At 44.0% G+C, this 1,153,433-nt stretch overlaps 5 protein-coding genes and 1 long non-coding RNA gene across 14 annotated transcripts; 1 reads left to right on the top strand and 5 right to left on the bottom strand.

Annotated features, from left to right (window-relative positions):
• The first annotated feature begins 50,613 nt into the window (after positions 1 to 50,613).
• Positions 50,614 to 516,647, top strand: AGAP2 (ArfGAP with GTPase domain, ankyrin repeat and PH domain 2). 3 transcript variants are annotated; one of them, XM_073613742.1, is made up of 18 exons: positions 201,653 to 205,149; positions 324,980 to 325,038; positions 352,608 to 352,695; positions 401,383 to 401,468; positions 411,019 to 411,160; positions 415,861 to 415,995; positions 420,437 to 420,543; positions 427,223 to 427,375; positions 431,730 to 431,816; positions 449,508 to 449,612; positions 451,982 to 452,165; positions 460,673 to 460,816; positions 463,462 to 463,521; positions 466,865 to 467,013; positions 477,956 to 478,046; positions 485,628 to 485,850; positions 489,826 to 490,081; positions 509,038 to 516,647. In XM_073613742.1, exons 1-18 carry the CDS (start codon positions 202,344 to 202,346, stop codon positions 509,242 to 509,244), a joined length of 5,082 nt encoding a protein of 1,693 aa, XP_073469843.1. In that variant the 5' UTR covers positions 201,653 to 202,343; the 3' UTR covers positions 509,245 to 516,647. The 3 variants fall into 3 exon arrangements, with proteins under 3 accessions (XP_073469845.1, XP_073469843.1, XP_073469844.1); XM_073613744.1 differs by lacking the exons at positions 201,653 to 205,149; positions 463,462 to 463,521 and adding an exon at positions 50,614 to 51,141; XM_073613743.1 differs by lacking the exon at positions 463,462 to 463,521.
• Positions 516,648 to 520,465: 3,818 nt separating this feature from the next.
• On the bottom strand, positions 520,466 to 665,626 carry LOC141127385 (glycoprotein-N-acetylgalactosamine 3-beta-galactosyltransferase 1-like). 4 transcript variants are annotated; one of them, XM_073613747.1, is made up of 5 exons: positions 665,501 to 665,626; positions 536,473 to 536,635; positions 528,380 to 529,041; positions 524,844 to 525,069; positions 520,466 to 521,015 (listed from the first exon to the last, which is right to left on the bottom strand). In XM_073613747.1, the coding sequence occupies exons 2-5, from the start codon at positions 536,618 to 536,620 to the stop codon at positions 521,008 to 521,010; spliced, it is 1,044 nt and encodes a 347-aa protein (XP_073469848.1). In that variant the 5' UTR covers positions 536,621 to 536,635; positions 665,501 to 665,626; the 3' UTR covers positions 520,466 to 521,007. The 4 variants fall into 4 exon arrangements, with proteins under 4 accessions (XP_073469848.1, XP_073469846.1, XP_073469849.1 ...); XM_073613745.1 differs by lacking the exon at positions 665,501 to 665,626 and adding an exon at positions 551,533 to 551,702; XM_073613748.1 differs by lacking the exons at positions 536,473 to 536,635; positions 665,501 to 665,626 and adding an exon at positions 551,533 to 551,702.
• On the bottom strand, positions 654,250 to 773,840 carry LOC141127386 (glycoprotein-N-acetylgalactosamine 3-beta-galactosyltransferase 1-like). The gene is made up of 4 exons (XM_073613749.1): positions 773,711 to 773,840; positions 665,501 to 665,678; positions 657,237 to 657,895; positions 654,250 to 654,844 (listed from the first exon to the last, which is right to left on the bottom strand). The coding sequence occupies exons 2-4, from the start codon at positions 665,667 to 665,669 to the stop codon at positions 654,689 to 654,691; spliced, it is 984 nt and encodes a 327-aa protein (XP_073469850.1). The 5' UTR covers positions 665,670 to 665,678; positions 773,711 to 773,840; the 3' UTR covers positions 654,250 to 654,688.
• An 81,183-nt stretch (positions 773,841 to 855,023) lies between these two features.
• On the bottom strand, positions 855,024 to 890,512 carry LOC141126567 (uncharacterized). Its single transcript, XM_073612491.1, has 4 exons — positions 889,850 to 890,512; positions 889,345 to 889,811; positions 889,126 to 889,300; positions 855,024 to 855,365 (listed from the first exon to the last, which is right to left on the bottom strand). Exons 1-4 carry the CDS (start codon positions 890,321 to 890,323, stop codon positions 855,024 to 855,026), a joined length of 1,458 nt encoding a protein of 485 aa, XP_073468592.1. The 5' UTR covers positions 890,324 to 890,512.
• Positions 890,513 to 892,375: 1,863 nt separating this feature from the next.
• LOC141127387 (glycoprotein-N-acetylgalactosamine 3-beta-galactosyltransferase 1-like) lies at positions 892,376 to 970,813 on the bottom strand. 4 transcript variants are annotated; one of them, XM_073613750.1, is made up of 5 exons: positions 929,143 to 929,271; positions 928,860 to 928,982; positions 906,112 to 906,306; positions 901,395 to 902,056; positions 892,376 to 893,365 (listed from the first exon to the last, which is right to left on the bottom strand). In XM_073613750.1, exons 3-5 carry the CDS (start codon positions 906,302 to 906,304, stop codon positions 893,144 to 893,146), a joined length of 1,077 nt encoding a protein of 358 aa, XP_073469851.1. In that variant the 5' UTR covers positions 906,305 to 906,306; positions 928,860 to 928,982; positions 929,143 to 929,271; the 3' UTR covers positions 892,376 to 893,143. The 4 variants fall into 4 exon arrangements, with proteins under 4 accessions (XP_073469851.1, XP_073469853.1, XP_073469852.1 ...); XM_073613752.1 differs by lacking the exons at positions 928,860 to 928,982; positions 929,143 to 929,271 and adding an exon at positions 970,718 to 970,813; XM_073613751.1 differs by lacking the exon at positions 928,860 to 928,982 and having other exon boundaries at positions 929,143 to 929,297.
• Positions 970,814 to 1,003,497: 32,684 nt separating this feature from the next.
• Positions 1,003,498 to 1,011,519, bottom strand: LOC141127388 (uncharacterized). The gene is made up of 2 exons (XR_012241547.1): positions 1,011,394 to 1,011,519; positions 1,003,498 to 1,007,318 (listed from the first exon to the last, which is right to left on the bottom strand). It is a non-coding gene; the product is annotated as an uncharacterized lncRNA (long non-coding RNA).
• Positions 1,011,520 to 1,153,433: the final 141,914 nt, after the last annotated feature.

Below are 1,153,433 nucleotides of genomic sequence, written 5' to 3' on the forward strand. Positions count from 1 at the left end.
ACTGACCCACAAAGAATCACCAAATATCACAGAATAAATCACGAAAAATAACTCTTGAGTAATGTAATTCCATCACTTGTATGTCCAAAGAAATGCAGTATTTATGTGTATTTATGTGTCGGAGGTTTTCACATGTGGCAGCTCCGTGGCTTAGAGGTTAGAACTTCTACTTAGCGTCCCTGAACGTCTGGGTTTGAATCCCAAACATGTCACTTCATGTAGAGATGTTGTCTCATCTCCCAGGTCCTAAGACTATGTCTAAATGTAGTATTTATGTGTAGGAGGGTTCCACCACCATTGTAAATCTTGCCAGATACACTATCTAGTCAAAAGTATTGTGGCACCTGCCTTTACACACACATGAACTTTAATGGCAGCCCAGTCTTAGTCTGTAGGGTTAAAATTTGATTTGGCCCACCCTTTGCAGCTAGAACAGCTTCTGGGGAGGCTAGGAAGGCTGTCCATAAGGTTTAGTGTGTCTATGGGAATGTTTGACCATTCTTCCAGAAGTGCATTTGTGAGGCCAGGCACTGATGTTGAGAATGCACTGAGAAGGCCTGGCTCGCAGTCTCTGCTCTAATTCAGCCAAAAGGTTTTCTATTGGGTTGAGGTCAGAACTCTGTGCAGCCAGTCAAGTTCCACCCCAAACTCACTCATCCATGTCTTTATGGAACTCGACTGGCCTGCACAGAGTCCTGACCTCAACACAACAGAACACCTTGGGGATGAATTAGTGCAGAGACTGTAAGCCAGGCCTTCTCATCCAACATCAGTGCCTGACCTCACAAATGCACTTGAAAGAATGGTCAAACATTCCCATAGGCACACTTCTAACCTTGTGGACAATGAAGAAAAAGGGGGAGGGGAGGACACCTTAAAGTCATCCAGCAATAGGTTCTGGGGTGACAGGTGGGGGGAAGGGATTTACCCCCCCACTGAGGTAATTAATCACACTAATATATCTTTGGTGTCACCCATATCATTGGTTAATTACATCAATGGTGTGTAGCTGGCTAGCTATCAGATAGTTGTTCAATGGACCATAAGAACATATGTAAGGAAAGAAGGGAAGGGGTCAAGGAGAGGCCCCCTAAAAAAGATGGTCCGCTCAAGAACAACCAATTGAACCTAAAAAACTTTAATGTGTCATAATACTAAGTAGAAACATAATCCACAACCATGTGTATTTAAAAAATAGGGCAAAAAGTCCTATTATGTGCTGGTGGCCACCGCAGACATTACACATACATCATACGTTCATGCACTCACACTCATCAATTAAAGTCCCTGGAGACCCGGGTCTATACAATTTCCATGGGATTCCAGAGCTGGATTGGCTATATCAGTGGTAGACTTTGGTCCCTCTTAGATAAAGTGCGAGTGCTAATGAACAACAAAGATCCCTTCGGATGTGCGCCAATAGCTGGTTAAACATATATATGTGTCATACGACAGGAACCAAGGAGGTAAAAATGTCCCGGTTGTGTGGTGAACAATTTCAACTCAAGCAAACTCACATAGAGGGCATTGAAGATAGACGGAAATTGGCCATAAATAAGGTGCCTCATATATGTAAGAGTACATTTTAGCTCACCGTCTAACGTCTTCAATGAAGGAAAAGCAGAGCCCAACAGAGTTGCTGATAGCCTCGTTCGTGTAGGCTGAGGATACGTTCATGCGGCACATAGACTTGCTATGGACATAAGCGGCTACTTCCGGGTATCCTCCGACAGGAGGTATGGTGAGTCACAGGGTTCAAACTATTGATGTTTCATACCCAGTGATATATACAGTCCGAGGAGACGCTCAGCGTCCGTGTTCACCACGGGGGCTTCACCTGATGTCCAAGATCCGATCAAGGTCGTCTAAAGTGTTCACATCCAGTTTGAGGATATCATTGTTGAGGTGTAAGAGTCTGTGTGCCACCTGCACATGGGTCAAAAGCTGAGCGCTTTCGCTTGTTTCCAAGCTTCTTCAGAGCTTCTGAAGAAGCTTGGAAACAAGCGAAAGCGCTCAGCTTTTGACCCATGTGCAGGTGGCACACAGACTCTTACACCTCAACAATGATATCCTCAAACTGGATGTGAACACTTTAGACGACCTTGATCGGATCTTGGACATCAGGTGAAGCCCCCGTGGTGAACACGGACGCTGAGCGTCTCCTCGGACTGTATATATCACTGGGTATGAAACATCAATAGTTTGAACCCTGTGACTCACCATACCTCCTGTCGGAGGATACCCGGAAGTAGCCGCTTATGTCCATAGCAAGTCTATGTGCCGCATGAACGTATCCTCAGCCTACACGAACGAGGCTATCAGCAACTCTGTTGGGCTCTGCTTTTCCTTCATTGAAGACGTCAGACGGTGAGCTAAAATGTACTCTTACATATATGAGGCACCTTATTTATGGCCAATTTCCGTCTATCTTCAATGCCCTCTATGTGAGTTTGCTTGAGTTGAAATTGTTCACCACACAACCGGGACATTTTTACCTCCTTGGTTCCTGTCGTATGACACATATATATGTTTAACCAGCTATTGGCGCACATCCGAAGGGATCTTTGTTGTTCATTAGCACTCGCACTTTATCTAAGAGGGACCAAAGTCTACCACTGATATAGCCAATCCGGCTCTGGAATCCCATGGAAATTGTATAGACCCGGGTCTCCAGGGACTTTAATTGATGAGTGTGAGTGCATGAACGTATGATGTATGTGTAATGTCTGCGGTGGCCACCAGCACATAATAGGACTTTTTGCCCTATTTTTTAAATACACATGGTTGTGGATTATGTTTCTACTTAGTATTATGACACATTAAAGTTTTTTAGGTTCAATTGGTTGTTCTTGAGCGGACCATCTTTTTTAGGGGGCCTCTCCTTGACCCCTTCCCTTCTTTCCATAACCTTGTGGACAGCCTTCCCAGAAGAGTTGAAGCTGTTATAGCTGCAAAGGGTGGGCCAACTCAATAATGAACCCTACGGACTAAGACTGGGATGCCATTACAGTTCATGTAAGTTTAAAGGCAGGCATCCCAATGCTGAGACCCCTTTCACACTGAGGCATTTTACAGGTGCTACAGCACTAAAAATAGCACCTGCATAACACCTGTAAAGGGCCTCTCCTGTCTCTCCAGTGTGAAAGCCCGAGGGCTTTCACACTGGAGTGGTGCGATTCCAGGACGGTAAAAAAAGTCCTGCAAGCCGCATCTTTGCAGCGCTGTAGGATCAGTGTATGCACTGCTCCTAAAGCGCCCCTGTCCATTGAAAGCAAACCGCCGCTGCAGTGGCACTTTGTGGGCGGTTCTAACCCTTTTTCGGCAAATAGCGCCGCTAAAACGACGGTAAAGCGTTGCTAAAAATAGCGCCGCTTTACCGCTAATGCCCGCCCTCCCCTGTGCAAAAGAGCTCTGTATTGTATATTGCTTGTGACACTGAGCATGGCTATGGACTTAGGGCTGGTTCACATCACAGAGATGCAGAGAACATGTGTGAGGCTGCCTGCTGGCTAAGAGGGTAGTAATTCTATCTAGCAGCACTGGGGTTGCTGGTTCAATTCCCCAACATGCTAATGCTTGTGTCAAAGTTTATATGTTCTCCCTGTGTGGGTTTCTCATCACAATCCAAAGACGTGCTGGCAACTTATTTGTCATCTGTCGAAATAGTCTCTAATATAAGAAAACGGAAAATTTATTATCAATACTTACCGTAATTTTCCTTTCCTGATGGACTCCATGGCAGACTATGTGTGGATTACCCTGGCCTCCTCTCCAATGCTATAAGACCCCACTCCCATAAATTTGAGCTCACCACTAGAGACTGAGTTCTGTTACTAGCCAACTCTTTGATCAATGGGTGGGAACTCCGTCTGCCATGGAGTCCATCAGGAAAGGAAAATTACGGTAAGTATTGATAATACATTTTCAGTTTTCCTGACAGACTCCATGGCAGACTACATGTGGGAAATAACTAGCAAACCACACGGGTGGGTATGCTGATCAAAAGAAATTTTATTTAGCCCATCAACTGACAGGACTCTTAAACCAAAGTTCACAGAAGATAGAGACGCAGGCTCTATGCAATAATGCGACATAAAGGTATTAATGGAGGCCCATGTTGCCGCTTTACAGATGACATCTGGAGCCACATGCCGGGCTGCTGCCCACAACGCCACCATACCCCTGGTGGAATATGCCGTCACCGCCTCTGGAGGAGCCAAGCTCTTGGCCCTATAGGCTTGCTGGATGTACTGCATGATCCTTGACGCAATCGTTCTGGACAAAGCTCACTTCCCTCTGTTACTGCCTGAGTGCAAGATAAACAGGTAGAGGGACCGTCTAAAGGAGGAAGTAACTTGCAAGTACTCCTTCAGTATTTCGCCTACATCCAGAGGATGAACTTCAGAGGACCCCGGGGTCCTGAATGTAGGTAGGACAATTTCTTGGTTCTCATGGAACACTGAAGTAACTTTCGGGTTTGAGCCGAGCATAGGGATGAGGACCACTCGGTCTGGAAAGAAAGTCAGGAAAGGTTCTTCATGACCCAAGGACCCGATCTCCGAAACCCTTTTGGCCAAAGTGATGACGACTAGGTAAGCAACTTTTGCAAAAAAAATCTTTGATAGAAAGCGGAGCAGATCCTGAGAACAGTCAGCGAGTCAAAAACAAGAGGAAGATCCCATTTGGGGAATCTTGGTCTTCCTTGGGGCCTGAGTCTTGTCATCCCATGGAAGAACTGTCGGATTAAAGGGTTAACCGCCCATGATGTTCCGGAGAAGGCTGACAGAGCTGAGACTTGAACTCTGAGAGAGCTGATTAGTAGAGACAGATCTAGGCCAGATTGGAGGAAGTCGAGGATATCCTGGACTCCTGGATCCCTGAACGATCTGCCCGTAGTGGATAAGGATTCAACGAACTTGGCCCATATCCTCTCATAGACTTTATCCATGCTCGATTTTCCCAAGCTCATGAGGATAGAAATCACACTTGAAGCGCACCCAAAAAATTGCAGCCTTTCCCTCTCTAGAACCAGACCATCAGTCTTAGTGACGCCAGACACGAGTGCAGGACTGCCCCCTGAAAAAGAAGATCCAGCGTGGTAGGAAGAGGCACCAGGTCCCAGAAGCTGAGCTGGGTCAGGAGGGGAAACCATGGCATGTTCGGTCAGTAAGGTGCAATCACTACCACCTCGACTGCTTCTGCTTGGAGTCTCTGTAAGAACTGGAGAATGATCGGAAGCGGGGGGAAAGGTGTATGCCCTGTTGAAGCTCCACTGATCTGTCAGTGCGTCCACTCCAAAGGCCTGGCTGCAACAGCCCCAAGTGTAATACTTCTTGATTTTGAAGTTACAGGGGTATGCAAATAGGTCTACTTTGGGATTGACTCCCGAGGACAGGATCTATTCAAACGTCTGCATATGAAGAGACCACTTGTTGTCTAACTGTGTGCGAAACAGGAAGTCCGCTTGGATGTTCTGGACTCCGGGGAAAAAGACCGCTGAAATATTGGTCAGGTTTTTCTGAGCCCAGGACACAATGGGCTCAACTTCTTGGAGCAGTGTGGAGCTCCGAGTGCCCCCTTACCTCTTCACATAAGAGATCGCTGTGGTGTTGTCCATTTTCAGTAAAACTGACTCCCCTTTCAGGAAATGAGTGAAAAATTGAATTGCACAACAGGCTGCCCATAGTTCCCGGATGTTTGAGCCTGGGTTGTGAAGACGTGCATCCCCTTTGCCTTGAGCAAGTTCTGACCCGCAAAGGGCTATCCAACCAGCACCGCTGGCATCGGTTGTGACTGTGACCCATGAGCAGGGGGCAGCGGAGTGGCAGGTGAGCAGATTTCTGCGCTGAAGCCACCAGAAGAGGCTGTTCCTCATCATTGAGGTTATGTGAATGAACTGATTGCCGTCCCCTAAGCTCCACTGACGGTGAAACCCTGTCTGGAAAGTAACCTCGTGCCGATAATTTTTAGGCACTGTGAGGCATTTAGGCATGAGGAGCTCGGAGCCTGTGAGATTCTCCCTCAGATGACTGGGATCTTCTCCACTGGGAGAGAGATGGTGCTTTCCACGGTGTCGAAATGGGCCCCTAGGTATACCAGGCGCTGAACTGGTTCCAGATGGCTTTTCTCTAAGTTTAGGAGCCAACCAAACTCGAGCAGTGTGATGATAACCAGCTCTCTGTGGATCAATAGCTGCTTCTTGTCTTGGGACAGTAGCAGGAGGTCTTCGAGATAGTGGTACAAACGTATCCCTTTTGTTCTGATGAGGGCCACTATGGCCAGAAGAACTTTTTGAAAAGACTTGAGGTGAGGTTGTCAACCCAAAAGGGAGGCAAGTGAGCTGTAGATATTCTTGACCGACTCTGAACTGGAGGTATTTGTGGAATTCTTCTGCCACAGGCACATGAAAATAGGCATCTTTTAAGTCGATTTAGATTAGCCAATCGCCTGGCTGCACAGGTTGTTGGATGGTAGATAAATCTTTCATATTTTATAAACAACAGGTGGATCAGATCGATAGAAGCTTCCCCAGGAAGGCCACTGCTGGTTTCAATCCCTGGACTACCGAGTCCCTGGCCAGATCTTCTGAAACGCCCTTGAGCACAGAGACTACATTTTCTGTCCAGGCTTCCATAGCCTTGGACGTAGCCGCGAGGGCCAAGGTGGGTTTACAAGCCATACCGTAATTTTTGTTTTTTCTAATAAAAAATTCTATTTAATATTTCTGCATTATTTGGGTGTTCCTCTTTAAAGAATCCTTTCTCCAGCCCCTCGGGGTTCCTTTCCCACTCTCTCACCGTTCCCTGTTTTTTTTTCATATTTTCCGTAAATTCTCTTGAGGTCTTGGTCTATTCTCCTCTCAAGTCATCCTTGAAGGATACAGTGTCCTCTAAAGGAAGAGTGACGTGTTTGGCCAGTCGCATCAATGCTGCATCTACAAGAGGTGCATTTTCCAGATATTTCACTTCCTCTGCCTTGAAGGGGTATAATCTGGAGGTTTTGCTTGACATAGAAGTCTTCTTGTCTATCTTACTCCACTCCTTGTCAATGATATCCTTCAATTCGGAAAGGATTGGGAAGATGGAACGTTCCTTCCCCAGGTGCTTAAAGAACTTTCTTTGCTTAGCCGGAGGAGTGGAAGGATCTTCCCACTTAAGGGCCTCTTTGACCGTCTTAATTAGTGGGGAAACAAGGGTGAAGCCGAAGCCACCAACAAAACCATCTCCCTCCAATTTGCTATCTGAAGAGCCAGGGGAGGCATTATAAGGCTGGAATGGGCCTGGATACTCCTGGGCATTGTCAGCCAGGGAGCCAGATAGAGTGGTGGACTGGTTCTGCGTGCAGGTTGTATCCCACTCCTTTAGGGATTGCTGCACCATACGCTTAACAAGAGACTCCATTTGTTGGTTTTCCATCTCTTTTTCCCCAACCGCCTGGGCATAACATTAATCACACAGTGACTTGCCCTCCGGGACTCATGTCTCACATCCCCAGCAGGCTCTGCGATCAGAGCAGCTGTCACGGTGGTGGGTGCGTTTACTGGCGGAGGAATGTGAACATCTCCTCTGTCTGGAGGAGGAATGGGAACATCTCCTCTGCTGGTGGGTCCTAGACGGAGAGTCAAGTCTGGACCTGAATGAGGAAGGTTGATGTTGCGGCCTGGCAAGGTCCCTGTCATTTTGGACAGTAAACTGATGGTCCGACCTGGAAGGGCTAAAAGGAGAAGGGCAAACAAAACATGACATTAGGGGATATGTCCATACCAGTGTGGACCTGGCCCCCCATTCTCACACCCCTTACACCTAGAGCGTGAGGGCTGGCCACATGGAGGCGGTGACCTGTCCATGGCAACCTGGTGGACGAATAGGTGACTACTACAGCTTTGTAGCAACACTCACTCGTCCTAGGAGAAAGGAATGCACAATGCAGTGACTGGACGTAAGGGGGAGACAGATGGTCACATACAAAATCTTTCTGTCATGGAGGAAAGATAAATCTTCAGACCTGCCAACCGATCCACCGCTTCCTTGCCTGGGCATAAGAAAGGCTGTCCCCACCACTGGACATAGGGGCCTGGAGCTGAACACCCACCCATGGCTGGGCCCTGGGCTATCTTCACATCGCTAGGATGTATGCCCAGCAACAACCTCAATCGATTTGGACACCCGAAAAACGTAAGTACATTGTTTGTAGGTCCACAGAGGAGGACAAAAAAGGAACACAGTCTCTAGTGGTGAGCTCAAATTCATGGGAGTGGGGTCCTATAACATTGGAGAGGAGGTGGGGTTAACCCACACGTAGTCTGCCATGGAGTCTGTCAAGAAAGTTAGTTTTGGACTTTATATCGGAAGCTCATTACAGCCAGGGATGTTAATGTTTGTTAGCACTAATCATGCCCAGGGACTTGGACATTTAAAATTGTAGGGTTTACACTGCACAGGTACATATGTTTAGAAAACTGTTGCTTTGTTTATGTGCATGCAAATGGACTTGGATCTTTAGTTGGAGATTTGATGCACATAGCCAAGGGCTAACACAGTTGCAAATAGTATTATACTATTATGTGTTCCTGCCCATCAGGTACAATCACTTTAGACATACACGAAGAGACAGATTGAAAGATACTCGTGGGCGTGTACTTCTATTGGACGTGTGTCAGTGTGCTAACAATACAACCTACCTTATATAAAGGGCTGCAGTGGGGGGGGGGGGGGGTTGTTTGGTCTGAGAAGGCCAGGTTTCTTGCTGTGATTTGTGGGGGAGAAGGACTGATATTGTGCATATTGACAAATGCCCAACTAGGGCTGTTTGCTGAAATTCTTGTGCATTTTTTCAATCAGAAGTGGATTATGTGGCCATGTTGTCAATGTTGTGTGTGTATTGTTCCTGTATGACCATGCAAACATGGTTTGGGAGCATGTGCTGACCTTCTACTCTTTGATCTCATTGCTTAATCATGTACACAGAAATGCAGCTTCCAGCAGAACATACTCACCTATGTATGTATGTGTGTGGATTGTGGCCTGGTGGTGGGTGTTATATGGTGAACTTTTTTTATATTATGTTGAAATGCTTTGTAAGAATAATGACTGTTATATATTTCTATAATCTTGCAGATAAAAATGTGATGTTTTGCCTGTTGTACACTAAAAGTAAAGCTGTGTCCACTGTAAGGTTTAGACAAATTTTAGATTGTAAGTTCCTATGAGCAGGGCCCTTAAAACCCAATTGCTAACTGTTTTGCTAAATGTAGCACCATATATCCTGTAGACATTTTTTTGAAGCTAGTAAATGAATGTACATAATTGTGTTTCTGCTGGCAAAATAAAAGTACATTATTGAGCTTGTTTGTTTTTTTTTTGTTGTTTTTTTTTCTCTTTTTCTTTTTAATTAGTTTTGGGGGTGGTGGTTTTGGGGAAGTGCAATATCTTCTATATCTTATAATTTCTATATGTATTTGTGCACCACAAAAAAATCTCTTCAGCACACCTGCAAGTAAATGATAAAGGTGGAATCTTTATATAAAGCCATAGGTGTGCGCAGCCTATTGCATTAGGGTGTGCACCCCAAAGCTCCAACACATATATGCGTTTGACATATTTACCGGCCTCTTCCCCGCTCTCCATCCTGAAACAATGGGAGAAAGGGGGAGCCAGGGACCCGGGCAACAGAAGGAAGAGGAACAGGGACAGGAGGGATGGCGGGGGTGGCATATATTGGTACAGATCCCCTGTATTTTCCTCCTGTGGCAGCTGAATGTTGAGAGGGAGAGGAGGAGAAGCCTACTTTCAGCTGCTGCAGGAGGAAAATACAGATCGATTCCACTAAACTCCACCCCCGCCGCCTCTCCTGTCCAGGTTCTGAGGGTCAGCAAGGAAGGATTGCAGTTTACCTGTCACCTGCCAGTCACTGGCGGGTTGCCAACCACAGGATTAGGGTGTGCCCAGGCACACCTGGCACACCCCTTGCGCACGCCTATGTATATAGCAGCCCTGGTTCACATTGGTGCGATTTGACATGTCATATCGGTGGCAACTGCACCATTCTAATTTCCAAAAGTAGTTTCTGTACTACTTTTTGGCGACTTCGGGGTGTGATTTTTATTGACATCAGTACAGAAACCTGCACAAATGTCTCTGAAATTCCCCCCCGCAGTTGGGACTGACATGCAGGAATGAAATTGTGTGAGCTCAGCTGAACTTGAACGATTTCCTCCCGCTGTCAGTGTGAACCAGGGCTCAAACTGGGCCTTTGTCTTTGTAATTCACCTATTGCTATCCCAGGGACACCATTTCTTATCAAACTCCCTTAAGTTTACCTTCAAATATCATATGTAGAAATACAGATTTGCATATCTGCAAATAAACAAAGATAAAAAAGTCTAATCACGGTTGCGATCAAATATTCGCAGCTGCGATCAAAAGAGTGTGGTTTCACCTTCTGGCCTGGAAATGAGTCATTGTAATCACTCGGAAGTTCCTGTGCTGGTCACGATCTCCATCTAGGTGGACATGGCGAGGTCCCTCTTTAGCAAAGAGGAGGTGCTGCTGATTTGCAGTGTAGGATATGTACATTGTACCCCTACCCATTCACCAAAAAAAGCAGTGAAATGTGACAAAAGACAATAGCTGGTTTTTGACAATTCCTTTATTGTAAAATAGCTCTGAGTGGTCTTCTCCCCCAAGCTGTTTCTCCCGCTGTCATCTTCTAATGGTGCTGTCTCTCTTGCCGCCATCTTCTGTTGCCATCTTCTGTCGCCGTCTCTCCCGCCACAGCCTACTTCTCCCACTGCCGTGTTCTTCCTCTCTGCCGTGTTCTTCCTCCCACGCCATCTTCCTCCGTTGTGTTGTCGCTGTCTGACATCTCTTACACAGCCATGGGGCATGACCATCCGTTGATGTCACACAGAAAGCCCGCCCCCTTTTTCCAGAAAATAAAGGGACGGGCTCTGCGCGTGACGTCAACAGATATGGTCACGCCCGATAGTTGTGTAAGAGATGCCAGACAGCGGGGGACAACACAACGGAGGAAGAACACAGCAGCGGGAGAAGTAGGCGGTGGCGGGAGAGATGGCGACAGAAGACAGCGACAGAAGATGACGGCAAGAGAGACAGCACCAGGAGAAGATGGCGGGAGACACGGCTCGGGGAAGAAGACCCCTCAGAGCTATTTTACAATAAAGGAATTGTCAAAAAACGGCTATTGTTTTTTGTCACATTTCACTGCTTTTTTTTTGTAATGTGTAGGGGTACTATGTACCAGATACCCATTCACATAGGGGGGGATCTGGGGGCCCCCTTATTAAAGGGGGCTTCCAGATTCCGATAAGCCCCCCACCCGCAGACCCCCACAACCACCGGGCAAGGGTTGTGGGGATGAGGCCCTTGTGGGGACCCCAAAGCACCCTCCACATGTTGGGGGCATGTGGCCTGGTATGGTTCAGGAGGAGGGGGGCCACTCTCTCGTCCCCCCTCTTTTCCTGCTGCCTGCCAGGTTGCGAGCTCGGATAAGGGTCTGCTATGGATTTTGGGAGGGGGGACCCTCACGCCAATTTTTAAAAAAATTTTGACACAGGGTTCCCCTTAATACCTGAAGGGCCTGGTATGGATTTTGGGGGGACCTCCTCGCAATTTTTGATTTGAATTTAATTTTGATGTGGGGTCCCCCTTAATATTCATACTAGGGCCTGGTAATGGACTCGGGGGGGGGCACGAGGGACGACTGACGCCATTTTTTTCAATGATTTTTATCTATATTGCCAGGATCTGACAATACATTACAGCCACAAGCAGTTTTAAATGACATTTTTTCCTTTAGAAATGTAATTTTGCTGTGGTACTGTTCTAAACATGGGAAAGATGCGCTACTTTACAGGCATACTAAGTACACCCCCCCACGCATGAAATTTAAGGGAATATTTAATTTTTATTGTTGTACTTTAAGCATTATTAAAATCACTGCTCCTGAAAAAACTGCAGTTTTTAAAACTTTTTTTGCATTGATACATGTCCCCTGGGGCAAGACCCAGGTCCTCATACACTTTTTATGGCAATAACTTGCATACAGTTGCAATAAAAAGCATGTGAACCGTTTTGGAATGATATAAATTTCTGCACAAATTGGTCATAAAATGTGATCTGATCTTCATCTAAGTCACAACAATAGACAATCACAGTCTGCTTAAACTAATAACACACAAAGAATTAAATGTTACCATGTTTTTATTGAACACACCATGTAAACATTCACAGTGCAGGTGGAAAAAGTATGTGAACCCCTAGACTAATGCGATCTTCAAGAGCTAATTGGAGTGAGGTGCCAGCCAACTGGAGTCCAATCAATGAGATGAGATTGGAGGTGTTGGTTACAGCTGCCCTGCCCTATAAAAAACACACACCAGTTCTGGGTTTGCTTTTCACAAGAAGCATTGCCTGATGTGAATGATGCCTCGCACAAAAGAGCTTTCAGAAGACCTACGATTAACAATTGTTGACTTGCATAAAGCTGGAAAGGGTTATAAAAGTATCTCCAAAAGCCTTGCTGTTCATCAGTCCATGGTAAGACAAATTGTCTATAAATGGAGAAAGTTCAGCACTGCTGCTACTCTCCCTAGGAGTGGGCGTCCTGTAAAGATGACTGCAAAAGCACAGCACAGACTGCTCAATGAGGTGAAGAAGAATCCTAGAGTGTCAGCCTAAAGACTTACAGAAGTCTCTGGCATATGCTAACATCTCTGTTAGCGAATCTACGATACGTAAAACACTAAACAAGAATGGATTTCATGGGAGGATACCACAGATGAAGCCACTGCTGTCCACAAAAAAACATTGCTGCACGTTTACAGTTTGCACAAGAGCACCTGGATGTTCCACAGCAGTACTGGCAAAATATTCTGTGGACAGATGAAACCAAAGTTGAGTTGTTTGGAAGAAACACACAACACTATGTGTGGAGAAAAAGAGGCACAGCACACCAACATCTAAAACTTATCCCAACCGTGAAGTATGGTGGTGGGGGCATCATGGTTTGTGGCTGCTTTGCTGCGTCAGGGCCTGGACGGATTGCTATCATTGAAGGAAAAATGAATTCCCAAGTTTATCAAGACATTTTGCAGGAGAACTTAGGCCATCTGTCCACCAGCTAAAGTTAAAAAGAAGATGGGTGTTGCAACAGGACAATGACGCAAAGCATAGAAGTAACTCAACAACAGAATGGCTTAAACAGAAGAAAATACGCCTTCTGGAGCGGCCCAGTCAGAGTCCTGACCTCAACCCGACTGAGATGCTGTGGCATGACCTCAAGAAAGCGATTCACACCAGACATCCCAAGAATATTGCTGAACTGAAACAGTTCTGTAAAGAGGAATGATCAAGAATTAATCCTGACCCTTGTGCACGTCTGATCTGCAACTACAGGAAACATTTGGTTGAAGTTATTGCTGCCAAAGGAGGTTCAACCAGTTATTTAATCCAAGGGTTCACATACTTTTTCCACCTGCACCGTGAATGTTTACATGGTGTGTTCAATAAAAACATGGTAACATTTAATTCTTGGTGTGTTATTAGTTTAAGCAGAGTTTAAGCTGTGATTGTCTATTGCTGTGACTTAGATGAAGATCAGATCACATTTTATGACCAATTTGTGCAGAAATCCATATCATTCCAAAAGGGTTCACATACTTTTTAGGTTCAATAAGTTCAAAAGGGTTCACATACTTTTTATTGCAACTGTATAAGCCTTTAAAATGAGCACTTTTGATTTTTCATGTTTGTGTCCCATAGACTTTAACGATGTTCACACAAATTATAAGTTCTGGTGTGAACCAAACCGGGGGCGTTCGGCTCATCCCTACCCAATAGCACATGAGCATGGTTGGTATCATAATATTAATGCCTCAAATGGAAAGCATTATTGTATACAATGAAAAGAATCAAACATTAGTAATGGTATTTTCTATGTATGATTGTGCTCAGCTCCATAGCGTAGTGGTATGCCCTGCTACCTTCAAAGATTCAAGCCCTGAGTTTCAATCCCACCAATGGTATCACCTCCTATACATGTACATCATACTCAGCAGCATAATTAGCGAATGCACATCAGTTTGGTTTATTCGATCATTTTAACTCTTCAAATGCATACAATGATATGTAATTATTCAATAATATTATGGTGTGGAAGTCAAGAAATCAGCTATTCAAAAATCAAGAGAAAAAAACGGCGTGGGGACCCCCCCCCTCCAGTGCGTACCAGGCCCTTCGGATCTGGTATGGACTTTAAGAAGAATTCCACTCCAAAAAGTAAAAAAAAAGCGTAGGTTCCCCCCCCCCCCAAAGTCCATACCAGACCCTTATCCGAGCATGCAACCTGGCAGGCCGCAGGAAAAGAGGGGTGGATGAGAGAGTGCCCCCCCCTCCAGAACCGTACCAGGCCATGTGCCCTCAACATGGGGAGGGTGCTTTGGAGTAGCCCCCCAAAGCACTCTGTCCCCATGTTGATGGGGACAAGTACCTCATCCTCACAAGCCTTGCCCGGTGGTTGTAGGGGTCTGCGGGTGGGGGGCTTATCGGAATCTGGAAGCCCCCTTTAACAAGAGGGCCCCCAGATCCCAGCCCCCCATGTGAATGGGTATCAGGTACAATGTACCCCTACACATTCACCAAAAAAAGCAGTGAAATGTGCCAAAAGACAATAGCCGTTTTTTGACAATTCCTTTATTTAAAATGTCTTCTTCTTTTCTTGCTCCTTCCTCCGGTCTTCCTCCAGCTTCTTCTTCCCCCCGCTCCTTACTCCAGTCTTCCTTCGGTTTTCACCTTCCTCCAGCTTCTTCTTCCCCCGCTTTGTCTTCCATCTTCCTCCACTTCTTCCTCCGGTCTTCTCCATATTCCTCTGGCTCCGGTCTTTCTCCTCCGCCGCTCCCGCCATCGACCTGCTGAATATGAAAACAACGACCCTCCTCCAACGCTGCAGCCAGCCGATCTCTTCGCTTCCATAGCGCACATTTCATATATAACTATGGGACGTGGCCGCCGAATGACGTCATCAGGAGACCCCGCCCCCTTGTGACATCACTAACCCATCATGCCCCATGCGGTAAAGTCACAAGGGGCGGGGTCTCGGAGTCACGTCACCCGCTCCATTGCAGCATTGGAGGAGGTTCGTTTTTTGAATGTTCAGCGAGAGCTGTGGAGGAAAAAGGCCGGAGGGCTGACCAGAGGGAGAAGAAGCCAGAGGAAGATGGAGAAGACCGGAGAAAGAAGCGGAGGGAGATAGAGGAAGAAGCGGGGGGGAAGAAGAAGCTGGAGGAAGATGGAGAAGACCGGAGGAAGAAGCAGAGAAAGAAGAAGACATTTTAAATAAAGGAATTGTCAAAAACAGGCTATTGTGTTTTGTCACATTTCACTGCTTTTTTTGGCAAATGTGTAGGGGTACAATGTCCCCAATACCCATTCACATGGGGGGGGCCGGGATCTGGGGCCGCCTAATTAAAGGGGGCTTCCAAATTCCGATAAGCCCCCCACCTGCAGACCCCCATGACCACCAGGCAAGGGTTGTGGAGATGAGGCCCTTGTCCCCATCAACATGGGGACAAGGTGCTTTGGGGGGGAACCCAAAGCAACCTCCCCATGTTGAGGGCATGTGGCCTGGAATGGTCCAGGGGGGGCGCTCTCTCATCCCCCCTCTTTTCCTGAGGCATGCCAGGTTGCATGCTCGGATAAGGGTCTGGTATGGATTTTGGGGGGGGAACCCCTACACCATTTTTTGAAAAAAATTGGCGTGGAGTTCCCCTTAATATCCATACCAGACTCGAAGGACCTGGTATGGACCAGTGGGGGGAACCTACACCGTTTTTACTTTGATTTTAACTCTATATTGCCGGGAACCAGCAAATCATTACAGCCGCAAGCAATTTTGAATGAAATGTTTTCCTTTAGAAATGTCATTTTGCTGCGGTAAAGTAATAAACATGGGAAAGGTGCGCTACTTTACAGGCATACTAAGGACACCCCCCCAGGCACGATAATTGTTTCACTTTAGGCATTATTAAAATCACTGCTACTGAAAAAACAGCCATTTTAAAAAAACATTTCTAATTGATACATGTCCCCTGGGGCAGGACCTGGGTCCCCATACACTTTTTATGACAAAGAACTTGCATATAAGCCTTCAGTGAGAACTTTGGATTTTGCAGGTTTGAGCCCCATTGACCACTATTCCCGCATATGTGATCTGATAGGCATTTTTGCGGGATATAGCGCTGCTTTCCATTTGCATTAGCGCTCAGTTTCTGGGAGTTGAAGTCTTAATTGGCCTTAATTGGGCGCTATTTCCTGGGACTGCAGGATCATTTTTCGGCGCTATAGTAAATGACCCACTATATGGACAGATCCTTCCCTCCTGCACTGTCTATCTTGGCAAGGCCATATAATACAGGTAGCCATCCTGCACATGCTCAGTTTAGTCTCTATTGCTGGAGAGAACATTTCCTGTTTCAGCTGAACTGTTCAGGTCGCATGATATTGACATCACACATGTGGGCGTGTATACAGGCTGTAGTGGAAATCTCCTCCTACCTGAAAACTCAGCACTGGAGAGACTGTGCAGTTTATCACTGACTGTGGTATAGAGATCAGTCAAAAAGGTATACAATGGCAGTATTTTAATGTAAAAAGAAGATTTATAAGCTGTGGGCACTGTGGGGGTGCAGAGGAACTTTTTTCATATTACTGGGTTTAGTAACACTTTAATACTTAGGGAGAAACAGTGACACGTGCCACTCTCTAAGCTCTGCTGGCTCCTCCTCCTGCAGAATGGCTGCTTAAAGCTGAACTTCACCCTAAAGATGAAGTTTCACTTTTCACTTTGGCACTTAGTTTGTTTATGTATATGGACATAATACCCCCTTGGGACTTTAAAGGTAGCCACAACATATTATTCCAGTAAAAAATTAATTTTGTATTTTATTGGTAACAATTATATGCCTTGTATAATGCACATATAGCCCTAGTAGTACTACTACTACAGATATTTACTAACCGGCCACTTTATTAGGTACACCTTGCTAGTACCATGTTAGACCCCCTTTTGCCTTCAGAACTGCCTTAATTCTTGTTGGCATAGATTCAACAAGGTATTGGAAATATTTCTCAGAGACTTTGGTCTATATTGACATGATAGCATCACGCAGTTGCTGCAGATTTTGTCGGCTGCACATCCATGATGCAAATCTCCCATTCCACCACATCCCAAAGGTGCTCCATTAGATTGAGATCTAGTGACTGTGGAGGCCATTGGAGTACAACAAGCTCATTGTCACATTCGAGAAACCAGTTTGAGATGATTTGAGCTTTGTGACATGGTGCATTATCCTGCTGGAAGTAGCCAGAAGATGGTACACTGTAGTCATAAAGGGATGGATATGGTCAGCAACAATACATAGGTATGCTCAATTGGTACTTAGGGGCCCAAAGTGTGCCAAGAAAATATCCACCATAACGCCACCACCAGCCTGAACCGTGGATACAAGACAGGATGGATCCATGCTTTAATCTTGTTTATGCCAAATTCTGACCCTACCATCTTAATGTCGCAACTGAAATCCAAAATCATCAGACCAGGCAACGTTTTTCCAGTCTTCTATTGTCCAATTATGGTGAGCCTGTGGGAATTGTAGCCTCAGTTTTCTGTTCTTAGCTAACAGGAGTGGCATCTGGTGTGGTCTTCTGCTGCTGTAGCCCATCTGCTTTAAGGTTCAATATGTTCTGCATTCATAGATGGTATTCTGCATACCTTTGTTGTAACGAGTGGTTATTTGAGTTACTGTTGCCTTTCCAACATCTTGAACCAGTCTGCTCATTCTCCTCTGACCTCTGACATCAACAAGGCATTTTCATCCTCACAACTCCCACTCACTGGATATTTTCTCTTTTTCCGACCATTCTCTGTATAAACCCTAGAGATGGTTGAGGGTGAAAACCCCAGTAGATCAGAAGATTTTGAATTACTCAGACCAGTCTGGCACCAACAACCATGCCATGTTCAAAGTCACTTAGATCCCCTTTCTTCCCCATTCTAATGTTCGGTTTGAACTTCAGCAAGTTGTCTTCACCAGGTCTAGATGCCTAAATACATGGAGTTGCTGCCATGTGATTGGCTGATTAGCAATTTGTGTTACCAAGCAATTGAACAGGTGTACCTAATAAAGTGGCCAGTGAGTGTATGTGCTTCGTACAAGGCATTTGTTCAAACCACGAGTGACAGAAAAATATATATGTATACAGTATGTTACCATGCCTTGCTACTTACTGATATATACTGATGGATTGTATTTTGTTGCAGACATAGTATGTATCTTTTTTGTTACACCCCTGAAAAAAGGAAAAACTAAAATGCATTGGGTATTTCTTTATCTACAAGGTAATCAAGAGGCCGTGTTATGTGGAAATAGAATTTAAGCAATGCCTGGGTATTATTAATACATGAATACTATGCAGGAATGTCACCTTCTACCCTTACTATAAGCCAATAATCCATAATTTACTTTCTTATACTTTTATAATTGTTACCAATACAATACAAAATTATTTTTACTGGAATACTATGTTATGGTTACCTTTAAAGCCCCAAGGTAGTATTATGTCAATTTACAAATTATATTGAGGATGTTGGTTAACCTTTGACCCCAGTGAACACCTCCTCTTTTTACATCACTAAATGTATTTATTTGTGTGTGTGTGTGTGGGGGGGTACCTGGTTTCGACAGGTACCTGCTCCCACTTCCACCCGGATCACCTGCAATGTGAGTGCTTTTTAAGTTGCTATTTAATAAATATAGAGTTTTTATGCATGTTGCACGATGATGGTTCCTTCTGTGTTCTTTTGAGTACCGTACATCCCAAATGAGAGGAGCGGAATAATGAAAAGTTGTGGCCATTTGAGTTGTCATCTTTGAGAGTCTTTCTACATTGGAACCTGCAGCCATTTTTTATGTTACGGAGAATTCCCCCTGAGGAAGATACGTTATTTCCCGGTATCGACACATGTTGGGGAGGGGACAGGACGGTTTGTGAGACAGTGGAGTGTTCTCAGAGCGGGAGAGGACACACCAATACAGCGTCCTTAGATTTGTTTGGCTTGATACAGAGTGGTGTGCTCATAGCACCTATTAAATGTGAGTACCCGAATATAGGGAATATTGTCATTTTGAATAAAACTTTTAGAACGGTAATACACTATCCAGCTTCCTCTGTTTTCCATATGAATATTGTTGCAAGCAACCATCCAAGGATCTGAATGGTGACCATAAACCCAGAGGTTGTTTAAAAGCGTGGTTTGACCAAGCTTAGGTGCAAGGTTACACGCTCTAAGGTGAGCGCATACACCAAAGGGGAGCGCAAGAGTTCACATGAGCACTTTATTGTTTTACCATCTGTTTTATCATCTGCAATGAGTACCAGAAGAATGGAGTAGTTATGGATGGACTTAATGTTGCGATTCTGTGGACACAGATTAATGCATGAATTAGTTTGGCACAAGAGCACTTTAAACACGGGTCACTTTATTTCTATATCGATTATTATATATTGATGCACTTTTATATAGATTTATGTAAATTACAGGTTGTCACTGCAATTATCGAATTTATCGCAATTATCGCACAGGCTTGCAAATTTCTCTATTGCATATGAATGCAACATGTGTATATAGAGGAGTGTATGTTACACAGGTTGTCATTGGGAGTGTCGAATAGGATTGCAATTTTTAATTGTTTACGATCACAACTTTTAATCGCATAAGATTGTATTATTATGTTCACTAGATTTTTTACATAGGAATGGAATATCTCACCACCACTGCAGTCAGTAATAATTAGGATTTAGTACGATTACCATATGATTACATTTGGATAGCGCAGCATTATATAGGTATACATTTTTTATGTTGATCCCAAATTAAAAGGCAAATGCGCTTATGACATATGAATGTAGCCATGGTGTTAGCACTACTGACAAACAATCCGCCAAATCACCGCACTGCCAGACTTCATGCATCCTTTCAAGAGACAATGAACAGTCTTTTGCAAACTTTGTTTTTGTTGGTTTAATGAGGGGTACAACTTGAATAGAGATTGGGATATGGAATGCCCATAGAATTAATCATTGCCATCATATTTACAGATTTCAATATACTTTGATCAAAGTTAGAGCCTGAAGATTGAATGTGCATACTTGACTAAGTAGAAATCTTCTCCTGTAGCTCCCTGCAGACTGTTACTCCCTCTGCATTTCCATGCAGACTATTGCTCCCTCTGCATCTCCATGCAGACTACTGTTCCTAAGAGTTCTCCAGCCTTCACTGTGTGAGGGACAGAAACATCACTTTCGACCGTGTAAAAGTAATGGTCTTAGATCCCTTCACCTCCTGCCCAAAACTTGCTTCCTCTTGCACAACTGGTTTCCTCCTGCACAACTTGTAATTGCATTTGACATATAACACATCCTCTTCTAATGGGTAAGAAGAACTCACTCTGAATTAACCCTTCTACTGGCTCTGGTGACTCGCTGCTACTAGGCCTGAGGCCTGCAGAACCTCTTCCCGGAGGCCTAGTAGGTTAAAGTCTATGTTCTAGGAAATGGACTACTGCTCCCAGCCAGTCCAACTTGCAAACCATGTGCCAGCCGGCCACACTGATTTAACACAGCTCCCCACAGTCTCTTCTCTGATCCAGGACTCTTCACCATCCACCGTGTGCATGATAAAGACTCTGCTAGTGACCGTGTAGAAGCAGAGTTCCCTTCCAGATTCCCTGGCACCTCCAGCCCTCCACTGTGGTAACACTCACCAACCTTCCAGCCCTGAGTCCTTGATGAGGAACTTGTCTAGACCATGTGTTCCGACAGCTTCTCCTGCCCCTCTGCTCCAGGAGTTCTCTGCCACCGACCGTGTGGTGACATTGCCAATGACCGTGGCCTCCTCCTGCAATTGCTACACTCCCCCCCCCAGATGGGGGGGTGCTCCTGCGGCTGTCTAGCACTCCATTCCTCACGTCACCCAGTCGACTACCCCTCTCTGACAGCCTGTCACCTCAGCATATATAAGAGGCCTACCCCCTGCCAACAGCAGTTAGGGATTGGTCAGGGCTCCCACACGTGCTGCCTGCCACTCCAGCTCTAGGCCCAGCCTCCTCTTCCAGAACATTCTCCCTGGAAGCAGGGGAGGTGCCTCAGAACTGGAGCACAGGTGGTCACACCCATTGCTACTCTAACCAGCCCCCAGATCAAAACAGACAGGCCTAGCTTGCAGCATAGGCCTGCCTAAATTTGCCTGTGCTGAACAACCTAGTAAAATAACCCTTACTAGCAGCTACCTTTTGGTAGAGGGTGCTACATGAATATATAGGTCTATGGACAGAGGTGCGCTGTTAGGAATGCCCCATGGTTAAGCTCCGGGGGATGGAGTAAAACGTGTTGGGGGCATGGCCTGGTTGGAATCCAGGCTGAGGGTGTCACTCCATTCATCCTAGCAGGACACCATAGATGTGTGACTTCCGGGAGTTACCCCTTCTTTCCTTGAACCTTTGCAGGAGCCAGGACGGGCTCCATCCCCTGTCAGCACTCTAGCAGTAGCTGCGGATGCATTGTCTACATAACCCCTCCCTATCGAGCCTGAGCGGCACACACACATTTCCCAGGTCACAGTGAGCTGCTAGGAATATTGGTGGAGGAGTCACAGGGTATCTGCCTGCACTAAAAGGGAAGATTGAACAGTTTTGGACTGCTATCTATATTTATGCATGAAGTCAAAAAGTGAAGATATGCACAATTAAAGCCTTTATTTGGACTGTTTTGCTAAACTGTTTTAACGTATATATTTTATAGAGTGCACAGGGTCGCATCATCCCCGTTTGATATATATTTTTTTTTTTTTTATTACATTATTTATTTATGAATATCACTGCATATTTGGGTAAATTATAGTAATACACCTCAATAGAGGGTGCCAATACACAAAGGGTTATGACTGTGTAAAGTTTGTTTCACCATAAAAAATATAGTTCTATCTTTATTTTCACATTTATGTTCATTTTGGTAGCGCTACAATTTTTCTTTGAATTTATTTGGTTTTAGGTGTGAGGACACATATCATTGTTGGCAGATACCCACAGGGCAATTATTTGATTGGATTGAGGTATTGCACGTTTAACTTATTTAATTATTGACAAAATAAACGTGCAGCAACCCAGAAAGACCACCTAACTATGTACAAAATGGAGGGACCGTTCATGAGCAGGGCAGGGGCATGACTTAGACAGAAACAAAGAGAGCAGAGCAGTATACGGAGTACTGAATGCAAGGAGCAGGGTACTGGGAACAGGTCACAGGAAGAAGACACAGGAACAATGCACAGGATCAGGCAGGAACACGGCTCACATGAAAAACACTGAAGCACTAAACTTCAATCAAAGGCAGGATTTAACCACTTCAGCCCCGGACCATTATGCTGCCTAAGGACCAGAGGACTTTTTCCAATTTGGCACTGCATCGCTTTAACTGCTAATTGCGCGGTCATGCAATGCTGTACCCAAACAAAATTTGCGTCCTTTTCTTCCCACAAATAGAGCTTTCTTTTGATGGTATTTGATCACCTCTGCCGTTTTTATTATTTGCGCTATAAACGGAAAAAGACCGAAAATTTTGAAAAAAAATCATATTTTCTACTTTTTGTTATAAAAAAAATCCAATAAACTCAATTTTAGTCATACATTTAGGCCAAAATGTATTGCGCCACATGCCTTTGGTAAAAAAAATGTCAATAAGTGTATATTTATTGGTTTGCACAAAAGTTATAGCGTCTACAAGCTAGGGTACATTTTCTGGAATTTACACAGCTTTTAGTGTATGACTGCCTATGTCATTTCTTGAGGTGCTAAAATGGCAGGGCAGTACAAACCCCCCCCAAATGACCCCATTTTGGAAAGTAGACACCCCAAGGAAATTGCTAAGAGGCATGTTGAGCTCATTGAATATCATTTAGTGACAACTTTGTGCAAAAAAAAAAAAAAAAAATTGTCTCTTTCCCGCAACTTGTGTCACAATATAAAATATTCCATGGACTTGACATGCCTCTCAGCAAATAGCTTGGGGTGTCTACTTTCCAAAATGGGGTCATTTGGGGGGGTTTTGAACTGTCCTGGCATTTTATGCACAACATTTAGAAGCTTATGTCACACATCACCTACTCTTCTAACCACTTGAAGACAAAGCCCTTTCTGACACTTTTTGTTTACATGAAAAAATTATTTTTTTTTGCAAGAAAATTACTTTGAACCCCCAAACATTATATATTTTTTTAAAGCAAATGCCCTACAGATTAAAATGGTGGGTGTTTCATTTTTTTTTTTCACACAAAAAAACAAACATGACATGCTTTAAAATTGCGCACAAACGTGCAGTGGAAACAAAATACATACATTTTTAAAAGCCTTTAAAAGCCTTTACAGGTTACCACTTTAGATTTACAGAGGACGTCTACTGCTAAAATTACTGCTAAAATTACTGCCCTCGATCTGACCTTCGTGGTGATACCTCACATGCATGGTGCAATTGCTGTTTACATTTGACGCCAAACCAACGCTTGCGTTTGCCTTAGCGCGAGAGCAGGGGGGGACAGGGGTGCTTTTTTTTTTTTTTTTTTTTCTTTATTATTTTTTTGCTTTTTTAGCTTATTTTTAAACTGTTCCTTTCATTTTTTTTTTTTTTTTAATCATTTTTATTGTTATCTCAGGGAATGTAAATATCCCCTATGATAGCAATAGGTAGTGACAGGTACTCTTTTTTGAAAAAATTGGTGTCTATTAGACCTTAGATCTCTCCTCTGCCCTCAAAGCATCTGACCACACCAAGATCGGTGTGATAAAATGCTTTCCCAATTTCCCAATGGCGCTGTTTACATCCGGCGAAGTCATGAAATGCTCGTAGCTTCCAGTTTCTTAGGCCATAGAGATGTTTGGAGCCACTCTGGTCTCTGATCAGCTCTATGGTCAGCTGGCTGAATCAACGGCTGCATTCTCAGGTTCCCTGTTGAGACAGGAGAGCCAGAGAAAAACACGGAAGATGGTGGGGGGGGGGGGCATTCCCTCCCACTGCTTGTAAAAGCAGTCTAGAGGCTAATTAGCCGCTAGGATTGCTTTTACATGAAAGCCGACCGCTGGCTGAAAAGATGATACCAAGATGATACCTAAACCTGCAGGCATCATGAATGGCGTACCTGAAGACATAAAAATGGTTAACAATAAAACAGTAAACGGTAAAGTATAAAAAATTGCATACCTGAAAAGCCAACATGATAAAACATAATAACAATAAAACATTGCAGAATAGAATACAGTAAAAAAGAGCAGAACAATAGAGAGAGAATAGAGAGAGAGAGAACAATAAAACGACAACTATTTTTTATTTTTATTTTATATATATATTTTTTTTACACTTTTTTTTTGTAACTGCCTCTCATACAGCCGACTGCATTTGGTTGGGGATGTGAATGGGGGAAGTACGGGCGCTGCAGAAGTGGTGGGTTCCAAATTAGGATTGGCGAATGCAGCAGGAAGGGCATTATGGGCACGATGGGCCTGTATGTCTTCTTCTCGGTGGCAGCGGGACACTACTTGTGCTTGCCACCTCACCAGCTTGAACTGCACTTATGGGACTCGCCAAGTCACCAAGTGTTACTGCAGTGCTGGTTTGACTACGGCCGGGGTGTACTAGGCCGCTGGAGCTTGCCAGTTCACCAAAACGTTACCAAAAAAACTGTTAGCAATCGCAGGGATCAGGCCTGACTCTGCGAACGCTGCAGTTATGCATTTAGTGTTTTGTAAGTGACAGTGATCGATCGATACTGCACTTGGGTGGGCTGGGCTGGGCCAGGCGGAGGGGCAAAACGCAGGTGCTAGCAGGTATCTGGGCTGATCCCGCTAACACTGCGTTTTTGGGAACCCTAAACTGCTGGGGACGCTAATACAGATCTGATCGGATCAGATATTGATCTGTTCAGATACTATACCACTAAGGGAGGCGTATGCTGCGTGCGTGGGTGTTAGCGGTACTGGCGCTAATCTGAGGCTGCCTGGGGCGACGCATATCACCGCCGGGCAATCAGGGGGCTAAACCTTTATTCGGTAATAAACGGCGGGTGCCCTGACACTATAAAAAATAAACGAACTAACCAGCGTCACCCGTAACAGTTATACTGTGATCAGTGGTGAAAAGGTTAACTAGGGGGCAATCAAGGGGTTAAAACCTTTATTAGGGAGTATATGTGGGTCCCTGTTGCTATAAAACGCTGACGGCGAACCTAAATTTTTACCTCCCTAACTAGAGTCATCAGCGACACTAATACAGCAATCAGAAAAATGATCGCTTAGCGACACTGGCGATGGGGGTGATCAAGGGGTTAAAACTTTATTGGGGGGGTTAGGGGGGTATCCTAGACCTAAAGGGGGCTAACAGTAACTGTCCCACCACACTAACTGTCACAAACTGACACCATGCAGTAATCAGAAAAAAAAAAAAAAAAACTGCTTGGTGTCAGTGTGACGGGGGGGGGGGGGGGGTGATCGGGGGGTAATCGGGGGGGATCAGGGGTGTAATGTATGCCTGGCGTGTTCTACTGTATGTGTGTGTTTGTGTAACTCACATTCCAGTCTTCTCTCCTCGGCGCCGGAACGGAAAATGCCGAGCCGAGGAGAGATGACATCATTTCCTCTGCCTCTGTGTACAATACAGAGGCAGGGAAATGATCCCATTGACCAGGAGCGATCGTGGGGGGGGGGCCACGAATGGATGGCCTCCCCCTCACCACCGATCGCCGGGGAGGATTTGCCGACCGCCACAGACACCGGGGGGGTCCGATCAGACCCTCCACCCGTGGGCAGGCAAGGACGTACCTGTAAGTCCTTTTGCCTTCCCATGCCGCTCTGCTGACGTACATCGTCGTGCGGCGGTCGTCAAGTGGTTAATACCTTCTAGAAACCAGCATCAGGTGCAGCCTAATTTCTGGGCTAAACTGGCTGCTGGGAGACACCAGCTGGTGGCCATCAGAACTGCGCCCTTTGGCTCCAGGAACAACAGTGCCACCAGCAGGTGACCCAGGTCCTGACACAAGTTACCTCTTCATTTAAGTAAAAGGGGCAAAAGGTCAGTTGCAACTGTTAAGAACAGTCTTTAGTCCTGATTCTTGAGCCAGCTAATCATTGGGGCCCAATAATCGTTTGCATACTTAAAAACAGTCAACAAGGCCTGCAGGCAGTAATAGAGCTATGGGGTAGCTGTTTAGGTAGCTCCTAAGAGCTCAGTCTTTAGCAGTAGCAACAGTAATGGCTGCAAGGCCCTCTTAGGAGGTCTAGTAAAACTGCAGTAGTGGTCCCTTTAATTAGGTGTCTGGTTGCCTGGGGTGACTCCGGTCTGTAGCACAGCAAAATCTGTATCCCGACAGTGGCTCCATCTCTCCATGCTTGGGTTACAGCTCTGACACTCTGGTTCCCCACGCAGTACACACTTAATGGCTTTCCCGTGGCTCAGTCTCTCTCTCTCTGGGATCATACTGCACCACACGTTCCTCTCACTAGCTCTCCCATAGCTGCACTGAGGATCTGCAGTGGAATTTGTCCTCCTATTCAAGCAGAGCTCTGTGGGAGTTGTAATTCAGAGCCCATAGTCGCCATTGAGTAATTCTCTTGAGGGGACTACATGTCCCAGTGTCCTTTGCTTGTTCGCATCATCGGGATAGGAGGAGGGAAAAGTAGCAGACAATCTCCATTCCTTTTCCCCTTTCACAGTCTCAGTGCTACTGACAGGATGACGTGGGGCTGAGTGGGGGATTAAACAGAGCCTGCAGATGCACTTCTCCATAATGTACAGCACAACCGCTAAGACCTCCAATGTGACAATTACAAGGGGGGGAAAGACAGTCCAGCCGGCATCTCACAGTGGTGAAGGGCAGATGGGAGCAGATGGGAGCAGATGGGAAGATAAAGAATCCGCATAGCAGGCGGGCACCCGTCAACACTAAATAAGAGAGCCAGAACCTTCAATAAGTGGAAGAGTGGGTTTAATAAAAAAAGTTGTCTGTGCCTTCCCTACCCAGGGGGAGGCGGGGGGTGGGGGTGGGGGGCTTCTCTTCTTGGGAAATTAATCAGTAATCCAAACAAAGTAATTGGGAGCAGACGAAGTACTGCAACCGGCATATAACATTAACCATAGGAATATAGATGAATACCAGTATAGAAATAACACAAGCGTTATATAAGAAGAGATTAATAACAGCACATACATTCACTGTACAAACAAGTATTATCAGTAAACGATAGAAGTCCTGGTGAAATTATTCATACGTACCTGGGTATATGTAATTATTAATACCTCCAGATGAATGTTGCTGCAAAGTCCAGTTGTGGGGGCCCCTAAGGAAGATGCAGCACCTGCAGTGGTACCTGTGCGGCTCCCGGACTCTCCTGTTCCACCAGGAAGCCCAGGACTACAGGAAACAGCTTCCCCAGACTAACATCCATACCCTGATCCCTCCTCTGACTAATGGAAGGGATGTGTATTACATCACTTCTGTGGTCACAGCTGTTATTTCTTGGCTAGTGTAGATGAGGATTTAGCTATTCCAGCATAACCTGTGCTGGAATAGTGTCATTGGAAGGCAGAACAAAACACTGGGGATCTAATAGACCCCCAATGTCTTCCTAAAGAAGGACTTGTCACCTGCCCATGCTATCACATTGGGGGGCTTGGTAGCCCCGTTGTGATGGCAATAAAGTAAAAAAAAATTCAAAGGGTAAAAAAAAGTGGTATAAAAGAAACAAAAATGATTACACTCCCATCACCCCTATACACGCCACTTATAAAAAGCGCAGCATAGGGTAAGCACATATATGTATACATCGATAGTGATATAAATGTGAGGTATCCTAGTAACAGTCAATGTGAGAGCAATAATTTTAGGGCCATAGTTCACGGTTAACTCTAAACTGATGACCGGGAAAGGCTTTTAGAGCATCACCAATGGAGAATTTCGGGTACCATTGTTTTTTTTGTGATGCCAAAGACGTGCACATTTTTAAGATTTGACATATTTGGTATCTTTTTATTTAAAGCAGCCCCATCTTTTATATAATTTACCAAAAAATTTAGTATAATATTGTGTTTGCGCTAAACTCATTTTAGTGTATTTTTTCCCTAAAAATAAGTGTTTAATAAACAACTGCTCAGAAATCGGATGACATAAAAATTTTTAACATGTGCAAAAAATAAAAAAAATGTCCCAGTAGAAAAGTGGTTAAACAAGGCTATCCTATTTGACTTATTCTGCTAATTTTAAAAATTCAGTGTTGTATGATACCTACAGGTGGTTGAGGACCCAGTTCTCTCCTCCTGGAGGTTGAACACCTGTCCATCTGATACCTCCCCTATGGCATTATGCCAATGCCGGAAGTCTGCCAAGCAAAATGGGTGAGTTGGAAGCTCTGGTGCACGAGGAGAGCTATGATGTAATTGGTATTGCTGAAACTTGGCGTCATTCCTCACATGACTGGGTATTAATATTCCTGGCTATGCACTCTTTCGGAGAGACAGGGTAAAAAGGAAAGGTGGCGGTGTCTGTCTCTATGTGAGAAGTGATCTCAAAGCGAGTGTGAAAGAGGACCTGGTTAATGGAGAGTGTGATGAGTCTGAAGCATTATGGGTGGAACTGCATATAGATGTGCGTAGTTCAAAGTTAATCATTGAGTCATTGAGTTAATCATTGGAGTTTGTTAAACCGGATACGAGGCCCGGGTACCATTCAATTCAGCCAAGGAGACACTTTGATCCGGCTGCATGGCTAGCCCCAGCAAGCATTGCTCCAGAGGAGCTCAGCACAGCACATCTTTACTCGTGACCAACACCTTAGACACTGGCGAAAAAACTGAGGTACTTCCAGTATTGGGAGGGGTTATATAGGAAGTGCACTTTTTGTCTTAGGGTGTCCATCACCTGAAGGTGGCCTATAACCCACATAGTAACTACTATGGCTCTGTGTCCCGTGATGTACTTCAAAGAAAAGGATTTTACAGGTAAGCTGTTATAAAAATCCTATTTACATAAGACACTACACATAATGTCACCTACTGTGCCACTCTGTGACTATGCATGGTGGCACTGTTATGCCCCGTACACATGGTCGGACATTGACCGGACATTCCGACAACAAAATCCTAGGACGGATGTTGGCTCAAACTTGTTTTGCATACACACGGTCGCACAAAGTTGTCGGAATTTCCGATCGCCAAGAACGCGGTGACGTATACCACATACGACGAGACTAGAAAAGGCCAGTTCAGAACCAAGCGCGGCACCCTTTGGGCTCCTTTTGCTAATCTCGTGTTAGTAAAAGTTTGGTGAGGGATGACTCGTGGTTTTCAGATCGTTTTCTGCTGTTCAGTTTGTGCTTGTGGGTTTGTATCTGCTCTTCAGTGCGTGCAGCGACTACCATTGACTTGTCATTGTGTTCTTGTTCGTTCGTTACTGTTTTTCAGGTCGCTCTTCACAGGCCTTGCTGTTCTTCAGTGCGTTCTGTTACTTCGTTCTGAGCAGCCGACCATTTTCTAACCATGTTGCGTATACGTACTCCTCGTAGAGTTCGTGCTGTGCGGGGGCTTGGTGTTGGGGTTCTGACCTTGACACAAGTCCAGTCCATGAACAGGGTGGGGAGAAGTTCATGGACCAAGAATTGGTTGCTTCAGCGTGACCAGTTCTGTCACATGTCTCTTCTCCGTGAGATCCGTGAGAATAATCCTGATGATTTCAGGAACTTTCTCCGGATGACGGACCCCGTATTTCACCGTTTGTTGGCTTTGCTGACCCCCTATATCAGCAGGCAGGATACCTGCATGAGGCAAGCCATCACTCCGGAGCAGAGGTTAGTCGCCACCCTGCGGTACTTGGCGACGGGGAGAAGCCTGCAGGACTTGAAGTTCTCGACAGGCATCTCCCCCCAGGCTCTGGGTATCATTATCCCAGAGACCTGTTCTGCCATCATACAGGTCCTGCAGAAGGAGTATATTAAGGTAAGATTGTTATCCTTTAATATCACATTTTATTGTATTTAATGTTTGATAATATATTGTATTTCTTTCCTCATTCCCTAATTACCATGATTGGAATATGCTGTGAATGTCCCCTTTGTCCTCATGCATGCTGGATTTTTATGTAATTATTTTTGTTGTCCTTCATACATATTTGCCTTCACTTACCTCCCCAGCATGCTCTCCTGGCCCTATATTCACCTCATGTAGTCACTTAACAATGTATGTTATCAGCTCCATAGTAGTGCTTTACCCCAAACACCCCCTAAAATGTTTTGAAATGTGATTAGTGCTTAAAATTCAGGCAGAGTGCCAGAGGCTTTTTTGGGGGGTCCCCAAATCATTTGGAACCCTCCCTCCCCCCAACTGCTAAGTCAGCTGATACCAATCCGCTATCTATCCTCAATCATCTATCTGCTGACTTTGCCAAAACCATACACACTATACCCATCTCTTTTGTGGTCATATTTATGGATGAATTCCCCAAAGCATGTAGTGCATGGGCCTGCCTGAATACTTTCAAATGGTACTGTTTAAAGTTTTTGTATACTATTATTATCTTGATAGGTAATAGCAGAATGTCCAAATGTGCTCAAATGTGTACAGTGTGTATTTATCAGAGGTGGGGGACTCGAGTCACATGACTTGACTCGAGTCAGACTCGAGTCACCTGTTTGAGGACTTGCGACTTGCTTGACAAAATTAAATAAATGACTCGACTTGACTTTGACTTGTCACTAATGATTTGCGACTTGACTTTGACTTGGGCTATTTGACTTGCAATGACTTGGCACCACCAGTGCTGTGTCTTGGCCTAGGCAAAAGCCGCCCCCCCACAAAAGAAAGCTCCCCCCAAGTCCCGGCTTCGGGGTAGATCAGTATTTTGACTTAATTTGTGACTTGACTAAATAAATTACTTGACTTGACTTGCTTGACTTCTAGCAGGGACTCGACTTGACTTGCTTGCTTTTCGCCACAGTAACTTGGGACTTGCTTGTGACTTGAAGGTTAAGACTTGAGACTTGCTTGTGACTTGCACATGTGTGACTTACTACCATCACTGGTATTTATATCTTTGTATTATGACACTTCTTACCTGTCCAGTGGGCTGCCAATAGTGTAACTAAGCAGGGGTTGTTCAAAGTAATACCCATTATTTAGGCATTCATCTCTCAATGAAGTGGAGAGGGTTACCTGTCCAAGAGTTCCCCCCCCCCCCTATAATGTTAGAAATGGCCCATGAGGGGGGGGGGTATATGATCGGTGTACCTTATACTTTGGTCTTTAAAAATTCCCATAAATAAATGTTATCTTGATGTTGGCCAAGAATGTTTGTGTCTAATCTGCTTTCCATGTTTATGTGCAAAAAGACTATTTTTTTTTTGTTTTACTCCACAGTGATGGGAAACATGTCCACATCGTCCCACCACCCAACTTAGGGTCGTACTATTATAATTATAAGGGGTTCAATAGTATTGTGATGTTGGCGGTGGTGTCGGCTACTTATGAATTTCTGTATGTGGACGTGGGGAAAAATGGCCGGGTGTCCGATGGTGGAGTCATCGCCCAGACCGAGTTCTACAGGCGTCTCCAGAATGGCAGCTTGGACTTGCCACCTCCAGAAGACAATGTGGAAGGACTCCCATTCGTCTTCGTTGCGGATGAAGCTTCTGCGCTGGGGGACCATCTTATGCGGCCATTCCCTATGAGGACCCCCACCCTGGACCAGAGGGTTTTTAATTACCGGCTGGCCAGAGCCAGAAGAGTGGTGGAGAACACGTTTGGAATCATGGCCAGCTGGTTCCGCCTATTTCTTACACCCATACATATGGCGGAGTACAAACTGAATCACATCATCCTGACGTGCTGTGTTCTACACAACATTCTGCCAACTATGCTGGCTCAGTTGGGCCTGAGGCCAGAATTCAACATGAATCAACCCTGACGGCGCTTGAAAGTGGTCGTCCTGGCTTGCCCTCCCTGAGTGCCCGTGATGTCCGGCTAAGATACCTTGAATTCTTTGCGGGTAGGGGGGCTATCAATATGCCAGACAATATGTAAAACCTTTTGAAAATAATAAAAAAAATAACTCAAATCTTTGGTGACATTTTTACTGCTTGTGTTTTTTTGAGCGTGGTGAGTCCTAAAAATGACGGGATTGTGTAAAATTACAAAGCACTGTTGGGTGTTATTTACTAAAGGCAAAGGCACTTTACACTACAAGTGCACTTGAAACTGCACTGAAACTGCACTTGTAGTGCAAAGTGTATTTTCCCTTAGGAAATAACCCCCATTGTCACAGAAAACACCAATTAGAGCACCACAAAAGTGTTGGAGCGTTGAGACAATAATCCACACAATCTTGATCAAGAATCTTTTTAATAACAGCACAATCACATGTGCATTTCCAAAAGGTTTTTAAAACAAACCAACATGTTTGTTGTTTAACAATTTTTGGATTCACATTAAAAAAAATAGAAACGTCCATTTAAGATAAAACAGGCATGTGTAAAACCAACAAGAAATACACAATTTTAGAACTTACAAAGTTCACATTTGGTAGAACTTGAAGGCAATATCAGACATGAGTATTTACAAACTGTGTTTGATATTGCATTCAGATGGGGTGAAGTCACCCCAGGAATAGCCAAATTTGGAAGATGCACACAAATTTCCGAATGTCAACATGTGCTAGCTGCCATCACGGGGGATCAAGAGACGTGTTTTGTGGGTGCAACCCCTTCCTCACAGCTACTTTATTATTGAGGAAGGGGTTGCACCCCCAAAACGCATCCATTGATCTCCCGTGATGGCAGATAGCACATGTTGACACACTGTGTGCCTCTTCCAAATTTGGCTTTGCTACAAATTGACATAAAAAATACAAAAAATTTGGCACAACAAAAACCCAAGGCATTTTGAGGGGTTTTAAACTCTCCCTAAAACATCAATGATGTTCTTCATTTTTTGCTGAACATCATTGATGCTTTTCACAATGTTTTCCAAGTCCCTATTACACCCCATGATCTCCCTGATCAGGATCTGGGCACTTTCACTGGTGAAAGGATCTGGATCCACAACATCACGATCCCCTAAAAAGATAGAAACAAAAAAACACCATGTATTATAAATATGGCGGCACCCATCTCTTACCTGAGCCTGTGGTCACAGACACTCACCTGTTGTGGTGACTAGTTCCACCACGCCTTCCTCCTCCTGCTTTGCTGGCTTTCGGTGTATTTCCCCTTCTTCCAGAGGTGGGGGGTCTCTGGTCTCCTCGGATGAGGGGTGTCCTCCGAGTCTTTTCTCCCCTACATAAAAAAAAATAGGTATACTTAGCACACAGATATTTGATGGCAGAAATAGGAATATGAAAAATTGTTTGGAAGTGGGGTACAATTGTCTGTTTTGGCAGAGTTCCAAGATGTGGCATTTTTCTTGTCCTTTGTCAAGCTTGAATACTTACCTGTCTTGTACAAGCTTCACAGATGGAGACACCCCTATAGTATACACTGGAGCACCTGTGTGGCCCCCCTAATAAAAAGGGTGTTCTTGTGTCCCACACTAGTGCTCCAGCGTCCAAATGTGAAAACTGCTGCTGAGTGTCCTCTCCTTACACAGAATGTAGTTGGCATTTCATTCTAGTAACAAACCCATCTACACAACCCAATTCTTTTCACACAAGTAGGCCCTAAAAAATGCTGGCAAATGCATATGGCCAAACGAACTATGTTTGATACAAACTAATAATGTGCCCATGAACATGAAAGTTGCGTTTTGAAACTGGATAACAGTTAATAAAAGCACATGGAGCAGCACGAACGTATTAAACATAAAGAATAGGAACAATGCACAACTACTTACTTTTTTGCAGCACTCTCCGGATCTTTCTGTACTGCTCGTGCTCTCTTAATTTGAGGTCCGACCACCGCTTCCTGATCTTTCGATCGTCATACCCCGAAATTCAGGTGCAGACTCTTGACCACTTTCGCCATGATCTTGGCCTTTCTGACATTGGGGTTGGAGGTAAGGCCCATACTTCCCGTCATAGTCGGCCTTCTTCAGGATGTCGACCATCTCCAGCATCTCCCCAAAGGACATATTTGATGCCTTAAATTGTCTCTTTCGGGATTGGGACGTTTCAGGCTCCGGGCTTTCCTCCTCCTCGTTGCTGTAATTAGCACGCACCTGCTCTGACTCCGCCATGTGCTCTTCCCCACTGCACAGAACGAGAAGGGGCGGGGAATAGACTAGAAAGAACGTCAGGGGCGGGCGGAGTACACGCATGCGCAGTGTGTATAAAGCATAACACGCGTGCGTAGTACGTACGATCTGTGAGCGGAGGAAGGAGTGTCGGAGGCGCCGATCATGAAAACGAAGGTAAGATCTAAACTTGGGCCTATACTGCTTCTTAATTAAGGCCTATATTGTAACTATATTAGGAGAGTTTCGCCTGACATTAGTGTTTGTCTTGTGTTGTGTCTTGCAGAGAAAATGGATGGCTTCAATGACCACAATTTCCTCCCCCTGTTCATAGACAAATACAGGGAGCTGCCCTGTCTGTGGCAGGTGAGACATCCACATTACAATAATAAACAAAAGAGGCAGACAGCGCTGGAGAAACTGCTGGAGTTGGTGACGCCGGTGGTCCCCACAGTAACCATCCCCTATTTAAAAACCAAAATTGGTGGCCTGAGGAGCACTTACCTTAGGGAGCGCAAGAAGGTCACGGATTCCCAGAGATCCGGAGCTGCAGCAGATAACATTTATGTCCCCAGGCTGTGGTACTATGAGAGACTGCGATTTCTGTCAGACCACACTGGAGTAAGGGAATCCCTCTCCACTCTTCCTTCCACCCTATCTTCCACCCCAGCTGAGGCTTCCGATGTCCAACCTGGGACTTCCAGCCAGGAAGAAGTGGAGGAGCCCAGATGGAGTCAGGTATAGCATTGTTCTACTGATTTCTGGTCAATAAATAAATGATGTTTACTAGATGTTATTATTGATCACTAATTGCTGATTTAATAAAGTGTTTTACATATCAATAGACAGTAGTGGGCACCAAAAATTCGGACAAGAATGAAAAATGCTGGGCTCGGAATGATAGTCTGTTATATTTGTTAACATTCAATTTGCAACAGTCATGAGGTGAAAATTGTGTGTGATTGATGAAGTAAAAACTAAAACTATGTCCCTTTTTCATACACAGGAAGACCTCAGCCAGGAGGAGGCTGTGGAATGTGGCACACAGGAGGAGGCTGTGGAATGTGGCAGCCAGGAGGAGGCAGGGCTAAGTTGCAGCCAGGAGGAGACGGGGCTAAGTGCCAGCCAGGAGAAGCCTGGGACCAGTCGCAGCCTGACAGAATCTCAGGTTCCGCCCCTCCGCCTTCCATACAAAAGACCCAGGAAGGGGACTCACATGCAGGATTCAGCGCTCAGGCTCATTCAAGAGGCTTATTCGTTCCTCAGAGCCTTACCCACTCCTGAAGAGGCCTTTGCCTGCATGGCTGCCACCAAACTGAAGGGCATGCAGGCAGAGGTGGGGGACTCGAGTCACATGACTTGACTCGAGTCAGACTCGAGTCACCTGTTTGAGGACTTGCGACTTGCTTTACAAAATTAAATAAATGACTCGACTTGACTTTGACTTGTCACTAATGACTTGCGACTTGACTTTGACTTGGGCTATTTGACTTGCAATGACTTGGCACCACCAGTGCTGTGTCTTGGCCTAGGCAAAAGCCGCCCCCCCCCCAAAAGAAAGCTCCCCCCGAGTCCCGGCTTCGGGGTAGATCAGTATTTTGACTTAATTTGTGACTTGACCAAAGTAAATGACTTGACTTGACTTGCTTGACTTCTAGCAGGGACTCGACTTGACTTGCTTGCTTTTCGCCACAGTAACTTGGGACTTGCTTGTGACTTGAAGGTTAAGACTTGAGACTTGCTTGTGACTTGCACATGTGTGACTTACTCCCATCACTGCATGCAGGAGGGTCAACGCCTCATGTATGAGAAACTTCTTTATAAAGTCCTAACTAAGGGGGTGAGTGGCGAAATCACACCCAATACCGACGTGATTGAGTTGGAACATCCTCCTCCTCCTGCCACAACTCCACCACCAGAGCCACAGCGTGGAAGGAAGACCAGAGAGTGATGACCCTGTGTTCAGTCTGGTCTGGCCAAAGATGCAGTCTCTTGTATGACCACAGCCTGGGGACACAGATGTCATCTGCTGCTTTCTGGATCTCTGGGACTTCCGGACCAGACTGCACTCCCTTAGATAAGGACTCCTCAGGCCACCAATTTTGCTTGAAAATAGTTGATGTGTGCCCTGGGGCTCAAAGGCTTCACCAATTTCAGCTGTTTCTTCAGCATTGCCTCCCTCTTTGTTTGGTTGTGAGCCCTTAATAAAGGAATTTTTGTTTCAATTATACTCGCCTATGTGTGTTTCCCTTCAAAAAGGACAGTTTGTTTGTGAGGAGGCAGGTACATTTCAAAAATACAATGTGAAATTAACAAGAGACACCAACACCAAACAATCACCTTGAGATTAAATAATACAAGATATCAATGGTGTTGTGGTAACTTGACACACAAAACACACACAAAAATATTATGGAGTAAAACACAAAAAAAACAAAAAAAAACATCAGCCTTGGAAAAAATAAAAAACACAAAAAAAAAAATGCCTTGACCAAAAAAAAAAAAAAATATTTAAAAACCAACAAAAAAAAATTTGGTCAGATGTGACAAATCATAATATATTGAGGGAATCACAATAAATAATAAAGAAAGAAGTTTGTGAGAAGTCTGTGTGAATATGAGCAGCAAAACTACTTCATTCTTCTCACATTATAAAGATGAAGAGAGTGCGCTGTATTAAACCATTTTTTACATTGCAGCGTGACGAAAGTGCTGTATCCATTGCGAACGCTAATTTTACCAGACCGAGCTGTTCCGTCTCAGAATTTCTTCTGAGCATGCGTGGCACTTTGTGCGTCGGAACTGGCCACACACAGCTGGAATCGACTCGATCGGATTTTGTTGTCGGAAAATTTTATAGCCTGCTCTCAAACTTTGTGTGTCGGAAAATCCAATGGAAAATGTCCGATGTGGCCCCCACACGATCGGAATGTCCGACAACACACTCCGATCAGACATTTTCCATCGGAAATCCCTCCGTGTGTACGGGGCATTAGAGTGTATACAAAACATTTTTTTTATTTTTTGATAATTAGAACCTCTTTCAGCATTTTATTGATGTTTGTCTCACTGGTGGGGAGATTAACCCTTTATTTGTCCTGTTGACCATTGTCACTGAGACAGTAGGTCAACGGAAGTCCAATATTGTGGAGCTATCACCAGAACAAGATGTGAGGAGAAATCATTTAAAGGGGACACCTGTTCTAGTTACAACTGTCTGACACTAATTCTACTCGCTTTGGTAACATTTCCTCTCATTTCCTGTTGCATATTTTGGACAAGGAGGGAAGGGAAATCTCGCCAGCGGGATACATACAGCAAACAATAAGCCTAAAAAAGGTTGTGGCTATACATACACTTTAATTTCAGCAGACCTCAAAAATTGGGGCTTATATACAGATCCATCTATTTATTTCTTACATATACCTATTAGATGCAAGTGCAGACAGCATGATCCTTGTACAGTTGCTTGAAATTTGGGTGTTTCTCCCTTAAGGGGTTGGAGGGACCAAAAATGTATAGACTCTAGTGCCTGGAACTGCCACTTCTATCCCTACCTACACACAAAGCTATTATTAAATGAAATATGCGTAGTCATACTTCTAGTGTACAATTTTTTCGCCCATGAATTAAAGTATATCTAAACCCAAGAACATGCTTAACGTGATTGTAGCCTTATTAGTGCACTTGCAACAACACAGATGAATACTGTCCCTGATACTTTTTTTTTATTTGCACTCACAGTCAAATTATCAGGACAGGCTTTCGGGTATACCGCCTGCAAACCCAAGAACAAAATTTTAATAAATTGTAGTTTACCTGACCTTAGATTTGGTGGCTGCATCAGTTTTCTTTTTTTAAGTTAAGCACAAAATCTGCATTTACAGATAATACCTAATATTGCATTTGCCAAAATTGCAGTGTCCTTCTCAGTCAAACTACCAATATTCGTCCCCCATGGAATTTAATCAAGATGAAAAAGAAGGATGTATTTGTAGTCCTAGTAAGAATACCCTAGGATGACAACAATGCTCCTCCATAGATACAGTGGAGTGAGTTACAATAGCTACATTAGGACAGGAATTATGTAACTAGGTTAAAATAAATGGAAAAAAAAAATACAAATAAAAGTGCAGCCACCACATCTAGGGACTAATATCCTGCAAAATATACAACTTTTGTTCTTAGATTTACATACTTCCCTCAGCAATCCTCTCCTGCATACTGTCTATTGTTAGAACCTCAACACTCCTATCCTGCACATAGTGCTGGCTGTCATACCCCCCTGCACTCACCTCCTGCATGTTGGTGGGGCCACTACGCCTGTTTACATGGAGGTACCTCTCCTCTCATGTATCTGCTCATCAATGCCCAGGACTAGGCGGGCCGCGTTAATGTGAAAGTCAACATTTAGACAGAACCCCAGCTTAGAGGTTAGCCGTACACTGTGTGCAGTTGTGTAACAGACAGAGTTCCTTTGCAAAGCATTACCTGCCATGTCACTACACATCTTTGCCCGATGTGTGTTGCATTTAGGAGGGACACCGCTGAGCCTATGCCCTTTTCACTAGTCCAGTGCAACTCTGCCACCTCGCTCCCATTGACAGAATAGGGTCCTGCCGTGCACTAATGCGGACTTCACTCCTTCGGCTATCCCGTACCATGCGGCTAAGTGCATGGGGTCCCAGTACTGCAGGTTCAGTCCCAGTTGCTTTTAGGGAACCGACCACTAGGGAGGGAGGCAAAACACTGAACCCATTGCTACCACTGGAGGACCTGTCACCTAAATCAGATACCTTCCTTTGTTGACCGGCTGCTATACATTTTCACCAGTTTATGGTTACCCATGGCAATTACTCTCTTCCTCCGACTCTTCTAAGCCTTTGTGATAGCTTTCCTTCTGTAGTCCGTGTATGTGCTTTACAGTCCCTGCTCTTCTGATATGCCATGTACCACCTTGCACCCCTTTGAATAACTTCAGACCAGGCTTAGGACAGTTTTAAACGCTTTACTGAAGCTCTCATAGTGCAAACATTACAGTCACATAAACAATGTTCACAGAAATTGAACTATCTTATGCTGCCCAGGCATATATTTATTTGCAGGTAGAGATCCATACTTGATAAAGTCCTTGCGGGTGAATTCCCTTAGTTGGACATTGCTCCGGGCTACATCTTCTTTTTGATCTGGATCTATTTGCTTCTCATGTGGGCCCATTGTCTCCTCGAGCCCCTTTTTTATAAACAGACCAGGGTGGAGGGCAGAACACAAAAAGCCTGGGAAACCGGCAGATCCCAACTTAACCCATTCCCCAACTGGGCAGTCTAAAACTAACTAAACAATAACCCCAAACTCGTACAGACCTGCCTACATGTTTACCTACATACTATATATTGTCCCCCAGCCGTAATACCCTCTGATCTTCTCTCTTGCACATATTGCTCACCATCATACCCTCAGCACTCCTCTCCTGCATATACTGCCCATTAAAATATTTCTTCAGCATTGTTTGTAATATCTTAAACTTTGTCCATGGGGCCACATATTATACAGTGCCTTAAAAAAGTATTCATACCCATTGACATTTTCCACATTTTGTCTTGTTACAACCAAAAATGTAGAAGTTTTCAAAATTTTTCCCCCAAAAAATATCCCAAGCTTTGAACACGGAGCACTGTCCAATCCACCATCCAAAAATGGAAAGAGTATGGTACAACTGAAAACCTACCAAGACATGGTATGAATACTTTTTCAAGGCACTGTATATACTTTTTTATGCCCCATATGGCTGTGGTTGTGTGCGATGACAGTTTTTGTTTTACCGGTCATTGAGACTAATTTATTTTTATGGGTGTGGAATCCGCTTATAGGAAAGCAGATTGTACTTTGAAGTTGAGTGACTATACTTTACTGTATATCTTCTTACAGACATTGCTCTCCATCAATTGCTTTTGGCTGCTATAGATAGTATACAGTACATGTGATATTATAAACAATATACGGGGTAATTTGTGTTAGAACAAGGAAAGAATTATATTTTATATTTGTTTAAAACTGATGTTGATTTTAATAGAAATGCAGAGCTGGAAACTGTGGTTTTTTTAGACCACATCCTCTGCTTACTTTGCTTTTTATTAGAATGTCAGCAGTATTAAAGAGTGTATCAATTATCTAATCAAATCAAATGGTCAGTAAGTGAATTGTTTATATTTGCCTAAATATATACATGCAGATTTTTGAGGATAATCATGCAATTCATGAAACACACAATTTTGAGTCACTGATCACCATGCAAATATTAAACAAAATCAAGCAGGATCCAGCCGAGATTCGAACCATTAATGGGCAGGCTCAATGTACCAAGTTGATCGATCAATCAACTTGGGTATAACCAGTCTGCCGGAATTTCTTGCGAGTATCACAAGAGGCTGCTATAGCAGCTAGCGATAATCACTGTCTTCCCCCACTCGCTCTCGCGCCCCCCCCCCGCCGGGAGAAGACAGTGGCCCAGCAAGGGGGATTCCCACATCAACACTGTCTGTGTTGATGGGGGAATCGCTCCATGTATGGCCGGACTTACATAGTTGGCAAATTTCATTGGTTAGCAGCTTCAGGTTGAACTGGAAAAAATCAGATTTGTGGTCCTAGGCTACTGGTGGCATGATTTGCAAAAAGATTTGTTCAGCTATGATGATGGCAAAACTTGGGATTCCTCAATTCCATTCATCTTCTATGCTAGGTATTTGATATTACTTGGAAGTCATAGGTGACCCAATCTGATTATCAACAGAAAGGATCTTGCGTATCTTGTTTGGTATATGGCCAGTGTATGCAACCTTAAAAGACTTGATTACTCCTGAATGTGATTAGGTCACATGTATCATCTCAGGTCTATGACATGCTGAAGGCATTGTTTTTCATTCATTCAATCCTAGAATAGCTCAGCAAATCATTTACATGACAAAAATAATGGGGTGGGGCTGTTTAGAGAGCCGGAGATGCGTAAACCTGCTCATCTACTAGGATTTTGTATGTGCAAGGCAGAGAAGTGGGCGCACCTGTTACACAGCATTGTGAAAGTTTGCTGGAACAAACACTACATTTATTTGCCTCCAGATTCTGCTTAACCTTTTCTTTTCCCAGGAGACCACAACTGTCATGGCTATACCCAAGTAATAATTTATGCCCAATTGTATTAAATGTGAAAAATATTCTCAAAATTATGAGCAGGCAAAAAAATAAACATGTAAGGTCCTGATTTGCAGCTCGAAATTTATTACAACTTTTTGTAGAAGACCATAGCTTTAGATAGTCTATAGGCCAGTGGTCCATTTTAAAGGGGCTCTCCGCTTGGAAAAACGAAACTGAAGTTAAATCACAAAAAAAGACCCACTTTCCATTGCCTTCAGATCAAAATTACACATTGAATTGCAGACCTGAGATGCAAACAACAGTATCTTCTTAATTCTGGTTTCGCTAAGGCTGGGCAGTGTTTATATCTTGCAGTGCCTGTGCAATTTTTCTCCCAAGTATTTGTGTCAGACTATAGTAAATAGGAACCTGGGAGAAGGGCTACAGGAGAACAGGGATGTTACATGATGTAAACCCTGCCTGACCCTGGACAGTCTAGACCAGGGGTAGGCAACCCCCATCACTGGTGCCGCAAGCGGCACACAAAGCCTCTTTTGCCGGGGTTCTGCCGAGAAAGTTCCACTCGGCGTATAAGTTCCCCCCTCTACTGCGCCTGCGCAGTAGGTATCGGCGGAAATAGCCGAAGCAGAACAGCTGAAAATCAGCTGTACACGGCGCCTGTAAGAGGGCCCCTCGCGGGCTCGCTTCGCTCGCCACGCTTCGGGCACGGCCTCGCTGCACTCGGCATTTTTAGATTCCCCCTCTAGGTCCACTTGGATGGTGGGGAAGGAACCTGGACCCAGAGCGCAGGCGCCATGTACAGCTGATTGAAGCATTTGAGCTTCGGCTATTTCCGGCGGCTGAGAGTAGTATGTACTGCGCAGGCGCTGCGCCTGCGCAGTACAGGGGGGGAACTTATCCGCCGAGGGAACATTCTCGGCAAGACACCGGCACTCGACTCCCTCCCCATTAGCAGAGCAGCGCAGGGAAGTGTCAGTGAGACACTAAATGCATTCCAATTTCAGAATTCCCCACGCCGCACCTGCACTGAGGGGGAGGCAATGTGCCCCCAACACATTGTAAAAGATGGGAAACATTGTTTGGTTCTATAACTTTGCTGTTGCTGCGATCATCAACTTCTGTGATGAGGAAGAGATTGGGTGCAGTTCTGCTAGGGGGGGCGATCCCTGTTTCCAGGAGGAGGAATGTCTTGGCCACTGCTAAAGCCAATCACAGTCCTGCTATCCCTGTCCATTATCTAGAATAAGATGACTCATTTGGTTGCCACTACCAATCTCAGAAAGAAGAGATTTCACTATGATTGAGAAAACCACAATCAGGTGACAGTTTGTGGAATTACTGTTGAGCTTCTGGGAACTTTGTTGAAATTATTCCTGAACCTTTGCGTCACTTACTACTGAACCCCTGCACTCTGTGTCCCTTTGAGCCACAGCCAGTATTCAGCGCAATGAAAATCACACCCAACTTTTCTTGTGGTGCAGAGTGCCACACTTTTTCTCAGCTGCGGGGGCCCAAATTATGATCCTGCACACAGGCCCACTGCTTTCAGAAAATGCTCCTAACCTGAGCTCATCATTGCACATCCATTCCAGATGCTTGTATGTGACATCACATACATCACATACATCCCATACATCACATACATCACCTACAAGCACATACCCAAACATCACATACAGAACATACAGTGGGGCAAAAAAGTATTTAGTCAGCCACCAATTGTGAAAGTTCTCCCACTTAAAAAGATAACAGAGACCTGTAATTGTCATCATAGGTATACCTCAACTATGAGAGACAAAATGTGGAAATATATCCAGACAATCACATTGTCTGATTTTTTGAAAGAATTTATTTGCAAATTATGATGGAAAGTAAGTATTTGGTCACCTACAAACAAGCAAGATTTCTGGCTCTCACAGACCTGTATCTTCTTTTTTAAGAGGTTCCTCTGTCCTCCACTCATTACCTGTATTAATGGCACCTGTTTGAACTTGTTATCAGTATAAAAGACACCTTTCCACAACCTCAAACATTCACACTCCAAACACCACTATGGTGAAGACCAAAGAGCTGTCGAAGGACACCAGAAACAAAATTGTAGACCTGCACCAGGCTAGGAATACTGAATCTACAATAGGCAAGCAGCTTGGTGTGAAGAAATCAATTGTGGGAGCAATAATTAGAAAATGGAAGACATAGAAGACCACTGATAATCTCCCTCGATCTGGGGCTCCACGCAAGATCTCACCCCATGGGGTCAAAATGATCACAAGAACGGTGAGCAAAAATCCCAGAACCACACGGGGGGACCTAGTGAATGACCTGCAGAGAGCTGGGACCAATGTAACAAAGGCTGCCATCAGTAACACACTATGCCGCCAGGGACTCAGATCCTGCAGTGCCAGACGTGCCCCCCTGCTTAAGCCAGTACATGTCGGGGCCCGTCTGAGGTTTGCTAGAGAGCATTTGGATGATCCAGAAGAGGATTGGGAGAATTTCATATGGTCAGATGAAACCAAAGTAGAACTGTTAGGTAGATGACAATGATCCCAAACACACCACCCAGGCAACGAAGGAGTTGCTTCGTAAGAAGCATTTCAAGGTCCTGGAGTGGCCTAGCCAGTCTCCAGATCTCAACCCCATAGAAAACCTTTGGAGGGAGTTGAAAGTCCGTGTTGCCCAGCGACAGCCCCAAAACATCACTGCTCTAGAGGAGATCTGCATGGAGGAATGGGTCAACATACCAGCAACAGTGTGTGACAACCTTGTGAAGACTTACAGAAAACGTTTGACCTCTGTCATATCCAACAAAGTATATATAACAAAGTATTGAGATGAACTTTTGATATTGACCAAATACTTATTTTTCACCATAATTTGCAAATACATTTTTTCAAAAATCAGACAATGTGAATGTCTGGATTTGTTTCCACATTTTGTCTCTCATAGTTGAGGTATACCTATGATGACAATTACAGGCCTCTCTCATCTTTTTAAGTGGGAGAACTTGCACAATTGGTGGTTGACTAAATACTTTTTTGCCCCACTGTACATCACATACAAGCACGTGGGCTGGATGTAAGAGGTGAATCAGCAGGATGAGTGTGCCAGGACAGGTAGATGTGTCCCATCTCTGCTTCCTTTCACCACTCTGCATATCATGCATATCATAGATGAGAAGAGGGTACAGCTGTGGAGCAGATGAGCAGGAAGGTACAGCGATGGGGAAAATGAGCAGGAGGGGTTCGGAACAGAAGAGCAGGATGGTACAGCGGTGGGGCAGGTGTGGAGGGATGTACAGTGGTGGAAGAGATGAGAAGGGGGTTTAGCAGTGGGACAGAAGAGCAAGGGGGGTTTATTGTTGGGGCAGAAAAGCAGGGGGTAGAGCAGTGAGGCAGATGTGAAAGGAGATGTATTGGTGGGGCAAATGAGAAGGGGTTTACAGTGGGGAGAAAGGAGAGCAGGGTGGGGCAGGAGCGCAGGGGGAACAGAGGTAGGGCAGAGGAGCAAGGGGGTACAGAGGTGTGACAGATGTGCAGGAGGTACATTGGTGGGGCAGATGAGAAAGTGGGTTACAGTGGTGTGGCAGATGAGCAGATGGGTTCAGTGTTAAAACAGATGAGAAGGTGATTCAGTAGTGAGACAGAAGAGCATGGGGGATACGGCGGTGGAGCAGATGTGCAGGGAGGTACAGTGGTGGGGCAGATGAGAAAAGGAGTACATTGATGGGGCAGATGAGTAGGAGGTTGCAGTGGTGGGAAAAGTGAGCGGGGGGGGGTTCAGTGTTGGGACAGAGGAGAAAGGAGGTACATTGGTGGGACAGATGAGCAGGGGGTTAAAGCGGTGGGGCAGAGGAGCAGAGGGGTGCAGAGGAGAAAGGAGGTACATCGGTGGAACACATGAGCAGGGGGTTACAGTGGTGGTGCAGATGAGCAGATAAGTTTAGTGTTAGGACAGATGAGAAGATGGTTCAGTGGTGGAGCAGATGTGCATGAAGGTTCAGTGATGGGCAGATTAGAAAGGGGAACACTGGTGGGATTTACAGGGGGTTACAGTGGTGGGGCAGATGTGCAGGGTAGTACAGTGGTGGGGCAAATGTGCAGAAGATTACTGTAGATAATTAATTAATTACTAAAATAGTAAATAATTACTGTAGAATAATCTGTAGATTATTAACTATTTATGCACCGTATCCACAGTACCACTCTGTGGTGATACGAATTCTCCTAGAAACAGTGGTGGGGCAGACGTGCAGGGAGGACAGTGATCTGAGGTGCAGGAATTGGGCTGATCTGAGACATGAGAGTGCAGGATGTTAATTTCTCACTACAAAAGTAGTTTACAGCATTTACTTTATGAAAATCCTTTTCGTGATTGAGAGTGTGAAGTTTTTTGTTGTACAATCAGTATACTCAATTTCTTTGAAAACTTTTTTCGGCACACTGTGCTCAAAAGGTTGCCTACCCCTGGCCTAGACAGTGAGAAAATATATTTATTTACTGTATTTATTGGCGTATAACACTCACTTTTTCACCATGAAAATTGGGTGCAAATAGTGCGTGCGTGTTATACGCCAATACTTCAGTTTTAGCTGCCTCGGAGGGGACGGGGGGGGGGGGCAGGACGAGCACCGTCAGATTACATGCAGTGAGAATCTCCTGTTTACTTGGCGGCCTCTGTAATAGGAACTCCCGTCTCCTGGGCCTCCATTGGACCACTGTTCTGTCTATCATAGGAGATTCTCACCGTATGTAATTTGTATGTAATCTGTCGGCGCTCGTCCCGCCCCCCTCCCTGTCCCCTCTGGGCTGCAGATGGGCATCGTTCAGGCTGCACTGATGGCAATGGTGAGGCTGCTGCATTGATGGCAATGGTGAGGCTGCTGCATTGATGGCAATGGTGAGGCTGCATTGATGTGGACTGATGAGGCTGCATTGATGGCAATGGTGAGGCTGCAGATGGGCACTGATCCTTATTTTGCTTCAAAGTTCCTTATTTAAAATTTAAGTTTTTTCCTGAAACTTCCCTCTTAAAATGAATGTGCGTGTTATACGACTGTGCGTGTTATATGCCGATAAATACGGTACTTTAAAGTCTGTAACTTCATTTGGGGCTCATTCACACTAGAACTTCATGATAACTCCAATTTGCATTATTGCATGTGTGTACAGGTTCTGCATTGCCGTTCAATACACATATACAGTAACAGGGCCGTAGATATTTTTTCTTCTGGGGGGGGGTTCAGCTCATGGCTGAGCTGCATTTTTAAAAGTCATACAGGCTGTTGCACTCAGTAGCGCCTATTAAATGTAACCCAGACATCCTAAATCTCCTGCGAGGTGCGGGAGCGGGTGTGGATCCCACACACCCACAAGTGCCTCCCGTTCTCCCGGGAATGATCGGTGTGGCGGGGAACAGCTGTGAACACTGATCTCCTTTGTAGATTTTTAGCTGACAGACACTTCTCCTTCTCTCCCTCCCATGGCTGTCAGCTAAAAAGCAATACAGGGAGATCGGTGTTCACAGCTGTCCCTCCCGCCGCACCGATCATCCCCCTCTGTTCTGTGTGCTCCTCCCCTGGCCCCCTTCGTGTCCTTCTCCGTCCCCCCCTGTTCTCCTGCGGTCCCCGTGTTCTCCTCTGCCACTCCTGTCCTCCCCCTCTGCTCCCCCTCGTTCCCCAAAGCCGGCTCCCCTCCTCGCCTCTCCCGCCGGTTTCGGGGGGGGGGGACTGTCAGGAATTGGACACAGTGAGCGAGATATGCATAGCTCCCAACTGTCCCTGATTTTGAGGGACTGTCCCTGATTTGGAGCAATGTCCCTCTTTCCTCCTCATTTGTCCCTCATTTTGGTCTGATCTATAGAGATGTATATAAAATGCACTTTTTATCTATCAAAAAGTGTTTTCCAGCACTAAACCTTTCATCTGATTTCTAAATTGCTGCATTTGTAAATTCCAAAAACCAATATAAAGGAATAATAGTGGTAAAAAAAAAGCACTTCTGGGTTTAACCAATCTTGATTTTTTGTACAATTCTCCTTTAAGGGGGCGTGACAAGAGGTGTGTCCTATGCCTGCATGCTTTTGCTGATAGGTGTCCCTCATTCCCATCTCAAAAAGTTGGGAGGTATGGATATGGCCTGTGATAACTGAGCAGAGTCAGCTAAAAATCTATACAAAGGAGATCAGTGTTCACAGCTGTTCCCCGCCATACCGATCATTCCCAGGAGATTGGGAGGTGGGTGTGCGGGATCCGCTACAGAAATGCGGGAGACTCTCCCACCTCGCAGGAGACTTGGGATGTCTGGGTTACATTTGATAGGCGCTACTGAGTGCAACAGCAAGAGGTTCAAGTACCTCTTGCAAAAGCAATTCTAGCGGCTAACTAGAGGATGCCCCCCCTCCTGCTGCCTTCTGTGGCTTTACCAGGATCTCTCCTCCTACCAGAAGTCCCGCTTCCGCCAGCTGATCACAGAGCCAAAGACCAGATCTGCTTTGTTTGGCTCTGTGATATAGTAACTGGAAGTGACGACCTTACATCACTTCTGGTTTACCCTGGTGTAAACGGAGCCGTTTTTAAAAATCTTGGTGTGATCAAATGCTTTTAAGGGCAGAGGAGAGATCTGGGGTCTTAAAGACCCCAGATGTATTTCTAAAGAGTACCTGTCACATGCCTATTGCTGTCACAAGGGATGTTTACATTCCTTCTGACAGCAAAAAAAGTGATAATAAAAAAAAAAATGAAAGCAGCAGTGTAAAAATAAATAAATGATTAACCACTATGCAAAATGACAGCTGCAGGGTGGTTGTGTTATCCTGAGTGGGCGTCATATGACATCCAGCAGGATAAGCCGCTGGCGTGCGCCCGCGAGAGTGCGCAGCGTGGCGATCTGTGGTGCGGTGTGACGCTCTGACACACCGCATGTCCGATCTTGGTAAGGAGCCTATGACATAGGCTCTTTACCATGTGATCAGCTGTGTCCAATCACAGCTGGTAACATTGTAACCAGGAAGTGCCGTTTATCGGCTTTTCCTCCTTTCACGCTGACAAGGCGTGAGTAGAGGAGAGCCGGCTCTCCTGACGGGGGGGGTCTGTGCTGATAATCAGCACATTGATTATCAGTGCAGACCCATCAAGACTCCCCCTTAGAGCCCACCAGGGATGCCAATCAATGCCCACCAGGGATGCCAATCGGTGCCCATAAGGGAAGCCTGTCAGTGCCTCTCATCAGAACTGCCTATCAGTGCCATCTCTCAGTGCCCATCAGTGCTGCCTATCAGTGCCCATCAGTGCCGCTTATCAGTGCCACCTATCATTGCCCATCAGTGCTGCATAACAGTGCCGCCTATCAGTGCCCATCAATGCTGCATATTAGTGCCTCATCATCAGTGCCACCTCATCAGTACCCATCAGTGCCACCTCATTAGTGCCCGTCAGTGCACACTTATCAGTGCCCGTCAGTGAAGGAGAAAACTTACTTATTTACAACATTTTATAACAGAAACGAAGAAAAACTTTTAAAAATAATAAAAATTTTGTTCGGGTACAGTGTTGCACGATCGCGCAATTGTCATTCAAAGTGTGACAGCACTGGAGCTAATAATTAAAAAGCCTCATTTGTGCATATGTTTGCATAGGAAACACATGTTAGAGGGTTTAGGGGTGCATAATACTGCACAGGGGTCAAAAGTACAAAAGTGTAATGCACCAAGAGCAGGGGTCAGGAGTGTGTAAGGCACAGAGCATAGGAATCAGGAGTGTGTAATGCACAGAGTATGGGGGTCAGGAGTGTGTAACTCACAGAGCACAGAGGTCAGGAGTATGTAACGCACAGAGCACATGGGTCAGGAGCGTGTAATGCACAGAGTGTGCGGGTTAGGAGTGTGTAAATCACAGAGCACAGAGATCAGGAGTGCATAACGCACAGAGCACAGAGATCAGGTTGCATAATGCACAGACCACAGGGGTCAGGAGTGCATAATGCACAGAAAACAGGTCAGGAGTGTGTAACACACAGAGCACAGGGGTCAAGAGTGCAGCCTAGGTTGAATTGTGTTCTAATTACACATTCTAGGAGCAACAAAAAGTCCATAGAGCTGGGAAAAGCAGTCGTTTTGCTGGCTCCTATTACATTCAGCAGGAACACTTGGAACTGTGCTGGGGTGAAAGCATAATGACTTGCCATTGTTGTCATCAAAATTCCACTGCCAGTCATAGACAGAAACTTTGAAGCAGTTTGGCCATTCAGGAAATTATGGGGAGGTGCTTGCCTGGATGCCAAACAAGCTTCCACGCATTCCCTCCACAGGGTGGAGCAGTAGCGCCAGAGGCAGTGAGTAGCAGAGCCATGCGGGATGTAGTGCCAGAGCCAGTGGGTGGCAGTTTCAGGCGGGAGTTGGTGCCAGAGCCAGTATGTGGCAGAGCGGCATCAGGTCCCAGGGCACCCAGCAGGAGGTGCGGGTCTCCAGGTGCCTGATGTTAGTAATGCCACGGAAGAGTTAGAACTTTTCTCATGTTTTTTTATCTTACTTTGCTGTCTGTGTCCCCACTGGGGAGATACACCCCCTCTATTATTGACAATGGGTCTGTGATAGGTAGAGGTGATAAGAGACAGTGAGAAAGGCACAGCAAGAAAAACCTGTCAGGGGGTTGTTTTGTCTACTTCTTATTCTATGAAAAAGAGTTTTCATTACACTTAAACTGTGTAACAAAAATGGCTTTTTTTATATAGAAGAGTATTATGGTGTTCAGAACCACCAATTGCTGATTAAAATTTATTAAAAGTTTGGACAAGATTCTTACTAAAATATATTTGAAACACAGAACATAATGTGCCTAGGCCTAGTTCATTGAGTGAGTAGTAATTTTTTTTGGTATGTCAATGTTTTTGTAGACCTATTACAATATGATTGGTCGGTTTGTTCCGTGGTTGACACTTCCTGCGTGTTATCTTTCAGAACAGTTTCAGATAGCATATGGTAATGCTTCCTCTACCGTAATACCTTATATTATTACCTAGCTGGAACTTTTGTAAAAACAAACAGATAAAACATTACAATTTATGACTTAAGTTTCTCGCCTTGAGGGCGGTAAATGGAGTTAAAGCCATTATTTGTGTTTAGACTGTGTGACTCTTCTGTCTGGGAGGGACACTATAAGCAACTCTGAGACACATCTGAAACTTTCCTGTCAATCCAGGAAGTGCACACGTGAGCAGTAGAGATGCAGCGACAGGCACTGTGAAGGAAGCCAACTGCAGCAGTACTGAACGTTGAATATTATTTTTCAGTGCCGAGGAACAGTCAGTCTGGAGCAAGTAAGCAAAGCTAAGAAAGTTTACAAAGGAGGATGTTTAAGATCAACATTCAAGAAACAATCATGTATTACTGCCATTGAGGAAATTCTACAAGTGTCTTGTTGGTGGAGTTATTATTGATGTAAAGCACATAACAGGGGATGAGTGGTGAGCTGACAAGAAGCAGAGATGGGATACATGGGAGTTTCAGGACAAGTACACCAAAGCATCAAAATTCTGTGGCTATCCGGACAGAGGTTAAGAGACATAATGCGGAAAAAACACACCTTGGCCGATTAATGAAGCTGGTGGAAAATGTGAGTGACCAGCATCTGAGATCCAGCCTGATGGTGTCTCTGCACAGCCTGAAAGGTAAGATAGCTTTTCTGTATATCATGCTGGAGGTGAAGCATGTAACATGGAAATAGATTAGCCTGGCTTTTCTAGGCTAGTGGCTTTCTCAGGGACAACAGTGTGGGACACAATCCTCGTGCCCAATATGTTGGCTTCAAGTGAGTTGGGTTTTTGGACCCCTGTTTGAAAACATGTGGAGCTCCAGCAGGTTTTGTCGGGAGGACACTTGGTGGTCCTGGGGCTTGAGCTTCTCTTTGTGACCAGAAGTAGAAGTAGAGTCCTGTGTTCAGGATGAAAGTCTCAGACACTCCTGAACTGAAGAGTACAGGTGTGCGGTGTGCCAACTGTTCTGCAGAAGGCAACCCTTGTAATATCACACTTTACAAGCGAGTCCTAAATTTGGGGTGATTATCAATAACATAAAGAGCAAAAGAGGATATCTTAATTCTTGTGACTACTCAAGTTTGGACTTACATTTCCTTTCCTGCATCAATATAATGAAACAAAGGATTTCACTGGTGATATGAGCAACATATCCTCTTATGTAAGTTAGCCCCAGTGTCAGACTGAAGTTGGCTGAACGAAATTTTTTTTTCGTATGGATGGATGAAACCCTGTGCTGGGTTATTGTATTCTGACAACCACTGGCAATGGCTGTCAGAATACTCAAACAGTGGCCATATCTGGTTGGGTTCAGCTGCAGTTTAATTTACAATTTTCCACCCAGTTCACCCAATTTTTCGATGAAAGGCTGTTGAATGGGATGAGGGGTGGGCAACAGGGCCACTTACAAAGCAAATTTTAGCCAGTTCATCAGGAACTAGCCAAAATTCACACAGTGTATGGTCAACTTAAGGTACATATTGCTTTATAATTAGGCCATATTCACACGGCCATTTACATGCACCCACCAGATTACAAAGGCATCTGTCCCTAAAGGCAGGTAACTACTTTGTGTGCAGCTACATGTGAAAAGCGACGACTGATGTCAGTCTTTCATTAGTTTATATAGGCTGAACAGCCGCTGATTCTTGCTGCTGGAATCCACTGGCTGTATGTAAACTGCCATGTGAAGGAGGCCCTAAAGTGAAATTCCAGGCACCACATAACTAACCTTAAAACTGTCACCACCACCCTCCTAACACCTATTCTGACTAACCTCTGTAGGAAAGGTCTGTATACTTACCTAGTTTTAGGATGTTTCAGTCTGGTCTTATCCGTCTCCCCTGTGTCAGCCAGCGCGGCTGCAGGGGAGAGGAGGGAGTGCCGACAATGGATGGGCCATTGAAGTCTATGAAGGCCACTGAAGCATGTCACGCTCCCAGGAATTACTAGCCTTTCTTACACATGTTAGTCAGAATAGGTGTTAGGAGAGGGGATAGTTTTAACATCAGATAGGTGGTGCCTGGGACTCCACTTTTGGTCAGTTACAATAGAAAGATCATTGCAAAATCTATATATTTTTTTATACCTTAGATATAAAACTGTGCACAAGTAGATCTATTTAGTATTTTATGGCAATAGATATCGATAAAGCCACAAACCCTATTTGTCTAAGTTTTACTGGTGTGCAGCATGTTGCAGGGTTTGGCTTGTGGCCTACCACTTCGTTGTCTGGTATAAATACTGGGAAGTCTGACTCTAGGTATTCAAAAAAGGCAAGAGCTTGTTACTGGTAAATCCAGGAAATTGGTTGTGTTGCTTATAGCAATTAAACTAATAACACCTTTTCTTCTGATGTAGCATTACAAATGGATATGTTTACACAATTTATTCTTACCCCTGTTGATGTAAACCTGATGTCTTGACAAAATATGAAGGCTGCCATTGCTGACCTTATTTATTGAAAATGCAAGTTGCCTGCCTAGCTTAGTGATCCAAATGTTTTAATACTTTCTGAATCACTGAATCGGAAGATGTTTGCAGATCAAACTACTATAATTTCACTTGCTTACTTGTTCCATTTCAGTAACTTAGTAAATACCAAAGCCAGAGACAGCCAGGCACCTAGCATTTTTAGAAGGAGGTCAAAAATGGTAGTAGTCTTATGTTTATCACTATAGGGCTCCTGTAATATATGAACTTCTTCGATAAGCATGAGACAAGCATATCATTTCTTTAACATATCACTATATGATGTAGAGGTGAATAACCACACCATTATTTAGTAAGGAAAACAAGAAAGCAAGGTTAGCTATAGGCTGGGTTAACACTGAAATCGGATGCGGCTCACAGCAGGGGACCGGTGTATCCCTGTGCTCCGTTTCAGGGACAAATCAGGCCTGAATTTTTGCCTGAATTCGGATCTGAAACGTAGCCAAAGATGCACAGGACCCTTGTGCAATCCGCTCCGCAGCCGCCCCGGAGATGTGTGAAACGGCTCCATAGAGAGATGGTCACACTCTCCTGTCATGCGACTTGGATGCCGGGAAATCCGCAACCAATTCGCAAAGAAGTGAACCCAGTTTTAAGATTATATGGGATTAATATTATAACATAATCTATATAGATCATTGATGTGCAGAGACTTCGTTCTTTTTTGACACCTTGTACAAAAACTGCTATATAATTTGCACCTTTAGTAAAAAAGATTGCTGCATTGATAATATTATAGCGTTTCATGCCTGGGGCTGTGTTCTTGACTCTGGCCTAGAACATTGTGAATTCAAAGGGTGAGTTCCCTGAGCATTGTGGCTTTTTCCCCATGGTCCAAAGAGATATTTGTAAGCACTTTATGAGCAATTGTGGTGTGTGCCTGTTGAGAAAAAGTACCCTTGAAAAAATGCTAAATTTGCAGTGATGCAGAACAAATTAGTGCTATGCCATTAGAACAATATGAGGCTGTCAATCTTCTTAGCAGTTTGGCCAATTACTGAATTACAATATAATCATAATGCACCATGGCCTGCTAGTATCACCTGATAATGGTATCTGACAGGCGATCTTGTGTCTAATCTTGGTGTCCCCTTCCTTTTATATTGTAACATGTTAATATCCAAAATGTACAGAAAGGGGTTGATTTACTAAAACTAGAGAGTGCAAAATCTGGTGCAGCTGGGCATGGTAGCAATTTAGCTTCTAACTTCAACTTTTTCACTTATAATGTAACTCCACTTTCATGGGGGAAAAAAATAACAAATAAAGAAAAAATAATATAGCACATATACCGTAATTGCGACATTAATCATATTGAAATTGAATGTTATTAAAAATTAGCTTTCCTTTTCAATCTGCAGCCAATGTAATTTTCTGAGAATGAATTGCAATATGGCTACCTGGAGTTGTTCTGTACACAGAGTGTGTACTGACCACTCCCCAGAAACATGATTTCCTGCTTGTGTGATTGGCTCACTCATTTTTCCAGAAGTCTGCTTAAGATACAAGTCAGATTTCAGGCATCCCCTGCAACAAAAATGTCATTTTTGGGGAGATACTTTCAATAGGAACATGTCTAAAGGGATGCAGGCCCAGCAGATTTCCTCATTAGTGCTTTCCAGCTGCACACCTGACAGTTAATTATGAAGCCACTCCCATTAGACCCAGTCAGTACAGAGGCACAGAGAAACACACAGTGATTTCTTCAGAATAACAAAAAGTGGGAATCTGCAACAAAGGTTGTTAAAATCCTTGCAATGTACTTAGATCACCCAGAGGGGAACTTTTTTTCTCAACAAAAGTGGAGTTACGCTTTAACCTTTCACAATAAAAAAGAAACTGGAAGCTGATTGGTTAATATGCAGAGCTACACCAGATTTTGCACTTTCCAGTTTTAGTAGATCAACCCCAATATGTTAATCCACAGAAAGCTTTGTTTAATGGCTTTATATTTATTACCAGCTTCATTCATACTGTAAGCTCTTATTGGTTACAAAACAGTACTACCAGGGAGTAGTTCATGCATTGCTGTTGTGGATCACATTGCAAAGTCTTTTTTCATGTAAAGTGATGTAAACCTGTTAAAATTGTAATTGTATGTGAACAGTATTGATGCAGAAGAGGTAAAAACCAGAAGGGGATATGCGTGAAGTAAACACAACTTTCTGAGAGGCTGAATTTAAACAGGAACTGGTGCTGATGAGCAAGCCACTTGTAGAAAAGATGTTAGAATAACAGAATATTGTGACAGCGCTGAACAGGCCTACTCTTCTGTCGATATGGTTACAGTATTCCAAATCTTTACTATATTTATAAAAATGTAACTGATGATGGCAATATATACCAGGTACACTTAGGTGTCTGTGCAAACTTTATGGCGACACTGTTGGGGTGTGTTAAAATTCCATGCTATTCCATTCAATTCTGTTGCTGATTCTTGGCCTTCGCAGGTATCCAACTCTTTTGAGACTAGATCGCTTTAACAGCCCAACCCAAAATCTATATTTAAAGGCAAACAGTTATACATACAACTAAAGAACAGGCAAAAGATTTGTAATTCTTTCCAGTAACTTTTATGATGCTTTTACCTTTGCCAGCTAGGTGACACCACTTATTTTGTTAGAGTTAGAGCCCCACTTCAGGCAAGAAATAAAAATGACCTTGCAGTGAGCGACTCCACCACACTGCAAGGGCTAAGTGCCCTTTATGTCTAGGGCTAGGGTAAATAAAGTGTAATACTTACCTTAGTCTTCCTCACTAAGGTAGACTTGTCCCACCTACACACGAGCGGACATTACGGCAGACTTTGTCTTGCGGCCTTTCCGACGGACTTTCCGAATGAACGGATTTGCTTACACGCGATCAACCAAAGTCAGACGGATTCGTACGTGATGACGTACGCCCGGACTAAAACAAGGAAGTTCATAGCCAGTAGCCAATAGCTGCCCTAGCGTCGTTTTTTTGGGGAAAAAAAAGTCCGCTGGAGCCCACACACGATCGAATTGTCCAAAGGACTCCAGTCCACCAAACCAAGTATGCCGCAAAGTCCGGTCGTGTGTACGCGGCATTGGTCTTTACAGTGGGATGTTTCCCCAAAAGCCGCTTCACTAAGGCACTCCAGTGGTCACACGCTAATGGCATCACATACATTGCAGGACCAATAGCCCTGCACTGTACACGAGGACCATGAGGTCCTGGCCTTTACGTAAATAAACTGAAGTATCTGATTTAGGATTCATGCACAAGGTAGATGGACCTATGTAGTTTGGGAGATTTGTCATTTTATTTGCAAAGAAATTTGATTAGATCGAACCTTTGATCCTTTACAAATTTATAAATGGAAAAGGGATTGGAATAAATGTAAAAAAACAAGAAGAAAAAGATACTTACATGAAGCAGTCAATTTTTAGTCTGTATACAAGTATAATCTAATTGTAATGCACAACAAAACCTTTTTCTGTGCATCAGTCATTCATAAATGTCATCCACTGTATACTGGCAGACCTTTCTGCTACAGGTAAAGGGCACTTGTATCATTTCAGTAAATCGGTCTGTTTTTGGCTTACATGATTTTATTCGTCCACAGAAATAAATTATGCCACTTCCTCTGTCTTGTAGGACATTTTTTAGAAGACCCAAATTGATCAACTTAGATTAACAATTAGATCACATCATTGAATTACTTATGCTGAATTCACTTTTTTTTCCTGCTCATCAGTGTACTACATCCAGGGGAGTTGCTAGGTGGCAAAAAGACCAGGGGCTTCAGCCCGCAGTTCAAGGCCGGCACAGGGGGGGGGTTGTGGTGCCGTTTTTATTGGCTGGGCGGTGGGGTTGTGTGGCGGGGGGTAAGCTCACTTGCTGCCTGGCTTACCGGTGCCCACCAATGCTAAACTCCCTTGCCTGACACACTGACCTACCTGACTTACATACACTGACCTACCTGCCTGACACACTGACCTACCTACCTGACATACACTGACCTACCTGACATACATACACTGACCTACCTACCTGACACGCACTGACCTACCTGACATACACTGAACTACCTGACATACACTGACATACCTGACCAGGAGACTTCATGTGTCCTGCAGCAGCAGCTCAGCCGTGGTGTGTGGTGCGCGCCCATCATCACAGCAGGCAGCTGGGGGAGAGCCGAGCGGGGATCTCACACGGTGGCCACATTGTAATTCCTGCCTTCTGGAGCCTGCAGCGCTTATGACGGACGTCACATGTCCCGCCGTCCCACCATTGGACCAGTGGGACATCCATCAGCGCTGCAGGCTCCAGAAGGCGGAACCTGCTATGTTACTCGGCAGCATTTGACGGCGTTTGAGATAAGATTGGTCCCCGCTCAGCGGTGCTCGGGGCTATTAATAGAATGGTGCCCACTCGAGACACGGGCTTTTTGGGGACCCACTCAGGGCTTCAGCCACGGTGAGACCCCCCCTGCCAACGCCACTGGCTACATCTGTGATGTAACTGTACCTATAGACACTGTATTATAGTTTTTTCTCACCTGTGTGTTATTCCATCATGATTCATAGTAAAAATCACCTCACACAGATTTGTATTGCCGCTTACTAAGGGGGCACTTGTGTGCTTGATCCTGGGCCGGCTGTGTGTGTGCCCATAAGACACACAGAGCATGGCTCAGCCCCCCCCCCCCCGCACTGACTGTGAATGGCTCCCACTGCTGTGTCTGAGCCAATGAGGAGAGAGATGAGAGCCTCTGCTCTCATGCACATCGCTGGATTGTGATCAAGTTCAGATAAGTATTAGAGGGGCTGGCAGGGGGGCTGCATATTGAAGGTTTTTGCCTTAATGCAGAGAATGCCTCAAGGTAAAAAAAACCTTCAGACTTTAGAACCACTTTAAATTTAGTCTGTTGTTGCTCGGCTGTACCCAGCCTGAGCATCTAGTTATCTTTTCTTTGGTCTCTGTAAGTTTCTCATAAGCACATAGGGTTAATTGCTTCCTCCTATGAGGTTCAAGAGTGGCAAGAACAACCACTGAGCTATGAATATTTATCTGTCCTGAAGGTCTTGTTTAGAGATATGGTTTGGGTGACCTTTCCAGATTATTCTTTCTCTCCTGGACCTTGCCCTAGCTGGGGATTGTGTCAGGCTCAAGGATTTTCGGCTGACCCTGCTGAAGGGTGTATTCTAGAGGGAGATGTTCAGAAAGATGGCTGCCTAGATGGAGAATCTTCTGAATGAAGCATGCTTTGAGGATATCTGTTGCTGCTCTTAAAGAGTCAAGGACCAAAAGGATTGAATACAATTCCATTGCAACCTAAAGACTGTCTACTCTTGTTTGGTTGCTATCAAAGTGCCACCAATTACCAGGAGGCTGCTCTTAAAGATCTACTACTAGTAATATTATTATAATACAATACTGCTGCTACAAAATACCTTGTAATATTTTTGGGGATTCTACACAACAAAACTGTCTCTCCAAGAGTTCAGTTATAAAAAGGCTAAAGTGACTGATGCCCTAACTTATTTTTCACCAAACCATATATTAAGAACCGGATCCTGAGATGGAAATGTTAGCCTGCCACATTATTTTGGTGGTCATTCCGCACCACCCCAAGATGTGGAATGATACACAGAGACATGGAAGACTGTTCCTGACTGGGTCTGTTTCTAAGTTCTGATTACTGTAGTGGTGCTAACTCTAGTGGCTATTTAACTGTACAGTCATATTTAGACTTCCTGCACAAACTAAGTAACAGGAAACTGGAGGTAGACAAAAAATTGGAGGTTATGAGTACAATATCTATCTATGTCTATTTAATTCTGTTACTTCAATTGAGCTTCATGTTAGCAAAACAAAATTGTACTGGAAATATTAATCGCTAGGAAGATATTCAAGTAAAAGGTATTACAGTAGTCGTAATTGCTAATATAAAACAAGGAAACATCATAAATCTCACAATGACTGAGAACTAGTGGGCTGCTTACTCATGTGAATGTGGCTTCACTTCCCAGATCACCTCCACATACATTCTAATGCATGCATGTACATTTCCTAACACTTGTGCTGGCTCACATGCGTCTACAGGAGGACTCGGGAGGTAACATAGACCAATCCTGGACATTTTCATATAGGATGTGAATGTTCTGTCTTCTTTAGAAAGATACAAAGGCATTGGAAGTAACACAGGTAGGGTTCAGCTGTCCCAATTTACTAACCTAGATATGTGTTTACTCCTCTTTTTAATGCTCAAAATGTAGTGCGGTTGATGGATTATACAAGAATATTTAAAATATTTTGCAAAACTCAGACTTTTCAGAGATGGTCTAATACTTCTGAATGCTAAGAGCTTAATGTGTCTCTGCTGATACAACTGACCTCTATTTAAAAGCTGAGAACTTGATGAAATGCTGACTCTGCTTTTTTCAGGATAGGCAGATTATTTATAATAGCGTCCCTTTCCTGAAACCTGTTATAATAAGTGCTGATGTAGAGTGTGCATGTTATTTAGGGTCAAATTACCTTCTACACTTGTAACCTATGTAGAGTGTTGAGCTGTGTGCCTCCGGGAGGATTTTGCTGCTCTGGGGGTCTAGGAGACCTATGGTCAGGAACATGTATGGAAATGCTGGGGTGTCTGTCCTGAAGTAAATATTTGACCTTTGCCGCCTTTTCATATCATGTCAGCATGTCATTTTTTTAAACATGTAGGTAGCCCAGTCTGCAGTCCTGGCAGGAAAAGGACTCTGTCTGTGCTGCAGAGGTAACTTTTATACAGGATGGCTGCAGGAGAGGCTGTTATTACAAAACATAGAGCAGCCAGAGTTAAGCCTGCCCTCCATCCACTAGGGCAGGGATATGCAAATAGCGGACCTCCAGCTGTTGCAAAACTACAGGTCCCATCATGCCTCTGCCTCTGGGTGTCATGCTTGTGGCTGTCAGAGTCTTGCTATGCCTCATGGGACTTGTAGTTCTGCAACAGCTGGAGATCCGCTAATTGCATATCCCTGCACTAGGGGGTGCACTGAGGATGGGGACTGAAGGGATATGCAATTAGTGGACCTCCAGCTGTTGCAGAGTATAATAGGAAAATACTTCAGTTCCCAGCAGCACTGTGGTGGAGATGAGAGGGAGTGTTGTAGCTTTCACAGGCTAAGAGGAAGATGGGACAATTTGCAGAGGAACTGAGACTGCGAGTGGACCACTGTACCTGAGTGAAAGAGAGACATAGTGGTAGCCATTTCAGAACATCAGACGATGTCCTGGATGCTGGTTGAGCCTGCTGTCTAATTGGGGAGCTGGATACTGAGGACACTGTCCAGGGTACATTTTGCCAGTGAGCAGAAATGTATCTGCTGCTGACACAGAGTGGTAAGAGGCCGCTGGCCACCCCTGCATTACACCTTGATAAAAGAGGGACAGAGTTGCTTGCATCTGTCCTTAAACATTACCATCAGAGCTCCACCATCACAGTTGGGCCCCAAGCAGAAGAAAAAGGGTAGAATATTAGTAATATACCATTAAAAGTGTTTTGTTATACTGTATCTTTTTGATAAGATACCTGTTTACCCTCCCAGTAAATAATGAAAATACTATTCTTAGGTTGCAAGGGTTTATTGGACAATGGTTATGGAAACTTCGGATAGACTTGATCAGGTGCTTGTGAAACTGAGCGCAAAAATGACTTTTGGTGTGTATTGCTAAAGAGCTTTTTTTTTTTTGGGAGGGTGCATGTGATCAGGACAGGGCCAATCAGCACTGTCCAGACAGAGGGTTAGGGGTCCTGCAGCCTCATAGGACAGTCAGAGTAGAATGAAAACTCCTTCTACAAGCTTTAACCAGACACTGTACAGTACATAGTATTTTGTAACTTATGAGCAGAATTTAACCTTAAAGCAGAGTTCCACCCAAACTTCCGCTTTAGGGAAGGTGACCCTCTGACATGCCACATTTGGCATGTCATTTTTTGGGGGGGGAGTGGAAACCTTTTTAGAGGCTTCCAGCTCCCACTTTCTCCCAGGGCACCGCGGCGCCGGAAGGAAGTTCACCTCTACCCCCTCCCTCTCGGCAATCATCTGGGACACATCACAGGTCCCAGATGATTACCGGCTAGTCACAGCACGGCTTGCGTATGCACAGTGCGTGCTCGGCTGTGAAGCCACAGCCGGGCGCCCACAGTGACAATGCCGGCGCCGCAGAGAGAAGGAGGAGATGAGCGGGGCTTCGTTCCCCCGCATCTCTGGACCGTGGGACAGGTAAGTGTCCGATTATTAAAAGTCAGCAGCTGCAGTATTTATAGCTACTGACTTTTAATTTTTTTTTTTTTGGCAGAACTCCGCTTTAAGCATTTACTGTTCTGGAATAATTTCAAGCACCTAAAGCTATTGCACAATGTAACAACACAACTATGTGAAGAATTACCAATGACCAAAACAATATTTCCTTCCTTCATGGCATTTAAAGTGTATATCCAGCCAAAAGACTGCCTGCATAGGGATGCATGGAACCCCATGTGGGTAAGCATAGCGTTCACATGGGTGTATGCTGTAGAATGCCAGTGTGAATGAGACCTTAGTCACAAGGGTTTTAGCATGCAGGAAATAAGGAAAAATCTCCATAACAACACAGGCAGGAATAAAAAATATTAGTAGTTTTTTTAGTAAAGTAGGGGAAGGCAAGAACTCCCTGATTGCCTCTTGGTTGGAATCATGACCAGGGAGAGAAGTGAGGGTAAAGGGTACACCTTTAGATTTTCTCATGTCAGTGCCCATTGGCAGGATTACAAATCCTTTGTCAGACAGGGCAGTTCACAGCTTTGAATTTAACTGTTTGCCCGAAGTTTAGAGTAAAATACTATAAATGGCATTGTCCATTCAAAGCTGAGAAATACCACACAAGGAAGCTTCTTTCTGTGAACATGGTGTACTGAAAAATAATCCTCTCCCTGAGGAGATAACATACTATGCTTGGGCTATGCAGTGTGTCCTTTCTGTGCACCAGCTTCTAATTAGCAAATCATAGTCCTCAAAAGCATGTGATTGATAATGACTTAAAGGCCAGAGTCTACGACAAAGACATGAATGAAACAAGCTTTTCAGCTTTAAAAGGAATTTTGTCAATAAGTGAAATAACCATTTAGGTTGGAGGCCATACCCTGAATGCTAAGGGCCGTGTTTGCATTTGTGTGCAGGCCGTCCCATTCATGTCAACTGGGACTGCTCCCAATTTGATATCCGCATGGGTGCAGGTGCGTGTCCCTGAACTCACACTGTCTGCATTCGACAAAACTCAGCTGCACCCACATGGATGTCAAATTGGGAGCAGTCCGTGCAGCCGCTGCACCCGGAATAGGACTGCCTGCACGTCTGTGCATCCTTTGTGGGCAAACACAGCCCTCATATGGTTGTTTGCTTAAATACAATTGTTTAACCACTCGCCGAGCACGCTATAGCCAAAAGATGGCTACATAGAGGTCGTCCAGTTCTGGGAGGGTGTACATGGATGTCCTCCCAGAACCCTGCCCTCCGTGCGCCTCCTGGAGTGTGCATTGGACACGCTCTGTGACTGCTGTGTCCTTTGGACGCAGGTGATTACAGATCGGGGTAAAGGGCCAATCACAGCAGCCCTTTACCATGTGATCAGCTGTGTCCAATCACAGCAGATCACATGTAAACAGACTTGTCGGTTATCAACAGTCGTTTCCTCACGCGCGGTGTCTGTGTGAGGAAAGGAAATCCAATAACCAGCAAGGATGTCAGTACATGGCTTACACTAATAATCAGGGCATTGATCATCATTGAATGCATTAAGATAAAAAAACCTTCTGCCTTTACAATCACTTTAATACATGAATAAATTGTTCTGTATGGACTGTAGTAACACTATTGCTAATCCCTGGCTTTTACTTTGTATCACCCCCTAGTGTGAAAACTAGTGTGGCTAAACTTGTTTTTGACTCACAGTAGCCTGAGTCTGGTTAATTGGCTAGGGATACTGTAGGCCAGACTGGAGGGCTCTACAGGACAGGCCTCTGATAACCCCCCCCCCCCCGGTTATAGAAGCTTGGAGAAGTTTCTAGAAGCTAGTGGGTGGAGGTCAGGAGGTCCTGATCTGCATATTTATAGGAATCTGGCCAATCCCCGGGCAGGAGGCCTGGCAGGGTGGCTGGGTTAGCCCTTAAATATTGTGGATCCTGGCCAGCATGGGATTTGGGTAAAAGATGGAGTGCTGAGGCCTTGTCGTATGACCTAGGAGGAGACCCCAGGCTGAGAGGGGCTCTGCCTCCAGGCTGGGAGCTGAGAAGGGAAGGAAGTACAGAGGGATCTCCACTGCCCCACAGTCTCTTCTAGAAGAAACACTGGCTAGCATGGGGGGACCTGGACAACAGGAGGCCTGAATAGAAGTTTCTTCCAGAGCAGCAGGATTTTCCAGGAACAGTGTGAGTATCTCTACACCACCAGGGCCTGGAAGGGAGAAAGCTGCCTGATGCAATATCCAGCAAGCTTTCTGGGACTGTGCCATCAAGCTAAACCCTAGCCCTTGTTCTGGGACTTTTCACCAAGCAGCCAGGAGGGCTGGTATTTTCAAGGAATGGGACATAGAGCTCCTGCAAGTTGTGACTTTGCTAAAATTCCACCCAGGGAACACAGAGCTCCTACAAGGGGAATCCCCAGTGCCAAATCCAGAAAGGCTGGTGCTGTCTGAGAGGGAATACAGTTCAGGATTTGTCATTTTTTGCAGTGTACATAGAGAAGGAAGTTGTCCTCATTGTTGTTTTTCAAGTCAAGTTGGGCATCCCATAAATCCCTATATCCTATCCAAGCTGGTAGTGGAAGAGAAGAATCTTGTCGGCTGCACATCCAATAAAATCACCTTTATTTAGACATATTGAAGAAAGACTCTCCACACTACATTCAAGGGAACATAGCACGCCAGCTAACGCGTTTCACGCCAACATCAGTGCTTAGTCATTGGCTATGAGTAAGCGCTTATGTTGGCGTGAAACGTATCCAAGTTGTTTACCCAATAAAACAACAAAAACAAACCCATGGTCTGATTCTTTGTCTCTGAATGAAGGTTGAAAAATGCATGTTGCCTTGGCTGTGCAGGAATACAGGGACCCAAAATCCAGCGGCCCTCTAGGGGGCAGCGCTACAACTATATACTGATTCTTTATGGTAGCCTTCTTCTATGGCCCAGTTGTTGCAGTAACATGACTGCTAATCACTGGCTCCTACTCTTTACTGTTGCTCTATGGTTGTCTTCTTCCTTAACACAGCTGCAGATCACTTTCTATTCACACTTATGCTGTGTTTTTACCTTCTTCCACAGCACAATTGTTCTGTAAGGGCTGTAGGTGTTGGTAGAACAGAAAGCAGACAGGCATTGACAAGCAGAAACATTAAATCTGTTGTCTGAATCCAGCAAGAACTCAATGATAATTACATAGTTCATCATTCTGTAGATCAAACAAATGCAGGCTTTGTCAGACATTTTATTACTTCTTAAAAGCAATGTTTTTTTTTTTTTAAAGCACTCTGCAGACAGAAAAAGACACTTGCTTTAAGTTTTTTTTTGCATCTATTAATAGTATTACTGTGACAACTTTTTCACTGAATAACTGTACGTGAGCATATTAGGATGAATTATTACATTTTAAAGGCATGTAAGGGAATATGGAGTCTGACTGCTTAAGGCCCCATGCACACGAGACGCCGGTGCAAACTCTGCTGCACGCATGTTTTTAAAAGCTGAAACCGGCGCTTAGAAACACCCATTTTGCCGCGTTTGGATGCCGCATTTAGCCGCGTTTTACCACATTTTACCGTGTTTGTGTCTAGAAGCTTTTAGTTAAGATAACATCATAAGACCCTCCCCAAGCTCAAAAAACAGTATTATTTAACTCTTTTAGCCATTTTGTGAGACCAGAGTGAGTAGCAGCAGCTGAGAGAGCAGCAGTGTACTTGTATTTATCATGCTACTTGCCTCATCACCTGCCACAAGTTGCGGATTGTCATTTGCCACGTCATCTGCCACAAGTTGTGGAATGTCCACTTGCCACGTCACTTGCCACGTCGCCTGCCACGTCACTTGCCACAAGTTGTGGATTGTCCACTTGCCACGTCACTTGCCACAAGTTGCGGATTGTCCACTTGCCACGTCACCTGCCACAAGTTGGATTGTCATTTGCCATGTCACCTGCCACAAGTTGTGTATTGTACACTTGCCACGTCACCTGCCACAAGTTGTGGGTTGTCCACTTGCCACGTCACCTGCCACAACATATGGGTCAAATTCCAATTATACTTCGGATAACAGCAATGCTAGTGGTGTATTGTATTGGATCAAGGGCTCATTAGGGTATATAAATGGTCTAAGAATCATTGCAAGCAATTACAATTGTTTAAAATATTTTTTTAATGCTTTTTCATTATTTGCCATAATTTTTGAGATTTTTAATGTAAAAAAAATAGGGTACCTTTAAAAACGCTTATAAACGCAAACACGGCTAAACGCTGTACCGGCGTTTAGCTGCGTTTGGCGTCTGAAACGTGGAAAACTTTTGCGTCTGAACCCATTTTTTTGCTTCTGGAAAAACGAGGTTAAACGCAACTGCCTGAAACCGCCAAAAAACAAGACTGTGTACATGGACACATAGGATAACATTGAATGAGTTCAGGGGCAGTTGAAAAAAGTGTCCAACTGCCTCTGAATGTGCGTTTAACAGCGTCTCGTGTGCATGAGGCCTTACTCTCCTTCTCAAAATGCTAGTTGCCTGCCTGTATGGTGTTCCAGTGGTTTCCTTACTTTGTGAGTCACTGATCTGGAACAGGTATGAGTAGAATCCAGACGCTTGACCTTCATATTTGACCCAGGTTTGATTCTCAGGAACTAATAAATTCAGCAAGACAGACAGGCAACTAGCAGTTTCAGTTAGGGAGGTCAGTAATAGCCATATTATCTCCATATTTCCTCAATACAGGATCCATCACAACTTAGCTCTGTGCAATATGTCTGAGCCCCTACCCACCTCCGAGCACCATCCCTTGGTTCCAACCCCTACCCACCTCCCAGTACTGCCCTTTTAGAGAATACAGAACCAAGTATCAGTTTGGGGTGCTAAGTAATTTGTATAGAATTTTGTAATGATAACAAGAAAAGCAGTAAAATAGATCATTTGCAGGCAGTAACAATAGATCCCCCTAACATAGTGTGACCAGATGTCCCCAGTTTCCGGGGACAGTCCCTGCACTGAGGAAACTGTCCCTGGTCAAGTCTGTCCCTGGTTTTATCCCTGGCAGGGCTGGTGCCAGGTGGGTGCTTGGGTGTGCTTAAGCACCCCCACAAACACACAAAGATTCACGTCCTGTCAGGGGAGAGGAGACAGATTGTGTGTTCCTAGTATATAGGAATACCGATTGGTCTCCTCCCCTAGTCAGTCCCCTACCCCTACAGTTAGAATCACTCCCTAGGCAACAAATTTAACCCCTTGATCGCCCCCTAGTGTTAACCCCTCCCTGCCAGTGACATTTATACAGTAATCAGTGCATATTTATAGCACTGATCGCTGTATAACTGTCAGTGGCCCCAAAATATTTTCACGTTTTTGATATGTCCGCCACAATGTCACAGTCACGATAAAAATCGCAGATCGCCACCATTACTAGTAAAAAAAATAATAAAAATGCCATAAATCTATCCCCTATTTTGTAGGCGCTATAACTTTTGCGCAGACCAATCAATATACGCTTATTGCAATTTTTTTACCAAAAATATGTAGAAGAATACATATCGGCCTAAACTGAGGAAGAAATGTATTTATTTTTTTTTAAATCTGGATATTTATTATAGCAAAATGTAAAAAATATTGTGTTTTTTTCAAACTTGTCGCTCTTCTTTTGTTTATAGCGCAAAAAATAAAAACCGCAGAGGTGATCAAATACCACCAAAAGAAATCTCTATTTGTGGGAAAAAATGATAAAAATGTCATTTGGGTACAGTGTTGCATGACCGCGAAATTGTCATTAAAAATGTTACAGCACTGAAAAATGAAAATTGGCCTGGGCAGGAAGGGGGTGAAAATGCCCGGTATTGAAGTTGTTAAGAGTTCGCTTGGCTTCACTTTTGCAGAATTTACCTCTAATATACTTAAAGGACTTCTATGGTCACATCATACACTTTCATATTATAACATCAGCATTGTAATAACAATGCAAACAACAGTTATTTCTGAAAATACAATATAAGCTTACTTGAAAAATCTCCTTTCATGTTGTGAGTTCTGCCTGTCTGCCGGCCATCTCTTTCCACAACTTCCTACATTCCCTGCATGCTTTTCAGCTTCTCCTCTGCAGTTTACTTTCCATTTTTAAGGACTACATATCCCATGGTACCTTCCTGCCTGAAAGCTGTAATCCCTGTACTGATTCCGCCTCCAGAAACTCCTCCTCTCAGCACCTCTATAGTTCAGAAGGCACGCTCTGTGAAATGCGTAAACTACAATAAAGCACACAGGAAGGCGCAAACATCTAGTGCATTACTTAGATATATAGATTTATTGTGGGAAACAAGAACATAAGGTCTTTACGAGTAAAGGTGCTTTTAAGCTGACAGAACTACCCAAAGGGCACAGTTCTGATCCACCTAGGATGGTTAACCTTTGACCCAGTCTGTGACCCAGGCTCCGCCATCACACGGGCCACACAGATGTGCATTTGTGAGTGTAGAGAGTAGAGCTGCACGATTAATCGTTAAGAATCGTTATCTCGATTTTTTTCCCCTTGCGATCTTGACAAAGTATTTTGCCTATTCTTTCTATGCAGAGAATTCTCTGCTTTGCTGAATCAGACAGCCATCAAAAGAAAAGAAAAGAAAAAAAAAACAGGCAGTCTGCCAAGTATCACAGCATTCTTTAGCAGTGGAACTAAGTATAAAGATTGTAACGATTTGTTCTTTAGATCAAAGGAATACACTTTGGTGTGTAAATGAGGGAAGTTTAACCACTTAAACACTAAACCTTTTTCTGACATTTGTTGGTTTCAAGTTAAAATCATGTTTTTTTTTTTGCTAGAAAATTATTTAGAACCCCCAAACATTATATATATATATATATATATATATATATATATATATATATATATATTTTTTTTTTTTTGCAGAGACCAAAGAGAATTAAATGGTGGTTGTTGCAATATTTTATGTCACTCTGTATTTGTGCAGCAGTCTTCCAAATGCAATTTTTTAAATGAATTAAAAAAATAACTAACCAGTAAAGTTAGCCCAATTTTTTTTGTATACTGTGAAATATTTTACGCCCCGAGAATCGTGAGAGAATCGTGGTGTTTATTCTAAGCAAAAAAATTGTGATTCTCATTTTGGCCAGAATCGTGCAGCTCTAGTAGACAGTATATATACAAGTATATATATATATATCCGAGTATGGTTGTTTGCTGGTTGGCTTAGCTCTCAGGAAGGGGGTGCGCCTCCGAAACGCGTCAGCTAACCAGCACCACGGCATTACTTGTTCTATCATATGATTGCTGCACTGGATTGTGCTTCATGTTTTTAATGCCTTCTTTACTTCTACTTTTGTGAGTACCCATCTGCTATGTTCTTCTTTCACACAAAAAAAGCAGGTGATCCACTGGGTGTTTGCGCTCTCTTGTGTGCTTTTTTGTAGTTTACACTGGATTTCCCCGTCTGAGGAGGGCTGCATCCATAGAGTATTCCTGACAGATGTTATCCACACTGTACTTTGTGTCTTTGGCAGATTTCTGAGCACTGGAAGTGACTGTGTGTTCTGTGAAATGTGTGACACGGCAGTGCTTACTCATTGAACATAATGAATACATACAGTTGTGCTCATAAGTTTACATACCCTGGCAGAATTTATGATTTCTTGCCATTTTTCAGAGAATATGAATGATAACACAAAAACTTTTCTTTTACTCATGGTTAGTGTTTGTCTGAAGCCATTTATTATCAATCAACTGTGTTTACTCTTTTTAAATCATAATGACAACAGAAATTACCCAATTGACACTGATCAAAAGCTTACATACCCCAGTTCTTAACACCGTGTATTGCCCCCTTTAACATCAATAACAGCTTGAAGTCTTCTGTGGTATTTGTGGATGAGGCTCTTTATCTTCTCAGATGGTAAAGCTGCCCATTCCTCTTGGCAAAAAGCCTCCAGTTCCTGTAAATTCTTGGGCTGTCTTGCATGAACTGCATGTTTGAGATCTCCCCAGAGTGGCTCAATGATATTGAGGTCAGGAGACTGAGATGGCCACTCCAGAACCTTCACTTTATTCTGCTGTAGCCAATGACAGGTCGACTTGGCCTTGTGTTTTGGTTTATTGTCATTTTGGAATGTCCAAGTACGTCCCATGAGCAGCTTCCTGGCTGATGAATGCAAATGTTCCTCCAGTATTTTTTGATAACATACTGCATTCATCTTGCCATCAATTTTGACCAAATTTCCTGTGCCTTTGTAGCTCACACATCCTGAAAACATCAGCGATCCACCTCTGTGTTTCACAGTAGGAATGGTGTACCTTTTATCATAGGCCTGGTTGACTCCTCTGCAAATGTAGCGTTTATGGTTGTGGCCAAAAAGCTACATTTTGGTCTCATCACTCCAAATGACTTTGTACCAGAAGGTTTGAGGCTTATCTCTGTGCTGTTTGGCGTATTGTAAGCGGGATACTTTGTGGCATTTGCATAGTAATGGCTTTCTTCTGATGACTCGACCATGCAGCCCATCTTTCTTCAAGTGCCTCCATATTGTGCATCTTGAAACAGCCACATCACATGTTTTCAGGGAGTCCTGTATTTCACCTGAAGTTATTTGTGAGTTTTTCTTTGCATCCTGAACAATTTTCCTGGCAGTTGTGGCTGAAATTTTAGTTGGTCTACCTGACCATGGTTTGGTTTCAACAGAACCCCTAATTTTCCACTTCTTGATTAGAGTTTGAACACTGCTGATTGGCTTTCTCATTTCCTTGGATATCTTTTTATATCCCTTTCCTGTTTTTTACAGTTCAACTACCTTTTCCAGCAGATCTTTTAACAATTTTTTTGCTTTCTCCATGACTTAGAATCCAGAAACGTCAGTGAAGCACTGGATGAAAGATGCAAGGGTCTGTCAGGAGTCCAGAATCTCATTGACCTTTTATACACACACACTAATTACAAGCAAACATATCACAGATGAGGATGGTTACCTTTAATAGCAATTCAAACCTCTTTATGTCAACTTGTGTGCATGTAAAATCACCAGGGTATGTCAACTTTTGATCAGGGTCATTTGGGTAGTTTCTGTTGTCATTATGTTTAAAAAGAGTAAACACAGTTGATTGATAATAAATGGCTTCAGCCAAACACTAACCATGAGTGAAAGAAAAGTTTTTGTTATATCATTCATATTCTCTGAAAAATGGCCAAGAAATCATAAATTCTGCCAGGGTATGTAAACTTATGAACACAACTGTAACACAAGACTCAAGGAAGTAAACGTGTGGGGAGCCTCATAAAGTAATTTTACCAACTTACCAACTTCAAGATAATTTAGATTATTAAGAGTAGGCTAGAAATAATGGAAACACAATTTGGAAATAAAACAAACTATTTGTAACAATAAAGTAATGACGCAAATAATTTACACCTTTGAAAGTACGCTTCCATATTTAGTTAATGTGAACATAGAATAAATATTTAATGATAAATAATGTGTTTCTCCTAAAAAAAAAAAGAACATGAGCCAAGATTAAATGGATTTCCATGACACGGCTGCTATTGTTCACTAAGAGGCATATTAGATCTATGCAGTGTTATTTTATGCCGGTACATTGTGTAATGCTTGCTTCTAATGAAAAAATGTTTTTGTACATGCTTAATTAGGGGCGGAACAGATGGTGTTTCCTAGCTAAGTGCAATGTGCCCATAAGATCTACTTGTTAGGCGATGTTCTGTCATCAAGTCCTTATTTTCTATCTTTGAACAATGTAGGACAGAACACTGAGCCTGAACAAAGCATTATGGTACCACATATAAGTAATGATTTCCTGTACATGTGTGATAAGATCAGCAGAGGCATGCAGTGTCAGTGAGATGATGGTTAATGCAGGTGATAATCTGCCCTGCTGCCTATATGGGGGTCTAATTGTATGGCTTACATTGATATTTCTGAGCTGCTCCAGTTTTGTAACAGAGCACTGTTCTAGTGTCAGCTGCACAGCATTGCTTTGGAATGGCCTCCTGATGCATCACAACCCTTGAACCATGTCTTTACAAGGTGTGTCAACATGGCCAACTGTACTGTCCACCTGGGGAGCATGTGAAAGGGTGACAACACAGCACAATTGCTAAACAGTTGTCACCCTACAACAGGCAGCCTCATAATGGATTTGTGTAATGAATGCTAAAGATTCTATAAGATTGTAAGCAAAATGTAAAATTAAATGAATGTAATAAAATATATAAGAGATTTTAACAATTTGATTAGGATTTTCTCTAAAGCGGAGTTCCACCCTAAAGTTGAACTTCTGCTTTAAGGCCTCCTCCTGTTTGTGAAACGGTTTTGACAGGTACCTGCTCCTACTTCCGTTCCGGTCGCCTTAGACAATCAGAAATGGAAGTTCTCCTTCCTGAAGTCTTCTGGGACACATGGCAGGTTCTAGAAGACTTCGGGACCAGTCACAGGGCGCAGCGCCGCTCGCACATGCGCAGTGGGCACCCGGCTGTGAAGCCACAAGCTGTCACAGCTGGGTGCCCATAGTAGAGATGTCGGCGCCGTCGAGGGAGGACACGGGGAGAACACGGTACGGGTGAGTGCATCCCTGGATCGTGGGACACAGGTGAGTGGCTGTTTATTAAAAGTCAACAGCTACACTTTTTGTAGCTGCTGACTTTTTATGAACAAAAAAATGACTGGAACTCCACCTTAAAGAGGAAGTAAACCCTGGTGGGTTTTACTTCCTCTTTATTTCCCTGCAAAGGTAGATCATAATGGGCTACTATGCATCGCATAGTAGTCTATAATGTGTCACTTACCTGATGTCACCGTTGTCCCCACTAGCAGGGAGTGTCCATCTTCGCCCCTCTTCCTTCTGGGGCCGTGAACTCCGGCTCTGTGGCTGGCCGGAGTCATGCGACGTCATTCCCATGCATGCACACAGGAGCCGCCAGTCACGGCATGACCCCTATTAGAAACGCACGATGTTCCCTTTCTAAAGCGTGCATGCGCCGATGACATCGTAAATATCTCCTAAACTGTGGAGGTTTAAGAGATATTTCAAGCACCTACAGGTAAGCCTTAATGTAGGCTTACCTGTAGGTAAAAGTGGTTGTACAGGGCCGGTTCACCCTATAAAGGGCGCATTTGCACATGCGCGTTGTTGCGCTTTCCCATGCATTTCCATGCTTTTCACAGCCTATTAATTTCAGTGGGCTGCCAAATGCCCAGGAATGCACAAAAAGTACAGCAGGCATGACTGTTAAAATCATGCCATGGCAAACCGCATGGTACTGCGGTACCATGTGTTTTAGTGGCCACAAATGCACCCACGTTTGAGGGATGCATGAGGGTTTCGTTAAGAATCAGCAGACTGTGTGTTCCGGAATTGGTGAAAAGGAACCCTAAATGGAATACCAGTACTATAACAAAAATAAATAAAAATGTTACAAATGAAAGGACCTATTCCGTAAATTTGAGGAATCAGATTGTAAATATATCTGTTAATAACTGCTTTCACCACTAGGTGTCACTTTCTGTTAAAAGGAAATGTCAAGCATATGTACTGTGTATAAAGAGCTGGTTTCTCTATCCTAGCCCGAGAACACCAAATTTTATCAGATTCTCAGTCAGATTAATATGAGACAACCTACAGTAAGGCTCCTTTCACACTTGTGCGACTTGGGATCTGACTTGTAAAACTCCAAGTCGCAAGACATGTGAGATTCAGATTTTTTCTATGAGAGCCATTACTACTGACACTTCCTTGGTCCGACTTTTTATGAGACTTTGGTCCGGAAGAATTTAAAGTCAGATCAAAGTCACACCAAAAGTCGCATCAAAGTCGCACTTTGGAGACCCCCTAATGTAAAAGGAGTCTAAGCAATTCTTGTAAACATTCTCATGAAATAGTATAAATGCGCTTTTCTCTTATAAGAATGTATAAGGAAATAGGGTTTTGATGGACAGTCAGATACTGTCTACCATAAGCATTATGTAGGAGAGGTGAGAGCCACAGGACAGAAGTCAGTCATTAACATAATGCTCCATAGCACTGTCAAATGAAACATAAAATGTTTACCTCATAAACTGAAAAAGTGGAACTTTTTTGTTACAGATACTGTAGGGTCCAGAAAGGACGGAACATATGTCAGATTTTTTTTTTGCTGTCTCTGTCCCCATAGCAGAAACGATCCGCCCTCTTCCTGTCCTAGTGACCACATGGGAAGTGAGCAGAATCCCCCAATGGTAAAACGGTAATAAATAAATAAATTCCCTGTACTACCTGTAACAAAAAAAGGTTTTGGCTAACTTTGGGTTTACAAACGTAAGTCCTAAAACAAAAAAGCAGCTTTCATTTAGTACTCACCTCCATTACAGAACGATCTCCTGAAGACTCACTCTTCCTTTCTGCTGCTACCGCTGGACTCCTGTGTTTGAATGATGGCCAGCACCAGTGGCGGTCCATAGGGGGTGCACGGGCGCCACCCCCCCCAAAGCTAGTCACTAAAAAAAGGCCCTTTAACAAAAAAAAGGCCCTTTAAATGCACTGTGTTTGGGCACCAGACACAGTGCACTATGGGAAACGTGACGCCAATGCAATCACTTGACGCTTCATTTGCCGGGTTTTGTGATGCTTTGTGGCACAATGCAAAGCACCTCCACACTCCTTTATGTGTCATTCTTCTTGATGTCTTTCTGTTGATTGGCACCGCCGTAGGACATAGGCTTTGCTTTCCCCGGGTAGCGGCATCACTTCCGGTTTCTGTGCCAGTGTGAAATTGGCTCCATGAACGAAGAAGCAAGGTAATGTGATCTGACACTCTGTCAGTACCTGTCCACCCATATACCTTGTACTGTAGTCTTCTCATCCTGTGATCTGTGATCGGACTGAAGGGGGAGGGCGCCCTGCTTCACCTCTGCCCCAGGAACCAACCTCCAGCCATTCACCCGGCAATCTGCTGGAACATTTCATTACACATCTCCTGTATACTGTGTATACCATGAGGGGTCCCAGCACTGTGTCCTGCTACAGCCATGGTTTACAGTATATCCTCACTTTCACCAGGTCTATCTATCTATCTATCTATCTATCTATCTATCTATCTATCTATCTATCTATCTATCTATCTATCTATCTATCTATCTATCTATCTATCTATCTATCTATCTATCTATCTATCTATCTATCTATCTATCTATCTGTCTATCTATCTGTCTATCTATCTATCTATCTATCTATCTATCTATCTATCTATCTATCTATCTATCTATCTATCTATCTATCTATCTATCGCTCTGTTTGTCCGTCTGCCTATTAATTTATCTGTCTGCCTATCTATCTCTCTGTCTATCGATCTGCCTGTCTGTAGGCCCTATCGCGGGCGAGTGACAAGGCAGGGGGGTATGGGGTTGGTTTGGGCTTTGTTGGCGCCCCCCCAAAAAAAAATGGAGCACCAGCCACCACTGCTGACCATCTGGCCTCAGAACTTTCAGAATCACCAGAGTAACCAGTTTATTGATTTACTGTTCTAAAAAGATTTGATCAGTCAGAATGTAAAACGGTCATGTGACATTACTACATTGCCCTCTAATAAAAAAACAAAAAACAAAGTCACAGACTGTTCTCTGTCTCTGGGTGCTTGCGAAAATTCGGTATGCCTGACTGCGCAGAGTGGATGAACCCTTAGGTAGCAATAGACATTAGGTGATCATTACCAGGTCCACCTAACTGTGGCCAGGTAAAGAGCCTCATGTCTATGTAAAACGGAAGCACACTCCAGACCCCACCAGCTGACCAATCTCAGAATCTATAGCTATTAGCTGTTTCAGATAAATAATTTCAGATAAATAATGAGAATAAATAATGCTTGATTCCCACTGTAGCGGGTCTGTTGGGCACATTTCCATGGGCGCAGAATCCCATTCATTTGAATTGGCTGCTGTTGCTGCGGGAAACATTGGGAAAAATCCCCAACCCTTTTTTAAAAATGCTGCGGCACAGATCCGCATGGTTTCGCACACAAAAAACACGCTGCATTTTCCGATGCATGGAGTGCCATAACGAACTAATGGCATCCGCATGCATCTGCAAAAGAGCAGCATGTTTCGTCTATGGGTCAGGGAACACGTGCGATTTATACACGTTCCTGGACTCGTGACATTGTGAACCTAGCTCTAATGAGTAGTAACTTATTAACTTTAAGGGCCTTTTCACACAGGCAGACTGATCGGGTCCGCCTGTCAGATTTTTAGGCAGACCCCATCTGACCCTCCGTTCTCCTCTATGGAGCTGTGGGTGTCAACGGACATGTGTCTATTGACACCCACCAACATCCAATCTGATCCTGTCCACTAAAAACAGATGGATTCCACATTTGTCTGGTGGATCGTATCGAATGGCAGTCGGGTGTAAACAGACAAGCAGTATCACATATTTTTAATTGCAACTAATGTATGTATCTGAATTTAGTTTGATATGAGCCTCTGTATGAGTAATTCCCTGTATGACAGCAATCACCCTGCAATAGAGAAGTTCAGCGCTTGGGGCAAATCTGGAATAACATTGGGTGACAAGGAACCTTCTGACAGGAGGAGAAAAAAATAATAATTTTATCGATTTGGTGAGGATGTCACCTGACTGTATTTCTGTAACTGCAGTAGAGAGAAGTCAGGTCACCATCCAAGTTTTTGTAAATCTTAGGATTTTCTGGGCAGAGCTATGAACCTTTGGGGAGGTGAAATAGCCCCTGCATATATACATTTGAATTGTGTAAATAGCCATTAAAGTTTAGCTTTAATGTTTTTTTTACATTGCACTTAATAATAAACTTCTTGTATATAGTAGTAAATCGACAGTTTAAAATTGCACTACCATTGAATGTGACACTAAACACACATTGTTTAATTTACATTATCCCTTCTCTTTCTGTATGTGAATGATGGCACTGTAATTATTTATATATTTTTTAAAAAGTACCTTTTTCCTAATCGATATACAGCGCTCACATGACCCAGATCTTTCCCAGCCTGTCTGTAAGGAAACATAAGCAGGAGGAGATTCTAGTCCTCTGCTACTGGTCACATATTAAAAAATTGTCTTTGGAATGCAGAGTAAAAATAAATAATTTATATCAATAAACTGTTATAAATTGTCATACAAATATATATTTGAAATCTTTATTATTTTGTGGAAATAACATGATGTGGATTTCTGCCAGTCACAGGCTGTGTCATGCCCCTCTAGCCTGTGTCTTAGAATAAGAGGGAGGGTAAGCCTCCATGAATCTACATGTACTATCCCGCCCCATTGTGTTTAGCTGGTTAGTGGGCATGGAAGAGGACTAGGGATGAGCCGAACACCCCCCGGTTCGGTTCGCACCAGAACCCGCGAACGGACCGAAAGTTCGCACGAACGTTAGAACCCCATTGACGTCTATGGGACTCGAACGTTCGAAATCAAAAGTGCTCATTTTAAAGGCTAATTTGCATGGTATTGTCCTAAAAAGGGTTTGGGGACCCGGGTCCTACCCCAGGGGACATGTATCAATGCAAAAAAAACTTTTAAAAACGGCCGTTTTTTCGGGAGCAGTGATTTTAATGATGCTTAAAGTAAAAAAAAAAAAAGTGAAATATTCCTTTAAATATCGTACCTGGGGGGTGTCTATAGTATGCCTGTAAAGTGACGCGTGTTTCCCATGTTTAGAACAGTCCCTGCACCAAATGTCATTTTTAAAGGAAAAAATCTCATTTAAAACTGCTTGCGGGTTTAATGTCATGTCGGGTCATGGCAATATGGATGAAAATCAGTGAGACAAACGGCATGGGTACCCCCCAGTCCATTACCAGGCCCTTTGGGTCTTGTATGGATATTAAGGGGAACCCCGCACCCAAATTAAAATAAGGAAAGGTGTGGGGCCACCAGGCCCTATATACTCTGAACAGCAGTATACAGGCGGTGCAAACAAGACAGGGACTGTAGGTTTGTTGTTAAGTAGAATCTGTTTGTAATTTTGAACATTTTTAACGTGTTTAGCTCCAGCCAAAAAATCTTTTCTAAGCTTTTTGGAAAACATAGGGAAGGGTTATCACCCCTGTGACATTTGTTTTGCTGTCTTTCCTCCTCTTCAGAAGATTTCACCTCACTTTTTTGTCCCAATGAAAAATGTTTTTTGAAAATTTGGGTTTTTTTGTGGAACAAGGATTGGAAAGCATCAGTGGAAAGGAGAAATTGTTTTCCCATATTAACTCTTACAGGAGAGAATTTCCCTTCCTAGGGGTAGATTTCATCTCACTTCCTGTTGTCTCCTTCCGTTTGCAAGTAGGAGTCGTTTGTAAGTTAGATGTTTGAAAGTAGGGTCCTGCCCTATATACTCAGCAGAAATTTGGGCCTTAGGTGTTGCTGTGGCCACAACACTGTAAGCCCTCACAGGGCCCTGCTGTGAAATATTAGATCAAGAATTGTAATTACATGCCCCTGTTGAACAGGAGCTGAAAAATTAGGCCTTAGGCACTGGTGCTGGTGCCACAACACTGCAACCCCTCACAGACACTCTAGTTGGAACGCAGGAACGAGCCCTGCTGCAAATTATTGCTTCAAAAATTGTAATTACACGCCCCTGTTAGACAGGGGCAGAAAAATTGGGCCTTAGGCACTGGTGCTGGTGCCACAACACTGCAACCCCTCACAGACACTCTAGTTGGAACGCAGGAACGAGCCCTGCTGCAAAGTATTGCATCAAAAATTGTAATTACACGCCCCTGTTAGACAGGGGCAGAAAAATTGGGCCTTAGGCACTGGTGCTGGTGCCACAACACTGCAACCCCTCACAGACACTCTAGTTGGAACGCAGGAACGAGCCCTGCTGCAAAGTATTGCATCAAAAATTGTAATTACACGCCCCTGTTAGACAGGGGCAGAAAAATTGGGCCCTAGGCACTGGTGCTGGTGCCACAACACTGCAACCCCTCACAGACACTCTAGTTGGAATGCAGGAACGAGCCCTGCTGCAAAGTATTACATCAAAAATTGTAATTACACGCCCCTGTTAAACAGGGGCTGAAAAATTGTGCCTTAGGCACTGGTGGTGGCGCCCAGAACCAAAAATGTTCTTACAAGCTATCAGCGTGATGATTGAGGAGGAAGAGGATAATTACTCAGGGATAGTCACTCAGCATCAGCATAGGCAGTCTTTGAAGGGATCTGAGATTTCAAAAAAAATTATTCGGTTACATCAGCATCAGGTGCTTGGTAGCTGGTGGTGATCCAAGACTCATTCATTTTTATGAAGGTCAGCCGATCGACCGAGTCGGTGGACAGACGCACCCTGTGATCGGTTACCACGCCTCCAGCAGCACTGAATGTGCGTTCCGAAAGAACGCTGGATGCAGGACAGGCCAGTAGCTCAATTGCATACTGTGCAAGCTCTGGCCAGTGATCCATCCTCAAGACCCAGTAACCCAGAGGATTTTCGGTGGGAAAGGTGTCCAAGTCTGATCTTGCCCCTAGGTATTCCTGCACCATGTAAAACAGACGCTGGCGATGGTTGCTGGAACCGATCATACCTTGGGGCTGCGGACCAAAAAATTGTCTGAACGCATCGGTCAGACGGCCACCTTCTCCACCGCTCCTTCTTTGACTGACCGAAGCCTCAGCAACACGTTGTCCAGAAACAGGAGTTTGTAACCTCCCAGTCTCTGGGAACGCGTTGCACAGACCTTTCTGCAAGGCCTCCCGAAGATGTTTCATCCTCTGCTCCCTCTGCGATGGCAAGATAAGGTCCGCAACCTTACCCTTGTAACGTGGATCAAGGAGGGTTGCCAGCCAGTATTGGTCCTTCTCCTTGATACCACGAATACGAGGATCCTTACGCAGGCTTTGCAGGATCAGGGAGGCCATGCAGCGTAGGTTTGCTGAGGCATTCGGTCCGGAGTCCTCTGGGTCACTAAGAACGACATGGTCCGCAGCCACCTCCTCCCAGCCACGTACAAGTCCATGTGTTTCTTGGGACTGATCCCTTAAAGACTGCTGCTGATGCTGAGTGCCAGGCTCCACCTCCATACTGACACAATCTTCCTCCTCCTCCTCTTCCTCCTCGTCCTCTTCCTGTGTGATCGGCGGGCACGCAGGAACACTGTCTGGATAAAGGGGGCCTTGAGAGCTAAGGAAGTCCTCCTCTTCCTGCCTCTGTTCTGCCTCAAGTGCCCTGTCCATTATTCCACGCAGCGTGTGCTCCAACAGGTGGACAAGGGGGACAGTGTCACTGATGCATGCACTGTCACTGCTCACCATCCTCGTGGCCTCCTCGAATGGTGACAGGACAGTGCATGCATCCCTGATCATGGCCCACTGGCGTGGGGAAAAAAAACCAAGCTCCCCTGACCCTGTCCTGGTGCCATAGTCGCACAGGTACTCATTGATGGCCCTCTGCTGCGTGTGCAGCCGCTGCAGCATGGCCAACGTTGAGTTCCACCTGGTGGGCATGTCACAGATTAGGCGGTTCTTGGGCAGGTTAAACTCCTTTTGGAGGTCCGTCAGCCGAGCACTGGCATTATATGACCGGCGGAAATGCACACAGATTTCCTGGCCTGCCTCAGGACATCCTGTAAGCCCAGGTACCTGCCCAAGAACCGCTGCACCACCAAGTTAAGGACGTGAGCCAAACAGGGCACATGGGTCATTTGTCCCTGTCGGAGGGCAGAGAGGAGGTTGGTGCCATTGTCGCAAACCACCATTCCTGCCTTAAGTTGGCGTGGCGTCAACCACCTCTGAACCTGCCCCTGCAGAGCTGACAGAACCTCTGCCCCAGTGTGGCTCCTGTCCCCCAAGCACACCAGCTCAAGCACCGCATGGCATCTTTTGGCCTGCGTACTTGCGTAGCCCCTTGAACGCCTACGGAGCACCGCTGGTTCCGAGGAAGAGGCCATGGAGGAAGAAGAAGAGGAGGGGGTGGAGGAGAGAGGTGTGTCACAATCAGCATTTTGGAGGCGTGGTGGCGGAACAACCTCCAACACTACTGCACCTTGTCCTGCATCCTTCCCAGCTGCCAGCAGAGTCACCCAATGCGCCGTGAAACTTAGGTAACGTCCCTGTCCATGCCTGCTGGACCATGAGTCAGCGGTAATATGCACCTTACCGCTGACCGCCCTGTCCAGCGAGGCATGGACATTGCCTTCCACATGCCGGTAGAGAGCCGGAATCGCCTTCCGTGAGAAAAAGTGGCGTTTGGGTACCTGCCACTGAGGAACCGCACATTCCACAAACTCACGGAAGGGGGCAGAGTCTACCAACTGAAAAGGCAGCAGTTGAAGTGCTAGCAATTTTGCCAAGCTAGCATTCAACCGCTGGGCATGTGGATGGCTGGGAGCAAACTTCTTTCGGCGGTGCAGAAGCTGGGGCAGGGAAATTTGCCTGGTACAATCTGACGTCGGTGTACCAAAAGCAGATTGCCCACAAGTACTTGGCTGTGACACACCTAATTCTACACCTTCATTCCTCTCACTGCAGGTCTCAGAGAGGACTGAAGGTCTAGTGGGGTTGGAAATCTCAGCTGATGAGGAGCAAGGAGAGATCCTCTTTGTTCTTTGGTGTGGGTCTTTTAGATACGCTTGCCAACGAACTGCATGGCAGGTCAACATATGTCTGGTCAAGCATGTGGTACCCAAGCGGGAGATATTTTGGCCACGCGAGATACGCTTGAGACATATGTTGCAAATAGCAGCGGTGCGATCTGATGCACTCGTCTCAAAAAAGGCCCACACCAAAGAACTTTTTGAATAACGCGCAGAGACTGCAGCGCCCTGCACATGTGGAGCTTTGGGGTGTGATGCAGTCAATGTGCTGCCCTTAGGCTGGCCCCTGGAGGGCATCCTGCCTCGTTGGTGATGTGCTGCCGCCTCCTCCTCCTCCTCCTCCTCCTCCTCCTCCTCCTCTCTCCTATCAGGCACCCACGTTGAGTCAGTGACCTCATCATCCCCTCCCTCCTCATCACTGGAGCAAACCTGGCAGTATGCTGCAGCAGGGGGAGCATGACTGCCAGATTGCTGTCCTTCTTGGGCACCCCCTCTGTCCGCGCTCATGTTACTGCCTTCATCGAGCTCAGTATCGTCATCAGAGCCTTCCAAACGCTGGGCATCCTCCTGGAGCATGTACCCAACACTGTGGTCAAACAGTTCGAGGGAATCCTCATGAGGACATGGTGGAGCTAGGGAAGGAGTCACTGATGACATTGAGCTGAGGGAAGAGGCCGCTGCTTTGCCAGACAAAGCACCCTGGGCATGGGTGAGAGAGGATGAGGAGGATGAGGACGGCTTGGTCATCCACTCGACCAAGTCTTCCGCATGTTGCGGCTCAACATGGCCAGCTGCCGAAAAAAAGGCCAAGCGTGTCCCATGGCCACGTGCTGATGAGGATGCACCGTCTCCACGACCAGCACTAGACACAGAGCCTGCTTGCCCTCTCTTATTGGCTTGTGACTGTCTGCCTCTCCTTCTTGGCCTTCCAGACATACTAATGGCCTGTAGCTGCACTAAGCTGGGATAGAACACCTGTAATTTTCTTCAAGTAGCTTTATATACTGTAACCAGACAAGCCTGCCTGTCAGTAGGAAGATAACAGGAACGGATCTAGCTGAACACTGTGAGCAGGACGCACTGTACTAAATGTAAATAGTCTAGCTGCCTGACCGTGGTACTAATAGGATCAAATAGAACACCTGTAATTTTCTTCAGGTAGCTTTATATACTGTAACCAGACAAGCCTGCCTGTCAGTAGGAAGATAACAGGAACGGATCTAGCTGTACACTGTGAGCAGGACGCACTGTACTAAATGTAAATAGTCTAGCTGCCTGACCGTGGTACTAATAGGATCAAATAGAACACCTGTAATTTTCTTCAGGTAGCTTTATATACTGTAACCAGACAAGCCTGCCTGTCAGTAGGAAGATAACAGGAACGGATCTAGCTGAACACTGTGAGCAGGACGCACTGTACTAAATGTAAATAGTCTAGCTGCCTGACCGTGGTACTAATAGGATCAAATAGAACACCTGTAATTTTCTTCAGGTAGCTTTATATACTGTAACCAGACAAGCCTGCCGGTCAGTAGGAATTTAACAGGAACGGATCTAGCTGAACACTGTGAGCAGGACGCACTGCACTAAATGTAAATAGCAGGAACGGATCTAGCTGAACACTGTGAGCAGGACGCACTGCACTAAATGTAAATAGTCTAGAAGATAACAGGAACGGATCTAGCTGAACACTGTGAGCAGGACGCACTGCACTAAATGTAAATAGTCTAGAAGATAACAGGAACGGATCTAGCTGAACACTGTGAGCAGGACGCACTGCACTAAATGTAAATAGCAGGAACGGATCTAGCTGAACACTGTGAGCAGGACGCACTGCACTAAATGTAAATAGTCTAGAAGATAACAGGAACGGATCTAGCTGAACACTGTGAGCAGGACGCACTGCACTAAATGTAAATAGCAGGAACGGCTCTAGCTGAACACTGTGCGCAGGACGCACTGCACTAAATGTAAATAGCAGGAACGGATCTAGCTGAACACTGTGAGCAGGACGCACTGCACTAAATGTAAATAGCAGGAACGGATCTAGCTGAACACTGTGAGCAGGACGCACTGCACTAAATGTAAATAGCAGGAACGGATCTAGCTGAACACTGTGAGCAGGACGCACTGCACTAAATGTAAATAGCAGGAACGGATCTAGCTGAACACTGTGAGCAGGACGCACTGCACTAAATGTAAATTGCAGGAACGGATCTAGCTGAACACTGTGAGCAGGACGCACTGCACTAAATGTAAATAGTCTAGAAGATAACAGGAACGGATCTAGCTGAACACTGTGAGCAGGACGCACTGCACTAAATGTAAATAGCAGGAACGGATCTAGCTGAACACTGTGAGCAGGACGCACTGCACTAAATGTAAATAGCAGGAACGGATCTAGCTGAACACTGTGAGCAGGACGCACTGCACTAAATGTAAATAGCAGGAACGGATCTAGCTGAACACTGTGAGCAGGACGCACTGCACTAAATGTAAATTGCAGGAACGGATCTAGCTGAACACTGTGAGCAGGACGCACTGCACTAAATGTAAATAGTCTAGAAGATAACAGGAACGGATCTAGCTGAACACTGTGAGCAGGACGCACTGCACTAAATGTAAATAGCAGGAACGGATCTAGCTGAACACTGTGAGCAGGACGCACTGCATTAAATGTAAATAGTCTAGATAGAAGATAACAGGAACGGATCTAGCTAAACTGAATACAGTGTATATATATATATATGCAACACCTGGGATGCATATATATACACAATACACTGTAAGTGCAGCTAACTGACTGACTGTTCTGCCTAATCTATCTAACTCAAATCAAATGACACTGTCTCTCTCTCTCTCTATCTCTCAGCACACCGGAACACACACTACACAGGGCCGCCGTGCAGGCGGCCTTATATAGTGTGGGGTGTGTACTAAATCCCCTGAGCCATAATTGGCCAAAGCCACCCTGGCTTTGGCCAATTACAGCTCTCTCTACTGACGGCGCTGTGATTGGCCAAGCATGCGGGTCATAGTGCATGCTTGGCCAATCATCAGCCAGCAATGCACTGCGATGCCGCAGTGAATTATGGGCCGTGACGCGCCACACGAATTTAGCGCGAACGGCCCATAACGTTCGCAATTCGGCGAACGATCGAACAGCCGATGAGTGTGCTGTCATTTACCACTGTGTATACATCCACATGTGTGACTCTGAAGTCACATGGGCTGCTCAGGTGTGATAGGGAGGAAATGCTCAACATAGAAACTCACTAAAAACTGAGTATGAGCAGAGCTGCCAACACTGCTCTGCAAAATCCCTAGCTGAATTGGGGACTTGTACAGAAGGGAGAAATAGAGAACAGCAGGATCAACCAGGTTTTTTGCAGAATACTGAAAACAAATCTCATAGGGACTGAGTGAGTATAAACAGCATGTAATACACCATTTACTGATAGTTTATTATGTGGGTTTAGTGACACTTTAAATAGAGTAGCCTCCTTCTTGGTTTATTTTCTACACCCCAAAATTCAGTCACATCCTTTGAAAGAGAGAAAAGAATATGCTATGATTTGATAGTCTACTAGAGTTTTCTAAAGAGTAGTAATAGTAGTAGTAAATGCAGTAAAGAAGAGAAGGGGTTTTTAGGGACTTTAAGGAAATCATGACCTGGTAAGTAGTAGTAGTAAATGCAGATAAATAGCTGCTGGAAAGGAAAGCAACTGATTTTTAGAAACCTTCTGTGCCCACAATGGGTAAAAGTAGCAGCAGCATAAACTAGTGGTGTGTTATATGGAACATTTGTTATAGGAAGTGTGCTGTGTCTGGCCATCAAAACTGTGACTTGATTCATTTCTAGAGTCTAGAAGCTACAGCTAGTGAGTGGGGGCACGTCAGCAGAAAAGCCACTATGTTCTTGCTTGTGTTTAGTGCACAGCGCGGCCGGAAGGAAACAAGTGACAGCTCTGTACAAGTCGTTAGAAAGGGAGATGTTAAAGTGCTTCTTTATGTTGCATGATATTGTGCTACCTAAATATACAAACTACTTTTATTCAAAGTGTTAGTAATAGGTGTACATATTTACAAAGATAGTACCAACATAAGGTTGTTTTTCTACAATATTGTACAATATTGACCAGCATCCTCTCATGTCACTCTGAAACACTATGGGCAACCAGGCCCTAGAATGGCATCTGAATGAACTTTTACCAATGAATGACTTTTACCAATCAGTTTGAGACCACCAGTAGGGAAATCAACAATGTACAGTAGTTTGTCAGATAACTAAGAAATATTTCATTGTAAAGGCCAAAAAACAGAATACGACTCAACCCTTTCTGTTCAAGGCTTAAGTCATACAAACTACAGTGGGTAAAAAAAAGAATCAACCCCATTTAAAATAATCACATTTTGATGCTTTGCAATTGTAAATGAAGACAGACACAGTTTTTTTTATCAAGCTGTATTTACTCAATGCAACATAAACGAAACTATGTGGAATGACTTGAAGACTGCAGTCCACAAATGGTCACTATCACATGTAACTGAACTTGAGCAGTTCTGCAATGAAGAGTGAGCAAATATTGCAACAGACTAATGCCCCTTTCACACGGGTGCTCCGATCAGGTCTCCTGTCAGTTTTTCAGGCGGACCTGATCGGAAGCTCCATGCACCTTTATGTAGTTGCGGATGTCAGTGGGGACATGTCCATTGACATCCGCTGATATCCAATCCTGTCCATGAAATCCAGACAGATAGAAAACTCCTTTTATCCATCCGTCTGGCAGATCAGATAGGATCGGATGAAAACGGACAGGCGGTCCATTTTCATCCTATCTCTCGTAGAGGAGAGTGGGGCTCTGACAGGTCTGTCTCCACACAGTGAAAGGAGACGGACCTATCATCCACCGGATCGATCCACCGCTGAGCAAAACAGAGTCCGTTGGGTGGAAAGCCTGTGGGAAAGGCTGTAATTAAAGCAAAAGGTGGTTCAACAAAATACTGACACAAGGGGGTGATCATTTTTCCAACTCAGTGATTCTGTTTTTTTATTTTTTTTTTCCAGATATGTTGGTGTTATATCTTTCACTTAGATGTTATAAGTTGCAGTTGGATAAAAACAGCTGGATAAAACAAAAACTGTGTCTGTCTTCATTTCAGGCTGCAAAGCAACAAAATGGGATTATTTTAAAGGGGGGGGGTGATTCTTTTCTATACCCACTGTATCCAAGGGGTCAATAAAATGGCCAGGGGGTTCAGCAAAATGCCTAGGTGTCAATAGGTGGTCAATAAATGATGGAAGGTTGATTGGGGTCAATTATTCTTTTGAGGTCTCTGTAGAGCTCAATGCATGTCTCTAGTCCTGAAGGTGAGGTTGGTAGTGGTGAGACAGTGTTGCTCAGAGTTGAATGGTCAGCCACCAGCAAAAGTGGCCTTGAGGTGTCTCTATCAGATCAACGTTGTTATTGGCCTTAGTTGTGAGACAAAGATTGTGTACATATGGTAGCGTAAACCGTCTAATATAAAACATAGTTTAAACAGTATAAAAAATTATAGTTTCTCTTTAAATAAACCTGTACTGAGAAAAATGTAGGCCGCCAATGCTGCTTTCACTTTTGAAACTGCTATGTGCCTGGTTGGTAAAATGATTTCAGTACTTGTGTGACAGATTCTGATTTCATAAGCTTCAAGCTTTTTCCAAGTAAGGGCTCCTCTGTGCAGAGCTGCTGGCAGGTGTGTGTGCATCCACCTCAGAGCTGCGTGCAAGCAACCCAAAGAAGTGGATACACACACAGCAGCTGCATGGACACAATGCATGTCAAAGTTTGACATGCGTGCAGGAGCGGGTGCATGGATTCGAAAGCAGAGGCTCTTCAGCGCTAAGGTGGGTGCACACACATCTACCAGTGGCTCTGCACGAAGGACGAGTTTAATCACCCGTCTGAGCCCTAAATGACCCAAAGTATTAAGGCCAAAAACAGCAAGACAACATCAGATTCCAATGCACAGATCAGAACACAGTCCGCCTGCATCCTGATCCATGCATCAAATACACAGATACACTGCGGGATAAGCGTAGAGATCTGTACAGGTCCATGCAGCCAGCTGCCTGTCATTGATTTAAGCAGGTGTCCTGCACCGGACAGCATGAAACATCTGTGCATCCCATGCAGGTGAAGACAACCTCTCCAATAGGTGTACGAATCAATTTGCCTGTGTGAATGTGGCCTTAAAGTTTCAGTATACTTTCACAGAAAGTATATTTATCCTGTTTGCCTACTCTCTCCTTTACATACCTTAACCTATGCATTCTTCCTCCTCCGAACTGCATGCTAACCGGGTGCTTGCACCCGCCGCCGTCTAATACATTGTTTACATCCAGCTATATGATAATTTTCCTGCTGTCAGTGCTTGTACAGTCTATTCCTGAATACAGGAGATGCTCAAAAAGGAAGATTTAGGCCAGTTCTTCTAAACATTAAAGTGGGTTATGGCTGCAAGAACCCAGTCGGTATGTAGCTTGGACAGCTGAGGGTAGGTTTATTTGAGGACAAGGGGGGAAGAGGTGTTAGACAAATAGGGCAAGTATAATTTTGCAGAAAGTATATGTCCCCATCAAACCATACTTTACATCTGAGATTTTTGTGTCATGAAGTAGGTGGAGCTGGGAAAAAATACATCATGGCCTCGTCTTAACAGATAGGGTGGAGCTCTGTTTTGTAAAGTCTCCATCTCCGACTGTGTTTGTGAATCCAGAAGTCCACATGTTGCGTGCTTTGTTAGAAATAAGTTATTTTTATATTACATTGTTCATGACAAGAAGCTTTTGTAATTAGATGAATTCCAATGAAAACTCACCTTTTCTTCATGAAAAAGCCATTTGTATGTTTGTATTTGTCCTGCTTAAAGCCTATCCCTATGGTGAAAACAAAGATCGCAGAGGACAGACAAAAGCGCCTTTGCGTTGTTGAACTGTGACACTTGTTTGAATGGCCCCTTTTGTGTCTGGTTGTTCTAGGCACCAAAATAAGCATGGAAGTTAGGGCGGTAGAGGAACAAGTCCGCATAAAATTATATGTACTCTGTCCAAATCTCTTGCTGCTTCATTGTTGTTGTCCAGACAATAAAGATCAGATGTTTCTACACTGTAACATGCAACTCTTTTACTTCATCCCCCCCCCCCCTAAAAAAAATGCTGCCTCACTTATGCTACAGTTACAACTTAGCTATGAATTTGTTGTGAATTTAATGTATTGTGGTTATTTGGAGTAACTATCTGCTATATCAAGGCCCAGAGCAGTGTCAAGAGTAGGTAAGAGCTGAGTGTTCAGTACGAACATAAGTTTGGACAGAACACTTGCTGTTTGGGTGTTCAATCAAATGCTGAACATTTAAAGCATTCTCCATGGACTAACATGACAGCTTCCTGCTGTCAATGGTACTTAAAGAATCACCCATCCAATTCACTTACTTGGCCAGGAATCCCAGACCATGATAGCAAAGGAACAGGGATAATGGGGTGACATCATTGCCAAAATATAGTCACATGAACATATTTGAGTAATAACATTGCCCAAATATGACCATGGCCATATTTGGGTAATGATGTGACAACTATCCCTGCCCCTCCCCTTATTTTACGAATGACAGTTTATTGAAAAGGGGATATCATTTAGCGATTGTCTGTCATTGCGTTAGGGTAGTCAGTTTCTTTCAGCAGGCATTGGGCATAGTGATCTACATTTTGGGACATTTTTTTCGAAAACTGTGTTTGTGTTTTTATTTACACTTTACTTTTTTTTGTGAATGAATACTCATGAATAACCCCTTATTCATTCACATGCGGGGGGATGGCATCAAGGAGCATGCAGATTCTAATAAGCCCCCTACCTGCAAACACCCACTATTACTGAGCCTTTGTAGTGGGTAAGAGGCCCCTGTCCTCATCAACTTGGGAAGAAAGTATTTTGCCATGTTTTAATGGCATGTGGCCTGGTATGGTTCAGGTGGGGGGTCCACACTCACCATTTTTTGTCTGGGGACCCCATTGGCATCTATAGCAGACACTCATCTAGGATAAGGGCCTAGTATAGATAAATGGAATTCCCAGCCGTTTACAAACAGAGCAAAGCGACCAGGACCTGTCATTCTGCAGGCAATTTAAGTGGTCACATTCCGATGAAATCACAGGCTGCTAAACCTTATTTTAGAAACCACAAACAAAAAGTCCCTGCCTCAGGATTGTGCACTCATCCCCAGGCATGTTATTTATTGGAGTATTGCATTTTTAATGGCTTACTGTGAGCGTTACTAAAATCGCTGCTCCTTGCAAAAAAGGAGTTTTGTTAAATATTTTTTTGCTTTGGTACATGTCCCCCAGTGCAGTGCCCCCCACCCCATTCTATGTGTTTGGCAATCCCTTGCCTATTTTCCCAGAAAATGTCCAGAACTGTGTTTTTTAACATTTGATTCCCTAAATCTGAACCCAATGGGGTTCAGATTTAGCACCTAAACCTTAGTCATGTTCACTAAACCTGGCTCGAACTGAATCCAGGTATGTTCGGCTCATCACTAGTCAAGAGTTCTGTTCAGCTTTCTGCTATAGTGTAGGAGATTTACACAAAGGATGAACCTATCTATTACAGTTTATGCAACCTTACTGCATTACAGTAGTAAAATAAAGGTATGGTTGGGGTTTAACACAACACACAGGACCCACGTTTCTGCTAATTACACTTTTGTATGTATTTATAGCTAACTTCACAGTAGTCACGCAAGTATAAGGCCCAATAGGTTGTCCCACACTAAGCAGTGTGACATAGTGTGGCTTTCCTGAAAGACTCATGTGACACCCGTGGTTTGGGTTTCCTCTCTTTTTTGTGCTTAATCTAGTAGATTTCCATTTGTCTTTACACCCACATACACCACCTGCTTTTTCATGTTACAACGGCCATACAATACATGCAGACATTAGTGCATTCTGGGGCTGCCATGTTTACTCTCTTATTAGTGTATGAGTAATAGGGTTTGTAATATAGGGAGTCTGGAATCACCATCCAGCCACTTGTAAACCACTTCGTCCCCCGCCGCCTTTCACAGCTTGCCCAGGCTCTTCTGTCCCCCTCGGAGGCCCAAGTGACCAGCCGACACATCCACCGGCTAGTCGGAGATGTGAACAAGGCCGGATTCAGCTTTGATCAGGTCTTGGATCCAGTAACCCAGAACCACTTCTGGTTTACTGTGGCCTTAAAAGCAACAGATTTTTTAAAAATGTCAGTATTCAAAACAGCCAAACTTGGCGTTTTGAAAGCTTTTAAGTGCAAAGGAGGGACTTGGGGGCTTATCCCAGATCCCTTCAAAAAATTACCTGACACATGACTATTGCTGTCACAAAGGGTGTTTACATTCCTTGTGACAGCAATAAAAGTAATAAAATTATTCTTTTAAAGGGATGGCTTAAAAATAAAAAAAAGTAATAAATTAAAGAAGATTTTTTTTTTTTTTAAGAGCCTCATCCCTCTGTGCTAGCGTGCAGCAGCGAACATATATGTAAGTCACGCCTGAAAATGTAAATAGTGTTCAAACCACACATATGAGGTATCGCCACGATTGTTAGAGCTAGAGCAATAGTTCTAGCACTAGACCTCCTCTGTAACTCTAAACTGGTAACCATTAAAAATGTTTAAAACGTCGCCTATGAAGATTTTTATGTACTGAAGTTTGTCACCATTCCACGAGTGTGTGCAATTTTAAAGCATAACATGTTAGGTAGGCTTAGTCTTCAAGGGGTCAAGGCTGGATTCACACTACTGCGTTGTGGTATCTTTATGTATGTTTGTGTGCTGGGGTGCCATTCACTCTTAATGGCACTATGTACCTATGTTGCAGCATGGTTATTCAATACTTGTGTTGTTATACACTGCATTGCTAAAAATGTGGGCACATGTAGGTAGGTAGAGTTTACTGCTGCCCCAGCTGGGAAGGCTAGTGTTAATTGAGTTTTACGGCTCTTTTCTTGATGGGTTTTCCTGGATCTAACCCACTGGTCTATACCCAAGGCACTCTGCTAAGAATGAACTCTTTCCAGTGCTGGTATACTGGGGCAGCACAAGCCTGAGTTAGGTAATAGAGATGTTAGGAAAAGACTGCAGTTTATATTGCACTGTCGTGTTAACCTATTCTACAGTAAAGCTTTTGAAACTTTACCTATGCCTGCTCTGAAGTTATTAAAGGGGTGTAATGTAAGTAACCGGCACATATAGTTTATAGCTGGGATATGAAGATAACAGTACAAGCGTTGAATGAATGAAGGATTTGTATAGCGCTGCAAATGTGAACTGAATCGCCTCAAGTGTTAATACAGTGAGAAGATACAGTGGTTAGCAAAGGGTAACAAAGGTTTCTCTAGCGGCCTGTCGTAAGAGTGTACATGTGACAGGTGGGATAGTTTCTTGCAGGAGTTGTTGTCGGCATTCTCTCCATGAGCAGGTCTATCTCCCATAGCAATGGGAGCAGTTCAGCACTGCAGAGGTCCCCAACCTGTACACAGGTGCAGAAGAGTTACGTGAAGTGTATGCATGGAGTCAGTGCTAGGTGCATGGCAGGGCTCCATATTGTTGGACAGGTGAAAAGGGCAAGGGCTCTGCGTGTCCCTCCTAAATGCATCAGAGACCATGGTGATGTATAATAAATCTAGAGATTTCACTAAAGTTCTGAAGTCTGTTATAGTAAAGGTACCTCGTTTGTAGGACAATGACCCTATCCAAAGTGCCTAGCGTAGCCCAGGAGAATCTACTTTGGGGTAGGTCTCTCTTTAGTTCCTTGCTTGGCACCCAATGAGGAGGGGAACATGGAGGACGTGATTTCCAGCACATAAACCCTACCCTTACAACACATACATTACCACGGGTTTCAGCAGTGTTCAGTAGGAAACCGACGCTCTACTGCTTTACACCTGGTCCTGCACCACCATCTCCTTCTCTGATGTCATCAGGAGCCAACTGTTTCTTCCAAGTTCTTGCAGCTTTTTTTTCTTAAGAAAAAGTCTGATGCTAAGAGCGGAAGAAGGTAGGGGTGAGTTGACAGCAAGTGAGTGGGGAGGTTGAAGGTCTGCTTTAACAACATCACCTGCACTAATGAAATCTGCTTTTGATTGTTTAGTCATATGTAGCTTACCCATGTACTGTTGCTCTATTTTCCCTACTATTTTTTTTTTTTTTTTGAACAACTAAAAAGTTAGCAAGATGTTTTAAACGAAAAATATCTATTTATTGTAACCAGTTTACCATTATATAAGAAGCCTTACAATTCATTGGTGTGTTTCCTGCTGGAGATGTGCAGTAACTTTCAGTTCTTCTATTAAGAACTTGGTTGAAGCTGTCAAATTATTTTTCTAGGCGTTTTTCCATCTGTTTAATGTCCTCCTGTTAAGATTCTGCAAATCTGTTAGGCCAGTAATATAGGAATAAGGGTAAGATACCATTTTCCAGTCCTGTCAGTCTATTAGCATGCTTCACTTGATAGCAACCCAACTCCTGCAGTGCCAGTGTGCTCAGTGAGTCAGATTTGCGTGGGCTAGCTTAGAGCAACACAATGCTCACAGAAGCCACAATCAGCAGTGTCTGCACTGTGTAATTATGAGACTGACTGTGACAAGAAAGAAAGTGTGGAGGAGGCAGTGCAGGGAATTGGAGAAAAATACATTCAGTATAATATTCTAGAGTTAGGAAAAGAACAAGGCTGACAAGATGAATGTAATGATTGGCACACAGCACATCTTTAGATGCTGGATCTGCAGTTGCTTTAAAGAAAACCTGTCATAAGCCTAACATGAAGGCTACCATTGCTGACATAGATACATAGTACGCCAGGTTGAAAAAAGACTCATCCATTGAGTTCAACCAAAGTATATCTCCAGGCAATTTTTTTATTTTTTTTGGATGGAGTGGGGAAAGGTTATTCTGTTTTTTTTTTATTTTTTTATTGCTGTCTGTTGTCCTGGTGGCCATTGTCACTGTCAGTGACTAGAAATGCAAACCTTTAGCGTTGTCAGTAGATAAGAGAAGAGGTGAGGGGAAAATCTTCCAATGGGGACACCTTTTCCTGTGCCGCCAATTGTCTAAGAGGGGAATGCCCCTACCTTTGGGAGATTCAGGGACATGAAGTAAAGGGAAATTTCCCTAATGGGACATGTTTTCCCTTTACATACACTTGCAACCTGTTTTGACATCTCTTTCCTATATATTAAAATGTACTTCTCAGTAACTTTACAGGTTTGGATGAATTTAATTTTGTGATGTATTAAAATAATACTGGTACACAGCAAAAATGACCTGGACATGGTTTTGACCATTTCCTACCCTATCTGAAATTAAAAGAAAAGGTTTTGGCTGTACATACACTTTAATATTTAATATGCATGTCTATAGATATGCATGTATTATCCTAAAGTGCATGTTTGTATATTCTGAAAACAGCACTGTACATTGGGGAAAAAGTAGAGCTCAAAGGTCAAATTTGTACACAGAGTGCAACACATTATTATTATTTAAGGTACTTATATAGCACCATCAATTTACGCAGCGCTTTACATATACATTGTATATTCACATCAGTCCCTACCCTCAAGGAGCTTACAATCTAAGGTCCCTAACTCACATTCATATACGAGGGCCAATTTAGACAGACGCCAATTAACAGCATGTCTTTGAAGTGTGGGAGGAAACCGGAGGACCCAGACGAAACCAACGCAGGCCCAGGGAGAACATGCAAACTCGAGGCAGGTAGTGTCGTTGTTGGGATTCGTATCAGTGAACTGCTAGGCGAGAGTGCTACCCACTACATCACTGTGCTGTCCACACCAGGCCCTGGTGATAAATGGGCGAATGTGCCAATTTACAAACAACACACAGGCTATTGTGGTAACATGTAGGTAACCCACTGGCAATCTTGACAATATGTGGGCAATCGATGTGGGCAACACACTAGCAATTTTGCAGGGTGTGGTCCACGCACTGGAAAATAGAACATTAGGTGAGCAACAAACTGGCAATTGTGAAAACATGTTGTCAACATACTGCTAATCCTGACAATACAAAAGCAAACACCAGCAACTGTTACAATATGTGGGTATCAAATGGATTGTTGTGACAATAGGTGTACAAGCAACAGGCAATCATGATAATGCATTGGTAAAAAAATAGACAATGGTGAGAAAAAAGTTGATGAAATGGCTATAATGAAAGTACATTCAACAAGCAACAAGCAAAAAATTGACAATTGTGACAATGCATTGGGAACAGACAGTTTTGACAATATGCACAAAAGATAGGCAATTGTGACAATCTATTACCATCAAATAGAGTTGTGACAATACATAAGCACCAAATGGGCAATTGTGACAATGCATGGGGAACAAAGAGTCATTACAATATGCAAAACAAATGGGAAATTGTGACAATCTTTTAGCATCGAAAACAGTTCTGACAATACATAGGCACCAAATAGGCAATTGTGGTAATATATGGGCAACAAACCAAAAATCAAGAAATGACATTGAAAGCAAATGGACAATCTTGACAATACATGGACAACAAATGTACAATTGTAACAATAATAAAGAAAATAGACAATGATAAGTATACACAGGAAACTAATGGGCAATACATACTGTACACATTACAATTTGGGGGCAATCATTGCCCCCAATTGCCTTAACTCCTCTCCGAGACTCCAGCTGCAGGCAGTAATCTTCTGGTGCCAGGCCAAAAAAAAAAAAAAAAAGCACATCCCTCACCACATCTTGGCACTCTCTTGCATCGCAGTGACAACCTCTTCTCCGGCTCACATTGTGACTAGAATAGTGATGCAGTTGCTGAACTTTACTAAACTGGCCTTGAGACTCCATCTAATCTATATGATTAGCTGTACTCTGGGCCAGTTTTGGAAAATTTTCAGCGATGTCTATGTCTTCCTGCCACAAGTCTGGTGACTTGACAAGGTCAAAGCATCATTGTACCACTGAGTTCTTCCCTGGGCACTCCTGTAAGCTATTTAAACACTAAGAATGTGTTAGTATTTTGTGTGCAGTAGAGCATTGGCTGAAAATACATAAGCTTTCACTTTTAGTCTGTACTGTTGTGTAGAGGATTGTGGTAATATGATATTTAAATAGATTTGACACAGCTATATTAGCAGTATTTAAAGAACAGCTCAGCTAAATATGCTAATACAGGAAGGTCTGGGAGGCTGCTGAAGTTATATGCAGGCACCTCTAGATACCAACACAACATACTTGATAGCAGTCAGGGAAATAGACTGGTTCACTTTGTGATAGAAGTTGCACTTTACAAGGGAATATTTCCTAGAGCTTAGTGAATGGGGCAAAGCTCTGCTGACATCTGCTATCCAATCATGTGCGAGCAAAATGCTGTTTTGTTCTTTTCCTTGCACATGATCAGGTATTCTTTGCAAAGTCAGATTTCACTGCATTCACTAAGCTCTTGGGAAAGTTATCATGCAAGCCTATGGGACTTTAGTAAATCAACCCCAGGGTCTCTGTTTACTAAAACAATTTATTGAATGCATAACTGAACTAAAGGATGTCTTTTAGTATTTGTCTGGAGTACCACTTTAATAATTGTCTTGCATTCGCATATTGCTGCAATGAACAGAACTATGGAAGATTTTTATTTAGCAGCTATTATATATAATCCTGCAAATACTGCAGATATCCGTTTGCTCACTGTGTTCCACTATAACTGAGCTGCCAGCTGGCATGTAAGATCTGTACCATCAGTGCCAGCCTCTTCATTAGCCATTCTTTATTTAACACTTTGCAAACTTAACTGTAGAGTTTTCTGGAAATACTTAAACTACTTTTACTTTGATTTTTACAAGAGAACACATTAGGTAAATTATCTTTTACTCAAATAAGGCTTGCCATTCAAAATGCCATTACAGAGAACAACCAGTCAGAAACGATTCTTTGTTTTCCTGCCTATTCCGATCTAATGAAAGCTGATTGGCTACATATAGTAACCATAGTCAATCTTGTTAGTATATATTCTGTACAATTTGCTTATAAAATATAATGTTTTTTACTATTATTATACAGGATTTATATAGCGCAGACAGTTTATGCAGCGCTTTACAACATAAAGGCAGTCAGTACATTACAATACAGTTTAATACATTGGGAATCAGAGGGCCCTGCTCATTAGAGCTTACAATCTAAGAGATACTATACTATAAAATACTTGTTCTTTGACCGAAAAAGCTTTTGCCAATGTTTACAGAGGGAACTAATACAGAAACTAAATATATGCCTCATAATATATTTTTTCATGCCCTGCTAGTTCAGATTAATCTGCCATTTGTAAGTTATTAGTGATCTATTTAATTTAAATAAAGTAAACCTGTAATGATATAAATATAGAGGCTGCCATCACAGTCCTCCTTCTGAAAATTCAATTTGCCTGGCTGATATGCTACACTGGGGACTGTACGCTGATAAATGTGATCAATGGTACTAAGTGTGATCAGTGCTGGAGGCACCTTCACAGTCTGAGTGACCCAGATCTACTCATGGCAAGCAGGGAGGCTTGCTTTCATAGTCTTGGTCGTCAGCATGCAGTAAGGTCCTTGACAACCAACCTGATTTTGCGTTGTGCCGTGGAAGAAAATGGGTAAATTACTTCTCCTAAAACTGCCGTAGAGGAAATTCTGTTGAGAATGATCAGTATTTATGTAGAACAAAAATGGAAATTGAAGCACCACACCGCTGCTAAGAAGTACAGATACAACTTCATTCCAATAAAAGGAAGGGGACACTCTAAAAAGTATCCAACAAGTTTCCGGGGTCCAAGAGCATCATTTCTTCAGGGCTTGAAAAAACATAAGGACATCTCCATATCCTTATGTTTTTTTTTCTGGTCCTGATAAAGGGGGTGCTCTTGGATCCCCAAAACAAAGTTGTTACTTTTTGGATTGTCCCTCAGACTTTTAGTGGAATAAAGTTGTATCTTGCCTCTTAGCAGTGGTGTAGCGCCTCAGTTTCTAGTTTTGTTACATTACATTTTTCCACCCAAGGCACCCTTTAAACCTATGGAAGATCTTGAGACACTCATTCTAAAATGTAATAAAACAAACTAATAGTTTGACATAGAAGCATCCACACATGTAGGACATCAAACAGAGTTGATTTATTCCTTCAAAGCAAATACATTTTTAAACACTGGCACTGATTAGTATTCCAGCATTTCTTCTTTCTCTTTTTCTACCCCCCCATAAGGCTAACCTGACCCCAGTGCTGACAGAGCAGCATGGGGGTCAAAAAAGGATGCTATGCAGGTGCCCAATGCCCTCCTCATCAACCAATGATGTCAATGGTTGATAGGATGATAGTTTGCTGGCCTGAACAGTACCCAGGGTTGTTATTGTGCACAATGAAAACCTGTGGCATTGTGTAACAGAAAAGCAAGCTTGATATACCCCTGACTTGTACACAATGTTTGGCCAATTTGGGGAAATGTTTAGGCATTTTGCCAAGGCACCCTTGAAGAACCCAGAAGGCACCCTGGTTGTAAAAGGCTGCATTACACTACAAGTCAAGGAGGCCGTGGAGATCCTCTGGGGTGTAGAGGCCATCTGCCTGGGAACCAGATCATCAAAAATAATGCTTTAAGCTAGCAGTAGTACCAGTGAGATAACCATACAGATCCAGTGCTATTTTTCTACTTTCCTTAACAGTATTTATTCACAGGCGTTTGGTGCCTTGCTTCAAAAGAAAACCTTAAAGCAGAATGGAAAAATGGATCTTAACAGTAAAGAAACACTGCTGTATTCTATATAGAATGCCATGTAAGTGCACAGCTGCTAAATAAATAGCAAATACTTACATCCTTGATATCATGGACTTAAGACAATTCCACTCTTCATCCTACTTAGGTAGACCCAAGCTTCCAACTCTTAATATTGATGAATTTGGGGCAGGGTTTCCCAACTAGAGTTCCATGGAACCCAGAGGTTGCTAGGGATTCCTTGAGCAATGAAATGTTTTTAACTCACATTTTCATTGTTAGTGTTTCTTTTCTGACCATTAATATTATTTGTTCCATTTGAAAATTGGAAAATTGGTACTGAAATTTTTTTCTTATAGAGCAGGGAAGTGTAAAAGAAAAATCTGCTCTGGCTGTCAAAAATGCTAAATACAATGCATACAATACATTCATTACATTTATGTATTATTATACTTACAACTTACTGACCACATAAATTTGCTATGTGTTACAGATGGAATAATTTAGCAGCGTTTCCCTGAGACATGAAAATTATTTCACAGGTTCCTCTGTATTAAAGTAGTTGTATACCCAAATTTGACATTTTTACCTACAGGTAAGCCTATAATAAGGCTTACCTGTAGGTAAAATGAATATCTCCTAAACCTGTACAGTTTAGGAGATATTCCCTTTGCATGCAGCTGCTGACATCAGCAGCGCATGCGCTCTGAATGCCCAGCAGACGCTACTCACAGTGCCAAAGCGGCGAACCCGGAAGACACGCCAAGGGCAAGATGTCAGCTCCCTTGGCGTGGACCGGGCTCCGATACTGGGGCTTCGTTCTGAGGTAAGTATTTCATAATGAGCTAGTATGCGCTGCATACTAGCTCATTATGCCTTTGCCTTGCAGGGTTTTTTTTTCTTTTTTTTTTTTTTTAATGTGCGGGTATACAACCGCTTCAAATAGGTTGAGAAAGGCTGCTTTAAAATGTATGTGTATGTGTACACTAGTATCTCCGATACACTGTGTTAGCAATGCAATAAAGAAATATGTACTATGAGCATGCCTTTGAGTAAACAATGTAGTTATGCTTATGCTAAACGTGATGCTAATTTCTCATTAAAGTGTTGTAAAGTCTATCAAATAAGCGCCAGCTTGTCTTGTTCTACACTGGTAATGTACAGAGACAGTTCTAATCATTGCAGAGAAATCAGATGAAGGACATACTGCTACCAATGCAGAACCTTGGGGATCTCTAGCAGGACTGCTGTCATTTAATATCCTAATTACTGGCCAAATGACTTTGGATTGATTTGAAGCAATGAAAAAAATATAATGGTGTTCATTAATTCATGCACAGAATGTACAATGGAGAACGTAAAACACCTGAGTTTACTAAGTTACAATTAATCTTCATTAAGAGGCCACATTTTCCACTTTGTGTCAATAATGTCTAAATAAATAAACTAAAAAGACTCTTTTCTTTGTGCACTGGCCATAGGCTATGGGGCCAGCAATTGTGTGTTAATATGGCTATAGTTATACCTTGGTAGTAAATTTAAGGAACACAGTATAACAAAATAAATAAAGAAAATAAATAGGAACACAACATTTAAATTATTTTATTATCTACTTATTTTAGTTATCTTATTTTGCTTCAATATTGTTTATCTGGAGGAATACAAAATATAACTCCAGAGAAGACATTGCCAATTTCTCTTCACAGTCCTCATTGATCCTGTCATACTGTATCAATTTCACGGATCAATCATGCCAGCGATGAAATGCTCTAGTTATGACTGGAGATGTGCTGAGATTTTGCTTCAAATGGAGAGCTTGTAATGGGCCAAGCTATGTGCCAGAGTGCATTTCAGGGCTTCCTGCCCATGTTTATTCAGCAAACCATGTAACAAAATACACAACATTTTCCCTCTGAGGGGTTAGTTCCAGCTTCATACAGCAACAAAATCACATTCAGCATCCTGGCTCTGATGATAGTTTATTACCCTGCTAAGATTCCACATGTCCTTAACTCCTGCTTCGTTGGTGTTCCCAGAATTGTGACTGAGCTGTCACGGACAGCTCAAGATCCACTACTAATGATCAAGAGCTCATAGAATGGGCTCCTGATGACTTCAATACCATGTGCACAATCACAGTGATACATAATTTGGAGCCCCTCTTACTGGCTTTGGACTTTGCGGCCCATAGACATGTACACTGCCGAAAAATTTGTTCGTTTTCGTTTCATTCGTTTTTTGTTTTTTTTCAGAAATTCGAAAAATTCTAAAAAAATTCGGAAACTCGTAAATTCGAAAATTCATAAATTTGAAAATTCGTAAATTTGAAAATTCAAAATTTCGGAATTCGGAAATTCGAAAATTTGGAAATTCAAAAATTTGTAATTCGTAAATTTGATAATTCGTAAATTCGAAAATTTGAAATTCGGAAATTTGTAAACTCGAAATTTCGGAATTCGTAGATTCGTAAATTCAAAAATTCCAAAATTTGGAATTCGTAAATTCAAAAGAACGAAAATCCAAAAATCCAAAACTTCAAAATAATAACAAACTAACTAATAATAACTAACTATTAAATTATAGGTATTGGAATTTCCATTCAAATTTGTCTGTTAGTAAACGTAACGAATACAAATTTACCTGAAGTTACGAATTATCCAAAATCTAAACAAATGGAACAAAACTAAATAATAATAAATAATAATAATAATAATATGTTATTATTATTATTGTTATTTATTATTATTAATTTGTTACATTCCATTCATTTAGGTATGGCATTCGTTATTATGGATAATTCGTAACTTTGGATACATTTTTATTCATTACGTTCAATAACAGCCAGATTTTGAGTTTATTTACTAAAAGAACAAATTTATTTTTTAACATACTCCCCCGCTACATTTATACACTTATCCCAGTGTTTAACTAATGCCTGGAAAGCTTCAGCATAGAAAGATTTGTAAGTACGCCTAAACCTTCCTAGGACAGCCTGCTTCACTTCGTCATCAGTACACCACATAAAGATTAGTCTCTTGTGCAATTTCAGGACAGGTGCAATGAAAAATCTGGACTGCCGCACTCCGGATTGGAATAATAAAGGTAAAATCTTCTTTGTTGAAAAAATGACATGGTATAAAATGCGTACATTGCTCTGTTGAAGTGATACAGCATAACCGCTGATGCGTTTCACGCTCCCATAGAGCACTTACTCATAGCTATGAGTATGCGCTCTATGGGAGCGTGAAACGCGTCAGCGGTTATGCTGTATCACTTCAACAGAGCAATGTATGCATTTTATACCATGTCATTTTTTCAATAAAGAAGATTTAACCTTTATTATTCCAATCCGGAGTGCGGCAGTCCAGATTTTTCATTGCACCTATACCATTGGAATAGCAATCGCCAGCACCTGGAGCTCTCACAATTCACCCAGCGGAGGACGGGAAATTCAAACCCAGTTACCTGGAGCGGTGGTCACCAACCTGCAATTTCAGGACAGGTTATGCATTGATTATCCAGGCTCAGACATTCCACTCGCTGAATGTTCACAGGAATGACTTTTGTGGTCTGGGAACCACTACGGCTGGGATCGTCACTGGTGGACGTACGGCCATCTTTGAAACGTTTACATCATTCAAATGTCTTACTGCAGCTGAGCGTCTCATCACTGTACTGTGCTTGAAGTCTTCTGTAGATACACGCAGGTTTTTACGCCTTCGTTCACAAGAAACGTCATCACCACACGCTCACTATTAGTAATTTCAAGAACAACTATTGCAAATTTATTGTAAACTATTGTACACATTTTGTGTTTCTGTAATACAGTTATTATTGTCTAACACATGATTTCCAGCTTGACATCTATAGCATAATGTATGGTAGGATGCATTACATGGCATTTGTAGTTCAAGTTACTATAAAGTGGAACCTCGGATTATGAGCATAATCCGTTCCAGGAGTATGCTCGTAATCCAAAGTACTCGCATATCAAAGCGAGTTTTCCCAATGAAGTCAATGGAAATGAAAATAATTTGTTCCGCATTGACTTCAATGGGATGCAATACCGCATGCGGCCAGAGGCGGGGGGCGCTAGAGAGCCTCGGAAACGGGCGAAAAGGCCCGAGGACACTTCGTCTGACCTCGGCAAACCTCGAAAAGACTTCCTACCCGAGATTTGCCGAGGTCAGCCGTGCTGTACTCGGGCCTTTCCGTGCATTTCCGAATGTGACGTTCTGCTCTGCTCGGCTCCAGCGCCCCCCCCACCTCAGGCCAAAAGCGGTACTGCACACCGCTTTGGCCTGAATCATGCTCGTTTTGCGAGACAACACTCGCAAACCGAGTTATGATTTTTAAAAATACAGTGCTCGTATTGCAAAATGCTCGTTAACTGCGTTACTCGCAATCCGAGGTTCCACTGTATTATAATGCATGCTAAGCAAGGTTTTTTTTTCTCAGAGAATAGGTGCAGGAACTCTCCCTTTTCAAGTCACCCCTTTTCTCTCACCCTACCCACCACTGAGCACCATTCCTTGGTTCCACCCCCTACCCACCTCTGAGCACCATCCCTTGGTTCCACCCCTACCCACCTCTGAGCACCATTCCTTGGTTCCACCCCCTACCCACCTCTAAACACCATTTCTTGGATCCACCCCCTACCCACCTCTGAGCACCATTCCTTGGATCCACCCCCTAACCACCTCTGAGCACCATTCCTTGGTTCCACCCCCTACACACCTCCCAGTACTGCCATTTTAGAGAATACAGAACCACATATCATTTTGTGGTGCTAAGTAATTTGTATGGAATTTGGTAATGATAACAAGAAAAGCAGCAAATAGCCGCAAATAGATCCCCTGCAGTCAGTAACAATAGGGCCCCCACCAGCAACAATAGATCCCCCTAATAACAATGGACCATCCACTACAAAATTTTCCCCCCTAGCAACAATAGACTCCTGGCAACAACAACAGATCTTCTTGCAGCCAGCAGAGGCGGCTCTTTAATTAGGCAAATTAGGCAATTGCCTTAGGCCTCGCCCCCTTAAGGGCCTCGCGGGCCGCGGCTGCCTAATTTGCCTGACATTCTGACAAGATGGATGGGACATTCTGACAAGCCGGCAGTGTGGGGTGAGCGAGCCGAGCACTGCACATATGACGCCGCCGCTGGCGCCGCCTGTGAGTGAGCTGATGACTCTGAGCCTGGCTCCGCAGACGGCTCTCGGCTCAGTCGGCTCAGACTGCAGCATCCTCCAATAGCATGCTCCACCGCCGCAGCGCCGTCCTTTTAGCCTGTCCCCCCTAGTGCATGGCGGCAGGAGTTGTAGTTTTTCACAGCATAGAACAGACTTGGCCCTCTGGTGCCTGTGCTGTGCAGAGACTACAACTCCCAGATTGCACTGCAGCCTGCAGGGAGCTTGAAGAAACATCACTCACCTGTCCAGTGTGCAGCTTCTCATGCTGCCTTTAGAAGGATAGGGGACCGAGGAGCAGGTATAGTGTATTGTACACTCACATGTCACATCTCTACTAAATGCTGTCTGTACATTACCCTGTCTTCTATGGTCTCATGGTCATGGTCTTTACCTTGTCTATCCCCACTCCCCAGTACCCTGTCTGTCCCCAGTACCCTGTCTGTCCCCAGTACCCTGTCTGTCCCCAGCACCCTGTCTGTCCCCAGCACCCTGTCTGTCTCCTGGTCTGTCCCCAGCACCCTGTCTGTCTCACGGTCTGTCCCCAGCACCCTGTCTGTCTCCCGGTCTGTCCCCAGTACCCTGTCTGTCTCCCGGTCTGTCCCCAGCACCCTGTCTGTCTCACGGTCTGTCCCCAGCACCCTGTCTGTCTCACGGTCTGTCCCCAGTACCCTGTCTGTCTCCCGGTCTGTCCCCAGTACCCTGTCTGTCTCCCGGTCTGTCCCCAGTACCCTGTCTGTCTCCCGGTCTGTCGCCAGCACCCTGTCTGTCTCACGGTCTGTCCCCAGCACCCTGTTTGTCTCACGGTCTGTCCCCAGCACCCCGTCTGTCTCACGGTCTGTCCCCAGCACCACGTCTGTCTCACGGTCTGTCCCCAGCCCCCAGTCTGTCTCACGGTCTGTCCCCAGCCCCCAGTCTGTCTCACGGTCTGTCCCCAGCCCCCAGTCTGTCTCACGGTCTGTCCCCAGTACCCTGTCTGTCTCACGGTCTGTCCCCAGTACCCTGTCTGTCTCACGGTCTGTCCCCAGTACCCTGTCTGTCTCACGGTCTGTCCCCAGTGCCCTGTCTGTCTCATGGTCTGTACCCTGTCTCAGTGCTGTGTCTTGGCCTAGGCCAACAAGGCCCAGGCCTAGGGCGGCACTTTGCAGGGGCGGCAAAAAAGCCGCCCCGCACAAAAAAAGTCCCCCCCTGACCCATCATCCCGAGTCCCAGCTTCCGCGGCCGCCTCCTGCACAAATACAGCCCAGGCAGGCGGGCGGGCAGCCGGCTTGCTGTATGTAGCGCCGCACTTGTAAATATTATGGGCATGCTTGGCCGGGGGGACTGGTGCCACCATAAGCGGCCAGTGAATCTCCAGACCGGCTGCACGTAATTTGTCCCTTGGCAACATTTGATGGGCACAGTGGTGGCATTTGAGGGGCACAGTGTGGCTGCATTTGATTGGGCACAGTGAGGCTGCATTTGATTGGGCACAGTGAGGCTGCATTTGATTGGGCGCAGTAAAATCACTTTTTGCATACTTGTTGTTACATTAAACAGGTTATGTGCAAGAATATGTTGTAAAATTATTTTCTTTTTGTTTTATACTTTGTTGACAAATTTATTTCACATTTAAGAGACAGCACCAAGGATAATGAGCAAGTGTGTGTGTGTGTGTGTGTGTGTGTGTATATATATATATGAGAGATATCCTATGTTTAATGATAGTTGAATAAAGAATAATTGGTCAGAGAAAATTATAGAAACTGTGAGTTTGTAGGATTTAAGGCTGTTAATATATGCATTCATATAGTTAATTTTTATCACCTATATTATTTTTCCCATTATGGGAGTTAGTGGAGCCTCATGTCTAAGTTTTGCCTAAGGCCTCACAAAGTCTAGAGCCGCCTCTGGCAGCCAGCATTAATAGACTCTGTCAGACAGCAACAATAGACCCCTCCCTTAAGAGTAGATCTCTCCCAGCAACAACAGACCCTCCAGCATTATTAGACCCACCCCCAGCAACAGTAGGATCCCCACCAGCAACAACAGACTTCCTCATCAACAATAGACCCCCCTGCAAAAATAGATCCCATCCAGCTAGAAGAGATCCCCCAGCAGTAAGCATCAATAGACCCTGCAGCACACCCCAGTACCCCTTGCCATTACATACAGTCAGTGCTGGAGGTGACAGAACTGCGTTCCCCCACTTTCCCATTGAAAAAAAACCCTGATACTGAGTGCAACAGTGAAAAGACAATCTTCTGTTGTCATACCGGCTAAGAGATGGTTTCTGATTGATATGAATTTAGCACATCTAGGTTGCCCATCAGTAGCGGCAAAGCCCCCCCCCCCCCAACCCAGCAGTCACAAAAAAGAAATTTTTTTTTTTTTAAAAAGGCCCCTTAAAGAACTTTACATTTTTTTTTTTTAAAGTGCACTTGTGTTCGGGCGCGGGACACAGTGCACTATGGGAAGCGTCACGTCAATGCAATCACGAGATTGCAGACAAGGCGCTTCATTTCCAGGCTTTTGACCTGCTTTTCGGCGCAATCCAATGCGCCAAGCAGCTTCCACCCGTAGTATCACTACGGGCGGGAGCTTTGTTGTTCAAGATAAGAGGTTAAGAGGTGAGGCTGCATATGATGGGACACAGTGAGGCTGCATTTGATGGGGCACAGTGAGGCTGCATATGATGGGACACAGTGTGGCTGCATTTGATGGGACACAGTGAGGCTGCATTTGATGGGACACAGTGAGGCTGCATATGATGGGACAAAGTGGGGCTGCATATCATGGGGCAAAGTGAGGCTGCATATGATGAGGTACAGTGAGGTTGCATTTGATGGGACACAGTGAGGCTGCATATGATGGGACACAGTGAGGCTGCATATGATGGGACACAGTGAGGCTGCATATGATGGGACACAGTGAGGATGCATATGATGGGGCACAGTGAGGCTGCATTTGATGGGACACAGTGAGGCTGCATATGATGGGCACAGTGGCTGCATAAGACGAGCACAGTAGCTGTATTTGATGGGGCACAGTGGCAGCATTTAATGGCACAGTGGCTGTTTTTGATGGGCACAGTGTCTGCATTTGATGGCACAGTGGCGGCAATTGATGGGCACAGTGGCTGCTTTTGATGGCACAGTGGCTGCGTTTTATGGGCACAGTGGCTGCAGTTGATGGGCACAGTGGCAGTGTTTGATGGCACAGTGGCGGCAATTGATGAGCACAGTGGCTGCGTTTGATGGCACAGTGGCTGCGTTTGATGGCACAGTGGCTGCGTTTAATGGCAAAGTGGCTGCAATTCATGGCACAGTGCCTGTGATTCATGGTACAGTGAGGCTGCAGTTGATGGGGTTTATTTTCAGAATTTTTCAGTTTGTTTGCGCCCCCCCAAAAATTTTGAGCACCAGCCACCACCGTTCCCCATTGTATAGCCTTATTGAATATGTACTGAACAGGGGTATTTGAAGTCTTTTTCAGCTTCTGTTTTAAGAAAATGAATAGAATTGTGAAAAGGCAAACAATTTTCAATTGAAAAAATACCATTACAATATTTATATGCAGGACATATTTTCATTTAAAATTTCAGCAAATGTTCAGGTGTACATATTATGTACACATATTTAAAAATTCCTAACATATTTGCATGAATTAATATAATGAACTGCAGCTGACACAGGACCTGTGTAACTAAGGTAAAGGTAAACCTCAGTACAAAACAAGGCACTTTTTTTTTTTTAAATGTACTTGCTGTTAACCGCTTGCTGACCGCCGCATGTACTTATATGTTGGCAGAATGGCACGGCTGGGCAAATGGGTCCCTTTGAATTTAGCACCATGCCATCACTTGCGAGCCAACGGCGGTGCGCGCGAGCTCCCATGCTGGAAGTGGGGGAGGATCTACCTGATTATGTTACATTGAGTTATGAATGGTTTAGTACCTTACTCAACACAAACAGAAATAATTACTAGGGGGAGTTCCACTTTAACGTGGAAGTAAATTCTTTAAAAAAAAAAAAAGGCTGACAAGTAGGCATGTTATGCCAGAAAGGCTTCTCTATCAGTGTTTTTTTCTTCTGCGTGTACAATACGTCGTGCCTGTGTACAGACCCAGAGTTACATCATCTCAGTTTGGGCAATCGAGCTGAAAACTTGGAACCCGGAGGACAGTGGAGCTTCAGCCATAACCCTTGTTATGTTTCTGTTGCTATCTGTGCCCCAATTTGGAAAATTTTCCCCTCACCTCCTATCAGGGCCATCTTAAGAGCATTATAGTCCCCCGGGCAATACAGTGCACTGAGGCCCTGTCTACACTACACTATATCCACTGACCACTACACTACACACCACACCACACTGACCACTACACTACACACCACACTAACCTACCTGATTCCTATACTGACCACTACACTGCACACTGACCACTACACTGCACACTGACCACTACACACCACACCACCCTACCTGATTTCTATACTAACCACTACTACACAATCTACACTATCCACTGACCACTACACCATTACACAATACACTATACATTACCCATAGACCACTACACAATACACTATACACTACCCACAGACCACTATACAATACACTACATACTGACCGCTACACAATACTCTACCCACAGACCACTACACCACACACACATACAATACACTATACACAATATACTACACACAATACACTACATACTGACCGCTACACAATACTCTACCCACAGACCGATACACCACACATACACACACAATACACTACACACAATATACTACACACAATACACTACATACTGACCGCTACACAATACTCTACCCACAGACCAATACACCACACACACACACACACACAATACAATACACACAATACACTATACACAACACATTACACTATACACTGACTTTATGGCTGCTCCCTCTCCCCAGACCGCTACACAATACACTATACACTACCCACAGACCACTACACAATACACTATACTACACACAATACACTACATACTGACCGCTACACAATACTCTACCCACAGACCGATACACCACACACACACACACACACACAGAATACACTACATACTGACCGGTACACAATACTCTACCCACAGACCGATACACCACACACACATACACACACACACACAATACACAATACAATACACACAATACACTATACACAACACATTACTCTATACATTGACTTTATGGCTGCTCCCTCTCCCCAGACCATATCTACCCCCCCCCCCCCCCCCGGGCCAGCAACAAAACTCACAAGTGAGTCTCTTACCTTTTTTCTTTAATGATCTGCCCTGCCTCTGCGCCGCCGCTTGTCACACTGCCAGACTGCCTGCCCCAGAGACATGATCGTGACCCGGAGAGGAGGAGGAGAATACAGCGGCCAGAGCTCACAGTGAAGGCCAGCCCCGTTCTCCCATGATTGAGGACAGGCCAGCCCCACCTGCCGCACATGACCCCTTTCGCCCAATCACAGGGCGCCGGGGGTTGGAGCACGGGGTCACAAGAAATTGGAGCGAGGGTGACACATAGATGCTTGGCTGGGGTCGCTGGGCAGGTGGGCCCCCCTCAGGCAAGTGGGGCCCCCGGGCAATTGCCCAGCATGCTCAATGGAAAAGATGGCCCTGCCTCCTATCCCAAAGAAACAGCAGAAAGTAAAGTAAAGTCGCCCATAAGTGTAGTGAAATCCTACCTTTGACAGCTGTTAACAGAACAGTGCATATCCATCGAGAGATTTATCCGAATCTCCAGCGCAAGTGACACAACAGAAAGCGTGTCCCTAGAGGTGTTATGTAGTCCTAACGCAATCCTGTCCTAGTATGACAACACTGCTCAGTACGGTTGCCTAAAAAAGTCAGTGCGTATGAGGCCTAATTGATGAAAATTTTGTCTAAAAGAGCCCCAGATAGCAACCAAAAACCTTTCAGGGGTTCTAATACTTCTTCATTCCATCCAAAGCTAAAAAAAAGAAATAAATACATTTGGCTCGACATACAGTTTAAGAGCAAGACAACAATCACCTTAGTTCCCAAACCAGCAAGGCTTTAAAAAAAACATGCTTTTGCGTATTGCTGATGCTGATAACATAGAGAGAATTAATCTAAACCTTAGACCTAATATACCACGTCTACCTGGGGTCCCACATTTTGAGCCATGCACTGATGTTACTGCAAGGCAAATGTGGGGAGCCATTGAATGTCTATAATATACAGCTTAATGTTTACTTTTGTTCTGTATTATACTAGCTACCCAGGGCATGCTACTAAAATGGCTGGTTATAAGAAGGCTTATAAGAAAATAAATTATACGAAATGGAATGTCACTCTTTTGCCCCGTATACATGGTCAGATTTTCCGATGAAAAATGTTCGATGGGAGCTTGTTGTTGGAAATTCCGACCGTGTGTAGGCTCCATCAGACATTTTCCATCGGAATTTCCATCACACAAATTTGAGATCTGGATCTCAAATTTTCCGACATCAAATTCCGTTGTCGTAAATTCTGATCGTGTGTACACAATTCCGACGCACAGAGTTCCACGCATGCTCGGAATCAAGCAGAAGAGCCACACAGAACTTCCTTTTTCTCGGCTCATCATATGTGTTGTACGTCACCACGTTCTTGATGTTCGGAATTTCCGACAAGATTTGTGTGACCATGTGTATGCAAGACAAGTTTGAGCCAACATCCGTCAGAAAAAATTCATGGATTTTGTTGTCGGAATGTCTGATCGTGTGTACGGGGCATTAGTATGACAAAGCAAGAAGGATCCCACCTAGGATATGAAAATGTATCCGTTAGCTAAAGCTGTACTTAATGAGAAATGTTTAAATGCTGTATACCTGGTGAGATGACACTGTGTTTGTTAGCAAACTTCCTGTATCACTAGCATACAATAACCCAAATAGCAACAAGTTGTCCATATGTTTTCTGTACTGTGGTTTTTAAAAAAGCCTCAGGTCTTTTACTTCATGTTCGTGACAGTAGTATTCTAGTCACCACAGTGCCATGTTCTAGCAAAGCACGCTTTGTAACAAATATGTGCAAACCATAAGACAGAGTAACTTTGATTAATTATAGAAGCCAGGCCCAGTGGGAATATAACATATTCTAAAACTCAGTTTAACTAAGGCAAGCATAGTGTGAAAAAAATGTATGTGAATCCTTTATATCTGTCAAGTTATTAGGGAAAAATGCTATTTCCTAAAATATAGTCATGATCATTGCTTGATCTGACATAATCTGGAAGGCAGAGGGAAGCAGAGACAGTTTTCAGAGGAGGAAACCATACTTCAGCTAATGGCATTTGACCATCCTGGACCACTATCTACTGTCTTATGTTTATGCTTAACTCTTGGGTTTTACTCTGTTAGCATGTTCCAGTTGTTTCTAAAAATCAAGAAGGGCTTAGCCCTGTGCCCAGCATCTTAAATGGTAAAAACATATCTACAGCAGCTTTCCAACATATTCTACAGGCAATCCCATAACCTTGTAATTTATTATTGCCAATCTTGATTTTTGGTTGGGTTTGCTTAAAGGTGCTAGAAGACATGAAAGTGCATCACTTTGTAGGCATAGTCTTGTCAACCTTCAGAAGCTCTGTTCCACATTTATGTTTATTGCTATAGAGAAGGAATGCAGACACTGCCAGCTCCACTTATTTGTGAGGAAAACATAGACAGTACCCATAGGCACAGGTTTTCTAAATTGTCCAGTTGATATTTTCCACAAAAGTAGCTGACTATAAGCCATCTGGGCCATACGAGACTGTTAACAAAAATATCTAGATCAGGCAATTGACATAGTGGGGGAGATTTACTAAAAATGGAGAGTGCAAAATCTGGTGCAGCTGTTCGTGGTAGCCAATCAGCTTCTAACTTCATCTTGTGCAATTAAGACAAAAAACAATGGAAGATGATTGGTTTCTATGCAGAGCTGCACCAGATTTTGCACTCTCCAGTTTTAATAAATCAACCACATTGTGTCTTAAAGAAAATCAGTCAGTAAAAGGTATTTGCATACTTCCCAACTTTCTAAGATAGAAAACAAGGGCACCTTTCGGCTAAAGTATGTAAGCAAAAGACTCCCTTTCCCCCAAACCATTACATGAAGAAGTACTCTCCAAAAAATCATTTGTTAAAGGCTTAGGCCGGGTTCACACTGGCTACGAAAAAAGCTCCGACATTGGGAGCTCATGTCGCATGACGTGTGATAATCAATGTTTCCCTATGGGATACCGTCTTAACTGGTCCGACACAAGTCGGTCTGACTTTGAAAATGTTCCCTGCACTACTTGGTCTGACTTTGATCCTACTTCAGCCCATTGAATATCACTGAAGTCAGATCAAAGTCGGATCGCCGTCTTAACTGACCTGACTTTGGCATGCGACTTGTGCTCTGTGGATCTTGAAGGGGAACTCCACAGCAAATTAAAAAAAAAAAAGGCATGAGTTCCCCCTCCAAGGGCATACCAGGCCCCCGCCCCATGCCAAAATAAGTAATGGTACACCGCGCACCCAGCATTAGAGCGGGAGAGAGCGTCGAGTCAACATCGGAAGAACATTGGGAGAACACAGTGGAGAAGACCCAGAAAAAGAGCGAGAAAATAGAGGAGAAGACTCAGCAGAGGCAGAAGACAGCGGTCAGAGGGAGAAGAACCAGAGACATCAGCGGAGAAGACCCGGAGAGGGGAGAAGAACCGGCAGAAGACGTCAGTGGAGGAGACAGAGGAGCCGGAGAGGGGAGAAGAGATCTGAAGAGATGCTGGAGCTGCCTTAATAAATTACTTTAAAAATATATGTAATGTGTTTTATTTTTGACACTTTTTTTCAGGTGGATGGGTAGGGGTACAATGTACCCCATACTCATTCATATAAGATGGGGGGCCAGGATCTGGGGGCCCCCTTGTTAAAGGGGGCTTCCAGATTCTGATAAGCCCCCCACCCGCAGACCATGACAACCGACGGCCAGGGTTGTCAGGAAGAGGCCCTTGTCCTCATCAACATGGGGACGAGGTGCTTTGGGTGGGGGGGCGCAAGGCATCAGTGATGAGTAAGCACGTCTGTGTGAAATGCGTCCACTGAACACCTTTTTTGGATTGATGTTTGTCATGTTCGCTTGATTTTATGAACTGCTAATAGATTATTTTGATTTTACTTCTGGATGTGCCGCCATTCTTCTTTGTTTCCATTGGATTTCTCTGGCTGCGGATCAGGCAGGCACCTGGATCTCTTCAGCAGCTCATCAGATCCTCACAGGTGGCTTTGAGCGTTGTGTTCCTAACACTTTCTCTCAGCGGTTTAACAGGACAGGTTCCACTCAGAACAGGCCTCGCCACGGTCGACCAAAGAGGTCGAGTACACGTGCTCAGCCTCATATCCAGAGGTTGTCTTTGGGAAATAGACATATAAGAGCTGCCAACATTGCTTGCTGCAGAGGTTGAAGGGGTGGGGGGGTCAGCCTGTCAATGTTCAGACCATACACCATACATCAAATTGGTCTGAATGGCTGTAGTCCTAGAAGGAAGCCCCTTCTAAAGATGATGCACAAGAAAGCCTGCAAACAGTTTTCTGAAGACAAGCAGACTAAGGACATGGATTACTGGAACCATGTCCCGTGGTCTGATGAGACCAATATAAACTTTTTTGGTTCAGATAGTGTCAAGCGTGTGTGGGGGCAACCAGGTGAGGAGTACAAATACAAGTGTGTCTTGCCTACAGTCAAGAATTATGGTGGGAGTGTCATGGCCTGGGGCTGCATGAGTGCTGCCGGCACTGGGGAGCTACAGTTCATTGAGGGAACCATGAATGCTAACATTTGTGGGGTATCCTCAAACGGAAGGTGGAGGAGCACAAGGTCTCTAACATCCACCAGCTCTGTGATGTCGTCATGGAGGAGTGGAAGAGGACTCCAGTGACAACCTGTGAAGCTCTGGTGAACTCCATGCCCAAGGGGGTTAAGGCAGTGCTGGAAAATAATGATGGCCACACAAAATATTGACACTTTGGCCCCAATTTGGACATTTTCACTTAAAGATAAAAATATATAATGAAATATTTACAAAAATGTGAGGGGTGTGCTCACTATTGTGAGATACTGTTTATCTATCTATCTATCTATCTATCTATCTATCTATCTATCTATCTATCTATCTATCTATCTATCTATCTATCTATCTATGTATTGTAATGCAAATTCTAGTTTTTATGTTTATTAATTAGAAGTAGAAATTGATATTAGAAATGTAATCTTATAATATATATATATATATATATATATATATATATATATATATATATATATATATATATATATATATATATATATACACATATATATTAATCTTAGAGCATTGTTTACTGTATATATTATGTATTTTAGGATGTTTTACTTTCTGACCACCAGGGGGCAAAAACCAAAAGCATTTTCTAGTGGAGAAGCAAAAAAGTATAAGTGAAGGAATGTCACCACTATTATAAATAGCACAATAAAACAATTATACATTCAAATTAGGACAAAATAACTTTAATTAGTGAAATCATACAAAGTGCTGATCATTTTCCTATACAACATGTTTTTTGCGTCACAGGGAAACAAAGGGCTGATTGTTCATCTGCATGGCTATGGTTCAAGGCTTTGTACACAATAAATAAGTGTTCCGTTGAAATCAGAGTACCCTGCCTTATAACTTCAACTCTAAATAGTGCGTGTGAGTCATTCCAAGTGCACAGTACAGTACCAGGATACCATGGAAACTGGGCTATTTTTGATAGGAGCATATGTATAAGTGAGCAGAGAGCGCTACAATAGCTAAGATGCATTTTTGTATGGGGTAAGAAGAGATTTAATACTTTGTAAATGTTTGTTTTTCAATATTTCATTTCAATAAGACATGATAAAGGATTTACTTTACTAAAAAAGACAACTTTGACACCCACCTAAAAAAATCAAGCCCACTGACAAAAGGTACAATTTTTAGTAGCAGGTTAAAAAGAACCTGTATTAACTTCAGTCTCTTCTCTTGAATTGTTATAACAATGCATAGCTCCCAACTGTCCCTGATTTGGAGCAATGTCCCTCTTTCCCCATCATTTGTCCCTCATTTTGGTCTGATCTATATAATGCACTTTTTATCTTTCAAAAAGTGTTTCCCGGTGCTAAACCCTTCATCCAATTTCTAAATTGCTGCATTTGTACATTTTAAAAGCCAATATAAAGGAATAGTATTGGGTAAAAAAGTCCTTGTGGATTTAATGAACCTTTTTTTTTTTTTTTGGTTAATTCTCCTTTAAGGGGCTTTGACAGGGGGCGTGTCCTATGTCTACATACGTTTGCTGGTAGGTGTTCCTTATTCCCATCTCAAAATGTTGGGAGGTATGACAATGTAACCTTACCTCTCGCAGGGATAACTGTTTACTTTACTTGTTTTCTCTTTATTTTAGAGCAGAAGTAGTGCCAGGCTCTAAGGGCTTGTTCAAATGGGTGGCTGTAAAAACAGGAGATTGAGTCTTGGTTTTACTGCCCTCCAGATGCCCACCTGTGGCTGTGATGCATGCCACTGCCGAATGCAACCAATTGAAATGAATGGGGGTTGCGATGCAGGTTGTAATTTTCATGGCTGAAGCAGGCAGTAAGGATGTAGCCTATCACCTCATCATCTCCTGTCAAACTCCTTCTGATGGCGATCTATGCTGGTATATAGCTGAACATCTGATCTTGTCCTTATGCGACCTATATATGGATCAAAATTTGCCCTGTTCAGCAAATTTGGATCCTGCGCAACAGAAAATGATCTAACAATCAGCTGCTGTAGGACAGGACTGTTGGAAAAGGGGAGAAAAGCTCTCATAGTGTGATTCCGTTTAAAATGAGAGCTTTTCTACCCTTTTGATACTAGCGCTGATGAGCTGGGGATCTATTAGCAATCACTATTATCACCATTAGCAGTCTGGCATCGTAAGATCCAACAGCGGTGAATCGGAGCTTGGAGCTCCAGAGAGAGTTTGAGGTGGGAGTCCACAAAGATCCGGCATTGGTGAAGCTAAAGAGGTAGTCTGTACCATGATCCGACGATCAGAGGAGGAGTGCTGCTAATTTATAGAGCTTTAAGCCTCGTACACACGATCTGATTTTTCGCAGACAAAGCATCAGACTTTTGTCCGAAGGGCGTGTGCCGTGAACTTGTCTTGCATACAAACGGTACACAACTGTCGGCCAACAAACACGAACATAGTGACGTACTATGAGGAATTTCAGCTCTTGAGCGCCACCCTTTGGGCACCTTCTGCTAATGTCAATGTTTGGTGAGCATTGATTCTGAGCATGCGTGTTTGTACTTTCAACTTTTAAAGGTAATGTCAGGATTACATAAAAAAGGCTTTGTTAGCCTAGTTTCACACTGACAGCAGGAATGAAATTGCACAAATTCAGCTGAACTCACACCATTTCATTCCCGCATGTCAGTCCCGACTTCAGGGGCGATTTTAGAGACATCTGCGCGGGTTTCTGCACAGATGTCTTTTGAAATCGCACCCTGAAGTCGCCAGAAGTAGTACAGTGACTACTTTTGAGAATTTTTGCGGCGCCGCAAATGCGGTGTTGCACTGATTCGGACAGTACCATTGCCGGCAATAGCCGCTGATTTGGAATGTGATTTGACATGTCAAATCGCATGCCAAATTGCTGCAATGTGAACCAGGACTTAAAGCCCAATTGAAACTTCAATTTAAATCAGCTTATTACATTCCAGGTGCATTAAAACAAAAAATGTTAAAAATCCCACAGTTCATTTTCTTTCAGCTTCAGTAGAAAAGCCGTTCCCTGCCAGTAAGTGCAGAGTGGGACCCTTGTTCTTTATGGAGAACCAGTGGTCTCTCTGCAAACCAGTGGCCTCTCTGCAGAGTCAGACATACCCCCTAACATACAGTACACTGTATCTCTGCAGTGAACAAAGCTTTTCCTTAATGTTGATTGGGCAGCTTTGGTTTTGGCTCAGCAGAGGACGTGTAGAACCTCTTCAGCCTAGGTTCACATATGTGCGATCTCAGACATCGCATGTGATTTTCACCCGCACCGCAGGTGCCGATCACTTGTGATTTCTATGCAGTGCGAGTTCAGCCATACAGTTGTATGGCTAAACTCACATTGGATTCGCACTAAAATAGTGCAGGGACTTTTTTTCCCCGCACTAGAATCGGATCGCATAGGTGTTCTCACCCATGCAATCTGATTCCTGTGCGAGTTCACAGTTCCTACTGTGATCTGTTAACCGTTCTGGGGGTGTCATTAACAATGTATTGACACCCGCAGCGGTTCGCAGAGGGCAGTGTGAACTGCCTGCGGGAGAGATGCGATGTGGGAACAGCTGTAATCGCGCTGGTTCCTGCATCACATATGTGAACCTAGGCTCAAAGAGATAACTGCGTCCACACATAGAGCAAGGGTCCTTCTAGGATTACCACCTCATCCCTTTAGCCCTCGTTCACACTGAACACGGCTTTGATATCGTGCACGCTCATCTGAACTCGCACGATTTCAAAGCCGCATTTCAGTCCGACTTTGGGGGCGGTTTGGAAAGACATCTGTGCGGGTTCATGCACAGATGCCAATTGAAATCGCCCCCCAAGTTGCCAAAAGTGGTGCAGGAACTACTTTTGGAAATCGGTGCGGTGCTGCAAAGTCGGCGTCACACCAATTGGGAGGCTCCTGTGTGTATGTAGGCGTATGTGTATGTGAATGTGAGTTAAGGATCTTAGATTGTAAGCTCCTTGAGGGCAGAGACTGATATAAATGTATAATATTATTATTATTATTATACAGGATTTATATAGCGTCAACAGTTTACGCAGCTCTTTACAATATCAAAAGGAGACAATACAGTTATAATACAATAAAATACAAGAGGATTAAGAGGGCCCTGCTCAGAAGAGCTTACAATCTAATAGGGTGGAGCAGGTGGTACAAAAGGTGGGGAATGAGCTGATGGAAGTGATAAAAGATTAGTTGGAGACGTGATAGGCTTTCCTGAAGAGATGAGTTTTCAGGGATTGCCTGAAGGTAGCAAGAGTAGGGGAAAGCCGTACAGGTGGAGGTAGTGAGTTCCAGAGGATGGGAGAGGCTCTGGAGAAATCCTGGAGATGAGCATGGGAGGAGGAGACAAGAGAGCTTGAGAGTAATAGACAGTAAGTAGGTAAAGAGCTGCATAACTTGTCGGGGCTATATAAGTACCTATAAGAAATAAAAGGTGTTCATATAAGGCTTGCTTTACCTATTGGTGCCAACACAGAATGGAAATATCTGTTTTGGGTGGAGCTGCCTTTTACATTTTTAATTAAAGAGAATTATTTCTGCTCAGATACTTATAAATAACACAATGTAATAATGGAATTGAATATGAGCTACCATTGTTGTTATGTTTGCTATATGCTTTAAATGATAATGCTGTAATATTCTCAATAAGAAGAATATAATGCTATTAAACAATTCCCGAAGACACTACACAAGAACATATTTAAACTTGACTTACTGGCTTTGCAGCTTTGTTATTACTATGATTCACAGATCTGAGTCACAGACCTTCCATGAAGTTAAGTAGTTTTCAATGTATCAATATGTAGAAGACAGCGTCCTGCCATTGTGTGTGCAATGCCATTATCGAAAACTGAATTGAGCCAGATATAAAGACACAAATTAATGGAGTTTTGTAATCATGAGCACAATATTAAATGCATTTTTAAGTGCAAACAGTGTAAGTACCTGAATTTTACCTGGTACCAGTCTTTTGTAGTCTGTACAGCAGAGCTGGAACATGAGAAGAAGAAGCAGTGCAAGGAGCCAACCAGTTTATGTGCTGACAAGGAGCATGTTAATGGGAGGGAATAGCAGATTGAAAGAAAGAATATTTCATTACTCTCCTGCTTCTCATTTCAATGTCCAGTAACAGGCTGGGAGGCAGGTCCGGAAGGACTGGGCTCAGAGGAAGTGGGTTGAATGATGCTGGCCATCAGACAGGATATCTAGCTGCAGAACAATGTACTCAGGGTTGAAGGTGAATATTACTGGTTTTGTTATGTTTGGTTGGAGTCCTGCTTTAAATCCAGTATTTTCAGTCCGCTTACTGCTTTAAATCCAGTATTTTCAGTTTGTTTCCAAACTTTAGTGCCATAATCATGACTATATACATGTATATACAGTGCCTTGCAAAAGTATTCACCCCCTTGGCTTTTTACCTATTTTGTTACATTACAGCCTTTAGTTCAATGTTTTTTTAATCTGAATTATATGTGATAGATCAGAACACAATAGTCTAAGTTGGAGAAGTAACATTTGAAAAATATATACATAAAACTATTTTTCAGAAATAAAAAACTGATAATTGGCATTTGCGTATGCATTCACCACCTTTGTTATGAAGCCAATAAAAAGTTCTGGTGCAACCAATTACCTTAAGAAGTCACATAATTAGTGAAATGATGTCCACCTGCGTGCAATCTAAGTGTCACATGATCTGTCATTACATATACACACCTTTTTGAAAGGCCCCAGAGGCTGCAACACCTAAGCAAGAGGCATCATTAATCAAACACTGCCATGAAGACCAAGGAACTCTCCAAACAAGTAAGGGACAATGTTGTTGAGAAGTACAAGTCAGGGTTAGCTTATAAAAAAAATCCAAATCTTTGATGATCCCTAGGAGCACTATTAAATCTATCATAACTAAATGAAAAGAACATGGCACAACAGCAAACCTGCCAAGAGACGGCCGCACACCAAAACTCATGGACCGGGCAAGGAGGGCATTAATCAGAGAGGCAGCACAGAGACCTAAGGTAAACCTGGAGGAGCTGCAAGGTTCCAAAGCAAAGACTGGAGTATCTGTACATAGGACGACAATAAGCCATGCCCTCCATAGAGTTCGGCTTTATGGCAGAGTGGCCAGAAGAAAGCCATTACTTTCAGCAAAAAACAAAATGGAGTTTGCGAAAAGGCATGTGGGAGACTCCCAAAATGTATGGAGGAAGGTGCTCTCGTCTGATGAGACTAAAATTTAACTTTTTGGTCATCAAAGTAAACGCTATGTCTGGCGCAAACCCAACACATCACATCACCCAAAGAACACCATCCCCACAGTGAAACATGGTGGTGGCAGCATCATGCAGTGAAGATGTTTTTCAGCAGTCGGGACTGGGAAACTGGTCAGGGTTGAGGGAAAGTTGGATGGTGCTAAATACAGGGATATTCTTGAGCAAAACCTGTACCACTCTGTGTGTGATTTGAGGCTAGGACAGAGGTTCACCTTCCAGCAGGACAATGACCCCAAACACACTGCTAAAGCAACACTTAAGTGGTTTAAGGGAAAACATGTAAATGTGTTGGAATGGCCTAGTCAAAGCCCAGACCTCAATTCAATAGAAAATCTGTGGTCAGACTTAAAGATTGCTGTTCACAAGCGCAAACCATCCAACTTGAAGGAGCTGGAGCAGTTTTGCAAGGAGGAATTGGTAAAAATCCCAGTGGTAAGATGTGGCAAGCTCATAGAGACTTAGCCAAAGTGACTTGGAGCTGTGTTAGCCGCAAAAGGTGGCTCTACAAAGTATTGACTTTAGGGGGGTGCATAGTTATGCACATTGACTTTTTTTGTTATTTTGTCCTATTTGTTGTTTGCTTCACAATAAAAAAAAAACATCTTCAAAGTTGTGGGCATGTTCTGTAAATTAAATGATACAAATCCTCAAACAATCCATGTTAATTCCAGGTTGTGAGGCAACAAAACATGAAAAATGCCAAGGGGGTGAATACGTTTGCAAGGCACTGTATATGTACAGTAATGCCCTGTACACACGGTCGGACATTGATCGGACATTCCGACAACAAAATCCTAGGATTTTTTCCGACGGATGTTGGCTCAAACTTGTCTTGCATACACACGGTCACACAAAGTTGTCGGAAAATCCGATCGTTCTGAACGCGGTGACATAAAACACGTATGTCGGGACTATAAACGGTGCAGTAGCCAATAGCTTTCATCTCTTCATTTATTCTGAGCATGCGTGGCACTTTGTGCGTCGGATTTGTGTACACACAATTGCAATTTCCGACAACGGATTTTGTTGTCGGAAAATTTTATAGCCTTCTCTCAAACTTTGTATGTCGGAAAATCCGATGGAAAATGTGTGATGGAGCCCACACACGGTCGGAATTTCCGACAACAAGGTCCTATCACACATTTTCCCTCTGAAAATCCGACCGTGTGTACAGGGCATAAGTCTATGTCAGACAGGAGCTATAGTTAAGGGCTCAGCAGTCCACTTTTATTAAATGAAAGGTAGCATAAAAGTCCAACACATATGGATTGCCCATGCAGGGGTTCTGCACCACAAACACAAATAACAGAAAATACTAAGTCACCCGACTCGATTGTAGTACCTCGCTGCACAGGCCCACTCCTGGACCCCATATAGGGTTCTTCAGCCACCCCTGGTTTTGCTCCTTCTTCCAGAGACTTCTAGACTTCCTCCAGCCCCCGTTGCACTTGCTAGCCTCCTCACCTTTCTCAACTTTCCAGACCCTCTCTTGATCTCCCAGGCCCAGGTAGCTGTCCTGACCCTCCCTGTCCTTTGGGCAGAAGTCTCCCATACAAGGGATGCAGTCTTTAATAGGAACAACCCGATCTCCTGACAGAGTTCTGTCTCTAAATGGCAGCAAACCACAATGAGCTAAGCTCAAATGTGGCTTATATTGATCCTTCACACCTGTGCCCTTACATAAGCTGTAGGAGTCAAGCAAAACCTGGACACAGGATTAAAAGTGAAGTATGGGGTTTTTGTTTTTTCGGTCTGATGCTGCATCTGTCCCCTGGCACCTCTACACTGAGAACCGAGCGATCGAACACTGCCGATCGCTCAGTTCTCATAGCTCCGTGAGCAGAGAGCCGCTGACTTTCATTCAGACCCTACATGTTTGTGAGAGTAGGTAAATTTCCAGGCTTGGCTGGCAGCCAAGCCCGGGTGTGTTTTGACCTGGGTTGGGAGTGTCTCAGGTTAGTGCTGGGTGACTCACAGGTAGCATCACCAGGACCTCCCACTTCTTTCCAGAATGTTCTGGTGTTTTCTGGAAAGAGAAGTGGAGAGGGGAGGTGGGGCTTCCTGGGGTGTTCTGAGGAGCCCTGACCAATCCCCAATCTGCATTGGCAGGGGGTAGGCCACCATAAATACCCAGAGTCATCCCAGCTGGGGAGGAGTTGATCGGATGGAAGATGGAGATGGAGTGTTAGGCTGTTGGGGCCTTTGAGGAAGCTCCCCAGTCTGGGTAGGGGGTGACCTTGGGACTGGGCCTGGATGTGGACGGGACCCTCTTACATCCCACAATGGTGTCCCGACCCAGAGGCACAGGAGGAACAATTGAGGACAGCAGGAGAACACTGCTGGGCAAGTCTCCAGGAGTTCCACAGAGGCAGCCAAGAGGGCTGGTGAGTGTTCACAGTCGGAAGGACTGGGAGGCATGCCTGAGAGGACTGAGATGCAGCAGTCTGGGATGGGTTCAGAGCCAGTCTGGAGGATTGTGGTGGCATGGGCAGTGGAGAGGGGCATCTGCAGCCAGGGAGGCCGCAAGTGCCCAAAGAGGAGGTACTAGGAGCAGTAGCCACAGGGACAGTTTGCACTGGGACTTTTTATTTTTTGCTACACCATAGGGGCCCGTGGTCCCTGCCTGCAAAGGACATCTGCTTTAGGCTTGGCTGAGCCAGTGTCAGGCCTACAGTGCTAGCTGGTCCAGGAAGTGCAAGCAAGTGATGTGCTGGAGGAGTAAGGAGTTATAGTCTGCGAGCAAGGAAGTGCAGGAGGAGAAGAGGAGGTTGTATATACCGTGGTGTATATAGTTGGTCCCAATTTTGACTTCAATTATCTGGGCATCTCATAAGTTTCCTATCCCTATCCAAGTTAAATTCCCCTCAATAAAATACAGAAAACAAGTGCAAGGACTGCTTTCATTTCTCTGTACACTTGAAACGTGTGTGCCTGGCTGGGCAGGGTGACAGATGGACTACTACACTCAGCAGTCCCTATGGGGGTACCGCTATATAACGATTATGAAAACTGCCTAGGAACACAATTTCTGCAAGCAATGTTACGATGCCAATGAGCTGCACCACGTATTGCAGTTTCTGAATAACTTTGCCGGTCCAGTTTTTGCAATATATGTCTAATTACGCCCCGGGGTCACAGAAATACATGTAACAATACATGCAGCTGTTTCATGAAAAGCTTTGTCAGTCATGCTGTAAAAGTAGAGTAATCAAGAATTTATTCCATTGGCAATCTACAAGTTAATTCAGTGCTTCTTCCTGTGGAAGTCAATCTTAAATCTGGTTTATGACATGGATTGTTTTCATCTGTGTTTGTCATACATAAGAGTAGGTTTGCATGAATAAACATTACTTGACTGAGTCACTGTACTGTGAGCAAAGCTCTACTAACTCTCCCGACCAGTGAAACTGTCATCTTCGATCAAGGTCAACTTCCATCACATGTGTAGCATTGACTGACATTTCTCAGGCTCTTTGCAAATAAAAGCTGTACAAGCAAAACATGAGTGCAAATAGCCCTTATTATCTACATGGAAAAATGTGATAAGAGTACCTCTAATTATCAAACCACAATCATTTCTTACAGGCTTTATATTGAAGGATAAGTTGACCTTTACAGAAAAATTAATAAATACACATATTTTTGCAGAAAAAATAATGTGAACTTATTATTTTTCCTGTGGGAGCCTGGAAAGCATTGCACCGGCGATCAGCAGATTACAGATGCAATGTGGGCTCCTGCAGACACATCCTCCAGCTTTCAGCCCATACCTCTGTATGGGCTTTCTGTTTGAAAACTGGAGGACATCTCAGTGGAATACAAAATTGCTCATCAGCACCCCCGAAGCCCATTGAAATTACAAGTCCCTCTGCCACGGTGGCAGACAGTACTTGTAATTTATTCATTCACAAACTCTACCTCTTCACTGTTTTCTTCTCTCAAAGCTGCCAATATATGCCCGAAGACAGTCCGATTTTCAGACAGCCCTGAACCACCTTTTTTGTCTAAGGTAGTGATCGTTCTGGGCCCTCTAAAGCGAGTTCTTCAAACTTTTTAAACAAAAGGCTAGCTTACTGTCCTTCAAGTTTTGGGTGGTTTGGTGTTGCAGACTGTGGCCAGTGTGAGTAGAAAAAACCCCAGCATCAGTGGGAGTTAACAAGACCACATTAGTCATTTTGGTGGGAGGAATAGTGCCCCATTGTTGGTATCAGTGGGATTAATAGTGCCCCATTTTTGGCATCAGTGGGAGTAATAGTGCCCCATTGTTGGAAACAGTGGGAGGGATAGTGCCCTATCGTTGGTGTCTGTAGGAGGAATGGTGGCCAATCGTATCAGTGGAAGGAATGGTGCCCTCCTCATAGGTGACGGTGGGAGGAATAGTGCCCCTAGGGTCAAAGTACTGCATCCAGTCCCTGGGATGCAGTTTGGTAACCACTGCTCTAGAGAACAGGTACAAAGAATTCTATTCAAACCCGTTCATGGTACCAAAACCCTATGATGGTAATCATTCTAGTCTGGACCTAAAATTTCTAAACGAACACTTTCGTGTTCCAATAGCATTAGCTTTATTACTTTCTGAACTCGGGAACAACACATTTAAAGAGGTACTTTCAAACTTGTAGTTGCAGTTAAATAAAGTTAAATAAAGAAAACTTCTAAAGAAGCTTAATAGCTCACGTGATAACAAAACTATTTTCACATTAAATTCTGTTGAACTGAGCTGCATGGACACTTGTCAAATGATAGGCAGAGACTGGGAAGGTACAACAAGCACAATTGAGGTTAAATAAATATAAATAATGTGCCTTTTTCTTGACTGCTTTGTATTTGATGTCCTGTGGCAGTCTTGTAGTAATCATCAGAAAATTACTGAAATATTAAATCTGCCGGGAGTATCTGTTTCACATGACTGCAGTTTTAATTTAAGATGGCAAGTTAATTATGGCTATTTAGGTAGATTCACATAATGTAGTGTAGTATATATCTGTACAACTATCCTTATTCTCTGTTTTTAATGTTCTTAATATTGTTTAAAATAAATTGTTGACTGTAGACCTTGCCAGCACAAGATTACAGTTTAGAAGTCATTTTTACTTGTTTTGTATAGGATTTCAGGTTAGCAAGATTAGACTTTGTTAGCCTTTATCAAAAGCAGGTATGAGCAAACTTTAAGTCTGCCTTGCCAGTGATTTGTCAGATTCTCCCCCACAATCCGCTGTATGGGTCCAATAACTGCTGTAATTTCCATAGGTTGCCACAAAATGTGTATAGAGGGTTAAAATGATCCTTATTGTCCTATCACATGTTCTATTCTTCATCTCAGTGCATCTACAAAGGCGTTTGAATTAAAAGAAAAATTATTGCCAATGGCAATTTTCATGGTTTCTGCATATATAGATGGTTAAAGTATACCAGTCCCCTGTTATGCTGATATCAGCTGATGAGCATAAAGCTGATGTTTCAGGAGTAGGAGGTCCACCTTCTTAAAACAACCGGCCCCATGCTGGGTTTTCTGTACCATGTTTATTTTCACTTTAAAAAGTTAATTTGAGCCACGCAGGCCCAAACAAAGTATAGAACAATGTGGCTGCTGGGTGTGTTTAATATACTATAGTAGCATTAGCTACACACAGTAAGCAGCAATGTATTCTGACAGAAGTGCGTGCAACTTTAAGGCTGAAGGCGGAGATTGTGACGTTATCTCCCCACCTTGGTCAATTAAATGAAGCTTTGTATTCATTGATTAAAATAAAATGCTTCTGCTAATGAAGCACTAAGCCTGAATCTCTTTATATCTGGCAGTAGACATGAAGTCGCCCATACTGTTGCCGCAACATAGCGCACTGCTATGTACTACAGTATATTACAGCGCACCCAGCAACCGCATCGTTCTGTAATGGAAATAGTTTGTTTGGGCAATAAAATGAACAAAATTATAATGATTAAAAAATTATACTAAACATGGAATTTTACTTAAAGATGGAGAAAACCTATTGCCTTCAGCATGGTGCTGGTTAATTTAAGAAGGTGGACCTCTTCCTGTTTAAACACCAGCTTGATGTTAATCAGCTGACATCAGCATATTGGAGGCATACTTTAACCATCTACAGAATATATGTGAAAACCAGTCCTATTGCCCTGGGTAGTAATTTTATTTAACTCAAACAACTTTCTAGACTGAGCACTGAACATGGAATTCTATTTTATATACCTCAAAAAAGAGGTTTGAGAATGATAGTTTATCTGCTACAACTCACTTAAGTGACCTAGAAAAGAGGTCCTTAGGAGCAATTACTCAATTACATGTTTTCTAGTAGATGTAAAACCTTATGACTAAATATTTCATATGTTTAACATGACAGTCTAACCGTAAAAGTTATGCTGAAAAGGGACTAAAGCAATCAAAAAGCCGTTACTCTAATCAGTCCATAGCCCATTAAAGCCTTCAAAGAACAGAAGATATTTGAATGTCTCATTCTATCACATTTCTCAAAAATAAAGCCTGGTACACAGTTTTTTTTTAATTGAACCTAGCGGGCTGAAGGGAAAAAAAACTGATAGATCGTCACACTAACACAAGCAATGTTAGTGCGGTGATCTCCCCCCGAACACGCTGATCAGTGCTGGCTTAGGATGCCAGTGCTAATCGGATGCAGGTTGGATGCCTGTTTTCCAGCATGCCCATTCCACAGAAGCCAGTAGTGTCTTCTGTAGAACAGACAGCTGTGCACGTGGGCCAAATGCCAGTTCTGCAGGAACTGGACGATTTTGACCAATATTGTAGAAGGCTTAAGAGGATTATTCTTCATTTTAAGACAATTGGCAGAGCCATGTACAGCATTGCTTTATACTCCCTTGGCTATATGCATATCTAGAACCACTAGTGTATAGTGCAAATATATTATAGAGCCATTTAAGCCAAACTGCATACGGCTGTTTGGCCGTCATCAGTGCAGTTTTTGGAAACCAGGTCTTCTACTGAGTAGGGTTTGGGGGGGGGGGAAATACAGGCATACCCCACTTTTAAGTACACAATGGGGTTTATTTACTAAAGCCAGAAAGTGCAAAATCAGGCTCACTTCTGCATAGAAACCAATGAGCTTCTAACCCTAGATTGTTCAATTAAGCTTTGGTAATAAAACCTGGAAGCTCATTGGTTTCTATGCAGAAGTGAGCCTGATTTTGCACTTTATAGCTTTAGTAAATAAACCCCATTGTGTACTTAAAAGTGGGGTATGCCTGTACTAGACCTGTAAATGAAACATTCTTTTTGTATAGACAGTACCATTAAGACAGTATGCTAGAACATTTCTGAAACAGAAACACTGGTTTGCAGAGGAGGCCATACTCAGTCTTTACCTTGAAATCTCCTTAATCTCAGCATGCCCCTCTTGCCAAAGAAGTAGACTGCTCCAACCTGTTATAATAATAATAATGATGATGCTGGCTCCTACATCCTGCTGTCATTTTGTCTCCTTTTTTTTGTCCTTGGCAACTTCTGAAACAGTAATTCATTCTCCTGTTCCTCACTGCTAAAAAAGAGAACAATTTACACAGGCTATCAAAATAACTACCCACTTAAAATTACATAACTAAAGATATTATAAATCAGCACTGGCTGTCAGTATTATATTATAAAACAGATCATATACTATATTTTTATGATCCATGTATTAGGTTTAATTGAAACAGGCACCTAGGCTTTTTTTTTTTTTTTTTTTTTTTTTTATTGCAGATCTGTATTTGTACACAAATGATAAATAAAGCTTTGTGAAAATTGAAAAAAAAGAAAAGCATTTGCAAATTGTTATGCATCGATAAAAATAGTATGCATTTGCACATATTTATAACAGGTTCATTAGTACCAATTACATGTTTTGATTGACCATATTTCTACATGATATGCTAAACATTCCTGTAAAGTGTGTATCGCAAAATCTTTTTTTCAAGCACTTAAGCAAACAGCCTGTTAAAAGACAAAGGTGTATTTTAATGTTTCCCTCTGCAACCGGGAGAGATATTCACATTATATAAGCAGAAGATATGGTTGAGCACTCATGAGTTCAGTTCCTAAGATTTAACCTTTGTTTTCTCTGTATTAATATTGCTGGTAAATGTCAAACAAATCACAAAACTACAAGAATGCCAGGTTACTTGTGACCATTCCCCACACCCAAATTGCCTTTTTTTTTACGTTATTTTTTTAACCACTTGTCTACCAGAGCCTTTTTTCATTTTTGCCCACGTTAAAATGCACATTTTAGGCCTGAAGATTAGCTAAAACCCCCAAACATTATACAATAAATGAAAGCAGAGGCCCTGCAAAACATAATGGTTCTAATTTCAGTTTTTTATGTCACATGATATTAGCACACATGTTAATCAAACTGATATTTTCAATTTAAAAAAAAAGTTAATTTTAGTGCATACAAACACAATATATTACCATATTTTTAGTAAATTATAAATAATGAGACTGCATTGAGTAATACAGTAGATACTAAAGCTTTAAAATTGCATGCATGAAATTGTGACAAACTTCAGTACCCAAAATTGTCCATAGGCAATGCTGTAAAAGCCTTTACAGGTTATCATTTTAGACTTAGCTATGAATGATGTCATTAGAATTATTGCTGCCACACAGTCATACCTAATATGTGTTAAACAATGCACTAACATGAAACTTTTTATGCATACATATGTATGTGTGTTTTTTTTTTCACTTTAACTTTGAGCTAATACAGATCACACTTGATCAGCTTCCTCCCTGGCCACAGCAGCCATGGAATGACAGTTGTGAATCTGGAAGTGACAAAATGCTTGTTGCTTCTGAGTTCATTATTGATCTGCCTCTTCTCCACCTGCTAACACCCCCTATGCCTGTCCTGGGCCTGCAAGAGGGGCAGAGCAGCCTGCAATACATGATGGGGTAGTTGGGTGGGAAAGGGTTACCTCTTGGGTGTGTGGAAGTAAATATGGTCTGTGCCTAATTCATTAAAGCCTTGCTTTGGTTTTTGTACAGGTACCGACACATGACCAGATTCAGTTAGTTTATACCACTGCCACATTCAGAGTCTGTCACTATTGCTGCAACAGATTCCAAAAGAATTGGCACCATTTTACAGATAAGCAAACTGGCGATAATTAAGATCAATTCAAAGTTGGTGTAGAGGAATAAGGGGGTGTTGTGTGCTCATTACTTTATTAATAAGTTTGTTTTTTACATTTATAGCATCGGTTGCTAGGACAAAGGCTGCCTGTGTCCTAGCAACCAATGCGACAAATCACACTGGACTTACAATGGGTGTGTCCTGATGGGGAACTGGGAGAGACTAGTTTCCCATCAGGCCCAAGTTGCCTGTGATTGAAAGTAGATGGAAGTAGGCAGATACATAGCCACTATTCAGTCCGATAGTGGCTTTGGAATCTGCCAATTGCCATCCACTGTCAGTCACAAGCAAGGTGGACCTGATAAGGAACTAGTCTCTGAGTTCCCAATCAGGCTCTGTCCACCTGACATTTCAAATCCGATTTTGTAGGCGGAGCCTGATGGGGAACTGTAAATCCCAGTTTCCCATCAGGTTTGCATTGCCTGTGATTGACAGTACACGGCAGTGGGTGGATTCCAAAGTCGCCAATGGACTGAATAGTGGCTTTGGATGCCATCCACTGTCAATAAAATGTAAAGCAGACCTGATGGAGAACTAGTCTCTATAATTCCCCATCAGGCTCTGACCAACTCTAGTTTAACTGCTTCCCATCCTTGGGACATACCCATCACGTCCTCAGATCAAAATAGTGATATTTGGGTCATGGTCACAGCTGCAGCCACGATCCAGATATAGTTTTGTTCAGCTGGCAGCTCCCTACGATATTAAAGTGATCTGCGCAGCTATACAGCTGCCCGACCACTTTTACAGGCACTGGAACGGGGTCAACCCTCCCACCTCTGCCTGCCACCTGTACTGGGCTTTCTTGTCCCACCAGGGAGGCCGGTACTGATGTAACTGGTTGCATCCGGTGCACTAGACAGAGTGAGAAGAACTACCATTGTTTCTCCCCTCTGTGATGTCAGAAAGTAGAAGCAACGTGATTTTGTCACTTCCTTTGTTTGTTTACAAGCCTTTACCGGCTTGAAAAACATCTGATCAAATTGATCTCAATTTGAGCAGATGCTTTGGAGGCGGAGTAGATATCTGGAGCCTAATCTACCCCAGATCTCTCCATAAAAAGGACCTGTCACACCCCATCTTATCAAATTAAAGTGCCCCTGTGCTCACACGCAAATGCAAATATATACAGAGGTCCCACACGCATATGTTAATGGTGATCGCTCCAAACATGTGAGGTATATTCCGATAGTCGTGAATGTCAGAGCAATAATTCTGTTGGCAGACCTCCTGTGTAACTCAAAACTGGTAACCTGTAAAGGCTTTTAAAGCATTGCCTATGGTGATTTCTAGGTACTAAAGTTTGTCACTGTTCCATGTGCGTACACAATTTTAAAGCATGACATGTTAGGTATCTATTTACTTGGCATATCATCATCGTTGGTATTTTACCCAAAAAATGGTTATTAAATTGTGCATGTGCACTAAAATGTATTAAAATGTATTTTATCCTGAAAATTTGCGTTTGATAAATTGCTGTGCAAATACCGTGCAGGATAAAAATTGCAACAGGTGTGAAAAAAGAATGAAAATACTGCGCTAAACCCAATAAACAAAGTTGTACAGCTGCTAACACACAAACAAACCAAGTCAAATTGAAGTGCAAACAAAAAGTGTAGTGCTAGGGTGAAAATAAATGCATAAGTGATAAATAAAAACACATAAGCATCAAGGCCGTCTTAATCACAAAAACAGGATGAGTGTGATAATGTGAATATGAAGGATGTATAAATCCCAATAAAATATAAAACATAAAAAAGGAAAGTAATGTCCACAAATTAAAGTGTCCAATAATGAGGGGACTTCTCCTTGATCTTCAACCAAGATGGAAAATGCACCAATGAACAGGAAAAGACATCAGGTGAAAGAATGAATACTCTTACCGGATCTGTTGGACGCACTTACCGTACGGCAGTGCGTCTTTCAGGCTTTGGGATACTAGATCCCCGGTAATGATGGCAAACTGGATGGTCTCCTGTAGGCCACAAACTCCAATCTGTACAAGGTTGGAAGATTTTTGGAACAGGGGTTCCCAAGGCTGTAATGAAGGTGGTCCAAGGATGGTTATCAACACTCCATCATGGGGAAGCAAGAAAAAAAGGAGCTCCACATGGCGCAGATCAAACAGGATAGGTTTATTGAAAGGTAAAATACCGTATAAAAAGTGATCTCAAAAATGCATAAAATAGCAATGTGGGAAGCAGGGGGTGCTGGCCCAGATTATTCTTCATAGGGTCTGCTTAAAAAGTATATAATATTGGGGGGGGGGGGGGTTAAGTAATTTTCTAGAAAAAAAAAATTAGACTTTTACATATATGAGAGAAATGTCAGAATTGGCCCAGACTGTAGGTGGTTAAAACTGCTCAGCCATGTGCTTGTCAACGTGACAGAACAGAGGCCATGGAGGAAAGGTGGGAGTGCACTGAGGAAGGTGTGTCCAGTACGGTCAAGCCTCCCCCACTGCCAGCATTGACAGGTTCACGTACCTATCTCTGACAGGTACATGAATAAGGAGCAATCACTGTCACTTTAGGTGATGCACCCCAAAAAAGTTGTAAAAGGTGTCTATGACACCCCTAATGATTTCCCCATAGTGTGTTTAAAAACCCATGCTACAAGCTGCCGTTTATAAACTGTCAGTAGACAAGTGGTTAAAGCAATAATTTTATTTGTTGAATTCCCAAACTAGTGAATTCTGAGTAAAAAAATGCACATTTTATGGAATTCCTAGAGTAGATGCTTCATTTCCTAATAGAAGCGCCGGTATTTGAAAGTTATTCATCCTATTCGTAGGTCTCTTTTCTAGGAGTTAAATACACCATTAGTAACTTTACTTTGAATGAATTCCACGTACATTTTGGACCTGTTACAATATACAGTAAAGCCTAGTACACACGGGCCGGACGTCAGGCGAGATTCGGCCCGTGTGTATGGCAGCTGGTCTGACAGAAGCCGGCCGTTTTGATGGCCTCTGTTGGACTAGCATGCTGGAAAACCAGCACCCAACCGGCTCCAATGGCTGAGAGCACTGTCCGGAGTGTTCTGGTGGGGGGGCCATCTTCCTGTCAGAACACAATAGCTCAGCGGGGAAGATTGCTGTACTAAGGTTGGATTGTTAGTACATTGGCTCTGACTGGAGCAAACCTGATAATGTGTACTAGGCTTAAGAGTATATTTAAACTTTGAACTCCAGGCAGATGACTTTGCCTAGGCTGAAGTGATGTCATCAATCTGCTTCACGGAGGATGAAGCATTTCCTCAGTCTTCTCTTCCAGTGATCTAAGTGCAGCATCAAAAGATATGGTGAAAGGCTACAGACATGTAAACACAGTCAAGACCTGTAAAAGTAGATGCTGACACTGTATGATGCCTAAACAAAGTGGGCCTGAGAAAAGCAAACCAAGCACTGTAGGGGGATTACTGTTAACTGGAGGAAATACCAACTTGCAAGTTATCTAGCTTGTGACACCACAACTCCTGTCCTGCACAGCAAAACATTAAATAAAACCATGCTATGCTAGTTGTGCCCTCACCTTCAGTTATGGACCCATAAACATTATAGGTCAGATGCGTATAACCCCTTTCATTCGGGGTAACACATGGGTCCAAGGTCACTTCCATCAATCCATCCTTTAATTTGATGCAGTGTGCAGTGTATGGTCTGAGCACTGACAGACTGACCCCCCATCCCCTCAACCTCTGCAGCAATGCTGGCAGCACTCATACATCTCTATCCTAAAGACAACCTTTGGATATAACGCTGAGCATGTGCACTCAACTTCTTTGGTCGGACCATGGTGAGGCCTGTTCTGAGTGGAACCTGTTCTGTTAAACCGCTGCATGGTCTTGGTTACGGTGCTGCAGCTAAGTTTCAAGGTCTTGGCAATCTTCTTATAGCCTAGGCCATCTTTATGTAGAGCAACAGTTCTTATTTTCAGATCCTCAGAGAGTTTTTGTCATGAGGTGCCATGTTGAACTTCCAGTGACCAGTATGAGAAAGTGAGAGCAATAACACCAAATTTAACACACCTGCTCCCCATTCACACCTGAGACCTTGTAACAATAACAAGTCACATGACACCGGAGAGGGAAAATGGCTAATTGGGCCCAATTTGGACATTTTCACTTAGGGGTGTACTCACTTTTGTTGCCAGCGGTTTAGACGTTAATGGCTGTGTGTTGAGTTATTTTGAGGGCACAGCAAATTTACACTGTTATACAAGCTGTACACTCACTACTTTACATTGTAGCAAAGTGTCATTTCTTCAGTGTTGTCACATGAAAAGATATAATAAAATGTTTACAAAAATGTGAGGGGTGTACTCACTTTTGTGAGATACTGTATATATACACTGAACAAAATTATAAACGCAACACTTCTGTGTTTGCCCCTATTTATCATGAGCTGAACGCAAAGATCTACGACTTTTTCTATGTACACAAAAGGCCTATTTCTCTCAAATATTTTCACAAATCTGTCTAAATCTTTGTTAGTGAGCACTTCTCCTTTGCCGGGATAATCCATCCACCTCACAGGTGTGGCATATCAAGATCCTGATTAGACAGCATGATTATTGCACAGGTGTGCCTTATGCCGCGTACACACGGTCGGACTTTTCGTCAATTTGTCACTGCTTAGCCACTTCCCGCCTGGCCTATAGCAGAATGACGCCCGGGCGGTGGTTCTGTTATCTTGACTAGGCGTCATATGACGTCCAGCAGGATAACTGCCACTGTGCACCCGTGGGGGCACGCATCGTGGCGAACGTTGTTGCTGTGTGTCAGTCACACACACCACTTCACCTATCTCGGTAAAGAGCCTCTGCTGGAGGCTCTTTACCACGTGATCAGCCGTGTCCAATCACGGCTGATCATGATGTAAACAGGAAGAGCCATTGATTGGCTTTTGCTCACTCACGTCTGATGATTGGCGGCTCTCCTGACAGGGGGGTCTGTGCTGATTGTTTATCATCCCCCCCACGGATGCCCACCCAGGACCACCAGGGATGCCGCCAGACCACCAAGGATGCCCACAAAGGTACCCAAAAAGGTATGCCACCCCGGACCACCAGGGAGATGGCAATCAGTGCCCAGGCAGATGGCAATCATAGCCCATCAGCAGAGCCTGCCAGTGTCAGTGCCATCAGTGATGCCTATCAGTGCCATATATCAGTGCTGCGTATGAGTGCCCATCAGTGCCACGTATCAGTGCTCAGCAATGCCGCCTATCATTGCCCAGCAGTGCCGCCTACCAGTGCCACCCATAGGTACCCATCAGTGCAGCCTTTCAGTGCCCATCAGTGTTGCCTATCAGTGCCCACCTGTGCCACCCATGAGTGCCCATCAGTGCCGCCTAGCAATGCCCATTAGTGCTGCATATCAGTGCCATCCTTCAGTGCCACCTATCAGTGTCCATCAGTGCCCATCATCAGTGGCCATCAGTGCCCATCAGTGCCACCTCATTGGTGCCACCTCATCGGTGCCGCCTTATCAGTGCCCGTTAGTGCCGCCTTATCAGTGCCCATCAGTGAAGGAGCAAACTTACTTCTTTACAAAGTTTTATAACAGAAACAAAAGAAAAACGTTTTTTTTTTCAAAATTATCGGTCTTTTTTTATTTGCTTAGCAAAAAATAAAAACTGCAGAGGTGATCAAACACCACCAAAAGAAAGCTCTATCTTTGGGTACAAAATTTTACAAATTTTGTTTGGGTACAGTGTACCATGACCACACAATTGTCATTTAAGCTCCCTGGCGGTATTCCCGGGTCTGGCTCGGGGTGGAATTTCAGAACCAAAAGCGGTAACCCCGAGCCAGACTCGGGATCGCATCGCAGGATCCAGGAAGAGCTTACTTACCTTGTCCCCGGATCCTGTGATGTCTCCCCACAGTGTGAGCGGCTCGTCCTCCGCTCGATTCATCACGGAGCCGGGCTCCGTTCCCTTCGAGCATTGCGACGCATGGGGACGGAGAACAGCGCCAAATTCAAAAAGTGAAACACAATACATACAGTACACTGTAATCTAACAGATTACATTACTGTATGAAATTATTTCACCTCCCTTTTGTCACTAGTGATTTGTCCAGTGCCCTGCATGCAGTTTTATATTATAAAAACTGTTCTTTCTGCCTGGAAACTGGAGATTGTCCATAGCAACCAAAACCGTCCCTTTACATCAAAAGGAGTTTTAGACCAGCTAGAAAACAGCGATAATAAATTATAATCACTCGCAGAATTGAGTGATAGTGAATCGTGGGGAAATTCATCATGATCACATCACATCAAACACTGAAAAGTAATGACAGCGACAATTCTGCAACTGAGCAAATTTCAGTGTTTTTGATTTGATTACATTATTGAATAATTTTTATTATTATTATATTATAATTTGGTATAATTATTTATAGTTATTTATAGTTATTTATTATATTATAATTTATGATTTCGTGTTTTAAACTTTCTCATACCCGAGATGTCTACTATCTTGTTTGGACAGATTTAAGTGTGTTATTTCTAAGAATTACAGGCCTACAATATAAAACGCCAAATTTCCATGCAAAATAATGGAACCACTTTCAGCATCAAAAATATGAAATAATCATACCGCCAGGGAGGTTAAACAGCGACAGCGCTGAAAGCTGAAAATTGGCCTGGGCAGGAAGGGGGGTAAGTGCCCTGTATTGAAGTGGTTAATAAACAAACACCGTGTTTCTGTGAATTTCTGGTACTGTAATCTCGTTAAGTCTCACGAGATTCCAGTATCAGGGGGCATTCTCCACTGTTTGAATCGTTTGTAGATCGCTTCACTTCATAAAGGGAGAAGCGATCTACACCGCTTCATAAACAGGCACTCAGGGAGAGAGATCTGGTGAATGCCGGGGAATGGAACAGTGGATATTTTTCACTGCTTCATAAACGGACACCTTAGCCTGGAATGCAGAGCTTTGGGTGGTGGGGGTTCTGCTGTGGCCCGGGCTGCACTTAGTCAGGGTGCATGCAATGGGGTCAGGAGCAAAAAAACAGAAGAAATGAGGTGCTACAAGTATCTGAGCAGCTTGACTCCCTCTGTTCCCCCCTGTTAGAGCACCTGCTCTGTGTTTAGATTAGAGTTTAGAAGGATGGAGGGCTATGAAGTCACTGCTGGGGACAGGGGGGTGAAGGGCCAGCTGACCTGCTGAGAGAAGGACTTCAGTGGATCTGCAGTGAGGAAAATTGCTCCTCATTGCCTGCAGCTGCAGAGGTCAGTAAGGGCTTGTTTGAAATCTCTTGATATGGGTATATGGATAGGTAAATGCTTGATTGCACATATTCCGCCCAGAGGCTCATTTAATATCACTAATTAAAAAAAAAAATCAGACATCAAAATATTTATCAATTCTTGCACTAGCATTAAGTAAGCCTGCAGCATTAAATATTCTGAAAAAAAAGACATTCATGATTAATGCTTCAGGCATTTAAATGAACCCAGCCTTTGAACTTTGGGCTTTGTATTCAAATGTTCCACTTGCCCTTCTATTTAAATGCTAATATTGGGTAATGAAAGGTGTGTTCAAAAATCAATGAAGTCACTGGGTTAAAACCTCAAATTACTATAATTTCTTCTTTTATCATTAGGTTGAAACATGTGAGGTTTATCTGTAGTCATTCGTAGTTTTGCGTGTCTTAATGCAATGTGTCTCAACACACATAAAAACATGTGTTAACACTTATTACATTAAAGGGCTACTTCACTTTTAATGAAGTTGTCCTTAATAAAATACCCCACCCCCTGTGTGCAGCGAACCTGGGGCAATGCTTACCTGTCTCCCCAATGCAGTGATCTTTCCTATAACAAGGTGCCAACCTGCTCCTCTTCAAACTGCAAAGAGGTGCTATGCCCCATTCATTGCTATGGGTAAGTCAAACTCATGGAGGCCTCCAGTGGACACTTATAGTATGGCTGAACAGGACTGTGGTGCACATGCGCAACATCAAATGGAAAATGGCAAAGGGCAAATCCTTATACTTCTATGACACTACAGGTCACAGCAGTGATGTAGGGGTTAAATATAGAGGAGCCGCAGTGCAATGTGCCAAATTTAGAAGAGTCTGATGAGGGCTACAGCACTGGAAAAGAGGGAAGGTAGGAGACACTGTCCGCCAGACAGGTTAGCTTAATACTTCTTCTATTGCAGGAAAGCTCCATTTGGATTCCTTTATGCTGCTGATAGAGTCACTTCCAAATATATACTGTAACAAAAACATCTCTGTAGTGTTTCAGTACAGAGAGAGATACAGTATTTATTGGTAACATACACACAATGGAGTTGATTTACTAAAGGCAAATAAACTGTACTTTGCAAAGTACAGTTGCAAGTGCAGTTGTTCCAAATTTAGTAAATGAGCTCTGCTGACCTTCATCATCCAATCATTTGCAAGCAAATATTACGTTTTTTAATTTCCTTGCACGTGATTGGGTGTTCTTTGCAAAGCAAGCTTTACATCATTTACTAAGCTTTGGAGCAATGGCACTTGCAGAGTGCACAGTCTATTTGCCTTTAGTAAATCAACCCCAATGTTTCATGCATCCCTGTCCTTTATCAAGCTAATCTCACAATACAAAAAATACAAATACTTAAAGTTGAAATGACAGAAATATGATACAAAGTGTTCACTGGATAACAAAAATAATACAAGCTAACAATGTTATTCAACAAGTGTTACACTGATGCAAGATTCGAGTCAGCAGAGTTTCCCTTAAAGCAAAATTAAACCCAAAGCAAACATTTATTATATTGAAGCTTATGAATTCTTGATGATTTCTATTATTTTCTTTTTAGGCTTTCTTTTATTTTCATATGGTGATCCAGCCAGTAAGTCTGTTGCTTCTCAAAAGAACAAGGTCTCTTGCAGTTACAGGGATGAAACAAACTATTTACCACTGACAGGGGTGCTTACAATGATCTGATTTAATTTACTCGTGTAAAATCTTTATCTCAAAAGGAAAAAAAAAACAGTTTGCTGTAACTGCTTAGTGCCTTTGTAAACAAGGCATTTCCCCGTTCTGCCTAGTGATATGACAGAGATCACTGCTCCCTGTCATCGGGAGCAGTGATCGCTGTCATCATGTGTATAGTAGCCCATCCCCCCCCCCCACAGTTAGAATCACTCCCTAGGACACACTTAACCCCTTGATCACCCCCTAGTGGTTAATCCCTTCCCTGCCAGTGTAATTTACACAGTAATCAGTGCATTTTTATAGCACTGATCGCTGTATAAATGATAATGGTCCCAAAATAGCGTCAAAAGTGTCCGACTTGTCCGCCATAATGTCGCAGTCTGGACAAAAATCGCAGATCGCCGCCACTACTAAAAAAAAAAGTAATAATAAAAATGCCATAAAACTATCCCCTATTTTGTAGATGCTATAACTTTTGCGTAAACCAATCAATATACACTTATTGCAATTTTTTTTTACCAAAAATATGTAGAAGAATACATATCGTCCTAAACTGAGGAAAAAATTGTGCTCTTTTCACACTGGGGCAGGGGCGGCGGCGGTGGTAAAGCGGCGCTATATTTAGCGCCTCTTTACCATCATTTTAGCGTCAGTATTCGGCCACTAGCAGGGCGGTTTTAACCCCCGGTAGCGGCCGAAAAAGGGTTAAAAATGCCCCCAAAGCACCGCTGCAGCAGCGCTATGCCGGCGGTATAGCCGCGCTGCCCCATTGATTTCAGTGGGCAGGAGCGGTGTATACATCGCTCCTTCACCGCTCCAAAGATGCTGCTAGCAGGACTTTTTAGCGTCCTGCCAGCGCACCGCTCCAGTGTGAAAGCCCTCAGGGCTTTCACATTGGAGAGACTGCAGTGGCTCTTTCAGGGTGCTTTGCAGGTGCTATTTTTAGTGCTGTAGCACCTGCAAAGCGCCCCAGTCTGAAAGGGGTCTAATAGCAAAAAGTAAAAATATTGCATTTTTTTTCAAAATTGTTGCTCTTTTTTGTTTATAGCGCAAAAATTAAAAACCGTACAGGTGATCAAATACCACCAAAAGAAAGCTCTATTTGTGGGGAAAAAAGGACATAAATTTTGTTTGGGTGCAACGTCGCACGACCGCGCAATTGTCAGTTAAAGTGACGCAGTGCCGAATCACAAAAAGTGCTCCGGTCAGAAAGGGGGTAAAATCTTCCGGGGCTGAAGCGGATAAGGTGTTAGCTGGAGTATGCCTTTGATTGTTTAGTGTATTTAAATCTTCTAGTACAGCTAACACTTCCCTCCAGACAGACAGACAATGCTGCTGTCCAAATCTGCCCCCTGTACTCCTTCATCCAGAGTGGGGGGCACTCTAATGCAGGAGGTGCCTTACTTGCCAAACCACCCGGTAAAACAGAGAGAAAAATGAGAAAAAAAGGAAAATTAAGGCAGCCACCACATATTTGGTTTTGGGATTAATATCAAGTAATCCAGAGGAGATCTGTGACAAAAAAAAAAATCTTAAAGAAAAAGAGATAAATCAAAATCATAGTTAAGACCTTGAGGTGACAAAGTATACTGTCATGAACAGGTGTGACCAGAACCGTGTGATCCAGAGGACACCAAAACGTATATAAGTGAAAATATAATAATTTATTAAAGTAAGTGAATAATATAGTATAACCAACTCCAATATGACACAGTGCAATAACCAACTACAGACAGAGACCCACAAATAACAACAGACAGATAAGTATAATAAATGGGAAATACCAAGATCATAAACAATAGCCAGGCCAGGGTCATACACAGCAGATCAGCAGATGGACAGGGGATGTTCCAGAGACATAAACGTAAGCCAGGCCAAGGTCATACACAGGGAGATCAGTAGATGGGGTATGGAACACAGGACAGGGAGAGGATGGATGGATCAGACTGCAGGCAGGGATGCAAGGTAACTGGTGGGACAGGATAGGGATCGGGACAGGGGGACAGGATAGGGATCAGGACAGGGAGACAGGATCAGAAACACGGGTCACAGGTTCAGGGCACAGGAACAGGTTCAGAATCAGGATCAGATCACAAGCTAGCACGTCAGGGCGCAATGAAGAAACCAAGGCAAACATGTGAGTGCTTGCCGGGTATTTATAGGCCTGTGATTGGCCTCAAGTGACACCTGATTGTAGGAGGTACTGTCTGCTCCACACTGCCAGGATGCATCCACTGGTGGACGCCAGTACTGCGGCCCAAAGATGACATAACATCAGCAGGGTAAAGCTCTCCTGATAGTTCCAAACTGCCAGGAGACACCTGCTGGTGGACCTCAGTACTGCATGCCAAATGACAGATATTAGCAGCGGATGGAACATTTCCTAACAGTACCCCCCTCAAAGGAGCGGCCTCTGGATGCTCCATCTGGTTGTAATTGTCCATAGTCTATGGCATCTAACAGAACAACAGATGTGGGTACGTCAGGCTGGGCAACAGGCACTTCAGGCTGGGCATCAGGCACCTCAGGGCAGACAGCGGCACATCAGGGCAGACAGCGGGCTCCGGGTCCTCAAGCTGGGCAGCAGGCTCCGGGTCCTCGAGCTGGGCAGCAGGCTCCGGGTCCTCGGGCTGGGCAGCAAGCTCCGGGTCCTCGGGCTGGGCAGCAGGCACCGGGTCCTCGGGCTGGGCAGCAGGCACCGTAAGGGCAGGCTGGATCACAGGCACCGGCTCAGCAAGCTGGGTAATGGGCCCCGACCCAGTGGGCTGGACACTGGGCACTGGTCCGGCAAGCCGAGTAACAGGTACTGGCTTAATAGGCCAAGTGATGGACTCCGGTTTAGCAGACTGGATAACGGGCACTGGTTCAGCAGACTGGGTAACGGGCAACAGTTCAGCAGACTGGGTAACGGGCACCGGTTCAGCAGACTGGGTAACAGGCACCGGTTCAGCAGACTGGGTAACGGGCACTGGTTCAGCAGACTGGGTAACGCGCACCGGTTCAGCAGACTGTGTAACGGGCACCGAAACTTCAGGCTGAGACACGGGCACCGAAACTTCAGGCTGAGACACGGGCACCGAAACTTCAGGCTGAGACATGGGCACCGAAACTTCAGGCTGAGACACGGGCACCGAAACTTCAGGCTGAGACACAGGCATCGAAACTTCAGGCTGAGATATGGGCATCGAAACTTCAGGCTGAGACACGGGCACCAAAACTTCAGGCTGAGATACTAATTTCAAGACATCAGGCTGGAAGGCAGGCAACAAGACACCAGGCTGGAAAGCAAGCACCGAGACATCAGGCTGGAAGGTGGGCACAATAGACTGGGAAGCGGGCACATCAGACTGGGAAGCGGGCACATCAGACTGGAAGGCAGGCTCATCGGACTGGACAGTGGGTACTGAGACATCAGACCAGGCAGCAGGTACTGGACCTTCAGACTGGACAGCGGGCACAAGCATTGGTACAACAGGCTGAGTAGCAGACACTGGCACGTCAGGCTGGGCAGCAGACAGGAGCACCTCAGGATGGGCAGCGGACAGGAGCACCTCAGGCTGGGCAGCGGACAGGAGCACCTCAGGCTGGGCAGCGGACAGGAGCACCTCAGGCCGGGCAGCGGACAGGAGCACATCAGGCTGGGCAGCGGACAGGAGCACCTCAGGCCGGGCAGCGGACAGGAGCACCTCAGGCTGGGCAGCGGACAGGAGCACATCAGGCTGGGCAGCGGACAGAAGCACATCAGGCTGTGCAGAAGACGGTGGCACATCAGGCTGGGCAGCAGACGGTGGCACATCAGGCTGGGCAGCAGACGGTGGCGCATCAGGCTGGGCAGCAGACGGTGGCGCATCAGGCTGGGCAGCAGACTGGAACACATCAGGCTAGGCAGCAGACGGGAACACATCAGGCTGGGCAGCAGACAGGAACACATCAGGCTGGGCAGCAGACAGTGGCACATCAGGCTGGGCAGCAGATGGTGGCACATCAGGCTGGGCAGCAGATGGGAACACATCAGCCTGGGCAGCAGATGGGAACACATCAGGCTGGGCAGCAGACGGGAATACATCAGGCTGGGCAGCAAACAGGAACACATCAGGCTGGGCAGCAGACAGGAACACATCAGGCTGGGCAGCAGACAGGAACACATCAGGCTGGGCAGCAGACAGGAACACATCAGGCTGAGACACTGGCTGGATAGCAGGCAGAGATTTGGCAGAATCAGATGGGTTATCAGGTTCAGCTGGCATGCAAGCAGACTGGAGCAGGTCGGTTGGTGTGGAGGCAGGTTGGGTTACTGGCAGGATCAATTGGGTTGGAAAGAACTTCCGTTTCTTCTTTGGCTTAACTGCTGGAGATCTGTAGGTGACTGCAGAACTGTAGGTAGGAGGTGAGGCGTACTGAAGAGAAGAACTGGGATATGACTAGGAAGAGGGAACAGCGGCCAGAGGAAGTTCTTGTGGGGAAGTTGTAGGTAGCAGAGAAGAGGCAGGCGGGTTAAAGGCAGGATAAGTGCAGCGGGTAGTGACAGGGTACTGATATTTGATGGGAAGCAGGGTATATGGGGCTGAAATGGAGGTTGCCATGGGTGAAGGGGAAAAAGACTCTTGGGCAGGCAGGTGTCTAATAGCAGGTCCGGGTTGTGAAGAGCTGACTGAGGCTGGAAATAATAAGTCTGACCACGCCTGTAGTACAGGTTGAACAAACGAGGGTTCACATACTGCCTGTCTAACCAGGGACTGCACTGAATCTATACAATCCACTAGCACCTGTTTAGGACAAGCTGAATAATGCTCCAGAAAGTATACAGCATCATCCTCCATCAGCCATACCAGAGACTCCACCTGATCACTACTGAAGGGGGGAGAAAAATCGTCACTTCCTTTAGGACTGCTAGACAAGGCTAGCTCAGCACACACCTGTATCAGGGGCTGAACGTTTTAAACAGTAATCTACCCTGATCAACCAGAGAATGGGCCAGACGGATACACTCCAGGAGCTGATCCCTGGCCCACTCTTTCAATACCAGACGACAGTAATTGTTATCCTCCAACACCAGTGAGGTAAGGAGAACAACTGTTTCTGATTGCATTTTAGTAGCAGTAACAGCACTACAATGGTTCCTCTGCGCAGTCACTTCTGGTCAGAGATGGCCTTGGTTTACAGTCATGAACAGGTGTGACCAGAACCGTGTGATCTGCGACAGAGGACACCAAAACATATATAGGTGAAAATATAATAATTTATTAAAGTAAGGGAGATATTAGCAGCGGATGGAACATTTCCTGACATATACATTTCAAAATAGTGATATGATTACTACCTTGTCCCTGATGTATATCAGCTGCCTTTTTCCAAAAGTTGGATAGGAACAGTAAGCTCAGTTTGCCTAAATCTGATGGAATATCTTTCTTATGACATTCTTTCTCTAACTTTTTGTGTAATTTCTTATATATAGCAAGTTAAAGTGACATTTCAGTTTCATAGACAGTGTATGTACTTTGACAGGTAAGATGATGCTTAATCACGTAACTTGGAACCATCATGTGTTACCAAAATATCCAAAAAAAGACACTTTCTTTGCGATTAGCATTAAAAAGGTAAATCTGTGGGTGAACTTTGTTAATATGATAATCAAATTCCAGAAGAGATCCAGTGTTGCCCAGCCATACAGCAAATACATCATCAATGTAGCGTCACCATGCCACACAGTGCGTGGTAAACGCTACACTGGATTCCATAGCCATGCTTCTGCATTGTGCATAAAAAAATGCTCTTACAAGGAGAAATAATTATTTTCCATGTTGAAACCTAACAACTGTAAAAGAAGATCAACTCCTGTTTCAGAGTTGTGGCCAAATTCCTGTAATTCTGCAAGCACTAATACCACCAGTATGAGTGATAGAAGCACATAAACTTGTAACATTCAAACTCACCAGGTACATTTCAGGGTTCATTATTACCAGCATATCCAATTAGAATAACAAAATAAGCAGTGTTCTAAATATATGTTCCAGGCAAACTGAACTCATATTCCGGAAGCAGGTCATAGGACTCAGATCTTATAGGTCAGTTACCTAAACCTAGAGGAGGCCGTGATCAAATTACTGCTTTGAAACAATACTACTTAAAGTGGAACTTTAGTCAGAAAATTATGTCCTGCTAGATGACTTCAGGCTGGCCTCTTTAGGAGGTATAGCTATGTAAAACATTAAAAATAAGTGTCTATACCGTTTATAATCCAGTAATACACTGTCTCATCCTGCTCTGCACCTGCTCAGGTGCTTTCCAATTTTAGGCATTTTTAGGCACTGCCAAGTTTGTAGAGGCCGATCTGCTGACAGCCTTAAAGTGGATCTTAAACCCTACTATCCTTTACAGGAAAGGAAGCTGCTTCAGTTTGATCTGCAACTGCCATGGTGCTGCACATGTGATCGGTTATGACACCAGCTATTTGATGGTTTGACAGGTTGGTTGTGGACAAAAACAATTGTGGCATTCCATGAATGTAACTGTTTTTAAAAATTGTTAAATCGATGGGTTTGGTTTAGGATTTACTGCTGTTCAGAGGCTCTGGGCTTCAGCAAAATGGCAGCCTCCAGCAAGAAGAAACAGGAGCAATGCTGGAGGCAATTTACAGCACCCACTAATTTTGTTAGCATGATTATTAATGTGGAATGTATGTACCTTGTTAAGAACATTAGTTTTTATCAACTATTATTATGGGTAAAGTCTTGTTTTAATTAGCAATACACTGAGGCTTTACTAATTGAAAATATACTGTGCAGTGTAAGTGCAGTTGCACTACAACTGAGAGGAAGCTCTACTGATTCCTATCATCCAATCAAGTGCAAGCAAAAATGCTGTTTTTTTCTTGTCAAATTTGTTTATTGAATTTAACAATTGGTATACATAAGTACATATGGTGGCAGCAAAAGAAAATATCAAATATATGGTAATAATATTGAGTTGTAGTTCCAACATAAACCAAATGTAGTTTAACTAAAACAATTTTAGCATAATTCTAACTACTCAAAAGATTGCGTCATACATTGTATAAGAGAGGATAAAACCAACTTAAACCAGGTTAATATAAGATGACCTCTGATAAAAAAAAAAAAAAAAAAGGTCCTAATTATATGCTATTTTTTTATTGTCTGAGCAAGTGGTTGAGAATTCTTTGCAAAGTAAACCTTACCTCGCTTACTAAGCTCTTGCTTAGTGCTATATTTGCCTTAAGTTGCTCTCTGTGCTACAAATCCATATATATATATATATATATATATATATATATATATATATATATATATATATATATATGGATTGTGTACTGTCTGCCCCATGTTGTAAAGCGCTGCGCAAACTGTTGGCGCTATATAAATCCTGTATAATAATAATAATAATATATATATATAAAGTATCTCACAAAAGTGAGTACACCCCTCACATTTTTGTAAATATTTTATTATATCATTTCATGTGACAACACTGAAGAAATGACACTTCGCTACAATGTAAAGCAGTGAGTGTACAGCTTGTATATTTGCAGTCCCCTCAAGATAACTCAACACAGCCATTCATTTCTAAACCACTGGCAGCAAAAGTGAGCACAACCCTAAGTGAAAATGTCCAAATTGGGCCCAATTAGCCATTTTCCCTCACCGATGTCATGTGACTCGTTAGTGTTAAAAGGTCTCAGGTGTGAATGGGGAGCAGGTGCGTTAAATTTGGTTATCGCTCTCACTCTCTCATACTGGTCACTGGAAGTTCAACATGGCACCTCATGGCTGCAGCAAGGTGGCCAAGACCATACAGCGGTTTAACAGGACTGTTCCACTCAGAACAGGCCTCGCCATGGTTGACCAAAGATGTTGAGTGCACGTGCTCAGCGTCATCTCCAGAGGTTGACTTTGGGAAATAGACGTATGAGTGCTGCCAGCATTGCTGCAGAGGTTGAAGGGGTGGGGGGGTCAGCCTATCAGTGCTGAGACCATACGCCACACACTGCATCAAATTGGTCTGCATGGCTGTCATCCCAGAAGGAAGCCTCTTCTAAAGATGATGCATAAGAAAGACCGCAGTTTGCTGAAGACAAGCAGACTAAGCATGGATTACTGGAACCATGTCCTGTGGTCTGATGAGACCAAGATAAACGTATTTGGTTCAGATGGTGTCAAGGGTGTGTTGGGGCAACCAGGTGAGGAGTACAAAGACAAGTTTGTTTTGCCTACAGTCAAGCATGATGGTGGGAGTGTCATGGTCTGGGGCTGCATGAGTGCTGCCGGCACTGGGGAGCTACAGTTCATTGAGGGAACCATGAATGCCAACATGTACTGTGACATACTGAAGCAGAGCATGATCCCCTCCCTTTGGAGACTGGGCCACAGGGCAGTATTCCAACATGATAACGACCCCAAACACACCTTCAAGACGACCACTGCCTTGCTAAAGAAGCTGAGGGTAAAGGTGATGAACTGGCCAAGCATATCTCCAGGCCTAAACCCTAATGAGCCTCTATGGGGCATCCTCAAACGGAAGGTGGAGGAGCGTAAGGTCCCTAACATCCACCAGCTCTGTGATGTCATCATGGAGGAGTGGAGGAGGACACCAGTGGCAACCTGTGAAGCTCTGATGAACTCCATACCCAAGAGGGTTAAGGCAGTGCTGGAAAATAATGGTGGCCACACAAAATATTGACACTTTGGGCCCAATTTAGACATTTTTAGTTAGTGGTGTACTCACTTTTGTAGCCAGTGGTTTAGACATTAATGGCTGTGTGTTGAGTTATTTTGAGGGGACAGCAAATTTACACTGGTATACAAGCTGTACACTCACTACTTTACATTGTAGTGTAATTTCTTCAGTGTTGTTACATAAAAAGATAAAATAAAATATTTACAAAAATGTAACGGTTGTACTCACTTTTGTGAAATGCTGAATATATATATATATATATATATATACACACATATATATATACTGTAGATATTTGTTCTGATTTTTGTATCTAACACAAGCCATATGCATTTAGAAAACCTACACAAATAACTGAATAGTACTCCTGCTTATGCCCTTTGTGAATAATCCCTGTTATTGAGTTTTAAAATGACAAAAAGAATGTAAGTTAAAGATTACATTTTCAGTCGGAATATGTGTGGGCGAATTGCTATGGAAATGATTCTCTGATCTGGCTTACTGGCTTTCAGGAAACAAGAAGACAGGGTGCCTGTACCATGCCTGCCAACTAATGTCCATATTTGTTCAGTACCCAGCACTGCATCTGCTCTCTGTATTGGGACACACACAGTGACATCTACCTAATTATCATAGCCAAACTACTTACGGTAATTGTCCGAGATGTTCTGCGATGGAATTCATTATTAGGCTCTGAGCTAATAACGATAGCATGTATATCCATGGAAATCCACAGCTTTAAAATATAATATTTAGGGCTAACATGGGCACCAGATTTCGCAACTAAAAAAATTGTAGGCAGCACAGCTTTGGCAGGATTTATTGGATATATAAAGCAGAGAGGATATTCTTTCATTTGTTTGCTGACAATCTGGAACAAACCACCTTGGCAATGTTTAAAATAACAATAATGAAATTAAAAGGAATGCATACCATTTAGTACATATTTTCTACACTTTTATGTAAAGGTCATAACGAAAATAAGTTATTTTTGGTTAAATATCGATATTTAATATTTATCATATGCAGAAAGGAGGTGGTGCAGGCAGTTATTTATACTTCTACTGAATCATTTCACTAATGGCCTCTGCATACCTTAAACTGAAAGCAGCTTTACAGACATTGCATGAATCATTGAATCGGTGTGTAGGATTGTATGTCTCCTGAATATTGCACCATCTAGGTATTGCCTTCAGTTATGTACAGTTACAAATGTTCCTGTCCTGTATTGAAATGTATTACTCTGATTTCACTGCACACAGTTAGTTTCTAACAGTGTGCATTAGAAGCTGCAAATAGAGCCCACCTTATATCTGGGCTTGGAGTATGTCCATCATCCTGGACAGAACGGTATTCACACATCATTATACCAGTGCTGTTATGTTCGGGAGTACTGTGAACTCAATCTGGCTTAATGCTGCACCCCCAGGAACACATGGCTTTGGGATTGAAGGCCTATGCGATTTAACTTCCTCTCCATGCTCCCTGCATCATCAATCATTTTCAGATATCCAAAACAAATTCGAGTCTGGTTGGTACTCTTGAAAAACATCTCAGTACTAATATTTTTTTGTAGTCATTTTAACAACAAAAGTGAGTGGGGTGGACCATAGCACTGCATCTTTACCCGGATAAAAAACAGAGACCCCAAGCAGGCAGGCTGTGCATTTTATATGTATTTCAAGGTTAATTACACTGTCTGCGTATATAGTAAAACATGTATAAGGAATTACTGTTTTTTTTACAGATATGCTTTTTTACAGCTATACATGTTTGCAGTGCATGATCCCCGTAGTTGACTTTTCTTTACATTTTGGTATATATATGAAATGTGTAGGTATGTATAGGGTGCTTGTGAAGGATACATAATATTCATTTTTTAATGTATTCTTATCTAATGTGGATCAGAAATGTAGATAGATAGATAGATAGATAGATAGATAGATAGATAGATAGATAGATAGATAGATAGATAGATAGATAGATAGATAGATAGATAGATAGATAGATAGATAGATAGAAGAAATCATTACTATGTAGTAAATATCTGTTTTATTTCAGATCACATGAATACATTCTGGCAAGCAGAATCTAAGCTGCTATCACAGTGAGTCCAGGAAAAGATGATATATATGTTAGATTTTATCTACAATAATTATAGGTTTACAGCAACAAACTCCTACAGAGAGGTTTGCATTTGCTTGGTAACAGGCCTTTGACAGTCACTACCTATGCCGGTTCACATGGGGTTCCCAGAGAGCTCACTAAAGGACATGTGCATAGCAAGGAGAATCTTGATAAAGGACAAAACACTACCATAGGGGTCCTTCAACTTTAATTTAGCTTAAAACCCCAGGCATACCACTGCACAAAAATATTTGCCTCTAAGGCCTCGTCCTTATTATATGCAGACAGATTATTGTCAGTGATGGCATTTGGTAAAATAAATAAGCTGATATGATCATACAGTGCAGTAATCTGCATGTAATAAATTTACCCTGGATGAAAATATAAAAAGGAGGACATAAATCCACATTTTCACCTTGTTGCTCTTTTCTTCTTTTGGCTGCGCGATCCTGACCATATGCATACTTTCAAACAAGGAATTTAGATGACTGGTAAATGCTATGGACTTTCAATGCAAATCACACATCTGCAAAACTGACTGTTAATTTGCCAAAACTGGAGAGTGCAAAATCTTGTGGAGCTGTGCATGGTAGCCAATCAGCTTCTAACTCCAGCTTGTTCAATTAAAAGAGATGTAAGGGTTTTTTTTTTAGAAATCATACTTACCTGGGTGGATGCAGCATCAGTCTGATGCTGCATCTGTCCCTCGCTGGCTCTAAGACTGAGAACTGCTCAGTCAAACACTACTGATCGCTTAGTTCTCAGAGCTCCGTGAGCATAGAGCTGGTGACTGCCAGTCACCGCTGTCTGCTCTGCCCCCCCTGCACTCACTGGAGCGCATGGCTGTGGAGGGGATGAGAGCGGCTGGTTCAGGTCCTCGGGCTCGCTAAGAGGCTGAGCCAGTTGGTGGTCCAGACTCCTGGGTGGATCCAGACCATTTTGTCGCAATCTTTCCCCAGCCTGGACTGGCTCTGTGATGTCAGCCAACAGCGGGCTTCAGCCGCTGTCTGCGAAAAATGGGTCAGAGGAGTGCAGAAGGAACTGCACCAATGGCATATCTAAGGTATGGCAGCCATGGCAAGTGCCATGGGGGGGGGGGGAAAAAGCCGCCCCCCGCATGTAAAATAAAACCCACCTGTCCTCCTGGGCCAATATAGCCCCCAGCACCGTGGCCGGCCTGCTGGAGCAGGGCGCCGGTGTTCTGTCGGATAGCCGCTACCCAGCCCGGGCTGTTGGGCTCAGCTTACGGCAGGCTGAGGGAGGCTCTGTCAGCAGGGAGGGGCAGGGCTGGGAGCTCCACTGACACTCTGACCCTGCTCTGCTCTGCCCCGCCCCATGTAGTCTATGTGCTCGGAGCAGAGTGGGAGCGCTGAGATCACCTCTCCTGGACTTCTGAGAGCCCCGACCTGGACCGCGAAAATCCCTGCTCCTACCGCCGAAAAGCCCTGCCCCCGGACCTCTAAGAGCGGGAGGTGAGCCCGGCTGGCCAGGTAGGTCTTTCTGCCAATATACACTGCCTGTAGACTCACTGTTACGCTAAACCCTCCCTGACAATGTTGTTTACCTCCCTGTATAACTGTGCATTGCTGAAAGTTAGAATTTAAAAAATGGCTACGTAATCAGCTCATTTAGTCCCATCTGCAGTCTGGTCATCTCCTGTAGTCATATTCGCAGTCTAGTCATCTTCTGTAGTCAGATTCGCAGTCTGGTCATCACCTGTAGTTGCATTCACAGTCTGGTCATCTCCTGTAGTTGCATTCACAGTCCGGTCATCTCCTGTAGTTGCATTTGCAGTCTCTGGCCATCTCCTGTAGTCGCATCTGTAGTCTGGTCATCTCCTGTAGTCACATTCGCAGTCTCTGGTCATCTCCTGTATTTACATCCGCAGTCTCTGATCATCTCCTGTAGTCACATCTGCAGTCTGGTCATCTCCTGTAGTTGCATTCGCAGTCTCTGGTCATCTCCTGTAGTCGCATTCGCAGTCTGGTCATCTCCTATAGTCACATTCGCAGTCTGGTCATCTCCTGTAGTTGTATCCGTAGTCTCTGGTCATCTCCTGTAGCCACATTCGCAGTCTGGTCATCTCCTGTAGTCGCATCCGCAGTCTCTGATCATCTCCTTTAGTCACATCTGCAATCTGGTCATCTCCTGTAGTTGCATCCACAGTCTCTGGTCATCTCCTGTAGTCGCATTCGCAGTCTGGCCATCTCCTGTAGTTGCATCCGCAGTCTGGTCATCTCCTGTAGCCGAATTCGCAGTCTGGTTATCTCCTGTTATCGGATTCGCAGTCTGGTCATCTCCTGTAGTCGCATCCGCAGTCTACTTAAAAGTAGTACCTGCTGTTGCACTACACAAATCACTTTATTACACTTTATTTATGATATCTGTGGTTATGCATATTTATTGAATCCATATTGAGCACTATATTTGATTGGCTGCTTCTGCTTGGCACACACACACAATCGCACATGATGATGACTTAAAGGGGTTGTAAAGGTAAAAATTTTTTCACCTTAATGCATTCTATGCATTAAGGTGAAGAAACTTTTGACAATACCGCCGCCCCCAGCCCCCCCGTTTTACTTACCTGACGCCTCGAATCTTCGCTGCTCGTTTACGTCATCTTCATTGCAGCTCAGCCTGGTCGTTGATTGGCTGCAGTGGATGGATTGAAAGCAGCCATTGGCTCGTGCTGCTGTCAATCACATCCGATGACGCGGCGCGCCGGGGGGCGGGGCCGAGTGATACAGCGAGCGGCTATAGCCGCCGGCTGTATCACGGGAGCGCGCCCGCAAGCACTCACCACCATGCGAGGGAGCTCGCATTAAGGTGGTGAATGCTTGCGGGGAGGAGCTGAAACAGCCGCCGAGGGACCCCAGAAGACCAGGTTCGGGGCCACTCTGTGCAGAACGAGCTGCACAGTGAAGGTAAGTATAACATGTTTGTTATTAAAAAAAAAAAAAATCTTACCTTTACAACCCCTTTAAACGTTTTGTGCTCAATATTTATTATATGAATAGATATAATAAATAAGGTGCAATAAAGTGATTTGTGCAACAAGCTCATTAAACAGCCCACATTCAGTGAAAGTTCATGTACTGCAAACTTTGCAGTACATGAACTTTCACTGAATGTAGACTGTTTAAGAGCAAGGGCGGACTGACCCATCGGGCACTTTATGTAGTGCCAAGCAATAATTTGTTAATTGAAAGATTAAAGAGCTTGACTAGTAGTTTTGTTAGCTGTTTTTTTTTTTGACAGGGGTGCAGCTTCAGTGCTTGCCATAGGCGCCATTTACACTAGATACACCTCTGAACTGCAGTCCTGTGATCAACAGGAGAAGTACAGCAAAATGAGCTTTGGCTGTACTTTTCCTTTAAGCTTTGCAAAAAATACTGGAAGCTGATTGGTTTCTATGCAGAGCTGCACCAAAGTTTTCACTCTCCAGTTCTAGTAAATCAATCCCTTGATGTTTTATCCTAATAGACATGACAACAGTATTAAAGTGTGTATCTTTAGGCTAAACCTTTGTTTAGTTTTATATAGAGTGAGGAAGGGTTAGACCACCTTTCTCATTTCAAATTCTGGCTCTGATAAAGTTAATGGTGATGGCAAAAAAAATATTACAGAGCATAGGAAACAAAAGAACATCAATGATACTTTACGTAAGGTCGTCCTCTGTGGTAAGTATCTTCAGCTGGACTCAATGGCAAGAGAGGAAGTAGCCCAATCTGGCCACTATTTTTAAGGCCCACTCAGACACCACCCACACAAACACCCATATAGCCCTCTATCCAATGAAAAATCGATAAGAGGCAGTCCTTCTTAATATACCATTCTCCAGGAAGCATGCTGTAGTGTCCACTAGGGGCAGCAAATAGTCCATGAATCACTGATTCTGACCTGGGTCATCTTTCAGTGACAGCTGGCTTTTGATGTTCTGAAACCGGACATTTTAATTTGCACCCCTCCAGGAGGTCTTCTTCTCTAGCCCCATACCTCACATCAGGAGGCCTGAGAGAACATCCTGTCGGAGATGAATTCCAATTTTTGACTCTTTGTTATCAACACCCTACTGGGTGAACTTGCTCTGCTGGCATTCCAGGCCAGATGTAATCGGGTTTCAACCAGAAACATTTGCTGTTAAAACAAAACAAAAAAAAAACATGTTGCCTTCCAACACTCTACATGCGTAAAGGCTTCTTTACAGTAAGAGCTGTGATGAGGTGAAGCACTAGATATTCATAGGAGCTAATTCTAGCCGACTCAGGCTAGATAAGTATGGTACTAAATGTACATAATATACTTGGCTATTCATATTTATAACAAATAACACTGTATTCTGTTAATCCAGGAGATATCATTTCATATCAATTACTTTTAGGAATTGGGAGGAAGTTATAAGAAATTGGACCATGTTTTATAACGTTTCTTGTCTTCCTTCTAGATCAAATGCAGGTTTGCAGTTCTGGGAATGCAGGATTTTATTTTACTTTTTGTCTTTTGGTTATACTAGATCAGTGATGGCGAACTTTGGCACCCCAGATGTTTTGGAACTACTTTCCCATGATGCTTAACTACAGTGCAAAGTGCATGAGCATCATGGGAAATATAGTTCTAAAACATCTGGGGTGCCATGGTTCGCCATCATTGTACTAGATAGACAATGGGGTTGATTTACTAAAACTGGAGAGTGCAACCCCCTTCCAAACACAGACATACACACACTACCTTTTCTCCCACTTACTGAGCTCCCAATGTTGGCATACCTGCTTTCATGTACCACCTATAAGAGTAATGCTTTGGCTAAAAATACAGAAAAAGTAAGACATGTATGGGACTTTTTTGATTGCCACACTCTCTTCTTCTAACAATCTTATACTAATTTTATTTCTGGAACCATTAATGATAGCCAGCCGAGGTAGGGAATGACTGAGGCTAATTGCCTCATCAGCCTCTACTACCTTGAGTTCTGGCTGGAAGCCGTTTGGGGTCTTTTCTTTGGGAGTGAGAGGCATGGCAGCAATTGAGATGAGGACTTTTGTATTAATCCACAATTTGTCACACCTAATATCCTGGACATACTGTAGTCCCTATTACTAGTTATGCAGATGCTGATCCCGTGAAACAAGTTGAAATGCAAACAGTGACCTGCAATGGATAGCAAAAGCTATTAATTGATTGTAAAAGATTTTGATACATTGCAAACGTATTTGTCCATATGTCCATATTGTAAAGGACTTGTCACCAATAGTGTTTTTTCAACTTTTAATCGTTCAATAAAAAAAAATTGGTATGATATTTTTTATAAGAAAGGATGAAGATACCAACATATGGCAATTTGAGTCTGGTTGGTCTGCTCCAATTCAATATAATCTTTAGTACTGTTATAAATATACAATATTCATTGTCTTTGACAATCAACAGAAAGCTAATAACAGAACAGAACTATATAGAGTCTACTGAGAAGGATTGCCTACTTAGTGTGCAAGGTTAAAAAAAGGTTTATAGTATATATCTGCCATTTTCATTTAAAGACTACGACAGTATGACTTATTTTTTATTTTTTTCCAAATAACAGTTTTATTGGTTGTCTCAGATGAGAAACAGTACATGAATACATGAATATGAACATGAGTACATGAATACAAAAAGATAAAGCAATGTGTGAAAGGTCGCAATAGCAATGAAAAAGGAGGGGCCTTCTTCAAAGTTCGCATTAAACATTTCAACGTCAGTAATGATATTGCATTAGAACAATAGTAGACGATACATGAGGTCTGACATCACACAAAATATGGCATGGAGAATAAAGAGAAGGAGAGAAAAAAAGTAAGGGAAAAGAGAAGAAGGAAAAGTAGGGGGTTATCACATTAACTCCGTCACTGGCTCAAGGCGGATCAGTATGATTTTTTTAATGAAGAAATAAATGTGAACTCTATAACAAAAGACAAATGAAAGCTCCCTGTTATTTTGCAGGCTGCAGCAAATTGTGAAATAGGAGTCAGCAAAGGTGTAATCTTAAATACCATGGAAGCTCAAGCATTAACATCTAATTCTGGTAAAGCCATATTTTAAGGACTTTTTGTTCTAGAACCTACAGTTCAGGATATGCTTCTGCATAGTTGGTCCACAGTTGAAGAAGGTTTCTTCTGCGATGACAGATCTGTATACATCGTCTATTAACTTCATTGAACAAATAGCAATGGTATATAATTATCAGATTTAACCAATTAGAAATCAGCTTTTCCAGTCTGGCATGTTTTCATCTAATTTCTCCCAATATCATTCTATAAATGTAATTCTACTTCCCAGAGGAGGTAAAGCATTAATGTGGTCTGCCAAAAATAGTGCACGCCAGTCTCTGACAGCGAATTCCTCTGTATCTTGGCAAATTTTGTTTTGTGGTCAACTGGCAACCATGTTTGCAGCTAGCAAATAGAACAGCAAATGAAACTTAAGAGTTTGACAACAATTCAGTAGGAACTTTCATAAGGATGATTAACAGTGGTGCTCATTCTGCATTCCAGAAATGTATGGTGAGACTGTATGGGAGGCAACTTGAGCTGTCATTGGTCCTGAAGATAATGCAGACATGAACAAGGAGAACAAAATACATACTGGCCGGGTGTTTTTAACAAGCTGTGTGTACAGAATTATGGGTCAGTGGTGAATGTCTGAGGCAGCTTGTTGGCTGGAAGAGTGGAGGTTCAATGTGAGTGACACCCACAGAACACTGATGTTTAAGGGAACAGGTGCTGTGATATTTCTGGGATTTAATGACTGAGGAGCTCCTGTGTCTAGCCCCCCGGACATTGGAAAGGCAGGAAAGTCAACACCCCCTGTGTGCCTTGCTCATCACAGGGATGAGAAACCTTGAGTTCAACCTCTGTTATCAACTGGATGAAACCATTTGAAATGTTCTGTTCTTTCTCTGAAATTGGTTCATCTGGCCAAACTAATTGAAAGATTCTGTAAGTTTCTGTTTACTGTTTCCTTTTATGTGTTATGCTGCATTGCTATGCCTGAATTTTGCTATGCCTGGATTTTGTCCTGAACCATACATAAGCTTTGGTATCTGAATTGTATCCTGACTGGTAACTTAAAGCAGAACTAAACCCGTAGATTAAATTGTTTCCAAAAACAATTATATTCAAGGCATTCCATGAATGATAACTGTCACCAACCACTACTTGTGCCCTGAACCACACTGTCGCCCCATTAAATAGCTGGTGTCTTAAAGCAGAACTAAACCCTCACTTAACAGTTTCAAAAAAACATTTACATTCCAGCATGTGCTCTCAACCGAACTGTCAAACCATCAAATGGCTGGTGTCATAACTGATTACACGTGCAGCATCATGGCAGTTGAAGATCAAACGGAGGCCAAGATGGCAGCTTCATTGGCTGAAATTGATAGGAGAGTTTAGTTCCACTCTAACTGATCACAAGACTTGCTAAATGATTAACTGATGTCCAGCACCAGGACAACTACAGATCAAACAGAGCCTAAGATGGCAGCATCTTTGGCTGTAAAGGATAGGAGGGTTAAGTGCTCATCCTTCACCATTCACCTTAAAAAAAAAAGATTTATTTCTGAATGTGCCCTTTTGACGAGATTCAACTTTTTTTCTTTGGTGACCAAACAGGAAGTGAGGGAAAATTTCCCCTACATAATAGTAGGTTGACAGAGGATCTAAACCTACTTCACTATGTAAAAAAATACACAAACTGGAGCTTTAGCTTTAGAAATCTCCATGCAACAATAAGGTACACACTGTACACACTATATGCATATAGTGGCCCAAGTGGAATTCTAACCAAGTGCCCGAACTATATAGTCAGAGTACTATTATGCAGCCTCAATCAAGGATTTTTTTTATATATAATAATAATAATTTAATAATTAATATTGTGATTATATACTGTATCAGAGCTACCCGAAAAAAGGAAATAGCCGGTTCTAGACACAAAATGACGACCACAAAAACACCATAATGTGTATTGAAGTACAATTAAAAAAAGATATTTTATTTATTCATTTGTTTGGTGTTTTGTGTTAATAATAGGGTTAAGAAGAAAACCAAATAAAAGCACTTCACTGGAAAAAATGATCCATCATTACAGTAATTATTCCCCATTTATCCCAGGCCTCATTCATCTGCTTTTGAGACATGAAAGGCTGATCAGACCTTTGTAGGGATTTGAGGCTAGCTAGCATTAGGTCAGAGATTTACTGCGGCACTGCCACCTCTCTGACACAGACAGACTTTATTCCTTCTGCCATAGGAAGAATTAAAATATAATTATGCAAAATACATTTATAGAGATTCCTATGAAACGAGGCTATAGTGCTGAGCTGTAATGAGCTCATGCTAATCATGGTTTGTTGTATGGAACATCTCGGTCTAAAATTTGCAAGGTGACTTTCTTCAGAAACATTGTAAATTAATCAATGCATTCAATTATTATCTGAGTATCACCGGCAAGCTTTTAATTACCTGCCCGATTACGCGCAACTTAGTCATCGCTTCAAACTCTTGATTGCCAGATGGTTATATAAATATTGTTTCCGAGCGTTTTCCGGCATTTTTCAAACAAGGCAAGACGATATTTTAAATGACAAAGATACAAAGTGATTATTTATACAGCACTGACATATTATACAAGGCTTCCTAGAAAAACATTTACTGTACATCTATTCCTGTCTCATGGGTACTTACAATATCCATCCTTACTGCAGCCATATAATACATGTATGTATACTTTGGCTGTTTTACTTGCCAACCAAATGATTTTTGAATTTTGGACCCTTATAGCCTAACTCCAGGCAAACAGTTAAATACACTGTTGATGTATAAATATGAAATGTCTTATTTGCCAAAGGATTTGTAATTCTGTCTGGCCACTTAAAGTTTGTATGTCATTAACTAAACATGTTCAAGGAGCAGAGGTTGATTGACTCTTAGTGCTGCCCTTGATTATTTGATGACAGTTTTATTATTTGTATGTAAAATACTTTTAATTTTTCTAAAGGAATACATAACTGCATTAAATAGCATTAAGTTCAGATTTATCTCTGGGGAGAGGCTAAAATCCTCCCTTGGAGTGGGGCTGCCCCCATACTGCAAGGGTTAAATATTCATATAAGTTTAGGGTACTGGAAAAAACACTTTTACCTACCCGATTCTGTTCCCACTCTCATCTTCACGACTGTCCCTCGGGGCCCACATGTCATAGACCCTCGATTGGACTTGATGATATCAAAGTACAGTTGACTACTTGAGCGCAGGGGAGACAAGGCTGCAGAGGAAGCCTGTAGCAGTGGAGGATTGGGTAAGTAAAAGTGTTTTTTTCTGTTATCCTAGACATAAATTAACATCTAACCCTGGCAGTTTGGGAAAAGCCTCTCTGGAAGGAAGATTTTTTGTTTTCCCTAGAGTTCAGCTCTAATGAACTCATGACAATATAGGAGGCCCTACCTACTGATAGAGCCAGTGACTTCCTGACACAAGAGGCTACTGGTTAGGTCCAGTGATGCCAATGGTTCCATGCTTTTAACTTTTACAGGGACTGCTTTTCATATCATACATAACATAAGATCAGCGTCAGTGGCTTTGATGGGCAAATGCATCAACACTTTTGGGATTATGTAGGATTCATTGCAGCTGCAGATGACCATTATAGGACTTGCTTCAAACTGCTTTTGAACTCCTTCTAACTTGTATAAGGAAAAGAAGCATTTCTGAACTTAACAAAAGTCTGTAGACACAGCCCTATAGTAAACCTTATGCCCCCTACACACGAGCGGAAATTCCGCCAGCAAAAGTCCGATGAGAGCTTTTGGTCTGAAAATGCGACCGTGTGTATGCTCCATCGAACTTTTGCTGGTGGAATTCCAGCCAGCAAAAGATTGAGAGCATGTTCTCAATTTTTCGGTCAGAAAAAGTTCCGATCTGAAATTCCGATCGTCTGTACCAATTCTGGCGCGCAAAATTCCTACGCATGCTCGGAAACAATTCGAGGCATGCTCAGAAGCATTGAACTTCATTTTCGTTGTAGTGTTGTATGTTACCGCGTTCTTGACGGTCGTATGTTCAGCAAACTTTTGTGTGACCGTGTGTATGCAAGCCAAGCTTGAGCGGAATTTCCGTCGGAAAAACCATCCAAGATTTTTCTGACGGAAATTCCGCTTGTGTGTACGTGGCATAACTCCCTCCTGTTTGCTTTATATAATGGCATCTAAGCAACCACTCTTCTCATGCACTTTTAATGCATGCATACATTTAGTTGGATGACTCATACATAAAGAACTACACAATGAATAATAATTGTGATGTGACAGATCTTTTCTAAATAATACAACTATTGAGAGCAATGGCATTATATTATACAATTTTTTACTGACTTCCCCAGATTGTAGGGCTTTTATATGAACATAAATAGATCATGAGTGAACAGTAGTAACATGTTTTCTTGTAATGTTGGAGTATGAACAGCAGTGGAACTATCTGCATTGAGTCAATATGTTCTTTCTTTTACCCAAGCTGACTTTACACTGTTTATTAATGTGTTTGACATTTTTGGACATTTTTACATCAGCTGTTTTTGGCTTTAGGCATTTTTTTCTACAATCAATAAACTCCGTGGCTCACCAGCGTTTTTGAAGTTTTTTCCATTGAAAAAAAAAATGCTAAAAAACGCTAAGAAAGCGCTAATAAACGCAAAAAATGCTATTGCAAAAACGTTGAAAAGCTCACTGCAAAGCTCCTGGCGTTTTTATAACATTATTTTACCGTCGAGAGTGCAGGCCTCATGCACACTGGACGTTTTTGGACGTTTTTACAGCAGCTGTTTTTGGCTTCAGACTTTTTTTTCTACAGTCAATAAACTCCCCAGCATGTTATCCTATGTGTCCATGCACACATAGGCATTTTTTGGCTTTAAAAAAACCCCAAAACTAGTAGGTTCGGAGAGGAGTTTTTCAGCTGAAAAAATGCTCTAATGTCAAAAAACATTGATATCACCGATAAACGCTCCAAAAACTGGCTTTTTGACGTTTTTGATTCATTGAAAAAAATAAATAAATAAAAAATGCCAACGCGGAACAATGCTAATAAACACTGAAAACGCTATTGCAAAAACGTTGAAAAACTCACTGCAAAGCTACTGCCATTTTTATAACATTGTTTTAACGTCCAGTGTGCATGAGGAAGAGGGATTTTAGGCTGATAGACTTAGGGCTGATGGGAATAGTCTGTGTTTTCTTTAAAGTTTTGTGCCAAAATACTATAAATAAATTATAGGCAAAGCCTATGGATATTTGGACCACTAGGCTCACTGAATTTTCTTATTTTCCTAATAGAAATGTTTTGATTGAAACTTTTCTGAGTTGAACTAAGACCCTTCTTAATTTGTTTCAAAAGTAAAGAGGTCCTCATTTTATTACACTTTATAATTCATTACATTAAAAGCTCAGCTAAAAGTATTGTTAAATGAGAGCTTTTTGTTTTGTTACAGTAAGGCTGGGTTATAATCTTTGTCAAATGTTTATGATTATAATTCCAAAGAAGGGTGTTCATCTGTCTGTGACTTATAGAGGGATTTGCTGTCTATGAAATCTTAGACCTATTGGTACTATGATATCTATGACCTATTGGGAAATATGCTGCCTATGATTTTTATGACCTCTTAGGAGATTTGTTGTCTATGATGTATATGACATATTAGGAGATATGCTGTCTATAATGTTGATAACCTATTGGAAGATATGCTATCTATAATGTCAATAACCTTTTGGGGTATATGTTGTTTATGACGTCTATGACCTATTGGAAGATATAATGTCTATGACCTATTGGGAGATATGCTGTCTATGATATCCATGACATATTGGGATATATGTTGTCTATGAGAGGGGTATCCAAACTTTTTTCAAAGAGGGCCAGATTTGATGAAGTGGACATGCGTGAGGGCTGACCATTTTGCCTGACATTCTTTGAACCATTAAAATTTGGTCTAAGTGTGCTCGTCTGAGCACTAATACACTGCCCAACAAAAATTCTCTTGCCTTTGTGGCTGTGTGTGGTGAAGAGATGAGCTTCGGCGTGTTATTTGGATATATATATATATATATATATATATATATATATATATATATATATATAAATATAAATATCTTTTGTGGCCCCCCAACGAATCCCTGAGCGCTGCTCAGGACTAAGGATGAGCTTGGGCGTGTTATTTGGATATACTATATTTATCGGCGTATAACACGTACCTTCACTTTAAGAGGGACGTTTCAGGAAAAAAACGTAAATTTGAATAAAAGAACTGTGAAGCAAAATAAGGGTCAGTGTCCATCAATGCAGCCTAATCAGTGCCCATCTGCAGCCTCACTATTACCAAGAATGCAGCCTAAATAAATAACAGTGCAACAGTAATTTTACGAGAAGCAGGCTAACATATTGCTCATAGCATAAAATTATTGAAAGTCCCCTTTTGATGTAGAAGAAAATGGAAAAGAAGAGTTGACAGAAACAATCTCCTCTGCGGTGGTAAAGGTGCTCGCAGACATTCATATAGTGCAACTTAATCTGTGATTCCACCACCAGCTAGCCAAACCGCTCACCTCAGTCACTGGACCCCTGAACTAACAGATGGGTCAAACAGGCATTCACCACTGAAAGTGGTCATAGATGGAGACTTGGGTAGACAGATGAAAGGGATAAGATGTCCCGCCACTTTAAACAACCGCACGTTGTTACTCTTAATTTCCAACCGAAGTACCATGAAATGCAATAAAAAATATATAGTGCACACTGTATGGCTAAAATCACTTTCTTTATTCTAAAAGACAGGTACTCGCATAAATAGCACTATAACCCCAGTGCTGGAATAAATGGTATGTAGTCTTTACAGACATAGGTGGATAAGGTGGCTGCAGTGACGTCCCAGGGTCCTTCCGCACCCGTATCATCCTAATGCGGGACATCCTCAGCGGTAGTGGAGGCCGTGCGTCTATTCTATATATAATATGCCACCTATATGCTTCACCCGTGTGATTACCCTCCTCTGGCAAACGCTGCCCAATCGGCTTAGACCGCCTGGAGGTTACTCCTGATCACTTCCTGTTTACATCTGTCCATCGCTATAGTGGCCGTGACGTCGATGACGGCATGATGCCTGGTCATGTGACCACAAGCACACGATTCGAGCTTCTAGCTGGAATGCACAGGAAGGAAAACTCCGCCCTTTCGAGCCAACCCTCCCTGTGAAGCCATTACCTGGGTAACGAACTAACACAGCCATAAGCACAGCCAGCATACAACCCGCTCCAGCTAGAAGCTCGAATCATGTGCTTGTGGTCACATGACCGGGCCTCACCATTCATGGCAACCTCACCATTGCCATGAATGCAACCTCACCATTGAAATCAGTGCAGCCTGATCGATGCCCATCTGCAGCCTTGGAGGGGACAGGGAGGGGGGCAGGACGAGTGCCAACAGATTACATACAGGAGAATCTCATGTTTACTCGGCTGCCTCTTAAATACAAAGTCCCGCCCCCTATGATGGACAGAACAGTTGTCCAAATGTCAGCCCAGGAGACGGGACTTCCTATTACGTTGCCGAGTAAACAGGAGATTCTCCTGTATTTAATCTGATGGCACTCATCCCGCCCACTCCCTGTCGTCCCCTCCGAGGGGACATATACCGTATACTGTATGTCCGAGGGGACATATACCGTACATATCTTTTGTGGCCCTGGCTCCTTCCTATGTGCCTGCTTTCCCCACTCTGACCTCTGGTGTATTTCTTCTACCCTTCTTTTATTTTTTGTTTTCTTTGTGGATTAGCTACCATGTTCTCTTTACGGTTATACCCATATGCTGTATAAGTTTTTTGTTTTTTCTGTAAGTGACCCATGTTTCAGTTTCTACAGATACGTGATTCACCATGCAGACTGAGTTCCACTTACTGTTTTGTTTTATAATGTGGTGTTATATATAACATATACTGTAAATTTGCAAAAAAATTGCTAAAAAAAAAGATATGTTGTTTATGTTGTCTATGACCTATGTTATAAACACATTCCCCTGAGGAAAACACGTGACTGATCCCTGTGTCGAACTGGCATAGGGGAGGGGACAGGAGAGTGCAGTAGGCAGCAGGTTTGAACGCTGTGAACGGACAAGCTATCTCATCGTTTTTTTCTTTTATCTGCTATAGAGTGGTGCGCTTCAGCACCTGGAAGATGTGAGTACCCAGATTGATGTCTTGTAAATAAAATACGTTTTTAAACGATAAAACACTATTTAAACTTTATTTTTATATATGGGCGGAGGAACTTACTGCTGGACATCTCAGGATCCCTAAGAGCTTCACATAGAACCCAGGGGTGGTTCACAGGCGTTTTTTAGTCCAAACTCAGGTATACCGTCAAATGCCCTGAGGTGAGCAGATTTACAGAGGGGGGGGGGGGGCACAAGTTTGTTGTCACCTTCTCAACTTTGGAGCACCATCACAGGATTTTGCTTTGCCAGCACAATGGACATTTTTTATTTTATTATTTTTTTATATGTTTGATATTATCGTTTTACAATACGTCATTCATACACTTTATTTATATGTGTCATATGACTTTGGTTGCTTCAATATAGTGTGTCCCTTTTTATCTGTTATTGTTTTAATTTGCCAGCGCAATGGACATTTTTTATTGTTATTATTTAATATGTTTGATATTATGCACGTTTTGCACTAAGTAATTCATGCACTTTATTTATGTGTCATATCAATGTGTCATATCACATTGGTTACTTCAATATAGTGCGGCACTTTTTATTTGTTATTGTTTTAATTTGCCAGCACAATGGACATTTTATGTAATATATGTTATTATGTTTAATATCATGCACGGTTTGCACTAAGATATTCATGTATTTTATATGTGTCATATCACATTGGTAATCTTTAATATAGCGCAGCATTTTATTTGTTTTTATATATTGTCTATACTAGGGGGAGTACAACTGGGGGGATCCGCAGTGGAGAAGGATCTGGGGGTTTTGGTAGATCATAAGCTCAATAATAGCATGCAATGTCAGGTTTCCAAAGCGAGCAAAGTCCTTTCTTGTATTAAGAGAGGTATGGGCTCCAGAGAGAGAGATATTATTTTGCCCCTGTACAAATCATTAGTAAGACCTTATCTGGAATATGCAGTTCAATTTTGGGCACCAGTTCTCAAAAAGGATATCGGGGAACTGGAGAAAGTGCAGAGAAGGGCAACCAAACTGATAAGAGGCATGGAGGAACTCAGCTATGAGGAAAGATTAGAAGAACTGAATTTATTCTCTCTTGAGAAGAGGAGATTAAGGGGCGATATAATCAACATGTATAAATGTATAAGGGGTCCATATAGTGAACTTGGTGTTGAGTTTTTCACTTTACGGTCAACACACAGGACAAGGGGGCACTCCTAGAGGAAAAGTGATTTCAGCTCCAAATACGGAGAGGTTTCATCACAGTAAGAGCTGTCAAAATGTATAATAAACTCCCTTCAGAGGTGATTCTAGCCAGCTCAGTAGATTGCTCAAAGAAAGGCCTGGATTCTTTCATAAATGCACACAATATAACTGGGTACTAACATTTATAGGTAAAGTTGATCCAGGGAAAATCCACCTGCCTCTCAGGGATCAGGAAGGATTTTTTTCCCTGCTGTAGCAAATTGGAGCATGCTTTGCTGGGGTTTTTTGCCTTCCTCTGGATCAACTGTGAGTATAGGCTTGGGTACATGGGATTGTAGGATATTATTTATTTGTTTATTTTTATGGTTGAACTAGATGGACTTGTGTCTTTTTTCAACCTGACTATGTAACTATGTAACATATTAGGGGATATGCTATCAGTTATGTAATTCTAAATTATGTTGTCTATGACCTATTGGAAGATATGTAGTCTATGATGCCCATGAACTATTGGGAGATACAGTATGTTGTCTATGATGTCCATGACCTGTTAGGAGATACAGTATGTTGTTTATGATGTCTATGACCTATTGGGAGATATGCTGTCTATGATCTCTGTGATCTATTGGGAGAATTGTTGTCTATGATGTCTTTGACATCTTGGGAGATATGTTGTTTATAATGTCTATGACCTATTGGAAGATATGCTGTCTATGATGTCAATGACCTCTTGGGAGATATGCTGTCTCTAATGTCTATGACCTATTGGGAGGTATGCTGCCTATGATGTCTTTGACCTATTGGGAAATATGCTGTCTAGGATGTCTATAACCTATTAGGAGTTATGTTGTATATAAACTGTTGGGAGATATGTTGTCTAGGATGTCTATGACCTATTGAGAGATATATTGTCTAGGATGTCTATGATCTATTAGGATATTTGTCCACAGTGAAAAAAAAACTTACAAAACGTAAGTAAAGGAGATCACCATGGACACTGTCTGCAATAACAGAATTGTATACTATAAATGGGAGGGATTAGAACTTCTGTCAGGTTATTTGTTGCTTTGTGCGATTTTACTTTAGTGTCTGTCCTGGTGACAGGTGATCTTTGGGACAGAGAGTGGGCCAAAAAACTCCCTATTAGGTGCATAGGCTGCAATTCTTACCCACCCTTATCTAAAACAGAAAAAAGTTTTGAGATGAAGTTTTAATTTAAAGTGGTTGTAAACCTCAGACATGCAATATAAACAAAGCATCTATAGTGTGTACTTGTCTTAATTAAGAGGACTAAATGTCATTTTTGTCTGCTGGAAGCAAGACACAAAGGAGAGCCGCGCCAATCTAAGTGCAGCAATCTAAAAACATTTATTTCAATGTAGACAATTGGGAACTCACAAGATCATAGCTTTGTCAGCGCATTAGAATATTATAGAGGTTCATCCACTCTTATGGGAAGGCGGTCGGCTCGCAGGTGGCGAGGCAGCTGGTACTCCGGCTGACACTGGTGGCTCCCAATGCTTCCAGACTCTCAGAATGGCTCTGGGGTGGTGATACACGTCACTTCCAGTTGGAGAAGGAGTGGGGAGGAGCGCACGCTCAGAGCATGCGTGCTCCTTCGTCAGGCCTTGTCTTCTGCCCCGTTCCTCTGCTATCAGCATGAGTCACTTCTGACAAATTTTCCTGACACCAAGAGAAAAAAGGTGACAGGAATAGGATCTCCAGCAGATTAACAGCTTCGTGTGTGAAGGGGGTGTGTCCCTTCCCTCCAATCAGCTCTCAGAGTAAGGGTTTACAACCACTTTAACTAGTGAGTAGCAGGAAACCAACTCTTTTAGAAAAATAAACTCACCTAAAACATCGCACTGTAAATGAGATGAGTGAAGTTGATTTAGTGGCAGTTAAATGACCCAGGGTCAGGTCTATGTAACTAAGCAACTGAAGTAGCCTCTGTAGCAAAACCTAAAATATATTTGTGCAGCAAGCTAGTGCTGTCTAGTAAAATGTATCTTCAGCCAAACTGTTGTAGTCTCTAGTTGCATAGACAGGGGAAGGATTAGTACCTGGAGATTTTTGGCACTGGGAGAGAAAGTATAATAAAAATATTTCTGCTGAAATCTCTTTGGCACCTTTCGGGGGGGGGGGCAGATACCTGTCAAAAACAGGTATCCACTCCCACTTCTGTGTAAGGCATCTACGTCAATTGCAGACCCTCCTCCTTCCCCCGCCGCCTTCTGGGAAACACAAACAGGTCCCAGAAGACAGCGGGACCATTCAGAAAGCGCAGTGCAAATCGCGCATGCGCAGTAGGAAACAAGGCTTCACTTCCTGTTTCCCTTAGTCAGGATGCCGGCGCCTGCATGTCCACTTCAGCCCCGGAAGGATTTACCCCCTTAATGACCAGAGCACTTTTTACAATTTGGCACTACTGTGTCGCTTTAACTGCTAATTGCACGGTAATGCAATGCTGTACCCAAACGAAATTTGCGTCCTTTTCTTCCCACAAATAGAGCTTTCTTTTGATGGTATTTGATCACCTCTGCCATTTTTATTTTTTGCGCTATAAACGGAAAAAGTTGTCACTAAATGATATATTGCTCACACAGGCCATGGGCATATGTGGAATTGCACCCCAAAATATATTCAGCTGCTTCTCCTGAGTATGGGGATACCACATGTGTGGGAATTTTTGGGAACCTAGCCGCGTACGGGGCCCCGAAAACCAATCACTGCCTTTAGGATTTCTAAGGGCGTAAATTTTTGATTTTACTCCTCACTACCTATCACAGTTTTGAAGGCCATAAAATGCCCAGATGGCATAAAACCCCCCCAAATTACCCCATTTTGGAAAGTAGACATCCCAAGCTATTTGCTTTGAGGCATGTTGAGTCCATGGAATATTTTATATTTTGACACAAAATGCGGGAAAGTGACAAACTTTTTTTTTTTTTTTGCACAAAGTTGTCACTAAATGATATATTGCTCACACAGGCCATGGGCATATGTGGAATTGCTCCCCAAAATACATTTAGCTGCTTCTCCTGAGTATGGGGATACCACATGTGTGGGACTTTTTAGGAGCCTATCCACGTACGGGGACCCGAAAACCAATCACCACCTTCAGGATTTCTAAGGGTGTAAATTTTTTATTTCACTCTTCACTGCCTATCACAGTTTCGGAGGCCATGGAATGCCCAGGTGGCACAAACCCTCCCCAAATTACCCCATTTTGGAAAGTAGACACCCCAAGCTATTTGCTGAGAGGCATGGTGAGTATTTTTCAGCTCTCATTTGTTTTTGAAAATGAAGAAAGACAAGAAAAAAAAGAGTGTCTACTTTCCAAAATGGGGTCATTTGGGGGGGGTTTGTGCCACCTGGGCATTTCATGGTCTCCGAAATTGTGATAGGCAGTGAAGAGTGAAATAAAACATTTACGCCCTTAGAAAGCCTGAAGGCGGTGCTTGGTTTTCGGGGTCCTGTACGAGGCTAGGCTCCAAAAAAGTCTCACACGTGGTATCCCCATACTCAGGAGAAGCAACAAAATGTATTTTGGGGTGTAATTTCACATATTCCCATAGCATGTTTGAGCAATATATCATTTAGTGACAACTTTGTGCAAAAAAAAAAAAAAAAAAAATTTGTCTTTTCCGGCAACTTGTGTCACAATATAAAATATTCCATGGACTCGACATGCCTCCCAGCAAATAGCTTGGGGTGTCTACTTTCCAAAATGGGGTCATTTGGGGGGGGGGTTGAACTGTCCTGGCATTTTATGCACAACATTTAGAAGCTTATGTCACACATCACCCACTCTTCTAACCACTTGAAGACAAAGCCCTTTCTGACACTTTTTGTTTACATGAAAAAATTATTTTTTTTGCAAGAAAATTACTTTGAACCCCAAACATTATATATTTTTTTAAAGCAAATGCCCTACAGATTAAAATGGTGGGTGTTTCATTTTTATTTTTTCACACAGTATTTGCGCAGTGATTTTTCAAACGCATTTTTTTGGGAAAAAACACACTTTTTTAAATTTTAATGCACTAAAACACACTATATTGCCCAAATGTTTGAAGAAATAAAAAAGATGATCTTAGGCCGAGTACATGGATATCAAACATGACATGCTTTAAAATTGCGCACAAACGCGCAGTGGCAAAAAAAAAATACATTTTTAAAAGCCTTTAAAAGCCTTTACAGGTTACCACTTTAGATTTACAGAGGAGGTCTACTGCTAAAATTACTGCCCTCGATCTGACCTTCGCGGTGATACCTCACATGCATGGTGCAATTGCTGTTTACATATGACGCCAGACCAACGCTTGCGTTCGCCTTAGCGCGAGAGCAGGGGGGGACAGGGGTTTTTTGTTTTTTTTTTCTTTATTATTTTTTTGCTTTTTTATCTTATTTTTAAACTGTTCCTTTCATTTTTTTTTTAAATCATTTTTATTGTTATCTCAGGGAATTTAGGTAGTGACAGGTACTCTTTTTTGAAAAAATTGGGGTCTATTAGATTTCTCCTCTGCCCTCAAAGCATCTGACCACACCAAGATCGGTGTGATAAAATGCTTCCCCAATTTCCCAATGGCGCTGTTTACATCTGGCGAAATCTAAGTCATAAAATGCTCGTAGCTTCTGGTTTCTTAGGCCATAGAGATGTTTGGAGCCACTATGGTCTCTGATCAGCTCTATGGTCAGCTGGCTGAATCACCGGCTGCATTCTCAGGTTCCCTGTTGAGACAGGAGAGCCAGAGAAAAACACGGAAGATGGTGGGGGAGGGGGGGCATTCCCTCCCACTGCTTGTAAAAGCAGTCTAGAGGCTAATTAGCCGCTAGGATTGCTTTTACATGAAAGCCGACCGCTGGCTGAAAAGAATGATACCAAGATGATACCTAAACCTGCAGGCATCATTCTGGTATAACCACTCAAAGTCGTGAATGGCGTACCTGAAGACAAAAAAATGGTTAACAATAAAGCACAGTAAACGGTAAAGTATAAAAAATTGCATACCTGAAAAGCAAACATGATAAAACATAATAACAATAAAACATTGCAGAATAGAATACAGTAAAAAAGAGCAGAACAATAGAGAGAGAATAGAGAGAGAGAGAACAATAAAACGACAACTATTTTTTTTTATTTTATATTTTTGTTTATGTTTTTTTTTTTTTACACTTTTTTTTGTAACTAACTCTTATAACTGTAACCGGTTCCAGGTTCGGGTCTCTCAAAATGCGATGTCATCTTGGGATACCCTGTGAAAGTGTGCCTAGTCTGTGCAATGCTGTACCCTACGCTAATACTCAACAAGTGTATGGTAGCGTTCAAAACATTCACCAATGCAAAGACCAGGATTGTCAGGACAGGAGGGACAATAATAGCGGGTGTCACGCCTATATCCGCGCTTGCTGCAGACACAACATCTTTTTGGGGGGGTTCGTTGGGTAGGGGTACTCGGGAGGACATAAAAATGCCTCTCATGCAGCCGACTGCATTTGGTTGGGGATGTGAATGGGGGAAGTACGGGCGCTGCAGAAGTGGTGGGTTCCCAATTAGGATTGGCGAATGCAGCAGGAAGGGCACTATGGGCACGACGGGCCTGTGTTTGTCTTCTTCTTGGTGGCAGCGGGACACTACTTGTGCTTGCCACCTCACCAGCTTGAACTGCACTTATGGGACTTGCCACGTCACCAAGTGTTACCGCAGTGCTGGTTTGACTACGACCGGGGTGTACTAGGCCGCTGATGCTTGCCAGTTCACCAAAACGCTACCAAAAAAACTGTTAGTGATCGCAGGGATCAGGCCTGACTCTGCGAACGCTGCAGTTATGCGTTTAGTGTTTTATAAGTGACAGTGATCGATCGATACTGCACTTGGCTGGGCTGGGCCGGGCGGAGGGGCAAAACGCAGGTGCTAGCGGGTATCTGGGCTGATCCCGCTAACACTGCGTTTTTGGGAACCCTAAACTGCTGGGAACGCTAGCATAAATCTGATCTGATCAGATATTGATCCGTTCAGATACTATACCACTAAGGGAGGTGTACGGTGCGTGTGTGGGTGTTAGCTGTACTGGTGCTAACCTGACGCTGCTTGGGGCTAGTGTTTGCCAGTTCACCAAAACGCTACCAAAAAAACTGTTAGCGATCGCAGCAATCAGGCCTGACTCTGTGAACACTGCAGTTATGCGTTTAGTGTTTTATAAGTGACAGTGATCGATCGATACTGCACTTGGCTGGGCTGGGCCGGGCGGAGGGGCAAAACGCAGGTGCTAGCAGGTATCTGGGCTGATCCCGCTAACAGTGCGTTTTTGGGAACCCTAAACTGCTGGGGACGCTAGTATAGATCTGATCGGATCAGATATTAATCTGTTCAGATACTATACCACTAAGGGAGGCGTATGCTGCGTGCGTGGGTGTTAGCGGTACTGGCGCTAATCTGACGCTGCCTGGGGCGACGCATATCACCGCCAGGCGATCAGGGGGCTAAACCTTTATTCGGTAACGGTGGGTGCCCTGACACTATAAAAAGTAAACTAACCAGCGTCACCCGTAACAGTTATACGGTGATCAGTGGTGAAAGGGTTAACTAGGGGACAATCAAGGGGTTAAAACATTTATTAGGTAGTATATGGGGGTCCCTGTCGCTATAAAATGCTGACGGCGAACCTAAATATTTACCTCCCTAACTAGCGTCACCAGTGACACTAATACAGCAATCAGAAAAATGATCGCTTAGTGACATGGCGACAGGGGGTGATCAAGGGGTTAAAACTTTATTAGGGGGGGTTAGGGGGGTACCCTAGACCTAAAGGGGGCTAACACTAACTGCCCTACCACACTAACTGTCACAAACTGACATCATGCAGTAATCAGGAAAAAAAAACTGCTTGGTGTCAGTGTGACGGGGGGGAGGGGAGGGGTGATTGGGGGGTGATCGGGGGGTAAAGGGGGGTGTTTTGTGTGCCTGGCATGTTCTACTGGGATGTGTAGTGTTGTGCACTCACATTTCAGTCTTCTCTCCTCGGCGCCGGAACAGAAAATACAGAGCCGAGGAGAGATGACGTCACATCCCCTGCCTCTGTGTACTATACAGAGGCAGGGGAAGATTCTGATTGGCTGGGAGCGATCGCGAGGGGGGGGCCACGAATGGATGGCCTCCCCCTCATCACTGAACGCTCCCAGACCAAAGCCGACCACCTCCGATCGGACCCCCCGCCCGCGGGAAGGCAATCACGTACCAGGTACGTGATTTTTCCTGCCCGTGCCATTCTGCTGACGTATATCGTCGTTAGGTGGTCGGCAAGTGGTTAAAAGTCAGCAGCTACAGTATTTGTAGCTGTGGCCTTTGTTTTTTTCTCCCCCAGGCTGGAACTCCGCTTTAAAGAATATGTTACTCCAACATTTCATATTCATGATATGTGTCTGTTGTACCATGTACTAGTGTTAAAAAATATTCTGTTCTCTGTGCATTGCTTCCTTTGTGTGAGATACCTGGTGATCCTCCCAGTCCCCTGATTTCCTTTTTTAAACTGACCACACTATTCACAAAAGCACATCAATCCCAGTGAGGTCAGTTTTTCTGAAAGCCCACCTGTCCTCCAATGATCAGGCTTGTGCTGACACATCACCCCACCGTCCCAGCCATTCACTGGGAAGATCAGTGTACTGCTGCTTCTCCACCCCCACCTCTCTGAGCCCTTTATGCAGCTGAAAAAAATGAAAAAAGGTATTTATAATCACGTGCCGACCACCCTAAAGCAGTTTTACTGCTACAGGGTGGCCTCGCTGTGCATGATCATGTATATATACGTGATCCTGCACTTCCGGGTATCGGGTGCGAGTGCGCTCCGATGGCAGCTCGCTCCAGGCTGTAATGCTACACAGTGGGAGCTGATCAGTGTTACCACATACCCGTTGTCCGCCGGAACCTGCTTATCATTCTGTACACAGGTAGAACAGCGATCTGCCTATGTAAACAGGGCAGATCACCGTTCTGTCAGTAAGGAAGGCATTAATCCTGTGTTCCTGCAAAGCAAGGACATGGATCTATGCTTTCCTTTACTAAAAGCACCTCCCTCACAGTAGTAAAGTACCAGCTAGGCACACAGTTAACCCTTTAATTGCCCCTGATGTTAACCCTTTCCCAGCCAGCGTCATTAGTAAAGTGACAGTGCATATTTTTAGCACTGATCACTGTAATAATCTCACTGGTTCCCAAAAAAGTGTCAAAAGTGTCAGTTAGCAGTTTGGCAAGCGTGGATCTCACATCCTAGAGCTTCACATTTTCAGAAATGTTTTGCATCATTAGCATTAATTCTTCCAAAGTTCTGTAATTGGTAAGGTAACTTCCAACCACTCTCCTTCTTTTTCTTTTTATTATGTTAACCACTTCCAGACCTCTCGCTATCATTAAACGGAGGCTCTTTGAAGTGGAATATGGTTGTTATGGCAGCAGCTAGCTGCCATAACCCCGGTATCCACTTGTTCAGTGGGCAGTGTGCTTTCAGATAAAAGTGTATAGAATTTGTAATGTTTGAAAAGATGGACTTTAAAGGCACGCATATAAATTTTATAACAAAATATATTTATTATTACACATATATATCACAATATTACAGTACATATATAGCGTCAAACATAAAAGTTGGACTACTAGTGTTTCCCCTAATGTACAGACTAGATATCGTTTTACTGTGTGACAATACTGAAGATGCATCCACATGAGGATATCCTCTTAGTTGGGGTTCCACTTCTCCATTAATAGATTAAAAACAATTCTGTGCTACATGTTTCGCAACTATATCCGTCGCTTCTTCAGGAGCTTGAATATTTCTATATGGAAAAATATTTTTAGTAACAGTTTAGTGTACGAAACAACTTACAATTATAAAAATAAATAAAAGTAAAAACGAATTGCTGCAAAAAATACATTTGATGTATGTGAGAAAAAAACAAACTGACTTGCGCCGTAGGTACCAGACAGCAAGACTCCCCCCAAAGAAGAGAGGGGAACAAACAACCACCAGGGCCTCCAGAACCAGGAAGTAGCCGCAATTAGCACATGAGTCGGGGTTTGGGGACATACAAAGTAACTAAAAAAATAATAGGAAAAAAAGGTGTAGTATATCATTAGGGTAAGTAGCCCCGGGTATGATGGTATATAACTAGGGTAACTAGGGTATACTAGGGTAGTCCCTCCCAATACTCACATGTAAAACACACTTGGCTTGTTTGATTAAAGCAGGTTTTCTTGGCAGTTTTATATAGGGCTTTGCATGTCTAGACACAGGCAGGAACAGGGCCAGAGAAAAAAAAGAGACAGTTCTCTAATGAGGCTCAATATCGGAACAAAAGGTACAGGCGTGCTAGTAATGTAAATAGTGCAGCAAGGAGCATGGATTTACCTGGAAGCCGTTGCTGGTATTATAAAGCAAAGTCCTCTACTAGTAAAGAGTAAAGAGAGTTCTGCTGCTGACAGACAATGCAATGCCAAATTGATAATGTTGGTATTTCCTAAGGAGGAAAAAGAGAAGCTGTAGTGAGAGGGGGGGAGGAAGAGTGGATACCTCAGGCCACCTGTACTAAGTACTATTTGGCACATGCATGACCCACCTGAATGATGAATTCTTCCCAAATACATCCAGGGTGAAGTTAGAGGAGTGAGGGACGTCCGTCTACCTCGAGGCGGCTGGGGAAAGGTGACCTCGCCTCTGTTTTGTATGTCCCGGCCTGGATCATACGTCAGAACTAGGGATGAGCTTCGAGTTCGAGTCGAACTCATGTTCGTCTCGAACATCGGCTGTTCGCCAGTTCGCTGAACAGCGAGCAATTTGAGGTGTTCGCGGCAAATTCGAAAGCCGCGGAACACCCTTTAAAAGTCTATGGGAGAATTAAAAGTGCTCATTTTAAAGGCTTATATGCAAGTTATTGTCATAAAAAGTGTTTGGGGACCCGGGTCCTGCCCCAGGGGACATGGATCAATGCAAAAAAAAGTTTTAAAAACGGCCGTTTTTTCAGGAGCAGTGATTTTAATAATGCTTAAAGTGAAACAATAAAAGTGTAATATTCCTTTAAATTTCGTACTTGGGGGTGTCTATAGTATGCCTGTAAAGGGGCGCATGTTTCCCGTGTTTAGAACAATCTGACAGCAAAATGACATTTCAATGGAAAAAAAGTCATTTAAAACTACTCGCGGCTAATAATGAATTGCCAGTCCGACAATACACATAAAAGTTCATTGATAAAAATGGCATGGGAATCCCCCACAGGGGAACCCCGAACCAAAATTAGAAAAAAAAAATGATGTGAGGGGTCCCCCTAAATTCCATACCAGGCCCTTCAGGTCTGGTATGGATTTTAAGGGGAACCCCACGCCAAAATTAAAAAAAAAAATGGGGGTCTCCCCAAAAAACCATACCAGACCCTTATCCGAGCACGCAACCTGGCAGGCCGCAGGAAAAGAGGGGGGACGAGGGAGCGCCCCCTCCTGAACCGTACCAGGCCACATGCCCTCAACATTGGGAGGGTGCTTTGGGGTAGCCCCCCAAAACACCTTGTCCCCATGTTGATGGGGACAAGGGCCTCATCCCCACAACCCTTGCCCGGTGGTTGTGGGGGTCTGCGGGAGGGGGGCTTATCAGAATCTGGAAGTTCCCTTTAACAAGGGGACCCCCAGATCCCGGCCCTCCCCTCTGTGTGAAATGGTAAGGGGGTACCCCTACCATTTCCCAAAAAAAGTGTCAAAAATGTTAAAAATGACAAGAGACAGTTTTTGACAATTCCTTTATTTAAATGATTCTTCTTTCTTCTATCTTCTTTCTTCTCTCTTCTATCTTCTTTCTTTTATCTTCTATCTTCCTTCGGTTTCTTCCTCCATCTTCTTCTTCTGGTTCTTCTGGTTTTTCTGGTTCCTCCTCCGGTGTTCTCGTCCGGCATCTTCCTCCACGGCGCCGGCGTCTTCTTCCCTTCATCTTCTCGGGCTGTTCTGCATCCACCAAGATGGGAGGCTCCCGCTGTGTGACACTTCTCCTCTTCTGATGGTTCTTAAATAATGGAGGGCGGGGCCACCCGGTGACCCCACCCCCTCTGAAGTACAGGGTCTTGACGGGGACTTCCCTGTGGCATTCCCCGTGACGTCGGAGGGGGGGCGGACAGGGAAGTCACCGTGCGTCAGAGGGGGGAACAAGAAGAAGAAGAAGGGAAGAAGATGCCGGCGCCGCGGAGGGAGATGCCGGATGAGAAGATGGAGGAAGAAACCCCCTCTTTTCCTGCAGCCTGCCAGGTTGCATGCTCATATAAGGGTCTGGTATGGATTTTTGGGGGGACTCCTCGCCATTTTTAAAAAAAAAATTGGGGTGGGTTTCCCCTTAAAATCCATACCAGACCTGAAGGGTATGGTATAGATTTTGAGGGGGACCCCACGCCATTTTTTTTTTTATTTTGGCCGGGGTTCCCCTTAATATCCATACCAGACCTGAAGGGCCTGGTATGGAATTTAGGGGGACCCCCCATGTCATTTTTTTTTTTAATTTTGGTTCGGGGTTCCCCTGTGGGAAATTCCCATGCCCTTTTTATCAATGAACTTTTATGTGTATCGTCAGACCGGCAATTCATTATTAGCCGCGAGTAGTTTTAAATGACTTTTTTTCCTTTGAAATGTCATTTTGCTGTCAGACTGTTCTAAACACGGGAAACATGCGCCCCTTTACAGGCATACTATAGACACCCCCCAGGTACGAAATTTAAAGGAATATTACACTTTTATTGTTTCACTTTAAGCATCATTAAAATCACTGCTCCCGAAAAAACGTCCGCTTTTAATACTTTTTTTTGCATTGATCCATGTCCCCTGGGGCAGGACCCAGGTCCCCAAACACTTTTTATGACAATAACTTGCATATAAGCCTTTAAAATTAGCACTTTTGATTATTCATGTTCATGTCCCATAGACTTTAACAGTGTTCGCGTGTTCGAACAAATTTTTTGCCTGTTCGCATGTTCTGGTGCGAACTGTACAGGGGGGTGTTCGGCTCATCCCTAGTCAGAAGGGTGTCTGACGTCACCCAATCCGGCCGAATGCATTGCGCATGCACGAAATCAGCGCAGGCACACTGGGAATATCCGGCAACAGCCGGTCCCAGTGTCCGCCGACAACAGCGCATTGCAGTGCAACTAGGGGACAATGGGCGCCGCAGGGGGACACAGCCACTCTGCAGAACCCTGGCCGTGCCCCCGGCAACTCGGGCGGCCGCACACACTGGCCATGCCATGCAGGAACCTCTCAGAGGTGGCCCCCTAGTGGTGGGTGGAAATATTGTGGTCTGGTTTCCACAGTTAGCAAGTGTGTATAGAAACTGCAATCAGAGCCCTGATTGCATGTATTCATGCCAGATGACATCCGGATTCCTCCGTAGGGGCACCGTAGGTGACATCCCTAGAGGAATATACAGTGCCATCATCCATATACAGAGATAGAAGGGACAATGTAAATTAAACAGTGTGTGTTTAGTATCACTTTACGGTGGGCTTTCTGATGGTGACAACAGTGGAATATTTCTGCACAAGTGCTATCGGGGCCACTAGACTATAAGGACCACTGTAAGAAATCACGGGGCCCCGTACAGCCTACCTGACGACCTCACCCCATGCAAAAATTTCAAAATTAAAATCCCCTCTTCTAGCACAAATGTCCCTCACCCCCAAAAAATCACCCACCTAGCACATATCCTCTTTCTTTTCAAACTTTCTACCCTAGCACACATCTTCTTCCCCAAATCCCCCCTGCCAGCACAAATCCCTCCTATTAGCCCAAATTTCCCAACCCCCTCCTGGCACAAAATCCCCCCATCTCTCCTCCCAACACAAATCTTCTTTCTTCAACCCCCCCTCCTAGGACAAATTTCCACAAATCCCTCCTCCTAGCACAACCCCCTCTAAATTACCCTTGCCAGCACAAATTCTTCCTCCCTACCCAAATCCCCCCAGCACTAATCACCCTCCCCCCCTCCTAGCACATATCCCCCACCCCCATTCTTCCTCCTAGCACATATCACACCTCCCCAAATCCCCATTACTTTTGCCAACACAGATAGCTGCCCATCACCCTCCCCCAATTTCCAGGGGAAAGCCACTGACAGCCAGGAGGAGGTGTGCTGTGTTGTGCTCTCCCCTCTTGTCAGAAGAGCGTTTATCTATACAGTACATGAAAGAGGATTGTTCTTACTGTAGATAGCATTGCACTGTACACACACACACCGTCCCCTATCTCCTCCAGGGGCTGCTCAACTCCCAGCAGCAGGAAATGTGGATAGGGGGCGGTGTGTGTGTACAGTGCAATGCGATCTACAGTAAGAGCGATCCTCTCTCATGTACTGTGCAGACCAGCGCTTTTCTGACAGGAGGGGAAAGCACAACACAGTGCACTTCCTCCTGGCTCTTTCCTCTCTGCCTCCTCTCCTCTCACCGCTCCATCATCCAGGCTGCTGTCTCCTTGTCCCGGTGTCTTGTCGAATACTGTCCCCCATCCGATAGTGTCCGCCCTGTACTGCGCAGGCGCAGTACAGAGGACAAACAAGAGCCGAAAGCCTCCGAAGTTCAACAGCTGATCGTCAGCTGTACACGGCGCCTGCGCTTTTATTCTTACCCTGTGTCAGGGTTCATTCCCTACTATCCAAGTGGACATAGAGTAAGAATAAATAGATGCTGAGCCCAGCGAGGCCGTGCCCGAAGCGTGGCGAGCAAAGCGAGCCCACGAGGGGCCCTCTTACACAGCCATCACTAATAAGTGCCCAAGCACCGTGTACAGCTGATGGTCAGCTGATCAACTTCGGACACTTTCGGCATCTCCTTCTCCTCCGTACTGCGCAGGCGCTGCGCCTGCGCAGTACGGGGCGGACACTATCTGATAGGAGGACAGTTCTCGTCAGAACACTCGCTGTGAGTGCGGGTGGGAGTGGGGGCGGGGGAAGGAGCTCTGCGGCGGCCGGCCAGGGGGGCAGAACTGAAATCTGGTTGAGCACAACCCACGCCAGCACCCCCTAAATCCAGCCCTCTGTGTCTATCACCCAGCAGCTAAAAGCCAGCGGGAGGGAGAGGAGGAGAAACGGGCTTTCAGTTACTGGGTGAGAAATGCAGAGGGCATTGTTCTGTCATCCTTCAGTCTCTGCTGCACTAATCCTCCTGCTGTCTGGCCCCCCCTGTGTGACCGGGCCCCCTACAGGAGGACCGGTGGTCCACCCTCATTAGCAGCCCTAGTCTTTACCTGAAGCGTACATAACAGGGTGACAACACAGAAGACAGGGACAAAAAGTTGTTACCCTATAACAGGAAGTGCCTGAACAAGAACCTTCATGACAGGATCAAAAGGTGTCATTTGTTGCTGATTAAAAAAGATTGAAAACAACTTTTGTGCAACCACATATTAAGGATGATATGAGATTTACATATACTTTAAAGATGAACCAAAACCACTTTGGATATGGGTTTCCTGCCATTATCTGGATTCTTTTTAGAAAAACTAGCAATTTTTAGTAACAGTGCTGCATACAAACACCTGCTGTCACACGCAATAGAAAAGACTTCATTATGTTTGCCAAGATGCATTTTCCTATTTAAAACATATTTGAAGCCTATAATTGAAGTGGATTTAAACATGTAAAATTGTGATTCATATTTTAAAAATAGTACAATACAAGTGAACAATCACATAATGGAAAAAAACACATAATATAACAAAAGGTAGTTCTGTAAGGTATTTAAAATTTGGACAAATGAACCCTCTAATCTGGAAGAGGATCAGTGATGAAAAGAAAAGGATATCGTTAATAATTTATGTAAAAATAAGAAAATAACTCAAGTGTTTTGTGTGCTGTGGGTTTACAAGTATTGAAAACTAATGAAAACTGGCTATAGTTTTATCCTGGTTCTCCTCCTACCTATCTCAGCACACTTTCAGTGTCATGTACAACTCCATCTCCTCTACTCCTCTTCCTCTCTCTGTTGGGGTACCCCAAGGTTCTGTCCTTGGGCCCCTCCTATTCTCTCTCTATACCTCTTCCCTGGGCCAGTTGATAACTCCCCCATGGCTTCCAATACCACCTCTATGCTGACGACACCCAGATCTATCTCTCCACTCCTCAACCCACCCCCTCGATCTCCTCACGGATCACAAACTTACTGAATGACATATCAGTATGCATGTCACGCCACTTTCTCAAACTCAATCTTTCTAAAACTTAGCTTGTTTATTTTCTCCATCTCGGTCCCCTCCCCGTAACTTTACCATTAAGATCAACAACACAACCATTGGTCCCTCCACACATGCCAGGATACTGGGTGTAATCCTTGACTCTGACCTCTCCTTCAGTCCCACATCCAATCACTGGCTAAATCCTGCTGCCTTAACCTCCATAACATCTCCAGAATTCGCCCCTTCCTGACTAACGACACCACAAAGCAACTTATTCACTCCTTGGTTATTTCCCGCACCTCTCTGCTAATGGCCTACCCTTAATCCCCTCTTAAAGTGTTGCTAAATCCAGGACCATGCATTCACTGTATCTGGTCTCCCACAGTACACAGAACATGGAAGTGCAATTATTTTAGCAAATATAAACTGCTAAATACCTTTTCTCATCAGCAGTATATAGCAGTCTTATGACTTCTATCAGTGTCTGATTAAAGCTTGTAAGAGAAGTTTTCATTCTACTCTGATTGTCCTATGAGGCTGTAGGACACCTGACCCTTTGTCTGGACAGTGCTGATTGGCCCTGTGCTGATCACATGCACCCTCCCAAGAAAAAAAAACTCTCTAGCAATGGACACCAAACTGAGCATGTGCAGAGTGCCCCTAAGCCTCTTTACTGTCAGGCAATGAATTGGGGACTGTGGAAGAAGGGCAGGATCGGAGAATACAGGGTCAAAAAGCCACGATGCGTAGGATTAACCTCTTCCACAGTGAGTATAACAAGTATGCTCTACTGCATATACAGACTGATTTTACTATTGTGGGTTTAGTAACACTTTAAGCACCTCTTCTCCAGTGAGAATAAGTTTAATGCTTGTAGCTGTGCCTCACAGCCCCCTTAGTAGCTTTGTTGCCCATTTCTGGACTCTCTCTAGTTCAAGGACATCCTTCCTAAGGATTGGTGACCAGATCTGAACAGCATACTCAAGATGTGGCTGAACCAGAGTTTTGTAAAGAGGTAGAATTGTAGTTTTATCTCTTGAGTAGATGCCCTTTTTAATGCATGCTAAGAGTATGCTGGCCTTGCTTTTCTGACAGGGGTTCTAACCCTTCTATACTCTACTAGACTGCTGGAGACTGCACTGGACTGACTGGATTGGTCAGTATTCGTTTACTGCCTATGCAGCTAAAGCCGACATCCTGCCATCCTGGTTTCTGAAACCTCGATCCAATATAACCATTTATGATAATTGTTCCCATCAAATAGTATGCAGCATCCTGAAGAAGGATAAGTCTATTCCCCCCGAAACGCGTTGGTTTGATGTACATGTTGCTACTTTTTTAATAATTGTCTATGAACCATATTTTAGAAGTTGCATTTCCTGGACACTGGGCATTACTTTCTTTTTATTCAATCATACTCTGCTAAAGGAAATCATTTTTTTTATTTCCCTCTGTTTCTGTTGAATGGTTATTCTCACTCCCTCTGTGATAAAATGCTGTCAAGCAGGGAGGAAAAATAAGGTAAAGTACTCTAAGGACTCATATACACTTGCTTTGACTTTAACACACATTAAAGCGCCTACTGCTTCAACATACTTTTTTTAATGTGTTTTTGATGCTTCTGCAATGCTTCTGTGATGCATTGCTGGTGCTTTAACGATGCTTCCGTGATATATTTTTGAGGCTTTAATAAAGCTTGGCAAATGCCCTGTGTGGGTTGATTTTAGATTTGTGTTAAAGGAGCCTGGTAGAACCCAAGCTCAGTAGTACCCCCACTCAGCAGATCCCCAGCTCATTGATACCCTCATTCAGCAGATACCCAGCATATTAGTACCCTAGTTTAGCAGATCCCCTACTCAGTAGTAACCTCCAGCTCTGCTGATCCCTCACTCAGTAGTAATCCCTAGCTCTGCTGATACTCTGGTTTGCTGATCCTCCTCCCTCTCTGATCCCCACTCACCTCCCATTATATTGCTCCCACGCTGCACACCACATGTGACATTGCTAGTTTCCTCTCTCCAGTTCAAGTTCAGTTCTGCTAATCCTCTGCTGCTCGGTCCTTTCTCTTCAGTCCACGCTTACCTTCCGATATAGCGTACTCATGTTGCACATCAGATGTGCCGCCTGCTAGTTGCTCCACTCCAATCTGGACCCCTGTTTACTTTCCCGCTGCTCCACGCTGCACACCAGATTTGACATGAACCAGAAATGACTGCTGATGATGTCTTTCCAGTTTGCTTGTTGGTTGTTTATCAGTGCATCTTAGGATATCTCATACCATCAATACCTCCAATACAAACCAAAGCTAAAGGTGAATAAAAGCCTTTCTACAGCTGCAGGTGCTTTAACCACCTGCTTACTGGGCACTTAAACCCCCTTCCTGCCCAGGCCAATTTGAAGCTTTCAGCACTGTCACACTTTGAATGACAATCACGTGGTCATGTTACACTGTACCCAAATGACATTTTTATATTTTTTTTACCACAAATAGAGCTTTCTTTTGATGGTATTTAATCACTGCTGTTTTTTATTTTTTTGCTAAAAAAACGAAAAGAGACCGAAAATTTTGAAAAACAAAAAAGAGTTTCACAGTTTATTATAAAATTTTGAAAACGGTAATTTTTCTCCTTCATTGATGTGCGCTGATGAGGCAGCACTGATGGGCACTGATGGACTCTGATAGGCTGTGCTGATGGGCACTGATAGGTGGCACTGGTGGGCACATTTGAGGTGGCACTGGTGGGCACTGAGAGGTGGCACTGATGGGCACTGTTGGGTGGCACTGAAGGGCACTGATGGGTGGCACTGAAGGACACTGATAGGTGGCACTGATAGGCACTGGTAGGCACTGTTCGGTGGCACTGATGATGAGGCACTCATGGGCACTGGTTGGCAGCACTGATGGGCACTTATAGGTGGCACTGGTGGGCATTGATAGGTGGCACTGGTAGGTGGCACTAGTGGGCACTGGTAGGCGGCACTGATATGCACCTGTAGGTGGCACTAGTGGGCACTGGCAGGTGGCACTGGAGGGCACTTCATTGCAGCAGTGCCTCTCTCTGTTTGGGACTGATGTCCATCTGTCAGAAGCCGGTGATCATTTTTTTTTCCTCATGTTGTCAGTGTGAGGGGGGAAAAAAAGCAGATTACCGATTGTAACGAGCCCCTGCTCGCTCGATTCCACTCTCCCGACACTCCTCTGCGGCTATTGAATCAGATTGCACATTGCAATGTCTGATGGTTCGGTCATCTGATGCTCCGTGATTCGAACTACAGCTATGTGCCATTCAAATCCAGTTGTGATAGCTCAGAACAAACACCAGGCAGGCTGTATGTAAGTTCAAACAGGAATCTCACTTTTATTGGATGCACACAACACACTTTTATACACAGCAGTTTGAACACCCCGCCCCCAACAACCACTTTCCTATTGGTCAATTGTAAAGTACACTTTAGTCCTCAATTAGGTCCTCTTGGCCATGCAAATGAGGACTTGAAACAGGGTCAGCAGGGTATGGTCCGATAGCTTGAATAGGAGGACTGATATGTGTAATGACACAGAGAAGCCCCAGGGGGTAATTAAAGTACATAAACAAACAGTCAAACACAGAACAATGCATTCCTTCCAGACCATGGAGCCGTCTGGAGGGGGTTAGCCTTAAAACAGGGCAAAAGACCCCCCCACTGTATAGTAGAATCAAAGGAGAAATACTTAAGTATTCCAAGCTTCATGACACCGATCTTCTGTTTACATCACATGATCAGCTGTCATTGGCTGACAGCTGATCACATGGCAAGGGGCTGGGATTGGCCCCTTACTCCGATCTGTAATCAGTCGAGTCTCATTGATTTGCTGATCACAGAGAGCGCCGCGTGCACCCCACAGGGGGCACACAGGCAGCTCATGCTGCCCTCCTGGCAATTAAGGCCCGCGCTGTAGCCATCATTCAGCTATAGCGCGGGTGGGAGGAGGTTAAAGTGGTTGTAAAGCCTCAAGGTTTTTTCACCCTAATGCATTCTATGCATTAATATGAAAAACCTTCTATGCTGCAGCTCCCCTCAGAACCCCCCATTTTTCTTACCTGAGCCAGATCCGATCCAGCGATGTGCATGAGTGCAGCGGCTCCAACCACTGTCTTTCTCCTCATTGGACAGATTGATAGCAGCAGAAGCCATTGGCTCCAGCTGCTGTCAATCAAATCCAGTGACACAGGAGCAGAGGGCGGGGCCGAGCCCCGCTGTCAAAGGATGCAGAATTGGTACTCAGGAACGAGCCCGCATGTGTGCCCCCATGGAAAGCAGATTTCCATTGGGGCACCCGATGAAGAAGAGGGGCCTGGAGCGCCGATGGAAAATCCAAGAAGAGGATCAGGGCTGCTCTGTGCAAAACGATTGTACAGAGTGGGTAAGTATAGGAATGTTTGTTATTTTTACTAAAAATAACCAACGAGGGTTTACAAACCCTATAAGCAAGCTTTGTCATAGACTTCTATGGAGGCTTTGAAGATGCTTTGAAGCACCAGTGGGATGCAACATGGGGTATAATTTGTGAAGCAAAGCAAACACAACATGAAAACGGGACTGTAAGCTTACCGTTTTATTTAGTGACAGGTGCTTTGATTGGCATTCAAAGTGCTTCAAAAAAGCGTGTCCAATGCCACATTTTGAAGCAAGTGTAAATGAGCCTTAATGGAGCCCCAGGTGGCTGTTATAACCTGACAGAGTATTTATCCCTTCTCCACTCTATTAAACTAGAGAAAAATGTTTTACTGGACATGGTTTGGCCTAAATCTCATACACACATTTTACCATTAGAGGGATAATCAGTAATAGATTCTCATTCAGTATTTGCCAGGGTAACCTAATTTGCAGTAAAACTATCAGTGATGATGGATGAATATCCATCCTTATTTATCCTAAACAAAATCCTGGCATTCTAATTGTTTTTTGGTTAAGCTTTTCTTTTGCATTGTACCATTTTAATTAAGCATTCATATGTTCATCTGCAATAAAACAGAAACATGAAGGCAGAAGGAAATACTTTTCATAACTATGGATCAAAGGCTGACTTTTTGGCTTCTTAGCTTCTCATAATTCTCTTTGAACTTCAGCATTGTAAATAGCACTGTATTTTTGAGTGATGTATGCAAAAAAAAAAAAAAAAAAAACAGATTGCTGCCAGATTACTGTATTAGTATTAACTTTTATATAGAACATATTCTCAATATGGATAAGGTTCAGCTTCACCTCTACTGAGTGTTGGGTGAATTCTGCTGGTTCATGATTTGTAGTCCCAACACATTTAGCCCTCATGCACATGGACGTTTTAAAAAACGAGCTGTAAAGCTAGGTTCGACGCCTGGAAAAACCGGCGTTAAAAACGCGATTTTTACCGCGTTTTGCATTAGCGTTTTTGCGCGTTTTTCCGCGTTTCGCGTTTTTACAGCTCTAGCGCCGCGGCTTGGAACGCACTGGTCCTGGGTTTTTTTTACAGCTTAAAAACGCCTAGGCCATTTGCAGCTCAAAAACGTCTAGGTGGGCATGAATCCAAAGACTAACATAGACAGGCGTTTTTAAGCTGTAAAAAACGCTAAAAAACGCGGCTGTAAAAACGTCCATGTGCATGAGGACTTATGTGCAGTTTTGCCTGGGAGAATTTTCCTAAAATCATAATGCACTCTACAGCCTACAAACCATAGCCAGCAGGCTTAATATGGGTAAAAAGGTCTTTTGGATAAGTCAGCTGGCAGATTCTAAAAGGGGAGGGGGCATGGAGAAGCCGTAGTGTCAGGGATCTTTTACACTGGTGGCCAGGGGGGCAGGAACCCCGTTTTACCAACCCCCACCAGAATTCTGACAGGGCTCTACACATGTCTTGGCAGTGATGCTTTGCTTAGCAACCATGGCAGTTTTAACTCGGACTGCAGAGTCTTGCAGGCGGCACTGCCTCTCAAACTCGCCTATTGAGATCAAATGTTTGGCTCACAGTTATGGTGCAAATTCACAGTGTAAAATGTAATTTTAAAAATTTAAAAACAGGCTTTAGGAGGCTGCAGTAATGCCTCCTGAACGCATGCAACAGCTGCTATATAATCCTGTGAAAATCAATCCACTGCAGATCACTTTTCAGAGGGCGGTAAGCTTTACTCCTTGTCTAAAAGAGCCCAAAGTGTATTGAAAGCTGCTGTCGGGAAGGGATACGAAGATGTGAGAAATTGCATAGAAGCTTCCATGTTGCCATGGCAAATATAAAAAGTGAGTGTGACAGGTATACCAGTTATACAGCATTTAAGAACATTACTAAAATGATACTGTGACAAACCCAACTGGGACAGAGGCTTTTGGAGGGGACTGCAGGGTAGCCTCTTGCCTACTGACTATGGGCCCTGGCATTTGAGGGAGCTACAAGCAATTAGGAAGATTTCCTGTTATATAATGCAAGAGGACATTATTACATTTAACAGTCAAGGAAGCCATCAGGGTCTCTGCCAACCTGAAGCATACAGAGAAGATGTACAGTGGGGAGAACAAGTATTTGATACACTGCCGATTTTGCAGGTTTTCCTACTTACAAAACATGTAGAGGTCTGTAATTTTTATATGTACTCTTCAACTGTGAGAGACGGAATCTAAAACAAAAATCCAGAAAATCACATTGTATGATTTTTAAGTAATTAATTAGCATTTTATTGCATGACATAAGTATTTGGTACATCAGAAAAGCAGAACTTAATATTTGGTACAGAAACCTTTGTTTGCAATTACAGAGATCATACTTTTCCTGTAGTTCTTGACCAGGTTTGCACACACTGCAACAGGGATTTTGGCCTACTCCTCCATACAGACCTTCTCCAGATCCTTCAGGTTTCGGGGCTGTCGCTGGGCAATATGGACTTTCAGCTCCCTCCAAAGATTTTCTATTGGGTTCAGGTCTGGAAACTGGCTAAGCCACTCCAGGACCCTGAGATGCTTATTACAGAGCCACTCCTTAGTTGCCCTGGCTGTGTGTTTGGGGCCGTTGTCATGCTGGAAGACCAAGCCACGACCCGTCTTCAATGCTCTTACTGAGGAAAGGAGGTTGTTGGCCAAGATCTTGTGATACATGGCCGCATCCATCCTCCCCTCAATACGGTGCAGTCGTCCTGTCCCCTTTGCAGAAAAGCAGCCCCAAAGAATGATGTTTCCACCTCCATGCTTCACGGTTGGGATGGTGTTCTTGGGGTTGTACTCATCCTTCTTCCTCCAAACACGGCAAGTGGAGTTTAGACCAAAAAGCTCTATTTTTGTCTCATCAGACCACATGACCTTCTCCCAATCCTCCTCTGGATCATCCAGATGGTCATTGCCAAACTTCAGACGGGCCTGGACATGCGCTGGCTTGAGCAGGGGGAACTTGCGTGAGCTGCAGGATTTTAATCCATGACGGGGTAGTGTGTTACTAATGGTTTTCTTTGAGACTGTGGTCCCAGCTCTCTTCAGGTCATTGACCAGGTCCTACTGGGTAGTTCTGGGCTGATTCCTCACCTTCCTCATAATCACTGAGGCCCCACGAGGTGAGATCTTGCATGGAGCCCCAGACCGAGAGAGACTGACCGCCATCTTGAACGTCTTCTATTTTCTAATAATTGCGCCAACAGTTGTTGCCTTCTCACCAAGCTGCTTGCCTATTGTCCTGTAGCCCATCCCAGCCTTGTGCAGGTCTACAATTTTATCCCTGATGTCCTTACACAGCTCTCTGGTCTTTGCCATTGTGGAGAGGTTGGAGTCTGTTTGTTTGAGTGTGTGGACAGGTGTCTTTTATACAGGTAACAAGTTCAAACAGATGCATTTAATACAGGTAATGAGTGGAGAACAGGAGGACTTCTTAAAGAAAAAATAACAGGTCTGTGAGAGTCGGAATTCTTACTGGTTGGTAGGTGATTGTGCAATAAAATAGGTGTCATGCAATAAAATGCAAATTAATTTTTTTTTAAATCATACAATGTGATTTTCTGGATTTTTGTTTTAGATTCTGTCTCTCACAATTGAAGATTGCCTTTGATAAAAATTACAGACCTCTACATGCTTTGTAGTAGGAAAGCATGTAGGAAAGTAGGAAAACCTGCAAAATCGTCAGTGTATCAAATACTTGTGCTCCCCACTGTATGTGAAAAGAAAGCTGGTTAATAAGATTTGGACAGCCCAGGGTCTTCCTGAATACTGGTGCCGAAGGTCTCGGTGGACAATGACAATGACCTGAGTCAACTAGGCTTGTCTAGGTCAGTGTTTCTCAACTCCAGTCCTCAAGGCGCCCCAACAGGTCATGTTTTCAGGATTTCCCTCAGATGAAATGGCTGTGGTAATTAAAGTGGGGTTCCCATTTAAAAAAATAAATAAATAAAAGTCAGCAGCTACAAATACTGCAGCTACTGACTTTTAATCGGACACTTACCTGTCCCAGGGTCCAGCGATGCGGGGGATCGAAGCCCTGCTCACCCCCCCTCTGCTTGGCGGCGCCGGCATTTTAACTGTGGGCACCCACTGCGCATGCGCGAGCCGCGTGCTGTCACTGGCCTCGTAATCATCTGGGACCGGTCACGTGTCCCAGATGATTGACAAGAGGGAGGGGGGAGAGGCGATCTCCCTTCCTGCGCCGAGGGAAGTGATGTCAACAGCCCAGGCACCGAAGGAGGCAGACTACGAGGGACCCCCTAGCAACAGCCATTTAAAGGTGAGTAAAAAAAAAATTTTCTCCAAATGTTTTTTTAAATTTTTTTTTAAGCACATTACTCATATTTTTTTTTTTTTTTTGGGGGGGGGAGGGGGGCGACTCCACTTTAATAAGGCAGTGAAACTGATCAAATCACCTGTGCAAAATAATGGAAATCCTGAAAAAATCACCTGTGCAAAATAATGGAAATCCTGAAAACATTACCTGTTAGGGCGCTTTGTGGAGTGGAGTTGAGAAACACTAGTCTAGGTTGTTAATTAGATCACTGTCAGCTATTAGTTGCTAGATGTGGATTAGCAAACTGTTTATGTTGGCTATTACATAGTTACATAGTAGGTGAGGTTGAAAAAAGACACAAGTCCATCAAGTCCAACCTATGTGTGTGATTATAAGTGTATATCCCTGTATGTTGTGGTCTTTCAGGTGCTTATCTAACAGTTTTTGAAACTATCGACGAGACCACTGCCTGTGGAAGGGAATTCCACATCCTGGCCGCTCTTACAGTAAAGAACCCTCTACGTAGTTTAAGATTAAACCTCTTTTCTTTTAATTTTAATGAGTGGATACGTGTCTTGTTAAACTCTCTTCCACAAAAAAGTTGTATCCCTATTGTGGGGTCACAGGTACGGTATTTGTAAATTAAAATCATATCCCCTCTCAAGCATCTCTTCTCCAGAGAGAATAAGTTCAGTGTTGGCAACCTTTCCTCATAACTAATATCCTCCAGACCTTTTTTAGCTTTGCCGTTCTTTGTACTCGCTCCATTTCCAGTACATCCTTCCTGAGGACTGGTGCCCAGAACTGGACAGCATACTCTAGGTATGGCCGGACCAAAATCTTGTAGAGCGGGAGAATTATCGCTTTATCCCTAGAGATAATCCCTTTTTAAATGCATGCCAATATTCTATTTGCTTTGTTAGCAGGAGCTTGGCATTGCATGCCATTGCTGAGCCTATCATCTACTAGGACCCCCAGGTCCTTTTCCATCCTAGACTCTCCCAGAGGTTCTCCCCCTGGTGTATAGATTGTATTCATATTTTTGCCACCCAAATGCATTATTTTACATTTTTCTACATTAAACCTCATTTGCCATGTAGTTGCCCACCCCATTAATTTGTTCAGATCCTCTTGCAAGGTTTCCACATCCTGCGGAGAAGTTATTGCTCTGCTTACCTTAGTACCATCCACAAATACAGAGATTGAACTGTTTACCCCATCCTCCATGTCTTTTATGAATAAATTAAATAGGATTGGTCCCAGCACAGAACCCTGGGGGACCCCACTACCCACCCCTGACCATTCCGAGTATTCCCCATTTATCACCACCCTCTGAACTCGCCCTTGTAGCCAGTTTTCAATCCATGTACTCACCCTATGGTCCATGCCAACAGACCTTATTTTGTACAGTAAACATTTATGGGGAACCTTGTCACATGCTTTTGTAAAATCCAGATACACAACGTCTACGGGCCTTCCTTTATCTAGATAGCAACTCACTTCTTCGTAGAAGGTTAATGGATTGGTTTAGCAAGAACGATTCTTCATGAATCCATGCTGATTACTGCTAATGATACCGTTTTCATTAATAAAATCTTGTATATAGGGCCTTATCAACCCCTCTAAGATCTTGCATACTATTGATGTTAGGCTAACTGGTCTGTAATTCCAAGGGATGTATTTTGGGTCCTTTTTAAATATTGGTGCTACATTGGCTTTTCTCCAATCGCTGGTACCATTCCAGTCAGTAGACTGTCAGTAAAAATTAGGAACAATGGCCTGCAATTACTTGACTGAGTTCCCTAAGTACCCTCAGGTGCAAGCCATCCGATCCCGGTGATTTATTAACGTTAAGTTTCCCAAGTCTAATTTGAATTCTGTCCTCTGTTAGCCATGCCCGTGCTTTCTGTGACGTGTCATGAGGATAAGCACTGCAGTTTTGGTTACTAAAGCCCCTCGATTCCCTTCGCCATCTCCCCATCCTTTGTAACCAGATGTCCTTCCTCCTTCTTTATGGGGCCAATATGGTCTGTCCTTCCTTTTTTACTGTTTACATACTTAAAGAATTTCTTGGGGTTTTTTTGCTCTCCTCCGCTGTGTCCTTCGTGTTCCATCTTAGCTGCCCTAATTGCACCCTTACATTTCTTGTTGCATTCTTTATAAAGTCTGAATGCTGATGATGATCCCTCAACCCTGTATTTTTTGAAGGCCTTCTCCTTTGCTTTTATATGCTTTTTTACATTGGAGTTAAGCCATCCAGGACTTTTGTTCACTCTTTTAAATTTATTACCCAATGGAATGCACTGGCTAATGCCCTTATTTAATATGCTCTTAAAGCGAACCCATCTCTCCTCCGTGTTCTTTGTTCCTAAGATTTTATCCCAATTTATGCCTTCTAGCAAGGTTCGTAGCGTAGGGAAGTTGGCTTTTTTAAAATTTAGTGTCTTTGTATTCCCCTTATTCCCCTATCAGCATGGTTTCTAGTGCAAAACTGTTGAGCACATCTGGAAGGCATATAATTAAAACCCTGTGATTGTGATTTTTACCTGGAATTCTTCAAAAGTTGAAGCCAACAGCCTATTTTGCTTTAATCTGAACTGACATAAAATGTCTGGAGGGAAGACATTGTGAAACTATTGCCATAGTAACTAATGGGATTCATTTCTGTAGAGAAGGTTAGAAAATGCAAACCAAAACCTGATTGGATGTTATGAGTATTATATTGATTTCCATTTTGCTTTTAAACCTAATGGAAATTTCCAGAATAAATCTTCCAGCTGCTTCCAGCTCTTCAGGGTATTGACATAGACAGAGTTTCCTCTCTCATAACTCCATCCTAGGCAAGAATGAAACCATTGTCCATTTACATTGCTCAGTGATTTGTACCATACCATGGTGTGAGAGTTAACCAATTAGTGTCACTGTTGGTAAAATCTTGGATCTTCTTAAAGGTATTTTACACTTTCAAATGTTTTCATTGTTTTAACTAGGTATTAGTGTAGTTATATTCCCTGTGTTGTTTGTTTGTCTTACCTTAGGGTTAGTCTTACCCAGTTTGTAGTGTCATTGCTGATCGATTCCTCTAGGCAGGGCTTGGACTAGGGGTGGATGGGAGGGGCAGCTGTTTTTTTTGCAATGGTATATTGTAGGGATCTGGGCACCTTCCTTCTGTTCCAAGACTGACAGGAGTAGTGACAGTGATTTTAACAAGTGAGTGACTGCTGGGTGTAGGATCCCCTAAGCTTGCACTGTGCGTACAAGGCAACAAATGACACCATTGAACTACATGATCAATGCACATCTTATGCAGGTAAATAACACAAGGTGCAGGTAGGAAGGTTTATAATCCCTGTAGATCCAAGTAGATGTGGGAGAGTGGGCCTAGCAATATCACTATTGTAGCGCCCACCTACTTAGGTGTGTGCTAACTAGGTGAAGGTTAGTGTTAGGTGAAATTTACAGTGCATTACCCTGTTGGTTTAAGCCTGGTTGGATTTGATTTGGTTGGGAGAAGTGACAGAGTAGAACTGGGGGTGTGACCACCTGTATTCTGTTAGGAGTGATGCCCTGTTCTTCCAGTGAGAGGTGCTGGAGGGAAGGTGGTTTGGAAACAGGATGCAGTTAGTTTGTATGGGCTACCCTGAACCAATCATTAATTTGAGTGGGCAGGGGCTATCAGGCCCATATAAACTGTGGGTCACATGCTCCAAGTGGTGGATGGGAAAAGATTTGCAGAAGAAGACAGCATGAAAGAGTTAGTGCAGCTCAGGAGCTCTTCCACTCTGGTTGAAGAAAGTAACGTGCCATGTGGGAAAGGAGGTGGCTGGAGATGGGAATGTAATCCAGAGAAGCAGCCAGAATGTGACCCTTAGGGGTCCAGGCTTGAAGTCCTGGGGGTGTAATGCTCTCAGCGCTGGATGGCCCCAGATCATGAACCTGAAGGCCTGAGGGTTCAGAGACCTCAGCGCTGGATGGTTCATTTGCTAAAGACACTTAAAAATCTCCAGGAGTCATGGATCAGACATTACCGTGTGGGATGGTTCTGAACATGCGGAGCAGGAAGTGACTGTCAAGAGGATGCGGTAGATCGGAGCTATCTCTGAATTTTCCTGAACCGACCAGGGAGGATTGCGGAAGTCAAGATGGGCAGGTGAGGCCTAGCACTTCTTAAAAATCTGAGCCCCAAGATGTCTTTCAGAGAGGCGTTGTTGGTTCGTCCAGGGAAAAGGTTATAACTACCATTACAGGAACCAAAGATTATAGAGGCAGCTCATACTTCCTGAGGTTGCAGACTGTACATATTGCACATTCTTTTCTGCTAGGCACCAAGGGAAAAGAATAAAGTTTCATGTTTAACTGTTTTGAACTGTCTGCTGTGTCATTAGTTCAAGGAAGGGGGGTAACAGAACCACACTGGCGAAAAGGAATGAACTACCCAGCAGCTCCTACGGGGGTAGTGCGCTACACTATTATTGCAATACAATTGATTAATGCATCATTTCATGTAGTTTTTTTTTTAAATTTGAGCAGTGTAAGGACCTGAATTTGGTCTAGCATTGCCCTCCTATAAAGATAGTCAGAGGAATCCGCGCTTAGGATGTGTATAACTGCTGCCTCCCTATAAAAAAGTTCCACCTAGGTGAAACCCAATCAAAGTGTAGAGAACAAAATAGGGAACTATGTGAAAAAAAAATATATATATATATATATATATATATATATATATATATATATATATATATATATATATATATATATATATATATAGCTATTTATAATGTGTGTACCACCTAATATACATATATCATATGTATGTACATATATATAAGGTGTACAAAACATATATATCCAAAAAGGACAAATCCTTCCTATCACGTGGCGATATAAAGTGACATGTGCTTAAAGATTAATATGTGCAAAAAAATAAAAGATAAAACTATATATAATAGGAAGAAGATATATATATGTATGTATGTATAGAGATGCAATCAATAAATAACATCAGCTGATGTTAATAATACCCATCAATCAACATTGACAAGCTGTGTGATAAATATCAAAATATAAACATATAAACTTAATATAACTGCTGTGGGTGATATCCAATAATAAACCAAAAAATTCATTATTAAAAATAAGTGTCCATATAAAGTGACATAGTGCTTCCTTCACTTAGTGAAAGTTTTTTCCGAAGGATAACCAGAAAACGTGCTGGCAAAAAATGACTGTGCTCCCCTCTTATGCTTTCACTCACCAGAGCGCTTCACCCCTGCAGGGGTACAAGCGTGAAGTATAAATGATGTGATCCCGATCACAGAGTTGCGATATCCCCCGGGTTCCCAGCTTCAGGGCAAAAGATCATCAACGGGCGGAAGGGAAGGAGACTCCAGTGTCTCCCCACTGCAACCTAAATCCCGCCTAGGTATCCGCATATATGTGTTAATAAAAAGAGGAAAACACAATCCACGTAGCGTGATTCCGTATAGCTACTTTTATTAAAGATTAGGTATAAACAAATCCAAGAAAGTTAAAAAAGTTTAAAAAAGCAGGGGAGAGGGAGCTCACTTGCTCACATACTCTCCGAGCGTAAGGGGAAAGCAACGCTCTCCTCACTCGGAGCTTGCGTTCCACCGATCGTGTATCAGAAACCAAAAATCCAGATGTTGTGTTCCATCGATCGTGTATCAGAAACCAAAAATCCCTGCCATTGCCGCTTTATACATGCACATCCTCCAGGAGGCGCTTAAGGAGGATTTAAGTCTGTAATGTGTGAGTAGTTTTTTCTTTTCACCGACAGGTGGCACCAGATGAGTATTACCATTAAGATTAGAATCTCTGGTAGTGAATATATGAAAATTCTAATTCGATCTGATTAGTGCTCGTTAGCGGCACACACCAAGATGATCGGCCGCAGTGACAGGTACACCCTTAATATAAGACGTGTGATGTATCAAGATGGCAACGCCTCAGATAATGTCCGTATGATGAAACGCGTAAGGCGGGACTAACTTGATACGCTCTTACGTCATATCCGGGATTTTTGGTTTCTGATACACGATCGGTGGAACGCAAGCTCCAAGTGAAGAGACCGTTGCTTCCCCATTACGCTCGGAGAGTATGTGAGCAAGTGAGCTCCCTCTCCCCTGCTTTTTTAAACTTTTTTAACTTTCTTGGATTTGTTTATATCTAATCTTTAATAAAAGTAGCTATACGGAATCACGCTATGTGGATCGTGTTTTCCTCTTTTTTATAACACATATATGCGGATACCTGGGCGGGATTTACGTTGCAGAGGGGAGACACTGGAGTCTCCTTCCCTTCCGCCCGTTGATGATCTTTTGCCCTGAAGCTGGGAACCCGGGGGATATCGCAACTCTGTGATCGGGATCACATCATTTATACTTCATGCTTGTACCCCTGCAGGGGTGAAGCGCTCTGGTGAGTGAAAGCACAAGAGGGGAGCACAGTCACTTTTTGCCAGCACGTTTTCTGCTTATCCTTCGGAAAAAACTTTCACTAAGTGAAGGAAGCACTATGTCACTTTATATGGACACTTATTTTTAATAATGAATTTTTTGGTTTATTATTGGATATCACACACAGCAGTTATATTAAGTTTATATGTTTATATTTTGATATTTATCACACAGCTTGTCAATGTTGGTTGATGGGCATTATTAACATCAGCTGATGTTATTTATTGATTGCATCTCTATACATACATATATATCTTCTTCCTATTATATATAATTTTATCTTTTATTTTTTTGCACATATTAATCTTTAAGCACATGTCACTTTATATCGCCACGTGATAGGAAGGATTTGTCCTTTCTGGATATACTGTATTTATTGGCGTATAACACTCACTTTTTCACCATGAAAATCGGGTGCAAATAGTGCGTGCGTGTTATACGCCAATACTTCAGTTTTAGCTGCCTCGGAGTGGACAGGGAGGGGGGCTGGACGAGCACCGTCAGATTACATAACGTGAGAATCTCCTGTTTACTTGGCGGCCCCTGTAATAGGAACTCCCGTCTCCTGGGCCGCCATTGGACCACTGTTCTGTCTATCATAGGAGATTCTCACTGTATGTAATCTGTCAGCGCTCGTCCCGCCCCCCCTCCATGTCACCTCTAGGCTGCAGATGGGCATCGATCAGGCTGCACTGATGGCAATGGTGGGGCTGCTGCATTGATGGCAATGGCGAGGCTGCATTGATGTGGACTAATGAGGCTGCATTGATGGCACTTGTGAGGCTGCAGATGGGCATTAATCAGGCTGCACTAATGGCAATGGTGAGGCTGCAGATGGGCACTGACCCTTATTTTGCTTCAAAGTTCCTTAATTAAAATGTAAGTTTTTTCCTGAAACTTCCCTTTTAAAATGAATGTTCGTGTTATACGCCGGTGCGTGTTATACGCCGATAAATATGGTATATGTTTTGTACACCTTATATATATGTACATACATATGATATATGTATATTAGGTGGTACACACATTATAAATTGCCCTCCTATAGTCTACTGTACAGCACAACTTAAATTGGCAGAAGGAGAGGTAGCATACCTATGTGCTTACAATGTGTATGCTCATAAAAGGAGAGAGCTGAGTGACAGAGAGATGATCAACTTATCAATCTACAATTCCACTTTTTACTGTTGAGTCACAGGCTGGAGGGAAGGACAAGACCTGCAAGGACTGTGCTGTGTTTAACAGCTGTGTATATGTCAGGACTAAATGGACAAAAATGCAAATCCAATGGCTGATAAAAGAGCTACCAGATATGTATGCCATCTGTATATTTAGCTGTTTTCCTGGAATTCAGCTTTAACAGATATTATTTTCAGCATGAAAAGCCAATGAGAGTGAAAAAACATGGCACCTGGCTGTAAATATTGTTTTTACAAATAACATGAAGCACCCTCCTCTGGTTAAATTGCTAGGCTAAGTTTAGTATTTTTAGGCTTCACTGCGGTGAGTGGAGCAGTGGTCTATTATTTTTAGTCTTATGAAGGTTTCCAAGCTGGGTGTTTGATTTCTCTCACCTGCTTCTGTAAGAAGTTTCCAGAATATAGGCCAGGGTGAGTCAAATGGCTAGTGTGAAGGTTTATCATGTCTCAGCCCATCCCTGGAAGAAGATGTCCAGAATGTGTCTAAGGAAGTGATAAATGTTTGGGAGGCGTTTTCAGAGTGTTCTTTCCCCTCCAGAGAGGGTTCCAGTTCCCCTGTAAGTGCAGCCCCTGGAAGACAAGAAATTGCAGTCTGGGCCTCAGCAAGTGCTGAGCTGAGGACCTGGAGAAGACTACTAAAGGATTTTTTGCTGGAGGGCATCACCCTGGAGTCCAGGTTTGGCGAAGGATCTTTTCTTTCCCTCACTGGAGATCTACCTGTGGATGCTGGGTGACAGACAGCTCCTGGGATATTGTGAGTAAAGACCTTACTGTGGACTCCTGGGTGTGCATATGCTAGAAGGGAACTAAGTGCCAGAGGCATTGGGAGTGCTCTTACATAGTACTAGATATACTGGTCACCCCCTGTTACCCCCAAGAAAGGCTGCTTAGAGAAGATTAATGAGAGGCTGTCCTCCTAATATTTTTTGCTATTGTTTGAAGTATCCCGATCCCTGAACCCCTGAACCCCTCTTCTGTTTCAAGTTAGTCAGCAAAAAATTCTAAAAAGACATCCCCTACTAATGTTTCATGGAACCCTAGGGTTCCTCCAGAGGTTAATAAGGGCAATTCTTGCCTGACAGATAAGTTCCTACTGACATCATTGATCTTTGACATCATTGATCTTTTTAGCTATCTGTTAGGGGGTAATTATTCCACATGTGTCAGAAGCACTGGTCATTACATTAATGTATCATGAGTTGTAGATATGGTAATTTTCTAGCAGGGTTCCCTGAGACCAGAAAGTTATTTCAAGGGTTCCTCTATGTTGAAAAGGTTTAGAATGGCTGCCCTAAATGACACTGTGTTGTCGGTGTGCATAGAACTATGCTTGAGACTGGCAGCCTCTGTATTGGCAAGGGAGACCTGACTATATATATTATTAGCGTTAAAGTATAACTAAAGACAATTTTTTAAAACATTTTTGATAGAGTGCCTGTGTCCCCATTAGGGAGATTCACTGCCTGTCCTGCAGAGGTTTACTCCCACCTCCTGTTTTGGCTATGGGACAGGAAGTGAAGAGAGAATTCCCCAATGGGGCCCATATGTCAAAACAAAGCTGACAGGGCTTCAACTCTCCCTTACTCTATCCAAAAAAAAGGTTATGCCTCTAGTCTTAATTTAATGCCCAACCCCTTCCAAAGACAAGACAGAGGTGGGCCTTAATCTGTTTTGCCACATATAAGCATACCCTATTTTGTATTGGCAGTGCACTCAATTGCTAGCCCCCAGCACGGGGACTGCGCTGTCACCAACAGCTCCCAATCACATACCAAAAATTATGCCGGTAAGATCATGTGATTACTGTCACAGCCAATCAAGGTGATCACATGATCGGGAAGCCCAGGAAATGCCTCCAGCAACAAGTTCCTCTTAAAGGGCTGAAAAAAGGCAGGTGGAAAGAGGTTAAAAATACTAATGTTAGTAATAATATGTGACTCCCAGATTCCTGGGAAGTCAGGCTGTTTAACCAATAGAGTACTGTAGATTATTTTGGACTGGTGAACAGAAAAGACAGGTGACACAGCCCATTAATAGTCTAACAAATGGCAGATCAGGATTCTTTATGTTTGCATGAGACATCCTCTCCATTCTGAATCCCAACTACTACGCATTTCCTCCATTAGTGTGTAACACCCCTATGGTTAATTATTCCTGCTGTTTGCAACACTTTCAGCACTCTGGTTGTCATGACAACTGAATAAAGAGGTAAAATTAAGAAAACAGAAAAGTCTGTCAGGTTTCAGCATCACTTCCTCAATTTCCATTAATTTTTGAGAGGTGCATGTTTTAACCCATTCCTAGGCTATAAAGCCCAGCCTTGATCTATTTGGAATGGAAGCTCCTACTGCAGTAAGTATTGAAGCCATGGGTTGGTATTAGGTATAGGCAGAACCGAACTGGCTATACACAGCATTTAGCATTGTACAGAAGAAATGGAATCTGACAAGCAGCACAACACCTGTGTGAATGGGCTTGCAATGTATACGTACTAGATCTGGGTGGTGAAAATGGACCACTGCTCTATAACTAGTATGACCGACATAATCTGTTGAATGGCTACTTCCATCAGAGTCCAATCACACATGTTTTGCTTTTTGACATAGCCCTGCAATTGTGCAATACTAATTTTCTATAGCATTATGCTGTATTGTACATGACCAATTTCAAAGTGCTTTAGCATCCGAGGGCAGTGCCGGCTGGCTGTGGTTCCTATAGAAACATTTTATATCTGCAACTAAGTAATGCAGCAAAAGCTTAATTTATGGCAAAAGTGAATGAAGACCGAGCACACCAACTGAAAACATCCCTTGTTGCAAAGCTCAGTTAGCCGCCTGGGATGAAGTCCCACTCAGTGTTCTTTATCCTAGAAATTTGGGATATTAATGCAATATGTAAAGGTACACGTTACTAAAAAAACTAAAAATTAAAGTAATAATAAACCGTCATCGTTTTATAGCTTAAGATTTTGAGCACATTATAATATGTAACATTCCCCAGTAAGTTATTTGTTAAAATTCTTACCCCAGCACTTGCAGTTTACAGTTTTTAATGTTTCTGGCTACTGCTCTTTCATTGCTGTTTCCCTGAACTTCCAGTCTTCACAAAAATGAGTTAACAGTAGATAGTGCAGTTTTCAACCAATCTGTTAGCTTGGAGAAGAGAGGGGAGAAGGAGGAGGTTGGAGCAGGTGAATGATATACCATCCTAGGCTGTGGGCTGTGTGTTTCTATTGATTCACACAGTGTAGGGGTACCAAACTTTTAAACAGGATTCACCCATCAGCAACCACATACAGCATAACAGAATTGATTCTAATAGCAAAAAAGACTCATGACCATCTTGTGAAGACTTTCAGCCTAGCTTTGGTCATAAACTATATAAGTACCTGTAATAAATAAATAATAAACTGGAATGCCTGGATGGCACAAGCATTCCTGTGTATGACTATCGAAGAGGATCCTAGGGCGGTCTTATCACAAAGAAGACAGTAATGATCAAATGAGGCTTTATAGCCCGCCTATAGCCTTTTCCCCCCAGATCTGTTGGCCCCCATTGTCTGACCTTTCCGTTGGCCTCCATTGCTCAACCAGATAATGGTCAGTTCCAGAGATTACTACTGAGCTGGCTCTGGCCAGCTCAGTAGTATTGTTTAAAAAAGTCTAAATTATTTCCTAAATGCATAAATTATAACTGGATACATACATTTATAGATAGATTTAAGCTGTGCAACATGTGTGCATTTTAACGCAACGCAGGTAGTGGTCTTTTTTGCAGAGGTATATATATATATATATATATATATATATATATATGATATATGTTTCAGCAAGGAACAAGCCAGACCTGTCTACCTGGGAAAGACCTGTCTACTCAGGCTGTATATACTTTAGAAAGAAAACAAACTGTATGGCATTGAACAACTTGTTTTCATGGAAGTAATAAAGTAGTTCTAAATCCTTAAAGTAATTGTTAAGCCACTAACTGATCATTAGATCATCCCTTCTGTCACATAAAAACCTGTATCCTAGTGCCTGTGCTTTATAAATAAAGTTAGTTTTAAAGCAGTGGGGAGAGGAGCAGGGCAGCGCTAGTGAGAGCTGACAGGCAGGTAGGGGAGGGAAGAGGAGGACAGAGGGAGACACAGGGAGACCTGCAGATAGCAGCGTATGATGAAGGCACATACTCTGACGACGGTGTCAGGCCTGATATATCGTGGTCAGCTTACAGGGGTGAGGGTAGAAACTGGCAGGATCTGCCAGGTGTTTCAGGTAATACAGGGGGTCAATTGACAAAGCAGAAGCACTGTGCTTTTGGGGGGGGGGTTAACAAACACTAGTTTTTTTTTACAGTGGTCTAAAGCCTTGTTTTTTTTTTCTTTAAAATAATAAACACATCATACTTACCTGCTCTGTGCAGTAGTTTTGCACAGAGCAGCCATGGTCCTCTCCTCAAGGGTCCCCTGCCAGTGCTTATGCCTTCTCCCTTTTGCAGAGTGCCCCCAGAGCAAGCTGTTTGCTCTGGGGACACTCATGCATGCTCAGTCACGCCCCCTCCTCACTGGCTGTGATTGACAGCAGCGGGAGCCAATGCCTCCCACTGCTATATCTAAGCCAATCAGGAAAGAGAGTCCTGGAAGAGCCTCTGCTCTCGTGGACATTGCTGGATGGGGATCGGGCTCAGGTAAGTATTAGCGGGGGGAGCTGCACACTGAAGGGTTTTCACCTTCATGCATAGAATGCATGATGATAAAAAACATTCAGCCAACCATTTTAATTCATTCTCTGCATTAAGGTAAGAAAATCCTTCTGTATCCAGGATTCCTGTCCAGACCCCTCTTATATTTACCTGAGCCCGATCTCGATTCAGTTCTGTGCAGACAGCAGCGACTCTCCCAGGACTCCTGAATGGCTGAGATAAAGCAGCTGGAGCCATTGTTGTCAATCAAATCCTATGATGAGGGAGCGAGCGTTTGGCTCTCGCTGCTGTCAATCACAGCCAGTGAGGAGGGAGTTGGCGGGACTGAGCCACACTCTCTGTGCTCTCCCTCCTCACCAGGCAGATTGATAGCAGGGGGAGCCATTGACTCCTGCTGCTGTCAATCAAATCCTATGACGATGGAGCGAGGGGTGGGGCAAAGCCCCACTGTGTGTGTCTGTGAGCACACACAGCGGGGCTCAGTAGTGAGCCTGCATGAGTATCCCCCTTTAGCAAGCGGCTTGCTGAGTGGGGGACACAAAAGCCAGGAGCAGTGTCAGGACAAGGTCACCTAGAGCCCAAGGAGAACATGACAAACTGCCACCACCCCCCTCTCTCCCCCAGGTGTATGAGCATTATGTGTCAGAACCCCCCCCCCAGAAAATTGGGCACTAATCTGCATGCTTACCCCCTAAGCATAAATCCCCCCCTGCTGAAATGTCCCCTCCATCCCCCAAATCCCCCCAGCACACATTTCCCCCCCATTCCTGAAAAAAAAATCAACCCTCCTAGCACAAGTCCACCTCAAATTTCCCCTCCAAGTACACATCCTCTCCTCCCCCTACTCCACATCCCCCTCCTAGCACGAATATCCCCCAATTGCCCCTACTTGCACAACCCCCTGAAAAAAAATGCTCTCCTTCAAGCACAAATCCCCTTCCCCCCTCTACCATATCACCTCTTCTAGCACAAACCCCCAAATATTCCCACCCAGCACAAATCCTATTCCAACACCCCCCCCCAACACAAACCCCCTGAATCATTACTCCTAGCACCCTCACCCTCCCCATTTCCCCTCCTAGAACAACTCTTACCCCCTGCAGCCCCCCCCCCCAAATTCCCCCTCACAACACAAATACCCTCCCCCTCAATCTCCTTATGGTGCCCCCCCATCCCACATGATACTATAGTGCCCAGGTCAGCCTCCCTCCTTGTCGCGGCCCTGGCCAGGAGCGCCTGTGGCGCAAACCAGAAGAGGAAGATAAGGACTGCTTGCGCAAAACCGTTGTACAGAGCATGTAAGTATGACACGTTTGTTTTTTTGTTTTTTACTTTAAGGTTTAGAATCACTTTAGGCTGATTACAACTGTTAATTTAGTTAATTAAGCCTCTTAGGCTAGGTTCACATTTGTGCGATGCAGGCAAAATGCAGGCAGGCATTCCCACAATACCCAAAAAAACCCATACCTTTTCATTCTTAATAGCACCCTATCGCACCTTGCTAATGTGCATGTGGTTTCGCACTCCAAAACACATCAAAATATCATGCATTTTGGTGCAACGCAAGTTTAAAAAGGTGCTTGCACTTCTTTCATGCAATTTTCACGCATAGGGCAGCTTACTAAAATTAATGGACTGCCCTAAACGCAAGGCGCAAAAATGCACGTGCAATGTCACACCTGCATAGGTGCTGATGGAGCCTAAAAAAATTCTGAAAGTTCTATTTAGCTTTAAATCTTTTGTTTTAAAATAATCTAATGGTTTTCATGATCTTTGAGGTGCTAACTGTCTGAGCTTGCAGGGACATGTAGTGCTGCAGCCACTAGCAGATGGGGAAGTGTTGGCTTCTGTAGTCCTACAAAAGATTTGCTTTGAGTAATAGCAATATGACTGAACGGAGGGTGGGATTAGGCTGATATATTTTCAAATTCGTTTTCAAACCAATTAATGAATTAAAATTTTAATTGAATTAAAATGACAGAATGTATTAAAAATGGTCTGAAAATGTACTTCCTCCATTTTTTATAATAAGCTGAAATGCTGATCTATAAATCAGACAATCCTGAGGACCCAGGTTTTGGTGTGGGTGTAACAAGCAGCAATCACAGCTCCTCCTATTCCTATACCATGAATAGTGAGTCCTGCTAGTCTTTATAACACGCTTGGGTGGCATATTATTCTGCGATTACACCACTTCCTAGCCCCCTCCTTTACAAACTCTTCCTATGAGATGCAAAATTGAAGTGCTCGTTTTAAACGGCAGCTCGAACGCTGGAGGAGGCAGAAGAATAGCTGGCTGTGTCTCTGTGAATGGATATCTGTGACAAGCCTGTCTCCAATCACTGTAACCTGCATGTAATTCAGGGACTGCTGCTGCATTGAAGAAACTGCAAGCATCTTGTTCTTGTGGAGGACACAGAAGATTATGGTGTCACCTGGCCACCTAACATTTCACCTGGAAAACAATGGGACTGAATTACAAAGGAGCTCTCGGAAGCAGCAGCATCAGTGCCTTATGCAGTACTGAGCCAGTGCAGTGATGCTTTTTAACAATGAGGTCTCACCTCTGAACGGTTGCTGTCTCCCTCTGTTGCTGTGCATTATTTGCAGATAGCCGGTTGCTGTCATTTCTGGGTGTGTGCTTTCTGTCAGTACATCGGATATATGTTGTGGGGACACCTGTGTGGAGAGGAGGTGGTTCATCAGATGATGGATATGTTGAGCTGATTTTAGACCAGCACCGTCTTTCATCAGGCAGACTATTCTGCAGACCGTGCTATCCTTGCAAGCTGCTCACTCAGGGGACCCATGAGCAGAGGAGCCACCCTTCAGCGCAGGACCACCTACCACATCTCATTGACCCTAGTCAAATTAGAGGCTGTAGGAGAGGACAAAAAATCAGAGAGCACTGAAGTATACCGAAGACATGACACCCCCTCTCTTGGAAGCACCCCTGGATTGGCCCATTGCCTATCTCTGGATAGGGAATTTTCTGATGTCTGGGCATGGGGAGGGCCCTCTTCTGGTTCCGGGGTGAGTGGAGGAAAAGAAAGGTCCACCACAGAAGCCAGTTTACCTGTGATTAACAGCAGCGTGGAGACAGGTGTTACAGCAAAGGTGACTTCAGGTACTAACAATGCACCACCACCAGTTCCTTCAAAATCTGTCCCATCTGAAGCTGAAACATTGGTTCCAAAGCAAGCAGAATGTGCAAATAGCACTGCTACGGTGCTTAAAGAGAAGGCCACAGGAATTGCCAGTTCCGCAGGTTTGGAAATGGGAGCCAAACACAAAAGCGATACATCTTCTACACTACCGGGAGAAGGAAATGCTTCAGCTAATATTAATGGCACTACAATAGAAACAGCAACGACCCCTGAGACATCAAGTATTATGAGTCACTCGCCTCAAGAAGTTTGCTCTAGTACAGTTGCCAGTGCAGAATGTACAACAAAGAAACCAATGCCATTAGCAACTGAAACATCGGGAGCCACTGGGAAATCTCAACCTTCAATCCCCAAAGAGGTAAAGAGTAATACTATGGCATCTAGTATTCCAGTACCAGCACCAACTGATAAGGACACAGGGTCATCAAGTGCTACAACTCAGAAACAGGATCAAAAGAGTTCTAACACAGCAAGTAATGCAGCTTCAGTACAGGGATACAATCGCACAGGTGCACCAAGCAGTGGAGACCCTTCTGTGCAAAACACCAAATCTTCAGGAGCTCCAGCACCAGCAATGAAAGACAACAGAACAGCTAGTGCTCCAGTGCCATTTAGTCAAAGGGAATTTCGCTTTGGAGAAGTGCGGGTAATTCGAGGATCTCTCATCAGAAGACCAGCACTGGATACTGATGTGTCCAGGGATTTAATATGCAGTCCTTTAACACCAGTGTCTGGTGCCAGAATCACTGAGGGTGTCAGCCCCGAGAAACCAGTTACTGAATCTAGAATTACCCGTCGCAGTTTAAAGGCAATAAAGGTGCCAGCTGTATCATCTGACTCGCCACCACACTCAAGTGCTTTACCAGTTTCTACGGAGAAGCCTAACAAAGTTTCTGAAAATATTGACAAACCATGTGTAGTGTCATCCAGCATACCCCGTGTTACAGCTCCTCCAATAAGTGCTGCCCGCACTGCATCAGCATTGTTTTCTGCATCCCGATCTGGAGGAGCCCCTGTAATTGCTGCAAAGCCTAGTGAGGCCAAAATAATTGCTGCGAGAACTGCTGCAAGAGGAGCTAAGACAGCAACTGCAGGGGCAGGTAGCGAAGAGTCTACAGGAAGCAAAGCAACAAAAAGTGGAGATACTGGCACATATCCTGGAGCAAAACCACCTGTTACAGCATCCAAAACTGTACCTACTGGAGCAACAACTGTCACACCAGTTAAAGCCCCAAGTATTATTACTAAACCAGTGACTTTATCTTGTGACATGGTACCAACACCAGCCCCTAGAAATAAACCTTCATCTACTACAAAAGCTCCAGTGACTGGCACAGGGACATATCCAGGAGCCAGAGCACAGAATATTGGGACTAAATCTCCAGGTGGCAAAGCAACTAGTGATAGGCCCGTTACCTTGATAGAAAACAAAACTTCAAGCCCCAGTAAGCTAACATCAACCACACAAAAGACTAGAGAATCTACGCTTGTCGTGTCCGTTTCACCCTGTGGTGATGTATCCACCTCTTTGCATGGTGAGGAGGAAGATCTCACCCCAGACAGTGACGATCCTGGAAAGAGTAAGCGTCATGAAAGATTGTTTCACAGGCAGAATGCTATGTGGATCAGTACTAGTGTCACCTCTGACTACTTTCTTCAGAATTCTCCTAATCGGCTTAGCGGAAGCCCTCGGCAGCATTCAAGTCCTACTTTTTTTTCAGGGCCCAGATATTCCTTCAGCTCTCCATCCAGCCCACTTCTGCCTGTACCCTGTCAACCTGGGACACCATATCGTGAAGCACCAGTGACTGTGTCCCTCTTAATCAGCCCAGACAGGTCTGGAGAATCTCAGAAGAACAACTCCCAAGTGGATAGCAAGACCAAAGCTCCAGGTACTCCAATAATAGGATTAACAGGATTGTCTGGGCCTCCTGAGCAAGTAAAGATAACTCCTGTTCTATTAACACCATCTAAAGAAAAAGGGAGTAGAATTCTCAAACTCACCAAGGCCTCTAAAAGTCAAGTGGAAAAATCTGAGCCCCGTGAAAAAAGTCTAAGCCAAAAAAGTGGCTCCAACCGATTGTCCTGGCCTGAAAATGAAGGAAGTAAAAGTCGTTCAAAGTCCTCCACAAAAAGCAGCCCAAGAGCAGAGACTCCAAAACTTTCTGGGGGTGGAAAAAACCTGTTGTCTCCATCCTCATGTGACCCAAAAGCATTTAGAAAGGGAAAAAGTAGGACAGTGGACAACAGTGACCTAGACCTACTACCTGAAGATTTGAAGAAACTAGGGAAGGAGGGAGCATCTCCTACTGGGGACAAGGCCAAGTCATCTGCAGCTAGGGACAGGAAGATGCTGAAGTTCATTAGTGGTATCTTCACCAAGTCTACTGCGGCCTCTTCCGTCTCCCCTAGTGGATTAAGTCCTGGAGATGAGAGAGATTTTGAAAGTAAGTATCTTTTTTTCCTATAATCCTTTGCTTTAAAATTTTTATGTTTGGTTAAAAGTCATGTACACTGCCAACAATCTATATATTCATTATATATATATTTTACAAAAGGTTTGTAAAAAATTACTTTTTATGCAAATCAATTTCTCTTGGAGCTGCATCCTCTATAAGTGATATAAGCTGTTTATTGTTTTGATATTTATTATATTGTATTTAGTGTTTATTGTATTGATTTAATCTTCTTAAAGTTTTACAAAATTTACCCAGGGGCACACTTTATAAAAGCGGTTTATCGCTGTGACCTTCTAAATCTTCTTATACATTAACAATTTTTTCCAGGCATACAATAAGCATAACCTCACCATACATAGGAAATTAAAAAAACTAAATAAATCCACAATTATTTTCTCCTGTTGTCATGTACAAGTGTTCCATCATGTATGTTAAAGCTGAACTCCTGGCAGATATAAAAGGCATAAATTAATGCAGCTCTGATATCATTAATACGTCATTAAATGTATTTTTATATGCAAGCAGCGCCTGTATTTGACTTAGTATCGGTCTCTTGCAGTCTGTACAGTTAAGCTCAGGGGGCGGGGAGTGGTGGGATCAGCACAAGGAGCCAATCACATATGCTGCAGGGCATACTGATAGGAGGAGATAGCACAGATGAACTCCTCAGTGCGCTGCTTCTCCTTTCACTGTCCAATCGAAGGATGGTGGGGAGGCCTGTGAGTGAAAGTGAAACCACCGCAGATAAAGATCAGGTCTACAACTAGTTAGGGATAAGGGTAGAACTATGTAAATTTTAGCACTGGATAGACAGAAATTGAAATCTTTTGGCAGGTAAAACAGCGCTCACATGTGTATCTCATGTGTGTATTTATCTGTTTGTCTGGAGTTTGTCTGGAGTTCAGCTTTAAATGCTAAAACAGGTATATCTTTTTTTTTCAGAAATAGGGCTGTACCATACATTGGGTTTTCAATTGCATGAGCATGAGATTATACTCTTATTGCAAAAAAAAATGTAGAAATATCTACTCTCAAGAAATGAGCTGTCAGTACATCAGGACTAACCAGTTTTCAAATATATATACTATAGTTTGTAGACTCAATAACTTTCACACAAACAAAATAATATACACTGATTTGGATTATTTTTTTTATCAAAGAAAGGTAGCAGACTACATTTTGGCTTAAATTTATGAAGAAAGAAATCTGTTTGCAAAATTTTAGAACAGAAACTTGTTTATATAACAAAAAATAAAAAACCCAGTAGTGATTAAATACCACCAAAAGAAATTGAATTTGCACACAGTGTTGCATGACTGAGCAATTGCCAGTTAACCACTTTGAAAGTTATAGAGTTCACAAACTATGATATATCTATATATAGATCTCTATCTATCTATCTATCTATCTATCTATCTATCTATCTATCTATCTATCTATCTATCTATCTATCTATCTATCTATCTATCTATACACATATATGTATAGCGATCTCTCTCTCTCTCTCTCTCTCTCTCTCTCTCTTTATATATATATATATATATATATATATATATATATATATATATATATATATATATATTTATATATATATATATATATATATACAGTGGGGACGGAAAGTATTCAGACCCCCTTAAATTTTTCACTCTTTGTTATATTGCAGCCATTTGCTAAAATCATTTAAGTTTATTTTTTTCCTCATTAATGTACACACAGCACCCCATATTGACAGAAAAATACAGAATTGTTGACATTTCTGCAGTTTTATTAAAAAGGAAAAACTGAAATATCACATGGTCCTAAGTATTCAGATCCTTTGCTGTGACACTCATATATTTAACTCAGGTGCTGTCCATTTCTTCTGATCATCCTTGAGATGGTTCTACACCTTCATTTGAGTCCAGCTGTGTTTGATTATACTGATTGGACTTGATTAGGAAAGCCACACACCTGTCTATATAAGACCTTATAGCTCACAGTGCATGTCAGAGCAAATGAGAATCATGAGGTCAAAGGAACTGCCTGAAGAGCTCAGAGACAGAATTGTGGCAAGGCACAGATCTGGCCAAGGATACAAAACAATTTCTGCTGCACTTAAGGTTCCTAAGAGCAGAGTGGCCTCCACAATCCTTAAATGGAAGACGTTTGGGACGACCAGGAACCTTCCTAGAGCTGTCAATCTGACCAAACTCAGATATCGGGGGAGAAGAGCCTTGGTGAGAGAGGTAAAGAAGAACCCAAAGATCACTGTGGCTGAGCTCCAGAGATGCAGTCGGGAGATGGGAGAAAGTTGTAGAAAATCAACCACCACTGCAGCCCTTCACCAGTCAGGGCTTTATGGCAGAGTGGCCCGACGGAAGCCTCTCCTTAGTGCAAGACACATGAAAGCCCACATGAAGTTTGCTAAAAAACACCTGAAGGACTCCAAGATGGTGAGAAATAAGATTCTCTAGTCTGATGAGACCAAGATAGAACTTTTTGGCCTTAATTCTAAGCGGTATGTGTGGAGAAAGCCAGGCACTACTCATCACCTGTCCAATACAGTCCCAACAGTGAAGCATGGTGGTGGCAGCATCATGCTGTGAGGGTGTTTTTCAGTTGCAGGGACAGGATGACTGGTTGCAATCGAGGGAAAGATGAATGCGGCCATGTACAGGGATATCCTGGACGAAAACCTTCTCCAGAGTGCTCAGGACCTCAGACTGGGCCGAAGGTTTACCTTCCAACAAGACAATGACCCTAAGCACACAGTTAAAATAATGAAGGAGTGGCTTCACAACAACTCCGTGACTGTTCTTGAATGACCCAGCCAGAGCCCTGACTCAAACCCAATTGAGCATCTCTGGAGAGACCTAAAAATGGCTGTCCACCAACGTTTACCATCCAACCTGACAGAACTGGAGAGGATCTGCAAGGAGGAATGGCAGAGGATCCCCAAATCCAGGTGTGAAAAACTTGTTGCATCTTTCCCAAAAAGCCTCATGGCTGTATTAATTCAAAAGGGTGCTTCTACTAAATACTGAGCAAAGGGTCTGAATATTTAGGACCATGTGATATTTCAGTTTTTCTTTTTTAATAAATCTGCAAAAATGTCAACAATTCTGTATTTTTCTGTCAATATGGGGTGCTGTGTGTACATTAATGAGGAAAAAAATGAACTTAAATGATTTTAGCAAATGGCTGCAATATAACAAAGAGTGAAAAATTTAAGGGGGTCTGAATACTCTCCGTCCCCACTGTATAGAGAGAGAGAGAGAGAGAGAGAGAGAGAATGAAAAAGAGAGAGAGAGAGAAAAATCAATCAATCCTGATGGCATATCTCATTTCTTGAGACAGTACAAATATTCCCTTTTTGGAAAGTAGGCAGTCCAAGGTATTTAGTAAGAGGCATGGCAAGTTTTTTGAAAAGATATTTTTTTTTAAAGAGAGCTTTTGAGAGATTTCCTGTTGTGTCTATGGGACAGGAAGTGAAGGGAAATCTCTCCAGTGGAACATAGACCGCAGAAAAATAAATTCAAATTTCAGGCTCTGTTCACACTAGTGCAATTTCAAATGTGACTTAAGTCACACAGAATCGCATGACACTTGAAATCACATTGTTTTCAATGGTGCCTGTTCACATCAATGCAACTCAGCATAGCGCAAATTTGTAAACGTTTCCTGTACTACTTTGGTGTGATTGGAGCGCGATTTTGGCTCCATAGAATATGCAAATGACTTCAAAGCAGCATCAAAGTGAAATTGAAGTTTCACTACATAATCACGCTAAAAGTCGGATCAAAATTGAATCGCAGCAGTGTGACCCCAGCCCTAATTATTCCCTTTTCTAATCAACACTAAAAAAAGAAGTTTTGGATTTAGAAAATTTATGTAAATTCTTAATTATCGTTACCATCTCTTTCTGCACTACTAATGTCCTATTCTGTATCTTTTTGGAAGGGGTGTTTCCTGTTCAAGCCAGGTAATCTTGTAATATTAAGCTAGCATATCTAAAAGTTTTATTTTTTAATTATGGAAATATATATTCTTGGGAACTTATGTTTGTAAGGGTCATTATTGAGTATGAATAGCACTGAAAGTCATCATTTATTATTACTTGGGAATTTGTCAGCTATGTGCAGGCGTATTTAAATCTAACATCATAGCAAGGTTGTTATATTTTGGGACACTCTAACTGCAACAATTGCGTAATGTTTTAGATACTCCTAGAAGGTTAGCAGTCACTTAAAGCATATCTAAACTCAAAAACAGTTTACCAGTTAACTGGTTCTTAGAAGTGGTGGCTGCATTATTTTTCATTTTTCAGGCCAAGAACATTTTCAGAAGTACAGACATTACCCATAGATCTTGCCAGAAATGCAGTGTCCTTGTCATTTACTGTGAGATAGAAATAAAAAAAACAAAGCACCTTATCATTTTTGTGTAAACTACAAGTCCCATCAATCTACCATATGGAGGTGATGAACAAAGGCAGACAAAGTCAGAACTGAGTCCAGCCTGTGTGAAAACCGTGACTGCTCCTTAGATTTAGTAGAGAAAAAAAACCATAGACCTGAAAGTAAAGGAATTGTAGTATTCACAGAATCAGCAGGTGAAAGTTAAAGTAGAACTATAGGAAAACATTTTATTTTTCATTTTAGATAGAAAGTGAGGGTTATAACCCCTGTCAGATTTTTTTTTCGCCATTTGTATCCCGTTGTGGAGATTCCCCTTCACTTCCTGTCCTATAGACAAACAGGAAGTGAAAGCAAATCCCTGCAAATTAAGATAATTCCTTGGGGACCCCCATTGGAAGATTTCCCCTCTATTACTGTTCTGGGGGCAAACTAACATTTGGGATTTTCTTTTACTTTCACTTTCAATGACAATGGTAAACGGGAAAAATAGAGAGGGCCACAGACAGCAATAAAAACCGACAAGTGTTCTAATTCCTCCACTCTATCCAAAACAAAAAAAAAATTTTGCCTTTAGGTATTTGTCACGGAACGCCCCACACTCCGCTTGAGTGCTTCCGTCATATACCGCTTCCTAAGTTCTGGAACACGAGTCCAATGGATCTGGCTATAGGAACCCCAAGAACTAGACAACACCAGTCTTGGAGTACATCAGAACACTCTTTATTTTGAGATCTCACAGACCTTTATACAGCAGGGATGACTCAAAGCTAACCTAATTAACATGACCTAATTTACTACAAAATGTACCCAGACCAGATGACAGTCTTGTGGGCACCGAGCTTCACACATTAATACAATTAACAATACAAACAACAATCTCCCCCCTCCTCAGCCTAGACCATTCGTCTATTAGCCAGGGCTGGTGGCTAATGTGATCAGCTCTCTCAATTAACATAAACACATGTTGATAACACCAGCATCTCCTCACAGGATGTGTCCCAGCAGAATGAATCAGTCTTATCAGCAGGGGGCTGCTTGAGGAATCCCCCCTCCCTCTTCAGGGACACAAATATACAGTAAGGAGTCCCCATACAATATATACATGACTGAGTCCGATTAATACAGTTCAGACTGGATTTCTCATTCACCTCAAATGCTAGGGCCCATAATCGGTGGGCAACAGGCTTGCACACAGTCCTCTCCAACAGCCTCTGCTCTGGCCATGCCCGTGACATTTCTCCCCTTTCGGCAGGAGACTAACATAGGAGGAGAACCCAGACGGGTTGACTCCGAAGTTAGTCCACAGCTCCAGTCCTCTACTGCCTGTACCCACACAGTACCCCAAACAAATCATTCCAAACAGTGTATTACTCACCCAGCCATCCTCTGCCTCTCTCAGAGAACATATCTGCCGCTGGGGAGAGGCCCGGACTGACCCTTCTCCCTGGAATCCTTTCTGCCGCTGGAGAGAAGACAGGGGGACTGGGCTCACTCCATCCTGCTGTTGGGGATCTGGGCCGACTGCCCAGCATCCCTGGGGTATACAGGTGGGGACTGAAGCCCCATCAACTGACACCAGATCAAGCTGCAGTTGTGAGGTGATGACTGCATTCTCTCCTTGGATCCTGATCTGCAGCTCGCGATAGACTGCCACCTCCTCACCTTGGGCCTCCACAATTGCTGCAGGTGTGGGGCAGAGGTCTTGGACCCTCTGTCCGGTTGCCAGCACTTCTGCTGGGGGTTTGCCAGGTGGTTCCTCCTCTACAGAAACGTCTATTAAATCCCCAGTCTCTGGAATTGGTAAAAGTGTGGGACAGAGGTCTTGGACCCTCTGTTCAGTTACCAGATCTTCAGCTGGAGAAGTTTGTTTTAACTCCATAGATGCTGCTGGCAGAAAATCACATGTCCCTGTCAGTGTTGTGGGAGAAAGGCCGACTACCTCTTCTCTCAGGAAGGCCGAAGCCACTGTTGGTGCTGGGCAGAACTTTGGCAATGATAGCAGCTCTTCTGCTGGAGGCTCATCAGGTTGTTCTTCCTCAGCAGAAAAGTCTATTAAATCCTCTACCTCTATAACTGGTGTCTGTGGATAGAGGTTCACCATCTCCTGTCCGTGGAACTCAGAAGATGCCATCAGTGCTGAGCAGAGCGCAATGAAGTTTGGCCCTAATCCCAACTCTTCTGCTGGGGGCTCACCCGATGGTTCTTCCTCAGCAGAAAAGTCTATCAAATCCCCTGTCTCTGCAACTGGTGTCTGGGGATGGAGGTTCACCATCTCCTGTCCATGGAACCCAGAAGATGTTATCAGTGCTGGGCAGAGGTTAGCAGAGCTCTGCTCTGTTGTCAGCACTTCAGTTTTGGGGATGGCAATCTCCAGATTTTCCACTGCAGATTCTCTGGCATGCTGCTGGACAGGCACATTCCTCCATCCAAGATCATCCCATGCAGAAACAGGATCATCAAGGTCAGTCAGCACTTGCTGCATCCGCCATAAGACCTCCGCCTCCATAGCTGTGGGGGCAGGTTGGCAAAGCACACTATCGCTCTGCCACATTGCCGACTCTTCAGCCAGGATTTCAGGGTTGTCAGCTGGTATTTCCTGATAGTCCCAGGCAAAGGGAGCCCAGCCCTGGCACTGAGCAATGTCTAGCAGCCGTCTGTAGGCGATCTCTAGCTCCCATTCCTGAACGGCCAGAAACTCCAAATCTTCCTGTGCCCAGTGCACTTCCGAAATGTTCAGTAGCCCTTCTCTGAAATCCATGATTTCGTCCACCCGCCGCTCCAAATCACTCCCAAAGTTAGAGTCCCCTGTCAGCTTCACAAACAACAGTCCCAAGCCGCCGTAGCTTAAGCCTTCCGTTGGGCTGTCATCCGCTATCCAGGGACATGCTTGGGATACATGCCGCCGGAGGGCTCTGTAGCTCTCATCCAGCTTTATCTCTGCCCAGACCAGCCTGCTTAATTCAGCTGTCTGCTTCTTGTGTGGTTTTTCTCCCAAAAACCGCACCCGCAGTCCGTACTGCGACCAGTACCTTTCCTCGATGGAGAGGAGAACTTTTCCCTGGTGTCGCTGCTCCCGGGCCCGTGACAGTATTATTTAAGGAAAAAAAATGCAGCCACTACATTTAAGGACTGGTAAGCTGCAATATATTCAGGCTGAACACAAATGTAATGACATTTACGCCAACCAATAAGAGGGTGAAAAAATGAATACAGATCACCACTGTAACAGGGGAATTTACACTGACCATCAATGTAATAGGGGAATTTACACTGAGCACCAGGCCCCCAATCAAAAGTGTGTGCAGCCTATTGCATTAACACATGCATGCAAAAACACATGCATGTGTGTTTACATATATATGGCCCCGGAAAACAACATATTGATGCCCCCCCCCCCCCCACTGAGACCACCGCCTATGGAAGGGAATTCCACATCCTTGCTGCTCTTACAGTAAAGAACCCTCTACGTAGTTTAAGGTTAAACCTCTTTTCTTCTAATTTTAACGACTGGCCACGTGTCTTGTTAAACTCCCTTCTACGAAAAAGTTTTATCCCTATTGTGGGGTCACCAGTACAGTATTTGTAAATTGAAATCATATCCCCTCTCAAGCGTCTCTTCTCCAGAGAGAATAAGTTCAGTGCTCGCAACCTTTCCTCATAACTAATGTCCTCCAGACCCTTTATTAGCTTTGCTGCCCTTCTTTGTACTCGCTCCATTTCCAGTACATCCTTCCTGAGGACTGGTGCCTAGAACTGGACAGGATACTCCAGGTGTAGTGGGACCAGAGGTTAATTTGTGCCCAGGCACATCCCGCACACCCTGTGCACACGCCTATGCCCCCAATATAATGGTGGTGAAAGTAAATGCCCCTGTTAAATTGGTGGGCAGTATAAATGCCCCTATTACATACATAGCTAGTGTAAATGCCACCTTTACATTGGGAGCCAGTGTAAATGTTCCCATTACATTGGTGGTCATTAAAATTATACCCCCCCACTGAACACAAGTGTATCAAGGGGCCTTTATTAGGGAGGAGTATAAATTTGATGAATGAATTTGAGAGAAACTTAGGGGGGAGGGGTCTGATGGTGGCAGAATTTGGGGGCACCATTTTAGAAGGGGTGGTGGGAGCTGAATACTGATCATTTTATTATAAACAGCTTTTGCAACATAATATGTTTCTGCTGGATAATATAATGTGTTATCACAGTCTCTGTCCTCACAGAAGATATGATGTTCTCTTCTAGTTTGTAGATTCTTGCTTGTAGTAGTAGTTGCTCTAATTTGGTATTACAGTGCAATTTACGCAATTTGCTGTAATGGCATTATGCAATATAATGTGCTGTTACAGTACAGTGATTTGTGACAGTGACATATTAGGGTCAAGTCACTAAGATGGCTGAGTTATTTTTACTCCAATTGCTATTTTATCTCATCATAATTTTCTCCCAAAAATGTACAATTTGCAAACATACGTATAATTTTTTGTTCAGAGTTTTTGCTTAAAATTACTTATTTTAAGATCATTACAGCTCACAATTCAGTGAACCATAATGTACTGTTTAAGTTACTTGTCATTACAATATTATTAATAGACCCAAATATCATTTGTGTATAGGGGCCCCTTGCTGACTTTGTCTGCTGCTGGCTATGTCTATGCCTTCTTCTATTAGTTCATGATTTAGATTTGTACAGAAGTCATGCTAACATGCTGAGAAGGAGCAATGGTCATATTGATCTTAATTATCCTAATTAAGGATTTGCTGCTCACTATTGTCCCATTGCTGCTCTGAATTGCTGCGGATCAGTTGCTTGGATGATGTATACATCCTTAAAGCGGGGTTCCACCCAAATTTTGAACATTATCTCTATGCATTCTCTTCCTTGCCTAGATGCTGACTTGCTGTGTAAAAAAATTTAAATCGCCGTAATTACCTTTTTTTTCTAATCTTCTTAGCACTTCCTGGTTTTCCTCCCATGGGAGTAGGCGTGTTTCTAGCCTCTCCCAGACCTCCCACAGTCCCCTGGGAGCTAGTCTCAGGCTTCCCAGCATGCATTGTGCAACAGCGTCATCACAACATCTCGGTGAATGCTGGGAGCACAGCATTCACCGCATCCAGGAAATACATGCTTGTGGGCTTCAAATGCCCACAATGAAGATGGAAACCGCCTTCAGTGAATTTTATAAGTTATTCTTTACAACGAAATCAGACACAGGCGGACTTATTACACAGAACATGTGAGTAGATAATCATGAGAATGATCATGAGAATAATCATTTGTGAATGAACTCCATAAAAAAAAAAAACGATAGATAGGTGGACCCCCGCTTTAATGGTAAACAAGTCCAGAGATCTCTCCTTTCCTGTCAAAAGTGGAAAAAAACTTTAGCACTTTGAGAATCACTAACCTAGACCTATGTAAATCAGGAGTATTACCTTCACTGTCTACACAATTGTTGAGTGTGACAATAGACAATTACCATTTTCTAAAAGAGGGCAGCAATTGCAGCACCTGTATCTCTTTCCTGATAGGTTTGCTTAAAAGGTTTCTTTCCATTAAGCCTGGTACACATGGGCCGGCTTCTGTTGAACAGGCATGCTGGAAAACAGACCACTGATCAGAGCTGGCAGCCAATGGCTGAGAACGCAGACCTAGTGTCCTAGTGGGGGTGGGAGGTCAGTCCCCCTATCAGAACGCAATAGCACAGCAGGGAGATCGCTGTACTAACATTGGATAGTTAGTACAACAAGCTCCTCAGTTTTTTTATTATTAATTCAGCTGGATCGAACGAAAAAAACCCCCAAAAAACGGATAGTGTGTACCAGGCTTTAGTCTTCTCATTGTCATGTATGTATTATGTGTACGTTTGTTGAAACAATGGATCTTAAAGCTTAACCTGCAAACCTAAAGTTTGCATTCACTGGTTCTTTTCTCCCCTCTCATTAGCATGCTAGTGAAATAATAAAAATAAAATAAAAATAAAACGTTTAACTTCCATTAATTACCTTACTTCAGAACCAGGTCCCTGTGCTACTTTATGTAATGCATCCGATTTTTTAAAACAAATCACTATATCCTCTAGCTAGAATCTAGAACCAAACTTTTCGTAAGCAGATTGTTGTCTAAATCACAACAGTACTTTAAAAAAAAAATCCAAATGCATTGTGCATTTATCTCTAGCTACCAGTCAACATTTCTCTTTCTGTAATCTAATAGAACGGGCATCAGTTTTTCATACGCATATGCTAAATTGACAACATGAATGATCTCTGAGAGCCCAGAAAGCTCCCGGATGGACATTCTGCTTCTGTTGTGAACTTACCTACACCCTCCCACACTTTCCTTTTGGCCAATAAGGCCAACAAATGCCTTGAAGATGCTTTTAAGTAACAGGATTTTCCTAATTAAATTCAGCCTCAGACCTAGCCTCTAATTGGCTAGGTCTGAGGGTTTCAAGGGGATGCCTGAACATGATACAGGTGACCGCTTATTATGCAGTTCTGCAATTTGTCCAACTTTATATATTTTAGTTTTATTAAAGTCCTGTCTTTTAAAATCTGTGCCTGATTGAAATGCCAATGTTGTGTTGACCAGAGATTACAGTTTTTCACATATGATGTACTGGTGTCTAACAGGTCAGGAAGTTCATCCTAATATTCCTTGACTTTCTGTCCCAGAGATGCAACATGAAGGTCGAGGAAATTTACCAAAGTGAGAGGAATTCTCCTCTTTCTAAAACAGGCGTCCCCCAGTGGAAGATATCCCCTCAGCTCTTGTTCTGAGCACAACTCCAAAATGTTGGATTACCCCTTACTTTTGTTCTCAATAACAATGGTCACCAGTACATAGAGAGGTGAACAAGGCCATAGACCTAAATAAAGACATAACAGAGGGTCTAACCCCCTCCTACTCTATTGGAACACAGTGGGGTTGATTTACTAAAAATGGAGAGATCAAAATCTGGTGCAGCTCTGCATAAAAACCAATCAGCTTCCAGTTTTTTTTAAAGCAAGCTGAAGTTAGAAACTGATTGGCTACCCTGCAGAGCTGCACCCGATTTTGCACTCTCCAGCTTTAGTAAATCAACCCCATTGTGTTTACATTGCTTCTGTGTTATGGAGTGATTTGCAAAAGTATCTGAAGGCCAGGAGCTGAAACAATCAGCTCCTGGGCTTCAGATACTTCTTGGGGCCAGACCGTTGGTTCTAGCACTAGTCGGGAGGGTAAGGGGGAGAACCACAGGAGTCACTGAGACTTGGCACTGCTTTTAAACAGCGATAAGAAATACAGACACTGTCCCTAGGTTCAAGTGTTTTATTTATTTAGAGGGTGCAGTTGTAAACCTATTGTTTAGCAACTGTCAAGGATATTCTTGCCCATTGGCTGGCAGGTATGCTGAAATATGTAGTTACTGTAGATGATGAAGAGCCTTACAGTACCATGCATACATTAAAGGCTGTTTCTGGTATTGTATTCAGAAAGCATTATTTGGTAGGAAGAACCTGGATATGGCTCATGGATATTATGCTCATCCACAAACAGTGCTTCTAGGCCTCTAGGGCATAAGAGTAGCTTTACCCAAGCTATTATTTAATCCTCTTGTCCTGTCTCACCGTTCACAGCAGTCAGTTAAGCATTATGCAGCTTTGGGTTTATGTCTTGTTTGGCTGCATGCTGTGAAGAGAGGCATTTAAGGATAAAATAGTTTGTCTTTTATCATTTTAGGCTTTATTCTAATGATCATCACCTGAATATTGTAAAGAGGGAATTTGTGCGTATCCTTGCACTGACTCTGATTATTCAATAAATTCAATGCTGTCTATCTGTTTTGGTTAAATCATCTAGATCTGCTTTACTCAACTGGGGTTCCTCTGGAGGTTGCTATGAGCAACAAATGGCACTGATGACCTTTAACCGTTTCAGTACCGAACACTTTTACCCCCCTTCCTGCCCAGTCCAATTTTCAGCTTTCAGCGCTGTCACACTTTGAATGACAATTGCACAGTCATTCAACACTGTACCCATATGAAATTGTTATGATTTTTTTTCACACAAACAGAGCCTTCGTTTGGTGGTATTTAATCACTACTTTTAATATTTGCTTAATAAATGAAAAAAAAAGACTCACATTTTTGAAAAAAACAAAACAAAACATTTTTTTCTTCGTTTCTGTTATGATATTTTGCAAATAAAAAATCTTTCTTCATGCATTTGGGCCAAAATGTATTCTGCTACATTTATTTGGTAAAATAACCCAAATCAGTGTATATTATTTAGCCTGTAGGAAAGTTATAGAGTCCAGAAACAATGGTATATAAAAGTGAGTACACCCCTCACATTTTTGTAAATATTTTATTCTATCTTTTCACATGACAACGGTGAAGAAATGACACTTTGCTACAATGTAAAGTAGTGAGTGTACAGTTTGTAAAACTAAAACTAAGTAACTCAACACACAGCCATTAATGTCTAAGCTGCTGGAAACAAAAGTGAGTACACCCCTAAGTGAAAATGTCCAAATTGGGCCCAAAGTGTCAATATTTTGTGTGACCACCATCATTTTCCAGCACTGCCTTAACCCTCTTGGGCATGGTGTTCACCAGAGCTTCACATGTTGCCACTGGAGTCCTCTTCCACTCCTCCATGATGACATCATGGAGCTGGTGGATGTTAGAGACCTTGCGCTACTCCACCTTCTGTTTAAAGATGCCCCACAGATGCTCAATAGGGTTGAAGTCTGGAGACATGCTTGGTCAGTCCATCACTTTACCCTCAGCTTCTTTAGCAAGGCAGTAGTCATCTTGGAGGTCTGTTTGGGGTAGTTATCATGTTGGAATACTGTCCTGGGGCCCAATCTCCAAAGGGAGGGGATCATGCTCTGCTTGAATGTAGGCAAGACACACTTGTTTTTGTACTCCTCACCTGGTTGCCGCCACACATGCTTGACACCATCTGAACCAAATAAGTTTATCTTGGTCTCATCAGACCACAGGACATGGTTCCAGTAATCCATGTCCTGTGGATGGGCTATGACTGGCCCTATGTGTACCATGTGATCACTGTGACCAATCACAGAGCTCATCACAATAGTACCCATGGCATGTAACAAAGCCATTCATTGTGTACAATTGTCATATGATCCGCTGTGATTGGCCACAGCGATCACATGGTGCCGGCAGCGGGCCAGTACAGTGTCCTGTCATTAACCATGTCCAGTGATCACATGACGTCCTCCCACGATAATGGTGCTCCCACCCAGCCTACTGTAATATGTAATAGGGGTTTAAAACTGTAAGGAGGGGAATTCTTCTAACTGACCACAAATGGAGGGAGCTATCTTCCCACTGACGATCATGCTAATAATCAGTGAGCTGTAAATATAGTAATTATTAACAAGGGTTCCTTGAGACCAGAAAGTTATTTCAAGAGTTCCTCAGTGTCTGAAAGGTTGAGAAAGGCCCATCTAGACCTTACTGCATTTCTATCTAACATTTTAGAGTGCCTAGATCTAATCCTCTATAGTTATCCTGCAGCCTGGCAGAAAGGCTAATGCTCTCCAAGCTCCTGAGAAAAAATAAATAAATGCACTTTTTTTTATCTGCAAAAACATGTGCAATTTATGTTTTTGTAAAAGGTGAACTTCGTCTTTAACAAGTTAGTATTTTTATCTTTCTAATTTACACATCCCTTTACATATATATTGTACATTCACATCAGACCCTGCCCTCATGGAGCATACAATCTAAGGTCGCTAACTCACATGCATACACACAAATACTAGGGCTCATTTAGATAGGTACCGGTTAAAGCATAACTAAAGGCAAAAGGTTTGTTTTTTTTGTTTTTTTTGTTTTTTTGTTTTTGTTTTGGATAGAGGGGCAATGGATTAGAATAACTATTTTATTTTTATTGCTGTCTGTGTCTCCATTAGGGAGAATCACCCTCTCTATTTGTCCTGTTTACCATTATCATTGAAAGTGAAAGTAAAAGAAAATCACAAATTTTGGGTTGTTCCAAGAAAAGTAATAGAGGGGAAACCTTCCAATGGGGACGCTAGTTCTGGTGACCTGGGTGGCTCCAAGGAATTCCCATAATTTGTAGGTATTTCCTCTCATTCCTTCTGTTTTGGCTATGGGACAGGAAGTGAAGGTAAATCTCCCCAATGGCAAAAAATATCTGAAAGGGGTTATAACCCTCCCTTACTTTATCCAAAATGAAAAAAAAAAAAGTAAGTCTTTAATTCTGCTTTAACCACTTCAGCCCCGGAAGGATTTGCCCCCTTCCTGACCAGAGCACTTTTTGCGATTCAGCACTGCGTCGCTTTAACTGACAATTGCGCGGTCATGCGATGTGGCTCCCAAACAAAATTGACGTCCTTTTTTCCCCACAAATAGAGCTTTCTTTTGGTGGTAATTGATCACCTCTGCGTTTTTTATTTTTTGCTCTATAAACAAAAAAAGCACAATTTTGAAAAAAAAGCAATATTTTTTACTTTTTGCTATAATAAATATCCTCCAAAAATATATAAAAAAAACATTTTTTTTCCTCAGTTTAGGCCGATATGTAGTCTTCTACATGTTTTTGGTAAAAAAATCGCAATAAGCGTTTATTGATTGGTTTGTGCAAAAGTTATAGCGTCTACAAAATAGGGGATAGTTTTATGGCATTTTTATTAATAATTTTTTTTTTTTACTTGTAATAGCAGCGATCAGCAATTTTTATCATGACTGCGACATTATGGCAGACAGATCGGATACTTTTGGCGCTATTTTGGGACCATTCACATTTATACAGCGATCAGTGCGATTAAAAATGCACTGATTACTGTGTAAATGTGACTGGCAGTGAAGGGGTTAACACTAGGTGGCGCTGCAGGGGTTAAGTGTGTCCTAGGGAGTGATTCTAACTGTGGGGGGGATGGGCTATGTGTGACACGACACTGATCACCGCTCCTAATTACAGGGAGCTGTGATCAGTGTCCTGTCACTAGGCAGACCGGAGAAATGCTTGTTTATATTAGCGTTTCCCCGTTGTTCCTCTCCGTGAGAAGATCGTTGGACACGCGGTCGGACTCACAGAGCTCACGGCTCATGTGCTATAATGTGCTCCTTCTCCCATATCAGAAAGTTGGACGTTAAGGGGTTGTATTGCAGCCAGAACTCTCTCTGACATTAGCAGAGGGTATTCGTTCCACACTACACATCCACCAATTCTCATTAGGCTGGACCAATTCAAACATCAGTGTGAAGTTTGTATGGCCACTCTAAAAACCCGTAGACACGATCGGATTGTTGGCCAACAAAACCGTGGAATTTTGTTTGAAGAGCATTGGCCCAAACTTGTCTTGCATACACACGGCCACACAATTGTTGGCCAACAATTACGAACGTAGTGATGTACTAGACGTACTACGTGGTTTTTCAGCTCTTTAGCGCCACCCTTTGGGCTCGTTCTGCTAATTACATGTTAGTAGAAGTTTGGTGAGTGTTGATTCGCGCTTTTCATTTCACGCTATTCAGTTTGTTTCTGAACAGCCGTTCGTCAACCAGCCACGTTGCGGAATCGGAGGAGATAACTTGTTATTTATTATTATTTATTATTATTATTATTATTATTATTATTATTATTGGAGTTATTGCTTTGACATTATTTTTTTAGTTGAATAATGATTTGATTTGGTATATTTTCTATATTTTTGGATGCATAGAATGCACTTTTTGGTTAAGTTCTATTGGCAGATAGCATGTATAATTGTATTTGTTTTCTTTTTTTAATGCACAATAAAAAAAATGTGTAGAATAATACTTGGCTATGTGTTTTACTTCAAATGACAGTTTGGGAGTAGGGAGTTACATTTAAAAAAATACAATGTAAAATTGACAAGGGACACCAACATAGTTGTATCTTTGATCTTAAAAACTACGGGATAATGATGTTGTGGTAACTTGCCCCCAAAAAAAAAGCATAATAATATTATTCTTGATATCACTAGGAAAAAAAAACCTTTGAAAATTTGTTTGCAATAACTCCATCAGTATCACCAGAAAAGCAGCTTCATTATTATCCCATTAAAGAAGAAGAGAATGTGCGCTGCATTTCGAGATTTCATAATTTGCCACGTCACAAATGTTAATTCTCCATTACAAACGCTTTTGGCTCGTCCTTGCTTCCGAGCATGCGTGTTTGCACTTTAGACTTTTGTCCGATGGACTTGTGTACACACGATCGGAAAACCCAGCCTGACATCGAACATTTCCCATCGGAAAATCCGATCGTGTGTACGGGCCTTAAGTCTAGCATTTTCCCTTTTTAAGCAACAGCTTTCTACTACCTCAAAAGCCTTTAGTTAAAATGCCATGCATCCATGTATGTAGATTTCCTAGCACATTTAATTAGGGCTTGTGGAGTGCATTGCAGGCTCCACACATTCTGCTTACAGTGATAAACTAAATAGCAGTTTTTGACACATTTCGGCATAGTATCTGGATTTTAATTAAAAAGGTAAGAAATATTACATAAAATTTACACAGTGGATAATTATGTTTCTGCCATGGCTACATATTTGAATTAAAGCATACTTTTTAAAGTCTACCTTGCATTATTAGCATATCTGTAAATAAATAACCCATTTAAAAAAAACATAACTATAATAATATCCCACTTAATTCATATAAATACACATTTGTTGGCTTCCCATTGTGAATAGTATTAGGGAGCTGCCAAACATATTTGTAGTGCTCTGCCTCTGTTAGCCTTCCTCTGTTAGCCTAAAGGCTTTTGCTTCACTGTTGTGGAGCAGGGATCTGTTCTTTTGGTCTGGTCAGGCTTTCCTAGGCTGGATGATTGATTGCTCCTGTCTGTTTCTGGAGGAAGTTTCCAGAAAATAGAGTAGAGAGGGTCAATCACCCAGTTATGAATATTTATCAGACCTCAACCAATCCCTGGGAGGGGTGATACATATTTGGGAGGCCTCCAGAGCAGGCCCAGACTGGCTATAGGGCAGACCGGGCATTTGCCCGGTGGGCTGGGGCCGTCCGCTCTGTAGCATGTTGCTGTTCAGGCCGCACAGCGGGAGGTAAGCGGCGAATGCAGCCTGAACATGGTTAACACAGGCCATGGCCGTCGCTCGCTGCTACCGCTATGCGGCCGTGCCTTCTCCGGCTGAACTTTCGGCTGCATGGGCTGAGCTGTGTGTCTCTCTCACACACAGTGCAGCCTCAGAGCCAAGCTGATAGTTCCGCTCTCTGCTCCCAGGGACTGCTCCTCCTCCTCCAGCCAAGGTGTTTCCACATGGTGGGTAAGGGGGAGGGCTGCTGTCAGGATGTTTTCCCCCCTCCCCTTCTCTTGTAGGCAACACATGTAAGGGGAAAGCTTCCTGCCTATTGTTCCTCCCTCACCATTGGCCACAACAGAGGGCCAATCAGAGAACTAGAGGAGCATCATGGGAAATGTAGTCCCAGAGATAGGTAGCCCAATTGTTTTCAGCATGGAGCTGACTACACTCTCCAGCATGCACTCTGCTGGGGGGGAGAAAACCTGGAAAAAAGCTGAGAAGTGCCTGTAGCAGCTACTACAGGAGACATAAAAAAATGAAAGAGAGGACTGTGCTGGGGGAACTAATAGCCCCAGCACCACCAGAGAGAGCCACGCTGTACCCGCACCACCAGAGAGAGAGCCACGCTGTACCCGCACCACCAGAGAGAGAGCCACGCTGTACCCGCACCACCAGAGAGAGAGCCATGCTGTACCCGCACCACCAGAGAGAGAGCCACGCTGTACCTACATCACCAGAAAGAGCTAAGCTGTACCCGCACCACCAGAGAGAGAGCCATACTCTACCGCACCACCAGAGAGCAACACTGTACCCGCACCACCAGAGAGAGCCACGCTGTACCGCACCACCAGAGAGAGAGCCACGCTGTACTGCACCACCAAAAAGAGAGCAGGACAGTGTCACTGGGCAGTGTGGGCACAATAGGAGACAGACAGTACTAGCATTGTATGGCCACAATAGGACTAGGACACTGTAATATAAAGGGGGCTGCACTGTAAAGGGGCACTGTAATCATTGCAGTGCCCCTTTACAGCACAGTTCCCTTTATATCACCGTGTCCCTGCACATTACAGTGTGGAGGACCCGCACCAGCCACCCCCGCGAATGTCTACCAACCGTCCCCCCCCCCGATCCCTGGAGAAGTTGGCTGCTCAGTCTAAAATGCCCGGGCCTATTTTTTGTCCCAGTCCGGGCCTGCTCCAGAGTGTTCTTTTCTCTTCATGGAGGGTTCCAGTTCTTATGGGGCTGCTGGGAGTTAGCTAGTATGAGGTAAGATTTGCAGTTTGGGCCTCAGTATTTGCTGCACTGAGGACCTATAGAAGATTTGCTGAAGGATTTTAGTTGGATAGCACTATGCACTAACCTGGAGTTCTGGTCTGGAGAAGGATCTTTTGTCTCCCTCACAAAAGAGTGTCATGTGGAAGCTGGGTGGCAGACAGCTCCTGGGAACTAGTTTGGGACTTTCATGTGTGCCTGCTGCTATAGGATTTGCACTCCTGTTTGTCCTCCTGTTGATACCTGATATTGTTTTTGAGTACCCTGAATCCCTTCGGGGCAGAGAACTATATGTTATTCACCCTTCTTTCGTTTTTGTTCATTATTGCAAGGCTTATAGAGGACTTTCATCTGTGCTCCAGTTCTGGGCAGGAAGTGCTGAGATTGATTATGTCAATGTGATTACGTCTTCATGTGACCAAAAGACCATGGAAATGGGTTAAAGTTTGGCATTCTCTAAATTCTGAGCTAGATCATCTGCACGGCAAAACAATTGAAGCCAAAGCATATTGTACAAATTTCAATTACTTTGCTCACTGAGTGGATTATGAAGGGTATGTTGATACAATGCCATTTATTTAATACAAGGTCCTTTTAAATATCATGCTGCTACCTCTTAGGGCTCTTCTTTGTGATACTAGATCCGTTTTTTAGAATGATTCATTGCACGATTTGCCTGTTGTCCTAGTATGACATTGCCCACTCACAATATTGTATCTATGGAGGAGTGGTATTGTCATTCTAGGACAAGAAATGTGTTAGGACAACATGACTCCGTCACATCACCTCATCTTCATAACAAAGGAGAGGTGTTCTATAGTTCACAGGGAGAACTGTGAATAAAGCTGATAACAATTAACAGTGGCAAAGATAACATAAAGTTATCAGCTAAATGATTTATTTTTTATTTTTGTCGGGATCAACAGGTTTTTATCAAGCAGATATCAGAAAATGCTAATTTGACAGACAAAAATGAGCAAGTAAGACAAGTTCATATTTAGGGTTTACATACACATACATGTTATGTTGGTCAACACACACAACTTTAATACATGTGCCTTGGAATGGGATGAAGGAGACATCTGCTCAGGCAATCCACTAATGGTTAATCCTTGATGAGCTGCTATATGTTATTGCCATCATAATATAATTTTGTTCAATGAAAATGTCTTGTTTAAATACAGAGAAATTAGTGCTAAATATCACTTTTATCTAATGATTTTAGAATCTAAGAACAGCAGTCCAGCACCTGATACCTTCATATATTTTGTGTCCTTACTACATTATCCCAAAGCATTGTAAGCTTCTACTGCATGTCCGGTTGACATGCTAGAAGTTAGGTATAGCTTCACACAGCAACACAGAAGTGATCAAACATCTAAATGAGTTTAAAATGAAAGGTCCAGTCCACTCAAATTCCAAATTTTGCCACCACTAAGAACTCCTTCTGTTTTAATGTGTACGTATAGCCAAAATATTTATCTTAAGTTTTGGACCCCTATCAGTTTATCATTGCGGCCTATCTCTCACTGGGAGGTTTCCCTTCAGTTCCTGTTCCAGAGGAGATGCAACAGGAAGTAGTAAGGAATCTTTACCAAGTGATGGGAAATCCTTTCTTGAGCTGGTCATACTGTAATGGATCCCCGTCACACTCCGCTTGAGTGCTTTCATCAGTACATTGCTTCCTCCAATCTGGACCTTCAGATATCAGATTTTATAGCCGAATATGGTAACTAAAAAAACAGACGAGACTAGCTCAGTTACAAAGCTGGCCATGAACTGTTTATTGAAACACATGTAACAACAGATATCCACTCAGGGACAATGCCCCCTCCCTTGGATTCATGGCGGGGTAAACTGTCCAATCAGCAATAAGGAACACAAATATAAATATCCATCCCATAATTACCTCTTCCCTGGGCCAGTTGATAACCTCCCATGGCTTCCAATACCACCTCTACGCCAACAACACCCAGATCTATCTCTCCACTGCTCGATCTCCTCATGGATCTCAAACTTACTGAATGACATATCGGTATGGATGTCACACCACTTTCTCAAACTCAATCTTTCTAAAACTGAGCATGTTATATTTCCTCCTTCCCGCCCCCCCCCCCCATGACTTTACCATTAAGAACAACAGCACAACCATTGGTCCCTCCACACATGCCAGGGTGCTGGGTGTAATCCTTGGCTCTGACCTCTCCTTTAGCCCCCACATCCAATCACTGGCTAAATCCTGCTGCCTTAACCCCTGCAACATCTCCAATATTCAACCCTTCCTGACTAATGACACCACAAAGCAACTTATTCACTCCTTGATTATTTCCTGCCTTGACTACTGCAACTCTCTCCTTAATGGCCTACCCTTACGTAGGCTATCCCCTCTTCAGTCTATTATGAATGCTGCTGCTAAACTAATACACCTCACTAACTGATTCATGACTGCTGCTCCTCTCTGCCAATCCCTTCACTGGCTTTCCCTACCCCACCGTATAAAATTCAAAATGCTAACCACAACATACAAGGCCATTCACAACATCACCCCCAGCTACATCACCAACCTCATCTGCAGATATCACCCAAATTGCCCCCCGCCCCCCGCTCCTCCCAGGACCTCCTGCTCTCTAGCTCCCTTGTTACCTCCTCCCATGCTTGCCTCCAGGACTTCTCCAGAGCCTCTCCCATCATCTGGAACTCCCTGCCCCGATATATTCGATCAGCCCCTAACCTGTCTACCTTTAGGAGATCCCTGAAAACTCACTTTTTCAGGGAAGCCTATCCCACACCCACCTAACAAACACCCATCAAATCATTCCCCGCATCTATTACCTTTTGTAACGCCACCCCCTCCCTTTAGAATGTAAGCTCTACGAGCAGGGCCCTCCTGTCCCTTCTGTATTAAACTGCACTGTAATTGTGCTGTCCCCCCTCTGGTTCCAGTGCTCTACAAGGTAAGCTGGGTTCCACAAGCCCCCCACCCAAAGTGACTCACGTTACACATACATTATACAATTTTTTTTATTTAATTTCCTTTAGATTTGCCTTCAACTATGTAGTGCAAGGGCCTGCCTGATTGCATACAAATGGAAAGTTTTTAGGTTTGGCCTCATATTACATGATTTTGGTAAATCTAAAGGAAAATTCTAAAATCTAAACTCTAAAGGAAAATTGTACAAGAACATTGTATAATGTATGGCCAGCCTTAGACAGTTGCCGCTGGAACAGGTGTCCCTGTTGTAAGATTTAGTCTCACATTATCTTTCAGTGAAAATTGTAACGTTTGGATTTTCTATCACTTTTTGCCTTGGTGACAATGGTCACCAGGATAAATAGTGAAGGCGAATCTCCCCAGTGGAGACACAGACAGCAAATGAAAACCTCACAGGAGCCCTTCACCTTACCTACTCAACACAAAAAAGTGACAGTATATATAATTTAACTCTCCAGCATCAACCAAAAAATGATATACCAGTTTCCTGTAGACTGACCTTTTAATAAATTTTGGCAAGGTCATATGATTTTTTAATTGATTGGTTTAAAGACTTCCTTAAAAACATTTACAATATTTATTTAAGGCTATGCTTTCACTGAAGCAATTGAGTTGAGTGCTTGGAAAATGTACCAGTAAAAAAATGCATAAGAATGACATGCTCTAACTTCTGGCAGCACCCAAGGCAATGTAACATTTCCAAGGTCACCATTAACTTTCTATGCTTATTTGCAGCTCACAGTTTTCATGCCAGAATCAAATTAGCAAGGAAATGAAATAAAGAAAGGATAACATAACAGATTGGTTTAAACTAGATAAATAATTGATTCACATAGGACACCCTTGTGCTCTTAGGCATTCTGCTTTCCTTTGACCTGGTTTTGTAACATAAAGTAATGCATAACAAACTGAACTCAAATGGATGAAAAAATGTGGTTTTACTTTATTGGCATGAATGTTAGAAACCTAGAAACATGGAAGATTGGTGGCTGAAAAAGACCAAAAAATCCATCAAGACTTTCCCTTTTTTTTTCTTATGAAGTCTAGGTATAATGTCTGGGTAGAAATCTATATTTATCCCAAGCATGCTTAAAATCACTTCCTGTTGATGAAACTTTAGTTTAATCTCACTAACAATCCAGTAGAAGTTGTTTGACCATATTGCTCTGAATGTGGTCTAAATGGGATAGTTGTAGGGAACCAAGGACAAGATCATAGGTTTGAAAAGGCCTTAAAAGGCCTTAAACGTTATAAGAATCTGATAACCAGAACATTGGTGACGTAAGGAGTCCATTTTCAGTGGGTCTAAAGGAGGCCTTTAATAAGGCTGTATGAAGATTGCATTTACTCATCACTCTTTCTGAGAATTCAAGTTGACTGGCTAACATGCTTAGTGGCTTCGGTACTTTCTGGGCCACTACCATGTAACAAGTATGCAAACCAGGAGGTATTGCTTTCCTAATGATTATGTTTATTGCATCAGTGACTCTGAATATATTGTGGTCAGAGACAACCAAGCAAAATGCAATTTTCAGAAGGTCAGCAATGTCTGCCTTTTTTCCTAAAAAGGTCCCACCTGGGTAGTGGTAAATAAAAACTCAATACACAACATCAGTCTGCAACTGACCCCTGCTGTACCCCATTTCCACTACAAGATGTCCTCAATCTTCTAAGTTGAATGATGTCCAGTGTTGCTTAACCCAAAAGAATGAGAGCATACTGTGAGTGCAGGGCATCATTACCACACCCCATAAGATGGTTTTACAGAGGTGCCTTTCATTTACATTGGAATGGAGCAGAGATGGCATTAACGTCTTTACTTCAGTGTTACTTTCTGCATCAGTAAGGATCACCCAGTCTGGAGAAGAGGATCCTGTGGTGTTATGTGACCAGCCTGAGGACTTATGAAAAAGGTAAGTATTTAAAACAAACAGCAAAACATACAGACAATGGAGTCTGAGCACGCAGCCTGGAGCTGGGCTTTATCGTGAACCTAGGATTAAATATATATTTTTAATTTTAGGTGCATGCATACTAAGAGTAGGCATGATAAGTAACACAGAATTCACCGTACTACACCTGACAATATCAAGGATGGCACCATCTTTTTTTAGGAATTAGGAAAGATCAGCATTCAGCTCCTGGACTGAGATGCTGGATTAGTCATTCCGTATTCTATCCAAAACGTAGACATTTTACCGTATAATCCTTGGGATATCTAGTGTTGTTTTTTTTGTTTTTTTCTAACACAGTATTCATGTTTCATGATTGTTATCCTGCAATGTGAATCCCACAGTGTGGTACTTTTACTTTAGACCACCCATTATCAGTCACGTGTCTGTGAAACCCTAGGTTTCCTCCAGAGGTTGCTAGGGGTTCCTTGAACAGGTGGAAATGGACCTCCCATTTGATGGTGCCTACATAGTTCCAGGGCCAACTTCACTTGGCAGAGCCAGAGGTGTGGCATCAGTGGAGCATCTGTAATCTTTTGGATAAGTAACCACTGAGACCAGTGATCTCTTTAGCTGTCCGTAAGGCTGCCATTCTTCCCAATGACAACAAAAGTAAAGCCTGCCATACATGGAACCAAATTTGGTCAGTTCAGTGGGCACAGCTTCCAGAGTTCAGTTTCTTTTTAAGGTCATGCATGAATTTGATTTCATGATCTGCTTCCTACATATTTCCGATGTTATTGACAGTGACCTTCAATTCTAACCCAGTCATCCCACATTAATTTGTTTTCACAACTCTTGTCTATTACTATCCTAGCTAATGACACCATTGTATAAATATAATGCATCCTTTGTTCAAATGTAGAAAAGGAATTTCCCTAGATAACTAATTTATTGTTCTTTATCATTCATTTCCCAGTTACATAAATAAATGGGTTATTTGTTACCTGAGGAATAGCCAGTCGGCCGTATAATATATGAGATAATGTAGCTCCTGCTATAATTAGAAGAATATTAGGATTCGCCACATTCAATGAATGTATAAATGCACGATGCCTGTGTTTAACACAAGGTCAATCCTAATAAACTTAATGAGACACAAAACTGGTATTTACAGTCACTGAAGGACACAGACTGACAGACATTGATGGATGGTAACAAATGATTACTAATGGTGGCAAACACTAAAGGGTAAATGTACAAGGGTTGAAGCTAGGTATATTATTCCTTGTTGTTCTTATAAAACCATACCCACCTTGGAACATTAAATCTACTTTTAGGCAAGTGACCCCTCAAAACGAATTTCATGTGTTTCTATCCAGATGGTTTTTATAGGATACACACTTGATAAGAAAAGTGTTAAATAGGGATAAGCAAAGTTATCTGATTTTATTTCAATGACTTCTTTAGTATCTCAGAAGCTGCTCTTGCAAATTGTGTACTTGATATTAGATACTAGATTGATACATGACACTAGCAGAAAAGTGTCAGCAGTGTTGAGGGAAATAACAATGTAGCAATGTTATTTTGCTACATGTTAAATACTGTGGTTCATTAATAACAGATTAATGGTGTGGCCTTTGATCTGCATATGATGTAAGTTTAAGCAACCTTGCAAATACATAAATATAAAACCATACCCACCTTGGAAACCATACCCACCATGTGTGTTCTTATTTAAAGAGAAATTGATCCCCCCCAACCCCCCCCCCCCCCCCCCAATTCATTGTTTTTTTAATTCCCTTGTACATTGTTATCCTCAATAAACATACATGCCCAACAAACCCTGTGTTGTTCTGCTGCAATCTGCCACCCTGCTGCTGCTGCACACCTACTCCTGCACCACCATCTTCCTTCCATACATTGTCAGGAGCTGACTGTCTCTTTCTGTTCTCTTCTTCTTCATTTGTTTCTTTAATTACATTAAAAAAATAAAAATAAAACAAGTCTTTTTATTGAAAAGAATGTAAGGCGTGAGAGCTGCAGTGGCTAATGTTGTTTTTGTGACTTTAAAGGGTTTTCAATTGTTCCTGAACGTCTTTAGCTTATATTATAGGTGTGTTTTTTGTTAGGAAGTTGTTTTTTTGTTAGTTAAGGTTTTTCAGACAACAGGTATGAAAAGAGAAAGCAAGAAGCACCTTGAGAAATGTAAATAAGCATTTTATTTTACTGTTATTTGAAGTCTCTCAATATATAACAATAATATACACTAAAACAATATGGAAAAAAAATTGTGTTCCATCTAAGTTTTTCAAGTTGCTATTGAATTGTCCTATTGCCAAAATATATAAACAAAATACAGCAAAAATTTTGAAAAACATTAGAAAAAGGCCCAAACATGGTTTTGATACAATTTTTTATTCATTTTTTTAAAATTTATCCCGGCACATATGATAATGATCACTGATTATGAAAATTTGTATTTATTTATTTACTATTGTCTAAAAAAAAAACTCAAACAATCAAATAAACCCAAAAATATGCATAAAAAAAAAAAAGGAAAAAGAAATGAACCCATTTATTCTTCTCTATGGGAAATAACAACATGTCCCCATTTCACCTTCTCAATGATAAATCAGTGGTCCATATGTTACAGGCCATTATTAAGGAATATCTATTACTAAATCCCAGTGTTTTATCAATGGAACTTCTGTATCATTGGCCTGTAATGTAAACACGGAACCCAATGATTTTTGGAAAGTTGAAATGGGGACATGATGGCATTTTGTGCAGAGAAGTATGAACAGGTCTGATTAGAAAACGCCTTAATTGTGGCAAAGCCAGCAGTGAATGAGGACCCTTTGTCCACTTGACACAGGCTTCCTGCAAAGCAGCAGAGAGTGACAACTGGGGTGTGAACATTGCACAGTCAGTGTCCAAAAGGAAGTGCCTGATATATCTAAATGATAAATCTATAAGTTGATAAGTTGTTGCTGTTTGTTTGGGGTTTTTTATGTTTTTTTAACCACTTGACAACTGGACACTTAAACCCCCCTCCTGCCCAGACCAATTTTCAGCTTTCAGCGCTGTCACACTTTGAATGACAATTACTCAGTCATGTAATACTGTACCCAAATTAATTTTTTGTCCTTTTTTTCATACAAATAGAGCTTTTTCTCTTTTGGTGGTATTTGATCACCTCTGGGTTTTTTATTTTTTGCGCTATAAATGAAAAAAGACCGAAGATTTTGAAAAAATGCATTTTTCTTAGTTTATGTGATAAAATTTTGCAAATTATTAATTTTCTTCAGAAATTTTGGCCACAATTTATACTGCTACTTATCTTTGGTAAAAATAACCAAAATTAGTGGATATTATTTGTGTCTGTGTGAAAGTTAGAGAGTCTACAAGCTGTGGTGCAAATCATAAAAAAATAATCACACCTGATGTACTGGTGGCCTATCTCATTTCTTGCGACCCGAACAAGCCAGGAAAGTACAAATACCCCCAAATGACCCAAAATGAAGATTTTTTTTTTTTTTTCCACAAAATTGTCATTGTAATAGGTTATTTCTCTCACATGGCATGTGTATACCACAAATGACTCCCCAAAATACATTCTGCTACTCCTCCTGAGTATGGCGATACCACATGTGTGAGACTTTTACACAGCCTGGCCACATACAGAGGCCCAACATTGAAATAGCACCATCAGGCGTTCTAGGAGCATAAATTACATATCTCATTTCTCAACCAACTATTACACTTTTGAAGGCCCTGAAGCACCAGGACAATGGAAACGCCCACAAAGTGACCCCATTTTGGAAAGCTAACACCCCAACGTATAATCTATGAGGCATAATGAGTCTTTTGAATGGTTCATTTTTTTCCAGAAGTTTTTGGAAAATGTGGAAAAAAAATGAAAACTCATTTTTTTAACGCAAAGTTGTGCATTTATAAGATATTTCCAACACATAGCATGTACATAGCAAAAATGACACCCCAAAATACATTCTGCTACGCCTCCTGAGTACGGCGATACCACATGTGTGAGACTTTTACACAGTCTGGCCACATACACAGGCCCAACATGCAAGGAACACCATCAGGTGTTCTAGGGATACATAGCATTCACATACCAAGAATTACACCCCAAAATACATTATACTGAGTAAAGAGTAAACAAAAGATTACCTGTGGTTGTAGTAGCGCAGTTGTACACAGGAGGATAGCACTGGTCCAGGCAGCAGGCAGGGACTTGGTCAGCAAAAGCAAACGCAATTTTCCAGGCAACAGACAGGAATACTGTCCATAGTCAGTACAGGCAGCAGGCAGGGATACTGTCCATATACAGTCCAGGGTCAGTGCAGGCAGAGATTGTCAGCAGTGCCAATATATTGGTCCTGGTAGTAGTCAGGTCCATGTGGTGTGGTCAGTTCATGCGACAGGCAGAGGCATGATGGCATAGGTCCTACAGGCAGCAGGCAGAAGTAGGGCCTCGTTCAGGACAGAATGGGGACAGGGGTAGAGGCTTCTCCCACCCAAATCTCTTTGAAGTCTCCGAGTCTCCAGACCCTAATCTAGGAATGAGAAAACAATTGAAATTGTTTTCTTCATCCAGAAAAACAATTCTGGAGCCCCTTACATATGTGAGACCCCTGTGTTCTGAATCCCACTAGTCCACTGGCAGGGTACAAGATCAGTCCAAGAGGCAGGCAAGAGGCATGGTCAAACAGTCTAGGGTCAGTTCCAGATCAGGCAGATGTATGTACAGAATCGGTAGGCAGAAGCGTGGTCGAATAACAGTCCAGGGTCAGTTCCAGATCAGGCAGAGGTATAAACAGAATCGGTAGGCAGAAGTGTGGTCGAATAACAGTCCAGGATCAGTTCCAGATCAGGCAGAGATATAAACAGAATCGGTAGGCAGAAGCACGGTCGAATAACAAGCCAGGGTCAGTTACAGAGCAAGCAGAGGCATAAGGGGTGTGAAGGTAAATGGCAGGAAGTGAGGGTTATGTTTACCATACTTCACTAATAATTTAGTGAAGTATGGTAACGGCGGAAACAGTCAACTATGCAGAGGCCTGGTTGGGAAGGACATTGGGGACAATGATAAGTGGTGTCTCTTCTCACCCCTCGTTTGGAGCACACCCGGCATTTTTTCTGACGTTTTTGGCCTGTTGGTCTGGGAGGGATTTTATCGGGAAAGTGGCGTTCAGAGAGTCTGCTAATTACATCAGATCTAATTTTTTCTGGTGGGCCATTCGGGTATATAAGGGCAGTGGTGATTTCCTCCTGGTAGCCAAGGAAGGGTTTGGGTCTGTCAGTGGAGTTGTGATAAATTACATAGGTGTTGTATATGGCCAAATTAAATAAATAAATCAAAACTTTTTTATACCACTGGTATGTTCTTCTAGTGGAAAGGTAGGGTTCGAGCATCTGGTCTTTGAAGCCGACACCCCCCATATACATGTTGTATTCATGGATACATTGTTGGCTTTTAAATTGGGCCATTCCTCCTGGTGATCTCAACAAATGTATTGTTGTGGATCGACGAAAGCATGTAGACGTCCCTTCCGTCCCTCCACTTCACAGCCAGAATTTCCTCATTCCATAAGCTCGCCGCCTCTCCTCTTCTTAACTCCTTGTTGACGAGGCTTTGAGGAAAGCCCTTCCGATTCGTCCTTACGGTGCTGCATGCTGGAGTCTTCTTTCTGTGAAGGTTTCGGAACAGGGGCAAACTAGAATAAAAATTGTCCACATACAGATGGTAGCCTTTCTCCAGGAGTGGGTTTATGAGTTCTTAAACGACTTTTCCACTCGATCCAATGTATTCTGGGCAATTAGGGGGATGTAGCTGGGTGTTCTTCCCTTCATATACCATGAAGGCATAGGTATACCCTGTAGCACGATCACACAATTTGTACATCTTCACCCCATAGCGGGCCCTTTTGGTGGGAATAAATTGTTTTAAGCCCAGCCTGCCAGAAAATTTGATAAGGGACTCATCCACACATATGTGTTGGTCTGGGGTAAACAACTGGGGGAAGATTTCAGAAAAATAATTTATTAGGGGCCGAATTTTAAAAAGCTTGTCAAAATTTGGGTGATTTCGGGGAGGGCACTGGGTATTGTCGTTATAGTGTAGGAATCTCATAATTATGAGATATCTGGTCCTGGGCATTATTGAGGAAAAGATGGGCATGTGGTAGATGGGGAGGGTAGACCAATACGAACGTAATTCATTTTTTCTGTTTAGTCCCATACAGAATGTGAGGCCCCAAAAAATTTTAAACTCCTCCACTGTTAGGGCTCTCCACTCGTAGGGACGGGCATAATAGGGTTAATAATGGGTTACTTGCTATAAATTTTTGGGCATATAAGTTGCACTGGGCCACAATTGATGCAAGCATGTCCTCAGTAAAAATAAGGTGGAAAAAGTCTATCGGGAAAAATTTTCTGTGTCCTCCTGGACTCCTGGCTGGGCAGTGAAAGGGGGAACGTTAGCTTCTCCTGAATTAGGAGGCAGCCACAAGGGGTTTTGAAGGGAATAGGGAAGGCTGGCATGGGACCTAACCCTTTGGTACTGAGGTGACACCCCACTGGTACGTGGCCTTTGCCGAGGTACTGCGGTGCTGGTGGATGGCACTGCGGTGCTGGTGGATGGCACTGCCTCCTCACCAGTACGCCTTCCTCTGGCGGGCGGACTCTCATCCTCCTCCTCTGAGGCTGTCAGTGTACCACTGGTTAGGACAGGCTCGTAGTCCACGTCAGACTCAGAATCTGAAAATGAGGAGAAATCCGAAGCGGAGAGCTCCCTGTTGCTCTCGTCTCCCACAAGAAAATTGTACACCTCCTCAGCCGAATATAATCTTCTAGCCATTGTTGGTGATGACAGAAGGCACTGATGACAAGTGACACTGATGATAGCTGGCACTCTTACATGGCACCGATGACACGTGACACTTACGTGACACTGATGACACTGATACGTGGCACTGGTGACACTGATAACAGATGGAACGTGGCACTGACAGGTGGTACTGACAGATGGTACTGACAGGTTGCACTAACAGGTTGCACTGACAGATAGCACTGATGGCAGGTGGCACTAATGGCAGGTGGAACTGATGGCAGGTGGAACTGATGGCAGGTGGCACTGATGGCAGATGGGACTGGCAGATGGCACTGGCAGAGGCACTGGCAGATGGCACTGGCAGATGGGACTGGCACTGGAAGATGGCACTGGCAGATGGGACTGACAGATGGGACTGACAGATTGAACTGACAGAGACACTGGCAGATGGCACTGGCAGATGGCACTGGCACTGGCAGATGGCACTGAGAGCTGGCAATGAGAGATGATCTCATATGTTTACATTTGAGATCATCTCTCACTGGCACCGCCGATCGCGCTGAAAACGGCCGCTATGATTGCCTGTTTTCAGCGATCTGTGACTGGCTGTGTCCAAGGGACACGGCCAGCACAAAACTTCCCCGATGCGCGCCCGCGGGAGCGCGCATCACAGAAGTAAACAGCAGAACGTCCAGGGACGGCCACCCAGCAGATAGCGTCCGCGTTTCAGCCGTCTTTCGGCTATAGCACGGGCGCGAAGTGGTTAAAGTGTTACTAAACCCACAACAGTAAAATCAGTCTATATATGCAGTAAAGCATGCTTGTTATACTCACTGTGGAACCTAAGGAGTTAATCCTCTGACTTGTGTAAAAAAGGCTGATTGATGCTGTCTTCTCTGATCCTCCCCTTCTTCTACAGTCCCCAATCTATCTGCTGATTGAACAGAGCTTTGGGGCAAGCTGCACATGCTCAGTTTGGTGTGTATTGCTAGAGAGCTTTTTTTCTTGGGGGAGTGCATGTTATTAGCACAGGGCCAATCAGCACTGTCCAGGCAGATTGTCAGGGGTTCTGCAGCTTAATAGGACAATCAGGGGAGAATGAAAACTCCTCCTGCAAGCTTTAACCAGACACTGATAGAAGTCAGAAGTCTGCTCTAACTGCTGATGAGAAAAGCAGTTTATATTTAAAAAAACTATTAAACTATTAGCATTTCTATGTTCTGTGTACTGTGGGAGACCAGATATAGAGAATGCAGGGTCCTAGGTTTAGTAACACTTTAATGCTATCTTCTTTTCACAATTTACCACACTTTGAGTAAGAACACACCATGCCTTTAAATTTCAGGTATGTATGCAAAAATCTTAAAGTATATCTAAAGTAATTTTTTCATTTTGAATAGAGTAGGGGAAAGTTAAAACCTCTCTCTTTTTTTTGCCATTCTTGTCTCAAAAGGTAGACTTCTCTTCCATTCCTATGCTGTAGACTCAACAGGAAGTGAGCAGAAGGAGCAGCTGGAGAGCAGTTTGTGGGTGTCCGTGGGTTGGGGGGCTTGTTTGACACAGTGAATGGGCAAAGTGAGAGTATTTCTTTATTAAATACTGAACATGCTAAAACTGGAAGGAGGACAGGAGGAGAGAGTAGAAATGGTGACTCATCTGTATTTTTCTGCTCTTTTATTGTCCAATCAGTAGTCTGGGTGGGGATTTGACACCATTGCATTCTTTAATTAAAAAAAGAAGTGTCACAGTTTTGAATGACTGGAAGATGTAATGAATCTCAAAAGTGTTTGGACATAATTACAAATGCTTTGGCAGGTAAAACCAATGATGTGAGTATTTAGCCTGGAGCTCAGATTTAAGTGCAGTAAGCTTTGTGTGTTTGGTTGATGCAGCAACTCCTCATCTTCAGACAGTATTAAAAGAGAAGTGCAGGAATGAAAAACAACAAACATATATACCCCCGCCAGCTCTACACCAAGAGCTGAGCGATCAAAGACCACTGATCGTTCAGTTCTCGGGTCTGCTTTGAGCACACAGCGGTGACTGTCAGTCACCACTCTGTGCTCTTGTACCTCCAATGTTTACTGGAGTGCCGGGCTGTGGAGGGGGCGGGAGCAGCTAAGTCAAGCTTTCAACTGCATGCTATGAGGCTGAGCCAGCTGCCAGTCAGTAATCTGGGTTGATCCCAACATTATTGTCAGTAAGCTGGGCTGATCCTGTGTGCTGGGATGACTAGCTCCTGTGCATACGCAGGAGTGCTGTCATCCTGCACCAGCCAATGAAGATGGCCAAAACCCAGCACACAGGAGAAGATGCCAGCGCTAGAGAGAGCATTGTGAAAGTGAATATTCCTCCCTTTAATTTCGCTTTAAAACATAGAAACAAGGTATATCTGCATTTCATTACAACACAATTAGGCCGATAGATCTTGAGTCAATGTATGTGAACATACATTTGCTGTCATCTGCAAAAGAAACTGTGATATAAAGGAAAAGTGCATTTTAACACGTCTAGAAGGGGTGAAATTAACACAAATCTAGGTGAATGCTGCAAAACCCTCACAGCAGAGGGACCGTTGGCTGCTCCGCTACCCCTCTTCCTCCTGGGATTTCCTTTATTTAACCATTTTTCTGCAACACTTCTTTTCCAATGAAGTTCTATACTCTAGAAATGAAGATTTTAGGATTGTACGCTATTGAGTATGATAAAAATAGAATTGGGCTTTAAAGCCCAGCTAAGCCTTCAGTTCAGATTCGCTATATACATTCCAAGTGCAAAACAGAATCTGTACAAAGTCTGATAGTTTGTTTTCAATAGAAGGTGATCTGGATAGAAAAGCCTGTTCTCTATCAGCATGCTGCAGAGTGGGACCCTTGCTCTCTGTGCAGAACCAGTGGTTTCTCTGCAGAAGTCCAATGCACATCCTACCCACCATAGTCAGACCTATAGCTCTACAGTCAGTAGATGACACTCCCTGAGCAAATTGTAGAGTTCTAGCTCTGAATTAACAGGCACTATGTCAGTCCTTTATAGAGAGACCACTCCTTTCTGGCAGAAGACAGAAAAAAGAAAACAAACTCTAATGCCCCGTATACACACAATTGGACTTTCCGAGAACAAAACTGTGGATTTTTGTTTGAAGGTTGTTGGCTCCAACTTGTCTTGCATACACACGGTCACACAAATGTTGGCCAACAATTATGAACGTGGTAACGTGAGACGTATGAAGAGCCAATAAAAAGGAAGTTCAATAGTCATGTGATATCTCCATTACGAACACTAATTTTACAAAACCGAGTACTTCCGGCTTGTACTTGATTCTGAGCATGTGTGAACGTTTGTGCGACAGACTTGTTGGTGGAAAATTCGAGAACCTGCTCGCCAACATTTGTTGGCAGAAAGTCCGACAGCAAATGTTCAATGGAGCATTGGAGCATACACATTTCAGCCAACAAGCTGACATCCAACATTTCCCATCGGAAAGTCTGACCGTGTGTACACGGCATAAGACTTTTATAGCTTTGATGCACCATAATAGGTATTTAGCTGATTTAAACTGAAAGTTTAATTAGACTGTAAGTTTTTTATTTTTATTTGAGGTTTATTTATATGTGGGGTATGCTTCTAAAAAGCTGTACACTTTGGAAGCTCTGATGATTTCTGAAAACCCAGTCATTACAGATAATTATACAGAATGGCTGCCTAGAGTAAATTTTGGCTTTATATTTTAATATTACTTTAGACACTAGTAGACTTGGCAGAAACATGTTAAATAGGGAGCAATAACAATAAACAAAGAGACATGCGCTCAATTTAAGTCATGGTCAATATCTTTTGGCCACAACATTTAACAAACCACAAATAACCAAGTTAAATCCCAGTCTTATAGGTATTAAACCACCAAATAACCAATTCCACAAAGTGTGATGTCCATCTAGACTAGACTGGATAACTACTCCCCTAACAATATCATGAAATAACATGCAATATAGGACTTAGCCATGGTACAGTCCTCTGCAGGTGCGGGTGGGCTAAATGAGTGAGAAAAGAGGGGATCTTTAGGCAGTGGCATGCAGAGTTCTTAGCTGACCAAAAGACTTTGGTGGTAAGATAATACTAGGGCAGATTTTGCCTGTAAAACCACTAGCAGTCTGCAAAAAAAAAGTGTCCTTTGCGATGCGCCATGTGTTCCTCACTTAGGGCCAAGGGCTGAATCATTATTGAATTCATGAACTGCTTCAAATCATGACTGAGAACTTTTATCAGAAACAGAAATAAAGAGCGAAGTTCCACTTTTACGATAGGTTCACACCTTAGTGTTTTTACGGCTCATGTTTGCAATGGGTTGCTGTGCCTTCGTTTCCACAAAAAAAAAAGTGCATGCTGCTTTTCAAAAATGCAGCAGCAAATGCGATGCATGCCGAGATGCGCAGGCGGTGCCATTCAGCATGAATGAAAGCCCCGCACTTCTCCTAAGAGCAGCACAATCTGGCTGCGGGAACAGATGTGATTCCCGCAGCCGCACGCATACATGTGAACTTAGCGTAAAAGGGAATAGAAAGCAAATGAGCTCCAAAGTGGACTTATGGCCTATAGTGACCAGTAAGAATTCTTGTCTCCGTAAAATGAATGTTGTGTTATTTATTTCCTCTGGTTTTACTAAGTCAGCCCCTGATATGCCTCTAGATGCAATAATAAAAGCAGATTTTAATAGGAACCTTGAGTGACTTAATTTACCAGCTTGGGACTGCTCTTTTCCGTTCTGTAACAGAAAGCTGCATCTTGATTGAATCACAGGCGAGGTCACTGATTACTGTTGTCACATGCTGACAGGTTGGGCCTGAATGCTGCAGCTGTCCTTGGTTCTTCCTTATATCATCATCCAAATGCAAAGCCTTGGATGAGAAAACACCACACATTGTATATGAATGAAGAGGGTGTTGATGGCTGGTCACAGCTTGCACATCAGCAGTAATTTCTTCAGCCCAGAGAAAACACAGTGGCCACAATAACACATATCAGCATCTCATCACAACAGAAAATAAGACAGTCAATTATGTAGGAAAAGCCATTATTTGAGGACATATTTACGGAATGTACTTCAAGACAGCAAGCATTTTTTTTTTTAAATAGAAGTATCCTAAAGATATATTGCATAGATCTTGATGAACTTCTAGTATTTGTGTGGATTCAGTTTAATAAACTGATTTATGTTAATTGTTTTATATTATATTTGCAATTTGTGCATTTTCTTATGCCCTGGTCTGATGTATATACATACTGAGAGAGGAAGAGTGAGCAGCGCCACTCTGGGTGTAGTATTGGGGTTAAAAGTACCAAGTTTAATGAATAACATTCAACTCACATTGAATAGAAATATACAGGCATGTGTGTATGGTAATCAGTCCTTAGGGCTCACTTCCATTCAGCTGGACCGGGGTGATCGTTAGTTCAGGCCGCTCCAGTGGACTCCGAGTCTCCGAGGCTGGATCTGATCAGCACAGCAAGCACATTAGCCGTGATGTGCAGAGGACGTGGTAGAGCTCGCGTTCGGAGCATGCATGCTCCTTCATCAGGCATCAGATGTACAGGGGGCATGGTAGAGCTTGCGTTCGGAACATGCATGCACCTTCATCAGGCATTAGTTGCCTGATGAAGGAGCATGCATGCTCTGAACGTGAGCTCTACCATGCCTCCTGTCCATCACGGCTGACATGCTTGCTGCACTGATCACATCCAGCCTCAGAGCCTCAGAGTCCACCGGAATGGCCGGGACTGATGATCACCCCTGACCAGCTGAATGTAAGGGAGCCCTAAAGATTGATTACCATACACACATGCCTGTATACTTCTACTCAATGTTAGTTGAATTTTATTCATTAAACTTGATACTTTAAACTACAATACTACACCCAGAGTGGCGCTGCTCTCTCTTTCTCTCTCAATTGTTTACAGATTCGTCTTCTACTCTATACAGCTGGCTCAAGTAGAAGAGAACAAGAAGGCCTTACGTAAGCACTTGGTGTAAGTGCGAAACGCGTCAGTATTTTTGTACCACCCCACAGTCGTGTTTTGTGTACCCCATGATCCTGTATTTTGAATAAATAAGACGTATTTATCCATTCCAGTGTGCGGCTGTCCAGGCCTTCTTGTTCTCTTTTACTTGCATCAGCATTTAGCCAGCACCTGGGGCTCTTCTCTTCCTGGAGGTAATGAGACACAAGCACTCTGGTTTAAGCCCCTCTTTGAGCGGAGGATCCCACATCATACAGCTAGCTACCGACACTGACATTGGCCAGAATCCTTTACAGTTCTGGCTTCCGTAGTATATGGACTTTTGCTCCTTAATAGACATTTCACACTGTTGGAACTCTCTTATTAATTATCTACCTACTAGTCACCTACCTAGCTCTCCATTTTTACCTTATTCTTTGTATATACATACTGCTTTGTATTCCTAAGCTGGCCACACTATAAATGATTTTGTTGAGCCTGTAGGCTGAACGATAAAAAACGAACAGGTTCCTCGATCCAGGATAGAACAGTACAGATGGGTAAAGCTGTAAATCCATCTCTTTTATACTTGAACAGCCTCTGCATCTAATTGGATGTAGCCAGATTTCGTCCTGCAAATTTCCACACTGCTTCAATGTTTATTTTTTAATAGAAAATGGGGCAGGAGGATGCTGACAGGGCCACCCACCAAGGGAATGTTGGTCAGTTCATTGGGAAGCTTTGATCACTAGCAGTTTACCACAACAATCCGCAAAGCAAAATGTGGACACAGTTTTAACTGGATTTACACTGTTCCATGTGCACCATTATTACCATCGGGACTTTTTTCAGCTGGAACTCGGCAGAACGGTGTTCTACCACCTATGGCAGCCCTATCCTTTCCAGGCTGTCAGTCAACACTGAAGCCAGTGGAGGAAGTTCTCTATTATACTTCCTCCACCGGCTGTGTGCTAGCACCGGCACCCAGGGCACCTTCCCCACACCAGATGATAGGTGCTCTGGATCCAGACGCTGCAACTGTAAGGAGTTTTTTAATCGGAGGCTCCCAGAGGTATCTTCTGTCAACTCCTGCTGCCTATCAGATCTGTGTAGCAGTCCTCCCCGGCTCTGTGTACACTGATGATCTGAAACATGACGCTGCACAGAGGAGACTGCACAGTAGGCTGAGGGGGGAAAAAAAGCCTTTTCCTCCTTAAAGAACGGAGCCAACTACACCATTCCAAACCTGTGAAGATAAACAGAGCTGTAAACTTTGAAGAGGTGAGAGCTGCAAAGGGAAAAGCTGGGGGGGGGGGGGGGGGGCTGTGCAGAGAGACAGCTTTGGAAATGATGAGGTGTTCTACCACCTATGGCAGCCCTATCCTTTCCAGGCTGTCAGTCAACACTGAAGCCAGTGGAGGAAGTTCTCTATTATACTTCCTCCACCGGCTGTGTGCTAGCACCGGCACCCAGGGCACCTTCCCCACACCAGATGATAGGTGCTCTGGATCCAGACGCTGCAACTGTAAGGAGTTTTTTAATCGGAGGCTCCCAGAGGTATCTTCTGTCAACTCCTGCTGCCTATCAGATCTGTGTAGCAGTCCTCCCCGGCTCTGTGTACACTGATGATCTGAAACATGACGCTGCACAGAGGAGACTGCACAGTAGGCTGAGGGGGGAAAAAAAGCCTTTTCCTCCTTAAAGAACGGAGCCAACTACACCATTCCAAACCTGTGAAGATAAACAGAGCTGTAAACTTTGAAGAGGTGAGAGCTGCAAAGGGAAAAGCTGGGGGGGGGGGGGGCTGTGCAGAGAGACAGCTTTGGAAATGATGAGGTTGTTCTGCAGAGGTCAGAGCTGGGGGGGGTATTGTGCACAGTGAGAGCTGTGTGGGGAGCTGGGGGTGCAAAGGTGCAATATTGGAGGTTGAGAGCTATGGATTAAAGAGAAGCTGTAGTCAGAGGTGCAGAAGTAAAATGTGGAGGGGCAGATAGATAATCTGTGGATTTGTGTGCAGAGGTGACATGTCGACAGAGGGTACAAAAGTGAGTTGTGGATGGGGGAGGGTGCACGCTAAGGTAAACTGTGGAATGTGGGGGAGAGAAGGGGGATTGAGAGGGGGCGAGATGAGCTGTGGATGGGTAGGGAGAGGGTGAGCTGTAAGGGCGGGAGCTGTGGACTGGGGGGGTTGAGAGGGTGACCTGTGGACACGTCGGGGGGGAGAAGGTGATCTGTGGATAGGAAGGCAGAGGGTGAGCTCTGGATAGGGAGGGAGAGGGTAAGCTGTGGATGGGCGAGAGAGTGACCTGTGGACAGGGGGGAAGAGAAGGTGACCTGAACACAAGGAGTAGAGGTTAAGCTGTGGATAGGGAGGGAGAGGGTGAACTGTGGACAGGGAGGGAGAGGGTGAGCTGTGGATAGGGAGGGAGAGGGTGAGCTGTGGATGGGGTAGAGGGTGACCTGTGGACAAGGGGGAAGAGAAGGTGACCTGTACACAAGGGGGAGAGGGTGACCTGTGGACAGGGGGGAAGAGAAGGTGACCTGTACACAAGGGGGAGAAAGTAAGCTGTGGATAGGGAGGGAGAGGGTGAACTGTAGATAGGGAGGTAGAGGGTAAGCTGTGGATAGAGAGGAAGAGGATGAACTGTGGATAGTGAGGGAGAGGCTTAGCTGTGGATAGGGAGGGAGAGGGTGAGCTTGAGCTGTGTATGGGGGAGAGGGTGACCTGTGGACAGGGGGGAAGAGAAGGTGACCTGTACACAAGGGGGAGAGGGTGAGCTGTGGATGGGGAGGGGAGGTGAGTTGTGGATGGGGGGGGGTGGTGAGCTTCAGATGGGGAGGGAAGGTGGGCTGTGGATGGGAGAGAGGGTGACCTATAGACAGGTGGGAGACGGTGAGCTTCAGATGGGGGGGGGAGGTGAGAGAAGGCAAGCTGTGGATGGGGGGGTGGGGAATTGAGCTGTGAATGGGGATGCTAATTTTTTTTCTGCACACTTTGTGATACACTCTCATCAACACTGCACAACTCTGTGTGTTACACTTTCCTGAACCTTTAATTGTGTGCGAAACACAGTTCTGAGCCTTGACCACATCTATTATTTGGCATCATTTTACTTCTCTTCCCCAAGGAATGGCGAGATTGGGGGCAGTAGGGGTGGAATTGGTGGCGGGATGGGATGGGGCAGGGGGGCAGGGAGTTGACTGGGGAGAGTGGGTTCCTGCATCTATTCTCTGAGAAAAAAAAGCCCTGATTACCATCAATAATTAATCCACACCCAGGTTGTCGTGTACCTCCTCAGCAGCAAGGCCATACAATGCCCAGGGCAAAGATGGCAAACTAGGTTAATAGCAATACATGCAGCACGCCGTACTGAGATATACTGTATGTAACATAACAGTTTGTAGGCTAGGTTCACTTTGTTTTTTTAATTTTTTTTTAATTTCATCTCCTCTATGTAACAATATACCATTAATGTACCTCTGTTGCAGAAAAATAAAAGCTTTCTTTGATTTTTAGAACAAGGCTTTACCTTAGCCCGTGTGTGCTATAGAAAAGATCAAGACTTCCTGGTACGTAGATTTGGGACATGAAAACCAGTAAGACACAGGAAGTGGCTCACCAGCTAACCTCATGCAGACACATCCTGAACCCATCAACTATATTTGCACGGCATCCCTGACATCTCTCCAGGCGTGCATTTGCCTGGCTTGTCAATGTAGACTGCCACAGCTGCTATGTTTGTACAGCATCCCCACGTTCCTCTAGACAGGCCTGGGCGACATGCTAAACTCACTAGGGCCACAGGTTGGACACCTCTGTAGTGCAAGGGCCTGCCTGATTGGATACAAAGTGAATGGATAGATAGGTGGGTCCTCCTAGTCCATAATTTTCGTAAATCTAAAGGAAATTGAACAGCGATTGTACAATCATATTGTAGAGGGTATAGTTGATAGACACTTTAGTCTGATTGGTTTCTAAAGGTTATTACATATTGCATATCATTATTGTTGTTTGTTCTATCTTTTTGAATTATGGTCTGTAAACTTGGATTAATAATTAAGACATAACATCAGTCAATATGGCTGCTTTTTGGAGCCTCTCTGATGATGGAATGTGACATAACGCACAAGAAAATGAATAGCTAGGTTATTGTGACAATATATATACCTCAAACAAAAGTAGAATGGCTTGGTTATGTGACAAATAATTGATTATTAGAAAGTGAAGAAAATTAAGAGTAACCTTCAAGGGTGTTAGATGTGTCCTGTCAATCAGCACTGCTGGTTATGCTGCTTTGACCTTTTCCACGGTAACAGTGCGGAATTGTTTGTATTGTAGTAGTTTGTCTGGGCATCATGTTTTAAGACAATAATCTAATCATTACTGAAAAATATGGTCTACTTAACAGTTATATTTATGTCTTTGTTTAAATACACAATTTTTAGTCCCTTCGCACCTAAGGGTAAAACACATTGCTAGTGTACGCTCATTCACAGGTGCAGATTTAAGGCAGCATGTTTTTTTTTTTTTTCAAAGGATTTGGGCATGTTCAGTGTTGCTCTTAAAGTCACATAAAAATACCCTTTTCCCAGCTCTCTGTGGCCTTTTTTGGCAATAGCTCGCATATCAGCCTTGAAAATGAAAAGCCTTCAAAATGTTGTATCAAAATTTCACTCTCCTATGGACTTCAATGGGGTTCAACAGACTTTACACACGATTTAACAAACCCTCCACAAATTAAACCCAGGCAGCTTCATGGTGTCATAAGCAAATTAATCTTGAATATACATTGTGATAGTATGGTTCCCTGTCATGGTGTATGCCACCCAGGATTCTGAACTAAGCAGGTTGAGGATGCATGTTTATGGAGTAAAACTGTCTTTTCTGTTATCTCAGTGGTTGTTAAAACTCTTTTTGGGATCTAGAGCCCAGAGATTTAGCAGTGATCTAGGTGGGGAGAAATCTCCAATCCTGGGACCAAGTATTAAGAATAGCCAGGACACTGAGCAGGTGGGTTCTGGGCTTTTTGTAGAGTTAGGACCAGAGTTCTGGGCTCCACCCTCCCGAGAAATCCATGTGGGTGTAAGAGAGCAGCCACAAGCATGCATGTCTGCATGGTGCAGTCTGACAGAGCAGATAGAGGACCCAAGCCTGTGGGCTGGAGCAGCAGGAAGGCTACGAAAGAGAGAGTACTAACCGAGGTACGGCATTTGTACATGAAACCATGGACACTGTTACAAGGTCAGGAGGACCAAGGCACAAAGCCTGAGCAGCGGTGCTGCTAAAGAGAGCCAGGAGGCTGAACCGTACTTTATTTTTGCATTGACGGTGGAAACCCCTGTGTGAGCAACTGAGCATTTTGTTGGACATTTTCTTTTCTCTCACTGCAATAAAAGTGGGCCAACAAGCTCCATTATATATATATATATATATATATATATATATATATATATATCGTATACATATCCAGCTTGTAGCACACCACAGTGACAACTGTCCAGCAAACTTTAAAACCTTCAAACCCAAAGCCTTACGGCTGCTAAATATTGTTGTGCAGATAAAGTATTTTACCTTTCTTCTGATAAGGAAAGACATCTGTTATCTCTCATTGAAAACTTTGCAATGTCCTGCTAAAAAGCAGAAGAGGTTTTATACAGGCTCTATTTTGTAAACATTGTCTAGATATGTTTAACTGTACCCTACAAAGCCTTTTTTTTTAAAATAAAATAGGTTGTTTTTGAAATTGCATTTAGGATTTTAGTATGTGCTCAGTATAGGTGCAAAAGATGCAGTTCTCCTATCATGACTGCTGATATTTCCTGGGCAGCTTGTCACCTGCACAGGGGTCTTAAATATCAGGACAAACACATGTAAACCATCAGGTGAGGATGGAGGAAAGCCTTTTTTTTATCTTGAATATTTAGGTCTCTGTAGATTTGCTTTATTTTAAGCAAAGTGGCATTCCATTGGTTCCATTCTTGCTAGAGATGTAAGTGGTTCTTATAATGCTGGTTCAGGTTTAGGTTCTGGAATGATGTTCATTTGGGGCCTGGTGCAGGTTAAGATGAAGTGAATAGTGAATATGGTAGGGAATAGTATGACGTGGCAAAGAACAATGCAAGACTGACACGTGAGCTAGCTGCCACCATATACAGTAGAGTCCCTAAGAGGGTAAGCATATATTAGTAGAGAAGCTGGATGAAGATGATACCCCATAAAGTGGGGCCGATGCTAGTTCTCTGCAGAGGATCCTTATACAATCTGTGCCCACCAGTGCTAAAGGCAGCCTGATTTCCTACAAAGTATTTCACAGCCAAGCTAAAATGATTAGCACTTGCTAGTGTTGTTTTCCTGTATATATATCGTTTTGTTTTGGATGCGCTGTTAGGTTTGAGAACATTTCACATTGAGTAATAACACAGCAGAGAAACTTGCAGTGTCGGGAATGACAGGAACCTATTACATCTCTTTGTGAACTTGCCTATGTTCCCCTGGCCCATGTAGAAACAGATTGTGTGAGTCAGATGCAGCACAACCCACGAGTGCCTTGCCCGTCATATAGCTGACAAAAAGAGTTCATCAAGGAGGCTCCTCTAGCAGCATAAAAGGAAACTGGAGCAATTCTGTGGAGCAGCACTGAATTAAATCACAGACTTTGGCCAAGTGGGTGGTATTGAAGGTAACAATTAACTACTGACACCATGTGCAAAATTATGCCCTTTCTTTTACCGCTATCACATTCTCCCAGAACGTGTTATTTTAACGCACACTGGGGCAGTTTCTTAAGCTTACATTTACTTTTGTTGTTCTTGCAGACCAATGAATCATAAGCTAAAATGTATTGTTATATAGTTCTTCTTAAACAAAATCTATGGCACTTGAGTGGGTGGAATCTTTAAAGTGTATTCTCTTTAGTTGTTTAACGTCTGTTAAATGTCGTTCATGTTTTTATATTGGCTTATTTAAGTGGCATGAAAGTTTTGGGGAAAAAAACAGTGCTGTTTGATGGAGCAGAATACTTTATGTTATGACTCAGTAGTTGGCATCGCTATGGTAGATGCTTAAACCTGCTACTGAAAGGCAGACACTGGGTCTCAGGTGAGCTCTTTCTTTTGTTAGTTGAGAATTTAAGGACATGCATAACTGCTGGGTCTCTGTACATCATTTCACCCTCCATCTCTCTCATCACAGTTCATGGGTCAAGGCTTACATTTTGTTCCAGAAGATTGAGTTTGGAGGAAAGGTTTTGGTTAATAATGTTCTTGGTGATATGTGGGGCTGGCATTCACTTGTAATTTTATTCCGTTATGATTTGTAACTATTCATCTTCTTTTTAATTGACAATTAACTGGCTACTTTTTTTAAAGCAAGAAAGTTATAGGTCACCAATGCAAAATGAACACATTTGATTGCGGGCCATTGGTGTTAATGGTACACCAGGTATATGTCAGGGCTGGGCTCAGCCCTTCCTTCTCTGAGCTGGCCGCTCAGCTGTCGGCTAATTGCCAGCTCCCATCTCTCTCCACAGTTACCCAGCTGTTGTTGATTCTGCTTGTCAGTCCTGCCTACTTAAAGCCATCCAGCTCACTTGATCTCTGCCTTCGCCTTTGTCAACATCACAGAGGCTTTCTCCTGCGCTCCTGTTGAAGACTTGCTCTGCTGACGTTCCTTCTGGCACCTGATCCTGCTTGCTGTACTACTACGTTTATCTCTGGCTCTCTGACATTTGCTTGGCTGACTAGCCGATCCGGTTACTGAACTCTGGCTTGTTTTGACTACATTTACTCTGTTTACCTTATTATTATTATTATTATTAAACAAGTGTGATTTAACTATACTTCTGTCTCGGTCTGATTCATGGTTCCTGATAGTATACAAAAGGCTACTGGTAATCAGTGTTAAAAAGGCAGTATTTACAGCATTGTGATCTCTTTTTATACCCCTAAACACACCTAAGTTCTGTGCCGCAGCAATGGGTGAAGAACAACATTAGCCACAACCTCACAGGCCTCTCTAGGTCTGCAGCAGATAGTATTTTTGCTTATTGAAATGCAAGGCATTTAGGAAGGGCAATGTCACATGCCTCAGTGATGCCAGACATTTCTAGTAAATGTAAAGGAATGATCTAAAACAGCCTTTCTCAACCTTTTCAACACAGAGGAACCCTTGAAATAATTTCCAGTCTCAGGGAACCCCTGCTAAAAAAATGTCTACAAGCCATGATACATTACTGTGATGGTCAGTGGGAAGAATACTCCTAACACTTGTGGTCATTGGGAAGAATTACCCCCTTGCAGAAAGCTAAAAAGATAGATGATGTCAGTGGGAACTTATCTGAGAGGTAGGAATTGTTCATTGCTCAAGAAACTCCTAGCAACCTCTGAAGGAATGCTTAGGTTCCATGTTGGTTGAGAAACCCTAATCTAAAAAATACTAATTGGTTCTATTCTATTAAAACCCTTATCAAAGGGTTACTGCAGGTGGCTGCTGGATTTGAACCGCAGTTAACATGCTGCGCGTGAGGTATAATAAGATGCATTTACATGTAAAGTGTACTGCACTCCATCTGAGAAAAGTAATGACAGTATACAAATCAACATAAAAACACGTAGCATGCAAAATGTAAAACAAGAAGCTAACTGTGGTAATCCTTTGTTGTTTGAACACAGAACTTTATCTTTGAGAAGGTTAAAAGTTTTATAACAAATGAAGTAGCCTGTGCATCACTGAAGTGTGTTTGGAATAGCAAAATGTTCCCTTATAAATTAATAGAATAAAAGTAGAATAGGTAAACTACAAGCTCAGCTACAAAGTTTGAATATGAACAGAATGAGGCTGATTTACTATATGAGTTGAGGATTACTCAAAACGTGATTCACTTGATTATCCAATGATGTAAGAATCAAATTCCTGTTCTCTTTGAATACCCAATCATGTCCAAAATGAAATACATAAACAACAAATAAACTATATTTAAGTCCAATCACTTTTGTGTATCAGATGCCTTTAGGAATGTAGTTGGCGTCTCTAATGGGGTTATACATTGGTGCAAGATACGCTACTTTCTAGTTGATCTGATCTTGGTCTTGTTGTATATGTTTTCTTGTGTTATGTCGGGCACTTGAAAGATGGACTTCAAAAAGTTCTAAATGCTGCATTTCTGGTGCATTGACATGTATTTTTCCAAAATGCTGCTCATATGTCTAAAAACAAATGGCTATCTACAATACAGGTAATTCCTGGGTTACAAACAAGATTCTGTAGGTTTGTTGTTAAGTTGAATTTGTATGTAGGTTGGAACAGGTATAATTTTTAAGTGTATCTCCAGCCAAAAAAGATAATTTTTACGTTTTTTTGGATAACATAGGAAGGGTTAACACCCCTGTTAACACACCCCTGTAACATTTGTTTTGCTGTCTGTGCCCCTATTCAGAAGATTTCACCTCATTCTGTCCCTGTGACAATTGGACTTTGAAAAATTTGGGTTGTCATGGAAACAAGGATTGGTGATAAAGATTCAGTGGGGACACCATTTTCCAATGATAACGCTTACAGGAGTGAATTTCCCTTCCTAGGGGTAGATTTCCTCTCACTTCCTGTTGTCTCCCTCTGTTTGTAAGTAGGAGTCGTATGTAAGTCGGATGTATGTAACTTGGGGACTGCCTGTAATGTAAAGTTCATGCAAATACAATGTTCAGTAATTAGCAACATGAATAAAGATTTAACAGTATCTGCCTTATATTTGTGTGTGGGAGAAAATATGATTATTTCAATGTTGGGGTTGCAGAAGAAAATAAATAATGAAAAAAGAAATAGCCAACCAATCAGATTCCTTGTTTCTCTGCATATAAAAGATGAAAAATATTCACTATTTGGCAAGGTCTCGCTAGCAAGTTCTCACTAGGCACAGGTTATTCACTGATACAGCATCATGCCTTGCAGGAAATGCACCAGAAGAACTTGCTCCTGTTGGTTATTTTAATGAAGAAAGGGTATTATTTAGCATCTCGGTGTGTGTGTCCCTGTTGCTAGTACAATTGATTGCTTTGGTGAAGAAGAACCGAGCCAGTGTCTGCGATTTAACTAGGGAGTGTGAAGCCTATTCTCACCTGGAGCAGCATGTGGCATGCTTTCACATTTGTATGGCTCTAATCATTGACCATTCTAAAAGTTGGTCTGATTTATTCCATCTTCCTTCCTGTATGTATATACATTATGTTCTTAATGAGCCCCATAAACCAGCCTGTATGCCTTAACCTCCCTGGCGGTTTTCCCGAGTGTGGCTCGGGGTTAAAATTCAGGACCATTAGCGGTAACCCCGAGCCACACTCGGGATTACATCGCAGGATCCTGGTGCGGTATACTTACCTTGTCCCCGGGATCCTGCGATGTCCCTTGTGTATCTGCGGGCTCCGTCCTCCTCTGAAGCCTCTCTGTGCCAGGCTCCGTTCCCTGCGAGCGGCGCAACGCACAGGGGCGGAGCCTGGCGGCAAATTCAAAAAATTGTAAAAACATAACACATACAGTACTGTAATCTTACAGATTACAGTACTGTATGAAATTATTTCACATCCCTTTTGTCCCCAGTGCTTTGTCCAATGCCCTGTATGCAGTTTTATGTTATATATACTGTTCTTTCTGCCTGGAAACTGGAGATTGTCCATAGCAACCAAAAAGTGTCCCTTTATGTCAAAAGTGGCTTTAGATCAGCTAGAAAACAGCGATAGTAAATTAGAACACTTGCAGAATTGAGCGATAGTGAATCGTGGGGAAATTTATTTTATTTTATTTTTTTTAATTATTTATTTTTATTTATTATATTATAATTTATGTTTTTGTGTTTCAAACTTTATCATACCCGGGATATCTACTAGACTCTTGTTTGGACAGATTTAAGTGTGTTATTGTTAAGAATTACAGACCTACAATATAAAACGCCAAATTTCCATGCAAAATAATTGTACCGCTTTCAGCACCTAAAATCCGAAATAATCATACCGCCAGGGAGGTTAAACAGCAGTAAAAAAGAAAGGAATGGGACTTTGAGTGAGGCAGGTCACTGAATGGATACCTCATTCAAATAATTTATAAAATTATTTATTAATAACAAATCACGTTATAGAGAGTGTCAATCAGTAAATATAGGACACAATAGAGCTGCACAATTAATCGTCAAGAATCGTTATCATGATTAATCATCAAGAATCGTTATTGCGATCTTGACTAAAGTGTTTCACAATTCTTTCTATGCAAAGAATTCTCTCTGCTCTTCTGAAGCCACAGCCCTCAAAAGAAAGGAAGAGTCTGCCAAGAAACAAAACATTCTATATCACTTGAACTTACATATAAACATTGTAACAATTTGTCAATGGAATAGACTTCCTGTGTAAGTGAAAAAAGTTTAACCACTTAAACACTAAACCTTTTTCTGACATTTGTTGGTTTCAAGTTAAAATCATTTTTTTTGCTAGAAAATTACTTAGAACCCCCAAACATATATATTTTTTTAGTAGACACCCTAGAGCAGTGATGGCGAACCTTGGCACCCCAGATGTTTTGGAACTACATTTCCCATGATGCTCTTGCACTCTGAAGTGTAGTTGAGCATCATGGGAAATGTAGTTTCAAAACATCTGGAGTGCCAAGGTTCACCATCACCGCCCTAGAGAATAAAATGGTGGTTGTTGCAATATTTTATGTCACACTGTATTTGTCTTTCAAATGCAATTTTTTGGAAAAAATTACTTTAATGAATTAAAAAAAAAAAATCTAACCATTAAAGTTAGCCCATTTTTTTTTTTTTGTATAATGTGAAAGATTTTACATCACGAGAATCGTGAGAGAATCGTGATCTTTTTATTCTAAGCAAAAAAATTGTGATTCTCATTTTGGCCAGAATCGTGCAGCTCTAGGACACAATGTACTATGATACACTTGTAAGAATATATAATTGTTATACAGTGTAAGGTAAAACATAATCAGCATTACAGTTACATAAAAACACTCATCCATTCATAAAAATTCAATGAATATAATCGATTGCTCATGGTGAGCCAAACTTGTCTAGGCATCAGTTCGATGTAACTCAACGCATGTTTCATGGTTCATGCCAATCATTAGGAGTAAAATGCTCTGAAATTAAATCAATAATATCTATAAATATAGGATATCCTTTAAACAGAGAACTATCTCTCAAAATAAAGGTTTGTAACTTACAATATGGCCCAATGGTGGTACCCAACCTTAAATCAAAGGAAAGACAGGGAACAAGGATGATCATCTCTCCCGGGGCTGAGGTGGGGAGTCCCATCCAAGCCAGAGACAGCAAACAGGTGAAGACCAGGCGACCATGTCATGACCATGTGAATCTAGTGTATGTTTAACAGTCACACTGCTCTGCAGAAGTATAAAAATAAAACCATGTGAAATAAAAGTATTGATTAATGAGATAAGCCTATACCTGTGAGTGAGTAAAATGATGAATGGTGGTGATTGCTATAATGATATGAAGTGTATTAGCTGAAAAACTACAGCCAGAGAAAGTGTGTGTCTACATGTACCAGAGAGATACTTGCACTGCATTGTGGGATACATGCTGGCGTGTTGACTTGGAGTCAGAATTGCCAGTGCAAGGCAGTGTACAGTAATGCCCCGTACTCATGGTCGGACATTGATCGGACATTCCAACAACAAAATCCATGAATTTTTTCCGACGGATGTTGGCTCAAACTTGTCTTGCATACACACAGTCACACAAAGTTGTCGGAAAATCCGATCGTTCTAAACGCGGTGACGTAAAACACGTACGTCGGGACTATAAACGGGGCAATAGCCAATAGCTTTCGTCTCTTAAATTATTCTGAGCATGCGTGGCACTTTGTGCGTCGGATTTGTGTATACACGATCGGAATTTCCGACAACGGATTTTGTTGTCGGAAAATTTCATAGCAAGCTCTCAAACTTTGTGTGTCGGAAATTCCTATGGAAAATGTGTGATGGAGCCCACACACGGTCGGAATTTCCGACAACAAGGTCCTATCACACATTTTCCATCGGAAAATCCGACTGTGTGTACAGGGCATTAGAGTGTTCACAACTTTGCTGATGGCTACAAGAAGGCATGTACTTTTAATGTAGGGTGTTTGAGGTAGGTTTTGCAGTGTGACGAATTTGCTTTAGGCTGTAGCACAATAAGTGTGTTTACTTTAATTTCTTATCGGGATAGAAAAATAACCCACAAACCCACATAAGGTACAGTAATTCAGGCTACATGATGTTCCTGAAATGGATGGCACCCTGGTTGCGGGCTGTAAATGTTGCCTTAGCGCTGTGTTGCTTTCAGCAGGGACTATTTAGCCACTTAAAGGATTACGAGTTTGAATAAAATTAATAAAACTCCTAACCACTTAACCCCTCCTCAATTTGTTCCTCTGTGGGTAAGAATGTTCTTTTTCAAACCACTTCTATTAATTTATTCTGTTTTTAAAACCTTTATCAAAGAGGAAACTGGCAGAGAGCTGTTGGTTACACTATCAAACATTTTACTGCATACATTTCTGTACAAACATTTTCTAGGGACTTTTCAGCAATTGTCTCAATGGTGTACAAGTATGGAGTAGAACACACTTCCTGTAGACAGCTGTTGCAGACATTTTGTAGGCTATACCATTTTTAGACCCATGACCATTCATTGTAAGAGACATGAGACAATAAAAGGGCAGTTTACAAATGTGCAATAAAGTGAAACTGTGTTTGCTTTAAACATCTAACCCTGTCAAGAGGTTTCTGCTTTAAATCTCCAATACAAATCTGGACATTTGAATTGAACTAATCACCTTAATGCAGTGGTTCTCAACTCCTGTCCTCGGGAACCACTAACAGGCCAGGTTTGTAAGCTAACTGAAATACATCACAGGTGATATCGTTTGCTGCTCAGTGATTGCCGTATTCTAGTCTGCATCTCCCCAAAGTAATACTTAAAATCTGGCCTGTTAGTGGGTCCTGAGGACAGGAGTTGAGAACCACTGCCTTAGTGAATCGCCTGTTTCCAGTCAAATGCAAGAGTTCCTATTTTTTTACAATTGGCCAGCTCATTGTTAGATATTTGTGATCTTAGTAAATCCCTCCAACATTGGTGGCAAACAAGTAATGTCCAATCAAATTCTAAGCTATCATTAGTTTTTCTAGTCTTCTAGCGGCCTAGCATCACCCTCCTAGATTTGTGCTTATTAAATACCAATGTTCATCTCAGCTATTGCTGCCAGTACATAAATATCCTTGCTCTATTGAGCTTTGGAAGTTTAGCCATTTTCATAAATCTGATCAGCATGCTTTATATGCCAGGGCTTTTTTTGTATTCCAAGTTTGGCACTAGAGTACTGAATGTGCTGGCTCATTGGGTTTCAAATGTTGCATGCACTGCATTCTGTAGTAACAGAATTGACTTGAATTTATTGGTTTTATGTTCTGTCTCAGCTCAGAAACAGTTGCATATTATAGCCAAGTTTGCAATCAGTATAATTATTTCTGTGAAATATGTAAATAGATAAAAGGGAAAGGCAGTTATTTTAAGAAACTTAGTTATACAGAATGTATAGAAATCCAGGGCTTTTTAGACAGGGCTGTCAGGTGCATAACAAGAGGAGCAAAATGAGTGCAGAACTATAATTCCACTTACATTGGATTTTTTTATTACAGCTGTACTAATGAAAATCTTGTTTTAACAAATTCTAAAACAAATCTGCCCAATTTGCAAATAAAGAATTCCAATTTTAATAAAAAAACTTTACTAAATTATAGAATGAATTATGCTGATATAAAAGTTGAAGCCGTTACACTCCGCTTTGACTTACAAGCTGTCACCTCTGTTCTACACTACACTACAGAGCCCAACTTAGAACTTGTGCTGGAACCCCCTTCCCACAATGCATGCTACCACTGTAATCATCATGTGGAATTTTCCCATTGGTAATCCTTCTCAAGATCCCTAAGAACACACTGGGGTGGATTTACCAAAGGCAAATAGACTGTGCACTTTGCAAAGTTGCGAGAGCAGTTGCTTCAGAGCTTAGTAAATGAATAGAAGCTGACAGTAAATGAGTAGAAGCTGGCCATCATCCAATCATGTGCAAGCAAAAATGCTGTTTTTTTTTATTTCCTTGCTGGTCATTGGGTATTCTTTGCAAAACTAAGCCTTACTAAGCTCTGGAGCAGCTGCACTTGAAGAGTGCAATTGCACTTTGCAAAGTGCACTGTCTTTTTGCCTTTAGTAAATCAACCGACTGAATCCACTTATGGAGTTGGCTCACGTAAATCTATTGCTCTCTTACGTTTCAGCTCAGCATTGACGTGTTCTGATCTAAGGTTATGGCCCATGGAGGCTGGTGGGTTCTTCTTTTGAGAAGGCAGAAAACAAAGAACACCCCCCGGCAGCATGGCATGGCACTGAAACCTCACCCCGGGCAGTCTGGCACTTATGCGCAGGGCTGTGGTGTCCTCTCCTGGAGTGCAGGCACTGACAGGTCCGCTCTTCCAGCTTCCTCCGCTGTGTCTCCTCTTCTGCCAAAGCGCTAGGCATCCAATAGGATCGCCTGACGCTTTAGGCAGTCAGGAAACAGGTCTCACAGACCTGCCTCCTGATTGGCGTGGAGGAACTTTAGTGTGAAAATAGCAAAAATTTATTTGCTATGATCACGCAACAGGGTGGGATGGCCACCCTTTTTTGAAGCACCTGGTTCTAATCAGGTGCTTCAAAAAAACACCCACTCTGCATTGAAATCCATGGTCTGGCACCACTGGTATGTAGATCAGGGGGCCGGATGCATGGATTGGGGAAGCGGCGCCCATGCGCCCTCTATGGACAGGGTACGCCACTGGTTATAGCATTGGTAAATAAGAAGTAAATGGCAAAGACATTGTTAAAGAAAAATGACAAACTTTAAGAGCCAATGAAGTTGCCCTTGTTTAGGTATGTCACTCTATTTTACCTTGTGTGGAGCTTTGGTATGATTCACTTTGAGTCTACGGCCAGACTGCCCCCCTCCACCTCCTTGTCCTTGATGTTGACAAGTGATAGGCTAATATTAAAGCTTAACTTCTGGCTCTTGGTTAGACTTCAGATATTCCTAGTTCTTGTGTGACTCCACTAACCGCTGTTTCTATGCCTGCATTATTCTCCACCATTTTTGCCATGAGTTATCTCTGACATAAACTTAGGCCCCACTTTCACCTACAACCTAAAGTCAACACTGTTCCCTATAACTTCAAGCCCATACTTTCACTGCCTTTCTGCACATAGCAGTTGTCATCCAATCCCAGATTTTTTCCCTGAAAACACTGGTTTCGTTTTTGGTCTGCTCCCCATATAAGTCCAATCTGCAGCTCTTTAGGCCCCACCAGCAACTTTTCATTTCCCACATTTACTCTACCAAAAGAAAAAAATGATTGCCTCTATTCTGTTAATCCACAACAACACTTCTCCCAAACATCTATGCACACTATCTCTGTCCCATAGTATTCAGTGATAACATACACTCTGCAATCCTAACAAATTAAGCTTAGAAACAAACTTTGTTTTTTAGAGATTAACTTGTTTCTGGTTGCTTCCAAAGCACCCGCAAGCACATATGCACATACTCTGCTTGGCAGTATGCATCAATGCTATATGTGTGCTCTATAACTGCAATTGGCAATGTTGTCTTCAAAAGGCCTCTCACTTACAAGGTACATATTACAATATGTCTCTGTTTTCCTATTTAATCACTGATGACAATCATTTTTTTTCTGCCCATCCTTGAGTTTTGCCCGAGTGCCACCTGCCTTGACCTTTTGTGCCATTCTTTGTGTAGCGCTACCCCCGTAAGCACCACTGGATTTTTGCCAAGGTCTTCGCCACTTTTGCCACACAGCCAGGCATAAGGTAGATTCACACAGCCAGTTGCACACACTTACACTTGTTGTCTTCAATGATCAGTCTAGGGGGTGTTGGTTTTGTTGTTTTATTTTTGGAGAACTTGGATAGGGAAGAAGATTTAGAGGGATACTCCAAGAAATAGAACTATTTACAACTGAGGACATCTAACTGATCTCTTGGTTAAGCTCTGGTGAAGTCATTGCTGATAGCAGATAGAAGACTTCTACTTGGCAGTAGCAACAAAGTAGTTTCAAGACTGAGTAAGGTCTCTTAGTAGCAGTAGTAGCTGGGTAAAGCTCTTTAGAACACAAGCCAGTTATGGCAGATTGCTCCACTATTAGGCAGTCCAAAAGCAGCAGAAACTGAGAAAAGTCCTATGCAGTAACAGTAGCTGGACAAAGCTCTTCAGAACATCAGCCGGTGTTCCCTTATCTGGACACTTAGCTGACTATATAGCACACCAAAAGGGGTTAAGAGCACAAGTTTATGGATCCTTTATGTTGTCTGTACTAACAAAATGTCCAGGGACAGCTGGTAGCCTCCTTCCAACTTCCAAGCGACATTCTGCACCAGTGATACCAGACTAGATGTTCAAAAGACAGCCCCCTCAGCCAACTCTCTGTAGCACCAGGGTCACTCTCTGCCTTCGGGCACTCAGGTCGCCCACCTGAGGTCGCATGGCAGCAGGTGCCTGGGAGAGGCAGAGTGCCCTATCCCAGACTGGAACTCTCCTTTCCAGGAAAGATCTCATGCTCAGTGAATCCAAAGAATACATACCCTCTCCCAGCATCCCTCAGGGCCACCCTTCCTGGGATTAGCTGGAGTGGCATTAATATTCATGCTGTGTTCTGCATATCGTCCACCTATTCATCCAGAACAGGGGTCCTCAAACTTTTTAGACAGGGGGCCAGTTCACGGTCCCTCAGACTGTTGGGGGGCCGCACTATAGTTTAAAAAAAATATGAACTAATTCCTAAATTCCTATGCACACATCTTTTTTGTAGTGCAAAAGAATAAAAGAATGAATAATAAATAATAATATATATATAGGGGATGGACAGGGGGACAGAGGGATGGACAGAGGGGTGGACAGGGGGACAGAGGGACAGTGGGGTGGACAGGGGGATAGAGGTGGACAGGGGGGCAGTGGGGTGGACAGGGGGACAGTGGGGTGGACAGGGGGACAGTGGGGTGGACAGGGGGACAGAGGGGTGGACAGGGGGACAGTGGGGTGGACAGGGGGACAGAGGGGTGGACAGGGGGACAGTGGGGTGGACAGTGGGGTGGACAGGGGGACAGAGGGATGGACAGAGGGGTGGACAGAGGGGTGGACAGGGGGACAGTAGGGGGGACAGGGGGACAGTGGGGTGGACAGGGGGACAGTGGGGTGGACAGGGGGACAGTGGGGTGGACAGGGGGACAGAGGGGTGGACAGTGGGGTGGACAGGGGGACAGAGGGGGGACAGGGGGAGGACAGGGGGACAGAGGGGGGACAGTGGGGTGGACAGGGGGACAGTGGGGTGGACAGAGGGGTGGACGGGGGGGTGGACAGGGGGACAGGGGGACAGGGGGACAGTGGGGTGGACAGGGGGACAGTGGGGTGGACAGGGGGACAGAGGGGTGGACAGAGGGGGGACAGTGGGGTGGACAGAGGGGGGACAGTGGGGTGGACAGAGGGGGGACAGTGGGGTGGACAGAGGGGGGACAGTGGGGTGGACAGTGGGGTGGACAGGGGGACAGAGGGGTGGACAGAGGGGGGGGACAGGGGGACAGAGGGGTGGACAGGGGGACAGAGGGGTGGACAGAGGGGTGGACAGGGGGACAGTGGGGTGGACAGAGGGGGGACAGAGGGGTGGACAGAGGGGGGACAGGGGGACAGTGGGGTGGACAGGGGGACAGTGGGGTAGACAGGGGGACAGTGGGGTGGACAGGGGGACAGAGGGGGGACAGGGGGACAGTGGGGTGGACAGAGGGGGGACAGGGGGACAGAGGGGTGGACAGGGGGACAGAGGGGTGGACAGTGGGGTGGACAGGGGGACAGAGGGGTGGACAGGGGGACAGTGGGGTGGACAGAGGGGGGACAGGGGGACAGTGGGGTGGACAGGGGGACAGTGAGGTGGACAGGGGGACAGAGGGATGGACAGAGGGGTGGACAGTAGGGGGGACAGGGGGACAGTGGGGTGGACAGGGGGACAGTGGGGTGGACAGGGGGACAGTGGGGTGGACAGAGGGGTGGACAGGGGGACAGTGGGGTGGACAGGGGGACAGAGGGGTGGACAGTGGGGTGGACAGGGGGACAGAGGGGGGACAGGGGGAGGACAGGGGGACAGAGGGGGGACAGTGGGGTGGACAGGGGGACAGTGGGGTGGACAGAGGGGTGGACAGGGGGACAGAGGGGTGGACGGGGGGGTGGACAGGGGGACAGTGGGGTGGACAGGGGGACAGAGGGGGGACAGGGGGAGGACAGGGGGACAGAGGGGGGACAGTGGGGTGGACAGGGGGGGGACAGTGGGGTGGACAGAGGGGGGACAGTGGGGTGGACAGAGGGGGGACAGTGGGGTGGACAGAGGGGTGGACAGGGGGACAGAGGGGTGGACAGGGGGACAGAGGGGTGGACAGAGGGGGGGACAGGGGGACAGAGGGGTGGACAGAGGGACAGTGGGGTGGACAGTGGGGGGACAGAGGGGGGACAGGGGGACAGTGGGGTGGACAGGGGGACAGTGGGGTGGACAGGGGGACAGTGGGGTGGACAGGGGGACAGTGGGGTGGACAGAGGGGTGGACAGTGGGGTGGACAGGGGGACAGTGGGGTGGACAGGGGGACAGTGGGGTGGACAGGGGGACAGTGGGGTGGACAGTGGGGTGGACAGGGGGACAGTGGGGTGGACAGGGGGACAGAGGGGTGCTCACCTGTTCGTAGGCTGTTGCTTGAAGCCTCCGCTCAATGTCACTCTTCGCGCCTCCTGTCTCCGTGCGGTGTGCGGGACTGTGCTGGGAACTACACTTCCCAGCATGCAGCGCAGCACACGGAGCCCTCCATTACTGGTGTGGGGGAGGCGGCTTGGGCGGAGCGGAGCGGATATGCTCCCTGCCGAAGCTGAGCCGACCTGGCCCCGGCCCGAGCCTGGATTGTCAGGAATCCGGCCCTGGGTCTGTTGGGCCGGATAAATGTCCTCGGCGGGCCGCATGTGGCCCGCGGGCCGTAGTTTGAGGACCCCTGATCCAGAACCTTCCTAGGTTACTTGGATACAGAGGAGGCCAGACCCATCCAGCAGCTGAGCACACTGGGCAGGCTACACTAATCAATCCCAGCTCTCTGTTAAGCAGAGAGCTAATAAATTTCCCTAGCAAGTCTCCTGTTAAGCAGGGAAACAAAACTATATTACACTAATCCTGGCACCTACTTAGGGGGTGCTACATTTGTATCATTCCAAATTTCATATCCTGCTGAAGAGAGCACCTTACTTTTCCTTTATTTTCGTAGTCATAATACCTCACTCCAGGCATTTTCCTTCTTGGTAACTATGTTTGGCCTAACCATGCCTACCATTCTGCTTTGCACTTTTTACTCAGCATTCCCTGGGTTCCAACTTTGGGGGTGCCCAGCACCATGCTACACCCTCCTTGCATTTTTTAATACAGATTGTGTGACCATGTAAGGAACAGTAAGAACACTGACATGCAGCCTGTTGATAAACTCAATATACAGTGGGGCAAAAAAGTATTTAGTCAGCCACCAATTGTGCAAGTTGAACTTTTGATATTGACAAAATACTTATTTTCCATCATAATTTGCAAATAAATTCTTTCAAAAATCAGACAATGTGATTGTCTGGATTTGTTTCCACATTTTGTCTCTCATAGTTGAGGTATACCTATGACGACAATTACAGGCCTCTCTCATCTTTTTAAGTGGGAGAACTTGCACAATTGGTGGCTGACTAAATACTTTTTTGCCCCACTGTATAGTAAGAGTGAGTGAATTATGGAATATGGAAGAGATTGTATAAAGTGTGGGGGTGGTGTTGGTTGGTTAGCAGGCATCCCACTCACATTGTTTTTCATTCATATTTAATTGTTGTGTTATTTGCCATTTTGAAATATTGTACCTTGAGTGCTGATTCACATTGGACTGATGTAACTGATAAAACCACCTGTCTGGATCCAGGTGTGAGTAGCATTGTGTTATCATTTTTTAAGCTCAATTCACAAAGTTAATGCAAAAATAAGAATCTTGTATTTCAGTCAAGTGACTGCAAGTTTCAAATCCTATTGGCCCTCACCTAAAAATAACTGTAATTTTCGGATGTAAGGGTCCTTATCCTGGTGCGTTTGCTTTATGAACTGAGCCATGCGTGGTAATCATCATAACAGAAATGTGTTTTTAAGCATGCTCACTAAGTAGGTGGGGCTTAAAGTGATTGTAAACGATTGCCTTGCAAAACAACCCATTCAGTTTACAATCGAAATGAAATGCAAAATATTTTTGTATAGATATAAAAAACATCCCTTTGTTCTCAGCTGCATAAGAGCTGGGGGAGGAGAAGCAGCAGCACACTAAGCTTCCAGTGAATGACTGTGCTAAGACAAGTCTGATCATTGGAGGAGAACATACTGAGTTCTCAGCATAGCTAGAGAACTGACCACGGTGTGCTTTTTCCTGCTTAGTGTGGTCAGTTTCTAATACGAAAGCAGAGGGACTGGCAGGAATACCAGAGATTTCACATAAAGGAAGCAATACAAAGAGAACAGGATACTTTCTCATAGACTTACATGGAACAGCAGGCACATATCAGGAATATGAAGTGTTAGGGTAACAAACGCTTTAAGACAACCCAGATTTTTTATGTGTTTTTGGGCATTTGAACTATAACATCCTTGGTGAACTAAGGCACAAAATAACAATATAAAAGAAAAAAATATTCTAAGACCGCCGCATTTACCCCACATACCTATATTTGTATTTATCCTGCTTTGACTCTGGGTGAGAAGGTATCCCTTTCCATAAATGAATTCAGTGTCGGAAATAGACAGATGCAGGATATCAGTGTCTCAGAGCTTAAATTGTATTTCATCACTCTCGCACCCATAAGAGAGAGGAAATCTGCTGCACCAACAGATTTACAATGTAAATTCCCATGATCAGCCATCCACATCGCCTTGCTGGAGGATAGTAGCTGTGAGTGCCAGCACAGATAATAACACAAGATTGCTCAACATTTCATCCCGCAATCATTTCCATTTATCCTAACATGAAAGAAAAATAACACTAAGACTCACACAAGAAGACAAGAAGGTGGTAATTACCTATTTACTTGTAGTAACCCACATTAACATATCATTGGCAGGCAAGCTGCTGGGGATGTCAGTGTCTGGAAAAATAAATCAGAGAGTCTTTCAGAATATTATCATAACCAAGCATGCTGGTATGGAAAATAAAGCAGTAGGTTTTATCATTGCTTATTAGCAGCTCAGTGCTGGGCAAGAACCTAGGGATATTACTGGTGTAGAACATGCCTATTTCAGACTGTTAATAAACACATCTCCATTGCTTTACTACAAGGAAGCAGCCATTTTATGAGCTAAACCGGTTCTCAGCCTTGTTATTCACTCATACATAGTAGGGTTACTTATGGGTAAAAGCAGGCTTGTTGCAATATAGTGCAATATGTTTAGGAGTGCAACTGGAAGATGGACCTTTAAATTCTAGGCACATATAGAGGACACACATTCATCTAGCTCTGTAAACATTAATACATCATTAAATGTATTTTTCAGCCCCACATACAATCACTGTCCAAATCTTGCCACTTCAACCTTCGTAACATCTTTCAAATACGCCCCTTCTTAACCAATAACACCGACTTCTAATTCACTCCCTTTTTATCTCTCATCTCGTCTATTGCAACTCCCTCATCATTGGATTACCTTTACATAGGCTATCCTCCCTTCAGTCCATCATGAGTGCTGCTGCCAGAGCTGACTACCTTACCAACTCTTCAGTGTCTGCCACTTCTCTCTGCCAGTCTCTCAATTGCAGCCTTTTTTAACATTTTTACCCTTGAAATAACTTTCTGGTCTCAGGGAACCCCTGCTAATAATTACTATATCTACAGTCCACAGTACATAAGCATGATGGTCACTAGGAAGAATGTATTCATTGGGAAGAATCCCCCTTACAGACAACTAAAACGATCAATAGTGTGAGTGGTTACTTATCTGAGAGGCAGACATTGCTCATTGCTCAACAAACCCCAGGAAACCTCTAAAGGATACAAGTATAGGCGCAGTTAACTGGAAAAAATGAATGAAAAAAACACAGCCCATAAACAAATGTGTATATGGAAAATTCATATGTATATCTGAATAAAGATATTAAAAACATATAAAAAACACATGATTAAAAGTCCATGGTAATAGATATATGTTTATATATGCTGAAAAATATAAAAATCCAGAGATCCAAAACAGGGAGGAAAGTCCACATGCAGGCCTGCCTTCAAAGGGAACTGAAACCAGGTTCCAAAATTCTCCTTCTCAGTAGAAGCACAAAAAGAGAGAGGCACCTCTGGGTGTAGACGAAAGAACAGTTTATTCATAAATCACATGTCAAATTAACTCACATTTTGGAAGTCATCAAAACAGCATGTAAATGTGGGACATCCATCAAAAGGGTAGACATCAGATCGGTCATGGAACTCTTTCCTGCCTGCTGGATGCTCAGCCTACATGTGAAGGACACTGCTAGATAAGTGAGCAGGCCGCGGTGAAGACGAAAACCAGAACGAGGCCTGGAGCGCAGATGGATAGCGGGTGGGGAGAGATGACGTCACTGTCAAGCGACGCGCTTCATGAGCATACGGGCTGCAATGACGTGACAGCCGCGCTCCTTCGTCAAGCACTATTCTAGCGGTGTCCTCCACACGTAGGCTGAGCATCCAACAGGCAGGAAAGAGTTCCATGACCGATCTGATGTTTACCCTTTTGATGGATGTCCCACATTTACATGATGTTTTGATGACTTCCAAAATGTGAGTTAATTTGACATGTGATTTATGAATAAACTGTTCTTACGCCTACACCCAGAGGCACCTCTCTCTTTTTGTGCTAAACCTCTAGAGGAATTGACTGCACCCAACAAATGTTCACCCAAGTAATACAATTCAAAATACTAACAACGACCTACAAAGATATTCACAAATCTGCCCCCAATTCACTAACCTTGTCTCAAAATACCAACCAAACCTATCTCGCCACTCCTCCCAAGATCCCCTGCTCTCTAGCTCCCTTGTCACCTCCTCCCATGCTCACCTGAGTTCTCCAGAGGCTCTCCCATCCTATGGAACTCCCTACCCCAATCTGTCTGACTATTTCCTACTCTATCCACCTTTAGGTAATCTCTGAAGACTCATCTCTTCAGAACTGAACTTTTATTTTCTCCATCAGCTCATCCCTTTTAGATTGTAAGCTCTAATGAGCAGGGCCCTCTGATTCCTCTTGTATTAAATCGTATTGTAACTGTAGAGTCTGCTTTTATTTTGTAAAGCAAAAAATGCTGACATTAACATGTATGAGAGAAATGTCAGAATTGGCTTGCACGGCAAGCGGTTAAAGTCTTTTCTGACATAAAATGATCAGTTGAACCCATTCCATGTTTGAAAAGGATGAACTGTTAGTAAACAATAACCTAGGGATTTAAAGTGAATGTAAAGGCCTTTTTTTAAAAAAAATAACAAACATGTCATACTTACCATCACTGTGCAGCTCGTTTTACACAGAGTGGCCCCGAACCTGCTCTTCTGGGGTCCCCCAGCGGCTCTTGCTGCTCCTCCCCACATCTGATAATCCCCTCGGAGAAGCGCTACCTTGCGGGCGCGCTCCCGAGTCCAGCATTTGCGTCTATAGACACAGAATGCCGGACTCGGCCCGCCCCTCCTGGCCTGCGTCATTGGATTTGATTGACAGCAGCAGAAGCCAATGGCTGTGCTGCTATCAATCTATCCAATCAAGAACCGTGAGCCAGTGGAGAGAAAGACAGCGCGTCCCCACCGATTGAATGAAGAGGTTCAGGTAAGTAAAACGGGGGGGGGGGGGGGGGGCTGGGGGCCGGTGACTGCAAAGTGTTTTTTCACCTTAATGCATAAGATGCATTAAGGTGAAAAAACATGAACCTTTACAACCCCTTTAAGACAAAGGAGCTCATATTTGTGAAATACCACACTCTGCTAAGTATGGTGGGCGATAAGGGAAAAATATTGTTGGCATTGCTGACAATTTCAAAGCCAATGTTGTGGAATATGTATAACCATGTTTTATGAAAGTGGAATTAAACCCACCATTTTAATTGTTTCCCAAAACAGTTTCTGTAGATTCAAGGCATACCTTGAATGATAATAGTCACATTTACTTGTGCTCTTAACCAAATTGCTTAGCCATCAAATGGCTGGTGTCATAGCTGATCGCATGTGTAGGACCGTGGCAATAGCAGATCAAATAGAGACCAAGGTGGCAGCTTCCTTGACTGTAAAGGGGAGCAGGGTTTCATTCCCCTTTAAACTAAACTGAGGTTAATCAGCCTATTTATACTGCTATACATGTAGGAACTTCTGGCTAATGCCAAAATAGGTAGTTCATCAGTCCAATGCTGGTTCTGCCCTACAAAATACTGAAGGAGTTCCCAAAAAAAACCCACCTTTACATAGACAAGTTATTCAATGTGTACTGCAATATATTCCACCTTAGTGTTGCCTATGATTTGGGTATTTATTTAATGGTTGTGTTGCGATTTTATATTTTAAATTGAATTTAATCTTACATTAAATATATATTGCTTAAAAAAACCCACAATATTCAGTTGCTCCTCTGCCTTTTCTGTTGATATTTACTTTTCTTATACATCTTTTGTTGGCATAGATATATTGGCATCAGTTGTTTACAACAAAGTGGAACCCCGGTGTTGCACTGTACAATTATCAGACATTGCTTAACAAGGTGCAGTGAGGGACCCGGTGACAAATGCTACAGTCAAATGTTGGTTTATGAAGGTGAGCATAATTAAGGTGAGCAGCCCACCAGAGCCAACCAATTTTTCATAGACACCCGAGTCCTTTTTTTCTAATACCATTATTACCAGACAACCAATCCTAGTGTCTCTGGAGCCGACACAACATCATGCATACAATTGTTGATGACCTGTAGACTTGAGGCCGTGCCATGAAGTGTCCATTCAATCACTCCATTCAGTTCTTAAGCACAACCTCACTTTAAAAAAACTGCTAGTCTGCTGTAAGTACTGTGTTTTACTATTTACTCCCATTACTTTGAAGACGAGATGACAGAGGTGCAGTGATATACCTCAGATCTCTACAATTAATAAAATAATAGAAGTATGAAAGGGCAAACATTTAAAAAAATTGCCCCAATGAAAACTACTTGAAGATAAACACTAAAAAAAACAAAAAAATATATACGTTCCCTGAAAATACACTTTATTTTCCCTTTTACATAAAAAATTTAAAGCAGTATTTCATCCAAAAGCAAACATTTATTTTATTGCAGGTAGCCAATTCTTAGATGTGGTGACAGTTTTATTTTTTATGTTTTTTTCCTCTTTTTTTTCATCTAGTTATCCAGCCAGTAAATGTATTGTTTTTCAAAAGAACAAGCTGCCCTGCAAATGCATTAGTTAGAGTGTTGAGACAAAACATTTACCACTGAGAGGGGTGCTTAAAATGATCAGCATTTATTTATTTATGTTAAACCTTTATCCCAAAAGGAAAAACTGTTGCTGTAACTGCTTGTGTAACTGCAGTGTGAGATGGAGTTTGGCTTGAATTTGTTAGTGTATCTAAATCTGCTCGTACATCTAACATTACCCTCCCCCCAGAGTGACAACGCTGCTGTGCCCCTGTGCTCCTTCGTCCAGTGTGGAGGCGCTCTAATACAGAAGGTGTGTTACTGGCCAGATCACCAGGGGAAAACAGAGGGCAAAAAGGCAACAAAAAAAAAAAAAAAACGAATGCAGCCATCATATCTAAGGATTGGTAAGCTGCAATATAATACATTTTTGGCTTTGGGTTTAATGTGGCTTTAAACCCAGTTACTAAAATCTCATACAAACTTTACATGTTAATGTAATTTTAAAAGGCATTTTCAATATTTTTAAATGTGCATTTAAAAAAATACCTGGTGATCCTTCTATGAAATTCTTTGTTCAGGCACATTCTGTACTCTCTCCCTGTCCCCCAGTTGTGCTCCAGTGGCAATCATTTAGGATGCACAGGGATTGATTTACTAAAACTAGAGATCACAACATTTGGTGCAGCTCTGCGTAGAAACCAATCAGCTTCCAGGTTTTGTCAAAGCTCAATTGAACAAGCTGAAGTTAGAAGCTGGTTGGCTACCATGCACAGCCCCACCAGATTTTGCATTCTCCAGTTTTAGTAAATAAACCCCACAGTGCTTTTATTTTGGGTCACTTACTACGTGTCCATTACTGTTGCATTGGATTTCATTATGTATGTATTGTCTCCGATGCTGACATCTAGTGCCAATTTGGTGTAACTACAACTTGTTATTTTTATACTTGTTCATGGTATACCCCGCACCCCTGTTTGTTGGAACTAGTCAGTTTAGTCCTTTAGATAGACTACTCCCCACTTCTCCATGTTCCCTCAATGAGCTTCTAGCTTTCATAGAAGGCATAGGCTGAGGAGAATAGTATCTCCTTACACGTCAAATGACCAGTGAACCAAGTTAAAGGTCCATTATAACAAAAACAGTGTAGCTCGACACTTTTTCATAACTTCATATGCCAAAAATCCAAACCAAAATATCTAACTCTAAATATATCTGTTGCAAAAATCCCCAAAATTGGAAAAAAAAATTCAAATAGTGAAATAAGAAATATAAAATATAGTCCAGTGTTCATAAATGAAAAGAAAAAACACCAAGTGTCTTCACTCCTTCGTCATGCATTTGTGCACCTCCACCACCTGATGATAAAGCGCTATTCAAATACTATACAAGTACTGTCATCAGCCTGCTCACCACCGTATATCGGCAAGACAGCGGCGTGACGTCATGGGCTTAGCTCCTCCCTGCCAGACGCGATGCACCCCATGATTGAGCTTCCCCAATAGGCGGGGATGATGTTAATGGATGAGGAATCGCTAGTCATTGGGAATATGGACACAACTTGGCTGCCAGCAGTCTTCCTGGTACACCTTGCCAGAACATTCAGAAGTGATGTCACAGCGACACATGGCTACTGAGGTCACGGGACACCAATACCAACCAACCTGAGAGGAAGTGGAGATCCCAGGTCCCGTGACATCATTTCTGGATGTTTTGGTGAGGTGTACCAGGAAGACTGCTGGCAGTCAAGTTGTTTCCATATTCACCATGACTAACGATTCCTCATAAATTAACATCATCCCCGCCTACTGAGGGAGCAAAATCACGGAGCGCAATGCGTCTAGGAGGGAGGAGCTGAGCCTGTGATGTCACGCCACTGTCTTGCCGATATACACTGACAGATCTGAAATCTGAAGGAGCCCTGCATGGCACCAGTGATCTGCTGATCACTAGTACAATGTTTTACAGGCTCAAAAAAAAAAAAATACATGCACATTTTTTTACCTACTTCAAAAAATGTGCATTTATAATTTTTTTTTATAAAAGGTGAACTTATCCTTTAAAATGAATGGTGTTATGGAATCACTATACAGTGCTTTAGCTGGCAACATACAAGAATATTTTGTAAAATATCACATATAGATTGCGCTGATTGTGATTAGGATTATTGGATTAAACTTCCATGTCTTACTGGAAAGTTAAAGTGTAACTAAAGGCTAACCTTGTTTTTCTAGTTTTGCATAGAGTGGAGATGTATTAGAACACCTATTAGGTTTTTATTGCTGTCTGTGCCTCCATTTGAGAGATTCACCCTCTCTATTTGTCCTGTTTACCGTTATCATTCAAAGTGCAAGTAAGAGAAAATCACAAATTTTGGGTTATCCCCAGAAAGGTAATAGAGGGTAAATCTTCTGATCAGGACACTAGTTCTGGTGACCTAGGGGGCTAAAAGAAATTCCCTTAATTTTCAGGGCTTTCCTCTGATTCCTCCTGTTTTGGAAGGGAAATCTCCCCAAATCGGGCAAAGAAGGCAAAAAAAAAAAAAAATAAAATCTGTGAGGGGTTATAACCCTCCCTTACTCTATCCAAAAAAAAAAAGCTTTGCCTATAGTTCTACTGTAGCCTCCCTGGCGGTATGAGTATGTCTGATTTTTGAATCGCAAAGCAGTACATTGTTTTGCATGGATATTTGGCGTTTTATATTGTAAGCCGGTAATTCTTAGGAATAACTCACTTAAATCTGTCCAAACAAGAGTCCAGTAGACATCCCGGGTATGATAAAGTTTGAAACACAAAATCATAAATTATAATATAATAAATAACTATAAATAATTATAAAAAAAATAATATAATAATAATAAAAATTAATTTTCCCACGAATCACTATCGCTCAATTCTGCAAGTGTTCTAATTCACTATCACTGTTTTCGAGCTGGTCTAAAACCAATTTTGATGTAAAGGGACACTTTTCGGATGCCATGGACATTCACAAGTTCCAGGCAGAAAGAACAATATATATAATATAAAACTACATACAGGGCACTGGAAAAAGCACTAGGGACAAAAGGGAGGTGAAATGATTTGATACAGTAATGTAATCTTACAGATTACAGTGTACTTTATGTGTTATGTTTTTTGTACTTTTTGAATTTGCCGCCGGGCTCCGCCCCATCTGTTGTGACGCTAGCAGGGATCAGAGCCCAGGACAGTAAGACTTTGGGCGGATGATCCGGTGGGGCACACAGCGGGGGGACATTGCAGGATCCTGGTGACAAGGTAAGTGACTGTTCCGGGATTCTGCAATGCAACCCCAAGTGTGGCTCGGGGGTTACTACTAATGGTAATGAAAATTAACCCCCTGGCCACACTCGGGATTACCGCCATGGAGGTTAAGCTGTCTGTAAAGGATGCTTATTCAGCATGTGAGCATACTGGCCGGACAGACCGAAATCTAAAGGAGGTATGTCAATGCATAAAGTGGTGCTTGAAACAGAACAGCTTTATAATAGACATGTGAGATTAGTTTCGTACGAATTGAAAATTCGTATGAATTTCCGGAAATTCGTACATTCGTACGAATCCGAAATAAGAATTTTTATGCATACGAATTCTGTACGAAATATGAAATTTTGTTTACGAATTTCGTATCCAAATTCATAACGAACATTCGTAATTATTACGAAAAGTTAACGAACCTAAAAGTTAAAAACCCAGGAAGTCAGCATAGCACAGGGATGGTGGGAGCCCCTCATAATGATAAATTCATCATAACGAAAATTCGTTATTTTTATGAAACCTAAAGGTTAAAAACCCAGGAAGTCAGCATAGCACAGGGATGGTGGGAGCCCCTCATAATGATAAATTCATCATAACGAAAATTCGTTATTTTTATGAAACCTAAAGGTTAAAAACCCAGGAAGTCAGCACAGCACAGGGATGGTGGGAGCCCCTCATAATGATAAGTTCATCATAACGAACTTTCATTATTTTGCGAAAAGTTTACGAATCTAACGAAAATTCATATTTCGTATGAATCCGAATTGAACTTTGAACACGAATTATGAAATACGAATTAATTTTCGTACGAAACGGAACGAAACGAAACAAATTTATTGACGGCGCACATGTCTACTTTATAAAACTAAATGTAGATCAGTTAGTGTTTATATCTACATTAAGGGTCTGATTTTGAAAAACTAAAGCAAAGTTTGAGCAGCTACATTAACAACCAGCCAGAATTTCAATCAGACAACTGATGCAACATGGCAGCTTATGACTGGTTGTCCACTACTTTTAAATCAACCTCTTTTTTAGATTATGTAAAAAGAGAACATGCTGTACATTTCTGCATTGTGTATTGCAGGGATTTAATAGTAGAGAGCAATTATGTGTGTCGCCAGTAAACTTTCTGTTAGACTTACTTATAAGAGAGGCTTGTTCTAGGTCAGTGAATCAGCACTGCCAGCAGGAATTCTAATCAAATAAAATGAGCACTGGTAGGTGTGCTTCCCCATGAAGTGGCTTGACTAAGAACTGTTTCAAATGCTGCTAATTTCCTTTTTCAGTCTGTATGGTTTTTATCTGTACAAATCGACAAACATTTCACACAGCTGAGATGTATGTGCTGTGTGAAACTTTTAGGCAGAAATGGTGTAAAGTAAGAATGCTTTCCAAAACATATATTTTATTGTCTATTTTTATCAATTCATAAAATGGAAAATGAGCGAACAGAAGAGAACTCTAAATCAAATCAAGATTTGGTGTGACTACCCTTTGGCTTTAAAACAGCATCAATTTTTACACTTGCACACTTTCTACACTTGCACAAAGTGTGATGAACCAAATATACCAGGCGGGTGATAATGATCATCAATTTAATATGTATGTTAAAACTCAGTCATTAACTGAAACAGAGACAGCTGTGTAGGAGGCTTAAAATTGGACAATGAACAGCCAAACTGCTACTAAGGTGAAGATGTGGAAGACAGTCTGATGTCACAGGTAATACACCATGGCAAGACTGGGCACAGCAATAAGACACAAGGTAGTTATACTGCATCAGCAAAGATTTCAAAGCAGACTGGGGTTTCAAGATGTGCTATTCAAGTTCCTTTGAAGAAGCACAAAGAAACGGCATTGTTGAGGACTGTAGATGGAGTGGCCAGCCAAGGAAACTTAATGCAGCAGATGAAAGAGACAGTTCATGCTTACTTCCCTTCAACATCGGAAGATGTCCAGCAGTGCCATAGACACAGAGCTGATGGAAACCAGTGGGACCCAGGTACACCCCCATTTACTGTCCGGAGAAGTGTGGCCAGAAGTGGTCTTCATGGAAGAATTGCAGCCAAAAAGCCATACCGCCAATGTGGAAAAGCGACTCAACGATTTATGAAAACATAGGAACTAAGTTCCAGAAAATGGCAGCAGGTGCTCTGGACTGATGAGTCATAATTTGAAATATTTGGCTGTATCAGGAGGCAGCTTGTTCGCCAAAGCCCTAGAAAGTGGTAAAATAGTGTCTGCAAGCAACAGTGAAGAATAGTGGAGGTTCCTTGCAAGTTTGGGGCTGCATTTCTTCAAATGGAGTTGGAGATTTGGTCAGGATTAATGGTGTCCTCAATGCTGAGAAATACAGGCAGATACTTATACAGCATGTAATACCATCAGCGAGCCATGTAATTGGCCCCAAATGTATTCTGTAGCAGGACAATGACCCCAACATACAGCCAAAGCCATTAAGAACTATCTTCAGCAATAAAGAAAAACAAGTCCTGGAAGTGATGATTTGGCCCCTCAGAGCCCTGATCTCAATATCATCAAGTTTGTCTGGGATTGCATTAAGAGACAGAAGGATTTGAGGCAGCCTACATCCACATAAGATCTGTGGTTAGCTCTCCAAGATGTTTGGAACACCCTACCTGCTGAGTTCCTTCAAAAACTATGTGCAAGTGTACCTAGAAGATTTAATGCCGTTTTGAAGGCAAAGGGTGGTCACACCATGGAAATGTTTGACCATTCTTCCAGAAGCGCATTTGTAAGGTCAGGCACCGATGTTGGACGAGAAGACCTGGCTTGCAGTCTCCGCTCTACACAAAGCAAAGTCCATAAAGACATAGATGAATGAGTTTGGGGTGGAGGAACGTGACTGGCCCGCACAGAGTCCTGACCTCAACTGGATAAAACATCTTTGGGATGAATTAGGGTGGAGACTGTGAGCCTCCTCCTCCACATAAGTACCTGACCTCACAAATGCGCTTCTGGAAGAATGGTCAAACATTCCCATAGACACACTCCTAAACCTTGTGGACTGCCTTCCCAGAAGAGTTGAAACTGTTATAGCTGCAAAGGGTAGGCCAACTCAATACTGAATGGAGAAGGGTGGATGGAGGGCGCATGATCAATTGCTCACATCAAAGTGTGTATAATTTATTCATATATAATGAAATAAAAACAAATAAATAATAACAATACTACATTTCATGCAAACAGGTAACAAAATATGCAAAAAAAGGAAAAAATAGGTTAAAAGTAACACAAGCCCATGTTAAGGTGAGTGTTTAGAATCGGCTGACGCGTTTCGAGGATAACCTCTTCATTAGAGCCTTGAGTACCAGGGCACAGTCTGTATAGGCCGGTGTGTACATAGAAAGGAATGGCTAGTTGGGAGGTGTAGCCTGTGATGAATAGTTAGTTATTCTGAGCTCCATACCAGTCCACGTTCAAACGTTCTATGTGGTCTGTTAACGGTATGTGTGTTCTCCTTTGAATTGTTGATGTGAGACTGTGGGGTGGACCTGTCTCACGGGCTGGATGGAGGAGAGGCTGCAGCCTGTGTACGTCCTAGGGGGAGAAGGCAGTCCTGTGCTCTAGGAGGATGGAAGAGGGAAGATATCTCTTCATACAATGCTGCAGCATTATAAGAAGAGATATTTAGTAAATAAACCCCATTGTGTACTTAAAAGTGGGGTATGTATATATATATATATATATATATATATATATATATATATATATATATATATATAAGAAGGCCAGTATGATGGCCTGAATTTATGGGAGGAGCCCGAGGGGGGGGATATATTCAGCCCACTCACTTATGTTTCTTGTTGGTTCCAGTGAGCGATACCCTCCCACCCATTCCCCTTTTTGGGGCACTTTTTTTGCACATCCCTCTTTTACAATCACCCATTACTTGTCATTGGGTATACCCCCTTTTTTGGCATAAAGACCAGCTGACCAGAGCACACCTCAGGTCTGTGTTATGTTATTAGTCTTGTGGCATCTTTGTGTGGTTCCATGTCCATCTTGGTTGAGGGACTCCGAATATATATATATATATATATATATATATATATATATATATATATATATATATACACAGTATCTCACAAAAGTGAGTACACCCCTCACATTTTTGTAAATATTTTATTCTATCTTTTCATGTGACAACACTGAAGAACTGACACTTTGCTACAATGTAAAGTAGTGAGTGTACAGCTTGTATAACAGTGTAAATGTGCTGTCCCCTCAAAATAACTCAACACACAGCCATTAATGTCTAAACCGCTGGCAACAAAAGTGAGTACACCCCTAAGTGAAAATGTCCAAATTGGGTCCAATTAGCCATTTTCCCTCCCCGGTGTCATGTGACTTATTAGTGTTACAAGGTCTCAGGTGTGAATGGGGAGCAGGTGTGTTAAATTTTGTGTTATCGCTCTCACGCTGTCATACTGGAAGTTCAACATGGCACTTCATGGCAAAGAACTCTCTGAGGATCTGAAAAAAAGAATTGTTGCTCTACGTAAAGATGGCCTAGGCTATAAGAAGATTGCCAAGATCCTTTAACTGACCTGCAGCATGGTGGCCAAAACCATACAGTGGTTTAACAGGACAGGTTCCACTCAGAACAGGCCTCGCCATGGTCGACCAAATAAGTTGAGTGCACATGCTCAGCATCATATCCAGGGGTTGTCTTTGGGAAATAGATGTATGAATTCTGCCAGCATTGCTGCAGAGGTTGAAGGGGTGGGGGGGTCAGCCTGTCAGTGTTCAGACCATGCGCCACGCACTGCATCAAATTGGTCTGCATAGGTGTCATACCAGAAGGAAGCCTCTTCTAAAGATGACGCACAAGAAAGCCCACAGTTTGCTGAAGACAAGCAGACTAAGGACATGGATTACTGGAATCATGTCCTGTGGTCTGATGAGACCAAGATAAACCTATTTGGTTCAGATGGTGTCAAGTGTGTGTGGCGGCAACCAGGTGAGGAGTACAAAGACAAGTGTCTTGCCTACAGTCAAGTATGGTGGTGGGAGTGTCATGGTCTGGGGCTGAATTAATGTTGCCGGTGTCTTGCCGAGAAAGTTCCCTCGGCGCATAAGGACTCCCCTCTACTGCGTAGGCTCAGCACTTGCACAGTAGGAACAACAAGGGGGCCGCCGAAAAGAGTCGAAGCTGAACACCTGAGTCAGCTGTACACGACGCCTGCGCACTACATTCTACCCTATGTCCACGTTAAAGCCCCACTATCCAAGTGGACATAGAGTTAGAATAATAATATGCAGAGCGCAGCGAGGCTGTGCCCGAAGCGTGGCGAGCGTAGCAAGCCTGCGAGGAGCCTGTTACAAACTCTTTTTTATTAAAATTGTCTTCACACTCAGGCGCCGTGTACAGCTGACTCAAGTGTTCAGCTTTGGCTGTTTTCGGCGGCCCCTTCTTGTTCCTACTGTGCAAGAGCTGCAGAGGGGGGTCCTTATCCGCTGAGGGGAACTTTCTCGGCAGAACAACGGCACTGGGGAGCTACAGTTCATTGGGGGGACCATGAATGCCAACATGTACTGTGACATACTGAAGCAGAACATGATACCTTCCCTTCGGAGACTAGGCCGCAGGGCAGTATTTCAACATGATAACGACCCCAAACACACCTCCAAGACAACCACTGCCTTGATAAAGAAGCTGAGGGTAAAGGTGATGGACTGGCCAAGCATGTCTTCAGACCTAAACCCTATTGAGTATCTGTGGGGCATCCTGAAATGGAAGGTGGAGGAGCGCAAGGTCTCTAACATCCACCAGCTCCGTGATGTCATCATGGAGGAGTGGAAGAGGACTCCAGTAGCAACCTGTGAAGCTCTGGTGAACTCCATGCCCAAGAGGGTTAAGGCAGTGCTGGAAAATAATGGTGGCCACACAAAATATTTACACTTTGGGCCCAATTTGGGCATTTTTACTTAGGGGTGTGCTCACTTTTGTTGCCAGTGGTTAAGACATTAATGGCTGTGTGTTGTGTTATTTTGAGGGGACAGCAAATTTACACTGTTATACAAGCTGTACACTCACTACTCTACATTGTAGCAAAGTGTCATTTCTTCAGTGTTGTCACATGAAAAGATTATAACAAAATATTTACAAAAATGTGAGGGGTGTACTAACTTTTGTGAGATACTGTATATATAACAGAGACACGTTGTTACACATCAGTCTGGTCCACACATCATGTGATATTAGATTTAAGACTACTATACCAACTGTATGAGTGCTATTAAATTTGGATAGGCCTAAATTTAGACATACACATAAAGATTCCTAAGCAGCGTGGATGAAAGAATCTTTCCTGCCGGCTATTGTATTCTGACAGCCAGCACCCTCAGCTGTCAGAATACCGAAATGGATGCAGTCACTGTTTGGTCAACAGTTTTTCTTCTGGCTTTTTCGTTAAAAGTAGATTGAAAAATCAACTTTTGTCAAACTTGCTGGTTCTGACAGGGCCATCCACAACTAAAATATTAACTTATTAAAATCTTATGTATTTTGCATTATAGTTTATGTGTACTTGATGTGGAATTGGAATGTAACAGTTAAGTACAGGCATACCCCACTTTTAAGTACACAATGGGGTTTATTTACTAAAGCTGGAAAGTGAAAAATCAGGCTCCCTTCTGCATAGAAACCAAAGAGCTTCTAACCCCAGCTTGTTCAATTAAGCTTTTGTAACAAAACCTGTAAACTCATTGGTTTCTATGCAGAAGTGAGCCTGATTTTGCACCTTCCAGCTTTAGTAAATAAACCCCATTGCGTACTTAAAAGTGCGGTATGCCTGGATATTTACACTGGTTGGCATCTATGGTGCTGATTTGGCTGGAGAAGCAATATCTATTGGCAGTGTTTCTTTATTTCTAGCCGTTTGTGAAAGTTGGCTGAGTGGAAACACTGCCGATTTCAGCACATCTGTTCCCCGAGCATTTTCTTTGATCCTTTTTATAAGTAGTTCTAAGCGTATCGCAGTCATTACACTTATATGACTGGCTTATGGCAATCCTCTCTACCATATCCATGGCAGCTTCTTCACACGCAGATTTACTCGGAACCTTCGATCTTATTTTTATTTCAGGCTGTGTCTGAGATGTGAGATCATTCTCGCTGGGTTTTCTGATTACAGAATCTTTGTACCTTTGTACTTCAGGTGTTACGCTAAGTTATTCTGCTGTCATATGACTCTTTGCTTTGTAAAGATTTGGAATTACTTGTTATCAGTTAAGCGTTATACTCCCAAGTGATTTGTCTGCATAGATGTTGAAGGCTTGTAAGCATTGTGCGTGAATCCCAGAAATCAACTATTCATATGCACTAAGGGATATGTTCTTCCACTCTCAGTAATTGGGGACTTTCCCCTTCGCTGCACACTAGTGATCCCATTAACGTCAATGAATTCTAAGCTATCTCATTGCCTTGTTCCCACTTGGAACCTACTTTCACTGCCTTCAGTGCACACTATTTAAACAGTACTTTATCTTCAGATATGTTATCTCTGTTTAAGGAAACCAAGAAAAGTTGCTAATATAACCTCTTACATGTGTCCTTTATTTCCAGGACCTTTGAAGTTGTGATCACAGAACCATATCAGTGCAAATATTGCTTTCTGTACATGTAATCTGTTTGCACAATATTTTATCTTTGTACTGCTATTCTATAATCACTTGACCAACAGATCACAAACTGCACCAATCAAGCAGCCCCTGCATTAGTTTAAAGTGGTTCTAAAGGCTCAACGTTTTTTTTTTTTTTTTTTACCATGCATTCTACTGTGTGCAGCTCCCCCCCCCCCTCAGCCCCCCCCCCTTATACTTACCTGAGCTCCATCGCGATCCAGCAATGTGCATGAGAGCAGCGGCTCTGCCATAGTCTCTCCCTTCTCAATGGCTCACACAGCAGCAGGAGCCATTGGCTCTGGCTGCTGTGAATCACAGCCAGTGAGCCAATGAGGAGAGATCAATGGCAGGGCCAAGCCACACTCTGTGTGTGAATGGACACAAAGAGCGCTGCTCCGGAGCAGGCCTGCTAGAGTGCCCTCATAGCAGCTTGCTATTGGGGACATTCAGCAGGGGGGAGGAGCCAGGACTGCAGGTGGGAGGACCCAAAAAAGAAGCCATTGCACAGAGCAGGTAAGTATAACATTCCTGTTATGTTTTTTTTTTTTTTTTAAACTTTTGTTTAGAATCACTCCACACATTCCTCTTTTGATGGGGTTCCAGCCAGTCAAATGTAAAAAGCAGAATGCACGTGTAATTAGGTTCATGATGAAGGGGAGATGTTATTTTCTTTTCTTGTCTTGAGGTGTGTGTCTATACAAAATATTGTTGACCTACCCACTTATAGCAGTTTGTGCTCTTTTCCTCCATTGGATACATGAGTGCAGCAAATAGTTTTTTGCTACTGATACTGAAGACATTGGATCAAAAGGGCATGTAAAACAGATGCTTTCCTTGTTATTCTCAGCCCTCTTCTGAACACGTGTTTCTCTATTACAGATAGGTTGAATGCAATTTTCTATGACCCCATGTTATGGAGAAAAGGAGAGGAGATAAGTCCTCTGTTGTCCTAAAACTTTCTGACAACGCTGCCCTTCCATAGATACAGTACAGTGAGTGTTGTCACCCTAGTACAGGAAGTGTGCTACTGGTTTATAAAGCAAAAAACCTGAAAAAAAAAACGAATGTAGCCATTGCATCTAAGGACTAGTAAGCTGTATATTACATTTTTTTTTTTGGATTTAAAAACATTTTAATATAGGGTACACCATGACAGGTAATTCCTGGTGCACTGTGAATTTTCTGAAGAGATTGCACAGCAGAAACTATCTTTCTCCGGACATGCTGTCTCTGAAACGGAAGAAATAGGCCTATAAATGAAGTAAATCACAACCAGTGGTGGCTGGTGCTCCATTTTTTAAGGTCGGTACATCAGGCAAAAAACCCAACGAGACCCCTCCCGTTTGGTGTTGGTCGGGTGGTCCATCAGTCAAGATCCCCCCCCCCGCCACTTGCCTGTCCGTTCACCAGCCCTGCACTTTCCCCATCCAGGTCACGGGGAGCTTCAGCGGCTTTCCCCTGCGTTTCCTCCTCGGCGGCTTCCCACTGCATCTCCTCCTCGGCGGCCAATACGGTCACTTCTCTTCTCGGCCAATTGCTTCCTGATTGGCTGGGAGAACAATCAGGAAGACAATAGGGAATATTAATTCACTATTTTCACACAACTGGGTGGGCTCAGGGCGCAGTGCTGTGTGCCCCGAGCCCACTCCTCTCAGGCTCTAATTATGTGCTTCCAAAAAAAAAAAAAGAAAAAACCATTGAAATCCATGTGTCTGGTGCCCTGCATGTAGATTAGGGGCCGGCACACCTGCACCCCTAATGGAGTGCCCGCCACTGGTCACAACTCTAATTGACTTGTGTATGTATCAGCTTGAGCTATTGAGCTCTGCATACTACATCAGGTAAGGAGATAAAAAAATGTGAAAAGAAGCCTTGAGCTTCACTTGTGGGCTGGATATAATATTATAAAATAAAATAATATAAAAATGTCATATTTACTTAACTTTTTTAGTCCTGACTAGAAGAAAGAAAGATCATATATACAAATCCCTTACACATTCCCTTGAACATCCTCGCTAGGTTGGAATAAATTGCACCCCGCTCTTATTAATAAACTGTGGAAAAGAACAAGTATATGGTGAAGGCATGTTGGCTGATTTACTGCAGAAAACGCTTTGCTGTGTACTGACACATACTAGCCTCCTAGAGATAGGCTTTAGCAGCTTTTAGCGGGCAGGCTAATGAGATGTGATGATTGGTTGATATCGGTTACTGTACATCACTAACCTTTGCTGTAAATAAATCTTCACAGAGTGTAAAAATGTGTCATGTTAAAGTGCTAGATGGCTTGTGGTGAAAATAGTCTATGCGCAATGCTGGTGCTTCCCTTGGTGTTGATCTATTTAGAAAGCTTAATCCCAGAGGCAGCTGTCCTTTTGTGGTGGGAGAACGAGAGCTCTTCTGTACTTCATGCCTCACAAAAGCATATGAAAAATGTCTTATGACAGCCTATAGCATGTCAGATCTACAGGAAACAACAATGGCTAGTTCTTTATGGGGACTGCATACTGCTCCTTCACTTGGATTTCACTCTTTAAAAAGAACCCTGCCAAAATTGTTTCATACAAACGCCTTGCAGTTCTCAACAGTTTACTTCAGAAGTTCAGGTCCACTGTGTTATTACACTGCAGGATGTCATCCCTGGTTGGGCTGCTCAGTGTTCCTACAGGCTTATTTATTTGGAGTCTCCTATAGTGTCTGGAGAAGGTGTTTTTTTTTTTTTTGTTTATTCTCAAAGACGTAAAGCTGAATTTCTTGTATGCATATTTTTGATTTTTTTCAATGACTACAAAGTGTTCTTCGATTGGAGGTGGAAAGGCGTGGTTGTTCACCCTGTCCAATCTACTTTGCATTCACTGAGAAAATGCAAAGTATTCTCTGAATGGCGCTCATGCTGAGGAAGCGGCCTCCTGTGTTCACTAAGAAGCAGGGCAGCAGCTCAGCATAGGACCTGGAAGCTAGCGGTGATCACTGTAGTAGTGCCTAGAACAGTGATTTCCAGCTTCCACGAGGATCTTCCAGCTATGGCTCATATCACTTACATTGGTCCAATCTGGACCATGTTAAATAGGTAAAAATATGCACACCTGGAATTCAGTTTTAAAGAGGCCATGAGCCATTTATTTTTACCTTGCTCTTTTTAGCTGAAGTTCTTGTTTCAAGGCTCCGGTGGGGCATATGCAGTCCTGGTTAAAGGGAAAGTGTTAAGCTGGCCATAGATGGGTCAAATTTTGCCCAGTTCAGCTGGAACCGGCCAAGAGTCAAACCATGTATGGGAGGGCTGAATGTACCCAAGTTAATTAATCCATCAACTTGGGTACAACCAGCCTGTCAGATTTTACGTGCGATTATTGCCAGCAGCTATTATAGCAGCTAGCAATAATCAATGTGTGCTCCCCCCCCCCACCAGGAGAACACAATGGCTCCGTGAGAGGGATTCCCCATCAATCCTGATGGTGTTGATGGGGGAATCTAGTGATTTTTTTTTCTGCAGCCTTTGGTTGCAGGAAAAAAATAGTTCCCGTCTATGGCCTGCTTTAGAACGTTGTCAAGTTTTTGCTGCTCTCTATGCTCCTCTTGGAATGATTACCCTTTACTCCCAGTTCCCCCAAATGAGGTCACTGAGATAGGAAATAAACATACATTTCCCATTAGGGACACAATGGGATCGATTTACTAAAACTGGAGAGTGCAAAATCTGGTGCAGCTGTGCATGATAGCCAAGTAGATTCTAACTACAGCTTGTTCAATTAAGCTTTGACAAAAAAAAAAAAAATCTGGAAGCCGATTGGTTTCTCTGCAGAGCTGCACCAGATTCTACACTCTCCAGTTTTAGTAAATCAATCCCAGATTGTCCAAAGCTCTATACATTTTCAAACTAAAAAAAAAATAAACATTTTTGGTTGGATTTAACTTTAAAACATGTCAGCAATGACAGCTACTATAGACCTGTCCTAAAAGGTATCTTTATAAAAGATTATAAAGGACATGCCCATCCAAAACAAATAATATAACCAGGACAATAAGGTAAAAACTATAACCTGCCAGATGAAATGGCCTTTAGCTACTTATTTTTAAAATGATACCCTAAATAAAGATGTCAGAAATGGAGCCATTTGGCTGACAGGTTATGCTTTCGCAGAAAACGATTTCTAATATAAAAGGATAACCCTAGTTCAAGTTTATCAGCGCTCCTTTCCACTAATGCATGTTTTTTTCTGGAAGAGAAGAGCGCTTTAAGCTTTTCACAGCTGGAGTGACCTACAATCCAGTGGCAGTATCCAGCAGTGAGGCTGCTGAAATGACTGTGAAATTGCTTTGCAATCTTTGCTTTGTAGAACATCAGTAAAGCTGATTTTCAGTTGGAGACAACAGCTTTTAAAATTGAATGTCTCCTGGAAGAGAATTAACACAGTGCTGCTTACCAAAGTTAGCAAGGGACAGCTCAGTAGGTACAGGCAATTGCTTGAATTAACCTGATTAGAGCTATGGCTCTAATCAGGTGCTTAAAAAAAAATTCTATAATTCAGGTGCCCGGCATCCTGAAAGGGGCCAGATGCATGAATAGGGGGTGCCAGCGGTGGCCGTGGATAGATGAATGCTATGCATGAATCTATCTATTATACATATCGGGTGTGACGTGGATAGAGGGGGTGGTGCCCGGGCACCCCAATGGATGGGTCACCACTGGTTACTAGTCTTTCAAAGGCATTTAGCCAATGCTGTCTTTTTGTACTCCACAAAACTTCATCCTGCACTCTAATGTCACAAGTACAGTACCACTGGAATCTTCCTATTGGATGTCATGAAGTGGGGTGCTCTCAGGATCCAGAAGACAGTAGCAGTGTGATGATGTCACAATGAAGGACCAGTCAGTGGGCACAGATTGCAGTGCTGGCCTTTTAGAAGAATTGGTGGCAAGGGACAGATGAGCAATTAACAGTTTATTTTTGTTTAATACTTCAATGCACAGGGGAGGGGAGGCAGGGTGCAAGGAAGAGAGTTGGTATTAGGATATATGTAAACTTTAAACAGTGCTAACAATGTGCCTAGTGCAAAATTAGTGAACAATATTAAACTTTGTGTTCAAATGAAACCCATAGAATGGAAAAACTGTTGATTGTGCTCCCAACAGATTAATAAGAGGTGCCACATGCAGCAACTCGTGAAACTGCATTTCCCAAAGAATGCTTGGAACACCAAGAAAGCAGTGTTGTTTCATGGAAAGGTGCAGACTCAAGCAGACAGCAGGCAGGAATCCTGTACCTGGCCATAGATTTCTATGGGCCCAACTTCATTTATGGAGGTTGGATGGTAGTAGGCCCGGACACTACAGCCCCAGTGTTTATTCCCTGTTGAGGACATTTTAAGAAAAAAAAAAAAAAAAAGTAACTTTGATGTCTTGATAAATGTATTCAATGCCACACAATTTCTAGCCATATGTTTTACAGAGCTAATGGAAAACTATTACCACATGAATGGTTTAAATGCAGAAACCTAACCATTTATCATGCTACATGTTTAAATTATTTACTTGCCAGCAACGGGAGATGATGAAAGATAATGAAAAGGAGCATGTTTTGCTTTTAAATATTAATGTGACTTTTGTGTTACACATTTAGAACTGTTATTCTGTAACATGTTGTAATAGTATGCCCTCCAGATTAACCAGAGAGTTCACTGCTATGCAGAACCTGTGACCAAGCTGTTTTTTCATCATACATCTGGTAATATTATCTTCTGGTTCCAGTGCTCTTGCTCCCACTGTACCAATGGTTCTTAGGGGTTAATCTACTAAAGGCAAATAGACTGTGCACTTTGTAGTTGCCCTCTGCAAGTGCAGTTGCTCCAGAGCTTAGAAGATGAGGTTAGGCTTCACTTTTCAAAGAGTACCCAATTGCATGCAAGGAACATTTTAAAAAAAACAGCATTTTTCCTTGCACATAATTGGATAATGGAAATCAGCAGAGCTTCTGCTAATTTACCAAGCTTTGGAGCAACCGCTCCTGCAGAGGCCAACTGCAAAGTGCACAGTCTTTTTGCCTTTAGTAAATCAACCCCTTAACCTTTTTTTTTCACGGTTTGGACCATTTTTAACCACTTGCTGCCCGCCCACCGTCATATGACGGCGGGACGGTGCAGCTGTTATCCTGGGCCTCCGTCATATGACAGCGCTGCCTTCCAGAATCCATAGGGGGCAACTCGGGTCCCAGTGTGCATGCCCGGCGCCCGCGAGGTCCGCCGGGCACCCGCGATTGCCTGGTAACCGAGCAGGACCGTGGATCTGTGTGTGTAAACACACAGATCCACGTCCTGTCAGATGGGAGGAGACCGATGGTGTGTTCCTTGTACAGAGGAACACCGATCGGTCTCCTCCCCTTGTGAATCCCCTCCCCCCACAGTTAGAATCACTCCTTAGGAACACATTTAACCCTACAGCGCCCCCTCCTGGTTAACCCCTTCATTGCCAGTCACATTTATACAGTAATCAATGCATTTTTATAGCACGGATCACTGTATAAATGTGAATGGTCCCAAAAATGTGTCAAAATTGTTCGATGTGTCCTCCGCAATATCGCAGTCACGATAAAAATCGCAGATCGCCGCCATTACTAGTAAAAAAAAAATAGTAATAAAAATGCTATAAATCTATCCCCTTATTTTGTAGACGCTATAACTTTTGCGCAAACCAATAAATATACGCTTATTGCGATATTTTTTACCAAAAATATGTAGAAGAATACATATCGGCCTAAACTGAGGAAAAAATTTGTTTAAAAAAAAAAAAAATTTGCATATTTATTATAGCAAAAAGTAAAAAATAAATAAAATAAATAATGTGTTTTTTTCAAACTTGTCACTCTTGTTTTGTTTATAGCGCAAGAAATAAAAACCACAGAGGTGATCAAATACCACCAAAAGAAATCTCTATTAGTGGGGAAAAAATGATAAAAATTTCATTTGGGTACAGTGTTGTATGACCGCGCAATTGTTATTCAAAGTGCGACAGCGCTGAAAGCTGAAAATTGGCTTGGGCAGGAAGGGGGTGAAAATGTCCTGTATGGAAGTGGTTAAAGCAACAGGCAGCAGGAATGGGTTCAATGAGGGGGATTGGATTCTGTTTAAAGTTCAGAGACCAAAACTTAGAGCTAAACTATGCAAAAAACAAATATCCGCCCTTGCAGTGGGGTTGCCACTGCAATGCAGAGGTTGAATTCTTGTTTTATGTCTAAGGTAATGAAAAAAAGCACTGTCCCTTCTCACCCACTCCTGTAGGCTCCCTCCTGGCAGTGAGATTGGCGCATGTAGCCTCTTCTCCCCATGTGCACTGGCAGTCATATGCCCTCTGATGTAATGATGTACAATGCAGGGCTCAAAGCCCACTAGATGTGGAGACTAGGGATGAGCTTGATGTTCAGGTCGAAGATCGAGTGTTCGCCCGTTCACTGAAGAGTGAACATTATGGGGCGTTTGCAGCAAATTTGAGTGCCACGGAACGCCCCAATTGCTGTAGGATGATTGGCCAAAGCATGCACCTGACCTGTATGCTTTGGCCAATCTCAGCGCCAGATCATGTCAGATCGACGGCAGTGATTCTAGCACCAAATCTCCTCTGTAAATCTAAAGTGGTAACCTGTAAAGGCTTTTAAAGCGTTGCCTATGGATAGTAAAATGTATGTAGTTTGTAACTATTGCATGGGTGTGTGCAAATTTAAAGCGTGACATGTTTGGTATCTGTTTAATTGGCGTAACATCATCTTTTATATTTTATCAAAAACATGGGTATTATATTGTGTTTTTTTTTTTTCCATTAATTTACATAGTTACCTTGAAAAAAGACACTAGTCCTGGCTTCAAAGAGAACTAAAAAGAATAATAAACTGACGAGCGGGACAACCTTGTGGACCATACCTCTACCTTTCAACCCTTTTTCTTCTTTCTCTTTCCTTTTCTCCACCTTACGATTAAAGCTCATTATCAGAATTTATTTGACCTATATACACTCTACTTGTAAACAATATGTATAGTAGGTATAAATCATTTAAATACCTACAAAAGTAACTAAGGAAATGATATATATCTTTAATTTAGGTTTACGTGAACCCAATGTTTAATATTTGAAATTTCATGATATTTACCTATATAAACCCTACTGTAAAACAATGAGCTTACTTTATAGATCCTTGTAAACTTACTTTATGTATCTTTATAACATTGTATACTCAATAAACTTCTTTTGACAAGAAAAAAGACACTAGTCCACCCTAAGTGAGTGTGGGTGCGTGTCTACAATTGTCCCTATCCCTATACATTGTGTCTCATTAAGATGATCATCTATTATTATTATTCATTTAAGGGACCCATATAGCGCTGTCAATTTTACGCAGTGCTCCACACATACATCGCACACTCACATTGGTCCCTGCCCTTAATGAGCCCACAATCCAAGGTCCCCAATCACATTCATATACTAGGGTCAATTTTTTTTGGACAGAAGCCAATTAACCTACCAGCATGTCTTTGGAGGGTGGGAGGAAACAGGAGTACCCGGAGGAAACCCACACAGGCACAGGGAGAACATGCAAACTCCAGGTAGGTAGTGTTGTGGTTGGGATACGAACTGACAACACTTTTTACTGTTAGGCGAGAGTGCTATCCACTACACAACTGTGCCGCCCTACTTAAATTTAAAAAAGTGCATTTTTTCCAAAAGAATTTGGTTTGAAAATCGCTGCGCAAACACTGTGTGACATAAAAAATTGCAACCCCCCCTTCTATTCTCTAGGGCCTCTGCTTTAAAACAAATATATATATAATGTTTTGGGGTTCTAACTAATTTTCTAGCAAAAAATATTGATTTTTACATGTCAACAAAAATGTCAGAAAAAGGCCTGGTCTTCAAACAAGTTGAGATACTGTATACATATATGTGTGTGTGTATATATATATATATATATATATATATATATTTAAATGAGGCTGGTGGTGAGAATGACTCCATTGATGCGGTAGGGAGGGGTGTATCAATCATTCTGAAATCAAGGTCACAGAAACATGAATTTAGTAGCAATGTTTCACATCACACTTTATTTTCTGCATTTTCCAGGCATTGTTGTATTTTAGATGTGCAAGTTATACCAAGAAGAAGTGCAAAGTTATTTAGAAAAAATGATCTTTCAACATTTATAGATGCCATTGTGGTTTCTCGACAATGTTATTCTGGTAATTATAACAACGCTTTAGAATAGATGCTGTGCCTACAAAAGGATATCTAATTTGTTATGATACACCTCGGGCGCACTGCCAAGCATCAGAGAATTACAAGGCAAAACTACAGAAAGAGTGAGGACATGAGTTCATACAGTAGATAGTCTGCTGGTGCTGACTTAGGGCTCATTCATCTGTGAAATGGTCCCCCCTAAGCCTTTTGAGTTCTTCCAGTCTGAGTATAAGCTGGAGTAGCTATAATCACCATTAACCTGCATGGTTAACTCAAGAGAGAAGCTGGGAGTTCCAAAAATATTCAGAAAAAGTTCTATGAAATTTTAATAAAATTCATAAACTTGATTAATTCAAAAATGAATAATTTATTTTAAAGGAAAACTATAGTTTAAAGAAAAATTAGCCTAATGCTGTACGTAATAGTGTGAGTCTATGTTTTTTAAAACCTTTATGTTTATAGTTTGTGGCTATATGCATAGAGTCGTAGGACTGCTGATGCATATAGACCTATAATTGCTTCAATATTGGGCATTTTCACCCCTTCCTGCCCAGGCCAATTTTCAGCTTTCAGTCGCACTGATGAGGAGGCATTGATTAGGCGGCACTGATAGGCACTGATAGGTAGTGCTGATGAGCACTGATGGTCACTTATAAGATGCACTGATGGGCACTGATTGACACTGATGCAGCTGCACTGATAACCAGGTACTGATGATCAGTGCCTTGATTATCAGCGTAAATGTTCTGGGAGGATGTCCATGGATGTCCTCCCAGAACAAGAGAGCCGCACTGTAACCATCTTTTGGCTATGGTGTAGTATTGAGGTGGTTAAAGTTGGAAATTCATAAACACTTGGGAAATCTATCAAAACTGAAGTAGTCAGAATCTGGAGCAGTAGGGTATAGTATCCAATCAGTTTCTATCTTCAGCTTGTTCAATAGAGCTGTGAAAATGATAGAAGCTGATTGGTTGCCATGCACAGCTGCTTCAGATTCTGGCTGCTCCAACTTAAAATTCTCCTAGGAAACCTGTGCAATCTCCATACCCAACTGTGTGGACTTGTGCCAGGTTATCGTGGTAGAATAATATTAGTTAAACGCTGTCTTTTGAACTATCTGATTGCTTTTTGTTCTGCAGTTGCCTCACAAACATAAGACCATAGGAAAGAGATGGGTTGGATAAACAGGCGCCACATGTCCTTGAGTACGAATCTGAATTTTTCTTACATTCATTAGTGGAACAAACATTTTTGACTTTTAATTCCAGTTACTGTTTATCCACGACTTGGTTGAGTGAGACACTGCTGATGTAACCCAGGCCTCACAGATGCATCCTGGGAAGGCTACAACACCAGTGCCTTCCCATTCAGATGATATGCACTGTCACATGTTCCAGGAGGCAGACCCAGAGTTCTATGCAGAGTTCCAGGAAATAAAGGGGGATGGATTCATCTGCCCTTAGTGAAAATGGCCACCGGGAGAAGAATGGAGAGGAAAAAGCCTGCAATTATGTTTAAGTGTAGATTGCCATTACTAAACATTTCCAAAGTGCCTTTGTTATAAATTTAAGATATACTTTTAAGATAAGGATGAAATACCTCTTTAAGGTCTGACCTGATGAAAAACATCAACCACCCTATATGATAAATTTGATGCTAATTATTTAGTAAGAGAGATACTGCAACTTGCCAGGTAAATAGAAAGTGATAACCTGTATATACAGTAATGGAAGTGTAGTGCACAATTTAAATATAAAACATTTTTAAAGGTAAACATTGCAAATTGCAAAATTATTTCACCTTGTAATATACACTCCAGGGCCTAAAGGAACCCTAACATTGCTACTCGTTAGATAAATTATGAGCAATGGTTACACAGAAATTTTGCACAGATGTCCACAAGCCTAAATATATACCATTCATTGCCAGTGGTGGCCAGTGGTATATTTTTTTTGGGGGGGGGCAAACAGTGCACAGCCACCCCCCCGATCAGGTCACTCACACTACCCTACCCCCCCTGCAACACTTACCCCGGACAGTGCTTCCTTCCTCGGAATCATGTCCTCACTGTGCGTCTCCTCCTCAGCATCACAGTGGTGTCCTCGCCATGCGTCTCCTCCCTCTTCCTCCCTCGGCCAATAGGGCAACTTCTCCTTTCGACCAATCGGAAAATGGGTCTCAGGACCCACTTCCTGATTGGCCGGGAGGCAGAATCAGTGTGACAATAGCGAATATTCATTCGCTATTGTCACACAACTGGGTAGGCTTTGGGTGCAGTGCTGTGTGCCCCGAGTCCACTCTTTTTTGAAGCCTATTAGAGCCTATCAGAGCTTCTGGCTCTAATCACGTGCTTAAAAGAAAATCTCCCCATTGAAATCCATGCACCCAGCGCCCTGCATGTGCTTTAGGGGGCTGGACGCATGGATGGGGGGGGCGCGCCCATGCGCCCCCTATGGACGGGCCGCCACTGTTCATTGCACTATATGTGGTGAGGAGAAAAAAACAACAGTTAGAGCTCATTCACACCAGAATGAGGTGCAGGAAACCTGTGCTTTGTGTGCTTTTCCTGCACTGCGTTCAAAACGCCCTGGGTGTGTGATCTGCTTTGGGTGTCAATATTTTCTTAACGTTACCCTAAATGCAGATCGCAAACTCAGTGTGTTGGTGCGGTGTCTTTTTGCAAAGTATTGTATGCACTACTTTTTGTGTGATCCAGTGTTATTTCAACCTATTCAAATGATTGGTCTGAAAATCGCACCACACTAAGTCATACAGGAATCGCACAGGAACGCGGATAGCGTTCCTTTATAATTCACTTGTGAATCAGCCCTTAAAGTGGAATTAAAGCCTAAGTATTCTTAAACATTCCCTCCCCCCTCTTCCTACCTATCTTGCTTACCCCGTGTAAAAAAATCTGTATACTTACCTTTTTTTTAGTCCGGTCCGGTCTTGTGATCCTGCAGCTCCGGCTCCCCTTTGTCATGGAGCACTTGATAATGGCTTGGAATTCTGGTAGCCATGATGTCACCTTCAGGCTCCCATTGTCCAGCTGTTGTCGGCACTCCTTCTTCTCCCCTGCAGCAGGATCCTGTTACTGGACCAGAGCAAACTAAAAAAGGTAAGTAGTCAAGAGTGGGCAGGATAGGTAGGAGGAGGGGATAGGGTACATTTTTAAGAATAGTTAGTGTTAGATTTTAATTTCACTTTAAAGAGGCAAAGTATTATATAAGGTAGATTTCAGCAGGTAAAACAGACTAGGACTCTCCAGTCCTGAAGTTTGGATGTAGTTGTGTCTATTCGCTGAAGAAGGTAGAATTACTAAAGTATGCTAGTTCTGTCTATAACATGGAACCTGTAGTGGCTTTTGGTAATATTTATCATGTTTGTTCTTTTTAACGTTTTTATCGTTTTTTGTAGCCTCCCTGGCGGTATTCCCGAGTGTGGCTCGGGGTTAAAATTCAGGACCATTAGCGGTAACCCCGAGCCACACTCAGGATCGCATTGCAGGATCCTGGGGCGGCTTTACTTACCTTGTCCCCGGGATCCTGCGATGTCACCCGCAGTGTCCGAGGACTCCGTCCTCCTCTGAAGCCTCTCCGTGCCAGGCTCCGTTCCCTGCGAGCGGCGCGACGCACGGGGGCGGAGCCTGGCGGCAAATTAAAAAAAAAAGTAAAAATCATAACACATACAGTACTGTAATCTTACAGATTACAGTACTGTATGAAATGATTTCACATCCCTTTTGTCCCCAGTGCTTTGGCCCATGCCCTGCATGCAGTTTTACATGATATATACTGTTCTTTCTGCCTGGAAACTGGAGATTGTCCATAGCAACCAAAAAGTGTCCCTTTACGTCAAAAGTGGCTTTAGACCAGCTAGAAAACAGCGATAGTAAATTAGAACACTTGCAGAATTGAGCGATAGTGAATTGTGGGGAAATTTATTTTATTACTATTTTTTTTTTTTTTTTAATTATTTATTTTTATTTATTATATTATAATTTATGTTTTTGTGTTTCAAACTTTATCATACCCGGGATGTCTACTAGACTCTGGTTTGGACAGATTTAAGTGTGTTATTGTTAAGATTTACAGACCTACAATATAAAATGCCAAATTTCCATGCAAAATAATTGTACCGCTTTCAGCACCTAAAATCCGAAATAATCATACCGCCAGGGAGGTTTTAAACTGTTGCAAGATTGAAACTTTTCAGCTACACTTGTAGCAAACAGAGGAGAAAAAAGACCAGTAGAATTGTCCATACATTATAGTAACATTCTATACTAGTTCATTTTTCCCATCAGATACTCTTTATTAAGTAAATGTTCTGCTCTGTCTTTAATATTTTTCCCACTACCACACCCCCAGCCCCCACGCCTTCCCCATTTTATGCCCTGGTCCATATCTAGGCCAACATAGTGCGAGTGATCACAATTTTCATTTTATATATTCTGTAGCAGTGGTTCTCAACCCAGTCCTCAAGTATCCACAACAGGCCATGTTTGCAGGTTTTCCTTTATCTTACACAGGTGCTTTAAATCAGAGTTAATGACTTGGTATTTTGGACAGCTATTTCATCTAAGGCCCCTTTCACACTGGTGCGGTGGGGGCGTCAGCGGTACAACAGCGCTATTTTTAGCGCTGCTGTACTGTCGTTCTTGCAGCGGTATTCAGCCGCTAGCGGTGCGGTTTTAACCCCCGCTGGTGGCCGAAAAAGGGTTAAAATCCCTCGTACAGCGCGGCTATAGCCGCGGTATTGCCGCGGTATAGCCGCACTGTCCCATTGATTTCAATGTGAAGGAGCGGTGAATACACCGCTCCTTCACCGCTCCAAAAAAGCGGTTCGCAGGACTTTTTTCACTGTCCTGCCTGCGCACCGCTTCAGTGTGAAAGCCCTCGGGCTTTCACACTGAACAAACAGCGGAGGCTGTTTAGGGGCGGTTTGCAGGCGGTATTTTTAGCGCAATACCGCCTGCAAACCGCCCCAGTGTGAAAAGGGTCTAAGAGAAATTCCCAAAACATGGCCTGTTGGGGGTACTTGAGGACAGGGTTGAGAACCACTGCTCTGTAGGATAAAGAAGTATTACCAATTATGCTTTAAATTACCAAGTACAAAGTTAAAGTACAAAGAAGAATGACAAGTTGGACACATTGTCATATCAAGCTGAGTTCTTTGTAGTTATTTTTTTTTTTTTTTATAATAGATGTTACAGTGACATTTGTGTTTCCATTCTTGTACTAGGAACAGAACACTTAATATGTCAATAACAAAACTGGCAAATGAAATAAAAAATCATTTTCAGCACATTAGTGAGTTGCAGATGAGGTGCTTTAGGCATTAAAGTGGAACTTCAGTCATTTTTTCATCTTTCCATCTATTACATTTTCTGCTCTTGTTGTTTTAACTTTGGATAGTAAAACATTTTTTTCTGCCAGAAAATTCCTTATACAGCCCACTTCCTGTTTCTTGACTGGTCATTAGCCTAGGCTGGCATCATGCACAGTTCTCTCTCTCACTCTTGTGAGAGTTTGCCATTAAGGGAGGGGGGGATGAGTCATAAAAGGGCCAATGAGAGCAGCGGAGCTGGAGGTGTGCCTCTGTGTGTTTGTGTTAATCCAAGAAGTGAACAGGCAGTAGCTTCAGCTGCCCACAGTTAAAATGGTTGCAGCCAGACTTAGTGGAGGGAGATTTCTGCAGCATATTTGGCAAGTACAGAATCACAGTATATATAAAATAATATTCAAAGTGGTTGGAGGGAAGCTTCAGAATGGCAAAGATGTTTTTATTACAAATTATGTGAGTAGGCTGCAGTTCCTCTTTCAATTGCTCAGTGGCAAAAGATTCTTTCAGGATGAAAATATGGCAGCTGTGATGCTGACTTTTTTCAGGTTGTAGGGCTGTCTTCCTTATTCTGCTTTCTATCTACATGGCCAGTTACTGATCTGGAACAAACTTTTGTATATCTGGAGTTCCAATACCTGCTACTGTATATACGTTTGTACCAGGTCCCATTAATTATGGAGTAAGGATAAGGGCCTTGCAGCTTTATACCTTTAAAAACAAGTCAACAATGGTAGCTCTCTAAAGTTGGCCATAAATGGTTCGAATCTCTCTCAATGGTTTGAGTCCCTACTGAACCGACTGAGATCTGAACCATCTATGGGCAGGCTGATTGTACCCAAGTCAATTAATTGATCGAGTTGGGTGCAGCGAGCATGTCAGATTTTTACATTTGTTTATTGCCAGAGGCTATAGCAGCTAGTAATAAACACTGACTGTGTTGATTGGGTAATCAAGCTGCTTTCTTTCCTGCAGACTGTGCTTGCAGGAAACAAATTCACATCGTCTATGGCCTGCCTTAAATTTGATTTAAAATGTAAACAGATTTGATATAAAATGCCTTAAGCAGGGTGACAATTCAGCAATTAATTGTATTCTTTTTTAAGCCTAGTACACACTAACAAGTTTTCTTTCCTTCAATCCAGCAGTCTGAGTGAAAAAAAGTTGAAGCGCTTGGGAGGAGATCCTGTACTAACAATCCGTTGTTAGTACAGCAATCTCCCCCCGCTGAGCAATTGTGTTCTGACAAGGCGATGACCCCCCTACCAGAACACACCAGTCAGCACTCTCAGCCATTGGTTGAGAGCGCTGATCGGGTGCCAAAGGAAGACCTTTTTCGGTCATGCCCCCATGACCTGCTACTGTACACACAGGCCGAATGTCGGACAATTTCTATTGAACTTAGCCCAATATTCGGCCCCTGTGTATGGCCCTTTAGGGATGACAAGTGCACTTTAGAGCCACTATAAGTAAGAAATGTAATTTTATAAAACAAATACTATTTTGTGAAATATGGATGTTATCATTGTCCACCTCCTTCTAAGAATACTAGTTGCCTGGAGGTCTCTGACTTCATTCCTTTGTAAGTAAATCTATATAAGCATGTAGATAAGAAATTCACTGGGAAAGTATGACAGCCAGACAGGTAACATTTTCAAAATGAGGGTCTTCAGTGTCAGCCTCCATATCTCTATGTCTGTTTTGGATGATAGACAGATTTGAAGTTAAATCATCAGAATGGCAACCAGGGAATTAGCATTCCCTGGAGAGTTCAGTAATGGCAACCTCCATAAATCTCACTTTAAGTAGTTTGTTTCAGGATTTATGAACATCTGCTGATAAGCCATTTTAATTTTCTTAAGTAGAACTAAAAGCAAGACTTTGTTTTCATATTGTATGGAGTAAGAGAGGGTTATAACCCCTGTGAGGTATTTTTTTTTGCTGTCTGTGTAACACTGGGAAGATTTGCCTTCACTTTCTATAGCAGTAGGTCCATACACTTGTGACCCTCTTGCTATGGTGATATCAGCTTGTATGCCTGGCACATCAGTTCTCTCATCCCTTTGGTGACTTTCTCAAGGAACTGGACTACATATTACCCATACACAGCTTGGTGAAGCTAAAAATTTACACCGTCATTACCTGAATTTCTGTGATTCTGTCTTTTGTCCAATTGCAGAGTTCCTAAGGTAGGCTTTAAAAAAACAAATACTTTACTGTTTAAAAGCTATTTCTGCAGAAATGTCTTTTCTTCAAGGCTTCTGTAGGTATGAAATAGGTCTGCAATGCTGTAACGTCATTCTCTGGATTGGAATATGACTTGCCATGCTAAGTGAGATGTGTAGTTGTCATAGGTTGCCAACCTCTGGTTCTGCTGGAATTTAGGCCTGGTACAAGCTTGGTGATAAGATCTTCTGAATCACATGCTGCTAACTGGCAAAATGCCACAGGCTTCCAATACCCGCTTCACCTGCTATACCAAGCATGTTAGAAAGTTATTTTGATGCTATTTCTTGAAGATGCTAGGAAGACTTGTCAGACTCTAGCTGTGAAGGCATAATCTAACCGGACAGCTGCCACAGCAACCTAATCAAAGTTTGCCTTCACTACAAATTCTTATTATGTAAATTTTCACTGTGCAGCAGCTCGGTGCTTCAGAATTCTGCATCCAGTACCAGTGGCTTATAACTGTTACCATGCTGGATTTTTATCAATAGAGCCCATAGGCACACATCTGTTGGCTCCTCTTTAGAGGATAACATTTCCTAGGTCCTAACCTGGAGAATATTGTGATTATGTTTAAATAAACTTATATGAGATGATTATTTCTACTCATTATGCAAAAAAATTTCAACAATTTTAGAGAGGAAAGCCACCTGATTGGCCACACTAAAGGCACAAGCCTACTGTGCCATATGTTAGATATGTATATAATGTTTCAGAGGGTGGACCACAGCAACAGATAAAGATAGCAATCTATGCACTTAACCAGGTGTTTATTCAAAATCACCAAGATAATTACACAAAATATAGAAAGGGGTTACGGAACATAAAGCATTATTATTTAAGGAATAATCAAGTAACTGAAGGCATCCCTGCCCTTTTAATAGCTTCTGACATGCCTGCCCTTTTATTCACTGACTTGCTCTATGCAGTAGAAATGGGGATATGTCTTAGATCAGGGGTAGGCCACCTTTCAGAGGTGGAGATCTACCTGAACAACATAAAACATCAAAGATCACCAGGTTTCGGTGCCCTTATTTTTAAAAAAAGGAATTAACTAGCAAGGCCTAACTAAATAGTAGGGAAAACTTAGAAACAATAATAATAATAATAATAATAATAATAAAACTAATTTCACTATCTAAATATAAACTTAGCCTATCTTAACAGTGGACAGTGTCAATAGAGCAGTGGATGGTGTCAGTCAGTAGGGAAGTGGTTGGTGTCAGTAGGGCAATGGTTGGTGTCAGTCAGTAGGGAAGTGGTTGGTGTCAGTAGGGCAGAGGTGGGTGTCAGTTGGGCAATGGATGGTGTCAGTAGGGCAGTGGATGGTGTCAGTGAGTAGGGAAGTGGTTGGTGTCACATACATACATACAGTAGTAAAAAAAACAGCTTGCTTCTCCTACCTACATAGGTGTACAGAGGAGCCTGCACATCTCTGGACATGGGGCAGGACCATGAGCTGCCGGTGTTAACTTTCTATAATACCAAGCTGGTGATTAGTTGCTAGCGCTGTCCCATGTTATGGCAACCAATCATTTGCCAGTTAACTTCAAAGTTAACTTGGCCAGCTCCCGTTGAGATGTAAAAGCATGTTAACCCTTACATATTCATAGCAAAGGTTTGCTTAAAAACAGGGATTTTTACTTTGCCTATATTGCAAAACACGTTCCCTTTAGATTTACCATCAATCATTTAGTGCAAGGGCCTATCTTTCTGCATAAAAATGAAAAGTGTTTATGTTTGATCTCATATTATATGATTTTGATCAATCTAAAGGAAATTTGTACAAGTAAATTGTATAATGTATGGCCAGACTTAGTCTCTATTCCTACTTACAGATTGCAAACACTTACTTGCTAAATAGCATATTCTTAGGCATGTGGACATATAGGGGTTCATTTACTAAAAGTAAATAGAATGTGCACTCTGCAAGTGCAGTTGCTCCAGAGCTTAGAGAATGTGGTAAAGCTTCACTTTGCAATGAGTACCCAATCACATGCAAAAAAAATTAAAAAAAACTGCATGTTTGCTTGCACATGATTGAGCGATGAAAGTAAGTAGAACTTCTGTTCATTTACTAAGCTCTGGAGCAACTGCACATGCAGAGTACATCTGCACTTTGCAAAGTGCACAGTCTATTTGTCTTTAGTAAATTAACCCCAAAGTGCCAATATGAAGCAAGCAGGCAGAGCTGGAGCTAAGCTACAAGTAATGTATTGTCTCAAGTTAAAGTTTCACATGTGAAAAGTATATAGTGCTGCAGATCTTGGCACTTACCATATTTGCTGTGTGCTTCTCTTTCCCAGCCTGCTGTTGTTTTGTTCTTACTGTCAAAAGTTCCTGTTTTTTAGGGGATGCATATTACCTTGCATTACCTTGCAGGGACCTGTGGAGCCACCCTGCTTCCAGCTGGGACAATGGGGTTGATTTACTAAAGACAAATAGACTGTGCACTCTGCAAGAACAGTTGCTCCAGAGCTTAATAAATGAGCAGAAGCTCTGCTGACTTCCATCATCCAATCATGTGCAAGCAAAAATGTTGTTTTTAAAAAAAAAAAGTTCCTTGCATGTGATTAGGTGTTCTTTGCAAAGTGAAGCTTTACCTCATTTACTAAGCTCTGGAACAACTGCACTTTGCAAAGTGCATAGTCTATTTGCCTTTAGTAAATCAACCCCTATGTGTCCCTATGTTGCACGCGTCCACACAAAACAATAACCCCAAAGCCTAGGGCAAGAGCCACTCTACTACTCTTTTCTTCTTCCTCCAAGCAAGTACTGTAGATTGACAGAAGCTGGAGCCAGTGCTGTCCCTTGTGACCTTTTCCATGTGATGTACTCAGAGGCACAGGGAGAACATGCAAAATCCAGGCAGGTAGTGTCGTGTTTGGGATTTGTACTGTTGACCCTAGTGCTGCTAGACTATAGTTTTATTACACAAAGTTTTACAAACTAGAATTTATTTTCCCCCATCTACATGTATATTCTATTATTGTATACTGTACAGTATATATATATATATATATTTTTTTTTTTTTTTTTTTTCTTGGATCTTTATGAGGACTCCAAATTATCCTATGACGTTACTGGCATGGTACCTTCTCCATCATACCAACACCTAATTGATATAATGCTGGAGGCACAGGAATGACAGCGCAAGTTATACATTTATAGATATGTGACAGTAATGAGACCCAGGATTTGCATTTTTACTCAGACTGCAATATTAACAGAATATTTTCCAGGACCTCTGCGATCCTTTTGACCTTTTACTCTTTGCCAATGGTTAACATGTTCTGCCGTCCTGATGCAGACTTCTGGTGTACTAATTTAATGTAGATTTATTTGTGTCTATGGGTCCTTCTTGATAATAATGATGATTGTATAGTGTTTCTACCTGTCAGTTCCTTGGTACTGTACATCATAACTGTTCTCCTGATATCCTCTGGATGCCACAATGAAGTCCTATTATTCCATAGAGCCCACAGATTCTCCCATGCCTTCTACCCGTAGCAATGAATTTATCGCTTTTATTATATAAGGGCCCTTTCACACTGATGTGTTTTTGCTGCACTTTTACCCTGCTCAAAATCGCAAGAAAAATGTAATAAAAAATATTTCTCTTTAAAGTGGTTGTAAACCCTCACATATACCCAGTGAAGTGACTGGTCTCAGGTGATACACAAAGATGAAACATATCCTCCTACACTTGTTAATCTGCTGTCTTCTCTTCTCTACACCCCTTCCGAAGGGCAGAATCGTGTTAAAATCCTTCTCCATCTGTCAGTATCACAGAGGAGGGGGCGGAGAGCTGCAGTTACACTGTGTGAGATCTGATTGGAGGAAAGGCACACACCCGCTCAATACAGCTAACAGGAGCGAAAGAAGGATACAGAGCTGTTTTCTGAATAGACAAGCTGTGTGCTGAGCTCCCTTCCCCATCACAAATTTATCTCATGCTGATACAAAAGGAACGAAGCACCAGAGAGAAACGACACTTAAGGCCTGTACAAACGATCGAAAAAAAAATGTATGAAAAATACTGATTTCGAAGCAATGGTACAATAATCTGATCGTTAGTACACAGCTTCATCAATTATCCAATACGATAGGCTCCAAAAATGTCCCCATAATATAACAGATCATACGATTTTCGTTCAATCAGTACAGTTTCATTCAAAAATACAATACAAAAACACCACAACACATTACATCCCTTCCGAATTTTTATTCTGTCATACAAGAATTTTCACAACTTCGTAAACTTTAACTTGAAACTTTAACATGAAGATGTTACTTTTGTAACATCTTTATTTTCAATGTAGAGACTAGCATGGAAAATAATCGGATGATCATTCGTCCGATAACCTCATTGTACGTACCAGACATTTGAGCTTTGGAGAGAGATAAGTAAACACTACAGATATATGTGCTTTGTTCAGATTTCATGACTGAGGTTTACAACCACTTTAAATCCTATGGAACTCTTGTGCACTGCGGGCGCGGTGTATTTTAAAAAGTCCTGCATGCTGCATACTGATGCTCTGTTTAAAAAACTCAACCAAAAACTCACTTCCCATTGAAATCAATAGAAAACGCATTAAAAACACACCTAAAATGCATTAAAAAAATGCACCATGTTTTACAGGTGCATTCTGGGAGTGAGGCAACCAGAAAACTCACAAAAATTCATAATAAATGCATAAAAAAAATGCATGTGCATTTTTACTAGATTTCTTCAGTGGAGCGGTATGAAAGGGCCCTAACTATACTGAACAGTATACTGATTCTGGTCATCTATGTATTTTATTTTGCTAATGCATTTAACTGCTTGCCGACCAGCCACCGTCATTATACTGCGGAAGGTTGGCACGGCTGCGCGAATCGTCATAGGTGTACGTCAGTCACTTTAAGAGTTATAAGAGGTGTGCTCACACGTGGCATGACGCTGGAGCCAATGTGTGTGGCTGGCGGTTGTGATGTCGACCGGCAGCCCGCAATCGCTCCTCGGAGAGCCAGAATGGGGATCTGTCAATGTAAATAGACAGATCCCCGTTCTGTCAGGAAAGTAGAGAGAGGTCTGCTGTTCCTAGTGATCAGGAACACTGATCTCTCTCTACTCCCAGTCAGTTCACTCCCACCACAGTTAGAAACACCTCCCTAGGGAACACTTAACCCCTTGATCGCCCCCTAGTGTTAACCCCTTCCCTGCCAGTGACGTTTATACAGTAATCAGTGGCTATTTTTAGCTCTGCGAAATTCAATTGATTGTATTGCCCTCAGGTGGCAATCAAACACCTTTGGTATAAATGTGCCACAGCCTACATAATCTATAAATGCTGAAATTGGGAATAATGGACTTTGTAGGCACGGTATAAAAATAATAACACATTTTAATAGTTCACATAAAATGAATACATATACAACACATTGATTATAAAAAGATATGGGACACAGTGGTTTTTCCAGGATATACTTGAGTCATATAATTCCTGTGGGGCAATGCTAAGAAAATGCCCACACTGAGGTGTATGTATTCCTCTTGGTTGTTCCCACAATCCTCATAGATTAAAAAGAATTGCTCTACATGTTTCACGACCTGAACTGTCGCTTCTTCAGGAGCTTCAATGTTTCTAGTTAGAAAGACATACTTTAGAATACAATACAAATTATAAGTATTAAGGTACAAGTGTGCATGTGTATACAAAAATATATATGAACTGATCAATAATATAGTGCTTGAGCAAAGAGTTTTAACGCTCACCTACGCCAAAGAGATTGTGACCGCAAAAAGGCCCCCTCCAAAGGGAGGTAATAACCGAGGACACTAATGCTGGGCAACAGCCAAAAAAGTAGGCACATGTGTCGGGATGTGTGGATGCACAAGGTAACTAGATGTAAAAAATATATTTAAATAAGTACTAGAAAATACTTCACCTAGAATTTAGATAAGCTACAATACTAGGTCCCATACTCACATTTCGGTTGATATATAGCCACTACTGTTCACATCACCTTAAGCCAGGTACTTGCCTATCTTCCAGGGTCTTTAACCATGTGATGACCCACATTAACAAATAACTTTGACTGATAAAGTAAGAGAGTAAATAACAAAGCCCAAAGTACCTTGGTTTACTGATCCGGGATAGAGGGATTCAGTCACAGTAGTGTGTGCACATACACATAAAGTGTGCATACATACTACACCGGCAAGCTTTTACATCCACTTTCCTAGAAGGCAGAGGAGACAGGGATGCCATGAGAACAAGGAAAATGTATATACATAGGAGCTAAAGTGGCTGCTTAGCTAGTACCAAAGCGTGGTGCATAGTAAAGTACCTGGAATTGCGGTGGTTCCGGGCCCCGAGTGTGGGGCTGCCTATTTGCTGTTCCACGGGGTGGATGTGTGCCCTGACTAACCCCAGTCAGTATGACCTGGGAGAGTAGGCCGCAACGCCAGCGGCTTGGGCGGCCACACATCCCAGCTATGCCAACCATGGCATCACACAGCTATTGCCCCCCGGTGGCCAAGAAAGGAACTGCAGTAAGAAATCCAGGTCACACGTGAGAGGAAACTAATATATATACCACATAATGTAACATAGTGCCAGACGACGAGATTCTTGGTAGATAAATTGGTTCAAATCTAGCAGTCCAATACAAATTGGATCAATGCTATACTAACACATACTTATTTATTGATAATTAACTTTGAAAGGCATTTCTTGTTTGGATCTATTTGGACGATTACCAGGCAAGAAAAAACTCATGTATGTTTGAGAGTTACCAGAGCCAGCAGTATATATACATCTATGGTCTCTGTAATTTAACGCAATGCCAGCTTAGGCGGCATATATCATATAATATTAATGCTCAGCCAGGGGTCAATGAAGCCACCACACAGGCCCCTCAAAGGAGGGGTCGGTATGATAGCACCTCATTGATACCCAGTGGCTTGGTCGCTTCAAGACGCTCAATCCAGAATGTCTCCTTATGGAGAATGCGTTTATCCCAGTTGCCGCCACGTGGGTCCTCAGGTATCACTTCCAGAACAATAAAGTGAACAAGGTTGGTATCAAATTTATGGTACAGGCCCAAGTGGCGGCTAACCGGCGTAAACATTTTAGCATATTGATAATAGTAAATATGATCATATATGCGTTGTTTAAGCTGGCGAATTGTCTTGCCTACATAGAATGCTCCGCATCTACACACCATACAATAAATAACTCCCTGCGTGTTGCAAGTTGCATGGAAACGTGGGTAAAACATTTCCCCATTGGGCAGACAGAATCTTGTACCCAGGGGAAAAAAGTACATTGTCCGCAAGTGGAGATTCCTCGTCTTGTCGGTGTAGTATTGTTATTTGTATATATTGACTGGTTGTTATTTTGTTGCCCATTGAAGGGCTTTTGCGGAATACTCTTTCTGGGGTGTCTCTGACATATTTATGGAGAATGGCATCTTCACTTAGAAGATGCCAATGTTTTTGCATGCATATTCAAAGTTGTTGGTGCTGGGCAGAATATCTGGTTATGAATTTAGTAGTCTGATCTTTGGAATTAGACTTCAAATTGGAATAAAGCAATGAATTTCTATCTCTATTTAGAGCTTTTTTGTATGCCTTCCTAAGCAGGCTTTTATTGTATCCCCGCTGTCGCAAGCGTAAACGAAGCTCTGCTGCTTGAGTCCTAAAATATGATTCGCGTGTACAGTCCCGTCAAAGGCGGATGTACTGAGCTAATGGTATGCTGTGAATGAGAGAGGTAGGGTGTCCACTCTGTGCATGCAGCAGCATGTTGCGGTGCTTTTCCGATATAGTTTTGTGGCTAGATTATTGGATACATCTTTGTATATCAATAAATCCAAGAGTGATATAGTCTCCTTATGCCAATTCACTGTAAATTTCAGGTTGAACCGATTGGTATTGAGCTGATACATGAATTCCTATAATGATTTGACAGTTCCTGTCCAAATCAAAAGGATATCATCGATATAATTATACCTGAACCAGCAGATATTCTGCCCAGCACCAACAACTTCGAACTACAACGTACTCACATTTACTTCTTTGTGGAATATTTTGTTTTTTGCTCATTGTAATACTTTACTGGATGCTTTGTATATGTGAAAAGTGACCCTTATTTCCCAGGAAAATACATTTGTATAATGACATCCCATGGAAATGTGTAAATAGGCTGATTATATAATTACCATTGCATTAACTTGGCTAGAAGAATACACGTAATCTGTGGAGATTGTGAAAAATATCTAATTTTAACCGGTTAAATAGGGATAGTGTTTGTGCAAAGGTCGGGTACAAGAGGTATACGACTAATTGCTTTTTGCTGAGTGTCAGGAGTGACGTTCCTTGTCCCCTGTCTGTATTACCTGAGGTGCAAGGCGAGGTTTGTTCTATGTGTCTGAGTCAACGGCATGATCTTCTAGTTGCCAGGCAACCGCTCTCCAAGTCTCCTCAAAACACAGTAAAGGAGTGGAGGTGCCAAAAATAAATTGTATTTGTACCTGTTATCAAGTCAGACAAAGACCGGGCAGCTATTGTATTTAATTGTAGCTCTGGACACAAAGCATGTGCATTTAAATTGAGGACATAATGTAGGCAAGCAACAATGGCTGCAAAAATTCCGGCTTTTGCTTTTCTTTTTAGCTAGTTTTGCAGGAAGAACAAATACTCATTATACCAACCAGCTCACTAGTTAAAATAACTGGCCAGTTCAGCAGGAACTGACTGAATTTCGATCCATCTATGGGCAGACTGGTTGATCTCTCAATCGACTGCTGTACAACCAGCTTGTTGGACAATTTTCGCTTAAAGTGGTTGTTAAGCCAACAATAAAAACCTCCCATCCCCTCTGTAACATAATGTATGTGCCTGTGTTATATAAAAAAGATGCTGATCTGTACCTATATCAGAGCGTCTCCTGGCACTCACATGACTCCTCGGCTCTCTCCTCTGCCTGGCTGACAGCTCCAGTGGGCGGGGCCGAACACTGCCGCTGATGTCAGCCGGGGAGGAGAGAGAAGAGAGACCCTTGGAGTCACGTGAGTGCCGGGAGATGCTCTGATATAGGCACAGATCGGCATATTTTTTATATAACACAGGCACAGGTGCACGTAATTTTATGTTACAGAGGGGATTTATCTTAGTTATAATGGCAGCAGGAGTGGGGGGACACAGAGCAGAAAGGCAGGGAGGGGAGAGGAGGACAGAGCATTGCTGCTGTCAGAATACAATAACTCCACAGGAGGGATTCCCCTAATCACATCAAATGTGTGGATGGGGAAATTGATTTATTTTGTTGTGTTCAACCAGCAGGTTGAACACAAGAAAATGAATCCTGTATGGCCTGCTTTAGTATAAGAAATACTACGCAATACATAGCCTGTGCAATGAGCAGAATTGTGGGAGGGGTCCAGAAGCTTCAGCCTACTACAGGCTGCCTACAGAAAACTACAGAGGCGGAGACAAGACCAGTCACCCTACATAATGAGAGAGAGCAACAGTGACTGGTCTTTATTATAGGAAGCTCCTTGCACAGAGGTGAAATTCACACTGGATTACTGCACAGAGCACACCAAGATTCAAGTAAAAATGCATGTGTCTCTTGTATATAGACAATATTTGCTTATCCCAGGGTTCAGCTTTAACCCACAAATAGCTTTATCATTTGTAGTGACAGGTTATCTTTAAAGTGGTTTATCCATTGCCCCTTAATTGAAAAAATGGCACTTTATTTGCAGGGACTAGACCCTATCTAGGTCATTGCGTTTGGTGATCATCTTCTGTGAGCTTATTCTTATTTACAGCACAGTTTTTCTACATTTCTACATTGTTTTTACCACTTTTTAACCTCCCTGGCAGTATTTCTGAGTGCGGCTTAATAAATTGTATATTACGGATTCATACTATGTGTGGGTATTCAGTGTGTTTTTACATGGATCCATGGAATTGGAAAATGAACTGTATAAACCGAGCCTCTCCATACCGAGTTTCTAGGGGACCCTGTGACCTGCCAATGCCTTGGTGGATGCAAGATTTCCCAAGTGATTTATCATCACACTGGCTTCTTTAACTCTCTGCCTAATAGGTTGTTCTCTTATCTCTGGTAAGCACATTCACAATTTCCTTGGTGGTGAATCCTTGCACTTTTTGACACATTAGAAGTGCGATGCATGGACATTTATGGTGACCACTCATCCGAAGTCCCATGTATGATACAGTGAAGTTTGATGGACTCTTTGGGCACTTCCTTTGGATGCACTTTGGCCGCACTCTGCACTTTATATTTGTATTTTTTTGTGACTGGTTCATGTTATAATGATTTAATGATTGGTTTGCACTGTAGATGCCAATTGTATAGCCAGTGGCCTCTCTAATTTATTAGTGGAGTCAATTGACACTACCCTTTGATACACTGGGCTTATATGTTGCACTTCATGTGTGTTATTAAATTGCATTTTCAGTTTTTTTCAGCTTTGACAATGAAACCTGGAAATTGACTGGTTTCTATGCAGAGCTGCACCAGATTTTGCACTCTCTAGTTTTAATAAATTAGCCTCACTGCTTAACTACTTGCCAACTGCTGCGCGCCGATATATGTCGGCACAATGGCAGTGATGGGCAAATGGACGTACCTGTATGTCCCCTTTAATTGGCCTGCCGCGTACAGCGCGACCGTGCCGCGGGTCCTGCGGACTCGATGTACTGCGATCATGTCACAGAGCCACAGAACGGGGAGATGTAAACAAGGCAGTTCCCCGTTCTGCCTTGTGACATGACAGGGATCTACTGCTCCCTGTCATCGGGAGCAGTGATCGCTGTCATGTCAGTGGTAGCCCCCCCCCCCCCCCAAAGTTGGAATCACTCCCTAGGACACACTTAACCCCTTGATCGCCCTCTAGTGTTTAACCCCTTCCCTGCCAGTGTCATTTACACAGTAATCAGTGCATTTTTATAGCACTGATCGCTGTATAAATAACAATGGTCCCAAAATAGTGTCAAAAGTGTCCGATGTGTTCGCCATAATGTTGCAGTTATGATAAAAATCGCTGATCACCGCCATTACTAATAAAAAAAATGTATAATAAAAATGTCATAAAACAATCCCCTATTTTGTAGACGCTATAACCTTTGCGCAAACCAATCAATATACGTATATTGTGATTTTTTTTTACCAAAAATATGTAGAAGAATACATATCGGCCTAAACTAAGGAAAAAATTTGTTTTTTTATATATTTTTTTGGGGTATTTATTATCGCAAAAAGTAAAAAATAAAAACCACAGAGGTGATCAAATACCACCAAAAGAGAGCTCTATTTGTGGGAAAAAAAAGGACGTCAATTTTGTTTTGGTGTAACGTCAAACGGCCGCGCAATTGTCAGTTAAAGCGATGCAGTGCCGAATCGCAAAAAGTGCTCTGGTCAGGAAGGGGGTAAAATCTTCCAGGGCTGAAAAGGTTAATTTACATTATCTCTTCTTTTTATGTATATGGATGATGGCTCTTGATTTATGTTAGTAAAAAGATATCTAATGCCTCGTTTCCACTGAGCGGATCGGTTCGGGTCGGTACAGTTTGAATGGCCTAGAATGGTCCGGTCTATTCTGGTGAGCGTTTCCACTGCAAGTGGGACCACAAGGGGCCATACAGGGTTTAGAAAAAATGCCTCAGCATAGCACAGCAGAGGGTTTTCTGTCAGCCAATCAGTGGAATGTATCGTAGCGCCGCCCTAACCGAACCGTTCCATTTTCTATGGCCCCACATCTGAAGCAGGACCCTGAATGGAGCGGTTCGGTTCGGTTGTATGGGCCGCTTTCATAATGGAAACACCCAAAATATCGCACCGTACCGAACCGAACTGAACCGATCCGCTCAGTGGAAACGAGGCATAAGTGCCTTTTACCATAATCAACATACAGCTGTTATGTGACCCATCTCTTTCTCAGCCCATCTGCAAGGAAAAATATCTGCAGGAGGAGCTTCTAGTCCTCTGCTGCCGGTCACATGTTTAAAAAAAAGTCTTTGAAAAACAAAGGAAAAATACATAATTAATGTCAAATAAATGTTTTAAATTGTCACACCAATATGTATTTGAACTAAGATATTTATTATTTTTGGGCAAAAACATGGTGTGGGCTATCTAGGGAAGAGATTCTGCCAATCACAACCTGTTTAATGCCCCTCCAGCCTGGGTCTGTTGTTTGTATGTGCTTAGAATTATAGAGAGGTGCTGTCTCCATCAATCAACCCCATCGTGTAGAGCTGTTTAGTGAACATGGAGGAGGAGGGAGGGAATGGGCTGTCATTTATTTGGAGTATATACACCCACGTGTGTGACCTGGGCTGCACAGATAAGAAAAATTAGAAAATAAACAGCTTAGAATGGAAGTGAAACTGGAGCATGCTCAGTAGATGTGGCAACGGCTAGTTTACACAATCTCAGGCTGCAGCAGGGACATAGTCAAGGAGGAAGGGACATCAGGATCAACCAGGTTTCTTGCAGAATGAAGAAAACAAATCCTATAGTCACTGACAGTTTTTAATGATGTGGGTTTAATGACACTCTATGCCTAGGTTCACACTAGCGCTACTGCACAACCATGCCCGTATGCATCTCTCTAATGGAGTTTTGGATAGCAGTAAAACCTAACAAGGGCTCTCCAAAAGAATAATACATTTTGGCTGGACAAACAAATAAAAAAATATGTGCTGGAAATTGGTGCCATTTCTGTGCTGTTCCTCCCACTGATGCAAGGCACTATTCCTCCCACCGAAGCTAACAATGGGACACTATTCCTCTCATATGGGGCATGGGTCACTCCACTCACCCACACCAATGATAGGGCACTATTCTTCCCACTGACACCAACGATGGGGCACTAGTCTTTCCACAGATAACAACAATTGGCACTATTCCTCACAACAATACTAATGATGGGGCGCTATTCCTTTTCCTATTGATCCAGGCATGTAATCTTCTTACTCCTACTGACAACCAAGCCTGAGGCAAGCACACACTACAGAAGGGTATACTTTATACATTTTTCATGCCAGAGGGTTACAGACCACTTTAACTTCAAGTTCATATTTAGCTTACACTCCAATGTCCTTGTTTCTTTAACAGACCACTGTCAAAGGGTCTTCCTTTAATAGGATGACAACTTTATGGGGTGGCCGGCATTGTTTGTTTTTGGTGAATTACAAGCTGTACTTGTTTTAATACCTGTACCTGATTTGTACCAAAATCTATGCAAAATGTCCTTCTTCTATTTGTGCATTTTGCCGTGCCTTGTAAAAATTGGATGCTTAGTTTCAATAAAAATGTATTGTTCAAAAAAAAAAAAAAAATAGGGTGACAACTTTTAATACCCTGTAGTGAATTCACTGCAACATTGTCAACATTGTCAGCTTAGTCCATACATGTTGAGAAAGAGGGTTATTTCAATGTTGTCTGTGTCCCCACTGGAGACGTTTCCCATTCATTTCTGTCCTAAAAGGAAGTAAGAGAAAATAACCTCGGAAAGACACATATGGCAATAACAATCCAAGAAAGGCTCTAACACTGGGCCCCTTCCTACTAAAAATGAAATTGTCTGTAGCTGTTTGTAGAGTTAAACTTTAATATTTCAATTTTTTGGTTTCTTTGTACATACCGGTAGTTTTGTTTGGCAGGATTCTACCTAATGTATATGTAGAATAAAATAGCTTTACACTATTAAAATATTGTCAATTTATCAGTTGTTAATTTAGTAACATAAAATGTAGGCCTTTTAACAAATTACCTATTTTAATTACCCCATGCAACATTATTCCATTAGACAGAAGCTGCGTTTTCCAGTGATATATAATGTGCATCATTAGTCTACCCAGAGGTCTGTCCTTGTACAGTAACATAATGAGTCTGCTTCCATAGGGACAGCCATTTTTCATGGTGTTCTACCCTTTACAATGGTTCTTGAAAGAGTGTTGCACACCAGCAGAGATAATACTTATTCATCTTAAAATTAATTTCCAGCTTTTACAAGCAGCGTGAATTGTTCAAATAAATGTATTCAATTTTAGTCAGTTGTCACAAAGTGTCCTTTATATAAAGGACACTGTGGGAAAAAAGAGAACTTTTATATATTGAGGTAAATTTACTAAAGGAGTAGCGCATGTTCACTTTGCAAATCGAATTATGCCTTAGCTTAGCGAATGAGACACATTTAAAGTGGTTCTAAAGTATAAATGTTTTTTCCTTAATCCATAGCCTGCATTAAGGTAAACGACATCTAGCTACCTCCCTCCGTACCCATAAACATGTACTTGTCTCTTCTGATCAGTCTAGTGCCGTGTCTGATTGCAGTTGTTCTCCCTTGACATCCCTTCTGCTGCTGTCAGTCAAATGCTGTGGGGGGGGGGGGCATGGTTGCTGAGCCAGGCTTTGTATATCTATGGAAGCACACAGCCTGGCTTGGGTATGTGCCCACACAGGTGCCCCCATAGCACACGGCTTGCTATGGGGGCACTCGTAATTAGAAGGGGTAGAGAGCACCAGTGTGGGATCAGAAGAGGTAAGGGACCACTCTGTGCAATAAAACGCCTTTTTTATTTCCATCTTTAGTATCGCTTTAAGGAGGATATGGGTATTCTTTATTGTCACTTTAAGGAGGATATCAATATTTTTACATAGTTAAATCATACATCATAGATGAATGTACTATGTGCTGTATGTACCATACCTGGTCGATCCCCCTGGAAGCTGGAAATCACTGACGTTGACACCGCTACTCCAGTGATCTCCACTTCCTTCCAGCCTTCCAGAGAGGCTGCCCTGCTGCATTCTGAATACAGGAGGTCAGCTGCTCAGCATGGGTGCCATTTAAAGAATACTTTGTTCTGAATAAATGCAAAGTGTTCTCTGATTAGATGAGGTGGAGAGAGTGACATCATTGCCTTGCCTCTCCACCTCATCCAATCAGAGAACACTTTGCATTCATTCAAAAAAATTAGGGCTGTTACTGATTAAAATTTTCGTGTTCAATTAATCGATTTTTTTTAATCGATTAATTTTGATTAATTATAACGCACATACAGATCCAACTACTTTTAGCTGACGTCATGCGTAGCTCCTCCCCCGTACGCGTTACGTTCAATCAGAACTTCCTCAGAACTTCCTCAGCGGAGCGGGGCTATGGCGTCACCCTACAGTCTATTTAAATAGCACCATTGTGCATCAGGGGGACCGATGGAAAGCCAGAGACATCCATCACCTGCTGAGACAAAGTGTCAGCTCTTTGGAAAAAAAGAGCCCTCATCATAAATATTTCTTGATTGCTGGATAACCAATCAATGTCAGTTCATCGTCAAACTAACTTACAGCCAGGAAAGCCCTCAGATATATTGATTTTGATAGCCAAGTCCAGGATTTACATAGATGTTTATCTGAATACTTTGACCAGTGAGATCAGTCAAATCATTAGGATCTGTCTTCCTCAATTTATGATTTTATGCAAATCGACGTCACTGGACTCCTCCCCCTTCCCTTCGTTAGCAGACGGAGGCACTTGGGGAAGGGGGGAGGTGTCCGGTGACATCGATGTCTGTGACATCACCGGATCTCCGACGGAACTCCCTGAAGACCCGGAAGCCGGCGGAGAGATGAGTACCGATCAAAATAATTTTGATCAATCAAAAAAATTAACGATTAATCGAGGAATTAATTGTTAATTTCCCCAGCCCTAAAAAAAAAAATCCATGAATTCTCTGAATGCTGCCCCTGCCCAGTGGACAATCTAGAATTATACTTTAAGTTAAAATTGTTTTGAAAATAATACCCAATCATGTACAAAAAAAAACCAAAAAAAACATACTTTTTGCTTTTACTTGACTGTGAATAGAACTAAAGGCAAAGACTTTTAATTTTTTTTATTTTGGATAGAGTAAGGGAGGGTTATAACCCTTGTCAGTTTTTTGTGCCATCTGTTCCCCCTCGTGGAGATTTCCCTTCACTTCCTGTCCAATAGCCAAACAAGAAGTGAGAGGAAATCCCTGCAAAGTGAGAGCATAGCAAGCAGACAGGTAGCGTTTTCTATTCCAGAAGAGACACTGAGGGTCTTCTTTCCCACAAATAGCCTGCTTGTTTGTAAGCTGTTTAATTTTTACTTTAGGCCCTGTTCACATCTCTTTCTGCTTGTGTTTTTTAAGTGTTTATCTTTGTGCGTTTAATTAATTTTCACTCATTGTGCATTTTTATTTTTTACCAATGAGGTTGCTTTTTCTGTAATGACATCATGAGGGAATGTGTTTCCTGGTTTTCTGTGTATGAAGATACTTGTAACCATGGGATGACAAGCTGCTATGTGCTCACCCACAACATTTTGAATGTGCATGAATATTGTGCATTTTTATGCGCTTCCATAGACTTCAGTGGGACAGAAAACGCATATAAATGCATCTGAAATTTTTTACATGCCACAATTTTAACCACTCGATACCCACACTATAGCTGAAAGATGGCTACAGCGTGGGCTTTAATTGCCAGGGGGGCGAACGTGGACGTCCTCCCATGCTCGCGCTACCCGCACGTCCTTCCTTGGGACTCGGCTGATCACAGATCAGAGTAAAGGTCTGATCACGGCTCTTTACCACGTGATCAGCTGTCAGCCTGTCAGCCAATGACAGCTGATCACATGATCTAAACAGAAGCTGGTAATCTGCTTTTTTTCCCTGTCATGCTGACAGCGTGAGGAGAAAAAAATAAAGCCGATTGCCAGCTTCTGTAAAAGGGACATCGGTCCCACACAGTACTGCTAACCAGTGCCCACCACTGCTCCTAACCAGTGCCTACCAGTGCCCATCAGTACTGCTAACCAGTGCCATCTATCATTGCTCATCAATGCTGCCAATTAGTGCATACCAGTGCTTCGTCATCAGTGCCACCTATTACTGCTGCCTATTAGTGCCATCTACAAGTGCCTATAAGTGCCCATCAGTGCCACCTATCAGTGCCAGATATCGGTGCCACCTCTCAGTACCCTTCAGTGCCACCTATCAGTGTCCTTCAGTGCCACCTATCAGTGCCCCTCAGTGCCATCTATCAGTACAGCCTCATCAGTACCTCCTGATCATTGCCCACCAGTGCTGCCTCATCAGTTCCCATCAGTGTCCATCAGTGCCACCTATCAGTGCCCATCAGTGCCACCTTATCAGTGGCTATCAGTGCAGCCTATCAGTGCCCATTGGTGCAGCCTCATGAGCGCACATCAATGAAGGAGAAAAATTACCTGTTTGCAAAATTTTATAACAAACTATGAAAACTGTTTTTTTTTTGTTTGTTTTTTACATTTTTGGTCTCTTTTTGTTTAGCAAAGAATAAAAAACACAGTGGTGATTAAATACCACCAAAATAAATCTCTATTTGTGTGAAAAAAATCTCTATTTGTGTGAAAAAAATTATAAAAATTTCATATGGGTACAGTGTAGCATGACCGCACAATTGTCATTCGAAGTTTGAGAGCGCTAAAAGCTAAAAATCGGCCTGGGCAGGAAGGGAATATATGTGCCCAGTAAGCAAGTGGTTAATAGCCCAGTGCAGTGTGCAGAGGTGAATGGCCTCATTGGAATCAATCTATTTTTGTGACACATGTATTTTTGTACATGTAGTGAATGCACATAAAAATGTAAAGGTGTGAACCAGGCCTTAGTTCTGCTTTAATGCTGAGATGTTATAATGTGGCCCAGTTAAGTAAGCAACAGGGACCCCCTCCAGTGAACTATCAGTGAAACAGATCTATTATGTTTTTGGATCCTAACTAATCACTACACAGCACCACGCTGCCCTTTTTCAGCAAACTCATAAAAATTGAGATTAACAAAATATCACAATGAAATAACGATTATAGAATGTTGCATATATCACATATACATACCTCCCAACATTTTGAGATAGGAATGAGGGACACCTACTAGCAAATGTATGACACCCCCCCTGCCACACCCCCTTAAAGGAGAATTAACCACAAACAAAAGGTTAATTAAATCCACAAGGGCTTTTTTTTACCACTACTATTCCTTTATATTGGCTTCTAAAATGTACAAATGCAGCAATTTAGAATTTAGATGAAAGGTTTAGCACTGAGAAACACTTTTTGAGAGATAAAAAGTGCATTTTATATACAACTATATAGATCAGACCAAAATGAGGGACAAATGAGGAGGAAAGAGGGACAGAGGGACATTGCTCCAAATCAGGGACAGTCCCTCGAAATCAGGGACAGTTGGGAGCTATGCATATGGAGAGGGAGCACTATCAGCTGCACCTTTGAAGCAGGTGGAGGATGAACAGAAGCATGGACATTTTTATCCACTTAAAATGTGTCAGTGGGGAAGAGTTACTAAAATTGGAGCGTGCAAAATCTGGTGCAGCTCTGCACAGAATCCAATCAGCTACCAGGTTTCATTTTCAAAGCTTAATTGAACAAGCTGAAATTAGAAGCTGATTGGCTCGCATGCACAGCTGCACCAGATTCTGAGTGCTCCAGTTTTAATAAACCAACCCCATTGGGTGCCCTTTGGCACAGGTTACGTGATCTCTAATCAGTGACAATTAGTTCTAATTGGGACCTTTATACCTGATAGATGCAGGCTCATAATACTAACAAAGAAAGACACGGTAGGCTTAAAATATAAACTGACACCGAAACATGTGATCCGCCCTCTTTAGGAAACAGAGTTCATTCATCCAGTTTTTCCACTCCAGCTATTCCGTTATTAAGTGTACATATTAGCTTAGCGGTGTCTCTTGGGATGCGTTAGTAGTAGGGCACACAAAATATACCTTCAGCTATCAGCATTTCTAAAACGAGCAGCTTGCTATTTTTCTGTGCTGTACAATGCTGTCAGCAGTTATCTTTGTCCCATCGTTCAGGTCTTTGTCCCTCGCCAATGTTGAGGACAGGCAGCGTTCAGTCAGGCTCTTCCCAGCAACCTGTCTGAAGTTATATGAAAGAGTTTTTTAGTGAGATAAATGCACTCTAGAAGAGCCTTGCTGCAAACCATTCAAGCCCCCTTATGCACAGGCATAGACATTAATAAACCTCATGCCAAAAACAGTTATCATAATTGCTAGTGGCCTCAGTGCTGTCTTCAGTGAGTTTTGCAAAGGAAATGAATGAAACCTTCCAGTCCCAAGTTACTAGCATTACTGTTGGCGGTGAACACAAGGATACCCACTTATCAAACCCTGCATGGGTCAATGCCATCCATGTTTACCAATTAAAGGCTTTCTGATTCAAATGCCACTTAATGCATTGACATATCTCATGGACAGTATCATAGCTCCAAACTGTCCCAGATTTCAAGGAACTGTCCCTGATCTGTAACTGTAACAAAGTCCCTCTGTTCCTCTTTCTTCCTCATTTGTCCCTCATTTTGGTCTGATCTATATAGATGTATATAAAATGCACTTTTTAGCTTTCAAAAAGTGTTTTCCAGTGCTAAACCTTTCATCCAATTTCTAAATTGTTGCATTTGTAAATTCCAAAAGCCAATATAAAGGAATAGTAGTGGTAAAAAAGCACTTGTGGGTTTAACTAATCCTTTTCTTTTTGTATAATTCTCCTTTAAGAAGGCGTGGCAGGGGGTGTGTCCTAGCCTACATATTATGTGTCACTCATTCCGAACCTTAAAAAGTTGTGAAGTATGCAGTTCGATTACCTGATGAATTGCCACCATCCACAGGCAGCTTAACTCTTCAATAGGACACACAAATTGAATCCAATGCAACATTTACTTCAGCTAATTGCAGTACAGAGGATGTTTTTTCAGTCTTTAGAAGTGTAAGAAACAGTGAGTTTTCAAAGCCCTGTCTGCAAACTACTAACACTGAATGAGGGAACATGGAAGAAAAAGGGAGGGTCTAGCTAGGAATGTATTAACTAGCACTAAACTGGAGGGGTGGATAAAGGAAGATACCAATTCACATAAGTAAACACGTCGTAGAAGCCCAAATTTAATACTAGATGTCAGGATACACAGAACAACAATAACCCAATGCTAATAAAGACATTTAAGTGGAATAGAACAAGACACTCTCTTTTAAAGAAAGAAGGAGCAAGAAGAGGCATCATTTCAGCTCTTTAGAGTTAGCAAACACATGTTTTATCCTCATGTATTGTCTTTGATTCTCCGAATGATCCATTCTGTGAGGTTAGGTGTGTACATTTTTAAACAGTATGTAATTGCTTTCCCTAACAATTGTAACAATTTGTAAGGTATACCTCCCAACTGTCCCTGATTTTGAGGGACTGTCCCTCATTTGGAGCAAAGTCCCTCTGTCCCTCTTTCCCCCTCATTTGTCCCTCATTTTGGTCTGATCCATATAGTTGTATATATAATACACTACTTATCTATCAAAAAGTGTTTCCCAGTGCTAAACCTTTCATCCAATATCTAAACTGCCGCATTTGTAAATTCCAACAGCCAATATAAAGAAATAGTAGTGGTAAAAAAAGCACTTGTGGGTTTACCCAATCATTTTTTTTTTTACAATTCTCCTTTAAGGGGGGCGTGGCGGGGGGGGGTGTCCTATGCCTACATACATGTACTAGCAGGTGTCCCTCATTCCCATTTCAGAAAGTTGGGAGGTATGTGTAACAGATAATCCATTAATGTGAAAAAAATTGGTGCAAACAACGCAATAAAAGTGCCTCCTGTGTGAATATGCCATATACTTTATAAAGTACTATGGGCTAATGCATGAATTTCAGTAAACATTAAACAAACAATGCACACGAAAATTAACATAAGTATTGATATTCGTAATATACCTATAATCTCAGTGCTATACTATAATATACAAAGAGTGAAAGATATTGCCTCAATGGGTTAATAGGGTTGGTAGGGGTGGGTACCATCATCCTATAATTATATAGTAAAGGAAAGGAAGATTAGTCAAGGGGTACTCCCTCGATTGCCAATGGTGGTTAGGACTATCTCGGTACCCAAATATACAATGGAAAATTTATAAAAATAGCATTTATTACAAAATATACAAAAAATATATATACACGAGTTACAACAAAGACAGATAGGTAGTTGTTGCAAAGATTCCATATGACAATAACATTTAAAAAATATTATTTTGAGGGCCCCCACAGATATGAAGAGGTACAATGATGTAGGTTTAGACGTGGTCCTCATTAAGTTTCACGGCCAATGCCACTTCTTCAGGAGGCGTCAAAACAAAACATCTATAGAAAGTATAATTGCATGGTTACAGTATCATAGAAACCTGCAGTATGGCTATACTGCCATTAAAGCATTTGTATTGGAGTATTAAAAGGAATCCAGCATGACTCACCAATGGAGGCCCAATTGGGAAACAGCCGGCACAAATTGAGACACCCGCTGATGGGTGATCTCCCCGGGGGCGGACGCTGGGGGCTAGTGGGACGGACTGGAAATGTATGGAAAAGATATCACTAGTTGATAGGTGAGGGAATCAGGAAGTGAAGCGTTGCGGCTTCACTTCCCGGTTCCCTACTGCGCATGCGCGAGTCGCGCTGCGCATCGTAAGTGGTCCCCCCTATCTCCTGAGAGCTGTGTGTTTCCCAGGAGACAGCGCGAAGGGACAGGAAGAGGCATAGACTCCCATGGAAGTCTATGCCGGAAGTGGGTGCAAATACCTGTTTTAGACAGTTATCTGCACCCCCCTCCCCCCTGAAAGGTGCCAAATGTGACACCGGAGGGGGGGAGGGTTCCGAAAAGCGGAAGTTCCATTTTTGTGTGGAACTCCGCTTTAAAAGCTACCAACCCGGAAATACGTGCAGGTGCTATGGCTACGTTGAGCACTGACGTCACTGAGTCCGTCTCAACCAGTGCACACGGGCAAGTATCGATATGCATGTGCACAGAGTATTCAAAAGAATGACGCAAACAGCGTCATAAGAGGGAAGAAGGGGGAGGACCAGACTATACAAGAGAGTCCACCCCAATCTGGAGAGGCGCAGGTCCGCCACCGGGGGGAGAGAATAAACTCCTCAAGCTGCTGACGCCATTGGAGAGTCATGCTGTTGGAAATAAACAATTGAACATAGTGTAAGGACAGGGTTGTCACACAGACAATGTGCCAAATGGACGGAAGACGGCGATGGTAGCGCCATACCTCTGCAATGGGACATGACCGCGTGATTGTTAAGAAAAAATTGTACATAGTTACAAAAATGTTCTTACAAACCAAAGAATAATATACATACAATCTTACGAAATTCTTTTTAAACACACACACATATATTAAAAGTGAAAGGGACAGTGTATTTTTTAATTTTTTAAATACAATAATTAAATAATTTTAAAAAGTTTGAAATCACCCCATTCCCCCATGCTCATGTGCAAATGCGAACACGCACATCAGTCCCACACGTATAGGCAAACAGTGAGGTATCGCTGCGAGCACCAGAGTGAGAGAAATCATTTTCTTGCCAGACCTCCTGTGTAACTTTAAACTGGTAACCTGCAAAGGCTTTTAAAGTGTTACCTATGGAAAATTTTAGACAATGTAGTTTGGCCCCGTTCCATGAGCGTACTCAATATTAAAGCATGACATGTTTGGTATTTATTTACTCTGTGTAACATCATCTTTTATATTTTACCAAAAATTGGGTATTATAATGTGTTTTTGTGCATTCAAATTATTTAAAACGTATTTCGTCCAAAAAGTTTGCATTTGAAAAAACGCTTAGCCAAAATTGTGTAACATAAAAATATGCAACACCCCCCATTTTGTTCTTTAGGGCCTCTACATAAAAACATATAATGTTTGGGGTTCCAAATAGTTTTCTGGCAAAAAAAAGCTGATTTTTACATGCCAAGGAGGAATGTCAGAATTGGGAATTGAATGTCAGAATTGGCAAAGTTTATGGGTAAAGTTTCATTTAAGGTTTAAGGGGTTGCTTTACTGTAAGGGACATTTTTTTTTATCAAATATATTTTATTAAGTTTACATTTTTACACATATGCAGACAAAACATATACAAAATGTACATACAAAACAAGACAATTAAAAAAGAAAAAAATATATAAATGAATAAATATAACAATAATTTGTTCTGGTATATAGCAATTATCCCTAAGGAATGGCAAATTGCTCTATGACCCATCATAGAACAGCATCACTATCGGCAGAGTCAGGGCAAATTTAGAGTCAGAAGTCAATTGGATTGAACAAAGTTTTGATACAATACAAAATATATCTACTTTAGAATTTTCATTTATACAGCGATCAGTGCTAAAAAAAAGGCCCTGGTTACTTTATAAATGTCACTGGCAGGGAAGGGGTTAACACTAGGGGGCGATCAAGGGGTTAAATGTATTCCCTCGTGTGTTTTTCTAACTGTGGGGGGGTGGGATCACTGGGGGAGGAGACCGATCGCCGTTCCTGATTAGTAGGAACAGACGATCCATCTCTCCTCTCCTGCCAGAACGGGGATGTGTGTGTTTACACACACATCCCCGTTCTGGCTCTCGTGCCCATGAGCGCGGGTGGCCAGCGGCAGCTGGTCAGCAAGTGGTTAAAGGGAGTGTGCACTTTGAAAAGTGCAGTTGCTCCAGAGCTTAGTAAATAAGCAGAAACTCTGCTGACTTCCATCATCCAATCATGTGCGAGCAAAAATGCTGTTTTTTTTATTTTCCTTGTACGTGTTTTGGTACTCTTTGCAAAGTGAAGCCTTACCTCATTTACTAAGCCCTGGAGCAACTGCAACTTGCACTGCAAGTGCACAGTCTATTTGCCTTTAGTAAATCAACCCCCCTGTCTCCCAAGTGTGCTCCTGCAGTGTCACCAAATAAGGCTGGATTCACACCTATGCATGTTGCTTTTGAGCGTTTTTGGAGTTTTTTTTGTCATGCTTGCCACGTTTTTGAGCAGCGTTTTTGTAGCATTTTTACAGCGTTTTTGTGGCGTTTTTGCCGCGTTTTGCGTTTTTTTTTTTTTTTACAGTTTTTAAATAAATAAATAAAACGGCAAAAAGGCATCAAAAACGCATCAAAACCGCTGTAAAAACGCTGCAAAAACGGTGCACTTGCGTTTTTGATGCTTGTCCATTGAATTCTATTACATGCAAAACGCTGCATTTTGCATGAAAAAAAGTCCCTGACCCTTTCCAAAAATGCAGAGATACAAAAAGGCATTGATGTGAACATGTTCCATAGGAACCCATGTTAAAAAATTCCCATGCAATTCTGCAAAAATGCAAAATGCATCAAAAAACGCGCTAGTGTGAATGGAGCCTTACACTGACATCCAATAAATACTTCAAATGGTTCTTTCAACACACATTACACATCCATGGTCCACTGTAATCACCGTTTAGGTCTAGTTCACAGCTATGCATTTTTTAGTGCATTTTCAATTTTGCAGAAACACACTACAGTCCATTTAACATGGTTTCCTATGGATGTAGTTCACACCTGTGGGTTTTATGGAAAGGGCCAAAGACTTTTTTTTGGTTTTTGATTCCATTGACTTCAATGGATCAAAAAACATGTAATTTAAAATGCAAAATGCACCCAGAATATGCAAACTGCAACCTGCATAGGTATGAATCAGGCCTAAGGCTTGATTCACACTAATGCGTTTTTAGATGCATTTTGCAGAAATGCATGGAAATTTTTTAACATGGGTTCCTATGGAACATGTTCACATCAAGGCATTTTTATGCCTCTGCGTTTTTGGAAAGGGTCGGGGACTTTTTTTCATGCAAAATGCAGGGTTTTGCATGTAATAGAATTCAACGGACCCGCATCCAAAACGTAAGTACCGCTTTTTAGCTGGTTTTTGCTGTAATTTGCGTTTTTTTTATTTCTTTTTTTTTACACTGTATATAGCTGGTTGCTAAGCAACCACAGTGTAAAAAAAAAAAAAAAAAAAAACAGTGTAAAAAAAAAAACCGCAAAACGTGGCAAAAACGCGGCAGCAAAAGCACTGCAGAAACGTTCAAAAGCAACATACATAGATGTGAATCGAGCCTAAGAAAGCCATCCTGAGAAATGGTATGCAGCCATCGCTGTATGCATGTAGACAGGAAGTGGCTACAAGGATACTGTTGGAGATCAGCCACACTGAGATGCAACAAGGGTTGAAAAGGTGATAACAAGTATTTTATACAAAAAAAAAACATGGCAATTGTTTAGCAAAATGTTATTCAGTTGAGTTTTACATTTCAATTAAACAACAAACAAACTATTGTACATTATTGTACCATAGGGGTGACCAAATTTAAAGTTCTGTTGTATGGTACGAGTGACATGTCAAACTTTTGGTTTGCTTGAATTGAATTAGATGCATTTAGAATACATAAATGTTTATGTACATCGTTTTGTCTGAAAATGCTTAGGTAATGGGAGAATGCTGTTGCTGCTAAAGCAGGTCTCTCGTAGAATTCCTTATTCTGTGTGATTTAATAAAGGTTACAAGTCACCCTAAAGGCTTTAGGCTTAATGAGGGCCTTCCTGCAGACAGATCTCTTATCACTCGTGTTTTCTGTATTATGAGGCTGCTGACCTCCATGCTAGTTGCCAAAAGGAAAATAAAGGTCCTTTATTCTTTCCCTTTTAGTAAACCCTGTGATGGCAGAACACAAAGAGATGTAGGGAAGGCATTTTCCATAAAAAGTGAAAATAAAATTTGTCTTCTGGCAAAATATCATTTCACGTTCAGCTGGAAAGCTAGACTTTTATTGAAAAGCGAAACACCCTACTGCTGTTTCTCTCTACTATTATTGCATCAAATGAAAAGGACGATAATAAGAGCTAGGGTCACATATAACACGTTCTCCATCAAATCTCATGGCTAGGCTTAGATGTGCCTATGTGTTGTTTAAATCTAAAAGTGTGTTTGAAATTAAACCTATTCAGTGTTTTTAGCCTAGAGTAATATGGTTAGTTATGGTATTGAATGAATGAGCAAATAAGTACATGAATGATTAGTTTGGATTCAAAATGGTTACTGGTTTTAATGACATATATAAGGTTGGTTTTGGCTTAAAAGAAGCCCTGTACCAAAAAAAAAAAAAAAAACCTGTGGTCCCCATGTGCAGGAGTATTGTACTAATAGCTTTGCACTTTTAATATTGGTAGAATGCATCTTGTTGCAAGGGCTAAACAATACAATTCTGTAAAACTAAAACCTTGGTTCCATGGAGGCCTAGGATTCTTCGAGTGGTTGATAGGGGTTCCTTGAGCAATAAGAAATGTCTGTCTCTTGCATAAATAACCAGTGAGACCAATGATCTTTTTAGCTATCTGTAAGGAGGGATTCTTCTCAATGACCCACGAATGTAAGGAGCGTTCTTCTCAATGACCATCACACTAATGTACCGTGAGCTATAGATACAGTAATGGTTAGCAAGGGTTCAATAAAATTGCAATGGTATTTAAAGGGTTCCTCTGCGTTGAGAAAGGCGTTGACATCCTGTGTGACCATTCATCAGTGGTATCACAGGCAGGGATCCCATGTGGTTGAACTCAGAATGGTGCCATGATTCTAGACCATTGCCATATAGACCTGCTCCAATACAAGCCAAGTAGTTCATAATTACTGATTTCCAGTTCTTCTCTCCTGGAAAATGGGACTTAGCTGGAAGTACCATTTCTTGACTAAGGCAACACATTATAATTCTGTTACCATTTAATCACTCTGGTAATGTTGCACTATTTCCATGTAATGTGGAGCTGCTACTGCTCTGATATAATCGGGAGTGGGAGATCAGATATTTTGTGCGTACAGCTTATCATTTTTCCCCAGCATTCTCTTACTCCATGACCACCACAAGCACAGAAATTTTGTAATAAAATATTTTTATGCTCTGTTCCTGTAGTTACCCATGGCCTGCATATACAGTACATATACTGCACTGTGATGAATTCATCCGAAGTTTCTATGCTACCTGTTTTCTTGGCCCAGTACCTTTTTTGGATGTTATCAGTGCCAGTGATTGCAGGTGGTAGGGGAGCATGATAAATTATGCACAGAATACTATATGACCTATGCTCACCCTTTAGTAAATTAGGTCTTACCTTTTTTTTATGAATGATCTCCTATCTTTTATTATGTAGCAAAAGCACATATCCTCAGACCAACTTAATTTTAAGGTGCCAAATTGCATGGGAATGGCATTTACCAGAAGAGCTGGTAAGTCTGAGAGCATGTGTGGCTAAGTGCAAAATGAAGTGCAGCCAGACCACATTCTTTTTGAAAGCCAATACAGTAAAACCTTGGTTTGAGAGTACTGTAACTTGGTTTGAGAGCGTTTTGCAAAACAAGCAAACTTTTTTCATAAATTTTGACTTGATATACCAGTGATGTCTTGATGTACAAGTAGCGTCAAGTCACAACTGAGTATAAAAGAGGAGAGATGCCTCTAAGTGTAGCAATATGGTTACATTTAATGAAGGTACAACATTTAGCATCTCACATGGTTGATGATTAAAAGAGGCACATCTAAGTATGCAGGCATCCGGGGTAAAGCTGTCCACATAGACCATCCTCCGCACCGCCATCAACGTCATCCCTTCAACGCTGAGCTCCACAAGTGCTTCAAGCCGCACTTTCAGATCGCTCTCCTTCTGGGTATTACTCCCGGTCATCATTGTAGATTGACAGCAATGAGAGCCGGTAGTCCGGAGGATGGTCTATGTGGACATCTTTACCTCAGGTGCTTGCATACTTAGATGTGCCTCTTTTAATCAACCATCTGAGCTGCTAAATGTTGGACCTTCATTAAAAGTAACCATATTGCTACACTTAGAGATGCTTCTCTTCTCTTTTATACTCTGTAGCTTCTGCTGGATTTTGTTTCTAATCAATCCCCTTGTGGAGGCTTCCATTTGTGAATGGACATTTTATGGTTACACAACCTGGTCACATTGCTATAATCTTTTTTATATGGACTATAAACTGAAGGACTTATGAATAAATGGTTGTGGAACGAATCATCTGAGTTTCCATTATTTCTTATGGGAAAATTCACTTTGATATACAAGTGCTTTGGATTACAAGCATGTTTCCTAAACGAATTATGCTCGCAATCCAAGGTTTTACTGTACTAACATGGATGGATAGAGGTGCCAGAATACATCAGTATTATTCTTCAGCTGATTTTTAGCAAAATTAGGTTTTTGTCCTATTCTGGCATTGATAGTGATTATTCAATAAACCAGCTTGTTTGCAGTTTCAGCCTTATGTGATAAAAATTGACAAGCAGTATATTAATTATAAATACTATAATTTAGTAAATATTCTGCTATGCTTGATTTTTGCAAGGGGAGTTGATCACAAATTTTCAGATGATGTTAAAAATTCAAACAAAATTGTACGAATTAGGAAGGATGTGGCTCGGGCTGTTCCTTAGCCCCATCATCTTTTCCCTAAAGGTGCAGTTACACTTAAAGGAAACCTGTACTGATGAAGCTTGACATTTGCCTTTACAGACCTCTCCTTCTGAAATTGCTATTTACCTGGCTATCATGATTTTCTTCTAGATTAAATGGTTTTGAGTTACTGACTCAAAACAAACACATGACTTCCTCTGATTTTTGCTTCTCTCATGTTTGCAGTGGGCCAGTGACCTAAGGAGGTTTAAAGCCAGAGACAGCCATATAACTAGCATTTTCATAAAGAGATCAGTAATGGCATTTGGCAGTACAGGTTGTTTTTTTTTGTATGGCAGTTAAGCTGCTTTTAATGCTTGTTATGTGATGCTTGTAATTTCACACACATCAAAGACTGATTATTATACGAATTCTCTTAACACTGTATGTTTAATGTGTGATCTAGGTATATATTTTTGAGCCTCTGGCTTGGTATTATATGCACATGCCTCATTTTTACAAGTTGCGATGCTGTTAGGGCATTTCTTTAATATTTGTATCTATCACAGTATATTTTCCACGCATCTGCTAGAACCCGTTCTTCATTGTGGTTCAAGGAACTGGAACCACACTGAGCATTTACAACTATGCTTTGTGAACGACATAGATGCAGTTTTACTAATTTCATTTTTTCATTTTTTTTTTTCATTTTTTTTCAGAATGTGTAATCAATAGCCAAGAATGGACCCTCAGTCGCACAATACCAGAAATACGTGTGGTGAGTTTCAGGTTATGTTTGTCTATAAATGTACTTACAAGACAAGTCCGATGGCAAATATGGCAGTCCTTTTCAGGATTTGTGATACTTCTGTTGCAATGTCTTTTTAATTCTAGATCAAAATTCTAATCATAGTCAGCATTATATCCAACAATTAAACGGGTTTGAATACAATGCTAACAGTACATACTTCCTTTGCCTAGTTGCCTTCTCACAAAGAAATGCATTTCCCACACACACTTTTCTTTTTTAGTTTTTATGTGCACCAGGATGTTGTGGAAAATGTATATTGGACTTTATAGGCACTGAGATACATATGGCTTAAAATTAAATTATCTTTATTACAAAAAATAATTAAAAACAAAAGAAACAGACATTGTTAGAGCCCATTCACACAGGGGCAACTTTGGATCCGACTTCAAGTCGCCCCAAGTCGCCCCTAGTCGCCTCAAGTCGCGCTACACGAAAAAATCAATGTAAGTGAATGGATCTGTCTTAATACACACTACTGCAGTCGCTCCGACTTCAGAAAAGGTTCCTGTACTACTTCAATCCGACTTGAAGGCAACTTGTACCCATTGATTTCAATGGAAGTTGCCTCCAAGTCTGATCACTGTTCATACTGAGGCAACTTTACAGGAAGCAGAAAAGAAACAGAAAGTAATTTCCTCCACTAAACAGCCAGCCCCCTCCTTCTCACACACAGCTGATAAGCTCTGATTGGCCACTTGTAAAGTTCCCTGTCCTGGAGGCGACTTCAAGTTGTGTTGTAAGTTGCCCCAAGTCGTGCTGTGATTCATACTCAAGTCGTGTCCAAGTTGCCTCCCAAAGTCGTGCTGGAAGTCGTGTTGCCCCTGTGTGAATGGGCTCTTAAAAATAGCAATGTAAATATTGCCTATAAATTATGTCACACCACCAGTTGCACCAAAAGGGTTGTATCCTGAATCAGTTGTATCCTGAAATTGTATTTTTTGCCTGATTTTCTGATCGTTTGAACTAGGCTTAAGGCTTCAGTTTGTTTTTCCTGTATATAACCAGTTGCCGACCACCATATAGCAGCTTTACTGGTACAGGGCGGCCGCTCTGTGTAGAATCACATATAGATACATGATTCTGCACTTCCAGGTAGGGGCGTGATTAGTCATAGCAGCCAATCAGCGGGTGTCGGTCAATAGATGACTGCCGGCGCCCGCTGATCGGTGAGCAGACACACTGGACAGAGCTCTGCATATGTAAACAATGCAGAGCTCCATCCTGTAAGCGGGGATGTGCACCGCATTAGTGTGAACCTAGGCTTAAAGTGGTTGTAAAAGCTGTATGTATGAAGGTAAAAAAACCTTCTGTGTGCAGCAGCCCCCCCAATACTTACCTGAGCCCTATCCTGATCCAGCAATATGCACAAGAGCAGCAGCTCTCCCTGCTTATTGGCTGAGACAGCAGCAGTAGCCATTGGCTCCCTCTGCTGTCAATCACAGCCAGTGAGCCAATGAGGAGAGACCAGGGGTGGGGCTGAGCCATGGTCTCTGTGTGTATGGACACAGAGCAGCAGCTCGGAAGCGAGCCTGCTCGGGTGCCCCCATAGCAAGCTGCATGCTTAGGGGGTGTGCACAGGAAGAAGGAGCCAGGAGCGCTGGTGGGGGACCCAAGAAGAGGAGGATCTGTGCTGCTCTATGCAAAACCACTGCACGGAGCAGGTAGGTATGACACGTTTGTTATTTTTAAACAAAAAAGAAATCTGCCTTTAATATCCTTTTAAAATGTGCATGATCTTGAAACAGGTTAACTTCAACTACTTTTGCCGCCCACCCACCTTCAAATGACGGCAGGGCGGTGTGGCTCTCATTCTGGGTGGACGTTGCAGAACGCCCCCTTTCACGTGCCTGCGGGGGAGCGCAGTTCGGCGATCAAGGCCGCGCCGTGTTGCTAGGACATGGCGCGACCCCGATCTTTGTAAAGAGCCGATGTCCAATCACAGGCGGTCACATGTAAACACGGAAGTTCCGGTAATCGTCTCTCATCGCCTCACACTGACAGAGTGTGTGGCGAGGAGATACGATCAGCGGCATCTCCTCACAGGGGACAGCAAGACAGGTAATCAGGGCACTGATCACCAGTGCCCTGATTATAATAAAGCCCCACCAGAGCCAGCAAACAGTGCCCACCAGTGCCAGCAATCAGTGCCCACCAGAGCCAGCAATGAGTGCCCATTAGTGATGCCAGTCAGTGCTGGCTTTCAGTGCCCATCAATGCTACGCATCAGTGTCACCCATCAGTGCCACCCATCAATGCCCATTAGTGCCGCCCATTAGTGCCGCCCATCAGTGCCACCTATCAGTGCCCACCAGTGCCACCATGCCACCTCATCAGTACCCATCAGTGCAGCCTCATCAGCGCACATCAGTGAAGGATAAAAATTACTTATTTACAAAATTTACTGACACCGGCCTTTTTTTTTTTTTTTTTTTAGCAAAAAAGTAAAAACCCCAGCAGTGATTAAATACCACCAAAGGAAAGTTCTATTTGTGTGAAAAAAAATGTTAAAAATTTTACATGGGTACAGTGTGGCATGACTGCGCAATTGTCATTAAAAGTGTGACAGCCCTGAAAGCTGAAAAATGGCCTGGGCAGGAAGGGGGTGTAAGTGGCCAGTATTGAGGTGGTTAAAGAAGATGCATTGTTTGTGGGCACTTTTACTTTGTTGTTACTTTCTGCAGCTGCATATGATATTTCAGAGAGAAGGCACAGTATGATACCTGTGAAGAGACTGGATAATAAAATATTACTGGAGGAATCACAAAAACTGTGGCAAGGATGTGACATCACAACACTTCCTGGCAGTATGGAGGCTTGGATAGAGCTGTTGCATCTCTGTCCAGACTCTCCCTGCAGCAATTGATCACTGCAAAGTCTCCAAAATTTAATAAAAATATTCCCTCACATAAGTAAATGCAACAATGTTCACATTTTAAGCAATCCCAAACCTGTGAGGAATTTGTGTTAATTTGAAAATTATCTGTCAGCCTTCTCTGTCAAAAAACAAAACAAAAAAACAATGTATAATATGTTGGGGTAGACTAAAAATATAATGTGTGCAAATGGGACATCAACAAAATTAAAAAAAAAAAAAAAAACACTCTGGGATGCCAGGTGATATAGGGATCCAAACAGTTATTTGAAAGAAGTATAAATATCTTAATTTTTCCTCATATTACCCCCCTGTAATGTTCTGCACAGCTAGAAAGGTGAGGGGCAGAACAATTCAGGGCTCTACTTCTTTGTAAAGTGCTGTCACTTTATAATTATAACATGCTTTAAGAAAAATCAGATTAATAATCTCACCAATGAGATTCTGCCCTTTAAAGTGTCACTAAAGGCAAACCTTTTTTTTTTTCATTTTTGGATAGAGTAACGGAGAGTTATAGTCCATGTCAGTTTTTTGTTCCATTGGGAAGATTTTCCTTCACGTCCTATCTCATAGCCAAAACAGGAAGTGAAAGGAAATTGCTCCAAAGTGAGTGAATCCTGGGGTGTCAGCAGGGTCATCAGAACTAATGTCCAAATTGGAAGATTTCCCCACTATTACTATTCTGATGTCAACCCAAAATGTGAGATTTTCTTTTACTCTCACTTTTAATGATAACAGTAAACAGGACAAATAGAGAGGGTAAATCCCCCTAATGGGGGCATAGACAGCAATAACATCAGACAGAGGTTTTAATCCATCTCTACTTATATATATATATATATATATATATATATATATATATATATATATATATACTAGAAATATGGAGGCTACTAGTACAGTTTTTACTCGATTAACCACAGACCGGAAGATTTTCCTCCTTAATGACCAGGCCATTTTTTTGCGATACGGCACTGCGTCCCCTTAACTGACAATTGCGTGGTCGTGCAACGCTGTACCCAAACAAAATTGAAAATTGACTCCTTTTTTCCCCACAAATAGAGCTTTTTTTTGGTGGCATTAGATCACCTCTGCGATTTTTATTTTTTGCGCTATAAAAAAAAAAAAAGTGACAATTTTGAAAAAAAAAACAATATTTTTTTACTTTTTGCTATAATAAATATATATATATAAAAAAAAAACACATTTCTTCATCAGTTTAGGCCAATATGTATTCTTCTACATATTTTTGGTAAAAAAAAATCGAAATAAGCGTATATTAATTGGTTTGCACAAAAGTTATAGCGTCTACAAAATAGGGGAAAGATTTATGGCATTTTTATTTACATTATTTTTACTAGTAATGGCGGCGATCTGCGATTTTTAGCAGGACTGCGACATTGCAGCGGACAGATCAGGTACTTTTGACACTTATTTGGGACCATTGACATTTATACAGTGATCAGTGCTATCAAAATGTACTGATTACTGTGTAATGTCACTGGCAGGGAAGGGGTTAACACTAGGGGACAATCAAGGGGTTAATCGTGTTCCCTGGGAGGTGTTTCTAACTGTGGGGGGATGAGACTGACTGGAGGAGGAGAGAGATCGCTGTTCCTAATCACTAGTAACAGCAGATCTCTCTCTCCTCCCCTGTCAGAATGGGGATCTGTCTGTTTACATTGACAGATCCCCGTTCTGGCTCTCTTTCCTGCGATCGAGGGTGGCCGGCGGACATCATGGCCGCCAGCCACGCTCATCGGGTCCCCCTCCGACGGCGCACATGCCTGCTATGGCTCTTAAAGGAGCCGACGTACACCTACGGCGATTTGCGGGAACGAGCCGACCTGCCGCTGTATATTGACGGCAGCTGGTCGGCAAGTGGTTAAATGTAATTTTTTAAAAAGAGGAACTGAACCCTGGAAACTGAGCCCAAAAAAGACAGGCAGAGGGCAAAGAACCAGTCACCTGCATTGCCTGTGATCTTCCTACAGCTGATTTTCCCTAATACAGGCAGTCCCCAAGTTATGAACATTTGAGTTACAAATGACTCGTGCTTACAAACGGAGGGAGAAACAGGAAGTGAAAGGAAATCTACCCCTAGGAAGGGAAATTCACTCCTGTAAGCATTATCATGGGAAAACGGTGTCTCCATTGAAGGTTTATCACCAATCCTTGTTTCTACAACAACCCAAAATTTTCAAAATCCAATTGTCACAGGGTAAGTGAAATCTTCTGAACAGGGGCACAGACAGCAAAACAAATGTTACATGGGTGTTAACCCTTCCCGATTCTATCAAAAAAACATAAACGTCATTTTTTTGGCTGGAGTTACACCAACTTACAAATATATACAAATTCAACTCAAAAACTGTTGTGGATATTCCACTATACTCTTGCGCTAACACGCGCCCTTTCACCATAATGGTATAATGCATCTTTAAATAACCCATGTCTCCCCCTTTCCACAGTAAACAGACATTACCACATTTTTACGTCCTCATCTCAGCACGACTGCCCATCCTGGGCAGCGGCTCTTGCTTTTATTCACACACAAACAGGAAGCCACAAACAGGAAAACCCTGCCTCCAACAGCCAATCGCCTCCTACACAGGATGTGACCTCAAAGGATATGACCAAATAAGGATATGACAACACAGGATGTGACTTTCAACACAGAAAAAATTTATTTATACAACTACCAATACAACAATGACTAGGGGAGTTTTATGGGTGTGTCTGGGCGGGGGCAGTGTGTACAATCTCCAGCCCCCTGTCTCTGTAAGCTATCCTCAGCATGATCACAGGAAGCCTGAGATCATAAACACTTCACCCGACTACAACGATTCAAAGAATCCCATTCTTATCGTTTGTTCGTGAATCCTTATTCTGCGTTGTTCAGAGAACAAAGCATACCCGGACTAGACTACTGTCTCTGTGGACAAGAGAATATCTGCAGGTGTATGCTCATGGCACCACAAAAATGTTGATCAGGCATACAGGGGTGACATGAGCGCACATCCGCTAAACCGATAATGTCTTTGCAGAGCGAACACATCCCCCCCAGATGATCGTTCTGTGCATCACACAGGGGACCTTCGCTGGTGGACATGTCCCCAGTCCGCAAACGCTTCTCTACATCCCCAAGGGGCTTTCCACTACCAAACAGATCTCAACCAGCATCAGTCTGCCCCAGTCAGCTCTTTAGAGCGGGTTGTGGGTGTACTAACACTTGGAGACACTTATGACAATACATATTAAAATACATCTTCATAAAATTTCCACAACAGTCCCTCTTCTTGTCATATGCTCCCATGTGTCCCTCGATGAGTCTTGATCTTCTTCTTACACCTGGAAATGAATCAGTCCTTACAGTCCATATGAGTCCATAAAAAGGAAAACATGACTTGACATGTAGACTCTTGTTCTTCAGGAGGGATGACTTGGAGTAGGACATGAAGGCTGGTCGGTCTGGGATCCTCTGTGTCTTGTACTTGGGTTGGGCTTCAGGGCGTTGTCATCTGCTCAGGCTCTGTTCACTCGTCCAATCAGGCAACAGTAGCACCTCATTATCAAAGATTCCCAGACCCTTAAAAGGACTTCAACCTTCACTAGCTATAGCTCTGGCTTTGCCTTGCAGGGATCTAAACCTTATCCATATGGGCCTGAACTTTGTCACTAGTATCCCCGATCCAGGTATAACAATCTTTTCCTATGAATTCACAGAAACCCCCCTTGGACTGTGGGATCTTCCTTGTAGCTTCAACAGTTACATGAAACAACCCATCCTCAATGGATGAGAAATTGTTCAATCGTTTCATAAGCTCAAGCCCCCACCGTGTACAAGCAATTACCTTCCAGCTGTCCCTGCCATTCTTACCTTCTCTCACGCCATCAGATCCTCACAATCAGCCGCGACATAAGATGCTTGTTCGAGTTTCACCAGCACACATGACCCTCTTGCATTAGGGGGAATTACCTTATAAGCTGTAGATCCACATTAATACCAAACTAAAGGTGAAGCACACTTGTGGGCTACCTAGTTGTCCTGATACCAAAGCTGGCAAGAACCAGAGCTATTGTTAAATGTATAATCAATTTTACCCTCTAGAAATGTATCGTGAAATTCTATTGACAAGTGTCGGTTTGGATTTTACTAGTTTGTCAAAACTCCTCATACCAATATGAACATCCTATATATCATGTACCGCTGTCATCGCTGGGGCACTAGAGCTCGGGGGAGACTGAGTAGACCCAACCATGTGTCCTGTACGCTTTCTTGGCTAGCTGGAAAATACACTTTAAAAATATAAATAAACAAAGATACTCCTCATCCTTTGGTGTAGTTGAGCAACGTCTTGCAGTGGCTGGCCTGGTCTCGTCCCTCAAGCTTCTTTACAATGACCCAGTCACCTGGTTAGAAAGAATGTAAACTGGTTATTGTGTCAGGGTCCAGGAGGGACTCATGAACCATGTGGTGGACCTTTTGAAGTTCATGTTACAGTGACTGCACCCACCCCATCAGCTGAGAACGTAGGTGACAGCTGCTGAGGAAAGTACAACTCTGGTTTTGGTTGACCTCCAAACAAACCTCATATGGCAATAACCCAGACATGTGGGAACTTAATGACTGTGGTCACTGCATCTTACCATCTGGGGTGTAATACCTGGAACCATTGACAAAAAGGTTCCTATGGGAGCATCCTTCATCAGACTGCTGATTCAAATTCCATCAAAGGAAGAAAGTTGTGGAACCTGTCATTCTTACTAGGTCACAAACTTGGCTAGAATTAGAGCGGTTAGTATTATTGGTTTGAAAATTTGTCATTCTCACCACTATCATCTCCCCCTTTTCCTCCTCATTACAAACTGGAGGAAGACACGCAGGGTTTAGAATGGTGCAGAAAAAAACAATGAAGACAGTGAAATAGCCTATGATACTTTTACCTTCTTATACACCTGCTTTCTATGTACATACACTTTCAGAAACTCCTTGGACCTGAAAAGATACTTATAAACAAAAGTTATTACTCTATCCTTCATATTTAACCTGCAAAGAATGGTAAACAATACAACATGCGTGTACATTGGTAAATTGTCACTGACATTCCTCAAAACTGACAATAACTAAACCCTCTGTAACCCTTAATTTCATGTTCTTACTAAAATACAACACCCGCGACACGTAAGAGGTCTGTCGCGGTAGGTTCAAACATATTCTTGTTACCACATACAAACATGAGACAAACATTTAAATACAAATGTGGGGGGCATATTTCATAGTTCCCAAAACAAAAATGAAAAAAACAAAACGACCATATGGAATGCTGCCTTCACTCTTTTAGCGATAGAAAAAAAATACAATGGGAAAAACACGAGAGCAGCTCGAAATCTTTGCATGGACCAGCCACACAAAGTTCAAAAACAGGCCTGAGAATTTTTAATCACACAAACGTGTACTACACATCCATCAACTCATTCATCATTACAGATTTCTAAAGCCACAGCTGAACTACTAAAGGTATTTTTATTCTGGGGTCTTGTACCTCCAGACATCAAAAGTACCTTCCAAAGGAATACACCTTACTTTACCCTCTGACCATATCTGACAATCTTTAAGGGGTCTCATGTCTGGAGCCCAAACCCAGACCTCATGTACTATGCAGCTGTCTGACTGGTGTGGAGCCTTATTTTTTTTTTCTCCAACGCATGGACGGTCAACATTACCCATGACGATTCGAATCGCTTATGCCGGTCCCTGTGTCCAGTGCACCCTTGCACTAACTTTTGGAGCAATACTACCTAGTTACTATCTTTACAGTACTGGCACCCGGCGTATTCCGATTATTATACACGGCCTCCCAGTATGCTAGCATACTACTCCTCACATTTATATGCTCTACAACTGGTTATAGGCAGCCCTATAAATGTGTTGCCAGACAAACTACAAAGCACCATGAAGATCCTCCACTATTCAAACATTAAAAATGTGGCTCCTAGCTGTACCTAGATGTTACAACAATAACTTGGATGCCTCCTGTTTGCTCTCTACCCAAAACTGTACTACAGTATAAAACTTGATTGAATTTAAAAATCAAAATTATTTCGTCCTTCCAAACACAAGTCAAAAGACTCCAAGCTCCTCCCACCAACTTCCTGTTGTACTCCTGAACAGGAAGAGGGAGGGGGAGGGGAAGCCTTGAATAGCTTCATATTATGTCTATCAAGACATTAAAAATTGCAGGCTATACAATACAAACCTCAGCTCTAAAAACCCAAAACAATAGGTGGGCGGGAGCATGAATTGCCCTCTGAAAAACTCCCAAACATTTAAAAATAAAAATAACACACACCGCTAAAAGTACAAAAACTCAGTTAAAGCTAGTAAATTCAGTGCAAAGTAGAGATTTCATAAAAAGTATATAAAAAGTACAAAAACAGAACAGATTGAATTCACTTAAAAGGAAACAGTGCCTTAAACTGCGCCTTTACAAACCAAAATAGCAATTCCACCCAAAACACAGCGAACACAAAATGGCAGCCGGAACAAACGAAAATCAAGACATGGCCACATGGTGACTACAAGAATGGAAAATGGCCGCCGAAAGCCAGGCCACAACAAAATGGCACCATTAACACATGAAATGCAGTTGTTGATTCCGCCAAAACAAGATTTCTTCACTAGTTACACAAACTTCTCCCCACAAAATTACACATTTGAGACACCAAATGAACGCTTACAAACATTTTATTCTACATACCACTAGGGACCTTTCCACACAACAACGTTACATAAAACACACAATAACACGGCTTCAAACTTACACTCTTGTTCCCAAAAAAGTTCATATACTTACTCTGGCATCAGCTTGCACAAGACATTGAGACCACAAACAGTGATCCTAGAAACCTGAGACCATCAAACCCACAGCGATGCTTGCATCATGATCTTTTCATCTCAAAACAAAAAGTGCTCCCCCCATGCTATTGTCTAGCTTCCAGCAATGCATAGCCACTTGAATATGTGGCAGGCATTTTCAACTTAAAACCAAACCCTTTACTTTAAAACAGGGGCGTTGCTAGGTCTGCAAAAGATCTGGGGCTAGAGCCCATAGCAGCGGTCACTAACCTTTTTGCATGCCGCGTGGGGGGGGGGACCTGTGCTAAGCAATTTTTTGCGGGCGATGGCTGGTGTTGGCACTTCAATCATTGTGGCACCATGGTTGATATGGTGTCAGGGTACTTGAAGTGCATTATTTCTATTATTACATTCCAATATATAATGAAGTGGTTCAACTCACCATAATGCAGAATCAGTGGGAGCTCTGGGCGTGTCACTTGCCACATCTCCTGCCACCAGATGCAGTGTGTTACTTGCCACAGTCACCTGCCACCAGATGTTGATTGTCATTTGCCATGTCGCCTGTGGAACCAGATGTGGATTGTCACTTGCCACTTTCACATGGCAGCAGATGTGGATTGTCACTTGCCACGTCACCTGCCACCATTTGCAGATTGTCACTTTCCACATCTCCTTCCACCATTTGCAGATTGTCACTTGCTACGTCACCTGCCACCATTTGCAGATTGTCACTTTCCACATCTCCTGGCACCATTTGCAGATTGCCACATCTCCTGCCACCATTTGCAGATTGACACTTGCCACGTCACCGGCCACCAGATGTGGGTTGTCACTTGCCAACTGAAGTGGATCGTCACTTCCCATGCCAGCCAATGCCACCAAATGTGCATTGACGCTGCATTGGTGGCAGGCTGGCTGCACTGGTCCATTTAGTGAGAGCAGGAGAGCAGTGATGCGGGGCGGGCAGTGAGAGATGATGTCATCTTGCTGCTCCCCGCCGCACCTCCGACATTGAAGCAAGGGGGTCCGGCTGCAAAGTGGAACTCCACCGATGACTGGAAGCACGTGACCTGCACTCCACCGTGCTGTGAGGGCAGAAGAGCGCTGATGTGTGGCGGGCAGTGAGAGATGATGTCATCTCTCTGCTGCTCGCAGCACCTCACTCCCAAATTGAAGAGGCCCGGCTGTGAAGAGCGCTGCTGTGGAGCGGGCGGAGAGAGATGTCATCTCTGCTCGTCCCCCCACTCGCTTCTCTCCTCTCTCATGCAGCCAGCTCGCCTGCTGCAGCAGCCACAAACCACTGGTTAGGCAGGGACCCAGTGGCAAGAGACTCAGGGCTATGGGCGCCAGATTCGGGGCTATAGCCCCAATAGCCACCCCCTAGCAACGCCCCTGCTTTAAAATATTTTTACACTTATGGAGACATGTGTCTTGGTCCCATACAAAGGTAAAAATCACAATTCATACATTTCTATTTCTCATATACATACAAATGTATTACACATAACTTTGTTCTGAAAGTTGGAAAGTCAACAGATACACAGGACCATCAATAATACTGGTTGCCCCTCCCCCATTCAGCCACATGGCCACTTGAATATGCAGCAGCCATTTTCAAACCAAGCTTTCAAAACTACTTCAATACAAACCATCTGTGTCTTGAGTCAGTTAAACAATTTACACGACCCATACATAGATAATAATCCCAATTCATACTGACAAATCATACACATCAGTGGCATAGCGTGGGTTGTCAGCACCCGGGGCAAGGCAAGTAATTTGCGCCCCCTAACCTGTAGAATTTTAGCACCCCCTAAGTCCCTTCCCTTCCTACAATAGTACTGACCAGTAGGGGTGTGGAATTTAATCGCTGCATCGATGCATCGCGTTTCGGGGTTCCCCGACGCGGCATCGATGCAGACGACTTACTAAATCCATGTTGGGTGTGACGTCATCCCAACTTGCCCCGCCCCTCCCGGAAGAGTGTTCCGAGCGTTTTTGTCAAAATGGCTTTTGTTAATAAATGCAATTGTAATCCATTAAGTGGTGACCGCTGTATGTGTTTTTTTTTTAACATATGCAGCTTCATACCTCGTTTTGTAGTCTGTGTATATAACTGTATATCCTGCTCATGTGACTGCTCAGTCCGGCCCGCCTCTCTCCTCTCACGTATCTCCTGACGTCAGCCCCGCCCGCCTCTCTTCTGATCTGATAGCTACAGTTGGTGGGCGGGGCTGAGAACTCCCACTGACGTCAGGAGAGACAGAGAGACACGAGACTGAGAGGAGAGAGGCGGGCCGGACTGAGCAGTCACATGAGCGGCTTATACAGTTATATACACAGACTACAAAACGAGGTATGAAGCTGCATATATTAAAAAAAAACACATACAGCGGTCACCACTTAATGGATTACAATTGCATTTATTACCAAAAGCCATTTTGACAAAAACACAGTTATATACACTAAGAAACTAAGAAATGAGATATGAAGCTGCATATATTTTAAAATGCACATACAGCGGTGGGCACTTAATGAATTATAACTGCATTTTTTACCACACAGGTATTTTAACAGCAGTTTGTAGAGTAAAAATGTGTTTGTACTCTACTTACACTGGCTCCTACACATGCCCTGTGCTGACATTATTTCTCCCCAGTTTGCACATACTATTGTGTTAACTCCTAGTGTGCTGGAAGGTGCAAACAGAGGAGCCCAGAGAAATGTCAACACAGAGACAGTACAGGAACTTCACAGGGCTGTTTGTCATTTGTGGATTATAATCCCTCCTGACCTCCCAGGAGCCGTGTGTGTGAATTCCTGTACCCTGTAGTGCACCGCATTAGTGCACTACGTAAAGTGGAGTTCCACACGTTTTTTAGTTTATTAAAAGTCAGCAGCTACAAAAAGTGTAGCTGCTGACTTTTAATAATCAGACATTCACCTGTCCCACGGTCCATCGATGCGGTCGCACGGAGCCTCGCTCCTCTCCCCCTCCTCTCCTCGGCGCCGTCACATCTACTGTGGGCAGTGACAACCGGCCGTGACAGCTTATGGCTTCACAGCCGGGCACAGACTGCACGAGCCGCACTGCGCTCTGCCATTGGCCAGCCAATCTTCTGGGACCCAGAAGATCTCTGGCAGGGAAGAGCCGCCTAGTAAATTTTTTGTTTATTAAAAGTCAGCAGCTACAAGAAAAGTGTATCTTCTGACTTTTAATAAAAAGACACTCACCTTTCCCACAATCCAGCGGTGTGGCCACCCAAACCCTCCATTCTCTCCCCTGCCTGTCCATGGCGCTGGCAATACTACTGTGGGCATCCAGCTGTGACAGCTTGCAGCTTCACAGCCGGGTGCGCATGTCTCACTGCGCTGTCCTGCACAGCCGGGCAATCTTCTGGGAACTGTGATGTGTCCCAGAAGACTGCAGGGAGGAAGGGCCGCCTAGGCGGCCCAAGCGGAAGTGGGAGCGCGTCAGTAATCGTGATGTATCGTGATGCATCACGGAGTCAAATCGAATCGTTGACCAGATAGTCATAATCAAATTGAATCATGAGACCAGTGAAGATGCGCACCCCTCCTGACCAGCCTGATTCCTACACTGACCACTGCACTAACCTACCCGATTCCAACACTGACTTACCTGACCACTACACTAATCTACCTGCTTCCTATACTGGCCACTACACTGCCCTACCTGTCCACTACCCTGACCACTACACTACCTAATTCCTACACTGTCCACTACATTGTCCATTACACTACACTGACCTACCTGACCACTACACTACTCTGTCCACTACAATGTCCATTACATTACACTGTCAGCTAAACTACACTGACCACTGCTCTGTTCACTACACTACACTGAGCACTGCTCTGTCCACTACACTCCACTGTCCACTACATTACACTGACCACTACACTATCCACTCCACTGATCACTACACTGTCCACTACACTGACCACTGCTCTTTCCACTACACTGACCACTACACTACACTGACCACTGCTCTGTCCACTACACTGACCACTACACTACACTGACCACTGCTCTGTCCACTACACTGACCACTGCTCTGTCCAATACTCTCCACTGTCCACTACACTACACTGACCACTACACTATCCACTACACTGTACACTACACTGCACTGACCACTGCTCTGTCCACTACACTGACCACTACACTACACTAACCACTGCTCTGTCCACTACCCTCCACTGATCACTACACTGTCCACTACACTGACCACTGCTCTGTACACTACACTGAACACTGCTCTGTCCACTGCTCTATCCACTACACTGCACTGACCACTGCTCTGTCCACTACACTACACTGAACACTACACTACACTGACCACTGCTCTGTCCACTACACTCCACTGATCACTACACTGACCACTGCTCTGTCCACTACACTGACCACTCTACTACACTGAACACTGCTCTGTCCACTGCTCTGTCTACTACACTGACCACTACACTACACTGACCACTACACTGTCCACTACACTACACTGACCACTACACTACACTGACCACTGCTCTGTCCACTCCACTCCACTGATAACTACACTATCCACTACACTACACTAACCACTACACTGTCCACTACAATGACCACTGCTCTGTATACTACACTGACCACTGCTCTTTCCACTACACTGACCACTACACTAAACTGACCACTGCTCTGTCCACTACACTGACCACTACACTACACTGACCACTATATTACACTGGCCACTGCTCTGTCCACTACACTACACTGACCACTGCTCTGTCCACTACACTGTCCACTACACTACACTGACCACTACACTACACTGACCATTGCTCTGTCCACTACAATGACCACTACGCTACACTGACCACTACACTACACTGACCACTGCTCTTTCCACTACACTCCATTGATCACTACACTGTCCACTACACTGACCACTGCTCTGTCCACTACACTGACCACTACACTACACTGACCACTACACTATTCACTACACTGTCCACTACACTGCACTGACCACTGCTCTGTCCACTACACTACACTGACCACTACACTTCACTGACCACTGCTCTGTCCACGACACTCCACTGATCATTACACTGTCCACTACACTGACCACTGCTCTGTCCACTACACTGACCATTAAACTACACTGACCACTACACTGTCCACTGCACTGACCACTACACTACACTGACCACTACACTACACTGACCACTGCTCTTTCCACTACACTCCACTGATCACTACACTAACACTACACTGACCACTGCTCTGTCCACTACACTGACCACTGCTCTGTCCACTACACTGACCACTACAGTACAATGATCACTACCCTACACTGACCACTACACTGACCACTACACTGACCACTGCTCTGTCCACTACACTGTCCACTGCACTGACCACTACACTACACTGACCACTACACTACACTGACCACTGCTCTGGCCTCTACACTACACTGATCACTACACTGACCACTGCTCTGTCCACAACACTCCACTGCTCCACTGATCATTACACTATCCACTACACTACACTAACACTACACTGACCACTGCTCTGTCCACTACACTGACCACTGCTCTGTCCACTACACTGACCACTACAGTACAATGATCACTACCCTACACTGACCACTACACTGACCACTACACTGACCACTGCTCTGTCCACTACACTGTCCACTACACTGTCCACTGCACTGACCACTACACTACACTGACCACTGCTCTTTCCACTACACTCCACTGATCACTACACTATCCACTACACTACACTAACACTACACTGACCACTGCTCTGTCCACTACACTGACCACTGCTCTGTCCACTACACTGACCACTACAGTACAATGATCACTACCCTACACTGACCACTACACTGACCACTACACTGACCACTGCTCTGTTCACTACACTGTCCACTGCACTGACCACTACACTACACTGACCACTACACTACACTGACCACTGCTCTGTCCATGACACTCCACTGATCATTACACTGTCCACTACACTGACCATTAAACTACACTGACCACTGCTCTGTCCACTGCTTTGTCCACTACACTACACTGACCACTACACTGACCACTGCTCTTTCCACTACACTCCACTGATCACTACACTATCCACTACACTACACTAACACTACACTGACCACTGCTCTGTCCACTACACTGACCACTGCTCTGTCCACTACACTGACCACTACAGTACAATGATCACTACCCTACACTGACCACTACACTGACCACTACACTGACCACTGCTCTGTTCACTACACTGTCCACTGCACTGACCACTACACTACACTGACCACTACACTACACTGACCACTGCTCTGTCCATGACACTCCACTGATCATTACACTGTCCACTACACTGACCATTAAACTACACTGACCACTGCTCTGTCCACTGCTTTGTCCACTACACTACACTGACCACTACACTACACTGACCACTGCTCTTTCCACTACACTCCACTGATCACTACACTATCCACTACACTACACTAACACTACACTGACCACTGCTCTGTCCACTGCACTGACCACTGCACTGTCCACTACACTGACCCCTACAGTACAATGATCACTACCCTACACTGACCACTACACTGACCACTACACTGACCACTGCTCTGTCCACTACACTGTCCACTGCACTGACCACTACACTACACTACACTGACCACTACACTACACTACACTGACCACTGCTCTGGCCTCTACACTACACTGATCACTACACTGACCACTGCTCTGTCCACTACACTGACCACTACAGTATTCCTATACTGACCAATACTAACTTAAACTGCTTGTCTAATCTCTCTCTGGCTGGCTGCTCCCTCTCCCCAGAACGTATCAACAACCCCCGGGGCCAGCAACACTATCCGACTCTTATGACCTCACCTGCAGCTTGTGTCTTCCATCAGTCTGGGGGAGGTAAAGACAGCAAAACTGTCCGGATGAGAGGAGGAGCCTGGAGGAGGAGAAGACTTTACAGCAGCCTGGAGGCTAGGCGGAGGTGGGACTCCAGGAAAAACCGTGATCGCGGATAGGCCAGCGCCGCCATGATCGCGGATAGGCCAGCGCTGCTGTGATCTCTGATAGGCCAGCCCCGCCGTGACCGCCGCACATGACCCTATTCGCTGAATCACAGGGCGACAGCCGCAGGGACACAGGAAGTAAACATTAGGGGGACGGAGCCAGCAGTGACACACACTGCCTGGCACAGATTTCGCCTCCCTAAATGTTGCGCCCGGTGCCACTGCCCCACCGGCATGCTACGCCACTGTACAACATACAGTTACTTACACATAACAAACATACAATAAAAATTCCAGCATTATACCAAAAGTTGAAAAATGTGTTCTTTTGAAAAGCAGAACCTACCTAACACATCACACAGCCTAATGATCTGATTGTGAAGGAGGTTTTGTTCACTCCTACCTGGCTCGCCAAAAAAACTGTCATGGATATTCCATTAACACGCGCTCTTTCACCATAATGGTATAATGCATCCTTAAATACCGTATTTATCGGCGTATAACACGCACCGGCGTATAACACGCACCTCAATTTAGGAGGGAATTTTAAGGAAAAAAAACTTTTAGGAGGGAAGTTGAAGGGAAAAAAACTTACATTTAAATGCCCATCATTGCAGCCTTCTCAGTGCAGCCTTGCCCCAGTCCAGCCTTGTCAGTGCAGCCATGTCAGTGCAGCCTTGCCAGTGCAGCCATGTCAGTGCAGCCTTGCCAGTGCAGCCTTGCCAGTGCAGCCATGTCAGTGCAGCCTTGCTAGTGCAGCCATGTCAGTGCAGCCATGTCAGTGCAGCCTTGCTAGTGCAGCCATGTCAGTGCAGCCATGTCAGTGCAGCCTTGCTAGTGCAGCCATGTCAGTGCAGCCATGTCAGTGCAGCCTTCCCCAGTGTCCAGTCCAGCCTTGCCCCAGTCCAGCCTTGCCCCAGTGCAGTCTTGCTGAAGCCTGTGAGCTTCAAAATCGCCGACCGCGATTTGAAAATGGCGCCGCCGGCGCCGAAATACACAGAGCCGGTCCTCGGCTCTTCTCGGCGGCTCTCGTTTACTTTCGGTTCCACTCGGACGGTGAGCGGAGCTATCCGAAACTAGCCGAGTATACTCGGCTAGGTTCGGGCGGCGCTCGAGTGAAACCGAAAGCCGCCGAGAAGAGCCGAGGACCGGCACTGTGTATTTCGGCGCCGGCGGCGCCATTTTCAAATCGCGGTCAGCGATTTTTTAATTCTGACAGGTCAGGATCGCAGGGGATCGGCGTATAACACGCACCCGCGATTTTCCCCTGATTTTAAGGGGAAAAAAGTGCGTGTTATACGCCGATAAATACGGTAACTCATGTCTCCCCCTTTCTCCAGTAAACAGACATTTCCACATTCTTACGTCCTCATCTCAGCACGACTGCCCATCCTGGGCAGCGACTCTTGCTTTTCACACACAAACAGGAAAACCCTGCCTCCAACAGCCAATCGCTTCCTACACAGGATGTGACATCACAGGATATGACCAAATAAGGATATGACAACACAGGATGTGACAACACAGGATGTGACTTTCAACACAGGAAAAATGAATTTATACAACAACCAATACAACAATGACTAGGGGAGTTTTATGGGTGTGTCTGCGCGGGGGCAGCGTGTACAATCTCCAGCCTCCTGTCTCTGTAAGCTATCCTCAGCATGATCACAGGAAGCCTGAGATCATGAACACTTCTCCCGACCACAACAATTCAAAGAATCCCATTCTTATCATTTGTTTGTGAATCCTTATTCTGCGTTGTTCAGAGAACAAAGCATACCCGGACTATACTACTGTCTCTGTGGACGAGAGATTATCTGCAGGTGTATGCTCATGGCACCACAAATATGTTGATCAGGCATACAGGGGTGACATGAGGGCACATCCGCTAAACCGATAATGTCGTTGCAGAGCGAACACATCCTCCCCAGACGATCGTACTGTGCTTCGCACAGGGGCCCTTCGCTGGTGGACATGTCCCCACTCTGCAAAATTTCCACAACAGAACAAACCTGCAGAAATCTTGTTTGTAACCCCCGTACTGCCTGTACTAACTTACTATGCCTTGCCCTGCATGTCTCTGTGCTGTGGTGGCCATCTTAGCACTAGTTTATATACTCTTATGCCGCGTACACACGGTCGGACTTTTCGTCTACAAAAGTCCAACGGACGCTGACGGACTAAAGCTGGCTGGTAATCCGATCGTGTGTGGGCTTCTCCGGACTTTCAACGGACTTTTTTAGCCTCAAATCCGACGGACTTTAGATTTGAAACATGCTTCAAATCTTTACGTCGTAAGTACGACGGACCCCGAAATCCGCTCGTCTGTGTGCTAGTCCGACGGACAAAAACCCATGCTAGGGCAGCTATTGGCTACTGGCTATGAACTTCCTTATTTTAGTCCGGTGTACGTCATCACGTACGAATCCGTCGGACTTTTGTGTGGTCGTGTGTAGGCAAGTCCGTTCGTAAGAAAGTCTGCCGCAAGTCCGCCGAAGGTACGTCGGAAGTCTGTCGGACAGGCTGTCGGACTTTTGTAGACGAAAAGTCCGACCGTGTGTACGCGGCATTAGAGTTCTTCCTCAGCTGTAAACGGTATTTTACTTCCTCACGCCAGAGCCCTGTGAGCAAAAAACAATGAGCAGAAAGTAGTGATAACCCCCCACATTTTACTGCAAATCTTCTGAATTTAGTAGTCTTAGATCGCAGCTATACAGCTACGAGGCTACAGAACCTCACATACCAGGAAGTACACCAGGAATTCCAGACAAAGATCATTTTTTTCAAGGTGCTGCTATAACATAGTATATCTTCATGTCAGGTTCACAAATATATAAAGGAGCAATCCAAATTTTTAAAAGAACTGTAAAAGTTCTGATCAGTTATTTAAAAGTGTAGAACATTATTTCCAGAGTTTCCTTCAAAAGCACCACATAATTCTCTGCCAAACAAAATGTGCCTCATTTTCAATGAAGTTTCAAACAGAATAGTTGAACTGGCCATGCCACTAGCTAATTAATTACTTTGCAAATTAAACTTCTTTAATTTGTCACAATTGATTAAATCATGCCAATTGTAAAGAGAATAATGAGATAATTAGTTTGTATTGACACAAATTCTAATTACACTCTCCATCATATTTTTAACTAGTGGAAGACTACACCATTTTGTACATTTTACTGACCATTGTCAGGCAGGGATGAAGAGAGCCATCATAACTAGAGAGAGAGAGGGAGTGCAGTGCGGAGTCCTTCATTCTCCATTACAACTACATTTTCTGTTGGCAGAAATGTACATGAATGTCACATTGAGAGTGTAAAACAAAATATAATGGCTCTATTGAAACAATGTAGTAAATTTCCCACCACTCTGGGGAGATTTTCTCTCACTTCCTCTCATGTTCAGGGCAGAAAATGAAGGGAAATCTCCCCAGTATGGACAGAGACACTAATAAGAACCACTTATAAATTGTAACCTTCTCCAAATCCATTTGAGTCTAAAAACAAGGACAAAAAAATAACAAATAGTGAAAGTAAGAAGTGCACTGTCTTGTATAATAAATAGGCTACTGTAAGTTTTGATTTTTATAGAAGACATTATAAGCACTAACCACACAGGACAGGGTCAAGATTAATCTTAAAATGTATCCAAAATGGATGCCTAAAGAAAACTTTTACTATGTGGAGCAGGGATATGCAATTAGCGAACCTCCAGCTGTTGCAGAACTACAAGTCCCATGAGGCATAGCAAGACTCTGACAGCCACAAGCATGACACCCAGAGGCAGAGCATGATGGGACTTGTAGTTTTGCAAAAGCTGGAGGTTCGCTAATCGCATATCCCTTATGTAGAGTGACTTCCTTTTTTTCTTGAATAGTCTAGTTGCCTGGCTCGTAGACTGTCTCTCTTTTGCGTCAGTGACCTGGAACACATATAGTTACATAGTTACATAGTAGGTGAGGTTCAAAAAAGACACAAGTCCATCAAGTCCAACCTATGTGTGTGATTATGTGTCAGTATTACATTACATATCCCTGTATATTGCGGTCATTCAGGTGATTATCTAATAGTTTCTTGAAGCTATCAATGCTCCCCGCTGAGACCACCGCCTGTGGAAGGGAATTCCACATCCTTGCCGCTCTTACAGTAAAGAACCCTCTACGTAGTTTAAGGTTAAACCTCTTTTCTTCTAATTGTAATGAGTGGCCACGAGTCTTATTAAACTCTCTTCTGCGAAAAAGTTTTATCCCTATTGTGGGGTCACCAGTACAGTATTTGTAAATTGAAATCAAATCCCCTCTCAAGCGTCTCTTCTCCAGAGAGAATAAGTTCAGTGCTCGCAACCTTTCCTCATAACTAAGATCCTCCAGACCCTTTATTAGCTTTGTTGCCCTTCTTTGTACTCGCTCCATTTCCAGTACATCCTTCCTGAGGACTGGTGCCCAGAACTGGACAGCATACTCCAGGTGCGGCCGGACCAGAGTCTTGTAGAGCGGGAGAATTATCGTTTTATCTCTGCATTTGATCCCCCTTTTAATGCATGCCAATATTCTGTTTGCTTTATTAGCAGCAGCTTGGCATTGCATGCCATTGCTGAGCCTATCATCTACTAGGACCCCCAGGTCCTTTTCCATCCTAGATTCCCCCAGAGGTTCTCCCCCCCAGTGTATAGATTGCATTCATATTTTTGCCACCCAAATGCATTATTTTACATTTTTCTACATTGAACCTCATTTGCCATGTAGTCGCCCACCCCATTAATTTGTTCAGGTCTTTTTGCAAGATTTCCACATCCTGCGGAGAAGTTATTGCCCTGCTTAGCTTAGTATCATCTGCAAATACAGAGATTGAACTGTTTATCCCATCCTCCAGGTCGTTTATGAACAAATTAAATAGAATTGGTCCCAGCACAGAACCCTGGGGAACCCCACTACCCACCCCTGACCATTCTGAGTACTCCCCATTTATCACCACCCTCTGAACACGCCCTTGTAGCCAGTTTTCAATCCATGTACTCACCCTATGGTCCATGCCAACGCACCTTATTTTGTACAGTAAACGTTTATGGGGAACTGTGTCAAATGCTTTTGCAAAATCCAGATACACCACGTCTACGGGCCTTCCTTTATCTAGATGGCAACTCACCTCCTCATAGAAGGTTAATAGATTGGTTTGGCAAGAACGATTCTACATGAATCCATGCTGATTACTGCTAATGATATAATTCTTATTACTAAAATCTTGTATATAGTCCCTTATCATCCCCTCCAAGAGTTTACATACTATTGATGTTAGGCTAACTGGTCTGTAATTCCCAGGGATGTTTTTTGGGCCCTTTTTAAATATTGGTGCTACATTGGCTTTTCTCCAATCAGCTGGTACCATTCCAGTCAATAGACTGTCTGTAAAAATTAGGAACAACGGCCTGGCAATCACCTGACTGAGTTCCCTAAGTACCCTCGGATGCAAGCCATCTGGTCCCGGTGATTTATTAATGTTAAGTTTCTCAAGTCTAATTTTAATTCCATCCTCTGTTAACCATGTAGGTGCTTCCTGTGTTGTGTCATGAGGATAAACACTGCAGTTTTGGTTACTGAAGCCCCCCGATTCACTCGTGAAGACTGAGGAGAAGAATAAATTCAATACCTTTGCCATCTCCCCATCCTTTGTAACCAGATGTCCTTCCTCATTCTTTATGGGGCCAATATGGTCTGTCCTCCCTTTTTTACTGTTTACATACTTAAAGAATTTCTTGGGATTTTTTTTGCTCTCCTCCGCTATGTGTCTTTCATGTTCTATCTTAGCCATCCTAATTGCACCCTTACATTTCTTATTGCATTCTTTATAAATTCTGAATGCTGAGGATGATCCCTCAACCTTGTATTTTTTGAAGGCCTTCTCCTTTGCTTTTATATGCATTTTTACATTGGAGTTAAGCCATCCAGGATGTTTGTTCGCTCTTTTAAATTTATTACCCAATGGGATACATTGGCTAATGCCCTTATTTAATATGCTCTTAAAGCGAACCCATCTCTCCTCCGTATTCTTTGTTCGTAATATTTTATCCCAATTTATGCCTTTTAGCAAGGTTTGTAGTTTAGGGAAGTTGGCTCTTTTGAAATTCAGTGTCTTTGTGTTCCCTTCATGTTTCCTATTTGTGTGATTTATACTGAAACTAATTGACCTGTGATCGCTGTTACCTAAATTGCCCCATATTTCCACATCTGTTATCAGGTCTGTATTGTTGGTAATCAGTAGATCTAGTAATGTTTTATTTCTAGTTGGTGCGTCTACCATCTGACCCATAAAATTGTCCTGCAAGACACTAAGGAACTAGCGAGCCTTAAATGAATGCGTGGTTCCCTCCGCCCAGTCTATGTCTGGATAATTAAAATCCCCCATTATGATAACACTTCCCATCCTTGCTGCTAATCCAATTTGTGATAGGAGATCCGTCTCCACTTCCTCCCTCAGGTTAGGGGGCCTATAGCATACTCCCAGTATTGTTTTCCCCTTAGCTTCATCCCTTTGGAGCTCTACCCATAAAGATTCCATCTCCTCCCTAGCCCCCTCAGTGATGTCATCTCTCACATTCACTTGTACATTATTCTTGATATATAGGCATACCCCTCCCCCTTTTTTACCCTCTCTATCCTTGCGGTATAGGGTATACCCTTGAATGTTTGCCAGCCAATCATGAGAGCTGTTGAACCAGGTCTCTGAAATTCCCACAAAATCCAAATCCTCCTTGTACAACAGTATCTCTAGTTCACCCATCTTGTCCGCCATGCTCCTGACATTGGTGAACATGCCACATAGTTTAGACCAGTCGCATATTGTCCTCGTATTGGGCGTTTCAAGATTGCAACTAGGACTTGCTACTATACAAAGCCTTGGAATTTCAAATGTAGAAAATACATTTCAGAACATAACCAGACACCAGGAATATAAATATAACTTTATTGGAGTAGCCGTGGATCAGTCGCATATTGTCCTCGTATTGGGTGTTTCAAGATTGCAACTAGGACTTGCTACTATACTCACCTTGTGTTTTTGTGCTTTGGTTAACCTACCACTAATGCCCCCAATACTACCCTCTGGAATATCTTCCGCGCTGGCTATCACTGTCTCTGGACCCTCCCCCCCATCGCCTAGTTTAAAAACCCCTCTAACTTTTTGGCCATCTTCATTCCCAGCAGATCTGCACCCTCCTCATTTAGGTGCAGTCCGTCCCTTCTATAGTACCGGTTAGAAGTCGGCCCAGTCCTCCAGGAACCCAAACCCCTCCTTACTACTCCAGCTCTTCAGCCACTTGTTTACTTCCCTAATCTCCCTCTGCCTTTCTGGTGTGGCTCGATGTACCGGTAGTATTCCTGAGAACACTACCTTGGAGGTCCTTTTCCTCAATTTAGCTCCCAAGTCCCTAAAATCATTCTTTAGGACACTCCATCTGCCTCTGTTTTTGTCATTGGTGCCAACGTGCACAATGACAGCCGGGTCTTCCCCAGCCCCTCCCAGTAATCTGTCCACAAGATCTGTGATGTGCCGAACCCGAGCGCCCGGTAGACAACATACTGTTCGGCGCTTCAGGTCTTGGATACAGATTGCCCTCTCTGTCCTTCTAAGAATTGAGTCCCCTACCACCAGAATCTGTCTTTCCTTTCCCTTTGCTGCCCCCCCACTCTCACTGGAGGAGTTCTTCCCCTGGCAGCTAGGAGAGTCCCTCATCTCCAGCAGTGCTGGTCCCTGACTGGTTTCACCAATGTCACTCAATGGAGCGTACTTATTGGGATGCTCCAGTCCTGGATCGGCCTCTCTGGCACTTCCTCCTCTACCCCTCCTGACTGTCACCCATCTACTCTTTGCTAGTGCCTGCACCTCTTTGTCTCCACCCGCCTCTGTGCTGGCCCCTGCCGGCACCTGCCGTGTACGTTCCTGGCTCACCTTTAGTATGGAGGGACTTCTCAGTACTGACAGTTTCTTCCCCAGATTCAGAACCTGGGCTTCCAGGGAAACAATGTGCTTACATTTTGCACAGCAGTATTCGCCCTCGATCGGATGATCAAGGAACGCATACATGCAGCAAGATGTACAAACAACACAATACACAGGTACTCACAGACCTACGTGCACTCGCAATACACAAGTACACAATACACAAGTACTAACGATCCACACACACTACTCAGACAACACTCAGATACTCACACTATACAGGTACTATGACCCCTGTTATAACCTCCTGTTTTAAACTCTGCTTTTAACTCCCACTTATTCCAGCTCCACTTACACCAAGCTCCACAGCTTCAGACTGAGCACGCTAGTCCTATAACCAGTTAAATAGGCACCTGTGAGCAATTAACCACACCCCTTAATTGATAGACTGATGAAACCAGGAAAAAAAAAAAAAAGCTATTTAAAAAGTGACAGCAAAAGGCAAATTAAAAACTAAAAGGAAAAGCCCCAAAAATGCAAACCAGCAAACAGACAGCAAACAGTTCTTCTCCTCACTCACTTTCCTGATTTAAATTCATTTTCCAGGGCATTTATTCTGCATTATTAGAGCTGCAAACAGTCAAGCAGCTAGTATTTTAAAAGGAGGTCAGCAATGGCCTTTAAATCTCTCTCATGACAGTTTTGCTTTGAAAAAAGAGGCATGGGAATATTTTTTGTTTGTATTGACATACAAATATTGGAAGTATTTTCTAGAATTGTTAGGCTTCATTTAGATATGTGGTTGAGAGGCTGCAAAAATGCGCTGTTGAGCTTAAAGTGGATGTAAACCCGATTCATGAAATTTGACCTGAGCACATCTTTCCCGTTTCTCTCAAAAGCTCTGAGTCCCGTGTCTTTCTACTGCTTCGTTCGTCTGTTATCAGCATTATAACTTCTGACAAGTTCTCCAACAAGGGAGTTAAAAGCAGCTGAAAATTTATGTCGGGAGGGTGCTATAAATAGATTAGCAGAGAGCTGATCGATTCACAGCACAGCTCTGCAAGTTTCTTTCTTCCTCTGCCTATGTGGAGTGGGGGGGGGGTGCCTTTCCTCCAATCAGCTGTCACACAGTGTATGCCAAGACTCTCCTCCCACTGCTGACAGAGGCAGTAAAAATTCCAATACAATGTTCACTTTCTAAAGAATATAGAAAGCTGAAGACAGCATATATACATGTAAAACTTATGTAGGAAGATTTGTTTCATCTCTGTGTATCATCTTAGGCTGCTCACTTCAATGGGTATAGGAGAGGGTTTACATCCACTTAGGGCTGCAATAGGCAGCAGGCGGGGTTGTTTACATGCTGCGATGCTTCATACCAGTGGAAAAGTTTACCCAACATGTAGCAGTCAGTGGGCTGCAAGCCCGCCAAACGCTACACGTTCCAGTTAATGGGGAGGTGCCACAAATGCCTCGCACATTTGTTGGCACAAATAAGGTTAAAACAGGTGTTGAGGAGGTGTTGCATCGCTTCCTTACCACCTGTCATTAGCATCTGAAGTGCAATCTGAACGCGGATCATCTTCAGAGGAGAGGGAGATAAACTACCAACAGAGGTAGTAAGACAGTCAACAGTAAATGGCTTCAAACATGCTTGGGATAAACATAGATCTATAGTCACACAGCAAGGTTAAGGAAAAAAATAAATAAATAGGCAGACTCGATGGACTACTCAGTCTTTTACTGCCGTCATTTTTCTATGTTTCTTTGTTTCTAATTACATGACAAGAAATCAGTCATTCCATGTCTAATGTCTAAGACACTCTTTAGAATACCAATATGCCTCCACTCAACAGATGACGGTGTGGGCAACAGATTTGTGTACCTGTTATACACAAGCATATAAATCTTGGGCAAGCACCGAGTGTGGATGCGCACTGATAGCAAACTGTCACAAGGGCTTTGCAGCAGTGGTAGAGTTCTGTACTCGGGGGCGGAGCCTGATGGTGATTTACAGACACTAATTCCCCATCAGGTCTGTTCCCCTTGTGACTGACAGCAGGAAATGGGTAGTTTCTTAGCCATTAGACTGCCTGCTATTGGCTAAAGAGTCTGCCCACAGCCTGTTGTCAATTACAAGGCAAATGCAGAACTGATGAGGAACTATTGTCTCAGCTTCCCCATCATGCTCCGCCCACATCAGGCGGCTCTGAAGCCCACAGCTTCCTTAACAACCAGTGATGGAGAGGGAGTAGCGGCGGTAAATATGCCACTCTGCTACACTGCGGACAGGGACTGCCTTTCTCTGTAGGCCAATTAAGAGTAGGTCCTAATTACCTCCAGTTTCGTTATCAACTAACTGAAGGTAATTATTATTGAATTTGGAGCACTTTTACAGAGTGGTGTCTATATAAAAATATCTGTGAGATGATAGGGGGTGGGCAAGTTCCTACAGTATTAGGTGCGCCAAAGCTATTCTCATTTAGAACAGCCTAGTATTTGGCCGCAGCAGAGTAGCAGAGAACAATGAGAGTTGCAGCAGATATGACAGTCACCTACACGTGCTTGCACTTTATAAATGCTATCAGCTTTTTTTTTTTTTGTGACAGAGCCTCTTTAAGTCGAAAAGATGCTGACATGCTTGAATAAATAGTTTAACCCTCTTCTGTGTCCTTCTATCTCAATCCACAGCAATACTTTTTAATAGAATAAATTATTGTAGATGATCTCTTGTTAATATAACTGATAAAAAAAATCTCATTATTATCTCCCTTGTTCTCTCTTAGGGAGTTCTGGGTAATGTCAAAAGTGCAAAATCTTCTCTGGTTCACCGATTTGTTACTGGATCCTATCTGTCATTAGAGGCACCAGAAAGTAAGTCTACAAAAACCACCTCTGTACATTTTCAGTGATAATTTACTCTTTGTTCTCCAGATCAGAAAACAAGTCAAGAGGGCAAAAAGAGAATTTCATCAAGTAAAAACTTTATATAAAAATTGAGTTGGCTGTTTAGACAAGTATATGCTTGCTGGTCTTTTGAACTTTTGTAAACATGAATTGTATTCCAATGAAAATAAATAAGTGTATTTGTTCTCCTAAAGTACACGTATATGGTTACCTTATAATATAATTGGACATGCTTTGCTAAAAAATGTACTTTTCTGCCAAGTGTGTTGTGGGTTCTAATGCTAATTTTCAAATTGCTTTATCTTTCTCTAAGATTTACTTTTTTCTTAAAGGAGTGTCAGTTTTTCTTAGCAATGCCTTTGCTGTGCATATTGTTCCACTGTATTTGTTATTTTTATAGGCATATTGAAGCCATGGGTATGTTGATTGCATAGCCTGTATTACTGTATAAGGGCTTTGTCACGGAACGCCCCACACTCCGCTTGAGTGCTTCCGTCATATACCGCTTCCTAAGTTCTGGAACACGAGTCCAATGGATCTGGCTATAGGAACCCCAAGAACTAGACAACACCAGTCTTGGAGTACATCAGAACTGCCTCTATTTTGAGATCTCACAGACCTTTTTATATCAGGGATGACTCAAAGCTAACCTAATTAACATGACCTAATTTACTACAAAATGTACCCAGACCAGATGACAGTCTTGTGGGCACCGGGCTTCACACATTAATACAATTAACAATACAAACAACAATCTCCCCCCTCCTCAGCCTAGACCATTCGTCTATTAGCCAGGGCTGGTGGCTAATGTGATCAGCTCTCTCAATTAACATAAACACATGTTGATAACACCAGCATCTCCTCACAGGATGTGTCCCAGCAGAATGAATCGGTCTTATCAGCAGGGGGCTGCTGGAGGAATCCCCCCTCCCTCTTCAGGGACACAAATATACAGTAAGGAGTCCCCATACAATATATACATGACTGAGTCCGATTAATACAGTTCAGACTGGATTTCTCATTCACCTCAAATGCTAGGGCCCATAATCGGTGGGCAACAGGCTTGCACACAGTCCTCTCCAACAGCCTCCGCTCTGGCCATGCCCGTGACATTTCTCCCCTTTCGGCAGGAGACTAACACAGGAGGAGACCCCAGACGGGTTGACTCCGAAGTTAGTAAACAGCTCCAGTCCTCTACTGCCTGTACCCACACAGTACCCCAAACAAATTATCCCAAACAGTGCATTACTCACCCAGCCATCCTCTGCCTCTCTCAGAGAACATATCTGCCGCTGGAGAGAAGACAGGGTGACTGGGCTCACTCTGTCATGCTGTTGGGGATCTGGGCCCACTGCCCAGCATCCCTGGGGTATACAGGTGGAGACTGAAGTTCCATCCACCTTCACAGGAAATCCATCCTCTGTTAGTTGAGGGCAGAGTCCAGCAGTCCTCGGCCCTGTTGCCAGCCCTTCTGCTGGAAACCCCACACCATCTGTTCCGGCTAACTGTTGGAGAGGGAGGCCGACTGCCCCGCCTCCCTGGAACTCTGTAGTTGTTGCCGGTGCTGGGCAGAGGTTGGTAGCACTCTGCCCTGTTGCCAGCACTTCTGCTGGGGACTCCGCATCCTCTGCTCCGGCTAACTGTTGGGGCAGGCAGCTGGCTTCCTCCACTCCCAAACTGTGTAGCTGCCATTGGGGAGGTGAGCCGGCTGCTTCCTTTTCCATTCCCTCATCTGGCTGCTGGGACGACATGTCGATGGTACTGTCTCCCAGGTACACGGATCTTTGCTGGGGAGGAAAGCCCACTTCCTCCACCCTGGCCAACTGTTGGGGAGGGACAACACACACCTCCTCTCCCTTCTCCCCCTGTATCTGCTGCTGGGAAGGGATTGCCATCTTCTCACCCTGAGCCTCCACAATTGCTGCAGGTGTGGGGCAGAGGTCTTGGACCCTCTGTCCGGTTGGCAGCACTTCTGCTGGGGGTTTGCTAGGTGGTTCCTCCTCTACAGAAATGTCTATTAAATCCCCAGTCTCTGGAAGTGGTAAAAGTGTGGGACAGAGGTCTTGGACCCTCTGTTCAGTTACCAGATCTTCAGCTGGAGAAGTTTGTTTTAACTCCATAGATGCTGCTGGCAGAAAATCACATGTCCCTGTCAGTGTTGTGGGAGAAAGGCCGACTACCTCTTCTCTCAGGAAGGCCGAAGCCACTGTTGGTGCTGGGCAGAACACAGTGAACTTTGGCCCTGATAGCAGCTCTTCTGCTGGAGGCTCATCAGGTTGTTCTTCCTCAGCAGAAAAGTCTATCAAATCCCATGTCTCTGCAACTGATGTCGGGGAATAGGGGTTCACCATCTCCTGTCCATGGAACCCAGAAGATGTTATCATTTCTGGACAGAGGTTAGCAGAGCTCTGCCCTGTTGTCAGCACTTCAGGTTTGGGGACGGCAATCTCCGGATTTTCCACTGCCGATTCTCTGGCATGCTGCTGAACTTGTTCTAGCAGTTTCCTGTATGCCCTTTCCAGATGCTGCTCCTTCCTTAGCAAATGGTCCAGATCAGGTTTGAGCTCTGAGACCCCTGCAAGACCGAGCATAGACTCTCTATAGTCTCTCATGTCCTCAAGGTCAGGTTCCCCTTCATCGCCAAACATAAAAAGATCTGTAAGGTTCTCCCACAGCAATCCAGGGCCGCCAAAGTCATATCCCTCCGGAGAGCATTCTGTTGTCTCCCCTAAATATCCCTCCTCTGCGTGCCATTGCAGAGCCCGATATCGATTGTCCAGCTCTATCTCCTGCTGGACCAACCTGTCCAACTCAGTCACCCATTGCTCCTGGGGCTGCTCTCCCAGGAATGCCATCCGCAATGCCCGTTGGTCACTGGCCCGTTGCTCTTGGGTTGGAAAGCACTTGCCCTGTTTTATACCAGCGAGACGGAGGGCTGCAATCCAGAGCTCCACCCGAATCAGCTGCCTGAGCTCCAGGTATTCATCCTCAGACACAGTCCTGGTGTACGTTGAAAGGATGATCCGCAGCAGCCCCGGGAATTCTGATGCCAGGTCCATATCTCCGCTGGGGTGACTGAAGTCTGCTATGCTGATCTTGGATCCAGTTGGAGGTTTGGATGTCCCAGACTTCAGACTTCAGGAAGCTATCCCACCGCTGCCACCAATGTCACGGAACGCCCCACACTCCGCTTGAGTGCTTCCGTCATATACCGCTTCCTAAGTTCTGGAACACGAGTCCAATGGATCTGGCTATAGGAACCCCAAGAACTAGACAACACCAGTCTTGGAGTACATCAGAACTGCCTCTATTTTGAGATCTCACAGACCTTTTTATATCAGGGATGACTCAAAGCTAACCTAATTAACATGACCTAATTTACTACAAAATGTACCCAGACCAGATGACAGTCTTGTGGGCACCGGGCTTCACACATTAATACAATTAACAATACAAACAACAATCTCCCCCCTCCTCAGCCTAGACCATTCGTCTATTAGCCAGGGCTGGTGGCTAATGTGATCAGCTCTCTCAATTAACATAAACACATGTTGATAACACCAGCATCTCCTCACAGGATGTGTCCCAGCAGAATGAATCAGTCTTATCAGCAGGGGGCTGCTGGAGGAATCCCCCCTCCCTCTTCAGGGACACAAATATACAGTAAGGAGTCCCCATACAATATATACATGACTGAGTCCGATTAATACAGTTCAGACTGGATTTCTCATTCACCTCAAATGCTAGGGCCCATAATCGGTGGGCAACAGGCTTGCACACAGTCCTCTCCAACAGCCTCCGCTCTGGCCATGCCCGTGACAGGCTTAAAAGAACAAGCCAGCCCACTAGGGGGTTCAGGGGGAGCCATGTGATTATTAGGTGATCAGAAAGTCTTTTCTTCCCCTTCTTTCCCTTCTGAGTACAGTAATTCTCCATAGACTGACGTAATCTCAATAAAGATGTGTAACTATGATATGGTTGATTCATTGTGGTAACATCAAAAGACATAAGGCCAACAGCCAGAGATAAACATAGCAAGAGAGCATGCACATGAATGGAGTGTAAAAGGGGGCTGACATATTTTTCTGCACATGAGTAACTGGCAAGTTATGTTTTCCATTGCCATATAGTCAAATAGATACTATTTTCTTCTTGCATTTTCAATGAATTTCCATTTGCTTGGCCACTGTGAGGGATTATATTACACCAGACGTTTTGTTATATGTATTGTCTGTTTGGTTTTTTGCACAAGCCGGCTTGCTCACCCAGCAACAACTTATGTCTCTCACTGTCATGGCTGTGGATACAGTATCATGATTTTAGATTACCAGGGCTTTTTTTCAGCAGGAACGCGGGGGAACGCAGTTCCGGCACCTCCAGCACTGAATGTATGTAATAGCATGGGGCGTGCGTGTGCTGGAGGGTCTATTGATGTTGGCTGCTGGGGGATCTATTGTCACTGGTGGGGATCTGATTTTGTGTGAGGGTCTATTGTTGCTGATGGGGAATCTATTGCTGCTGGGGGGGTCTTATGTTCTTGGAAGGGATCTACTGTTGAGGGAGAGGTCTATTTTTACTGGCTGCTGGAGGATCAATTGATGCTGGCTGCTGGGAGATCTGTTGTTGCTGCTGGGGGGGGTCTAATGTTGCTTGGGTGGATATTTTGTTACTGGGTGTTATATTTTGTTGTGGGTGGTTCACTGTTGCTGCAGGAAATCTATTGTTGTTTGGGTGGAGTCCATTGTTGCTGGGGGAGTCTATTGTTGTGTGGGGATCTATTGCTGGGATTCTATTCCTGACTGCAGGGGATCTATTTTACTGCTTTTCTTTTTATCATGAACATGTTCCATAGAAATGATTTAGCACCACAAAATGATACTTGGTTCTGTATTCTCTAAAAGGGGCAGTACTGGTAGGTGGGTAGGGGGGTGGAATCAAGGGACGGTGGTCAGAGGTGAGTAAGGGGCAGAGACAAGGGGTGACTCAGACGGGGGGATTTCCTGCACCTATTCTCCGAGAAAAAAAGCCCTGTAGATTACTGTTTTAATAAACCATTTTTTACTATATTACTATAGCAGCCTGCACCTTCTGTCACTCCTGTAGCCTCCTTCCTTCCCCTTCCATTGGGGAATATCTTTTTCTATATGCTTTGGGGCTGAGCGACAGGCCCATATTGGTTTAGGGTGGCAGTATATATTACTTTAACGCTAGCTTTGTTCTTTAATACTTTTAATACATCATAGCATTTGTAATACGGTATACAGAAACTGTCAAATACAAAAAGTAATTATGTACTTTCTAGAGTAGACTTTGGTTAATTTTGCAATATGTCTTCTGGTATAATGAATGACTCAGTATCTATCGACTCTTGTGATTTCACCTGACATACACATGAGAGAAGTAGAAGGCAGAAAGCATTTATAACTATCTTGTAAACTACAGTAACTGTATTTTTTTTTCTGTTTGGTTATTGTGTCATATAGTCTATATTTCACTTTTAGCTTTGGATATAGTTATATCACCTGTCAAGAATTTTTGATGTTTAATCTGTATTTATTAAAAGTTATTGCACATACAAACAGTACAAAATAGAACATATCCATTTAAAACATGGATTACATGTGGTATGTAACAACATTTCTAGACAACATTATGTATCCAAATCAAGGAAAGTGAACACAAAGTATAAATGACTTTTGAAATAGATAACAAATACAATGCCACAAAATTAGAAACATAGTAATACAAACAGTAAAGGTGAGTAGTGGCATATCCTGAACATCAGGGGTTATTAAACCCTAACTCATAAGGGAGAATAATGAAGAACCAAACTTAAGATAATTGAAAGGCCTCCAAAGGAATTATGATATATAGTTTTTTGTGACAGATCAGCTGCAACTGCAATATAAGGCCAATCACATCCTCAATGACCAGACAATGGTAAGCAAGCAAACAATGGATACAAATAAAAGAAGAGAAAGGAAGAAAACAGAGAAGAAAAAGAAGAGAGAGAAAGGAAAAAAAAGGGGGGGGTGTAAAGGCGGCCCCCAAACCCAGAGCCCAACGCCACCCCTGGAGCATCCATGTACCAGTTAGGATATAAACAGTTGGGTGATAGTAAAATCAAGAAGTATGTGGGGAGTTCTGAGGAATAATATTTTTCTGTCTGTGTTGCAAGGGTGATAATCCTGCCCTATTCTATCTAAAGCTAAAAGAAAAGTTTTGACTTTAAAATACACATTAGTAGTAGGAGATGATGCACATTTCTAAGATGTCTATCAGTAAAAATGTTACGAATGTAAAGAGAAATAGTGCCAAATGTGTAGAAAAATGTTACAGACAGGTTACGGACAACTTGCCTTAAACAATGGGGCAAGTGATGCTAAATCAGATTAAAATGTTGCCAATTTATTAATGAATAAGCCAGTTCAAGTAAGAGATAGGCTACTAAATTACTCAGAATATAAATAAAGGTGTAGTGCTGATGAAAAATTGATGAAAAACATGTGGATATAATCAGTGCGGAAAAAACTTGCAGTCCATCCTAAAATTCCAATGGAAGGGAAGAAGGCAGAAGCACCACCACCGACACCCAACACAACTGACTCTTACCATCAGTGTATAGAACATACACATTGAGCAATTGCAGGTAATTTCAGCGCTCGTTTTAAACGAATAGTCCACCAAGATAATCCCCTCACATAGATCCACCGGAGACAGATGGCTGCTGTGTAGTAACCTCAGCTGGGAGATGGACTCCGCAAAAGCAGCTCAATCAGACATATGTAAAGGATGAAAGAACAAACTCATTGCGCAGACATCCGAAATTTCAACTATTTATTCAAAGAGATAAAAATGTGGTGTTTATAGAGGAGTGGCCGCCGCCTTGATGGTAGGAAACGCTGGACGCTTTCCTTTTGTTTTATGCTCGCTTTTTAGTGTTCAAATGTGAGTTTATATTTTTATCTCTTTGAATAAATGGTTGAAATTTCAGATGTCTGCGCAATGAGTTTGTTCTTTCATCCTTTACATATGTCTGATTTTGCGGAGTCCATCTCCCAGCTGAGGTTACCATGCAGCAGCCATCTGTCTCTGGTGGATCTATGTGAGGGGATTCTCTTGGTGGACTATTCATTTAAAACGAGCGGTGAAATTACCTGCAATTGCTCAATGTGTATGTTCTATACACTGACGGTAAGAGTCAGTTGTGTTGGGTGTCGGTGGTGGTGCTTCTGCCTTCTTCCCTTCCTTTGGAATTTTAGGATGGACTGCAAGTTTTTTCCGCTCTGATTATATCCACATGTTTTTCATAAATTTTTCATCAGAGCTACACCTTTATTTATATTCATGTTATTGTACCCAGCAATATTGTGTTAGCTGCTCCCAATTTATTTCCTTATATAAGCGCAGCAGATTTCTTTCTTTTTACTAAATTACTCAGCATTGATTAGTTAAATTCTCAGTGTTGTTTTCCAGATCATTTCATTGTTCACAGTTATAGGTTGCCATACAGTGATGTCGGATCTCACCTACACATTTTTACTATTGTAGGGACTGCATTTAGTGTTTTAGTATATTGTAATCTACAGGGAACATTTACGCTACAAGCAGCCTGAGGGCTCCCTCACTTCTGAACGTGCCTAAGTTTAAGTGGTTTATTGCTTCTGTTAGCTGTGGTTAAGTATGCTCGAGCTGTCCGTGTTAGAAAGTTTAGGTGTACTGAATATTGTGGAATAGACTTGATGCATTGACAATTGGCTTATAGAAGGGGTCTCCCCAAATTTTAGAGATATTCGCATTCCCTTCCCCTTCAGAAAGTGAAAGGGAAAGTCAGTCCAATTTTAACCATTCCCTACTGCCTCAAAAATGTTTGCTTAGCTTTAGATACACCTAACCAGAAGTAGAAGGAAAATAACAGAAAAAGAGAAGCCCAGTATGTATCACACAAGCACACAATGTGGAGCTTAATCTATAAGACCCACCAGGCACCAAACCTTCTTCCACTCAGATCTGGTGAGTGTGGTCCTCCTTTAGATATGCTGTACATACAGATTTATGCAGAAAAATCTAGCTTACTGTACTTAAGAAACAGAATTCTTTGCTGTCTAGTTCAGTCATTTTTCCATTTCTACTTAAGCCACCCACTCATTCACTCCACTGTGTTCTTTATATGCTGATGCTTAAAGTGGCAGAAAGCATTGTATATTGTCAGCAGGGAAAAGGTACTTTGTTTTAGAAACCACAAAAGAACATCTCTTTCTCCAAACATTTAGAAGCAAGGAATTCTAAAAGTGAATTAATTACAACTGTGTAGGCTCTCAGCATGAAAAATGTTACACTTTCTGCACAGACCTTCATAAAGAATAGGGCTTGTGCCTTTTGATGATAAATATCTGTACTTTATTTCAGGAAATGCACAGAGTCTTAATCATTTTGTTCTGAAGTACATTGGATGTTGCTCATAATAAGTATTAATTAAAGGGAAAATCTCCCCAAAACAGAGTGAAGCAGACTTTGATTCCTTAAAAGGCTTCTTTCCGCCCTTGAGGGGGTGCATGGCCAGCAGTGATACTGTATTATAGATCATGTGTGGGCTATTCATACGACTTTTTTTTTGCGGCCTGTGATCCTGGCAAAGATATCTTCAGAAATATGTGAAAAGCATGCTCCTTATGTTCCCGTGAATATATATCTACTTTAATACTCATGAATTAAAAAACCTTAAACATTAATTAAAAAAACCTTGTAGAACCTACATTTCATTATATGGCCTTCTCATGCTCTGCACACCAAAAAGTGTATTTGGAAAGCTTCTAAACCCAGTGGAGAGAAAGCAGTGACTTAAAGTGGATCTATCAGGAAACTTCACCATTAACCTACATCAGTAGGAGACATGTAGCATTACCAAATCAGTTTTCATTTTAGTTAAAGAAAAATACCTCTTTCTTGCCACAAGTTTTGTTGAGTCGTTTTCAATCAGCAGTGATATGAAAGGTCATAAAGGCTGTATTGAATAATTGCAAACTAAACAATGAAAGAAGGTTTTCAAAATGTTGAAAAAATTATTTTCATTAAGCTGTTCTAATTGACATGTGTATTAAAAAAAGACTATAGTACCCCTTTACATTACATAACATAAAATATATATTTACATAGTATAAAATTGTATATTGTAGAGAGATTATGAGAATTAGTTTTAACATACATTTTAGTCTACCTTTGTTTTTTCTATTTTGTAAGAATTTAGGGGACAATTATGACAAAGTTCATTCAGGAAATCAGGTTATAGCTCAGCCTCTGCCTACTAAGTATTGACAATCAGTGCCTCCTTTACCTGGGCACTCCACATAGAATGACAGCAAATATGGCTTTCTCAAGTAGGAGCAAACAGGACACAAGCAGCTCTTAACACTTGCTGTTAACCTATTTCAAGATCTAACTGCTCTAGTACTGCTTACTAATCTAAGCCAGACCTTTGTGGGGCACTTATAACACATCATTGTCGGAAATTGTCTTTATTATTCTCCTCCAGTTGTGCACATTACTCACTGATATTGCTTGCTACGATTCATTTTGGAAGGAGGGGGATGCACACACTTCTTTCTTCAGCTTAATCAGCTGCTACACTGCATAGAGATGTGCTGGCATGGCTGTGTAGTGGGTGCCCCTTCCTCAGGGCATGCCTGCAGTCTGCATGAACCCTCCAATTACATGTACACTATGTTTCTTTTCTTAACTGATTGTCCCCCATGTTGCAGTAACTTTCTATTGTAAACTGAACAATTTCCTCTATGGGACTTTAGAAGGCATCCTCTGTCCTAGTTCCACACACTGGACAGAGTCAAGTGGTTATTTTGTTTCATTTTGTTTCATGTGGTTTTTTTATATCTCACTTGTATATATGCATCCAATTTTGACTTTTAAAGTTATAATCTCCATTTTAACTTTTTCTAATAAAACATGAATACACTTTCAAATATATTTTGATTGTCAAGGAGTTTCTGCCTTCTAAAGTCCCATAGAGGAAATTGTTCAATTGTATATTGAATTTTGGGATGTGGGCAGCAACTCTTTTCCCATAAATCTGTGGCACAACCATATTTTGTATCTTCTGTAAACTGTGAAATATAATTTGACAGAGGTGAGACAGTAATAATTTTCCCTCCTGAGTCACTTCCATCTACTGACTGTCGTGTTAATTTCGGCTTGTAAGCAAGCAGCTTAGGACAGTAAAATAAGTGTATGTGCCCTCAGATTTTGTGGCTCCCACTGTCTGCATAATATATATCCTCCTAGGACTAAATTTTCGCACTGCTTCCCATCTCTCCACATTTTCCCTCTATGCCCTAGCCACCCCCCAGACAGCCTCTTTAAAGCAGATCTTTCTCCTCCCCACTCCATTTTTTATTTTTTTTTATCCTGCCTACCTCGTTCGGATCCTGCATAGTTAAGATGATCACCCACCCAACAGATCCAGCATTGTCCTCCTAAGATCCTCTTTCCTCTTCTCTTCTGCCCCCCCGCTTGGCCCTGCACTGCCATTGGCATTGGAAGCCGACAGAACTCCCAAATATGTGCCACTAGGCCCACCTTCCTCTTCCTTTTTTCAGTGAATGACTATGCCTTCTGGGATATATGATGTGCATATCCCAGGAGGAACAGCAGGCAAAGTGCACAGCATTCACCTAGGCAATTGACGTGCATGGGGGCAGGCCAGAAGTTTTTCAATTAAAAAGAAAAGGTAAAAAAAAGTGCTATTTGAACAGCGGAGGGGAGTAGGGGTGCAAAAAGGGGAAGAAAAAATTAAGGGTTTACTTTAAGTGAACTCTGTGTCATGTCTGCTGCAAGCCATCATTCAGCCAGAGGGACAGGATCTTATGAAAGTCCACCCTCTTAGGCATATGCTTTAACGAGGACCCTAACATCCTCTTACATCACCACCAATACACAGGCAACCATGGCCAATACACAGGCAATATCAATGGAAAATTGAAGGCAGCACTGTCTTCTTTCCACTTCTATTCTGACCAGGGCATAGCAGCAGTACTGTTAGACCCCTTCTCCATCTGCCATGTGTGTTTTCAATAGCCAAAGAGTTATAGTTGAGGTGGAGAAAGCCTAGCACAGGGGTGTCAAACTGGTGGCCCTCCAGCTGTTGCAGAACTACAAGTCTCATCATGCCTTTGCCTGTGGGAGTCATGCTTGTAACTGTCAGCCTTGCAATGCCTCATGGAATTTGTAGTTTCGCAACAGCTGGAGGGCCGCCAGTTTGACACCTGTGGTAGCATGTCCTTCACCAGAGTTGCCAACACTCTTCTACTTAGTCTGCTCCAACTGAGAGTAGTGATGCCCATATCGCTATTCCATTTAGCCAGTCAGCAGGCTGTAATTATGTATATCGTGTAGTGAAGTAGCGCTAATATAGCACATCAAAAAAAAACATTTTTTTTAATGTATATGTATATATATATATATATATATATATATATATATATATATATATATATATATGAATTTCTCAAATGCTCATGGCAAATATAAACTCATATAAAAGTATTCAAAGTCCTAAAAGGTGCATCCCATAATATATATCTGAGCAATAATGCAGGAGTAATCAGCATCCAAAAAAAATTCAGGTGATTCAGAGAGATGATCAGTTCCAAAGTTAAAAATATAAATCAGAGTAGATAAGGGGGATAAGGACAGGTGAAAGAGTCCAAATAAAAAATGTAAGATGGTAAACATGTCTTTCTGCAATCCTCCCCCAGTAGTGCTAGCCTCTCACCTTATAGATAGACCCCAACGGGTCTAATGGGGCAACAGTGAAAGACCAGCCTGTTGTTGAAGCTTTCCTCACAGCTTTCAAGGGATCACTGCAGCTTTTGTCCGGTCTCCACAGTCTTTTCCTAGAAGAAAGTTTTCTCCCAATCCTATAGGTGGGGCAACAGTAAACGACCAGCCTGTTGTTGAAGCTTTCCTCACAAGGCCCAAGGGATCGCTGTGACCATGGAGACGGGTCAAAGGTCTGACAGACATACTTAAAACCTTTTGTTTCTGGATCAAAGTTAGAGCATACCCATCTATAGACCAGTTTTGGGAAAGCTAATGGAAATTGGTGATGCAAAAGAACTTACAGCAACCTCTCTACAATATCCTGAAGCCCACTGCCAACCTGATGCAATGAATTAAAATGGTAGCACACAAACTATTCCTCCAACTTAAGTTTGTTTTTTTGTTTTTTTGTTTTTGTTTTCTTCTTTACAGTGTAGGTGCCTATGTTTAGTCAAAGAAAAATACAAGCACGAGGGGCAGTACATAAGATCTTTGGAAAGTTTCTCCTGTGCTGCTGGATGCACTTTTAGTTGTAAACCTCTGTTCTCTGATCCCCTCCACCCATATGGAGCCATAATCTTCCATTGCTGTAGGGGTTAATATGAGTCCAGGAACCTGTCATATGCACTCATCCAGAATACCGACTATGCCCACCATTTTCTCCCAGACCCTCAATTAATAGAAGTTGTACTTTAGCTTTCATAAATGCAAACCAGTCTATGAATAAAGGAGGTGTACCTTTTTATTCATCCACTTGTCCTTCATTCATTGGGCGCTTTTTATTCATGGGAGTTGCAGTACAGCTTCTGTCAATGGAGGACGTGGTGGTGGTGGAACGGAAAGGATGGGCATAGTTAGCACTCTTCACAAGTGCATATGACAGATCCCTCAGCTCGCATTAACTCCTGCGGCACCAGATGATTAGCTTGCGGGGAGATCAAAGGACAGAGGATTTCAACTAAAACTGCAGCCATTAACACAAGGGAAATTGCCCATTGATTGTAAGTGCCGGTACTGTCCCTTATGCTGATTTTGTAAAAAAATGTTTTGACTAAACTTAGGCTTTAAATTTCAGCTTGGTGTCACTTGACAAATAAGCATATTTTTATATTACATGATTTGTAGTAAATTATGTAAATGTGAATGTTATAACAGTATTGTGTCAAGCTGTAAAGTAATGTATCTGCTTAAGGCATAGAGTGAAAGGGCTGAGAAAGCACTTCCAAATAAGCTTCAGTTCATGTCATTATGTCAATAACATCTCTTGTAACAGTCTTTTCTTTTGCTTAGTGAACCAAATTTTAGTCTCATAGAGGAAAGACTATACCTAGGCAATGTACTCTGTATTAGAATACAAAAATGGTATTTATATCATATTTAGAAGAGACCAAGTAAAAATGATTAACGCTACAAAAGTCTTCCATTTTCTCATTTAGGTTGTCCATATCATTACAGGAACAATAAGGGGGCACAGGAGGTAGAGAGGCAAGTCAAAGCTTAAAGCTGAACTTAACTGAGCACCACAAATTGAAAATGCTATTTAATTCATTTTTAATATTTAAAGCAAACTTACCCATCCAGCCATATCTCCATGCTTTATATTGTTGTTATATCACTAGCATTTCTAGCTGTGGCTATCTTGAGTAAGGGCAGACGATTCATGTAGCATTTACTTCCTGAAATTCATCTGACCTTAGCTCAGGTATGCAGGGAAGGTGTGCCAAGCCACTTGCCGACCGTCCCATAGCAGATTTACTGCAAAAGGGCTGCCGCGCTGCGCAGGATCGCGTATATATGTGATCCTGCACTTCCGGATATTCGGAATGAGTGATTTTATACAGCAGGAGCTGATCAGCGTATCCCACGGACCAGATGTCCGTCGGCACCCGCTGATCGTTCGGTACACTGACAGAATGCCAATCTGCTCATGTAAACAAGGCAGATTGCCGTTCTGTCAGTAAAGAAGGCATGAATCCTGTGTTCTTATAAAGCAGAAACACCAATCTATGCCTTCCACTAGTAAAAGCACCTCCCCACTACACTGAGACATTAGCCAGGCACACAGTTAATTCTTTGATCGCCCCTGATGTTAACCGCCTTCCCTGTTAATGTCATTAGTACACTGACAGTGAATATTTTTAGCACTGATCACTGTAATAATGTCACTGGTCCCCAAAAAAGTGTCAAAAGTGTCAGTTAGTGTCCGATTTGTCCGCGACAATATTGCAGTAAAAATATCCCATAGTTTGTAGACGCTATAACTTTTGCGCAAACCAATCCATATGCGCTTATTGGGATTGTTTTACCAAAAATATGTAGCAGAATTCATATTGGCCTAAATTGTTAAAGAAATTTGATTTTTTACATTTTTTTTATTGGATGTGTTTTAGAGCAGAACATATATATATATATATATATATATATATATATATATATATATATATATATATAAATTTATATATACAGAATAAATATATATATATTTTTTCAAAATTGTCAGTCATTCTTTGTTTATAGCGCAAAAAAACCCCAAAAAAAAACAAACAAAAAAACAGCAGAGGTAATCAAATACCACCAAAAGAAAGCTCTATTTGTGGGAAAAAACAACATCAATTTTATTTGGGTACAGTGTCGCACAACCACACAATTGTCAGTTAAAGTAATGCAGTGCTGTATCGCAAAAAAAAATGGCCTGGTCGTGAAGGGTGGTAAATCTCCTGGAGGTCAAGTGGTTAACTGAGAAAACCCTTCCTCATATAGTCCAGATGAAAGAAACAAAAATGCACATGAAGACTTCCTTGATGCATGACATCATTTTGACCTAGGCCAGAAACCAGGAAGCAACTGAAGAAATGTAAAAAAAAGTTTAAACTAAGTAAATATAATATACCTTTCTATCTATTTACTAATGCTAGCAGCGTAATGATTAAAAATATTTAATGTTATTTAAGAGAGTTTAGTTCCACTTTAACTTTTGACTTGGAAAAGTCAGGGTTGGTTTGCTTATCATTTCAACTGCCTTCATCTCTGGATCTAATGATTGTTTTGTCACACAGTATTTACTGAGGTTGACCTCTGCCTATCCACGTTTTCATCATATTACTAGTTGGAATTATTCAGGTTTGTGAGAGTTTTTTGCTGTAAGAGTAGGAGCGAGCAGAATATTACAAAATATCTGCTTTTGACTAGGAGCGTATACATTTTACAGAATAATTAGCTTCTCGTGAAAATGTGTTTCAAAGTTCCTGTATTTCCCATAGAAATTAATTAGAATCCAGCTATGCTTTTTGTGTGGCAGGTCAAACAATGAAAGAAAAAGACATTTTAATGTGGATAATTAATGAATACAGACACTATAATCACTGACATACTTACATGTATGTAAAACAATGCATTGCAGAAAATGATCTATATTTTCTATTTATTCATTTACTCACACTAGGGTGTATGTGATGCGGCTGAGCATGTTTGACTCCTAAAGTTCAGTTTGTGTAACTGCTCCATACCTTGCTCGGGCATTGTTTGACATATCACTCCCCGGATCACTTGAAAGAGGTAGTCAGTCCTCATTTACCCCCAATAGGCCATGTTTTGGGAATTTCTGTTAGATAAAATAGCTGTCCAAAATACCAAGCCATTGACTCTGATTTAAAGCACCTGTGCAAGATAAAGGAAAACCTGCAAACATGGCCTGTTGGGGGTACTTGAGGACTGGGTTGAGAACCACTGGTCTAGGGAATAGTTCAGTTGGACTCTGCCATGGGATGCATACGTGTGATTGCTGACTGTACCCAAGCACAGAACATTTACAGATCATTGGGCACTCACGGAACATGGAAGCATGTAGTCTGGCTGAGAAGATGACGTAAGGGTGCATGGGCCCTTCAAAATGTGAGCACAGTGCAATTGGGAGTTGGGGACAGGGACAAGCATACTGGGACATAATACAACCACGCCTAGTTTGAGTACACTCTAAGAGAAATTGACAAAAAAATGCTGACATATTAAAGTGGTATTAAACTCAAAACCAAAAATGTAATATATTACAGCTTACCAATCATTAGTTGTGGTAGCTGCTTTCTTTTCCTTTTTTAGGCTTTTCTTCAGTGATATGGCCGGTAACACACTTCCTTTATTAAAGTGCCTACACTCTGGATGAGGAAGCAAGAAAGTCACCTCTGAACAGCAGCATGTCAGTCTGGGGGCGGGGGTGTGTTCAATGAACTAGCAGATTTAGATACACTAACTAATCGAAGCCAAACATCAGCTAACACTTTGTAAGCAGTTTTACAGCAACAGTTTTTTCCTTTTGGGATAAAGATTTTACATAAATGGATAAAAGCTGATCATTGCAAGCACCCCTGTCAGTGGTAAGTGGCTTGTCTCAACCCTTCAACTGCTACATCTTCAGGACAGTGCGGTCTGTTGAAAAAGACCAGACTTACTGGCCAGATCATAAAGTGAAAATAAAAGTAAGAAAGCCTAAACAAAAAAATAAATGTAGCCATCATATCTAAGAATTGGTACTGCAATATAATAAATGTTTGCTTTTGTGTTTATTAGTACTTTAAACCATTTACTATCAAGCTAGTATTTAAAGTAAAGTTCTACTTTACCCATGCTGGGGAAAGTACCAGTTCAATTGAAAGTATAATTATACTTTTCACCAAATCTGGCCAGAGTGGCTGTTCAGGACCCCAGGCACTGCCATGTATGTGGAAAGAGAGTCTTTAGACCTATGTTAGTTTCAATATTCGACTTGCAGCTGACACAGGACTTCCTCACTTAATTTCCCAAGGCCAAATAGAGCAATGGTGGCGTGAAGGGAAGAGTGGCATTTAAGTAAAAACGTTTGGTTTGCCCTGCCTGGGCAAAGCAAAGGTTCATTTTAATAAACAGCCTAGAACAAGAGTCTGTGGAAGTATAAAACAATTTCAATGTCAAGATGTTAGGCTGTCAGACTTGTCAACTGTTGCTACAATACCCTCACATATTGGTCTAATTAAAGAATAATTATTAAAAGAAGACATTTGACAGCATTAATTGTATAGACTGCAATGCTCTTGAAGAGACATAGAAGAGATGTAGTCTCTGTTGTCTCTCCGACAGATGACTCATCTGAGTTTCAGAAAAGGAAAGTTTTAACTTAGGTTTCCGAATATATTCAATGTGTATCTAGCACCCGAAGTCTCTGCAAGTCTTTCAAAATCAGAACACATTGTGCTATTAATGTTCCCATCTACTCTGTCAATAAAACATTAGAGGAAAATGCTTGCAATTTTAATTTTTTTTTTCATAAACTGCCAGCTATATGAAAAATGTACATTTCACAGCTTGGCCATAGTAGCAGTAGACAAAAAACAAATTCATCCAATAAAGTCATCTGAAGACATTTTACTTGTTTTAAAATGGTAATAGTTCACCTTAAAGTGCTTCAGTGGAATAAAGGTTCTCTTTAGCCCAATTCAGCATATGCTATTTTAAAGCACCGTCAAAGGAACAGGTAAAGTCTTGCACTGGTTGTCCAATGAAATTATACTTTATTCCATATCCTTGATCCATAAAAAGAGAAAAGGTAGAATCATTGGCTCCAATAATCATCTCATTAACTATGCTAATTCATTGTTAAGAAAGTTGACTTATGCCCTGTACACACGATAGGATTTTCCGACAACAAATGTTGGATGTGAGCTTGTTGTCGGAAAGTCCAACTGTGTGTATGCTCCAAAGAACATTTGTTGTCGGAATTTCCGCCAACAAACTTTTGAGAGCAGGTTCTCAAATTTTGTACAAGTTTTACAATTCCGACGCACAAAAGTCCACGCATGCTCGGAATCAAGCAGAAGGCCCACACCGGCTATTGAACTTAATTTTTCTCGTCTTGTCATACGTGTTGTACGTCACCGCGTTCTTGATGTTCGGAATTTCCGACAACATTTGTGTGACCGTGTGTATGTAAGACAAGTTTGAGCCAACATCCGTCGGAAAAAAATCCACGGTTTTGTTGTCGGAAAATCCTATCGTGTGTACAGGGCATCAGAAAGTTCTTCAGGCATCAGCGTATATCATGTTCTCGCTTAAAGATGCATGCTCACTTACGTGAAAATACCACTTACGCAAAATCACCCTATTCTTGCAAAACATAACTAAAGTTCAATTGAACTTTAAAATTAAACCGCCTAAATACATTCCAAGTGCATCAAAACAGAGCAGCTACATCCTGAGAGGCGTTTTGATACAGCATGAGCCTAATGATTGCTGTACCACCTTAAGGCTACCTTAGGCTTAACCATCAACTATATAGTATTGGTCCGCAGGTTTCATGGTTTGTATTTGAATCCTATACTCTACCTATGGACCACTGATGTTCGGCCTGCCCTCTGAGTTCCTCCAATTATTATCATCTGTTTTGCTACGCTGACATCTCGAGTCCTGACTACTCCATACAAGTCCATACTACTATCTGGATCTTATACTTTTAGTACTGATTGTTGTTGCCTGGCATACCTTATTGGCTACTGACCCATTAATATCCACGCTGTTAGCTTAGCAGCCCTAGGTCTGTTGCCTAGATAGAGCATTTGTATCTTGGTTTTACATTGGTGGACATGTTCCTAATGCTCCTATGCCCGCTCCCGGGAGTGTTCCTTGGGCCCTATGTGCCTGCCATGCCTGTTGATGCTTTCTCAATATATCGGGTCCTTAAGAAGCCAAAAGTTGAGAAACGTGTTGACCTCGAACCTAGATGACTAGTAAAGCAAAAATATAAGCATTACTTCATATCTGCCGATTAATGTATCAGTATTACATATACTTCCAGTCATGTGTAGGTGCATACTTGGGACTTGTTTATCCCTTACATTATTGATGGGCATTTCTGTTATTTTTAATCATCTGATCCATATTGTGATGTGCTTTTTAACAATTTTGTAATAAAGATATAATCTTTTTATACATATTTATGCTGTTGTGTCTCCTATGCTGAGCTGATAGTCTGACCTTTTTTGTAGGGTAGAGAGGGTCTTTTCCACCATACACTGCGTTTTTCTTCTATCTATAACAATATAGATGTGGCTATTGGTAGTATTTTTTTACATATACAGTAAGAGTTATCATGGGAAAAAGATGTCTCCACTGAGGCTTTATCACCAATCCTTGTTTCCACAACAACCCAAAATTTTTCAAAATCCAATTGTCACAGGGACATAAAGTGAGGTGAAATCTTCTGAACAGGGCCACAGACCCTTCCCTATGCTATCCAAAAAAGTAAAAAAAAAAATATATATATTTTTGGGCTGGAGTTACACTTAAAAATGTACCTGATGTACCTGTTCCAACTTACATACAAATTAAACTTAAGAACAAACCTACAGAACCTTGTATGTATCTTGTATGTAACCCAGGGACTGCCTGTACTTGACTTTTTATGCACCTGGAATGCATTTAGCTAATTTACAGTACATAGTTGGTTGGAATTCAAAGTGGAATTTAATGCTAGACCTAACTTAGCTTAAGTTTAAAACTGCTCCCACCCCCCCTTCCCTCTTCTAACGCTTGTTCTAACTACCATGTAGAAGGAATATGATTATACTTGCCTACCTTACCTTATACTTTTCTCAGGGTGCTCTGGTCCAGTCACGTGATCTCTCCAGTGGCCTGGTCCAGGGGAGAGGCTGAGAATTTATGTAAAGCCTGGCTGTAGACATCACCCATAGGTTTACTGTTGGGCATCAGTTGTTGGCTGTTCTCCTTATCCCTGAACCCGGCTGCTGGGAGCCGAACATGTGACCAGACTGGAGCTTCCAGAGAAAAGGGTAAGCATAAGCATCTTCCTCCTACAGGGTTGTTAGAATTGGAGTTAGAAGAAGGTTGGAGCAGTTTTAAGCTTAGTTAGAGTTAGCCTGGACTTTTACTTTAAACTAAAAGTTTAGTTGAGTTTTATACTATCTTGCACAAATTATAGGCACATAGCCAGAAACCTCTGTACACGAGCTGAAATATATTGCTCTGTTTTGTTTAGCGTATTTGTGCTTTTAAACCATGAGATCTGCATTCACATTTGACAATAATAACATAAGAGAATGATTTATATGGCTATGTCTGCTATCCGAAAATGAGCATTACACTTTTAGTTCCCAGATTTGTTATGGAGGTTTGCAGATGTTAATACCTTGGGGTTGATTTACTAAAGACAAATAGACTGTGCACATTTGAATGTGCAGTTGCACTCTGCAAGTCTAATTGCTCCAGAGCTTAGAAAATGAGGTAGTTCTTCACTTTACAAAGAACAACCAATCACGTGCAAGGACATTTAAAAAAACTGCATTTTTGCTTGCGCATGATTGGATAATGGAGTCAGCAGAGCTCCTCCTCATTTACTAAGCTCTGGAGTAACTGTACTTGCAAAATGCAATTGCAAAGTACACAGTCTTTTTCCCTTTAGTAAATCAACCCCCTTGTATTGTAAAGGAAATCTAGTTTTATTTTATTTTATCTACATAAGACACACCTTAAATTCTTCTTTATGTAGAATATGTAGAACATTCTGTGCATTGTCCAGTTGCCATTTGTATTTTTAACCTTATTTTCAATAAAAAAAATATGTCACATGTATTTTATCGCACCAGATAAAAGTTGGGAGCACTGGAACTTTTTTGAAACAAAATCTATCATCGCGCTTGTATAACCAATGTCTTTTCTGCATTTTACCATTACCATGAATGCTATTGTGACAGAAATCAGAGCAGATTAATCAAATGGTTGCTCACATAGAAGCAGAGCATCAGCAGTGGGCTTTAAGCATATCCCAGTTGAGCTTCACATAGTTTCCTCTGCGGTGCTAAATTGTCTTTGTGATTACAGTTGTGAAAAATACTTAATTAGAAGATTTGAAGGTGATTACTAAACATTCTTTTTGACAAAGAATTTCTTCAGGAAGGAAGGCAGTGACACTTTGTATTTACAGTGCAGCTAGGTTCTCTGTGGTCTTGCAGATACACTTTTAACCAAAGTGTCTTTTAATATATTGGATTAACAATTACCAAATGGGCTAGTAATTAAAAAGGTTTGATAGATATCACAGTTTCTCTTTAGTGTGGCATTTATATAAGCAGAGGTTTTCTAAGCATATATTCTGATTGCTAGCTTACATTTATTTGGTAGACCTGTGGGTTGACTTGCTTGCATTGTACTGCACTTGCGATCTGCAGCAGGTGTCGGTGTTAATGACACCCCAGACGCAGGTCGCAGACGCAGTGTATTTGCCTGCACCGGATCGCTTGCTGTGTGCTGTGCATTTTGTTAAGCAGTGCATGCACTACTGTTGGTGCAACAGTAAGTCGAACTGCACCTGGATCGCATGTGAATTGTGCAGGAACTAACAGCACGTTCCTGTGCGATTATTGGCGTGAACCAGCTCTTAGGCCAGTGTCACTCCAGCAACTTTGAAGCAGAAATTTGTAGCAGCAACACATTTTTCTCTGGCTGGTTGATATTAGTGTAAGGGCTCTTTCACACAGGTGGACTCCGCCAGCTGATCCACCTGCTCGGGGGGATCTGTTCACTGATTCCCGCTGAGCAGGCAGATCCACTGGTGGAGTCCACCTGTGTGAAAGAGTCCTTACACTAATATCAAACAGCCATTGATAACACGTCCGTGTCTGCTCCGCTTATGCAGATCGGACATAGACACAGCCCGCTCTCCTTTTAGGGCGGTAGAATGGAATTTGCCCTGCCTGTCCATTTACATCCGACTGTCATCCAATCCGCTGGAATGGAACTCCCATCCATCTGTTTTTGGGGGATAGGATCGGATGTCGGTGGGTGTAAATGGACACATGTCCCTCTACATCCGCCACTCCGTAGGGGGCAATGGATGGTCCGATTGGGTCTACTAAAAAACCAACAGGCAAACTGTCAAAAAACTGACCAGATCGGTCCTCCCGTGTGAAAGGGGCCTAAGTTTACTAATAAACTGATAGCCCTACACATAGGTAGGCCAGGCCACATTTGTCTGTTTCAGGGCTGTTTAGTGTCCTTTTATTGGTCCACAAAGCATTACAAAGGTTTTCCCTCAAAAGAAGATAAATAAGTACAGAAAAAATAAATCACCTGATAGGCTTTTAGCTAGCTCTGTCAAACTCGGAGGAAAACCCAGCAAGGAGTGGTGGCCAGAAGCCCATCTTCATATTTCCTGACTTGGCTCCAGAGACTAAACCATTCAAAATGTGTTTCCTGCCAATTCAACTGTTCCTAGCTACCAAATACTAAGGCCCCTTTGACATGGGGTGGATCCGCTAAGTGTACTCCGCTAGCTCAGTGGGGGATCGCTCCGTTGGTCCCCGCTGAGCAAGCAGATGACCAGTCCGTCCCTGCTCACTGTGCGGGGACGGACCTGTCAGAGCCCTGCTGTTTTCTATGGGAAGATCGGATGAAAACAGACAGCATGTCTGTTTTCATCCGATCTGCTGGACAGATGGCAAACGTATCGCCATCCGCCTGTTTTCAGCGGATCTTGTCGGCCTCCGCTGACATCTGCCTGTCCATACAAGTCAATGAGTGGCCTGCTCAGATCCTCCTGAAAAATGGACAGGCGGATCTTTTCAGGCCGATCGTGTGAAAGGGGCCTAAGAAGAACAATTCAGAATCACTGATAAAAATGTGGTTGTGTAAAATGGCCCTTAGGGCCTGTTTACACTTGTGGTTGAGGCGTGGTAGAAACACATGGTTTAGTCCTGCTTTTTACTGACACCCCCACCTTTTAAGCTGCAAAGGCAGTGTTGTACACATGCTTTACCTGTGATGCTATGCTTTGCAGAAGTGGCAAAAATTAGCCCCCTGCTGCCCGTCGAATGCAAGCAAATGGGACAACGCTGCATATGTGTGCGTTGGTGGTGCAGCATTTATGACCGTCTGACAAATGCCTCCAGAAAATCAGCCACGGTTCAAATTTCAGAGGCGCAGCAGTGACACCCACTAACGTAGTCATAGCCTAACTCTCAACTTGATATAATGTAGTTACAAAGTCAAGTAAGAGCAGTTTATCGAAGCTTCCAGTGCTCTATAGAGAGCTCAGAAAATCTCTGACAGTGCATGTAGATGAGGAGACTAAACCAACAGGATGGTATCTATACATGGTCTTGCCTGGACCTTACTTTTTCACTCAGTAGACTGGGTTATCTAACAAAGCTCTGGAAGAAGAATATTATTAATAAGGCAGTTGGACACTAGTAGGGGGTTATTTACTAAAACTGGAGCGTGCAAAATCTGGTGCAGCTCTGCAAAAAAAACAATCAGCTTCCAGGTTTTATTGCCAAAGCTTTATTGAACAAGCTGAAGTTAGAAGCTGATTGGCTACCATACACAGCTGCACCAGATTCCAAGTGCTCCAGTTTTAGTAAATCTCTAGGAAATTGTCCGACTGGTGAAAGATTCATTCCTTCTGCTGATGCTTGCACTAGGGTCCCTGTGTCCTATCTGTCTATATAGTAATATTAGTGAAATGTAGCAGATGAGTATTAAATGGTATGTATAGCAAAAACATTTATTAATTTTTGAAAAATCGGGAGGGCTTAGAATTGCTGTCTAGTTTTTAGGTCTGATCTAGGTGTGATAACTAATAAAATTGAAGGGTTACCTCAGGACTGCTGCTTTGTTAATTAAAATTAAGCCCTTTTGGTCTTTGGTCTAAGTTTTGTGAAATGTAAATCTGCAGGTTTAATATACCTGGAGACATGGTAAACTTTGATGTATTGAACATTTTGCTGGCTTTGACTGTTGCTTTAGCAATCATGTACTGTATTTGCCGTTTATACTTCAATGTATGCTCTGATGTGAATGGAACAGCTACTGAGAAACAGATTTAACTTGAATCCTTTTCCCCCATGACTCTGTATTCCACAAACAGCCACAGGTTTGAAATAACTTGTTCAAGGTCAATCAGGTCACGAAGAACATAGTACTTTTAATATGCGACACATTAATTAAACTGCAATAGTTTGCCTTTCGCAGTATGCAACATTTAGTTAAAATTCCCCTATACCAGATACAATATCATCTGCTTGCCGACCGTATAACCTAATAATACAGTGGCAGAGCAGGTCTCCTGTGCCAGATTACGTACCTTGTACGTGAGCCGGCACTTCCAGGTAGGGGGGCTCACCCACCCCTGGAGCCGATTTGACACAGCACAAGCCAATCAGCGGGTGCCAGCCAATAGATGTCCGCCGACACCCACTGATCGACAAGGAGATCTGCCTATGTAACGGAGCTCTGCCTATGTAAACAAGGCAGAGCTCCATTCTGACATGGGGAAAGTGATGGATTTCGTGTCACTGCAAAACACTGGTTATGCACACATTTAACCCTTTGATTTCCCTAGATGTTTAACCCCTTCCCAGCTAGTGTCATTACTACGGTGACAGTGCATATTTTTAACACTGATCACTGCTCACTGTGCGGGGACGGACCTGTCAGAGCCCCGCTGTTTTCTATGGGAAGATCGGATGACGGTCAGTCACCAGCCCTGCATTTACCTCATCTAGGTTGCAGGCAGCACTTCCTCCGGGTGGCAAGCGGCGTCTCCTTCTCCTGGGGCTTTACGGTGGCTTCCCCTGCATCTCTTCTCTCCTCCGCGGCCAATAGGATCACTTCTCCTCTCGGCCAATCGAGTGACTTTTTTTCTGGCTTCATTTCCCATTTAAGAACAGCCTCCTTTCAGAGCTGTGGGATTTCAAATAGTTACATAGTTACATAGTTACATAGTAGGTGAGGTTGAAAAAAGACACAAGTCCATCAAGTCCAATCTATGTGTGTGATTATGTGTCAGTATTACATTATATATCCCTGTATGTTGCGGTCATTCAGGTGATTATCTAATAGTTTCTTGAAGCTATCAATGCTCCCCGCTGAGACCACCGCCTGTGGAAGGGAATTCCACATCCTTGCCACTCTTACAGTAAAGAACCCTCTACGTAGTTTAAGGTTAAACCTCTTTTCTTCTAATTGTAATGTGTGGCCATGAGTCTTATTAAACTCTCTTCTGCGAAAAAGTTTTATCCCTATTGTGGAGTCACCAGTACAGTATTTGTAAATTGAAATCATATCCCCTCTCAAGCGTCTCTTCTCCAGAGAGAATAAGTTCAGTGCTTGCAACCTTTCCTCATAACTAAGATCCTCCAGACCCTTTATTAGCTTTGTTGGCCTTCTTTGTACTCGCTCCATTTCCAGTACATCCTTCATGAGGACTGGTGCCCAGAACTGGACAGCATACTCCAGATGCGGCCGGACCAGAGTCTTGTAGAGTGGGAGAATTATCGTTTTATCTCTTGCGTTGATCCCCCTTTTAATGCATGCCAATATTCTGTTTGCTTTATTAGCAGCAGCTTGGCATTGCATGCCATTGCTGAGCCTATCATCTACTAGGACCCCCAGGTCCTTTTCCATCCTAGATTCCCCCAGAGGTTCTCCCCCCAGTGTATAGATTGCATTCATATTTTTGCCACCCAAATGCATTATTTTAAATTTTTCTACATTGAATCTCATTTGCCATGTAGTCGCCCACCCCATTAATTTGTTCAGGTCTTTTTGCAAGGTTTCCACATCCTGCGGAGAAGTTATTGCCCTGCTTACCTTAGTATTGTCTGCAAATACAGAGATTGAACTGTTTATCCCATCCTCCAGGTCGTTTATAAACAAATTAAATAGGATTGGTCCCAGCACAGAACCCTGGGGAACCCCACTACCCACCCCTGACCATTCCGAGTACTCCCCATTTATCACCACCCTCTGAACTCGCCCTTGTAGCCAGTTTTCAATCCATGTACTCACCATATGGTCCATGCCAACGGACCTTATTTTGTACAGTAAACGTTTATGGGGAACTGTGTCAAATGCTTTTGCAAAATCCAGATACACCATGTCTACGGGCCTTCCTTTATCTAGATGGCAACTCACCTCCTCATAGAAGGTTAATAGATTGGTTTGGCAAGAACGATTCTTCATGAATCCATGCTGATTGCTGCTAATGATATCTTTCTTATTACTAAAATCTTGTATATAGTCCCGTATCATTCCCTCCAAGAGTTTACATACTATTGATGTTAGGCTAACTGGTCTGTAATTCCCAGGGATGTATTTTGGGCCCTTTTTAAATATTGGTGCTACATTGGCTTTTCTCCAATCAGCTGGTACCATTCCAGTCAATAGACTGTCTGTAAAAATTAGGAACAACAGTCTGGCAATCACTTGACTAAGTTCCCTAAGTACCCTCGGATGCAAGCCATCTGGTCCCGGTGATTTATTAATGTTAAGTTTCTCAAGTCTAATTTTAATTCTGTCCTCTGTTAACCATGGAAGTGCTTCCTGTGTTGTGTCATGAGGATAAACACTGCAGTTTTGGTTACTGAAGCCCCCCGATTCACTCGTGAAGACTGAGGAGAAGAATAAATTCAATACCTTCGCCATCTCCCCATCCTTTGTAACCAGATGTCCTTCCTCATTCTTTATGGGGCCAATATGGTCTGTCCTCCCTTTTTTACTGTTTACATACTTAAAGAATTTCTTGGGATTTTTTTTGCTCTCCTCCGCTATGTGTCTTTCATGTTCTATCTTAGCCGTCTTAATTGCACCCTTACATTTCTTATTGCATTCTTTATAAAGTCTGAATGCTGAGGATGATCCCTCAACCTTGTATTTTTTGAAGGCCTTCTCCTTTGCTTTTATATGCATTTTTACATTGGAGTTAAGCCATCCAGGATTTTTGTTTGCTCTTTAAAATTTATTACCCAATGGGATACATTGGCTAATGCCCTTATTTAATATGCTCTTAAAGCAAACCCATCTCTCCTCCGTATTCTTTGTTCGTAATATTTTATCCCAATTTATGCCTTTTAGCAAGGTTTGTAGTTTAGGGAAGTTGGCTCTTTTGAAATTCAGTGTCTTTGTGTTCCCTTCATGTTTCCTATTTGTGTGATTTATACTGAAACTAATTGACCTGTGATCGCTGTTACCTAAATTGCCCCGTATTTCCACATCCGTGATCAGGTCTGTATTGTTGGTAATCAGTAGATCTAGTAATGTTTTATTTCTAGTTGGTGCGTTTACCATCTGACCCATAAAATTGTCCTGCAAGACATTAAGGAACTGGCAAGCCTTAAATGAATGCGCGGTTCCCTCCGCCCAGTCTATGTCTGGATAATTAAAATCCCCCATTATGATAACACTTCCCATCCTTGCTGCTAATCCAATTTGTGATAGGAGATCCGTCTCCACTTCCTCCCTCAGGTTAGGGGGCCTATAGCATACTCGCAGTAATATTTTCCCCTTAGCTTCATCCCTTTGGAGCTCTACTCATAAGGATTCCACCTCCTCTCTAGCTCCCTCAGTGATGTCATCTCTCACATTCGCTTGTACATTATTCTTGATATATAGGCATACCCCTCCCCCTTTTTTACCCTCTCTATCCTTGCGGTATAGGGTATACCCTTGAATGTTTGCCAGCCAATCATGAGAGCTGTTGAACCAGGTCTCTGAAATTCTCACAAAATCCAAATCCTCCTTGTACAACAGTATCTCTAGTTCACCCATTTTGTCCGCCATGCTCCTGGCATTGGTGAACATGCCACATAGTTTAGACCAGTCGCATATTGTCCTCGTATTGGGCGTTTCAAGATTGCAACTAAGACTTGCTACTATACAAAGCCTTGGAATTTCAAATGTAAAAAATACATTTCAGAACATAACCAGACACCAGGAATATAAATATAACTTTATTGGAGTAGCCGTGGATCAGTTTTAAAGCAGAATTCCACACATATGATAGGATTTGATTCCAAGAACTTCCTCCCACATTTTTGGCATGGCCATACCAAGCTGCAATTTGCTCTTTAGCGGAGCATGTGGTGTCGCTGTACAGGTGCATGTGTGTAGGTTTTTTTTTTTTTTTTTTAGTTCATTTAAAAATGTATTTAGTCCACTCTAAATGCTTGCCAAATGTGCCAAAAACGATATCACTGAATTGTAAAACCATCATAATGGAATGCATATGTTTTTGCCTAAATTAAGCTTTAAATAAGATAGGAGATATATTTCACCAGGTAACCATCTCAAATTTTATCCTTAGCATTGAAACTGTACGCTCACTGCTACTCTCCAGATTTGCCCATTGGGGTAACCATACACATTAAAATCTGTTAGAAAAATATCTGTAGAATCTCTTTTAAATATACAGAAGCCGGGCCTGGTTCACACCTATGCACACACATGCATTTTTTTTGTGCTTTTTGCTTTCTGCAGAATTGCATTTAACATGGTTTTCTATAGGACACGTTCACATCTATACTTTTTTCAGCCAAATCAATTTTGGAAAGGGTCAGGAACCTTTTTAGGCTCCATGCACACTACCATTTTTTATAAGCTCAAAAAATGCTAGAAAAAAACTGCCAGATAAAAAATGCTGATAATAGCATTTTTGCGCTGGCTTGTAGTAGCGTTTTAGTACATAGTTACATAGTAGGTGAGGTTGAAAAAAGACACAAGTCCATCAAGTCCAACCTATGTGTGATTATGTGTCAGTATTACATTGTATATCCCTGTATGTTGCAGTTATTCAGGTGCTTATCTAATAGTTTCTTGAAGCTATCGATGCTCCCCGCTGAGACCACTGCCTGTGGAAGGGAATTCCACATCCTTGGCTATCTTACAGTAAAGAACCCTCTACGTAGTTTAAGGTTAAACCTCTTTTCTTCTAATTTTAATGAGTGGCCACGTGTCTTGTTAAACTCTCTTCTGCGAAAAAGTTCCCTTTATTAGCTTTGTTGCCCTTCTTTGTACTCGTTCCATTTCCAGTACATCCTTCCTGAGGACTGGTGCCCAGAACTGGACAGCATACTCTAGGTGCGGCCGGACCAGAGTCTTGTAGAGTGGGAGAATTATCGTTTTATCTGTGGAGTTGATCCCCTTTTTAATGCATGCCAATATTCTGTTTGCTTTGTTAGCAGCAGATAGGCATTGCATGCCATTGCTGAGCCTATCATCTACTAGGACCCCCAGGTAGTAGCTTTTAGGAGTTAAAAAGGAAAAGAAGGGCGCACCAGCCTTGTGCATTTGGGTATGTTTTTATTAAAAGTGATAACAAAGAAAACTACACACAAACAGCTGTAGAATTCTTGCAATATGAATAATCGCCAAATAGCAGCAATCAGTCTGAAACGAACAATGCACTCCAGAGGTCACGGAGGAAATCACAGAGGCCACTGCCATCTGACGCGTCGTAGTTTTCTTTTTTGTCACTTTTAATAAAAACATATCCAAAGGATAATGCACAAGGCTGGTGCGCCCTTCTTTTCCTTTTTTACCTTTGATTGTTAGGATACCCCTATCTTTGAGGGCAGCAAGGCCTTGTGACACTATATAGGCTGTCTGGTAATCCACTTGTGTGCAGGAGAGTTTCTTTTTCTGCTATCTAGCTTTTAGGAGTTTTTAATAGCTTTTAGGAGCTCTTAGCAGCATTAGCATTTTATTGGTACGTGATCCGCCGCAGGAGAGCCACTCAGCCGCTGTATAACTAAATTATGGGGTTGGCAAGCAATTAATGTGCTTCTGCTTTGTCACCCTTTCTTTTTTTTTTTTTTGCTTACACATATTTATATAGCATCAACAATTTAGACAGAGCTTTATACACTGTACATTCACATAAGTCCCTGCCCTCAAGGGGTTTACAATCTAAGGCCCCTTTCACATTTGTGTGACTTGTCCTGTGACTTGGGACTGCAAAGTCGCATGACAAGTCGTACCCCATGATTTCCAATGAGTACCATTCATATCTGTGCGACTTCTACTTTGGTCCGACTTTAATGCGAGTTACACAGGCATTACCTGAAATTGCATCTTAATCACGTCAAAATCGTTGCCACAAAAGCGCCGTAAAATCCTGGCTAAATCACGTGACTTTGAAGTTGCAGTACTGTGAAAGAGGCCTAAGGTGCCTACAAGTACATACAAAGGCAATTGGGACAAGAGCTAATTAACCTACCAGCATGTGTTTTTGAAGTTGAGAGTAAAAGAGGCCTTGCTGGCACATATTGCTTAGGCATGGTCCACTGGTGTCAATTATAATAAAGCCATTCCTGAGCAATGATGCACAGCTGACACTGGAGTAATTGCATATAGACAATAAATGGCTGAAAGATGTTAGAGGAGATTACCACTGACGAGATGCACAAAAGGATAAAAGAAAAAAATTAAATAAAAACAGTATTTGGTTAAAAAAAAGTAATTATCTAAAATACTGTGGGGTTGATTTACTAAAACTGGAGAGTGCAAAATCTGGTGCAGCTCTGCATAGAAACCAATCAGCTTCCAGGTTTTATTGTCAAAGCCTAATTGAACAAAAATTTACAAAAGTTAGAAGCTGATTGGCTACCATGCACAGCTGCACCAGAATTTGCACTCTCCGTTTTTGGTAAATCAACCCCACAATATTTTAGGAAACTAAATGTTTTAGATCTTGTTTAACTACCGTATCTTACTATTGTATGTCAGACACCACACACAACTGCAATAAAAAAACTTCCTGTTCTCAATTCCTGTTCTGCAATAAAATAAAAAATAAAAAATCATGTTCGTGTAATTTTAAAAAGTTCTTGAGAATCAAGTCTCTGAATGGTCATAACCCATGACATACTGGCCCCCAAGTTATCCATGGATGTCTGACAAGGAAATCACAAAAAAAGGAGAGGGCTGATGTAGGGTGAACAATAGAATGAAATCCCATGTCTGCAGGAATTAAAACCCTTATCTTTTAACTATCAAGAGTTTCCAGAGAATATTGGATAAATGTATTGGTGAAGTAGAAAGTCCCTTTAATACATCATTAATGATGTTTGATGAATCTCCAAACAGCACATTTGCCCTAACAGACATTATATACACATTTTTTCTCTAATAGAGCTCGTGACAGCCATTCCTAATTTGAAGCACCCAGTGGCACCAAAACGCGCTGGGAGCTATAAAACCTCATAGCACAATCACAGCTAAACACAGCAGCTTCCAGAAGCCTGGTATAAGAATCTGTCTTAAATCCTCAGTTGCTTTTCCCCACACTGTAATGCAGAACAGAGAATGTCATTTTTTCTAACGCCTCCAATGAGAGCTGTCCCCTCAGCTTAGTGCTGAAATCTCTGAGCGCTCACATGGATTCAGTGCTGTTTCACGTGAAGCTATTGCAAATTCTCTGTATACAGTATATGCAAGAAATGCTATAGGATTATGTTCATTTTATAGGTTCAGCATTTATATTTGATTTTTAAATACGTGGTCTGTGTTACAAAAGAACAAATAGTTTGGGCTTTGCTCCAAAGAAAATAAACAGATGGTAAACAAATTATAGTTTTATCTATAAAAAGCAAGGCAACTCACTTACATTGGTTTTTGTCTATATTTATATATTTATTGAACAAAATGTGATGGCCATCTGTGTTTAAGTGGAGTCAGATGACTTTTTATAGTCCAACACATTAAAAGGCATATCAGGGCAAAAAAGTATGCAGTACATCTCTGCAATACATGCAAATTTCCCATGTTTTATCCATCTAATCACTTCAGTATTATGCCCCGTACACACGATAGGATTTTCCGATGGAAAATGTGTGATAGGACCTTGTTGTCGAAAATTCCGACCGTGTGTGGGCTCCATAACACATTTTCCATAGGAATGTCCGTCACACAAAATTTGAGAGCTGGTTCGAAAACTTTACGACAACAAAATCCGTTGTCAGAAATTCTGATCGTGTGTACACAATTCCGATGCACAAAGTGCCACGCATGCTCGGAATCAAGCAGAAGAGCCGCACTGGCTATTGAATTTCATTTTTCTTGGCTCATCGTACGCGTTGTACGTCACCGCGTTCTTGACATTCGGAATTTCCAACCAACTTTGTGTGACCATGTGTATGCAAGACAAATTTGAGCCAACATCCGTCGGAAAAAATCTCATGGATTTTGTTGTCGGAAAATCCTATCATGTGTACAAGGCATTAGTCTGTAGCTATGACTAATGCTGCGTACACAGGGTCGGACTTTCCGACCAGACTTGTCCGACGGATGCCAACGGACCAAATCCGGCGGACAATCTGATCGTGTGTGGGCTTCACCAGACCTTCACCGGACAATCTGACGGACTTTAGATTTGGAACATGCTTCAAATCTTTACGTCGTAACTCCTCCGGACCCAGAAATCCGCTCGTCTGTATGCTAGTCCGACGGACAAAAACCGATGCTAGGGCAGCTATTGGCTACTGGCTATCAACTTCCTTATTTTAGTCCGGTCGTACGTCATCACGTACAAATCCGTCGGACTTTGGTGTGATCGTGTGTAGGCAAGTCCGGTCGTTAGAAAGTCTGTTGAAAGTCCGCCAAAAGTCCGTCGAAAGTCTGTCGGACGAGCTGTCGGACTTTTGTAGCTGAAAAGTCCGACCGTGTGTACGCTTTGGCTAAAACACTTTCTGCTGGGTTTGTTTGGCTGTCCCAGATTCATATGTTTTACAAAATAAAGTATTGTGAGGGATTGTTAATGGACTGCGCTCACTTTTTAAACACTTTACCCAAATTAAATTCCTATAATTTTTTTTTAGACAGATGCACCTCCTGCATGCTCTGGCAGCCACGCTACAGCTCAATGTGTAACCCACTCTATCCACCACAGTGTATACCGGGCTGGCTATCATGTGATCGCTCTGACCAATCATAACGATCACATGACAGTACAATGAATGGCTTTAACCGCTTCAGCCCCGGAAGATTTTACCCCCTTCCTGACCAGAGCGTTTTTTGCGATTCGGCACTGCGCCACTTTAACTGACAATTGCGCGATCGTGCGACGTGTCTCCCAAACAAAATTGACGTCCTTTTTTCCCCACAAATAGAGCTTTCTTTTGGTGGTATTTGATCGCCTCTGCTATAAACAAAATAAGAGTGACAGTTTTGAAAAAAACGCATTATTTTTTACATTTTGCTATAATAAATATCCCCCAAAAATATATAAAAAAACATTTTTTTTTCTCAGTTTAGGCCGATAGTATTCTTCTACATATTTTTGGTTAAAAAAATCACAATAAGCGTTTATTGATTGGTTTGCGCAAAAGTTATAGCATTTACAAAATAGGGGATAGTTTTATGGCATTTTTATTAATAATTTTTTTTTTTACTAGTAATGGCGGCGATCAGCGATTTTTATTGTGACTGCGACGTTATGGCAGACATGTCAGACATTTTTGACACATTTTTGGGACCACTGTCATTTATACAGCGATCAGTGCGATTAAAAATGCACTGATTACTGTGTAAATGACACTGGCAGTGAAGGGGTTAACCACTAGGGGGCGGGGAGGGGTTAAGTATGTCCTAGGGTAGTGATTAATAACTGTAGGGGGGTGGGCTGTGTGTGTCATTACTCTGATCACAGCTCCCGATGACAGGGAGCTGTGATCAGTGATACTTGTCACTAGGCAGAACGGGGAGATGCTGTTTACATCAGCATCTCCCCGTTTGTCCTCTACGTGAGGCGATCTTGGGTATCCCCGCGGAGATCGAGTCCACGGGACCCGCGACCCGACTCACGGAGCTCCCCGCCGGCGGCGCGCACACAATGGCATGACGGGGAATTCAAATGGACGTACCTGTAAGCCCATTTGCCCAGCCGTGCCATTCTGCCGACGTACATCGGCATGCGCCGGTCGGGAAGGGGTTAATTCATAGCCATTCATTGTGTAGTATCGTGATCTCTGTGATTGGTCACAGTGATTACTTGGTATAGACAGAGCCAATCACAGCGCACTGTACCATGTGATAGCTGTGGCCAATCATAGCTATCCCAATAGTACATAATGGCTATGACAGGATGCCATTCATAAAAATGATTGCTTATAATGTGAGCATAACTGTTACAATCAAAGGTAAATATATGGCGGTATTTGCGCTGCAGAGTAATGTGGTCACAAATGCTAAAAATAGAACAGCCAGTATAAATTTGCTTGATTTACAAATAAAAATAAAGAGTTCATATGCAGCACTAGAAAAAAATAATTGGCAATCCATAAAGTATGAAGAAAGGAAGAGATGCACCAGCTTCAGTGTAAGATTACAGCACACCTCACCACAGTGTCAAATCCAATCTCCTTACCAGAAGAAGAATAAAACAGGCATGTGACCAGAATCTATAAGGTAACACCAGCATTAATCACCAAGTGGACGACTCCACGCCGTGACAACACCAATAGAAGGCTTGCATCAATCACTTTTCACCAGACAGGACTCTAATTAGATACATCCAATTCTCAGGTTTACTATGTTCAATCACCCCTTCATAGGGGCGAAACCACCATAAAAATAAAGCAGCACATAGTGAAGCCCGCAAAGGAACATAAAACAATTTATTAAGATTGTACTTACAAAAGTAGATAAAAACGAGCATCAATAATTCCAAAACATGAAATGCCGCGACTCATAACGCGCCTGTGTCTCCAGGGACCCGCCGAATGCGTTTCGTCCAATAGGGCATCAACAGAGGCCCTATGATGAACTGGCGTTCGGAGAGCTTTAGGGCTTGTTTACACTTGCTTTGAAACTTGGCTTAGGACACACTTTTTTAAATCTCTCTGAACACCAGTCAAAGCTTCTGTCACTAAATAAAATGGTTAGCGTACAGTCCTGTTTACACTTTGATTTTGCTTTGCTTTGGCTTTGCTTCAAAAATTATACCCATGTCGCTTTAGTGGTGCTTCCAAGCATCTTCACAGCCTCCATAGAAGTCTGTGTCAAAGCTTGCTTGAAGCACCTTCAGCTTTTGAGAGGCTTTAATTCAGCTTTAGCTTCACTTTGTTTTGGTGATATTGCAGGTATGAGATATCAACACAGACACAGGGCATATGCCAAGCTTCATTAAAGTTTTAAACCGCGCCACCAAAGCATCATCGGAGCACCGCCCAAGCATCAAAAATACATAAAAAAAAGCATGTTGAAGCAGTAGGCGCTTTAATGTGTGTTGAATTCGAAGCAAGTGTAAATGAGTCTTTAACAAAGCGTGTCCAAAGCCATGTTTGGAAGCAAATGTAAATGAGCCCTTAAAGATTATATTTAACTAAAAGTAATTGTGCTCAGAGTTTAGCTTAAAACAACACACAAAAGATTATTTAGCGTTTGTGTGAACCCTGCTTTAAAGGAAACAAATGTATTGCAAACCTGTAATGATACTTTTCAGAACATGATTTCCATTTTATTTTTTTTGGTAGACATACCTGTATTTATTCTCTATGTCCAATAATAATATACAGTAACTAGAATACAATATTTTTTGCACTAGTAGTCCTTTAAAGGACAGGTGTACCTGTTGCTCAAAGGACCTTTCCTTTTGCTCTTCAACATCCTTGTATCTTACAATACTTACCCCCAAACAGGCAATCACCAGGTCCCAAGGCTGTAGCCTACCACTGTAACGGGGGCGCTCACCTGTTCCTGTAGCTACCACACAGGAAGTCCCCGAGTTACAAACACAATAGGGACTGTAGGTTTGTTTGTAAGTCGAAGTTGTTTCTAAGTTGCAACACTGCATTTGTAAGTGTAACTTCCGGTCGGAACACTGCATTTGTAAGTGTAACTTCGGGCCAAGACACTGCATTTGTAAGTGTAACTTCCGGTCGGAAAACTACATTTGTAAGTGTAACTTTGGGCCAAGACACTGCATTTGTAAGTGTAATGTCCGCCTGTGCATGGATGTGGGATGTTCTGGGCATTTGTTATGTTATCTGGGGGTCTTCTGGCCATGCAGTACATATAGTCCTGCAGTATGGGATGTGTCCGGAGGTATCCAGGACCAGCGTGGAGCACAAGTGGTCGACATTTGAGACCGTTCGTAAGCAGAAGTTGTTCGTAACGCGGGTGTTTGTAACTCGGGGATTGCCTGTATTGTGTCTGATGCTATACCACGGTCTACTGTAGCAATGACCACAACATTAGGATGAGGGTGGGGGGATGACTGACTGTGGGTAAGTTATCTAATACAGTTTTGATGATTACATTGCATTACGATATTTTTATATAAAAATTGCCAGTGCTGGATTATCCACAAGGCAGCCTAGGCTGGAGCCCAGGGTTTGATGGAAATCCTGGGGGCGATGCTACCATGCTACAATGTTTATACTCCTGCAATAAGCCAGGGGCATAGCACAATAGGTTAAAACTGTACACTTACCTGCCACTTCTACCTGACTGACAGGATAGTTATTGCCACTGCAGTCATTCTTTGTGTCTATTGGATTCCTTATCAGTGTCAACAGAAGGGTTGGGAGAGGACAGAGCTGCTACTTTGCCTAGGGACCAATTTTGCTTTAGTCTTCTCTGGACCCTGTCTTGTCATACATCTTTGTAAATTGCATTCTGAATTTGAAGTGTTCAAAGAGACGATTGTGAGCTTTCTTCCTCTGTACCTTTTAAATATTGTGAGATTTCTGACAGAGAATTTTGTAAAGCCCAGAATGACTGAGATTGCTGACATTTCACGTCCCATAACCAATCCAGGAATTCTTCGAGGGCTGGGCTGCCCTATCACTTTTGCATTTCCTTCATTTTTGTGATAAATTCATTAGTATTAAGTTTTTAAGAATAGTCTTTTCTAACCTGTGAAAAATATATGGAAGTTGGACTCAGGCAGCTTCCTGTGGGCAATACAGTTTTCTGACCCTTTATTATGAAAGTGTACTATTCTCAGAAAAAAACCATGTCACTATTCATGTTTTTGACATAACCATTAAACTTCTGTTTCAGTCAATAAATTATCTTTGCTCCAAAAATTCAACAATGACTTATGTCACATTGAGAATTTATCTTCACAATTGAAATGCAACAGATTGTTTGGTTGCATTATTGACCAGTGTAACACCAGGCCCAGAGATTTTGTTCAGATTTAATAAATGGAAAAGAAAGCTAAAGAGAAAAGAAGCATTTAACGATGATTTGTAAATGTTTGCAAATGCTGTAGGCGGAACATAAGTACAGGAATATGGAACATTCCCTGCTTTATGAGTTCAAACTGGGTGGTTGAGGTGCTTCTTATGCTTGGGATTAAAACAAATACAATACAATTTTACTACTACAAGTCAATAAAGATAGTTTGCTCCAAAAATTCTTTGCAGACATTTGCTCTGAAAATGTATCTTCCCACTCAAATAGAAGCAAGCCTAAAAAGTTTTGTTTGTTTTTCATTTTCATTTTGCACCTCAGGCATTATCAGATCCTGAGGCTTTTTCCTAGATTTACTAAATGCAAATGAAAGGTAATGTACTGCTGCCAAAAACAAACTATTCCGCTTCTAAACAAGTCATCGGGGAATAAAAACTCTTCTCCAGTGATAAAGAAGGTGAAGCCAGGCTGTCAATCACAGCCTGCATGTCAAAGACACCTCAAAATAATACTGCATGTCCAAATAGCTCTGGTCTTCTAATGGCAGTTATGTGTCACTGCTCTCTACATAAGAATCAGCAGCCAGAGGGAGTGGTTAGAGATGAAGGCTTAGCTGTTGGCTTTTGACAATCAGATTTGCATATCAGTAGTAGCAGGGCTTTTTTTCAGCGTGAACGCGGGGGAACGCATTTCCGGCACCTCCAGCACTGAATGTATTCTATGGCAAAGTGTGCTGGAGAGTCAATTGATGCTGACTGCTGGAGATCTATTTTTTTGTGGGGGTCTATTGTTGCTGGGGTGGTATTTTGTTGCGGGGGATCCATTGTTGCTGGGGGGAGGTCTGTCATTGTGTGTGGGGGGATCTATTGTTGCTGTGGTGAGGTCTGTTGTTACCTGGGTGGAGTCTATCAAATTCCATACAATTTAGTAGCACAAAATGATACTTGGTTCTGTATTCTCTAAAAAGGGGTGGTACTGGGAGGTGGGTAGGGGGTGGAGCCAAGAGACAGTGCTCGGAGGTGGGTAGGAGGGCAGAGACGAAGGGTGATTCATAAGGGGTGAGTTCCTGCACCTATTCTCTGAGAAAAAAAGCCCTGAGTAATAGTATTGTCTAGTCTGCACATTTGGGTGGAAGAGTGCATTTAAAGCAGCTGATAGAGTGAATCATAGGGTACCACTATGTTTACATGCTTGGAAAATAGAAAAGTTCCCTTTAACCACTTGACCTCTGGAAGATTTAACCCCCTTCATGACCAGGCCATTTTTTGCGATACGGCTGGTGCTCAATTTTGCCAGGGGGGGGGGGATTTTTCAAGTGATTATTCAGCAAAATAATCCATGGAGACATGGAGGGACGCGTTTGCCAGGGTTTTACTTCCTCTTTCCCTGCAAAGATAAATCATAATGGGCAACTATGCATCATAGTAGCCCATTATGTGTCACTTACTTGAAACGGAAGCCAGCGATGTCACTGCTGTCCCCACTAGCAGCGAGCGTCCATCTTCAACCCCTCTTCTTTCCAGGGCCGCGAACTCCGGCTCTGTGACTGGCCAGAGTCGCGTGACGTTACTCCCGCGCATGCGCGTGAGAGCCGCCAGTCACGGCATGACCCCTGTTAGAAACGGCACGATGTGCCCTTTCTAAAGTGCGCGTGCACCATAAACATTGGTGCATGCGCTGTAGTCATCGCTTTTTTCTAAATATCTTGAGGTTTAGGAGATATTTCAAGCACCTACAGGCAGTGGCATTGTTAGGTGGGTGCGGGGGGTGCGGGCCGCACCCGGTTGACACCCGCCAGAGGGGTGACACCCGTGGGTAGCGGCACGCACTGCTAACACTGCCCGCTGCCCTAATCTGCGCCTGATCTGCGCCTCAGATCAGGCGCAGATGTGTCCCTGTGTCAGCGCAGAGGACTGAATCTGCCTCCCCCTCCTCTCTGTTTACATCCACACAAGAGGAGCCCAAGGGACACACACGGCTGTGTGTATCTGTCTGCGCTGTTCTGAGGTGTGTAAACTTTATGTATATGTGGGTGGACATGTGCAGGGGGTGTCTATACTAATGGGGGGTCTGCACTGAGGGGGGATTCTATACTACTGGGGGGTCTGCACTAAGGGGGCATTCTATACTAATCAGGGGTCTGCACTGAGGGGGGATTCTATACTAATGGGGGGTCTGCAATGAGGGGCAATTCTATACTAATGGGGGTTGGCACTGAGGGGGGGGGATTTTATACTGATGGGAGTCTGCACTGAGGGGGGATTCTATACTAATGGGGGGGTCTGCACTGAGGGGGGGATTCTATACTAATGGGGGTTGGCACTGAAGGGGGGGGTTTATACTGATGGGGATCTGCACTGAGGGGGGATTCTATACTAATGGGGGGTCTGCACTGAGAGGGGTTCTATACTAATGGGGGTTGGCACTGAGGGGGGGATTTTATACTGATGGGGGAGTCTGCACTGAGGGGGGATTCTATACTAATGGGGGGGGTCTGCACTGAGAGGGGTATTCCATACTGATGGGGGTCAGCACTGAGGGGGGGTTTATGTACTGATGGGGGGGTCTGCACTGAGGTGGGAGGTTGATACTGATGTAGGGGGGTCTGCAGACTCTGCACTGAGGGAGGGTGTCTGTACTGATGGAGGGTCTGCAATAAGGGAGGAGTCTGTACTGAGGGAGGGGGTCAGTACTTAGTGGGGGGTCCATACTGAGGAAGGGGGTCTGCACTGAGCGGGGGTCTGTACTGATGGAGGGGGTCTGTACTGAGGGAGGGGAGTCTGTACTTAGTGGGGGGGTCTATATTGATGGAAGGGGGTCTGTACTGAGGGAGGGGGGCTATATTATATAATATAATATAATATTATTATAATATAGGCTTACCTGTAGGTAAAAGTGGTTGTACAGGGTGTGCAACCACTTTAAAAATGAATTAAATAGCGTTTTTGGTTTGTGGTGCTCAGATGCAGTGTAGCTCCACTTTAACAATTATGTTCAGCACTTCCTAGTTTGATTGGTAAAAGGAATGGGAGGTTTACAATTTACACCAAGACCTGAAGATTTTATACTTTGACCTAAATCCGTTGATGCTTAAAAATGATAGTGAGCTTCATAGTAACAAGTTAATCCCCTGCACTGCTACTCTTCTGTGGGAGGCTTTATGGGAAGCTTCTTTCCACAGTACTGGTCCCTAGTACTGAGTATTTTTAGAAGCCTGTCCATATGGCCATACTTTATGTTAGGATCCAATCCAATCCAATATTGTCCCATCTGACATTGCCAGATGCCATAAAGGGAAGCTGCAGTGGGCCCAGTGCAGTATAGACAGGGTTAACTGTGGTAAACATAACTCCCCTCCCTGCTCCACATTAAAGTGGATGTAAACCCAATGTCATCCTTTCTAAACTACTGCCATAGTGGTTATCTATAAGGATATACACGCCTCCTGCATGTATCTTTACCTGTCAAATGTCTCCCCTCTGCCTGTTATTAGACCCGAAAAACTGCAGATTATGTGGGTGGGTCTGTTGTCTGGAGCTCAGTGGGTGGAGTCATGATGTCAGTAGACTCCCCGCCCACCTCTACACTCCTTGTCAATATGCATTTTCTCCTGTGTATTTCTAACACTGAACTTCTGCTATGATCTCTAACATCCAGTGAAAAGACAGGAAAGTAACCACATGACTTCAGCATGCCAAATCATGCTGAGGTGTGGAACAGCCAATCCTTGCAGAGCTGCTGAAGAAAGGAGTGGGAGGGAATTCAATACTGCATGTCTCTTAGGCTAGTGCATGAGATATTTAAATCACCTGTCACTCACAGCAAGAGGGAGGATTTGACAAAGTTTTTCTCAGTTTGTCAAGATTTATCTCACTGAACAATAAAGGAGGATTGCTCAGAGATGGATTAACTCTATGTGGCAAGACTGGGCTCAAATGATAGGAAATATTATACTCTACAGTATATATAAAAAAAAAAAATTCGGGTTTACATCCACTTTAAATAGAAGTGAGAAGCTAAGTAGGATTTAAAAAAGCAAAATAAAAAGGTAAGTAGCATTTTTTTATTTAACCACTTCAGCCCCGGAAGACTTTACCACCTTCCTGACGGGGCATTTTTTGCAATAGGGCACTGCGTTGCTTTAACTGACAATTGTGCAGTCGTGCAATGCTGTACCCAAAGAAAATTGACGTCCCTTTTTTTCCACAAATAGAGCTGTCTTTTGGTGGTATTTGATCACCTCTGCTGTTTTTATTTTTTGCACTATAAACAAAAAAAGAGCAACAATTTTGAAAAACAAAAATTTTTTTTTACTTTTTGCTATAACAAATATCCCCAAAAATGTTTTTAAAAATCACATTTCTTCATCAGTTTTGGTCAATATATATTCTTCTACATATTTTTGGTAATAAAAATTGCAATAAGTGTATATTGATTGGTTTACGCAAAAGTTATAGCGTCTACAAACTATGGGAAAGATTTATGGCATTTTTATGGCATTTTTGTTATTATTTTTTTTTTACTAGTAATGGCGGTTACTGCGATTTTTATCAGGACTGTGACATTGTGGTGGACAGATCGGACACTTTTGACACATTTTTGGGACCATTGACATTTATACAGCGATCAGTGCTAAAAAAATGCACGGATCATTGTGTAAATGTCACTGGCAGGGAAGGGGTTAACAATCAAGGGTTTAACTGTGTTACCTAGTGTGTGTTCTAACTGTAGGGGGAATCAACTGACTAGAGGAGTAGACAGATCATTGTCCCTAGCTAGTAGGAACACACGATCTGTCTCTCCTCTTCTCACAGAACAGGGATTTGTGTTTTTACACACACATGTTCCTGTTCTGGCTCTCGTGCCCGCAATCGCGAGTGACCGGGGGTAATCGCGACCGCCTACCACACGCATCGGCTTCCCGCAGTGCAGCGCCTGCTATCCCTGCTTAAAGGTCTGACGTACAGCTACGACGGCTCGTGGGAACGGGCCAACCTTTTGCAATATAAAAATGGCGGCTGGTCAGCAAGCGGTTAAGTTTGTTATTAGGGACATACGTACAGGGGTCGCCATCGCCACCCGGTCCCATGCTCCTGGGGGCCCGTGCGGTCTCCCTGTACACCTGGATAGGAGGGTGGCAGGTGCGGTGGCATGTAGAGAAACTGATCCCTCCATGCAGCCGCTGAATGCCTGCTTCTCCTCCTCTCCCTCCCATAGACATTCAGCGGATGTAGGGGGGAAAAGGAGGTGGAAATGGACATCAGTTCCTCCACATGCCGCTCCCACTGTCTCCCTATCACTGTCCTGCTGCTGTGTGCTCTCTCCTGGCCCCTCCACTCGCCCCCCGCAGCGCTGATGGGATTTTCCCTCCCGCTGGCTGCTGCAGGGGATCTGTCAGTTTGTCATAGCTCAAGCATAGTAAACTGTGTTTACTATTCCTCAGTTTATGAATGAACGGGAAGCTCTGTACAGAGCTATTCCGGTTTATTCATTTTTGTGGAGCTGAGGCTGCACAGAAAGGGACTGACTAATCTGTCCTCAGTCCCTTTCTCTGTCTCAAAAGTGAGACATCAGGGGTCTGTTTGTTGTCTCTTATTCCTGTAACATCACTTTCATGCACGTCAGGTATAGACACTGCCAGATAAGACACTGCCATTGCAAGGCTGATTTCGTCTTTCAGCTAGCATGTGGCAACTTTGATTGTTCAGAGTTTTGTGGATCAGTAAAAGTGGATTACAACTACAGTATGCTGTAACTGATAAATAACCACTAAATAATACTTTGGCCTGCAGCTTCAACAGAGTGAAAATATTAGGGTTTTTTTTTATGGATCTAAATGCGGAAGTAAAGCTTAAAAGCATTTTAAAAGAATAATTGTTGTACAACACCAGTCCTCACTCAAAATAGCTACATATGATGGCCTGTACTCATCCACGTCTTGCTTTATTCCTCTGTAGCTTCTTTTCTTGTTAGTTTCCATGGTTACTGAACAGTGGACGCGCTATGACAACATCCTTTCTTAGTCTCTAGTTTCAGTTGCCATGGAGATTAGGAAGTCCTCTGAAGTTGGGAGGTAACCAGCCATGGATGGAGAGTGACACAAAGGAATGAAGTCACCCTGTACATATAGGCTTACATGAAGGAAGGAAAGGAACAGATTAGGAATTCCGTTAATTTCATTCTGAATTCTGAGCAACTTCCCGTCATCATTTAAACTATGCCTGAAAGAAGTGGGTTGGACTCCTTAAATCTAATGTTGCCGTATCCATCCAAAATCTTTTGACATCTGATGATTTTTTTTTTACATAGAAGAGCAGATGTGACTCTAGATTTGATATGCACCTATGTCCTATTATGCTAGTTTTAAGCCCTGTTCACATTGCTGCAGTGCAAATTGCATCCGTTTTGAGTGTGATTTAGGTGGCAATTTTATAGCACGATTTCTGTTTGCCGGGTGTGGTTCCAATGCAAAACTGTAGAGATCGCAGCTGTGCACAAGCTGGTTGTTAAGCAGAGGGGCCACCACGTTTTTAACGACTTATAACCCATCAGCTGTCAGTGGGTTTACCCGCTGAAAGCTGAAATGTAAACTAAAGAATGGCAGCAATGAAAAATTCTGACAAAAAACAGCTTGGGGGTCCCCCCCCAAATCCATACTAGCCATTTGGGTCTGGTACAGATTTTAAGGTGAGCCCAATGCCAAATTTAAAAGAAAACATTGTGGGGTCCCCCCCCTAAATTCATACCAGACCCTTAGGTCTGGTATGGATTTTTAGAGGAACCACACACCAGAATGTAGGTGGGGTCCTCCCAAATCCATACCAGACCCTTATCTGAGCATGCAGCCTGGCAGGCTAGGAAAAAGGGGGGGCAAACGAGTGCCCCGCTCCTCCTGAACCATACCAGGCCACATGCCCTCAACATACATGGGGGGGTGCTTTGGGGTAGAGGGGTTTCCCCCCAAAGCACCTTATCCCCATGTTAATGGGGACAAGGGCCTCTTCCCCACAACCCTGGACCGGTGGTTGTGGGGGTACAGGTGGTAAATTATCAAAATCTAGAAGCCCCCTTTCACAAGGGGCCTCCTAGATCCCCCTATGTGAATGAGTACAGGGTACATTGTACCCCTACTCATTCACCAAAAAAGTGTCAAAAATAAATAAAAACATGTGCACACACACGCACAGTTTTTGACATGTCCTTTTAAAAAAATAATAAAAAATCTGCTGGTGCAGATCCATAGTTAATCACGAACGCTTCAAGGCTCAATTGAGCATTTTAACCCCCCCCCAACTGCACATCTAAACTTAACCTTAGTTATATACTGTACACCAGCTCCACTGCACTGCATCACATAGGGGAGTTGAAAGCTCTAAAATGCTTTTATCTGAAATAAGACATCAGCTACAATTTAAGTTCTTAATTCATAACATAGTTTTACCTTTTCTACTCTAAGCATGCTTCGGTATTGGTGACTTTAGCTGAATGTTTGTAAATGGGTGTGACATTCGGCTGAAGAGCTCATAGAGATTGTTTAGACAAAACATACTTCTCAACAATACCATGGTTGCCAGCCTGGCTCTGGTCTTTGTCATTATCCCTTAGTTCATAGGAAATATCTTCACACTAACTTGTACCATGCAGTCATTTTCATTTTAACTTGGGAACACTTGGACAGTTATACATTGATTGTTGTACTTTGGATGTGCTATAATACGGGATTGGTCAACCAGAATTTCAGAACAAATTGGCCTCATTTATTTAAAGTGTTGGCAGATATAGAAGACTGCCATTTAATCTGGTTATGTGTTAATTTGAAGGCCTTTGTACTAGCCCCCTGTAGCCTCTCATACATCAGAAATCAAAGAGGTAGAACTGTAACCCCGTCAGTCTTTTTACAGTATTAGATAGGATGGACAGTGAATCTAAAAAAGAGTGTTTGATGATTGCAAGAGAGAGCATTGAGGTGATCTGCTTAGTGTGCTGTAGCTGCTGGTTCTTCATTGTCCAATCATCGCCTTAAAAAAGAAGTCTCACTGAACATATTTTTATTTATCCTGCCCCCCAGGGGAAAACGTGTATGTAGCACTTTGTCCTCTTAAAGTGATTGCAAAGTATCATTTTTTTTCCCCATAAAAATAATAAACATGTTATACTTACCTGCTCTGTTGCTGTGGTTTTGCACAAAGCAGCCTGGATCCTCCTCTTCTCAGGTCCCTCTTCTGTGATCCTGGCCCCTCCCTCATGTTCAGTGCCCCCACAGCAAGCAGCTTACTATGGGGCACCTGAGCCGAGTCATAGCTCCCTGTGTCCATTCAGTCACGGAGCCCCAACCCGGCCCCGCCCTCGGCCCTCTCTCTCCTGATGGCTAGCTGACTTTGATTGATAGCAACGGCAGCCAATGACACCACTGCTGTGTCTCAGTCAATTTGGGCGGCTGTAGACATCGCTGGACAGAGAGGGACCTCAAAGAGGGACCTCAGATAAGTATTAGGGGGGCTAAGGTCAGCTGCTGCACACAAAAGGCTTTTTATTTTAATGCATAGAATGCATTAAGATTAAAAAAAACAACTCCTTTAAGATTGGTGTGGTAAATGAGGAGCATGCTGCTCTGTAGGAGATGAACATTTATTGAATGCTGATTGGCAGCACTGCTCTCGGACACCAGACGCTTGCCTGGGACCAGCACCATCACAACTCAAGCAGAGAGAAAGGGGCATGCCAGCAAGCTTAGGTGTGCTTAAAGCAGAGGGGGTGATAGCAGCTGAGCTCCACAATAGGGGCACCTGCAAATTGGGCTTTTGCAGGGGAGGAGCTGACAGGCAGGAATGGCAAAGATAAAGATCTGCACAATCATTCAGCGTTTCTTTTGACAAGAAGAGATAAATATTTCTACATTAATGAATATATCAGCTTTTAAGTTTTCATTGCTCATAAGGTTTCCTCGTGAACCAATCTGTATCTCTTTGACTGCAGGGGAGAAAAGTATATTGTCGGGACCAGACTGTGCCTGATATAGGTGTCTGAATTAGCGATCATGAACAGAATTAAAAATGTTTTGGCAGGAAAAAAGTCTAAAGCATAACTAAACCTTCACACAAAAAAGGCCACCAGAAGCTGTTAGCGAAAATGTGCTACAATTTTTTTAGCCACAATGTGCTAGAAGAATTTCGTGTGTTGAGATTCTTTGGCTGCTTGATTGGCCTGGTTGGATGATGTAACTCCTGGGCATGCGCATGAGAATTAATTTGTCTCTACATAGAGGAGTGACATGAATGTACACTAATCTGCACATGAGGAAGCTCCATGTTCACAAATACTGACAGGCAGGTAGAAGCAATTATGACCAATAGGGTATCTTCTGTCATAAAAATCCTACCTGTCAGACATCTTTTTTATAATTTGTAACTTTACTTCCACTTTAACTGTGTATTTAGTTTGCCTACACATACAGTATAGTTTGGGTGCCAGAATAACTGGTTAGAGTTAAAGTTACCTGTGACTATGCACATTGAAGTATTAACAAATTCTGAACAAACATTAAAAGCTCCCATTCACCTCTGTGGCTATAGACATTGTGGACACGTTTGTCTTAAAAATTTACAACAGAATAATTTTTATTGTAGCTCCTCTCCATCTTACTGTTTGAGAGCAATATCTGTCAAGCTTCTAAAGTAAACAAAAAGCAGGTGCTTGTAAATAGTTAGAGACCAACTGAAACACAACTTTATAGTCTCTGTTGTGATCTTTGTGGATAGATTATATTATAATCTAAGCAGCCAGAGAGGTCAGTGATGGAGTGTTTAACCACTTCCCGCCCAACAAAGTCATATGACGTCGTTGACTTTGAGTGGGGATATCTGAATGATGCCTGTAGCTACAGGCATCATTTAGATATCTTCTTTTAGAGACGGCGATTACCTGCACTGTAGGAACAATAATAGCGGCTGTTTAGCTGCTTGATTGTTCTTACAGGCAGCGGGGGAGGAGGCCCCCACCCCGGTGCTTCTCCCGGCTCGCCTGTACGATTGGTGAGAGAGAGAAGGAATCAGTCCATGCCGGAAGTTGACCATAGAGAATCCGACAGGCCAGATAGCCCCCAGATGTCTCTATGATCTTTCGGAGGCTTGGTACAATGTTATGACGTCACGCACGGCCTCTGCATTTGAAAAAGTGACGCCGCCTTGGCTGGGAATCCAGTATCGTTTTTTTTGTTTTTTTTCAGGCTTCCCAGCCTAGAGGCGAGATGTGGGGACTTACTGACCCCAGATCTCGCTGTAAAGAGGACCTGCGACACACTATTCCTGTTACAAGGGATGTTTACATTTCTTGTAATAGAATAAAAGTGATCAAAAAAAATAAAAAGAAAGTGTCAAAATAGAAAAATAAAAGTAAAATAAACAATAAAAATAAATAAATAATTGAAAGTGCCCCCGTCCCCGCGTGCTCGCATACATAGGTCTTGTCCACATATGTAAACGATGTTCAAATCACACATGTGAGGTATCACCGTGAAAGTTAGAGTGAGAGCAATAATTCTAGTGCTAGACCTCCTCTGTAACTCTAAACAGGTAACCTGTAATATTTTTTAAAGCATCGCCTACGGGGCTGTTTAAGTACCGAAGTTTGACGCCATTCCACGAGTGTACGCAATTTTAAAGTGTGACATATTGGGTATCTATTTACTCGGGCGTAACATCATCTTTCATATTATGCAAAAAAACTTTACTCTTTTTTTTAAATTCATGAAACTTTTTTTTTTTTTTTAAAAGCGTTTAAAAAATGACTGCGCAAATACAGTGCAAGATAAAAAGTTGCAATGACCATCATTTTATTCCCTAGGGTCTCTGCTAGAAAAACATATATAATGTTTGGGGGTTCTGAGTAATTTTCTAGCAAAAAAAATGATGATTTTTCATGTAGAAGCGAAGTGTCAGAATTGGCCTGGGTAGCAAGTAGTTAAAACAGAACTTAAGCCATCGATTTAATTGTTTCCAGAAACAGTTACTTTTAGGGCATGCAGTGAACTATAACTCTTGCAGCTGCTCAATCGACCTGTCAAGCCATCAAATAGCTGCCGTCATAACTGATCACATGTGCAGCATCATGACAACTACAGATTAAACTGAGGCTAAGATGGCAGCTTCCTTGGCTGCAACAGATTGGAGAGTTTTAAAGCTCTTTTATTGCTTGCTAAGAATATACAAAAGCTTCAACATCCACAGTTTGGACACCGGTGCAATTTAAAGTTGCACTGGAAAGTGGCAGTTGGAGAACAAAAGGCTGAGTCTGACTAGTGGCTAGTAATGAGCAGTTTTGCTCTCCATGTGCAGTGAAGTGAGTTCTGTTTATTAGCTCTTTAGAGGTGTGCAACATCCTTTCACTTCTTTCTGCCTGAGCTCTGTGAAAAGCTGAGCTATAAAATAAAATGTAAATGAGGTGGTTTTCCCAATAGTTTTCAGGAAAATGCATAAAGTGGGGTACACACTATAGGAAAATTGGGCGAACGTTCATCCGATTTTTCTCGATGTTTCACAGCAATGATGTTTATTGTTTCTGATAATGCAGTCTTTCTTTTCTGATTTTTCTTGTATGAAAATCATCCGAAAACAGTACATGTTAAACGAAAATTGTTCGTTCTGTTCCCGTACGAGAAAAATTTTGTAGTTGGTCCCTTCGGGAATTTTCATGCGAAAATTCGAAATCGGCTGTCGAAAGTTGTGTACACACTATACGAGAATCGTATAAAAATGTTCGCCCGATTCTCTTATAGTGTGTACGACCCTTAAGTGTAATCAGTCTGCTTACATGAAGTTTAGAATCTGTTGTGTCTTTAACATCTCATTTATATTTTCTTTTATCTTTATTCAGGTGATCAGTTCAAGAAAGAGATCAGTGTGGAGGGCCAAAGCTACCTACTACTGATCAGAGAAGAAGCGGGGGCACCAGATGCAAAGGTAACTATGATTGTTACAGGGGAGGACTGGGAACGCATGCCATGCAGTGATTGGTGGGAGGAGTGACAGGTGGGTGTTGTCTTTAAGGGTGTGGGTTATTGTGACACCGCTTTTCAGATATACATGTTGCGTATGTCAAAAAATGGATTGCAAAAGATGAAGTGCTTTAGGAATTAAACTTTATGACTGCTGGTCTCTGAAAATTACATGGATGAACCTGATTAAATACAGCCATACCAAAAAATCCTAATGATTTAGCTATCTTTAAAGTGTATGCAATTTGTTTCTCAGTATGTTTGCATCATTCCTCACTGTATGTAGTGCAGAACTGGAGGCAAAAACAACACAATAAAAATGAATACCTTGCTGCCAGAGACGTTTTTGAGTGTTTTTGCACAAATGCTTAAAAAATAATTTTAGCCCTGAAGATTATATGAACCCCAAAACATTATACATTTTCTGAAAGCAGACACCCTAGAGAATAAAATAGTGGAAATACCAATTTTTTATGTCACACAATATTACCGCAAATGTCTAGAAAAATCTAAGTTTCAGTAAAAAAAAAAATAAATAAATAAAGCTAATTTTAGGGCACACAAACATAATAAGTTGCCCAATTTCTTGGTAATATCTAAAAGATGAGGTTGCACCGAGTAAACGGATACCTAACATGTACAACCTTAAATTTGCATGCGCCTGTGAAATGGCGACAATCTTCAGTGCCCTATATTTTCCATAAGCAACACTTTAAAAGCCTCTTATAAGTCATCAGTTTAGTGTTATAGAGGAGGTCTGGTGTTGGAAATATTGTTCTCACTGTGGTGTGCGTGGCGATATGTAACATGTGTATTGCAAACAACGGTTTCATGCATAGGCGCCACGGTGCGTGAGTTTACATTCATACGAGCTAATATGTGGGGGTGGAGGGGCCTAAAAATTTTTTTAGGGGGTGTAACTTTCATTTTTTACTATTAAATTTTTTTTTATACTTTTTTAACAATACAAGCAGTGATCTCCCCCCTCCTCAGCCTAGTAGGCAACAGACTATAGCAGGAGCCCTCTGTAGCAGACTGTCCAGCTCCTACATTGAAGACCGTGGAACAGGGATCAATGTGACCAGCTCTATCAATGACATGTATAGTTCAGAATCAAACAAACCAGGAATAGTCTGCATGTATTTCTTGAGGGATATTGTTGATAAATATTACTGTCCCATCTGAAGTAATCCAAACCACATTCTTCGTGTCCGTTAAGTAGTTGTCCATCCTTTTCTCTGTCACCCTGTGCCCCTAATAGACACAGGGTAACTCACACAAAAACTACAAGGTTTCTTGGTGCCTACTACTACTTCCTGCTTATAGTTCCCTACAAGGCTTCTTGTCACCTACTAATGGTAACTGAGGCACCCAATGTGAGATTGCATTTATGAAGTAATAATTAGAGTCCTGCTGTTTAGTAAATTACCAAAAGTATTGAAATGCTTGCCTTTACACACACATGAACTTTAATGGCATCCCAGTCTTAGTCTATAGGGTTCAATATTAAGTTGGGCCATCCTTTGCAGCTATAACAGCTTCATAACAGTCTCCGCTTTAATTCATCCCAAAGGTGTTCTATCAGGTTGAGGTCAGGACTCTGTGTAGGCCAGTCAAGTTCTTTCCCCCCAAACTCGCTCATCCATGTCCTTATGAACCTTGTTTTGTGCACTGGTCCAAATCGTTTGGTGGAGGGGGGAGTATGGTGTGGAGTTGTTTTTCAGGGGTTGGGCTTGGCCCCTTAGTTCCAGTGAAGGGAACTCTTAAGACATCAGCATACCAAGAAATTTTGGACAATTTCATGCTCCCAACTTTGTGGGAACAGTTTGGGGATGGCCCCTTCCTGTTCTAACATGACTGTGCACCAGTGCACAAAGCAAGGTCCATAAAGACATGGATGAGCGAGTTTGGGGTGGAGGAATTTGACTGGCCTGCACAGAGTCCTGACCTCAACCAATAGAACACCTTTGGGATTCAATTAGAGTGGAGACTGCAAGCCAGGCTTTCTTGTCCACATCAGTTCCTGACCTCACAAATGCGCTTCTGGAAGAATGGCCAAACATTCCCATAGACACGCGCCTAAACCTTGTGGACAGCCTTTCCAGTAGTGTTGAAGTTGTTATAGCTGCAAAGGGTGGGCCAACTCAATATTGAACCCTACGGACTAAGACTGAGATGCCATTAAAGTTCATATGCATTTAAAGACAGGGGTCACAATACTTTTGGTAGCATGAAAATGCGTGTAAACATGTCTAAACAGTAGACCTCTTCAGCGCTTGCGCGTTTGCTCATTCTAATAGTCTAAATAAATTAAAGTGGTTCCAAAGGCTCAAGACATGAAGGTAAAAAACATTTGCTGTGCAGCTGCCCCCCAGTCCCCCCTAATACTTACCTGAACTTCATCGTGATCCAGCTATGTGCATGAGAACCTCGGCTCTTCCAGCTACTCTCCCTCCTCATTGGCTGAGACAGCAGCTGGAGCTATTGACTCCCGCTGCTGTCAATCACAGCCAATGAGCCACTGAGGAGAGAGGGGGCAGCCTAAGTCGCGGCTCTGTGAGTGATTGGACAAACAGAGCAGGGACTCGGGAGCAAGTCTGCTTGGGTGCCCCATAGCAAGCTGCTTGCTCTGGGGGCACTCGACAGGGGGGTGGGGCTAGGAATGCCAGCAGTGAACCCAAGAAGAGGAGGATTGCAATGGAGGAGAACCATTGCACAGAGCAGGTAAGTATAGCATGTTTGTTTTTTGTTTTTTTAAGTTGCCTTTAATATCCCTTTAATATTGTGGCCAATTGCATTAATGAACGCCTAAACACACCTAAACGCGTGTGCGTACTTGGCTTTGGACTGTTTTTTTAAGCTGTTTTTTCCCACCAGAAGCAAAATGTCCAGGGGCGTTAAAAATTTTTAAAAAATCCTATATGCATGAGACCTTAGATGTGAGAGCTCAGGCAAGTTAGTGTTAATTTTTGCAAATAATTATTTATATTTATGACAGTAATTAAATCAATTTCTTTGGATTTAGTACTAAAATAAAAAGAGGTTTACATGTACAGTATATTCCTACTCTCTTTCTGTTCTCTCAAAGTCTTGCTATACAACATATGGCATATGGTTGGGTTAACTATGACATTTGGCTAAACCATTAATTTTTGGTAATTTGACTCCATATTATCCTAATGTAAATCTCAAATTACCTACTCCGAGCTTTGACCCTAGGTTCACATCTGTGTGATTCTGTGGGACCCGTTTGCGCGTGGATGGCAGCCCGTTCATTTTAATGGGCTGCTGTGCCTGCAATTTCACTGCGGTTCCTGCACCCGCACACGCACTGCGATTTTACATGCATGGGGTGCCATTTAGAATGAATTGTAGCCCTGTGCGTTTTCACTGCACGCAGAGGTGTGAACCAAGCTTTATTACTTGCAGTGTTGATTTTAGGTACATTGCACAACTTCGTAGACTGGGTGATCACAAAAGTGAAGTTCCAGCAATGCATGTTTTTGTTTAAAACGATGCATTTTATATTGCTCTTTGTCCTGGCTTAGGAAATTTCCATTTACTTTCTCTTGCAGCCTGCAATAAAAGCCCGATGGAGCTACTTCTAATCTTTCCCCACTCTATTCAAAACAAATAAGGCTTTTATTGAAACTCCACCTTAAAGTATACCTTTATAAACTTTCTTTTTAGTTTTGGATAGAGTGGAGAGGGATTAGAACATTTGTCAGGTTTTTATTGCTGTCTTTGCCCCCCATTAGGGAGATTCACACTCCTTATTTTTAATGTTCACCATTATCACTGAAAGTAAAAGGAAATTCCAAATTGTGGGTTGTCACCAGAAGAGGAATAGAGGGGAAATCTTTCAATGGGGACATTATTTGTGGTGATCCTGGTGAGAACATTTTGGAGGGACTTCCTCTCACTTCCTGTTTTGGGGCAGGATGTGAATAGAAATCTCCCCAATGGAACACAGGTGACAAAAACAAAACTGATAGGGGTTAACTTAAAACCCTTCCTTACTTTATTTTAAAAAAAATGCTTTTCCTGCTTTAAAGTGAACTAAATCCAACAATGTATCTGTTTCCAAAAAAAAAAAAACCCAAGCTAAAATGTCCTTAAATCAAACATAATAATAATGTTGCAGTGGTTTCAAATAAAAGGAAAGTATAGTGTATTTTTAGTGAGCGCATATTTAATTTTATCTAAATTGTGAGTATTTTTATTATAAAAACTTGCATTAGCATACTTTTGTATTAAGTATATACATATAGATAGATAGATAGATAGATAGATAGATAGATAGATAGATAGATAGATAGATAGATAGATAGATAGATAGATAGATAGATAAATAGATAGATAGATAGATAGATAGATAGATAGATAGATAGATAGATAGATAGATAGATAGATAGATAGATAGATAGATAGATAGATAGATAGATAGATAGATAGACGGAATGTGTGTAAACCCCCCATTGTTAGGTCCGTACGACATACGGACCTGGCACCGAATGGGTTAAAAGATAAAATAAATATTCATTATTAAACCATAGATTTTCCGTAGTAGTACTTTTTTCTGCCACTAGATGTCTTCAGTCTGATGGTCAGAATAAGTCAGCCCACTTCTGTTGAGCCCAGGTCATCCTTGACCCTCCCAGCCTGTGACTGCACAGTGAAAGAAGAAGAAGCACAATGATGAGATCATCTCTCTGTCAATCTGCTTTCTTATCTAATCCACATGATCCTTGACATCACATGTACTGATCCTTATGCTGCTTCTTCCTCTCACAATCCAACCCTGCTGCACAGAGACTGCAATAGGCTGAAGCCAGATCAAATTCAGATACTTACACTTTTAAAAAATAAATGTAATTAAGGTTCTGCATTGCCAAACATCTGCCAAAAACCTTTTATCACTATAGAAGGACACTTGAAAGAAGACGTTTCCAGAACCAGATGTCTGTTGCCAACATCGCAATTATATAAAAAGAACAAGATATCCCCCACTGGAAAGTGGGAATTTGGAGCAGCTAGGTTTATTAAACTAGAAATTTCTGTAAACATATGGTAAACACATACTGGAGTGATTTACTGAAACTGGAATGGAACACAGAATCTAGTGCAACTGTGCATAGTAATCAATCAGCTTCTAACTTCAGCATCTTCAATTAAGCTTTGACAATCAGGCTCGGTCCACACTTAGGGCGACATGTCAGGCGACTTAGCCACCTGGAAAGTTGCACTCAATGCAGTGCAATGGAACCGTTCTAATTGGAGCGACTCAAGACGCTCCGACTTAGAAAAGGGTTCCTGTACCTTTTGGGGGCAACTTCAGAGTTATTTGCATTGACTTTTATTACAGAAATTGTTTGCAAGCCGTGCTAAAGTCGCACTGTACGGGGCAGCTTCAGAGTCGGGGGACTTTGAAGCCACCCCAGCGTGAACCGGCACTAAAACCTAGCAGTTGATTGGTTACTATGCACAGCTGCACTAGATTCTGTGTGCACCAGTTTTATTAAATCACCCCCCACTGTCTGCCATTTTGAGAAGCCCCCTCTTAAGTCCTCATTGGGGATAATCTTTGTCCGGCCCGAAACCTGCTGAGAACTGTCACAAGATATCAGGCTGCCAGCTCAAACAGTTGCAACTGTGGAATATTCCGCCTCACATCTGCATATAACAAAGGGATGGAGATGCTGGTAACATCATTGACCTAACATGGCCATATTTGGACAATGATGTCCCCAGCATCTCTGCTCCTTTGTTATGTGCGGTTGCGCAGCAGGGAATTCCACGGCTGCAGCTGATTGGGCCAGCAGCCTGATATAATGTGTCAGTTTCCTGCAGCTTCGGCCCATACTGTGTTCAACACAAACCTTAACTCATCCTTAGTCCTTATAGTTAATACATCACATGATCAGCAGTGTTGATCAAACTATTAAGATCCTGTTCCAACTATGTCATTCCATTGTGGTGTGTTATTGCATACACATTAATGTGTGATGGTATTTTGCACGTTAACGTGTGTTCAATTTAGTAAGCTTGTTCATTGTCAATGGGCTGCCAACTCACAACAATGTAAGAAAAACCAGATGTAACACTAAAGATAAAGGACCCTCAAGGTATGGACCCACCAAGTATGAATATAAATAGAAAAAATCATAAATCCTCACAATAGGGTAGAGAGGGGAAAAAGAATGGAGCAGGAGCTCTCGGCAAAAATCATATATGTGTAACTCAGAATTAAAAAACCTGACATAGCTCAACCGTCATATCAAAATAGCAAAATTTATGAATGTCAAAAAGGATGAAGAAAACTACATGTAAAAGACATATACAATGATAAAAACCATAACCACCTCCATAGTTGTATAAATCAGACCATAGAATAATCTTAGTATACATGGATGTCCTCTAATTCCACAAGGCTCCTATAAGCAAAAACCAGACCTGCACTTCTTTTTCCAACTGCGCTGCAGTGTAGGCCCATTGGCACCTACTTGTGCACTAGTGTGCCATTCTAAATAAAACTGCACCACAACACACCACACGACACAGAGTGCTGTGTGTTACCATGTATTGAGGTAATGCACAGTAAACACCCCTTCCCCATGTCAACTAAACCACCTTGCACTTTACACCTTTTAATCAGCGAGTGACGTGGTCCAGGAGCCTACATCATATCAGGTGGTGCTCATTCAGTGAAGCCTCTCTGCTGACTTACTGTACAAGTTTTACAACAGCTCTTGCATATAGGCCTAAGAAGAATCCAGTACCCCGCACCCTAAAATTTTATCTACCAGTCAAGCAGCACCCTTAACACTGAACCATTGACTGAAACGTTTTGCTTCCCACCACCCCCCAGACACTGCACCTTTCTGCCACCAAGCGCCTTCATCCTCCAACCACCCAGCAACTCTTCCACTGCTTACTCCACCGCTGCTCCCTCTGGTCACCTTTGCAGGAACATGCAGAAAGGAGGAGAGGGGGAGCTTAGAGTTTCTGGGCTCTCTGCCCACTCAATGTTTGGCTCTCTCTCTGGTGACATCACCCCCTTCGCAGTGCCACCTGTAGATGATGGTTATCTATCAGAGACTCAAAAGATCTGCTTCAACCACTGGGAGAGCTGGAAGCAGAACCTCAAAAATGGATGTCTCACCAGAGCTTCACAGGTTGCCACTGGATTCCTTTTCCACTCCTCCATGACAAAATCACAGAGCTGGTGGATGTTAGAGACCTTGTGCTCTTCCACCTTCCATTTGAGGATGCCCCAGAGATGCTCAATAGGGTTTAGGTCTGGAGACATGCTTGGCCAGTCCATCACCTTTGCCCTCAGCTTCTTTAGCAAGGCAGTGGTCGTCTTGGAGGTGTGTTTGGAGTCATTATCATGTTGCAATACTGCCCTGCGGCCTAGTCTCTGAAAGGAGGGGATCATGCTCTGCTTCAGCATGTAACAGTATATGTAGGCATTCATGGTTCCCTCAATATTCTGTAGCTCCCCAGTGCCAGCAGCACTCATGCAGCCCCAGACCAAGACACTGCCACCACCATGCTTGACTGTAGGCAAGACACACTTATCTTTGTACTCCTCACCTGGTTGCCGCCACACACGCTTGACAACATCTGAACCAAATAGGTTTATCTTGGTCTCATTAGACCACAGGACATGGTTCCAGTAATCCATGTCCTTAGTCTGCTTGTCTTCAGCAAACTGTTGCTTAACCAATGCAGACCAATTTTATGCAGTGTGCGGCAAATGGTCTGAGCACTGACAAGCTGACCTCCCCACCCCTTCAACCTCTGCAGCAATACTGGCAGCACTCATACGTCTATTTCCCAAAGACAACCTCTGGATATGATGCTGAGCACGTGCACTCAACTTTTTTGGTCGACCATGGCAAGGCCTCTTCTGAGTGGAACCTGTCTTGTTAAACTGCTGTATGGTCTTGGCAACCGTGCTACAGCTCAGTTTCAGGGTCCTGGCAATCTTCCTATAGCCCAAGCCATCTTTATGTAGAGCAACGATTCTTTTATTCAGATCCTCAGAGAGTTATTTGCCATGAGGTGCCATGTTGAACTTCCAGTGACCAGTATGAGAGAGTGAGAGTGATAACACCAAATTTAACACACCGCCTCCCCATTCACACCTGAGATCTTGTAACACTAACGAGTCACATGGGCCCAATTTGGACATTTTCACTTAGGGGTTTACTCACTTTTGTGGCCAGCGGTTTAGACATTAATGGCTGTGTGTTGAGTTATTTTGAGGGGACAGCAAATTTACACTGTTATACAAGCTGTACACTCACTACTTTACATTGTAGCAGAGTGTCATTTCTTCAGTGTTGTCACATGAAAAGATATAATAAAATATTTACAAAAACGTGAGGGGTGTGCTCACTTTTGTGAGATACTGTATGTAGCTAGTGCAGTTACTCCAGAACCTAGTAAATGGAATGAAGCTTCACTTTGCAAAGACTACCCAATCACATACAAGGAAAATAAAAATAAAATTAATTTTTGCTTTCACTTGATTTGATGATGGAAGTCCGCTGAGCTTCCCCTCATTTAATAAGCTCTGGATCAACTGCACCTGAAACGTGCACAGTCTATTTGCCTGCAATAAATCCACACCTATGCCTTTATGATCAAGGAGTCAGCCTTTTGGCTTCTGGAAATGCTGTGCACATTGTGTTCCCCGGTGAAGGAGAAGTGGGTGCACAGTTCTGGACTGAGAGGTAGCACTAGCAGGAAGCCAAACATTGAGATGTTATTATAAACCCACCACCTCCATTAGTACAAAACCCTTCCAATTTGGCAGCAATCATGGAAGTCATACATCCAAATTAATTCTTTATTTCTTTTACTTTTATGGTAGGCATTTTATTTGAAATACAACTTCACTATTTATCACTTCTTATATCAGGCGAAAACTAAAGGGGAAACTAAAACGCCACTGGTTTTGTTTTTTGTTTTTGTCTCTGTATTCTTCTTTATTCACTTTAGCAGTAGAAAATACAAAGGGCTTGATTTACTAAAGGCAAACAGACTGTTCACTTTGCAAAGTGCAAAGTGCTCTAGAACCTAGTAAATGAGCTTCATTTGCAAAGAATACCCAATCACGTGCAAGGAGAATAAAAAAAAACATAATTTTGCTTGCACATGATTGGATGATGGAAGTCAGCAGAGCTTCTGCTCATTTACTAAGCTCTGGAGCAACTGCTCTTGCATAGAGTCTATTTGTGTTTAGTAAATCAACCCCAGTGCCTCAACCCAAAGTTCGGAGCACAGTGTACATGTACAGAAGGATTCAAGATCAAGCTAACATTATTTTGCCAATGAGGAAAAGCGATCCTTGCTTCCTCCGTCTGACAATCTGGTTTCAACTTAGTAGAGGTCAGACTGAGAAAACATCCATATGATTCCCTAGAGAAGGTGAGGATGGTTTAAACCTGAACCAATAATTCCCAGTGACAGATTGTGTATTGATTGGACCTCCTCTTGCCTTTTAGTTTTCTAACTGGGTGGATGGCGTCATCTTTGTGTTCAGCCTGGAGAATGAGGCAAGTTTTCAGGACATATTCCAGTATTATGCTCTCCTGGCAAACTATCGTAACGTGTCTGACATTGCTGTGGCATTGGTGGGGACTCAAGGTAAGCCTTCTTTATATTCTAAAATTACATGTAATATTACTTAACAAGTTCTGATTGTTGATATACAGGATGATCTTTTAACAATAGAAGTTTAAATACCACTTCTCCAAATGATTGTCAAGAACCAGTAGATTATGTAAATACATAGCCTTCAGCCAATCATTTTTTCAACAGCACAATGTACCATGAAAATATTCATCTTTCTTAATGGGGTGTCATTTATCTAGATGGTTTTATAATACTTTGACATGCATTTGCTAACAGACGGGGCAATTTTACTAGCTGTACCACTAATTTTATCATTTTATAATCCTAATGCTAATCATTATCACCATTTTATGACCTGTACTCTAATCATTCCTCACTGTATACTTTATTGGTACTTTAGAAAATAATTTAAGAATGTACATGCATTCAACAAAGCACACATACTTGCATCTCTCATTCTTATAGATTATGTTCTTAAAGTTAAAGTGGTATTAAAGTCTTGTTTTTTTTTTTTTTTGTTTAAAAATAACAAACATGTTATACTTACCTGCTCTGTCCAATGGTTTTGCATAGAGCAGCCCAGATCATCCTCCTCGGCGTTCCTGGCCCCTCCCTTCTGCCGAGTGCCCCCACAGCAAGCAGCTTGCTATGGGGCACCCGAGCCGAGCCGCTGGTCTGTGTGTCCATTCAGACATGGAGCTGTGGCTCAGCCCCTCCCCTTCTCTCTCCTCATTGGCTCACTGACCTTGATTGACAGCAGCAGGAGCCAATGGCGCCCATTGCTGTTTCAGCCAATGAGGAGGGAGAGTCCCGAACAGCCAAGACTCTCATGCAATGTCGCTGGATTGAGATGGGGCTCAGGTAAGTGTTAGGGGACTGAGGGGGGCTGTTGCACACAGAAGTTTTTTTTATCTTAATGCAATAGAATGCATTAAGATAAAATACCTTCTGCCTTTAGAACCACTTTAATTATAAAGCAAAGCTTTTTTCTTTTTTTTTTTAGTTTTGCATATAGTGGCCTTTCGACCAATGTTACTGACACTTCAAATTGGCAAAAGCCGGCCATACATGGATCGAAATTCAGCCGGTTCAGTAGGGACAGGCCAAGATTCAAACCATGTGTGGGCAGGCTGAATATATTCAAGTCGATCCATCGATTAATTTAGGTACGACCAGCCTGATTTTTCTACATGGGATTTCTGCCAGCAGTAATCATAGCTTTCTGCTGGGAAGGCTCTCTGCACCTGGGAAGGATCTCTGCACCCCCCCCCCCCCCCAGCCACTGGCGGAACACAATAGTGCTGCGGGAGGGAATCGAGCGATTGGAAGGAAAGAAAATCATCCATGGGCTGCCTACGGCTCCATTCACACCTATGTAGCAATTTCACACGTCACATTTAGGGCAGCCCATTCATGATTACATTGGTCTTTTTTGTTTATTTGTACTGCATCAAAACGCATGGTACTTTGTTACCATGTGTTTTAATGCACAAGAAAACACACGTTAGCAAGGTGCATTAGAGTGCCATTCAGAACTAATGGCACTAGCACGCACCTGCAAATAGAGATGCGCATTTTTGTGCATTGCGGGAACGCATGCAATTGTGTGCTATTTCCTACAACACACAAATGTGAACCTAGCCGAAGAGCTTGCTCACAACACAACCCTTGCGGTCCGTGTTCATTTCTTCATGCGTGTTAACATGCATGTGTTTTGTTTTTTACAGTGTGTTGTGTAACGTTTTTTGGGGAATTATTTAAGATTTTTCTTTTTTAACTTAATTGCATGCATTTGTGGAGGATTCACAAGCCTTCAAGTGGAAAAAATGCTGCATGCTGTATTCTTTTTATACACTTATAGAAGCACTGTAGTGGTGTAAACTAGGCTTATTGAAATACATTCCATTTACATGTTCATTACATAACTTGCTTTGTCTCTGTGCTTCTTTAAGCAATGTAGGCAGATTGTGGCTGGTGGGAGGGGCCAGCAGAGCACTGTACTCTGGTTCCTAACCATGATGCAAGTGGTAGGCTGGCTCTTAGGAAGAGTTATGCAGATATCAAATTGCCTTGATGGGTGGATGTGGGTCTGGTCACCTGCCATGAACATTAAAAAAAAAAAAATCGGGCTTCGAGGGTCGTAGCACAGAGACCCCAAATTTGGGGGGGTGGGTAGCCTAAGTCCTACCCCACCACTGGTAAAAATGGGGCTCCTAGGACCTATGGTTCCGGAGATATGGAGCTCCTTGCACAGCCTGTCAGAAGCTTCCTACAGAGCGGCCAGTTTAAATACAAGCTGGCACACTGTTTGCAGCAGACTGAGAGGTTGAGCTCACAGTGCCTCTCCTCACTTCTTGTCAGAGGCACTGAGCTCAATGGACAGCTTGGAGTGTTGGACCAATGGTAAAGTACCATTAGGCCCAGCTGTCCAATAAAAACGCTGCAGTGGAGGCACGCCTCTCACTGCAGTGTCATAGAAGGGGCATGTGTCTAAAAAACAAATGCTCCTTTCCAGCCCAGCCCTCTTAACTACAAGGAAAAAACATGTGTTTATGTGTATAAGATTTACCCACAATCCCATGTTTTTCTCACACAGTTAGGAGGGAGAATGAGAATCTGCTACTGTTGAAAAGGTACTGTTATAATCAAGCTAAATCATATATTATTATGCTATATGTTATAAGATAATCATTTATTATTTATCTATTTACTGGGAAAATACTGGTTTGAAGTTTGAACTTCAAACTTCAGTAATTTGTCCGTTAAGCCACCTGCTTGAGTACAGTTTTTGAAAATATAGTAAATTACCTTAAAAACAATTTATAATAATTATTTGTATTTTACTTATGGTAATTAACTCCTTGCCACCCAGGCCAATTCTGACACTTCTCTCCTACATGTAATAGTCATAATTTGTTTGCTAGAAAATTACTCAGAGCCCCCAAACATTATATATATTGTTATAGCAGACACCCTAGGGAATAAAATGGTGGTCGTTGTAACTTTTTATGTTACCCAGTATTTGCGCAGCAATTTTTCAAACGTGTTTAAAAAAAAAAAAAAACTGTTTCATGAATATATAAAAAAAAAAAATTAAAAAAACACTAAAGATAACCCAATTCTTTTGTATAATGTGAAAGATGATGCTACACCAAGTAAATAGTTACCTAACACGTCACACTTTAAAATTGCGCACACTCGTGGAATGGTGCCAAACTTCAGTACTTAAAAATCTTTCTAGGTGACGCTTACAGAAGAGGTCTAGTGCTAGAATTATTGTTCTCGCTCTAATGATCGCGGCGTATGTAACCTGTGTGTTTCTGGCTCTGATACTAGCCAGTGTCTCACCAGCCACTGACCTCACCGCACGTCCCTGGTGTTCCTAGGCAGGCTGTATTTGCATGCAGAACCAGGCAACATGTAAGACTACATCTTGCATTTAAGAAATTGATATTGAATTAATGAATAAATGGGACAGGCCAGGGACAGTAAGGCAGGGGAGAACAGGGCTAGATCATGCATAACTCCCAACTGTCCCTGATTTGGAGGGACTGTCCCTTATTTGGAACAATGTCCCTCTGTCCCTCTTTCCTCCTCACTTGTCCCTCATTTTGGTCTGATCTATATAGTTGTATATAAAATTCACTATTTATCTATCCAAAAGTGTTTCCCAACGCTAAACCTTTCATCCAATTTCTAAATTGATGCATTTGTAAATTTTACAAGCCAGTATAAAGGAATAGTAGTGGTAAAATAAGCACTTGTGGGTTTAAACCTTTTTTTTTTTTTTTAAAGTCTCCTTTAAGGGGGCGTGGCAGGGTGTGTCCTTTGCCTACATACTTTTGCAAATAGGTGTCCCTAGTTCTCATCTCAAAATATCTGGAGGTATGGATCATGCTGCATGTCCTCCAGCTAGAAATAAGGTGGGCTCTATGACCTACTGTCATTACTAATACACACTGTGAAATGCTTACAGTTTGCAGTGAAATCAGAGCAATCAATTTCATTACCGTAGAAGAACCTGTACAACTGTGCAGGAATGAAAGTAAGGATGGAGTTCAGCTTTAAGTAGCTGTGTGCAGCACCCTGCTGGCTCCTCCCACTAGTCATGATCTGCTTGTATTGCATAGAGATGCACAAAGACCCACTGATGATGCCACTGGATCTAAAATAATGCCTGTGTAGATAAAAATCCATGCACCGGACCTGTCTGTATGTAAATTCAAAACTTTTTTCTTTAATGTTGAATAGAATGGGGAAGTTCTAGAATCTTAATTCATATATTTATTGCTGTATGTATCCCTGCTGTATACATATGCTGTCTGTAAAGGTTTTGGTTTTATATGTGCTTTAATAATAATGATAAAGTTGGAAAATATCTGACATGGCTCATTGATATTGCCCCAGCCTTGGCTGCAGGGTGCAGTCTACTGCTGCCCGTAAACACGGGGATTATTACACACAGGCCAGAAGAATCACCATCTCATGTGTGCTACTATTTGGTCACTGTCTGTAAAGAAATGTATCACTGTAACCGTCTTAAAAAAAAAAAAAAAAATCACAGTTTTGTGTCGCTCCTTGTTTTCTCCATAAAGTATACGTGTGAAATGACAGCAGCACGGTGACAGGTTACAGGGCAGGCAAATAACTGATATTTATCTAATTTGCTGTATCACATGCCATTTCACTTATCTAAGTGTTACTCTTTGCAGATAAAATCAGCTCCAACAACCCCAGGGTGATTGAAGATGTGCGAGCCAGAGGTCTGTGCAATGACATGAGGCGATGTATGTACTATGAGACATGCGCCACCTATGGGTTAAATGTGGATCGAGTCTTCAGCGAAGGTAAGCTAGACTCTGATTGCAAATTTTTGATTACTCTAATGCCGTGTACACACAATCGGAAATGCCGCCAGCAAATTTCCGATGAGAGCTTTTTGTCGGAAAATGCGACTGTGTGTATGCTCCATCGGTCTTTTGCTGGCGGAATTCCAGCCAGCAAAAGATTGGGAGGATGTTCTCTATTTTTAGGTCGGGAAAAGTTCCTATCCAAAAATGCGATCGTCTGTATGCAATTCGGACGGGCAAAAAACGACGCATGCTCGGAAACAATTCGACGCATGCTTGGAAGCATTGAACTTCATTTTCTCGGCTCGTCATAGTGTTGTACGTCACTTTTTTGACGGTCCAAAGTTCAGAGAACTTTTGTGTGACCGTGTGTATGCAAGGCAAGCTTGAGCGGAATTCCGTTGGAAAAACAATCCAAGTTTTGTCTGACGGAAATTCCGATTGTGTGTTCGCAGCATAAGGAGAGATAACAAATGCACTGCACATTAGATAGATAGTGTTACCAATATGCACCCCAGGCCTCCTGTTTAGTCTGGTTCATTATGCCTGGGGCGGCCTGTTCTCAGTACACACACATGACCTTGCTTATTATAATAGCATACAAATGATATAAAAAAAAAACGAAAACTGAATTGACTCGGCACAAAAAAGTAATTCAAAATACCTATAAACCTGTGCAGCCATCCAGTGACAATTGTGACCATATATACAACATCCAACTCATTTCCATTATTAGATATCTGATTAGATAATAGACAAATAATAATCAATGGGTCCCAACATTCTGTGATGATGTAGTAATTAGATGCTGTAAAACAGCTGCAGAGCTGATCAGTGTATTCTGACAATGGAAGAGTCCTGCTGTCAGAATACAATAGTTCAGAAAGAAGGATTCCTCCAGCCACCTCAAATGTGTGGCTGGGGAATCCATTTTTTTTTTTTTTTTTCTTTTTTATCAGCCAGCTCACCGGTCCATCTATGGCCAGCTTTAGTCTCTTTATTGCTTATTATCACATATTCCAATCCTAAGAAAAAAACAAATATGGGAAAAACATATATATGGCCACTCTGCCATAAAGCCCCGACTGGTGGAGGGCTGCAGTGATTGTTGACTTTCTACAACTTTCTCCCATCTCCCGACTGCATCTCTGGAGCTCAGCCACAGTGATCTTTGGGTTCTTCTTTACCTCTCTCACCAAGGCTTGTCTCCCTCGACAGCTCAGTTTGGCCGGACGGCCAGCTCTAGGAAGGGTTCTGGTCGTCCCAAACGTCTTCCATTTAAGGATTATGGAGGCCACTGTGCTCTTAGGAACATTAAGTGCAGCAGAAATTTTTTTGTAACCTTGGCCAGATCTGTGCCTTGCCACAATTCTGTCTCTGAGCTCTTCAGGCAGTTCCTTTGATCTCATGATTCTCATTTGCTCTGACATGCACTGTGAGCTGTAAGGTCTTATATAGACAGGTGTGTGGCTTTCCTAATCAAGTCCAATCAGTATAATCAAACACAGCTGGACTCAAATGAAGGTGTAGAACCATCTCAAGGATGATCAGATGAAATGGACAGCACCTGAGTTAAATATGAGTGTCACAGCAAATGGTCTGAATACTTAGGACCATGTGATATTTCAGTTTTTCTTTTTTAATAAATCTGCAAAAATGTCAACAATTCTGTTTTTTTCTGTTAATATGGGGTGCTGTGTGTACATTAATGAGAAAAAAAAAAAGAGCTTAAATGATTTTAGCAAATGGCTTCAATATAACAAAGAGCGAAAAATTTAAGGGGGTCTGAATACTTTCCGTCCCCACTGTATAACAAGAAACAGGCTGTATGTATGCCACCTCAAATCCAGATTCTACCTCCCAAAATCTATAATAAGCACAATGATAAAAAAATGTATAAAATAGATACCTGGGTTAGCCTGGGAACCCTGAAGATTACATGGACATTTTTGTACGAGGGCTGTTCAAGTCGACCGGGACTTTTGAGTTTATATACTAAAAGAACAAATTTCAAGCAGTGGAAACTGCATTTATTTATGACACACTCCCCCTGCTACACTTATGCACTTATCCCAGCGTTTAACTTATGCCTGTAAAGCTTTGGCATAGAAAGATTTGTCAGTACGCTTGAACCATCCTAGGACGGTCTTCTTTACTTGTGTTCACTGTTCCCACAGAAAGATTAGTCTCTTGTGCAATCCAGCAATCCACTCGCTGAATGTTCACAGGAATGACTATTGTGGGCTGGGAACCACCACGGCCGGGGTCATCACTGAAGGACGTACAGCTATTTTTTAAACATTTACATCATTCAAATGTCTTACTGCAGCTGAGCGACTCATCACTGTACTGTGCTTGAAGTCTTCTGTAGATATCCACGGGTTTTATGCCTTAGTTCACAAGAAACTTCATCACCACACGCTGTTTCATGCACGCACTGGCACTGTTGTTTGCCATCTTGATTAACAGTCTCTGGACTGGCCCACGACATGTGCACCACCTATCAGTAATAGGACACATTTGCCACTTACTACTGCATGTAGTACCGCCACACTAGCATTCCTTTGTATACCTGTAAAATGAAAAGTATGGGTTTGGCTTGAACGTCCCTCGTATATGGAGGCAATGGAAACATTCAAGTTAGAAAGTTTTATAGTTTGCAATATTTATATGGTGATGTGGGTGAATTTTGTATCTGTGTATTTTATTACTTACAGAGTAAAGTATTTGAGCATGGAAATTTTGTTTGTGTGTAGCTCTCACCCCCAAAGGATGAGCTGAGAATATACCCAAGTCTCCCTTACTAGTACAGAGGCTGCCAGACACAAGCACAGTTCTATGCACAACGACAATTCAGGCTCAGCCTAGGGGTGGTCTTTTTTACTAGTTATTACTGTTAAACTTGAACAGGAGAGGGGTTTAGGGTCATACGATACTCCAAACAATTGCAGAGACAACAGGAAGGAACTTCTCAATACTCTTCTCTAAGCAGCTTTTCCTGCAATTAGCAGGAAATGGCTAGTATATCCAGGACTCTATAAGTGCAGTTCCTGTCCACATAGCATCCTCTGGCACTTAGTTCCCCCCTAACATTTATACACCCAAGAGTCTACAGCACTGTCTTTGGTCACAATGTCCCAGAAGCTGTCTGCCACTGAGCACCTACAGGTAGATCCTCAGTGAGGGAAATAAAAGATCCTTCTCCAGTCCAATACTTCAGGACAATGCCCTCCAGGAAATATTCTTTTAGCAATCCTCCGCAGACTACCAGCCCAGCTCCTGCTGAGGCCCAGACAGGAATTTTCATCTCAGTAGCTATCTCCCACAGGCAGCAGCCCTAGGAGAGCTGGAATCTTCCCTGAAGAGAAAGGAAAACTTATCACTTGGACACCTCCTTCCATGGATTGGCTTGGGCATGATAAATATTCATACTGGTTATTTGACTCTCCTTACCCTATATTCTGGAAACTTCTTTCAGAAGCAGGTGGAAGGAATCAAACAACCAGTTTAATAAACTTTGAACAGACAAAAACAATAAATTGCTGATCCACTGACTGCAGTGAAGCTAAAAAAAATAGATTTATCATAGCAGCCTAACATGTGATATATGGGTGCCTATATTGTTTAGATGTTCTATGACAGCTTTATAAACTAGGAGTCCCAACCCCCTCCTCCCCCTTTAATTAATGTTACCTGCATAGTTCCTTATTATTACTCTGTTGTCTTGTGATTGTTTGATAGCATCAATTAAAAGGAAGGAGGAGAGGGTTAAGGATTGATATTTATAAAGCGGCTCTAGAACAAGTAAGTTGTTGCCAGCAACAAGATAGTGTTATATAGGCCTAAGAATGTAGGGGTTTCAAAGTACACCTGCTTAATATTGGGAGCTAGGCGATAGAAGAAACGAGTGATGACCTCATCAGTGTGGTGAAGTTCATTCATGGCTCAGTCTGCATACGGGGGATGGATCTATGACCTGGCTCTATTTCTTAACTGTAGCGGGGCAAATGGTCATCACCAACCTAGTTATGTAGTGTGGCAGGGGTATGTGAATCACAATTGACATATATGGGCTGTTTGTTTGCAGTTCAGCTTTAAAGTTTGTAATCTGCCCAGTTTATTTTATGTAGCAAATCTTTCATAAAAATAGGCAGAAAATTACAAAAAATAATTGCTGATCTTATTACAAACACTAAATACCATTACAGCATTCATATTAGTACACTCAAAACTTTAATACTTTAATGTTACATAGCACATTTTTAAAAACATCCACTAAACAGAATACGCATGAAGTGTTTGCTCACTGAGGATGTTGTTTCTTCTAAAGCATTAAACTCAAGTGTACACAAATACATACACTTAATTGCTATTAATTTAAATTGCTCTTCTTCATACGGTACTTTATATTTGTTGTATATTTGCTTGATATTTTCAGTTGCTCAGAAGGTCTTATCGCTGAAGAGACAGCAACAGCTACTATCATGCAAGTCATTACCCAGTTCTCCAAGTCATTCCGGTGGTTCCACTCCATTATCAGTGCAGGTATTTATATATTCACAGCCTTTTTGATGATTCTGGTGTAGATAATCAGCCATATAAAAGTTAAAAAAGTGGAATATAGCACAGCAAAGCCTTAATAAACTGTATAGTCATGCATATTATGCCATTAATGTACAAATAATAAAAGGTCAGTGACACTCTATACACTATGTACTACTCTAAGTTAAACAGCTTGATAGCCAAGCTTATAAAATGATACTTGAATCGTTTTCATCACACTATTGTAAGATTAGTTGCAACAATTGAAAACAGTAGAGCCAAAGGTGACCATCATTTGATTATATATAATTGTTCAATGCTACAAGTCTTGAGGCATATACAAATTCTGCATAAAAAGCCAGATGTTTGTACATTGATATACCATTCTGTGATCAGTTAGGGCGCTTATTTTACACTTATTATTTATTTCAGGGGCATACCTGGAAATCATAGGCCCCATAACTAAACTTTGATATGACCCTTTAGCTTTTAGAGATTTATTAGGGTTAACAAGTAAGCATTGTGCAAAGGGCATCATGCCAAAAAACTATGTGGAAGTTCTGCCCTAAATAACCTGCCACCAAACGAATGAGACTACCTGCCCTAATAAAAAATGATTTATATAGTGCCAACAGTTTGTGCAGCACTTTACAAAATGGAGGAAGACAGTACAGTAACAAATTTAATACAAGAGGAATCAGATTGCACTGTTTGTTAGCGATTACAATCTTAAAGGAAAGCACAAATCATACAGAAGTTAATAGCTGTGGGGGATAAGCTGATGGGGAATGTAAAAGTATAATTTATTAGTTAACCACCCTGGCGGTATGATTATGTCAGATTTTTGATGCTGAAAGCAGGACATTGTTTTGCATAGAAATTTGGCGTTTTATATTTGTAATTCTTAGTAATAACACACTTAAATCTGTCCAAACAAGAGTCTAGTAGACATCCCGGGTATGATAAAGTTTGAAACACAAAATCATAAATTATAATATAATAAATAACTATAAATAATTAATAATAATATAATAATAATAATAACATTTATTCAATAATGTAATCAAATCAAAAACACTGAAATTTGCTCAGTTGCAGAATTGTCGCTGTCGTTACTTTCAGTGTTTGATGACTAATATCCCCACAAATCACTATCGCTCAATTCTGCAAGTGATTCTAATTTATTATCGCAAAACCGCTTTTGACGTAAAGGGACATTTTTTGATTGCTATGGACATTCTCAAGTTTCCAGGCAGAAAGAACAGTATATATAATATAAAACTGCATGCAGGGCACTGGACAAAGCATTAGAGACAAAAGGGATGCAAAATATTTTGATACAGTAATGTAATCTGTAAGATTACAGTGTACTGTATGTGTAATGTGTTTTTAACTTTTTGAATTTGCCGCCGGGCTCCGTCCCTGTGCGTTGCGACGGCCGCAGGGAACGGAGCCTGGCACTGTGATAACACAGCGGGGAGACATCGCAGGATCCTGGGGACAAGGTAAGTAACTTTGCCTGGATCCTGCGATGCGATCCTCAGTGTGGCTCAGGGTTACCGCTTTTGGTAATGAAAATTCACCCCGAGCCACAGTCGGGATTACCTCCAGGGAGGTTAAAGGTGGGACAGGCCTCTCTGAAGAGATTGGTTTTTAGGGATCGCTTTAACCACTTCAATACCGGGCCATAGTCAAATGACGTCCGCAGATGGGATCTCCCATCCTGGGCGGGCGTCATTTGACGTCCTCTGTTCTTTGCCGCTTCTGTGGGCCCCCCGGGGGCCCGCAGCATGGTGATCGAGGATGAGAAGTGTCCCTCGGACACAGGCCATCCCAGAACTGTGTAAAGAGCCCATAAAAAATGGCACATGTACTGTCTACGAGCACTGCGCTCGTGCGCACCCCTAGGGCACTCGCAGAACAGCGATCGGGGACGAGGCTTGTCACCCTGACACAGCTCAACCCCGATCGTAGTAAAGAGCCAATGAAATTGGCTCTTTACCACGTGACTGTGTCCAATCACAGCCGGTCACAGCATATCAACAAACCGCGGTAACGAGATGTTAAAGGGGTTCTCCTCCTCACACACCGATCGTGTGTGAGAAGGAGATTACTGCTTACAGTGTACACCAATCACACTGATTGCCCCCCTAATAAAGAGGACCTGTCACCACCCATCAAAGTACCTGTCACCACCCATCAAAGTCCATATGAGTACCCGAGTACCTGTCACAGTCCATATGAGTACCCGAGTACCTGTCACAGTCCATCTGAGTACCTGAGTATCTGTCACAGTACATCTAAGTACCTGAGTACCTATCACAGTTCATCTGAGTATCCGAGTACCTGTCACAGTACATCTGAGTACCTGTCACAGTCCATCTGAGTACCCGAGTACCTGTCACAGTTCATCTGAGTACCAGAGTACCTGAGCACCTGTCACAGCCCATCTGACTACCTGTCACAGCCCATCTGAGTATCTGTCACAGTTCATTTGAGTACCTGAGTACCTGTCACAGCCCATCTGAGTACCTGAGTACCTGTCACAGCCCATATGAGTACCTGAGTACCTGTCACAGTCCATCTGAGTACATGTCACAGTCCATCTGAGTACCTGTCACAGCCCATCTGAGTACCTGAGTACCTGTCACAGTCCATCTGAGTACCTGTCACAGCCCATCTGAGTACCTGTCACCGCCCTTCAGAGTACCTGTCACTGCCCATCAGAGTACCTGAGTACCAGTCACCAGCCCATCAGAGTACCCGAGTACCAGTCACCGCCCAGAGTACCCGAGTACCAGTCACCAGCCCATCAGAGTACCTGAGTACCAGTCACCAGCCCATCAGAGTACCCGAGTACCAGTCACCAGCCCATCAGAGTACCCGAGTACCTATCTGTAGCCCATCAGAGTACCCGATTACCTGTCACCAGGCCATCAGAGTACACGAGTACCTGTCATCAGGCCATCAGAGTACCCGAGTACCCATCACCAGGCCATCAGAGTACTCGAGTACCTGTCTCCAGCCTATCAGAGTAACCAAGTGCCTATCTGCAGCCCATGCCTCATAGAATATACGTTGGGGTGTTTGCTTTCCAAAATGGGGTCATTTTGTGGGTAATTCCACTGTCCTGGTGCTCAAGGACCTTCCAAAGTGTGATAGGTAGGAATGATATGAGATGTGTAATGTATGCTCCTAGCACGCCTGAAAGTACTACTTCAATGTTGGGCCTCTGTATGTGGACTGGCTGTGTAAAAGTCTCACACATGTGGTATCACAATACTCAGGAGGAGTAGCAGAATGTGTTTGGGGTGTAATTTTGCTATATACATGCTATGAGTTAGAAATATCTTATAAATTGTGTAAAAAAAATAGGTTTTCATTTTCTTTCCAAGTTTTCTGAAGACTTGTGTAAAAAATTAACCATTCAAAAGACTCATAATGCTTCATAGAATATACGTTGAGATGTTTGTTTTCCAAAATGGGGTCATTTCGAGGTGTAGTTTATGCTCCTAGAACGTCTGTATGTCTGACCTCTGTATGTGGCCAGGCTGTGTAAAAGTATCACACATGTGGTATCGCCATACTCAGGAGGAGTAGCAGAATGTATTTTGGAGTGTCATTTTTGCTATGTACATGCTTTGAGTTAGAAATATCTTATAAACTGACCGCTTTGTGTAAAAAAAAAAAATACATTTTAATTTTCTTTCTACGTTTTCCGAAGACTCATTATGCCTCATATAATAGACATTGGGGTGTTTCGCTTTCCAAAATGGGGTCAGTTTGTGGGTAATTCCATTGTCCTGGTGCTCCAGGGCCTTCAATAATGTAATAGGTCTTTAGGAAATTAGAAGTGTAATTTTATGCTCCCTGCATGTTGGACCTCTCTGTGTGGCCAGGCTGTGTAAAAGTCACACACATGTGGTATCGCCATACTCAGGAGGAGTAGCAGAATGTATTTTGGGGTGTAACTGGAAGTATGCATATGCTGTGTGTGAGAAATAACTTGTTATTATGACAATTTTGGGGAAAAAAAAATTCTTAATTTTCCCAAGAATTGTGGGAAAAATTACAACTTCAAAACACTCACCATGCCTCTTACTTAATACCTTTGACTAACTACTTTTCAAAAAAGGGTAATTTGGGGGGTATTTATACTTTCCTGACATTTCAGGGCCTCGAGAAATGAGCCATCAGTGCATCAGGTGTGATCAATTTTCAATGATTTGCACCATAGCTTGTAGACTATATAACTTTCACAGAGACTAAATAATATCCACTAATTAATTTGGGTTAGGCCCCATGCACACGAGATACCGGTGCAAACTCTGTTGAACATATGTTTTTAAAAGCTGAAACCGGCGTTTAGAAATGCCCGTTTTGCTGCGTTTAGTCGCGTTTTACCGCGTTTGCGTCTAGAAGCGTTTAGTTAGGATAAAATCATAAGACCCTCACCAAGCTCAAAAAACAGTATTATTTAACTCTTTCACCCATTTTGTGAGACCAGAGTGAGTAGCAGCAGCTGAAAGAGTAGCAGTGTACTTGTATTTAGCATGTCACTTGCCACGTCACCTGCCACAAGTTGGGGATTGTCATTTGCCACGTCACCTGCCACAAGTTGGGGATTGTCATTTGCCACGTCACCTGCCACAAGTTGTGGATTGTCCACTTGCCATGTCACCTGCCACGTCACTTGCCACGTCACCTGCCACAAGTTGGGGATTGTCATTTGCCATGTCACCTGCCACAAGTTGCAGATTGTCATTTGCCAATTCACCTGCCACAAGTTGTGGATTGTCATTTGCCACATCATCTGCCACAAGTTGTGGATTGTCCACTTGCCACGTCACCTGCCACGTCACTTGCCACGTCACCTGCCACAAGTTGTGGATTGTCCACTTGCCACATCACCTGCCACGTCACTTGCCACGTCACCTGCCACAAGTTGTGGATTTTCCACTTGCAACGTCACCTGCCACGTCACCTGCCACGTTACTTGCCATGTCACCTGCCACAAGTTGTGGATTGTCCACTTGCCACGTCACCTGCCACGTCACTTGCCACAAGTTGCCACATCACTTGCCACATCACCTGCCACAAGTTAAATTGTCACTTGCCATGTCACCTGCCACAAGTTGTGGATTGTCCACTTGCCACATCACTTGCCACGTCACCTGCCACATCACTTGCTACAAGTTGTGGATTGTCCACTTGCCACATCACTTGCCACAAGTTGCGGATTGTCCACTTGCCACGTCACCTGCCACAAGTTGGATTGTCATTTGCCACGTCACCTGCCACAAGTTGTGTATTGTCCACTTGCCACGTCACCTGCCACAAGTTGCTTGTTCAAATCTAACAACATATGGGTCAAATTCCAATTATACTTTGGATAACAGCAATGCTAGTGGTGTATTGGATTGGATCAAGGGCTCATTATGGTTTATAAATGGTCTAAGAATCATTGCAAGCAATTACAATTGTTTAAAATATTTTTTAATAGTTTTTCATCATTTGCCATCATTTTTGAGATTGTTAATGTAAAAACAATAGGGCACCTTTAAAAACGCTTATAAAAGCAAACACGGCTAAACTTGGTACTGGCGTTTAGCCACGTTTAGCGTCTGAAACGTGGAAAATTTTTGAGTCTGAACCCATTTTTTTGCTTCTGGAAAACCGACTTTAAACGCAACTGCCTAAAAACGTCAAAAAATGAGACTGTGTACATGGACACATAGGATAACATTGAATGAGTTCAGGGGCAGTTGAAAAAAGTGTCCAACTGCCTCTGAATGCGCGTTTAACAGCGTCTCGTGTGCATGGGGCCTTTTTTTTACCAAAGAGATGTAGCAGTATAAATTTTGGCCCACATTTATGAACAAAAATTACTTATTTGCAAAATGTTATCATAGAAACTAGGGATGAGCAGAACACCCCCGGTTCGGTTGGCAGCAGAATATGCGAACAGGCAAAACATTTTTTCGAACACACGAACACTGTTAACGCCTATGGGACACGAATGTGAAAAATCAAAAGTGCTAATTTTAAGGGTTAATATGCATGTTATTGTCATAAAAAAATGTTAGGGGACCCGGGTCCTGCCCCAGGGGACATGTATCAATGCAAAAAAGTTTTAAAAATGTCTGTTTTTTCGGGAGCAGTGATTTTTATAATGATTAAAGTGAAACAATAAAAGCGAAATATTCCTTTAAATCTCGTACCTGGGGGGTGTCTATAGTATGCCTGTAAAGTGTCGCATTTTTCCCGTGTTTAGAACAGTCCCTGCACAAAATGACATTTCTAAAGGAAAAATAAGTAATTTAAAACTACTCACGGCTATAATGAATTGTCGGGTCCCGGCAATACAGATAAAAGTCATTGAAAAAAACGGCATGGGATCGATCCCAGTCCATTACCAGGTCCTTTGGGTCTGGTATGAATATAAAGGGGATCCCCGAACCAAAATTTTTAAAAAAATGTGTGGGGGTCCCCCCAATTTCCATACCAGGCCCTTCAGGTCCGGTATGGATATTAAGGGGAACCCTGCTCCAAATTTTTTTTTAAAAATGGCGTAGGGGTCCCCCTTTAAAACTCATGTTTCTGTCATAAAAGTAAAATTATAGCTATAGGTTTTGTCCATTGGGATATACAGTATTATCATATATCTGTATATGCTCTGCAGACTAGTAATGGAGGACCAGGAAACGACTACTCTTCATCATTGCCTTCTACCCCGAACATCAGCCACAGAGAGCTGCGCAGCGAGGTGTCCATCGCAGTTAGCACACCAGGGCCACTCCATCGTGGAGCTAAGCGACGTACAAGCCTTTTCCCAGTAAGTAAATTATTGCCATACAATAAATGTGCTTATTTTTTAGGTATAAACATATGTACTGGTTTCTGCTGTTTTATGATCATACTTCTAAACTACTCAATCAGAAATTGCTTAGGCAGTGTGAAGAAAGGAATTGTTTGGATTCACATTAGTGCAATAATGTGTGTTTCTTGAACAACTATTGACATTGGAATTTGTACAATAAGTGTGATCAACCCAAATTTTCAGCATATACAGTGGGAGCAAATCAACCGCTGCATTATTAACTATAAGTGATATTTAAGGCCTGAATATCAGGAACATGGAGGCCAAATAGGTTACCTTTACCCTTTGTCTTGATCTTCCTAATGTAGAGTGAGCTGAGGATATCATTTTTATAATTGTTCCCCCAGGGTTAAAAATGTTAGGAAAGGCTGATATACAGCATCCAACCAACTAAGCACTGAAATGGGTAGTTTAACTCTGTTTTAGCATGTGCCATTGGTAAAGTAAATCTGAGAGACATACGAAGTCTGGTATTGCTGACCTCCCCTTCTAAAAATGCTGGTTGCCTAGCTGTCATGCTGACCTCTCTGGCTTCTCTGGGATCACTGACCCAGAGCAAGTATGCAGATAAATATATCTGACTTTCCTGATTTGTGTACTTGTTGTTGGTCACTTACTCAGAAAAAACAAAGGCATAACAGGCAGCTAGCCTTGTCGAAAAAAGATCAGCAATGTCAGTTTCATATTTCTCTTATGATATTAATTTAAGGTCCCAGTATGCTTTTTTGTTGCCCAATACTATAAAAGAATGAATTGCATGTGCAATTATAATGTGTTCTCATATAAATATCATTAAAGTGGTTTTAAACCTCAGAAATGAAATCTGAGCAAAGCACACATTTCTATAGTGTTTACTTGCCTCTCTCCAAAGCTGTTTAATTCCTCTGCTATCTAAGTTTTCCTGACACCAAGAGCTAAAAAGGTGACAGGGGAGGGAGCTGCTGCTGGTTGACAGCCTCGCTTCTGTTTCTGTGAGCTCTGTCAAGGGGATGTGTCCCTTCCCTCCAATCAGCTCTCAGAGCTCATGTATAATGTGTAAGTACAGCTCCTCCCCACCCCCTGCTTTGTGAGTCTGTGAGAAATCCTTTCCATCTCTGTGTTTTACAAGGATGTACAGGACAAATAGCTGCAAATAAACAGGTACAACTTATGTACGAGGATTTTTTTTTATCTCTGTGTATCACCTGAGGCTTGTCTGGCTATAGGTAAGGGTTTAAAACCACTTTAACTGGGCCTTCTTGGTGCAATTTCTCCAGTGCTCTGGGAAGTAGATACATACACCCAACATTTTTTCCTTATAAAATGACTTTAGTCTTGTAGAATAATTTGATCAGAGTCTACTTTTCCTGTTATTCAACACACCAGGTGCTGGTGTGTTGAATACCTCCGAGGATCCATCATCGAGCTGCTCAAGGCTTCTAGAAGAATGCTGCCGAGAGTAGCACTGATATCACTATTGGGGGGGGGGGGATTTACTAAAACTGGAGAGTGCAAAATCTGATGCAGCTTCCAGGTTTTATTGTCAAAGCTTAATTGAACAAGCTGAAGTTAGTGGCTACCATGCACAGCTGCATCAGATTGTGAGTGCTCCTGTTTTAGTAAACTTCTACCTACAGTATGTCAGTGTTGGAATCAGACTTAGAGCCCAGGTTCACACTGACAGGGGGAATGAAAACGTGCGAGTTCAGCTGAACTTGCACTATTTCATTCCCGCATGTCAGTCCCGAGTTGGGGGGTGATTTCAGAGACATCTGTGCAGGTACAGAAACTACTTTTGGGAACTGGTATGGCACCGCAAATGCGGCATTGCACCAATTTGGACGGTGCCATTGCCGGCAATTGCCGCTCATTTGGCATGCGATTTGACATGTCAAATCGCATGCCAAATCGCTCCAATGTGAACCAGGGCTAAACAAACTAAGGCTGGCCATACATTATACAATTTTCTTGTAAATTTTTCTTTAGATTTATCAAAACCATATAATATGAGGTCAAACCTAAACACTTTTAATTATAGTATGCAGTCAGGCAGGCCCTTATACTACATACAGTGCCTTGCAAAAGTATTCACCCCCTTGGCATTTTTCGTGTTTTGTTGCCTCACAACCTGGAATTAACATGGATTGTTTGAGGATTTGCATCATTTAATTTACAGAACATGCTCACAACTTTGAAGAGGTTTTTTTTTTTTTAATTGTGAAGCAAGCAACAAATAGGATAAAATAACAGAAAAAGTCAATGTGCATAACTATTCATCCCCTAAAGTCAATACTTTGTAGAGCCACCTTTTGCAGCTATCACAGCTCCAAGTTGCTTTGGATAAGTCTCTATGAGCTTACAACTGGGATGTTTGCCCATTCCTCATTGCAAAACTGCTCCAGCTTCTTCAAGTTTGATGGTTTGCGCTTGTGAACAGCAATCTTTAAGTTTGACCACAGATTTTCTATTGGATTGAGGTCTGGGCTTTGACTAGGTCATTCCAACACATTTATATGTTTCCCATTAAACCACTCAAGTGTTGCTTTAGCAGTGTGTTTGGGGTCATTGTCCTGCTGGAAGGTGAACCTCTGTCCTAGCCTCAAATCACACACAGAGTGGTACAGGTTTTGCTCAAGAATATCCCTGTATTTAGCACCATCCATCTTTCCCTCAACTCTGACCAGTTTCCTAATCCCGACTGCTGAAAAACATCCCCACAGCATGATGCTGCCACTACCATGGATGGTGTTCTTTGAGTGATGTGATGTGTTGGGTTTGCGCCAGACATAGCATTTTCTTTGATGGCCAAAAAGTTCAATTTTAGTCTCATCAGACCAGAGCACCTTCCTCCATACATTTTGGGAGTCTCCCACATTCCTTTTAGCAAACTCAAATCGTGCCATTTTGTTTTTTGCTGAAAGTAATGGCTTTCTTCTGGCCACTCTGCCATAAAGCCCAACTCTATGGAGCGTACAGATTATTGACGTCCTCTGTACAGATACTCCAGTCTCTGCTGTGGAACTCTGCAGCTCCTCCAGGTTTACCTTAGGTCTCTGTGCTGCCTCTCTGATTAATGCCCTCCTTGCCCGGTCCATGAGTTTTGGTGTGCGGCCGTCTCTTGGCAGGTTTGCTGTTGTGCCATGTTCTTTCCATTTGGTTAGATCGCTTTGATGGTGCTCCTAGGGATCATCAAAGATTTGGATATTTTTTTATAACTTAACCCTGACTTGTACTTCTCAACAACATTGTCCCTTACTTGTTTGGAGAGTTCCTTGGTCTTCATGGCAGTGTTTGATTAGTGGTGCCTCTTGCTTAGGTGTTGCAGCCTCTGGGGCCTTTCAAAAAGGTGTGTATATGTAATGACAGATCATGTGACACTTATATTGCACACAGGTGGACATCATTTCACTAATTATGTGACTTATGAAGGTAATTGGTTGCACCAGAGCTTTTTATGGGCTTCATAACAAAGGGGGTGAATACATACGCACATGCCAATTATCAGTTTTTTATTTCTGAAAAATAGTTTTATGTATATATTTTTCTAATTTTTCTTCACCAACTTAGTCTATTGTGCTCTGATCCATCACACATAATTCAGATTAAAAAAAACATTGAACTAAAGGCTGTAATGTAACAAAATAAAAGTAAAAAAGCCAAGGGGGGTGAATACAAGGCACTGTAGTAGAAGGTAAATATAAAGGAAATTGAATAAGAAAATTGTATAGTGTATGGCCAGCTTTAGACACGGACATTGTTGGCAAAAAATACCCACTAATTAGTTAACAATAAATTACAAGTTGATGCGTTGTTTTATAGGGACGAAAGGAGAATATCAAAAATGAATATGCCACAAAGTAAAATGTGGTGACAAGTGACTATTTTATTTTAGTGCCGCTTAGAGAGCCAAACTGTTATGCACCTCCAGGTGAACAGCAGACTCGCATAAATAATTCAACTTTCTGGTATTCACACCACGACATATTAGAATCAAGCAGCAACATTTTACCTACTGCCATTCTACCTCTTTCACAAAGACAGTTGCTGCTAAGGACACTATGAACCATCCTGCCCATGTCATTTGGAGCTGCATGAGTGATGTGCCTTGCGTTGGGTAAGAGTTCAGCTCCATCGCTCTGCTGCTTATATTGAATACAAAACGTGATTGAAAAGTCGCCTTGTCAAATCAGTCACAGCTGAAATAAAAATTGGTGCCATGTGACTGAGCACTGCTATTGTACCAAGCACTGGAAATCTGCTATTTGTCTCCTATTTGGCATTCCTGTTCAAGGAAGAGAATATTAAATGAGAAACGACTGTCTCTTTGCAGACCCGAAGGGGCAGTGATATGGAGAAGAGGAGTTTTGATAGTCGAGGTGACCCCATCACTGGCGGCCGAGCTCTGCCTATCAAACAGGTAATATGTCTTTGAAAAGTTTTATGGAAAAAGTACATCTTCTTTATCAAAACTAGCAAAGTGTACCAGTTCCTTGAATGGCTTATTTGGCATGGTGTGTTGTATTTAAAGCAGTAATAAGCCCAAAATGTAATATATTGCAGCTTACCAATCCTTAGAAGCAGTGACTGCATTTGTTTTCTTTTTTTTTTTTTTTTTTTAGGCTTTTTTCTCTTCTGTTTTCACCTGGTGATCTGGCAAGTAATGCCACGTACACACGAGCGGACTTTCCGGCAGACTTGGTCTGGTCTTGGACGGGACTCTGTCGGACAATTCGATCGTGTGTGGGCTTTTTCCCAAAAGTCCGATGGACCTAGAAATAAAACATGTTTCAAATCTTTCCGACGGACTCAAATCCAGTCGAAAAATCCGCTCGTCTGTATGCTAGTCCAACGGACTAAAACCGACGCTAGGGCAGCTATTGGCTACTGGCTATCAACTTCCTTATTTTAGTCCGGTCGTACGTCATCACGTACAAATCCGTGATCGTATGTAGGCAAGTCCGTTCATTAGGAAAGTCCATCGGAAGTCCGCCGAACGTCCGCTGGATAGACCGTCGCACCAGTCCGGTCAAAAAGTCCGCTCGTGTGTACGTGGCATTACACTCCTCTTGTATTAGAGTGCCCCCCACTCTGGATGAAGGAGCAACAGAGACACTTTGGACAGAAGCACTGTCAGTCAGGGGTGGAAGGAAGTGTTAAAAGGACTAGCAGATTTAGATACACTAACAAATTGAAGGTAGCTCACACTGCAGTTACACAAGCAATTACAAAAACAGTTTTTTTTTACCTTTTTGGATAAAGGTTTTACATGAATAAATAAAAGCTGACCACTGTAAGCACCCCTGTCAGTGGTAAATGGTTTGTCTCAATTCTCAACTGCTTCATTTGCTTCAGATCACCAGCTGAAAATAAAAAATAAAACAAAAGCATCTAAGAATTGGTAAGCTGCAATAAAATAAATGTTTGCTTTTGGGTTTAAAGCAGAGGTCCGCTGATTTATTTTTTTAAAGTCAGCAGCTACAAATACTGCAGCTGCTGATTTTTTAAATATGGACACTTACCTGTCCAGGGCGCCCGCGATGTTGGTACCCGAAGCCGTTCTGTCCCTCGGCTGTTGGGTGCTGCCGCCGCCATCTTCGGTATGGGAATCAGGAAGTGAAGCCTTGCGGCTGCATAGCCTGGTTCCCTACTGGGCATGTGCGAATCTCGCTGCACTATCCCACTGGTCCCTGCTGTCTTCTGGGACCAGTGTGTCTCCCAAAAGGGAGATGGGGGGGGGAGAAGGCGCTGGGAGTGGCGTAGATACCCGCGGATGGCTCGGGTATCTATTCCTTTAAGTGGGAGCAAAATACCTGTATTAGACAGGTATCTGCTCCCCTCTGAAAGGTGCCAAATGTGACACTGGAGGGGGGGGGACTGGAAAAGCGGAAATTCCATTTTTTGGGTGGAACTCCACTTTAATACCACTTTAAAGCTGGACTCCAGGATAAACAAATATATTCTTAATAGAAGAAGTGTTTTTTTACTTAAATTTTGGTGTATTGTGTGTATTTCTACCAAATCTGAGCAGCAATCCAAGTCCCGGTTCACAGTGGTGCGCTGTGCGATATCGCATGTAATTCGCACCGCACTGCTGTGCAAATCACATGCGATGTCTGTGCGATGGCTGAATTTGCATTGCATTTGGACCAAAGTCGTGCAGGACCCTTTTTTTGGTCCGCACCAGAATCGGATCGCAAGGGTGTTCACACCCATGCGATCCAATTCATGTCCAAACTGACAGTTTGCACTGCAATATGCGAACAAATCTGGGGATGTCATTAAGTTTGTATTGACATCCCCCAGTGGTTTGCATATGGTAGTGTGAACTGTCTGTGAGTCGGGTGCGATGCGGGAACCTGTGTTGGATTTGCACGGGTTCTCTCATCGCACCGGTGTGAACTGAGCCTAAATCTTTGGATCTGTACAGGAGCGTCTTGCAGTAGTGTATTTAGGTTTTGTGCTGCCCTATGCCTGACTAAACTCATGTACCCCCTAATTTAAATATGACCCACCCCTTCCTGTCAAGGCCACACCCCTTGCTGTTTAAGACCTGCCCTGAAATTTTCGAGTGGGGACACTAGTTCTGATGGCCTGGGGGGGCATAGATTCCCTTAATTTACATAGATTTCCTCTCACTTCCAGTTTGGCTATGGGGCAGGAAGTGAAGGGAAATCTCTGCAATGGGACAAGGATGGTAAAAAAATAAACTCACAGGGGTTATAACCCTCCCTTATTCTATCCAAAATGAAAAAAAAAAGTGTTGCCTATAGTTCTACTTTAAGCACAAATGTATGATCATTTTATGGAGAGGACTAAGAAGATATAACCATGCCAATGGTTCAGGAGAAAACATAGCACAGCGAGGAAGGTTTGTGGCCCAGGATGATAGGACAGTCAAAATTAGAAGTGGCGCCCCCCACAGGGGCGCTAGACTAATTTGCCTCTCAGTCCACCCCAAAAGACTTGCGCTACACTAACAGTGTAGTGGAAGCTGGCAGGGACTCTTTCCGTGCTGCCCCCCATGCAAGGTGCTGCCCTAGGCCTGGGCCTTGTCGGCCTAGGCCAGGATACAGCGTTGGCGTCTTGTATTAAAGACTGGTCACTGCTGCTCTCTCTCTTTGTGCAGGGTGACTGGTCTTGTATCTGCCACCCCCTGTAGTTTTCTTTAAGCAGCCTGTAGTGGTTGGGCCTCCTGGGTCCCTCCTGCAGCTCTCTGCACAGTGATGATGTCATTATTACTTTTACAAGGTAAAAACTGTGTTTGGAAAGGCATTTGGTGCACCCAAATAGGATTTATATACTTTGTGACTTTTAAGGAATATATTTCAATTAAAGGTTTTTTTTTTCACTTGGAGCTTACCTTCAAGTGTGCAAGAAGAACTGGGAGTGGGGAGTTAACACTGAAGAGAAGAGGAGACTGAATTTTCAGAGTATACTTCCAACACTATGGGGTGAATTTACTAAAGGAAAATAGACTGTGCAGTTTGCTAGAACTTGGTGAATGTGGTAAAGCTCTGCTTATTTCCATTATTCAATTATTTGCAAGCAAAAATTAAAAAAAAAAAGGCAATAAAAAGTAATTAAAAAAATGCAGTTTGTCAGCTTTCCATATGTACAGCATCCATTAAACTGATATTATGGCTGCTCTTCCCTTTTAAAATAATGAAGCTTGCTTAACCAAAACCCTCTTTATTGGCCCTTCTAAACCTAAGGGCCATAGTTCAAAGGCCATACAGTGCATTATGGTCAGAAAAAAAATTATTTCGGGTGAATCTGTCCATAAACTCGTTTGGACCGCAAATCAACAGAGGAAGAATTCACGTCCAACCCATGGTAGCATAGAACCAGAACCTTATCCCTAGTTCTAACCAATCCCTTCTCTTTCCAAAATTAAAAAACAAAAAGATCTTGGCTGGCATTGGACTTATTACATACACTATATTACCAAAAGTATTGGGACGTCTGCCTTTACATGCACATGAACTTTAATGGCATCCCAGTCTTAGTCCGTAGGGTTCAATATTAAGTTGGCCCACCCTTTGCAGGTATAACAGCTTCAACTCTTCTGGGAAGGCTGTCCACAAGGTTTAGGAGTGTGTCTATGGGAATGTTTGACCATTCTTCCAGAAGCGCATTTGTGAGGTCAGGTAATGATGTTGGACGAGAAGGCCAGGCTCGCGGTCTCCGCTCTAATTCCCAAAGGTGTTCTATCAGGTTAAGGGCAGGACTCTGTGCAGGCTAGTAAAGTCCCTCCACCCCAAACTCGCTCATCCATGTCTTTGTGGACCTTACACTGGTGCGCAGTCATGTTGGAACAGGAAGGGCCCGTCCCCAAACTGTTCCCACAAAGTTTGGACCATGAAATTGTCCAAAATGTCTTGGTATGTTGACGCTTCAAGAATTCCCTTCACTGGAACTGAGGGGCCAAGCCCAACCCCAGAAAAACAACCCCACACCATAATCCCCCCTCCACCAAATGATTTAGACCAGTGCACAAATCAAGGTCTATAAAGACATGGATGAGTGAGTTTGGGGTGGAGGAACTTGACTGGCCTGCACAAAGTCTTGACCTCTACACGATAGAACACCTTTTGGGCTGAATTAAAGCAGACTACGAGCCAGGCCTTCTCATCCACATCAGTGCCAGTTCTTACAAATGCTCTTCTGGAAGAATGGTCAAACATTCCCATAGACACACTCCTAAACCTTGTGGACAGCCTTCCCAGAAGAGTTGAAGCTGTTCTAGCTGCAAATGGTGGGCCAACTCAACATTGAACCCCACGGACTAAGACTGGGATGCCATTAAAGTTCATGTGCGTGTAAAGGCAAGCGTCCCAATACTTTTGACAATATAGTGTATTATTTATCCCATGAAACTGACAAAACCATGTAATATAACTAAGTATCAGTTATGCGGTTGGAAAGGGCAAACCACCGCGCTAAATAAAAATTTAGTACATAAAAAATATATAATGAAAAAATGAAAAAATGAATGAACAAATGAATAAATAAAAAATTGAATGAAAACAAAAGTGACAAATCAGTGAGTAGGATAAATATACAAGCAGCCGCTAAAAGTGGGATACACACATTCAAAATAATCAATAAGGAGCAGCGCTGTGACAACAATGGTTTGTATGATAAAGACCAAAATAAAATTAAGTGAATATTAGACCCAAGGTGGAATTAATTAATGACAAAAATTCATAATATAGTTCATAATAGACCAATAGGAGTAAAAAGTCCTATCCAGAATCAAATTCAGATAGTGGATGATGTGAGAAAACGTAGATAGGTGGGAATGCAAATAAATTCAGTATGTCCTTCACCGCACCACTGTGGTAATAGTAGGAATGCGCGCTTACCAAACGGCAAGCTTAGGGGAGCTTGCGACCTTAACCCGGTCGGGGCCTTTCGGGGATGGAGACACCACAAAACGCACCACTTCCGCTTGGAATAAGCACGCTGTCCACCAAATATCAAGTATTCACTGTACTGTAGAGATATAACCTCCTAGCTAGGGGTAGATCTCAAAGGAGGTACACCAAGGATAAGAAAAAGAGCAACATAGCGTAATCCTGCTTTCATCATTTATTAAAAGAATAATAAAATCGCACTTACATTCAGGTGGATAAATAAAAGCATATAGAGCCGGCCGGCTAGAAGCGAACGCCCGTCCTACAGACGGTAAATGCAGCACGTCAGCACGCCCATCAGTTATGCGGTGGTTTTCAATTATTTCTGAACCTTTAAATGGTTATCAATGTTAGCTTTTAAACTCCAGGTTCCACTAAATGAATGAAAAGCGTAAATGACAGGTCTTTGAAAAGTCTGATTATTTACAAAAAGTAATATGTTTTTTGCTTTACACGCATAATATACTATTTTACCTAATGCCCATACAAGAATATATTACTAATAACTACGGTATGTCTCTATTCATACCTACTACTCACTAGTTTTGATTTTCTGAAATGAAGCACTTACTGCTGCTTTGTGTTTCTAGTTCCCCATGTTCTGGGGGCTACACAGCATTACATAAGCTTTATAGGGGCAATGCAGTATAACAAGGGTTAATGTATGCCCACTGTGCATAGATTAATGTCCCTCTTGGTACATGCTAATTTGTTAGCATTTGATTAGCTAATTCACTACTGGCAGCACAGTGTAGCAGTAAATGACAAACACCCACACAGCCGCTCTAGAGCGAACACCTTAATTGTTAGTCGCCTTCTGCAAAGCATTTTAAATGGAAGGCGTGGACTAGGACACAGTAGAGAGCTGTATTTAATTCTTTCATGGAGCAGCTACCTGCAGATTCTTGTGGGAAGAACTGCCACAAGAAGAACCCACACACATTCCGATTGAATCCTTCCACAAAGCAAGCAAGGTATTGAGGACAGAACAGCAATGCTTAGTTACCTTCTACTGAGCTGCGGTAAAGAAGCAGATCTCTGTGGGGGTGAGAGATGTAATTGATGTCAAGGAAAGGGCACTGTATATTGAAAAGTATACAGTATATTTTAGAAATCAAGTAAGATCTTGGACAGTCAGCTGTCACAGCTCAGCCTTTGATTTGCTGGTGTCCCAAGAAAGAAAGGTGGTCATAAATGACCACAAATGATCCAGCTCTAACATAAAAGGCAAAAAGATAGATATAAGTAATTGAACACATAATACAATAATAACATGTGAACAAATTTTTGTCATGACCTCAGGAAGATGTGTGGCACATACCTCAATCAATTCCGAACCAGGAGATGGAATATTTGGCGTGGTCCCATATTATCCCCTGAGAAAGCCATCATTGGCGAAATATGTTGAGATTCAACAGCTATTTATGACCACCTTTCTTTCTTGGGACACCAGCAACCCAATACATGTATTATGCATATGCTCTATATTGATTTTATTTGCTAAAAATTTATTTTGCTCCTTTTTTTCCCTTTTTGTACCAATAAAGAAATTATATATTTTTTATTGTTTAACTCTCTATGTACCATTTGTTATAAGCACCATAATAATCTCATTCCTCCATACCCTTTATCTTTCTTAAGTGGGATGAGGTGCATGTTAATATAGAGACATATATTCTATAATCTATATCCTCTATGTTATCTTATGTGTACTTGTACACTCTGTCATTATAGTAGTTTAGAGGCAGTTGAGTTTACTTACTTTTTTTGGAAAGCAGATAAATTGCATTCAGGACAGTAGTTTACCAGCATTTCAAATGCCAAATGCTTGTAACTGCTTGTAAACGTGTGTAAATGTTAAGATACAGCGTCTATCATGATCTGACTTGTGGTATGACTTGTGCTCTGAGGATCTTGAAGGGATATTCCACACCAAAATTTTTTTTTAAAAATGGCGTGAGGTCCCCCCCTAAGATCTATACCATTCTCTTTAAGTCTGCTATGGATCTTGAAAGGGAACCCCATGCCAAAATGGAAAAAAATGGCGTGGGGTCCCCCCAAGACCATACCAGACTCTAGAATGGGTTTTGAGGGGAAACGCCATGTCAAAAAAAAAAGGCATGGGGTCCCCCTCAAAATCCATACCAGACCCCTATCCGAGCATGCAGCCCGTCAGGTCAGGTAAGCGGTGGACAAGCAAGTGCCCCCCCTTCCTCCTAGACTTTACCAGGCCACACGCCCTTAATATTGGGAGTGTGGGTGCTTTGCGGCAGGGGAGCTCTGTGCCCCCCACTCCAAAGCACTTTGTCCCCATGTTGATGGGGACAAGGGGCTCCTCCTGACAACCCTGGGCGGTGGTTGTGGGGGTCTGTGGGCAGGGGTTAATCAGAATCTGCCCCCCATGTGAATGAATATGGGATATATTGTTCCCCTACCCATTTACCCCAAACAAGGGCAGTGCAGTTTAAGTAAAAACAAGAGACGGTTTTGACAAGTCATTTATTAAAAATCTTCCTCCGGTCTTCTCACTCCCGTCTTCTCCCTCCGGTCTTCTTCCTCCGCTCTTTTTCTCCTGTCTTCTGCACTCTGTGTTTTACACACTCCTGACCCCTGCATTTTGTGTGTTGCCTACTCCTGCCCCCTGCATTCTATGAGTTACCTGGTATGGGTCTTGGGGGGACCCCACGCAGTTTGTTTTTTTTGGCGTGGGGATCCTCAGAGCACAAGTCATACTATGATCCAATTTGGATGCGACTTCCATTCAAGTGGGCTGAAGGTCTAGTCAGTTAAGACGGCTCTCATAGGGAACCATTGATTTTGAATAGAGGCAGAGAAATGTTGCTAAAAGCTAACAAGGCTAAACGCACAATAACGCCAATGCAAAAAGCTACTAAAAGCGTGTTTTTACAGCTGCTTTTTCCTGGCATTGGTAGTGGCTTTGCAACTCGTTTTTTCTAACGCCCCATGTGCGTGAAGCCTTAAAGTGTATGTCTGGGCAACATATGCAGTACATCTCTATAATATGTGCACATTTTGCTAAGTTTTAATACTTTATAGATGCTTCAAATACAGACAAATGCCTGGTAATCCTGGCAGAAATACACTCAGCTCCTAATTTCCTGTTTTGGATTGACAACACAGTGCCTTTGCTGCACTGAAATCAAGAATTGTGTCAGCCCTGCCTATGTAATTTTTATGCTGAACCTCTCCCCTCTCCTCATCTGCATAATTTCAGGTGGAAGGCTTTCTGTAGTTCACAAAGTAGAACTGGAAGGGCTGATTGCGCTGCTTGAGATAAGCCTGCAAATTGCACAGGACATGGAACGCCTCTAGATTTCTGTCAGGATCAACAATTATGTTACTTATCAAACAGATATAGCAAAACACTTTCAATAGTATATATAACAGACCAAAAGGGAGCAAATGAGAGAAGTTAAGTGCTGAGAGTTACATACATACAGTATGAATGTTTTTCAATGAGGAAAGAATGCAGTGGCACATTGCTGGAATTGTAAAAGACCTTCGGTACGCTTGTGCAATCAGAGGAGGCAGAGAAGGCCTAGGGTGCTGCATTAAACGGTGATGTGGTCAAATTGTATTAACAGTGAAAGGGACCTTAAGGGGCATGGTTAAATTAAATGTGAGACTACCTGCTGTATACATGGCACACATATGCCACAGTCCCTGTACCCACAAAATATGCTTTATTTACCATGCCTCAAACAAGAGTCTCACACACATGCATAAACATCAGTACAATCAATTAAATAAAAAATGAAACCTCTCCAATACAGGTGCTTTTATACACTCACAATATAGACACTTTGCTGAGCCTACGTTAAAAAATGCAATCAGCATCTATTGAGACAATTAACACTTTGGTCAATTATATAATGTACAATATATTATAAGGAATGCAGAGTGCAGGGGTCAGGAGTAGGTAACACATAGAATGCAGGGGTCAGGAGTAGGCAACACACAAAATGCAGGTGTCAGGAGTGTGTAAAACACAGAGTGCAGGGGCTAGGAGTATGTACATTACTAAGAGTATGTGCAGGGGTCAGGGGTGTGCCATGCATAGAGTGAAGAGCTCATGAATACATATTGCATAGAATGCAGGGGTCAGGAGTATGTAATGCACAGATTGCAGGGATCATACATGTGTAGTGGTAAGGAGGGGTAAAGAGTGGTTAACATGCAGAGTGGATGGATCGGTAGTACATAACACACAGAGTACAGGGGTCAGGAGTACACAAAATACATAGTGCAGGGGACATGGGTACATAACACACAGAATAGAGTGCAGAGGTCAAATCTCCCCCTCCCCCAAGTACACATCTCCCCACATCCCCCCCCCCGGCACAGCTCTGCACCTCCAACCCCTTCAGTACACATCCATCCTCTTCCCTCAATATACCCCCCTATCTCAGTATTGCAAATTTCGCTGTGGCAGTTCAGAGTGAGCGAGGGAATGCTCTTCCCTCAACCATGTCATGTGATACATCAGACCCAAGGAGGAGTTTCTCAGCTCTGAGCTGCAAGCCTGCCATGGTATCGGAGGTCTGTCAGCAGCTGCAGAGCAAACGCTACTGCAGTGCTGGAACATTGAATTTAAAAACATTGCTAGTGGTCGTAGGGTGGAGACCTTGGGCATCCCGCCTGAGATAATGAGCTTGTACCCTGGGTGCCTGGCACTGATGACACCACTGGGTCTGAGAGCTGCAGCCCTATCAATAGCTATTTATGCTAAAAATACATTATCTTCTGGCCCCTAAATTAGCGTAACAGTATTAAACCCAGAACAAAGAAAATAGTACTGCTCAAATGCCCCCCAAAACCTGTGTCAGGTGGATCAGCAGGTGAATAGACTGGTGCAAGACAGACAGGATTGGCTTTCCAGGCTCTAGTAGACATCAACAAAAGGGTGGCCATCTACACACAGACACCAACTCCTTGTTACATGAATGTGAATAAGCTGAGTAAAAGATGGCTTCAGCTACTGCTCTCTACCTGTAGAGAGCTGCTTAGACTTGTTTTGTTCTCTTCAGGGCTTAATCATAGGAGCCTCTATGATTAATCCCCAAAAAGGGCAAAACGCGTCTGAGGAGTTCTCAGGAGCTGAAGCTATCTTTTACTCAGCTTATTCACATTCATGTAACAGGAAGTCGGTGTCTGTGTGCAGATGGCCACCATTTTGTTGAAGTATTAAACCCAGAATCCTGTTGTTGGTTACACTGATGTTAGCCACAGGAACTACAGCTGCAAGATATCTATCTGGTCAGACCTCTGCTGGCCATACACAAGTCATTTTTTTTTTATTCATTCAACCAAGTGGAACGGATGAGGAAATCCCTCCCACTGAGTCATTGTATTCTGACAGCAGGGAGATTTCCCCACCTTTAGAATACACTCATCAGAACCACCAGCTATAGCCAGCAGTGCCGATCAAGAGAAAATTTCCTAACAGGCAGGTTGTACACAGGTCAATAGGTCAGTCTCTGCTGAACTGGCCAACTTTCGATCCATGCAGGACCCGCTTTAGATATCCTAAAGCTGAAAACGACTTTTATCTAACACCGAATGCTGTAGTATTTAGGGCTTCTTTGGATATTCATAAAGCAGAATAGCAATATTTGGCCTGATATTACATGTTTACATTCTGTGACCTTAAATGGTTGTCACCTAATGAATCTAACTTTCACTGGTAAACATACTGCTGTAGTTTAAATGAGAAATGGGTGTAAGAATTAACACTTTCTAAGCTAAAGCATGGTTGCAATGTGTTAACTGCTATGTGCAAAAATGCATAGATGTTATTCTAAAGGTGTTACTCTGTACTCTGATAAGTAACAATACTGTGATTATAGCCACAACCTTTAATGATTTCACTGGCACAGCGAGAAGTCTGTGTGTTACTTTTAAAGGGGGAATGTTTCGCCGCACTTTTTTTTTTACATATGTTGCAAAAGAACTATACAGAACAACCATTAAAGGGAATTTTGGGTGTTTTTACACTTCTTTTTTTATGCTCCTGGCCAAAAATTGTTTTATCATTTATAATTCTTTGTTTTTCTCATTTACATTGCATAAGAATAATTCATGTTTTTTTACTTGCAACCAACAGCTCTAAGTAAGGTCAAACTTTAATGAGGCTCTTATAAATGCTACTGTTCTGACATAGACCTGTATAGCAGGGAGATCAGATTACACATGCTTTTCTTCCTTCTCCATCCTAGTAGAGTTGAGTTAGGCTCCTTTCACACTTGTGCGACTTTTCCTGCGACTTTGGACATCAGAGTCACATCACAAGTCGTACCCCATGATTCCCAATGATAACCATTCATATCTGTACGACTTCAAGTTGCACCCACTTCAAAGTAGTCCCTGCACTACTTTGGTCTGACTTTGATGGGAGTTGAGGTCCATAGACCTCAAGTCTACACAGGCATTCCCTGAAATCGTGTCAAAATCTTGGTAAAATCAACAGTGTGAAAGGGGCCTTAGAGGGACCATGTGACCCACCTAACTACTACCAGAGTTCTCTCAAGAATAAAGGAAGTGCTGGGATTTCGGGTGTCATTCATACAGCACTCCCATCATTTTTCTTTGCAACCTGCAGCACAAAAAGCTTCACCAACTTCTGCAAAGCTGTTATATAGAATGGGGTCAGAGGTACAATTGTTAACAGTGCACTTAGGCTACATTCACACCAACGATTTAGGAAAATCTAGGCAAAATGTATGGGAATCGTCTGTTTCCTGCTGCTGCTGTAAGCAGCTAGGTGCGGCCACCAGCCCCATTCACTATAATGACAGCCAGCGATTACCTGTGGTGACCTGTCATTATAGTGAATGGGACCAGCGTCAAAAGATTCCTGCTGCTGCAATTTGGCCTAAATGTAGCCCTACTGTACGTTTTTAACGGTCCACCCAGGGGCGCATCCAGAGTCTAGTCTCGGGAGGGGCACTGCCAGAAAATATATTTTTTTGGGGTACATCTATCGGGGAAATGGCTGGTGTTGGCGCTTCAGTCATCACGGCACCATGCTTGTTATGGTGTCAGGATGACTGAAGCGCATTATTACTATTATTACATTGTTATAAAAAATTAAATAGTTTAACTCACCATTATGCAGAATCAGTGGGAGCCCCGAGTGTGTCACTTGCCACGTCGCTTGTCACCAGATGCAGATTGTCACTTGCCACGTCGCCTGCCACATGTTGCAGATTGTCACTTGCCACGTCGCCTGTCACCAGATGAAGATTGTCACTTGCCACCTGCTAAGGTGGTCTCTTGTGTCCCAGAGACAGGCAGCAGAGAGATGATGTACTCTCTCTGCTGCCGCAGCTGCCTGCATGGTGAGGGGGGAACTGCAGGGATGCAGGGCGGGCGCCGGGCGGTGAGAGATGATGTCATCTCTCTGCTCCCCCGCCCACCGGCTCCCTGATTGGCCAGCAGCCAACAAACACATCGAGCGGCGCCGGCACATCTCACCAACTGAGCCGCCGGGCCAGCCCGCTGTCTCTCTCCTGAGGAGCCGCCCGGCGGCTCTCCCACTTACGGAGCCGCTCGCCGGCTCTGTCACCTATGGAGCCGCCCGGCGGCTCTCTCACTTACGGAGCCGCCCGGCGGCTCTCCCACTTATGGAGCCGCTCGCCGGCTCTGTCACCTATGGAGCCGCCCGGCGGCTCTCTCACTTACGGAGCCGCCCGGCGGCTCTCTCACTTACGGAGCCGCTCGCCGGCTCTGTCACCTATGGAGCCGCCCGGCGGCTCTCTCATTTACGGAGCCGTTCGCCGGCTCTCTGACTCACCCGCATTTCTAGGAGGGGGCACATCACAATTGCCTCGTTGCCCCCCCCTGGATCCGCCCCTGGGTCCACCAATACTTGTTGCTCTTTATAGCAAATGAGGTAATTAAAGTGATAATATTACCCACCAGTTAAACTTCAGAGTCACTTTTACCTATCAGGCAGAGGCCTATTAAAGCAGACCTTCAGTAATCTTTTTATCTTTCCATCTATTAAATCCTCTGCCCTTGTTGTTTTAAATTTGTATTGTAAAACATTTTTTTCAGCCAGTAAATACCTTCTACATCCCACTTCATGTTTCTTATCTGGTAAAAAGCCTAGGCTTATGACATCATTCACAGCTCTCTCTTTCTCACTCTGGTGAGAGTTTGCCAGGAAGGGAAGGGGGATAAGTCATAAGAGGGCCAATGAGAGCTGCAGAGCTGGAGGTGTGCCTCTGAGTGTCTGTGTAAATCCAGAAAGTGAACAGGCAGCAACTTCAGCTGCCCACAGTTAAAATGGTTGCAGCCAGACTCAGTGGAGGGAGATTTCTGCAGCATATTTAGCAAGTACAGAATCACAGTATATATAAAATAATATGCAAAGTGGTTGGAGGGAAGCTTCAGAATGGCAAAGATGTTTTTATTACAAATTATGTGAGCAGACTGCAGTTCCTCTTTAACTCAACAGTAACCTTATTAATAAATACGTTTCAGTCACACTGTTACATAGTTGGTAAAATTGATGTGTGTGTTTATGTCACTACAATTTCCTATATTTTGCGTTCACTAACATATCAACACTCCCTGCTGATACCACCATCCAAGAGAGTTCCACGTTGTTACCGCTCTAAGAATAAATGCAGTTTAGGTATTTTGAGTGGCCACCTGTCTTTTTAGGTGACCTGAGAATAGTTATCTCCCTCTCCTAGAATCACCATTTAGATACAGTATTTGTATATTGTGATCATATCTCCTCTTAAGCGTCTCTTCTCTAGGGAGAATAAGTTTAATGTTTGTAGTCCATCCTCATAACTGAGGTCCTCAAGCCCCCTTATTAGCTTTGATGCTTTTCTCTGGACTTGGCATAATCAAGATGTGTCCGAACCAGAGTTTTGTAAAGTGGTAGAATTATTGTTTTATTTCTTGAGTAAATGCCCCTTTTAATGCATGATAATAGTCTGCTAGCTTTGCTTGCTGCAGCTTGGCTTTGCATGCTATTATTGAGCCTGTAATCTACTAGGATCCCCAGATCCTTTTCTATTCTCAATTCCCCCAGAGATTCTCCCCCTATTGAGTAACTTGCATTTATATTTTTAGCGCTCAAATGCATTAGTTTAATCTTTCAATATTGAAACTCACCTGACATACAGCTGCCCACTCCGCTATTTTATTGAGGCCCTGTAAGATTTCTGTATCCTATTGTGAAGTTAAAGGGGTTGTAAACCTACATGTTTTTTCACCTTAATGCATCCTATGCAGCTACCCTGTTTTTCTTACGTGGGCCCTAGAACTTGACCCACAGGGACAAGCTGTCTCTCTGCCCAGGGTTCTCGGTTCTTGATTAGATAGATTGATAGCAGCGCAGCAATTGGCTCCCACTGCTGTCAGTCAAATCCAATGACGCGGGCGCCGGGAGGTGGGCCGGGTCCTGCATTCGACCTCTATGGATGCCAAATTCTGGACTCGGGGGCAAGCCCACAAGGTAACCCCCCTGGAGAGCACTTCTCCCAGGGGGTTATCTGATGTGGGGAGGAGCCACAAGAGCCGCCGGGGAACCCCAGAAGAGCAGGTTCGGGGCCCCTCTGTGCAAAACGAGCTGCACAGTGGAGGTAAGTATGATATGTTTGATATATATATATATATATATATATATATATATATATATATATATATATATATATTTTTTTTTTTTTTTTTTAAACGAGCCCTTGCAATCACTTTAATACCCTGCTTAGCTTTTTATCATTAGCAAACACTGAGATTGAACTATTAAACCAACCTCTATATAATTTATGAACAAGTTAAAGATAATTGGTCCCAGGACAGAGCTTTGGGGTACCCCACTTACAACTCCAGACCATTTAGAAAATATTCTATTTATCATCAACCTCTGGACGTGCTCCTATAACTAGTTTTCTATCTAGGTACATACACCATTGTCAATACCAACAGGCCTATTATAGGGTACTGTATCTAATGCTTTGGTGAAATCCAGATACATCATGTCCACAGAGCTTCCTCTATCCAGGTTACAGCGCATTTCCTAATAGAATATTAACAGGTTGGTCTGGCAAGAACGATCTTTCATGAATCCATGCTGGTTACTACTAATAATGCTACTTTCATCAGCAATTTCTTGGATATGGTCCCTTATCATCCCCTCCAGAAGTTTACATACTATTGATGTTAGGCTAACTGGTCTGTATTTTCCAGGTATATACCATAACTTGGCGCTTTTTTTGAATTTTGGTATCACGCTTTTTTGCCAATCAGCTGGTACCATTCTAGTCAGTTAGCTGTCCTTAAAGATTAGGAATAACAGTCTGCCTATAACATGGCTAAATTCTTTGAGCAGCCCCGATCTTTTACTTCTGGGATCCCCCACTGGCACTCCTGGCTCCTCCTCTTCTCGGTGTGCTACCATAGGAAGCCGCGTCCTATAGTGGTACACCTGAAGACTCGATCCCGAGCCATGCTGCCTGCATCCATATACACAGACAGTGCGTATCGGCCTCGCTCTCCCCCCACTCCTTTGTAACAGGATTTGACTGACAGCAGCAGGAGAGCCTCGGCATAACATCATCTTTCACATTATATAAAACAATTGGGCTAACTTTACTGTTTTGATATTTAAATTGTTGCACAAATACTGTGGGTGCCTGCTAAAAAAATATATATAATGTTTGGAGGTTCTGAGTAATTTTCTAGCAAAAAAATTATGATTTTTACATGTAGGAGAGGAGTGCCAGAATAGGCCCAGTATGGAAGTGGTTAACATTAACAATGTGTGTCTCATAGTCTATTTTAGCAGCCATGATTATGGTCTTACATTTCTTATTGCATTCTTTGTAGGGTTATATTTTTTCTAAAGACATCCCATCTATCCTCCTACCTATCACATCGCTCCTTCAGTGTAAGACCCCATATACACTATTAGATTTTCTGCAGATTTTTCTCTTCAAATTTACCCAAACCATATAATATGAGGTCAAACCTTAAGAGTTTCAATTTGTATGCAGTCAGGCAGGCCCTTGCACTACATGGTTTTGATAAATCTGAAGATACAAATCTGCAGAAAATCTAATAGTGTGTATGGGGTCTTACCTACAACTCTGTCTCCTCCTCTCCATTTCCTCTTTCTGTAGGGGTCCCCCAAGGCCCCTTCTCTTCTTTATCTGCACCTCCTCCCTTGGTCACTTTAACTTCCCATGACTTCCAATACCATCTCTACGCTGATGACGCCCAAATCTATATCTCCACTCGTCACCTCACTCCTTCAGTCTCTTCTCGCATTACTAACTTACATATCAGCGTGGATGTCGCTCCACTTCCTTAAACTAAATCTCTCTAAAACCGAGCTGATAATATTCCACTCTGTCCGTGCCCCCCTCCATGACCTTTCTATCAAGATCAATAATGCAGCCATCAATCCCTCTCCTCATGCCAGGGTACTAGGTGTAATCCTAGATTCCGGCCTGTCCTTTCAGCCCCAAATCCAATCGTCAAAAGCTTGCAGACTTCACCTCTGTAACATTTCTAAAATTTGCCCCTTTTTAACTAATGAAACAACCAAGCTACTCATTCACTCCCTTGTTATCTCTCACCTTGACTATTGCAACTCCTATCTCATTGGCCTACCTCTATATAGGCTACCCCCTCTTCAGTTTATCATGAATGCTGCAGCCATGCTGCCAGACTCATCTACCTTACCAACACTGGCTTTCAATTGCCCAGTGAATTAGATTCAAGATACTAGCAACAACATACAAAGCCATTTACAACTCTGTATTGTCTCCCTTTTTATATTGTAAAGCGCTGTGTAAACTGTTGTAGCTATAAAAATCCTGTATAATAATAATAATACTAATAATATTGTCACCCCTTGTATTCACTAGCAAATTATTCTTGACATATAGGTATACCCCCCCCCCCCCTCTACCTTTGATGCCCCTTCGATATAGTGAGTAACCCTGGACAGTCGCAAGCCAGTCATGTGAGCTGTCAAACCAGGTTTCTGATACTCCCATGAAGAGTAAATCCTTCTCATGTATCAGCAGTTCCAGTTCTTTCATTTTAATAACCAAACTTCTAGCATTTGTGAACATGCCTTTTAATTTTGTACACACACATATATTTTCACCTTGTTTGTTCTGAGGCTGCAATACCATTCTGCCAGCCTAAACACATTGGTCTTTGGTATTATAGTTACACTACCAATTTTGCCCAAATTAATACCCTCTGACCTTATCTCACTTCCAGCTATAGCTTCCTCTTTTTATAGCATTTTCTAGAAGTGGCTTAAAAACCACTTTAAAGCTGAAATGCAGCATTTCCTTTCATCAGCCCAAATTATACAGGCTGTTCTCCTGAAATTAAAATCTAACGTCTTATTTAATGGGAGCTTCTTACATAGTGTATTATAAGCTGCTTTATCCTCAATACCAAACAAGTCACAGATCCCAGCCCCTACCCCTGTTAAGCAGTTTAATGTTTGGCATTGAAAAACTTTACAATGTTTAAGATGAAGCATTGTTAGAGGATTTAGGGGACAAACGCTGGGGGGGGGGGGGGGTTGGGGGGAGAAAGTTGACCACTGCTTCCTTATAATGTTTAATAATTCTGAACAGAAAACAGTGATGGCTTTTGTGGCTTTTAAACATTTTGTACTTTTTACATTGCAGAGCTTTTTAATGAAACGCAGTGGTAATTCTCTGAACAAGGAGTGGAAGAAGAAGTATGTTACATTGACAAGTAATGGAGTATTGCTCTATCATCCAAGTATTAATGTGAGTATATTCAGGAATCACTCTTTCTTTCTGTAGCACAGAATATTTTTTGTAAGGGATAAATAAATGTGGGTCCTTTATTAAAAAACAAAATGGACAAAAAACAAATCAAAGCTAAAATAACAATGTTGAAAATAGCAACTGTTGCTCTTGGAAAGTCTGCATTAAATATTTAGTCACTGTATACTATAATCCGGAAAAGTTTATACTGTACATAACTTGTATTATTGTATTGTACACTTGGTACCATCATTAAGCATCCCATGGAAGGCCAGAGTATACAACTGCCTCAATGTAAGGGGTCCAAGGAAAGGTTGACTGACTGCAGTAGGTGCTCCCAGACCCTCAGAACCTGTTTCTCAGGTAGCCTACGAAACTGTAAGTCAGAAACCAACTAAAACCCTTTACTGCATAAAGATGCTCCCCCTCTTCTACAAGTGGGAGGCTGATTGTGAATCCTTGTGCGTCTGTGACTAATTTGCCTTTAGAGCATTCAGTTGCAGAGCATACCCCTTTATTGTATATTCACAGGCTAATCCCTTGAAACGCTTAATAACTGCTTTCCTTCTTCCCTGTGCTAATGTACCAATTAATGTAGGTTCCCTGCTTACTGTGGTTTTCTTACACCCCTGGATCCCTTGTTCCATTTCCTGTGTCAGCTCCTAAATAGGGTCACTCAGGCACACCTGATACATCTCAGAGCTTTGCATTCTGTGTTTGGCCTAGTGCCTTTTCCCAACTACCCTATTATGGGATACCCAGATGACCTCTGGTGAAGAGAGTAGGCATCAAGGATCATTTTTTGGCAACATCTCCCACAAGTTTTAGCATTGGAAACTGCCTGTTAGCTGTAGTTGAGGGTAATCAACCGTTTCTTGCTGAAAAGGTCCACAGCAGGTTTATTCTCAGGTTTCTCATCACCAGACAGGAAGTTACCCCTCTATCCTTCCTTTCAGAAGCGGGGGTTGTTGGGGGACCCTCCTCTCATGGTCTACTTTTCTCCACTGTTACTGATCTAGTTCATGAATAGTCTATTGCACCTGTCTCCATGGTGTCTGTCTTTATGGAGCAGTTGTGATCAATCAGCCTCTTGTTCAGTTGGCTGTTAGGGATTTATCTCTCCATATCCTGGGGGTGTCTCTCACTGGGGATCAAACACCTGCATTCTGGTCTTCCAGAACAGGTGGTTCTTTCTTCATCATGGGATCCTGCCTCAGGCAGGTCCACTGGTTGGATACCATCTCGGTGCTGCCTTGTCTTCACCATGCAGAAGAAATGCGAGTCATTCTTTTGTCAAGAGAGGTAGTCTGGATCCTATGCTGGATGCACTAGATCAGTGGTCTCCAAACTGTGGCCCGGGGGCCAGATGTGGCCCTTTGCTTGCCTATATATGGCCCTTGGGGCACTATTCCACCAACTTACACCAATAATGGAGTACCATTCCCACTACTGATCCCATCACTGGGGCACTATTCTTCTCATTGATATCATCAATGGGGCACTATTCCTCCTATTACAACCAATGATGAGGCACTGATGCCAGGGAATTTTTTACTCCCACTGGCCTTAGTCTGGCCCCCTAAAGCCAGAAGGACAGTAAACTGGCCTATTGTTTACAAAGTTTGGAGACCCCTGCACTAGATGATACCATGATAATTCCTTGGAAACTGGTTCCTTCCAGCTGGCAGCCTCTGGACAAGGAGGAGAGGTTTGTTCACTTGGTATGCCTCAGACCATGCATGGCAGGTGCAGATCATCAGCAGAGTACCCAGTGCATCCCTGGATTATTAGCAAGCAGAATTCACTAGTCTCCTGCTACAGGTATCCTTTGCAGGAACAGGGAATACTTAAATCGCTATAAGGGACTGGTCCACTTGAGGTTAGCCCCTCTTTGCTTGAGTGATTATTGTATTATTTACACTACATTTATACTGTATGGTTAAAGTTATGATCAGAGTAGTAGCAACTGTTCTTAGTGGCTGTGGCATTGAAAAAAAATTGTGGTGCTGTTTTAATGTTTCACTTTTAATGTCAGATTATATTTGCAGAAATCAATTTTTTTTAATTCTCATTGGCCCTATTCATTATTTTGCTGTTTCGCATGGACCACTGGAGACCATAGCTACAGCAGGATGCTATAAAATGCTTTTACTAGCATGGTAACAATAAGGAGGGTGATAATTACAGCCAACGTTATCAGTAGAGGCATAAGCTAAATAGACAGAGAAGCCTTCCTTTGATTAGATAGGATAAATAAATGGAAAAAAACAGATATCTGATGTACTGCATGTGCTTTTCCCTCCCTATGCTTTTATTCAGTATTGAATAACTAAATTGTTAATCACATTTGTATTTCACCTGTCTTATAGGACTACTTGCACAACACACATGGGAAGGAGATGGACCTTTTGAGAACAACAGTGAAAGTACCTGGAAAGAGACCTCCTAGAGCTATTTCTTCTTGCGGCCCATCAGCCAGTATAAATGGCTTGTTAAAAGATGTTAGCAGTCCCACAGTGACTGATACACCAACTAACAGGCCACCAACAACAAGTAAGCATTGCTAAAAATGATATGTCTTGTGAAGGGAATTCCATTACAAATGTTGATACTTGTCCAAAGTTATTGGTCAAACAATGATGAAAGTTAGAAGCTTGTATACCTGGAGAAAATAACTTTTTTAGCAGGCAATTGGTCATCATCTTATCATCAGCTTAATGCGCAAGTCTTGAGGCCATTAAACCTTTAAATCTTTACTATTAGCTAGCTTGTGTAAAAGAGGTTTGAATACCATTAAACTACTTGCCGACCAGCATTATATGGTGGCAGGTTGGCTCCCCTGCGCGAATCGCCGTAGCTGTACAGGGGTCGCTTTAAAGGGTATAGGGGGCGCGCACACCAGCAGCTCGACTGCAGCGCAACTCCGGAGCCAACCCGCAATCGCTCCTCAGAGAGCCAGAACGGGGATCTGTGTATGTAAACAGACAGTAATCAGAGGCTTTTTTTTTAGCTCTACTCTGATCGCTGTACAAATGTCACTGGTCCCAAAAAAGGTGTCAAAAGTGTCTGACCTGTCCGCCGCAATGTCACAGTCCTGCTAAAAATCACAGATCGCCGCCATTACTAGTAAAAAGTAAATAAATAATAAAAATGCCATAAATCTATCCCCTATTTTGTAGATGCTATAACTTTTGCGCAAACCAATCAATATACCCTTATTGCGATTTAAAAAAAAAAAAAAAAAAATATGTAGAAGAATACATATTGGCCTAAACTGATGAAGAAATTTTTTTTTTTTACATTTTTTTTTTTTGGATATTTATTATAGCAAAATGTAAAAATATTTAGTTGTTTTTTTCAAAATTGTCGCTCTTTTTTTGTTTATAGCGCAAAAAATAAAAACCGCAGAGGTGATCAAATACCACCAAAAGAAGGCTCTATTTGTGGAAAAAAAGGACATCAATTTTGTTTGTGTACAACATCACACGACGGCGCAATTGTTAGTTAAAGCGGCACAGCGCCGTATCACAAGAAATGGCCTGGTCATTAAGAGGGCAAATCCTTCCGGTCCTTAAGTATATTTTAAAGTTATTGTAAAGCTTTGTTTTTTTTTAATAACAAACATGTTATACTGACCTCCTATGTGCAAGGGTTTTGCACAGAGTGGCCCCAATCCTCCTTTTCTGGGGTTCCCCCGCGGTGCTCCTGGCTCCTCCTTTTTCTTGAGTGCCCCCACAGAGAGCCACATTCCATGGGGGCACTCCCTAGTCCTGCTGCATCCATTGACGCAGACAGCAGGACTCAGCCCCGCCCCCGACTCCCATGTCACTGAGGACCCAAGACAGCGGCTGGAGCTGCTGTGCTCATCCCCGTCGCTGGAACGATCGGGTTCAGGTAAGAAAAAGGGGGGAAGGGGGGTCTGGGGGGAGTACTGCAGTACAAAAGGTTTTTCAACTTAATGCAGTGGTCATCAACCCTGTCCTCAGGGCCCACTAACAGGCCAGGTTTGCAAGATAACTGAAATACATCACAGGTGATATCATTTGCTGCTCAGTGATTGCAGTATTCTAGTCTACATCTCCCCAAGGTAATACATAAAACCTGTCCTGTTAGTGGGCCCTGGGGACAGGGTTGATGACCACTGCCTTAATGCATAGAACGCATTAAAGTGAAAAACCGTGAGGGTTTACTACAAGATAGTATGTGCAGTGTGGACATCTATGGAGGCCCGATTATGCAACTTTGGTAGTAGTTGTGTTTTCCATGCTAGTTTCTAGCCCCTACATTCGCAACAGTATAGGGACCCTGATATTCCCACTGCATTGCTGGTGCCATGATGAAGACCAAATGCTACAATAGTCGATTGTACCTAGTTCATTCATGTCATTGGCCAGAATAATAATGTATTCTAGTCATTGAAATGAATGAACTTTCCAGTGCTAAGTGCACCTAGCGCTTAGCCATGTTTAGACACGTTTACACACGTTCAGCTTTTTTTTTCTACTGGAACGCTCCTCTCACGAACATGCAAGTGGTGGGTTTTTTTTCTTTCTCTAAATGCCTGTAAGCACCTATGTGTGCAAAGACACATAAGTTAACATTGAGGGTAAAAAAAAAAGCCAAATGCTCTTACGAGTAGTGTTTTTGACACCCCGTGTACATGAGGCCAAATCATTGCAGAAAGATCTTAAAAAACAGGTAAAGAAAACAAATTTTTTACGTCCTTGATGTTCCAAAGGATAGGAATATGATTCACCAACGTCATCACAGCTATCTTTCCCAACATCGATATGGCCGTGTGGCAGAAGGACAAAGCCTTAGGTCTGAGGCCTCAAAAGCCCAAATACATGATTATCCATCTACTATTTCATATTTTCATATTAGATCTTACATAAGAAAAATCACTGTTTTTTATGGGCAATAGAGATCCTTCTCTTTAAGTTTACATACCTAAGTACCAGTTTTGTTTACAAAGATGTGTTCTTTATACATGCAAAGAATAATATTTATCGCTGATTAAGGTAAAGGTTTGATTGCCTTTGAATTGATGGACTAGTCATACTGGAAGTTTTAGAATCTTGTTTCCAACCATTCTCATTCTCTAGCCTATAATATGAGTTTACTGCCATCTAGTGAACAAAGAGGTTATTCATGGATATGCCAAGTCTGACTTCTATGCTGCAAAAGTGACTTGGTCTGTACTCTTGGAGTCTGCAGCATGGACACGTAGGGAGGCTTGATTATGAAGATCTGGATGTAGTTTTCCACTTTGGTTTCAAGCCCACATTGTTTACAGGGGATGCATTTTTGCTATAAAGCGCCCAAACAGTTTATCATGGAAACCCTACTGGAGCAATGTGCAAATTCTTTCTTATTTTCATAGCCAACAATATAAATTCTTGGTGGCAAACCTGTAGCCCTTGGGTACTTGTGTTACTTTCAGACATCATTATTCAATAGTCAGCATTTTTTCACCAACTAGTTGCTTACTCAGAAGTGATCAGAGCATGACCTTAAATAGTATGATGATCAGCATTCCTGGACTGTGGCTCTGCATCATATCCCTGTGTGAAATATCCTATGGTATGACAGTACCTGCACTGTCAGAACTGCAACACTGTGTCATGGTGTCTGTACTGCCAGAACAAGCTCTCAGACCATGGAAAGAAATCAATTTGCTACACTTACCTTTGATCCAGGCCTTCCACCTTTGTAAAAACCACTGGCTTATACATACCTCCCAACTTTTTGAGAGGGGAATGAGGGACACATACTAGCAAAAGTATGTAGGCATAGGACACGCCCCTTTCCACACCCCCTTAAAGGAGAATTAACCCCAAAAATAGTTTAGTTAAACCCACAAGGGCTTTTTTAACCACTGCTATTCCTTTATGTTGGCTTTTGACATTTACACATGCTGCAGTTTAGAAATTGGATAAAAGGTTTAGCACTGGGAAACATTTTTTGAAAGATAAAAAGTGCATTTTATATACTCTATAGATCAGACCAAATTGAGGGACAAGTGAAGCGTAAAGAGGGACAGAGGGGCATTGCTCAAAATTAGGCACAGTCCCTCGAAATCAGGGACAGTTGGGAGCTTTGACTTATATCATTGCAAAAATGTACCTGTAGGCAAGGGTAACATCCTTCCAGGTAGAGCCAGAGTAGATGCCCTTGCACTGGAGTGTCTTCAAAATTTTGAGGCACTTATCATTCCCCAGGGATCTCCTGAGAAGAATAGTGATGTCATGTGATGCCTAGTGATGTGGAAGACAGGGATTAGGTACGTTTTTTATTTACAGGTACAGTTTTGAAACACTATGAGGCAATGATTTTTACAGGGGTTGGGGGACCAGATCTTATAAGTAGACCGTGTATTGTACTGCAAGGTCTGCGTTAAATACTTTTGCCTTTATTTTTCTGTGCTGTCTATTCCCTTTCCTCTTTCAATTTTTTTCTCTGATCTTTTCAGATATGGTAGGAGACAGTAGATTTTAATTGTACTGTAAAGAGCAAAAGTGCAGGAGCAATGGTTTGTAAAGGCCATGTAATTGCAGGGATATCTAGTAGTCTCTTGTAATGTGCACTGTCTCAGTCTTCTGCTGCACGTCCCCAGTCTCCAACCACACCTGTACCATGCTGCCAGTCTCTAACCATTTTCTGCGGCCTATCTTGCAGCTTTTGACAATTACTGGTACAACGTCTGCAGCCTAACTGTCTTCTGTATTATTGCATATACTTAATACTATATGTAGCCCCCTTGTTGCATGACCAACACTAATATAGGTGCAAAAATCTTTGCAAAGTGCGGAGTTGACTGTAGTCATTAGAAATCAGTTATAAAGCACAATACAGCTGACAGGTGAACTTCTAACACGTTATTGATGTATTTCCAAAAGCGTTTTGTTGCACAAATGCAGCTGAACATTTACAGTGATTTACATGACTGACTTGCTTCTTAGACGTCTTCTTTTTTTAATTTTGTTTTTTCAGCACGATTACCCCATCTGGGTTCTAAGCATATGAAAGGTTATCATCTCTGTTGGAATGCATGTTTTAATTATCTCTTTTCAAACAGCCACACTAATTGTTTTGTCTGCTTATCTTTAATTGTAATGAACTGTCTCACAGCTGAATATTTTTTGTTCTCTTTTCCTCTGAAAATCAACTTGTCACCTCATTTGTTTATTTGGTTTGCATAAAATCTTTAATATAAAAAACAAACAATACAAACAGATGGCAGATACAATCAAGACACATTACCAAGGCCTGGCCTTGAAAACTAGAGGAAAGTCAAAACACTGGTATTGCCTATAGCAACCAAACTTTTCCATTAGTCTTCCTTATGCCGCGTACACACGAGTGGAATGTCCAACAGAAAGAGTCAGACGGGAGCTTTTCATTGTATATTCCGATCCTGTGTATACCTCATCGGACTTTTTTTTTTAGAAAATTCTGACGGACCTAGAAATAGAACATGTTCTAAATATTTCCGACGGAACCAATTCCTATCGGGAAAAAACGCTCGTCTGTATGCTGTTCCGACTTAAAAAAAAACAACGACGCATGCTCTGAAGCAAGTACGAGACAGAAGCTATTGGCTATTGGCTATTGAACTTCCTTTTTCTAGTCCCATCGTACGTGTTGTACGTCACCGCGTTCTTGACGGTCGGACTTTGGTCGGGCTTTGGTTTGACCGTGTGTAGGCAAGACCGCTTGAATGGATTCCGTCGGAGTTCCGTCGGAGAAACCATCAGAGTTTATTCCGAAGGCAAAACCAGTCGTGTGTACAGGGCATTATAGTGTTTAAATCCAAATGTGCCACTAAACTATTGGTACTGCCCAAAAACAATCCTTTTGTGAACAATATTTTTTTCAGTATTGGGTTACAGCCCAGCTCCAGCTTCATGAAAAAAATCCTTAATACTAATTTTCCTGCACATGGTAATATAACCGCTTTGTGGTCTGGCTCCATGTCACGTACCTGGTTCGTTAGCCTGACATGTAGAGGAGGGCCTCTCGTACCACACCAGCTTGTGGGTCACTGAAGTTGAGTTAGCAGCCACAGAAGCTTGGCTTAGGAGGGCCTGAGATCAGTCCTGTAGTCTGTATGGCTGGTTGTCCGTTGACGGATGTGGAGCAGGCAGGCTGGTTGTCCATGGATGGATGTGCAGCAGGCAGGCTGGTGGTGGTTAGGCAGACCAGGGCCGTGGCAGGCTGGGATCGCAGCTGGAACAGGAACCAGATGCAAATTGCAGAGCAGAGCCATGACAGGCTGCATGAGCAGGTGCAGGGTCAGGCAGGCCGGGTTGGTAATGTTCAGGCAGATAAACAGAGCAGCAGGCAGAAGAGGAGTCAGCACAGGTAACAGGTCAGAACACACAGAAGCTGCAGACCAAACAGCAATGAGTCTATGCAGAAGCTCAGTTTAAATAGCTCGCCTGGCGTATGCCAATGTGCCGATGCGCGAGTGCGCATGTGCGTACTTTGATGTGATAGTGCGCATGCCCACGATGTAGAGGAAAAGGATGTAAAAGCTTGTGAAATTTGTGCCCAAACCAAGTCTCCCAGCTATGCACCTACAGGCACTCTTCTTCTGCTACCCATTCTCACAGAACTTTGGTGCCACCTCTACGACAAAAGAAAATGATGGGAGCGCAAAGGGAGTCTACCACCAAAAGGGGTTCCATAAAGAACAACTGCGGTATATGTATAAAAATAGTTTACTTTTTTAATTACCAATGATACAAAATCTGTTTAAATCTAAGCAAAAATGAACTTCCACCATACACCAATTAAAACACACCACCTCTACAAACCTTGCTTCTTCCGGTGGCTGTATGGTTATTTAGGTAGTGGTGGACCACTTTTCTAAGATGGCACATTATATTTAACCTTATGTAATCACTGCAAAGATAGATCCAGTCTTCTCCAAACTTTGTCTACCTCTGCATCTCAAGTTATGGAATACTTTCCATGTTTAACTGCTCACAGATCTGGTTTTGAATTCTTTTGTCCTTCAGCTTTAGCTACTCCTTCAGCTGATCCATCTAAAAAATACTAAGTTCACCAAATCCCGGACTCCAAGATTTCTTATGGAATAATTCAGTAACTAATTGACTGGAAGGGTCTCTGCTCTGAATAAAGAAATTCCCTGCATCTGATGTGTTGGCTCTATTGTAGCTTTCCAATTGAAACAAGGATCTTGAGGGGTGAGGAGGCCCCATAAAAGACAGTGAGGTGGGGTAATGTCACACAAACCTCTCCTGTGATCCAGCACTGAGTTTCGTCTGTGGCACACCCAGAGCTGCAGTGCTGCCACCAATCAGGAGACAGCGCTCCTGATCAGCTCCACGGCCAGTTGGCAGCACTCCTGACTAGTGCAGCCTTAAGTTGTGAAACAATGAATGGTTCTGCATTTAAGCAACTTCCCATTATGCTTCTTCTAACCCCCTCCTACTACAGTACCTACCTGTATCCCCATAACTCCTGTAACATTTGTGCCTGCCTCCACCCTCTGGGTATTGGTGACTCCAAGTGTGCTCTCAGTCTCTGCATCATTTATTGACTCCAGTGTGCCCAGTGACTCCAAGTGCCTTCCCAGTCCATGTGTCATCTATTGACTCCAGTGGCTCTAAGTGCGCTCGCAATCAACATGTCATCTAGTGACTTCAGTGTGCTCAGTGAATCCAGGTACATCCCCTGTCCACGTATGATTTTGTGGTCTCAAGGTCACACCTCTGTGCCCCTGTGTCTCCAAGTATTCCCCCTTGCTCCTCCATGACACTTGTGTCTCCATGTAGCCTCCAATACACTCCTGCATAATCTGGATGTTCCTACAGACCTCTGTCCAGGATAAGACAGCTCCCTTGCTACCTCCTCTCATGCTCATCTTCAGGACTTCTCCAGAGCCTCTCCCATCCTCTGGAATTCCCTGCCGCAGTATATCCAATCAGCCCCTAACATGTCCACCTTTAGGAAATCCCTGAAAACTCACTTATTCAGGGAAGCCACACTCACTTAACAACCCCATTAAATAATTACCCCCATCTATTACCTTTTGTACCACCACCCTCTGCCTTTAGAATGTAAGCTCTACAAGCAGGGCCCTCCTGTCCCTTCTGCATTGTACTGTAATTGTGCTGTCCCCTCTCTACATTGCAAAGCGCTGCGTAAACTGTTGGCGCTATTTAAATCGTGAATAATAATAATAATAATGGTTGTAGAGAACAAAAATAATTACATACTAATTTTTGCATTTAACTACAACTTTTTATGTGGGTTTAAAGAAGATCACTGTAAAAAGCCTAGTTTGAGGCAGTATTTTATAGATCATAGTTTACTTCTGTCAGGCAATATGGATACATGAATTTCCTGAAAAGCTAAATCATTTTAGTAGTGTACAAAAGCAGTTTTACACAGTAGATCCTGAACCATGGCAAATGTTTTTAACATGTTCTGCAAGTTAGTATGGTCGTGGATAAATAAAGTTTTATTGCAAAATTACTACCTGGTTATTACTGAACTCACAAAACACTTAAGGTTGATGCTCTAGTCTTATGATCTATATGAAAAATTAAGATGTTTAAAAAAAAAAAAAATGAAGCTTTCATGCAAACATATTTAGGCCAGGTTCACACTGAGGCGGATTATAAATCATTCAATTTCAAACTGGCAATGCAGTCTGACTTCAGGGGCAATTTGACAGACACCTGACAGACATGCACATATGTCTATTCAAATCACCCACGAAAGTCGCCAAAAGTAATACAGGAACTACTTTTGGGAATTGGTGCGGCGCTGCAAACACGGCGTCGCACAAATTCAGAGGGTGCCATTGCTGGCAATAGCCAAATCGCATACCAAATTGACCGAATGTGAATGTGGCCTAAGTTATGTCTTGTACCTACAACCCATCAGAAGTTCAATATTCCTTCATCCGATTATACATTGATAACATTGGTTATAAGATAGTGACTTATGTCCTTGTTTTGTATGATGACACATTACTTTTTCATAGCTAGTACTATTCAGTAAGTATCTTTTATCTCTTTTAATAGAGAGCAGCTCCACTGGGGATGTGATTTCCAGCCCATCCAGCAACAAGGAGCCTCCACCATCACCACTAAGTGACAAAAAGAAAAAGGGGAGGAAGAAAAACATGACTCCCTCAAAAACAGAGGGCTCGGCAGGACAGGCAGATGGTATGGTATTCATATTTGTGTTTTCTATATACAGGTAAAGGTGCAAGGAACTAGAGCAAAGATATCCCACAGTATTAAATGGATAATAAATAAGCATGGAAATCTTATAAAAGAGGGGTAAAATGACAAAAGTCCATGATCTTTAAATAGGGTAAAAATCCAGGGACCATAACGATGAAGATGGAGAATCCAGCACTCAGGGCTGCCGTCATAAGGGAACTTTAGAAACCATGTTCCTCTGGGCGCCTCTCTCTTTGTATATTTGTGTTTTCTGGCTCTTCATGCAGTCATGAATGCTCATTTACCTGCTGCAAAGATTACAATAGAAGATTATGGAATGGGGAAAACTGCGCTAGAAATAAAGTCCATGACAGTTGACATCAAGGTAAACAAAATGTCCATTAAAAACATAAACGATTGTAGTGACACCACAATGTGCATGAACAAACAAAGTGCCCAACCACCGTAGCTGTAGATTGAGCTTACCGGACGGCAAGCTTAAAAAGGTGAGTGGCTATAGCCCAGCCAAGACCTCTAAGCTTGCTGATGACCACAGTATTCAGATGGCAGAGATCGCTCCCTAGGATTCACGTCCGGTATCCACACACTCATTAGATTGCCCAGAAGAAAAAAGAACTGGCCATAGTGTAATAAATTCCAAACGGTTTTAATAAAAACAAGGGGCTCTGTTTTTATATATGCCGGCCTGATCTTTTATATGCGATGTTATTGCCTTCTAATTGTAAGTGTACTACTTGTTTTTATTAAAACCGTTTGGAATTTATTACACTATGGCCAGTTCTTTTTTCTAGAAGAAAAAGCTCACTGGATATCTGTCAGGATCACCAGGTATTTTTTCAATACAGTACATACAATACAGTGATTGTAAGGAGACAACACATGGGGAAATGGGCATGTATTGCAGAGATATACTGGATATCTTTTTATTTTGCTCACATATACTTATATATATAATACAACTACACTAAAAAAGATGATTCTGTCTTTGTATGGAGGTGTTTGCATTATCTGATTAAGTTCAGAAAGACAAACAATCTTCTATTGTACAGAAATGTAAAAATACCGCGCTGACAAATAGCAAAAAGCAGCAGCATACAGTGCGATAACACAAGAAAGTCTATGGAATGGGGAAAGCTGCGCTAGAAATAAAGTCCATGACAGCTGACATCAAGGTAAACAAAATGTCCATTAAAAACATAAACAATCTTTTATGTTTTTAATGGACATTTTGTTTACCTTGATGTCAGCTGTCATGGACTTTATTTCTAGCGCAGCTTTCCCCATTCCATAGACTTTCTTGTGTTATCGCACTGTATGCTGCTGCTTTTTGCTATTTGTCAGCGCGGTATTTTTACATTTCTATACAATAGAAGATTGTTTGTCTTTCTGAACTTAATCAGATAATGCAAACACCTCCATACAAAGACAGAATCATCTTTTTTAGTGTAGTTGTATTATATATATAAGTATATGTGAGCAAAATAAAAAGATATCCAGTATATCTCTGCAATACATGCCCATTTCCCCATGTGTTGTCTCCTTACAATCACTGTATTGTATGTACTGTATTGAAAAAATACCTGGTGATCCTGACAGATATCCAGTGAGCTTCTCATAAGTTGACAAAATTGCCTCTTCTGCAGTGAAATCCCAAACAAAAATGTCAGCCCTGTTCAGTTCTCCTAGACTAAGCCTCCCCTCACATGTTATTGGGATGACAAGAGGCAAAGATGTTTTAAAGGCCAGCAGGGTTAACAACACTGCTTGGGGTTTTAATGCGGCAGAGACAATGCTGCCAGCTTACCAAAGGAATCTAGGAGCTCTTTGGATTCCGGGCAGATCATTATATATATTTAAAGCATTTTTAAAGGAAATACTTAAAAGATGCACTGCATTTTTTTTAACTACACATGCACTTTACTTCTAAACTATTTTCTGTCTAGAATTATCTGTGCATTAAATACATTGTGAGGGTGTAATGTTTTTACATCCTTAAATAATGCAGACATTCTTACTTATAATGAATTGCACTAGTGTGATTGGTCTGATTGTATATGAAAATCCATAATATGTGTGGAGACACAACGGGGTGCAGTCTAATTGTAAGTAGAATTATTATATATATAAAAAAAGTTCTTGTTGGAAGAAGATTGTAGCATGTTTTAACCATTTAATTTTACATTAGATTTCCTGACATGACAGACAAATCTTGGTTGGGAGCAACAGAATTGTATAGGTGACTGGATGCCATTAAGGTTTTCAGCAGACTGTCCAGTATTGGATGACCTGTTTTTTGTTTCTTTAAAAGACACCTCAAGTTTATGTGCTACTTAGACAACTAAAATCTTTGGACCTGCATCATAATTCAATAGTTGTCAGACCCAAAACTAAAATGGGACCTATGTGGTTATCTTTTTGCCTCTCTAGAACTATTGCATAATGCGTGTGCGTTTGTGTGTGTGATAAGCTATTGTGCAGTTGTTTAGATCTTTCTACCCTAGCCTGTAATGCTTACTGTGTGTCTGATGTTGTCCTGATACCTGTCTATCCTTTAATTCTGCCATTTTCTTCTCTTTCTTTCTTTCTTTATTCTTTCTGCTTTGCTCTCTGGGATCGCCTTCCAGCCAAGCGCAAAATGTGGAAATTAAAAACATTTGGTAGTTTAAGAAACATTTATAAAACAGGTAAAGAGCATAAAAAGCTGTATCTTACTGTAATTCTGGGTGGCAGGGACAATGATCTGTTTTTTTTATGTAAAATGGCGGAGCAATGGAATGTGTGCTGAATAGTACCATAGCTGCAAGTTGCCTTCTTGTCTTTCTCGAACTCTTTGTCTTCCTCTGAACACCAATTCTTTCTTAGTAATTTGTAAGAACAGAAGTGTAGGAAAACATGGTACCCACAGCAATTTGCTTGACAGGATGTGACACAGTCTTTGATACTGGTGTTAAACTTAAAGTGTATGTCAAGCCAAAGGCTATTTTATAGTTTTGAAAAAATTGGTAGAACTTTTGAACTCCTGTCAGGTTTTTACTGCTATCTGAGGCTCTGTTAGGCAGATATAACCTTTCAGTCCTGCTGACAATGGTTCTACCAGACAGGAAGTGAGGCAATAGGAACACAATCAGAAATTAAAATCTGACAGCAGTTTTAACCTTTTTCTACTCTGCTAAAGAAAAGCATTTTTATTTTAGACTGTGTTGCTGTTGGTGAGTTCCCCTCACTTCCTGTATTGCAAAACATCAGCAGGACAGGAAGTGAGGGGAAATCTCTCTAACTGAGCCCTGGATAGCAGTTACATGCTCACAGAAGTTCAAACCCTTCCCCACTCTATCTGGAACTGAAAAAAAAAAAGAAAAACGATGGACATAAACTTTAATTTGTTAAAATGAATGCATTATTTTATACATATGTATATATATATATATATATATATATATATATATATATATATATATATACTCATATTCTTTAAATGATCCCATAGTTAATAATCTTCTAAGAATGTTCAGTTCACAAATGGAAATACTGAGAAATGAAATTATTCTTTTTTTTGCATGAAATGAGCACTTAAAGTGTAAGTTCACCTTTAAAAAAAAATCTGTAAGGTGAATTTACACTGGACCCCCTCCCCACCCCCCCCTGGTCCCACTGTACCTGAGTCCCACAATCACCCACTGTGAGACGCCAGGTCGCCGCTTTACCTGTCCAGGAATTTGAAATCTCCATGGCTTTCCCTCCTCTTCTCCATCGCTGACAGGACGGGCTAGGCGGGTCCTGGTTGGTCGGCGGCGACCAATTAGAATGCCTCCTATACGTAACTTTACGAGGTATGTTTAGGAGATTAAGCCACAGGGATTTCAAATCCCCACAACGGTGCAGCAGCGACTGAATGTGTCACAGCAGGTGATCGCGAGACTTCTGTATATCGTGACCAGGGGGAATGAGGAAGAAGGTCCAGTGTAAGTACACCTTACAGATTTTCTGTAAAGGTGAACTTACCCTTTAACTACTGAAAGTCTTTTTTTTCTACATAAATTATTATTTAGATTAAAACCCATTATTTTACCACCACCTCAAACAGCTCCTTCCTTCAATTCATTAAAACTATTACCAAGCTAAGGGTGTTACAAGGAATCATGGTAATCTTTGTGATATGATTTTAATAGTCAGGATATGTAAAAGACCTAAATAATGCGCTAAATGATAAATATAACATGTTTGTGGTCAATTTGACTGCCTAGTAATGCTTTTAATGAATTGAAAAATCCAGTTTCCATTGTAAAGGAAAAAAAGGGCACACTGCACACAGTAATGAATATGCTTTTTGACTGTTACCCCTAGTCTTTTGCTATAGCCCCTAGCTCTGCATGGCCCAATGCTCACTGGAGGGTTGCATGAATTGCTCAACCCTGGTGCATTACCTGCAAGAACCTAGCCATGTCCAGACTTGTAGGTAGGTCACATAAAAAAAGGTCCAGACTTGTAGGTAGGTCACATACAAAAAGGTCCTGCCTCAAAAGGCACGTTACACTGGATTACCAATACAACTGTAAGCTACCTAGTTCCCAAGGACACTAGTGACCCAAAATCTCTTAAGACGTCGTAGTTGAATGACTTGATATTTCACAGTGTCCTGTCTGAATAGGGCAAGTAATAATGGCTTGGCAATTTCAACATGCTAAATCAGCCCCAGCTACTTCTTGCTGTTCTTTCCCGCTTCCAGAGAAAAGGTGTTATTTGCCATTACCATGTTATTTGTGTCACAAAGGGGTATACCACAAGGCAAAACCCCAGGAGCAAATTTATGTTGCCAAAAACAATCCACCACAAAACATCTATTACTGCTTTACGATTGCGCTTAAGTTGAATCCGATAAGTCGCTATGAAATAACACACCTTGCACATCATTATCCTTCTTTACACTAATGGTATAAGCCTAGAAGAACTGATCTGTCGGAGTTAGGACCATACAGCAGACTTAGCAGGGCTCAGCATTACTGAGCACCCCATACTTATTTTAGAGGAGAAAATAATGCTCTTGAGGATTTGCTCAATTCTATAGTCAAAAAGAAAAATATCCATAATGTTGTTTCACAGTGAGAAAAACAAACTGCAGAATTATTTCTGCAATTTATGCACCCAGCAGGATATATAAACCTGATTTATGTTAAACGAAAGTACTGTTTCTCTAAGCTTTTATGTACGTAAATGGGTCCTATACTTTGTGTTGTTAAGATATAGATTTATTTAATGCTGTTCATTGCGTCAAAAACTCACACGGATACCCAATTATTCCTGAACAATTGAAATGCCATATAGTTAAGGATCCTGCTCCCACACTGTTTAAATAAGGGATATAATTATTCTTATGTATGTTCAGTCTTACAGAACTTTTAATATAGAGAGATTTACTAAACTTTTTTTTTGCACATCTTCTGAATAGAGGATTAGTGAATATTTTCCACTAAACACCACTAATCAGAACAAAATAGTTTTATGCCCCGTACACACAGTTGGACTTTGTTTGGACATTCCGACAACAAAATCCATGGATTTTTTCCTACGGATGTTGGCTCAAACTTGTCTTGCATACACACGGTCACACAAAGTTGTCGGAAAATCCGATCGTTCTAAATGCGGTGATGTAAAACACGTACGTCGGGACTATAAACGGGGCAGTGGCCAATAGCTTTCATCTCTTTATTTATTCTGAGCATGCGTGGAACTTTGTGCATCGGATTTGTGTACACACAATCGGAATTTCCGACAACGGATTTTGTTGTCGGAAAATTTTATATCCTGCTCTCAAACTTTGTGTGTCGGAAAATCCGATGGAAAATGTGTGATGGAGCCTACACACAGTCGGAATTTCCGACAACAAGGTCCTATCACACATTTTTCGTCGGAAAATCCAACCGTGTGTATGGGGCATTACTGTATATACAGACTACAGATTGTAGTATGAATGTGGTTTTATATATATCACACTGACTAGTGCCTAATCATTCCCTTTTCATTCTAAAGAAGAGAACTTTGAATTCATCATTGTATCCAGTACTGGGCAAACATGGCATTTTGAGACCGGCAGTTTTGAAGAAAGAGATTCCTGGGTACATGCTATTGAAAGTCAGATCCTTGCAAGTCTACAGTGCTGTGAAAGTAGCAAAAACAAGGTAGGATTCACCCACCGGAAAAAAAAAAAAGTGGTACATCATTTATGTAATGACAGCTTAAAAGGTCGGTCTATCCAAAAGTGTTATTTTAGTTGTAGACAGAGCCTGGTTGGTTAAGTCAGCCTAGGATATCATGGAAGCCATAGATACTAAAACAGTCAAATCACTCTGCTATATTTTCATATGTTGTTCTTGTTCTTGTCCACCTGGCTGTTTGGATGGTTCTGCCCATCTTTGCATGTTCTACTGTTGCATTGTCTATAATATAAAATAAATAAATACATAAAAACAGGGAGTGTGGTAAACCTCAACAAATGTAAAGACCTCCAGTGTATTTAATTTCTCAGCACCTACCATAAACTGAACTATTGTTTTGGTATAATGACCCTTTAAAAATTAAAGCGACAGATTAATGAAACGCCACAGAGAATAATTTCAAGCCACAAAACTGAAGGACCCCACTTCTTTAGGATTTCATGAAATTTAGGCTTCAGCTTACTTATCCATCTTTATGACCTATAGTTTGGTGAGCTAGTCCTTCAAGCACGTATATACATTTTTATCCCCAACTTATGCAAAAAAGAGATTTATTGTTATGAAGCATCTTTGTTCAACGTGGCTTCCACCACATGTGTAAGTTGCAAGTACATATTATAGCTGGTAACTGTAAACACAATAGGAGATTCACTTATAATATCTTTTTAAAAACAATTGCAGAATATGGCAATAATAAATCTTAGTGAAGTTTTCTGCAACTGGATGTACTGTACATGAGGGGTTTCACAGTTCACCAGTGCTCAATGTAGTTCCCTCAAACAAAAACAGCAGAAAGAGGGCGCCTGGGTCAGTATGATAGTAAAAGCAAGTAACACTTTATTCAGATACACTTACATAAAAGTATCTTGCAAGCCGCACACAGGGTGGATGTGGATCACCAATCAAGCAATCAGCCATCACAAGGGATGAGAAGACCACTGTGGGGATAATCTCAGACCTGCCATATCGAGGTGTATAACCAGCAACATCTCCAGCTCTCACAGAGCTAGCAAGAGACCAAATCAGAAGAAGGAGGCGGCGCATCCCGCCCCAGTCCTGATTTGGTCTCTTGCTAGCTCTGTGAGAGCTGGAGATGCTGCTGGTTATACACCTCGATATGGCAGGTCTGAGATTATCCCCACAGTGGTCTTCTCGTCCCTTGTGACGGCTGACTGCTTGATTGGTGATCCACATCCTCCCTGTGTGCAGCTTGCAAGGTACTTTTATGTAAGTGTATCTGAATAAAGTGTTTCCGTATATACTTTTGTATAAGCCGAGTTTTTCGGCACATTTTTTATGCTGAAAAAGCCCCACTCGGCTTATACTCGAGTGAGGCAGAAGTGCCCAGCTGTCTGGCGGGGATGGGAGAAGGCAGGGGCGGGTGCAGGAGAGCTCAGTGGCTGCGTTGGCTTTTGGAATGTGTGTGTTTTTATTGAGCTGACATCGGGCTCTTTGCTGCCCCCTCTGGTAAATTCCTGCATGTGCACCCCCTCGTGTGTCCTGCACAAGAGCTGGGAGTGGGACAAGGAACACCACCTAACAAGTAAGGGGGGGGGGGGTTGTGTGTGTGTCTGTATACATGTGTGTGTCTATGTACATGTCTGTGTGTGTCTGTGTACATGTCTGTGTGTGTGTGTGTGCGTGTGTGTGTGTGTGTGTGTGTGTGTGTACATGTGTGTGTATGTGTCTGTGTACATGTGTGTGCCTGTATACATGTGTGTGTATGTGTCTGTGTACATGTGTGTGTCTGTGTACATGTGTGTGTATGTGTCTGTGTACATGTGTGTGTCTATGTACATGTCTGTGTGTGTCTGTGTACATGTCTGTGTGTGTGTGTCTGTGTACATGTGTGTGTATGTGTATGTGTCTGTGTACATGTGTGTGCCTGTGTACATGTGTGTGTATGTGTCTGTGTACATGTGTGTGTCTGTGTACATGTGTGTGTATGTGTCTGTGTACATGTGTGTGCCTGTGTACATGTGTGTGTGTGTCTGGGTACATGTGTGTGCCTGTGTAATTTACCAGTAGCTGCTGTATTTCCCACCCTAGGCTTATATTCGAGTCAATACGTTTTCCCAGTTTTTTATTGTAAAATTAGGTGCCTCGACTTATATTCGGATCGGCTTATACTCAAGTATATACGGTACTTGCTTTTACTATCACACTGACCCAGGCGCCCTCTTTCTGCTGTTTTTGTTTATCTGAGGGAACTCCCATTTCCTGCTGTGGAGCTGCCGGTGACTGTGTGTGCAATCCCCATGCACCTGTGGATCCATCCATCCTGTGGACTTCCGCTTAATATCCCTTACTACTATGGACTGTATGGACTAACTCTTATTAATTCATTTTGGGTATATCTTGCTGTCGTCCCCCCCTTCCCCTCTCTGTTATCGATCCCTTATGATCCACCCTATAGCTGCCAGTGAGAGCTGACTCATACACTATCTGACAGTTCTGTGTGATATGTTGCTGGTGCTTAATGTAGTGGCTATATAGGATAAAGGCTATATACAGTTAGGTCCATATATATTTGGACACAAGAACAATTTTAGCTTTTTTTCAGGTATTTACCAAAACATATTCAAGCTATAGTTATATAAAGAATATGGGCTGAAAGTGCACACTTGTGGTGTTTCCTGTTCCTGCTGGGTCTTATTCAGTGAACATGGCTTCTGTTCAGTAATGGCTTGTGCTGTCTCTTTACTTACATCACATCGAACATGGTGTCAGAAGGTTTCTTGATCCATGCTCTTTCTACACATTTGAGGCTGAGAGCCTTGATGTGAGAGTTCTTAGAACTGATTGTGCCTCCTAGCAATTGCAGTCCTGACCTGGAAGCTGAGCATTTGCAGCAAGGAAAATGGCATCATGGCAGCTAACAGCATTCCACTGCCTGAGGCAATGAGGGTGAGTGGAGATGTCAGCAGTAACTGGGACAATTTCAGGGCTGAGTTTGAGGACTATTCCCTAGCCACAGGGTTAAATGAGAAGCCTGCAGCAGTGCAAGCAGCCACACTATTTACCACAAAAAGAAACCATGATGTCACATGTGATGTCCGTGGCAGATTATCAGTATGAACTTATTAAACTACGCAGGCAAGGAATACCTGCTATTAGTCGATCATTATTCAGACTTCTGGGAAATAGACCTTCTTCCTGACTTATCCACTGAAGCTACAATTAAGAGGTACAAGATTCAGTTTGCACATAATGGCCAACCAGATGCAGTGATCTCTGACAATGGCCCTCAGTTTGCAAACTTACATTTCAGAAAATTTTCCACTGAATGGGAGTTTAAACATGTTACTTCCTCACCACGTCATCCACAGGCTAATGGCAAAACTGAATCGGTTGTAAAGATTGTTAAAAATGTATGCAAGAAAGCACAAAGTGATGGTAAAGACCCACGGAAGCCCATTTTACATTGGAGAAACACTCCGACCAAAGGCATGGATAGTAGTCCAGCACAAAGACTGATGTCAAGGAGATTAAAGACCTCCTTACCAGTAGCAAATAGGCTGCTTGAACCCTCTGTCATACAAGGTGGTAAAGAAAAGTTAAAGATTAAGAGACGTGTCAAAGGCACGATATGACACGTCGGCCAGAGATTTGCCAGAACTGATTATTGGGGAACGAATCCATATGAAACCATTACCTGGGGATCGAACAGACCGTTGGAGAATGGGTACTTGTCTGCAAAAGGTTGCACCATGCTCCTATCTTGTGGACATTGAAGGAACTCTCTATCGCCGCAATCAAGTGGATTTGAGAGTGGCAGAGCAGCCTGAATCTCAGTATCCCATTGATAGATCAGACTCACCTAGTATCACAAGGACATATTCACCCATTGACAGTAAGGCATGTACAGAGGCGATGCCTCATACTAATGGCAATGACAGTTCTGAGCAAACAAGTATACCAACAGCTGTCAAGCGCAGAGCATGCCAGTACGTAATAAGAGGATCCCAGTAACTTCAGAGAGGGCTAAAGGAATCCTTGCACAAGGGCCAGTCTTCACCCGTAGTGGTAGATTTTCAAAACCACCTATGAGACTTAAACTATAGAATGTTTTATTGCTGTGTCTCTTTTGAATTTCACAATGTTCATTTATTAACACTAAAATGCAATTCTATGGTGCATCTCTTTAGTACTTCTTCCTGTGTGGTGTTTCCTCTTCCTGCTGGGTCTTATTCAGTGAAGATGGCTTTTTTTCAGTAATGGCTTGTGCTGTCTCTTTACTTACATCACATCAAACAATATTTCCAGTGCATGCAGCCAGTGACATAACTAGCGCATGCACTCTGAAGGAATGGCCCACGTGTGATGTCATCACGGAAGTGACATCATCGCGGCTCTGGCCAATCACAGCACCCGGAAGAAGCTCTGGGAAAGATGTCGGCCATGACAGTGGTATGCAGGGACCACTGAAACAGCTTTGTTTTAAGGTAAGTATTTCATAATGAGCTAGTATGCAATGCATACTAGCTCATTATGCCTTTGTCCTGCAGGTTTTTTTTTTTTTTTGAGAATTTTTTTCAGAGGTTTACAACCTCTTTAAGAATAGCCACCCCCCTATTTCAAGGGACCAAAAGTAATTGGGCAACTGAATCAAAGGCTTTTTCATGGCCAAGGGCTACTCCTTCATTATTTCTTCATCAATTAAGCAGGTAAAAGGTCTGGAGTTGATTCTAAGTGTGGTATTTGCATTTTGAATCTATTGCTGTGAACCTACATCATGCGTTCAAAGGAGCTGCCCGTGCAAGTGGAACAGTCCATTGTAAGGTTCCAAAAATGAAACAAATCCATCAGAGAGATAGCAGCAACATTAGGAGTGGCCAAATAAATAGTTTGGTACATTCTGGGGAAAGAAGAACGCACTGGTGAGCTCAGCAACATAAAAAGGACTGGACATCCACGGAAGGCAACAGTGGTGGATGATCGAAGGATCCTCTCTATGGTAAAGGAAAACCCATTCACAACATCCAGACAATTTAAGGACACTCTCCAGGAGGTGGGAGTATCATTGTCAAAGTCTACAATCAAGAGAAGACTTCACAACAGCAAATACAGAGGGTTCACCACAAGGTTCAAACCATTCATAAGCCTGAAGAATAGAAAAGCCAGATTAGACTTTGCCAAAAAACATCTAAAAAAGCCAGACCAGTTCTGGAAAAGCATTCTTTGGATGGATGAAACTAAGATTAATCTGTACCAGAATGATGGGAAGAAAAAGGTGTGAAGAAGGCTTGGAACAGCTCATGATCCAAAGCACATAACGTCATCTATAAAACATGATGGAGGCAGTGATGGTATGGGCATGCATGGCTTCCAGTGGCACTGGGTCATTGGTGTTTATTTATTATGTGACAGAAGCAGCTGGATAAATTCTGCAGCGTTTAGAGATATACTGTCAGCCCAGATTCAGCCAAATGCAGCAAAGTTGATAGGACGGTCCTTCACAATACAGGTGGACAATGATCCAAAACACACTGCAAAAGCAACCCAGGAGCTTTTGAAGGAAAAGAAGTGGAATATTCTGCAATGGCCAAGTCAATCACCTGATCTCAACCCAATTGAGCATGCATTTCACTTACTAAAGGCTAAACCGAAGGCAGAAAAACCCACAAACAAAGAACAACCGAAGACAGCTGCAGTTACAGCCTGGCAAAGCATCAGAAAGGAGGAAATGCAGTCTTTGGTAATGTCCATGGGTTCCAGACTTCAGGCAGTCATTGCCAGTAAAGGATTCTCAACAAAATATTAAAAATTAACATTTTATTTATGATTATATTAATTTGTCCAATTACATCTGAGCCCCTGAAAATGGTGTATAAAAATGCTTGCAGTTCCTAAAATTTGAACTTGATATTTATGTTCATCCCCTTGAATTAAAGCTGGAAATCTGCACTTCAAATTCATTTGGATTGTTTCGTTTTAATGTTATTCTGGTGGCATACACAGCCAAAAGTATGAAAATTGTGCCTGTGCCTTGAAAAAGTATTCACACCCTTTGAAATTTTTCACATTTTGTGATGTTACAACCAAAAACGTAAATGTATTTTATTGGGATTTTATGTGAACGACCAACACAATGTGGCACACAATTGTGAAGTGGAGGAAATATGATAAATGGTCTTCTTTATTTTTTTTTACAAATAAATGTCTGAAAATTGTGGCATGCATTTGTATTCAGCCCCCTTTACTCTGATACTCCTAACCAAAATCTAGTGGAACCAATTGGCTTCAGAACTCACCTAATTAGTAAATAGTGTCCACCTGTGTGTAATCTAATAAGAGAACCTTAGTGAACAAAAGGTTCATGAAGACCAAGAAACACACCAGACAGGTCAGGGATAAAGTTGTGGAGAAGTTTAAAGCAGGGTTAGGTTCCCAAAAAGTATCCCAAGCTTTGAACATCTCACTGAGCAATGTTCAATCCATCATCCAAAAATTGAAAAGAGTATGGCACATCTGCAAACCTACCAAGACATGGCTGTCCACGTAAACGGACAGGCCGGGCAAGGAAAGCATTAATCAGAGAAGCAGCCAAGAGGCCCATGATAACTCTGGAGGAGCTGCAGAGATCCACAGCTCAGGTGGGAGACAACTATTAGTCAAGCACTCCACAAATCTGGCCTTTATGGAAGAGTGGCAAGAAGAAAGCCATTGTTGAAAGAAAGCCATAAGAAGTCCCGTTTGCAGTTTGTGAGAAGCCATGTGGGGGACACGGCAAACATGTGGAAGAAGGTGCTCTATTCAGATTAGACCAAAATTGAACCTTTTGGCCTAAAAGCAAAATGCTATGTGTGGCGGAAACCTAACACTGCACATCACCCTGAACATATCATCCCCACCGTGAAACATGATGGTGGCAGCATCATGTTGTGGGGATGCTTTTCTTCAGCAGGGACAGGGAAGCTGGTCAGAGTTGATGGGAAGATGGATGGAGCCATGGCAACCTTAGAACAAAACCTGTTTCAATGCCGTCGAGGAGACCCACACCATGGAGCAGTTTTCTTTGTACAAAGAGGAAAAGAGAGAAGTAGACAAATGGAAATGTTGGAAGGAGTTTAAAAAAACATGGAGTTATGCAGAAAAAATCAGGATTTAACTACCTACCAAATAGATCATAGGCATTGCACAAGGGTTAGGGGGGGAGAGGGGAGGGAAAAGGGAGGGAGATGGGAGGGAGGGGGGGTTATATATATGTATATGGTTTCTTTTTTTTTCACTTAGATATGTGAAACAGAGAGATTTATAAATAAAGATAAAATTTTAGAGAAGGGGAACTAAGGGCTGAGCCTCGTCAGGTGAGGTTAGGGTTTATATAATTATTTTCTTGTAAACCCCTGTTGTGTCCTTCCGTTGAAAACAAAATAGATACGCCACAGTGATGAAGAGATGAGAAGAGACATATATGAGCGAGAAAGCTGAATTAGTCTCTCTAGGAATTTTCTGAAGTGGCAAAAAAAAAAAGAAAAAAAAAAAAAAAAAGAACAAAACCTGTTTGAGTCTGCAAAAGACTTGAGACTGGGGCAGGCTTTCACCTTCAGCAGGACAACGACCCTAAACATACAGCCAGAACTACAATGGAATGGTTTAGATCAAAGCATGTTTATGTGTTCAGTCTAGACCTAAATCCAATTGAGAATCTGTGGCAAGACTTGAAAATTGCTGTTCACAGATGCTCTCCATCCAATCTGACAGAAATGAGCTATTTTGCAAAGAAGAGTTGGTAAAAAATTCACTCTCTAGATGTGCAAAGCTAGTAGAGACATACCTAAAAAGACTTGCAGCTGTAATTGCAGCAAAAGGTGGTTCTACAAAGTATTGACTCGGGGGGCTGAATACAAATGCATGCCACACTTTTCACATATTTATTTGTAAAGAATTTTGAAAAACATTTATCATTTTCCTTCCACTTCACAATTATGTGCCACTTTGTGTTGGTCTATCACATAAAATCCCAATAAAATACATTTACGTTGTTGGTTGTAACATGATAAAATGTGGAAAATTTCAAGGGGTGTGAATACTTTTTCAAGGCACTGTATAGGGAGCTAGAGAGGAGGTGGAATCCTTATGGGTAGAGCTCCAAAGGGATGAAGCTAAGGGGAAAATAATACTGGGAATATGCTATAGGCCCCCTAACCTGAGGGAGGAAGTGGAGACGGATCTCCTATCACAAATTGGATTAGCAGCAAGGATGGGAAGTGTTATCATAATGGGGGATTTTAATTATCCAGACATAGACTGGGCGGAGGGAACCGCGCATTCATTTAAGGCTCGCCAGTTCCTTAATGTCTTGCAGGACAATTTTATGGGTCAGATGGTAGACGCACCAACTAGAAATAAAACATTACTGGATCTACTGATTACCAACAATACAGACCTGATCACGGATGTGGAAATACGGGGCAATTTAGGTAACAGCGATCACAGGTCAATTAGTTTTAGTATAAATCACACAAATAGGAAACATGAAGGGAACACAAAGACATTGAATGTCAAAAGAGCCAACTTCCCTAAACTACAAACCTTGCTAAAAGGCATAAATTGGGATAAAATATTACGAACAAAGAATACGGAGGAGAGATGGGTTTGCTTTAAGAGCATATTAAATAAGGGCATTAGCCAATGTATCCCATTGGGTAATAAATTTAAAAGAACGAACAAAAATCCTGGATGGCTTAACTCCAATGTAAAAATGCATATAAAAGCAAAGGAGAAGGCCTTCAAAAAATACAAGGTTGAGGGATCATCCTCAGCATTCAGACTTTATAAAGAATGCAACAAGAAATGTAAGGGTGCAATTAGGATGGCTAAGATAGAACATGAAAGACACATAGCGGAGGAGAGCAAAAAAAATCCCAAGTAATTCTTTAAGTATGTAAACAGTAAAAAAGGGAGGATAGACCATATTGGCCCCAGAAAGAATGAGGAAGGACATCTGGTTACAAAGGATGGGGAGATGGCGAAGGTTTTGAATTTATTCTTCTCCTCAGTCTTCACGAGTGAATCGGGGGGCTTCAGTAACCAAAACTGCAGTGTTTATCCTCATGACACAACACAGGAAGCACCTCCATGGTTAACAGAGGACAGAATTAAAATTAGACTTGAGAAGCTTAACATTAATAAATCACCGGGACCAGATGGCTTGCATCCGAGGGTACTTAGGGAACTCAGTCAAGTGATTGCCAGACCGTTGTTCCTAATTTTTACAGACAGTCTATTGACTGGAATGGTACCAGCTGATTGGAGAAAAGCCAATGTAGCACCAATATTTAAAAAGGGCCCAAAATACATCCCTGGGAATTACAGACCAGTTAGCCTAACATCAATAGTATGTAAACTCTTGGAGGGGATGATAAGGGACTATATACAAGATTTTAGCAATAAGAACAATATCATTAGCAGTAATCAGCATGGATTCATGAAGAATCGTTCTTGCCAAACCAATCTATTAACCTTCTATGAGGAGGTGAGTTGCCATCTAGATAAAGGAAGGCCCGTAGATGTGATGTATCTGGATTTTGCAAAAGCATTTGACACAGTTCCCCATAAACGTTTACTGTACAAAATAAGGTCCGTTGGCATGGACCATAGGGTGAGTACATGGATTGAAAACTGGCTACAAGGGCGAGTTCAGAGGGTGGTGATAAATGGGGAGTACTCGGAATGGTCAGGGGTGGGTAGTGGGGTTCCCCAGGGTTCTGTGCTGGGACCAATCCTATTTAATTTGTTCATAAACGACCTGGAGGATGGGATAAACAGTTCAATCTCTGTATTTGCAGATGATACTAACCTAAGCAGGGCAATAACTTCTCCGCAGGATGTGGAAACCTTGCAAAAAGACTTGAACAAATTAATGGGGTGGGCGACTACATGGCAAATGAGGTTCAATGTAGAAAAATGTAAAATAATGCATTTGGGTGGCAAAAATATGAATGCAATCTATACACTGGGGGGAGAACCTCTGGGGGAATCTAGGATGGAAAAGGACCTGGGGGTCCTAGTAGATGATAGGCTCAGCAATGGCATGCAATGCCAAGCTGCTGCTAATAAAGCAAACAGAATATTGGCATGCATTAAAAGGGGGATCAACGCCAGAGATAAAACGATAATTCTCCCACTCTACAAGGCTCTGGTCCGGCCGCACCTGGAGTATGCTGTCCAGTTCTGGGCACCAGTCCTCAGGAAGGATGTACTGGAAATGGAGCGAGTACAAAGAAGGGCAACAAAGCTAATAAAGGGTCTGGAGGATCTTAGTTATGAGGAAAGGTTGCAAGCACTGAACTTATTCTCTCTGGAGAAGAGACGCTTGAGGGGGATATGATTTCAGTATACAAATACCGTACTGGTGACCCCACAATAGGGATAAAACTTTTTCGCAGAAGGGAGTTTAACAAGACTCATGGCCACTCATTAAAATTAGAAGAAAAGAGGTTTAACCTTAAACTACGTAGAGGGTTCTTTACTGTAAGAGCGGCAAGGATGTGGAATTCCCTTCCACAGGCGGTGGTCTCAGCGTGGAGCATTGATAACTTCAAGAAACTATTAGATAATCACCTGAATGACCGCAACATACAGGGATATACAATGTAATACTGACACATAATCACACATAGGTTGGACTTGATGGACTTGTGTCTTTTTCAACCTCACCTACTATGTAACTATGTAATCTAACTGTCGATTCATTTAAATGTCTTGTAAGACTATATAAGGTAAATAACTCTATTGTTTTTATATGTATACATCTTTTTCTGCTAGATATGTGACAAGTATTGAAGACGATGGTGACAAGTATTGAAAATGTTTTTGATAGTAAATATCACAGAATATGTAAAATGAATATGTTACTGTTCATTTATAAACTAAAACTTTTGTGTGCTTTTTTTTTAAGGCTCGCTTGGACAGTCAAAGTGAAGCTGTAGCCATCCAAGCTATCCGCAACGCAAAAGGGAATAATTTCTGCGTAGACTGCAATGCACCAAGTATGTATCATTCTCTTTACTTTTCAATACAGGGCATAGTAAAATGACACATCAGTTTACTTCAACATACAGTATGTTTGTTATTAAGGAAACATGCAGACCTTGCATTTTATTCTGGGTCAGTCACTCAAAGCACTGAAGGCAGGTGTTCAGCACGAAAGCCAGGCAATTGGCATTTTCAGAAGAAGACAACAATGGCAGCCTTCATAATTCTTTTAGTGCTGGTAGCTTTGTAATCACTGGCCCAAAAAAGGTATGTATTATTTTACATAGCTAACAATTGTTTATGAGGGTTTGAATATTAAATATGTTTAGACTAATAAATCTGATCTAAGGTTACCCACAGTAGATTACTGTTCATTACCAACTCTTTTAGGCTTGTAACAAGTTTTTCTGTTCCCTTGCCCTATCATGGTGTTTATGGTTATGCAGAGCTGTGGGTAGTATACATACAGAGCCCCTTGAATACAGAGAAGATGTGCAATATGTAACATACGCTACATCACAGGTGGCAAACACAAGGCCCGCGGGCCGAATCTGGCCCGCCAGGCCATGTCGTGTGGCCCGCACAGTGGCCGCCGGACGCCACCTCCTGTAATCACCAGCTGCTTTCCGCTCTCACGGAACAGGTCTCCTTGGCAACAGGAGTAAACACGCTCTCCTGCGCTCTCCTTCTCAGCCTCCCCAGTGGCGCTGTGTGTGTGCGTGTAGCTGAGCGCATGCGCTGTTGGTCCGGCAAAGCCTGTCAGTGGCAGAGGTACCTGATAGCTCCGGCGCCTGTGTGTTCTAATATACATCCAGCAGCTGTATCTTGAGGCTTTTGAGGACTTAGTGGCCATGAAAGCATTCTTGCAAATGCCATCAGGTAGGAGAGACTACAGATGTGAGGTTTGTTGTGGAAGGTGGAAGAGGGGAGGAGGGCTGTGGAGGTGTGTAGGAAGATGTGTTTAGAGGTGGGGGGATGGGGCAAAGTGCTGGGTGCAGAGATCAGAACCCAGAAGGAGATGTTGAAATGAGATGTTACAGCGCACCCCTGAACCCCTGCGCTCCGTACATATCGCACCCCTTGATCTGTGCACTCTGTACATATTGCACCCCTGAATCTGTGCACTCTGTACGTAGCGCACCCCTGAACCCCTGCACTCTGTACGTATTGCACCCCTTGATCTGTGCACTCTGTACATATTGCACCCCTGAATCTGTGCACTTTTTACGTAGCGCACCCCTGAACCCCTGCACTCTGTACGTATTGCACCCCTGAATCTGTGCACTCTGTACATAGTGCACCCCTGAACCCCTGCACTCTGTACGTAGCGCATCTCTGAACCCCTGCACTCTGTATATAGCGCACTTCTGAACCCCTGCACTCCGTACGTAGCGCACCTCTGAACCCCTGCACTCTGTATGTAGCGCACTTCTGAACCCCTGCACTATGTACGTAGCGCACCTCTGAACCCCTGCACTCTGTATGTAGCGCACCTCTGAACCCCTGCACTCTGTACGTATTGCACCCCTTGATCTGTGCACTCTGTACATATTGCACCCCTGAATCTGTGCACTCTGTACATAGCGCACCCCTGAGCCCCTGCACTCTGTACGTAGCGCACCTCTGAACCCCTGCACTCTGTATGTAGCGCACTTCTGAACCCCTGCACTCTGTACATAGCGCACCTCTGAACCCCTGCACTCTGTATGTAGCGCACTTCTGAACCCTTGCACTCTGTACGTAGCGCACCTCTGAACCCCTGCACTCTGTATGTAGCGCACTTCTGAACCCCTGCACTCTGTACGTAGCACACCTCTGAACCCCTGCACTCTGTACGTAGCGCACCTCTGAACCCCTGCACTCTGTACGTAGCGCACCTCTGAACCCCTGCACTCTGTATGTAGCGCACTTCTGAACCCCTGCGCTCTGTACGTAGCGCACCTCTGGACCCCTGCACTCTGTACGTAGCACACCTCTGGACCCCTGCACTCTGTACGTAGCACACCTGTGAACCGTGCACTCTGTTTGTAGCGCACCTCTGAACCCCTGCACTCTGTAAGTATTGAACCCCTTGATCTGTGCACTCTGTACATATTGCACCCCTGAATCTGTGCACTCTGTACGTAACGCAACCCTGCTCTCTGTATGTAGCGCACTGCTGAACCCTGAACTCTGTATTTAGCATAATCCTGACATAATCATGAGCCCCTGCACTCTGTACGTAGCGCACACCTGAATCCATGCACTCTGTATGTAGCGCACCCTTAAATCCGTGCTCTCTGTACGTAGTGCATGGCTCAACCCTGCTCTCTGCATGTAGCATAATCCTGACGTAATCCTGAACTCTGCACTCTGTACGTAGTGCGACCCAGATACAACCGGCCCTTTGAAGGCAACCGCACAGCTGATGCAGCCCGCAATGAAATTGAGTTTGACACCCCTGTTCTACATAGTTACATGGTTGAAAAAAGACACAAGTCCATCAAGTCCAACCTATGTGTAAAACCAGTTGTTTACATTATAAATGTACCTGCTTCTTGTCCAGAGTCTTCAGGCTGATGCAAACTCTGTTACACAATTTCGTGCACAGACATTCCCAGGTGGCACTATTGCACTATGAAGTCTACAAAACAGAAAATTGTATCAAATACTGTCATTTTCCTTTCCTGATGCCAATCCATGGCAGCATACATGTAATATAGCTCCGCCCCTATCTCCACCCACATGACCTGTTTAAATCTATAAAAGGAAAGCTAGAGCAACCTCCCCCATTCTCTGTACAAATAAGATAAAAAAGGGAGGGTTCGTATTCTGCCATGGATTGGTGTCAAGAAAGGAAAATTACAGTAAGTATTTGATATAATTTTCCGTTTTCCTGACGCCAACATGGCAGCATACATGTAATAAATAACTAGCTAAACAGGGAGGGCTAAAATGTATAATCAAACTGTATTACAACGGACATGTAAGCCTGGACCGTCATTCCGTCAAAGTCCATTGATGTGTGAGCCCCTGATCTTCCCTGTAGCACCTGAGGCAGGTGCGCCAACCAGCCTGCTGCTTTGCAGATGCCTCCATAGACATTTTGCATGCGCTGCTCGAACATAAAGATGTAAAAATGGGGGCGGTTTCTCTAGCTTTCTTTTTATAGATTTAAACAGGTCCTGTGGGTGGATATAGTATGTAAACTCTTGGAGGGGATGATAAGGGACTATATACAAGATTTTAGTAATAAGAACAATATCATTAGCAGTAATCAGCATGGATTCATGAAGAATCGTTCTTGCCAAACCAATCTATTAACCTTCTATGAGGAGGTGAGTTGCCATCTAGATAAAGGAAGGCCCGTAGACGTGGTGTATCTGGATTTTGCAAAAGCATTTGACACAGTTCCCCATAAACGTTTACTGTACAAAATAAGGTCCGTTGGCATGGACCATAGGGTGAGTACATGGATTGAAAACTGGCTACAAGGGCGTGTTCAGAGGGTGGTGATAAATGGGGAGTACTCAGAATGGTCAGGGGTGGGTAGTGGGGTTCCCCAGGGTTCTGTGCTGGGACCAATCTTATTTAATTTGTTTATAAACGACCTAGAGGATGGGATAAACAGTTCAATCTCTGTATTTGCAGACGATACTAAGCTAAGCAGGGCAATATCTTCTCCACAGGATGTGGAAACCTTGCAAAAAGACCTGAACAAATTAATGGGGTGGGCGACTACATGGCAAATGAGGTTCAATGTAGAAAAATGTAAAATAATGCATTTGGGTGGCAAAAATATGAATGCAATCTATACACTGGGGGGAGAACCTCTGAGGGAATCTAGGATGGAAAAGGACCTGGGGGTCCTAGTAGATGATAGGCTCAGCAATGGCATGCAGTGCCAAGCTGCTGCTAATAAAGCAAACAGAATATTGGCATGCATTAAAAGGGGGATCAACTCCAGAGATAAAATGATAATTCTCCCGCTCTACAAGACTCTGGTACGGCCGCACCTGGAGTATGCTGTCCAGTTCTGGGCACCAGTCCTCAGGAGGGATGTACTGGAAATGGAGCGAGTACAAAGAAGGGCAACAAAGCTAATAAAGGGTCTGGAGGATCTTAGTTATGAGGAAAGGTTGCGAGCGCTGAACTTATTCTCTCTGGAGAAGAGATGCTTGAGAGGGGATATGATTTCAATTTACAAATACTGTACTGGTGACCCCACAATAGGGATAAAACTTTTTCGCAGAAGAGAGTTTAATAAGACTCGTGGCCACTCATTACAATTAGAAGAAAAGAGGTTTAATATTAAACTACGTAGAGGGTTCTTTACTGTAAGAGCGGCAAGGATGTGGAATTCCCTTCCACAGGCGGTGGTCTCAGCGGGGAGCATTGATAGCTTCAAGAAACTATTAGATAATCACCTCAATGACCGCAACATACAGGGATATGTAATGTAATACTGATACATAATCACACACGTAGGTTGGACTTGATGGACTTGTGTCTTTTTTCAACCTCACCTACTATGTAACTATGATATAGGGCCGGAGCTATATCACATGTATGCTGCCATATTGGCGTCGGGAAAAAGTGTTTGGCCACATACTGTATGTCTTCCTAGCAAACCGTCCATTGCCTGATTATGGAAAAATACCAACACTAAAAATGATCAATGGATAATGTATGTTATATTTGTAGCAATAACTCACGGTGGAGCTGCTGATTTTTATCGGGCTGTTTCTGCCACCCATTACCTGTATTTTCACCACATCAGGAACCTAGAGTCCATATCGAGCTTTGCATCCACAACGTATGAACCAGTCACTTTAGTACTTTTTCCAATGCTTTAATGGGAGATAAACGAAAGAAGTAGCAGGAAAGAGGTAGAGAGGGAGTTTGAGGGAAGTTCAAATACCTTTTCTGTCTTTGATCTTTGAGTACTTGAATTTCTTAAGGACGAGTATTCCTTCAGTCCAAGATTGAATCTTTTGCCCACCCGCATAGGCCTCTCTCACTGACCTAGCAGCCGGAGCGTAGCACGAACAAGAAAAAAGTCTCTGCCACAGAAGAATAAAGTAACTGCACGATCTTCTGCCACAGGACGTAGTAGTTTTAGATGAACAGCAACACAGTACCAGAACCTTTAAGCCGACCTGGCAGTACTATGTGGTAGGTTGACTTAAGTTGCGTCCTCCAATTGAGTCACCAGGCCCCTCTCCAGACCAGTGCTCTGTATGATCCTTCCAAGACGGGTCCTCCCCTGGATTCTTCTCAATTGTCCGGCTTCTTCCCGCAGGACAGACAGCACAGGACCATCTCTGCAGAAGTAGTAGTAGGCCCCAGACTTCTGGTCCCACCCACACGCTGCAGCAACGCAGTCCTCCGGCCCGGAGGACCACGAGGTAGGACTCTTAGCACATACCTGTCAGCCAGGAGGGCCAGCAGGTGGAAAGAAAGAGACCAAGAAATATGGCGTCTGTCCCTTAAAAACCTCTTCCCAGAACGCACCGCAGGGGACAACCTCTGCCGAGTTACTTCTGGGAAAGAAGAGCACTTAATACACCTCAGTCTGTTGCTTTCCAGCTCCGGTCTGTAGTGACACCGACATCTACAGGCAACGGAGTGGAACTGCACGCAACACAACCAAGGCTGGAACAGAAGCTAATTTAGCCATAGATTAAATCTGAACTATGTACAGAACAGATGACCCACTAAATTTACACATAAGTGGTAGATTAAAAATCTACCAGCGCTACATATTTTTATAAGCACAATCTTCTTCATACATTTGTAAATATTTATGATATTGAGCCAGCTGGGAAATCTGGCATCCACAATTTCCACAATGCTCTCCCCTTTTTTTCCTTTTTCTTCTTCTGGTAGTTTCTTAACCTAAAATATTGATAATCCACTACTCTACTGGACTTGACCAACAGCATGGAAAATTAGCCCAAAAAAATCCTATTCATCCATAAAATTTGAAATGTTGGAAGTGTTTCAAATGCCATATATTTTAAATTGTTTACAATTCTTTACATTAAGTCTTTACTGCCTTAAAATTGAACTAATTTCTGATTGTATGAATGTGTCTTCCTAAAGCATAACTGTTGTGTCTAACCTTGCTTTTTGTTCTGAGGGCATTGTCAGCAATCCCCAAAATCCATAATTTTACAGTGGATGCCTGAAGAGAAGTAGAAGGGATATCTACCAATTAGGAAGCTTGTTCTGCTGACAACTGTCACAGATGTGATTTCAGTTAATTCCTGTTGCACCTCTTGGGACAGGAAATGCAAGTAAAGCTCTGTTAATGTGAACAACAATAGTAAAAGGTGCGGCAATCGTAAAAAGTGGGCTTTTGGGTATAGGGTTTGGTGGGGATATGTACTAGTACTTGTTTCTAAGTTTAGTTCATAGGTTTAGCTGGAAGCTCCCCATACATACATGTGGTCCATGTAGAATTCCTCGACGATAAGAAATGATGGAATCACCAACCCACTATTAAGTGTCCAGTATGGTCTTTATTTGACCTAGCAGTCAGTAAAGAAAACCAACACATTTTGGAGGCTACAAAAATCCCTGCTGTAGTTCTAAAGTTTGGATTGCTTTGAGTACTATTAGTGATATAATATGTGAAATATGAGAAATGTATATTTTTCATATAAGCTAGTGCTTTAACAGCAATTAAAAGCCAGACAGATGCTATGGTAATGTTTATATTTGTGATCGCTGTGATGGCCAATGTAGAATGGCAAATGTAAACAGTACTCTGATTGGGTAATGATAGTAAGATCATAGGCACTGTGTGGTCACTGGGTGTGTGAGGTTTTTAAAACTGTACTCCAGAACACCGTGCCCACCCATTTAAAGACATATGAGGGTAATAAAGTGGCATTTGTGTAAGCCACATTAAAAGCCCCTCTCCCTGCCAAATGGTATTTTTTTTAACAGAATTATACAGAACAGAACACAGTTCCATGAGGCACAAAAATATAAAAGTATAACTAAACAATCCAATATAGGTACACAGACGATCACAAAGTAGACATGGTTGTAGAGACGCACTAAACTTTCAGGTCTAAACAGCAATAGTATACCATAGAGAAGACAGATAAGACAACACATGGTCATAACTACCAATGGAGCTCCTAACAAGAGAGCAGCCCAACAAGAAGGGGAAGTGGGGTAGGAGAAAGAAGGGTGGAAAAGGAATTAAACAAAAGAGAAGGGGAAACAAAGGAGATGGGGAGGGAAAAGAATACAGTATTTATAAAATTTTATTTTGCATTGGTACATGTCCTGCCCTTTTTAACAAATCTTGCAAGTTGACCTTGAAAAAGGCCAGAAAAATTTTCGGGGTTCATGGACCTCCTGCTGGGTTCTCTGAACTTCTTGCAAGCCAAATTTTGCCTGCTTTGATCTTTCCTAGTTGCCAGCCAGTGGACCTGAGCTCTGTACCTCCATGCTAAAGCTTAACCTTGAGTTCGTGTTCATGTCTGCCTATTGACCAAATTTTCTAGTTCAGTTACGTAAAAAATTTATGGGAAAGCAATGAAAAAAAGTTAGAGGTACAATGTAGTGGTATCTTTTCTATAACATTCTTTGTCCACTAGATCCTACTTGGGCCAGCTTGAATCTGGGTGCCCTGATCTGCATTGAATGCTCAGGAATCCATCGGAATCTTGGAACACATTTGTCTCGAGTGCGCTCCTTGGATCTTGATGACTGGCCCCTTGAGCTGACTCTGGTCCTGACATATATTGGCAATGAAATGGCTAACAGCATCTGGGAGATGACAACTCAAGGTCGGACTAAGCCACATCCTGACTCTTCCAGGTAATGCATTTTTTCATTTAGAAAATTTATGCTACTTATTCTTCTGATTCTGTGGTAATTTTGTCTGTGTTTCTTAACCTTTTAGTGGAAGTAAATACTTTAGTAAATCATTATGTTGAAGACATAAACAATATCCAATCCTAAACAAGCTTTAAAGTGTTGCCAGTCCCCATGAAGAATGTAAAATATTGGAGAATTAATAAAACTGCGATAAAAATTCAATCTTTTCTAAGCATATTTTTGTTTGAACTTTTCTTTTTAAGTGATTTGTACAATGTGTTCAGTTGTCATAAATAGGTATAAATTAAAATGTTTTCTCCATATAATAGCCATATAAAAGAAATAGCCATATAAAAGAAATTCAAGAAATGTAACTACCTCTAGTTAATACATACAGTATCTCACAACCCTCACATTTTTGTAAATACTTTATTATATCTTTTCATGTGACAACACTGAAGGAATAACACTTTGCTACAATGTAAAGTAGTGAGTGTACAGTTTGTATAACAGTGTAAATTTGCTGTCCCCTCAAAATAACTCAACACACAGCCATTAATGTCTAAATCGCTGGCAAAAAAAGTGAGTACACCCCTAAGTGAAAATGTCCAAATTTGCCCAAAGTGTCAATATTTTGTGGGTCCACCATTATTTCCCAGTACTGCCTTAACCCTCTTGGGCATGTAGTTCACCAGAGCTTCACAGGTTGCCTCTGGAATCCCCTTCCACTCCTCCATGACGACATCAGGAAGCTGGTGGATGTTAGAGACCTTGCGCTCCTCCACCTTCCGTTTGAGGATGTCCCACAGATGCTCAGTAGGGTTTAGGTCTGGAGACATGCTTGGCCAGTCCAGCACATTTACCCTCAGCTTCTTTAGCAAGGCAGTGGTCTTTTGGAGGTGTGTTTGGGGTCGTTATCATGCTGGAATACTGCCCTGTGGCCCAGTCTTCAAAAGGAGGGGATCATGCTCTGCTTCAGTATGTCACAGCACATGTTGACATTCATGGTTCCCTCAATGAACTGTAGCTCCCCAGTGCCGGCAGCACTCATGCAGCCCCAGACCATGACACTCCCACCACCATGCTTGAGTGTAGGCAAGACACACTTGTCTTTGTACTCCTCACCTGGTTGCTGCCACACACGCTTGACACCATCTGAACCAAATACGTTTATCTCATCAGACCACAGGACATGGTTCCAGTAATCCATGTCCTTAGTCTGCTTGTCTTCAGCAAACTGTTTCAGAGTCTTGGCAATCTTCTTATAGCCTGGGCCATCTTTATGTAGAGCAACAATTCTTATATTTCAGATCCTCAGAGAGTTCTTTGCCATGAGGTGCCATGTTGAACTTCCAGTGATCAGTATGAGAGAGTGAGAGTGATAACACCAGATTTAACACACCTGCTCCCCATTCACACCTGAGACCTTGTAACACTAAGGAGTCAAATGACACCAGGGAGGGAAAATGGCTAATTGGGCCCAATTTGGACATTTTCACTTAGGGGTGTACTCGCTTATGTTGCCAGCGGTTTAGACATTATTGGCTGTGCGTTGAGTTATTTTGAGGGGACAGCAAATTTACACTGTTATACAAGCTGTATACAAGCACTCACAAATTTACATTTTAGCAAAGTGTAATTTCCTCAGTGTTGTCACTTGAAAAGATATAACAAAATATTTACAAAAATGTGAGGGGTGTACTCACTTTTGTGAGATACTGTATGTGTGTACAAACTATTTAAAAAGACTGCAAGCACATAAAAATATGTATTGAAAAATCCTAGTTGAAAATATACAGTGAGCACCTAACTTTCTGTTTGAGCAGACAGATCAGTGACTACGCTGTACCCAAACTCCAAACAATGTTGTCAGCCCTGCCCAATTGTCTTTTCTAGGCTAAAGAACACCTTCACTGTTCTCATCCCCATAACATAAGGGGAGATGTTCTGTAGTCCAGAAGGGGAAAATAGGTAGGGTTTATAACATTGATTGGGATTTTAGTGAAGCAGAACTGACTGCATGTTACGAGGGAGCCCGTTAAAATAATATTCTTGATAGGATTACCATATCTAGCACCCCCTCCTGACCCCCAGCATCGGGGAGGGCTGATATTTCACCTCAGGGTGCTGGTTCTTAGGCATGGTGGGTGTGGATGGTTGCAGTAAAGATGGTAAAGATGCAGTAAAGAAAACAAAACAGCCAGGTACACAGCAACAGCTGTCTCCTATAGCAACCAAAAACTCACAACGACCTGCAGGGTTTCTGTAGATGGGTCCCTCTTGATGCGTTCCCAATCTGTACACAGTCCCTGGCTCATGAAGGGTAACCTCTGGTACTTCATCTCAGAACTCCATCCTTCTCCTCATGCCTCCAGGCAACAAAAGGCTCTCTCTCTGGCAGAGCCTCGAGCACATAGCCAGGGCTTGACTCCAGGTCCCAATGCAGCTGTTCCTTGCACATCCACATCAGACCAATGTCTGGGTGGGAGGACCTTGATCACCTGACTTTCCCAAAATATATACTCTCTCCCAGCATGCTCAATGACCTGAAACTCCTACTGATTGATTGAAAGAGATACTACATTGGTGTGCAGTCATGTTGGAACAGGAAGGGGCCATCCCCAAACTGTTCCTACAAAGTTGGAAGCATGAAATTGTTCAAAATGTCTTGGTATGCTGACGCCTTAAAAGTTCCATTGACTGGAACTAGGGGGTCAACCCCTACCCCTGAAAAACAACCCCACACCATAATCCCCCCTCCATGAAATGATTTGGACCAGTGCACAAAGCAAGGTCCATAAAGACATGGATGAGAGAGTTTGGGGTGGAGGAACATGACTGACCTGCACAGAGTCCTTACCTCAACCCGATAGAACACCTTTGGAATGAATTAGAGCACAGACCATGAGCCAGGCCTTCTCGCCCACATCAGTGCCTGACCTCACAAATGTGCTTCTGGAAGAATGGTCAAACATTCCCATAGACACACTCCTAAACCTTGTGGACAGCCTTCCCGGAAGAATTGAAGCTGTTATAGCTGCAAAGGGTGGGCAAACTCAATATTGAACCCATTGACGAAGACTGGATGCCATTAAAGTTCAAGTGCATGTAAAGGCAGGTGTCGCAATACTTTTGGTAATATATATATATATATATATATATATATATATATATATATATATATATACTGTATATTCATCATATGCATAAAAACTGTGTGTTACAAATAATCTCACCAAATATAAGATTTCAGTGTTCAGTCCCTTCCGCAGGTTGTTCTGGCTCAAGCCCTTCCAACTACAAGGTTCAAAATCTCATATAAAATGTGAGTCTTTTATAATTTAATGATAGCGGTTGAAATACATCCCCTCAGATGTGGGAGACTTGGCAATCATATTAACATAATCAAACTTATACTACCCTATGACCCCTTTCACACTGGGACGGTGCCGGCATTAGCGGTAAAGCGCTGCTAGTTTTAGCAGCGCTTTACCGCTGTTATAGCGGCGCTTTTCGGCCGCTAGCGGGGCACTTTTAACCCCCGCTAGCGGCCGAGAAAAGGGTTAAAAGTGCCTGTGTTGCGGCGCTGCCGAAGCACTTTGCAGGTGCTTCGACAGCACTGCCCATTCATTTCAATGGACAGGGCGTTTTGGGAGCGGTGTATACACTGCTCCCGCACCTCCCCAAAGATGCTGCTTGCAGGACTCTTTTTTCCCATCCTGCAAGTGCACTGGCCCAGTGTGAAAGCACTTGGGCTTTCACACTGGGGTGGCTTGATAAGTGCTTTTCAGGTGCTATTTTTAGCGCTAAAATGCCTGAAAAGCGCCCCAGTGTGAAAGGGGTCTAATAGATTTCAATTGTCACTTTTCAGAGCGTTTTAGGTTGGGTCATAACACCAAAATACAATTTGGAGTGTGACATGTATATATGTGAAGATACAGAATTTATTGTTTTGTGTCTTTATTTTGTACACAGGGAAGAGAGAGAATCATGGATCCGAGCAAAGTACGAGCAGCGTTTATTTTTGGCTCCTTTAAAAAGCCCAGGGGTGCCACTTGCCAAACAGCTCTTCAAATCAGTTCAAGAAAAGAATCTGCCCAATGTCTTACTTCTGCTGGCATACAGTAATAAGGAACAGATCAATAGCCCCACCGGAGACCGGGACAGGCGCACCGCTCTTCATGTGGCCTGTGAGCTGCCTAATGTGGTGATGACACAGCTGCTAGTCTGGGTGAGATACTATGTTATCCTAAACATTGTTATGTTTCCTCTACTATTATATATATATATATATATATATATATATATATATATATATATATATATTTATATATATATATATATACAGTGGGGACGGAAAGTATTCAGACCCCCTTAAATTTTTCACTCTTTGTTATATTGCAGCCATTTGCTAAAATCATTTAAGTTCATTTTTTTTCCTCATTAATGTACACACAGTACCCCATATATACAGAAAAACACAGAATTGTTGACATTTTTGCAGATTTATTAAAAAAGAAAAACGGAAATATCACATGGTTTTAAGTATTCAGACCCTTTGCTCAGTATTTAGTAGAAGCACATTTTTGATCTAATACAGCCATGAGTCTTTTTGGAAAAGATGCAACAAGTTTTTCACACCTGGATTTGGGGATCCTCTGCCATTCCTCCTTGCAGATCCTCTCCAGTTCTGTCAGGTTTAGGTCTCTCCAGAGATGCTCAATTGGGTTTAAGTCAGGGCTCTGGCTGGGCCATTCAAGAACAGTCACAGAGTTGTTGTGAAGCCACTCCTTCAGTATTTTAGCTGTGTGCTTAGGGTCATTGTCTTGTTGGAAGGTAAACCTTCGGCCCAGTCTGAGGTCCTGAGCACTCTGGAGAAGGTTTTCATCCAGGATATCCCTGTACTTGGCTGCATTCATCTTTCCCTCGATTGCAACCAGTCATCCTGTCCCTGCAGCTGAAAAACACCCCCACAGCATGATGCTGCCACCAACATGCTTCACTGTTGGGACTGTATTGGACAGGTGATGAGCAATTCTGTCAACATGGGGTGCTGTGTGTACATTAATGAGGAAAAAAATGAACTTAAATGATTTTAGCAAATGGCTGCAACAAAGAGTGAAAAATGTAAGGGGGTCTGAATACTTTCCATCCCCACTGTATATGTGTGTGTGTTTTAATCACTGTGCATTGTGTTTTTTATTAAGCTGCAACAAGAAAGGGATATAATGCAAGTATATAAATAAAATAAAGACCACGCTATAACCATGTTCTACCTACTACATGACTGTATTTAACCACTTCGATACCGGACACTTTCACCTCCTTCCTGCGCAGGCCAATTTTCAGATTTCTGCACTGTCACGTTTTAAATTACAATTACTCAGTCATGCAACACTGTACCCAAATACATTTTTTTATTATTTTTTGAGACAGATACAGCTTTCTTTTGGTGGTATTTAATCACCACTGGGTTTTTTATTTTGTTTGCTAAATAAACTAAAATATTATCAAAAAGTTTGAAAAAAGTGTTTTTTTGGTTATAAAATTTTGCAAATAAATAATCTTTCTTCATAAATTTAGGCCAAAATGTATTCCGCCACAGGTCTTTGGTATAAATAACCCAAATCAGTGTATATTATTTACTCTTTCTGAAAGTTATAGAGTTTACAATCTATGGTATATAAATTTGAAGAATGGACTGTGATTGGACACAGCTGATCACATGGTTAAAGAGTCGCGCCGTGTCCTAGCAACTAATATTTATTTTTTTATTATACATTTTTTTTTCTTCCTTCTTCACTTATGTGAGTTGTGAGCCACGCCAACACACTACACACACACCTTTCTTTCTTTTGTAAACTTACTCAGCAGCCATCCGGCTATACCTGAGTGACTTCTATTATCATACATTCCTTCTGTTTATTTAAGCACATTATTTTTCACAGAAATATCTTGGACTGCTGTAGCTATTATTACACAATGTCAACCTACACTTTCTTGAAGTCCGCCTGCTCTCTATCAGTGCCTTTTGGTCCCCACTAGGGATGAGCCGAACACCCCCCGGTTCGGTTCGCACCAGAACCCGCGAACGGACCGAAAGTTCGCACGAACATTAGAACCCCATTGACGTCTATGGGACTCGAACGTTCGAAATCAAAAGTGCTCATTTTAAAGGCTAATTTGCATGGTATTGTCCTAAAAAGGGTTTGGGGACCCGGGTCCTACCCCAGGGGACATGTATCAATGCAAAAAAAAACTTTTAAAAACGGCCGTTTTTTCGGGAGCAGTGATTTTAATGATGCTTAAAGTAAAAAAAAAAAAAAGTGAAATATTCCTTTAAATATCGTACCTGGGGGGTGTCTATAGTATGCCTGTAAAGTGACGCGTGTTTCCCATGTTTAGAACAGTCCCTGCACCAAATGTCATTTTTAAAGGAAAAAATCTCATTTAAAACTGCTTGCGGGTTTAATGTCATGTCGGGTCATGGCAATATGGATGAAAATCAGTGAGACAAACGGCATGGGTACCCCCCAGTCCATTACCAGGCCCTTTGGGTCTTGTATGGATATTAAGGGGAACCCCGCACCCAAATTAAAATAAGGAAAGGTGTGGGGCCACCAGGCCCTATATACTCTGAACAGCAGTATACAGGCGGTGCAAACAAGACAGGGACTGTAGGTTTGTTGTTAAGTAGAATCTGTTTGTAATTTTGAACATTTTTAACGTGTTTAGCTCCAGCCAAAAAATCTTTTCTAAGCTTTTTGGAAAACATAGGGAAGGGTTATCACCCCTGTGACATTTGTTTTGCTGTCTTTCCTCCTCTTCAGAAGATTTCACCTCACTTTTTTGTCCCAATGAAAAATGTTTTTTGAAAATTTGGGTTTTTTTGTGGAACAAGGATTGGAAAGCATCAGTGGAAAGGAGAAATTGTTTTCCCATATTAACTCCCTTCCTAGGGGTAGATTTCATCTCACTTCCTGTTGTCTCCTTCCGTTTGCAAGTAGGAGTCGTTTGTAAGTTAGATGTTTGAAAGTAGGGTCCTGCCCTATATACTCAGCAGAAATTTGGGCCTTAGGTGTTGCTGTGGCCACAACACTGTAAGCCCTCACAGGGCCCTGCTGTGAAATATTAGATCAAGAATTGTAATTACATGCCCCTGTTGAACAGGAGCTGAAAAATTAGGCCTTAGGCACTGGTGCTGGTGCCACAACACTGCAACCCCTCACAGACACTCTAGTTGGAACGCAGGAACGAGCCCTGCTGCAAAGTATTGCTTCAAAAATTGTAATTACACGCCCCTGTTAGACAGGGGCAGAAAAATTGGGCCTTAGGCACTGGTGCTGGTGCCACAACACTGCAACCTCTCACAGACACTCTAGTTGGAACGCAGGAACGAGCCCTGCTGCAAAGTATTGCATCAAAAATTGTAATTACACGCCCCTGTTAGACAGGGGCAGAAAAATTGAGCCTTAGGCACTGGTGCTGGTGCCACAACACTGCAACCCCTCACAGACACTCTAGTTGGAACGCAGGAACGAGCCCTGCTGCAAAGTATTGCATCAAAAATTGTAATTACACGCCCCTGTTAGACAGGGGCAGAAAAATTGGGCCTTAGGCACTGGTGCTGGTGCCACAACACTGCAACCCCTCACAGACACTCTAGTTGGAATGCAGGAACGAGCCCTGCTGCAAAGTATTACATCAAAAGTTGTAATTACACGCCCCTGTTAAACAGGGGCTGAAAAATTGTGCCTTAGGCACTGGTGGTGGCGCCCAGAACCAAAAATGTTCTTACAAGCTATCAGCGTGATGATTGAGGAGGAAGAGGATAATTACTCAGGGATAGTCACTCAGCATCAGCATAGGCAGTCTTTGAAGGGATCTGAGATTTCAAAAAAAATTATTCGGTTACATCAGCATCAGGTGCTTGGTAGCTGGTGGTGATCCAAGACTCATTCATTTTTATGAAGGTCAGCCGATCGACCGAGTCGGTGGACAGACGCACCCTGTGATCGGTTACCACGCCTCCAGCAGCACTGAATGTGCGTTCCGAAAGAACGCTGGATGCAGGACAGGCCAGTAGCTCAATTGCATACTGTGCAAGCTCTGGCCAGTGATCCATCCTCAAGACCCAGTAACCCAGAGGATTTTCGGTGGGAAAGGTGTCCAAGTCTGATCTTGCCCCTAGGTATTCCTGCACCATGTAAAACAGACGCTGGCGATGGTTGCTGGAACCGATCATACCTTGGGGCTGCGGACCAAAAAATTGTCTGAACGCATCGGTCAGACGGCCACCTTCTCCACCGCTCCTTCTTTGACTGACCGAAGCCTCAGCAACACGTTGTCCAGAAACAGGAGTTTGTAACCTCCCAGTCTCTGGGAACGTGTTGCACAGACCTTTCTGCAAGGCCTCCCGAAGATGTTTCATCCTCTGCTCCCTCTGCGATGGCAAGATAAGGTCCGCAACCTTACCCTTGTAACGTGGATCAAGGAGGGTTGCCAGCCAGTATTGGTCCTTCTCCTTGATACCACGAATACGAGGATCCTTACGCAGGCTTTGCAGGATCAGGGAGGCCATGCAGCGTAGGTTTGCTGAGGCATTCGGTCCGGAGTCCTCTGGGTCACTAAGGACAACAACGTCCGCAGCCACCTCCTCCCAGCCACGTACAAGTCCATGTGTTCCTTGGGACTGATCCCTTAAAGACTGCTGCTGATGCTGAGTGCCAGGCTCCACCTCCATACTGACACAATCTTCCTCCTCCTCCTCCTCGTCCTCTTCCTGTGTGATCGGCGGGCACGCAGGAACACTGTCTGGATAAAGGGGGCCTTGAGAGCTAAGGAAGTCCTCCTCTTCCTGCCTCTGTTCTGCCTCAAGTGCCCTGTCCATTATTCCACGCAGCGTGTGCTCCAACAGGTGGACAAGGGGGACAGTGTCACTGATGCATGCACTGTCACTGCTCACCATCCTCGTGGCCTCCTCGAATGGTGACAGGACAGTGCATGCATCCCTGATCATGGCCCACTGGCGTGGGGAAAAAAAACCAAGCTCCCCTGACCCTGTCCTGGTGCCATAGTCGCACAGGTACTCATTGATGGCCCTCTGCTGCGTGTGCAGCCGCTGCAGCATGGCCAACGTTGAGTTCCACCTGGTGGGCATGTCACAGATTAGGCGGTTCTTGGGCAGGTTAAACTCCTTTTGGAGGTCCGTCAGCCGAGCACTGGCATTATATGACCGGCGGAAATGTACACAGACTTTCCTGGCCTGCCTCAGGACATCCTGTAAGCCCGGGTACCTGCCCAAGAACCGCTGCACCACCAAGTTAAGGACGTGAGCCAAACAGGGCACATGGGTCATTTGTCCCTGTCGGAGGGCAGAGAGGAGGTTGGTGCCATTGTCGCAAACCACCATTCCTGCCTTAAGTTGGCGTGGCGTCAACCACCTCTGAACCTGCCCCTGCAGAGCTGACAGAACCTCTGCCCCAGTGTGGCTCCTGTCCCCCAAGCACACCAGCTCAAGCACCGCATGGCATCTTTTGGCCTGCGTACTTGCGTAGCCCCTTGAACGCCTACGGAGCACCGCTGGTTCCGAGGAAGAGGCCATGGAGGAAGAAGAAGAGGAGGGGGTGGAGGAGAGAGGTGTGTCACAATCAGCATTTTGGAGGCGTGGTGGCGGAACAACCTCCAACACTACTGCACCTTGTCCTGCATCCTTCCCAGCTGCCAGCAGAGTCACCCAATGCGCCGTGAAACTTAGGTAACGTCCCTGTCCATGCCTGCTGGACCATGAGTCAGCGGTAATATGCACCTTACTGCTGACCGCCCTGTCCAGCGAGGCATGGACATTGCCTTCCACATGCCGGGAGAGCCGGAATCGCCTTCCGTGAGAAAAAGTGGCGTTTGGGTACCTGCCACTGAGGAACCGCACATTCCACAAACTCACGGAAGGGGGCAGAGTCTACCAACTGAAAAGGCAGCAGTTGAAGTGCTAGCAATTTTGCCAAGCTAGCATTCAACTGCTGGGCATGTGGATGGCTGGGAGCAAACTTCTTTCGGCGGTGCAGCAGCTGGGGCAGGGAAATTTGCCTGGTACAATCTGACGTCGGTGTACCAAAAGCAGATTGCCCACAAGTACTTGGCTGTGACACACCTAATTCTACACCTTCATTCCTCTCACTGCAGGTCTCAGAGAGGACTGAAGGTCTAGTGGGGTTGGAAATCTCAGCTGATGAGGAGCAAGGAGAGATCCTCTTTGTTCTTTGGTGTGGGTCTTTTAGATACGCTTGCCAACGAACTGCATGGCAGGTCAACATATGTCTGGTCAAGCATGTGGTACCCAAGCGGGAGATGTTTTGGCCACGCGAGATACGCTTGAGACATATGTTGCAAATAGCAGCGGTGCGATCTGATGCACTCGTCTCAAAAAAGGCCCACACCAAAGAACTTTTTGAATAACGCGCAGAGACTGCAGCGCCCTGCACATGTGGAGCTTTGGGGTGTGATGCAGTCAATGTGCTGCCCTTAGGCTGGCCCCTGGAGGGCATCCTGCCTCGTTGGTGATGTGCCGCCGCCTCCTCCTCCTCCTCCTCCTCCTCCTCTCTCCTATCAGGCACCCACGTTGAGTCAGTGACCTCATCATCCCCTCCCTCCTCATCACTGGAGCAAACCTGGCAGTATGTTGCAGCAGGGGGAGCATGACTGCCAGATTGCTGTCCTTCTTGGGCACCCCCTCTGTCCGTGCTCATGTTACTGCCTTCATCGAGCTCAGTATCGTCATCAGAGCCTTCCAAACGCTGGGCATCCTCCTGGAGCATGTACCCAACACTGTGGTCAAACAGTTCGAGGGAATCCTCATGAGGACATGGTGGAGCTAGGGAAGGAGTCACTGATGACATTGAGCTGAGGGAAGAGGCCGCTGCTTTGCCAGACAAAGCACCCTGGGCATGGGTGAGAGAGGATGAGGAGGATGAGGACGGCTTGGTCATCCACTTGACCAAGTCTTCCGCATGTTGCGGCTCAACACGGCCAGCTGCCGAAAAAAAGGCCAAGCGTGTCCCAAGGCCACGTGCTGATGAGGATGCACCGTCTCCACGACCAGCACTAGACACAGAGCCTGCTTGCCCTCTCTTATTGGCTTGTGACTGTCTGCCTCTCCTTCTTGGCCTTCCAGACATACTAATGGCCTGTAGCTGCACTAAGCTGGGATAGAACACCTGTAATTTTCTTCAGGTAGCTTTATATACTGTAACCAGACAAGCCTGCCTGTCAGTAGGAAGATAACAGGAACGGATCTAGCTGAACACTGTGAGCAGGACGCACTGTACTAAATGTAAATAGTCTAGCTGCCTGACCGTGGTACTAATAGGATCAAATAGAACACCTGTAATTTTCTTCAGGTAGCTTTATATACTGTAACCAGACAAGCCTGCCTGTCAGTAGGAAGATAACAGGAACGGATCTAGCTGTACACTGTGAGCAGGACGCACTGTACTAAATGTAAATAGTCTAGCTGCCTGACCGTGGTACTAATAGGATCAAATAGAACACCTGTAATTTTCTTCAGGTAGCTTTATATACTGTAACCAGACAAGCCTGCCTGTCAGTAGGAAGATAACAGGAACGGATCTAGCTGAACACTGTGAGCAGGACGCACTGCACTAAATGTAAATAGTCTAGAAGATAACAGGAACGGATCTAGCTGAACACTGTGAGCAGGACGCACTGCACTAAATGTAAATAGCAGGAACGGCTCTAGCTGAACACTGTGAGCAGGACGCACTGCACTAAATGTAAATAGCAGGAACGGATCTAGCTGAACACTGTGAGCAGGACGCACTGCACTAAATGTAAATAACAGGAACGGATCTAGCTGAACACTGTGAGCAGGACGCACTGCACTAAATGTAAATAGTCTAGAAGATAACAGGAACGGATCTAGCTGAACACTGTGAGCAGGACGCACTGCACTAAATGTAAATAGCAGGAACGGATCTAGCTGAACACTGTGAGCAGGACGCACTGCACTAAATGTAAATAGCAGGAACGGATCTAGCTGAACACTGTGAGCAGGACGCACTGCACTAAATGTAAATAGCAGGAACGGATCTAGCTGAACACTGTGAGCAGGACGCACTGCACTAAATGTAAATAGTCTAGAAGATAACAGGAACGGATCTAGCTGAACACTGTGAGCAGGACGCACTGCACTAAATGTAAATAGCAGGAACGGCTCTAGCTGAACACTGTGAGCAGGACGCACTGCACTAAATGTAAATAGCAGGAACGGATCTAGCTGAACACTGTGAGCAGGACGCACTGCACTAAATGTAAATAACAGGAACGGATCTAGCTGAACACTGTGAGCAGGACGCACTGCACTAAATGTAAATAGTCTAGAAGATAACAGGAACGGATCTAGCTGAACACTGTGAGCAGGACGCACTGCACTAAATGTAAATAGCAGGAACGGATCTAGCTGAACACTGTGAGCAGGACGCACTGCACTAAATGTAAATAGCAGGAACGGATCTAGCTGAACACTGTGAGCAGGACGCACTGCACTAAATGTAAATAGCAGGAACGGATCTAGCTGAACACTGTGAGCAGGACGCACTGCACTAAATGTAAATAACAGGAACGGATCTAGCTGAACACTGTGAGCAGGACGCACTGCACTAAATGTAAATAGCAGGAACGGATCTAGCTGAACACTGTGAGCAGGACGCACTGCACTAAATGTAAATAGCAGGAACGGATCTAGCTGAACACTGTGAGCAGGACGCACTGCACTAAATGTAAATTGCAGGAACGGATCTAGCTGAACACTGTGAGCAGGACGCACTGCACTAAATGTAAATAGTCTAGAAGATAACAGGAACGGATCTAGCTGAACACTGTGAGCAGGACGCACTGCACTAAATGTAAATAGCAGGAACGGATCTAGCTGAACACTGTGAGCAGGACGCACTGCATTAAATGTAAATAGTCTAGATAGAAGATAACAGGAACGGATCTAGCTAAACTGAATACAGTGTATATATATATATGCAACACCTGGGATGCATATATATACACAATACACTGTAAGTGCAGCTAACTGACTGACTGTTCTGCCTAATCTATCTAACTCAAATCAAATGACACTGTCTCTCTCTCTCTCTCTCTCTATCTCTCAGCACACCGGAACACACACTACACAGGGCCGCCGTGCAGGCGGCCTTATATAGTGTGGGGTGTGTACTAAATCCCCTGAGCCATAATTGGCCAAAGCCACCCTGGCTTTGGCCAATTACAGCTCTCTCTACTGACGGCGCTGTGATTGGCCAAGCATGCGGGTCATAGTGCATGCTTGGCCAATCATCAGCCAGCAATGCACTGCGATGCCGCAGTGAATTATGGGCCGTGACGCGCCACACGAATTTGGCGCGAACGGCCCATATCGTTCGCAATTCGACGAACGATCGAACAGCCGATGTTCGAGTCGAACATGGGTTCGACTCGAACACGAAGCTCATCCCTAGTCCCCACGGGTCACACTGCCACAGTTCCTGGGATTGACCCCCAGGAGCCCCCTATTCTCAGTACCATGTCCAATCTTGAGTTGTCTTGTAATCTTATAAGTAGCAGGATGGGATATACCATTGACAGTTTTAAACTTCCCTTTTTTTTATCTTCCCCAACCATTCTGTCGTTCTTTATTTTTCGCAGACACGCACCCTGCATTTTACTCCTGAAGAAATGGATGTTGTCATTGCCATCAGATTGGTTTATAATTGGAATAATACATTTGTAATTATGTGTATTGTTTTTATTATTCTTTGATGTCATGTGCTTTATTTAAAGTCCCAGGGGAATGAAAACTTGTCAGAAAAATTGGAACCGCGCTAGTGATAGAACTGGTGTCCATACAAGTAACCATCTGTCTATCATATAAGTGAAAACCAGATAAGGTGTATAAAACAAATATATTGTACGAATCACCAAAATATATTTAAACCAACAAAGGTGCATTCTTCATGTGCAACCGTGAAAAGAATAAAAGTAAGTCCATGTAAAAGCAACAAGGTGAATCACCCAGGTGTTTGTTAGAGTGTAATTGAGGTCCTGCTGGATAAGGACAAGGTGTTTGGTCCACCACCACAAATAGAAAGACTGGCCGCTTACCAGACACATAGGAAGTTCCGTAGGAATTAGAGAGAAGACATTGCTGGAAGTGGCAGCAGAGGAGAGAGTTTGACGTCCCGCTACTGTGAATCAACCCATCCTATATCAAGGCCCCTGATGTTCCATCGCAGTGCTAATGTTTGGTCCTTTGGTGGCGGTCCGGAGCATTCAGTTTTAACAGCTTACTCTGACCCTCTGTAGTGGGGGGTCATGAGTCTCTGGTAAGCGGCCAGTCTTTCTATTTGTGGTGGTGGACCAAACACCTTGTCCTTATCCAGCAGGACCTAATTACACTCTAACAAACACCTGGGTGATTCACCTTGTTGCTTTTACATGGACTTACTTTTATTCTTTTCACGGTTGCACATGAAGAATGCACCTTTGTTGGTTTAAATATATTTTGGTAATTCGTACAATATATTTGTTTTATACACCTTATCTGGTTTTCACTCATATGATAGACAGATGGTTACTTGTATGGACACCAGTTCTACCACTAGCGCGGTTCCAATTTTTCTGAATCGTTTATATTGTGTTTGTGTTACATATAGGAATTCGCAGCTTTGTATAATCTTTTTTGTCCACATATTTTCACTTAAGCGCAGTTTCAACCTTCCTTTTTTCTGATCATGGAATGAAAACTTGTATCTGTGATGAACATTGATGCATGGTCTCAGGAATACTTACAAAAACACTGTCTGTGAACACAGTTCACCGTGCCATCCAAAAATGCAAGTTAAAGTTCTATCATGCAGCGAAGAAGCTATATTTGAACGTGATCCAGAAACGCTGCTGTCTTCTCTGGCCCAAAGTTTTTTTAAATGGTCTGTTGCAAAGTGGACAACTGTTCTGTGGTCAGAGTAATTGAAATTTTACATTCTTTTTGGCAGCCATGAGCACTATGTCCTGCAGATTAAAGAGGAGGGGGCATTCTGGCTTGTTATCAGCTCTCATTTCAAAAGCCTGAATCTCTGATGGCAGGGGGTGCACTAGTGCATAGGGAATGAGCAGCTTGCACTTCTGGAAAGGCACAATCAATGGTGAAAGATATATCCAAGTTTTAGAGCAGCATATGCTCCCATCCAGATAATGTTTTTTTCAGGAAAGACCTTGCATAATTCTGCAGAACGATGTTAAACTGCACACGGCATCTATCACAACATAGTAGAAAAATAGTAGAAGAGTCCGGGTGTTTAACTGGCCTGCCTGCAGTCCAGACCTTTCACCAATTGAAAATATTTGGTGCATCTTGAAAAGAAAAATATGGCAAAGATGACCCAGGACCATTAAGCAGTGTGAATCCTATCAGGCAAGAATGGGACAACATTCCTCTCCCAAAACTCCAGCAACTGGTCTCCTCAGTTCCCAGACATTTACAGAGTGTTGTTAAAGCAGTAGTAAACTGTAGCAAAAGTAAAAGAAAAAAAAAAAATTCTCCCTGAAATTTTAGGGCATATTGTGCTAGTATGCATCGCATACTAGCACATTATAAAAGACTTACCTTAAAACAAAGCCCTCCACTGGCACGCCGTCACCGCTGACAGAGCTTCCACATTCACCCAGTCTTCCTTCCGGGTTTGTGGGCTCCAGCTGCATGAGCAAGGGAGTCATGGCTGTGCCATAGAGCTCTGAAGGGATGGCATGAGTACATCAGCAGGTGATGTCACCAGCTGAAGAAACAGTGAATCTCTCCTAAACTGTGTACCTTTAGGAGATATTCCTTGTACCTACATATATGCTTTATTATAAGCTTACCTGCAGGTATAAGTGTCCTAGCAGCATTTACTACCACTTTAAAATAAGAGGAGATGCTACACCATGGTAAACATGGCACTGTCCCAACTTTTTTTTTAGACGTGTTACTGCCATCAATTTCAAAATTACCTTAAGGGGCATTCTCTCATTTTAAATATTTAATGTGTTTACTTTGTTTTTCTATTGTGAATAAATTATTGGTTTATAAGAGTTGCAACTTTTTGCATCCTGTTTTATATAGATTTTACACAGCCTCCCAACTTTTTTGGAATTGGGGTTATAAAGCCAATACTGCTTAGCTTCCTGTGCCCCCGGTGGAGTTCAATGCGGTTGCAGGGACCTGAACACATTTCCAGATGTAGGGGTGCAGAGACAGTACAGGCCTATCCTATCCTACATTATGGTGGAAGTAGTGATGTCACTCTGATGTTTCTCTAATGATAAATTCTACGCTGCTGGCTCTTCTAGCTTCTCACCCACTTCCTCTTCCCTCTCCTATATGTCAGTGTGGCAGTGCAGCACTGAACCATCCCACCATCCCTTTTAACTTTAGCTGATCTTTGCTCCTATTCCCATATCATTTGTAAACATTTCCCATGCTGCAAAGTTGTGTGATATGTGGCTTGGCCTATGAGTACCTGTTTCAGTGAATTTTTTTCCCTGACTGTGTTTCTGCAGCTCTAAGAACACTTTTGTTTAGACAGTGGGTATAGAAAAGAATTATGACAGACTCACCTGGGACAGAGGCTTTTGGAGGGGACTGAGTGCCAGCCTCTTGCCCTGTCATTTGAGGGAGCTACAAGCATTTAGGGAGATATTCTGTTATGTAATGCGAAAGGACATTATTAAGGAGGCCATGATGGTCTATGCCAGCTTGGGACCCAGTGAACAGATGTATGTGAAAGGAATGCTGATTACTGAGATCTGGAAAGCCCGGCTCTTTCACCCAATAGTTTATTGTGCTCATTAACACACCTTTGCCTCCTAGCAAAGCATTGGGGGATGTGTTTATACTCATGTGCATTGTAGTTGTGAGTTAGGAGACGGCCAGTCTACCCTGAAAGGTTATATCTCTGAGTCACCAAGTCTGGGTAAATGATTAGATAACTAGCTCAAGTTAATTAGGTTTCTGGTTACAGTTTGTATTGTCATCCTGCTGTATATATTTGTGTGTCATCTAAAATAAAACAGTTCATGTTCAGCAACCAAACAAATATTGCCTTGTTTGTTGTTGTCAGCGGTTGGAATATCGGATATCTATATTCAGACTAGGAGGAAGCGTTATATGACGAAAGCACTCAAGCGGAGTGGGGGACGCTGCGTTACATTGGTGGCAAGCAGTGGGATGCTTCCTGCAGTCTGGGACATCCAAACCTCCACCTGGATCCAAGGTCCAGATAGCAGGAGAGGAGGAGAGGTACAGATACCAACTGCCATGGAAGTGGAATTCGGAAGGAGGTTGCGAGAGATGCAGATACAGCACAGAGGATCAGTATCAGAGCAGGTCCTGCTGGGATGGTATGATTCTATCCGCTGGAAACTCTGGAAGGAAGTGCTAGCCCATGAGCCATGGAAGAGGAATTCGGAGGGAGGTTGCGAGAGATGCAGATACAGCACAGAGGATCAGCATTAGAGCAGGTCCTGCTGGGATGGTATGATTCTATCCACTGGGAACTCTGGAAAGAAGTGCTAGCCCATGATCAGCGACACCAGGGAAAAATTCTGTCCTCCTTCCAGGAAAGGTACTGGTTGCAGTACGAAGTGCGAATGGTGTTTTGGGGGGAACAACCGCATAAGGAATGGAAAGCTGAGTTAACCAGGCTGGTCCAGGTGGAGATGTGGTTGGACAAGAGCTACAGAGCCCTCCGCTGGTATGTAGCCCAAGTGTGCCCGTGGACAGCGGACAACACCCCAACAGAAGGCTTTGCCTACGGCGGCCTGGGGCTCTTATTAGAGAGGCTGTCACAGGACCCTGACTTTGGGAGCGATTTGGAGTGGAAGAAATCTCGAAATACAGAGAACGGATGCTGAATGTCTCAGAAGTTCCCTGGGCACTGGAAGATTTAGAGTTTCTAGTCAAACAGGAATGGGAGCTGGAGATTGCCTACAGACAGCTGCTAGATTCTGCTCAGTAGCAGGTCTGGGCTCCCTTTGCCTGGGACTACCAAGAAATACCACAACTCTGAAATCCTGGCTGAAGAGTCGGCAATGCGGCATAGTAACAGTGTGCTTTGCCAACCTGGCCCCGCAGCTATGGAGGTGGAGGTCTTATGGCGGATGCAGCAAGTGCTGACTGACCTTGACGAACCTGTTTCTGCACAAGATGAGGTTGGATGGAGGAATGTGCCTGTCCAGCAGCATGCCAGAGAATCAGCAATGGAAAATCTGGAAATTGCCATCTCCAAAGCGGAAGTGCTGACAACAGGGCAGAGTTCTGCTAACCTCTGCCCAGCACCAATAGCATCTTTTGGGTTCCACGGACAGAAGATAGTGAACCTCTATCCCCAGACACCAGTTGCAGAGACAAGGGATTTGATAGACTTTTCTGCTGAGGAAGAACCTGGTGAGCCTCCAGCAGAAGAGCTCGTATCAGGGCCAAACTTGCAGTATCTGTGGAGTTACAAGGAACGTCCCCAGCTGAAGCACTGGTCACCGGACAGAGGGTCCAAGAGGGTCCAAGACCTCTGCCCCTCATCTGTGTCAGTTTCGGAGGCTCAGGGTGAGAAGGTGGAGGTCACTTCCCAGCAACAGATCAGGATACAGGGGGAGAAGGGAGAGGAGGTGTTCGTCATCTATCCCCAACAGTCAGCCAGGGTGGAGGAAGCAGTCTTTCCTCCCCAGCAAAGATCCATGCACCTGGACAGTACCACAGACATGTCATCCCAGCAGCCAAATCAGGGAATGGAAGAGGAAGCAGCCGACTCACCTCCCCAATGGCAGCTACGCAGTTTGGGAATGGAGGAAGCCAGCCTCTTGCCCCAACGGTTAGCCGGAGCAGAGGATGTGGAGTCCCCAGCAGAAGTGCTGGCAACAGAGCAGAGTGCTACCAACCTCTGCCCAGCACCGGCAACAACTGTGGAGTTCCAGGGAGCCGGGGCAGTTGGCCCCTCTCTCCAGTGACAAGCTGATGTAGTGAAGCTTCTACTCCCAGCTGAATCACTGGCAACAGGGCAGAGCGCCGCTGGCCTCTGCCTAGCACCTACAGTGTCTCTACAGCTTCAGGAAGCTGGGGCGATCGGCCCCTCTGCCCAGCAGCAGACAGAGCCCCAGAATGTTAAAAACCACCCAGCTGAAGCACTGGCAGCTGGACAGAGAGTCAATGACCTCTTCCTCACACCTACTGAGGTCAACTATTCCTTGCAGCCAAGAATGGAGATCATACGGACAGACTATGTGAGTTCACTCTGCCCGACTAACGCATGTTCAAACCAGGTGGAGGTCTGGGACCTTGTTAGTCGACTTTTGATGGGGGAGAAATGTGACAGACTCACCCGGGACAGAGGCTTTTGAAGGGGACTGAGTGCTAGCCTCTTGTACTGACTATGGGCCCTGGCATTTGAGGGAGCTACAAGCATTTAGGAAGATATTCTGTTATGTAATGCAAAAGGACATTATTAAGGAGGCCATGATGGTCTATGCCAGCTTGGGACCCAGTGAACAGATGTATGTGAAAGAAATGCTGATTAATGAGATCTGGAGAGCCCGGCTCTTTCACCCAATAGTTTATTGTGCTCATTAACACACCTTTGTCTCCTAGCAAAGCATTGGGGGATGTGTTTATACTCATGTGTATTGTAGTTGTGAGTTAGGAGATGGCCAGTCTAATTAGGTTTCTGGTTACAGGGACTGGGAGGAAGCGGTATATGAGGAAAGCACTCAAGCGGAGAGGGGGACGTTGCGTTTCAAGAACCACCCCCTATAAAATAATACCATTGTGTTGCTTTGCAGTCTGAAATGAAGACAGACACAGTTTTTGTTTTATCCAGCTGTATTTACTCAGTGCAACTTAAAACATCCAAGTAAAACATATAACACCAACATGTCAGAAAAAATAAATAAATTCAAAAACAGATTTACTGAGTTGGAAAAAAGACCACCCCCTCCTAAAAATGACTTGTAAACTCAATCAGGTGTAGCTAATCACCTTCTCAATGGCACACAAAGCAATTTGACTTTCAACTGTGATCAGCTGTGGTCATTGTGCGCATGTAACAGCAATATTACTAGTTCTCCACAAATGTGACTTGTATGTGAGGGTTGCAAGAAAAAAGCCACTTCTCAACAAAGGCCACAGGCAGCCACGACTGAGCTTTGCCAGAAATGCACCTTGAAGATTCTGAGGGCACATGGAAAAAAAGGTGTTGTGGTCAGAATGGACTAAAATGTAATTATTTGTCCTCAACACCAAACGATATGTCTGGTGGAAATCCAATACACTCACCATCCAAATAACACCATTCCTATAGTAAAGCATTGAGGTGGTAATATCATGCTATGGGGTGTTTCTCTGCAGCAGGGACTGGAGCACTTCAGGATAGAAGGAAAAAAAATTGACGGGGCAAAATACTGTCAAATTCTTGAGGAAAATCTGCTGCTCTCTGCCAGAAAGTTGTCAGTGGGACACAGCAAAAATGACCACACAGTGGTCGAAGGAGAAAAGGGTGATTGTCCTGGCATGGCCTAGTCAGAGCCCATACTTAAACCTTAGACTGCAGTCCACAAATGGTCACTATAAATTTGTTTTACTGAACTTGAACAGTTCTGCAAAGAAGAGTGGGCAAATATTGCAAAGTCTAGATGCTGAAAGTTAGAGACATATCCCAACAGACTAAAGGCTGTAAATAAAGCAAAAGGTGGTTCAACAAAATGCTGACACAAGGCAGTGATCCACTGATCTTTTCCAGCTCAGTAATTCTGTTTTTGAATTTTTTTTTCAGACGTGTTATAAGTTGAGTAGATGCAACTGGATAAAACACAATCTGTGTTTGTCTTCATTTCAGGCTACAAAGCAACAAAATGTGATTATTTCAAAGGGGGCAATTCTTTTCTATACCCACTGTATATAGCATGTGTACTGCAGACTGATCATGTGCATTTCTAAAAGAGCAGTGCTGGCACTGTGTTCTCTAGTATGATAATACACCAGGTATGTCACATCTCAATCGTACTTCTGCCTGATTTTAAATGCATACAGCCTGCTGTGTGACTATTTATAATAATCTGTAATAACATATGATCAAACCTCAAACCCCATAATTACAGCATCAACTGTGCTGACCCAGTAAGTGGCAGAAACAAACCATTTTTATTGCAGTCCACCACTATATCGCAAATTAAGAATGTTGTTTGTACAATAATGTAAAAGGTAAAGCCGATTGAGAAGCAGGTACGATCACTACAGTGTAATAAACCCTTTATTTTTTGGAAACCATTTTCCATAAATGCACTCTATAACCCAAAGTTTCTGGACACTTGACCCATCACCCACTATGACCTATAATGTGTGGACACCCCTACAAAAAATGTTAGACTGCTGGGCACTTTTAACCCTGTGTCAACAATTTAGTTTTACTGCTCCAGCATGACTGTGCTCCTGTGCACAAAGCCAGGTCCATAACATGTTTTTATGGGTTTGTAGGGAAGGTACTCAATTGGCCTTCACAGAGCCTTGACATCGTTCCTACTAAACACATTTGGAATGAAATGATATTCAAATTGTGAGTTAGATCTTCTTGTGCTGACCTCACAGACACGCTGATAATCTTGTGAAAAGCCTTCTCAGAAGAATGGAGACTGTCATAACTGTGTAGCAATTATCCATGGAGGAGCCACTAAGCATGACGGGTTCTCTGTTCTTTGCCACGACTTTAAGAACTGCTTCGGCCCCTCTGACACACCTGGTTAGGTAATGAAATACTGCAAACACCTATGAACTCAGTTAGTAGTATACTACCCACAATGGTAATGGCATATATGAAACAAACACCAGGCTATGTAGTATTAAATAAAATAAGTGTATTATCACCAAGCAAAATAAATGAAAATGCACAGAAATCAATGGCCAGGTAAAGTTTGTATGAAATAAACTGATGTGAATACTAGGCTAATATGGCTATTAAACCAGATCACTGTAGCATTAAGCAGAATTTACCTAGTATAAGCAGCACTCATAAAGAGCAGCATCAACTATGAACCATAAAAAACAAAAGATCAGCATAAACAGTAATTAAAAAGTCCAAAAATAACCCTATGCAACAAGTGGTCTAGAACAAAAAGAAAAAAAATGAATAAGCGTCCCAGAGTGCACTCTGTGTATATCCCCCTGGATGTAGGTATATGTATATATCCTGAAAGAGGTACCACTGGGATGTAGTTGTACAGTATCTGGTGCCTGATTTGCGACATCAGCTGGCACATGGGGCCCAATCTGTACAACGGTGCACCGTCTGTTTAAATCTAGATGCAGTGGTTAAGGCTCCTAGTAGAGATTAGTTCCCTTTCCTAATCTGCTAGCAGCAGCAATCATCACACACAGGCTCACCAGTCCGGGCAACACAGTGCACCTGGTTCTGGGCACTTGCCTGTCTGCAGTCTCTCCAACTCTGCTCTCAGGGCACTTCAGTTCCCAGTCCCCACACTCTAGTCCTCAGGCTGTCACTGGAGTCTCTGCTCACAGGTCTCTCCATCTCTGGTCCCTGCATAGCCAGCCCCAACTCTTCAAAGCCCAGGAACAGCTCTTTCTCCCCTCCTCCTTTTACAGAGGTTTTCTCTGTCTTATGGCTCACAGCTGCATTCATCCACAGAGCCGCGCTCCCTCCCGGACTACATCTACCATTATCCCCGGCAGGAGGCATTATTAGGTTTCCTTAACCCCCCTGGGCACCGTGGCTGCTGCCAGCACTCTGGGTGGGGGAGGAAGTGGACCCAGTGCTTCTCCTGTCCTGTCTCCTCCAGCTGGCCAAATACCTGGCTATAGCTGCAAAGGAGGAGAAGGAGGGGTTTTATTAATGTCTACAGTTTTCAAATCTGATGTCCAATAAGCTCATATAAGTGTGATGTTCTGGTGTCCACAAACACTTGGCTATATAGGGTATGTACAAATTACTCAGCGTACTTAAAATATTGAATTTTTATGAATGCAAACTTTATATTTGATATGATTTGCATGCTACCATATTGTTAGCAGTACTGCTGCCTCAGTGCAGTGGTTTCCACATGGCTGTCACAGAATACATTATATTCCATTAATATATCTTCTTTCTGTTGCAGTATGGCATTGACGTAAAGGCCAAGGACGTTAATGGTCACACGGCGCTCTTTTATGCTAGAAAATCTGCAAATCAAGAGTGTGTGGACATTCTACTTCAACATGGATGCCCTAATGAGCCCTCAAGTTCCATGAGTACCCCAATTCAGAGAAGGAAAAGCAGCTGTTCTAGCATTTTAAGAACTGATTCCCGGACTGCCCTTGTATAGCCAGCCACACTGTCATGAAGAAAGCTGGCTTCAAATCAGTGACTTTGTAGCCAGTCAAAAACTTGTCTGGTTGCTCTTCCGTGCCAATGTATAAGAAAAAAAGCAAGAATTTATCTGTATATAAAGGATGGGATATGTATATTTTGAATTAAGTTACTGAAGAAATGCCAGCCATCTTAATAATATTCCCATATTGTAATGTTTTAAGCTTTTTCTGCCCTTGTTGCTGTAATCCAGCATAGTAGTATTTAATGCCTTAATTCTTTCATTAGTGAAAGAACCATCAATTTGAACACTCCCTTCTGACAATGTTTACAGCAGGATAATGTATTCTGAGCACAGGCAAACCCCCTTATTTTGATTGCCACGTTCTATGATCAATCTGGATTCTTATATCGATCTCCAATTACTGTTTGGCTCATAAAATGTATTAACAGGGTCAGCTAGTTACTGGAGCAGGATCTTGAGATCAAATAAAATATGGAACACCATAAGCTCAAATACAGTTAATAGTGTTACAGGTTTGTAGGGTTTTATTATATTCTAAAGTTGTTCGACTCATTGTTGAGCTCTACACACAATATCCTCTATCGTAGGATTACGATAGGCTCCACAAAAAATATACATCCGGGTTAACGAAAATATAACATGTTCTGCTATACTTGATGGAAGTATTCTGTTGATGGCTATAGACAGAGCCCATTGCAGAGAGCAACACTTTTGAAACACTAGAAAGTTCAAAACCATTTACAAGCATAAAAAAACCCCCATAAATTTGCATTATTTACAAAACTGATGGTTTCACTACCCCTTCTTACAACATCACAGATTGGTGAAGTTTTAATTTAAATTCCAACTGAACATTCAGTTTTAATCAGCTATAGGCATTCCAGGACGCTAAAACCATACGATGTTCAAAGTCTTTTTTTTTTTCATTAGAAAGTGGCCTCAGACTGAGTAGAAAATCCTGTCCTCTGCCAACATGCTTCAGAGAAGAAGTCTTGTGCTCTTCGTGGAAGCAGTGGTCAGTCTGGAGCTGTTCGATACATCCCCTGCTGAGTCAGTAATAGAGCTCTCCGTTCAGCAAAGCCCATGCTCCCTGATCATTAGAGAGCTCTAGCTCTGAGACTGCTGCTTCCACCCAATGCTTCTGAGGCTATGACAGTTTTCTAAATAAATTGACTATAATGCTTTACACACATTTTTGTGTTGTTGCACCTGAGTTAGACTTAGCTGGTTTAAACTGAAAGTTCACTTGAGCTTTGATATGACATTCTTTGGGCCAGGTATGGAAGTACGTTTTTGCAGAGTTTGGTATTTAAGTTGTTGTAACTAAATGGAAAAGAGCTGAAGAGAAGCCTGATAATATTATAAATATTTTTGCACATGTGTTTTGTGTATTTATCTGGATAAAGATGATATGTGTGGGTTATATGTATAAAATGTGGCTACTAGGCACTAGCTTGTTTCTGCTAAATGATGGCCAGAGCTACATTCTAGTACTTTCCCTCCAGCTCTCTTCTGTTTAGTGCCGTTCTGTGTACTGAAGTACACCAGCAAGCTTCACAAATTACACATTGCTTAACTACTACGTTGGTATCTAGAGGATGAATTAGAATTATTTGTATCATTGCTTAGAGACTCTGCAGTTCTTAATTAAGTATATAGAAGTTATTACATATCTGAACAAAGTGTGCCAAAGTTGTTACTTTTAAAGCTACACACCATTCTGTTTCCATGGCTAGCTATGTTAGAGAGAACGCACTAAAGAGTATAGTGCCCTGGGGCCATAAAAACAAAATCAACATTTTGGGGGTCAGCCCTTCAGGTTGGTGAGCACAAAACCTTGTATGCCTTCTTCCATCCACTCCAGAGGTGTCCCATATTTTTCTTTATGCCATCCTGTCTTTAGCCCTACCAGCCGTGAGGCTTGTGGCTACTTCCAGCACCGTACGCTCATACAATGGAAAGCTAGCCGCTTCTGGCTTTAAGGAGTGTCCAAAATATGATACAGCAGGACCATTTTCATAAGGCATTAATAGTAGGTTGTAGTAAAAAGGGTACAGAGGTAACCATGATAGAAGACTTATCCTCATGCAGGATACGCATGAGAATTATTGTTCATGTCTTGAAAGGACAACAGTGTAATCTGTGATTTGATTATCCAATTGCATTAATTAAATAGCTATATAGGTGCCATGTGCTTTGACCGGTCACACTGTATTGACAAATTATGTGCAACGCTGAAAGATGCTAATACTAGCCTAAACAGCAGGGCGTGGGGCCATTTGTTCCCCTCTCCTCCCGTGCCAGTCCTACCCTCTTCATGCCAGCTAGATGAATTCTTTCTTTAGGTGTCAATGGTCATGATACTAAGCCCTGACCCAGGCTTTCACCCCACAGGGCTTCTGCCCTTAAAGATATATGTATAAATAGTCACAAGATACCTAAAATATTACCACTGTATAGCAACTCTGTAGTGGAGGTATACTCTTCAGCATTTTATGAATGTGCCAAACTGTCAGTAATAAAAAAAATCCAACCCCTTCACACAAAGATCCACCATCTTTTTTTTGGTCGATTTTGCTGTTGAGGCAGGTGTTGAATGCAAATGAAGTGGGGTAAGTAAATAAACAACCATGGGAACAACAGCATAAATGTTAGTCGTGGTTTCTGGCTGCTTTCTACACTTTTTGAAAACTACTCAATGAGATGAAAGTCTGGCCTGGCTTTATAAAACAAACAAACCTTAAAATCACTAATAAATGCAGCCTAAAGATGACCAAATTTGGTAATTTGCTGTTTGGTGCCAAAGTACTCTATTTAACCTTCATTTTGTGTTTGAGCTCTAAATGTATGGTCATCTATGAAAGGAAGTAACAGATCCTTGCCCAGAACCTGATGGTCTCTACAGATACAAAGAATGCCAAATGTTCCAGCAAAAAATAGTTAGAATATTGACTTTTCTAGAAATTGTATTAGCAACATAGAGAAATTAAGGTGTAATAAAGAATTTGCTTAGTATATTTCTAAGGAAATTATACAAATATTCATCTACTATAGGTCCAAACCTACATTTTCCTTTAACATATAAAATAAGTGAAAATTACTCCAATTCCAAAGGGATAAGGATCAGAAAGATTGGAATTCGAACCAATATTTTTAAAACAGCCCTTAAGCCTTCAAAACAGTGGGTGCTTTGCACTTGAATGTATGTGCAAAAAGAGTGTTGTTTTTTAACGCAATCTAGTTTCTATGTGAGATTTTTGAAATTATATATAGTCTTTATGAATAGACAGCTGATGCCCAGAAGCAGAGTAGTGAAATTTGTTTTGCCGTGCACATGGTTAACGGTATAATTTGTGACTTTTCTGGGATAGCTATTTAATTTATTGGTTTATTAGAAATCTGGGGCATTGGTTGGGTGTTTTACATTTTGGGTGCAGTATGGCAGCTTAACAATGCAATCTCCAAAAAGCATATATATTGTTTTGTGTGAAACAGTAGTAAATGTTTGGAGGTGGGGGTGTGAAATATATACTGGAGATCCACTGTTGGATGCTTAAATCTGTTTGGTCATTTACATAGATGACATGATTGATAGGCATTTATGGTTTTCTTTACTATGTTTTATGCTTTTAGCCCCTAGTTCAAGGTAGGTCTAGTGTGATATTTATTTGGCACAGTCAAAAAGGCAGGAGCCTAGGACTTCAATCTTTATGCCTCTGCAGTAAGCAATGCGGATAGCGCAATGGTTTACAGTCTGCCTGTTATTTCACTAGGGAGGACGTACATTTAGGTAGTTGGCGTCTGATGGTGCGAGTTATACCAGTCCAAGAAATGCAAATCAGATGGGTTTCTGTTACTATTGCATTTAATGGCATGGTGGGGCCAAAGCTGCTACCTTCTCAGGGGCTCCATTCTGCCTTAAAATTTTATTTGACACAGTATTCAATATAGAAAAATTAGCGTGTGTAATCAGTTCATTCTTACAGCATCTAATTTGATTGTTAAGGTTAAACACAGATTACGAATACTTCTGTTGACCAAGGGTAGGGATCCTGTTTGGAATAGAACCAAGATCATATATTTGGAATGGAAATAAGTTACATGAAAGGGGATATAAATATTTTTACCGTAATCTATCCATTCATTTGAGGGGCCCATGTTACGTCCAAACCTTTTCTAAAGTAGTGAGGAATGCTTTTTAAACTATATCATTTAAAGCCAAATTCCAGGAATTCTGCCACTTTCTAAAATCTGCTGGCTTAAGTCCAGCAAGGGGCATGTCACCTCACGGACATAGCTCTTTAATTTACACTTGAGATTTTTACTGAACCCCGGGAGTAAAACGATCGCTACAATCCTGGAGTTCTGACAGAATAGACACTGCCTTTTCACACAGCAATAGCTCTGTCAACCCCTTGCTTCTGCTGCCCATTCACAGAAGACTTTGTATTTTGTGAATGGGGTCACCTAATACAAAGCACTCTGTGATTGGGCAGGAGGGTAGGGGCAGGCAGATGGATACATATGACCCTATAGCTGCAAGAGCTGAGACCAGCAGGTTCAGCTTTGGAGCGACAAAAGTATAGTGATAGCTATGCTCCCAGCGCTGAGTAAAAATGGAAATTGTAAATTCAAATAAGTCCACAAAGGTGGCATGCACCTCCTTAGGCTTAAGCCCTATTAATCCAAAACATTTTAGAAAGTGGCTGAATGCCTGGATTTCAGCTTTAAAGTACTGTTTGTCAGTAAATAATAACACAGAAAAAATTATATTTCACCTTCCTTTGTGCTTTTAACAGCATTGCTTGCCTAAGGGATAATAGAAATGTGATTAAGACCTATGGTTTGATTCTTTTTTCGATTTTCATCCAATTATTTTTGAATGTCAATATAAGTAAATCATGCCATCTACTAAAAAAAAAGGATTAATACTTTGGAATTACATACAAAGTTAAAAGCAGTCTGGTTTGTTTTACCAGTAATTAACACATTTCCACCAACCAAACATGAATTACTGCCTTTGTATGCCGCCAAAATGTAAAATAAATAAAAAGAAACAAAAAATTAAAAAAAAAAAAAAAAAAAAAATGGCTGAAAAAAAAAAAATATTGGAGAAAGTCAACATTATCGTACTTTTATATAAGTTTGCTGTTCTGCCTTCTTCACTTTCCAGTTGTACCTGTGACACTTGTAGGAACTGTGGTTGTGCTTTCTTGAATCCATTCCTCTGTGCTGAACATATTACATAGAAACAAAAACTGCCTATGGAAAAAAACTGACATTGCCCATTTACCCATTCACTGGAAGAAAATAATGAACACACAGTACAGTGTACATTTGGATAGCCGTAAGATTCTCAAATGTTGGTGGACAAATGCAGCTACAGTATAAACATATGGAAACATGATGAAGTTCATAGTTAATATATTCTCATTGCAAATAAATACATCGTGTTCTACATTGGAAAACATATTATCTAGGCTAGAGAGTTTACCCTTGCTTAAAGCAGGCACCTGAGTGCACCCCGGCACTCAGGCTAACCCAAAAGCATACAAACATTACCTAGGACACTGGCCCATGGGCCCACCCCCTTTTGTTCTATGTTGGTCAATGAGACTGCCTATCACATTTAGAAGTCAATAGCAATGTTTGGAAAGAAGGCAGGGTGGACCAATGTACTGACTTTCTACGCAATTTTGGCATTTGAATAATAGTGCCTACTGGGACACGGGGCAAGGTGGAGGTCAAGGTACTACAGGTATGCTTTAAAGCATTTTCATGTAGCCACAAAGGCACTTTTATTCTGTAGAATTATGTAACCACTATTGTAACCCATCCACTCTTTATAAACCCATTATATTTTAATGAGTTACCTACAGTATACATTTCTCTAAAAATTAGTGACTTCACAAATTAGCCTAGGACTGAGTAGTCTGTCCATTTTGGTCAAGCTAAAAACGTAGTGGCCTCAAAGAAAATCTGTAGTGAGGAAATATGGATCTTGCATTGCTGAGCTCCCCTCCCAAAAATGCATTTTACTTGACTGTGATACAGAACAAACAATCTCAGTATGTTTAACATTATCACAGACCCAGAAAAGGTTTGCAGATCAGCAGTGCTGGCTTAATTTCTGGTCTACATATTTTTTGCAACTCAATAACTAAAAAGGTATTGAAACTATTGGATCAACATGGTAGCCAGGAAACTAGAATTTTCAGAAAGAGGCCAGTAATGGAAGCCTCTGTATTTCTTTCAGTATAGGTTTCATTTGGGACAGTATAGGTTTCATTTAAATCCAACACCACCCAAGTTTGAATTCATGCAAATCCCCAATGCACACCTTATCGACATCACTAAATCTCTCTCCAGATTTGCTGAGACTGGCAGTCAGAGGCAGTAAATCGTTGTCTTAAACCTCAAAACTTCAGATATACAGCTAGGAACCTGTATGCACAGAACTGGCACCCTTACATACAAGAAAGTACTCTGCTGTTTATTTAGCAGAAATTCAAGCTACAAAGGTAGATCTTTCAGAGTATTGCTTAGGAACGATTAACACTTCTAGAGGTTCCTCTTAAAGGATAAGTGCACCTTTGTAAAAAAATAATAATAAATGCACATTTTTTGCAGGTAAAAAACTGTGCAATTATTTATTTATTTTTATTAGAGCCCTGCAGAGCATTGCACCTGTGATCACCAGATCACAGGTGCAATCTCAGGCTCCTGCAGACTGTCAATGTAGCTGTCTGCAGTACCTTGTATGGACAGGCAGTTACAGAGCATCAATGAACTACCTAGAGCACTCATCAGCACCCTGGTAGTTCATTGGGAACTACAAGCCGTCAGCTGCAATGCATGATGGTAGTTGTAGTTCCCCTATTCACAGAACTCTGCGCTGTTTTTTTAAAAAAATGTGACAGTGGGCACAGGGAAAAGATCCCCAGCCAACTGTCACAATGGGTACTGGGGTACTGCTGCATCTGTAACCCTGGATACCGGTGTAACATGTATTAGCTTATAAAAGGTAAACTTATCCTTTAACATAAAACATTTTGCCAACAGTTCCACTTTAACTGACCAGTAACCCTGCCAAGCCAGCTGCATGGGTCCTTCTACTTGGCTCCAGCATAACCAAGTCAATTTTCTCCAGCTTACAGCTGCCATTAGGCGATTGCCAACTATGATTCATAATCAAAAACATGTTTTCTTTCAGTGGCGAGTACAATGGCCAGTGTTGGCATTGCAGAAACACCTTGTCCTTTTCAAAATTTCCATCAAATGACCAGATTCAAAAAGAACAAAATAAAAGTTGTGTATGTGTTTTATTTCCAGGTTTATTTTGCAGATACAAGATGATGTAATATAAGATTTATAAAATAAAGTGTTAAACTGTTTATTGTATTTTTGTTTTGATTTATTCTAAAAAAATGGAAAAGTCAGGGCTCAGTCATATCCCTTGCTCATTATCGACTGATGTAGCTGTCACTTATTCCTCTTCTGATTCCTATGCTGTGCTACTTTAGTTAAAGTATGCTATACGGTATCTGGCAGAGAATGTACTTTCTTGAACTCCCTTGTTCAAGGGAGGTCAGTGATGTGAGCTCATCTGGGTTTTTTTTTTTTACTAATTTACACAAGATAACAAGCTGCAAATATTTTCAGGCCAAGAAAATAGTATAACACTTGAACTAAAATAAATACTTTTAGTGAAGGGACAAGGTGCCAAAGGCGAAAATTCCAAATGTCTCCCCTATCTCAGTTTGAGTAGGGGTAGGGTGGGGTTAATAGCCATATTGGTGGTGCAATGGAAGGGAAAAAAATGCACCAGCATCAGTGGTGTCATTGGAAGAAAAAAAAATGGCCCTGTATCGGAAAAGGTGTCAGTCTGAATAGAGAATATGCCCAAATAGTACAAAGGCAACCAGTCACATAAGCACAGTCCCATGCACGCTGACAATTCAGGCTCATGTCTTTAGTATTTATAGGTGAAGAACTTGAGCAGGAGAGGAGCTTAGGATCACAGGATACTCCATAACAATGATAGGATGACAGACTTGTCTTCTAATGTTTTTAAAGACAGCTTTTCTGGAGGTAGCAGAGAATGGACAGTATATCTAAGACCCTACAGCAGCAGTCCATATAGCAACCTCTGGGTCTTGGTTTGCTTCTGGTGCTTGCACAACTGACAGTCCCCAGCATACCTCCCAACTTTTTGAGCAGTGGCGGCCTGTAATGTAGGGTGCAGGTGCGCCACCCCCCAAATTCATGCATCTGTCCCCCTAATCCCCATACCAGATGCATGGATTTCAATGGGTTTTTTTTTTGGAAGCACATGATTAGAGCCTGAGGCTCTAATTGTCTTTAAAAAGGGGTGGGCTCGTGGCACAGTGCACTGCGCCCTGAGCCCACCCAGTTGTGTGACAATAGCGAATTTTCTCTATTGTCTTCTTGATTCTCCTCCCGACCAATCAGGAAGTGGGTCCTGAGAGCCAATTAGGACTCCCGGCCAATCAGTTTTCAGGACCCACTTCCTGTTTGGCCGGAAGGAGAAGCCCCAGGTCTTCCCTTGGCTGGAGCGAGGAGCAGCAGCCCTACCCCTCGTCATCTACTAAAGGTAAGGCCGCCTTCCCGTCCCTCTATCGCTGAGAGGGGGGGGTGTTTGCCACCCCCCTCCCCCAAAATATTGAGCACCACCTGCCACTGTTTTTGTTGGCATATAACACACCCCCTGCCACGCTCCCTTGAGAGAAAAAAAAATATATATATATTTATTTATTAAAAAAAAAAGGAAGGAAGGAAGGAAGATTAGTTAAAACCTACATGTGCTTTTTTTACCACTGCTGTTCCTTTATATTGGCTTTTGTAATTTACGAATGCAGCAATTTAGAATTTGGATGAAAGGTTTAGCGCTTGGAAAGACTTTTTGAAAGACAAATAGTGCATTTTATATACAACTATATAGATAGCTGTATATAAACTATATACAACTATATAGATCAAACCAAAATGAGGGACAAATGAGGTGGAAAAGAGGGAGTTTGTTTCAAATCAGGGACAGCTGGGAGCTCTTTGCCACTCAGCAGCCAGAGGTAGATCCTTACTGAGAAAGATAACAGGCATAGTCTCAAAACCAAGGGCTTCAGTTCAGAGCAGTGCCCTTCAGCAAATGTAACACTCAGATTATCTTCAGCAGCTGCCGTGGCCTAGACTGCAGCTTCTTTTCTGACAATTGAAACCCTTCCTAGAGGAAGAAGAAGCCTCTGCTCAGGCCTCCTTCACATTTATCACCTACCCAGCCACCTTCTGGATGCCTACTTCCAGGGATTGGCTGGGGCATGATAAATATTCCACTGATCATTTGAATCTCTTGGTCCCATGCCCTGGAAAATTCTTTCAGAGACAGGTGGGAGTAATCAAACACAATCAATCACTGCTCTATTACTGCAATGGGGCCAAAAACTAAATTTACCTTGCAACCTATCCAGAGGAGGGTACTATACACCTGTTGCAATACATTTTGCCACTACATTTTCCAGTGCATACGTATTACTGTGTTTGGGGATTGTTGTGGAAATTTTTATTAATGTATGTTGTCAGATGCCCCCCAGTGTCTATTTTGCTATAATACGCTCATGCGAGGGTATTCGCACATACAGACGCTGGTAGAAGACCATTGGATGCGGAAACCCTCCCGTGGACACAGCAGATCCGTTTTGTTTATGCCTCACCAGGGAACTGGCCACTCCATGGCGATCGCATTTATACTCCTAAGTAGGCAGTTCTGCGTACATGGGAACCATAGTATAACAATACAGAGTTATGCCCGACTGGGCCATAATTTAGTATGGCTCGCATCATTGGTAGCAGTGGGAATGTGCATACAATCGTGTTCAGAACCATGTGCTTGCCATATGGTTTTGCATATGACCGTTTGAACACGTCACTATTGCATTTCTATTTAAATATATACATGTGTGTTATTTGTTCTTTTGAATGAATACAAGTGTCTGATTGGCTGATTCTGAAGCCACCATGCTCTTTTATTATCCATGTGTTTAGTATAAAAAAAAGGCAGCCTGGCCATTTCTCTTCAGGATTATACTGAGCTCAAGGTGATACCAGCATCTATAAATATGCTTGGCTCATCTGTGTTACTTGGAGAGATAAACGAGCGCGCTTTCCCAGCATTATACGAGAGCTGTATTTGTGCTTCTATTTTCTTTCTTGCCTGCTGCTGTACCATGGTTGAATCTAGGTAGGAGGGGTGTTGGGATGGGCTGCCCCCCCAAAGCTTCCCAGTCCACACCTGTCGCTGTGCCCTGCTGTCTCCCATCCCTTCACTGTGCATGCACAGCCTGAGCACAGGCAGCAAGATCTCCTCCTCGGCTCTTACTTACACAGCACAAAGATGAAATCCAATTCTCTCACACAGCTACGTGCACTGCACTGTGTAGCTGGTGATTGTCCTGCCAGCGGTCACCCCTGCCCTCTCTCCAGCCAGGGGTCACCCCTGCCCTCCCTCCTTCCTGCAGGGACCCCTGCATATATAGGTATGTATATGCACAAGTGTCTGACACACCTGGTTGGGCTGAAGCTATAGATGTAGAGAATACAAAGTAGTTTGCAGAGCTGTGGAACAAGAACAAGAACTAGACATTTTAAGTGGCTCCTTTGGGTTTTTTCCCCATAAAATAAGTTGTCTATAGTGATGAAGAGGTTTTGCCACATTTTTAAGCTGCTTCTTCAGTTCTAATAAGTGTCAGGAACATACCACTGCATTTTAGATACATAGGTAACTCCGTCAGGATAATTCAATCACCATGGAAGGTGTTAATGAAGGTGTTGATTGTCCAAGAATATAGTGGGGGGGGGGGGCTGGGGGCGTGAACGTTTATAAAATCACCTTATTCTTTTACATAACAAAGAAATAACATGCCTCAGACGAGTAGTTACATTTGAACAGCAGTGGAGCCAACCAATGATTTGTAGTATAAATCTGACAGCTGGTGGTCTACTGATTCCTGCTGGTGGCCGGCACGCCAAACTGCAATTTTAATGTATCCTTAAATACACATTGTTAATCAAAACCCTGAATTCTTTATTGTGTTCCAAAGCCAGATATTTCAGCTTTTACTGGTTTGTACTTACTACAGTGACCATTGTTAAGTCTTTTACACAGTTTAGATGTCCATGGTTAAATAATAAGAACAGATACTTTGAACACAGTTTATTGTATACAAAAATCTACATATAATCCACACGGAGTACATCTGGGTAGTGTAAATCCCGCTGCAGGTTAACAGGGTACATATCTATTATATAGAAATAGTTTGAATAAAGTGCTAGTTGTCACAAAGAAGAACTGCACTGACCCACATCCCTAGAATGCAAAATTGAAAGACAAGTTTCCTCTAGATGATTTCACTTTGGTTTTGCGCACTTGTCCCCCCCCTCGTTCCCCCCTCCTCCTCTAGATGGGACTTTCAGACGGAACAGATAGCAGGTAAGGTATCACACGAGTATGAAAAAGTATACATTTTAATAGTTTAAATTAAAAGTGTAGACACATGAATATACAAAACATAGGGTAAATCTGGATGCTAGTATATACAAAACACAGTTACATATCACAATCAGTAACCACACTTGATCTGTTGAAATGCAGGTAGATACAACAGAAGTACCCAACGCGTTTCAAGGCTGTAATGATTACTCTTTTTTCTTCAGGGGTGTACGCGGTTACAGCAGTACGTGTTAAACATCTGCAATTGATAGAAAAGTATAAGTAAATATACAGTGGATATAATGCAACATCATAGCAAACGTACATATTATCACACTATTTCTTATTCAATATCATAGTTTATGAACACACTGACCGTGCAAACTGTGTAACTGTTTAAAATATCTTGCATCCAAATAAGAAGGTTATTAAAACATGCTGTAGCTGTTAACTCGTTCACGTCCGGTAAGACAAGAACACCGTCCAACGTGCATGTGGGCCCAAGAAAGGGGAATTGGTCCCTCACAGAGGATGCCCTGGCATGGCCCTCTGATGGGTTGCCCTCTATGTATTCCCAAGCGACTGTGGTCGCTAGAAGCAAAAAAAGGAAATTATACATCTGATATGTGAACCAGACTTGTATATAACACAGGAAAACTCAAAAGAGTAAACCTTGTATAAGGGCGTAGTTAACAGAAATATGTATACTATATACTTTAATAAATGTATTAGATATAGCAACAAAGGCATATGTGACATACTTATGGCACTATATTATGTATATACAGATATACCTATAAAGTAAAATAAAATAAAGCGCAATAAAGTAAGATGAAAATTGTGCATGTACCTGACCAGCCAGAGACCCAATACTGGGGCAAGGAGGAGGAGGACCTACTTATGCTGCATAAACCACAATATACACCAAGGAACTTGAAAAAGCCAGCAGATGGCCGAACAAATGGCCTGCAATCTAATATAGAAACAGGAGAGATCCAGGGAAGGATGCTGAATAGAACTATATGTTGCAATAAAAGTCCAAAAACAGTATTTGATTGTAATATTCAGACACTGGAGTTTAAAGTCCAGTGGGAAAGAACAGAGTAAAAATTAGATCAAGGCAGAAGCTAGTTTACCTGGTGTGTGTTTAATGGAAGCTGAAAAGGCCCCCAGTCACTCCGCCAGAGCAGCATAAGGGACTGGCTGGCATACACACAGCTTTTATGTGTGTACTTGATTGCCAAGGGGCCAATCAAGCACACACACATAGAGGGGCAGGGCTTGGAGGGCGTCCCCCGGGACGGTGGCACGCGGACAGCACCTCCAAGCACGCTAGTCAGTGGAGATGGAGAAAGTCCAGGCATAAACGATAATCGTCGCCACTGGACGTGACAGTCACATCCAGAATGTCGGCTAGGAGAGCCAGTCTGAGCGTACAGGCTGCGCCGTCTGGCGTCACCCTCCCGCGGCGCAGACAGTGGTCACGTGATCCAGAAAAAGTCCGGTGAAGAAGATAAGTCATCCCTGTATCGAACACGCGTTGGGGAGGGGAGAGGACAGCACGATAGGCAGTTTGTCTGCTGAGGAGGCTCATACATCCCGATACCAGTCCAGTATATACCCATTCACGCTTATCATAAAGTGGTGCACTTGCGCACCTGTTCTGTGTGAGTACACCTTAAGAGGATTTGCTTTGTTTAATAAACGTTTTAAAACTTTATTACACTATCAAGTGCTCTTATTTCCATATACTGCGGAGGGTAATACTGAGGAGTCCAGGATTTCGGTACCATGAAAGAGCCCAGTGGTGGTTCACATTGACTGAGCTTAATTGCAAAGTCGCACACTCTAAGGTGAGCGTTCACTACCTAAGGGGAGCACCTGAGTGATAACACTATAGCATGTTTCCTATAGCATGTTTCACCACCTTCCGAATTGCTTGAGATATATGGACTTTTCACACCGCGGTCATCAGTGACGCATTTGGATACCACATATATGCACATGAGCACTTTGATTTATGAACAATCCACTTAGTTTTGAGTTATATAGACTTTTTTTGGCAGGATTGCCAGTGATACAGTTGTATATCACTTATGCACATGAGCACTTTCGATTTATGATCAATTCACATATTATTAACATATGAATTTTGAGTACAACCATGCATAGGAGCACTCTGGATTAAGTTGTGCATTTTATATATAATTTTTTTTTAAATTGTCTCACTATTCACTGGTTATTTAAGACACAATTAATTTTAAGTTATCTATTTATATTATTTCACTTTTATTTGTTATTTAGGATAAACCTTGTATTTAATGGTAATGTATGCATTTTTGTATCTATACTGATAGAGTGTGCATTACACTTATTTACTGGTATCACAGCATATATATTTAATCTGTGTTCATAAACTATGATATTGAATAAGAAATAGTGTGATAATATGTATGTTTGCTATGATGTTGCATTATATCCACTGTATATTTACTTATACTTTTCTATCAATTGCAGGCGTTTAACACGTCCTGCTGTAACCGCGTACACCCCTGAAGAAGAGAGAGTAATCATTACAGTTTTAAAAAGCGTCGGGTACTTATGTTGTATCTACCTGCATGTCAACAGATCAAGTGTGGTTACTGATTGTGATATCTGTGTTTTGTATATACTAGCATCCAGATTTACCCTATGTTTTGTATATTCATGTCTCTACTCTTAATTTAAACTATTAAAATGTATACTTTTTCATACTCGTGTGATACCTTACCTGCTATCTGTCCTGTCTGAAATCTAGAGGAAACTTGTCTTTCAATTTTATATCTATTATTTAGAGCACTGGTGTGAAACATCAAACAGAGTATACAGTAAAGAGGAAAGACCTAGAAGGTCCACATTTTGGAACCCTAAATAAATTAGCAGCAGCTCGTTCTGTGCTTTAAAGTGGTTGTAAACCCTCCCAGATAACTTTAGCACATATTAATCATCAAAGAATACACTGAAAATCGCTGTGTGTAGATGTCACTATACCTCCTTCGTTTGTTTGTAATCTGTCCTGTTCTATTTATTGACGTCACTCGTGCATATTTTCCGATTCATGGCATGCTCTTTGTGCCGTTAGTCTATTAATAAGTATGCCGTCTACTTCATTTCCCCTCTCTGCGGCACTGCGGCGAGATTACTGCAAGATTTTAGTCCCATTCAGAAGTGTCTGAGATCCAAGTGACCTTAATCGTCAGAACTAGGGATGCACGATACTTTTTATTTTTTAGTACTCGCCGATACCAATTACCGATACCTACCACAACGGTTTTGTTTACACATCAACTGTCAGCAATGGTACAAAGCATTGAAAAGTCATTTACAAGTGAAATTTTTTTTTTTTTTTTTTTTTTTTTTAATTTTGCGCTTTTTTTAATGTGAAATGTGTAAATATATGCTAATATATATGCATGAAAATATTCACTAACAAAGCAAACAAAAAAAAAAGTTTTAATTGTTTATAAAATAGATGTGAAAAAAAAAGCAGGAAAATAATAATTAAATGGAGGAGAATAAGGAGTCAATTAAGGTTGATTAGAGTAAATTAAGGGTTAATAAGGGGTTAAACAGAGGAACATTTGTTCATCCCCACTGACAGCTCAAAGAGCCAAGCCTGAAAGTATCGGTTTCAGGTATCGGTGCATTTGCACGAGTACCGATATTTGTGCAAATACTCTGTATCGGCCCTGATACCGATACTAGTATCGGTGCAACCCTAGTCAGAACAGGCCTGCTGCGATAGGCGGGACACGGTTGCTAATCCCGGAGCTAGAACGAAGCTTGGCTAAGGAAGCATTGTGCATGCGCGAGATTACAGCTAGGAATAGAAGAGAGGGCGGAAGTATATTACAATGCAGACTGAGAATACCATACTTAAAATGGAGCTGGCTTATACCAGGAAGCACGGATTTTAAAACTGCTGGAAAAAAGTAAGAAACATGCGAATGGGGGTTATTATACCGTAGAATACGTTGTAATACTTTATTATACTGGTTTATTTTAAAAACAGCATCTGAGGGGGAGAGTTTACTTCCTCTTTAAGTACCTGTTCCAATATTCTTTACAGCAGAAGACTCAGTTAAATTCGTTTTTATATTTATAGGATTCTTGGTGTTAATATGCAGTCTGTCAGTGAGAGCCGGCCACTGGGGCTGGTAACGATACTGGTATCCATACGCTCTCAAGTGGTAGGTGAAGTATTCTAAGGTGTGTATGAGTTCTGCATCCAAATGGTGGAATGATATGGCCAGGTCTGAGCAGCATTTGGGACCCTAAAATAAAAAAAAAAAATAATAATTTAAAAGTAGCTGGAATTGTTACAACTATATATTTATTATAAAAAGAAAGATTAAAACAGAAAAGCAAGTTTGCAATTTTAATATTTTTAATATAAATTACTATAAAGCTACTATGTAACCATGTAATAGTTTAAAGTGGAACTTTAGTCAGAAAATGAAGTCCTCCTAGATCACTTCAGGCTGACCCTTTTGCAGTTATAGCTGTAAACATTAAAATACACTGGGTTTGATTTACTAAAGTATATACACATATACTGTGCACTGCTACATAAAAAAAAAAAGGTATTGAGAATATATGAAACACATATGTGAGAAAGTCCAACAATCAGTGTATGCCTCTTAAATATGGTGGACCAAAAATTAGAATGGTCATAAATGCACGTGATACACCATAAAAAAAAACCAGCATCAGGGGCAAGCAATGGCCACTCGGTATTAGCTCCGGATACAACAAAGAATAAAAGAACAAGCCAGCATAGTGAAGCCTGTCTTAACCTTCCCTCTTATTAAAAGTTGTAAAAGGTACTTTAGAACAACTTGTAAGCATACAAGGCAAAACAAATTCCAGCAGATTGTCAGCTCATAGACATGCAAAGCCGTGAGTGTCAGCACAGCGTGCATGATGTCGTCAGTATCAGACCAATTCCGATGCGTTTCATCATTCGTGACGTCCTCTTAGGGGCAGGCCGAACCCAATTTTGCAAATATCCAAGCCATTAAAAGGACAAGTACACTGCTTTTATCCTTTAGACCCCATTCACATAATCATGTTTTTTTTTTGCATTTTCACGACACATTTAGGGCCGCCCATTCATTTGAACGGGCTTCCCTACGCACACAAATGCGCCAAAGAAGATTCTGCACCTCTTTTGTACATAGTGCTTGTTGTAGGTTTGGAGTACCATTAACAATTAATGGCAATGACACCGCAAGCCCAACATGCATTTTTTACATGTTCACAGATGTGAATGGAGCCTTAGGGCTTTTTTTCCCTGTGGTCAATAACTCCTCAATGGGATTGATGCACCTGGGTTAATGCAACTCTTTTGCATTAACAGATTGTAGGGCATGGCATCAGAATTACTAGTTAGACAGTGAAGGGAGGGGGCTTCTGGGGACCGGTGGCATGAAGAGGAGGACGCCTGTGTGAAGGAAGAATAAAACTGTGTATACACAGACAGTTTTTTGTTTTTTTTCACTCAACCAGCGTGTTGAACAATTTAAAAAAAAAAAAAAAAGGGACAGATTCCTGCATCCACACAAGTGATGTGAGTGTGAAAGTCTCACCTGCTGTGCTTGTGTATTCTGACAGCAGGACTCCCCCCTTTCCCGTCGGAATACACAGATCATCGCTGCAGTCATTGGCTGCATCCACTGATCAAATGCTTGTTTTTCAGCAGGACCATTCGTCAGAAACCGGTCTAACAATCGGCTTCTGTTGAACAGAGGGATACACACACATTGAAATTTGGATGGTTTCTGCTGAACAGACTGAATTTGCATAAGTGTATACGCTGTAAGTATGCCATCATCCACTAGGCAAAATGTACAGTTAGTACTTGCAGTGGGGACCCATTGCAAGGACAAAGGTTTATTTTCCCAAAGCTTAATTTTAACCAGTTCATATGACGTCCTCCCGGAACACGCTTAATGCACCCCATGGACTGTGCTGCAGCATGATCTGTCACCCGCTGTGTCCTACCTGATGATTGATCAGTGTACCAGCCGCTGCTGGTACCATGTGATCGCTGTGGCCAATCACAGCATATTACATGACAATTGTACACAATGTATGGCTTTCATTCATGCCATCCATTGTGTACTGCTGTGTTGATCTCTGTGATTGGTCACAGTGATCACATGGCACAGACAGGGCCATTCACAGTCAATCCGTACCATGTGATTAGCTGTGGGCAATCGGAGATAACCACAATAGTAAACACTAAGTGAATCAATTTCATTCAGTAAAATTTGTTGTTTATAACAGTGAAATTCACTGGTATAAGCAATGATAATGTGTAAGAAAAAAAAAAATCCTGATCACCTCTACAGTGTTCCTATGGTAACATCGAATTGCTCTGGTCACAGTGTGTTAAAAAAAAAAAAAAAAAAAAATTATACTGTCCCTGATCACTGCGACACCAGTTATACGAGGACACGTAAGAAAGATTTATGAGAAAAATTTTTTTTGAGTTTCTTCATTCTCCAAAAATTGACAAACAAAATTACACCTTTCAAAAAACTCTCCATGCCTCTTACTGAATACCTTAGACTGTCTACTTTCCAAAAAGGGGTAATTTGGGGGATATTTGTACTGTCCTGGCATTTTTGGGTCTCAAGAAATTAGATAGCCAGTGAATAAATCAGGATTGATCAATTTTCAGAGATATACACCATAGTTTGTGAACTATATAACTTTCCTATAATAAACACTGATTTGGGTTATTTTCACCAAAGAAATGTAGCAGAATACAGTTAGGCTTACATTTAAGAAGAAAGATTATTTATTTGCAAAACTTTATAACAGAAATGAAGGAAAAAAAAACAGCTTTTTTTAAACATTTACGTTAATTTTTTTTCCTTTATTTAGCAAAAGATGAACAAAATCTAGTGGCGATTAAATACCACTAAAAGAAAGCTCTAACTGTGTGAAAAGGATAAAAATTTAATATGGGTTCAGTGTTGCATGACCACGCAATTGTCATTCAAAGTGCAACAGCACTGACAGCTGAAAATTGGCCTGGGCAGGTAGGGGGTGAAAATGCCCAACCTGAAGTGGTTAAGTTTGCAAGCTCTTACAAGTTGGACTCCATTGACCCTAGTTATGTGAATAAAGGAAATCACTAGTTGGTTGGGGAAATTTATCTGGAAACACAATGGTGACATTATTTTGCACCATAAATTATTCATGACCAGCATCTCATGCTAGTACAGGAATGACACTTCCCTCATTCACTTTCTCCCCAGCGCCAAAGGAGAAAATTAAGGACTTCTTTTGAAGTCAGTCATTCAAAGCTTCTTTGTGTACAAGAACATGGGGAAGCCCCAGATCTGCATAAGAGATGATGGTAATATGGATTTCATTATGCTATCACGCTTCTTCTTTAATGATATCATCTAAGAAAGTAAAAAAAAAAAAAGTTAATTACTGCAAGTATGCATAACATACTGGTATAGTCTCACTCCTCTGTATATACAAACCTATCCACAACCTATCCAACAGAATACTATCAGCATTTCCATTATTACATACAGTATATGCATTCATGAAGTTAAAACTCACCTCAACAACGGGGTAATTGGAATAATCAAGATAAAGGTCATTTTTTTCAAAATGGCTAGTTAAGTGAAATTCTGGCGTAAACGGATGAAAGGTTTCTCTGCTTTTAGAGTCCCGAGTGTCAACAGGTGCAACTCCCATGATCTCCATGCAATGTCCAAGTTCCAAGTCCTCCACAGAAGATCTATGACTACAGTTACCAGAGTGAAACCCTTCCACAAAACGCTTTAGCGCCTCCTTACTCAGTACATAACCAGCTCCCCCACTCATGTAGCCCTGCTTGACAAACGGTTTGAACAGTTTCCCAAAGTAGATAGGCTGGTCAGGCGTATAATTGGAGAGCAGTAGATTGAGGTTCTCCATTACTATATAGGAGTCATCATCAGCTTTCAAAAACCAGTCGGCCTGATTTACGTAGTGTTTATGTATGTATTGAAAAGCTCTGATGGTTTTCCAGTAGAGTTGACTTCGCCCTTCCTTGGTGCCCAGACCAATAGTCGGAAAGCTATCACTGGAGGTAGAACTCATGAACAAAGAAATATTACAGTGACGAGTCCAAGAATACTTGACATGGATGGTTCTGGTCTTTAAGTATTTAGGTGAAGTCATAATCCAGCAAAGCACTCGAACTTTGTGTGCCAGTTCTTCACTTACACTGCTGTTATCTGTAAGGTACATACACATTTTCAAAAAAGGGAGAGAAAGGTCTGTTATTAAGGAATACATAGGGGTTGCTTTACTAAAGACAAATAAGACTGTTCACTTGGCAAGGGAATGTGTCCCAAAGAGTAGTGAGTGAGGTAAAGCTCCACTGACGTCCTTCATCCAATTATGTGCCAGCAAAAGTGTTTTTTTCTTTGCAAATGATTAGTTACTCATTGCAAAGTGAAACTTCAATACATTCACTAAGCTCTGGGGAAATTTCACTTGGAAAGTGCAGCTTCACTTGCAAGGTGAACAGCTGATTTGCCTTTAGTAAATCAAACATATCGTTTTTCGATCACAAACAAAAAGAGTGGGCAAGTGGATAAGTCTTTTTGAGAGCTACTGAAATTGCTTGTTTGTAGTGGTTGCCTCTAAAAGGTTGTGCAACAAAATACTGGGTGCCATCATTTTTGAATCATGATGGATGCCAATTACTTTGGCAAGTTTCAAATTATTTCAGAGAAAGTTATGGCTTTTTTTTTACATGGAAGTGAACCAACATATCTGTCAACCTTTGTACATATATGGCATGGTACATACTGGCCAAATGGTTTTGTTTGTCTACACAGCCTATTTTTTATGTAGCCCTTCAAGACAGCACAGCCAGGTTGGCGCAGTGGCAAAGCTAGACATTCTTTCAAAGACTTAGTTCGCCAACCCCCCCAAATGAATATTCGCTTTTCTAACATACCTGGGTGGACTGCGAATGCAATGCTTTGCGCTCCAAGTTCACCTTTTTTGAAGCCTATGGCTCTAATCAAAGTGGAAGTGTCCTTCGCGCTACTATGAGTAAATTCAGTAAATGTCTAAAAAGTGAAAAATGTGTGATAATATCTATAAAGAAAGCAGCAAAATCTGAAAGTGTTCACACTACACAAATAAACAATAAAAGATAAAAGTGATTTTGCGCAATCATATATAATCACACACAACAATGTGAATATCAAATAATTCTTAAATACGTATAAAGTGCATACGTATAAAGTGCATATAAGTAAAGTGCACTGTAATGTTGAAAAAAACAGCATAAAAAATGAAGTATTAAAAATAAAAATGAAGTATTGATGGATTAAAAAGTGCTCTGCAAAGTTCTCTCTATCCGTGAAGTGAAAGAAAAAAATCTTAAATCGTGGTTCCAGAATAGCAAAGTTCAAGAGATGGATAAATAAATAAAAGGTGGCTAAGTGTAACAATAAAAAGGCTGAAAAAAGTTCATGGATGTCTTCACAGATGGTCTCCTAATGACACCGGTCTCTCAGAAATCTCACCTTATATGTATGTTGAAACAAGCATCGCTAAATGACACCGGGTATGTTGATCTGTGTACAGCATCGGAATGGGGCCCAAATTATTCCTCATCCAATAATCCCCAGATGAAGTCACGAGGCGTGACGTAAACGTAGGGAGTGGCCGAGAGCAGACGCAAACCGGAAGTCACGTGAGAAGGCGCTATGGACGCCGTTCCATCTGTTTTCCAGCCTATTTTTAATGTTTTTAATATAAGAGTCCAGGCAGCACTTTAATAAATATATTTTAGCTCACCATAATATACTACACCATTGGAGGCTTGTTTTTTCTTCTCTTTATCACCATATCATTCATACCTCATTGGAGTACATTGGGACAGCCATATGAATGTTAATAGGAACTGAGAAGAAGCTTCTAGAGCCATGGTTATTGGATGAGGAATAATTTGGGCCTCATTACGATGCTGTACACAGATCAACATACCCGGTGTCATTTAGCGATGCTTGTTTCAACATACATATAAAGTGAGAGTTCTGAGAGACTGGTGTCATTAGGAGACCATCTGTGAAGTCATCCATGAACTTTTTTCGGCTTTTTTATTGTTACACGTAGCCAACTTATATTATCCACCTCTTGAACTTTGCTCTTCTGGAACCACGATTTAGAGCACCTTTTTATTCATCAATACTTCATTTTTATTTTCAATACTTAATTTTTGATACTGTTTTTTTCAACATTACAGTTCGCTTTACTTATATGCACTTTATACATATGCACTTTATACATGTTTTAAGAATTATTTGATATTCACGTTGTTGTGTGTGATTATATATGATTGCTCGAGATCACTTTTATCTTTTATGGCTCTAATCAGGTGCTTCAAAAATACACCCCGCCGCTGTAATTCAGGCGTCCGGTGTCTGAAAAGGGGTCGGACGACTGAATAGGGGTGGCGGCGGCGGCCATGGATATATTCACACAATGCATGAATCTATCCATTAGTCATAGTCATAGAGGGGGGTGGCTGGAGAGAGGGGTAGTGCCCAGGAGCCCTTAATGGACGCATCGCCACTGTGTACACTACTGCACCCACGGCTTGGATTCTGGAACTTACAGTAGGTAAGGACAAAGCTGCTGTAGAACAGCTGTCTAGAAAATGGGGGGACACTTGGCAACTATGGGGGTAGCTTTCCTTAGCTCTGAAATTTTCTGTCTAAGGCCCCTTTAACAAAAAAGAGCCCAATTAGGTCCACCTGTCAGTTTTTAGGCAGACTTGATTGGACCCTCCAGTCCCCCCTATGGAGCAACACGTGTAAATGAACTTGTGTCCTTTTACACCCGCCTATCTACAAACCAAACCAGTCTGCTAAATAAAAATGGAGGGGGACCTGTGCATGGGTTTGGAGGGAAGTTAGGTGTAACCAGACAGCCAGGGCTGTCTCTGTGTCCACTCTGCATAAACTGAGTGGACACAGACCTGCCATGTGACCACTCTGCTTCAATCAGCGGACAGATTTACTACTGAGCAAAGTGGATTCCACCACATGTGGAGGGGGCCTGTCGAGACAGGTAGCAAGCAGCAGGGTGAGATGCTGCTGTAGTGTTGGTGACTGCAGCACCAGTGACCTGGAGCAATCTACAGGGATTCAGGGCATGCTACTGCACATATCTATTATTGTCATTATGGCATTGGGTTGCTTTTGGAGATATCATCATAATGTGTATGCTTTGAATTTTTACACCTTTTTGGTGATTTTGTTTGCAACCATATAAAACTCAGACACTTCATTTTAAATGTACAAATATAAACTTTATTTTACATCATAAAATATTCACCGCTTAAATTTGTGGCATATTAAAAACAGTAATTCTTTACAAAAGATAACAGAAGGTCTACATATACAGGAAGATACTTGTCAGATAGGGGTAAGACCAGTTGTCGGCTAGCTGGGATGTAAACCCCGCAATCACTTCAACTGGTGCTATCCAACGCGCTTCAAACATAAGTCAAAACAGTTCTTCATCATGGAGGAACCACAATCATATCTGACTGCTAAACCACTTATGATCCCCAGAGGCATCCAGCAAAGGAACCTATTCTGTGGTGGGAAGGAGAAGAAACAAGCACACATGTAGCGAAGCCAAGAATGGTTTCCTTTGCTGAATGCCTCTGAGGATCATAAGTGGTCTAACAGTCAGATATGATTGTGGTACCTCTGATGAAGAACTGTTTTCACTTATACTCAAAACGCATTGGAAGCTCACTGCGGGGGTAACATTCGAGCTAGCGGATAACAACTGGTCGTACCCCTATCTGACAAGTATATTCCTGTATATGTAGACCCTCCGTTATCTTTTGTAAAGAATTACTGTTTTTAATATGCCACAGATTTTAAGTGGTTATGGCTGCCAAAAAAGTATAAAAATTAAATGTTACATACATAGTGGGTGAGGTTGAAAAAAAGTCCATCAAGTCCAACCTATGTGTAATTATATGTCAGTATTACATTGTATATCCCTGTATATTGTGGTCGTTCAGGTGCTTATCTAATAGTTTCTTGAAACTTCCGATGCTCCCCGGTGAAACCACCGTCTGTGGAAGGGAATTCCACATCCTTGCCACTCTTACAGTAAAGAACCCTCTATGCAGTTTTAGTTTAAACCTCTTTTTTTCTAATTTTAATGAGTGGCCACATGTCTTGTTGAACTCCCTTCCACGAAAAAGTTTTAACCCTATTGTGGGGTCACCAGTACGGTATTTGTAAATTGAAATCATATCCCCTCAAGCACCTCTTCTCCAGAGAGAATAAGTTCAGTGCTCGCAACCTTTCCTCATAACTAGTATCCTCCAGACCTTTTATTAGTTTTGTTGCCCTTCTTTGTACTCGCTCCATTTCCAGCACATCCTTCCGGGACTGGTTCCCAGAACTGGACAGCATACGGTGCTGCCGGACTAAATTCTTGTAGAAGTAGGAGAATTACCGCTTTATTACTTGAGTTAATCCCCTTTTTAATGCATGGCAATATTCTGTTTGCTTTGTTAGCAGCAGCTTGGCATTGCATGATAATTGCTGAGCCCATCATCTACTAGGACCCTCAGGTCCTTTTCCATCCTAGATTCCCCCAGAGGTTCTCCCCCCACTGTATAGATTGCATTCATATTTTTGCCATCCAAATGCATTATTTTACATTTTTCCACATTAAACCTCATTTGCCATGTAGTTGCCCACCCCATTAATTTGTTCAGATCTACTTGCAAGGTTTTCCACATCCTGCAGAGAAGTTATTGCCCTGCTTAGCTTAGTATTGTCCGCAAATACAGAATGTGAACCATTTACCCCATCCTCCAGGGCGTTTATGAACAAATTAAATAGGATTGGTCCCAGCACAGAACCCTGGGGAACCCCACTACCCACCCCTGATCATTCCGAGTACTCCCCATTTATCACCACCCTCTGAACTCGCCCTTGTAGCCAGTTTTCAATCCATGTACTCACCCTATGGTCCATGCCAACGGACCTTATTTTGTACAGTAAACGTTTATAAGTAACTGTGTCGAATGCCTTTCCAAAATCCAGATACACCACGTCTGCGGGCCGCCCTTTAACTCACATCCTCATAGAAGGTTAATAGATGTTTATATTAGGGATGGTGGCAACCCACACCTACACTTAAAGGGATAGAATAACTTTGATCATAAGGTGTATGAAGAAATGGAAAGTGACCATATGCACTATGAATGTGCTTTTATATTTATATAATGGTAATGTGAACATGTGTATGTTTGGATTCATTATTATAGCGATTATAAATTATATTAAACCCAAATATCCACATGTTCAGATTACTGATAAATAAATATAAATGTACATTCACAGTGCATATGTTCACTTTAGCAACTTTCCACATCTCCATACACATCATTATGACAATATAACATCTCTAATAATCCTAATGTCCTATTGACAATGATAACCATGAATAACTGCATCTTTTATCCCTGCAATAACATATACAAACACTTAGATGTTCACAAAAAAATAAAATCAAACCTGCAGAAAGGTCTGTGGCCACACTAGATTCTTCAGCACTACATTGTGCTCCAGAAAGAAGCCAGCCACTCACTCATTCCTTTCTGCAGGCTTGTGCCTCTCTCTCTCTCTCTGGTACGGAAAGATTCCCTGCCCCTCTCCCCAGCAGCTGTGTCCTCTGTGCAGAACTCTCCCTGCAAGCATGGAGGTGAATAGGAAGGAAAGGGAAAGAGGCTGTTGGCTGCAACAGCCACTGCATTTCAGTAAGGGAGACACACTCTGTTCCTGATGGAGCCCGACATGAAAACATCCAGGGACAAACAGCAAACAAGGGGGATTGTTGACAGCTGAGCTATGCACAGCCTGCACTTCCTCCTGGCTCTCTCCTCCTTGCTATCAGGGCTGAGCTGACAGTAGTGATGCCGCTGTCATTACTCCTGTCAGCGGCAGCGCCCCTCCCAATGCAGCGCCCGGGGCACATGGCCCCTTACACCACCTCCAGTTTCGGCCCTGGGTTGGCGAGCTGACTTTTCTCTGTTGTTTAACAGATCACTGTTAAAACAGTAATAAACCCAAAACCAAAAATGTATTATATTTCAGCTTGCCAGTCATTAGATGTGGTGGCTGTATCAGATTTCTTTGGCTTTTTTCCCCCTCTGTTTTTACCTGCTGATCTGGCCATTAACACACAGGAGTAATACAGGAGGCATTAGTGAGTATTAACTGTATTAGCAGGATTAGATACACAAATTGAAGGTAAACTCCAGCTCACACTTTCTAATCTGTTATGGAAAACACTTTTTTCCCCTTTCGGGTTAAGGGTTTTGCATGAATAAATAAAAGCTGGTCATTTTAATCACCCCTGTCATTGTTAGGTGGTTTGTCTTATCCATGCAATCTGATACATTCTGCTGTAGAACTTGTGCCTTTGAAAAACAAAAGACTTGCTGGCCGTATCACCAGATAAGAGAAGAAAGAAAGCCTAAAAAGATAACCTAATAAAGCCATCACATCTGAGAATTGGTAAGATGCTAGGGTTGCACAGATACCGATACTAGTATAACTGCAACTACTAGTATCGGTGCCGATATCGAGCATTTGCCCGAGTACTTGTACAAATTTTTTTGTTTATTTAGCAAAAAATAAAAACCCAAGTGGTGATTAAATACCACCAAAAGAAAGCTCCATTTGTATGAAAAAAATGATAAAAATTTCATTTGAGTACAGTGTAGCATGACCGCGCAATTGTTATTCAAAGTCTGACAGCGCTGAATGCCAAATTTTGGTCTGGGCAGGAGGGGGGTTTAAGTACCCAGTAAGCAAGTGGTTAAAGGGGGTTGTAAAGGTTTGTTTAAAAAAAAAAAAACCATACATGTCATACTTACCTCCTCTGTGGAAGGGTTTTGCACAGGGGGGCCCAGATATTCCTCTTCTGGGGTCCCTCAGTGGCGCTCCTCCTCTTCTCTAGTGCCCCCCACAGAGCGCTGTATTCCACGAGGTGAAATTGTGCGAGCGAGCTCCCGAGTCCTGCTGCTGCATCCATTGACACAGACAGCAGGACTCGGCCCCGTCCCCGGGTCACTGGATTTGATTGACAGCAGCTCCCGCTACTATCAATCTATACAATGAGGCCCCAAGACAACGGCTACAGATGCTTTGCTTGTCCCCGTCACAGGAACGATCGGGTTCAGGTAAGTAAAAGGGGGGCTCTGGGGGGGCTGCTGTACTACAAGAGGTTTTTCACTTTAATGCATAAAATGCATTAAAAGGTAAAAAAAAAACCCCTTTAAGCCATTCCCGTGCCACCAGCCTATGACTTGATAGTGACAGAGCAGCGACAGACTAGTGAGGTCAGGCCTCTGCTCACTCTTCCTCTTGGTATGTGCTGTGTCAACACAGGAACATACAGAACACCAGATTGGCTCCAAGTGCTTCCCTTCCCTCTCCCAGTGCTGTATTACAGGGGAAGGGGCTAAAATCCAGTCAAATTCTGGTAGTTATACAAGTTGCATTTTTTTAAATAAATGGTATTTGATTGGAGTTTAGCTTTAGGCTTTAAAGAGATTTAATTATTTTTTTACAGCAACAATCACTTAGAAAGTATTCAGAGACCTGGTTTTGGCATTGGCTTTGGGTTCCACAATTTAGATGACTCCAGTGCGCAGCAAATCTTCAGGAAAGTGACAATGAAGAATGTTGTTAAGAATCCAATGAAGAAACCGAAGACAAATTTTTTCCATGATGTCCGAACATGGCACATAGTTATGAAATGTATCTAAGGGAAAAGCGGATAGTGAATACAATGCAAGGATAGCAATCCTCAACTGAGATAAATACATAACAATGAATGTCTATAATCTAAGCTACACAAAAATCACCCTATTAACTGTGGTAAATCTATTTGCATATAGTTTAGTTTACTCTATGACAGACAATATATTTACTGTTAAGCTAGTCCTACATGAGAGACTGCTTCTATTTACTTATGAACAGGAAGCGCAGAGACAATGCGAATGTGTTAAAACTAGGGATGCAACGAAATTTCAGCAAAATGCTGAAAGAATTCTTGCCGATAATGTCGCCGAAAATCGCGCATGCGCAGTAGCGGTGGGTCGGTGAGCACGTTCCTCGCGGTTAAGACGCCGCACTCGTAAGCACGTTCCCTGCTGAGACACTGGCACCTTCCCTGCGGACACTCCTCGTGTTTGAGAGACGCTGCTGGGATCCGAAAGACGCTGTTGGGACCCAAGAGACGGCTTAATAGAGGGCTGCACATAGCATACTCAAGTACAAGAGTGGGCACTGTCCCTCCTGCATGGCTACCATTACTACTATTCGACGGGGAGCATTTTGCCTTATTTAAACTGACAGAAACAATCCAACTAGTAGTATTATTTTATTTTATTATAGTACTGAAACTGAAATGATGATCTTTCTGTCTATAGCAGTCAAACAACATGCATTACTTACTACTTGGCCTTTGTTAAACAGCAAGCCAGCACTCTTGCCATGCAATACTAGTATTTAAAATTTCTGTCTGTCTGCACTGCAGTAGATCTGACTTGTAGCAAAAAGATTTTATATAATTGAACTGATTAACTACGATTTGAAATGGAATGGAATGGATTGCAATTGCATGCTATTTACTTTTTGAGCTATTCTGTAGCTATAAAATGTATGCGCTTGTGGTTGTCATTGAGTATAGTTATACTACACATGACAGCGAGCGCATTCATTTTTTAAACATGACATGACAGTATGCAATAAATATAATATAGTTCTTTAGTATTACTATAATACCAGTATACTACGCTGACAAAGTGTCAAATTCAATGACAACAAGCACAAGTTTATAGTATACTACAGAATAGCAATCCATTTCAAATCAAATTTAATCAGTTCAATTATCTTTTTGGTACAAGTCAGATGTACTGCAGTGCAGACATAGCTACCTTGCATGGCAAGAGCTGCACCGTAAAAAAAAAAAAAAAAAAAAAAAGATTGGTTATTTATTTTTTTAAGCCGCCTTCTGGGGTTTAGCTTTTAAATTGATTTCGTCCCCCCCCCCCCCCTCAGATTTCACTATATCCCCTTAAAATTGTTTTCGTTAAGATGCACGTCCAAGGGTCTATTAAAACTATCCATACTTCCTGCCAACACCACCAATTGTTGGAGAGTTCCACATCCTCACTGCCCTGACAGAGAAAAACCCCCTATGCACCTTAAGGTTAAACTGCTTCTCTTCCAGTCTCATCATGTGGCCCCATGTCCTCCCTGGGACTGAAAAGTTTCATACTTACATGGGATCACCATTGCGATATTTGTACATCACAATCATATCTCCTCTCAAGCGTCTCTTCTCCACGGAGAATAAATTTAGCTCTTGTAGTTGTTCCTCATAATTGAGGACCTCCAGTCCCCATATTAATTTAGTTGCCCTTCTCTGGACTCTCTCCAGCTCAGAGTTTTATAAAGTGGCAGTATAATTGCCTTTTCTCCTAAATAGATTCCCTTTTTAACACATGCTAATATTCTGCTGGCTTTGATAGCCGCAGCTTGACACTACATGCTATTGCTCAGTCTGTCTTCTACTAGGACCCCTAAACCTTTCTCCATCCTGGAAGCCTCTAGGGATGCTCCCTCTAAAGAGTAACTTGTGTTTATATTTTTACCCCCCCCAACCCCAGTGCATTACCTTACACTTACCAGTATTAAATTTCATTTGCCATGTAGTAGCCCACTTCATTAATTTATTCAGGTCGTCTTGTAAAGTTTCTATATCCTGCTGTGTTTTTATTGCCCTGAATATTTTTGTGTCATCAGCAAACACTGAGATTGAACTATTTATCCCATTCTTTATTTTATTTATAAATAAATGAAACAGAATTGGCCCCAGGACAGAGCCCCAGAGGTGTATCTAGAGAAAATGGCACCTATGGCAACCACTGAAACTGCGCCCCTGTCAAAACATTTGAAACCCATCTTTCAGATACTGCGGATAGGACATGTCCCCCCTTAATATTACCATACCTTTCCACATCAGTCAGTGTCCGTCTTCTGTTCTGTCACTGTGTCCCGTTCACCTCTCCAGTCAGGCACTGTGTACTGTTCTCCTCTGCTGGGCCGGCTCCCCCCCCCCCAGTAATGTCCTCCTTATTTTCAGCTCAGAGAGATCAGAGACTTCACCTGTCAGATCCAAGCTGTGATGTTGGATATGGACGGGACTACTTAGACCCGCCCCTCCGTCAAACAACCAGTGTAATGAAAGTCGCCAAAAGCTGTCAGTTTTTTTTTTCATTCAGCCTGCTGGTTGAATGAGAAAAAATAAACAGTGTATACCCAATTCGATTTTCAGGTAAATGTCAGCTTTAGGCTACTTTCACACTGAAGCGTTGCGGCGCTTTACCATCGTTTTAGCGGCGCTATTCGCCCACTAGTGGGGCATTTTTAGCCCCCGCTAGCGGCCAAAAAAGGGTTAAAACCGCCCGCTGCTTTGCAGGTGGGTTTGGAGCGCTGCCTCATTGTTTTCAATGGGAAGGAGCGCTTTAGGAGTGGTAAATACACCGCACCTATAGCGCTCCAAAGATGCGGCTTGCAGGACTTTTTAGACTGCCCTGCAAGCGCACCGCTCCAGTGTGAAAGCCCTCGGGGCTTTCACATTGGAGTGCATTGAGCGGCTCTTTCAGGGCACTTTGCAGGCGCTATTTTTAGCACTTTAGCGCCTGCAAAGCGTCTCAGTGTGAAAGGGCCTATATGTCTCCCCACATCAGGGGTCGGCCTTGGCACAGAGCAAAGCATTCACCAAGTCCCTTACAGACAAATGGCAGGAGAGTGCAGGGATGGTGTCAGCAATGGAGGCGCCCAGCTGTAGTACTTATCTTTTAGACCCCTTTCACACTGAGGCGTTTTTCAGGCGCTATAGCATTAAAAATAGCGCCTGCAAAGCGCCTTGAAAAAGTGGCTCCATTAACTCCAATGTGAAAGCCCGGAGGCTTTCACACTGGAACGGTGCGCTGGCAGGACATCAGAAAAAGTCCTGCCAGCAGCTTCTTTGGAGCGGTGAAGGAGTGGTGAACTCAGCGCTCCTCCCCCTGAAATCAATGGGGCAGGACTGCTATATCACCGGCAAAACACCTCTGCGGTGGCAGGCTGATTTAACCCCTTTTCAGCCGCTAGCGGGGGTTAAAACTGCCCCGCTAGTGGCCGAATAGCGCCGCTAAAATGACGGTAAAGCGGTGCTAAAAATAGCGCTGCTTTACCGCTGACGCCCGGGGTGGCACAGTGTCAAAGGGGTCCTACTTTGATCTGAATGGACAATGACAGGTTCTCTTTACTGCCCGACACCCCTAGGTGCCTGATCCTCCTCTCAGATCTCCTGTAGGGGGCCCCGGAGCCCACACACTCGACAGATCCAATCTGCAGAGAGATATAGTATCTGCAATGAGAGATCCCACCAGAACATACAGAGAGCTGAGGGGGAGGCCAGCCTGACACATCATTCCCCCCCACCAGCACAGCAAGTGGATGGAACATCACATAGCATGTAGTACCCAGGAAGTGATGTCCTCAGCATTGTACATAGTGATGGCATAACAAACCTCCCCAGAAAGCAGCTGACATGCCAGGACCTGAAGTCCCTCCTGTGCATGTCTGATACCCCACTGTCCAATCAGAGCTCAGCCTCCTCTCACCTGCAGTGTTCTCCCTGTGTATACTAACAGAAGCTGCTCATGCTGGAAAGGACATAGGGGGAGGGGCAGGGCTTAGTTACAACCTACTAGAGGGGAGGGGCTGCTGTGCTCCGTGAAGGGGGGAGGGGGAGGAGCATTACATGTAATGAAGTACCATGTGAGTCGGCTCTTTCATTACACTGGTTGTTTGATAGGGGGCGGGTCTGAGTAGCAGTCCTGCCCATACCCGACATCACAACTTGGATCTGACAGGTGAAGTCTTTCATCGGAACTGCACAGTGAACATCTAGCTGGCTTGCTCGCCAATCCCTGGATGTGCTGGATGTTCACACTGCTGCAGGTCCTATTCAGCCACAAGTTGACATATAAGCAACATAATTATGCAGGACAAAGCCTTGCTGCCCAGCCACTCAGCAGCGCCCATGGCACTTGCCATATGTCCCATACCCTGGATACCCCACTGCAGAGCCCTGGGGTAACCCACTAACCATGCTAGTTCATTCTGAGCATACGTTATTTACCACAACCCTTGGACCCACCCCCGTAGCCAGTTTTCTATTTAGGTACAAACCCTATGGTCCATGCCTACAGACCTTAGCTTGTAGATTAAGCATTTGTGGGGGACTGTATTAAATGCTTTTGCAAAATACAGATACGCCACATCCACCGGCCTATCTTTGTCCAGATGGCAGCTCACTTCCTCGTAGAATGTTAATAGGTTGTTTCGGCAAGAGAGACCTTTCGTAAACCTGTGCTGATTACTTCTAATGATACTGTTTTCATCAGCAAATTCCTAGATATGGTCCCTTATCATCCCCTCAAATAGTTTACAAACTACCGATGTTAGACTGACAGGCCTATAGTTCCCTGGAATTGATCTCTTCCCTTTTTTGAATAATGGTACCGCATGGGTTTTTCACCAATCAGCTGGTACCAATCCTGTCAGTATGCTGTCAATGAAGATTAGGAATAGCGGTCTGGCTATAACCTGACTGAGTTCTTTAAGGACTCTCGGGTGTAAGTCATCTGGTCCCGGTGATTTATGTTAAGCTTCTCTAATCCTTTCTGGATTCTGGCCTCTGTTAGCCACTTACAGATGGATCATGTGGCGTGTTGCTAACAATACTGTTGTGGTTGGTAAACCCCTCCTTTTCTTGTGTGAAGACTGAGGAGAACAAAGCATTTAGCACAGCTGCCTTCTTCTTGTCATCTGTAACAAGCTTCCCTTCCTCATCCTCTATGGGGTCTACGTGATTCGTCCTCGCCTTTTTACTGTCAATATGTTTAAAAAACTTCTTGGGTTTATTTTTACTCTCCTCCACTATGTGTCTGTCATATTCTTTTTTAGCTGCCCTGATTGCGTTTTTACACCTCACATTGCATTCCTTGTATTGTTTGAATGCCGACACTGACCCCTCCACATTGTACTTGTAAAGGTCATTTTTTTGTCCTTCATATGACATTTTACTTTTTGGTTCAGCCACCCGGGTTTACCCTTTGTTCTTCTATATTTATTACCCCTTGGAATCCACTTGGTGATAAATTTGATATATTCCTAAAGCATTCCCATTTTTCCTCTGTGTTCAATGTTTCAAGGCTTTGGTCCCACTTAATATCCTGCGGCATTGAGCGCAGTTTAGAAAAGTTGGCTCTTTTGAAATTTTGTGTTCTTGTACTCCCCTTCTATGATTTATGTGGACTGTAATAATCCTGTGGTCGCTAGTTTCCAAGTTGTCTCCTAGTCGGGGAATCCACCAATTGGGACATGAAGCTGTCCTGTAGAACATTTAAGAAATGTCAGGCCTTATTTTGGAAGGTGTCCGCTTCAGAGCATTCATCCTTATTACAGATGTGAAACAAGCATATAAATACTAGGCGCCAGGAAGCTGAATTTGCAAATGCTTGTTTTGCCCTGCAATTTACCAAATAATGATGCAAGCTTACAGATGACCTGATGGCCCAAATTCATTCACATTTCAAAGCAGAACAACAGTAGCTACCATATATGTCTTGTGATAAAAGCTCTTTGAAGAAGCCTCCTCAACCTCCTCAGTACATTACAGAAGGCACAAATCTTACCTACATGAGAGATATTTGATAATTGGCCTTCAACTTCCCGATAGCTCAGGACAGCCCAGTTGATTAAAAATGTTCCCATGTTGCCCCATTCAATTTATGAAATTTACTGTACCCATAAGTCTGAAATACAGGGATTTAGGCACTTTCACTGCCGAGTCATTGCTTGTTCACTCCAAATTATCATGCTTTAAACCATTTTGCGGGAATGTACATGGGTGAACAATAAGCTGTGTTCAGATCCATAATCTATAAGGATCTGAGTGCAGCAGTATTGTGTGCCAAGAGTAGGGTGACCAGACATCCCCAGACTGAGGACATTGTACCCCGACCAAGTCTGTCCCTGGATTGGATTTGAAGAGAGGCCTGGGCAATTTCAAAAACAATCAATCAGTGCAGAATTAAAAAAAGAAATAAATAACTTCTGAATCACACAACCCTGCTCCATTGCTCCTACTAGCTTGGGGGGGGGGGCGGGTTTGTTTTTTCTCCCATTATCTGTGCCACTTTCTGATGATGTGCTGGTCGGAGCGGAGGGACTATTTCTTCAGTTTCGGGCGCATGCCCATTCCGCTCCCGCTCGCATGTTCTTCTGTTCTTCTGCCTTAGCTGAAGTCCCAGCCAGCCGCCTGCCTGCTTATATCCTTGCCTTACCCGGCAGAGTAAGCTCTCCACCCAGTAGTATTCAGGGCCCAGAGAGCGTGACTTGAGAGGTTGTGAGGTGGCTCAGGCGGATGACACCTGGCCCTTGATGGTACTCAAGGCCAAGTTCTGCTAAACCCCCACCCCCCCCCGTGAAAGAAGGACGAAATCCGAGCCCCTGAGAAAGAAGGAGGGTAAATGGCAAGTGCCTCGCACCAGGATATGTATGCTATCCATGTTCGGTGGTAAATCTTCCCAGAGAAAGGCTTCCTAGCCTTCAGCAGCGTCGTAACTTCAGCACCTGGCGCATAACAGCCAGGCCTTCAAAAACGAGCGAGTGAAGCAGAATGGAAGATTGGCCCTTGGGACAGTAGAATGCCTCTGAGAGGCAGTCACCAAGGGACTCAGCGACCAAGCACACCAGGTTGGCGTACCAAGACCATCCAGGTCCACTAGAATAACCGGAATCCCTTCGGCCTCGATCCTGCGCAAAAGGCACAGCAGAATCTTGAGAGGAGGAGAGGCGTAAATCCAACTATACAGGCCCCACCAGAAGAGCCTGTGACCTTGCCAGAAACCTCAGTACCGTTCCGTTAAGCCAGGACCCCAACAGGTCTACCTCGGGAGTGCCCCATCGGAGGCATATCCGATGAAACATGTCCTGGTGAAGGGGCCACCCCTGAGCAGAACCCAGTTCCAGGACACCTCCCCACCTGGACAGACTGGCATTGGTGGTGACCACTGTCCAATACAAGGGGAGAAAGGATGTGCCCTGCCGAAATCCCGGAAAGTGAAGCCACCAGACCAGGGACCCCCGGTTTCTGGCTCAGCAGAATCTGATAGCCCAGAGACCTCGGGCACTTTATGCCAGGATCTCACTTGAAAGGAGCTTGTATGGAACTGCGCAAATGGAACCGCCTCGAAGGTAGATACCATCAGGCCCAACAACCTACCTGCAGGACCGCAGGGAGGCCCACCTGCGAGACAACAGTAGTTGAAACGCAGCATGTAACTTCTGGAGTTTGTCCAGAAGAAGAAACACTCTGGCCAGAGATGAAACCAGAGTCAGGCCCAGATAATCCAATTTTCTGGAAGGAGCCGGAGCAGACTTCAGGTAGTATAGAAGCCAACTGAAAACTGAGGTCTGTATGGCGAGCTACGTCGCCTCTAAAAGGGTAGCTGAGGACTCTGCTCGCAAAAGAAGATCGTCCAAGCAGTCCAGGACCGCAATCCCCCGCTTACGTAACCGCGCCAGAACTGGGGCCAACACCTTTGTGAGTACGCGAGGGGTGGAGGCGAGACCAAAAGTCAACTCTGTGAGCTGAAAACGCTCTTTTCCCACAGTAGGATAGAGGAAGTGTTGGTGTTGGGCACATATTGGAGTGCGTAAATAAGCATCCGTGATGTCGACAGAAGCCCGAAAGTCCCCATGATGAAGGGATGCCACCAACGTGCGGATGGACTCTATCCTGTACCCACTGGAACCGGGACAAGCACACCCTGAAGGAGAACTGCCAACAGTCCGGTGACAGACACCAATTGGAAGGGAAAAACCCTTTTCGGGGTTCAAGGCCGGAACACTAGGACATAGGTGAGGGCGCGCCTTCATGCTAAAGGGGTCTTGTCCATGGGTCTAGAGAGCCCCGCTCTCGGCTCGCCAGACCAGGTCCATTGCGTGCCGAGAAGGACCACATCCGCTGCAAGGCCCTTTTCCCCATTTCAGATTGTGGAAGACATTCACACTTCCCTCCTGCGAGACTCGTAACAATGTCATCCAGGGTAGCCCCAAACAGACAATTGCCTTGAAATGGTAACCCAGTCAGAGCTTTTTTAGAAGCCCAGTCCGCAGACCAACACTTAAACCCTAATATATGTCTAAGCACCACTGCAGAAAGAGAGCTTAGCAACCAAGGGAACTGCATCCAAGAAGCATCGCATACAAACTGCAGCCCCCAGACCAACTGGTCCATCCACTCGGCGAAAGCAGAGGGAATCTGCTTCCCCTCCAGGTATGTCAGCCGAATCCCTTAAAGCCGGAGACACCTTTACCAGAATCATGGTCGCCTTGCGCGCGGGGGGGTCGCCGACTGAGACCTCCGCCGCCTTAGGCCTCGCACAGGGGCGTCACCGAGGTCCCACACGGGGGACGTCGACCGAGGCACTGCACCAGGTGGCACCGGCCCGAGACCCCACACTGGGGAGCCTGATACCACGCACAGGGGGCACCACTGGACCCCTAACAGGGGCACTGGCTGAGACCCCGCACAGGGGGGACCACTGGACCCCTCACAGGGGGCCCTGGCTGAGACCCCACACAAGGAGCATCTACAGAAACCCTTCCCAGAGGGGATCCACTGAACCCCTCACATGGGGCACTGGCTGAGACCCCGCACAGGGGGCATCTACGCACGCCCCGCACAGAGGACACCACTGGGCCCTTCACAGAGGGCACTGGCTGAGGCCCCTCACAGGGGGGGCATCCACTAAGCCCCCTCATGGGGGAAGGGCCCACTTAAACAACCCCCCCAAGTGGGGGGGTCGCCCTCAGAGCACCCGTACGAACTAGTAGGCCGCGGCCTAAATTTTCATCCACCCGCCGCGAGTGCACAGGTCCGCGGGGGGGCGGGGACCAGGCAAGGGCCGAGGAAGGAGGGCGGATGCCCGCAACGGAAAGCAATGATTTCTGCCACCTGCTCTAGGGCCGCCCCGCACGTCGCCCGGTCGAGTGCTCGGAAGGCTTTGCAGCCTAAATTAGTGGAGGGCCGCCGCAGTGAGCGCAGATCTGTGGATGCCTGGTCACCCACCCAACCATCAGGTGCCAAGATGTACCCCCCTAATGACAACCCTGTGTTGTAATATGTTCACCGATTTATGTGGGACATTGTTGTGTGTATGTACACATGCAGTCAATGTTGACCGAATGGTTGATTTGTCCAACTGAATTTTAACAGCTGAAGACTCTTTGATGTGTTAATCTTATGCAAGTCTATTTGAACATTTCAAAGGGTACATTGTTTAAAGGACCATAGAAGAAATATTTATTGATGGTAATTAGACTTGAGGGGGTAACAATGGGATCAGGGAATGTTTTGGGTTGGCCTAGCGGAGGCTCCCTCCTGTGGGGCTAATATATCAGGGGGGCTTGTTGATATGCAGGAATGTAGGTATTCCAAGGGCTCAAAAGGGTGTTCTGTTTTTCTAATTAATATATCTAAAGGGGACTTGTTGATGTTGATATGCGGGAGTGCAAATTGGGGTGGTTCACGGCTGTTCAAGTCCTAAATTGGAACGGCCAATCAAATTGCTCAGCCATTCAATGCCTGGTGAATATAACATGGCATGCAGTCTATAGGTTTGGTAAGTGAGGCTTGTCTGTAGGGGGAGTGAGGCTCATCTGTGTATGAGTGAGGCTTGTCTGTGTATGCACACTCGGACCTAAGACATGGGGTTCTAAATTATATCTCCTCTGTCGGATTTCTTTGTCATCTGTGGACTTTGGACTTTGTTCTGTGTTGGAAGTCAATAAAGTGCATCTCTCTGGAAGAATTGGGTTGCTGCGGAAGAGTACTTACATCATCATCATTATAATAATACCTAAATATTAATTATCATATCACACTATATCCACCCAATATACCCGATCACTACACCCTGGAGGGGAGGGGGGGTGGACAGAGTGTCCAAAGCACCTAAGCCAGGATGTGGACGAGAACCCCAGAGAGACCGACCACCCCAGAGAGTAGCCGTGCCCCACACCACTCCAGGGAAGGAGAGGAGGGGGGCCCCCTACTTACCACTCCAGTGAGTGCACGGATAATGCTCCCAGGCTGATCCTCCTCGCCACAGAAGTGGCGACACAGGCCGAGACCCGGTCGTATGCGACCTCGCAAGACGTTTAATTTGCAGGGCCGGCCCCAATCCAGTGGGGCTATGTCGCGGTCGACCTAGCACGTAGCTGCGGTCTGCACGCGCTCGCTGGCCAGACTGGGGAGACCACTGGATCTTAGTGTCCAGCCCGTCCCGGGCCAATGGTCCCAAAAAAAAAAAAAAAAGTGATCACCGCCATTACTTGTAAAAATAAAAAATAGTAATAAAAAATGCCATAAATCTTTCCCCTATTTTGTAGATGCTATAACTTTTGTGCAAACCAATCAATATATGCTTAGTGTGATTTTTATTACCAAAAATATGTAGAATACATACATATCGGCCTAAACTGAGGAAAAAATTTGCTTTAAAAAAAAAAAAAAAAGATTGGGGATATTTATTATAGCAAAAAGTACAAAATATTGTGTTTTTTTCAAAATTGTCGCTCTTTTTGTTTATAGCGCAAAAAATAAAAACCGCAGAGATGATCAAATACCACCAAAAGAAAGCTCTATCTGTTGCGAAAAAAGGACGTCAATTTTGTTAGGGCACAACATCCCACGACCGTGCAATTGTCAGTTAAAGCGTCGCAGTGCCATATCGCAAAAAATGGCCTGGTCATTGAGCAGCCAAATCTTTCGGGGCTGAAATGGTTAAACCACACAATGTGCTTACAACACACGAGGTGCCTTGATGCAGCATACCTCAGTGCACAAAAAAAAAAAAAAATCAAACACATAATGAAAGGCATAGTCCATATAGGCCCTAAATCGGGGGTCAACAACCAGCAAGTTGCAATCTACCACTAGATCGCAGATAGGTGATTGGTAGACCGCGGACTTGCTGACCCCCCCCCATCCCAGAGGATCAAACAGAGTCCAATGCAGAGGGACTGCTTGTAAAGTTGGAGCTATACAGAATACTTTATTAATTCCAAAGTAGAAGGGAGCAAGAGCCGCATAAACTGATGCCTCCTCTGTAGTGCTGGCTCCTGTCCCATGCGGAGTGATACCAACTGCACTCCACCTCTTATCCCGGCTAGCTGTCTTCAAAGTGGTGCCAGCAGCAGGAAAGAAGAAATCTTCAGGTCAGTGTGAAACAATACAATGGAAATAATAGTATAGGGATCCTTTTACACTGATGCACTGCTGTTTACCCACACCGCGGGTGCAGTGCAATGTACCTGCAGCTTTTCTGAGAGTTAGCCACACTTAGCCATAGACTTCCTGTGGGTTTGGTGCATTTTGTGAATGCAGGAGATTTGGTGCGCTTTCAGAAAGTGACCCATTCCTGCAGGATATAATAGAAGTCTATGTTGCAGATGCACTGCGCTGCCCCCCCCGCGGTGTAGGTAAACTGCAGCGCATCAGTGTGAAAGCAGCCTTATAGGGGGCTCAGAACAGTAAGAGTTCATTTATATTTGTAGTTTGGGGGGGTGGGGGGAAACTCTATAGTTAAGATGTGTTTTTACCACCCCTGCCCCAACTGAACCCCCTTTAGCTGCAGTAGCCAGGGGCATAGGCATGTCACAGCTGCAGCAGGAGTTCTATGCCCTGTCATGGTTGGTGGGTGTAGCACCTGCCAAGCATAACCCATTCAAGTGAATGAGGCCACTCTGCAAATGTCCTGCAACCTTGTGCAGTGCAGCAAACAAGGGGTTAAAGCAGGCAGCGGTTGTGTTGCTTTCTCACCACCTGCTTCAACCCCTTGGACCCCGCAGAAGAATGCAGTTTCACAACGCTTGCAGAGTGGCCCCATTTACTTGAATGGGTCGCGTTTGGCAGGCGGTAGCACCCACCAAAAGCAACAGGGGGCTTAATTCCTGCTGTGGCATGTGTACACCTTTGGCTGCTGCGTCAGCGGCTAAAGGGGGAAGGGATTGGTGGCGGTAAATATGCAACTCAACCGTAGAGTTTTACAACCCCCCCAACGTTGTGTTAACGAGCCCGAAGGGTGCCTCTGCCAAATGCAACTAATGGCTCATTCACAAGCACGGCAGGCACTGCTGCTCATCTGAAAAGCGATCCAAGTGACCTGATTTAAACTATTGATTGCCTCGCAATGCACATGATTGTGACGCGGAAATACTGCAATTAGAGGTTTAAATCAGGTGTGAGGAGGCGACACGGTGCCCGGTGATCATTGAATTCTCCCATGATGTTCAGGTAGATCTCCACCTCTTTAAGGTTGCCTACCCCTGATCTAAAGCTAAAGGAAACCTGTACTGTGAAAAGCATGTAGACTGCCTTTATAAGCCTGACAAAAAAAATGCATCAAAAACACACAAAAGCATCCGGAAGGCAGAATTTGTGGTGTGAGCCGGCCCTTTAACAACAGACAGTTGATGACATTGAAAAGGAATCGGTAACAGCAAGATACATGTTTATCTCAGCAAATTGTAAAAAGCTGCCTGCAAACTCATTTCTGACAATATAAAGTAGTCTACATATGATCTACATTATGCACGCATATATAGGCAAATACACAGCTCTAGTATTTATTATTACAACAGACTAGCTGCACCCACAACACAAATAGGCAAGTTGCTGCCCCATAAGGTTTATCTCCAGCTAGATCAATGGGAAGACATCACTGTATATTTCCCAATATCAGGACCCCCTACAGTGGCATAGCTAGACATTCTTTCACCCGAGGCAAAGACTCAGTTCAGCACCCACCTCAGTGCCTCCTTTACATCAGTGCCCCCCCCCCCCCCTTTACATCAGAGTCCTTTCCTACTTCAGTGTGCCTCCTTACAGTGTCCCCCACTACTTCAGAGCCCCTCCTTACATCAGTTGCCCCTTTTTACATCAGTGAGCCCCCCCCCCCCTTATATCAACATCCCCTATTACATTAGTGTCTCCCCCTGACAATAGTGCCTTTCATTAGAGTCCTCCCTTACATCAATTCCCCACTTTACATCAGAGTCCCCCCTACTTCAGATCCCCCTCTTTTATCAGAGTACCCCCTTATATCAGTGTGCCCTCTTACATCAGTGGCCTCCCTTACATCAGAGTACCCCTTATAGCAATGTCCCCTCTTACAATAGTGTCCCCCTTACATCACTTCAGAGTCCCTGCTTACATCAATTCCCCAGTTTACAACAGAGTCCCCCCTTACACCAGAGCTCCCTCTTAAAATCAGTTCCCTCTTTATATTAATGTCCCACCTTACATCAATGCCCCCATACATTGGTTTCCCCCCCTTACAATAGCGTCTTCCTTGCATCAGAGTCCCCCCTTACATCAGTGCAGCCCCCACTCTTTACATCAGAGTCCTTTCATATTTCAGTGTGCCTCCTTACATCAGAGCCTTCCCCCTACTTCAGAGCCCCTCCTTACATCAGTGCCCCCCCCCCCCGACAATAGTGTCTTCCTTTCATCAGAGTCCCCCCTTACATCAGTTCCCTCTTTATGTCCCACCTTACATCAATGCCCCCATACATCAGTGTTCCTCCTTACAATAGCCTCTTCTTTGCATCAGAGTCCCCCCTTACATCAGAGCCCCCTTACATCAGAGTTCTTCCTTACATGAATCCCTCCTTTACATCAGAGTCCTTGCTTACATTAATCCCGCCTTTACATCAGAGTCCTTCCTTAAATTAATCCCTCCTTTACATCAGAGTCCCCCCTTACATCAGAGCCCCCCCTCTTACATCAGAGTCCTTCCTTACATTAATCCCTCCTTTACATCAGAGTCCTTCCTTACATTAATCCCTCCTTTACATCAGAGTCCTTCCTTACATTAATCCCTCCTTTACATCAGAGTCCTTCCTTAAATGAATCCCTCCTTTACATCAGAGTCCCCCCTTACATTAATCCCTCCTTTACATCAGAGTCCTTCCTTACATTAATCCCTCCTTTACATCAGAGTCCTTCCTTACATTAATCCCTCCTTTACATCAGAGTCCTTCCTTAAATTAATCCCTCCTTTACATCAGAGTCCCCCCTTACATCAGAGCCCCCCCTCTTACATCAGAGTCCTTCCTTACATTAATCCCTCCTTTACATCAGAGTCCTTCCTTACATTAATCCCTCCTTTACATCAGAGTCCTTCCTTAAATTAATCCCTCCTTTACATCAGAGTCCCCCCTTACATCAGAGCCCCCCCTCTTACATCAGAGTCCTTCCTTACATTAATCCCTCCTTTACATCAGAGTCCTCCTTACATTAATCCCTTCTTTACATCAGAGTCCTCCTTACATTAATCCCTCCTTTACATCAGAGCCCTCCTTACATTAATCCCTCCTTTACATCAGAGCCCTCCTTACATTAATCCCTCCTTTACATCAGAGCCCTCCTTACATTAATCCCTCCTTTACATCAGAGTCCTTCCTTACATTAATCCCCCCTTTACATCAGAGCCCCCCCCCCCCCACGCCAGAGCCTTTCCTTACTTCAATGTCCCCAGTGTATGGATGATCTCAGACGTATTCGTAGACAGCACATGCAGATCCCGGGGAGTCAGCAGTGCGGAGCGCTAATCACAGGCAGGGAGAGATTTCCAGATAGAGGGCTGCAGAGATGGGAAATGAGTCGGAGCCTGTGATTAGCGCTGACTTCCTGGCAGGCTCTACACGTGTTGTTTGCCAACAAGCCTGAGGCTGAGCTCATCCTCACCCCACCCTAACCAGCATGGTATAACGGCTCAGAGATGAGGAATGCGTGTGAATGTGGAGGAGGGTGTGTGCAGAACTCCAGAGCCCTCTCCTAGGCACTACACTATTACAGTCCCAGCAATCACCGATCTCTCACTACACACAACCGATCTTTGAACTGCAGCCGACAGTGAAAAGAACAGCTGAAAGATCACTTTACTGTCAGATCGGTTGTGTGTAGTGAAAGATCGGCGATTGCTGGGACTGTACTACATTCTGTGTAGTACTTCACACACAAATCCATCCTTCCTAGTCCGACTGTCATCTGGTAATGTGGAGGAGGAAGGATCGGCCGAGCTCTACTCCTCCTGGTACTAGAAGACGATCCGTGCCGGTGTCTTGCCGAGAAAGTTCCCCGGCGGAAAAGGACCCCCCTGTACTGTGCAGGCGCAGCGCTTGCACAGTACAAACAACTAAGGAGCCGCCAAAAAGAGCAAAGAAGCTGAAAACCTTCAATCAGCTGTACACGGCGCCTGCGCCCTAGGTCCAGGTTCAAGCCCCACCACCAGCGAAGCGAGGCTGTGCCCGAAGCGTGGCGAGCGAAGCGTGGCGAGCGAAGCGAGGCCGTGCCCGAAGCATGGCGAGCGAAGCAAGCCCGCGAGGGGCCCTCTTACAGGCGCCGTGTACAGCTGATTTACAACTATTCGGCTTCGGCTATTTCCGCCGACTTGTACTGCGCAAGCTCTGCACCTGCGCAGTAGAGGGGGGTCCTTATCCACTGAGGGGAACTTTCTCGGCAGAACACCGGTGTCTTGTCGAATACTGTCCCCATCGGATAGTGTCCCCCCTGTACTGCGCAGGCGCAGTACGGAGGACAAACGAGACGCCAAAAGTCTCCGAAGTTCATCAGCTGATCGTCAGCTCTACACAGCACCTGCGCACTTATTCTGCCCTGAGTCCAGGTTCATGCTCCGCTATCCAAGTGGACATAGCGTTAGAATAAAAAGATGCCGAGCGCAGTGAGGCCGTGCCCGAAGCGTGGCGAGGGGCCCTGTTACAAAGCGTTGACTATTAAGTGCCCAAGCCCCATGTACAGCTGATGGTCAGCTGGTCAACTTCAGAGACTTTCGGCGTCTCCTTGTCCTCCGTACTGCGCAAGGGGGGACACTTCTAGTCAGAACACCGTTCCAGGAAAGGACTTACTTTACTCGCTCCTTCCTCCTACACACACAAACTTCCCGGGAAGGTTTGCAGCAGCCAATCAATAGGAGAGGATGCAGTAGAGCTACACTAATAAGGAGAAGGGGAGAGGACACATACTGCACTGCCTCCAAGCTCACTACTCCTGCTAGTGACAGGGCCCCCCCCCAACGTGGCACCCGGGGGCACAGGTCACCCTGCCCCCTATATGTCCCTTTTATAAAGTGTACCTTATGATCAGGCTGGTCTCTTCTAGCCATCCTAAAGATGCAGCTGCTGTTTTATCACCTTTTTTAATATTTTTAAATAAATGTATTCACTTTTTTCTTGTGTTTATAATTCTGATCACAAATGGGGACGGTATGGGAAAGCATAGAGACTAAACTTTCATAATGTCTCCTGGAGGTGTACTTTTGGATTCCCATGTCCCCTTCATCAAGTAATACAGAAAACACTGATATTGTGCATGTGGATGGCAAAAGCCCATTTTCAGGCAAACCTTTTTATTTTACATTCTCACAAGTGTGACTGCATTCAAATAGCCCGATGTCTGTGGTCAGGGGCTCGTGTGATTCGGTGAAACATGTTGGTTACGACACCACAGCAGTGACACTTTGGCGTCACAGATTGACGAGGCTCAACATGCTCGCACATGCTCAGTGTACTCCACAAGGACAGCAGGATGAATTTTGGTGAAGGAACACTGAGGCGGCTTTACAGTAAATGGATAAGAGGAGTCCCATGCTGACCCAGGATACAAGTGAAGGCAGCTGACCAGGCTTGGCCCCTGTGAGCCACACATACTGGACAGCGGGCTGCAATTGGGACACTCGGGATACTACGTGTGATGGGATATCCTTGCCTTATGGTCGGGTGAGCGGACTGATCGGTCCTTGACTGTTTCACCAGCCTACTTATGTGCACTTTTCTTCACCTCAGAGACTTAAAACAATGTGACTAAACCTGCGTGTCTTGACATATCTCAGTACATCCTTAGCCAACCAGTCAGTCTTAAGCATAGTAGCTCTGAGGAACTGACAATTTGGTCAACAGTTCGCGTTGGCCAAAACTTGTCCTGCATACACACAGCACACAATTGTTGGCCAACAAACACGAACGTACTGACGTACTACATGGTTTTTCAGCTCTTTAGCGCCACCCTTTGGGCTCCTTCTGCTAATTTTGTGTTAGTAGAAGTTTGCTGAGTGTTGATTCGCACTTGAAGAATATTATTAATATCTAATATTCTTGTATCTCAGAGGCGTTTCCGGATGAATAGCATTGATAGTCAAACTGACTTAAAACAAAGTGTGAGTTTATTGTCACACAGTTGGCATCATAAATACAATGTAAAAAGCATAATAGTTCAGTTCAGTGTGGGTAAAAAAATATGAAATAGAATAAATGGTTAAAAAGCTGTAATAAGCTTATGAAAGCATGTGTGCTTCTTGGCTGCTGCCTTCTGTCCACCCTGACTCATGTGTCTCAAAAAGAAGAAGATGACATTCTTGGACTTCTGACAGAATTCAGCTGTCCCAACTTATCAGACTCTTCGTGTAAATATATCAGTGTCATACCTCCTAGAGGGTGTGTGTGTTTGTGTCTGTCTTCCTGTCTGCCCTTCAATATGGAAGCGTTGGCTTTATATGTTACATGTGAACATCATAACCTCACAAAAACTCAGAACCTTGTATGGCACACATTCATTTCTGCTAACTTCAGCAATATGCTATACAAAAGTAGTTGCGGAAACTCAGAGAGTCATATGGAGCTTGATTGACAAGCCCACATGTAACACTCTTTACTTGAAGTAATGTGCTGATCATGTAATGTCATATAACCAAACATCTACTAATATGAACAAATATTACCAACTTTACATTAAGTAACTATACTAATACTTATTAATATGATTGAGACTACTCTAAACTTAACTTAACAGGATATAATCTACAATGTATTATTCCTTTTAGCTACGTAGACACGTGTCTATTTTTGTCTTCTCATGACATTCCAAGAAACCTTATAGGTCATCCTCATACACCAGAAACTCCCAGCAATACTCAGCTTTAGATGAGGATCATATCAAATCAATTGATCAAGGTCATTCACACATACTCTATACCTATAAGTGCCGAATTATGAATTTGGAATAATATTCTAACAGCGCTTTTCATTTCGCACTTTTCATTTCATGCTTTTCAGTTCGTTTCTGAATGGCCGTTCGTCAACCAGCCATGTTACAGAATCGGAGGAGATAACGTGTTATTTATTATTGGCCTTGGAGTTATTGCTTTGAGATTATTTTTTTGGTTGAGTAATGATTTGATTTGGTATATTTTCTATATTTTTGGATGCATAGAATGCACTTTTTGGTTAAGTTCTATTGGCAGATAGCATGTCTAATTTTATTTGTTTTCTTTTTTTAATGCACAATAAAAAAAATTGTGGAGAATAATACTTGGCTATGTGTTTTACTTCAAATGACAGTTTGGGAGTAGGCAGTTACATTTAAAAAAATACAATGTAGAGGCGCATGCGCGGAGGCTAGCGGGGCGGACATGTCAGGCTAGAGCTCCGCTCCGTGAGGGGAAGAAAGCCGCATCATACAGACAGCCCGCCATCATAAAATTATAAAAACTTCTAGGCATCTACTCCTGAGAGGTGAGGGGAACATTTTGAATCTAAAATGGTGCTGGGGGGTACCAGAAATAAGATGAAACAGACCCCTAATAGCGGCATACAAGCGTGGAATACCATAAAAAAAGTGCCAGTCTCCTCAGGCAAATTTACCTCAGAGAAGAGTAATAAGCCTAAGATGCCACAACTTATCTCCCCTGGGGACTCTGACTCAGAGACGGATTTAACAGTGTCACATACAACAATTCAAGAGTCTATAGTACCCTCAAGCATTTTGAAACAATTTGAAAAAATGCTTAATAAAGCTTTAAAGCAAACCTCAGAGCAAATAACTACTAATTTAACTAAGGAAATAAGAGAATTGGGACAACGCACAGCCTCACTGGAACTTAAAGTGGAGGAAATTGAAAGCACTACCCAATAATTTATATCTGAAATTGAACTCCTGAAGGAAGAAAATGTTACATTGCAGAACAGACTGGAGGATTATGAAAACCGTGCCAGAAGGTCAAACCTGCGATTCAGAGGCATACCTGAATCGGTCATAGATCTACAAGCAACTATTACAGCACTGTGCCAAGAACTACAGCCAGGAATACCATTAGATAGCCTGGAAATGGACAGAGTGCATAGGGCTCTTATGCCCAAAAAAGTGGATGGCCCCCCCCACAAGATGTAATAGCAAAATTCCATTTTTATCGGACAAAGGAACAGCTCTTAAATGCAGCTAGAGAAAAGAACAACCTCATGTTCCAAGGATATAATTACCAACTCTTTGCTGATCTCTCCCAATTAACAATATCTAAAAGGAGATCAATGAAGCCACAATTAATGGAATTACAACGTCATAATATAAAATACCAATGGGGCTTCCCATTTTCTGTACGATTCACCCATCACATAACAAGAGTCTCATGCAGAACAGCTGATGAACTCCAACAAGCGCTCCAAGACCTCAATTTAACAGATGGGAATTCACCCAACATTGCTACACGAAGAAGATCAGCTTCGGCCTCCTCCCTTCAAAATGCAACACATTCTGAGGTGAGACATGGAAATTATCATTCACATAAATGAGGACGATTTGCAACCTCACCCCAAGGCCCAATGACTCCATGGACTGAAGAAATTCATTTTTATCATAAAATTCATTGTTTTTGTTAAAATAACACCTTTTAAGGGTTAAGAAAAATTTAAGTGCTGCTTTAATTGCGCTTATTATCCCATATAACTCCCTGATTTATAACTCATAAGCTGAGATGCATTGAAAAATGCAATATAAATTAATATAACTCTATGAATTATTTTAAGTTTATAGAAATAATTTATTATCCTAATTGATCCTTTTTTTTTCTCTTTAAATTCAATATTAAAACATATTGAAATTGTTGTTCAGATCATATATTTTCATAATCCCTTATTGAACTATTGGAAATTTTCCTTTTTCTTTCTCAGTCTAAGATCCACTATTACTTACGGACTAATTATAGATCTTCCATACGCTATTAATATCTAGTAAAAGTATTGTGAGTTACTTTGTAACTATATATTTATCTTAAGTTTTGAAACTAAATAACAAAGTTTGTGGGTAATTTGTTTCCACTGTTTTGAACACATTTTGGTTACATCAACATTGAGGATAATCTTGTTTTCATAACCTTAGTTCTATAAGATACAATTCTGAGGAATTTCTCCTCTCTTTTCACTTTTATTCTATCATTTTAGATCTTAATATATATATATATGACTCTAAAATACATAGTTAGGGCTAGTACTATTACATCCTTGAGATGTACATCATTCTTTTTAGGCGACTCCCCAGCGCACGGAAGCTTCATGTGCCTCAATCTGCTTTCCTCAGATCCCCACATTACTATGTGGAGACTCGACGAAGGTCCTTTACCCCCTGATGAGGAGTTTAACTCTTCATCACGGGCAATTTTTGTATCCTTATGTTTTTTCACTGTATTTGCATGCTATATAATAGTTTATTTTTACGTTTTCTTCTTTAAGATAGAATATACTGAACTTTCTTATCCTTTTTTTCTTTCTCTTGTCCACGAAGGTAAGTCCAGAAATCACTGCACTAAGTTTAATTCAAAAGCTATATTTAGCAAGCGGAATCATTTGACATGGCTCCTTTAAACATATTTTCACTAAATGTCCAGGGTTTTAATGTTCCGCACAAACGAACGAAAGCATTTAGGTCTTTTCAAGCTAAGAAGGCGCACATTGTTTGTCTTCAAGAAACACACTTTACACCGACTACAACTCCCACATTTTTCAGTAAATCCTACCCACAAGTATTTACAGCTTCGGCTAACATCAAAAAGCGTGGCACTCTCATAGCATTTCATCGTACTACACCATTCACATTACATTCTGAAATCAAAGATCCAGAAGGACGTTATCTAATACTTACAGGATATGTGATGGATACTCCTGTAACAGTGGTTTCTTATTATGCCCCCAACCGTCAACCTTTATCATTCTTATCACATCTTTTTCAAGTTATAAATACACATAGAATGGGTTAAATTTTTGTGTGCGGTGATTCCAATCAAGTACTCCTCCCATTTCTGGATAAAACCCCATATACCTCACCAAAATATAAAACCAAATGGTCTCTTTCTCAGCTTCTTTCCAGACACAAATTGATCGATTCTTGGAGTCAGTACTGTGACCTTCTTTATGGATTCCATCATCTACTTTAGGTCCACCATCCTTCCCATGATTGGCTATGTTTTGCAGAGGATGCTTGTGCTTTGGGGATGATGCCGATGTGTGCCTGTCTTGCGCCGGATTGCCTGCCACCCCAGCTCCGGGGGAGAGCTATTTCCCTGCCCAGTCCCTGCCCTGTACCATAGTCTGGTGACATCGTGAGTACCCAGAAATTGACACATTGTCCTTTCTGGCTGTATTTATTTTTATTTTTTGATGGCTTCATACTTTGTAATTTCAGAAATCCTGTAGCATCCGCCCCTGAAGAAGTGTATTCACAGAAACGCGTCGGCCACCAAGGATGCAGCCACTGGGCTTTTAATTGGATTTGACAGTTATTAATGTTTTGATGTACCTCATTATTTTATTTTCATACTCACTTGTTACATCATGTGTTTTGTGCTCCCCAGTATAGATATATGTATTTATTGTACAGTGTACATCTGCTACAGTTATATATGGTTAGACACACTATTTCTGACTGTCTGTATACATATGTATTCATGTAGGCTATGGTTTGTGCGCATGCACACGTAACCCTTTACATGTGTTGTATACCCAGAATTTTCCACCAATAAATTTGTACACATTTTCATCTTACTCCAATCTGTCTACTGCCTCATTTAAAGTCCCACCTGGCCTCCGGCCTTCCCTTCCTCTTTTTCTTGTATTCGGGATGGAGGCACAGTCCCACGCCTCATTTAAAGTCCCAAACCTTTTCCATTAAACTCTAACAGGGATGGAGGCAGTAGACAGTTGCTAGGCAGTTTTCCCCTGCTGGCTTTAATTGGGGTTTTTTATGTGTGGTAGTGCACCTCAATGGTCCACACACATATTTTGTGTGCAACTACATGTTGCTCCAATTTTTGGGCGCACTTTACACAATCCAGCATGGTGGCTGGGTTCTGGGCTTCGGGCTGTTCTTTTCCCAGAGCTGCGATGCGCTCTGCGTGCCTTCCCCATCCCCCCCACGTCCGCCCTTTTGCTTTGGGCTGGTTTGGTGTGGGGGATCGGGCGGGTGCACACACCGCATCGGCGCCACGTAGTGCTCCCACACATGACGTCACCAGTTGGCGCCGTTGTGCGGGCGCATAGGTTTCCATCTGGTGTCGGCGTAGCTGTACGCAGTGACGTCAGCCTGGGCGGGTCCCTGCTGTGAGCAGGGATCCCCGCCCCACGCATCGCCGGCCTGTCAGCGTGACGTCGGTGGCAATCACCGGCGCGGCCGGGACGCATATTAGGCGTTGCCCCAGGCACATTTTTTCCTCCTCTGCTCTCCACAACAGAACAGACGACATAGCGTTGGTCAGCCCCATTTTTAAGCACCTCAAGGTAATACTCTATGAATATATACTACAACTTTCTATCCCCCTTACTCTTTAGTGTCAGTACTGTGACCTTCTTTATGGATTCCATCATCTACTTTAGGTCCACCATCCCACCCATGATTGGCTATGTTTTGCAGAGGATGCTTGTGCTTTGGGGATGATGCCGATGTGTGCCTGTCTTGCGCCGGATTGCCTGCCACCCCAGCTCCGGGGGAGAGCTATTTCCCTGCCCAGTCCCTGCCCTGTACCATAGTCTGGTGACATCGTGAGTACCCAGAAATTGACACATTGTCCTTTCTGGCTGTATTTATTTTTATTTTTTGATGGCTTCATACTTTGTAATTTCAGAAATCCTGTAGCATCCGCCCCTGAAGAAGTGTATTCACAGAAATGCGTCGGCCACCAAGGATGCAGCCACTGGGCTTTTAATTGGATTTGACAGTTATTAATGTTTTGATGTACCTCATTATTTTATTTTCATACTCACTTGTTACATCATGTGTTTTGTGCTCCCCAGTATAGATATATGTATTTATTGTACAGTGTACATCTGCTACAGTTATATATGGTTAGACACACTATTTCTGACTGTCTGTATACATATGTATTCATGTAGGCTATGGTTTGTGCGCATGCACACGTAACCCTTTACATGTGTTGTATACCCAGAATTTTCCACCAATAAATTTGTACACATTTTCATCTTACTCCAATCTGTCTACTGCCTCATTTAAAGTCCCACCTGGCCTCCGGCCTTCCCTTCCTCTTTTTCTTGTATTCGGGATGGAGGCACAGTCCCACGCCTCATTTAAAAAGTCCCAAACCTTTTCCATTAAACTCTAACAGGGATGGAGGCAGTAGACAGTTGCTAGGCAGTTTTCCCCTGCTGGCTTTAATTGGGGTTTTTTATGTGTGGTAGTGCACCTCAATGGTCCACACACATATTTTGTGTGCAACTACATGTTGCTCCAATTTTTGGGCGCACTTTACACAATCCAGCATGGTGGCTGGGTTCTGGGCTTCGGGCTGTTCTTTTCCCGGAGCTGCGATGCGCTCTGCGTGCCTTCCCCATCCCCCCCACGTCCGCCCTTTTGCTTTGGGCTGGTTTGGTGTGGGGGATCGGGCGGGTGCACACACCGCATCGGCGCCACGTAGTGCTTTTGCTTTGGGCTGGTTTGGTGTGGGGGATCGGGCGGGTGCACACACCGCATCGGCGCCACGTAGTGCTCCCACACATGAAGTCACCAGTTGGCGCCGTTGTGCGGCGCATAGGTTTCCATCTGGTGTCGGCGTAGCTGTACGCAGTGACGTCAGCCTGGGCGGGTCCCTGCCGTGAGCAGGGATCCCTGCCCCACGCATCGCCGGCCTGTCAGCGTGACGTCGGTGGCAATCACCGGCGTGGCCGGGACGCATATTAGGCGTCGCCCCAGGCACATTTTTTCCTCCTCTGCTCTCCACAACAGAACAGACGCCATAGCGTTGGTCAGCCCCGTTTTTAAGCACCTCAAGGTAATACTCTATGAATATATACTACAACTTTCTATCCCCCTTACTCTTTAGTGTCAGTACTGTGACCTTCTTTATGGATTCCATCATCTACTTTAGGTCCACCATCCCACCCATGATTGGCTATGTTTTGCAGAGGATGCTTGTGCTTTGGGGATGATGCCGATGTGTGCCTGTCTTGTGCCGGATTGCCTGCCACCCCAGCTCCGGGGGAGAGCTATTTCCCTGCCCAGTCCCTGCCCTGTACCATAGTCTGGTGACATCGTGAGTACCCAGAAATTGACACATTGTCCTTTCTGGCTGTATTTATTTTTATTTTTTGATGGCTTCATACTTTGTAATTTCAGAAATCCTGTAGCATCCGCCCCTGAAGAAGTGTATTCACAGAAACGCGTCGGGCACCAAGGATGCAGCCACTGGGCTTTTAATTGGATTTGACAGTTATTAATGTTTTGATGTACCTCATTATTTTATTTTCATACTCACTTGTTACATCATGTGTTTTGTGCTCCCCAGTATAGATATATGTATTTATTGTACAGTGTACATCTGCTACAGTTATATATGGTTAGACACACTATTTCTGACTGTCTGTATACATATGTATTCATGTAGGCTATGGTTTGTGCGCATGCACACGTAACCCTTTACATGTGTTGTATACCCAGAATTTTCCACCAATAAATTTGTACACATTTTCATCTTACTCCAATCTGTCTACTGCCTCATTTAAAGTCCCACCTGGCCTCCGGCCTTCCCTTCCTCTTTTTCTTGGAGAGAATCTAATCCAACGAAAATAAATTATACGTATTTCTCAAACCCACATCAAACATTTAGCCGTATAGATCATATATTTATAACAATAGGTATGGTGCCAGAAATACTCATGTCCAACATCATTCCCATTCCTTGCTCGGACCATAATGCAGTATGTACCACCATTGCTTCAATTATACCTAGAGCACATGACCCAACCTGGTACCTCCCTGACACATTACTTAAACGTCCACCTCACCGCAAAATCATTGAGTTAGAATTGAAAGATTATTTAAAAAACAATACCAGTACTGACATATCCTCTCTTACACTATGGGAAGCGCATAAGCCGGTCCTTAGAGGCATTTTTCAACAACAATCAGGAATTCTTAAACGAGAAAGTAGAAATTTAGCAAAACAATTAGAGATGGAATTTAATTCAGCGTTTATGTCCTTTCTAAATAATCCCACTTCTTCTACTAGAACTCGTTTAGAAAAAGCACGCCTAGAATATGACCTTTTTCTCACCAACTCCGCTGATAAATCAATTCATAGAACTAAACATACTTTCTATGTGAAGTCTAACAAACATGGTACATTATTAGCTAAGGCTTTAAAATCCATTAATAAATCTTTCAAACCTATAAAACTTAAATTGGCTAATAATATATATACTAGTAATCCACAAAAAATTGTACAAAAATTCAAATCTCATATAAAAGATCTTTATACTGAAACAAATACATTTAACACTAATGAGGCAGATTCCTTTTTCTCACAAATAAATAAATCTCACAATTGTCTGAAGCGCAAAAAGCGCAACTAGAAAACCACATTACAGTCAATGATGTTACAGAAGCCATTAAAGAATTAAAAATAAATAAGAGACCGGGTCCTGACGGATATTCAGCATTGTATTATCAAAGTTATAGTGATATCATTTCTCCTATACTTGCAGAAGCATTTAATGACCTCTTAAATAATAAATTGTTCCAACAAGAATTGTATGATTCCGAAGCCACAATCAGATGACACCCTCAGCACAAACTATCGCCCTATATCTATGATAAACATTGATATTAAGATATTAGTGAAAATCTTAGCTGCTCGGCTAAAAAAGATTATTGGTAATCTTATCAATTGTGATCAGGTTGGCTTTATGCCTTCACGTCAGGCAGGTGACAATATACGCAGAGCAGTCCTGTTGGCCCACATTGCTAAAACGCGTAATATTCCTGCTTGTTTTCTCTCCCTAGATATCAAAAGAGCTTTGATTCTATTTCCTGGCAATATATGCAATATACATTACAGAAATGGGGATTTGGTCCAAACTACACAAATTGGATTTTTGCACTTTATAATAAACCAAAAGCATACGTCAAATATGCCGGTTATAAATCTGACTCTTTTGGTATTGAAAGAGGTACTAGACAGGGATGACCACTCTCTCCTTTACTTTTTGCCCTTCTTATAGAACCACTAGCACAAAAAAATAGAAATGAACCTACAATTACTGGAATTGAAATAGCAGGTTATCATATCAAACTTTGTCTATTCTCTGATGATATTCTCCAATTTCTTTCATCACCGCAAGTGTCTGGCCCTAATCTTGTGCCAACTCTTAATAATTTTGCTGCAATTTCAGGCCTTTACATTAACCCTAAAAAATGTCTAGCACTAAATATATCCCTCTCAAATTTGGAATTATCTTCTGCAAAAATTGGTCTCCCATTTACATGGACTGACAGATCAATCCCATACCTTGGTGTACAACTTACATCATTATTATCTGATTTATTTTCAGCCAACTATCCTCAGGCATTGAAATACATATCAAATATGATTGATTCCTGGTCCCACCTCCCAATCTCATGGTTTGGTAGAATAAATGCCATTAAAATGACATTGTTACCTAAACTACTTTATTTGTTTAGAGTTTTACCAATTCCGATTCCACCACATTATCTGAGAATTATACAAAGGAAAACAATGTCATTCATCTGGAGATCTTCCAAACCACAGATTCAGCAAAATACACTTTATCTTCCTAAAACAAATGGGGGTTTAGATGTCCTAATTTTGCATACTAGTATAGGGCAGCACATACAGTGTATAGCAAGTATTACTAAATATCATGCACATCATGAAGTCCCACTTTGGGTATCTATTGAAGCTGCTGAATGTGATCCAACTTACTCTGGATGTCTTCAAAAGATCGTAAAAAGTTACAAAACCCGGTTACCAAACATTTTATTTCCCTTTGGGATAGATTTAAATTTAAAAATCAATTACAATCCCCACATAATCCTTTACTCTCTTTTTTCAAAAATCCTGCTTTTTACCCTGCATGGGTATCTCCCAAATCCTTCAAAGAATGGAAATCTAGAGATGTAATTTACATACATAAATTTGTAAATTCTTCATCACTTATTCCTTTTCCGAATTCAAGTGAAATGTATAATATACCACAATCGGAGTTGTTTAGATACCTCCAAATCAAAAACTTTTTCACACCGCTATTAAATACTGTAACATCTCTAACTCATTTGTCCACTTTTGAAGCTATTTGTAAGAATAACCCACATTCTAGAGGTACTATTTCTGTACTATATTCACATTCACTGGTTCAAAACAACCATAATGAACCACAATATATACAGAAATGGGAAAAAGACTTGAAACGAAAATTAGATAGCTCTGAATGGAATCAAATATGGTCTTCAACTAAAGCAGCATCACCTAATATATTGGCCCTTGAAGCGAGTTATAAAGTGTTAACAAGATGGTACTTAGTACCAGCTAGGGTGGTAAAATATGTACCAAAATATGTACCAAATTATTCTGCACAGTGTTTTAGGGGATGCTCTGAATTGGGAACGTTGTTTCACATTTGGTGGTTGTGTCCAAAAGCTCAAATATATTGGAAGGAAATTTTTAATATTGCTAAATTATTTGATAAGATAATTCCTTTTGATCCTGCAATAGCACTAATTAACCTAAAACCTGAAAATATAACACATGCTCAATTTAAATTGCTAATGCAACTCTTTACAGCGGCTAAACAAACACTAGCAAGAGCATGGAAATCTTCTAATCTAATCGTAAAGGAAGCATTCGTTAAAATGAATAATACTATGACCCATGCCAAAATGATAGCTATTGATATGGACATGATCCCTAAGTTTGAGAGAACGTGGCAACCCTGGATAAACTGTACTATACCACAAACCTTTGATAATCAAGTACTATTGCCGTGATAGCTTGAATGAAGAATTTTAAAATGATGTTTCCTTAAATAGTAGTAATGGATCATGGTCCCACCTTGCGGACTTTTCCACTCTTCCTTCTCTTCTTCACTTCCTTCCTTTCTCCTTTCTTTTATTTTTATGGTATACTTTATGATTTTATAGCACCCATTTTGTTTATTTTGTATATTTTTTCTTTTCATATTTTCCACTCAACAGTCTCTTTGATATTGTCAAGATTATAATAAATGACTATTACTATTATATTAATACAATAAAAGTGTACACTGCGCTAAATTGAAAAAATATATGGTGCGGAGCAGCTACTTACAAGGTGACAACAACCAAAGAAACATGTGAAAATGAAATAAAAAGTAGCGCATAAATGGTGCCAAAAGTCTTCAATCAAAAAAAAAAAAAAAAAAAAAAAAAACAACTGAAAAAAACAAATGTCCACAAATAATAAACATAACAGTGAAAAAACTTGTAAGTCTCTCAGTATAAGTGAATAAAATCCTGTCGGTGAGTGGGAAACAAATGACATGGAATGTCCCACTGAAAACCATGCGTGGATGCAGGGCGACAGAAGTTAAAACGCAGGTGAATCAACCAATCATCCCCAAGTTGTATCTCTCAACAACATGCGACTTGGTAAAGGTGGTGTGTAAGAAACTCTTACCAGATATGATGGACTCCCTTGTCAGCGACAGGGAGTCACTCGAGCGGGTTGCCTCTCAGGGCCAGTGAACAGACATCACAGCTCTGCGAACCTTCTGGGTCAAACTCTGCGCGGATCTCCCGGGGTCGCCAGGTGGGTCCTCCCAAAGGATGGCCAAGGTGCGGATCAGAGGGAATAATGTGTCACGTACAAAGGCTGGAGTGAAGGCTGGTTGAATCTCTCAGTAAGTATGTGGAGAAAAAATAAACAAGCGAGGATGCTGGAAGCGCCCGAAGCTTTTCGATCAATAGATCGTCTACTGCCCCAGTAGACGATCTATTGATCGAAAAGCTTCGGGCGCTTCCAGCATCCTCCTTGTTGCCCATTTTTGATTTTATACTCTGTGATCACATTTTATTGTTATCTGGCGTTTTTAGCAATAAAAATCCTATTTTTGCTCATCTACACTATGTGGAGCTTGTTTATTTTTTCTCCACATACTTACTGAGAGATTCAACCAGCCTTCACTCCAGCCTTTGTACGTGACACATTGTTCCCTCTGATCCGCACCTTGGCCATCCTTTGGGAGGACCCACCTGGCGACCCCGGGAGATCCGCGCAGAGTTTGACCCAGAAGGTTCGCAGAGCTGTGATGTCTGTTCACTGGCCCTGAGAGGCAACCCGCTCGAGTGACTCCCTGTCGCTGACAAGGGAGTCCATCATATCTGGTAAGAGTTTCTTACACACCACCTTTACCAAGTCGCATGTTGTTGAGAGATACAACTTGGGAATGATTGGTTGATTCACCTGCGTTTTAACTTCTGTCTCCCTGCATCCACGCATGGTTTTCAGTGGGACATTCCATGTCATTTGTTTCCCACTCACCGACAGGATTTTATTCACTTATACTGAGAGACTTACAAGTTTTTTCACTGTTATGTTTATTATTTGTGGACATTTGTTTTTTTCAGTTGTTTTTTTTTTGATTGAAGACTTTTGGCACCATTTATGCGCTACTTTTTATTTCATTTTCACATGTTATATTAATACACATTATCTTGAACAGCCTTATGTATTATCAACAACATTTTAATTTGTTCTTGACATTAATTTATTGTCGCTAAGGATATAATATTAGATTACTTATGTAAATGTAAATGACCATCTTTTATAAGACTGTATTATTACTACAATATGTTACTTGTACAATGTTATTTCCATACTGAAATCTATAATAAAATATTTTGACAAGGAAAAAAATACAATGTAAAATTGACAAGGGACAATAACATACTTGTATCTTTGATCTTAAAGTGGGGTTCCACCCAAAAAAACAAAAATACATGAAAAATCCTAAAAAAAAAAAAACAAAAAAACATTTGGATATATTTTTTTTTAACTTACCTCTAAATGCCTGTTGCTAGGGGGTCCCTCGTAGTCTGCCCCTTCCAGTGCCTGGGCTGGTGGCATCACTTCCCCCTCGGCACAGGAAGGGCTCCGCTCTGCTCTCTTCCTCCTGTCAATCATCTGGGACCCATTACAGGTCCCAGGTGACTGAGCGGCCAATCACGGCGCACGGCGCCGCTCGCGCATGTGCAGTGGGTGCCAGGCTGTGAAGCCACAGCCCGGCGCCCACAGTCGCAATGCCGGCGCCGCTGAACGGAGGGGGAGACGAGCGGGGCTTCGATCCCCCACATCGCTGGACCCAGGGACAGGTAAGTGTCCAATTAAAAGTCAGCAGCTGCAGTATTTGTAGCTGCTGACTTTTAATTTTTTTTTTTTTTTTTTACTGGACCCCCTGGGTGGAACTCCTTTTAAAAACTACAGGATAATGGTGCTGTGGTAACTTGCCAAAAAAAAAAAAATATTATTCTTGATATCACTAGAAAAAAAAAGCCTTTGAAAATTAGTTCGCAATAACTCCATCAGTATCACCAGCAAAGCAGCTTCATTATTATCCCATTAAAGAAGAAGAGAATGTGCGCTGCATTTCGAGATTTCATAATTTGCCGCATCACTAATAGGAATGAGCTTTATGTTCGAGTCGAACATGAGTTAGACTCGAACATTGGCTGTTCGATTGTTCGTCGAAATACGAACATTATGGGGCGTTCACGACAAATTAGAGCGGCGCGTCATGCCCCATAAAGCACTGCGACATCGCAGTGCATTGCTGTCTGATTGGCCAAGCATGTACTATGAGCCTCATGCTTTAGCCAATCATAGCGCTGTCAGCAAAGAGAGCCATAATTGGGCAAAGGCAGGGTGTCTTTGGCCAATTATGGCTCAGGGGGTTAAGTCCACGCCCCACACTATATAAGGCCGCCTGCACGTCAACCCTGTGTAGTGTGTTGCTGGCTTTGACCAAGAGAGAGTGTCATTTCATTTAGATTGAGCAGGTAGGCGTTTCAGTTAGCTGCAGTGTATTTAGTGTATAAATAAATATATATATATATATATATATACATCCAGGCTTGTGTATATATATATATATATATATATATATATATATATATATATATATATATTATATACACTGTTTCTAGTTTAGCTAGATCTGACTGCAGGCAGTTCCTGGTGTACTGTTTTTAATATACTTCAGACAGGTGATTCAGTTAGCTGCAGTGTATTTAATATATATATATTATACAATCAGTCTCGTGTGTATATATATATATATCCACTGTATCCAGTTTAGTTAGATCTGACTGCAGTCCGTTCCTGGTGTACTGTTTCTAATATACTTCAGGCAGGCAGGTGATTCAGTGAGCTACAGTGCATAAAATATATATACAGTCTTCTACATATATCTATCCACTGCATTCCAGTCTAGCCAAGCCTATATCTGACTGCAAGCCATTCCTGGTGTACGTTTTCAAATATACTTTCAGGCAGGCAGGTGATTCAGTGACCTGCAGTGCATAAAATATATATACAGTTTTCTACATATATATATCCACTGCATTCCAGTCTAGCCAAGCCCATATCTGACTGCAGGCCATTCCTGGTGTACGTTTTCAAATATACTTTCAGGCAGGCAGGTGATTCAGTGATCTGCAGTGCATAAAATATATATACAGTCTGCTACATATATATCCACTGCATTCTAGTCTAGCCAAGCCTATATCTGACTGCAGGCCATTCCTGGTGTACGTTTTCAAATACACTTTCAGGCAGGCAGGTGATTCAGTGATCTGCAGTGCATTAAATATATATATACAGTCTCCTACATATACAGTCAGGTCCATAAATATTGGGACATCAACACAATTCTAATCTTTTTGGCTCTATACACCACCACAATGGATTTGAAATGAAGCAAACAAGATGTGCATAGACATCACCAGACGCTGGGTTTCATCCCTGGTGATGCTCTGCTCAATGTCATCAGCTCAATGTCATCAGTCACTCCTTCCCTAGCCCCACCATCATGCATAGAGGAGTCCCCCGAACTGTTCGACCACAGTGTCGGGTACATGCTGCAGGAGGATGCGCAGCGTTTTGAAGGCTCCGATAATGGTACCCAGGTTGAGGAAGGCAGTAACGTGAGCCCAGAGAGAGGGGGTGCCCAAGAAGGACAAGAAACTGGCAGTCATGTTCCCCCAGCTGCAGCATACTGCCAGATTTGCTCCAGTGATGAGGAGGGAGGGGATGATGAGGTCACTGACTCTACGTGGGTGCCTGATAGAAGAGAGGAGGAGGAGGAAGAGGCACATCTCCAACGAGGCAGGACGCCCTCCAGGGGCCAGCTTAAGGGCAGTCACCTGACTGCATCACACCGCAGAGCTCCACATGTGCAGGGCGCTGCTGACTACTCCCATATTTTGAAAAGTTCTTTGGTGTGGGTCTTTTTTTGACACGTGTGCAGCAGATCGCATCTTTGCTGTTTGCAACATATGTCTGAAGCATATTAAGCATGGCCAAAACAGCAGCCGTTGGGAACCACATGCTTGACCAGACATATGTCGACTTCCCATGCAGTCCGTTGGTAGCAGTACTTATAAGACCCACACCAAAGAACAAGGCGGACCTCTCCTTGCTCCTCATCAGCTGGGATCTCCAACCCCACTATACCTTCAGTCCTCTCAGAAACCTACACTGAGAGGAATGAAGGTGTAGAATTAGGTGTGTCAAGTGCTTGCGGGCAATCTGCTATCACTACACCAACATCTGATTGTAGAAGGCAAATTTCCCTACCCCAGTTGCTAAACCGTCGAAAGAAATTCGGTCCCAGCCATCCACATGCTCAGCGGCTGAATGCTAGCTTGGCTAAATTGCTAGCACTCCAACTGCTGCCTTTTCAGCTGGTAGACTCTGCCCCCTTTCGTGAATTTGTGGAATGTGTGGTACCTCAGTGGCAGGTTACCAAACGCCATTTCTTTTCATGGAAGGCCATTCTGGCTCTCTACCGGCATGTGGAAGGCAATGTCTTGGCCTTGTTGGACAGGGCAGTCAGTGGTAAGCTGCATATTACCGCTTACGCATGGTCCAGCAGGCATGGACAGGGACGTTACCTTTCTTTTACGGCGCACTGGGTAAATCTGCTGGCAGCTGGGAAGGATGCAGGACAGGGTGCAGTATTGTTGGAGCTTCTTCCGCCACCACGCCTCCAAAATGCTAGTAGTGGTGATTCTGCCACACCTCTCTCCTCCACCCCCTCCTCTTCTTCTTCCTCTATGGCCTCTTCCTGTGCAGATTTGTCTTCTGAACTAGCGGTGCTTCGTAGGCGTTCAAGGGGCTACGCAAGCACTCAGGCAAAAAGATGCCATGCGGTGCTTGAGTTGGTCTGCTTAAGGGACAGGAGCCACACTGGGGCAGAGATTCTGTCAGCTCTGCAGGGGCAGACTCAGAGGTGGTTGACGCCATGCCAGCTTCAGCCAGGAATGGTGGTTTGCGGCAATGGCACTAACATCCTCTCTGCCCTCCGACAAGGACACTTGACCCATGTTCCCTGTTTGGCTCACATCCTTAATTTGGTGGTACAGCAGTTCTTGTGCAGGTACCCGGGCTTACAGGATCTCCTGAGGCAGCCCAGGAAAGTCTGTGGGCATTTCCGCCAGTCATACAATGCCAGTGCTCGGCTGGCGGGCCTTCAAAAGGAATGCAACCTGCCCAAGAACCGCCTCATTTGTGACATGCCCACCAGGTGGAACACAACGTTGGCAATGCTGCAGCGTCTGCACATGCAGCAGAGGGCCATCAATGAGTATCTGTGTGAGTATGGCGCCAGGACAGGGTCAGGAGAGCTTGGCTTTTTTTTTTTTATTTACTGTCCTGTCACCATTTGAGGAGGCCACGAGGATGGTGAGCAGTGACAGTGCCTGCATCAGTGATACTTTCCCCCTTTTCTTCCTGTTGGAGCACGCATTTCGTGGAATAATGAACAGGACACTTGAGGCAGAAAAGAGGGAGGAAGAGGAGGATTTCCTTACCTCTCAAGGCCCCCTTTATCCAGATACTAGTATTCTTGTGGGCCCGCCGATCACACAGGAAGAGGAGGAGGAGGAGGATGAGGATTGTGTCAGCATGGAGGTGGAGCCTAGAACTCAGCATCAGCAGCAGTCTTCAAGGGATCGTTTTCAGTTCCCAGAAACCCATGGACTTGTACGTGGCTGTGGATCATGTCATCCTTAGTGACCCAGAGGATTCCGGATCAAATGCCTCAGCAAACCTTTGCTGCATGGTCTCCCTTATCCTGCAAAGCCTCTGAAAGGACCCTCGGATTTGTGGTATCAAGGAGAGGGATCATTACTGGCTGGCAACCCTTCTTGATCCACGTTACAAGGGTAAGGTTGGAGAACTTATCCAGCCTTCGCAGAGGGAGCAGAGGATGAAACATCTTCGGGAGGCCTTGCAGAAAGGTTTGTGCAATACATTTCCAGAGCCTGGGAGGTTACAATCTCCTGGTCCTCCTGGACAACGTGTTGCTGAGGCTTCGGTCAGTCACAGAAGGTGGCCGTCTGACCGATGCGTTCAGACAATTCTTTAGTCCGCAGCCCCAAGGTCTGATTGGTTCCAGCAACCATCGCCAGTGTCTAAGTTACATGGTGCATGAATACCTAGTGGCAAGATCAGACTTGGAGACCTTTCCAACCGAAAATCCACTGGGTTACTGGGTCTTGAGGATGGATCACTGGCCAGAGCTTGCACAATATGCAATTGAGCTACTAGCCTGTCCTGCATCCAGCGTTCTTTCTGAACGCACATTCAGTGCTGCTGGAGGCTTTGTAACTGATCACAGAGTGCCCCTGTCCACAAACTCAGTTGATCGGCTCACCTTCATAAAAATGAATCCGTCTTGGATCACCAGCTACCAAGCACCTGATGCTGATGTAAACGATTAATTTTTCTATGAATGTGAGATCCCTTGAAGACTGCCTATGCTGAGTGACTATCCTGTTATGCTGAGTGACTATCCTATTCCTCCTCAATGTTCATGTTGATAGCTTCTAAGAACATTTTTGTTTCAGGGCCCCACCACCAGTGCCTAAGGCCCAATTTTTCTGCCCGTTTTACAGGGGCGTATAACATAATTTTTGCTGTAATATTTCGCAGCAGGGCTCGTTCTTGCACTCAACTAGAGTATCTGTGAGGGGTTGCAGTGTTGTGGCACCACCAGTGCCTAAGGCCCAATTTTTCTGCCCCTGTTTAACAGGGGCATGTAATTACAATATTTGCTCTAATATTTCACAGCAGGGCCCATTCCTGCGCTCAACAAGAGTATCTGTGAGGCTTTACAGTGTTGTGCCACCACCACCACCACCGCCTAAAGCCCAGTTTTTCTGCCCCTGTTTAACAGGGGCATGTAATTACAATATTTGCTCTAATATTTCACAGCAGGGCTTGTTTCTGTGCTTAACAACAGAATCTGTGAGGGGTTACAGTGTTGTGGCACCACCACCACTGCCTAAGACCCAATTTTCCTGCCCCTGTTTAACAGGGGCATGTATTTACAATTTTTGATCTAATATTTCACAGCAGGGCCCGTTCCTGCGCCCACTAAGAGTAAGGCCCCTTTCACACTTATACGACTTGTCCCACGATTTTGTACTGCAAAATCGTATGACAAGTCATTCTCCATGATTTTCAATGACTACCATTCATATTGGCACGACTTTAAGTCGTGCCGACTTGAAAGTAGTCCCTGCACTACTTTGGTCCAACTTCTATGCGAGTTGTACTCCATAGACCTCAATGTTAAACCCTGAAGTAGCATGCAAATCGTGCCTGAATAATATAGACACAATTTTAGTACGACTTTGTAAGCACAAGCCTGGCTCGCTGATCGGGAAAGGAAAACTTTTTTTTCCTTTCACGATGAGCGACAGGCAGTGCTGACAGCTGTCTGGTATGAATCCTGAGGGGGAACGCCACGCCAAGTTTTAAATGAAAAAACCGGCGTGGGTTCCCCCCCACAGACATACCAGGCCCTTAAGTCTGGTATGGATCTAAGGGGAACCCCCTAAGCCGAAAAATCGGCGTGGGGTCCCCCCCCACACTACACAGGTTTTTAAAATAATTTATTAGACAGCTCCGGGGTCTTCTTCCGATTTCGGGGGTCCTCTTCCGACTTCGGGGGTCTTCTTCCGACTTCGGGGAACTCTTCCGACTTCGGGGGTCTCTCCGGCGTCTTCTCCCGGTGTCCTGATCTTCTGCCGTCTCCTCCGCTATCTTCTGCAGCTCAATTGCTAGCGGTGGCCCGGACTTCTGCCTTCTGCCTTCTTCTTTTCTTCCAATGTTGACACGACGCTCTCTCCAGCTGCAATGGTCTCTGAGCTCTCCGCAATGGACTTATATAGGCGGTGACCCCGCCCCCTTATGAGGTCACTGTCTCGGGGCATGCTGGGACTGTGCCGTCATAAGGGGGTGTGGTCATTACCCGGTGACCACGCCCCCTAAATGTCACAGTCCCAGCATGCCCAGGGACTGTAACGGCATTAGGGGGCGGGGTCACCACCTATATAAGTCCGTTGCGGAGAGCTCAGAGACCATTGCAGCTGGAGAGAGCGTCGTGTCAACATCTCTGGAAGAGAAGAGGGAAGAAGACGATCCAGAAGTCCGGGCCACTGCTGGCAAAAGAGCAGCAGAAGATAGTGGTGGAGCCGGCAGAAGATGCCGGAGAGACCCCCGAAGTCGGAAGAGGACCCCTGAAGTCGGAAGAAGACCCCAGAGCTGCCTTATAAATTACTTTGAAAACCTGTGTAGTGTGTTTTTTATTGACACTTTTTTCCCTAGGAGAATGGGTAGGGGTACGATGTACCCCATACTCATTCACATAGGGTGGGGGGGCCGGGATCTGGGGGCCCCCTTATTAAAGGGGGCTCCCGGATTCCGATAAGCCCCCCGCCTGCAGACCCCGACAACCAACGGCCAGGGTTGTCGGGAAGAGGCCCTTGTCCTCATCAACATGGGGACAAGGTGCTTTGGGGTGGGGGGGCCCGCAGGGCACCCCCCATGCCCCAAAGCACCCACCCCCCCATGTTGAGGGCATGCGGCCTGGTACGGTCCAGGAGGGGGGGGTGCTCGCTCGTCCCCACCCCCATTCCTGACCGGCCGGGCTGCGTGCTCAGATAAGGGTCTGGTATGGATTTTGGGGGGACCCCCACGCCGATTTTCCGGCGTAGGGGGTTCCCCTAACAATCCATACCAGACCTAAGGGCCTGGTATGCCCCTGGGGGGGAACCCACGCCAGTTTTTTTATTTAAAACTTAGCGTGGAGTTCCCCCTTATGATTCATACCAACTACTGTATGTTTTCATTTGTTAATGCCAAAAATGTGGCAAAGCCATACAAAGTAGTACTGTTCCCAAATCGCGGTAAAATCGCGGCAAAATCGCGGCCGCGAAATCGTGGTAAAATCCCACGACTTTGAAGTCATATAAGTGTGAAAGGGGCCTAACTGTGAGGGCTTACAGTGTTGTGGCACCACCACCACACCACCACCAAAGGCCCAATTTTTCTGCCCCTGTTCAACAGGGGCATGTAATTACAATTCTTGATTTAATATTTCACAGCAGGGCCCATTCCAGCACCCACCAAGAGTAACTGTGACGGCTTACAGTGTTCTGGTACCACCAACACCTATGGCCCAATTTTCTGCAGAGTATATAGGGCAGGCTGTATAGTAGAAAAACAAATACACTTTTTTCTTGTGTTTTTAAACACAAATGGGGAGGGTATGGCAAAGCATACAGACTAAGCTTTTATAATGTCTCCTGAAGGTATATTTTTGGATTCCCATGTCCCCTTCATCAAGTAATACAGAAAACACTGATATCTTGCATGTGGATGGCAAAAGCCCATTCCTGATCTGTGTAGCCGCAGATCGGGAAATGTCTCACTGCCTGTCATTAGTGTCAGCTTCCTGGCTGGCGCGGGCACATGGACTTACGAACAAGCCTGAGCTCATCCTTAGGGCCCGTACACACGATCCGAATGTCGTACGACAGATCGTAGGACCTTTTTCGCTTAATAGTCGCAAGTAGAAATTGAATAGGTAAATAAAGTCACGAAAATTCTCATACGACAGAAAAAAAATTGGAAGTGATGTCATGTGTTGTAATGTATTTGTATTGTATTTTCAGACGACAACTATACTGACTGAATAAAAATCGTATGATCTGGTATCGTACGAGGAAAATTTTTGTGCTTGTCAAATCAAATAATATCGGATGAGCTGTCGTGATCGGCTCTCGAAAGTAGTGTACACACGATCCAAAAATCGTAGGATTCTTCCTCGGACAACAGTTTTCGTACGATATTCGGATCGTGTGTACGGGCCATTAGTGACTAGCAGCAGCTGCCACATTGGAATAAACAGCAGGCGTCACTGCTGTTTGCATGTAACTGCTCATCTGGGTGGCTACATGTAAACAGAGCCTCTGGCCACCCCTGGATGCAGCCAGTATGCCTCAGGGGTTGACGTTTCTGCAGAGTTTTGGCCACGCACGTATTGGCCGCAGGTATTTGGCCAGTTTGTATGTGGCCCTAGGGCAGAGTGTTGATGCACCCAGAATAGGGTTGCCACCTCATCCCTTTAAACCTAAACACATATGAATTACACAGGTTCTTGTCAGGGCTGGGCTCAGCAATTCCTTCTCTGAGCTGGCTGCTCAGCTGTCAGCTAATTGTCAACTTCTATCTCTCCACAGGTACCCAGCTGTTGATGATATCCTGCTCGTCAGCCCTGCCTACTTAAGCCGTCCAGCCCAGAGGATCTCTGCCTTTGCCTTAGTCAACATCACAGAGACGCTCTCCTGCATTCCTGTTAAAAAACTTGCTTGGCTGACATCCCTTCTGGCTCCAGATCCTGCTTACTGTTTTACTACGCTCATCTCCGGCTCACTGACATTTGGCTTGGCTAACTATTTGTTCGGGTTCCTGAACTCTGGATATGTTTTGACCATGTTTGTTCTATTTACTTTTTTTTATTATACAAGTGTGATTTAACTGTACTTTCTGTCTTGGTCTGATTTCATGGTTTCTGACAGTTCTGAGGCTAATTTTATGCAGATAAGACACCAAGTGAGTTTATTTACCCCCTTAATCAGCCACAGAACCTGTGTAAATAATATATGTTTGGGTTTAAGGGGATAGGATGGCAACCCTAATCCAGTACAATGTTTAGCCACCTCCTGAATTCAGCAAACTGGTCACAGATATCTGGCCCTCTGAATGTAGCCTTATACAGCAATCTCACTGTATAACATGCAAAGTTTAGCTGAAGTAATACAAAAATTTGAATATTTCACAATTGAAATCTTTACAAACTGTTTGAAAGTGATATACATTGTACTAGCCATACACATTGCACTTAGGGTTGCCACCTCATCCCTTTAAAACCGAACACATATTAATTACACAGTTTCCGTGGCTGATTAAGGTGGTAATTAAACTCCATTATTGCCGTATCTGCATTAAATTAGCCTCAGAACCTGTGTAATTCATATGTGTTTGGTTTTTAAGGGATGAGGTGGCAACCCTAATTGCACTCTAATTGAGGATTTCAATGCAAACTTTTACATTTACCCAAAAAATGACACACACATTAACCTTAACAAGTCAGGATATTGATACTCTGTTTTGATGTTTTGAAATTCATAAACATGCAGAAAAAGAAGTTCTGAATGGACAACTCACTCCCTTCATGCTTCAGTGTTGTCCTTCTCTATTGCTTGTTGACATCCAGTGCCATTTAACCTCATCCTGTGCACCTGGGCTGTCAATAACACACCCCCTGCTCTTCATGTCATCACACAGCCTGGGTTCATAGTACAAAACTGCCTAGAACAGCATTCACATATGACAATGCGAGAGCCGTTCTGTGCATTTGAACTTTCTATGCAACAGAGGGGAAACGGTGTGCAGATGGCTAACAACCAAGATCACTTCTACTGTATAGAAAGAAGCTGGTGGCTACATTTTATAACAAACCATGGCTGTAACCTGTTCAAAGCAGAACTCTAGAAGAAAAAAAGAAGAAAAAGCAGACTAATATATAAAAAAAAAAACAGCTGATCGTGGTTGCAATGCTTTGCAAGCTGATTTGTGAAAAACGTATTATTGAACTTTTTTCTTTTTTTTTTTTTTGCAGCAAATATTTGTGCATTTATTTTATTTTTGCAAAAGGTGGAATTAGCCTTTATGTTCTACCCTAAGCCCCATGCATACAACAAACAATAATAAATATACAATGCCTTTGTTATTTTAACATAGGGGGCCATGTTGGTCCATACAACAGTTTGCATAGTAAACATAAAGCACACAGCACATTTATTTGGGAAGCAGGTTTTAAACAAATGAAGGTGATTTGCTGTAAAGCATGAACACTTACTTTGCAAAGCAAACAGTTGTGTTTTTTTTTTTTTATAAAAAAAGGGTCAGGAAGACATCTGTAGAACCTACAAAATATATACTCCCTATACTAACGTTGAAAATGTGAAAAAGGTTGGATAAATAAAATCGGGCTATATGTTTGCATAAACCCTATCGCTAGTCACTAAGCTAATGCAGGAATTCACTACCATAATAACCAACTAACCATAATGCACTTCCCGGCTTTTGACATCAAAGTGGTTCTAAATCTACTGTTTTTTTCCCCAGTCGTCTTTCAGGACAGCTCTTGAGAGATGGAGCTCCTCCCATCGCCACAGGAAACATGTTACCATTCAGTTCAAATGGCGGTCCCTCAGGCCCATGGTCAGTCATTTGTGTTTCCTCCATCGGAGGAACATGTTGCTGAGGGACCAGGAAAGGAAGGACTTCATCTCTCAGGGGCTGCCCGAAGGGAGAGGAGACCATACAGGGGGACTGGGTCCTATCCGTCAGTGCCCCAGTAAGGTCCTTACCATTTAATCTTGTGGCCCGGGTACCATCCAGCAGACAGGAGCAGACCCATCGCCCCCCTCCTTCTAGTACCTGGTGAGGGCCAGTGGCAGGGTGATGCAGGTTCCCCCAGGGTGCGACTGTGTAGCGCTGGTCGAGCGGGTGAAGTGGCGTGCAATGTCCATTTCATCTCCTGGCTGTTCAGTCGAGGTTGGGCCGAAGACGCCATTTGCGTCATTTCCAGTGGAACCGCGTCATCACTGCGCACCGAGACTTCCGGTTCCGGGTCTCCAGGGCGCAAGGAGGAGGAGAAGGCCTGGCTGGGTCTAGAAAATGCCCAACCAGCGTCCAGCTAAACTGGACTAGTGGCGGGATCCAGAGTAGAGGGGGGACCATGGATGTGAATCCCCAGGACACTCCGGCGGCGGAAGCAGGCACCAGCCAAGCACAGGTAGGCTGCTGGGCAAGCCCCATACTGTGATATTTACTGTGTGTGGTGGTGGTTGTAGGGCTGGATTAGGGAACCCCATGGTGGTGGACCCCTCACTGTCCCAGGAATTTGCAGCATTGGTGGTGTGCAGCACTGGTGTAAAGGGGGGGGGGGAGCTTGGTAGGTGACACCCCCTACCCGTTTTTCTGTGTTACAGGCAAAGGAGACACCCAGGGAGGACAAATCTAGCTGCAAAAAGTGCCCAAATTGTGGGAACAAACTATCCTCAAGCTCTAATAGAGCCTTGTGCAGGCAGTGTATTGCAAACCTGCTTAAATCAGAAGCAGACTCCCCCTGGCTAAGTTCCTCAACTCTTTTAAGGACAAGGTGGGGTGAACTTTTAAATCCCTTAGAGAGTTAATTTCAGATGTGAACACATCTACATCTACCAGTAACATAGCTGCAATTCCCGCTTCACCAGGTCCAACAACTTCCAGTTCAGGGGAGCCACGAAGAGTCAGGGAGCATAGCCCCGCTTTAGTTAGGCCTGAATCTTCTGACTCAGACTCTGATCAGGATGAAGATCAGGCTGTAGCTAACAAAACTACAAAATACAAACTGTCCCTTGAGGAAGTGGACGATTTGTTAATATATGACACTCTAGAGATTAATGAAGAGGAAGTTCGATTGTCCAGACATGATAGAATGTACGAGGCCCTGGGGAAAAAGAAGGCAAAAGTATTTTCAATACATAACGTACTTTCTGACCTTATTTGAACAGAATGGGCAGAGCCAGATAAAAAAGCCTTTTTCTCTAATTCTAAAATAAGGTTTCCTTTTGACGAGAACCCAGAAGCCGTTTGGAATAAAAAATCCCAAACTAGACGCACCACTGTCTAAAGTATCAAAGCAGTCTGACTTTGCCTTTGAGAATATGGGGCACTTAAAGGACCCAATGGACAGGAGAACAGACATAGTCTTGAAAAGGGCCTGGGATTCGGCAATGGCCAATAAAGCCAGCACTAGCCACAACATGCATAGCCAGAATTCTAGATTCCTAGCTATCACAACTGCAAGAACATTTGGTGGCAGGTACCCCAAGAGGAGAGCTTATGAAATCTTTCCCTATTCTGTTTAAAGCGACAGGATTCATATCTGACGCCTCAACAGAATCCGTAAAGCACTCTCAGTAGCAGTCAGAAGGTCAGTCTGGATGAAGACTTGGGGGGGGGAGACATGGCTTCCAAGATGCGCTTGTGCAGTGTCCCTTTTACTGGACACTTGGTCTTCGGTCATGAATTGAGCACCGCCTTGGAAAGGACAGCAAATAAAAAGAAGACTTTCCCCACGAAAAAGAAAAATTTTCTAAGAAAATGTTTTCGACCTTCAAAAGAGCCCCCAAAGACAGATAAGGAATTCAGACCAAAGAAGCACTGGTCAGGACAGAAAGGGAAAGGAGGCATACTTTTTAACCGCCCCAGTCAGAACCCCAAGCCGCAGTGACGTCGGGCTCCAGGTGGGAGGAAGACTAAAGTGGTTTCTCCCTCAATGGGAGACGATAACCTTAAACAAATTTGTGTTAAACATTATAAGGAGGGGTTATGCCCTGGAATTTCACAAAGATCTGCCCTCCAAGTCTTTTGTTACAAAACTACCAAGAGACTTGGAGAAAGCCAGGGCCTTACCCTTACTGATCGGGGAGATGGTGGATCAAGATGTATTGGTGCCAGTCTCAGTTCAGGAACAGGGGGACACTTTCTATTCACACATGTTTGTGATAAATAAGCCATGTGGAAAGTTCAGACTAATTATGAACATTGGGCTCCTGAATCTATCCATCCGATACAAAAAATTTTGCATGGAGCCTATTTATTCGATAAAAAATCTTTTGCAGAAAGAAGTTTTTATGGCAACTTTGGATCTTAAAGATGCCTATCTACATATTCCAATAAAGAGAGAATGTCAAAAATTCCTTTGTTTGGCAATTCAAATCGAAAACACAATTTATCACTTCCAATGCAGAGCACTTCCCTTCGGACTATCGTCATCCCCGAGAATTCTCACCAAAGTTCTAGCCGAAGCACCAGTCCCTTTGGGACTCCAGTCCATCTCGGTCGTACCATATTTGGACGATCTACTCCTCATGGCCCACGCAAAGAAGCAGCTTAGTCAAGATTTGGAGATAACACAACTCAGCCTACAACATTTGGGGTGGATAATAAATCAAGAAAAATCCAAACCAAACGCAGCGCAAACCATTCTCTTTTTGGGATACAACATTCAATCCAGAGATCAGAAGATAGTGCTGCCGGAAGAGAAGATATCCAACCTGAAACTGAGGATGTCTTACCTTAAATACAGTCACAGCTGCACAGTAATGCCCCATACACACGATCAGAAATTCCGTCAGAAAAAACTTGGACGGTATTTCCGATGGAATTCCGCTCAAGCTTGCCTTGCATACACATGGTCAAACAAAAGTTCTCGGACTTTCGACCGTCAAGAACGTGGTGACGTACAACACTACGACGAGCCGAGAAAATGAAGTTCAATGCTTCCGAGCATGCGTCAAATTGTTTCAGAGCATGCGTGATTTTTTGCGTATCCGCATTGCATACAGACGAACGCATTTACGGATAGGAACTTTTTCCGACCGAAAAATAGAGAACCTGTTCTCAATCTTTTGCTGGCTTGAATTCTGCTAGCAAAAGTCCGATGGAGCATACACATGGTCGGAATTTCTGACCAAAAGTTCACATCTGCTGGCAGAATTACTGTTCGTGTGTATGGGGCATTGGAGAAGTGATATCAGTGTTGGCCTTATGACAGCATCAATACCAGCCGTACAATGGGCCCGCTTCCACCAAAGAAGCCTACATAGGTTTCTGTTGGAAGAATTAAAAGACAAAGACCTAGAAGAGTACATAATGATTCCCACCAGAGTAAAGCGATCTCTGTGGTGGTGGAAGGACAAGGAGAACCTTCACAAAGGGGTACATTGGATACTGCCCATCATGTCCTTACTGACCACAGACGCCAGCAGTTTTGGTTGGGGAGCCCATCTCAACTCATGCTGGGCTCAAGGCAAGTGGACTCCAGAGGAGAAAGAGTTTTTCTCCAACTGGAAGAAGCTGACAGCTATTTTCAGGGCTCTAATAGTCTTTCAGAAAATGGTCCAGGGTCATCACCTTAAGGTCTGTTCCGACAATACGACAGCTGTAGTGTATATCAACAAACGGGCAGGTACCAGGAGTCCCTGGCTGATGTTAGCAGCCAAGTACATTTTTCAGTGGGCAGAAAACAACCTCAAATCCATCTCTGCAGTACATCTGAAGGGAGAGCAGAATGATACTGCAGACTTCTTGAGTCAACAACAAGTTTCGAATCAAGAGTGGTCTCTGCATCCAGAAGTGTTCGACCATATCGTTGCTTACTGTGGGGAAACCAGGGGTGGATCTGTTCACAACCAAGAAAAATGCAAAAGTTCCAAATTTCTTTTCGCTATGCCCAGGAGATAAACACCTGGCGGTGGACGCTCTGCAGAACCCCTGGGTCTTCAGCCTGGCTTACGCATTTCCACCCCTCCACCTCATTCTGAGGATTTTAGTGAAATTTCTAGTAGAAGAGACACATTTAGTCTTGGTGGCGCCATTCTGACCCAAGAGACCGCGGTTTACAATGCTTCTAAAGCTAGCAGATCAACCTCCTCTGAGGCTACCCTTCAGACAGGACCTTCTTTCACAGGGTCCTCTACTGCATCCGCAAACCGCCACACTAAAACTATCAGTGTGGCTATTGAGGAAGAAATCCTGAGGAACAAGGGACTATCAGAGAGGGTTATACAAACTCTACTTCAGAGTCGAAAACCAGTCACCCGAGCTATCTATGGCAAAATATGCAAAAAGTTTAATGCCTGGTTAGATATTAGAAGGGAGGAAAGCAAGGACACAATGAGTATCCTAGAGTTTCTTCAAGAAGGGATAGACTGGGGGTTGTCGTTAAGTACAATTAAAGTACAGGTCGCTGCCTTGAGTGTATACCTAGAAAAACGCTTACGGGAAGATCCACTTATGGCAGGATTCTGTAAAGCAGTCACAAGACACAGACCAGTCCAGATTCACAAGACCCCAACTTGGGACCTATCGGTTGTCCTTGAGCCTTTCTGGGGGCTCCGCTCAAATCAATCTCGGAGGCATCTTTAAGACTACTCACGCTTTGGACAGTACTCCTAGTGGCGATTACTTCAGCCCATAGGGTGAGTGAAATGCAAGCTCTTTCCATCAGAGAGCCCTTCCTCCAGATCTTGGACGATAGAGTCATCCTAAGATCGGATCCTGGGTTCCTGCCAAAAAAGGCATCTAAATTTCATAAGTCCCAAGACATTGTCCTACCTACATTCAGTCAAAATGCCTCAAACGACAAAGAAAAGCAATTTCACTTGCTGGATGTTAGAAGATGTATTCTAGGGTATTTAGAAGCAGCCAAGATGTTTAGGAGTGTGGATTCACTTTTTGTCCTGTTCTCCGGGAAACGTAAGGGTCAAAAAGCCTCCAAAGTCACCCTAGCTAGATGGATCAAGTTAGCTATTGCGGAAGGGTATAGAATACTAGATAAACAACCTCCTGGGGGTATTAAGGCACACTCCACAAGAGCACTCTCGGCATCCTGGGCGGAAAAGGCTGGTGCGACCCAGGAGCAGATCTGCAAAGCAGCCACATTGTCAAGCTTTACCACCTTTACAAGGCATTACCGACTAGACCTACTGTCTAGTCAGGACCAGACTTTTGGGAGGAAAGTCCTCCAAGTTGTGGCCCCCCCCTAATCTGGTGAGTACTTGGGGATCCTCTCAAGGGCTGTCCTGGCAGACGACTGGGGAAAACTGGATTTAGACTTGCCGGTAACTCTATTTCCAGAAGTCTTCCTGGACAGCACGATCCCACCCTTGAATTAAGTTGGTGAATTGATGATATTACCTGTTTTGAGTATGTTTTTCAGTTCCATCCTTCGGTTCCTGGTAATGACTGACCATGGGCCTGAAGGACCGCCTTTTGAACTGAATGGCAATGTGTTTCCTGTGGCGATGGGAGGGGCTCCATCTCTCAAGGGCTATCCTGGAAGACTACTGGAAATAGAGTTACCGGTAAGTCTAATGCCCCGTACACACGGTCGGACATTGATCAGACATTCCGACAACAAAATCCTAGTATTTTTTCAGACGGATGTTGGTTCAAACTTGTTTTGCGTACACACGGTCGCACAAAGTTGTCGGAATTTCTGATCTCCAAGAACGCGGTGACGTCAACCACGTACGACGAGACTAGAAAAGGCCAGTTCAGAACCAAGCGCGGCACCCTTTGGGCTCCTTTTGCTAGTCTCATGTTAGTAAAAGTTTGGTGAGAGACGATTCGCGTTTTTTCAGACTCGTGGCTTTCAGATCGTTTTCTGCGGTTCAGTTTGTGCTTGTGGGTTTGTATCTGCTCTTCAGTGCGTGCAAGCAAGTTCCGCGTTACTAAGTCATTGTGTTCTTATTCGTTCGTTACTGTTTTTCAGGTCGCTCTTCACAGGCCTTGCTGTTCTTTAGTGCGTTCTGTTACTTCGTTCTGAGCAGCCGACCGTTTTCTAGCCATGTTGTGTATACGTACTCCTCGTAGAGTTTGTGCTGTGCGGGGGCTTGGTGTTGGGGTCCTGACCTTGACACAAGTCATGAACAGGGTGGGGAGGAGTTCATGGACCAAGAATTGGTTGCTTCAGCGTGACCAGTTCTCTCATATGCCTTTGCTCCATGAGATCCGTGAGAATAATCCTGATAATTTCAGGAACTTTCTCAGGATGACGGACCCCGTATTTCACCGTTTGTTGGCTTCGCTGACCCCCTATATCAGCAGGCAGGATACCTGCATGAGGCAAGCCATCACTCCGGAGCAGAGGCTCGTCGCTACCCTGCGGTACTTGGCGACAGGGAGAAGCCTGCAGGACTTGAGGTTCTCCCCCCAAGCTCTGTGGATCATTATCCCAGAGACCTGTTCTGCCATCATCCAGGTCCTACAGAAGGAGTATATGAAGGTAAGATTTTTATCCTTTAATATCACATTTTATTGTATTGAATGTTTGCTAATATATTGTATTTCTTTCCTCATTCCCTAATTACCATTATTGGAATATGCTGTGAATGTCCCCTTTGTTCTCATGCATGCTGGATGTTTATGTCATTATTTTTTTGTCCTTCATACATATTTGCCTTCACTAACCTCCCCAGCATGCTCTCCTGCCCCTATATTCACCTCATGTAGTCACTTAACAATGTATTTTATCAGTTCCATAGTAGTGCTTTACTCCAAACACCCCCTAAAATGTTTTTACATGTGATTTGTGCTTTAAATTCAGGCAAAGTGCCAGAGGCATTTTTTTGTAGTGTCCCCGAATCATTTTTATTAACCCTCCCTCCCCCCAACTGCTAAGTCAGCTGATACCAATTATCTATCTATCCTCAATCCTCTATCTGCTGACTTGGCCAAACCCATACACACTATACCCATCTCTTTAGTGGTGAGATTTATGGATGAATTCCCCAAAGCATGTAGTAGGGCCTGCCTGTATACTTGTAAATGGTACTGTTTAAAGTTTTTGTATCCTATTATTATCTTGATAGGTAATAGCAGAATGTCCAAATATGCTCAAATGTGTACAATGTGTATTTATATCTTTGTATTATGACACTTCTTACCTGTCCAGTGGGCTGCCAATAGTGTAACTAAGGAGGGGCTGTTCAAAGTAATACCCTGTATTTAGGCATTCATCTCTCAATGAAGTGAAGAGGGTCACCTGTCCAAGATCCCCCCCCATAATGTTAGAAATGGCCCATGAGGGGGGGGGGAATATGATAGGTGTACCTTATACTTTGGTGTTGTAAAATTCCCCTTAATAAATGTTTTATCTGGATGTTGGCCAAGAATGTTTGTGTCTAATCTGCTTTCCATGTTTATGTGCCAAAATACAAATTTTTTTTGGTTTTCCTCAACAGTTTCCTTCCACGCCACAGGAATGGCAGACTGTGGCCTCCCACTTTGCCCAGCGGTGGGACTTTCCTAACTGCGGAGGTGCAATTGATGGGAAACACATCCACATCGTCCCACCACCCAACTCGGGGTCGTTCTATTATAATTACAAGGGGTTCAATAGTATTGTGATGTTGGCGGTGGTGTCGGCTAATTACGACTTCTTGTATGTGGACGTGGGGAAGAATGGCCAGATGTCCGATGGTGGAGTCATCGCCCAGACGGAGTTTTACAGGCGTCTCCAGAATGGCAGCTTGGACTTGCCACCTCCAGAAGAGAATGTGGAAGGACTCCCATTTGTCTTCGTTGCGGATGAAGCCTTTGCGCTGGGGGACCATCTTATGCGGCCATTACCGATGAGGACCCTCACCCCGGAACAGAGGATTTTTAATTACCGGCTGGCCAGAGCCAGAAGAGTGGTGGAGAACACGTTTGGAATCATGGCCAGCTGGTTCCACCTATTTCTGACACCCATCCATATGGCAGAGTATAAACTTAATCATATAATCCTGGCGTGCTGTGTTCTACATAACTTTTTACGCCAACATTCTGCCAACTATGCTGGCTCAGTTGGGCCTGAGGCTGGCATGATAAATGAAACAACCCTGACGGCGCTTGAAAGTGGCCGTCCTGGCTTGCCCTCCCTGAGTGCTCGTGATGTCCGGTTACGATACCTTTGTGTTCTTTGCAGGTAGGGGGGCCATCAATATGCCAGACCATTTGTGAAGCCTTGATCCAATAAAATCCAAAAAAAAGCAAATCTTTGGTGACATTTACTGCTTGTGTTTGTTTTAGCTGACCCTGACAGAAATGTGGGGAGTCCTGCAAATGGCGTGATTGTGTAACCTTATACAAAGCACTGTTGGGTGTTATTTACTAAAGGCAAAGACACTTTGCACTACAAGTGCACTTGAAACTGCACTGAAACTGCACTTGTAGTGCAAAGAGGATTTGCCCTTAGGAAATAACCCCCATTTTCACTGAAAGCTGCAATTACATCACCACAAAAGTGTTGTAGCGTTGAGACAATAATCCACACATTCTTGATTAACAATCATTTTAATACCTGCACAATCACATGTGCATTTAGAAAAGGTTTTTAAAACAAACCAACATGTTTATTGTATAACAATCTTTGGGGTGGCATTCTCAAAAATAGAAATGTCCACTTAAGATAAAACAGGCATGTGTAAAACCAATAAGAAAGACACAAATCTTGAACTTACAAAGTTCACATTAGGTAGAACTTGAAGGCAATATCAGACATGAGTATTTAGGAACTGTTTTTTATATTCCGTTCAGATGGGGTGAAGTCACCCCAGGAAAAGCCAAATTTGGAAGATGCACACAAATTTCCCAATGTCAACATGTGCTAGCTGCCATCACGGGGGATCAAGGGACGTGTTTTGGGGGAGAAACCCCTTTCTCTCAGGTACTTTATTGAGGAAGGGGTTGCACCCCCAAAACGCGTCCATTTATCTCCCGTGACGGCAGATAGCACATGTTGGCACACTGTGTGCATCTTCCAAATTTCTAAAAATCGCTAAAACATTTTGAACTTTGTAGCTCACAAAAAAAGGGATTTGGAGGGGTTTTAAACTCGCCCCAAAACATCAATGATGTTCTTATTTTTTTGAATAACACCATTGATGTTTTTCTTGAGTTTTTCCAAAGCTAAATTACACCCCATGATCTCCCCGATCAGGATCTGTGCACTTTCTGATGTGAAAGGATCTGGATCCACAACATCACGATCACCTAAAAAGAGAGAAAACAAACAAAAACAGGTATAAAAAATATGTCGGCATCCATCTCTTACCTGAGCCTGTGGTCGCAGACACTCACCTGTTGTGGTGACTAGTTCCACAACGTCTTCCTCCTCCTGCTCTTCTTGTGTTGGGGGATTTCCCCTTCTTCCAGAGGTGGGGGTCTGTGGTCTCCTCAGATGAGGGGTGTCCTCCGAGTCTTTTCTCCCCTATGTAAACCAAAAATGGTATACTTAGCACACAGATATATGATGGCAGAACTATAAATATGAAACATTGCTTGGAAGTGGGGTACAATTGTCTATTTTGGTAGAGTTCCAAGATGTAGCATTTTCAGTGTCCTTTGTCAAGCCTCAATACTTTACCTGTTTGGTACAAGCTTCACAGATGGAGACCCCTCCTATAGTATACACTGGAGCACCTGTGTGGCTCCCTAATAAAAATGGTGTCCCACACTAGTGCTCCAGCGTCCAGATGTGAAAACAGCTGCTGAGTGTCCTCTCCTTACACAGAACCTAGTTTGCATTTCATTCTAGTAACAAAGCCATCTACACAACCAAATTAGTTTCATACAAGTAGGGCGTTAAAAATGTGGCAAAATGCATATGGCCAAAACAATGGTGTTTTCTAGGCCGAAAGAAAAATGTTTGATACGAACGAATAATGTGCCCATGAACATGAAAGTTGCCATTTTAAAATGGACAAGAGAAGAAGAAAAGCACATGGAGCAGCACGAACGTAATAAACAGAAAAAGAATAGGAACACAGCACAATTACTTACTTTTTTGCAGCACTCTCCGGATCTTTCTGTACTGCTCACGTTCTCGTAATTTGAAGTCCGACCACCGCTTCCTGAGCTGATCTTTCGATCGTCGTACCCCGAAATTCCGGTGCAGACTCGTGACCACTTTCGCCATGATCTTGGCCTTTCTGACATTGGGGTTGGGGTAAGGTCCATACTTCCCATCATAGTCGGCCCTCTTCAGGATGTCCACCATCTCCAACATCTCCACAAAGGACATATTTAAGGCCTTAAATCTCCTTCTGGATCGTGACGTTTCAGGCTCCGGGCTTTCCTCCTCCTCGTTCCTGTAATTAGCACGCACCTGCTGTGTCTCCGCCATGTGCTCTTCCCCCACTGCGCAGAACGAAAAGGGGCGGGGAAAAGACTAGAAAGAACGTCAGGGGCGGGTGGAGTTACACTCATGCGCAGTGTGTATAAAGCGTAACACGCGTGCGTATTACGTAGGATCTGTGAGCGGAGGAAGGAGCATTGGAGGCGCCGATCGTGATAACGAAGGTAAGATCTAAACTTGGGCCTATATTGCTTCGAAATGGAAGCCTATATTGTAACAAGATTCGGAGAGTTTGGCCTGACATTAGGGTTTGTCTTGTGTTGTGTCTTGCAGAGAAAATGGATGGGTTCAACGACCACAATTTCCTCCCCCTGTTCATAGACAAATACAGGGAGCTGCCCTGTCTGTGACAGGTCAGACACCCCCAATAAATAATAAACAAAAGAGGCAGGCAGCGCTGGAGAAACTGCTGGAGTTGGTGAAGCCGGTGGTCCCCACAGCAACCATCCCCTATTTCAAAGCCAAAATTGGTGGCCTGAGGAGCACTAATCTAAGGGAGCGCAAGAAGGTCACGGATTCCCAGAGGTCCAGAGCAGCAGCAGATGACGTTTATGTCCCCAGGCTGTGGTACTATGAGAGACTGCGATTTCTGTCAGACCACACTGAAGTCAGAGAATCCCTCTCCACTCTTCCTTCCACTCTTCCTTCCACCCCAGCTGAGGCTTCCGATGTCCAACCTGGGCCTTCCAGCCAGGAAGAAGTGGAGGAGCCCAGCTGGAGTCAGGTATAGCATTCTTCTACAGATTTCTGGTCAATAAATAAATGATGTTTATTAGATGTTATTATTGATCACTAATTGCTGATTGAAAAAAGTGTTTTACATATCAATAGACAGTAGTGGGCACCCAAAATTGGGACAAGAATGAAAAATGCTGGGCTCAGAATGATCATCTGTTATATTTGTTAACATTCAATTTGCAACAGTGAGGAGATGAAAATTGTGTGTGATTGATGACAAAAATACTAAAACTATGTCCCTTTTTCATACACAGGAAGACCTCAGCCAGGAGGAGGCTGTGGAATGTGGCAGCCAGGAGGAGGCGGGGCTAAGTTGCAGCCAGGAGGAGGCGGGGCTAAGTGTCAGACAAGAGAAGCCTGGGACCAGTCGCAGCCTGACTGAATCGCAGGTTCCTCCCCTCTGCCTTCCATACAAAAGAGCGAGGAAGGCGACTCACATGCAGGATTCAGCACTCAGGCTAATTCAGGAGGCTTCAGCGTCCCACCGAGCCTTACCCACTCCTGAAGAGGCCTTTGCCTGCATGGCTGCCACAAAACTGCAGGGCATGCAGGAGGGTCAACGCCTCCTGTGTGAGCAACTTATTTATAAAGTCCTAACTAAGGGGGTGAGTGGCGAAATCACACCCAAGACCGACGTGATTGAGTTGGACCATCCTCCTCCTCCTCCACCTCCTCCTGCTGCCACAACTCCACCACCAGAGCCACCGCATGGAAGGAAGCGTGGAAGGAAGACCAGAGAGTGATGGCCCTGGGTTCAGTCTGGTCTGACAAAAGCTGCAGTCTCTCATATGACCACAGCCTGGGGACACAGATGTCATCTGCTGCTTTCCAGATCTCTGGGACTTCTGGACCAGACTGCACTCCCTTTGATAAGGACTCCTCAGGCCACCAATTTTGCTTCAAAATAGTTGATGTGTGCCCTGAGGGTCCAAGGCTTCACCAACTTCTGCAGTTTCTCCAGCGTTGCCTCCCTCTTTGTTTAGTTGTGAGCCCTTAATAAATGTTTTTTTTTTGGAAAATTATACTCTCCTATGTGTGTTTTCATTCAAAAAGGACAGTTTGTTGGTGACGATTCAGGTACATTACTAAAATACAATGTGAAATTAACAAGGGACAACAACTCCAAAAAATCTCCTACAGATTAAATATAACAACATATCAATGGTGTTGTGGTAACTTGACACAAAAAACACATACAAAAATATTCTGGAGTCCAAATAAAAATCCAATAAAACAAAGATCAGCCTTGAAAAAAATACAAACCAAAAATAACTAATCTGCCTTAAAACCAAAAAAAAAAAAAATACAACACCAAAATAATGTTGTCAGATGTGACAAATCAAAATATATTGAGGGATAAATAGTAAAGAAAGAAGTTTGTGAGAAGTCTGTGTGAATATGAGCAGCAAAACTACTTCATTCTTCTCACATTATAAAGAAGAGAATGCGCTGTATTAAGCCATTTTTAACATTGCAGCGTGACGAAAGTGCTGTATCCATTGCGAACGCTAAGTTTACCAGACCGAGCTGTTCCGTGTCGGAACAGGCCACACACGTCTGGAATTGACGCGATCGGATTTTGTTGTCGGAAAATTTTATAGCCTGCTCTCAAACTTTGTGTGTCGGAAAATCCGATGGAAAATGTCCGATCCGAATCCATCGGAAAATCCGACCGTGTGTACGGGGCATAACTCCGGTTTTTTACTTTAAAAGAAATGTATGGGTTTTTTTTTTTTTTTAAGATTCATACTTACCTAGGTGGATGCAGCATCAGTCCAATGCTACATCTGTCCCCCAGCGCCTCTAATGCTGAGCACCGAGCTATCGAACACTGCCGATTGCTCGGTTCTCACAGTTCCGTGAGCAGAGAACTGATGACTTTTAAGCTCATACACATGATCAGAATATCATACAAAAAATATCGCTTATTGGTCGTACAATAATCCTGATCGTTAGTGCACAGCTGTCATCCAAAATTTTCCGAAAGGGACGAACACGAAAATTTTTCAGGTAGGATACCAGATCGTATGATTTTCGTTTAATCTGCACAGTTTTCGCCTAAAATTTCATTACAAATACACTACAACATATTTCATCACTTCCAATTTTTTTATATGTTGTACGAGAATTTTTGTACTTTAGTAACCTATTCGTTTTCAATATGGAGACTAGCATCCAAAAACAACCGGAATATCATTAGTCTGATAATCTTATTGTGTGTACTAGGCTTTAGTCACCAGCTCTCTGCTCTGTCTCCCTTCGCTCACTGGAGTGCTGGGCTGTGGAAGGGGTGGGAGCGGCCAGCTCAGACATGTGAGCGGATCCTGACTCCATTGTTGTGATCTTGTAAAAACCTGGACAGGCTCTGTGACGTGAGCCGACAGCGAGCTTCAGCACGCTGTCTGCTGCAAAAAAGGTTACAGAAGTAAAGATCGGCACTCTTCTGATCCACAGGGGAAGTACTGCCAAACGAGCTTTGGCAGTACTTCTCCTTTAATGCATTCTCTGCATAAAGATAATAAAAAGTCCCACTACCTGTCCTACCCACCTTCATTCCTAAACATTTACCTGGTTCCTGTCAGCACCCCACCACTGTCACAGGCTCCAGCACCACTCCCCTCACTTTTAGATTTCACAAGAATAACTGAGGGCAGCGGAACTATAGGCTTGTGAAAAGGAGTGGGGGTGTGGCTCACCAGTGTTGTGTGCATTTATGAACACACACACAGCCCATCTCAGGAGCATGCACAGGTGCCTCCTTAGCCCCTGGCTTGCTAAGGAGGCACCTGAATAGGAAGAGGCTGACCACACCAGTGGGGACTGCTAGAAGAGGAGGTAATGGACCCCTTTGTGCAATATTTTTTTCACCAAAACAGGTCATTATGCCATGGTTGCATAGTTGATCTGGTAGAAAAGTTTATCCAGTTCAACCCACAAAAAAAAAACAAAAAAAAAACAAAACAAAAAAAAACACACACAAATCGAAAATCACCATATACACAACCCTATACCCACAGTTGACCAGAGAAAGGCAAGATACCCTAATAAAGCATGATCCAATTTTCTCCGGTGGGGGGGATGGTTCAGTAGGGATCTGCCAAATTTTGATCCATGTGAGGCTGTCCCCGTTTAACATCGTTTGATCATCAGGGGCTACAACCTATCAGCTGCTGATTAATGTATTCTGACAGCGGAAAGTCCCAGTGTCCTAATACAATGTCCCTGCTGGGAGGGGTTCCTTTATTCACCTCTTTTGTGGGGATGGAGGAATCCAGTTTATTTTTTTTCAGCCCACTGGCTAAACGGAAAAAAAAAGTGAACCATCTATGGCCAGCTTTAGCATAGGGCTTGCACTGGCTGGTCTCTTAAAGTAGATGTAAACCCTTTACTGATTGTTCTTTAGGTAGCAAAATACTTGATATCAAGGAGGATAAGGATATCGTGGGGGAGGGAATGGTTTTTATTTATTTTTTCATCCTTTGTTACATCTTAATGCTGCTGATGTCCTAAAGCAGTGGTTCTCCTGTCCTCAGGACCCACTAACAGGCCAGATTTTAAGTATTAAACAATAGTTAGTAGCGCTGTTGCTGAATTGAGATAGATGTGGTATACATGCTCGCTGGGGGTGAGGTCATAAATAGAATAAAACAGTATATAAATAAAAAGCAAGTGGGCAAAAAAACTTTGTATATATAGGCTAACAGTCCGTACTCCAGGGCAAGCCTTCAGGGAAGCATGAAGCAGGCTCCAAGTGCATGAAAAAGAATAAACAGGGGGTGCATGCGCGGCAGCCTGAGGTAATGGTTATGCTACCTTAGAGCTCCGCTCCTCGAGAGATAACACCGGAGAACTACAGGTCCCAGAGGCTCCGTAAACTGTTCAAAAAGGTAGAAAACTCTACCCAGCACTATCAGCTACATAAATAATGGTCCTGAAAGGACCTAAATCAAAACTTAAATCCGGAAAACCGAAGGAAACGGCACACAGACTGGCGGCTGGAATGGCGGCGGCACCCTCTCCCTCACAGCGCAGCAGTACACATATTAAAAAGTCTCTGCCTCATAGCCAGAAGACACAAACTGCTAATGGTGAGTCTGAGCCGGAATATGACATTTGTGACTTACAAACAACTACACAACCTGACATATTCAAAAAATTTGAATATATGCTTCAGAAAGCCATCAAGCAAACTTCAGATCTCATAACAGATAAATTACCTAAAGAGATAAGAGAGCTAGATCAGAGAACAGCTGATTTAGAACTGAGGGTTGATGAAATGGATAATTTTACACAGAACTATACGTCTGAGTTCAGTGGTGTATTTACGTTTTGTACTGCCCTAGGCCTGACTAAACTCATGCACCCCCAAATTTAAATATGACCCGCCCCTTCCTGTCGATGCCACACCCCTTCATGTTTAAGACCTGCTCTGTCATCTGTAAACCACACCCCTTCCTCTTTAGGCTCCACCTCTTCCTCTCTGTACATTAGGCCTACGTTCACATTAGGGAGGGTTTGAAATCTGAACTTGCATGATTTCAAACCGGCAATGCAGTCAGGGACGATTTGACAGACATCTGTGTGGGTTCATGCACAGATGTCTATTCAAATCGCCCCCAAAGTCACCAAAAGTAGTACAGGAACTTATTTTGGGAATCGGTTCGGCTCCGCAAAGGCGGCGTCGCACCGATTTGAACTGTGTAATTGTCAGCAATAGCTGCCGATTTGGCGTGTGCGATTTGACATGCCAAATCTGCCCAATGTGATTGTGGGCTTAAAGTGGGTACCAAGTGCAGCCTCATCAGTGCAGATCAGTGCAGCCTCACCAGTGCCCACACAGGTGGCGAGGAGGCCGCATATTGCCTCTGTAAAGAAATCTGTGTGGATTGCTTTTCAGAGGTGTGACAGTCTTTTTTAATCAGAGCAGCAGAGGGGAGCATTAGTGTAATTGTCTAGGGGGAGGTGATGTTTAACCACTAGGCGTCCGCGCTATAGCCAAAAGACGGCTACAGCGCGGACTCCAATTGCCGGGGGGGCGTCCCTGGACGTCCTCCTGTTTACTTCCGCATTGCGCGCTCCCGCGGGCGCGCATCGGGGAAGTTTTGTGCTGGCCGTGTCCCTTGGACACAGCCAGTCACAGATCGCCGTAAACGGCCAATGACAGCGGCCGTTTACAGTGCGATCGGCGGTGCCAATGAGAGAGGAAATGTAAACATATGAGATCATCTCTCATCGCCGGCTCTCCCTCCTCACACAGAGACAGCGTGTGAGGAGGGAAAGCGAACTGCTGAGGCGGTAAGTAAACAGAAAAAAAAACGAAAAAAAAAGTGTCAGCACTGTTATCTGTCCCTGCCATCTGCCCCTGCCATCTGTCCTGCCATCTGCCCCTGCCATCTGTCCTGCATCTGCCCCTGCCATCTGTCCTGCCATCTGCCCCTGCCATCTGCCCCTGCCATCTGCCCCTGCCATCTGTCCTGCCATCTGCCCCTGCCATCTGTCCCTGCCACCTGTCCTGCCATCTGTTCCCGGCATCTGTACTGCCATCTGTCCCTGCTGTCATGTCCCTGCCATCTGTCCCCAGTGACATCTGTCCCCACTGCCATCTGTCCCCAGTGCCACGTATAAGTGCCATCTGTCATCAGTGCCACATAGTGCCATCTGTCATCAGTGCCACCTGTCAGTGTCACGTGCCATCTGTCATCAGTGTCACGTGTCATCAGTGCCACGTATCAGTGCCATCTGTCATCAGTGTCATCAGTGCCACGTATCAGGGCCATCTGTCATCAGTGTCATCAGTGCCACGTATTAGTGCCATCTGTCATCAGTGCTACATATTAGTGCCATCTGTCATCAGTGCCACGTATTAGTGCCATCTTTCATCAGTGCCACATGTCATCAGTGCCACATATTAGTGCCATCTGTCATCAGTGCCATTTGTCATCAGCGCCACGTGTCATCAGTGCCACATATTAGTGCCATCTGTCATCAGTGTCATGTGTCATCAGTGCCACGTATTAGTGCCATCTGTCATTGCCATGTATTAGTGCCATCTGTCATCAGTGCCACGTATTAGTGCCATCTGTCATCAGTGCCATGTATTAGTGCCATCTGTCATCAGTGCCACATCAGTGTCAGTGCCACGTATCAGTGCCATCTGTCATCAGTGCCACATCAGTGCCACGTATCAGTGCTATTTGTGCCACGTCAGTGTCACATGTCATTGTCCTGGTTCTCCAGGGCCTTCAAAAGTGTAATAGGTAGTCAACAAATTAGATGTGTAATTTATGCTCCTAGAACACGTGAGGGTGCTCCCTGCATGTTGGGTCTCTGTATGTGGCCAGGCTGTGAAAAAGTCCCACACATGTGGTATCGTAATACTCAGGAGGAGTAGCAGAATGTATTTTGGGGTGTTATTTGTGGTATATACATGCCATGTGAGAGAAACCTGAACGGTCTGGTATAGATTTTGAAGGGGACCCCCACGCCATTAAAAAAAAAAATTTTGCCCGGGTTTCCCCTTAATATCCATGCCAGACCTGAAGGGCCTGGTATGGAATTTAGGGGGACCCCCCACGCCATTTTTTAAAAAATTTTAGTTCTGGGTTCCCCTGTGGGGAATTCCCATGTCGTTTTTATCAATGAACTTTTATGTGTATTGTCGGGCCGACAATTCATTAATAGCCGCGAGTAGTTTTAACAACTTGACAACTGGGCACTTAAACCCCCCTCGTGACCAGACCAATTTTCAGCTTTCAGCGCTCTCACACTTTGAATGACAATTACTCAGTCATACAATACTGTACCCAAATTAATTTTTTGTCCTTTTTTACATATAAATAGAGCTTTATTTTGGTGGTATTTGATCACCTCTGGGTTTTTTATTTTTTGCGCTATAAATGAAAAAAGACCGAAAATTTTGAAACCTATTACAATGACAATTTTGTGGGGGAAAAAAAAAATCTTAATTTTGCAAAGAATTTGGGGAAAAAATGACAACATCAAAAACCTCACCATGCATCTTACTAAATACCTTGGAACGTTTACTTTCAAAAAAGGGGTCATTTGGGGGGTATTTGTACTTTCCTGACTTGTTCGGGTCGCAAGAAATGAGATAGGCAACCAGTACATCAGGTGTGATCAATTTTTTATGATTTGCACCATAACTTGTAGACTCTCTAACTTTCACAAAGACCAAATAATATCCACTAATTTGGGTTATTTTTACCAAAGATATGTAGCATTATAAATTGTGGCCAAAATTTATGAAGAAAAATTACTAATTTGCAAAATTTTATCACAGAAACAAAGAAAAATGCGTTTTTTTCCAAAATTTTCGGTCTTTTTTCATTTATAGCGCAAAAAATAAAAAACCCAGAGGTGATCAAATACCACCAAAATAAAGTTCTATTTGTATGAAAAAAAGGACAAAAAATTCATTTGGGTACAGTATTGTATGACTGAGTAATTGTCATTCAAAGTGTGAGAGCGCTGAAAATTGGTCTGGTAAGGAGGGGGGTTTAAGTGCCCAGTTGTCAAGTGGTTAAACTTACTAACCAATTTTCCAGCCTCTAGTATGCGTGTACTCTGATTTGCCACCTGTCCTGCACACCTTAACATACACACAGAAAGTGTGTCTGTGTGTGCATCAGGGGGTGGAGTCTGGACATAGCTGATGGGGCAGGCACAACAGAGATTGGATAGATCATAAGGAGGCGGGGCAAAATCATTGGCCTTTTCAGCAAACTGTGTTCACTCCAAATAGAGACAAAAGAAAAAAGAAAGAAAAATAAATATACGTCAGTCTTAAATGTAGTTAGTAGAATGGACAATAAAATCCAGACTGATCTATAATGAGAAATGACACTTCGTATGTCAGAAGGCAGCATGAACCATACAGGTAGCTATGAAGGGTTAAACCAATATATACAAGCAGACACTAAGGTGTTAAATGCCATTTTTTACCAGAAGCACCAGCCTGCAGATGTTGAGCTGTAAATAGTCAGGCTGCATTCACACCTGAACGTTTTCAGCTCGTAAAACGCCATCAAAAACCCATGAAAACGCCCAACAAGCAAAATCCCATTCATTTAAATGGCCCCTGTTCACATCTGAGCATTTTGTCGCCTGTAGTAAAACGCCTGAAGCTGCATTCACACCTGAGTGTATCGTTTTCAGGCAGAAAGTTACGCTATTTTTGCCACGATTTTGTACAGGTCAAAAGGTCACCAATGTAAAAGAATTAAAAACGCCTGTAATCTGCCAAAAAAGAAGCTGATGTACTTTTCTGAGCGATGGCCGTTTTGCTTTAGGTGACAGAACGTTCAGATGTGAACAGGGGCCATTGAAATGAATGGGATTAGTCTTGTTGGGAGTTTTTAGAGCTGAGGCTGAGAGCAAACAAATGCCCAAAAATGCCTATGTGTAAACAGAGCCTGAGCTCAAAAAAGTACATGAACTTCTTTATAGGCAGATTATAGGCATTTTTCTGCTTTTTTCTTTGGTGACCTTTTGACCTGTACAAAATTGTGGCAAAAATTGTGGTAAAAACGTGCGACTTTCTGCATGAAAAAAATACGCTCAGGTATGAGTGCAGCCTTAACCATTTAGAGTCCTTTTACATTGAAAGCACCTGGGCGTCGACAGTAAAGCGGCGCTATTTTTAGCGCCGCTTTACCGTCGTTTTAGCGGCGCTATTCGGCCGCTAGCGGGGTGGTTTTAACCCCTGCTAGTGGCTAAAAAAGGGTTAAATTCACCTGCAAAATGCTGCTGCAGCGGCGCTTTGCCGATGCTGCCCATTGATTTCAATGGGCAGGAGCAGTGTATTCACCGCTCCTCCACTGCTGCAAAGAAGCTGCTGGCAGGACTTTTTGTAACGCCCTGCCAGCGCAGCGCCCCAGTGTGAAAGCACTCGGGATTTTTTCAGGTGCTATGCAGGTGCTATTTTTAGTGCTGTGGCGCCTGAAAAACGCCTCCAGTGTGAAAGGGGTAAGCAGCAGTGTACACGTGTTCATTAAGCCCAGGTTCACACTGATGTGATGTGGGAACCAGTGCGATTCCAGCGCCAGTTGCCGCATTGTATCTCTCCCGTGGGCAGATCACACCAGCCTCTGCGAACCTCTGTGGGTGTCAATACAATGTTAATGACACCCCCAGCTTAGTTCACAGATCGCAGTGCGAACTGTTAACTCGCACAGGAATCGGATCGCATAGGTGAGAACACCCATGCGATCCGATTATAGTGCAGGGAAAAACAAGTCCCTGCAATTTTTTCTGTGCCAATCCAATGCGAGTTCAGCCATACAATTTCATGGCTGAACTCGCATCTCACAGACATCGCATGTGATTGGTACCACAGGTGCGGGTGCGGATCACATGCAATGTCTGTGATCGCACTGGTGTGAACCTGGGCTGAAGCAGAGAAGAAAAGAAAAGCACAGTTCTCCCCCAGCAAGGACACAGAGGGTTAATTACTAGAGAATCTCTATTTCAGATAACAGAAGATAGGAGAAACAAAGTGGGAAAGTCAGAGCACAGATAAGCAGTGGCATGAGGTTTGCAAGGAGACACAGTGAGGATTGGTATTTCCTCTCACCCCTCCAGCTAGGTCAGATATGCAGAATGCGGTACCTGAGAAGTCACAACACAGGAAGAGAAACTGACCATCTCACTCATTGCTTTCCTTCTGTGTAGAGAGGAGGAGGGGGGGAACTGTCACCACACACTGTATGAGAGAGAGACGCTCTCCGAACGCTGCAGCCAGCAACTCCGGTGTTCTGTCAAATTCTCGTTGAATGGGCTGACTCGGGCTGACCCCCCCCCCCCAAAGTGCCGCCCTAGGCCTGGGCCTTGTCGGCCTAGGCCAAGACACAGCACTGTCTGAGTTGATGATACTTAAAGAGGAAAACCTTACACTACAGGCACGTTTAGAATAGGATCGCAGGTCGAACCTGCGAATAAGGGGAATCCCTGAATCTGTTTTAGACCTGCAGGCTACTGTCACGGCCCTCTTTCAGGAATTACTACCTGGTACCCCTATTGACAGACTTGAAATGGATAGAGTGCATAGGGCTCTAGCCCCACGTAAAATTAATGGTCCCCCAAGAGATATAATAGCCAAAATGCACTATTACAGAACCAAAGAACAGATACTAGCAGCTGCCAGAGGCAGGGAATCTCTCAGCTTTCAAGGCTGGACATAACAACTTTTCACAGATTTATCCCCACTTACGGTCGCAAAGAGACGTGCACTAAAACCACAACTGCAGATACTTCAGCAAAATCAAATCACCTATCACTGGGGATTTCCTTTTTGTCTCAGATTTACACATCTGGAAACTCTTCAGAGGACTTGCAGTCGGCCCTCATTGAAATGGGCTTAGCTGAAGCAGTCTTATCCAAGAACCAGTCTCACAGACGCCCAGCCTCTCGTTCCACACAGCCCAATATCCAGCTCTTCCACATCATCCCAACAACATCTTAATAAGCGAGGTCGATATGAACATTCACCACCGAACAACGAGGATTCAATGGGCTGATAATCTAGCTCCAATAAATTATTCTCTCTCTTTACATTTTCAGCACTGTATGCTGGCTGAGTTATTTAATCTGCCATATTCATGACTGAAATGAGCTTTGGCTACATGGTACTGTAATAAGTATAAAAAATATTTTTTTTTCTCTCAGTTTTTGAACTTTACCTTCATTTTTTTAAATATTTTTTTTAAAATAATTTCAATGTCATTTTCCATGATAGCAATGGAATAGTTCCTGTGGTTCTCCGTTGTTATTTATCCCTAAGGAATTTCTTGCTGCCCCTCACACCACTTGAGGACTCCCACCATTGTTATGGGGGTCCTTGTTAGTGGTCCCGGATCCTCTCAGGGAGTTCTTAATACTCTCCTGAGATGTTCCCACACCCAATTATTTAACCTCTACATAATGCTAAATTATCTTCATATTGGGTTCGATCGAATTTCTTTTGTTTTTTTCTTTTGTCTTATTGCTCCTTTCTTTAACCTTTACTTCTCCCTTCTAACTCTCGGATTGGTGTTCCTGGCTCTCGGTGAGTACTTTACTTGTCATGATATAATATTCACATTTGTTGGTTCATGGCTCCTATAAATATCTTGTCATTAAATGTACAAGGGTTTAACACTCCACACAAGCGAACCAAGGCACTTCGCTCTTTTGCAATGAAGAAAGCTAATATCATATGTTTGCAGGAAACTCCTTTCATTGATAAAGTTTACCCCAAATTTCTTTCTTCATCATATCCACAATTCTTTACTGCTTCTGCTACGGTTAAACAGCACAGAACCCTCATTGGTTTTCATCGTTCCACTCCGTTTAACCTTGTATCACAATTAACAGACCCCGAAGGACGATATGTACTCCTAACAGGATTTATTTCTGATAATCCTATTACGATTGTGTCTTACTATGCCTCCAATAAACGCCCAACAGCTTTTTTATCGCACCTTTTTCAACTTATAGATGTACATAAATTTGGTACCGTTGTTATCTGTGGGGATTCCAATGCAACTATTTTCCCGTTCTTGGATAAATCTCCTTCTGGACCTACTACAAGCTCAATAAACCTAACTTTTCAGCATCTCCTTACCACACATGGCCTGGTAGATACTTGGCGAGAAATAAACCCTATCAGTAGACGCTTTACTCACTACTCCTACCCACATAACTCCTTTTCACGAATAGATCATATTCTTATTCCGTCAAGTATGCTACCAGAAATCATATCAGCCAAAATCATTCCTCTTCCTTGGACAGATCATTGTGCAGTATTCATTACCATTGCTTTCACAGTCCCTAGATCTCATGACACCACCTGGTGTATAAACGACTCAATACTGACTCATCCTTCTCATCGTATTAATATTGAAAAAGCAATCTCTGATTATCTAATATCTAATGATACAGGTGATGTCTCTGCTATTACATTATGGGAGGCACACAAAGTAGTCATTAGGGGTAGATTAATACAACAAGCAACTGCCCTTAAAAGAGAACGCAAACTTTTGTTTGCAAAACTTGAATCTACCTTTAATGTCTGCCCCCAGGCTTTTCAAACCTCCCCAGCTCCCACTAATAATTCTAAATTAGAAAAGGCCCGTCTTGACCTTGACTTGACCGATTCTGCAGATAAGGTTATACGTAAACGACAATATATTCAATATCGTAAAGCAAATAAGCCAGATACACCTATGGCTAGAATTCTAAAGAATTCACAACACATACATACGCCTATCAGATTGAAAGTATCCTGAGAAGCGTACACTAGTAACCCAGTGAAAATTCTTGAGATTTTTCGCTCTAATCTATCCAAATTATATTCTTCTGCTCCGAATTTGGTGGTTTGTATACCCTGTACACTGCCATTTTACTATTGTGTGATCACTTTTATGTATAGTGGTTTTTTAGTAAATAAATTACCCAGATTTACACCATGTGGAGGCACCCCTTTTCTTTTCTATATACTTTCGGGAACTGAGAAAATATCATCAACCTTGGAACCAGGTCTTCATCCATTTCCCGTGTATCCAGAGGTGACATCCAGGCCTCATAGAGGTACCATCGGCCTCCAACCATCACACCCACTTGCCCAGGGCGGCACACAGCTCGATTGATTCTATGCTTATGGCAGTAGAATCCAACAGTTCCGGTAGGCGTACCCCATCTTTTTTATGAGTTTGATGACATCCGAACCGAGATTTGGGAAACTGAAGGGACTGTTACACCGTTTATTTATCCATAACGGATCATTGTGCTTTGTTGACTACACGTCACTATTGGGACACTGGTCTATGACTACAGAGACATTCTGTTCTTATGACACATGTTTTTTAGCGCTACAATTTATTTTACACATATGTGAATTGCCACCATCACTTAGCAATGTATGGATAACCTCAAAAGATGGGATTTTATGGGCAATAAAGAGTATACATGAATTATGCAAAAATATGTACCGTATTTATCGGCGTATAACACGCGCCGGCATATAACACGCACCCCAAGTTTAGGAGGGAATTTTAAGGAAAAAAACTTTTAGGAGGGAAGTTTAAGGAAAAAAAACTTACATTTAAATGCCCATCAATGCAGCCTCATCAGTGTTCATCTGCAGCCTTTCCCCAGTGTCCAGTGCAGCCTTGTCAGTGCAGCTTTGCCCCAGTGCAGCCTTGTCTCCAGTGCAGCTTTGCCCCAGTGCAGCCTTGTCCCCAGTGCAGCTTTGCCCCAGTGCAGCCTTGTCCCCAGTGCAGCTTTGCCCCAGTGCAGCCTTGTCCCCAGTGCAGCTTTGCCCCAGTTCAGCTTTGCCCCAGTGCAGCCTTGTCCCCAGTGGTCCGTGCAGCCTTGTCGCTGCCGACATACAAATGTTTAGTTTGTATTTTTAAACATGGCGCCGCGGAGTTCGGAGGGACTCGGGGGCGCTCGTTCAGCTGAACGAGCGCCGCCGAGGACACAGTGACTGGGCGGAGCCGAGATACACATATCCGAGGGTTCTCGGCTATTCTCGGCGCCGTTCACAGTCACGCCCAGTCCCTATGATGGACATAACAGAGGTCCAATGGTGGGACTGGGCGTGACTGTGAACGGCGCCGAGAAAAGCCAAGAACCCTCGGCTATGTGTATCTCGGCTCCGCCCAGTCACTGTGTCCTCGGCGGCGCTCGTTCAGCTGAACGAGCGCCCCCGAGTCCCTCCGAACTCCGCGGCGCCATGTTTAAAAATACAAGCTATGTGAATGTCGGCGGCGATCGCGGCGATCGCTCCGACAGATCACAAAATAGCGGGGATCGGCGTATAACACGCACCCACGATTTTCCCCTTATTTTAAGGGGAAAAAAGTGCGTGTTATACGCCGATAAATACGGTATTTATTTTAGAAAAATTATTTAAAAAATCTCTCATGTTGAAAAACAACACATCATTAAAACATTGTAAACCTGACACATTAAGCGAATAAAAATTGCAGACATTACACAAAGCTGTTTAGAACATAAAGTGGTAGTCCCAATCTACTTGCTGCTCCCCTTAATTGTACTCTCTTTAACCACTTACCGACCGCCTCACGCTGATATACGTCAGCAGAATGGCACGGGCAGGCAGAATCACGTACCTGTACGTGATCTGCCTCCCGCGGGCGGGGGGTCCGATCGGACCCTCCCCCGGTGCCCGAGGAGGTCGGCGTTTGTCCCCCGGCGATCGGAGGTGAGGGGGCGGCCATCCATTCGTGGCCCCACCTCGCGATCGCTCCCAGCCAATGGGATCATTCCCCTGCCTCTGTATAGTACACAGAGGCAGAGGAAATTATGTCATCTCTCCTCGGCTCGGTATTTTCCGTTCCGGCACCGAGGAGAGAAGACTGCAATGTGAGTGCACAAACACACACACATACAGTAGAACATGCCAGGCACACAATACAACCCCCTTTACCCCCCGATCCGCCCCGGATCACCCCCCCCCCGTCACACTGACACCAAGCAGTTTTTTTTTTTCTGATTACTGCATTGGTGTCAGTTTGCGACAGTTAGTGTGGTAGGGCAGTTAGTGGTAGCCCCCTTTAGGTCTAGTGTACCCCCCTAACCCCCCCAATAACGTTTTAACCCCTTGATCACCCCCCGTCGCCAGTGTCACTAAGCGATCATTTTTCTGATCGCTGTATTAATGTCACTGGTTACGCTAGTTAGGGAGGTAAATATTTAGGTTCGCCGTCAGCGTTTTATAGTCAGGGACCCCCATATACTACCTAATAAATGTTTTAACCCCTTGATTGCCCCCTAGTTAACCCTTTCACCACTGATCACCGTATAACCGTTACGGGTGACGCTGGTTAGTTCGTTTATTTTTTATAGTGTCAGGGCACTCGCCGTTTATTACCTAATATAGGTTTAGCCCCCTGATTGCCCGGCGGTGATATGCGTTGCCCCAGGCAGCGTTAGGTTAGCGCCAGTACCGCTAACACCCACGCACGCAGCATACGCCTCCCTTAGTGGTATAGTATCTGAACGGATCAATATCTGATCCGATCAGATCTATACTAGCGTCCCCAGCAGTTTAGGGTTCCCAAAAACGCAGTGTTAGCGGAATCAGCCCAGATACCTGCTAGCACCTGCGTTTTTCCCCTCCGCCCGGCCTAGCCCAGCCCACCCAAGTGCAGTATCGATCGATCACTGTCACTTACAAAACACTAAACACATAACTGCAGCATTCACAGAGTCAGGCCTGATCCCTGCGATCGCTAACAGTTTTTTTGGTAGCGTTTTGGTGAACTGGCAAGCACCAGCGGCCTAGTACACCCCGGTCGTAGTCAAACCAGCACTGCAGTAACACTTGGTGACGTGGCGAGTCCCATAAGTGCAGTTCAAGCTGGTGAGATGGCAAGCACAAGTAGTGTCCCGCTGCCACCAAGAAGAAGACAAACACAGGCCCGTCGTGCCCATAATGCCCTTCCTGCTGCATTCGCCAATCCTAATTGGGAACCCACCGCTTCTGCAGCGCCCGTGCTTCCCCCATTCACATCCCCAACCAAATGTAGTTGGCTGCATGAGAGGCATTTTCTTTATGTCCTCCCGAGTACCCCTACCCAACGAACCCCCCAAAAAAGATGTCGTGTCTGCAGCAAGCGCGGATATAGGTGTGACACCCGCTATTATTGTCCCTCCTGTGTTTACTGTTTACTGTCTTTTATTGTTAACCATTTTTTTGTCTTCAGGTACGCCATTCACGAATTTGAGTGGTTATACCAGACTGATGCCTGCAGGTTTAGGTATCATCTTGGTATAATTCTTTTCAGCCAGCGGTCGGCTTTCATGTAAAAGCAATCCTAGCGGCTAATTAGCCTCTAGACTGCTTTTACAAGCAGTGGGAGGGAATGCCCCCCCACCATCTTCCGTGTTTTTCTCTGGCTCTCCTGTCTCAACAGGAAACCTGAGAATGCAGCTGGTGATTCAGCCAGCTGACCATAGAGCTGATCAGAGACCAGAGTGGCTCCAAACATCTCTATGGCCTAAGAAACCGGAAGCTACGAGCATTTCATGACTTAGATTTCGCCGGATGTAAACAGCGCCATTGGGAAATTGGGAAAGCAGTTTATCACACCGATCTTGGTGTGGTCAGATGCTTTGAGGGCAGAGGAGAGATCTAGGGTAGTAAAAGAGTACCTGTCACTACCTATTGCTATCATAGGGGATATTTACATTCCCTGAGATAACAATAAAAATGATTAAAAAACATGAAAGGAACAGTTTAAAATAAGATAAAAAAGCAAAAAAATAATAAAGAAAAAAAAAAAAAGCACCCTTGTCCCCCCCTGTTCTCGCGCTAAGGCGAACGCAAGCGTCAGTCTGGCGTCAAATGTAAACAGCAATTGCACCATGCATGTGAGGTATCACCGCGAAGGTCAGATCAAGGGCAGTAATTTTAGCAGTAGACCTCCTCTGTAAATCTAAAGTGGTAACCTGTAAAGGCTTTTAAAGGCTTTTAAAAATGTATTTATTTTGTTGCCACTGCACGTTTGTGCGCAATTTTAAAGCATGTCATGTTTGGTATCCATGTACTCAGCCTAAGTTCATCTTTTTTATTTCATCAAACATTTGGGCAATATAGTGTGTTTTAGTGCATTAAAATTATAAAAAGTGTGATTTTTCCCCAAAAAATGCGTTTGAAAAATCGCTGCGCAAATACTGTGTGAAAAAAAAAATGAAACACCCACCATGCAAAATACTCACCATGCCTCTCAGCAAATAGCTTGGGGTGTCTACTTTCCAAAATAGGGTCATTTGGGGGGGGGGTTTGTGCCACCTGGGCATTCCATGGCCTCCGAAACTGTGATAGGTAGTGAGGAGTGAAATCAAAAATTTACACCCTTAGAAATCCTGAAGGCGGTGATTGGTTTTCGGGGCCCCGTACGCGGCTAGGCTCTCAAAAAGTCCCACACATGTGGTATCCCGGTACTCAGGAGAAGCAGCTGAATGTATTTTGGGGTGCAATTCCACATATGCCCATGGCCTGTGTGAGCAATATATCATTTAGTGACAACTTTTTGTAATTTTTTTTTTGTCATTATTCAATCACTTGGGACAAAAAAAAATAATATTCAATGGGCTCAACATGCCTCTCAGCAATTTCCTTGGGGTGTCTACTTTCCAAAATGGGGTCATTGGGGGGGGGGTTATACTGCCCTGCCATTTTAGCACCTCAAGAAATGACATAGGCAGTCATAAACTAAAAGCTGTGTAAATTCCAGAAAATGTACCCTAGCTTGTAGACGTTATAACTTGTGCGCAAACCAATAAATATACGCTTATTGACATTTTTTTTACCAAAGACATGTGGCCGAATACATTTTGGCCTAAATGTATGACTAAAATTGAGTTTATTGGATTTTTTTTATAACAAAAAGTAGAAAATATAATTTTTCTTCAAAATTTTCGGTCTTTTTCCATTTATAGCGCAAAAAATAAAAACCGCAGAGGTGATCAAATACCATCAAAAGAAAGCTCTATTTGTGGGAAAAAAGAAAAGGACGCAAATTTCGTTTGGGTACAGCATTGCATGACCGCGCAATTAGCAGTTAAAGCGACGCAGTGCCAAATTGTAAAAAGTGCTCTGGTCAGGAAGGGGGTAAATCCTTCCGGGGCTGAAGTGGATAAAGAAATGATGCAGAGAGGGATATCCAACGCATTTCAAAATTGTGTTATAAATCTTGTTGAGGGATGATACCACTTTCTGAAAAACAGCCTATATTAGTAAAACATCTATGCAAATTCATACATATCTTGTGCATCGGTTCATAATCCAGCAAACACAATGAAAAGGCAAATTTGGCAAAAGCATTCCTCCTTGGAAAATGGATATCCTGTCAAGGCCATTGAAAGCCTCTCCTATATGGATGCCCAAAATTCCCATCCAAATGGAAACCAACCATGGATGCCAAGTAGGGCGGGGAAACCGTAGTGTTAAGGGCTACAAAGAAGCAAGAAGAAAAAGGATGGTAAATCCCCGGGAAGAAAATAAGTCTCAATTCCAGGGGAGTGGGGTCAGTTTGGCGTGTTATTCCCCATAAGGCTGGCCCCACAATGGAAAATGTTATATATGCTTACTTCGATAATCTGATGTATCAAAAGCCCAAACAACGTCCCATATTTAGAGTTGAAAATCTCCCAAGGGAAATCGCGTCAACGTCACTTCCACTTCTGCACAACGGATACACCAATTCGGAGGTGATGCAGCAAACTTCAACCAGATGTAGCTGTGCATCCTCCGAAACGACCGGACATCCGATTCCTCAGAGAACAACTTCCGGGGACCGGGACGGCCATTGATTTTGGCAATTTTGCAAAAGGGCTAATTGCAGGGGAAGAACATCCATATTACATAGAAAGGAATGCGTATGCCAGTACAACTTATACAATATACAGTACAATATAAGGCAAAGAAGGCCATAGGCCATATTGAATATAAACCCAAAAAGATGAATCATCTCATCCAAAATACACCATGCACTACCAGAGGATCCTAATTGGAATACAGACCGAGGACAAAAAGTTGAAAGGGAAAAGATCACACAGCACAAAAGCTCTAAAGGAGATGTATCTTAGACTATTAATGAATCAGTCTATATCATAGAGTGACACATATGTGAGAGTCTGAGATGGCTGCACACCCCAATTAAAGTCTTTGAAAAAAAGTTCCCCATGGGGCTTTTTAGCAGCAAATTGTAAAAATCACAGATTTTTATTTCAAAAAATGGTTAAACACAAAACGTATATAAAAGATTAATTAAAATATGAGCTCTGGTATATACAAGGCAAGACAAATTAGGCTAGGAAAGGTTATACATCAAGGGTGATACATTGTTACACTTGGAATTGCACCATCCGATGTATGGAAATGCCCCAATGCATTTTGACCTCAAGGGTTATGATCCTCTTCAGGGGGTTCTTACATTCTCAAATACATCAAGAGGACAGATTTCAATATTCTAATTTGTCATATAATTTGATATCCAATACAGTCTCATTTATTACGTATATATTGTTTTATGTTTGATTTATGTAATCAGTGTATTTACCCTTTCCGCCAGGAAGACTCGCTTAACCAGAGACTTCTTTAAAACCAGATAACCCCCTCAAGTGCGATCCCAGACCTACTGAGAGCCTGTCCACGCCCTCAACCCAAGGGGGCGACCCGATCTGTGAGGCTTACAAGTGGTCACATGTTTAAAGGCCCCCCAACGGGGGATCAAATGGGCAGGAGCACCTGAAAATTGTAATTGTACATAATCAGCATACCAAAGAGGTAAGGGTAGTTTTTTTAGGACATTGTGAGAGGGGGAGAATCCTTATTAACTCAGTATATAATCTAGGTTTTTTCTCCATAGAGGGGTTGGGAAGTTTGTTTCCAATCCCTATGTAAGAGAAACCATGGCACCAAGTCACGCCGTACATGCTATATCATTTTCTATTTAATTGCGATGGTGAATTGTGCATTGTTCTCACAATCATCTTAGTATTTGGCATAAAACAGATGATCTGGGTATGTTATAAACAGTAAAGAGTGACACAATGATATTATTTTTTTTTATTAGTAATGGCGGTGATCAGCAATTTTGATTGGGACTGCGATATTATGGTGGACAGATCGGACACTTTTGACACATTTTTGGGACCATTGACAATCATACAGCGATCAGTGCTATAAAAATGCACTGATTACTGTGTAAATTTCACTGGCAGGGAAGGGGTTAACACTAGGGGGCGATCAAGGGGTTAACTGTGTTCCCTAGTGTGTGTTCTAACCGTAGGAGGATGGGATTGACTGGAGGAAATTACAGATAGTTTTCCTAGTAGGAACTCACGATCTGCCTCTCCTCACAGAACAGGGATTTGTGTGTTTACACACACACATGTCCCTCTTCTGGCTGTCGTGCCCGTGATCGCAAGTGGTCAGCGGTCATGCACATCGGCAACCCCTGCAGTGTAGCCTGCTATCCCCCTTAAAGGGACCGACGTACAGCTACGACGTTTCATGGGATCGTGCCGACCTGCCACAGTATAATGACGGCAGCTGGTCGGCAAGTGGTTAAATTGGGGCAGAAATATTGGGCCTTTGGTTTTGGTGGTGCCAGAACACTGTAACCCCTCATAGTTACTCTTGTTGGGCGCGGGAACGGGCCCTGCTGTTAAATATTATTTCAAAAATTGTAATTACATGCTTCTGTTAAACAGGGGCAGAAAAATTGGGCCTTTGGTGTTGGTGGTGTCCTAAACCAAAAATATTGTTGGAAGCTAGCATCATCAAGATTCAGGAGGAATAGGATAGGCTGCATAGGCAGTCTTCAAGGGATCCCACATCCATAGCAAATTCAATCACATCAGCATCAGGTGCTTGATAGCTGCAGATCCAGGACTGATTCATTTTTATAAATGTGATCCTATCAACGGAGTCTGTGGACAGGCGCACTCTTTGATCCGTTACAAACCCTCCAGCAGGACTGAATGTGCTTTCAGAAAGAACGTTGGATGCAGGATAGGCCAGTAGCTCGATTGCATATTGAGCAAGTTCTGGCCAGTGGTCCATCCTCAAGACCCAGTAACCCAGTGGACGCTCTGTTGGAAAGGTCTCCAAGTCTGCTCTTGCCCCAAGATATTCCTGTACCATATAATGCAGACACTGGCAATGGCTGCTTGAACCTATCAGACCTTGGCGCTGAGGACTGAAAAATTGTTTAATCACTTCAGCCTCGGAAGGATTTACCCCCTTCCTGACCAGAGCACTTTTTACAATTCGGCACTGCGTCGCTTTAACTGATAATTGCGCGGTCGTGCGACGTGGCTCCCAAACAAAATTGACGTCCTTTTCTTCCCACAAATAGAGCTTTCTATTGATGTTATTTGATCACCTCTGCGGTTTTTATTTTTTGCGCTATAAACGGAAAAAGACCGAAAATTTTGAAAAAAAATGACATTTTCTACTTTTTGTTATAAAAAAAATCCAATAAACTCAATTTTAGTCGTACATTTAGGCCAAAATGTATTCGGCCACATGTCTTTGGTAAAAAAAATGTCAATAAGCGTATATTTATTGGTTTGCGCAAAAGTTATAGCGTCTACAAACTAGGGTACATTTTCTGGAATTTACACAGCTTTTAGTTTATGACTGCCTATGTCATTTCTTGAGGTGTTAAAATGGCAGGGCAGTACAAACCCCCCCAAATGACCCCATTTTGGAAAGTAGACACCCCAAGGAAATTGCTAAGAGGCATGTTGAGCCCATTGAATATTAATTTTTTTTGTCCCAAGTGATTGAATAATGACAAAAAAAAATTACAAAAAGTTGTCACTAAATGATATATTGCTCACACAGGCCATGGGCATATGTGGAATTGCACCCCAAAATACATTTAGCTGCTTCTCCTGAGTATGAGGATACCACATGTGTGGGACTTTTTGGGAGCCTAGCCGTGTACGGGGCCCCAAAAACCAATCACCGCCTTCAGGATTTCTAAGGGTGTAAATTTTTGATTTCACTCTTCACTGCCTATCACAGTTTCGGAGGCCATGGAATGCCCAGGTGGCACAAACCCCCCCCCAAATGACCCCATTTTGGAAAGTAGACACCCCAAGCTATTTGCTGAGAGGCATGGTGAGTATTTTGCAGCTCTCATTTGTTTTTGAAAATGAAGACAGACAAGAAAAAAAAATTTTTTTTTTCTTTTTTCAATTTTGAAAACTTTGTGACAAAAAGTGAGGTCTGCAAAATACTCACTATACCTCTCAGCAAATAGCTTGGGGTGTCTACTTTCCAAAATAGGGTCATTTGGGGAGGTTTTGTGCCACCTGGGCATTCCATGGCCTCCAAAACTGTGATAGGCAGTGAAGAGTGAAATCAAAAATTTACGCCCTTAGAAAGCCTGAAGGCGGTGCTTGGTTTTCAGGGTCCCGTACGCGGCTAGGCTCCTAAAAAGTCTCACACATGTGGTATCCCCGTACTCAGGAGAAGCAACAGAATGTATTTTGGGGTGTAATTTCACATATTCCCATGGCATGTTTGAGCAATATATCATTTAGTGACAACTTTGTGCAAAATAAAAAAAAAAAAATGTGTCTTTTTCCCGCAACTTGTGTCACAATATAAAATATTCCATGGACTCAACATGACTCTCAGCAAATAGCTTGGATGATCTTAGGCCGAGTACATGGATACCAAACATGACATGCTTTAAAATTGCGCACAAACGTGCAGTGGCAACAAAATAAATACATTTTTAAAAGCCTTTAAAAGCCTTTACAGGTTACCACTTTAGATTTACAGAGGAGGTCTACTGCTAAAATTACTTCCCTCAATCTGACCTTCGCAGTGATACCTCACATGCATGGTGCAATTGTTGTTTACATTTGACGCCAGACCGACGCTTGCGTTCGCCTTAGCGCGAGAGTAGGGGGGGACAGGGGTGCTTTTTTTTTTTTTTTTTCCTTTATTATTTTTTTGTTTTTTATCTTATTTCTAAACTGTTCCTTTCATTTTTTTTTTTTTTTTAATCATTTTTTTTGTTATCCCAGGGAATGAAAATATCCCCTATGATAGCAATAGGTAGTGACAGGTACTCTTTTTTGAAAAAATTGGGGTCTATTAGACCCTAGATCTCTCCTCTGCCCTCAAAGCATCTGGCCACACCAAGATCGGTGTGATAAAATGCTTTCCCAATTTCCCAATGGCGCTGTTTACATCCGGCGAAATCTAAGTCATGAAATGCTCGTAGCTTCCGGTTTCTTAGGCCATAGAGATGTTTGGAGCCACTCTGGTCTCTGATCAGCTCTATGGTCAGCTGGCTGAATCACCGGCTGCATTCTCAGGTTCCCTGTTGAGGCAGGAGAGCCAGAGAAAAACACGGAAGACGGTGGGGGGGGGGAATTCCCTCCCACTGCTTGTAAAAGCAGTCTAGAGGCTAATTAGCCGCTAGGATTGCTTTTACATGAAAGCCGACCGCTGGCTGAAAAGAATGATACCAAGATGATACCTAAACCTGCAGGCATCATTCTGGTATAACCACTCAAAGTCGTGAATGGCGTACCTGAAGACAAAAAAATGGCTAACAATAAAACACAGTAAACGGTAAAGTATAAAAAATTGCATACCTGAAAAGCAAACGTGATAAAAAATAATAACAATAAAACATTGCAGAATAGAATACAGTAAAAAAGAGCAGAACAATAGAGAGAGAATAGAGAGAGAGAGAACAATGAAACAACAATTTTTTTTTATTTTATATATTTTTTTGTGGTTTTTTTTTTTTTTACACTTTTTTTTGTAACTGTAACTTTTATAACTATAACTGGTTCCAGGTTCGGGTCTCTCAAAATGCGATGGCATCTTGGGAGACCCTGTGAAAGTGCGCCTAGTCTGTGCAATGCTGTACCCTACGCTAATACGCAACTAGTGAATGGTAGCGTTTAAAACATTCACAAATGCAAAGACCAGGATTGTCAGGACAGGAGGGACAATAATAGCGGGTGTCACACCTATATCCGCGCTTGCTGCAGACACGATATCTTTTTGGGGGGGTTCGTTGGGTAGGGGTACTAGGGAGGACATAAAAATGCCTCTTATGCAGCCGACTGCATTTGGTTGGGGATGTGAATGGGGGAAGTACGGGCGCTGCAGAAGCGGTGGGTTCCCAATTATTAGGATTGGCGAATGCAGCAGGAAGGACATTATGGGCACGACGGGCCTGTGTTTGTCTTCTTGGTGGCAGCGGGACACTACTTGTGCTTGCCACCTCACCAGCTTGAACTGCACTTATGGGACTCGCCACGTCACCAAGTGTTACTGCAGTACTGGTTTGACTATGACCGGGGTGTACTAGGCCGCTGGTGCTTGCCAGTTCACCAAAACGCTACCAAAAAACTGTTAGCGATCGCAGGGATCAGGCCTGACTCTGCGAACGTTGCAGTTATGCGTTTAGTGTTTTGTAAGTGTCAGTGATCGATCGATACTGCACTTGGGTGGGCTGGGCTGGGCCGGGCGGAGGGGCAAAACGCAGGTGCTAGCAGGTATCTGAGCTGATCCCACTAACACTGCATTTTTGGGAACCCTAAACTGCTGGGGACGCTAGTATAGATCTGATCGTATCAGATATTGATCCTTTCAGATAATATACCACTAAGGGAGGTGTACGGTGCGTGCGTGGGTGTTAGCGGTACTGGCGCTAACCTGATGCTGCCTGGGGCTGGTGCTTGCCAGTTCACCAAAACGCTATCAAAAAAACTGTTAGCGATCGCAGGGATCAGGCCTGACTCTGCGAACGCTGCAGTTATGCGTTTAGTGTTTTGTAAGTGACAGTGATCAATCGATACTGCACTTGGGTGGGCCGGGTGGAGGGGCAAGACGCAGGTGCTAGCAGGTATCTGGGCTGATCCCGCTAACACTGCGTTTTTGGGAACCCTAAACTGCTGGGGACGCTAGTATAGATCTGATCGGATCAGATATTGATCCGATCAGATACTATACCACTAAGGGAGGCGTATGCTGCGTGCGTGGGTGTTAGCGGTACTGGCGCTAATCTGACGCTGCCTGGGGCGACGCATATCACCGCCGGGCGATCAGGGGGCTAAACCTTTATTCGGTAATAAACGGCGGGTGCCCTGACACTATAAAAAATAAACGAACTAACCAGCGTCACCCGTAACAGTTATACGGTGATCAGTGGTGAAAGGGTTAACTAGGGGGCAATCAGGGGGTTAAAACCTTTATTCGGTAGTACATGGGGGTCCCTGTCGCTATAAAACGCTGACGGCGAACCTAAATATTTACCTCCCTAACTAGCGTCACCAGTGACACTAATACAGCGATCAGAAAAATGATCGCTTAGCGACACTGGGGACGGGGGGTGATCAAGGGGTTAAAACTTTATTAGGGGGGGTTAGGGGGGTACCCTAGACCTAAAGGGGGCTAACAGTAACTGTCCTACCACACTGACTGTCACAAACTGACACCATGCAGTAATCAGAAAAAAAAAACTGCTTGGGGTCAGTGTGACAGGGGGGGAGGAGGGGTGATTGGGGCGTGATTAGGGGGTGATCGGGGGGGGGATCGGGGGTGTAAAGTGTGCCGTGCCTGGCATGTTCTACTGTGTGTGTTGTGTTGGTGCACTCACAGTGAAGTCTTCTCTCCTCGGCGCCGGAACGGAAAATACCGAGCTGAGGAGAGATGACATAATTTCCTCTGCTGCTGTTTAGCATACAGCAGCAGAGGAATGATTCTCATTGGCTGGGAGCGATCGCGAGGGGGGGGCCACGAACGGATGGTCTCCCCCTCACCTCTCATCGCTCCCAGACCAAAGCCGACCGCCTCGGGCACCGTGGCGGACCCCCCGCCTGCGGGAAGGCAATCACGTACCAGGTACGTGATTTTGCCTGCCCGTGCCATTCTGCCGCAGTATATCTGCATTAGGCGGTCGGCAAGTGGTTAAAGGCATCGGTCAGCCGGCCACCTTCTCCACTGCTCTTCCTCGGACCAAACAAAGCCTCAGAAACACGTTGTCCAGCACCAGGAAAGGGTAACCTCCCAGGGTCTGGAAATGCGTTACACAAACTTTTTTCTTCAAGGCCTCCTGAAGATGTTTCCTCCTCTACTCCCTCTGCGAAGGCAGGATGAGTTTTGCAACTTTACCCTTGTAACGTGGATAAAGAAGGGTTGCCAGCCAGTAATGATCCCTCTCCTTGATACCACGAATCCTAGAGTCCTTTTGCAGGCTTTGTAGAATTAGGGAGGCTATGCAGCGTAAGTTTGCAGAGGCATTCGATTCTGAGTCCTCTGGGTCACTGAGGATCACATTATTCGTACTTACTTCCTCCCAGCCACGTACTGCTTGGGTTTCTGGGGACTGAAAACCATCCCTTGATGACTGCTGTGTGTTATTCTCTACATCCATGCTGACACAATCCTCCTCATCCTCCTCCTCTTCTTCTTCCTGTGTGTTTGGTGGCCCCGCAGGAATGCAATCTGGATAAGTACTCCTTTTCCTCCTGGTGTTCTGCCTCAAGTGCCCTGTCCATGATTCCACGAAGTGTGTGCTCCAGCAGGAAGACTAGAGGGACAGTGTCACTGATGCATGCATTGTCGCTGCTCACCATTCTTGTGGCCTCCTCAAATAGTGACAGGACAGTGCAGGCATCCTTGATCAGTAGCCACTGGAGTGGCGAAAAGAAGCCAAGCTCCCCTGACCCTGTCCTGGTGCCATATTCGCACAGGTACTCATTGATGTCCCTCTGCTGTGTGTGCAGCCACTGCAGCATTACCAACATTGAGTTCCACCTAGTGGGCATGTCACAAATAAGGTGATTGGTGGGCAGGTTGCATTCCCTTTGAATGTCAGCCAGCCAAGCACTGGCATTGTATGACCAGCGGAAATTACCACACACTTTTCTGGCATGCCTCGGGAGATCTTGTAAGCCTGGATACCTGGTCAAGAAATGCTGCACCAAATTCAGGATGTGTGCCAAACAAGGAACATGGGCCAAGTGTCACTGTCGGAGGGCAGAGAGAAGGTTGGTGCCATTGTCGCATACAAAAATTCCTGGCTGAAGCTGGTGTGGCGTCAACCACCTCTGAGCCTGCCCCTGCAGAGCTGACAGAATCTCTGCCCCAGTGTGGCTCCTGTCCCCCAGGCAGACCAACTCAAGCCCTGCATGGCATCTTTTAGCCTGACTGCTTGCGTAGCCCCTTGAACGCTTACGGAGCACTGCTGGTTCAGAGGACAATAATGCAGAAGAGGTCATAGAGGAAGAAGAAAAGGAGGGGGTGGAGCAGAGAGCTATGACAGAATCACCACTAGATTTTTGGAGGCGTGGTGGCGGAACAAGCTCCAACAACACTGAACCCTGTCCTGCATTCTTCCCAGTTGCCAGCAGAGTTACACAGTTCCTTCGGTAACGTCCCTGCTCATACCTGCTGGACCATGAGTCAGCGGTGATATGAACCTTACTGCCTTCCACATTACGGTAGAGAGCCGGAATAGCCTTATGTGAAAAGAAATGCTGTTTTGGAACCTGCCACTGTGGTACAGTACATTCCACAAATTCAAAAAAGGGGGCTGAGTCTACCAGCTGAAAAGGCAGCAGTTGCAGTGCTAGCAATTTGACCAAGCTAGCATTTAGACGCTGAGCATGTGGATGGCTGGGACTGAATGTATTTTTACGGTTCAGAAACTGGGGTAAGGAAATTTGCCTGCTGAAATCAATTGGTGGTGTACTGCTAGCAGATTAGCAGACTAGCAGAGGCTGCAAGTACTAGGGACACCTATTGCTATACCATCATTCCTCTCAGTGCAGGTTTTTGAGAGGACTGGAGGTATAGTAGGGTTGGAGATCCCAGATGAGGAGCAAGGAGAAGTCTGCCTTTTTCTGTGATGTGGGTCTTTCAAGTGCTGTTGCCAACGGACTGCATGGCAGGTCGTCATATGTCTGGTCAAGCATGTGGTGCCCAAGCGGCTGCTGTTCTGGCAACGCTTGATCTGCTTCAGACATAGGTTGCAAACAGTAACGGTGCAATCTGCTGCACATGTGTCAAAAAAGGCCCACACCAAGGAACTTTTAAAAGTCAGCGGGGAATCAGCAGCGCCCTGCACCTGCGGAGCTCTGCGGTGTGATACAATAGGGTGGCTGCCCCCCTGTAGGACATCCTGCCTAGTTGGAGTTGTGCCTCCTCCTCCTCACTTTCCTTCTCTCAGGCACATAAGTACAGTCAGTGACCTCATCATCCCCTCCCTCCTCTTCACTGGAGAAAACATGGCAGTATGCTGCAGCTGGGGGAACATGACTGCCAGTTTCTTGTCCTTCTATGGCACCCCCAGAGCCTTCAAATATCTGCCCATCCTCCAGCAGCATGTAACCGACACTGTGGTATAATAATTCTGGGGACTCCTCCATGCATGATGGTGGGGCTACGGAAGGAGTAAATGTGGACAAGGAGCCGGTGGAATAGGCCACTTTGGCAGCTGCGTTGGAGGGCAAACTACTCTGAGCCTGGGTGACAGAGGAGGAGGATGAGGACGGCTTTGTTATCCACTCCACCAACTCTTCTGCATGTTGTGGCTCAATAACACGGCCAGCAGCAGAGAAAAAGGACAAGCGTGCCCCATGGCCACCTGCAGAGGATGCACCATGTCCACGACCACCACTGTTGACTGTAGACACAGAGACTGCTTGCCCCCTTTTAGTGGGCTGTGAACGTTTGCCTCTCCTTGCTGGCCTTCCGGACCTGATGGTTTGTTTTTTGTAACACCGCACTACACTGTATTATATACTGTGTACACCGCCTGAAGTGTATTATAAACAGTACACCACCGAATGCACTGTATATATAGGCTACACTGAATGCAGAGTGTATATATATATATATATATATATATATATATATATATATAAATAAATAAATATAAAAAACAAGTGTTTTGAAGGTGAAGTGCACACGATCCAAGCAATCAGACCCTTCCACAGGTCATATATAGAAATAACGATCAGATGGGATTGATGCACTTAAAATGTAGAGGTCGGGCGACCTAGAATTTTTAAATGTATTCACCATGTACCTTAATTCCCTAATCCCTGGCTTAAAATTCAACATGACAGTCCGTGACATTCAAATACCTTTTTGGGCACTCTGTTAAGCATTATTGAACAACACACATGGGGTTATTTACGAAAGGCAAATCCACTTTGCACTACAAGTGCAAAGAGGGGAAGCTCTGCTGATTTTATCATCCAATCATGTGCAAGCTAAAATGCTGATTTTTTTTTATCTTGCATGTCCCCCTCGGATTTACAGCGACTGCACTTCCAAGTGCACTTGTAGTGCAAAGTGGATCTTTCTTTCGTAAATAACCCCCACAGTGATTTATATACAAAACCTACAGATCGTAACCAGCTATTATTATACTCAAGTTTTCATCCATCTGGCGTTTTCAAATCCTCTCCTCGTAGCCAATTGGTCCGTGTATCCCGGATTGTTAATGATCCAGATTTAATAAATGTCAGATTGGATGAGATGGAAGGGAAATTACAACAATGAGGTTATCCCAAGAAAATTATCAAAAAGGAACAAGATGATCTGCTCTGTCACAGACCTGTACATAGTAACACTCGACGTCTCCCCTTCATCTCACAATTCCATCCTTATTCCACTAGGGTTTACAATATAGTAAAGAAAGACTGGTCTATCCTGCATGACGGTTATCCGTCAGTGCAGGAATTTCAGTGTCCTCCTTTGCCTTCTTACCGCCGAGGTCAGACGATATATGACAGATTGATCAAATCTGATCAATATCATCCTCCCTCACCTCTTACAACCTTTTTGGGACCACGTAACTTTGGCTCATTTGCCTGTCTGTGTTACATGCAATGCAATAGCATGATAAAAGGGAAATCTTTCTCCCATCGACATAAAGGGTCAGGGCCGCCATCAGGGCGGTACAGCCGTCACAACTGTAAGGGGCCTGCTGAGCCAGAAGAAGACAGGACGGGTGAAGGGGATCTGTGCTATGCAGTACAGAAACGATCTCACAGTTTCTGCTGTTCTTGTGTCATTGACTCAGACATCGAGCTCTTTACTGCCACCTCTGGCTACTATGTGCATGTGCACCCCTTGTGTGACGGTGATCTGCCTGTACTATGCTTCCCAGCAACATGTCAGCTTTGTAAAAACAAGCTGGGACCAGGTAGGAAGCTACAAGTAGGGGCTGTGGAGGTAAGGGAGGGGGTCTGTTTGTGTACAGGGAGGGGACCAGAGGCATGTGCGTGTACAGATTTGTGTATGTGGGGCTGCCATATATACAGGTGTGTGTGGGGGGGGGGACGCTGACATATATAGAGGTGTGTGTTTAGGGGGGGTGACTGACATATATACAGGTGTGTGGGGGGGCGCTGACATATATACAGGTGTGTTTGTGGGGGGCGCTAACATATATACAGGTGTGTGGAGGGGCGCTGACATATATACAGGTGTGTTTGTGGGGGGCGCTAACATATATACAGGTGTGTGTTTGGGGGGGTGGCTGACATATATACAGGTGTGTGTTGGGGAACTAACATATATACAGGTGTGTGTGTGGGGGGTGGCTGACATATATACAGGTGTGTGTATGGGGGGTGGCTGACATATATACAGGTGTGTGTTGGGGAACTAACATATATACAGGTGTGTGTGTGGGGGGTGGCTGACATATATACAGGTGTGTGTTGGGGAACTAACATATATACAGGTGTGTGTGTGGGGGGTGGCTGACATATATACAGGTGTGTGTATGGGGGGTGGCTGACATATATACAGGTGTGTGTGTGTGGGGGGGTGGCTGACATATATACAGGTGTGTGTGTGGGGGGGGGTGGCTGACATATATACAGGTGTGTGTGTGGGGGGGCTGACATATATACAGGTGTGTGTGTGTGGGGGAGCGCTGACATATATACAGGTGTGTGTGTGTGGGGGGGGTGGCTTACATATATACAGGTGTGTGTGTGTGGGGGGGGTGGCTGACATATATACAGGTGTGTGTGTGGGGGGGCTGACATATATACAGGTGTGTGTGTGGGGGGGTGGCTGACATATATACAGGTGTGTGTGTGGGGGGGCTGACATATATACAGGTGTGTGTGTGGGGGGTGGCTGACATATATACAGGTGTGTGTGTGGGGGCCAATGACATATATACAGGTGTATGTGTGTGTGTGGGGGGCGCTGACATATATACAGGTGTGTGTATGGGGGGGTGGATGACATATATATACAGGTGTGTGGGGGGGTGACATATATACAGGTGTGTGTGGGTGTGTGGGGAGGGTGGCTGACATATATAAAGGTGTGTGTATGGGGGGATGGATGACATATATACAGGTGTGTGTGTGTGGGGGGAGGCTGACATATATACAGGTGTGTGGGGGGTGCTCACATATATACAGGTGTGTGTGTGTGGGGGGGGTGGAAGACATATATACAGGTGTGTGTGTGTGTGGGGGGGGGGGGGAGCCTGACATATATACAGGTGTGTGCGTGGGGGGCACTGACATATATACAGTTGTGAGGGGGGCTGACATATGTACAGGATTGGGGGGGGGGGAACTGAGTGCATACAGGTGAGGTGGCTGGTGTGCGGATTCGGTAGCATGGCCCATAGGCAAGCCCAGGGGAATGTTGGTGGTCAGGCTCGGGGGGGGGGGGGGGGCTAGGCCTAAAGCTGTGTAAGGGGCCCAAAAATTTCTGATGACTGCCCTGTAGAGGGTATAATATTGACATTAAAAATCATTACACTTGCCAATCATCTTATGTTGTATACATAATAAAGTGTCCATGTGGGTTATTGTATGTGGGAGAAACCACCCAAAAGTTTAAAGATAGGATTGCTAGACACAAGTATTCCATAAGGGATAAATTAGACTAAATACACTTAGCCCGACACTTCATAGGGAAAGGACATACTGTTTCTCAATTAAGATTTATGGACATAGATGGTAGATGGTATACCTAAGAACAGGGAATGTGGAGGGAATAGGAAATTAACCCTAAGAGAGCCGGAAGTTCAATGGATACACCTTTTAGGTGCGATTCTAAGTTAATCGCTCTCCTCTTTGTACTGCTGATTTCGGATCTTATACCCTTATAGAAATGAGACACAGAAGACTTCTCTGTAGTTCAGTTCTGAGCATGTGCACCTCGTCACGCTGCTGCTGCTGCTGAAATCTTTATTCTTGCAAAGCTTTTATACAATACAGAAAGATGACGCATAAGCTTCTGTGTTTTAACAAATTACCAAAAAAAGATAAAACGACCTCTTTCTGTCACAGGATGATTAAGAAATACATCTTTCTGTCACGGGATGATTGCAAATAGAGGAAAGCGGAACCCTTATGCCCCGTACACACGGTCGGACTTTGTTCGGACATTCCGACAACAAAATCCTAGGATTTTTTCCAACGGCTGTTGGCTCAAACTTGTCTTGCATACACACGGCCACACAAAGTTGTCGGAAAATCCGATCGTTCTAAACGCGGTGACGTAAAACACGTACATCGGGACTATAAACGGGGCAGTGGCCAATAGCTTTCATCTCTTTATTTATTCTGAGCATGCGTGGCACTTTGTCCGTCGGATTTGTGTACACACGATCGGAATTTCCGACAACGGATTTTGTTGTCGGAAAATTTTATAGCAAGCTCTCAAACTTTGTGTGTCGGAAAATCCGATGGAAAATGTGTGATGGAGCCTACACACGGTCAGAATTTCCGACAACAAGGTCCTATCACACATTTTCCATCGGAAAATCCGACCGTGTGTACGGGGCAATACAGTTTCTATTACAACATCTCCTAGTTTTTACTAAAACATGAAAACAAGTAAAGTGGAACTCTGACTCTGACCTTATCACACCGTTTAAATACATTATTGCCTAATGGATTGAATTCTGATTTTGATCTATATTTATTTCTTTGACTTATTCTTTATTTTTTATTTTTCAAAAAAACAGTGATGTCTTTTTTTATATTTATCCTTTATTTTCATAGCCGGTTATATATATGTATTCACTATAAAGTGGGGACGGAAAGTATTCAGACCCCCTTACATTTTTCACTCTTTGTTATATTGCAGCCATTTGCTAAAATCATTTAAGTTAAATTTTTTTCCCTCATTAATGTAATGTAATGTATACACAGCACCCCATATTGACAGAAAAACACAGAATTGTTGACATTTTTGTAGATTTATTAGAAAAGAAAAACTGAAATATCACAAGTATTCAGACCCTTTGCTCGGTATTTAGTAGAAGCACCCTTTTGATCTAATACAGCCATGAGCATAGGTGTGCAAAGCCTATTGCATTAGGGTGTGCACCTCCAAGCTCAAACACATATGTGTGTGTGCATGTGTATTTATACTGACGGTGTCAGTAGGGCAGGGATTGCTGTCGGTAGGGCAGTAGATAGAGTCAGTAGTTTTTATTTGTATTATTTATTACAATTTTATTTTTTTAATTCAATCTTATTTTATTGAGAAAGGAAAAATGTACAGTATACAGTTATGTCATACAAAAACACATAAAAATAGAAATAGACATCAATGCGATACTGGTAACATATCATCTTATGTTTTAAGCAATTTGTGAGCTTTTATTGATTTGGTTTGATATTTAAGCCTGCGTAGCTATACCGTCTAAGCTGATTAAAGTGCAGGTGAGCACCACTATCCACTCAACGAGTGGCGTCCACCTATTGCAAACAAGCTAGGGCTATTGTTGCTGTGTTAAATGTATTTTCTCTGATGGGGAAGCTCAGTGTGTGTCACATTATTTGTCTGATGAGATTAGAGAGAATGATTTAGGTGATCGTATAGCGCTGTAACATATAAGGGGAGAAAGAGAAAAAGAGGAGTAGGAATAGAGGGGACAAGGGAGTAAGGAATACAGATATTAAGAGAAAGACATTCCACTCTGGTCACACAGTTGCATTAGTGGAGTCCTCTGTAGCCCATGGAATAAATTCAGCGGAATAGCGGAAGATAGACCACGAGGTCCAGGTCTTAGAAAATTGTTCCTCCTTACCCGTTTCCTGCGACAACATTCGTTCCAGTCTATTAATTTGGTCCACTTCAATTGCCCAATCCCCCAGGGAAGGCATGCTTGTCAACTTCCAATGTCTGGGCAGAACCGTTCTAGCTGATATGACGCAGAACGTCTTTTTTGACTGATTTAAGCGGGCCAGGGAGCATAGATAGCAGGGCTACCTCAGGAGAGGATGCAACCGAGGTCGCCATGAGTCTGCAGTACAGATTGAGGATCTTTTGCCAGAACCTCCGCACAGGGGGGCACACCCACCAAATGTGGAGTAAGGTTCCCTTTGATGACAAACAACGCCAGCAGGTACCCGGGAGTGCCGGGTTTATCCATCGTAATGTCGAGGGGCATCTATACCAACGGGTCACTAATTTGAATCCCTTTTCTTGCGATTTGGAGGCTAAGGATATTTTATGAGTCAGAATGGAGCACTTTTGCCAATCTACAGGTGAGATAGGGTGACCCAAATCTTCCCTCCAGGCCTGTGTGTATGGGGGGAGGTCAGGATTATAGACCATATGTATGAGAGAGTATAGTTGAGAGACCACATGCGTAGGAGGGTCAATCTGGAGCAGCATGTTCTCTAAGTCTGTTGTGTCAGTAAGTACATCAGGTAAGGATGGGAAGGTTCGAATAAAAGATAGCACCTGTTGCCTCTGCAGCCAGTGCGTCGAAGTATGGGAAGGTGGGCCGGAGGGACCGTCTTGAATCAGAGAAGAATATGAACGCAGGACTTGGGCAAGTCGTCTGTGGTCCTTCTTGCAACACGGGCAAAAACTCTCTACTTGTAGGGCCGGTGGAAAAGCCGGAGTTCCAAACAGTGGAGTCATGGGTCCTTTCAGAGGAGATAGGGTCTTGGAGGAATTCATTCGGGTCCAAGTTTGTATAGTTTGTCGGGTGAGGTCGCTCAGGGGTAATCCCCCTTTTAGGAATTCAGTAGGCGTCCACGGTAGTGCGTGGAGATCTATTGAATTGAGATGTCTCTCTATTTGTACCCATAATTTGGTGGAGTAATGATGGAACCAGTTAACTATACGTGTTAGTACTGCTGCTCTATAGTATATAGAGGCATCCGGAGCTCCAGCTCCACCACGAATCTTGGGGAGCGATAGCGTCTCATAGCGTATCCGAGGACGAGCCCCCCCCAGATAAAGGAGGAGAACAGTTGGCGGAGTTTCTTAAAGAACCAGGAGGGTATTGAAATGGGAATTGTCTGGAACAAATAAAGAAACCGAGGGAGGATGTCCATTTTTAGAGCATTCACCCTGCCTAGCCACGATAGGCGTTTTTTCGTGTAGTTTGATAGATCAGTCTTGGTTCTAAGCAGAAGGGGAGCATAGTTCAGAGAGAACAATTGGGACCTTTCTGTGGGTATTTGGATTCCGAGGTAACGGATGGAAGTGGAGCCTGTTTTAAAGGGAAACTTAATGGAGACTTGGCGGAGGGCCTCCTGTGATAAAGAAATGTTCAGTATTTCTGACTTAGTATGATTCACTTTGAATTGCTCAGCTTCCCAAACCTCGTGAATTCCTGCATAATATGTGTTAAAGATAGATGGGGTTGGGTTACAAACATTAGTAGGTCATCCGCAAAGAGAGCCAGTTTGGAATGAATAGGGCCTATCGATACACCCGAGATGTTAGGGTTATTGCGCAAGGCAATTGCCAGGTGTTCCATAACAAGGACATAGAGAAGGGGAGATAAAGGACAGCCTTGTCGTGTCCCGTTATGGATGGAAAATGAAGGTGATAATGAGCCGTTCACCCGTATTATAGCAGAAGGAGAGGAGTAAAGGGACATAATTCGGGATAGCATTTTGGGGCCCAGACCTATCTGTTTCAAAGACATCTGGAGGAATTGCCAGTCAACCCGGTCAAATGCCTTTTCCGCATCGACCGTCAAAAGACATAGAGGGACATCATGGGTGTGTGCATAGTCGGTAAGAAGCAGAGTTTTCAGGGTGTTATCTCTTGCCTCGCGACCACTTACAAAGCCCACCTGGTCCAGGTGTATGAGGCGGGGGAGAAGCGGCTTCAATCTAGTGGCTAAAATTTTGGCGTATATTTTCAAGTCCACTCCAATTAACGATATGGGCCTATAATTAGCGCACAAAGTAGGGTCCTTATCTGGTTTTGGGATAATGGCAATGTGGGCTTCAAGCGTTTGTGAAGGAAACGCCAAGCCTTCCGATATGGAGTTGAATACTCTAGCCAAGAAGGGGGTCAATAGGGGAGCAAATGTCTTGTAAAATTTAGAGGTGAAGCCGTCGGGCCCCGGGCTTTTACCGGACGGGGTGGCCGCTATCGCCCCCAAGACCTCATCCGCTGTAATTACCTGTTCTAGCTCTTCTACAGTATCGCCGTCCAATGTAGGGAGCTCCGTCTCCTCAACATAAGACTGTCTATCGGTGTCAGGTGTAAGGGTGGGGCTAGAAGAGACGCCGGGTGAAAGATTGTATAGTGTTTGGTAGAAATCTCGGAATGTTTGTGATATCTTGGAGGGCTCACTGAGCATTTCTCCAGAGGGGGCCCGAATCTGGGGTATAAATGTGGAAGACGTGTTTGGGTGAAGGGTGCGAGCTAACGGTCTACCGCATTTATCTTGGAATCGGTACTGATGTAATGCAAGTCTGTCTGCATAGGTGCGAGCCGAAGCCTCATATAAGTCCTTGAGTTGGGATCGAGCCGTTGAGACCTCTGTAAGGGTCCCCACCGTTGGAGCTCGTTTATGTTGGGTCTCAAGGTCTCAAAGCTTTTGCATTGCTGAGGTTATTGCGGCTGAGCGAACCTTTTTCAAGCGGGTCCCCATCTGAAAAAAGATTCCTCGCAGGACAGCTTTAAGTGCCTCCCATTGTATGGGTAGCGAGGTAGTGTCTGATGCATGATCTATTAAAAAATTAGAAATGGTTTCTGAGACCTTTTGGGAACAGTCAGAGTTTGTGAGAATGGAGTCATTCAGCCTCCACGTCCACTCCCTCACCGGTGTGGAGGGAATCATTAGTGTCAGATATATAGGCGAGTGGTCGGACCAGACCATTGAGTCTATTTCACATTCAGGTGACCAATCCAAACAGCTGTGGTCAAGAAGAAAATAGTCTATACGACTATAGGATGGACCTGTGAGAAGTGGGTATAGTTGCGATTTTTGGGGAACAGAACCCGCCAAATGTCGATTAGGCGTAAATCGTATATAGCCCGTTTAAATGCCCTTTACTTAGTAAAGGAGATGGATGAGCGAGATGTTGATGAGTCTAAGAGTCTAAGAGTGGATCCAGGGGGGCGTTAAAATCCCCACCTATGATTATTTTACCCTCTGCAAATTCCGACAAGATCCTCATGTACCGCAGAGCAGACGATATTTGATTAGTATTTGGTAGGTAGAGGTTGGCAATAGTGAATTTCGTGCCCCATAAGGAGAACTTTACGAACACATACCTTCCCTGGGGGTCCGAAACCTGGTCTATCAGGTCAATCGGAAGCATTTTGTAGAAGGCAACAGAAACGCCTTTGGTTTTCTGAGACGGGTTTGTACTGTGAAACCATCTGTTAAAGTACCTGTTGGAGCAGGAAGGGGTGGAGTTTGTGTGGAAATGAGTTTCCTGTAACAGTAACACATTGACCTGTTGTTTATGCATTTGGTAGAGGATTTGCCCTTTCTTCGATGCTATATTGAGGCCATTTACATTGTAGGAGCAAAATTTCAGGCGAGGATGGGATAGTACTGTGTGGGCCTTAGTGGAATGAGAAGAAGAGAGTCAGCTTAGAGACAACAGAGGGAGGAAGAGGGATGGGGGGGGATTATAAGGTGGCAAAAATATACCAGGACAGAACTAGGTAGGGGGGACACCTAAATAAGGAGCCTAACAAATCTAAGGGGTCCACGAAAACGGGACACCACGTGAAAAATCACGTATAAAGGCACTATCCGTGCCCGGCCTATTGAGGGTGGGAGGTCGAAGTGGAGAGTCTGAGCCGTGAGCCCAGTAGCATGACAGGCATATGTAGCTTACTTGAGGCACATCAGTGTAACAAACATTTAAACAGCAGAACACACATCAGATCGTCTGTGAAGGAGGGTGGCGGTCCTCGTGGGCAAATGACTCCGCACAAGCCCACCCTCCCTCCCTCACAGAGGAGACATCAATCCGCAAAATAACATCCTGGGAAGGGGGAAGTGAACATTTTCAACATATGCTATCCATAGACCCCCAACAGGGGCCCCCCGGAAACAATTCTGTGTAATAATACTGAAGTCAGTAACAATGTGTAATAACATTTTATGGTGAGACTAAGCAGTGTATGAGAAACCGTATACGGAGAGCTAGAGGTGTCCATGTGGATAATGGCAAGAAACCGTGGACCCATCCAGTCCATCTATCGGCCCGTCTACCTGTATCCAGGTGGAACGTTTCCCCAAAATACCTAAATATAAGGCCATTGTGGTAGAATATGTTAGAAACTCAATAATAGCATAATCAAATCAAACATCAGAAATTTGCAGTCCTTTAGCCTCTCCCGAACCCCAGCTAGGTACAATACACTAGTGAAGGGCAGGGAGAAGGCCTGCCTATGTATTGCTCCCTCTATCCTGAGACATTGGGGTACGGAGCAGGTCATCTTGTCTCCTAGCGTAACATATCTTGCTGAAATCCGGTGGAACAAAGGAGGAAAAATGTAAAAAGGGAAAAACAGAAAACAAACAACAAAAAAACCTCCAAAAATTCTGTAGAGGGGTAGTGGGGATTCCAAACCTCAACCTGATCAGGAGACAAGAGAGGAGCAGCGCACTGAGAGGGTGCTAGTCATGTGGGGAACGTTGAAATGGCTTCATGTAACGTCTTAAAGGTACCTTAAGCACCTGGGGAGGTAGGCCGACGTATTCTGGGGCCTATAGAATGTAATCTGGACCTCGGCTGCCTGCGTCGTTGTGGGAGAGGGTCCCGTATTTGCACTCTTATGCTGTCATCCGGCGGGTCCAGCCAGTTCGGTACCTCAATTGGGTCTTGTTCCAGAAAGCTGAAAAAGGCTGGGAGTTGATCCGGGTCGGAGAGGATAAATTTGTGCTCAGCTCTGGTCACCTTAATACTGAAGGGGTGTCCCCACGTATAAGTTGCTCCGGCTTGGCGTATCAGATCTAGTAGTGGGCGGACCATTCGGCGCATGTAGAGAGTGTTGCGAGAGAGGTCTGGGTATAAGTTGATAGCAGAACCATCTAAGTCCACGGGACCCAAACGCCATGCCTTGCGCATAAGTTCTTCTTTAAGGGTGTAATAATGAACTCTGCAGAGGACATCGCGTGGGCGGTCATTTTGTTCTCTCCTCGGCCCCCCCTCCTCGGCCCCCACTCTGTGCACCCGGTCTAGTTCAATGGGAGATGAAACCTCTCTGCCCAGGACTATGTTGAGGATGGCAATGACGGAAGGTTTTAAGTCTGTACCCGCTGTGGCCTCTGGTGTGCCCTGTAACCGTATATTATTCCTGCGGCTCCTATTTTCTCCGTCTTCTATGCGCAATTGATGTTGTCGTATACGGTGCAAGTGCTCCCTGGAGGCCTGCTCAAGGGACGTGATGCGGGCTGCATGATCAGATTGAATGTCAGTTAGGGCAGACACTGCGGTCTTATTAGTCGAGACCTGCTGTTGGAGGGCCTGGAGGTCTTTGTGGAGTGAGGTCTCCATTTTGATCGCCCAGGACTCAAACTCCGCTCTGAAGGCTGCCAGAAGGGTCGAGGCCTCGGATCTATTCGCTCCTCCTGAAGCTTGAGGGGCCACATCTCTAGGACCCGTGTCCGAAAGAGGGGCAGCAGGGGTCTCAGACCTAGACGCCACATCTGATAGGTCCGAGTGCAGGACGGAAGGGCCATCCGAATCCTCGCTGCTGTCTGTCGCCGGCTGGGTGGGAGGAGGAGGCTTGCTTTTCCCCGGGTTTCGAGCGGACGCCATCTTGTCTTTGGGAGTGCGGGAATCAGACTGGGATGTGCGGAGCAGGTATCGTTGGATTGTGCCCTGTTGTAGGTCCGTGGACTCAGTAGATCGAGCACTGTGTGTGGACATGCTTTTCAAAGATGTGCGACGACTGAAGAATAGCCTGTCAGCTACGGGCAGTTCCGGAGCTCAGCAGCTCATTGCTTAGCCATACATGGTCTGTCCTGCTTCTCTGCAAAGTTGTATGGATGAGGACCACTGGTGGGCGCCGACCCTGTTGGGCTTCTCTTGTGGCTGTGTAGAGAGCGATCCAGGCTCAGAGGGGTAAGAATATTAGGAGCCTATGTAGATACCGCAGCTTGGGTGGAGCAAGATGGCCGCCACTCGTGTTCAGGGCCGTGGTGACAGTTCATGTACTTATGGGGGTAGATGCTTGATAGTGCCCCTGTCTAGGGCCACAGTCTGTCAGATCAGGGTGCCCCCAGGGGGTGGATGAGGCTAAGATTAGGCCCAGAGGAGACAGGGGGCTTCCAGGGTGTAGCAAGATGGCCGCCACATTCAGTCTCTGGAGCTAGGGCAGCACCATAAGTACATGCTGGGGTGAATGTTCACTAAATATCCCCGTCGGGGATCTCAATTGGCCAGGCCAAGGTATTCCTGTGGGTGGCGGGGGTTCAGATTGGGCCCAAGAGAGATAGATAGGCCGCCGGGTGTAGCAATATGGCCGCCGTCACTTACCAGGTCCCTCTGGCAGGCCTCCTAGAGCGGTACGGAGGGGATCACAGGCCCCCAGTAGCAGGCTGAATGTCCCCAATGATTGTGCAGGAGGTAGGGCATGTGTAGCGGCCGAAGACAGGGCCGGCACGGCCTCTAGGTGCAACAAGATGGTCGCCATTCCCCGTGAGTAGACCAGAGCCGCAGCCTTTCCTAACAGTCGGCCCGGAGCTCCGTGATCATCGCGAACGCCACAATCTCGGTCTCAAACAGCTCCCTCCTTGTCTGTATCGCTGTCCGAGGCACAAGCAGGGTCAGCGCTGGTCCGTAGGTGAGTATATCTCCAGGTGTGCTCTATGCCTGGAGGAGCTCACCCCAGGCACGTCTGCTCAGATCTCCGTTCGGCCACACAATTTTATTTTTTTAATTCTTTTTTACTATTTTTTTTAGGAGCCCCTTAGGTAAAATATCAAGGGGAGGAAGAGCTTTAGTGAAATATTAGGGGTTTAAACAGGGGCAATCTGTGTCACACGGGGTGATTAGGGTGTGCCCAGGCACACCTGGCACACCCTGTGTGCACGCCTATGGCCATGAGTATTTTTGACACCTGGATTTGGGGATCCTCTGCCATTCCTCCTTGCAGATCCTCTCCAGTTCTGTCAGGTTGGATAGTGGACAGCCAATTTTAGGTCTCTCCAGAGATGCTCAATTGGGTTTAAGTCAGGGCTCTGGCTGGGCCATTCAAAAACAGTCATGGAGTTGTTGTGAAGCCACTCCTTCATTATTTTAGCTGTGAGCTTATAGTCATTGTCTTGTTGGAAGGTAAACCTTTGGCCCAGTCTGAGGTCCTGAGCACTCTGGAGAAGGTTTTCGTCCAGGATATCCCTGTACTTGGCCGCATTCATCTTTCCCTCGATTGCAACCAGTTGTCCTGTCCCTGCAGCTGAAAAACACTCCCACAGCATGATGCTGCCACCACCATGCTTCACTGTTGGGACTGTATTGGACAGGTGATGAGCAGTGCCTGGTTTTCTCCACACATACCGCTTAGAATTAAGGCCAAAAGTTCTATCTTGGTCTCATCAGACCAGAGAATCTTATTTCTCACCATCTTGGAGTCCTTCAGGTTTTTTTTTAGCAAACTCCATGCAAGCCACTTTGCCACAAAGCAACGACTGGTGGAGGGCTGCAGTGAAGGTTGACTTTCTACAACTTTCTCCCATCTCCCAATGCATCTCTGGAGCTCAGCCACAGTGATCTTTGGGGTCTTCTTTACCTCTCTCACCAAGGCTCTTCTCCCCCGATAGCTCAGTTTGGCCGGACATCCAAAACGTCTTCCATTTAAGCATTATGGAGGCCACTCTGCTCTTAGGCAGAATTTTTTTGTAACCTTGGTCAGATCTGTGCCTTGCCACAATTCTGTCTCTGAGCTCTTCAGGCAGTTCCTTTGACCTCATGATTCTCATTTGCTCTGACATGCACTGTGAGCTGTAAGGTCTTATATAAACAGGTGTGTGGCTTTCCTAATCAAGTCCAATCAGTATAATCAAACACAGCTGGACTCAAATGAAGGTGTAGAACCATCTCAAGGATGATCAGAAGAAATGGACAGCGCCCGAGTTAAATTTATGAGTGTCACAGCAAAGGGTCTGAATACTTAGGACCATGTGATATTTCAGTTTTTCTTTTTTAATAAATCTGCAAAAATGTCAACAATTCTGTGTTTTTCTGTCAATATGGGGTGCTGTGTGTACATTAATGAGGGAAAATGAACTTAAATGATTTTAGCAAATGGCTGCAATATAACAAAGAGTGGAAAATTTAAGGGGGTCTGAATACTTTCCATCCCCACTGTATGTGTTTTGTTCTTTCTTAGCGCATATCGAATGTAATAAGAAAAGTGATAGTGCCTGCTGACCCGTGATCCCATATATGTCTACATGTTTTCTTCATTTGTTGATTATACTTATTGGTACTAAATGACTGATTAATTGATTAATCCCATATGAGATAGGAGTGTATAAATACGCTTGTAAAGATCATTATTATTGTACGTGTCTTCCTCTGAAGAAGGGCGCTATCTGTGAAGCCCAAAACCGTCATGCATTTGACACTGAATGGAATTAGAATTTTCCTAATAAATTTTAAGTGCAGCAATCCCATCTGATATACATACACACACACTAGACTGTATATACAGTGCCTTGCAAAAGTATTCACCCCCTTGGCTTTTTACCTATTTTGTTACATTACAGCCTTTAGTTCAATGTTTTCTTAATCTGAATTATACAGTTGTGCTCATAAGTTTACATACCCTGGCAGAATTTATGATTTCTTGACCATTTTTCAGAGAATATGAATGATAACACAAAAACTTTCACATGGTTAGTGTTTGGCTGAAGCCATTTATTATCAATCAACTGTGTTTACTCTTTTTAGATCATAATGGCAACAGAAACTACCCAAATGACCCTGATCAAAAGTTTACATACCCTGGTGTTTTTGGCCTGATAACGTTCACACAAGTTGACACAAAGGGGTTTGAATGGCTATTAAAAGGTAACCATCCTCACCTGTGATCTGTTTGCTTATGTGAGTGTGTGTGTATAAAAGGTTGATGAGTTTCTGGACTCCTGACAGACCCTTGCATCTTTCATCCAGTGCTGCACTGACATTTCTGGATTCTGCGTCATGGGGAAAGCAAAAGAATTGTCAAAGGATCTGCTGGAAAAGGTAGTTGAACTGTATAAAACAGGAAAGGGATATAAAAAGATATCCAAGAAATTGAGAATGCCAATCAGCAGTGTTCAAACTCTAATCAAGAAGTGGAAAATGAGGGGTTCTGTTGAAATCAAACCACAGTCAGGTAGACCAACTAAAATTTCAGCCACCACTACCAGGAAAATTGGTTGGGATGCAAAGAAAAACCCACAAATAACTTCAGGTGAAATACAGGAGTCTCTGAAAATATGTAGTGTGGCTTTTTCAAGATGCACAATAAGGAGGCACTTGAAGAAAGATGGGCTGCATGGTCAAGTCGCCAGAAGAAAGCCATTACTACGCAAATGCCACAAAGTATCCCACTTACAATACACCAAACAGCACAGAGACAAGCCTCAGACCTTCTGGCACAAAGTCATTTGGAGTGATGAGACCAAAATTTAGCCTTTTGGCAACAACCATAAACGCTACATTTGGAGAGGAGTCAACAAGGCCTATGATGAAAGGTATGAAGGTGGATCGCTGATGTTTTAGGGATGTGTGAGCTATAAAGGCACAGGAAATTTGGTCAAAATTGATGGCAAGATGAATGCAGTATGTTATCAAAAAATACTGGAGGAACATTTGCATTCATCAGCCAGGAAGCTGCGCATGGGACGTACTTGGACATTCCAACACGACAATGATCCAAACCACAAGGTCAAGTCGAACCTGTCATTGGTTACAGCAGAATAAAGTGAAGGTTCTGGAGTGGCCATCTCAGTCTCCTGACCTCAATGTCATTAAAGTGGAGTTCCAACCAAAAGTGGAACTTCCACTCATCGGATTCCTCCCCCCCTCTGGTGTCACAGTTGGCACCTTTCAGGGGGGAGGGGGGTGCAGATACCTGTATATTACAGGTATCTGTACCCACTTCCGGCATAGATAGCCGCAGAATCTGCGGTTATTTACACAACTTTGTGTTCCCCCCCGCTGTCTGCTGGGAAACACACGGGTCCCAGAGACAGCAGGGACCAGCCGTATTGCGCTGCGCGACTGGCGCATGCGCAGTAGGGAACCGGGAAGTGAAGCCGCACGGCTTCACTTCCTGATTCCCTTACCGAAGATGGAGGTGGCAGCACCCGAGGACCGAGAGACGGTTCGGCCTCGGGTGCCGACATCGCGGGCGCCCTGGACAGGTAAGTGTCCATGTTTTAAAAGTCAGCAGCTGCAGTATTTGTAGCTGCTGACTTTTAAAAAAAATTTCGGCGGAGCTCCGCTTTAAGCCACTCTGGGGAGATCTCAAACGTGCAGTTCATGCAAGACAGCCCAAGAATTTACAGGAACTGGAGGCTTTTTGCCAGGAGGAATGGGTAGCTTTACCATCTGAGAAGATAAAGAGCCTCATCCACAAATACCACAAAAGACTTCAAGCTGTCATTGATGTTAAAGGGGGCAATACACAGTGTTAAGCACTGGGGTATGTAAACTTTTGATCAGGGTCATTTGGGTAGTTTCTGTTGCCATTATGATTTAAAAAGAGTAAACACAGTTGATTGATAATAAATGACTTCAGCCAAACACTAACCATGAGTGAAAGAAAAGTTTTTGTGTTATTTTTCATATTCTCTGAAAAATGGCCAAGAAATCATAAATTCTGCCAGGGTATGTAAACTTATGAGCACAGCTGTGTGTGTGTGTGTGCACACACATATATATATATATATATATATATATATATATATATATATATATATATATTAGACTGACTGTGTATATATATATATATATATATATATATATATATATATATATATATATATATATATATATATATCAAATACACTGCCACTAACGAAATAACCTGCCTGCTTAATCTAACTCAAGCTAACTTTCCGTCCATGTCAACAACACTACACGCGGCCGCTATGTAAGAAGCCTTATATAGTGTGGGGCGTGGATTTAGTCCCCCTGAGCCATGATTGGCCAAAGGCACCCTGCCTTTGACCAATTATGGCTCTGTCAGCAGAGCGCGCTGTGATTGGCCAAAGCATGCAGGTCAGGTGCATGATTTGGCCAATCATCATACAGCTATGCACTGCAATCTCGCGGTGCATTAAGGGGCATTCTGCAGCGCTCTAATTTCCCATGAATGCCCCATAATGTTCTCTGTTCATCGAATGGGCGAACAAGAGCTCGAATCGAATATCGAGCTCATCCCTATTCTGAACTATAACCACATGCACTGCCCGAAACTTTGTTCAATCAAGAAAAGTTTTCCTTCCTTTTGTGAACCCATTACAGAAATTCAAAACCAATGCACAAAGCAGGTAAGTATGACATGTTTATTGTTTTTAGGTTTACAATCACTTTAATCCAATTATCTTTCAACAATGATTGAAATATAAAAAAATTTAAAATATGGAGTATGAGGTCAACCCCTATGGGTTTTTGGATAAAAAATATAAACTCTTCAATTGAGTCTGTGAAACTTAGTTTAGAGAAGAGAAGAGTGGGGGCCAAGATAGTTTGGTGGGTTGGAATGGTAGAAAAATGTCGTCATCCCTGTGGGAGGGAGAGTATGCTGGACACAAGGAGAGGGGATGGGGTTCAGGTACAGGGAGAATGTTACAAAACAAAAAAAAAGAGGAGAAAGATAAGTATGGATAAATGGGTGAAGGGAAGAGGTAGGATAGGGGGATTGAAGAGGAAGGATTGTGCACAAGCAAAATTTTTAATGATTCTTGTAAATTCCAGCAATGTATGCATTCCTCCATATATGTAGGGTCCCCTATGAATTTAATATAATTTATTTTATTGTACCCGATATAGCATCTTAAGGTTGTGAAGTTTTTTGCAGAGAGCAGCTAGTATTGTTTACCCAATGGATGATAATTGGTCTTGTATATTTTTAGAGAAAGGGAATTGTGATGCAATAGAAAAAAAACAGGTGTTTGAATTTTCAGTACATTTTTGTATGATGTTTCAGACCTGATCCTAAAAACATGATACTTTGGGCAAGACCAGAAAACATGTACATGTCTGCAGAGGAAGAGTCTAAAAACCAAGAGAGTTTGGAAAAATAGAATGGTTTGTGTGGACGGTCCTATATCATTGTGTTAATATCTTATATCCAGACTCCTAATATTTATTATTAGTGGATGATTTGAAAGTTAAAGTAAGGAGTTTAATCTATCTTCAGACATGAGGTGTAAGTTTGGGTCTTGTTCTTATTTTTTAAGGAAAGAAAGTGAGGAATTATGGTTAGCAGAAAGTAAAAAATTGTAGCAAAGGTAGAGTACATGGTTGTCAGGTTCTGATTTCAAGCATTCAGCTGAGGGTAACGAAGGGAGGAAAAATCATAACTAACATTGCTAATAACAAAGCTAACAGAAGGGGTGTTATCCCAGCTGAGTTACTTAAAATTCTAAAAGATGATGCTGTTAAAGTGCTGCACTCAATATGTCAACAAATTAGGAAAATACAACAATGGCCACAGGACTGGAAGAGGTCAGTTTACATTCCGATACCAAAGAAAGGCAGCACCAAAGAATGTTCAAACTACCGTACAATCCCACTCATCTCACACGCTAGCAAGGTTATGCCGTTTTCTTTTTGGCAGGAAAGCAATGGCAAACCTAGACAACATTATAAAAAGCAGAGACTTCACCCTACCGACAAAGTGCCACACAGTTAAAGCTATGGTATTCCCAGTAGTAACCTATGGCTGTGAAAGTTGGACCATAAGGAAGACTGAATGAAGAATTGATGCTTTTGAACTGTGGTGATGGAGAAGACTCTTGAAAGTCCCTTGGATGGCAAGAGGATTAAACTAGTCAATTCTGAAGGAAATCAACCCTGAATATTCACTGGAAGGACAGATCCTGAAACTGAAACTCGAATACTTTGGTCACCTAATGCGGAGAGAGGACTCATTGGAAAAGACCCTTATGCTGGGAAACATAGAAGGAAAAAGGAGAAGAGGATGGCAGAAACAAGATGGATAGATAGCATCATCGCAACCATGAACATGAAGTTAAGCAAGCTCCCGGAGGCAGCGGAGGACAGAAAAGCCTGACGCTTTATGGTCCATGAGGTCACGAAGAGTCGGACACGACTAAATGTCTGAACAACAACAATCTGTCCATAATGTCCAAAAAGGTGAGTATCTAGATGCATGATTGTGAGTGCCAAGCTGAATGAGTTCTGAAATATTTTGCCGTTTGTCAATTGTCAATAACTGAGGAAAGGCTGGGTCTTGAAGTCCAGGAATAGTGGTTTTCTAATGATTGGGAGAAGTAGAGAAGTGTGTTCAGAGAGGCGCATAGAAGAAAAGACCCTCTGAGTGGTCTTCCAGGTGAGGCTTTCGTTAGATGGTGTATAATTGATTGTGGGACGGAATGGAGGCACCAAGGTAGATCTGAGAGGGGAACTGAAGATGCAGTCTTTTCTAAGGGTATCCATAGCTTAAAGGCCCATACACACGATCGGACTTTCCAACGGGAAATGTTGGATGTCAGGCTGTTGGTGGAAAATCTGACCATGTGTATGCTCCGTCGGACAATTGTTGTTGGACTTTCCTCCAACAAATGTTGGCTAGCATGTTTTAAAATTTTCCGCCAACAAATGTGTGTTGTCGGATTTTTCGATCATGTGTACACAAGTCTGTCGGACAAAAGTCCAAAATACAAACACGCATGCTCGGAAGCAAGGACGAGCCAGAAGCGGTCGGTCTTGTAAACTAGCATTCATAATGGAGAATTAACATTTGTGACGTGGCAAATTATGAAATCTCCAAATGCAGTGCACAATTCTCTTCTTCTTTAATGGGATAATAATGAAGCTGCTTTGCTGGTCATACTGATGGAGTTATTGCAAACAAGTTTTCAAAGGCTTTTTTTTTCTAGGATATCAAGAATAATATTATGCTTTTTTTATTTTTATTTGGGCAAGTTACCACAACACCATTATCCTGTAGTTTTTAAGATCAAAGCTACAACTATGTTGGTGCCCCTTGTCAATTTTACATTGTATTTTTTTAAATGTAACTGCCTACTCCCAAACTATCATTTGAAGTAAAACACATAGCCAAGCATTATTCTCCACAATTTTTTTTATTGTGCATTAAAAAAAGAAAACAAATACAAATAGACATGCTATCTGCCAATAGAACTTAACCAAAAAGTGCATTCTGTGCATCCAAAAATATAGAAAATATACCAAATCAAATCATTATTCAACCAAAAAAATAATGTCAAAGCAAAAACTCCAAGGCCAATAATAAATAACGCGTTATCTCCTCCGATTCCGCAACATGTCTGGTTGAGGAAGGGCCGTTCAGAAACTAATTGAAAAGCGCAAACTGAAAAGAGAGAAATGAAAAGTGCGAAATGAAAAGCGTGAATCAACACTCACAAAATTTCTACTAACACGAAATTAGCAGAAGGAGCCCAAAGGGTGGCGCAAAACTGCTGAAAAATCACGTAGTACGTCTAGTACATCACTACGTTCGTAATTGTTGACCAACAATTGTGTGACCGTGTGTATGCAAGACAAGTTTGGGCCCACGCCCTTCGGACTAAATTCCACGGTTTTGTTGGCGGAAATTCTGATTGTGTGTACGAGGCATAAGTCTTTCATGTCTACACCAGTATATAATTCAGACTAGATGAATAGCAGCATTATATATTTTGACATTAGGGTCAAGCCTCCTTCATTTTTTATTTTGTATAGTATAGTGTGATTTATTTGGATGGTTTATTGTTAAGTACTGAGTGAAAGACCATTAAATGTATTGAGTGGAAGTCCAATAAAAGTTGTTCCAAGATGTGGCTCAATCTTTATTTTCTGTAGGATTTGTGGAAAGTTAACTTTGAATGTTTTAGCAAGGTCATTGGGCAGATGAAAATCCAAATGTTTAATGGATTGGGAAGTTAATTTAAATCAGAGGTTTTGTTGTAGCCTATTGGGTTTTAAATGTGAAGAGAGATTCAATGTTTCAGATTTAACATAACTTATATGGAACTTGGGGAGATCAACATATTTTTGGAAATCAGACATGGGGTTCAGGTTAGACATATTTGGATAGATAGAAAGTCATCCGCGTAAGTGGCAGTCTTATGCCGCGTACACACGACTGGACTTTTCGTCAGAATAAACTCTGACGGTTTTTTTCGACGGAGTTCCAACGGAGTTCCTCTGAAACAGACTTGCCTACACACGATCACACCAAAGTCCGATCGTTTAGAACGCGATGATGTACGACGGGACTAGAAAAAGGAAGTTTAATAGCCAGTAGCTACCCTTGCGTAGTTTTTGGTCCTTTGGAACAGCATACAGACGAGTGGTTTTCCCGATAGGAACAGATAGTACCATTGGGCAAGGAAAAAATGGACTCAAACCTTTTTTTAAGGCAGCACACCACAATGTACAGGTGGTTCACATCTGTGCTCTGTGGTGCACAACAAGAACTAGATGTGTTGCAGTCAGGGCCGGATTAACATAAGGGCTAGTGGAGCTGCAGCTCCAGGCCCCTCCCTCAATATAGGCCCATGTCAGTGGCTTATCAATATCTGTGTGCCTTCCTGCTCAGTTTGAAGCTGTGGAGCTTGGTGTAAGTGGAGCTGGATTAAGTGGGAGTTAAAAACAAGTGTTAGAGTATACAAGTCTTGCTGTCTGTTGGTGTGTGTTGCTGTCTGTTGGTGTGTGTTGCTGTCTGTTGGTGTGTGTTGCTGTCTGTTGGTGTGTGTTGCTGTCTGTTGGTGTGTGTTTGCTGTCTGTTGGTGTGTGTTTGCTGTCTGTTGGTGTTTGCTGGGTTGCATTTTGGGGACTTTTCCTTTAAGTTTTTAATTTGCCTTTTGCTGTCACTTTTTAAATAGCTTTTTTTTTTTTTTTCTTGTTTCATCAGTCTATCAATTAAGGGGTGTGGTTAATTGCTCACAGGTGCCTATTTAACTTGTTGTAGGACTCAGTCTGAGCGTGCTCAGTTTGAAGCTGTGGAGCTTGGTGTAAGTGGAGCTGGATTAAGTGGGAGTTAAAAACAAGTGTTAGAGTATACAAGTCTTGCTGTCTGTTGGTGTGTGTTGCTGTCTGTTGGTGTGTGTTGCTGTCTGTTGGTGTGTGTTTGCTGTCTGTTGGTGTTTGCTGGGTTGCATTTTGGGGACTTTTCCTTTTAGTTTTTAATTTGCCTTTTGCTCTCACTTTTTAAATAGCTTTTTTTTTTTTTTTTTTCTTGTTTCATCAGTCTATCAATTAAGGGGTGTGGTTAATTGCTCACAGGTGCCTATTTAATTTGTTGTAGGACTCAGTCTGAGCGTGCTCAGTTTTAAGCTGTGGAGCTTGGTGTAAGTGGAGCTGGATTAAGTGGGAGTTAAAAACAAGAGTTTAAAACAGGAGGTTATAACAGGGGTCATAGTACCTGTGTAGTGTGAGTATCTGAGTGTTGTCTGAGTAGTGTGTGTGGATCGTTAGTACTTGTGTATTGTGTACCTGTGTATTGTCTTGTCGTGTACCTGTGTATTGTCTTGAGTATTAGTGCCAGGAAGCTAGTTGTTAGGTAATTTGGACAGGGTAAAATCCCCAAATCCTCACCAAATTTAATAGGTACGATGCCCGGCGGGTGTGGAGAGGCGACTCTTTGTACATCTTGCCGCATATATGCGTTCCTTGATCATCCGATCGAGGGCGAATACTGCTGTGCAAAATGTAAGCACATTGTTTCCCTGGAAGCCCAGGTTCTGAATCTGGGGAAGCAACTGTCAGCACTGAGAAGTCCCTCCATACTAAAGGTGAGCCAGGAACGTACACGGCAGGTGCCGGCAGGGGCCAGCACAGAGGCGGGTGGAGACAAAGAGGAGCAGGCACTAGCAAAGAGTAGATGGGTGACAGTCAGGAGGGGTAGAGGGGGAAGTGCCAGGGAGGCCGATCCAGGACTGGAGCATCCCAATAAGTACGCTCCATTGAGTGACATTGGTGTAACCAGTCAGGGACCAGCACTGCTGGAGATGAGGGACTCTCCTAGCTGCCAGGGGAAGAACTCCTCCAGTGAGAGTGGGGGGGCAGCAAAGGGAAAGGAAAGACAGATTCTTGTGGTAGGGGACTCAATTCTTAGAAGGACAGAGAGGGCAATCTGTAACCAAGACCTGAAGCGCCGAACAGTATGTTGTCTACCGGGCGCTCGGGTTCGGCACATCACGGATCTTGTGGACAGATTACTGGGAGGGGCTGGGGAAGACCCGGCTGTCATGGTGCACGTTGGCACCAATGACAAAGTCAGAGGCAGATGGAGTGTCCTAAAGAACGATTTTAGGGACTTAGGAGCTAAATTGAGGAAAAGGACCTCCAAGGTAGTGTTCTCAGGAATACTACCAGTACATCGAGCCACACCAGAGAGGCAGAGGGAGATTAGGGAAGTAAACAAGTGGCTGAAGAGCTGGTGTAGTAAGGAGGGGTTTGGGTTCCTGGAGGACTGGGCCGACTTCTCAGTCGGTAACTGGTACTATAGAAGGGACGGACTGCACCTAAATGAGGAGGGTGCAGATCTGCTGGGAATGAAGATGGCCAAAAAGTTAGAGGGGTTTTTAAACTAGGCGATGGGGGGGAGGGTCCATCGACAGTGATAGCCAGCGCGGAAGATATTCCAGAGGGTAGTATTGGGGGCATTAGTGGTAGGTTAACCAAAGCACAAAAACACAAGGTGAGTATAGTAGCAAGTCCAAGTTGCAATCTTGAAACACCCAATACGAGGACAATATGCGACCAGTCTAAACTATGTGGCATGTTCACCAATGCCAGGAGCCTGGCGGACAAGATGGGTGAACTAGAGATACTGTTGTACAAGGAGGATTTGGATTTTGTGGGAATTTCAGAGACCTGGTTCAACAGCTCTCATGATTGGCTGGCAAACATTCAAGGGTATACCCTATACCGCAAGGACAGAGAGTGTAAAAAAGGGGGAGGGGTATGCCTATATATCAAGAATAATGTACAAGTGAATGTGAGAGATGACATCACTGAGGGGGCTAGGGAGGAGGTGGAATCTTTATGGGTAGAGCTCCAAAGGGATGAAGCTAAGGGGAAAATAATACTGGGAGTATGCTATAGGCCCCCTAACCTGAGGGAGGAAGTGGAGACGGATCTCCTATCACAAATTGGATTAGCAGCAAGGATGGGAAGTGTTATCATAATGGGGGATTTTAATTATCCAGACATAGACTGGGCGGAGGGAACCGCGCATTCATTTAAGGCTCGCCAGTTCCTTAGTGTCTTGCAGGACAATTTCATGGGTCAGATGGTAGACGCACCAACTAGAAATAAAACATTACTAGATCTACTGATTACCAACAATACAGACCTGATAACAGATGTGGAAATACGGGGCAATTTAGGTAACAGCGATCACAGGTCAATTAGTTTCAGTATAAATCACACAAATAGGAGATATGAAGGGAACACAAAGACACTGAATTTCAAAAGAGCCAACTTCCCTAAACTACAAACCTTGCTAAAAGGCATAAATTGGGATAAAATATTAGGAACAAAGAATACGGAGGAGAGATGGGTTTGCTTTAAGAGCATATTAAATAAGGGCATTAGCCAATGTATCCCATTGGGTAATAAATTTAAAAGAGCGAACAAACATCCTGGATGGCTTAACTCCAATGTAAAAATGCATATAAAAGCAAAGGAGAAGGCCTTCAAAAAATACAAGGTTGAGGGATCATCCACAGCATTCAGAATTTATAAAGAATGCAATAAGAAATGTAAGGGTGCAATTAGGTTGGCTAAGATAGAACATGAAAGACACATAGCGGAGGAGAGCAAAAAAAATCCCAAGAAATTCTTTAAGTATGTAAACAGTAAAAAAAGGGAGGACAGACCATATTGGCCCCATAAAGAATGAGGAAGGACATCTGGTTACAAAGGATGTGGAGATGGCAAAGGTATTGAATTTATTCTTCTCCTCAGTCTTCACGAGTGAATCGGGGGGCTTCAGTAACCAAAACTGCAGTGTTTATCCTCATGACACAACACAGGAAGCACCTACATGGTTAACAGAGGACGGAATTAAAATTAGACTTGAGAAACTTAACATTAATAAATCACCGGGACCAGATGGCTTGCATCCGAGGGTACTTAGGGAACTCAGTCAGGTGATTGCCAGACCGTTGTTCCTAATTTTTACAGACAGTCTATTGACTGGAATGGTACCAGCTGATTGGAGAAAAGCCAATGTAGCACCAATATTTAAAAAGGGCCCAAAAAACATCCCTGGGAATTACAGACCAGTTAGCCTAACATCAATAGTATGTAAACTCTTGGAGGGGATGATAAGGGACTATATACAAGATTTTAGTAATAAGAATGATATCATTAGCAGTAATCAGCATGGATTCATGAAGAATCGTTCTTGCCAAACCAATCTATTAACCTTCTATGAGGAGGTGAGTTGCCATCTAGATAAAGGAAGGCCCGTAGACGTGGTGTATCTGGATTTTGCAAAAGCATTTGACACAGTTCCCCATAAACGTTTACTGTACAAAATAAGGTGCGTTGGCATGGACCATAGGGTGAGTACATGGATTGAAAACTGGCTACAAGGGCGTGTTCAGAGGGTGGTGATAAATGGGGAGTACTCAGAATGGTCAGGGGTGGGTAGTGGGGTTCCCCAGGGTTCTGTGCTGGGACCAATCCTATTTAATTTGTTCATAAACGACCTGGAGGATGGGATAAACAGTTCAATCTCTGTATTTGCAGACGATACTAAGCTAAGCAGGGCAATAACTTCTCCGCAGGATGTGGAAATCTTGCAAAAAGACCTGAACAAATTAATGGGGTGGGCGACTACATGGCATATGAGGTTCAATGTAGAAAAATGTAAAATAATGCATTTGGGTGGCAAAAATATGAATGCAATCTATACACTGGGGGGAGAACCTCTGGGGGAATCTAGGATGGAAAAGGACCTGGGGGTCCTAGTGGATGATAGGCTCAGCAATGGCATGCAATGCCAAGCTGCTGCTAATAAAGCAAACAGAATATTGGCATGCATTAAAAGGGGGATCAACTGCAGAGATAAAACGATAATTCTCCCGCTCTACAAGACTCTGGTCCGCCCGCACCTGGAGTATGCTGTCCAGTTCTGGGCACCAGTCCTCAGGAGGGACGTACTGGAAATGGAGCGAGTACAAAGAAGGGCAACAAAGCTAATAAAGGGTCTGGAGGATCTTAGTTATGAGGAAAGGTTGCGAGCACTGAACTTATTCTCTCTGGAGAAGAGACGCTTGAGAGGGGACATGATTTCAATTTACAAATACTGTACTGGTGACCCCACAATAGGGATAAAACTTTTTCGCAGAAGAGAGTTTAATAAGACTCGTGGCCACTCATTACAATTAGAAGAAAAGAGGTTTAACCTTAAACTACGTAGAGGGTTCTTTACTGTAAGAGCGGCAAGGATGTGGAATTCCCTTCCACAGGCGGTGGTCTCAGCGGGGAGCATTGATAGCTTCAAGAAACTATTAGATAATCACCTGAATGACCGCAATATACAGGGATATGTAATGTAATACTGACACATAATCACACACATAGGTTGGACTTGATGGACTTGTGTCTTTTTTCAACCTCACCTACTATGTAACTATGAGCCCTATGTGCACTGCACACATCGAGGAGACAAGAGTTAGTCAGTGCAGCCGAGTCTTGTCTCTGCCGATGCCTGACTCCTATCACAGGATCTGTTACACTCACACAGATCCTCAGTGTCTGGGAGCTGTCGGGGGGAGGGGCACTGATGTTGTTCTAACCAGCAGAAGCCCGGGAGGAAGGACATCTCCCATACTGTTGAGATAAGGTTAGTAAATTTGTAAGGGAGGTGTTGTGTAATTATTGTTCTAGGGGACAGACTGCTGCTTCCTCCCATGTCTCTTGTGCCCAGTGCCCACCATGTCATGTGCTGTGCATTGCAGTGCCCACTATGTAATGTGCAGTGCCCACCATGTCGTGCTGTGCCTTGCAGTGCCCACCATGTAATGTGCTGTGCCCACCATATCATGTCATGTGCATTGCAGTGCCCCCATGTAATTTGCTGTGTCCAGTATGTCATGTGCTGTGAATTGCAGTGCCCCCATGTAATGTGCTGTGTCCAGTATGCCATTTGCTGTGCATTGCAGTGTGCACCATGTCATGTGCTGTACATTGCAGTGCCCACCATGTAATGTGCTGTGCCCACCATGTCATGTGCTGTGCATTGCATTGCCCTTTATGTGATTTGCAGTGCCCACTATGTCATGCTGTGCCTTGCAGTGCCCACCATGTCGTGCTGTGCCTTGCAGTGCCCACCATGTCATGTGCTGTGCCCACCATGTAATGTGCAGTGCCCACCATGTCATGTGATGTGCCATGCAGTGCCCGCCATGTCATGTACTGTGCCATGCAGTGCTCGCCATGTAATGTGCAGTGCCCACCATGTCATGTGATGTGCCATCTAGTGCCCACCATGTCATGTGCAATGCCCACCATGTCATGGGCTCTGCCATTCAGTGCCTGTCATGTAATGTGCAGTGCCCACCATGTCATGTGCTGTTCCTTGCAATGCCCGCCATGTAATTTGCAGTGTCCACCATGAAATGTGCTATGCCATGCAGTGCCCACCATGTAATGTGTTGTGCCCACCATGTAATGTGCTGTGCCATGCAGTGCCCACCATGTAATGCGCTGTACCCATCATGTAATGTGCTGTGCCATGCAGTGCCCACCATGTAAATTGCATTGCTGTGCAGTGCCCACCATGTCATGTGCTGTGTTGTGCCAACCATGTAATGTGCTGCGCCATGCAGTGCCTACCATGTAATGTGCTGTACTCACCATGTAATGTGCTGTACATTGTCCACCATGGCATGTGCCGTGCAGTACCCACAATGGAATGTGCTATGCAAGGCTCACCATGTCATGTGCAGTGTCCACCATTTAATGTGGTGTGCTCACAATGTAATGTGCTGTGTCGTGCAGTGCCCACCAATGTGCCCAATGGAATGTGGTGTGCAGGGCTCACCATGTCATGTGTGAGGTCCACCATTTAATGTGCTGTGCTCACAATGTAATGTGCTGTGCTGTGTCTTTGCAGTGCCCACCATGCCATGTGCAGTACCCACCATATAATGTGCTGTGCCCACCATATAATGTGCTGTGCAGTGCCCACTTGTAATGTGCAGTGCCCACCATGTAATGTGCTCAGCTGTGCCCGCCATGTCATGTGCTGTGCCCACCGTGTGCATGTGCTGTGTTGTGCCCACCATGCAATGTGCTGTGTTGTGCAGTACCAACCATGTCATGTGCTGTGCCCACCATATAATGTACTATGCCTACCTTGTAATGAGCTGTATTGGGCGGTGCCAACCGTGTAATGTGCTCTGCCCGCCATGTAATGTACTGTGCTTTGCCCACCATTAAATGTGCTGTATCCATGTATCCACCATGTAATGTGTTGTGCCAACCATGTTATGTACTGTGCTATTCCCCCCACCCCTGTAATGTACTATGCTGTGCCCCCCACAGTCTCACCCCCTCACTCTCACCCCCCCCTCTCTCTCTCTCTCTCTCTCTCTCTTTCACCCCCTCACACCCTCTCTCTCTCATCACTCTCTTTCACCATGTTCTCTCTCTCTCTCTCCCCCTTCGCCCCCTACCACCCTCTCTCTCTTTCACCCTCTCTCTATTCCCCTTTTTCTCACCCCCTCTCTCTCATCCTCTCTCTCCCACCCCCCTCTCTCTCTCATTCACCCCCTTTTTCTCTATTTCCCCCCTCCTCTCATCCCCTCTCTTTCAACCCCCTATCTTGCTATCACCCCCCCCCCCCCTCTCTCTCGTCCCCTCTCTCTCACCCCTCTCTCTTTCATTCACCCCCTTTCTCTCTATTTCCCCCTCCCTCTCATCCCCTCTCTTTCAACCCCCTATCTTGCTATCACCCCCCCCCCCCTCTCTCTTAACCTCTCTCTCACACTCCTCTCTCTCTTTAATTTAAATTTAACAAAAAATTGTTTGCGTTTTCATTTTATTTATTTTCATAAAAAGGCCCACCAAAATCCTTAGCACCAGGCCCATGATGCTCTTAATCTGGCCCTGGTTGCAGTGCTCTGTGTTTATGCATTATGATGCCATTCAAAATTAAGTAGTTGTTTGTTGCAGCAATGCACGGTAGAATGCGCATTTTAACACACATTACTGAAACTCACTACCCTCAAAAACCCTAGTAGAGACAGTAATATAAGACTAGCTTTATAAATGTGTAAGGTAATGTGCCTTACCACAAAGCACAGTTAAAGATGATTGATGGTGTTACATTGCAGTGCCAATCATTTTTGAATAGCACTGCAATGGGTCTGCGGTAGAGCACACCACAGTACACAGAAGGGAACAATACACTGTGGTGTACTTAAAAAAAAATTAGGGCCCAGTCAGATTTGCGTGTTACCACATTGCAAAGAGAACCAAGCCATGCATTGTGGTGATTTAAATTTAAAAATACCTGTTTTGCTGTCCTTTGCCATGTGTTGGCAGTGCATTTAAAAAACCTTCAGTGTGCAGCTCCCCCCTCAGCCCCTCCTAATACTTACCTAAGCCCAATCCCGATCCAGCGATGTGCACGAGACCCAAGGCTCTCCTGGGTCTCTCCCTCCTGAGATGCAGCAGCAGGAACCATTGGCTCCCGCTGCTGTCAAGCTCCCGCTGCTGTCAATCACAGCCAGTGAGGCGAAGGCAGGGGGCAGGGCTGAGCCGAGCTCTCTGTGTCTTATGAACGCAGAGCAGAGAGCTGGCTTGGAAATGAGCATGCATGAGTACCCCCACAGCAAGCGGCTTGCTATGGGGGCACTTAACAAGTACCCTTCCTTGTTTACCTAGATGTCAGTTAGACTGTAAAGTGTGTATTAATAAAAACACATAGTAACTTACATCTAGGTAAACAAGGAAGGGTACACCTGTGGGTAAATGCTCTGTGGGGCATCCATCACACTGGTCAGTAGAAGGTATGCTGTTTTAAGCTGTCTAGTACATTAAGTACATCAAGAAAGAAAAATGAGATCGAGAAAAAAAACAAAAAAACGAAGGAAACGAGGAGACAATAAAGAGAGCATAAAAGAGAAATTGAAATGGAAGTGGAAGAGGGTCAGCTGAGGTCCCAGTAGGGGATAGATGGGTATTGAATCCACAGGTCCCACGTTTTATCAGATTTAGTGGTATTGTTATAAAGCATGCAGGTACATTTGTCATTAACCATGATCCAATTCAATTTTCTTTTAATGTAGTCAAATGGCAACACCGATTGTTTTTAATGTTTAGCAATAGTGCTCCTTGGCAGTTTTAACCACTTATGGACCGCCCGCCGCAGTTTTACGTCGGCTGTTTGAAGGAGGATATCGTTGTTATGTCAGCAGCTAGCTGCCATAACCCCAGTATCCCCTTCTTCAGCAGGCGGTCCGTTACAAGATAAAAGTGGTCTCTGCGGCGAGATCACTTTTATCGGCGGAGGGAGAGGGCCCCCCCATTCCGCTGGGATCCGGTGCCCTCCACCGCTTACGGGAGCTGTCAGCAGCGGCGGAGGCAATCGAGTCCTGTCTCTAGCTGGGTATGGAGATGAGTGAGGGGAAGATGGCCCCCACCCGTCTCCATACAATTGCTGAGTGACGTCAAAATGTCACTTCCGCCCACAGCTCTTTTTTTTTTTTAAATCAAAAAGGTTTTATTGAACATTCACATATTTTCCAACAATAATCAGTACTCAGTTTGCAATTACAGATACATTGTTATTTCCTATTCGGTTCATGTACAGTATTTATTTCAACTGATCTATCAACTTAATGCATTTCTCCAGCCATCAATAGTTCACCTCTCCCCGGTTCCACCCCCCCGCCCGCACAATCTGTATTATACACTCTGTCTTGCATCCCCTCGTCCTGTTTAAAGAGATTGCAGGAGCCTGGACATCACTAGCTCTCTCGGGCTTAATCCTGGTGTGTCTAGCCATTTGGACCAAATCCGTTCAAACCTGCCCGGGCACCCCCTATGTTGGCATATGTATTTTTCCCTTATGAGGGTTTGTCCCATGTGTTCCACCCAGGAGCAGCTAGTAGGTGGCCGCGTAGATTTCCAGCCTATGAGGATGAGTTTCCTGGCCTGGAATAGAGCTCTGGAGAACGCGACCCTGACCGATTCCTCAGGGATCTCCTCCTCCAGGACCCCCAGTATACAACACATAGGATCTATGGGAACCTTTGTCTAAAATACCCCATTGAGCGTGCCCATCACCTCACTCCAGTATCGGTGGAGCTTCAGACATCTCCATAGGAGGTGGATAAGGTCCCCTTCGTGCTGTCGACAATGGGAACATAGAGGATCTGCCGCCTTGCCCGTTCTAAACAACTTTTTCGGGGTATAGTGCACTCTCAGTGCTATGAACAATTGGGAAACCTTTTGTGCGACATTAAAGGGAACACGTGGATATGGATTGTAGGGCCTCCTCTCACTGCTCACCTGTGATCTGGCCAAAGTCCCCCTCCCAAGCAGATGCTGCATTGCAAGAGTAGGCCCGCAGGTGTCTTGCTAGTAACATCTGATAGCACTGAGATATAATTCCTTTGGTTACACTACTGGACTGCAGCACATGGAACACAGGAGTGGGCGACAATGTCCACCCATCAGCGTCCCCCTGCGCGGCGACCGCATGTCGCAATTGAAGGTATGAATAAAACATGTTATCCGCCAAGTTAAATTTGGCCTGCAGTTCTATAAAGGAGAGTAGTTTACCGTTCCCAAATATATGTGAAAGCAGTTTTCCCCCGTATTTGCGCCATCTAGGCCCTTGTATTAATTTTTCCAGCTCAGTATAAGAGCGGTTGCCCCATATTGGACTGAAATCAGTGAAGCCTTGCACCCCTTGGAGTTGTCTGACCTTATTCCATATTTTCTGTACTAGCGACAGCGTTGGGGTCTGTTTATTGGATTTTGCAAACAGTTGTGCTTCAAGGCCCATGGGAATGGTCTCCGCTCCAGAGGCTATCAACATCATCCGCGCCGCCGAGCCCTTTGGCTCTGGAGTCATGGAGCTGACCAGCTGTTGCAATTGGGACGCTATATATAGTACAACCAGGGGTTGGGAACCGCCAACCCCCCGTTGTCCTTCGACTGCTGTAGCTGTTCTAGCTTAATTCTGGGGTGTTTGTTATTCCATAGTAATCGACGAAAGAGTGTGTTTACTATTCTGAAAATTTTAAGAGGAATTACAACCGGTGTATTGTGTAGGAAGTATAGCAACTGTGGCATTAAGATCATTTTAATTAAGTTGGCCTTGCCTGCTAAGGACATCTTCAAGTTGTTCCAAGTGTTTATTTTGTCTCGAAAACGGGACAGCAAGGGATAGATATTTAAGGAACAGTAGTCTCCAATCCTGGGTGCTACTTGTATGCCCAGATATTTGAAACTAGTGACCAGAGGGATGGGGCAATGGTCAGGAAGCGCAACCCCATGATCTCCGTCCAACACCATCAGGGCTGACTTGGACCAGTTTATGGTTAACCCGGAGTAGTGACCAAACAGTTTAATTATAGACATCACCTCTAATAGTGAGTGACTTGTGTCCCTCAGAAAGAGTAACATGTCGTCCGCGTACAACATTATTTTTTCATGCAGACTTCCATATTGGAACCCCTGTATCTGGGCACTGTCTCTTATCAGGGCTGCTAGTGTCTCTATTGCGATCGCAAAGAGCAGCGGGGACAGAGGGCAACCTTGCCTTGTCCTCCTGCCCAGGACGAAGGCTTGTGAAACTCTGTCCGCCATTCTAATATTGGCCTAAGGGGATGCATACAGTAACTTAACCCAAGCTATAAAGCGTTCTCCAAAGCCAAATTTTCCCAATACTGCCCACAGATATCTCCAGCTGACGCTGTCAAAGGCTTTATTGGCGTCGAGAGACAGCAGTGCCCTTTGACCCCCGTTATCTGCTTGCATTTGCATGTTTAGGAACAGTCTCCTAAGATTTGTGGCCGTGGAATTTTGCGGCATGAAGCCAGCCTGATCCTGGTGTATAATGGAGGAGATGATCCCATTGACCCGAAGCGCCAAGACCTTGGCTAGGATCTTTACGTCACTCTGGAGTAACGAAATAGGTCTGTAGGAGCTGGGGTCAACCGGATCCTTCCCCTGTTTAAGCAGTAGAATTACATTCGCTTTTGCCATAGATTCAGGGAGTCTACCTGCTTCCAGGCAAGCATTAAAAACCTTTAGCAGTTCAGGAAGCATCTGTTCACCATATTGACTAAATACCTTCATGGGGAGGCCATCCTCACCCGGTGCCTTACACATGGGAAAAGAGCAGGCTGCCGTCTGAAGCTCCTCCAAAGTTATAGGAGCATCCAACTGTTTTTGAGCCGCTGCTGACAAAGAAGGTAAATCAACTTTTGAGATATACGCGGTTAGATCTGCATCCGAGTAAGCATTCCTCGGTCTATACAGGTCACCGTAGAAGGATGCCAGCTCGGAAATAACGACCTCCGGAGAATTAACTACTTTCCCAATGGCAGCACGAATAGCTCCAATGGCCGGTGACTGCTGTTGAGATCGTGCAATTTTAGCAAGTAGGCGGCCCGTCTTTTCCCCCTCCTCGTAGAACGCCAGCTTCATAAAGAGCCTCTTTCGCTCCGCAGTGGAGGATCTCAGCCGGTCCAAGGAATCCTGGGCCGACATCCATGCCTCCCTAGCGGAGTCAGTAGGGTTAGGTTAATTCTAATTGCCTCACCAAGTCCCCTGCCTGTTCTAACAGGACCGAGGAGTTGTGTTTGATCTGCTGTATTTCCTGAATAAAAGTCCCTCTCAAGTGTGCTTTAAAGGTTTCCCATTTCAAATGAACATCAGTTAACTGTCGGTGCGCTTTAAAAAAAGCCCGGATCTGAGAGGCTATTCTTTCCTGTGAAGTGAAAAGCTTTAACCAGAAAGCATTTAACTTCCATGGGGCTCTGGGTAAGTTACTAGGGGGTCGGGTAGCTAGCCATAAAACTAATGGAGAGTGATTGTATACAGTTTACAATACAAAAACACAAATCTTCCAGATATGTCTATCAGGGAGTCCAGTTCCTGGTATACTAGGGCTTTATGTATCAATACACTCACTCTGCGTGAAAAAGCAGAGTAAGTGGAGTGATAAGCTTTACCCACCCAGGCGTATTGTAAAAAGCTGACCGTATTGACCTGCAGGTGGGTTTCCTGCAAGCCGATTATGGCCGGGTGGAACTTTCGCAGTCCAGTTGAAATCATAGATCTTTTTAACGGATCATTCACTCCCCGGACGTTTCAGGACACTATGGGTGTATCAGACATTGCGAAAATTTAGACCATTTCTTATAAGAATAATATATCCCTGTCCTGTATCACTGGGTGATGCACCCGGGGACTTCCAAGCTGCAGTCCATGTGCAAGCTGACATGGCCAACCGGCCGTGTGGAACGCGGGACAGGTTGATGAGGCAGTTCATGCAGTGGAGAAGCATCAAATTTTCACAAAAGATATGTAAACTCAGTTGCAGAATAAAGCGAACCAAGCAGTAGAACCAGAGGTACAATAGATCTTGCAAAACAACTCCCGCTGGCGGTGCCGAGCGGAGGGGTATCAAATATTGCGGGGCTCTGTAGGCCCTAACCATGCCAACGGGGCACAAAAACTCAAGCTATATTAACAGTGGCAACTTGTTGAGTGCAGGAGTGGAGCGCAATCGCAATCCACCTGATTGGTTAAACAACGATTGTAAAGAGCTCATAAAATTGGTATCCAATCGCTTTTACTTGGTGTTAAGGTAAGGTCCTCTGTATAAGGAGCATTAACAATGGTAGAATGTGGGCACCCTTAATGCATGCAATAAGTGGGTTAAGTGAAGTCATCCTTCCTCATTTTCGCGTCTGCGGCGACGTAGGTCTTGTTCGTTCTGGTCCAGCCATCTTGCAGCATCTTGTGCGTTTTCGAAGAAGTGATTCTGGTCTCCGGCTGTAATTCGCAGCTTGGCGGGGAATAGCATCACATACTTAAGTTGTAATCGTTGCAGCCGTTTTTTGACATCTGCAAACTTGGATCTTCTGCGCTGCACTTCAGCTGAGAAGTCGGGATAGAAAGATATTTTGGTACCGTTAAACTGCACAGCCCCCTTTTCTCTGGCTAGACTTAGCACCACTTAACGGTCCCGATAGTTAAGGAGCCTGGCCAGCATCGCTCTGGGGGGGTTACCAGGTGGGAGAGGTCTTGGTGGTACATGATGCCCCGCTCCACCGCATAGAGGGGGGAGAAGGCCTCTTTGCCGAATATTTCCTGTAACCATCCTTCAACGAACACCGTGGGGACCTTGCCCTCTACCTTCTCTGGGAGCCCCACTATACGAACGTTGTTGCGTCTCAGGCGGTTCTCGATATCGTCAGTCTTTTCAAAGGCCTGGTGCGCATGTTGTGCGGCCCCCCTTACATCTCTGTTCAGGTGGGGCATCTGGTCTTCTATGTCACTTACCCTCCCCTCCACTGCCGTGGTTCTCTCCCTGATATTTTGAATGTCCTGGCGGAGGAGAGAGACAGTCTCCTTCAACCCCCCAAATTTTTCCTTAAGATCATTCACTGAGGCAGTACATCTGTGGACCGCATGAAGTATTTCACTGAGTGTAGGTTGAGGGGTGTCCTCCACCTGCATATCAAACAGGCCTGGCATGGGATCAGGGACAGACTCCATATTGTCAGTATCTTCCGGCCTGTCAGTGTTCCCCCTGCCTGCCTGCTCCATGGACACTGCAGGGAGCTGTGTGCTGTTCTGTGTGGAATCTGCAGAGCCTGCCAGCTTCTGTGCATAATATAGCATATCCCTGGATTGGTCTTTGGTCTTAGGGGGTTTCTGTGACTTACCCCCCTGCTCTGTCTTCTTGTCCTGGCCTTGTGGCGTTCTCTGCGGCTGAGATGTCCAGGCGCCATCTTGGAAGTCCGGAGCGGCCGAGGCCGCGGGTTCTCCGCGGTTCCCTCGGGTCATCATGCCCCAATCTGCTGCTGTATCTGTGTCCTGGAGTGACAGGGAGGCTGTGGGCAACGGTCAATGCGGTTTTTGGGCGCCGGGAGAAGCGAGGGAAGGATCAACAGCGGGAGCTCCGGTGAACAGGTCTGTTCACATGCCGCGCTAGGCCACGCCCCCCCGCCCACAGCTCTTAAAGGGCCATTTTTTTTAAATAATTTTTTTAAATGACAATTTTTTTTTTATTGCATTTTAGTCTAAATATGAGATCTCAGGTCTTTTTGACCCCAGATCTCATATTTAAGAGGTCCGGTCATGCTTTTTTCTACTACAAGGGATGTTTACATTCTTTGCAATAGGAATAAAAGTGACAAATTTAAAAAAAAATAAAAAAGGTATAAAAAAAAAAAAAAAAGGTAAAATAAATAAGAAAAAACATTTTTTTTTTTAAACGCGCCCTGTCCCGACGAGCTCAGAAGCGAACGCATACGTGAGTAGCGTCTGCATATGAAAACGGTGTTCAAACCACACATGTGAGGTATCGGTAGAGCGAGAGCAATAATTCTAGCCCTGGACCTCCTCTGTAACTTAAAACATGCAACCTGTAGAATTTTTTAACCGTCGCCTATGGAGATTTTTAAAGGCAAAAGTTTGTCGCCATTCCACGAGCGGGACATTTTGAGTATCAATTTACTCGGTGTAACTTTATCTTTCACAATATAAAAAAATTGGGCTAACTTTACTGTTGTCTTATTTTTTAATTCAAAAAAATGTATTTTTTTTTCAAAAGAAGTGCGCTTGTAAGACCACTGCGCAAATACGGTGTGACAGAAAGTATTGCAACGACCGCCATTTTATTCTCTAGGGTGTTAGAAAAAAAAATTTATAATGTTTGGGGGTTCTAAGTAATTTTCTAGCAAAAAAAAAATGTTTTTAACTTGCAAACAAATCTCAGAAAGAAGCTCGGTCCTTAAGGGGTTAATTTAAACAGATGTTTGCCATAAACAGTAATTATTTTTTAACATTAATAAATTAATTCACTTTTTTGTTTTATTTCAGCACTCCTTTTCATGAGCAGGGAGGGACTGAAGTCCTGTGTAGTCCGCACTTCAGCTGTTAGTCCCACACCATGGGAAGTGCACTGTGCAAGAAAAAAAAATGGACAGATCACTGAGAAAAAAATAAAAACACAGTTGGTGGGGTTTGTTTCTCTTTCTCTTCCTGGTGTCCGAAACGCCAGTGCTTCAGGAGGCTGGCACAGCCAAAGACGTTGTAGGCCCCATGCAGGGTGCTGGTGGGGCACGTATTGGGCACCAGGAAGTCTTAGTGCCATCACGTGACCCTGTATAGTACTGTATATCAGACGACCAGTTTACATCAATTGGGGGGATAGTAAAGAGAAATATTAGTTTTTCATTTCTTTGTAGTTGAACATGTTAAAGAAATATTTCCTGCTTCAGTCACATTCGAACTATAACACTGAAGTCGTCTTTTCTGGTAGTGATGGCTGATAACGGTACTGGTATCCATACCCTCTCAGGTGGTAGGTGAAATATTCCAAAGTGTGTATGAGTTCTGCATTCATATAATGATAAGATATGGCCAAGTCTGAGCAGCATTGGGGACCCTGGGAAATACAATATTGAGAAATTAGTTTAGATTGAGACATCCTAAGTCAACAATAGAAATTTAAAAAAGAGAAAAAAAAAGGCAAGAGCAATCAGCAATTTATAGCAAGCAGTTAGAACTGCTGCTCAATTAGACTTGCATAAACTGAAATCTCATTGGTTGCTATGGGTAACTGCTCTCTGCACATACTATTCCTAATTTTGCTCTTCCTTTTTAATTTAGGCCAAAAGAATGTGAGGAAACGGCCTTACACTGGAAGGAATCCTCACTCTCAAAGTAGTTTTCCAGATGGCTATTCAGCAGCAATCAGGCTCTTATATGGAGACATTTCAGGAGGAAAATGTGCAGAACTCAGATCACCCGCCGGGCGATCAGGGGGTTAAACCTTTATTGGGTAATAAACGGCGGGTATAAAAAACAAACTAACTAACCAGCGTCACCCGCAAGAGTTATATGGTGATCACTGGTGAAAGGGTTTACTAGGGGGCAATCAGGGGGTTAAAACCTTTATTAGGTAGTATATGGGGGTACCTGACGCTATAAAAAGCTGACGGTGAACCTAGATACTTACCTTGCTAACTAGCGTCACCTGTGACACTAACATACAAGAACATATTTGGGGGGCACACCATACAATGCATTTAAATTCAAGATGGTGCTGCTGTAAGACCTATAAACAGTACAAAATATTTTACAGCGCACACATACAAGAATGACATTTCCTGCAGGGCTAGTTAAAAACACCTGGGTGGGTCTAATTCGGGGTACTTTGTCGCAGTAAGTGGGCTTAGCACTATATGACCATATAGTGTGACCAAACCCCCGTATTTTTTGAATATGTTCAGGTGTTCAGGTGTTTTTAACTAGCCCTGCAGGAAATGTCATTCTTGTATGTGTGCGCTGTAAAATATTTTGTACTGTTTATAGGTCTTACAGCAGCACCATCTTGAATTGAAATGCATTGTATGGTGTGCCCCCCAAATATGTTCTTGTATGTTGTAATAGGCCCTGACCAGGTTTTTGGGCTGGAGCACCCCTCCCCCTCCTCATTACCTCCTATTTAGTGGCCACCAGTGATTAGGATGTATCCCTTTCAGTTCTCCCACATAGAGGAGTTCAGCTCCCATGGTTGAGACAGAGGATCTTCCATTCTATTACTAGTGTAGGACCCACTAATTCGGGGTACTTTGTCGCAGTAAGTGGGCTTAGCACTATATGACCATATAGTGTGACCAAACCCCCGTATTTTTTGAATATGTTCAGGTGTTCAGGTGTTTTTAACTAGCCCTGCAGGAAATGTCATTCTTGTATGTGTGCGCTGTAAAATATTTTGTATTTTTGACCTGTGACACTAATACGGCGATCAGAAAAAAGATTGCTTAGTGACACTTGCCACAAGCGAAGAAGGGGTTAACTGGGGGTGATCAAGGGGTTAAACCTTTATTACGGGGGGGGGTTAGGGGGGTACTCTAGACCTAAAGGGGCCTACCACTAACTGCCCTACCACTTATAACAGTCACAAATGACACTTTTTTGTGCTACTAGTAGTGGCAGTGTAGGAAAATTTACTTTGACTCATGCTGTAAATCCCTGAGTCTTAATTGGGTCAGGGTTTACTGGGGGTCAGGGCTGGATGACTCATCCTATAGGGTGCTACATAAAGATTAACTAATTTGTCATACAAATATACCCTTTTACCAGTCAATTAAGGTCTGAGAGGACAGAAATTACCCTCTACTGTAGCCCAACAATCATCCATCTGTAGGAGGTACAAGATGGAGCCCACAGGCAAACTGAACTGAACAGGCCTTTCCCTGCAGTGCACCTTAGTGGCAGAAATCCATATTTCTCTTGTTTGATAACTGCATTGAGAAGTATAGTGGTACTTGAGCTGTTTTCCAGGATTTTCTTTAGCTGGGAGAACTTGCAATAATTTAAGACTTTACATAAAGTCTCAGAAATCTTTCATTATGGTCATCATATTATATAGTTTGGATTCTATGTCATGGATATAGTATTTACCTTTGTAAATGAACATATTCCACTTTTTTTTTTTTTCATTTCAATTTTTCCAGGAAAAAAAAACAGCTTAGGAAAAAACAATGTTCCCCAATTTTTTTCAGTTTTGTTTCCAGGCCTTTCCATTTCTAGTCTAGGAGGGAGGGAAGTATAAGATGTACTATCATATTTAGATACACTAACAAAACACTAGTAGCTAGTGTTTATAGTTTGTATTTAATAATCAGATCTGGCATTTAGATTACTTGCATAACAATAGAAATACCATATAAAAAATAGTCAATTTACAATTGTCAAAATCCAATAGTTCATATACCATAACCTAACAAAGAAAAAAATATGTTTATATTCACCAGCAGTGCTGAACTCACCTCTATGATAGGGTAATAAGAGTAATAATAGTAGACAGTATCCTCAGGAAAATGGCCAGTCAAATGATGTTCAGGTATGAATGGGTGGAAACGCTCTCTTTTTTCACTGTCTCTGGTATCTCCAGCTATAACCCCCATATTCTCCATACACTGGCCCAGTTCCAGATCCTCCACAGAGGACTTGTGAGAGCAGACCCCTTTGCGAAACCCCTCTATAAAGCGCTGCAAAGACTCCTTGCTGAGTACATAACCAGCTCCACCGCTCATGTAGCCCTGCTTGACAAAAGGTTTGAAACGTTTGCCAAAATATATTGGTTGGTCCGGTGTATAATTTGAAAGCATATATCGTAAATTGTCCACCACAATGTAAGTGTCATCGTCTGCCTTCAAAAACCAGTCAGCTTCATGGAAGTGATGTTCGTATATATACTGGAAGGCACGGATGGTCTTCCAGTAGAGATGATCCCTTCCTTCTTGGGTGTCCAGACCAATAGTGGGGAAGATCTTATCGGCAGTGGAGCTCATGAATAAAATCTTATTACAGTGACGAGTCCAGGAGTTCTTCAGGTGAATAGCTTTAGTCTGTAAATGATCTGGTGCTGTCATGACCCAACACAACACTCGTATTTTATGTGAAAGCTCTTCACTCACGCTGCTATCTGTAATATTCAAATGCAAGAACTTGTTAGCAAGTATAAAAACACCCACCTGTTGGCGCCATCCTTCAGCAGTCTTTTGGTTCAATTTGCTTATGTTATTTATGCTCTTAGACACTACATGCGCTCCTAAGCAGCCACGCATTAGTCAGGGTATGAGTATAAGGAGGTTAGCTGCTGAGTATAGTTGTCCATTACAGTCATCTTTGTGGGTGAACTGTACTTGGATTAAATCTATTACTGACCTTAAAGTGAATCCAAAGCTAGTTTTCAGTTTAGGCTGAGTACAAAATTATTAAAATCCCTGTAAAACTTTTTCTAACCTACACCCTAGTCTAGCCCTGTTTTCTTTTTCTGGAAATACCGGTAATTTCAGTAGTCAAAGACCAGAGGTTCACCAAAGTATAATGAGAGATAACATTTCTAGGAAACAGTACCTACCATTTTTTTTCCCCATTCTACAGTACCTACCATGGGCAAGAAATGCTGCATTAATAGTCACTGTGTCAGTCACTAGACCATTACAGTAAGAAATTTACCCTCGCATATGATATTCTGTATTTCCCTGAATGTAAAACGTACATGTTTGGGACATACGTTATACGCAGGTAAACATCAATACAAAGAGCATCAGAGTTTATGCTGGTACAAGCACATACAGCAGTGGCAGCTGGTGCTCCAAATTTTTTGGGGGGCACAAACAAACTGAAAAATACTGAAACACCCCCCTCCCATCAATTGCAGCCTCACTGTGCCCATCAATTGCAGCCTCACTGTGCCCATCAATTGCAGCCACTGTGCCCATCATATGCAGCCACTGTGCCCATCATATGCAGCCACTTGTGCCCATCTTATGCAGCCACTTGTGCCCATCTTATGCAGCCACTTGTGCCCATCTTATACAGCCACTTGTGCCCATCAAATGCAGCTACTTGTGCCCATCTTATACAGCCACTTGTGCCCATCTTATACAGCCACTTGTGCCCATCTTATACAGCCACTTGTGCCCATCTTATACAGCCACTTGTGCCCGTCAAATGCAGCCACTTGTGCCCGTCAAATGCAGCCACTTGTGCCCGTCATATGCAGCCACTTGTGCCCGTCATATGCAGCCACTTGTGCCCGTCATATGCAGCCACTTGTGCCGTCATATGCAGCCACTTGTGCCCATCATATGCAGCCACTTGTGCCCATCATATGCAGCCACTTGTGCCCATCATTTGCAGCCACGTGTGCCCATCATATGCAGCCAGTTGTGCCCATCAATTGCCGCTACTGTGCCCATCAATTGCTCCCACTGTGCCCCATCAAACGCAGCCACTGTGCTATATCAAATGCTGCCAGTGTGCCCCCAGCTGGCCCGCCGTCTGCACTTACCTGTCTTGGTGGGACAGCTTCTCGATGTCTTCTCCCATCCTTTCTTCCCGTCCTCTGCTATGATTGGATGCCTGGCGTCCAATCACAATGCCTGTCGTTTCAGCCAATCAGGTGACGGGTAACAGATCCGAGCACCTGATTGGTGGAGAAGCGGTTTAGTGTTAGGAAATCGAATATCCATTCGCTTTTCTAACACTGCTGAGTGACCTGCGAGCTGGTCACCTTTTTTGAAGCCGATTAGAGCCTATGGCTCCAATCAGGTGCTTCAAAACCACCCCCGCTGCTGTAATTCAGGCTCCCTGCGCCCAAAAAGGGGCCGGGCATCTGAATAGGGGGTGGCAGCGGCAGCCATAGATAGAGTCATGCAATGCATGACTCTACCTATTGGTGCTAGAGGGGGTGGCAGGAGAGAGGGGGTGGCACCCGTGCGCCCTTATGGACGCACCGCCACTGGCGTACAGTGATGAACTTCTATAACTGGCTATATGCACCACCTGTGGCTCCCTGGGTCTGGGAAATTGCTGAGAGTTTTACCTCAGAACTCTCTTGTGCCATCAACATGTATAGTCACATTTTAGTCCTCTTAGCTAGTGGTCTCATGCACATGGTAAAATTACAAAAACAAACCCCAAAGTGTAATTCTGTAAGATAATTAATTATAAAATGGTTAAAAATCCATGGTAAAAGCAGTAAAGCACAAATCAGGAAGTCCGGGACACGATGCACTCCATGGACCAGAAGTGGAAGTGACACAATGATGCTGTAAGCTCCGCCCTACGCGTTTTGTCAGAGTGATATCATCAGGAGCAGCGATGCGGAGTGCATTGTGTCCCTGATTTCTGCGTGTATTGCTGCTTTTACCATAGTTTTTTTAACCATTTTATAAAAAATCATCTGACAGAATTACACTATGAGGTTCGTTTTTGTCATTTTACCATGTGCATGAGACTGCTTCTGGTGAGTGCAGTTAACAAGAGGGAGCATGAGTGGAGTTGGCACACCACATGTCCTTATAAGAAAAATACACAGATATTGAAGCACTAAATAGCAATTTATTATGGACTTATAAACTTTGGACTCGTTACTATTTTTTTTTTTTTTTTAACATAAAGTTTATTTATTTATCTCAAACAAACAGAATACAAAACAAGTTACATTAGCTCAAGACAGATAATGTACAAGGATTTTCCATACCATATCAAATCGACTAGTACATTGCAAATAATATATTTCAACCGCACAGTAAATGGTCAAAGTAGAGTTGTAAAACTTCAAATCAAGGTTGCTATAAAAGCCCCCGTGTGGGGGGAGGAAGGGTGGGGGGGGGGAGGCCCATGTAGGAAGGCACCGCAGGGGTCCTCCAAGCATAGTTATATATTAACCTCGTAGTGGGGAGGCCTTGTCCGGGGCAAAATTACCTAAAGCAGGAATGCTTGGACAGCCAAGAGTGTAAGTTATAGTACTTAGTTTATCTATGGAATAGTCAGGTGTTTGGCCTCCACCCAACCCGCCCAGACTCTATCAAACTTTTTCGGACAGTTCCTTCCCATATATGCTAGTTTATATAGGGGCAGGGCTGCATTTATGAGAGAGAGCCATAGCTGTTTAGTAGGTGATTGACGCTGATTCCAGTTAAGGAGAATCGCCTTTCTGGCATACATTGCAGTGTAAAAAAACAAATAATTTTTTCCTTTTGGGGGCCTCAAGATAGTCACATATGCCCAGCAGGAGGGGGAGAGGGCTATAGGGGACCCTGATTCTGCCCACCGAGTTAATATCATCCAGGACTGTCTTCCAAAAAAACACTATCTGTGGACATGTCCACACAGTATGAAAAAAATCTGCATCATCTGAGCCACATCTAGGACAGGTGGCTGTTCTATTTGTATACATTTTGCAAGACGCGACGGGGAGTAATAAGCCCGGTGTAGAAATTTTAATTGGGTAAATTTATCCCTAGAGGATATGGTCAGAGTTAGATATTGCTGCACCCCCTCCTCCCAGTCATCACTCAGGTCAGGGATGTCACGCCGCCAGGTTGTCAGCAGTTGTGAGACTCTAGATGTGTCCAACAGGGTAAGTTTGTTATAGATAGATAAGAGTAGTCTAGTGCCTTCAGGTGCAGGAAGTTCAGTTTCCAAATCCGACATCCGCAGAGTTATTGGGCTGGGAAACTGGGAGCGAAAAGCATGCCTTATCTGGAGAAATCTAAAAAACATCCGGTTTGGGAGGCCCTTTTTACTTTTCAGATCATCAAACGTTATCAGTTGTCCCTGCGATACAATATCACCAAGGGCAACTATGCCGTATCTAGCCCATATGACGGGATCTGGAATCGACTGAAAATGACTCAACCGTGGGTTACCCCAAAGTGGTGTCACAGGGGACCACGTATGTTGTTTCTCTAGTTTCGCGTTCACCGTATCCCACACCTTAATGGTCGTTTTCATGGGCACCGATATTTTGGGATTGTAGCGGGGCCCTCTATGTATGAGATTCCTTAGTTCCGAGTAGGAACCCAGCAATGCGGCCTCCGCATCGGATGCCGGGTTAGAGGGCTCCTCCGCGAGCCACCACTTTAACGTCACCAGGACTGCCGCCCAATAATATTTTAAGAAACATGGGAGTGCCAGGCCACCCAGCGTAACCGGTAGTTGTAATTTTGTTTTTGCGATTCTAGGGGCCTTTCCATTCCATACAAAGGAGATGACCAAACTGTCCAACTTAGCAAAGAAGGAAAGGGTTATGGGTACAGGAGTTTGTCTGACCAAATAGATGAATTTGGGCAGGATGGACATCTTAATTAAATTTACGCGGCCCACTGGACTAAGGGGAAGAGATTTCCATGAAGAAAATTGGTGGGTCACTCGAGACATCACCGGGGTCAGATTCAGGCCAATGAACTGACGAAGGTCTCTGTGTATCTCTACGCCAAGATATCTGAACTGTGATACCCGGCATAGCTGTGCGTCCAAATGCACAGGAGCAATCCCAGAGTGCATTGGGAACAATACTGATTTCCCCCAGTTAATACATATTCCTGAATATCGCCCACACCTATCTATAACCTGAAGCGCTTGTGTCAATGATTGTCCGTCGTCTTTAAGGTATAACAAGGTGTCATCCGCATACAATGACACCTTTTCCTGTAGTGGACCTATAGTAATACCCTGTATTTGTGAGGTGGACCTAATAAGAATAGCCATGGGCTCTATCGCCAGTGCAAAAAGCCCCGGGGATAACGGGCATCCCTGCCTCGTTTCCCTACGAAGGGGGAAAGACGGAGAGAGGACCGCTCCAGTACGCACCCTGGCCATCGGGGATCTGTACACCGCCTCAACCCAGGAGATGAAGACGGGACCAAATCCAAATCTGCGGAGGACCTCCCAAAGATATTTCCATTCCACGGAATCGAAAGCTTTTTCTGCATCTAGGGATGCCACTACCGCTTGGTCAACGTCTCCAATCCCCGAGGCCAAGACCGCATACAGTCTCCGGAGGTTAATGTCAGGGCTCTTGCCCAGCATGAACCCCGATTGATCTTTGTGCACTAATGACAGTATTACCTCATTGAGACGCCTGGCGAGTATTTTAGTTAAAATTTTTGCATCAGAATTCAACAGGGAAATGGGCCTATAGGATGAACACAGTTGGGGATCTTTCCCTGGTTTGGGCACTACTACGATTGCTTGTGCCATAGAGGGGGGGAGAACTCCCTCCGTTAGCGTTTCAACCAACATATTGTGTATTCTTGGAGCCACCTCCTTAGCATATTGCTGATAAAACTCGGGAGGGAAACCATCCGCTCCCAGAGTTTTACCCGGTTGCAGAGAGCCCAAGGCTATTTGGACCTCTTCTAGTGTGATTGGACTATCCAGGGACTGCCTAGCTTCCGGTGTCAGGGTAGGAAAGTCCACTTCATCCAAGAACCCAGACAGCTCTTCTTCAGAGTATCCTGCTCTTGATGAGTACAGATTGGAGTAGAATTCCATAAAGCATATGTTTATATCTGATGGGTCTGTCTTGGACTCGTTACTATTAATTGGGAGAAATAGAGAATGTTTTAAGCACCTGTCACTTTCATTTCTATTGTGCATCTTTATATGAATGTATTCACTGCATTGTTAGTATTGTGTCTATATCAATTGTTTTCAGTGTGCACTTATACATTTATTGAGTATTCTATTTTTGTGGAGGTATACCTTTTAATCATGTTATTTGAAATTTGCACTTTATTCAGGCAACCACTGGGTTGATTTATTAGGAACTTTGCACTATATCATAGAGTATTACCATTGAAGCAGCCCCACATCCACTCCTTAGTTCCCTTTCTAGGCTTTAACTCTACCACAGTAGTAGTTTGAGTGGAAGCAGCAGCAGCAGCAGAATTTTTTAGGGGGCCATAGCGTGGAACTACTCTTCAGTTCTTTATGTTTATATTTTACTATTCGTGTTCAGTTGGGGAGATTTCTCTTCACTTCTGTCATCAAAAATTGAGGAGCAATCTCCCCAAAGTAGGAGGAATTCACATTTTAGTCCCCTTTAACTCTGGTGCACTTTTGCTGCACTTTTCCAGGGCAACAAAAGCGCATGAAAACCATTTCCAATAAAACGTTTGTAACTGTTCAAACTGAAGGTGTGCTGTGCTTTGAAAAGTCCTGCATGCTGCATCTTTGGTGTCGTTTCTCAAAATGCACGAAAAAGGCACTTTCCATTGTAAGTCCTTGGAAACGCATCAGAAGCATGAAAGTGTGAAAGGGCCCTTAGTTGTCACTGAAACATGTGTCCCTATTGGATGACTTCATCTCATGCCTTGTTCTGGTGTCAACTCTAAGCCCTCGTTCACATTGCAGTGACTTGTTATGCGATTTGATAGGTCAAATCGCATGACAAGTCGCAGCCTATTGCCGCAATGGCACCCTTCCAATTGGTGCGATGCCAACTTTGTGGCACCGCACCGATTTGCAACAGTAGTTCCTGCACTTCTTTTGATGATTTTGGGTGCAACTTCAGTGCAACTGCGTTCAATGCATGTCAATCCTGCGTGGTAGTGTGGCATTATAGGGTTTACAGTTGGTGAGGAGGGTTATAGCACCACCTTTTGAATACCCTCTGAGGAGAAAAATCAGAACTTGAATCACTCTTCACAGAGCAACCTTGGGCACAGCAAGTCTCAAAGAGCCCTAAAATGTTGGATTTCCCGTCACTTAGTGGTGTTCCATATAAACAGTTAAACTTACTGCCCTCTGAAAAGTGATTTGCAGTGGATCTCTTTTCAGAAGGTGGAATAGCAGCAGCTGGCAGATGCTTAGAAGATGCTAATGCTGCCTCCTGGTGTCTATTTGGTTTTCTTTTTTTATTAAATCACCATATGGCAATTTTACATTATGGGGCCACGCCACGACAAGTGTTTGGCGTTTGGCTTGGGGTTGCAGTGCGGCCCCATTTCTCTCAACGGGTGAGTTTGACAGGCGGTGCCACCTGTCAAACTCTGCAGTTTAAAATGCCGTGGCTGCGAATCAAAGCATTGTGGCCACAGCATGTGTACAGCTTGGTTGGGCTCTAACGATAGAATTACGGTGGGTGGTAAAACCACGGTCAGGTGGCTCTGTTGCCCATTTTTACTGGAATGCCTGTGTAAACTTGAGTTCTATGGACCTCAACTCACATCAAAGTTGAACCAAAGTAGTTCAGGGACTACTTTGAAGTCGGTGCGGCTTGAAGTCACACAGATATGAATGGTTATCATTGGGAATCATGGGGTATGACATGTCTCTGATATCCACAGATGCAGGAAAAGTCGCACAAATGTGAAAGGGACCTTAATAACCTCAGAGAGCAGAACTTCATGATGAGTACAAAAAACTCTATTTTTGTGTGGAGCTGACCTTTCAATACAAACCTCTCACATATAAGTATAATTTAAGTATCAAAGCTTTGCACATTCTTACATGCAATCATAGAGCCTGATTTGAAGCAAACCTTTCCTCCGAGACACATAAGGGCTGCCATTGCTAATCCCTTTCTAACAATGATACTGTGGGTTTGCACCAGGGATTACTAGGATACCAAAAACACCTTGGGGAGCAATCTGCAACCATTGTAGACAAAATCTGCAGTTCATGAAATGTGCTACATCAAATGGTGAGTGTGGTTCTGTATCAGCAATAGATTAAAAAACTCTTTTTTTACATGAAAGAAAAGAATGAGAGTTATATACTTGTATGCTACCTTGTTTTGGAGTGAAATTTGTCGCTGATTTCCAATCCGGTGTTGAATTGATTAGTAAAAGTGTACCCAAGTAAAATTTCTCACTAGTCCAGTAGAATGTTATGAGAAAGCCCACGATGAAGCCCAAAGTGTAAGGCATCCATGACATCTGAATCTTAGAACAAGGCATTGTTTATTCCTGTAAAATAAAAAAATAAAAAGATAATTAATTATTCGTGTAATACTTTAATATGTTAAACCTATAAATAATGTCAGATCACCATACATCAGATGACAACACAATCCAATAACAATCTATCCCACAGCACTATATATCCTATGAAACACAGCACCTTCATTATTCAAGGTTGAGAATGCTGAGAATTTATATTATGGAGATCTGACCAACTACTAAATCTTTTTTGCAGTTGTTGGCACCTGATTATTTACTTCAATATGTCCCAATATCAAATCTTGTTGAAAATGGGCTTTGTTCCGCATCTATGGACAGGACCATAATTCACCACTAATTGCACTTTCGAGGACAAATTTCTTTTTAACGGGTAAAGGGACACTTATTTATAGTTGGATAGGAAATGCACAATTAAAAGATGTAGTAGACAAAGGGAAATTAAAACAAAAAAGTGACCAATTAAAGCCCTGGTTCACACAGACTGCGGGAATAAAATTGTGCGAGTGTCAGTCCCGACTTCGGGGGCGATTTCAGAGACATCTGTGTGGGTTTCTGCACAGATGTCAATGGAAATCAAACCCTTCAAAATCACCAAAAGTAGTACAGAAACTACTTTTGGGAATCGGTGCCATTGCCGGCAATTGCTGCCGATTTGGCATGCGATTTGACATGTCAAATCGCATGCCAAATCGCATCAATGTGAACCAGGGCAAAGATCAATGAATGGAGGTACTAACAGTTGAAACACTTTGCTGCAACAATCATCCAATTAGAACAGAAGAGAACTTAAACCCAATGGAACGTCTTTGTAAGACACAGACAACATGGAATATCTCAGATCTATAAAATATTGACGGACCTTGAGGGACTGGAAAGAACTCCATTCATTGAAAAATCAGAACGGGAGTTGGGCTCACGATTAGATGAGCAACAGACGGAAACAATGATGGGAGCTGTACATGATTACGCGACCAACATCAAAACAATCAAAATGAATTAGAAGTGCTTGGTGAGATGGTATATGACACCGGAAAAGATTCAAAAATATCAACAAGATAAATCCTCACTATGTGGGAGAGGTTGTAATCAGATGGGTAACATGACCCATATAGGGTGGGACTGTGTAAAATAAAAGAATTTTGGCAAGTGACACAACACTATATAAGGGAAATTACCGGGAAAGAGATATTAAAGAGGAGTTCCACCCATTTAAAAGTAAGCAGCTACAAAAAGTGTAGCTGCTGACTTTTAATAATCAGACACTCACCTGTCCCACGGTCCAGCGATGCGGGCCTACGAAGCCTCGCTCCTCTCCCCCTCCTCTCCGAGGCACTGACATTCTAACTGTGGCTTCACAGCCGGGCATGCACTGCGCATGCGCAAGCCGCGCTGTGCCCTGTGAATGGTCGGGAAATCTTCTGGGACCTGTGACGTGTCCCAGAAGATTGCAGGGAGGGAGGGGGGAGAGGTGATCTTCCTGTCCGCCCCCCCCCCCCCCAAAAAAAAAAAATTACATGCCAAATGTGGCATGTCAGGGGGGTCATCATCACTTAAAGTGGAAGTTCCATTTTTGGGTGGAACTCTGCTTTAAATGATCCATGGACATGTCTATTCCATTAAGCAAGTAGCTCAAAAAGCAACATAAGAAAACCTTAATCCCATTTCTGTTAAACGCAGCAAAAGGAACAATACCAAAAAAATGGTTAGATCCAGGAAAATCCACAATAAGGGAGTGCTTTGAAAGAATAGATTATATATTTAGAATGCAATATATCAGTAGCAGGGTGGAGGGATGGGTAGAAAGATTTATTAGTACATGGGGAAAATGGATAGTTTAAAAAATATATATACAGAAAACTGATGGAGTAGGTAGCAACATATATGAAGAGATGGAGGGAGAGGATGAAACTAGATTGTTTTGTATGTAATATAAAACCAAATAAAGTTTATATGAAAAAAAAGAAGATGGTCTTTGTTGTCTAATGCCGCGTACACACGGTCGGACTTTTCGTCTACAAAAGTCCGACAGCCTGTCCGACATACTTCCGACGTACCTTCGGCGGACTTGCGGCAGACTTTCTTACGAACGGACTTGCACACACACGACCACACAAAAGTACGACAGCCTAGTACGCGGTGACGTACACCAAGTCCGACGAGACTATAAAACGGAAGTTCAATAGCCCGTACGACACCCTTTGGGCTCCTTCTGCTAATCTCGTGTTTATCTCGTGTTAGTAGAAGTTTGGTGAGAGACGATTCGCGCTTGTGAGACTCGTATTTTTCAGTTCGTTTTAACTGTTGTTCAGTCTGTGCTTGTGAGGTTTGTATCTGCTTTTCAGTGCGTTTGGTCAGTTGGCATTGAGAAATCTTTGTTTTATTGGCCGCTCGTTCCTGATTTTCAGGTCGTTCTTCACAGGCCTTGCTGTTCTTCAGTGCGTTCTGTTTAGTGCGTTCTGACCAGCCGACCGTTTTGAAGCCATGTTACCTGTACGTACTCGTCGTAGAGCTCGTGCATTGTATGTGCTTGGTGCTGTAGTTTATTCTTCAGCCCAAGACCAGTCCATGAACAGGGCGAGGAGGAGTTCATGGACCAAGAATTGGTTGCTTCAGCGTGACCAGTTCTGTCACATGCCTTTGCTCCGTGAGATCCGTGAGAATAATCCTGAGGATTTCAGGAACTTTCTCCGGATGACGGACCCCGTTTTTGACCGTTTGTTGGCTTTGCTGACCCCCTATATCAGCAGGCAGGATACCTGCATGAGGCAAGCCATCACTCCGGAGCAGAGGCTGGTCGCTACCTTGCGGTATTTGGCCACAGGGAGAAGCCTGCAGGACCTTAAGTTCTCGACAGGCATCTCCCCCCAGGCTCTGGGGATCATTATCCCAGAGACCTGTTCTGCCATCATACAGGTCCTGCAGAAGGACTATATTAAGGTAAGATATTTTTCTTTTATTAGCATCACATGTTCTTTTATGTAATCTTTGATAATGTGATGTATTTCTTGCTTCAAACACTACTTACCATCATTGCAATATAGTGTGAATGTCCCCTTTTTATCCTCACACATGCTGGAATTTTTTACTGTTATTTTTTGTCATGCATGTATATTTTCCTTCAATAACCTTCCCAGCATGAAGTGATGGGAACATATCCACCTAGTCTACTCATTTGGAATGTATTTTGTTTGAGTGTATTTAGTGTGCTGCTAATGAGCAATTATCTAGATTTCACAACCCCCCCACCCCCCCCACCTAAACTCACTCCAAATAGTGTGCTGCTAATGAGCAATTATCTAGATTTCACAACCCCCCCACCCCCCCCCACCTAAACTCACTCCAAATAGTGTGCTGCTAATGAGCAATTATCTAGATTTCACAACCCCCCCACCCCCCCCCACCTAAACTCACTCCAAATAGTGTGCTGCTAATGAGCAATTATCTAGATTTCACAACCCCCCCACCTAAACTCACTCCAAATAGTGTGCTGCTAATGAGCAATTATCTAGATTTCACAACCCCCCCACCCCCCCCCCACCTAAACTCACTCCAAATAGTGTGCTGCTAATGAGCAATTATCTAGATTTCACAACCCCCCCACCCCCCCCCACCTAAACTCACTCCAAATAGTGTGCTGCTAATGAGCAATTATCTAGATTTCACAACCCCCCCACCCCCCCCCCACCTAAACTCACTCCAAATAGTGTGCTGCTAATGAGCAATTATCTAGATTTCACAACCCCCCCACCCCCCCCCCACCTAAACTCACTCCAAATAGTGTGCTGCTAATGAGCAATTATCTAGATTTCACAACCCCCCCACCCCCCCCCCCCACCTAAACTCACTCCAAATAGTGTGCTGCTAATGAGCAATTATCTAGATTTCACAACCCCCCCACCCCCCCCCCCCACCTAAACTCACTCCAAATAGTGTGCTGCTAATGAGCAATTATCTAGATTTCACAACCCCCCCACCCCCACCCTCGTTAAAATTTGCTGGAATGTTCTGTGGTGTTGATTTGTCTAAAGCAAATATATGTTGCACTTTGCAAAATGCATGTGCACTCTACAAGTGCATTTGTTCCAGTGCTTTAGTAAATGAGCAGAAGCTCTGCTGATTTCCATCATCAAATCATATGCAAGCCTCAAAGTGTTTTCATTAATTGCCCTTGCATGTGATTGTGTACTCCTTGCAACATGAATGCCTTTTTACATTACCTCATTTACTGTAAGCTGGTTAGCAACTGCACCTGCAGAGTGCGACAACTGCAGTCTTGTAGCCTTTTTAGTCCCTAAATTCCTGCGTGTCCTAAAAGTAATTTTTTTTAGGGATTTCACAACCCCCTAAAATGTAATCAATGTTCCATCAGAGGGGGTGAGCAATCTGATAAGTGTGCCTTTCCATATTAGTTATTCCAGAACAATTAAATTATTGAATGTTATACTGATGCTGGGGAATAATGTTTTTAATTGTCTAATTTTCTTGCAATGTTAGCTTCCAAATTAATTGATTTTGGTTTTCTTGTTTGATTTCCCAGTTTCCTTCAACGCCACAGGAATGGCAGACTGTGGCATCCCATTTTGCCAGCCGTTGGGACTTTCCCAATTGTGGAGGGGCTATAGATGGGAAACATGTCCACATTGTGCCACCACCCCATTCGGGGTCATATTATTTTAATTATAAGGGGTTCCACAGTATTGTTTTAATGGCGGTGGTGTCGGCACACTATGATTTTTTATATGTGGACGTGGGGAAGAATGGCCGGATGTCGGATGGAGGAGTATTTGCCCAGACGGAGTTCTGCCAGCGTCTCCAGAGTGGTGGCCTGGGATTGCCACCTGATGAGGATAACGTGGAAGGACTCCCCTTTGTCTTCATTGCCGATGAAGCCTTCGCTCTCAGCAAGCACCTCATGAGGCCATTCCCCCAAAGAACCCTCACCCCGGAGAGGAGGGTTTTTAATTACCGGCTGGCCAGAGCTAGAAGAGTGGTTGAGAATGCGTTTGGAATTCTGGCCAGCCGGTTCCGCCTGTTTCAAACAGCCATTAATTTGGCGGAATACAAACTTAATTTTATCATTTTATCGTGCTGCATTCTGCACAACTTTTTAAATAAGCATTCTCCAAATTATATAGGCACAGTTGGGCCTGAGGCCGGACAAATAGAAGCCAACCTTACAGGCCTGGATACTGTCCATACTGGCTTGGCCCCCCAAAGTGCCCGTCAAGTTAGACAGCAATATGTTAATTATTTTATGGGTAGGGGGGCCATTGCAATGGGCCAGGATATATAATTTTTGACAATAAAAAAATTATTGATGAAATCTTGCATTATATTTATTGCTTGCCTTTCTTTTGGGCTGTCTCCTAGGTTATGGTCGAGCAGTTGTAGTGCCAACTGTATTGTAATTTTAAATGTCTAAATAAGCTCCATTGCCACTGTAAACAACTTTTTTACAATTATAACTAAAATGATACTGAGCCTTGAAATAACAAACCACACATTTATTTAATTCCTATAAGGAGATGTTTTTATTAATGGTTGTTATGCATTCAGTTCTGCATTTAGTATAAAATGTTCATAGACAAAAATAGAATGATATCTTAATAATGTAGCAAAATATAATTATATCTAAATATTTATACCTAATCCACAAAAAAATATTTTTGGCTTTTTGATTTTCACAAACAGGCTTATTTTTTTGTTTTGGGAAAATCAAGTTTTGTTTTGTTTTTTTTTTTTTTTAAAGCAATTTTTTTGTTTATGTTTTTTTTTTTTATCAAGTTATTTTTGTTTTTATTATTTTTTTTTAATAAAGTTTGTATATTATTTTTTTTGGTTTTTTTAAAATCAAGTTTTTGAATTTTTTTGGTTTTTTAAAATCAAGTTTTTTAATTTTTTTGTTTTTTTAAAATCAAGTTTTTTAATTTTTTTGGTTTTTTAAAATCAAGTTTTTTAATTTTTTTGGTTTTTTAAAATCAAGTTTTTTAATTTTTTTGGTTTTTTAAAATCAAGTTTTTTAATTTTTTTGGTTTTTTAAAATCAAGTTTTTTAATTTTTTTGGTTTTTTAAAATCAAGTTTTTTAATTTTTTTGGTTTTTTAAAATCAAGTTTTTTAATTTTTTTGGTTTTTTAAAATCAAGTTTTTTAATTTTTTTGGTTTTTTAAAATCAAGTTTTTTTTTTTTTTTTTTTTGTGTTTTTTTGAAAATCAAGTTTTATTTTTTTGTGGATTTTTGAGGTATTTACGAGAAACAGCCCTCCTTTTTTACATTAGGTTAAACAGCCATTTATGTTCTGCCAAAAAAAAAAAAGAGAAGGCCCAGAATGGGGTCAGCAAAACAGGAAATGAAGGACATGATTGATGTTTTGGGGTTTAAAAAAGGGCATTTAGATTCGACCCAAAACATCAATCATGTCCTTCATTTCCTGCTGCATACGATCCAGCCGATTCCGCATTTGATCGATCTCCCCATTCCAGGCCATTATTTGAGCAATTAGCCGTTGGGCACTGTCTGTGGTGAAATAGTCACTTGGACCTAAAGTGGAATGAAAAAAAAAATATGTTTAGAAATATGCACACATAAGTTTACCTTACCATAAAGCTGGTGTCTCAAACACTGACCTGGTGGGGTGCCCATGTCGCATACTTCATGAACATCCTCGGGGGTGGCGCTGTTGCTTGACTCAAGCACAACCAGATCACCTAAAATAGAGTAGAAAAATTACATAAAATAAAAGGCAGCCATGCATAGATTACCGTAAGCTGGTGTGTCAGACACTCACCTGGTGGGGTGCCCATGTCGCCCACCTCTCCTTCCTCCACATCCTCAATGGGACTTGGGCTTATTTCCCAATCATGTTTTGCTTGGGGTGGACTGTCTTCTGGTTGTTGGCTGAGTGATTTTTCCCCTATGTGAAACAAAAAATTATTAATCTAATTAGCACACAGATATTTTAGTACATAGTAATTTTCCAACATTTGTAATGAAGTGGTTTGTGTAGAGTTCCTATTTTACCTCAATATTTAAAATTAGAAAGACATATCGGATAGATAGATATCAATATCTCAAAATATAGTTAATAATCTTTTGATCTCTCTCTATATCTGGAACAAAATCTCTAAATATCTAACTAAATGTAAAGCCAAAAAATTAAGATAACTTCAAATCTTCAAAAAGAATGTTTTACATTTCTATATCTATCTATCTACCTATCTCTATATTTCTCTCTCTCTATATATTTCTCTCTCTCTCTCTCTCTCTCTCTATATATCTCTATATCTATATCTATATCTATCTCTCAATATATATATATATATATATATATATCTCTCTCTCTCTATAGTTATATATATATATATATATAGTTATATATATATAGTTATATATATATATAGTTATATATATATATATATATATATATGTGTATATATATGTATATATATATATGTATATATATATATGTATGTGTATATATATGTATATATATATGTATATGTATATATATATATGTATGTATATATATGTGTATATGTATATATAGATATATATCTATAGATATGTAACGAGGTTTATTAAAAGATCGTTTAAAACGATGAACAAAAAATCGGATAGGAAGGAAAAGCACATGGAGCAGTATACAAGGTAATAAACACAAGAGAAAAACACGACAAGTACTTACTTTTTTTAAGAACTTTCCGGATACGTCGGTATTGATCCGGCTCCCTGAGTTTCAGGTCAGACCATCTTTTTCGCAGTTGATCTTTGGAGCGCTGGACCCCAAAAGATGCCTGCAAAGTCTCCACGACCTTCGCCATTATTTTGGCCTTGCGCAAATTTGGCCGTGCGTACGGCCCATAATTGACATCATAGTCGTCTTTGTGAAGAATGGCCACCATCTCCACCATCTCTTTAAAACTCATATTAGAGGCCTTAAATCTAGGCCTCATAGATTTCGCTGACGTTCCAGCCTCCGGGCTGTCTCCACTACCTGAGGTCGTCAACATTTCAGGTGTCTCCGCCATTCTTTAACTCCACTACGCGCCGTAACAAAAAATGGGCGGAGAACATGAGTTAAAATCGAACGTCAGGGGCGGGCGACGCAGGCGGAGTTTCACACATGCGTAGTGTATAAAGAGGGGCCTTGCGCACGTGTCGTACGTACGTTCTGTGCGTCGAATTAGGGGGCGGAGAATATGAGTTAATTTCGAACGTCAGGGGCGGGCGACGCAGGCGGAGTTTCACACATGCGTAGTGTATAAAGAGGGCCCTTCCGCACGTGTCGTACGTACGTTCTGTGCGTCGAATTAGGGGGCGGAGAACATGAGTTAATTTCGAACGTCAGGGGCGGGCGACGCAGGCGGAGTTTCACACATGCGTAGTGTATAAAGAGGGCCCTTCCGCACGTGTCGTACGTACGTTCTGTGCGTCGAATTAGGGGGCGGAGAACATGAGTTAATTTCGAACGTCAGGGGCGGGCGACGCAGGCGGAGTTTCACACATGCGTAGTGTATAAAGAGGGCCCTTCCGCACGTGTCGTACGTACGTTCTGTGGTAGGTGATAGTGGACCTGGACGTTACAAAACGAAGGTAATTTTAGATATTTTTTTTTTTTTTTGGTTTTTATGGTCATGACTTTGTAGCAAGCGGCCTATATGGCTTGATAGATTGATGAGGCCTACATAGGGAGAAGATGATGAGGGGTTAGCCGAAACCTATAATAAAAGTGTTTTTTGTCTTGTGACTTCATCTTTTCCAGATATAATGAATCCCCTATTTAAGGATCCAGAGTTCCTTACATCTTTTATTTCCAAATATCGAGAGATGAGGAATTTGTGGGAGGTGAAACACCCTCAGTATTATGCTAAGCATGTGAGGAAGTCAACGCTGGAGAGACTTCTGGCCTTTGTCCAGGCGACCATCCCGGAAGCAACAATGGAGACATTGCTCAAGAAAATTGGGGGCTTGAGGAACATGTATAAGAGGGAGCATAAGAAGATCCAGGAATCAAGGAGATCAGGAGCATCAGCAGATGATGTTTATGTACCCAGGCTGTGGTACTATAATCAACTACGTTTTCTGGATGATCAGAATGAAGCCAGGCCATCACTTTCAACCCTTCCCTCCACCCTTCCCTCCACCCCAGCAGAGGCTGATGAGGAGCAAGCTGGGTCTTCCATCCTGGATGAACCAGATATGACCATCTGGAGTCAGGTAAATTATTTTAACAAATATTTATACTGTACTAATATTAATGATGTTAACTGGATGTTATAATTGTCTAAAATAATTTGGCACTCAAAATTGTGTATACATATCAATTGACAGTAGTGGCTAAATATGTTTGGTACCTGCTTGAAATAATTAGGGTGTCTGATTAGACTCTTTTATTAAAGAGAAGTATTCACATTGAATTTGCTATTCATGAGAAGCAAACTGTGTGTCATTGATGAACCCAAAAAAATATACTCAAACTATTGTCCTTTTTTTATACACAGGATGAGTCCATCCAGGAGGAATGTGGGGAAAGTGGCAGGCAGGAGGAGACCAGGCCCATGGACAGCCTGGAGGAGGCCGGATTCACCATCATCCTGGAGGAGGCTGGGCCCAGTGTCAGGCAGGAGGTGGCTGCTCCCAGTGAGGTGGCTGCTCCCAGTGAGGTGGCTGGGCCAAGTGAGGTGGCTGGGCCAAGTGAGGTGGCTGGGCCCAGTAGGAGCCTGACCGAATCCCAAGTGCCTCCCCTCCACCTTCCCAAAAAAAGGGCCAGGAAGGGGATGGTCACACAGGACGCATCCCTGCGCCTCATGCAAGAGGCCACCCGTTTTTTAAGGAGCCCCCCCGAAGCGGAAGAATCCTATGGCTGCTACTTAGCCAGCAGGCTTCTTCAGATGAATAGGGAGCAGCGCCTCATTTGTGAGCGCCTATTTGGGGAAACAATCCATAAGGGGCTGCAGGGCACGCTAACACAAAACACCCAACTACATGAGGCAGCCCCCCCTCCTCCTCCTCCTCCTCCTCCTCCTCCTCCTGCCACAACTGAAACACCAGAGCCACAGCCTCAAAAGAAGGCTACAAGGAAGGCTGCAGGGCAGCGTGGAGGAAAGGCTGCAGGGAAGAGAAGAAAATGATGACCTGGGTTCAGTCTGGTCTGACAGAAGACGCAGGCTGTTGTAGGACCACAGTCTGGGGACATCTAGATCATCTGCTGGTGCTGTTGATCTCTGGGATTCTTGGACCAGATTGTGCTCCCTCTTATATGGACTCCGCAAGATCCCAATTTTCTGGTACACCGACTTTTTCCAGCGTTGACTTCCTCTTTATTTTATTTTGACCATGAATAAATGGATCATTTTTTGAGTTTAGCAAAAGACTTTATGTTTTTTCTTTGAAATCATTGATTTTACACACAATGTTAAATTAACAAGGGACAACAATCTCATTGAGTTTGAAAAAAAACACACCAAAAATACATTACTAATGTTAATAATGTTCAAGTGGTAAGTCTTGAAAATCAAAAAATTTACGTAACCAAAAACGGTGCTTTGGGTTAACTTTATCTAAAAACTAAAAAATAATCACTATAAAAAAAAAAAACAGAATAATGGGTTCTTTGTGGTAACTTTACAAACCTAAAAAAAAAAAAGGGGAAAAAGTATTATTAGTATGGAAACATTGTTTTTAAAATGCATACTATATCATTCATGAGATCAAAGAGAAAAAGAATCCAGAAATCAGTTTGGGAGAACTCTGATTATGAACAGCAAAACACCTTCGTTCTTTATAGAGCCTTCGTAAAGAAGAAATAAAATGCGCTGCATTCAACGATCACAGATTTTGCAGCGTGATGAATGTGCTACCTACAATACGAACACTAGTTTTACTAGACCGAGTGCTTCCGTTTAGTTTTTGCTTATGAGCATGCGTCGTTTTTTTGTCCGTCGGACTAGCATACAGACGAGCGGACTTCGGGGTCCGTCGTAGTTACGACGTAAAGATTTGAAGCATGCTTCAAATCTAAAGTCCGTCGGATTTGAGGCTAAAAAAGTCCGTTGAAAGTCCGGAGAAGCCCACACACGATCGGATTACCAGCCAGCTTTAGTCCGTCAGCGTCCGTTGGACTTTTGTAGACGAAAAGTCCGACCGTGTGTACGCGGCATAACAAAAGGGTCATCATTCAGGTGTAGGGTAGCATAAAGTCTAAATACAGCTAAGGAAAGAAGGCATCCTTTATACCATTTTTGATGTACTTGTTGCCTACTAATTTTTGCAGGTCAATTGTAAGCTAGGAAAATGCATACCTATAAAAATATTGGGGGTGCATTTTTATATCAATAATAATGAGTGAATATCAAAAATCCTGTTCTGCTGGTAACTTGGCAGAGTGTATGCAATAGGAAGCGAGGCGAGATCTCCCAAACAAAGACAAAGACATCAAAAACTTCCTGAAGTTCTAATACTTCTCACATTTACATTTACCATTTTGGCTGGTGTTGGGCTTAAAAAGCTAAATTCACACCACAATGTGTTGCACTACACACATCATTAATTAATGTGTGTTGCAGCATGCTCTATTAAACGGCCCATTTAAAATGAATGGGCTGAAATTCACCTCAATGCATGAGACACTAAAGCAGTCTGTGCAGTGCAACACACAGGACACCCCAGACTGCACTGTGTGTTTTGAAGGCTCAATGGTGTGCCTTTCACAATGAATGGCACCACAGCCCACATGCTCACATAACATGCACTATCACAACATTCTAGTGTGAATAGGCCCTAAGGTACTTTAAGGGTTAATTTAAAGCCCAATTCCAGCTTATATTTAATCGGAAACATTGCACTGACTTTCTATAAACAAAAAGGCTGCAATACTTTCCTCTTCTTTGGTGCTGATCACTGTTCATTTTAATGTCAAATTTCAATTTACTTTTAGTCACAGTCTTTTGAATAAAATGCCATTTTAGTTTTAGTTGTACTTTAGTGATGCCGAAACGCGTTAGTTGTTTTTAATCTTGACCGTCATGTAGCAATAAAAAAAAATTCAATGGAAATCTGGAGTTGCTGGCTATAATTTTCCTTAGAGGTATTTTAGTCATATGAATTGTTTTCGTTTTAGTCGTATTTTAGTCAACTAAAACCTCCAGTACCCAGCTGAATGTTGGCTTCCCTCGGAGCTCTGCCTGTCTGTTAAAGCACCCTATTGGCAAGCTGTATTGGCTGAGAGATGCAGGCTCCTTCTGTCTTCTTGCTGCCTGGGAGTTCTGCAACAATGCCCTGCAAACCACAGAAGAGGAACTTCTCCATCGGATTCGTGTCTGTTTGGAGCAGGGCCCTCTGATTCCTCTTGTACCAAATTGTAATGTAACTAATGTCTGCCTTCCTTTTGTTAAGCACTACGCAAACTGTTGGCACTAAATAAATCCTGTATAATAATAATAATATAATCATTTTACTGGTAGAATCACTAGGAGGCATAATCACAAAGCTGTAAATCATAAATCACTGTAATTTAAACCGCATGCACCAAGACGGTACACCTGGAATAAATATTTGGTGAATGTTACATTCACTGCTTTATAAATATAGCGCTACCCCCGCAGGAGCCGCTGATATTTTTGGGTTCTATGCTCTGCCTCTCAACCCCAAGAACAGTGTCAGCCCCTCTGGCACACCTGGTAAACCAATATTACCGCAGACACAATGGTAAAAGCACACTAAACTGTAGCAGGTCAAAAAGTACTTTACTCAAAGACTTTGCAGGAAACAAGACAGTAGTAACTTGCAATAGGTAGTTGCCTATGGTAAACTCTGATATTAGGTAGCAGGGCACAAAGAAATATGCAATGTAATCAAAACGCAGTTTAACCGCTTCCAGACAGCCCACCGCACATTTACTGCGGCAGGGTTGGCAGCGTCGTCACAGCTAGTAATACGGCTGTTACGCCACCTGGTGCTGCGGTGCCTACAGTTGAACATTTTTCTGTATGCGGTGAATTTCCTGGGGGTTGATAACACTTTGGCTGAGGCTTTATCTCGCTTTCAGTGGGACAAGTTCCGAGAGCTAGCTCTGGGGGCAGACCGACAAGGGGTGCTGTGTCCCCAATGGCTGTGGGAGATCGTCTTGGTGTCCTCACAGGTTGGATAAGGAGGTCAGTGAGTAAGTCCACGTGGGCTGCTTACAAGAAGGTCTGGCAAGAATGGTGGGCGTTAGTCAGGCAGGCCGGAGTGGAGCAGGACGCCGTTGAGATAAGGTTGCTGGTTTATTATTTTGTCTCCAGGAATTTGGAACGAGGGGCGTCCGTGTCGGCCATGTACCGAATGCTAGTGGGGCTCGCATTCTTGTTTAAACTGCAGGGCGGGGCAGATTTCACAAAGGATTTCTGCGTCCGACAGGCCATGAAGGGTTATCGTCGTCAACATAAATGGAGGGATTCCAGGAGGCCGGTGTCCTTTGGCAACCTGCGGTCAATGTTTGTTCAGTTGGGTGGTGTGTCCTCTTCGGCATATGGAGGGTACTTGTTTAGAGCGGCTTTTTCGCTAGCTTTTTTTGGAGCCTTCAGGATTAGCGAGCTGGTTAGCCCTTCCAAGAAGGTTCTGGGGGGTTTACAGGTTCAGGACGTGGCGTTAAAAGGGGCGTGCATTGAGGTATTGTTACGCTGTTCCAAGACAGACCAGGGTGGCAAAGGGGTAAAAGTATGGCTGTATTCATTACCGGACTCTGTTGTATTCCCAGTGGTGACAGTGAGGGATTTTTTAGGAGTTCGCCCTAGTTTGGATGGGGTTTTTCTGGTGCACAGGGATGGAGCCCCATTGTCTAAATTCCAGTTTGTGGCCATTTTTAAAAAATGCCTGAAAGCAGTGGGTTTGGATAGCTCACAGTATACTTCGCACTCCTGCATTGGAGCAGGGACAGAGCTGGGACAGAGGCCGCGCGATTTGGGTTGGACGAGGCGTCTGTAAAAACAGATCGGTCGCTGGGAATCAGGGAGATTCCGGACTTACATCCGACCACATTTGGTGGTTAAATAGGGGGTAAGACAAAGCCTGGGGTATGACATGAAGGGCGGTGGTTTGTGTTGCCGAACGGGCATGTATTCAAGTTTTCGAGTTGGGTGAGTATTGTGTGTAGCAGTATTATGGTTATCTTGTGGTTTTCTTCCTTTCTTGCAGGTGGAAGCTAGATGCGCCTCGTCTGGATATTGGGCCACTCCAATGTGTTTTGGGGGGCCAGGCGGGCAGACGTTAGGACTAATGGCAGGCAACTGGGGATTCCCAGGGGGAGGCATGTCTGGACAGGCCTCTGGACGTTTTGATTCTCCACGTTGGGGGGGAATTATTTGGGGGGTCATGCCATTAGGATGCTTATTAAGAACATTAAATTTGATTTCCTTTGGATGCGGACAACCTTCCCTGACATGTTGATCGTTTGGTCTGAAATTGTAGCCAGGACAACTTGGCGGTTGACAAGGTTGGTGGATAAACTAAATAAAGCCTGCATTAAGGTTAATAAGATGGTGGGCTGTTTCGTGATTCAGAATGGGGGCTTGGTGAACCGCCATAGGGAATTGGAGAGGGACGTTGGGGTGTATCTCAGAAGGGATGGGGTTCACCTGTCAGCAGTGGGCATTGATCTTTGGTCCCTGGGACTGCAGGATGGGATACAGTGGGCTTTGAGAGTGTGGAGGGGCTCCCAAGGGTAAGGGGTCACCCTTGTTAGCGGTGGTGGTCTTTGATGGTGGCAAGTAACCTATGAAATGGAAGTGTTGGGGACCCATCGGTGGTGTGGGCCCACGGTGTATTCAGTTAACACGGGTTAACTGGATGATGGTAACTGTGGGAATGGGTTTGTCTCTGAGCTGGTGTGACATGGCTGGAGGCCTAATACGCAAAAGCCCGCAGTGTGGAAGTGGAATGGAGTTATGTTGGGAAGTGCCACCGGGGGGAGCAACTGAGATTATGTAATTTTCTGTTATGGTTAAAATGTTTATATATATTTTGAATATTTGTGAATAAAAAGGCTGCTATGGCCATTTATACTCCAGTTCAAGTATGGTCTTGTTAATAAGTAGATAATGATAAGTTGGATGGGTTTTGGAGTACGATAATGGTAGCAGTCTTATGAAGGTGGGACATCTTATCTACACTGGTCATGTAATCAACTTAATTATCTACACACTCCCCTTCATTGTACATACTCAATTATACTTGCATGCACTCACATTCACTTCACACACAATCAAGCAACTTATCATTTTTATTGACTGCTTCTTATGATTTTACTCTATAGCTGTACACAGATTTGGGCAGATGTCAATTATGCACGTTTCACTATATGGCATTGTGTAGTGGCTGTCCGAACTGCTCCCTGGCTACTGTTCCATATAGGTCCTGTCTAGAGGATCTCCCGCCTCAACCCTGGTTGGGACTATTTATGCCGGGCCACCGGTCTAACCCATTCCCTGGAGCTGGCCATTATTTATGGAGTGCTTTGTAAGTAATACTAAAAGTGTTCCTTCTTGTCTTTTTTTCTTTTTCTGTTCCATATAGGTCCTGTCTAGAGGATCTCCCGCCTCAACCCTGGTTGGGACTATTTATGCCGGGCCATCGGTCTAACCCATTCCCTGGAGCTGGCCATTATTTATGGAGTGCTTTGTAAGTAATACTAAAAGTGTTCCTTCTTGTCTTTTTTTCTTTTTCCTCTCTGCCTTCTTCCCATCTATGGGGAGTAGTGGATCCATATAGATAATTTAACAATTTACCCATTATCTTTTAGCTCATTCATGCATCCAACTCCAGACGATTGGCAACAGGCCATGAAACGCGTAGAGTGTTCATCTATGGGTGCCAAGTATAAGTTTGCCCTGATAACTGTATCATATTACAACCTTTATCAATTTCACATATCATGTAAATCATGTATCAATCATTTGTATATACTTGATTGTTTATCATTCATTTTGTCTGTCACAAATCATGGTCATTGATTGATCATTCGCTATTAAATGTATTTTTAAATACATTGATTCTTTATGACTACATTTCTGTATCATAAATGTTTCACCGTTATCGGTTTTATTATGCTTATTATTCTTATGAATTACCCCTAGGAGACTGTGACATTCAATTTACTCATGTTTACTCCATACATTATTAAACACATCAACATGCCTCACGTAAAGTCCCAACCTCACTTCTTTTTGTTTTCGCATAACATTTAGGGATGGAGCTATGCGGATGTTGCTATTCTAGGTTGAAACAGGTCACATTCATTTCTAGTTTTCCGCCTAGGAGATTGAGATGCTCCTTGTGGTGCGCGCAGTTGATCCTTCCGAAAGGGCCAACTCCCTATCCGTATATGAGAGGGAGATCACTTTCACAATCCAAGAAGCAATCTCTCTGCTCGAAGCTCTGGCCCCCCTGCATGAACCTCTGGAAACCACAAACAGGCAATCTGATGACCTCAAAGTTGGGGTAGCATGGATATATGTCTTCAGCAAGGACATGCAGTCAGAGGAGGCAGGTGAGGTAGAGCCTCACCTGCCATGAACATAAAAAAAACGATCGAGCTTCGAGGGTCGTAGCTCAGCAACCTGGGGTCACAGAGACCCCAAATTTGGGGGGTAGGTAGCCAAAGTCCTACACCACCACTATAGTTTCGGAGATACGGGGCTCCTTGTGCAGCCTGCGAGAAGCTACATACAGCATGACCAGTTTAAATACAAGCTGGCACAGGCTATTTGCAGCAGACTGAGAGGATGAGCTCACAGTGCCTCTGACTTCTTGTCAGAGGCACTGAGCTCAATGGACAGCTTGGAGCCTTGGACCAATGGTAAAGCACCATTGGTCCAAGCTGTCCAATAAAAATGCTGCAAATTTAACCACTTGCTACCCAGGCCAATTCTGACACTTCATATTTTTTGCTAGAAAATTACTCAGAACCCCCAAATATTATATATATTGTTTTAGCAGAAACCCTAGGGAATAAATTGGTGGTCATTGCAACTTTTTATGTCATACGGTATTTGCACAGTAAAAACAGGTTTGGAAAAATATGCTTCATGAAAAAAAAAAAAAAGTTAGCCCGATTTTTTTGCATAATGTGAAAGATGATGTTACGCCAAGTAAATAGATACCTAACGTGTCACGCTTTAAAATTGGAATGGCGCCAAACCTCAGTACTTAATCTCTATAGGCGATGCTTTAAAAATGTTTACAGGTGACATGTTTAGAGTTACAGAGGAGATCTAGTGATAGAATGATTGCTCTCAGTCTAACGTTTGCCGTTTACATATGCTAAAACAAGTCCTTATGCTGGTTAAATTAGAAAACTATGAGAACTAATTAAGGTTCTACAGTGGCTCTGATACTAGCTAGTGCCTCACCAGCCATCTGCACGTCCCTGGTCTTCAGTGTCCCCCCCGATATCCAAAAGACTAACTTTTTGTCCATCTTCCAAATGAAAAGTAGGCAACACGATTTTTTGGTTAAATGGAATCTTGAGGCCACTTTTTGAAAACAATCCAGCATCGGGAGCAGAATTACTCTGTCCACCAAGAAGGACTTATACTTTTCTTTTTAACCTAGAGCTGCCAACTCAGAAACCCTCCTAGCTGAGGCTACTGTCACCAGGAAAGCTGGTAATTCCCATAGCGACAACTCCATCATGGATTTTTGGAGCAGACAGGTAGTTAAGTACTATTGTGAGGTCCCATGTAGAAACTTGGGGTTCTGGGGGACCTTTGCTTTACTATGGCCTTAAGAACTGAGGAATCAGAGGTCCACTGAGTCCCACTAAGGGCCAATGTGGAAGAGATGTGTCCTTTGAGTGTGTGTGCGCTTAGGCCCATGTTTGAGACCTTTTTGAGGAAAACCAAGGACATCACAAACTCTTACTTCCCTGGAGAAAACCTCTGACATAGCATATTGTTGGAATTTTGCCAGACTTTGTTGTAGACTTTGTTCATGCTGTTCTTCCTTGCTCTCACGAGGGCATCTACCTTTCTTGAAGAGCAACCTAAATCCGCGAACCATCGCCTCTCAAAGTCCAGGCCGCTAACCTGAGCTTCTACAGAGCTGGATGGAGAATTTGACCTTGTGCCTCTGTCTGGCAAGGGTATCTTCTCCACTTAACACAAGGACAGGAAAGACCATAGTCCCGATAGTCACCAGGCATGCAGTTGCTGACAGGTGAAGAGAGGAATACCAGGACAATTCAGCACCTTAACGAAATTATTATTATTTGAAATTTTGGAAATGGAAAAATTCGGAATTTCGGAAATTCAAAAATTCAAATTCGGAAATTTGAATTTTTGGAAATTCAAATTCGGAAATTTGAAATTTCGGAAATTCAAATTCGGAAATTCGAAATTAGGAAATTCAAAAATTCGAAATTTCATAAATTTGAATATTCTAAAATTTGGAAATTTGAAAATCCAAAAATAAGAATGAAAATCTGAAAATTCAAAAGAATGAAAATCTGAAAATTCGAAAACCCGAGAATCTGAAATAATAACTAATAATAAATATTACATTATAGGTATTGGAATTTCCTTTTAAATTTGGCTGTTAGTTACCTTGAGGTAAGGGGCCACCTTTCACCTGTGTGTGTTTTTTTTGCACGAAGAAGACGGACACACTCTCTCTCTTTCGGCACCCCACTGGCTGATGCTACACATTGAACTTTTAAAAAGCCAATCACTCTATGGTTTACCTTTATGCTGTTACTGTGACACACATTTGATATGTGTAAGAACATTTTTGGGATCTATGCGATAAAGGCGAGAGGGTCTGGGAAGTGACCAATATATATGCCATATATTCACTTTACACATATTTTTGCGTTGTTTGCACTGTTTGCAGTAGTTGCTGGTTTTTGCACAAAAAATTTGTCTATTTGCACTTTTACTAATATTATAGACATGGTTGGTGTGTATAAGGATATGTATACAGTATGTGATGGGGGTGATAGGGTCTGGGAAGTGACCATTATATACGCCACATACTCATCTGGTATTTTTGCGTTGTTTGCACTTATCCTAATACTATGCTGGTTTTTGCACAATCTATTTATTGGCACGATATTGCACACTATTTATGTTATTAAGTTATTTGATGGAAAAGGAATTGTTTTTAAGCTTCTTTGATCCTTGCATTTTCACAGTATCTGTTTGCACAGGCATATATTTATAGAACATTTATTCTAACAATTTTTGCTCTTCACATTAGCACTATAGCACTTTAAGTTTTTACACAAGCTGCTACGCATGCATAAGGACTGAGGATATCTATTCCCCGCATGCCTAGTATTACTTTATTGGACACATATGGATGATTTAACACTAAAGAGTGCCTTAGAGGTTACAGACTGTGCACATTGACATTTACTCATTCACATATGTTCTTTTCAGCATTTTGCTAACTGAGTTTTCACTGTTAAAGGGTATTATACCCCGTTATTTCAGATAATTTGTAACTTCAGTTAAATTTGTATTTGTTACATTAACAAACAGACAAATTTGAAAGGAAATTCCAATACCTATAATTTAATAGTTAGTTATTATTTTGAATTTTACTGATTTTCTTTTTTTTCAGATTTTTGAATTTTCGAAATTTGGAAATCCGAAAATTCGAACTTCGGAAATTCAGAAATCCGAAAATCCGAATTTGCGAATTTTCGAATTCCTGAAAAAAGTAAAAAAAGAATGAAACAAAAACTAAAACGAACACATTTTTTGTCAGTGCACATGCCTAGAAGCCAGACTGTCCACAATCACAGAACCTTGCTGTCAATTAGACTTGTGCACAACGGAAAAATTAGTTTAGTTTAGTTTCTTTTTGGTTCCATTGATTCCTAATTATTCGTAATTTTGCAAAACTGGATTTTTCATGTTCGGACTAATTCGTATTTTTGCAAGTGACATTTTTGGTTGAATTTGTATTTCTGTAAACCTTATTTTTAGTTGATTTAGAATTTGTACTTTCGGTAGAGTACATTGTTTTTCATTGATTCTGGACACAACTCCTATTTTCGTAACTTTTATTTTCCCGTTGATTTGTAATTTTCCATGTCTCTCTCACAATGGCACTGCCTAACGTGCTTCGAATGGATTCGTACATTCGTGACTGTTTTTTTTTTGTTTGTTGATTCGTAATTTTACGTGCCTCTCTCACAATGGCGTTGCCTAATGTGCTTCGAATAGATTGGTACATTTGTAACTTTTTTTGTTTGTTGATTCATAATTTTATGTGTCTCACAATGGCGCTGCCTAACATGCTTTGGATGGATTTGTACTTTTCTAAATACATAGCGGTTATTCGTAACGATTCGAAATCTAGTATTTTACTTTCGTTTTTGACACGCGGCTATAGCCTCCACCCCTGTATGCCATTTTGAGAGGGAGTACAGTGGTGTGGTGAGGGAGGAGCAGAGAGCAGAGCAGAGAGTGGTATTGTTGGATTTGTGGAGGGGAGTGAAAGGGTGGAGGGGCGTGGAGGGGAGAGGAGAAGAAAAAATACACAGTATAGTAGTCTAGTCAATAAAAAGTAAACTGAGTTGAACGTAACCAAAATATTTATTTGGCAGACACATACAGAAAAGTAACATGTAAAATAATATTGTAACGTGTATTAACAATATTTTTTTTCATTTGCAGGTTTTATGTTTGTCGGTCGTCAGTCAATAAAAAGATAGAGAGGCATATCCTGGCCCAGTCTACTGGAGGAAAGGCTGCAGTCTTCAGACAGTGGGAGGCAGAACTGAGAGATGGCCTGATTGCAGATGAGGATGTTCCTGGAGTCAGTAGCAAGGGTCCAGCCGAGCATCAGAGAGCTGGTGAGTAAAATGAAATATATCATTAAATATTGCAGTTATATGGTTGTTTCCAGCTCACTATTTTTTTTACGACTACGGACGTGAGACTTACATTTTGCTTTACATTCATGTTTTCCAGAACGAGCAACGTCATTTGTGGAGGGATCAGCTCCAAGTTCCTGCCCTCAATATTCTGGCAGTGGTGAGTAACTAACACAAACACAAAACATAATAATAACAAACATCTATTTAACATTTAACCACTGAGCACTTAAACCCCCTTAATAACCAGACCAATTTTCAGCTTTCGGTGCTCTCACATTTTGAATGACAATTATTCAGTCATGCAACACTGTACCTATATGAAATTTTTGTCCTTTTTTTTACACAAATAGAGCTTTCTTTTGGTGGTATTTAATCACTGCTGGGTTTTTTATTTTTTGCGCTATAAAAGAAAAGAGACTGAAAATTCGGTAAAAAAATGAATTTTTCTTTGTTTCGGTTATAAAATTTAGCAAATTAGTAATTTTTCTTCATAAATTTTGGCCAAAATGTATACTGCTACATATCTTTGGTAAAAATAAGTACAAATTGGTGTATATTATTTGGTCTTTGTAAAAGTTATAGATTATCCAAAAGCTAAGTACAAATACCCCCCAAATTACCAATTTTTGGAAAGAAGACATTCCAAGGTATTTAGAAAGATGCATGATGAGTTTTTTGAAGTTGTCATTTTTTCCTCCAATTCTTTGCAAAATCAAGATTTTTTTTTTATTTTTTTATTTTTTCACAAAATGGTCATATTAGCAGGTTATTTCTCACACACCACATATGCATACTACAAATTACACCCCAAAACACATTCTGCTATTACTCCCGAGTACGGCAATACCACATGTGTGAGACTTTTACACAGCGTGGCCACATACAGAGACCCAACATGCAGGGACCACCTTCAGGCGTTCTGGAGCACCCAGGCCAATTCTGACATTTCTCTCCTACATGTAAAAATCATCATTTATTTGCTAGAGAATTACATAGAATCCCAAAACATTATATCTTTTTTAGCAAAGACCCTAGAGAATTGCAACTTTTTATCTCGCACGGTATTTGCGCAGCAATTTTTCTAACACGTTTTTTTTGGAAAAAAAACAGTTTTGTGCTTAAAAAAAAACAAAACAGTAAAGCAAGCCTAATGTTTTTGCATAATGTGAAAGATGAAGTTATGTCGAGTAAATAGATACCTAACATGTCACCCTTCAAAATTGCACACAATGGAATGGCGCCAACCTTCGCTACTGCGCCTGAAGGCAATATCCTCATTCCATCATACATCTACTTGATAAAATTTTGTAAATGTATGCACTGAAGACCAAGTCGCGGCCCTGCAGATCTGAGCCATGGAGGCCTGGTGACGCACTGCCCAAGAAGCACCAACCGCTCTGGTAGAGTGCGCCTTAACTTGAAAAGGGGGAATCTTTCCCTTTAAATCATAAGTTTGAATTATAACCTGCCGAATCCACTTAGCCACAGTGGATTTTGACGCTGCCTGTCCTTTTTTAGGACCCTCTGGCAGAATAAATAAGACATCAGTCTTACGAATCTGAGCAGTTTTCTTTAAATAGATCTTCACTGCTCTCACTACATCAAGACAATGTAGTGACCTTTCTTCCTTGAAACATGGTTTTGGAAAAAACGATGGCAGGACAATATCTTCATTCACATGAAAACCTGAAACCACTTTTTTCAAAAAACCTGGACGAGGGCGTAACACCACTCTGTCCTCATGAATAATCAAATATGGCTCTTTACAGGAAAGAGCAGCCAATTCTGAAACCCTCCTTGCTGAGGATATAGCAACCAAAAATATCAGCTTCCTTGTCAGAAGGACTAAGGGAATATGCTGTAAGGGTTCAAATGGCGGTTTTTGTAACACTGACAAAACTAAATTCAAGTCCCAAGGGCTTAAAGGTGATTTAACTGGCGGATTGATCTGCATCATTCCTTGCATAAAACCTCAGACTAAAGAATGCATAGCAAGTGGTCTTTGAAATAAAATTGATAAGGCTGAGACTTGGCCCTTAATAGTACTCAGAGCCAACTTCATCTCCACGCCTACCTGTAGAAAGGCAAGAATTCTGCCTATAATACATCTTCGAGGGTGCCAACCCTTGGATTCACACCAGAAAACATAAGCTTTCCAGTAATCTATAATATATAGCTCTAGAAGCTGGCTTCCTAGCATTAATTAAAGTAGAAATAACTGCCCTGGAAAGCCCACGCTTCTTCAGAATGTGGGTCTCAATAGCCAGGCCGTTAAATTTAGTGTTCGGAAAGTAGGATGGAATATCGGTCCCTGTGATAGCAGGTCTGGGCCTTAGTGGGAGGAGCCATGGACCCTCCACTGTCATTTACGATCTCTGCATACCATGACCTTCTGGGGCATGCTGCTGCTACCAGTATTACCGACTTTCCTTCCAGCCTGGTCCTGCAAAGAAGTCGAGGCTGCAACTGAATCGGGGGAAATGCATAGATCAGTGAAAACTGATCCCATGGGGTCACCAACGCATCTGTTCCGTATGGGTCCCTTGTCCTGGACACAAAATTGACTAGCTTCGTGTTGAACCTAGACGCTAGAAGGTCTACGTCCGGAGTCCCCCATCTTTGGCAAATCGCATGAAAAATCTCGGGATGAAGAGACTATTCCCCCGGGGACAATTGCTGGCGACTTAAGTAGTCTGCCTACCAGTTCTCTACTCCCGGAATGAAAACTGCCGCTAGGCATGGGACATTCCTTTATGCCCAGGTTATAATCTGATATCTTGATACCACAAATCCCTTGGACCCTCCACTGTTAAAGAATTTAAGGTGGGGGGGGGGGACCTAGGACGCTTCCTATCCACCTGGATGGAGGATGCGATTAGAGCTGCTAATCTTCCTTCTAGGCCCTGCAGGGCTGAGGAAAATGCATCTTCAGTCATGTATACAGGTGCTGAAGTATGTAAAGCAGTTGCTAGCTTCCAATGACTCACTCTGACTTGCCATGTCAGGTATCTCCGGAGAGGATGACAGTATGGCGGCATGACTGGGTTTCCTAGCGTCTGGGGGTGGCACCTTAGGTACCTTCATAGTAGCTCTGGAAGTCATAATACAAGGTACAAAAAACAGAGCTAACAAAATATATCTCTTATTTGCCTTAATAAAAATTTACAAGACAAGTGTCATCATAAAATCAGTATTTAACTGCTGATACTAATCTTATTTCCTGTGCTGGAAATGCTTGTGATACACCTCTTACATGCCCAGCGCTGCTGTGTTCTTAGTGTGATGTGGCCGTGGCTGCCACAGATTCTTTATGAGCTAATTTTGTTATAGACATCAGGTGAGAATCCTGATTGGCGTCCTCAGTGTTCCGTCCTTAGCACCATCTATCTGTGAGACAGATCAGCTGTGTGGATGTCTTCTATGACTTACACATGGCACCGCCCTGAAGAACACGCCCCCTCGTGACCCGCCCCCTCCACTCTATTAACGTAACCTGTGTACGCGCGCACGCTGTTACTAATCACGGACAGTTGTGCCGTTATACTAGCACATTATTATACTAGCACATTTTTCAGAAATTATTCTCATTTTTTCTGAGTTTGAACTCACATTCATTATGTGTTAATCCTTGTTTATTTTATGTGTTTCTGTTCAATATTAACACCCCAATTTCTAACTCTCACCTTATTTATGGTATAGTCACCATACTGGCACATTTTTCATTATACCAGCATTTTTTTATGTTTCTTTTTTAACGGGACTGCACATCTAATTGGATTTTTTTGGACTTTACATATCACCATTTTCGTTTTTTGCACTTTGTTTATTGTGCAGTTGTTATACTAGCACATTTTTCAGAAATTATTCTAATTTTTTCTGAGTTTGGACTCACATTCATTATGTGTTAATCCTTGTTTATTTGATGTGTTTCTGTTTAATATTAACACCCTAATTTCTATCTCTCACCTGATTTATGGTAAAGTCACCATACTAGCACATTTTTCACCATACCTGTATTTTTTCAGAAATTTCACTTTTTCTTTGCTTGATTCACATTTCACCATGTATGAATCTCTGTTTATTTGATATATCTATGTTTAAGTCACATTTATATCATTTATACAAATTTGCTTTTTTGCAACCTTAGCGCTGCACTAATTTATTTACAGTGAGGAGAAGGCGGCATCGCCAAGGAGTACGCACGCTGTGAGTTACAAAAAATACTGCCTGATCACAGGCTTACTTGTCTAAACAGCAACACACTAAGTGTATTTAAGGGCCGGTGCTGGCGCTTATCTTTCTGAGTTAGAGGAACTGGTCAGCATGCCTCTCAGTGGAGGGAGGGGGAGGGATATTGCCAGGAGATATGTAGCATCTTAAAAGACAATAGCTGTATCTACCTGTAAGTTTTTAGATGAAGCGGTTTAGTGATAACAAACCCATACACTTCATACTGCTGCATCTACTGTCAGCCAGAAAATCTGTATCCCTTTGATTCCTCTAAAGAAATCCACTTTGTTCACTAAGAACCCCCCTCTGCTGCTGGGACCACACATGGCTGTTTCAAGCCTGACACAGAGCTGTTTAAGTAAGGTAACTTTACTCCCTCTAGAGGAGACTTTTTTAAAGGCATGTCTTTAAAAGATGGAAGGAAAGCATAGGCACCTTTTACAGTACCTAGCCTCTTCTCTTACCTTTTCCTCGCTGCAGGATACTGCTGATTTAACAGACAGATCCAACTTTCACCCATCACGGCGGGCAGCGTAGTTAAACCTTCAACCTTCAAAGACTGGGGCCCTTTTTAATAGGGGTTCCACTCCTTTGGACCTGTATAGCACCCCTCAGGAACAACTTTAGGTAATATGACAAAACCAAAAAGAGTCCTGGTTCCTAGGGTCCAGCTCTCAAAGAGAAGCTTACAGGCAAAACCTCGTTCTTCAATGCGAGGCCCAGGTACCATCCTATGGCCTCAGTGGCGAGGATGGATCCGGTTGTGGAGGTTTTTAAAATCTAGCATGGATCCCTCCCTGGAGCTCCTCAGAGCACATCTTCACTCGTGACCAACACCTTAGACACTGGCGTAAAAACTGAGGACTCCTGGAAGGAAGAGGGGTTATATAGGGGAGTCAACTTCCTGTATTGGTTATACCAGTGTCAACACCTGAAGGTAGGCCCATAACCCACTAAGTAATTACTTGAGGCTCTGTGTCCTATGATGTACGATAAAGACATTTTTTTTTTTATTGTTCATTTTACTTTATTTATTTTAATTTGACACTTTTTTCCCAAAAAATTATTTTTTGATCACTTTTATTCCTATTACAAGGAATGTAATCATCCCTTGTAATAGGAATATGGCATGACAGGTCCTCTTTACAGTAAGATATGGGTTCGACAAGACCACACATCTCACCTCTAGGCTGGGAAGCCTGAAATAATAAAAACAAAAAAAAATGATCCTGGCTTCGATTCGTAGCGGTGAGTTGTTAGAAGCACCGGAGGGTGGTGGGAGGGGGGGGACGTCCCCTCTCGCCTCCCGTAAGAAGGATCAAGCAGCGGAACAGCTGCTATGATCGTTCTCATGGTGTAGGGAATCGCTGGCTGAAAAAGCTGATATCTGAATGATGCCTGTAGCTGTAGGCATCATTCAGATATCCCCACACAAAGTCAAGGATGTCATATGATGGCAGGCGGGAAGTGGTTAAAACGCTTTTTTTTTTTTAACACAAAGTTGTCCATTTATACAATATTTCTAACACATAGCATGTACATACCAAATATGACACCCCAAAATAGATTCTCCTACTCCTCCTGGGTACGGCGATACCACATGTGTGAGACTTCCACAGCCTGGCCACATACAGAGGCTGAGTACAGCCAAGTATGGCTGAGCATGGCAGAGCATGGCCGAGTATCGCTGAGCATGGCCGAGTATGGCAGAGTATGGCAGAGTATGACAGAGCATGGCAGAGTATGGCTGGGTATGGCAGAGTATGGCTGGGTATGGCAGGGTATGGCAGAGTATGGCAGAGTATGGCTGGATATGGCAGAGTATGGCGTTGTATTGCAAGGTATTGCTGGGTATTGCGGGGTATTGCAGAGTATTGCTGGGTATTGTAGAGTATTGCAGGGTATTGCTGGGTATTGCAGAGTATTGCAGAGTATGGCTGGGTATTGCAGAGTATTGCTGGGTATTGCAGAGTATTGCAGGGTATTGCTGGATATTGCGGGGTATTGCAGAGTATTGCAGGGTATTGCAGGGTATTGCAGGGTATTGCACAGTATTGCACAGTATTGCACATGGTATTGCAGAGTATTGCAGGCTATTGCAGAGTATTGCACAGGGAATTGCAGAGTATTGCACAGGGAATTGCAGAATATTGCACAGGGAATTGCAGAGTATTGCACAGGGAATTGCAGTGTATTGCACAGGGAATTGCAGAGTTTTGCACAGGGTATTTCTGAGCATGGATGGATGGCTGAGCATGGATGGATGTGACTGCACATGTCACAGAGCAGTACTGTGGGCACTACACATCCAGCCCACAGCGCTGCTGCCATCTGATCCCTCCCCCTCTGTACCGATTGGTACAGAGAGGGGAGAAAGGAACCGGCGTCATGACATGACGGCGGTTTGTTTACATGTGATCGCTCCGTCATTTGACGGAGCGATCACATGGTAAACGCCCGCGATCAGCGGCCATTTACCGTGATGCGTGATGCGCTGGGTCCTCTGTACCTGGCGGTCACGGATGTTCTCGGGTGCGCGCCCCAGGGGGCGGGCGAGAGCGGAATTCTGGGAAGACGTCCCTGTACGCCCTCCCAGGGTTAAGAAATCGCCCTGTAGCCGTCATTCGGCTATGGGCCGGTTGTTAAGTGGTTAAAGCAGACATCACTAAATGGCGGACTGTGGGCTGAATGCAGACCGAGTCACTGTGCCATCCAGACCGCCCCAGTCCAGCCATTTATGTGCTGGTTCTGTCTCCCTGCCTCCGCTGCTGTCACAATCACAGCGGAGAGCAGGAGGCAAAACCGTTCTGCACACAGAGCCAGAGACACAGTGGGAGACACAGCAGCCCTGAATATTGGGCAAGAACGGAGCTTCTGAAGATAACTTTCCAAGTTAACCAGCAGGTGATTGGTTGCTAAGCAGCCCTAGCAACCAATCACCTGCTGGTTAATTTCAGCACCTCCCACTCCTGCCCACTATTCAGTGCTGCTGTGTTTCCCACTGTGTCTCCAGCTCTGTGTGTCCAAGTAAGGTAGCAAGGGGCTCTCAGGGCTGGGCTCAGCCTTTCCTTCTCTGAGCCTGGCCACTCAGCTGTCGGCTAATTGCCAGCTCCCATATCTCTGCACAGTTACCCAGCTGTTGTTGATCCTGCTCGTCAGTCCTGCCTACTTGAGCCATCCAGTCCAGAGGAGCTCTGTTTTCACCTTAGTCACATCACAATAAACTATCTCCTGCATTCCTGTTTAAAGACTGGCTTTGTTGACATCCCTTCAGGCTCCTGCTTGCTGTTCCACTAATTTGATCCCTGACTCGTGGCTTGGCTGACAATCCGTTCCGGTTACTGAACTTTGGCTATGTTTTGACTACCTTTGTTCTTTTTACTTTTATTATTAAACAAGTGTGATTTAACTGTACTTCTGTCTGATTTCATGGTTTCTGACAGTAGGCGAAGACCATGAATTCAGAAGATACAGTCAATCCACTTGTTGTTAATATTTTTTTCCAGATTGGATGAGCAAGATCACCGCATGGATAAGTTTGCCATAGCGTTACAAATGCTCCTGAGTCGCACAGCTCACCTGGAATCTTCCACTGTGGCTGCTCTCGTACAACCTGAGTTGCAGGCCATCCCTGCTGCTGCGCCAGTCTATGTGCAGGCACCTTGAGTATTACCTCTATAAGAGGTATGTCTGGTTCCACTCCGCTTCCCCATCGATTTGGGGGCCGTCCAGTTCAATGCAGAGGGTCTCTCAACCAGGCTGAGATATACTTTGGGATGCTGCCCCAGGCGTTTCCCACGGACAGAAGCAAAGTAGGTTTCGTGATATCTTTGCTTTCTGAGAGAGCCTTGGCCTGGGCAAACCCTCTATGCGAGATGCAAAAACCTGTTGTCTTGAGTTACCCTGAGTTTGTGGCCTCCTTTAAAAGGGTATTTGACATTCCTGCACCCTCCGCTTCTGCTGCCAAGTGCCTCATGTCCATCAAACAAAATACAAGAACTGTTGCCAACTACGCCATTGAATTCCATACTCTGGCAGCAGAGGTTGCTTGGAACAATGAGGCCCTCATGGCTGCTTTTTCTCATGGTCTCTCGGATTTCATCAAGGAAGAGATAGCAGCCTGAGATATACCCACTGAGCTGGAGAATTTGATCACGTTTGCCATCCTCATTGATGCCAAACTCAGAGAAAGTCTCTTTTAAGGAGTGCTTGCGAAAGCCTCCTGTACGTTTGCCTCCGAGCTTTGCAGTCCCACCCATGCCTCCCTCACCTCCCATGCCTCCTGGTACCGAGTCAGTCAGTGAAGTTGAAGTTGAACCCATGCACTTGGGCTTCATGCGTCTCTCTGCGGATGAGAGAGCCTTTAGGAGGAGGGAGAGATTGTGCCTTTATTGTGGCCAGGCAGGCAACATTTTGAAGTCTTGTCCTACCCGTCCAGGGAACGCCCAAACCTTGAGGTTCTGTCACGGACAGACCTTAGATGGCATTGTTTCGTCCCCAGTTATCCAGAAGGATTATCTCCTGGTTTCGGTCACCCTTTCTTGAGTCTGAGGCTGAGTCATCCATCGAGATACAGGCTCTAATCAAATCTGGGGCTGCAGGCCTGTTTATTGATGCTGCCTTTGTATCGAAGCACTCGATTCCGCTGCAGCTGTGTGACACTCCACTTGCCATTCAGGCTCTTGATGGGAGACCTCTATAGCCTGCCCATGTGACTCATGAGACGGTTTCGTTGTCCATGGCCGTAGGGGCTCTTCACCATGAGATAATCCAATTCCAAGTTATTTCCTCACCTAAGTTTCCGCTGGTTATTAGGCACAACCCCTCTTTTGATTGGCTCTGTGTTGAGGTTCTCTGTCACCACAATGCAGTGAGACATGCTTCCAGAAGGTAGCCAAGGTCCTGTGCACCTCTTCACTCTCCTCCCTGCCGGAAGAGTACTGCGATTTTAGTGATGACTTTGACAAAGATCAAGCCGGTAATTTGCCTCCACACTGGCTGTATGATTGCACAATTGACCTTCAACCTGGTGCCATACCCCCTCGTGGCCAGGTTTACCCTTTGTCAGTCTTGGAGGATAAGGCCATGGAGGAGTATGTTGCAGACGTACTTTCTCGAGGTTTCATCCGCAAATCCTTGTCTCCTGCTGGTGCTGGTTTCTTCTTCGTGAAGGAGAAGAGTGGTGAACTGAGACCTTGTATTGATTATAGGGGTCTCAATTGTTTCACGATTAAGAATGTCTATCTGATACCGTTGATTACAGAGTTATTTGACCGCCTCAAGGGAGGAATGTTTTTCACAAAGCTTGATTTGAGAGGGGCATACAATCTTGTGAGGATTAAGGAGGCCGACTAATGGAAAACTGCGTTTAATACCAGAACAGGCCAATATGTGTACCTCATAATGCCTTTTGGCCTTTGTAATGCCCCAGCAGTTTTCCAGGAATTTATTAATGATGTCCTCTGAGATTTGTTGCAGTTATGTGTTGTGGTTTATCTCAATGATATCCTCATATTTTCCAAGTTCCTGGAGAGCCACCACACAGATGTCTGTCGTGTGCTTCAGAAACTAAGAGAGAACAATCTCTATTGTAAACTGGAGAAGTGCGAGTTCCATCATGAACAGGTTAAATTCCTGGGCTATGTCATTTCCACTGCTGGTTTTTCGATGGACCCAGAGAAACTTTTGGCAGTCTTACAGTGGCCCTGACCCGTGGGTTTACGTCCTCTGCAGCATTACCTGGGCTTTGCCAACTATTATCGTAATTTTATTCGTAACTTCTTGTCTCTGATCAAGCCCCTGACTGATATGACCAGAAAGGACGGTAACCCACAGAGTTGGTCTCCGGAGTCTATTAAGGCCTTGAGAGTCTCAAGGCTGCCTTTGTTTCTGCTCCTGTTTTGGCACATCCTGATCCTATGTTACCTTTTATCCTTGAGGTTAATGCTTCTGAGACTGGTGTCGGCGCTATAAACAAAAAAAGAGCGACAAATTTGAAAAAAACATAATCTTTTGTACTTTTTGCTGTAATAAATAGCCCCATTTTTTTTTTAAAAAAAGCTAATTTTTTCCTCAGTTTAGGCCGATATGTATTCTTCTACATATTATTGGTAATAAAAATCGCAAAAAGTGTATATTGATTGGTTTGCGCAAAAGTTATAGTACCTACAAAATAGGGGATAGATTTATGGCATTTTTATTATTATTTTTTTTTACTAGTAATAGCGGCGATCTGCGATTTTTATCAAGACTGCGACATTATGGCGGACACATCGGACACTTTTGACACATTTTTGGGTCGATTGACAATTATACAGCGGTCAGTGCTATAAAAATTCACTGATTACTGTATAAACGTCACTGGCAGGGAAGGGGTTAACACTAGGGGGCGATCAAGGGGTTAACTGTGTTCCCTATGTGTGTGTTCTAACTGTGGGGGATGAGACTGTTGTGGTTCCCAGCTCATAGGAACTCACAATCTCTCTCTCCTCTCCTCACAGAACTGGGATGTGTGCGTTTACACACACACACACACACACACACACATGTCCCTGTTCTGCCTCTCGTGCCCGCTATCGCTTGTGGGCGGCGGTCATCGCGACTGCCGGTCACGAGCATCAGCACCCCCGCTGTGCAGCGTGTGTGCATGCGGGCCGATGTATAGCTATGACAGTTCGTGGGATCGTGCCAACCTGCCGCAGTATAATGACGGCGGCTGGTCAGCAAGTGGTTAAATTGTAAACAATAACTGTCAGAAATAAGCTTGGTCCAGAAGTGGTTACTTTAACTCTTTTATTCTATTTATAACAGAAAGCCTGAGCCATATCCCGGACCCTCCAGCAGCAGCTTCTGGCAGAAAGCAGCAGCCCATTACTCCTCCTCAACGCAAGTAGAGTACACAAGCTGCCAATATAAAGAAACAGGACACAAGGCACCATCATCATCCACACTTTACACACAGCCATTATAAAACACATAAAAAGCTATTTAACCACTTCGCATCCAGGCCAATTCTGACATTTCTCTCCTACATGTAAAATTCATCATTTTTTTGCTAGAAAATTACATAGAACCCCCAAACATTATATATATGTTTTTTTAGCAAAAACCCTAGAGCAGCAATGGCGAACCTTGGCACCAAAGATGTTTTGGAACTACATTTCCCGTGATACTCATGCACTCTGCAGTATAGATGAGCATCATGGGAAAAGTAGTTCCAAAACATCTGGGGTGCCAAGGTTCGCCATCACTGCCCTAGAGAATACAATGGCAGTTGTTGCAAATTTTTATCGCACGGTATTTGCGCAGCAATTTTTCTAACACTTTTTTGGGGGAAAAAAAAACTGTTTTATGCATTAAAAAAAAAAAAAAAAAAAATTAAAGTTAGCCCAATTTCTTTGTATAATGTGAAAGATGAAGTTACGCCGAGTAAATAGATACCTAACATGTCACGCTTAAAAATTGCACACACTCGTGGAATGGCGCCAAACTTCGGTACTTAAAAATCTCCAGGGGCGACACTTTAAAATTTTTTACTGGTTACATGTTTTGAGTTACAGAGGAGGTCTAGGGTTAGAATTCTTGCTCTCGCTCTAACATTTGCTACGATACCTCACATGTGTGGTTTGAAAACTGTTTTCATATGTGGGCGGGACTTACGTATGCATTCGCTTCTGCGTGCGAGCACATGGGGACCGGGGTGCTTTAATTTTTTTTTTTTGTTAATTTTACTTTTTTTTTTTTTAGTTTGACACTTTAAAAAAATATATATATACTTTTATTCCTATTACAAGGAATGTAAACATCCCTTGTAATATAGGTCCTCTTTACAGTCAGATATGGGGTCAATAAGACCCCACATCTCACCTCTAGGCTGGAAAGCCTGAAATAAAAAAAATAAAATAAATTGCGCCTTCCCAGCTGAGGCGGCGCCATTCGTTTGAATGCAGAGGCCGGGTGTGAAGCCATAACATCGCGCTCGGCCTCCAAGCGTTTGTAGAGACTGCGGCGACCATCTGGTCTGCCGGAAATCTCTATGCTCAACATCCAGGGCCTTTTTGTAATAATCGGTATCTTTCACAAACCTACCAATATTGGCGATAACGTTTCAGGGTGTTGTATTGGGTTGATGCTTGCAGCTGCAGACATCACCTCGGTACCGTTCTTTAGCGCGGATGGTCGGCTTTCCTGTAACAACAACCAATGCAGCTAAGCCGCCGCTTGACTGTTATGACAAACAGTGGGAGGGGATGTCCTCCCCAGAAGTGCAGTCGCTGTAAATCTGAGGGGAAAATCTGAAATGAGGGGAAGCCCTGCTGATTTTATCATCCAAATATGTACAAGCAAAAATGCTGTTTTTTTTAAATTTTCCTTGCATGTTCACCTCAGATCTAAAACGACTGCACTTCCAAGTGCACTTGTAGTGGAAAGTGGATTTGACTTTAGTAAATAGACCCCACTGTTTGTATGTATAACCAATAATTGTTTAATCTATTTCTACAATATTTGGAAATGCATCTGATCTTAGTATCCTCCACTACAATCGGCCACCAGTAATTATTGTGGAACTTAGAAAAGAGTAGCGAAAATAAAATATTTGCTATATAATAAAAGACAAGAACAAAAATTTTTTCTTTAAAGCGTTTGTTAACCTAAAAAAAGAAAAAAAAGAACTGTTCCCTTAATCACTTAAGGACCGCCCGCCGCAGTTGTACATCGGCTGTTTGAAGAGGACTACCATTGTTGTGGCAGCAGATAGCTGCCATAACCCAGGTATCCTCTTCAGCGGGCGGTCCTCTTTCAGATAAAAGTGGTCTTTGCGGCGGATTTGCCACAAGTTCACTTTTATCGGGGCGCTGGAGAGGCCCGCCGCGCTTCGGTCGCCTCTGCCACTTACCGGAGCCATTGGTAGCGGTGGAGATGATCGGGTCCTCTTCCCTGACAGGCACTTCCGCCCTCTGGAAAAAAAATGACATTTCTTTTTTTTATTTCTTTTTTATTGCAGTGCAGTATAAACATGAGATCTGAGGTCTTTTTGACCCCAGATCTCATATTTAAGAGGTCCTGTCATGCTTTTTTTCTATTACAAGGGATGTTTACTGTGACAGACCTGGCCAGGACAGAGGCTTTTGGAGGGGACTGAATGCTAGCCTCTTGCCAGCCGATCATGGGCCCTGGCATTTGGGGGAACGCTGCTCTTTGTGACCTGTGTACCTGGGGACCCTTGAGGTGGTGTTGCTTTGGACTCAGGTCCATATCCCCCCGGGACACACAGACTCTGGGAACCCTGTATGTGCCATATTGGAAATACTGACTGATTCATACTGTTGGGACACATACTGTTAGATGCTAATGTCATCAACTCTAGCCACCTGTCTGTTGTTTTCTATAATGTAAATGAGTCTAGTCTGGCTTGCCACAGCTTCTAAGAGTATTTCATCCATTGTTGTTTGTGCTAATTAACCCTGCAATTGTATTGTATTGTATGAAGGAGTTCTGTGTTGAGATGTATGATAATGTGTAGTGTAGTTAGGGAGTCACATCGGCTGCTTTAAGGGATTAGTTAATTAGCTCATGTTAATTCTGTGTCTGGTAACAGTTGCATTGTTAGAGTAATATGAGCAGGAGGAGGGACCTCCTCTTTAGCTGTATATATTTGTGTGAGATCTCAAATAAAAGGCTATTCCTGATGTACTCCAAGACTGGTGTGGTCTGATGTTTTACCCTACACTGAGCTACGACTAGTGAATGGGAAAGTTAAGGGGTCTTGGATTGTGTGGTACCGGACAGAGGAAGCATTTACAGCGGACATCTTGAGTACGGGGTCCGTCACATTTACATTCCTTGTAATAGGAATAAAAGTGACCCAATTTTTTTTTTTTAAAAGGACAGTGTCAAAATAAAAAATAAAAAGTAAAATAAATAAAAAAAAAAATTAAAGTGCCGAGCTGGCGTGCAGAAGCGAACGCATATGTAAGTTGAGTCTGAAAAATAGGCCAGGTCCATAAGTGGTTAAATCACAGTGCTTGATCCTGCCTGGCTATACCCCTCCCCTCTGTAAACTGACCACGATATATCACGGCTGCTGAGCACCGTGTCACCGCCGTCCGTTGCCCTGCTCTGAGTCTGTCCTCTGTCCTCTTCTCCGCCCTCCCCCCCCCGCCTGTCTGCTTGTGTCGGTGCCCACCCCCTTCCCTCCTGTTGCTCTCATATCTACAATAAAATAATCCCGTACCCTCTGTCACATAACAATAAGTGTCCCCGAGTCTATTTTATATTAAAAAAAATATGCCGATCGGTACCTTTATCAGAGCGGCTCCCGGCGATCACGTGACTCCTCAGCTCTCTCTCCTCTTTTCCTCTCCTCCCCAGCTGATGTGAGCGGGAGTGCTTGGCCCTGCCCGCTATAGCTGTCAGCCGGCAGAGGAGAGAGCCAAGGAGTCACGTGACTAATAACTATTTACACTAATGGGTAGAGATTTTGCAAAATAAGTTTTAACCGTATTTTGCTAGATAAACCTTTTTGGGATTCTCTCTTAATCATTAATGCAACTTATCCCCTCTCCCCCACCCGATCTTTCATACTCAGCTTAATTCATTATTACTACTACTTTAAATTCAAATCTCTGGAAAGCCATTTCTTTGAATGCTATCATCAACATTGGCTAGCTCATCTATTTCAGATCAACAAGACCAGCCTGAGGGGAGAGCGCAGTGCAGCCGCCTCACTCACCTGTCCTTATTTGCGAGGGCATTGAGCTTCAGAATGAGCCAGAGCTGACCCCTGTGATTCCCCAGACTCCTGCCTTCTCCCCATGGCCAGAGGACGAGGTCACGGGCCAAGGTTCCCGCATGCTGCCTCCATCTGATGCTGCCCTCAATGTGCCTATACTGCAGGAGCCACAGCTGTTGCTGCCTCCTACCCGGATGCCACCGACACCTACTGCTGTACCGCCTGGCCCAGCAACTGTCCACGACGCAGTGCTTCAGAGGGTGCTCACAGAAGTTCGGAGGCTGGCAAGTGACAACAGAAGGATGTCACAGGACATCAGAAGGCTAACCTGGAACATTCAACTTGAAGCAAGACAACAGACTGACCATATAAAAATTACGTTGGCCCGGGTAAACCAACAGCAGAACCAGGCAATGGAGCATTTGAGACTCTTTGCTGGAAGCAATTTCCAGGCACAATGCTCCATTGCCTGGGAGCTCCTCTGCAACTCAGAGCAGCAGAGAACCCTCTCCTTTGGAAACCTGAGGGCTAATTCTTTCTCTGCCCCAGGACCTAAGGCAGCTCAGCTCACCCTTTTGTTAATGGTTATATATGTATATGTGTTAACATACATGTATTGTTTATGTTATACATTGAATATTATGTGATATTTTACACTCTATTACATATCTGGTTGCATAATAATAATTAACTAACTTAAACAGGTAAAAGAACATCCTTGCCAGTTGCCAGTGCCACCAACAACTTAATTTAGATTTAGCCACGTATTATATTGCCTCACTGACCTTAGTATTTTCTTTCTTTTTCCAGATCATTATATGTTGTAGTTCAAAGTTGCAGTAACGGAAATAGTATTAGTCGTGACAACTAATACTATTTCTATTTCTGTTACTGCAACTTTGGACTACAACATATAATGATCTGGAAAAATGTATGTGTTCTATACAGTTGTCTGGATTTTATGTTTGAAAGAAACATGCTCACTTGAGATTCCCTCTATGTGTGGATGCACTGATACCGGTATTGGATACGAGTAATTTTTTATCTCTACTCATCAATACCAAATGCCATTACCTGCATCCAGGTGCCGCGAGGGAGCCTGGCGCCAGCTTCCCTGCCAATCAAGAATCCGGGAGGCCCGGCTTCCTGATAAGCTGTGAAGCCGGCATCACGCTCTCTCGCAGCGCCTGGATGCACCTGAATGGCATTTGGTATTGACGAGTACAGATAAAAAAATTACTCGTATCCAATACCGGTATCGATGCATCCCTACATTGCCGTTATTCATATATCCATGAATGGAAATCGATGATGGATGGGGGAGTAATTGGGCAGTTGAGCATTTACTCACCCATTTCTGACTCACGGCAAAGCAGTTACAGTCTTTCCTTCCTTGTCATGGGCGATGGCTTTCCAGAGTGTCAACAAACATTGTGGCCTGGAGATTACATTAATATTTTGGTGGACTGGATATATTAGCAGCAGCATTTCCTTCACAGGGTGGAAAGAAAGAACATTTTCGTGGTGGGAGTATAGGAGACTCGGATTACCAATGTAGGCCTTCATTTTCCTGTGTCTCTATGTATGTGTAGCGCTGGTAGATTTACAATCTACCGCAGATTAGGTAAATTTAGTAAATTGGGTGTTAGGAAGGTTAAAAGTTCTCCTCTGTTCCAGCTTGGCTGACGTTGTGTGTGCTTCCGTGCTGACCGGTGGGTATCGCTGTTACCACTGGTCAGTGTTGGAAAGACAACGTGTCGAAGTGTATAGATGCTCCTCTGTCTCGGAGGCAAGCTCGGTGGAGGTGGTCCTCCGAGTTGCATTCTGGGAAGGGGGTATTTATGGGACAGACGCCATGTTTTAGGGTCGTTTTACAGCCACCTGCTGGCCCTCCTGGCCGACAGGTATGCGTTAAGGAGCTACCTCGTGGTCCTCCGATCGGGAGGCCCTCGATGCTGCGGCGCAGGGGTGGGTCCAGAGGCTTGTCTGGAGGCTACCACCGCGGCCGAGGAATGGTCCTGAGCTGTCGGTCCTGTGTGACGAAGCTAGACAGCCGAGGAGGTCCCAGGGGAGGACCCATCTTGGAGAGATCACGTGCTGGTCTATAGAGGTGCCTGGTGACTCGGTTGCAGGACGTATCCAAAAGAAGTAATTATACAGCATAGTGTCGCCGGTTCGGCTTAAAGTTTTAGGCACTGTGACTGACTGTTCACTGCAGAAGATCTGATACATCCTGTGGCAGAGGATCGTGCAGATTTACCCCCCCAAGTAAGTCTGTGGCAGAGACTTTAGATTCGTGCTGCGTACTGGCTGCTAGACCGGTGAGCGAGGCCTATCCAGACGAGCAAAGACTGTGTCCCACAAGGGGAGCGCATTCCATCCAATTATCTAAAATCTACCGGGACATTTGTTGCTAAGATATTAGAAGAAGATATTTGAGTTTCTCCTGAAAGTTTCCTTTTCCACCTCTTTCCTGCTACTTCCTAAAGTTTGACTGTTTAATAAAGCATTGAAAATGTACTCCAGTGTTGGTGCGTGTGTCGTCCAGCAGTAAGCTCAATGAACCCCTAGACCCGGTGCCGGTGAAACAGAGGGAAGCAAAGTGAAGGTAACAGACCCGCTTAAACCAGCAGCTCCACCGAGAGTTAGTGCTACATATGTATGTATATTAGCAGCAGACTCATGCCCCCACCAGTACTACACATATAGGGTTAGTAAGCAAGCAAGCAGCCTGGTTGCAAGCTGCATAACAAAACAATCAAAACAAAACAGATTTAACTTAAAAAATAAAAATAATGGCTTGTAACTAACTACTAACTAAGAGAAAATCCAATGATAATTATGTTTAAACTTCACTGTTTAAAATTATGGAAATGACTGGAATAATTTTATAACATTCTTTCTTATAAGTAAATAAGTACAGCGCCTTGAGCCAGTTTTGACACCTGTCCAGGCAGTGAAACCCTGACAGGAGGCAATCCCCCAAGGTGCTGTTTGCACTCATGCATGGTCTGTGCGTTCCTGATATATTGCATGACCATGTGCGCACTGACTGCCTTCATACAGTTTGCCTTTCATCTTCATGGTGCTGCTTATATCGAACTTAAGGGAATGCATTTGTGTTCCAGTGTCCTAGGTATTCAAGATTTGATAAGAAGGCAGGGGGAGTGGAAATAGCAGGACTATTGCAGCAGGTAAGTTTCACAAACTGAATGGTTTAAAGTTTTTATTTAAATGTACAAATGATACATGTCCCATTTATTTATTATGCTACTAAATGACACAGTTGTCTCAAAAGGACAACTATTTAAATTGTACTACCAGACAGTTTTGACACCTGTCCAGGCAGTGAAACCCTGACAGGAGGCAATCCCCCAAGGTGCTGTTTGCACTCATGCATGGTCTGTGCGTTCCTGATATATTGCATGACCATGTGCGCACTGACTGCCTTCATACAGTTTGCCTTTCATCTTCATGGTGCTGCTTATACCGAACTTAAGGGAATGCATTTGTGTTCCAGTGTCCTAGGTATTCAAGATTTGAGAAGAAGGCAGGGGGAGTGGAAATAGCAGGACTATTGCAGCAGGTAAGTTTCACAAACTGAATGGTTTAAAGTTTTTATTTAAATGTACAAATGATACATGTCCCATTTATTTATTATGCTACTAAATGACACAGTTGTCTCAAAAGGACAACTATTTAAATTGTACTACCAGACCAGTAGCTATAACCTTAGGCAGTAAAATAGCAGGGCAGAAGGTATGAGGTAGGACTTAGTAGGGGATTATTCTATGCTAAATCATCACAAACCAAATGGAACTTTGTTTTCAACCCGACCATCTCAGATGTTCATTAAATTTGATAGGATGGTACAGGTCAGACATGCAGTAATTACCATATCTGACATGTAAGCCCTCAGGGAAATGATCAGAATGGGACATGTGATGATTTGGCATGGAATGATGACCTTAGGGGAGACAGTGGGACTGGGTCAGCTGGAGATGTTCATTAAATTTGATAGGAGGGTACAGGTCAGACATGCAGTAACTACCATATCTGACATGTAAGCCCTCACGGAAATGATCAGAATAGGACATGTGATGATTTGGCATGGAATGATGACCTTAGGGGAGACAGTGGGACTGGGTCAGCTGGAGATTATGTTACCATGGATGATGTAGAGTATTATTTTTTATTCAGGAGTCAGGAGCAGGGTAACCAAGCTTTGGCAGGTTGACTTTTAAAAAGCCATTTGCTCTAAGAGCTGGGGGAGTAATTGTGAGTGCTGAGGGCATAATATATTTCCTGTTACAGAAAACACCCGCTCACTCTGGACCGTGGTTGAGGGACAGGAAAGAAGCTCCTGGGCTACCAAGGACAAAGCAGGCCACACACCCTTTTTCTCATCCCAGAAACTCAAGGGATCTGTACAGGGGGGCAAAGGAGGTTCCGCTAGGTAAGCCCTAATTATGTATTCCCATTTTCCTTTCCCTCTCACGTACCCTCTCTATCAATCTATCCCTCCAGGCGGTGAGAGTATTTTGCGGAGCGCACTGTGACAACCTGGTCAATCTTGACCCAGTCCTCCCTGCCTAGTGGTCTGGCAATACCAATAAAATGTTTGCACGCCATTGCATGAATTTCCCTCTGTTGCTCAAGTATATGCTCTAGTATATGTAAGGTGGAGTTCCACCTCATTCCACCATCCTGTTTGAGGCAGTGCTCCACGAGGCCTGCCTTTCTCTGTCCCTGCCTGAGAAGGTGGCTAGCCTTCACACTACGGTGGAAGTGACCAGCAATTTTGCGGCATGACTTTAGAAGTGCTGCTAACCTTCCACTGTTATAGGGCGTACACACGGTCGGACTTTGTTCGGACATTCCGACAACAAAATCCTAGGATTTTTTCCGACGGATGTTGGCTCAAACTTGTTTTGCCTACACACGGTCGCACAAAGTTGTCGGAATTTCCGATTGCCAACCACGCGGTCACGTACACCACGTACGACGAGACTAGAAAAGGCCGGTTCAGAACCAAGCGCGGCACCCTTTGGGCTCCTTTTGCTAATCTCGTGTTAGTAAAAGTTTGGTGAGAGACGATTCGCGCTTTTTCAGACTCGTGGCTTTCAGATCGTTTTCTGCCGTTCAGTTTGTGCTTGTGGGTTTGTATCTGCTCTTCAGTGCGTGCAGTCAGTTCATATCAGAGTTTTCTGTGTGATCTTGCCTGCTCGTTGCTGTTTTTCAGGTCGCTCTTCACAGGCCTTGCTGTTCTTCAGTGCGTTCTGTTACTTCGTTCTGAGCAGCCGACCGTTTTGTAGCCATGTTTCGTATGCGTACTCCTCGTAGAGTTCGTGCTGTGCGGGGGCTTGGTGTTGGGGTCCTGACCTTGACACAAGTCCAGTCCATGAACAGGGTGGGGAGGAGTTCATGGACCAAGAATTGGTTGCTTCAGCGTGACCAGTTCTGTCATATGCCTTTGCTCCGTGAGATCCGTGACAATAATCCTGATGATTTCAGGAACTTTCTCAGGATGACGGACCCCGTGTTTCACCGTTTGTTGGCTTCGCTGACCCCCTATATCAGCAGGCAGGATACCTGCATGAGGCAAGCCATCACTCCGGAGCAGAGGTTGGTCGCTACCTTGCGGTATTTGGCCACAGGGAGAAGTCTGCAGGACTTGAAGTTCTCGACAGGCATCTCCCCCCAGGCTCTGGGTATCATCATCCCAGAGACCTGTTCTGCCATCATACAGGTCCTGCAGAAGGAGTATATGAAGGTAAGATTTTTATCCTTTTATATCACATTTTATTGTCTTTAATGTTTGATAATATATTGTATTTCTTTCCTCATTCCCTAATTACCATGCTTGTAATATGCTGTGAATGTCCCCTTTGTCCTCATGCATGCTGGATTTTTATGTAATTATTATTTAAGGTCCTTCATACATATTTGCCCTTCACTAACCTCCCCAGCATGGTGTCTCCTGCCCTATATTCATCTCATGTAGTCACTTAACAATGTATTTTATCAGCTCTATAGTAGTGCTTTACCCCAAACACCCCCTAAAATGTTTGGTAATGTTATTTTTGATTTAAATTCAGGCAGAGTGCCAGAGGCTTTTTTTTGTGGTGTCCCAAAATAATTTTTAGTAACCCTCCCTCCCCCAACTGCTAAGTCAGCTGATCCCAATTCTCTATCCTCAATCATCTATCTGCTGACTTTGCCAAACCCATACACACTATACCCATCTCTTTTGTGGTCAGATTTATGGCTGAATTACCCAAAGCATGTAGTGCAAGGGCCTGCCTGTATACTTTCCAATGGTACTGTTTAAAGTTTTTGTATCCTATTATTATCTTGATAGGTAATAGCAGAATGTCCAAATGTCCTCAAATGTGTACAGTGTGTATTTATATCTTTGTATTATGACACTTCTTACCTGTCCAGTGGGCTGCCAATAGTGTAAATAAGGAGGGGCTGTTCCAAGTAAGACCCATTATTTAGGCATTCATCTCTCAATGAAGTGAAGAGGGTTACCTGTCCAAGATTTCCACACACCCCCATAATGTTAGAAATGGCCCATGAGGGGGGGGGGGGGAATATGATAGGTGTACCTTATACTTTGGCCTTGTTAAATTCCCCTTAATAGATGCTATCTGGAGGTTGCCCCATAATGTTTGTGTCTAATCTGCTTGCCATGTTTCAGAGTAAAAATAGTAATGTTTATTGTTTTTTCCTCAACAGTTTCCTTCCACGCCACAGGAATAGCAGACTGTGGCCTCCCACTTTGCACAGCGGTGGGACTTTCCTAACTGCGGAGGGGCAATTGATGGGAAACACGTCCACATCGTCCCACCACCCAACTCGGGGTCGTACTATTATAATTACAAGGGGTTTAATAGTATAGTGATGTTGGCGGTGGTGTCGGCTAATTACGACTTCTTGTATGTGGACGTGGGGAAGAATGGCCGGATGTCCGATGGTGGAGTCATCGCCCAGACGGAGTTTTACAGGCGTCTCCAGAATGGCAGCTTGGACTTGCCAGCTCCAGAGGACAATGTGGAAGGACTCCCATTTGTGTTCGTTGCTGATGAAGCATTTGCGCTGGGGGACCACCTGATGTGGCCATTCCCGATGAGGACCCTCACCCCGGAACAGAGGGTTTTTAATTACCGGCTGGCCAGAGCCTGAAGAGTGGTGGAGAACACATTTGGAATCCTGGCCAGCCGGTTCCGCCTATTTCTGACACCTATCCATATGGCAGAGTATAAACTGAACCATATAATACTTGCGTGCTGTGTTCTCCATAACTTTTTACGGAAACATTCGGCCAACTATGCTGGCTCAGTTGGGCCTGAGGCCGGAATCCTACATCAAACCACACTGACGGCGCTTGAAAGTGGCCGTCCTGGCTTGCCCTCCCTGAGTGCCCGTGATGTCCGGTTACGCTACCTGGAGTTCTTTGCGGGTAGGGGGGCTATCAATATGCCAGACAATATGTGAAGCCTTTTTAAAATAAAAAAAAAAAATCTTTGTGGACATTTACTGCTTGTGTTTGAGCTGACCCTGACAGAAATGTGTGGAGTCCAGAAAATGTCGTGATTGTGTAACCTTATACAAAGCATTGTTGGCTGTTATTTACTAAATGCAAAAACACATTTCACTACAAGTGCACTTGCAACTGCACTGAAACTGCACTTGTAGTGCAAAGTGGATTTGCCCTTAGGAAATAACCCCCATTTTCTCATAAAACAACAATTACATCACCCCAAAAGTGTTGTAGCGTTGAGACAATAATCCACACATTCTTGATTAACAATCTTTTTAATACCTGCACAATCACATGTGCATTTACCAAAGGTTTTGCTGAAAAACCAACATGCTTGTTGTATAACAATTTTTGTTGTGGCATTATCCCAAATCAAAATGTCCATTTTATAGAAAACAGGCCTGTGTAAAACCAACAAGAAAGACAGAAATCTTGATCTTACAAAGTTCACATTTGGTAGAACTTGAAGGCAATATCAGACATGAGTATTTAGGAACTGTGTTTGATATAGCGTTCAGATGGGGGGAAGTCACCCCAGGAAAAGCCAAATTTGGAAGATGCACACAAATTGCCCAATGTCAACATGTGCTACCTGCCATCACGGGGGATCAAGGGATGTGTTTTGGGGAAGCAAGCCCTTCCTCAACGCTACTTTATTATTGAGGAAGGGGTTGCACCCCCAAAACGCGTCCATTGATCTCCCGTGATGGCAGATAGCACATGTTGACACACTGTGTGCATCCTCCAAATTTGGCTTTGGGAAAAATCACAAAAACATTTAGCACATTGTAGCACACAAAAGAAGAAAGTGATTTTGAGGGGTTTTAAACTCGCCCCAAAACATTAATGATGTTTTTATATTTTGGAATAACATCATTGATGTTTTGCTTGATGATTTACAATTGTAAATTACACCCCATGATCTCCCTGATCAGGATCTGGGCACTTTCGGATGTGAAAGGATCTTCATCCACAACATCACGATCACCTAAAAAGAGAGGAACCCCAAAATAAATTTGGTTTAAAAAAATGCCGCCATCCATCTCTTATCTGAGCCTGTGGTCGCAGACACTCACCTGTTGTGGTGACTAGTTCCACCACGTCTTCTTCCTCCTGCTCAGATTGTGTTGGGTGGATTTCCCCTTCTTCCAAGGGGGGGGGCTCTGGTCTCCTCGGATGAGGGGTGTCCTCCGAGTCTTTTCTCCCCTATGTCAAACAAAAATGGTATAATTAGCACACAGATATTTAATGTCAGAACTATAAAGATGAAACATTGCTTGGAAGTGGTGTACAATTATCTATTTTAGCAGAGTTCCAAGATGTAATTTTTTTAATGCCCTTTGTCAACCTGCAATACTTTACCTGTTTAGTACAAGCTTCACCGATGGAGACCCCCCTATAGTATACACTGGAGCACCTGTGTAGCCCCCCCTAATAAAAATGGTGTTCTTGTGTCCCACACTAGTGCTCCAGTGTCCAGATGTGAAAACAGCTGCTCAGTGTCCTCTCCTTACACAGAATCTAGTTTGCATTTCATTCTAGTAACAAAGCCATCTACACAACCCAATTCTTTGAAGACAAGTATAGGGCGTCAAAATGGTGGCCAAATGCATATGGGCTAAACAATGGTATTTTATAGTTGGAACGAAAAATGTTTGATCCGAACGAATAATGTGCCCATGAACATGAAAGTTGCCATTTTAAACTGTACAACAGTTCCTAAAAGCACATGGAGCAGCACGAACGTAATAAACACAAAAAGAATAGGAACACAGCACAACTACTTACTTTTTTGCAGCACTCTCCGGATCTTTCTGTACTGCTCATGTTCTCGTAATTTCAGGTCCGACCACCGCCTCCTGAGCTGATCTTTCGATCGTCGTACCCCGAATTTCCGGTGCAGACTCCTGACCACTTTTGCCATGATCTTGGCCTTTCGGACATTGGGGTTGGGGTAAGGCCCATACTTTCCATCATAGTCGGCCTTCTTCAGGATGTCCACCATCTCCAACATCTCCCCAAAGGACATATTTGAGTCCTTAAATCTCCTTCTGGATCGGGACGTTTCAGGCTCCGGCCTTTCCTCCTCCTCCTCGTTGCTACAATTAGCACGCACCTGCTGTCTATCCGCCATATGCTCTTCCTCCACTGCGCCGAACGAAAAGGGGCGGGAATAGACTAGAAAGAACGTCAGGGGCGGGCGGAGTTATACGCATGCGCAGTGTGTATAAAGCGTAACACACGTGCGTCTTACGTACGATCTGTGAGCGGAGGAAGGAGCATCGGAGACACCGATCGTGATAACGAAGGTAAGATCTAAACTTGCGCCTATGCTGCTTCGAAATGGAAGCCTATATTGTAACAAGATTAGGGGAGTTTTGCCTGACATTAGGGTTTGTCTTGTGTTGTGTCTTGCAGAGAAAATGGATGGGTTCAACGACCACAATTTCCTGCCCCTGTTCATAGACAAGTACAGGGAGCTGCCCTGTCTGTGGCAAGTGAGACACCCCCACTATAACCACAAACAGAAGAGGCAGGCAGCGCTGGAGAAACTGCTGGAGTTGGTGAAGCTGGTGGTCCCCACAGCAACCATCCCTTATTTAAAAGCTAAAATTGGTGGCCTGAGGAGCATGTATCTTAGGGAGCGCAAGAAGGTCACAGATTCCCAGAGGTCTGGAGCTGCAGCAGATGATGTTTATGTCCCCAGGCTGTGGTACTATGAGAGACTGCGATTTCTGTCAGACCACACTGAAGTCAGGGAATCCCTCTCCACTCTTCCTTCCACGCTTCCTTCCACCCCAGCTGAGGCTTCCGATGTCCAACCTGGGTCTTCCAGCCAGGAAGAAGTGGAGGAGCCCAGCTGGAGCCAGGTATAGCATTCTTCTACAGATTTCAGGACAATAAATAAATGATGTTTACTAGATGTTATTATTGATCACTAATTGATGATTGAAAAAAGTGTTTTACATATCAATACACAGTAGTGGGCACCCAAAATTGGGACAAAAATGAAAAATGCTGGGCTCAGAAGGATAATCTGTTATATTTGTTAACATTCAATTTGCAGCAGTCAGGAGGTGAAAATTGTGTGTGATTGATAAAAACAATACTAAAACTATATCCCTTTTTCATACACAGGAAGACCTCAGCCAGGAGGAGGTTGTGGAATGTGGCAGTCAGGAGGAGGCGGGGATTAGTGGCAGCCAGGAGGAGGCGGGGATTAGTGGCAGCCAGGAGGAGGCGGGGCTAAGTGGCAGCCAAGAGAAGCCTGGGACCAGTCGCAGCCTGACTGAGTCTCAGGTCCCTCCCCTCCGCCTTCCATACAAAAGGGCCAGGAAGGCCACTCCGAGTCCCATGCAGGATTCAGCGCTCAGGCTGATCCAGGAGGCTTCTGCGTCCCTACGAGCCTTCCCCAGTCCTGAAGAGGCCTTTGCATGCATGGCTGCCACCAAATTGCAGGGCATACAGGAGGGTCAACGCAAGCTCTCTGAGGACCTGATTTATAAAGTCCTACGTAAGGGGTTGAGTGGGGAACTAACACCCAAGATGGATGTCATTGAGATCGACGATCCTCCTCCTCCTCCTCCTCCTGCTGCCACAACTCCACCACCACAGCCACAGCGTGGAAGGAAGCGTGGAAAGAAGACCAAAGAGTGATGACCCTGGGTTCAGTCTGGTCTGACAGAAGATGCAGTCTCTCGTATGACCACAGCCTGGGGACACAGATGTCATCTGCTGCTGTTCATGATCTCTGGGACTTCTGGACCACACTGCCCTCCCTTAGATAAGGACTCCTCAGGCCACCAATTTTGCTTTTAAATAGTTGATGTGTGCCCTGGGGGTCCAAGGTTTCACCCACTTCTGCAGTTTCTTCAGCTTTGCCTCCCTCTTTGTTTAGTTGTGAGCCCTTAATAAAATTTTTTAGGTAAATTCTACTCTCCTGTGTGTGTTTTCATCCAAAAAGGACAGTTTGTTGGTGACGATTCAGGTACATTTCTAAAGTACAATGTGAAATTAACAAGGGACAACACCAAACAATCTCCTACAGATTAAATATAACAACATATCAATGGTGTTGTGGGAACTTGTCACAAAAAACACACACAAACATTTTCGGGAGTACAAATCAAAATCGCAAAAAAAAAAAAAAAAATAGAAACACAAAAAAAGAATCTACATTAAAGCAAAAAAAAAAAAAAAAAATATACAAAAATATGTTGTCAGATGTGAGAAATCAAAATATATTGAGGGAATCCCAATAAATAGTAACGAAAGAAGTTTGTGAGAAGTGTGTGTGAATATGAGCAGCAAAACTACTTAATTCTTGTCACGTTATAAAGAAGAAGAGAGTGCGCTGTATTAAACCATTTTGAACATTGCAGCGTGACGAAAGTGCTGTATCCATTGCGAACGCTAAGTTTACCAGAACGAGCTGTCCCGTCTCGGAATTTCTTCTGAGCATGCGTGGCACTTTGTGCGTCGGAACAGGCCACACACGGTCGGAATTGACGCGATCGGATTTTGTTGTCGGAAAATTTTATCTCCTGCTGTCCAACTTTGTGTGTCGGAAAATCCGATGGAAAATGTCCGATGGAGCCCACACACGGTCGGAATTTCCGACAACACGCTCCGATCGGACATTTTCCTTCGGAAAATCCGACCGTGTGTACGGGGCATTAGTGTTACCATCGAGTGCAGACCTAACGACTAGATGTAGGATGTGTGCAAAGCAGCGCACACCAACAAATCTTCCATCACGGATAGCCTTTGTCATGTTAGCTCCACCATCACTGACAACAAATCCCATTTGACATCCGTGCCTGCCTGTTCCACTAGCCACTTCTCTATCATTTTCTGAAGTGCATTTAGGAGGTAGGAGTGCAATCCTGTCTTGTGCACTGTAGCAGCGGCCACAGCACTTGAGGTTTTTCTTGACCTTGCAATTGTTTGTGGTGGTTGTATATATTGCGACACATTGGGCTGCCACCATTGGGCAGTCAAGGACAGGAAGGCATGCTGGCCACTTGGAGCACTTCATAAATCAGTTGTAAAGTGCAGTGATTGGCCAGCAGCCTTCCCCAGCAACTCCTTTAAAACCCCAACACATGAACGGTTCAGCGAGGGCACTACAGTTCTACTAAATGTGGTGCGTGAAGGGACCTAGTATTGTGGTGCCACAGCCTGCATAAGCTGCTTGAAGGGCTCCCCTTCCACAAAATTGAAGGAAGCACCCCCAACAGCTATAAGCTGTCCAATGAGGCGTGTAAGTTTCCGGGACTGCTGTTTTGACATTCCCTGGTAATGTAAACTACCAAAATGTTCAGTAGTGGGCTGTATGTATTTATTTTGCATTTTAGTACAATCTGCAGCTCCAGAAGTGGCGGTGAGTGTGACACTGCTGGTACTAGTTGTGGTAGATGGAGGAGCCACACCCATTTCTTCCCTTAGCACCACTGGCCTGTGGTGGGTAAGCATGTGTTGCTTCATCCCAGTGTTCGTAAGATGACCCAACATTCTCCCACGGCTGACTTCTCTGCTGCACAGTTTACATGCAGCTGTATGGCCATCACCAACTGTCACAAGATGCTCCCAAATTTGGAAACGACGGCTGCTGCCACTGCGTGATAAAGATTTTTTAGAGAGAGTTTCCTCTTCAGCCGCAGATGCTAGAGCAACTTGCTTAATTTCGTTGTACCCTGGCCTGTGCACTTTGCTATGCTGCTGTGTTTTTGTGATAAAATGGAAGGTGGCCCCATGTCAGGGATAGTGAAGGAGGTTACTTGACTAACAGTTGTGCTGGCGGGACTAACGTTTATGGGAGACTCAACCGGAACATGAGATGCAGGTGCTCTTCTTTCAGGGGAATACAACAGTGGGGAATAAAATTTAATATGGGAAGGGGAATAGTCTATCTCATAAATATTTGGTTCCTGATCGAGATTAAAAGGTAAGGTAGAATCTGAATCTTCTATGTTTGCGAAGGAGGATCACCATCAGATGTTGGGAGGACCTGCTGAATTCCTTCTTCTCGGGGATAGCTAATGGGAAATGGGACTAAAAAAATCTCTCTCATTACTTCTATGACCTGCAGATGTAATTTTTTCAGTGGTGATGGTGGTGCCAATGGGAGTAGCAATAGTGGTGGTGGTGGAACTATGAGCGCGCAAAATGTCTTGCTCATATTCTAATATTTCAGTTTTAGGCTGCTTAAATGGATGTTCAGAATCAAAAGCCTGTGTTGGTGGTACTGTCAGGTCTTTCCTGTAAAAAATACTTGGTGTCACCACATTTTTCGAAGTGCCCATAGCTAAGGTGGTGGAGACACAACTGGCACTAGTAGTAATTGTGCAGGTTGTTCTTGGGGGAAGATCCAGAAAAAGGTGAGGGCATTCAATAGATGCCGACTGCTTCCTGGTCTCAGTGCAGGACCTCTCAGCCCTGCTAGTAGGGGATTTTGAACCATCAACAGTTTCCATCCCTGACCTTTTCTATTTGGAGGGTGGCCTTAGCATAGCACTACTGCTAGTCAAAGTAACAGAGCTTGGCCTCTTGCAGCTGCTAGATCTGCCTGAACGCATTGGCTGAGGCACTGAAACAGGACAGGCAAGCTGCTTCTGCTGCTTCATTTGCCTCCCCTTTGAAAAGTCATTCCTGCGAGGCCTAACACGACTACTGGAATGTTGTGTAGTACTGGTGTTGGAAGTATGACTGTTTGGGCCTGGCAATACAGATGCTGACGTACATGACAAAGACAATGGTGGTACAAACTCACAGGTGCTGGTGTTGGTTCTTGTTGCTGTGTCACGGGTGCTGCTGGTACCAGGAGGAGGAACCTCATGTTGAGAGCTTGAATTCATCTTGACAACAACTTTACTAGACTCCTCTCCTCTGCTCGAACTCCCTTTCTCACTCAGTTCCCAGGAATGCAGTAAACTTTTTCCCTCTAATCCAACCTCCAGCACAAAATAAAGCAGCTGATTGGACTGTAAATTACTCCATGCCAGTGATCCAGCCCCCAAAATATCAACTGGATTGGCCTAAAAAACTGTAACTCTCTAATATCCGGAATAACAAATGAATTCGAATTGAAATTGAATTTGGTCTGAATTTTGCAACTTTCGTACATTCGGATGCATTTGAATTTCCGAACAAAGCGATTACGAATAAAATGGAATCCAAAATAAATTGTATCACAAATAGCGAATGGCTTTGGCGTAATTTATTGAAGCATTAACACAGCCTAATGCAACAGTGAGTCGACTCGCGATTTTGCATAACGAATTTCTTCATTTCACTATTCGTTAAATTTAGTGGACATTTGGATGAATTAATTTCTTTCCAACTGTTTAGTAGCTCACTGGGGAATAAAACGAATCGATTAGAATACAATTTAATTATTCGTTATGCAATCAGGATCACAAGTGGAGTTGCTGTTGCATTAGGCCACGTTAACGCATCAACAAATTATGCCGAAGGCATTCGCTATTTGCGATATAATTTATTTCGGATTCGGTTTTATTCGTAATTGCTTTGTTTGTGAATTCAAATGCTTCCGAATGTCCGAAAGTTGCAAAATTCGGACAAATTTCAATTTGTTATGAAACAAATTGCACAAGCCTACGGTCAATTTAAGCTTCATCTTCTATGAACAAATGCAGTGAATGAGTACTTCCTTGAAGGCAACATTGTCTTCTAAGGTTAAAAAAATGTATCTGACCAATCCCATAAGGGGACACACCGACCAAAAGGGGTGACTCCAAATGCTGGACACCTTCTTCACACGGGCATAACTTTGACATCTGCTGTGAAAACATGCTTTTTGCTCTATTCTTCTAGCATGAGCCGTAATTCAGGGACCATAGTGATATTGCAAAGCACTCTTTGGAGGCACTTGTAATACTTTGACTGCTTTCCTTCTGTCTTAAGGCATCTCACCAGCCTTACAAATGAGGGCTCAAACTGAATAAAGGTCATCCTGATCTGCAGCTTTTCTTTGGAAGAGTCTGAAAAAGGTTGGTTGGCCCGAAAAAGCTTTTGAGACCAGTTGCTGGTATTGGAAGGAAAACTGGACCTTGCCAGAATAGATGACTCTTGCCCAAGGAAAGTTCAAACAACTCATTTAGAGTGTTTTGACCACATGCCTAATGAATTGTGACAACCTTTTGGTCCCCATCATCATCTTCACTGGCCACTTGAACAAAGCAGGATTTATTCAGTCATGTTTATCTGCATCTCCCTCTTTGAAAGAGTCTGAAGATTGCTGTAAGAAGAAGAGATGGCCGCACACTGGAACGAGGTAAATGCTTCTAGAAATTCTTAGTTGTTGCATGCCAGACAAGAAAAACAGGACCAAAGTTAACGTGTTTCACCCGGATATACCGTGCTTGTTCACATTGGTATGATCTCAATATAAGATATTTAAAGCGCACCCCCAAGTTGAGCCGCACCTAAGAACACCAGTGTTGAGGAAACAACTGATGCATATGTAAATAGAATACCCCAAACATACAAATTAAAAATTAAAAACATTTCATAGACCTAGATAGCAATACAAAAAGAAAAAGGAAGAAAACCAAAAAATGTCACCTACATCCAAAGTAATATGATTATATTTTATATTTATTTTTATATGTATGTGTGTATTTATAATCTATATATATATATATATATATATATATATATATATATATATATATATATATATATATATATATATATATATATATATATATATATATATTATATATATAGTATTACATCTCCTTCATCTTGGGTGAATTTGTCTTATCTCACTTTGTTATCTGCACATTGTTCTTTGTCCTGGATTCATGTTGATAACTATATATCATTTTCAACATTGTGGGATATAGCTAACCAGTTATCAACTGCCCTCCTTTTTCCACGGTGGATTTTCACCCATAATTGCTATCATGAAATGTATATCGTTAAATCCGTATTTTCTATAGTACACCTTTACTTTCATTGCTTTCATCTATGTAATCTATCTAATAATCTTTCATCTATGTAATCGACACAATTGAAATCTTTTTGGCTCTATACACCACCACAACGGATTTGAAATGAAACGAACAAGATGTGCTTTAACTGCAGACTTTCAGCTTTAATTTGAGGGTATATACATCCAAATCAGGTGAACAGTATAGGAATTACAACAGTTTGTATATGTGCCTCCCACTTTTTTTAGGGACCCAAAGTAATGGGACAATTGTCTGCCCAGCTGTTCCATGGCCAGGTGTGTGTTATTCCCCATTTACAAGGAGCACATAAAAGGTCCAGAGTTCGTTTCAAGTGTGCTATTTGCATTTGGAATCTGTTGCGGTCAACTCTCAATATGAAATCCAAAGAGCTGTCACTATCAGTGAAGCAAGCAATCATTAGGCTGAAAAAACAAAACAAACCCATCAGAGAGGTAAAACATTAGGTGTGGCCAAATCAACTGTTTGGAACATCCTTAAAAAGAAAGAATGCACCGGTGAGCTCAGTAACACCAAAAGACCCCGAAGACCATGGAAAACAACTGTGGTGGATGACCGAAGAATTATTTTCCTGGTGAAGAAAACACCCTTCACAACAGTTGACCAGATCAAGAACACTCTCCAGGAAGTAGGTGTACATGTGTCAAAGTCAACAATGAAGAGAATACTTCATCAGAGTGAATACAGAGGGTTCACCACAAGATGTAAACCATTGGTGAGCCTCAAAAACAGGAAGGCCAGATTAGAGTTTGCCAAACAACATCTAAAAAAGCCTTCACAGTTCTGAAACAACATCCTATGGACAGATGAGACCAAGATCAACTTGTACCAGAGTGGTGGGAAGAGAAGAGTATGGAGAAGGAAAGGAACTGCTCATGATCCAAAGCATACCACCTCATCAGTGAAGCATGGTGGTGGTAGTGTCATGGCGTGGGCATGTATGGCTGCCAATGGAACTGGTTCTCTTGTATTTATTGGTGATGTGACTGCTGACAAAAGCAGCAGGATGAATTCTGAAGTGTTTTGGGCAATATTATCTGCTCATATTCAGCTAAATGCTTCAGAATTCATTGGACGGCGCTTCACAGTGCAGATGGACAAGGACCCGAAGCATACTGCTAAAGCAACCAAAAGAGTTTTTTAAGGGAAAGAAGTGGAATGTTATGTAATGGTCAAGTCAATCACCTGACCTGAATCCGAATCCGCATTTCACTTGCTGAAGACAAAACTGAAGGGAAAATGCCCCAAGAACAAGCAGGAACTGAAGACGGTTGCAGTAAAGGCCTGGCAGAGCATCACCAGGGATGAAACCCAGCGTCTGGTGATGTCTATGCGTTCCAGACTTCAGGCTGTAATTGACTGCAAAGGATTTGCATCCAAGTATTAAAAAGTGAAAGTTTGATGGATGATTGTTAATCTGTGCCATTAATTTTGGCCCCTAAAAAGTGGGAGGCACATATACAAACTGTTGTAATTCCTACATCGTTCACCTGATTTGGATGTAAATACCCTCAAATTAAAGCTGAAAGTCTGCAGTTAAAGCACATCTTGTTCGTTTCATTTCAAATCCATTGTGGTGGTGTATAAAGCCAAAAAGTTTAGAATTGTGTCGATGTCCCAATATTTATGGACCTGACTGTATATACTTTTCCTTAACTAACGTTTCCCTTATTTGTATCTTCCATTCCGCTATTGTAGGTGAGCTTGATGATTGATGTCCACTTTTGCGCTATGAGCTTACGCACCTGAAATAAGATCCTAGTTAATGATATCCTGTATTCCCCCGGGATACGCCATTCGTCTAGGACACCCAAGAGGCAGCCTCCCGGTTCAGGAGACATCCTAGTCCTTATTAATCATTGACATCACTTTGTGCCAATAGCGATGGAGCTTGAGGCATCTCCATAACATATGGATTAAGTTCGCCGGACTCCCTTTACATCTGGGGCATTGGGCTGTATCTCTACATTTCCATTTAAATAATTTCTCTGATGTATAATGAGCCCTGTGTAATATGAATATTTGTGTTAAATTTTGTGTTGGGGATAGAGATGACAGGGATGTTACCGAAAGTGCAGATGCCCATTGTTCATCTGAGATTGGTCCTATATCACATGACCACGCTGCTCTTGCTGGTATATCTACTGTTCCTTTAAATTTATCATATAGTATATTATAGATTTGTGAAATCAGACCCTTTTTTTTGTCTTTTCCAACAAGGCTATTACCTCTGAATTATTAAATTTCATTTCCGTCAGTCGGCCCTGTGCTTGTAATGCGTGCCTAAGCTGTAGGAATTTAAAAAATCTTTTGTTTGGGATATTATATTAATTTCTTAGTTCAATAAAGGTTTTTATCACTTCGTCCTGGTATACCTGTGTCAAATATCTTAATCCCTTGAGTCTCCATATCTGAAACCCTTCCAGTTTCATCAGTTCCGCATAGATGATATTATTCCATATAGGGGTGTATGCCGTATAACCTTTTATTTCCATGATTTTTTTCATTTTCTGCCATACCTTGTCAAACAATTCTCCTGTAATAAAGTCTTTATTAGACCATTGGTTTCTCGTCTCCAACAAAGAGAGCAATGGGTAATCGGGATATACTGATAATAGCAGGCTCTGTATAGAATCAGAATCTGCCATTACTGTCCATCCAAAAAAGTGTTGTATTTGCGAAGCTAAAAAATAGCTTTTTGGATGGGGAATCGCCAATCTGCCTGCTCCTTTATTTAACATTAATGTTGTTAACTTAATGCGTGGTGGTTTTTTCTTCCAAATAAGCTCTTTAAAGAGTGATTCTATTTTTCTTAACCAAAATGTTGTAATCCATACGGGAGAATTATTAAACACATAGAGCAATTGTGGGGACCAAATCATTTTAACAATGTTTGCCCTGTCTATCACTGTCAGTAGTAATTTACACCAACTTGGGCATTTATCCTTACATTTTACCAATAAAAGTTTAGGATTCAGTTTAATGTAATCTTTTGCATTTCGTGAAATCTCAATCCCCAGGTATCTCACTACACACTTAATTTGAATTTGAGATGCGTGATTTAGTGAAGGGACTTTTAATTCGTCTAATGGTATTAGTTCAGATTTATCCCAATGAATCTGGTACCCCGAGATTCGCCCAAATATGGAGATAAGGCTCACAAGTTCCGTTAATGACTTTGAGGTATCCCCCAGGAAAATAAGAGCATCATCTGCATAGAGAGCTACTTTGGCTCTCTTCCTGCTCGTTGAAACCTAACTATTTTCACTGATTGTCTAATCACAAGGGCAAGAGGTTCCAATGCTATTGCAAACAATAGTGGGGACAGAGGGCATCCCTGCCTAGTACCTCTAGACAGATTAAAGGGTCTAGATAGTGTATTGTTAATTCTTACCCTTGCTTTTGGTTCCCTATATAACATTTTGACCCATTTTAAAAATCTCGGGCCTATACCAAAGGCCTCCAATACGGTCCATAGGTATTCCCATTCCACCATATCAAAGGCTTTTTGGGCATCCAGGCACATTATTGCTCTGGATCCCATATTTTCCTTAGGAAGCTGCATGTTTAAAAAAAGTCTACGTATATTAGTTGAAGCTGCTCTAGTTAAAATAAAACCTGTTTGGTCCTCATGAATCAAAGTGTTAATATACCATGATAATCTGTTTGCAAGAACCCGGTCCAATATGTTAACATTTGAGGTGAGGAGAGAGATAGGGCGATAAGACTCAGGCAGCATTGGGTCCTTACCCAGTTTTGGAATTACTATAATTATCGTTTCCTGCATTGACTCAGGGAGCCTTTGTTTCTGGAAGGCGTCATTAAGTACTTCTAACAGTTCTGGCAATAGAATCTTACCAAATTTTTTATCGACTTACATCGGTAGTCCGTCCATCCCGGGAGTTTTATTATTGTGTGCAAAACTGCTTATTTTAGTTCTTCCAGGGATATAGGGCTATCGAGAAAATCTCTTTCCTCTAATTTAAGTTTAGGAAAAAACAATTTATCCATAAATTGTTTTACTTGGTTCATTGACTTCTCCACCTTTGATTCATAAAGTAAGGTATAGAAGTCAACAAATATATTCTGAATACTATCAGAGTATCATACCTCACTACTCCTTCTGCATCTTTAACTGCTGCAACAGTTATAGGACCCTCTTGAGCCCGAGCTATTGCAGCTAACATGCGCCCCACCTGTTCCCCCATCTCATAGTGAAATGTGTAAATTGATAAAGCGCTGAAATGATCATTTGAAATAAATAGTGACTGAAAAATAACAAAATAATTAAGCTGCAATCATTCTAAAGTGGTCAGTAGTAGTTATTTGGTATATTATTACTGATCCCCTGTATAATTATATTTATGGCAGCTTATATATGGGGCAGCACAGTGGTGTGGTGGATAGCACTTTCGCCTAGCATTAAGAAGGGTCACTGGACACTACCTGCCTGGAGTTTGCATGTTCTCCCTGTGCCTGCGTGGGTTTCCTCCGGATACTCCGGTTTCCTCCCACACTCCAAAGACACGCTGGTAGGTTAATTGGATCCTGTCTAAATTGTCCCTAGTATGTATGAATATGAGTTAGGGACCTTAGAATGTAAGCTCCTTGAGGGTAGGGTCTGATGTGAATGTACAATGTATATGTAAAGCGCTGCGTAAATTGATGGCACTATATAAGTACCTGAAATAATAATAATAATATAAGGATTTAGCTAATACCTATGATTTAGTATGTGCAATATTAGCAGCCACCACCAGAGGGAGTCTATCTGTTAGATACTGCTGTTCTTTATTCAAACTCACATTATGATTCAGTGTGGGTGTTTTTAATGTTAGTGCTATATGTGAGAAATGCGTTTGTAATAAAGTTATTTGAGTTGGTTGTATATCCAATTTAACGGCACTTAACTGTGTGGAAACAACATGATGATCCTATGATAACCGATGTCACTATGGCAACTGTGACGCTGACACAAGCTTAAATATGGAGGCTCCAGCATCACATGGCCATCCTTGAAAAAGTTACATGAGTACTATGGAGGCTGGCTGTCAGCAGTATAGCAGCACTGTAAGGAGTCTCGCAGTGAGCGGCTGATTGTTTTCACTAAGTGCTTAGCATCCAGAGATATGTGAGTGCATTCTTCGTTCTTCATTAGCCCTGTGCATCTTTTGATCATTGTGCAATGATGTGTATTCTTTCTTTTGCATGAATTGCATGAATCAACTGACACCTGTAAGTGTCTAATAGCCCAAGGAACACCTCAGAGTGATTTGCAAGATTTGAAACAGACCTGCACAATAAGTTGAAATTGGACATATATAATATCAACATTGGTGTATAAATTGCAGGCACCTGACTGTGGTATCGGAAAAGGTTTTGTTGTTTGCAGTTGTAGTATTATCTCATGAGACCTGCTAGTGATCCATTTTACCCATCATTTATCACTAACACGTTTAGACAATTCACAGGTCATTAATTTTGGTTTGGTTGAACTTCCACAGAGGTGGAATGATTTATATATTATATTTTATTTATAACATGATATATATTATATTTTCCTGGTGCCTCCATGGCAGCATACCAATGGTTGGTTGCTCCGCCCCATACCAACCCACAGGACCACTTTAACTCTATAAAAAAAAAGAGTTGCTCCCCTCAGCCGGTATTCTTTTCTCTGTCCTCATTCCTGCAGGATCACTATCAGCCCTACCTCACTGCTTCATGGTGTAACCGTTGCAGGTTCATGCTCTCCTGCAGTATGGAGCCCCATTGCTTGGGCTGCTAAAGGCACCAGATAAGTACGGAAGCCTGTTTTTCTGTGGATCTTTTTTGGGCCGATTTTGGAAAATTAACAGGAGCCTATCTTTCTCCTCTATTTTTTCCTTATGGTATGTCCCATAGGTATATATGCATTCATCATGTTGTTACCTGCCTCTCAAGTGTTCCTCCATGAGTTTTTTCTCCCCCTCCTCCTGTGGGAATGTGCAGCGCTTAGCGCACGCTGTTCGGCTCTGTTTTACCCAGCAGGGGGGCAGAGTCACGGCATGATGTCACGGGATGCCGTGGCGCATGCGCAGTAGCGCATTGAGGCCTTTGGCAGCCATCTTGGTACTCCCAAAGTGCTCTCATAATAAATGGAGAGCCTTTGCATTCATTAGGCAGCCAGCTTTCAAGGAGAAGACATCTCTCTGGGTGTCTTCCCTATTTTTTTTCATACAATGGAGCCTGGCCAAGGTATTATTGGGGTAGGGCATCGCATGTGGGGATATGTATACATATATATATGTAGGTATATGTAAAAAAAAAAATCCTTTTTCTCTTTTTTTTTATATTTTTCTTTATTAGTGTCTTCTTTTTTCTCCCCAGCTGCCCCTAATGATTCAATGCCGCATCAAAAGGATCTTCATCATACCACTGGGTAAGGGCTGCAACAGTCAGGTAAGTTTTTTTTTTTTTGAAAAAAAAAAAAAAGAGCACTCTGGGCAAGTTGGAACATATTTTCTTTTTGTTTCTATTTTTACTATAGCCCACATCGGGGATCATCCCACAGGTCATCCCACCGAAGTGCTCCAGATAGGAGATCAAAAGGTCATAGAAGCTCGGGTCACTCTCATTCATCCTCTGCTCATGCCTCCCGCAGTGGCCAGAGGTCACCCCGACATACCCCTAGCAGGCACAAATCCCACAGACCCGTGTATCCAAGAGAAAAAACATGTTGGGTATGTGGAAAATAAGCCCTGCCTGAAAAATTAGTATGCGGGCAGTGCCTACTAGAGGCTACGGGTGACAAAGAAAGAGACAAACAGCAGTCGCTGTAATCAATTAAAAGCCTGATCAAGGATTCAGTCAGGGAGTTGGCCTTATCCCAAGACCGAATTAACCCATCCTCGGCCGAAACGGCAGTAAATGCGCCCACTCCTTATGCAGACGCAGAAGTTAATTCTGAAGACGAGACAGAAATGGTGGAGGATAATACTTCGGCATTTGACTTCGCTCTAGTTGAGCCTTTCATCACCGCGGATAAGGATGGAATCCAGTGGGAGGAAGATCCAGAGCCGCCATCTAAAAACACAGAAATATTTTCCACACCTCCAAAAAGAAATTATCAACTTTCCCCTTGATGGAAGAAATCAAAGAGGTAGTGACAGACAAGTGGCAGAAAGTGGACAGAAGACCTATTGCTTATAATCGTTTTCTCAAGTTATATCCGCTGGCAGAAGCAGACGCGCAGCTTTTTGATACTGTACCGACTGTAGACGCCTCAATTATGAGGTTAGCCAGAAATACGACTCTACCATTAGAAGACGCAGTCTCCTTTAAGAATGTTCTTGACCGAAGAATTGACTTAGACCTAAAAAAGGCTTATCAGGCAGCTGGAGGAACATGTAAACCGGCGGTAGCTCTGACCTCGATCTTGAGGGCTACCAGAGTATGGTCGGACAACGTGGAAACAGCCCTCAGACAAGGTGTGGGGAAGAAATTATTAAGGCACTGGATGAATTAAAATTGGCTTCAGATTTCATAGCAGAAGCAGCTATTGATGTCTTAAAATGTTCTTCCAGAGCCATGCTGTATTCCATCACGGCCAGAAGAGCGTTATGGCTGAAGCCATTGTCGGCCGACCCAACATCTAAACAATCCTGGTCTCGTATTCCATATGATGGGAAAGCCCTGTTTGGTGAGAAAATGGATGCGTCTATTACCAGACTCACAGGGGGGAAAAGTGGTTTGATTCCCCAGGACAGAGGCAGAAGGAAGAGATTTGCTACACGCCCAGCAGGCCAGTTAAGAGGGAAGGATTCCAGATCATACCGCCCAGGAAAGGAATACAGAAGAAGCTGGAAAAGCTCGCAAGCCACTTTTTTGAGGTCAGTAAAACCTAAAGCCTTTACATCCATGGTTGAGAGCCAGAAGTCCTTTTGATGCCCTCCCCACCCAAACTGGTCCGGTGGGAGCCAGTCTCCCCAGGTTTGGGTGGTTTTAGGCGTTTGCCCAGGTTTGGGTGGAAGATTGTGAAGACCAGTGGTCAGTATCCACGGTCCTTCAAGGCCATTCCTGGAAATTCAAAAGGCAACCCCCCCTTTTTTCCTTCCAGCCCACCAAAATTCCAACTTCCAAAGAAAAAAAAGGAGGCCCTTCTTCAATATGTCAAAATGCTTATTCTCCAGCAGGCAGTGGTACCAGTTCCAGACTCGGAAAAACGCTTAGGCTTTTATTCCCCAGTCTTCTTGGTCCCCCAGAAGTCGGGGGGGTTGGAGGCCTGTACTGGATCTGAAGAGGTTGAACAGGCATATCCATGTGGAACATTTCAAAATGGAGTCCTCAAACACAGTTATTCTATACGTTCAACCAGGGGATTGGATGGCTTCCATAGACCTTCAAGATGCGTATCTTCATATACCTATCCACCCGCAGTTTCAGCCTCTCCTTCGGTTCAGAGTAAGCGACTTACATCTTCAATTCCAATGCCTTCCCTTCGAGATTTCAACAGCACCCAGAACCTTCACCAAAGTACTAGTGGCGATCTTGGCTCCTCTTCAAGAGAAGAGGATTCGAGTACTACATTATTTGGACGATATCCTAATTCTATCCCAGCACAGACAAACCTTGGAGATTAATGTGCAATTGGTCCTAGACACGCTGATCAAGTTTGGATGGCTGATCAACTACTCCAAAAGTCAGCTCACACCCACGCAGGAGATAACATACCTAGGAGCATTCTTCAACACTCCAGAAAAAGCAGTCTCGCTCCCATCAGAAAAGATTCCTTCATTGATAGGGAAAGTGAAAAGGGCACTGGCGAGCCATTCCATGTCAGCATCAGACTGTCTGAGCCTGCTCGGATCCCTCTCTTCATGCATACCCATGGTGAAATGGGCCAGATGGCATCTACAGGCTTTCCTGCTGGGCTTTCTATCACAGTGGAAGAAGAATCGCCTGGATCAGAGGATATTGATTACGCCCGCGATGAAATCCAGCCTCTGGTGGTGGACAAGGTCATCCAACCTTCTGCTTCACTGTCCCCTTGGTCCCATCCCATGGACTGTTCTGACGACAGACGCAAGTCGGTTAGGAAGGGGAGCACACTATTAAGACCAGTTAGTACAGGGGAGATAGCAATTTGATTCAGCGGGAGTAGTGTCAAATACCTTGGAGCTAAGGGCAGCTTGGTTGGCGATTTTGTCTCTAGCCACCTTCCTCAAGGGCAGATCCATCCTTCTCCAGATGGACAACAGAGCGGCAAGTGGCCTATGTCCAGAATCAAGGGGGAACGCACAGCAGGTCCCTCTTGAATGAAGTGACACCCAAGGGCCGAGAGGAATTTAGTCAACCTACAGGCCTCATATATACCAGGGCCTGAGAATCAGTTAGCCGATCATCTTTCAAGATCTTTCAGCCACAACAACGAATGGTCTCTGAATCCGAGAGTCTTCCTCTGGATATGCCAGCAATGGGGCACTCCCCAAATAGATCTGTTTGCCTCCCCGTTCAATGCAAATACACCTCTGTTTTTTTTCGAGATTCCCATCTCCGAGGTCAGCAGGGGTGGATGCCCTAACCCAATCATGGAACTTTCAGATGGGATATGCATATCCCCCAACCCCTCTGATTTTGAGGTTTCTTCAACGCCTAACAACAGAGAAGATCACAGTTTTGGCAGTGATTCCGTACTGGGCCAAAAGACCATGGTTCACGCTCCTAGTCAAGATGGCCTTGTGCAAACCGCTTCCCCTTCCACGCATAGACAACCTTCTGTCTCAGGACAAGTTCTGTCACCCGCATCCGGAGATCCTAGACTTGAGGGCCTGGAAGTTGAGCGGAAGAGGTTGGGCGAGCTAGGATGTTCACATAGTGTTATCCAAACGCTACTACAGGCCAGAAAATCATCTACTAAAACCACCCCCAAATACAGTTTGGAGAAAGTTTATGGAATTAGCAGAGACTAACCATTTTGATTCCCTGAATCCCGGAGTCCAGAATATACTTCTGTTTTTACAGAGTGGATTGGACTTAGGTTTGGGCCTGAACCGGGTTTCAGCCCTTTCAGCTTTAACAGATACCCGGTGGGCACTAGATCCTCTTGTAGAACGTTTCTTGAAGGCAGTCCTAAGATTGCGACCTCCCAGGAAAACGCTATACCCCAAATGGAACTTGACTATCGTGCTTAGTGTCCTTTCAAAACCTCCTTTTGCTCCCACAGAAGAATGCACCTTGGAGGATATTTCTTTGAAGGCGGTCTTTCTAATCGCCATCACTTCAGGTCGCAGAGTATCGGAGATCCAAGCGTTAGGGTCGCAAGAACCCTACATCACCTTCTTCCCAGACAGAGTGGTGTTGCAGTCTATTCATCAATTCATTCCTAAAGTACCTTCAGTCTTCCATCTGAACCAGGAGTGGGTTCTTCCAGCATTCGGGAAGGACCCAGCCTCCTTGAGGCTGCATGAGTTGGATATAGCCAGATCCCTAAGAAACTACTTAAATTTGACGCAACAGTTCAGGAATGATCAACGGCTATTTGTTATCCCAAAGGGCGCCAAGAAGGGAATGGCAGCATCCAAGACTACCTTGGCAAGCTGGATAGTGAGGTTAATCCAAAGAGCATATCAGGCTAGTGGTCTTCCAGTTCCAGATGCAGTCAATGCGCATTCAATGAGTGGAATAGCCTCCTCCTGGGCAGCCTTGGCACGGGTCTCCCCTGAGACAATTTGCCGAGTGGCCAGTTGGTCATCCTTCAGCACTTTTATGTCTCACTATAGTGTAGACCCAGCAGTTCTTACTTCCCGAGAGTTTGGGGAAAGGAGTTTGCAGTCATCTGTACTGTAATTTTTTTTTCTCATTAAATTTCTTATTGCAGTACCCTCCCTGTAAGCGAGTTATTTACCATTGGTATGCTGCCATGGAGGCACCAGGAAAACGGAAAATTGAATACTTACCTTTCCGTAATTTTCCTTTCCTGGTGCCTACCCATGGCAGCATACACCCTCCCTTCAATAATCCTTAGCGTTATGAGGTCTAGTTACAAGAATACCGGCTGAGGGGAGCAACTCTTTTTTACAGAGTTAAAGTGGTCCTGTGGGTTGGTAGGGGGCGGAGCAACCAACCATCGGTATGCTGCCATGGGTAGACGCCAGGAAAGGAAAATTACGGAAAGGTAAGTATTCAATTTTCCGTTTTATTTATAACATGTGATTTGGAGTTTGTGTACACACACTGCATTTATTTTTGTTGGATTTCACACAGAGGAATTATTTTTTTGGGATTTGATATTTATATTCATTACATGATCTGTGCAGGGTTGAAAGGTTAATTTGAGTGCATCATTAATTTTTTCACCAGAGTTTTGATTTTGAAAAAATCTACTATTTTCTGCTTTAGTTAGAAATAAGGTTTTATGGATTTTTTAACCACTTAAAGAACCAGCCTTGTTTTGAGATTTTGGTGTTTACATGTTTAAAACATTTTTTTTTGCTAGAAAATTACTTAGAACCCCCAAACGTTATGTATTGTTTTTTTTCTAACACCCTAGAGAATAAAATGGCGGTCATTGCAATTCTTTTTTCACACCGTATTTGCGCAGCGGTCTTACAAGCGCACTTTTTTTGAATAAAAAAATAAGACAACAGTAAAGTTAGCCCAATTTTTATATTGTGAAAGATAATGTTACGCCAAGTAAATTGATACCCAACATATCACGCTTCAAAATTGCACTCACTCATGGAATGGCATCAAACTTTTACCCTTGCATGTTTTGAGTTACAAAGGAAGTCTAGGGCTAGAATTATTGCTCTCGCTCTAACGATTGCGGCGATACCTCACATGTGTGGTTTGACCACCGTTTTCATATGCGGGCGCTACTCACGTATGCGTTCGCTTCTGCACGCGAGCTCGTCGGGACGGGGCGTTTAAAAAAAAAAAAAAAATGTCTTATTTATTTTACTTGATTTTATTTATTTTTACACAGGGCAGTGGGGCCCTCTCCCACCACCGATAAAAGTGATCTCACGGTGAATCCGCCGCAGAGACCGCTTTTATCATGTAGCCGACCGCCGCCCAAACACAGGGATTCCGGGGTTATGGCAGCTAGCTGTTGCCATAACAACGATATCCGTCCCCAAAGTAGGAACGTACATTGGCGTGCGGGGGTCGGCGAGTGGTTAAGCTTCCTGCCAGGCTGAGCGTTTTTCTTCTATGGGATCAGTTATATAATCCTGCTCTATTTGAGTCACCCTTTGCATTACCTCCTCCTCACAACTTCTAGATGATCTCTTAATTTTAGATATTTCTTTAATCATAACCCCACGTATATATGTCTTCATAGTATCCCAAACTAGTAATAAAGATGTTGAGTTTTAATTTTTTTTAAAGAATTCTATTATTTGTTGTTCTATTGCAGTGATGGCGAACCTATGGCACGCGTGCCACAGCTGGTACGCCGAGCCCTCTCTGTGGGCACTCAGAGCGCCACCAGGATAGGGGAGGGAATCCCCCAGCAAGGTAGCCTCTTGCACTGGCGGTGCAGGCGCGGAGGAGTCGGCTCGCTTCCTATCATCAGTGCGATCGATCAGGCAGCGGGGCGGCAAAACCCTCCCTGCATGCACTGAGGACAGCCCAGTGGGAAGGAATACAGAGGAAGAGAAGAATGACTCCTCCCTTCCTGGACTTTGAGGCCAATAGGAGAGCGGCTTCCTGTGCAGGGGCTCGGGCGGAGGGCGCTAAAGCATAACAATGTGGAGGACTCTGTCTGCACATACACAGGTAGGACAGTGCTATGGGGGAAAGGGAGGGGGCGCAGAGGACACTGCTGTGTATGTGGTGGGTATGTGAAGGGGCCAGAGGACACTGCTTTAGGAAGGGCCATCCCATAGCAGTGTCCTCTATTGGCCTTCACATCACCCCCCGATCCCTGTATTCTGAGCACAACGCATGTCTGATCCCTGTATTCTGAGCACAAAGGATGTTTGAACCCTGTATTCTGAGCACAACGCATGTCTGATCCCTGTATTCTGAGCACAACACATGTCTGAACCCTGTATTCTGAGCACAACACATCTCTGCATTCTGAGCACAACGCATGTCTGATCCCTGTATTCTGAGCACAACGCATCTCTGCATTCTGAGCACAGCGCATGTCTGATCCCTGTATTCTGAGCACAACCCATGTCTGATCCCTGTATTCTGAGCACAACGCATGTCTGATCCCTGTATTCTGAGCACAACGCATGTTTGATCCCTGTATTCCGAGCACAACGCATGTCTGATCCCTGTATTCCAAGCACAATGCATGTGTGATCCCTTTATTCTGGGCACAACGCATCTCTGATCCCTGTATTCTGAGCACAACGCATCTTTGATCCCTGTATTCTGAGCACAACGCATCTTTGATCCCTGTATTCTGAGCACAACGCATCTCTGATCCCTGTATTCTGAGCACAACACATGTCTGATCCCTGTATTCTGAGCACAACGCATCTCTGATCCCTGTATTCTGAGCACAACACATGTCTGATCCCTGTATTCCGAGCACAACGCATGTCTGATCCCTTTATTCTGAGCACAACGCATGTCTGATCCCTTTATTCTGAGCACAACGCATCTCTGATCCCTGTATTCTGAGCACAACGCATCTTTGATCCTTGTATCCTGACCACAACTTATGTCTGATCCCTGTATTCTGAGCACCACGCATCTTTGATCCCTGAATTCTGAGCACAACGTATGTCTGATCCCTGTATTCTGAGTACAACGCATGTCTGATCCCTGTATTCTGAGTACAACGCATCTCTGATCCCTGCATTCTGAGCACAACGCATCTTTGATCCCTGTATTCTAAACACAACGCATGTCTGATCCCTGTATTCTGAGCACAACGCATGTCTGATCCCTGTATTCTGAGCACAACGCATCTCTGATCCCTGTATTCTGAGCACAACGCATCTCTGATCCCTGTATTCTGAGCACAACGCATCTCTGATCCCTGTATTCTGAGCGTAACGCATCTCTGATCCCTGTATTCTGAGCGTAACGCACTCCTTTGAAAAAGCAGAAAAGGTTTTCTCTGGGCAGAATCGTACATTTTTGGTCTCTTAGGGCTCATTCAGAGGGATGATCAGTCCCATCCTCTGTACAGAGCCGCTAGTAGGTTTAATTCCATGTTGGCACTTTGAAATAAATAAGTTGGTTTTGTGTCGCTGTTTGGGCACTCGGGCTCAAAAAGGTTCGCCATCACTGTTCTATCGTATCCTCCTTTGTCATTAATAGCAACCACTGTGGATTAATTTTCCAGGGTAGAGAGGCCAGCTGTCCCTCTGTCTGTATAGGCAATATACAGTCAGGTCCATAAATATTGGGACATCGACACAATTCTAATCTTTTTGGCTCTATACACCACCACAATGGATTTGAAATGAAACGAACAAGATGTGCTTTAACTGCAGACTTTCAGCTTTAATTCGAGGGTATTTACATCCAAATCAGGTGAACGGTGTAGGAATTACAACAGTTTGTATATGTGCCTCCCACTTTTTAAGGGACCAAAAGTCATGGGACAGATTAACATTCATACATCAAACTTTCACTTTTTAATACTTGGTTGTAAATCCTTTGCAGTCAATTACAGCCTGAAGTCTGGAACACATAGACATCACCAGACGCTGGGTTTCATCCCTGGTGATGCTCTGCCACGCCTCTACTGCAACTGTCTTCAGTTCCTGCTTGTTCTTGGGGCATTTTCCCTTCAGTTTTGTCTTCAGCAAGTGAAATGCATGCTCAGGCCCATCTTTAATATTAATTGGACCCTGGGCAAACATTTTCTTGGGCCCTTCCAAATCCACTTATCAACTATTTGCTGGCAGTGCAGGCTCAAGGGGCAGTTGCTTTGGGCCCCACTACAATGACTGGGCTCAGGGCAGCTGCCCCTTTTGCCCTGCTTTAAAGATGGCCACGTGCATGCTCAATCGGATTCAGGTCAGGTGATTGACTTGGCCATTGCATAACATTCCACTTCTTTCCCTTAAAAACTCTTTGGTTGCTTTCGCAGTATGCTTCGGGTCATTGTCCATCTGCACTGTGAAGCGCCGTCCAATGAGTTCTGAAGCATTTTGCTGAATATGAGCAGATAATATTGCCCGAAACACTTCAGAATTCATCCTGCTTTTGTCAGCAAAATTATGGAAATGTGGCACTCGCAAATGTTATTAGACATGTGTGACCAAGTGTAGATGAGTGCAGATGTGAATATACAAAGCAAAAAACATGTAAATAAAGTCCAAATAAATGTGCTGAATGTTCTGATCTGCAATGGGAAAAAACGTTTGAAGTGCAATTGACCACTCCAGGACTTTTCAGGTGCAGAAACGCCACCCCCACGTGTCCCCACTCACCAAATGGCGATGACCCCCAGCTTTGCAGTCTGGGGGTCACTTCAGGCTTAGGTGATGGTATCCAGAGAAGCTCAGGAGTGGTGTTGTGCACATCAGATCAAAGGATTTCTCTGTAGGAATTTCTCAGCAGAATCACCAGGCACCAAAAAAGGAAAAAAAAATTGAACTAATAGTGAAAAGTACCGTTTGAAAAGGGATTTATTCCATATACAAATGGGTACTTACAAAATGGTTGATAAAAACAGGCATGTAAAGGGATTAGAGATGGATACGGACGCTGCTCACGGCGTGCGTTCCAGAAACCAGGAAGTGCGTTCCAAGGAGCGGGGAATGACGTCAGTGCCACCGGAAATACGTTGACATGTTTCGCCAACCTACAGGGCGTTATCAAAGACCTAATTCCCGGCCCACTCGACCGTCTTAAATAGAGGAAAGAAGGAAACATCCCCCACACAGAGGACTAAAAGATCAGTCAATCCATTCATGTTCAGGGAGTCTTTTTATTTTCTTCTGTATACCTTTCTTCTAACCATGCGTTGGCTGTTTCTGGATTTTCAAAAATCATGATTGTCAGCTTGGCTGGATATAACATTGAGTAGGTTATTTGTTTTAGTCGCAAGCTGCATTTAATTTCTGTGAAATTTGCTAGTTTCTTCTGTACTTCCATTGAAAAATCCAGATAGAAAGAATTTTTTTTTCCATTATATTCAATATTACCTCGTTGACGTGCTTTAGAAAGGATTAAATCCCTATCTCTATAGTTTAACAGTTTAATAATAACTGTCCTGGGATATTTCGACAAAGAGGGTGATTTACTCGGAATTCGATGGGTCCATTCAATTGTAAACAGTCTTGAGAAGCCCCCTGTGCCAAGCGCATCCAAAATCTATTTTTCAGACGGTCATTAAATGGCCCTCTTCATGCTCAGGAAAGCCCAAAATGCGTACATTATTGCGTCTTTGCCTATTTTCCAAATTATCCAATCTCAGTTCTTGTTCCATTATTTGTACTTTAGTTTGCTGGATATCCTTTTTTATGGAAGGCAGGGCATCCTCTGTTATGCTAACCCTGCTCTCCAATTCCGTAGTGCGTTCACAGATCTTTTGATTTTCTTGTCTTATAACCGTGATATCCTTTTTTAGGTCATGCATTTGATTTGTTAAAGATAGTAAAAAACTATTACATGCTTGAATAGCAATAAAGACATCACTCAAAGTCGGTTCTTTTATTATGGTTTTGGCAGGATTACTGTCATACTGGTTTAAACCACCCGCAGTTTTGTTCCCGCCTATACTCTGTTGATACGGTTTCTCCGTATTCTGTTCATCTCGATTTTGGATGTGTTCTTCATTAAGTTCAATACCCGGTATCATAACGATTACGTATCTTCCTTCCAGTCCCCAGGATACCTGCGGGACCCTCGAGGTCTGTGATTTATTAAGATCTTCCTGTGTATTCTCCCTTGAGACCTGATCTTTTTCATCCCTAGATCCCTGCCGGGACATAATGCGTGTTTCAGGCATCAGTTTTGTCAGGTCTTGCCCAGCACCTTTTTTAGGGATGTCCAACATCTGTATTTTAATTATACTTTCAGCATTTTCTTGACTTGAGCTTTCCCCAACATAAATTTTCTTTTCTTCTTTCCTTTCCTCCCTCTTTTAGTTGACATCTTTCCAGTTAATACCTCCCCCTCCCACCTCTCCCCTCCCTCCACCCCACCTCCGCAGTAAAAAACAAACAAAAAAAAAAAGTCTTTGTTTATCAACTCTTCTCCTACACGCTCTGTATTATATTTAGCATCCTTTCAATATTTGATACTCAGTACTCAATACACCAGGCTGTAGTCAGGACTCTGTATAATATTCTTAACCATGTCCATACAGTATTTTCAATATTCAGTACCATGTACTCTATTCAATAACAGTGTTCATGCAGTGTTCAAAATGTCCTGTCCTGTATTTTTACTCAGTGTTTTAGTGTCATTGTCCATGCTCCATATTTAATGCTCAGCTCGGTAATTAAAAGTGTCAGTTCAGTGTTTAGGATTCAACATTCAGTATGCAATTCAATATGCAATAGTATATACTATAATCCTTGGCCACATCCTTTCCGTGTTCAATATTTATTTTTCTGCTCTCGGTGCCACACTTTTGAAATATTGCTTCCCAGTACTTGGTATAAAACAAGATGTCTATATCCTTGCCTAGTTCAATGCACAGATTTCAGCACCATATTCAGCATTTAGCCAACATTTTAACATTTCATACGGTTCAGGCAGCTTGCATTATCAGAAGATTTTTTCCTTTATAGATCTTCACTATGGGTTCACCTGAAATTTTCACCTGTATATATTTTCTATGAGGGTTTGGTCAGGCATCTCTCTCTTATGCTTAAATTACTTCTCCAAGAGTTTCCCTCTGACCTCCGGGTCCAAGATTCACCTCCTCTCCCACACACAAACGGGGGTACAGGGAGCACCACCTCTTGCCCGAAAGCCAGGCTCCTCCCCCTATCCAGCGAGCCCACAGATAGTCAAAGGATATATATAAGCAGACATGCACAAATTTGTGGTTTATAACAGGTCTCTTGGGTGTCCCATTAGAGATATTGCCACGCAAAGAACTGCTATCTTGAAATATCACAGACTGTGTCTGAAGAGTGGCACTGGTTTATAGTTCAATCAGGATGCGTTAATTTGCATTTGACATGCTTTAACATACAAAGTTCAGTTTTGTTCCATACTCCTGAATAGCGCTGTTTTAAAGCTCAGTCGCGCTGCTTCAGTGTGCTTAATATACTTTGTGCAGTGTGATATGATGATATAAAGCGATATGTAATTAATCACACTCTGCATCAGTGACCTGCACTCCTTCAATCCAGTCCTCTGAGCTCCTCAAGTGCTGTTGGAATCATTGGAAAAACACAATAAGTGTAGCGCTATAAAATTATGAAAGCGTCCAATATAGAAAGCTTTAGACCAGCAGTTCAAAATATACTTGATAAAGAAGAGTCATCCTTATGAATGAAATAAGAAATCTTCAGGAACTAGACACTTCAAGCAAATATGTAAACCAGGGGTCCTCAAACTTTTTATACAGGGGGCCAGTTCACTATCCCTCAGACCGTTAGAGGGCCGGACTATAGTTTAAAAAAAAAAACTATGAACAAATTCCTATGCACACTGCACATATCTTATTTTGAAGCGAAAAACCAAAACGGGAACAAATACAATATTTAAAATGAAGAAAAAGTAAAGTTAAATCAACAAACTTACCAGTATTCGATTCAATGGGAACTATGGGCCTGCATTTGGCTAATGACATGGTCAATGTCCGGTTCCATATTCGTCACTGCTAGTCGTAACAAGTGATGCAAGTGTGCATCAGTTAGTCTAGGTCTGGTTGGAGATTTCAGATGTTTCATTCTGGAAAAAGTCTGTTCACAGACATAAGTGCTGCCAAAGATGGTTGCCATTTTGAGTGCATGGTTCCTGAGATTAGGATATGTCTCAGAGGGGAGAGATGCATAAAAATTAGGAAGGCTGCTTGTCTTGAATGCGTCTTTCAGAGAGTCCCAATTCTGCAGATCAGCCAGTTCCATTTGGTAAATTGTATCCACATTTTCAATGTCAATAGAAAATAGGTTACGGAAAAGTTGTATGTCCTGTTCATGGAGATGAAGATCTTTAAATCTACATTGGAACTCCTTTTGCAACTTTTCCAGTGAATCCAGACATGTTTTGTTTGGGAATGCAACCAATGGTTTTTCCGCTAACAAGTTTTGAGTTGTGGGGAGATGGCAGAAGTTTTCCTCCTTCACTTGTTTGATGAGGAGGCCTAATTTTACTTCAAATGCTTTCACATGTGATTGCATATCACAGATGAGCTTCCTCTTTCCTTGAAGTTGCACATTGAAACTATTGAGTAGCTCTGTTACATCTGTCAGAAAGGCAAGGTGCCATTTCCATTCTGCATCATTGAGCTCTGGTACCTTTGTTTTTTGAAAGCAGAAAAGCTGTAATCTGTGGAAGTAAGTCATAGAAACGTTTCAAAACTCTCCCTCGACTCAGCCAACGGACTTCTGTGTGGTACAGAACATCTTCATAGGCAACATTTAGCTCAGACAGAAATTCCTGAAATTGTCTGTGGTTTAGTGCATGAGCTCTAATGAAGTTAACACAAGATACCACAATTTTCATAACAGAGTCCCACTTCAATGATTTACTACACAGCGCTTGTTGGTGGATGAGGCAGTGTATGGCTATTGGATGAGAATGGTTATGTTTGTCCATCTCTTGGTTAATGCGAGCAATTACTCCTTTCTTAGACCCCACCATGCTAGGAGCACCATCAGTTGTCACGCTGGCTAGTTTAGCCCAGTCGAGCTCCAAACCATTAACAGTTTGGCAAACCTTTTCATAGATGTCTTCTCCTGTAGTTGTTCCTTTGATGGTTTGCAGTGCAGCAAGCTCTTCTGTGACTTCAAAATATTCATTTGTCCCATGAATAAAAATTAGAAGTTGTGCAGAATCACAAACATCATTGCTTTGCTTTAGTGCGAAGGAAAAATAGGAAAGTTTTTTTGCAGAGTTTTGCAAATGCTGATGCAAATTGTCTCCCATTTCTTCAATCCTTCGTGTAATTGTAGGTCCTGAAAGACTCACTGTACTAAATAAATCGGTCTTCTCTGGACACATCTCTTTGGCAACAGAGAGAAGGCATTCTTTAACAAATTCTCCCTCCATGAATGGTCTGCCAGTGCACGCTATTAGCTTGGCAACTTGAACTTTCTCGCAGTGATGAAATATTTAGCTGCTTCTGCTTCACAAAAGTATTTTGCTGAGTTGTCAATGTATTTTTCAGTTTTAATATTTTATCTTTTCTCACTTCTCCGACCAAACAATCATATTTATCTTTATGTTGAGTTTGATAGTGTCAACGCAAATTGTATTCTTTGAACACAGACACTATATTCTGGCATATGAGACACACAGCTCTTTCCTTGTACTGCATGAAAAAGTAATCATAAGTCCACTGTTCTTTGAATATCCTACACTCCAAGTCAATTTTTCTTTTTCTTGACATCAAACTGCTATTAGTAAAATACCAATTAGTAAAATACCAATATATATATATATATATATATATATATATATATATATATATATATATATATATATATATATATACAGCGCTACAAAAACAATATACCAGCAATAACTTTGCCCACACAGAGACAATCAATGCAGTCTGATCAGTGCCCATCAATGCTCGCCAACGCAGCCCAATCAGTGCCCGCTAGCACAGCCCAATCAGTGCCCGCCAGCGCAGCCAAATCAGTGCAAGCCCCCCCTCACCATCATTGCCCCCCTCTCAGCCTTACTGTGCCAAACAATGTCTCACCAGTCAGTGTGTGTGCACATCGGGCATCTCCTGCTGCTGTGTCACGGCTCACTGTGAAAAGTTTGGGTGCGCTGTGATAAAAGTCCTGCCCTCCTCCTACCTAGACCAGCTTGTGGCCCATTCTATCTCAACACTGCACATCAGTCCATCACATCTAAGGCACCCCAAAGTGGACCACCCTAATCACAGCACCCCAAAGAACCCCACACCAGCGGGATGCACAGGGGGTGTCAGTGGGGTGGGGGGGCTGCAGAGTGGTCAGAAGGACAGTGGGATGCACAGGAGAACAGTGGGATGGAGAGGGGGACTGTGGGATGGAGAGGGGGACAGTGGGATGGAGAGGGGGACAGTGGGATGGACAGAGGGGTGGACAGGGGGATAGACAGGGGGACAGTGGGATGGACAGGGGGACAGTGGGATGGACAGAGGGGTGGACAGGGGGATAGACAGGGTGGACAGGGGGATAGACAGGGGGACAGGGGGATAGACAGGGGGACAGTGGGGTAGACAGGGGGACAGTGGGATGGACAGGGGGACAGTGGGATGGACAGGGGGACAGTGGGATGGACAGGGGGACAGTGGGGTGGACAGGGGGACAGTGGGGTGGACAGGAGAACAGAGGGGTGGACAGGGGGACCGTGGGGTGGACAGGAGGACAGTGAGGTGGACAGGGGGACAGTGGGGTGGGATGGACAGGGGGACAGTGGGGTTGACAGGGGGACAGTGGGGTGGACAGGGGGACAGTGGGGTGGACAGGAGGACAGTGGGATGGACAGGGAGACAGTTGGATGGAGAGGGGGACAGAGGGGTGGACAGTGGGATGGACAGGGGGACAGTGAGATGGACAGGGGGACCGTGGGATGGACAGGGGGACCGTGGGATGGACAGGGGGACCGTGGAGTGTACAGGGGAACCGTGGAGTGGACAGGAGAACAGTGGGATGGAGAGGGGGACAGTGGGATGGAGAGGGGGACAGTGGGATGGACAGGAGGACAAAGGGGTTGACAGTGGGATGGACAGTGGGATGGAGAGGGGGACAGAGGGGTGGACAGTGGGATGGACAGGGGGACGGACAGGGGGACAGTGGGATGGACAGGGAGACAGTGAGATGGACAGGGGGACCGTGGGATGGACAGGGGGACCGTGGAGTGTACAGGGGGACCATGGGGTGGACAGGAGAACAGTGGGATGGAGAGGGGGACAGAGGGGTGGACAGTGGGATGGACAGGGGGACAGTGGGATGGAGAGGGGGACAGAGGGGTGGACAGTGGGATGGACAGGGGGACCGTGGGATGGACAGGGGGACCGTGGGGTGGACAGGAGAACAGTGGGATGGAGAGGGGGACAGAGGGGTGGACAGTGGGATGGACAGGGGGACAGTGAGATGGACAGGGGGACCGTGGAGTGTACAGGGGGACCGCGGGGTGGACAGGAGAACAGTGGGATGGAGAGTGGGACAGAGGGATGGACAAGGGGACAGTGGGATGGACAGGGGGGCAGTGGGATGGACAGGGGGGCAGTGGGATGGACAGGGGGACAGAGGGATGGACAGGGGGACAGAGGGATGGACAGGGGGACCGTGGGATGGACAGGGGGACTGTGGGGTGGACAGGGGGACAGAGGGGTGGACAGGGGGACAGTGGGACAGTGGGGTGGACAGGGGGACAGAGGAATGGACAGGGGGACAGAGGGATGGACAGGGGGACAGAGGGGTGGACAGGGGGACAGAGGGGTGGACAGGGGGATGGACAGGGGAACAGAGGGATGGACAGGGGACAGTGGGGTGGACAGGGGGACAGAGGGATGGACAGGGGGACAGGGGGACAGTGGGGTGGACAGGGGGACAGTGGGATGGACAGGGGGACAGTGGGATGGACAGGGGGACACTTACACATAAGGACTTGCCTCTGACTTTCTCCACGACCTCTTGATCCTCACTTGTTCCTAGTAGTAGGCTGTTCCCTGAAGCCTGCGCTCTCCATGTCAGACTTTTCTTCCTCCTCACTGTCCTGGGACAAGGCGAGCGTCCCCTCCGCACCTCCTGTCTGCCACGTGAGTGAGAAGTGAATCTGCGCGGGACTGTGCTGGAAACTACACTTCCCAGCGTGCAGCATGGCACACGGAGCCCTCCATCGAGATGACTGGGGTGGGGGAGGCGGCTTGTGTAGCTTGTCTGAGCAGAGCGGACATGCTCCCCGCTGAAGCAGAGTGGACCTGCCCAAGCCGAGCCGACCTGGCCCCGGCCCTGGGTGGGCTGGATAAATGTCCTCGGCAGGCCGCATGTGGCCCGCGGGCCGTAGTTTGAGGACCCCTGATGTAAACCATCTGGAATGGAGACATGCACAACACCACCCAAAAATAAAGAGGCTTACCAGAATGGATGGACCCAACGAGGCGTACGCCGAGTAGGGTCAGATAGGCTTAGGTGGTGAGTGGCTGCAGGTGGCCCGCAAGGGCGGTGACAATGGAGTAGTTCACACGTTGCTGTGTCCCTCAAAACGATGCCAGGGCCGAGGGCCTCTCTTCACAATGAGTGCTCCTGGAACACACCTCGCTCATGTCCACACCCGTCCACAGCGCACCTGTTCACTGATGTGCTTCAGCCCCTCCTGGTTAAGGATGAGCTCCGGCATGTTCGCATGCTGCACGTGCCGAGCCCACCAGGAAGTCGGCAATGCGCTGCGCTAATCACAAGCAGTGAGACATTTCCCTATCTCTGCAGCCGCACATCGGGAAATGTCTCACTGTTTGTGATTAGTGCTGTGCCGAGTTCCTGGCGGGCTCGGCACGTGCAGAATGCGAACACACCGGAGCTCATCCTTACTCCTGGTATAATACAGCTGCAGCTGTCCCGGCATTCAGCTAAGGTAATCAGCTAAGGCATGGGGGAAAAAATAAGCGTGGAGCTAAACTAGCTTCATCCTCTCATGGCGGGAGATAACGGCACAGCGTGGACCTGCATAGCACACCCACTCACATTGTCTTCCGTCTCAGGCCACTTCCTCCTTGCATCTTTTATCCAGCGCTGCACTAATATTTCTGGATTCTGAGTTATGGGGAAAGCAAAAGAATTGTCAAAGGATCTGCGCAAAAAGGTATTTGAACTGTATAAAACAGGAAAGGGATATAAAAAGATATCTAAGTAATTGAGAATGCTAATCAGCAGTGTTCAAACTCTAATCAAGAAGTGGAAAATGAGGGGTTCTGTTGAAATCAAACCACGGTCAGGTAGACCAACTAAAATTTCAGCCACAACTGCCAGGAAAATTGATCAGGATGCAAAGAAAACCCCACAAATAACTTCAGGTGAAATACAGCACTCTGAAAACATGTGATGTGGCTGGTTCGAGATGCACAAAAGGGAGGCACTTGAAGAAAGATGGGCTGCATGGTTGAGTCACCAGAAGAAAGCCATTACTATGCAAATGCCACAAAGTATCCCACGTACAATACGCCAAACAGCACAGAGACAAATCTCAAACCCTCTGGCACAAAGTTATTTGGAGTGATGAGACCAAAATTTAGCTTTTTGGCCACAACTACAAACGCTTCATTTGGAGAGGAGTCAACAAGGCTTTTGATGAAAGGTACACCATTCCTACTGTGAAACACGGAAGTGGATCGCTGATGTTTTGGGGATGTGTGAGCTCCAAAGGCAGAGGAAATTTGGTCAAAATTGATGGCAAGATGAATGCTATGTATGTTATCAAAAAATACTGGAGGAACATTTGCATTCATCAGCCAGGAAGCTGCGCAAGGGACGTACTTGAACATTCCAACATGGCAATGATCCAAAACACAAGGCTAAGTCGACCTGTCATTGGCTACAACAGAATAAAGGGAAGGTTCTGGAGTGGCCATCTCAGTCTCCTGACCTCAATATCATGGAGCCACTCTGGGGAGATCTCAAACGTGCAGTTCATGCAAGACAGCCCAAAAATTTACAGGAATTGGAGGCTTTTTGCCAAGAGGAATGGGCAGCTTTAACATCTGAGAAGATAAAGAGCCTCATCCACAAATACCACAAAAGACTTCAAGCTGTCATTGATGTTAAAGGGGGCAATACACGGTATTAAGAACTGGGGTATGTAAACTTTTGATCAGGATAATTTGGGTACAACATGTGCTGGGGGTCCAAGGTGCACAGCGGAGACCAGCCAAGTACAGGGGAACGTCTGGATGGGGGGGGGTGACTGTCTGGGGACCCTGATGTAAGGGGGGGCTTTACTGCCATTTTTGCAGAGGTTTTCAGTCACTAGCGGGACGCTTTTAAAGTTCGGCGGCGCTGCCCATTCATTTCAATGGGCAGGAGTGGTTTAGGAGTGGTGTACACACCACTCTTTCACCGCTCCAAAGATGCTGCTTGCAGGAGTTTTTTTTAACGTCCTGCCAGTGTATCGCCTCAGTATGAAAGCACTCGGGCTTTCACACTGAGACTGCAGGGGAGCCGTTTTTCAGCGCTATTTTTAGGCCAAAAGCGCCTGAAAAATGCCTCAGTTTAGGGGTCTAAACATGAAAAACAGATAACCTCACATAGTGCGACTCTGTGTGGTATGTTTATTCGAAAAAAGGGGGGGGGGGGATTTACACTTACAGAATCTCCAATAAAACAAGCTTGTAACTTAGAAGAGTAGTATACAACGATTCCAAGAGTGTCAACTGAGGCGTTTCGTCCTAATAGACGTCATCTGGGGTATGAGGATTGTATCTAATCGTTGCAATATATATATATATAGGAATGTCTGCCAATAGGATTTTGCATCCAAACTAGCAGCAGGGGACACCTGGATTCACATCTGCGATGTTCTAATATGGCGCCAGCGTGCGAGAGAGGATGTGACGCAACGCGGCTCAAGCCTCATTCTGAACCAGGAAGCGTCAACATAACACCAACGTGCCTTCCACACCACGCTAACGTTTACCGAAAACCAGACTAAGGATAACCTGGAACACCTTGCGCTTCATGCCTCATTTTGAATTGAAACCCAGAGAGGCATGCGATCACAGAAGAAATTTGCACGCCCCTCCAGGAAACAAGTACAGAGAATTAAAAAGAAAATAAAAAAGGCCAAGCTTCATTACAATCTCAGAAAACTAAACATTTAAAACATATAAATGTAAAACATATACCAACCAAACTAAGGTCTGGAAATAAGATAAATCTACTGGTATCAAAGAAAAATATAAGTATATAAAAAACAATGAAGAGGTGCGCAGGCGTACACATGTATATAATATACATATGTGTATATATATATATATATATATATATATATATATATATATATATATATATATATAAATAAAATATTGTTACCCCCCTAACATCAGGATCCTCAGAGAGCCTCCCTACTTACATTAGGATCCCCAGAGAGTCCCTCCCCCGTGCATCAGGGTCCTCAGAGAGCCCCTCCTTACATCAGGGTCCTCAGAGAGCCCCCCCTCCTACATCAGGGTCCCCAGAGAGCCCCCCTTCCTTGCATCAGGGTACCCAGAGAGCCCCTTCCTTGCATCAGGGTCCCCAGAGAGCCCCTTCCTTACATCAGGGTCCCCAGAGAGCCCCTTCCTTACATCAGGGTCCCCAGAGAGCCCCTTCCTTACATCAGGGTCCCCAGAGAGCCTCCCCTTACATCAGGATCTCCGGAGAGCCCCCTTACATCAGGGTCCCCAGAGAGCCCCTTCCTTACATCAGGGTCCCCAGAGAGCCCCCCATACATCAGGGTCCCCAGAGAGGCCCCCCTTACATCAGGGTCCCCAGAGAGCCCCCCTTACATCAGGGTCCCCAGAGAGCCCCTTCTTTACATAAGGGTCCCCAGAGAGCTTTCCTTACTTCAGGATCCCCAGAGAGCCTCTCCTTACATCAGGGTCCCCAGAGAGCCCCCCTAACATCAGGGTCCCCAGAGAGCCCCCCTAACATCAGGATTCTCAGAGAGCCTCCCTAACATCAGGATTCTCAGAGAGCCTCCCTAACATCAGGATTCTCAGAGAGCCTCCCTACTTACATTAGGATCCCCAGAGAGCCCCTCCTTACATCAGGATCCCCAGAGAGCCTGCCTTTGCATTAGGGTACCCAGAGAGCCCCCCCCCCCCTTACCTCAGGGTCCACAGAGAGCCCCTTCCTTACATCAGGGTCCCCAGAGAGCCCCTTCCTTACATCAGGGTCCCCAGAGAGCCCCTTCCTTACATCAGGGTCCCCAGAGAGCCCCTTCCTTACATCAGGGTCCCCAGAGAGCCCCTCCTTACCTCAGGTTCCCCAGAGAGCTCCTTCCTTATATCAGGGTCCCCAGATGGCCCCCCCTTACATCAGGGTTCCCAGAGAGCCCCCCCTTACATCAGGGTCCCCAGATGGCCCCCCTTATATCAGGGTCCCCAGATGGCCTTCCTTACATTAAGGGCCCCAGAGAGCCCCCCTTACTGCAGGATCTCCAGAGAGCCTCCCCTTATATCAGGGTCCCCAGAGAGCCCCCCCTTCAGGTACGCTGGAGAGCCCCCCCTTCAGGTTCCCCGGAGAGCCCCCCCTTACATCAGGGTCCCCAGACAGTCACCCTCCCCTTCCAGAGGTTCCCCTGTGCCTGTCTGGTCTCCTCTGTGCACCTTGGACCGCCAGCACATGTCTGTACCCCCCCCCCACCTGGGTGGAGGTGAGAGGCAGTGATCGGCAGCTCTATGGTGTCCACAGGCGGCGGGATCTCCCTGGGGCTTGTAGTTCTCCTCCCGAGTGTATACAGTGGAGAGGGGAGGGGCCTGTATAGTCAAGAGTGTAGAAGCAGAGCGACTCACTGAAGAGTGAAGCTGATACATGCCCCTCCAGGGGCCCATCCCCTCTCCAGTGGATACAGTCGGGAGAACTACAAGCCCCAGGGAGATCCCTCCGCCTGTGGACACCGTGATCGCCACCTCCCCCCTGCATGTTAAACGGACAGCCAGAGGTGCAGGGGGAGATGCCGGGTCCCCCCACAGCGGCAGAACAACAGGGCCCAGTCGCAACTGCTTCAAATCCGAGTTGGTGGGAGATACACGTATAAAGGGATGCCACATCAGCAGTAACCAGTAGACAACCCTCTGGAAAGTTATTCTGGAAGGATAAAACAGAAGCTCGGCGTAACATTATCTTTCACAAAAAAATTGGGCTAACTTTACTGTTATCTTATTTTTTAATTCAAAAAAGTGTATTTTTTCCCAAAAAAGTGCGCTTGTAAGACCGCTGTGCAAATACGGTGTGACAGAAAGTATTGCAACGACCGCCATTTTATTCTCTAGGGTGTTAGAAAATATATAATGTTTGGGGGTTCTAAGTAATTTTCTAGCAAAAATAAAACAGGTTTTAACTTGTAAACACTGAGTCTGTGGGCGTTAAAGCAGGTGGCGTGGAGGCCATACAACGTCTCCTCACCGCCTCTCAAATGCCCTCTGAAAAGTGATCTGTTTGCGGATCACTCTTCAGAAATCAAAGCATTTGTGAATGGGCCCCTACATATTCCAGTGTCCACAGTACCCCCCTCACATCTGAGTCCTCCTTTACATCAGAGTTCACAGCATTCCCTTATACCAGAGTCAGTAGTGTTATATCTTATATCACAGTTCCCCTCTTAAATCAGGGTTCCTAGAGAGCCTCCCTTACATCAGAGTCCCTAGAGTTCCCCTTTACACTGTTGTATAGAATGCTGTGGATTCTGGTGTAAAGGGGAATTTTGATCTAGGGGGGTCTCTGGTCACCAGAGTCCCCCCTTACACCAGAGTTCACAGAGTTCCCTCTTATATCAGGGTTCCCAGAGTCCCCACTTACATCAGAGTCCCCCTTTATATACACTGTAAAGGGGGGGGGAACTCTGGGAACCCTGATATGAGGGAATGCTAGGAACTCTGATTTAAGGGGGGGGACTCTGTGAACTCTGTAAGGGGGGACTCAGATGATCAGAGACCCCTAACTTTAAAATCCCCCTTCATATACACTGTAGGGGGGAACTCTGACACAAAGGGGATCTCTGTGGACTGATGTAATGGGGGCCTCTAAAGTGAGAGGGTCTCTGGCTACCACAGAGTCCACAGAGATCCCACTTACATCAGAGTCTGCAGATTTCCCCTTTAAATCAATGTGCCAGACAATAAGTACACAGTTACATTTCTAGAAGGGGGTCAAGTCAGCCATAGCAGCCCCCTCACAACTCAGTATTTTACTTTATATGACCAGCCTCCCCCCAGTATGTGTTAGCACTACCCTCCCCTCCAATGGACTACAGATCCCAGCATAGCAAGCTGGGCTCCCATTTCTCAGCTGCTCCCTGGTGCCCCACACACAGTGCGACTGAGAATGACTGCACTACACTCTCTCCCTGCCTGCTGCAGTTCTGCACAGACACTGCCACTTCCAGAGTCTGTTCCCCCACTCTCTCCTTACCAGTGACACGTCCTAAGTCCCAAATCCCGGCGGGTCTTCCTCACTTCAGCTGGTTCCAATGCCGGTGTTCTGCCATATAGTGTCCTCGTATCAAATAGTGTCCGCCTCGTACTGCGCAGGCGCAGCGCCTGCGCAGTACGGAGGAGCAGGAGATGCCGAAAATGCCCGAAGTTGATCAGCTGACCATCAGCTGTACACGGCGCTCGGGCACCTGTTAGCGATGGCAGTGTAAGAGGGCCCCTCGCGGGCTCGCTTCGCTCGCCACGCTTCGGGCACGGCCTCGCTGCGCTCGGCAAATATTTATTCTAACTCTATGTCCACTTGGATAGTAGGGAATGATCCTGGACATAGGGTAAGAATAAATGCGCAGGCGCCGTGTACAGCTGACGATCAGCTGTTGAACTTCGGAGACTTTCGGCGTCTCTTTTGTCCTCCGTACTGCGCCTGCGCAGTACAGGGAGGACACTATATGATAGGGGACTGAATTCGATAAGACACCGGCACTGCAGGACGGAAGCCGGGAGGAGAAGTTTACATCCTCCTCTTCCTCTCCGGGGGTGGTCCTAGCAACCAATCATTTTCTCAAGTGGACACAGGGCAGTGGTGGGCTGCGGTGGCAGAGGACAGGACTTGTTCAGAAGATAAAAACATTGGAGTTAATCCAGCCCTGATGCTGCCTCTATAGTTCTGGCTACAGCATCCCTGACAGCAGGCAGCGGAATGATTTTCAGCTGTCAGGGATGCTGTAGCTGGAACTATAGAGGTAGCATCGGAAAATGCAGCCGCCTGCCTGCTTACTCTGCGGCCAGTGGCTGCACTCACAGGAGTTACACAGCCACCTGAGAAATAGTCCCTCTCGCAGCGCTGCCATTGGCCATTAGCAGAGGTGTCGAAATTGAGATACTGCACATTCTGCCAGCAAAAAAGCCCTGAGTTGTGCCGGATGTGCCTGGACAATAGGGTGTGCCCAGGCACACCTTGTTTGCATGCCTATGTTGGTAGCACTGGTCTTTATTTGGGGTTGGCATTTGTTTTTCTGCAGAAGCAGAAGGTAGGCAAAAAAACATTGAGCTTGTTTAATGACTATTAAGCAGCAGTGCAGTGCCTCATCCATAACAAAGCTCAGTACTGTATCTCGGTAATATTAAGGCAAGTATCCACTCCAGCCATGATATTACACTGCTTCCCCATTGAGAGTGATTTACACCTCATATGCCATCCCACAGACCAGCAGAGGGGCTTCCTGATAGATAATGCATTTAGCATGTGAACACAGGAACCACATCCTAGCAGAGCAGGATAAAGTACAGGCTGTAATTTATACGAGCTAGGTAGGAGACGTGCCAATTTCCTAGATCCCATCCCTTTACAGGGTGAGTGAAAACGACACCTGTAGTGTGTATTGACCACGTGTTTAACCACTTCATTGCCCAGCCATAGTCAAATGACATCCACAGATGGGATCTCCCATCTTGGGCGGGCGTCATATGATGTCCTCGGCTTCCCGCCTCTACTGCGGGGGCCGGCAGTGTGGGGATCGGGGATCCCACATGTCCCTCGGGACACAGCCATTCCCCGATGAGGGTAATGAGCGGGTGGCGGAGCGTGCGAAACAGCGTGACCGGCTGTATCCAATAACAGCCGGTCGCTATGCAAATTGGCGTGCGCACCCCAGGGGGCGCGCAGTGCGGCGATCGGGGTGGAGGCTTTTCCCTCGGACAAAGCCCAGCCCTGATCAGGGTAAAGAACCAATGAAATTGGCTCTTTACCACGTGACCGGCTGTGTCCAATCACAGCTGGTCACTAATGTCAACAAACCCCAGTGTAACTACTGTTGCTGGGTTCTTCTCCTCACACACTGATCCAGTGTGAGGAGAAGATTGAGCTAACAGTGAGTTACATGTATACTGTGTACTGTGCCCAGATTGCCCCTCACCCCGAATAAAGAGTACCTGTCATCCTAGTACCTGTCCATCAGGAGTACCTGTCCATCAGGAGTACCTGTCATCCTAGTACCTGTCCATTAGGAGTACCTGTCCATCAGGAGTACCTGTCATCCTAGTACCTGTCCATCAAGAGTACCTGTCATCCTAGTACCTGTCCATTAGGAGTACCTGTCCATCAGGAGTACCTGTCATCCTAGTACCTGTCCATCAGGAGTACCTGTCATCCTAGTACCTGTCCATCAGGAGTACCTGTCATCCTAGTACCCGCCATCAGTACCTGTCATCCTAGTACCGGTTCATCAGGAGTACCTGTCATCCTAGTACCTGTCCATTAGGAGTACCTGTTCATCAGGAGTACCTATCATCCTAGTACCTGTCATCCTAGTACCTGTCCATCAGAATAACCTGTCATCATAGTACCCACCATCAGTACCTGTCATCCTAGTACCTGTCCATCAGGAGTACCTGTCATCCTAGTACCCGCCATCTGTACCTATCATCCTAGTACCTGTCCATCAGGAGTGCCTGTCATCTATCCATCCCGTCTGAGTACCTGTCATCCATCCATGCCATCTGAGTACTTGTCATCCATCCATCCCGTCTGAGTACCTGTCCCGTGAGCCCATCAAGAGTACCTGTCTGCAGCCAATTAATACCAAGGTGCAGCCCATTAGTCCCTGACGTTCAGCCCATTAGTCCCTGACGTGCAGCCCATCAGTGTCACCCATCATACAGCCACTATGTCCAGAAAGGTATACACTCCAGAAGAGGCATATCAAATTCTGAGTCTGACCGATGAGAGCAACGGGGAGCTCTTACCACCCAGTTCTGATTCCGATTCTTTTTCGGAATATGAGCCCCCCCAAAGTAGCACATCAGGATCCGAATCAGAGGAAGAAGTAGTCCATCAAAAAAGAAGACAGTCTGAACACCCGGCAGCTACCAGCAGTGCCAACGGCGCTAGACTCCAGGAGGAGAAGCCCAGTACAAGCGCTGCTAGACCCCAGGAGGAAAGGCCCAGTACAAGTGCGGGAATTGCACGCCAAAGAATTAGGGCCCAAACCCAGCTTCCAGATGCCTTGACAAACCCATTGTGGCTGCCTTCTAGCACAGGGTTAGCCACGATCCCCCCTTTCACAGCACAGCCAGGTGTGCAGATCAACACGGAAGGTTTTTCTGAAATTGATTCTTTATTTTTTCCTGACAAATTAGTTCAAGGCATCATGGACCAAACCATCTTTTTGCCCAACAATATATTGAAAACAACCCCAGCTCAAGCTATGCCCACCCTTTTGAATGGAGACCCCTAACAGTGGAGGAGCTTAGGAGCTTAAATAGTTTTTAGGCCTAACGCTCAAGCTTGAGGAACGAGGAAGTGTTGGCTGTGAAGTGGAGGGATAGGAAAGATGTGTACATCATGTCCACCATCTATGATGACACCTAGGTGGAACTTCGCAGAAGACACGGCCCCATTCAAAAGCCTTCCTGTATCAACGAGTACAATAAATTTATGGGGGGGGGGGGGGGGTGGATTTAAATGATCAAATGTTGCAGCCCTATTTATCAACACGAAAATCCCTCTTTTGGTATAAAAAAAGTCACAATTTACTTTTTTCATTTGGCCATGTATAATTCTTTCATCATCTATCAAAAATCGACGGAAACACCCAACACCTTCCTGAAGTTTATTGAAGACATTGTCACTGCCCTGATATATCAACAAGTATCCCCCCAGAAAGCATTCACTCCGATTGTGTCAGCAGACTACATGAGCGCCATTTTCCTGACCATATTCCACCATCAGGAATCCGAAAGACGAAACCAAAAAAAATGTTGGCTGTGCACCAAAAGAGGAGTTAGGAAAGACACCAGTTTCCATTGTGCCCAATGTCCCTCCCAACCTGGCCTGGCCCGTTCCCCGTTTTCAACTCCTATCCTGAATAATTCCCTGGTGCCATAACCAACCATATCATTGCCTTCCATGTGAACTGACCCTGGCCTGTTTATCGACTATGCCTCTGCCTGCAGTCTGCATTGTTTATCCGCCATGTTTCTGCCTTTCACGTGAACTGACCCTGGACTATCGACTATGCCTCTGCCTACCATCTATTTCTGCCCTTTACCTGCACTGACCTCAGCCTGTTGACCATGTTTTTGCCTGCCCCTTGGACTGATCTTTCACCCTGTTACACAGGGATTTAACATATGTGAGGGGCTCCAGAATAGTGTTCTGAGTTGAGAAAAACAGTTTTTGGTTTTCTGTGTTCTCAGAACAGGGTCTGGATTCCCGGAGGCTTCAAAGAGATTTGGGTGGGAGAAGCCTCTACTCCTGTCCCCATTCTTTTCTGACCGATGCCCTAAGTTTGATGGCCCTGCTCCCTGGACAAGTGGAAGTGTCCTTCGCGCTGTTAATGAGTAATAGTGAAAATGTGTACAAAATGACATAAAAAGTGAAAATGTGTAGTAGCTACAAATATTGATGTGTGATGATGTCTTACGAAGACAGCAGCAAAATCAAAAGTGTTCACATTACACTTCAATGGAATAGTTAGAGTAAAAGGATCTCGCGCATAAAATCTAATCACACATAATGTAAAATGACTAATAGAATAAATTAAATAGTGAAAATCCTGTGGATAAAATAAACATACAATATCACAATAATCAATATATATAAAAATGCAAAGTCAAAGTGAAATGTGCTTAGTGTCTGTGTATCAAGGATAAAGTTCATAAAGTGAACAGGTGAATAACTGAATCTTGGCTGTGAAGCTTCATAAAATGACTGGAGTTGAATTAATTTATGGATAGGTAAAAGTTCATGCAGGTCCTCATGAAAAATATTCAGATAGCATTAGGCTCTCAGAACTCTCACCTTAATACAGATTAAATCAGGCGTCATTAGGTGTCTTTTGTTGGGGCTGCATATTACATCTCAGTAATGTTCAGACGTTCCCATCTGTTGGTTATGGCTTAGTTCCTTTTCTTTCCGCTCTTCATACAATAGACATGCCTATTAGAGCAAATTCCACCAAGGCTCGAACAGCCCGGTGGAGAAGAGAGGGGGAAAAAGAAAGCCTCCAATGGTGTAGCATTTAGGATGAGTAAAAAACTTTATTTACGGGCTACAAGGTGGTCTCTTACATTTAAAAACAATAAAAACTTGCATATACAGAAGGAACGGCGTTACTTCCAGTTTACGTCTGCTCTCCGCCACGCCACGCGTCCATCTCTCTCCGCCGTCGCAACACACTACACAAGGCTGCCACACAGGCGGTCTTATATAGTGTGGGGCGTGTACTAAACCCCCTAAGCCATAATTGGCCAAAGCCACCCTGGCTTTGGCCAATTACGGCTCTCTGTGCAGACGGCGCTGTGATTGGCCAAGCATGCGGGTCATAGTGCATCCTTGGCCAATCATCAGCCAGCAATGCACTGCGATGCCGCAGTGAATTATGAGCCGTGACGCGCCACTCGAATTTGGCGCGAACGGCCCATAATGTTCAAAATTCGACGAACGGTCGAACATGCGATGTTCGTGTCGAACATGGGTTCGACTCGAACTCGAGGCTCATCCCTAGTCCTGTTGAATGTCTGTCCGTGTCGATGGTTCAAATACATTTTAAAATATACAAAAGTTTTATAAAGAAGCTGTCAGCAATGTTGGACTGTGTTATACACGGCACTGACCCAACATTACTGATCGCTCATTCATAACTATTGAAGGCTCACGAAGTGCTGGGTCATCCATCGGTTGGACTGTGTATGTGTAAGTAGCCCTGATAGACGCACAGAGATCCACAGCTCTGAGAGATCTGTCACATATGAATGAACAATCAGCACTACTTGTTAATTATAAAGGTAAAATATAATTTGGAGCTGTGGTTCTGTGTAATGTATCTGTGGTTGCTCATACACACAGGGCAAATACTTTACACACAATCATTCATAATAGTGACAGATCACTCTGATTACTCATATACAGGTGTGTTTAGGGGACTACAAAAGGAGACACAGTGCTATATGTACTTGGTCCCCTGGGGAGTTAATTAAAAATAATGATAGTTCCTCATTTGAACAGTGCTTAAAGATAAAGGTGATATATTTGTAGAAAAAAAACACAGGGAAATGCACATTTTCAACAGTTTATTTAACAAAAATGTCAATGGATGTAATTGTGTATTGTAGAAAAAGTAAGTAAATCTGGTGTTGCCCACTTTAGCAGAAAGTACTTCCTCTACGTTTTTTTATAACTGCCCAGCAGTCTCTGACATAGACTTGGTAAAGTTTTTAGTCCCTTCTTAATGCAAAATTCCTTCAGTTGCAAGATGTTTGTGGGCTTCCTTGCATGAACTTGGGGATTTGACTAGGCCAGTTGATAACCTTCAGTTTCTTTTTTCTTTAAGTGATTGTAAAGTCAGAAAGTTCTTTTTATCTTAATGCATTCTATGCACTAAGATAAAAAAAAACAAACAAAAAAAACACTTCTGTATGCAGCAGCCCCCCTAATACTTACCTGAGCCCCATCTCAATCCAGTGATGTTGTAAGAGAGTCTCGGCTATCTGGGACTCCCCTCCTCATTGACTGAGACAGCAGCAGGGAGCCATTGGCTGCCACTGCTGTCAATCAAAGCCAGTGAGCCAATGAGGAGAGAGAGAGAGGGGCAGAGCCACAGCTCTGTGTCTAAATGGACATACAGAGCAGCGACTCGGTGCGGGTGTTCCCATAGCAAGCGGCTTGCTGTGGGGGCACTCGGCAGGAGACAGGGGCCAGGAGAACCAGCGAGGGACATGAGAAGAAGAGGATCAGCTCACTGTGACCTTTAGACAATGTAGTGTGCCACTCAGGCTCAGCTGATTCGGGGAGTGATGTCAGTGGTAGAAGCATCCACTGCTGCGGAAGTGCTGGCAAATGAGTGGAGCTTGTCCTGGCTCCTACAGTAACTGGAGAGAGATTACGCTCCAAGGGGCGGAGCGAAACATGTTGTGGGCGTGGCCTGACCCAGGCTGAGGCTGTCCTTTTCACCATCACAAACTTGCGTGGATGTGCGGCGTTGGGGATTCCTTCCTTTCTCTCTCCAAGAGGAAGATTGGGGCTGCTCTGTGCAAAACAACTGCACAAAGCATGTAAGTATAACATGTTTGTTATTTTTAAACAAACAAACAAAAAAAAAAGATGAGACTTTGGTATCGCTTTAACTATTCCTTCATTATGGTGTTGAAAGATCTATTTCCAGTTCAAATTTAAAGTGGTTGTAAAGTTAGTTTTTTTCTCCTAAAATAAAAACAAACATACTATACTTACCTGGTCTGTGCAATGGTAATGCACAGAACAGCCCCAAACTTCCTCTTCTGTGCATGCCACCATAGGAGGCCACATCCTATGGTGCCACATATGTGGGCTCAGTCCTGAGCCAGGCTGTTGACGTTCATTGGCACATAGAGTGCGGATCAGCATCCCCCAGTCCCTCCTCAGTAATGGCTCCCGCTGCTCTTAGCCCAGCCTGTGAGAGAGCAAAGACAGAAGACCTGCAGACAATCACAGCGCTGGATCGATACAGAAAGCCCGGAGCAATAGTAATAAAATGGATAGGCGCAGGGCGCGCATGACGGTGTGAGATCAACATAGGCAGAGGGGTGGTATTATGGAGCTGAGGGGGAGGGGCTGGAGGAGGTCATAAAAGGTGACTCTGCCTTGGATGAGTCACCAAAGCGTGGGGGAAAGTTGGAGCACAGCAGCATGGCGGAGAGAATTCTGGCCCAGCTCAGGGAGGAGGCGGCGGTTCGGGGTTCGGAGTGGCTACAGGACACATTGGGGTCAGCATTACAGCTCCCTGGATTAGAGGCAAGTGTGGGCGGGAGGAGACGTAGATAGAGGCCGCCTGAGTGGTTTTCACCGGAGCATCAGGCGGGGACTCAGTGGCAGCCGGGGGGTAGCCGGGAGGGACACCCAGCGGGCCCACCGGCAAAACGAGCGACGAGGGCGGAAAGCGGCAGTCCGGGTCGGACACCCACCCGGCAAGCTAGGCCTTTCAGGGGGCAATATGAGAATCTTGAGGCCGCATTGTGGCCTAGTAGGTGCGGAGACACGGGGAGCGCTGGCCCCGCCCCCAGGATGACGTCAAGGGATACAGTTGCCGGGAATAGGAGCACTCCTGATGGGGTCCCCGGGCCTTCCAATGCCTCGACAGGGGACCAGCAGAGGATCGACCGAGGGCGTTCTGAGAAGTCTGCAGGGAGAGCGGAAGCCGGCAGGACTGTGGTACCCCACACCTGTCCTGGCAAGGCTGTCAAGAAGTCTGCAAGTGGACACACTGCGCGGAGGAGGGGTCGGATGTCTGCAGCTACAGTGGCAACCACGGCGACCAGGCCTGGCAGGCTTTCGTCCGAAGAGGAGGATGATCCGGGTCTGAGTTTAACGGGAGAATTGTCCGGGTCGGAAGAGGAAACGGTCCCCCTTTCCGGGAGAGCAGCTGCGGGGGAGTGCAGACGGTCGGCTGATGGGGCAACGCCTATGCAGCCCGGTAAGTCACCTTTAATTGTAACTGATTTGGGTTTGCCAGTGTGTACAGGGCCTGGGGGCAGGTCAGAGGTGGTGACAGCCAGTGGGGGGGCAGTGGAGGCCGCCGGGGGGGCTGTGGGTTTATTGGGCTTCTTAGCGGGTATAAAGGAGCTGGTGCAGAAGTTTGAAAATGCAGGAAGGGCTGCCGCTGGGCCGGCGTCGGCCTGGGTCCCACCAGCAGGGGGGACCGGGGAGGGCGTTACATCAGGAGGAGGTGCGGTGGCACCGGCAGTTACAGCTGCGGTTACTTTGCCCACCTCAGCGGCAACGATGAGTAGTGTTCCGCAGGGGACGGCCAAGGCGGCGGTGGTAGGTGAGACCGCAGGGCGGCAAGACATTATTATGTTAGCTGATGCAGCGAAAAGTGAAGTCTGTGTTTGCTATGAAGGGCCATTAGGAGCTCACCTGAAGCAGGAGGTTCGGGACAAACTGTGGAAAGGTGAGTATGTGGAGATTTTTTCACTGCTACCATTAGAAAAGTTCAATTTAGACAGGGTAATACCGGATGATTCTAAGAAAGAGGATGAGGAGAAGAGGAGACACAGGTTGATCCCAAGGACATTTGCCAATTGGCTACAGGCGTTTTCCATGATGGCAAGTGTCATTGGGGAAAAGAACCCCGAACACTGTTCAGCACTCTTTTGTTACCAGGATTCGATAGGGGAGGCTTATAGGGTTTATGGCGGCACGGCGTGGCTGAGGTATGATGAGCAGTTCTGTCAGCGGAGAGCAGTCAGGACAGAGCTGCGATGGGACCACAAAGATATAAGCTTATGGATGCGCCTGATGATGACTGCGCAGGCACCGAATCAGTTTTTTCGGGGGGGGGGGGGGGCGCGGTGGACCTTCGGCCCAGGGACAATCGGCCGGGAACAAGAAAGGGGTTTGTTGGCAATACAATACAGGGACATGCAAGTTTGGTGGTACGTGTAGGTACAAACATGAGTGCTCAGAGTGTGGCGGAGCTCATCCGTAGGGATGAGCCGAACACCCCCCCGGTTCGGTTCGCACCAGAACCTACCGAAAATTCGCACGAACGTTAGAACCCCATTGACGTCTATGGGACTCGAACATTCGAAATCAAAAGTGCTCATTTTAAAGGCTAATTTGCATGGTATTGTCCTAAAAAGGGTTTGGGGACCCAGGTCCTGCCCCAGGGAACATGTATCAATGCAAAAAAAAGTTTTAAAAACGGCCATTTTTTCGGGAGCAGTGATTTTAACGATGCTTAACCACTTCCCGCCCGGCCCATAGCAGATGACGGCCGTGCGGTGGTTCAGTTATCCTGACTGGGCGCCATATGACGTCCAGCAGGATAACATGCTGCCGCACGCCCGTGGGGGCGCGCATCACGGCAATCGGTGGAGCGGTGAGTCAGTCTGACACACCGCTCCACCGATCTTGGTAAAGAGCCTCCGGCGGAAGCACTTTACCACGTGATCAGCCGTGTCCAATCATGGCTGATCACGATATCAATAGGAAGAGCCGTTGATCACACTGATCATGATGTCAATAGGAAGAGCCGATCGGCGGCTCTCCTGACAGGGGGGTCTGTGCTGATTGTTTATCAGCGCAGCCCCCCCTCAGATGACCACACTGGACCACCAGGGATCGCCACTAGGACCACCAGGGAGAGGGGCAACATGTGGATGGCCAGGTATGTACCCCATGACCATCCACATGTGCCCAGTCAGTGCCCAATCTGTGCCAATCAGTGCCCACAAATGGGCACTGATTGGCACCAGTATATTGCAGTGATGCCCAGCAATGCCACCCTTAGGGTCATCAGTGCCACCAGTGTCATCTGTGCCACCCATCAGTGTCCATCGGTGCCACCTGTCAGTGCCCATCAGTGCCCACCTATCAGTGCCCATCAGTGCCCATCCGTGCCACCTATCATTGCCACCCATAAGTACCCATCAGTGCCACCCACGAGTGCCCATCAGTGCTGCCTATGAGTGCCCATCGGTGCCACCTATAAGTGCCCATCAGTGCCACATACCAGTGCCACCTAATAGTGCCCATCAGTGCCACCTATCAGTGCCCAGTGCTGCCTATCAGTGCTCATCATCGGTGCCACCTCATTGGTGCCACCTCATCGGTGCCCATCAGTGCCGCCGTATCAGTGCCCGTCAGTGCAGCCATATCAGTGCCCGTCATTGAAGAAGAAAACGCATTTATTTACAAAAATTTTTAACAGAAACAAAGAAAAACTTGTTTTTTTTTTCAAAATTTTTGGTCTTTTTTTATTTGTTGCGCAAAAAATAAAAAATGCAGAGGTGATCAAATACCACCAAAAGAAAGCTCTATTTGTGGGAACAAAATGATAAAAAATTGTTTGAGTACAGTGTAGCATGACCGCGCAATTGTCATTCAAAATGTGACAGTGCTGAAAGCTGAAAATTGGTCTGGGCGGGAAGGTGTCTAAGTGCCTGGTATTGAAGTGGTTAAAGTAAAAAAAAAAAAGTGAAATATTCCTTTAAATATCGTACCTGGGGGGTGTCTATAGTATGCCTGTAAAGTGGCACGTGTTTCCCGTGCTTAGAACAGTCCCTGCACAAAATGCCATTTTTAAAGGAATAAAAGTCATTTAAAACTGCTTGCGGCTTGAATGTAATGTCGGGTCACGTTGTCCAGAAACAGGAGTTTGTAACCTCCCAGTCTCTGGAAACGCGTTGCACAGACCTTTCTGCAAGGCCTCCCGAAGATGTTTCATCCTCTGCTCCCTCTGCGACGGCAAGATAAGGTCTGCAACCTTACCCTTGTAACGTGGATCAAGGAGGGTTGACAGCCAGTATTGTTCCTTCTCCTTGATACCACGGATATGAGGATCCTTCCGCAGGCTTTGCAGGATCAGGGAGGCCATGGAGCGTACATTTGCTGAGGCATTCGGTCCGGAGTCCTCTGGGTCACTAAGGACGACATGATTCTCAGCCACCTCCTCCCAGCCACGTACAAGTCCATGTGTTTCTTGGGACTGTTAATGATCCCTTAAAGACTGCTGCTGATGCTGAGTGCCAGGCTCCACCTCCATACTGACACAATCCTCCTCCTCCTCCTCTTCCTGTGTGATCGACGGGCACGCAGGAACACTGTCTGGATAAAGGGGGCCTTGAGAGCTGAGGAAGTCCTCCTCTTCCTGCCTCTGTTCTGCCTCAAGTGCCCTGTCCATTATTCCATGCAGCGTGTGCTCCAACAGGTGGACAAGGGGGACATTGTCACCGATGCATGCACTGTCACTGCTCACCATCCTCGTGGCCTCCTCAAATGGTGACAGGACAGTGCATGCATCCCTGATCATGGCCCACTGGCGTGGGAAAAAAAAACCAAGCTCCCCTGACCCTGTCCTGGTGCCATAGTCGCACAGGTACTCATTGATGGCCCTCTGCTGCGTGTGCACGCTGCAGCATGGCCAACGTTGAGTTCCACCTGGTGGGCATGTCACAGATTAGGCGGTTCTTGGGCAGGTTAAATTCCTTTTGGAGGTCTGCCAGCTGAGCACTAGCATTATATGACCGGTGGAAATGCACACAGATTTTCCTGGCCTGCCTCAGGACATCCTGTAAGCCCGGGTACCTGCCCAAGAACCGCTGCACCACCAAGTTAAGGACGTGAGCCAAACAGAGCACATGGGTCATTTGTTCCTGTCAGAGGGCGGAGAGGAGGTTGGTGCCATTGTCACAAACCACAATTCCTGCCTTAAGTTGGCGTGGCGTCAACCACCTCTGAACCTGCCCCTGCAGAGCTGACAGAACCTCTGCCCCAGTGTGGCTCCTGTCCCTCAAGCACACCAGCTCAAGCACCGCATGGCATCTTTTGGCCTGCGTACTTGCGTAGCCCCTTGAATGCCTATGGAGCACCGCTGGTTCCGAGGACAAAGCACAGGAAGAGGCCATGGAGGAAGAAGAAGAGGAGGGGGTGGAGGAGAGAGGTGTGTCAGAATCACTAGTAGTGGCATTTTGAAGGCGTGGTGGCGGAACAACCTCCAACACTACTGCACCTTGTCCTGCATCTTTCCCAGCTGCCAGCAGAGTCACCCAATGCGCCGTGAAACTTAGGTAACGTACCTGTCCATGCCTGCTGGGCCATGAGTCAGCGGTAATATGCACCTGTCCAGCGAGGCCAAGACATTGCCTTCCACATGCCGGTAGAGAGCCGGAATCGCCTTCCGTGAGAAAAAGTGGCGTTTGGGAACCTGCCACTGAGGAACCGCACATTCCACAAACTCACAGAAGGGGGCAGAGTCTACCAACTGAAAAGGTAGCAGTTGAAGTGCTAACAATTTTGCCAGGCTAGCATTCAACTGCTGGGCATGTGGATGGCTGGGAGCGAACTTCTTTTTGCGGTGCAGCAGCTGGGGCAGGGAAATTTGCCTGGTACAATATGACGTTGGTGTACCGATAGCAGATTGCCCGCAAGTACTTGGCTGTGACACACCTAATTCTACACCTTCATTCCTCTCAGTGCAGGTCTCAGAGAGGACTGAAGGTATGGTGGGGTTGGAGATCCCAGCTGATGAGGAGTAAGGAGAGGTCCTCTTTGTTTTTTAGTGTGGGTCTTTTAGGTACGCTTGCCAACGAACTGCATGGCAGGTCAACATATGTCTGGTCAAGCATGTGGTGCCGAAGCAGGAGATGTTTTGGCCACGCGAGATACGCTTGAGACATATGCAAATAGCAGTGGTGCCATCTGATGCACTCGTCTCGAAAAAGGCCCACACCAAAGAACTTTTGGAATAACGTGCAGAGACAGCAGTGCCCTGCACGTGCGGAACTCTGAGGTGTGATGCAGTCAGTGTGCTGCCCTTAGACTGGCCCCTGGAGGGCATCCTGCCTCGTTGGTGATGTGCCTCCTCCTCTCTCCTATCAGGCACCCATGTTGAGTCAGTGACCTCATCATCCCCTCCCTCCTCATCACTGGAGCAAAGCTGGCAGTATGCTGCAGCAGGGGGAACATGACTGCCATATTGCTGTCCTTCTTGGGCACCCCCTCTGTCCGTGCTCATGTTACTGGCTTCATCTAGCTCAGTATCATCATCAGAGCCTTCTAAACACTGGGCATCCTCCAGGAGCATGTACCCAACACTGTGGTCAAACAGTTCGAGAGACTCCTCGGGAGGACATGGCGGGGCCAGGGAAGGAGTCACTGATGCCATTGAGCTGAGGGAAGAGGCCACGTTGGCAGCTGCTTTGCCAGACAAAGTACCCTGAGCATGGGTGAGAGAGGATGAGGAGGATGAGGATGGCTTGGTCATCCACTCGACCAAGTCTTCCTCATGTTGCGGCTCAACACGTCCAGCTGCCGAAAAAAGGCCAAGCGCGTCCCACGGCCACGTGCTAATGAGGATGCACCGTGTCCACGACCAGCACTGTTGCCTCTAGACACAGAGCCTACTTGCCCTCTTTTATTGGCTTGTGACTGTCTGCCTCTCCTTGTTGGCCTTCCAGATATACTAATGGCCTGCAGTGAGATGCAAAATCAACTGCCTGCCTGTAGTATTAGTATGAGAACACCACCAATCTTCTACAGGTAGCTTTAGCTGAACACTGTGCAGAGGTCGCACTACACTAACTTGTAGCTTTAGCTGGACACTGTGCAGAGGTCGCACTACACTAACTTGTAGCTTTAGCTAAACACTGTGCAGAGGTCGCACTACACTAACGTGTAAATAATGTAGCTGCCTGCGGTAGTGATAGGATCAGGAAAACAACAGCAACCTTCTATAGGTAGCTTTAGCTGAACACTGTGCAGAGGTCGCACTACAGTAACTTGTAGCTTTAGCTGAACACTGTGCAGAGGTCGCACTACACTAACTTGTAGCTTTAGCTGAACACTGTGCAGAGGTCGCACTACACTAACGTGTAAATAATGTAGCTGCCTTCGGTAGTGATAGGATCAGGAAAACACCACCAACCTTCTACAGGTAGCTTTAGCTGAACACTGTGCAGAGGTCGCACTACACTAACGTGTAAATAATGTAGCTGCCTGCGGTAGTGATAGGATCAGGAAAACAACAGCAACCTTCTATAGGTAGCTTTAGCTGAACACTGTGCAGAGGTCGCACTACAGTAACTTGTAGCTTTAGCTGAACACTGTGCAGAGGTCGCACTACACTAACTTGTAGCTTTAGCTGAACACTGTGCAGAGGTCGCACTACACTAACTTGTAGCTTTAGCTGAACACTGTGCAGAGGTTGCACTACACTAACTTGTAGCTTTAGCTGAACACTGCACTACACTAACGTGTAAATAATGTAGCTGCCTTCGGTAGTGATAGGATCAGGAAAACACCACCAACCTTCTACAGGTAGCTTTAGCTGAACACTGTGCAGAGGTCGCACTACACTAACTTGTAGCTTTAGCTGAACACTGTGCAGAAGTCACACTATACTAACTTGTAGCTTTAGCTGAACACTGTGCAGAAGTCACACTATACTAACTTGTAGCTTTAGCTGAACACTGTGCAGAGGTCACACTACACTAACTTGTAGCTTTAGCTGAACACTGTGCAGAGGTCGCACTACACTAAAAAATAATGTAGCTGCCTGCGGTAGTGATAGGATCAGAAAACCACCAATCTTCTACAGGTAGCTTTAGCTGAACACTGTGCAGAGGTCGCACTACACTAACTGTAAATACTGTAGCGAATAGGACTAATAGGATCAGAAGAGAAGACCAGCAATTTTCTTCAATACTGTAACAACACCTGCATAGTTGCCAACATTGAAAAAAAATATGTGGGACACTTTTTTGGCTGTAGGCGGAGTCGATCAATAATTAGGAGGCGGGGCATTCGTTTGTAGGTGTGGTCTAGTAAAAAATAATAGTTGCAGCGCGCTGCGGAAAGTGGGCGTGGCTTGCACGGAAAGTGGGCGTGGCTTGCATGAAAAGTGGGTGTGGCTTAAATTGGTGTGGCTCAAGAGGGTGTGGTTAGAGTCTGAGATGAATGAGGGATGGAGAGGGAGAGGGAAAGGGGGAGAGGGAGAGGGAGAGGTGGAGAGAGGAATGACGGGACAGCAGCCGCAGATCCTACACAACAATAGAAATATGTGTATTCTAGAAAGTTTAACAATCAGCAGATAAAGATACTCCAAACACCTGGTGTTAACGCTTCAATCATCCTGGCACCATGGTTGTTATGGTGTCAGGATGATTGAAGCGCATTATTTCTATTATTACATTGTAATATAAAATTAAATCATTCAACTCACCATAATGCCGAATCAGTGGGATCCCTGAGCGTGTCACTAGCCACGTCGCCTGCCACCAGCAGAGTCTGTCCTTGCATCAGGTGCCCCCGGCAGAGTCTGTCCTTGCATCAGGTGCCCCCGCCAGAGTCTGTCCTTGCATCAGGTGCCCCCGCCAGAGTCTGTCCTTGCATCAGGTGCCCCCGCCAGTGCAGCCCCCCCTCAGTGCAGCCGCCCCTCAGTTAGTGCAGCCCCCCCCTCAGTGCAGCCCCCCCTCAGTTAGTGCAGCCCCCCCCTCAGTTAATGCAGCCCCCCCTCAGTGCAGCCCCCCTTCAGTTAGTGCAGCCCCCCTCAGTGCAGCCCCCCTCAGTTAGTGCAGCCTCCCCCCCTCAGTGCAGCCCCCCCCCAGTTAGTGCAGCCTCCCCCCCTCAGTGCAGCCCCCCCTCAGTTAGTGCAGCCCCCCCTCAGTGCAGCCTCCCCCTCAGTGCAGCCCCCCCTCAGTTAGTGCAGCCCCCCCTCAGTGCAGCCCCCCTCCCCCCTCGGTTAGTGCAGCCCCCCCTCAGTGCAGCCCCCCTCAGTTAGTGCAGCCTCCCCCCCTCAGTGCAGCCCCCCCTCAGTTATTGCAGCCCCCCCCTCAGTGCAGCCCCCCCTCAGTGCAGCCCCCCCTCAGTTAGTGCAGCCTCCCCCCCTCAATGCAGCCCGGCCCCCGCTCAGTGGATGAGCGGCCGGTGTTCTCCCAAGAAAGTTCCCCTCGGCAATGGCGGACCCCCTGTACTGCGCAGGCGCAGCGCTTGCGCAGTACGGGGCTGGGGAACTTTCAGGAAGACACGGCGCCGGCGCCGTGTCTTCTGCTCGCTTCAGTGGAGAGGGGAGGGACCGTGCAGCCAAAGAAGCTGCTTCATTGGCTGCACGGATCGAGCCCCCTTCCCCTCTCCACTCAACACTAGAGGCAGATAGAGCGGCGGCACCGGCCGCCATTTTGCTGGAGCCCGCTGCTCCAAAAAAACAAAAAAAAAAACAACATTCCCGATTTTCCTTATGGAAAATCCCGATTCGGGACACTCTCCAATCGGGACGAGGGTCCCAAAATCGGGATTGTCCCGGGAAAATCGGGACTGTTGGCAACTATGCACCTGCCTTCCTGTCAGTAGGAAGATAATAACAGGAACGGATTTAGCTAAACTGAATACAGTGTGTGTATATATATATATATATATATATATATACACACATACACACACACAACACCTGGGATGCATATATATATACACAATACACTGTAAGTGCAGCTAACTGACTGACTGTCCTGCCTAATCTATCTAACTTAAATCAAATGACACTGTCTCTCTGTCTCTGTCTCTCAACGCCGGAACACACTACACAGGGCCGACGTGCAGGTGGCCTTATATAGTGTGGGGCGTATACTAAACCCCCTGAGCCATAATTGGCCAAAGCCACCCTGGCTTTGGCCAATTACAGCTCTCTGTACAGACGGCGCTGTGATTGGCCAAGCATGCGGGTCATAGTGCATGCTTGGCCAATCATCAGCCAGCAATGCAGTGCGATGCTGCAGTGAATTATGGGTCGTGATGCTCCACTCGAATTTGCCGCGAACGGCCCATATCGTTCGCAATTCGGCGAATGGTCGAACAGACGATGTTTGAGTCGAACATGGGTTCGACTCGAACACGAAGCTCATCCCTACTCATCCGGCATCCAGATGCTTCAAGCAAGGAAAAGGCCGTACCAGGGAGGCTGGACACAAGAGGGAGGACCCCGATAAAGGTGGAAAGGATGCGGCCGTTTCTCGGTAGGTATCCGGATAAAATAGCGGCGCATTTACTGGAGGAAGGTTTCACGGTAGTCTTTAGGATTCCCTGTACTTTAGAGGTTATCTCCCAATTTAAGGTCAGCTTTGCAACATCCAGAGGTGGTTTCCGAGAAACTAAGAAAGGAGGTTGCATTGGGGAGAATGGGGGGGTCCTTTCCCATCGGCGCCTTTGGCTGATCTGGTTGTGTCACCATTGGGGGTAGTGCCTAAAAAGGAACCCAACAATTTCAGGCTCATTCACCACCTGTCCTTTCCAAAGGGTGGGTCGGTGAATGATGCCATAGATCAGGAGGCATTCTCAGTGACATATACTTCATTTGATGCCGCTGTAGGATGGGTGCTCCGTTATGGGAAAGGAGCCTTGATGGCGAAGGCGGATGTGGAATCGGCCTTTCGACTATTGCCAGTTCACCCGGACAGCTTCCGGTTGCTGGGGTGTCATTGGAATAATGAATTTTATGTTGACCAGTGCTTACCGATGGGTTGCTCTATATCGTGTGCGATATTTGAGCAGTTCATTTCTTTTATAGAATGGGTGGTACGGGATGTGTCGGGTGTGAATTCAATAATTCATTACTTGGACGATTTCCTGTGCATAGGGCCGGCTTCTTCCAGAATTTGCGGGGTGCTTCTGGCAACGTTAGAACACATTGCGGAAAGGTTTGGCATTCCATTGGCAGCTGAAAAGACGGAGGGACCTAGTACGGTCATCATGTTCCTGGGCATTGTCCTGGATTCAGATGCGATGGAATGCAGGTTACCGGCAGATAAGTTGGCAGATTTGAAAAAGGAAATTGCAGGGCTGCTCGGATTGCGTAAGGTGCAATTGTGTGTGCTGCAATCAGTGTTGGGCAGGCTTAATTTTGTGTGCCATATCTTACCAATGGGGAGGGTGTTCAGTCGCAGACAGGCAGCGAGTACGGGCGGCATAAAGTCCCCAAGCCATTTCGTGCGCACAGGGAAGACTTGAGGGTATGGCATACCTTTTTTGGAGTCCTTCAACGGCCGGGCGATATGGATGTCGGGGCCCGTTAGCAATTTTGACCTGGAACGTTTCATGGATGTGGCTGGGTCCACAGGATTTGGGGCCTTTTTCCAGGGACAATGGAGCGCAGGTCCTTGGCCACAGTCATGGATCGAAGCGGGTTTCACTAAGAATCTGGTGCTGCTGGAATTACTGTATTTCCAGTGGTTCTGATGGTGGAATTGTGGGGAGCATCGTTCAGGGATCTGTAGGTGCCTTTCCATGGGGACAATTTGGGGGTGGTGCAGGTAATCAATAACAATACGGCGTCTTCCCTGCCTGTTATTAGGTTACTTCAACATTTGGTTTTGAGATGTTTGCAACTGAATGTTTTCATTCATGCTGTCCACCTACCGGGTGTGGAAAATGTGATAGCTGATGCCTTATCTCACTTCCAGTGGGACAGGTTCTGAGAGTTGGTGCTGGATTCGGAGCAGCAGGGGGTACCTTGTCCCGAGTGGTTGTGGAGGATAGCATTGGCTTCATCGCAGGATGGATACAGCAGTCGGTAAGTGGGGCTACGTGGTCAGCATACACAAAGGTATGGCGGGATTGGCTGGCGTTTGTGCAAGGGGTGGGCGAAGAGCCGACTGGACAGGTAGTGAGGTTACTCGTTCTGTATTACATTGCAAGAAAAATGGAAGAGGGTGTGTCCGCATCTGTGATAAATGCGCAGCTGGCCGGTTTAGCTTTCTTGTTCAAATTACAAGGGCTGCCCGATTTCACAAAGGATTTTTGGGTACGGCAGGCCGTAAAAGGTTATCGGCGATCGGTGGTCCGGAAGGATAACAGGAGGCCTGTGACCTTTGGGATTATTCTGGGTATTGTAGCAAGGCTGGGGGGGGGTGTGTTCCTCTGAATATGAAGTTAACGTGTTCAAAGTGGCGTTTTTGTTGGCGTTCTTTGGGGTGTTTAGGATTGGGGAATTGGAAAGTGCTTCAAATAAGGTACATGGTGGACTGGGGAGTCAGGAGGTGACCTGTGGAGATGAAGGTGTGTCATTGTTGTTACGGAGATCGAAGACAGACCAAGCTGGAAAAGGGAGGTTAGTACAGGTATATCCAATTCCGGGTTCGCCTCTGTGCCCAGTGGGGGCAGTTAGATGTTTCTTAGTGGTTCGCCCGGCGGTGCAGGGTGCCTTTCTGGTACATGAAGATGGAACCCCTTTGTCGCGATTTCAGTTTGTGGCAGTTTTTAAAAAATGCCTAAGGGTGTTGGGGTTGGAGGATAAAGCATTTTCATCTCACTCGTTTAGGATAGGGGCTGCTACAGAGGCAGCCAGACATGGGATGGATGTAGAAGCGGTAAAATGCATTGGGCGGTGGGAATATAGTAGGTTCCAGTCATATGTTCGGCCCCATCTGGTGGTGGGGTTGTAGTGTAGTAGTATGGGTAGTGAATTTTCAGTTTGCCCGGGTGTGGTTTGAATAATAGTGGTCATGGTGTGGTGTTTGTTTTCTTCTAGTTTCAGGTTCGGTGGCAGGACTGGTCTAGATAATGGGCCATTCCTACATGTGCTGGGGGGCCCGGAGGGGGGACGTACGATATGAGAGCAGGCAGTTGGGTTTTGGTAGGAGGGAGGCCTGTATCAGATGGTTGGGAGTCCCGGGAATGTTGTGGGGTAGGTTAGTCTCGGAGGTGCAGCGTTATGCGGCTAGGGACAGACCACCTGACGTTTTAGTCCTGCATGTAGGCAGCAATGATTTGGGGGTCAGATCGATGGTGGACATCACGCGTGACATCAAGTTTGATGTGTGGCATTTAATGGAGGAATTTCCTGATATGGTCATTGTCTGGTCGGACATGGTGGCTCGTACAACTTGGAAGATGGTCAGGTCAGTGGAGGGTGTTAACAGGGCCCAGAGGAAGATCAACAGAGAGGTGAGCAAGTTCATGGTGAGAAATGGTGGGTTGGCTATCCGACACTTGGAATTGGATTTTGAGACTTGGAGATATTTGAGAAAGGATGGTGTGCATCTGAATGATGTGGGTATAGACATGTGGGTGTTGGGCCTTCAGGATGGAATTCAGCGAGCACTTCGGGTGTGGAGGGGCATCCAAGGATAAGGTGATTACTCTTGGATGCTGTGGCGGGCGTTGGTCTGTGCAGGGGAAGGAAGATGTCAGAAGTAAGAGTTCGGGAACTATTGTTGGTATGGTGGTTTCCGGCTAACGGAGGTTAGCCGGGAAGTGATAATGGGGGCACTGCGGCCAGTGGTAGTCTCTGAGCCAGCTTGTCGGCTTGAGGCATGGTTAATACACTTGAGAGGGACCGCAGTGTAATATGGTTATTGACACAGATGGTTACAAAGTTCCTGCTCAGACCAACGCTAGAGAGATTTATGGGTTGAATAACAGATGTTTTTTCCTTGTATGTTTTTTCTATGTTAATTTGAAGAGAGTTATATATTTGTTAAATAAAGTAGGCTGCTACGGCCTTTGTTACCCCAACCTTGGTGTGGTCTTGATTAATATGAGTAAGGTGTTTAGGTGGGGTTATGTTTTTGGGTGTAAGCACATCTGTTATACAACAGTCAAGAAAGCCCGGAGCAATAGTAATAAAATGGATAGGTGCAGGGTGCGCATGACGGTGTGAACAATGAGATCAACATAGGCAGAGGGGTGGTATTATGGAGCCGAGGGGGAGGGGCTGGAGGAGGTCATAAAAGGTGACTCTGCCTTGGTTGAGTCACCAAAGCGTGAGGGAAAGATCCCGCCCTCCCTCCCTAGTGGTGTTGACTGTATATTTGGTAGGTTGTTGTTTTGCTTTTTCCTGACAGGTTTCTGGCGGATGGGATGTTGTGGCAGCGGTGGGCGTTGGTCTGTGCAGGGGAAGGAAGATGTCAGAAGTAAGAGTTCGGGAACTATCGTTGGTATGGGTCCTGATGGTGGTTTCCGGTTAACGGAGGTTAGCCGGGAAGGGATAATGGGGACACTGCGGCCAGTGGTAGTCTCTGAGCCAGCTTGTCGGCTTGAGGCATGGTTAATACACTTGAGAGGGACCGCAGTGTAATATGGTTATTGACACAGATGGTTACGAAGTTCCTGCTCAGACCAACGCTAGAGAGATTTATGGGTTGAATAACAGATGTTTTTTCCTTGTATGTCTTTTCTATGTTAATTTGAAGAGCGTTATATATTTGTTAAATAAAGTAGGCTGCTACGGCCTTTGTTACCCCAACCTTGGTGTGGTCTCGATTAATATGAGTAAGGTGTTTAGGTGGGGTTATGTTTTTGGGTGTAAGCACAACTGTTATACAACAGTCAGGGACTCAGGTAAGTATTTAGGTTAGATGGGGAAGGACAGGATTTCACAGCTTGTTTAGAATATGTAAACACTTTAATGTCTGTAGTCTGAGGCCGGGTTCACATATGTGTGGCTATGGTTCCCAGCATGGTGTACGGTACATTCCTGTTCACTGGTTCAGGTGCAAATCAGGTCCGAATTTTTGACCTGAATTTGCACCTGAACCGGACCCAAACACACACAGGACTCTTTTGGAATGCGGACGGTGGCCGCCCCCTCCATTGAGAGCCGGTCAAACTTGCATGTCATGTGCATTGGATGTGAGGAAACTTGCATTCAATTCGCACATATGTGAACACGGCCTGAGAGAGCGACGAGACAAGACCTGCAGATGATCACAGCGCTGGATCAATACAGAACTCAGGTAAGTAATCATTTAGTTATTCAACTATAGCAAGCATTTTGCCCCTGGTCACAGTGAAGTAGCATCTAATGTGTTTCTATGGCAGTGTCCTAATAGATACGATTTCAAGTAGTGCGATTTGAGAAGTAGTTCGTGCTGAAGTCCTGAAAAAGTAATGCATGATTTTACTGCCATAAGCTATAATGTAAATCGTGATGCAAATCGTACCTGCATCTACAGCAGCACTACTGGAGCCTGAAAGAAGTTAAATATTAACCCTTTGCTAGTTAAACTTTTGTTCATAACATGGCTTCAAATCAGATCCTTGCACAGCCTGACCATCACTGTTCCTCCCTGTGACATGGACAGCCCCTAACCCTTAACCTCTACACATCCACATGTAGCTACATGTCACATGGTCAGCCGTCAGTGATGTGTGAGGAAGAGGACAGCAGTAGGGCTACCAAAACAAAGAGAATGGTGCTTTCTAATAAGGAATTAATTATCTTCGTTCGTGAAAGACCAGCTCTGTATGATTCTTCAAATGCAAACTACAAGGACTGCAGAAAAAAGGATGCAGCATGGCTTGAAGTTTTCACAGGTATTCTGTCACGATACCCTTTTTTGATTGGTCAAGGCCAAGTAGCAGTAAAAGTGATTGTAAAGTCTAGTTTGAAAAACAAAAAAATAACAAACATGTTATACTTACCTCTTCTGTGCAGTTGGTTTTGCACAGAGCAGCCTCGATCCTCCTCTCGGGTCCCTCTTCGCTGCTCCTGGCCCCTCCCCTCTGTCGAGTGCCCCCTCAGCAAGGAGCTTGCTATGGGTGCACCCGAGCCAAGTCACAGCTCCGTGTGTCCATTCAGACACAGAGCCCCGACCCAGCCCCACCCCATCCCTCCCCTGATTGGCTTTGCTGCTCCTGGCCCCCTGTCCTGTCGAGTGCCCCCACAGCAAGGAGCTTGCTGTGGGGGCTTGCTGTGGGGGCACCCGAGCCACAGCTCTGTGTGTCCATTCAGACACGGAGCCCCAAGCCGACCCCACCCCCTCTCTCCCCTGATTGGCTTACTGACTTTGATTGACAGCAGCGGGAGCCAATGGCGACTCTGCTGTGTCTTAGCCAATCAGAAGGAGAATCTTGGATGGCTAATACACTCATGGACACCGCCGGACAGAGATGGGGCTCAGGTAAGTAATTGAGGGGTGCTGGGCAAGCTGCTGCACACAGAAGGTCTTTATTCTTAATGCATAGAATGCATTAAGATAAAAAACCTTCTGCCTTTACAACTCCTTTAAGTTGAGTGAAATGTAATTTTTTTCTCTGAATCATTATTTTGTCTCTACCTATTTCCTGTTCCATTTTCTGCACTTAACAGAGAGCTTGTAGAATCTTAGTTCTAATCTGAAGCTAGACTTATTTTATATCATGTAATATCATATCATGTAATACGAAGAACGTAGTATATCTACTACAATGTAGTTGCAGCAAACAATATGTGGGGAGGACTAAAAAAGCACTGCATATTAGAGTGGGTGAACACTTTGCAAATATTTAAAAGCACAATCTATCCAGACATTTTGCTTTAAAACATAATAAAAATCCATCCCAAGTGAAGGTGAAAGATATTGAAGTTGGTATACCCCATTGGAGGGGCAGTAATATAGTTCGACATAAATCCAGACAAGAGACTCTCTGGATATATGAATTAAGATCCCATCAACCACAGGGGTTAAATGTTAATTGGGATATTAATAGTTTTATAAACAATAGCTGAATGTCCGCCAAATAATCGTGATTTTTACAATTATCATCCCCTCTTTTATAATTTTAATTTTGAATTTTATAATTGTATATATAACTATGTACAATAATAAATTCTAGTGTGTGTATATATATTGGTTTTTCATGAGTGGAAAGTTATTAGTTGATAATGCAATGCATATATGTACTAATTAGACAATTAAATAGTTATCAATTAGGGTAACACCTATTGTTATGTACTGTATTATTAAAGAATTGAAGGTATAATTTAATATCCTGACATAAGTGAATTTTTAATATGCAGATCGATCATATATGCAGTGCAAACAGCAATACGTTCCATCATTGGTTTGGTTGTTTAAATAGAGCGCAGTGGATCCTCAGGCATATGGCCACCATGTGTTTAGGTTTGAACTACAACAATATGGCGATGCGAATGTAATGGAAATTTGTAAGTTCTGTATATAATTGTATTCTATTTTGTATGTATTGCACTCTGCCCTCACTGTGCACACAGCACTAATAATGTTTTCAGTACATGTTTACATTCTTTCAAGACCTGATTAGAATTAGCCTGCCTATGTAACGCCCCTTGTTACCATGAATGTACAATTGTAATATTAATGTGATACCTACGTAATCATATGTATAAAAACCTTCAATTGCGTCATAATAAAACAGAACAGTTATTTGGAAAGATGCTGAGCGTATCTTTTGCGTCTGTTCCCTACTGCAGTAGTTATTAGTAATTTGGAACCACTAATCAATATGAGGATAGGAGTTGCCTATCATCAGTTTAACCAAGTCACGGTTCATGATGGTTTTGAATACCATTATGCTGGTTACGCTGCCCTCTAGTGTTTCAGTACCAAGTTTGTATATAAGGAAGTGATGTGAGCACCACTGACCCTTACTCCCTCACAGAAGAAGTCCCATTAGACGAAACGTATGTCATATCTTACCGCCTGCCCTGCATCACCCCTCTCCTGCCCTCACTGTGCAGACACGGGCAGCAGAGAGATTACATCATCTCTCTACTGCCTGCCTTCACGCTGGGACACAGCAAGTGAGAATCTGCACCGTGTAGCTGTAGCAGGCAAGTGACACAGCAAGTGACAATCTGCATCTGATGGCAAGGTGACGTGGCAAGTGACAATCTGCAACATATGGCAGGTGACGTGGCAAGTGACAATCCGCACCTTGTGGCAGGCAAGCGACACAGCAAGTGACAATCCGCAACGTGTGGCAAGTGACAATCCGCAACATGTGGCAGGTGACGTGGCAAGTGACAATGCGCAACGTGTGGCAAGTGACAATGCGCAACGTGTGGCAAGTGACAATGCGCAACGTGTGGCAAGTGACAATCCGCAACGTGTGGCAGGTGACGTAGCAAGTGACAATCCGCAACGTGTGGCAGGTGACGTGGCAAGTGACAATCTGCAACGTGTGGCAGGTGACGTGGCAAGTGACAATCTGCAACGTGTGGCAGGTGACGTGGCAAGTGACAATCTGCAACGTGTGGCAGGTGACGTGGCAAGTGACAATCTGCAACGTGTGGCAGGTGACGTGGCAAGTGACAATCCGCAACGTGTGGCAGGTGACAATCTGCAACTTGTGACAGGTGATGTGCCAAGTGACAATATGCATCTGGTGGCAGGTGACAATCCGCAACATGTTGCAGGTGACATGGCAAGTGACAATTAGCATCTGCAATTTATAAGCTTATATATTCATTCCTCAGATGGACTTTTGTTTGCCTAATCACAGATAAGGCATTTCAACACGTATATATATGATCACGCAACATGTTGATATTTATAGAATTATTTTAGGCACATAACCCATGACATTATTTAGCGAGTTGATTTTTACCTACAGACAGCCTCACAAATTACCTATATTATGTGCATGCAAGCACCAGCTCCTTTTTATTATTATTTTATGCAAAAAAAAAACAATTGATCGATGCGATAACTTTAGTGAATTTAAAAAATATATATATATTTTCAGTTTCTGAAACTTAGCACATTTTATTTGATAATGCAAATACTACATGGTTTCCTAATAGAATTGGAATTAAACTGCCTTTCAGAATTTTTCCTATATACTGTACAGTACATAGTTTATGAAGATACTCAAGAGCAGGTGAATAAATAGACAATAATAAAAATGAATTACAAAATGTTGTGAGACTACACATGAATATATTTATGATTCAGATATAAAAGGAAATTGACATACAACCAGTATAAATGGAATGGCAAGAAAATACCAACTGGCCAAGTCGAATGTGATTACACTCATTTTTTTTCTGCTATATACATCCATATAAAATGTAAATGTAAAAAGCCATAGACAACAAAACACACACTATATTTTTGTATATTGTTGCACATATCAAGATCAATGTTGCACATATCAAAACTCATTTAGAGAAAGTTCTCTGTGTATTAAATCATAACAAAATACTACATATTATGCACATACTTGTATTAGTATAATAGACTAAAACTAGTGATAGAGACTTGTACTTACGTACAAACCACTGCCAGGTGCATATGTTAGCTTTAGAAAGGAAAAGCCTTTTCCCTTGGTTACTTTATATGTTGATAATGACTAGAGCCTCCCTTTGCAGATAATGGGAATGAATCAGCTTGCACGGGCTGTCATTCACTGAAGACACGCCCAGAATGGGAGCTCAGGTGTTCTGAAATTTGATCCTTTCTTGGAAGAAATCATATGCAAACACCACATTACAAAATATCTGCCCCTCTATGCCTGGACCACCTTGTCTATAGTTTCCTGGGTCCCGATCCCAAACAAGGATGCATCCATGAAAGTCTAAACTGTCCATATCCTGCAAGTACTGAACTCAAACAGCCAGGCAAATAACATTTTAAGAAAAATTTAAAATGTGGGTTTATTTTTCATCATCTCAGAGCAGAACTAAAGTCTGCAACTTGGTGGGTGGGCTTTTCCCATATTGTTCAAGTATAAACAGTGCCCCCCTCCCCTCCAGAGATGCAACATCCATAATCTCCCATTCACTCTGTCACAGTCACTGACATCTTTTTCCAGGCTCCTTGTAGGTTCAACATCTTCAGCCATATTGATTGGTCAGCCAGCCTGGAATGACGTAACTCCGTTTTATGCATCCGGGCAATCAAGGCATGGAGAGATTGTATGATGTGCTACACATGCACAGCTCAGTGTACACCTAGAGGAACATTGCTGGCAGGCAGAAAAAAATGTTATATTGCAGAAGAGACATGAGTCTCTTCCTCAGTAAAAGTTAGTTGGTTGGCATGCCGTTAAGGAGTAACTCCACTTTTGTTGAGAAAAAAAAACAATCCCCTCTAGGTGATTAATGTACATTGCAGGGATTTTAACAAACTTTTTTGCAGATTCCAACCTTTTGTTATTCTGAAGAACTAGCTGTTTGTTTGTCTGTGTCCATGTCAATGTGAATCTGTATTGTAGTGGTTTGAGTGGTTTTATAATTATCAGTCACCTGTAGGGCTCTAATGAGGAATGTTGCAGGGTCTGCATCCCTTTAGAAGTGATTTCTCTTTGGGACTACCTTACCAAAAATTAACATTTTGTTGCAGGGGATGCTCACAATCTGATTTGAATCTTAGTGCAGACTTCTGTGAAAAGCCAAGTAAGTAAGCCAATCACACAAGCAGGGAATTACATATCTGGGGGGCGTTCTGTTCACCATCTGTGTACGGAACACCTGCAGGTAGCCATATTGCATTGTATTTTACAGAAAATTACAGAGCTACAGATTGAAAGGGAAAGGTAATTTTTACATAACATTTAATTACAATATATACAGTACACTATGTTATTGTATACGCTGTTAACTTTTATTTTTTATTTGATTTTTTTTTCCCACAAAAGTGGAGTTACTCTTTAGTATGAGCATTTTGCATTAATTAAAGCCAAACTCCTGAAAAAATCCCAAATACACAGAACAAATACATGTAAGGGAGTTGTTTTACATTTACAAGGATGTATTATTCTGTCCATCTAGTTGTGAGATTTTTTATCATCTCTGTCAACACAGCCAGAAGAATGATACCACTTTCTCAGTGTAGTGCCAACCTCAAAGGAGCTGCTGGAATTTAGGCCTATTTCTCTCACCCAGCACCAACAGCCAAGCAAAAAGGGATTTCCCCCTGCTCCAGTTGGCTCAAGAAACAGTCTAGGGGTTTTGTTTTTTTGTGTTTATTTTGGGAACAAAAAACTTGGATAGGGATTGGGGGTACATGGGATGCCCCAAATTTGAAGTAACTCTAATCAAGTGAATGAGGAACTTCTAAAGTCTCTGGCTGCTGAAGTCCAACTGAACTATGCTGAACACCAATGGGAGTAATGGTGTAGCTGAAATAAAGATAAAAGTTCCATAAATCAATATTGAAGAGTAAGCTCCCAGACATGTGTGGTATTGCACTACACTGTCCTCCATGTTGCTTTGGATATGATGGCTGGTGTGTACTCACTCAGTCCCCTAAAGTAGCTTTTAGAATCCAGGAAGCTGCTGCACTGACCACTCTGCTGAACAGGCAGGCTTGGCTTAAAGTCTGCACCTAAACCTGGAGCTGGGACACTGGCTGAGTGATGTCTCTCTCCTTGCTCTTTCTCTTCTGAAACAGGGAAATCCAATAATCACACAGCAGATGCTGCACAATTTACAGAAGTTGTGAAAACAAATGTTGGCTACACAGGAGCAGGGCCGCTGATAGAAATCATGGGGCCCTGTACAGCCTACCTGACGGGCCCCCCTTCAGCCCCACCCTGGTCCCGCCCCTGGTCCCTCCAGCCTCATCCTGGCCCCGCCCCTGGTCATGCCCATGGTCCCTCCTTCAGCCCCACCCCTGGCCCATCCCCAGAAGGTCAGAGACTGCAGACATAGTACAGTAGATGGTCAGAGACTGCAGACATAGTACAGGAGATGGTCAGAGACTGCAGATATAGTACAGGAGATGATCAGAGACTGCAGACATAGTACAGTAGATGGTCAGAGACTGCAGACATAGTACAGGAGATGGTCAGAGACTGCAGATATAGTACAGGAGATGATCAGAGACTGCAGACATAGTACAGGAGACTATCAGAGACTGCAGACATAGTACAGGAGACAGTCAGAGACCGCAGACATAGTACAGGAGATGGTCAGAGACTGCAGACATGGTACAGGTGATGGTCAGAGACTGCAGACATGGCACAGGAGATGGTCAGAGACTGCAGACATGGTACAGGAGATGGTCAGAGACTGCAGACATGGTACAGGAGATAGAGAATGCAGACATGGTACAGGAGATGGTCAGAGACTGCAGACATGGTACAGAAGACGGTTAGGGATCGCAGACATGATTGATTCAGGAGATGGTCGGAGACTGTGTTTATGGCTGAACCCAGTGTACAAGTATATAGTATCACAGGGCTGATCCACTCTATTTAAACCAGCTCTGCAAGATCAAGTCCGTGATTTTTCTTTGAAAGTACAACCAAGTGACAGAAGACAGCATCACATCCAATTTCCAAAATACTAATTTTCTTACAAACAGTGAACTGGTCAGGATTAGTGGAGGACAGTAACCAGTTAATGGGGCTGTGAAGTTTCTAGCCTCCAGCAGTAAATCCTCCAAACCCCCCCCCCCAAAAAAAACCCACCAAACAATCTGTGCAGCACACACAGAGCGCTGGCTAAATAGCTGATTATAAGCTGAAATGGTTAACAGCTGCTGCAGAGTCTTCCAGAGATGGTATCAGTGTGATCAAACAATGGGCTGGTCAGGTTAGGCAGATAAAAAAAAAAAAAAGTAACCCACAAGACAAGAGGGAGGGGAAGCTGATAGGTAACCTGTACACTGCCTGATCACATAGATATTTGGAAGACACTGCAGTCGGCCAGCAACATGTTACTGTGCTCCCGACCAGTGCTGGGACAAGGCCATTTGGTGCTCAGGACGAAGATGGCAAACTGCACCCCCCCACACACATTTTTAAGAAAGAATCAATGTCGTTTCAAAACAAGAATATACTTAAAACAATACAAATTCAATTAGGTTTAATGTGATAGAAACAGAGTTCACTCACACATCACAGCGCCCCTTTACATCGGGTGTCCCCATCACAGCGCCCCTTTACATCAGGTGTCCCCATCACAGCGCCCCTTTACATCAGGTGTCCCCATCACAGTGCCCCTTTACATCAGGTGTTCCCATCACAGTGCCCCTTTACATCAGGTGTCCCCATCACAGTGCCCCTTTACATCAGGTGTCCCCATCACAGTGCCCCTTTACATCAGGTGTCCCTATCACAGTGCCCCTTTACATCAGATGTCCCCATCACAGTGCTCCTTTACATCAGGCATTCCTGTCAGAGTGCCTCCTTACATCACTCTGATGGGCACAACAAAAGGTGCCCCTTAACATAAAATTTGCCCATCAGAGTGCCCCTTAACATAAAATATGTCCAACAGCGTGTCCCTTAACATAAAATTTGCCCATGGGCACATTTTATATTAAGGGACACTCTGGTGGGCAAATTGTATGTTAAGGGGCACCCTGATGGGCACATTTTATATTAAAGGGCACTCTGATGGGCACAACAAAACATGCCCCTTAACGTAAAATCTGGCCATCAGAGTACTCCATAATACAAAATGTGCCCATCAGTGTTGCTCTTAAAATAAAATATGCCCATCAGAGTTCCCCTTAACATAAAATGTGCCCATCAGCGTGCCCCTTAACATAAAATAAGGGTCACGCTGATGGGCACCTTTTATGTTAAGGGGCAATCTGATGGGCAAATTTTATTTTAAGGGGCACACTGATGGGCACATTTTATGTTAAGGGGCACTCTGATGGGCACAACAAAATGTGTCCATCAGTGTGCCCCTTAAGAAAATATGCCCATTAGTGTGCACATTAAAAATATACCCATCAGCGTGCCCCTTAAAATAAAATTTGTCCATCAGAGTGCCCCTTTACATAAAAAAAGGTGCCTATCAGCGTGACCAAGTGCCCAGCAGTGTGCACAATAAAAATATGCCCATTAGTGATCACTAGTTGGCCCACATACCTAGAATGCAGGAGGCAGGCCGCACAACTGAAATACCGAAGGGGCGGAAGCTGCGAGATATGGAGAGCCAGGACTCGGGACCTGCGAGTAGAAGGGGGGCAGGGCGCGGGACGTGCACATGATGTCATGCCCCTACTCGTGGCCGTGAGTGTGAGCTCGTCTTCTCTCAACTCGTCTCTGAGACCTGCGGTGAGAAGCAAGGGGCGGGCTCACGCTCGCAGCATCATTGGTTGCTGGGGAAACCCGCGGTCCCAGCAAACTAGTGACGGTGAAGGACAGGACACTTCACTGCGCCCCCCACCCCCAATAAACTGTACCTCCCAGGGCATCCGCCCCTTCCGCCCTCCCCTTGTACCGGCTCTGCTCCCGACGATCCTGTTGTTTCCATGCAGCCACAGCTGCGTGTCCTGCAGAACTTGTATTGCTGCTGTAGTCATACCGCCATGTGTCTCTCTCCTTGCTCCCCCATTCAGCCCCACTCCAGCACTGTTTACAGTCAAATGTGAGTGGCTGGAGAAGGGGAGGGAAACACTTTTTTTTTATTACTTTGAATTCTTTCATTCACTGTTTATATTGACCGCCCCCCCCCCCCCCCTGCTGGCCGGGCCCGGTACAACAGGGCCAGTTGTACTGGCTTATCAGCGGCCCTGCACAGGAGAGAGATCCAGGGGAGCACCATCAGTTTGCAAAGACAAAGACCACTCCTCAACATGGAAGAAGAGCACATATTTTATGTTAAGGGACACTCTGATGGGCAAATTGTATGTTAAGGGGCACCCTGATGGGCACATTTTATATTAAAGGGCACTCTGATGGGCACAACAAAACATGCCCCTTAACGTAAAATCTGGCCATCAGAGTGCTCCATAATACAAAATGTGCCCATCAGTGTTGCTCTTAAAATAAAATATGCCCATCAGAGTTCCCCTTAACATAAAATGTGCCCATCAGCGTGCCCCTTAACATAAAATAAGGGTCACGCTGATGGGCACCTTTTATGTTAAGGGGCAATCTGATGGGCAAATTTTATTTTAAGGGGCACGCTGATGGGCACATTTTATGTTAAGGGGCACTCTGATGGGCACAACAAAATGTGTCCATCAGTGTGCCCCTTAAGAAAATATGCCCATCAGTGTGCACATTAAAAATATACCCATCAGCGTGCCCCTTAAAATAAAATTTGTCCATCAGAGTGCCCCTTTACATAAAAAAAGGTGCCTATCAGCGTGACCAAGTGCCCAGCAGTGTGCACAATAAAAATATGCCCATTAGTGATCACTAGTTGGCCCACATACCTAGAATGCAGGAGGCAGGCCGCACAACTGAAATACCGAAGGGGCGGAAGCTGCGAGATATGGAGAGCCAGGACTCGGGACCTGTGAGTAGAAGGGGGGCAGGGCGCGGGACATGCACATGACGTCATGCCCCTACTCGTGGCCCGTGAGTGTAAGCTCGTCTTCTCTCAACTCGTCTCCGAGACCTGCGGTGAGGAGCAAGGGGTGGGCTCACGCTCGCAGCGTCATTGGTTGCTGGGGAAACCCGTGGTCCCAGCAAACTAGTGACGGTGAAGGACAGGACACTTCACTGCGCCCCCCACCCCCAATAAATTGTACCTCCCAGGGCATCCGCCCCTTCCGCCCTCCCCTTGTACCGGCTCTGCTCCTGACGATCCTGTTGTTTCCATTCAGCCACAGCTGCGTGTCCTGCAGAACTTGTATTGCTGCTGTAGTCATACCGCCATGTGTCTCTCTCCTTGCTCCCCCATTCAGTCCCACTCCAGCACTGTTTACAGTCAAATGTGAGCTGGAGAAGGGGAGGGAAACACTTTTTTTTTATTACTTTGCATTCTTTCATTCACTGTTTATATTATCCGCCCCCCCCCCTGCTGGCCGGGCCCGGTACAACTGGGCCAGTTGTACTAGCTTATCAGCGGCCCTGCACAGGTGAGAGACCCAGGGGAGCACCATCAGTTTGCAAAGACAAAGACCACTATTTAAATGGCCATCCTATTAGTTATCCAATACAAGGATAAAAAGGCTGATCTATTGCATCCATCCCAGTAGGGGCACAAAATGCAGCATTTTAAAGAGGTCCTGCGTAAGAATCCATCTGCTGTGTTATTATTGGTTTTCTTGGCAGCTTTTCTTTTTTGTTAAGTTGGCTTTGGGGGGATCAAGACCTGCTCCTCCTCCTCAACATCGAAGAAGAGCTGTGAATCATCAAGATCGTCTTGCTCACACAAGCTCTGCATCAAAGTTACTCTTAGTACTGAAAAAGTTAAATATGAACAGTGAACAATGAACATAAATTAGTTATTTAGTTTGCCATGTCTATATAGTATGTTACTTCCCTATGTACACAATTGGCTTCAGGAACATTAAGGAGGTGATTTCCTAAGAAAGCTCTGCACCAGTTCATACATTAATTGGTGCGCCGGAAAAGTAATTGATCGAACATGCGAACCCGCACACATTGAAGCACAAATAGCGATAATAAATACCCGCATATGTAAACTGCAACTGGCGCCAGGGTAACTGGGGTTTTCTCATCAGGAGACCCAGAGCGGGGAGGGAGGGGAGGAAGGGGGAATGGAGACGGAGGGGCCCGTGGTGGGGAGGCCACAGACAGAGGGACCCAGGGCTGATTTAGCAGCAGCTTGAGGTGTTGTAGAAATACGGGCCTGTATATTGAGTGTCTCTCTGGGCCAGTGATGGCTAACATTTCCCGCTGTCCTTTCCCCTCCCCAATTCCATTGTCCTTTTCCTTCTTTTATCTTTTCCACTCTGGCTCTGGTAAAAGGGTTCTAGTCTTGTCTATCCCCCCTGAGGGTATTGGTACTCACGGATCCGTCCTGCTATTTATGTTTCAAGTCTTGTTTATATGTGTGTGGCTGTCAGTGAATTACGCCGTAGCCTTGACAACCAGACGCTGAAGCCCTTACGTGGTTCCGTCTTGATGCTATATAAGACAATGTTATTTGCTACTGCGCATGTTCTGATGAAATCCGAGTTACGGAGGAAACGCGTCAGCATGACGCCATCACGCTGTCTATAGCGTCCCGGCAGACTCGTAGACCCACCTACCAGCCCTGAAACTACTGGCCTGCAACCATAGCGGTCGCCCGTACTTACCCGCGAAAACAGAACGAGGGGAGGACCGAGGGTGTCAGGAAACCCGGCCTCGCTGCGGTACCCTTCTAGGCTAACCCCCTATTATCCTTACCTTCACGGGACCGCCAACGGACGTGCACATTGAACGGCCCTGTGGAGGATAAAACAACTTGCAATCTTGCAAATCTACTAGCTGGAGACGGTGACAGCTACAACCCCTGTTCCTGAAGTGGACTGCAGCCGACACTGGGTGAGATTAAACCTGTTTATATCCCAGCCTTGGGACAGTTATCATTACTAGCACCCAGTACCCACCACACTGCATCCAGCTAACAGAGACAGCCACCCAGCTCAGCTCAAGATATACCAGCCGCAGTCATGTGTATTTGGCCTCTAACATTGTGAGCCATCACTGGACCAGAGAGACACTCAATATACAGGCCCGTATTTCTACAACACCTCAAGCTGCTGCTGAATCAGCCCTGGGTCCCTCTGTCTGTGGCCTCCCCACCACAGGCCCCTCTGTCTCCATTCCCCCTTCCTCCCCTCCCTCCCCGCTCTGGGTCTCCTGATTTCAGGAGTTTCCCACGTTGTCAATCAGGTCTGTCATCATACTCCCCACCACCTAAGCAATCTTCATCTGCCTCTATTTGCTGCTCTTTCCTGACATTTAAGGACTTTCAGCATATCAGTGCATTTAATTTACTTATGTAATTATTACTGTATAATCTTCCTGAATGAAGTTTTTGTGCTTGGCGTGAGAGGCTGGCTGTGAGAGGTGGCCATCTGCGTCTGTCCATGACAATGTTGTCCCTTTTAACTGGTGATGGTACCTGTTTTTACAGTATATTTTTGGATTGGTGTTCATAGTGAGTTTTTCAATAAAATAGCATTTATATTTACCATATTGACCATTGCGCGTTCCTCATTGAAGAATTCACTTTTCTTTTTTGTTTTTTGTATATGCCATATGAATTTAGAGGAAGACACCCATCAATGGTTGGTGTTAGCAATTGTCCTTAACTTATACAGACGTGGCTATTCGTGCCTTCAGTCTGCCTCATTAATACTTGATCGCAGAGTATATTGGTTCTTTTATTACCTGTTTTCTTTTGAGTATGCTGCCATGAAAGCACCAGGAAAATAGCTTTTAGAGAAATCACACCTTTTATTGTTTTGCCATGCCAATCAGCCTAGTTAAGCTGCAGCTGGGAAATCTGTTGCATGAAAATTGTTTGGGGGGAGGGGTGTAAAATGCATCACTTGGATTGAGCATGCATCTGCAAAACAAATTATTAACAAAACACATAAAACAGGCAGGCAGGAATACTGGCAGGAATACTACTGGTACATCGAGCCACACCAGAAAGGCAGAGGGAGATTAGGGAAGTAAACAAGTGGCTGAAGAGCTGGTGTAGTAAGGAGTGGTTTGGGTAACTGGAGGACTGGGCCGACTTCTCAGTACTATAGGCGGGATGGACTGCACCTAAATGAGGAGGGTGCAGATCAGCTGGAAATGAAGATGGCCAAATAGTTAGAGGGGTTTTTAAACTAGGCAACGGGTGGGAGAGTCCACAGGTAGAGATAGTCAGTGCAGAACATAGTCCAAAGGGTAGTATTGGGGGCATTAGTGATAGGTTGACCAAAGCACATAAACCCAAGGTAAGTATAGTAGCAAGTCCTAGTTGCAATCTCGGAACACCCAATAAGAGGATAACATGCGACCGGTCTAAATAAAGTGGCATGATCACCAATGCCAGGAGCCGGGCGGACAAGATGGGTGAACTAGAGATACTGTTGTACGAGGAGGATTTGGATTTTGTGGGAGTTTCAGAGACCTGGTTCAACAGCTCTCATGATTGGCTGGCAACCATTCAAGGGTATACCCTTTATCGCAAGGATAGAGAGGGTAAAAAAGGGGGAGGGGTATGCCTATATATCAAGAATAATGTACAAGTGAATGTGAGATATGACATCACTAAGGGAGCTAGGGAGGAGGTGGAATCCTTATGGGTAGAGCTCCAAAGGGATGAAGCTAAGGGGAAAATAATACTGGGAGTATGCTATAGGCCCCCTAACTTGAGGGAGGAAGGGCAGACTTTATTATTTGGGCACTGCTGGGCACTGATTGGCAGCTGTGGTGGCACATCTGATGGGGCTGTGCTGATAATCAATGTGCTGATTATCAGCACAGACTCCCCCCCCTCTGACAGGGAGAGCCGCCGATCGGCTCTCCCTCTCAGTGCGAACCGAGGAATGCCGTTTACCAGCACTTCCTGGTTCTCTCGATGATCAGCTGTGATTGGTCACAGCTGATCACATGGTAAGAAGCCTCTTTCAGAGTCTTCTTATCACGATCGGAGATGCGGCATGTCAGACTGACTCTCCACACTCGCGATCGCCGTGCTGCGCGCCCCCGCGGGCACACGCCGGCTTGTTATCCTGCTGGACGTCATATGATGCCCAGTCAGGATAACTGAACCACTTCCCGGCCGTCATTCTGTTATAGGCCGGGCGGGAAGTGGTTAAAAAAGAATTCTCGGCAGTACGTGCAGATCTCACACACGTGCTAGAAAGGGTGGAGGAGACAGAACAGCATCTTGACAGACACGCAATGGCCATTAGAGATTTGCAGGTAACAACTCGCAGCCTACCTATAGCCCACAGAATGGCACTTTATAAGATCGAGGACCAGGAGAACCGTAACAGGAGGAATAATATCCGCATTAGAGGATTACCAGAGGTGACAAGAGATGATGACCTTGCGGCCTCCATTCGCAGCATATTTAACAGTCTCCTGGGTAACCCGGCTGATTACCCCCTAAAGCTGGATAGGGTCCATCGTGCCATTCGCCCACACAATCTGTCTTCTGATACCCCTAGAGATGTTATCTGCCGAGTCCTCTATTACGAGGAAAAGGAACTCATTATGCGGAAAGCGAGAGAGGCAGCCACGTTAGAATTTGATGGAGTCGCTCTGTCCTTTTTCCCAGACCTGGCTAGGGAGACACTGGAACAACAGAGAGCACTTAAACCCCTCACAGAAAAACTACGTGAGGCTTCTATTAACTACAGATGGGGATTTCCAGTGGCCCTCATAGCGAACAGGGATGGAAAAACAGCTATTCTACGTTTTCCTGAAGATGTGGATACGTTCTGCATGGACTTTAACATTGAACCACCTGAATTACATGTATGACAGGATGACATACCTGCACTCTCTAATATGTCTGAAGTGCATTGGCAGAAAGTTCCCCATAAACGCTGCTCCGCCACACTGGGCGCTACCCCACACGTGGGCTGAGTCTTTAACCTACATATGCCATGTTCCAAACTGAGTTCTATTATTGGCCTAGAGTAAGCAAATAATCTTTACCAAAATGTTATCTAATGTTCAGTGTTATTATTCTTTATTTTGTTTTATTGGACAGTTTAATAGGTGTAACACTTACTCACGCTTAAGGCTACTTAAGGTAATTTAACTATGTGCCGACGCCGGACCACACAGTCGTCATGTGCCCGATTTGGTCATGCAGGGTCTAGGATCCGAAATGGCACTGTTCCCCTGTACGGGGCAGCTGTTGTGGATCCGCTTGGTAGATTCTTATTTTTGAAGGGCAGCCTAGGCAACTTACAATGCACATTAGCTAATTTTTACTCTCCAAATCAGGGCCAAGCGGGCTTCCTAGCTGCCACCTTGAACAAATTGAGGGACTTCGCTCATGGATGCATTATTCTTGCGGGGGACATTAATACCCCCCTAGAATCTGCTCTAGATACCTCCCAAGGGAAATCTTGCATCCCTCATAGACGTCTTGCATTTATACGCAGTTACATACAGCCCAGCTTATGGATGTTTGGAGGATAAGGCATCCACGAGAAAAGGACTACACGCACTATTCACACCTTCACAGCTCGCACTCTCAGATAGATTACTTTTTCATAACTCACCATCATCTAGAACTCATATTCAAATTTCAACTATATCTGATCACGCCCCAATTAGCCTAACACTGCAAATATCATCCCGTTAAATCTACAAACTGGAAGCTGAATGACTCACTTATAGCGGAACAAGTTGACATAAACGAGATTGGGGGTAGTCTCTCTCTCTACTTTCAGGAGAATGCCTCGCCTGAGATATCTCCTGGAGTTCTATGGGAAGCCCATAATTCTCATATATGCAGCAAACTTATTGAATTGGGCTCCAGGAAAAAGAGAGAAAACACACCCATAATCACAACTCATCAAAGACATAGGTATTCTAGAGAATAATCACAAACTTTCTAACTCACCCTTAATTTTCCAATCCCTCACGCAGAAAAGAGAAGGATTAAAGGCTCTCTTTAATGAGGAGTAGACCTCCCGGCTTTGTATACTGTCCCAACAATATTACGAATGGAGGAACAAACCCAGCCGTCTTTAAGCTCGTTCTTTGCAACACAAAAAATCAGCCTCCTATATAGCTAAAATCAAATCTCCCTCAGATACTATGATGTACAAAACACAATGAAATTGCGAAGGAATTCCATTCTTTTTACCAACAACTATATCACGTTAGCAAAGCCACCTCAGATGGGGCAACTAGAGGGACACTAATACAAGAATACCTTACACAGGCCAAACTACCAAAACTACCCGCTGCTACATTAGAGGCACTAGAGGGAGAGCTCACCACCGCGGAGTTCAGAGCGGCACTTAAATCCATAGCTAATGGTAAGGCACCGGGCCCTAATGGATTAACGGTGGCTTACTATTGTGCCTTTGCTGACCTCTTACTCCCATATTTAACGTCATATGCCAGCTCGGTCTCCGCAGGTGGGGGGCGTCCGTCCGGAGACTCTCCGCGCCTACATCACTATACTCCCCAAACCAGGGAGGGATCCAAGCCTTTGTGGCAGTTATCCCCCAATTTCCTTATTGAATCTAGATGCCAAACTATATGTTAAAGCAATCGCGATAAGACTTATGCCCCTGATCCCCCAGTGGATTTCCAGGGACCAAACAGGTTTTATCCCAGGTAGGGAGGCACGGGATAATTCCCTCAGAACGCTCTCCTTGATTTCCCACGTATGCGGGTGCTCCCAGCCCACCCTTCTCTTGTCTACTGATGCTGAGAAAGCGTTTGATAGGGTGGACTGGGAGTACCTGTTGTCAACATTACAGCATCTCAGCATAGGCCCGACCATGCTGAAGAGAATTTCAGCACTATACCAATCACCCTCGGCACAGTTGAGAGTCAGTGGTACACTGAGTGAACCTTTCTACCTCCACAACAGAACCCGTCAGGGCTGCCCCTTATCACCTATCCTCTTTGCCCTCTCATTAGAACCTTTCTTAGCGACGGTGTGTAACGATCCTAACATACACGGGATCAAGTTGGGAAAAGAGCACAAATATGCAGCATATGCGGATGACATTCTCTTTTACGTTCAACAACCCCTTATTACCCTCCCCAACCTTATGTCGGCCTTTACTAAATTTGGGAATATCTCTCATTTTAAAATTAATTTGTCTAAATCAGAAATCTTAAACATATCAATCCCTCACAAGTTGGTGACTCAGTTGAAACCTTCTTTCCCCTTTAGCTGACAACCCCATGCACTGAAATATTTAGGAAAATATCTCACTCCTAACCCAGCCTCCCTATTCTGTAGAAATTATATCCCGTTGCTGAACTCAATTAGATCAGATTTACAAAAGTGGACCCAGGTGGCTCATTCATGGTTAGGAAGAATTAGTATTGTTAAAATGAACATATTGCCTAGGCTGCTCTCAAATGATCCCTTACAAGATTCCTCTGGGTTTTTTTAGTATAGTATAATCTATTATATGTAGATATGTGTGGAACCGTAAACGACCCTGAATTGCTTACAATTGGCTAACCAGACCAAAAAGCAGAGAAGGCCTAGCGCTCCCAGACTTTAAACGCTACTTTCTTGCCATTGCACTAAATAGGATATCTGACTGGAAATATCACAAAGACTCCAAAACTTTGGGTACAGCTGGAAATGGACTTGTGTGGTTTAGACCCATATCCTCTAATCTGGATTCCTAACAAATTTCTTAAGCTGGCACCAACAGCTTCGCCGCTTACCAAATCAACCTTGGCAATGTGGGATTCGCTATGCAAAACGCAAAAATGGCCCTTCAACTCTCCACTCATGCAATTAACAGGATATGATTATTTCCCACCTGGGAATATTGACCCTAGATTCAGCAATTGGATCTCAGATACACCTGTTGCATCAAGTAGCTACGGATGCAGGTATCCGGCCGATGTCCACACTCATTCCAACAACACCAGTGTCCTTTATGAATCAATGGAAATACCACCAACTCTCAAAGTTTGTCAAATCTCTTCCACAACCACTGAGGTCTGAAACAGATCTGAATCCAGTAGAGGGTCTACTTGTTGGGGATCAGCCACCGGATAAACCTATTTCCTTTTTTTTTTTTATCAAGCTCTATTGTCTTTACCTCCTATAGTCCAGGAATCGTTCCTGGCAAAATGGGAACAGGAACTCCAAAGTTCACTATCAGACATTCAACGATTCATTCACAATACTCCAACTATCCCATATCTCCTCTATATCTTCAAAAGCAGCAGACGTAAACTATAAGATGCTAACAAGATGGCACTACACCCCGGTAGTGCTTCATAAAACTTTCCCATCCATTTGGGATCTTTGCTGGAGGGGTTGCGGGAACCGGGGCACTCATGCCCATATTTGGTGGTCTTGCCCTGTTATTAGACCATACTGGACTACTGTATTATATTGGATCAAAGAAATTCAAGGTAGTGCGACCCCCAATGACCCTTGGGTGGTAATGTTTTTTGGGTCTCCTTGCTGTACCCAGCCACCCACACCACGCTTGCCTTTTTTATTACTGGAATCGATTCTATTACATTTCTTTTATATTGTCATATTTTTATGGATTGTCTGATGATCGTGACTGATCAAATAAATACCAATTGAATTTTTTGGATTTACACCATGTGGAGGCTCCTTGTTTCTTTCTTTGTACATGGTTTACCGATGGTGACAAGGACGGTGATTGTTTAGACCATCCGGGAAGGATTCTGGTCCCCCATCAGAAGGAAGAGGTTTACCAACGCATGGTCCACTCTTATACTGTCTTCCATCTTAAGACAGTGCAAGCCTTTTTGACTCACCGCCGACGGCCTGTGAGTCCACCAAAGTCGGTAAGAGTACCTTATCCCTTATTTTTCGGATCATTACGGAGGAGGTACTAATGTATCATCTGCACTGTATGGAATTCGCTTTATCTGCATGATATTTACTGGGACTAGATCATTTCCAGACTCATTTGGAGGCCATACCTCTCACTTAAATTGTGGACATTTTATTATTATTATTACTAAGCTTGCCATGTATATTTCACTTTCTCTATGAATGTGGACACATTAAGTTATCACTTTATTTGTCCCAATTATCATTTTACACTATATATATTTTCTTATGTTTTTCTCATCACTGATGAATGTATGTTTCACATGTTATTAGATTACACATTTGGGACTCACTCCTCCAATTTATGTAATTTGGAGACTAGATACGGTTAGTCTTTATCTAATTGTGAAATAATTGTCACTTTATTTTCTCACATAGTTTGTACTTTAGCGCTACACTGTTTGTCTTCATGTACTTTGCACAATTTGGTCGTTTTGGAGTGTTGGCTGCTATTCAATGTTTTTGATTGGCGCGGTATTTTCTAAATTTTCTTTGTAATGTTTCACTGTACGAACAAACCAGGAGGATCATATAAAAAGACTATAACACCTCTCCTACTAAATGCGGCTGAGGCGCTTATCCCAAAATTTTGGAAACAACAGGCAATCCCCACGCTACGCCAAAGGCTTGGGGAAGTAGATTGCATATACCACATGGAAAAAAGTACACTTAAATTGAGAAATAAATATGATTTGGCAAACAAGATATGGTCCTGTTGGTTCGCCTTCAAGTTCTCAACAGCATATGCAGAAATTATGACTCCATAGGGTTAATGGTGAAAAGAACTGTAGAGGCTGGTCAATCCCCCCCCCCCCCCATCCCAACCCTCTGCATCTTTCTCTATCTTTCTCCTAATTTCCTTCCTTTCCTTTAGTATTTTGTTTCTTGATGTAAAATGTCTATTTGGCAACTAGGGATTTGAATGTTTGGAGGCACATATCCCCCAGATGTAAATTGTACATGGTCAAATGACTATATATGTACTGTAAACCATGGATGGCAAGTAACGCAGCAGTAAAGACCGGACCTTAATTAAGTAGTTAATCAAGTAAAGGTTAGACATTCTCAAAAATCTCCTGACGCACAATAAGATGTGATTCCATAGTATATGCAGTGCGGGGATGTGCTACCCCTTTCAGTTTGTCTATATATTTCTCTTTTTGATATCGCTGTAAAATGCTTTATACTTTTTAACCACTTCAGTCCCGGAAGGATTTACCCCCTTTCTGACCAGAGCACTTTTTACAATTTGGCACTGCGTCGCTTTAACTGCTAATTTTGACGGTATTTGATCACTTCTGTGGCTTTTATTTTTTGCGCTATAAACGGAGAAAGACTGAAAATTTTGAAAAAAAAAATATTTTCTACTTTGTTATAAAAAAATCCAATAAACTCAATTTTAGTCATACATTTAGGCCCAAATGTATTCGGCCACATGTCTTTGGTAAAAAAAATGTCAATAAGCGTATATTTATTGGTTTGCGCAAAAGTTATAGTGTCTACAAACTAGGGTACATTTTCTGGAATTTACACAGCTTTTAGTTTATGACTGCCTATGTAATTTCTTGAGTTGCTAAAATGGCAGGGCAGTACAAACCCCCCCCCCCCCCCACAAATGACCCCATTTTGGAAAGTAGACAACCCAAAGGAAATTGCTGAGAGGCATGTTGAGCCCATTAAATATTCATTTTTTTTGTCCCAAGCGATTGAATAATGATAAAAAAAAAAAAAAAATTACTAAAAGTTATCACTAAATGATATATTGCTCACACATGCCATGGTTATATGTGAAATTGCGCCCCAAAATACATTTAGCTGCTTCTCCTGAGTATGGGGATACCACATGTGTGGGACTTTTTGGGAGTCACTACCCATCACAGTTTTGAAGGCCATAAAATGTCAAGATGGCACAAAACCCCCCAAAATTACCCCATTTTGGAAAGTAGACACCCCAAGCTATTTGCTGAGAGGCATGTTGAGTCCATGGAATATTTTATATTTTGACACAAGTTGCGGGAAAATTACAAACTTTTTGTTTTTTTTGCACAAAGTTGGCACTAAATGATATATTGCTCACACAGGCCATTGGCATATGTGGAATTGCACCCCAAAATACATTCTGCTGATTCTCCTGAGTAAGGAGATACCACATGTGTGGGACTTTTTGGGAGCCTAGCCGCGTACGGGGCCCCAAAAACCAAGCACTGCCTTCAGGATTTCTAACGGCGTACATTTTTGATTTCACTCCTCACTACCTATCACAGTATGAAGGTCATAAAATCCCAGATGGCACAAAACCCCCCCAAATGACCCCATTTTGGAAAGTAGACACCCCAAGCTATTTGCTGAGAGGCATGTTGAGTCCATGGAATATTTTATATTTTGACACAAGTTGCGGGAAAGTGACAATTTTTTTTTTTTTTTTGTCACTAAATGATATATTACTCAAACATGCCATGGGCATATGTGGAATTACACCCCAAAATACATTCTGCTGCTTCTCAAGCCTAGCTGCATACGGGGCCCCGAAAACCAATCACCGCCTTCAGGATTTCTAAGGGCGTAAATTTTTGATTCACTCCTCACTACCTATCAAAGTTTCGAAGGCCATAAAATGCCAAGACAGCACAACCCCCCCCCCCAAATGACCCCATTTTGGAAAGTAAACACCCCAAGCTATTTGCTGAGAGGCATGGTGAGTATTATTCAGCTCTAATTTGTTTTTGAAAATGAAGAAAGACAAGAAAAATTTTTTTTTTTTTCTTTTTTCAATTTTCAAAACTTTGTGACAAAAAGTGAGGTCTTCAAACTACTCACTATACCTCTCAGCAAATAGCTTGGGGTGTCTACTTTCCAAAATGGGGTCATTTGGGGGGGTTTGTGCCACCTGGGCATTCCATGGCCTCCGAAACTGTGATAGGCAGTGAAGAGCGAAATCAAAAATTTACGCCCTTAGAAAGCCTGAAGGCAGTGCTTGGTTTTCGGGGTCCTGTACGCGGCTAGGCTCCCAAAAAGTCTCACACATGTGGTACTCAGGAGAAGCAACAGATTGTATTTTGGGGTGTAATTTCACATATTCCCGTGGCATGTTTGAGCAATATATCATTTAGTGACAACTTTGTGCAAAAAAAAAAAATGGTCTTTTTCCTGCAACTTGTGTCACAATATAAAATATTCCATGGACTTGACATGCCTCTCAGCAAATAGCTTGGGGTGTCTACTTTCCAAAATGGGGTCATTTGGGGGGGGTTTTGAACTGTCCTGGCATTTTATGCACAACATTTAGAAGCTTATGTCACACATCGACCACTCTTCTAACCGCTTGAAGACAAAGCCCTTTGACACTTTTTGTTTACATGAAAAAATTATTTTTTTTTTTGCAAGAAACTTACTTTGAACCCCCAAACATTATATATTTTTTTTTAAAGCAAATGCCCTACAGATTAAAATGGTGGGTATTTCATTTTTTTTTCACACAGTATTTGTGCAGCGATTTTCCAAACGCATTTTTTTGGGAAAAAACACACTTTTTTTAAATTTTAATGCACTAAAACACACTATATTGCCCAAATGTTTGATGAAATAAAAAAGATGATCTTAGGCCGAGCACATGGATACCAAACACGACATGCTTTAAAATTGCAGTGGCGACAAACTAAATACATTTTTTAAAGCCTTTAAAAGCCTTTACAGGTTACCACTTTAGATTTACAGAGGAGGTATACTGCTAAAATTACTGCCCTCGATCTGACCTTTGCGGTGATACCTCACATGCGTGGTGCAATTGCTGTTTACATTTGCGTGAGAGCAGGGGGGGACAGGGGTGCTTTTTTTATTATTATTTTTTTTTGCTTTTTTATCTTATTTTTAAACTGTTCCTTTCATTTTTTTTAATCATTTTTATTGTTATCTCAGGGAATGTAAATATCCCCTATGATAGCAATAGGTAGTGACGGGTACTCTTTTTTGAAAAAATTGGGGTCTATTAGACCCTAGATCTCTCCTCTGCCCTCAAAGCATCTGACCACACCAAGATCGGTGTGATAAAATGCTTTCCCAATTTCCCAATGGCGCTGTTTACATCCGGCGAAATCTAAGTCATGAAATGCTCGTAGCTTCTTAGGCCATAGAGATGTTTGGAGCCACTCTGGTCTCTGATCAGCTCTATGGTCAGCTGGCTGAATCACCGGCTGCATTCTCAGGTTCCCTGTTGAGACAGGAGAGCCAGAGAAAAACACGGAAGACGGTGGTGGTGGTGGGGGGGGGGGCATTCCCTCCCACTGCTTGTAAAAGCAGTCTAGAGGCTAATTAGCCGCTAGGATTGCTTTTACATGAAAGCCGACCGCTGGTTGAAAAGAATGATACCAAGATGATACCTTAACCTGCAGGCATCATTCTGGTATAACCACTCAAAGTCGTGAATGGCGTACCTGAAGACAAAAAAATGGTTAACAATAAAACACAGTAAACGGTAAAGTATAAAAAATTGCATACCTGAAAAGCAAACATGATAAAACATAATAACAATAAAACATTGCAGAATAGAATACAGTAAAAAAAGAGCAGAACAATAGAGAGAGAATAGAGAGAGAGAGAGAACAATAAAACGACGACAATTTTTATTTTATTTTATATATATATATATATATATATATATATATATATATATATATATATATATATATATATATATATTTTTTTTTTTTTTTTTTACACTTTTTTTTTGTAACTAACTTTTATAACTGTAACCGGTTCCAGGTTCGGGTCTCTCAAAATGCGATGGCATCTTGGGAGACCCTGTGAAAGTGTGCCTAGTCTGTGCAGTGCTGTACCCTACGCTAATACTCAACTAGTGAATGGTAGCGTTCAAAACATTCACCAATGCAAAGACCAGGATTATCAGGACAGGAGGGACAATAATAGCGGGTGTCACGCCTATATCCGCGCTTGCTGCAGACACGACATCTTTTTTGGGGGGGTTCGCTGGGTAGGGGTACTCGGGAGGACATAAAGAAAATGCCTCTCATGCAGCCGACTGCATTTGGTTGGGGATGTGAATGGGGGATATACGGGCGCTGCAGAAGTGGTGGGTTCCCAATTAGGATTAGCGAATGCAGCAGGAAGGGCATGATGGGCACGACGGGCCTGTGTTTGTCTTTTTGGTGGCAGCGGGACACTACTTGTGCTTGCCACCTCACCAGCTTGAACTGCATTTATGGGACTCGCCATGTCACCAAGTGTTACTGCAGTGCTGGTTTGACTACGACCGGGGTGTACTAGGCCGCTGGTGCTTGCCACTTCACCAAAACGCTACCAAAAAAACTGTTAGCGATCGCAGGGATCAGGCCTGACTCTGCGAACGCTGCAGTTATGCGTTTAGTGTTTTGTAAGTGTCAGTGATCAATCGATACTGCACTTGGGTGGGCTGGGCTGGGCTGAGCGGAGGGGCAAAACGCAGGTGCTAGCAGGTATCTGGGCTGATTCCACTAACACTGCGTTTTTGGGAATCCTAAACTGCTGGGGACGCTAGTATAGATCTGATCGGATCAGATATTGATCCGTTCAGATACTATACCACTAAGGAGGGGGGCGTATACTGCGTGCGTGGGTGTTAGCGGTACTGGCGCTAACCTGACGCTGCTTGGGGCTGGTGCTTGCCAGTTCACCAAAACGCTACCAAAAAAACTGTTAGCGATCGCAGGGATCAGGCCTGACAGATATTGATCCGTACAGATACTATACCACTAAGGGAGGCGTATGCTGCGTGCGTGGGTGTTAGCGGTACTGGCGCTAATCTGACGCTGTCTAGGGCGATGCATATCACCGCCGGGCGATCAGGGGGCTAAACCTTTATTCGGTAATAAACGGCGGGTGCCCTGACACTATAAAAAATAAACGAACTAACCAGCGTCACCCGTAACACTTATACAGTGATCAGTGGTGAAAGGGTTAACTAGGGGGCAATCAAGGAGTTAAAACATTTATTAGGTAGTATATGGGGGTCCCTGTCGCTATAAAACGCTGACGGCGAACCTAAATATTTACGTCCCTAACTAGCATCACCAGCAACACTAATACAGCGATCAGAAAAATGATCGCTTAGCGACACTGGCGACAGGGGGTGATCAAGGGGTTAAAACTTTATTAGGGGGGGTTAGGGGGGTACCCTAGACCTAAAGGGGGCTAATACTAACTGCCCTACCACAGTAACTGTCACAAACTGACACCATGCAGTAATCAGAAAAAAAAAAAACTGCTTGGTGTCAGTGTGACGGGGGGGAGGGGTGATTGGGGGGTGATCGGGGGGCGATCGGGGGGGGGTCGGGGGTGTTTTGTGTGCCTGGCATGTTCTACTGAGTGTGTGCGTGTTTGTGCACTCACATTGATGTCTTCTCTCCTCGGCGCCGGAACGGAAAATACCGAGCCGAGGAGAGATGACATCATTTCCTTTGCTGCTGTTTAGCATACAGCAGCAAAGGAATGTTCTGATTGGCCGGCGGCGATCGCAAGGGGGGGGCGAATGGATGACCTCCCCCTCACCGCCGATCACCGGGGGACAAATGAGGACCGCCTCGGGCACCGGGGGGGGGGGGGTCCGATCGGACTTGATTCTGCCTGCCTGTGCCGCCTTGCCGACGTACATCGGCGTGAGGCGGTCCTTAAGTGGTTAAAAATTGCACACACTCGTGGAATGGCGCCAAACTTCGGTACTTAAAAATCTCCAGGGGCGACACTTTAAAATTTTTTACTGGTTACATGTTTTGAGTTACAGAGGAGGTCTAGGGTTAGAATTCTTGCTCTCACTCTAACATTTGCTACGATACGATACCTCACATGTGTAGTTTGAAAACCGTTTTCATATGTGGGCGGGACTTACGTATGCATTCGCTTCTGCCTGCGAGCACATGGGGACAGGGGTGCTTTAATTTTTTTTTTTTTTTGTTAATTTTACTTTTTTTTTTTAGTTTGACACTTTAAAAGAAAATATATATTTTGATGACTTTTATTCCTATTACAAGGAATGTAAACATCCCTTGTAATATCGGTCCTCTTTACAGTGAGATATGGGGTCAATAAGACCCCACATCTCACCTCTAGGCTAGAAAGCCTGAAATAAAAAAAATAAAATAAATTGCGCCTTCCCAGCTGAGGCGGCGCCATTCGTTTGAATGCAGAGGCCGGGTGTGACACCATAACATCGCGCCCGGCCTCCGAGCGTTTGTAGAGACTGCGGCGACCATCTGGTCTGCCGGAAATCTCTATGCTCACCATCCAGGGCCGACGGATCCTATCTCCGACTCACCGATGGAAGCGGTGAGTCAGTAGAAGCACCGGAGGGTAGCGGGAGGGGAGGGGCGTTCCCTCTTGCCCCCCTTAAGATTGATCAAGCGGCAGAACAGCCGTTATATGGTCAGCTGGCTGAATCACCAAGTGCATTCTCAGGTTCCCTGTTGGGACAGGAAAGCCAGAGAAAAACATGGAAGACGGTGGGGGGAGGGGGCATTCCCTCCCACTGCTTGTAAAAGCAGTCTAGAGGCTAATTAGCCACTAGGATTGCTTTTACATGAAAGCCAACCGCTGGCTGAAAAGAATGATACCAAGATGATACCTAAATGTGCAGACATCATTCTGGTATAACCACTCAAAGTCCAGCAACATACCAGTACGTTGCTGGTCCTTGTTGGGCATATATTGTAAACTTTTTTTTCATGCAGCCTGTGGGCTGAGCGAAAAAAAGAGATTGATCGGTGGGTATGCCCACCATTAGAATACCTCCCTTCATCCACCCACTTCTAATGATGGGCATACATGCACCGTTTATATATGCCGAAGCATGGGGGCATCCGCCCCAAAAGGTAGGACCAAATCGCTCCTCCGCCCCTGCTGCCCCCATGCTTCGGCATACATGCTCTTTTTTTTAACTGTGGTGGTGAAATCACCTCCTACAGCGCTGGAGTCACGGCTTTATGTATCGTCGGAGCAAACACTGTTGCTGTCAAGATAAATAAATCCGTGCTGCAACTGAATGGCATACCTGCTAAGCAAATGATGGTTAATAATAAAACAAAGTAACATTACAGTATAATGCCCCGTACACACGGTCGGACATTGATCGGACATTCCGACAACAAAATCCTAGGATTTTTTCCAACGGATGTTGGCTCAAACTTGTTTTGCGTACACACAGTCGCACAAAGTTGTCGGAATTTCCGATCGCCAAGAACGCGGTGACGTCAACCACGTACAACGAGACTAGAAAAGGCCATTTCAGAACCAAGCACGGCACCCTTTGGGCTCCTTTTGCTAATCTCGTGTTAGTAAAAGTTTGATGAGAGACGATTCGCGCTTTTTCAGACTCGTGGCTTTCAGATCATTTTCTGCAGTTCAGTTTGTGCTTGTGGGTTTGTATCTGCTCTTCAGTGCGTGCAAGCAAGCTACGCGTGACTCAGTCATTGTGTTCTTGTTCGTTCGTTACTGTTTTTCAGGCCGCTCTTCACAGGCCTTGCTGTTATTCAGTGCGTTCTGTTACTTCGTTCTGAGCAGCCGACCGTTTTCTAGCCATGTTGCGTATACGTACTCCTCGTAGAGTTCGTGCTGTGCGGGGGCTTGGTGTTGGGGTCCTGACCTTGACACAAGTCCAGTCCATGAACAGGGTGGGTAGGAGTTCATGGACCAAGAATTGGTTGCTTCAGTGTGACCAGTTCTGTCATATGCCTTTGCTCCACGAGATCCGTGAGAATAATCCTGATGATTTCAGGAACTTTCTCCGGATGACGGACCCCGTATTTCACCGTTTATTGGCTTTGCTGACCCCCTATATCAGCAGGTAGGATACCTGCATGAGGCAAGCCATCACTCCGGAGCAGAGGCTCGTCGCTACCCTGCGGTACTTGGCGACGGGGAGAAGCCTGCAGGACTTGAAGTTCTCCCCCCAGGCTCTGGGTATCATTATCCCAGAGACCTGTTCTGCCATCATCCAGGTCCTGCAGAAGGAGTATATGAAGGTAAGAATTTTATCCTTTAATATCACATTTTATTGTATATAATGTTTGCTAATGTATTGTATTTCTTTCCTCATTCCCTAATTACCATGATTGTAATATGCTGTGAATGTCCCCTTTGTCCTCATGCATGCTGGAATTTTATGTTTTTTTTGTCCCTCATACATATTTGCCTTCACTTACCTCCCAAGCATGGTCTCCTGGCCCTATATTCACATCATGTAGTCAATTAACAATGTATTTTATCAGCTCCATAGTAGTGCTTTACCCCAAACAACCCCTAAAATGTTTAGAAATGTGATTTGTGCTTTAAATTCAGGGGGAGTGCCAGAGGCTTTTTTTGTGGTGTCCCCAAATCATTTTTAACCTTCCCTCCCCCCAACTGCTAAGTCAGCTGATCCCAATTCTCTATCTATCCTCAATCCTCTATCTGCTGACTTTGCCAAACACATACACACTATAACCACCTCTTTTGTGGTCAGATTTATGGATGAATTCCCCAAAGCATGTAGTGCAAGGGCCTGCCAGAATACTTTCAAATGGTACTGTTTAAAGTTTTTGTATTCTATTATTATCTTGATAGGTAATAGCAGAATGTCCAAATGTGCTCAAATGTGTACAGTGTGTATTTATATCTTTGTATTATGACACTTCTTACCTGTCCAATGGTCTGCCAATAGTGTAACTAAGGAGGGGCTGTTCCAAGTAATACCCATTATTTAGGCATTCATCTCTCAATGAAGTGGAGAGGGTTACCTGTCCAAGATTCCCCCCCCCCTATAATGTTAGAAATGGCCCATGGGGGGGGGGGGGGGGATATGATAGGTGTACCTTATACTTTGGTGTTGTAAAATTCCCCTTAATAAATGTTATCTGGATGTTGGCCAAGAATGTTTGTGTCTAATCTGCTTTCCATGTTTATGTGCAAAAATACTAATTTATTTTTGTTTTCCTCAACAGTTTCCTTCCACGCCACAGGAATGGCAGACTGTGGCCTCCCACTTTGCCCAGTGGTGGGACTTTCCTAACTGCGGAGGGGCAATTGATGGGAAACACGTCCACATCGTCCCACCACCCAACTCGGGGTCGTACTATTATAATTACAAGGGGTTCAATAGTATTGTGATGTTGGCGGCGGCGTCGGCTAATTACGAGTTCCTGTATGTGGACGTGGGGAAGAATGGCCGGATGTCCGATGGTGGAGTCATCGCCCAGACGGAGTTTTACAGGCATCTCCAGAATGGCAGCTTGGACTTGCCACCTCCAGAAGAGAATGTGGAAGGACTCCCATTCGTCTTTGTTGCGGATGAAGCAATTGCGCTGGGGGACCATCTTATGCGGCCATTCTCGATGAGGACCCTCACCACGGAACAGAGGGTTTTTAATTACCGGCTGGCCCAAGCCAGAAGAGTGGTGGAGAACACATTTGGAATCATGGCCAGCCGGTTCCGCCTATTTCTTACACCCATCCATATGGCGGAGTATAAACTGAATCATATAATCCTGGCGTGCTGTGTTCTACATAACTTTTTACGTCAACATTCTGCCAACTATGCTAGCTCAGTTGGGCCTGAGGCCGGAATGATAAATGAAACAACACTGACGGCGCTTGAAAGTGGCCGTCCTGGCTTGCCCTCCCTGAGTGCCCGTGATGTCCGGTTAAGATACCTTGAGTTCTTTGCGGGTAGGGGGGCCATCAATATGCCAGACAATTTGTGAAACCTTGATCCAATAAAAAAAAAAATTTGCAAATCTTTGGTGAAATTTACTGCTTGTGTTTGTTTTAGCTGATCCTGACAGAAATGTGGTGAGTCCAGAAAATGGCGTGATTGTGTAACCTTACAAAGCACCTGAAACTGCACTTGTAGTGCAAAGAGGATTTGCCCTTAGGAAATAACCCCCATTGTCACAGAAAACAGCAATTACATCACCACAAAAGTGTTGTAGCGTTGAGACAATAATCCACACATTCTTGATTAACAATCTTTTTAATGCCTGCACAATCACATGTGCATTTAGAAAAGGTTTTTAAAACAAACCAACATGTTTGTTGTATAACAATTTTTGGGGTGGCATTATCAAAAATAGAAATTTCCATTTAAGATAAAACAGGCATGTGTAAAACCAACAAGAAAGACACAAATCTTGAACTTACAAAGTTCACATTTGGTAGAACTTGAAGGCAATATCAGACATGAGTATTTAGGAACTGTGTTTGATATTGCATTCAGATGGGGTGAAGTCACCCCAGGAAAAGCCAAATTTGGAAGATGCACACAAATTTCCCAATGTCAACATGTGCTAGCTGCCATCACGGGGGATCAAGGGACGTGTTTTGGGGGAGAAACCTCTTCCTCTCAGCTACTTTATTATTGAGGAAGGGGTTGCACCCCAAAACGCGTCCATTGATCTCCCGTGATGGCAGATAGCACATGTTGCCACACTGTGTGCATCCTCCAAATTTGGCTTTTCTAAAAATCGCTAAAACATTTTGAACATTGTAGCACACAAAAAAAGAAAGTGATTTGGAGGGGTTTTAAACTCTACCCAAAACATCAATGATGTTCTTATTTTTTTGAATAACATCATTGATGTTTTTTTGGAGGTTTTCCAATGCTAAATTACACCCCATGATCTCCCCGATCAGGATCTGTGCACTTTCTGAAGTGAAAGGATCTGGATCCACAACATCACGATCACCTAAAAAGAGAGAAACCAAACAAAAACAGGTATAAAAAATATGCCAGCATCCATCTCTTACCTGAGCCTGTGGTCGCAGTCACTCACCTGTTGTGGTGACTAGTTCCACCATGTCTTCTTCCTCCTGCTCTTCTTGTGTTGGGGTGATTTCCCCTTCTTCCGGGGGGGGGGGGGCTCTGGTCTCCTCGGATGAGGGGTGTCCTCCGAGTCTTTTCTCCCCTATGTAAAACAAAAATGGTATACTTAGCACACAGATATTTGATGGCAGAACTATAAATAGGAAACATTGCTTGGGAGTGTGGTACAATTGTCTATTTTGGCAGAGTTCCAAAATGTAGCATTTTCAGTGTCCTTTGTCAAGCTGCAATACTTTACCTGTTTTGTACAAGCTTCACAGATGGAGACCCCCCCCTATAGTATACACTGGAGTACCTGTGTGGCCCCCCTAATAAAAATGGTGTTCTGGTGTCCCACACTAGTGCTCTAGTGTCCAGATGTGAAAACAGCTGCTCAGTGTCCTCTCCTTACACAGAATCTAGTTTGCATTTCATTCTAGTTACAAACCCATCTACACAACCAAATTAGTTTCATACAAGTAGTCCCTAAAAAATGTGGGCAAATGCATATGGCCAAAACAATGGTGTTTTATAGGCCGAAAGAAAAAGGTTTGATACGAACGAATAATGTGCCCACGAACATGAAAGTTGCCATTTTAAAATGTACAACACTTTTAACAAAAGCACATGGAGCAGCACAAACGTAATAAAGACAAAAAGAATAGGAACACAGCACAACTACTTACTTTTTTGCAGCACTCTCCGGATCTTTTTGTACTGCTCATGTTCTCGTAATTTGAGGTCCGACCACCGCTTCCTGAGCTGATCTTTCGATCGACGTACCCCGAAATTCCGGTGCAGACTCTTGACTACTTTCGCCATGATCTTGGCCTTTCTGACATTGGGGTTGGGGTAAGGTCCATACTTTCCATCATAGTCGGCATTCTTCAGGATGTCGACCATCTCCAACATCTCTCCAAAGGACATATTTGAGGCCCTAAATCGTCTCCTTCTGGATCGGGACGTTTCCGGATCCGGGCTTTCCTCCCCCTCCTCCTTGTTGCTATAATTAGCATGCACATGCTGTGTCTCCGCCATGTGCTCTTCCCCCACTGCGGAGAACGAAAAGGGGCGGGGAATAGACTAGAAAGAACGTCAGGGGCGGGCGGAGTTACACACAGTGTGTATAAAGCGTAACACGCATGCATATTATGTATGATCTGTGAGCGGAGGAAGGAGCATCGGAGGCGCCGATCGTAATAACGAAGGTAGGAGACAAACTTGGGCCTATACTGCTTCTAGATTGAGGCCTATATTGTAACAAGATTAGGAGAGTTTTGCCTGACATTAGGATTTGTCTTGTGTTGTGTCTTGCAGTGCAAATGGATATCTTTAAAGATACCGACTTTATGGCAATCTTCATTGACATGTTCAGGGAGCTGCCTTGTCTGTGGGAGATAAACCACCCACATTATAAGAACCAAACAAAGAGGAAGGCAGCACTGGATCAATTGCTGGAAATTGTGAAGCAGGTGATCCCCACGGCAGACATCACCTATTTGAAGATCCTAATTGGTGGCCTGAGGAGCACATATCTAAGAGAGCGCAAGAAAGTCCAGGATTCGCAGAGATCCGGAGCAGCAGATGACATCTATGTCCCCAGGCTGTGGTACTATGACAGGCTGCATTTTCTGGCAGGTCAGACTGAACCCAAGTCATCACTCTCCAGTCTTCCTTCCACGCTTCCTTCCCCCCAGCTGAGGCTTCTGACGCCCAACCTGGGCCTTCCAGGCAGCAACACGTGGAGGAGCCCAGCTTGAGCCAGGTATAGCATTCCTCTAAATATTTCAGGTTGTCCAATCAATTATGTTAGCTAGATGTTAGTTTGGAGTACTAATTTATGATTGTGATTGATGATGCAAAACATTAAACCATGTCCTTTTTTCATACACAGGGAAGTCTCAGCCAGGAGGTGGCCGGGCCAAGCAGGCTGCCTGATATGCAGGTCTCTCCCCTACACCCGCAAAGAGAAAGTGGCAGGAAGAGGAGTACCCTGGAGGAGGCTGCCATAGGCCTCATTTGGAAGGCTACAGAGGCCCTGAGAGCCCCCCACACTGGGGAGGAGGACTTTTGCTGGCATAATTGCCTGTAAAATGCAGCGGATGGAGGAGGGCCAACGACTACAAAATGCGATCTTGGGAGACCCTGTGAAAGTGTGCCTAGTCTGTGCAGTGCTGTACCCTACGCTAATACTCAACTAGTGTATGGTAGCGTTCAAAACATTCACCAATGCAAAGACCAGGATTGTCAGGACAGGAGGGACAATAATAGCGGGTGTCACACCTATATCCGCGCTTGCTGCAGACACATCTTTTTTGGGGGGCTTGTTGGGTAGGGGTACTCGGGAGGACATAAAGAAAATGCCTCTCATGCAGCCGGCTTGCTGCATTTGGTTGGGGAAGGTGAGGTGGAGCACCGTCTGGAAACAGAAGGGCTCTGACAATCTCTTCCTGGAATTTAAGGAAGGATCCAGTCCATCCTGAAGCTCTGTATAGCACATAAGCGTTCAGCAAAGCCAATTGAAATAAATAAACATACACTTTCTTGTACCAGCATCTGGCCTTACGGGAAATTAGGTACGGCGCCAACAACTGGTCGTTGAGGTCCACCCCTCCCATATTTTGGTTATATTGGTGGAGACAGAGGGGTTTCTCCACAACACCAGTCGCCGTAGTAATTTGGACCGTCATGGCTGCATGAAGGGAGGTAAAAACGAAAACATTCTTATTATCCCTCCACTTCATAGCGAGCAAATTATTACACTGCAAGCAGGCTCTCTCCCCCAGCCTAAGACGGGAATCTACAAGCCGCTGGGGAAATTAGCAATTAGGCAATTAGGCAATTAGGTCGCACGGTGCCACATGCTCCAATCTGCTGATCAAACAAGTGACTAAAAAGTGGCACGCTCATGTAATAATTGTCCACATATAAGTGGTACCCCTTTCCAAATAAGGGTGACACCAAGTCCCACACAATCTTGCCAGCGCTTCCTATGTAGTCAGGGCAGTTTGTCGGCTCTATGTGGCTATCTTTTCCCTCATAAACCATAAAATGACATGGCCCTGTCACATCTTGACCCCGTATCTGGCATGCTTGCTGGGAAGGTACTGTTTGAATTACAAGCGGCCAGAAAACTTAATCAGGGACTCATCAACACAGACAACTTGATGGGGAGTAAACAAGTCTGCAAAACGTTGGTTAAAGTGGTTTACGAGGGGCCGAATTTTTGTAGAGCCGATCGTATCCAGGGTCTCCCTGAGGACAACAGAGTTCATTGTCATTGAAGTGCATGAACCGCAAGATCTGCTTGTATCGTGCCCTGGTCATGGAAGCAGAGATCACGGGCATATGGTGAATTGGGTCAGTAGACCAATATGACCGCAACTCACTCTTTAGTTATGCCCACGTTGAGGGAAAGGCCCAGAAAGAGCTTAAATTCGGAGACCGTAATTGGTCTCCAATCTCTGGCAAGGGAGGACTGGGGAATAGTGGCGATGTGTTGACCAGCGTACAAATTGCTTTAGTCCACAATAAATCTATAGAGATCTTCGGTGAAAAACAGCGATTAAAAATCAAGTGACGTAAAATCAACTGTTTCCACCTGAATGTCGGGTTGGCCAGTGAATGGGGAAGTACGGGTGCTGCAGAAGTGGTGGGTTCCCAATTCGGATTGGCGAATGCAGCAGGAAGGGCACTATGGGCACGATGGGCCTGTGTTCATCTTCTTGGTGGCAGCGGGACACTACTTGTGCTTGCCACCTCACCAGCTTGAACTGCACTTATGGGACTCGCCACGTCACCACGTGTTACTACAGTGCTGGATGTACGACCAGGGTGTACTAGGCCGCTGGTGCTTGCCAGTTCTTCAGCAGGAATAGCGGCGCTAGTACTGCTCTGCTCCATATGAAGGACCTGCAGTTCTTGCACATCAACGACAGAAGAAGAAGTTCGGGGTATGGTACGCCTGACCTTGGCAGGGACCACAACTCCGTCATCAGAGCTATCTGTCATGGAGCCGCTGTCGTCTACAGGATCGTATTCCGAGCCTGAATCTGACAGATGAGTGACTTCCTCTTCACTATCTGTCATGCTCAAAAACGTGTAGGCCTCCTCACTAGTGTACCTTCGATTTGCCATTTTGGGCTCTAAATTTAGTGGTACACTAGTGAGACTCACAGGTAAAAAAGCTCCTGACTGTTAGCGACTGTATCAAAACGCTACCAAAAAAACTGTTAGTGATCGCAGGGATCAGGCCTGAACCTGCGAACACTGCAGTTATGTGTGTTTAGTGTTTTGTAAGTGACAGTGATCGATCGATACTGCACTTGGTTGGGCTGGGCAGGGCTGGGCCGAGGGGCAAAACACAGGTGCTAGCAGGTATCTGGGCTGATCCCGCTAACACTGTGTTTTTGGGAACCCTAAACTGCTGGGGGCGCTAGTATAGATCTGATCAGATCAGATATTGATCCGTTCAGATACTATACCACTAAGGGAGGTATATGCTGCGTGCGTGGGTGTTAGCGGTACTGGCGCTAACCTGACGCTGCCTGGGGGACGCCGACCCTATCTGACCCTAAAACTTATATCACCTCCGGGCGATCAGGGGGTTAAACCTTTATTAGGTCATAAACGGTGGGTGCCCTGAAACTATAAAAAACAAACTAATTAACCAGCGTCACCCGTAACAGTTATACGGTGATCACTGGTGAAAGGGTTAACTAGGGGGCAGTCAGGGGGTTAAAACCTTTATTAGGTAGTATATGGGTGTCCCTGACGCTATAAAACGCTGACGGCGAACCTAAATACTTACCTCCCTAACTAGTGTCACCTGTGACACTAATACAACGATCAGAAAAATTATCGCTTAGTGACACTGGCGATGGGGGGTGATCACGAGGTTAAACCTTGGTTAGGGGGATATCCTAGATCTAAAGGGGCTAACACTAACTGCCCTACCACTTATAACTGTCACAAACTGACACCAATGCAATAATCGGTAAAAAAAAAAAAAATGCTATTGGTGTGACAGGGGGTACAGGGGGTACAGGGGGGTGATCGGGGAGTGATGGGGGGTGAAAAGTGTGCCTAGAGTGTTCAACTGTATGTGTGGTGTTTGGTGCACTTACTTGATGTCTTCTCTCCTCGGCACCGTAACGAAAAAGACCGACACGAGGAGAGATGACATCACTTCCTCTGCTGCTGTTTACAGAGGAAGAGGAAGATCCTTCCTTCATTACAGAGGCAGAGGAAGATTGTCATTCGTTGGGAGCGATCGCGAGGGGGTGGCCATGAATGAGTGGCCTCCCCCTCAGCATTGATCGCTCCCCTAACAATGCCGACCGCCTCGGGCACCGGGGGGCGCCCGCGGGAGGCAAGACACATACCAGGTACGTGATTTTGCCTGCCCGTGCCATTCTGCCGCAATATATCTGCGTTAGGCGGTCTGCAAGTGGTTAATAAAAACTTATTAAACAAAAAAAAAATTAGACTTGCGAAACTTAACATTAATAAATCACCGGGACCAGATTGCTTGCACCCAAGAGTATTTAGGGAACTCAGTCAAGTAATTGCCAGACCATTGTTCCTAATTTTTACTGACAGTCTACTGACTGGAATGGTACCAGCTGATTGGAGAAAAGCCAATGTAGCAGCAATATTTAAAAAGGGCCCAAAATACATTCCTGGGAATTACAGACCAGTTAGCCTAACATCAATAGTATGTAAACTCTTGGAAGGGATGAGAAGGGACTATATACAAGATTTTAGTAATGAGAACGGTATCATTAGCAGTAATCAGCATGGATTCATGAAAAATCGTTCTTGCCAAACCAATCTATTAACCTTCTATGAGGAGGTGAGTTGCCATCTAGATAAAGGAAGGCCGTAGACGTGGTGTATCTGGATTTTGCAAAAGCATTTGACACAGTCCCCCATAAACGTTTACTGTACAAAATAAGGTCCATTGGCATGGACCATAGGGTGAGTACATTGATTGAAAACTGGCTTCAAGGCCGAGTTCAGAGGGTGGTGATAAATGGGGAGTATTTAGAATGGTCAGGGGTGGGTAGTGGGGTCCCCCAGGGTTCTGTGCTGGGACCAATCCTGTTTAATTTGTTTATAAACGACCTGGAGGATGGGGTAAACAGTTTAATCTCTGCACCTAGAGTATGCTGTCCAGTTCTGGGCACCAGTCCTCAGGAAGCAAATACTGGAAATGGAGCGAGTACAAAGAAGGGCAACAAAGCTAATAAAGGGTCTGGAGGATATTAGTTATGAGGAAAGGTTGCAAGCACTGAACTTATTCTCACTGGAGAAGAGACGTTTGAGAGTGGATAGGATTTCAATTTACAAATACCGTACTGGTGACCGCACAATAGGGATAAAACTTTTTCGCGGAAGGGAGTTTAACAAGACTCGTGGCCACTCATTAACCGCTTGCCGCCCGCCGGCCGTCATATGATAGGCCTCCAATTTTGAATATCCTTCCTATCCCCCTCCTTATAAATTATTACCACTACCCCTTCTTTCATAGATTTGGATTTAACATCTTCCCTCATCATGTAACTAAATAACTCAACCACTTCCCCCTTAATAATATCCCAAAACAATTTAAAAAACTCACTTGGTAAGCCATCCCCTCCCGGGGTTTTATTAGCCCCCATGCTTGTCACAGCTTCCCACACCTCCTCCTCATTCACCTCTTTCTGCAAAAAAAACCTTATCATCCTCATCTAAATTATCCTCTACCATATCAATCATTCTAGTATCTGACTCATCAACACACACTCCCTCATAAAACCATTCAAAAAAAGTAGTCACGCATTCCAGCACATTCTCTCCGTTATATTCCCTCCCTTCTTCATCATACAAGCCCTCAAACGCTCCTTTTTCCTTACAAACCTTCTTAAAAAAAAATCTAGAGCATTTTTCATCCTGCTCCAGATGATTTACTCTCGCTTGAAAAATAATTTGTTTTGCTCTTTCAGTTAATACCTCTTTAGTCCTCTTCCTAACATGGTCTATTTCATCCGCCATGTCAAAGCTCATATTAATAAATGAATATAATGTAGCCAACCTTACTTGTAACCTAGAATATCTCTTTTTCTCACTGCTACTTTTATCCCTATTCTTTTTTTGAAAAAATAATTAAATTTTCCTTTTGACCCAATCCCACCACCCCAAAATATTACTGAAATCTTTTTTCCTATTAACCCATCTACTATATACATTCCTAAATGGGCTTTGGCATGCTAGTCCTGTAACAACTATTTAACCTCCATACCTCTAAACCAACCTTAATACTATCCCCCATACTCAAATCAACATACACTGCCACATGGTCTGAAAAAATTACCGGCCTGTGCTTAACATTAGCAGATTTGAACGCATCAGAAAACAAACATAAATCAATTCTGGATTTGGTGCGCCCACTCTCCGAAAAAAAGTGAAATATGGATCCACCAAGCCCAGAACAATATGAGCATCATTGAGATGTAAGTCCTGAATTACCCCATTCAGCATGGTGCTATTTACATCTAACTTAGTCTCCGCTACTCCTATCTGATCTTTCACAAAACGGATCGTATTAAAATCACCCATGATCACACAAGGTCTCCTTCCCACTGCATGTAATTTCAAAACTTAAAAAAACTGAAGACGTTCCTGTCTATTCCCAGGAGCATTTACATTAAAAAGCCTAAACTTCTGGTTAAACAAAACTAAATCTGCCATAATTAATTCCTGGCACCAACACAACATGTAACATAATGCGAATATTTCTATTTGTGATGATAATGCCTACCCCAGCATTCCTATTGTCCTCAACTGCCGACCATATGTAATCCATCACCCACTCCGGAGGCTTGGGCGGTTGATTAAAAAAACATTCCTGTAGACAGGTGATGTCTCCTCCATTGACCCTCAAGTCCTCAAGAATGGCACTCTGTCTAGCAGGAGACCCAAAACCCCTCACATTGAGGGACACCAGCTTGATGCTCATTCACATGAAGATCTGCATCATTCACCCCCAGTCCTATCACTTAAGCCAGAAAACTGACATACATTCCTCAGGGCCACAACAGAGTGCCCGGACTTAGTGCTGGTGATTCTACGTCCACTCCGACATCCCCCAGGACCTCAAAGGGGTTAATTGTTTCAATTCCAGCTGCCTTTACTTTCAATTTCTTAGCCCTTTTCTTAGAGCTCTCCAAAGCGTCCACCTTGGTCTTGGCACCCAGTGTCTCCATCTTTTCCAACTCCTCTTCTTGGGCTTCCTGCACCTCCGGCTCCCACTGTAAGGCTGCTGCCAACTCCTCCATAGCCTCCTCCACTGCCCTCTCCACTCTGCTCTGTTAATGGCTCCACACTGGTGGGTGGCACTTCCACTCTCTCCTCCACTCTCTCCTCCACAACCCAGTGTCCATTTTCTTCCTCTTCCACCTCCACCTCCCCCTCCTCTCCCTGTCTTTCACGAGAGTCAGACAGCACCTGTGTGGACACTGATCCTCCAGTCTCAGCAGTGTGCCTGACAGCTTCAGCATAAGAGACATAGGCCCTTCTTACTTTTGGACAATTCTTCACGGTGTGATCACGATGTCCACATATATCACAGGCCCGCTTAACCAAGCAAGCCCCAGCCTCACAGCCCACCTCCCCACAATTCCAGCAGTGCATCTCCACATTACATTCATCTCTGGTATGCCAAAACTTATGACATCTCCTGCAGTATGTTGGTTGACCAGGATAGTAGAGAAACACTGCTATTGAAACATTAGCTGGTGGATTCCGCACTCCACCAATCCCTTCAGAATCCACCTTCAGTTTGACAAAAAAACTTCAATTTGCCATTAAAGATCCCCAGAGGATTAGTCAACCTGAAGCCTCCCTTCACTGAAGAGCAGTATCTCTTCAAAAAGGCCACTACCAGGGCAATGTCCGTGAAGGGGTTAAACAGGTGAACAACCAATTTCTTCTCCTCCATAGCATACAAGGGTTCCACTATGAAAGGCCTTATAGACTCATGGTTAGCTTTTTCCAATTCCTTATACTTCTCAATAACTCCTGTGCAAAAATTGCTATGCACAAAAGAAACATCATAGTACCTTGGTGCTGCATGGTCCTGGATACAATAGATGTCATGGTTCCACTCCAACCGATTTCTCCAGCAAATCCTGCACAAGGAACTCCAAACTTACTTTATGCAAATGACCAGGCATAATCTGAAACAGGGTGTTCTGAATCCCCCTTCGCTCCATTGAGCCCAGCAAAGAAAATTCAGGCAATCTTGCCTCTTTTCAGGGCAAGGTAAAGTATGTTATTGACAAGCTTTATATAACATAGGTTTGTGTGCTAATGAGGCAATTGAAAACACATGCACGGTCCATGAAACACACAAAATGCAAGTTCACCCAGTGTAGGGACAGAACTTCAAAGTGGGTATACCTGTTAAGGATGTCCTTAAATTACTAACCCAAAAAACACACTCTCTGAGCATGCCCAGAAAAATCCAAGTGCTGTTCACACACAAAAAGCACCAAAAAAACCCAAAGTCCCTGAGCATGCCCAGACCAACCCAAATGCATTTCACACACCAAAAGCCACAGCAAAAACCCAAAGCCCCTGAGCACGCCCAGACCAACCCAAATGCATCTAGCACAAAATAAGCCACCCCCTGTCCAAAATTAAGCACATTATCCAGCATGCTACAAAATTACAGATGGGACAAACACCCCCCAGTACGAGGAGCAAGCAAAGAGCCTAACATGGGCAAAAGTTACATAGTTACATAATAGGTGAGGTTGAAAAAAGACGCAAGCCCATCAAGTCCAACCTATGTGTGTGATTATATATCAGTATTACATTGCGGTAGTTCAGGTGCTTATCTAATAGTTTTTTAAAACTATCGATGCTCCCAGCTGAGACCACCGCCTGTGGAAGGGAATGCCACATTCTTGCCGCTCTTACAGTAAAGAACCCTCTACATAGTTTAAGGTTAAACCTCTTTTCTTCTAATTTTAATGAGTGGTCACGTGTCTTGATAAACTCCCTTCTGCAAAAAAGTTTTATCCCTATAGTGGGGTCACCAGTACGGTATTTATAAATTGAAATCCTATCCCCTCTCAAGCGTCTATTCTCCAGAGAGAATAAGTCCAGTGCTCGCAACCTTTCCCCATAACGAATATCCTCCAGACCCTTTATTAGCTTAGTTGCCCTTCTTTGTACTCGTTCCATTTCCAGTACATCCTTCCTGAGAACTGGTGCCCAGAACTGGACAGGATACTCTCGGTGCAGCCGGACCAGAGTCTTATAGAGCGGGAGAATTATCGTTTTATCTCTGGAGTTGATCCCATTTTTAATGCATGCCAATATTCTGTTTGCTTTGTTAGTAGCAGCTTGGCATTGCATGCAATTGCTAAGCCTATCATCTACTAAGACCCCCAGGTCCTTTTCCATCCTAGATTCCCCCAGAGGTTCTCCCCCCAGTGTATAGATTGCATTCATATTTTTGCCACCCAAATGCATTATTTTACATTTTTCTACATTAAACCTCATTTGCCATGTAGTTGCCCAACCCATTAATTTGTTCAGATCTTTTTGCAAGGTTTCCACATCCTGCGGAGAAGTTATTGCCCTGCTTAGCTTAGTATTGTCCGCAAATACAGAGATCGAACTGTTTACCCCATCCTCCAGGTCATTTATGAACAAAATAAATAGGATTGGTCCCAGCATAGAACCCTGGGGGACCCCACTACCCACCTATGACCATTCCGAGTACTCCTCATTTATCACCACCCTCTGAACTCGCCCTATACAAAAAATATCATTGCAGTCTATGGGAACTGACTTGTTAATTTTGCTAGTCCCCTCTTAGCTGGCTTATATTCTAATTATTGGCCTTAAAATGGGTATGGGGGCTCAGGTCCCACCCTGAGGGACATATATCAATGTCACCAATTTGGACAACCCCAAAAACGAAACAAGAAGTGCCTTAAAAAATGCAAAATTGCTTAAAAGCTAGTAACTTGAGGGGGTAAAGTGGTGCATCTGTAGCATGTATCCAAAATGCTGCTTCAAAGATGTACGACTTTGGAGAAAACGTACAAATCTACTTTGCTGCTGCAAGATTTCAAACCCCCCAAAAAATAGCCTGCCCCCAATACATACAAGGCCATTTGGGTCTTTTAAGGCTTAAAATGGGAACCCCCATGTAAAAAATACCACCCCAAACTAAAAAAATATTGTGCCCCTCCCACGCACTAACATACCCCTGGCCAAACACACAGCAAGCCAGCCTATGAAAGGGGGTGGATGCTTGGGGGTAGGAGGGACACCCCAAAAGTCAACCACCTTGTTCCCATATTCAGGGGGACAAGGGCCTCTTCCAAACAACCCTAGGCTGGGGTTGCGGGGGGCTGCAGACGGGGCTTTACGGAATGTGGAAAGCCCCTTTAAACTAGTGGGTATAAGGTGCTTTGTGGTTGGTATTGGGCTAAGCCCAACATGCCCCAAAGGCAGCCAGCTATGTTGAGTGCATGTGGCCCTGTATGGTTCAGGAGGGGGTTGGGCGATCGCTCTTCTCGCCCCTTTCCTAGGTGGCCCTGTTGTATGGTCTGAAAAAGGATGTGGTTTGGATTGGTGAAGGCAGCTCACAGCCTTTTGAGAATGGAGTGGGGTGTGGCATTCCCCTTTAAAAGTAAAAGTTCGCCCATGAAAATCCAAGGGGTTAGAGGGGGGAGACAAGAGCATTGGAGAATGGAGTATGGAGTTCCCCTTTAAAAGCAAAAGCTAGCCCAAGGAAATCATATGCATTAGAGGGGGAAGGTTAAATGCCCTTTTAGGAGGAGCTAGAGGAGTGAGAGTCTTTTTTAATTTTAACAAAGTGCATGTGACATGTTGGCAACATAACATGCTAACATGACCTGTGTGCAAATCTCCGTAAAAAAATACATAGAGGTGAACCAGCTTAAAAAAAAAATTGTCAAGATTAGAGGTGCGCCCGTTTAACCCATGCAATCGCATGTACGCCGCTTAATATTTAATAAGATTTTGGCCACACAGTGAACAAACTCATGTGAACGAGCGCAAGAGCCACTTGCGCATGCGCACTGCTCACATTGATCTCACACAGTTTTAAACATACTTGCAGGCACAGCAGGCTTTCTCTGAAAAAGTTACTTTCTCATTTTATTTTAGCATATTTGTTACTTGGGCAGTTGTTACTAAACTTCCTCACATCACCCCATAATATTGGCACCTCCTTCTGACAATATTGAATTGGAGATGCCATGCGTCATGTCCATAGTAGCGCACGGATTGCATTCTTCCGTGCGCCGAGATCGCTACAGTAAATGGGGGATTCGAGCTCTGTTACAGATGCACCATTTTGTAAATATGGAAATGTGCATTGCGCCTCGCTGTGCGCCTCTACTGATGGTGCACGGCTTTCGTAAATCACCCCCTTAGTCTTCCTAGTGGCAATTGGCAAAAAATATGTTGTTCCAATGGCAGTTGATGCTGAATATAAGTTTATTTTTTGCAAAAGGGGCAGTTATGGTAGCTGTGTGTGTGGACTCTGCTGTATCACATCTTTCTCAACTTTGGATAGCAGCTACAGAATAATCTTCTTGACTTGCCCAACAACCTACCCTTTCCTGAAACTGAAAGTCTGCCAATGCCATTTATATTTGTGGCTGATAAGGCCTTTGTTGTTAGGGAACATTTAATGCGGCCGTACTCCAAGAAAAGTCTCCATGACAGAAGGAGAATATTTAAGTGGGCAAGTGCGCTTTTGTCATTCTTGTGAATAAATGGCAAATCATGATCAAGCCAATTCATTTAAAAATAGGACAATGCATGTAGGGGAGTTAAAGCAGCATGTGTCCTACATAATTTTGTCAGAGAATATGATGGTGTATATTTTGCAGACACATTGGCTCACAAATTAGCACCTGTGTAATGGCCTACTGTGCGTAGTCCAACATAGGTTTTTACAATAAAAGAGCAGTTTGCTGATTATTTTTTTACACCAGCTGGTGAACTTAGTTGGCTAAAAGAGAAGATTAATTTTTTTTTGTTTGTAAAAGAGAAGTCATTTTATTTGTTCTACTGCCTTTATGAATAAAATTTGTCAATGAAGAGTGATTTAAGGTTTTCTATTCTCTACATAAATACAATATATTAATAAAGATTTGAAAGGTTTTATTTTAGGTGTATGTTTGGTCTCATACTGTACATTAACAATTACCCCCTGTTAATGGTGCTACATTTTTCTAGCACTGCACAAAACAAAATCACAGTAAGCAAAACCTGAAACTGTTCATTTAACAGAGTACATGGCATGATTGTATTAATAAATTTGATCTTATCATTAAAAATATTGGTATTCCTGGTATTCCTACACAGCGAATATAATCAATGCAAGATGTACAGAGTGGTCAAAGTTCAAGACAAATGCAATATATGCAATTAGAGGACTGAGAGACAAAGCACCAGTGACATGTGACTACAAGCATACTTGGATGGACAATATTAAAAATAATCCAAGAGGTAAGATGGAAATATTGGGGGGGAACTTACTTTTATTATATTTTTCCGGGTACTTGAAAATGGTATGTATGATCACAGACCTAATGTGTTCAAAGGCTCTTATTTTTTCAGTTGGTTGGCATAACTGGTGGATTGTAGATGCCCACGTACAGCATTTATAAACTCCTCAATGTTCAATCAATTAGCTCTGCTGCTCTCTATGCTCTTGCACTAGCTCATGGCTTTCTCTCACTCTTTCTCCTCTGCACAAAACAGGATTTCCTGACCCAGCATGCACCTTTAAAGCCTGGACATGTGACTTTAAAACGTGGTGCGTTTTAGCACGTTTCCATTGATTTCTATGGAGGTTATGTTTTTGGTGTGCTTTTTACACAGTGCAACAAAGATGCAAAGTGCAGGACTTTTCAAAACCCATTACAAATGCATGTGATGGAAAAATCTGGACAGCCGCACTCCGGATTGGAAAAGTGAAAAATAAAATCCTCTTTATTGAAAAAGTAATAACATGATTAAAATCCGTACATGGCTTTGTTGGGATAATGCAGCTTAACCGCTAACGCGTTTCACGCTCCCATAGAGCGCTTACTCATAGCTGGTTTGTACGAAAGTGATCACCACTTATATACACATAATTTATCCACCACATGACTACATATTGATTATCTGATTTGAAACAGCTGATCGTTAGTCTGTGTGGGATCTTTTTGGCATAGATGTGATTGGATGTGCGTCCTATAGTGGAATCACTAATGAAGACATGAATATATAAATGAAATGTATTCATATTGGCAAATGTCAACATATATAAATAATAAAAAATTCTATTCAAGGTTTTTGAAAAACATGTTTGTTATTTTTCAAAACCACAATAATGAGATGGGTGCTGGAATTTGACGTTCAAATGTATAAATTATCATACGGATAGGTGCAAGTATGGGCAAACTATGTGAGCTGGTGGCTGCGGTATAATGTAAACGGTGTATAGGATAAGAATTGGAATTGGGTCTATATGCATGTGATAAAAAAATGTGCATCCAACACCACTATCAGTGTCTACAAGAAAAGACTAAATATGTGTGTATGGTGCATAAATATATGCAAAAATTTTTTAACGACATAAAGATAAAAATAATGATGAAAAGCAATTCTTTACATGTGTGTGTATGTGTATATACATGATGATTTCAACTTTCAAAAAACGTGGTGACATATGTGAATTAGAAGCTGGGCAGAAAACTGGCGTCCTGTCGCAATAATGCGACAAAAAGTCTCCTGATTTACAGGAGTCTATGTGTGAATAAATGCTTTTGCTTCAATTCCTACATGTGTGAATATTATTCTTTGCAACATATAGAGGATTGTGAAACTTATCACTCTCTGATAACCCCGCCACTCCAGCTTCACAAAAGTGCTCATTTAAAACCTTGCATCACTCCGTATGGGATGCATTAATCCCAATCAGGTAACAACATTAACGTTGCTGAACGTCTTTCTTTGAAGCAATCACATCTCTCGATGAGTTGTCTTCAAGTGTATGGGCAGAACTATATGAGGTAGATAAAAATGGGACAAAATGCAGTGTTTATGCACCTGTCTCTATTCTTTCTATACATAGTATAATATTGGCAGTGACCATATGACAGGTTCTTCCAATATATGTGTTTATATCAATAGATAAGTAACAATCTCACTAAACCAATTACTATGTGAAATAAACAACTGGTCTACCTCTTTGAAGACCACAGCTCTTAAATCAACTCAAAACACATGGGAACCTTGCAAAAAAGGTAATGAACCATGTACACATGTGGTAAAAAACATTTGTGCAAAGTTAGGCTAGCCATACACCATACAATTCTCCCGTGCAACTCTGGTCCAGATTCACCAAAACCATACAATAGGAGGCCAAACCCAAACACCCTCAACTTGTATGCAATCAGGCAGGCCCTTCAACCACACAGCTGAAGGCAAATCCAAAGAAAATTGAACAAGAAAATTGCATGGTGTATGGCCAGCCTTAGTGTTATGGTCTACCTGCAGCTACCATCAAACAATAATGTCTAATTAGAAACGAGATTCAAGTGACAGTGAATGCAAAAGATATAGTAAATTGTTTCTTTTAAATGAAAACATATATGCATATCACTAGTCATTTGCTCGTATGGATTGGAGTGTGTGTAGCCCAATAAAATGTATCGGTTACTGGGGATATGTGTAAAAAAGGGAACTGATATATTAATATGTGTCCCTATATGTTTTTTTGCTCCATCATCCACCAAAAAAGGGGGAATGTGGATGTGTAATCAAGGAAAAAGTTGGGAGGAAAGGGTTACAGATGTATTGCTCGGGGATATAGCTTCAATGTTGTTTTATTCATAGAAATGTGAAACGTCCCACTCAAAGTTTAACCCCCGTGGAATCCTGGTGTCTAACGAGAATATCCAAAGGACTTCTCGTTTGCACAGTAACTGGAATCTGTCACCTCCTCTCACTGGTGTGATGATTTTTTCAATGCCCTGAATAGTTAAACTGGAAGTGTCTTTGTGGTGTGTGTAAACCCAGTGCTTTGATACATTGGTTAAGATCTCTTTCTCAATGTTGTACAGGTGATCATGTAGCCTGTCTCTGAGACGCCGTGTTGTGCGTCCAACATATTGTACCTGGCAACTGGTGCATGTGATAACATATACCACAAATTTGGTGTTACAATTAATAAACACGGGGATCGAGAATTCTTTTTGATTGCTGCATGATTTTATGAGTTGACCCGTTTTAATGTACCTGCAGTAATTACAAGTTTTTATTCCACACTTGAAATTACCTGTGAAATTGAGCCAATTGGATTTTGTTCGGTTGGTTGAGAACAAACTGGGAGACAGTGAACGTCCCAATGTGGGTGCTCTGCGGGATACAACCTTGATCCCTTTAGAAAGGATGTTACTATATATAGGGTCATTATACAAAACAGGAAGGTGTTTCATGATAATTTTCTTGATTGTATTAAATTCTGAGCTGTATGGAGTAGAGAATACCGGGATTCTAGGGGACATGTCCCTTCTCTGTTGAATGTTTCTAGCTGGTTTTTTCTTTACAAGTAAAGGTCTTGGGATGGATCTTACTGTGTTGAGTGCTTTTTGTATTGATGTTTCTTTATAGCCACGAGCTTTAAACCTGTTTGCCATGCTTTTGGCTTCAGCCTCAAAAGCATCAGGAGAGCTACATAGGCGCTTTAACCTTAAAAACTGGCTATATGGAATGCCTCTGATGGTGTGTTTAGGGTGTGCAGAGTCAGCTCTAAGTAGAGTGTTGCCACTGAGAGGTTTTCTGTACAGACTGGATTGAATCGCATCACCGGACCCCACCAGTTGCACATCAAGGAATTCTATGGATCTGGATTGCAGATTTCCCGTAAATTTTAAGTTTAATGAATTGTCATTGAAATATGCCAGCCAGATATCCAAATTAGCTTCTCTATCTGATGTAATAAATAACAGGTCGTCTATAAAGCGACAAAAAAAGACCGTATCTTTGCGGCGGGGACTATTTGGTCCAAAGATGCGGGACCTCTCCCACCAGCCCATATAAATATTGGCCAGTGAGGGGGAAAATTTAGCTCCCATAGAGGCCCCGCATTTCTGGAGAAAATAGTCCCCATCAAACATAAAAAAATTGTGTGTTAAAAGGTACTCCAGGGCTTGTACAATGAACTCTTGTAAAATCAAAGAGAGTTTGCCTGTTTTTCTAAGAAAATAAGTGACTGCCTGGATCCCCAGATGATGTGGGATACTAGAGTACAAACTAGATACATCACAGCTGATCCATCTATAATTGTCTTCCCATTTAATGTCTTGCAGTTTGTTCAATAAATCGTTTGTGTCTTTTATGTAACCAGGGAGACTGGTGGCTATTGGCTGTAAATGAGAGTCTACCCACTCTCCTAGGCGTTCATTTAAAGAGCCTATCCCCGCCACTATAGGTCGACCTGTAAGGGGATTTAACCCCTTGTGGATCTTTGGTAGGTGGTGGAATATTGGTGTTATGGGGCATTCTGGAATAAGAAATTCTTTCTCCCTAGGAGTGAATATACCCATTTGTGTGGCTCTATCTATGAGTGTGGAGAGCGTGTTTTTGAAAGCAATAGTGGGGTTGGAGGGTAGTTTCTGGTATGTGTGTGTGTCAGATAATTGACGCAGAGCTTCTTTTTTGTAGACTTCTACATCTAAAACCGCCACCATACCCCCCTTATCTGCGTTTCTGATGACAATCTGGTCGTCTGCGGAGAGCCTCTTAAAGGCTTGTCTCTCCTTGACGGACAGATTGTCCTGTGTAAATTTCTTTCTGTTGCAGCTGTGAGCCAGGTGTACCAAGTCCCCCTCCACCAGTTTTTGGAATGAGTCAAGATTCTTACCTCTGGCCGCCACCGGATAAAAATCTGATCTACCCCTGGGGATTTCAATATGTACATCCGTGGGATTTAGAGGACAAGGATCTGACTCATGTGCCAAATCAGTTAAATCCTGTAGAGCACAGTTATCAACGAATAGTATGGGTGAAGAAGGGGACTCACCTGTGTCACAGCTGTCTACAGACACATTGGGCTCATCCACTGCACAATCAAAAAAATGTTTCCTAAGAGTTAAAGTCCTTGAGAATTTATTAATGTCCAAAATTGTTTCAAAAAGGTTGAAATGTCTGCTTGGACAAAAGTTCAAACCTTTGGCCAACAGGCTGACCTCTTCTGTGCTCAGTTGTTTTTTGGACAAATTAATCACACTGTGTTTTACTTCCTCGGCGTCTTCGGCGTCTTCTCCCGCAGCATATAGCGTGTGTTGTTCGTGGCGTTTGTGTTTCCTACCACCTCTTCTTGTCTTTTTGTGGAGGGTTTCTTTTTCTTGGTTTGTCTGGACCTGTGAGGGTTTCCAGGGGAGCGGCTGTTGGTGGATCTGATGGATTCTGGTGGGGTTGGAGATCTGTCAAGTGATGAGTTTGACATGGTACGTGCTAGAGTGTTGTCGGCCGACTCCCCTTCATGGTCTGAGAAACTTACTCGTTTACCTCGGTTTTTGCGGGATCTGTTGGACTTGTAAAGTGGCTTGTGCCAGGTGTAGACCTTGTTTCCTTGATAATCATCCTTATCCCGGGCCATTTTGCCTTTCTTGGTATCAATTACTGCTCTTTCCATTCGATCTAGTTTCTTGTTTAACCTTTCATCGAGTTCAGAGAAACCTTTAATCGCTTGGGAAGTGATAAGATCTTTTTGTATTGTGGAAATATCCAGTTGTAACTTCTCTGTTTCTTTTTTCTTTGAGGCGATCAAAATCTCCATGAGTTTAAAGGAACAGGTGTCTAAAGTGTCTGTCCACTGTTTTTTGAAATCTTCATCAAATAAATCTGAGGTAGGAAATTTTTTGATTCTTAGTCCTCGAGGAATGTGCAGTATTGATACATATTCTGTAAGAAAAGTAATGTCCCAATAGGCTCTAATCTCTTTAGACATTAGTTGTTCTAATTTCCTAAAGAGCCTTATCAATTGTATTTCATCATCTTCCGACGGTTGTAAGGTGTATGCTTGCAATGGCTGTCTTAGAGGATTATTGGATGGTGCTGTAAGAGTTCTGCTAAAAGCTGCTTCCACAACAGGCACTTGTGTACTGGGATGGTCCATGATTTATTTCCAATATTGTTCTCTCACTCTGAGACCGAGAGTGGTCTTCCAAAAATCATAAGGTTATAATAAAATATATATACCTTGGTGGTGCGGGGAGATGACCGAGCTGGTGGAGAAAAATATGTAGCAAAAGTCCAGATATTTGAGATAAACAGGATAATTACCACCGCTCTAGGTGATCGGGTTCAAGCTTCTCGTCCTCCGCTGTGTGGATGATTGTGAGAGCCCCAGGTGCCGGCAATTGCTATTCCAATGGTATGTATGTGATGGAAAAATCTGGACAGCCGCACTCCGGATTGGAAAAGTGAAAAATAAAATCCTCTTTATTGAAAAAGTAATAACATGATTAAAATCCGTACATGGCTTTGTTGGGATAATGCAGCTTAACCGCTAACGCGTTTCACGCTCCCATAGAGCGCTTACTCATAGCTGGTTTGTACGAAAGTGATCACCACTTATATACACATAATTTATCCACCACATGACTACATATTGATTATCTGATTTGAAACAGCTGATCGTTAGTCTGTGTGGGATCTTTTTGGCATAGATGTGATTGGATGTGCGTCCTATAGTGGAATCACTAATGAAGACATGAATATATAAATGAAATGTATTCATATTGGCAAATGTCAACATATATAAATAATAAAAAATTCTATTCAAGGTTTTTGAAAAACATGTTTGTTATTTTTCAAAACCACAATAATGAGATGGGTGCTGGAATTTGACGTTCAAATGTATAAATTATCATACGGATAGGTGCAAGTATGGGCAAACTATGTGAGCTGGTGGCTGCGGTATAATGTAAACGGTGTATAGGATAAGAATTGGAATTGGGTCTATATGCATGTGATAAAAAAATGTGCATCCAACACCACTATCAGTGTCTACAAGAAAAGACTAAATATGTGTGTATGGTGCATAAATATATGCAAAAATTTTTTAACGACATAAAGATAAAAATAATGATGAAAAGCAATTCTTTACATGTGTGTGTATGTGTATATACATGATGATTTCAACTTTCAAAAAACGTGGTGACATATGTGAATTAGAAGCTGGGCAGAAAACTGGCGTCCTGTCGCAATAATGCGACAAAAAGTCTCCTGATTTACAGGAGTCTATGTGTGAATAAATGCTTTTGCTTCAATTCCTACATGTGTGAATATTATTCTTTGCAACATATTTGCAGCATTACAAATGCAGTGCGCTGATGTGAACAGCTACATAGGATTTAAATAGAAGTATTTGTGCTTTTGTTGTGCTGGAAAGATGTGTTTTAGCATGGCAAAAGCGCACCAGTGTGAAAGGCGCCTAGGAATTTCTAAAGCTCCATGAAAGCTAAGTGCAGAAGGACTATACTCAAAAACCATATGCAGTCAAAGAATAGCTGCTTTATAGGTCTTTAGATTTATGACCTGACACCCTAACCCTAACATATACTTGTCTGTCAACGTCTAGCTCCCTCCATTTTATCCTGTCTGTATGCTCATCTTTTGCTAACAAGGCAACCTTTAGAGCCGAAACCTGGAAGTTTCCTAGGAACCAAACCTATGAGCATCATTAGTGGTTTTGGTGAAGAGCAAGCACTTCCAAAATCTATACTTCCAATTTCTGGTAACATAGGGGTTGATTTACTAAAGGCAACTCCACTCTGCATTACCAGTGCACTGCAAGTGCACTGGAAGTGCAGTTGCTGTAGATCTGAGGGGAAGATCTGCAATGGAGGGGAATCTTTGCTGATTTTATCATCCAATCATGTTCAAGCAAAAATGCTGTTTTTTTATTTTCCTTGCATGTCCCCCTCAGATCTACAGTGACTGCACTTCCAAGTGCACTTGGAAGTGCACAGTAGATTTTCCTTTAGTAAATAACCCCCACAGTGTGTCCATGCTTGCATAGGTGCCTGACCTGCGCTCCAAATTATTCACGTCTACACACATCTGCATCACAGTCTCTATTTGTTGGCACTAATCCTAACCCTGCATTCCAGTTCCTGCTTGCTTGCACTATGCCGTTATATCAATGCTAGTTCATGTGCTTTCCCTTTGGACCACAATCATCTGTCCCTGCTCTGCCCCAGGAATTCACTACGCTTCAGGCACCGGGTTCCTCTGCTCCAGCAGCAGCAACAGTCTTTGTCCATTTTATAAAGTGGTCAGTTACTACAATGTGCATTGTAGCACCTAAGGAAGGAGTATGGGCTTCTTTACACCCATGTAGTAGCCATTGTATAAGAATTGTATCACCCACTAAGACCCTTAACATGACCCTATGATTTTACCAATTATTTTTCCATTAGATTATATGTGCATGTACCATATTTTTTGGATAATAAAAAATAAAACCTCAGAGACCATCCATCTTACATATGCTGTCAGTCCCCATGGAGACTCAAAGCCGTCACTCATATGACATTCTATAGTATTCTGCTTCCCCTTTCCCTTGGCAGCTTAAAAAAAAGCTATGTAGGGAGGTAAGGGTAGGGGTATATAAGTTAAAGTGGTTCTAAAGGCTCAAGATTTTTTACCTTCATGCATTCTATGCATAGGCTAAAAAAAAAAACCTGTGTGCAGCAGGCCCCTCAGCCCCCCTAATACTTACTTGAGCCCCATCACGATCCAGCATGTGCATGAGAGCCTTAGCTCTCCATTCACTCTTCCTCCTCATTGGCTAATACAGCAGTGGGAGCAATTGGCTCTCACTGCTATCAATCACAGCCAGTGAGCCAATGAGGAGAGAGAAAGGGCAAGGCCGAGCCATGGCTCTGTGTGCGTGAAAGGACACACATAGCAGCAGCTTGGGAGCAAGCCTACTTGGGTGCCCCCATTGCAAGCTGTTTGCTCTGGGCAGAAGTAAGGGGCCTGGAGCACCAGCGGGGGGACTTGAGAAGAGGTGGATCGGGGCTGCTCTGTGCAAAACCACTGCACAGAGCAGGTTAGTATTGTAGTGATCTAAACTATTAATGTATACTTTTGTGTTTATGTTTTTTATTTAAAAAAAATAGCTTTTAATATCCCTTTAAGCCAGCACAAAGTAATTGGACACTCCCAGAAGAGGGCTATGATATTCAAGAAGGGAGGGAACTGTGCTAGTGAATTGGCTAGTCAGTTTTAGTAAGTGGCACAAAACAGTAACCAGGATCCAAGGCAAGACTTGACCAGGAGCCACTTCAGATGAAGATCACATATCAGAAGACTAACCAAGTCATAGCCAGCAGGTGAATATAATAAAAAAAAAGTGTAGTAGAACAAGATAATGTACCTTTTCTATGTGCTTTGCTTAGGAAATGTGTTAGTGTATTAAAGCAGAGTTCCACACAAAAATGGAACTTCCGCTTTTCTGAACCCCCCCCCCTCTGGTGTCACATTTGGCACCTTTCGGGGGGGTGCAGATACCTGTCTAAGATAGGTATCCCCATGGGAGTCTACGCCTCTTCCTGTCCCTCCACGCTGTCTCCTGGGAAACACACAGGTCCCAGGAGATAGCGGGGACCAGTTACGACACGCAGCGCGACTCGTCCATGCGCAGTAGGGAACCGGGAAGTGAAGCGTTGCTCACCTAGGATGGCGGCGGCAGCTGCCAAGAGTCGAGCAAATGATCGGCGGCTGCCGACATTGCTGGACCCTGGGATAGGTAAGTATCCATTTATTAAAAGTCAGCAACTGCAGTATTTGTAGCTGCTGGCTTTTCATTTTTTTTTTTTTTTTTTTTTTTTAGGTGGACTCCCGCTTTAAGCCATATTTTTACCTGGATGACATTGGAGATTAGCTGATATGTACCCATGCAGCAGGGCAAAATATCTGCAAACACCTGTTTCACAGACCTATCCATTACAGTACACCTTCACAATCCAAATACACCACATAGTATTTGGGAATTATAATTCAAAAGAGTACAGAGATAAAAAATGTTGTTGCCAAATCGGATTTCTTGTTTAATTTCAACACAAGACTTGAAATTTGGAAGACGTCTAGTTGTTATTGGCAACAAATTTTGCCTATGAAAGAACAGGAAGGACTGGAAGAAACAATTCAATGGCAGGCTGCACAATTATTGGCTCCTTACAAGCTTTGTACAATCACAAATTCAAATCCGCTGAAGTTCGTTTTTTTATAAATGAAATTTTGCATAGTAAATGCACAGTGCAAGCATCCTGACCTTTCTACTGCTTTAACACCCACTGACATTGGGGGCCCAACACTGTGCTCAAATTGAACAAATTGTGCAGTCATACAACTGCATCAGCATAATACAACATAGGACTTTAGCCAAGTGTTCTCCTCCATCTGACAGTTATAGATTTTTTATGCAGACTTGCCTGCAAAACAATATTTATCCCTATATCCACATTTTGTTTGTTGGTTGATTTTTGTTTTTCTTTGCAAAATAGAATTTAATGGATATAGATTTTAGATATTGCAGCTTTTTAAGGTTTATATGTTTTACATCATCCTTTTCTAAATTATTTATTTTTGTCCCTGTTCTTGTGTACAATATAGTCAAAAACTTGCCATTATCCCGCTGACCCATCTTAAGTGCTGCCTCTTTGTTGCTTTAGTTTTAGTCACCTAATTTACCTTCTAGCAAAATCATATGAACACTTCCTGAGGGACCCAACCTAATTGGTCCCCATGCAGTGACTTCTAAAAAAGCTGCCAATTATATGCTTATTTAGTCCCTTGTTGTGATCTCCTAGCAATACGATGATCATCATTTAAATAGATGATTATCAACTCACTATATGTAACAATGAGCAGATTTACATTTTTAGAACTACAACTAATGCCGCGTACACACGAGCGGACTTTCTATCCTACTTGGTCCGGCACACTTTCCGACGGACTTTGTCCGCCAGGTGCGCCGGACTTTAAAACGGACGGACTTGCCCACACACGCCGGGACTTTCCGGCGGGCTAAGTCCGCCCGTCTTTCCGACGGACTTTCGCCGGAGTTCCAGCGGACTTTCAGAATGAACGGACTTGCCCACACACGGACAAGTCCGTTCATTTTGAACGTGACCCAGGTGCGACGGGACTAGAAAAGGATGTCAATCTTGCCGCTTTTATCGGCGAGATTGACACCTTACTAGCCCCGTCGCGGGGCATACCAGGCCCTTAGGTCTGGTATGGATTATAAAGGGGAACCCCGCTACGCCGAAAAAACGGCGTGGGGTCCCCCTAAAATCCACGCCCCCTAAAACGTCACAGTCCCAGCATGCCCAGGGACTGTGACATCATATGGGGGCGGGGTCTCCGCCTATATAAGTCACAACGCAGCCCTCAGAGACCAGTCCAGCCGGAGAGAGCGTCGTGTCAACATCTGGGAGAAGAGAAGAGAAGCCAAGAAGCCCAGAAGTCCGGACCTCCGCTCGCAATAGAGCTACATGAAGACAGCGGAGGGGCCGGCCGAAGACCTGCGACACCGGGAGAAGAGGCCGGAGAGCGGAGAAGAACCAACCGGACGCCGGGAGAAGATGAAGCGGAGGGACCCCCGAAGCCGGAAGAAGACCCCCGAAGCCGGAGGAAGATCCCCCCCCCCCGGAGCTGTTTAATAAAATATTTTAAAAACCTGTGTAGTGTGTTTTATTACTTACACTTTTTTCCTAGGTAAATGGGTAGGGGTACCATGTACCCCATACTCATTTACATAGGGTGGGGGGCCGGGATCTGGGGGCCCCCTTATTAAAGGGGGCTCCCAGATTCCGATAAGCCCCCGCCCGCAGACCCCGACAACCAACGGCCAGGGTTGTCGGGAAGAGGCCCTTGTCCTCATCAACATGGGGACAAGGTGCTTTGGGGGGGGGCGCGCAGGGCGCCCCCCTCCCCCAAAGCACCCACCCCCATGTTGAGGGCATGCGGCCTGGTACGGTTCAGGAGGGGGGGGGCGCTCGCTCGTCCCCACCCCCTTTCCTGACCGGCCAGGCTGCGTGCTCGGATCGGGGTCTGGTATGGATTTTAGGGGGACCCCACGCCGTTTTTTCGGCGTAGCGGGGTTCCCCTTTATAATCCATACCAGACCTAAGGGCCTGGTATGCCCCGCGCTCGCCGCAATAGGAAGATTTGTTTTTCCTATTGCAGCGAGCGCGAGATGCAATACCATCCCCTCGTGTCGTATTTGGTCTGTCGGACCAGCCTACACACGAGCGGGCTTTCCGTCGGACCAGCACACACACGAGCGGACTTTCCGCCCGAAACTGAGTCCGACGGAAAGATTTGAAACTTTCTTCAAATCTAGGTCCGGCGGGCTTTTGGGAAGAAGTCCGCCGGAAAAGTCCGCCGCCGCCCACACACGGGCGGATTGTCCGGCACACTCTGGTCCGCCGGACCAAGTATGCCGGAAAGTCCGACCGTGTGTACGCGGCATAAGTGCTGGCCATTTGTAGGCACCCTACTGGGTGAAACAGATTTACAAATGCTCTTACATTTCAGATATTAATTTTTGCACTTTTAAACGTGTTTAACCACTTGACCACTGGGCACTTAAACCCCCTTCCTAACCAGACCAATTTTCAGCTTTCAGTGCTCTCACATTTTGAATGACAATTACTCAGTCATGCAACACTGCACCTATATGAAGTGTTTGTCCTTTTTTCCCCACAAATAGAGCTTTCTTTTGGTGATATTTAATCACTGCTGGGTTTTTTATTTTTTGCGCTATAAAAGAAAAAAGACTGAAAATTGTGTAAAAAAATGTACGTTTCTTCGTTTCTGTTATAAAATTTTGCAAATTAGTACAGTGGAACCTCGGATTGAGAGTAACACGGTTAACGAGCGTTTTGCAATACGAGCACTGTATTTTTAGAAATCGGAACTCGGTTTGTGAGTGTTGTCTCACAAAACGAGCACGATTCAGGCAAAAGCGGTGTGCAGAACCACTTTTGGCCTGAGGTGGGGGGGGCGCAGGAGCCAAGCCGAACATCGCCGATCGCAGCAGTTCGGAAATGCATTGAAAGGCCCGAGGACACTTCGGCTGACCTTGGCAAATCTCGGGTAGGAAGTCTTTCCAAGGTTTGCCGAGGTTCGCCAAAGTGTCCTCGAGCCTTTTCGCCAATTTCCGAGGGTCTCCGGCGCCCCCCTGCCTCTGGCCGCATGCGGTATTGCATCCCATTGAAGTCAATGCAGAACTAATTATTTTCGTTTCCATTGACTTCAATGGGAAAACTCGCTTTGATATGTGAGTACTTTGGATTACGAGCATACGCCCTGAACGGATTATGCTCATAATCCGAGGTTCCACTGTAATTTTTCTTGGCCAAAATTTATACTGCTACATATCTTTGGTAAAAATAACCCAAATCAGTGTATATTATTTGGTCTTTGTGAAATCAGAATCCACAAGCTATGGTGCCAATCTCTGAAAATTGATCACACCTGAAGTACTGACGGCTAATCTCATTTCTCGAGATCCTAACAAGCCAGGAACGTACAAATAACCCCCAAATGACCCCTTTTTGGAAAGTAGACATTCCAAGGTGTTTAGTAAGATGCATAGTGAGTTTTTTGAAGTTGTAATTTTTTCCCACAATTCTTTGCAAAATCAAGATTTTTTTTTCTTTTTTTTTTCTCACAAAATTGTCATATTAGCAGGTTATTTCTCACACACAGCATATGCATACCACAAATTTCACCCCAAAACACATTCTTCTATTACTCCCGAGTATGGTGATACCACATGTGTGACACTTTTACACAGTATGGTCACATAGAGAGGTCCAACATGCATGCTGGGCACGGCAGAGTATGGCTGGGCACGGCAGAGTATGGCCGAGTATGGCTGGGTATCACCAAGTATGGCCGGGTATGGCTGGGTATCACCGAGTATGGCTGGGTATGGCTGAGTATTGCTGGGTATCAATGAATATGGCCGTGTATGACTGGATATACCTGAGTATGGCTGGGTATCACCGAGTATGGTTGAGTATGGCTGGGTATGGCTGAGTGTAACCTGGTGTAGCACTAACTCACGATGGAGCTGCTGATTTAAAGCGGGCTGTTACCGTCACCTTTTTTACCTGTAATTTCACCAGTACCGGGTCTAGGGTCCCATTGAGCTTATTATCAAACAGTGTAGGCACCAGTCACTTGAGTATTTTTTCCAATGCTTTAATTGGAGATAACTGGAAGAAGTAGCAGGAAAGAGGTAGAAGAAGAGTTGCAGGGAAGTTCAAATACCTTTTCTTGGTGTAGCACTAAGGTATTGAAATCTTAGGGATGAATATACTTTCCTTTCAGGATTAAATCTTTGCCCGCCCGGATAGGTCTCTCTCACCAGCCTAGCAGCCGGTACGCAGCACAAACAAAAAGTCTCTGCCACAGACTTGAGTGAAATAAAACCCGTGCGATCCTCTGCCACAGGATGTAGTGGTTTTCGATGAACAGCAAACACAGTACCAGAACCTTTAAGCCGACCCGGCAGTACTTGTGCGGTAGGGTAGTTTAGGATACGTCCTCCAATCGAGTCACCAGGCCCTTCTTAAGACCAGCCTTGCATAGTCCCTTCCAAGATGGGTCCTCCCCTGGATCTTCCTGTCACGGACCTGGCCGGAGCAGAGGCTGTTGGAGAGGACTGTATGCAAGCCTGTTGCCCACCGATTATGGGCCCTAGCATTTGAGGTGAATGAGAAATCCAGTCTGAACTGTATTAATCGGACTCAGTCATGTATATATTGTATGGGGACTCCTTACTGTAGATTTGTGTCCCTGAAGAGGGAGGGGGGGTTCCTCCAGCAGCCCCCTGCTGATAAGACTGATTCATTCTGTTGGGACACATCCTGTGAGGAGATGCTGGTGTTATCAACATGTGTTTATGTTAATTGAGAGAGCTGATCACATTAGCCACCAGCACTGGCTAATAGACGAATGGTCTAGGCTGAGGAGGGGGGAGATTGTTGTTTGTATTGTTAATTGTATTAATGTGTGAAGCTCGGTGCCCACAAGACTGTCATCTGGTCTGGGTACATTTTGTAGTAAATTAGGTCATGTTAATTAGGTTAGCTTTGAGTCATCCCTGCTGTATAAAGGTCTGTGAGATCTCAAAATAAAGGTAGTTCTGATGTACTCCAAGACTGGTGTTGTCTAGTTCTTGGGGTTCCTATGGCCAGATCCATTGGACTCGTGTTCCAGAACTTAGGAAGCGGTATATGACGGAAGCACTCAAGCGGAGTGTGGGGCGTTCCGTGACACTTCCCGATTGTCCGGCTTCTTCCTGCAGAACAGACAGCACAGGACCATCCCAGTGATAGCAGACCCCCAGACAGGCCTCAGGGTACCTACCCAGCTGCAGCAACGCAACAATCCAGGCTGGAGGGCTACGAGGTAGAACTCACTGACACATACCTCTAGGCCAGGAGGGCCACAAGGTGGAAAAACCCCTCTAAACATGGCGTCTGTCCCATAAATACCCTCTCCCAGAATGCAACTCGGATGACCACCTCCGCCAAGTTATCTCTGGAACAGAAGAGCACTCATACACTTCAGCATGTTGCCTTTCCAAGGCCAACCCATGGTGACAACGACACCCACAGGCACAGTGTGAAACTACATGCAACACAGCCAAACTGGAACAGAGGCTAAATCTGACAATAAACTGAATCTGGACTATGTACAGAACAGATGACCCACTAAATTTACCTATAAGCGGTAGATTGAAAAATCTATCAGCGCTACATATTCCCCCCACTACAATAGACGTTGTCCTCAACGTCTGTCAGAATATAACTCTCAAGCCTGAGAGTAGGTATTTGAACTTAGAACTTGGATGAGAAAGAAGAAAAGACAGTATAGAAATGTCATAGTTTTAACATTTAGACAACGACATATTCACATCAGCAAAAGAAATCACGTTAGACATGTCACAAAATCCCACTATCTACCTAGCTGAAAAGCCTAACAGCTTGATAGGAGATCTGATTGTTCCTGAAAAAAACAAAGTTAGACACACACACAAAAAAATATACAATATCATCACTAAACAATTTAGGAGCAAAGCCTCATTCCAATAAAAGAATGACACTCTCTTCCCACATATTTTTCCTTTTAATGGAAATGAACTAAAGTAACTTGAACAGTCCATCCCTATCTCTGGACAAATTATATCCTTTCGATAAAGGAAATCCAGCTAGCAAAAAGTCTTTGGATTCGAAAACGCTGAGATGAATAAAATCTCTTGACCATGGAGATCTCTAAACACTGACACTATCTGGCTATATACCCCAAAGTTCTTTTGCATAATCACCAATAAAACCGGGGATCTTGTAATGTCAGTTTCTTCCCTAGTTAATCCACGGTAGTGATAAAGTACACAATGTCATCTTTTCCAGGTCTGCAAATGACCACCTTGTCAGCATAGATGTGCCGACCATAGTTCCAATGCAGCAAACATCCATTGAAGCGTTCATCCATGGCAACAGAATACCCAGATTTCCGGAAAGGTTTTGGCACAGACAAATAGTTCCAAACAGCTTCACGGTACCACTGTTCCCGGTTGGCCTCAATTTCCTGCATCATTTCCAGAGTAACATAGGGAAATTCCAGACCGTATTCTGTGGCAACTCGTTTGGTGAGCATTCTTTGCAAACGGGCAAGTCTAGGCACAAGTTCTATTTTTCCCCAAACCAGGAGGCACACAAGAATTTTGTGATTTGCGCACCATAGATATGATGGGTGTTGGCTCAAACTTTAGCAAACTAGCAACTTTAGACAATGTCTCTTTGGTAGTACTGTGCGGCTCCACACAAGGTGATGTCTCCCCAGAATCCAGGGCTGTCCATTCTGAGAAAGGGCAGAAGCAACATCTTCACCCTGGGCCCACAATAGTTCCTGTGACATTGTCTCAAACAAATCATCATCACCGGAGAGATCTGACATAGAATCTATCTCGGAGTCTCTCAACTCTTCTGCTGGCAAATATTTACAAAGAGTCCCAGATATGTTCCCCTTTGATCTCTAACCTGTTCCTGACGTGGACTTCTCCGGATCTATATATTTCTCCAGTTCCGGTTCGAGTAGTCTCTGGGGTAGGCCTCGACCATGGCCGCGGGAAGCCTTCACATATCCCACCTTCCTTTGGACAGGCGCAACGGGGATAGGTGTGGTAGAAGTAGAAATGAAGGTGATGTCCGCTGATTAAGCGGTGACAGCGACATCTCCCTCCGAAGCACTCTCGGTAACAGACGAGACCACAGCCTGTTGCTCTCCAACAGCAATGGTAGTAGTTTCCACTGTGGCGATACCTGTAGCTCAGTCCACACGATAAGCACGGGGCGACATTGTAGGTTGCTCCACTGTGAACAAATATTCACCGCACTGCAAACATCAAACAAATGGACGGAGATGTATGGCCAGTCCTTCACACTTGTGGCAAAGCATGCCCAGCCCTTTGATATCTCCAACTGTGTATAGCACGAACCGCCCCTGCGGCTTCAAATGAATGCCGGTATCTGTAAGCAGGGTTCTGGTCAGCATAGCACCCGCAGCGGTACTCATAGGGAACATCTTGGACCCCATAGTTGACGGTACAAATGGGAAAGAAGACATGGCTGCACTCTGATCCTCTCAATACGATCACTTGGCCTCTCTTCTCCTTTGGCGCCAAGACACACATACCCGCGTCCCACGCGGCAACAAATAGATGTGGCTCCTCCCACTTGTTCCTCTGATCACGTAGCTCCCGGGCTTTTACTTCTCACCCACAGCCTACGCAGTCAGAAATAAAGTCCTGCAATTTAACCCCTTCTTTTCCTGGAAAAAGTGACAAAGTCCAGAAACCACTTCTAGTATATACTCTCGGTGTAATACTTCTCAGGGCTGCTTAGGGTAACGGCAAACAATCCCGGACGACGCCCCCACATGTAGCACTAACTCACTGTGGAGCTGCTGATTTAAAGCGGGCTGTTACCGTCACCTTTTTTACCTGTAATTTCACCAGTACCGGGTCTAGGGTCCCGTTGAGCTTATTATCAAACAGTGCAGACCCCAGTCACTTCAGTATTTTTTCCAATGCTTTAATGGGAGATAACTGGAAGAAGTAGCAGGAAAGAGGTAGAAGAAGAGTTGCAGGGAAGTTCAAATACCTTTTCTTGGTGTAGCACTAAGGTATTGAAATCTTAGGGATGAATATACTTTCCTTTCAGGATTAAATCTTTGCCCACCCAGATAGGTCTCTCTCACCAACCTAGCAGCCGGTACGCAGCACCAACAAAAAGTCTCTGCCACAGACTTGAGTGAAATAAAACCCGTGCGATCCTCTGCCACAGGATGTAGTGGTTTTCGATGAACAGCAAACACAGTACCAGAACCTTTAAGCCGACCCGGCAGTACTTGTGCGGTAGGGTTAGGATACGTCCTCCAATCGAGTCACCAGGCCCTTCTTAAGACCATACAAAGAAAAACTTGTGCGCTTGCATTAGATATTTAAATCTATATTACTACATGATTATCATAAGTAGATAAACAAATAAATAAAAAAATAAATAAAAAACACCATCAAAGTTAATTGTGAGTGAATTAGAAAGTCGCTATGCTACAGAGCAAACAGCGACATGTAAGTCAAATACTAATATTGACCATTGCATACATATAAACCAACAATAAAGTTATAAACTGGTGTGCAAAAAAGAAAAAACAAAAAAACAAAGGTTATTCCACCCAAGTGCAAAGTCATAAGTGAAAAAGTTCAAAATTGCATCCTGAGTCGCAGGAAAAACGCATATCCAAAGTTCATGAATTGCATTCCTTAGTGTGTATAAAGGAATAAGGGGACGTGAAGGGACCTCCAACCACCAGTGAATCCGAAGGTTGATAATAGATGTATCCTTACCAGACACGTTGGACCTCCTTTATAGCAAGGTCTTAGAAGCATGCAGATTTAGCCCTCTGCAGGTGCAGGGACAGTAGATGACAGTTCACCACACAGCTGGAGATGGTTCCGACACTTCCGCATTGATGTAAACACTCCCTTGTTTGGACTCGTAGGTAAAGAAGGGGAGAAAGAAAAAACTCCAATGGTATAGTATGTAAAAAAGGGGAATTTTATTGCCTCAGACAACTAGGCATCTTTAAAACATCCAAAACATAAAAGCCGGCAAAATATAAAAATATAAAAACAACAGAGAGGCCCGTGCTAGGTTACATGGGGCTCTATGGCGATCTGGCGTACACTGCGTAGCCACGCCCTACATGTTTCGTGATAGGTCACGTCTTCAAAGGGGCACGGGCGACGCAGTGAACCATCGCCATTTATAGTACTTCCTTACATTCAAGCCTCGTTTTCATCTGAGTTTCTATTACAATATGAGCATGTGCAAAGGATACCAAGCCTCGATATGGCTCCCGTTATAATGCTTCCTCTCTATTCAAGCCTCGTTTTCGTCCAAAGAACGAATTACGATCTGAGCATGTGCAAAGGATACCAAGCCTCGACGTAGCTCGCATTATGAAACGCAAACCAGGAAGCTTGTTCCTGAATGTCATTAGCACACTTTATATGGCTAAAATTTTGTTCTCATCTCAAACTAATATATGTCATCTATTATAGGTCTAAGCAATTAGTTATTTTTGGGTCAAATCGTCCCATTTTACATACTGTAGGACACTACTCCTACAGTAATAGACATTTAGCAACAAAAAAAGGGGAAAATTTGAAAAGGACGAAAAAATAAATTAATATAAAATAAAAAAGACCAAAAAATAGAAAAAAGAGAGGAGTCAAAGGGGGGAGGAGAACAAGGAGCAAAAAGAAAACGGGTCTAACTGGCCAAGGTATTTTTAACTTGAGTAATACCCCCCTGACCCAAGAGGAAACTGCCATCTTGGATAAGGGTTTAAAATTTGCACCCCCCAAGCCACTTAACAAATTTCAAACATATACCCTGTTTCCCCGAAAATAAGACCTAGCGTGATTGTCAGTGATGGCTGCAATATAAGCCCTACCCCCCAAATAAGCCCTAGTTAAAGTCCTTGTAGGTCTTATTTTTAGGGTAGGGCTTATTTTCGGGGAAACAGGGTAGGGCTTATTTGGGGGGTAGGGCTTATATTGCAGCCATCACTGACAATCACGCTAGGTCTTATTTTCGGGGAAACAGGGTATCGATATTCACAAATACACCAGAAAGTTAAATATCAAAAGGCATCTATTATCTAATCCTATTGGTACCCAAAGCCAATATCTCACTAATATTAGGCACTCAGGCCTTGCAAACGCATCATTATTTAATCCCCCAGGTGGTCTGCCAGCTTCAATTAGGGTATTTCGAGATGTTCTTTTGAGGGACCTTGACCATTTAAAAATCAAAAATAATAGAATGACCAAGGACCTTGAACAGGGGTTGGACCAACTTTGCAAACGCAAAGACCTTGTCATTAGGCCAGCTGACAAGGGAGGGGGTATTGTAGTACTGAATAAAAGTGATTATTTACAGGAGTTGGACAGGTTAGTGGGAGATTCCACTACTTATACTCTCCTTAAATCTGACCCCCGTATAAAGTACAGGAAGGAATTAGAGGGAATTGTTGATTTCGGGTTTCAATCAGGTATTATTAACAAAAAAGAGAAATAATTTCTGATACCAGTATCCTCACGGATACCTATTATATATTACTTGCCGAAAATCCAAAAGAACCGTATACACCCGCCTGGCCGTCCAATTATTAGTGGAATAAATTCCATCACCTCAAGAGTTGGCAAGTATATCGATGGGTTTCTCCAACCCTTGGTTAGATCATTACCCGCTTACATTAGGGACAGTAAACATACCATTAATCTTTTAAGAGATTGTGGATACAGGGAGGGACATTGGCTGGTAACTGCCGATGTCACGTCCCTGTATACCACGATCCCCCATAAATGGGGTATATCCTCAGTAAAATACTTCCTATACAAGGACCCCTCACTCCCAAGGAGACAAAAGCAGTTTATAATGGAACTTCTTGAATATGCCACCACGCACATTTTTTGGCATAAGAATCAATACTTCCTTCAAACAAAGGGAGTTGCCATGGGGGCGAAGTTCGCCCCCAGCCTGGCTAATTTATTCATGGGGAAATGGGAGGAGGACGTCATCTATGCCCAGAGGAGATCGGAGTTAGTCCTGTGGGCAAGGTACATAGATGACGTCCTCCTCCTGTGGAACGGTACCCATGAATCTCTCTGTGAGTTTATGGAAAATCTAAATAGGAATGACAGGGGGATTGAATTTAAGTATGAGGCCAGTTTAAAATCTGTGAACTTCCTGGATCTTGTAATTAAGGGAGAGGGAGACTCTTTGCATACCTCTACTTATTTCAAGACCACAGACCGCAATTCATTTATCCCCAGAGACAGTTGCCACCATAAAGCGTGGCTTGATTCAGTTCCTAAAAGTCAATACTTACGTATTAGACGTAATTGTTCTACCATCAATGACTTTAGAGTATAATCTAAGATGCTTACTGAGAGGTTTTTGGAAAAAGGATATGAATTTCCTTTCCTTGAGGAAAAAATGAGAGAGGTGGAGTTGGTTGATAGAGAGTCACTCCTTAGAGATAAGAGTAGGGTGGAAATTCCTGAAAGGAAAGAGTCCATTTGTCCCTTTATAACAGGCTACTCTCATCAATATTCCTTGGTTAGGAAATTGATGTATAAGCACTGGCATATTATAAAAAATGACAGTGTATTAGGCCCTCTACTTCCTGAGAAACCTCGTGTAATTTTCAGAGGAGTACCTTCTATCAGACCAGTGATAGCTCCCGGTGTCTGCAACCCTCCCATCAGGAAACCCATGTTCTTTCAGAACTTGGTTGGGTATTATAAATGTAAAAACTGTGCTGTTTGTACTATTAATGACATCAAAGATCGTAAAGTGAAACAGTTCCATTCTACCAGCACTTCGAGGATTTTTTCGATTAAATCCTTTATTACCTGTTCCACCACCCACATAGTATACCTCTTAATCTGTCCATGCGGATTACAATACGTGGGCCGTACAGTACGACCCCTTCAGGTCAGATTGAACGAGCACATTGGAAATATCCGAAGAGGGTTTATAGGCCACCCAGTATCCAAACATTATTTGGATGTACATGGGCGAGATCCTAGGGGTACAAAATTCATAGCCATAGATAGACTCAAGACACCATGGAGGGGTGGTCCGAAAAAACGAGCTATATCCAAGCTCAAAATGGAGTGGATATATAAAATGAAATGTTTAAAACCCTTTGGGCTCAATGTAGATGTCGAGAATAATGCGTTTATTGACAATGCTTAGACGATGTTGTGTGTGGACGCATTGATTTCGACACTTGGGAGAATAATTTGTAACCCCCCTCTTTTTCTAGGGGTGGTTATATTGTCGGTTTTGTAAAAAATATAGGGGGATACCATGTCGAGATATGGCTGCCCTTTGAATGTAGTAATACACATAAATATAGGACTAATGTATGATGATTCTTAGTAATGTAACCCCCAAATATAGAGATTTTTTTCAATAATACATTAGTTCTGGTCTGAGGAAAGAACAAGCAATATTGTTTAGATTTAGCAGTTTATTTTTTTTTTGTTTTTTTGTTTTATTTATTTATTTTTATTTATTTTTTGGTCTTTTTTATTTAATTTTTATTTTATTTTAATTTATTTTTTCGTCCTTTTCAAATTTTCCCCTTTTTTTGTTGCTAAATGTATATTACTGTAGGAGTAGTGTCCTACAGTATGTAAAATGGGACGATTTGACCCAAAAATAACTAATTGCTTAGACCTATAATAGATGACATATATTAGTTTGAGATGAGAACTAAATTTTGGCCATATAAAGTGTGCTAATGACATTCAGGAACAAGCTTCCTGGTTTGCGTTTCATAATGCGAGCTACGTCGAGGCTTGGTATCCTTTGCACATGCTCAGATCGTAATTCGTTCTTTGGACGAAAACGAGGCTTGAATAGAGAGGAAGCATTATAACGGGAGCCATATCGAGGCTTGGTATCCTTTGCACATGCTCAGATTGTAATTGAAACTCAGATGAAAACGAGGCTTGAATGTAAGGAAGTACTAAAAATGGCGATGGTTCACTGCGTCACCCGTGCCCCTTTGAAGACGTGACCTATCACGAAACATGTAGGGCGTGGCTACACAGTGTACGCCAGATCGCCATAGAGCCCCATGTAACCTAGCACGGGCCTCTCTGTTGTTTTTATATTTTTATATTTTGCCGGCTTTTATGTTTTGGATGTTTTAAAGATGCCTAGTTGTCTGAGGCAATAAAATTCCCCTTTTTTACATACTATACCATTGGAGTTTTTTCTTTCTCCCCTTCTTTACCTACGAGTCCAAACGAGGGAGTGTTTACATCAATGCGGAAGTGTCAGAACCATCTCCAGCTGTGTGGTGAGCTGTCATCTACTGTCCCTGCAGAGGGCTAAATCTGCATGCTTCTAAGACCTTGCTATAAAGGAGGTCCAACGTGTCTGGTAAGGATACATCTATTATCAACCTTCGGATCCACTGGTGGTTGGAGGTCCCTTCACGTCCCCTTATTCCTTTATACACACTAAGGAATGCAATTCATGAACTTTGGATATGCGTTTTTCCTGCGACTCAGGATGCAATTTTGAACTTTTTCACTTATGACTTTGCACTTGGGTGGAATAACCTTTGTTTTTTTGTTTTTTCTTTTTTGCACACCAGTTTATAACTTTATTGTTGGTTTATATGTATGCAATGGTCAATATTAGTATTTGACTTACATGTCGCTGTTTGCTCTGTAGCATAGCGACTTTCTAATTCACTCACAATTAACTTTGATGGTGTTTTTTATTTATTTTTTTATTTATTTGTTTATCTACTTATGATAATCATGTAGTAATATAGATTTAAATATCTAATGCAAGCGCACAATTTTTTCTTTGTATGTAATTTTTCACCTCATTGGTATTTGTGGTTTTGTTGCAGCTGCAGTTATATTAATTTTTGCTTGATAGCGCAGGTTTTCTCTTTCTTTTTTTTTTTTTATCCTTCTTAAGACCAGCCTTGCATGGTCCCTTCCAAAATGGGTCCACCCCTGGATCTTCCCGATTGTCCGGCTTCTTCCCACAGGACAGACAGCACAGGACCATCCCAGCGATAGCAGACCCCAGACGGGCCTCTGGGTTTACCTACCCGGCTGCAGCAACGCAACCCTCCAGGCTGGAGGGCTACGAGGTAGAACTCACTGACACATACCTCTAGGCCAGGAGGGCCACGAGGTGGAAAAACCCCTCTAAACGTGGCCTCTGTCCCATAAATACCCTCTCCCAGAATGCAACTCGGCGGACAACCTCCGCCGAGTTATCTCCAGGGCAGAAGAGCACTCATACACTTCAGCCTGTTGCCTTTCCAACACCGACCCATGGTGACAACGACACCCACAGGCACAGTGTGAAACTACACGCAACACAGCCAAACTGGAACAGAGGCTAAATCTGACAATAAACTGAATCTGAACTATGTACACAACAGATGACCCACTAAATTTACCTATAAGCGGTAGATTGAAAAATCTACCAGCGCTACACTGAGTATTGCTGGGTATCACTGAGTATGGCTGGGTATCGTCGGGTATGGCTGGGTATCACTGGGTATGGCTGAGTATCACTGGGTATGGCTGGGTATCACTGGGTATGGCTGGGGGTGGATGGCTGAGCATGGAGGGATGGCTGAGCATGGCTGAGTATGGAGGGATGGCTGAGCATGGAGGGATGGCTGAGCATGGAGGGATGGCAGAGTATGCAGGGATGAATGTGTAGCACAGACCCCCGAAGGAGCTGCTGATTTATTTGGGCCTGTACTCTGCTTTATACCCCCTTGAATATCTCAGTCCCCCCAACACAGCTGTGGTGTAATAGTGTGCAGTTAGAACGAAATCACAAAGGCAAGTTCACAATACTCAATATTGTATACCTATCCGTAGTTACCTTACCCTCCTCTTGGCTGGTGATGAAGAAGAAAACAACACTCACACAGTTGTACTTAAATAATAACTATATTTACTGTAGTTGTATTAGAAGGGTTAAACTACAATGGTTGTACTATCAGACCAACATAGTCTGACAGTCAACTGAACTTTATATTACAAAGGTACGATACAGGTATAAAATGTCTGGAATAATATATGAGTGGTGTATCAAAGTAAATAGGATAACTGTCAAAGTGAGTGAATCTCACTATGAGCACTGTCCTATTTCCTGCGCGCTTAAGGCTATATTAAATCAAATGTTGACTTGATTAAGTATAATACAACACTAGGGAGCTCCCTCCTTTAATATCACACCGCCCCAATATAGTAAAATAACCCAAGGCCTTGTATGTTACTGAACAGTCCTTCTTTATCTTCTTTTCTTCTGCTAGCAAAGTAATTTTGTAATCCAAGGGTTAATGATTCCTTATCAAAGTATGCTGAAAAGATGAAAGCCAGGCTCTGGTGCCATGGCACTTTAACTAACTTTGATGCCAAGGACTCAGTACTAATGCCTCTTGAATCTGCTTGTGGGACTATGGGTCCTAGCAACTCTGTCTTGTGTACACGTGTGTATAAAAGTGCATCAAGGAACTTGTGGGCAACAGCCCTCTCACCCAACCAGGACAGTGATGTCAGAAAACTCCTTTCTGATGTACAGGGTTCTGTCTCCACAGTATCTCAGTTTGTTCACTGTGGCCACACCGTCACGCTGTACCACTTCACAGATGACCGGGAGTCCTCGGTTACCTCCTTCAAGGGTCTCTGGAATGATCACACTGCTGCTCCAGCACGCTGTGATGTAAGGCAGGATCGCTGGCTGCTGTTCCGCTCCGCACAGGGTAGGCCGCAACTCTGTGGAACACACACACCCACAGAGCCCTGCTGGCAGGCCACGCGTCCCAGGAACAAGAGACCTAAGATGGCCGCTCCCAGCCTTTTTATAGTCTTCCCACAATGCAGTTCTGTTCCCTGGGGTTTGTGGGAGTCACTGAGCATTGTGGGTAGGTCAAGTTAATGTCCAAATGTAAACAAACAAAATACTTCCATGTCAACTTGAATAGTAATAGAAAAAATAAAGATGCAGTCTTTGTATATTTTGGCCACTAGATGGCGCCAGAGGATAAGGTATAACATAACCTTAAGTTAGATCAAAAATGTGCCCTGCTACAAATGGATGGCAGTAGAGTATGCAGGGATGGATGGATGGCAGAGTATGCAGGGATGGATGGATGGCAGAGTATGCAGGGATGGCAGAGTATGCAGGGATGGATAGATGGCAGAGTATGCAGGGATGGCAGAGTATGCAGGGATGGATGGATGGCAGAGTATGCAGGGATGGATGGATGGCAGAGTATGCAGGGATGGATGGCAGAGTATGCAGGGATGGATGGATGGCAGAGTATGCAGGGATGGCAGAGTATGGATGAATGGCAGAGTATGCAGGGATGGCAGAGTATGCAGGGATGGATGGATAGCAGGGTATGCAGGGATGGCAGAATATGCAGGGATGGATGTGGCTCTGTGTCACAAAGCAGCGCTGTGGGCACTATACATGCAGCCCACAGCACTGCTGCCACCAATCTCTACCCCTCTCCCCTCACACTGTACCGATCGGTACAGAGAGGAGAGAGCAACCGGACATGGCGCCGGTTTGTTTACATGTGATCGCTCTGTCATTTGACGGAGCGATCGCGTGGTAAATGACCGCTGTCAGCGGCCATTTACAGTGATCCGTGAGGACCCGCGGTCACGGATACTCTCGTGTGCGCACCCCAGGGGGCGCGCGGAAGCGCGATTCTGGGAGGACATCATAGTACGCCCTCCCCGAGTTATCGAACCGCCCTGTAGCCGTCATTTGGCTATGGGCCGATTGTAAAGTGTTAAAATAATGTATTTGCGAGAAATTGTGTTCATAAGGTATGCAATGATTTAAAATCATTAAGAAATGAAGCTGGGGTTACTGCAAAGGACTTTCAATAACTACTATAACTTTATATTGCCCACCCCAAATTGTATATTAGATGTTTTACGTGAAAGGGCTACTAATATGTATTTAAAATACAACTTTGTGCTATTATTCATACTACATAGTTAGTGAAGCCAGCCATACACATTTAGATTTATCTTGTTCAGCCCCCACAGGCTATCACAAAATCATGAATAATCAACCGATTCCCCCATCCACGCTGCCACAGCCTGAATGGCCAAGCCGCAATGATGTCACACGTGCGGGAGTCTCGGGCCATTGCACATAGCTCTGAAGCAGTGATGGCAAACCTGGGCACCACAGATGTTTTGGAACTACATTTCCCATGATGCTCAACTACACTGCAGAGTGCATGAGCATCATGGGAAATGTACTTCCAGAACATCTGGGGTGTCAAGGCTTGCCATCACTGCTCTAAAGGAACGGCACAGGTAAGCCGTTCCTTCGTGTTTTCACCAGCTGCTGCTCCCTAGAATATCTCTTTCAGCACTGTCACACTTTGAATGACAAATGCGTGGTCTGTACCCATATGCAATGTTTTTTCATTTTTTTTGAGACAGATAGAGCTTTCTTTTGGTGGTATTTAATCACCACTGGGTTTTTTATTTTTTGCTCAACAAAAAAAGACCAAATATAAAAAGAAAAAAAAAGAGAAAAATTTTCTTTGTTTCTGTTATAAAATTTTGCAAACAAGTAATTTTTCTTCTTCACTGATGTGCCCTGATGAGGCTGCACTGATGTGCCCTGATGAGGCTGCACTGATGGCCACTGATGAGACTGCACTGATAAGGCAGCACTGATGGGCACCGATAGGCAGCACAGATGTGCACTGATAGGTGGCACTGATGGGCACTGATAGGCGGTACTGATGGCCACTGATAGGCAGCACTGATGGGCACTAATAAGCTGCACTGATAGGCACTGATGGGGCTGCACTGAATATCAGGACACTGACATACCTCCCAACATTTTGAGATGGGAATGAGGGACAACTAATAACAAACTTATGTAGGCATAGGACATGCCCCCTGTCACACCCCCTTAAGGCCCACTTATACGACTTGTCCCACGGTTTTGTACTGCAAAATCGTATGACAAGTCATTCTCCATGATTTTCAATGACTAGCATTCATATTGGCACGACTTTAAGTCGTGCCGACTTGAAAGTAGTCCCTGCACTACTTTGGTCCAACTTCTATGCGAGTTGTACTCCATAGACCTCAGTGTTAAACCCTCAAGTAGCATGCAAATCGTGCCTGAATAATATAGACAAGATTTCAGTACGACTTTGTAAGCACAAGCCTGGCTCGCTGATCGGGAAAGGAAAACTTTTTTTTCCTTTCGCGATGAGCGGCAGGCAGTGCTGACAGCTGTCTGGTATGAATCATGAGGGGGAACACCGCGCCCAGTTTTAAATGAAAAAAACGGCGTGGGTTCCCCCCCAGGGGCATACCAGGCCCTTAGGTCTGGTATGGATCTTAAGAGGAACCCCCTACGCCGAAAAATCGGCGTGGGGTCCCCCCCAAAATCCATACTAGACCCTTATCCGAGCACGCAGCCCGGCCGGTCAGGAATGGGGGTGGGGACGAGCGAGCACCCCCCTCCTGGATCGTACCAGGCCGCATGCCCTCAACATGGGGGGGTGGGTGCTTTGGGGCATGGGGGGCGCCCTGCGGGGCCCCCCCACCCCAAAGCACCTTGTCCCCATGTTGATGAGGACAAGGGCCTCTTCCCGACAACCCTGGCCGTTGGTTGTCGGGGTCTCCGGGCGGGGGGCTTATCGGAATCCGGGAGCCCCCTTTGTTGAGGCATGCGGCCTGGTACGGTCCAGGAGGGGGGGCGCTCGCTCGTTCCCACCCCTATTCCTGACCGGCTGGGCTGCGTGCTCGGATAAGGGTCTGGTATGGATTTTGGGGGGACCCCCACGCCGATTTTTCGGCGTAGGGGGTTCCCCTTACAGTATCAGTATCAGTATATAATGACTTCTTTACTCATGGGCAAAAACTAAGCTCCCAATTCCGATAAGCAGAACATAAACTCTGACCCTGCGGCCTGCAAGTTTTGACATGTCCTGCAAGCGCCATAAACTAGCTAAAAGGGCTTTCACATTACATTCTCCCAGGAAGCAGCTCTGGACAAATCTGAACATATGAGTCATCGACTAATAAGAAGGGAAAATAGGCTGGTCTATTGCCATGTAAGTGCACAGAGGCTAGTGCAATGCTGATAATTTAATTTGTTACACTCTGTGTAAACATAAGTTCCTAATTGCCGTTTTTTAGTTATGGGAATCAGGCCTGCTAACTAGGGCTGAAGCCGGACAGGGGTTGTTGTCCTGACATGTTGATGGGCACTGTTGCCTCGCAAGAGAGATGTATGTTTAACATCATGTAGTTTGTTTTTGCCCTTGTACAGGCACCCATAAACAGGAAATGGATATATTTATCATCCCAGTGTCTTGGTCCACACTCAGCAAACAGGCCACGATGGTCAGAGGTAGCCTGACTGGTTTTGCAAATGCAGCTGCCTCTGATGCAGTCAGCTTGACCATGCCTCTGAATTGGCTGGCTTGACCAGCAAAACCGGTTAGGCTACCTCTGACTATTGTGGCCTGCTTGCTTTATCAGGGTGTGAACCAAGACTCCAGAATGATAAGTATATGCATTTCCTTTTTATGAGTTTCTGGACATGTAGTCAGCTTTATTTACATTGCCTCAGTTAAAAAGGCCAGTGGCTGGAGTATGCATACATTTCAAGTGTTGGATTTGTCCTTACAGTATATGTGATCTATAAAAGCTTGGACCACTGAATATGGATATACATATGGATGAAGGACACTTTTTATAAATTAGGAATTTGGTGTCTAACATCTGATACAGTATAGTGGGGCATAGCCCATTCCTTTCTTTCATTTGACTATACCTTAATGGAGTTTGAACTTTGCACCGAATATGATGATATCACTATTCCATTTGATGGAGTTTTCAGCTCGTAGGCTTGGGGCAGGACTTGTCAAGCTCATATGTGTAAAGAAAATTATATTTGGCTGAAGTACTCATTTTACAAGTACTCTGCAATTGGCAGTACAATTCTGTCTTGGTCCTATAGTGCACGGATCTCTGAAAGAATCATCTGGTTTCCTCATTGACAAAATGCAAAGTTTATGGGATGATTCCTAAGTACGCACCCTAAACATGGGGATTGGAAAGTACACCAATTGATCCTTCATACACTGGGCACCAGCACATGTTATATACATGAACATTTCTAGAAGGTTGGATAAACAGGTCCCAGTCTTTACAAGTATAAATACCCAAAGTATGAGAGTGGGGCCTGATCAAGTTGTTTTTAACATTTGTTGGGGAAACAGTTTTAATCAGTTGTGTATGTTCATCTTTTGATTCTGTTTCTGAATAAAGTACAGTGAATATTTTTGTAACTTTTGTATGGTATTACTGGATCGTCCACAAGTATATGGAAATGTTTTTTGTGTTATACTTTTAAGGTGATATTGCGGAGTAGAGTCTGAGCCAGGTTTTTATTGGTCAGGATTAGTGTGAAAATGGCTCCGTCACAGCCTACTGTGCATACGGGAATAGGGGAGAAGAACTGCTACAGAAGGGACAGTGCTGGACTGAGAGAAGAATCAGATAAGTATTTAAGGGGGGCTGGGGGAGCTGCTATTGAAATGTTTTTTACCTTAATGTAGTGAATGCATTAAGATAAAAAACCTTTTGCCCATAGAACCACTTTAACACCCCAACCTTTAGGTACAGGTACAGCCGGATAGCATACAGCCTCCCATTGCAGTGAATGGTTGTACCCCGCAATACAAGGGTTTATGCTGATGCTTGCACAAACTCGTGCATATGCATTCAACCCTGGATGCAGACTGTCTGCATCCAGGGCAGTGTTGCCAACCATCTGTAAATTTACAGACATTCCGTAAATTTCAACCCATTTACTGGCCACCCGTAAATGTCTGTTGCGGACAGCAGCCTCCTGTAAAAAAATATGCCTGCGGGCCGACATTGAAACTGTGCATGCACAGTTCCAAAGCCTGCCAGGCTCGGCCAAGCTCATACATGCTCAGACATTTTCAGTCACTTCAGTCAGTAATGCCATTTTTTAATAAACGGCAGTCATCCCTCGGTCTAAACTCAGCAGAACATCACCAGGCACACCTCCCGATCCAGAGATCGGATCCCGGTCTGCACCATGGCTGGAGCCTGTGGGGACTCTCACCACCATGCCACTGTAAGCATGGTCACACAGAGTCACGGAGACTGGACACCTTCACCATCCATCCATGGCTGCTGGACTGGAGAATCCCACTACACCTCTGTGAGCATGGCCACACTGAGTCCTAGAGACTGGACCCCTGCAACATCCATCTATCCATCCATGGCTGTGATCTGTGTGATGTCCACACTTAAGGACTAAGAGGCACAGCAGTTACCAGACAAGAGCAGCAGTGCCTGGTGAGATTTTACACATATGTCCACAATGTCTGACTATCTCCTGTACCATGTCCGCATCCTCTAAACACCTCCTGCACCATGTCTGCATCCTATAACCACATCCTGTATCCTATCCACATCTTCTAACCACCTCCTGTATCCTGTCTGCATCCTTTAACCACCTCCTGCATCATGTCCGTATCATCTAATCACCATGCAATGGAAAACTCTAATGTAAAGGGCAATCCTGCAAACCCTGATGTAAGTGGGAACTCTGCTGTATAGGGGAACGCAGTGGACTTTGATATAAGGTGGTCTCTCGTCAGTGCCTTGCAAAAGTATTCACCCCCTTGGCTTTTTACATATTTTGTTACATTACAGCCTTTAGTTCAATGTTTTTTTTAATCTGAATTATATGTGATGGATCAGAACACAATAGTCTAAGTTGGTGAAGTAAAACTAGAAAAATATATACATACAACTATTTTTCAGAAATATAAAACTGATAATTGGCATGTGCGTATGTATTCACCCCCTTTGTTATGAAGCCCATAAAAAGCTTTGGTGCAACCAATTACCTTCAGAAGTCACATAATTAGTGAAATGATGTCCACCTGTGTGCAATCTAAGTGTCACATGATCTGTCATTACATATACACACCTTTTTGAAAGGCCCCAGAGGCTGCAACACCTAAGCAAGAGGCACCACTAACCAAACACTGCCATGAAGACCAAGGAACTCTCCAAACAAGTAAGGGACAATGTTGTTGAGAAGTACAAGTCAGGGTTAGGTTATAAAAAAATATCCAAATCTTTGATGATCCCTAGGAGCACCATCAAATCTATCATAACTAAATGTAAAGAACATGGCACAACAGCAAACCTGCCAAGAGACAGACGCACACCAAAACTCACAGACCGGGCAAGGAGGGCATTAATCAGAGAGGCAGCACAGAGACCTAAGGTAAACCTGGAGGAGCTGCAGAGTTCCATAGCAGGGACTGGAGTATCTGTACATAGGACGACAATAAGCCATACGCTCCATAGAGTTGGGCTTTATGGCAGAGTGGCCAGAAGAAAGCCATTACTTACAATGCACATTTTGAGTTTGCGAAAAAGGCATGTGGGAGACTCCCAAAATGTATGTAAGAAGGTGCTCTGGTCTGATGAGACTAAAATTTAACTTTTTGGCCTCAAAGAAAACGCTATGTCTGGCGCAAATCCAACACATCACATCACCCAAAGAACACCATCCCCACAGTGAAACATGGTGGTGGCAGAATCATGCTGTGGGGATGTTTTCAGCAGTCGGGACTGGGAAACTGGTCAGAATTGAGGGAAAGACGAATGGTGCTAAATATAGGGATATTCTTGAGCAAAACCTGTACCACTCTGTGTGTGATTTGAGGCTAGGACGGAGGTTCACCTTCCAGCAGGACAATGACCCCAAACACACTGCTAAAGCAACACTTGAGTGGTTTAAGGAGAAACATTCGAAAAGCAGAAGGTTGCAGCATACTTCAATGATTTATTTCGATTTGATTGGGGGCGTGACCGGATGTTGAGGTGGTGGTGAGAGGCGAGAGAGGACGCCGTGACTGAGCTCAGCCCTCTCCCCTCGCTCCGTACCCGGCGTTCGATAGTGCGGGACCTAGGAGACTGCCCGGAGCATTTAAACAAAGCTGCCGCGGACGCGACTGTGGACGGGACCGCCGCACGGATCCGTACGGAGCCCAACTACACAGTGCTTTTCCAGGAAATACATCGGCAGCGCCTGTCCCTGTGAGAGAGGAGGGCGCTGACACTTGGGATCGAGCTGAGCTGTGCGGTGCTGGAAACCCCTGGAAGGACCAAGCAGCACAAAAACTCCGTCCGGAGCACTGGAGGGGTGAGTGGCTGGCTGTGTGTGCATCCACAGCATAAAAAGCCCAGTTGCGTAGAGACATTAACACTGATAATCTGGCAAGAGGACTGTGGCTGTACAGGCTTAGATCACAGGGCAGGGGGCTAGCACGGTGCATTGGCAAAGCAGCATACTATCAGGATACTATCAGGAATGTCCAAGAAGAAAGGGATGGAGGATGGGTCAGTCCAGCAAGGGACAGGGGGTCTCGGAACCCGCAGCGCTAAGGAGAAGGGGAACCAAGCAGCTACCAAATTGGAGCGCTTTGCGCACACCCCAAATCAAACCCCTAACAAATCCAGTAACTTAGGAGGGGGCCAACAGCAGGTGGGACATCCTGGAAGGAGAAGTCAGACCCAGGAAAATGGGACTCTGGTAATTCCATCATCAGTTATCCCATTGGTAGGCTCAGCCTCAAGGGGGACCTTGGATAAACAACAAAACCTGGGCCTAGAAGGGGCGACAGGGGGAGACCAGGGCAGTTCGGGTGAGAGAGAGCCATCCCTGCAAGATATTCTCACAGCTGTCAATACCTGTAAGCAATCAATCACTGAGCTGTCTGAGCAATTTAAAAGTATTAGAGATGAACTGCTTGTGGTTAAAGGGGAAGTGCGTACAGTTTGCACCCGCACAACAGCACTTGAGGAGAGATTCAGCCAAATGGAGGACGATGTATACCCATTAAAGCAAGAGGTGGCACTTATGAAAATCCAACTAAGAGATTGTCTACAGAAAATGGACAGTATGGAGAACAGGCTACGCAGAGAGAACCTGAGGGTACTTGGGCTCCCAGAAGGCTGTGAGGGGAACAACCCCATTCAATTCATGGAGGATTGGCTGAGGGAGAAGTTCGGCAGGGACTCATTTTCTGCTACATTTGCTGTTGAACGGGCACATAGAATAGGTCCCAAAACTCCAGCACCAGGAGGCCACCCTAGACCCTTTATTTTTAAGCTTTTATGTTTCCGGGACAAAGTCACTATTTTACAGAAGGCAAGAGAGTTAAGGAACATCCAGCATAATGGAGCCAGAATTTCAATTTACCCAGACTTCTCCCCCGAGCTGCAGAGGCAAAGAGCTAAATTTGGAGACTGCAAGCGTAAGCTTCAACAACTCAGAATCAACTACGCGCTTTTGTTCCCGGCGCAATTGCGGGTCTCAGCTCTGGGAGAAGTTAGTTTTTTTTCCACCCCCAATGAAGTGTCAACCTGGCTAGAGAGTATTGAGGAAAGGATTAAGAGAGGAGAGGGAAGTTAGGTGCTGTCTGGAACTCTATCCTGTTTCTTCTTTGAATTTTTTATTGTAATACCTTTTGGTGTTTTTTTTCCACTGGATTTTTTTTTTGAACTTTTTTATTGTATTATTTTTTGGTTGTTTTTTGCACTGGACTTTTCTTTGTTAATGCAATAAATGGGGAGTGGAGCGGGGGAAGGGGGGAGGGGGGGATTAAGTAAATAGTAATATAATAACTTATAGAGAAAAATGCACAATTTATGCACAAGGTAATAGCACAAAATATTTTCTTTTTTTCTTAGAGGGGGAAAAGTCCCCCCCTACTGGACTTGGTTCACGGTTTTTTCCTTTTTTTTGTTTTCAAACCTCAAAAAGTTTTCTGAAGGTCACAATAGAAGCCCGGGGGTTAGGCCCTGAAGTGGGCGTGGGGGTAAAGTGGGGGAGGGGGGGGGCGGGGGGGTGGGGAAAAGGGGGGATGTTGGGAGGACGTGGGGGATTGGGGGGTGGGGGGTGGGGGGGAAGAGGCACGTATATAATCAGAGGTGGAAGGTAGGGAGTGGTATGAGTGGATATGAGTGGATTCAGGTTGTTAGACTAGAGGGATGGGTAAAAGATAGGGAGATATACTATGTATCCCCTTATTACACCTGTAATGGGAGATGGTTAGTGTTGACAGGAGATTAAAATATCGTAACGGTATTAGATAGAATGGCTCATTAGTATTAAAGGAGGGAGTGGTAAAATCCCGGATACGGGTAAAAGGATCAATATATGTTCATGGAATGTAAGAGGAGTAAGGGATAAGCTCAAAAAACAAATAATTTTTTCAATAGCTAAAAAGGGGAATGTCAAGATACTCTGCCTACAGGAGACGCATCTGGTTAAAGACACACTCGAAACTCTGAGCAATAAACAGTTTCGGACGCAGTATCACTCCACTCACTCATCATATTCGAGAGGGGTGAGTGTACTGATAAGCACAGATCTGGCCTTCTCCTGTGGGCAGAGTAGGTTGGATGAAAAGGGAAGGTATATTTTCCTTTCTTGTTTAATAGAAAACAGAAGATATATATTAGCGAATGTGTATATTCCCCCCCCCCCATTTTGTACAGAGGTAATGGAGGACTTAGCCAGGTTTGTAGCAGACTTCCCTGGGACACCGGTAATAGCACTGGGAGATTTTAATATGACGATGGACAGGAGCATAGACAGGTTCCCGTCGAGGCCTGGAGCTGGAGAGGCCAACAGGAGCCCCCTTTTGCAGTACTGTGATGAATTAGGATTGGTAGATATCTGGAGAAGGAGGCATCCTGGAGAGAGACAGTATTCGTGTCACTCCAGGACCCATGCCACCCTGTCCAGAATCGATCTCGTATTGGGGAATGGAGAGGCACTAAATGTAGTGGAGGAGATAATATATGAGCCAAGGGGCGTCTCAGACCACACGCCAGTTATTGCCTCCGTGAGAGTGGGGGGACAGTATGGCAGGGGGAGCTGGAAGATTAATCCCTTTTGGTTCGAACTTATAGGAGAAGAGGAGAAAATGATGGTGGGGTTGTCTGAATTTATTAGTATAAATTTAGGATCGACCTCACTTGGGGTGGTCTGGGACTCCTTGAAGGCACATATCCGAGGAGCTTTAATCCAGAGAATAGCGTATGTCAAAAAACAGTCGCATGCTGAGGAAATGGAAGCTAAAGAAAATGCAAGACTGTCAGAGGCGCACTTTGTAGCAATACCATCCCAAGCTAACCACGAGTGCTGGGCGAGGAGGCAAGAAGAGTATAGTAGGGTACTTCGGGAGAAGGCAGAAAAGACTAGATCCTTTCAGAGACTGAGCTTTTTTGGAGAGGGAGAGAAGATTGGGAAAGCTCTGTCTCTGATAATTAAGGCAAATGGCCTCCCGAGTGCAGTGCCGGCAATTAAAGGGAGGGAAGGAGAAATAAGAAAAAATACTCCAGATATAGTAGACGAATTTAAAATATATTTTGAGAAGCTATATAGTTCCTCCAGGGTAAATGTAGAGGGGGAAATGCAGGGTTTTTTTGAGGGGCTAGAGATAACTCCGGTATCAGAGGAAGATCGGGAAATGCTGGATGCCCCATTGACCCTTAAAGAATTACAGAGGGCTGTTGGAGATATGGCGGCTCAAAAATCCCCGGGCCCGGACGGCCTGCCCATAGAACTATATAAAAAATACGGGGAGGTACTGTTACCCTTACTATTGGAGGTATTCAATGGGGCTAGGGAGGAGGGGGCTTTGCCCCCCTCTATGGCAGAAGCCATAGTAATACTTCTGTTGAAAGAAGGGAAGAACCCAATAGATATGTCTTCATATAGGCCCATATCGCTCTTGTGCTCGGATGTGAAGATCCTCGCCAAAGTATTAGCTGCAAGACTTAACAAGATAATCCCTAAACTAATACACCCGGATCAGTCTGGGTTTATCCCAAACAGATCCACAAGCACGAACATAAGGCGGGTATATCTTAAAATGCAAATCCCCATAGAAAACAGCGGCAGGAGAGCAATTCTTTCGCTAGATGCGGCCAAGGCCTTCGATTCCCTGGAATGGCATTATCTATGGAAGGTACTAGCGGAATATCAGCTTGGCCCCGGGTTCACTCGGTGGCTAAGGTTGCTGTATAGCAAGCCAAGGGCCAAGGTGAAAATCAACGGGCAATGCTCGGAGTGGTTTCAGCTGAGCAGGGGTACAAGACAGGGGTGCCCTCTGTCCCCCCTGCTCTTTGCATTGGCAATTGAGCCCCTGGCGGTGGCTCTAAGGATGGCACAGGGCATACAGGGATTCAAGAGGAGCAAAGGGGTGGATAAAGTGGCCTTGTATGCCGACGATATTTTATTATTTTTGGCGGATACGCAGGAGTCACTGGAAACAGCTATAAGGATAGTGAGGGAGTTCGGTAGTTTTTCTGGGCTACTGATCAACTGGGAGAAATCAGTGATTCTGCCTATCGATACCCAGAGTGAGCCTCTCCCGCACCAGGCATCCCAAGTCCAAGTGGTCAGGCAAATGAAATACTTGGGGATTAATATCACCAGAGACCCAGGCCAGTATATATCTGGAAATTTAGTTCCATTGATGAAAAAGCTGAAGCAGAAGTGTCAAGTATGGAGACGCCTACCCCTCTCGGTCGCCGGGCGCTGCAATCTGATTAAAATGGTCTGGCTACCTCAAATCTTATATGTCATGCAGAACTCTCCTGTTTGGATTCCCAAGCACTGGTTCAAAAAAATGGACAGTATATTCAGAGAACTTATCTGGAAGGAAGGGGTGGCTAGGATCGGGTTGGAGACGCTACGGCGACCAGAGGGGAAGGGAGGCCTGGCGGTACCAGATCCACGAGGCTACTTCCTGGCAGCTCAATTGCAACAATTCGGAGGCAGTAATAGGCTAGGAGAAGCAGGAGCAGGGGGTAGTATCTTATTGAATGACACTAGACATGATACAGTGGCGGAGGGATTAGAGGCAGACTCATTTTGTACCAAATGTCCCACTACCCGGATGATGAGTAAAGTCTGGGTACAAGCTAAAAGAACTTTGGGATATGCCGGTTTTGCGGAATTTTCGCCACTTTGGGACAACAATAGCCTTAAGGAGCTTAAAAAAATGGGGCGCGTAGAGGAATGGGACCGGTTGGGTATCCACTACCTTGCACAGGTATATAGGGCAGGGAGGTTAAAGTCCTTTCGGGAACTGGTAGAGGAGTATGCGATCTCCAACAGGTCATTTTACAGATATCTGCAACTCAGGCATGCCCTGGAGGCACAATTTGGGAAGGAAGCACCAGTGTGGTGCGAAATGACCTCTTTGAGAAGGCTGATCGATGCGGTATCCACAAAGGGGCTGATTTCGGACATGTATGGGTGCTTGAAAGCAGCAGCTCAAGAAGGTCTGGTTGAAAATAAAAACAGGGCAAGATGGGAAAAAGATGTGGGAATAATGCCCGACGATCAATGGGATCAAGTCTTGGCGCTGGGTCCCAGGGTCACCCTCTCTCCTTCACAAGTGATGTCTCATTTGTATCTGTTATATAGAGCATATTATACACCCCTGAAACTATTCAAGTGGGGTAAGAGACCCGATGCAAAATGTCAAAGATGTAGAGGGGGACATGGGGACTTGATCCACATGTTCTGGCGTTGCCCCAAGTTGCATAGATATTGGGTAGGAATAGTGGGGAAAATAAACTTAGTGTTTGGGACATCGCTGAGGGTGGAGGCGGGAGAGTGCCTGCTGGGCTTGAAGGGGGAGGGAGGGATCTCAAAGGACATACAGACGGCAAGAGATAGATGCTTGTTCCAGGGAAAAAAGCTTATCGCGCAGCATTGGCAGAGGAAGGAGGCCCCGACACTGACAGAATGGGAAAATGCAGTAAGGGAAGTGATCTGTAGGGAAAAGGGGAAATTATAAGAAATTCGAGAAAATATGGAAAGCATGGTTGGACTGGGAGTGAGTTGAATAAGAGGTGGAGCGAGGTTGACATAGGATGAGAGGGATGCAGGGTATGTGTGAGGACGTACGTCAGGTGAGGGGAGGAAAAGGGGGGGAGAGGAAAAAAAAAGAATAGGGGAAAATGAAGAAACTGTTTCTATGTTTCCCTTTTTGAAGGTTACAGCCTATGGACATGTCTGTATTGGTACATACTGGATGTAGAGAAATCTATGGGAGTAATGGATGGTCTTACCGAGCTGGCGATTTTAGTGGCAGTCCCTATTTGTGTATTTCTCTTTTTTTTCTTTTTTTTTTTTTTTTTCTCTTTTTTTTTTTTCTTTTCTTGATGTGTTTGTTGTATATGCTGTATCGGATAACTTTTTCAAATAAAGAGATATTTAAAAAAAAAAAAAAAAGGAGAAACATTCAAATGTGTTGGAATGGCCTAGTCAAATCCCAGACCTCAATCCAATAGAAAATCTGTGGTCAGACGTAAAGATTTCTGTTCACAAGTGCAAACCATCCAACTTGAAAGAGCTGGAACAGTTTTTCAAGGAGGAATGGACAAAAATACCAGTGGTAAGATGTGGCAAGCTCACAGAGACTTATCCAAAGTGACTTGGAGCTGTGATAGCCGCAAATGTGGCTCTACAAAGTATTGACTTTAGGGGGTGAATAGTTATGCACATTGACTTTTTCTGTTATTTTGTCCTATTTGTTGTTTGCTTCACAATAAAAAAAACATATTCAAAGTTGTGGACATGTTCTGTAAATTAAATGATGCAAATCCTCAAACAATTCATGTTAATTCCAGTTTGTGAGGCAACAAAACACAAAAAATGCCAAGGGGGTGAATACTTTTGCAAGGCACTGTATGTACATCACATATATTTACATCCTAACTATAGGCCCTGTAGCTAACATAATAAGCACAGTATAAAGCACATACTTTAGCTGGACCTCCCCCTAGAGGGAAGCCCTCCCAGCCAGCTGTAGCGAATAGGATGGGCCGAACACCCCCTCGGTTGGGTTTGCATCAGAACACCTTGAACAGGCATAAAGTTCTAGCGAACGTGAAAAATCAAAAGTCCTCATTTTAGAGGCTTGTATGCAAGTTATTGCCATAAAAGGTGTATGGGGACCCGGGTACTGCCCTGGGGGACATGTTTCAATACAAAAAAAAGTTTTCAAAACAATCATTTTTAAAGGAGCAGTGATTTTAATGATGCTTAAAGTGAAATAATAAAAATTAAATATTCCTTTAAATATCATGCCTGGGGGGTCCCCTTAGTCTGCCTCTAAAGTGGCGCATCTGTGCGATGTGTAGAACATGTCACAGCAATAATGACATTTCTAAAGGAAAAACGGCTGTAATGTTTTGCCGGCTCCCGGCAATATAGATGAAAAAAAAATGAAAACAAAACGGCGTGGGGCCCACCCCCCAGTTCATACCAGGCCCTTCAGGGGAACTCCATGGCAAAATTTTCGACATTGACGAGCGAGCGCCCCCCTCCTGAACCGTACCATTTTACATGCCCTCAACATGGGGGGTGGGTGCTTTATGATGTTGATGGGGACAAGGGCCTCTTCCCGACAACCCTGGTCGGTGGTTGTTGGAGTCTGGGGGCAGGGGGTTATTTAGAATCTGGAATCTGGGCCCCCAGATCCCGCCCCCCTGTGTGAATGGGTTTCAGGTACATTGTACCCCTACCCATTCACCAGAAAAGTGTCACAAAAATAAAAACCACAAGAGACAGTTTTTGAAAGTCATTTATTAAAAAAAAAAAAGGTAAAAAAAGTGTCTTGCAATGTAAATTCACCATCAGTCACGTCGCCCGACACATGACATCAGAAGGGGCAGGTCACCCGGTTACATCACCGGGTGGCCTCACCCTTGCCTTTACAAGAGCTGTCAAAGTGAGGAGACGGCAGTCGGCGGGAGGCCTCCCATGGAGGCGGAGCATTTTGCAATTTTGCTATTTTCCGGGTCCGTCAGGCAGCGTGATTTACGGTGCATTTACATTGCGGGACACTTTTCTTTCTTTTTTATTAATAAAGGACTTGTCAAAAACTGTCTCTTGTAGTTTTTACTTTTTGAGACTTTTTATCCATTCTCATGAGGGGGGCGGGATCTGGGGGCCCCCTTGTTAAAGAGGGCTTCCAGATTTTGACCCTGACAGCCACCGGCCAGGGTTGTCGGGAAGAGGCCCCTGTCCCCATCAACATGGAGACAAAGTGCTTTGGGGGGCTTTTCAGGGATAGTGTCTTGCTTTTCAGGGATAGTGTCTGGCTCCTGCTGGGCAGTACTTACAGGTACCAGCATCCTGACTGGGCTGCAGACCGAGGCAGATTTTCTAGCTTTCTTCCCCGAAGTCATTTTTCTTTGCATTGGAGTCACCAGCCTCAGACTCATCCCCACCTTTAGCAGTCACTTTAGCCGCTCTGGCTTTCTGGGGCTGTTCCTTGCAGAGACCTGATCGCAGATCGACGCTGTAGATGAGCAGTTCCTGCTGACTCTGCATTAGCTTGGTAAACAGTTTGTCGCAGTGCCCGCACCGGATCCAGGCAGTGACCACTGCGGTAGGTTTCCTGCAGCAAGGACACAATAGAGACAGCCTCTCTGTCCCTTCGATAATCCCGAGGGCAAACCCCACTCGATGCTCCAGCCACACACCAGTGTCTACTAGTGTCACCTCCTGCATGTCAGGCAACCAGATCAGTGTTGGGAACACACGTGCACTGTCCACCATCTTGCTTTTCTCTCTCTGTCAGCAGAGCACGCTGGGGCTCCTCCAGGGTGTGGCTCTGCCCCCAAGTTTCCAGACTGGCTGGCGCCCGCAGCTCTGGTTAGCAGGCCTGTTTCCGCATGCTCTGCTGTAACCCCTTCTTGGCTGGACTAAAGTATGCAGGCACAGGCAGTACACTGATGGTTGTAACGTTGTAACGTTCATACTAACACTAGCAGAACTTGTCAGAACATGCCGCTCTACACCGACTGCGACAAAACTGAGAGTAGGTGGTAGCAAGCATTTACTGTGGTTGCCATGAGCAACAGCAAAGTCTGTAACACACATCTTACCATTTTTAGCAGGATTAGGACAGTCATTAACATCAGCCGTGGTTGGGCAACTGATAGGCGCCCTCCTGCAGATACCTACTGGCTTACCCCAATCACCATGGGCAACATCAAACATTTTGGTGCACTCTTTACTGTTCTCAGCAGGACATTGCAGCATACGGTCACTTTTTCCAGCTTTATGGAGAGCTCTGGACATGACAGCACATAGCACCGCTCTCACTGAATAGCAGGTGTTAGCACATGTATCTGTCCCAGCCACGTTAGGGAAACTGGGTATGCGGTTGCTATGGACAACGGCACTTGGTTTTAGCACACAGTCACAAATAGGCAGAGGACATAAGTCAATGTAGCGGTGCCCCAGTGAGGTCGCTGCATGTTTCAACATCCACACATCACCCTGCTGGTCAGACATCCATTTTTGGTACACTTCCTCCAGTCAATGAATAGTCTCTTGCTTGTTTTTATTAAGGGGTTAAACTTGGATGGGCAAAAGGCACATGGGATGCCCAGATGATGAATCTTTAGTAAAGGAAATAAATGTAGTTGAATCTAAACTGACAGTCTCTGCTGCTTCACATCTCCTCCAGCACACTACTTGAGATCATTTGCTTTCCTCTCAGTGTCCAATTCTAGATTCCTGTCACCATTAGCACATGGCTATGCCTCACTCTGAATAAGTTCTAACATTTTCCTAGTAGTCATTTTAGCAGAAGAAGATAATTGTGCTAAATGATCCTTGGTGGACTACTGCTCCCAGCACGTCCTATGCAAATCCTGCCAACCCTCCTGGCTGCAGCGACCTAACTTCAACAGCACACCACAGTCTCTCCCTCTGGCTCCACATCCAATCCTGGCATGTCTCTTCCAGAGCTTCTCACTGTGCTTCTCACTCACCGACGGCATGGATTCCTTTTGAATGACTTTCCTGGCCATGTTTCCCGCTGTCCTCCTCCTGCTCCTGTTCCAGGACACCTCTCAATGACCGTGTAAAGAGGGGCTCCCTCCCAGCTCCCGAACTCCAGGCCTGAGTTCACCCCCCCAACCAGAAAGGGGTTCCCTCAGACCACGACAGCCTAACATGACATCATCTCAGTTCTTCCACTCGACAACTCCTCCCAGAACAAGCTGACCATGAGTATATATAGGAGGCCTGCCCCCTGCCAATCCTAGTTGGGGATTGGTCGAGGCTCCCAAATACACCCTATGTTACTCAAGCCCTCGGCCCTGCCTCTTTTCCAGAACCTTCTCATTGGAAACAGAGGAGGCGCTCAAGAGCTGAAGCACGTCAGTCACCTGCTGCTACACTAATTCACTCCCCTGCCCCCAGATCAAAACAAACAGGCCTAGCTCACAGCATAGGCCTACTTAAATTTACCTGCGATGACAGTATAAAACAAACCAACTTCTCTAGCACCTATCTACCTAAGGTAGAGGGTGCTACACTCGTCTCCTCGGTTTTAACCCTCGCAGTGCTCCGGTTATTAGGAGCAACGGCTGTGCAGGTTGCCATGGGCAATATCTCAGACGAAACCCCCAAATGTAGTGAACCCCCTAGGGACTGCATGTATACTGGGATCCCCCACCCTGCACAGCCAGGCACACTGATTTAATACATACAGTGCCTTGCAAAAGTATTCACCCCTTTGGCATTTTTCGTGTTTTGTTGCCTCACAACCAGTAATTAACATGGATTGTTTGAGGATTTGCATCATTTAATTTACAAAACATGCCCACAACTTTGAAGATGTGTTTTTTTTTATTGTGAAGCAAACAACAAATAGGACAAAATAATAGAAAAAGTCAATGTGCATAACTATTCACCCCCCTAAAGTCAATACTTAGTAGAGCAACCTTTTGCGGCTATCACAGCTCCAAGTTGCTTTGGATAAGTCTCTATAAGTTTGCCACATCTTACCACTGGGATTTTTGCCCATTCCTCCTTGAAAAACTGCTCCAGCTCCTTCAAGTTGGATGGTTTGTGCTTGTGAACAGCAATATTTAAGTCTGACCACAGATTTTCTATTGGATTGAGGTCTGGGATTTGACTAGGCCATTCCAACACATTTGCATGTTTCCCCCTAAACCACTCAAGTGTTGCTTTAGCAGTGTGTTTGGGGTCATTGTCCTGCTGGAAGGTGACCCTCCATCGTAGCCTCAAATCACACATAGAGTGGTACAGGTTTTGCTCAAGAATATCCCTATATTTAGCACCATCCATCTTTCCCTCAACTCTGACCAGTTTCCCAGTCCCGACTGCTGAAAAACATCCCCACAGCATGATGCTGCCACCACCATTTTTCTCTGTGGGGATGGTGTTCTTTGAGTGATGTGAAGTGTTGGGTTTGCACCAGACATAGTGTTTTCTTTGATGGCCAAAAAGTTCAATCTTTGTCTCATCAGACCAGAGCACCTTCTTCCATTCATTTTGGGAATCTCCCACATACCTTTTCGCAAACTCAAAATGTGACATTTTGTTTTTTGCTGAAAGTAATGGATTTCTTCAGGCCACTCTGCCATAAAGCCCAACTCTATGGAGTGTACGGCTTATTGTCGTCCTATGTATTATCCACAATTACAGGGATATTAGTGATATTTGGTAGGGATGCACAGATACCCATACTAGTATCTATATCGGAGCCAATAATGAGCATTTTCACGTGTACCAGTGAGGAGTGCCATTGAGCAAATCGAGGTAGGCTGAAATTATTTGGGACATTATCGATGGGTGTGTCCAAGCCTACTGAAGCACAGCGTCAAAAGCCAGCGGGAAACTTCAGAGGGCCCCGGTGAAGAAGCCAACCGGGTGCCCATCTACAGTAGCTGACTCTAAAACCAACGACGTGAAGAGACAGCAGTGGAAGTCCAAACCCTTGCAGAGGGCCCCCTTTGTTGCCTCCAAGCAACCCAGTGTCCCATCTCCTTTGACACATGCTGCCCGGCGTCGGAGAGTCAATGCACACCAGACTCCCAGAGCTCAGTGTAGACTTAAGCCAGATCAGAATCTCCGCAAGAGCGGAGTGCGGATACAAGCCAACGAATAGGCCAAGGCCACCACTTCCTCCATGTTCCCTGACAAGCTGGGGGACCTTATCCTGTTGTTGCCATCCAAGTAGAGGGAATCTACACCAAGGCCCTTCTGGATACTGGAGCTCAAGTGACCCTTCTCTACAGAGACTTCTATGACAGGCACCTCAAGCACTTGCCATTGCAGAAGTTGGAAGAGCTGGAAATATGGGGCACTGGGACTCAGAACCTCCCCTATGATGGCTATCTACCAGTCAAGCTGACCTTCGATCCCTCCGTGGCTGGGAAAGCCAAGACACTCTGGGAGTGGTCTGTCATCACCCGACAGGGGCCAGTAAGAGTTCTCTCATCATAGGGACCAATACTGATCTTGTCAGAAGGCTGTTGACACCTCTTATCCTGGATCCGGGCACTTCAACTACAAGTGTGCACCCCATGCTAGGACAAGCCTACCAGTGTCTGGTACAAGAATGGAAGGCCCCAGCTGAAGGAGTGGCAAAGATCTGGCACTTGGACTGGTGTGAGAAGGTGTTACAGCCTGGAGAAGTGGCCTGTTTATGAGCTTCTTTCAAGCTAAACTGGAAGCAACCAGGCCCTTTCATTGTCCTTGAAGCGGACAGACAGAGAGAAGACATGGGAGTGGAGATAATTTCCGAGGTGGTTTCAACCAAAGTGAATATGCCGGCTTGGATGTTGCTGGGACAAGTGAATCTGGCCACCCCAGTCCCACTGTATCATTTGGTGGGGGGAGCAAAGGATGGAATCCCTGTTGAGGAGTTCTTTGCAAAGAATACTCCTCTTTCGCCAGAATGGAAAGAAAGATCCAAGACTCAGCTCCTGAGATGGCAGACTGTATTCCCCAGGAGTGAATTCGATGTGGGGTGTGCAAAAAGTGCCCAACACCAGATCCGTCTCTTCGAGTGCATAAGCCGTTCAGGGAAAGAGTTTGACAGATTCCTTTAGGGGACTTGGAGGATCTGCGTGAACAACTGAGACAGACAGAGTTGAAGAGGGCAGGCATCACCAGAGAGTCGGAGCTTGGTCCCCGTCGAGAAGAACTACCCCATGCACAAACTTGAGTTCCTGGCCTTGAAATGTGCGATGGTAGACAGCCTGACAACAATTCTCTCACCTACATCCTCACTACCACCAAGTTGGATGCCACAGGTCACCGATGGTTGGCTGCTCTATTAGGGTTTACTTTGACACAAATACTTTGTTAAGAAGGCCCCATTCTTCCAGAGACCCTCCAGAAGAATGGGCTCAGCTGACATCTGAAGGGGTATGAGCCTTATGTCAAGTAGCAGAACATCAAGGTGGAAGAGGTTCCAGGGACGAAGACTTTGGAGTGTCAGCCGCCGGTGTCCCCAGATGTTATTGCAATGTCACCCAAGTTGGGGACTCCCCGAAGGAAGCCTGTCTTCTGCACCAAGTGTGGGATCGGTTACAGCTGCACCAAGGGGTGGTCTACCAAAGGGACCCCTCGGATGATTCTGAAGAAAAATGGCAGTTATTCCTACCTGAAAAATATAGGGAGACAGAATTACCTGCCCTACATGACAACCATGGCCACCTATGGCCCGAGAGGACTTTTCACCTGGCGAGGGACTGGTTCTACTAGCCCTGCATGTGGGCTGAATTTGAGGGCTATTGCCATTCCTACATCAGATGTATCCAAAGTAAGACTTTGCCTCACCGAGCTGCCCAAATGGGACATCTTCAGAGTCAGGGACCATGGAGATGGTGTGTATTGACTTTTTGTGCTTGGAGCCTGATCTGAGCGGGCAGGAATATATCCTGGTAGTGACTGACCATTGGCATTTTCTACGAGGGACCAACAAGCATTCACGGTGGCCAAGATCTCAGTGGAGAAATTCTTTGTACACTGTGGTCTGTCCCAACGCATCCACTCTGATCAAGGGAGAGACTTTGAGAGTAGTCTCATCAAGAGACTTTTAGACCTGTTGGACATCAGGAAGTCTAAAACCACCCCGTATCATCCTTCAGAACAAAAGCAGCACCAGAGCAATCATAAAGCGGCTATTGTGCATGCTTATAACAGCACCACCAATAATGACACAGGATACTCTATCGTTTGATGTTCGGACGGGAGGCCCGACTGCCAGTAGACTTGGCCTTCCGCACATCCCTTGACCATACCTCAGCAACTTCCCACATGTGGATCGCCTGCGGAGAAGTCTGAAGACCACCTATGATAAGGCTCAAGCTGCCTCATATGCCCAAGGACAGAGAAAACATAATAAACTTTGACCTCAGGGTACGGGTGCAGGACCTACAGTCGGATGACAAGGTATTGCTGAAAAATCTGGGTGCCCCTGGAAAGCACACATTGGCTAACCACTAGAAGTCGCAGCCATATGTCGTTTGCAAGCAGCTGCCAGGACTCCCAGTATATCAAATTTGGCCAGAGGGAAGCACAGGCCCGCTGAAAACTTGGCATTGTAATCATCTGTTGCCTCTGTCAGAAGCAGTTCGTGTGCCACCACAGCCAGATTCACAGTCCACACCCACGGCCTCTCAGAGATCCCGGCCAGTGACTAGATCTCAGTCTGAAGAAGATGAAAACAGCGATGATGAAGAGATGGGAATAGATTGTCTGTGGCCGTCTCAAATGCCAGGGCCTGCCGCCCCCCCTCTTCTTCTCCTCCCAAGGTAACTGACAACGGGATTCTCTGGCCAGAGGCTCCTGAGTTTGTACCTCAAAGTTCACCTTTTTGAAGAGTTGGAAGACCTGCAATCTTCCCTGCTGACAGCAGACCCTGAAGTCTTTCCATCCTAAATTGAGGAGGAACCTGAAATGCAGGAAGAAGAAGAAGAAGAGACCAGTGTGCCTGTAACCCCGGGGCCTAAAGAACAGAGAGAGTGAAGGGTTATTCACCCGCCAAAAAGACTAACATATAATACTTTGGGTGAAAGCTCTGAGGAGGTCTTTCTCACTGCAAAAAGGACTCTTGAAGCACCTGACACTTCCACTGCAGATTTGGTGGTGGACAATCCCAACTCACCCCCTGGCACATCTAGCTGGGCCATTCCAGGTAAGGTGGCCTGTAGGCAGGACAACCTCACCTCCTGTGCTAATTGGTGGGAGGTTCCTCTGCCAGGGTTTTATGCAGATGTAAATTGTAGGGTTTCCTGTGCACACTAACCTGTTTTTTTTTCTCTGCGTGTATATCAAAAGCATGTAACAGGTCATAGACTCTTTACCACCTTTGGCGGACCAAAGGTTCTTTGATGGGGGAGTGTGTAGTGGGGGCTGCTCTGTCGCCCACCGTCCCGCACCTCCCACCAACCCCACCGGTGACCACCAGACTGAATAGACACAGGCGCTCACTGAGGGAGAGTGCGCCTGTCAGTCCCTGTGGGAGATTTCTCCCCCTCCCTCTCCTCTTTCTTGAGTGACGAGCAGTGCTCATCCACAGGCATCTGCTCGCTCTGCTCTCTCCTCTGTGTCCCTATTGGCAGGGAGAGGGAGCCAATCAAGCAGCAGCAGCAGCAGAGGACCATGGGGCTTGAAGTCCCATCACAAAATGGCCCCATTGATTTCTACAGGGGGCAGAACTACCAAACCCAGCCTGCTTTGCAAGAAGGGGGGGCTAGCTAAAGACTCCAGCTTGTTGGTCTGAGGAGAGATCACCACGAGGCAGGGAGGTGAACGGACGTGCAAGGAGAGACTACAGGTACCCACTGAGGAACCATCCAAAGACGGTTCCAGAGACCATCCAGAGATGGTTAAAGACGTGCGTCCCACCAGAGAGAGGCCTGCAGGCATCTTAGGGCAAGAGGCGATCGACTGCCAAGACATCTTTTTTCTGCCCTGGTCGCAGGACTGGTGAGAGGGCACTTGCCCACTTTTGAACCCTGCAGGCAGACATTATATTTTGGAAGTGTGAAGAGGACCTGTTACTGCCATATCAAATCCTCTATGCTGACTAATGACTTCCTTTTGTTAGACTCTGATGATTTATTTTCTTCTTTGAGATCCAACTGCTGGTGAAGATATTTACAAGGCCTTGTACTCTGAACACTGTTATTACTTATTGCGCTAAAAAGGGGACATGTTACTGGTATCTATATTACCTCATCTCTCTTTGCGATTAAAGGTATTATAGGCCGGCCTGAGGGTTCCCCTTTAGCAGTGGTAGTACTTACAGCAACAAATAGCCTTCTTGAGGAATTAGTTTACTGATTGTCTGTTATTGTGTACATTGGTATCATTTACTTGTTGTTGCTAATTGTTATTTAACTGCTTTAAGAACTATTTCAATCAAGTCTTGGCTGTTTATCCAGGACTTGGCTGACTAATTGCCTTTTAAGTCTCTTCTCTTGATTAAAGAGGAAGTAAATTCTGCTTTCTTTTTTTTTTTTTTTTAATACTGTCATTGAACAAAGTGTTGTTATGCCTTGCACATTGGTACATTATTAGAAAACGTTTCGCAATTACCTTTTTGGAGTTTTCAAAATTATACCCTTTTCCGGGAATCGGTTGCGCTATTTTTGGTGTTGATTTTTGTCTCCTCTGTGGACGTCATTTCCACCCTTCCTCATTTACCCTGAGGAAATCTTGCGCATGCGCAATTGCGTCCTATTTAAGCCTCGTTCTCGATTGCTGTTACTACGGCAACCGAGCTCCGCCGTGTGTGATGTCTGTGAGATGCCCTGGTTCACTCCCCTTGTGTGACGTCTCAGTCACATGCGGAGAACCAGGAAGCTGAGGAGGAAGGCACAGTCATGTGAGTCTTCCTAGCTGTGCTGTTTCCATCGGAAATGCTGTTGTTAAGGAAATGGCACACATAGCGTGCCGTGAATCTAACGAATAACTGCGCATGCATCAGTGACATAATAGAAGTATACAGAACGGATTATAGGAAGATTATACAAGTAAGTCAAGTTTTACAGGCAGCCATCAACGGCAATAGTAATGTAGATTAGAATGACCTAAAGTTTGACTGGAGAGTTTCCAACCACTTTAAGTAAACCTGAGAAAGCTAAAACAATTTGAACTGTGTCTGTGTGTAATTTATTGTGCTATTACACTAACCTTATTGCTAGGTGCAGAGCTGCTGATAGAAATTATGAGGCCCCATACAGCCTACCTGACGGGACCCCCCTTCAGCCCCACCCTGGTCCCGCCCCTGACCCCTCCTCCAGCCCCACCCTGGCCCTGCCCCAGGTCGTGCCCATGGTCCCTCCTTCAGCCCCACCCCTGGCCCCTCCCCAGAAGGTCAGAGACTGCAGACATAGTACAGTAGATGGTCAGAGACTGCAGATTTAGCAGGGCCGGTCCCAGGCGGGTGCACGGGGTGCAGTGCACCCAGGCGCCAGAGAGGTGGGGGCGCTGAAGCGCCAGAGTGCTCCCCTCCCTCCTCATTCTCCCCTCCGTGCTTCTGGACACTTCTGGATAGCTCTGTCCGCAGGTCACCGCCGCGGAGCGGCTGCTGTGCTTTTCACTGCTAGAGCCCGTCCCCCCTCCCTCCTCCTCCTGTCAGAGGAGAGCAGCCGCCGGAGATCGGAGCGGCTGGTCTCTGTGTTGAGAGAGACCAGCCGCGCAGTGACTTCGCTGGGGGGAGGAGGGGGGGGGCGGCCCGTGCCTGCAGCCTGACACAAGTTCTCTCCTCTGTCTCTCACTCCCGCCTAAGCTGCTGCCTGTCTCGATCTGTTCTTCACCCGGGCGGCGCGGCTTCACACTGTCCTCTCTAGCTGCCGCACGGGTGTTATGTGTCTGTACTGATAGAGGGAGGTTTGTCCCTGGGGGTCTGTACTAATGGGGGGTTGTCCTGGGGGGTCTGTACTAATGGGGGGGTTGTCCTGGGGGGTCTGTACTAATGGGGGGTTGTCCTGGGGGTCTGTACTAATGGGGGGTTGTCCTGGGGGTCTGTACTAATGGGGGGTTGTCCTGGGGGGTCTGTACTAATGGGGGGGCTGTCCTGGGGGGTCTGTACTAATGGGAGGGCTGTCCTGGGGGGGTCTGTACTAATGGGGGGGTTGTCCTGGGGGGTCTGTACTAATGGGGGGTTGTCCTGGGGGGTCTGTACTAATGGGGGGTTGTCCTGGGGGTCTGTACTAATGGGGGGTTGTCCTGGGGGTCTGTACTAATGGGGGGTTTCCTGGGGGTCTGTACTAATGGGGGGGCTGTCCTGGGGGGTCTGTACTAATGGGGGGGTTGTCCTGGGGGGTCTGTACTAATGGGGGCTGTCCTGGGGGGTCTGTACTAATGGGGGGGTTGTCCTGGGGGGTCTGTACTAATGGGGGGTTGTCCTGGGGGTCTGTACTAATGGGGGGGTTGTCCAGGGGGGTCTGTACTAATGGGGGTTGTCCTGGGGGGTCTGTACTAATGGGGGGGTTGTCCTGGGGGTCTGTACTAATGGGGGGTTGTCCTGGGGGGTCTGTACTAATGGGGGGGTTGTCCTGGGGGTCTGTACTAATGGGGGGGTTGTCCTGGGGGTCTGTACTAATGGGGGGTTGTCCTGGGGGTCTGTACTAATGGGGGGGTTGTCCTGGGGGGTCTGTACTAATGGAGGGGGAGTTGTCTTGGGGGGTCTGTACTAATGAAGGGGGGTTGACCTGGGGGGTCTGTACTAATGAAGGGGGGGATTTGTCCTGGGGGGTCTGTACTAATGGAGGGATTTGTCCTGGGGGTCTGTACTAATGGAGGGGGGTGTTTGTCCTGGGGGTCTGTACTAATGGAGGGGGGTTGTCCTGGGGGGGCTGTACTAATGGAAGGGGGTTGTTCTGGGGGAGTCTGTACTAATGGAGGGGGGTGTTTGTCCGGGAGGGTCTGTACTAATGGAGGGGGGATGTCCTGGGGGGGGTTTGTACTAATGGAGGGGGGTTTGTCCTCTTGGGGGGTCTGTACTATTGGAGGGGGGTTTGTCCTGGTGGGCGGTCTGTACTAGAGGAGGGGGGGTTTGTCCTGGGGGGTCTGTACTAATGAAGGGGGGATTTGTCCTGTGGGGGTCTGTACTAGTGGAGGGGGGGTTTCCTGGGGGGTCTGTAGTAATGGTGGGGGTTTGTCCTGGGGGGGTCTGTACTAATGGAGGAGGGTTTGTCCTGGGGGGTCTGTACTAATGAAGGGGGGATTTGTCCTGTGGGGGTCTGTACTAGTGGAGGGGGGTTCTCCTGGGGGGTCTGTACTAATGGAGGGGGTTTGTCCTGGGGGTCTGTACTAATAGAGGGGGGGTTTGTCCTGGGGGTCTGTACTAATGGAGGGGGTTGTCCTGGGGGGTGTGTACTAATGAAGGGGGGCTTTGTCCTGGGGGGATCTGTACTAATGGAGGGGGGGTTGTCCTGGTGGGGGTCTACTGTCAGAGGAGAGCAGCCGCCGGAGATCGGAGCGGCTGGTCTCTGTGTTGAGAGAGACCAGCCGCGCAGTGACTTCGCTGGGGGGAGGAGGGGGGGAGGAGGGGGGGGCGGCCCGTGCCTTCAGCCTGACACAAGTTCTCTCCTCTGTCTCTCACTCCCGCCTAAGCTGCTGCCTGTCTCGATCTGTTCTTCACCCGGGCGGCGCGGCTTCACACTGTCCTCTCTAGCTGCCGCACGGGTGTTATGTGTCTGTACTGATAGAGGGAGGTTTGTCCCTGGGGGTCTGTACTAATGGGGGGCTGTCCTGGGGGGGTCTGTACTAATGGGGGGCTGTCCTGGGGGGTCTGTACTAATGGGGGGGTTGTCCTGGGGTGTCTGTACTAATGGGGGGGTTGTCCTGGGGGGTCTGTACTAATGGGGGGTTGTCCTGGGGGTCTGTACTAATGGGGGGTTGTCCTGGGGGTCTGTACTAATGGGGGGTTTCCTGGGGGTCTGTACTAATGGGGGGCTGTCCTGGGGGGTCTGTACCAATAGGGGGGTTGTCCTGGGGGGTCTGTACTAATGGGGGGCTGTCCTGGGGGGTCTGTACTAATGGGGGGGTTGTCCTGGGGGATCTGTACTAATGGGGGGTTGTCCTGGGGGTCTGTACTAATGGGGGGGGTTGTCCGGGGGGGTCTGTACTAATGGGGGGTTGTCCTGGGGGTCTGTACTAATGGGGGGGTTGTCCTGGGGGTCTGTACTAATGGGGGGTTGTCCTGGGGGGTCTGTACTAATGGGGGGGTTGTCCTGGGGGTCTGTACTAATGGGGGGGTTGTCCTGGGGGTCTGTACTAATGGGGGGTTGTCCTGGGGGTCTGTACTAATGGGGGGTTGTCCTGGGGGTCTGTACTAATGGGGGGTTGTCCTGGGGGTCTGTACTAATGGGGGGGTTGTCCTGGGGGGTCTGTACTAATGGAGGGGGAGTTGTCTTGGGGGGTCTGTACTAATGAAGGGGGGTTGACCTGGGGGGTCTGTACTAATGAAGGGGGGGATTTGTCCTGGGGGGTCTGTACTAATGGGGGGTTTTCCTGGGGGTCTGTACTAATGGGGGGGCTTCCTGGGGGTCTGTACTAATGGGGGGCTGTCCTGGGGGGTCTGTACTAATGGGGGGGTTGTCCTGGGGGGTCTGTACTAATGGGGGGCTGTCCTGGGGGGTCTGTACTAATGGGGGGGTTGTCCTGGGGGGTCTGTACTAATGGGGGGTTGTCCTGGGGGTCTGTACTAATGGGGGGGTTGTCCGGGGGGGTCTGTACTAATGGGGGGTTGTCCTGGGGGGTCTGTACTAATGGGGGGGTTGTCCTGGGGGTCTGTACTAATGGGGGGTTGTCCTGGGGGGTCTGTACTAATGGGGCGGTTGTCCTGGGGGGCTGTACTAATGGGGGGGTTGTCCTGGGGGTCTGTACTAATGGGGGGTTGTCCTGGGGGTCTGTACTAATGGGGGGGGGTTGTCCTGGGGGTCTGTACTAATGGGGGGTTGTCCTGGGGGTCTGTACTAATGGAGGGGGAGTTGTCTTGGGGGGTCTGTACTAATAAAGGGGGGTTGACCTGGGGGGTCTGTACTAATGAAGGGGGGGATTTGTCCTGGGGGGTCTGTACTAATGGAGGGATTTGTCCTGGGGGTCTGTACTAATGGAGGGGGGTGTTTGTCCTGGGGGTCTGTACTAATGGAGGGGGGTGTTTGTCCTGGGGGTCTGTACTAATGTAGGGGGGTTGTCCTGGGGGGGTCTGTACTAATGGAGGGGGGTTGTTCTGGGGGAGTCTGTACTAATGGAGGGGGGTGTTTGTCCGGGAGGGTCTGTACTAATGGAGGGGGGATGTCCTGGGGGGGGTTTGTACTAATGGAGGGGGGTTTGTCCTCTTGGGGGTCTGTACTATTGGAGGGGGGTTTGTCCTGGTGGGCGGTCTGTACTAGAGGAGGGGGGGTTTGTCCTGGGGGGTCTGTACTAATGAAGGGGGGATTTGTCCTGTGGGGGTCTGTACTAGTGGAGGGGGGGTTTCCTGGGGGGTCTGTAGTAATGGTGGGGGTTTGTCCTGGGGGGGTCTGTACTAATGGAGGAGGGTTTGTCCTGGGGGGTCTGTACTAATGAAGGGGGGATTTGTCCTGTGGGGGGTCTGTACTAGTGGAGGGGGGGTTCTCCTGGGGGGTCTGTACTAATGGAGGGGGTTTGTCCTGGGGGTCTGTACTAATAGAGGGGGGGTTTGTCCTGGGGGTCTGTACTAATGGAGGGGGGTTGTCCTGGGGGGTGTGTACTAATGAAGGGGGGCTTTGTCCTGGGGGGATCTGTACTAATGGAGGGGGGGTTGTCCTGGTGGGGGTCTACTAATGGAGGGGGGTGGTTTGTCCTGGGGGGGTCCATACTGATGAAGGGGGGTCTGTACTGAGAGAGGGGTTTATACTTAGTGGGGGGTCTGCACTGACGAAGGGGGGACTAAAGTTGGTGGAAGGAGGGTGACACCATGTTATACCGCACCTGGTGACACCAACTCTAGTGCCGTCACTGCAGCTGCGGGCTCTCCTTTCGCCCCTTCCCCTCCCTCTCCCTCTCCTCCGCACGTGCACTGCTATACTAGTGAGCGGCACTGGCCAGCACAGCCTCCCACTATGTTTCTTCCCCCGCCTTTATATCAGCTAGGGAAAAATAGAATAGAAAAAGGAGAAGAGGATTGTGGGACATGTAGTCCCGAGGACTGGCAGCCCCACTGTAACACGGAAACTGCAGCCCACACAGCAGGCTCAGCTGAATGGGAGAGAGAGAGAGATACAGGAGCCTGGGAAAGCTTTCAGGGAAGTACACCCAGGACTCCAGAGGGAGAGGGCAGTGCTGAGGGAACACCATCAGAGAGGAAACCCCACTTCCCTGCGCCACCAGAGTGAAAGACACACAGCCTGGTGCCATCCCTGGCAGAGAAAGGAATGGAGTCATTGCCAGAATACAGATCTGGGTTCTACCCAGCGGAGTCACCATGGGCAATTCAGAGTGAGCTGACTCCTGATCAGAGGAACCATCGCTGGGTCAGGTGAAAGGGCCAATCGGCCATTATCTACTAACATCCATAGGAACTGCAGTCTCTGACCATCTCCTGTATCGTATCATGTCTTCAGTCTCTGACCTTCTCTTGTATCACGTCTTCAGTCTCTGACCTTCTCTTGTATCATGTCTGCAGTCTCTGACCATCTCCTGTATCATGTCTGCAGTCTCTGACCTTCTCTTGTATCATGTCTGCAGTCTCTGACCATCTCTTGTATCATGTCTGCAGTCTCTGACCATCTCCTGTATCATGTCTGCAGTCTCTGACCATCTCTTGTATCATGTCTGCAGTCTCTGACCATCTCTTGTATCATGTCTGCAGTCTCTGACCATCTCTTGTATCATGTCTGCAATCTCTGTCCAGCTTCTGTACCATGTCTGCAGTGTCTGACTGTCTCTTGTATCATGTCTACAGTCTCTGACCATCTATTCTATCTTGTCTGTAGTCTCTGACCATCTCCTGTACTATGTCTGCAGTCTCTGACCATCTCTTGTATCATGTCTACAGTCTCTGACCATCTCCTGTACTATGTCTGCAGTCTCTGATCATCTCCTGCACCATGTCTGCAGTCTCTGACCACCTCCTGTACTATGTCTGCAGTCTCTGACTGTCTCTTGTATCATGTCTACAGTCTCTGATCATCTCCTGTACTATGTCTGCAGTCTCTGACTGACTCTTGTATCATGTCTACAGTCTCTGACCATCTCCTGTACTATGTCTGCAGTCTCTGATCATCTCCTGTACCATGTCTGCAGTCTCTGATCATCTCCTGTACTATGTCTGCAGTCTCTGATCATCTCCTGTACCATGTCTTCAGTCTCTGATCATCTCCTGTACCATGTCTGCAGTCTCTGATCATCTCCTGTACTATGTCTGCAGTCTCTGATCATCTCCTGTACTATGACTGCAGTCTCTGACTGTCTCTTGTATCATGTCTACAGTCTCTGACCACCTCCTGTACTATGTCTGCAGTCTCTGACTGTCTCTTGTATCATGTCTACAGTCTCTGACCATCTCCTGTACTATGTCTGCAGTCTCTGAACATCTCCTGTACCACGTCTGCAGTCTCTGAACATCTCCTGTACCATGTCTGCAGTCTCTGATCATCTCCTGCACCATGTCTGCAGTCTCTGATCATCTCCTGTACTATGTCTGCAGTCTCTGACCATCTTTTGTATCATGTCTGCAGTCTCTGACCATCTCCTGTACTATGTCTGCAGTCTCTGATCATCTCCTGTACTATGACTGCAGTCTCTGACTGTCTCTTGTATCATGTCTACGGTTTCTGACCATCTCCTGTACTATGTCTGCAGTCTCTGATCATCTCCTGTACCATGTCTGTAGTCTCTGACCATCTCCTGTACCATGTCTGCAGTCTCTGATCATCTCCTGTACTATGTCTACAGTCTCTGATCATCTCCTGTACCATGTCTGCAGTCTCTGATCATCTCCTGTACTATGTCTGCAGTCTCTGATCATCTCCTGTACCATGTCTACAGTCTCTGATCATCTCCTGTACCATGTCTGCAGTCTCTGATCATCTCCTGTACTATGTCTGCAGTCTCTGATAATCTCCTGTACCATGTCTGCAGTCTCTGATCATCTCCTGTACCATGTCTGCAGTCTCTGATCATCTCCTGTACTATGTCTGCAGTCTCTGATAATCTCCTGTATTATGTCTGCAGTCTCTGACCATCTCCTGTACTATGTCTGCAGTCTCGGATCATCTCCTGTACCATGTCTGCAGTCTCTGATAACCTCCTGTATTATGTCTGCAGTCTCTGACCATCTCCTGTACTATGTCTGCAGTCTCGGATCATCTCCTGTACCATGTCTGCAGTCTCTGACTGTCTCTTGTATCATGTCTACAGTCTCTGACCATCTCCTGTACTATGTATGCAGTCTCTGACCATCTCCTGTACTATGTCTGCAGTCTCTGATCATCTCCTGTACCATGTCTACAGTCTCTGATCATCTCCTGTATCATGTCTGCAGTCTCTGATCATCTCCTGTACCATGTCTGCAGTCTCTGATCATCTCCTGTATTATGTCTGCAGTCTCTGATCATCTCCTGTACCATGTCTGCAGTCTCTGATCATCTCCTGTACCATGTCTGCAGTCTCTGATCATCTCCTGTACCATGTCTGCAGTCTCTGATCATCTCCTGTACTATTTCTGCAGTCTCTGATCATCTCCTGTACTATGTCTGCAGTCTCTGATCATCTCCTGTACTATGTCTGCAGTCTCTGATCATCTCCTGTACTATGTCTGCAGTCTCTGATCATCTCCTGTATTATGTCTGCAGTCTCTGATCATCTCCTGTACTATGTCTGCAGTCTCTGACCATCTCTTGTATCATGTCTGCAGTCTTTGACCGTATCCTGTATTATGTCTTGGGACTCTTTCTAACAGAAGCCCTCTCTGTGTGCATCAGAGAGACTCCCCTCCAGGTCTCATTAGTGTTCTCTCTTCCTGTATTTTCTTTATTGTTAAGAGATCATGGGAGGATTTCAGGGTAACGAAGACTTCTTAGAGGAGCAGCTCTGTATTTGAGTTGTTGCCATAGAATCGTTTGTAAAGGGGAGGAGTTGGTAAGATGACCACGCCCATGTGGGGGCGCCAGAAATATTTCTGCACCCAGGCGCCGGTGACCCTAGGATCGGCCCTGCCTGGGGGTCTGTACTAATGGGGGGTTGTCCTGGGGGTCTGTACTAATGGGGGGTTGTCCTGGGGGGTCTGTACTAATGGGGGGGCTGTCCTGGGGGGTCTGTACTAATGGGAGGGCTGTCCTGGGGGGGTCTGTACTAATGGGGGGGTTGTCCTGGGGGGTCTGTACTAATGGGGGGTTGTCCTGGGGGGTCTGTACTAATGGGGGGTTGTCCTGGGGGTCTGTACTAATGGGGGGTTGTCCTGGGGGTCTGTACTAATGGGGGGTTTCCTGGGGGTCTGTACTAATGGGGGGGCTGTCCTGGGGGGTCTGTACTAATGGGGGGGTTGTCCTGGGGGGTCTGTACTAATGGGGGCTGTCCTGGGGGGTCTGTACTAATGGGGGGGTTGTCCTGGGGGGTCTGTACTAATGGGGGGTTGTCCTGGGGGTCTGTACTAATGGGGGGGTTGTCCAGGGGGGTCTGTACTAATGGGGGGTTGTCCTGGGGGGTCTGTACTAATGGGGGGTTGTCCTGGGGGTCTGTACTAATGGGGGGTTGTCCTGGGGGGTCTGTACTAATGGGGGGGTTGTCCTGGGGGTCTGTACTAATGGGGGGGTTGTCCTGGGGGTCTGTACTAATGGGGGGTTGTCCTGGGGGTCTGTACTAATGGGGGGGTTGTCCTGGGGGGTCTGTACTAATGGAGGGGGAGTTGTCTTTGGGGGTCTGTACTAATGAAGGGGGGTTGACCTGGGGGGTCTGTACTAATGAAGGGGGGGATTTGTCCTGGGGGGTCTGTACTAATGGAGGGATTTGTCCTGGGGGTCTGTACTAATGGAGGGGGGTGTTTGTCCTGGGGGTCTGTACTAATGGAGGGGGGTTGTCCTGGGGGGGCTGTACTAATGGAGGGGGGTTGTTCTGGGGGAGTCTGTACTAATGGAGGGGGGTGTTTGTCCGGGAGGGTCTGTACTAATGGAGGGGGGATGTCCTGGGGGGGGGTTTGTACTAATGGAGGGGGGTTTGTCCTCTTGGGGGGTCTGTACTATTGGAGGGGGGTTTGTCCTGGTGGGCGGTCTGTACTAGAGGAGGGGGGGTTTGTCCTGGGGGGTCTGTACTAATGAAGGGGGGATTTGTCCTGTGGGGGTCTGTACTAGTGGAGGGGGGGTTTCCTGGGGGGTCTGTAGTAATGGTGGGGGTTTGTCCTGGGGGGGTCTGTACTAATGGAGGAGGGTTTGTCCTGGGGGGTCTGTACTAATGAAGGGGGGATTTGTCCTGTGGGGGTGTGTACTAGTGGAGGGGGGTTCTCCTGGGGGGTCTGTACTAATGGAGGGGGTTTGTCCTGGGGGTCTGTACTAATAGAGGGGGGGTTTGTCCTGGGGGTCTGTACTAATGGAGGGGGGTTGTCCTGGGGGGTGTGTACTAATGAAGGGGGGCTTTGTCCTGGGGGGATCTGTACTAATGGAGGGGGGGTTGTCCTGGTGGGGGTCTACTGTCAGAGGAGAGCAGCCGCCGGAGATCGGAGCGGCTGGTCTCTGTGTTGAGAGAGACCAGCCGCGCAGTGACTTCGCTGGGGGGAGGAGGGGGGGAGGAGGGGGGGGCGGCCCGTGCCTTCAGCCTGACACAAGTTCTCTCCTCTGTCTCTCACTCCCGCCTAAGCTGCTGCCTGTCTCGATCTGTTCTTCACCCGGGCGGCGCGGCTTCACACTGTCCTCTCTAGCTGCCGCACGGGTGTTATGTGTCTGTACTGATAGAGGGAGGTTTGTCCCTGGGGGTCTGTACTAATGGGGAGGCTGTCCTGGGGGGGTCTGTACTAATGGGGGGCTGTCCTGGGGGGTCTGTACTAATGGGGGGGTTGTCCTGGGGTGTCTGTACTAATGGGGGGGTTGTCCTGGGGGGTCTGTACTAATGGGGGGTTGTCCTGGGGGTCTGTACTAATGGGGGGTTGTCCTGGGGGTCTGTACTAATGGGGGTTTCCTGGGGGTCTGTACTAATGGGGGGCTGTCCTGGGGGGTCTGTACTAATAGGGGGGTTGTCCTGGGGGGTCTGTACTAATGGGGGGCTGTCCTGGGGGGTCTGTACTAATGGGGGGGGTTGTCCTGGGGGGTCTGTACTAATGGGGGGTTGTCCTGGGGGTCTGTACTAATGGGGGGGTTGTCCGGGGGGGTCTGTACTAATGGGGGGTTGTCCTGGGGGTCTGTACTAATGGGGGGGTTGTCCTTGGGGTCTGTACTAATGGGGGGTTGTCCTGGGGGGTCTGTACTAATGGGGGGGTTGTCCTGGGGGTCTGTACTAATGGGGGGGTTGTCCTGGGGGTCTGTACTAATGGGGGGTTGTCCTGGGGGTCTGTACTAATGGGGGGTTGTCCTGGGGGTCTGTACTAATGGGGGGGTTGTCCTGGGGGGTCTGTACTAATGGGGGGGTTGTCCTGGGGGGTCTGTACTAATGGAGGGGGAGTTGCCTTGGGGGGTCTGTACTAATGAATGGGGGTTGACCTGGGGGGTCTGTACTAATGAAGGGGGGGATTTGTCCTGGGGGGTCTGTACTAATGGGGGGTTTTCCTGGGGGTCTGTACTAATGGGGGGGCTTCCTGGGGGTCTGTACTAATGGGGGGCTGTCCTGGTGGGGGGTCTGTACTAATGGGGGGGTTGTCCTGGGGGGTCTGTACTAATGGGGGGCTGTCCTGGGGGGTCTGTACTAATGGGGGGGTTGTCCGGGGGGGTCTGTACTAATGGGGGGTTGTCCTGGGGGGTCTGTACTAATGGGGGGTTGTCCTGGGGGTCTGTACTAATGGGGGGGTTGTCCGGGGGGGTCTGTACTAATGGGGGGTTGTCCTGGGGGGTCTGTACTAATGGGGGGGTTGTCCTGGGGGTCTGTACTAATGGGGGGTTGTCCTGGGGGGTCTGTACTAATGGGGGGGTTGTCCTGGGGGTCTGTACTAATGGGGGGTTGTCCTGGGGGTCTGTACTAATGGGGGGGGTTGTCCTGGGGGTCTGTACTAATGGGGGGTTGTCCTGGGGGTCTGTACTAATGGAGGGGGAGTTGTCTTGGGGGGTCTGTACTAATAAAGGGGGGTTGACCTGGGGGGTCTGTACTAATGAAGGGGGGGATTTGTCCTGGGGGGTCTGTACTAATGGAGGGATTTGTCCTGGGGGTCTGTACTAATGGAGGGGGGTGTTTGTCCTGGGGGTCTGTACTAATGGAGGGGGGTGTTTGTCCTGGGGGTCTGTACTAATGGAGGGGGGTTGTTCTGGGGGAGTCTGTACTAATGGAGGGGGGTGTTTGTCCGGGAGGGTCTGTACTAATGGAGGGGGGATGTCCTGGGGGGGGGGTTTGTACTAATGGAGGGGGGTTTGTCCTCTTGGGGGTCTGTACTATTGGAGGGGGGTTTGTCCTGGTGGGCGGTCTGTACTAGAGGAGGGGGGGTTTGTCCTGGGGGGTCTGTACTAATGAAGGGGGGATTTGTCCTGTGGGGGTCTGTACTAGTGGAGGGGGGTTCCTGGGGGGTCTGTAGTAATGGTGGGGGTTTGTCCTGGGGGGGTCTGTACTAATGGAGGAGTGTTTGTCCTGGGGGGTCTGTACTAATGAAGGGGGGATTTGTCCTGTGGGGGGTCTGTACTAGTGGAGGGGGGGTTCTCCTGGGGGGTCTGTACTAATGGAGGGGGTTTGTCCTGGGGGTCTGTACTAATAGAGGGGGGGTTTGTCCTGGGGGTCTGTACTAATGGAGGGGGGTTGTCCTGGGGGGTGTGTACTAATGAAGGGGGGCTTTGTCCTGGGGGGATCTGTACTAATGGAGGGGGGGTTGTCCTGGTGGGGGTCTACTAATGGAGGGGGGTGGTTTGTCCTGGGGGGGTCCATACTGATGAAGGGGGGTCTGTACTGAGAGAGGGGTTTATACTTAGTGGGGGGTCTGCACTGACGAAGGGGGGACTAAAGTTGGTGGAAGGAGGGTGACACCATGTTATACCGCACCTGGTGACACCAACTCTAGTGCCGTCACTGCAGCTGCGGGCTCTCCTTTCGCCCCTTCCCCTCCCTCTCCCTCTCCTCCGCACGTGCACTGCTATACTAGTGAGCGGCACTGGCCAGCACAGCCTCCCACTATGTTTCTTCCCCCGCCTTTATATCAGCTAGGGAAAAATAGAATAGAAAAAGGAGAAGAGGATTGTGGGACATGTAGTCCCGAGGACTGGCAGCCCCACTGTAACACGGAAACTGCAGCCCACACAGCAGGCTCAGCTGAATGGGAGAGAGAGAGAGATACAGGAGCCTGGGAAAGCTTTCAGGGAAGTACACCCAGGACTCCAGAGGGAGAGGGCAGTGCTGAGGGAACACCATCAGAGAGGAAACCCCACTTCCCTGCGCCACCAGAGTGAAAGACACACAGCCTGGTGCCATCCCTGGCAGAGAAAGGAATGGAGTCATTGCCAGAATACAGATCTGGGTTCTACCCAGCGGAGTCACCATGGGCAATTCAGAGTGAGCTGACTCCTGATCAGAGGAACCATCGCTGGGTCAGGTGAGAGGGCCAATCGGCCATTATCTACTAACATCCATAGGAACTGCAGTCTCTGACCATCTCCTGTATCGTATCATGTCTTCAGTCTCTGACCTTCTCTTGTATCACGTCTTCAGTCTCTGACCTTCTCTTGTATCATGTCTGCAGTCTCTGACCATCTCCTGTATCATGTCTGCAGTCTCTGACCTTCTCTTGTATCATGTCTGCAGTCTCTGACCATCTCTTGTATCATGTCTGCAGTCTGACCATCTCCTGTATCATGTCTGCAGTCTCTGACCATCTCTTGTATCATGTCTGCAGTCTCTGACCATCTCTTGTATCATGTCTGCAGTCTCTGACCATCTCCTGTATCATGTCTGCAATCTCTGTCCAGCTTCTGTACCATGTCTGCAGTGTCTGACTGTCTCTTGTATCATGTCTACAGTCTCTGACCATCTATTCTATCTTGTCTGTAGTCTCTGACCATCTCCTGTATTATGTCTGCAGTCTCTGACCATCTCTTGTATCATGTCTGCAGTCTCTGACCATCTCCTGTACTATGTCTGCAGTCTCTGACTGTCTCTTGTATCATGTCTACAGTCTCTGACCATCTCCTGTACTATGTCTGCAGTCTCTGATCATCTCCTGCACCATGTCTGCAGTCTCTGACCACCTCCTGTACTATGTCTGCAGTCTCTGACTGTCTCTTGTATCATGTCTACAGTCTCTGATCATCTCCTGTACTATGTCTGCAGTCTCTGACTGACTCTTGTATCATGTCTACAGTCTCTGACCATCTCCTGTACTATGTCTGCAGTCTCTGATCATCTCCTGTACCATGTCTGCAGTCTCTGATCATCTCCTGTACTATGTCTGCAGTCTCTGATCATCTCCTGTACCATGTCTTCAGTCTCTGATCATCTCCTGTACCATGTCTGCAGTCTCTGATCATCTCCTGTACTATGTCTGCAGTCTCTGATCATCTCCTGTACTATGACTGCAGTCTCTGACTGTCTCTTGTATCATGTCTACAGTCTCTGACCACCTCCTGTACTATGTCTGCAGTCTCTGACTGTCTCTTGTATCATGTCTACAGTCTCTGACCATCTCCTGTACTATGTCTGCAGTCTCTGAACATCTCCTGTACCACGTCTGCAGTCTCTGAACATCTCCTGTACCATGTCTGCAGTCTCTGATCATCTCCTGCACCATGTCTGCAGTCTCTGATCATCTCCTGTACTATGTCTGCAGTCTCTGACCATCTTTTGTATCATGTCTGCAGTCTCTGACCATCTCCTGTACTATGTCTGCAGTCTCTGATCATCTCCTGTACTATGACTGCAGTCTCTGACTGTCTCTTGTATCATGTCTACGGTTTCTGACCATCTCCTGTACTATGTCTGCAGTCTCTGATCATCTCCTGTACCATGTCTGTAGTCTCTGATCATCTCCTGTACCATGTCTGCAGTCTCTGATCATCTCCTGTACTATGTCTACAGTCTCTGATCATCTCCTGTACCATGTCTGCAGTCTCTGATCATCTCCTGTACTATGTCTGCAGTCTCTGATCATCTCCTGTACCATGTCTACAGTCTCTGATCATCTCCTGTACCATGTCTGCAGTCTCTGATCATCTCCTGTACTATGTCTGCAGTCTCTGATAATCTCCTGTACCATGTCTGCAGTCTCTGATCATCTCCTGTACCATGTCTGCAGTCTCTGATCATCTCCTGTACTATGTCTGCAGTCTCTGATAATCTCCTGTATTATGTCTGCAGTCTCTGACCATCTCCTGTACTATGTCTGCAGTCTCGGATCATCTCCTGTACCATGTCTGCAGTCTCTGATAATCTCCTGTATTATGTCTGCAGTCTCTGACCATCTCCTGTACTATGTCTGCAGTCTCGGATCATCTCCTGTACCATGTCTGCAGTCTCTGACTGTCTCTTGTATCATGTCTACAGTCTCTGACCATCTCCTGTACTATGTATGCAGTCTCTGACCATCTCCTGTACTATGTCTGCAGTCTCTGATCATCTCCTGTACCATGTCTACAGTCTCTGATCATCTCCTGTATCATGTCTGCAGTCTCTGATCATCTCCTGTACCATGTCTGCAGTCTCTGATCATCTCCTGTATTATGTCTGCAGTCTCTGATCATCTCCTGTACCATGTCTGCAGTCTCTGATCATCTCCTGTACCATGTCTGCAGTCTCTGATCATCTCCTGTACCATGTCTGCAGTCTCTGATCATCTCCTGTACTATTTCTGCAGTCTCTGATCATCTCCTGTACTATGTCTGCAGTCTCTGATCATCTCCTGTACTATGTCTGCAGTCTCTGATCATCCCCTGTACTATGTCTGCAGTCTCTGATCATCTCCTGTATTATGTCTGCAGTCTCTGATCATCTCCTGTACTATGTCTGCAGTCTCTGACCATCTCTTGTATCATGTCTGCAGTCTTTGACCGTATCCTGTATTATGTCTTGGGACTCTTTCTAACAGAAGCCCTCTCTGTGTGCATCAGAGAGACTCCCCTCCAGGTCTCATTAGTGTTCTCTCTTCCTGTATTTTCTTTATTGTTAAGAGATCATGGGAGGATTTCAGGGTAACGAAGACTTCTTAGAGGAGCAGCTCTGTATTTGAGTTGTTGCCATAGAATCGTTTGCAAAGGGGAGGAGTTGGTAAGATGACCACGCCCATGTGGGGGCGCCAGAAATATTTCTGCACCCAGGCGCCGGTGACCCTAGGATCGGCCCTGAGTACAGGAGATGGTCAGAGACTGCAGACATATTACAGGAGATGATCAGAGACTGCAGACATAGTACAGAAGATGATCAGAGACTGCAGACATGGCACAGGAGATGGTCAGAGACTGCAGACATGGCACAGGAGATGATCAGAGCCTGCAGACATGACACAGGAGATGGCCAGAGACTGCAGACATGGTACAGGAGATGGTCAGAGACTGCAGACATGGCACAGGAGATGGTCAGAGACTGCAGACATGGCACAGGAGATGGTCAGAGACTGCAGACATGGCACAGGAGATGGTCAGAAACTGCAGACATGGCACAGGAGATGATCAGAGCTTGCAGACATGGTACAGAAGATGATCAGAGACTGCAGACATAGTACAGGAGATGGTCAGAGACTGCAGACGTGGTACAGGAGATGGTCAGACGCTGCAGACATGGTACAGGAGATGGTCAGAGACTGCAGACATAGTACAGGAGATGGTCAGAGACTGCAGACATGGTAGAAAAGACGGTTAGGGATCGCAGACATGATTGATTCAGGAGATGGTCGGAGACTGTGTTTATGGCTGAACCCAGTGTACAAGTATATAGTATCACAGGGCTGATCCACTCTATTTAAACCAGCTCTGCAAGATCAAGTCCGTGATTTTCCTTTGAAAGTACAACCAAGTGACAGAAGACAGCATCACATCCAATTTCCAAAATACTAATTTTCTTACAAACAGTGAACTGGTCAGGATTAGTGGAGGACAGTAACCAATTAATGGGGCTGTGACGTTTCTAGGCTGATCCAGCAGTAAATCCTCTGAAAAATCATGTCTGCAATCTCTGTCCAGCTTCTGTACCATGTCTGCAGTGTCTGACTGTCTCTTGTATCATGTCTACAGTCTCTGACCATCTATTCTATCTTGTCTGTAGTCTCTGACCATCTCCTGTATTATGTCTGCAGTCTCTGACCATCTCTTGTATCATGTCTGCAGTCTCTGACCATCTCCTGTACTATGTCTGCAGTCTCTGACTGTCTCTTGTATCATGTCTACAGTCTCTGACCATCTCCTGTACTATGTCTGCAGTCTCTGATCATCTCCTGCACCATGTCTGCAGTCTCTGACCACCTCCTGTACTATGTCTGCAGTCTCTGACTGTCTCTTGTATCATGTCTACAGTCTCTGATCATCTCCTGTACTATGTCTGCAGTCTCTGACTGACTCTTGTATCATGTCTACAGTCTCTGACCATCTCCTGTACTATGTCTGCAGTCTCTGATCATCTCCTGTACCATGTCTGCAGTCTCTGATCATCTCCTGTACTATGTCTGCAGTCTCTGATCATCTCCTGTACCATGTCTTCAGTCTCTGATCATCTCCTGTACCATGTCTGCAGTCTCTGATCATCTCCTGTACTATGTCTGCAGTCTCTGATCATCTCCTGTACTATGACTGCAGTCTCTGACTGTCTCTTGTATCATGTCTACAGTCTCTGACCACCTCCTGTACTATGTCTGCAGTCTCTGACTGTCTCTTGTATCATGTCTACAGTCTCTGACCATCTCCTGTACTATGTCTGCAGTCTCTGAACATCTCCTGTACCACGTCTGCAGTCTCTGAACATCTCCTGTACCATGTCTGCAGTCTCTGATCATCTCCTGCACCATGTCTGCAGTCTCTGATCATCTCCTGTACTATGTCTGCAGTCTCTGACCATCTTTTGTATCATGTCTGCAGTCTCTGACCATCTCCTGTACTATGTCTGCAGTCTCTGATCATCTCCTGTACTATGACTGCAGTCTCTGACTGTCTCTTGTATCATGTCTACGGTTTCTGACCATCTCCTGTACTATGTCTGCAGTCTCTGATCATCTCCTGTACCATGTCTGTAGTCTCTGATCATCTCCTGTACCATGTCTGCAGTCTCTGATCATCTCCTGTACTATGTCTACAGTCTCTGATCATCTCCTGTACCATGTCTGCAGTCTCTGATCATCTCCTGTACTATGTCTGCAGTCTCTGATCATCTCCTGTACCATGTCTACAGTCTCTGATCATCTCCTGTACCATGTCTGCAGTCTCTGATCATCTCCTGTACTATGTCTGCAGTCTCTGATAATCTCCTGTACCATGTCTGCAGTCTCTGATCATCTCCTGTACCATGTCTGCAGTCTCTGATCATCTCCTGTACTATGTCTGCAGTCTCTGATAATCTCCTGTATTATGTCTGCAGTCTCTGACCATCTCCTGTACTATGTCTGCAGTCTCGGATCATCTCCTGTACCATGTCTGCAGTCTCTGATAATCTCCTGTATTATGTCTGCAGTCTCTGACCATCTCCTGTACTATGTCTGCAGTCTCGGATCATCTCCTGTACCATGTCTGCAGTCTCTGACTGTCTCTTGTATCATGTCTACAGTCTCTGACCATCTCCTGTACTATGTATGCAGTCTCTGACCATCTCCTGTACTATGTCTGCAGTCTCTGATCATCTCCTGTACCATGTCTACAGTCTCTGATCATCTCCTGTATCATGTCTGCAGTCTCTGATCATCTCCTGTACCATGTCTGCAGTCTCTGATCATCTCCTGTATTATGTCTGCAGTCTCTGATCATCTCCTGTACCATGTCTGCAGTCTCTGATCATCTCCTGTACCATGTCTGCAGTCTCTGATCATCTCCTGTACCATGTCTGCAGTCTCTGATCATCTCCTGTACTATTTCTGCAGTCTCTGATCATCTCCTGTACTATGTCTGCAGTCTCTGATCATCTCCTGTACTATGTCTGCAGTCTCTGATCATCCCCTGTACTATGTCTGCAGTCTCTGATCATCTCCTGTATTATGTCTGCAGTCTCTGATCATCTCCTGTACTATGTCTGCAGTCTCTGACCATCTCTTGTATCATGTCTGCAGTCTTTGACCGTATCCTGTATTATGTCTTGGGACTCTTTCTAACAGAAGCCCTCTCTGTGTGCATCAGAGAGACTCCCCTCCAGGTCTCATTAGTGTTCTCTCTTCCTGTATTTTCTTTATTGTTAAGAGATCATGGGAGGATTTCAGGGTAACGAAGACTTCTTAGAGGAGCAGCTCTGTATTTGAGTTGTTGCCATAGAATCGTTTGCAAAGGGGAGGAGTTGGTAAGATGACCACGCCCATGTGGGGGCGCCAGAAATATTTCTGCACCCAGGCGCCGGTGACCCTAGGATCGGCCCTGAGTACAGGAGATGGTCAGAGACTGCAGACATATTACAGGAGATGATCAGAGACTGCAGACATAGTACAGAAGATGATCAGAGACTGCAGACATGGCACAGGAGATGGTCAGAGACTGCAGACATGGCACAGGAGATGATCAGAGCCTGCAGACATGACACAGGAGATGGCCAGAGACTGCAGACATGGTACAGGAGATGGTCAGAGACTGCAGACATGGCACAGGAGATGGTCAGAGACTGCAGACATGGCACAGGAGATGGTCAGAGACTGCAGACATGGCACAGGAGATGGTCAGAAACTGCAGACATGGCACAGGAGATGATCAGAGCTTGCAGACATGGTACAGAAGATGATCAGAGACTGCAGACATAGTACAGGAGATGGTCAGAGACTGCAGACGTGGTACAGGAGATGGTCAGACGCTGCAGACATGGTACAGGAGATGGTCAGAGACTGCAGACATAGTACAGGAGATGGTCAGAGACTGCAGACATGGTAGAAAAGACGGTTAGGGATCGCAGACATGATTGATTCAGGAGATGGTCGGAGACTGTGTTTATGGCTGAACCCAGTGTACAAGTATATAGTATCACAGGGCTGATCCACTCTATTTAAACCAGCTCTGCAAGATCAAGTCCGTGATTTTCCTTTGAAAGTACAACCAAGTGACAGAAGACAGCATCACATCCAATTTCCAAAATACTAATTTTCTTACAAACAGTGAACTGGTCAGGATTAGTGGAGGACAGTAACCAATTAATGGGGCTGTGACGTTTCTAGGCTGATCCAGCAGTAAATCCTCTGAAAAAACAAAAAACAAAAAAAAAAAACATTTGTGCAGCACACACAAAACTCTGGCTAAATAGCTGATTATAAGCTGAAATGGTTAACAGCTGCTGCAGCAGCATCTTCCAGAGATTGTATCAGTGTGATGAGGCAATGTGCAGGTCCAGTTAGGCAGATTAAAAAAAAAAAGAAAAGTAACCAGCAAGACAAGAGGGAGGGAAGGCTGATCGGTAACCTCTAAACTGCCCTGTGTCTCCCTCCTTGCTCCCCCATTCAGCCCCACTCAAATGTGAGCAGCTGGAGAAGGGGAGGGAAACATTTTTTTTTATTACTTTGCATTCTTTCATTCACTGTTTATATTGCCTGGCCCCCCCCCCCCCCTGCTGGCCAGGCCCGGTACAACAGGGCCAGTTGTACTGGCTTATCAGCGGCCCTGGCTAGGTGTGCCAGTAGGGTCTGGGACAATTCTTGGGGATGAAGGGCAAAGTAGCAGTCTGTACAAACTCAAGCGGCTCCTACAGGGGTAGCGCTACACGAATATCCATTAGCATGAATGATTTTTGCCCAGAAAATTGCATGTGTGGGGGTTAGCCTGTCCTTATGTACCACCTAATATCTCTATTTTTATGTGGAATATCTCTGAAATTATGGGAGCTCTAACGTTAAAACCACTTGATCTTACCGGATCTAACGAATATCTATTAGACCATAAGATTTTTTTTAAAATTTTGATGGGGGGGGCTAACCTGGCAGAGGTCTTCCTTGCAACACCTGGCTGGAACACTGTGAATACCTGACAGTCACTCGGTCAGATGAAGCAATGGCCCATTACAGGCAGGAACCCGAGGGCCCTTAGTTGTATAGCAGAATTTCAGTGTCCAGCTTGCATCACTCCTGTGGCTACTGATCCCAGCACCACCTGTTTAGGCACTGACAGCCCACCTGGCTGCAGCTGCCCCTTTCACTAGCCCTCCAGGCTAACTTCTCTCCACAGTCCTCCAGACTGACACTCACTAGCCCATGCGGGTGACTCTCAGGAGATCTCCCAGACGTGTTGACCTGCCCCTGCTGTCCTTTCTCCTTGCTGTCCTCTCTCCTTGCTCCCATGCCTCCAGGAAGGGTTTCCTCCATGTGTTTTGGTAGGAATCTTCCAGCACCCAAGCCCCAGAACCGAGGTCACCCCGCCCCCCCCCTCCAGACTAGTGGGCACCCTGAAGGGCCACCAACAGCCTCCTAAGCACTCCATCTCCATCTTCCACCTGACTGCCCCTCCCTGGTATGACTCATGCCTATTTATGAGGTGGCCTGCCCCCTGCCAGCCCTTTATGTGGAATGGCTGAGGCATTCATAAATATTCAAAGCAGCCCCTCCTAATTTCAACCCACTATGTCTAGAACATTCTCCAATGTCCCTGAGAATAGGGCGAGGTACCAGAGAAGCTACTAGGATGAGTCAATCAGCCCTGAGTCCCTAAACCCTGACCCAGATTACACAGCTCAGGCTTAGCCCTGAGCTAACTATAGTATGTTTTGCCTGTCCTAACAGACCTACACTAACAAACCTAAATTAACTTGGGGATGGGGGGGGGGGGCTTTCTGGGGAAGGTAGGGTTGTAGTTTTAACATGTTTTTTTTCTGTTAGCTGAATTAAAACTAGATTTGCCAAACCTTTCCTGACTCTTTCTCTAGCAAGTCTGTTAACAAAATGTTAGGGGCTTAGGATAGGATAAAATGCTAGTGTCAGTGTGTCTGCCTGCATGCTTGGTACCATACATGGGGTCTGGGGACTGCATTATTCTCTCAGCAGGAAGTATAGAATTTAATTGACGCTATATTGTCAAAAGTATTGGGACACCTGCCTGTACATGCACATGATCTTTACTGGCATTCCAGTCTTAGTCCGTAGGGTTCAAAAATGAGTTTGCCCACCCTTTGCAGCTATAACAGCTTCAACTCTTCTGGGAAGGCTGTCCACAAGGTTTAGGAGTGTGTCTATGGGAATGTTTGACCATTCTTCCAGAAGCACATTTGTGAGGTCAGGCACTGATGTGGATGAGAAGGCCTGGCTTGCAGTCTCACTTCTAATTCATTCCAAAAGTGTTCTATCAGGTTGAGGTCAGGAGTCAATCAAATTCCATGTTCAGGCCAATCAAATTCCTGCACCCCAAACTTGTTCATCCATGTCTTTATGGACCTTGTTTTGTGCACTGGGTCAAATAATTTGGTGGCAGGGGGGTTATGGTTTGGGGTTGTTTTTCAGGGGTTGGTCTTGGCCCCTTAGTTCCAGTGAAGGGAACTCTTTAGGCCTCAGCATACCAAAACATTTTGGACAATTTCATGCTCCCAACTTTGTGGGAACAGTTTGGGGATGGCCCCTTCCTGTTCCAACATGACTGTGCACCAGTGCACAAAGCAAGGTCCATAAAGACATGGATGAGCGAGTTTGAGGTGGAAGAACTTGACTGGCCTGCAAAGAATCCTGACCTCAACCAGACAGGACACCTTTGGGATGAATTAAAGAGACTGCGAGCCAGGCCTTCTCGTCCACATCAGTGCCTGAACTCACAAATGCGCTTCTGAAAGAATGGTTAAACATTTCCAAAGACACACTCCTAAACCTTGTGGACAGCCTTCCCAGAAGAGTTGAAGTTGTTATAGCTGCAAAGGGTGGGCCAACGCATTATTGAACCCTATAGACTAAGACTGGGATGCCATTAAATTTCATTTGTTACTGAAAAGGCAGGCGTCCCAATACTTTTGACAATATAGTGTAGATTAAAATCTATAGTTCCTGCTGAGAGAATAGTGCAGTCCCCAGACCCCATGTGTGGGTACAGGCATTCATCATTCAGTCATACAGATTAGCTGACTTTTGACTACTTTTTCATGTGTTATAGAGCTATAAAATCTAATACCATTGTTTTACACTCAGGGCTGGACAGTTTTTCTTAAAGTGGTTGTAAAGCTTTAAGGTTTTTCACCTTAATGCATTTTAAGCAGCACATTCTTGTTGTCAGGAACATCTAAGATTTGATATCTTGAAGGAACGACTAGACCCAGTGAGGTCGCTCCTTGAGGTGAGCGGGCAAGTCACCTGTTGGTGGAGGCGGTGTCATTTGTTACTGAAAAGTTTTTTTTGGAGAAGCACTATAAGAAGCTATAAAACTTTTCGTTTTATTTCACTTTATTAATTTATTTATATTACAGTTGATTAGTCACGTGTATGTACATTGGACAGGAGCGGACTGACCAGTTGGGCTCTCGGGCACTTGAAGCGGCTGCAATAATGACGATAATAATACTGCTAATGGCGCGCTGCTCTCCGCCGGCCCCTCCTTCCCTCCCTCCCCTCCATCCCAGGTGCTTGTACTGTATGCGTCGTGACATCACCTGGGATGGACGAGAACAGGAAAGGGGCTGGCGGGGAGCAGCGCGCCATTAGCAGTATTATTATTGGCATCGGGTGACTCGGTGAGTGAAGCTGAGACACCAGGGTCGTCATGGGGGGGGTGGGCTGAGTACAGATGTATGGGGCCCGGGACCCGGGCCCCAACATGACCGCAGGAAGGCCCATGATACTCTCCTGGTCCCCCCACCCCCACAGTGTCCCCCTGTGTGCGTTCTCCCTCCAGTGTCCCCTTGTGTGTGTGTGTGCGTTCCCCCTCCAGTGTCCCCTTGTGTGTGTGCATTCTCGCTCCAGTGTCCCCCTGTGTGTGTGCGTTCTCCCTCCAGTGTCCCCCTGTGTGTGTGCGTTCTACCTCCAGTGTCCCCCTGTGTGTGTGCGTTCTCCCTCCAGTGTCCCCCTGTGTGTGTGCGTTCTCCCTCCAGTGTCCCCTTGTGTGTGCGTTCTCCCTCCAGTGTCCCCTTGTGTGTGCGTTCTCCCTCCAGTGTCCCCCTGTGTGTGTGCTCTCCCTCCAGTGTCCCCCTGTGTGTGCGTTCTCCCTCCAGTGTCCCCATGTGTGTGTGCTCTCCCTCCAGTGTCCCCCTGTGTGTGTGCTCTCCCTCCAGTGTCCCCCTGTGTGCGTTCTCCCTCCAGTGTCCCCGTGTGTGTGTGCGTTCTCCCTCCAGTGTCCCCTTGTGTGTGTGCGTTCTCCCTCCAGTGTCCCCCTGTGTGTGTGCGTTCTCCCTCCAGTGTCCCCCTGTGTGTGTGCGTTCTCCCTCCAGTGTCCCCCTGTGTGTGTGCTCTCCCTCCAGTGTCCCCCTGTGTGTGTGCGTTCTCCCTCCAGTGTCCCCCTGTGTGTGTGCTCTCCCTCCAGTGTCCCCCTGTGTGTGTGCGTTCTCCCTCCAGTGTCCCCCTGTGTGTGCGTTCTCCCTCCAGTGTCCCCGTGTGTGTGTGCGTTCCCCCTCCAGTGTCCCCTTGTGTGTGTGCGTTCTCGCTCCAGTGTCCCCCTGTGTGTGTGCGTTCTCCCTCCAGTGTCCCCCTGTGTGTGTGCGTTCTCCCTCCAGTGTCCCCTGTGTGTGTGAGTAATCCCTCCAGTGTCCCCCTGTGTGTGTGCGTTCTCCCTCCAGTGTCCCCCTGTGTGTGTGAGTAATCCCTCCAGTGTCCCCCTGTGTGTGTGCTCTCCCTCCAGTGTCCCCCTGTGTGTGTGTGCGTTCTCCCTCCAGTGTCCACCTGTGTGTAATCCCTCCAGTGTCCCCCTGTGTGTGTGTGTGTGCTCTCCCTCCATTGTCCCCCTGTGTGTGTGTGTGTGCTCTCCCTCCATTGTCCCCCTGTGTGTGTGCTCTCCCTCCATTGTCCCTCTATGTGTGTGTGTTCTCCCTCCAGTGTCCCCCTGTGTGTGTGTATGCGTTCTCCCTCCAGTGTCCCCCTGTGTGTGTGTGCGTTCCCCCTCCAGTGTCCCCTTGTGTGTGTGCATTCTCGCTCCAGTGTCCCCCTGTGTGTGTGCGTTCTCCCTCCAGTGTCCCCCTGTGTGTGTGCGTTCTCCCTCCAGTGTCCCCTTGTGTGTGCGTTCTCCCTCCAGTGTCCCCTTGTGTGTGTGCGTTCTCCCTCCAGTGTCCCCCTGTGTGTGTGCGTTCTCCCTCCAGTGTCCCCTTGTGTGTGCGTTCTCCCTCCAGTGTCCCCTTGTGTGTGCGTTCTCCCTCCAGTGTCCCCCTGTGTGTGCGCTCTCCCTCTAGTGTCCCCCTGTGTGTGCGCTCTCCCTCCAGTGTCCCCCTGTGTGTGCGTTCTCCCTCCAGTGTCCCCGTGTGTTTGTGCGTTCTCCCTCCAGTGTCCCCTTGTGTGTGTGCGTTCTCCCTCCAGTGTCCCCCTGTGTGTGTGCTCTCCCTCCATTGTCCCCCTGTGTGTGTGCTCTCCCTCCATTGTCCCTCTATGTGTGTGTGTTCTCCCTCCAGTGTCCCCCTGTGTGTGTGTATGCGTTCTCCCTCCAGTGTCCCCCTGTGTGTGTGTGCGTTCCCCCTCCAGTGTCCCCTTGTGTGTGTGCATTCTCGCTCCAGTGTCCCCCTGTGTGTGTGCGTTCTCCCTCCAGTGTCCCCCTGTGTGTGTGCGTTCTCCCTCCAGTGTCCCCTTGTGTGTGCGTTCTCCCTCCAGTGTCCCCCTGTGTGTGTGCGTTCTCCCTCCAGTGTCCCCCTGTGTGTGTGCGTTCTCCCTCCAGTGTCCCCTTGTGTGTGCGTTCTCCCTCCAGTGTCCCCTTGTGTGTGCGTTCTCCCTCCAGTGTCCCCCTGTGTGTGCGCTCTCCCTCCAGTGTCCCCCTGTGTGTGCGCTCTCCCTCCAGTGTCCCCCTGTGTGTGCGTTCTCCCTCCAGTGTCCCCGTGTGTGTGTGCGTTCCCCCTCCAGTGTCCCCTTGTGTGTGTGCGTTCTCCCTCCAGTGTCCCCCTGTGTGTGTGCTCTCCCTCCAGTGTCCCCCTGTGTGTGCGTTCTCCCTCCAGTGTCCCCGTGTGTGTGTGCGTTCCCCCTCCAGTGTCCCCTTGTGTGTGTGCGTTCTCGCTCCAGTGTCCCCCTGTGTGTGTGCGTTCTCCCTCCAGTGTCCCCCTGTGTGTGTGCGTTCTCCCTCCTGTGTCCCCCTGTGTGTGTGAGTAATCCCTCCAGTGTCCCCCTGTGTGTGTGAGTAATCCCTCCAGTGTCCCCCTGTGTGTGTGCGTTCTCGCTCCAGTGTCCCCCTGTGTGTGTGCGTTCTCCCTCCAGTGTCCCCCTGTGTGTGTGAGTAATCCCTCCAGTGTCCCCCTGTGTGTGTGCTCTCCCTCCAGTGTCCCCCTGTGTGTGTGTGCGTTCTCCCTCCAGTGTCCACCTGTGTGTAATCCCTCCAGTGTCCCCCTGTGTGTGTGTGTGTGTGCGCTCTCCCTCCATTGTCCCCCTGTGTGTGTGTGTGTGCTCTCCCTCCATTGTCCCCCTGTGTGTGTGCTCTCCCTCCATTGTCCCTCTATGTGTGTGTGTTCTCCCTCCAGTGTCCCCCTGTGTGTGTGTATGCGTTCTCCCTCCAGTGTCCCCCTGTGTGTGTGTGTGCGTTCTCCCTCCAGTGTCCCCCTGTGTGCGTGTATGCGTTCTCCCTCCAGTGTCCCCCTGTGTGTGTGTAATCCCTCCAGTGTCCACCTGTGTGTAAGTGTGCTCTCCCTCCAGTGTCCCCCAATGTGTGTGTTCTCCCTCCAGTGTCCCCCTGTGTGTGAGTGTGCTCTCCCTCCAGTGTCCCCCTGTGTGTGTGTGCTCTCCCTCCAGTGTCCTCCTGTGTGTGTGTGTGCGTTCTCCCTCCAGTGCCCCCCTGTGTGTGTGTGTGTGTGCGTTCTCCCTCCAGTGTCCCCCTGTGTGTGTGTAATCCCTCCAGTGTCCCCCTGTGTGTGTGTGTGTGTGTAATCCCTCCAGTGTCCACCTGTGTGTAAGTGTTCTCTCCCTCCAGTGCCCCCCTATGTGTGTGTGCATTCTCCCTCCAGTGCCCCCCTATGTGTGTGTGTGCATTCTCCCTCCAGTGCCCCCCTATGTGTGTGTGTGCATTCTCCCTCCAGTGTCCCCCTGTGTGTGTGTAATCCCTCCAGTGTCCCCCTGTGTGTGTAATCCCTCCAGTGTCCCCCAATGTGTGTGTTCTCCCTCCAGTGTCCCCCTGTGTGTGAGTGTGCTCTCCCTCCAGTGCCCCCTGTGTGTGTGTGCTCTCCCTCCAGTGTCCTCCTGTGTGTGTGTGCGTTCTCCCTCCAGTGCCCCCCTGTGTGTGTGTGTGCATTCTCCCTCCAGTGTCCCCCTGTGTGTGTGTAATCCCTCCAGTGTCCCCTGTGTGTGTGTGTAATCCCTCCAGTGTCCACCTGTGTGTAAGTGTGCTCTCCCTCCAGTGCCCCCCTATGTGTGTGTGCATTCTCCCTCCAGTGTCCCCCTGTGTGTGTGCGTTCTCCCTCCAGTGTCCCCCTGTGTTTGCTCCCCCTCCAGTGTCCCCCTGTGTGTGCGTTCTCCCTCCAGTGTCCCTCTGTGTGTGCGTTCTCCCTCCAGTGTGTGGTTTTTTTTTTGTTTTTTGTTTCTGGGGGGGGGGTTGTTACAGCAATTGCGTGGTGTGTGTTTTTTTTTTTTTTTTGGGGGGGGGGGGGTTGTTGCAGCAATTGTGTGGTGTTTTTTTTGGGGGGGGGGGATGGGGGGCACAAAGAGTTCAGTTTTTGGGGGTGGGGGGGGGGGGTGTGATAGGAAGCGACAGTGAGCACAGCCTTGATGGGTGGGATTTTTTTTTGGGGGGGGGAGATAGGAAGTGGCAGTGGGTGACCCCCGTATGGTGACAAATAGCTGATGGTGGCCAAGGTAGATCTTTGTGTATTTAAAAAATGAACAGGGTCACCCACAGCCACTTCCCATCTAACCCCCCCCCGTCAACGCTGTGCTCACTGTCGCTTCCTATCACACCCCCCCAAAATGGAAAAAGAAAAGGAGGGGGTCCACCTTCATCCGGCACACACGCTGGCACAAATCCAGCATTTGTGTCCACAGACACAAATGCTGGACTCGTCCCCGCCCCCCGAGGCCCGTGTCATTGGATTTGATTGATAGCAGCGGAAGTCAATGATGCGTCTCCGCCGAGGGTCCCTGCATCGGTCTGGACTCCTATATCCGGGATTACACGTGACGGCCAGTCTTTAGTATCCCGAGTTGGGTGGTTACCTTCTAATTTGTTTCCACCCCCCGCTGGTAGTCCCTAGCGTTACTTTTGATGGCCACACTTCGGCATCTGCCTTTCAAGTGGTACCCTCCCGGCAACATTTCATTCTTATACCAGCACCAGATCCTTATCCGTCATGTTTATAGCTCCCCCGGGACGCCGCTGGAGATCACTCTTCGGCGGCATGGTCCTGCGCCTGATGTCTGCGGGGACTTGGTTGAAACCTATCTACAGAGTTCCTCCTGATGAAGCGGATATGGTCCACGAAACTAGTTGAGGATAATTAATTCTGTGATCAATTGTTCCGCTGTATAATTCCCCTTTGGGGCTAATGATTTTACTGGTTATATATCTGTACTGTTATCATGTTTTATCGTGTAATTGTTGATTTTTTTTTCCTCATCAATAAAATCAACTGTATAATAATTTTTATATTATTGCTGATTATCTATTTCTGTATATTAATTTTTATTGTACCGCAATAGTCCAAATGCCCTCATGTTCTTTTGGCAGCCTAATTGGGGACCAGGCTCCCAACTCCTTTAAAAATCTGCTGAGGGAATAAAGGGGCTCAGGTAAGTAAAACGGGGGGGGGGCTGGTCAATGCCAGAAGTTTTTTCACCTTAATGCATAGGATGCATTAAGATGAAAAAACACGAGGGTTTACAGCCCCTTTAATCTCTTCAATAAATATGGCACTATACAAAGGGGTTTATATACTAAAGCTGGAAGGTGCAAAATCAGTCTCACTGCATAAAAAACAATCAGCTTCCAGGTTTTATTGCCAAAGCTTAATTGAACAAGCTAAAGTTAGAAGCTACTATGCAGAAGTGAGCCTGATTTTGCACTCTCCAGCTTTAGTAAATAAACCCCAAACTCTTTTCCCACTAACCTTAATCACTTATCACTATAAATATAGTTCTACATTACAATCTCACAAACATTCCAATAGTTCCAATTTAGATGATTTAACTAAACTAAACTTTCACTTATGCTTTGAGGTTTGGCTGTTTTGGGGCACAGGCATACCTCTCAACTTTTTGCGATAGGAACGAGGGAAGCCTATTAGCAAAAGTATGTAGGCATAGGACACACCCCTTGCATGCCCTCATAAAGGAGAATTCAATTTAAAAAAAAAGATTAGTTAAACCCACAGGTACTTTTTTTTTTTTTTTCCTAATCATCATCATTCCTTTATATTGGCTTTTGGAATTTACAAAAGCAGCAATTTAGAAATTGGATGGAAAGTTTAGCACTGGAAAACACTTTTTGATAGATACATAGTGCATTTTATACACAACTATATAAATCAGACCAAAATTAGGGACAAATGAGGAGGAAAGAGGGACAGAGGGACATTGTTGCAAATCAGAGACCGTCCCTCAAAATCAGGGACAGTTGGGAGCTATGGGCACAGGAACTGGCAGCCCCTTTCCAATAAACTGCAATTTGCAATATATTCACAAAAAGGCACTTTACAAAGTATTCTCCTCCTGATACCCCAATCAGTAATCATCAAGATAAATAGATTTCTAACTTATGACAGCTTCAGTACAACCCTTTTCCAATAAACTGAAGTCTCAATCTATTCAATAAAAATAAACCCTTATCAGTAATCACTATAAATACAGTTTTACATTATGATCTCACAAACTTTCCAACAGTTCTGCTTGTTGCACCTAAATTCAAGAGATTGATCTGCTTTAGTTGTGTTGCTGCAAAAACAGAGTACTTGTTAACAAGACTTCATCACATTATTTCAGGGTTTTAGTTCAGATAGAACATAAATTAATGTTTTTTGAGATCGTCGTGATCTTCTTACAGTTTGATTCACAGCCTTCTTAAGTGTTCTGCATGTTCTTTGGGATTCTCAGTAACTGATTTATGTACATGTGGTTATAATATGTAATGCCAGGTAATAAAATGTATTGTACATTTCACATATTTCTTAATTTAAACTGTGCTACACAATCCACTTGTTATAACACACCCAGTTTATGAGGAAGTGGCTGTGTCATTTGAGTGTTTAGCATTTCATTTAGTTGCAGTAATTTCCTTATAGGGCACTGGAAATGTGTCTTTATTGGCCATCTCCTCGTGCATTGGCAACTTGTCTGCCACCTCTGGCAGTTTGGGCTGGTAGCGATACTGGTATCCATATGCCCTCAGGTGGTAGACATAGTACTCCAGAGTATGCATGAGTTCAGGATTAACATAGTGAAAGGATATAGCCAGATCTGAGCAGCACTGAGGACCCTAAAGAGAAGAAAAATATATATGATTCATAGAAACTATAATGAACACAGTACATTACACAATGGGTACATGACAAATGTTAGTGCTATGGATATTAGGACAGATAATCATCTACTATATGCAGAAGACTTTCTGATTTATACCTGGATTATTTTCAAATAACTTGAATTGAACCATCTAAGGGCACTTGCTTAGCACCAGGAAAAAGGTATCTTGATTTGGGTAGAAGTTACATTTCCAAGATTCCACAAAGATAGAAGGACTCTGATTTCCACAAAGTACCCTCACTTCATTCACTTAAGCATGTTTCAGATTCAGATCAGGCTTGCTTTAACAAAGGAGGGAATAAAGCCTGCAAACAACAATCGTAGGCTTTATTAAAAAATACAATATAACAATATTGTTACACTGTTACAAAGTAATGCGTTCATTTCTAATATGTCCTTTGATATGCATATAATGGGGTTGACTTAAGGAAAGGCAAATAGGCTGTTCACTTTGCAAGAGAAATTTCCCCAGAACATAGTAAATTTGGTGAAATATCACTTTGCAAAGAATACCCAATCAGGTGCAAGGAATATAATAAAACAGCATTTATGCTTGCACATGATTGGATGATGGAAGTCAGCAGAGCTTCACCTCATTCACTAGGCTCTGGGAAAAATTCCCTTGGAAAATACAACTTCCCTTGCAAAGTGAACAATCTGTTTGCTTTTAGAAAAACAACCCCAACATCTCCTACTATCCTTTTTTTTTTTTTTTTTGCTTGTATCATCTTTTTATTTCAATAAAATATGCAGGTTATAACCACCATCCTTTCTACTGTCTAACAGAAACATACTATTAAAGTGGTTATAAATGGGACACCTCACAGGATAAAATGTACACTTTCGCAAGAGGAAACTATGGAGTTATAAACTACAGTTCCCAGATAGAAAATTTTTCTGATCATATGTTAAGGAAAACTTGACCTCATTTTACTCATAATGACTAAACCATGCAGGTTTAATCTTGCTGATTCAGCCATACCCGCTTTGCATGCCACAATGCCGCACTTACCTTCTTTGCTTCCATTTGGTGGCAACCCTCTACCTTTTTCTTTTCCTTCTGCCCTCCTTCCTCTCCATGGATTGACTTGCACACAGTTCTTTTTTTCTTAAGTGCAGTTAGATCACACCTGCATATTCAACCACTCTTTTGGTTGGGGTCTTACATTGCTTTTTTTCTCACTGGAGACCAACAAATGTGCCCAATTCGGGGGTTGCACCCCTCCATATAGCCCAAAAATAAAGAACTTAAAATCTAACTCTACTGAAGTCTATGAAAGGACGGATCTTCATAATCAATTCTGGCTATTTTCAGGACTAATAGGAAAGGGGTTGTCAAAATTCAGGGTCTGAGGATCTAAGCACTGTCATGAGGAACATGTACCAATGCATGGCCAGATCATTTTACATCACCAGAAAAGGTAATAAACAGGCAAGTAGGTGTATTTTATTGCAGAAGAGACATTGCATGAAGGCAAGTAAATAAATGCTTGCCTTCTCACTGTTAGTCAAGGCAAAACGTTAGTTCTGCTTTAACCTGAATGTAGTGTTAAGGACACTGTAATATGGCATCACATAATTTGCATTTGATTTTTTAACTTTTACGCTTAGTTTGGCAGAAATACAACAGCAGCATCCCAATCGGATTCTTTTAAACTTGACAAAAAACAAAACAAAAACTTTTTAGGTTGTTTTGGCTGTGACACCTATTTTTTTTTTCTATATAGCAGTAAGACCCCTTTCACACTGGGGCGCTTTTCAGGAGTTTTAGCGCTAAAAATAGCGCCTGTAAAACACCTGAAAAGTGCCTCTCAAGCCGGCCCAGTGTGAAAACCCGACTGCTTTCACACTGGGGCGGTGCGCTTGCAGAACAGGAAAAAAAGTCCTGCAAGTAGCATCTTTGGGGCGGTGTGAGAGCGGTGTATACACTGCTCCTCCACTATCTCTGCCTATTGAAATGAATGGGCAGCGCTGCCAAGGCGCCTGCAAAGCACTTCGCCAGCACCCCAAAACGGACACTATTAACCCTTTCCTTGGCCGCTAGCGGGGGATTAAAAGCAACCCAACTAGCATCCGAAAAGCGCCGATATAACCGCGGTAAAGCACCACTAAATCTAGTGGCACTTTACCGCTAACGGACCCACCGCCCCAGTGTGAAAGGGGTCTAATAGCCCTGAATTAAATGGTAGAAGTAGGAGCTACAACAAATCTAAAAGCTAGAGAGTAATAAAGCCCCCAACTTTGTAGAAAATGGCCAGTGGCACAATAGTTTAGTGGTATAGTTTCTGAGTCTATTTTATTGCAGTACTACACTGCATTGTTTTATAATTTTAATAAAATGTCAAAACAGAGTGCAAAAAAATAAAAACAAAATTCAAAACCACAACCCCACATTCCCTAAACCCCCTACTATTCCTTTATCCCCCAAATATTCAAAATGTAGATATCAGATATGTGTTTGGTAGAAATTGGCTAGATTTAGAACAGTATGTGACCACCTAAATTAGCAGAAAATGAAAAAAACTCTGTAGCATGGACCTTTTACTGCCAATAGTCCCTACCTGCAGCATATCAGATGTGGTAAAAGTACCAGCCATTTGAGCACCAGATGCATATCGAAACACATTACTCACATTAGGCATGAAGAATCACTATGGAACATGAAAGGCAGAAAGGATCACTATGGCAAATGGAAGGCAGGAAGAATCACTATGGCACATGGAAGGCAGAAAGAAGAGATCACTATGGCACATGGAAGGCAGAAAGAAGAGATCACTATGGCACATGGAAGGCAGAAAGGAAGGATCACTATGGAACATGGAAGGCAGGAAGGATCACTATGACATTTGGAAGACAGGAAGGATTACTATGGCACAGGAGAGCTAGTGGGCGGGTTAGTGGGCAGGGGAGGTTGGGGGCTGTGCTGGCTGGGGTGGGGAATTAGTGGAGTCAAAGGCCGGAACATGTTCTGGCACTGGGCTCCGCAGCAGGACTCAGCCCAGATTCACGAGACACCAGGATTTATTTGAAATCCCGGAGCGGTCCTGCCGAATCCGGGACGGTTAGGAGGTATGTCTTCTACTGCAAACCCAAATCCACAGTTTGTTATTGCAAGCACTTGTTTTTTAGAAACCTTGTTTTTCAGAAGCACTGCTTTTCAGGAAGGAGTTTACTGTCCTCAAACCAATGGTGGAACTATAGGGGTCGCTGCAGTCGCACTTGCGACTGGGCCCTGCCATTCTGCCGCTGTGGGGGGGGGGCCAAGACCCAGCATCTCCCCCTGCACCTCTGGCTTTCCTTTTAGAATGCAGTGGGGGGAGGTGAGAGGCAGCGATCGGCAGCTCTATTCTGCCTGTGGACGGTGGGATCTCTCTTCCCGAGTGTCAGTGTATACAGTGGAGAGAAGAGGGGATGGGCTTCTGACCTGGGCAGGTATCAGTTTCACTTTCAGTGAGTCGCTCTGCTTGTACACTGCTGCTAATACATGCCTGGGTCAGAGGCCCCTCCCCTCTCTACTGTATACACTCAGGAGAAGAACTACAAGCCTCATGGAGATTCCCTGCCTGTGGACACCATAGAGCTGCCGATCGCCGCCTCCCACCTCCACCAGCCAGGTACATGGGGAACCTCTTGAAGGAGGGGGGGTCAGCTGTCTGGGGACCCTGATGTAGGGGGGCTTTCTGGGGACATTAATGTAAGGAAGGGGCTCTCTGGGGACCCTGATTTAAGGAGGGGCTCTCTGGGGACCCTGATGTAAGGAAAGGTTCTCTGGGGACACTGATGTAAGGAGGGACTCTCTGGGGACCCTGATGTAAGGAGGGACTCTCTGGGGACCCTGATGTAAGGAAAGGGGTCTCTGGGGACACTGATGTAAGGAAAGGTTCTCTGGGGATACTGATGTAAGGAGGGACTCTCTGGGTACCCTGATGTAAGGGGGGATCCCTGGGGACACTGATGTAAGGAGGGAGGCTCTCTGGGGACCCTAATATAGGGGGAGGGTCTCTAAGGACCTTGATGTAAGGGGAGGCTCTCTAGGGATCCTAATGTGGGGGGGGGGCTCTCTGCGTAACCTGATGTAAGGAGGGCTCCCTGGGGACCCTAATGTAAGAGGGGTTCTCTGGGGACCCTGATGTAAGGGGAGGCTCTCTAGGGACCCTGATGTAAGGGGAGGATCTCTGGGGACCCTAATGTAGGGGGAGGCTCTCTGGGGACCCTTATGTAAGGGTAAGCTTTCTAGGGACCCTAATGTAGGGGGAGGCTCTCTGGGGACCTTGATGTTAAGGGGATCTCTCTGGGGACCCTAATATAAGTAGGGAGGCTCTCTTGGGACCCTGATGTAGGGGGAGCCTCTCTAGGGACCCTAATGTAGAGGGGGGCTCTCTGGGGACCCTGATGTAAGGGGGATTCTCTGGGGACCCTGATGTGGGGGGGGGGCTTTCTGGGGACATTAATGTAAGGAAGGGGCCCTCTAAGGACACTAATGTAAGGGGGGGCTCTCTGGGGACACTGATGTAAGGGAGGCTCTCTGGGGACCCTAATGTAAGCGGGAGGCTCTCTGGGGACCCTGATGTAAGGGGAGGCTCTCTAGGGACCCTAATGTAAGGAGGGGCTCTCTGGGGACCCTGATGTAAGGGGGGCTCTCTGGGGACCCTAATGTAAGGAGGGGCTCTCTGGGGACCCTGTTGTTAGGGGGGGTCTCTGGGGACCCTGATGTAAGGAAAGGGGTCTCTGGGGACCCTGATGTAAGGAAAGGGGTCTCTGGGGACCCTGACATAAGGAGGGGACTCTCTGGGGACCCTGATGTAGGGGGGCTCTCTGGGGACCCTGATGTAAGGGAGGCTCTCTGGGGGACCCTAATGTAGGGGGGCTCTTTGGGAACCCTGATGTAAGTGGGGCTCTCTGGGTACCCTGATGTAAGGGGGATCCCTGGGGACCCTGATGTAAGGAGGGAGGCTCACTGGGGACTTTTATATAGGGGGAGGCTCTCTAAGGACCCTGATGTAAGGGGTCGCTCTCTGGGGACCCTGATGTAAGGGGAGGCTCTCTAGGGACCCTAATGTAGGGGGGCTCTCTGGGGACCCTAATGTAAGGGGGAGGCTCTCTGGGGACCCTGATGTAAGGGGAGGCTCTCTAGGGACCCTAATGTAAGGAGGGGCTCTCTGGGGACCCTGATGTAAGGGGGGCTCTCTGGGGACCCTAATGTAAGGAGGGGCTCTCTGGGGACCCTGTTGTTAGGGGGGCTCTCTGGGGACCCTGATGTAAGGAAAGGGGTCTCTGGGGACCCTGATGTAAGGAAAGGGGTCTCTGGGGACCCTGACATAAGGAGGGGACTCTCTGGGGACCCTGATGTAGGGGGGCTCTCTGGGGACCCTGATGTAAGGGAGGCTCTCTGGGGGACCCTAATGTAGGGGGGCTCTTTGGGAACCTTGATGTAAGTGGGGCTCTCTGGGTACCCTGATGTAAGGGGGATCCCTGGGGACCCTGATGTAAGGAGGGAGGCTCACTGGGGACTTTTATATAGGGGGAGGCTCTCTAAGGACCCTGATGTAAGGGGTCGCTCTCTGGGGACCCTGATGTAAGGGGAGGCTCTCTAGGGACCCTAATGTAGGGGGGCTCTCTGGGGACCCTGATGTAAGGGGAGGCTCTCTGGGGACCCTGATGTAAGGGGAGGATCTCTTGGGGACCCTGATGTAAGGGGAGGATCTCTGGGGACCCTGATGTAGGGGGAGGCTCTCTGGGGACCCGTATGTAAGGGTAAGCTTTCCAGGGGCCCTAATGTAGGGGGAGGCTCTCTGGGGACCCTGATGTAAGGGGAGGCTCTCTAGGGACCCTAATGTAGGGGGGGCTCTCTGGGGACCCTGATGTAAGGAGGGCTCCCTGGGGACCCTGATGTAAGGGAGGTTCTCTGGGGACCCTGATGTAAGGGGAGGCTCTCTGGGGACCCTGATGTAAGGGGAGGATCTCTGGGGACCATAATATAGAGGGAGGCTATCTAAGGACCCTGTTGTAAGGGGAGGCTCTCTGGGGAACCTGATGTAAGGGGGGGGGCTCTCTGGGGACCCTGATGTAAGGAGGGGCTCCCTGGGAACCCTGATGTAAGTGGGGCTCTCTGGGTACCCTGATGTAAGGGGGGGGATCCCTGGGGACCCTGATGTAAGGAGGGAGGCTCTCTAGGGACCCTAATATAGGGGGAGGCTCTCTAAGGACCCTGATGTAAGGGGAGGTTCTCTGGGGACCCTGATGTAAGGGGGCGCTCTCTGGGGACCCTGATGTAAGGAGGGGCTCCCTGGGAACCCTGATGTAAGTGGGGCTCTCTGGGTACACTGATGTAAGGGGGGGATCCCTGGGGACCCTGATGTAAGGAGGGAGGCTCTCTGGGGGCCCTAATATAGGGGGAGGCTCTCTAAGGACCCTGATGTAAGGGGGGGCTCTCTGGGGACCCTGATGTAGGTGGTGGATCCCTGGGGACCCTGATGTAAGTGGGGGATCCGCATTCAGATATATATATATATATATATATATATATACACATATACACACACACATACAAACACACATATATATTATATACATGTGTATGCCCACCAAAGTGTATGACTTTCCTTACTTAGCTGCTATGGGCTCTAGCCCGAGATCTTTTGTAGACCTAGCAACGCCCCTGGTGGGGGCCCTTCATGGTTTCTTGCACCGGGGTCCTGAAGATTCTAGTTACGCCTCTGCCTCAAACTGTACATAGTTTTTTTTTGGAGTATCCCACTCTATTCCCTTAACCCTATCTCAGTTACTCCAAAATTAAAACAACAAAAAGAACACTCCTAGACTGGTTGTTGAGGCAAAGAGTGACTGTGATCATGTGTCTGGCTGCGGGGCAATCTACTGGGAAAAGAACCTGAGCCATTTCCAGTGGCTCCCTTGGGGGTAGTTCTACAGTAATAATAAACACCTACATTTTATTTTACCTCTAGGGCAAGGGCTGTGGTAAATATGAGTGATGTAATGTTTAGATGGACACTGTTCTTGTACTTATTTTTTCTTTCAGATTATGCAAATTAGGACAAGTGGCTGTGTTCATGCAGTCAGTATCTTATTAGTCTTATGGGCTGCCTGCATGCAGCAACTGGAGTCTAGAGACCCTGAAAAATGTCTCATCATGGTATATGAGCCTCAGTGCCTGTTTGAACCAGGCCAAAAAAGGGCCTGTAAAAATGCAGCCAGCAACATTTATTAAATATGCCCTGTGACAATACATGTGTAGCCTCTAATGTCTAGTGCATGTGAACAGGAACAAGCTGTGAAAAAAAACAATTGCAGCCAGCAAAAATCATGAAATATGCCCTGTGAAAAACACATGCAGCTTGATATCAATGTAGTGAAAGTACACAGAGACAAGCTGTGAAAAAATCTATGGTAGCCAGCAAAAATTAGGAAATATGCCCTGTGAAAAAAAAAAAAAACATGGAGGCAGTTATCACTCTATTGCATGTGGGCTGGAACAGGAAGTGAAAAAAATCATTTGCTGCCAGAAAAAAATAGGCTCTCTAGGGACCCTCTCTGGGTAACCTGATGTAAGGAGGGCTCCCTGGGGACCCTAATGTAAGGGGGGTTCTCTGGGGACCCTGATGTAAGGGGAGGCTGCTGGAAGTTCACAGTTTTATAATGAGTGGGCTGACTTACCTAAACACCTCCACTTGGGCCCGTCTAAGCCATATGACCAAAGTTTAAAGGACAGGAAATGCATTTTTGGTGGTTGGTTGCTATAGCGGTAAAAATATGCATTCGTTTGCTGGGTCTGCAAACTTTCAACCCAAACTATAATCTCATCCCTGCTTCTCACATGTCTACCTATCTTCTATAGTAGTTACTATCCTGCTGCTCAATCAAGCAACTTTGATCGGAATTATACATTATGTTAATAAAAAGTGTGCACTGTATTTAAATTCTTCTTAGAGCAAAGATCCAGCAATATTCAATGTAAATTTTACCTCCACAATAGGATATAAGCAGTAACTCCAATACCAAAAGCTCTTATCGTAATGATCTGTAAGATGGGAGTCAGGTGTAAATGGGTGGAATGTTTCTCTTTTTTCAGTGTCCCTGGAATCTCCAGCTATAACACCCATTTTCTCCATACATTGGCCCAGTGCCAAGTCCTCCACAGACGTGGTGTGCTTGCATGTTCCATTACGGAAACCTTCCACAAAGCGATTCAGGGCCTCCTTACTAAGTACATATCCAGCTCCACCACTCATGTAGCCCTGCTTGGCAAATGGTTTAAATCGCTTCCCAAAGTAGACAGGCTGGTCAGCTGTATAATTTGAAAGCATCCAGCGCAAATTCTCCATTACAACATAGGTATCATCATCTGCTTTGAAGAACCAGTCAGCTTTATCCAAGTAGTTCTTGTGAACATAATGGAACGCTTTGATGGTCTTCCAGTACAGTTGATCTCTCCCTTCTCTGGTTTCCAATCCTACGGTTGGGAAGCTATTGTTGTGGACAGAACTCATAAATAGGGCAACATTACAGTGGCGTGCCCAAGAGTACTTCACATGTATGGCTTTGGTGTCCAGATTATTTGGTCCAGTCATAATCCAGCATAGTATTCTGACTTTTTGTGAAAGTATATCACTTACTTCACTGTTATCTAAAAAAATAAATAAAATAAATAATCACACATGTACGCTAATCTTAGTAGTTTTCGTAGAAGCAAATTGAACAGTCAAAGCTTGTCAGTTGGGTTGAAAAGAAACAGAGATGCACATATGACGTCTGACTGCTGGCATGTTTTTTCGGTGACAGCAGCAAAGGAAGTATCACCTTATTTCATTTTCCCCCATACTCCAGCAGTTGCCGCTGGATGTGAGGCTGTTGTTCAAAAATGTTTCAGGACATCATATTGTATGTGCAGCTCAATTTCTCATAATGTGAAGTCTAACCATGCTACAGGTGTCTCAACAAAAAATGAAAGGTGTTTTGGAAGAATGTATTTTCTTGGTACCCATAGGTATAAGATTACATATGACTACTGAATACATCAACGTGCACTGGCGTGTTGTCACTCTTCCTTAATATATAGAAATAAAAATAACCCCCCCCGCCCCCAATAAAATTATTACACAGAAAGCAGGAGAGAAGATAACCAGTAGCCAAGAGTCCCCACAGAGCCACCAGTATGGGCTTTCTGGCTTGAGTGGAGCTGAGGGTCAGATGTGGGGAACACATGCTAGAAGAGAGCACAAGAACCTCTCCCACAGACTTTTGGTTCTTTCTCTCAGAATTTTCATGTGTGAGTACATTACTTTTTTATCTTTTATTTGCTGTTTTTAAAGTCCTAAGAGCTCTGCTCTCTGTTTCTCCAAGTGCTGCAAGAGAGGACTATGTGGGCCTCTCACATTCAACTCTATGGCCTTATATAGCTTATATTTAACTCTTGATTTTATTTTATTGTACTTTACTTTGTGGTTCACATTTACTTCCATAGAAGGCTAGGCAAAAACAATAATGAGACTCCCACACTACCAGTACCACCACACCACCATTTGCAACTTACCAGCTGAGGAAACCGCTATTACACATTTTGTTGAGGAAAGTAGAAAAATAGAAATTGATTATCTTGTTGCTATCCTAAAGTATTGATGTTGAAGGCTACTTTTTGTATTGCCCCCCTGGTTTTATTGGAACAAAAGTTGTGTTTGGAACTGGACCTTAGCAGTGGTGTGGCTCTTCAATTACCATTTCTGTTGCATTCTACATTTTTTAGTTACTTTCCAACAAAAATAAGAATTTTCATTATTGAAAATAATGCTTGTAGCCTTATATATCTAAGACTCACAATGTTAATTTCTATACCAGCCAAACCGCAGAAATAACAACATTGTGACAACGTGCATTTTATTGTACTTTACTTGACTGCCTATAACCATATAGGGCAGTGATGGCAAACCTTGGCACCCCAGATATTTTGGAACTGCGTTTCCCATGATGCACGATCTACACTGCAGATTTCAGGAACATCATGGAAAATGTAGTTTCAAAACATCTCTGGTGTCAAGGTTCGCTATCACTGATATAGGGGATGTTTGCTAACACTGTCTTAAAATGGGAGTAAACTCCCATGCATGACTTTCACCCATAGGTAAGCCTATAATAAACATGAACCGTTTAGGAGGCATTTACTTTTGATGCAGCCGGTGACGTCACTGGTGCATGGGCTCTAAAGGAACAGCATACCGTGGTGTTCCTTCAGATTACTGTGCCATGAACGGTGGCTCCCGCATGCATGCTCAGGAGTGACGTAATCGTGGTTCCGGCTACTTACATAGCCAGAGTCTGCAAACCCGGAAGGAAGACCAGGTGAGGATGGAAGCCCTGTCAGCAGTGACAGTGCGCCATTTGAGGACTTCGTTCTAGGGTAAGTTTCACATAATATGCTAGTGTGCAATGCATACTAGCTCATTATGGCATTGCCTTGCAGGTGAAAAAAAACCCAGCGGTTTACTACCGCTTTAAAGGTTTTGTTTGCTAATATGTTGCATCTTATAGTTAATATCCCAAGTTAGGAACAGATTTATTAGCTTACACCAGTTGTATAATACACTAGAATATCTGCACTATAAGAATCTCCTTACCATGGCTTAGCTTAGCTTCCTAATTTAGCACTGGTTCCTGGCTGTCAGAGACAGCTTGCAGTTTCAGCGCTAAAGCCGATGGGGTCACAGTACCACACATCGGCTTGCACCATTTTAAAATGGTGCTTGAGACTTAAGTGCTTAAATGAAGGTCCAAAACATACCATAAGGCTCGATTCACACCTATGCATGTTGCTTTTGAGCGTTTTTGGAGTTTTTTTGTCATGCTTGCCACATTTTTGAGCAGCGTTTTTGTAGCGTTTTTGCCGCGTTTTGCGTTTTTTTGGGTTTTTTTACGGTTTTTAAAAAATAAAAATTAAAAAAAATAATGCCAAAAACGCATCAAAAACGCAGTAAAAACGCTGCAAAAACGGTGCACTTGCGTTTTTGATGCTTGTCCATTGAATTCTATTACATGCAAAACGCTGCATTTTGCATGAAAAAAAAGTCCCTGACCCTTTCCAAAAATGCAGAGGTACAAAATGGCATTGATGTGAACATGTTCCATAGGAACCCATGTTAAAAAATTCCCATGCATTTATGCAAAATGCAAAATGCATCATAAAACACGCTAGTGTGAATGGAGCCTTAGTCCTATGTGCACTGTGCTTGCAGGAAACCTGCCATCAGGGGAGTGAGCAGAACAAAGAGCTTGTCAGTGTGCTGCTGCTTCTTCATTGTCCAGTCACAAGCTGGTTATAGGGAGGTGACCAATATGTATTTTTTAACTTTAGTGAAAAATAGTGAGTTTACTATCCTGGCTGTGCTGCCCGGCAGAGCTTTGTAAATCTAAGGTTTAAGTGGCTGGACAAAATGACAAACTCTTTTGCTAATGATACGGTTCCCACATTTATATCCCAGCTATGTGTTTACAATTTTGTATAGAGTTTAGTTGTAATCATCAAGTTTTTTTTTAATTAACTGGGATACTGTAAATGTAATTACCACTTGCCCTACAGAAGATTTACCCCCCTTCATGACCAGGACATTTTTTTTTTGTGATAAGCCATTGGGTTACTTTAACTGACAATTGCATGGTCGTGCAATGCTGTACCCCAATAAAATATATGTCCTTTTTTTTCCCACAAATAGAGATTTTATTTGGTGGTATTTGATCACCTATGCGTTTTTGTTTTTTTTTAAACAATATTTTTTACTTTCTGCAATAAAAAAAATGGAAAAAAATAAATAAATCTAATTTCTTCATAATTTGAGCCAAAATGTATTCTGCTACATATTTTTGGTAAAAAAAAAATCCCAATAAGCGTATATAGATTGGTTTGCACAAAAGTTATTGCGTCTACATATTATGGGATATTTTTATTTATTTATTTATTTATTTTGTATACTAGTAATGGCGGCGATCAGCGACTTATAGTGGGACTACAATATTACGGCGGGAAGTCAGACACTAACTGACACTCTTGACACTTTTTGGGGACCAGTAACACTAATACAGTGATCAGTGCTCAAAATATACACTGTCACTGGCTGGGAAGAGGTTAACATCAGAGGCGATCAAAGGGTTAAATGTGTTCCTAGCCAGTGCTTTAGTGTACTTTGTGTGTTGCTTTTATTAGGGGAAAGCATGGACCCATGTCCCTGCTTTGCAGAGACACAGGATCCATGCCTTCCCTCCAGACAGAACAGCAATCTGCCTTGTTTACAAAGGCAGACCGCCATTCTCCCTCTGTACTGAAGGATCAGCGGGTGCCGGCGAACATTAAGTCTGTGGTACCCGCCGATCAGCTCCTGTTGTGCATCTACTACACGGAAGTGGCGTAACAGTGCCACTTTGCCGCCGTATATGTAAGTTATATGGCTGGCAAGTGGTTAAAAACCTGTAAAGGCTGGTACATACAGGCCAAAGATCGGCTGGTTTAACAGAAACTGGCTGACATTCAGCCTGTGTGTACAGCAGCATGTCTGCCCAGCTTTTATAGAACGGCATGTTGGAAAACCAGAATCTAAACGGATGCAAAGACAATGCTGATCCATTAGGCATTTATAGTAACAGTAGGGAAAAAAAAGTTGAATAACTTAATTGATTTAGATACTAATATCAATTTACCTAAAAGGTGAGTATGAGGAAATTCATCAAGTGACTGTAGCATCTCCATATTTCTCCAATGCTGAATGGCTGTAGGTGGCTTGTTCCTAGAACTGTGAAAGATGATGTGAAAAAAGAGGAGTGTTGTGAAGAAGCCCAGCAAGATGCCAAGAATTAATGCCATCCCAGATTTCTTGCCCAGAAAGAATGCCATGGCTGTAAAGAAAGAGGTAAAAATGTAATACATGGTTAAAAAATTATCAACTAACAAAACTTCCCACACTTAAAGTGGATGCAAACCTGAAAAAAACATTTTTAATTAGGGCTTGCACCTTGTACAGTATAGGATTTCACATCATCTGTGCCCAGTCTTGCCACGAAAAGTTAATCCAGCTCTGAGCAGTCCTCTTATCTTTTTTCAGTAAAAACTGACACATAGAGAAATAGTAGTCAGTTCTTCCCCCTTGCTGTAAGTGACCGGTGATTTACATATCTCATGTGCAAGCCTGAGAGAGGCATTCTGTGTACTTCAGATCCCCTCCTCCTTTTTTCAGCTCTCCCCGGATTGGCTGCTCCACACTTCAGCATGATTGGGCATGCTGAAGCCATGTGGTGACCTTTCTGAGTTTTGACTGGATGTTAGTGATCATAGCAGAAGTTCAGTGTAAGAAATACACAGGAGAAAATGCATGTTGACAAGGGGAGTGTAGAGGTGGGCGGGGGGGTCTACTGACATCACAACTCCACCCACCGAGCTCCAGACAACAGACCCACCCACAGAATCTGCAGTTTTTCGGATCTCATAACAGACAGAGGGGAGACATTTGACAGGTAAGGATACATGCAGGAGGCATGTATATCCCTATAGATAACCACTATGGCAGTAGTTTAGAAAGGATGAGAGTGGGTTTACATACATTTTAAAGGGGTTTCAATGTCTAAATGTCTTTTACCTTAATGCATTCCCTGTATTAAGGTATAAAAATGTCTAGCCCCCACCCTAAACACTTCATATCCTCTCTTCACTTCCTCTTCCCACAGGAGACAGAGGCAGCAGCGGAAGTCATTGGCTCCTGCTGCTGTCATTCAAATCTAATGAGCAGGGAGGGGGCATGGCCGAGCCATGCTGTGTGTCTATGGATGAACACAGTCTGGCTTAGGAGTGCCCCTGCATTGTTGCTCCCAGAGTGCATGGCTTGCTATGGACCCACAGGAAGAAGATGCAGACAATGTCAGCGAGGGACTGCCAAAGAAGAGGTAAGGGACCACTCTGTGCAATATTGCTGCACAGAGAAGATAAGTATGAATCTCTTTTTTATTTTAATCTAAAGGGTAACTCCACTTTCATGGGGAAAAAAAAGCAAATAAAATAATAATATAGCATTTACAATTGTGACACAAGTCATATTGTAATTGAATGTTATTAAAAATGACCTTTCTTTTTTAATCTGCAGCTCTGTAATTTTCTGTGAAATGCAATGCAATATGGCTACCTGGAGGTGATCTGAAGTCTGCACTAAGATACAAGTCAGATTTCAGGCATCCCCTGCAACAAAAATGTTATTTTTGGTAGGATAACCCTAATAGGAAATCACATCTAAAAGGGATGCAAACCCTGACACTTTCCTGATTAGAGCATTGCAGGTGCAGCAGCTGGTTGATAATTATGAAACCACTCCCATTAGACTCACTTCTGAACATGGGCACAGAGAAACACACAGAGAGTTCTTTAGAATACCAAAAGGTAAGGATCTGCAACAAAGTTTGGCAAAATCTTTGTACTGTGCATAGATCACCCAGAGGGGAATGTTTTTTTCTCACCAAAAGTGGAGTTACACTTTAAAGAAATCTTAGAAATCTCACTTTAAGCATACCTTCACCTAAATGGATTCATTTAGTTATATACAGTATCTCACAAAAGTGAGTACACGCCTCACATTTTTGTAAATATTTTATTATATCTTTTTATGTGACAACTGAAGAAATGACACTTTGCTACAATGTAGAGTAGTGAGTGTACAGCTTGTATAACAGTGTAAATTTGCTGTCCGCTCAAAATAACTCAACACACAGCCATTAATGTCTAAACCGCTGGCAACAAAAGTAAGTACACCCCTAAGTGAAAATGTCCAAATTGAACCCAAAGTGTCATTATTTTAGTGGCCCCTATTATTTTCCAGCACTGCCTTAACCCTCTTGGGCATGGAGTTCACCAGAGCTTCAAAGGTTGCCACTGGAGTCCTCTTCTACTCCTCCATGACGGCATCATGGTGCTGGTGGAGGTTGGAGACCTTGCGCTCCTCCACCTTCCACTTGAGGATGCCCCACAGATGCTCAATAGGGTTTAGGTCGGGAGAAATGCTTGGTCAGTTCATCACCTTTACCCTCAGCTTCTTTAGCAAGGCAGTGGTCATCTTGGAGGTGTGTTTGGGGTCGTTATCATGTTGGAATACTGCCCTGCGGCCCAGTCTCCGAAGGGAGGGGATCATGCTCTGTCTCAGTATGTCACAGTACATGTTGACATTCATGGATCCCTTAATGAACTGTAGCTCCCAAGTGCCAGCAGCACTCATGCAGCCCCAGACCATGACACTCCCACCACCATGCTTGACTGTAGGCAACACACACTTGTCTTTGTACACCTCACCTAATTGCTGTCACATACGCTTGACACCATCTGAACCAAATAAGTTTATCTTGGTCTCATCAGCAGAGCCCGTACAAGGGGGGGGGGCGGATGCCCTGGGCGGGACAATTTATTGGGGGTGGGGGGGCGCAGTGAAGTGAAGAGCTGCCTCTGCTAACAATGCCGCTGCGGCGTTAGGCTCCGGCCAGGAGTGGTTTAACATTGCCTGTGTGCTCCACGGCCAGGCAGTGGAGAGAGAGGACAAGGTGTGGCTGTGTCTTAGGCAGGAGGCAGGGCCAGCGCTGTGTTGTCCGGGGAAGGAGAGGGGGAGGAGATTCCAGCAGTCGGAGCAAAATGTTTCCCACTGCTCCGGAGACACAGATCGCGCTCCCCCCGCCCATCACCCCCCACCACCACCACCACCACTGGAGTGCTTAGCGGAGCGGTCCCCGCACACCTGGAGAAGGCATCTGACATGCAGTGGCAAGTACTGGAAGAAGAAGGTCCCGCGGAGGAGGCCCCAGCGCTGTATGGAGCTGATTGAAAGGGAGGTAGGAAAGAAGAGGTGTCTGGACCGAGCCGCCCCTCTCTGGGGCTGTCAATCAGTGCGGGAGGGGGAACGGGGCTCCAGCTGCAGGGAGAGGCACAGCTACCACCATAGAAAAAAAGGGAAAACTGCGCTAATAGCAAAAAGAGATCAAGCTGCAACTCAGGATGTTATATGACATCAATAGAATATGTAAAAAGGGGAAGCTGCGCTGAATAAATTGACCTGTGAGGCTACCATCTATTAAATTAAGCACTCACATAAAGTGTTGAATGTGAACAGACATGTGAAATAACAGTACAATACTTAAATTAGGCTGCTACAATAAATGTGCACAGAAGTGCCAGTGAAATAATCTAAAGAAACATTAATGTAAATAGGTGACAAAAATGAGTGCACATAAAATTATACACATAAACTGTCAACAAACCAAATGGCTGATGACATAAATAAACAATAAACCACAAAAGCAGTGAACAAGTTCAAGAAAGTGAGTCCATGTTCAGTTATAGTGACCATATAAATCAGAATTTGACAAAAATTGAGTGAAACGATATAGTCCATGCAAATGGTTGTTGGCTGGAAATTGCCTCCACCACAGCAAACACTGCCGCTTACCAGATCAGACAGGCTGCCCGTCACGGGCAGCTATTGAGACCCGGCTGGCTTGATTTGTTTTATGCAAATTTTAATCTACCTAAGTTTTAAGATTCCGGTGTCCATTTGGAGATCCCTGGCTAGGGCATCAACCATCCGTGTTCTGTGGTCCCCTGTAATAAGGGACCATAGGGATTTGAAGCTAAAGACCAGTGTCCACCTAAAGATCCCAGGCTGGGGTATCAGCCATCTGCGTCTGTGGTCCCCTGTAACAAGGGACCATAGTGATCTGGCAAACAGTGGTGTTTGCTGTGGTGGAAGCAATTTCTATTTCTTCACGTTTCCTTTGGTGCTGTGTTTATTGTCACCGTTAACCAGCCAACAACCATTTGTATGGACTATATCGTTTCACTCAATTTTTGTCAAATTCTGATTTATATGGTCACTATAACTGAACATGGACTCACTTTCATGAACTTGTTCACTGCTTTTGTGGTTTATTGTTTATTTATGTCATCAGCCATTTGGTTTGTTGACAGTTTATGTGTATAACTTTATGTGCACTAATTTTTGTCACCTATTTACATTATTGTTTCTTTAGATTATTTCGCTGGCACTTCTGTGCACATTTATTGTAGCAGCCTAATTGAAGTATTGTACTGTGTTATTTCACATGTTTGTTCACATTCAACACTTTATATGAGTGCTTAATTTAATAGATGATAGCCTCACAGGTCAATTTATTCAGCGCAGCTTCCCCTTTTTTACATACAGCTACCACCATGCCACAACTTCTTTCTGCAGCCAGCGACCACCAACACGAGAAAGAGCCAGCACCCCCCCACAGCATCCCTCAGCCACAGACTGGCCTTTATATCCACCCCCTGTCCCATCCCATCCTTTCTACACCCTTCCTCCTGATCATCAGTGTCACAAACAGTAAGGACAGCTCAATCCCAGTGATTGGCAGCCCTCCACCCCTCCCTCCACCCTACCCTTACCCCCACCTATGCGTGACTCCACTGTGGGGGGGGGTTCGCATCCTATGCTAGCACTGCCTGCTGATTGGCTTCCGCTGCCTCTTAAAAATGGGGGGGGAGGCGCAGTTTGTCATCTTCTCCCTGGGCACCAAATGGCCTTGTCCCAGCACTGCTCATCAGACCACAGGACATGGTTCCAGTAATCCATATTCTAAGTCTGCTTGTCTTCAGCAAACTGCGGGCTTTCTTGTGCATCATTTTATAAGAAGTTTCCTTCTAGGACGACACCCATGTAGACCAATAGACCAATTGATGCAGTGTGCAGCGTATGGTCTGAGCACTGACAGGCTGACCCACCACCCCTTCCACTTCTGCAGCAATGCTGGCAGCACTCATAAGTCTATTTCCCAAAGACAACCTCTGGATATGACGCTGAGCACGTGCACTCAACTTCTTTGGTCTACCATGGCGAGGCCTGTACTGAGTGGAACCTGTCCTGTTAAACCGCTGTATGGTCTTGGCCACCATGCTGCAGCTCGGTTTCAGGGTCTTGGCAATCTTCTTATAGCCTAGGCCATCTTTATGTAGAGCAACAATTTATTTTTTCAGATCCTCAGAGAGTTCTTTGCCATGAGGTACCGCATTGACCTTTCAGTGACCAGTATAAGGCCCCTTTCACACGAGGCGGACTCCGTTTCTACGGAGCCCGCCTCGGTCCACCGGCTCAGCAGGAGATCTGTCCGTTGATCTCCGCTGAGCCGGCAGATGACAGGTCCCTCTCTGCTCACTGAGCGGGGAGGGACTTGTCAGGTGGCGCTGCCGCCTATGGAGGGATCGGATGAAAACGGACAGCATGTCCGTTTTCATCAGATCTCACCCAATCAGATCCGCCAGCGACGGACCTGGACATAGGGCCATTCGTCTGCTTTTAGCGGATCGGACGGGGTCGGATGTCAGCGGACATGTCTCCGCTGACATCCGACGCTCCATAGATTAACATGGAGTGCCCGTTCAGGTCCGCCGTCAAAACTGACAGGCGAACCTGAGCGGTCCGATCGCGTGAAAGGGGCCTAAGAGAGTGAGAGCGATAACACCAAATTTAGCACACCTGCTTCCCATTCACACCTGAGACCTTGTAACACTAACGAGACACATGACATCGGGGAGGGAAATGGCTAAGTGGGCCCAATTTGGACACTTTCACTTAGGGGTGTACTCACTTTTGTTGCCAGCGGTTTAGACATTAATGGCTGTGTGTTGAGTTATTTTGAGGGGACAGCAAATTTACACTGTTATACAAGCTGTACACTCACTACTTTACATTGTACAAAGTGTCCTTTCTTCAGTGTTGTCACATGAAAAGATATAATAAAATATTTCCAAAAATGTGAGGGGTGTACTCTCTTTTGTGAGATGTGAAAGGCTGGCCATTGGCTAGCCTGGGTTTGTAGGAGGAGTTGGGGCCATATAATCCCCCCCTCCTCTCCTACGTACTCGTTGGCTTGCATTTCCGGGTTGGACAGCAGTCGACGGGTCATTTCCGGTTCCGGGGCAGGTGTTTCTTGTCAGCAACGTGGACGTTCGGCTCTCCGTGCGGCTTCTGGGGGTCTGTATAGGTCTGGTTAGCCTGGCAGCGGTGGTGGCTCAGGTTTGACCATGTTTTTTCCCACACAGGTATCGGTCCCCGTGTATCGGTCGTCGGTCGTACATACATGCAGGACGCTCCTCCTCTCCTCAGCTGAGGCTCGGTCTCTCTTAGTTCCCTTACGGGGATAGTTATACACAATCACAGCGGCTGACTAAGGTAAGTCTGGGGCCAGGGAGCAGGAGCAGGGGAGGATGCATTTGGGGGCTACTTTCAGGGAATCATGTACGCTGTGTTATAAGATCAATGTGGGTGCTCTGTCAGGTGCTGCTGCTCTAAACAGCCTGCTGAGTCTTGTAGTTCCACAACCAGGGACTCATGCAGCCTCTCAGGCTGCCACTAACTCACTTCAGTAGCATTGTCAGCCTAAACAGGCATGCTTATGTTTTTACACTGTCGATCACCATAGTCCTGTCAGCATTTCATGTCACTCCTTGCTTTCTTTCAAACTCTTGTGATTGGTATGTCATGGGATTGCTCTGGGCCATTTCCAGCTGCACCGCACCAGGATCCCTGCTGAGTCTGTTAGTCAAACAGCTTAGGTGGCCACATTAGCCCTCTCGGGCTGCCACGATAACATACGATCGACTCCATGTCATATTTCACGATCGCATCAGGGGACGCTCAGCCAAGTTATCCTACCCCTGGTTCATGTTTGCTTTCACCACAGCTGCACCTGTCGCTCTCTCGCCACAGTGCTCATGTTCACTCTGGTCAGGTGGTTTCCTTTGGTCGGCAGGTTAGATTGTTTTGTCAGCTTGTATTTCTTCATTTTGTTTAGTACATGCGTCATGGTGTTGTTACAGGTGGATTCTTCACTTCCATTCAGGAACAGCAGGGTGTGTTCTGTGTGTTTTTTTGTCCAGGGGTTATAGCTAGGGTCATTACATACCAGGAACTGTCACGTCTTCAGTTCCGTGCAGGCTGAGGTTTCGTTTTTAACGATTGTAACATTTGCAATCTTCTCGCCTGTACATCATATGTCATACATTGCACGTCACGTACATTCCTATTCCTGCCTACCACGGTCTGTAGGTACCAAGCCCTGAGAGTTCGTTTTATGGATGTCATGGAGGCCCGACCAGCCAGCGTGGTAGCTGTAACAACTTCCGCAGATCCTGCGCCATCTGGGTCCTCCTCAGGTAACACCAGTGTGCTGCTACCTCTGGCTGTGCCATCTTCTTTGACCATTCTACCATTTGTGTCTCCTGCCCACTTTATTCCTGCTAATCTTAAAAAGGATATTTTGGAGGGAAAGGATGTAAATTTGGCGTCCTTGCTCATAGCATCACAGGATGTCGTGGAAAACAAGGCTTATGCTTGCGGGGAAGTCTCGGTGGTTCTCAAGACCCGTGATCCAAGGCTTAATCGCAAGTTGTGCATTGCTGAATTCGTCCTTGCTTTCGGTATCTACAGGGACATTATTTGTGCAGTCAGTCCCGTAGAAGGGAGGAGATGGACCTTTATCTCCACAAGGTGGTAGATCTGGCCCACAAATATGTTGGTTCCACCTTCTATGATTACCACCGATCTTTTTCGGCTAAAGTCGCTGCCACTTGGGCAAAGTTTCAGTTGGTATCATGTTGGAGCAACATTAACACTGAGCTTTTTTGTAGGCATTTTGTTAGTCAAAAGTCTCCAACTTGTGCCAACTGTCAGTCATCTTCCCACACTGCCAATTGGTATCCTAACCTGGATCATCCGGTGGCTTTAGGGTCTAATAGGCCTGGGTTCAGTGTTTCTTCCACAGGGCCTTCTAGGCAGTATAAACTGGGCAGGCCCATCCATTTGTCAGGAAAGGCTCAGTTGTGTAACAATTATAATTACACGGTCTGCAATTACAACCAGTGCAGACTCCTCCATATTTGTGCCAACTGTTTCAGGGCACATCCCAAGTCTGCCTGTCCCATCAAGGCATCCAGTTCCCGACTGAGCCGAGTCAACATGCCCAGGCTAGAGTTTTGGTTATTGCACCACGTTTCCCTGGCCCTGAGGCAGTTTCTGGTAGAGGGCTTTTCTGAGGGATTTCATACAGGTCTTATCACCCTACCTTTGCAGACGGTGGAATGTGCCAATTTGTTGTCTGCTTCCGCCAAAGCCCAGGTAGTAGCTGAATTATTGAAGGTTGAATTAGCCAAGGGGTTCGTCATTGGGCCTTTCGTGTCCTCACCGTTCAGCATGTGGAGGGTCAGCCCTATTGGTGTGGTAAGAGGTAAATTTTCCAATAAATATCGTTTAATCTATGACCTGTTGGCTCCTCATTCTTCATCCATGACTAGTTTAAATTCTCTCATTCCTTCAGAAGAATTTTCATTGCAATATTCATCGGTAGATTTAGCCATCCAATGTATCTTACAGTTGGGTCAGGGCACATGGTTGTCTAAGGCAAACATTTTTGATGCCTTCAAGTTACTTCCCATCAAACCATCTCTCTGGCAATGGCATGGGTTCAAATGGCGGGAGCATTATTACTTCGCTACCAAGTTGACGTTCGACTCCAAAAGCAGTCCTTGGCTCTTCAACACATTTGCCTCAGCTCTCAATTGGATTTTGTCTTCGCAGATGGGGTGTGGCAATGTCATTCACTACTTGGATGACTTCTTGTTATTAGAAAGCCCGACACAGCCTCCAAAGGACCTCGCTGCACTCAAGGTATTGTTCATGGATCTAAATGTCCCCTTAGCTGCCCACAAGGTTGATGGGCCTGCCACTGTCATCACCTTTCTAGGTATCACCTTAGATTCTGTACGCCTGATCGCCAGTCTGCCTCAGGACAAGCTGATCAGGATCCGGGGTGTCATACACAGTTTGGTCAGGTCCCCAGTGTGCTCTAAGAAAGACTTACAGTCTTTATTAGGTATGCTAAACGTTGCCATGAGGATTATTCCTCAGGGCAGGGCATTTGTGTCCAGGCTTTTGGCTCTCCTTCCTCTCTACCAAGATGCCGATTCGGCACTGCAATTGCAGGCCAATGCTCGGGCAGATCTGCTGATGTGGGATCAGTTCCTGGATAAGTGGAATGGGATCTCCATGTTCATGCATCCACCTACGACATTTTCTCCCAGAGTTTTTTCGGATGCTGCAGCCTCGGTGGGTTTTGCAGCTGTGTTTGGGGGTCAGTGGCTAGCAGGCCCTTGGCTGTTGGAGGTGTCGGACATTCCCAGGTTTGCCCAGACATCAGCACTTTTTGAAATTCACCCAATTGTGGCTGCAGCTATTACTTGGGGACCCCCGTGGTCCGGACACACAGTGGTGTTCTTCACTGATAACTCGGCCACTGCTGAGACAAGGGTAGATCTGGTTCTCTCCTGATAATGTCGTTCATGCGCAGGTTGACGTGGTTGGGCCTCAGGTATAATTTACATTTCCAAGGGGTGTTCATTAGTGGGATTTTTAGTGTGGCTGCTGATGCGTTATCTCGTGCTGATTTCTGGGGTTTCTTCCAACAGCTTCTAGAAGCGGTTCAGGTGGGTCAGCCGGTTCCGCCATTGGCCCTGCTGACATTGGATTAGTCGCACTCAGGGCGCAGGCATCCATCCTGGTGAATGCGTCACTGTCAAGGAACACGCTCAGGGCATACAAGACAGCATGGAGGTGTTTCAGTGGTTTTAGGTCCCTCTATCCCGGCAATTGGATGGGGGATGTCAAGTATGTGATGTCTTTCATGGCCTATTGTCATAACAAGTTGTCACTATCATTTAATACCATCAAGCTATACCTTGCAAGTATTCAGAATTTCTCTTCACTTCTCCATCCTGACAGACCGTCCTTTTTTGCAACTCATCCTATCAAAGCCATGCTTAAAGGTATCCAGAAAACGCAGGGGAAACCAGGAGTCACACGCTTATCTATCTCCGGGCAGATGTTCTGTGATCTAGCAGATTTATTGTCCCCGTCTCCCTTTGGGTTGGGTCCCCGGCTTTGCACACTCCAGTTCTCCTCAAAGGGAGTCTCACCAGGTTTCCTGATCACTGTTCTCCCAGCACAACCAGAAAACTGACCACGCTGGAAAGGATGTGCTGTCATGCCTAGTGTGGTCAGCTTGAAATAGGAAAGCAGGGGGATTGCCAACTGTTGCTTATCACCAACTGTTGCTATTTTTTTTGTGTTTCCACATGGTTGTTTCCATGCTTCAATTCGTTATGTCATACCTGTGGTGATCATATATTTACCGCATTATTACCAATACCTTTGTACTGGAATCTCTTATATTTGAACAAGAAGGCATGCAGGGGGACTGGCAGGTCTTTTACACAAAGGAACAAATACAAAGAGAATGTGTGAGTACCCCTAAAGGGGATTTATTTTGTTTAATAAACTTTTTAAAAGCTTTATTGCACTATCAAGTTTTCTTATTTACATATACTGTGGAGAGTCGTATTGAAAAGTCCAGGATCCTGGTATCAATCAAGGAACCCAGAGGTGGTTCACAAGCGTGCATTGACTGAGCTTGGTTGCTAAGTCGCACGCTCTGAGGTGAGCGTTCATTACTCAAGGGGAGCACCTGAGTGATGACACCATAGCATGTTGGAACCACCTGTTGAATTGTCTTGAGACACATGGATTCTCCACACCTTGGTCATAAATGACATATTGGGATAACACTTGTTTATGCATCAGTTATGAAATATTTTAGTTTTGAGACCTATGGACTTTTCTTGTCAGGATCGTCAGAGACACCATTGTTGATCACTTATGCACATGAGCACTTTTTTTCATGATTTATTCACATATTAATTTTAAGTACTTTTAATACCACTTTGCATAGGAGCACTTTTTTACATTGTGCATTTTATAAGAATTTTTCACAATACTCCGGATAGGAGCATTTTGGATCAAGTTATGTTATTTATTTATACATTTTATCCATTTAACTTGGTGCACTGTTAAGACACAATTATATAGTTTTATTTTATTCATTGATCATTTCACTATTACATATTACTTATGTAATAGTCATGCAAGCAAGTTGATCTCTATACTGATAGAGTGTGTATTAATTACAGGTAGCACAGCGTACATAATTAATCTATCAATACTATATTTAACAGAAATACGTGGTACAACAGACATATTTCAGGAATATGAAATGCTGGGGTAACAAACACTTTAAAGTATAGCTAAAACCCAATTTTCTCTTTTTTTTTTTAATAGGTATGAATGAAAGGTATTTTGGGCTCTCATCTGTTGTCTGTGTCCTATTGGGGAGATTCTTACTTACTCACATACTGTACTGGATACCAACGAGAAGAGAGATAGCATTTTTTTCAGAGTGAGGGGAATTTTTTTATTGCACCAAAACAGATATTGTAATGTAAAGGTGGTCCCTCCTTACCTCTCTAAAAATTTGGATTTTCAATAACTTTCTGACCAGGTGGTAACCAAGGCAAATACTTTTTTTGGGTCAGTGGTTTAAAAAACATTGAATCTATTGGAAAGCACGACAGCTGGACAACTAGGCTTTTCAGACAGAAATCAGCATATTTCTTTTGGCACAGGTGTCCATGAAATAAGCTTTTTTAGAATTTGGCAATATCTAGTGTTGCCACAAGGTGGTGCACAAGTACAATGCTCATCAGTCATGAAAAAACAAAATCTAAAGAACTTCTGCTTGCTAAATACTAGTAGAATTGTCTTAGTTGTAAGAACATTCATTTGTCTTCCAAATCATTAGTGAGGTCAAATCAACATTCATTTTTGATGGTAGTGACAAGAGAATTTGAAGGAGCATGATGGAAAACTTTACTCAAACTAATTTCTAATAGTGAATTTGGTCTTCGCTCAGGAAACTCCAAATTGAATTAAAATTAAATTGGATATTACAATCAAATGTTTTTTGAAGTACTTATGAAATGCGTTTTTCACGTCATCAAATGTACTTTGAGAATGTAGCTTATTTAGGCACGATGGGGGACATTTATTAATAAAGTGGCACTCTATTTCTAAATGATGCATGAGAATGAGTCAAACACCCCCTATTATACATAAATCAGAAAAGAAATACTAGACCAACCGCTCAAGACACTATTGTATCAGTATACATATTTATTAAACGTTTATCTCTATAGCCACGCTGTTAATCACTTGGCCAAGATAGATTTAAGGCTGGGTTCACACTATGTGTGGCCGCGGGGCACAGCAGGGGTCCAGTGTGTCCCTGTTCACCGTTTCAGGTCCAAATTAGGTCAGATTTTTTTTGGCTGAATTCAGACCAGAAATGGAGCCAAAGACGCACAGGACCCTTCTGCTGTGCGATCCGCAGCCCCCCCGGAGCTGTGAGAACCGACTGAGCTCCATTGAGAGCTGGTCACAGTCTTCTGTCATGCGAATTGGATGCGGAGGAAACCCACATTCAATTCACAATAATGTGAACCCAGCCTAAAAGAAAGGGCCAACACGCCCTTAGCAGCCCATATTGTCGCTTCCTGTAAATCAAAATATGAAAAATTTGTACCCACAGTGATCATGTAAACCACCTCCCAACAATCCAATGGCATAAAATTTGCATACATAATATGACAATTTCCTTTTGCAGATACAGGTGGTAGACAGGAGATGGAATCCATCTATTTGCATGCCAAAGTCTACCCCCTGTACATTTGTATACTTTTGTATGTTACTCTTTTTTTTTTTTTTTTTCCTTTTATATACTGTATAACAGTGGGTGAGTCTTAAACTGGTTTTCATGTTTTATTCTGTTCAACAGGGATTTACGGGTGACTTCTCCACTTTTGTGGTACCTTTATTAGGATCATATTGTTTTGTTATATTTTGTTGCATGCGAATGTGTGCAAATCATTTACAATTCATATTCTAGCTTTTGTTGCTGCACATCTGCAAGTACCTGCACCACTCCCTGTTTTGCAGATGTCTACAACCAATTTGCAAATGGCTGCCCATTTTTGCAAATTTGATGTCAGTTTTGTGGATTAGATTGCAGCAGAATTAAAGTGATTGTAATTGATCACCTTGTAAAACAATCCATTCAGTAATAAATAGAAATTAAAGGCAAAATGTCTGTGCATAGATTCAAAAACATTATAAATACCTTTTTTTTCCCCCTTTTTTTTTATGTATTTCAATTCTCCCCTATTCCCCCTGTTCTCAGCTGCATAAGAACTGAGGGGGGGGGGTGGTGTCAGCACACTGATCTTCCAGGGATGGACAGTGCTGTGCGATCCATGGCTGGTTTAGGTGTGAACCAAGCTTTATAAATTTATGAGAGTCTCCACAGTGGGAGCACATGCATTCTAATGGATTGACAAGGGGCAGGTGGGCCTGGAGGTAGCCCAATCCTCATTAAAGGCACAGGGGCACATTGGACATCCAGCACATAGCAGAATGGCAGCAAAGGTGCCCACTGTGTCCCCTCACCAAATTTACACTAGTAACAAACAGATGGCCCCCGCCCCCACCTATAACTGGTCTTCGCAGCAAGGAGCACATGGAAAGGCAAACGCATGAAAGACAAAACCAGAGAAAATTCCCAACTCAACTCACCAACCAATCTGCTTACCAACTGAATTAAACTGTCCAACAGTATGTGTTGCTGCTCTTGTGCTACCTTGTTTCCCCGAAGCCCAGGTCTTGTATTAATTTTGGAAACCAAAAACACACTAGGGCTTATTTTCGGGGTAGGGCTTGCCATGCAGGAATCCCCAGTATGAACATACCAGAAATATTTTTGCTGGGTGTCCAATGTGCCCTTGTGCCTTTAAGGAAGATTCGGCTACCTCCAGGCCCACCTGCTCCTTGTCTATCCATTAGAATGCATGTGCTCCCACTCAGAGGCGTATCTAGTCAAAATGGCGCCTATGGCAAGCACTGAAACTGTGCCCCTGTCAAAACATGTGAAACCCATCTTTCAGATAACCTTAACAAAAAAAAAACAGCTAACAATGGCCCGCAGGTACACACTGATACAAAAATCACTGATGATGCCAACACACTGGCACACTCACACTCATCAAAATACATTGGTGCACATAGTAACTCATACAAACTCAATGAAACACTAACACACAATCAAGGAACAGGGGGGGACACTGAGGACAGAGAGGGATGCAGTGCGACGAATACAGAGAGGGATGTCAGGGACAGGGAGGGACACTGGGGACAGACAGAGAGGGACCCAGTGTAATGAGGACAGAGAGGGACGCAGTGTGACAAGGACAGAGAGGGATGCTGGGACAGACAGGGACACAGTGTGATGAGGACAGAGAGGGACGCAGTGTGACAAGGACAGAGAGGGATGCTGGGACAGACAGAGGGACACAGTGTGATGAGGACAGAGAGGGACGCCGGGGACAGAGAGGGACACTGGGGACAGACAGTGTGATGAGGACAGAGAGGGATGCTGGGGACAGACAGAGGGACACAGTGTGATGAGGACAGAGAGGGACGCCGGGGACAGAGAGGGACACTGGGGACAGACAGTGTGATGAGGACAGAGAGGGATGCTGGGGACAGACAGAGGGACACAGTGTGATGAGGACAGAGAGGGACGCCAGGGACAGAGAGGGACGCAGTGTGACAAGGACAGAGAGGGATGCTGGGGACAGACAGTGTGATGAGGACAGAGAGGGATGCTGGGGACAGACAGAGGGACACAGTGTGATGAGGACAGAGAGGGATGCAGTGTGACAAGGACAGAGAGGGACGCTGGGGACAGTGTGGTGAGGACAGAGAGGGATACAGTGTGACAAGGACAGAGAGGGATGCTGGGGACAGACAGAGGGACACAATGTGATGAGGACAGAGAGGGATGCAGTGTGACAAGGACAGAGAGGGATGCTGGGGACAGACAGGGACACAGTGTGATGAGGACAGAGAGGGATGTAGTGTGACAAGGACAGAGAGGGACCCTGGGGACAGATAGAGGGACACAGTGTGACAAGGACAGAGAGGGACGCTGGGGACAGACAGAGGGACACAGTGAGATGAGGACAGAGAGGGATGCTGGGGACAGACAGGGACACAGTGTGATGAGGACAGAGAGGGATGTAGTGTGACCAGGACAGAGAGGGACCCTGGGGACAGATAGAGGGACACAGTGTGATGAGGACAGAGAGGGATGCAGTGTGACAAGGACAGAGAGGGACGCAGTGTGACAAGGACAGAGAGGGACGCTGGGGACAGACAGAGGGACACAGTGAGATGAGGACAGAGAGGGATGCAGTGCGGATAGGGGAAAGAGGGGGATGCCGGGGGGGGCAGACACGGTGTGGGGGTGGGGACACAGGAGGACACTGTGGGGGGACCAGGAGAGCTGCTTCCCGCCGGCCCCTCCTCTCTTCTCATCCATCCCAGGGGATGTAATGTACAGTACAAGCACCTGGGGTGGATGGGAGGGAAGCAGTGGGGAGCAGTGCGCTATGAGAGGTCTTATTACAGCCGCTGCTAGTGCTAGAATGTATGCATTGCAGTCTTGCAGAGCCTGATGGGTCAGTCCGCCCCTGCTCATTAAACAGTCCATATTCAGTGAAAGTTCATGCACTGCAAAGTTTGCAGTACATGAACTTTCACTGAATGTGGACTGTTTAATGAGCTTGTTGCTCAAATCACTTTATTTATGATATCTATGGCTGCTATGCATATATAACCCATATTTAGCACTATATTTGATTGGCTGCTTCTGCTTGGCACACACGCACAATTGCACATGGTGACTTTAAGTCGTCATCATCATATGCGATTGTGCGTGTGTGCCAGGCCCAAGCAGAAGCAAGCAGCCAGTCAAATATAGTCACAAAAAGGTGATTTTTTATGTGCCTTGTGTAATGCCCAAGAAATATTGTTAGGAAAATACAAGTGGGTTATGGCACATCTACATTTCAAATTTGGCACTTAAGATGGTCATGCACTATGCAATCTGATTGGCCAATCTCTGTACAACTTGATATTTTGGCAAAATAGGTAATAGGAAGACGCACTTGAACAATTAATTCAAAATATAGGAAATCAAACAGGCTCTTGCACTAAATCTAATTTATTTAAGATCTAAGGCCCCTTTCACACTGGGGCGGTGGGGGCGTTGGCGGTACAACAGCGCTATTTTTAGCGCTGCTGTACCGTCATTCTTGCAGCTGTATTCGGCCGCTAGCGGTGCGGTTTTAACCCCCGCTGGCGGCCGAAAAAGGGTTAAAATCACTCGTACAGCGCGGCTATAGCTGCGGTATTGCCGCGGTATAGCCGCGCTGTCCCATTGATTTCAATGGGCAGGAGCGGTGAAGGAGCGGTGAATACACCGCTCCTTCACCGCTCCAAAGAAGTGGTTTGCAGGACTTTTTTCACCGTCCTGCCTGCGCACCGCTTCAGTGTGAAAGCCCTCGGGCTTTCACACTGAACAAACAGCGGAGGCTGTTTAGGGGCGGTTTGCAGGCGGTATTTTTAACGCAATACCGCCTGCAAACCGCCCCAGTGTGAAAGGGGTCTAACTGATTGCAGTGTATGGTCACCTTTAAAGATCAAGATCTGAAAATATTAATTTATTGGGTTTAGAAACACTTCTCTGTTCTTTGTAATGTATTGAAAGATTTGGGTAAAAAAAAAAAGAAAAACACATTTCAAAGATATATTCGAAGTGATAGGAATGAGATTAGCATCAAAATGGTTAATTAACTGAGAACACCTACTAATTGCCTAACAAGACACATCCAATGAGATGAAATTAACCAATTGTATTGGGCATGCGCTATTATCAGTGAGAAAACCGCAGTTACCCTAGCGCCAGTTGCAGTTTACATATGCAGGTTTTTATTATCGTTATTTGCACTTCAATGTGCGCCGGTTCGCACGTTCAATTAATTACTTTTCCGGCGCATCAATTAATGTATAAACTGGTGCAGTGCCTTCTTCTTATCACCCCCTTTGTCTGAAATGCGGAAAAATCCCCCCCTTTTTTTTTTTTTACAGTATTCAGCTTCCAGTGCAAGAAAGTACATGTAGTGAACTTTGTCCAATGCACCTAGGTGCCCTATAAAGCTAACCACAGCGTTAGACCCCCAAGCGCACCCCTCCATGGCGCTTGGCCCCCAAACATCGCAGCTAGCAAGTAGAAGGCTGTTTTGCTGGGGAGTGCCTGTCTCTGGCCCACAACAATTGTCCAAGGGCAACACCAAGAGGAGGAATGCAGAAGGAGGTAAGACGTGTCAACCTTACGTTATGCTTGCCTTTGGTGACCTTTACAAAGACACCTTCTCTTTGCTCTGGATGGCAAGGTGATAGCTTCTTTAAAAAAAAAACTGCATCACACTTTTTTTTGGCATCAGAATCCCCATTAGGGAAGAATTCCCTTACTTTGCCCGTTAAAAAAAAGGCCAGTTCATAGAGCTTAGCATTTACAGATACAGAAGATGTAAAAAAAAAAAAATAGAACCCATTAAGAAGCCATTACTTCTTCTAATGACAACATCATAGCTGGATAGATTTGAAGCACACCATGACATAGGTCATCATACCTCCTCAGCTGCTCATAAAGCTCTATGGTTCACGAGACACCAAACTTTTTACAGTCAGGTCAACGTGTATATACACACATGCTTAAAGAACGGGACTAAATAACATTAAGTGTCTTGATTTCTAGTTTCTCTACCAACAGGGGATTCAGTTTATGGGAGGATTTCCAAACCTGTTTGTGGATGTTTTATTTAATTTTTTTTTTATGTATTTATGCTATTTTCAAAGCTAACTTGGAAGCTATTTTATTTTTTTTTTAAAAAGGGCCTTGGGAGGTGGGCACTGATATGGGGGAAATGCACCTAAGAAAAAAAAATACCGTTAATAAAATACCGTTTTCAAGGTGTTTGTGTGTACATTTACATTTCACTTTTTGGGGGAGTATGTAATAAGGGGTACTAATGTATTCATTCCCCTGTCAGCAGGTGGATATCTGGTTAGAATATGAAGGGATGCCCCACACTGTTCTTTACCCTTTTTTTTGTTTTAAGGACATTTTTAAGTACTACATCGCACTGTTCTATAATACCATTTAGGCTCGATGCGGTGCAAATTCGCTGCGGATTCGGCACTGCATCAAAATCACAACCTGTTCTTGCAAACTGATTGCGGAGTGTATGTTAAGTTAATGACACCCCGCAATCGGTTTGCAAAACGCAGTGCATTATGCAGAATCAAATCACATGGGTTTGAACACCCATGTGATCCGATTCTGGTGCGGACAAAAAAAAAGTGTCCTGCACGAGTTTGGTGCAAATGCGGTGTGATTTGAGCCATACAAATCAATGGCTCGACTTGCACCCCAGAGAAACCGCATGTAATTCGCACAGGTGCTGCGATTCCTGTGTGAATTACATGCAGTGTCCTGCACCGTATCAGTGTGAACCAGGCCTTAAAGTGGTATTAAACGCTTTTAAAAGACTTTTTAAAGACTTGCTGACAGCTAGGGTGTTTATGACAGAAGAGATCCATCCCATCAGTCTCTTCTGTCATAATGTCCCCTCTGCTTGCGCAGCTCAGCATACATTTACGGCACATTGACATCATCGCAGCCTGCTCATTCAAGTGTCTGAACAGTCGGAACCCAAAAGGAAATCTGGGCAAAAATGGAAGGGCTCAGGACCTGTGGGATCAGTGAAAGCACAGTGCTGGAGGCCTCCATTTAAAGCAGAAGTAAACCCGTCCATAAAACAGTTTCATTTCTCGCATGTGCCGGAAATATAACACTCCTATTGGTTGTGCTGTCAACCAAACTGTCAAACCATCTAATGGCTGGTGTCATAACTGATCACATGTGTAGCATCATGGCAGTTGTAGATTAAACAGAGGCAAAGATGATGGCTTCCTTGGCTGAAAACGATAGGGGGGTTTACTTACACTTTAACAGGCAAGTCTGTCATAAAGTGCTACTATGTGGCGCATACTAGCACATTGTTGCATAACCCACCTGTGCCTCATGTAGTTAAAAAAAAAAAAAGACTATAATACCGCTTTAGGGCATCCCCAAAGCATGCTATTTAAAAAATGTTTGTATTTTCAGTGTTGAACTTTAATACATATAAAGACCTGACCCTTGCTGTATAGCATTTATTTTTTTAAAGTGTCACTTTAAAGAGGATCTTCACCCTGTAAACAAAAATGTAAAAATCCGCAAATACTGTAGGTACTGACCTCAAGTGCCGGTTCACACCAGCGCAATGTGGGAACGAGCGTGATTCCAGTGCCAGCTCCTGCATCACATAGAACTCGCAGGCAGGTCACACTGCCCTATACGAATCGCTGCGGGTGTCAATAGAAAGTTAATGACACCCCCAGATCGGTTCACATATCGCAGTACAAACTGTGAATTCGGACAGGAATTGGAGATCTGATTCTGGTGCAGACAAAAAAGGGTCCTGCATGATTTTGGTCCGAATGCGATGTGAATTCAGCCATAGAATCTGTATGGCTGAATTTGCATTGCACAGACATCGCATGTGATCTGCACAGCAGTGTGCTGAAAATCACACGTGATGTCTGACTAGAGTTGCCACCTCATCCCTTTAAACCCGAACAAATATTAATTACACAGGTTCTGTGGCTAATTGAATGCAGATAAGGCACTAAGTGAGTTTAATTACCACCTTAATCAGCCGCAGAACCTGTGTAATTATTATGTGTTCTTGTTTAAAGGGATGAGGTGGCAACCCTATGTCTGACATCACACAAGTGTGAACCAGCACTTAAATAACACACACTTACCTGTCCCAGGATCCACTGATGTCCTTACCCAACCTGGTCTTCGGGTCCAGGCGCCGGAATCCTAACTATGGGCAGCAGGCTGAGACTCCTTGCGGCTTCACAGCCGGCTGCCCACCGCACATATGCAAGCCGCGCTGCACCCCATGAATGGTCCCACAGTCTCCTGTGACGTCCCCAAGAGGCTGCAGAGGGGGGACTTCTAAATCGATCACCAAGGCAATCAGAACGAAAGTGGGAGCGGGTACCTGGTAAAATAAGGTACCCGCTCCCCCCCAAAAAAAGACATTCCAAATATGGGAGAAAAGGGGGGAGGAGGAGAAAAAGTGGAACTTCCCCTTCTGGGTGAAATTCCACTTTGGTTTATAAACATTATCTGACTCTGGGGCTAAACTTTTCATTTATTATTCTTTACTTATTTACATACATCACTAGAGGGGTCCAGCGAGTTTCTATCAAACTCCCATTAAGGTCGTGTGCAACCAAGTTTGGGTGCGCTCCCACACGTGGCTTGTAGGACAGGCTATTTATTTCAATGTGCTCCCCTACATGCAAGAAATGCGGACACAAAGTCCCAGATTCTTATGCAATAACAAATTCCACCGAGCCGGTTTAAGGCCCAGAAAAATGTGGTGCTTTGCAGGTGTGAGAGGATCCCATTAACAATTAAAAGCAAACTGTGCATCTGCTAAATGGTAGTGTGTTCCTCTGCGTGATCACTCCCAGGCAACACATATAACCCTTTGATTGCCCCTGATGTTAACCCCTTCCCTGCCAGTGTCATTAGTACAGTGACAGTGCATATTTTTAGCACTGATCACTGTATTAGTGTCACTGGTCCCAAAAAGTGTCAGTTAGGTGTCCGAGTTGTCCGTCACAATATCGCAGTATACCATGATTCGCCGATAGCCGCCATTACTAATAAAGAATAAATAAATAAAAATATACCAATCGTTTGTAGACGCTGTAACTTTGTGCAAACCAATCAATATACATGTATTGTATGTAGCAGAATACATATTGGCCTAAATTGATGAAGAAATTAGATTTTTTACATTTTTTTATTGGGAATGTTTTATAGCAGAAAGTATAATTTTATTTTTTTTCAAAATTGTCAGTCCTTTTTTGTATATAGTGCAAAAAAATCAAAACCACAGAGGTGATAAAATACCACCAAAAGAAAGCTCTATTTGTGGTAAAAATGGACATACATTTTATTTGGGTGCAACGTTGCACGACCGCGCAATTGTCAGTTAAAGTAACGCAGTGCTATAGCGCAAAAAATGGCCTGGTTATGAAGGGGGGTAAACCTTCTGGAGCTGAAGTGTTAAATTACAAATTTAGACCCAAAGTTACTAAAGATAAAGACAGGTAAGGGCAGGGTTTTTTTCTCAGGGAATAGGTGCAGGTATTCCCCCCTTCTGACTCACCCTGCGCCCCTTTCTCCTACCCACCTTCGAGCACAGTCCCTTAGTTTCACCCCATACCCATCTCCCAGTACCACCCCTTTTAAGGAATACAGAACCAAGTAATATGTATGGAAGGATCTCGTATGGAATTGGACACTGATAACAAGAAAAGCAATAAAATAGATCCCCTGCAGCCAACAACAATAGACCCTGTAGCAACAAAAGATGTACCCAGCAACAAAAGAGCCACCACGAACAACGCCCCCCACCCCAGCAACAATAGACCCCCCCACTAGCAACAATAGATCTCCCAGCAGCCAGCATTAATAGACCCCTCTCTCAACAGTAGATCCCTCCAAGCAACAATTAACCCCCCAGCAACAGTAGATCCTCCACCAGAAACAATAAACCTCCCAGGCAACACTAGACCCCTCACAACAATAGATCCTCCAGCAGCCAGCATCAAAAGAGCCACCACGAACAACGACCCCCCACCCCAGCAACAATAGACCCCCCCACTAGCAACAATAGATCTCCCAGCAGCCAGCATTAATAGACCCCTCTCTCAACAGTAGATCCCTCCAAGCAACAATTAACCCCCCCCCAGCAACAGTAGATCCTCCACCAGAAACAATAATACTCCCCAGCAACACTAGACCCCTCACAACAATAGATCCCCCAGCAGCCAGCATCAATAGAAGCTCCAGCACACTCTAGTACCCCTTGCCTTTGCATATATTCTGTACTGGAGGTGCCAGAACTGCATCCCCACTCAAAAAAAGCTCTGGGTAAGGGTTTAAACACATGAATGAAGAAACCGCAGAGGATATAGCAGTGGAAAATAGCCCAGTAGCAGAAGAATTTTAAATAACAATTTTACACCCAAAGTTGCTAGAGACAAAAAAAAAATCACAGGTAGGGGATTCAATACAAAAATTAAACTTTACAAAAAAAAAACATAGACTTTAAATAACTATTTTAACCATTTCACCTTTCTGCAATCATTAGATACATATATGAGTTAACCATTTTCATGAAAAAAAAAGTATTGTGAAATAAATTGAAAATACACGTTCGCGAACTGACCTCAAAATATTGAATGGGGATTAATCTAACTAAACATTTGGCTCCAAGAGTGAAATGTGCTTGATGAATGTAGATACCATAAACTCAGCTGTTCTTGGGATCTAGAAATGAGTCATCATGGGTACAGTTCTTATTTATCTGCCTGTATTCTACAATATTCCAGAGGTGCCTTTATCGTAATTACCTTACTCACGCAGTGATGCCTCTAACGAATGGGATTAATTTCCTTTCCTGTAAGGACTGAAGCCTGGGATGTGACTCTTGATAGTCTCAGTGTTCCAGATCAGAAATCCAACACTGCAAACAGCTGTAGATAGAGACAGTCACACAGGAACTATGACATGCTCTGTCTTATAGGTGCATGGGGCTGAACTATACAGCACACATTTCATTCACTCATTAACTTCAGTACAAACAGATTTGTGAGTACACGTCACAGGACACAATACACTACAACTAGTCCTTACCACAGGAAGATGCTCTCACACGGCTCACTTTTCTCTGGTGTCCCCAGCTCAGAATATTTTTAGGAGTTAATCTGCTTCCTCAGCTTTTCTATAAAGTCATTAGAGAAGCCAATCGGTGGCCAGCATCTTACATTCCTACACATGACTCGCCCAACTACTGTACAATACAACAAAGAGCTGATTTGTATGATAAAGAACTGACAATACCGGTATGACATGTTCAATGATAGGTGTTTGCAACAAAACAGAAGTATGTCATATGTCCCCTAACTGTCCCTGATTTCGAGTTTCGAGGGGCTGTCCCTGATTTGGAGCAATGTCCCTCTTTCCTCCTCATTTGTCCCTCATTTTGGTCTGATCTATATAATTGTATATAATATGCACTTTTTATCTTTCAAAAAGTGTTTCCCAGTGCTAAACCTTTCATCTAAATTGCTGCATTTTTAAATTTTAAAAGCCAAAATAAAGGAATAGTATTTTTAAAAAAAAGCCCTTGTGGATTTAATTAACCTTTTTTGGGGTTAATTCTCCTTTAAGGGGGTGTGGCAGGGGCGTGTCCTATGCCTACATATGTTTGCTAGTAGGTGGCCCCCATTCCCATCTCAAAATGTTGGGAGGTATGCCTATAGCTTGCAACAGTCCACTATCCTTTAGATTTGTAGTCAGAAGAATGGAAAGTGACTGTGAAGGAGATCCCAACAACTGAATATGAGTGCATATGCGCTAGGGCTTTGAGTACCAGCTGGCCCCAGCTGAGTAGGTTTGTGATTTGTACCTGAAATTCTGTATTCTGTAGATGAAGTATATAGTTAGGTTGAAAAAAGACACAAGTCCATCTAGTTCAACCAATAAAATTAAAAAAAATAATCATACACTCCCATATATACACAATCCTTTACCCACAGTTGATCCAGAGGAAAGCGAAAAACCCCAGCAAAGCATGATCAAATTTGTAACAGCAGGGGAAAAAATTCCTTCCTGATCCCCCGAGAGGCAATCGGACATTCCCTGGATCAACTTTACCTATAAATGTTAGTATCCAGTAGACATGTGCGCCGTCAATAAATTTGTTTTTGTTTCATTCTATTCCGTTTCGTATTGGAATTAATTTGTATTTCGTAATTCGTGGCCGAAATTTCGTACGAAATACAAATTTTCGTTAGGTTTGTTAACTTTTCGTAACAATTACGAATGTTCGTTATGATGTTTTTAACCTTATGAGGGGCTCCCACCATCCCTGTGCTGTGCTGACTTCCTGGGTTAACTTTTAGGTTCATTAACTTTTCATAACAATTACGAATGTTCGTTATGATGAATTTATCATTATGAGGGGTTCCCACCATCCCTGTGCTGTGCTGACTTCCTAGGTTTTTAACTTTTAGGTTTGTTAACTTTTCGTAACAATTATGAATGTTCGTTATGATGAATTTATCATTATGAGGGGTTCCCACCATCCTTGTGCTGTGCTGATTCCCTGGGTTTTTAACTTTTATATTCGTTAACTTTTCGTAACAATTACGAATGTTCGTTAAGAATTTGGATCCGAAATTCGTAAACGAAATTTCGTATTTAATACAAAATTCGTAGCATAGCAATTCGTATTTCGGATCTTCCCGAATATACGAATTTACGGAAATTCCTACGAATTTTCGATTTGTATGAAACAAATCGCACATGTCTAGTATCCAGTTTTATTATGTACATTTGGAAATATATCCAGGCCTTTTTTAAAGCAATCTACTGAGCTGGCTAGAACCAGCTCTTGAGGGAGTCTATTCCACATTTTCACAGCTCTTACTGTGAAGAAACCTTTCCATATTTGGAGATTAAATTTCTTTTCCTCCAGACGTAAAGAGTGCCTCCTTGTCCTCTGTGATGACATTAGAGTGAATAACCCAACACCAAGTTCATTATATGGACCCCTTATGTATTTATCCATGTTGATCATATCACCCTTAATCTTCTCTTCTCAAGAGAGAATGAATTCCGTTCCTCTAATCTTTCCTCATAGATGAGTTCCTCCATGCCTCTTATTAGTTTGGTTTCCCTTCTCTGCACTTTCTCCAGTTCCCCAGTATCCTTTTTGAGAACTGGTGCCCAAAATTGAACTGCATATTCCAGATGAGGGTTTACTAGTGATTTGAAGTAGTGTTAAAGCCGGTCATAGATGGTTCGAATCTCCCTGCTGACCTGGCCAAGATTCGAACCATCTATGGGCAGGCTGATTGTACCCTAGTCATTCCAATATCAATCTGACCAGCATGTCAGATTTCTAGCATGCAATTCTTGCCAGAGGCTATAGCAGCTAGCAATAATCATTGTGTTCTCTGGTCTCCTGGTAATAGATCTGCGGGAGGGATTCTCCCATCAACACTGATTGTATTGATGGTGGAATCGGGTGATTTTCTTTCCTGAAACCCATGGTTGCCTTAGGCCCCTTTCATAGATACGAACCGTTCGTCCATTTTTCATCTATCCGTTGAGGAATGAAAAACGGACATCAATGCATTCCTATGGAAACAGGGATAACAACAGATGATCATCCATCATCCGCTTCCGTCAACGGGGCGGATCATCACGGATCCGTCCCGTGTGAAAGGACCCTTATGCCCCGTACACACGGTCGGATTTTCCGACGGAAAAAGTGCGATCGGAGCGTGTTGTCGGACATTCCGACCGTGTGTGGGCTCCATCAGACTTTTTCCATCGGATTTTCCGACACACAAAGTTTGAGAGCAATCAATTCCAACCGTGTGTGGCCAGTTCCAACGCACAAAGTGTCACGCATGCTCAGAAGAAATTCCGAGACGGAACAGCTCGGTCTGGTAAAATTAGCGTTCGGAATGGATACAGCACTTTCGTCAAGCTGCAATGTAAAAAATTGTTTAATACAGCGCACTCTCTTCTTCTTTATAATGTGAGAAGAATGAAGTAGTTTTGCTGCTCATATTCACACAGACTTCTCACAAACTTCTTTCTTTATTATTTATCGGGATTCCCTCAATATATTTTGATTTGTCACATCTGACCAAATTTCTATTTTTTTGTTTTATTTTTGTTTTGTATTTTTTTCAAGGCTGTTTTTATTTTGTGTTTTTTTGTGTTTTACTCCTGAATATTTTTGTGTGTGTTTTGTGTGTCAAGTTACCACAACACCATTGATATCTTGTATTATTTAATCTCAAGGAGATTGCTTAGTGTTGGCGTCATTGTATATTAGAAATGTACCTGCCTCCTCACAAACAAACTGTCCTTTTTGAAGGAAAACACACATAGGCAAGTATAATTGAACCAAAAATTACTTTATTAAGGGCTCACAACCAAACAAAGAGGGAGGCAACGCTGGAGAAACAGCAGAAATTGGCGAAGCCTTTGGCACCCAGGGCAGACATCAATTATTTAACATCAAAATTGGTGGCCTGAGGAGTCCATATCTAAGGGAGTGCAAACTGGTCCAGAAGTCCCAGAGATCCGGAAAGCAGCAGATGACATCTGTGTCCCCAGGCTGTCGTACCACAAGAGACTGCATCTTTGGCCAGACCAGACTGAACTCAGGTCATCACTCTCTGGTCTTCCTTCCACGCTTCCTCCCCCGCTGTGGCTGTGGTGGTGGAGTTGTGGCAGCAGGAGGAGGAGGAGGAGGAGGGGGATGGGCCAACTCACTCAGGTGGGTATTGGGTGTGATTTCGCCACTCACCCCCTTACTTAGGACTTTATACAGAAGGTCCTCACACAGCTTGCGTTGACCCTCCTGCATGCCCTGCAGTTTGGTGGCAGCCATGCAGGCAAAGGCCTCTTCAGGAGTGGGGTGGCTCTGAGGGATGCAGAAGCCTCCTGAATGAGCCTGAGCGCAGAATCCTGCACGTGACTCCCCTTCCTGGGTCTTTCGTATGGAAGGCGGAGGGGAGAAACCTGCGATTCGGTCAGGCTCCTACTGGGCCCAGTAGGAGCCTGACCAAAAGGCCAAGATCATTGCGAAAGTGGTCAAGAGTCTGCACTGGAATTTCGGGGTACGACGATCGAAAGATCAGCTCAGGAAACGGTGGTCGGACCTCAAATTAAGAGAGCACGAGCAGTACAGAAAGATCTGGAGAGTGCTGCAAAAAAGTAAGTAGTTGTGCTGTGTTCCTATTCTTTATGTTTATTACGTTCGTGCTGCCCCATGTGCTTTTATTGACTGTTATCCAGTTTCAAAAGGCAACTTTCATGATTATGGGCACATTATTAATTCGTATAAAACATTGTTCGTTCGGCCTAGAAAACACCATTGTTTTGACCATATGCATTTGGCCACATTTTTTTAGGGTTTACTTGTCTGAAACGAATTTGGTCGTGTAGATGTGTTTGTTACTAGAATGAAATGCAAACTAGATTCTGTGTAAGGAGATGACACTCAGCAGCTGTTTACACATCTGGACGCAGGAGCACTAGTGTGGGACACAAGAACACCCTTTATATTAGGGGGTCCCACACAGGTGCTCCAGTGTATACTATAGGGGTGTCTCCATCTGTGAAGCTTGGACAAAACAGGTAAAGTATTGAAGCTTCACAAAGGACAATAAAAATGCAACATCTTGGAACTCTGCCAAAGACAAGCAATGTTTCATATTTATAGTTCTGCCATCAAATATCTGTGTGCTAAGTATACCATTTTTTTTTTTTTACATAGGGGAGAAAAGACTCGGAGGACACCCCTCATCCGAGGAGACCAGAGACCCCCCCACCTCTAGAAGAAGGTGAAATCCATCCAAGACAAGCAGAGCAGGAGGAGGAAGACGTGGTGGAAATTGGCACCACAACAGGTGAGTGTCTGCGACCACAGGCTCAGGTAAGAGATGGATGCCACCATATTTATAATACATGGTGTTTTTTGGTTTCTATCTTTTTAGGTGATCATGATGTTGTGGATCCAGATCCTTTCACCTCGGAAAGTGCACAGATCCTGATCGGGGAGATCATGGGGTGTAATAGGGACTTGGAAAACATCAAGAAAAACATCAATGATGTTCTTCAAAAAATGAAGAACATCATTGATGTTTTAGGGAGAGTTTAAAACCCCTCCAAATCCCTTTGTTTTTTGGTGTGCTACTAATTTTTGAATTTTTTTGACAAATTGGAGAAAAGCCAAATTTTGAAGGTGCACACAATGTGTCAACATGTGCTATCTGCCATCACGGGAGATAGATAGCATCCGGACCATTATGACACGTGGCCACTAGAGGGAGCTATTATCTCCTGGTCAATCCGTGCTTAATGTTCGGCAAACAAACTTTATTGGTAAGGTTCTCTTACCAAGTCAATTTACCCGCCCTTATTCCCTATAAATACCTGTAACCTAAGGGCCAATGTACGCTTCCCTGAAGACGTTCATAACGAAACGTACGTCGGAGCAGTACGTGGTCACGTGTCCTTTCCCTTCCTGGCTTACCAACTTCCGGATCCTCTGGTTGACTATGCGTACTGGGTGGAACGCACGCCGCACATGATGTGACGCGATGGGTTTCTGACACCATTCACCCTGATATATGAGCAGCCCCAGTGCCGGGTAGGCACCGATCAATATAAGCGGCCATTTGGCTATTTTTATTGTTTTTTTACATTTATTAAATGTTTTTACGCTATGGAAACTCCTTTTTGTTTCCTATATTTCCTATCCTGAATGAATGGGACGGGAGGGATCTATGCCTAAAGCACCACCCAGCCATCCAGCCTTTTATGTGAACAGGCACAATCCTATACAAGCGCTAATGACTCTCTTTTTAGTTAAAGGAGTCATTGGTATCTGGTAAGCAGATATCTATTATTTCAAGGTGTATTTCTTCCTCTTTGGTGACGGAACCCTTATATCATCAACAAGATTTTGATGTATCTATGAAGAGTTTTGTTGCTTTCTTTGTATTGGTTTTCCACTATTTTTTTCACTATTTTTTATTGCTCTAATTTCTTCACTGGATTGGGACAATTAATTATCAAGAATGTTAAATTTGAATTATTTTTGCACTAAGGATGTTTTATTGTGAATGTCAATCATTACACATCTAATAATTTCTGCATTTAGCACAGCAAGATATTGTGGTGTATATATATGTTTTGCGCTGTTTTTGTGTGTTTGCTTTTAAACTGTCTAGTAATTTAATAACATTTTATTTTTTCGAGGTTATAGCGCCCCCTATCTTATAATACATCACGGGAGATCACTGGACGCGTTTTGGGGGTGCAACCTCTTCCTCAATAATAAAGTAGCTGTGAGGAAGGGGTTGCACCCCCAAAACACGTCCCTTGATCCCCCATGATGGCAGGTAGCACATGTTGACATTCGTAAATTTGTGTGCATCTTCAAAATTTGGCTTTTCCTGGGGTGACTTCACCCCATCTGAACGCAATATCAAACACAGTTTGTAAATACTCATGTCTGATATTGCCTTCAAGTTCTACCAAATGTGAACTTTGTAAGCTCAAGACTTGTGTCTTTCTTGTTGGTTTTAAACATGCCTGTTTTATCTTAAATGGACATTTCTACTTTTTCTAATGTGACCCCAAAAATTGTTATACAACAAACATGTTGGTTTGCTTTAAAAACCTTTTCTAAATGCACATGTGATTGTGCTGGTATTAAAAAGATTGTTAATCAAGAATGTGTGGATTATTGTCTCAACGCTACAACACTTTTGTGGTGCTCTAATTGCTGTTTTCTGTGACAATGGGTGTTATTTCCTAAGGGCAAATCCACTTTGCACTACAAGTGCAGTTTCAAGTGCACTTGTAGTGCAAAGTGTCTTTGCCTTTAGTAAATAACACCCAACAGTGCTTTGTAATGTTACACAATCACGCCATTTTTAGGACTCACCACATTTCTGTCAGGGTCAGCTAAAACAAACACAAGCAGTAAATGTCACCAAAGATTTGATTTTTTTTTTTTTTTATTTGAAAAAGGTTTTAGACATTGACTGGCATATTGATAGCCCCCCTACCCGCAAAGAATTCAAGGTATCTTAGCCGGACATCACGGGCACTCAGGGGGGGGCAAGCCAGGACGGCCATTTTCAAGCGCCGTCAGGGTTGGTTCATTTTGAATTCCGGCCTCAGGCCCAACTGAGCCAGCATAGTTGGCAGAATGTTGCCGTAAAAAGTTGTGTAGAACACAGCACGCCAGGATAATATGATTCAGTTTGTACTCCGCCATATGTATGGGTGTAAGAAATAGGCGGAACCGGCTGGCCATGATTCCAAACGTGTTCTCCACCACTCTTCTGGCTCTGGCCAGCCGGCAATTAAAAACCCTCTGGTCCGGGGTGAGGGTCCTCATCGGGAATGGCCGCATAAGATGGTCCCCCAGCGCAAATGCTTCATCCGCAACGAAGACGAATGGGAGTCCTTCCACATTGTCTTCTGGAGGTGGCAAGTCCAAGCTGCCATTCTGGAGACGCCTGTAGAACTCCGTCTGGGCGATGACTTCACATCGGACATCCAGCCATTCTTCCCCATGTCCACATACAGGAACTCATAAGTAGCCGACACCACCGCCAACATCACAATACTATTGAACCCCTTGTAGTTGTAATAGTACGACCCTGAGTTGGGTGCTGAGACGATGTGGACGTGTTTCCCATCAATTGCCCCTCCGCAGTTAGGAAAGTCCCACCGCTGGGCAAAGTGGGAGGCCACAGTCTGCCATTCCTGTGGCGTGGAAGGAAACTGTGGAGTCAAACCAAAAAATAAAAATGAATCATTTTGCACATAAACAGGGAAACACACAAACATTCTTGGCCAACATCAAGATAACATTTATTTGAGGGAGTTTTTAAAGACCAAAGTATAAGGTACACCTATCAGATTCCTCCTACCCCCCTCTCATGGGCCATTTCTAACATTATAGGGGGGGGGGACTCTTGGACAGGTAACCCTCTCCACTTCATTGAGAGATGAATGCCTAAATAATGGATATTACTTTGTACAGCCCCTCCTTAGTTACACTATTGGCAGCCCACTGGACAGGTAAGAAGTGTCATAATACAAAGATATAAATACACATTGTACACGTTGTACACATTTTAGCACATTTGGACATTCTGCTATTACCTATCAAGATAATAATAGGATACAAAAACTTTTAACAGTAAAATTTGAAAGTATACAGGCAGGCCCTTGCAATACATGCTTTGGGGAATTCATCCATAAATCTGACCACAAAAGAGATGGGTATAGTGTGTATGGGTTTGGCAAAGTCAGCAGATAGATGATTGAGGATATATAGAGAATTGTTATCAGCTGACTTAGCAGTTGGGGGAGGGAGGGTTCCAAATGATTTGGGGACCCCCCAAAAAAAGCCTCTGCCACTCTGCCTGAATTTAAAGCACAAATCACATTTCAAAACATTTTAGGGGGTATTTAGGGTAAAGCACTACTATGGAGCTGACAAAATACATTGTTAAGTGACTACATGAGGTGAATATAGGGCCAGGAGAGCATGCCGGGGAGGTAAGTGAAGGAAAATATGTATGAAGGACCAAAAAAATAATTACATAAAAATCCAGCATGCATGCGAACAAAGGGGACATTCACAGCATATTACAATCATGGTAATTAGGGAATGAGGAAAGAAATACAATATATTATCAAACATTAAATACAATAAAATGTGATGTTAAAGGATAAATCTTACCTTAATATAATCCTTCTGCAGGACCTGGATGATGGCAGAACAGGTCTCTGGGATAATGATCCCCAGAGCCTGGGGGGAGATGCCTGTCGAGAACTTCAAGTCCTGCAGGCTTCTCCCTGTCGCCAAGTACCGCAGGGTGGCGATGAGCCTCTGCTCCGGAGTGATGGCTTGCCTCATGCAGGTATCCTGCCTGCTAATATAGGGGGGTCAGCAAAGCCAACAAACGGTGAAATACGGGGTCCGTCATCCGGAGAAAGTTCCTGAAATCATCAGGATTATTCTCACGGATCTCACGGAGCAAAGGCATATGACAGAACTGGTCACGCTGAAGCAACCAATTCTTGGTCCATGAACTCCTCCCCACCCTGTTCATGGACTGGACTTGTGTCAAGGTCAGGACCCCAACACCAAGCCCCCGCACAGCACGAACTCTACGAGGAGTACGTATACGCAACATGGCTAGAAAATGGTCGGCTGCTCAGAACGAAGTAACAGAACGCGCTGAAGAACAGCAAGGCCTGTGAAGAGCGACCTGAAAAACAGTAACGAACGAACGAACAAGAACACAATGACTGAGTCACGCGTAGTTTGCTGCACGCACTGAAGAGCAGATACAAACCCGCAAGCACAAACTGAACAGCAAAAAACGATCTGAAAACCACGAGTCTGAAAAAGCACGAATCGTCTCTCACCAAACTTTTACTAACACGAGATTAGCAAAAGGAGCCCAAAGGGTGGCGCACTTAGTTCTGAACTGGCCTTTTCTAGTCTCGTCGTACGTGGTGTATGTCACTGCGTTCTTGGCGATCGGAAATTCCGACAACTTTGTGCGACCGTGTATATGCAAAACAAGTTTGAGCCAACATCCGTCGGAAAAAATCCATGGATTTTGTTGTCGGAATGTCCGATCAATGTCCGATCGTGTGTACGGGGCATTAGAGTGCGTGCCACCTCCAGGGCAGAACATCGTAAGAATCACTGTCCCACTTTTGCGCATTTGGCCTGTTGTATATTAGTCAGCAGAATTTTATTAAAGTGGAGGGCCACCCTAAAAATACATTTCATTATTATCTTCCTTTTAATGTACTAATAATCATTTAGTTAAAAAAAATGTTTTCACTTGCCTGGAAAACCCTGTTACTAGGCAGAATTCCTCATCTGCCTTCTTCCTATTCCACGGTGTTCTACCGCTCTTCCTTACTCGCATTGCCTCATGGGAAATGAGTGTCATAATTTCCCATGAGTCTGTGGGCATGACAGTTTATCTTCGTTTTTTATTATGGCAACTATACAAACTAACGGCGATACAAGCGCCGTTTAACTGCGCATGCGTGAGATGGAGAGGTGCATGCTGGTTACCCAGCATGCTCCTCTCTCCAGAAAACCAGGGAGATAAATCAACTGGGCTTCACATGCCCATAGCTAAAATGGAAACAGCCACAAGACCGCTGGCAAGATATGAAGTAAGTTTTTAAATAGATTAATGAACGGATCTTTAATAATTGATATGTGTTACTGCATTGATAGTATATTAATTCTGAGATAGAAAAAAAAATCATGGCCAGAACACCGCTTTAAGTAGTAATGGGATACTATTTATACATGTAGCGTGATCCCCATAGGGGCTGCTGAGTGTAATAGTCCTTCTGTCACCCTGCCCAGCCAGGTACACACTTTCCAAGAAAAAGAAAAGAGTGCACCAGCCTTGTGCATTATCCCAAGTAAATTTAATTGTATAGAAAAGATAAAAACTACTCACAAGCATGTGAAAGTTAACCACTTCCAGACCAGTTCACGACAATATATGTTGGCACTTTGAAGAGGAATATCGCTGTGATAGCTGCCATAACCCCGGTATCCTCTGGCGGTCTCCACCGCTTCCCGGAGCAGCCGGTAGCGGCAGAAATGATCGGGTCCTCTCTCCTGCTGGGCTGGCTGCTGAGTGAGGGGAAAATGGCCCCCACTCGACGTCACTTCCGCCCAATGCTCTTAAAGCATTTAAAGCATTTTTGTGTAAATATGAGAGCTGAGGTCTTTTTGACCCCATCATACTTTTTTTTCTATTACAAGGGATGTTTACATTCCTTGTAATAGGAATAAAAGTGACCCCACATGTTGTTTTTAAAAGGACAGTGTCAAGATAAAAAATAAAAACAAAATAAATAAGGAAAAAAATAAATAAAAATTTAAAGCGCCCCGTCCCACCGAGCTCACGCGCAGAAGCGAACGCATACGTGAGTAGTGCCCGCATATGAAAATGGTGTTCAAACCACACATGTGAGGGTATCCCCACGGTCGTTAGAGCAAGAGCAATAATTCTAGCCCTAGACCTCCTCCGTAACTCAAAACTGGTAACCTGTAGAAATTTTTAAACGTCGCCTATGATGATTTTTAAGGGTAAAAGTTTGTCGCCATTCCACAAGCGGGCACAATTTTGAAGAGTGACATGTTGGGTATCAATTTACCCGGCGTAGCATTATCTTTCACAATAAAAAAAAAAAAAATTGAGCTAACTTTCAAGCATCCAGAGACATGAAAGCAGTCCTTTCACTTGTTTTTTTTTTTTTGTATTTTATTGAGGGGAATCTAACTTGGATGGGGATAGGAAACTTATGAGATGCCCAGGTATTTGACAATAAAAATTGGGACCAACTATATATACCACGGTATATACAATCTCCTCTTCTCCTCCTGCACTTCCTTGCTTGCAGACTATCACTCCTCACTCTCCTCCTCACTTGATTGCACTTCCCGGATTAGCTAACACTGATTTAGTAGGGCTGACACTGGCTCAGCCAGACCTGAAGCAGATGCTTTTTGCAGGCAGAGACTATGGGCCCCTATGGTGTAGCAAATATAAAAAGTTCCAGTGCTAGCTGTCCCTGTGCCTACTGCTCCCAGTACCACCTCTTCAGGCACTGCTATCCCTCCTGGTTGCAGCTGCCCCTTTCCACTGCCCTTGCCTTGTCCTCCAAACTGGCTCTGCACCAATCCCAGACTGCTGCATCTCAGTCCTTTCAGGCATGCCTCCCAGTCCTCCTGACTATGTGAACACTCACCTGCCCCCTTGGCTGCCTCTGTGGAACTCCTGGAGACTTGCCTGGCAGTGTTCTCCCACTGTCCTCTCTTGCTTCTCCCATGCTTCCGGGTCAGGACACTTCTGTGGGTTGTAAGAGGGACCTGTCCGCACCCAAGCCCAGGCCCAGGGTCACCGCCCCCCAGACTGGGAAGCTCCTTCAAGGGCCCCTGACTGCCTAACACTCAATCTCCATCTTCCACCAGATCAACTCCTCCGCTGCTGGGATGAACCAGGATATTTAAGTAGGCCTACTCCCTGCTAATCCAGATTGGGGATTGGTCAGGGCTCCTCAGAACACCCCAGGCAGCTCCACCTCCCCCCTCCACCTCTCCTTCCAGAAAAAAAACAGAACATTCTGCAAAGAAGTGGGAGGTTCTGGTGATGCCACCTGTGAGTCACTCAGCTCTACCCTGAGCCACTCCCAGCCCAGATCAAAACACACCTAGGCTTGGCTTCCAGTCAAGCCTGGAAATGTACCTACTCTAACAACCATACTATTACTCCTAGCATAGTAGAGGGTGCTACATACAACAATGATCAGCTGATTTTTAAAACAGCAGTTAAGAGCAGAGCCATTGTCCACAATTAGAGATTGTATTAGTGTCACTGGTTCCCAAAAAGTTTCAGTTAGTGTCAGAATGTCCGCCGCAATATCGCAGTCCCGCTATAAGTCGCTGATTGCCGGCATTACTAGTAAAAAATAAATAAATAAAAATATGCCAAAGTTTGTAGACACTATAACTTTTGCGTAAACCAATTAATATACACTTAGTGGGATTTTTTTACCAAAAACATGTAGTAGAACACATATTGGCCTAAATTTCTGAAGATATTAGATTTTTTTAAGATTTTTTGTCAGTTTTTTTCAATTTTTTGATTGGATATGTTTTATAGCAGAAAGTAAAAATTATTGTTTTTCTAAATTGTCAGTATTTTTTTATTTATAGCGCAAAAAATAAAAAACCCAGAGGTGATCAAATACCATCAAAAGAAAGCTCTATTTGTGGGGGAATAAGGACATACATTTTATTTGGGTACAATGTCGCATGACAGCGCAATTGTCAGTTAAAGTAACGTAGTGCCGTATCGCAAAAAGTGGCCTGGTCATGAAGGGGGTAAATATTCCGGAGGTTAAGTGGTTAAAGAAGTACAGGTGCAGAACCAAAACTCCATTGAAATTAATATGAGCCAAATATGTCAAATTACAAATGCCCATTTTTTGGACTAAAAAAGGCAATGGGGCGATGGGGCGTCCAGGGAAATAGCATGGGGAGGTGGGCACTGCCCTGGGGCACATGTACTAATGTAAAATATAAATAAATTAAACATTCAGTTTATCTGGGAGCAGTGATTGCTTTAATTGCTTAAAGTGAGACATTAAAAATATCAAATTCCTTTAAATTAAACACTTGGGGGTGTCCTAAACCTGCCTGTGAAGGGGCGCATCTCTGTGATGTACAGAAAGTGCTACAGCAGCACTGACATTTGCAAAGGAAAGTGTTTAAAACTTCTGGAAAATTACATGACACTGACAACTTCTTTTTTTTTAAAAAAAGCAGCACACAGACCCCTCCAAGGGTCTGCTGTGTATTTTGTTTTTGTTTTTACAAGAAGCAATGAATGTCATTTGCCAGTAATATAAACTGCATAATTTTTTCCTTTGTAAATGTCACTTTTGCTGTAGCATAACATACAGAAAGAAAAAAAATACAAACCAGACCCTTTAAGACTGTTTTGAATTTCAAGGTAGTACCTCACAAAAAACAAAACAAAAAAAAAAGTGCAAGGTCCCCCAGGAAATCTATACTAGATCCTTATCCGAGCATGCAGCCTGGCTGGCCAGGATAGGGGAGGACGCCACTTGCTAGAACCATCCATACCAGGCCATATGCCTTCAAAATGGGGGGGTACCTTGCCAGGGAGTATGGAGAAATGGGGCCTCCCACTGATCCCAACGGCACTCAGAGTTGAATAATGGCTCCCCAAGCTGTCACCAGCTATGTAAAGAAATGGGCAGGGATGGTGGTGACTTCATTGACTAAATACGGCCATGGCCTTTGCTTTTTTTTTTTTTTTAATTGGGAAATCCCACTTTATTAAGCTTCAATTGACAGATACATAACAAGCATTAACTGTGTACATATATTAGAAAGTAGGTATTTACCTTGCACCTTGAAATTATTACATTCAATTTTCTTAATAGTTATACAGTTTGAGACAGAACCATTGATAAGCTTGGTACCACACTCTTAAGATGCACTTATTTATATTTCTTTTATTTTATTTTATTTCGCGGCCCTTACCTCTCCCTCCCCCCCCATCATGTCATATACACTGTTTTATGTAACTGTGCAGCGTTGAGCCTTTAAGTACAGGTCTCTCCGTCTTCCAGCCATCTATCCCATACCTTTGAATATTTCTGTTTGCATCCTCTATGTATGTATATCAGCTTTTTATATGGTAGTACATTGTTTACATCTCTTTTCCAGGACGATGTTGTAGGGGGCAGAGACTGCATCCAGGTTTTAGCTATAGCTTTCCTAGCTGTAAATAGGGTTTCATGTATAAAGGTAGCATGAAACTTCTCTATATCTGTATCAGGCAGCAGCCCCAGTATACACAATTTTGGGTCCGTTACTACTGGGGAACCCATTTTATCATGTAGAAATTTTATCACTTGTGCCCAATAATCCTGTAAACATGGGCATTCCCATATCAAATGGTAAAAGGTTCCCGGTCCATGTGTACACATAAGGCACAACGAGCTCTGTGATGGTTGGAATTTGGCTATTCTTTTGGGTGTCAAGTATGTTTGGTGGACAATGTAGAGCTAGTGTCAATCTGTCTGAGAGTTTTGGCGATGACTGTTTAACGTTCTCTAAAATTTCGTCCCAGTCCGAGTCACTGATGTCCCCTACGTTCTTTTCCCAACCTGATTTGGCCTTTTGGATTACTGCTGCTATTCTGGGGAGTCGGATAGTGTAATATAGGTTTGAAATCAGCTTTTGAGGTTCAGCACCCAAGATTATCTCTAGGACCTGCGGGTGAGCAGTAATATTAGCAGTGTCCCTAAGTTGAATGCGCAGAGCATGGCGGAGTTGCAAGTATTTGAATAACAAGTGTTGCGGTATTGAGTAGTTGTCTTTAAGGGCTTGGAAAGTCTTGAGCCTTGAGTCAGTCATGACCTGGTGGAGATATATTATACCATACCTAGCCCATATATGCGGGTCTGGGAGATTTTCAAGTTCTGGCATGTGTTTGTTGAGCCAAAGGGGGGTATGGGAATGGATATGCCCTATTTTAAGCCTCTTTAAGGTTATTCCCCATATTTTCCGGTGGTGTGTTAGCATGCCCTCATTATATCGGGTGGATCGTTTGCTCGTTAGTCCCCCTCGGAAAATAGTTTGTAGTGGTGATGACAGTGGACTTCTTGGGTCATTGCAAATCAACATTTGATATCGCTGTAATTCTTCCTTGTTAAAGTAATACATGTGTGATAGTTGGGCGGCTATGTAATATTCCTGTAAATCTGGTAGTGCCATCCCCCCCATGGAGGTGGGGTTTTTAAGGATGTGCCAGGCTAATTTATGCCTTCCGTGTCCCCATACAAACGAGTTAAGAATAGCCTCCATCTTTTTAAAGAACTTGGGGGGAATGTATAGTGGTGCGTGCCAGACCATGTATAGAATTTTAGGGAGTAGAATCATTTTGATGATGTTTATTCGGCCTGTTACCCCTAGGGGCAGTCTGGACCAGGCCTGCGTTTTGGTTTTTATCAGTTGAAACAGTGGCTCTACGTTATTGGTGATGTAGTCTCCCAATTCCCGAGTAACCACTACCCCCAAATATTTGATAGTGTTTACTCTGGCTAAGGGTAATTCTGGGTATGTGACCGACGGAGGGAAATGGTCTATGGGGAGAATTTGGGATTTATCCCAATTTATGCGCAGTCCCGAGAAACTGCCCATTTGTTCTATGATCTTTAACGCTGCCTGCAGCGATGGACCTTGATCTGCCAAATATAAAATGGTGTCATCCGCGTATAATCCTATTTTTTCCGTATAATTGTCGACGCGCAGGCCCACTATTTCAGTTTCCGCTCGAATAGCAATTGGCAGTGGCTCAGCCGCCAGGGCATACAGAAGAGGGGAGAGGGGGCACCCCTGCCGAGTACCCCTCTCTAGGGGGAATTGTTTCGATAGACAGCCGTTTACGAATACTCTCGCTTTAGGTGTTTGGTACAGAATCTGCACCCATTTTATAAAGTTTTGTCCGAAACCGAATTCCCTCAAGCATTCCCATAAAAAGCGCCACTCTACTGAGTCGAAGGCCTTGGCTGTATCCAAGGCTACTACCACTCTAGTTCCGTGATTATCATGTTTTGCTTGGATGTTCATGAATAGCCTCCTAATATTCATGGCCGTATTTTTCCCTGGCATAAAGCCAGTTTGGTCAGGGTGTATTAGCGATAAAATGGCCTTGTTAAGGCGCGATGCAAGTATTTTGGCTAATATTTTGATATCCACTTGCAGTAGGGATATGGGTCGGTACGATTCTGGGTACCGGGGGTCTTTTCCTGCTTTGGGTAGTACTATTATTTGTGCTTCCTGCATAGAGGAGGGGAGTGTACCTTTATCAAAGTTATTCTGGTATAGCTGTTTAAGTTTTGGGATAATTATCTCCGAGAATGTGTCATAGAATTCTAGGGGCAGACCATCCAGTCCTGGTGCCTTTGATTTAGATATTTGGGATATAGCTTCTGCGATGTCATCTTGTGTTATAGGGGCTTCGAGCATCTCGATTTGTTCCAAATTAAGCTTGGGGAACTGTATTGTATGTAGAAAGTTTTTTATTTCTTGTTGGGAATATGTGCTCTGTGATTTGTACAGCTCACTGTAGAATTCCTGAAATCTGGCCGCTACCTGTGGGGGGTCAGTGACTATGTCTCCCTGAGGTGTAGTCAGGGAGACCACCACCGGTGGTTTGTCATTCAAATGCGCTAAGTACGCTAGCATTTTCCCTGCCTGTTCACCGTGCTCAAACACTCGCTGTTTGCAGAAGAATACGTGCTGTCTGGCTTTCTCTACGTGTATCTGGTTTACCACCCTGGCTTGTAGGTTTACTTTTTGAAGATTATCAGGATTGGGGTCTGAGGCATATACATTCTCTAGTTCTGTAAGTGTGTCAGTCGTCATCTGTAGTAAGGTTTTGGACGATAGTTTAAATCTGTTTATATTGGATGTTAGTACCCTGCGTGCCTGAACTTTAAATGCGTCCCATTCCATACCCGGTATATCTACTTTGCACGTGTTGTGCAGTATGTACTGCAGTTCTCTCTTTATGGCCTCAAGGTCCGGCATAACCGTGAGCCAGAATGGATTAAGACGCCATGTAGGAGTGGGAGCTGCCTTTAACATGGAAACTGTTATCCAGCATGGCGAGTGATCCGATAGGGCTCTGGGTGCTATGCCTGATCCAGTAACTCTAGGGAGTAGGGTGTTTGTCACCAATACATAGTCTATCCTCGACATTGTACGGTGGCTGACAGAGTGACATGTGTATGCTCTCGTGGACGGATTTTGCCGCCTCCATACATCCGTTAGAGCAAACTCCTTCAACAAGCGACTCAGTCTGGTATGTTGTATTGAGGCACCGGGGACTCCACCCTGATCTGGTTTATCAAGTGCCGGGTTCATGGTCATGTTGAAGTCCCCCATCCAGACAGCCGGTACCGTTGGGTGCTTGGCTAAGTACGCCAATCCCTTCATGATCACCTCTGTCGTGAATGGGGGAGGAACATAGCTTGCCATGACCAAAACCGGGTTACCCCCTATCATGGCGTTCAGAAACAGAAATCTTCCCTGCTGGTCCGACTCCAGCTCTATTAACTCAAATGGGACGTTTTTAGCTATAATAAGGGAAACTCCCCTGGATTGGTTTGTGTGTGTACTATGATAAATCCATCCCACCCATGGTTTTTTTAAAGCCGCCTGCAGGTGGCCGGTTACATGCGTCTCCTGTAGAGCTATAATGTCAGCTTTCTGTGATTTTAGGAACGCGAGTGCTGCGGTTCGCTTAACTTTGTCCCTCAGACCCCTCACGTTCCATGTTAGGAATTTAATGTTTGTCATCTTTGTCTAGTGAGTATTTCGCCTTTGCGGACCAGCAGAACAAGACCAAGCTATCATAATTACTGACACAATTCCTGATCCTGTTTCTGTGCAGTGTGACCCATTTACTTTCAAATACAATATGCATATCTGTACATTCATGTGCTACGACAAAGCCAATTTCCCCAAAACTTTGCAACCAGTGGTTAACCCATCCCTTCCCTCCCAGCTGCACACCTCCCCAACCTGGTGTGAGCATGCAAACCCGAACAATCAACATGAGAATAAACATCCAGCTTGTCTGGCTAGCTGGAGGCACTAAACTTAATATGAATGGTAGCTGTATATCATGTTGAGTAACTATTTCTTTGGGGGCGAAAAATTCACTGTCAACCGTGGAGCAAAACGTGGAAAATAGGAACAATACCATCACAGATCTCCCCAAGTGGGAGCTCCCTTAAAGGTCATACTTGAGTTTATGACAGGATATGTTCAAGTCTCCAATCTGTGTTTTCCTGTGTGAGCCGTTCCATGTCAGTGATTATAAAACTGTTATAGTTACCAGTCAGGATACAGCTTAGGGACACCTTAAAAAGTATTGTGCTTAACCCTTAGTGGTACTCATGACAAAAGTCACGTAGTTTTACCTGCGTTCTAGCTGTGAAGGACAAGGGGAGCCAGTATTCCAACTATGCAACAGAACCAAGGAAAGTAACTAGGCTACCTCTCTCTGACCCACGTCCGGTGGCACATTATATGATTCAGGTCAGAGTTTCATGGGTCAAGCTGTGGCGCCAACATCTGTGGTTGTATGAACTTAGACAGATTAAGCCAGCCTGTCTCTACGATCCAGCCATGCTGTCGCTGCCGCCGGGTCGTCAAAGAACTGTACTTTTCCATCTTCCTCCACCCGCAGCCGGGCAGGGAATAACATCGCATACTTGAGATGGAGGGTCCTCAATCGGCGCTTCACCTCTTGATATTGTGCTCTCTTCCTTTGCACCTCGCTGGAAAAATCCGGAAATACTGCTATCTGGCTGTTCCCGATCTGTATGTTTCCTCTCTCCCGGGTGAGTTTAAGGATTTTGTCTCGGTCCCGAAAATTTAGAAATTTGGCGATGAATGTGCGGGGAGGCGCTCCAGGTGGTGGTGGCCGCGCAGGTATGCGGTGCGCCCTCTCCACCGCAAACATTACTGAAAAGGCTTCCCGGCCATACGTTTTGAGCAGGAGCGTTTCTAGATAGGTTGCCGGGTCCGCTCCTTCCTCTTTCTCCGGCAGTCCTATGAAGCGGAGGTTACAGCGTCTAAGGCGGTTCTCCATGTCATCCTGATGGGCATTAAGTTGTTGTATTTGTCTCTGCATCTCTTCTGTAGTATGTCTCATGGGGTGCAGGGCATCTTCCCGTTGCTGATTCTGGTTTCTGCCTCCGTAACCCTGTCTTTCAGTTTTGAGAAGTCCTGTCTGATCAGGGATATATCGATTTTTACCTCGTCTATCTTCGCAGTCAGCGTACCTTGCAAGGCGGCTATAGCGTCCAGCACTTTGTCGGTGTCTGACGCCTGAGGAGCGGGACCCTTACACGTGTCTGCGCTGCCCTCCTGCTGCATGTCTTTCTCCAGGCGGCGAAATTGCGCGAGCTTGTCTGTCGTCCCAGTGTTCCGCTTTGGTGGTGACATAGTCCTCAGTGGTCCCGGGACAGAAGGGGAACCCTTGTGATGAATTACTTTGGTGTATCGTTCCTCAGGACCTCTATCAGGAGTTTGTGTGCTGGAAGTTTGCTCTGTCAGTATCTCACTCCCTCACCTTTCAGGCCTCTCCTCAGGTACTGTGTCCCCAGAGGAGATCTGGAGGCCCTTGCACGCAGAAAGTAGTCCTTTGGGGGGCTCGGCAAGTCAGGAGAATCTGCAGGGCTGTTGCTGGATGCAGCAAGATGGCCGCCGTTCCGAGGACCAGGCCGGAGCCCCGGGCCGTCCCAGGAGCCGTCTCAGGGTGCAGAGGTTCAGCGCTGGGGGCCACAGGCAGTCCGGGGGCTGAGGCAAGCAAAGATCTGTCTCTGGGGAGCCTTGTATGTCCGGGGGATAAGCAGGAGTTGCCGCCGGGTGTAGCAAGATGGCCGCCGCTCCGAGTACCAGGCCGGATCCTCGGGCCGTCCCAGGAGCTGTTTCAGGGTGCAGAAGGTCAGCGCTGGGGGCCACAGGTAGTCCGGGGGCCGAGGCAGGCAAAGATCCGTCTCTGGGGAGCCTTGTATAGCCAGGGGATGAGTAGGAGCCGCCGCCGGGTGGAGCAATATGGCCGCCGCTCCAAGCACTAGGCCGAAGCCGGGGACTTTCCTACAGGCCGGGTCCGGGGCGGGACGATCCGGTCTCCGCGGCCTCGAGCAATGCTCCAGACGGCCAGGCAGCACCCAGGGCCACACAGATGATGGGACAAGCCTATTGAAGCGTCTTGTCCTGTCAGGATTGCTAGGATTGGAGCAGGATGTCGATTACAGGATTTGGGCAAAGGGAGCTCTCTTTCCAAACGTCCTACTCCATAGCTCCTCAGGCCACGCCCCCCGGCCTTTGCTTTAGTAGAGAGGATTCCTGTGACATCAGTGGCTCCTAGGGATGCTGCAGGTGTTTTGATATAGTCTCCAGTACAGCCATGGAGAGCAATGTAGCCCCTTTGTATGCTTATTTCTACATTACAGACTTTTATATCAGCTGTCAGTATGGCCATTTCATGAACCTAAGTCATATACTTTTGTGATTCAGACACACAGATTACATTTTTAAATTGGCATTCATATGTAGCAGGCTCCTACTTTTAAGGATGTGACTTTTTTGCTAGTTTAGAGTTTCAGGTAAATTTAGGCAGGCTTGTACAATTATAGCAGGCCTGTTTGTTCATTTGGGATTTGAGTGGCAGGTAGTTTGTATGCGAGTCCCGGCCAATCATCAATTTGTTTGATAATGCCCCGGAACTCTCATATAAAAGCCTGGTCACACGGTCAGTGAGGAGTTTCCTGTTCGAGCTTGGAGAAGCCCAGCCTGGTTCCCGGAGGGGAGAGGTTCCCCCTCCGGGGAGCCATCTGAGCCCCCCCCCTGAGAGGAGGGTGGGGAATCGGCATCCGTAGAGGAGTAGATGACACTGTACAGCATGTAGTTGCTGGTGTCGTTGGCCGCCCCTGCAGGGAAGGGAGCGTGCCAGTCAAGAGGAAAAGGAACAAAGAATCATTGCGGAAGAAGTAACAACAAAGCGGAGGGAAACTGGGCGATCGATCGTTTGAGTGGTACATGGACTATTGATTACGTGAGTGAAGGCCCAAGGGAAGGGTACTGCCAGAGGCTGAAGGATGTTAGAGTGACTTTTCTTTAGCTCAACTTGGAAGTACCATGCAGATGGGAAGTAGTGGTAAAAAGGTAGCGGTAAAGCTGCAAGCACACATATAGAGATACAGACTGTTCTTGAAAAGTTCTGCAGATAAAGAAATTATTCAGAGTGACTCTTTATCGATTTATTACTCTACACCCTCTGACAGTAGTCGCAATCTACACAATTTAGTCTCCATTCCTCTTCTTCCCAACGCCAGCCTCCCTCTCTCCTGCGCCCTCTGGAACGCCCGCTCTGTCTGCAACAAACTCACTGCTGTTCCTGACCTCTTTGTCAATAATTTCTTTAATCTACTTGCTCTCACTGAAACCTGGCTCCACGAACATGACACCCCTTCTCCTGCTTCCCTCTCCCAGGGTGACCTTCACTGGACTCACTCCCCTAGGCCTAATGGATGCAAGGGAGGTGGAGTGGGATTCCTCCTATCCCCCCAGAGCACCTTCCAGGTTATTCACTCTCCCCACTCTTTTTCCCTCTCTTCATTCGAAGCCCACTGTATACGTCTATTCTCTCCTACTTCCCTAAGGATTGCTGTGATCTACCGGCCCCCTGGACCATTATCGACTTTCCTTGATGAGTTCTCTGCCTGGCTACCCTACTTTCTCTCTTCGGAAATTCCCACAATCATTCTCAGCGATTTCAACATCCCTGCTAATACAAACACTCCTGCTACTTCTGAACTTCTTAGTCTAACCTCTTCATTTGACCTGAAGCAATGGGTACAGGCTTCTACTCACTCTGATGGGAACACCCTTGACCTTGTATTCTCCTACCTATGCACTCCATGCAACTTCTCAAACAATCCTTTTCCTCTGTCCGACCATCACCTTATTAGTTTCTCTCCCCCTGTCTTCCACCACCTTTCCCTCCAATAGCCTAACCATCACCCGTAGAAACTTTTGCAACTTCAACTCCTCCTCTATTCTGCTACTGACCACCTCTATGACAAAATCTCTCTCCTATCCTGCCCCAACCAAGCCACGTCCATCTACAATAAATCCCTGTCCTCCACCCTGGACAAGCTCTCTCTCCCCTCACTACACGCAGAATCGGGCCTCGACCCCTACAACCCTGGCAAACAGATGACACTAAAATTCTCAAAAAACGTAGTTACGCTCTTGAGCGTCTGTGGCACAAGACTAAGTCTCTCAAAGACTTCAACCAATACAAATCTGCCCTCCAAAAATACTATTCTTTCCACCACACTGCCAAGCAAACCTATTTTACAACTCTTATTAACACCTTCTCATCCAGTCCCCATAAACTCTTCTCTACCTTCAACTCTCTACTTTGTCCTCCACCGCCTCCACCCTCTGACTTACTCGCTGCCCAGGAGATCGCTAATCACTTCAAAAACAAGATTGATACAATCCGTGATGAAATCTCTACTCTTCTGGTATCTCCCCTAACTAAGACCCCATGTCAACAGGTACAACTGACACTCCCCCTATTCAAATCTGCTACTGCAGACGAAGTTGCTAAACTCCTTTCTATCGCCCACCTAACCACCTGTCCCCTGGACCCTATTCCCTCTCAAATGCTACGGTCGCCCTCTGACCCCATCCTACAATCTCTCCCTTACCTCTGGCATCTTTCCCAATGCTCTAAAACATGCCCTGGTCACTCCCATACTTAAAAAGCCGCCCTTGGAACCTACCAATCTTAACCTACGCCCTATCTCCTTGCTCCCCTTTTCCTCTAAACTACTTGAGCGCCTGGTTTACAACCAACTGAGTGACCACCTCCTTAAAAACAACCTTCTTGATCACCTTCAATCTGGATTTCGGCCTCAACACTCCACAGAAACTGCTCTTTTAAAACTCACAAATGACCTACTAACCCCAAAAACCAACGGACACTATTCTGTACTCCTACTTCTGGATCTTTCAGCTGCCTTTGACACGGTTGACCACCCCCTCCTCCTCAAAAAACTCCCTCGGTCTCCGTGACTGTGCTCTTCAGTGGCTCTCATCCTACCCATCCCAACGCACCTTCACTGTCACTTACAATTCTACTTCCTCCACTCCTCTTCCCTTCTTTGTTGGGGTCCCCCAAGGTTCTGTTCTTGGACCTCTTTTATTTTCAATCTACACCTCCTCCCTGGGTCAGCTGATAGTCTCTCACAGCTTTCAATATCATTTCTATGCTGACGACACACAAATCTATCTCTCCACCCCTCAACTCACTCCATCAGTCTCCTCACGCATCACTAACTTACTAACCGACATATCTGTATGGATGTCCCACCACTTCCTCAAACTCAACTTGTCCAAAACCGAACTTATAATATTTCCTCCCCCACGTGCCTCTTCCCCTGACTTCTCTGTCAAGAGCAATGGCAAAACCATCCACCCGTCCCCACATGTCAGGGTGCTAGGTGTTATCCTGGACTCTGAACTCTCCTTTCGGACCCACATCCAATCACTTTCCAAAGCTTGCCGCCTCAACCTCCGCAACATCTCTAAACTACGTCCCTTTCTAACCAATGAAACCACTGAGCTCCTGACTCACTCCCTGGTTATCTCTCGCCTCGACTACTGAAACTCCCTCCTCATTGGCTTACCTTTAAATAGACTATCCCCCCTTCAGTCCATCATGAATGCTGCTGCCAGACTCATCCACCTTACAAACCGCTCAGTGTCTGCTACCCCTCTCTGCCAATCCCTCCATTGGCTACCACTCACCCAACTAATTATATTCAAAATACTAACAATAAGTTACAAAGCCATCCACAACTCTGCCCCCAGCTACATCACTAACCTAGTCTCAAAATACCAACCTAATCACCATCTCCGTTCCTCCCAAGACCTCCTACTCTCTAGCTCCCTCATCGCCTCCTCCATGACTTCTCCCGAGGTTTGCCCATCCTCTGGAATTCCCTACCCCAATCCGTCAGACTGTCTCCAAATTTATCCACCTTTAGGCGATCCCTGAAAACTTTCCTCTTCAGAGAAGACTATTCTGCCTCCATCTAACAACTGCACTATTTTCTCCATTAGCTCATCCCCCACAGCTTACCCTTTTTGTATAACTTGACCCTCCCTCCTAGATTGTAAGCTCTAACGAGCAGGGCCCTCTGATTCCTCCTGTTTTGAATTGTATTGTACTTGTACTGTCTGCCCTAATGTTGCTATATAAATCCTGTATAATAATAATATAATCAGCCGCTCCTTCGGGGGTAAGCACTACACATATTAAAATAGATAGATCCTACCATTACATTTTCAAAGGAGTACAGTAGAACAATTTTCAAACTGAAATTGCTCCCAACTCCATATAAAAAATAGTAACCACCAAGAAAAATATTTTTGTGGTTTGATAATTTTATTCCAGTCTTTCCAATAAAAGGCCTAAGCTATAGTCAATGTGTGAGGTGAGAAGAATAACGTCTTCAGCTTGTTTTTGACACTAGTTAACTTGATTGTTGAATCATTAGTAGTGTGTGGATACAAGTACTGACCTTCTGAATTCTTATATCAAGGCTCTATCTTTAGATAGAAAATCTCTTAAGCAGTTTAAAAATAATCAAGTCTGAAAAGTACATTCCGGGTGAACTACTGTATCTTTTTTTAAACCTCCACAGCCATAATAATAAAAACATTGGTTCACGTTTAAAAAGGCATTTCAAGGGGCCTCCTGTCTTTGAGTTTCAAAGATCCCAAAACCTCAGGGATGATCTTGTCTGTAATAAAACAGTCGCAAGAGTTATCTTCAAATAGGTTTGAAAAGCCTTAATAAGTAAGAGAAATTCCATTCTCAATGCATTTTACTCATACCTCAATTAGCAAGAAGAAATCCATATTGGAGTACAGTATGTGATATTATCATGTTTGTTGAAATATCTTTGTTGACTAAACTGTGTTGTGCAGAATTCTCAGATTTGGGTATGACTTGAGGAACATTACAATGATATTTGCTGCTTTGACCCCTTAAACCTCCCATTTTATAGTTAGCAAATTATTAAAGTTCTCAGCTACATTTCATAGTGATAGAAGAAATTTGTTCTAAACACAAGGAATATAATTCTCTACCATACTGCAAAGAGAGTCAATAAATGTATAGGTTGGATACAGTATACCCTAATGCCACGTACACATGACCGTTTTTGCCATCGGAATAAACTCCGAAGGTTTCTCCGATGGCACTCCGACGGAATTCCATTCGAGCAGTCTTGCCCACACAAAAAAAAAGGAAGTTCATTAGCCAGTAGCCAATAGCTTCCGTCTCGTACATGCTTCAGAGCATGCGTCATCTTTGATCCGTCGGAACAGCATACAGACGAGCGGTTTTCCCGATAGGAATTGGTTCCGTCGGAAATATTTAGAACATGTTCTATTTCTAGGTCCTTCGGAATTTAAAAAAAAAAAGTCTGATTAGGCACACACACGATCGGAATAGACGATGAAAAGCTTCCGTAGGAATTCTTCTGTTGCACATTCCGATCGTGTGTACGCGGCTTTAGGATGACTAAATAAAAAAAAAAATAATTGTGTTGGATATATATTTTACCACCTTTATCAGACATCCTATAATCCTAATTTGTTTTCATTTTTGGGATTTGTGTACATTCTATTGTAATTAGACATCCCTTACACAGACTGATTTATTCTGATGTATAAAAGTGCTTTTACTTAACTCTTACTGCTTTCGTATATTACATTTAGTATTTTGTTGCCTTTGTCTTTGTGATGGACTCACCCGGGACAGAGGCTTTTGGAGGGGACTGAATGCTGGCCACTTGGCTACTGATTATGGGCCCTGGATTTTGGGGGAACGGTGTTCTTTGTGAGGTGTATGCCTGGGGACCCTTGAGGTGGTCTTACTTTGGATTCAGGTCCATGTCCCCCCCAAGACACACAGACTTTGAGAACCATGTATATGCCATATTAGAAATAGTGACTGATTCATACTGTTGGGACACATACTGTTAGAAGATGCTAATGTCATCAACTCCAGTCACCTGTCTGTCTGTTGTCTGCTATAATGTAAATAAGTCTAGTATGGCTTCTAAGAGTCTTTCACCCATTGTTGTTTATGCTAATTAACTCTGCTATTGTATGAAGGAGTTATGTGTTGATATTTAAGATAATGTGTATTTTATAGTTGGTGAGCTGGGGGCGTCAAGGCTGCCCTGAAAGGTCATATCTCCGAGTCACCTGTCTAGTTAAAGGATTAGTTAATTAGCTCAAGTTAATTATGTTTCTGATTACAGTTTGTATTGTCATCCTGATGTAAATATTTGTGTGAGATCTCAAATAAAGCAGGCTATTTCTGATGTACTCCAAGACTGGTGTTGTCTGGTTCTTGGGGGTTACTATAGCCAGATCCATTGGTCTCATGTCCCAGGACTTAAGAAGCGATATACTGAGGAAAGCACTTAAGCAGAGTGTGGGACGTTCCGTCACGTCTTTCTTTATTTTATCTTTCTGCATACCAGCACTCCCTTTCCTTCCCACTTTTTGTCTCTGTTCTGTTTATGAAGCTATGTATACTGTATAATCACTAGCTACTGTAGCACTGCTTCTAACTTTGGGAAAACCATTGTATAGCACCTATTACAATATACAGTATACAAAAATATTACAAAGATGGGATGCACAGTTAGAAAATCTTTGACCAGAACCTGAAACAGTGGGTTGAATTGCTTAGCCTAGGTTCACACTAATGCTGCGTGGGAAAAGCCACGATCCATGCGTGTTTCCCACACTGCGTTCAAATCGCACTGCCCTTGCGGTCCACAGTGGGTGTCAATGCAATCCTAACAACACCCGAAACACAGGTCGCAAATGCAGTGCTTTTGCTGCCACTGGATCGCATGGTACAAAACAACCATGTAATTCAGTTGCAGTGTGGTTCCAAAATTGCTGCATGCATGTCTTTGGTGCGATGTGGTGCGATTTGAGCCCAAAATGAGCTCAAAATTAGCTCAAACTGCACCGCACTGAATTGCATGTGAATTGAACAGGAATGTGGTATGGGTCCTGTGCAATTCACATGCGTTTCATAGTGTAAGCTGAGCACTTGCCAACTTTGACACCTGTTTATTTTGTTTTTAGTTCCTTTTTGCTATACTACTTGCAGGTATTAATATTTTTTATAGATTAGAAAATCCTGTGCCTATCCCACCACCTTTGAATGTTAATCAATTGAACACTGAAACAAAACATATGTGACCACATATCACAGAAGAGCCTACAACCAGTCCGAACACAAAGCTCATATAGAAATATAGTAAGAAAAATTGGTGCGCTCATCAGTTGAGCCAAACCAAATTAAATTAAAAATATAAACATGATCTACAAAAAAAAATTATATTTATGTTTACACTTTCTTAATGTTGTTCTATAACACTGTGTATATATTGGAATTGTTGCTCACCCTCTGTCATTGCAACACTGCTGCTTCCTTATGGGAGGTGTCAGGTAAAGTTAGTTAAGTTACACTCCCACAAGCTCTATTCCACCTCTGGCATCACTCTTTCTTTGCCCGCATAGGATATACTGACATCCTGCACCATGATCCTACGTACACTGGGCACTGAGGAGACAGTAGTACAGGGGTTTGGACCCAGTATATTAGGCTACATTCAAACAGGCAGCCAGGGACAGATATTTTGCTGCATTTAGAGACAGCAAAAAGCAACATCACTCTGTGCTATGACTGCATACAAACATGCGTGCATCCAGAAACTCCATAAAAACAATGTCTGTGTACAGGGTCAGTTGGAGGCTCAGAGTACAGATCTGACAGCCGCTGCTGATACTGATTCTTGCCTGCAGCCACACCTGGCTGCCCATGTGCAGCCATGTGTGTAGCCAGGAGCTGGATATATACATATTCCTGCAATCAGGAGACACTGTGTGGCGTTGTTGCAGGGGGAGCCATTTTCCTCTAGTGCTGAGTGTGATGCTGATCTGTAACCTTCTTATTCAGAGACAAGGCAAAGCAAAGCATCTTGGGATATGTAGTCCGTATGGATGGAATTCGCCCCCTCTGGTTGAATCATGTGGAACTACAACTACCAGCTGGCTAATGGGGATGAACAGACGGCTGGGAGAGACTATAAGATGGATGTATTGAGGCCTAACGCGCTCTCTTGGGATCTGGCGTGGATCTGTATGCAGGGATTTTGTGACAGTGTGAGTTGCAGCTGAGTCACAGCCTCCACTAGCAGAATTATCAAGCGGATATCATGTAGGGACATCTGTAGACAGCTCCCCTTAGCTGTCCGGCGACAGCCTGGAGGCTGTTCCTATCTCATTCATCCTGCAGTGGTATCAGATTCGGGTGAGCCGTGGCACAGTGCAGCAGAGGCCGGATATCATCCCCTGAGTCACGTTCCTGAGAGACCATCATGATCATCACCATCATCATCACCATCACCATCTCTTGTTCCAGCGTGGTGAGTGGGAAACAGCCCAATCTTATAGACACTGTATATAGACACCATTGTCTCCTGCACCTCTTATCTTTAGTTCCAAGGATCTAGACCAGGGGTAGGGAACCTTGGCTCTCCAGCTGTTTTGAAACTACAAGTCCCATGAGACATTGCAAGAACCTGACAATCACAGGCATGACACCTAGATGCAGAGGCATGATGGGATTCGTAGTTTCACCACAGCTGGAGAGCTGAGGTTTCCTACCCCTGATCTAGACCAAACATCATAGACACTATATACAGAAACCTTTGCTTTCCATTGCTCTGCTGTTGCTTGTAGTTCCACAGAAAGTAGCATCTTTAAGTCAGTGATCACTGTGAATCCAGTTACAGTTTAATCTACACAGGAAGACTGTTCACTGTTTATTCACAACTTCTTGAGTCAGATGCTTTAATTTACCATCCAAAATTTCCCTGCATGCAATTAAACATCAAGGGCTAGCTGAAGATCAACCGGACTGCTGCACAGCAATACAGGACTACTTTCACCTCCCTCCCCTCTTCAGGGATTTGTTTTACTGAAGCATACCTCCCAACATTTTGAGATGGGAATAAAGGACACCTATTAGCAAATGTATGTAGGAATAGGATACGCCGCCTGCCACACCCCCCTTAAAGGAGAGTTAACCCAAAAAAAAGGTTAATTAAATCCACAAGAGCTATTTTTTACCACTATTATTCCTTTATATTGGCTTTTAAAATGTACAAATGCAGCAATTTAGAAATTGGATGAAAGGTTTAGCACTAGGAAACACCTTTTGAAAGATAAAAAGTGCATTTTATATACAACTATATAGATCAGACCAAAATGAGGGACAAATGAGGAGGAATGAGGGACAGAGGGACATTGCTCCAAATCAGAGACAGTCCTTTGAAATAAGGGACAATTGGGAGGTATGCTGAAGTTCATAAAGCTCAAGAACTCTCTGTAAGAGCAGGTTGAATTGCAATACAGGTCAAACAAAAAAGAAGACGGGTACGATAAAAGCCACTATGAAGTTGGAGGGTACTCCTTATTAGCCACTCACCTATGAGGTGTTGTCACCATAACCTTAACAACAGCATACAAATTAACTCAGTGAGAGTCACTGGGTGAACCAAGAGGTTACTTTGGTAACAAAGGGCAATATTAGAGGAGTATATATTCAAAAAAGTATTTTATTGATATCAAGCAATAAAATCAAGTGCAATATTCCTACTCAAATGTACAGTTTTGCATTGTCATGAATCACACCAACAACAGACAAGGACAAGTACGTGTAACATAACAACATACAATCTATAAAAACTGGATGTCCGGACGTCTGGTCATGATGCACAGAGAGGATGTCATGTCATATTAATCGCATTCATGATTCTACAAAGTGGGAATGCATAAGTAAAGGACATCCATGCTGTGTATCGCCCCCGGGGTGGAAGGCAGATGGTTACGTATACGTATACGGATCCAATTCAGAGTTAATGTGGGGTGATGATGGAGCTCTGATGAAGAAGGGACGTGCCCTTCGAAACGCGTTAGCTAGTAGTGATGCCTGTATGTTCCTCCGCTCATCACTATAACTACTTGCTGTTTGTTGCTGCTCGAGTTTTATGGCACCTGATTATACTACTGCTTGTGAGTAATTTCTTTTATTATTTTATTCAATAAATGTTTTACAAAAGATAATGCACATGGCCGGTGCGCCCCTCTCTCTTTTTATGTCGATGATGGTAATCCCTCTGAGGATCCTGGAAGTGTGGACTCACATGACGACGAATGCGGAAAGTCCCGCTGCACTGAGATGAGCCGGATTGAGGAGCAGTTCACTACCCACATGGACTGAAGGACTGTGCAAAGCACGTCATCCCTACTACGGACTATCGCTTGAAGACATCACATTGAGAAGACATGTGTACGGGCACGAAGGTGGAGCTTTCTAAGCACAACACAGTCGTTGCTTGTGACTTTGTCTTTATCACCCATAAGTGTATGAACAGCAGGTCCTCTTAATAACAGGATTGCAATGAATCTTCCAATAACTTTATCATCTTATGATACTCTTTCAGTGAATTAGGATGTCACACTGCTCCTACCGTCATTGCCCAACATCATACAATCTCTGTGCTTGACATCAATGAGCAAATATACAAGCCACCTTCGGTGTACTGATAAAGACCATTGATCATTTCCCCACCCCCAAACAGTATGTCCACACTTTCAGAATCCTCAGAGGGATTACCATCATCACCCCACATTAACTCTGAATTGGATCCGTATACTTCACCAGCTGCCTTCCACCCCGGGGTGATATGAAGCATGGATGTCCTTTACTTATGCATTCCCACTTTGCAGAATTATGAATGCAATTAAAATCGCATGACATCCTCTCTGTGCATCACGGCCAGTCGTCCGGTTGTCCGTCCAGTTTTTATAGATTGTGTGTTGTTATGTTACATGTATGTCTTTGTCTGATGTTTGCAAGATATGCACTGCACAAAGGTGTTTTTGTTGGTGTAATTTATGACAATGCAAACTGTACATTTGAGTAGAAGTATTGCACTCCATTGATTTTATTGCTTGATATCAATAAAATACTTTTTTTAAAATATACTCCACTAATATTGCCCTTTGTTACCAAAGTAACCTCCTCATTCACCCAGTGACTCTGACTGGGTTAATTTATATAAATTGCAATACAGTTTCTATTTGCTTCTCCTGTAGCCTGTTCACATAGGCATTGGATGTGCTGGTTAAGTACAGAGATTATAGTGTTTACTGTTCAATGTTTGAATCTGATAAGTTATTTTTATTTAGTTGTTGATAACATTTCTATAGTAAATAACATTTTAAAGTGTAAATTTGAGTTGACTATCTAATTTCTTTTTCATCCATCTCATTAAGTAAACTTTGTTGGTTTAATCAATTCTGGTGTATTTACTTCTTCCTTGCTATCATTTAGAGCAGTGGTCATCAACCCTGTCCTCAGGGTCCACTAACAGGCCAGGTTTGCAAGATAACTGAAATACATCACAGGTGATATACGGTAATTTGCTGCTCAGTGATTGCCGTATTCTAGTCTGCATCTCCCCAAGGTAATACATAAAACCTGGCCTGTTAGTGGGTCCTGAGGACAGGGTCGATGACCACTGATTTAGAGGAAAGAAAAATGTATGAACCCAGGGTGGCAGAGGTGGCAGACACAGGCTCAGGGCAACCAGAGGGGTACTGATTTATCTTGCGACCCTCAAGAGGGCAGCGCTACATATGATTTTAATAACAAGCATAACTTGCACCTAAACATCTAGTTTTAGTTCACATTTATACTGTGTTTGTCAGTGCATTCCTTTTCTATCTGTGTGCATGTCATTCTATGCATTAAGGTAAAAACTGTTCTACTACCTGTCCTAGTCCCGCTGTCCCATCTGCAGCGCTACTCCTTCACTTCCTGGTCTCACAGGAGATACAGGCAGCAGCGGGAGCCAAAGGCTCCTGTTGCTGTAAGTCTAATTCCTATGAGGGGGGAGCTGGGGGCATGGCTTAACAACGTAGTGTGCTTCTTTGCATGCACATAGCTTAATTTGGGAGCGCGCCTGCACGGGCGCCCACACAGGTTGCTGAGGGGGCACCCAGAGGAAGGAGGAGCAGAGAGCGCCAGTGGGGGCTTCCAGAAGAGGAGGGAAGGGATGACTTGCAGGTATGTATCATATTGTTTTTATTTTAAAGCCCCAGGAAATAGCATTGGTATCACTTTAAAGCTGAACTCTAACAATTAAGCCACTTACTAAAATGTGCTGGCTGACTATGGTTTAAGTTCTACAAGGTGCATGCCACCTCATGGATTTTCTCTGTTATTTACAACTTACAATTTTACTGAGTACCAGGAGTACAGCTATCACTATATTCCCAGCACTATGACAGGAGATACACTGTCTTCTCACACATATCAGCTCTGCTGGCCCCTTCCATCCACTATCCATTCACAGAAGGCTTTGTATTTTTTGAATAGGTTCACATAATACAAAGCATTCTGTAATTGGGTAGGAGGAGGGGAGGCATGGAAACAGCAGTAGCATGTGACTATGCAGCTGCTGGAGCTGAGACCAGCTGTTGACCCCCACATCACTGTTGGTGTGAACCTAAAAGGGAAGTCAAGTAGCTCTCTTAGGATTGGCTACAAGACCTGAGGTGACTGGGTGGAGCCTGAACTCTAGGAAAAGGCTATGCTGAGGCACAGCCAACTGCTCTGAGGAGATTCAGCTGTCACAAGAGTGACAGCTGAATCCGCCCATTGTGATGTTTTGTCACAGTTTTATTGGAGGTTTTGACCTTGCCAGCAATTGATGTTGCTTTATGGGCTATGCCCTCAAGTCAAGTTCTGGGGTCAGTCTAATGCCTGTCTGGCACTGATGGTAAGGGCCCTTTCACACTGGGGCGGGCGTCGGCGGTAAAGCGGCCGCTAGCGGGGGCGGTTTTACCCCCCCGCTAGCAGCCGAGAAATGGTTAAAAACCACCGCAAAGCGCCTCTGCAGAGGCGCTTTGCCGGCGGTATAGCTGCGCCGTCCCATTGATTTCAATGGGCAGGAGCGGTGAAGGAGCGGTATACACTCCACTCCTTCACCGCTCCGAAGATGCTGCTGGCAGGACTTTTTTTACCATCCTGCCAGCGCATCGCTCCAGTGTGAAAGCCCTCGGGGATTTCACACTGGAATGAAAGCAGCGACACTTTCGGGTCGGTTTGCAGGTGCTATTATTAGCGCAATATCGCCTGCAAACCGCCCCAGTGTGAAAGGACCCTAAAGACAGGCCTCTTAAACTATATGAGTTTATATTTATGGGTGCTCATGGTATACTGTGACTAGCATTGTTTGGTACATTTGGAAAGTTGTACTTTTGAAAAGTTGCATAAAGCTGTGGCCTTGCCCTATTTCCAACTTAATCAGCTTCTGTGTCTTTTTGGGGGGCAAGGTAATGGTTTATTAGTTGGTCATAAATGAGCCTATGCTTCTCAGCAGTCATGCATTAAGGCAAATATGTCTTGGCTTTAGAACCACTTTAAAGCTGAACTTTATGTAAGTAAAACCATACCTCCCAACTGTCCCTGAATGGGTGGGATTGTCCCGCAAAGGGAGGGCTTTCCCGCTGCCCCGCCCATGCACACAGAATTCCGTACGGCGCAGCCTGACGCTGGTTTTCTCACTGTGTGAAAATTTTCTTTGATTGGACCTCCCTTCTGCTTGTCCTCATGGTGATTGGCTGCAGCTCATGGCAATCATCCTCCTGTACTGGCCACTCACTCTGTGCGTGGGGGCGGGGTCAGTTGCTGATCTGTGCTGAAGAGGAGGAGGGCTTTCAAATGGAGGAGACTGCAGGTCAGTGTGTGATAGGAAAGTTGCTGCAGTGTCCTGGCAGATGACAGACGGATTTCTGGTGAAGCCTGTGCCCAGAATCTGATCAGATCATTGGAAGACAGAAGCTGGGCTCAGGCTGCAGACACAGAGCACCACTCGTTCTGTTTGCTTCATCTGTACAGGACTATGCAGCAGGAGATAAGGACAGTGAGTGCTGAGAACGGGGGAAGTGTTCTGTGTGTGTCACCCCCCATTCATCCTGCAATCTCCCCGTCCAATCCTGCAATCTCCCCGTCCCATCCTGCAATCTCCCCGTCCCATCCTGCAATCTCCCTGTCCCATCTTGCAATCTCCCCGTCCCATCCTGCAATCTCCCCGTCCAATCCTGCTCTCTCCCTGTCCACGCCCCATCCCATCCTGCAATCTCCCCGTCCCATCCTGCGATCTCCCCGTCCCATCCTGCAATCTCCCCGTCCCATCCTGCAATCTCCCCGTCCCATCCTGCAATCTCCCCATCCCATCTTGCGATCTCCCCGTCCAATCCTGCAATCTCCCCATCCCATCTTGCGATCACCCAGTCCAATCCTGCTCTCTCCCTGTCCACGCCCCATCCCATCCTGCAATCTCCCCGTCCAATCCTGCAATCTCCCCATCCCATCTTGCGATCTCCCAGTCCAATCCTGCTCTCTCCCTGTCCACGCCCCATCCCATCCTGCAATCTCCCCGTCCAATCCTGCAATCTCCCCGTCCCATCCTGCAATCTCCCCGTCCCATCCTGCAATCTCCCCGTCCCATCCTGCAATCTCCTAGTCCAAATCTGCTCTCTCCCTGTCCACGCCCCATCCCATCCTGCAATCTCCCAGTCCAATCCTGCAATCTCCCAGTCCAATCCTGCAATCTCCCAGTCCAATCCTGCAAACTCCCAGTCCAATCCTGCAAACTCCCAGTCCAATCCTGCAAACTCCCAGTCCAATCCTGCAAACTCCCAGTCCAATCCTGCAAACTCCCAGTCCAATCCTGCAAACTCCCTGTCCACGCTCCATCCCATCCTGCAATCTCCCCGTCCCATCCTGCGATCTCCCCGTCCCATCCTGCGATCTCCCCGTCCAATCCTGCAATCTCCCCATCCCATCTTGCGATCACCCAGTCCAATCCTGCTCTCTCCCTGTCCACGCCCCATCCCATCCTGCAATCTCCCCGTCCAATCCTGCAATCTCCCCATCCCATCTTGCGATCACCTAGTCCAATCCTGCTCTCTCCCTGTCCACGCCCCATCCCATCCTGCAATCTCCCCGTCCAATCCTGCAATCTCCCCATCCCATCTTGCGATCTCCCAGTCCAATCCTGCTCTCTCCCTGTCCACGCCCCATCCCATCCTGCAATCTCCCCGTCCAATCCTGCAATCTCCCCGTCCAATCCTGCAATCTCCCCGTCCCATCCTGCAATCTCCCCGTCCCATCCTGCAATCTCCCCGTCCCATCCTGCAATCTCCCCGTCCCATCCTGCAATCTCCCCGTCCCATCCTGCAATCTCCCAGTCCAAATCTGCTCTCTCCCTGTCCACGCCCCATCCCATCCTGCAATCTCCCAGTCCAATCCTGCAATCTCCCAGTCCAATCCTGCAATCTCCCAGTCCAATCCTGCTCTCTCCCTGTCCACGCCCCATCCCATCCTGCAATCTCCCAGTCCAATCCTGCAATCTCCCCGTCCAATCCTGCAATCTCCCCGTCCAATCCTGCAATCTCCCCGTCCAATCCTGCTCTCTCCCTGTCCACGCCCCATCCCATCCTGCAATCTCCCAGTCCAATCCTGCAATCTCCCAGTCCAACCCTGCAATCTCCCAGTCCAACCCTGCAATCTCCCCGTCCAACCCTGCAATCTCCCCGTCCAACCCTGCAATCTCCCCGTCCAACCCTGCAATCTCCCCGTCCAATCCTGCAATCTCCCCGTCCAATCCTGCAATCTCCCCGTCCTCAATCTCCCCGTCCAATCCTGCAATCTCCCCGTCCAATCCTGCAATCTCCCCGTCCCATCCTGCAATCTCCCCGTCCCATCCTGCAATCTCCCCGTCCCATCCTGCAATCTCCCAGTCCAATCCTGCTCTCTCCCTGTCCACGCCCCATCCCATCCTGCAATCTCCCAGTCCAATCCTGCAATCTCCCCGTCCAATCCTGCAATCTCCCCGTCCAATCCTGCAATCTCCCCGTCCAATCCTGCAATCTCCCCGTCCAATCCTGCAATCTCCCCGTCCAATCCTGCGATTTCCCCGTCCCATCCTGCGATCTCCCCGTCCCATCCTGCGATCTCCCAGTCCAATCCTGCTCTCTCCCTGTCCACGCCCCATCCCATCCTGCAATCTCCCAGTCCAATCCTGCAATCTCCCAGTCCAATCCTGCAATCTCCCAGTCCAATCCTGCAATCTCCCTGTCAACGCCCCATCCCATCCTGCAATCTCCCTGTCAACGCCCCATCCCATCCTGCAATCTCCCCGTCAACGCCCCATCCCATCCTGCAATCTCCCCGTCCCATCCTGCAATCTCCCCGTCCCATCCTGCGATCTCCCTGTCCCATCCTGCGATCTCCCCATCCCATCCTGCGATCTCCCAGTCCAATCCTGCTCTCTCCCTGTCCATGCCCCATCCCATCCTGCAATCTCCCAGTCCCATCCTGCGATCTCCCAGTCCCATCCTGTGATCTCCCTGTCCACCCCCCGTCCCATCCTGCAATCTCCCCGTCCCATCCTGCGATCTCCCAGTCCCATCCTGCGATCTCCCAGTCCCATCCTGCGATCTCCCTGTCCACCCCCTGTCCCATCCTGCGATCTCCCCGTCTCATCCTGCGATCTCCCCGTCTCATCCTACGATCTCCCAGTCCCATCCTGGGATCTCCCAGTCCCATCCTGCGATCTCCCAGTCCCATCCTGCGATCTCCCTGTCCCATCCTGCGATCTCCCTGTCCACCCCCTGTCCCATCCTGCAATCTCCCCGTCTCATCCTGCGATCTCCCAATCCCATCCTGCGATCTCCCAGTCCCATCAGTGATCTCCCTGTCCACCCCCCGTCCCATCCTGCGATCTCCCCGTCTCATCCTGCGATCTCCCCGTCCCATCCTGCGATCTCCCCGTCCCATCCTGCGATCTCCCAGTCCAATCCTGCAATCTCCCAGTCCAATCCTGCAATCTCCCAGTCCAATCCTGCAATCTCCCAGTCCAATCCTGCAAACTCCCAGTCCAATCCTGCTCTCTCCCTGTCCACGCTCCATCCCATCCTGCAATCTCCCCGTCCCATCCTGCGATCTCCCCGTCCCATCCTGCGATCTCCCCGTCCCATCCTGCAATCTCCCCATCCCATCTTGCGATCTCCCCGTCCAATCCTGCAATCTCCCCATCCCATCTTGCGATCACCCAGTCCAATCCTGCTCTCTCCCTGTCCACGCCCCATCCCATCCTGCAATCTCCCCGTCCAATCCTGCAATCTCCCCATCCCATCTTGCGATCACCCAGTCCAATCCTGCTCTCTCCCTGTCCACGCCCCATCCCATCCTGCAATCTCCCCGTCCAATCCTGCTCTCTCCCCATCCCATCTTGCGATCTCCCAGTCCAATCCTGCTCTCTCCCTGTCCACGCCCCGTCCAATCCTGCAATCTCCCCGTCCAATCCTGCAATCTCCCCGTCCCATCCTGCAATCTCCCCGTCCCATCCTGCAATCTCCCCGTCCCATCCTGCAATCTCCCCGTCCCATCCTGCAATCTCCCAGTCCAAATCTGCTCTCTCCCTGTCCACGCCCCATCCCATCCTGCAATCTCCCAGTCCAATCCTGCAATCTCCCAGTCCAATCCTGCAATCTCCCAGTCCAATCCTGCAAACTCCCAGTCCAATCCTGCTCTCTCCCTGTCCACGCCCCATCTCATCCTGCAATCTCCCCGTCCCATCCTGCGATCTCCCCGTCCCATCCTGCGATCTCCCCGTCCCATCCTGCGATCTCCCAGTCCAAATCTGCTCTCTCCCTGTCCACGCCCCATCCCATCCTGCAATCTCCCCGTCCAATCCTGCAATCTCCCCGTCCCATCCTGCAATCTCCCCGTCCCATCCTGCAATCTCCCCGTCCCATCCTGCAATCTCCCCGTCCAATCCTGCAATCTCCCCGTCCAATCCTGCAATCTCCCAGTCCAATCCTGCAATCTCCCAGTCCAATCCTGCAATCTCCCAGTCCAATCCTGCTCTCTCCCTGTCCACGCCCCATCCCATCCTGCAATCTCCCAGTCCAACCCTGCAATCTCCCAGTCCAACCCTGCAATCTCCCAGTCCAACCCTGCAATCTCCCCGTCCAACCCTGCAATCTCCCCGTCCAACCCTGCAATCTCCCCGTCCAACCCTGCAATCTCCCCGTCCAATCCTGCAATCTCCCCGTCCAATCCTGCAATCTCCCCGTCCCATCCTGCAATCTCCCCGTCCCATCCTGCAATCTCCCCGTCCCATCCTGCAATCTCCCCGTCCTCAATCTCCCCGTCCAATCCTGCAATCTCCCCGTCCAATCCTGCAATCTCCCCGTCCCATCCTGCAATCTCCCCGTCCCATCCTGCAATCTCCCCGTCCCATCCTGCTCTCTCCCTGTCCACGCCCCATCCCATCCTGCAATCTCCCAGTCCAATCCTGCGATTTCCCCGTCCCATCCTGCGATCTCCCCGTCCCATCCTGCGATCTCCCCGTCCCATCCTGCGATCTCCCAGTCCAATCCTGCTCTCTCCCTGTCCACGCCCCATCCCATCCTGCAATCTCCCAGTCCAATCCTGCAATCTCCCAGTCCAATCCTGCAATCTCCCAGTCCAATCCTGCAATCTCCCTGTCAACGCCCCATCCCATCCTGCAATCTCCCCGTCAACCCCCCATCCCATCCTGCAATCTCCCCGTCCCATCCTGCAATCTCCCCGTCCCATCCTGCGATCTCCCCGTCCCATCCTGCGATCTCCCCGTCCCATCCTGCGATCTCCCCGTCCCATCCTGCGATCTCCCCATCCCATCCTGCGATCTCCCAGTCCAATCCTGCTCTCTCCCTGTCCATGCCCCATCCCATCCTGCAATCTCCCAGTCCCATCCTGCAATCTCCCAGTCCCATCCTGCGATCTCCCAGTCCCATCCTGCGATCTCCCAGTCCCATCCTGTGATCTCCCAGTCCCATCCTGCGATCTCCCAGTCCCATCCTGCGATCTCCCTGTCCACCCCCTGTCCCATCCTGCAATCTCCCCGTCCCATCCTGCGATCTCCCAGTCCCATCCTGCGATCTCCCAGTCCCATCCTGAGATCTCCCAGTCCCATCCTGAGATCTCCCTGTCCACCCCCTGTCCCATCCTGCGATCTCCCCGTCTCATCCTGCGATCTCCCCGTCTCATCCTACGATCTCCCAGTCCCATCCTGCGATCTCCCAGTCCCATCCTGCGATCTCCCTGTCCACCCCCTGTCCCATCCTGCAATCTCCCCGTCTCATCCTGCGATCTCCCAATCCCATCCTGCGATCTCCCAGTCCCATCAGTGATCTCCCTGTCCACCCCCCGTCCCATCCTGCGATCTCCCCGTCTCATCCTGCGATCTCCCCGTCTCATCCTGCGATCTCCCCGTCCCATCCTGCGATCTCCCAGTCCCATCCTGCGATCTCCCAGTCCCATCCTGCACTCTCCCTGTCCACCCCCTGTCCCATCCTGCGATCTCCCAGTCCCATCCTGCACTCTCCCTGTCCACCCCCTGTCCCATCCTGCGATCTCCCAGTCCCATCCTGCGATCTCCCTGTCCCATCCTGCACTCTCCCTGTCCACCCCCTGTCCCATCCTGCGATCTCCCGGTCCCATCCTGCAATCTCCCGGTCCCATCCTGCAATCTCCCGGTCCCATCCTGCAATCTCCCCGTCCCATCCTGCAATCTCCCCGTCCCATCCTGCAATCTCCCCGTCCCATCCTGCAATCTCCCCGTCCACGCCCCCCCCCCCCCCCCATCCCATCCCATCCCATCCCATCCCATCCTATCCCATCCTGAGGTCTCTCTGGACATGTGGCCCTATTCAGTGCGCTGCATGTCTTCAGAGGTCAAGATGTATGCATAAACATGAGTGTTTCTCAGTCCAACTGTATTCAACTAGATTACATTCTTCTATTAAACTTTAAGTAAAATACTCTAAAAATAGTCTAAACAACACACTGAAAAAGATAGACTTTTGTTAAATTGAGATTATATATATATATATATATATATATATATATATAGTCATATTGCTCATGAAGCAGAGTTCAGAAAAAAAGCAACAGGCTATTAAAATAGTGCAGCATTGGAAAGGGAGCAGCGGGCCAGCAATAACGCAGGGCACAGGTAAGTGTTATTGCTCAGTTTCACAGCTGGATAGGTACCTACAGTAACTCTGTCTTGTATTGGTGCTCTGCAGTCTCTTACTAGGAGAAATACAATGATTTCCCTAAATGGAACTTCGGAAGGTAATGCCTTTTGATCTGGCTGCATGCTAGTCTGATTGTGCTATATCCCTTAAGTTCATACCTGTGTAGTGTGAGGGCCTTACTGAGTGATCCGCTTAATTAATAACCAATCAGGACACCAAACTTCATAGTGTTGGTGAATTTAAAGGAGAATCTCCTAATGTCACTCCACAAGTTAAAATATTATACCTCCCAACTGTCTCTGATTTCGAGGGACTGTCCCTGATTTGGGGTAATGTCCCTCTGTCCCTCTTTCCTCCTCATTTGTCCCTCATTTTGGCCTGATCTGTATAGTTGTATATAAAATGCACTACTTATCTATCAAAAAGTGTTTGAGTGCTAAACCTTTAATTTAATTTCTATATTGCTGTAATTGTAAATTCCAAAAGCCAATATAAAGGAATAGTAGTGGGAAAAAAAACACTTGTGGGTCTAACCAATCATTTTTTTGCACAATGCTCCTTTAAGGGGGTGTGGTAGGGGGTGTGTCCTATGCCTACATACTTTTGCTAATTGGTGTCCCTCATTCCCATCTCAGAAAGTTGTGAGGTATGGTAACCCCCCCCCCCCCCCCCAATGTTTAGGTACTGGTTAAAAATAATTAAATACGTTTTTAAATGTAATTATTGTCAGTACCTAAATTGGACTTACTTTGCATCGGTCTCTTGCAATCTTGTGTACAAAGGCACTCAGGCTGGTGGAAAGATGTGCAATACAAGGAGCCAATCAAATATGCCGTAGTGCCCATGTCCTGATAAGAAACTTGTGTACCTTTTAGGGGAAAGCAGTATGAGCAGAGAAGTGACATTCTGCCTACTGTCCAATTACAGGCTAGGGGCAGAGAGGAGGCCTCGTTTTGGGGAAGTAAGGGCAGCAGTCCGCCTGTCCAATATGACTGGACTGTGTAGATATCAGGATGTAGAGAAAAACATATCTTTTTGCAGATAAAAAGGTCTGATATATGTATTTCAATTGTACAAAACTTGTGTAAAAACTTGCATTGAGAAACAAAAAGAGGAAATACGACTGAACAGCCATGACATGAACTACAAATGCAATAATAAACAGTATTATAAAAGCTATGATAAAGACCAGAAATCTATACTGACCTTGAGGGAAATAGTACAATCTTTATCTCCTTTTAATTCCTGGAGAATGGAGCCTTCAGGAAGTAAGATACTATGCACAGGAAGCAGAAAAAAAAGATACTTGGTGATGACTTTGCTTCCTGTCAGAAAATACTGAAAGATCTTGACACAGGCATTTGAAAATGAAATTCCAGCTCGTTTAACCACAGGCCGGCCATAGCCGAAAGACGGCTACAGTGCGGTCGGCTTATTCTGGGTGGGCATCCTCACAGAATTCTAGGTGGACGTCCTCACAGAATTGCGCTCTCCCACGCGTCCCCTGGGGCCCGCACCCGGGAACATCCGTGACCGCCGGGTCCCATCACGGTAAATCACGGTAAATGGCCGCAAATGACGGAGCATCACTTGTAAACAAACCAGTGTCATGTCATGATGCCAGTTCTTCCCTCCCCTCTCTGTACCGATCAGTATAGTGTGAGAGGAGAGAGGGAGAGATCGTTTGCAGCGATGTGGGCACTACAGATCCAGCCCACAGCGCTGCTCAGTGCCCATACTCTGCCATACTATGCAATACTATGCAATACTCGCCAATATTCTGCCAATACATTTTAACAGAAACAAAGAATTTTTTTTTTACCAAATTTTCAGTCTTTTTTGATTTATAGCCTAAAAAATAAAAAACCCAGCGGTGATTAAATACCACCAAAAGAAAGCTCTATTTGTGTGAAAAAAAGGACAAGCATTTCAAATGGGTACAGTGTTGCATGACTTAGTAATTGTCATTCAAAGTGTGAGAGCACCAAAAGCTGAAAATTGACCTGGTTAGGAAGGGGGTTTAAGTGCCCAGTGGTCAAGTGGTTAAAAGGACAATTTGACTATATTCATAACATAGTATAGAAAGCACCGATGTACAGTGGCCATCTTTCATCATCCTACACTCATTACAAATGCCATTAATGACACTGGTATGTAAAATTTGCACCTAACATAGTAACTTTCTTATTTAAGCAAAACATTAGAACCTTGTGAAAGACACTTGTACATGTACACTAGCCTACCGTGACCGCACCGTAGGAAAACGGTAGGTTGTCTTCTTATTCAGAGACTAAAGGCAAAGCAAAGCATCTTGGGATATGTAGTCCGTATGGATGGGATTCGCCCCCTCTGGCTGAATCATGTGGAACTACAACTACCAGCTGGCTAATGGGGAAGAACAGACCGCTGGGAGAGACTATAAGAGGGATGCATTGAGGCCTAGCACGCTCTCTTGGGACCCAGCGTGGATCTGTATGTAGGGATTTTGTGATAGTGTGAGTTGTAGCTGAGTCGCAGCCTGCGCTAGCAGAATTATCAAGCGGATATCATGTAGGGACATCTGTAGACAGCTCCCCTTAGCTGTCCGGCGGCAGCCTGGAGGCTGTTCCTATCTCATTCATCCTGCAGTGGTATCAGATTCGGGTGAGCCGTGGCACAGTGCAGCGGAGGCCGGATATCATACCCTGAGCCACGTTTCTGAGAGACCATCATGATCATCACCATCACCATCTCTTGTTCCAGCGTGGTGAGTGGGAAACAGCCCAATCTTATAGACACTGTATATAGACACCATTGTCTCCTGCACCTGTTATCTTTAGTTCCAAGGATCTAGACCAAACACCATAGACACTATATACAGAAACCTTTGCTTTCCATTGCTCTGCTGTTGCTTGTAGTTCCACAGAAAGTAGCATCTTTAAGTCAGTGATCACTGTGGATCCAGTTACAGTTTAATCTACACAAGAAGACTGTTCACTGTTTATTCACAACTTACTAAGTCAGATGCTTTAATTTACCATTCAAAATTTCCCTGCATGCAATTATACATCAAGGGCTAGCTGAAGATCAACCGGACTGCCGCACAGCAATACGGAACTACTTTCACCTCCCTCCCCTCTTCAGGGATTTGTTTTACTAAAGTTCATAAAGCTATAATTCATCAAGAACTCTCTGTAAGAGCAGGTTGAATTGCAATACAGGTCAAACAAAAAAGAAGAAGGGTACGATAAAAGTCCACTATGAAATTGGAGGGTACTCCTTAGCCACTCACCAATGAGGTGTTGTCACCGTAACCTTAACAACAGCATACAAATTAATCCAGTGAGAGTCACTGGGTGAACCAAGAGGTTACTTTGGTAACAAAGGGCAATATTAGAGGAGTATATATTCAAAAAAGTACTTTATTGATATCAAGCAATAAAATCAAGTGCAATATTCCTACTCAAATGTACAGTTTTGCATTGTCATGATTTACACCAACAACACCTTTGTGCAGTGCATATATTGTAAACATCAGACAAGGACAAGTACATGTAACATACCAACACATAATCTATAAAAACTGGATGTCTGGATGCCTGGTCGTGATGCACAGAGAGGATGTCATGCGATATAAAGTGGGAATGCATAAGTAAAGGACATCCATGCTGTGCATCGCCCCAGTGTGGAAGGCAGATGGTTAACTATACGGATCCAATTCAGAGTTATTGTGGGGTGATGATGGTAATCCCTCTGAGGATCCTGGAAGTGTGGATTCATGTGACACCGAATACGGAAGGTCCCGCTGCATTGGGATGATGAGCCGGATTGAGGAACAGTTCACTACCCACATGGACTGAAGGACTGTGTAAAGCACGTCCTCCCTACTACAGACTACCGCTTGGAGGCATCACATTAAAGTCCATATCAGAAGACATGTGTACGAAGGTGGAGCTTCATTAGTCACTGCTTGTAACTTTGGCGGTTATTTACTAAAGGAAAATCCACTTTGCACTGCAAGTGCACTTAAAAGTGCACTAAAAGTGCACTTGGAAGTAAAGTCGCTGTAGATCCGAGGGGTACATGCAAGGAAAATAAAAAACAGCATTTTAGCTTACATATGATTGGATGATAAAATCAGCAGAGCTTCCACTCATTTCAGATCTACCCCTTAGATTTAGAGTGACTGTACTTCCAAGTGAAAGCGCAAAGTGGATTTGCCTTTCGTAAATAACCCCCTTTGTCTTATTTCATCTATAAGTGCTTTTTTCAATCCATAAGTGGGTCCTCTTAATGACAGGATTGCAATGACTCTTCCAATAACTTTATCATCTTATGATACTATTTCAGTGAATTAGGATGTCACACTGCTCCTACCGTCATTGCCTAACATCGTACCATCTCTGTGCTTGACATCAATGAGAAAATATACAAGCCGCCTCCGGTGTACTGATAAAGACCGTTGATCATTTCCCCACCCCCAAACAGTATGTCCACACTTTCAGGATCCTCAGAGGGTTTACCATCATCACCCCACATTAACTCTGAATTGGATCCGTATACTTCACCAGCTGGCTTCCACCCTGGGGCGATGCGCAGCATGGATGTCCTTTACTTATGCATTCCCACTTTGTAGAATCATGTATGGGATTAATATCGCTTGAGATCCTCTATGTGCATCAGAGCCAGTCGTCTGGTTGTTCGTCCAGTTTTTATAGATTGTGTGTTGTTATGTTACATGTATGTCCTTGTCTGATGTTTGCAAGATATGCACTGCACAAAGGTGTTTTTGTTGGTTTAATTTATGACAATGCAAACTGTACATTTGAGTAGGAGTATTGCACTCCATTGATTTTATTGCTTGATAAAATACTTTTTTAAATATATACTAACATCTAATATTGCCTTTGTTACCAAAGTAACCTCTTTGTTCACCCAGTGACTCTGACTGGGTTAATTTGTATAAATTGCAATACTGTTTCTATTTGCTAAAATTTGTACTTGTTATTTACTGTTCTGCGTTTATGTGTAAAGGAGCATTAGAGAGGGGTCATGCTCTCCTGTAGCCTGTTCACATAGGCATTGGATGTGCTGGTTGAGTACAGAGATTATAGTGTTTACTGTTCAATGTTTGAATCTGATAGGTAATTGCTATTTAGTTATTGATAACATTCCTATAGTAAATAACATTTTAAAGTGTAAATTTGAGTTGACTATCTAATTTCTTTTTCATCCATCTCATTAAGTAAACTTTGTTGGTTTAATCAATTCTGCTGTATTTACTTCTTTCTTGCTGTCATTTAGAGGAAAGAAAATGTATGAACCCAGGGTGGCAGAGGACTCACAGGCTCAGGGCCACCAGAGGGGTACTGATTTATCTTGCGACCCTCAAGAGGGCAGCGCTACATGTGATTTTAATAACAAGCATAACTTGCACCTAAACATCTAGTTTTAGTTCACATTTATATTGTGTTTGTCAGTGCATTCCTTTTCTATCTGTGTGCCTGTCATTCTATGCATTAAGGTAAAAACTGTTCTACTACCTGTCCTAGTCCCTCTGTCCCATCTGCAGCGCTACTCCTTCACTTCCTGGTCTCACAGGAGATACAGGCAGCAGCGGGAGCCAAAGGTTCCTGTTGCTGTAAGTCTAATTCCTATGAGGAGGGAGCTGGGGGCATGGCTTAACGACGCTGTGTGTTTCTTTGCATGCACACAGCTCAACTTGGGAGCGCGCCTGCACTGGCACCCACATAGGTTGCTGAGGGGGCACCCAGAGGAAGGAGGAGCAGAGAGCGCCAGTGGGGGCTTCCAGAAGAGGAGGGAAGGGATGACTTGCATAGAGGTATTTTAAAGCCCCAAAAATAGCATTTAGTATCACTTTAAAGCTGAACTCCAACAATTAAGCCACTTACTAAAATGTGCTGGCTGACTATGGTTTAAGTTCTACAAGGTGCATGCCACCTCATGGATTTTCTCTATTACTTATTTACAACTTACAATTTTACTGAGCACCAGGAGTACAGCTATCACTATATTACTAGCACTCTGACAGGAAATACATTGTCTTCTCACACATATCAGCTCTGCCCACCCCTTCCATCCACTGTCCATTCACAAAGTATTTTTTGAAAAGGTTCAGATAATACAAAGCACTCTGTAATTGGGTAGGAGGAGGGGAGGCATGGAAACAGCAGCAGCATGTGACTCTGCAGCTGCTGGAGCTGAGACCAGCAGGTCCAGTGTCGAAGAGCCAAAAATATATTGATAGCTGTGCTTGTGGTGCTCAGTAAAAATGTAAACTGTAAATTAAAGAGATATGTCCATGAGATGGCATGTACATCATCGGACTTAATCCATAGTAAACTAGCACATGTTGGAAACTGAATGAATTCCCAGAGTTTGAAACTGATTAGCTCTTTAAAAGTATGCTATTGATGTTGCCTCTTTACAGCAGAACAGCTACATGCGCAAATACACTAAATATACACTAAATGGAAAAAATACACTAAATGGAAAGAGACATCTCAAGTCTCCCGCAAATCGTGGGAGACTCCCACATTTGGATGCTGGCTCACAGGTGATCTCCCGGCTGAGTCTGTCACTCAGAAAGGCAGAGCAGCCTGTGCAGCGGAATATTACTGAGCTGACACGCTGCCGCTTCCCTTCCCAGTGTTATGAAATAGAGAGCATCCCTGGCTTCCCTCTAGACGTGCACTTCTCCCTTCCTGCCACTGGGGGCTGCTTGTATATGCAGGTGAATTGGAATGTGATTTTAGAGCTTGCCCAGTTTGCTCTACCCGAGGCTGACTGTTCTTCATGTTCTACCTACACCTAAGGTAGATTATGCCAAAAGTCTTTATGATATTTGATGTTACAATGGCAGTCCTAGCAAATTCCTCTGTGAAGAGCTGATTGCTGGGGATATGGCAGGAGAACTTGCCATAATATGACATTATACATTTTATTGCAAATTTAACTTGAAGCTTCCATGTTCCAGCACTTAGTTTTACACTATCCCTTCTCTCTGATGCAGGCAGTACTCATTCAAAAACATTTAGTGTGCTTTCACACTGAGGCATTGGGGACGTCGAGGTAAAGCGCCGCTATTTTTAGCAGCACTTTACCGTCATTTTAGCGGTGCTATTCGGCCACTAGTGGGGTGCTTTTAACCCCTGCTACCGGCTGAAAAAGGGTTAAAACCACAACGGTGCTTTGCCAGTGGTTTGGCTGCGCTTTGCTGGTGCTGCCCATTGATTTCAATAGGCAGGGGCGCTTTAGGAGCGGTGTATACACCGCTCCTACAGTGCTGCAAAGATGCTGCTTGCAGGACTTTTTTTACTGTCCTAGTTACTGTTACTAGTAAAAAAGAAAAATAAGAGACAAAGAATGCCTATGCATGTCAAAAAAGGCAAACTTTAACTGGTACTGATCAGGCTGCATTTGACTGGGGAGGGGGGGGGGGGGGGGGCATCACCTCCCTGAAATTAGTTTGCCACCTCCCTGAAATTAGTTTTTGCAGGTTGGGATGTCTGTGGAGAGCAACAGTCTAAAGAGGTTCCAGCATCAATGCATCATTTACAGATCATGTGACATAGACTTGCCTCATGGCATGCTTACTCTTTTTCTGTTGTGAAGGATATTTTTAAGATAATAAATATGGTATTGTACTAATGGCAGACATCTCAAGTCTCCCGCGAGCTGCTGGAGTCTCCCGCATTTGGCTGTGGGCTACCGGATCTCCCGGCTGGACCTGTCACTCAGCCACAGACAGACATAGCAGCCCGAGTGGCCGAATGGAGTACGGCTGCTCTGTCTGTGGCTGAGTGACAGGCGGATGTAGGCTGCGAGCCGAGGCAGAGGGGGGACAGACCATACTACTGCATGGGTACTTTTTTTTCAGGTTGGGTAGGTCCGGCCAATACAGCAGGGAAGGGAAGGAGGGGGGTGGGCGGAGGCACAGAGAAGACTGTGATCCGCAGGCTGTAGCAATTAAAAGAAAAACTTTCCCCAGTAAAGCGGATGCTTTCTCCACTTTTGGGTGCCACTTACGCAGTGATCTCCTGTGCGAAGTACGTGACAGTTCTCTTCTATATCAATCCGCCGGGCAGACCGGGACTGTCATGTACTTGTCACACAGGAGATCACTGCGCAGCGGCACCTGAAAGTGGAGAAAGAGTCCGCTTGACAGGGGAAAGGTCTTTTTTTTTTCTTTTAATTGCTACAGCCTACAGATCACTGCACCCAGTCTTCTCTCTGCCACCCCCCTCCTGCTGGGGAATTCTCTGACTGGGATGGCTCCCCAGCACCAGCAGCCAGACCCCAGGACCAGCAGCCAGACCCCAGGACCAGCAGCCAGACCCAAGGACCAGCAGCCAGACCCAAGGACCAGCAGCCAGACCCCAGCACCAGCAGACAGACCCCAGCACCAGCAAACCAGACCTCAGCACCAGCAGCCAGACCCCAGGACCAGCAGCCAGACACCAGCAGACAGACCCCAGCACCAGCAAACCAGACCCCAGCACCAGCAGCCAGACCCCAGGACCAGCAGCCAGACCCCAGGACCAGCAGCCAGACCCCAGGACCAGCAGCCAGACCCAAGGACCAGCAGCCAGACCCAAGGACCAGCAGCCAGACCCCAGCACCAGCAGACAGACCCCAGCACCAGCAAACCAGACCTCAGCACCAGCAGCCGGACCCCAGGACCAGCAGCCAGACCCCAGCACCAGCAGCCAGACACCAGCAGACAGACCCCAGCACCAGCAAACCAGACCCCAGCACCAGCAGCCAGACCCCAGGACCAGCAGCCAGACCCCAGGACCAGCAGCCAGACCCAAGGACCAGCAGCCAGACCCAAGGACCAGTAGACAGACCCCAGCACCAGCAGCCAGACACCAGCAGACAGACCCCAGCACCAGCAAACCAGACCCCCAGCACCAGCAGCCGGGCCCCAGCACCATCAGCCAGTCTTCTCTCTGCCTCTGCCCACCCCCCTCCTGCTGGTCAATTCTCAGACTGGGATGGCTCCCCAGCACCAGCAGCCAGACCCCAGGACCAGCAGCCAGACCCCAGGACCAGCAGCCAGACCCCAGCACCAGCAGCCAGACCCCAGCACCAGCAGCCAGACACCAGCAGACAGACCCCAGCACCAGCAAACCAGACCCCAGCACCAGCAGCCGGACCCCAGGACCAGCAGCCAGACCCCAGGACCAGCAGCCAGACCCAAGGACCAGCAGCCAGACCCAAGGACCAGTAGACAGATCCCAGCACCAGCAGCCAGACACCAGCAGACAGACCCCAGCACCAGCAAACCAGACCCCCAGCACCAGCAGCCGGACCCCAGCACCATCAGCCAGTCTTCTCTCTGCCTCTGCCCACCCCCCTCCTGCTGGTCAATTCTCTGACTGGGATGGCTCCCCAGCACCAGCAGCCAGACCCCAGGACGAGCAGCCAGACCCCAGGACCAGCAGCCAGACCCCAGGACCAGCAGCCAGACCCCAGCACCAGCAGCCAGACCCCAGCACCAGCAGCCAGACCCCAGCACCACCAGACAGACCCCAGCACCAGCAGCCGGACCCCAGGACCAGCAGCCAGACCCCAGGACCAGCAGCCAGACCCCAGGACCAGCAGCCAGACCCAAGGACCAGCAGCCAGACCCAAGGACCAGCAGCCAGACCCCAGCACCAGCAGCCAGACACCAGCAGACAGACCCCAGCACCAGCAAACCAGACCTCAGCACCAGCAGCCGGACCCCAGGACCAGCAGCCAGACCCCAGCACCAGCAGCCAGACACCAGCAGACAGACCCCAGCACCAGCAAACCAGACCCCAGCACCAGCAGCCAGACCCCAGGACCAGCAGCCAGACCCAAGGACCAGCAGCCAGACCCAAGGACCAGTAGACAGACCCCAGCACCAGCAGCCAGACACCAGCAGACAGACCCCAGCACCAGCAAACCAGACCCCCAGCACCAGCAGCCGGGCCCCAGCACCATCAGCCAGTCTTCTCTCTGCCTCTGCCCACCCCCCTCCTGCCGGTCAATTCTCAGACTGGGATGGCTCCCCAGCACCAGCAGCCAGACCCCAGGACCAGCAGCCAGACCCCAGGACCAGCAGCCAGACCCCTGGACCAGCAGCTGGACCCCAAGCTCCTGCAGCCAGACCCCAGGAACAGCAGCTGTGTTATCAGGCTGCATTTCATGGGCACTGGTATAGCTGCATTTAATTGGCATTGGTAAGGCTGCATTTTATTGGGGGGGGGGGGGGGCGGCGGCATGAAGTGTCACCTCCTTGAAACGAGTTTGAAACCTCCCTGAAATGAGTTTTTGCAGATTGGGATGTCTGTAATGGTATTGCACAGAGGGGCCCCAGACCTCCTCTTCTGGGGGTTTCTTCACTGGTGCTATTGGTTCCTCTTCTTTTGTATCTGACCCCATAGCAAGCTGCTTGATATGGGAGCACATCTGCACGCTCACTCCCAAACTGGGCTGTGTGCATCTATAGACAAAAAATGTCTTGGCTTTAGAACCACTTTAAAGCTGAACTTTATGTAAATAAAAAAAAAAACAATTAAACGTTTAGGTATCGGTTAAAAATAATGAAATATGTTTTTAAATGTAATTATTGTCAGTACCTAAATTGGACTTACTTTGCATCGGTCTCTTGCAATCTTGTGTACAAAGGCATTCAGGCTGGTGGAAAGATGGGCAATACAAGGAGCCAATCAAATATGCCGTAGTGCCCATGTCCTGATAAGAAACTTGTGTACCTTTAGGGGAAAGCAGTGTGAGCAGAGAAGTGACATTCTGCCTACTGTCCAATTACAGGCTAGGGGCAGAGAGGAGGCCTCGTTTTGGGGAAGTAAGGGCAGCAGTCCGCCTGTCCAATATGACTGGACTGTGTAGATATCAGGATGTAGAGAAAAACATATCTTTTTGCAGATAAAAAGGTCTGATATATGTATTTCAACTGTGCAAAACAAAACTTGTGTAAAAACTTGCACCAACAAACAAAAAGAGGAAATACGACTGAACAGCCATGACGTTAACTACAAATGCAATAATAAACAATATTATAAAAGCTATGATAAAGATCAGGACTCTATACTGACCTTGAGCGAAATAGTACAATCTTTATCTCCTTTTAATTCCTGGAGAATGGAGCCTTCAGGAAGTAAGATACTATGCACAGGAAGCAGAAAAAAAGATATTTGATGATGACTTTACTTCCTGTCAGAAAGAACTGAAAGATCTTGACACAGGCATTTGAAAATGAAAATGAAATTCCAGCTAGTTTAAAAGGACAATTTGACTATATTCATAACATAGTATAGAAAGCACCGATGTACAGTGGTCATCTTTCATCATCCTGCACTCATTACAAACACCACTAATAACACTGGGTATGTAAAAATTTGCACCTAACATAGTAACTTTCCTATTTAAGCAAAACACTACAACCTTGTGAAAGACACCTAGGCTACATGTACACTATACTACCGTGACCGTAGCCGTAGGAAAACGTAAAAAGCAGCAAGAACCGCGTTTTCCCCCGGCCGGTGGTCAAAACGTTTTTGGAGGTTTCTAATGTGCGCTTTCTAGTGGGATAACATTGAAGTAAGTAGTGTGCATGTCGGCTGCTAGATGGAGATGACCATCACTACTGTACACTGTGCAATAAAACAAAACAAGCTATGGGCTGGTGGTCTGTGTTACTGAGTGACATTAAGATGGATGTCGGGCTGGGCAAGGTGACGGGTGAACCACAACTTTCAGCAACCCCTACGGGGGCATGGCTACAGATGGAATAGAGGGGAAAGTAAGAGAGGCTAGTCCTGAGTTGATACATCCCAATAAATATGTCAATTTGCATGATATTGGTGATATCAGTTCAAGCATAGCATTGATTGCTGGAGCAGGTTACCTCCTCTAGCATCCAGAGTAATGCCTAATCCATTAAGGATGGGAACAGATGTGTAGGCAAAGAGAGGCAGATACTGGTAGTAGGGGATTTGATTATTAGAAGGGTGGATAGGGTAATTTGTGACAAAGACAGCAATCACTGAACAGTTTTCTGTTTACTGGGTGCTGGGGTTTGATAAGGTTGGAAATAATAGGTTAGAGTTCTACTTAAAATAGATTTTTATTTCTCTACATAATGTGTGCGTGTCAGTATATGTTGCAATACTAGTCTTAAGTTTTTCCAGATGTGTCTAGCGTCATGTATGTTGAAATTATACTGCTTGTTACCTTATATGGAAATTTGTTCAAACTGATGCTTCTGTAACCAGTCTATAAAAAGCCCCAATAAAGAGCCGACAGGTTCAGTTGACAGTACGGGACCTTTAAGGCTCGGATCTGATATACAGAAACCTATATTCTGTGTCTTACTTCTTTGAGAGCTAATTTGGCAAAGCAATATAAACTAGAAGCAGTTAAGTTGAAAACTGCACCTAACAATTCTGGCGCCCGGAAGTAGGGACACACCGATTATACTACAAGAGGTGGATGAATTGGACTGACGGAACAAAAGGACAGGCATTCCGGGAACCACAGATTGAAAACCTGCGCAGGTAAGAAAAAGCTTTATTTTTCTTATATTCTGTGCTCCCCTGATTTGTGCCTATCCGTTCTGTCAGTTACGGTTCTCCTGGTTTTAAAACACCAGCCTCTGTAGTGGTGAGTCTAGAATTACTGCATATTTTGGTTTATATTGATGGAATTATTTGTTGTTTGTTGTCTTGTCTGTCTTGTTGAGAAAGTGAATGAGCCTTGCCAAGGTTGGTATGAATTGAAAGAATATCATCCCAATGAGCAACGGAATGCGCCTTTACCTCACATGATGAGCTTGGGGGTCTGACGCTTAAGTTTGATATTCAATTTAATTCATAAACCATAGACGGGTTGAAAGTATAAGCCCTGTCTGCTCCATAAAGCAGGGATAAGAGTGTATGAGAGGGATCCCAGATACGGGGGGGAATGAGGTCTCCATAAAGCCCGGAGATCTAGTCGGATACCTGGTCACTTAAAGGAATGCTTGTATATGTTGTAGCTGTCATTCTGGTCATAATATTTGTGAGTTGGCTAGCATATAAAGTAATTCGATTTCAGAAATCTCATCCGGAGAGGTTTTTAGTATTCTGGCACCCTAGGAGGAAGGCAACGAGGAACTAGTGTAGCTTTTTTAGTATTTAGTACTGTACACTAAGTGTCCCACTTGCTACCTAGGCACGGACTGTCAGAATGGGCCAGCAGAACACGAAACCCCGTCAGGGAATTGTGGTGCATTATACGGTGCCACAGATAATTAAGAACATCTATGGGAAAGATGAAGCATAGGACTTAAAGGATGTCCTTCGTAAATTTAAGGTGAAAGGAGCAGCGGGTTTAGACCCGGATGTATAGAGTGAAATAAAAAGGGACAGACAAGGAGAGGTGTTAGAGAAGCAATGGATGCGTCAGGTTCAATGCTTAATTAAAGTCTCAAATAGAGCGAAAGAAGAGGGGTGGAAATATAATCCAGATTGTGATGGTTGGGATATGAAAGACAGAAGAACAAAAAAAAAAAAATGTTGAAATTTTAAATAATCTTAGTTCAACCATCCCACCCCCATATACTGACATAGAACGTAAACTACACAAGATATATCCTGTACTTGAGGGTAGAGGATGGGTTTGTATAGCAAAGCCAGCTGCTTTCTGTAGATTTGTGACACAGTTAATGAATACACATGAAGCAACCTGGCAGGATGAGGAGGATTTATGCAGACATAAAATGACTCTGACCCTGTTTAACCAGTTTATGACCGACCTGCAGACTGAGCTGAGGGGGAATGGCAATCTGGAGACAGGACGTCAGACACATAGACTCAAGGGCTCCTTTTATTGCTAGATTAGAAGCTTTCTGTCAGGCAAAACAACAGGAGAAGGGGTCAATATCACCCATGAAACAAATGCCAGGACAGGCTGTATTGGAATTTTACTTATCTATGGAAAGTATGATGGCAGATGAGGGATTGGATTTGGCTCTGCCAGTCACGATCTGAGCCTTCAATAGACAGTTTATGGAAAGATTAATTCCACAGATAAGTGAAAGACTGAAAGCCTGCACACCACCCTTAATTTGTTGCGATTTTTGGCAGAAAAAGGTTGCAAGGTTAATAAGAAAAAGTTGCAAGTGTGTCAGAAAAAGTTATCTTTTTGGGACATTGTATATCACAGGGTACAACACATCTCACTGAGGAGAGGGTTCAAGTGATAAAGGGAATGTTACCCCCATGGAATTTCAAACAATTGCGTATGTTTTTAGGTATTGTGTCATATTGTAGACAATGGATACCACATGCCAGCGCTTTGATGCAGCCATTATACGATTGTTTGAAAATTGTACCGTATATGCTTACAGAAGTAGCTTATGAGTCGTTTGTCACTTTGAAAAGGTTGTTGATTTCTGCCCCGGCTATCGATATTCCAGATTACACCAAGACATTTTATTTGTACATTGCTGAAATCACTGGACATGCCACAGGTGTTTTGACACAGGCACATGTAAAACAAAGACCCGTTGCTTACTTTTCAGCAGCATTAGATCCAGTGTCCAGAGGTTCACCGTCCTGTGTATGGGCGGTAGCAGCGGTGTCGATAATCCTAGATAAGTCATCAGAAATTGTTCTAGACAATCCAGTTGTAGTGCACACCACACATGACATACATGCAATCTTGTCTCAAGTTTAGCCCAAACACATTTCAGTGGCTAGGCAATTAAGGTTACAGTGTACTTTACTTTTACCTCCAAATGTCACTTTTCAGCGCTGTACAACTTTAAATTTGGCCACCTTTTTGCCTCTTCAGTCACCAGATTTGGCAAGGGGGAATAATAGTGCTAATAAGGAAGAAGAAGAGGAAGAGAAAAAAAAAAAAAAACTTTCTCGAGAATCTCTGATAGGACATTCTAAAAACAATGGACTTTTTAGTTTTTTTGACTACTGATGAAATAATTTATCCATCAGATATGTTGCAGTTTTTATATATCATTTTTATGTGACAGGACATGTTTATTATATCAAGATGAGATATTTTTTTACACATCATTTTTTACATTCATATATAGTGTATTTTCAGAGTTGAAAGGGTTAAACATCCCTACAATAGAGTCATTCTAGTTAGAAGGAACATCTGGTGTTAATTAAGACAGAGTACATTTTTTCTTAAAGGTACATGTTACAGATACACCAATTTTAAATGCTGAGCACACTTTGTACATAGATGGTAGTAGGTTTGCTGATGACAAGGGTAAATATCACACAGGGTATGCTGTAGTGGCTGATACACAGGTAATTGAAACACAGCCCGTACCAGCCCATATGTCAGCACAAGAAGCAGAATTAAAAGCTTTAGAACAAGCCCTAGAATACTTAAAAGGACGAGAAGGGAATATTTATACTGACTCTGCCTACGCTTATGGTGTAGCGCATGATTATGGCCACATATGGAGGGCTAGAGGTTATCTGACAGCAGCAGGTACACCTGTAAAACATGGAGAAGGGATTAAGAGAGTCCTGAACAATCTTCAAAAGGTTAAACGAGTGGCCATTATGAAGATAGCGGCACACACGAGCGCAAAAACAATTGAGGCAAAAGGAAGTGCATTTGCAGATTTGACTGCAAAACAGGCAGCTCTAGGGGAATGAAGCCCTGAAACTTTAGCAGCGGTAGAGGTGAGTATCCCAGAACCAACATGGCAGCAGTTGAGTAAATTACAGGAGCAAGCAGGGGAGAGCGAGAAAGATAACTGGCTCAGGATGGGAGCAGCACCAGACCTTGACAATGTAAGGAGGGAAGGAGGGAAGGAGGTAAAGTATGCCTACCTGCCTCTCTGTACCCAGCAATGGCAGCGGCAGTTCACCTACCCACACATGTGAGTTCCAATTCCATGTATAGGATTGTGAACCAAGGATGGCTCGCCCCTGGATTCAGTAGTACTGCGAGAAACTACTGTGCAGCCTGCCAAATCTGTCTCCTGAATAACCCAGGACAGAGAGTAAAAACCCCACGAAAACACCAGGTTCTGGCCTAATACCCCTTCCAGAGACTGCAAATTGACTACATACAAATGCCTAAGAGCGGCCCTTTGAATTTGTCCTCGTGTGTATCGATTTATTTTCAGGTTGGCCCGAAAGTTATCCAGTAAAATCAGCTACAGCAAAAGTCACAGCCAAGAAACTGATCACTGAGTTAATACCTAGGTTTGGTCTTCCTGAAACCATAGAATCAGATAGGGGGATACACTTTACAGGAGAAATCATGCAGAATGTGATGACCATGTTAGGGGTTCAACAAAGTTTCCACACCCCTTATCATCCACAGAGTTCAGGATCAGTAGAAAGAGTAAATGGGACAATAAAGTTGAAAATACAAAAAGCCATGCAAGAGTTAAACAAGACATGGCCAGAATGCTTGCCTTTGGTTTTGTTCTCCACAAGATACACTCCAACAGGGAAAACAGGATTATCCCCATATGAAATACTTTTTGGGAATGCACCTAGATTAGGTCTATACTTTCCACAGAGTATGCAATTGCAATGTGATAGTTTTACTGCATATGTGATACAATTACAACAACGTCTAACTAAGATCCACAAAAGTGTGTATTCTTCTCTTCCAGACCCTAACTCAATAGCAGGTACACATACACTGCTACCAGGAGATTATGTATATGTTAAGAAACACACCAGAAAGACACTGGAACCTAGATTTGAAGGTCCTTATCAAGTGCTTTTGACTACAGCCACTTTAGTGAAATTGGAAGGAAAAGCAGCCTGGATCCACGCATCACACTGCAAAAAGAGTCTTGAACCGAGAGAAACAGAATGAAGATTCTTCTAACTATGATAATAGTGCTTGAATGTTTTCAAATGTTTGTTTATACATGGACTCCGGGTATCAATGTAACAGTTCATGAAAATAGTACTGATCTTAGATGGGTAAATCAGGATAAGAGTATAACACAATATCATTACTACGAATGGTATTTTGTACCAGTAAGGAAATGGGAAAACACAACAGGAGGATATATATACAATGGCAACATTATGGTTTCAATATAAAAATAGAAGACGCTCTACCCACCATCTTCGAATCCTCTGTATTAATTCCTATTCCTAGATCTTGCATAAATGTTTCGGTATTACAACAGAAAACAAAAATCAAATTTAATGTAACTTTTCCCCAGCTACCAGAATGTAGGTATCGCCGAGAATGGTATGATACAGTTCTGGGAGCTGCAGGAACTGGAATGGGAATAATGAATGGGATACAGATGGAAATGATACAAAATAAGTGGAAATGTGCAGGAAGTCACATAGCTGATAGTTTAATAATTACAAGCAAATGGTTACCTACAACATTCGAAACACAAATTAGTCAGGTACAATTAACTAAATATCTCAATATTATGGTTAATCACACAGCACTAGCCAATCTGGAGTTGTGGAAAGCAAATCAGGAGTTCATAAACATTACTCAATGTGTTTTTTCTACACTATCTTATCACATTCAAATTAATAGAGCTCGAGATGAGTTACGATTAGGGAATTATCGCACTTGGATGAACTATTTCAAGGGTTTAAATTTAGAAAGTACATGGTTTGAAGTACCAGGAAAAGAAGTTGAATGTGAGGAAAGATGGTGTGCTGGAAGGTTTGATGTATACAAAGTGGAGGAGGTCCAGGTAATGTGTAAGTTAATAGTGATGCCACTCCTGATAGGAAGGATCTACCTGAATTTTGGTATTCTGAGATTTATGGACACTATGTAGATACACAAAACATGACTCATGATCTAAGTCTATGTGCTAAAACTAATAAGGGAATAGTCTGTGGAAGAAGTTCTCCAGTCTATGAACTTTGCTTATTGAAACATCAATCTAACATATGTAAGTTTCAGAGATTACCAGTAGGTGTAGGAAACAGATTTATGGAGATAGGACTACAACATATTTGTTTAGTCACAAATGATCAGGAAACTATGGAAAGTTTAAATAAAACGGCCCCTTTTTCAGGATGTGTAAAGAATGTTAAAATGCTTAAATGGCAAAATGACACTTTCCTTTTTGAACCAGATGCACATAGAATATTTAATCTAGAATGGACGGTATATAATCTTACTGATACTACTCCTTTTATATCATCATTAGAGCTCTTACGGCAAATCTTAACCACTTCAGCCCCGGAAGGTTTTACCCCCTTCCTGACCAGAGCACTTTTTACAATTCGGCACTGCGTCGCTTTAACTGCTAATTGCGCGGTCATGCAATGCTGTACCCAAACGAAATTTGCGTCCTTTTCTTCCCACAAATAGAGCTTTCTTTTGATGGTATTTGATCACCTCTGCCGTTTTTATTTTTTGCGCTATACACGGAAAAAGACCGAAAATTTTGAAAAAAAATGATATTTTCTACTTTTTGTTCTAAAAAAAATCCAATAAACTCAATTTTAGTCATACATTTAGGCCAAAATGTATTCGGCCACATGTCTTTGGTAGAAAAAATGTCAATAAGTGTATATTTATTGGTTTGCGCAAAAGTTATAGCGCCTACAAACTAGGGTACATTTTCTGGAATTTACACAGCTTTTATTTTATGACTGCCTATGTCATTTCATGAGGTGCTAAAATGGCAGGGCAGTACAAAACCCCCCCAAATGACCCCATTTTGGAAAGTAGACACCCCAAGGAAATTGCTGAGAGGCACGTTGAACCCATTGAATATTTATTTTTTTTGTCCCAAGTGATTGAATAATGACAAAAAAAAATTACAAAAAGTTGTCACTAAATGATATATTGCTCACACAGGCCATGCGCATATGTGGAATTGCACCCCAAAATACATTTAGCTGCTTCTCCTGAGTACGGGGATACCACATGTGTGGGACTTTTTGGGAGCCTAGCCGCGTACGGGGCCCCAAAAACCAAGCACCGCCTTCAGGATTTCAAAGGGCATAAATTTTTGATTTCACTCCTCACTACCTATCACAGTTTTGAAGGCCATAAAATGCCAAGATGGCACAAACCCCCCCCAAATGACCCCATTTTGGAAAGTAGACACCCCAAGCTATTTGCTGAGAGGCATGTTGAGTCCATGGAATATTTTATTTTTTGACACAAGTTGCGGGAATGTGACAATTTTTTTTTTTTTTGCACAAAGTTGTCACTAAATGATATATTGCTCACACAGGCCATGGGCATATGTGGAATTACACCCCAAAATACATTCTGCTGCTTCTCCTGAGTACGGGGATACCACATGTGTGGGACTTTTTGGGAGCCTATCCGCGTACGGAGCCCCGAAAACCAAGCACCGCCTTCAGGATTTCTAAGGGCATAAATTTTTGATTTCACTCCTCACTACCTATCACAGTTTTGAAGGCCATAAAATGCCAAGATGGCACAAAACCCCCCCAAATGACCCCATTTTGGAAAGTAGACACCCCAAGCTATTTGCTGAGAGGCATGTTGAGTCCATGGAATATTTTATTTTTTGACACAAGTTGCAGGAAAGTGACAATTTTTTTTTTTTTTTGCACAAAGTTGTCACTAAATGATATATTGCTCACACAGGCCATGGGCATATGTGGAATTGCACCCCAAAATACATTCTGCTGATTCTCCTGAGTACGGGGATACCACATGTGTGGGACTTTTTGGGAGCCTAGCCGCGTACGGGGCCCCGAAAACCCAGCACCGCCTTCAGGATTTCTAAGGGCGTAAAGTTGTGATTTCACTCCTCACTACCTATCACATTTTTGAAGGCCATAAAATGCCCAGATGGCACAAAACCCCCCCAAATGACCCCATTTTGGAAAGTAGACACCCCAAGCTATTTGCTGAGAGGCATGTTGAGTCCATGGAATATTTTATATTTTGACACAAGTTGCGGGAAAGTGACAATTTTTTTTTTTTTTTTTTGCACAAAGTTGTCACAAAATGATATATTGCTCAAACATGCCATGGGCATATGTGGAATTACACCCCAAAATACATTCTGCTGCTTCTCCTGAGTACGGGGATACCACATGTGTGGGACTTTTTGGGAGCCTAGCCGCGTACGGAGCCCCGAAAACCAAGCACCGCCTTCAGGATTTCTAAGGGCATAAATTTTTGATTTCACTCCTCACTACCTATCACAGTTTTGAAGGCCATAAAATGCCAAGATGGCACAAAACCCCCCCAAATGACCCCATTTTGGAAAGTAGACACTCCAAGCTATTTGCTGAGAGGCATGGTGAGTATTTTGCAGCTCTCATTTGTTTTTGAAAATGAAGAAAGACAAGAAAAACATATTTTTTTTTTCTTTTTTCAAATTTCAAAAGTTTGTGACAAAAAGTGAGGTCTGCAAAATACTCACTATACCTCTCAGCAAATAGCTTTGGGTGTCTATTTTCCAAAATGGGGTCATTTGGGGGGGGTTTGTGCCATCTGGGCATTCCATGGCCTCTGAAACTGTGATAGGCAGTGAAGAGTGAAATCAAAAATTTACGCCCTTAGAAAGCCTGAAGGCGGTGATTGGTTTTCGGGGTCCCGTACGCCGCTAGGCTCCCAAAAAGTCTCACACATGTGGTATCCCCATACTCAGGAGAAGCAACAGAATGCATTTTGGGGTGTAATTTCACATATTCCCATGGCATGTTTGAGCAATATATCATTTAGTGACAACTTTGTACAAAAAAAAAAAAAAAAAAAAAAAAATTGTCTTTTTCCCGCAACTTGTGTCACAATATAAAATATTCCATGGACTCGACATGCCTCTCAGCAAATAGCTTGGGGTGTCTACTTTCCAAAATGGGGTCATTTGGGGGGGGTTGAACTGTCCTGGCATTTTATGCACAACATTTAGAAGCTTATGTCACACATCACCCACTCTTCTAACCACTTGAAGACAAAGCCCTTTCTGACACTTTTTGTTTACATGAAAAAATTATTTTTTTTTGCAAGAAAATTACTTTGAACCCCCAAACATTATATATTTTTTTAAAGCAAATGCCCTACAGATTAAAATGGTGGGTGTTTCATTTTTTTTTTTCACACAGTATTTGCGCAGCAATTTTTCAAACGCATTTTTTGGGGAAAAAACACACTTTTTAAAATTTTAATGCACTAAAACACACTATATTGCCCAAATGTTTGATGAAATAAAAAAGATGATCTTAGGCCGAGTACATGGATACCAAACATGACATGCTTTAAAATTGCGCACAAACGTGCAGTGGCGACAAACTAAATACATTTTTAAAAGCCTTTAAAAGCCTTTACAGGTTACCACTTTAGATTTACAGAGGAGGTCTACTGCAAAAATTACTGCCCTCGATCTGACCTTCGCGGTGATACCTCACATGCATGGGGCAATTGCTGTTTAAATTTGACGCCAGACCGACGCTTGCGTTCGCCTTTGCGCGGGAGCAGGGGGGGACAGGGGTGCTTTTTTTTTTTTTTTTTTTTCTTTATTAATTTTTTTATTTTTTTTCTTATTTTTAAACTGTTCCTTTCATTTTTATTTTTTTTTTAATCATTTTTATTGTTATCTCAGGGAATGTAAATATCCCCTATGATAGCAATAGGTAGTGACAGGTACTCTTTTTTGAAAAAATTGGGGTCTATTAGACCCTAGATCTCTCCTCTGCCCTCAAAGCATCTGACCACACCAAGATCGGTGTGATAAAATGCTTTCCCAATTTCCCAATGGCGCTGTTTACATCCGGCGAAATCTAAGTCATGAAATGCTCGTAGCTTCCGGTTTCTTAGGCCATAGAGATGATTGGAGCCATTCTGGTCTCTGATCAGCTCTATGGTCAGCTGGCCGAATCACCGGCTGCATTCTCAGGTTCCCTGTTGGGCCAGGAGAGCCAGAGAAAAACATGGAAGACGGTGGGGGGGGGGATCCCTCCCACTGCTTGTAAAAGCAGTCTAGAGGCTAATTAGCCGCTAGGATTGCTTTTACATGAAAGCCGACCGCTGGCTGAAAAGAATGATACCAAGATGATACCTAAACCTGCAGGCATCATTCTGGTATAACCACTCAAAGTCCAGCAACATACCAGTACGTTGCTGGTCCTTGTATTGTAAACTTTTTTTTCATGCAGCCTGTGGGCTGAACGAAAAAAAGATATTGATCAGTGGGTATGCCCACCATTAGAATACCTCCCTTCATCCGCCCACTTCTAATGATGGGCATACATGCACCATTTATATATGCCGAAGCATGGGGGCATCCTCCCGCAAAAGGCAGGAGCAAATTGCTCCTCCACCCACTGCTGCCCCCACGCTTCGGCATATATGCTGAAGTATGTAACTGTGGTGGTGAAATCACCTCCGACAGCGCTGGAGTCACGGCTTTATATATCGTGGGAGCAAACGCTGTTGCTGTCAAGATAAATAAATCCGCGCTGCAACTGAATGGCGTACCTGCTAAGCAAATGATGGTTAACAAAAAAACAAAGTAACATTACAGTATAACAGTAATACTTACCATACCTGCAAAGCAAATACAAAAAAAACCATAGTAAAAAATAAAACATTTAACGCAACCTGTGCCTACCTAAAATATATATATATGCCGAAGCATGGGGGCATCCTCCCGCAAAAGGCAGGAGCAAATTGCTCCTCCACCCACTGCTGCCCCCACGCTTCGGCATATATGCTGAAGTATGTAACTGTGGTGGTGAAATCACCTCCGACAGCGCTGGAGTCACGGCTTTATATATCGTGGGAGCAAACGCTGTTGCTGTCAAGATAAATAAATCCGCTCTGCAGCTGAATGGCGTACCTGAAAACAAAAAAGTGGTTAACAATAAAAAAACAAAGTATAAAAAACATTGCAGTATAGAATGCAGAACAATAGAGAGAGAATAGAGAGAGAGAACAATAAAACGACAACTATTTTTGGTTTTTTTTATTTTATATTTTTTTTGTATTTTTATTTTTGTATTTTTTTTTTTATTTTTTTATTTTTTTTAACACTTTTTTTAGTAACTTTAACTTTTAACTGTAACTGTACCAGGTTTGGGTCTCTCAAAATGCGATGGCATCTTGGGAGACCCTGTGTTAGTGTGCCTAGTCTGTGCCGTGCTGAACCCTACGCTAATACTCCACTAGTGTATGGTAGCGTTCAAAACATTCACCAATGCATAGACCAGGATTGTCAGGACAGGAGGGACAATAATACCGGGTGTCACGCCTAAATCCGTGCTTGCTGCAGACACGACATCTTTTTTGGGGGGCTCGTTGGGTAGGGGTACTCTGGAGGACATAAGGAAAATGCCTCCCGTGCAGCCGGCTTACTGCATCTGGTTGGGGAAGGTGAGGTGGAGCACCGTCTGGATACAGAAGGGCTCTGACGATCTCTTCCTGGAATTTAAGGAAGGATCCAGTCCGTCCTGAAGCTCTGTATAGCACATGAGCATTCAGCAAAGCCAATTGAAATAAATAAACAGACACTTTTTTGTACCAGCGTCTGGCCTTACGGGCAATTAGGTACGGCGCCAACAACTGGTCGTTGAGGTCCACCCCTCCCATATTAAGGTTGTATTCGTGGACACAGAGGGGTTTCTCCACAACACCAGTCGCCGTAGTAATTTGGGTCGTCGTGTCTGCATGAAGGGAGGTAAGAACGAAAACATTCTTATTGTCCCTCCACTTCATAGCGAGCAAATTATTATACTTCAAGCAGGCTCTCTCCCCCAGCCTAAGACGGGACTCTACAAGCCGCTGGGGAAAGCCCCGGCGATTAGGTCGCACGGTGCCACATGCTCCAATCTGATGATCAAACAAGTGACTAAAAAGTGGCACGCTCGTATAATAATTGTCCACGTACAAGTGGTACCCCTTTCCGAATAAGGGTGACACCAAGTCCCACACTATCTTGCCAGCGCTTCCTATGTAGTCAGGGCAGTTGATCGGCTCTACGTGACTATCTTTGCCCTCGTAAACCATAAATCTACATGTATAGCCTGTGGCCCTGTCACAGAGCTTATACATCTTGACCCCGTATCTGGCACGCTTGCTGGGAAGGTACTGTTTGAAGGACAAGCGGCCAGAAAACTTAATCAGGGACTCATCAACGCAGACAACTTGATGGGGGGTAAACAAGTCTGCAAAACGTTGGTTGAAGTGGTTTACGAGGGGCCGAATTTTGTAGAGCCGATCGTATGCAGGGTCTCAACGAGGACGACAGAGTTCATTGTCGTTGAAGTGCATGAACCGCAAAATCTGCTCGTATCGTGCCCTGGCCATGGAGGCAGAGAACACGGGCATATGGTGAATTGGGTCAGTGGACCAATATGACCGCAACTCACTCTTTTTGGTTATGCCCATGAGGAGGGAAAGGCCCAGAAAGATCTTAAATTCGGAGACCGTAATTGGTCTCCAATCTCTGGCAAGGGAGGACTGGGGAATAGTGGCGATGTGTTGACCAGCGTACAAATTGCTTTGGTCCACAATAGATCTATAGAGATCTTCGGTGAAAAACAGCGAATAAAAATCCAGTGGCGTAAAGTCAACTGTTTCCACCTGAATTCCGGGTTGGCCAGTGAAAGGGGGAAGTACGGGTGCTGCAGAAGTGGTGGGTTCCCAATTCGGATTGGCGAATGCAGCAGGAAGGGCACTATGGGCACGACGGGCCTGTGTTCGTCTTCTTGGTGGCAGCGGGACGCTACTTGTGCTTGCCACCTCGCCAGCTTGAACTGCACTTATGGGACTCGCCACGTCACCACGTGATACTGCAGTGCTGGATGTACGACCAGGGTGTACTAGGCCGCTGGTGCTTGCCAGTTCACCAGAAGGAGTAGCGGCACTAGTACCTCTCTGCTCCATACGAGAGCCCTGCGGTTCTTGCACTTCAAGGACAGAAGAAGTTCGGGGTCTGGTACGCCTGACCCTAGCAGGGACCACAACTCCGTCGTCAGAGCTATCTGTCATGGAGCCGCTGTCCTCTACAGGTTCGTATTCTGAGCCTGAACTTGACAGATGAGTGACTTCCTCTTCACTATCTGTCATACTCAGAATCCTGTAGGCCTCTTCACTAGTGTACCTTCGATTTGCCATTTTGGCCTCTAAATTTAGGGGTACACTAGTGAGACTCACAGGCAAAAAAGCTCCTGACTGTTAGCGACTGATTCAAAACGCTACCAAAAAACTGTTAGCGATCGCAGGGATCAGGCCTGACTCTGCGAACGCTGCAGTTATGTGTGCTTAGTGTTTTGTAAGTGACAGTTATCGATCGATACTGCACTTGGGTGGGCTGGGCTGGGCTGGGCCGAGGAGCAAAACGCAGGTGCTAGCAGGTATCTGGGCTGATCCCGCTAACACTGCGTTTCAGGGAACCCTAAACTGCTGGGGAGTATAGATCTGATCGGATCAGATATCGATCCGTTCAGATACTATAGCACTAAGGGAGGTGTATGCTGCGTGCGTGGGTTTTAGCGGTACTGGCGCTAACCTGACGCTGCCTGGGGCGACGCAGACCTTATCAGATCCTAAAAACTTAACTTATATCACCGCCGGGCAATTAGGGGGTTAAACCTTTATAAGGTAATAAACGGCGGGTGCCCTAAAACTATAATAAACTATAATAAACTGTAATAAACTACAAAAAAACAAACTAGCTAACCAGCGTCACCCGTAACACTTATACGGTGATCGCTGGTGAAAGGGTTAACTAGGGGGCAATCAAGGGGTTAAAACCTTTAGCAGGTAGTATATGGGGGTCCCTGTCGCTATAAAACACTGACAGCGAACCTATATACTTACCTCCCTAACTAGCGTCACCTGTGTCACTAATACAGCGATCAGAAAAACGATCGCTTAGCGACACTGGCGACGGGGGGTAATCAAGGGGTTAACTTTTATTAGGGGGGGGTTAGGGGGGTACCCTGGACCTAAAGGGGGGTACCCTAGACCTAAAGGGGGCTAACCTAACTGCCCTAACACTTGTAACTGACACAAACTGACACCAATGCAAAAAAAAAAAAAACTGCTATTGGTGACAGAGTGACAGGGGGTACAGGGGGGTGATCGGGGGGTGATCGGGGGGTGACAGGGGGGTGAAATGTGTGCCTGCGTGTTCTACTGTAAGTGTAGTGTTGGTGCACTTACTTGGATGTCTTCTCTCCTCTGCGTCGGATCAAAAAGACCGACTCGAGGAGAGATGACATCACTTCCTTTCCCTCTGTTTACATTACAGAGGGAAAGGAAGCGTTTCCATTCGCTGGGAGCGATCGGGAGGGGGTGGCCAACAATGGATGGCCTCCCCCTCACCTCTCATCGCCCGCGAACGAGAGCCGACCGCCTATGGCACCGGGGGGGGGTCCGATCGGACCCCCCACCCGCGGGAGGCAGATCACGTACAGGTACGTGATTCTGCCTGCCCGTGCCATTCTGCCGCCGTATATATGCGTTAGGCGGTCGGCAAGTGGTTAAATGAGTCCGAAATACTTAGAAAACACATAGAGACACAAGAACATACCCTTCAAAATAATCTAATATCTGCGGTTATAGATAAAGGGAAATTAATACATTTATCCTCACAAATAAGAGATGAAACAACACATCATTGGTATGATGTATTTGCTGGATGATCACCCACTGCTACGGCAATTCTTAATTTGCTCAATCCGATACTTATTCTAATTTTAGTTTTTGTACTGCTTACCGTGATAAACTGTTGCTTATATAGGAAGATTAAGGCACGAGCAGACAGAATGGAAAGAGAAAGGTATTAGGAACTCTAATGACAAAAAGGGTAACTTGACATCACCCCTTTTCTATTCTCTTTGCTTATAAGATGCAGGTATGGATTTGAGGGATGAGGGTAAATAAAGAAGACTTATCCTCCTCTGACAACCCGCGGTCAGGGATAGTACTCTTTGAAGTATCGGCTGTTCACTTGTTTGCAAGGACCCAGAATCGTGGAGGGGATGATGTCAAAGGGGGAAATTGATAAGGTTGGAAATAATAGGTTAGAGTTCTACTTAAAATAGATTTTTATTTCTCTACATAATGTGTGCGTGTCAGTATATGTTGCAATACTAGTCTTAAGTTTTTCCAGATGTGTCTAGCGTCATGTATGTTGAAATTATACTGCTTGTTACCTTATATGGAAATTTGTTCAAACTGATGCTTCTGTAACCAGTCTATAAAAAGCCCCAATAAAGAGCCGACAGGTTCAGTTGACAGTACGGGACCTTTAAGGCTCGGATCTGATATACAGAAACCTATATTCTGTGTCTTACTTCTTTGAGAGCTAATTTGGCAAAGCAATATAAGCTAGAAGCAGTTAAGTTGAAAACTGCACCTAACAGGTTCAACACTTTGACAAAATGTTGGTTGAGGCTGGGGAAGACAGAGTTCTTATTAAACGCATTGGTAAAAATAACAAAATTAGAGGAAGATGGAGCATCCTAAAAAAAAGATTTCAGAGACTTAACAAGTTAAGTAAAAGGCCCTCTAACATAGTATTTTCAAAAATACTACCTGTGCCACCAACCCACATCAGAGAGGCAACAGAAGCTTAGGGGGTTGAACATGTGGCTGAGAAACTGGTTTTAGAAGGGGAGTTTTTGATTCTTCTGTAGGGACAAACTGCTTCTAAATGGGGAGGGTGCCGCTCTGTTGGAGGAAAAAATGGATAGAAGGCTGGAGGAGCTTGTAAACTAGGATCTGGGACAGAGGGATCAGAAAAGAATATCTCATATGGAGAGCAAGGATCTACAGGGGAATAGGACATAGATGGGGGTGAAATAGGGAGAGAGCAGGGCTCAAACTAGACTGCAGAGATATTGAATCACTAATATCCAATACAAAACTATTTGTGGAATCAAGTTATAACTAAAGAAATTAGTATTAATTAAAGCTAATACAAAATTAAAAGGTATGTTCACAAATGCAAAAAGTCTGGCAAACAAAATATCTGAGCTGGAACTTCTGTTATTTGAGGAGCGCTTTGTCTTGGTGGGAATAATGTAAATATGGTCAGACAGCTTCCATGACTGGGCTGCAAATATGGAGGGGGTGCATTCTATTTTGGAGGGACAGAATTGGCAGAAGGGATGAAAGGGTATGTATGTGAAGCGTTATCTGAACAAGTGATTTAGAGATTACATCACTAACAAGAACTGTGATGGTGCAGAGTCATTACGGCTGAAACTCAATAAGAATGCAGCAAATAGCAAATTACTTGTGGGAGTATGTTATAGGCCGTCCACAAGAAAATCCAGCACAATGGTATGGATCAGCAAATAACTCGTTTATTTATATGCAGGGAAATACAGCCATTGAAAGTCAACACATTTTAGCCATTACAGCCTTAAAGAAGTAGAAAACCCTCACAGTTTTTCACCTTAATGCATTAAGGTGAAAAACCTTTTGTGCTGTAGCAGCCCCCCAGACCCCCCCCCCCTTTTTTTTTTTACTTGAACCCGATTGTTCCAGCAATGGGGACGAGCACAGCATCTCCAGCCGCTGTCTCGGGTCCTCACTGGATAGATTGATAGCAGCGGGAACCATTGGGTCACGCTGCTGTCAATCACATCCAGTGACACGGGAGCTGGAGGGGCGGGGCTGAGTCCTGCTCTCTGTGTCAATGGACGCAGCAGCAGGACTCAGGAGCATGCCCGCACGAGTGCCCCAATGGAAAGTGTCTCTCTGTGTCTAATAGGCGGCACTAATGGTAACTGATAGGCAGCACTGATAGGCTGCACTGATAGATGACACTGATGAGCATTGCTAGGTGGAACTGATATGTGGCATTGATGAGCACTGATAGGTTGTACTGATAGGCAGCATAATCGGGCACTGAAGGTTCTAGTTATGCCTCTGCCTCCTGAAGTGGTCATATAGGTTATATGGGCCAGCCAGTTCTGATGGCTGAGTTAAGATAAGGATTTCCAACAGCGCATCATTCAAATTACAGCAGTTACCCATTTCCATATACCAACTTACTATACTTAAATATAACATCCTCCTCCGCTTCAGACATACTCTGCAAACAGCAATGGTGCGATCTGCTGCACGTGTCAAAAAAGACCCACACCAAATAACCTTTAAAAGTCAGCGGGGAGTCAGCAGCGCCCTGCACCTGCGGAGCTCTGCGGTGTGATGCAATAGGGTAACTGCCATTAAGCTGCCCCCTAGAGGACATTCTGCCTCATTGGAGTTGTGCCTCCTCCTCTCTTCTCTCAGGCACCCAAGTAGAGTCAGTGACCTCATCATCCCCTCCCTTGTCACTGGAGCAAACTTCTCAGTATGCTGCAGCTGGGGGAACATGACTGCTAGTTTCTTGTCCTTCTTGGGCACCTCCTCTCTCTAGGCTCACGTTACTCCCTTCCTCAACCCGGGAAACAACATCGGAGCCTGCAAATTGCTGCACATCCTCTATCAGCATGTACCTGACACTGTGGTTGAATAATTCTGGGGACTCCTCCGTGCATGATGGTGGGGCTACGGAAGGAGTGCCTGTGGACAAGGAGGCGGTGCAATAGGCTACATTGGCAGCTGCATTGGAAGGCACTACTCTGAGCTTGGGTGGCAGAGGATTAGGAAGATGAGGACGGCTTTGTTATCCACTCCACCAACTCTTTTGCATGTTCTGGCTCAATAACACAGCCAGCAGCAGAAAAAAAGGACAAGCGTGCCCCACGGCCACCTGCAGAGGATGCACCATGTCAATGACCAGCACTGTTGACTGTAGACACAGAAGCTGCTTGCCCTCTTTTAGTGGCGTGTGAGCGTCTGCCTCTCCTTGGTGGCCTTCCGGACATGATGTACACTTTGTACACTGCATTAGATACTGTGTACACCACCAGAAGTGTAGTAGAAACTCTACACACTGTATTAGATACTGTGTACACCGCCTGCACTGTATTAGCAACTGTACTACGGCTGCACAGTATTTTATACTGTGCACACCACCAGAAGTGTAGTAGACACTGTACACACTGTATTAGATACTGTGTACACCGCCTGCACTGTATTAAAAACTGTACTATGGCTGTACTATATTGTGTACTGTGTACACCACCAGAAGTGTAGTAGAAACTGTACACACTTTATTAGATACTGTGTACACCACTAGAAAAATAGTAGAAACTGTACTACGGTTGCACTGTATTGTGTACTGTATACACTTCCAGAAGTGTAGTAGAAACTGTACACACTGTATTAGATACTGTGTACACTGCCTGCACTGTATTGGCAACTGTACTATAAATGCACTGTATTTTATACTGTGTACACCACCAGAAGTGTCGTAGACACTATACACACTGTATTAGATACTGTGTACACCACCAGAAAAGTAGTAGAAACTGTACTACAATCGCACTGTATTTTATACTGTATACACCACCAGCAGTGTAGTAGACACTGTACACACTGTATTAGATACTGTGTACACCGCCTGAAGTGTATTAGAAACAGTACGCCACGGAATGCACTGTAGATATAGGCTACACTGGATGCAGAGTATATATATATATATATTATATATAAATATGAAGCCCTAGGGCTGATGCTGCGCTAAAACTAAAAATTTGTGAAATACCAAATAAGCTGCTGACATCAAAAAAGTCCAGTACAAAAACTCCAAATAAAGTGCAAATATCCAACAAGTGATGCAGCACTAATTAAATCATACATATATTATTATAAATATAAATATACATAAAAAAATAGTGAAAGAATATCCAAGTAAAAAAAAAGAAAAAAGTGAAAAAAAAGGAAAACTAAGGTAAGGTCCCATCAAAGATGCTTGCTGGTAATAATCTACAATTTATGTACAATTGCGCCTAATTCGCTGAAATTGTCCTTTAGGCACCGCAGCCAGCCATGACCTGTGATGGCAGCTAGATAAAGGCAGGGCTTTTTTTCTCGGAGAATAGGTGCAGGAACTCCCCCCTGTCTGAGTCACCCCTTGTCTCTGCCCCCTACCCACCTCTGACCACCGTCCCTTGATTCCACCCCCTACCCACCTACCAGTACTGCCCCTTTTAAAGAATACAGAACCAAGTATCATTTTGTGGTGCTAAATCATTTGTATGGAACATGTTAATGATACAAAGAAAAGCAGTAAAATAGATCCCCTGCAGCCAGCAACAATAGAATCCCAGCAATAGATCCCACACAACAATAGACTCCCTCAGCACCAATGGACTCCACCCCAACAACAATAGATTCCCTGCAGCAACAGTGAACCCCCCACAACAAAATATCACACCCAGTAACAAAATATCCACCCAAGCAACATTAGACCCCCCCAGCAGCAACAGATCTCCCAGCAGCCAGCATCAATAGATCCTCCAGCAGCCAGTAAAAATAGACCTCTCCCTCAACAGTAGATCCCTTCCAGCAACATAAGACCCCCCCCCCAGCAACAATAGATTTCCCATCAGCAACAATAGACCCTCACACAAAATCAGATCTCCACCAGTGACAATAGATCCCCCAGCAGCCAACATCAATAGACCCTCCAGCACACCCCACACCCCATGCTATTACATACATACAGTGCTGGAGGTGCCGTAACTGCGTTCCCCCGCGTTCCCGCTGAAAAAAACTCCTGGATAAAAGGGATGTACGCATTTCGATCAGTCTCCTTGAAATATGTGCTAGTGCCGTGGTTCTCAACTCCAGTCCTCGGGACCCACCAACAGGCCAGATTTTAATTATTACCTTGGGGAGCTGCAGACTAGAATACTGCAATCACTGAGCAGCAAGTGATATCACCTGTGATGTATTTCAGCTATCTTGCAAACCTTTTCTGTTGGTGGGTCCTGAGGACTGGAGTTGAGAACCACTGTGCTAGTCACAAACCGCCCATCCTTGCTGGTAATGTTTAAGTCCAAAAAATGAATTTGGGTATCACTAGCTTCATATTGCAAAGAGATACCCCTATTGTTATCGTTTAATTTGAGGAAAAAAAGCTTCAAGTGAGGATAAATTCCCCTCCCATAGGACAACCACCATACGTGATGACACTTTCATCCTGGCCAATCCCCAGACGATGTCCTTTTGCTGATGAAACGCGTAGGGTGGAGCCTCCAACAGTGACGTCATCATGCTCTTTCCTTCCGAGAAAGGTGGATGGGCGCGTGACATAGGAAGTAGAGGGAGACCGATGGTTGTATCGCAACTCCGGGTTATTGTATGCACACAGCCTGTCTGCTGATAGATGACTCCTCTTTTGTAAGTGCAATACTTATGTTTTCATTAAATTTTAATACCAAACGTACTACACCATGGAAGTCCTTTTTGCTTTGTGTTTCTGAGTACCTATAGCATCAGCGGGAGTTTTGGATTTTCCACAAGGGTTTGAGGGAGACCATACTTCCCTAAAGCTGGGTGAGACTGCTGTGGCGTTCTGGTAAGCAGGTTATCTATACACTTTGGGTGGTGATCTGGATGCACTTCGTTTGTTTAAGAAGACGTTGTCACGATCTTCTTTCTGCAATAAATTTTGCTCATCTAGATGGATACTGTTTTTTAAGAATCTATGGACTTTTTCTTTGATGGGACCGTGCCTTAGTTTTCCTTTTTTTCATTTTTTTCTTTTTTTCACTTGCATATTCTTTCACAAATTTTTTATGTATATTTATAATAATATATGTATGATTTAATTAGCGCTGCATCATTTGTTGGATATTTGCACTTTATTTGGAGTTTTTGTACTGGACTTTTTTGATGTCAGCAGCTTATTTGGTATTTCACTAATTTTTAGTTTTAGTGCAGCATCAGCCCTAAGGCTTCATATTTATATTACTTATTAACCAGTTACTAGACCTTGCTGCTTAAATGGTTCATCATGGACATTTTTGATTTTAGATCTCACCATTAATTAAATGTTGATGGAGATTTTGATGGTAATATAGAACAGCCTGATGAAATATGCGGGTTGTTTCTTAGATTAAAAAACCTCTAAATATCGGAACTTCATACCAGTTGGGATGTGGCCTATCTTGAACATTACATTGAAAAGAAAATGGTACCCCGTAGTCTAAGGTGGGAGGTGAACCTCCAAAAAGGTAAAACTGATTTGGAGGGTTGGTTTGTATATTTTAACTAAACTGGTATCAAATTCTTTCTAGAAAAGAAATTAAACTTAAAGCTTTGAATGATGAGATTATTTTGGTCAAAGACAAACTAATTCCATTCAAGGATCAGGAGGTTTATAAACAAAAATCTGATTCATTGCGGCAATGTTTGGAAAAGGAGGATAATGATCAAAAATCCAAAAAAAGAGAAAAAATATGACAGGGATTTTGCAGATTATTTCCAATATAGTCGTCTTTAAATGGCAAATTAAAATTGATGTAATTGTAGAGGGTGAAGGAGCCAATGCCAATATGGCCACTTCATCTCAACCTCCTCCTACCACATTCCCCAATACTGTGATACCACCTCCCCTTTCAAATAGGGTGAATGAGAGAAATATTGTTAGGAGTTTCATAATAATAACAATAAGTTTAAAAATAATTATCCTCAACGAAGAGCATCATTTAAGGAAAATCCTACCTACGTGAACCATTGGGAACACAGGGAAGATCCTAGGGATTTTGTAGATAATTATAATTCAGATTTAAGGAGTCAAAGCCCTAGAAACAGACCCATCCCCTTGCAAAACAGATTTGCACCTTTATCCAACTATCAGGGAGATAGATTTGAGGATAATCAAGCTATCACGAGACATCCTAATCAATACAATGATTATCCTGTATCACAAAGGGACAACTATCATGATTCCCCTTTTGAAGGCCAGTCTAGTTTTTTCCTATGGGCAACAACAAGTCAAAAAGGGGCCACGAAGAAAGAGAGGCATTAGAGGGGGGGAGGAGGGTCAGGGCCAAAGAAAAGAAAGAAGTAGATATTAGTGGAGTCTTTAATTTGAGTTCAGTTCAATTAACTCAAGGTGAACAAAAAGTTCTTAGTCAGGGTTTAAAATTTGCTCCCCCACATAAACTCAATAAATTCGAAACTTTTATTGATGTGCATAAATTTATTCAGAAAATGAATATCAAGAGACACTTTATTCTGAATCCGATTGGTAAAAGTAGTCAAATTGTTCGTAATCCTTCTCTCTTATCTGTTAATAATTCTTTGACTAATCCTGCACCCCAGATAATTACTGAAGGCAACAATAGAGTCCAGGTTCGTCATATTAACTTTTCCAACGTTTCTCTTTTCAATCCTCCAGGGTTTGTTGCCCCTTCTGTGGAAGTATTTAAAGATCTTGTACTGAAGGACTTAGTGGTATTAAAAATCCCTAGGATTGGAAATGCTAATGAACTTCAATCGAATCTTAAACAAATCTGTGAACGCAATGATATAGTTATACGTCCCGTGGATAAATGGGGCGGAATTGTTATTTTAGATAAATCTCAATACAAAGAAGAAATTAATAGAATACTTTCTGATCGATAGACCTACAGGCCTTTGGCCTGTAACCCTTCTGTAAAATTTAGGAAAGAGCTCTCTAATTTGATTGATTATGGTTTCCAACAAGGGATTTTAAACAAAAAAGAAAAAGCTTATCTTATACCCACAGTTCAGAGAGTGCCAGTTATGTACTACCTACCCAAGATTCACAAAAATCTTGCTAAAGCACCTGGTCACCCTATTATTAGCAGCATAGACTCGGTGACAGCAAGGATTGGGAGGTATGTGGATAATTATCTTCAACCTTTGGTTGTTAGGACCCCTTCATATCTACAGGATACTACGCAGGTCATTAACTTATTGGACGGTTGTGAGTGGAGAGAGGGCTGCATTCTAGCGACAGCGGATGTAGCCTCTCTCTACACTATCATATCTCACCAGTGAGGTTTTGAAGCAGTAAACTCCTATCTTGAACAAGATGAGTCTTTATCTTCAGTACAGAGGAATTTTATTTTGGAACTTTTACGTTTTGCAACAAGTAATAATTATTTTTGGTTTGGGGGTGATTTCTTTTTGCAGATTTGTGGTGTTGCTATGGGTGCAAAGTTGGCGCCCAGCTTAGCAGACCTCTTTATGGCTCGTTGGGAGCAGGAATGTATAGACAGTGATCGTCCCAGAGAGTTGCGCCTCTGGAAAAGATATATTGATGATGTACTTTTCCTATGGGAGGGGGATTTATCCTCACTTCAAGCTTTTTTCCTCAAATTAAACGATAACAATAGGGGTATCTCTTTGCAATATGAAGCTAGTGATACCCAAATTCATTTTTTGGACTTAAACATTACCGTCAAGGATGGGCAGTTTGTCACTAGCACATATTTCAAGGAGTCTGATCGAAATGCGTACATCCCTTTATCTAGCTGCCATCACAGGTCATGGCTGGCTGCGGTACCTAAAGGACAATTTCAGAGAATTAGGCGCAATTGTACAGAAATTGTAGATTATTACCAGCAAGCATCCATTCTAAAACAAAGATTCTTTGCCAAAGGATATGTTGAAAAAGAAATAGATGAAACCATTACTATTGTTGCAGGTATGGATAGATATGATATGCTAAATAGAACAAGAGAAATCAATCTAACACTGGAAGATCAACAGAACGGAACGGAGATCTGTCAATGTAAACAGACAGATATATCTGTTGTGTCAGGAGAGAGGAGACAGATCTGCTGTACATACTGATTATGAACAGCGATCGGTCTCCTCCTCCAGGCAGTCCCATCCCCCCATAGTTAGAGACACTCCCTAGGACACACATTTAACCCCTTGATCGCCCCCTAGTGTTAACCCCTTCCCTGCCAATGACATGTATACAGTAATCAGTGGCTAATTTTAGCTCTGATCGCTGTATAAATGTCAATGGTCCCAAAAAAGTGTCAAAAGTGTCCGATTTGTCTGCCGCAATGTCGCAGTCCTGATCACCGCCATTACTAGTAAAAAAATAATTTATAATAAAAATGCCGTAAATCTACCCCCTATTTTGTAGATGCTATAACTTTTGCGCAAACCAATCAATATAAGCTTATTGCAATTTTTTTTACCAAAAATATGTAGACTACTGTTGGGAAATGTAGATTGTCTAGGGATATTTTTAGACCCTCGATAAGTCTGCATAAGATGTACCTTACAATCCCCACAGGCCTGTGAGATTAGCCCATTGAGACAATGATAAAAAACTCTAAAAGTCTCGCCGAGCAAATCTAATCTTTATTCTTTGGTGTGAATATTTAAAGGGGGCTTTCAGAAACTACCGCCCCTTGACCGCGTCATACAAATTATCCAATAAAATACAGAAACAATTTATGACAAAAGTGAAACTAATTAAGTTTAAGATATCACTTGCTTTACAGGAAACGAAACACAAAAGATAACAGGGATGTGAGAAACGAAACTAGATTACATTACACTCCGAGTAATATGTAAAATAAAATACAGGGAAAAACACAAAATGGAAACTAAATTATAAGATGGAGGTGATTAAGCTAAATTTCCCTTCAATCCCCTCTTAGATCATATAAGATGATCTCTACATTCTATCTAGTGTTCTAGTACTTCTTTGGGATTGTGGCATAGATTGCCTGATGATTCTTCATGTATGTCATGTAGGATAGAACCTTATTATCAGGAGATTGAATGCGTGCAATTATGCAAATACAACACTTAAAGCAGAGGTAAAGAATCAGAGCAAGGATAAATATCATAGTAGTTAGGCACCTTAGCACTTGTGTTAGAGATCCAAGTACAGCATTCGTAGTCCTTAGTCATTTCACATAAACCTGTGAGAGCTGCACTCTTGCTTTCTATAGCTAACTCATGTAGTTCTAGCTGTTTTCTAATTGCTCTAGTTTCTATGTTTAATAGCAATGTCATCTGAATTCCTCTCCATTATCTCATCCAATATACTTGAATAATTGTTCAACCTTTTCATCATGTCTGTACCCCATCCTGTCCAAGAAGGAAACCATGCCCAGGCAATATCTTGTTTATAGAACAATTCCCTTTTGTCGCAGTGTTTGAGGGGGTATCTGGGGTGTATACTTGCCTCTAGATTCGCACATGGAGATGTTAAATATTGACCTACTACAAATGGAGGAGTTAGTCTGTGTCTCATTCCCTAAATTAAAACACCAATCGGGGAATGACTTTTACCTGCTATTGGAAAGGTAACAGTGTTATTTATGTACAGAGTGGATATGTTAGTTAAGAAGACAGGAAGAGTCTCGTTGAGGAAGGAGGAGATATTTAAAAGGTACAGCCAAAAGGGAATTCGGGCAGTACTAGGATGTAATTTGCTACGTATCCAACATTCTTCATACCCTGATTTTTTTTGAGCATAAGCATACTTAAATTTTAGTAAAAGCATCTTATCAGTAAAACTATCTCTAATCTCTCTCTTTGTTCTAGCTTGTGTCACTGTAATGTTCTTGTGTGTGTGTTCCCACAGATACTTTTAATTGCACCCAAATCTTCAGGGTGGTAGATACAGTTAGTGATGATCCAGGTGGGCAGGAACACTATCAGAGAGATCAGGAGGCAAAATGCCTTGCCAGAAGTCTGTGGTGAAATAAGCGAGGTCATCTTCTCTGGCCGGACCTGCTTTCCCAGGAACTCCTCCTTCATCTGCTTGGACTTCTGCTTGAGGGCCTCATTTATCCAAGGTCTCCTTCCTGCTCCTGGAGCTTTGGGCAACCTTTTTTACTTGGCTGGCATGGATCCAGGGCTGGCAGTTTTCCACTAGGATGGCTGTTCTGGTCACTGCAACCACTGTGGTAGGAGGTCCAAAGGGATACTCTTGCTTCTTATTTCTGTTCAGCTGTTGGACCACCACGGTGTCTCCCACCGTGAAGGGGTGAGTAGCTTCCTGTGAAGAAAAAGGAGAAGTGCGAGCAACATTTCTTTCGACTTTCCAATGTTTCAACCAATTTTCTTACATATTCTTCCTGTATTAAGTCTAAATCTCCCTTTTCTACCATTAAAGGTGATCTGGCCCATGGGGTGGGGAAAGGTCTACCCATCAAAAATTCAAAAGGTGAATATCCTGTTGTTTTAGAAGGGGTCATTCTTATTTCTGCCAGGACTGCTGGGAGGACCTTTTTCCAGTTGGCAATGGTTCCTCCTGTGGCCTTTCTTGTCTTTTATTGTCCTGTTCATTCTTTCTACTATCCCTGATATTTGAGGTTGGTAGGGAATGTGGAACTTCCATTCTATCTTGAGGGTTTTTACCAAGTCCTGGCAGACCCTGGCCATGAAAGCTGGGCCATTGTCTGAGTTTATTCGAAGTGGGCATCCCCATCGAGGAATGATTTCCTGAGTGAGGATCCTCACTACTGTTTGTGCATCTTCTTTTGTGGTCACGAAAAGTTCGACCCATCTTGAGAATATAAAAATCTCTACTCAGAAGATCAGCAGATCAGCCGTCACCTGTATACCTGCGTGGCCTATTCTGTGGTACTGTAAAATAAAGAGTGATGCACTTGCCGCTGGTATACATGGTTTCCCCTCTTTGCAGAGAAGTCCAGTTTTTGGATCTTTCTGCACACCCTTTTTATCCCAGTCCCTTGACTCATAATTTGATGCAAAATCCTGGAGATCTGCAAGTGACTGTTCAAATGGGGATATGTCAGGTATCAGCATAGCCATTTGGATGTCTGTTGTCTGTGAGATAGCAGCTTGTTTAGCAGCAAAGTCAGCCAGAGCATTTTCCCTGGCTATCTCTGTCTGTTGGCCTGTATGTGCTCTGCAATGTACTATAGCCAGTGTTTTAGGTAGCTGGATAGCTTTTAGCAATAACATTACCAAAGAAGAATGTGAAATGTTCTTTCCATCTGCTGCCACAAAGCCACGCCTACTTCATATCACACCGAAGTCGTGTACCACACCGTACCCATACTTCGAGTCAGTGTAAATGTTTACATCCTGACCTTCAAAGAGCTAGCATGCTCTAGTGAGTGCAATTCAGCAGCCTGTGCTGATTGACATGAGATAGGCCTGGCCTCAAGTATAACATCTGGAAGCTGCACAACTGCATACCCTGCATGGTATGTGTGATCATTTGGCCTAGAGCAAGAACCATCCACAAAAACATTCTGTGTATCTGGTAGTGCTGTGGAAGACAAATCAGACCTGGGTGATGTGTCTTAGTGAATGAGGTCAATGCAGTCATGTTGTGGCATGACCTCATCCTGTTCTCCTTTTAATCCAAAAAGGGCGTTTAAAATTGGCGCTGGGCCTGCAGTGGGAGAAGCATATTTGATGTGCAATTTTGGATTGGACAGCAAAATCACCTCATATCCGCTCAACCTCTGAGCAGACATGTGCTGATTATGTACATTTTTCAACAGGATTGACACATTGTGTGTGGTGTGAAGTGTGGTGTCGTGTCCCAGAGTGAAAGAAATGGCCATCTCAACCACCATTACACAGAACGCTAGAGTTCTGAGACACGCGGGCATGCCCTGAACCTGCACCGGGACCATCTTTGAGAAAAAAATAAAAACTACAGGGCGCAGTCTCCCACCATGTTCCTGGGCCAGTACTCCCGCCATGGTTCTGCAATTTTACCTGGCAAACAAGTTATACATTTTGCCATATTTCAGGGAGGCCGAGGCTCGGGCTGGTAACCATTGCACATTTCAACATGGCAAAAACATTTAACATTTCATCAGACCATTTTACAGTTTGACATTTCAGAGAGGGTTGTTTGTCTCAATATATTGTCATAGAAAGAACAGTCAGGTATTCATTGGCGGCAGCAACCAATCATTCCAAGAGAGGTAAGCATGTCTTTCTTGGAAAGTGGGCGGGGCAAACCCACAAGAGCGACAGCTCTTTTTTTTTGACTGACTTTCCTAACTCCCGGAGACAGCACAAACCCTAGGTACTCAACCTCCTGTTTACACCATTGTAACTTTTTCTTAGACACTTTGTGACCACATACATGTAACCATTTCAATAAGGATAGGCTATCAGCTCGGCAGTCCTCCTCTGAAGAACTACAAATCAAAAGATCATTAACATACTGCAACAGTACAGAACCATGAGGGGCAGTCCAAGGCCTGAGGGTGGTTTGGAGTACTATAGAATAGACCACAGGTGAGTCTATGTAACTCTGCGGCATTCTACACCAGATAAACTGACGCCTGTGTTGGTCAATCGACACAGTAAAAACAAAATGGCCGTGTCTCCTGGTCTACGGGGACGGAGAAAAAAAAAATTATTTAAATCAATCACAGCAAAATACTCTGCATAGTATGGTATGGCGGTAAGTATTGATGGCACATTAGGCACTATTGGGGCAATCGGTACCACTAGGCTATTGCTGGCGCTTAGGTCTTGTACAAACCTATAGTCACCATTTGCCTTCTTTACCAGGTTAATGGGAATATTGTAGGGCGAGACAATTTCCCTTAAGATTCCTTTCTTTAAGAAATCCTCTTTTTCTCTGTATGTAACTCCCTCTTTGTCCTTGCCCCCTCCCTCTTTGTATAAAAGTTTCCCCTTTTGATTTCCTAAGAAATCATTTTGATAATGTGTCTGCACTGGTGTTTGTTTAGGAATGTCAAAACATCCTGCAGCATCCTTCTCTGTCAGCTTCTGATATTTGCTGTCTTACTATAAGTGCATGTTTAAGGCTAAGGTTGCTGAGGTATGTCTGTATTAAGAGACTGTGCATGTTATACTGAACAAATCCTGCCTCTTGTGTCCAAACGTCTATAAATTTTTTCCCCAGAATTCTAACACAGATTCTGCTAACTTTTGCTTGCAAGCTGTTAAGAAAAAAAAAAATTGTTGCTGTGTGTCTTTATATGATGAGGTCTTTATCTGGTTCTGGAATGTAAGGGGGAGGAAGCGGGGAACACAGTACAAGCATAGAGAAGGTTGATTTAACCCTTAAATTTACTATCCTATAACTCTGCTAAACCCATCGTGAACAATGTTTGGGCTAGGAAGCTATAGGGAGCCTCAGTCCAGCCGGGGGATCTCCACAGCATGCATTTTTATTTTCATCTTTATTTTTCTTTCTAAACATTCTAAATTCTTGTAGATACAGTCTCTGTATATTATTATTTTTCCTATGTTTATAACCAAACAATTTTTATTTACATTTCAAATTTTTGACAGAGTGCCAACAGGTTCAAACAGTGCCTTCAATTGCGGCAGCACTAATGCTGCAAACAATTCCCCACTATCTATTACAGTCAGTGAGATATTAGCACTTGAACCCTGTTGGCAAAAAGCCAAATGTCCAAATTTTGCACCTGACTTTCCCTTCGCAAAAAATGTCAGTAGCAAAAAGAATTATTCAAATAACATGTTTTAATTAAAAGTTAGCCTTACCAATTTATGTATTACCTTAATAAAGTGTTATTAACGCTCTACCCATATTTTAATTGGTAAAAACGTCCCTAATGTCACAATACTTCAAAGACCTGGGACAGACTTGATAAGTCTCCCCTGCTCTTTGAATAAGTGACATTACTCCCTTCACTGTCAACCCTTCTTAAAACACAAATTTGTTATGTAAATTAAACCTTAAACCTTGAACCCTTGGTTTACCTTCTCTAAATAAGGGTCCCTTACCTAGTTTAGAATACCCTCCTGGGACACTGGCTACAAGATATGTCCGAGGACCAGTATAACAGAATAACAAACCAATAATACAATCAAAACACTTTAGAAATATTTGTTAGTACATAAGAAGAAATTAACCTGGCTACTCGCCAATCCAGGGTTCCTTATAAACTCTAAAATTCTTATTCAACTCTATACAGATAAATCAGCAGAAACTAAACACCAATAAACCTTAAAACAATAATTCCGGTATAAGACTTAGTTCTGTCAGACCACCCAATATTTTAGTTCTCTTTTTAGTTCTTTCTCTAAAATGACACTGAACGTCTGATTACTGCAAGGAAAAGAAAAATATTTTTACTCACTGAAACAATACCAGAATCATTCTGCCAATTACAATACGATACAAGTTATATCTTAAACTTTAGGGTCAAAGCATTCATATATAAATCATTAAAAATAAATAGTGCAGTGGAAAAGGTGTCATCTTACCTTACGACACCCGACAAATTCCACACAGACAAACATTACACAGATGACAGCTAGCTACGCAACAGAAAGATAAGCAAAGAGATCGGGTTTTGTCCGGCACACCTTATCAGACTTTTTCTTATAATTACAGTACTGTATAACTCATTAAGCTCTACCGGAGCTTATTCACTGTTTACCCAAAACAGTTGGCTGCAGTCTTTTTCTATGGACTTCACCTTAAAGTCCTTAAAACCCACCTAAGGTTTTTTATTGCTTCTCAGAGCAATTTTCTGCCCACCCAGGGCTTATCTTACTGTTTCTCAGAACAGTTTCTTGAAGCCCACCCAGGGCTTATCTATCGAGGTCTAAAAAAACGAATTACAGGTCCCTCAAAAGGAATCGATCTCTAAATAAATCACGGCAAAAGAAAAATAAATATAAATCAAAATCACCGGACCCATTATAATCAATCCCGGACGAGCCCCCATTTCTGTTGGGAAATGTAGATTGTCTAGGGATATTTTTAGACCCTCGATAAGTCTGCATAAGATGTACCTTACAATCCCCACAGGCCTGTGAGATTAGCCCATTGAGACAATGATAAAAAACTCTAAAAGTCTCGCCGAGCAAATCTAATCTTTATTCTTTGGTGTGAATATTTAAAGGGGGCTTTCAGAAACTACTGCCCCTTGACCGCGTCATACAAATTATCCAATAAAATACAGAAACAATTTATGACAAAAGTGAAACTAATTAAGTTTAAGATATCACGTGCTTTACAGGAAACGAAACACAAAAGATAACAGGGATGTGAGAAACGAAACTAGATTACATTACACTCCGAGTAATATGTAAAATAAAATACAGGGAAAAACACAAAATGGAAACTAAATTATAAGATGAAGGTGGTTAAGCTAAATTTCCCTTCAACTACATATCGGCCTAAACTGAGGAAGAAATTTTTTTTATTATTAAATTTGGGGATATTTATTATAGCAAAAAGTAATAAATATTGTTTTTTTTTTTTAATTGTCTGTCTTTTTTTGTTTATAGCGCAAAAAATAAAAAACGCAGAGGTGATCAAATACCACCAAAAGAAAGCTCTATTTATGGGAAAAAAGGATATCAACTCTGTTTGTGTACAGCATCACACGACCGCGCAATTGTCAGTTAAATCGACACGGTGACGCATCGCAAAAAATGGCCTGGTCATTAAGGGAGCAAATCCTTCCGGTCCTTAAGTGGTTAAAGTGCTTGTAAAGTCAGATCAGTTTTTTGCTATTTGTGTCCCCAGGTGGTAAGATTCACTCCTCTATTGAGTTCTGTTTCATTTCAAAAGCCAACATACTGTATGCAAAAGTCATACCCCCTAGACCTGTCTGTGCAGACAGTATGACAACTTGCTGACTCACAGGCAGTTTAAAGTGTAAATAAGGCCTCATGCAACACAGCTAGGTTAGACTTTAGAGGTAAATTGAACTACAGAATTTTAATAAAATTCATATTTTATTTGAAGACAAAAATATAAAATCAAAGAAATATACAGTGGGGACGGAAAGTATTCAGACCCCCTTAAATCATTTAAGTTCATTTTTTTCCTCATTAATGTACACACAGCACCCCATATTTACAGAAAAACACAGAATTGTTGACATTTTTGCAGATTTATTAAAAAAGAAAAACTGAAATATCACATGGTCCTAAGTATTCAGACTCTTTGCTGTGACACTCATATATTTAACTCAGATGCTGTCCATTTCTTCTGATCATCCTTGAGATGGTTCTACACCTTCATTTGAGTCCAGCTGTGTTTGATTATACTAACTGGACTTGATTATGAAAGCCACACACCTGTCTATATAAGACCTTACAGCTCACAGTGCATGTCAGAGCAAATGAGAATCATGAGGTCAAAAGGAACTGCCTGAAGAGCTCAGAGACAATTGTGGCAAGGCACAGATCTGGCCAAGGTTACAAAAAAATTCTGCTGCACTTAAGGTTCCTAAGAGCACAGTGGCCTTCATAATCCTTAAATAGAAGACGTTTGGGACAACCAGAACCCTTCCTAGAGCTGGCCGTCCGGCCAAACTGAGCTATCGGGGGAGAAGAGCTTTGGTGAGAGAGGTAAAGAAGAACCCAAAGATCACTGTGGCTGAGCTCCAGAGATGCAGTCGGGAGATGGGAGAAAGTTGTAGAAAGTCAACCATCACTGCAGCCCTCCACCAGTCGGGGCTTTATGGCAGAGTGGTCCAACGGAAGCCTCTTCTCAGTGCAAGACACATGAAAGCCTTAATTCTAAGGCCTTAATTCTAAGTGGTATGTGTGGAGAAAACCAGGCACTGCTCATCACCTGTCCAATACAGTCCCAACAGTGAAGCATGGTGGTGGCAGCATCATGCTGTGGGGGTGTTTTTCAGCTGCAGGGACAGGACGACTGGTTGCAATCGAGGGAAAGATGAATGCGGCCAAGTACAGGGATATCCTGGACGAAAACCTTTTCCAGAGTGCTCAGGACCTCAGACTGGGCCGAAAGTTTACCTTCCAACAAGACAATGACCCTAAGCACACCGCTAAAATAACGAAGGAGTGGCTTCACAACAACTCAGTGACTGTTCTTGAATGGCCCAGCCAGAGCCCTGACTTAAACCCAATTGAGCATCTCTGGAGAGACCTAAAAATGGCTGTCCACCAACATTTACCATCCAACCTGACAGAACTGGAGAGGATCTGCAAGGAGGAATGGCAGAAGATCCCCAAATCCAGGTGTGAAAAACTTGTTGCATCTTTCCCAAAAAGACTCATGGCTATATTAGATCAAAAGGGTGCTTCTACTAAATACTGAGCAAAGGGTCTGAATACTTAGGACCGTGTGATATTTCAGTTTTTCTTTTTTAATAAATCTGCAAAAATGTCAACAAGGCTGTTTTTCTGTCAATATGGGGTGCTGTGTGTACATTAATGAGGAAAAAAATGAACTTAAATGATTTTAGCAAATGGCTGCAATATAACAAAGAGTGAAAAATTTAAGGGGGTCTGAATACTTTCCGTCCCCACTGTACATATAAAAATATCAGCTAAAAACAGATATTCATATGTGCACAAAGTCGGGCCACTCAGGACCCAGTGCTTTACGTAGGTTGTTGTTGTTACATAATTGCAGGTAAGTGAGCCCCTGTGCGTTTGACTATGGTATATACAGTGGATATAAAAAGTCTACACACTCCTGTTAACCACTTGAGCCCCGGACCATTATGCTGCCTAAGGACCAGAGGTCTTTTTCCAATTTGGCACTGCGTCGCTTTAACTGCTAATTGCGCGGTCAAGCAATGCTGTACCTAAACGAAATTTGCGTCCTTTTCTTCCCACAAATTGAGCTTTCTTTTGATGGTATTTGATCACCTCTGCAGTTTTTATTTTTTGCGCTATAAACGGAAAAAGACCGAAAATTTTGAAAAAAAATGATATTTTCTACTTTTTGTTATAAAAAAAATCCAATAAACTAAATTTTAGTCATACATTTAGGCCAAAATGTATTCGGCCACATGTCTTTGGTAAAAAAAATGTCAATAAGCATATATTTATTGGTTTGCGCAAAAGTTATAGCGTCTACAAACTAGGGTACATTTTCTGTAATTTACACAGCTTTTAGTTTATGACTGCCTATGTCATTTCTTGAGGTGCTAAAATGGCAGGGCAGTACAAACCCCCCCCAAATGACCCCATTTTGGAAAGTAGACACCCCAAGGAAATTGCTGAGAGGCATGTTGAACCCATTGAATATTTATTTTTTTTGTCCCAAGTGATTGAATAATGACAAAAAAAAAAAAAAATATTTACAAAAAGTTGTCACTAAATGATATATTGCTCACACAGGCCATGGGCCTATGTGGAATTGCACCCCAAAATACATTCAGCTGCTTCTCCTGAGTATGGGGATACCACATGTGTGGGACTTTTTGGGAGCTTAGCCGCGTACGGGGCCCCGAAAACTAAGCACCGCCTTCAGGATTTCTAAGGGTGTAAATTTTTGATTTCACTCTTCACTGCCTATCACAGTTTCAGAGGCCATGGAATGCCCAGGTGGCACAAACCCCCCCCCAAATGACCCCATTTTGGAAAGTAGACACCCCAAGCTATTTGCTGAGAGGCATATTGAGTCCATGGAATATTTTATATTTTGACACAAGTTGCGGGAAAGTGACACTTTTTTTATTTTTTTTATTTTTTTTGCACAAAGTTGTCACTAAATGATATATTGCTCACACAGGGCATGGGCATATGTGGAATTGCACCCCAAAATACATTTAGCTGCTCCTCCTGAGTATGGGGATACCACATGTGTGGGACTTTTTGGGAGCCTAGCCGCGTACAGGGCCCCGAAAACCAAGCACCGCCTTCAGGATTTCCAAGGGTGAAAATTTTTGATTTCACTCTTCACTGCCTATCACAGTTTCGGAGGCCATGGAATGCCCAGGTGGCACAAACCCCCCCCCAAATGACCCCATTTTGGAAAGTAGACACCCCAAGCTATTTGCTGAGAGGCATGGTGAGTATTTTGCAGCTCTCATTTGTTTTTGAAAATGAAGAAAGACAAGAAAAAACTTTTTTTTTTTTCTTTTTTCAATTTTCAAATCTTTGTGACAAAAAGTGAGGTCTGCAAAATACTCACTATACCTCTCAGCAAATAGCTTTGGGTGTCTACTTTCCAAAATGGGGTCATTTGGGGGGGTTTTGTGCCACCTGGGCTTTCCATGGCCTCCGAAACTGTGATAGGCAGTGAAGAGTGAAATCAAAAATTCACGCCCTTAGAAAGCCTGAAGGCGGTGCTTGGTTTTCGGGGTCCCGTACGCGGCTAGGCTCCCAAAAAGTCTCACACATGTGGTATCCCCGTACTCAGGAGAAGCAGCAGAATGTATTTTGGGGTGTAATTTCACATATTCCCATGGCATGTTTGAGCAATATATCATTTAGTGACAACTTTGTGCAAAAAAAAAAAAAAAAAAAAAATTTGTCTCTTTCCCGCAACTTGTGTCGCAATATAAAATATTCCATGGACTCGACATGCCTCTCAGCAAATAGCTTGGGGTGTCTACTTTCCAAAATGGGGTCATTTGGGGGGGTTTTGAACTGTCCTGGCATTTTATGCACAACATTTAGAAGCTTATGTTACACATCACCAACTCTTCTAACCACTTGAAGACAAAGCCCTTTCTGACACTCATTGTTTACATGAAAAAGTTATTTTTTTTTGCAAAAAAATTACTTTGAACCCCCAAACATTATATATTTTTTTAAAGCAAATGCCCTACAGATTAAAATGGTGGGTGTTTCATTTTTTTTTTTTACACAGTATTTGCGCAGCGATTTTTCAAACGCATTTTTTGGGGAAAAAACACACTTTTTTAAATTTTAATGCACTAAAACACACTATATTGCCCAAATGTTTGATGAAATAAAAAAGATGATCTTAGGCCGAGTTGCCACGTGCAGTGGCAACAAAATAAATGCATTTTTAAAAGCCTTTAAAAGCCTTTACAGGTTACCACTTTAGATTTACAGAGGAGGTCTACTGCAAAAATTACTGCCCTCGATCTGACCTTCGCGGCGATACCTCACATGCATGGTGCAATTGCTGTTTACGTTTGACGACAGACCGCCGTTTGCGTTCGCCTTAGCGCGAGAGCAGGGGGCGACAGGGGTGCTTTTTTTTTTTTTTTTTTTTTTCTTTATTATTTTTTTGCTTTTTATCTTATTTTTAAACTGTTCCTTTCATTTTTTTTTTTTTAATCATTTTTATTGTTATCTCGGGGAATGCAAATATCCCCTATGATAGCAATAGGTAGTGACAGGTACTCTTTTTTGAAAAAATTGGGGTCTATTAGACCCTAGATCTCTCCTCTGCCCTCAAAGCATCTGATGACACCAAGATCGGTGTGATAAAATGCTTCCCCAATTTCCCAATGGCGCTATTTACATCCGGCGAAATCTAAGTCATAAAATGATCGTAGCTTCCGGTTTCTTAGGCCATAGAGATGTTTGGAGCCACTCTGGTCTCTGATCAGCTCTATGGTCAGCTGGCTGAATCACCGGCTGCATTCTCAGGTTCCCTGTTGAGACAGGAGAGCCAGAGAAAAACACGGAAGACGGTGTGGGGGGGGGGCATTCCCTCCCACGGCTTGTAAAAGCAGTCTAGAGGCTAATTAGCCACTAGGATTGCTTTTACATGAAAGCCGACCGCTGGCTGAAAAGAATGATACCAAGATGATACCTAAACCTGCAGGCATCATTCTGGTATAACCATTCAAAGTCGTGAATGGCGTACCTGAAGACAAAAAAATGGTTAACAATGGTTAACAATAAAGCACAGTAAACAGTAAAGTATAAATAATTACATACCTGAAAAACAAACATGATAAAACATAATAACAATAACAATAAAACATTGCAGAATAGAATACAGTAAAAAAAGAGCAGAACAATAGAGAGAGAGAGAATAGAGAGAGAGAACAATAAAACGACAACTATTTTTTTTTATTTTATATATATATATTTTTTTTTTACACTTTTTTTGTAACTAACTTTTATAACTGTAACCGGTTCCAGGTTCGGGTCTCTCAAAATGCGATGGCATCTTGGGAGACCCTGTGAAAGTGTGCCTAGTCTGTGCAATGCTGTACCCTACGCTAATAACTAGTGCATGGTAGCGTTCAAAACATTCACCAATGCAAAGACCAGGATTGTCAGGACAGGAGGGACAATAATAGCGGGTGTCACGCCTATATCCGCGCTTGCTGCAGACACGACATCTTTTTGGGGGGGTTCGTTGGGTAGGGGTACTCGGGAGGACATAAAAATGCCTCTCATGCAGCCGACTGCATTTGGTTGGGGATGTGAATGGGGGAAGTACGGGCGCTGCAGAAGCGGTGTGTTCCCAATTAGGATTGGCGAATGCAGCAGGAAGGGCACTATGGGCATGACGGGCCTGTGTTTGTCTTTTTGGTGGCAGCGGGACACTACTTGTGCTTGCCACCTCACCAGCTTGAACTGCACTTATGGGACTCGCCACGTCACCAAGTGTTACTGCAGCGCTGGTTTGACTACGACCGGGGTGTACTAGGCCGCTGGTGCTTGCCAGTTCAATAAAAAGCTTCCAAAAAAACTGTTAGCGATCGCAGGGATCAGGCCTGACTCTGCAAACGCTGCAGTTATGCGTTTAGTGTTTTGTAAGTGACAGTGATCGATCGATACTGCACTTGGGTGGGCTGGGCCGGGCGGAGGGGCACAACGCAGGTGCTAGCAGGTATCTGGGCTGATCCCGCTAACACTGCGTTTTTGGGAACCCTAAACTGCTGGGGACGCTAGTATAGATCTGATCGGACCAGATATTGATCCGTTCAGATACTATACCACTAAGGGAGGTGTATGGTACGTGCGTGGGTGTCAGTGGTACTGGCGCTAATCTGGCGCAGCCTGGGGCTGGTGCTTGCCAGCTCACCAAAATGCTACCAAAAAAACTGTTAGCGATCGCAGGGATCAGGCCTGACTCTGCGAACGCTGCAGTTATGCGTTTAGTGCCTTGTAAGTGACAGTGATCGATCGATACTGCACTTGGGTGGGCTGGGCTGGGCCGGGCGGAGGGGCACAACGCAGGTGCTAGCAGGTATCTGGGCTGATCCCGCTAACACTGCGTTTTTGGAAACCCTAAACTGCTGGGGACGCTAGTATAGATCTGATCGGACCAGATATTGATCCGTTCAGATACTATACCACTAAGGGAGGTGTATGGTACGTGCGTGGGTGTCAGTGGTACTGGCGCTAATCTGGCGCAGCCTGGGGCTGGTGCTTGCCAGCTCACCAAAATGCTACCAAAAAAACTGTTAGCGATCGCAGGGATCAGGCCTGACTCTGCGAACGCTGCAGTTATGCGTTTAGTGTTTTGTAAGTGACAGTGATCGATCGATACTGCACTTGGGTGGGCCGGGCGGAGGGACAAAACGCAGGTGCTAGCAGGTATCTGGGCTGATCCCACTAACACTGCGTTTTTGGGAACCCTAAACTGCTGGGGACGCTAGTATAGATCTGATCAGATCAGATATTGATCCGTTCAGATACTATACCACTAAGGGAGGCGTATGCTGCGTGCGTGGGTGTTAGCGGTACTGGCGCTAATCTGACGCTGCCTGGGGCGACGCATATCACCGCCGGGCGACCGGGGGGCTAAACCTTTATTCGGTAATAAACGGCGGGTGCCCTGACACTATAAAAAATAAACAAACTAACCAGCGTCACCCGTAACAGTTATACGGTGATCAGTGGTGAAAGGGTTAACTAGGGGGCAATCAAGGGGTTAAAACATTTATTAGATAGTATATGGGGGTCCCTGTCGCTATAAAACGCTGACGGCGAACCTAAATATTTACCTCACTAACTAGCGTCACCAGCGACACTAATACAGCGATCAGAAAAATGATCGCTTAGCGACACTGGTGACGGGGGGTGATCAAGGGGTTAAAACTTTATTAGGGGGGGTTAGGGGGGTATCCTAGACCTAAAGGGGGGTAACAGTAACTGTCCCAACACTGTAACTGTCACAAACTGACACCAATACAGTAATCAGAAAAAAAAAAAAAACTGCTGGTGTCAGTTTGTGACGGGGGGGGGGTGATTGGGGGGGGATCGGGGGGGCGATCGGGGGTGGGATCGGGGTGTTTTGTGTGCCTGGCATGTTCTACTGTGTGTGTGTTGTGCACTCACTCACTTGTCTTCTCTCCTCGGGCCGGAACGGAAATTACCGAGCCGAGGAGAGATGACATCATTTCCTTTGCTGCTGTTTAGCATACAGCAGCAAAGGAATGTTCTCATTGGCCGGCGGCGATCGCGAGGGGGGGGCCACGAACGGATGGCCACCCCCTCATCTCCGATCGCCGTGGGAGAAAAGACGACCGCCTCGGGCACCGGGGGGGGTCCGATCGGACCCCCCACCCGCGGAAGGCAAATCACGTACATGTACGTGATTTTGCCTGTCCGTGCCACCTTGCCGACGTAAATCGGCGTGAGGCGGTCGTCAAGTGGTTAAAATGTCAGGTTTCTGTGATGTAAAAAAAATGAGACAAAGATCAATCATTTCAGAACTATTTCCACCTTTAGACCCCTTTCACACCAAGACGCTTCAAAAACGCCCTAAAACACCTTTTGCCCCGTACACACGGTCCGACGGAAAATGTGTGATAGGACCTTGTTGTCGGAAATTCCGACCGTGTGTAGGCTCCATCACACATTTTCCATCGGATTTTCCGACACACAAAGTTTGAGAGCAGGCTATAAAATTTTCCGACAACAAAATCCGTTGTCGGAAATTCCGATCGTGTGTACACAAATCCGACGCACAAAGTGCCACGCATGCTCAGAATAAATAAAGAGATGAAAGCTATTGGCTACTGCCCCGTTTATAGTCCCGACATACGTGTTTTACGTCACCGCGTTCAGAATGATCGGATTTTCCGACAACTTTGTGTGACCGTGTGTATGCAAGACAAGTTTGAGCCAACATCCGTCGGAAAAAATCCTAGGATTTTGTTGTCGGAATTTCCGATCAATGTCCGACCGTGTGTACGGGGCATAAGCGTTATTACCGCATTTTTACAGCGTTTTAGGGGCGTTAGCGGTAAAATTAACGCAACGCTGCAGACGTTTTAACAGCGTTTTTCAAGCGTTATTGAAGCATGAGTTATTGATGCTATCTTTCTGCTTGCAGGTTTATCCTTTGTGAGATCATATAAAACAAGCAGTGTCTTGTAAAGTAACAAGCAGTGTCTTGTTTTACTTCAAATCTTCATTTTTCTGGGATTAATTCTTTTTTTGGCACTTTAATTTAGTTTTTTTGGCACTTTGATGGTCTGTTTAATCATTCTGACCATCCCACAAGTTCAGTCCTGTTGTTAGATGCTCTCTTTTCTGTATGCATGTTTACCTTTTTGTGAGATCATGTGAATTTTCTACAGCTCAGCACAGATTCATTTCAATGGAGAGGGGCGTTTTTGAAGCGCTTTTTTCAACGCCCCGCCAGCGCAACGCCTCAGTGTGAAAGGGTCCATTGAGATGCATGGGGAGCAGTTTAATAGCGTTATTTTTAGCGCTAAAATGCTGCAAAAATGGTGTGAAAGGGGTCTAAGAGCCCTTGCACACTGGGGCGGGGGGCGGCGTCGGCGGTAAAACGCCGCTATTATTAGCGGCGTTTTACTGTCGGTATGCGGCCGCTAGTGGGGCGGTTTTACCCCCGCTAGCGGCCGAGAAAGGGTTAAGTACCACCGCAAAGCGCCTGCAGAGGCGCTTTGCCGGCGGTATAGCCGCGCCGTCCCATTGATTTCAATGGGCAGGAGCGGTAAAGGAGCGGTATACACACCGCTCCTTCACCACTCCGAAGATGCTGCTGGCAGGACTTTTTTTACCATCCTGCCAGCGCATCGCTCCAGTGTGCAAGCCCTCGGGGCTTTCACACTGGAATGAAAGCAGCGGCACTTTCGGGGCGGTTTGCAGGCGCTATTATTAGCGCAATAGCGCCTGCAAACCTCCCCAGTGTGCAAGGGCTCTTAATGTGACCTATAAACTGTACAACTCAGTTGAACAACAAATTTAATTTTTTTTAGGTGGAGGGAAGTAATAATAAAAAACTAAAATAATATGGTTGCATAAGTGTGCACACCCTTTCACTAATACTTTGTTGAAGCACCTTTTTATTATATTACAATATTCAGTCTTTTTGGGTATGAGTCTATCAGCATGGCACATCTTGACTTGGCAATATTTGCCCACTCCTCTTTGTAAAAAAAACACTTTAAATCGGTCAGATTGCGAGGGCATCTTCTGCGCACAGCCCTCTTCAGATCACCCCACAGATTTTCAATCGGATTCAGGTCTGGGCTCTGGCTGGGCCATTTCAAAACTCGAATCTTCTTCTGGTGAAGCCATGCCTTTTGTGGATTTGGAAGTATGTTTATGCTGAAAGGTGAAGTTCCCCTTCATGTTCAGATTGAAGGTTTTGTGCCAATATTGACTGGTATTTGGAACTGATCATAATTCCCTCTACCTTGACTAAGACCCCTGTTCCAGCTGAAGAAAAACAGCCCCAAATCATGATGCTGCCACCACCATGCTTCACTGTGGGTATGGTGTTCTTTTGGTGATGTGCAGTTTTGTTTTTTCCAAACCTATCTTTTGGAATTATAGCCAAAAAAATCAACCTTGATTTCATCAGACCATAACACATTTCCCTCATGCTTTTGGTAAACTTCAGATGTGTTTTTGCAAAATGTAGCTGGGCTTGGATGTTTTTCTTTGTAAGAAAAGGCTCCCATCTTGCCACTCCACCTCATAGCACAGACATATGAAGAATACAGGAGATTGTTGTCACATGTACCACACAGCCAGTACTTGCCAGATATTCCTGCAGCTCCTTTAACCACTTCAATACAGGGCACTTAGACACCCTCCTGCCCAGACCAATTTTCAGTGCTGTCGCAGTTTGAATGACAATTGCGAGGTCATCCATCACTGTACCCAAACTAAATTTTTATCATTTTGTTCCCACAAATAGAGCTTTCTTTTGGTGGTATTTGATCACCTCTGCGGTTTTTATTTTTTGCTAAACAAATAGAAAAAAAAAGAAAGTTTTGAAAAAAAATAAAAGTTTTGCTTTTGTTTCTGTTAAAAAAAAATTGTAAATAAGTAAGTTTTCTCTTTCACTGATGGGCACTGATAAGGAGGCACTGACAGGCACTGATACGGCGGCACCGATGAGGTGGCACCAATGAGCGGGCACTGATGGGCACTGACGATGGGCACTGATATGCGGCACTGATGGGCACTGGTAGGTGGCACTGATGGGTGGCACTGATATGCAGCACTGATGGGCATTGATAGGCGGCACTGATGGGCACTCATGTGTGGCACTTGGTGGCACTGATGGGCACTGATAGGCGACACTGGGCACTGAAAGGCGGCACTACTTGGCACTGATGGGCACTGATAGGCGGCACTGCTGGGCACTGATACTTGGCACTGATGGGCACTGATACGTGGCACTGATGGGCACTGATACGCAGCACTGATATGCGGCACTGATAGGCATCCCTGGTGGCACTGGCAGTGGTAGGCATTGGAGTGGGCACTGATTGGCAGCTGCCTGGGCACAGATTGGCAGCTGCCTGGGCACATATTGGTATTTCCCTGGGGGTCTAGGGGGCATACCTGGTGGTCCAATGTGGTGGCTCTCCTGGTGGTCCTGGGCGGCTTCCCTGGTGGTCCTGGGTAGGATCCAAGGGGGGGCTGTGCTGATAAACAATCAGCACAGTCCCCCCCTGTCAGGAAAGCAGCCGATCGGCTCTCCTCTACTCACGTCTGTCAGACGCGAGTGAGGAAAAGCCGATCACCGGCTCTTCCGATTTACATCGTGATCAGCCGTAATTGGACACGGCTGATCACGTGGTAAAGAGTCTCCATCAGAGACTCTTTACCTAGATAGGTGTTGCAGGGTGTCAGACTGACACCCCGCAACAACGTTCGCCGCGATGCGTGCCCCCGGGGGCGCAGCAGCTCGATATCCTGATCACGTCATATGACATCTGGTCAGGAATATCAAACCACTTTGCCGCAGTCATTTAGTAATAGGGCGGGCGGCAAGTGGTTAATGTCGCTGTAGGCCTCTTGGCAGCCTCCCTGGCCAGTTTTCTTCTTGTCTTTTCATCAATTTTGGAGGGACGTCCAGTTCTTTGTAATGTCTGATATGATGACTGTCTTCACTGTGTTCCATGGTACATCTAATGCCTTGGAATTTATTTTGTACCCTTATCCTGACTGATACCTTTTAAAAAATGGTGACAGTATGCACAAAAAAAAAAAATTGTGAAAATTTTTTTTTTTATCCAATTTTCTAATTTTCAAAAACTGTAAAAAAAAATTACTTCAAAACTTCAAAAAAAAAATCACCATGCCTCTTACTAAATGCCTCAGACTGTCTCCTTTCCAAAAATTTAATTTAATATATAGTGGGTATAAAAAGTCTACACACCCCTGTTAAAATTTCAGGTTCCTGTAATGTAAAAAAATGAGACAAAGATAAATAATTTCAGAACTTTTTCCACCTTTAATGTGACCTATAAACTGTTAAACTCAATTGAAAAACAAACCGAAATCTTTTAGGTAAGAGAAGTAAAAATAAACAAATAAAATAAGGTGGTTGCATAAGTGTGCACACACTCTTATAACTGGGGTTGTAACTGTGTTCAGAATTAACCACTTGAGCCCCGGACCATTATGCTGCCTAAGGACCAGAGGTCTTTTTCCAATTTGGCACTGCGTCGCTTTAACTGCTAATTGCGCGGTCATGCAATGCTGTACCCAAACGAAATTTGCGTCCTTTTCTTCCCACAAATAGAGCTTTCTTTTGATGGTATTTGATCACCTCTGCGGTTTTTATTTTTTGCGCTATAAACGGAAAAAGACCGAAAATTTTGAAAAAAAATGATATTTTCTACTTTTTGTTATAAAAAAAATCCAATAAACTCAATTTTAGTCATACATTTAGGCCAAAATGTATTCGGCCACATGTCTTTGGTAAAAAAAATGTCAATAAGCGTATATTTATTGGTTTGCGCAAAAGTTATAGCGTCTACAAACTAGGGTACATTTTCTGGAATTTACACAGCTTTTAGTTTATGACTGCCTATGTCATTTCTTGAGGTGCTAAAATGGCAGGGCAGTACAAACCCCCCCCAAATGACCCCATTTTGGAAAGTAGACACCCCAAGGAAATTGCTGAGAGGCATGTTGAACCCATTGAATATTTATTTTTTTTGTCCCAAGTGATTGAAAAATGACAAAAAAAAAAAAAAAAAAAATATTTACAAAAAGTCGTCACTAAATGATATATTGCTCACACAGGCCATGGGCCTATGTGGAATTGCACCCCAAAATACATTTAGCTGCTTCTCCTGAGTATGGGGATACCACATGTGTGGGACTTTTTGGGAGCCTAGCCGCGTACGGGGCCCCGAAAACCAATCACCGCCTTCAGGATTTCTAAGGGTGTAAATTTTTGCTTTCACTCTTCACTGCCTATCACAGTTTCGGAGGCCATGGAATGCCCAGGTGGCACAAAACCCCCCAAAATGACCCCATTTTGGAAAGTAGACACCCCAAGCTATTTGCTGAGAGGCATATTGAGTCCATGGAATATTTTATATTTTGACACAAGTTGCGGGAAAGTGACACTTTTTTTTTTTTTTTTTTTTTCATAAAGTTGTCACTAAATGATATATTGCTCACACAGGCCATGGGCATATGTGGAATTGCACCCCAAAATACATTTAGCTGCTTCTCCTGAGTATGGGGATACCACATGTGTGGGACTTTTTGGGAGCCTAGCCGCGTACTGGACCCCGAAAACCAATCACTGCCTTCAGGATTTCTAAGGGTGAAAATTTTTGATTTCACTCTTTACTGCCTATCACAGTTTCGGAGGCCATGGAATGCCCAGGTGGCACAAAACCCCCCCAAATGACCCCATTTTGGAAAGTAGACACCCCAAGCTATTTGCTGAAAGGCATGGTGAGTATTTTGCAGCTCTCATTTGTTTTTGAAAATGAAGAAAGACAAGAAAAAACATTTTTTTTTTTCTTTTTTCAATTTTCAAAACTTTGTGACAAAAAGTGAGGTCTGCAAAATACTCACTATACCTCTCAGCAAATAGCTTGGGGTGTCTACTTTCCAAAATGGGGTCATTTGGGGGGGTTTTGTGCCACCTGGGCATTCCATGGCCTCCGAAACTGTGATAGGCAGTGAAGAGTGAAATCAAAAATTCACGCCCTTAGAAAGCCTGAAGGCGGTGCTTGGTTTTCGGGGTCCCGTACGCGGCTAGGCTCCCAAAAAGTCTCACACATGTGGTATCCCCGTACTCAGGAGAAGCAGCAGAATGTATTTTGGGGTGTAATTTCACATATTTCTATGGCATGTTTGAGCAATATATCATTTAGTGACAACTTTGTGCAAAAAAAAAAAAAAAAAAAAAAAAAAATTTGTCTCTTTCCCGCAACTTGTGTCGCAATATAAAATATTCCATGGACTCGACATGCCTCTCAGCAAATAGCTTGGGGTGTCTACTTTCCAAAATGGGGTCATTTGGGGGGGTTTTGAACTGTCCTGGCATTTTATGCACAACATTTAGAAGCTTATGTCACACATCACCCACTCTTCTAACCACTTGAAGACAAAGCCCTTTCTGACACTTATTGTTTACATGAAAAAGTTTTTTTTTTTTGCAAAAAAATTACTTTGAACCCCCAAACATTATATATTTTTTTAAAGCAAATGCCCTACAGATTAAAATGGTGGGTGTTTCATTTTTTTTTTTCACACAGTAATTGCGCAGCGATTTTTCAAACGCATTTTTTGGGGAAAAAACACACTTTTTTTAATTTTAATGCACTAAAACACGCTATATTGCCCAAATGTTTGATGAAATAAAAAAGATGATCTTAGGCCGAGTACATGGATACCAAACATGACATGCTTTAAAATTGCGCACAAACGTGCAGTGGCAACAAAATAAATACATGTTTAAAAGCCTTCAAAAGCCTTTACAGGTTACCACTTTAGATTTACAGAGGAGGTCTACTGGAAAAATTACTGCACTCGATCTGGCCTTCGCGGTGATACCTCACATGCATGGTGCAATTGCTGTTTATGTTTGACGACAGACCGCCGCTTGCGTTCGCCTTAGCGCGAGAGCAGGGGGCGACAGGGGTGTTTTTTTTTTTTTTTCTTTATTATTTTTTTGCTTTTTTAATCTTACTTTTAAACTGTTCCTTTCATATTTTTTTTTTTAATCATTTTTATTGTTATCTCGGGGAATGTAAATATCCCCTATGATAGCAATAGGTAGTGACAGGTACTCTTTTTTGAAAAAATTGTGGTCTATTAGACCCTAGATCTCTCCTCTGCCCTCAAAGCATCTGACCACACCAAGATCGGTGTGATAAAATGCTTCCCCAATTTCCCAATGGCGCTATTTACATCCGGCGAAATCTAAGTCATGAAATACTCGTAGCTTCCGGTTTCTTAGGCCATAGAGATGTTTGGAGCCACTCTGGTCTCTGATCAGCTCTATGGTCAGCTGGCTGAATCACCGGCTGCATTCTCAGGTTCCCTGTTGAGACAGGAGAGCCAGAGAAAAACACGGAAGACGGTGGGGGGGGGGGCATTCCCTCCCACGGCTTGTAAAAGCAGTCTAGAGGCTAATTAGCCGCTAGGATTGCTTTTACATGAAAGCCGACCGCTGGCTGAAAAGAATGATACCAAGATGATACCTAAACCTGCAGGCATCATTCTGGTATAACCACTCAAAGTCGTGAATGGCGTACCTGAAGACAAAAAAATGGTTAACAATGGTTAACAATAAAGCACAGTAAAGTGTAAATAATTACACACCTGAAAAACAAACATGATAAAACATAATAACAATAACAATAACAATAACAATAAAACATTGCAGAATAGAATACAGTAAAAAAGAGCAGAACAATAGAGAGAGAGAATAGAGAGAGAGAGAACAATAAAACAACAACTATTTTTTTTTATTTCATATTTTTTTTTTTTTTTACACTTTTTTTGTAACTAACTTTTATAACGGTAACCGGTTCCAGGTTCGGGTCTCTCAAAATGCGATGGCATCTTGGGAGACCCTGTGAAAGTGTGTCTAGTCTGTGCAATGCTGTACCCTACGCTAATACTCAACTAGTGAATGGTAGCGTTCAAAACATTCACCAATGCAAGACCAGGATTGTCAGGACAGGAGGGACAATAATAGCGGGTGTCACGCCTATATCCGCGCTCTTACTGCAGACACAACATCTTTTTTGGGGGTTCGTTGGGTAGGGGTACTCGGGAGGACATAAAAATGCCTCTCATGCAGCCGACTGCATTTGGTTGGGGATGTGAATGGGGGAAGTACGGGCGCTGCAGAAGCGGTGTGTTCCCAATTAGGATTGGCGAATGCAGCAGGAAGGGCACTATGGGCACGATGGGCCTGTGTTTGTCTTTTTGGTGGCAGCGGGACACTACTTGTGCTTGCCACCTCACCAGCTTCAACTGCACTTATGGGACTCGCCACGTCACCACGTGTTACTGCAGTGCTGGTTTGACTACGACCGGGGTGTACTAGGCCGCTGGCGCTTGCCAGTTCACCAAAACGCTACCAAAAAACGTTAGCGATCGCAGGGATCAGGCCTGACTCTGCGAACGCTGCAGTTATGCGTTTAGTGTTTTGTAAGTGTCAGTGATCGATCGATACTGCACTTGGGTGGGCTGGGCCGGGCCGGGCGGAGGGGCAAAACGCAGGTGCTAGCAGGTATCTGGGCTGATCCCGCTAACACTGCGTTTTTGGGAACCCTAAACTGCTGGTGACGCTAGTATAGATCTGATCGGATCAGATATTGATGCGATCAGATACTATACCACTAAGGGAGGTGTACGGTGCGTGCGTGGGTGTTAGCGGTACTGGCGCTAATCTGACGCTGCCTGGGGCTGGTGCTTGCCAGTTCACCAAAACGCTACAAAAAAAACTGTTAGCGATCGCAGGGATCAGGCCTGACTCTGCGAACGCTGCAGTTATGCGTTTAGTGTTTTGTAAGTGTCAGTGATCGATCGATACTGCACTTGGGTGGGCTGGGCTGGGCCGGGCGGAGGGGCAAAACGCAGGTGCTAGCAGGTATCTGGGCTGATTCCGCTAACACTGCGTTTTTGGGAACCCTAAACTGCTGGGGACGCTAGTATAGATCTGATCGGATCAGATATTGATCCGTTCAGATACTATACCACTAAGGGAGGCGTATGCTGCGTGCGTGGGTGTTAGCGGTACTGGCGCTAACCTGACGCCTGGGGCTGGTGCTTGCCAGTTCTCCAAAATGCTACCAAAAAAACTGTTAGCGATCGCAGGGATCAGGCCTGACTCTGCGAACGCTGCAGTTATGCGTTTAGTGTTTTGTAAGTGACAGTGATCGATCGATACTGCACTTGGGTGGGCTGGGCGGAGGCACAAAACGCAGGTGCTAGCAGGTATCTGGGCTGATCCCGCTAACACTGCGTTTTTGGGAACCCTAAACTGCTGGGGACGCTAGTATAGATCTGATCGGATCAGATATTGATCCGATCAGATACTATACCACTAAGGGAGGCGTATGCTGCATGCGTGGGTGTTAGCGGTACTGGCGCTAATCTGACGCTGCCTGGGGCGACGCATATCACCGCCGGGCGATCAGGGGGCTAAACCTTTATTCGGTAATAAACGGCGGGTGCCCTGACACTATAAAAAATAAACGAACTAACCAGCGTCATCCGTAACGGTTATACGGTGATCAGTGGTGAAAGGGTTAACTAGGGGCAATCAAGGGGTTAAAACATTTATTAGGTAGTATATGGGGGTCCCTGACGCTATAAAACGCTGACGGCGAACCTCAATATTTACCTCCCTAACTAGCGTCACCAGCGACACTAATACAGTGATCAGAAAAATGATCGCTTAGTGACACTGGTGACAGGGGGTGATCAAGGGGTTAAAACTTTATTAGGGGGGGTTAGGGGGGTACCCTAGACCTAAAGGGGGGTAATACTCACTGTCCCAACACTGTAACTGTCACAAACTGACACTATGCAGTAATCAGAAAAAAAAAAAAAAAAAAAAACTGCTGGTGTCAGTTTGTGACAGGGGGGGGGGGGTGATTGGGGGGGGATCGGGGGGCGATCGGGGGGGGGAATCGGGGTGTTTTGTGTGCCTGGCATGTTCTACTGTGTGTGTAGTGTGTTGTGCACTCACATAGATGTCTTCTCTCCTCGGGCCGGAACGGAAAATACCGACCCGAGGGGAGATGACATCACTTCCTTTGCTGCTGTTTAGCATACAGCAGCAAAGGAGTGTTCTCATTGGCCGGCGGCGATCGCGAGGGGGGAGCCACGAACGGATGGTCTCCCCCTCATCACGGATCGCCGCTGGACAAAAGACGACCGCCTCGGGCACCGGGGGGGGGTCCGATCGGACCCCCCACCCGCGGAAGGCAAATCACGTATATGTACGTGATTTTGCCTGTCCGTGCCACTTTGCCGACGTACATCGGCGTGAGGCGGTCGTCAAGTGGTTAAGCAATTACAGTCAAACTGTTGTTAAGCCCTGGTTCACATTAGTACGATCTGACATGCGATTTGACATGTCAAATCGCATGTCAAATCGGCGGTAATTGCCAGCAATGGCAACCTCCTAATCAGTGCGATGCTGCATTTGTGGCACCGCACCGATTTCAAAAAGTCGTTTCTGTACTCCTTTTTCCGATTTCAGGCTGCAAATTACATTACAGGTTTCTGCACAGATGGCTCTGAAATTGTGGTCGAAATCGGGACTGGCTTCACCTGAACTTGCATGGATTCATTCCCGCAGCTCAGTGTGAACCTGGGCTTAATAGGAGTCAGTACACACCTGCCATCATTTAGAGTGCCTCTGATTAACCCCAAATAAAGTTCAGCTGTTCTAGTAGGTCTTTCCTGACATTTTTTTAGTCGCATCCTACAGCAAAAGCCACGATCCGCAGAGCGCTTCCAAAACATAAGCGGGATCTCATTTTTTAAACATTTTTATTATATTTTAACTTTTTTTTTTTCATTTTTTCATTTCTTTTTTTAAATAATCTCATCAGAGTAATTCAGTGTCACCATAGTAACACTGTACTACTTGGGGGGATCAGGATTTCTTTTTTTCTTTTTTACACTTTGCTGTTACAATGAACAAATAATTGTAACAGCAAAGTTTACAAATGTCATTAATGGGTTAACCATTCATGACAGCTGTGACCACTAGTGATCTGTGATTGGCTACAGCTAATCTCATGGTACAGGGTGCTGTGATTGGCCCAGGTACCATTTGATAGCTGTGGGCCAATCACAACATAGGAAACACTGCTGTTATGAATGAATTACATGAAGTACATGATCACTGGGCCCCGAGTACTGGGATCTGCTGGGGGGGGGGGGGAGCACACTGCCCTTAAGCCACTTACACACGATCTGAAAATCGTACGAAAAATGCCGCATTCGAATCGTTCGTACGATAATCGGAACGTTAGTACAGAGCTTTGGAGAGCCGATCATGACAGTTTATCCGATATTATTCTATCGGACATGCACGGAAATTCTTTTTGTACGATGCCAGATCGTACAATTTTCGTTTAATCAGTACACCTATCGTTCGAAAATGCAATACAAATGCATTACAACACATGACATCACTTCCGAATTTTTATGCTGTCGTACAGGAATTTTCATTACTTTAGTAAACTCATCAGATTCGACGTGAGATTAGCATGCAAAAAAAAAACAGACGATCATTCATCCTATAATTGTATCTTGTGTACTGGGCATTAGCAGGCACAATGACGTACATGCACGTGCCGCCCTGCCGCAGTATACATACTGTGGTGGGTCGGCAAGTGGTTAATGTTAAAAAAAAAACAATGGGGGGCGTGACCGGAAGCCGCACTGAATGGCAGCCTGATTCCTCTGCTCTCTCTCAGCCCGGGAAAAAACGGCGCATAGGGGACTCCACACAGCACTCATATGGGCAAATCCAGGACCACCAGATCCGCGGCAGCCAGGGGATCATCCTTACCCCCTCCGGGATCCTCCTCAGACCTCCGGTCCTTCTTTCCGCCGACGGACATGCCACAGACCGGAACAGCCAAGATGGCGCCGGACCCCTCTGCGGCCTACCTTCAGAGATCCGCCCGGAACTCCCCAACGCCTCACTCTCCACAGCGGACACCTATAGATCCCGGATCTGCTCCACTGGACAGCACAACCGGACTCCGTAATCCGGGAGCGGTGAGTCCCCCATCCAGATCACCACCTCATGAGGCATCGCAGCAAGGCCCTCAGGACACCATGCCGCCCTCCCTCCCCCAGCAATACACTCAGTGCTCAGAAGCGTTCCCCCGCTTGCTGAGAACAGCATCAGACCCATGTCTGCACGGCACTGAGCCAGACTCCCCAACCTCCTCAGTCCTCTCCATGGACTTTCCAGCCCTGCCAGCCCCCATGCACCCAGCTATCTGCACCATTCCGGAACCTGCAGCGAACACAGCATCCCATAACCGCATAGAGCCTGCTTCACCACCACCAAAGGCCCAAAAAATGGCGCTCCCACAGGCACTTGACTTGCCCAGAGACTGGACAATTCCACAGGCCACCTATGCCCAAAAAGTGAATCTACCAGACCCCCGCTCCCAGAGAATGGATGCCACAAGGGCCAACCCCTCTGCCCAGACTCCAACCTGGAGTGAACCCTGGGACTCCCCACTGGGAACTGCACACCAGGCTTTGGGCCTCACCACGTCAGACCCACCACCTTTACCACCCCGCACACCCTCGGCGCAGTGGTCCGCGCTACCAGAGCACCCCCAACCAGCACCCCCACAATGGCAAACCTATTTGCAAGCAATCCCCACTAAAGAGGACTTCCGACAGTTAATAGAAGACGTAAAGTCCACGTGTCGCTCGGAAATACAAGTGCTCCAGTCAGGCCTCAAACACCTAGCCGACAGAGTTGAAATGGCCGAAGAAGAAATCCAAGAGACCAAGCTTGCAGTCCACAGAACCCAACTCCAGGGAGCGGACCACCACACCATGCTAAGAGACATGCAGCGCCATGTGGAAGACTTGGACAATAGAGGACGCAGGAACAACATACGGGTGAGAGGAATCCCAGAAGTTGATGGCCCAGAAGACATTCAACACATTCTACAAGACGTGTTTAACAATCTCCTGGGAGAACCAGTCACCAAGTTCATAGAAATGGACAGAGCCCATCGAGCCTTGCGACCCAAAAATGCCACTACGCAACCAAGAGACATTATCTGCAGGATTAACTCCTACCCCTTGAAAGAGGACATTATGCGACAAGCTCGCTTAGCACGCAGAGTGACTTACAAAAATGCTCAGGTGCAGCTATACCCTGATCTCTCATGGATCACGTTACAGAAGCGAAGACTCCTTCAACCACTACTACGCACCTTACAAGAAGAAAATATCCCCTACCGCTGGGGTTTCCCCTTCAGCCTTACAGCCAAAAACCAAGGCAGATCTGCGGTTTTACGTAATCCGGAGGACATACAAGCCTTCTGCAATACAGTGGGAATATCCGTCCCCCGTCTCCCAGAATGGGACCTGATCACCAATCCTCCTGCACCACCCGCAACTTGGCAGAAAGTTTCCTCATCCAACAGATCCCGAAACAAAGATGCATCACGCAAGAATACCAAGCACGGAAACGGCTGACTCCAGATGTACCGACAGCATCTTTAGGATGCCTTCCAATGCCCTTTATTGACCACCAGATAATACTGGTGATTTTGCCCTGGACATTATAGTTTACTTAATCCCCCTCTTGTTGCGCCCTCAGTTTATACTTTAGTTTACATTACGGGCACATCTCCACGGAGATTCGAGAGAGTAGGAGATATCACTCCTGACCACCCCCCTCTTGGTTAGCTGATAGCAGTTATAGTTATTTCACATTTTGTGTTTTCTATGACCAAGTCGAGGTTCCCTTGCATCCACCCGACGGGTCCTTCTGGGCCGCAGTTGGGGGGATCCTTGGAATCCCGTAATGACCTAGGCCTTTTTGCCTCTCGAGGTCGTTTGATAATTGACCGAATTTATACCCGTATGATTTGTACTAATCACATGTTTTTCTTTCTTCTTCTCTCTCCCTTTTCCTCCCCCCCTCTACCCTTCTCCCCCCCCCCACCTATCCACCATTATGTGACTCAACGGACAAACCGTGGAATCCACCTGGCTCCTCCCTCGGGGCATGTGCACAGCCAACCCACCGCCTTCCGAACATCCTCTCCACATCAGGTAAGACAACCACCCTTCCCCGACCAACACTATGGCTAAGATCCTATCCTTAAATGTACACGGCCTAAATTCTGATAAAAAGAGACATCTGGCGATGAGGGAATTTAAACAATCTGGAGCAGATATTGTCTTTGTCCAAGAAACACACTTTGATAAAGGGGGCTCATTCTCATTCGCATCCAAGCAATTCTCCCAAATATATCATTCTTCAGGTCCACATAAACGGGCAGGGGTCGCCATCCTCATTAAAAATGGATCCCCCTTTAAATGTACGGCGCAATATACCGATCCACATGGCCACTTTGTCATCCTTCAAGGACAGTGGCAAAAACAGGCACTTACTCTCTGCACCCTCTATACCCCCAATATTAAACAATATAACTTTCTGACTAAAGTATTTACCCGACTTTTTAAATCTGACCATGAGATACTAGTAGTGGGGGGCGATTTTAATTTAACTCACTCAACAACTGCGGATCGTCAGGTGGTGGGCCCCAGGGCAATACCGGCTCGTGCCTTACGAGACTCGAAGCTCTTCCGCAGACTCTCCAGACGCTATGCTCTCTTCGATGCCTGGAGGGCTCTCCACCCTGGTGACCGGCAATACACGTTCTATTCAGCTCCCCACAAAACACACTCACGCATCGACTACTTCTTCCTAAATAATACTGCGCTTAGACACACAAAAGAAGCAAAAATACTACCGATCTCATGGTCCGATCACGCACCTATATCACTTAAATTAGAACTAGGTTCCACTGCCTATAGACCATACAATTGGAAACTAAACACATTCCTCCTCCAGCACATACCATCGAAAACAGAATTATTATCCACTCTCACCCACTATTTTGCAGAGAACAATACCCCTGACATATCTACATCTACACTATGGGAAGCCCATAAGGCCGTGGTCCGAGGCAGATGCATGGCACTGTCCTCTGCTATGAAAAAAGATGCCCTGGCCACAAAACTTCAAACCGAAAAAGAACTTAGGGCTTTAGAAAACCAACTACAACAGTCACCAACTCTAACCCTCCTTAAAAAAGTCGTAAAACTGCGAACAACATTGAGCGATTTGGCAATGGGGCGGGTAGAAAAAGCCATCCTCAGACTAAGACAGTTATATTATGATAAAGGCAACAAAGCACACTCCTTACTAGCGAAAAAACTACGCGATACCTCCCACATATCCACACCACACCAAATTAAGACTAAATCAGGTTCCCTACTATCCCACCCCAAGGACATTGCTGATACTTTTGCGAAATACTATCGGGACCTCTACAACAATCCTAATATCCCTAGTAACCCCGCTCCTCCAGACCTTCTTCACCGAATGCAGTGCTATTTGGCAGAGAGCGGAGTCCCTCAGCTCCAAACTTCTGACCTGACAACCTTAAACATGCCAATCACTGAAGAGGAAATAGAACAGACTATAAAGACACTCCCATCACGCAAGGCCCCTGGACCAGACGGACTACCCTACGAATACTACAAAGCAGTCCTCCCCATCCTCTTACCACATATGTGCAAACTCTTCAACGCCTTCTTCCGAGACTCCCCCATCCCGTCAGACATGCAACGCTCGTTTATCACTCTGATCCCTAAGCCAGAAAAAGACCCTACCCTATGTGCCAACTATAGACCTATTGCCCTGCTGAACTCAGACCTAAAAATTTTCACTAAACTATTATCAATCCGATTGAACATGATTCTCCCATCCCTAGTTCACAAGGACCAAGTGGGCTTTGTCCCCCTCAGGCAGGCAGGAGACAACACCAGGAAGGTGATTGATCTGGTGGATGTGGCGAATAGGGAGAAAACGGCAGCTCTGCTACTTAGCCTAGATGCCGAAAAGGCCTTTGACCGACTTGGGTGGCCCTTCCTGTTCGCCACACTACAACACGTGGGATTTCGGGGACCATTCTTGAGAGCCATTAAACATCTCTATACAAATCCCTCTTCACAGGTCAGAACTCCCTTTGCCATTTCTCCAGCTTTCTCGATAACAAACGGCACCCGACAGGGATGCCCATTATCACCCCTGCTATTTGCATTATGTGTTGAACCCTTGGCGGCCTCTATCCGAGGTAATCAGGATATTCGGGGGGTCTCCGTTAGGGGGCGGGAGTTCAAGATCTCGCTGTTCGCAGACGACGTGATCCTTACCCTGACCCAACCTCGAATCTCCCTACCAAACTTACACGCAGAACTGGACAAATATGGAGCCCTCTCGGGCTATAAAATTAATACCTCTAAATCAGAGGCCCTTCCAATCAACATCTCAGACAAGGAAACAACACACCTAAAAGCAAACTTCACTTATCACTGGAAAACTACTTCCTTGAAATACCTAGGGGTACACATCACTACAAAATTTAACACTTTATACCAGGAAAACTTTCCCCCCATATACCGCTCCATCAGAGCCCTGCTAACATCATGGAAAAAACACCATATCTCCTTACTGGGTCGGATCGCGTCGATTAAGATGACAATCCTCCCGAAACTGCTCTACCTTTTCCAAACTCTACCCATCCCTGTCCCCCACAGCCACCTGAGTAAACTACAATCGGACCTTTTTAAATTTACCTGGAACTACAAAAGACATAGAATTCCTCGGTCGGTGATGATGGCGGCACGCTCAGATGGAGGTCTCGCGTTCCCCAACCTCATCAAATACTATCAAGCCACCCAACTACGTGCCATAGCCTCCTGGTTTACCCAACGGTCCTATAATAGGTGGACGGAGATTGAAAAAATATGGTTGGCCCCGACCCACCCTAATAACCTATTGTGGAGCGCGAGGGCGGAGGTCCCCCCCGAGCGCTCACTGGGAACAGTGTCCCATCTTCGCCGACTGTGGAACAAATTATCAAATGTCCATGAATTGTCCTCAGAAAAATCAGTCCTAACATCCTTCATCTATAACCCCAAAATTCCGGACAGCCTCACTCGCCAGATGTCTCACCCGTGGTCGTCGCGGAACCTCTTCCACTACGGACACATAGTAGACCCAAGAACCCGCAGATTATTGCCCTACTCTGATCTTCAAACCAAATATGACCTTCCACGCCAGGCCTTCTACAGCTACCTGCAAATACGCCATTATGCCCTGTCCATAGCGTCTGACCTACAGTTCTCCCCTCCAACGCCTTTCGAAAACCTGATTATGGGAGGCACAGCCCAGAAGGGCCTAATCTCTGATATTTACAAAATAATAAATGCCTACCCACTAGAAACTAAAGGTAAACATGCTTATATGATCAGATGGGAAAAAGCCCTCGAGGAGGAACTTCCCATGGAGCAATGGCAGACGATATGGACCCAGGCGGCAAAAAGTTCCCTATGCACCCTATACAAGGAGAATACTTATAAAATTCTCCTATATTGGTATATGACTCCGGACACCCTCCATACCATATACCCCTCAAGTTCCGACCGCTGCTGGCGATGTCAGAAAGAAAGGGGTACACTCCTCCACATATACTGGAGCTGTCCATTGATTGCCCCCTACTGGACTGAAGTCCACCAATTGCTGACCGGTCTTTTGGAGGTTCAGGTTCCCATGACCCCCAAGCTCTTTCTTCTAGGAGTCCTACAACCAAAAATCCCTAAGGCATACAAAAAGTTAATGCGTCATATTCTCACAGCGGCACGCTGCCTCATCGCCCTAAATTGGAAAAAAACCTCTCCCCCCACTCCTGAAGCCCTATACGCCAGGATTAAAGATGTGGAGTCGATGGAGAAGATGACGGCCAGAATTCAGGACAGGCTGGAAGCACACAACAAAGTATGGGAGCTGTGGCACCGTTGGGAGGACCCACCTTGAACAAGTAAACAAAACAATGTAATAACCGCCTCCCCCCCCCCCCCTTCTTCACCCTTCTTCCCTTCTCTCCCCTCTTTCTTTCTTTTAGTATTGAATGTTTTAATAACTTGTACGACTTTGAACGATGGTATATACTATGTAATCTTGTAATAAAAATATAACAATAAAAATGTTATTTAAAAAAAAAACAATAAACACTGACACGCATTTGCAGCTCAGTGTACATTTACAGCACTGCTCTTTGCCGTGGTAATGGGACTTCTGCGTGCATGCGTGGGAATGATGTTATCGTTGCTCAGCCATCCCAATCAGCTGAATAGTCAGAACCTGGAAGGAAGACCAGGTGAAGATGACAGCATCCATGACCCTCCAGCACTGGAAGGGTTCACTTGCCAAGCAAGTCTGCAATATTGTACTAATATGCTGTATATACTAGCACATTATGGCTAAACTCTCCTGGGACTCAATTAAATATTTGGCGGAGGTTTTATTCCACTTTAATTCTTCGAAAAGACACAGAAGTTCAATCCAATATAGTTCTACTTAAAGTGATTGTAAAGTCACGTTTAAAAAAAAAAAAAAAATAACAAACATGTTCTACTTATCTCCTCTGCGCAGTGGCTTTGCACAGAGCAGCCTGGATCTTACTCTTCTCGGGTCCCTCTTCGCTGCTCCTGGCCCCTCCCTCCTGTCGAGTGCCCCCAAAGCAAGTAACTTGCTATGGGGGCACCCGAGCCGAGTCGCAGCTCTGTGTGTCCATTCAGACACGGAGTCCTGACCCGGCCCCACCCCTCTCTCCCCGATTGGCTAACTGACTGACTGACAGCTGCAGGAGCCAATTGCACCGCTGCTGTGTCTCAGCCAATCAAGAGGAGAGTCCTGGATAGCTAAGACACTCGTGGACATCGCTGGAGAGAGATGGGGCTCAGGTAAGTAATTGAGGGGTGCTGGGGAGGCTGCTACGCACAGAAGGTTCTTTTATCTTAATGCATAGAATGCATTAAGATGAAAAACCTTCTGCCTTTACAACTCCTTTAGGATCCGTTTATTAAATAGTATGTTATTCCAGTACTTGAAAGTGTAGGAAAACAATGACTTTCTTGAGCCCTGTCTCTGCAGTGGTAAAATGAAACCAACTGCAAACATAGAGAAACAGGGAGTGCTCACCTAGGGATTGTACTAAGGCAGGACATACATTATGCAATTTGCTTTCCTTCAACCTCGGACATTTTTTACCATGTAGTCTTTTTCCAACGCTGTCTATGGCCCCCTAAAATAGCTGTGTAAGGCAGGCTTCACACTGATGCCGAATGTGGCTCGCAGCAGGTGTCCGGTGCATCCCTATTCTTCATTTCAGGGACGAATCAGGGTCAAATTTTTGACTGAATTCAGCCCTGAAACGGACCAGAAGACGCACAGGACTCCTGTGCAAGCTGCTCCAGAGCTGCCACGGAGATGTGTGAACCGACTCCATAGAGAGCCGGTCACATTCTTTCATGCGAATTGGATGCGGAGAAACCAGCATCCAATTCGCACTAGTGTGAACCTAGCCTAAAGTACAACCTCCTCAAAGTCGCTATTTGCATGACCACGGGATGCCCCCACTTCTCCAAAGTGGCAATGCCCTGACCCACTGATAGATCACTTGTATTTCTCACTCTGGACACTCTGGACTGGACATGCTTATAATGGTGCTTTGGGCAGCATTTGAAGGTGACATTGCTACAGAGATGGTGCAGGACATCTTATAATGTATTTTTTTTAGCTGCAGTTTTTTTCTTTAGATATTGTGGAAATGTCATTCATCTACTTGTTACTCATTTTGCCTTAGTAGATTACTGTGTATATAGAAATGGGATGAGCCCACCACTGGAATGGGAAGGATATTTTACACAATCACCAGGTTTATTGGTTTATTAACGCTGCAAAAATGCTAAATTGGACTAAACTGTTCATCGATAGTTGGAAAGCAATAGCATCTGATTGCAAAGAGAGCTTCTCCACTGGTAAACCCTTTAGCATTCAATGGGTATTCCTATTTCCTATGCAACAGCCAAACCAAGGAACGCTCCAGCTAAAGATAGAATTATCCATTGGCAATTACCGAGTTTCCCTCCCTCCTCCTACTTAATCCAGTCATCAAGAGTAATTGGTCATGACGGCAGTATGTTTTTTGATCCTTCTTCACCCAGCAGGTAATTATTACATTTGGGTGGAGCTTATCTGATTTCAATTTAATCTCATCTGCTTCATTTATTTTGAGCAATAATTACAAGCATTTACGTGTGTCCTGTGTGTCCACAGTATCAGCGTCACACACAGATCGACACACCCAAAGGCTGATTCACAAGTTCTATGGGTATGTAGGTGGTGATGAATGGACGTAATAAAAAAGGTATGATGATAACTATCTTGAAACATTTTAAAGGTCAACCTTTACTAACAAGTAAGCATGGCCTTACTGTACATGACCTAACAACAGAGCTGGATTAAGAATATACTGGGGCTTGACAGATAATAAGTTGGGACCCCTATATACTGTATAAAAGCCTCAAAGTCATAAGCAAACAAAATGCGTCTGCAAAAAACAAAAGATGTCAAGTTCATGCAGGAAAAAATTAATTACTGTTAAAGCACCACTACAGTAAAAAAGTAATGTACTGTATTTTAGCAACTGTATAAGATAATAGCTTTAATAATAGCATTACAGGGTGGATAAAAATCAATAATTAAAAAAAAAAAATCAAAAACATCAGATTATTTTTAAATTTAATCACTTGCCATGCTGATATACGTCGGCAAAGTGGCACAGGTGCGCAAAACAATGAACCCGTACGTCACTGCATCATCTGCGGCTAGCGGGTCAAGTGGACTCGATGTCCGCCGGTGGCCCAAGATCGTGACATGGAGAGGCAGAATAGGGAGATGCCTATGTCATGGGGAGCAGTGATCTCTGTCATGTTCTAGTGAGCCCACCCCCCCTACAGTTAGAAAACACCCAGGGAACACACTTAACCACTTGATCGCCCCTAGTGTTTAACCTAGTGACATTTACACAGTAATATAATGTATGTGTATATTATATATATATATATATATATATATATATATATATATATATATATATATATATATATATATATACATACATATATACACACACACACACACACACACATTTTTATAGCACTGATCGCTGTATAAATACCAATAGTCCCAAAATAGCGTCCAAAGTGTCCGCAATGTCACAGTCATGATAAAAATCGCAGTTCGCTGCCATTACTAATAAAGAAAAATTAATAATAAAATTGCCATAAGTCTATTCCCTATTTTGTAGATGCGATAACTTTTGCGCAAACCAATCAATATACGCTTATTGTGATTTTTTTTTTTTTTTTTACCAAAAATATGTAGAAGAATACATATCGGCCTAAACTGAGGAAGAAATTTGTTTTTTTTATATATTTTTTGGGATATTTATTATAGCAAAAAGTAAAAAATCTGCTAAATAAAGTGCTTTTGGAGTAAAAATCTATCTAAAGATAGTTTTCTTTTTAGGATACATTAATAATTTAGTTTATTCAGCATGAACTGGAGCTTAGTTATGTAGCATGAGGCTGTATATTCTGCAATATTTACATTTTTGGTAAACTCATTCAGTGAATCCAAGGTCTGCAAGCGGAGATAACAAGCACTGCATTGATGCATTCACACAATTTCACAGTAACTATGAGATAAAACAAAGTTCAGGAATTTTCCTTTATCCCATTGTTTTGCAAATCTATGTACACTACAAACTGTATAATTGAATCGGTTCTGATATCACTGTTTTAATAACCTGACTTATTCTAAATAGGAAACCTTCATTTTGTTTGCAAATATTAAAGATTCTAACTACCAGCAAAAATAAGTGCTTACATTTAAAGAGCACCTGTCATTTCAGATCCATCATGGCAGTGCCTGTTAGCGGGAATCCATTCACCTGCTGCCGCCACATCCCTCACCTTGTTGTATCACGGCCGCATTACCAGCCGCCCCATTAAAGTGAATGGGACTGTCAGTGAGTCAACAGCGGGTCAGAGGAGGAGCCACTGCAGGACAAAGATGACAGTTGCTCTTTAAAAATTCTGATTTAAATCAAGCCTTTTTACTAGTGATTTCAAATAGAAGTAAATGATTTTTTTTCCCCCCAATCATTACCTAGGTGGATGCTGCATCTGTCAATGTTCGCCGATCACTCGGTTTTCAGAGCTCCATGAGCAGAGAGCTGCAGACAGTCACAGCTCTCTGCTCTTCTTCATCCTCGCTCATTGGAGCACTGGGCTCTGGAGGGGCAGATCGGCCATCTCAGGCTCTCAGCGACTTGCTGAGAGGCTGAGCGGGATATCAGTCCAGGCAGCTGGCGGATCCAGATTACCATTATTGGGACGACGCGGTGCCTGGACTGAAATCTGTGACGTCCGCAGAGAGCCCACTCTCTGCTGAAAACGAGTCACAGGAGTGCAAAACAAATTGCACTTCTGTTATCCACAGAAGTACATCCAAACTAGCTTTGGCTGGACTTCTCCTTTAAATCATGATTTAAATCAAATCCACCCTGTAGCATTAAATATATGAATTCATTTTTTCTCTTATACATGCCTTTATTTATATTTTCTCCACATTTATGTGCAGGCTAGCAAAACTGATACTCACAGGGGTTAGAGGAAAACATAGAACACCACTGTTGTGCTTATAACTAGGGATGCACCTATACCAGTGTTGGTGCTGATACCGAGTATTTTTTTAATTAGAACTTGTACTCATGAAAATGCTCCCGATACCGGAAACTGATACTTTGCTGGATTGCCTTTATTAATTTATGCTTTTTTAACATTGGGAAATTATATATTTTTGTGGACATTTTTTGGACTGTATTAATCACTATTGTATATACATCAAATAGTCAACTGGAATATTTTTATAATTTTTCATTTTTATATATTTAAATATGGAGTGACATTTAGGCTGTATATAGCACTTGTGATATAGATTTAGTGCAAATTTAATACGTTTTACGAAAAGTTGCACTACATAGATTTGGGTGTATGTTCATTTTATAAGTTGTTGAATCACTTATAGGTGTTGGCAAGTGATTGGTTTTAGCACTGTTGTTTATTTTTATTATTAGCTTATTGTGCTGAATGATCACATCTTATCACATAGTTCACTTGTACTTATGAAAATGCTCCCGGTACTTGAAATTGATACTTTGTAGGGCAATTTGCGTCCATGCAAAATGAATAGGCTCAAGTCACGCTGCAAAGAATCGCATGCAATTTGAACAGGAATGCAGTGCGATTCCTGTCTGAATCACACACGGTTTCCCACACTGCTCCTGTCTGAACCCATGCTAAAATCACTGACAAGCCTGGGTTCACACAGGAGCGGTGGGGAAAAGGCATGCAGTTCAGACAGAAATCGCACTGCATTCTTGTTCAAATCGCATGTGATTCTTTGCAGTACCATTCTGTATGGACGCAAATTGCACTGTATACTCGGTATGGGTGAGAACTTGACCCGAAAGTATCAATACTCGTACTTGCCAATAAAAAAAAAAAAGCTATCGGTGTATCCCTGTTTTGCTTGCATCCATCTAGCAAGGTTACTCTGTGGTATAAGCAAGGAAGCTGAGATTTCTGCAGTGTGTAAATGTGCTTTACTATACAAAGATGCTGTACATACAAAAACTATTACAATATTAGGAATACAATACAAGACTGACAGATATCTATAACAAGCAAAATGCCTAGCACAGCTTATGGTCTATAACAGTACAAATACACTTAAAGGTTACTTATCTTCTGTTACGGTATGTTCGTGATCTCCATTGGCAACGATTCTCCTGGAGCATCAGGCAAGTTTCTTCTATCATGAGTGGCTTTTGATGTTACAGCATGATGGTGTGTGTGTCCCTAGCTTATGCCTGAATCCCCCTTTTATGTGCCAGGCTGTTTACCATAGTTACCAAACAACAGAAAACATACCTGTTTACTGTAGCTGTGTAGACAATGGACTGTTGAAAAAAGTATCTACGTACCCATTGTCTAATCAAGCCAACACCTGACAGTAATCTAACAGTCATTCTTTCAGTTTGAGAGCTGAAAAAACCTCAAACAAGTAAACCTCTTACTTGTGTACTGTAGCTATAGAGACAATAGCCTGTTCAAACTGTAATACAACAATGGTATCTAACCCCATTGTATGAAACCGTATTTGTTTGAGAAATCTACTCAAGCCAAAAAACTGACAATATCTCTATGACCAACCACTATTGTAATGTTATGTCCCATGTATCTTAAAAAAAAAAATCATATTTTAAACGAACGCAACACACCTACTTACAACACTTCATTTTATTTTATAGGGTTTGCACTTCTGTTTTAAAATAACAAAAAAATACTGTTATTGTTTAAAATGTTGCTGTAGATAGAATATTAATGAATAAAATCAACAACACTAGCACCCAGAATGTAATGAAAAGAATTATAAAGTCTTAGCTCGCTTGTATCACCCAGTTCTTTTATACAAAATGTTTCCATTAGTATCAGAACTCTGCTGGCTCTGCCTAACAGATAGATAGAGGAACCATGATACACATATGGTGGTCCTGCTCCTTGGTCTCATGCTTTTGGGCAAAGATTTTTAGGATATGTGAACAAGTTACTGGTCCTCCAGTTCCTTGCTCACCAGAAGCTGCTCTTCTCTCCATACTCCTGGTATCAATCACAAGTACCAAAAAGGGACTTCTTTGATTTTTTTCTTGCTGTGGCCAGAACTGTGATACCTAAACACTGGAATACTAGAAGCCCCCCCATTAAGGAGTGGGTGACTGAACTCACTTATCTTCAGCTCATGGAGGAACTAACAGCGTGTTTTCGCGATCAATATATCTCAACCTGGACACCTTGGATCCTCTACAAGATCACAGACCAAATCAGAAACCCAGTTTAGTATTAATAATCTCCTCTAATATCCATTCTTTGGCTTGTATGTGCTTAAATTGGTTGGTGCATCCCCTCCAGGGGCTACCCTAGCCCCCACCCCTCCCTCCCCAATTCTTCTTTCCTTTGACTAGCTTTTCTTCTTACTTCTTTATACCCTTATTACTTTAACGTCGCTCACATACTCAGTTTTATATTGTACCATGTACTTGTATGAAAAAGTATCCTGATCTCTTTGTAGCTTCCTTTGTGTGAAATCCTTGGTGATCCTGCCAACCCCTCTGCCTTCCTATTAAAAACTGACCACACTACATATGAGAGCACAGTGTAGTCAGTTTTCTGGATGTGCTGAGAACTCAACCTGCTTTCCGCCAATGATCACACTTGTCCTGACACTCCCCCCTGCTGCACAGCCATTCACTGAGAAGTTCCGTGTACTGCTGTTTCTCCTCCCTGAGGTCCTTATGCAGCTGAGAACAGAGGGTATGTGATCACTTATAGAAAGGAAGAAAAAAGGAATATATAATGTTTTTTTATATATATATCTATGTAGCAGGTCACATTTTTTGATATAATGTAATGTAAGTTATATCTAAGCATCTGGCGCCATCTAGTGACCAAAATATAAAAGTACTGCATCTTTATTTTTCATCATTTAAGAAGTTGACATGGAAGTGTTTTGTTGTTTACATTTGGACATTAACTTGACCTACCCATGATGCCCATTAACTCCCATGAACATCAGGAGAACTGAACTGCATTGTGGGAAGATTATAAAAGGGCTCGGCGCGACCATCTTAGGTCTCTTGGACACGCATGGCCAGCCTGGGAGGATCTGTGTGAGGTCTCCAGCACAGCGCGGCCTACCTCCACGGAAGAGCGATTCGAGCAGCGGTACTGCGACACACCAGTGAGCTGAGCTGACAACGGAGCGGGACTGGGAAGGAGCCAGAGGAGCCTGTCGGAGCCATCTGAGAGTGTCGGAGCGTCTCGTTGTGTGGAGCGGAGCAGCGCAGCCGTGCCGGCTGGGGACAGAACTCAGTACATCAGAACGGAGTCTTCTGAAAACACTGTCCTGGTTGGGTGAGAGGGCTGTTGCCCAAAAAGCTTCTTGATGCACTTTTACACATCCGTCTGTACAAGACAGAGTTGCTGGGACCCATAGTTCCACAAGCGAAGTCAAGAGGATTAGACTGAGTTAATATTAGGCTTTGGGCCTGTACCTCATTGAGAGATTTAGTACTGAGTCACTGACACCAAAGATAGTTATAGTGCTGCGGCACCAGAACTTTTCTTCTATCTTTCAGTCTACTTTGATCAGGAGTCATTAACCCTTGGATTACAAATTTACTTTATTTTTGCTAGCAGAAGACAGAAGAAAAGAAGGACTGTTTAGTAAAATACAAGGCCTTGTGTTCCTTTACCATATTAAGGTTAATGTGATACTAAATATGGGAGCTTTCTAATACTGCATTATACTTTACCAAGTTAATCTCTGATTTGGTATAGTTATAAGCACGCATAGAATAGGATAGTGCTCATGTGAGAACAATTCACTCTGACGGTTATCCTATTTACTCACAAATTATTTTAGACTCTTTATATCTGTGTAATATATTTGTAAGATAAAGTTCAGTTGACTGTCACATAGTTGCCAACATTGTAAAAAAAATGTGTGACACTTTTGTGGCTGTAGGCGGAGCCGTACAATAATTAGGGGGCAGGGCATTCGTTTTTAGGCGTGGTTTAGGAAAAATATACAAGTGCGACGCGTGAAGCACGTTGCGGCGGAGAATGAGTGTGGTTTAAGCGAAATAGTGGGTGTGGCTTAAATGGGTGTGGCTCAAGGGTGTGTGGTTAGAGTCTGAGATGAATGAGGGATGGAGAAGGAAAGGGGGAGAGGGGGAAAGGGGGAGAGGGGGAAAGGGGGAGAGGGAAATGACAGCAGGCCCAGATCCTACACAATAAAAATATGTGTATTCTAGAAAGTTTAACAATCAGCAGATAAAGATACTCCAAACACCTGGTGTTAGCACTTCAATCATCCCGGCACCATGGTTGTTATGGTGTCAGGATGATTGAAGTGCATTATTTCTATTATTACATTGTAATATAAAATGAAATCATTCAACTCACCATAATGCAGAATCAGTGGGATCCCTGAGCGTGTCACTAGCCAAGTCGCCTGCCACCAGCCGTCCGTCCTTGCGTCAGATGTCCCAGCAGAGTCCGTTCTTGCATCAGGTGTCCCAGCAGAGTCCGTCCTTGCACCAGGTGTCCCCAGCGGAGCCCCCCTTACATCAGATGTCCCCAGCGGAGCCCCCCTTACATCAGAAGTCCCCAGCGGAGCTCCCCCTCACACCAGGAGTCCCCAGCAGAGCCCCCCCTCACACCAGGAGTCCCCGGCGGCACCCCCCTCACACCAGGAGTCCCCGGCGGAGCCCCCTTCACACCAGGAGTCCCCGGCGGAGTCCCCCTCACACCAGGAGTTCCTGGCAGAGCCCCCCTCACATCAGGAGTCCCCGGCGGAGCCCCCCCTCACATCAGAAGTCCCCGGCGGAGCCCCCCTCACATCAGGAGTCCCCGGCAGAGTCCCCCCTCACATCAGGAGTCCCCGGCAGAGCCCCCCCTCCCATCAGGAGTCCCCGGCAGAGCCCCCCCTCACATCAGGAGTCCCCGGCGGAGCCCCCCCTCACATCAGGAGTCCCTGGCGGAGCCCCCCCTCACATCAGGAGTCCCTGGCGGAGCCCCCCCTCACATCAGGAGTCCCTGGCGGAGCCCCCCTCACATCAGGAGTCCCTGGCGGAGCCCCCCTCACATCAGGTGTCCCCGGTGGAGCCCCCCTCACATCAGGTGTCCCCAGTGGAGCCCCCCTCACATCAGGTGTCCCCAGTGGAGCCCCCCCTCACATCAGGTGTCCCCAGTGGAGCCCCCCTTACATCAGATTCCTACAGCGGTGCGCCCCCCCACCTCAGAGGTGTCCTAGTGTAGACAGTGTCCGCCGGCCGCATGGCTAGAACCCCCGCCCCTTTCCATAACAGACTGGCAGCGGGGCGGGGGGTAGGTGGGGCGAGGCGGAGCGGGGCAGAGGGTGGGCGGCGACGCAGGAGCTCCGTCTAGCCCCCCCCCCAGCCGTTTTCCTGATCTTCTTTAAAATGGACCTCCAGCGGCGGCGGCGGAGAAAATCCGTGAGGAACCGGATTTCTCAGGACATTTCCCGGGACACCACAAAATCGGGAATGGAGTCTAAATCCCGGGAATGTCCCGGGAAATCCGGGACAGTTGGCAACTATGCTGTCAGACTATGTTGGTCTGACAGTACAACCATTGTAGTGTTTACCCCTTAAAGCAATTACAGTAAACAAGGTTCCTATTCAAGTACAACTGTGTGAGTGTTGTTTTCCTCTGCATCATCCTGCAAGTGGAGGCCAAGGTAAAGACAAACAGGTATATCATATTGTGTACTGTGAACTTGTCTTTAAGGTTTTGTCTTAACTGCACACTATTACACCCGGGGCCGTCTTTAATTTTGATTGGGCTCTGGGCAAACATTTTCTTGGGGCCCCACCTCCATTCTGAGACATACAAAAAATAGCAGGTAGACTCAAAATCAGTTTACTGCAGCAGATCACGCAGCGATTGCAATTGTTTGCCAGAGGTTACAGCCTATCATTACTGTTCAATGGCTGGTTTCTAGAGGTTACAACACATAATTTCTGCTTGCCGATTGGTTGCTAGAGGTTAATGTACATTATTAGCGCTCACTAATTGGTTGTTAGAGGTTACAGCACATCATTAGCACTTACTGATTGGTTGCTAGAGATTAAATCAGATCACTACTGTTTGCTGATTGGTTGCTAGAGGTTCATGCACATCATTACCTCTCACTGAGCAGTGGAGCAATCCCAAATAATTGAGCAAGTAAAGGGGCACATTAAACATACTACAGGGGAGGTTCAGAGCCTGCGGACATACTGCAGGAGACACTCAGAGGCTGCGGACATACTGCAGGAGACAATCAGAGACTGCGGACATACTGCAAGAGACAATCAGAGACTGCGGACATACTGCAGGAGACAGACCGTGTACATACTGCAGGAGACAATCAGAGACTGTGTACATACTGCAGGAGACAATCAGAGACTGTGTACATACTGCAGGAGACAATCAGAGACTGCGGACATACTGCAGGAGACAATCAGAGACTGCGGACATACTGCAGGAGACAGAGACTGCGGACATACTGCAGGAGACAATCAGAGACTGCGGAAATACTGCAGGAGACAGTCAGACTGCGGACATACTGCAGGAGATTAACAGAGACTGCGGACATACTGCAGGAGACAATCAGAGGCTGCGGACATACTGCAGGAGACAATCAGAGACTGTGGACATACTGCAGGAGACAATCAGAGACTGCGGACATACTGCAGGAGATTACCAGAGACAGCGGACATACTGCAGGAGACACTCAGAGGCTGCAGACATACTGCAGGAGACAATCAGAGGCTGCAGACATACTGCAGGAGACAATCAGAGACTGTGGACATACTGCAGGAGATTACCAGAGACTGCGGACATACTGCAGGAGACAATCAGAGACTGCGGACATACTGCAGGAGACAATCAGAGACTGCGGACATACTGCAGGAGACAATCAGAGACTGCGGACATACTGCAGGAGACAATCAGAGACTGGACATACTGCAGGAGACAATCAGAGGCTGCGGACATACTGCAGGAGACAGAGACTGCGGACATACTGCAGGAGATTACCAGAGACTGCGGACATACTGCAGGAGATTACCAGAGACTGCGGACATACTGCAGGAGATTACCAGAGACTGCGGACATACTGCAGGAGACAATCAGAGACTGCGGACATACTGCAGGAGATTACCAGAGACTGCGGACATACTGCAGGAGACAATCAGAGACTGTGTACATACTGCAGGAGAGAATCAGAGACTGCGGACATACTGCAGGAGACAGAGACTGCGGACATACTGCAGGAGATTACCAGAGACTGCGGACATACTGCAGGAGATTACCAGAGACTGTGGACATACTGCAGGAGACAATCAGAGACTGCGGACATACTGCAGGAGATTACCAGAGACTGCGGACATACTGCAGGAGACAATCAGAGACTGTGTACATACTGCAGGAGAGAATCAGAGACTGCGGACATACTGCAGGAGACAATCACAGACTGCGGACATACTGCAGGAGACAATCAGAGACTGCGGACATACTGCAGAAGATTACCAGAGACTGCGGACATACTGCAGGAGACAATCAATCAGAGACTGTGTACATACTGCAGGAGACAATCAGAGACTGCGGGCATACTGCAGCAGACAGTCAGAGACTGCAGACATTATACAGGGGATGGTCAGAGAACTTTCAGCAATGCACAGCTTTACAGTTAAATAACACAGCTCAGGGTTTAAACAGTCAGGCATTTTATGGTTGTAAGGACATACCTGGCCAGCCAAACTTACTACATACATTCAGGACTGTGGGCGGGGCTTCCACTCTCTGCTCTCACTAAAGCAGCTGGGAGCTCCACTGATGCTTTGTTGGGGGGCCTACATCACCCGTGAATGGTCGCCCCGATGACAGCTTTGCAGAGCGCACAGAGGACATGGGAGGATGTATTCCGCGCTAGCCAGCTGAGAGAGGCGGGGCCGGGAGCTCCACTGATGCTCTGACCCCGCCCACGTGCAGCCTGTGTACTGGGAATAGAGCGCCTGTAGTGAGAGCCAGTGATCGGAGTGGGAGTGTCATTAGAGCTCCCAGCCCCGCCCCCGGACCTCTGTATTCAGCAGCCAGTATAGAGGGGGCGGGGCCGGAAGCTCCACTGACACTCCCACTCCGATCACAGGCTCTCACTACAGAAACTCTTTTCCGAGTACACAGGCTGCACGTGGGCGGGGTCAGAGCGTCAGTGAAGCTCCCGGCCCCGCCCCCTCTCAGCTGGCTAGCGAGGAATACATCCTCCCGTGTCCTCTGTGCGCTCTGCAAAGCTGTCATCAGGGCCCCAATTCACGGCTAGCGCGGGCCCCCCAACAAAGATTGGGCCCAGGGCAAGTGCCCCGTTTACCCTGCGTTAAAGACGGCCCTGATTACACCACAGCTGTGTCAGGGGGACTGAGGTATTCAAAGGGGGAAATAAAGCAGAGTACAGGCCCAAATAAACTCCAGCAGCTCCTTCAGGGGTCAGTGCTACATCTATACACAAATGTTTTGCCTTTCATTTCTATTTTAAACTGAATGGGTTATTTTATAAAGTAAGGCCCCTTTCACACTGGGGCGGTTTGCAGGCGTTATTGACGGCGTTATTGACGTTATTGACGGCGGTTTGCAGGCTAAAAATCGACTGCCTGCAAACCGACCTAAATCTGCCGCTGCTGTTTCTCCCGTGTGAAAGCCCGATGCAAACAGCATCTTTGGAGCGGTGAAGGAGCGGTGTATTCACCGCTCCTGCCCATTGAAATCAGTGGGGCAGTGCGGCTATAGCGGCGGTATACGAGCGGTTTTAACCCTTTTTTGGCTGCCAACGGGTGTTAAAACCGCACTGCTAGCGGCCGAATACCACCGCAAAAATGACGGTAAAGCAGAGCTAAAAATAGCGCCTTTTTACCGACGACGCCTCCACCGCCCCAGTGTGAAAGGGGCCTAAGGGTTAACATATACTTTAATCTGACTATCCCCTCAGATTGTTTTAATACTGTAAAGTTTGACAATTTAAAGGATAAGTTCACCTTTAAAAAAATAATACATGCAAATTTTTTGCAGGTAAAAGAGCCTGGAAAGCATTGTACCAGCGATCAGCAGGACTCCTGCAGACTGTCAATGCCAGCTGTCTGCCCACATATGCCAGTTTCACACTGACAGGAAGAATCAATGAATTACCACAGCGCTCAACAGTGCTGAGGTACTCCATTGAGAACTACAAGCAGACAGCCATAAAGGATCTCAGTACTTGTAGTTCATCCATTTACAGAACTCAGTGAATGACTGATGCAGCCATGTGGGCGGAGCCCCGATTGGTCGCACTCTTTTTAAAAAGTGACAGCTGGTACAGAGAACTTCTCCCCATACTGCTGTCACACAGAAGGCTCGGATCACCAAGCCGATGCAGGAGCGGGAACATGTTCCAGCCTAAAAATAGGTGGAACATGTAACATGTTACCAAAGGTGAACTTATCCTTTTAATACAGGTGCCCCAATTAACCTGTTAGATTTTTATCAATAAAATGGTTCTAAAGGCAAAAGCTTTTGTACCTTAAAGTGATTTTTAAAAAAAAAAAAAAACAAACATGTCATAGTTACCCGCTCTGTGCAATAGTTTTGCACAGAGCAGCCCCGATCCTCTTTTTCTTGGGTCCCCCGCCTGCACTCCTGGCTGCTCCCCCATGACCAGTTCCCCCAATAGCAAGCTGCTTGCTATGGGGGCACTGGTGCACGCTCGCTCCTCCGCCCTGCTCTATGTATTCATAAGACACATGCCCCCCCCCCCCCCGCTCTCTCCTCTTTGGCTTACTGACTGTGTTTGAAAACAGCCAATGGCTCCCACTGTTGTCTTAGCCAATGAGACTAGGTGTCCCAGGACAGAACTTCATGTATAATGTATGATGCATGCATCATACATTATAGGACAGGGGTCTCCAAACTTTTTAAACAAGGGGCCAGTTTACTGTCTTTCAGACTTTAGGGGGGCTGGACTGTGGTCAACAGGAGTAGACAATGCCACATCTTTGGTGTCAGTAGGGGGAATTATGCCCCATTGGGCCAGCTAAAAGCAAGAAAAAGGGCCACATCTGGCCCCCGGGCCGCAGTTTGGAGAACACTGTTATAAGAGGAGAACAACTGGGGGAGTCAATGGTAGAGAGGGATCTGGGTGTTCTGCTGAATCATAGAACTAATAATAGCATGCATAGACAAGCTGCAGATTCTAAAGCATGCAAAATACTTTATTTAAAGAGATATAGATGACTCCAGAGAGAGAGAGAGAGACATAATTTTGTTAATAATTTGTGCTTTCTTTTGGTGGTACAGTGCCTTGAAAAAGTATTTATACCCTTTGAAATTTTCCACATTTTGCCATGTTACAACCAAAAACGTAAATATATTTTATTGGGGTTTTATGTGATAGACCAACACAAAGTGGCATATAATTGAAGTGGAAGGAAAATTATAAATGGTTTTCAATTTTTTTTTATAAATAAATATCTGAAAAGTGTGGCCTGCATTTGTATTGAGCCACCTTTACTGAATAACCCTAACTAAAATCTAGTGGAACCAATTGCCTTCAGAAGTCATCTAATTAGTAAACAGAGTCTTGACATGTGTAATTCGTTTCGTTCCAAATTAGTTTTCATAACGAATTTTGACAAATTCGTTAATTTGGAAATATCCGAATTAACGAAAACCCATTCAGCAAATTTTTCCAAATATTCGTAAATTTGAATATTCGAAATTTCGTAAATTCGAATATTCGAAAACTAGAAGATTCATAAACCCAAAAATTAGAAAATCTGAAATATTAACTAACTAATAATAACTTTTATAGGTATTGGAATTTACTTTCAAATTTGGCTGTTAGTGAATGTAACGAATACGAATTTATCCGAAGTTACAAATTATCCAAAATAACGAAAGCAGTATCTAAATGAATCGAACATAATGAATTAATAATAATAAATAATAAAAATGTTTTATCATTATTAATATTATTTGTTATTAATTCATTCCATTCCATTTGTTTAGATGCGGCATTCGTTATTTCAGGTAATTTCGTAACTTCAGATAAATCAGGTAATCATTACGTTCACTAACAGCCAAATTTGAAAGGAAATTCCAATACCTATAATTTAATAGTTAGTTATTCTTAGGAATTTTCAGATTTTCAAATTTATGAATTTGAGAATTTACGAATTGGGATCGTAACGAATGACCCAAAAAATTAACAAAAAAAATAATTAATGAAACTAAAACGAAAACTAACAATTTTTTGGGCAGTGCACATGTCTAATAGGAGTCCACCTGTATGTAATTTAATCTCAGTATAAATACAGCTGTTCTGTGAAGCCCTCAGGGGTTTATTAGAGAACCTTAATGAGCAAACAGCACCATGAAGGCCAAGGAATACAGGAAAGCATGGTTAGGTTATAAAAAAATATCCACAGCTTTGAACATCTCACGGAGCACTGTTCAATCCATCATGTAAAAATGTAAAGAGTTTGAGACAACTGCAAACCTACCAAGACATGGCCGTCCACCTAAACTGACAGGCAAGTACAGCATTAATCAGAGAAGCAGCCAAGAGTCCCATGGTAACTCTGGAGTAGGGATGGGCCCGATGTGAACATCGGGTGTTTGTCCGTTTTGCCGTTCGTCAAATACCGAACATTATGGGGCGGTAAATTTGAGTGTCGCGGAACGCCCTATAATGCACTGCAACGTCTGATGATTGGCCAAAGCATGCACCTGACTATAAAGAATGCATTCAGTGTAGACTACATATACAGTGCAGGTGGTGTACACAGTATATAATACAGTGTGTATAGTTTCGAATACACTTCAGGTGGTGTACGCAGTATATAATGTAATATAGTGTGTACAGTTTCTAATACACTTCAGGCGGTGTACACAGCATATAATACAGTGCAGCCGGTGTACAGTACATAATACAGTGCAGACAGTAAATACAGTGTGTACAGTTCCAAATACACTTCAGGTGGTGTACACAGCATATAATACAGCGCAGGCGGTGTACACAGTATATAATACAGTGTGTACAGTTTTTAATACACTCAGGCGGTGTACACAGTATATAATACAGTGCAGCCGGTGTACAGTACATAATACAGTGCAGTCGGTGTACACAGTATATAATACATACAGTGTGTACAGTTTCTAATACACGTCAGGCAGTGTACACAGTATCTAATACAGTGCAGCTGGTGTACAGTACATAATACACTTTAGCCGGTGTACACAGTATATAATGCAGTGCAGCCAGTATACAATACATAATACAGTGCAGGTGGTGTACACAGTATATAATACAGTGTGTACAGTTTCTAATACACTTCAGACGGTGTACACAGTATATAATACAGTGCATCGGGTGTACAGTACATAATACAGTGCAGGCAGTGTACACAGTATATAATACAGTGCAGGCGGTGTACGCAGTATTTAGTATGGTTTGTACAGTTTATAATACACTTCAGGCGGTATACACAGCATATAATACAGTGCAGACGGTGTACAGTATATATTACAGTTCAGGCAGTGTACACAGTATATAATACAGTGCAGTCGGTGTACACACTATATAATACATACAGTATGTACAGTTTCTAATACACTTCAGGTGGTGTGCACAGCATATAATACAGTGCAGCCGGTGTACAGTACATAATACAGTGCAGGCGGTGTACACAGTATATAATACAGTGTGTACAGTTTCTAATACACGTCAGGCAGTGTACACAGTATATAATACAGTGCAGCTGGTGTACAGTACATAATACAGTGCAGGCAGTGTACACAGTATATAATACAGTGCAGCCAGTGTACAGTACATAACACACTTCAGGCGGTGTACACAGTATATAATACAGTGTGTACAGTTTCTAATACACTTCAGGCAATGTACACAGTATATAATACAGTGCAGCCGGTGTACAGAGTATATAATGCAGTGCAGCCAGTATACAATACATAATACAGTGCAGGTGGTGTACACAGTATATAATACAGTGTGTAAAGTTTCTAACACACTTTAGGCGGTGTACACAGTATATAATACAGTGCAGCCAGTGTACAGTACATAATATAGTGCAGGCGGTGTACACAGTATATAATACAGTGTATACAGCTTCTAATACACTTCAGGCGGTGTACACAGTATATAATACAGTGCATCGGGTGTACAGTACATAATACAGTGCAGGCAGTGTACACAGTATATAATACAGTGCAGGCGGTGTACTCAGTATATAGTACAGTGTGTACAGTTTATAATACACTTCAGGCGGTATACACAGTATATAATACAGTTCAGACGGTGTACAGTATATATTACAGTTCAGGCAGTGTACACAGTATATAATACAGTGTAGCGGGTGCAGGGCCAGATTTGCCACAAGGCCACCGAGGCCAGGCCTCGGGGCGGCAGTGGTGCAGAGGCGGCGCCGCCGCCCATTACGGCGCGTGCGCCGTTCCGAAGCTGGCCGGGCTTGGGAAAGCTTGTACGTGCTCGGCTGGGCGGCGCCATTTTTGAAAAGACCGAGAAGTAATGTCAGCAGTGCGGTGGAGAGAGATGGCATCTCTCATTGCCCGCACCGCTGTTCCACCCTCCTCCATCTGGTGGCAGCCAGGCAGCATGGCAAGTGACATCAACATCTGGTGGCAGGCAGCGTGGCAAGTGACATCTCCATCTGGTGGCAGGCAGCGTGGCAAGTGACATCTCCATCTGGTGGCAGGCAGCGTGGCAAGTGACATCTCCATCTGGTGGCAGGCAGCGTGGCAAGTGACATCTCCATCTGGTGGCAGGCAGCGTGGCAAGTGACATCTCCATCTGGTGGCAGCGTGGCAAGTGACATCTCCATCTGGTGGCAGCGTGGCAAGTGACATCTCCATCTGGTGGCAGGCATAGTGGCAAGTGACATGCTCAGGGCTCCCAATGATTCTGCATTATGGTGAGTTGAACTATTTCATTTTACATTACAATATAATGATAGAAGTAATGTGTTTCAATCATCCTGACACCATAACAACCATGGTGCCGGGGATGATTGAACCACTAACACCAGCCATTGCCCTGAAAAAATCCTTACCCCTCGCGCGCTTACCCTGAAGTATTTTTAGTCTGTACAATTAAAGCCAGTTATTTTCAGTGTTCTCGTGTGTGGAGATATGTTTTTAATTGATCTATTGTAGCAGTCATCGATAAAGGACAAGAATGGTGGTGTGTGTGTGTGTGTGGGGGGCGGCATTGAAGGACCCAGCCTTGGGGCGGCAAAGGGAGTAAATCCGGGCCTGAGCGGGTGTACAGTACATAATACAGTGCAGGCAGTGTACACAGTATATAATACAGGGCAGGCGCAGTACTCAGTATATAATACAGTGTGTACAGTTTCTAATACACTTCATGCGGTGTACACAGTATATAATACAGTGCAGCCAGTGTACACACTATATAATACAGTGCATACAGTTTCTAATACACTTCAGGCGGTGTACACAATATATAATACAGTGCAGCCAGTGTACACAGTATATAATATAGTGTATACAGTTTCTAATACACTTCAGGTGGTGTACACAGTATATAATACAGTGCAGCCAGTGTACACAGTATATAATATAGTGTATACAGTTTCTAATACACTTTAGGCGGTGTACACAGTATATAATACAGTGCAGCCAGTGTACAGTACATAATACAGTGCAGGCGGTGTACACAGTATATAATACAGTGTGTACAGTTTATAATACACTTCAGGCAGTGTACATAGTATATGATACAGTGCAGCTACTGTACAGTACATAATACAGTGCAGGCGGTGTACATAGTATATAATACAGTGTGTACAGTTTATAATACACTTCAGGCAGTATACACGGCATATAATATAGTGCAGATGGTGTACAGTATATATTACAGTTCAGTTGGTGTACAGTATATAATAGAGTTTCTGCAAAGCCTGCAAAAGGACCCTAGGATTTGTGGTTTCAAGAAGAGGGTTTATTACTGGCTGGCAATCCTTCTTGATCCATGTTACAAGGGTAAAGTTGCAGAGCTCATCCTGCCTTTGCAGAGGGAGCAGAGGATGAAAAATCTTCAGGACGCCTTAAATAAAAGTTTGTGTAACGCCTTTCCAGACCCTGGGAGGTTACCATTTCCTAGTGCTGGATAACGTTTTTCTGAGGCTTCGTTCGGTCAGAGGAAGAGCGGTGGAGAAGGTTTCTGGCTGACCATATAATAGAGTTTCTGCAAAGCCTGCAAAAGGACCCTAGGATTTGTGGTTTCAAGAAGAGGGTTTATTACTGGCTGGCAATCCTTCTTGATCCATGTTACAAGGGTAAAGTTGCAGAGCTCATCCTGCCTTTGCAGAGGGAGCAGAGGATGAAAAATCTTCAGGACGCCTTAAATAAAAGTTTGTGTAACGCCTTTCCAGACCCTGGGAGGTTACCATTTCCTAGTGCTGGATAACGTGTTTCTGAGGCTTCGTTCGGTCAGAGGAAGAGCGGTGGAGAAGGTTTCTGGCTGACCGATGCCTTTAAACAATTTTGTAGTCCTCAGCACCCAGGGCTGATAGGTTCAAGCAACCATCGCCAGCGTCTGCATTATATGGTGCAGGAATATCTAGGGGCAAGAGCAGACTTGGAGACCTGTTTGGCTTCCTCTGTGTTTCTTGCCGTGTGCTCTAGTCTGTTTCTGTTCACTGATCTTGGCTTGTTCTTTGACTATCCCTCCCTGCTTGTTACCCTGACCTTTGCGTGTTCTTTGTCTAATCCTTGTCTGCTAGTTGCCCCGACCTTTGGCTTATCTCCTGACTATTCCTTGTTGTCCTGGACTGCTGCTTCCTCTCTATCCTCCAGTACCCTACCGTGAGCGTGAGCTGGCAGACCCTTGGGGCTGCGACCTGGAGCCAGTTGCAGCGCAGTCCATCCTCACCACTAGAGGCTCTGGTGAACACCTGCTGGCTCTTGGACTCCGCGCCCTGGGGAATCTTATGCTCTAGCTCCCAGTGGGATCTGTGTTGGTGCTCCAGTGGACCTGCTTTCCTGAACCACCCAGAGCTCCATCCGCAGCAGTCAGTCGTAGGGTCCACTACCTTAGCGGTGCACTCCTGACTCCAACTGTGTGCATCTGTCACTTGGCCTTAGGTGAACTGACAAAGATTAACTGTGAGGGGTTACAGTGTTCTGGCACCACCAACACCCAAGGCCCAATTTTTCTGCACCTGTTGGTCTGGGGCATGTAATTACAATTTTTGAAATAATATTTAACAGCAGGGCCCGTTCCTGCGCCCAACAAGAGAAACTGTGCCACCACCAACACTCAAGGTCCAATTTTTCTGCACCTGTTTGATTGGGGAATATAATGACAGTTTTTGAAATAATATTTAATATCAGGGCCCATTCCTGCGCCCAACATGAGTAACTGTGAGGGGTTACAGTGTTCTGGCACCACCAACACCCAAGGCCCAATTTTTCTGCACTTTTTTAAATGGGGCATGTAATTATAATTTGTCCATGTGTTGTAGAGGGTCCATCCAGCACCTAAGCCCTAGGTCTCCCCCCCAGATTAGGGGGCACCCTCATGGGCTACTGACAGCCTTCTCAGCACTCCATCTCCATCTTCCACCCGACCCACCCCTACTAGCATGATTCCTGTCTATTTTTGAGGTGAGTTCGCCCCCTGCCAGCCCATTTGATGGGGATTGGCTGAGGCCCTCATAAAAATGACAGCACCTACTAGTTTCCACCCACTACATCCGGAAGCCTATCCAAAGTTCCAGAAACGGGGAGGCACCAGAAGAGCTGTCAGATGAGTCATCCAGCCCTTTTGAGTCACCTAACACTGACCCAGATTCAGCCCAGGCCTGGCTCTCAGCCAAATCAATTTACTTACACTAACTGCTAACTATAGCACACTAGCTAGAAGGTTCTACACTAGTAAAGCTGGCCATAACTGCATTGAATTGTACCCATTTCATGCTGAATCAATCGAAACTCGCTCTGTGGTTGGCCCCCTCAGCAACACCCAGATTGACTTTTGTTGAAGAAAATTGATTTTTTTATATGAAAAAAAGAAGCAGTAGCAAAAACCAATTCTGTCCTGACAAAAAGCATCTGATAGGAGACATATAGAGTGACAGAGAGATGATTTCATCACTGTTCTGCTTTTATTGTACTGTCCAATCACAGGCTGGGGTGGGCTAGGGTTGCCACCTCATCCCTTTAAACCTGAGCACATATGAATTAAACAGGTTATGAGGCTAATTTGATGCAGAAAAGGCACCAAGTGAGTTTAATTACCACTTTAATCAGCCACAGAACCTGTGTAATTGATATGTGTTTGGTTTTAAAGGGATGAGGTGCCAATCCCTAGGGTGGGCCCAGGACAACCTGGGCTCCGAGGAAGATGAATGAATGATGCTAGCCATCAGAGTGAGACATTTTTTCGCAAAAAGGCAAAAAGGAGTACTGCAAGTTCTGATGTTGTATTCAAGCTTGAAAGTGTTTAAAGTAGTTGTAAACCCTCCAATACAACTTGTGCTTTTTCAAATCTAAATAGCACAGGCAGCTGATCACTGTGAAAGTGTACTCACTGTTGTAGTTTCCATAGCAATTGCCCTGCAAGTGTGGGTGACGTCAGGCATGATTGCGCAGTAGGTTTATTCACTGTGTGTGCCATTTCTATCCCCCTCTGCATGCCGGTCATTATCATTCATCAACTTCCTCTCTGAACGGCACAGAGGGAAGTCTCACGATACCTCCTTGAAAGTTATGGAGCTTCAGCTATGGTTTAGCTCGGTTGCCGTAGTAACGGCAATCGAGATAGAGACTTGGTTTAATTCAAGAAACAGCAGTAGACATGGTGCGGTCTATACCCGGAAGTGAAGAGATACAAAATATGACAAAAAATGTGTTTTCCTGACTCGTTTTTTGCTAATTTTGCTGTATTTAAAGTTGCAATAATATATAGTATATATAACTGGAAAAAAAAATAGGAAAATTATCTGGGGTTTAATTCCTCTTTAAGCTGTCAGGATTGTGTACACTGTTGGATACAGAAGTTGGGAATGCTTCTTTTTGAAGTGGAAACACAGCCCCCCATGTTTTTGAGTATTGATTATACCTGTAAATGGAGTTAAGGTAAAACTATTAATGCAAACATGAAAATTCCTGTCAAAAGTTTATTTTCCTTTTAAATTGCGCATGAAAGGAAAAAAGCATTTATCAGGTGGCCATCTGTGTTCCTGTTGGAGGGATTTTCTCTTACTTACTGACAAGACAGGAAATGAGGGGAAATCTCTCCAACAGAAAACAACACTTTTTTTGACCCCAACATGGCAGCGTACATGTGATAGAGCTCCACCCCTATCTTCACCCACAGGGCCTATATAAATCTATAAAAGGAAAGCTGCAGCAACCTCCCCCATTCTCCAACTCTGTGTCTTTAAGTGTGGTGCAGCGCATGCAAAATGTCTATGGAGATATCTGCAAAACAGCAGGTTGGTTGAATGAATGAATGAATGAATGAATGAATGAATGATTTATAAAAGCGCTGCAAATGCGAACTGAATCGCCTCAAGGCGCTGGATGCATTCTCTGATGTCCACTTCTCAGAAAAGGAAGGTCTTTAGTTTTTTTCTGAAGGCCTGGTGGTTTTCTTCCATGCGGATGTTGGTAGGAAGAGCGTTCCATAGTCGAGGTCCTTGGACTGCCAATCTTCGTTCTCCCTTTGCTTTGTAGCGGTATTTGGGAATGGTGAGGAGGTTTTGGTTAGCTGATCGAAGACTGCGATTCGGTGTATAGTGTTTTATTTTCTCGCAGAGATATGGTGGGGCGTTTCCTTGTACGCATTTGTGGGTGAGGCAGAGGCTCTTGAAAGTGATCCGTTTCTTCACCGTTAGCCAGTGTAGGCTCTTTAGGGAGGGGGAGATGGATTCCCAGGGTTTTTTTCCTGTTAACAGTCTTGCCGCCGTGTTTTGGATGAGTTGTAAGCGAGCAAGCTGATATTGGGGTAGTCCTACGTAGAGCGAATTTGCGTAGTCGAGTCGGGAATTGATGATTGTTCCCACAACTGCCGCTTTGTCCTCTTCTGGGATGAAGGGGATGAGTCTACGTAGTTGGCGGAGGAGATGGTGGGATCCGCTCACCACTGATCCTATTTGTGCATCCATTGTCATTCCTGAGTCAAAAATGACTCCGAGACTCTTGGCTTTGGTACTTGGGGAGATGGTCTGTCCAAGGATGGTTGGAGGTGTCCATGTAGTCTTTATTTTGGAATTTTTGTTAGCTTGTAGAAGAAGAAGTTCTGTTTTTGATCCGTTGAGTTTGAGGGAGCTAGTGGTCATCCAGTCGTCTATTAAGGAGAGGCATTTCTGTAATTGCTGATGAAGGTCTTTTTGTCCGTTGATACGAAGGTAGAGTTGGGTGTCGTCAGCGTATGAATGGAAACAAAGATCAGTTTTCCTGATGATATTGAGAAGTGGGCGGATGTATATGTTGAATAGTACTGGTGACAAGGGTGATCCTTGAGGGACTCCGCAGGAGACTGCCCGGGTTTCCGAGGTGAATGTACCTAGTTTCACTGTCTGGGAGCGATTCTCTAGGAAGGATGTAAACCATTTTAGAGCAGAACCTGTTGCTCCTGCTACTTCAGCGAGGCGGACGAGTAAAGTGTTGTGGTTTACTGTGTCGAATGCTGCGCTGAGGTCTAACAGTACCAGGAGACTCTGTTCTCCATCGTCTGCTGCTTCAAGGGCATCATCCCATATTTTGAGAAGTGCTGTTTCTGTGCCATGGCCTGGGCGGAAGCCTGATTGCAGAGGGTCCAAGAGTTGGTGTGTGTCCAGGTGGCGTTGTAGCTGTTGTACTACCGCTTTCTCCATAATCTTGGAGATGGCGTTGAGGCTAGTTATTGGTCTGCGGCAGTTAGGGTCCTTAGGGTCGAGATTGGCTTTCTTTAGCAGAGGTTTGACGATGCCTTGCTTGAGGGAGGTTGGCACAGTCCCTTCTTTAAATGATTGATTTATGAGCTGTGTTAGGATAGGAGCCAAGATGTCGGAACATTCTTTAAGCAGTTTAGTGGGGATGATGTCGTTCGGTGATGTGCTGTCTCGAAGGCTTCTGATGATGTTTTTGGTTGTGTCTATGGTGATTGGGGACAAAATGAAATTCGGTGGTTGAGTGATGTTTGTGTCGATATCTTCTTTTTGCTTTGGTTCAGTGAGGGTGATCGTTGTTTTCTGATGGATTGATTTCCGAATGTTGTCTATTTTGTCGATGAAGAAATCTGATAACTCATTGCAGAATTCTTGAGTATCGTTTCCTGGGGGCTCTAAGCAGGTCGGGTTCATAGACTGAGCCACTATTTTGAACAGTTCCCGCGGACGGTTTAAGGCGGATGAGATGGTGTCTGAGAAGTGTTTTTTTTTGGCTTTGAAGATTGCCTTGTGGTATTTCCCCGTGAGTGCTTTGTAGTTAGCATGGTTTTCCTTGGTAGGATTTCTTCTCCATGCTCTTTCAGCTCTTCTACGTTCTTGCTTGAGTAGGGTGAGAGTACCATTGAACCAGCTAGAGTTTTTTTTGCGGATGAGTGTTCTACGTTTTGGCGCCACGAAGTCTGCTGTTTGTAGTAATACATTGTTTAGGGAGTTGAGCGTTTGTTCTGTTGAGAGGTTTGAGTTTAGCAAGAGAATTTTGCTCGATAATGTAGTTTTGAAGAGATCAGAGTGGAGTTTCTTCTGCGATCTATTCCAGTGTGTTGCTGTTACGTGTTTCTGTTTTTGCAGGATGGTGTTGATGGTGATTTTAAATTTGATAGCATGGTGGTCCGTCCATGGTAGCGGTGTGTTGTCAAATACGTTGATGTCCATATTCTGTTTGAAGATGAGATCTAGGGTATGTCCTGAACCATGCGTGGGAGAGTTTATCAGTTGTTGAAGGCCAAGTTCTTCCATTTGGTTGACGCAGGCGGTTGCGGTGGGGTCTTGGGCCGAGTTTGCCCACAGGTTAAAATCCCCAAGTACCAGCAGGTTTTTGGTTTTCAGGGTGTGCATCGAGAAGAATTCAGTGAGCGGTGTGAGCAGATTGGTCTTAGGTCCTGGTGGTCTGTAGCATAGTAGTATGTGAACGGTGTCTTGAGGTGTTGTTCGGAGGTGCAGTGAGAGTGTTTCCATGAAAGGCACTGAGTTCTGTACATTTGGTTTGGTTTGGTGAACCCAAGATGAGATTCTATGCTCGGTTAGGATACTGTAGTTCTCGGGCACCAGTTCAGTTAGGATGGTGTTGCAGTCAGGTGTTAGCCAGCTTTCTGTAATGAAGAGGCAATCTAAGTTGTTTTCGATGACGAAATCGTGGATTTCCAGCCTGTGCTTGACTGCAGATCTGGTGTTAATCAGGGCGCATGCTAGTTGTTGCGGTTGGATCGGTGTCTCCTTGCATTTCCTGGTTGATTGTGGGGTGGTTCTTAGTAATTGTTCTTTTTTTAGTCTTTTTTGAGTGGCGCTCGGTAAAGTTGCGGCGGTGTTTCTTAGCCTGTGGATGGTGTCTGCTGTGTATTTAAAGTTGCACATGATGAGGAGGATGGTGTTGCTAGTAAGAAAGGCGTTCTGATGATGGTCCTGATGTGGTGATGATCCACTTGCAGGGAGATGGCGGGGTCTGATGGCTACCCGCTGCTTCTGGAGTAGTGTGGCGATGGGCTGGAGTGGGTGCGGAGGTACTTGGGAGGTACGGCTGCCTACCCCCTTGTCGTTGATCCAGAGGAAGGCGAAAAACCCCTAGCTGCGAGGGCCAATAATGCAGCAGAGGAAAAAATTCCTTCCTGACCCCCCGAGGGGCGATCGGACTGGCCCCTGGATCAACTGATGCAGTACCCCTAGTGGCTTACCTGTAGGATGGTCCGGTGGACGACGGGGGGGGGATCAGACACTACTTACTGGTAGGTGGTGCAGTGGCTGCGTCAAGGATGATTGAGTTGGAGTAGCCTCTGATGAGATACCGGAGCCTTTGGGATGATGTTCCGTGTTGGCGGGAGGGGTGATTCGGGTGTGGAGGGGTGCGGGTTCTGTTGGACAAAAAAAGGAAGGGGGGGATGAGTGGCTGGCTGCAAGAAACTAAGCCGCAGCCGTGGTCTATCCCACAGAATCTAGCAGCTAGCCTATGGTGCTTAGACTGCGGCTGCGGTGGTGACCCGGGGGGGGGTGCCGGAAGGAGGGATCAAGGATGGTGGGTCCAACCAGGGGGGTTACCCTGCTGGGGGCCTCAGATGATGCACCGGGGGTCTTTAGTTGGTGCACTGACGGCCTGGGTGTGCCAATATGGCCGCCGGTAGGCCTGAGCTGCGGCTGGGCGGCGGTGGGTGTACCAAAATGGCCGCCGGCCAGGCCCGAGCCGCGGACTTTCCTGCGGTGGTCCCGGCCGTCCAGCGGAGGTGTGCGTGATGATCCGGAGGTGGGGTAAGCAGGAGGTGGGGGAGCGCCCGCCGGGCGGGCAGACCGGTCGATGAAGGGGCAGTGAATTGCTGCCTGTTAGCAGCCGAGCTGGGCCGGAGCCGCGGAGTATCCTGTGCGGCCGGCCGGCTGGCTGAGAGCGGCGTCGGGGAGGTTGCTGCAGGGCACATGCCTCAGGTGCTACAGGGAAAGGAAGGGGCTCGTACCTCAGTGGACTTTGAAGGAATGATTGTTCAGGCTTCCATGTCTATTGTAATAAAGTTTGATTATAAATTTTAGCTTTCCTTGCTAAGCTCATGTTTATCACATGTTTCAGCATCAGGAAACGGAAAACTGTATCAAATACTTACCGTAATTTTCCTTTCCTGACGCCCTTCCATTTTTGATCTTGTTACCTTTTTGGAGAATGGGGGAGGTTGCTCTAGCTTTCCTTTTATAGATTTAAACAGGTCCTGTGGGTGGAGATAGGGGCAGAGCTTTATTACATGTACAGTGCCTTGCAAAAGTATTCATGGATGGATCAGAACACAACAGTCTAAGTTGGTGAAGTAAAATTAGAAAAATATATACATAAAACTATTTTTCAGAAATAAAAAAATGATAATTGGCATGTGCGTATGTATTCACCCATAAAGCCCATAAAAAGCTCTGGTGCAACCAATTACCTTCAGAAGTCACATAATTAGTGAAATGATGTCCACCTGTGTGCAATCTAAGGACACTTAGATCTGTCATTACATATACACACACCTTTTTGAAAGGCCCCAGAGGCTGCAACACCTAAGCAAGAGGCACCACTAACCAAACACTGCCATGGAGTCCAAGGAACTCTCCAAACAAGTAAGGAACAATGTTGTTGAGAACTACAAGACAGGGTTAGGTTATAAAAAAAATATCCAAATCTTTAATCAGAGAGGCAGCACAAAGACCTAGGGTAACCCTGGAGGAGCTGCAGAGTTCCACAGCAGAGACTGCAGTATCTGTACATAGGAGGACAATAAGCCGTACGCTCCATAGAGTTAGGCTTTATGGCAGAGTGGCCAGAAGAAAGCCATTACTTTCAGCAAAAAAAAAAAAATGGCACATTTTGAGTTTGCGAAAAGGCATGTGGGAGACTCTCAAAATGTATGGAGGAAGGTGCTCTGGTCTGATGAGATGAAAATTGAACTTTTTGGCCATCAAAAAAACGCTATGTCTGGCGCAAACCCAACACATCACATCACCCAAAGAACACCATCCCCACAGTGAAACATAGTGGTGTCAGCATCATGCTGTGGGGATGTTTTTCAGCAGTCGGGACTGGGAAACTGGTCAGAGTTGTGGGGGAAAGGATGGATGGTGCTAAATACAGGGATATTCTTGAGCAAAACCTGTACCACTCTATGTGTGATTTGAGGCTAGGATGGAGGTTCACCTTCCAGCAGGACAATGACCCCAAACACACTGCTAAAGCAACACTTGAGTGGTTTAAGGGGAAACATGTAAATTGGAATGGCCTAGTCAAAGCCCAGACCTCAATCCTATAGAAAATCTGTGGTCAGACTTAAAGATCGCTGTTCACAAGCGCAAACCATCCAACTTGAAGGAGCTAGAGCCGTTTTGCAAGGAGGAATGGGCAAAAATCCCAGAGGTAAGATGTGGCAAGCTCATAGAGACTTATACAAAGAGACTTGGAGCTGTGATAACCGCAAAAGGTGGCTCTACAAAGTATTGACTTTATGGGGGGTGAATAGTTATGCACATTGATTGTTTGCTTCACAATAAAAAAAAAAACAAATCTTCAAAGTTGTGGGCATGTTCTGTAAATTAAATGATGCAAATCCTCAAACAATCCATGTTAATTCCAGATTGTGAGGCAACAAAACACGAAAAATGCCAAGGGGGTGAATTCTTTTGCAAGACACTATATGCTGTGCTGCCATGGATTAGCATCAGGAAAGGAAAATTACTGTAAGTATTTGATACATTTTTCTGTTTTTAGTAGAGTGAAGAAAGGGTTTAAAACTACTGATAATGTCTTTACTGCTGTCCATGCCATCCTGTCATGGTCACCAAATGACCTTTAATTTTTTTGTCCCCACCAACAAGAAGTGAGAAAAAAATCTCACAAGTGGGGTTACACAGAGTGGTTCCCGCTTAATCCAAAACTACGAAATGAAATGAGCTGGTGTTAAGCTTTATTCCTAGCAATAGTGTTACTAAACCATGAAGGTGAAGAAAAAGTTCCTAAACCATGTTCCTCTAAACTAAAAAAAACTCAGCGAGTATATCAATGAAGATCCGGGACTGCGCTGAATGTATGCAAATACTAATGTTCTGTTTCAGATACAAAAGAGGATTAGGAAAAGATTGTGCAAGATCTTACAAACTGTTTACCTTGCACGTCATTACATTATCTATTTCTATTTCTTCTTGCTGCTAGAAGGAAACTTTGATGTAACTTGATAGAAAATAAATAATGACAGTTTACTTATTAATAATATCTAACCAGGAAAGATAGTTTCCTGGAGGCCTGGTTTGGCAGGGACCATCTAGTGAGCCGAGAACAGCAGTGTTAATGCAATAATTACACTCAGTAAGATTTTTAAATAGCCTTTGAGCCCTTGCACTGCCATGCCAGTTTTTCCACTTTTCCCACTATGGCTAAAATTTTACAGAAGACCCACAAATATTTTGTGAAAGCAAAGGGCTTTTAGAATTAGAAAGATGCAATTCATTTTTCTGTTGCATCATTTTTATGCAAATGCTTATGAAATCCATATTTCTAGTGAAAAAAATAGGATTTTTATAACAGCTTACCTGTAAAAAACCTTTTCTTGGAGTACATCACGAGACACAGAGCCACAGTATCTACTGTCTGGGTTATATGGCACCTTTAGGTGATGGACACTGGCACACCCTAAACCCCTCCCCTTACCGGGAGTACCTCAGTTTTGTAGCAAAGCAATACACATGTAACCAGAAAGAGGGGAGGGACCTCTGTGTCCCGTGATGTACTCCAAGAAAAGGATTTTTTTACAAGAAAATCCTATTTTCTTTATCGTACATCATGGGACACAGAGGCACAGAAATTACTGTCTGAGGTGTCCCAGAGTAATGCCACCTGAGGGGAGGGGACACAACAAAAGTAGGGTGCAATCAGACCTGAGGACCTATACTGCAGCCTGCAGCACACTGCACCCAAAGGCGACATGCTCACGCCTTCTTACATCCACCTGATAGAATCTGGTGAATGTACGGACTGAAGACCAGGTTGCGGCCTTGCAGATTTGAGCCATGGAGGCTTGGTGATGCACTTCCCATGAAGCACTAACAGCCCTGGTGGAGTGCGCTTTGACCTGAAAAGGTGGAACCTTCCTCTTCAAACCATAAGCTTGAATAATTACCTGCCGAATCCATTTGGCAGTGGTGGATTTCGATGCTGCCTGTAGGCAACACGAACAAAACATCTGTTTTCCGAATCTGAGCAGTCGTCTTCAAATGGATCTTTACCGCTCTCACTACATCCAAAGAGTGTAGAGACTTTTCTTCCTTAGAACAAGGTTCTGGAAAAAATGAAGGTAAAACAATATCCTGGTTTAGGTGAAAACCCGAAACCACCTTTGGCAGAAAGCTAGGATGAGGACGCAATACCACTCTATCCTTGTGAACGAATAAATATGGCTCTTTACAAGAAGAGCCGCCAGCTCTGATACCCTTCTTGCAGAAGAAATAGCTACCATAAAAACTAGTTTCCTTGTCAAAAAGGAACATGTCATATCAGCTCAAAAGGCTGTTTCTGTAATGCAGACAGAACTAAATTCAAGTCCCCCTGTATAAAGCTTCGGAATAAAGAATGTGAAGCCAGCAGACGTTGAAACAACACTGATAAGGCCGAGGCCTGGCCCTTGATAGTACTCAAGGCCAGCTTCATCTCTAGCCCCATTTTCGGAAAGGCAAGAATTCTACCTATGACATACTTCCTAGGATGCCAACACCTGGATTCACACCAAGAAACATATGCCTTCCAGACTCTATAATAAATGACTCTGGAAGCTGGCTTCCTTGCATTAATCAAGGTAGGTATCACTGAGCCTGAAAGCCCACGATTCTTTAGAATGTGGGTTTCAATAGCCAAACCATTAAATTTAGCGTTTGTAAAGTAGGATGGAACACTGGTCCCTGCGATAGCAGGTCTGGACATGGTGGTAGGGTCCATGGGTTTCCTACCGCCATCTTTATTATTTCTGCATACCAAGCTGGGGCCACAAGAACTACAGACTTTCTTTCCTGCTTGATCCTGCGAAGAAGTCGAGGTAGCAGCAGAATAAGAGGGAACGCATAAATCAGTGAGAACTGATCCCACGAATCCACCAACGCATCTGTTCCGCATGCGAGTGGATCCCTTGTTCTCGACACAAAGTTGTCGACTTTGTTGTTGAACCTGGACGCAAACAGACCTACATCCGGGATCCCCCATTGTCGGCATATAGCCAGGAAGATGTCGGGGTGAAGGGACCATTCCCCCGGAAACAACTGCTGGTGACTTAGGTAGTCTGCCTGCCAGTTCTCTACCCTTGGAATGAAGATTGCTGAAATGCATGGCACATGTTCTTCTGCCAAGGTTAGGATATGGTTTACCTCTGCCTGGGCGGCCTGACTTCTGGTGCCCCCTTGGTGAATAATATAAGCAACTGCTGTGGCATTGTCGGATTGAATCCTGACAGGAGAATTCTGCAACCTGAATGTCCAGCCCTTTAGGGCTAGACGCGCTGCCCAAATCTCTAGAATGTTGATGGGAAAGGTCTTTTCGGATCTGTACCATTTCCCTTGGACAGACGCTTCTTCCAGGACTGCTCCCTAACCTGAAAGGCTGGCATCTGTTGTTACCACCTTCCAGGTAACCTTTAAGAAGGATTTCCCCTTCTGCAGATTCTCGGATATCCTCCACCAACTGAGGCTCTAGCGCACTTTTGGCGACAAACGCATTGGAAAATCTAGTGCCTGAAACTTTTTGTTCCAGGCCAATAGGATACTGTTTTGCAGCAGTCTCGAATAAAACTGAGCATAGAGAACTGCTTTAAATGAAGCCACCATCTTCCCCAACAACCTCATACAGAGGCGAATGGAAGGACCTTTCTTTGCCCTGACCCTTTGGATCAGCTCCTTTATGGCGCTGATCTTTGTCTGGGGTAAAAACACCTTCTTTTGGGCTGTATCTATGACCAGACCCAAGTACTCTAATTTTCTTACTGGCTTTAAAGAAGATTTCTCTAGGTTGATGACCCAACCTAGTTATTCCATGTAGTTGATTGTGGTGACTACACTTTGATTCAAGCGGACTACCGACCAGTCTATTAAGAGCAGGCCGTCCAGGTATGCTATTATTGTTATACCTTGAGTCCTTAATTTGGCCAGAGGAAGGGCCAGAAGTTTTGTAAACACTTGAGGTGCAGTAGCTAGACCGAAAGGCAAGGCTACAAACTGAAAATGAAGTTTTTCTACTTCGAAACGCAGATACTTCTGGTGAGCGGGGAAAATAGGTACATGCAGGTATGCATCCTTGATGTCGATTCATGCCAGAAGCTCTCCCGCTTGTAGGACAGAGACTACTGATTGAATTGAATCCATGCGAAAAGAGCGAATCTTCAGGAACCAGTTTAGATCTTTGAGATCTAGAATGGGTCTGACATCCCCATTTGGTTTTGGTACCGTGAAAAGGTTTAAAACGGTCTAACGCTAGAAAGAGAGACTTCTTTTTCTCTGGATCTTTGGGGACATTTGACCTGAGGAAACGAGGAGACGGGAATTCTCTGAACTCTAGTTTGTAACCTAGAGCTATTGTGGAGACCACCCATCTGTCCTGAAATTCTTCCTGCCAGTCCTTTGAGAACTGCAGAATTCTTCCCCTCACTCGAGCAAGCTGGGGCACCCCTTCATAAAGAGGCTTTAGCGTTCTGTCTTGTGGGTTTCTTCCCCCAGGACCTCTTTTGTCCCTGGGATTGACCCTGAGTTTTACCTCTTGAACTTGACGGTGGAGGCCGTCGCAACTGCCTGGAGGCTGATGCCCCTGACACTGGAGAAAGAGCCCGTTTAAATGAGGGACGTTTACTCTTTTTCTTAACTGGCAAAAGGGTACTTTTTTGGATATATTTGTCCAAATCCTCCCCAAACGGCTTTTCACCACAGAAAGGAAAACCAGCCAGGAGCTTTTTGCATGGTGCTTCAGCTGACCAACTTCCTTTAACCATAAGATTCTACGGATATGCATCAACCCAAGCATAAGGCGAGAGGTTTGAAGAATAGAATCTCTAATTCTGTCAGTTGCAAAGCACAAAGCCGCTGGCAGCTCAACTAATTCCTGGGCCTGCTGTTCAGGGACCACCATGAGTACTTGTTTCAACTGGTCTCTCAAGGACTGACATACCCCAATTGCCGCCACTGCAGGTTGAGCCACTGAACCTGCCAGGGAAAAAATGTTTAACAGGAATTCCAATTTTTTTGGATCCCTAAGCATTTGCGTATTGTCAACCGGACAAGTCAAATTTTTATTCACAGAGGATATAGCAGCGTCAATTGCTGTATACGCCACATCTTAGTAAATTATTCCTCCATAGGATAAAGTGTTGAAAACTTTTTAGGAGGGAAAAAATGCTTATCTGGGTGATCCCACTCAGAATACATAAGCTTTTCTAGTAATGAATGGACAGGAAAGGCACGCAAGGCTTGAGGAGGCTTTAGTGAACCCAAACAAGAAGTGGGCTCTTCAACCCACTCCATTAAGGGTAGCTCAAATGTGGAGTGGACCATTTCAGTAAGAAAATGTACCAGCAACTTCTCAGCATGTGAAGCTAAAGAAGATCCTTCCCCACTTGATTCCTCGGAGGATTCATCAGCCTGCTCATGGTCCCCTGAGGGGGATTCATCTTCCCCCTCCCACAGTTCCTCCGTTTGAGGATCCTGGGTGGTAGAAGGGAACCTAATGTGTTTTCTTCCACTCTGTGAAGACGTGTTTAAAGCCACTAATCTTTCCTCTAAGCCACTCATAACTGAGGAGAAAATCTGCTCAGTTATATAGTCAGGGGCTGAAGTGTCGGAAGCAATTGCAGCCCCTGACGACCCTGATGGCTCACTCTGACCATCCTCCTTAGTACGGGATAGTGCTGCAGAGGGAGGGTCCTTAGGACCTGAGGGCGACCCCTTCGTGTCCTTGGTCTTTGCGGCATTTGAACCACCTCCTCTGGTCATAGTGCCGAGCACAACGCAGAGGTACCACCAAAAAAATGCACCCACTGCTGAGCAATAGTCCAGCAACTGCCGCTGCTCAGCCTGATGCTTAAAGTAAATGTGCCTGGGAATGCTTGTGTCACCAACTCACATGCCACCCGTCCACTCTGTGTCCCCCCTAGCTGTATGCACCTGAAAAAGGTGCATTTTATAGCTATGCAGCCTGCGTTGTCGATGCTCAATTTGCACCAATGCCACAAAGCCCCGCCCCTCCTCATCTATATTAAATTAGAGCGATTTCCCGTGCGAGCGGTCTCCAATCCTGCCCGACCGCATGGAGGAGGGCTGGGGGAGGAGGAGAGGAGGAGAGCTTGCCGAAGGAGGACCACTGTTATGGCGGCGGGAGCAGGGCCTGTAAAAAGCACCCCACCAGGAATATGGCTGAAAAAACAAAATACTGGATCCTGGGGTCCAGCTCTCTAAAAAGAGAAGCGTTACAGGCAAAACCTCGTTTCTTTGGACAGGAGGCCCAGGTACCATTCAATTCGGCCTGGAAAAGACACTTTGAATGGATCCGGTTGCGTGGCTTGCCCCAGCAAGGAATATTCCAGCGGAGCTCAGCACAGCACATCTTTACTCGTGACCAACACCTAAGACACTGGCAAAAAAACTGAGGTACTCCCGGTAAAGGGAGGGGTTATATGGGGAATTGAACTTCCTGTTTAGGGTGTGCCAGTGTCCATCACCTAAAGGTGCCATATAACCCAGACAGTAATTACTGTGACTCTGTGTCCAGTGATGTACGATAAAGAAACATACATTTTGTTAGTGCACACAAACACAATATAAGCTTCAAGTATTCCATTATATATGAGAGGTGACTGTGTTGAGTTAATAAATAAAAACAATAATGCCAAAAATTGTAAATAGGCAATGCATTTTATATATATATATATACACACACACACACACACACACACATACATATACATATATACAGTGCCTTGAAAAAATATTCATACCCCTTCCACATTTTGTCATGTTACAACCAAAAACGTAAATGTATTTTTTGGGGGGTTTTGTCAATACTTCGTAGAATTACCTTTTGCTGCAATTAAAGCTGCAAGTCTTTTTGGGGATGTCTCTACTAGCTTTGCACATCTAGAGAGTGACATTCTTGCCCATTCTTCTTTGCAAAATAGCTCAAGCTCTGTCAGATTGGATGGAGAGCATCTGTGAACAGCAATTTTCAAGTCTTGCCACAGATTCTTGATTGAATTTAGGTCTGGATTTTGACTGGGCCATCCTAACACATAAGCTTTGATCTAAACCATTCTATTGTAGCTCTGGCTGTATGTTTAGGGTTGTTTGTCCTGCTGGAAGGTGAACCTCCACCCCAGTCTGATGGTCGGGTGATGTTGACCACGCCCCCTTATGACGGCACAGTCCCAGCATGCCCCGGGACTGTGACCTCATAAGGGCAGGGTCACCGCCTATATAAGTCCATTGCGGAGCGCTCAGAGAGCATTCCAGCTAGAGAGAGCGTTGGGTCAACATCGGAATAAGAGAAGAGGGAAGAAGACAAGAAGGCAGAAGTCCGGGCCACCGCTAGCAAAAGAGTAGCAGAAGATAGTGGAGGAGCCGGAAGAAGATCCGGACACCAAGAGAAGACGCCGGAGAGACCCTCAAAGTCGGAAGAAGACCCCGAAGTCAGAAGAAGACCCTGGAGCTGCCTAATAAATTACTTTAAAAACCTGTGTACTGTGTTTTTTCATTGACACTTTTTTCCCTAGGTGAATGGGTAGGGGTACAATGTACCCCATACTCATTCACAAAGGGTGGGGGCTGGGATCTGGGGGCCCCCTTATTAAAGGGGGCTCCCGAATTCCGATAAGCCCCCCGCCCGCAGACCCCGACAACCAATGGCCAGGGTTGTCGGGAAGAGGCCCTTGTCCTCATCAACATGGGGACAAGGTGCTTTGGGTGGGGGGGGCCGCAGCGCACCCCCCTTCCCCAAAGCACCCATCCCCCATGTTGAGGGCATGTGGTCTGGCAAGGTTCAGGAGGGGGGGCGCATGCTCGTCCCCACCCCCTTTCCTGACCGCCGGGCTGCGTGCTCAGATAAGGGTCTGGTATGGATTTTGAGGGGGGACGCCACGCCATTTTTCGGCGTAGGGGGTTCCCCTTAAAATCCATACCGGACCGAAGGGCCTGGTATGCCCCTGGGAGGGGGAACCCATGCCGTTTTATTATTTAAAATTTGGCGTGGAGTTCCCCCTCAAGATTCATACCAAACAGTGCCGGGCATAGGCAGGGATCCAAGTCGGATCTCCGTTCAATACAGTCGGTACCCTGTCGGGTTGCTATGGAAATGGCAAACTGCAGCTAAACGCAACCGCAGCTAATCGCACTGTACCATTGCAGCTGATCGCAGTGCCTGGAGTCTTAAATTTCACAGAAAAAAAAACATAGTTTTAACTGTGGCAGAATAGCCATCCGTATGAAAGGCGCCTAAGGCCCCTTTCACACTGGGGCGTTTTTCAGGCGCTATAGTGCTAAAAATAGCGCATGAAAAATGCCCTAAAGAAGTGGCTCTATTCACTCCAGTGTGAATCGGGCTTTCACACTGGAGCGGTGCGCTAGCAGGACAGTAAGGCTCGATTCACATCTATGCATGTTGCTTTTGAGTGTTTCTGCAGAGCTTTTGCAAGGCTTGCCGTGTTTTTGGACCAGCGTTTTTACCGTGATTTGCGTTTTTTTTTTTTTTTACACTGTATATAGCCAGTTGCTAAGGAGGGGGCCAGGAAGCCGGCCGCCACGTCCTTAACAGCCGATGAGTCATCAGCTGACTTCCTGCTCAATGTAAAAAAAAAAAAAATCAAGAAAAAAAAACAGCGTAGGGTCCCCCCCGAGGTCCATACCAGGCCCTTGGGTCTAGTATGGATTCGGAGGGGACCCCCATGCCAAAATGTAAAAAAAAAATGGTGGGGGGTCCCCCAAAATCCATACCAGACCCTTATCCAAGCACGCAGCCCGGCAGGTCAGGAAAGGGAGGGGACGAGCTCTGCACCCCCCCACCCCAAAGCACCTTGCCCCCATGTTGGTGGGGACAAGGGCCTCTTCCCAACAACCCTTGCCCGGTGGTTGTCGGGGTCTGCGGGCGGGGGGCTTATTGGAATCTGGAAGCCCCCTTTAACAAGGGGGCCAACAGATCCCGCCCCCCCATGTGAATGAGTATGGGGTACATTTTACCCCTACCCATTCACCTGTAAAAAAAGTAGTGTAGTGTTAAAAAATACAGTAGACAGTTTTTGACAAGTCTTTTATTACAAATCTTCTCCGCTTCTTCCTCCGGACTTCCTCCATCTTCTCCCGCATCTTCATCCTCCGCTCTTCTCCTTCTCCCCCTGCTTCTTCCGCTGTTCTTCTTTCTCCGCTCCCGCCGACGACCTTCCTCCGATGCTACGTCCCGCTGATCTGTCGGCGCCGATGTCCTGCATTTCTTAAATAACGATGGGGCGTGGCAATCGGATTACATCATCAGAATGCCACGCCCCCTTGTGACGCCACAGACCCATCATGCCCGGGGCTGTGACGTCATAAGGGGGTGGGGTCACCGGATGACATCACCCAGTGACCCCGCCCCATGCCTATATAAGTCATTGGGAACGGCGCACACGGCATTACAGCGGGAGACAGCGACCAGTCAACATCGGAAGAAGAGAAGAGAAGACTACGAAGACCGGGCAAGAGCTAGCAAAAGAGTGGGCAAAAGAGCAGAAGAATCCGGCAGAAGGTACAGGACAACGGGCAGGGAAGAGAGTGGAGAAGTCGGAAGATACCCCCGGAGCTGCATAATAAAAAAGACTTGTCAAAAACTGTCTTCTGTATTTTTTAACACTACACTACTTTTTTTACAGGTGAATGGGTAGGTGTACAATGTACCCCATACTCATTCACATGGGGGGGCCGGGATCTGGGGGCCCCCTTGTTAAAGCGGGCTTCCAGATTCCGATAAGCCCCCCGCAGACCCCGACAACCACCGGGCAAGGGTTGTCGGGAAGAGGCCCTTGTGCCCATCAACATAGGGGCAAGGTGCTTTGGGGTGGGGGAGGTGCAGAGCCCCCCCTGCCCCAAAGCACCCATCCCCCCATGTTGAGGGCATGTGGCCTAGAATGGTTCAGGAGGGGGGGCGCTCGCTTGTCCCCTCCCTTTCCTGACCTGCCGCGCTGCGTGCTCGGATAAGGGTCTGGTATGGATTTTGGGGGGCCCCCACGCCATTTTTTTGTTAAAATTTTGGCATGGGGGTCCCCTCCGAATTCATACTAGACCCAAGGGCCTGGTATGGACCTGGGGGGGGACCCCATGCTGTTTTTTTTCACGATTTTTTTTTTTAGCCTCCATTTTTTTTTTTTTTTACATTGAGCGGGAAGTCAGTTGACAGCTGATGACTCATAGGTTGTTAAGGACGCGGCGGCCGGCTTCCCGGCCCCCTTCTTAGCAACCAGCTATATACAGTGTAAAAAAAGAAATTAAAAAAACACAAATTGCGGCAAAAACGCGGTACTTGCGCTTTGGATGCAGGTCCATTGAAATCTATTACAAGCAAAACGCTGCATTTTGGGGGAAAAAAGTCCTCGACCCTTTCCAAAAACACAGAGGCACAAAAATGCATTGCTGTGAACATGTTCCATAGGAACCCATGTTAAAAAATTCCCATGCATTTCTGCAAAATGCATCAAAAAACGCATTAGTGTGAATAGAGCCTAAGGCCCCTTTCACACTGGGGCAGTGGGGGCGTCTGCGGTAAAGCGGCTCTCTTTTTAGCGCTGCTTTACTGTCGTTTTAGCTGTGTTATTCGGCTGCTAGCGGGGCGGTTTTAAACCCCCACGGGGCAGCTTTAACCCCTCTGCTAGCAGCCGAAAAGGGGTTAAATCCGCAGCTGGATCGGCATTTTGCCGGCGGTATCACAGCGATGCCCCATTGATTTTAATGTAAATAGAAGATTGGGACTTTAAATGAGACACTAGGTCTCCATCCCTATGCGTAAATACATAAAAAAGGAGTTTTTTTTATTCATATTATTTTCTTTTTGCTCTTTCTTTTTCATACAGTTTTTATCACACTGTTCTTTTTCTTTGTAGTCCCTGGTGCTATATTGCCCCTGAAGAGTGTTCAATACACGAAACGCGTCGGGCTTATGACATGCACCAGACAATCATATACCTACAAGTTTTTTATTACCTTATGATTCTATGTTACTCTAGTGAATATTTTTTCCAGATTAGGATTATTTTCTCTGCATCCATTTGGGGGCTGTTTACCATGTCTGTCATGTATTAGTTAGGATGTGACTGCTATATGACTTGTTATTACAATCTACACTTGAACTCCAATTGTGTCTATTGCACTACTATGTATCAATAAAGTGTTTTATGCAATTTTTGACTGTCCCCTTGGCCTTTTTTGCTCACCTCATCTAAAGTCCCAACCCTCCTTTTTCATTGATTTTAATGGGGAGGAGCAGTGAGTTCACCGCAAGAAGCTGCTGGCAGGACTTTTTGTGATGCCCTGCCAGCGCACCGCTCCAGTGTGAAAGCACTCACTGGAGTGAATGAAGCCGCTTCTTTAGGGCGTTTTTCAGGCGCTATTTTTAGTGCCGTAGTGCCTAAAAACGCCCCAGTGTGAAAGGAGCCTAAAAAAAGTCCTGCTAGCAGCATCTTTGGAGCGGTGTATAAACCGCTCCTGCCCATTGAAATCAATGGGAGAGCGCGGCTATACCACCGGCAAAACTCCGCTGCGGTGGCGTTTTGCGGGCAGATTTAACCCCTTTTCGGCCGCTAGTGGGGGTTAAAACCGTTTTAACGCTGCCGTCCACACAGCCCCAGTGTAAAAGGGGCCTAAGGCCCCCCTCACACGGACGAACCTTTCAGGTCCGCCTCGGACCTAAACGGACACTCCATAGACCTCTATGGAGGGTCGGATGTCAGTGGTGACATGTCTGCTGACATCCGACCCACTCCAATCCTAAAAACTGTAATGGAGGAAAAACCTATATTTTTCCATCCATCTGCGGATTGGATCGGGTGACGACAGACTCTACGGTCCGTCATCATCCGATCCCCCATAGGGGAGATCGGCACTCTGACAGGTCTGTCCCTGCACAGTGTGCAGAGACGGACCTGCCATCTGCCTGCCCAGCGATCCCCCGCTGAGCAGAGCGGGCTCCGTACACAGGGTACAAAGTCCCATCGTGTGTATGAGGCTTAAACACCAGAAATTCAAGTTTTCATATCTTTAAAGGTCACCATACACTGGCCAATCAGTTAGATCTTCCATAAATTAGATTCAGTGCAAGAGCCTGTTTGATTTTCTACAATTAGAAGTAATTCTTACAGTGCATCTTCCTATTACCACTTTAGCCTAATGCTCTCTTTCCACTATTTCAACCCCAAAGTTGTGTGATTTACAATGTGCATTTTCGGCTTGTTTTCCACTATTGCAACTTGTCATGCCACTAGGGACTGAAAAGTTGCATCACAAGTTCTACCCCATGATTTACAATGAGTACCGTTCATATGTGTGCGACTTCAAGTCACAGCAACTTCAAAATAGTCCCTGCACTACTTTGGTCCCTACTTTGATGCGACTTGAGGTCCATAGACCTCAAAAATACACAGGCATTGCTTCAAGTTTTGGCAAAAAGTTGCGGGAAACTCGCGGCAAAAAACACGCAACTTTGGGCTTGCAATAGTGGAAACTGAACCTTAATGCCGTGTCATGCGACTAATTCAAAACATCTGAGAAAAAGTTGCACTGAAGTTGGAACAAAGTAGTGCAAGAACTTTTTTTGGAGTTGCACCAATTAGAATGGGGGAACATTGAAATACATGTGTTTTGACTTGTCCTGCGACTTCACATGTGTCAAGTCGCACAACAACTCGCAGTAGTGGAAAGAGAGCCTAAGGCCACTTGGGACTGAAAATTTGCATCACGAGTTGTACCCCATGATTTACAATGAGTACCATTCATATGTGTGCGACTTGCTTACGCACATGCCGTATACACAGCGGGCACACATCTTTATTACAGAAATCCATATTTGGCATGGAAATTAACCACTTGCTTACTGGGCACTTAAACCCCCCTGCTGTCCTGACCAATTTTCAGCGCTGATCCATTCTGAATGACAATTGCGCGGTCATACTTAGCCAAATGTTTTTGTTTTTTTTAAGTTCCCACAAATAGAGCATTCTTTGGGTGGTATTTGATCACCTGTGTGTTTTTTTTTCCTTTTGTTCAAAAATAATTTTGTATATTTTTGGATATTTTATAGTTACATAGTTACATGGTAGGTGAGGTTGAAAAAAGACACAAGTCCATCAAGTCCAACCTATGTGTGTGATTATATGTCAGTATTACATTGTATATCCCTGTATGTTGCGTTCATTTAGGTGCTTATCTAATAGTCTCTTGAAACTATCGATGCTCCCCGCTGAGACCACCTCCCGTGGAAGGGAATTCTACATCCTTGCCGCTCTTACAGTAAAGAACCCTCTACGTAGTTTAAGGTTAAACCTCTTTTCTTCTAATTTTAATGAGTGGCCATGAGTCTTGTTAAATTCTCTTCTGCGAAAAAGTTTTATCCCTATTGTGGGGTCACCAGTACGGTATTTGTATACTGAAATCATATCCCCTCTCAAGCGTCTCTTCTCCAGAGAGAATAAGTTCAGTGCTCGCAACCTTTTCTCATAACTATGATCCTCCAGACCCTTTATTAGCTTTGTTGCCCTTCTTTGTACTCGCTCCATTTCCAGTACAACCTTCCTGATGACTGGTGCCCAGAACTGGACAGCATACTCTAGGTGCGGCCGGACCAGAGTCTTGTAAAGTGGGTGAATTATCGTTTTATATCGTTATTCTCGTTTATCGTTTTTTTTTATATCAAATTTTGCAAACAGGTAATTTTTCTCCTTCATTGGTGTACGCTGATGAGGCAGCACTGATTGGTTACACTGATAGGCAGCGCTGCTTGGGATCACTGGTGGGCATTGATAGGTGGCACTGGAAGGTGGTACTGGTGGGCAAAGATGAGGCAGAATTGCCTCTTTGGGACCAATGTCCCTTGCACCTAAGCCAGTGATCAGCTTTTATATTTATCCTCATGCTGTCAGCGTGAGGAGAAAAAAATAAACAGATCGGCCCTTACTTCGATCTGTGATCACCCGAGTCTCAGTGCGCGTGCAGCAGGGAGCATATGGGGAGCCCGTCCTATGACAGCCTCCCAGAAATTTAGGTCCACGCTGTGGCCGTAGTTTGGCTATAGCACAGACACCAAGTGGTTAATAGAAAAACAGATGCAGATTTCTAGGACTGGCCAAAAATAATGTTTAGAGTCAAAGGCAACTGATGAATTTCTATTAAAGGTCTAAATGGGCCATTAACATGCATCACAACTGAACTTAGGAATGTGTCTTTGCAAAGTTAAACTAATTAAAATCCTTTCTTATTTTTGCTTGGGGATAGACTGCAGAGGAATTATAAGTTTTGGGGGATGTCTACACCCCTGATAGGGTGAAGACACCTCCCAAATTTTGCCAATTTCGCATTCAAAATTATTCACTTCCTGTCACATAGCCAAACAGGAAGTGAGGGTAAAACCCTACCAATGTATGTCCTTGGGGACACACAGGTCAATCTAAATAGTTTCCCCATTCGGAAAATTGCACTCTAGCATTTTGTCATGTCAGGGGCGGCTCCAGACAATTTTTTTGGGGGGTGCTGTGTGGGTGCTGTAAGAAAAAGCGGTGGAGCTAATTCAGAGCACGCAGTGCATCATGGTCTCGTGGGTGTGGCCAGAAGTGGGTGTGGCCAAAGGTAGGCATGACTGAAAATTGGGTGTTTCTTCACAGCCCTTCCCCTATATATAGACAAAATAGTGCCTTTGGACACACAGAATTGATTGTTGGAGTAAAACAAGCCCAAATGGGAATAACAATTTTTAACCCCTAGCAAGTGTCAAGGTCAGCAATAGCTCCCCAGTAAGTATAAGGGCCAGATAATCTCCAGTACATGTCAGGGCCAGCCATACCAACCAGCAAAACATAATAACTAACCCCCGGCACAGAACAAAAATAAACCCCCAGCATAGCACAAAAATGAACCACAAGCATGGCACAATAATGTAGCACAGCAATAAACCCCCAGGAATATGCATTAATAACTATCAGAACTACACAATTAACCCCCAACACTGTACAATAATTAACCTCCAGGATAATAGCAGTCAGTGAGCCCCCTTTATTGTAAAACTTACAACAGAGAATATAAATGAAGAGGTCAGCACTATATGTGGTCACCATAAGTGCCTAGATTAGGAGTGACACCCTAGGATGCCCAGAGCAGGAATGACCCCTAAGATCACAGTGTCCATATAGATCAGGCTTGCTCCTTAGAATGCCCAGAAGAGGAGTGCCCCCTCAGTGTACAGAGCAGAAAAAGTGTCCCCTCAGAGTACCCAGAGCAGCAGAATGTCCTCTTCAAATGCCCAGAGCTGGAGTGTCCCATCATAGTTCCTAGAGCAGGAGTGACCCCTTAGATCAGTGACTATATAGACCATGCTTCCCTCTTAAAGTGCCACAATTGTGAGTGCCCCTTTAGAGCTTGCCCCATAGACTGTCAAGATTAGAGTGCCCAGAGCAGGAAAGTGACCTCCTAAGTGTACCCAGAGCGGGAGGGTGACCCCCTAAGAGTGTCCAGAGCAGGAGAGTGACCTCCTAAGTGTACCCAGAGCGGGAGGGTGACCCCCTCAGAGTGCCCAGAGCTGAAAAGTGACACCCTCAGAGTGCCCAGAGCTGGAGAGTGACCACCTAAGTGTACCCAGAGCAGGAGAGTGACCCCCTAAGTGTACCCAGAGCAGGAGAGTTACCCCCTCAGTGTACCCAGAGCAGGAGAGTTACCCCCTCAGTGTACCCAGAGCAGGAGAGTTACCCCCTCAGTGTACCCAGAGCAGGAGAGTGACCCCTAAGTGTACCCAGAGCAGGAGAGTGACCCCCTAAGTGTACCCAGAGCAAGAGAGTGACCCCATCAGAGTACCCAGAGCAGGAGAGTTACCCCCTAAGTGTACCCAGAGCAAGAGAGTGACCCCCTAAGTGTACCCAGAGCAGGAGAGTGACCCCTAAGTGTTCCCAGAGCAGGAGAGTGACCCCCTAAGTGTACCCAGAGCAGGAGAGTGACCCCCTCAGAGTGCCCAGAGCAGGTGAGTGACCCCCTAAGTATACCCAGAGCAGGAGAGTGACCCCCTAAGTGTACCCAGAACAGGAGAGTGACCCCCTAAGTGTACCCAGAGCAGGAGAGTGACCACCTCAGAGTGCCTAGAGCAGGAGAGTGACCCCCTCAGAGTGCCCAGAGTTGGAGAGTAACCCCCTCAGAGTACCCAGAGCAGGAGAGTGACCCCCTAAGTGTACCCAGAGCTGGAGAGTGACCCCCTAAGTGTACCCAGAGCTGGAGAGTGACCCCCTAAGTGTACCCAGAGCTGGAGAGTGACCCCCTAAGTTTACCCAGAGCAGGAGAGTGACCCCCTAAGTTTACCCAGGGCAGGAGAGTGACCCCCTAAGTGTACCCAGGGCAAGAGAGTGACCCCCTCAGGAGTAGCCAGAGCAGGAGAGTGACCCCCTAAGTGTACCCAGAGCAAGAGAGTGACCCCCTAAGTGTACCCAGAGCAGGAGAGTGACCCCCTAAGTGTACCCAGAGCAGGAGAGTAACCCCCTTAGAGTGCCTAGAGCAGGAGAGTGACCCCCTCCATCCCTCCCTACAATGTATCCCCGTTCCCGCCCAGCATCATCCATCCCTCTCAGGATTCTGGTGGGATGGGGATACATTGTGGAAAGGGATGTGGATACATTTATTTTTGAGGTGGGGCGGTGAAATCTTGGGTGAGTTCCCACACTTTTTTCCCCAGGACTTGACCCCTGGGTATGCCCCTAGATCAGTGCCTGCCACCACCAGGGGAGATTAGGAGTCCCCCCCAGACCCCCCTTGTCTCAGCTCAGGTGCTCCATAAGGGGTTGGCACTGCCTGGAGTGGGGAGGGTTGGCACTGCCTGGTGTGGGGAGGGGCTGGCACGGCCTGGTGTGGGGAGGGGCTGGCACGGCCTGGTGTGGGGAGGGGCTGGCACGGCCTGGTGTGGGGAGGGGCTGGCACTGCCTGGTGTGGGGAGGGGCTGGCACTGCCTGGTGTGGGGAGGGTTAGCACTGCCTGGTGTGGGGAGGGTTAGCACTGCCTGGTGTGGGGAGGGGTTGGCACGGCCTGGTGTGGGGAGGGGCTGGCACAGCCTGGTGTGGGGAGGGTTAGCACTGCCTGGTGTGGGGAGGGTTGGCACAGCTTACTGACAGAAAAACAATCCTTATCCTTCCTCCGTTGATTAGGACTGGAGTCCCACTGCCTGTCCCTATCCCCTCCCAGCTCAGCAGCTCTATAATAAGGATCAGGGCCAGACAGGTGATAATGTGATGGTGAGGGGGCGGGTGCACTCTACTTACATTTCCAAAAGAAATCCTTCTTCCTCCGGGGCTGGGATAGGAAACTCCCCTCTTGTTCTGATCTTGGCTCAGCCCACAGCAGCTCCATAGAAGCACACACAGCTCCTGTCTGCCTGTTTGTGACGAGGAGGAGGGGTGGGCGTAGCTTCCATGCAAGGAGAGAGAGACTAATTCCTTCCTCCATGGCCCGGCTGGGCTGAGAGCTTCTCCCTCCTTCCTTTCCTTAGTGTGGCTGGCAAGTACAGAGGCGCCGCATGTCCCAATGCTTTCAAAACCTAGCGCCTCTGTACAGTACTGAGATCAATCCGCCACTAATGATGCCAGGACTCACTGAAGATCAGCGGCTTATGCGGTCAGAGCTGCAGTATCCCTCCTCTATATGAAAGAGTCCCCAGACTTTTTTTGTCACACAGATAAAAATTTATTTAAAAGAATTCCATGACATATATTGGAAATTCAAGTGTATACATTTTGGGGGTGCTATGAGGGTGCTTAAACAATTTTTGAGGGTGCTTTAGCACACCCAAGCACCCACCTGGCACCGCCCCTGTGCCATGTACATCCCAAATTATTATGTATCTTGGGGTTTATTTACTAAAAGGTAAATCCACTTTGCACTACAAGTGCACTTAGAAGTGCAGTTGCTTGAGATCCGAGGGGGACATGCAAGGAAAAGAAAAAAACAGCATCTTTGCCTCTACATGATTGGATGATAAAATCACCAATGCTACCCCTCTGATTTTCATCAACTACACTTGTATTGCAGAAAGGATTTGCCTTTAATAAACCCCAAAATACCTAATAATTTGGGGTGTACACAACAAAGTGCTAGAGTGCAATTTGCATAATGGGGGCACTAGTTAGATTGACCTGTGTGTCCCCAAGGAAAAATATTAGGGTTTTACTCTCACTTCCTGTTTGGCTATGGGACAGGAAGCGAAGCCAGTTTTAAGAAAAGGGACACAAAGCCCAACCTTTAAAAAAAAAAATAAATAAAAATCTTGATTTCCCTCAAATGTCTGCAATTAGAATAGGATTGTCTTCAGCTTGATTTTAGTTCAGTGCTCTAAATCAGTGCTTCTCAACCCTGTTCTCAAGTATCCCCCAACAGGCCATGTTTGCAGGTTTTCCTTCATCTTGCACAGGTGCTTTAAATCAAAGTCAATGGCTTTGTATTTTGGACAGCTATTTTAGATAAGATAAAATTTCCAAAACATGTCCTGTCAGGGGGGTACTTGAGGACTGAGGCTGAAAACCACTGCTCAAAAAGAAAATTGAATACTTACCACTCTGAAATGTTACTTTCCTGGTCACTATCCATGGCAGCATACACACAATCCATGCATGTGCTTCCATGAAGGCACCAGGAAAGTAACTTAAAACTAAAAAAAAAAAAAAAAAAAAAAAAAAAAATGAAAAAAAAAAAAAAAGGTATTTGTCTAAGACATGCCAATCAGCCTAGTTAAGCTGCAGCTGGGAAATCCGTTGCATGAAAAGTACACACATAAAACAAAGAATTTGAAACAATTTTATTGGTAAAAAAAAAAAAAAAAAAACACAGGACTTGGAAAAGAAGCAAGGAAAGCAAAATACATACATGTATGTTAATTTGAGACACTAACAGAATAGGTTTGACCCTTTTGCAGTGTAAATTAAAAGGAGTGCACCCACAAATGGACATCTATTGAGGATTAAAACAACATTAGGCACAACATCTTGAGAAAGAATTTTAAAAATAAGGCAGCACAGACAGTTAAATCAAAGTGAACAACGTAAAAACAACAAAAATTGCCAACATAAAAAAGATTTCATGGTAAAATAACCACCACCCAAAAAAAAACAACAACACCAAAGTAACAAATAAATTGCATAAAACCACATCTGTTTTGCAACAACATAACACACAAAATACAAATAGAAAATACATGTGTTAGAAAGTCAATAAGGACACCCAAATGTACTATCTTGCCGGCCCCACACACAATCTTGGCTCTTTTCAGGGCAAAGTAAAGATTGCTATCTGCAAGCTTTATATAACATAGGCAGGGCAGCCATCAGAAATTTTGGGGCCCCTTACACAACTTTAGGCCTGGGCCTCTCGGGGCCAACCACCAACATTCCCAAGGGCCTGCCCACTGGCCATCTCACTGAATCCACTCACATTGTGGAGACTGGAGGAATGGATGGATGATGCTGGACGTGGATGTGGATGTGGATACATTGTGGCGACAGGAGTAATGGATGGATGATTCTAGGCTTGGAGGTGGATACTGGAGGGATGGATTAATGATGCTGGTCATGGATTTGGATACATTGTGGAGACTGGAGGGATGGATGGATGATGCTGGGCGTGGATGTAGATCCTGGAGGGAGGGAGGGATGGATGGATGGATGGATGGATGATGCTGGGCGTGGATGTGTATTCTGGAGGGATGGATGGATGATGCTGGGCGTGGATGTGTATACTGGAGGGATGGATGGATGATGCTGGGCGTGAATGTGGATACATTGTGGAGACTGGAGGGATGGATGGATGGATGATGCTGGGCATGGATGTGGATACATTGTGGAGACTGGATGGATGGATGGATGGATGGATGGATGATGCTGGGCATGGATGTGGATACATTGTGGAGACTGGAGGAATGGATAATGCTGGGTGGGGATGAAGATGATGGACTTGCATTGTGGAAAATGGATGAGGGTGACTCTGGGTGGGGATGAGAGTTACATAGTGAAGAGGCTCTCCACAATGTAACTCTTATCTCCACCCAGAGTCATCCTCATCCATTTACATTATGCAACTCAATCATGCCAGCTTGTCAGCCTCAGGTGTCCCATCCAAGGAGAAGGAGATTAAAATAAAGTTCAAATATACAGCACAACAGCACACCAGCTTTTTGTGACTTACCCTCCCACGCTGTTCTCTCCTGTCTTCCTATCTGCATGCACCTAATAGGGCTGGGTCGTTCACCGCTGACGAACTGACCGCACCCCCTGCCAGAGTCCTGGCCAATCAGAGCTAACCTAGCAGCAGCAGCCAGCAGGCTCCGCCTCAGCAGGGAAAGAAGCGGAGCGAGTGCTGGCCTCGATAACCTGCGGGTGGAGGCTGCTAGTGAAAGGCGGCGGAGGTGGCTCAGACTTGTAAGCTCCCTCCCTTCTTCTTCTTCTCTATAGCGGGCACCGGGAGGGTGAAAACTAGTGAAAGAAAGGCAGAGGCTCATCAGACTTGTGTATGCTCCCTTCTCCCTCTCAATAGCGGGCGCCAGAGGGGGGAAGGGGGGGCCCGGCCAGGTGGGCCCCTTGGGACACTCGGGCCCCTTACAGGAGTACTGCCTGTACCCCCCTTATGGCGGCCCTGAACATAGGTTTGTGTGCTAATGAGGCAATTGCAAACACATGGACAGTCCATTAAACACACAAAATGCAAGTTCACCCAATGTAGAGACTGAACTTCAATGTGGGTACACCTGTTAAGGATGTCCTTAAATTACTAACCCAAAAAACACACTCTGAGCATGCCCAGAAACATCCAAGTGCTGTTCAAACACAAAAAGCACCACCAAAAAAAAAAACAAAGTCCCTGAGCATGCCCAGAACAACCCAAATGCAGCTAGCACAAAATAAGCCACCCCACTGTCCAAAATGAAGCACATCATCCAGCATGCACCAAAATTACAGATGGGACAAAACACCCCCCAGTCCAGGGGGGCAACTAAAGAGCCTAACGTGCAAAAGTTATACAACAAATACCATTGCAGTCTAAGGGAACTGACTTGGCAATTTTACTAGTCCCCACTTGGCTGGTTTATCTCCTAGTTATTGGCCTTAAAATGAGTATGGGGCCCAGGTCCCACCCTAAGGGACATATATCAATGTCACCAATTGGACAACCCCAAAAACGAAACAAGGAGAAATGCCTTTAAATATGCCAAATTGCTTAAGGGCCAGTTCACACCAATGCAGTCCAGTGCATATTTTATGCAGCAAAAATGCATGGAAATTCGGTTATATGGTGTGCAATGGCATAGTTCACCCCAGTGCTTGCCGTTCCAGTGCGTTTCAGTTCCAGAAAAAAAAAGTAGAACATGCTGCATTTTTTCTGCACTGGACTGTACTGGAAAGCTGTAAAATGCTTAAAAAACGCACTGAAACGCACTTGTCCTTATTTAAGGTTAAGAAAAAAAAGAGGGGGGGGGGAAGCACTGGACTGCATCAAAAACGCACCAAAAACGCACTGGAACGCATCAAAAACGTGCATGCAGAAAAGCACCTGGAACGCGTCCGGACTGCGTTTCTATGGTGTGAACTGGCCAGGCCAGTTCACACCATAGAAACGCAGTCCGGACGCGTTCCAGGTGCTTTTCTGCATGCACTTTTTTATGCGTTCCAGTGCATTTTTGGTGCATTTTTGATGCAGTCCAGTGCTTTTCCCCCACCTCTTTTTTCTTAACCTTCAATAAGGACAAGTGTGTTTCAGTGCATTTTTGGTGCATTTAGGTGCGTTCCATTGCGTTTTTGATGCATTTTACAGCGTTCCAGTACAGTATAGTGCATAAAAAATGCAGCATGTTCTTCTTTTTTTTTGGGAACTGGAAATGCACTGGAACTGCAAGCACTGGTGTAAACTATGCCATTGAAAACCATATAACCTACTTTCCGTGCGTTTTTGATGCTTATTTGAAGGCTTATATGCAAGTTATTGTCAAAAAAGTGTTTGGGGACCTGGGTCCTGCCCCAGGGGACATGGATCAATGCAAAAAAAAGTTTTAAAAATGGACGTTTTTCGGGAGCAGTGATTTTAATAATGCTTAAAGTGAAACAATAAAAGTGTAATATTCCTTTAAATTTCGTACCTGGGGGGTGTCTATAGTATGCCTGTAAAGGGGCGCATGTTTCCCGTGTTTAGAACAGTCTGACAGCAAAATGACATTTCACAGGAAAAAAAGTCATTTAAAACTACTCGCGGCTATTAATGAATTGCCGGTCTGACAATACACATAAAAGTTCATTGATAAAAACGGCATGGGAATTCCCCACAGGGGAACCCTGAACCAAAATGAAAAAAAAAATAACGTGGGGGTCCCCCTAAATTCCATACCAGGCCCCTCAGGTCTGGTATGGATATTAAGTGGAACCCCGGCCAAAATTGTTTTAAAAAAATGGCGTGGGGTCCCCCTCAAAATCTATACCAGAACCTCCAGGTCCAAGGACCTCATCCCCACAACCCTTGCCCGGTGGTTGTGGGGGTCTGCGGGCGGGGGGCTTATCGGAATCTGGAAGCCCCCTTTAACAGGGGGACCCCCAGATCCCGGCCCTCCCCCCTGTGTGAAATGGTAAGGGGTACAAAAGTACCCCTACCATTTCACAAAAAAACTGTCAAAAATGTTAAAAATGACAAGAGACGGTTTTTGACAATTCCTTTATTTAAATGCTTCTTCTTTCTTCTATCTTCCTTCGGGAGCCTCCCTCCATGCCATCATGGATGCGGAGCGGGTCGAGGAGAAGAATATAAGAAGACGCCGTGGAGGAAGATGCCGGACGAGAACACCGGAGGAGGAACCAGAAGAAGAAGAAGATGGAGGAAGAAACTGAAGGAGGATAGAAGAAAGAAGATAGAAGAAAGAAGCATTTAAATAAAGGAATTGTCAAAAACTGTCTTTTGTAATTTTTAACTTTTTTGACAGTTTTTTTGTGAAATGGTAGGGGTACTTTTATACCCCTTACAATTTCACACAGGGGGAAGGGCTGGGATCTGGGGGTCCCCTTGTTGAAGGGGGCTTCCAGATTCCAATAAGCCCCCGCCCGCAGACCCCCACAACCACCGGCCAAGGGTTGTGGGGATGAGGCCCTTGCCCTCATCAACATGGGGACAAGGTGTTTTGGGGGGCTACCCCAAAGCACCCTCCCAATGTTGAGGGCATGTGGTCTGGTACGGTTCAGGAGGGGGGGCGCTCTCTCATCCCCCCCTCTTTTCCTGCGGCCTGCCAAGTTGCGTGCTCGGATAAGGGTCTGGTATGGATTGTTAGGGGGACCCCACGCCGTTTTTTTTTTTTAATTTTGGCGCGGGGTTCCCCTTAAAATCCATACCAGACCTGAATGGCCTGGTATGGATTTTTAGGGGGACCCCACGCCGTTTTTTTTTTTTTATTTTGGCGCGGGGTTCCCCTTAAAATCCATACCAGACCTGAATGGCCTGGTATGGATTTTTAGGGGGACCCCACGCCATTTCTTTTTTTTGGCGTGGGGTTCCCCTTAATATCCATACCAGACCTGAAGGGCCTGGTATGGAATTTCGGGTGAACCCCATGCATTTTTTCCTCTGAATTTTGTTTGTTTTCTTAATGCTGTTTTTATCAATGAACTTTTATGTGTATTGCCGGACCGACATTTCATTAGAGCCACACGAAGTGAACCAGAGTTAAAAAAAAAAAAAAGTCTAGAGGTGCGCCCGTTCAACCTATGCAAATGCTTTTATGTTGCCTGACATTTACTAATATTTTGCCGGCGCACTGAACTAAAGTATTTGAACAAGCGCAAATGCCGTTTGAGCATGCGCAGTGCATAAATTCACCTCCTGCAGTTTAAATGTATTTGCCGGACTGCCGGCATGTTCAGAGAAAGTCACTTTCTCATTCTATTTTGGCCATATTTGTGACTTGGACAGTTAGTACTACACTTTCTCACATCACCCCCATATTATTGGCACTTCCAGCTTGTTTAAATTTGAAGTTAAACATGCACTAGGTCTATAGTGGCGTACAGATCACCTCTTCCCGTGCGCCGGAAAGAGAATAGTAAATGGGGGATCGCGCTGTGTTACCGGCGCAAATGCTTTGTAAATATGAAAATGTCATTTACGCATCGGCGTGCACCGCAAGTCATGGCGCAAATGCTTTGTGAATCAGCCCCTAAGTCTTAATTAAATAAAAATTTGATTAAGACTATGATGGATGATTGTCACTCTAAGGCCTCGTACACACGATACGAAAATCAGAAGGGAAAATTCGTAAGACGAGCTGTCTGCGGATTTTCGGATCGTTAGTAGGGTGCTTTCGACAGCCGATTTGACCTTTTCGTCAGACAAAAGCTGGATGTGCAGGCTATAAAATTTTTGTCGGATGTGAACTTAACGTCTGATTTTCGGATGGTCAGTACAAAAATCGTTACACAAAAGTCGAAAGTACAAACACGCATGATCAGAATCAAGGAATGACTGGGAAGAGTTTGATCTTGTAAACTACTGTTCGTAATCTAGAATTAACATTTGTGACGCGGCAATTGATGAAATGTCGAAATGCAGCGCATATTCTCATCTTCCTTAATGGGATAATAATGAAGCTGCTTTGCTGGTGATACTGATGTAGTTATGCCAAACGTATTTTAAAAGGCATTTGTTTTGTACAATCTGAAAATCGCGAATCAACGCTCACCAGACTTCTACTAACATGAAATTAGCAGAAGGGGCCCAAAGGGTGGCACTTGAGAAATGAACTTCCCTCTTTATACTGTCGTAGTATGTCACTATGTTCGTGTTTGTCAAACGACAATTTGCGGATAGTTAGTATGCTAGACAAAATCCTACACACACGCTTTTGACAAAAATCAGACGCTCGGTCGTACAACAATCGAACCGTGTGTACGAGGCCTTACACATATATCAGGCTTAAAAAGTGTTATAAATCTCTGTTAATGTCACTGCATTTATTGGTAAGGGTATTTTGCAAATGTCCAGAGTTTAAATTGGATGTGTCAAAGATCTATTACAGATCTTTTTCCTCTATTCCCAGAAATCAGTAGCCATGCTGGTACTTGTAGTTCCATGGCTTTAACTTGTAAGGGTCTGCTGTTACTTGTTATCCCACAAGACCTGCGTCTAACACTGCTTAACCCCTCTCTGTTAATACAATTAGTTACACGCCCAGCCAGTCCTGTCTTTTCAGATTAGCTCATTGCCTCAGGCTAATGTCGACTACGCAAACTCACTCTACATAGGATTACCCCAATATCAGCTTGCGCGCCTACAGGCCATTCAAAACGTGGCGGCAAGACTGCTAACAGGAAAAAAACCCTGGGAGTCCATCTCCCCATCCCTGAGGAGCCTACATTGGCTAAAGAATCGGATCACATTCAAGACCCTCTGCCTCACCCACAAATGCATACAGGGTAACGCCCCTCAATACCTCAGAGAGAAAATAAAACACTACACTCCCAATCGCAATCTGCAATCATCTAGCCAAAACCTCCTCCTTTCCCAAATACCGCTACAAAGCAAGGGGAGAACGAAGATTCACAGTCCAGGGACCTCGGCTATGGAACTCTCTTCCGACTCACATTCGCATGGAAGAAAACCATCAGGCCTTCAGGAAAAAACTCAAGACTTACCTGTTCTAAGAAGCTGACAACACAAAACGCATTTAGCGCCTTGAGGCGATTCAGTTCGCATTTGCAGCGCTTTACAAATCATTAATTCATTCTAATGTATCCTAATGTCCCTAGCAGTCTATCTGTGTCCCCAAGTGGATTTCAAGCCTGCTTCCTGCCCAGTGTCACCATGCAACGCTATCTGCTCCTACAGTTTCCTGCTTGTCTGTTTTTACGTGGCTATTTGTTACTAGTTGTTTAATGTGTCTTTTGTGTATCTGCCACTAGTATCTGTGTGTCTCCATGCACACCCGTCGGCTTGAATTGTACCCTCTACTGTTCAGTGATCCTGGCACCTCAGTGCTGCAAGGGATTCTTCTTTGTCTATTGGCCATGTGTGCCCAGTAGTAGTAGTTCCTTGAGCTGGATACACATTATGCATTTTCTTTTTTGTTCAATTTCCCTTTGATTTGCGTTCAGGTATGTAGTACGAGGGCCTGCCTGATTGCATACAATTTAATAGTGTTTAGGTCTGGCCTCATAATATAGGGTGGTGGTGAGTCTGAAGAAGAGTTGTACAGGAAAATTGTATAAAGGTTGTATGGTGTGTGGCCAGCTTTGGACTCTGTGCCATGGCCGTTCCAAGGGCCCTCACTTTAGTTATACATGTGGGCATGCTGTTTTTTCCTCAGTAGTACCCATAGGTGTCCTTCCTGTCTTAGACTCCTTGTGTATTTTGTACCTTAACTAGTAGTCTCTGTCCTGCATGCCAGAAGACCAGTGCCCCAGTGCTGCACTATGCCCCTGCCATTCATGTGAGTCCTGTCTGAATAGTCTAGGCAGTTTATGTTGTATGGGTGAAGGATAACATTGTCTGATTGCCACATTGATAAATGGGATAGGTGGTGTGCAGCTTTTATAAAAAAATCAAGTGTTGGAAGGTTGATTTCAATCTGGGTATTCAGACTTTTCCCCATACTTAGGTTAAAGAGAGGCTTAATGGAGACTGCCTTAGAAGTCAGGGCGTGGCATTGGGTGCCCTAAACACAATGGACCTTTGGGTGCCCTAAACACATTGGGAGGTCTTGTGCTACATGTCAGTGAAGGGGTTAGGAAATCCCACTTGATCTGTCTAGCACCCAGGTACAATAAGAGATATTCCAGGACCACAGGGAAGTGATTGTCTCTTTCTCAGTGAGACAATTTCCACTTTGCAAAGACAGGTGGGGGTAGTATCCAAGATTACTATGAGTCATATGGATTGGTGGAGGACTCAGTTTCGTGGTTGTAAAAACCTAACTTGCACTGTTCTCACCCCTGATTGCCGGGACTGAACATTGTGCATATACCACAGTCAATTTGGGTACTATCCTATCAGACTCTTCTGTGTTACACCCTAGAGTCCATCTTCTGGACAACCTAAGATGATTGATACTGGTGGGTGCTGGAGAAAGCAAGGTGTTGTGCTATGTCAAAGGAAACAGGACAGAATCATGAATCAGCAATGCCAGCACAGGAAGGGGTCACGGCCAATGGATGATGAGGTATTGTCAAACTTGTCCTAAACAGTTAAAAATACCTGAGACCAGGGTACTGGTGCTGGTATCAAATGTCTAGTGATTTACTGTATTCAGCATCAGGTTAAATTGTACTCAGTGCAGTACACTACCTCGGGGAGTCTATTGTACATCATCTCTTGTCCTTGGCATGGATATAGCAGAAACACTCGGTTGTATCCCTAATACCCCTGTGGAAAGGCTTTATATCAAGCCTGACACCCCAACACACCTACTGAAGCTTCCTTTGGGATTTGAGGTGGAGTTAAAAGTATGGTAGTTAGACTTTGGGCAACAGGCCCGGACTGGCCATAGGGCAGACCGGGCATTAGCATTTGCTCGGTGGGCCGGGGCCGCCCGTTCCGTGGCCTGTTGATGATCAGGCCACACAGCGGGAGGTAAACAGCAACCGCGGCCTGGACAGGGTTAACACAGGCCACAGCCACCGCTCGCATACGCTATGCGCCCGTGCCTGTGTCTTCGGCAGAACTAGCGGCTGCATGGGCTGAGCTGTGTCTCTCACACACAGCTTAGCCTCAGAGCAGCGCTGACAGTTCTGCTCCTCTTCCTCCAGCCAAAGGTGTCCGCACAGTGGGGTAAGGGGGGGAGGGGAGAGCTGCGGGCCGCTGTCAAGATTGCCCCCCTCTTTCTCATGTCGGCAGCACAGGAGAGAAGAAAGCTTCCTACTTGTTCTTCTTCCCTCCCAATTGGCCACAACGGAGGGCCAATCAGAAAAAAATAGTGGGGCATCATGGAAAATGTAGTCCCAGAGATAGGAGGCCCAATTGATCTCAGCAGGGAGGCGGCTACAGTCCCCAGCATGCACTGTGCTGGGGAAAAGAGAAAACCCGGAAACAAGCCAAGTAGTGCTACACTGTAGCAGGTACTACAGGAGACATGGAAAAAGAAACAGGATTGTGCTGGGGGAACTAATAGCCCCAGCACCGCCAGATAGAGCCAAGCTGTACCCATACCACCAGAGAGAGAGAGAGAGAGAGAGAGAGAGCCACGCTGTACCCACACCACCAAAGAGAGAGAGAGAGAGAGAGCCATGCTGTACCCACACCACCAGAGCACCACACTGTACCCGCACCACCAGAGAAAGCCATGAGAGCCACGCTGTACCCGCACCACCAGAGAGAGCCACGCTGTACCCGCACCACCAGAGAGAGCCACACTGTACCCAGACCACCAGAGAGAGCCACGCTGTACCTGCACCACCAGAGAGAGCCACGCTGTACCCGCACCACCAGAGAGAGCCACACTGTACCCGGACCACCAGAGAGAGCCACGCTGTACCTGCACCACCAGAGAGAGCCACGCTGTACCCGCACCACCAGAGAGAGCCACGCTGTACCCGCACCACCAGAGCGCCACGCTGTACCTGCACCATCAGAGAGAGCCATGAGAGGCATGCTGTACCCACACCACCAGAGAGCCACGCTGTACCTGCACCACCACCAGAGCACCACGCTGTACCCGCACCACCAGAGCGCCACGCTGTACCCGCAACACCAGAGAGCCACGCTGTACCCACACCACCAGAGAGAGCCACACTATACCCACACCACTAGAAAGCCAGGACAGCCATGCTGTACCATACCACCAGAGAGAGCCACGCTGTACCGCACCACCAGAGAGAGCCACGCTGTACCGCACCACCAGAAAGAGGGCGCCATGCTGTCCAGGACCACCAGAGAGAGCAGGTCAGTGTCACTGGGCAGTGTGGGCACAATAGGAGACAGACAGTACTAGCATTGTATGGCCACAATAGTTACATAGTTAGTCAGGTTGAAAAAAGACACAAGTCCATCCAGTTCAACCTTAAAAATAATAAATAAATAAAATAAAAAAATATCGTACAATCTAATATACCCAATTTTATACCCTCAGTTGATCCAGAGCAAGGCAAAAAAAACCCAGCAGAGCATGCTCCAATTTGCTACAGCAGGGGAAAAAATTCCTTCCTGATCCCCCAAGAGGCAATCGGATTTTCCCTGGATCAACTTTACCTATAAATGTTAGTACCCAGTTATATTATGTACATTTAGGAAAGTATCCAGGCCTTTCTTAAAGCAATCTACTGAGCTGGCCAGAACCACCTCTGGTGGGAGTCTATTCCCCCCCCCCCCCCCGGGTCCTTGAAAAAGTTGGCTAGTCAGTCTAAAATGCCCAGGCCTATTTTTTGTCCTAGTCCAGGCCTGGATAGCACCAACAGTTTGTGCAGGGCGTTTATAGAAGTGCCCTGCTCAAGGGGTTTATAATCTAAGGGGAGGGGGTGGTACAAAAAGTAATAGCTGCAGGAAATGATCTGATGGAGATGGCTGATGTAAAGTTTTAAGTGGAGGCAGAGTAGGCTTCCCTAAATAAATGAGCTTTTGGGCATCACCTAATGGTGAAAAGGGTAGGACCTGGCTGGACATACTGGGGTAGGGTGTTCCAGAGGTTCTGGAGCAGTCCTTATGTTGAGCATGGGAGGAGGTAACAAGGGAGCTGGAGATCAGGATTTCTTAGGAGCGGAGTGGATGATTTGGGTGATATCTGGATCAAAATAGACGATGGGTAGGCCGGGTAGGAAAGTTAATTCAGGTTCAGTACTAGGGCCCCAACTTTCCTAAACTCCCCCCTGTTGCTGTCTTAATTTGGGTAACTATTGAGAGACCAATGTAAATTTATGTGCAAATTTAAAAGGGGACCCTAAAACAATATAAAGTTAGATGAAAAAAAGGCGTTATATTTTTTATTTAGTTTTGTTATAGTGAGAAGCCTCTAAATTGGAGTGAAGTTCAGTTGGGTTTCACTTGTAAAAGTTTTTTGGTAACAGTTGTTTTAGTCTCTCCTTTTTTAGTTTTTTTGTACCTGACTTGAAAATTTATAGTAATGCCCTGTACACACGGTCAGATTTTCTGACGGAAAAAGTGCGATTGGATTGTCTTGTCGGAAATTCCGATTGTGTGTGGGCTCCATCGGACTTTTTCGGTCGGAATTTCCAACACACAAAGTTTGAGAGCAGGCTATAAAATTTTCCGACAACAAAAACCGATCGGTTAAATTCCGATCGTGTGTACACAAATCCGATGCACAAAGTGCCACTCATGCTCAGAATAAATTAAAAGACGAAAGCTATTTGCTACTGCCCTGTTTATAGTCCCGACGTATGTGTTTTACGTCATCGCGTTCAGAACGATTGGATTTTCCAACAACTTTATGCGACCGTGTGTATGCAAGACAAGTTTGAGCCAACATCCGACGGAAAAAATCCATGGATTTTGTTGTCGGAATGTCTGATCAATGTCCGATCGTGTGTACAGGGCATAACAGTGATCCTGTTCACCACTAACGTGGGAAAGGAGTTGCCCTTTCTGTTAAGGAACTATATATAATTATTATTATTATCATTATTATTATTTTTAATGCAGTCAGCAATAGTTTTCAGGGTAACTATTTATTTGTTTTTTTAATACAGATTCAATGCTCTGTAACAATCTAAAGTAGAATGTGTACAATAAAAACCTTGGTTTCATTATTCTTATTGTTCATTTTCATTACTTACCTTTCTTACCTTTTCCTTGTTTAATATTATGCTCTCTAAAATGTTGTTCTTTTGGTTTCTATGTTCTATTTTCTTAGATAATGTAATTAAGACATCAGTCATATAATTTTTTTGCAAATTATGAGGCTTTGGCGTTCCTGCCCGACTCAGCTTCAAGAGTCAGGTGGGGACCCACAGGCTTATAATGGTTTCCTAAAACATATGAGTACCATATTTCACAACCATTGAAACCAGGGTATCCCTAGACATCCAGGTCTCATGTCTTATTGTGATTTTTACATCCCTCAGTGTGCCCACTGCTTTAACCCAGGGACTGCGACCTGGAAATAGCATGCAGCGTTGACTATCCCTACCTTCAGGGGCTCTGGTAGATACTGGCTGTTGCTCATACTCTGCACCCTGTGGGGATCCCACTTTAGCCGTCCACATTATAACCCTTATAAGTATTTAGTCTTAATGACCAAACTGCTGCTTCTGTCTGGAATTCCTCCAATAGCTGTACACTGACATTCTACCTTTTCTTTTTGGTATTCATGTCAAGACCAGTCACTCTGCACAAGTTGAGAGAGCAGCAGTGACCGGTCTTTATTACAGGAAGCTGCTGCACAGATATTGTACATAAGAGGGAGACTAATGTGAGAGACAAGACACAGAGAAGAAGAGGAGATACAGAATACGTCACACCGTGGTTGGGAAAGAAGCCAGGTTCTGTAAGAGAGAAGAAAAAAAAAAATATGAGAAAGTGGAAAAAAGGAACACATTAGAGATAACACACCGCACCAGATTTTAGAAACTGGAGGAGTGCATCAGATACTAAGACTGAGCCCGGGGTTGGCTCCAAAGCATGTTTTGACTCAGGGTAGCAGATGGGTCACACGCTCTGAGGTGAGCACTTTAGCTTAAGGGGGCCACGGAGGTGTACCGGAGCATGGTTTGCAGCACTCAGGATGTCTTCGGCATGATGATTGGTTGATGTCACAGCTGGACACCACTGGCACGCATTGATTTTTTATCACTGTTGGACATTATTTGCACGCACTATTTTAGAGTGCTAAAGAGAACTTTTTTTACTTGTTTTTTAATAATTTATTTATTAAGATAGGCAGGATGCCTTATATTGAGCACTAAGCACTTTCTTTTTCTATTTAAGGCACTTTATATGCAATTTATGGAGTAATAAGCACTTGTTTTCTTATACACTTGACTGTTTATTCAAATATTGATTTTCACATTTTAATAATTTTCACTTTATATTTGTATTTAAAATTATTGTACGGACGTGCACAGAGTTTGATAGAGTTTTTGGGTTACCCAAGCACAGCGCATGGTTTGTTAATTAATTCTTTGCACGATATATGAAGCGTGATCAGCGCACGCAGCTGGAGGTAGTATAAGCAGGGCACAGGACCATTGTGGCTCACAGAATTTTCCTAGTTTTATTCATGCACGACTGTGTGGAGGCCCACCCTACCACCACCTGAGGAAGCAACAACAACCACCATGCCATAGCTGGAGACAAAGGTGCAACAATTGGGCTTTCCTTAGAGAAAAAGTAAAAGAACTGACGCAACACACAAAATAAACATGAGCATCAACATACACAGTTAAAGCCCTATCGATAATCACAAATATAAATACAAATATATCCGTGGGCAAATTCATTGAATAAAATCCATGGAATGAACAAACTAAGAAAGTTTAAAATGTACAAGTTAATCAAAGGATTAAGCACACTCACAGGAACAAAGTTAAATACAAGCTCATCTGGTGCATAGAAAAGCTTAGTAGAGGCCTTTAGAAGGAGCTGATGCTCTGAGTGCGTAGCCTGTATATCCAAGTGGGCCTTTCCTTCTGAATGCATCCTGGCCGTTTCCGGTGACGTCACATCCGCCCTGCGGTTCACGGTGGTTCTTCCAGCTTCCCAAAATGCTATCTAGCTGCCACAGAGCACCAACAAACTCCTGTGGCCCCCGAGCGCAGCACGATGTTCGCGAGATGGATTGGAGGAGCTTTCCTATGCACCAGATGAGCTTGTTTTTAACTTTGTTCCTGTGAGTGTGCTTAATCCTTTGAATAAATTGTACATTTTAATACTACATTCAGGTGGTGCTTCCTGTTTTCTCCTTTCTTTGACTGGACTTTCCTTCACCATATGGAAAAGTGCTGTCTCGCGGTCCAGTCTTTGCAATCATAACACAGCATTCCAAAGGTATAAGACTAGATATGCCAGGATCCTGACATCGATGTTGGAGTTCCGCTATGCCAAGGCAGAGGAGCGTGGAAACATCGCAGCACAGGCATTTATGGTCCAGATGTGAAGTCTCAAAGGCACCAGGATTTCTTTGCAGGCTCAAGTCTACCTTGATGTGTTCTGGCGTGCTCAAGGAGGCCGCGGTGGTGGTGTGGAGTGTTGGGCCTTCTGGGCTGTTGTGGGTGGGTGCAAAAAAAATCATTGGGGGAGGGCATAAACTCTTATTTAAACTATTGAAATCTATATTTTTATCAAGGTGCTTCAAGGGAACCATTGTGAGGGCTCTCTAAGAAATGACCATGCCCAGTGAAATATATATATATATTTTATAGGAAAATGATTTACTTAATATATTTTATGGAATTATGGTGAGATATGGGCCTGGTTTGTGCTTACAAGACTGTTTCCTGTTTCTCAGAGTGCCTTCAAAGCCAAATGTTAAGTATTGTAATCAAGATTGCCCCCTTTGTCTTCGGGGCTGCTGACCAGACATTGGGGGTTATTTACTAAAGGCAAATCCACTTTGCACTGCAAGTGCACTTGAAAGTGCACTTGGAAGTAAAGTCACTGTAGATCCAAGGGGGATATGCAAGGAGTATAAAAAAACAGCATTTTAGCTTGCACATAATTGGATGATAAAATCAGCAGAGCTTCCATTCATTTCAGATCTACCCCTTAGATTTAGAGCGACTGCAATTCTACAGGCACTTTCAAGTACACTTGCAGTGCCAAGTGGATTTGTCTTTTGTAAATAACCCCCATTGTGTCTCCATTTGGTTGTAGGTCCTTGACATGCTAATTTGGGGACTGCTTATCCTAAAGTCAAGGGTGATGGCAGACTTAAGGACTGTAAACATGCTGCAGACATTGAGTCGCTGGAGATCATAATTATCGTGTGATAAGCATGGTAGCCAAATAGGCTTGAGTTCCAGCCAATAAGGATTTGCTGTAACTTTGGACCAATCAATGGGAGTGAATGGAGGGAACTTGTTGGGGTTGGGCAGAGAGGGGATATAAAAGCAAGTCAAAACTATGCATTGACTCTCTTTGAGCCCAGGCAGTCAGAAGACCAAGACGTCTGCGTACCGTATCAGCCTTATTCTTTTGTTTCTCTTTTCTGTAACTTCTTCTGTCATTTAATTTGTCTTAAAGGGGTTGTAAAGGTATTTTTTTTATTTTTTAAAAATAACAAACATGTTATACTTACCTTCACTGTGCAGCTCGTTCTGCACAGAGTGGCCCCGAACCTGCTCTTCTGGGGTCCCTCGGCGGCTGTCTCAGCTCCTCCCCGCAATAATTAACCACCTTAATGCGAGCTCCCTCGCATGGTGGTTAGTTATTGCGGGCGCGCTCCCGTGATACAGCCGGCGGCTATAGCCGCTCGCTGTATCACTCGGCCCCGCCCCCCAGCTCGCCGTGTCATTGGATGTGATTGACAGCAGCGCGAGCCAATGGCTGCGCTGCTTCCAATCCATCCACTGTAGCCAATCAGCGGCCAGGCTGAGCAGTGGAATCGAGGACATGAACGAGCAGCCGAATTTCGAGGGGTCAGGTAAGTAAAACGGGGGGGCTGGGGGCGGCGGTATTGTTAGTAGTTTTTTCACCTTAATGCATAGAATGCATTAAGGTGAAAAAATGTTTACCTTTACAACCCCTTTAATATATTGATAGCGTTTGTATTTCCATTGTAAAATAATTATTTTTGTTGTATTACTCAATATATTTGATTATTGACTAGCTTCTCTTCTTTAATAATTAAATTTGATTTAATTTTTCCTTTTATTTAGCACAGTGACAGAGAAAATTGACTACTGTCCGTGATACTTTTTTTATTTACACTAACACACAATTTTTCAGGACAAGATTTCGGGGTATGTCCCCTTCTTCAAGGTCCAAGCAGTACTGATTCACAAATTTTTAAGCAGAATGTTAAAGAAAAAAAAAACACATCTCTGAGGGAAAGGAGAAAGAAGAAAAAAAAGAGAAAAACAAACACATACAAATCAATGGTAATAAAGATAGCAGCTGCACCTTTTGCATTGGATGAGGTACTGGAGGTACATTTGTGTGTCACACACACAAATGGGACCTTCAATATCATGGGATCTTACAACTGTACCTCCAGTAATGTTGTGTACCTCATCCAATGCAAAAGGTGCAGCAAAGGATCTTATGTTGGTGAAACAGGACAGAAGTTGCAAGCGAGGATGAATTTGCACAGACATACCATCAAGGAACATAAAGAAGACAGTTTATGCACACCTGTGGGACATCACTTCTCACAACCGGACCACACTATAGAAGACCTCAATGTTTTAGTTCTTAAAGGGCATTTCAGAACTATCCAGGAAAGGAAAACGTTTTAACTAAGAATGATACTTCTTTTTGACACGAAAAATAATGGCCTGAATTTAGATATTGTTTACCCATTATACTTAAGTTTTACGACCCCCTCTGTGACTAGTATCCCCCTCCCCCCTCCATTCTATAGCTCTCACTCTGTCTTATCTCACTAACTCTTCTCCTATCTTCATTACCATTGATTTGTATGTGTTTGTTTTTCTCTTTTTTTTCTTCTTTCTCCTTTCCCTCAGAGCCCATTCACACAGGGGCAACATGACTTCCAGCGCAACTTTGGGAGGCAACTTGGACATGACTTGAGTATGAATCACAGCACGACTTGGGGCAACTTACAAGCAACTTGAAGTTGCCTCCAGGACAGGGGACTTTGCCAGTGGCCAGTCACATAATAATCAGCTCTGTGGGAGGGAGGGGTTTGCCTAGAAAACTATTTTTACTTCCTGGAAAGTTGCTTCAGTTAAGACAGGGGATCCGACTTGGAGGCAACTTCCATTGAAATCAATGGGTACAAGTCGCCTAGAAGTCAGATTGAAGTAGTACAGGAACCTTTTCTGAAGTCAGAGCGACTGCCGTAGTGTACATTAAGACGAATCCATTCACTTACATTGATTTTTTCATCTAGCGTGACTTGAGGCGACTAAGGGCGACTTGAAGTCGGATCCAAAGTTGCCTCTGTGTGAATGGACCCTCAGAGATGTGTTTTTTTTTTTCTTTAACATTCTGCTTAAAAATTTGTGAATCAGTACTGCTTGGACCTTGAAGAAGGGGACATACCCTGAAAGCTTGTCCTGAAAAATTGTATGTTAGTGCAAATAAAAAAAGTATCACGGACAGTACTCAATTTTCTCTGTCACAATTGCACTAATAGGGCTATAATCAAAACAAATATTTAGCACAGTGGTTATTCATTATAAATATTTTATTTAATGAAAAAGATACAACAAGGTCAGTTTTTGACGAAGATAAAAGATTGTAATCGCTTATATTATTTATAAGTGATTACTATAAATCACTAGGTGAATAACCTTTTTCAATGAATTTTTCTTTCAGAGTGGCGGCCTGTGAGAAGAAATCTTCTTCAAGGGTACAATTCCGCCGTAAACTGAGGAATTGGCTCTTAGGTACTGACTTAAGCCACGAAGGGTGATGACAACTACCCTGTCCAATATAGCCATTTCTATCAGTGCTCTTAAAGAAAGTGGACATATTGAATGCACCATCCTTGACCTGTATAGTTAGATCCAAGAAATTGAACTTATTGGTGCTGCTCTCAAATTGTAATACAATACCCAATGGGTTATCATTGAGTTGCCGCATAAATGTGGTAAGTGACGTCACGTCACCATCCCACAGGAGGAGCATGTCGTCTATATACCTACCCCAGAAGACCAATTCCGATCTCCTGTTGGAATAGACGACATCCTCCCCCCATTTGGCCATAAATAAATTGGCCATACTGGGTGCAAATTTTGCACCCATTTCGACCCCTCTATTCTGGAGGTAATGAGTCCCTCCAAACCAGAAGTAGTTATGGGTCATAGCATACCTCAATAAATCCAAAATAAATTCCCATTGTATCTGCGCAAGTGATTTGCAGTTTTGAAAGCTCTGAGTGGAGGGAGGGTTACATTATGGCCACTGCTGATGTGACATCCCTTTACACTATTATTTCCCATTCAGATGGGCTAGAAGCTGTGGATATGTTCTTGAGAAGAGATGTTGAGCTGATTCCTGCCCAACAGGAATTTAGTTTGGATTTATTGAGGTATACTATGACCCATAACTACTTCTGGTTTGGAGGGACTCATTACCTCCAGAATAGAGGGGTCGTAATGGGTGCAAAATTTGCACCCAGTATGGCCAATTTATGGCCAAATGGGAGGAGGATGTTGTCCATTCCAACAGGAGATCGGAATTGGTCTCCTGGGGTAGGTATGTAGACGACATCCTCCTCCTGTGGGATGGTGACGTGACGTCACTTACCACGTTTATGCGCCAACTCAGTGATAACCCATTGGGTATTGTATTACAATTTGAGAGCAGCACCAATAAGATCAATTTCTTGGATCTAACTAAACAGGTCAAGGATGGTGCATTCAATATGTCCTCTTTCTTTAAGAGCACTGATAGAAATGGCTATATTGGACAGGATAGTTGTCATCACCCTTCGTGGCCTAAGTCAGTACCTAAGAGCCAATTCCTCTGTTTACGGCGGAATTTTACTCTTAAAGAAGATTTCTTCACACAGGCCGCCACTCTGAAAGAAAATGTCATTGTAAAAGGTTATTCACCTAGTGATTTGAATATAGTAATCAATGAAGTGGATATGGATCGAGCCTCTGTTCTTCAGAATAAGAAAAAACCCTCATCTAGTGAGATTGATTATAATTTCTCAATGGTTACTACTTATTCCCAGCAACATTTTGATATCAAGAAAATTCTGACTAAACATTGGGGGTCCTAAAAAATCACAAATTCTTGGGTCCAGTGATTCCAGATCGCCACAGGTCATTTTCAGAGGAGTTCCCCCTCTTAAACTTCAAATAGCAACCAATATTTTGGATGCTCCTAACAGAGTGTTGTTTTTTCAAAAGTCTAAAGGCTATCACCCTTGTCGTTATTATAACGTCTGTGCTATCAATAAGGATAAGAGTAAGAAAATATGTCAGTTTAAATCTCATACCACTGGTAGAGTTTTTGATATCAACACCTTTATCACCTGTACCTCATTTAATGTGGTATACTTATTGATTTGCCCATGCAGCTTACAATATGTGGGCCGCACGACATGTGCCATGCACGTTAGGGTAAATGAGCACATTACAAATATAAAGAAGGGATTCCTGAAACATACCGTTTCCCAACACTATTTGTAGTGCCACAATCAAAATCCTAAGGGAATTACCTTTGCGGCCATCGACAGGTTCAATCCACACTGGCGTGGTAGTATGTCCAAATGGGAAATCTCCAAACTCGAGACCCACTGGATATATGACCTAAAGTGTTACACCTCTTTCGGCATGAATGTCGATTGGGATGTAAATTGTTTTATCAATAATAGTTAATTATTTTCATATGTTTCAACACTAGTGGGCAGTGTTTACATATAGGTATTTTTACAGTTTATATATATGTATTTTTACAGTTTTTTAATATTATATATCTACTACACAAGTTTATGTGAGTGTGTATATACATAATATTTTTTTAATGGCAATTACCATCATTTGATTGTTGCATTGTATATTATTTTTTGAGAGCCTCCTAATTCCTCTCTTCAATGTAAGATATTGCCATTTTTTAATAATTTTTTTAATAATTTTTTAAAATAATTTTTTAAGTATTTAATTTGTATTTTTACGAATTGTGAGATACATCTTAATATGAAGGTCTATGGAGGGCTCTGGGTTCTGTTTAATTAATTTTATATTGCTGTTCCCTGCTCCCATCTTTGTATCCTTTTGTTTATTTTAGCTTGAGACCCAAACACGGTTGGAATGCGCCTAAGTAACGTCATTTCCGGTCTAGGTGTTTTGATTTTCACCCACCGGAAGTTGTCACGGCGTACGGGCCGTGCTCTGCTGTGTTGTGCCAACATTACTTCTGGTTGGCGTTGTTCCGCCCACCGGAGGTGATTATGCTGGTTCCGTCTTCCTGTCCTTTTGAACCGCACGGCCACACTGCGCATGTGCGGCCGAATAATGCTGTCTCTTATTTCCTGTTTCCTGGATAGCACGGCCGTGCGCATGTGCGGCCGGAGCTCGTAAATGGAATCAGCTGTTATATATATCATGTTGCAAAAAAAGGGGGGATGAGAAACAGAGGGTTTCTCTAAAGAAGGTCAACAGAGAACACTATTGTCAAATACAAAACCAGTTTATTAATAACCAAAAAATATATAACCAATTAATATATCAAAAAGTGAAGATATAAGCAATATGGACAGACGGTTATCACAAACAAATTAAAATGGACAACGTTGTCACAGGGAATATTTAAAATCAAATGGGAGCCGCGGCTACACGCCCACACATACACATCATACACACTAGATATGGGGTATATTGAATTAAGGATAGTCCTGCACAGTAGATTGGAGATTAATGGAAAGTGTTCCCAGTATAGAGTATCCAGTAGGGCAGGAACAGTCCTATATCACTAGTTTGGAGGTGATGTAAGTGGGTGGATGATCTGACAAATCAAAAAGTTGGACCATAGATGGAGCGATCTCTCAAACGATCATTGCACTCAGTTGTTATTTAGATCACAGCTGATGAAATAGATTACAAACGCTTTCCAGATTGCAGTAAGAATGATTGTGCAGACATCTACAGAGGCAGCAGGATAAATGTCCTTGGAGACAGCATTTAAGGAAACATAGAAAAACTGACATACGTTTTGTTGGAGTGCTGAGTAAGGTGGAAAGATCTCATTAACCGCACTGTGTCCGTCGTCAGACTATGTTAGTCCTGGATGTTGAAGTCTCTCTGTGGACAGATGCCTCTGTGTGGCTCACCAGGAGTGCAGGCCGGTAAGGAGTCGTCGCTAACTGCTCCTCACCATGGAGCCGCCGAAGCACCGCTGCCGCCGTATGATGCGTAGCTGCAAGGAAAAAACCAACATCAGCTGTTGGATCAGCTGTTAGGTCCGTGTAAGGATGAGTCAGGTCAAATTGCGCGCAGCTCCCGAGGACGTGCTGACGTCACACCGCTGACGCGTTTCACCAGCCAATGGACGCTGGTTTCCTCAGAGCTAGGAGGGGTCAAGTGTGGTGAGTTTAAATAAGCAATCAAGAGTGCAGATACTACTTGTATCCACTAGATGTCAACCATAGCCCCTCAGTGTAAGTCATTCAGCAAACAAAGCATACATTCTAATTACATGATTAGGATAGTAATATTAGATATTTACGAGATAAAGGCGGAGAGGCTGTAGAAAAAAAGTAAAAGGAAAAAGAGTACTTTAACAGTTTTTTGGGGAAAATCAGCCATGGAAAGAGTGAAGAATTAGAGGTAATGTTTATGATAGGGATTTTATCTCCACAAATAAGAAGCATTGTTTATGTTACTAGGAAGGATTGTAAACTGCATTCAGTGTTTAACCCCTTCGGGGCTAAGGAATCTAAAAAGTACGTCCACATTTTCTCCTTTTGCAGGAGTATAGTGTCAAAATCGCCCCTTCTGGGGGGCAGATTAAGCACATAGATCCCTTTAACTGTAAGGCCTGCTGGGTTGCTGTCATGAAATTTAGCAAAGTGTACTGGAATAGGTCTGTCATCATCCTTATTCTTGGTTTTATTCCTAATGCCACTGATGTGTTCGCTGATCCTAATTCGGAGCTGACGTTTGGTTTTTCCTATGTAATTTTTATTGCAAGGACACGTGAGCATATATATGACACGTGTCGTTGAGCAATTAATAAATTGTTTAATTCGATAGTCATTGCCACCCCTTGGATCAGCGAACACATCAGTGTGATGTACATATTTGCATATGTTACAATGTCCACATGCATGCATGCCTGGGGGAGGTTTTCTCTCAGTAAGCCAGTTTTTATTAATCGTTCTGGTATATTCTGAATGAACCAGGGTGTCTCCCAAATTACGTGCCCTTTTGGCCGAGAGTAATGGTCTAGGGCTAATTATGTTAGCAATGAGGGGTGCCGATTTAAGGATATGCCAGTGTTTGTTTAGGATCTCCTGGACTTGGGTCCATTGCGAGCCAAACCTGGTGATGATTCTGGGGAAATCACAATGTGATTGGTCCGTTTCCTGGGGATTCTTCTGTGTGATTAGAAGGTCCTCACGTTTAGTTTTAAATGCATTATTTTTAGCTTTTTTGAGAGAGTTATGTGAGTACCCTCTTTTCCTAAATCTTTTATACATTTCATGTGCTTCAGTTAGAAATTGATCCTCCTCCGAGCAGTTTCGTCTGATCCTTAAAAATTGTCCAGTGGGTATTCCCCTAATTAGCGACTTTGGATGATGACTCTGTGCTAAGAGGAGGGTATTAGCTGCTGTTTCCTTTCTAAAAGTGCTTGTTGCTATTTTATTTCCACATCTAGTGATTTGTAAATCAAGGAATGAGAGGGCATCAGTAGAATAGAAATAGGTTAAATGAATATTCCTTTCATTGTAATTTAGTAGGGATAAAAATTCCAAAAGTTGTTCCACTGAGCCCTCCCATATCACGAGTACGTCGTCGATGTACCTTAACCACAGCGCGCAGTGGTCAAGGTACATCGAGGACTTGTACACGACCTTCTCCTCCCAAAGTCCTAAATGGAGACAGGCATAGGACGGGGCCCAAAGGGCACCCATACTAGTGCCTCTGATTTGTTGGTAGAACTTCCCAAGAAACTGAAAGAAATTATAGAAATGGTATAGACTCCTCAGAGATAGTTATGAAAGAGTTGCCATCATCCCTAAACAGCATAGAGTAGGAACCTCAAAAAATGGGGATTTTTAAGGCAACAAAGGCAAAAGTATTTAAAAATTGAATAAATTTATTGATACAAAAATAGTATTAAAACGTAAATTAAATTGATCACATAGACATGTACATTAGAAAAAATAAACAATATGATATATTACAGATGTGGCAAAAAAATCCAACGCGTTTCAAAATAATTAAATTTCTTCTTCAGGGATAAACTTTGCCATAATCTGGAAGGCATAAGGATAACATAAGTGTACATACATACATATTTACAGTACCAAAAATAATAATGTGTGAAGAAAGCTTACAGTAATCATGATTGACCCAACGAATTCTCAGCATAGCGCTCCAAACATTTCCCCATCCGGTTAGTGAACAGTCTTTTATCGTGCAGAAGAGCCCCCAGATATCAAAATCCAAGGAGAGACGCCAAATTACCCCAAGTGAAAGAAAAACACTTGGGGGGAGGGGGGTGTGTGCAATCTGAAAAAATATATATATATATGTAAATTTGTATATCCTCTGTGTGAAAATATCACATCTGCGGAGATCAAAACCAACCTTGTATAAAAAATGATTTGAATATGTCTTCGAGTATAAGAAGTTTATTTTCCGTATGTAATAGAGAAGGAAAGTATTCCTTCCTAAAAAAAGAAAAAATAAATATAACAATTATGAATGGGAAGAAAAAAAAAAAAAATGAATGGATTCACGTATGAAGGCTAGCAAGGCCAATAATTAAATAATAAGTGGGCACCAAGGCATAGAGGGTACAGCACAGCAGCGGAAATAATGCCGAAAAAAGGAGTAATAATAATAAAAAATATGAAAATAAAATGTGGAGAAATATCTCCTTTTCCAAGTTGTATCCACAATATGGGAAAGGAATCCAAAAAAAAAAAAAAAAAAAAAGGTAGAGTATGTCATTCAAGCAGGAAGACAAAATGCGGTAATGATTAAAGCTTACCGAGTATAGGATCCACACGCAGGTCCAGAGGGGACAGAGATCAGTTCTAAATCAGAGCACAGGCCCAAGGACTGTCCGTTCTCCTCAACAGGTAGCAGAGAAATGACGTTGGCGGCTCAGGGGCTCCCGGCTTTCTCCTTAAGAGTCAGTGCGCTTGTTACGTTTGACGAGCGTGGGACACTGACGTCACTCCGTCAGAGCGGAAGTGGCGCGTCACTTCCCTCGTTTCATTATTGATTCCTATTGTCAGAACATAGGGAAAGACAGGCCGATCCTCCACCCCGCCCCCCCGGGCGTCAATGACCGGAAGGGTGCTGTGGAGGAGACATGTATTGCGGACACTGAAAAAAAGACACTCACGTGTCCGGAAATAGAGACAGGCTAATACTTAGGCTCCGCTCACCACTTAACCTCCATGGTCAAAGACACATGTAAGGACAGGGACAGGACAGTACTGCTGCACAGAACATCCGCAGCAGATTCCAGAGGATGCGAAAACATCCTCAATCCGATCCACATGTGCACGGGAGCATGTCAAAAGGCAGCTCCCAACCCATTGTGGATCGAGCGGAAAGATTTACTGTACAATATGTATCCTGGTCTCAAATAAAAAATAAGTGTAAATAATGCATGGAAAGTCAATCACTAAACGATTATTGTGTATAACTGGACAAGTGGGAAGGAAAAAATTACCACATGTCCAGTATTAGGGCAGAGACTCATTTATAGGAGGAAAAGAAAACCTCAAAAGGGGAATAAATCCTCCAAAGGAGAGTAAAAAGCCCCCGACACAGAAAAATCCATTATGAGCCAACCAGTGGCGTCCAAAAGGCGCCCATGGATGGCAATGGGAAAAAGGGGGCCCTTAAACAAAAGTCTGGGCCCCCCCACTGTGCCGGGTGCACGATACGACCACAAATCCGAATGGGGGGAGGAATAGGACCGCCATCTAAGAAAAACTGTCCCATCATGAGAGCTGAAGCAAAAACATTTTTGTGAAAACAAAATCATCATTACATACGGAAAATAAACTTCTTATACTCGAAGACATATTCAAATCATTTTTTATACAAGGTTGGTTTTGATCTCCGCAGATGTGATATTTTCACACAGAGGATATACAAATTTACATATATATATATATTTTTTCAGATTGCACACACCCCCCTCCCCCCAAGTGTTTTTCTTTCACTTGGGGTAATTTGGCGTCTCTCCTTGGATTTTGATATCTGGGGGCTCTTCTGCACGATAAAAGACTGTTCACTAACCGAATGGGGAAATGTTTGGAGCGCTATGCTGAGAATTCGTTGGGTCAATCATGATTACTGTAAGCTTTCTTCACACATTATTATTTTTGGTACTGTAAATATGTATGTATGTACACTTATGTTATCCTTATGCCTTCCAGATTATGGCAAAGTTTATCCCTGAAGAAGAAATTTAATTATTTTGAAACACGTTGGATTTTTTTGCCACATCTGTAATATATCATATTGTTTATTTTTTCTAATGTACATGTCTATGTGATCAATTTAATTTACGTTTTAATACTATTTTTGTATCAATAAATTTATTCAATTTTTAAATACTTTTGCCTTTGTTGCCTTAAAAATCCCCATTTTTTGAGGTTCCTACTGAAAGAAATTATTGCCCAACATGAATTCCAATAGTTCTATAATGAATTCATTGTGGGCTCCAAATAATGGATGATGAATGTCCAAGAAAGTTTTAGTAGCTTGAATACCCCACTGGTGGGGAATCGATGTGTACAGACTTTCCACATCTATCCCCACCAGTAAGGCATTTGTAGATAGGGTGATAGGGTATCATGTTGTCCTATCAGGGGTCAGCATGGTTTGAGATGTCTTGTATATATTTGGGCGTGCTTGCATCATCGGCACGCCTCTGATGATATCCACATAGGATGAAACATGTCAGGCTGGCCGATGCAAGTGTGCTGTGAGCCGCAGAGTTTTTATATGTCATGATGTTCCTTTTTACCTGTAAGTAGACTACAATAAAATTGTGTGTTTTACTTTTACGGGCTTCACTATTGTTGCTTTTCTCCTTATTGGGTTTATATCATGTTGGTGATCGCACAATATATCCATCTTCTTGTGTGAGTCCTGATGTCTTTCCCATATTGATGAACCTGAATATTTCTATGACCTGCCTATCAAGTTTGGAGTGTGCCATTCAAATCCATTACTGACCTCTTGCATCATATGATTACATTGCTTGTTTTCATATCTTTCTGGTAAGCAGATTGATAGCATGTGGGTGTGGTGTGCTTTTCTTTTGCACATTGAAGTTTGGTGGAGGCGCTACATCATCTCTATCTTATATTGATTTTCACATGGACTATTACATATACTGTATTTATATATCTAAGCACTGCATTTTGGACTTTCTATATTTGAGTTGGATGAATCAACAAACTGTGCTGGCTGCTTTTCCTGTTCTTTTTTTAATTAGCATAGATATTTGTTCACCCTGTTTTGCTATATATATATAATTCCACAACAATTCCCCCCACCCTGGATCACTATATTGTGTATGCTTCTAATCTAACTCCAACGTTAATCTTTTTTATTACCATCATTTCATACCAGCATCATTGCTATTATTGTGCACGACACAATCTGTGTGTGTATCGCCACTAAAGACTGCAATCCCAGCGTGTCTCCAGCAATACAATCCCCAATTGCCACCAATCATTCAGTCACCATATCCTTACTTTTCCCCTTTCTCCTCCCCTCACCTCTCATAAATCCACTTGGCAAACATGGGCGTAGGTCTGATGAATGAGCCACGCATGCTCCGAAACACATTACTGCCCACTGCCCTCATCATCCGACATCTTCTCGGCCATGTGCGTTCCAGCGTGATACCAGAACCCGGGCCGCCTCGCCGCCTCCTCGCTCCTGCACATCATCAGGGAATCTGACAGCTGCTGGGTGGCTCTCTCCCCTCTCTCCCCCTGCAGACAGACGGAGGATGAATAATCCACATGAGGACTCTGCATTACATTCTGGATTTTACCATAATCTTATGTTTTTAACCCTTGTGCTCCTGAAATAAATCTTTTAATATTGCACTTAGAGGCGTGTTTTTCACTTCATGGTCTCACAATCCTGATATGCTTGCCGTCTATGGCACCAACACAGTTAGGGAAGTTGCAGCGCTCCAAAAACAACTCCTCTTTTGTTGGTTTTCTCATCATAACATCTTTTAGGACCTCCCAGATGGCGATACAGGTGTCCCACACAATTGTGCTCACAGTGGATTTTCCCAATTTAAATTCATAAGCTGGCAAGCTGGCAAATATATTTCCAGTTGCTAGGTACCTGAAATTAAAAAAAAAGAAAACTAGTCATGTTTTTTCTTTATTACAGAAGTACTCACGTACAAGGTGGCATAGACTAAAGGACACACTGCAAAGACACCAGAGACTGGAGCATGAGTCAAAAGGATCTGGTGCACCCTCAAAGCATCCATATGCCTTCGCCAGATACCTTTTATTTTCTGAAGCCTGTTCTAGAATTGAGGAAGTAAGTTATCGTACAGTAATCTGTCATTCTCTCACTTCCTGTCTTTTTAATTAACCTGTCCTCCCCTCATCCGCTGCCTCCCCCTATTATCTTTATACTTTGTATTTGTAGCCTAATAACAAACAGAGGTACATGTTACAATTTTTTGATTGCAGCACAGAATCAAGTTGGGGGGAGGAGGAGGAGCATGCTGCTACTGTTGATGTTGAAGAAGGAGTGTGATTTGCATGAACTAATGTAGAGGATTCATCTATGGAGGTACAGGGCTTGCATAAGTTGACCGAGGTACTGGGCTTGAATGAGTCATCATCTGCACAGGCCAGGGGCGTAACTAGAAATAGCAGGGCCCCATAGCAAAATGTTGTATGGGGCCCCCTGCAAACAGCCCCCCCCCACAGCTGCCCTAGTGTCAATGCAGCGTGAGCTGTGCCCCAATACAGCGTGACCTGTGCCCCATACAGCATGACCTGTGCCCCATGCAGCGTGACCTGTGCCCCATGCAGCGTGACCTGTGCCCCATGCAGCGTGACCTGTGCCCCATACAGCGGTACCTGTGCCCAATACAGCGTGACCTGTGCCCCATACAACGTGACCTGTGCCCAATGCAGCATGACCTGTGCCCCATGCAGCGTGACCTGTGCCCCATGCAACGTGACCTGTGCCCCATACAGCGTGACCTGTGCCCCATATAGCGTGATCTGTGCCCCATACAGCCTGGTCTGCCTGTGTCCCATACAGCGTGACCTGTGCCCCATACAGCGTGACCTGTGCCCCATACAGCCTGGTCTGCCTGTGCCCCATACAGCCTCACCTATGCAGAGGAAGAGGCAAGCCACCCGGATCAGCAGAGAGTGGGATTGCCCGCTGTAATAGCTTTCATTTGAATTTCCCGTCTTCCCAGGGTTCATCGTCACATAGCCCCACCTCTTGGCCCGACGCCTTTGATGACGTCACATGTCCCTTATTTGATCGGCGTTCTGTCTATCAAAGGCGTCGGGCCAAGAGGTGGAGCTATGTGACATGAGCCCCGGGAACACTGGAAGTTCTAATGAAAGCTATTACATTGGGCAATTCAGCTCTCTGCTAATACGTACAGCTCACCTCTTTCTCTCCTCTCTCTTCCCCTGGCTGGGAGACTGTGCCGGCGGTGCTCTCATCCTCACTGGGCCCCAATTGGCTGCGGGCCCCATAGCGCCCGAATGGGTCGCTATGGTGGTAGTTACGCCCCTGGCACAGGCGCCAAAGTATAAGGAGACTGACATTTCCATGCCTTCCAGCAGAAGGCATTGGCACAGGCAAAGGCAAGGATCTACTTCCCACAGGAAGCAAAGCATCAGGGCAGCAGAACAGGTGGAAGACCCAGATCATACAGATAAGCTACTCCACATTGAGTCAGGGATCAGTCAACAAGTTGATGCTCAGCGCTGCCCCCATATGGCACAGTGGTATAGTGGTTAGCACTTTCCCCTAGCAGCAAAAGAGTCGCTGGTTCAAATCCCAACCATGACACTACCTGCCTGGAGTTTGCATGTTCTCCCTGTGTCTGCGTAAGTTTCCTCCGGGTCTCTGGTTTGCCCCCACACTCCAAAGACATGCCGGAAGGTTAATTGATTCCTTTCTAAATTGGCCCTAGTATGTGTATGTATAAATGTTAGTTAGGGACCTTAGATTGTAAGCTCCCTGATGTGAATGTATAATGTATATGTAAAGCACTGCATAAATTGACAGCACTATATAAGTACCTGAAATAAATAAATACATTATTCATCATAAGTTTGGTGCCTCATCTTAAAGAGGTCTTGCCAGAGTGCTACTTTGAAATGAGGATCGCAGTGCAACATTGTATCCACTCCTTCACTGTACCACGCCAGGTTTCGGTGCCAACGCACGAGAGTCCTTGTCCCCAAATTTTTACTCCCGTTCCATCAGCCCCAAAACATTGCACCAAACCCTTATCCCTCTAGAGTGTTTTGAGGCACACTCTAGCATTTATGAGACCCCCAGATCCCGAACCCCATATCCCATTCCTCCACCAATTCCCTCAGTAATTTCCCCCCCTACTAGAACACTGGATATGACTAGAACACCGGATATGAGACCACTTGCCTCTACTTCTTCCCATCCCCGTCCCCCCCGGAGACCACCACAGTTCTCCGGTCAACTACCATCCATGCCAACCCAATATCCACCTGCCCCGAGACCTGTGGAACAGCCCAAACCAAGAATTCCAAGTCACTATCCATACCAACATAGATTGCTTTAAGTTATTAACATTAACCATGCCTCCCTCTATCCACAATATGGGCCCTCAAGTGGACCACCAGATACAGAGACATCTCCACTTGTGCCATTGAGGCAATAGCCCTCAACAGAAGGTAAAGCCTTGGAGCTTATATCACCGAGCTCTGCAGCAGCTACAACACTACAACATGATTTGACAAACCCTGAGGAGCAAAGTTCACCGTTTTTTTTCTTCAGTCTATAGATACCTACTAATGGCACTGCCACTGTCAAGTTAAAATCCATGTTAGATTTGTTTGCTTTATGTTTAATTTTTTTCTGTATAAAAAACATACAATGTGTTTATTCCGATATGTACTCGGATTTTTGAGGTTCAACAAGGGAAAGAGAGGGAGAGAAAAATTATTAGGGGGAGAGGGAGAATGAGCATGCAAGGAAGGGAGGATGGGAGAGTGGGAGGATGAGAGGGGGGATGGGGTGGAGAGGTAGAGACTTATTACAGTTCATAATGTTCTTGTAATCTAACTTTTAATTTTGTTTCCAGGACAACTTTTCATGTACATGTGGATTATGTTACAGTGGAATAGACATACAGTATATAGGGGAGGGAGAGAGAGATGAGGAGGAAGAAAAAGAGAGTGGGAGGATGAGGTGAAGAGGTAGAGACTTATTACAGTTATGTTATTCTAATCTAACTGTAAATTTTTGTTTTTTGGACAAACTCTCCAAAATGTCCACTAGAACTGCATGATTAATCATTAAGAATCAAAATCGCAATTCTTTTCCTTTCCCGGTCTTCAAAACAGCATTTCACGATTCTTTCTAACAAGTGCAGAGAGTTTTCACAGCTGAAATAATAAAAAAAAAATCCAGGCAGCCTGCCAAGTTTTATCACAACATCATGGATAAATATAAGCAAAGTAACATTTCTTCTTAGATCAAAGGAATGAACTTTGAGGGAAGTTTAATCATGTAAAGACTAAACCTTTTTTTGGCACTTGCTGCTTACAGGTTCAAATCAAAATTTATTGCTAGAAAATTACTTAGAACCCCCAAAAATTATATATATATATGGGTTTTTTTTAGCAGAGACACTAGAGAATAAAATGGTGGTGGCTGCAATATTTTATGTCACACTGTTTTTTCGCAGCGATCTTTCAAACACAATTTTTTTTAAAAAAAAATACACTTTAATGAATAAAAAAAAACTAAACAGTAAAGTTAGCCCAACTTTTTTGTATAATGTGAAAGATGATGTTACGCCGCGAGAATCGTGAGAGAATCGTGAACTTAATTCTGAGCAAAAAAATTGTGATTCTCATTATAGCCAAAATCGTGCAGCTCTATTTGGCAGCATGGAGGGAGGAGTTATGGAGGGAGGCATATTTATATTGGGTAATTGCATGCTGAGATTTGGTTTTATGCCACAATCGCTCCAGTGCGTGGCTATGTCTCTTAAAGGGTAGGTTTACCTTTGTACACTTTTTTTTTCTAAATTCCAGCTCCCTATGCACCAATATAGCATTCATGTATTTTTTTTGCAAAAATATCAAAGCTTTCCATTAAATCTACAGTCACTTACTTTTCTTGTCCTAATCCATGTTTCCAGACATTTCCATTTGTAATGTCTTGCTTCCTGATCAGACTTTAGGTCATGACACAGGAAGGAGTTTACCAGCTGATCTCATTAGCACACCCATTCCCAGGTGCATGTTTTTTTAAATGAAATGCAATCAATCAGTGATCACCCTTCTCACTAAATACACAATCACATTGTATAGTGTATGGCAGCCCATTTTGCGAGTGGAAAATGGGGGCTTGTGAGCTGGGCAGCCTGGGAATGGGGGGGCGAGCACCGCCGGTGGGTGGGGTTGATCGGGAGCCGTTCTCCCAGTGATCGCCCCGGTGGAAGAGAGCATGGATGAAGAGGAGAGCCACGGGGTCAACGAGCGGTATAGCATGCTGTTACAGCTTACATTGAAATTGCCTCCGCTCTGCTAGCTGTTACACACAGCCCCGCCTCCTCTTGACCCTGCGCCTGTGATAGACAGAATGAGGGTCCAATGCTGGTATGTGTTCTGTATATCACAGGCGCGGGGTCAGGAGGAGGTGGGGCTGTGTGTGATGGCGAGCAGAGTGGAGGCAATTTCATGTAAGCTGTAACAGCGTGCTATTCGTGCTGTGTGATCCCGTGACTCTCCTCTTCCTCCAGTCATGATCTGGCCATCCTCTCTCTTCCTCCACCCTGGCGAGGCTGCAAAGTTGGGCACAGTGAGTCTGCAATGGGGGCACAGTGAGGCTGCAATGTGGGGCACAGTGAGGCTGCAATGTTGGCACAGTGAGGCTGCAATGTGGGGTACAGGGAGGCTGCAATGTTAGCACAGTGAGGCTGCAAGGGGCACAGTGAGGCTGCAATGGGGCACAGTGAGGCTGCAAAGGGGGCACAGTGAGGCTGCAGTGTTGGCACGGTGAGTCTGCAATGTTGGCCCAGTGAGACTGCAATGTTCGGCACGGTGAGGCTGCAATATTGGGCAAGGTGACGCTGCAATGGGGGCACGGTGAGGCCCCCACGGTGGGGGCACAGTGAGGCCCCCATGGTGAGGCTGCAATGGTGGGCATAGCGAGGCCGCAATGATGGGCACAGGTCATGCCGCAATGATGGGCACAGGTCACGCTGCATTGATGGGCACAGGTGAGCCTAAATTGATGGGCACTGGTGAGGCTGTGCTGAGGGGAACTGATAAAGTTGTTGTTAATATTTATTTTTGTAACTTAAGTCTGCATAAAACAGTGTCATTTCATGAGATAATTTATGAGGGCGTGATTATGGGCAGAATTAGAGTCGGGGCAAGGTAGGGGTTGGGCAGTGCAACTGGTGGCAAGTAACCCTTGAGGCCTGGCTAGTAGCTCAGGACTTGAAATTTTGAGTCCTGGTGTATGGCCATGTTTATACACCTAAAATGACTAGTTGCGCTTTCAGTGCCAATAATTATTAATGGCACACCAAACACAGAAGCAAACACACGTTTTGCCATGTGAAAAAAACGAGAGGCAAATGCTGCAAAATGCACAGTAAAAAACACACAACCCACAAAACTCCAAAATGTCCCATTGACCACATGTAGTGCAGCCAATTGAAATCAACAGGCTGCCCTATGCGTGTCACAGGAAAAACTATGCTAGATGTGAATGGGGCCTGAAAGTGAAATTGGTGCGATAACACAAGAACAATGAGGCTCCATTCACATCTGTGAGTTTCCTTGCAGTTCAGAAGTGCGCTGCACCAAAAATCGCAGTAAAAAACACACCAAGCTCCACTCTTAAACAAATAAGTTCTGAAGCTTCTTTGGGGCTATTGCTGTGTATAGGGCAACCCATTCAGGTAGATGGGCTGCCCTATGTTTGATGAGTGAAAATGCTCCAAAACGCCTTCCCCCCTAGCTAAAAAAAAAAAATGCATGTGGGAATGCAAGTTCCCGCTATGCAGAGTTGTGAACGGGGCTTGACAGCTGAGTGTTTCTGTCCACTTCCTCCTATGTACTTATATAAAGATGGCCATACACTATGCAATCTGATTGTGTATTTAGTGAGAAGGTTGATCAATAATTGATTGCATTTCATTTTAAAAACATGCACCTGGAAATGAGAGGGTGGGTGGATGATGCAGGGTGTGTGCTAATAAGGTCAGCTGGTCAACTCCTTCCTGTGTCATGACCTACAGTCTGTAAGGAAGAAAGACATTACTAATGGAAACTTCTGGAATTGTGCATTAGGACAAGAAAAGTAAGTGACTGCAGATTTTTTGGAAAGCTTTGATATTTTTGCAAAAAAAAGTACATGAATGCTATATTGGTGCATAGCGAAGCTGGAATTCAGAAAAAATAAGTGTACAGAGGTGAACTTACCCTTTAAGGTTTCTGGTGTCGTCAGTCTGCCAAGGTTGTAATGTTCGATGTAGTGAGAGGAGCAAGAGAATCCAGTGTGATTGAAAGTGAACTGTTGTAGACAGACATGGCCAGGTCAGGGCAAGACAGGGTTGAGATTTTGTCATGGAGGTGGTCAGTTGCAGAGTAGAAAAGAGGAGGATTAACCACTTGACGACCTGCTCACGCAGATATACTGCGGCAGGTTGGCTCTCCTGCATGAACCAACGTAACCAACGCAAGGAGGATAGCAGGTGTGCATGAACCGCCGGTGGCTCGCGCACCTGCAGGTCCTGTGAACTTGATGTCCACCGGCGACCCGCGATTGTGGTGAGGAGAGGCAGAACGGGGAACTGCCTATGTAAGCAAGGCGATTTTCCGCTCTGCCTAGTGACATGACAGAGATCTACTGTTCCCAGTGATTGGGAACAGTAATCTGTCATGTTCCAGTAAGCCCATCCCCCTACAGTTAGAACACGCTGAGGGAACACACTTAACCCCTTGATCGCCCCCTAGTGTTAACCCCTTCCCTACCCATGTCATTTTTACATTGATCAGTGCATTTTTATAGCACTGATCAATATAATAATGTCATTGGTCCCCAAAGTGTCATGTGGGGTCAGATTTGTCCCCTGCAATGTCACAGTCCCACTAAAAATAACAGATCGCTGCCATTACCAGTAAAAACAATAAAAAAATTTCCCCAAATCTATCCCATCTATCCCATTGTTTGTAGAAGTGATAACTTTTGCGCAAACCAATCAATATACGCCTATTGCAATTTTTTATATTTTTTTACCAAAAATATGTAGAGGAATATTTATCAGCCTAAACTGATGAATAAATGCGTTTTTTTTATATTTTTTTGGATATGTATGTATAGCAGAAAGTTATTTATTTTTAATTGTTTTTTTTTTGTGTTTATGGTGCTGGGCCACATTAACAGCAGAAGGTCTTTGCTGGGCAAGACGCTGGGCACCACCTCCTCCATTGCTGCCTGCAACAAGAACCACAAGAGCCAGGAAAGGTGCATCACCCTGAGCCTGGGCTTCTTCTCCTTCACCATGCCCACCTCCCAACACCTGAGACACCCTAAAATACTGTCTAGAGTTCACCCTGGTGACTGCCTGGGACATTCCTCCCTCATCAGGATAATCATAGAAGATGAGTGCACTCTGCTAGTTAAAGGGAGGGGGGGGGCACAGGTCAGCATAGTCCAAAAGAGCACCACAGGACCCATCATGGCCTGATAGAGAACTACAAGCCCCAGCATGTCTTGGCAGTGAACTAAAAGTCCCGGCATGAACTGATAGAAAACTACAAGTGCCAGTATACCTTAATAAAGAAGTCATTCTTTATCAGGGCATGATGGCACTTGTAGCTCTTTATTAAGGTATACTGGCACTTGTAGTTTTTTCTATCAGGTCATGCTGGGACTTGTAGTTCTCTATCAGGCAATTCTGCGACTTGTAGTCCTCTATCAGGCCATGCTTGGGCTTGTAGCTGTTTATAGGACTTATACTAGCGTTCCCTGCCAAGGAACTAAAAGTCTCTGATTGTCAGCACACACTGATCGTCAGCACACACTGGGGCTACACTGGGGTTCCTTAGCCAACAGCACATTGGAAATGGTATGTCCCTGTCTTTGGAGCACGCTGATACTGGTAGATCCTCCCCCCTGTCAGGGCTTACTGGGACTGGTGGTTCCCCAAGCCCCACCTGTTGGGGCACACTGGGACTAATAGATTCACAGCTGTCAGTGCACGCTGAGTTTGGTAGATCCCCAGCTGTTGCGGCACACTAAAACTGATAATGTAGTAAGTGACTGATGGATCACCCTGATCACTGACTGTCCTGCCCTACTGCTCACTGACTGGACTGCCCTGCCACACCGCTCACTGACTGCCCTGCCATACTGCTCACTGAGTGCCCTGCCCTACCGCTCACTGACTTCCCTTGCATACCACTCACTGACTGTCCTGCCTTACCATACTGCTCACTGACTACTCTGACATACTGCTCACTGACTGCACTGCTCTGCCATACCGCTCACTGACTGCCCTGATATGTTCCTTACTGACTGCCGTGCCCTACCATACCGCTTACTGACTACTCTGACATACCGTTCACTGACTGCCCTCCCTACCATGCCATACCGCTCACTGACTGCCCTGACATACTGCTCACTGACTGCCCTGACATACTGCTCACTGACTGCCCTGCCTTACATAGCAGCCCAGGAAATGTAGTAAGTGACTGATGGATCACCCCCTGCACACTGACTGCCCTGCCCTACCGCTCACTGACTGGACTGCCCTGCCATACCGCTCACTGACTGGACTGCCCTGCCATACTTCACTGACTGCCCTGCCATACCATTCACTGACTGCCCTGCCATACCGTTCACTGACTGACCTGCCATACCGTTCACTGACTGACCTGCCATACCGTTCACTGACTGACCTGCCATACCGTTCACTGACTGACCTGCCATACCACTCGCTGACTACCCTGCCATACCGCTCACTGACTGCCCTGACATACCGCTCACTGACTGCCCTGCCTTACCATACCGCTCACTGACTACTCTGACATACTGCTAACTAACTGTCCTACTTTGCCATACCGCTCACTGATTGCCCTGACATACCACTCACTGACTGCTCTGCCTTACCATACCGCTCACTGACTGCCCTGCCATGCCATACCGCTCAATGACTATTCTGACACACTGCTCACTGACTGCCCTGCCTTATCCTACTGCTAGCTACTCTGACATACTGCTCACTGACTGCCCCTCCATGTCATACCGCTCACTGACTACTCTGACATACCGTTCACTAACTGCCATGCACTGCCAATTATGCAGGAAGGGGGCCCGCTTCCAGTAATAAAAGGCCACAGAATGGGAGTATAGGGACCCGGGCTTGGAGGGAAGGGCCCCTAAACTGATGGGTAGGGCTCTGGGATGGGGGTCAGGGGGGCCCTTCATGGTTTCTTGCGCCAGGGCCCTGAAGGTTCTAGTTAGCCCTCTGGCTGCCATGACCAAGAGCATATAATGAAACATCCTGCAAACAACACCATGCCACACAACACAAACCACACTCCTCACTGACCCACAAAAAACAGGAAGTGCACAGGAAGTAAACACCCATTTTTTGCATGCTTTTTGATTGGCCCGAGCGCAAATCGCATCTGAGCCTAATAAAAATGGTAAACGCATTCAATTCACATTACAATCACGATGTTATTAACCAAAAACGCAATGCAAAATCGCACTCACAAACAGCAAAAATTTGCATTGCAATTGCAATGGTTCACATCGCACAAGTGTGAACCGGCACTTAGAATCATCAAAAAAGGTCCCCTGTAGTAAAGCTTCCAGGGAAAAGGGGCTACTCTAGAGCAGTGTTTCCCAACTCCAGTCCTCAAGGCGCCCCAACAGGTCGTGTTTTCAGGATTTCCCTCAGATGACACAGCTGTGGTACTCACTAAGGCAGTGAAACTGATCCAATCACCTGTGCAAAATAATGGAAAGCCTGAAAACATGACCTGTCGGGGCGCCTTGAGGACTGGAGTCGAGAAACACTGCTCTAGTCACTTCCCGGCCACGGCCGTCATATGACGTCCTGGGCTTTGAGCGGGTATATTTGAATGATGACTGTAGTTACAGACATCATTCAGATATTGCCGGTTTCAGCCGGCGAATCTCTACACCATAGGAATGATCATAGCGGCCGTTCCGCCGCTTGATCGTTCCTATGGGAGGCGAGAGGGGACGTCCTCCGGTGCTTGCTCCGACTCACCGTTACGATCGGTGAGGCGGAGAGCGGATCCGCTGGCGCCGGATGTAGATCATAGAGATTTCCGGTGGACCAGATGGTCGCCGGAGTCTCTATGATTATCGGAGGCCGGGCGCGATGTTATGACGTCACACCCGGCCTCTCCATTCAAAACAACGGCGCCGCTTCGGCTGGGAAGCGGTGATCGTTTTATTTATTTTTTTTATTTCAGGCTTCCCAGCCTAGTGGTGAGATATGGGGTCTTATTGACCCCATATCTCACTATTAAGAGGACCTGTCATGTTATATTCCTATTACAAGGGATGTTTACATTCCTTGTAATAGGAATAAAAGTGATCAAAAAAATTTTTTTTTCAAAAAAGTGTAAAAAAAAAAATATATATATATATATATATATATATATATATATATATATATATATATATAATTATCAATAAAAGAAAAAAAAAATGTTTAAAGCGCCGCTGTCCCCGTGTGCTCGCATGCAGAAGCGAACGCATACGTAAGTCCTGCCCACATATGAAAACGGTGTTCAAACCATACATGTGAGGTATCACCATGAAAGTTGGAGCGAGAGCAATAATTTTGTCACTAGACCTCCTCTGTAACTCAAAACATGTAACCAGTAAAAAAATTTCAAGCGTCGCCTATGGGGATTTTTAAGTACCGAACATTGGCGCCATTCTACAAGCGTGTGCAATTTTGAAGCGTGACATGTTAGGTATCTATTTACTCGGCGTAACTTCATCTTTCATAATATGAAAAAACATTGGGCTAACTTTACTGTTTTGTTTTTTTTAAAACACAAAACTGTTTTTTTCCCCAAAAAAACGCGTTCGAAAAATTCCTGCGCAAATACCGTGTGAGATAAAAAGTTGTAACAACCACCATTGTATTCTCTAGGGTTTTTGCTAAAAAAAACATATATAATGTTTGGGGGGTCTATGTAATTTTCTAGCAAAAAAATTATGATTTTTACAGGAAGAGAGAAATGTCAGAATTGGCCCGGTAAGGAAGTGGCTAGAGACAATAATAGTGGTTGGGTCAATATAAGGAAAGTCAACTCTATTGAAACATTTGAAAAAATGATAAAGTATATCAAAATTTAAAAGTTACAAAGTTAACTAATTAACACCCAGCACTAAAAGGAATCGCACAAGTAAAAAAGCACAACAAGGTGCATGTTAGACAAACAACCAGATAAGAAACAATTCTAAACATCAGGACGACAAGTACCTCCACACAGAGAGTTATGCCGCAGTAATAGGCGGCAATCCTTTTGTGAACAAACAACATTTTGTTATTTATGGAGGCTAATAGCTACATTATGAACAATAGATCACATCTGGTTCTATCACATTGTGACATATGCTTGCTCTTCAAGGTCACAATGACCACTATGAACAATCGTGTTCAGGGTGAGTGAAACTGCACCATTTAAACAATAGGTAGGTAACCCATCAGTAGGCAAAACATTTTACTACATGCCGGTGTAATCTAATCCAAATATATGTGAATGTGCAGCCCCCCTGCTACACTGATACCAGTATACTTTACAACGTGCTTTAAGAGGGTTCCTTCCAAAAATGGGCACTCTCTTCCCAAAGCACCAGTTCCATATGCTTAGGAGCAACAGGCTCTAAAGGGGGGTAACCACCTACTTGCAGGCAGCTAGTCACTCCCTCCCAGGTGAACTGGTTATAGTAGTTCCTGTCAGGTGTATATGAGGGGTGATGTTGCTTACCTGAATGCAGTGGCCTGGCTACCTGGTTTCATAATAGGAGTAACTCAGAAAGTGATAAAGACCGTGGATCAATTTGACAGCCATTCAGCGCCCATTTATTGAAAGCTTCATTATTTCCTCAGTTTTTGATGTAAGAGTACAGGGTCCACCTAAGATAAAGACCTACTATAGCTCCAAAGGCCAGTTTATGAAACAAGGCAACTGTATATACCCAGGAACATGGAGTTACACAGCTGCCATTGTAGATTGAGTGAGCTTTCCATCGCAGTTCAACAAAGGCATTTAGAATAGCAGCTGGGAATTGAGGCTGCTGCAGTTTTACTCTACAGTATCGCAATTTCTATAACTTTTAACTTATTAAATGCAAAGAACTGCTAAGTGGAGATAACCTGATTGTTTATTGAGATGTTTACTGAGATGTATGGCTCCACTGAATTTCTGATTTAAATCAATTTATAAGAGTGAAATAATAGCTAAGCAGACATTAGCTCCATTCTTCATTAAACAAAATATACAGTACCCCTTGAAATTTTCTGCATTTTGTCATGTTAAAACCAAAAATTTTATTGGGATTTTATGTGATAGACCAACAAAAAGTGGCACATAATTGTAAAGTGGAAGGAAAATGATAAATGGTTTTCAAAATGTTTTACAAATAAATATGTGAAAAGTGTGGCGTTCATTTGTCAATACTTTGTAGAACCACCTTTCACTGCAAACACAGCTGCAGGTCTTTTTGGGTATGTCTCTACTAGCTTCTGCTTTTGCACATCTAGAGAGTGAGATTTTTGCCCATTCTTTTCAAAATAGCTGAAGCTCTGTCAGATTGGATGGAGACTGTCTGTGAACAGCAATTTTCAAGTCTTGTCAGTTGCCACAGATTCTCAATTGGATTTAGGTCTGGACTTTGACTGGGCCATTCTCAAACATAAATATGCTTTGATCTAAACCATTCCATTATAGCTCTAGCTGTATGTCTAGGGTTGTTGTCCTGCTGTTAGGTGAACCTCCGCCCCAGTCTCAAGTCTTTTGCAGAATCTAACAGGTTTTCTTCTAAGATTGCCCTGTATTTGACTTCATCCATCTTCCCATCAACTCTGACCAGCTTCCCTGTCCCTTCTGAAGAAAAGCATCCCCACAACATGATGCTGCCACCACCATGTTTTACGGTGGTGATGGTGTGAACAGAGTGATGTGCAGTGTTAGTTTTCCACCATGCATAGCATTTTGCTTTTAGGCCAAATAGTTCCATTTTGGTCTCATCTGACCAGAGCACCTTCTTCCACATCTTTGCTGTGTCCCCCACATGGCTTCTCGCAAACTGCAAACGGGACTTCATATGGCTTTCTTTCAACAGTGGTTTTCTTCTTGCCAATCTTCTATAAAGGCCAGATTTGTGGAGTGCACGACTAATAGTTGTCCTGTGGACAGATTCTCTCACCTGAGCTGTGGACCTCTGCAGCTCCTCTTTGCTAATACAGTGCAGGCAGTGTACACAGTATCTAATACAGTGCAGCCATAGTACAGTTGCTAATACAGTGCAGCCATAGTACAGTTGCTAATACAGTGCAGGCGGTGTACACAGTATCTAATACAGTGTGTACAGTTTCTACTGCACTTCTTGTGGTGTACACAATACAGTGCAGTCGTAGTACAGTTTCTATTACTTTTCTGGTGGTGTACACAGTATCTAATACAGTGTGTACAGTTACTACTACACTTCTGGTGGTGTACACAGTACACAATACAGTGCAGCCGTAGTAGAGTTGCTAATACAGTGTAGGCACTGTACACAGTATCTAATACAGTGTGTACAGTTGCTACTACTTTTCTGGTGGTGTACACAGTATCTAATACAGTGTGTACAGTTTCTACTACACTTCTGGTGGTGTACACTGTATCTAATACAGTGTAGTGTGGTGTTGCAAAACAAAATATACATCATGTCTGGATAGCCACCAAGGAGAGGCAGACACTCACAGGCCACTAAAAGAAGGCAAGCAGCCTCTGTGTCTATAGTCAACAGTGCTGGTCGTGAGCATGGTGCATCCTCTGCAGATGGCCGTGGGGCACGCTTGGCCTTTTTTTCTCTGCTGCTGGCCGTGTTATTGAGCAAGAACATGCAGAAGAGTTGGTGGAGTGGATAACAAAGCTGTCTTCATCCTCCTCATCCTCTGTCACCCAGGCTCAGAGTAGTTTGCCTTCCAAGGCAGCTGCCAAATCGGCCTATTCCACTGGCTCCTTGTCCACAGTCACTCCTTCCATAGCCCCACCATCATGCGCGGAGGAGTCCCCAGAATTATTCAACCACAGTGTCGGGTACATGCTGTTGGAGGAATGCACATCAATTTGAAGGCGCTGATGTTGGTTCCCATGGTTGAGGAAGAGAGTAACGTGGCAGTCATGTTCCCGTGGGCTGCAGCATACTGCCAAGTTTGGGGGAGGGAGGGGATGATGAGGTCACTGACTGTACTTGGGCTCTCCCAGCAGGCCAAGGGACCAAAGAAGATCCCTGCCCATTGGCTGAGATACCCCATCTATTTCTAATCTGTCCTTGCAATGCCCTTGTCTTAACTAATGTGACCAGAGACCCGGCCATCTAGTGACAGAAGAGAGAAGTGCAGCAACTACAGAATTATGATGTAATCAATTGATCCCTTATCAATTGGCCAAGGCAACTACACCTGACAGGTAAATTTTACTAGCAGCCCTGCCTAAATATCAGGGTGCTACCTCTGCTTTAAACTTCTCCACAACTTTATCTCTAACCTGTCTGGTGTGTCCCTTGGCCTTCATGATGCTGTTTGTCCACTAAGATTTTCTAACAAACCTCTGAGGGCTTCACAGAACTTCTATATTTATACTGCAATTAAATTACACACAGATGGACTCTATTTACTAATTAGGTGACTTCTGAAGGCAATTGGTTCCACAAGATTTTAGGGGTATCAGAGTAAAGGGGGCTGAATACAAATGCACGTCATGCTTTTCAGATATTTTTTTTTTTTTAATTGAAAACCATTTATCATTTTCCTTCCACAATTATGTATCGCTTTGTGTTGGTCTATCATATAACATTTCAATAAAATACATTTATGTTTTTGGTTGTAACATGACAGAATGAGGAAAATTTCAAGTGGTATGAATACTATTTCAAGACACTGTATTTTTGCCTTAAATATATTTGCTGAATTTACTGAATTTCATTGTGTACCATGATGTGCAATATTAACACGTGACACCTGTACAAAGTTTGGATAAACTGGTTCAACTCTTCATCCATTATGCACATATGTTTTTCATGGAAGCAGCACAGAAACATAAAACTGAAAGCAGGTATATGGAAACAGTATGCAATAGGAAATAAATTGTTTTCAAGTGTTTACTGAAAAAGTTGTCAATGATTAAAAAAAAATATATATATATATATATATATATTTTTTTTAAGTCCGCTCGTGTGTACGCGACATTACTATTAATCTGGTGTGTCCCTTGTACTGCTGGCTCCTGGATTCCTTGCAATCTTCATTTTCTGATGTTCTTCACAGCTTTGACAGGGACTCATCAACATTGCCTGACTATGCCCCTCCCCCCCATTCATAGAATCTATAGTACTGCTTCTATGAATGGATGAGCTGGGCAGAAAAGGGGAGGGGCATAGTCTAGCCTTAATGCAGCCACCACATCTAAGGACTGCTGAACTGCAATATATAACATTTTTGTTTTTGAGTTTACATACGGTTTAAGGCAAGGGCTCAGCTGTGCTACTAGAATCTCATAGGATTAATCTTGTTGTATTGTAATACTTTTATTGTGAGCTGCAATAAAAGAAACCATTTGTTAGTGTAATTTTACTTTGTTTTTATCAATAAACTTGCATCATTTATTATACTATGGAACATTGTGTGCTGCTCTCTTTTATTGTGTTTGATTTGTGACCTACCTTGATTCAAATACTCTTCCTGTATGGGTCTATTTGCATAGGGAACATGGTGACAGGTGTCTCGATAGAGTCAGAAGTCTATCTGGCTGCACAGAGGCAACAAGTTTTCAGTTAAGGTGTGTGAGAATGGACAGAGTGCTTATTCTCCAGGGTTTTGGGTTATAATAGGGGGAAATTTGATTTCAAGTGTTCAATGTTGCTGCTTTAAATGTATTACAAGAGAAAATTGCAAAAGGGGGTGCCCCGGGGGATATTATGGGCAAAGGATGTTAACCAGAAAAGAGAGTAACAAGCGTACAAAAATATACAAAATGTATTAAATACAAAACAGTAGTAAAGTACATACATAGGGTATGTAAACCTAAAAACAAATTAGTCAGACTGGATGGTTACATAACAGCTATATGCCAAAACACACAGTTGATCTCATGGTAGGAGGTCAAATGGAGTGCGTGTGCATAGAAGTCCCAACCTGTTTCCGAATACAGGTATGAGTAATAAATTCCTTCTTTAGGGACTGATTAGAAACAAGCTGTTTTTGTCTGATAATGAAATAACAAAGATATCAAAAAGATGAGAAAATGAACACATGTTCAAATGTGAGAACACAGTAGGTAATAGCATGGTATATATACAGTGGTGTGTCTTGGCCTAGGCCAACAAGGCCCAGGCCTAGGGCGCACTTCCGCGCCCCCCACCGAGTCCTGACGGCCGCACAATTACAGTTCCCCATATAGCGGCATAAAGTGAATGGCTGTGTTCTCTGCTCAGCTGGGCTCGACTCTGCTTGAGTAGAGGGGCGGTCTCAGCTCACCTCGGCTGTTCTCGTCTGGGCTCGACTGTGCTTGGGCGGGGGGGGGGCTGCCCCCGCTCGGCTGGGTTCAACTCTGCTTGAACAGAGTGGTGGTCCCAGCTCACCTCGGCTGTGCTGGGCTCGGCTGTGCTCGGTCCCCACTCGGCTGAGCTCGAGCAGAGGGGAGGTCCCAGCTCACCTCGGCTGTGCTGGGCTCGGTTGTGCTCGGACAGGGGGCGGTCCCCACTTGGCTGGGCTTGAGCAGAGGGGCGGCCCCAGCTCACCTACGCTGTGCTCGGGCAGGGGGGCGGTCCCAACTCAGCTCACCTCGGCTATGCTCGGGCGGGTGGTTTTGACTCACGTCGGCTTAGCTGGGCTCAGTGGAGGGGATGGTCACAGTTATGGATCTATCATGTACGTAATGATAAACGGCAAATGTATTAGAAGAAGGATGCTGACCATGTCCGCAGCACCATGTCCACAGCCCCTGACCATGTCCGCAGCCCCTGACCATGTCCGCAGCCCCTGACCATGTCCGCAGCCCCTGACCATGTTCGCAGCCCCTGACCATGTTCGCAGCCCCTGACCATGACTCCAGCACCTGACCATGTCCCCAGCCCCTGACCATGTCCCCTGCACCTGACCATGTCCGCAGCACCTGACCATGTCCGCAGCATCTGACCATGTCCGCAGCATCTGACCATGTCCCCAGCACCTGACCATTACCGCAGCATCTGACCATGTCCGCAGCCCCTGACCATGTCCGCAGCCCCTGACCATGTCCGCAGCCCCTGACCATGTCTCCAGCACCTGATCATGTCCCCAGCACCTGACCATGTCCCCAGCATCTTACCATGTCCGCAGCATCTGACCACGTCCCCAGCCCCTGACCATGCCCGCAGCCCCTGACCATGTCCGCAGCCCCTGATCATGTCCCCAGCATCTAACCATCTCCTGATGATGTCTGCAGTCTCTGACCATCTCCTGTATCATGTCTGCAGTCTCTGATGATTTCTGCAGTCTCTGATGATGTCTGCAGTCTCTGACCATTTCCTGTATCAAGTCCGCAGTCCCTGATGATGTCTGCAGTCTCTGATGATGTCTGCAGTCTCTGACCATCTCCTGTATCATGTCTGCAGTCCCTGACCATCTCTTGTATCATGTCTGCAGTCTCAGACCATCTCCTGGGGTGGAGCTCTAATATGAAGAGGCGGAGCCTACAGAGGAAGGAGTGGGGTTTACAGATGAAGGGGTGGGTCTTAAACAGGAAGGGGTGTGGCAAATTCAGATGGGGGCGTCCGATTTTAGTCTTGCCTGGGGCAGCACAAAACCAAAATACACCACTGCATATATATATATATATATATATATAAGAAAAGAAAAGTTTGGGACTTTGAGGCATAAAGTCAGGACCAACAAGCAGTCGAAGTAGAAAAATTATGTTTTATTTCTCTACAGCCACGAATGGCAAAATTGTAATGTTGTACATGGGTAAAAACATGGAAAGCATGGTAGAGCAAAACCATGTAGATAATCATAATGCATGTCAGCAATGTCATAACAATATTGCATATTAAAAATAAAGAATATAATAAATCTGTCCTCCATATCAACAGATCAATGGGGCAACATACCACAACATTAAAATACAGTCTTGCAAAAAAGTACTAATTGAAACATATGAAACCAACTGTAGAGCATGTAGCATCAGTGTAAGCCCTACACGTTTCCTGGGATAGTACCCACTCTTCAGGGGCGGATGCTGCATAAATCTATAATAAAACATAAAATAAATATAACAGTATTCGAATGGTAGACCCAGAGAAAGGGGGATAATTGAAGCAGAGGACATATAGCATCCCTGGATACTTGCATCAGCCTGGTATGTGCGGTTAGATGGTGATGACCACTAGAAATGTCCCCCCCCCCGGGAGCTGAGGTATCAGGGCGCAGGAAAAAACAGGGAGCACTAGTCCCCAAAGGAGATATCCAAGTGGTAATGAAAATGGGCTCCACTATCTGTGGGTATAAATGCGTAATGTGTAACTATCATAGTATATAGAATAAGATAATAGAATGAGCCCATAACCAAATAAAGGGGAGTGAAAATCAAAGTAGTATGAAAGTGGACATGAAGCCCAGAGCCATGATCATTGAGTAGAAAAAGGCTGTTAGAATATAGTAATATGGTATGCCACATGCCAGAATTGAGCCAAGATAAGACAATTAAACACAAGTAGTGCAGACAGCGAGATGATAAAAACTCACAGTGAAGGGATCCTAAATAGGGATGAGCTTGATGTTCGGGTTGAACATAAGTTCGCAGAACAGCGAACATTATAGGGCGTACGCGGGAAATTCGAGCGCCGCGGAATGCCCCATAATGCACTGCGAGATCGCAGTGCATTGCTGTATGATGATTGGCCAAAGCATGCACCTGACCTGCATGCTTTGGCCAATCCCAGCACCCTCTGCTAAGAGAGCCATAATTGGCCATAGGCAGGATGCCTTTGGCCAATCATGGCTCAGGGGGACCAAGTCCACGCCCCACACTATATAAGGCTGCCTACACAGCGGCCCTGTGTAGTGTTGGTTGGTGTGGACACAGAGATAGCTTGATTTAGATTAAGCAGGCGGGTTAGTCAGTTAGTGGCAGTGTATTTGATATATATATATATATATATATATATATATATATATATATATATATATATATATAGTTAGTCTAGTATATATATATATATATATATATATATATATATATATATATATATATACTCTGCATTTAGCATAACCTATAAATTCAGTGTTTACTCTATATTCAGTCAGTGCAGGCAGTGTATTAATATAAATATATATATATATATATATATATACTCTGCATCCAGTGTAGCCTATATCTACAGTGCATTCCGTGGTGTACTTTTTCTAATACACTTCAAGCGGTGTATTAATATATATATATATATATATATATATATATAGCCGTAGTACAGTTGCTACTACACTTCTGGTGGTGTACACTGTACACAATATAGTGCAGCCATAGTACAGTTGCTACTACTTTTCTGGTGGTGTATACGGTACACAATACAGTGCAGCTGCAGTACAGTTGCTACTACTTTTCTGGTGGTGTACACGGTACACAATACAGCTCAGCCGTAGTACAGTTGTTACTACTTTTCTGGTGGTGTACACAGTACACAATACAGTGCAGCTGTAGTACAGTTGCTACTACACTTCTGGTGGTGTGCACAGAATCTAATACAGTGTAGTGTGATGTTGCAAAACAAAATATACATCATGTCCTGAAGGCCACCAAGGAGAGGCAGATGCTCACAGGCCACTAAAAGAGGGCAAGCATCCTCTGTGTCTACAGTCAACAGTGCTGGTCGTGGACATGTTGCATCCTCTGCAGGTGGTCGTGGGACACGCTTGGCCTTTTTTTCTGCTGTTGGCCGTGTTATTGAACAAGAACATGCAGAAGAGTTGGTCGAGTGGATAACAAAGGCGTCCTCATCCTCCTCATCCTCTGTCAACCAGGCTCAGAGTAGTTTGCCTTCCAATACAGCTGCCAAAGCAGCCTATTCCACCAGCTCCTTGTCCACAGGCACTCCTTCCGTAGCCCCACCATCATGCACGGAGGAGTCCCCACAACTATTCGACCACAGTGTCAGGTACATGCTGTTGGAGGATGGGCAGCGATTTGAAGGCTCCGATGTTGGTTCCTAGGTTAACGAAGGGAGTAATGTGAGCCTAGAGAGAGGGGGTGCCCAAGAAGGACAAGAAACTGGCAGTCATGTTCCCCCAGCTGCAACATACTGCCAAGTTTGCTCCAGTGATGAAGAGGGAGGGGATGATGAGGTCACTGACTCTACTTGGGTGCCTGATAGAAGAGAGGAGGCGGAGGAGGAGGCACAACTCCAACGAGGCAGGATGCCCTCTAGGGGGCAGCTTAAGGGCAGTCACCCTATTGCATCACACCGCAGAGCTCCGGAGGTGCAGGGTGCTGCTGACTCCCCGCTGACTTTGAAAAGTGTGATCACACCATTGCTGTTAGCAACCTATCTCTAAAGCGGATCAAACGTGGCCAGAATAGCAGCCGCTTGGGCACCACATGCTTGACCAGACATATGACGACTTCCCATACAGTTGGCAACAGCACTTGAAAGACCCGCACTGAGAGGAATGAAGTTATGGCAATAGGTTTCCCAAGTACTTGCAGCCAATCTGCTAGCAGTACACCACCATCTGATTTTAGCAGGCAAATTTACCTACCCCAGTTGTTGAACTGTAAAAAGAAATTTGGTCCCAGCCATCCACATGCTCGGCGTCTGAATGCTAGCTTGACCAAATTGCTAGCACTGCAACTGTTGCCTTTTCAGCTGGTAGACTCTGCCCCCTGGAATGTGCTGTACCTCAGTGGCAGGTTCCAAAACGGCATTTCTTTTCATGGAAGGCCATTCCCACTCTCTACCGGCATGTGGTAGGCAATGTTTTGGCCTCGTTGGACAGGGCAGTCAGCAGTAAGGTGCATATTACCGCTGACTCATGGTCCAGCAGGCATGGGCAGGGATGTTACCTTTCCTTCACGGTGCACTGGGTAACTCTGCTGGCAGCTGGGAAGGATGCAGGATAGGGTTCAGTATTGTTGGAGCTTGTTTTGCCACCATGCCTCCAAAATGCTAGTGGTGAATCTGCCACAGCTCTCTCCTCCACCCCTCCTCCTCTTCTTCCTCTTGCCTCTTCTGCAGATTTGTCCTCTGAATCAGTGGTGCTGCGTAAGCATTCAAGGGGCTACGCAAGCAGTCAGTCAAAAAGATGCCATGCGGTGCTTGAGTTGGTCTGCTTAGGGAACAAGAGCCACACTGGGGCAGAAATTCTGTCAGCTCTGCAGGGGCAGGCTCAGAGGTGGTTGACACCACGCCAGCTTCAGCCAGAAATGGTTGTATGCGACAATGGCACGAACCTTCTCTCCGCCCTCTGACAGGGACACTTGACCCATGTTCCATGTTTGGCACACCTCCTGAATTTGGTGGTGCAGCGGTTTTTGAGCAAGTTACCAGGCTGTTAGGTGCAGTTCTCAACTGAATTGCCTCTAGTTTATATTGCTTTGCCAAATTTAGCTCTATTAGAAGTAAGACACAGAATCAAGAGGTTCTGTATATCAGATCCGAGCCTTAAAGGTCCCGTACTGTCAGCTGACCTGTCGGCTCTTTATTGGGGCTTTTTATAGGCTTGGTTACACAAGCATCAGTTTGAGCAAATTTCCATATAAGGTAACAAGCAGTATAATTTCAACATATATCACGCTAGACTTACACATCTGGAAAAACTTAAGCTAGTCTTGCAACATATACTGACACGCACACATAATGTAGAGAAATGAAAATCTACTTAAGTAGAACTCTAGGCCATTATTTCCAACCTTATCAATTTCCCCCTTTGACATCATCCCCTCCACGATTCTGGGTCCTTGCAAACAAGTGAACAGCCGATACTTCAAAGAGTACTATCCCTGACCACGGGTTGTCAGAGGAGGATAAGTCTTCTTTATTTACCCTCATCCCTCAAATCCATACCTGCATCTTATAAGCAAAGAGAATAGAAAAGGGGTGATGTCAAGTTACCCTTTTTGTCATTAGAGTTCCTAATACCTTTCTCTTTCCATTCTGTCTGTTCGTGCCTTAATCTTCCTATATAAGCAACAGTTTATCACGGTAAGCAGTACAAAAACTAAAATTAGAATAAGTATCGGATTGAGCATCCAATTAAAAATTGCCGTAGCAGTGGGTGACCATCCAGCAAATACATCATACCAATGATGTGTTGTTTCATCTCTTATTTGTGAGGATAAATGTATTAATTTCCCTTTATCTATAACCGCAGATATTAGATTATTTTGAAGGGTATGTTCTTGTGTCTCTATGTGTTTTCTAAGAATTTCGGACTCATTTAAGATTTGCCGTAAGGGCTCTAATGATATTATAAAAGGAGTAGTATCAGTAAAATTATCTACCGTCCATTCTAGATTAAATATTCTATGTGCATCTGGTTCAAAAAAGGAAAGTGTCATTTTGCCATTAAAGCATTTTAACATTCTTTACGCATCCTGAAAAAGGGGCCGTTTTATTTAAACTTTCCATAGTTTCCTGATCATTTGTGACTAAACAAATATGTTGTGGTTTTATCTCCATAAATCTGTTTCCTACACCTACTGGTAATCTCTGAAACTTACATATGTTAGATTGATGTTTCAATAAGCAAAGTTCATAGACTAGAGAACTTCTTCCACAGACTATTCCCTTATTAGTTTTAGCACATAGACTTAGATCATGAGTCATGTTTTGTGTATCTACATAGTGTCCATAAATCTCAGGATACCAAAATTCAGGTAGATCCCTTCCTATCAGGAGTGGCATCACTATTAACTTACACATTACCTGGACCTCCTCCACTTTGCATACATCAAACCTTCCAGCACACCATCTTTCCTCACATTCAACTTCTTTTCCTGGTACTTCAAACCATGTACTTTCTAAATTTAAACCCTTGAAATAGTTCATCCAAGTGCGATAATTCCCTAATCGTAGCTCATCTCGAGCTCTATTAATTTGAATGTGATAAGATAGTGTAGAAAAAGCACATTGAGTAATGTTTATGAACTCCTTATTTGCTTTCCACAACTCCATACTGGCTAGTGCTGTGTGATTAACCATAATATTGAGATATTTAGTTAATCGTACCTGACTAATTTGTGTTTCGAATGTTGTAGGTAACCATTTGCTTGTGATTATTAAACTATCAGCTATGTGACTTCCTGCACATTTCCACTTATTTTGTATCATTTCCATCTGTATCCCATTCATTATTCCCATTCCAGTTCCTGCAGCTCCCAGAACTGTATTATACCATTCTCGGCGATACCTACATTCTGGTAGCTGGGGAAAAGTTACATTAAATTTGATTTTTGTTTTCTGTTGTGATACCGAAACATTTATGCAAGATCTAGGAATAGGAATTAATACAGAGGATTCGAAGATGGTGGGTAGAGCGTCTTCTATCTTTATATTGAAACCATAATGTTGCCATTGTATATATCCTCCTGTTGTGTTTTCCCATTTCCTTACTGGTACAAAATACCATTCGTAGTAAGGATATTGTGTTATACTCTTATCCTGATTTACCCATCTAAGATCAGTACTATTTTCATGAACTGTTACATTGATACCGGGAGTCCATGTATAAACAAACATTTGAAAACATTCAAGCACTATTATCATAGTTAGAAGGATCTTCATTCTGTTTCTCTCGGTTCAAGACTCTTTTTGCAGTGTGATGCGTGGATCCAGGCTGCTTTTCCTTCCAATTTCACTGAAGTGGCTGTGGTCAAAAGCACTTGATAAGGACAAATCTAGGTTCCAATGTCTTTCTGGTGTGTTTCTTAACATATACATAATCTCCTGGTAGCAGTGTATGTGTACCTGCTATTGAGTTAGGGTCTGGAAGAGAAGAATACACACTTTTGTGGATTTTAGTTAGACATTGTTGTAATTGTATTACATATGCAGTCAAACTATCACATTGCAATTGCATACTCTGTGGAAAGTATAGACCTAATCTAGGTGCATTCCCAAAAAGTATTTCTTATGGGGACAATCCTGTTTTCCCTGTTGGAGTGTATCTTATGGAGAACAAAACCAAAGGCAGGCATTCTGGCCATGGCTTGTTTAACTCTTGCATGGCTTTTTGTATTTTCAACTTTATTGTCCCATTTACTCTTTCCACTGATCCCGAACTCTGTGGATGATAAGGGGTGTGGAAACTTTGTTGAACCCCCTAACATGGTCATCACATTCTGCATGATTTCTCCTGTAAAGTGTATCCCCCTATCTGATTCTATGGTTTCAGGAAGACCAAACCTAGGTATTAACTCAGTGATCAGTTTCTTGGCTGTGGCTTTTGCTGTAGCTGATTTTACTGGATAGCTTTCGGGCCAACCTGAGAATAAATCGATACACACGAGGACAAATTCAAAGGGCCGCTCTTAGGCATTTGTATGTAGTCAATTTGCAGTCTCTGGAAAGGGTATTGGGCCCGAACCAGGTGTTTTCGTGGGGTTTTTACTCTCTGTCCTGGGTTATTCAGGAGACAGATTTGGCAGGCTGCACAGTAGTTTCTCGCAGTACTACTGAATCCAGGGGCGAGCCATCCTTGGTTCACAATCCTATACATGGAATTGGAAATGACGTGTGTGGGTAGGTGAACTGCCGCTGCCATTGCTGGGTACAGAGAGGCAGGTAGGCATACTTTACCTCCTTCCCTCCATACATTGTCAAGGTCTGGTGCTGCTCCCATCCTGACCCACTTATCTTTCTCGCTCTCCCCTGCTTACTCCTGTAACTTACTCAGCTGCTGCCATGTTGGTTCTGGGATACTCACCTCTACCGCTGCTAAAGTCTCAGGGCTTCCTTCCCCTAGAGCTACCTGTTTTGCAGTCAAATCTGCAAATGCATTTCCTTTTGCCTCAATTGTTTTTGCGCTCGTGTGTGCCGCTATCTTCATAATGGCCACTCGTTTAACCTTTTGAAGATTGTTCAGGACTCTCTTAATCCCTTCTCCATGTTTTACAGGTGTACCTGCTGCTGTCAGATAACCTCTAGCCCTCCATATATGGCCATAATCATGCGCTACACCATAAACGTAGGCAGAGTCAGTATAAATATTCCCTTCTCGTCCTTTTAAGTATTCTAGGGCTTGTTCTAAAGCTTTTAATTCTGCTTCTTGTGCTGACATGTGGGCTGGTAAGGGCTGTGCTTCAATCACCTGTGTATCAGTCACTACAGCATACCCTGTGTGATATTTACCCTTGTCATCAGCAAACCTACTGCCATCTATGTACAAAGTGTGCTCAGCGTTTAAGATTGGTGTATCTGTAACATGTACCTTTAAGAAAAATGTACTCTGTCTTAATTAACACCAGATGTTCCTTCTAACTAGAATGACTCTATTGTAGTTTAACCCTTTCAACTCTGAAAATACACTATATATGAATGTAAAAAATGATGTGTAAAAAATATCTCATCTTGATATAATCCTGTCACATAAAAATGATATATAAAAACTGCAACATATCTGATGGATAAATTATTTCATCAGTAGTCAAAAAAAAAATCAAAAGTCTATTGTTTTTAGAATGTCCTCTCTTATCAGAGGTTCTCGAGAATTTTTTTTTTTTCTTCCTCTTCTTCTTCCTTATTAGCACTATTATTCCCCCTTGCCAAACCTGGTGACTGAAGAGGCAAAAAGGTGGCCAAATTTAAGGTTGTACAGCGCTGAAAAGTGACATTTGGAGGTAAAAGTAAAGTACACTGTAACCTTAATTGCCTAGCCATTGAAATGTGTTTGGGCTGAACTTGAGACAAGATTGCATGTATGTTATGTGTGGTGTGCACTACAACTGGATTGTCTAGAACAATCTCTGATGACTTATCTAAGATTATCGACACCGCTGCTACCGCCCATACACAGGACGGTGAACCTCTGGACACTGGATCTAATGCTGCTGAAAAGTAAGCAACGGGTCTTTGTTTTATATGTGCCTGTGTCAAAACACCTGTGGCGTGTCCAGTGATTTCAGCAATGTACAAATAAAATGTCTTGGTGTAATCTGGAATATCGATAGCCAGGGCAGAAATCAACAACTTTTTCAAAGTGACAAACGACTCATAAGCTACTTCTGTAAGCATATACGGTACAATTTTCAAACAATCGTATAATGGCTGCATCAAAGCGCTAGCATGTGGTATCCATTGTCTACAATATGACACAATACCTAAAAACATACGCAATTGTTTGAAATTCCGTGGGGGTAACATTCCCTCTATCACTTGAACCCTGTGATATACAATGTCCCAAAAAGATAACTTTTTCCTGACACACTTGCAACTTTTTCTTATTAACCTTGCAACCTTTTTCTGCCAAAAAAAATCGCAACAAATTAAGGGTGGTGTGCAGGCTTTCAGTCTTTCACTTATCTGTGGAATTAATCCTTCCATAAACTGTCTATTGAAGGCTCAGATCGTGACTGGCAGAGCCAAATCCAATCCCTCATCTGCCATCATACTTTCCATAGATAAGTAAAATTCTGATACAGTCTGTCCTGGCATTTGTTTCATGGGTGATATTGACCCCCTCTCCTGTTGTTTTGCCTGACAGAAAGCTTCTAATCTAGCAATAAAAGGGGCCCTTGAGTCTATGTGTCTGACATGTCCTGTCTCTAGATTGCCATCCCCCTCAGCTCAGTCTACAGGTCGGTCATAAACTGGTTAAACAGGGTCAGAATCATTTTATGTCTGCATAAATCCTCCTCCTGCCAGGTTGTTTCATGTGTATTCATTAACTGTGTCACAAATCTACAGAAAGCAGCTGGCTTTGCTATAATGCGTGTATCAGTGCGTACGGGGGCTACAGTTTCTGAATGAGGTTTTTGTGCTCCACAAACCTGACAAACCCATCCTCTACCCTCAAGTACAGGATACATCTTGTGTGGTTTACGTTCTATGTCAGTATATGGGGGTGGGATGGTTGAACTAAGATTATTTAAAATTTCAACATTTTTTTTTTTTGTTCTTCTGTCTTTCATATCCCAACCATCACAATCTGGATTATATTTCCACCCCTCTTCTTTCGCTCTATTTGAGACCTTAATTAAGCATTGAACCTGACGCATCCATTGCTTCTCTAACACCTCTCCTTGTCTGTCCCTTTTTATTTCACTCCATACATCCGGGTCTAAACCCGCTGCTCCTTTCACCTTAAATTTACGAAGGACATCCTTTAAGTCCTATGCCTCATCTTTCCCATAGATGTTTTTAATTATCTGTGGCACCGTATAATGCACCACAATTCCCTGACGGGGTTTCGTGTTCTGCTGGCCCATTCTGACAGTCCGTGCCTAGGTAGCGTGTGGGACACTTAGTGTACAGTACAAAACACAAAAAAAGCTACACTAGTTCCTCGTTGCCTTCCTCCTAGGGTGCCAGAATACTAAAAACCTCTCCAGATGAGATTTCTGAAATCGAATTACTTTATATGCTAGCCAACTGGCAAATATTATGACCAGACTGACGGCTACAACATATACAAGCATTCCTTTAAGTGACCAGGTATCCGACTAGATCTCCGGGCTTATGGAGACCTTATTCCCCCCCGTATCTGGGATCCCTCTCATACACTCTTATCCCTGCTTTATGGAGCAGACAGGGCTTATACTCTCAACCCGTCTATGGTTTATGAGTTAGATGTGAGGTTAAGCATAAGCGTCAGACCCCCCGAGCTCATGTGAGTGAGGTAAGGGCGCATTCCGTTGCTTAGTTCGGCAATCCCCTTCTAACTCATACCATCCTTGACAAGGCTCATTCACTTTCTCAACAAGACAGACAAGACAACAAACAACAAATAATTCCAGCAATATAAACCAAAATATGCAGTAATTCTAGACTCACCACTACAGAGGCTGGTGTTTTAAAACCAGGAGAACCGTAACTGACAGAACGGATAGGCACAAATCAGGGGAGCACAGAATATAAGAAAAATAAAGCTTTTTCTTACCTGCGCAGGTTTTCAATCTGTGGTTCCCGGAATGCCTGTCCTTTTGTTCCGTCAGTACTCATTCATCCACCTCTTGAAGTATCATCGGTGTGTCCCTGCTTCCGGGCGCCAGAAATGTTAGGTGCAGTTCTCAACTGAATTGCCTCTAGTTTATATTGCTTTGCCAAATTTAGCTCTATTAGAAGTAAGACACAGAATCAAGAGTTTCTGTATATCAGATCCGAGCCTTAAAGGTCCCGTACTGTCAACTGACCTGTCGGCTCTTTATTGGGGCTTTTTATAGGCTTGGTTACACAAGCATCAGTTTGAGCAAATTTCCATATAAGGTAACAAGCAGTATAATTTCAACATATATCACGCTAGACTTACACATCTGGAAAAACTTAAGCTAGTCTTGCAACATATACTGACACGCACACATAATGTAGAGAAATGAAAATCTACTTAAGTAGAACTCTAGGCCATTATTTCCAACCTTATCAAGGCTTACAGGATCTCCTGAGACAGGCCAGAAAAGTCTGTGGTCATTTCCGCCGGTCATACAATGCCAAGCATCTGCATTACATGGTGTAGGGGAACATCTAGGGGAAAGAGCAGACTTGAAGACTTTTTCAACAGAGCATCCACTGGTTACTGGGTCTTCAGGATGGACCACTGGCCTGAACTTGCTCAATATGCAATTGATCTACTGGCCTGTCCTACATCCAGCATTCTTTCTGAATGCACATTCAGTGCTGCTGCTGCTTTGTAACAGATCATAGAGTGCGCCTGTCCACAGACTCTGTTGATAGGCTCACATTCATAAAAATGAATCAGTCTTGGATCAGCAGCTATTAAGCACCTGATGCTGATATAACTGATTTAATTTTCTATGGATGTGGGATCCCTTGAAGGCTGCCTATGCTGAGTGACTATCCTATTCCTCCTCAATCTTGATGATGCTAGCTTCCAACAATATTTTTAGTTTAGGGCACCACCACCACCGCCTAAGGCCCAATTTTTCTGCCCCTGTTTAACAGGGGCATGTAGTTACAATTTTTGATCTAATATTTCACAGCAGGGCCCATTCCTGTGCCAACAAGAGTATCTGTGAGGGGTTACAGTGTTGTGGCACCACCACAACCACCCAAGGCCCAATTTTTATACCCTGTTTAACAGGGGCATGTAAGTACAGTTCTTGATATAATATTTCACAGCAGGGCCCGTTCGGGCACTCACCAAGAGTAACTGGTTGGCTTACAGTGTTGTGGCATCACCACCATCAAAGGCCCAATTTTTCTTATATAGGGCAGGCCGTATAGTATATACCGTATTTATCGGCGTATAACACGCACTTTTTTCCCCTTAAAATCAGGGGAAAATCGCGGGTGCGTGTTATACGCCGATCCCCTGCGATCCTGACCTGTCAGAACGAAAAAATCGCTGACCGCGATTTGAAAATGGCGCCGCCGGCGCCGAAATACACAGTGCCGGTCCTCGGCTCTTCTCGGCCGCTTTCGGTTTCACTCGAGCGCCGCCCGAACCTAGCCGAGTATACTCGGCTAGTTTCGGATAGCTCCGCTCACCGTCCGAGTGGAGCCGAAAGTGAACGAGAGCCGCCGAGAAGAGCCGAGGACCGGCTCTGTGTATTTCGGCGCTGGCGGCGCCATTTTCAAATCGCGGTCGGCGATTTTGAAGCTCAGAGGCTTCAGCAAGACTGCACTGGGGCAAGGCTGGACTGGGGCAATGCTGGACTGGGGCAAGGCTGCACTGGACACTGGGGAAGGCTGCACTGACATGGCTGCACTGACATGGCTGCACTGGCAAGGCTGCACTGACATGGCTGCACTAGCAAGGCTGCACTGACATGGCTGCACTGACATGGCTGCACTGACAAGGCTGCACTGGCAAGGCTGCACTGACATGGCTGCACTAGCAAGGCTGCACTGACAAGGCTGCACTGAGAAGGCTGCACTGAGAAGGCTGCAATGATGGACATTTAAATGTAAGTTTTTTTCCCTTCAAGTTCCCTCCTAAAAGTTTTTTTTCCTTAAAATTCCCTCCTAAATTGAGGTGCGTGTTATACGCCGGTGCGTGTTATACGCCGATAAATACTGCTGTTCAGAGTATATAGGACCTTGGGGACCCCCACGCCATTTTTTTTTAATTTGGGTGCAGGGTTCCCCTTAATATCCATACCAGACCCAAAGGGCCTGGTAATGGACTGGGGGAGGACCCATGCTGTCTTTTTCAATGATTTTCATCTATATTGCCAGGACCCGACAATACATTACAGCCGCAAGCAGTTTTAAATGACTTTTTATCCTTTAGAAATGTCATTTTTCTGTGGTATTGTTCTAAACACGGGAAAACTGTGCCAATTTACAAGCATACTACAGACACCCCCCAGGCACGATATTTAAAGGAATATTTAATTTTTATTGTTTCACTTTAAGCATTATTAAAATCACTGCTCCCGAAAATACGGACGTTTTTAAAACTTTTTTTTTCATTGATACATGTCCCCTGGGGCAGGACCCGGGTCCCCAAACACTTTTTATGGCAATAACATGCATATAAGCCTTTAAAATTAGCATTTTTGATATTTCACGTTCATGTCCTATAGACTTTAGCGGTGTTCGCGTGTTCAAACAAATTTTTGCCTGTTCGCATTTTCTGCTGCGAACCAAACTGGGGGCTGTTCGGCTCATCCCTAATCCTAAATAAACAAGGCTGGGATACGGAGCCAAAATGAAAGTGTGTGCATAATGAGCAGCACAAGGCAGTGGACTGCCAAGTGAGCGTTCTAAATGCTCCCTGTATGGCCCACGTCCTGCCCACCGTCACGCTGACATGACGGTGAATAGGAGGCGTTCTCTCCAGAGCGGCCAAAGCTGCCCACCGAGGGTTGCACATCTCCTCACAGTGTCAGTCAAAAATGGATAAACACATGCCCGCAGTGCGTCACACGCTCGTGGCGGTGGCGCAGGGCCGATGCAAGGGGATAGACCCGTCCAATTCCCCGCCTCCAGCCAATAGGCTGGAGGAAAGAGGGGAGGGGGAGGCATCGCAGCTCCCGAGGATGGGCAGCACATGGGCCCTAATGACTCACTTGGCCAACCAGCCCAAACCGACTCAAACCCAGAGATGCAATGTATTATAAGGTTTATATGGCAAGAAAGCCTAAAATAGGGGCAACCAAGCCAAAATACCAAACCACCATATGATGTGGGGGGTGGGAAAACATGCATGCATGATTATGAACTGCATGGTAGCCCGACTTACGCCTCCATCCTTATTGCACAAAGAAAGAAGAAAGATTGGAACTTTGAATGAGATGCATGGTAACATGCAATTCCATCCCTGGTTATGTAAGAAAAGAGCGAGGGCTCAGCTGTGCTACTAGAATCTCATAGGATTAATCTTGCTGTATTGTAATACTTTTAATGTGAGCTGCAATAAAAGAAACCATTTGTTAGTGTAATTTTACTTGGTTTATATTAATAAATTTGTGCATCATTTATTATACTGTGGAACATTTTGTGCTGCTCTGTCTTTTATTGTGTTTGATTTGTGACCTACAGTGCCTTGCAAAAGTATTCACCTCCCTTGGCTTTTTTTTGACTGCTTTGTTACATTACAGCCTTTAGTTCAATGTTTTTTTAATCTGAATTATAGGTGATGGATCAGAACACAATAGTCTAAGTTGGTGAAGTAAAAGTAGAAAAATATATACATAAAACAATTTTTCAAAAATTAAAAAAATTATAATTGGCATGTGCGTATGTATTCATCCCCTTTGTTATGAAGCCCATAAAAAGCTCTGGTGCAACCAATTACCTTCAGAAGTCACATAATTAGTGAAATGATGTCCACCTGTGTGCAATCTAAATCTCACGTGATCTGTCATTACATATACACACCAGGGATAAGCTTCGAATTCGAGTCGAACATCGGCTGTTCGCCAGTTCGCCGAACAGCGAACAATTTGGGGTGTTCGCAGCAAATTTGAAAGCCGTGGAACACCCTTTAAAAGTCTATGGGAGAAATCAAAAGTGCTAATTTTAAAGGCTTATATGCAAGTTATTGTCATAAAAAGTGTTTGGGGACCTGGGTCCTGCCCCAGGGGACATGGATCAATGCAAAAAAAAGTTTTAAAAACTGACGTTTTTTTGGGAGCAGTGATTTTAATAATGCTTAAAGTGAAACAATAAAAGTGTAATATACCTTTAAATTTTGTACCTGGGGGGTGTCTATAGTATGCCTGTAAAGGGGCGCATGTTTCCCGTGTTTAGAACAGTCTGACACGAAAATGACATTTCAAAGGAAAAAGAGTCATTTAAAACTACTCGCGGCTATTAATGAATTTTCGGTCCGACAATACACATAAAAGTTCATTGATAAAAACGGGATGGGAATTCCCCACAGGGGAACCCCAACCCTTCAGGTCTGGTATGGATTTTATGGGGAACCCCGTGCCAAAATTTAAGCCTTTAAGCATATAAGCCTTTAAAATTAGCACTTTTCATTATTCATGTTCGAGTCCCATAGACTTTAACGGTGTTCGCGTGTTCGAACAAATTTTTTGCCTGTTCGCATGTTCTGGTGCGAACCGAACAGGGGGGTGTTCGGCTCATCCCCAATACACACCTTTTTGAAAGGCCCCAGAGGCTGCAACACATAAACAAGAGGCACCACTAACAAAACACTGCCATGAAGACCAAGGAACTCTCAAAACAAGTAAGGGACAATGTTGTTGATAAGTACAAGTTAGAAGGCCAGTATGCTGGCCTGAATTTATGGGAGGAGCCCGGGGGGTATTTAAGCTGACCACTTCCCCTTCCTCTTTGTCAGTTTCAGTGCACGATACTACATGTCACTGTGCTGACTCTTCCCAGCTTACCTTGTGTTCATAAGTCTGTGCGTTCGATTACAAGTGGGTTGCGGCGTCTTCGTTGGCGGTTCTCGCTTGCTGTTGCAGGTAGGGTTCAAACCTTTTTGTGCATATGCAAAGTTACCATTGGATATGTTTCCTATACCTGCAAACTTAGATTTGCAGGCTCGCTCTGCCTTGCTTGTCATCCTATCCACAAACATACGATTAGTTCGTAAATCCAAGCCTCTGAGCCATTGTCGGTTGTTCTCTGATATCACTCGATACAGGCTTCATTTTCTCATAGGATTCACTGTCTATGGGGTTGCCGTCTCATCCATTTGGAGATCAGCATGTATTATTTGCATGGGTTTTGTGTCTTATTGAGGTGGTAATTAGACCCACATGGGGCCTTGTCTGCACTTTGATTAGCCTGGGGGGCTGGGTGGTTGGAATGTGTTCGGTTTTAGAAGTAAGGTGTGGTATACACGCTGCAACCGATTTGTATTGGATTCACTTCATACATCTTACAACCGATTTGTATCAGTGCCATCTCTTTACAACCGATTCATATTGCATACCTGCTACAATCCGATTCGAACCTAGTCGCAGCAGCACAATGGTTCGCATCGGATGCATCCCGCTCACTGATTCTTATTAGTCCCTGTTGTACCCCACAAATGGTTCGTCGTTTATGTAATTTTCTACTGACTGTTTCGTATTGCTTTCATGTCATACGAATCACAGTCGGATTCAAGCCTAGTCGCCTCGGCGGCACAACGGTTTGCATCGGTCTTATCCTGCACACCAATTTGTAGTGGTTCTTACCATACCCTACGATTCATTATTTATTTTTTGTCCGATTCACATCACCTCAGCAGCTACATGCATCACAGTCCACTCCGAACCTAGTCGCACAAGCGGCACAACGGTTCGCGTCACGAGTATCCCACACACCAATACGTAACAGTCCCTATAACAAATCTACGATTCGTTACGTATGCCATTTCGCAGTTCCTTCCTACATATACAATTTCTGCTATCCTTTTCTTTTTCGCCTATCAGTAGGTGACCTTTCTTGCAATCGCTGCAAGCTACGCATCTCATCATAACTCCTTGCAATCGCTGCAAAACACGCATCTCAGCATATACCCATTTGCAATCGCTGCAACATGCATCTCAGTATAAACTCCTTGTAATCGCTGCAAAACACGCATCTCAGCATATACCCATTTGCAATCACTGCAACATGCATCTCAATATAAACTCCTTGCAATCGCTGCAAGAACACGCATCTCAACATTTACCCATTTGCAATCGCTGCAAAAAGATGCATCTCAGTATAATCTCCTTGCAATCATTGCAAGATCATGCATCTCAACATTTACCCATTTTTGCAATTGCTGCAACATGCATCTCAGTATAAACTCCTTGCAATCGCTGCAAGATGCGTATCTCATGATAACTCCTTGCAATCGCTGCAAAAAACACGCATCTCAGCATATACCCATTTTGCAATCTCTGCAAAACATGCATCTCAGTACAAACTCCTTGCAGTTGCTGCAAATACACGCATCTCAGCATATACCCATTTTGCAATCGCTGCAAGAACACGCATCTCATCATAGCTCCTTGCAATCGCTGCAAGATACGCATCTCATCATAGCTCCTTGCAATCGCTGCAAGATACGCATCTCATCATAGCTCCTTGCAATCGCTGCAAGATACGCATCTCATCATAACTCCTTGCATTTGCTGCAAAAAACACGCATCTCGGCATATACCCATTTTGCAATCTCTGTAAAATTATGCATTTCAGTACAAACTCCTTGCAATTGCTACAAATACACGCATCTTACCATTTACCCATATACAATCACTGCAAAACATGCATCTCAGTATAAACTCCTTGCAATTGCTGCAAATACACGCATCTTAGTGTTTACCCGCTTGCAATCGCTACAAAACACACATCTCAGCATTTACCCATTTTTGCAATCACTGCAAAACACGCATCTCAGTATATACTCCTTGCAATCGCTGCAAAAACACGCATCTCAGCATATACCCATTTGCAATCGCTGCAAACATGCATCTCAACATATACTCCTTGCAATCCCTGCAAGCACACTCAGTGGTGCTCATACAGCCCACTTCATTTTTTAGTGGCACTTAATCGGTCACTCGTCTCCAGTGGCATTCATACGAGCCACTCATCGTTTTCGTCTATCTTTTCTCCCTCAGGTCAGTCAAGTTCAGGTTCCATCCTGTACCAGGTTGGACGTTATTTCCCAGGTAAAAAAAAAAAAACAAAAACGCTATGTTTGCATCTTCACCAGGGCCAGTCGCATACAAGGGGGACACATAAAAAAAAAAAAAAGAAAAAAAAAAAAGTAAAGAAATCTTGTTGCACTTATGTCACCCCTACTGCAGGTGTTCCCGGTCGACCGAGTTTCGATCATAACCAGGACCTCGCTACTAGAGCGTTAGTCAGGGCCTAGTTCATGGGCTTTTCTATCACATCATTCTGCAGCACCCTTTCACTATACCGTTACTTCACATACATCATTGGACGTGATCTCCAGGCGTTAGTTCTGTCACATATGTCTATACATGACACTCTGTTTTCGAAGGGCGACCCTTCACCTCGCAGACAAGGTCGCTTAACAGTAGACTTGCTGGCAGTGCAAGTGTTAGCAGGTCACCCCCTACAGACCGCAACATTCCTACGTAGGCCGTACCAGACTTCTACTTCTCGCCCCAGTATGCCCTGGGGTTCTGGTCTTCAGGTTTGTGCTTGCCACAGACAGGCACCCGAGCTATCGGTTATCTGGCCAGTCACCTCCTGGCCCACCTCGGTCGCCACGCACTCTTCTGAGTTTTCTAAATTTCCACTCAACATAAGTTCTGCACAACAGAACTCTGTCAGCTCCTGTCTATGCCTATCATCCCTTTTTCTGTACTTCTTCCTTTTTTCCTCCTCTCTGAGTTTTCTCTTTACCACTCCGCTCTCTATCCTATGACTATGACTCCTCTTAAATATGAGCACCCAGCCCCCTTTTTGTCTTCTGGCAGCGAGGACTTCACACCCGCCCCTCTGTTACCCCCCCAAACGGCTCAGAGCGCGGCCCTCAGGGGACGGAATATCCCCAAACTCATAGCTGAGTCGCAGGGATATTCCCTTTCCTGCTAATAGCCAGGAAGGCAAAACTTTTCAGGCTCCTCTTCCCGCCTCCAGCTGCAGCTGGGCCCAACAGGCATCCCTACAATCCATCCACGGGGCCCAGCTGCACTCTTTGGTCTCCCCCTTAGCCGCAACAGTTCGGACGTCCAGACCAGAGTCACACCTTTGAAAGTTCGCCCATCCATGGCCCTCCCGGACCTGGCCATGGTCCTGATGACAGCTTCTCCTTCTGCAGGTACACCAGGCTCTGCACCTATCGTCCTCCCCGTTCATCTTGTCCCGACCAGCATCAGGGACGATATATTGGAGGGCAAAGATGTCAATTGGCATCCCTGCTCATCTCAGTCCATGACTTAGCTGACAACAAATCATACGCCTGGGGGGGATGTCTCAGTGGTTGTCAAGTCGAGAGACCCCAGCCTCAGTCGTAAGCTGTCAGCCACTGAGTTCGCCCTGGCCTTCGGGATGTTCAGAGATGTACTTTGTTCAGCAGGAGGGAGGAGCGGGACTTATACCTTCATGCAGTGACAGACCTTGCTTACAAATATAGAGGTTTTGCTGTCTACGACCATCGGTCATTTTTCAGCCAAAGCAGCAGCGAGACTTGCCCAGTTCCAGATAAGCTCTGACTGGAGCCTCACAGACACGGAACTCTTTTGTCGCCACTTCGCCCCCAAAAAGCTGACGGTTTCGCCCAATCCCTCACTTGAACCTGTCACACCAGGCCCAATGTCACAGGGTTATCCATTATCCGGACGATTTTCTGCTTATCGAACACCTAGACATACCCCCCCCCCGGTAGATCTAGACAAGCTAAGAGAGGTCTTCAACAATCTCAATGGACACATAGTGGAAGGGCCAAAACATTTCATAAGTTTCTCAGGCATCGTCCTGGATACGCACGCCATGCAGCCTAGCCTGCCTTCTGACAAATTAGCTTGTGTTAGGTTGGTCATTCAGGAGTTTACCCGGTCACAGGAATGTACTAAAAGACAGCTGCAGTCCTTGATAGGGATGCTCAATTTCGCTATGAGAACAACTCCTCAGGGGCGGTCGTTCATCTCAAGGCTCTTAGTCTTTCTTGCCCGAGTGCAGGACCCGACCAAGTCCTCAGACTAGACCCAGCAGCAATAGCAGACTTGGCTTTGTGGGACGAGTTCCTCTTCAACTGGAACAACATATCAATGTTTTTCCCTCAGTATCAGCTCAGTCGCCCCAGGTAGCCACAGATGCTGCAGCCTCCACTGGCTTTGCTGCAATTTTTGGCCCCTGGAAATCTGCCTGATTCCTGGCTTCCCTCGATCTTCGTCATTGTTCGAGCTGTACCCCATCTTGGCAGCAGCCCAAGTCTGGGGCCACACGTGGACAGATCAGACAGAGCTCTTCACCACAGACAACCAGGTTACAGCTGACATCATTAATAAGGGTAGATCCAAGTCGCTCCCCGTCATGTCCTTCCTGCGCAGTCTGCTGCAATTGTCACTACATCACCAAATTTAACAGTTACTGTAAGCATATCCCTGGCAAGTGCAATACCGCAGCCGATGCACTGTCCCGCTCCAATTTTGTCTCATTCTTCCAGCAGGAACCCGGAGGCGACCCATCATCCACTCCTATCCCACCTTGGTCTCAACTAACAATGAATTGAAGCCACACCTTGCCAATGCATCCCGGCTCATCAATCACTCACTGTCTAGCAACACACTAAAGGCTTATCCCACGGCCTGGAACACCTACCGTAGGTTCCTTGCCACTTGTCCCGGAACCACAGTAGATGACGTCACTCATGTCCTAGCCTTTATATCTTATTTCCACACACAGCTGGCTCTCCCTCATACCCCTATCAGGCTGTACCTGGCCGGTATCCAAGCCACTATGTCCTTTATCTTACGGAAAACGCAACAAACCAGACCCGGAGTGGATATAAACTTCTTTCGAACCAGCAACGCCTGGTGCCCAGCAACGATCTTTTGACCGTCTGCTCTTTCACCTACCCAGCCAGCCAGTCTCCAGCCCGTTACTGCCTTTTCAGGTCAACCCCCTGAGTGGAAATCTGCTTATTAAACATGTTTGGGTCCTACTGGTCAACTTAGGCCTAGACCCCGGGCGGTATTCTGGATATTCCTTTTGGATCGGCGCAGCCTTAGCCACATCTCAGCACGGAGTACCAGACCATGTGACCAAGAAGCTAGGCAGGTGAAAGTCTGCCTGCTTTACCAGATATATATTCCCTCAAGACGGCCCTTTCTCCAAGCTCACTCAATGAGGTTAGAGGCAATAAAGATACTTCCCTACCTGGTTATTTTTGGCCCCTTTTCTTGCCATACCTACCAGACGACCAAAAGCCACACCTCAGGTCTATTTATGTTGTGAGTCTTGTCGCGTGTTTATGTGATCCACATTTGTCTCGGTCTTAGGGCCACGACCATAAGTTAGAAGGCCAGTATGCTGGCCTGAATTTATGGGAGGAGCCCGGGGGGTATTTAAGCTGACCACTTCCCCTTCCTCTTTGTCAGTTTCAGTGCACGATACCTTCCCTCCCATTCCCCTTTTTACAGCACTTCTCAGCAAATTCTCCTCCACAATCATCCATTACTTATCTTGGGTATGGCCCCTTTTCTTGCCATACCTACCAGACGACCAAAAGCCACACCTCAGGTCTATTTATGTTGTGAGTCTTGTCGCGTGTTTATGTGATCCACATTTGTCTCGGTCTTAGGGCCACGACCATAAATCAGGGTTAGGTTATAAAAAAATATCCAAATCTTTGATGATCCCTAGGAGCACCATCAAATCTATCATAGCCAAGTGGAAAGAACATGGCATACAGCAAACCTGTCAAGAGATGGCCGCACACCAAAACTCACAGACTGGGCAAGGAGGGCATTAATCAGAGAAGCAGCATGGAGACCTAAGGTAACCTTGGAGGAGCTGCAGAGTTCCACAGCAGAGACAGGAGTATCTGTACACAGGATGACAATAAGCTGTAGGCTCCATAGAGTTGGGTTTTGAGGCAGAGTGGCCAGAAGAAAACCATTACTTTCAACAAAAAACAAAATGGCACGTTTTGAGTTTGCGAAAAGGCATGTGGGAGACTCTCAAAATGTATGGAGGAAGGTGCTCTGGTCTGATGAGACTAAAATTGAACTCTTTGGCCATCAAAGGAAACGCAAACCCAACACATCACATCACCCAAAGAACACCACCCCCACAGTGAAACATGGTGGTGGAAGCATCATGCTGTGGGGATGTTTTTCAGTAGTCAGGACTGGGAAACTGGTCAGAGTTGAGGGAAAGATTGATGGTGCTAAATACAGGGATATTCTTGAGCAAAACCTGTACCACTCTGTGTGTGATTTGAGGCTAGGACAGAGGTTCACCTTCCAGCAGGACAATGACCCCAAACACACTGCAAAAACAACACTTGAGTGGTTTAAGGGGAAACATGTAAATGTGTTGGAATGGCCTAGTCAAAGCCCAGACCTCAACCAATAGAAAATCTGTGGTCAGACTTAAAGATTGCTGTTCACAAGCGCAAACCATCCAACTTGAAGGAGCTGGAGCAGTTTTGCAAGGAGGAATGGGCAAAAATCCCAGTGGTAAGATGTGGCAAGCTCATGGAGACTTATCCAAAGTGACTTGGAGCTGTGATAGCTGCAAAAGGTGGCTCTACAAAGTATTGATTTTAGGGGGATGAATAGTTATGCACATTGACTTTTTCTGTTATTTTGTCCTATTTGTTGTTTGCTTCACAATAAAAAAAATCTTCAAAGTTGTGGGCATGTTCTGTAAATTAAATGATGCAAATCCTCAAACAATCCATGTTAATTCCAGGTTGTGAGGCAACAAAACACCAAACATGCTAAGGGGTGAATACTTTTGCAAGGCACTGTACCTTAATGCAAATACTCTTCCTGTATGGGTCTATTTGCATAGGGAACATGGTGACAGGTGTCTCGATGTTAGAAATCAATATTTATGAATGTTTGGGTCTCTGAGAACAATGGACATGGATACATTTATATAATTTATTAATCTTCTATTTATGGAAAAGGTGAAGTTATATAAGTT

Source organism: Aquarana catesbeiana, linkage group LG02, assembly GCF_042186555.1.
Source record: "Aquarana catesbeiana isolate 2022-GZ linkage group LG02, ASM4218655v1, whole genome shotgun sequence".
Classification (NCBI taxonomy): domain Eukaryota; kingdom Metazoa; phylum Chordata; class Amphibia; order Anura; family Ranidae; genus Aquarana; species Aquarana catesbeiana.

Coding starts and splice junctions, on each gene's coding strand:
- LOC141127385 (XM_073613747.1), bottom strand. CDS start 536,620: ATGTGCCATGTTCGGACATCATGGAAAAAATTTGTCTTCGGTTTCTTC. Junction 529,042..536,472: donor AAAGCCAATGCCAAAACCAG/GTCTCTGAATAC, acceptor TGTACCTTACAG/ATAACAGCAGTGTAAGTGAA. Junction 525,070..528,379: donor CCAATTACCCCGTTGTTGAG/GTGAGTTTTAAC, acceptor TTTTTATTTTAG/GGTCCCAAATGCTGCTCAGA.
- AGAP2 (XM_073613742.1), top strand. CDS start 202,344: ATGAGCAGAGGAGCCACCCTTCAGCGCAGGACCACCTACCACATCTCA. Junction 420,544..427,222: donor CCACTCCATTATCAGTGCAG/GTATTTATATAT, acceptor TATGCTCTGCAG/ACTAGTAATGGAGGACCAGG. Junction 463,522..466,864: donor AAGAAACATTTATAAAACAG/GTAAAGAGCATA, acceptor TTCATTCTAAAG/AAGAGAACTTTGAATTCATC.
- LOC141127387 (XM_073613752.1), bottom strand. CDS start 906,304: ATGGCATTCTTTCTGGGCAAGAAATCTGGGATGGCATTAATTCTTGGC. Junction 902,057..906,111: donor TCCTCATACTCACCTTTTAG/GTAAATTGATAT, acceptor TTATTTTTTTAG/ATAACAGTGAAGTAAGTGAT. Junction 893,366..901,394: donor GCTTATATCCTATTGTGGAG/GTAAAATTTACA, acceptor TCTTCTCTTTAG/GGTCCTCAGTGCTGCTCAGA.
- LOC141127386 (XM_073613749.1), bottom strand. CDS start 665,669: ATGCCTTGTTCTAAGATTCAGATGTCATGGATGCCTTACACTTTGGGC. Junction 657,896..665,500: donor AAATTTCACTCCAAAACAAG/GTAGCATACAAG, acceptor TGAATATTACAG/ATAGCAGCGTGAGTGAAGAG. Junction 654,845..657,236: donor CTTATTACCCTATCATAGAG/GTGAGTTCAGCA, acceptor TGTATTTCCCAG/GGTCCCCAATGCTGCTCAGA.
- LOC141126567 (XM_073612491.1), bottom strand. CDS start 890,323: ATGCACACACACATAGGGGGGCACTGGAGGGAGAGCACACTTACACAC. Junction 889,301..889,344: donor AGGGAGAGCACACACACACA/CACAGGGGGACA, acceptor CACACACACACA/GGGGGACACTGGAGGGATTA. Junction 855,366..889,125: donor GGGGACACTGGAGCGAGAAC/GCACACACACAG, acceptor CCTGACATGCAG/GAGGTGACACTAGTAGACAC.